This window comes from Camponotus floridanus, unplaced genomic scaffold, assembly GCF_003227725.1.
Source record: "Camponotus floridanus strain SB8 unplaced genomic scaffold, Cflo_v7.5 scaffold2, whole genome shotgun sequence".
Lineage (NCBI taxonomy): Eukaryota > Metazoa > Arthropoda > Insecta > Hymenoptera > Formicidae > Camponotus > Camponotus floridanus.
In genome coordinates this window covers 2,886,573-4,027,966 of record NW_020229325.1, presented here as the reverse complement: position 1 = coordinate 4,027,966, position 1,141,394 = coordinate 2,886,573, and the positions used below count along the sequence as shown (strand labels likewise).

Genomic DNA, 1,141,394 nt, shown 5'->3' with positions numbered 1-1,141,394 from the left:
AAACTAGGAAACGGAGATGCATAGTTTTATAAATTAGCTTTCAATTGAAATGTATAATTATTGAAACAAGATGAATATAATTACAGCTAAGGTAAACTAATTTCTGCAATGCTCTAATTCGCACGAGTTCTGTCCATTTAAATTATTTTTTTTTAAATTATCCGAAAGACAGCTCAGGAAGATATATGTACATAATTTTTTGATAATATGCGTTATACATGTAAATAAATATAAAAATAATACATTAATTAACAATAAAAATTATTCAGGTTCTCTATATATTGACATGGACTTTTGTCGCGAGTTATTATTTTGCGTGGGGTAGCAACCAGCCGAGCGTACCTGTTACATTTGTTGATGAATCCGGTTGGTATCCAGATGGAACTTTTGCGAATGAAATAATGCAAGGAATAGCAACGGAATGAGGAAGGATAAGAGTATCAAGCAATGCTTACTTGACATATATGCGTTAATAATTGTACTAAAAATTCTAGAGCAAAATTAAATTTATACAAGATATTTATTTTATCTATTTTCCATCAGAAGTCAAAATGTTATTAATTAACTAATAATAATTATAAGAAGTCAATTTTAACAGGAATATTCATTTGCGTAAAATCTAATATATATATATAAATAATGTATTATACTTGCTCTACTTGCTATAATTCCTCAATCTTGAGGAATCTCCTCAATCTTGAGATCTCTCTAAGATCTTCTATATGAGCATTTATATATCTAAATTTTTTATATAAAGTTGCCATTTATGCATTATCTCTCTCTCTTTTTCATTCAGAAATTAAATATATACAAAACGGTTTTAACAACAAATATATGTATATACATATACACATGCATGTGCACATAATATATGTATATATGTGTGTATGCACATATATCCATATATCTATGTATTTGTGTATATATACATATATAAATATATAAAATAAAACTCTATATAAATTTTTATTTTTATTTAGTAGTAATTAGGACGTTGCGTGTTTTTCATGTATGGGAGAACTTTCCTCATTCTTCCCATTCTCTTGATTATTTTCCAGCTGCGCTTGCCACATTGCGTGATAAATACCGTCATATGAAATTAATTCTTCATGTTTACCTCTCTCGACGATTTCGCCGTCTTTAAGGACGAGGATCTCGTCTGCATGAATTATCGTGGATAATCTATGTGCTATAATAATAGTAGTTCGTCCAGCGCACACTCTATTTAATGCCGCTTGTATATTACGCTCCGCCTGTGTGTCTAGAGCACTTGTAGCTTCATCCAGCAGTACTATTTTCGGTGCTTTCAATATTGTGCGCGCAATTGCGACGCGTTGTTTTTCACCACCACTAAGCCTAAGTCCCCTCTCGCCAACCTAAGAAAGAAATTAAATAGTTTAAGTTTATATGTTTAAGGTAACTTTGCAATACTGCAAGGAATTGATTACAAGTGCAATTTTATTTTTGAATATAAACCTATATATTTTAAATATATAAATATAAACCTATTTTTTTTATACAACAATACATCTTTAAATTTATCTATACTTGAAATATTCAAATCTGTGTTTAGCCTTTAGGCTAATGAAGATAAAACAGAAAGAACCAGGGATATATATAGCAAGTATAGAAAAAAATATTAAAAATCTAATTCTATCGTATCATATCTAATATACCTGTGTCTCATAGCCGTTTGGAAATGTGAGAATTCTTTCATGGATATCTGCGTGTTTTGCAGCAGCAATTATATCTGCTTCTGGTGCATCAATACAACCATACTGGATGTTGTATTTTATAGTGTTGTTGAATAAAACTGTATCTTGCGGTACGACACCTATGAGATAAAGATTTTTGTAAATTAATAAATAATCGTTAAGCAAACAAATAAAATTAAATTGATCAATAAAGTAAATCGAAAAATACAAAAATACCTATGGCACTTCTGAGAGACTTCTGCTTAACGGTTTTCACATTTTGTCCATCGATTAATATCGCGCCTTGTTCCACATCATAAAAGCGAAATAATAATCGTATCACGGTACTTTTTCCGGCACCAGATGGACCAACAAGTGCGATCGTTTTTCCCGCGGGTACAGTAAAGCTAACATTTCTGAGTACAAGTTTCTCGGGAGTATAACCGAACGATACATTTGAGAATTCCACTTGTCCACGCTTAACATCCAATAATCCGGCTCCTGGTGCATCTATTACTTCTTGATCTTCTCTGAGCAGATCGAACATATTTTCCATATCGACGAAATTTTTTTGAATAGCCCTTTAAATGAAAAAGATTAACAGATTACAAGTAAACGATTTGTTCGAAATGACAACTTACAATTAGAGTATAATTATAATCGACAGTAATTAAGTAAATAAATAATGTATGTTATATAAATCTGAGTTATCGATACTCATTTTGTGTATTACCTGTAATATGTTCCAAACCAATTTAATGGTACATAAAGTTGTGTTATATAACTAGCGAACAAAACATAATCGCCGACTGTTAAACCTTGATGAGCAACAACCTATGAGAAAATTAATTTATCAATATTAATCTAATTCATTATAATTAAAAGATACTTTTTTAATAACTACAACGCGATCACTAACCATATGTAAACATAGCAATGATCCAGCCAGTAAACCACCAGAGACAATGATATTTTGCAAAGTATTCAAAATATTCAATGTAATATTCGATTTCCATTCCTGTACTTGGAAATCTAAGATTGCATTTTTATAGCTTTCTACTTCGTACATCTCGGCGGTATAATATTTCACTGTTTCAAAATTAAGTAAACTATCAACGCTACGTGCTTTTTGAGCATTATCGGCCAAATTCATACGCCTCTGGAACTTTGTGCGCCATTCCGTGATTAGAATCGTGGCGGCTAAATTGACAGACAAAAATTTAGTGTAAGATCTCGTAACAAATTAAGAAATTTGTGTTAAAATATTACACAATTAATATTATGTAAGATTCAAATTAATATTTTGCGATCCGCTGATTTTTATTATAATAGTCAATCTAAGATTGCTTACTCTTACGCGATCATAATTCATGTTATAATTTTGATCACTGAATACAGGGATTGCAAAATATATTATATATTATTATAAGATACAATATATATAATCTCACGCACTTACTGATATAGAGAATCATAGTCGTGAAAACGATGAGACCAAACCATTTATTAAATGCACTGATGAAAAATATGACAGCTACCATAATATCAATAATTGTTGGTACAATCGAAAAAAGAATATAATTTAGCAGATTATCGATTGAATCTGTGCCACGGTCCATAACTCTTAATACTTCACCAGTTTTTCTTCCAAGATGCCACCGTAAACTTAATCCATGTAAATGCCTAAAATTTTACATCAAATAAATAAAAATTTATGTAAAATAAATAAATATACAAAATAAAATAAATTCTATTTTATCTGAATATAGTGGTAAGAGCAAGCTTAGAAATAAACTTTTAATATTTATAAAATATTATAGAAAATAATATATTAACTCACCTAAATAGTTCTATTTCTACTTCACGAGTAGTATATTGCTGAATACGAATCCAAAGAAAGGATCTTAAATTATTCAATAGACCCATACCTCCTGTACCACCGCCTTGCAAAAATTTGAACAATACATATATCAACACTATATCCCATCTATAATAAGAAATGATAATAATTGATTATTAATGGTTAAGAATAATATATTGATATAATGGATGAGAAAAATATATTGTGGATCAATAAATAGATATAAATATATATAAATATATATGTAAAATAAAGTGGAAAATATACGCACCTAAATTCTACAGGTTCAATTACAACACTATCTACGATCTTTTTATTATAGATTGGTACATAAAGATTTATCAAACGTCCAGCTAGCAGTAGCATAAAGCAAAATATCACTCTCAATTGAAGTAAGAAGTCCGACTTTGGCCATAAAAATGGTGCCAAGACTTTTGTCTTGTACCACAGATTTACCCATGTGGAAACGTTATCATCTAGTCTCTACAAATATCTCTGTAGGAATTAATACTTTTCCAATAATATATGCTATACAGAATAAATAACTTAACTACTTACTCTTTGATAATATCGTGATTGTGTGACTGAGCCATCAATAAGTGTATGATAATCAGAATCGAAGTTACCAGCAATACCAGGAGCTCGTAGACCAAGAGCAAATATTAATAGATTACAAACATAACGCAAAATAAACAAACCCATTTCAATCTGATCTGTCAAACTGTAAAAAAAATTAAATTGAATAAGATCAATTGACTCTTAGGAATAATACTTTGAAAAAAAGAAAAAAAAAAAGAAAAAAAATTGATTTTTTATATGCTTTATTAAAATTTCATTCATACACCAAATAAATCTACCAATCTATTTTTTTCCTTTTGTAAACTCACGAATTTAAATGAAACCACCATTCTAGCTTGCCAATATTGATGAAAACAAGATTTTCACCAACAAATGCCAAAGTCCAAAAACCTAATAGCACCAATCCATGTCCATGTGGTGGCACACTTGGTAACAATTTATGTCGTTCAACTTTTAATATATAGATGGAATATAGATAAACAATTACTGTCAATACTGTTGTAAATATCTACAAAAATATTAACTTTTATTAATAATTATTATCTACTAAGATAATTTGAATTTATCGTATATACGAGAATAAATGACTTCTCTTTTTAAAAACTTTATTCAATTACTCTCATATATATGTTCTAGAAAAAAATTTATATATATATATATATATTTATAAATTCAAGATAATAATCAAGAAATATATATACAAAGATTTAATTCTATATAAAATTCAGTATACTTGTACATATATAATAAATCTCACCATATATCCATACACTTTCCCATCGTCCAACACTGTGGCTTGTAAAATTATTCTCAGTACACTCAAGAAGGGAACAAAGTACAAGATAAACTTTTGCAAGTTATACAATTTGCTTCTTGGCAACGTACGCTCATCAACATCCGTTCCATACTTGTAGTATATCCATAATTGGATGGATCCAAATATAATTAAATATAAAAAAATTATAGCCGTACTGATAGTATCCATAAAACACTTGGACACTCCATGATCTACCCAAATCTCATTAAAAGTTATATTTGGCGGACAATAGCTCATTGTTATTTCATCCATATTCACTATCACAAATTGACTTGAAATAATTTTATATTAGAAAATTATTACACAATTCATCATTTCTTTCCTGTGCACATTTTTGCATTATCATCCTTCATAAAACTCAAAGCCCCATATATGAGATATGTGAGAATTCAAATTAATACATCTAAAACATAATTATTAATATTCTTGTCTTAATGCGTTTTTTATTTCTGTATTTGATATTAAAAACATTTATACATACTTAACATATAATAGGTATTTCTCATCACGATCGTATTACACAAAAATATGAAATTTATGCGTTGATAACTTTTTATCCCGTGCTTCTTAAAGGTGATATTACACTTATGCGTTAAAAAGAGTTGTCAAATGTATGATTGGTTGTTGGATAGAAAATTCCTAAAGTCCCTATCTGATTGCACGAATTCTCTATTCCATAGCCAATCGCTACACCCAGCATTTCTCCTATATGAATGTAAACCAGCCCAATTACACGTATATGCTTTGCATGTAAAAAGCCGGGTGCGACCAAACGCGAATACAAACGATTACGAACACGATTCTTCTAAAAAAACATTTACGATAAATTTCAATTGTTAATAATGTCAATGTTTAATCTAAAATCACTTTAATTTGAAAAAAGAATCAATTCATAAAAAATGTAATTTTGTTGAAGGTGGATATAAAAACAAATTTTTCAAATACATTTATTTTTATTACACATACTGCATTAAAATAACTGATCAAAGTAGAAAATATTTGCAATTACTTGTTTCTTTTTTTTCTAGAGAATGTCATGTTTCATAGACATGTCAAGTGAGTTACATCTTTAGATTTGATTGCTAAATTACAAATACACAGGGGAATATTTATTGCAATACTTTAGCAATCCAAAATAATAACTATATACTGTTAGTTGATTTGTTAATAGATGTATAAATCGTACATAGAGTGCTAATGTTGAATGAGAATAAAATGTATAATGTGAAAAATACAATATACATCAATATACGATATATACCAATTTTAAGATTGTGCAACAGCTAACATTTCTTCTTGATGAATTAAATGTGTGGTATGATTTACAAGACCCATCAATTTCGATAATGATGCAGCCCATGCATCTAAAAGAGCAGCTGGTTCTTGTGTACCAGTAAAACGAACTACACCAGCTGGACGATCCGTACGTGCACTGATTACTCCAGTTTCTACTAAATTGCAAAGACATGCTTCTGTTTCTTCTGTTGGAAGATCAAGTAATTCGGCCATGCGAGTTAATGTAATCTTGGTATAATATTTGGCCATGATTCTAATATTCTAAAACAAGAAAATTGTTAAAAATAAAATATTATGTAAGTTTCTTTTTTTTTAAATAAGTATTGAAATAAATTGATCTTTCAATAGTATATATCAGAGAGCTTTAAATATGTTTCTAGTGTCATATAGAGACTCTCTTACATGTTCTACAACACGATTCCGTAAGTCTGCCCATCGTTTGCGTCCTTCCTCAGTTGAAGAAGAAAAGACTTCAGTTGATCTGAGATCCTTTTCATAAATTTCGCATAACCCCGACCATTTTATCAATTCAGGATTTACAAATAAACGCAATAATTCCCTATAAATGATTCATTGCTTTCAGAATCACAAATAAATGTTTTAAATATTTTAATAAAAGTAATTATAATCATTACTTGTATGTAGGTATTTCGTCGAGTAATTTATCGGCGAGTAATCTATGAGTCAAATCAGCCTGCTCAGGCTCATGCGGAGCAAGTACAAGATAGAGAACCGCTCGAGAAAGTGCAGTGTGTCTTTTCTCCGGATCGTCTCGAATCGTTGGTGTTTCTAATACTGCTCGATTATGTCGACACAATTCCAAATGCCAACCTTCGTGACGAGCCAGCTCCATCATCAAACTAAACATAAAATACGACTTCTCACAAAATAGTTATATAATAAATTTAAATACAAAACACACAGTGCGCATACTCATAATATTTTAATTTCAAGGCCTGGGTCTCCTCATCATTCTCGTCAGTGAAGAATTTAACATTAATTTTCTTTGCTATGATTTGTGTTCTCATAAAATCTTGTTTTGCCAGACAAAGTCTCATCTGTTCCAAAATAAGGGAAGCTTTTTCTCTACGTGACATACTGCCATATGTTTCCACCTATATGCAATATGCTATTTAATATTTTTTCTAATTTGTATAATTTATTACTAATTTTTATCAAAGTAATATTTAAAAAAGATTTGTTACTACAATATATTTCTTATTTTTGTTATTATACAAACAGCAAAAAAATTTATTAAAAAGTATTATTCCCTATAAAAATTATTTTGTTAAATGTACAAATAATTATCTATCAGATAAGATTAATAAAATATATTTATATGTTAACAATAATCTTTTCACAAACTATTTTGCTTTATCTTATTTGGCAATATTACTTAATAATATAGACTTTTTTCTACAATAATAAATAATTATTTATATGAAGCAAAATAGATTGCTGTATACAGGATGTCCCATTTTAAATAACGACTTCAAATATCTCCCGAATAATATGTTTTACAGAACAATGTTTCAGACAAAAGTTGTATGGTTTCGAGAGGGCCATATGATGGTACCATTGGACCTTGAAGAATCATTTGAAGGTCACTTCAATTTTTTTAAATGGAACACTATATATTTTTGCACATACTTGTAGCTCATCTCGAGAGCTTTCCAGAACACTATAATTAAGTTAATTTTCAATAAGTACTTTCCGAGTTATGAGGCTTGAAATCATTCCTTAATTTTACATAAACCTTAATATATCTAGTAAAATATTCATTTTTCGTTTATCTTGCCTTAATACTTTTATGTACAAAATAATGAGAAGAATGAATTGGTATAAAAAAACATAGTTATTTTTAAGAAAAAATATGTAATTTACAATTAACAATTACGTATTTTTTCTTCGAAACAACTATGTGTTTTTTATTACACTAATTGATTCCTCTCATTATTTTGTACATAAAAGTATTAAGGCAAGATAATCGAAAAATGAATATTTTACTAGATATATTACGTAATATTATTCATGTAAAATTAAGGAATGATTTCATGCCTCATAACTCGGAAAGTACTTAATGAAAATTAACTTAATTATAGTGTTTTGGAAAGCTCTCGAGATGAGCTACAAGTATGTGCAAAAATAGTGTTCCATTTAAAAAATTGAAGTGACCTTCACGTGACCTTCAAATGATTCTTCAAGGTCCAATGGTACCATCGTATGACCTCCTCAAAACCATACAACTTTTGTCTGAAACATTTTTCTGTAAAACGTATTATTCGGCAGATATTTGAGGTTGTTATTTAAAATGGGATACTCTGTATGTATGTATGTATGTATGTATGTATGTATATATATATGTTATATGTATGTATATATTCTTCCTGTATTATAAATTATATACCTGTAATTCAAGCATTACTGCTGCAGCACTTGCAATATCTCCTTCTGCCTCTTTTATTTTAGCTAAACGGTGAGTGAGCCTTGCTCTTTCCACTTCTACATATATCTATTTCCCATTTAATATAAATATTATATAATTAATATACAGTATAAAAATTAATAAAATCAAATACTTTAAGTTGATTAATAAATTTTGTTCTTGTTAAATAAGTTTAAAATACACTAACTGTTTTGACAATGTAAATAAGATGTAAGCAGATTTCAAATTTATATTTCAGAATTTAACCATGAAAATAATTCCAATATATCTCAATGTTAATGCTATGAAAAATTATGAGATTTCTATTTATTTAGCTTGAAAAGTTAAAAATATATTTACCTTTCCTTCTGTGACTGAACGAAGAGTTTCAATCAGTTTGACCATAGTTTCTTTATTAGGCATTTTGTCTACATAAGTACAACACTCTTGTACCATCTTTGTAACAGCTTGTTTAAGTTGAGAGCGTCTTTTTGATAATAAAATTATATGTTCATTGAGCGCTGACCAATTCTTTGCCTCTAAACAAATTTCAACTATAGCCACAAGAAGTCTCGACGTTGATGCCATATCAGCACCCTATATAAAACAGTTTAGAAAAAGTTTCTATATCAATATATACAAGTACATTTATTTATTTTATAATATCAATATACTTAACAGTTCTGGTAAGTTTTTCTAAAGCTAATAATTGATCTAAAGCATCATGTAGCTTTCCCTCAGAAGCAAGCTTCTTGCATTCTGGTATTTTTGTATCGCAAGTACTGCTGTAATCCACTTCCATCTTCACAAGTCTGCCAGAGTTGTCCATCGCAGTGTCTGCCATACTGTTTCTTGATCGTATTTAAATAAGAAATAATAAACAAAATAAAGAATTATGAAGGATAATATATATTAAATATTCGTTTTAAGAAGGTTAGAATGCCAATTTTACTCATTTTATATTGATTACAGATGACGAGAAAAACGGATAAAAATTTAAAGATACATGAATTCAATTGTAAAATAATAATAGAATTAGCAAGAGAAATTGATACATACCTATGTTGTAAACGATATGATGAGTTATATATAAGAAATTAAACACCAGTTAGTTTTTGCCAGTGTTTAAATAGCTTACAATAAATTATAATATTTCCAACATAAGAATTACAATTAAATAAAATATATTTTTTTTACTTTTTGCACAAAATATTATTAAGTATAAATTCAATTGATGTCGAATAATAATGAGAAACACAATCTCGTTACTGATCTAAATCGATTGTCACAGTTTATGTCACGATGAAAAGCACGACATGATGTGGCACTACAAGATCATTAAAATCCTTGTCATCCTTGTCTCGTGAGAGAATGACTTAATTCATAGAGATGGATACATACATTCTGGAAGGATTGCTATTTCTGTCAGAAATCAGCTGATTGGTTAATATTACACGATATTCTATACTGAAATGAGCTATCAAAAATGCGTTCGAAAAATCTCCCTGTAGATTAAAGTGACATTAAACCAAACAATTAACAATTACGTATTTTTTCTTCGAAATAACGATGTGTTTTTTATTACACTAATTGATTCCTCTCATTATTTTGTACATAAAAGTATTAAGGCAAGATAATCGAAAAATGAATATTTTATTAGATATATTACGACCAATCAAGACAAAGAAATCTCTACTCCTTTTCTTCTGATTGGCCAATTAAACACTATTCCATCCCATAGATAGGATTTTCGGGAGTCCCGTTTGACCACGTTGCGATTGACCACAGCCAATTATATCGACCTGTGCCTAGGGTAACCAGCAACGATTAACCAAACAGAGAGTCCTATTTTGAATTGGCCAATTGGCGACGTGGTCAATCGGGTGCCACCCGGATTTTCGACAAAACCCGACCATTCGAAAACACCATTAAATATGGCGATTAATTTTGTCATATGTGGTCTGAGATTCGACCAATCAGATGAGAGTTTTTTATCCTATTCGTTCTTAAATGCAACATTGCAATTTGTCTACGTCGATTAGAGCCGACGCGTGATTGAGCCAATCAGCGACGTCGTTAAGCGATATCGCCAATCCAGTAAAAGCGTCTCTTCAAACAAAATTTTAGAATTAAATGACCGTTTGCGTGAACGAGTTGTATGATACGGACGAGCGTGCGGAAATAATAAATATTGCGATTTTATGTTTTTTGTATCAAATTCCTTTACCGTTGATCGTTTAATTTATATTCTCGACTACGTAAAACACGTATTTTTTCGTTTTAAAGGTGTCTTTCAACCGATTTCATGAGGTATGCTTGTCAATGAATGCAGTTTGTAAACGATCATTCAAAACTAAATTAAACGAAATGAAATTAAATGTAGATACGCAAGTTCTGTAAGAATATATATTGTATATTTTGCTTATATACGTTAGAACAAAGATATGATTAATTTATATTTTTGATAAAATTATAAATGTGCAATATATGCCTTCATCACTGATTTAATGTTTGCATATTCTTATTTTGAATATTTTGAAGCATAGAAATTATGTGTGTGAAAAAAGCGTTTAATAAACAAAATCAATGATGATTTTATAGAATCAATGATATATGTAAAAATTTGAAATTTGGTTTATTCTGCTTGTTTCATAAAATCATATATTTTAGTGCATTACAATTTGTATAGATTTTTATACATTTGTACAGATCTGTTTAGAACCATCAAATTAAAAAAATTTATAAAATTGAAAGAATTTATAAAAATGATTTTTTATTAAGATTGTTTTATACATTTAAAATATAATATTTTGAATAATTAAATTGAATAGTTAAATTACAAAACAATATTGAATAATTGAATAATTCTGTATAATTGTGTATCTTTCTTTAATACAGATGGAGAATACATTGGATTCAATTCGTCCATCGGGAAATCCAGAAGATATGTCATATCTCTTTGGGAGAGATCCAAGTATTTTAGCATACAGTCAGAGGCCAGTTCCATCAAAGGATACAAAAAAAAATTTACTTTCATTGTATGAAATAGAAGAAAGCCATTTGACTAATGAAAATTCATCTGAACGTTCTGATTCGCAAACCTTACAAACTATCAAAGTATACCTTCGACTTAAACCAGTTCCAAAGAAATTAAAATTAACTGAAGAACAGCAAGAAGCATATAAAATCATAAACTCTACTACATTAGTCACAAAATTACCATTGGTGGATTATAATACAAGTTGTATTAAGCAATCCAAAAGTAATGAGATTATATCCAGAAAATTTATCTTTTCACAAACATTTGGACCAGAAATCACTCAGTTTGAATTATTTGAGCAAACAGTACAACAGCAGATGATTGATTTTTTAGCTGGACATAATTGCACTATAATGACATATGGTAAGAAATATTGCACGTGTGTTATCTTGCCATATATATGAATATTTAATTAATAATTTAATTGTGTAGGTACTACAAATTCAGGAAAATCATATACATTGCAAGGAACCACTACTTCACCCGGATTAATACCACGTGCACTGGAATTTGTATTTAATAATATTACAACAAGACCTAGTCCACCTTATAAACCTTTGCATTATTGCGATGTAGTGAATCTTGATGCACTTGAACGTGCACAAGAACTTGAAGGAAAAACTAAATTGCTAAATTCGTTTAATTCTGTGGACAAACATCAGTACATGAATTCCTACAAACAAATGCAAAAATTATTGCAAGAAGAATCAGTTCGTCCCAGTGAATGCCATAATGCTCATTATTCAGTTTGGGTTTCATTCGCAGAAATTTATAATGAGATTGTGTATGATTTATTGTCAAGTGAATGCCAAAAAAAGAGGATGCCTTTAAAATTGGGGACAGATTCTAGTGGCAGAGCATTTATCAAAGGACTAAAAACTATTTATGTTAATTCAGCAGCAGAAGCTTATCAAATTTTAATGGCAGGGCAATATAATTTGAAAATAGCTGCAACTGCATTAAATGCAAAAAGTTCAAGATCTCATTGCATATTCACAATTATATTGTTAAAATATTATGCAGAAAATTTACCTGACACAGTTGAAGTGAGCACGTATGTATATTCTATTTATACATATTCTTTATATCTCATTTTCTCTGTTTTACATACAAAATATTTTAAAAATATATTATCAATCTTTATATTTTTGTGTGACAAATTTTAAAGAAAAAGATGTAAAGACAAATATTTCTAAAATATTGTTATTTTGTTATTTATTTTTATGAAGATGATAATTTTTTTTAATTAGCAAGTACAAAAAATTCATTGTTTGTAATTGATTATAAATAAAAAATTATATATATATATATATATATATATATAAAATATATATAATATGATATATATAATATATATAATATATATAATATAATATATATAATAATAAATATATATAATATATTTTTTTACATTGTTAAAATATTAATTAACTATTCAAATTGACTTAAATATTCATATTAAATATTCATATAGATTTTCCTTTTGTGATTTGGCCGGCTCAGAACGTTTGAAGAAGACATTGAACATTGGAGACAGATTGAAAGAAGCACAAAATATTAATACTAGTTTGTTAGTATTAGGCAGATGTTTAAAATCTATTCATGAAGGACAATTAACAAGAACAAAAACGGATGCTATCGGACCTTTCAGAGAATCTAAGTTAACTAGATTATTCCAACGAGCATTATCAGGGAAGGAGCATTTAGCTTTGATAGTTAATGTTAATCCTCTACCAAACCTCTATGTAGAAACTCAAAATGTTTTAAATTTCGCTGCTATTGCGAAAAAAATTATTATAGAGAAAAAGAAGCAAATGCAGAAGAAATTAAAATCGAGATTTTCACAAATAATTGCACAGAATGTACAAAAAGTAATTGATTGGGATTCTGCAGAATTGGAAAGTGTAGACTGGCAGTATCCAGATAATGCGGAAGAGATAGTTTCAGAATGTGCTACTTCAGACGAATATCTGGAGCTTATAAATGAAAATGAAAAATTAAAACAAGAAATTGTTACTTTAAAAAGGTCAGCTTTAATCCAAGATTTTCAAAGTCGACAAGAAATGGCTGACAAATATATTGCAATGATAAACGCACTTGAAATCGATTGGAAACAACGTATAAATGATGTAGAAACCCAACACGAAGATGCTCTTGAATGGGCTGTAAAACAAGTAGAAGAATTTTACAAGAGAAAATTAAATCAATTGCATAGAAATAAAAGAAGTCGCAGTGATTATAATGAAGAAGATAATGATGAAGATAACGATCTTGATTTAACTCTTGATGAATTAGGTAAAGAGAATTCACAACTGAGAAAAAAAAATGAAAGTTTGAAGAAGATGTTAACTGAATTAAAAGTAACAAATGAAACTTTAACCGTGGAAAAGAATAAAGCTTGTTTTGAATTGGGATTATCAAAGGAAGATTTAAAAGTAGCGAAAAATCTTTTAGAAGCTGCTCAGAAAGATATCTGTTTTAATTTGGAAGGTAAAACTTATATAGAGAAAATGGCAGCACAATTGCTCGCTAAAGATGATCAGATAAAGAAACTCAAAGAATTTCTCAATGAAGCAAAAGAAGAATATATTACTATTACGCATGACATAAAGAAAAAAGAACTTTGTATTGATGAGCAAGCAAAGATTATAGTTGAAAATGAAGACAAAATTGAAGATTTAGAGTCACAGCTTGATCAAGTCAATATTTGTTTAACAGAAAGAATCAGAATAATTGAACTTCTAGAAGAAAGATCAGAAAATCAAAATGAGAAATTATCCAATGCTGAGGATAAAATATTACAACTGCAAAAAGAAATTGATCAGTTGAAGAAGGAAAAATCGCTTAAATTTCATTTAGAACAATCAAAATCATCAGAAATATCTATTCAAGATGAATATCAAGAAATTATTGTAAAAGAAGAATTGATTATTGACAATGCAACAGATTTAAATAATACCATAGAAAATATCCAGGACGAGATAAATACAAAAGCATCTGTTAATAAAACTGAAAGAAATGATTCAATTGACTCAAATTCTATAGAAGAAATATCTTTAAAAACAAATTTTAAAGTGCTACAGATTTTGCCGTCCAGTATTGAATGTAGTAAATCTATACAAACATTTGTGGAAACAAGTTGTCAAACGGATATAACAAATGATAAGAACAGTGAAGATAAGATATTTAGAGTGGAAAAAGATACTCAAACTACTGTAACAATAATGGTAGATATTCAAACTGATTGTGACAGACCTTTATTGAAAGAAGAAGCTATTCAAACTGTCGAAGTTGTGGATGATAATGCAAAGTTATTGAAAGAGTTGAGTATACAATATAATGATATTCAAACACAATATGAAGAAGAATGTTTGAAAGTCAAAAAGTTGACTGATAATTTGTATGATATAAAGAAGATAGTGCAATCTTTAAAAGAAGAAGATTGTTCAAATAAAACTATTATAAGTGAATATACACATTCCAAGGAAATGCTTCAAAAACAATTATCACTTATTACAGAAGAAAAACAAAAAGTGGAAGAAACTTTACTGAGCTCTAATAAGACTTCAGAACAAAAAATTGCAGATTACAAGCATGAAATTGATAAATTGAAAAAGAATCTTTCAGCTGCGCAGAATAATGCTCAAGAATATTTGGAAAAACTAGAAACAATTCGAAAAGAATTTGATAACTATATATTAAAATATAAACAGGAAAAAGAGATAAACATTTGTAAACAAGAATTTGTTTCAATAAAGGAAGACAATGATATAAATAAAATAAACCTAAAACAATTTGATAAACATGCAGAGGATGTGTTGCAATCGGAAAAAGATCTAGAAACTATCGTCAAGTTAAAAGAAGATATTGTTCAGTTAAACAAGAACTTGGAAATATGTCAAATGGAGAAAGACTGTACACAAAAGGCATTGGACGAAAATAATAAGAGACTACTGGAATTGGAAAATCGATTGGATAACACAACTCTCAAGGAACAAGAAAAAGATACCGAGATTACGACTTTACAAAAGGAACTGAAGCACATGATACAAAGAAATGAAAATACCGAGATAATGGAAGCGGAATTGAAAAGCACTATAAACGAATTAACTCAAACGAAAGAAACACTTTTGCAAAAAGAGCAATATGTCAAGGAATTAAATATCCGTTTAGAGAATTTTGACAGAAATGCAAAGATACTTAATTTACTCGAGGAGAATGCTAAGGATCGGCAACTGGAAAATGAACGCTTACGAAATATAAACGACGAATTAAGAAATAATTTAGCACAAAGGGAACGCGAGATGGATGCTTTCATGAAGAACAGAAACGAAACAATGACAAAGTATGAAATCTTGGTGAAGAACCAGCAGGAGGAATTGGAGAGGCAGAAGAGGGAAGTGACGAGGTACCAGGAATTATTCCGCAATCAATTAACACCTACACCGAATAAAGATGATTATAAGAAGTTGCAGAATCGTATAGAACTTCTCCAGGATAAACTAAAAAAATATGAAACTCTTTCTATTAATACAAAAGCGAAGGATAATACCACATCGGAGGATGAGGTCTCCGTCACTCCAGGAGTGAAGATGCAACGTCAACCGAAACGACGAGGGAGAAAAGTCGTTAAACAGGACGATATTCCGGTTATCGAGTTATCGGGTTCTGAATCGAAACGTAGCACGAGGCGCACCGCTTTGCCACCTCCAGAATCAGTCGAAAAGACACGCTCTCGTAAAAAGAAATTATTCCAAGAAAATGAATCGTTCACAGACATCGAACCTTCCCCGTTTCCAGTTACTCGAAATTTGAGAAATCGAAAAAAATGAATAAAAAGTAAATTGCATTGTAAATATATCATATGTATATGCTTAGAAAGGTCCACTAAAGAATAATAAGAATGAGAAAACAGAAAAGAAATACACAAAACATATAATTGTAGTATAGAGCGCTATTCTTTTTTTTTCTGTGATATTCAATAACTGGTAAAATAAGTATCGTACATATATTGTGTAAAAGAGAGAATGTGTCATACATATAGAGATTATTTTTTTTAACATAAGGATTATTACTACTTTTATAATTTTTTTAATCTCATTGTATATTTATTATATATATATAAATACGTATGTAGTATTAAAATATTTTATAGATGTACCAATAATTTCATAAGATAATTTCATATGTTCTACATTCTTGTTTTATAAAACAGACCAAAATATGTATATGTTTTATGATTACAATGATTTATCATTACAAGAAAATCTCTTTTATTATTCTATTTTGATTTTTCCATATAAATTTAAAAATTAATTAAAAATTAAAATCTTTATTACACCATGTGTGTACATACATACAAATTTCGTATTTATAAATGTCGCTCTTTTGTGTTTTTATCTTAGAATGTAAATTAAATAATAAATTTTGAAACATTCCTTATTGTAAGTATAATAAATTTTTAAATGCGCATAAACTAATCGATTTTAAGCAAGAAAAAAAGGTGTGCCTAAAATAAAATTGTTGCTAATGTAAGAGAACGATCGTTATTTTATTTTTAAGACTAATGTGAACATGTATGTTTTTTAATAAGTATTCGAATAAATTTTATAAAAAATAGAAATGTTTTACCATCAATCTTATTTGTTTTACTTTTAGATAATTTTTTGCTACATCGCGCAACATGAGGAACAGTTCAAATCTTGTCTTTTTTTTTTCTTTGAAATTCCCGCAAAAATAGCATGTAGAGACGCACTCTCGTGACTACAAGTGCGAAACTAGCGATTCTATTTTCCGTGCATCGACCAACATCGACAGATATATCGGTGGATATCGTTGGTGCTGTCAACGATCTCAGCTGACGAGAAGGAAAGGATAACATCGAAGATGGTAATTCGCTTTTAAACACATCCAACAACAACGCGCTCGTTATATATCGTAATATATATGTATACATCTTTTTTAGTCGTTCGGCGAAAAAATAGCATCGATTATGCAGAGGCCTGGACAAGACCCTGTTGCCAAGGATGATGCCCCTTGGTGGATGAAGTATGCTGGTCGTGGACTCGGTACTGTAGGCAGTATAAGTGAGTTCACTATCAATATCACACATGCAATAATTTTATTTTACACGTTATTTATCTCTCCTTTTCTTTATATCTCGTTTAATAATTTCATATTGTGTGTATATGTGTGTGTGTGTGTGTGCATGTAAGATGTATTATTTGTTTAAATATTCTATATGGAAAATATCTTTCTCTCATTCTTAGTCTGGTTATTTCTATCTCTGAAGTATTTTATTTTTTTCCTTTTTTGGTGTCATTTATATATATGTACGATTATATTGGCTTATATTATAGATATAGAAATTTATAGATATAGAATAGATATAGAAATTGACTTTTTAGGCTGCCAATTGTTGAAGCGCAATTTGTAGAAGAGTGATTTTTTATTTATTTACAGTTGCAATCTTTCTTGGAGCTTGGAATTGCGCATCAATATTCTTCGCTCAGGTGGACTGCTTAATTGGTGGTATGTGGCAAATGATAGCCGGTTTTCTAGTTATAATGATTGAAGCACCTTGCTGCTGCTTGTTCATCGATTTTGTACAGAATTTAAGTGACTGGGTAGAGAAGAAACCATATTGGAATAGAGCAGCTGTTTATTGTATGTAAGTACTCTCTTCTTTCTTTATTTTTCTTCCTACAATTTACAAAATACTATGAAATTTTAAATAATGTTACACATATGAACTATTCTTGTCTCTTTATTATTCTAGAATAGCGTTGCCTGCAGTCCTCCTATGTCCAGGACTGGGCAGTCTAATTGGCAGTGGTTTGATATTTACAACGGGTATAATATATGGATTGATGTCTCTAGGCAGAAAGTAAGTGATATATAATTTTTCTATGAACCTGATGAGTGGTATGATTTGTAGAATAACTGAACAAAAACTTTATTTTGATAAGACATTTTATATTGATAAAAAAAAGAAGGACATAAGTCAATCATTATTAATTGTGCCATCTGGAGTGACCAAATTTTCAGGTACAAACTGTATGAATTATATCTATATGAACAATCTTTTATCAAATTAGTTTAATTTAATGAAGCAGACTTATAAAATGCACATTGGAAACTGTATCGTCAATATTATCACCTTATAAGGCTTCATATATGTTTTGTAAAGTTATATTATCAAACTAATGCCAAACTAATTTTATTGAGGCAAAAAATTAATATGGCTATAAATTGCAAGAAACATTTACATTGATTTATTTTCTCTTAACTCAAAATAGCAAATGGCAATGCAGTTCCTAAAAAATCATATTTTTAGAGTTTAGAGAAATAGATGTAAATCACATTTATTTATTTCATCTATTTCTCTTATCTCTTAACGGGATATTTATCACACAATTTGATGACGTTACATTACATTTGTGTAAAACTGAATAATGTGTGATGTGCTTTTTCATGGTTTTTAATGCACATGTGTTTTTCTTATTTTGCTTGTGGAAAGGTGGAAGAACCAACTTTTGTATTGTGTTTGTCTTCATTTTAATGCTTTGCTTTGGTTTGTGTGGGAAAATATTTTTTACGAGATATTTTATAAAGACTCCCTTTTTTATGAAATATAAAAATATTGAAGAAAAGCTTTGTATCGAAGTTTTGACCAGACAAGATAGGTTCGGTTCTAATTTTAATCGTCGTGAGCAAAGTTATTTTTCATGAGCATTAATAATGAAATACTAATTTGTAACCTGATAACACAGAGGGTCCAGGCCCGACCCAGCAGGAATGACGTCGGGCGTGGGTTCCCCACAGGGTACAGTGCCTCCTACTACAGATCACCATACTACTCTCATGGAGGATCCTGATGTCTGGAGGCCTACATAAATCATCAAATATTCATTGCACCACTTCACTAACCAGGCAATAATATGTAATATTTAATGTTATTATTGCATCTAAAAGCTTTATAATTTCATTACGAATTCACACATTTGTGATTTACACATTTGTATCGTATTTTATTATATGATGTAGCACTGCTTTAATTTTATATAATTGAAAACATTTTTAAATTACGAGATTTGAAGATAATCTGATAACTTATACTTTATAAAATAGAGTGTCTTTTAGGCAATTAAATTGAGAGATAAAATTAATTAATATTAAGAAAATCTGATAACTTATAACTTTATAAAATAGAATGTCTTTTAGACAATTAAATTGAGAGATAAAATTAATTAATATTAAGAAACGAGAAGAAATAATATGATGAAATTTTAAAATATTTGTAAAATTTGAAAAATTTTATAAAGATTTTAAAATTTACATTTTTCTTAGTTAAAGAAATAAGATTTAGGCTTGCAATATCTCCAAATCTCACTTGGACATATTGCATCTTTTAATATTGAGTTAAATTAGTGATGTTTAGCTATTTTTAAGTAGCATGTTGCATTTCAATTTTTTATAAATATTGCATTATATGAAGTATTTTAAATATTGCAATATTTCTGCTTCAATTATGTCTATAGTTAATTTTTAATTACACACACACACATTATATTGCATTTATATATTATCTCACATATCTATTATTATATGTTAAGACTTAATTTCAGGTAAAAAGTTTTATTGCCAATTTGTTGTAAAACTATTATATTGAATTCTACTTTTATCTATGTTGCTTTAATAATTAGTAAATCTAATTAACAAATACATCGATATTTTTATAATGTATGTAAATATGCAGAAAGTAATCAATCTCTAAATATACTGACTAGTTTAGAAAAATAATAGAGATAATAGAGTATATGTAAAAATATTCAACTAGTAATAAAAAATTTTTCTAATATGTATAATAATTAGCTTTCAATTTTATTACACACACATACACACATATATATATTTAAAAAATTAGCGATTGATTCCTTTCTAAATTAATCTGTAATTATATTCAATTAATTATAATGCTGCTATGTTGTACTCTTGGCAGTAAATGCGCACTAATATAATCACTTCTATCATTATTTATTATTTAACTACGTTTATTAACATCCCATTACAATATTGGTGCAATTTAAGTAATATCTTCAATATTGACATGCTTTATTTAGATGTTGGAATCTCTTGAATGTTTGTAATTTGGAAAAGAATGCATTTGTCGACTCATATATTTAAGAATTTTTTTCACTAGTACAATTAATAGAACAGGCTGGTAAAAAGACATTAGATACTATATATTATAGTTAGAGGTATATGTGTCTTACTTTCTATTTCATTTTTTTAAAAACAGGAAAATTTAGAACATATTTATTTAAAATATAAAAATTTCTCTAGTTTCACCTTTCTATGATAGTTATTTTAAAAATAAATTTTTAAGGTACATACAAATAAAATCTCGTCAAGATAACTATAGAATATTAAAAAAATTATATTCTATGGTTAATTAAGAAAAGATTTTTTTTTAAACATGTAGTTTGATAAAATTTTAATTTAAATATTTGTTGTATACTTTAAATTGAATAATTGTATATATAATACACATGTGTATATAAACTCTTTGAAAAATTCCTAAAAAAATTGCTGTTAAAAAATATAAAATATATTGTAAAAATAAAATCCTGTTTTTAATATTTTAATAATATTATAATAATATAATAATATTATAATATATTAATAATATTATAATATATATTATATTATAATAATATTATAATAATATTATAATAATGGAATAAAATGCCAACTATTATGCCAATATCATTCTAATATTTTATATTAGAAAGATAAATGATAATTCTATATGATAATTTGTTTTAGCTGCAGAATGGCATTGGTTGTTCTTTGCAAAATAATACTTTTATATATTATTTCTATATTTATTGTTCTATATTTATTGTTTTACAGGGCCTGTAAAACAATAAATATACAATTAATTTGTGTATCATAATGAGAGATAGAAAAAGATAAGAATTCTTGAAAACAAGAAGATATTCATATTTTAGGGCGTCTTTTGGTGAAATGAGAATAGCAGCAATGGATACTCAAGCCCCATCATCAAGCATGCGGTCCACACTAGTTGAAAATTCTCAGTCGATCGGTTTGAGCAATACCCCAAGTAGTATCGTTTGATCATTAGGAATTAATTGGGTGAGCAATCTAATATTTTATGTGAATAATTGTGAGTGATAATTAATCATCTAAGTATCAGTAGCTAAGCCCACAAACATGCTTTCATTTCATTTTAGCTATGACGTTGATACATATTGTAATTCCAGTATTCCATAGATTTCATATAACATTCATCTTTAAGATAATATTGAATATAAATTGTATCATGGATGTACAGATTCAAACATATTACATATTACAATCTGAAAAGATTCTGAGAGAAATTTGTTGAGTCTTAATATCTAAGAGGGCTTTTTCTCATTTAATTTTGCTTTAAGAGTTAGTCGATTGACGAAAACACGTATGTATGCGTTTATTATGTCTTATGTTTGTAAACGTGAGTAAAATGGAATGGGATACATTACGAGAAGATAGTATGGAAGAATTTGTTGCTTCATTTAGAATAATGCCAAAGTCAAAGACTGTCATAGAGAATGATGTTGTTCATGGGCCTAGTTATCCATAGGCCCATTTGTCCACTGTAATGTCATAAGACGTTAACAAGCAAAACAATAGAAAAATGTAAATGATCATGTAATTTGTTTTTAATGTATAAAGTGCTTCGCTTTGGAGAGAGATGATTATTTTGTTACAGATTAGTTAAGTAAGCATATACTTACAGCAAAAACAGAAAATTGAATAATATTTTCGCTATTATTTCGCATTCAAATTGTAAAACAGATTATTTCTAGAATGTTATAAGAAGAGGAGAGCAGTCATAATATTATATCAGTTTTATGATCCCCTTTTATGTATCATATTATGTCTATATAGATAAGCTTCTCTCTGCCAAATAAACTATATATGCATAAAATTTAAATGTTTTAAGATAGCATTGTTACACATTTAAACGGTTTTATAATTTTTATTGGATAATTAGACATCTCAGTTTGATCTTTACATATATATTATGTAGCATATAAGTATATTTACATCTCACAGATTACTTTAATTTTTACATGGCATTAAGAGCAAAGAATATAATTAAGATATAATACTTTGTGCATATAATTATTCAAAATTACAACATTTTAAAAGAAATATCTTTAGAACTAGAAGCAATTTCTATGATTTTTATATAAAGTACAGATGACTTTATTCTACATAATATATAATATGTGAGATGTAAATTTTGCGATGAATAATTATCTTTTATTGTGTGTATAGTGCTGCTAATTAATTATATATGACCAGTTAATAAAACTATGAATGTGCAGGATAAATTAATGCTTCGATGCTTGTTTTTGATAGTTGTAATCTAAGGATTTGATGAATAAAAAATACAAATCCGTTTCGTCTTTCCTTGCCATGTGTATTCGAATTATTTTATTTCATGCTGTTAAAACAGAATGATGTAACATTTCTGCGCGTATTTATATTAAAAGAAATACGCGCTGATATTTTATGCGATATGGCAGAGAGATTTAATCTTTGCTATTTGGCACATTCTTATATTGATATTTGATAAATTCTGTATAATTACAAATATTGCATATATATAAATTGTATTACACAAAAATTTAAATTTTAATGATAAGTTTTTCCATCTTTCTTCTTGATATATAAATAAGTATGATATCAAAATAAGTAAAGCATTTCCTTTAATAAATTCCTTGCTCAATTTTTAAATGATATACTTATAATTGTGTGACACTCTGTATATATGCATTAAGTTTTACAAATGTCTAACATACGGTTTCTAATATTTCATTTAAACAATAGAGAATGTGTATGGATTTTGTAAGTAATAATTCTGAAGTCAATTGAAATTTCAGATATTACAAGTAAAGGCATTTATGGCACTTAGTACTTTTTGTGTCAATATTTTGATATTTTGTTTTGTTCTGAATTACTGATGTTAAATATGCCAAAAATGCTTTTCAGAATTAAATCTGAATCCATCTGAATCAAATTCCGATTAATTTATTGATAATTGCAATATTTTAATATATATGGAAATATTAACTTTTTGTCATGTTTGACATATGAACGATTTGATTAGGAATGAATACAATTCGGAATTTTATAGACAATTCTATTAGTTAAATTGATTATCCCGAATAAGTTGATCGGAATTTTCAAAATGATATCCTTAATCATCATCATTATATTTCATTATCATAGTTCTACTTATTTGTAATATTTCTACTGATACTGCTTAAGAGTTTCTTTTGTCTTATATTTAAGCTAGATTTTATTTTGCCACACATTCCTGTTTATTTAAGAAGAAAGACAATATGTTTATATTATTATTTGGCTTTTACTTGATTTTCACGTCATGATTAAATATATCCATTGTTGATATGATTCATATAGAGGTAATTATCTAGCTTGTTTTATACAATCTTTTAATTATAATTTATTTCGTATATATTGAAAAGTGTGATTGTTCATAATAAAATAAATTCTTATGATTAATACTGTCCATGTACATAAATGCACATACACACACAAACGTACAGTATAAACACACAATATACTATCTATAGAAAAATACCGAATTGCATTGAAAGTATGATGTGTCTATTATACAAGTATATACAGAATATTCCACTTTTATACAATAAATTATTGGTAAATTTTTCTTAATAATTAAGAGAAATGTTTTTAATTAAATTTTAAAAAATCCTACTATCCATATATATTAATAGCTTTTAAGTTATAAGTAGTTAAAAGTAAAAAACTTTTTTGTGAATTAAACTTTTTTATCAAATTAAAAAAATATTAAAATTTTATACTTCATTTCTTAAATTGATTGTTGAGTGGGAGAAATTTTATCATTAGAATTTAATTTGCTTTACAAAGTTTTTCATATCAAAATTTGAAAAATATATTATTATATATTATTACATATTTTCATTACAGACAAATTAATTAGAAATTTGTTATATGTTATAAAATTAACATATAAATGATGTTAAGTTACTTGGAATATTTTGCATATACTATGTATTTAAGTTCTGAAGATTAGATTAGACTAGAGTGTATTAGAATATTGAACATTATCATTATTTCACAATTAATGAATAATCGAGAGAACAAAAAATTTAAGAATATAATAGAAATTTGTTATTTTAGAATTATTATCAAACTGCCCTGTTATTTTAGAATCTCCTTTCAATTCTATTTTCATTCTATTTTAATTACTATCTAAAAATCTTGTTCTTACGTTTTCACTTTGAAAATTCCCTATGTATGAAAACTTTAAGATTTATTTAGTATGTGTGATAATTTAGCACATTTTGTACATCTGGACGAATTGTTATTTACAATCAACGAACAAGAAACGTGTCTCCATCTGATTCCATCCTCGTAAGCAACTTTAGTCATATCAAAATCTTGAAAGTTTTTACGATCGTGTATACCTATTTGGGGAAAAAGAAAAATTATTTAGTCAAGAGTAAAAAAAAGACATTTGTAATTTTACCTTGACAAATGACTCGTTGATCAAACTCATCGATAAATATTTCTATATCCAATAAGTTTCTCATTTTCCTTTCTTTCACGAGATTATGCATAAGCGGATCGATTTCTCTATTAGCTACAGCGCAATGTAAAACCATGTCGCTTCTTATAAAACCTTGTTTCTCCACAAAAGGCAATCCATCCTTTGTTATTCCCATGTAAAGATACACTACTGTGGTGCCATGTCCTTTTGATGTTACTAAGCAGGACCAGCCATGTGGTATAGATACTTCTGTGCATACTTCAAGAAAATCTTCAAACAATATCTCATTTTCACTGACTGCATCAAATACTTTATTCTGCATATCTAAACAATTATAATTCAAGGTAGCTAATTCTTTATTATTTATGTATAAATCATTACGTATTAATTTTTTCATAGGTTTCTTTTTCGAATAAGAACGCACGGAATCGACATTGTGTTGCAAAGTTTTCATTGATGTCTCATCTTCAGAAGAATCATATCTTTCGATACTACATTCTGTTGCTTTATTAAACTTTTTCGCGCGAATTAATTTGCTAGATATCTGAGTTTTTTTTTTATCTTCATTCGTCATTATTTCTATGAAATCTGGATTGTAATTGTTATCGCATTTTAGTGTTTTAACTGATTCTTTTATCTCAGATTTTAATTTTTTCAATTTTGAATCGTTAATAGAGATATCTATGTCTTCCTTATCCATTTCCCTCGATAATTGTATATACAAATCATCATTTTCTTCCGAATTATAATCTTGTGATTTAGAATAAGTGTGATAATGTACATTAGTATTTTCATTTTCAGCATCTTCATTGTCACTTAAACTTTTCTTTCTTCTAGGTATTAAAAAAATCTCACTTTCTTCTGAAGTTTCCTCTCTAGGTGTCAAATTCCTGATATCTATTTCATGTTGACTTAAGCTATCTTTATTTGTTGATAAGTTATTAACCAAATGGAAATTTCTAATTGGTACAGCTCCTGGACGCAATCGACATTTCTTGTACTTGATCTGTAGCAAACAATAAGTAATCTTCAGTAATATTAACGAAAGTATATATTTACTATTATTTTTAATTAAGCATACTTGCTAATTTTGCACATATTTTGCATTCATCAAGCACCTTTATTACTTGCGGTGGTACTCCACTGATCCAATGTGTAATAATATCATTCTTGTGAAAATGTCTGCTACATACATATGTGTCATCTGTGACAATGTAGTTTTTAATTGCAAGAGCATTTTGCCATTTTCTGCGTGTTTCTGCATCTTTAGGTGCTGAGAAAAAACTATAATTGTTCTTTTTATAATTGCTTTCTTTACACAATGCACACTTACGGGTCATATTCTAAAAATATTAAAAAAAGCAAATTTAAAATAATTTACCCTAATTACAAAGAGAGATATAAGTAAAGAATAACTATTATATCCTATCACTAATTGGTTTTTTTCTATATTAGTTTTATATATTACTTTTATATTTTAAAATATATAGAAGTTTATGAGCCAAATACTGGATGTTTAATAAAATGAATATAATATTAATTAAATTAATTATATATAACATACCTTTTGCAAATATTTGTTTCAATATTTATAAATGTTAATTTTTCCAGGGTTATATGATAATCCTGCAAGTAGGACAAATAATTTTATAACTGTTTTGAATTTAAATCTTCTTTTGTATACAGTTGTCTATTTACAATATAATTCAAAAGTTACATAAGAAATTCTTAGAAAATATGAAATTACAATATATTGTTGTGATCAAAAGAATATCAACAAAATAGTATTTTCTGACAAATAAACTTTATTATCATCTAAGATATAATAAACATTTTCAATTGATCTTATTATTCCTTGATGGAAATAATTTTACAATTCTTGTATGTATGTGTATTTCTGAGAAATTAAAATTTTCAACAAATCAACTTTCTATAAATTTTTGAAAATTGGAGAAATTCAAATAAATTGTAGTGAGTTGTTAAAAAAATTTTTAAATTTCTACAATTTATGAACATTTTCCTAAACAAAGAAATAAATTGTAAAAATATAGATTATAATTAAATGTAACATGGTGTTAGTGGAAAATCTTCCCACATAAATTTATGAAAAATTAAAAAAGACATGGCCTAAATCATATTTTGACGTAAAAATTTACGTAAAAATAATTCAAAAAGTTATAGTTACATCATAAAAAGTTGTAATTTTCGCGTGAAAAATTGTTAAATTACTTTCATCAGGATTGTACGTACTTACTTATACATAAACGATTCATCTTTGTATAAATATATACATATTATTGAACAATGTTAAAAATGACAGGTATAGATTAATCTAATTTAAATTTCAATATCAATTTAAAACAGTTAACAAAAACATTGGCTCTTTTTATAGGTTAAACGATGTTTAGACTGACATTACATTCGTAGACAAAGCTTTTCGGCTATACCAATTGGTTATTAAATAGGGAATTTCTAGAATTCTGAGATAGGATTCCGGAAATTCTTTATCCAACAACCAATCAGTACGTCCAATACTAAATTATATACATCCGCCTCCTGACACTTCGTGTAGACTGACATTCTGTCAATTTTCTCATATCATCTGCTCGCTGTCAGATTCTTTTATTAGCTCTAACACGTCAACACGTCAACACGTTTCCATTGTTTCGTTTCCATTGGTTCGATATGTTGTATATATAGTGTTTGGGAAATCAAACAAAGTTAATTTTTTCGAACTGAGGTTGCGTTAATCTAATATTACTCACTGTCAGCAAATGTAGATATGTGTAATATGAAAACCGTCATACAAACGAATTTGTATCTTATATCCTCTTGAAAAGACTTCGGAGAAGAACATTACTATTCATTGCTCATTTTCACTGTCTTTCATCATTTAATGACAGTGAAATTTGGATTGACTGTTGGATCTTACTTTACCCAATCGATGCAAATTTAAAAATCATACTTACGAGGTATAATTTATCATCTGTGAATCTGATTTTTATTCAGTTACTTTGCATGAAGAGGAGTATTGAGTAAAAGATATAATATTCAGGCAGATAAAATACGCAGAATATTTTCTTATTAATTTCTCATTAATGAAATTTGTACAAGGTACAAAAATAATTAAAATCGTTGCACTGCAAAGTGATGTAAACGTATCTATAATATATCATGACTGTATCATTAATTAAATAATTATAGTAATTATACGTCCAAGTAAGTTTCTAGCTTTTCATTTAACAAAACGACGATTTTAATTTTCCTATTTTGCTCAATAAATTATATAATGCTATCAAATTTTATTCTTATTAAAAAAAACTTATGATTAATATATAGTAGATTATTAGTAGCAGAACTATTTAATTATTAAGTATATTTAATAAATTTAATGAGATTTTAAAAAACAGTAAATTTATTATAAGATTATTAAATATAATATATCCTGATAGGAACTGATCAGAACAGATATATTCAATCCAACAAATTTATTTTTATATCAGTCGTCAACAATGGCGTGGACAAGTTATCAACGTACATTAGCATTACTTCAAATAATTACAGGCTCATTTAACACTTTATCAGTTAAGTAAGTACAAATAAATAACATTAAGACATGGAAAAAATATATATTAGTGAATCATATAAATAACATTCACTTTACATGCTGAGGAAAAAATTTGACTTTAAATTTATTTAGATATGCAGATCGACAAGTGGTACTTGGAGAAGATCAACAACTTAGATATTTTAATCATCCTTTTATGCAATCATTATTTATGTTTATTGGAGAGGCTCTTTGCTTTTTAGCATTTAAAGTCTTCTATTATTATTATAATCGACGAGCTGTAAGTATCTATGGTTTTTGTTTCTTGAAAATGAATTGAGCTGTATTATTACTGTATTTATCATATTTATTTGTTTGCAGGATGGCTCTGTAGATAATAATGTACTCACTAAGGGTTCGAGGAGTTTTAATCCTTTCATTTTATTTGTACCTGCATTGTGTGATATGTTTGCAACATCCATAATGTACATTGGTCTGAATATGACTTATGCAAGTAGTTTTCAGATGTTGCGTGGATCAGTAATCATTTTTACAGGAATACTTTCTATTGGATTTCTCGATAGAAAATTGGGAGCAAGAGAATGGATAGGCATTGGTTTTGTCATAACTGGCTTAGCATTTGTTGGTGTTAGTGATATATTAACAATGGAGGACAGTGATATCAGTGCAAACTCTATAATCACTGGAGACTTGCTTATTATATTTGCTCAGGTAAATTTTCTTATTATTACTATCAATTGTTAGATTGATTAATTGAAAATTTATTTTTTTATAATTCAATTTTTTATATGTCAATTGATTTTTTGTTTTATAAAGAAACTTGTGACAATCTAGTCAATACAATATACATATTATTTTCAATTAATGTCATATAATTTTCTTATTATCAACTGTGAAATCCGTTTAATTTATAAGATATTTTTTAAAAATCTTTGATGTAGACTTTTGTAAATTATTTTTTAATCCTGTAAATACAACAGTATTCTTTGCATAGACAGTGTAAATTTTATCTTAGATAAATCATTATGATTTTGTGTTTCTGAAATATAATGCAAAAATATATTTCATCACCTTTTATTTTCAAATCTGCATTATGTGTAGATATCAATTAACAATTTTGTGCTATGTATTAAAGATACAATAAAATGCTAAATTAAACAAAATTTTATAAGATAAAATTTAAGCTGAAATCAACAGTTATTGTTAATTATAAAAGCTAGTTACAAACAAAATTAATAAATTTTCTAATCAATCAAGTTTATAAATGTATTTAAAGAAAGATAGCGATTATAGTTATGATTTAATTACATTGCATATTAAAACATGCACTAATAATATATGTATTTACTCTCACAAAATAATTTTTAAATTTCAAATATATAGGTAATAACAGCTGTTCAAATGGTTGTGGAAGAAAAATATATGACGCAACAAGATATTCCTGCATTACAAGCAATTGGATGGGAGGGTTAGTTTTCTTACATAATCTGTGTATATATTTTTCTCATGTAATTTGTCATTGTTGTGATTCAAAAACTTGATATTGATTTAAAATATTATCATTCTTATTTATTATAATATTTATACTCTCCTGCAGGTATTTTTGGATTTATCGGTATTTCTATTATTTTGATTCCTCTCAATTACATTACTGCACCACCACCTTTCGCTGACAATTCACGCGGTACGCTTGAAGCCACCGCGGAAGCTCTTATCGAAATTGGAAGCAGTAGTAAATTGTTGATAGCTGTTATCGGTTAGTTTATTATTTCTTTTTACCTACTTCTTTTTGATATTATTATATGATTTTGTTATTTGGCATTACAGGTATATCATTTAGTATTGCTTTCTTTAACTTTGCTGGTATTAGTGTTACCAAAGAGATGAGTGCTACGACGAGGATGATTTTAGATAGTGTACGAACGATCTTAATATGGGCTTTTTCTTTAGCGTTTCAATGGCAGGCCTTTCATTACATGCAGGTATGATTAAAGATTATACTATATATAATTGATGTAATAAATAAATATATATATATATATATATATTTTTATTATTACTATATACATTATTATATATATATCGAAAAATACTCCACATAAAAATTATTTTTATTACAGCTCATTGGTTTTGTGATTCTTTTAATCGGTATGGCATGTTACAACAACATCATAATTCCACAAATAATCAACAAATATCGATGCCGTTTAGGACGCCATGTAGTTGATGAAAATCGTATTATTAATACCGCTGCAGATGATTTGCAAGAAACAGCGTGAAAGACTATGCAATTTGGATATCCTATGCCGCATGATTTTCACTAGTATTATTTTCATTCTTCTTTTATTTTTATTAAGCGATGATTATTTCAACAAGATTGGTGATATTACGCGATTCGAAGATTATAAATAATTTCTTATTTATATCTTCTATTTTTATTATAATAAATACCTTTTTTTACTATACATAAAATAATCATACATAACTTTTAGTTTTTGTTTGTTTATAAATCATGGAATATAAATTTAAATTAGATAAATAGAGCTAGATTTATCCATATATATGCTGTTAATTAAAAATATTATCTATAAGGAATTCAATTGGAACAAATATATGTAACTTTTTTTTAAGTTTTATATATATATATATATCTTTACATATCTTTATATATCTTTGTGTGATAAGTTACAACACATACCGTGACTTATCACATATAAATAGGATCTTAAGTTTATGAATATTAATTCTGCGAATCGTAAATCGTTAAAGTTATCACAAAATTAATTTACTCTTTTAGTAAATTTTTTTGTTTCACGAATTAAGAAATTTTGCACGTAATACCACCTGTGCTCTTGATTTTAAATTAGCCTTCCTTATTATTATTGATGTATTATTAAGAAATTTTGAATTTCATATGTATACAATTTACATCAAATTTACTTTCAGGTATTCTGCTATACCTTTTCTACTGAATATGAATGAACCAAATCTATGAATGTAATAAATCTTTATATTGTGTATATTTTATTATATATTTTTATTACAATGATATAAAAGATGAAATAAACATATTTATTACTAAAAATGTTTATGTTTATCTTTTCTTTATTACAATTACATGCAATCATACTCTTTCTGTCTGTATAAATCAGATATTTTTTTAATTATCAACTCCTGTAGATTTCTTGTTTTTAATATCTTATTTTATAACAAGATATTGTATTTAAGAGAATTTTACAATAATGGGAGAATTATGAGAGAAATATTTAATGATATATGAAGAAATATACATAAGATATAATTTATTATTAGTGAGTTTTAATCCAAATAAAAAAAATTTTATGATTGATTCTTTTTATTTATATATATTGTCTAATTCAATAGCTAGATTTAAAAAAAATTTTTTTTAAATATATATATATATATATATATATATATATATATATATATATAAATTAATTTTTACACTTTTCTATCTAATAAAAATTTGTATGTATATGATTTAAAAATAATATATTGCAACTAAAATTTCATTTATTTATAACAAAAAGTCATTAATTTCCTCTCTCATACTTTTTAAGGCTAATCTTTGTTGAACGGCAAATAATAATGGAATTGGCAAGATACTTAAAATCTCCGAATTTCGAAATATTAATCTGCAACTATAACAGAGGTACCTCCAAACATCTTCTGCAGTTATTTTTGTCTTATTGTTTTTACAACACTCGGTGTTATTATTACAGTATATTTTATCTTCCAAGCATAAACTTGTATAATTCGATTTTTCATTTTCTTTATCATTAGAAGTCTTTATCTCAATATTAGAGGACATTAGCTTCGAAACTTCAATTGCTCTCATGGCGGATACTTCCTCAGTAGAAGATGTAGCATCCAATCTTGCGTCACACAACACGCAATTATCTTCCGCATTTTGTTGCGAGTTGATTCTCGGACTTATTTTTTCGGCTGTACGAAATATAGTAGATATTGTACCAGAGAATTGAGATTCTAGATCTGCTGTAAAGTTGTGTGCTAACGCTTGTATAGAAGTTGCTAGTGTTGTCACATTGGATTCTCTCAATTTAATAGATTTTATCTTATAGTGCTCCGAATAATATACTAGTTCTTGTTGTGTGAAATTTCTCAACGGTTTAAGTATCTTTACTTCGTCACGAGTGTCACAGAAGTTTGCGAGCGTAGAAAGTTGCGCACCTCGTCCTAAACATATATCTCCCAGTACTTTTGTAGCAATTTCCATAGCAGAATCTGCTACAAATATTTTATTACAACCAAGTTTTCGTGCTGCCAATATTAGCAATCTTCGACGTAATTGATTTAATAGGTCTGTTCTTGAAGTGTTATCTGGCAAATTGTCCAGTATTGTACACAGATGATCCTCGTGTTCATAACATATTTCTTGATCAATAGGTTTGATATCCAAGGTATTTTCTTCGCACAAAATTTGATTCAATGATACGGCATATCCATTAAATCCAGAATCTTTTATTTCTTTAGCAATTTTATATTTCAAAATGTTCCTTTCGTCAATCGTTCTTCCCATTATATCACCATCTAATATATATTAAAATTTTTTATAATCTCAAAATTGAATACAGATAATATAAAATTTACTTAAATACTTATCATTTACTTAAAGACTTACCATCTATATATAAAATTAATGTCTTAAAGATGAGTTTTTTGTGAGCAGACTGACTCATACCAGATTTAATAAGATGTAAGAGCACAGTGGAATTTAATTCACCTGAGTGATCGACCAATATTGAATCACCCTGACGAATAATTTTTGATTTGCCAAGCGCAGCTCTAAATTTATGATCTGTCATAGTAATAAAGCATGTTTTACAATAACCACTTTGGCCGATTAATAAGACATCAACATCTTCATGCCTGCACTTCCTGCATAGCGTTGTATTCCTGCCAAAGAAATATAATAATAAAATATATCGATAATATAAATATAATACTTTTTTAATTTAATTTTATTAATATCTGTTATTATTTGTGTGAAACTATACTAACGTTAATGAATGTTTTGTGTTTTTATTCATTTCATCATTGTTACCATCATATATGCAATCATTTAGCGAACACATGATTTCTTTTGTAACCTATCAAATAAATGTTTACAATTTACAGTTACAATTTGGAATTATAAATTTATACATTTATTTACAGATTGACGAAACTGATTTTAGGTTAAAATACAGCATATGATCGATCACGTGATCCACGCATGCTTATAGCTTACAGCGTGTGTGTGACAGGAATACAAAATTATAAATTATCATATCTCTTTACGGACGATAATTATTTCTTTAATAATACATAGAATCAAATATATTTCGTCCGAAATGTTTTATCATTTTACTTTTGGACAATTAATTATTTTATTTACATTGAAAAAGAGTAATAAAACAATTAAGTCGCAAAATTAATAATTAACATATCAAACAAATTAAGATTCTCTGAGAGATATATATCTTAATCAATTAATAAATAATTAATCTATAATCTAAACTACTTTGATATTTTAATTTCTATAATCTAAACTCATATTTCCCGTATATACAACGTACGTAAAATATTTCGGTAGCAAATTGACAATAATACGGTGTTTGGCCTTGACAGCGTACGGCACGTTATTGTTTACATATCACGGCCTTGTAATATATCATTCGTATGGCAACGCTCAAGCAGTAAAGTAGTGATGTGTGTGTACAAAACACTTCATAAAATTGTCGAATTCCTTTTCTAAATGCGATTAATATCGAAACGTATTCGCTTTACTTAATTATAATTAACGGTCATTAACTTTTGATAAATGACACGAAATTGCAATATCGTGATAAATCTTTATTAAAGCACAATTGTTCATTACTTCAAATAAAAATCAAAGCAATACAAATTCAAACTAAATACAAATTATAATTTATTTTTAATTATTTATAATTCTTTGATTATTGATTTTTATGATTTTTTTATTATTAATTTTATAGTAAGTGTTTCTCTAACAATTGCTTAGAGTCAAATATATTTTGTCCGATGTTTTAAATTTGTTTAAAATATCAACAAATTAATTATTAATTAAATGGTTGTTGTATTACGATTTTTTATTATTTTAATTTTCTGAGCTTATGATTCCTATCATAATGCATATATCAACAATAAAAAGAAGTGTTAATGGTAAAAATGATTTTAACTTCGTGTAAATATCGAATAAGTATTTTTTTTTTATATATTGTTCTCTTACAATATAAAATACGTATTTTCTTGTATAATTCCGCAATCGAGAGTACCGTGCAAAATGTCCTTCGAATAATTAATTAACTGTATTTCGCGAGTGAATTAAATGCCAGAAAATAGTAAAAGATAAACAGCAGAGGAAAAGAAAAATTCAAAAGAACATCAAGAGACAGACGGAACAGTGATTTGTGGTAAGTAATTTATTTATTCGTATAAAAACAAACTTCTCGAATCATGTTTTGATCTCTTTTCAGTGCAATATTAATAATATGCGTTACAGAGTGTTATACGATGGCATTTTAAATTATAAAACAATTATCTGTCTCTCGATGCGTGATTAACGCTAATTGTAAGTTGTATCTCGCATATAATATTTCGTTGCATTTTTATTCGATTTTGTTAGATTTCTTGGGACTTAACATAATGGCATTATTATACAATAATTGAAAAATTTATTTGGAGCAATATGCTTACCAGATTTCTGCAAGATACAACTTACAATTAACGTTATTTACGCGATGGATAGATAATTTTATAATATAATATGTCACTGTATAACACTCTGTAACACGTATTATTAATATATTGCACTGAAGAAGGATCAAAGATGGTTCGACATGTTTATTTTTATTAATGTAAAAATATTCAATTTAAAGTACACGACTAATTAAAAAAAAGGAAGTGTTTTTTTCTTACGCTCCAATTATCACGCTGTGGGTTTAATTTACCAATTTTGACTTAATTTCTAATTATTATTTTTTATTATTCGGGTCAATTTCAATTTTATTTAATTTATAAAATATTTTTTTATTAATTATTATATAGACATTTTAATATTTTATTATATATATATATATATATATATATATATAATATATATATAAAATATGTATGTGTATGTGTATTTTATAATATATCATATATTATTTAGATTTATACATAAAAATAGAATTTTTTGTTATTTATTATATTTTTTTAAAGTTTAAATCCAGGAAAATTTTTTTTTATAATTTTATGCAATTTGCAATATTAAATACTTGTTTAAAAGACAAATTGATTAGTAATAATTAGTGTTACAAAATCAATTCTTTTGGAGACTGCTTTATACAGAATAGTTTTATTATAAATATAAATATATTAATAAATATATTAATATATTAATTGAGTGCATTTGTACTTAATTTAATTTCTACAATTTAATATTTTACGTATATAAGAGTATATGTTATAGTATACGTAAAATATTGCAGCAATAAATTATCAATAATATCATGTTCAACTTTAGTGGCGTAAACAGTAACATGTTAATGTTTACGTGTTATGGTTTTGCTATTATTCGCACGGTGACACTCACGCAAACAGTAAAGTGATGCGAAACGGTTTGTATTGTTGAATTTCTTTTTTAAATGCAATTGACTATTTTCGTGAATGAATGCAAGTGCAATGAAGAATTCAAATAAGTGCAAGTACCATAAGGAACAGCAAAGAAAGGAAAAGAAAACAGGAGAATAGGTGGGTCAATAAGAGCTAAAAAAAGTAATTTATATAAATTATTTATCATTTATATTATATTTAAAATATACATATTTAAAATATACATTACTATATATACATATATTAAAGAAGAAGAAGCATACGATTATATTTTGGCATCGAAATATTATGATGCAAATTTAATTGCGAATCGACATCATAAGAAGTCAGTAATAAAGTCAGTATTAAAAACACAGAATCATGATTATTGCAATTAATGCGCTGTGATCTTTAATATTATAATATTATAATATATTATGTATAGTGTGATATATTATAATCTTAACAATCACTCTCTTATTATTTATTTATTAATTACGATTTTAATCAAATTAAAGTTTCTTCCCGTAAAATTTTAATTTGTTATAAATTTAGTAGGTTCTTTTATCTATTGCAAATTACGCTAGATCACTGCAACTTTGATTAAAAATAAGATCACAAAAAAATAAGATCATATTATTTCATTGAAATTTAGAATTATTTCATTGAAATTTATGCTACGTTGTATAAGTAAGTCTTGTGCTTTTCGATGGTTCTCGCCAACCACCGAATGCCCTTTCGATTTCTTGCGCCATAGCAATTGTCAAATAATCGCAACCTGGATTTGCGACGATCTAAACACAAAAAAGATACAAAAATAAAATTAAAACTAGGTAAATTAAAGACAAATTAATAAAACTTTATTTCTGAAACAAAAGAAATAAATTATTCAAGTAATAAATGCATGTCATTTGAAGTCAAAATAACATTATTTAACATTGACATTATTTAACATTGACATTATTTAAGATTGACATACAGATGGATAGATAATTAAAAAAAACTAAATAAGTTAAAAGCCAATAAAAAGTTAAAACGAAATAAAGATGCAAATGAGAAAAGGAATTTTTTTTGCATTTATACTCACCGTTCAATTCGCATTTAATTTCTTTAATTCCGATTGTTTAATCTTTTTGAGAAAGAGAGAGAGAGAGAGAGAGAGAGAGAGAGAGAGAGAGAGAGAGAGAAGAGAGAGGGAGGGAGAGTTTGTTCCTTTTTTATTTAAAAATGTAATTGTTTACTAATTTCTTAGAATTAAACAGAAAAAGAATTTCCACCTGAAGTCCAAGAGGCAGTTGATTTTTGTTAAAGCCAAGTGGACATTGTGTGACCGGCAATCCCAACATATTGAACATCATCATGTAAGTGTAATTACACACATTGTATAGACTTTCATGAGGATAATGCGCCGGTGAGGTGAAAGATGGAAAGATTAATACACCATTATCGCCCAACAGTTCCTAATCAAATGTATTTATATTACGAATATATAATATTTGTAGTAAAAAAAATGTTTATATATATATATATATATACAGGGTGTCCCATTTTAATGCCCCACCCCAAATAACTTTCTTATTTTTAATTTTAGAAAAAGATGTTTCAGACAAAAGTTGTATGGTTTCGAGGGGGACATAAGATGGTACCATTAATTTGATCTTGAAGAGTCACATGAAGGTTACGTGAAGATCATTTTCAATTTCTTAAATGGAACACCCTATATATTTTTGCATATTCTTGTAGCTTATCTCGAGAGCTTTCCAAAACACTATAAATAAACATTTTTTCATCAAGTACGTTTCGAGTAATGAGGCTTGAAATCATTTCTTAATTTTACATAAACCATAAAATATCTTGTAAAATATTCATTTTTTGATTATCTTACCTTAATACTTTTATGTACAAAATAATGAGAGAAATCCATTGGTGCAAAGAAAACATACAGTTGTTTTTAAGAAAAAATATGGAATTGTTAATTGCAAATTACATATTTTTTTCTTAAAAACAACTGTATGTTTTCTTTGCACCAATGGATTTCTCTCATTATTTTGTACATAAAAGTATTAAGGTAAGATAATCAAAAAATGAATATTTTACAAGATATTTTATGGTTTATGTAAAATTAAGAAATGATTTCAAGCCTCATTACTCGAAACGTACTTGATGAAAAAATGTTTATTTATAGTGTTTTGGAAAGCTCTCGAGATAAGCTACAAGAATATGCAAAAATATATAGGGTGTTCCATTTAAGAAATTGAAAATGATCTTCACGTAACCTTCATGTGACTCTTCAAGATCAAATTAATGGTACCATCTTATGTCCCCCTCGAAACCATACAACTTTTGTCTGAAACATCTTTTTCTAAAATTAAAAATAAGAAAGTTATTTGGGGTGGGGCATTAAAATGGGACACCCTGTATATATATATATTGTCTTTAATTTTTTTATTTATTTAATTTTAATTTATTTAATTTATTTATTTTTAATTTATTTAATATATATATATATATATTATATATATTGTCTTTATAATTTTATTTGTGATTTAAAGATAATATGAATAGAATCTACCTTAAATTGTTGTTTTAACCGCATTCTCATCTCTAATAATTTATTATATTTTGAGAGTGATAATTGCTCGCTAATATTTTTCATTATCCCAAAACATATGGCGGGAAAGGTATGCGGTGACATAAAAAAAATATACTTCAATGTTTCCACAAGCACACTTTTCGATTTCTGAAAAAAAATTTTATGAGAATATTTTATAATTTCTTTTACGAAAGAAATATTTACGGTTTATATTATACCTTGAAATCATCCGTGCGATTATATATTGAATATATATCTTGGATTCTCAAAAGAATAAATGCGCTTAATTCAAAAGATGATTTCATATCTTTTAAATTTGCCTGTAAATAATTGAAAATATGAATGTGATATCTGCTGATATATTTATAAATTTGTACATAATAACGTTATAATCTCTAATATATTTTAAATCGTTAATATTTAATTATTATAAAATTTAAATTATTAATGAATACACAATAAATTATATATAACACCTCATCAATCATTTTGATTTTCACATATATTATAATGAATAGAGTTCTGAATCATAAACATTTTCGTAAATTTTACTTATAAGTAAAGTATAATAATTTTTTATACAAATTAAAATTAATTTATATAATAAAAATTATAATTATAATATAACAAAAATTTTTATCACATACTTTTTGTACTTTGATATTATATGTCATTTCCAAGTATCTGATTAGTTTGTAAATTACATTTTTCATATCACTGTTCACAGAGTTTGTTACGCTCGAGCCGCAGTGATCCATGTAAAAGAATTTCATGTCTTTTAAACGTACCTGTACGATTATGTTACAATACTTTGATTAATTGTAATAGTTTGCAAAATATAAAATAAATATTCACATTTATAAATACATTATTACATATTATAAATATTTTATTACCAATATTTGTGATCACAATTTTAACAAAGCAAAAATTTAAAAAACTAAATTTCTTAGAAAAATTCTAACCTTTTTATTAAAGCCAATTCTCGCTTCATCAGTTTGCGATATTACTGTTAACAAAAGAGGCAAATCCGAAGCATATCTAACCATTGGACCGATTGTAAAAAAATAAGGCCAATTTTTGTCATTTGCGTCAGGCTTGTGACCCTCTACCGAAACCCAATCTACATTCAAATTAATAATTTTAATCGTTATTTATTTTTATTTATCATAACATTATTTTATGAACATAAATATAATCCAAATTTTTTTAATATAAAGTTACATGTTCAAACAATATAAATAAAAAAAAGAAATTAAAAAAGAAATAAAATGATTAATATTTGAATATCTTTTTCTCTCCTTATTAATTGTTTAATGTAGTAAATAACTTACTAGGTGTAGGTTTATGACCGAAAACTCCGCAAAACATTGCCGGAAGTCTGGCCGATCCAGCGATGTCTGAAGCTAAACTTAAAAGGGAAGCACCAGCGCCAAGAAGAGCAGCCTGATTAAATATATAGGCAATTTATATTTATATTTACTATAAGCTTCTATATTATTTAAATAAAAATTGTGAACTCTTATAGAGATTTTCTGAAAGGGAATTGTGTGTATATGTGTGTACTCTTTTAGAAAAGAAAATAACATACCTCACCACCGGAAGAGCCGCCAGCAATCTTTCGATTATCGTAAGGATTTTTGGTGGTACCAGTTACTTTATTAAATGTATCCCACCACAAACACAATTCTGGTGTATTACTGACAAGAATAGGAATACCACCAGCTTCACGAATCTTCGTCACGACATTGGCGTCACTCATCGCCCTCGAAGGAGCATCTTTTACTCCCACCGAATGACTCATTCCTAGACAGATAAATGTTTACGTTATCGTGTATTATGCTAAGTGCAAAAAAATACGATTTATAAAATTTCTTCACCGATATTGTTCTTATCTGAATTTAATATATTTTTTAGACCTTCACAAAATGTAAATGATATATGCATACGAATGATAAGGAAAATAAGTAATAATAGTATTATTTATGAAATGTTAATTAAATCAACATTTACTGACTAATCTAACTAAATATTTGATGAATAGGAATTATGTAAAATGTGTTCGTTATGTAATAGTGATTATAGTTAACAAATATATTTAACAAATACGTAAAACAATAAATACTATACTTATGATATTTCTGAGGATTTTTAAATATCCTAATTTTTGAGATATTTTTTACGTTCAATTTAACAAAAACTATTGATCACTCTGTGGATAATGTGTTTATGTATATAATAATTATATATTACATGGTAAATCTTCACGCGCCATAGCACGTATTATTTTTAAATGTGAATTCCAAGGAAATTTTATAAATTTATTCACTGAATAATGACTTCGCCAAATCATGCAAACTACCGTGAACATGATAATATGAGCAAACAAACGGCTTTAGCGAGATAGAAAAAATAAAAGAGAGATATAGAGAAAAACACTTATAGAGAATTAACATTCACAAAGCTAGCGACTTTAATTTCTTGCTTGACAAGAAATCCTGAAATCGCGTTATTAATAACATACAAAATTAATAATAAACAAAGTTGATGCGATTTTCAGATATTTATATATTTCGCGTAAAAATATTGCTCATATCTCATTAAATATTTATCATTTTTTTAAGTATGCCTATCATGTTTTATTACATAATATAATTCAATTAAATAATTCAATATTCGCTTAAATGCAAAGGCGTATCTTTATATCTGAGAAACGCAGTAAATATTAAATATTCATTTTTAAGAAAGGATGTGAATGATTCTTTTGAACATATACGTCAAGTATACATAGCATATTCAAAGAATTCGCATGCGCAACTAACGTAAATTGATAGTTTCAACAATATATATCAACAAAAGAAAAGAAAATCCCACATAGATTCACGATAATTCATGTTATATTAAACAACTTCATCTGTCATAATAATAATATCTCACAAATAAAAAAAAGTTAAATCAATAAATCATTAAAAGAATTCCATTCGTCGAAATGTATATGCATATTATATTAGAGAGGATTGAAGTATGTAACCCACCTTGAACAGCAATACTTTCCTTAATGGTAACAGGTAGACCCAGTAGCGGTTTCTCGATTGCAATTCTTGCCTCGTCCATCGTCGTCGATTTTAAAAAGTCATCGATTTTACGAGCTTCTTGAATCGCCGCCTCGAATCGATCTTCCACAATTGCATTGATCAAGGGATTTACCTCTTTGCATCGCTTTATATACGCGGTAATTATTTCTTCGCTACCGATCTTTTAAAAATAGTAATGTATATATCAAGTGTATCAAAACTATCTGTTTTTTTAAATAGTCGATTTTTTGGTCAAAAGTTAAAAATGATTTTTCTTTAGCGAAAATATTAGAGACATAAATTTTGAGTTATAAATGTGAAAAAGAGCTTTTCATAAACTAAATTTTTTGAAATCAAAAGATTGACTAAACTATGTGCAATTTTTAGATAGAATTTATTTTAAGAGAATTTTTTCACTCTATATACTACATTAAAATTCAGTGAATATTTTTTTTTATTAAATACCAATTTTGAATAATTATAGAGCGCATATGAAGAAAACTTGCATTGTATGGCAATGATCTGGCAATGTAATGTGAAGTATGTAATGTGAAGAACATTACCTTCTTAAAATATTTTGAGATAATGTGATTTGAGATATAGATTTACCTCTCTTCTACGAATTCTCTGCGTGATTTCTGTTGCCGATTGCAATAAAATTTTATTATCAATCGGTGGACATTGTCGTTTCTTCTTCAAACCTCGTAATTTAAAAAATGGGCCGAGCAAACAATAAAGACAGAATAAACTGCCTTTTATTAGTGCCTTTAATATCGTTATTCCAATCTTTTTATAAAAAGAAACAAGTGCTAGTTTTAACTATTTTCGATTAAATGTATATTAACAAATAAATCTAGAACAGACTTTGTAAAGTCTCGATCATCTTACCATATTCATTATTCTTATTGCTTAAAGCTGTATCACATTTTTTTCTTTAGAAAAAATCTTAGAAACCTTGTATTTCTTCAAGATGATTTTTACGTTGAAATTTACGTTCGAAATTTACGTTCATATTTGTGTGCAATCCATGGAATTTAAAGCATTCATATATATCATATATATTTCCTAGATATAATATAAAAATTTTAGTTTTTGGATCATAAATCGTTGCCACATATACATCTTACATTATTATTAAGTAACTTACAAATTAAATAATTTGAATTACATCAATTGAGTAATCAAAACAAAGATTACTATATAAAACATTAAAATTCCATAATGCATTTCATAATGCATCACATTATTGCAATTAGTTCTTATTTAAAATTAACCCATTAATTAAACTGAGTTGAATTGAATTATTGACTCTAATTATTAAAAAGCATGATTATATTAGTTATTTATTTATAGTATTTTGTGATAATAATCGAAATTGCGGAAACATATCTAATCTCTTTCCTTAAATTCTTCGAAATCAATCACAGAAAAAAAATTATCTTATTTAAATTTTCTTCGATAATTATATAATCAAAACAAAAAAATAGATAAATATTATTTTGAAATATTATAAAAATTAATTTAATTAACATCAATTAATCAATGTGATGTCAATCGATTTAATGGATCGATTTAGTGATTTAGTGCAAATATTTTTCAAAAAAACCTTCCCAGATGAATTAGCGAAGGGAAATAAAAAAATTAATATACAAATTAAATAATTGATACTTCAAAACATTTTAATAAATATAATATTATGATATAAAATTAATATGGAAAATAAATTATTTTAAATTTCGCTAATTTTTCCAATATCACAAGAAAAAATAATTATCATACTTAAAGAATAATCATTGTTATATTTAGTCTCGTTATTTTTTTAAATTTTTCTAAAAATGTGAATAGTGAAAAATCAAAGTAAATTCTATATGAAGTATACTCATGAATTTAACACTAACATAAAAACACATGTAAAAAAATTAGAAAAGTTGCATAGAATCAATTTTACGATTTTATTTTTCTAATGAGTCGCACACATTTGTTTACAGTAATCTGGCTACGGATGTCTAACGCAATACTTTGTAGACATTTCTTCTATGTTCTAGGTCATGTATCCTGTGCACAGTTCATTGAAACGATAATGAGGCACGAGATGAGAATTCTAACTAAGAAACCGGCCTACTTTCTTTTCTCATGTACGCCCACGTTATAATAATATATCGAATAATAATAAAAGTAGTATAATGATCGGATATTTATATATACATATATATATATATATATATATATATATATATATATATAAATCAACATAAATCGACAATAAAAAAATTGTGTTGCTTGAAAAAAATTTCTTGCAATTTTCTCTTTCTCATAATTATATAAGTAGCTCCATAATGAATTCTGTCACGTTATTGCGATTAGTTTTGATTGCTTACAATTATATATGTCTACTTATTCTCTATCTCCTGGGGTTCATTTTTATGTAATGAATTTGTTTTACAAATAAAAACCAATTTGAAACTTAACAATTTGCGATAAAAAAAATTATCATTTCATACAATTTAATAATTTTATTATTAAAAATATCCGATTATATATATTTTTTATCTCTCATAAATCATTTTAAAATTATATTGTATATTATATATATTTTTTCTTTCTCAAAAGAAATTTTTTTTACATATTTGAATTTCGTAAAAAAGAGAGATTTTCTTAAATATATAAAACTAATTATATATATATTAATTATGAAAAAGAGAAAATAGTAAGAAATCTTTTTCAATAGCGCGATATTTTATTATTGAGTTACGTTCATTTATAAGTTATTATTTATCATTCACGTGCTAATTCATTCTAATTTTGAAAGAATTCTTTAATGATAATATTGTTATTTAAAGCGTTAAATACGATAAGCAAAAGTTATGTAATTGGCATCTACTTTTGAATATGTTTTGTATATATATATATATATATATATATATATATATATTAATAATTATACGTAAAATAAAATGTTTTTGTTAATCAATAAAATGATACGATAAACAAAAAGTTATGTTTGTTTATGTTCTGTATATATATATATATATTAAATATATATATTTATTATATATATATATATATATATATATATATTAAATATTTATAAATAAGCGGAGTTTTTTTGCATGAATTTAAATGAATGGAATCAAATTTTTTTATCGAAATTGAATTAACCCATTTAGATCCTATTGTTATCATTTTATGTGTTATCATTTTTGTTATCATTTTATTGATTATTCTTAACAAAAACATTTTATTTTGCGTATAATTATTAATAAATAAATTAAATTTTTAGCAATAAGACTGATATCATATCATCAAAGATATCAGATAATATATCAGATATCAGTCTTATCGCTAAAAATTTAATTTATTCATTAATAATTATACGCAAAATGAAATGTTTTTGTTAAGAGTAATCAATAACGATAAAATGATTAATTCAGTTTCGATAAAAAAATTTGATTCATTCAAATTCATGCAAAAAAACCCTGCTTATTTATAAATTGAATCAATTTTCACAAAAATTTTCATCTCACATAATTTAACAGTTTTATTAATAAAAACATTCAATTATATATATATATATATATATATTTGTCTTTTTTACAAAATATACTGTATTACATATATTTTTTCCGTTCTCATGAAAGAAATTTTTTTCTAAATATTTGAAGATTTTTTTCTAGAATTTCATAAAAGAAAAAAATATTTTTAGGCATTTAAAATTAATTATATATATTTTAATTATATCATGTAATTATATTTCAATTATATTTCAATTATATCATATAATTATTTGTATGAGTATAAATTGTATGAGAAAAAATATTTCATTATAATTAAAAAATATCATTATACAGAATTTTGTTTTGTTAATTAATTTTTTAATTTTTGTTAATTAATTTTTTAATTTTTGTTTTCTTGGAACATGACAGAATACTATTTCTAGATAGTATTGAATAAATAAATTATATATATATATATTGCATTAAGTGAAGTATTGCATGAAATAAGATCAAAGTTGACTCTTGAAAAAAGAATATTGCAATTAATCGATATCAGATGCAAATCATGTGCATTTATTAATAAAAGTAACAAAGCATTTAAACATCTCTATTGACAATTTCATTTTATTTAGTATTAATCATATCGAGATAAATTAGAATTAATCTCACTTCTCTAAATTTTCTTCCTACATTTGTACATGTGTGTATATATATATCAGCGATTTACTATCTTTCTTTTCCAGATTATAATCTTAATATTAAAATACTGTGTGTATTTATCATTATATGTATATTATAATTATACAAGGTGAGTTTTTATCTTGAGACATCGAAATATCTCGTAAAGTCTAAAAGATACGAAAAAATGTTTCAGACAAAAGTTGTATGGTTTCAAGATGGACATAAGATGATGTCATTAGTTTGACCTTGAAGAGTCACCTGAAGGTTAACTCCAACTTTTTAAATGGAACACCCTATATGATTTCTCTTATTATTTTGTACATAAAAGTATTAAGAGAAGATAATCGAAAAATGAATATTTTACAAGATATTTTACGGTTTATGTAAAATTAAGAAATGATTTCAAGTCTCATAACTCGGAAAGTACTTAATGAAAACTAACTTAATTATAGTGTTTTGGAAAGCCCTCGAGATGAGTTACAAGAATATGCAAAAGCATATAGGATGTCCCATTTAAAAAGTTGGAGTTGACCTTCACGTGATCTTCAGGTGACTTTTTAAGGTCAAACTAATGACACCATCTTATATCTCTCTTGAAACCATACAACTTTTGTTTGAAACATTTTTTTGAATCTTTTAGACTTTACGAGATATTTCGATGTCTCAAGATAAAAAAACTCACTCTGTATATAGTTATTACATATAGTCCTACAACATGTCATAAGAAATGTAATCTTATTAATGTGTATAACAAGCTACAGAGATATGTAATACAATAATAAATTCGCAATAAAACATGTTTTAATATGTAAAATTATAAATTAAAAATTTATAAATTTAAATTATAAATTTAAAGAAAAGAGAGAAATAGAGCTAGTCAATTTAGGATTAGCAAATTGCTGAAATTAATTCAATTAGTAATTGCAATTGGAGAACTTAAAGTGTAAATGCACACATACATACACACAAGAATGGTTTATCCAAAATTGTCTTAAAAACTTAAAGTAAATTTAAAGTAATATTAAAAAAAAGATTTGTAGAATATAAAAATATAAAATTAAATTTATTCAATAATATTCAAATAAATTTAATTACCTTAATTGTACAATTATAATTGTTTCGCCCCTTAGAAAAGTAAAAACAATTTTATCTTCTTAAGATGATTTTCAACACTTATATACGATTTAAATCTAAGTAAACGAGCGTCACGTCTAGTCCGCGATCGTCACAGTTCATGACTGATTCACATCGATTAAAAAAAAAACCATCGACAGGAACGAGTCTGAAGAAGCAATGAGTGGGGCAAAGCACGTTGTCGAAGAACGCTTCATAGCACTTTGTCTATCATTTCCGTTTTAACGCACTTACTGTAGATCTGGATCCAGTTCTGAAAACATTGTTATTATTCCAATTCTGAAAACATTGCTATTATTCTAATATTATTATATTATATATGTAGTTCAATTAATTTTTTCCAAAATCTTTATAATTTAATTATTAAATTTTCTATCTTTTATTTGAACAATTTTAATAATTAAATTAATTATTAAATTATTAATTTAATAATTATTTAATAATTTTTAAACTGATAATTTTAATAATTAAATTAATTATTAAATAATTAATTAATTATTAAATAATTAAATTTTAACAATTAAATTAATTAATTTAAAAACCTTATATTATTTATATTATTTATAACTCTTTGCATTTCATAATCACCGCAACATATATATTTTGTATCACAACTACAAAAATATAAAAAGAAAAATATTACAAAGATTTTAAATTCTTCATCAGTGAAGACGACTTTAATTTTGATATATGTATATAAAAATAATTTAACGGATACAGCAGTCGATTATAATGAAATTGCTTATATTCACCACAAAAAGCATTACAAAAATGCCTTGGAATGCAAAGAACGAGGGTCACTAGTGATTATAGTGTACAAAAATTACCCTTGATACGGATTATCTTTAAATTATCTCGGATTACCTCAGATTACTTAAGATTACTGCAAATATATGTTATTGTAAAAAGATACAAGTTCGTCAATGACGTTCATTAATTTCAAAAAGATTACCTTAGATTACCTTAGATTACCTCAGATTATTTGAAACTACCTTAAGAATACCTAGAATTTACCTACAGATTATTTGATATTATCCTTAGATTACTTAGATTTCCTATTAAATTACCCAAGATTATTTGAGAATGCTAAAGATTATTTAGAATTGCCAAAAATTATCTTAGATTATCCAAAATTTGCTTTGGATTGCCGCTGAATTACCTAGTCCTTGTACAGAAATTACCTCAGGGACCAATCCCTCGGCAAAGAATTAAAATTTACTCATTACTTATATGTGATTTTGATAAAAATTATTTAAATGATTGTTTAAATGAATTTTTATGGCGCTATTTTTTTCTCTTTCTTTCGCGAAGACTGTTTAATAAAATATTAATTTTAAATGCAGACAAATACTTTATTCCTGAACATTAATCTATTTAAATTTCAATTTGTAATTTATATAAATATTAATACTCAAAAGTTAAAAGGTTAAAAAAATAATTTGAATATAAAGTAACACACACACACACACACATATATATATATATATATATATATATATATATATATATATATATGTTACTTTATATTCAAATTATTTTTTTAATATATATATTATATTTACGTTGATCAACTCGATCTTGGACTTGGTTGAAACAAAACAAGTATTTTCAATAAATAATAGAGTTGGATAATATAGTTAAAATATTAATATTTGGAAAAGAAAAATTTATTCAAAATTTATACGAACAATACAAATGTTTAAAAATTGTCAGCGACTAAAGAAAGAAAGTTACATTCGATATAGCATTTCAATGTTTGGAGAGTCTTCCCTGAAGACTTTCCTTCAATATTTTCGAAAGCAGAAATATGTATATTTTATTAAAAGGATAATTAGAGGAAAACAGGAAACGCAATGCTTGAGATAATAATAGGATTTTCTCACAAGTTTCTAATTATATATATGGCGTTTTTTTATAAGTGCTATGCAAACTTTCTAACATGATGACATGATAAACGAAAATAATTTGTCAATAACAAAAGTAAAAAGAAAAAATAATTTTTTTTAAACTGAAACTATAACTTTGAAGTTTATAATAACTTTGAAGTATATTTGTGTGTGATTTGTGCTATATATAAAGTGTTATAAAGGTCAAAATCAAATTTATGCAATGTATTAATGAAGTGTATTGATGACTAGGTAAAAAAAAGTTTATGTAAAATTACGTCCAAAGTACAAAAATGCTTTACTAAAGAATTATAAGTGTTCAATATACGAACGAATTATAAGAACAATTTTGCTCGCTTATCTTTAAAAGTTTATAATTCTTTAATAAAGCATTTTCGGGCATAAGTTTATATAAACTTTTTTGACCCATTCGATTCTTTTAATGTATTATATATAAATTCCTAATTTTAAACATACCATATGATAAGAAAAAAATAGAAGAGATGAGTACAATCGAAACGATATTTATTACAGAAAGATTACAAGATTATATCCAAGACTATAAACATTTTATACGCGGCCGTAATGTGCCGTGATCTGGACCTTGGGATTTCTCCCATTTAATTGTGAAAAATATTATTTACATTGCACATATATCACACTAGCGTTACTATCAGACGAGCGGACAGTTGGTTGGTTGCTAAGAACTCTCCGCAAAAGGCCGTTCGAAAAAAAAAATACAACCCTTATTTCAACACATGAATTCATTTTTCTGCGCATAAAAAATGATTTCTAGATTTATAGGAAATCTCTTCGCTTGACGTGATTAAATTATTAATGTATCCGCATCTACACTGATCATGTTCAATCAAAATCGACATCGAATCAACCTTCGAAAATTTTGCGCCGATTTTCCTCTTCTTGCACCTGTTCAATCTTAGAAGATAATTATGCACGAATTTTAACATTAAAAAAACCAAAGATGAGGAATTATCATTAAGATTAATGTCATATCTTTTTTTAAATAAAAATTAGAAATTTTCTCAAAAATTTAGTTTACTTTATCGAATAAAAATGTGTTATAGAGCTATTATAAAGAATTTGTGAATTATTATCCGTTATTATAATAATATTCGAGAATATCATGAATCAAAAATTCATCTATAACAATTATGTCATCGAAATGAAAAGTAGTGTATTCTTTTAGGCGACTATTTTCATCCGTCCGGACGCTATTATAAACCTAATCGGCGCACTTCTAAAGAATGCGAGTTAATTTTTCGCTCTTTTCTTTTTATTAATATTTCTTAAGTACCGAATATATTATTATTATTATTACTCTTATTAATATTTATGCCTACACTCAGCGTATATATGCGTCATCTTTGTTTCCCAGCGACGATACTAACATATTAATCGCTGACGTCAATCATCACATTCCGTTATTATAATAAAATACATCGATATATGTGCGTATATACATATATATATATATATATATATATATATATATATATATATATAGTGCGCACATATGTATATGTTGCAGACTTTTTGTATGTAAAATCAATCTTTTTATAAAAAACTTAACTTTTCATAAACGTTTAAAAAACGTCTTATAAAAATACTAAATTTTTCATAGAAAGACCGTATTTATATATAAAAAGCTTGTAACACGCACACGCATGCACACATACGCACACGATTGCTCAATCGAATCCTTAATGTCTCCTACAATGAAAAAAATATGTTTTTTTTTTCTTTTAAAACATTTCTTCTTAGCACTTTTTTAATTTTCTTAAAGATTTATTGTTATAGTTCGTCAAAAGAAAGAACGAGTGATTTGATACATTTATAAGAAGTAAAGCATCTTATGTACATAAGACAATGTTGATTATTAATGATATTTAATACTTATGCAGCAATTCACAATAATTAGATTATTGTATAGTGTTGTGATTATTTCATTAAGCACCGATTATATCAAAATAATCGGATATTATGATTTAAATTTTGTGACAATTTTGTGGTTATATATTAAAGTGCTGTTCAATAGAAATTCTTCATTGTAGCAGAAAATCAATTAGGCAAAAATGTAAAAAAGTCAGATACATGCATATAAGTTATAAAATATCGCATTACATCAATAAGCATTTACAAAAAAAGAGTTTAAAATAAGTATTTAAAAAAAGTTTTGTAATATTTTTTTCATTAAGATTTCTGTTTCTTCATTTTTCGTTTCTGTAATCATACTGGATTATAAGTCAAAAGCGAGAAAGAAATGTAAATTCTTTTTTCAAAATAAATAAATTTTTTTTATAAATACCACTACTCATGTTAAGATTGGATGATAAGATTGGTAAAATGTACCGAAATAACCATTTTTGTTAATTTTCTGGAAAAAAAAAGATTATTGTAGTAAACTAATGAAAATATACGGGAAATTGCAGCAAGACGACGCAAACGGTTTGACCACCGATATTTAAAAAGCGTCTAAAGCAGGAAATATCTGTATATCACTCTCTATGAGGACAAAATGCATACAAAAATTCTAGTCGTATAAATAAGTCTACAAGCGCTTAACATGATGCTATCTCTTAAAGTAGTTATTACATATAATACGATAGCATTTTTTTTAACGATTTTCTATATACGATCCAGAGGATATATGCTAATTCGAAAAATGATAGGACCGTATTTAAAACTATCCTTAAACGTAAAAATATCCATACAAAATTTATGATATGCTATTGCCTTCATATATGCAACTGTATAAAACAATCAATAATCTCTATATTCATATAATAGCGACAGTATTTTTACATCCGATAATAGTGATAATATATAATAATAACAAAAATGTAAATCAGAGAGACAAACAAAACCTATGAACGATGGTCTTGTTTGTTTGCGAAAAAGAACGCGTTTATTTAATATTTTTTAAATGTTTTTTTTCCGAGATAAATTTATGATTTGTATCGATACGCGCTTTCGAATTATCTTTTTCTCTCTGTCTCTCTCACGTATTAGCGAGATTTCACATATTAGATTGATAAGGCGCAACAAATTACAATCGACAATGAAACATGCTCGAAAAAAGCAATATGTCACGAAATCAGACGTCTCAAAATTAGTTATTCTTATTTACTTGATAGTGACTATGTGCGCATGTATATGTATTTAGAAAGTATATAGAATATATCACCGTCAAAAGATTTTGGAATTATTCATTCGTGTAATCAGTCATTTTTTCTAACGAAAACAACAGAAAACAACAACAGTACACTTTTGTTTTTTACGTGGAGATAGAGATCGTGAGATTAATCATTAATGGATAAATAATATGGTTACATATGCGAGCAAAGACAATGTTGAGAGATTCTTTGGAGAGGTTTTGAAGTGACGAATGAATCGTAGATTATAGGCAGACTCATCGCGCGTCTTTCGCCGTCAATTTTTCTATTAGTTCTTGCAGCGGTGCTAACTCTCTTCTTTCAATCAAATTGAATTCCTATAAATTAATTGGATAAATTAAATCAACATGAGGAATAAAATCAAATATTATACGATAATTTTAATTTATATTAAATTTAAGCGATATATCTCTTTCTTTATATACAATAGTTATCTTTATCTATATTAATGGTTACCTTTATCTATAATAATTAATCTATCTGTAATAATTATCTTTATCTATACTCTTATCTATATTATTTCATATATTATTATATAAAATTATTTGTTTTATTTTTTTTCTAATTATTTTATAGTTATATACTATTGTCATTATTTTATAGTTATATACTATTGTCATATCATGTTATATATATATAATTGTATACCTGAACAAAAAATATGAAATGCTTGAACGATGTATTTAAATGTGCTTCCTCGCCAAGCTGCACAACTTCGCTGAAGTGCTGATGATAAATATGGGCATATACTCTGAATAACCGTTTCAAGATAGTTTTTGCGATTGATAAGAAATTTTTCGGGAAAGGTACTCCTGTAAAGAGAGCGATTGGAAATTAAGTCTCACAAATTTAAGATAACTAATGCATAAAAAATGAAATATATATGAAATATATAATTACCGATTTTAGATGGAAATAGAGTCTCATCATCTAATTGATCCTGTACCCAGGTCATCAAGTAATCTATGTACTTGGGTGCTGAGCACTTGATAGGTTTTTTCACTGTATGACCATCTGCCCAATGATACTCATACTTTGGTCCAGCAGACATGATGGGACAACTCTCCTCTGTGCAAAATTCTGTGATGGTGCCATATAACATATTGATTTGATTGAAGAAATCAACAGCTACAAAAAAAAACAGGCAGAGATAGAATTTATTAAACTAATACAAAATAGTGAAAATATAAAAAGAAAAAAACAAATGTTTTCACTCACTATTAACAGCCACCCACTCGTTCAAATCTTCTCCTTCAGGAAGCATAACAGCTAATCGCAAATTTCCAGATCCCAATGTGGCAGCTGCATGTTTCATCAAGTCATATTGATGTGTGCCCTCAGGGATGTTTTTCTTTGGTTTAAAGGTCTTTGAAGACCTGCTCCCACTTGAAAGAAAAAAATTTAAAAACAAATATTAACAAAGATCGTTATATCTATGATTTTTATTCTTGTTATTATATATCGTTAAAATTAATTACTTCTATTAATATTTTAAATTAATATTTGCCAGACAAAGCATCATTTACTCGCATTGTTTCTATTTTAAAAAATGAAACTAATGAAACAAAAGAAAAATATGAGAATTATTCTATATAGGATAAATATAAAATTATGTAACAAGATACTCATCAAATTATCTCATCTCAGATAAGAAATTAATAACAATTAATTACAAGCTATTTGTATATTATTTCATCGAAAAGTTTTAAGATTAGTAAACTGTAAATACATGAAATAAAAAATGTAAATAATAATATGTAATATCTAATTTTAGCAATTTATTTTAATATTTTATATTATTTTAACGGTAAAGAAAAAAATTGAATACTTGAACTATATATTTCTCCCTCTTCTCCTTCTACTATGCTTGCTTCATACAGCATAAAGGGAAATATATTTATAAAAAAGTGATTTTACTAAATTTTTTTACAAAACATTTGCAGTTACATTTTTCTATGTTTTGCTTTGTGAATTTTTTCCCTTCTTTTTCTATTCAAAAATTCACATTTATTATATCACAGGAAATATAACTATATACACCTGAGGAAGGAGGAACGCGTACATCTCTTTTTAAAATTGTACTTTCTTTCTCAGAATCTTTTCTCCTTTCTTTTTCCCTTTCACGCGAAAAATGCATATATATATATATATATATATATATATATATATATATATCCATCTCATTATACATGCAAAAAGCATGAGAAGACACAGCTGTAAAAAGAAAACAAACCCTTTACAGACGCGCTCGGTCCCGAAGGCGTGACGCTCAGCTGATCGCGATTACAGAGTGGCGGCGTTTGCGACATCGCGAATGTCAAAGCGAAACGATCGACACGACACGACACGCGTCGCAATCGCGATCGTGATCTCGAAACTCTTGACGACAAGAAACAAGGCGCGGTCGCCGAGACACGGAGATGATTCATAGATTACGCGCTGAACCGAGCGATAATCCTGACATTCGAAAAATATGGCGAGTTCCATGGGAAGATGTGCTTAAAGAATAGAAAAAAAGAAAACACACAGGAGGTAGCGCGCTATTTTTATCCTCGATCGATTCACCGGCGTATCGCATCTCCATTCCCTTCTCGATAAAGTTATCATCGGGCACAGAATGATAAACTTTATCATCGTTAGATTAGACATGTAAGAAAAAGTACAACAAATGCATACACAAAGTTTTAAAGTGGAACGAGAAACAAACGAAGCTTTCGCGGGAAAAAAATCGACTTGTCGTCAGCTGTCAGAACGAGACGAACGAGAGGATCCTCGGAGATCCTCGTGATTTCGTCCTGTTTACTCATCCTCGTGTTTCTTCCGAGAACACATATATATCGATCGAACGAGGGCGATTCGACTCGATGGCGATTATCGGTGGAGAATTCGCGAGGCAAAGAGGACTTACAATAGGAAGCTCATTGTGGTGGGCTCGTAGCTGGATCACTCCTCTCGTTTCGTCTTCTCACCCCGGTCCACTTCGTGTTGCGATCGGACGAGGAAGTAGACGACGGACGCGATGACGACGATGTTTGTCCAACAACAGCAGACGACGACGATGACAACGACAACGACGTCGTTGCCAATCAATCGGCCGCCGCACTCGCGATCCTCGCGATACTCTCCCTCCCTGTACCTCGCAAACGTTGCTTTGGAGCTATCGTACCGGGATGACGATGTCAGTCGCCCGCTGTATGTTGTTCGTCTACTATTCGTCCGGCTTCACTCACGCTATGATCCTTTCCTCGCAAAAATAAGACGGCATTTGTGTTAATTCAACTGGAGTCACGGATCTTCATCGAAGTCTCTCTCTCTCTCTTTCTCTCTTTCTAATCGTTCCAAAATTTACCCCTTCGAGTAGCGTTCGATTGACCAATCAGAATAGGGAAAATTTTGTTTCCCTTATTCTGATTCGTCAGTCGAACGAGCGTTCGATTGACCAATCAGAATAGGGAAAATTTTGTTTCCCTTATTCTGATTCGTCAGTCGAACGAGCGTTCGATTGACCAATCAGAATAGGGAAAATTTTGTTTCTTTTATCCTGATTCGTCAATCGAACGCTACTTTAATCTCTAAGGAATAAATTTTGGAACACATTCCTGAATATGCATCACATACAAACGTCGTCATGTTAATGTAATACCAAATATTTTCTATTTGTACTTGTGTGAATTTTTAATTGTCAACGGTAATTCTGCTACGATCAATGTGTATTGTTCTATATGAAATCAATTTAAGAATTTTTCACGTTACATTTTACTTTAAAATCTGGATCTTTTACTGTTTAAAATCTTTTTGGCCAAAAATGGCGGAATCAATTAAAAATATTTGATGTCATAACTAGTTCGTAAATTCCAGTAAATTATTAGAACGCTGTCCCTCCTGCTCATATTGATTATTAATATTTTTTTTCTTTTTGATGACATGTAAAAAATTGTGGTTTTTCTCTATTTTTAGTACAGCCGATAATACTTTTGAAAACTTTTGTATTAATATATTATATACTTTGTATTAATACACTGCGATCAGATTGGCAATATTGACAGCGAAATTTAAAACGCGCGCGCGTGCAACTTATATTTGAACGTATGGAAGATGAAATTTTGAAACTTGATGAGGTCCTTAGGATGTAAAGCTCAAAGGTCACGAGATAAATATATGTGTTCTGTTTACGAGAAATTTAATGAAAACAGTGTCTGTTATATTCAAGCAGATAATTTCAGATTTATTATACTTTCTGAATTAATTATTGTGTTAAAAAAAATGAATAAGCAGATTATCATTTTAATTATCATCGGCTCAGGACTTGCCGTTTTTTGCCGAGTGCAAGATATTTCGTCATATTTAACAGATAAACGTTTCATCGATAAAGAACTTCATTGCTTACTCGAGACAGGGGATTGCGATGGACTTGGGAAACAAATAAAACGTGAGGATCATATTCAACTTTTTTTTATTTCTATATTATTCTATATTATTTTTATATTATTCTATTTTTTATTTTTATATTAATTATTTCTGTCTTCATATAAATTTACATTTGAATTATATGCATTTGAAATTAATTATTAGATAAGTTAAAATAAGCGTCACTGATATGTCATTTTTTTTATTGAATATTGTACTTTTTCTATATGCAGGTGTATTACCCGTAGTCCTCAAGGATAAATGTCGTCGTTGCACTCCGCTGCAGAAAGCAAATCTATATAAATTGATACAATTTTTACAATCGCGATATCCCACGCAATGGCGCACGATCGAAGAAATGTATTCTTCACCAACTCATTTTAATGAAAACAAATAATCTCGTTTGTTTTTTCATTTTGTTTTCGAAGATGATTATATGACGATGTGAATAACGAAAAAAATTATTAAAGATCATTAAAACTTTTTTACAATGATTATATTAAATATATCTTTCATGTAACACTGTTTTTATTCTTAATCTTTTTTTAAACTAATAAACTAAGCAAAATATTTCTTATTTCTTATGTACTCTTATATTTTTTTCTGATCATTCATCGACGCATTTTCAATATAAAATAAAGATTTTTGGCAAAATTTTAAAAAAATACTTACATTGGAAAACTTTTTAAAACGATATGCATATGTCAAGAAATCAAAACATTTTGTCATAAAAATAAGATCTGAAAACAAGTTTATAATACTATATTATTTTTTGTATAATAGTATTTTTATGTTCGTAAAAAATAAATTATAAATATAAATTACAGCATGAAAAGAAAGTTTATACTTCATGAAATTTGATAAGAAAATTTTGTTATGATTGAATATGATATGATCTCAAACTTGAACATTTAGCCTCGAAAAAAATAAGATGGAAAATAGGATTTAAAAATTTTTTTATGTGATATAAGAAGCTGCAGCCATCGAACGGTTTATCGAAACCACTTTCTCTTCATACGTCACACGTTTCAATAGTTTGTGTCATTCATACACTATTACTGTGTAAAATTTTTTAATTGATACATTTCTCTCATCGTATTAATTTTATTGTATTTTTTTTATATAACAGACAGGCAAATTGAAAGAAAGTAAAAATTAATTAATTGTGTTTGATAAATGTCGTGTATTATATTTTTATTGGAAAACAGTTTATTTTGATAAATTGCAATAGAATATCACAATTATTATATATTAAAGATATTTTACAAATATATTGTCCAAAGCATGAATCTTACAATCCGTTTCTCTTGATGTAACGCATCAACAGAGTAGGTCAAAGACTCGACATGCTATGCATATCAATAACTTACAATCAAATAAAGATTCTAATGAACTGCGCGCACATACACACGCACACACAAAGATTGAAAAAAAATTAATTAAAATTTATTTTAATAAAACATGAGAATTCTGAAGTTCGAAAGTTGTATTTGTTATTTATTACCCTGTTTTCAAAATTGTAGAATTTATGCAAAATTGATTAATCTATAAATATTATATTAATTATATTCATAGATAAAGTTAAACAATCTCATAAGAGAACGAGTTTTTTGCTATCAATATTATTATATTTTATCATGGAAAATTCAAACCAAAATATAAATATATATAAGCGAATGTATAACCGATTGTGTGTCGAAATGGTATACGATAAGAATATTCAAATTTATTCTCCAAGCAATTTAATATAAGACTTCTTAGAAGATACTTCCAGGGAGGCAATTGTAAGACATTCCAGCCACGACAGGTATATACCCCTCCGTTCGAATGGTTCTCCGTTCGACTATATAAAAGCTAGACTGCCCGCGATTGACGCTTTTTAACTTTCTGTCTGCAGTCTTGTCTGCAGCCTCGATCGACGAAGAAATCCATCGTGTGTTTTCGTACTTATTGATAATCTTTCGCATAATGAAGAAATATTTGTTGATCTCGTTGGCTTCGCTGATGATTCTGGTTGTTGCCACTGAAAAATATACCGGAAAATACGATGACGTAGATGTGGATAAGATTCTTCAAAATAATCGTGTTCTCAATAATTACATCCGGTGTTTGTTGGACGAAGGACCCTGCACTGCCGAAGGTCGCGAATTAAGAAGTAAGCAGAAAAGGAAAAATTAAGATAATAAGGACATTAAGGCATTGTCAAGATATTTTCATTCGTATTTTTTATTTCGATTATAGAATTATTCAGCTTGTTTAAAACTTACTAATTTCTTAATTAAAAAATACATTAATTTAATAAAGATATGCAGCACTATAGTTATGGCTGCGATATTACGATATTCAATATATAATATACTCTCTCTGCCTTCCTCTTCCTCTCTCTATTATATAATGTTTACTATCAACTTTCTCGTGCAATTACATATATCCGGAGTTGTTTAAGTAACATTACTTCTTTGTATTAACTTCTTAAAGTCGAAATAATTCTAATTGTAGATGAAAGGATATATAATATTTAATCGTATTTCAAATACGAGTAAATAATATGCATGTATATAAAATATATTAAATATTTTTATGTTCAAATATTGATAATAATATAGTAATAATAGTATTTAATCGCGAAATTGCATTAAAAATAGCGATATTAAAGCTATATAGTGTATAATATTTTTTCACATTTATTCTTGATATAGGTACAATATTCATAAGATATGTTCATAAAATATGTGCTATCTCGAAATTACATTAATCGCAGTAATATTACCAATTATAATGGAACAATAATATAATGAATTATTTTATTTTTTAGAGACTTTACCGGATGCTTTATCGAGCAGTTGCAGCAAGTGCAATGATAAACAAAAGGCTACGGCAGAAAAAGTGATAAATCATCTCAAAACAAAACGATCCAAGGATTGGGATCGTCTTATTGCCAAATACGATCCTCGTGGCGAATATAAAAAACGTTATGAGCAATTGTAGTTCTTTTTATACAAATATTTTATAATTATAATATTATAATATTACATTTTTATATAGAGAGGTCACGTAGTTATTGTAAAAAATATTAGTTATTCAAAAAAATCTAAAATACTCATCAATATTAAAAATATGTAATATCGATATAATACATGATAATGTATTCAAATGGAATTTGATCAAATATAGAACAAATATAAAATTTAATATAATTTTTTTTTATTTTATTCAAGGAAACGGCACCTTTCATGTAAATATGTATCAATAATACAATTTATTAATTTGTTTCTCATGAAATATTTTTTCAAGTAAAACAGATTAACGTCATTATCATTAAAAATTTTTTATACATAAGGTACATTTATTAATAGGTTTACATATATAATGTAGTAATCACGTTATTGTTATATTTATGGATACATTCTAAATATATTGGCAATATATATTCTGTATCTCAAAGAGAATGTTAAGAGGTCAAAATTTGAAAATTTTTTCATTCAACACGTCTTTTCTTAACTAATGATCCAAGCTGAAACAAACAAATATATAAATGAATATAAACACAGATTAAAATTTATTTATGAAAGTTGTTCCAAAATTTGCAAATAAAAAATATTAGTTTTCTCGATATACATACCCTCGTTTAAAGCTCATATATATATTTTTTATGCATATTATTATTGAGTTTTTATTATTGAGAAATATTTTTATTATTGAGTTTTTTTCATGAATCTTGAGTTTATGAACAGACACTAGCTTATTAGTATTGATTTATTTTTTTTAAATACTATAGAAAAAATTCTTGAAAAATCAAGTTAAAAAAATTATTTACATTCTTTTATTTTAAGCAATAAGTTTTGAAATATATCATGTATAAGATTTTAAAGTCAAAGAGGTTTCTCTAGTCAATCACAAACTTTTACTTGTTTGTGAAATATATGCGTCATTAATTGCAAATTTCAGGACACAATATAATATGTTTATATGTATGTGCATATGCCCGTACACACAAGATATTTTTAAATTAAACCTAAATATTATGTCTGTATAATTGTCAAAATGTATACATTGATTAACATACAAGATCTGAAATTGCTGGTAGATTATTGGTTTGATCGGTAACAGTAGACTCTTGTTCACGATTCTCCTTCTGAGTAGCCGTTTTTTTCATATTTCTATGTTGTGGAAAAGTAGGCATAAGTTTTGGATCACAAGCTGTAATAATATCAGATTAGTTAGATAGCTTGATTATATTTTAAGATGATAACTTTAAAGAATTAAAAATATATTGATATATATATATATATATATATACTAACGTAAAGGAGCTTCTTTGAAGTAACTACTTTGCAAACATTCTTCAGCAGTTGCTCTTTTCTTAGGATCGTACATAAATAAGAAATTCAACAATCTCAGACCAGCAGCGCTTAACCAAGGAAATCTTTGTTTCAAATTGTTATATGGTTGTTGTTTAAGTGTAAAATTCTGCAGTGCTGGTAGCGAGTTAAATTCTGGCCAAATAGCTTCACTGGGTGTACCCAATAAATCGACGATTAATTCTAATTGTGCAATTTCCGTTCTACCAGGTAATAAGGGTCTATGTCCCAATAACTCTCCTAGTAAAATGAATTATATACAATATATATATAATTTACAAACAGTATAATGATATTAAAATGTTCTGTTTAATTAATTTCAATTTCTTACCCAATATGCATCCAGCTGCCCACATATCAACAGAAGTTGTTTGTGTCTTAGCTTGCAACAACAGTTCTGGTGCTCTATACCATAATGTTACTACTCTAGGAGTCATTGGTTTTAATGGTAAACCAAACCACCTGGCCAATCCAAAATCAGCAATTTTTACACAACCTTTATCGGTCATAAGAAGATTAGAAACTTTCAAGTCTCTATGAACAATAAAGTTATGATGCAAGTAACGAAGACCCTTTAGTACTTGCAACACTATACATTTGACTTGACTCTCCGAAAATGGTGCCTGCATATTGTCTAGTAAACTTGCTAAATCTTGTTCGCAATATTCCATTGCAAGAAATATGCTTTCCAAACTTCTGCCTACTACTACTTCTCTTAAGTGCACAATATTTTCATGTCGGCATGATAATAAGACTGATATTTCTCTGAGACCACTTACTGGTAATCCATCCTTCTCATGCTCCATTCTTACTTTTTTCAATGCAACAACCTTATCATTTTTTGTATCTCTGGCTCGATATACAATGCCATAAGTACCTTCTCCAATACGATTCAACTTTTCAAATTCAGAAACAAACCTACATTTACCAAGCTGTAAGAAAGATATAAATGAAGTTTAATGTTTTATAAATGTATTCAATCAAATCCATAGAGATGAGTTATAAGTTAATTACAATGTCCTGTTCTGGTATTTCCATAGGTTTGCAGGTCAGGAAGGATGTTAATACTCCTTTCCTTGTGATTGGAGCTGATGGATCAGGCCCCGAATCAGATGCTGCTTTCTTATCGCTATCATTACGCTCCACTGATTTCTTTTCCAAGCTTTCTTCTATAAAATAATAAATCAGTAAGTTAATAAAATTAAATATCCTACTGTCTGATGCACTCTATTTTATATTATCGAAAATAAAATATAAATAGCTTAAACACCTTATTAGTTGTATCATTATTTCGACATTTCAATTTCATACTTATATTTATAATTAGTTTTAAAATTAAGATTATAAATATATTCATCATACCTTTCGTCATTTTGATCACTAAATTGCACAAAAAAACAGCTGATCAATTGAAGAATAATATTGCGTAAAGTGGATAAATCTCACTGAATAGTCGTTCGGAAATCGGGTTTTTGTGCATACGCGGTGAAGTAAACCATAAACTTCTGTTAATTATATATAACCTAGATATATAAGCTTATGTTTCAGAACAGTGTTCCGATTAGGGATTCCGTGCGCGCGCATATGCGGTTCTGCGCATGCGCGACTTTTGAAATTACATTGTACCAATACATTGTACTTTCACGGTCGCGCATGCGCAGAGCCGCACATGCGCGCGCACGGAATCCCTAATCGGAACACTGTTTCAAAATTGTATTACAAAATTTACCCTTGGACTAGAGTAGCGTTTAATTAACCAATCAAAAACAGAGAAATTTTAGTTTCATTTGCCCTGATTGGTCAGTCGAGTGTTACTTTATTCCAAGGAATAAATTTTGAAACGCAATCAAATAGGAGTTTTTTAGTAAGAAAACACATATGTTACACGATTGGCTATTAAATAAAAAAAATGTTTCGGACTTTTCACAAATTCTCTAGAGGCTTCTCTCTCTATACATGCTATACATACATCGCCATAAACATAGCCGTTATGTCAAGTTTAAAATCTCCGAAATAATTTGGAAGTGCGTTGTTGATTGCGTCTTTATTTATGAGATTTATTTGCTACAATTTACATTGTTGATGCATAGTACACGTGTATAAAAACGTGAAAATGTAAACAGAAAGAATATGAAAAGCAGCCAAGCTGTTTAACAAAAGTTTAAGTTATTGGATGATAATTATTACTTTTTTATATGATACACAATTCCTTCAGTAAAAGGAATCTTTTGTGTTTATACTCTTCAAAGAATAGAGATTACGTTACAAATCATCTGTTCTATTAGTAAGTATTGTTTTATTTGAGACAAAAAAAAAATATATATATACAATTGTGTTTAGCAAAGTAAAATGTATAAAAGTAATTTATAAAATTTATTTTTATAGTTCTCTCTTTTATATATTTATATGACTGCAAAGAATAAGTTTTATATGTAGATGAATGATTTTTAATATTATTATACAAAAACAAAATTCTCTTCAAAATGCTTTAAAAATTTAAAGCACTTTGAAGAGAATTTTGTTTTTGTATATTTGCAATTCTTAAAATAAAATAAAATTCATATAAGTTTATATTTTTAGCATAATTTGTGTGGAAATGTTTCGAATAAAAGTGACAACACAATCTGATCATTCAGCATTGCATCCTGAGAGTACAGGTTTGTTGATAGATTGTTCATTGGTACAATAATTATGACTGTTTAGTTTGATTAATTTGAAAATGTAAATATATGTATGCATATATATGTATGCATATATATATATATATATATATATATATATATAGTTTATATATATATACAAATATATATATGTAATACTATTAATTAATACATATATTACAGATAATAATTATAACTAGATATAATTAATTATTTATATTATAACTGTTTAAAAATAATTAAATGACATTTCTTATTTTAGTGCGAAAGATACCCAAACCTATAAAAATTACAAAATTACTTGGATCATGTAAGCAGTCACGAAATGATCAATTAAGTAAGTCAATTTTAGATATATATATCAAAAAAATTTATATATATATATATATATATATATGGAATATATATATAAATATAGAAATCTAGAAATAAAGTGGTATATAATTATTTATTAATAATATCAATATATTGCTTTCAGATTCAACTATTAAAATTCAATTACCTGAAAGACTCACTCCTTATTTGAAAAGTGCATCAAATCGAAAAAGAAATGGTCAGTGTATATAAGTTTCTTTTTATTTTCTTTAATTATATTTTATTTATATATTATATCTATACATTATATCTAACTATACATAATTATATATGAATAAATTATAACTATATATTTTCTTTAACTATATATTAACTATATATATACTATGTATTAACTATATATTTTATAATTTGCAACTATATCATTCTCTTTTATATATCTTTTATTATATTTTTTTTCTGTGCAGAGACAAACACATGTATGAAACTATCTCAGTATAGTAAGAAAAATGTGCGGCGAAATTTAAACTTTACGAAAATACCGACTGTGAAAAAAACACCGGTTAAAACTGAAACAATCATAACAACAAGCAGAAATAATTTAATTGATAATTCAAGAGAGGAAAATTCACATTTGTCTACAAGAAAAAGTTTTTTAATACCACCAAATACTGTAAAAGATTTATACATTAAGAATAGATTTAGACAAAACAAGTCTATATTACCTCAATTACATGTCTCAACATATTCTGTATGTGACAATAAGTATCAAAAGATATCTAAGAGATTGGAAAGTTGTTCATCTCCTGTAAAAGTAACAAATATGCAAATTGATTCTGTCATACATGAAGAAGTTAACAAAACAGTGATACAACATATATCATCACAAATGTGTACTGTAAATGATCAATCTGGAATAGATATTTTATATACAAATTATACAGACATAAAGGATGATGCAATGGGAAAAGAAAGCCCTGAAAGTTCAATTAATATTGAAGAAAAGAAATGCTTATCTATGTCTACAGATAATTGTAGAAAAGACTTACGTCAATCTATACAAGATGTTCAAATGATAAATCAGTCTTGCTTGAATTTAAATCATAGCACTAACAAGAATAATGAATATATAATTCTTAATACAAATTACACAGATATAAAAGACAATGCATTGGGAAAAGAAATTCCCGAAAGTTTAATTGATATTGAAGAGAAGAAATGTTTGTCTATGAATACAGACAATTGTAGAAAAGACTTACATCAATCTACACAAGATGTTCAAATGATAAACCAGTCTTGCTTGAATTTAAATCAAAGCTCTAACAAGAATGAATATATAATTCTTAATAAAACAAATCTTATAGATTTGGCATCTAAGTTAAAACATAACATTTGCAAATTAGAAGAAGACACACTGCCAAATTTGAGATTTATACTTAGTACTATTATGGATGTATTATCTGCAATAAATATAACAAATAAAGAAAACGATAACAATAATATCAAGATTATGCAGCAAATGACTGAAAATTTGGAAGATCATATAAAAATAACGAATAATATACACACAAAATCACTATGTGTTAGTAGCAACATTAGAACTGAAGATAATATGGAAGAAAATATTAATATTGAAAAAAGTATTATTGAAGATAGTAATATTCCAAAGGAAATTTATAAGACACCTGACAATTTAATGAAACTTGTGAAAACAGATGTATATGAAAAGAATAATTCCGGAATTCGGTCATCGCATCAGATCAATTTTCAGAATCTAACTTTTGAGAACAACAAGGAAAATGATAGTTTTTTGGATTTAGAAAATAAGCTGGATATCACGAATATAAAATCGAGTACGACAATTGTATCGCATAAAAAAAGCGTTCTTGTGAATAAATACAACAACAAAAAAGAGGAGAAACCTTTGAAGGAATATATGGCTTTAAAGTCACGTATGAGTTGTTTGCTAACACCTAACATTAAACATTTGAATTGTTCACAATCAAAAAATAATTTACATTCTGAAAGTGATGATGCAAAAGCTTGTATATCGGGTAAAATACTTGCAGAACTTTATCATTTATATGAAGACTAGATATACAACAATTTCATGTATATCAGGCGATTTTTTCTATTTTCCAAGATTATTTTCCAAAAATTCTTAATACTAAAGAAAATATTAATACTAAAGACGGTAATTTAAGAGTTTAAAATGTCTGATAAATTGTTGTACTTTTATATGATGAATATGAAAAAACAGTGTAACAAGAAAATTTTACAATTAGGGGAGAAATAATTGACTTGGGATAGATGAATTTTAGAAAATAGAAGAAATCGACTGTATTGCATATATATTCAATATTTTATATCAAATAGTTTAATCATAAGTTATATAATAAATAATCAGTCAATATTTATTTTAAAGTAGAAAATTATTGTGTGCGTGTGTGTGTATATATTATGTGCGCGTGTGAATGTATATGTATATGTGTGTGTATGCATAAGAAACTTTATAACTTATGTAGAAGATTATATGTAGCATTTTTAAAAATATAAACATATCAAAATTTATTCAAATGATATGAAAATATTACTGTTTAAGACAGATTGTATCAAAGAATTGTTTTATGTAGATAATATAAAAATCAATAAATGTAAAATTACTATATATGAGAGGTGTTATATATAGTATTTTTTTAATAACTAAACATTAAAATTTATTTAAAATAACGAGTTATGAGAGTTATCGAGAAATAGAGTTATAGAATTTGTATAAATAAACGATATGAGCTAAGAAATATAAAATGAATCTGAATGAGTATTTTTGTACTTTAAACATATGCACCTATCACATTGCATCTCAGATTTAGCAATAAATATGTTATATATTTTGCGGGGTAATAACACTGCGAGAATGCAAATATTATATTAAAATTATTACTAATAAAAAAAGTAAATAAAAATATGTTATTAAATCATTATTATGATATTTAATAATATTTTATATAATATTTAACGTAAAAAATGTTATATATATATTAATATTATATGAATATTATTTTATAATATAATTATTGTTTTTTGCACTGTGACATTTAAATTTAATAGTTTATATAAGAAGATTTATATAAATATGTAGGGATAATATATAAACCACAATCATAATTTTAAAAATAAAATTCTAAAAATACTTTTAAATATAATTATTTAATATAGCATTCTCTACATATTTTTTTATATAAAATTATCTTATTACATTATTTGCTTATAATCTTGTAAATGACATTAACAATAATATCATCGATGATAAATAATATAAATTATTATTTTCGAGGAGCAAATTTACCAACAGTAAATAAACTATCGATAAACTCTCTTCCTCGATTATTTTTCATTCATTTACGAAATATGACCGCTATCTGGCGCTACGATCGCGTGCTCGTTTTTTTTCCCCGATTCCTCGGATGTGCTTCGCAATAAGAGCATGATGACACAATTCAATTTATGTTTTTACTCCCGATACAAGTCATCGTCGTCCGCGTCAATTGTCGTCGATTGTTGACTATGTCATGCTGATATAATGTGTGCAAATAAGTGTCATTAATCAAGGAAAGACATAAGTATGGCGCGTCCGAAGCACAAAGCGAGCGCGGATGTATGTGCAGACTGTGGGGCACTCGGTGAGCAACATCGTTTTTCTTGACGATCACTCGTTTAGTTCCGCACCTTCAGCGGTTCGGGATATCACAATTTTTTAGAATATGAGACATATGACAATTATCATCATGTCAAACCTGTTTTCATCTTTATATCTTTATATCTTTATATAACGTAATCGAAAATATAAATATACATTTCTTAATAGAGTATTTTAATTAGAATAATTATTTAAAAGAAAACTGTAGGGGGGAAACTATATTGAAAATGATCATGTTTTAGAGCCAGGATGGGCATCGATAAATAGAGCTATTTTATTATGTGACGATTGTTGTGGGATTCATCGTAGTCTAGGACGTCATGTATCTCATATCAAGTCGTTGCACAAGAGTGCTTGGAATACACATTTATTGAATGTTAGTATACAATTGTTGAAAAACATAGAGAAGAACTCTTTTAGAATTTTTATGGTATATGCATATTATATAATGTTAGAAATAACTGGATATAAATATTTCAGATGGTACATACTTTAAATGATAATGGAGCTAATAGCATTTGGGAACATTCTCTGCTGGATCCTAGCAGCTTAAAAATTAGTAGAAGAAAGCCTCAGGCTAAGGATTCTTTACAGTTAGTAATTTAAACAATAAATTTTATTGTGTTTTGCAGAAGAAGCAGCATCGTCATTCATAGATATTTTGATTTTTAATATAGAGATACATATATTTTGATTTTTAATATAGAGATAACATAGATATTTTTAACATAGATGTTTATAAAGATGTTTATAATACAGAATGATAACATAGATGTTTTTAAAATCAAATTTAAATAAAGATTATAATTATTATGATTTTTCTAGATAGAACTGATTCTAAGTAGTACTAGAAATACTTTTAAATATCAAGCATTTTCTATGTTTTTTTATGTAAGATATTTGTTTTTCTTTTGATTAGATTTTTTTCTTATATTTGTTACATTATTTATAGTCCTGTAAAGGCAGATTTCATTAAAGCAAAACATCAACTCCTGGCATTTATATTACGACCAAGCAAGGAAGAATGTTGTACCGAAGAGGAACTCAGTAGGCAGTTACATAGTAGTGTCCGTACAAGCAATTTAGAAACTTCATTGAGGCTATTGGCACAAGGTGCTAATCCTAATTATTTTTATAAGGTATATTTTAATATTTATTAAAGTAATTTATACAAGTATATATTTTATAGTATATATTAAATATTAAATGTAGTATATATTAAATATTATTAAATGTAGTTGAATTATTATAAAAATACTTTTATTGAATTTCATATATAATATATATATGTCTATATGTATGTTTATGTGTATATATATACAGGAGAAAGGAACCACACCTTTACACGTTGCAGCTCGTGCCGGACAAAATCTCCAAGTAGAACTTTTAATAGCTAATGGTGCAGATCCAAGTGTAGTTGATCTAAATGGACAAATAGCTGCTGATATTGCTAAGTAAATAAAGTTTAATACAGAATGTATACATATAAATATTTAAAAATGAATATTTTATCTATTATTTCAGGATGGCAGGACACATAGATTTGTCAGAACGCATAATTGAATGTATGTATGAAGTAACAGATAGATTGACATATCACATATGCTCTCGTAAGCCAAATCATCAAGGTGATGAACATCTTATCATTTCTGATTTAATCACCAGCTTAGACAAAAGTGAACCAGCTGTGGAAGGAAAAAATAGATTACAAATGGTATGTAGAGATTTATATTAAGATTATTTATTTTTATTTTGTATTTTGCTTAATTAGCTTTATTTTTGTTTAGTTGTCAAATCACTTATTGAAGGAATTAACTATGGATGTTTATGATGAGGTAGATCGTCGAGAAACAGAAGCAAGTGAGTATTACTTTTGTATTCTTTATATGTGTTATACATAAAAATATATTATTCATAATTTAGATTATTTGAATGATATATACATATATTTTTGTCATGCTATTCCTATGGAAGGGTGAGTAGAAAATTTTTGAGCTTAGCAATATAATTCTAATTCATTGTGAATATAATAAAAACATTTATTATATGTTTGAATATTATATGTATTGTATTTATTAAAATATATACAATAATAAATATAAGAAAATAAAATAATATTTAATATTTAAAATAAAATAATATTTAATTTTTATGTATAGTCTGGTTTTCAACTGCATCTCTCCCAGAGAAGTGTGCTGTTCCATTTCTCCCAGTTAATCCACAATTGTCATCTACCAGAAATCAAGGAAGACAAAAATTAGCAAGATTTACACCAAAAGAATTCACTACACTTATAGCAGATTTACTGATTGAGGCAAATCGAAGACATATACTTGCCAATAATGCATTTCAAAGTAATATTAAATTAAGAAATATTTATTTTATACAATTTTAAACATTTTGTGTTATATCATGACATATATATGTGTGTGTGTAAATGTATATATAAATATATATTGTTTTTTAGATCCTGCGGTATCTATGCATAAAGAGCAACTCGGTAAACATGGATCACAAATGTCTGATGATGAACCTTTATACGATAGTGTTGCATCCGATGATGATTATGCTGCTTTAACATCTACAGATAACAACTCGTCTGATGTCGCAAAACAAATTAAAATTAATAATAAGGTAAGTTTAAACAAATGAGAGATTTAATAGTATGGTTTAATAAATTATTACAAAACTTGTTGTTAAAAAGAAAATAAACAAATTAATTTAGCTATTTAAGTTTAGAATATTGTGTTAGATATTTTTATTCAACAAATACATGAGACTATGTATATACAATTATTGTTGAGAGTGTAAATTTAACCATAGTGAAATATTTTTACTTGTAATAGACATTCATTCATAATATCCTTAATATCACAATAAATGTTCACAACAATATCATATACAGTGTCTATTGCTATAATATTCAAAGTGTCTACTCCTTGGAAAAATATGAAAAATTTGGAATTGTTAGGAATTTCTTTTATGAAAATTAGAGAATTTTCGTGGAATTTTATTGAAATTCAAGAAATTTTTTATAAAATGTTTTCTTTGATAATTTTTTTCTTATTGTTAACATTGCAAACAGTCGGTAAATCAAGTAAATTGTGTGTGTGAAATATATTATAAATATATATTTATCTTTGTTATTTATCTTTATTATTTATCTTTGTTATGCAATATCTTAACAAAATATCGAATATGTAGTATATATCCTTTATTATAATTTTTAATGTTAAAAAATGAATATTTGCAAATGGAAAGTGCTTATTTTATGAAATTATTTAATTTTTTTCACTATATTTAAAAATTTAGCTGAAATTTAAGAGATTCTGTGTCTTTTTTCATATGAATGAAAAACATTAGAAAATGCAATAAAAGAATTTATTTTAAGAGAAGTTGTACTAAAAAATCAGTTGTACAAAGAAGTTGCATAAAATATTTTTTTTCCTGGAATTTTAAACAAAACGACTGAAAGATCAGGAAATTTTTAGAAAATTTTTTTACAAGATTTGTGACTAGATACTCTAATATATTAAACTAATATTATTTTTGTATCATTGTAATATGTGATATGTCTGTGTTAAGTTAAAATAAAAATTATTATTGTATCATGTTTTAGGAGGCATTTGCACCAATGGCCAAAGGTCTTCCATCTATGGTAGAAGTTTTAAAAAAACAATTAACTTTATCTGAATCAACTGTACGAGATCTCCGCGAGCAGATACATACGTTACAAATTACTATTGAGCAACTTACTCAAGAAAATAGCGAGCTCAAACGTATGCTACAAGTAATTATGCAAAATTTTATCCTGTATGCAACATAAATAGTATAAACCATTAAATAATATATTAATGTTTAATTGTACTTAATACTTAAAAATTGCGAAAAAATTGATTTAGAAAAAAAAATTAATTTAAGCCAAATTAATTTAGGTAAAAGGTTCTAATGATGACAACATAAACGGGCATGTCGGAGGAGAACAGGAACCTGAATTAGAGCCAGTACACGATATCAAAACGTCCACTATACGTGGAAATCAACGACCGGCATCTATGTACGAGACGAGAGAAGGCTTACGGAAACCAGCATCGTGGTCAACGACTATTTGTCAAGTAATTATAATTTGCAATTTCTGAAACTTACATTAAAGAAATAGATCAAATATTTGTTTGTTATTTCAATTTAGACGAAACGCGACACAGAGGTCTTATCGCGGAATAACACACAGAGTCTGTGGGAATATGGTGCGCCTAATTTGCCACCCAACGAAGAAGTGAACAGGCGAACAGAACAAGTCACCAGACGAATTCAAGAACTGTGGATGGCTATGCAAGATCCGAGCCAACGAGAAGCTTTTGTCCCTTGTGCCGAGAGGATACGCGTTGCTGTTGCCGAGTTAACTGCCATATTTCCTCAAGTAAAATCATTTTTTTTTTCGAGTATTCGTTCATTTTCTCACAGTTGCTAAATTAGAAAAAAGTAATTTCTATTGTATCAATAGAATCCACTGGAGGAAAATATCAAATCTGCCTTACGTCAGTTAAATGGCAATACTGGGAGGCTTCAAGCGGAATGCTCCGGTCTTCAAAGATGCACCAGTGATGCTGAACACATGGATCGTTGTCTGCAGCAAGTACGTTCATGCGCTTATGATATTGCCAAAGCAACTAAGCTACTTGTTACGCAGTTTCAAACATAGGTTTTTTTCGCAGAAGTATCGGAACTTAAAATATATATATTTCTATATGTCTGTAGCAAATGTAAATACTTTTGCATAGCACATCAAGCTTATTAGAAATTTTTCCTTTCAGGCTTTAATTATATAATCATTGTAATATGCTTTATATATATTCACTTTTACAACAGTAGTACATCCATTTTTTTATCGTTTTCTGTTAAGTTAATATAAATATGGGAGTAAAGACTTACTCTCTTTTTCTACTCATTATTAAATTATTTAATTGTCGAAAACTAAGTTATTAAATTTATATTCTAAAATATCTAAATATGCGATTGAACAATCTAATAAGTAAGGCATGACATTATTTGAGGATTTATATTTTTTAATGTATATTATTTAATACCTGACAAAGACTGAATAACGGCAAACCAATGAGTTCTACACAAATCTAAGTTTATAAGTTTTGTTTAACATGTGTATAAATTTTATTTAAGCAAATTATAGAAGAAGCCTTATCATTTAAATATTAAAATAGGACACACATAAGTAAAAAATACATACTCCCTCAGTTTTTTGCCAATTTGCGGTTGGTAGCAGTCGGGAGTAAACATAAAATATTTTTTATATTTGATGTATATTCTATGTAACAGACAAAGATAAAAAAAATTGTTCATAGATGATATATAGCAATTCAAACATTGTTATTATTTTATTATAGAAATAGAAGACATATAGAGATGTGTCCTTAAGGATGCAAGTATTTTTATTGAAAAATATTTAATAATTATACAGCGATTTTTATCTAAAATAAAATTTGTACAAAAATTCGTGCAAAATTCGCGTAAAATTTATATAAAATTGTATAAATAACGCGCAAAAAATTTGTTTAAATACTTGATGCATTTCTGATCAGTGTGTTTAATTATGTAATTAAAATCAAATAAAATTTTTTTTAGAATATCTATATATTATCATTAATTTGCTTAGCAGAAAAATGAATAATATTGAAAAGTCTTGTAATATAATCAAATTTATTATTATTTATATTACTTAATTATGTATTATTTTTTCTCATTACATCACTATTTAATTCAAATAATTTAATTTATCCTTATATATCTTATATTTTTTTTCTACAATTCTTTGGTTTTTATTGGCAGATTATTTTATGATAATTAGTGCAATATATTGCTAATGAATTATTATTACAGGTAAATATAAAAATAATCAAGCACATTAAATAAAACATTTTCATATACTTTTTAAATTTGTACAATTAAATGTATATAATTATGAATAACGCAATATGTATGTAAGAGAGAGAGAGAGAGAGAGAGAACAGACGCAATGTATAATGTATATCCATGTATTTTCATTACTAACACATTATAGTCTTATAAAAATATATCCTGATGTATAACATACATACAAATGAAAAGAATGTTTTTATTTTGAGGAAAAACATTTATAATATATAAATCCTCCCATTTAAAACATCGACGACTCGAAATCCATAATAGAAAAAGTGAAAATCTGTGAAATGTATCGAGTTGATTTTATATTTATATATATTTATAATATATATCAAAATGATATATATTATAAATATATAAATCTCACATATTTGATATATATTTATAATATATATCAAATATGTGAGATTTATATCGTTTCATCTTTTTCACGAGTTTAAAAATTTGCACGCAGGATGTGTCAAGACGTTACGTAGCGATAGCCAATCAACCTTTCGTTCCTACTATCACATATACACCCAGTGTATTACATTGGACTGACCATCGCGATAGCAGGCGAGTACCTGCTGTAGAGAGAGAGGTACTACATGGGAAGCCTATTCTGTTTTTTTTCCTAGTATCTCATTGGTAATTTTGTTTCCCGCCTCGATGGATGGGAACCAAAGTTACCAATGAGATACTAGCAAAAGAGACAGACATAGGCCTCCCGTATAGTACCTCTCTCTCTACAGTGGGCGCTCGCCTATCTATCGTGATCATAGAGCGTATACTAAGTATAAGCTCTATGATCATGATGCTCAGTCCAGGGTATATGTCGATGGTTCTTACATAGAGAACCTTTAGGAGAGAGAATGGACAACTGATCAAGCTTTTTCATGATTGGCTGGCAGAAAATGTATCAATTTTAGCTATTGCGACGCCAATGCAAAATATGATGCACACAAATAGGTTAATATATGTGTGTCATGTGTGTCCTATTTGTGTGTCATCATATTTTGCATTGGCGTCGCAATAGCTAAAATTGATACATTTTCTGCCAGCCAATCATGAAAAAGCTTGATCACATGTCACATGATCAGTTGTCCATTCTCTCTCCTAGAGGTTCTCTATTCTTACAGACTAGCTGTAAATCGATTGGTTATTGTATCGTTGCAGGGAATAAAGTCTGATGGTGTTTTCAAGTGGTTGGGTTTAATCGCTTCGAGATAATTTACTAGATGTTATTGACCAATCACATTATTTTTCTGAAGAATATACGGTTATTCTTCTGTAAAATGGCTATGATTGGTCAATGACGTCTAGTAAACTACCCCAGAGCGATTAAACCCGACCACTTGAAAACGCCATGGGGAGGGGTCTATCGCGGCTTCAAGTTTAGCGTCTATTATCACGTCGCATGGACGTTAACGGAGACCTACTCGATGTATTTTGTACATATATCCATGCTATTTCCGAATCAGTGTCTCTAACATGTCCGCTAAAGCCATGTGGCCGGTTTCAGGTTCTTCTGTAGTTTTTCAATCTGATGATGAAGATGATAAACTTGAATCAAATTATGAATCTACAGATACTGAAGATTCAGAAGATAACAAAGCAATAAATGATTCATATAAAGGAACACAAAAGAATTCACGAGTTATATTAAAAGATAAGAAGAATAAAATAAAAATGAAATATAAAAATAAAGAATCTCTGAAAAAATTAAATACATTGAAAAATGAAAAGAATTCTAAAGAATCAAAAATGCAGGAACATAAGGATGACATCTGTAATAAAACACAAGCTAAAAATATGCCTAATGATGAAGATGAATATGACGAGTATGATAGTTCCGATGAGGAAGATACTTATAACACAGTTGGAAATGTACCGATGAAATGGTATGATGATTATAATCATCTTGGTTATGATTGGGATGGTAAAAAAATTCCAAAACCAGAAAAAGGTGATGAATTAGATAATTTTTTAAAAAGAATGGAAGATCCTGACTTTTGGAGAACTATAAAAGATCCTCAAACTGGCCAAAATATTATATTAAGTGAAGCGGATATAGATTTAATTGTAAGAATTCAAAAACAAAAAATACCTGATGTTCAATTTGATGAATATGCGGTAAGTTATATTTATAATAATTTAATTTGAAGATATATTGTATATAATATATTAAAAACTAAATTATTTTATATGTTGTAAATATTGCACAGCCATGGGTGGACTGGTTTACTTCTGAAGTAATGAAAACGCCGCTTCGAAAATTTCCAGAACATAAACGTTCTTTCTTACCATCTAAAATTGAAGCTAAAAAGGTATCAAAATTGGTACATGCTCTCAAAATGGGTTGGATGAAATCTACTGCCGAAATGCAAAAAGATAGGGAAAAGAATCAGGAGCCACAATTTTATATGTTATGGCAATCTGATGATCAGGCAGAAGAAATGCGTAGAATTCATAAGCATATTCCAGCTCCTAAAAGACATTTACCTGGTCATGCAGAGAGTTATAATCCTCCATCAGAATATTTATTTGATAACAAAGAACTTAAAGAATGGAATAAATTGAAAACAACTCCATGGAAGAGAAAATTACACTTTATACCACAAAAATACAATTCTCTTCGAGAAGTACCAGCATACTCTAGATATATCAAGGAAAGATTTCAGAGGTGTTTAGATCTATACCTATGTCCTAGAGCATTAAAAATGAGATTGACAATAGAGCCTGAAGCTTTGGTTCCACAATTGCCCAGTCCAAGAGATTTGCAACCATTTCCAACTACAATGTTTATGGTATTTAAAGGACATACAGATATGGTCAGAAGTATTACTGCAGAACCAGGTGGTCAGTTTATTGCTTCTGGTGGAGATGATATGTTATTGAAGAGTGAGTTACTTATACATAACTTATTACATATATGTATATTAATTTATATTACATATTATATATATGTAAAATTTATATAAATAATTATTTTATTGTCAATTTATATTTTAATATTAATATATATATTTATTTATAAATTATATGCTTTGCATATCGAATATAACATATATGTTATTTTAACAGTATGGGAAGTGAGTACAGGCAGATGCTTAAAAACAGTGCCTTGTGGTGGTGTTATTAGAAATATTGCTTGGTGTCCAAACCAAACTATATCATTGATAGCTGTTGCAGCTGATAAAAAGGTTCTCTTAATAAATCCTGGTGTTGGAGATGACCTTATTAGCAGTAAAACTGATGAACTTTTGGAAATAATACCACAAAGTGAAAAAATAGGTATAAATAATTTAATAATAAAAGCAATATTGCTTATATACAGTTTATTTTAAAAATAATCTTGAAAAAAAAATATATATATAGTTATCTTTTTTGGGACAAGATTATACATGTACATGAGATTAATGAGTATGTTATATGTATGTTATAATAGTTATTGATAGAGTACGAAGTGCAGTACAGTGGGACCAAGTAGAAAGAGAACACTGGTCTATTGGAATTAGGGTAATTCTAAATAATTTTAAAATTGTAAAACAAATAACATGGCATGGAAAAGGAGATTATTTTGCTACTGTAATGCCAGATGGCCAAAATAGATCAGTATTGATAAATCAATTGTCAAAAAGAAGATCTCAATTACCATTTAGTAAATCAAAAGGATTAATACAATGTGTGTTATTTCATCCAATTAGACCATATTTATTCGTTGCAGTAAGTAATAGTAAATTATTAAAAAATACTAATAGTATTAGGCTTGGTTGCACCAACATTATTTCAGCTTTAAGCAAAACTTAAATATATGTCTGTCTTTATTTATTTAGAAAAAAAGATAAACATATATTTAAGTCTTGCTTAAAGCTAAAATAACGTTGGTGTAACCGGGCCTTAGTATATTTTAATTTTTTTTAAAGATTATTTTTTTCTTCTTCAGACACAAAGGAATGTGAGGGTATATGATCTTGTAAAACAGGAAATGGTTAAAAAATTATTATCCAATTCACAATGGATATCAACAATGGCTATTCATCCTGGTAAATTTTATTTATATTTTGTATTAATTATGTATATGCTCTTATGTGATTAATATAAATTTTTTTCAGGAGGTGATAATGTTTTGGTAGCAACGTACGATCGTAAAATGCTTTGGTTCGACTTGGATTTAAGCACTAAACCTTATCAAACATTGCGATTACATGGAGCTGGTGTACGTGCTGTAGCATTTCACAAACAATATCCTCTATTTGCCTCTGGAGGTGATGATAGGGGACTTATTGTATCTCATGGGATGGTGTACAAGTAAGATATGTAGCTAATAAAAAATTTTTTTTTATATCTATATGTTTTATATCTTTAATTTTTTTGTATATCTATATATTTAATCGTTGTATGCCTTTTTTTCAGTGATCTTTTACAAAATCCATTAATTGTGCCGTTGAAAAGATTGTGTCACCATGAATCTTATAATGATTTTGGTATTTTGGACATCATGTTCCACCCCATTGAACCATGGGTATTTTCTGCAGGTGCAGATTCTACCATACGAATGTATACATAAATAAATTGTTCACAAAATATTGCTATAGAATTACATCATACTTATAAAAAAAATTCCAATTTTATATAAAACGCATAAAGTACATGTTATCTGTTTTAATGTATTTTTCCCTTTTTTGTTATCTGATATAAATTCTTTACAACATAAATTTAATATAAACGATAATTAATTTATAATAATAAAATATAGGAACTTGTACAGTTGCATTAAAATTAAATTTAAATCATAGAACATCTCGCACTAAATTACTTTCATCAGTATAATAAATATTCTAATAGCTAAAATAATGATTAATAAAAATTATTTTGAGAAAGATTTCTAAAATATAGAAATTTGCATAAATTAACTATACTAAATCATGATGTAGAAATAGTATTTTGCTTTTCTCTTTCTCTTGAATATTCAATATTCATATATTAAGATAAAGGAGAATGCCCTAAGCATTGCCATTCAGGTTCACCGCAATCACAAGTACGACCTGCATGTCGCACTTGGAATACAGTAACAATACCTCTACTATCGTCAAATCTACATGTAATATGCAAATCATATATTAAAAAAGTGTAAAATTGGCTACCCCATCTTTGCCTTAAGTACACTGATCTAGGATCTTCTCTTAATACATTTTCTATAGCTTGCTTTTGTTCTTCAACTTTATCGTCTGAAATCTCATTTAATTGCATCAAAGCACGTTCATTGAAAATTACTGATAATGTTGTTGTACGAGGCTGCGAAATCCAATTCGGTATTCTTATCTCAGAAAAATTACCCTCCATTGCTGTATTTATTGGCACAGATGATATGGTTGTTGCTGCGTGAATATCTGGTAAAGTTCGCGATGGTGTCAAACTCTGAGACTCAAGTCCTTCCTCTCCATCGGGTGCTTCACGTATTCCCATTCTTACAGGAGAATTATCGACTCTTGCGTGCAACACATGATGATTGACTAAATCTGTATCTGTACCACAAACTGTACTGGGACCATCTGCTCCATCTAACAATCTAGAGTTGCGTAAAGATTGATTTTCGGTATAATTTATTTCATTATCATTATCTCTTTCTACATATGTTGGCTCTGTATTGCTAGGATTATTTATATCTATATCATGTAATCTGCTATTCAAATCTCTAATAGAATCTGTCTGTGATTCGGCTATTAATATTGCAGCATTCTGTTGAATAGAATAATCCAAATCTGATCTCACGTCAGACCTATCTTGTATTGTTTGATATGTTTCTGTATTCATATCTGTAGTATCAATTTGTAATGAAGTAGTATTGTTAGCATAAGCTTCCATTAATTGAGAAGATTGTCTTGTAATATCATAGCCACTAAGATTTGAATCTGCTTGAAATTCTTCTACCTGGAGCCTTAAGGCTATTTCTTCATCTTTAGAAATATCAAATTCAACTTGTTCAGCATTGTTGGTATTTGTATCGTCAATAAGAAGATCAGTTGATTGATCCTCACTTAAATTAACAATATCTCCCATATTATGAAACATGTCCGAGACATTCATATTATTCTCTCTTGACCTATTACTTAATTTTTCAATATGTAATGGGCTATCATATTGTGGTATATATGGTTTTATATCTAGAACAGGGGTCTGGTTAACCATGTCAACACCTTCAAAATAAATTGTATAATTCTCAATTTTTAAAATCTTAACTAAACTTAGGCCAATAGGACATGGTCGATGTGGAGAACGTGTAGAAAATACGCCTGTTTTTATTCCATTCAATCGTGGTGGAGCTACTTTTGCACGAGTGTGCGTTGAATCATTTCTATGAAAATGAAATAAAATCCTATTGAAAAGAGAAGCAAAGGTTATTATTTGTTGTTCTATCAATAATGATAAAATTATGTTTTTGAACAAATTATACTATTCTTACCACATATGTGAAAAATCCTGCAAACCCTGTAATGCATGATCTGGATTTGTAAATACAGAATTATAAAGTGTTAATTTTCCTGGAACCTTTCCACATATTCCAGGTTGTCTTGGAGTTGCTCTCTTGTTGGGAAACCAAGTAGAGATGATACCAATAGGTTTTAATTTGAGAATGTCTTGATCTTTACTTGTACCAGGCTTTGCTTCTTCTTTAGATGAAGCTATTAGCTTGGAGTGCGAAAAAGTCTCCCCACATTTTTGTAATTCCAAGAAACGTTTAATATTATCGACATCTTTATCAAGTATATATCGTAGACCTTTCACTTGTTGTCTGTAACATATTAAATCAAACTTCTATTAAAAAGATTTAGAAAATATTTAGATGTGCATATGTGGAAACTTAAATAAAATCAATCTATATTAAATTGCAATTTTTATTATCTTTTTTTTTTATTAACAATGTATATATATATATATATATATATATATATATATATATATATATATATACATGTAATATACAATAAAATAACAAAATAACCTATGATAACTGCTGATCATATTTTCTGCTAAATGTGAGATATCATTACATGAGATTAATGTATAAATATTAAAAAGGAATGAGTATATATATATATAATAATAAAACGGGATAGAAAAACAAAATAATTAAAATAAAATAATTACATATTGATATATGCAATGCAATATGTATATATACATGATTAAAACAAATAAATTTTTTAAAATACCTTAAATTATTAATCTCTTGTCTCGCCGTATTCAATTGACCGAGCAAATATTCAATAGTTAAGCTAGAATTCTGACAAGTCAAATCCATATTTGTTCTAAGGGCTTGAGAACGAAGATATTGTAATCGTTACCGACAGAGTCGTAAACAGAAGTCGAAGACGTAAGCAGTGGGTCTGTTCTTTTTAGCTGCACTACTACATTAGTGCAATAAGTTGGAAAGAGACAAACATATTTTCTTTCACTCTAACTAATTGCACTAGTGTAGCAGTGCAGATAAAAAGAACAGACCCAGTGTTGCAATTGGAGGAATAAATCTCGCGCATGCGTAATAGCACGAATGCTAGCAGACGTTTTATGCTTCAGTCATGTATGTATTTCGCTATAATAAAGGATGTTCAATGAGACTGCTCGTAGGAGAAAGAATAAAAATATACATTAGGAAGGAAATGGTAATATATAATCAATATATAATATATAATATATAATATAATCTTGTATATTATCAAATAATATCAATGAAATATTATTGAACATTTTATGATAGATTATAATATTTATTATTATTTAATATAATAATAATTATTATTATTTGATATAATAATTATTATTATTTTATGATAAAGAAAAAACAAAGCAAAAACTTTATTTATAATATAATTACAAACATAATTAATAATTACAAATATAAAAATAATTACAAATTATAATTAATTATAAAAAATAATTACAATTATAATTAAAATTGATTAATTATAATTTCTACGTAAGTAAAAAATTCTTTTATGACAAGCATGTCATAATTAATGCTATGTAAATACAAAACATTTAATATAAATAGGATATGTAGCATGTATTAACATTAAAATCGAGAAAATTGCTAATTTAGCCCCCTTTTCTTCCCAACAAAGTTCTTGCATCGCACGAACCTGTAAATCGGTCACGTGATCTCTCACGCATGCGCACGAATATCTCACCTGCTGAAGTGTCCCTCCAATTCGCTGTCACTGACCCACACGAGGATTGTTAAGGATCAAGAGCAACTGATGGCGTAAATTAGTATCGAACGCGTGTTCGATTTTAGTATTCCACGTTTGTAAATCGTTTTATTCCTTAATAACATGAAGATCTTGGAAGATCCCATTTTTAAAACTAAGTACATGAAAAGCAAACTCCGCGTAAAACAATGGGAAAGCGATTTTATGGAAAAGTACGGACGCAAGCCTAACAAAGTATGTTGCTTCTCACTTTTGTTTATATTTTCATCATATTTCATGTTATATAGCGATTATTTGATTTTTATTTTGCATCCATACATACATCAGTTGCGTATTAAATAAATAGAAAAAATTTAGAATTATATTCAGTTTTAAAAATAATAAACTAGACAGAAATGCAAATTCAGTACTTTTAAAAGTTTTGAGAAGTTTTATAATTGTTATTAATAAGATTCTTTATTATCTCTGTATTATCTATATTTCTATATTATCAAGGATCATCTTGTATAATATTTATATTGTTTCATTTATTTTATTTTATTTTTTGTCATCTTTTTCAGAATGACATAAAAGAAGCAGATATTTCTATCAAAGAAGCATACAAGATATATTGGAAACTAAAAACGCGCGCCCTTGAGGAAACTCTTACAGATATTACTTTCTACGATGATGTGCAAGACAATGTCACTAATAACTTGCTACAAAAATCAGTAGATGATCAGGATAGGATTCCAAGTCCAGAAAAAAATACAAAAGATACAGAGAACATAGATCCACATGATAGTAAATGTTTTACAGAAATTGAGGATTCTTTCAGTGAATTGAATACACCAACAAATGTTGAAGGAGTTTGGGGAGATAATTTGAACAAGATCAAGGAAAAGCCGAAGCGGAAGCAATTATTGATTGGTAGAACTTCATCTTTTCAACTTTCTAAAAACAAGTTTGAAAGTTCAACCTTTACTAAACGAAATCCCAGAAAATCATTATCATTGACTAAAATCAGGAACAAATCTGAGAGTAATTCTAGTTCAAGTATTGATCAGAGTGGTAAAGATGATGGCTTTGATACGACAGTTAATGAAGTGAAGTCTCTGTTTGGTGAATCAATGAAATTAACATTTAAAGAAAGCAAACCTACCAGTCAATATTCCATCAATGCTGTCCAACAATTAGCAGATGGCCACATGACTTGTGTAAGCCGTAATTTAAATGAGGGTTGGCTTGATCGATGTACAAAGGAGAGTAATTTGAACATAGAAACTATTAATCTACAAAGATTCTCGGGTACTAGCGATTCTGGAGTGGAATCAATGGAATCCAGTATTCATTCTCCAAAGTCATCTGTTGCGCATTCTGCCACAATGCTCCAAGTTTCCGACGAAGATTTTATATGCAACAGTGATTCCGAAGAAGAGTGCAGGAAAAAACGTATCAGAAATTTCAAAAAACAGTTAAGTAATCAAGATAATGATCATCCTACAAAACGACAATGCGTTAAAATTGATTTTGATTCCACGATTATTGAATCTAATGCTATAATCAATAATGATACATTCAAGCAGACTTGTTATGTTAATGCAAGTTCTGATTTAATATTGAAAAATAATTATAGTAAAAACGCAGCTGATGACAATATTAATACATTTAAATTAACTAACGATATTAAAACGAATTTTAATACATTGAACGAATCAGTTAAAATTGAAAACAATATAATTCCCTTGGATTCAAACATCGAGTCGAACATTGCTAATAATGATAAAAAGACATCTGAGAACATTTGTCAAACAAATAGTAGGTCTAGAGTAACAAATACCATTCCTGAATCAGCTGATTTTATAAATCAGGAAAACACTTTGATGTCTAATGAGAAACCAGTGAGGCAATGTACACGTGGAAGAGAGAAACAAGTATTATTTGATTCCAATCCTAATTGTACAGAAGAGAAAACTAAAAAGACAAAAGTAAAGACGAATGGCACTACGAAGATACGTTCCGTTAAAAAATCTACAGATCAGCAAAATAAAGAAAAGACGATGAACAATGAAGAAAAATGCGATATGAGAGAAAAGAGAAGATCTCTTAGAAGAAAATCAAGTTTAGAGGATGAGAAAAAGCAAAGTTCGGACCTGGAAACATACGAAATTCCGACATACGACATGAAAATGTTGCAAACGGTTCCTCGCTTTACAATAAAACCAACAGAGACTAGCGATCTTATCGCGCAACTTTCCGAATCGCTTCGCACTGATGAACTAGAAAATGATACTCTGATACCTTCAAAAGCAAATCCCAAACTGACTGCGATAGAGAAGCTGGAGAAGAAAATGGATACCGGAACGATGAATAATAATTTCGTTAGGATAAATTTGAAAAAGAAGGTGTACGTGCGAGGCAAAAAGAACTTCAGTTTGTTTAAGTATAAGAGAAATCAGTGGAAAAATAGGAAGAAGCTGGCATCCAGCGAAAGCAGTTTGGATGCAGCTGATCTGATTGACAAAAATGGCATAACATGTTTTAAATGCGGTGAGTCTGGGCATTTCGCTAAATGTTGCACAACTTCCAAGAATGCTACTCTTTTGCCTTTGAACGAGATCGACGAATCTACAAACTTTCCGACTCTGGAGGAAGCTGAAAAGATGGCCAGTAAGAACGCACAAATTGCGCAAGGTCATAGAACCGATTGGCTTTCGCAAGAATCGTCTTATTCCACTACGAATATTTCGTGTTCGCAACACGAAGAAAACAAAGACATAGCGAAGTTATTCGATGACGACTTTCCGGACGTCAATGAAAAAGATTTAATTTTCCAGCATAAGATACCACAGGAATTATTGTCCAGATTATTGCCGCCTGAACGAGGAATAGTCGATCCGCTATATTCTGCAAACGAAGATGGTAGTCTTATCAAAACTCCGACGGAAGTCTTCGAAGCGTTGCGCACGTTTGGTCATGAAAGTTTTAGGACCGGCCAAGAGAAAGCAATCATGAGGATTTTGTCTGGCCAGTCTACTCTGGTGATGCTATCGACGGGTTCTGGGAAATCCTTATGCTACCAATTGCCGGCGTACCTGTACTCCCAGCATTTCCGCTGCATTACTCTAGTAATTTCACCCTTGGTATCCTTGATGGACGATCAAGTAATGGGTATGCCTAAGGTTCTGTCCGCTGCATGTTTGCATACCAATCAGACACCGAAGATAAGAGAGCAAGTGATGCAATCGGTGAAGGATGGTAAAGTGAACATTCTTCTGGTGTCACCGGAAGCAGTGGTAGCTAGTGAAAAATCTACTGGGTTTGGTGCCCTCCTCAAGCAGCTACCGCCAATTGCGTTTGCTTGCATCGACGAAGTCCACTGCATCTCTCAATGGTCGCACAATTTCCGACCTTCCTATCTGATGGTTTGCCGAGTGCTCAAGGAGAAGCTGCGCGTGAAGACGATATTGGGACTTACGGCGACTGTCACGAAGACCACTGCAGAAAGTATAGTGAAGCATCTGGATCTACACGACGGTATGTCCGGCATCATATCCGACGTACCCTTGCCTAAGAATCTCATTTTAACGGTGTCCAAAGATGAAAACAAGGATTACGCGTTGATCGCGTTGTTGAAGAGCGACAGATTCCGCGAACTTGACTGTATAATAGTCTACTGTATTCGTAGGGAAGAGTGCGAGAGAATCGCAGCCTTGTTAAGAATATCGCTGAAGGTAAATATTAAGATTTTCTTCCTTATAATTATTGAATTACAATGTCAACAGTTGTAAAATATATTAGTTTTTTTTCATATCTTTTATTTGAGTAAAAAATTTAGGCAGTAATCTTTTTTATTCTTATGAATTAAATCTGTACACGTATTGGCAGGATCCGCGAAACCCTGAGAAGCCAAAGGCGAAGATATCCACGATAGCCGAGGTTTACCACGCCGGTATGACGGCTTACAAGCGCAAAATTGTACAAAAGGAGTTTATGAGTGGCAAAATTAAAATTGTAGTTGCCACTGTTGCATTTGGAATGGGCATCAATAAATCAGACATTCGAGCTATCATTCATTATAATATGCCCGGTACCTTCGAAGGATACGTGCAAGAGATTGGTCGTAGCGGAAGGGACAGTATCACTGCACACTGTCATTTATTCTTGAATCCTACGGTACTTATTTGAAATTTCAAAATTACTCTCTTTTGAAGAAATCTCTCTTATTCATCTTCGATTATTAATCTATTTATTATTATTTCTAAAACATATAGCAAAATAGTGATAAATGGGAATTACGTAGACATATACATGCGAACGGTGTCGATAGATATACGATTAGACATCTGCTTCAAAGAATTTTCATCCCTTGCTCTTGCAAAAAAATCAATGAGAAAAATTCCAATTGGAGGTGTCCTGGTCACGAAGTCGCTCTTCCAATCGATGAGATCGTAAAAGACCTTGATATTACGCAGGAAACAATTTCGACATTACTCTGCTATCTCGAATTACACCCAAAGAGGTTTATTACCGTGTTGTCGTCTGTATACGTGCGAGCGCGGGTTTCCAGCTACAATGGACCACAAGCTCTTAAACAAGCGGCACAATCTGTAAGACTTTACTCCAAATATCAGTAATATATTTTAGCAATATATCAGTAATATTTTAGTTAATAATAAAGATAACATTTTATTTTATTATGAGAAAGAAATGTACACACTTTGTTAATAGAGCAATAACATAATGAAAGATACAGCAAAAACAAATGATTAAAAAAACAATATTGGAAGAGAATATATAAATAATGAAAAAAGAATGCATTTGTGTAAATTCGGAAGCTCGTACAAAATCGAAAAAATTGATACAAATTCAGACAACCGCTCATGTTTATCCTAAGTAACTAATTTGACTTTGATTTTAGTCTCCACCACTTGCAATGGCGATAGCATTGGACATGCAGAAGGGGATTTCGCATGAGGACAGTAACATCATAGAATTTTCGGTAATCAACGTCGCATCGGCCATAGGCTGGGATAGTGGGATAGTAAAGAGTCATCTCAAAACGTTGGAATGGACGACAGGAGGTAAGGATTCCAACAAGTTTCTTGGGAAATGTTTGACTTTTTTTTTTAAATGTGTTTCATGGTTATAACGGAGAACATGTGTTTTACAGCTGATGGAAAAACGAAACGCTCGGCTATATCGGTACAATACGATAAACTCGGCTTACGAGTGAAAGCGCCGGGTGATCTGACAGACACGGAATTGGATGAGGCGCTTGACACACTGATCGCCCGTACCCAGTCTCAAGAATCTTCGTGTTTGCAGCAACTCGAACTCATATCCTTCGCGTTCGATAAAATTAGCGTACCAACGATCAAGGATTGTTTGATTTTGGACGACGATGTCATGAAGAGATCGGACGAACTTAAAAATATTATCAGAGACTACTTTCAATCGGATTCTCCTTTAAATAATGCTGATATTGGTTTCCAGGTACTTTCCCATCGTGAAATTTATTTATGATTTTTACAAATCTTTAATCATTAAGCTACAAGAGATTTTTATCTTTACTTGTTTTGTATAGGATAAGGTGACGAATGAGGAGCAGATTGCTGCCGATGTGCGCAATTTGATAATACGTTATAGAGATACGAAATTTACTGGTCGTGCTGTAGCTCGCATCTTTCATGGAATACAAAGCCCGAATTATCCTGCATTGATTTGGAGCAAGTGTCGTTTTTGGAGGGTACATATCGCTGCAAATTTCAATGTTATTTGTAAAATTGCGACTAGAGAAATTCTAGCGTTACGATAACGAGATTGGTTAATCGAATGATAATGTACTTGACATATATTTAATTCTTTCTATTATTATTAACTTCATTTCAAGTTTTATTGAAATAAATTTTAATAGTGCATTGAGAAATTGATATGAAAAAAATTATTTCTCTTTAAAAACTTACATGGTCTCAATATTCGATTTCACGTTAATTTATCAAAATTTCATTAAAAACAAGTAGTCGTGTAAACTTATTTTATGTTTGGAGATATTGTATATAAAAAAATGTTAATGAAAAAAAAAAAATAAAATGAATATTTTGTGCGATATAAGATACATATAAAATTAAAATACATTAAAATTAATATAGCAATTACTTTTATACTTGTTAAATCTTGACTAAAAAAATTTTAATGTAAACTTTTCTACAAGGTTGTAATACTAAGCAAGAATTAATATAAAATATTTCTTTCTCGTGTGTTTAGTGTGTTATAATACTTTTAATTTTTAATAGAGAAACATTCGTTAATATTTTTAAAAGTACAAGATATGAAACTTTATATTACTCTTAAAAATACAAAATATGAAATTTAACAAGAAAATAGATTAATCGCTTATGTTGACAATCTTCTCCCTTTACCTATAGAAAAATATAAATATATTTTTAATGTATATAACAATTTTACATGAATATAATAGTTATTTTACATAAAACTTTAGAAACTAAGAGGTTGAAAATATTATTGCAATTATTATTATTATTATTTTAACGAATTCTACGACGCTTAAAGTATTGCTAGGTACGCTCACCTCGTTCAAATTCACGTTACTACTCTCTTCATGTAGTTACACTGTCGCAAAAATTTGTGCATCCGAATTTGATGCAGTTTACCGACACGATTCATGCAAGTTTCGTTCTGACAGAGAGCGCAAAACTCGGCAGAGATATCGTGAAATGGTGAACGAAAGTATACGCTGGCGTCCTTTAGGGCCTTATTCTTGTGATGTGCCCACACATGCAGAATGACCTTAATGTAGAAATAGCATGAAAACTTATGGTTATGTTTACGGAAGTAAACATTTTTCAAAAAATATCGACATTTATAATACCTCGAAAAGCATCAATAAGGCAAGGAACCAGCGAAAATAGATGATGGCCGGTAAAAACAGACAGATGGGATTTATCTGACCAAAGGAAGCACCCGCTGGAACAGGCTCTACCTCTGTTAAATGGCGTTTTTTTGTGGATTTTTCCTTTACCTCCTTCGGTATCTATAAGAGATAAAACATTTATTGCAATAAAACTAAATATTGATCTCATTAATTTTAATGATTTTAAAGTATAATTATATATTCAATGTTATATTATGATTTTAATTATATATATATATATATATATATATATATATATATATATATATATAATTAAAATCATAATATAACATTGAACAAAAATTCAAAAGATTTTAGCTAGTTATTTATTACAAAGTTATAAACGAATAAAGTTAGTCATAGCTTGATATTTTGAATGAAACAAGGTCTAAAAGTAAATGGTACTGCATAGATTATCAATTTTCCTTGCAAAGCGAGGTCTATCATTTTGCATTCAATGCAGCAGAGGATGTAAGATGGAGCGTTATATAACAAACATTTTGTGATTTCGCTTTTTATGTTCTTCATTACATCATCAAGATGAACACTTTTACGTTACTGGACTTTTTCTTATTAGATCTTAATGTGTATTTGCTTCCATTTGTTTCCATTGAGGAGAGAGACTTAAAGAATGAGAAAGACTCGAATAGATCAGAGAATAAATTATTTAAACTTATATAAAAATAATGAGCATCTTGATGCTGTAGTAATGAACATAAAAAACTGTTTTTTAAAAATGTTTCTTATGTAACAGTGCAAAAACAGTGGAAAAATGTTTCTTATATAACAGTGCAAAAAATCTCTTTGAATAATGCAAAAAAAAAATTAAAGAAAATTCCATTAAAGAAAAAATGCAATTGCATCTTTGCACTTACGAAAAAATAAGTTAATAAAGAAATCGACATTGTAACTTTTGTTTGTTATTTTCTTTTTCAATAGGAATATTCTAGAACTTATCTTAATTGCGTAACGCACCTTTATGTTACGAATTCACAATATATTATGTATAAACATTATATATATCTTATTTTGTGCATTTATATAAATTAATTTCAAGATTATATTAAAAATTAATTAAAAATTTATATTTAAAAATTAATTAAAAATTTATATTTAAAAATTTATATTTAAAAATTAATTAAAAATTTATATTTAAATTACGATTGATTATAAATATAATAAAACGATAATATAATATAATAAAACGAGAAATAATACGAATAATATAATAAAAGAAGAAAAATTGATTCGAATTTCAAGTCAGAAAATTTAAAAGAGAGGATACACGGATGCAACTATTTTCTCAAGTACCTGAAATGGCACTCTCCTATGACCTCTAACCGTGTTGTCCATGTGATTGACTTCCGGTTCTCCAGTTTCCGCATCATTTATCGCCATTGAGTCGATCGAATGATGAATGTTGCAATCAACGAATGGATGGATCATATCCTCGCCAGTCTCCTCATCTATATAAATCCGATTATCCATATTGATTCCTTGTTCGTGCATTCGATGAAAAAAAATCAGTATAAAAAGCTGCTCAGCTGTCGATTGCTGGGTCTTTGGGGTCACGCTTCCCGGATGTCTACCTTGCTCGTATTATACTAATCGCGACACACACTCTGATAGAGAACAGATTCCTAAACCAAATTGAAGAACAATCTGCAATAAGAATGTTTTGATTTCACAGTATCAATTCTAGAAGATAAAATTAATATTATGATTAATAATAAATTAATATTATGAATTAAAATTAATATTAATAATGTCATGTATTGGGATAGAGTGTCATAAATATAGATATATGGTTGCGATATTAGATTTTTAAAATCACAGGTATTTCGCATATTTTACAGGTTCCTATAATATTTAATTGATTGCGTTATAGGCTATCCTCTGCATATCAAAAAAATTAAAACGAAAATAGAATACAAATACTCATTGAAAAACATATAAAGTACGCGATAGTCAATAATGAATAGTCAATAATGAATCATTCAGAAGCCAAGAAATCATTAATATACATAATGTTGCATTACAATGATATTTTGCAACATACATTTTCAAATAATAATTTCAAATAGTTTTTATTTTTATTTTCAAATATATAATTTTTAATATTATATAAAATATATAATATCTAATATATTGTAATAATATATTAAAAACTATAATATTATATATTATAGTAAATAAACTTTGAGTCATATTCGAAGATTTTGATAATATTGAAATAAAAATAATATATTGTTGTAAATAATGGTGCGCTAACATTATCCTAACATTCTACGGTAACGTTTTAATAATATTTAATCTTTTTATAATGTTATAGATAAATTCAATGTGTGATTAAATAAAAAATATAATTAATAATAAAAAAATAAGAAGATAATTAAATTTAATTTATATGAAAATATTATTATATGGAAATAATTTGATTTTTTACCTCAAGAGTAAGCAATAAATGGACAATTTCTCATTCGTCCACTCAATTTCAAACAATTAGTTTAATATTTTGAGAATAAGAGACTTAATCTTAGAAATAATTACATTATATTGTATAAACGTTGAAACAATATTCAAAAATATTTGGAAAAATATACCTTATAAACATTTTATATAAATAATCACATTTTATATTATTAGATAACACTTTTAAAATGTTTGTAAGAGATGCACATATCAATCAATATATTCAAAATGTTTCTTCCTTATCGAGAAAGTAATATTCAAAAAATATTTATAATATTCCCTACATTTTTTAAATATTCAGAAATATAGATAATATATTTTAAAAATATAAAACGTCTGTTCATCGAAGAATGTTCACAAAATGCATGTGAAATTAATATCAAAATTAATTTTACGTTTTTTGCTTACGTTTCTAAGCATCTGTTGCTTGTATTAAAAAAATCGAGATGCTATTTTTCAAAAATAATATTTTTAAAAAATTATTTACTTTCTTTTATTGATTCAATGATATTATTCGACAAGATTTAAAGGCAGATAGATTGCAGGTTTCTTTACTTATTACATCGAATCGTATAATATTAATCATGTTCATAAAGATAACAATAAATCTCACAGCTATTAATATCATCAGCAATACATGTAACATGTGTATTTACATTTTTCTTGCATGCAGTCATGACTTTTGCAAATCTACAACACATAACTTCGCGGTTTTAATAAACTGACAATCTTTTTTTCTCCTCTTTACATTCTTTTTAATTTAGAAGAGAATCGCTGATGTCCGAAAATGTCAAAATCAACTATAATTGCAAAACACATTAAATCCAAAATATAAAACTTTAAAATTTTACAATATGTATACATAGGCAAGCAAGGTTTAAAAAATAACAATAAAAAATTTATAATTAAAAAAAAAAAATATATATATATATATATGTATATATATATATATAATAAATAACATATCGTTGCACTTGATTCTTGATAGACTGGATTCTAAGATAAACGTGTTTCTCGCTCTAAATAAAAACTTGATGTGATTTTTACACAAGACAAATTAGTGTCGGAAAAAAATAATCATCAATAAACTTATATAAACGACAGAGCGCAATTTACACTTGTTTTTTTATATACGAGATGTAATTATCAATGTAAATATGATAATGCAGTGCAATTTTTTAATATCATAACAGTTGCGAGCAAAAAGAGCGTTAAAACCAGGTTAAAGTTCAAAGAGAAAATTGACATTTCATATACAAATTGTACACAATTCCCTCCTTTATATATTATATTATCTTAACTTATCGTTAGATATTTTAAATAATAATAATTGGTATAATCAAGAGATATGGTAAATATTTCGTGCCAAATCACGCGCAGTAATAAAATGAAAAATAAAGCAATTTTAGACGATTTTATAAAAATATCTTGCCATATATATTTCGAGTCGCTAATGTGTGTATGTATAACTGTGTAAATGCGCTTTCCTCTTATTCATATATAAAATATAAAACATATTTATTTATCAAATACACATACATATATTCTCATAAAAATACGTTTTTTAGTATGTTAGCTATAATAATATTTCTTATCTAGAATGTAAGAAATTAAATAGATAAGACTTTTCTTCATATATTAAAATGAAGGTGTATGAGATGCATTCTTATCAGAATACAATACGACAAATATAAGATATACATACGTAAAAAATAGCCACATACATATAAAGCTCCGAAAATTAAACAATGGAAGGTGGAAATTTAAATAATTATATAGAAAAAAGAAAAAAAAAATATATATATATATATTCGCGAATTTTTTTTCAAAGAGGCAAAAATGTAACAAATATTTATTATCAATATTTTTAAATTAAGAAAAAAAGAAATGTATATTTGTATATACGAAATTGTATATACGAGAAATAAAATAAAAAAATCACGCGGAAAATAACGCGTAATTACGAATTGGAACTCACGCTATTGGCGATGTTATCGCGATATTTAATATGACCTTCGTAGCTGAAGCAACTTAAAATACGGTATCAATCCATTTCGCAAATTCACTCACCAAGTTAATTCCATCAGTGCGGATGATGTCATGGTCCAAATGCAGTTAAATTACAACGCGAAAATGCGGTTAAAATACAGCGCGATGTCACGATCACCATAGAAGTGCACAACACATTTAATTAACGATTTTATACAATGTGCATGACTCGCATCGCGTTGCACGTCTTCAAGTGTCTACGGTAATTTATAGCACTAATATCACACACAATCAACATCGAACCGGATTGGATCGAGCTTTGAGTCATCGACTGAATAAAATATTCAAGACCATCGACTCTAAGTAAATTTTTTTTTCATAATTATCAGCGGGCTTGGAAATAATGCAGGATAGAAAATACATAGACGGAACGTCAGCTGTGTTGAATTTCTAAAATATAAATTTTAATATATTTTTATTTTGTTCTCCCTTCAAAAATTTCATCCTCGTAAGCTCCATATTAGAAGAAAATAAAATGTGTTGCTCTTAGTATTTAAATTATCTTTCGTTTATTTCATAATTAAATAACTTAGTTTATTATATAATTAATATTATAATTAAACTTATAAAAATAAAAAATAGGAGCAATTATTGACGAAAGATACTAATGGGGAGGACAGTCCTCCCATTTAGTAAAATTTGTTCTGTCCCCCGGAAGACGCTATTTGTCCTCCAATTTCGACAAATGTTTCCCTCTTTTTTTTTCGTCGAGCGGTTGTGATATACAGAAAAGAGAAATATATTAATATGTACATATGCGTAAATATAAATATGTTGTTATAGTTTGAAATATATTAATAATTACGGCTGCAATACTTATTTATTTTAATTCATCTGCCTATTCGATTTCCTTTTTTTTAGGAGGGAGGAGAGGGTTTTCAAAATTGTGTCCTCCATTCAAGATTTTCAAATCTGGCAACCCTAGCTACATGGATTCAAAATATGGATCTAAGTGAAAACCTACCCTAACGTGGAACGATCTTTATACGTCGGGTTGGCAGCCTAGTAACATTTCGACGTCTATGATTTTTCCAGCACGCTCGAGGCGCGAGATCCCGTCAGGTGGCGCCGCCAGCGGCACGACGGTCTTAAGTCAGTGTCAGGCAAGATGGCTGAACGGTGGTGACGAGTCGTGGTATGCACCGCTGGTGGATTCGCTATCACGGCGCAGCGTGGATGGCCTAACGATGGCCGAATACATCGACATCGGCAAGCTCCCGGAGGACGTACGGGAGAAGCTCGCCGAATTGGATCTGGAGCTGTCCGAAGGTGAGTGAAGTTTTTTTTCCCCTTCGATCTCGTCGCAGGGCGAACGATGCGACGATCGTCCACCGCCCTTTGCGACAAATCCCGTCTTTATTCGTTGCGCTTTTTCCTCTCTCCTCTCTCCCTCTTTCTTTTTCCCCCTTTCTCTCTCCATCTCTTTCTCTTTCTCTCACTCGCTCTTTTTGATTCACCCCATGCTACATCGAGACAGAATCCCCTAGAAGCCCCCCCCCCTCCCGTTTATTGATAAAATCGATAACACCTTACGGCCGTTGCCGTCTCCTCTCCATTCCAAACTCGTACTGTTATTTGGGATACTCGGTAAATTGTCGCATTGCTTTTTTTTTGTAAATCTAGCAGCGAGAAAGTATTGTTTAAATTCGTCGCTTATGTGCTAAGAAGAAAAATGTTGGGGGAGGAGCGAGAGGGCGAGAGATAAATTTCAAAATACACTTTGATAAAGTATATCAAAGCGTAATGTCAATACTATTCGTTCATGGTATTTCTCGTTCTTTATTTCTAAAAAAATCAATGGTCGTCCATTCTTTTCAAAATAGAGCACTCCTTTATCCTTCAATCAAATTCACATTGTTACGTAGTTACTTTTGCAACGATCATCTTTTGTATTCTTACGCTTACATTTTATTATGCTTGCGTCGTTTGTTTTCGGATGAATGAAATCATAAACGTCATTAGACAGATTTCAAAATTTTATCGTTCTATTTTGAAGCATTCAGTTTCTCGAATTTATAAATACTTTGCGCGACATACTTAACGTCCATCATTGTGACATTTCAATATTTCTAAGCTTCAATATTTTTATTCGATGAAATTATGCTTTTATATTCGCATAGCTTTTATTTTTATCGCGAAGACTTAAGGAAAAATTCGACGGATCGATTACATTAAAAATTAATGAATTTAATACATTTTTAGATTTATAAGTTTGACATCATCCAACGCACTTTTGCCTTTTAAAATAATTAATTTACGTGTATGAGTTAAAGATTTTTAGAATTAAAATTTGATTTTTATGAATTTTTGTGTCGTATACAGTCAAAATTGTGGTATAGTTATTATAAAAAAAAAAAATTAATAGAAGTTTCCTAATTTTTTTATAAAAAAAAGTTTGTTCGAGATAAAAAAATATATATATTTATTTATTTATTTTATATAGAGTTTGAGATTAAATTATATTCTACGAAGCAAATTTTTTACTTTAATTCATACAAGTTAATTAAAGTAAAATTAATTTAAGTACAGTTATTAATTTTATATTTTAAAATGCTTTGTCAATGTCAAATTTAAATTTAATAAATTTCGAAATATTAGATTTATTACCTTTTGCATAGCTGATTCATCCAGTTTCTCCTTAAATCTCATCGATATGAATCTTTCGACATTGCGGTCGCGTCGTGAAATTACACCTGCGCACGTCACGTTACAAAATTATAACTCGAGCGTGCACCGGCTCGACATCGCAGACACAGGTTCATAGTTTTTTTTTATGAGTAAATTGCAACCGAAGAATATGTTTATTTGCATTTGTGATTAAGGCTATTAAGATGAGAAAGCGACCGGTTTTTCGAGTCACTTTTGCCTAAATAATTTTTAAATAAGAGGTCCTTTTAAATTAAATATTCTTTAAATTAACAAATTAATCGTTTGTTATCGATTAATTAAGAAATATCATATTTTTCATTAAATTTCGTTTCATAATTGTGTGTACAAATTAATTGGATTAAAATCTTGTAGAAACATTAGACACACACGTAAATCTTCTCTTTTTTTCTTATAACTGCTATTACAAAAATATTAAATATTCAAGTCATGAAGTTTGATTTTATATCTTATGCAGTCGATGTTCCAAAAAAATCTTTTATTTAATTTCTTAAAGTTTTCATTACGTAATTATTGATATACATGATATATAATCGTGATAGTCGAATCTTCAAATTTAAAAATTCCCGATAGTTGAGAACGAGCATCAATTAATCATTAAAGTCATGGTTCACGGATATCACTCGTACACTAGTTGAACAAGGAAAATACAATTTCTTTTGGTCAATTATTTACTCGGTTAGCATACAGCACGATTGTAATGTAAGCAGCTTATATAGTCCGGCTGTAAATAAGACTTAAAAGTATCTATGTTACACACAGTGGCGTCATGCATCCGCATTAATAAAGAAGAGACAGCTCCATTGTGACGCTCAATTTTGAATTACGCGAATAATTCTTGTTACACAGCATTTTTACGTGCTTCTGACTGATACTTTATAGTCTTACAGCTTTGATTACTCTGTAAGAAAAATATAAATTTACTTTTCAATTAATTAAAGTTATTTTTAATTAAATTTTGCCAAGCAATTTTTGATAAACAGTAATTTAGCTGACTGATATTTTAGATCACATGGTAAATAAAACTGGCAATACGTAAAAAATAATCCTTATACTTGAGAAAATGGCTAATTCATTTCGAAAACGTAATCAATTATATAAAAAGTTATATATTAATCATATATGTGTATATGAATAATATATCTCATAGAAACTCTGAGAAGTTATATTATCGAAATTCGAGACGTAAACAAAATATAAAGCAGAAAGATTTCAGTTGCTTTGTATATCATTATTACATGCATTTATGCACATGCATGCAACTGCAAAACACAGTTGTACCTTTAGTAAAACTCTGTTTTTTTTTAACATTTGATGCAATTTTTTATTTTGTATAAAGAAATTTAAAATTAGTTTAGGGAATTTTTTTAACGTTAAGTTACGAAATAATAGGAGATATTAATTTTAATTTAAGGAGTATTATTAAACTTATTTGTCTTGTTAAATAATATTTAATTGACTCAAAAAATGTCTTTCAGTTTAGATACAAAAATTTATTTGATTCTTAAATGTTGATATGTCTGAAAGATTCTTTAATTCAAAATGTTTGAAATAAATATATAGTATATTCACTTTTTAAATAATCTAACAAAAAATACTCTAATGGTATAAAAAAATTATTGAAGAAATGATATAACGAAATTATTGAATTTAATAAATTAATGATATAATAATTAATTTAAAAATAAAAATAAGATATTTAGAGTGTGATGATAAGGATGCTTTACTTTTTTGGTATTTATTTTTTTAGAATAAATTTTTTAAATTATTTGATGTATTACTTTATAGATGTTAATAATATAAAACCTCTATATTTTTAAATCTTTCAATTTAATTTAAAATAAACAGTTATATATGACATCTATTTTACTCCAGTTTGATGAATGTTTTATTCATTTATTGCAAACACATGAATATCGTTATGTAAAGATTTCCTTTCAAATACAGATTTTATACGTATTTATCGGTGATTCAGACCATTGACAAGTTATGAAGCCATTTCTTTGTCGCGTAATCTTTTTCGTCGCATAATCCTTTCCCCAGATATGCACGATGTTAAGTCATAAAGTCTCGATATACGAGCCGTTGATACTAGAAAAAGAATAGAAAGCGATCTCAACCTACAATTTCATAATTGCTGTGTTATTATGCGAGGCCAATTAGAGGTAACGCGTGCGTTTATCTCTACGATTTCCGTAGATTCGCGGACGATTGCATCGCGATTGTCTAATCTTATAAATTATCGTTAATTCTGTACAAACATCTCTATATATTGGAATTAACATAGAAAGCATCTTATAGATGAACAATATTCTTTTTCCTAAATAAATGTTAAGTCATAAATATACTAAATGCTCAAACAATTCATCGCATTTTCTCTATGAATGAAATCATTTAAACTATGTGAAAAGTGTCAGCTTCAGAATTCTGTTTCAGAAGTGAGTTCGTGTGACATTTCTGAAATACGTACTCTTTTGACACTTTTCGTTTCACGAGAGACAGCGAGGAACGGGATCAGAGACAGTTGATTAGCTCCAATTCCATCACACGCAGGTGCAATTGCGAGAGAGCGGAGTATCATGCAGCAGCACCTCCTCTTTCACGAATCCGTGTATAAGATCAAGGTCGACAGATTCATGGGTAAATGTCCTGGAGTGTCCTTGAGCCGGTGCGCAACGCGCATCATAGATGATTCCTCGCGCTCTTATCGACCATTATAATGTCCCTCCTCCGCACAACGTCCTAACAATGTACCTATGCACGGTGCAATGGTACGCGTTTGCCGTGTCCAGGACCAACGGTATCGAATATCTATGGTATGTAAGATCTTAAGGATTCGTGATTCGCGCTTAGAACGATGGTTTCCTCGAGAGTCGTTTGAAAGTATTACGTGGAAATGTTAAAGCTTGTGTAAAATTGTGTAATTATCATCATATGGGATGTCCAATGAGACTTGTGGTCTGAATTTCAATGATAGATTTTCTTGTAAGTTTGGGATCAATTTCTCCTCAGTAAAAATAAGTAATTTTATAGAATCTTACGAAATTATATAATGATTGAAAAAGACGTCGTAAAATTAATTAAAAAAAAAATCAGATAATCAAAATCATATTTTTTAATTTAAAGCGAATATTTTTTTTAAATAGAATTTGTTTTGAGTAATAAAGATATATAATATCAAAAAGTAGAAAACTGTAATTGATTTCTCTTGATATTTCGTAGCTAAAAAAAAATTGGATTCAGGATAATTACTTTGAATTATTATAATGAAACTAGTGAGTCTTGAGACACTTTGCATATCTCGAAAGTTGTCTCTATCAACAATTAATTATATTATTATTTGATTAATTTCTTCATCATTAATCTTTTTTTATTTGTACAAGAAACTTTATTGTGAAATATATAATTCTAAAAAGATATGTATATGTATATGTGACACAAAAAGAGTTCAAAATAGGATATTTATTCTTTAGAAATAATGCGTGTGTTTATCTCTATAATTTCCGTGGATTCACGAAAGATTGCAGATTATCATTAATTCTATATAAATATCTTTATATAACAAACATCTCTATACTATAAATATCTCTGTTTGGAAAATTTGTCATTTTTAGAGAACTTTTTTAATCTTGAAAAATCAGAAACTTCTTATTTCATTGGAATAAAGGAAATTAAAAAAAAAACTTTTTTTATTAAGTTGTTAAATCTTTATATATTTCAATCAATCTAATCAGCAACAATAACACACAAATGCATATAACTTGGATATAAGTTTATAATAGTAGTGAATTGCATAATCTTCTAGATCATTATACTCTATGTATTATGTATAATATACTATTATATACTTTATATATTAATATTCGAACTTAAGTGGAGTTTCAATTTTTTTTCATGATGATATTAATAAAAAAACATTAAATATAAATTCATTTCAAAATTGCATTTAAAAATTCTCTAATTTTTCCTGAAATTTTGAGCAAAAATATGTGAAAAATTATGAAATTTTAAGACATTTTTTAAAGATGTAAATAAACATCTTGGCACAAGCATCGTTATAAGCCATTCCGTATTATCCACTCATTCATAATTGCAGGCGAACTCGAAGCGTTTGACTTCAGGAGACGATTGAGTGTAGGCGTCTCGAATCTCATTCGCGGAGAGAACATTGATCGCATGTTTTCTCTAGTCTGCAAATATCGTCATTTGTTGGACTGAAGAGATGCAAATGCTTTATGATAAATTGCTACGAATGTGTCTGGACTTGTGCCATCTTTCAGTACGTCCACTCCCCAATTATTTGGATTATACCAAGTATATTGATACTTCTAGAAGTATATTGATAGATCGAAAAGCAATCGATCCATAAATTGAAATTTTTTCACGAAGTAGCATCGTTCAGCGTTTATCTGATTTTCATCTTGTTAATTTTATCTTAAATGCGTTCTTACGTTTTCATTCTCAGAGAGAGACATTATTGGATGGTTGACAGTCAGCACTAAATGTGCGATGGGAGCCCCTGAGTCCCTCTCGGGACTAGGCTTCGCCAAACAAGGCAAAGAATTAAGGATCTGCGAATAAAAGAGAGAGAGAGAGAGAGAGAGAGAGAGAGAGAGAGAGAAATTCTAATTTAACAATTATCTATCGATACGTGTACGTTATATTTTGCGTGAATTTCAACATCGCGGAACAATATCGCGGTGGACCGAAATTCCAGTTGATCCGCATAATCTTACCTTCAGAATCTCTCTCTTAGAAGGAGTTAGCACCAGAGTCGCGAGATCTCGTGGGGGCACGGGCGGCGCGGCGAAGGGTGTCAAGCGAGAGATGAAGCGAAGGAGAGTGGGATGCTGCGAGCGACGAAGGCAGGCGAAAGTCGACGGACGGCATGCCATCACCACTCTTATATTTTCCTTCTCTCTCCTTCGCCGAGCAAGTTCCTGAGCGTTCAAGTCCTCTCGCTCGCTCCTAGTCTGCCAACTTTTACACGCGCAAGCCAGCTTCCCACCCGTACGTTTCCCTCTCCCTCTCCCTCTCTCTCTCCCTCCTTGTACGCGTATGTGTGTGTGTGTGTGAGAGAGAGAGAGAGAGAGAGAACCGCCGAGAGAGAGAGAGAGAGAGAGAGAGAATCGCCGAGAGAGAGAGAGAGAACCGCCGAGAGCCGCGGAGAAGGCGCAAATGCCAGTGATTCGACACGACTTGGAGTATGCGTCTCGACGCGAGACGAAGCGAGCGTCGCGCGAATTCGAACGCGCGGACGCGCGGCATCGGGTACATCGCGCGATCTTGAAGTCTGCCTAGCTCGCGAGCGAGGTCCTTCTCGAGGCGCGTATTCGCGAATCTCCGACTCGGCTAACTTAACACGTAATTTTATTTTTCAAACAATCTCATCGAGCGTTGTTTTCCAACGTGCAAGTAAATGATCTGGTGAGGCAGGAGCGATGGAAAGGCTTTATTCGCCTTCGATGAAACACGAGAAAATATTCCGGATGGAGATATCGTAGAAAAGGGTGTGTGCATGTGCCCCGAGCAGTGATGCGGTAGTGATTTCAAATCGAGCGAACACGAAGTTCTTCCGTTGCGTTTTTGCCGAAAGTAGTTATGATCTCTTTCGATGATACTCGCGAGAATTTCACAAGTGTTTGATTAGGTTGAAGTATACATGGAATTATATATTTTAGGCAGAAGAATGATTGTACTTTCATAGGACTTGGTGCCAAATACAGGGTTTACTTGTCTAATTTTACTCGATATTAAGTGACAAAGTCCTATTTTTAATAGGCCTTTTATTTATCGATCAAGTATTGAGTTTGGAAATTGGATTTAATTGGAAATCCTCTTATGTGCGGAAGGCATTCCGCGCAGGAGTGCGTTCGAATCGTCGAGAGAGGTCGCATGGAGAATGGCGGAGGAGAAGAAGATAGAAATGAAACAAACAACATAATTGTTCGAGGGCAGAGAAAGTATCTGAGTTTCAAGGTACATCGTGTTACATTTCGTGTTTGCTTAAACCATCGAGCAAAAATCCAACGTAAAGCAGGATCGATAAGCTAATCGATTAGATATGGGAACAGAGTAAAACCATGAATTAGGAAAAAAAGCTTATATAATTCATCGGTCAATGACTATTATGTTATAATATTAAATGGAGACACAAATATAGATAGATATGTCCTAATGTTGAAGGTGTATCGTGTGAAAGTGGAGCAATCTTGATTCGAGGAATTTTTAATCTAATGATAAAATCGTGATAAATAATCAACATTGAACTTGAAAAACTTGAAAATAAAACCTGATTATCGATTTTAGAATGCATTGATTTTGAAGATGCTCGTACAGTCCGTGCCAAATCTCCTCATGTAAAATGATCACCTCGGTTGAGCCGAGGATACGCAGGAAGAAAAGGGAAGAAGAGGACAATGAGGGAAGAAAAACGGCAGCGGCGTCGAAAAAGGAAAGCCACGCTGATCATTCACGATTTGAGGACTTCGGTTCTGTTGCACTTTAGCGAGTCTTAACACAACACAGAGAAAGGAAAGAGAAAAAAAAAGGAAAGAGAGAAAGAGGGAGAAGCAAGGGAAAGGCGAATAGAAGGATACGAATAGCAAGAAAAGGGCGAGGAAGAAAGAAAAGTAAAGAGAAAAAGAATCAAGAAGGAAATAAAGTAATCGAAATAGAGAAAAAATTAATAAATTCACTATTTTCACAAATTTTTACTTTTATAAATCCCAGGATTATCTTTATATAAATCTTTGTCGATCAGGCAAATGACTTTTTCTTCCGTATATCTAGGAACTCATTTATCAATTCTTACCACAGAAATATATTCAACTTATATCGGCTACCATTTCTTGAGCATAAATCTATAGTGGTCCTCCTTTTACTTTTGCGAGCTGAGATTGATCGTGTTGCTCTTCATGAGGCCCCTCTCTTTCGAGAATCTGAGAAGGCTCGTGGGCCGTAAGAAGGATCGCAATGAGCCTTCCTTCAAGCGTAGCGAGTCCTTCAAACGAATTTCAATTAGGAAGAGTTACCTGGACCGGGGTAAACGACGGAATCGTATCCAGAAGAACCTGGATACCGCTGTTAATTTTCCTTCACAACCAGCAGCAAATGAGAAGATTATCTCTCAACAAATTAAGGAGCAGGAAGAATCGAAGAAGAATCAAGAATCTTCCCTTAGTCGCGATTTTATCACCTACGACGAATGGCTTCAAGGTGTTCGCTCTGCCTCCCGTGAGAAGCTTCACGAAATTAATGTCGAGTCTCTTCAACATGTCAAAGTTAAGGTTGCGAAATCTGCCAATCAAACCGACTCGGCGGATTCGATCACTGAGGATCTGAAAATTCTCCAACTTGATTCCTCGCCCATTTTAACGTCCAAGCCCAAGCTTTTTAGGATCACCGATGATGAAACGATCGAAAAGCATGACACTCCTTCCTGGACCCAAGAGTCTTCCATGGAAGGCTCACCTAGCGTTAGCATTAGTCTTGGCAGGATATGGAGGGATGCGGTGCCGATTCCGGTACCGGTTTCTGTCTCGATTCCGGTATCAAGCTCTTCTTTCGTCTCGAATTCTTCTCATCATTTTCTGGACAGTGCCTTAAAGGAGAAAAAACCGCAACCGACTATCACAAGAACGGTCTCGGCGCCTGAGAAACCTGTCAGTAAGGACAACACTACTTCATCATCCTTCGGTTTCTCTCTCAGGATCAGCAAGCTCGCGGATTTCAGACCAGGGTGATTAAGATTGAAGCTTGTCGATTAATCAGTGATAGAACGTGTTTCCTTGATCAATGGTATTGGAATTTTCGAATACATTCAGATTTTGTATCCAAATAAAAATTATTATATATTGATTTAAATAGCAGATTATTATAATTTTACATTAATTATTATAAATCTTTCCTTGAGATTGCACAAGTTTGTTTAATTTAACAAAAATTAATTAAATTAATTAAATAAATACCAATAAGATCATTCGTATTTTCACGTTCACTGATTGATCGACTAGAATTTTTCGCTGACTTGAAGAATATTTCGATCGCAATATTGACTCTTTGACTTTAGGATGACGCGAAACTGTCTCTTTCGCCGGAAGGCACCGAAATTGTCGCCTAGCATAAGCACGGAGGGTTATTTCAAACGAACGAGCACATTCAGATGCTCTCGTCGCCGAGGTGGCAAAAGAAATTCTCAACGCGTCAGCAAGAAGAATCAACAACCTGTTATTCAATCTCGCACCAGCAGTCCAGTATGGTTTATTCCACCGGAAAGACGTCGCTCGAGACGCCAACGAAGAGTCTGGAGGGAGATCAGATACTTTCCTGACGAAGGTCCACTTCTGGAGAGGATCAACGACTGGTCGTCAAACGTGTCAGATGATCAATTCGATGATCAGAAATTGCTGCTATCGGGCGATTTCAACATCCGCCGAGAGGATGATGCTTTCAATTCGATTGTTTCGTCATCACTGGGTTCTTTCTCGGCAACGTCGTCCTCATCATCGGCTTGTCCAGTTCCAAAAATTAGTGATTTTAATGAAGATAAGTTGTTCTCTGAAGAATTAAGGACTAACGGTCTTCTGGCACGTGGGACCACCTGGAAGCTTTCAGCGACGACGATGACGACGACTGCGACAACGACGGTAACGACGACGATAATGTCAACGGCGACAAGTACGGCTGTTTCTGGAAATTATTTTGCTAGCAGCCGTTTTCTTAACTTTTTGGCCGAAGGTATTGTCAAGGAGAGGTCGAAGGGTGAGAATTCCAATACGGGTTATACATGTCTTTCGTCGACCGACAGTGAAGACAACAATGCCAATCGCTTTAATGAGCGTAGGAGAAACAGCAAGTTGCCGCAGCAACAACAGCAGCATCTCAAGAAATCTGGACCCAGGAGACGACCCTTGCGTCGAAAGTCAGAATTAAAAAGAGCATCCGGTCAGCCGGTGTTCCTCGTGCGCAAATGCTCATCTTTGAGGAAACGCCCTAGTAAGATCTAAGCTACAGTTTTCTATAATTTGTTTCGGTTATAATATATCATCTATAATATTTTACATTTTAAATGATTATTATATGATGATAATTTACAGGAATACTAATAATATAGTGATAATAATAATAATATATTATTATTATATAAATAGTAATAATATATTATTATTATTATATAATATATTATTATATTATTATTACATAAATGATGTATCATCTACAAATGATAATTTACGGGAATAATAATAATATAGTAATAGTAATAATAATAATAATAGTAATAATAATAATAATAATAATAATAATAATAATAATTATTATTATTATATTTATTATTATTATTAAGAATGCATAATAATAATAATAATAATAATAAAAAATTTAATTATAACTTTCCATCAGCCTCTGTCGACATTAATTGTGCAATACATTTTTCACAATTGGTTTCGAGAAGCTTATTGCTCACAATCACAATTTTGCACGCGTATTGCGATCACGGTTTAACGTGTGTCTCGTCATGACTTTTGCTTTTTCCTTCAAAAGTTCGACGACTTATAATGCAGAGAAATTCTTTCGTAGAATCGTTTTGATCATAATTTCAGATTAGCTTCTTTAATATATTTATAGCCGAATAAAAATCACCTTCTCGTATATGTATTTGAGAAAAAAATAATGCAGAAAAAGTAATTTTTTAATCAGGTTTTTTCAATTATATATGACTAAATTATAATTTTAACATACATTTTATCATGTATTGATTAATTTTATAGGGTTAATTTATTTTTTTATGTTAAATTACATGTGAATAAATTTTTTTGCAAAAAAAATAAAACATTTTCATACAATAAATATATAAAATAGAGTGTAAAATAATATATAAAATAGAATGTTTTAATTTTAGATGAAATACGGAAATATATATATATATATATATATATATATATATATATATATATATATATCTAATTTCTGTTTTGATTTCTCTGAGCACAAAACATATTTTATCCGTAGATAGATTCTTATACTACGTTTCTTTCGATAAATTGTTGCGTATCAAGGTGAATTACGATTTGATTTAACATATCGATGATAGCGGAAATCGTTGAAATACACCGATTATCATAATCGCGATAGTCCAGTTTTGTTTTGCGAATATAGGAAAATCGTGTCTCGGTCGTTAGGATCAATTCCTCAGCGTTTTCTCGAGTTACCAGGTGTAACGAAAGGCGAGTATGTACTAACCAGTTTTATATCGGGACATGGACGAGCTGCGTCATTAGTATCGACCGCCAACCGTGCGTACATCGATCTAAAATTCAATCCCCTGCATTTTAATCTTGCAACTTGTTTCCAGCAATTCAAAGATCTAGAATTTATGCTATTGGCATTACTCTCTCCTTATATTTTATCTATTATATTTTATCCATTTTTATTTATTCTTTCCATCCTCTTGACGTGAATGGATATTATATCTTTTCAACATTTTTTTATCTAGACTTCGTACATATATTATGATTATCGTTGTTCGCGTATATAGTGCAATAAAATACATATCTTTGTCTGATATTTCCATTACAAAAAAGACAAATTTATAATAGATAATATATTTCTCTTAATAATAATTCAGAATGTTTATACTTTCTAAAAAAACATTCTTTTGTGGAAATGAAAAACCTGGACTCCTTAGAAAATTCTTGTATCTGAAAAAATCCAGAAAATTTTATTAGAACTCAAAAAATTAAAAAAAAATTCTCTTTTTAAGAATTTAGCTCTTATATTGCAACAGTCAGCAAGCCAAATGATTTATGTTTTAAAATATAAGTACATATATATATATATATATATATATCAGATATATATATATAAGATATAACAGATATATATATATCTGTTTATATATTTAATATCTTAACAAAATATTGAATGTACATATTCTTTATTATAATTTTTAATAATAAAAAATTAAACTATAAGAAATATTTGTCTTATGAAAACTATTCAGGTTTTTTTTTAATACATTTGTAAATTTAACACTTGAAACTTAAATGGATCTGTTTTTTTTCTTCGTGAAAAGTATTAAATAATGCATACAATAAAAAAATATTTTTTAAAAAGATATATTAAAAAATCTTTAAAATATTCACTTTATCTAGAATTGCTTTTGAATAAAAATACTTGAAAATCAGGGAATTTTTCTTCTCAGATTTGAAACACTAAAATTTGTAATTCAATAAAAAATTCAAATTATTAGGCTATTACAAAAATATAAGAATGGATGTGTGAGACTTGCTCGTGATATTATACAAATTAATTATTAGATTGGACAATTAATTAAACTGTTTTTTGTTTTTATAGGAGACATTACGCAGAAGGGTTACGAGAAAAAACGGACACGTCTACTTCAGCAGTATGCTTCGAAGCAGATAGGTGAGTCTCTTTCGCTTTTCTAGAATTCATTAAGATTCCCGCAAATGCAAGATACCATCGCTCATTATCCACAATATGCGGCAACAGAGCGGATGAGAAAATCAACGATGTGAAAATAATATTATCGCTTCAATATCATTTTTAATGATTATTTTAATATTCGATCGATCGATTATACACATAGAAATTGCATAATTCCATATTATGATTTCGAGACAACTTTTAAACGAAATTAAGGGACACTTCATTTTTTTGTACGCTTTATATTAATTTTATTTAATAATATTTGTAGTTCATAAATATATTATCGAACTATAAGTCTATTTTTTATGATGTTTAAGTTTTCTACAGTCATAAATATTATCAAATTATAGGTCAGTTATATTATTTATTTTGTTTATAGCGTTTGGTCAGTTATATCAGTTATATTATTAATTTTGTTTATAGTGTTAGTGTGAAAGCGCGCGTAAAAAACTTTATAATACAATCAGTGAAATATTTTGCATTGCGCATATAATTAAACAATATCTTGTCGGACGGAAAAGCAACTGTCAGTTTCTAACTTTCCAAGTCTTATCCCTCGTCGCATCTTGACGTGTGTAATGTTGCGCCATCGAGAGGCAATGCCACTCGCAATATCAATCGTGTTCCGATTCTCAAGGGACATGTGCTTCATTGTGTGCACAGTGGCAATTAGATGATAATCTGTGTAAAGAAGAAGGGATGGAAACGCAATTTTCACGCGGCACGTGTCATTTTTACGCTCGGCACTTTGCAACTGTAATGTGCAATTGTTGCATCATGCGAGTCGCTCAACGCACAGATTGAAAGAAAAAATTGCAGTTTTAAAAGGAGTGTACGCAATTCCAAGTGATTTTATTTCCATTTATTTCCTCGAGCGACGTTCTTTGCTTTTAAGGATGGAATCGATGAGATCTCAAGCTTTACGAAAGTTTTACAGGAGAGATCTTAACGTTGAACGTCTCTTACAGCAGGTGCAAAAATTTCATGCGGGTTGTGTTTTCGAGCCGCTAATCATTATGGTGACTTTGCAACTCTCTCCGTCTTATCGCTGCAAATTAATGGAATTACACAATTGCCGTCACAATTTCACGCATTTCTCGTCGATGCGCGATTACCTATTAATTTAATGCTCTTATAATTGGAGGTTCATTTTCACTAATTTGGAATAAGCTTCAACATATGCGATCATTTAAAAATATAAATTATTTGAAAATTTAGTTTATAAATTGTCTAACATATAGAAATTCTCTAAATATGCTTTGCGAAAAGTGTATTAAAGATTGTACACATTCTCTAATTTATTAGAGAAGGGACATCGCATTTAGAAATCTTTATGACATGATCACTAACTTTTTAGTAAAAATTTTGCAATTTGGTCATTTTGAGCACTTTGCACAATCTAACAATTTATATGTTTAGCGCAATTATTCAATTTTTATGTAGAAAAGTTTATTTCCTCATATGTATTTTTTATGTTACTTTTCTAACTTTTTTACTCTTGTATAATTTCAGCTATCATTTTGTATGAAATTGTTTCCTAACTTCTTTGATTCTAATATTTTTTAAATATTTTATGTATATGAATTATATTTAGGGGATGTATATTTGGGAATATTTTGAAATATTTTTAGGTACAATAAATTTTGTCTATAAGTTAGAAGAAAATATCGGTTTTGTGTTTTATATATTCATAAGTATTGAAATTTTTCTTTTTTCTCTTATTACTAGGAGTGAAGAATTTTTTTCGTGATTTTAAATTTTCAATCTTTTTTTTGAAACCTTGTTTTTTTTGTAAATTATTCTACAATTACACTGTGTATATTTTTTGTAACATATAGCAAATTTGATTTTGATTTAGTATTTGAAGTTTTTTTTATTGAAATCTCAATTATTTTATTTATCTCTAGATTATCATTTCCAGATACAATTATTTATGTCTTTCCAAATACAATTATCTAGGGACAGTTCCCAAAAAGTTCAGAAAAAAATTATTTAAAATTAAGAAACTTTATTTCAAGAAACTATAAAATATTAAACACTCATTATGTCTTCATAGGCAATATTTAAAATAGTTAAAATTCTTTACATGTCAAACTAAAAAAAATGTCATCATAGCCTTCGCTATTAGAGTTTTTTTGATATCAATTTTCTTGGTAATCATTGCTTGTCACGCTTCCTACGCAATAAAATTAATTTAGAAAGTTAATAAATTTAGAAAGTTAGAATCGACCAAAGAGCAATGTGTACATCATCGTTTAAGAGAATCTCGTACGTTTGCAATAAACTATCCTGTATAGTTGTGCGGACGCGCCTTTGCACCTGCAACTGTGATCGGTAGAACCGCTGCAATCGGCTTGCAGTTTAACTGTACCTACACACGGAAGAAACGCTTCCGCGTTATCCGCTCATTAATGCTATCTGCCATTGTCGTGAACGAGCGAGTTGAACCAACGACAGTTTTCTATGAATTCTAAAGAATCGACCTAGTCAAATAACGGCAAACTCTTTTGCATTAATTCTTCGAGCGCTCTATTTTTCCAGCACTTGTAGCTTCTTTGATCAATTTTTGAAATAAAGAAAATCGTTTTCATGGCGTTGATTCGTCAATAATGCATTGCCTAAGATAAAATCCTAATAAAAAAATATTATTTTATCACTTTTAGTGACGATTTTTTTACGATAAGTATTTTCAATTTCTTTTCCAAATATTTCAGCAGCAAAAAATTGCAAATAAACAGATATCTATTTCCTGGAAAAACACCATGGAAAACTTAAAATTTTTAGAGATTTTTCTTTGCGTTCAGAAAAAATTTTTTATATAATTTTATTAAAACTCAAGAAATTAAAAAAAAATTTCTCTTTATTAATTTTATTCTTATGTTATAAGTAATTAGCAATCCATTGATAAGCCAAGTCTTGAATTATGTGTTTAACATATATTAAAAATGTACATTTTTGTTTTAATATTTACCATGTTTTACAAAATATTGAATATGCAATACATATTCTTTATTGTAATTTTTAATGATAAAAAATGCAATTAAAAAAAGATTTATTTTACGAAAGATATTTAATTTTTTCAGTATATTTGGAAATTTAACACTTAAGCAAAAATTTATAAAAATTTCTAATACATTTCGGAATTCATAAATTTTATATTACACAAAGCTTTTTAACATTTTAAAATATAAAATAAATAATTAATTTATATGCATAAAAGTAAAGATTTGTCGTTTGGAATATAATTTAATCTCAAAATCATAACTATATTATTTTATATTGAGCTAACATTTTTATAGTGACTGCACTATGAGAATTTTAATGACTATATAAATATTCGTAAAAATAAAAATTTTAATTTTACAAGTCAAATTTTTACTTCAATTCACGCAAATTAATTAATTAATAATTTTATATTTTAAAAGGTTAAAAAGTGCAAATTCATGAAATGTATTAGATTTATTAACTTTTGACGTAGCTGATCCAATTCCTCTTTAATTGGCTCCATGCTTTTTCTTCGTGTAAGTGAAAAGCATTAGAAAACACATATGTTAAAAAAATTTATTTTAGAAAGTTACATCGGAAGTAAAATATTCTCTTTATCTAGAATTTTATACAAACTTGATAAGATACCCTGAAAGCTCGGGAAATTTTTTCACATAACTCAAGCGGACATCCTGGGAAATTGTCGATATAAGACAGTCTTCGATAAGACAGTGGCAGGACGCAAATATGAATATTTAAGAATAGGAATAAAATGCTCCAGTTGTGTGCATACGCACTTATGGATCGTAGGGTCTGGAAATGGTGGTATGGTTGGTGGAGGTGGTGATGGTGGCGGCGGTGACAGAGGCATTGATAAAGGACCGGAGAGAACGAGTTACGGAAGCGGCGGAGGTGGGGAAGGAGGAGGAAGCGGCAGCTATGGCGGCGGCCGACCGCAGCCACGTGCACGGCGCACGCAACGACGCGTCACGCACAACGAGAAGCGTTATCACTCAGGTAGCGCCATACATTACGTAGCCAGCGAAAGAACGAACGTTCTTCCGAGTTGCGGCAAACGGGACGTTGATTAGCGCGCGTAACGTTGTTGATTGTGTCTCAATTTTGCTTCGATCTCAGCTTTCAGCTTGTACCTCTCTGTAATGAACTTTATAGGAAATGATTGTTATAGAGTGGCTGTGATTAGAGATTAGAATAGAATGACGTAAATTACACTCGATTTTATTCTCTCGTTGTCGTGCACACGTAACACACACACACATGCATACGTAAGTGAATGAATGGCATGATTTTTTAACTAACAGGATGTTCACTTCCTAGAAATATGCGGGAAACCTGAAATCTTCAGGGATCCCTTTTGTACTTGGAAAAATCAGGGAATTCTTATGGAATTTTATCGGGACTCGGCGAGCGAATTTTTTAAAAAATTCTGTTTGATAGTTTTGCTCTCATATTGCAAACGATAGGCACAAGCCAAGTGAATTATATAAAAATATGTTATATTTATCTCTGTTATTTGTTTTAAAATATGTTATATTTATCTCTGTTTATATCATAGATATTATATATATTATTACGGTGACCATCCGTCCTTTATTCTAAAGGACAGTCTTTTATTTTAAGTAGCTGTCCTTTAGATTTATTCATTTTTTCAAAATTCAATTTGTCCTTTATTTTTTATTTAGCGTGTCAATGTCTAATGTTGTTAATTATATTTAAAAATTTTTTTCATTAAAGTGATTCATATTAAATCCGTTTTTATTTTTTATTATCCGAAACTTATTTAAGAAACTAAGAGTTTGTTTCAACATATAAAAGATATAAGAATACGTAGACTTCTGATAGTCACAGAGTAGTATTTTTTTTTGGTCGGCGATCTCCAGGCTTGCCCTTTATTTTCTCTCTGAAAATGTGGTCACCGTATATATTATAGATATTTATTTATTTTTTGTTTATATATTCAATGTCTTAACAAAATATTGAATATACAGTACAGATTCTTTATTATAATTTTAATGATAAAAAGATGAAAATATTATGCAAGTAAGAAATCTTTATATTATTTAGTTTTCTTCTTTTTCCCCCAATATATTTTCAAATCTCTAGCACTTGGAACTTAAAAGCCTTTGTATTTTCTCTTTGTTGGGTGAAAAACATTAAAAGATATGCGACAAAAAAATTTTAGAAAGTTGCACAAAAAATCTAAAATATTCTCTTTACTTGGAATTTTGGGCAAAAATAGAAGATCAGGGAGAGAATTTCTTTACAAAATTTAAATAGACATCCTGTATAAGAATGTCACGATAAAATTCCATTCCTCTAATTAATATAAATTTTACGAGATAACAGCACAATATTCCTCGCTTCAAAATATTCTTCGTTCTTTCAATCCGTATCATTGTATATATCACACGATCAAATTTATATAAAAAATGGAAATCCTAGAATGAATATATATCCGTTTTCTGCACATTATTGAAACGAAGTTTCATCATCATCATCATCATTATCATCATCATCATCATCATTCATCATCGTCTTATTGCTTGTACTTTTCTTCATGTAGTCTTGCCTGCTTACTCCCTATCTCGCGGCTGTTGCCTCGAGACGCTTTTGCACCTTTAGATACTTTTGTAATTTGACCAGGCGATAATCGAGACTGATTGTTCCATCTCCGAGTGACTAGATTGTAAGCCAGCTGGCCTCGATATTCTCGCTATTAAAGCCAATCGTGTCCTTACTATACTACTTATTTACGATAGGAATTTTCAATACTTGACAGGATATCTTTATACATGAGAGATACTCGATATCGATTATAGGCATCATAGGCGTTACTCTTGACAAGAAAATTGTCTCGTATTTTTTTCCTTTTTTTTTTTGTGGGGCGCGTTTCAATAAAATTCAATCTCGATAGATAATACACGATAAACTCGCGTAACGCGAATCTCCTGAAATCGCTCGGTGATTATTCCGACTGAATCACGGCACCGACCGGCCCTCCTCCTCCTTCTCCGACCTTCCTGCCACGGACGATCGATATGACGAGTCGCACTCACGAGACGCAGCATCATGGTAAAATGACCAATCGTTAATGACGCAATTAAATGGTTAGCTCGCATCCGGATAAACGACGCTCTTCCACGGTATATAAATCATGGAGGACTTGACGTGAAAATAATAATAACCGCTTCGAATTCACTCCAGAATTGGGGTCTCAAACTCGACACTTTAGCCATATGATTAAGAAGTAGGGAAAGACTATTTTCATTTTTTGTGATCTTATTGTTAGATGACTTAAGTTTTAAATGTATACCTTCTTGTAGCGATATAATAGATGAAACTTAAAAGGCTTAACTAGATATTATTTATTAATATTTAATTAGATTATTTTGGTAGGTTTCAGGAAATATTTCATCTATCCTTTGCATAAGTTTGATCTGCAAAGGAAGATGGCGTATTTCGGTTAGGACAGACCCCTGCCTTAGGATCTACGGATTCTCGATTTCTATCTTGATTTTAAGGATCCTTGGGGCTTTAACATCTCGCATCGTTAACACGAAACAGTTGGAGTTTATTCTTTCCAACGCTTCTTGGGAGCTCTGGAAATTCATTGCGTTTGATTTGCAATTAATAATAACAAAATAAATAAAGGGAGAGTACTAATTCCAAGCATCTCCGAGCTTGTTTATCCGGATGCGGCGAGACCGCAGAAAAGCGAACGATGACAAGTCTTGCGATGACGGGTCTTTGCAGCCGATCCTTGTAGCGTCCCAGTTTTGTCTATGTGCCGTTTGTCGTTGTTATTTTGCATGCAGGTGGTCGCTTAGCGCCTGGCGGGATCGCCAGTCCCCCAGGATCTGGCGGTTTCACAGGGAACACCGGGAACTCGAATACAACTGCTGCAGCGGCGGCGGTAGCGGCAGCGGCTGCGAGACGTGGTAATCGCAGACTCACACGCAATGAGAGCCGCTATCATTCCGGTGAGTACACTTGCACAAGTGATGCTAGGAATACCGGAACTACCATCCAGGTAGTACGACAGTAGGTATATATCGTTGAATTATTTCTTCTCTCATGTTCCACATTTTCAATATTATTCACATCGAATTTGCAGATTTCTATCGATTATTTCGGTCTACAGACACAAATTTCTGCTTTCGTCGAAATAAGATGACAATGACTCTGACAATGAATAGCGATATTGGGTGAAAAGTTATTTAAATTGATCTTCTTTCTACCTTTTTTTCTTCTTCAACATCTTAGAAACTCGTTATTACAAGATATACGATTTTTGATTTTCTCAAATATTTATATAATGCATCTTCGAAATATCTAACAATAAATAAGTCGCCATAAATAAAAGAAAAGTTTTTTTCGAATTGTCTTAATTCGTCAAAAGAAATCTAGAATGTATACGATAGATAATTTATATTTCTGTGCATGAAAGAAAATTATACTATTATTATTTATTTATTACAATTTTGATGAAATATGTATGGTATTGAATGTGATTAACATTATTTACCTATCCGAATAATTTTTTTATCACGTCTCCAGCTCTGCATTAGTTCGAATAAATTTCGAGGCTTCTAGAAGCTTGGTTTGCGCGCCTTCCGCATATTTTGTGCTTCTTGCTATTGTATGAAACGTCGTTTCGTACAATTGAGAAATAAAAAATTCGCTTCGTGTTTGAAAGCGTTGATAGAAGGATATATATTTATCTCAATGCAAGTACGGATAATCTTCCATCTGGTACACCGTTATCGGCTGACGAGTCAACAAACTGTATCTTATTGAAAGATCGAAAGTCAGTCCAGGCACATTCACATCAACTCGTTTGATGTATAGGACGTCTTACAGTAATAATGTAGAATTTCATCATATTATACATATTATACAGATTATTAAATAATAACAATATTATGAATTTTTATTCCGTTAATAATATAAAATTTCATTTCTTAAACGTTGAATTTTGTAATATATTTTTACATTAATATTAATCAAATGTGAAATTTTTTAGAAGAAGTATAAACTATAAAACGAAAATTATAGAAAGAACTGTACATAAAGAGAACAGATGTTTAAGCTGTACCTTAAAACCAATTATCTTTTTAACAATAGTGAAAGCTTTAAAATAGGTAATTTTTAATCATTTCACTATCTGTCATTTGAATATTTATTATATTGAATGTTTTATGTAATTGCTCAATTTTTATAGAAAAAGAATTTGTTTTTGTATTTTATCTATTGGCATTTTTTATGTTGATGTATATATGTTATGTTCATGTATCTTATGTATGTAGTGTATTTTTATTGTTCTTCCTTTTAAACAAATCTTCAAAAAAATTAAATATATTATACTATGCATTGTTCTGTATGTATGTGTATGTATGTTTATTAAAAAAGCAATATATCGTTAAAAAATTGTTTTTTATAGAAAGTAAAAAAGCCAAGTATCAATTGCACGTGCTCGTTCAATAAAGATACAACTATTCTTTATGTTTCGTTGATAATTTTCGAATAGAAAAACAAAATTTAAGAAAGGTTAAAATACATGCTAATTTAAGAAAACATGAAGATTATGTGAATATTCACATTTATGCGCAACATTTGAAATAAAAAAAAAATAAATAGTGAAAAGTCTAAAATTTGAAGTAAAAAAATATTTCTAGGTATATAACATGGTATTTTCTATTGTATAAAGATATTCTATAAAGATTCTATTGTATAAAAAAATTTCTATTGTATAGAATATATATTGAGATATTCTATAGAAGTACAATTTATAACGAACAATTCAATATTGCATGAGATTACAACACTGCAGATATTATCTGGAAATATACGTGTAATTTTATATATACTTAATTGTAAAAATAACGCGCATTTTTTACAAAAAAAAAAGAAAAAGAAATGAATTGCAATTATATGTACAAAAGTTTTTAAGAAGACTATTCGGACTGATTTTATCACATTTTTAATGGACACCAATATTAAAAATAGAACATTTATTAAGAATCTTAACTCAATTTTCTTCAACCTTTCCATGTCTCTCTTAGCATTTTATTTTCACAAATCTTCCATATATATGCGTGCGCATACGCTACAAGAATGTTGAGATCATCAGTAATATAAAAGCGAGAGTAAAATCGAGTGCTTTGTCACTCGTCTTCGTCATTCGTCCAACTAATCGATTCCTATATATTTAGAGGTGCGCCAGGAAGCAGTGCAGCAGGCTTTGGCAGCGATGCAGGGACGGCCAAAACCGTCCTTGCCGATGCCATCAAAGAGAACTTCTGTGATGGCCAGGAGTCCTGACCGGGAGAGACGCGACAGCGGTGAATCCAGTAGCGACGAGGACAGCGTTGTCACCGAGGAGAGCCCTGGCGCAGGTGGTCCGACTGGTAAATATTTATTTCACTCCCTTGTTTATCCGGCTACATATCGAGTGAATATAAATTCGAGAATTATATCTATGAAAAATTTTGTAAAAATTACTTTTTCAATGAAATCAGTGAATTAAGCAGAACACTAATCGAATGTGACATAATCGTAAACGTGATTTTATTCATTTATTCTTTCTTGTACAAAAAGAAGGGAAGGTACTATCAAGCATTGCATGTGTGCTGTACACAAAAAAAGGACATTCTTGTTTTGAAAATATATTTAGTTTTAACATGGAAATCTTGAAATGAGATTATATTACGTTAATTAAAGAAAAATATAATTGCTTGAATAATTGCTTACTTGAATGAAGTCATTTTACACAATTCAATCAAGAAAAATATATTGTTATGATTTAAGATTTAATTTTCCTGAATGGAAAAGAAACAATGTTAGATAGAAAATAACATTTTTAAATCAAAGATTATAATTTTCTTAAGTCTAAAGTAGAATTAAATAATTATATATTCTTGAATGACAATTACAATATTAAAATAAGACCATAATATTGTTGAAATTTAAAATTATTAAATTCTAACTCTAAGAAGATTATAAATTGTTGCATATATATACTAAAACAATGAACGCGTTAGTTTAAGTACAATATATAAGTTTTGATTTGACACTTTTTTTGTGTATGTATTAACTATTAATAAATGATCATCGATACCGTAGGTACCGGTCTTTCGGATACCAGCAGTACTGGCTCTGCCCGCGATACTCCACCACCGCCGAGACCACCGGCGAGAAGGCCACCTGGTGCAGATATCACTGATATTCCCGAGTATACACCGCATGCCTATAGTAACATCCAACCGCCAGACGTGACTCACGTGACAAGTAACACCCCGGTCGGCCAGCAACAATCGGCAACGCGTCGACCTGGCGCCGACCGGGTCAATCGCTATGCGCACGTGGTCGAGGATCAGAATAATACCGGCACCACTGGTCGCTGGAAGGTTTCCGCCAAGATCCAGCAGTTACTGAACACGTTAAAACGACCGAAGCGCCGGCCGCTACCTGAGTTCTACGAAGACGATGACATCGAGCTAGAGATCGCTGCAAATCCGAAGGATCCGAATGCTCCTAAACCCGAGGGTGGTTCCATGACGTCGGCGATTGGCGAAATATTATCGGTGCCATCTGGCCTGCCGCGATCTCTCGAAGCCGCGATTCAGAGGTGAGCGAAGAATAGTGTCATAACAATTTGGGATTGATTTAAGACTAAATGGATTTACAGAGATTCAGCGTTCCATATAAGAATTAACTTATTATATATCTGCAGGTACGGCTCGGCGTCATATAAAGCACCTGTAGCCACTGTCTTAGACCCTAATGGCAAACTTTGCGTAACGCTCACGTATGGGAAATTGCTCAGTCGTTCCCACAAAATCGCCTATACTCTACTGAATAAGGCTCTAAGTCGCGGTGGCGATTGTTGCCTAAAACCCGGCGACAGAATCGCCCTAGTTTATCCAAATAACGATCCGATCAGCTTCATGTGCGCTTTTTACGGCTGTTTGCAAGCCGGTATTGTACCGGTGCCCATCGAAGTTCCTCTGACCCGACGTGATGCGGGTTCTCAACAGATTGGTTTCCTCCTGGGAAGCTGCGGAATTCAGGTATGCCCTATGTTACCTTATTTGCCGATCAACATTCTATTCTATGTTTGCATAGTCCAATTAGTTAATTGGCAGACATAGAATACAGTTGTACAGCTTTTGCAAGTTACATTAGTCTATTAATGTTATGTAATTACATACGTAATCGTAATAGTCCTCCAGATTTTAGAGAATAATAGTATTTATGTATTTTGATATTTTTCAGGTGGCGCTAACCAGTGAAGCGTGTTTAAAGGGTCTGCCAAAAACGGCAGCCGGCGAGGTGGTGGCTTTTAAAGGTTGGCCAAAATTACATTGGTTTGTTACCGAGCATCTGGGCAAGACTCCTAAAGATTGGTTATCTCCACCGCGACTCACTGACGACACACCCGCGTATATCGAATACACTACTGACAAAGACGGCTCTGTGATGGGTGTGACCATTACTAGAGCGGCGATGATGGCTCACTGCCGCGCTCTTACGCAGGCTTGCGGCTACACCGAAGGCGAGAATGCCGTTTGCGTGCTGGATTTCAAACGGGAAGTTGGCCTTTGGCACAGCACTCTGACCAGTGTGCTGAATGGCATGCACGTTATCTTTATCCCATATGCCTTGATGAAAGTTAATCCCGCCAGTTGGATGCAGATGATCACAAAGCATCGCGCAAGCGTTGCCGTTGTGAAGTCGCGAGATCTCCACTGGGGTTTGCTTGCCACTAAAGATCATAAGGATGTCTCCTTGGCATCTTTAAGGCTGTTACTCGTAGCAGACGGCGCGAATCCCTGGTCACTATCATCCTGCGATCAGTTTCTCTCGGTATTTCAATCCAAGGGACTTAGGCCAGACGCTGTTTGTCCTTGTGCCTCTTCCAGTGAAGCCCTTACAGTCTCAGTAAGAAGGCCAGGACGCGCAGGAGTGAATGCGACTGGTCGTGGAGTTCTTTCCATGTCCGGGTTGAGTTACGGAGTTGTCAGAGTAGATCAGGAGAATTCTCTTACATCATTGACGCTGCAGGATTGCGGACAAGTAATGCCTGGAAGTGAGTCAATCGTTTATGCGAGTCCGCATTTATATAATTCATTTTTAATGATTTTTTGTCCTTGTATTTTTTAGGTATAGTAGTCGTTATTAAAATGGAAGGACAACCGTCCATTTGTAAGACGGATGAAGTCGGTGAGATTTGCGTACATAGCGCGGCGACCGGTAGCCAATATTGGGGCTTACAAGGACTTACTAACAACACTTTCAAAGTATCGCCTTTACAAGCTGATGGTACTGCCTTGGGCGACGTAGAATACACGCGGTCAGGCTTGTTGGGTTTTCTCGGTCCTGGTGGACTCGTTTTCGTTTGCGGATCACGTGACGGTCTCATGACAGTGACCGGCAGGAAACATAATGCTGACGACATTATTGCCACTGTGTTGGCAGTCGAGCCGATGAAATTTATCTATCGCGGTAGAATTGCCGTTTTTAGTGTGAGGGTCCTCAGAGACGAGAGGATATGCGTCGTTGCTGAACAACGGCCTGATTGTAGCGAGGAAGAGGTATGTTTTGAAAATTTAATGCTATTTTATTTATAAAGCGGAGGATGAAGAAAGAAATTCTATTATTTCCTAATAAATATCGCGCTTACTGACTGAAAATTGACTTGGACATATTTTAAAAGTTTGTTATCTCATCCAGAGCTTCCAATGGATGTCTCGAGTACTGCAAGCAGTCGACTCGATCCACGCTGTGGGAATATATTGCCTTGCCTTGGTGCCACCCAATTATTTGCCCAAAACGCCATTAGGCGGTATTCATCTATCGGAGACGAAACGCCGCTTTCTCGAAGGTGCTCTGCATCCAGCGAACGTGCTACTTTGCCCTCATACCTGTGTCACTAACTTGCCGAAACCGCGCGAAGTTCATTCAGGTAAGTAAAGCTAAATTTATTAATGAGTATTGTATTTTTTGAAATTCTTTTGAGCAAGTGAACTTAAATAAATTTCAAAAATTACCCTTAAAAAATGCTATGTGCTTGTTTAAAAAGTTGCAAGGAAATGTATTCCTTCAAAGTATATTTTATTTTCGAAGTTATTGTACATAAAGCTGCTTTATCTAAAAAGTTGTAAAAAATATATTATTTTAATATTTAGGATATCCACCGAAAAACAAGATAATTATCTCTTTAATTCAGATGATAAAAGAATATTTCAAATATAATTTAAATGATTTTGAAAAGCGAATGTGATACAAAGAAAATTTTCTTTTGAAGTCATTCTTTTAATGGAAATATATAGTTTTTTCTTTTGCATATTGCCAATTGTGATTATGTAGATTTGTGGTTAATTAGATCAGAAAAATATTAGGAAATTGATATTCCTTAAATAAACATTTTTACATTAGAACTTTGCAAATTATAATTATGTTCTGCTTATATTGCATGTAGAGCCATAATAAATATTTTTTTGTTATATAATTGAAATTCAATACAAATATTCGGTAATTTCATTCACCAGTCTAAAATTCTCAATTAAACTATAAGTCTAAGAGTAAGACATGAAATCATTATTGGTCACATTTAATATTAAATATTTTATGAATCAAGATAATGTACATATTTTTTTTAATTGCACTATGTATGAATGACCGTACAGTGAAAGAAAATGAGAGTGCTTGAGTGAGTATAGAGAAAGAAAGAAAGACAGAGAGAGAAAGAGAGAATGAGAGAGAGAGAGAAAAAATAATAAAAAATAAGAGAAATATTCATTAGAATTTTAATTAGCATATCGAGATGGATTTCTCATACATCTATACAAAATCTATATAAAATTGATAAACTTAGAAATTTGATCCTTATACGTACATTCTTGATATAATATCCTTGTACGTACATGAATAATTATTTATATTAATGAACACATTTCTGATGTTGAGCTTGATAAAATATTGCGATTAACATTTGCTTATATTTTAATCGGAACCTTGTACAAATTTTTATCTATTTATGTAAATATGAAAAATGCAATGTGGTGAATGGATAAGTATAAGATCTCATGTAACTTTATACGCGAAATAAAATTTATGCCACATTATCTTTGAAACAACATCTATAATTAGACGGTTCTACATAAACTTACAATCTTTCACGCGAATCGTAATCCATGTCTGTTGTTTTTGATGTGAAAAGATAATAATAAGACCTTGTGTGTGTGTGTGTATGTGTGCTTTGCGTGAAAAGTTGTAAACATACTGTGTAAGTATAATTAAGTTAGACTTCGTTTCACATCGTAAATACAAAATATGAAGTAGATATCGCTTCGCGTAAAAAGTTACAAACTCATTTTATTATATAACTATTAATATCCATTTTGTACCGAAAGTATCGATTAGTATGAAGTAAAGGAAAACTATAAATCTATGAAAAATTGTCTAATTATAGACTTCGTACCGAAAATATCAGCCAACATGGATTAGACTTCACGTAAAAATCTGTGTAGCCTTTCACTCATTCACATTGCATTTTTAACATTTATATAAATACATAAAAATGATACGAGACTATTGATTAAAACAAAAGCAAATGTTAATCAATACTCTATTATACATATTAAGATCAAAATCATGAGAAATCATTCGTTAATGTAAATAATTATCCATGGAACTAATTATCACAAAGTAGATATATCAAGATCATAGAGTTTGTTTTTCAATTCATTTGTGTGTGTTGTATAACGTTTATCTAATAATAGATATATAAAATAAATTACTACATATTATAAGAATTTTTGAACGCTAAAATACAACGTTTATATATATTATAGTATGTCTTTTTCGAAATATTATTTAGATATTGTGTGATTTAACAATATTATAAATCTTTCCAAAAAATTTTTGAGAGCCACAACTATTTCGCAAAATATTTGTGATTAAGTTCGAACGAAAAGTCTTATATTTTTAGTTAATAAATTTTTGACACAGTTAATTATACTTAGCATGCTATTCGATTTAATAATCCCTCTTTCTTTTGTCTGAATTCCGAACATTGTCGTATCCTAATTAAGCCCAAGTATAATTGAATCTCAGTAACTGACAAAAAGATAAGTTCTGTTCTTTTATTTTAGTCATTTTTATTATTGAAGAGCTTTTTGTTATTCTTTTTTTTGCTAGAATTTAATCCCGCTTTTTTTGCACTTTGTTGTTTACTTCTACATCAATAATTTTAATGTATGATGCAATCAATCTGGCATCAATAATCAACCTGGACTTATATAATTCAATAAAGAAAAGATTCGGGGATTTTCAAGCATCCATGGATTCAAAGTAAATCCGCGTAAAACACGAATAGACCTGGAATGGAAGGCCCATGCGAACGCGTATTACTGGCTCCGATGGCAAAATCCAAATTGTTCTAGTTTTGATTTTCCGGCCTCAGTCAGGGAAGAGTGTGTGAGCTACTTCATTATCGGGTTGAGTGTTTGTGTTGGTTTACTAACGGAATGGTGCGGGGGCGTGTAGCGGGGGATTCTGTTGCAGATGTCGGTCCGGCTAGTGTTATGGTGGGAAATATTGTCCAGGGCAACCGATTAGCCTCGGCTCAAGGACGAGACATGGGTGTCTTAGACGAGGATAGCGATAATGCCAAAAAGGTTCGTATAAATCTGATAAAAATAACATTCAATTTTAGAAAAACTTTAACTCCTTCTTTTCATGTATAGAATTTCCATTATGCATTATATATTTTATAATATTTCATCGTTTGTGCAGTACCAATTCATCTCTGAAATTTTACGGTGGCGAGCTGTTAGCACTTCGGACCATGTGATATTTTCATCGTTAAATGCAAAAGGTGCTGTGGCCACTTCATTGTCCTGCTCGCAGTTGCACAAGAAGGCCGAGAGGATCGGGAATTTGCTTCTAGATCGAGGCAGAATCAATACCGGAGATCATGTGGCGCTCATCTTTCCACCCGGTACCGATCTGATATGTGCATTTTATGGCTGCTTGTACGTAGGCGCAGTGCCGGTAACTATTAGGCCACCCCATCCGCAAAACCTTCAGACAACTTTGCCGACCGTTCGCATGATCGTGGACGTCAGTAAATCCGTTCTCGTGTTAACCAACCAAAACATCCTCAAGTTGCTCAAGACAAAGGTAACTGAAAATGCTCATTTTAGGTAAGCGAAAGTATTATCGATTGGCATTGTCTTGTAGGAGGCGAATAACGTGGTCGAGGTAAAGAGTTGGCCAATAATCTTGGATATGGATGACATGCCAAAGAAGAAACTGCCGGTCATGTATCGGGCGCCTACCGCGGAAATGCTGGCCTATCTGGACTTCAGCGTTTCGACGACAGGAATGCTCGCCGGTATCAAGATGTCTCATGCGGCGGTGACTTCGTTGTGCCGTGCTATGAAGTTAGCGTGCGAACTCTATCCTTCCAGACACATTGCTCTTTGTCTAGATCCATATTCAGGCCTTGGTTTTGCATTGTGGTGTCTTAGTAGTATATATAGTGGACATCACTCCATACTAATACCACCATCTGAGGTAATTTCTTGTGACAAAAACGTTTTTATCTTCGGTTCCGATGATTGCTTTAAATTGATGATTTTGTATTAATTGATGGTCAGGTGGAAGCCAATCCCGCGCTCTGGTTATCAGCAGTCAGCCAATCTCGAGTAAGAGATACGTTCTGCTCATATGGTGTCATGGAGTTGTGCACCAAGGGACTTGGCTCTTCAGTTCATGCACTCAAAGCGCGAGGAGTCAGCCTTGCATGCGTGAGGACGTGTGTTGTTGTCGCTGAGGAAAGACCACGGATAGCATTAACGACGAGTTTTAGCAAACTATTTTCCGCCCTAGGCTTGAGTCCGCGTGCGGTTTCCACTTCGTTTGGCTGTCGAGTAAACACTGCCATTTGCTTACAGGTAAGATTGATTAGTGGAGTTGATCCCTTTAGTTTGTAAATCACTAAATCGCTTTATCAATTTTGTTGAATACTTTATCAATTTTGTTGAATAGGGGGCATCCAGCCCGGAGCCTTCGACAGTTTACGTGGATCTACGCGCGTTGCGTAACGATCGAGTGTCCTTGGTAGAACGCGGTAGTCCGCATTCTTTGTGTTTGATGGAATCGGGCAAGTTGTTACCTGGCGTAAAAGTGATCATTGCGAATCCCGAGACGAAAGGTCAATGCGGTGACTCGCATTTAGGTGAGATCTGGGTGCAATCGGCGCATAACGCGAGCGGTTACTTCACAATCTACGGTGATGAGAGCGATTACGCCGATCATTTCAACGCGCGGCTGGTTACTGGTAACACGAACGAGGTCTATGCGAGGACTGGCTATCTCGGCTTCTTAAGGAGAACCGAAAGCGTTCAGCAATCGGTGATTAGCGATGTGCCTGGTGACACCACTAACCCGACCGAAGCCGATCTCGTATCAAATGATCCGGAATTGCATGATGCTGTGTTCGTTGTCGGTGCTCTCGATGAGGCCATACTACTGCGGGGTATGCGCTACCATCCAATAGACATCGAAAACAGTGTCATGCGATGTCACAAGAAAATCGCGGAATGGTAAGTTCTTTTTAAATTTCTTCCTCCTATCCTAAATCTAATTTGTATTTTTACTTTATCTCTTTCTATGGTAATGTTGTTTGAATAATCTTGCATGCTGAATACTTCTCTTAATTGTATTGATGATTCTTAATGATTGAAAATTTTTTATCGTGTTTCTTTTTTCCAGTGCCGTATTCACATGGACCAATCTCCTAGTGGTAGTGGTAGAATTGGACGGTAGTGAAAGCGAAGCTCTCGATCTCGTGGCTTTAGTAACGAGCGCTGTGCTCGAGGAACATCATTTGGTGGTCGGCGTAGTGGTTGTAGTGGACCCCGGTGTGGTGCCCATCAATTCGCGTGGTGAGAAGCAACGGATGCATCTGCGCGATGGTTTCCTCGCGGACCAACTCGATCCCATCTATGTGGCGTACAATATGTGAACGAATGTGCAAGAGAAGGTTCTCACTCCCTTCGTATTCCGCCCTCCTTCTCCCCATCGACGTTTTTTATCCAACGTGCCGAGAGTGCAATGGAATTCCATTCGCTCCACGTACGACGATAGAATGAGTGATCTTTGCGAAACTTTAGCTAATAAAAATATCTTGTTCTCGTTTATTTTCCTTTTTTATTCTATTCTTGATTTTTTAAAGAGGATTTTGAATTATTTGGATCGTGTATATATCAATTCTACTTTAGAGTTTCTAAGAATTCGAAATTTGCTTTTATAGATTTTTTCTCAATCCAACAAATTTTTATACGAATATGTACTTACTGGCAGCTTACTTTTAATCAGTTACCTGCACACAAAAATCTATTATTAAAGCGAATAATTTGACATAAAGGATAAATAAATGAAATACGAATAAATATTTCGATAAATGGAGTTGTATTGTGTATCAAAAAACGTTAATACACACACTCCAATAATGTGAACATCATCGACAAAACGTACATGTGTAAACTTGAAATATTTTTAAAAAGTTTAACTTGCCGCAAATTATCCCTTGGAAACTGATTAAATTGAAAAATCAGTATCGTATTATATGCACATATATGACATACGATATATAGAATAATTGATGACAAATCATAAGATCATCGATGATATAAGTGAAATCATAAATTTACAATTATGACATCATTCAGTTTTTATAAATAAATATTAATTTATCGCTGAAATATTTACTATATCTTTTGACCATTGATAATTTTATGATTCTTTCGAAACTTTAATAACATAACATAGATCTAAATTTCATTATTTGGTTCTTGCAGTTTTGCGAAGTAAAAAGCGCACGAAAATTTTGGTTTATTAAACCGAAACACGCACAATATCTCGCAATTTTGTATTTAAAGCCAAAGTACTATATGTATAACATGCAACACACGTCTTTTTACATTAGCTGTAAATTCCACTGCGAAGAACAAGAGAACTTTTCTCATTGATATTGAGGAATAACAAAGAGTTTCGTCGCAATGGTGATTTGATGATTTATGATTAATCATTCACAATCACTTTTACGTTTTTTAATTGAACCTTTTTTTCTAATTTATTAGAAAAGGACTCGAACTTCAAATTATAAATTTATTTGGAATTTAATTGGTCAATACAATTCTGCCCCAATCTCTGCACAAACAAGTATATAGCTAGCTCGCATGTAAGGATGTAGATACGTTGCGACATTAAAGCTGCCATGCATAGTTTTGTTTTCTTTTTTTATTTATACAGGTTTAAAAAAAAACGAAAACATTAAATGGCGCATATTTTACTAACCGATATATGTAGATGTAAAGATGAGGTTTTTTAGAAACGATTTTAGTAAAAAGAAAGATGTATTAAGATATAATTGAAAGTTTAACACACGCAGAGATTTAGTATTAACATTTTGTACAAAATACATCTCAACAGTTTTATACATGAACGACGAAACTCTTATAATAATAATTCTTATAATAATATAAATAGTTAGTGAAGATTCCTGAACTTTGTCTAGAAACGTCTAGAAACGTTGAAAGTTGTGTGATCCAAAAATAGTGTGATTGCGATTGTTTTCCCTCGGAAAGACTTTTTTACTTACGAATATATATACAAAAAGTTGCGTGTTGATAATTCTCTAATTTTATATTCTAATTTTTTAATGTAATGCGGCATAAAACACATATTGTTGCGATAACTTGCGAAGCTCGATTATAATAATCACATGTGCATTTTTCGTGCGTAAAAGATTGCTGTTAAATATCGTGGACATTAACTGATTAAAAAAAAAGAAACTAGATTTTCTTATCGATATAGACTTTTCAGTCCAAAAATTTTAGTCATCGTATACATATCCTTTTTTAATTATTAACTCGATTGAATTTAATTCCATTCAAAATAAGATTCCGAGAAAAATTTAATTTTGAATTAATTTAGCCATTATTTACCTATTAGTCCGTGACACTTGTACGAAAACACAATGGAGCGTTTACAAGCGATTAGTAAACGAAGTATTATCGATAAGCGACAACTTGGTCAGTGCAATATACGCATAGTGATTTATAATCTCTTGCGGATTAATCGTACCGCAAATTTTCAGTGGTTATTTACAGGCAGCTTTTTCATAAATACGTAATATGAGAAAAAAGCGTTTCTCTTTCTCTGTTCCTTCTCTTTCTTTTCCCCATCTTCATTTCCTTTCCTTTTCCTCTTTCTTTTTTTCCCATTCTCTCTGCTTCCCTTTTTCTTTCTTTATTCTTCCTTGCCTCTTTCATCTTTTTTTTTATTTTGAAAGATCCGTTAATTCATTCTGACTTTTTTATATTTGCTTATTCTTATTTTTTTCTTTTCCTCACATTGTTATATTATCGTGCCATGTTATCTTGTTTTAATTTCTGCACTTTTACGCATGGAAGAATGCACACGCCTGTAAATAGCTATGTTTATATATGCTCGGTTGCACTGACAACCTCGTTTAATTAGCTGTCATTAAAATGTTACATCATTTCGTTTTTTGTCTTAAGTCCTAATTTATTGCAATTATGATATTACAATACAATTATAAACAAAGAAATGTTATAAATTAACGGTATAGTTATTCATCACCTTAATTAACCACAGTTAATCATAATTGATCTCACCTTGCTCTCTCATCAATCTTTTTCTCTTCTTTCCTTTTTCCCTTCCTCTTTCTCATTCTTTTTCTTCATTCTTTTTTCCTCTCATTTTTTTTTCTCTCCTTCCTCTTTTTCTCTCTTCTCTCTCTTTCTCTTTTTCTTTTGTTAATGACATTCTTTTAAAAATTTGTAGGTGATATTTTCTTAAAAAAATCTATTTGAAAAATTTAATTGGTTAATTGACATGTTAGTGCAACTGATGCTTAAATAACAATAGAATTTATTAAACTGAATCAGCTTTTATGCGGAAAAAATTAAACTTTACTTTATTTATCAGTATACAAGAAAACAATTTTAAATTAAAAAAATTTTTTTTTTGGTTTCTTGGATAATTTGATTTAAGCATAAATTTTTTCAAATTTTGCGGTGCAGATGCATTACAACACTGTTTTGAAACTCAAAGATTGACTCTTCAATTTTTTGTGAGAAATATAGTTTTCTTAAAAAGAAATATATGAAAATATAATTACAAAACATTATTCCTGCGAGATATCAGATTGAAATAGAAATATTCTATTCTAAAACTAAATAATTCTTCATGAGCGATTCTGAATTTTAAGATTTTTTTCTATGTCAAGTTTATATACGATAATGTCGATCAATTTTTTTTCTTTGTACGTGAATGAAGAATGTAATAGATGCCTCCCGAGGAAAGTAAGAATGTGCAATGAATAACTTTTACATTGAACGACGAAGGATTGTTATAACTACATATATAATGTCGAATAATAATAGATCAATTACATCCAATAACATTTGGATTTAGAAATACCCGAATCCTTTGATTTTTTTATTTCACGGATGTATGTGTACCAAAAAGAATGCTGTCAGACACACATGAAAAATACAAATAATATGCTGCGTTAAGCGAATAATAGTATTTTACTATTTATATATCGAGGAAACGACGGGAGATTATTTCTGTCAAATGCATTTAATTTTAAGATCTATCCTCAGTCAGAAAAAGGAGATGTTAAACCTGGACGAGATTAAGCATATATTTACCATGCGATATAAATAATCAATTATATTAAAATTGCAGTACAGATAATTGACCGCGATTGATTGATTGCATATTATATAGTTATTATGCAATCAGCAATGAAATTTCATATTAAAATTTTATGTGTCACTATGCAAAATATAAATATTACAATTTTTTTAAATTATATATATATATATATATATATATATATATATAATTATTGTTATTATTATTTTTTTGTCTATCTCATCGGACAAGTATAACGATCAGAGGGAAAGAATTTGACTTGTTCTCAATTTAAGGATCTTTGCACAGTCTTATTAGCGGGTTCAGAGGATATGCGTGAATGCCTGCGTGCATATGTAAGAGACTTGCTTGTATTATGTGTATAAATGTTGATAATTAGTTAATAGAAATGTGTGACATGTTGGGATGTGTCGTGCGGATCCGCAGATCTACGTAGGACGCAGGATCCCTCAATCCCCAAGCTACAATTCTAGAAATCGAATCTAGAGCCGATCCTTCGGCATATATCTAGACCAGCACAAGGCTGTGTATATACAATGCCCTGCGTTAGAATTTATTAAGGTATAGTTTGTACGTTAAACTATATATATATAATATCATCATCATCATCATTATCATCTTTATTATTATTATTGCGAATAATATAATGATTATTGTCTTAATCAAGCCGATAGTATCATCATGCCTCATGTATATCATATTAAAAACGAACATATTAATACTCGCGTGTTCGTACCTGAAATGTTTAGTCCTTTCTATGATCCATGCACTTTCCGATTTTAAATTGTTCTCAAGGACGAGAATCGATGTGAAGAAATTTGCGTATTCCTCTGCAAAAGCATTTCTAAAAAAAATAATTCGATAAAACTAAATATTTCATCAAATTTTCGTTGTAGATATATTCAATCTTGTTATTGTAAATTATACTTGTTTTATAGTGATTTTCCATTTTTAATCACAGAATTGATTTTATTATCTGACAGACTTCATTAAAACTCCTACTTATTATTGATGTTATGTTGTTCTAGAAGCGAGAAATATGAGTTTTATTCTTAAGTAAAATATTTCGAAATAAATAAGTTTTCTTTTATAAATCAGATTTCTCGTATTCAATAATATGGATAAAATATGCCGAAAACTTTTTTGATTCATGAATTAATGAGTTGATCAATTATAAGGTTCATGTTCAGATTTTGTTGAAAATATAGAACATGTGTAAAATTATATAATCATTTATTAATGCAGGATAAAAAAAGAGTTTTCGACATATTTTTCTAATTCATATTATCATACACAAGTGATTTCATTTAAAAAACTTATTAATTTTGCGATGTATTTCTTTCTCGCAAGAAACTCGTGTGATTTTTCGCTCTTAATTCATTAACAATTAAATATAATTGTAGTGAGAATACAGGACTTTTAATCAGGACAGTTAATGTAAACGCGATTTACATATCGAAGTATAAAATCATAATTCAAATCGTTACAAAAATCAATCGTAAAAACTCGTTTGTTGTCTATCACATTTTGGTTGATTATTAATATAATTGCATATTTTCCAACATTGATCGAATAACTTTCTCATTATTGATCATCAAGATCAAGAGACACGATTTTGCATCAAGTATATATAACAATGTGGCATTTAATTTTTAATCCTTTGAGGACGACAAACATATACATTTTGAATTTTTTTCAAAAGAGACGATAAACATTTGTATAAATCTTTAACTTTAATCGATAAATGTAGCATTTTTTCATATTTTTCATTTCTCTTAAAATTTGAAATTTTTTGAAAATGGAATTAATTTGATGATTTTCAAGAATTCAATTAATCAGAAAAATTTTCAATTAACATCAATTGGGACCGGAAGGAGAACAAATGCAAGAAAATACTTATTGATAGATATTTTCCTTTCTTTTATTCATTCGAAAATAACGAAGATGCATCGTTTTTAGTAGTATCTTTCAATTCAATTTAAAAAAAGAAAAGGATTAAGGTATGAATGTGATGTTGATCTCTGTATAACCGATTGCTTCGAGTATCATATTAAAGCAATCGTACTGATTGCTTTAACTTTTTTATCAAAACTACATTTACTTTCATTAAACAAAAATACTTTTTATAAATTTTATAAAAATTTGATTAAAAAAAAGTATTCTTCCTCAAAGGGTTAAGAATGTGTCAGATCAATTCGAATTTGCGGTGAATTTTACAAATCGAATACTTTTCCTCTTTCTACCCTTTTCCTCCCCCCTTTCCCTTTTCACAGCACGATATAAAGGCAGGCCGATAAAACGCGCCCCGTTACGTTGATCCCACAGAATTTGCATAAATGCATATGCAGCTTACAAAGTAGGACCATTCTGAATATACTTGTTGCGAACCGGTGCATGCATATGCGATCAGCATAATACAGCATGCACTGGTAATCTGCATATACTCATTGATAGTGCAAGATGACGAGTGAAAAAGGACAAAAAAAAAGGGAACAAACGGATCTCGGAGCGTGCTGCGGCGATGTATATTCATTAAAAGTTGTCGGCGGGGAGAGAGAATTCGACTTCTCTCTCGGTCTCGGTTCCACGACCGACCCAATTTTGCGCGCTCGCCGTCATAAAGAAATTGACATAGTACGCCGGAGAATCATCAAAATTGTGCCCGACAATGCGATCGTGGCACGAACGTCCACGGCAATGAACGCACGCTTTCTCTTTCCTCGTTTGATAAAAAAAAAATTCTGCAGAGCTAGCGTTGCGTTCTTTACTTTTACCGTCCCATAACACACGGTGACTAATCGAGGCGATCAATATTTAGAGCGGTTCGATTTTTACGTATTTTTCTTTCGTCCGCGAGCAATTTGCAGATAAAAGCTTCGAATATATTCTCAAGTGTTTCTTCTCTCTCTTCTGCATGTTTATATTATAACATGTGTCTGTAATCTGTATATAAATATTCTCGTTTTCTTTTCCTCTTTTTTTATATGCAGTTTGACTTAATTAATATTTCTACAGCTATTTTGTTTTATTATGAGAAAAAAGAGAGATTGAAGACAACTTTAAATGAAAACATTTTCATATTTTCATCTTATTCTAAAAGATTTTGTTAAAATGTACAGAAACTTTTAGTTTGTAAGAAACATATAAATTAAAATTTAAAAATTAACAGAAGAAAAGGAAAAGATACGGACAAACAAGTACTATAAACATCGAAAAAATAATTGATTTATTTGGATTAAATAAAATATCATTCAATATTATGTATCAAATTTTGATTTTACTTTCATAATAAAAATAGTCACTTAACCGATAATCTCTGCAGTCTAGTTAGAATTAATTAATGCAGTCTAGTTAGATATAATTAATTTAATATAATTTGATATAATTAATTTTCTATAATTGCTTTGTTCTATTACGAGAAAAAAAAGATTGAAAGCAACTTTTATTTTAAACGAAAACATACATATTTTCATCTTATTCCAACAAAATTTTGAAATAAGATAATAAGATGAAAATATTTAAGTGTATTGGTTTGTAAAAAATATATATAAATAAAGAAAAAAAAACAGGAACAATCAAATATTACAGAATCGAGATATAGGACGATTGGATTAGAAAGAAAAAGAAAAAAAAACAGTTTTAGTAAAATTCGAACGGAAAGTTGAATTTGGTTTCTCAAGGCCCTGGTGAGTCATGATTTTAAGTAATTGTATTTTTTCTATCAAAATTCAATATGTCAATAAACTCTTGAATGCAGGGACTCGTGCGGATTGCATATTGGACGATTCGATTAAAAAAAAGGAAACAGTTTTAGTAAAATTCGAAAGTTGAATTTGGTTTCTCGAGGCTCTGATGAATCACGATTTTAAATAATTGTATTTTTTCTATCAAAATGCAATCTGTCAATAAACTCTCGAATGCAGGATCTCGTGCGGATTGTATATTATATAGGACGATTAAAAAAAAAGAAAACAGTTTTAGTAAAATTCGAAAATTGAATTTGGTTTCTCGAGGCTCTGATGAATCACGATTTTAAATAATTGTATTTTTTCTATCAAAATGCAATCTGTCAATAAACTCTCGAATGCAGGATCTCGTGCGGATTGTATATTATATAGGACGATTAAAAAAAAAGAAAACAATTTCAGTAAAATTCGAAAGTTGAATTTGGTTTCTCGAGGCTCTGGCGAGTCACGATTTTAAATAACTGTATTTTTTCTATCAAAATGCGATCTGTCAATAAACTCTCGAATGCGTTCGAATGCAGGGACTCGTGCGAATTGAATATACGATTCGATTAAAAAAGAAAAGACAAAAAACAGTTTTAACAAAATTCGAACGAAAAAGTCGAATTTGGTTTCTCGAGGTGAATCGCGATTTGAAAAAAACCACATCGGCGCGCAAACGAGCCCGCTTGGGGGCAACTCGGCTCGGTTCGCGCGTTGGCCGGCTCTGGCTGGTCAAACAGAAATTCAGTTCCCGCTCTACTCTTGTCTCCCGGTCACCTACGGTTAATATCGTCGTACGGTGAACGGAGCAAGCGAGCGAGCGAGCGAGCGAGCGAGACGGACGGAGCCGGGTTTCCCATGGGAAGAGCCCGAAGAGCCGACCGCTCCGAACTGGTCACCAGTTTGTCAGCGGCGCCGCTCTCGCGCGCATGATCGCCGCGCGCGCAAACGTATCTTCCGTGTGTGCCCGTGCACATAACATTCTTAGATACACTGTAAACATATACACGCGTATGTCACATCCGTCTCCGTAAAAGCCGGCGGACGGTGAGACGCTGAGAAAGCGGAGCGCGAAGGCGGAAAGGTCGGGGCCGGAATCGTGCCAGGAGAGCGGACTCTCGTGGTCCGGTCGTGGCAGCTCGAGCAGCCACGACGCCGTTGCCCGCGCGAGTGGTGCGCGTCCAACGATCGATTCGGAGCCTAGGTACGTACATATATGACTCGTGTCACACAATAGATCGCGTGTGCCTGGATCATTTTCGCCGGAAATAACAATGGCGAACCGGAGTAGCGGACCCTCCTGCTCCGCGTCGCCCATTTCTCCGATCTCCCGCGACAGTTTATGCCAGCTTATTTCGCCGGCTGGAGAAAGAGGCGCGAGAATCGTACTTATCTTGAAAATAGAAAGCATACGAAAATCTAGAAAGTACACTTTCTTGTCAACTCGAACGCGACGCATACTTTCCTCCTATTGAGCGTAAGGGAAGAATAAAATAATGCAAAAATATCTTCTCCAAATATAAAGACCGAGCTATATATTTTGACAGCGTTCGAGCGGTTTATTGCGGTATGAAAAATTGCACGCGTTGTAATAAAATTCGATCGCTACGTCTTCTGTTTATTGCTCGTTTATACGTTTGTCGCGTCGATTGAATAACGATTTTTCATATTAATGAATCGACGCGGGCAAGCGCAATTTTTTTTTGTTACGCGCGAGAAGAATCACCGCTTATTGTTTCACAGAGCAGGATACGCATATTTGGGTCCTGCGTCAGCATAATTTCTTTGGAATGCGATAATATAACTGACACTATAGAAATACATCGGTCAGCGCGATAAACGCGAATAGATAATAAAGTTTTCTTGAGAATTAAAGGAGCGATAACGAAACGAAAATACATGCATACACACATATGCACGCGAATACACGTAATACATAATTCCGACACGTAAGGAGAGATCCGCGCCAACGTTCAAAATTAGATCGGCTAATAAGCGAAATAAGACACAGAAGGGAAAATTCGCGCCGAATGGAAATAGCTTAAAATTGTTAGAACGAGAAATAAGGACCAGGGAATAGACGCAATTTATTTATTTTCGGATTGCGAAAGTGGTTCGTCACGTTTTCTTTCTATATACATGGCCTGGCATTCTCGAATACATTATACTACTTTTTCCCTTGTCATATGCATGTTTGTCCGCCGATATTACATTAGGGACAATCGTGATTGATGAAGCAACCCGTTAGCTCATGTTAAAATAGCGTAATAATAGTTATAATTAGATGTGCTGTTTCTATCGTTGACGGAAGATGGGATTTTCGGATTATTTAAAGTGCGAAATGTGACCTAGAGGGAACACTTTTATCATAGTAAGTTTTTAATCAATTATATCAAAGTAATTTTATAATAAATTAGTCTTTTAATTAATGTAGATAAAAAGAATTCTTTTACTTGGCACAAGCTTTTACGAAATAAAAACATTAAGCATTTATTAAAAGTCATCGGAAGTTAAATGCTTGTTTCGTTCTCGATAATAAATGATTCATAAATTCTAGAATATCAATTTACGATCGTACCGAAGCATGTTCAGGAACGATCGATTTGATATAAAATGAATGAGCTTCATTATTTATTGCCCGATAGTTTAGTCAAATTTTTTACATGCAATCTATAGTTCAATTTCAATTGTTTCATCGATATGTGTCGTAATTTTTTTATTGTCTAACAAAGTTATTACTTTTATCGTTTCTTTTAAATATCAGCAAATCTGAAGTAATTTAAAGATAATATTTAATTAATTTTTTAAAGATAATATTTGAAGAATAAAAATATTCCTTTCAAAGATGATATATTTGAATAATTCTTTGATAATTATCCGCAAAGATCTATATAATCCAAGATACACTTTACAAAATATTTTAATCATTTACATATTAATTTACATAATTAAAAGTATCTCATCTTATGTAAATTTTTCAAAATTAATGTAATATAATAATTTATACAAAATTGTACATATTATTATTTTATCTTTTCACAATATAAAAAAAATTCCTAATTAGTTATAATTCCGAAATCAGTTTTATATTACATGTAAAAAAATTTCTATCTTGTTAAAAAAAAGATTATTAATTATTATTTTAAAAAAAAAGAGAGGCGGAGAAATAATTTTTTTATAACCAAGCCTGTTAGTGTAGTGTTTGTAGCAGTTAAGTAAGTAAGTTTGTAGCAGTTAAGTAAGTAAGTTGTAAGTATCATAAGTGTTTGATATCGTCTTTTAAACTCGTTATAATGATTGACTTCTTTTATATCCATCGCTTGTTGATAATTATTAACATGCTTTCATTATGTGATATACTTTTATTGTTAATGTGAAACATTTGTGTCGATACGCGAATGTGTTTTATTTACGATACAAATGATTTATTGATGAATTGATGATAATAAACAACCACTATGACACTTAATCCGGGACATTCAAATTTATTTGTATATTTTTACAAAGCATTTCTTGATTTATTTACAATAAATTTTTGGTTCAGATAACAATATTATTTACAAGATTATAACATCGTCATCGTCATATACATGTCTGCTTTTCTCTGACTTATAAGGATATATAAAAATTATAAGGATGTAAAAATCGCGATTTTTAGTTAAAAATTTTTTACAAACTATGCAAACAAATTTATATATTATAGTACACAAAGAATATAGAAAAAAATAATATTCAATTTTAATTCGTACATTGTTTAATTTGCCCATTGAGATGAACAATCTCTTTAAGACGTGTTGTAATCTCGATGACTCTCAAAGTTATGACTCGTAAAATCCGTCAAGAAGCTTCTGCTGAAGCTTTCTTTCTTTTCGGAAATGGTCACCGTCATCGCTTGCATTTCGTTTGGTCATCGCTCACTTAAAATATCGCGATTATCAAAGTTCGCAGCTTTGATTATCAGGTTATCGAAGTCACGAGACGGTCTCGCATTCAATGAGCTTAATCGCACACGCGACGTCTCGTGACGATGAATCATCGTCCTAGCGTACATTGAGCACCACGGAGAGACACCACGTCCTCGTTCCCCATACGAGATTTCGGCCGCCGATCAATTTGCATAATTCCGAAAGCGAAATATAAGCGACTAGATTTTTAAGGAGCAGAAATATATCCTTTCGCGAAAGAAACTTTCAAATTAACTTTTTTAATATGAAGGAAAAATTCGTTTTTCCATTTTTTTATATACAATTATAGAGAATCACATGATCAATAAAAAACGGCAATTTCGTGCATATATATATATATTATATTCAGCATCATGAATGTCTCCCACTTGGAGACATTTACATTCATTTTGAACGCATTATTTTTAAATATTTGCATCACGACTATTGATTCGATAATTTCCTAACAATTAGTTTGACAACTGTTTGATATATTAAATGCAAGGTTAACAGAATATAATTTTTGTCGTGTTTCTTGTTTGGTCATAATAATGCTAATTCTTCCGAGAGCCAACAGAGTAATGATGCATGAATATCTAGATGCATTCGACCTGAAAATAACTATGTCTGTTCAAACGTGAAGGCATTTCGTGGCATATCGGGTATACATGGTGTTAGATATGCCTTAACGTATGATTTTGCACGTATTGAAATGCGCGTGTCTCGTCCCTGTACATTTGTATGTAACTGTTAATCATTCGAGAGATGGTAACGCTATCTCAAAAAACAAAATAAAATTATTATAAAGAAATTATCATTTTATTAATTTTTGAATAATTGCTATCATTAATCATTATTATTTCTTATTTTTCAAATAATCAATAATCATTATGTCATTATAAAAATGAATTACGTGTATCGATAATGCTCTGATACGCATGAAAATTACGTGTCAAGATATTATTATCACATCCTCTGCAGATATACATTATACAGAGTGTTTCTAAAGTGACTATAAAATATATATTTTATGAAGCTAATTTAATTATTTTCGATGTGGCCATTTATGTATATATAATATTTCTATAGATCTCAAAGAAATCAAATGTTTCCGCGAAATGCACATTCAAACATTGCAAGTATTATCTTTTGAATACGATTTTAATACAATTTCGAATCAGCTTTTTAATTCTTCTTTGATACATGATGCCAGGAATGTCTTTATATATGAGATTAAGCGCATTTTTGAAGCAATATATTCGCGAACCAAGCGCATTTTGTTTTTTACACAAGAATTTTCCTTAGAATAATTTCATTTAAAAAATTGACGCACACGTTCCATTACACACATGTCAGTTATATTGTTCGTTATTTATCATAACGGGTGTTTCGACAAGTGATTTATTACGCGCAACTTCCGTAAAAATCCGTAGAGACTTACCAATTTACTTTAAATATCGTCATTATTGTTAACGTCAATGAAAGTAATTTTTAATTCTATCCGCGTAATTTAATGTCTGCCAAACGTCTATTTCTTTGATAAAAATCTTAAGAGAGCGCACGTATATATAATGTGACGTCATTGGATAAGTCAATATTTAAAAAAAATGTTTATGTAATATTTAAAGGGATTAATATAATCAAATGATTTATATATATGAAGAAAAAATAAATTGTCCATACGTTCATTATATTTTACTATAATCACATTTTACATTTAGTCTTACAATATAATAACGAATGTGAAGATATATATAAACAATAGGATAGCTTTTGTTCTTCGATTTTATACTTTGATTATATTCAAGTGAATTTCTTTTTAATAAAACTCACATGTCACTCACGTAACTTTATTTGAAATCCCGTATCTTGCACATTCTTATATCTATTATATATCTGAAATACAAAAAATTAATATTGACAAGTAATAAAATGCGAAATAAATAGTTGCAATAAATATAGGCAATATAGAATAAATTTCTTGTAATTATGTATTGTCTTTAATGATCTGTACAGAACAATCAAGAAAAATTGGATGGTTAAAAGAAAAAAAAACACGAGATACGACGTTATGCGCATAGTAATTTTGATGATTGTCTAATGAGCAGCATGTTAATTGCATTAAGTAAATGCTATCACGTAGCAGATGATTGTCAATGTGACATTATTAAAAGTTCATAAATTACTACAACATTCCAAAAGAATTTCAGTATCTTTATTAAGTTAATATAATTATAATTAAATAATATGTTTTTTAATAAAAATGTTAATATAATTATATGTGACATTTAACATAATATCTCTATTTAACTTTTCATAATAATTTGTTCTTATATATATGATGTTTTATATATATTTGTTATAAATATACATTAACTGGATGAAATATAATATAAATGATGATAAAGAATGACAGATCAAGAACGGAACATTTCTATTACGTATGTACAATGGAACCGATTCAGAATCGATTTCAATGAAAAATATCGAATGGTTACAGAAATTACAAAAGAGACCAAGCGAAAGATTGAGAGGCTTTTTCTTTGTTCTTATTTGCTTCAGGCATGGAATTTTCCACAGAAGAACGTTTTATGAGGTCTGTTGAGCGGTTATAAAAGGAATGCGGTCCATTTCTTTTACTCCCCATCTTATCCCATATAACATCTTTAAGGTCCATCTTATAATTAATTTACACACAACAATTATAACTAATAAATACAATTTATTATAATATTAAAATATTATCTTCAGATAAGAAAAGAATATTAAAATATTATCTTCAGATAAGAAAAGAAAACTTAAATAGCAATTTAAAAATATTATTTTTTACAAATTCAGTTAGCAAAATAGAGGAGATTAAATCACAACATCTTGATTGTAAAATTTATTTTAAATAACTTTAGATAGATTAGTGATATAATGATATAATTTTTAGTTGAAAAGCATATGTCAAAGAAGAGGATTTTACGTTTATTTTATAAATAACGCGTTTTTCATTGATTGACACGCGCATTAAATTGATCTAGTAATTGTGTTTTCCATTTTCTTTAAAATCTGTTCCATCTCTTATATATATATATATATATATATATATATATATATATATATCATTAGTCACATCGCACCGCGGACCATGTGCGTGCACTTTGAAAAGACTTAAAAAGTGGAGCATGAATCAATATAGATGTTTTCATACAACAGTGAGGTCTAAATAGAATAGATCTTCATGTGAATATTCTGCGATATGATTTCCCGTTATAATAGATACTTATAGATTATGCAAAATTTGAAAACATATTTATCATAAAATAAATACAAAATTAATGAAATTTATCTATCGCGTTAAATAGAAGTAATTTATTGCTGTTATACAAGATCGCAATTTTCTCATTATCCTTTCAGGAATTTGCATTATAGAAGTATCACGTTATACAAGATGTTTACTACACATTTAAATATATTTTATTAATGATTTATTAATGATTGTTATAATTAATTTGAAAATTTTTCATTTTTTTGTGAATTTCTTTTTTGTGAATTTAATTTTAAAGGAAAAAAGAGTTTTTGATCTCTTCCCCTTTTTTAGATTAGCTTCGAATTATTGTTATTCTACGAGAGCAGATAAAATATATGTGGCGAATAATAATTTATTTTCCTCAGATTTTAGATGTATTACAATTAAACAACGCATTTTTATGAGTCACACTACCATTAATGAGCTCATTCGTATATACAGAGTGTCTCAGACCACTCGTACACTCCTTTTAAAATGAAAATAAATGGCTTTTATCAAAAATCGCGAATAATTTTTAAGTAAGTCGGGTACGCTCTATTAAATGGTGATATTTTCAACTTTTGATTCCGACCGGAAATACGCCATCAGGATCGGAAGTTGAATTTTTTTAAGGGAACATGGTACTTTTTATTACAGATTCGAATTGTACGTGAGAAAATAAGAAACTTTTATAATAAACGTTTTTTCTGAAAGTGCCTCTGTCAATCTTAACATTTAAAGTTTATTATTTCATCACAGTTACTTTTAAGGTCAATTTTAAGATTGACAGAAGCACTTTCAGAAAAAACGTTTGATACAAAAGTTTCTTATTTTTTCACGTACAATTCAAATCTGTAATAAAAAGTACCATGTTCTCCTAAAAAAATTCAACTTTCGATCCGGATGGCGTATTTCCAGTCGGAATCAAAAGTTGAAAATATCACTATTTGATAGAGTGTATCCAATTTACTTAAAAATTGTTCGCGATTTTTGATAAAAGCCATTTATTTTCATTTTAAAAGGGTGGGACACCCTGCATATACGCATACGAAACATAAAATGGATATATATCAGGATTCTATGATGTAAAACCAGGTCGAAAAACCTTCGCGATGGTCCCTCTCATTTATATAACCTTGTCCCACAAAGACGACGCCAAAACGAGGGAAACATAAGCGTTCCTTTCTCTTACAAGAAATCATCTCGTTCATTTGCACGCGTAGGATCTCGAAAAATCCTGCCGACATCCGTCACGTCACTTACCGGCCTCAATCATCGGAGATATTCCTCGAATATTGAAGAGGAAAAATACGGAATAAATTCTTTAAAGAATGCACGACAGAAAATCAATGTTTGTTTTGTTTTTTCATGTATCTGCGCATATTTATATGACAAAGCACGTGTATATATGAGTAATAACTCTTTCCTATCTTATTAATTTTAAGCATAACACATAAATAACTAACATAAAAATAGTATATATGTCCGCAGTTGTCGAATAAAAATTAATTGACTGGGCTCGTAATAAAACTGCTCCATTATTTTGCATTCGGACCCCGGAATAAGTAAACCGATTCTCATATTTGTTTAATAAAAAAATTCGATCGATCGCTAACGACCTCCGGACATATTATTCTTGCATACGTTCGATAACTGCAATAATTTTAATGTCAACGTCGCTAAAAATTTGATGAAGCACGTCTGTGGAGGATGCCACGCATTTGTAGTTTGAGGGTTTACTTCATATCCGGCAAGCTTACGTCACACGGACAGTGCAAAGTAAGAAAATCATTCGACTGATTTTGTATCGAATATATGTATTGTGTTAGTGAAGAATATTAAAAATAAAAAAGTCTTATCGAATATAATCGATTTTACTTGCACGATTCGCTGCTTGTATTGTGTCCTATGAATGGTAAAACTTAACGGGACAAGAACGCAAGAGGTTGTAAAAACAGGCGCTTGAAAATAAGACAACTTGACGTCACGTCATAGCAGATGTTACGTTTACAAAGGATCCATCTTTTTGTCGAACAAACAAAAACGACGACAAATGGAGAATCGGTCGATTTTCTCGCTACTAGACCTCCTTATTATAACATTGCAATACAGGTTTAAGGTGCTTTCATACCGAGTGTATTGGATGCAATTTCATTTTTTTAAAGAATATACGCAGAAGTATAAAAGTTTCCATAGATGGAGAAAAAAATGTGTGTGTGTGTGTTTATGAAATTAAGTAAAAAATATGCTTATGAAATTTAAAGAGAGTTTCATACATATATAATATAATTACTTTTCTATTAATAAAAAATGACGAATGTTATCGCATTGTTATGAAAACATCTTTAGATCTATATATCTTCATTTATATTCGCACGTATTTCATACCTATGCAGTCTGTTGTGTGAATGAAACCAGTCGTCAAGCTTTTAAGATCATTATCATTACGGTAAAAATGTTGGAAACGTAGGAGATCTCAAAATTCTGTGCGAGAATGCGAAAGTAAAGCAAAGGTAGTGCATTTTGCGTAAAATGTCTCATGACGTGAGTAAAGACAAGTGTCAAAGCAAACAATATAAGTATATATAATGTAAATACAATATATTATGAATGTATTGCAACGCACAAAAGAGACAAATTTTTCATTCCGAATGTTGATGTAATCATCGTTATGTAATTGTAGTGGGACAAAAGGTGGAAAATTACGTGTCAAACCACGCGACAGACTAAATTATGTTGATTGTCGATCATACGAATACATGTCCCAAGAAATGAAAAGTGTGTGTGTGTATATGTGTCGTTACATCTCACATCTCGTTACAGCGCGTACTTAAGACAAATAAGAAGAGACTGACTGCATTGACTTTGTTCGCGATTGTCACCGCGTTGTGAAAAATTAACAATTAATAACAGATTACGAGGTAAATTAACGAGACGTGTACAACAATCATTTATCATGTTGGCACAATGTTTGGATTTAATTTTTGAAAAAAATGTAAAGTTATTCATATGTACACTGAAAAAAAAGTAATGTTGAATTAACAACATTAGTGTAATTGAAATTTATTTTATTAATTCAATAACATTACTAACCAAATCAATACATGGTATATTGATTTGATTAAAAATGTTATTAAATTAATCAAATAAATTCCAATTACACTAGTATTATTGGTTCAACATTTTTTTTTCTTAGTGTAACTATAATTTCGATTTCAAACAAGTACAATGAAATCGAAATTGAAACATTTAAATTGCATTAAATTAAAATATCGATGTGTTGATATTGGTTTCGTGTTTAAGCTACTTTAATAAGTATAATGGCGAGTTTAAAAATGGTAAAGAGAGAGAGAGAATCCTTCATCAGTCACTTCCGATGAGGCATATTTCATTCCGAATGTCATACTGTTGAGAGATCTTTACGATTAGTCTGCAAACAAGTGTTCGCGAGATCGGTATTAATAGTATAATTTTTTCAAAAACATTCATATCCTCTTTATCGCAGAAAATCTTGTTTAATTTCGCGTTTCGTTCATAATCAAACAGTAACTTTGATCTCTAATATTCTATAGATTTATTTATATCGCGAAAATATTAAGGAATATCAGAATATTGAAAATTATTTAGAATCTAGCAACACATATAAAGTTGGTTCAATTCGAGTCTGTAAATTAATTGTTTCATTGGAGTTTTTTTCCTGATAAACACAACTCATAAACGATTTTGTTTTGCTAAATAAACGCATACAGATACCTCGATTAACTAGGGATTAAATCTTGAAATGTACATCCTATATGTTAATCTTATAAATAAATATAATTGCTTTTATTCTTGTTAGAGTCATTCTATTGTATTGTATTAATCGCAATTGTGATCATTCGTGTTTCAGCAGCCAACAGAACGGAGCTGTCATCACAGCGACTACTCCACATGTGGATATCGCCATCCCAACTTAGGATCGGTCGGGCACCCAGGAAAAAGACACAGCCTTAAGCTGATAGCTGCGCCATCAGCTGCTACGACCGGTGAAAGATGGAGAACACTGATGGATCTAGAAGAAAGCTCTCTTTCCTCGGCTTCGGCAAACGGGTATCAATGATTTAATGCTTAATCATGACTTAACTATAGCGCGCAATACTTAATATTTATAATTAATATTTATAATTAATATCTAAAGACATAATTGAACGAGAAACATTCATGCTTGTACGTTTGAGAATATCATCGATTGGTGTCGGATGATCTAATAGAGGTATGTCGATAAATGATATTCCATATCGGGATCGATATGCATTCAAATGCGTACTGCAATAAATATAATATCACATTACTTGACTGGCAATGACAATATCTCGTATATACGTACATGCAAATATTGCAACTATCTTTGCATTCTTTTTGTTTTTGACAATAAAATATGTCTTTCTTCGATTTTCATGTTTAGTTTGAATATGTAAAGAGAGAGTAGCTTAAAATAAGAGATACATTTGTTTTATAAAATTCTTTTCACACATACATACATTTTAAAGATTGAAAATTTTGTCGAAGATAAGTCGTATAATTAATTTTTAGCGGACTTTACCGAAATTATGAGAGATACATAAAAATGTTTAAGATGAAAATTTTATGGCTTTAAATATATTCTTTATAATAATAGATTTTAATTTTTTCAAAGAGTGAATATTTTTAAAAATCTACTTTCTAATCTATTTCACATTAATAATCTAACAAATTTAAAATTTTTTTAATCTCTTGGCAGCGCTGTATATGTTACGCATATATGTTCTGCATCGTGCTTATATATATACTGCACGGTATTTGATAACAACCTATTTATTTCACATTCCATACAGTTGCGTGCACATGCATAGCATACAATATATTAAATAATGAATAATTTAAATATAAGAAGATAATTTTTTAATGCTTTTGATGATATTATTTTTAGCTAAACAATTTTAACATTTACATTAAAGAAAAAAATAATATCATCAAAGGTATTAAAAAAATTATCCTATATATATAATACATAATAAAAAGTTTAATAAAATGTTATATGAATTAAAAGATGAGATTTATAAAAGATGAGAATTATATAAAAAATGTAATAAAAATTATATGCAGACAAATATTATGCATTATGTATTATAATATTCCATATTATGGAATATATTACATTACTTTGTACATATAAAATTTATATAAAAATCAAAAATTTTATAATATATTTCTAGAACAACCATTTGATTTTATATTTTTATAATTTGTATAGAAATGCATACATTTTTCATAAAAAATATTTTAAGAAAATTACAATTATATATAGGCAATTCTTTTCTCACATCTTTTAAATTAAAAAAAAGCAATATGAAAATTATTCTTCTCTATTTTTAAATTAAATTTTTAAATTCTCTTTATTTTTTCTATAATAGGGCAGAGTTGTACAGGAAAGAAAAACATATATGGATATATTTTTATATATAATCATATATATTTTTTTTATAATTATATAGAAATTTATAAATAGATATTTTATATAGAATTTTTTTATAATTATATAGAAAATTATAAATATAAATATTAAAAGCAATAAAACTTTTATCTGCGACATTTTTCTAATATATATATATATATATATATATATATATATATATATATTATATTTCTCTCATGATGATAATATTTAAGATATTAACTTGAAAGTAATAATATATCACTCAGTTATCTACAGCAGAAAGAAAGATCTTTATAAAAAGATGCATATTTTTTAATTGAAAGCTACTCTTCATATATACACGTCCAAAGTCCATTACAATCGAGAATAAATTCTTCTATATGTTTCCTTGTGTGAAAATCCTTCATATCAGTTAACACTTTTAACACTTTTTCAGTTTTTCTCACCAAGTATTCGTTTAAATATATAGCATATTTATCTAACAATAAGTATTTATGCAAATATTTATGATAATTATTATATCATATCGCTTATATTTTGGAGATAATAATAGATCTTTTTCTTGATTGTGAAGAAAGCGGTATGTCTTATAACTTTTATTTTCTCAATTGATTTGATGAGAGAAGTATTAAGAAGCAACTGTAACGCGAAGCTTCAAAACGATAGTTAGTGACTCATTGACTTTTACACTTCCGGCACAATCAAGTTACAAGTTTTATTACAATCATGATAGATTGTGAAATATAATAGATCTCTTTGATCTGTTAAAGAATATATAAACATTTCTATGAAGAAAGAAATTATACGAAACGCTCTGCAAGAGTGTAAAGCTTTTGTAAAATATAAATATACTATACTATATATAATCTCGATCTTTTCGTGTCATTAGCATTAGTCGACAAAGTTTAATACTTTGAATATTTTGGTGTATAATTGGAGATAGAATATTTTTATAATATTTATAATATTTTAGAAGAGTTAACTCTTTTCTTCCTCTTTTAATTAGTTTCTAGTCAACGAATTTCATTCTAATAATATTAAAAATCGATCATTAAATCACACAAAATCATCAGAAGATTGCAAAAGATTTTATCCGATTATACAGGTCTGATATTTTCTATCAATTTTGCTAAGAAGGCGACATTAATTTTCTAGTGTATTATTCTGTTTCATTTGAAAAAAAAGGAAAAATCAAAATTCACCTAAAAAAAGAATATGCAATAAATACATAGTCTTCATTCATTTTTGTCGATTAAATAAACAAATTTAATCGTATACTTTCGCACGTGCTATCGTTCGAAATGAATGTAAGCATATGAGGTAATGAGGTTTCGTAAATGTGAATCATAATGAGATCTTCATGTCAAACGTGTATACAGAACGAGTTGTATATAGGAGAGGAGATCCGTGTTAGGAAGTAGCGTGTGGATTATCACTTCATCGCGATTGTCTCCTAACTCTGACATAGATTCGTAAAAGCGGGACGACCTCGAGCGGGACTGATTAGCCTGATTGTTGACGGTCGCAGGTCAATAACCATTTGATATCATATATGCGCGTGATATAGGCAAAGACGCGTGACTCGCGCGGCCGGCACGTGATTTCGATCGCAAGGAAAGTTGCCAGGAACGCGCCGCGATCACATGCTTCCACATTGCTCACATTATTTATTATACTACAGTTTCTTACAATGTGAAGAACGTAAATTTTCAGAATTGCATTTCAAAATTTATTTTTTTTTTTTTTGGACTAGAGTAGCATTCGATTGTCAGTCAGAATAAAAGAAATCAAAATTTCATTATTCTGTAGATTTTGAAACATTATTAAAGCGAATCGAGGACTCGACCAATCGAATATCGTCAACATGCAGTAGTCATATGCAGAATTATAGTAATCAAAACGGTTGCATAATCAAAGAATCGAATCCAGACGCTTATCCTTACAAATTATCGAACACATTAATATTGAATAATTGATTACGAAATCTCGATTTAATCGATCACGGATGTTCATTCTTGCTCTTTTCTATTACTCATAATTTTTTTTCTGTAAGATTCACAACGTTTAATACGATATCATTTTTTCGATTTGCGATTAGTTTCGTTTCGTTTCATCTGGACCAAACAACTGAATGTCGGTCGTTTTCGCTCTTTCGTTTTTATATGGAATTGAAAATTGTCTAATGAAAACGCAAATTAGCATTCGCGAAAAACGATATTAAAAAAGAGCAATTTTTTTATAGTAGCAATAACAAAACTTTCTGAAATTCAAAGAATATTCGTTAAAAAATAATAATATAAAAAATTAGGAAATTATTAAAAATTGTCCATAAAGAGTTGGGCAATAATTAGGCAATCTTTAAATTATTGACAGATTCGAGACGGCTATATTTGTATCGAATCACGCGGTACCAATTTGGAACATATGAAACAAATTATGAAGAACACACACGATAATTTTGAGAAAGAAATATTTTCAAAGTTTTTTAGGAAAATTATTTTATCGAAAAATTGATTTACCAAATTAATTTTTCATTATTCCCTTTCTCCTTTCTCTTTTCACACATACCGTAGCCCGAGAGCAAACAAAGAGGTCAAATTCCTGAAATAGATTCGCTTTGACTAATGCTCTTCTGTTGCATTCTCATCGTGCATCGCATAAGTTTAAGGTATTAACAAGTCTAGCGACGTTCAGGGTAGCGCTTATGCAAGGTCGGAAGCCGCAAATTCGATTATCAAGAATGGCGTCAATCGTATCCGCGCTATCATGTAGAGCTGATTGTCACCGGCGTTGCCAGTGTACAGGTGGGCCGCTTATGTCGGAGCTTGTTGCGCGGTTTATCCGCGCGAGAAAAATCACTTCCATGTCCGCGATAAAGGTAGGAATATCAGTTTTGTAATGATGTTAGATTCGTCATAGGATACGCTCCTTCTGCTCATTTCTTTGCCGCTCACCGAGACGACCAAGATTATCCATTTGTTATGCAATGATTGTACAAAGCATTTATTTATCGATTCACTTTAAAAGCTGGATATCCTCGAAGCTATCCAAGTCGTTGGAACATACTTTTGCATCGATAATTCTTTTGTCTAATAATAATTTCTGGGGGACTTTATCGTTTACAATATTTTGAATATCAAAGATCGTTTAATTGCAAATATAAATGCAACTAATTTTTTTATATTGTGATTGTTAGTTTAACAATGATGAACAAAATAATAGTAGATGAAAAATTTTTCAGGGAAAAGAAAAGCTCATGTGAACAATTCGAACAATTTGAGGTCTGCGCTTTTTCTTCATTTTTTTTTATTCACGTTTAATTATTTTTCTTTTTCTTTTTCTTTCTGTCGTCTTCTGATCACGTTTAAGATTCATGTCAACTCCCAAGTGAACTTGTGTGTGTTGTTATGAGGTTAAAAGAAACCGATCGTTTAAAGCAACATCATTTTTTTGCATATCTTTTGCAATCTTATTTTATTTTTCTAGAATATTAATTAAAAAGATCAATAAAAATATTGGGGTACGAGAATTATTATTCCTTGCGTGAGACTTAATTGCAAGATTCTTAGAAATCACGTGTACGTACATTGACCATCTCGCTAATTGCGGAAATAATCCACGAGAAATAATTATCGATCAAAAAAAACGAAGATTATCGTTTGTCATTGACCGACAAATACTAAACGCTTCATCGATTTTTCTATCGGAAAAGGTCATCACGAACGTATTAGGGAATAAATTAGAAAGATTGCGAGTCAAAGTCGATTAGCGCAGAGAAGCACACGTCGAATAGGAAAGCTTGAACGATGATGGAAGAGCTTATTGTTGTTATCTTCTCGATAATAATAGTGTTGATGCTAATAAAAGTGAAAAGATTGGCCATCCATATCGCGATGATGAAGTTGTTGATGAAGATCAGTAACAAATAATAGATATCGATTATCTCTTGAAAATAATCAACGAAAATGCGAAAAAGCGAAAAAGATTCCTATAAAAATTTCTCTAAATAAACGTGAAACTTTTTATCCAAAAATTTCTAAATTCTTTTTTGTCATTTGGACAAAAGTATGAGATATATATTTGACAAAAGATATACACAGGATAAAAGTAAACAATTTTCATAGGCAAAACAAGTAAAAATAATTCCATAAGTTAAAAATCTTATACACACATCTCTATTGAGATATTGGTCTTTACAGTTAAAATTTGAAAAACATTCTTCTTAATATAAATAACTTTTATATTACTTTATAGATTTTAATAATTTATAATAATTATTTTTATGTCAAGTATAGGTATTTAAAATATTATAACATGATAGATTTCGTAATATAATGGCCAAATGCAGATTACTTATAAGCCTTTTAATTTAAAACAGCACGATAGGTTTCTTTTATTTTTAAATATGTTTTTAGATTTTTTCCACATTTTTTTCCAAAAAAAGTTCCATTTTTCCCTCTTTCGAAAAAACTCGCTGTTTCCGAGAAAAACACATTTGATTGATAAAAAAATAAAGTTTTATTCAGATAATAAAGCAATTGTACGAATGCATTGTAGAAAAAAATTTTATAGGAATTTATAGGATTATTTTTACCTGCTCTTTTACGTGCTCTCTTTTAAGAAAGAATCCTGTATATATATACAGGGTGTCCCATTTTAATGCCCCACCCCAAATAACTTTCTTATTTTTAATTTTAGAAAAAGATGTTTCAGACAAAAGTTGTATGGTTTCAAGGGGGACATAAGGTGGTGTCATTAGTTTGACCTTGAAGAGTCACATGAAGATTACGTGAAGGTCATTTTGAATTTCTTAAATGGAACACCCTATATATTTTTGCATATTCTTGTAGCTTATCTCGAGAGCTTTCCAAAACACTATAAATAAACATTTTTTCATCAAGTACTTTTCGAGTTATGAGGCTTGAAATCATTTCTTAATTTTACATAAACCATAAAATATCTTGTAAAATATTCATTTTTCGATTATCTTACCTTCATACTTTTATGTACAAAATAATGAGAGGAATCAATTGGTGTAAAGAAAACATACAGTTGTTTTTAAGAAAAAATATGAAATTGTTAATTGCAAATTACATATTTTTTCTTAAAAATAACTGTATGTTTTCTTTACACCAATTGATTCCTCTCATTATTTTGTACATAAAAGTATGAAGGTAAGATAATCGAAAAATGAATATTTTACAAGATATTTTATGGTTTATGTAAAATTAAGAAATGATTTCAAGCCTCATAACTCGAAAAGTACTTGATGAAAAAATGTTTATTTATAGTGTTTTGGAAAGCTCTCGAGATAAGCTACAAGAATATGCAAAAATATATAGGGTGTTCCATTTAAGAAATTCAAAATGACCTTCACGTAATCTTCATGTGACTCTTCAAGGTCAAACTAATGACACCACCTTATGTCCCCCTTGAAACCATACAACTTTTGTCTGAAACATCTTTTTCTAAAATTAAAAATAAGAAAGTTATTTGGGGTGGGGCATTAAAATGGGACACCCTGTATATATATATATATATATATATATATATATATATATATATATATATATATACAAAATGGAGCCTGTATATTATATTTGGAGAAAAAATTGTTTCTCTTATATGTTACTTCTTTTATTCCTTGTTTCTTTTCCTTCAATGATCGATAACATCTCTATGACCTAGGCCGGGGTTGACCCGGTCAATGCAATTCTTGTTCCCCCATCGTGCGTACCGCTTGCTATTCAGCACCGTCAGCTGGGCTTTCCCACCTGCGGTTGTGGAGATTCCCCTTCTACCGTAAGCTTTCTCCTCCTTCGAGCTGTTTTACTCGAGTCTTTTATTCCGGATTTCACGGCCAATTGACACTTGTTGCGTCTCCCAGTCTCCGTCAATCATTTGCCTGCGCACAGCTCTCTGATGACAGCTCTCTTATTCCAAATATGCCAAGGGACTGACAGTTATACCTTTCTTTTTTAAGAAAAACCATAGTTTTTTGCTACATGTATATAGAAATGTTGACCATTCATCAATTGTGCGTTAATTGAGTTAGACTGATATAGAATTAATAGCAAAATACTGGACAGATTACCCAATAAGTTGCGTTTCTTCTTTCTCTTTCTACCTTCCTTTGTCTCTTTTGAATTGTTATGTAAAAGAACTTGCACAAGATCTGACAGAGAAAAACAAATTCAATAGTTTTAACATGCGAAGAATATCTTTTATATGATTTATTTGCATTTTCAAATACCTTTGAAACTTCGAAAACTTGTTCATTTTTTATCCATCTTCCTATTCTCTATTCATTTTACCTTATTTAAATATATTCTCTTCTTGTTAATCTTGGAACAATTTCCATATTTTATCTCGTGTTACAAAGGAAATTGATTTCTTTTATTTATTATTTTCTTTATATAAACCTCTTCTTTATATAAACCTTCTTTATATAAACCTATTCTTTTAAAAATGTAGCAAAATTGCATAATCTTTTTCTCTTTTATCTCAAATTGTTCTCTTTTAATTAAATTGATATCTATTCATCTTTTTCCAATATAACAGTATACAGTGTCTTCGAAAAAAATCTCATTATCGTTCGAAGTAAAAATACATAATCCTAAATAATATTGTTTAATTCAAGCGGTCGAATAAAAAGCGGTACACTCGGTGTTGTACGGTCGTTGGCCAGGAAATTGGCTTACAGGAAATTGAAAATCTCGAGTGGAAATCCCGATAAATCGCGAGTAGATGGGTGGGAAAGGAGGAAATGAGACGGGAGCGGAGAAAGAAAGGAACGAAGGGGTTACTCTCTGATTGAGCATATGGGGTTAATATCGATCCGTGTGCGCGCGCCTTCCCTTCCTCGGACTGTTCATGCGTTTCCCCACCATCCTTTTTCCCCTCTTTCTCTCTTCCCGGTCTTCTCGGCAGCACCACCCTCCGCCCTTTAGTTCGAGTCCCTCCAGTTCCGAGCGCCAACCGGCCGGGTTGTCACTCTGCCCGGGATGCCATGCCCGAGGTCGCTGCCGGTTCCTCCAGGAAATCGTTTCTGGAGCGGGCGCGGAGCAAACTTCTCCGCTGGTTACGACGTTCTCTGCGGACCACGCACCAGGTGATCAAAACGGGCCATCTTGTCCCACTCACGAAATATTGGCCCGTCATCCTAATCACCACTCGCACTTTGACTAGACAATTTCCCGGGGAGGCAAGGTCTCTGTGCTACTCTTGTAGCTCCTTGCTCTTGACAAATCTATTTATAATTCTATTTAATGAAGTATAAGGAAGATCTGTTATGTCATGCAAATAGTCTGCGAAAGTTGTCGCAATCCATAGGTTCGGGATATGAACTTTGAAGCCTGTGAAATCCAAATATTCCCAAATATAAATTTTTATAAGCCAGATATAGTGAAAAATTATCCTTTTATCTAAAATGTATTGTCATGTAATGCACAATAATGCACAAGAAATATATAATCTCCAACATTATTCTATTTTTCTCTCATTTTTACTTATAATAAAATTATTATCATGAACGTTATGAACTAGATCTTGCATGAATTACATTTTTTTAGTTATTACATAAGTAACGATATTTGACATGTTATAATTTCTTTTAATATTATATTCTTATCTTTTTTGTTGTAAAAAGATGGACATTTTATGTTATTATATCCACGCTGAAATGTAGAAATCATATTGAAAGAAAGTCTGTTCTGAAATTTCCAACGTAATTTTGTTGCAAAAATAAAGCACTAGTTGATGAAACCGTGTGATGAAACACGGCTACATTCTTAATTTAGTTTTACCTTAGCTAGTTTAGTTTTACCAAGTTCTTGGACGCTGACAATTCGTAAGAGAGAACTTGGCCAAATAACTCTGTGACATTCATTTTGATAGTCGTGCCGGATGACGTGTCAAATTAGTTCGATGCTGTTTCGAAATTTGTAACAAAGAAGATTGTTATATATTTTTTTTTCATATCTTTCTCTTAATATTAAAATGATTGATGTATAAATGTTTTTCTATTCAAAGTTGAAATTTATATCGAGAGAGTATCGGCTTAATTTTTTTGCAAAACTAAAATAATTTTACAACTTGAGTTTTGCCAAATAAAAAAGCAAATATATGCTTCTGGACAAAATTAACGCATAATTTTTTTTCACTTTTTTAAAAAAATTTTTCGTTAAAATTTAAATATCTTTTAAAGAAAAAGTGAAAAAAATTATGCGTTAATTTTGTCCAGGAGTATATATCCCAGTGCGAGATCCATTGCAGATCTACCACTATACAAAAACCAGTTTTCTGACAACATGTAACGAAGTGCGAGATCGATTCTCTCACAATAGCTCTTTGACTATTGTGAACAAACGTTATGCGCTTGACCCGGGCAGATATACCGGGCAATGTATTTTTAAACTTGTATGAGAAAGTGAAACATAAAACAAGGGAATGAATTTCAAAGTGAATTTCTGTTTTGCAACAAATTGATAATTGATGAAAATCGCACATGAATTAGCGCATAGTAAATTGACGGCACGAGGTGAATGTAATCTATTTTTAGATTACAAAAATAATTTGGATTTCAAAATGTGATGAACGAAATTATGAGCTAATGAGTTAATTGCAATTTTAAGATGTCTATTCCCGAAACATCTATTTTTCGCAAATACCTTTAATGACATTTATATGCATGTAAGATGTGAGGAGTCAGAATGCATAACTAATAAATAGTTAAAAAATACCACTGTTAATATTCGACAGTGTTAAATTTTAATATTTGTCAAATGTACAAATCTACAAATCTTCCAGAATAAGTTGATAATATATTTGTCTAAAATAACAGCGGAATTATTCGTAAATACCTATATCAATTTTTTCTAAATTGTATAGATAAAATAGCAATAAAAGGAATTAAATACGCTTAGTTGCCTCTTGTATAAAATATCGCATAAGTAGAGACCTTAAAGAAACATTTTAAAATTCGGCAAAAGGAAAGAAATTGGTGGAAACAATCTCTTTTTATAAACGTGTAAACTTTTAATGAAAATATGCAGTGGTTCTTCGATAAACGATCTAAAATATAATAAGTAATTCCTTACGTCAAGAGACGTTATACATCAGACGGTTTTATGTAATAGTCTGGTAATAACTAACAGGTCACGTATGAAACAAGACATAAAGCTCTTTGCTCTTTGTACAATATTAATCCCGAGGAAATATCAGGAACTTTACGTGCAATGAGTGAACATTCTATATATATATCTTTTTTATAGAATTATGATGGTGCGATTTTATCGCAGCATAAAATGTGCGACAAGAATAAGAAAGCGATATCTTTACGAGACTCGAAAACTTATTTTACGAAAAGTTTGATTTAACATCTTATCCAAAACACCTGACGTTGAGGACATTGTTCTTGCTGTAATTAAAATAATTTAAAATAATTTAAGGCGCTGAACAAATTGCGACAAACGTCAATTTATGTTTCTGTTTGACATCGTTAGATCGATGGACATGGCGCGGAGATGGGACCGGAGCTCGACGAGGAGATGGAAAAGGTCTTCGCGATGGACACCGCAGAGAAATTCGACGTAGCCCGGCTCGGTTCGCCCTCGGAATCGACTGGATCGGATCGAGATCGCGATCGCGGACCGCCGCGATATGGCGATCGCGATGTCAATCGTAAGTTACCTCTTTTCTACTATTTTTATATTTCTGTATATTTATATTTCTCTAGTTTTCATTTCTGTAATCGTCTCTCATTGAAATTGAAAACAATAAAAAACCGATAAATTTTTTTTTATAGAACACCGAAAAAGAAGTTACCCTCATCCGCACATGCCCCTAAAAAGTTTGCATTCCAGATCTATGCGTCGACATTTTTCACCGTAAGTTACATTTCAGATAAAAATATACATTTGATAGGATCTATTTCTTTTGGACTTTCTAGAATATCTTTTGACGTTCTCACTCAAAAATATGAGTAATGATAAAAATTCTTGCTTCTCTAAGTTTTAAGATGTGATGTTATTAAAATTCGTTTGAATGTGTGTTAAATTTTTTTAAAATATACATTTGATAGGACCTATTTCTTTTGGACTTTCTAAAATATCTTTTGATGGTCTCAAAAATATGAGTAATGACAAAAATTCTTGCTTCTCTAAGTTTTAAGATGTGATGTTATTAAAATTCGTTTGAATTTTTTCGCCGAATATTGACATCAAAGAAGGTAGATCTTATGTTTCTCCAATTGTTCTTAGTGAAGGCTCGACGGAACCATCCGAGAAGGACTACAGCAATGGTCAAGCGAAGAGTAATGAAGTCCAGGAGGTCGATGGAACGAATCAAAACGGATTGCAACTTCCCATCGCACCTGATCAAACCGAAATCGAAGGCGATGAAGAGACAGCGGAGGAAACTGAAAACATAATTAGTAGCGAGAGCGAGGCACCAATCTCAGAGAGAGCAGCTTCCGGTTTCAGCGACAGCCCGACCGTCGGTAGTCCGAGGGTGCAGTTCGAGAAAATCAAGGAAGAAGATGGACCCAGCACACAAATGGAAGTACAGACAGATGATGCTTTGAGTGGCCTCCACGAAGAGGATCGAAAGTGCCGACGACATCAAAAACATGAACATAAGTAAGTTGATTTGATCTGATGGCTTGAGAGGAAAAAGAGGGATAAAAATAAAGGAGAAAAGTCGTAACTTTGAATTAGTGTACTTAGCGTCAAATAAGAAGATAATGTCTTTGCGATCTATATACAGGATGTTTCTTAATAAGTGCGAAAAATTTTAGGAGATGATTCTTTGTCGAAAATTAAGGGGGGTTTTTCATATAAACATTAAAAAGTTCTAATAAAAAAATTGAAGAGGGTTCTAGTTTCATCCCTTTATAACAATATGGGAGGCTGAAAAAAATATTAATAAATAACCTTTTTAGTAATAGAAAATATTCACCTTTTATTTTATTTCTTTAACTTGTTTCAAATTTAAGAAAAAAATAAAAATTTTTGCCCCCATTTTTGGAGGAGTGTAACTCCAAAGGGAGGAATGTAGGAGTATATGTTTATATGAAAAATCTCCCTTAATTTTCGACAAAGAATCTCCTAAAATTTTTCGCACTTATTAAGAAACGCCTTGTATATTTATATATAATAATAGTAGAATATAAAATCTCTTGAAAAGTGACGATAAAATACACTGAAGTGAAAATATAATTTCAGTTTATAATATACCGTGTCTGCAGATGTTATATACGAAAAAAATCGGATTGTCCTCGATATTTAAGTGAAAATTAAAATCTGACATTTTAAATCATAATTGGATTCATATTTGCTGTATAAACTGTGCAATTATGAACACGAAACGGTCGATCTTTTTTCGTGCCATCCCGAGCAACGAGCTAGATTCGTGGCGCGACAATTTCGGTACGAAATGGTACCAAACGGATATATTAAAAATTTACAGGGTGTGTGCTAGAAAATGTATATCAGCGTTAATTTAGATAGGACCAGAGATTCTTTTTAATTATTTTCGCAGATAAGAAATTCTTCCGCGCAAATGAGAACTCTATAATTTACCTGTGGCACGAAATAAATTGAAGTTATACACAAGAAGATAAAGACCAAACAAAATACCTCATTATAAATGCATTATCACTATTATTATTGCAATAAGTTTAATAAATCTTAATTAATTTGTGATGTCTTTCTATTGTGATAAAAATATCAGAGAGTTTTCTTTCTTTCATAAAAAATTCAAATTTAAAATTCTTCTAAAATACAAAAATATTTGATTGATCGATTAACTTCTTCCAGACGTCATCACCACAAATCTCGCAAGTATTCCCTACAGGAGGACCCACAATGGCGGAAACGATCAGGAGCCGGTCTATTAGATATCTCGAGTTTACTGACTCGACGCGTCAGTGTTCAGCCAGAGGAGGCGAGCACCTTGCAAGAGCTTGACATCGATGACTTGGAATCACATCGTAGTGATGATCCGCGCGGTATGCGCCGACATAAAGCCGCCCACTCTATAGTGCAGATTGGCCGACGTAAAGAGGGTGGTATCCCTCTCGATACTTTTAAAAAGATGTACGATCACTCGCCGCATCAGGTATTCGTTCAATTGGATGAGTTACATGGCTTAGGCGAGGAACGTGAATGGCGTGAGACTGCCAGATGGATCAAGTACGAGGAAGACGTCGAAGAGGGTGCCGACAGATGGGGCAGACCTCACGTGGCCTCTCTCAGTTTTCATTCGCTGCTAAATCTTCGTCGTTGTTTAGAGACCGGTGTAGTCCTTCTCGATCTGGAGGAAAAGGACTTGCCTGGACTGGCCTATAGAATAGTCGAGCAGATGGTCGTCGAGGAGCTGATCCTGGCCGATGACAGACCAGTCGTGATGAGAGCGCTGTTGCTTAGGCACAGACATGTGCATGAACACGAACGCGGTTTCCGATTTGGCGGCAAGAGGAGTTATTCCAGTTACACCAGTCTTCAGGTAATTTACCTTTAGCGCCAATGCTCGCCGTGTACATTTATCGTGCGCGCGAAAGCGATTCCGATTAATCTCGATTAATCGCAAGACTCGCTTCGAGATTGCTTGTGTTAGAAAATAAATAAATATCGATATATAGAAAGTGAGGGAACCGTAATAATCAATTATTCAACCAGATAATAACCGTATTTACAGGCTTTAGGGTTGCAAATATAAATTAGATTCGACGAGAATTCCAGCTTAATTTTTGCTATGCCAGACTGATGCAATCCTGGATTTGCATGTATTTAATTTCAAAAACTCGGCAAATAATCGCGACGACCGTAATGGATGCTGATACACTTTGCCATAATTACGCGTTGAAATTTAGAAAGAAAAATGAATTTTGTATGTTTATTTCGCGATCTATGGAAATGTCGAAGACCACCTGCGAGGACGATGTGTTACGCGGTCAGTAGTGAGTAGTCACAGTGGGTGACAAAAGATAGGCTTGACTGATAGTGTGCTAATGTTATTTCCACAGTCCATCTGGCTGGAGGAAGAAGATGCTGCGCGGGAAGCCGCTGAGAACCATGTAACTCAACATGTAAATCTCTCGTTTCCCGAGAATCACACAAATGCAGTCTTTTTTTATATATATATATATCTTCTTGTTACTCTATAATCGTTCATTCTATTCGTCCGCTACTTTCATACAAATATTTTTCTATTTCTTAAACTAAACCCGGCATGAGTTTGCGGGACAAATAAAATGTGTACATTTATAAATAATTATGATTTTTTTCTTAAAATCCTTTTTTAAAAGTATAATTGTACACAATACAAAACAATTATTTCTTGGATAAATATTTTTTATTAATATTTTCGATTTTAATTTGATTTAATACGTTTTCTGTGTATTTTGTATATCAAGTATCGACAATGTTGCAGCACAAAATTTATATATCATCAGTTTATCATTATCTCTAATAGCTAAATCGATATATAACAAAAAACACTGATTAGAACAGTCATTAGCAATATGTTACTATATAAGTATTGTAATATTTATATTAGATTACACAGCGTATCGAAAAAGAAATCAAACTTTAAAATTTTCATTATCAATTTATCATTATCTCTAATAGACAAATCAACATAAAAAAACATTAATTAGAATTACATTAGCAATGTGTTACTATATAAGTATTGTAATACTTAATTTACACAGTGTGTCGAAAAGAAAACCAAACTTTAATTTTTTCCCTTGAAATTAACAGCATTATGTAACATCTAAATATCAGGAATGATAGTTAAGCATGCATATCCCTTTATGAAAATCTCTTATCAAAAATGGCTTCTATCAAAATTTAATCGAAATTAGACAAATAATTGTGCATCACTTAGCATCTACTATATAACTATTTCCTATTAAAATGAAAATGACAGTACTAGATAACGTTAAAACTATAGAAGCAATCAAAGATTATTGAGGCTATCTCAAAGATGAATTTACACAAATTGAATTTACACATTTATATTTTAGTTCAACGTATCTGTTGTATTGATGCAAGAATGATTCATGTATTTTAAATAAAAACATATTGTTTTGTGACAAAATAAATAATAATTTTTTTATTCAAAAAATTTCTTTTTCGACACATTGTGTATACATAAATAAAATTCATTTTAGTCACATAATCTTTGGAATAATTTTTCATAAAAAATTTACTTATATCGATTCAAATTTGCGATTTTTTAAAATTATTTTGATAATATAAATACCCACGGTTTTGTTTTGTGATTTAAGCAAACAAATAAGATCGCAGCTCATTCTTACAACTTGCAGTTTTTCCATTGTTGCGTCTCCGCGGGTGTCTTCTTACAATTAGTGGCTTACTTAGTACCGATCCTGAAACCTATATTCTAGAAGTTTTCGTGTAGTGCCGTCCACGTCGATCAATAACGACAACTTAAAATGCTTATAATCATATATCCCGCTTCTCTTCATTAGGCTTCAAACTTTACGTATAATTTATTTATACTCTTTTTTTCCTAATTTTCTATATTAAAATCACGAAGATATGACACATTTCTCCGGCATCGAATAGTTCGTATAAACTATTTTATATATCGTAATCTCGGAGATCAGTTTTTCAAAATGATGAACCGTATCTTCGTGTATGTATTACTTTATTTTTGTGTATTAATTTATACTCACGAATATATTCTTTATAGCGATAAGAGTTTTTTTCAGTTTTTAGTTTGAAATCAGTACTTCTAACAGAGTGCTTTCTTATTGTGAGATATTTTGTCTACTTCTATGCGTCATGAAATGCTAGAATGCAATCATGTTCTTTTTGTTAGTATATTTTTTTATTCTGTTAAAAAGCTCAATCTCAGCTTGTTATTCCTTTTGGGGAACTTATCATATTATATTATTTTTGAATATTTTATTTTTCATAAGTTATTAGACAATATCATGAAATTAGACGAACAGATATCATTTTAGTCTTATATTTCGTAATTTGATGAAGGACCGAGTTGTATTAACATAAATGAAAAAATTATTATTTCGATTTATTAATAGAGAAAATCTTTAATAAATATTTATAAAAGATAACATCTAAAAAAAATTATCTTCATTTTATGACATATATTTTACGGGGTAGAATCTTGTGTGATTATACTTTAAATCGCATGAGCGACTCTTTCTGATTAATACACATATATCACTTCTTTACTGATCAGTTTATATTCATTTTAATTGATCAATGACTTTGATATTGACAAGGCATGATCCTCAATAACTTGCAATAGATTTTAATTGTCATTCATTGTTCCAAAAGCTATAAACAATTTAAATAAATAAAGAATATGCTTTCTGCAAAAGTTATTCATAACAGCACATAAAAATTGCAGACATATTATATTAAATGAAGATGATTGATGAGATATTATTTTTTATATATATATTTATCGATTTTTGTATTAATGAATAGAGAATATATTTTATACTTGCTGCTAATTCTTCTATTTCTTGATGCCCAAAAATTAATGATATATATGTTATTCTAGTTTCAAGATATTGAAGTAATCGATATAGAATTCTCTCACGAAAAGTTTATATAGTCTTTCTTCGACGAAATCAAAAAATTCTCAGACAGCTCTCTAAAAAGTTTCGAAATATCCGACAGAATCTGCACGACGCGAAGCCGAAGATCATATCATCGAATCTGGCACTCGACAGTAATCACACCACAGTCGATATAAAGGAGGAGCTAACATATATGAGTAGTAGCGAAGACCTAAAGAAGAGTCACAATGACTACATTCTGAAGAGGATCCCAGCTGGTGCCGAGGCGATAGTTGTTCTCGTCGGCGCTGTCGATTTTCTGGATCAGCCGACAATAGCTTTCGTGCGTTTGGCCGAGGGTGTACTGATGCCGTCCATTACGGAGGTTACAATACCAGTCAGATTTATGTTCACTTTGCTGGGGCCAAGAAATGCAGACCTGGATTACCATGAGATTGGTCGATCCATTTCCACGCTAATGGCGAACACATCGTTTCACAAGGTTGCTTATAAAGCGACCGAAAGACGAGAGCTATTATCAGCCATCAACGAGTTTTTGGATGATTCGATAGTATTGCCACCCGGTGACTGGGAGAGACAGGCCTTATTGCCATTCAATGAGCTTAAGGCGAAAAGCGAGGCTATTAGAAAAAGAAAAGCCAAAGCGCTCGAGGAGAAGAGCAAACCAGTGCAAAGCGAAGCAGCTATAAAGAAAGGTAATTTCTTCAAAGTCTTTTAAAATTCGTAGCATGTTGATGGATGAATTGAGTATTTTTTTTCCAATCCTTTAAATTTATTTCATCTTCTTTTCTACGTTCTTACATAACTAATCGTCTTCAATAAATAGCTCTTTTAGCCGGCGAAGAGGAAAAGAGACCACTGGATCCATTGCGACGTACCAAACGACCATTTGGTGGCCTCATCAACGACATCAAACGTCGCTATCCTTTTTACTTGTCCGACTTTACGGATGGGATGAACTCTTCTTGTCTCGCGGCGGCCATCTTCATGTATTTCGCCGCGTTATGCACTGCTATTACTTTTGGCGGTTTAATGAGCGATAAGACGCAAAATATGATTGGCATTTCTGAAACCTTGATTTCTTGCTCATGGACGGGCGTGGTGATGGCTTTGTTTGCAACTCAACCGCTGGTGATTATCGGCACGACTGGCCCGCTATTGCTCTTCGACGAGAGCTTGTACAATTTTTGCCTGGCGAACGATCTTGAATTCCTTACTGTACGGGTATATGTTGGCGTTTGGATGGCTATTATTGCCGCGATAGTTGCCTGCGTCGAAGGTTCGGTCCTTGTGCGGCTCTTCACACGTTTTACCGAAGAGATTTTCACCGGATTGATCTCCATTCTCTATATCGTTGAGACATTCGTCAAGCTTTACAATTACTTCGTGCGTAATCCACTCCTCTACGAGTACAGCTTCGGACCAGATACCAACAACACCATCTATCCGCTCTATGTCGTCGAAATGCGGGTAACTAATTTGCTGAATGAGACCGGAGAAAGCTTGCACTTGGAAAATGCCCGCGAATTGATACCGAGTCGCGACATCGCTGGATTGATCAATCAGCCCAACACGGCTCTGATGTGCACTATTCTTTGCCTCGGTACCTTTCTAGGCGCCTACTACTTAAGAATCTTCCGTAACAGTCATTATTTGGGTCGTAGTGCCCGACGAGCCTTTGGAGATTTCGGCGTGCCCATCAGCATCATTATCTTCGTTTTAATCGACTACTTGACTATGGTAAAGACAGAGAAGTTGCTTGTTCCCGAAGGTCTCACCCCAACCATGCCTAACAGAAATTGGTTCATTTCTCCAACCGGCTTTGTAAAACCTATTCCAGTCTGGATGATTTTTGCTTGCGTCGTGCCAGCTTTGCTGGTTTATATTCTAGTGTTTATGGAGACTCAAATATCAGAGTAAGTAAATTTAATTTATTTCAACCTAATTATCAGCTGCGCTTTTGACTAATCAATCATATTTGATGTGCAGATTAATCATCGACAAAAAGGAACGCAAACTACGTAAGGGCAACGGTTATCACATGGATATTGTAGTAGTTTGCTTGATGAATATGGGATGCGGTCTGATAGGTGCACCTTGGTGCTGCGCCGCGTCGGTGCGTTCCCTCACTCATGTATCTGCCGTAACCGTGATGTCGCGCACCCACGCGCCCGGTGAGAAACCGCACATTGTCGAGGTGAAAGAACAGCGGGTGAGCGCTCTTCTGGTCGCGATACTGGTAGGCGTAAGCGTACTGATGGCGCCGCTTTTACGTCGGGTGCCGATGTCCGTCCTACTGGGTGTATTCCTCTACATGGGCATCTCGTCAATGAACGGCGTACAGCTGTTCGATCGCGTCAAGCTGTTTTTCATGCCAGTCAAGCATCACGGCACAGCAAACTATGTGCGGCGCGTGCAAACCTATAAGATGCACGTCTTCACCCTCATACAGATCCTGTGCCTGGCCGTGCTGTGGATTGTCAAGAGTACAAGGGCTGCCCTGGCTCTACCCTTCTTCCTCATTTTAATGATGCCGTTGCGCGCTCAGATGAGCCATTTCTTTACCGCGGCGGAATTGCGTGCTCTTGATAGCAAAGGATCCGACCACGAGGTCGAAGACGAGCTCGACTTTTACGAGGAGGCTCCGTTACCTGGTTAGACTGTGCCTTATCGACATGTCTCTCTCTCTCATACTCGTTCTCTAAATTCGTCTATCTTTTCAAAACTATTTACTGATATACCTGCCTCATACATCAGGGTCTCCTAAAACGTCTAGTGCCAGTCGGAGAGTACAGAGTTCTATTTTCATCAGATGTTGAGATGTATAATGTTCTAATATTGGGTTTATCGATAGAAAGATGAAAAGTGATATCCAATGTATTTTAGATAAATGAGATTAGCTTCGAGAAAATCGACAATTGCCAGAGATTGTCGGACTTTATTTGTGGATTCTCGGTTGCACAAATCTTTCCGCAGATTTTGTAAACTGTTTCTAGTTTCTTTGTTCTTTGAGATACTTACTTCCGCAGATTTTTAGCCTTTCATATATCCTTAATTATACATAAAACTATGAGATTTTTAGCCTTTCATATATCCTTAATTATACATAAAACTATGAGCTTCTAATGAATTTTTGTTCGCGCATATAACATTGCAAATCTTTAAACTTTCAAATTTTAGTTTTATAGATTTTAGTTTTAGAGTTTCAAGGAATATAGCATTTTTATTCCACGATTCTTCAAATTTCTAGATACACGAATATTCAATAACATTTTTCAATAGCTACTTTGATTACATCTATATTTATGCAATTATTTTCTATCATAAAGCTGTGTATAAATAGCATAGTTTCATTACATTACCGTATACATTAAAGCGATTAAATTATATTCGTGTATACATCTAATGAATGCTAAGATATGTTTACGTTCTTGAAACGGAAAGCCTCTGAGTGCCTCAAGTTTGATCGTTCGACGATACAATGCTCAGGAAAAGTTAATGTAATGGCACATAGAAATAGTGCCAAATGCGTTACGAAAATGCGAAATGCGTTACGGGAATAACAGTTTGGCTAGATGATGTGATCGCCGAAAGATAATCATAATTCTTACAAATATCTTTCCTTCCTCTTTCTCTCTTCCATGTAGACAATTCTTTAATTATTGAATTCTACATCAAACAATTTACAATTCTTAATATCTTAGATTCTTAGATTTCGTGCGATGCACAACATTTTTGTCTTATATTTCTTCTTCATAATTGCTTCGCAATTTCTTAGTTTTACAAATAGCAGATTCTCTCAATTCCACGAATAATGAATTTCATATTAATATCTTATATATAATCCGATTAATTCCATTATTTCTGCAAACTTTTCCACATTCGCACATCCTTAAATACATTTCAATTTTTGATTCCTATTTACATATATACATATATATACACTATCTTTAAATACACAAGTACTTATATACATATGTACCTGCATATTATTATGCACGCGCGTACAAGTATACACACATATACACACGCAAATTCATTGACTTGCACAGGTACTTTTGCGAGAAGATACTCAAAGATAGGCGAGAAATTTCCTTACACACATATATATATATATATATATATATATATATATATATATATATACATATTTTTATATTTAGACACGCATTTACATATTCAGATTTTCAATTCCATAAATCTTTGCACGGCATAGATCTTCCGTTAGATTTATGGATTTTTCAATGAATATACGAGTCCTGCAGATCATCGAAATTACAGTGTTTCTATTTCATCTAATTTCTAATGCGTTGCGCACGAATCTCATTAAATATATGAATAAATTCATAAAAATATTAAGTTCATAAATTCATAAAAATATTAAGTTATTAAATATATTAAGTTGACATTTCACGAGTTTCTAATGAATTTTTGTTCACGTACATAATGTCGTGAATATTTAAACTTTTGTCAAAAATCATGATTTTAGAGTTTTAATTTTAAAGAATACAGTATTTTTATTCCATATTCGCGTTATTCATTATGTATTATGATTTTAAACCATTGTTACGTTTAAAATTCAAAAGAAGTGTGCGCGTGCTTCCAACAAATTAAACAATCGATAATGCTAAATAATTGAGCGATCCGAAGCCTATAATAAGGAATAAGGCTGGTGAGAGAAGTAGAAGGCTATAGTTAATTGAATAAACTATTTTCAACTAAAAGATATATATGTATATAGAGATGTATTGTATTTTCATTCTCTTTAGAATATATGTTATTAAATCTCTATAAAGTCGCTTATATCAGATATATTGATTGTTAATTAATAGTAGGATAGAGAGGTCCAGAAATAGGAGAAAACGGAAACCCTGATACTCTCTTAATCATTGTGATAGCAAGCAGAAATGCTCGAAAACCAAGACGATATCTTAGCACTTTAATGTTGATAACAAGTTTGTAATGCAGATTTTAATTAGTGATGACATTTAATCGATCATCGTAAATATTGATGCACACATGTACATGCAAACATATACACATCTGCATGAGTTACTATTACATGGTATTATAATGTAACGAAGATGAATTGTTGGAACGATAGAGCAATTGTAAATAATCTAATTAATGTACAGTCTTAAAAAAAGAGAAGAAAAAAGTAATAATTAGCAATAGGCTCTTAGTAACTAATTTACCTCTTGAATTTTAGCGACTAAAGGAATAAAATATATTTTAATTGCATTCTCTGCTGTTTAATATTTATATCGTCCCAATTTTCCATTATTATTTTTTAATCGAAGTCTTCTAATGTATAGAAAGAAATTATAAATCATATTTTATCTATTTGAAATTATCTCTTCCTTGCGCGTTATAATATGTTTATATCATAATAAAGATGTTTCATCTATCGTCCTTGGACGTATTTATGTACAGAGAAATACACAAGAATGTATATGTGTGTATTAATGGAAAAAATCCTATTTTTCCACAGTAATGCAATGGAAATTTAACAGTTTTCTATGTAAGTGTTTGTGAAAAATTCGATATAATTTCTCATATGTCTATATTTTGATGTATAGAATTAATTAATATTAAAACATTTCTCTATTTTTATGTATAATAATTTTCTATATATCTATACAGAATATAAAAGAATGCTAGAATATAGAATATTTCTATGTATAGAAATTATTATGAAATTATTATGAATGCAATAATCGAATATAAATGGCTTCGCCGCGAAAATTAATACCCGCGTTGAAACATCTGTCACCTCGGCCATTCGAAAATGCATCGAACATTAGGTAAGGATAAGTAATATCTTTACTATTACATGTCAAGTTAAATAATCGTAAATAATTTAACAGAGCATCTTCAAGTCCGAAATCGCCCTACAATCTAAAAATTGTGAAAAATGAAAATTTGCTGTCGCCGTTTAATATCGATACTCCGAATAGAGTCAGATTGTTGAGGGACGGTCTACCGAAAAAACATCCTCCTGTGCTGGGCACAGGTGCTTTTGGTACCGTCTACAGGGCGCTTTATAAAGGTATTTTAATATTTATCAGTAAATTTTATTGTGATTTGAAAAACGCATAAAGAGATGAGAAAATCGTAAAGAAGCACAATAGAAATTTAAACTTTATATATATTACATATGTTACACCTCCTCGTGTCTCTTTCTTTCTCAGGGGATCAAGTAGCAGCTAAGATAATTGAACGCAAACGGAACGATAACGAAATAATAAACTCGGAGAAACATGCGGCCGTTCTACGACATGCTAACATCGTGAAAATATTGAATGTGGAACAGGGTAGCAGTTTATCGCTGATAACGATGGAGTTGTGCGGTACATCGTTGCAAGACAGACTACAAGAATCGGTTCTATCGAAGGAGAAGCGGGTTTCCATTTGGCGAGACATTGCTCGTGCCCTCCAATTCTGTCACAATTCCGCAGTGATACACGCGGACGTCAAAGCAACCAATATTCTGATAGCTGCTGATGGTCGAGCCAAACTCACCGACTTCGGTAGTTCTATACTAATTGGCGAATCACAAGTTTCGATTCAGCCACGAATACATGTATGTAATTCTTTATATATTTATTATTAAAAGAAACTAGTTTATCTTTCAATTTACAGTTCAAAAGAGAAAATAATTGCAATAATTTTCTATATTTTCATATACTATATCTTTATTTAAAAAAGAAAAAAAAATTTGTCTTTTCATCAGGGTACACCAGGTTACACAGCACCAGAAGTGCTCAGAGGAGATGTACCTACATTTGCCGCTGATATTTATTCACTAGGAATTGTTGCTTGGCAAATGCTATCTCGAGAAGTACCTTTCCACGGATTGCATATCCACACTATCATATATATCTCTGTAAAAGGAACGCGTCCTAAAAGTGAAGATCTCAACGATGAATTTGATGGAAGATACAAGGAACTGTTCAAAGCAGCATGGTCACAGAATATTGTGGATAGACCAACACTAAGCGAAATAATCAATAAACTTAATCTCTTATAGTCTTATATTATTAATATTTATTTACCTGTGGAAACAAGCTCTTAAGCATTCAAAGGATCTTATTTATGATATATAGCTAAATTACCATTTGTGTCTTAGTGGAATAAATCCTGAGAGTTATACGTTTGGTATGACATGTTGAAAATCAGTTTTATGTATCTGGCATCTCACCACCAGGTACCAGCTGGAAAAAAAATAATTATAAACAAAAATTCTCACCTGATTTTTTTTTGTATGCCTCATATGTGAAAAGTGTAATTTACTTAGAAAATCTAAAATTTCTTAAAATTGAATGGAATATTAGCACCAAAGTAAAAAATTACCATAGTAATGTTGCTGCCATTGAGAAGAATTTGATCCAACTTGGTGACTCTACGACCTTCGGGAGTTGCTTCGCTTTCTGTTACATCCTCCAATAACATATTAACGAAATCGTCGAAACCTTGCAAAGTTCCTACAATCTCCTTGTCATTTTTCATAATAATATGTATTCGAGAACCAATACATTTATCGACTAATTCTGTAAATAAATTTTAAGAAAAGAAAAGATTTGAAGGAAGAATATATTTACACATACAAATTAATTATTTTACCTAAAGGCAACAACGTAGATGGATTCGTGCTCACCGAGGTAGCCATGGTGATTCAAACATATATATTAAAGAAAAGTAAAGCCACCGACAAGGTGTTGTTAAAGGCTTTATGGAGTAGCTTGAAAAGAAAATTTACCGCGCACTATTGTAAATTTGAGCAAGATTCGACAGTCCACACCGTCAATTGGCCAGTTGAAGACTAGACTCTTCTGATTGCTCAATCTAGTTACCTTAAATATGTATGGATATAACTAGAACTCTGCATTTAACTGACCAATCAGGACAAAGAAATTTTTTTGTTTCTTCCGTCTTGATTGGTCAATCGAATGCTACTCTACTTCAAGGAGTAGAGTATTATTTAAGAGTGGGATTCGATTGACCACGTCGCCAATTGGCCAATTCAAAATAGGACTCTCTGATTGGTTAATCGTTCCTGGTTACCTAGGCCCAGATCGATATCATTGGCTGTGGTCAAAAGGGACGCTCCCACTATTTAATTGACCAACCAGGACAAGAAAATTTTTTTTTCAATCCTAATTGGTCAATCGAAGCTTGGAGAAGTAAGTTTTGGAACTCAGCCCAGGCATGTACACAAGCTCTAGTGAATTTCGCAAGACCAATGACTCGTGCGGGTTTACGCGCTACCCGATATGAGAGATCGACTAGTAGCACACAAGTAGCTAGTAGTACAAAAACACGTGTACGTTGATGAATTCCAAGTATCGCCGTATTTATTATAGGTTAATCGTTGCGGAGAGAGCGTCGAGGAAATTGTCGAGTGGAGCAAACCGTCCAGTAACAGCGGTGGCGGCGGTGGTGGTGGAAGGTGTCGCGTTAACGGACATTCGCACGGGGAGGCGTACGCGCGCTGGCGTTTGCACGCGCGCGTGCGAAAGGAAACGCGAGCGCGAGAGCGAGAGCCGCGAGCGCGAGCGGCCATTTTAGTGTGAGTATGACGTAGAGAGGCTGGGTGTAACTTTGCCGTTCTTATCGTTGTGCGCGAGAGAAAAGGATAATCGACTCTCGCTCGGCCAAGCGAGCGACCGATGTCGAGGCCGGTGGCGAGCAGTTAGATCCACGCGGCCAGGCGTTTTGTTTCAGCGCGGGTGATGAAAGTCAGCTGTCCAGCTTGTCATTGTCATCTCACCGCGCACGTAATCTCGTAACGACGCGCGCTTGTTGGCAGCGCTCGCGGGGCAGTCTCGGCGTGGCTGAGAGGGGAAAGTGTGCAAACGAGCCGAGGTAAGGCAAACGAACGAACGAACGAATCTCTCGACGGGAGATCCCATCCCTAGGAGTAGCAAAAGCGCGTTCGCGGCGGCAGCAGCGACCGGGGAAATGAGCGAGGAAAGTAATCCGCGTACTCTGTACGTGGGCAACCTGGACGCTTCGGTGTCCGAGGATCTTCTTTGCGCCCTCTTCTCACAGATTGGCGCGGTAAAGGGATGCAAGATCATCCGGGAGCCCGGGAACGATCCGTATGCCTTCGTCGAATTCACGAATCACCAGAGCGCGGCCACGGCGTTGGCCGCCATGAACAAACGCTCGTTCCTCGACAAGGAGATGAAGGTTAACTGGGCGACAAGTCCGGGTAATCAACCGAAGCTTGATACCAGTAACCATCATCACATATTCGTGGGCGATCTGTCGCCGGAAATCGAGACGCAAACCTTGAAGGAGGCCTTTGCGCCCTTCGGCGAGATTAGCAATTGCAGGATCGTACGCGATCCGCAAACGCTGAAGAGCAAAGGCTACGCCTTCGTGTCGTTTGTCAAGAAGTCGGAGGCCGAAGCGGCGATTAATGCGATGAATGGTCAATGGTTGGGTTCGCGCAGCATCAGGACGAATTGGTCCACCAGGAAACCACCGCCGCCGAGATCCGAGCGGCCACGACACTCGAACAATAGTAAACCCAACTACGAAGAGGTATATAGAGCCAACCGGATTGCTCCTGGGTGGTTGTGGTTAGAGTAGCTTCAACTAATTCTTTACATAGTGAAATTTGCAACTAGGATCTATGTAATTTATGCACGCAGTCATTTATTTACAATTTTTTTTTTGCCTATAGGGTGTTCAATGTTGAACGATTAAACTTCCCCAGGATGTTCCATGAGAAAAAAATGTTATATAAACACAGGTCTGGAAACTTTATTAAAATGTTACAACAAAGATATCAAATGTGAATAGTAATTGCCATTAATACGTTACAATATGATAGATTGATGAGATTTATTTAAGAAGGACCATTTAGTTGGTCTCTGAGAGCATCGAATCTTATATTGCTAGACTTTTATCTGTAGGAAAATATAAAAATGATAATCTACAAAAAGAGTTGTACAAGAATCGCAATGGGAACTAATAGGCAAAATCAATGATGTATTCGCTGAATTAAAGCAAAATAGATGATATTTGTATCATATTAAATTCAATTTCTTAATAATGTCGATTTTGCATTAGAAATGTTGGATAGCATTTTGAAACAGAAAATTAAATAAACTTTTTTTTCATATGTAATATGATAATAAGATGTTTCTAGACCTATGTTTACATAGAATTTTTTCTTATTTCTACTTATAAAACATACTGAAAAAATTTGATCATTTAACTTGCAAACACTCTGTAGATATATCTCATATATGTAAAGATATTTAAAAATTTATCATGTTTTAGTTTAATATTAATTTTTATGCAAATGAGAAAAAAATTGCAATTATTATAAACTTGAAATAAATAGCTCTTTCTCATTTATTTATTTTCTTAGTGATAAATTCAAAGACAATAGATTTAGTTAGACAAGAAAGAAAAAAAATTAAATTTATTGTTCAATCTTAATTTGAATGCCAAATTTTATACAGTAGTCTAAAAATCAATTATTGTTCTCTCAACAGGTATATAATCAAAGTAGTCCTACCAATTGCACTGTATATTGTGGAGGTTTCACAAATGGCATCACAGACGAGTTGATAAAGAAAACATTTTCCCCCTTTGGTACCATCCAAGACATAAGAGTGTTCAAAGACAAGGGATATGCTTTTATTAAGTTTACAACTAAGGAAGCTGCAACGCACGCTATTGAATCGACGCATAATACTGAAATCAACGGTAGCATTGTCAAATGTTTTTGGGGAAAGGAAAACGGTGATCCAAACAGCGTCGGTCCTAACGCCAATCATCAAGCTCAACAGGTTATTGTTTACATACCTATGATTACAAATCGTTCATGGTCCGGTCATTATACACCATGTACATTTATATGTATTTATTTCAGATTTATTAGCAAGCATAATGAGAGCATTCGCACCCCTCTTAGGCCTATGTAAATTACTTTATTTATCTTTTGTATCCCATATTAGCTAAAAAATTTATATATATATCTATATATACATATATATGTTTTACATCTTTTACGCAACTGAATCGTATAAAAAAATAGACGTAATTTTTTTTTTTTACAACAGGTGACGGCAGGAGTAGGACAGTACGCGTACGGTTATGGCCAACAGATGGGTTATTGGTATCCACAGGGCTATCCGCAGATGCAGGGACAGTTCTTGCAACCTCAATACTATGGTCAATATTATGGGCAACAGGCACAATATATGAATAGCATGAGGATGCCTGCACCAAGCGCGGGTGCCTGGCAGCCGACGCAAGCTACCGCCACACCTCCGACAGCGAGTGCCCCCTTGCCACCGGGCCAGCAGCCCACTATGGTAACATATGCCACTATGCCACATCAGTACCCTACACAATGAAATTGATCATTGACCAGCTAATTGTTACGTATGATATAGTTGCCTCGGGGCTACTACGAAAATCGTTCTGTCATATACCTAGAGCAACATTTATATTTAAGTTTTCGGCGATGTGTGTGTGTATGGCTGTGTGTGTACGTGTATGTGTGTGTGTTGTAGCACACATACGGCAATGCCGGTTCTGTGAACTAAATATAATTTCGCTCGAAATTAAACGTTCGCAATGGAAAGCAAAGCAAAAAAAAACCAGAAAAAAAATAAAAATATGATATGCCGGAATCTTTTTTGACTCTAAATGGAAGATTTGTTCTGAAGGACATTATTTTTTTTCTACGTTCCCTTTCCGCTTCGCCCCCTCCTTCCCGTCATAGAAGAACTTAATGTAACGTTAATTATATCGAGGTGTAAATTTCTCGCGCATTGATGATATTTCGTGTACCGTTTCATGTACCGTGTGCCATCATTGCGCGATATAACGTAAGGATTTAAGTTTTACGATTTTGTATGCCGATGTTGACCAGGTATATCTCCGAACTCTTCGTTGCGGCCCCTAAAAACTCAACCGAGCCCCGCACCCGTTGGGCTGCGCAAGCGCTGACGTGCGGCAATTTTGCGTTGTTAATACTGTTTTCATATTTTTGCCATCGCGAGAGACAATCCCCTTTTTGAAGAGGGGAGTTTTCCTTATTTCAATTTTGGATCATCGATGAACGACACACGCGCGTTCATTTGAAAATGAAAATAAAGCGCATGATATTAATACCGAACATAGTTAATAAGATAGAAAAGCGTGATTAGCTAGACACGGTGCCTGTGATGTATAGCTAGACTTGCGGATGCGTGTACGCCAAGGCGTGTGCGGGGCTCTAACAAATAAAACTCTGTACGCAAGAGTCGACTAACGAGTTACAATTTTTCTCGTTATGTGATATTTATCGTCGGTGGTTGATGTATAAAACACTTTGCTATAAGAGAGAGATAAAAAGATGATTTTGCTATAAACATTAGTGAATCGAGATTTCCTTGTGTGAATGCGAATTTGAGCACACTAATCGTTACGACGATGTGCATTAACGGCGTGTCGACCAACGCTCTCTCTATGCTACGTTGCTTGCCTGTTTTCAAGCATTATGTTCTGTTCGTGGAATGTTCATGATTAATACGTTATGCTTATTATATCTTTATGAGAATCCTTGCCATGATTTTAAAAAGAAAAAATAAACATGAATACATAGATCGCTCATGAGTGTATAACAGCAAGTACGAAGAGATTGGTCAGATATCGCCATCAACATATTCTATCGTAGACTGTAAGTAATTTAGTGATTCTCCACCGTTTATATAAACGACCTAGCCGATCGAAAAAAATAATAAAAATAAATGTAATTTAAGTCTAACGGTAATAGTAACAATAAACACACGCATATACTTCCATCGGAACATATTTCTCAATCAGGGACAAGTCACACATTGATATCTTGGAATATCTCCGAATTAAGATACAAGAGCATTGAAAATTAAAAACGTGTGTGTATGTATGTGTTTGTATATATACACTATCATAAACACACACACACGTGTGTGTATATCTCGTAATACTTCAAGTATACAGATGTCGATAATTGATTTTTACACGGTGAAACGATATTTATTCTTTCGATTGACAATCAACCGTGATATATCCACACGTTTCTTTAAATTATCATAGTCTGTATGACACGATTCGTGATTCCTTCGTGTCTTCCAAATTTACATATAACGGAATTTGCAGCACAATTGTAACAAGTTGATTTTATTTTCCTTAGTATCTCCTTAAAATTAAAGTTCCTGTGTTCTCATTGCAGCTATATTGAATTGTGACGCCAGAAATAAGAAATTGCAAAGTATCTATTGCAAAATATTTTTTTTAAATGCTATCACTCTTGTATTTAATAATATTATTTAGTAAAATTCATTATCGAAAATTGCCTTTTTGTTATATAATAAATGCACACATATATAATAAAATGCATACATATATAACTTGTCTTACATTTCGAAAATGGAATTTCTCGATATTTTACCATTTTATACTTATTAAGTATAATGATAATAGCATATAAAAAAAGTTTATTTATTTCACATGAGAAAGTTTGCATCGTAGTTTCCTGCTTCTGATACTATAATTCAATGTAGCATTAGTAAAGGATCAGGAGCTTTTAATCGCTTAGGGCTCGAATGATTTTCCGATCGTGGACTGATTTAAGAAAAATTTCATATATGATGTGCATTGAGAGATCTACTTTGTAAATGATCACCTCACATACTGATACACCTTGCGAATGGACATCGCATACGTTTATTACTGCTCGTTTTATTTTTGCTCGAGACTTGTTCTTCAAAGCGTAAAAACTCAAATACTTTGTGGATAATTATAAGATTATAATTGATTATATGAATGATTACTTATTGTTACTACAATAATCTTTTGAGTATTAACATCTTTTTTTATTATGACATGCGAGTCCTATTGATTGCGCATAATTGTTTTTCATGAAACAATTTTTACGCACAGACCTCGATTTGTGTGTTGCATCCGTTGCATTATTCTGAATACAATTCAGTACATCTATTAGAAATTCCAATTCTTTGAAAGAATGAAATAAATATTCTATTTAAAGAATGACGAAGCGCCATTTCATTTTGTATTGCGAAATTTTCTGACAAAGATGCAAGTGAATTTAATTCCAACGATGTTTGACACGAGATAAATATTAGTATCTCAGTTCACCACCGACGGTAAAAATGCCATGAAACTTTCAAAATCAATTTGTATAAAGTCAGTATATAAGCGAGCCGAGTTTAAAAAAAGGGGGTAAAACGGAGATAAAAGCTGGGCATAGTAACAATTCGATTGCGATAAGTGATATCGAGAGACCGAGAAAACTAATTCGAGAACAAAAAAACGGATTTGTCTGCGGCGTAAAACCAGCAGAAAGAACGAAAAAAACAAAAGATGTTATATAAAAAGTAATTTAGGTATGGCAGGGCATGGAGCTCTCAAAGATGCTTAGGATAACGTTATAATAAAAACAAATTATCCTTTGAATGAAAAAAAGGAATAAATATTTAAAATACACAATATCTTTCATTATTTTCGTGATCCTTTGTTTCCAATTTTCTTCCTATTTATGTATTTGATCTATTCTTCTCCTATAGCGGCTAGGAAATGAGGTTTATATTTTATAATTTAATTAATCTCTCTTAATTAAATCAAACTAAACTTGTCTCCTTATGTTGATTATGTTTACACATCATCAATATTATTTGTGACGCGCGTAAGATTGATATCAAATGAAATATATATTCATGTGTATACTATATATATTATATATAGAGTTCATGAATTCATATATATTATACTAGGCATATATATATGATTTTTCTTATTTTTTACACTCACAGTAATCTTTCACATATCACATATAACTTACGAACGATATGTGTGCACAATGATCTATCCGAAAAGTATCACATATTTTATTATTCATATCTTAATCAAGATATACATATCTTTAAGCCAAGATTCTATGATCCTTATTATATAATATTAAGTATAATAATAACAAGAGTTGTATATAATTAATAAAAGAAAACAAAAATTGAAAGATATAGAGATATTAGAAAATATAATATTATTTTTAGAATTAAATATATATGTTTTCATATCAGAAATATTTCTTCTAATGTCATGCAAACTAACAAAATAAAAAATTATTCAATTGCGTTTTAAAAAAACTTTTGCTTTGTTCTTACCAGAAGAAAATTTAAGAGGAAAAATTAATATTTATACTATATATACATATTTATTATACTCTATAAATGCATTCCTGATTAAAGCGTACACATTGATAAAATATTGATGTTTTATAATTCTGTACATGCGCTACACTATGAATATTACATTAGAGCATTCAAATTATTCTGGAAAGTGTATAAACATCCACTAGATGTATATAATTATTTTGCTAAACATGTATAATACTACTGTGTGGCATATTTATAAGAATATGTCATTATTCGTGCTTTCATGAAAGTTTATAAACTTAAAGACAATATATATATAATAATTATTGACGTAAATAAACTTTAATATTCTATACTAATTTATCATGAGCAAAAAAAGATACACCAACAATGTTCACGCAAAAATTCGGAGGGCATCGTATATATTATCAAGAAATATTTACTGAAGATTTGTATTGACAATTTAACATGTAATTCACAAAACATTAGCTTACTGAAAATATTCTAAATTATTACTATATGTACAGACACGCGCACGCACGCACATACTGGCATATCTGTATACAGATCACATACTTCTGTTTTATAATTTAAAGTTCACAAATAAATATACATATCTATTAATCATAACATAATTATTTTTATTATAAACAAAAATAATTTGTTGTAAAATTATCATAAAAGAAGATATATAATAATATTAATTAACATTATGGATTTTTTTAAATCCATGATGTTAATTAACATTATTTTTTTAAACCGTCAATACAATCGTTGATAAAATAGTTGAAGATAATCAACAATTATAAGTAATGTTTAAAAACAAATCTCTTATGTTCAAAAAACATGCGCAAATTTTTGTAACTTATAATTCAAGTATTTAAGATTAAATAGCATCATTAATATAATTCATCATTGACATAAAAAAACATGACCTCTAATTATTATTTTAATTAATTTGTCATTAACATATAAAAGTAGTAAATAACTTAATAAAAGTTATAAAAGTAGTAAAATAACTTAATCAAGGCTCAGGATATTCCATAATGGAAGATCAGAATTTTTAAATGATTCATCTTATGTGAAGTAATATTTGCTGTGCAAAATTATCATAAATTCTAATCTAACACAACAAATGCAATATTCATATTCATATTTTGAAATATATGCATTATAAAATAGCCTATATAACTTAACAGTAACTGTAGGCAGTGCAAAGATTATTATTAAGGAAACTAATATCACAAATAACTCGAAAATAAAATTCGAGAACCAATCTTGATAATGATGCCGAAAGTTCAGTTTATTACAATTGCGTAAAGGAATAAATCGAATTCTTATCAGTTATCACTTTATGGGCATTATATGCCCATCATTTTGAAAAATTGCCAAGTCACAAGTACATTTTGGAAAGACTCTCTTCCAGAATATTTGTATATATTGCATTCTTGTGTACTCGAATGCATTTTAAAATGTCGTAAATAATAAAAGCTGTACATACAAGATATCAAGTATGTACATTATCGTAATAACATTACAATTTTCGAATGCATCACATGATTTTCTATTTGCACAAACATAGATTTAAAATCTCGAAATATCGCGAATAGAAAGCATGTTAAAATTGGAATACTAAAATTGCATATCTCTTATATTCTAATCATGAAATATATCCTATCATTTACTTAATGAATATATAATTTTCTATTCGTGCACGAAGCGTGATGTGTGTCATTTAATAACTACACATTAGTTTTATTTGCAACATTTTTTCATTCTTCTATTGCACAAAGGAAGTATTATACGCGAATGAAGCTTCATCGGAAATGAAATCACTATCTTTAATATCTTGCGCAGCAAATCTTATTCTACACAACTATATGGCGGTATATTCTGTATAATACTTCGAACAATTGGGAATAAATTTGCGTTATATCGCAATTGTAGCATATATATTTCATGCGAACAATCCCATGTTAAATATATTAATTCCATAAGTATATTATAATTATCCTACTTTTGAGCACCGGAAGTAGACAAATGTCATTAAAAAAAAATGTATTTGCATACGTGTATATATATATATATATATATATATATATATATATATATATATATATACATACATACACACACACACACACACACACACACACACACACACACACACACACACACACACACACACACACACACACACACACACACACGCATGCACGCACGAACACACACACACACACATCTTTGCACATGATAATAATATATCCGCGTTGTTTATACATAAACTTCACAACAAATACTTAAGAGTTTCATATACAGATTTAGATTCATTCAGTTCGTTGTCTTATAGAATTTTGTATTAAAACAGAATTTCTTCTGCTTCTCTTTTTTTTATTTCATGCAAGTATACATCGCCGCGCGATATCTTCTTCATATCGAAATACAAGAAATATCAAATAAATATTAAATGAAATATTGTATCAAACATAATTAGATTATATAATGCAACATTTGGAGATACAATTAGTGTGATTTGTGCGAAAATGACGCGTATATAGATGATATTTACTTATAAACGATGTTTACTCCTCTCGCACTCACGTTTTCGCATACTGTAGACATACATGTGTTATATATACAGGATGTGATTTGAAAGGTTTCCATCTTGTTTATTTTGTGATCGATTAATTTTTGTAAAAAAAATGTCAAAAGAGATTAATTTTGTTTACAAAAGGATAGATATCCCGAAGAGGCTGAAACCAATTATCACATTCATACGTTTTTTTTTTGAAAACAAAATTAATCTTTCTTGGCATTTTGTAGAAAATTAGTCAATTACAAAATAAACAGGATGGAAACTTTTCAAATGAATATCCCATATGTATTTATATGCTATATGTTTATATATGTTATATGTAATATACTTATATCATGTCGTGTACAAATCACACGACTATAATGTTTTTTGTACCCTTCATGATACCTTTTTATTATCTGATTGGACGAGCACTGTTTCATTTGAAAATGCAGTCTTTCTACTGTCATGATAATGGATCGGGTCATGTCATGGTGTTAAATTGGTTCGCTCGCGTCAACTTTATAAATAATATATGTATACAATCGAGTATTTATAATTTTGTAAATTTTCATTACATTATACAATTGCAAACTATGTGCTTAATCACATTTGTTTTCTTTTTTTAAATATCTAAAGTTAACTATGGTAATACATAACGTTCTCTCTCTAATATTTGTTTTTTAAATACAATTTATCACATAAACAAATATCATACATTTCAAATACTAGTAATCAAATACTATTGAAGAAACTTAAGAAGCTGAGAGAATCATGGAGCTAATAAATATATAAATACGCATAAATAATAATGTACTTTTAATATCGGAATGGTAACGTTAAAGCTATGAGGAGAAATCAGAAAGTAAGAGATTTCCCAAATTATGTACTTTTTTAATACTTAATTTTTGGTGAAGTACTTACATTTCTCAAATTATATCTACATTACTTTTCAATATAATCACCTTTCCTGTTGTATTTGTTTAAGTGAAAGATCCATGTATTAAAATATCTGTCGAATTTTGTAATGTAGCATTTTGTAATGTAGCATTTTGTAATGTAGAATTTTGTAATGTAGCATTTTTGTATTTCATGCTTGACATCATCATTTGATTAGAATCGCTCGCAGAGGTGAAAATTGTGAATACAAATGAAAATCTGTTCTAATCAGATAATGTCAAGTAAAGTTTAAAAATGGCTACATTAACAGAATCCAATCTTTTATCGACAAGATTTTGAAACGGATCTTTTATCGACAAGATTTTGAAACGGATCTATCAGACAAGCTTTAACAGAAAAAACGACTATATTGGAAAATAATGTAAGAATATATTTATTTGAAAAATGTAAGTACTTTATCAAAAACAAGGTATTAAAAAAATATATAAATTGTGTGAATCAATTGTGTGCACTTTCTCATTTTTTTTTTTGTACATGCTAGATTATAAATGCAAATATCTGAGCATTAAGTAGAAATGGAGTATTATGTATCTCATCAATGTGAAACATTCTTTGACATACATTTTACTTTAAATCACTTAAAAAATGTAAGTTTTATTAGTCACAAAAGATCGCTCTAATGTAAAAATAAGGCAAGAATTGAACAACTACATTTATAATGCTAGGTGCAATAACAATACGAATCAATCTAGTAACTTGTTTGTTGTTAAGATGAAAGTATCTTAGGAATTGAAGAATATATCTTCTTTATCTTCCCGCTCGTCCTCTTTATAAACATCGATATATCGTTCATTGAAATTGAATAAAAATGCAAAAATTGTTTTTGTATCGAGACATTCGATATTACATGTTTCTTTCGTTATTTGTAATGCCATTGTAATTCCGTTTTGTAGAATATATCTAATTCAAAATACGATTATTCTCAAAGTCCAAATGATTCTTAAATCAAAGACTCACATCTCCGTATTCGAAGTTCCATTTTTCATAAGTAGTTAAACTTGCCGGCGAAACGGATCTACGAATTCTCCTGAGAGAATCACGGAAATCTTGCATTGTGATATTACGAACAGAATTGAGATCCAATTCTTTCACCTGATCTGGATTCAGTTCTGAGAATAACACAAAAATAATAATTTTAGTGTTATTTATAGTTAGTGTCTAATTAAATTAAGATAAGATTTCATAGATCTTTTCTAAAAATGAATTTTAATATAGAAATCTAATAAAACTTTTTACATCTTTACCAGATTTAAAAATGCACAAAATTAAATAATATATAGATAAAATAAAATTTAAATTTCTAAAATCTTCTAAAAAGGGATTATGTTTTAAAATTAGCAGCCAAATTTCCATTCACAATTAAAAACACAAAAAAAGCCCAATAAAGTTGATTTAATATTACCTCTGATAGGTCCAAGTGCTGCATCCTTAGCTAAACCAGTCAAATCACTTCCTGAGTATCCCTCTGTTAGGACTGCCATCTCGTTCAATTCTTCGGGTGTTAAAGGATCATTATGCTTGGCCAAGAGCCTCTGAAGTAATACAATTCTTGTCTGCAGATCCGGCAATGTAACATATACACGTTTTGTGAATCTCCTTAAGGCAGCTTCATCCAATTCTTGTGGTCTATTTGTAGCAGCCATAACGAGCACTCTCTCTTCAGGATTACAAGGCAAACCGTCAAATTCTACTAAGAATTCTGTTTTTAATCTCCTAAAATGTCAAATTGATACCTTGATTTCTTCGTCCACGGCTTACAAACGAAGTGTACAAAATAGAACAAAGCATATACCTGGAAGCTTCATGTTCGTTATCTTTTCTCTCGCTTAACAACGAATCCACTTCATCGATGAAAATAACGGACGGCTGTAATTCTCGTGCAATCGCGAACAAAGCTCTTACTAATTTCTCACCTTCTCCGACGTATTTGGATGTCAGACTAGCGGCGGAGATTGAAAAAAATGTTGCGTGGCACTGAGTTGCAACAGCACGCGCCAACAACGTTTTTCCGTTTCCTGGCGGACCAAACAATAACAATCCTCTAGCTGGTGTTCGCAAACCAGTGAATAGTTCAGGTCGTAGCGACGGTAGAATTACCATCTCTTGTAAAGCTTGTTTTGCAGTCTGAAAATCAAAATTGTAAAGTAATTAATGAATCAATATTGTAAAATAATTAATGAAAATAAAAATAACGTTTTATCAATTTAGTCCAAGTAAGGAAAACAATTTGATTAGAACAGAGAGAAAGGAAGGAGAAACAAGAAAAGAGAGAGCTAAAAAGAAAAAAAGGAGGAAAAAAATATACCTCTTGGCCAGCAATGTCTTCCCATTGTACTGGCGCTCCTCCTTCTAAAATCTCATCAAGAATCACTTGCGTAAGTTTTGGATCTACGCCTTTTAAGATAGGTACTTTTCTAGTTGGCGTGCTTCTGTTACTATTTGAGGTAGTGGGTGTTCCTGGACGTCGAATAGGTGAACCATTGCCCGGTACGGATAGCTGTCTTTTCACGGAAGGCGGTGTAGACGATGGTTTGATAGGCATAGTCCTATGGCAAGGTTGAATAGGAGTCGACCTACCCATGCTTCTTGGCAATGTCTGACTCTTGCTCAGAGGTGTTCCCGTTATCCGTTTACCAGGAACTGATAATTTTCTGCCAGATGCTGAAATGACATCTGCATTTGCAAATAAAGCTCAAAAATAATAATGTATCATTTTGATAATATAAAGGAATATATATATATATATATATATATATATATATATATATATATATATACATACATACACACACATATATATTATATATATGCGCACAACTACTCTATAATTATTAAAAAATAAGCTTTTCCTTTTAGCAAAATTTCTGAAAATGTATGATTTTACAAATATCTCGTTTTTCTAACATGCTAATATAATAATATGCCTTTGCTGTTTTTTGAGTCTTGCAAATTTTGATAATTCTGATGTAATTAAATTTAATATTTACATTTTTATAATGAAATATTTAAAGAAATATTATTTGAGTTGATGTAAAATAAACTATTTTTTAGCAGCAAATGGCACTTTCTAGCTCCAAATAAGAAGTAGATATTATTCATATAGTGTTCGAAATGTGTCAGGATAATTTAATATTTTGAAAAATATGCATTTTATAAAAAATGTTTGATAAAACTTGCAGAATATAAAAGATCTTGGTTTAACAATTTGACTTTATGTTGTACAATTAAATTAAAATCATATTCTTGGAAACTTCTTGGGATAAAACCGTACTACAAGATGTTCTCTCAAAGTCAAACAACTTTTATCTAACACATTTTTTAATTTTGCATATTTTTTGAATCTCAACTTAAATATAAAACACCCTATACATAAATTTTAATTCAGTTTAAACATTAAATTATTTTATGAATAATAGAGCTTATAGAATTTTTAACTACAAACTTCGAGAAATAAGCTAAACAAAGAATACATCTCATTGTAATTCTAAGTAGATTAAATAATATATAATGAAAAAATATATATTATGACTTTTTCAAATACAATTGTGTTCATATGTATATATTAAAATGCTTAATAAACTTTGTCTGTATTTGATAAATAACATGTTAGATCTATTTGCAAAGCATTATAATGAAAAATTTGAGAATTATATATAGAAATCTAATTCTACAGCAACAGAAAGAAGCATTTCTAAAAAGATATAACACGGCGTTGATGCATGCATAACTACAAGCTTACATTCGTTGTCTAGCTAAAATCCATGTGAAATGTATGATATGCATTAGGGCTAAGAAAGAACAAGCATTTGTTTCAAATGAATAATATGAATCAAAGGAAAGGAAGACACTATATATATTATTTACATGCATTCGACTCTTTTATTAAAGTTTAAGTGCAAAATCTCAGACGAATAATACCTTCAGTAGTATGACAGTTTTTTGGCGAACGTGGTTTTAGCTTGGGAATTTGGGTACATATAGTCTGGCCGCTATTAACTGTCGCGTTTATACTGTTCGTGTTCTTAGTATGATTAGCGTTAAATGAAGTTTGAGCAGTTTGAAAAGTGTGTATATTGCGGCGAGCCCTCAGATGCTTTCCCAAATGCTTGCCGTCCATTTTATTTCCAGCAGCGCGATACTGATTGTTGATACCCAGCTTTCTCAGCTCACACACACTCACTACAAAAAAGGAAAAAAACATTCTCTGCCATGCTGCAATAGGCTAAAGAGAAAATCAGGCTGATCTCTTCCACAAGTGTACCGAAAGAGTACCGATGTATTAAATATCACTATTGTTAGTATCAAATGTGTGATTACTCCAATTGCTATACAAATACTGCTATATGAAATTGAACTATTAAGTATATTAGTATATTTGGAATAAATAAATTTGAACGTTATTTTGCCTCTGCAGAGAAATGCAAAATAAAGATTAATTTGTGCACAAGAAATATAAATCATACAAAATTATTAAACGCGACATGCAATATATAAACGTACACGTTCGTACATGTGGAAGAAAGTAAAATAAATTGCACACGAGCATGCCAAGTACATCGATATCCTTTCTCTTGCCATTGTCAAAATTTACCTTTAGACACTTTGTTTTGCAAATAGAACTGGTATGAGAGAGAGAACAATATTGCATCGATACCGACAAATTTATCATATTCACAAGTAATAGAAGTTTATACCATAGGTAAATAAGCGTGGAGTAGCTTAGTCGATGCGCAAAGCAAATATAATGACGAGGATACTAACCGAGGAAATCAAGCCTATCTTTTGCCATTGCCAAGTTTGTACACATCTTGTCATGAAGTCTTTGTGCGTGCTCCCATACTTCACCATGTCCACCGTTGCACTCTACAGCTATTCCTTTTTCAAGTTCTCCAATCCCCTTCTTGTACAACTCGATCGCCATTTCTTTCTGTCCTGTTGCAAGAAGTTAACACTGATCAGATATTAAATTGCATGTGCAAAACAAAAAATCTTAGACTATACTATATTAATTTTATAAAATATAAACATTCTCTTAAATCTCTATATTATAGTTGTTGCACATCTTTAAAAAATTGCACTAATAAATAATATACCTTCATTATCTTCATCAATCTTGAGTGCCTTGCTGATAAACTCAAATGCTCTGCGATGATGGTGCTTTTGCTTGGCAAGTAATGGATCTCCAGGACCTGGCCCGATCGGACGTCTAGGCAATTGCGACATGATCTCTCCCTCTACCTGACCACTATTGGTCAAACGACCATCCGTCGGTTTTTGCCCAACAACAATCTCCAACTGGCAGACCTGTTTGGACGCTTGTCTACGCTGGATCAACTGAGACGTAGAGGTATACAGATACTTGAACACCATAAACAATTGGTATAGCAGAGTCCGTAGCACATTAAACAGCAGTATCAGCGGGAAGGAGACAACGTAGAGATTACGCTTGTGCACCGATGGCTGCGGACCGTCCAGGAAGCGATGATGACTGTGGTGATAATGATTATGATGATGACCGCCGCAGTTCACCGTTGTTGTGGTTTTCTCGCCGTTCTCGCTCTTTGTCACGCACAGCTTCTTCGGCGACTTCGTGCCGAATTTTCGTATCGGGCGTGCGCCATCGCTGTAAGACATCTCCTAAGGATACGGAAGGATACTCTCCCCGCTACTACTACTGAACCGCGCCGCTCGTGATCGCCGTCGACGATGGTGGCAGTCGCGGATGGTCGCGCCAACATCCCCAATGTAGCGATCGGGGAAGATTTGTCGGAGGAGAATACTTACATCGTTCCCGGTTGACCGTGCGAGAGTAGGACTAAAGGAAGGAGGAGATGCTACGGGAAGTCACGTTGAGAGATTCGCGGAAATATTTCTTGGAAATAACAACGGGACGGTGATGACGATGGCGAATCAACTTCTCGTTCGCTTCCTCCTTGCGTTCCTCTCTCGCGAAACAGCAATCAACGAAGAAATGCGATCCTTCACTTTTGAGCATCGCTTGTTTTCGTCCGCTCACTCCGATATACCTGGCATTTCCCGGTGGTTTACTTCATCCATGGATAATGTAAAATGTATAGATTAGAGAAAAGATTGATAACAGAGAGAAGACTGAGAGGTGTCATGGCCTGCTTTTAGGTGATCCCTGAAATATGAATGCGATACGCCCTCTATGGACATTGAAAACGTGGACATGAACTACAAAGCCAATGTCCATGAATGTTCTCAGAGGGTAAATATATAATGTGCACAATTTCTGGTTTTATTCCGTGCTATGTGCACGAAATGCCGGTAGCACCAGTGCTGTAACAATTAGATACTTATGTATATAAATTGATAGTAAATTAATTATTAAATCGCGAAAGATACTGTAATATTCAAAGATGAAATAAATATTTTTCTATTACTCATTGTCATATTTATATTTTTTTATTTACAAAACACAAAATGCCTGCTGTGGGATAAAAATATTTTTAACCGTATTTCTATAAATCTTCTTTATTAGCAGTAAACTGACTCTTTGATATTTATCAACCATTTTTTTATTTTTAAAAATTTAATTATTAATACATGTATAGAATTTATCAAATTAATCACTGATTCTTCTGAAGTTTTTATACAATAATTAAAACTCGAAAAAGATAGACATTGCAAAATATTTTAAGTATATCTTTTCCTTTATATAAAATATAAAGAATTCATATGTTCACTTTAATATAGCTAACATTATTTTTACATATTTTTATTATAATTTTCATATCAACATAATATTTTTATGCATAATATTTTTATGCTAAATACATATTACAAAATATATGACAAAATATAATACAAATTTAATATAAAATATAATTCGAAATTTAATACAAAATAATTTATTACATGGAATAATTTATTACACGAAAATATCCAAAATATACGTATAATATAACATTTATTAAAAATGTTTACATAGTCCAGACGAGACTGATCAGCGAAGATTAATTACGCGACATTTATTATTATAATTATTTCTATAATTATTTCGGAATATTTTAGTTATATTTATTTGAACGTATCGGACAATACATATTTAGTTGGGCAAAACAAATTTTGCCTTTTTCAATGTATCTGTTAAGAATACCTACTAAGAAAGAATTGATACATACACAATAAAAAAATTATATATACAATTCCTTTTCTATTATATAAAATCCTTTTTTAATTATATAAAAAAAAGTTGAATCTTGATCTCTCTTAACGAAAATTATGATAATTAATGGAGTAAGTGGGAATTCGTTGAAATTATAGTTCAATGCTCCTTTTGTGTCTAGAAGATATTGTAATCCGAAGAATATATGAAACTTCATTCCTTCTGCCGACCAAACTGTACTTGTACGTAATGATGTATTAATCGCTCTAGTTTTATAAAAGAAATACTTATCGCTCTAACACATAAGACCAATTGTTCGCTTCTTTCTTAACTGATTACACAGTACGAAATAACTTGCTTATCCGCAGACGCCCGGCATTTTACGATGCACATCATATTATTGCATTAAGCCGAAAAAGATTGACAAGCATTATTTCGTAACATCTGCGTCCGTAAAGTTTAGCCCACGAGAAAACTGAGGTGCTTTTGTTTTATAATGTTACATTAATAATGCAATAGCAAAAAATTAAACTTAGCAATAATAATAAACTGTTATTAGCAATTGATAACAATTATTTTGGTAAAAATGAAAATCGATATTTACCTTCAAAAACAAAGACCACAAGTTTTGCTTTTCCTTACAATTGTTTCATTCGATTTTTATCACTTGTCCTGTTCTTCTAGGGTCTCGTAGGTGGCATGACTCTGCCATTGCTGTATTACAGCTTTCAAACATTACCTCTGGAAGATGCCATGGCGATCATATCCAGCTCACCGGTGATCGTCATCGCGCTTTCCTTCCTCTTCCTGAACGAGCCCTGCAGCATCCTGCGGATCCTGATGACCTGCACATTCTTCACAGGTGTCATCCTCAGCAGACCGTTCTTCGAAGACGTAAAAAAGCATATAGAAAACAGTATAAAAGACGTAGAAAATGTTACATGTTGGTATAAAAGGGTAAGTCTCATAGTTGCATTAAAAGATTGTTGAAGGATAAAAGCCTAGGTTTTTTTAAATAAGTAATTAATCTTCTCAAATAAGATATTAGTTTTTCTCAAATAAGAGAATCTCATAACTAAAGAATTTTAAGTTTATGTCAATCTTCACAATCGTCAATCAGGTTAATCTCTCAATCAACATCTCTGCTTTCAGATATCTCCCCTTTTTGAAGTTTGGCTTATTATCCACAAGAGCTACAATTTTATGGGATATCTATGCGCCATCCTAGCTACCGTTTTCATGGCGTTCAATATCGTTGTCATGAGAAAATGCTCGGAGATACATTATTCTATCCTGCTGCTGAATCTATCATTCTGGTCGTACGCCTCATCTATCTTCTTCTACTTTACGGTACACAATCACAACATTTATGAAGTTGTGTTTATAAACTCTTGGTTCATTTGGAGCAAAATTATCCTGGTAGCGTTGATTGACCTGTACAGCCAGATTCTGATGATGAAAGCATTAAAGATCGAAGGCGCGAGTAAAGTATCGATCACCAGGTCGCAGGTCATCATACTGGTATACATGATCGATATGTATACACATGGGTATACCAATTTCTTTTACAATTCAAAGGTACCAACATTGACTATTCTGATAGGGACGATTCTCATCATCTTCTCCGTCATTGGTATGAGCTTCGAAAAAAGATCTACGCCGTCTGCGATTTCAGTTGCCTGCGAACAAAACGATCGAGATCGAATAAATCGCGAGGAAGAATCTTTGAGGGCGAACAATCTGATCTCAAAATCTGTACTTGTGAGAAGAGAATAGGTGCATCTCTCGACAAGATTTAATTTTCCCATTCTCCTTAAAATCACTGACGATATCGAATCGTAACAAGTGATATTAATAAACATTAATGTTAATATATTAATAATATCAATTTATATATTTTTTTTAATCAATTGTTGCTGTACAATAAGTTTCCGAAGAGGTCGATTGATTCGCAAATAGCATTCACGCTTTAGGTTCTCTCCGTATCCTTTTGCACTTCTCCCTACATTTTAATTCTTAAAATGACAATGCGCGACGGAGCGTTTTGAATCTCTTAATAACAATAATAATAATAATAATAATGAATAATAATTATAAAATGACAATAATAATAATAATAAAGTTACATAATCGGTTTCAAATCTATATGTATACAAATATACGTAGTTTCCCAGGTAGAACATGAAACTCATAATGACATCATTATGACGTTATCATGATTTTCTACCTGGGTTTGCAATGATGTAAGCGGGTAGAAATGTTCGTTCGACACTACATATAATATATACATATATATATTTATATCGATGATTTATTCAATGGGAAATCAAAAAAGGTATACAACTACGATTAACAGTAAACCGCTATACCATATCCAAGGTAATATATAATTATGTACATGTGTGATTTTTTCCTCTACTATCTCTCACGTCCCTGACGAAACACGCGAGAATGCGCGATCCTGTTAGTTTTCCTCCTGGAGAACGGACGCTACGTCTTTATTTTCATTTTTCGAGTGTGCTTAAAAATCTATACACATTTCAGAGTTCGATTTACAATTCGAGAGACACACGTAACGTAGGACATACACGTGTCCGCGCACGCATTCTTTTTTCTCTCTCTCCTCCCCTTTCACACATATCACACATTTTTCTCTTTCATTCTGTCTCTCCCGATCAAATAGTGAAATTTTCATCATGCAACACGTTGTTATATTCTATGACTAATCTTACTCTATTCTTATTCTGCCTTATTTTAATTAGAGAAAGAAGTCGTATATATAATTACTTACACTATATACGAGTGACTTCTCACACTTGAAAAAGGTATGTGTGCATATATATGTACTTTTATTTTATCTCGCTCTCATTTCACCCTTTCTCGTTTCACATTGCATATTTTCCCGTCACATCTTTTGCACCCCAATACAAATCGGATACGCATCGTCTTGATGCAATCGCGAAAAATGTAATCGTCAAATTTATTCGGGGAGACACATACGATCGAGGGATACATCGTTAGCGATGTAACAGAGGAATGTATGTCGCGACAAGAATCCTTTCGCGAAGAAGGGCGTAGTTTTCGAGCGATTTACTCACAGTAATTTTCGCAATCTACAAATCTTCCATGTATGTGTAAATATATATATATATATTTACATGTATATATTCCTCTCTTTCTCCTCCGATATCTGTTTTTTTTTTCTCTTATTTTACATTGGTCATATATTTCTCTCGTCCTTAGCGTATAATTCTCGCGACTGTACAAGTAAGGGACACGTATGTCTGTGTGTCTATATTCTGGTACAATAATCATCTCCCTCTTTTTCTCGATTCTCGTATGAAGCAGCTGCGTTTTTCGCGCAACTATATATATATATATATATATATATATATATAGATATATATATTTATAAATCTATGTGGTATTGCTAAAAGAGGAAGTTGTGTTAGCTTTGTCATGTAGCTTGGGACACATGCGATAGAAAATACTACGATACAATTAAATGTCTCGAATAAAGAGATCGTGAAGATTGGACCAGATCGCGAGAGGATGAACGAAATTCCCGACTCACACGACGAATCTCTTCGATGATAATCAATTATCGTCGTTGTGAATGACGTCTATTTTGAAAGATCTTCGATTTGGAAGAAAATGAGACATAAACAGAGACATAAATTGAGTAATTACGATAATTCTCTGTAATAAATACAATAATTCTCCCCATTATTTTTCCAAACATTGTATGAATTTAAAACTTCTTTTCATCCCCTGATGAAGGGTGAAAGCTTTTTTTCATCCCCAAGTTTCCGATGTGCGCGATCTCCCATCTTCACGATATCTAAAAAAAAAAAGATGCTCTTCCGGATTTACTCGCCTACACTTAGGATTATCTTTGCCGGCTTTCAGATGTTAAGCTAAAGACCGTAGCACACACTTTTGCATAAGCGCATAATCATAAGCATAAAAAAATTGATTGGTTCATTTTCTTATGCATATACTTGGGGCTACGATCTTTAATATCCCTATCTTCTCAGACAGACCCGCTTTTTTCGACATTTCCCGGAGAAATAGAAACGAAGTTTTTGAGTAGGCACTGCACGCCGCCGATCCTTGTCATCACAGTATCAAACAATTAAATGTACATCTTACTACACTTCGAGAAATACGGAAATTTTTTCATCGTATCCAAAAATACGTTTTGGCTACAAAAATAGGGCACACGCGCTCGTTTCTTTGTTTCTCCACCATCTTTTCTTTTTCTTTTCATTTTTTTTTTTTTGATTGATTGCTTTAATCAACATCGTGCAAATATGAGTACAAATGTCCGTCTAGAATACAATGTCAGCAGTGGTCTAGAATACAATGTCAGCAGCCGTCTAGAATACAATGTTCAGAGGAGCATACATTCGAGTATTGTTATCCTCTCTCTTTATTTTAAACATTCAATAAAGTCTACGACTGCAACATAAATATACAATATATGTCCTTTTCCCTCTCTCTTTCACTTTCTCTACTCTCTAAAGTTGACAAGATTTTTACTTCCGGTAATTAAATATAATTACCGTAGTCATAAAAAACACATAAAAATTTTATTATCGAGATAGTGTTATCCGAATAATCTGAAAAATTCAAAATCAAGACAAGAAAGTGCATAAAGTGTTGAATCCGATATATTTTTCGTCGTCATTATTTTATAAAAAAATTGAATATATTTGAAAAATAATGATGATTCACATATATCATATTTGATCCAGAGATTGATTATAATTTTGGAATCACAATTTAAAAAAAAAACGGAGCGTCTCGGTAAGTGACAAAAGCAACATCAACTCATGTAATGTGTGCGTAAGAAAGATAAAGCTTTTGTGATTCATCGAAATGGACGTGAAAAGCTGTTTATGCATTAAAAAGTTTATACTATTTGTACTTAAGTCAAAATAAAGCTTGAAGGAAAATCAAGGAATCTATTCAATAAATCATTGATTTTGTTGCTCAAATTGTTCAACATTCGCAAATAGGAATATATATATTATGCATATATACATATTGAATTAAGGACGAATATTTTTACACGGTATAATACGAAAATTTATTAATTAATTAAATAAAAAATTTATTTATTAATAATAAATAAATTTATTAATAAGTGTATTTATTTATTTAATAAATGTATTCATTAAATAAATAAATTATTATTAAATACATGAAAATCATGCATCTGATGAGCAGCAAGACTCTCTGAAAATTAAAGTCAAGAAACTATACAAATTTCTTATAACACGGACTAGCATTATTTATACCGATCTGTATATTTCTTTTTCCCATTTATAGGAACTTAAATGAGAGCTTTCTTATTTATGTGATGATTGGCAACAAAAAAAGGTATCTGAATCAAGCCATGTCAACTTGCAGCCACACACAATAATATGAAGAATAGAATAACAAATTTATAGTGATTTATTATATTTTTTTAAATAACAGCTATATCAGTGCGGCATTTTTATACAATTTTGAATATATGTATATATATATAATATGTATATATCAGTTTTTTCTTATAATATATCAAAAGAACTTGATATATAACTATCTTAAGAAACTAAATTTTATGTACAAGAGACCACAAAGTCGTTAATTTTGTAAAACCCGACAATGTCCAAAGATCTAAAGAAAAATCAGTTTTGTTAAATTTGTGAATATATCGTGATGATTGTGCTGTTGAAGACAATGCTTAGAATTGATTCTCTCTTTATCTTTCTATTCTGTACTCTAACATATGTTTAATATGTTTAATAATATAGTAATGATAGCATACGATCGCATCACATTCAATGAACAGATCACTGATTACGATACAAACAATTGTATATAAACTAAAATTATGTGCTAAAAATAGAAACTAACATTCATACAAATACCCTACATGTAGTGCTATACAATTATTTTATTAATTTCTTGAGAGCAATTCACGCTTTTATGATGATTTTTACAGAGTTACTGTTAATCTTCTGGCATTTTCTGCATTCATGCAATCATCTCTCAAGTTTCATGACATCTCTCGCGTCATTATTATAATTACTTATTGGTAATATAAATATTTTTCAATTAATTTTCTTTTTTCTCCTCCAAAAAAATAAAAGCAAACGTCATAATTAATAGGATAACAAACTTGTAGTTACAAAATAAAGATCTCACGAAAAATTCTAAATTGCGATGCATTCAAATTCACAAGTACTAAAATAAAGGTGGCTCGTGGTAATTCAACACTTTATTCCTTGCCTCTGTTCGCTTATTACGAAAATAAGTTAATCATTCATTCTAGTCGATGTACTCGCACATACACATGGATATTCAGAATTCTTTTCATATTAATATCATTCATCACTGTAATTTACAAAGAATTGCATGGTTTTTGTCTGCATATTATATAATATTTTACTTCTCGATTCAACTTGTATCATAATACTTTCTGTATAGAAAATTGTATAACTATAATCTCATCATCATATCAAGTTTCGTTATTAAAAATTCTAGACCAGATAAAAATTCCGAACAATACAAAAACCGACGGTCCATTAGCGTCGGATATAATGTGGAATAATGTTTTCCTTTAAGGGAGATACAATACTTTTCATATGTCAAATTATAATATATGATATAATGATAATTATATCATATATTATGATATATATCATGATATATAATATAATATAGCATTTCATGGTATCATATACACACCTTATGTCCATTTCATCTATAGTTTGATATAATCAAGTATCCACTCAAACTTCAAAATTGAAACTCTTGAATATTCACGAAAAATATATAATACAAGAGAAACACATCATAAATAATGATAAGCGAATCAAACAATGACCAATAAATCTTCCAATGCGCGAAACATGAAAATTCGAGTACATTCGATAGAACGATAAGTATATATATATATGTTTGAATCATGACGCTTGGCAGAATAAAGAGTGAGGAGAATAGAATGATTGGGAAAAGGAAATGATAATGCGCGATCGAGGATAATGGTGATATAGGAGAGGATCAACAACCGTCGTCTCCTACGAAACAACAAACCTCATCGACTGTGAAGAAATATTCGATTTGATTAAACTAGTATGCTTAAAGAAGTAGAACAAACTTCCGCGCCGCTTTCCGGCTCGGATAAATTATTAAATCAAATGTGTATCGGTACGTGCACCAATAACTCAGCACGGCTGGAAAACACCGCGGCGCACATTTCGCACGTATACTCTACTGCGTCTGGTATTATTGTTTCCGGGACATCGTCCACCGGCGTAATCACACTATGTACAGCGAGCATCCTCGTCTGCGGTGCCGATTCCACCTTCACACTAAGTTTAACGTTGTTATCTATGTTGTCCATGTCCTCAGACACGTCATGCGGCAATATGCTCTCCCCCTCTTCCTGAGCGGTGACAACACTCGCCTCAAAGGCGACTTCCAGATTGCTACCGTCCACCGTGTGCTCCATCAGTCGCACTGGATCACCGCTGTTCTCCAAGTTATTATTATTATTATTATTGTTCTGTAGTTGCAAGTGTTGCTGCTGCTCTTCCACTTCCGGTTCAAGTATTATATCCAATTCCTGCTTTACTATCGTCTTTTGCCTCTTGGATCTTTTCAGGGTAGTTGATCTCTTTTTGGTCGATTCCTGACCCTTACCAAGTGTGAGAATATTGCCGTTATTATTCCTGCGATTGTCGCCGGTAGGCGAGGACTTTGGTACGCCTGGCTCTTGTTTAATATTCACCATTAATTGTTGTTGTTGTTGCTGCGTTGGCACATCCTCCTTTGCCGGTTTCGAGAACATAGCCGGTGTAACCTGCAGTTTACCTTCAATGTGGTAACTGACATTTTTGGTACGTGGTCGATTCCTCTCACCACCGGGGAAAATACCAGACTTGTGCTCGTTTGGCATCACCTTCGGCGTCCGTGTTACCATCGTCTTCGTTTTCTGACCCTTCTTCGCGCCATCGCTACCCACTTCTACCGGTACTCGCGTTTTTTGCGTGTGTATCATCTTCGGTCGGCCCGATTGGTTCGAGGATTGCGTCTCTTTCTTCTCCTCTTTGCGAAGTTTCTTCTTCGAAAGTTTCGACTTAGACGCGTTTAATTTGGAATTGCTCACGATTGAGTTTATGTTCTGCAGCGAACTCTCAAAACTCTTCAGTACATTCTGGTAACCTTCCTGGACATTTGACCGTTGTTTATTTTTCTTGCCAAGTTTTCGCTTCGTGTTGTCCTCCGAGTCGGAACCGCCGCCACCACCGCCACCGCCGCCGCCGCCGCCAACACTGCCACTACCGCCAGTGCCACTTTCCATCATGTCGTACGAAAACTCATTCTTACGTACCACTGTATTCGTCTCGTGTGGCTTCAACTTGCGTCTCCTCTTGTACTTGCGCGGTCCGGTTTGCGGCTGACGACTCAACGCAGTATTATCGTCGCAGTGCTGTACTATGTGTGCCACTATTTCTTCAGATGTGCCGAATGACAAACCGCATACTTTGCATAAAAACGGCGTCACACTGCCCACGCATTTTGGATCCGGCCCGGAATGATGAGCGCGCACGTGTTCTCGAAGAACCACCTGCGATGAACAAAATATAAAATTCAATTATTTATTCTATAAAACATCTTTTAAAAACGGAAAAACTTTTTTTTAATGTGCATGAAATGTAAAATATTTAAAAAATATAATTTAACATTATTTCAATGTTCTATTACAAAAATTCTAATATTCAAAATGATATGACGTTATCGTTAGATTACAATTTATGAAGCTTTTCCGTTTATATTTTCACGTAATTTTCTAACAACTTACTCTTTGATTGAAAGCCCGAGAACAGATTGCACATTCATATGGTTTCTCGCCGGTGTGAATGCGCTCGTGTTTTCTCAACGTACCGCCATCAGCAAAGGCTTTCCAACAAAACCGACAGCCATAGGGTCTCTCACCCGTATGGATACGTATGTGGATCTGTTGCGAACTGCGACTTCCAAAAGTTTTACCGCATTCGCGACATGGGAACGAGCGACCACCCAACTCCTTATTATGTGAATGACGGTGACTAACAAGAGCCCTTCCATCGGGGAATTCTTCGCCACATTCATCACAAGCTACCATTTTATTACGATGAGATACCATATGTCTGCACATAACACAATTATTTATCTAATTATTTACATAAAAAAATGTACGAAAAAAATCTTGTTTAAAATAAAGAAGAATTTAAAGAATTACAAATAAGAAGAAAATTAAAGAATTACAATAGTATTACTATAATACTTTGACCATATTATTATGAAATATAACGTAATATAAAGTAATAATATAACGTAAATGCATACGTCCAGAGAAGGTAGCAAAAATTTTGTCATATTTATTACCTTCGCAATCTGGCTTTACTGTGAAAGCGTTTCGCACACTTTGTACAACTAAAGGTCTTATCGACATTATGCACCCACGAATGTTTCAATAAGCTTCGTTTATCCTTGCATGTTTTGCCGCAAAGCGTACACGTATTCGGTGGCGCGTCCTCGGCGTGATTCTGTTGTACGTGTTCCGCAACTTCAGCTTCATCGCGGCATCTCGCCCCGCACAATAGACAACGGCGACTAGGAGATCTTGTTTTAAATAAAAATTATCAGATAAATATATATATACAATATATATATATATATATATATATATATATATATATATATGTATGTATATGTGTATATGTATATATTATATATATACACATATTTATCTATATATATATTTATGTATGTGTATATTTACTGTGTATATTATATATATATTTATCTGATAATTTTTACGTCTACCGCGAAATTCATTCTATTCGAACAAGAGAAATCCAAATTGCTCCGTATACAATCAACATATACTATTGCAATATATTTTAAAATTGAATACTATTTTCGCGATTATGTCAATTGCTGAATAATGAAAGAAGAGAATGCAACTATACCTCGAAGCATGAAATTCTGCATGTGCTAATAATGCTAATGCCTCCTCGAACAATTCTCCGCAAACATTGCATGCATGATGCTGACTGGAACCCTCCATTGTGTCCACTTCTTGCTTGATATGAGCTCTATATACACAATATCAATCTTTACATATAAACAAATTGTTGATATTAATATTTGCAATACAAATTTTTAAATTATTAAAAATAAAAATGTATAAATTTACATATGAATGGCTTAGAAATGTCAAGTGGTCACATTCAAAATAGATTTCGAGTTATTAGCAGATTTGAGATAGAAATAATGTGATGTGTCATCAATTAATATAACTACATTGAATATTTGTTTTTCAATCAGATTGTACAGTTAAATATTTTTAGATGTACTTATAATAAAAGCGAAAGTCTTTATTTCTAAAACTTCTTTTTTTTTTATACTACTTGGCATCTGAGTCATTCATAAAAGATTAGTATTTATTTTAAAAATTATTATAAATATAATTAGAAATATTATATAATAATTATTATAAATATATATATATATATATATATATATATATATATATAAAATAAAAATATTCTAATTATACTGTAATTTTAATTGTGAGATTTTTTTTAGTTATTGATGCATACTTGTGTTAATTTTTCTACACATACACACACAAACTAAAATTTACATATAATAAAAAGATTAATTCCAAAAAAAATGCTAATACTTTTAATAAATTCCCTTTTATAAGTTTCTTTTATATAATTCTTCAACATTCTCAACGAAGCATTATGATGCTTTAAATATAATTCCATTAAAAAAATATTACTTTTCTTAAATCTATAAATTTGCAATTGTTGATAACTTAAAAATTTATTTTTATGAAAAAATTGTTTTTATCTCATACCTAAGCCATTGTATTTAAAAAGCGATAATTATTAGATCTCTTACTTTTGATGGCGTTTGAGCAGATCCAGACGATGAAACAGTACCCCACAGGTGTTGCAATAAAACTCGCCAAACTCTCTCGTATCGCCAGTGTAAGTGGTATCGTTATCATATTCCTCCGTGTCAGATACCTGCTGGGGAATAGTACCGCCATGTTTGTCGCGCATATGATCCCGCAGACTGCGGACATCCCAGCACATCTCGCCGCAGGTGCATTCGAGTGGGCTGTCACCACCATGAATCCGCGCATGTGAAGCTAAAGCCTTTTCTCTAGCAAAGCCGATACCACAGAACTGACAGACGTAGGGTTTGGTCGGATCAGTAACAGGCCACTGCGGTGATTGTTGCTCGACAGACATCTCGTCCATTTGCCACCTCGAACTGGACGCGTAATTGCCGCTGCGGGCAAAATCAATCGGGTCGATCAGGTCGTCTTCAAGTAGCGAAAGCGTGTCCTCGTAGTTATCGTACGGTTTATACACATACTTGCCCATCTCCATCTTGATGTTATTTTCGATGTTGTTGCGCTTCGGCAGACCAACCGCAGTATTGCTCTTCCGCTTGCGTGGCGCGCTCGATTGCACCTTCTTGCGTCTACCCTTGGTGCCACCTGTTGTCGAGTCCTCCTCTTCGGCTTGTAGAGAGTCTTCGTCGTTCAACTCGTCCTCCAGACCGTCCCGTGACGGCGGATACGCGTGGGTCTTCAAGTGATTATTTAAGTCGCACTTGCGTACATAACGTGCTCCGCATAAGTTACAACCATGTGGCCGATCTGTCTGATGCGCCACCATATGATTCATCAGATTCGCCTTTTTGCGGAACCTACGGCTGCAGAAGTCACATGGATATGGTCGGGCGTTCTGGTACGAGTCTTGATCGATCGGCAACGGTATCTCCATGTCGTCATACTCCAGCAAATTGTCATGCGTCACCTTTGTTTCTGGAATCTCGACCCTTCAAAAGGAATAATTTATTACAATGCGGCAAGTTTTGAAAAAATAAAAAAAAAAGTCAACTCTGTAGAATCTCGATCGAAGAGTTTTAAGAGCATAGAGATATCCTAGATCAAAATACTAAATCGTTAAGATAATACATATAAAGCTTTGTTAAAAAGATGTATCGATTATAATAATCTTTCAATATACATATTTATATTGAACTTACCCATCATCTGGACCAGGTCTATCCCAATTATCGGCTATTACTTCTTCTGTCACCTGTATATTCAGATAATCGTGACCCTGATCTTGTGGTACAATATAGATAGATTCCATATCGGTGGTCTGAGGTACCATCAATATCTCAGACTCTGTTGCAGACGCTACATCAGGAACAGATTCAACGGTTTCCTCCACTGCAACTTCCTCGCAAGCGCCTATTACCTCCTCCTCTGAAGCGACCAATTGTGCTTCAAGGCCGCATATCACTTCTTCGTGAAGCTCCACATCTCCCACCCATTGCAAATTTAGATCCCCGGCGACGTCCATTTTGTTTGATCCTCTATTTGATCACTGAAATCACTATAACATATTATGGATTAATAAGTACCTGTGTCTCGCTAATTTATATCATATCTTATAATTATCATAATCGTATAAATCAAACTGGAATTGATTTCGCAAACTCATTACACGAACAAAAAGCCTTTCTTTCACAAACCTGTTACACAGGTCGCATCCCACGAGTTTTACACAACGGACAATGATTTATTACTCGACGTTTGCGTACAATTGTATACGTTCTTATCGCAAAATCGTCGATTTGGTCTCGAGACGCAACGCGCAGCAGGATGATTCTCCGCGGATTTAAGATTACATCATAAGAAGAGGCTCGCCTCCGTCGAGAAATCGCGATCCTCGAACACTTGACACGATGTTCCCGGAAGGACGATCCGACTCCCGAGCAACACACGAATAATTCTCGGCCAAAAGCCCTTCCCCCTCCCTTTTCGTGTAAACCACGCGACAAACGATAATCGGAATGAACTTGGCTCGAACTCGGCTGACGAATCGTCTTGGTTGCGTCGCCGATCGTGTGTCTGTTGACGTCCCAGCTCTAAGGTTATAATTATATAGGTTATAGCGTTTGTGTAACGAGAGAGGTTATAACGAGAGGGAGATACGTCAGGGACGTGGCGTCGTCGGGCCCGGTCGCGCCAACACGCTGGTGTATCCGCGACGTCGGAAGCGAGGGGACCCCGAGGACGAGCGGCGCCAAGCGCCCCGAGGAGCGAGAACGGACAAAGCGCGACGAGGCGCGCGCGAGCGGAACCGCCGTCTCTCGGCCGCTCTTCGCGCGGCCCCTTTCTCTTCCGTCTTCCGGAGGAAAACGCGCGCGCGACAGGATACGCGGCGTCGCCGCGCGTCCGGCCCGGGAGGTCGGTGCGGGAGTCGCGGCGCGTCCGTGGATCGCGAGACTTACTTACTGTTAAAGAACCAGACGGCTACGACGCAGCCAGTAACCTAACCAAAGAGCACTACGCGGTCGAAGGAGTGCAGCGTCGACCTTCGGTTGTTTTCAATCTGGTGGGGGATGCGTTTAGAAATAAAACGTGACAAAATGGCGGCGACCCGTAATGAAGCGCGCGCGCGCGCGCGAGCGTCCATCTGTCACGGGTGCGGGATGACGTGTAGACGGGAAAGTCGTCGCTTTGTTCGTGATTTCGGCCAACGATACCTCGATGCAGCCAATAGGAGGATTCGCTTTCCAGGGACTTCAGCGGCAACGCTTTTTATATGCTTCGAGAACGCGTTCTATTGAGGATTCATCGAGATCCTTGTTTTTGTGCATTTTTCAAAGCGTTGTTCTAAAATCGTGTTCTCAAGTGGAATTATGAAAGGTTTTGATTCGACCGTTGTCATTGTCAGTCAAAATACACTTGTCTCTCTCTCTCTCTCTTTTTATATGCATATTTATTATACATAATAAATCGAGAGACACGATGATTCGTTTTATCTATATGTACAGAAATAATAGATCATAATTTATTACAATAGATCATAATTATTACTCATTTAAAAATTGAAAAAGGGGATGGAATATAAATAGAATGAAATTAGATAAGTTGACTCAATAAATTATATTATATTAGATTATTATATATTCATATATAAAAATATTAAATATGTAATTAAATAAATATATATTATTATAATTATATATATATATATATATATATATATATATATATTTAATGTAATTTTATAATATAGTTTTATATAATTTTATAACAGCAATTAATTTAGGTTCTATATATTAACATAAAAAAATTTTAAAATCTAATATTAATAACGAATATATATAAAATACATAATAAAATATTTTCTGCAATATATTTTTAATTTTTCTTTATCAAACGCTAGACGCAAACTTCTAAGAAAAAATATATTAATTATGTATTAAAAGATGGTAAATATGCCATCTTGAACAAACAATAGAAACGATAAATAATACCTCTATTGCATAAGGAAGATAAGCTGTATGTCAATCTGTATTATCATTGTTATCACCGGTGCGGTTATTAACATATTCGCGGATGACATCTCGTTTTTCTCGCGATGCGCGCAAAAATGATTCGTCATTTTTTATCTATCGACACTTATAACCGTGCGTGCGGCTACGTGTTAACGCATTATTCGGCGAGATGAAGCGAGTCGTGATATTCGGTGCTACCGGAAACACCGGCCTTTGCTCTCTGACATCGGCCGTGGAAAATGGTGAGTTTTCCGATCCCAATACCACTTGCATGTGTGTGTGATTACGAATTTCATTCGGTCTCTCCGATTCTTGATAGTGACATGGTGCACAGCTGATAATGTCATTCTGTTTATTGTGGTAATTGCGTGTAGTTAGTGTTGTACCGAAGCTCCTCTCCGAATAATTCGAGAGTGACGATGATCCATGCAAGAGAGATCGTTTTCTTTTCCTGATGTATTTAAAATATCTCTGATGTACTTAAACTGATGTACTTAAAATATCTCTGATGTACTTAAACTGATGTACTTAAAATATCTCTGCACAAAATGATGCAATGATATAATTAATATGAAATCGTATAGACACTAAGCAAATCATTTTGAATTAATGTATTGCCTTTATCCATTCAATATAAATTATATATAAATAATTGTACTTATGTAAGTAATTGTACATGATGTGATTTATATTGCGCTGTAATTATATATCTAAGTATATGCATATTAGCCTTTAAATTTTATTTATGATATTTTTTATAATATTATCAGGCCTGGATGTAAGAGCCTTTGTAAGGGATGAAGCCAAAATTCCTGAGAATCTTAAAAGTAAAATTGAATCGGTCGTCGGAGATGTCACTAATGCAAAACAAGTTGCAAAAGCGGTAGCTGATCGAGATGCTGTTGTTGTAGTCCTTGGAACTAGAGCAGACTTGAGTATATGCAGAGATATTATCTTATATTACTATTATAACATAAAGTAACATATGTTAATATATGTTTACCTATTTTATTATTTTATATTATATGTAACATAAAGTAACATATGTTAATATATGTTTACCTATTTTATATTATCTTTAGGTCCTACTACTGTGTTATCTGAAGGCTTAAAGAATATAATAGATGCCATGAAAGAGCACAATGTTGAACTAATCTCCGTATGTCTATCTGGTAATAATTAGGAAAAAAATTCTAAAAATGACAAAATAAAAAATCTATTATATTCAAAGACAAATTATACATATAATTTATTTATTTATTTTTGTTTTATGTAGTGTTACATTTTGCACTGAATTGTTTAAAACAAAAATTATCTCAGTACTTCTAACATATTCAGATTTTCTATATTTAATTATTTAATACTTTATAATTGTTTTTCTACAAATGTCTATATTAATTGCTTTCAGCATTTTTATTTTTTAAACCTGAAGCAGTGCCTGCTATATTTAGGGATGTGACTGAAGATCATCAACGCATGTTTGATATGATCAAGACAAGTGAGCTAAAATGGGTGGCAATATTACCACCGCACATAACAGGTATATGTAGGGAGAATGAGAAAGTTGGCCCTTATATTTTCCAAAAAATTTCACAAATTTTAATTTTATATTTCAGAAGCACCAAAATCAAAATATATTGTTACATTTGACTCTTCGCCTGGACGCTTAATTTCCAAACATGATTTGGGCGCGTTTCTCGTAGAGTGTCTTACAAAACCTGAGTATTACCAAAAAATCTGTGGTATTGCCACCACTTCATGATGTAAGAAGAAATGGAAGGATACGTAAATAATGAAATGCATGCATTTTTCTAGTGAAAAAATATATTAAATATATATATATGTATATGTAAATATATATGAATTATATACATTTTTGTGTAAATGGTGTTATCGCATTTGACAAGTTTAACATCTATATAACTGATATGAATTGCATGGATTAAGACAAGCGTACTTTTGCATTATTTTGTCGAACAAGACAATAAGGAAAGCATAATACTTAAAATAAATATAGAAGCGCAGTCTGACTTGCAAAATAACTTGTACTAAAAAATTGAGAAATCTATCTATTTACTAATTATAAATTAAAGTTATAAAAGTAACTGAAGAAATGAATTATAAGAACGGTATTTGGTTTATATCGTTCGGTTAAATTGAAAAGTCTAATGCACTTTACCTTTCATGATTATCCGAAATGATTTGCCTAATCAATGTGCACTAATTAATACGATTTAAGTAAAATATTGCTCAAATTTTCTATTACAATACGATATGTTAAATTATCTATTCTGTCCTATAATTTACCCTGTTCTTTATCCTTTTTTGTCATCGATTTCATTTTAATCATCGAAACCGTTCCACTTCACTTTTAATCGAATGCGAAGATTCAGTAAGAACAAGGGAACCCTCAGAGGTATTTTGATATAACGCTATTAATCATAATTTTTTTACCATATGCGTTTTTTGGGATAACATTCGCGTGTCGAAAAATTTCGATAATTGGAACGTCGGCATCGGGGGTGGTGGCGGCGGTGGTGGTTCTCCGGCGGACTGGGCGTTTCGTTCTTTAAATTTTGTCCTGCCGAAAGGAGGACTAGCAGTTATGATGTCGTTAATGCCATACGCTTTAAACGGATCGCACACCTTGTATCCGTTTTTATAATAAAATACTTCTTGACCGTCCGTTTTTAGATATATATTCTTCAGGCCTCTTTTCGCAACGTATTCTTCCATGCCACGCAATAATCTAGATCCCAATCCTTGAGATCTACACCTATAGTCGATTACAACTGAAATATTATAGATTCTTTATTATAAAATGTTAAATGTTTATTTATTATATGGTGTATATATGACCTGAATTAATAAATTTCAAAACTGAATACATGCAATAGGATAACTGGTTTTGCTTACCAGATTCTATGAAGCAGCTAATTTTTGATCTAGCAATCAGAGATATTTTGCAATGTCCAAGAACCTTGTCCTTATCATTAATCAGAATCAAGCATGTAGGAAAATCGTCGCAAGATACATTCAGAGATTTCATACTGCAATTTAACAATACAAGAGCTGTGAATTTGTCGATACATTCTTTCTATCTTTTTGTAGACCGTCTTTAAGAACTAAGGGGAACATAACACACCGTGCAGTTTCGCTTCGAGGCCATTCAGAATTAAGTAACTTACAACAATCTCTGATCAAATCAGGCCGATGGTGGAGAGGTATCACTACGTACTTAGCAGTGCTTTCCGTCATATTTTGCCTGCAATTAAAATTTAATGATTTTGAAATTTCTTTATTATTAAATTCAATATTATACATAAATCTCATATTTTAAATATATTTTAATTATTTCATTTAAGTATCGCATAATTTCTCAATTTTTTAATCATTTCTCTAATAGTAAAGTGTCTATTACATATTCATGCAACATAAAAAAAATTTATTTTAGATCTATCATTTATTAAATTATTTTGAAAATAAAATCTTCAAATTTTATAAACTATTCAGATATACCTTCCTTAATTAAATTTACTGCTATGTGTAAAATGCATAAATTTTATTGTATATAGATCAATCAATAATATAATCAATATATATAAATATTTTCCAATATATATTTTATATATATCCCCTTTCATTAAATTTTATTTAACATACAAATCTTTATCTCTATCACGCTATAAATACATTCTATATATAAAAAACAGCTTTATGAGTTTGTGATAGCTATCAATATCTATATATAAATATAAGCTAAACCATAATCTGTAAATCTTAATCAATATGTATACATATTTTTGACATGTGTTTCACCCTTTTCAATCAAATATTTTTTAAAGGTGTCCAAATCTCAGTTGACATATACATCCTTCCTGTTATATATCTATAATTATATTCCACATATGAATATAACTATGAACACAAGTACAGCTAAGAAAGCATTTTCTGCAAGTGATTGTCGCAATGAAAATTTTATTAATCTATTGCACCGCATTCTCGCGATACTTGACACTCAGGTGGACGTCACTGACATGACAAGTGATCGCGAAGCAGAGGGAGGGCGGCAAAGAGGGTATTCTTACCCGCCTAATTTCTCAGCGAGGTGGAGAGCTCGTTTGCGCGGACTCGAATGGGAATGGCATCCCGGTGGCGACGGTGTCATCGTTTTCCGCTCCGGAATGATATTTCGGTCTGATTTTATCCCCACCGCGTTATGCCGAATAACCATTCCCATGTGCGTCCCTCTCGTGCGCACCCGTCCCACCTCTCTCTGATCCCCGGTTTCCTTTCATCTTCTCGGGTTTCTCGAGATTTTGCATTGTTCCTTATACATCTTCCTTATTGACTAGCCAAGATTCGCTTTCTGTTAAAAATGTTAACATACTTCGATATATGATTATATATCAATACACTTCTACCCTACATTTTGCTCGATTCCTGTCGTCAATTTGCTAAGAATTGAAGAATTTAAAAATTTTGCGAGCATTGAATCTATATTTTTCTGATACAATGTGTCAAATCAGCTGTATTATATCACGTTTTCTATTTATAACATATGTAAGATACGATTTGTCAATTATGTAAAAGAAGAAAGGAATTTGAAGTGCACTTGGAAATTTTCAGAAAACGGATAAGAAATTTAAGATTCTTATGAAATTATTTCATAAATTAAAATATATTAATCTAATTAATTTAATAGCATAAGGAGTGCGACGTTAGAGAAAAGTTTTATCAATATATCGAATATGCAAATTAACGACAGAAAATACAAACATCAAAAGAACCTCTAAGAAATTCCACCCACGTCTATCTAGGAAAGACTCAATGAGAGACAGTATCCGCGTCTGTCCGTGACCGATTCTATTAACGTTCGTCTCGACCCCGAAAGCCCCAAAGCGACCTTTTTTTCTCGGTATCTTACTTCTCCCCGTAACCTCTATTCTATATGCGGAATCATGGTGGTAGTGAGTGACCTGCATTCTCGCGCACGTGACATCGGTGACGTCACGTCGCCGTACAACAAACGCGACGAATCAGCAAGCGCGTAGTTGACGTAGAGTGCTTCTTGGGCGCATCCAATAGGAGAATCTCTTTTCTAGGGACAAAATGTCATCACCTGGGAATATTCGAAAATGAGGTCTCTCATTGGACGTCGCGCGACGCGTATACGCGATTCGAAATTCAATATAGAACGTGTGTACTATATTGCATGCGTGATTCATGCTTCATTCATATGTCAAAATTAGTTGGTTTCTATCCGTATACGAGGGTGGTGTGTGTTCTCATTTTTTATTATTTGCTTCTTGAAAGAAAAGCCGGAAGATTGTGTAATTTTTGTACGTTTTAATTTAAACAAATTCATATATATCTGGCTGTTTATGAAATAAATACATAATAATAGATTAAAGTATGAAGAACGGCCAAGAGACTGTTTGTAAATTAAAAAATGCGGCGAATGCGGAAGTAAACGAAAAGATGCACAGTGCAACGTATGTGAAACTATAGTTTTTAATTGAGATTATTGTAGTTAGAGTCCTATTCTTGATGAATATCCTAAATAAATTATATCCTCTTTTTAAAAATTTCCTCTAAAAAAATATCATTTTTGAATATAATAATTAACATTATTAGAGAATATACATATCCAAGATCAATTATTCCTTCATAAATTTGATATGAAACATGAATAGAATAATTTATTATAATATAATTACAATTCGCTTTTATACTTGCAGAGATTGGTGGCTCGTGTTTGGAGGCATAACTGCACTTACTTTAATTACTAGATTTTACAAAGTAACAGAACCTGAACATGTATGGTAAGATGGAATTAAACATTTTACTAATTTTACTTATATTTCATTGGTTTAAGACAAAATTGTAAAAAATTTTTGGCTTTTAGTTGGGATGAAACACATTTTGGTAAAATGGGCAGTTGGTATATAAATAGGACATTTTTCTTTGATGTACATCCCCCTTTGGGAAAGGTATATAATTTTTCAAAAAAAAAATCTTATCTGTTATTAAGATAAATCAAATATTACATTAAAATATCTAAGATGCATAAAAAGATTTACTAAAAAAATATACTTAATTACTTTCAGATGCTCATTGCTCTGTCTGGATATATGACAGGCTACGATGGTAGATTTGCCTTTGAAAAACCAGGAGATAAATTTGAGAACGTCAATTATGTCGGTATGAGAATAGTAAGTTAAACTCATTTATAAAATAAAAAGCAAAATGTATTAAAAGATACAAGACTGATTTGAGATTGAATTTATAATAATTTTGATTTCCAAAATTTTTTTAGTTTTGTACAATTTTGGGTGCATCCATTGTCCCTTTGTCTTATCTCATCGTATGGGATCTTACCAAATCAATTTGTGCTTCTGCCCTTTCTGCTATTTTCATTCTATTTGGTAAGAATTGTTACACATTATAAAATTTAAACTTACAATTTGAGGATCAAAAATTCAAAGAGATCATTAATCGTTTGCATTTCAGATGTAGGACTACTGACGTTAAATCAATACATACTCTTAGATCCGATACTACTGTGTTTTATGATGTGTGCGACGTGGGGAATGGTGCGCGTGGCGTCGCTCCAGGATCGGCCATTTACACGATCCTGGTGGTCCTGGTTATCGTTTACCGGAGCCTCGCTCGCATGCACGATCAGCGTGAAATTTGTCGGGCTGTTTGTCGTTTTACTCGTGGGTTTTTACACCGTATATGAACTCTGGCGAGAATTGGGAGATTTGTCTAAGCCTATTGTAAGTAATTCTCGAGAATTATTTCAATTTCAAAGCCTTTTATGTGACAAATAACGAGCTTTACATTAGCTTGCTTTATTGAATTGAGCTTAATATCAAAAATCAATAAAAGTTGATGTTTGATATTAATAAAAATCGATGTTACACATAACGCTATTATTTTAATAATTAGTAAGATTTCAAGTAATTAGTGAAGTTTCCAAAAGACAATTTCGATTTGCTTTTTGCAGTCTTATGTGGGCAAACATTTATTAGCACGGTGCTTTTGTCTCATCCTATTACCGGTTTTACTTTACATGCTATTTTTTTATATCCATCTTTCCGTTTTGAATAAAAGGTAAGAAAAATCATTGTGCGTCTTTTACATACGAGATATTTCCTTATCCTTATGTGAGTACCTTGTGTGTAATGTATGCAAATTAGTATCATACGTGCGTGACAACAGCTAATATTCAATTTACACAAATTGACATTTATATTTATCTAGCGGAAGTGGTGACGGATTCTACAGTTCCGAATTTCAGTCACTCTTACGAGGGAATTCCTTATATAATGCGACGATGCCACGACAATTAGCATATGGTGCCACTATCACATTAAAGAATCATCGCACAGGCGGCGGTTACCTGCATTCCCACTGGCATTTGTATCCTGAGGGAATCGGCGCTAGACAACAACAGGTTTTTGGACATATGAATATTATACATAATGTATATAAAGGGGTAAGGTGGAGAATTTGATCTCAGATAAAGTGATAGATTTATGTCACTTGTTAAAAGATATAATACATATAATGCATATCTTATTTCAATCGATGAGAAACATAAGGATACTTGATACGAGTAGGCGACTTTAAATGAGACAAAGTTCCGCAATAACACTAATTCACGTGTCTGATTGCATTAGATCACAACCTATTCCCACAAGGACGACAATAATCTATGGTTGGTGAAGAAATTCGACACGGACGTGATACCATCTAAGCCGGAGTTGGTCAAACACGGTGATCTCATTCGTCTGGAGCACGTTATCACGAAACGGAATTTACATTCGCACAAGGAGATCGCGCCGATATCGAAAAAGCACTACCAGGTCACCGGATATGGAGAAGTAAGGTGACCAATATATTTCCGATATGATTACTCACATGACTTGTCCGTCAATCGCCTTTTTTTCTCGTTTCTCAGAACGGTACGGGTGATGCTAACGATCTCTGGAAAATATTGATAACAAATGGAAAAAACAATGATGTAGTGGAAACCGTGACGAGTAAACTGAAATTCGTACATTATCTTCATCATTGCGTCCTAACGTGCAGCGGCAAAACGTTGCCGAAATGGTTGGTAGAGACAAAAATTACACTGACCGTTTTCATAACTCATAAGGTAATTTTTTACTATATCAAATTTTTAATTAATGCAGGGGATACAGTCAACAAGAAGTCTCTTGCAATCCCAATATGAGAGATAAAAATGCGTTATGGAACATCGAGGATAATCAATACGCCAAATGTAAGGGAGCGATAAAAGTTACGATTGAATCTACGATTGAATATATGATCAAAATGACATATAATGTTGTTAATTTTTTTGTTAGTACCAAATGTCAGTTTTCGAGTATACGCGCCGGGATTCCTCGACAGATTTCTGGAGTCGCACGCCGTGATGCTGCAAGGAAATTCGGATTTGAAAGTGAAAGAGGGAGAGGTGTCCTCGCGACCTTGGCAGTGGCCTATAAATTACAGAGTAAGTTATTTTGACTTATGAATTCATTGCATGCATCCTGGCACTTTGCAGCGAATTCTGAAGAGATTCTTATCTTTAGGGGCAATTCTTCTCCGGAAACAATCAAAGAATATACCTGCTCGGTAATCCCGTCATTTGGTGGGGAAACATAATCTTTCTTGTGATATTCGTCATTCTTTACGTTCACGCATCCGTGCGCGAACAACGGGGCTGCGTCGACGACGTCGTCATCCTTGAACAGCGCGGCAAGATAACGCACGCCGGCAAGTGGCTCTTCTTCGGATGGATCCTGCATTATGTACCATTCTGGACGATGACCAGAGTACTGTACTTCCATCATTACTTCCCGGCGCTGCTGTACAGTTCCATGCTGACTGGGATTATATTGAATCACATTATCGAGTGCCTCCTACTGTTTTTTCCCGGTAAAGTGGGAAATACGATTTATCATGTTGTACTGGGAATCGTAATCTCCGGTACTGTATACAGGTAAAAGCTCACTTTTTACTCTAATTTTATTGTAAAATTTTAACAATATCCCGAAAAATTCAAATTCTTTGAGCGAATGTTATTTTTTTAAAGATATGATATTACTTTTGAAATAATTATTATTTCGATTAAATTGAATTACAGTTTCTATCTATTCTCGCCATTGGCTTATGGGATGGACGGACCCTCCGCCATGGACCCCGAGAGCTCGATGCATTCTTTGCGATGGATGGAATCTTGGGAATTTTAAAGTCTGATTTTATCGACGAAGTCGATTTATATGCAAAGTATTTTATACGTATTTAAATATTTTATACATATATATATGCCTTCGAGAACAACTAAGATGCTGGAAAAATGCTCATCTTATTTATATTAAGTTTTATATTAAATTTTATATTAATTTTTATGAGCTATACACTATAGCGATTTATATCATGGTTTATATTTTTTACAAATTTATTTATACAATATTGAAATGATTTAATAATGAAATAAGTTTTTTCTCAGAACCGTGCAATTACTTTATGGAAAATTAACTTTCCTCCGCGCAATTTCTTTCAAGAACTTTACAGAAAAAAAATTATCATGTATATATATATATTCTCTACATTTCTTAATATCACAATCTAATACTCGAGATAACATCGTCTTACGAGCGTAAATGGTAGCATCATCTTCCCACATCATTCATTCAATCGTGACGACAGCACGATTACATACATAGAACGCATACATGCATCGGCTCACATATCTTGGGATAAGTTCCACTACGCTCAATCCGGGTTATTTAGTTGGCCTTAAAGCTACTGATACGGCAGATTGTTGTCTCTCTAACGCATTACACGCATTAGTTTCTGGAAAACTTGTTTTAATGATTATCGTAATTCGCCGCAAATCCATCCGGATGTCAGTCATTAAATGATCGATTGCGAATCGATAAAACAGGCAACTCATGTTTTCCAAGTTTTCGTTGAATTACATGGCCATTTACGGATCGGAAAAAAGTACGCGTGCGTGGGCTCTTGAGTGACGGAAGCGCGGAGGCGACGCGTGATTTCGTAAGCTCTTAAGAAAACTCGATTAAAAAATCAATTAAAAGGTAAAGAGAAAATTCGATTAAAAAGCCAAGGAACAAACGCTCGGATAACAAGAGGGATTTCGAATCTGAAAAGATGTCTCGACTTTTAAAAGGTTCCTTTCGTAAAGTTTGACGAGGCGCTTGAGGAAGCGCGTGTGCCAGAGACACAGCCCCGGGTTCCAAAGCGCTTGACGCCCGAAGGTCGACGCGCGCGCGCGCGCGCGCTCGTTCCCAGTGACAGATATACACATGTACACACGCGCGGGGGATACGCACGCGTATCGCCCCTCGCGGTATCGCCGCCGATGACGACAGAAACGACACCGAGGAACGGGGCGAGACGAGTCGCGCTCTCGGATATTCGGCCGCGCTTCCTCGCCGCCGGCGGCTCGTCGTCAGAGACAGTCGTCCGGACGACGGACCCTGTGCAACGTCGCGGTGGTCCAGCGGATGCCGCAGTGCGTCATCGTCGGCGGCCGCTCGTGTCCGACATATTGCGGACTCGCGTAAAATAGGTAGGGATCGTCGCGTAAAATAGCTGGGGAGTCGACTGGGGGCGATTTTTTTTTCACTTCCTATTTTATATAGGTGTACGTATATAGATAGATAGAGAGGATGCGGGGTCGATTGTTGTTGGCGCACGCACTTGTTGCTGCTGCGATCGCATCAATGGTGGTTCCCGTCTCGCGGACGGATCTCAGCGTCGAACGCGACGACGCTGTTTTCTCGTCGTAGACCTCGTGTGCGTCGCGACGACGACTGCGCGCGTCGACGCGTCGCGCACACGAGGCGAGAGCGCGATTTTCTCCCGGTCGTCGCGTACTTGTTTCATCGCGCGCGTAACATGCGGATAGTTCGACATAATGAGGAGAGAAAAATTGGGAAGCGAGCAGCAATCCACCTGTGCAATGAATGGAGTAGTTGGAGTATTTTTCGAAGCATAGCTTTTTCGAGAGCAGTATTATCGGCGATGTTAGTGATAAAATCGAACTTATTGGCGATGCTCTCCGTATCTCGATCTTGATTTGCACATGCGAGTTTTGTTTTTCAAATAATTTGAATCGCTTCGTGGAAAAAGGTAAGCTTGTAAGATTTTAATGCAAAGCGTGTTATTCCAATTTTCGAATTTAATCTTATTTGATAAAATAATTTTTGATAAAATTTGGTAAATATGCGTGAATAATCAATCGATATTGAATTGATTACATAAAATATTGACACATCTGTATGTGCGTATAAAAAAGTATAACTGGTATCTGAAAAACGCGTCTAGATATCAATTTTGCAGGTGATACATTGCTTTGATCGATAACTATAATTAAATCGTTTTTGTTACAAAAATTGTGCGCATGCAGATAGAAAAGGGTTAAAAAGAAGCACGTTTTGAAAATTAAATTTCAGAATTAAAGTTCGTCAAGTTCTATTCAGCTCATCAATCTATTATTATCAATTTATTATTACGCCCACGGTTTTTCCTGCAAACAATTAATTAAATAACAATTTATCTTACGCGTTTACGTCATCAAAGACGTCACCTTCTCGAAGCTACTCGGATATACTATTCGATTTTCCGTAATGTAACGACAGTATCGTGGTCTACTTTACGTGACTACATAATTATAGATCACTTAATGCTGACCGCATGAACGATTCGCCTCAAAACAGCGCGATAAGCTTTATTTTATCGATATCCGATCGCGTTATGACAATATCGGAAATCAATTGTTGATGTTTTCTTTTTAATAACTTCGAGACAGCTCGGATTAATTAATCCATAATACAGATTGCCAGCTATCGTTCATAGATCCCCCTAACTGATCTCATTGCATTCAACTTTGTCGACTTACGTTCGTCGATTTGTCCCCTTATCAAGCGCGGTATCTTGGACGGAAAAGTTTTGTCCTTTTATTCGTATGTTTTGCGCGCGTCTTCGTTATATTAAAATTCAAATTGAGTTTCCTGTTTTTCTTTTTTCTTTTTTTAATTAATGCAGCGATTCGATAATATTTTTGTCAAAGGACCCGTTAATTTTCCTCTTTGAAGCGGCAATTTTTCGTCTCGCGAACGAGACGAGTGATCTTTTATTTCTCGCACAGCATGAATAATCGATTTTTATACTCATAATGAACAACTCGCCAATTACGTAAAGGTAGAGAACCACAAAAAGCCTCTTTGTTCTCCTTCGCTTTTTCATCCGTGAAAATTCCACCGGGATTTTTTGCCACGGAATTCAAATTCAATTTACAGTTCTTTACAATTTCCGCGACTTTAATTTTCCGCTAAATATCTCGCGGTAATTAAGTCGCGAATTATCGGGTTTCTTTCCCTCCCCAAGTTCAAAGGGAAACATCCATCGTGCGAGATTTCGTCGCGAGACAATCTCGGACACATTTCGCGGCACTTAACATCATTCGCACTTCTTGGACGAATAAGCGCACTTATACCCTTCTTGCACCGCCCGCAGGAAGTGTGAATTAACGATGGAATCTGACCTACTTGACCATGCGTATCTCGAATCTGCTTCTCTTTTTCTCTCTCTATCCTTCAATCTCTTAAATGAGTTCTATAAGAGTTATACGCGAGAGAAGGCAGTCCACTTTAGCAATTATCCAGGCACGGAAGAAATAACGGGGTCGGATAATGTTAAGTCTCGTAAATATTATACATCCCTCCATCAGTCATCTCGTTCAGAAATACCGAATATTCCTTGAGCTTGTAGAACGTGCGCGCGTCCGACAGTTACTCTTGTCTCTATAAGCAAAAGCGTAAGAAAATATTTTCCAGCTGTAGTTATTGATTGAATGCTCGATATATAAAAAGTGACGGAAATAGAAATGTCACACCGACATCGGCTACTCAAGTTCTAGAATATTGAAATAGATAAGCAGGCATTTATTGCTTGTCGTCTCGAGTAGCGATAAATTTACGAGGCAAAATGTCTATTAAAAGAATGAAAATAATAAAATAATGTGATTGAACGATACTATTAATTCATACAATCAATTAATTTGCCAAGCTCTCTTATCCGACCTGTTTTCGTTATTTATCGACTCCTGAAATCTTTATAAAGTATTATACGAACTCACGATGCAGATGAAAACTGATAACTGATCTTATTTTCAATATAGGTTGAACTATTTTACGTTATCACCTGAAATATTTTTCTTTATGCAAATTTGCAGTTTAATTAATTATAATAAAAGCAACACGTATAAAATGACGTAAAAGAGATTAAATAAAAATCTTCGAAAAGCACGATGAAGAAACATCCTTTTTCGGATAAGAAACGATGTTTCAGATGACGCTAACATTCAAGTAAACCGAGAGAATTAATTTATCGATTTTTGCGCAGTGCATTTTACATTTAGTTCCATTACAAGGCTGAGCTTCTGCTTCCTCGCAAAATTCTTTCGAACCGGACCGACATGTTTATGTAGCAAGACGTCGGAATATGCTTGAAAGCGCTTTAACCGTGCTGTTGGTATGGATACTTACGGCTCAGCAAGGATTATGTGGCAAATTGGAGAAAGTGGCCCAGCAACCGAACAACGTCCTGGTGGATTATTACGCCTACCGTCACATCTCGATTGTCCACTTCAATGTGCCCGAACTCTCCGTCGCGATCGCCTTCAAGTATGTATCGGATCCGAGGAAATTTGAACGAGTTACTCGGGATTTTGCATTTTTAAAATGCACTCGAAGAGAATCAATAGCGAGATTATATTTTAATTTGAATGTTTCCTGCGCGATTATTACCTATTTTCACTATTTCTCTCCGATCTCTGGAGGAAGCGACCTTAAAAATTTAGACTTCGATCCTAATTTTTCTCTATTAACGTTCCTATTTTTTTTATTAAATATTTTAATTAATATTATATTCGATGAAAAAAATTTAGAGCGATAAATTTCTCATTCCTTCGAGGCTGAAACTTTCTGGTATTTTATTCTACTTACATGTTCTTTTCCTCAAATTCATCCGAGTCTTCACAGAGATGCCTTGTCGCGTTACAGATTCACGGCGAAAGAAGAGAAGACTGGCGGGATAGGTAGATGCCTGCCTCGCAATGTCTCGTTGTACCTAAAGTCCGGCAGCTTGCCATTCGTCCGTCCTGATGGATCGAAAGTAGCCGCGAAGTTAATGGAGATGAACAAACGACGGCGACATTATGGCCTGGAGATGCAGAGCAACGGCGATCAATATGTGATTAAGATAGAGGCCCCGCCGGCGGGCGATTGGTACGCAATCGCCTTCCGATCCTGGGCCAATCCCGACACGGGGAAGATCAGGCAGCAAGGTAAAAGACTCAGTTTATTACGGCTCCTTCAACAAGTAGAGATTATATCACATTATTTTCGTTTTTTTAATTCATTAAAAGAGTAATACTAAAAGACTACAGAAGCTTTTTTCTATAACTAAATATATATCTATACAAATAAAAGTGATTCTATTTTTATAGAAATAGAGCCAAATTACCGATCTATCAGAGGATTAATAGAAAACTCCTTTGCAGGTCTCAGCGCATCCTGCGAGACTGTATTAGATACCGAGATGTTTATGGAGGCACCAGCGACAACATCACTGGTGAATCCTGAGGTTGAACACGAAGTGCAATTGGACGAGGCATCCGACACGACGATAGTGCAGTATCTTATGCCGGATGTCGGTCTAGCGGAAGTGAACCTGACTTTGAGATCGTCCTGTGGCGAGGATTGCGAGATTGCTGTTCATATCACGGCGGAGGACAATCTCGCTGGTGGTCTGCTCAACTCCACGACGATTGTCTTACCTTTCAAGCCTTATGCCGGCGGCTTCCACTATGTAACCCTTCGTCTACTGACTGGAAACTCATCGAACGTGACAATGCGATTGGACCGTCAAACTAACAGGGATGATCAGGTGACGTCGGTAGTGCTGTTGAGGAAGTCCTTCCCGGAGTTTTTCCTCTTCGATTACGAACACCTACGCGGTAACGACTCGAAACCCCAGGCGTTCAACGTGACCGCCAACGCTCTCTCCGTCCTTAGCTTCGAGATTGGTCGAGTGTACGATGTTGGCGGTACGGTGACTCTGGGCTTTAAACTAGTCGACGTGGAGGAAAAGTACAAGAAAAACATCGTCCTCGTGGCTTGTGTTTCTTTAGGTTCATTTATATGTCCTTAAAATTCTTCATTATTTTTTTAAAAATCAAACGAGTCTTAGATGAATTCATTTTCTCCAGGTTATTACTCCAACATCACCTCGGGTGGCGCCTGCGTTCGCGCGCATACTGTCACGACAGCGGACATATACGTGAACGCGACCGAACCAGCATATGTACACATTCCGTTTCCCGAGGCGGGAACCTGGTACGTCAGTTTGCGCGTTTATTGCCCCGAGAAGGAGGCGACGGCAATGATGACGACGACGACGACGATGATGACAACAACGACGATGAGCAACAGCAATAATAGCAGCACCTGCTCTTGCGCCCGCAGTTGTCTTCAGGGTAACACCGTGTGCGACAAATGCGACTGTTTGTCGCGCTGCACCGTCGCCCGGGTGGAGAGCATCGTGTCGTCGTCGCCGTGCATCGAGGGTCGTTGCGGCGTACGCGGCAAGTGCATGCATTACATGAGTGGTGGCTTCGTCTTCTCGGCGTGTTATTGCACCGGCGGTTATCGCGGCTTCGACTGCGCGGACGCGACTTACGTTCTCAGCACCGGTGGCATACTCCTGCAGTTGCTCGCCCTGACCTTCAGCAACTTTGCCTTCCTCGGCTCGATTTACATAGCGATACGTCGCGAGTACTTCACTGAGGCAGTCGCCTACACCGCGGTCATGTTCTTCTCGATGTTCTACCACGCTTGTGAGGCTGGCGAAAACGTCTACAGCGTGTGCATCATGCAACTGAGTGTATTGCAATTCTGCGATTTTTTCAACGCGCTGCTCGCCATCTGGGTGACTCTGGTGGCGATGGCGTCGTTTGGACCGCGGTTGACGGCTTTCTGTCAGGTAGCAGGTGCTATTGTACTCGCCATGGGCGCTGAGATGGATCGCACGGCGCTCTGGGTATTTCTACTACCGGCTGTTACTGGTTCCGCCTTGATTGGTCTGTCCTGGGGACTCAGATGCAGGAGGAAGCGAACTGTCAGATATCCCTCGCGTCCGTACAGGTAAGAAAGTGAAAGGGAGAAAATAAGATCGATTTACCTTAAAATAAAATTTACAAATTAATACAACATCGATTGATACGCAAACAGAGTGATAAAGCAAAAACTAAATTATCAAACCAGATAAACTCGGTTCAATCAGATGTCTTTCGAATGCAATATTTGGCTGTCGGTTACTGCTTTTGATATCCTTATTGCTTCATAAATATAGATATAAATATAGATATGTTGATAATGTGACTTTTCCTCTGTTTAGAACTATCTGCTTTCCAGCTGGATTTCTTCTTGTCTCTCTGGGCCTCGTGTGTTATGCCTTTCTACAAACGCGCAAGAATTATTATATTATTCATAGTTTGTGGCACGTATGCGTGGCAATAGGAGTTATTTTACTTTTACCGAAGCGCCAGTATATGAAATGATAGTCCAAAAACTGCAAATGCGTTGAGGATAAGTCCAAGGAAAACGAAAATATTATCAGAAAACTACGTGATAGTAAATAACCAAAGAGATATCAGGGAAATTATTAATATATAAACAAATAGATGTCATCGACGATCCTACAATTTTTATATGAAATAAATCAAGTGTCGTTTTTCATTTTGAAAGACAAATACAATACATTTCGGAAATTTATGTTAGTTTAATATCCAACATTCATTAATATTTCATTAATATTTTTATATTAAACTCTTTATTTTGACATTTAATTTTTAGATTAAGACTTTTAAATTAAGACTTAAATTATTATATTACTGACAATGAGTTACAAATTATTTTTTTAGCACAAGAAACTTTTTTATTAATTAAAAGATTAAAAGATTAAAAGATTAAAATTAAAAGATTAAAAAGATTATGACTTATTTCTTTAGAGAGGGAAGTTTCGCAATTTATAATCTCAACTTTCCATTATAAAGATGTTTGATTAATTTTATAGAAAACTTGTTTGATTGATCGAATACATACACGGTGCACATATATGTATATCACAGAGATATTATTCTTCTAAAATCGACAGTGTATAGATGTGTATAGATATGTAAAGGAGTTTTCAAAGTGGAATAGGTTTTCAAAGGAGAGAAATAACTAAATCTATCGATAATATACGATATTTAGCAATAAGACGCATAAAGCAACGACAGTATTAAATCAAGGTGACTTGTCCGTAAAAAAAAAAATATTTTCGAGCCTGCATAATTCAGCATGACTGAAAAGCAAGTTCTTACTCCTTTCGACAAACAAGGAAACCGAAGAAAGTTGACATCAATAATACTTGATTGTTCTTTTAAATTTCGATAGAGTTAAGATCTCTGTTGACTATAAATTTCTTCTAAATTTCGAAATAATATATGGAAATAAATTGAAAAGAAATCATTAATTATTGCTAAAGTGTTGAATTGCTCTTGTGATGTTGGATTTTATAAAAGCGTAGTTGTCTCTTGTTTAATAAAATTTTTGCGAAACGCGTTTTGACATTTGTAAAAAATCTTGTCGAAAATTTAAAATATTTCACCATATTTTATTAATTTACTCGCACGTAACGACCTGTTTGCTGGACCAACATATATTTCTAGGATATGTATAATATTTTAAATGCGTGAAGAAGGGTTCTCGTGCGAGAATAGGGGTTTTTATTTATACGAATATTTCCTGCTATCTTTAGCCTCCTATCAACTATTACTATAGTTATAACAGTTATAGCAATATTATAATGCCCTGTGATTTATAATTATTACATATTAACTTTATTGTTCTTTAAAGTCAATTTAATGAACTTTATGAAAACATATCCGACAATATACATTCCTCATTGTTCTCGTCTCTTATGTATACATATCTCTTATCTTAAATTTTAATTTCTTTTTATTAGACTTGAATAATTTAATGAATAATTTATTTGTTATGCTAATGAAGATAGTAGCGTACAAATATAAGTTTAAGAGAATAAATTTTTTTTCTCTTAAAACTTTATATCTCGCACATAAACCTGCTAGAGAATACGCGAGAATACGCGAGGATAAATAAGAAAAGGATATATATATATATATATATATATATATATATATATCCTTTCTATTTTAAATTTGACAATTAATGTAGGAAAGAAATATATATTAATATATTTATAGTATATATAGAATTATATTTTTCTCTATATAAAGTATGAATTTTTTTTCCTACAATACAGAATTAAGAATAGAATGAGAATCTATTATTTTTAACAGTCAATTTTTTCGTTGATTCTAATTTTTGCAAGAACTGCTTTTCTTAAAATACGCATTATACAATTTCTAATTAAGTGATAATTTCTCTTCTCTTTTGATCGTTTTCTTTTCAATTAGAGACGTCAATTGAATTGCGACGAGTCGAAGAAATGGAAAAGATACTTCGTGTCTTTATTTTTCGATTCACCCTCGCGTCTGTATGCGTGTGTTGTCCGAGGGGAGCGTCGCGTATACATAGGATAAAACGACATCGTCATGGGTAGTGCCTGTACTGATTGTTGACACGTGTTAAGAGCGACACGCCGCAACCGTGTCGCGATTCTAGTCGATTCTATTTTCTTCAATGTGAAAACTATATAGACTATATAATATTTTCTACTTTCTATAGGCGAAAGACAAAAGTTTGTCACGTTGAGCGCACGAGCGAGGGAGGAAGGTTCGAGAGAGAGTTTCACTTTTATTATTAGTTTATACACATACACACATACACACATGTACACATGTAATTCTCTACGAAATAAAGATGAGACTATCGTTGTATGAATCGAACTAGAATATATCGCGAGAAAACAGCAACCGAAGTATCCGCTCCTCGTAAACGATGCTGCATCAGTATTATGTATATATTTTAAAATTATCAATGCATTGTCGTCGCCTCTCTTTCCTCTTCATCTCATTCTGAAAAATGTACTGAACATATGACTTAGTGAATCAGACATCGGACATCATTTTCATTGCTTTTTTTCTTGATTTAATTAAATACCTTAAAATTACATAAATGAATTAATTGTTATAGTGTGTCGTCTTTCGAAGGAGCAGAATGAAAATTACATAAATGAATTAATTGTTATAGCGACGAAGCCGCGGTGGGCGTCGTGACCCGCGCGTTTGCCGTCGCGATGACGTTGGCCAGCAGTGACAGCATCGTCTCCATCGAGAAGCTGCAATTCGGATACGATATCGAACAGCTGTCCTTGCCATTTCTGTTAGCCCTGCCGATCTTCACCGCCTCTTCAATCGCCGTGCCTTGCATGGCGGTGCGAAACACCTGATTGCTGGTGATGGCGTTCACCATCCTGTCGAAGGCCGTCACTTTCTCGTCCTTGTCATCCTCGTTCCTGCTCCCATTCTCGTCGCCAACCGCGGCGGCCGCCTGCTGAGAATAGGTGCACACCGCGCGTTGCATGCACGAGGTCGTGTCGATGCCGTGACGAGTGAGAACGTCATCGATTTTCGTCAAGGTCTGAGCGAAATTGGAGTCCTCACCTGCATCGGATCGTTCTAAATATAATTGATGTTGTCCGGCAATATAAGGATCTATACGATGCTGAAAAGTCTTCTATAAAATTTGTATAAAATTTGGAGTCAAGTTTTCCTTAACGAAAAAATCGAAGAAGATCATTGCATCTCTTTTTTCCTAAATTTTATCCTTAGCTAGATAAGAGATCTCAACCGGAAAATTTGAAAAATTTGTCAGAAATTTATTAGATCCTTTATATTTAGTTTCGTTTGACGAAAATTTAAGCAATGTATAAAGCTGTATTATTTATTAAGAAATTTCTTATAAATAAGGTTTTATAAATTTTGAATAATTATGAATTTCAAACGCGAGTCTTCTTTTGCAAGTTTTGAAAATCATCGTAAACAAAATTAACAATAATACGTTTTCAACAACAACAATTTTTCTAGTCAAGAATAAGAAGTTAATTTCTAAAAATTTATCGAAAACCTGTAAAATTTATGAAATCAAGAATTTATAAAAGAAATAAAATAGACGATACAAAGGATTCAACCGATATGGATGAACGATATACTTACTTCTCGCGTAAGCACCATAAGTGCCCGATAAGATGTAAAGCAACTTTGGGATGATAAGAATTGATCCCACACCAATGATGGCTCCCAAGAGAAGTCCGCCAAGATCTATCTTGGCTGGTGCATAAGGGGACATCCCGTAGCCCTAATCGAATCAATAAAGTTAAATATACGGAAACGATGAATTTTCGAATTTAATTAATTAATTTGGACTGTCACCAAAAATATTAATGTAAAATATCCGTTGTTTTTACAAAATTTTTTCACAAAAATGTATACAGAAGGAAAGAAGGTGCCAAAGAAAAAGAAAGGAAGAGAAGAAAGTGTGTTCTAAAAGCTATTTATAAAAAAATGGAAAAAGAGAGAAACACAATTCGATACTTACGCTTCCTGTACCTCCGATATTGGTGAAACCAAATCGCGCTTCCTGACCGCGATCCGTAACGTCGTTCATCTCAGATTCGCGTTTCAGTGGATTTTCTTCTCGTTGTTTAATCTGAGACGACGGCATAGCTATCTGATCCTGTACTTTCGCATGCTTTTCCATATAACTGATGGAACTTGGCACAAACCTGTTAACGAAGACATTATATTGTATGAGAAATGAGAGATATATAAGTCCTTTAAAGATAAACATCTAAAAAGAATATATTAATCTTTCAGACATTTAAATAAAATATCTGAATTTTTCAAATATTTTGTTAGATTCCTTTCAATTTTTTGTAAAAAATTTTTAAAGAGAAAGTATGTATTTTAGATAAATATTGAATTACTCATATATTATTTAAGACATTGTTAAAGTGATTTACCCTCCATCATCAAACTTTGGATTGCAACCGACCAGAACAGCGATACAGCTTATTACCACAGTTAAAGTTCGCGAAATTCGGGACGTCATCTAAAAAAGAAAAATAGATTATTTAATAAATGATAATAATAAATATCTTATTAAATAATAATTAATACTAATAATAAATAATTAATAATAATAATTAATAATAATAAATACAATGAATATAATAATAATAATAATAAATATCCTAAATGCAAATAAATGCAAATAATACTAGCATATTTCAATGAATTTTTATTAAAAGTTTCCCACTAAACGAAAAAATTACAATTTGTTGATATTTTTATCCTATTAAAGTTTAAATCATAACAATATTTTTCACTTCTTTGAATATAATAAATTGTTTTCAAAATTTCACATACATATATATGCCAGGGATTTTAAAACATTTCACATTCAAGATAATTATTTTATCGAAGACATCCCACTAGATATCGCGCGAGTGTAAGGATAATATTGAACAAGAATACCTTCGGAAGTGACAAAGGCGAGGCTCTCCGAAGCAAAGTATGATGATCTGAGGTCAATCTTAGAAAACGAGATATGGCGATTCATTCAGTGTCATGGACTGGCTGCGCGAAGACTGCTTTCGGGCATATATAGTTGCTTTGGTCGTCTGAACACGACAAGTCGTAGACATAATTGGAGCCGCGGTTTCGCTTTCATTGTTAGGTCTTCATGGGACGTTGACACGCGATGCGTGACGCTCATCGTCGTCATTCGAAGACGAAGAAGGCCGTCTCCTCATCTGCGTAGCGGCTGCAGCCGCTTCGTCACGTCGCCGGTCAACTTCGCTCGAAATCCCGAAGCTGAAATAATGGCCGTACCGTCAACAATTGTCCTTTTAAGACATTCACTGACTTCTGACTGATTTCGAGACATCTCCGGCACCTCGACACTATCTTTCTCCATGCGTTATTTCCCGTTGCGTTACGAAACACGCGCAATCTTAGGGGTAGTTACGAGCAATATCTGCTTAATTATTTATTATTTTGTGACTTTGAGATTTTCGAGAATGGCATATATAATAATTTGGCGCAAGAAAATAAAGTATCTAAAAACATATACATAAAGTATCGAAAAAAATATAAATATATAAAAAATATCAATATATCAAATATCAATATATAAATATACAGCAGAGGTCATTTTAGACATTTTATAATTTGTGACAAAATTTTATATTTTAATATAAAAATTTAATATTATACTTATATATTATAAAATTCTATTACAAATTAGATATTATTTAAAACAGACTTAAAATAAAAAATATTTATAGAATTTATAGAAATATTTTCATAAAAAATATTTTATATACTCATGTGTATAAAATATACGTTTTCATGTAAAGAAAGAAAATATTATAGAAAAGATTATAGAAAAGATTATAGAAAAGTTTATAGAAAAAACAAAACTTATTAAAAAAACCGACCTTATTAAAAAAAAAAAAAAAAAAATATGTTTGCAAAAAAAGAATTATAGCGGCAGAAGAATCAGAAAAGACTCCCATAAAAAATATATTTTATGACTCTTTATATATTTGAAGATTTATAAATATAAGAGGCTGCGGAAGCGGATACGATCAGCAGGATTTACGCTACAAGATCACGTATCAGAGACCTTCCGGTGAAAGAAATTTGCGCGGAAAAGAAATTCCTTGTCGTGAACATTCGATGTATTTGCGAACGAGTTCAGTGGAGGTGGAAAAGGACGGAGTGCGAATCGAGAGGAGAACTCCCCTGTTTCCTCGCGAAACTCGCGTGTCGCGCTCTCCCCGGTACAAGCACGACGGAATTCGTTCTGGACGGTGCCCCGGAAAATTCGTCGAAAGCCACGGTCGGCCGGGTCTATCTCGAATCCTGTTTTCGTCGCACGTGGGCGCGCTCTTTCTCCGGCGGTGAAAATTCGCGCTCATAATCCGCGACAAGCGGCGGTCGTAATTATCGGAGTCCGATGCATTATGGGCTCGTGCAAAAAAAAAAAGACAAAACAAACAAACCGCCGCCTGATGTGTAAAGGCGACTAATATCTTTTGCACTTACCACGATTTCGCCGCCTAGGTTCGTTAATTCTGTCGCGAGAAATCGGTATTTCCTGTTTCGATAGGGGTGGGCGAGCACGTGTTGCGAATAGGATGCGTCAGTGAGGTGGGGGCCCGCTGCACTCGTCGTTGAAAAACCCTCGGGTGGCACAAATGCATCCCATTACTTCGTGGAAAGTTGAAGGTAACGAAAGCACCGCGAATCGAAGAGAAAGTATTAATATTCTGCTCGATTTAACGACCCGAGCAAAATATGAGGGCTCTTCCGAGTGATTCGACCATCCTGCTTCTTCTACCCCTCGCGTTATTCTTCGTGCGTGTCATCGGCGACAGCGATGCGAGAACATCCACGAAGTTTAATAATCTAATTTTCAATGGCCAGAAACCACAACTTGTCTCGTTTAACAGTAAAGAAGGAGATATCGAAGTAAGTAGCGTTGCAATTAATATAGAAGTATTTTTTTACGGGCATATGTTATATCGCGCAATTTTCTCTACAAAGTATCCAGTAATTCATCAATGAATGATTACTTAAGTTTTACTTTTCTCAATAAATAAATCTTTTCAATAAATTTTTCAGATCAATTGGGACGTATCGGTACCTTTCTTCAGGATACCGTTGAGTCATATGAACAAACATAACGAGATATCACCGCTGATTGATGTTAATACGAAAGGATTGTCGGTCGCTGGCATATTGACAGCCATTCTCACCTTAGCTGTGCCCGTCTTGTCGAAGCCAGGTCCTGGAACGCATTATCGAAGTATGAACCTTTGTCTTATTTATATGAGAGATCGTTGATCTGTGCGTGAACACATTCAATAATAAATAAAAAAATGTTTATTATGTAATTATAATTATATTACTCTCTTAAATATACTCATCCGGAACAAATGAGTTTATTCGCAGGTTCTGATTCGCAATGGTCTCGAATGGGAAATACGATAAACGAGATCATGCTCGGCAATAATTACATCACACCCTGTGTACAGCGTATCATCTGTTCCATCGTTTCCGAAGCGAGTCATTCCAACAATCCTACGAGTACTGACAAGATCATCGATGGCTTATCAAGGTATGAATAATTTGTATATAATTTTCTTGTAATAGTATAATTAATAAAAAATAATTAAACGTTATTTCGGATCCTAAATATCAATTTCAATCTCAGAGAAATTAAAAATATCTGTAAAATATAATATTGTATTGAATTGAGAAAATTTATTTATTTATAATAAATAATAGCTTACTAATTTAATGAAGCTAATGAATTTTATGAAATTTAAATAAAAGGGAGTTTATTGGAGCAAACGTATTGGAATAAACGCTATGCAACGTGCAAAAGTAAGAGACAGACTGAAGTAATTTATTTATTCTTAAGCGCTATAATAACGCTAACGATTAAATAATAATTAAAGTAAGAGTAAAGATTTCGCTTTCTATCGAAAATTGTCGACAATCATTGTTGATTGTACACACGTTTCATCGAATAATATTGACATTAATAATGCGAATTTAATTGCTCGCATTAAGTGCTTGATTCCAGAAAAAATTAAATATTAAGATTATTAACACGCAAGATACAAATTATAGATACAAATTATAGAGTCACATGAAAAATTTCTTAATTAATTACATGAAAAATTAAATATTATTTTTAAATATTCTTCAACAGTCACGAGTGGTTTAAGGAATTTACAAACGGCACAGTCCTTCAGGAAGCTATAAGGATAGGACGAGAAAAACATCACGACTGCGGACGTATTTATAAAGAATGCTTTGTGACACCGCGAATCCTTAAAAGCATAATGATGCAATTCGGCGCATTCTGATGTTTAACATTCCATGTTAATTAAAAACGTTAATTAAAGGTATTATTAATTCGAATTTTTTACGCGTGTTTCTCTTTTTCTCATCGCCCATGTTCTTATTATTTATTGCAGCAAGAACAATCTATTACACGTGAATTTTTGCAAAAACTTAGACATCACTATTGTCGTCAAAGGCCAGCGAATATCTCACGTTCAATTTTGAAATCACTCGCGGTGTAACAAGCGAGTTACATCAGGGAAGTCGATCTACATTATTCCGATGCACGAAGTGTGAAATTTCGTCGCGTTTAAGAAATCGCTTTAAGTGCAATTTAGATGACACCTCGGCGCGCTTTCACTTTTTCTTTTCTTCACACAATCGCAGAAAAAATCACAGCCATTTTAGTTAGCCATTTTAAAGCAATAATTTTGTTTATCGTATAATCTGTTTTATTATTCTTGCGGAAAATTTTATAATTTCAATTTTTTTACATTACTACAAATGAAATTAAAGAAAATATATGCATAATTTTTTCTTACATATTTGAAAGAATTTGAGAAAATTTTTTTGCAAAAAGTAAAGGAAGATAAATAATCAACTAGAAAAGATATTATTTATATATTATTTATGTACTCAAAACGATATTATTTATGTATATTAGAATTTAAAAAAACTTGATTGTTTTAAAAATATATTTTAAAAATGCATTATTCAAAATCAGGACAATATACAAAAAGATTTTAATTTGATTTTGATACAAGCAATAAAAGCAATTCAAATAAAATCAATTTAAATAATCACAGTAATTATCAATTTAAACTATCACAGAATTATTATCATATAACTGTTATAACTATCTTAAAAATTATTACACAATTATTACGATTCCCTGTTGTTTCTACATTCATCTGAAAAAAATCTAAAAAAAATATATGTATGTATTCAATATGAAAGAGGTTTCAAAATGTGTGCAATAATATACGTAATATACACACAAAATTCAGCTGCATATAAAAGTGTTAAATTCTCCAATAGACTATAAACTATACAATTATTTGTTATTGAAATTATGTTTGAAAATATTGAAATGCGCATATGTTATATTTCGATAAATTGTGTCTATTTCTATCCATAATTTTATAATATATTTTTTAATCTTTAAAACTCGATTGCGCCGATTTTAAAACAAGTTCGTGTTGAATATATTTTCTTTCTCTGCTTAATGTAATTTTTATAATTAAATTATAAATAATTAAATTTTGAAAAAGAGAGGGAGCAAGTCGCTATTAGCACTTGTTTTAGGCGAAATTTTTCTAAAATCACATTCTTCCTCTCCTTCCCCCCCTCCATCATGTATATTAAGCAAAAAGATTAAAGGCCTATCTCTTTGCTTCCTGTTTCTTACTTTTTGTCTATTGCGTTTTTCTTCTCTGCACATTGGCAATCATATGAAAATCGTTTTTGCCACATATTTCTTGTCTCTTCCGGGGTTCATCAATTTTAATCTCCAGCGATAGAAAATAAAAAAACGTAAAGCAAGACACAAAGAAGCAAAGAAATAAACAAAAAGCAAGAAACAAGACGCAAAGAGCACATTATAAATGAGCTGTAAGACTTTACATCTATGTGTGCGATTTTGCTGTGGATTCGACCACGATATTCCGTCTGGAAGACGCCAATAAGCGTGTAGCATTCTCGGCTCGCACGGTTTCCGCGAGTTCCGCCGCGGTTTGTCCCAGTATGTCGAGGCAGTGCGGATCCGCGCCGTTCTCCAGCAGGAACTCAATCGTTTCCGGATGATTGTGAAGAGCGGCAAAATGCAGCGGGGTGCGTCCCGAGACGTCCTTCTGCGACAGATCGGCGCCGGCCAGGAGATACGATTGTAAACGCTTTGTGTTTCCGACACTTGCGGCCGCACACATTCGCTCCCCTATCAGCAAAGCGTTCCCGTGAAAATGCGCCCCGCACTGCAGCAGCAGTTTGATGATCTGAAAGAATCACGTGGAAACGTCCGCGCTTTTAACACTGTCGATGAAGCAAGTGATTCTAGTCTTTTAATCGATTAATTAATGATATCTTCTGGTATAGAATTGGGATGAAAGTCATCAAGATTTTTTACAAGACATAAATAATGTGAACTTTTTACAATAGAAAGATAATCGCTTATAAAATATTTATAGTAAAATCAATAATTTGGAATATGTTAAAAATTTATTTCTACGATTTTGAAGTATTTGAGATTCTTTTAAAATTTGTATGATAGTAGGGTTTTGTGAAAACAAACAATTCAAGATGCAAGTTTTCTTCACCTCGTGACGATCGTATTCGATCGCATCGGTGAGAGGTGTGCGATCAAAGCGATCTTTGATATGAATATTTGCACCCATCTTTAGAAGACATCGCACGACTTTTATATCTCCTTCGCAGCAAGCTATGTGCAAAGCTGTTCGACCGTCTGCGTTCGCTTGTGAAATATCTGCACCCTGAATAGAGAAAAGTTATTAGAATAATGTATAAGAAATTTACATCATTTTTATGTTAGAATAATATTTAATTAATATAGTCAGCTTATTATAAAAATATTTAGATTTATTATTGAACTATTATTCTTTCTAATGCTATTCTAATTTGGATTTAAGCTTTCTCTATATAATAATATAGAGAAGAAATCTGAATAATACAAAAGAAAACGGAAAGTGTCTGAAAGATGTACTAATTTTTCGAAAAATTATCTAATCGACGCGAAATTGAATGAAAGTGAAAATTACTAACATATCTTTGTAACGATTCGAGTTTTATGATATCACGCCTGATTACAGCGGCGCTCAGCATAGCTGGGAACAGGATCGATCCTAGCTCCTGCAGCTCCGCTGTTGAGGATAATCTCAAGGATTTAGCGACAGCCTCCACCAAATCCCAATCCTGCAATGTAGGCGGTTGACCGACTGTCAGTTCGCCACGCAAATTGGTTTGCATCATTTGCCGTTTGGTTTCCGTGTCCCATTCGTGTTTCGATAAGACATACGCGAGTTTCGTCAACGCGGCCTCCGGAGTCATATCAAATCCCAATATCACTCCTGCATTTTAATAACAAGTTAATTTCTGCGAATACATATTTATTATATATTAATATATTATACATATTTATTAAATAATTTTATATATTTATTAATATATTTATACATATTTATTAATATTTATTTTATTTATATTTTATTTTATATATATTTATTAATATATTAATTGATTTTAACGAGTAACATTATAATCTCAAATGTGCGAAGAGATATTTATGTTTATATAATTCTCTTCTTCGTTATGCATCCTGTTTTACATAAATCTCATTATATTTCTCTTAATATATTTCTCTATAGATATATATTTCTATTATAGCATATTTCTCTATAATATTTTTCTCATTATATTTCTCTTATAGTATATTTATCGATATGATATCTCTTCACATATAACTTTTTCCGAAAAATAGCTTAGGAAAGAGATAAAGAAAATTAAGATTTAATATAAAATTAATGGAATATTCAGAAAAATTTTTCTCTTCCAGTATTATTCATACAAACGATTGTGCGTATATTTAATGCTTTCCTCCATAATAAATATCCATAAATAATATTTCATACCATTTTTTCGGAGCAGTTTTCCAGCTTCGTACGCATCCGAGACGCATCCGGTCGCGCATTGCGTGATATTCACGATGATGACACCGCGCTTCGTTGCTGCGCGAAGTTCCTTGATAATGTCATCGCGATTCGTTGGAAGGTTTCCCATGCCATAGGATTGCAGCACGACTCCCTCGATAGGCGATTGAAGAAACACCTTCACCAGATCGGACGTGATGCTGGGAAACAGCCGGAGCAGGCCTACGTTTCGATTGAGTGACGCGTGCACGGAAAACTTCTCCAAATTGCACGAGCGAAAAATCGAGCGATAGTTCACTGCGAAGGAACATTATCTTCGAACACACTACATATAGAATATTTAAGAAGTTTCTTCGATAAATTTTGAGATGTTCCTTTTGGAAGAAGAGTATCAGTAGCTTTTAATTTAATTAATAATAAAAAAATAAATTCCGCATGCAATAATGCGGCATAATAATTTTAGCATATAATATAATAATTTAATAATAGCAATAATAACAATTTTAGCATATAATATAATAATATAATAATTTTAGCATACAATGCTATTATTAAAAAAATATTATATATAAAATTATAATAATTAAACTTTATAGAGCCTTCAAAATATAATGCGTTTGAAAAATACCCTGCTGTATATAAACCTTGTTTTTTAATAAATTAATAAATTGATACAGAATTAGGCTCTTTATGTATTTAACAACACGATACACTAGAAAAGAACGATTAAGAGCCACCGCGGATGGTAATGCGTAATTTTTCTGTTTTTTTCTCTCTTTTTTTTTAGAATAATTATTCGCGAAAATTAAAACGCGACAATATGCATATATTTTACTTGGTGCATTTATCAGCATTTATCTGCAGATATAGATTCTCATTTTCAAGAATACTATAAAATCCCTCTTTACCCCCCTGAAGAGATGTAGGCGAGAAGATGTAAACGATTTCCCCCGATATTTTTCTCGCCTACATCTCTTCAGGGGGGTAAAGAGGATTTTATAGTATTCTTGAAAATGAGAATCTATATCTTGATAAATGCACCAAGTAAAATATGCATATTGTCACGTTTTAATTTTCGCGAATAATAATTCTAAAAAAAAAAAGAGAAAAAAAAGAAAAAATTACGCATTACCATCCGCGGTGGCTCTTAATCGTTCTTTTCTAGTGTATCGTCTTGTTTTTTAAGTATTGAGAAAAAATTTTAGAGGAATTGCGCTCTCTTGCTTTGAATCTAACCTTCGATTTTGATGTTCGCCGTGGCCAGGGGTGGAAAATTCGGCGAGTGGAAGGCCTCGAAGGAGCTCGCGGATGCCTTGCTCGTCCGATTGCCGCGCAATAAGTTTGTACCGAAGAACACGCATACCTCGGGTATGCTATAATTCGCTGCGATCACAAGAGACGCCAGAAAATTGTCCAGGCCATCGCTCCTCGTGTCGAAAATCGGCATCTGCGAACCGGTCACGATAACGATCTTGCCCAAGGATTCGAGCATGAAGGATAACGCGGATGCTGTGTAACTCAGAGTATCGGTGCCATGAAGAATCACAAATCCGTCGAAATACTCGTAAGATTCCTACAGAGGGAAAACTTGTAAAGATCGTTTTTTGTTAACTTAATCAGATACGGCAGAGAGTATCAGTTTATTTTATTTATTAAACTGATAAATAAAAGTTGGAGCATTATTTTAATACCGTATTTTTATATATATAGCGCTTTGATTGCAAGATTGCAAGTTTTGTCATCTTATGATATGTTTCCTTCTGTTTGACTTGAGCATTTATCTTGAATGTTTATCTTGAACGTTTATCTTGAATGGTATGAATGTTTATATAAAAAAATTAAATGCACACGTAAATTGCTTGTTACAAGTAACTGCTTATAAGTAACTGCTTGTTGTATTAAGTGTCGCTATTAAAATATATTTTTATAATTGCTTTTTTATCATCATAATTTTTTATCATCATAATTTATCTTGAATTCTTATCTTTAAATGAGAGATAAGGCAATGTATATATTTTCATAGAATAGTTCTTGCTATCGCTATCGATGAGTCCAAATACCTTGATATCGTTAGCAATGCGAATCCACTCGTCCATAGTCATGTTACTAGAGTCGCAAAGATTCGAATATTCTAACACATTATAAATGACTCGGCGATTATCTGTTGCGGTCATGCTGCAAAATTAAGAGAAAAATATTTTTAATATTTCGCAAGGGAAAACAAAAAGTAAGTAAGAGCGATTTACATTCTTCCATAAATTCACTGGAAATAAGTGAATTGAAAATAGTAGGAAGAAATTTAAATTTTTCATTTTTAAATATATAGATCAATCTTCTATTATTTCTTCTTTTTCGATGTATTGACGCTATTATTTCTTCTTTTTCGATGTATTGATGCTGATTTGTAAAATCAGAGTCATCGAGTGTTCGATCTTTTATCATAAAATAGTAGTATTCAATATCAAGAATATGATAAGATATGGAAATGTGACATAAAAAGTTTTATCAAGGAGTGATGTATCTAAGAAAGATACAAGATTATTTAATATTTTCATTTGAATAAATTGAAATATGTTTTTTCTTATTGAAGAAGATGGAATTAATATTCTGAATCCAAAAATGTATATAAGGAAAGAATAAGATTTTGGCAATAATTATATTTCAATTCCTCATTTTTGCATATTTTTGCAGTCAACCTGAATTATATTTGTACTTACGGTAGTACTAATGGCCCCATCGCTCCGAATGTTTTCTCGGCATATTCACGATCATGGAGCTGCGGATATCTTCGTAGATTTTTAATGAATGCATTAGCTATTGGTACCAGTACTAGAAAACAAATATTCTATTATTATTTATAAAACTGAAATTTTACATAGACAAAGATAAAATTATAAATTTCTTTCAAACTAAATTATAATAAAGTAAATAACTTATTTTGTTAGAAATTTATGATATTATATAATTTTATATGATATTATATAATTTATGATTATATATATATATATAATCTCTCTACAATATGTTCTGTAAAATCGATTTATTAAAGATTTATCATATTATAAACAAAGAATATGTGAAACAAAATAATTAATAGTAGAAACATGTATAGAGAAAAAGCAAGAGGTCTACGAAAGCGAGAATTTACAGATTATATACTCTCAAAAAAATAAAGAATTTAAACAGTCATGAATTCTCATGAAAATAGATAAGAATTTTGTGAAATCAAAAAATTAGAATACTAAAGATTTAAAATACACAAGAAAAATTGAAATTTGTATAATAATGTGTATGTGTGACTTTTGATTTGCGATTCAATAAAATATATTTTGTCTTTTTTGAAAATTATTATAATTTTTCTAAATTTCACAATTATGTATTGATATTTACCTCCTTCCTCATTTCTCACCATTCCTATTGTGCCACCTGTGTAAAGCACCAAGACGCGTCCTTCTGGCTTGTTAGTCAAACCGGTGGGACTTTTCTTGACACTTTCCATATTTTCATCATTATTAATATCGGCATGTGATTCGCAAAGTAATCGTGACATAATCGTTCACGCGTGTTCAGCTTTCATGCGCGTGCTCTCGTTTCAATGACTCCTACGAGACTGAGTTCTTACGCAAGATGAATTGCTGATGCCGCATGAAATCTTGCCACTAATAATATATATTCTCCATAGAAAATATACAGATCTGATATATGAATAATAGTGAATAGAATGTTTTTTATCTTTTTCTTCAAAGATGGAATATCGCATGCTTTGTAAAAAAATGCATATCGATACATATTATAGAATATTATATATATATGATATATTTATATATATTATTCAAAAAGTTTCGATGATATGTAAAATAGAGTTCAGTTTATAATAGTTTATGATAATGATATTTTTCTAATTTTTCGACGTAGCAAATAAAAAATTCTTTACAAATATTCATATAAATTATGTAAAAAAGTATTAATGTAATGTAAAAAAGTATTATTTAAAAAAAAACTTGTTAAAAATCTTTAAATTTTGATATAAGATTTTTGTTTTAATAATGGAAGATGTTCGAATATATAAGGAGATTAAATCTAAATTAAGATAAGATTATTTTAGATTGCAACTTTTTAATGAATATGCAAACTACGTCATTATAGCTTTTATATAATATGCTGCAAATATGATATACATATAAACAAAAGAATATTGTTCTATTTTTTAATTATATATATATATATATATATATATATATATATATTTTATAAATAAAGCCATATTTGGAAAACAGTATACATTTAGCTCTACATTTTTTATTCATTTATTGACTGAAATTCAAATAAGATAGATAATATTCATTGATAATATATCATATCATTTCTTAACTAAAATTCAAATAAGATAGATAATATTCATTGATAATATTTGTATCACCGTTTTGAGTTAACCGCTTAAAATGATATTCGTTTCATGAAATCATTCATTATATACTTGTATAAAAACGAAATAAGCGACGAATAATAGCCTTTTTGTTATTTCAATTTTATGTAACAATTCTATACTTGAGATTCGTACATGTGAATCATTATAATATTAAACTATTGAATTTAAATTGATCAACATATCATTTCATACATGTATCATTTATTCATTATCGAAAATAGATTCGATAAACATCAAGTTTTAATTCATTTTTAACTTATTTATTCTATTTGTTAAGTATAGTCATTAAAATGTTACAAAACTAATATTTTAAAATTTGATATAAAATATTCATCAATTGCTATATAAGTTTGATAAATATAAAAGCCGAGTCTGCAGTTTTTTAGTTGTTAACATTTTATTATATATATACTATATATATGTAATATATATAGAAAGAAGAGAGAGAGAGAGCATAGTTTCTAAATGTAATTTCTAATAGTAATTGAAAATATTTTTTAATAAAGAATGATAAGTTTTTAATTAAAGCCATTATTAATATTTTGATATTTTATTATAGTGATTATATAGATTATATAGATAAAATATAATAAAATAATAAATAGATAATAAATAAATAAATAGATAAATAAGTAGATAATAAATAGATAAAATATAAGAAATATAATAACTATATGTAATATTTACGTTGGGAAACTTTAACTACTACAGATGATAAATGAACACAAATAGAGCAATAACATAATTTACGAAATGATAACGTCTACAACCTTTCATATTGCTTCATATTTTCTATCATTACTTTACTGCTCGGATGTCACCGAACAAATGATAGCAAAACCGTACAAACAAGCACGCTATTATTTACGTTATCAAAGTCGAACATAATGTTATTTATAATTTATTGCCGAAATATTTTATATATTATAAAATATACACAAGCGGAATATTAAATTATGGAAGTATTTTAATTTATTGATTAAAATTGATTATTTACTAAACAATTTATCACGGAGCTAATCATTTGAATTTATTCGATTATTTTACCTCGGTTTTCCGAAGTCAAATTCTATAATATTTAGTTTTGCATTTTAAAAAATTGATTTATAGCAAGCTAAATAAATAAATAAATAAATGATGTTAAGAAGAAAAAGAAGACACATAAATAAATAAATAAATAATAGCGTGAAAAGAGAGAACGTACTAATATTTTTATATAATAAATTATTATTAATTAAATTATTTATTATTTTATTTATATTATTTATATTATCAGAGAGACATATATGTTACCCTCTGAGAACATTCGTGGATATTGGCTTTGTAGTTCATGTTCACGTTTTTAATGGCCATAGAGGAAGTATCGCTTCCAAGGATCACCTAAAAGCGGGCCAGACCTCTCTCAGTCTTCTCTCTGATCAGCGGCGTTCATGACAGCTGAACAGCTGAATCGAACAGCTGATGCGTTGAGTAGTGTAAACGTCATCATGATGTCTTCGTTATGATCGCGCTTTATCACAATGTCGATAAATGAGAGATTAGAAGCTTACCGGCGCAAGAAACGTAGAGAAAAGATGACAGAGACGATCAAGAGCACCGTGGTAAACGCACTTCCGTGGAATCGAAATGATGGGAATGAAGAATCTGCCAGAGAATTAACGAAAGACGAAGAGGTGAGGTTATGCCGGATTATAACCTCGATTTGTAAAGTTTTCTCTTTCTTTTCTAAAAATTATATAAAAAATTTTATAAAAATTATAATTTTCTTTGTTTCAAGGTTAAACTATGTGAACAGCAGCTAGATATCCAGGATACGGAAGACATTCCGTTGAAGGAAAATGCACAGGAATCGAAAAGTACAGTACTTATAACCAAAGTGATTTATTTATTATATTTTTTGTTATGGATTACGTTATATGCTATTGCACTGAAATATGAGTTCGGTGCTGTTTATTTCGTATTGTCAGCTTTGCTCTTTATCTGTTTAAATACTAGATCTGGACCAAAGCAGCGGGGTGAGCCTAGTGCTTACTCTGTCTTTAATCCAAATTGCGAAGCTATAGAAGGGACACTTGATGCATCGCAATTTGAGAGAGAAATAAGATATGGTATAGGTGCAACGCGATAATATAATAAATATAAAAAAAATATATGTATATACATATATATATATATATATATATATATATATATATATATGTATATACATATATATATATATATATATATATATATATATATATATGTTTGATGTTATAAGTTAATCAATGCATTTGAAATTTTTCAATATGATTGGACCAAAATAATAAGATGAATATATTAATGTGTTTGTTGTATAATGTAAAATCTATAACAATAGCTTCGCAATTTTGAGAAAGATTAGGTGATATTATTTGAATGTGAAAATCATATTTAATTCATTCAAATTTATATCTAAAAATTATTATTTATATCTTAATGTAAAGAAAATTTAGTGTCTCTTCTACAATGAAATCACGAATATAGATTTAATGAAGCTTTATAGCTTTAAAGAAAGAGATATGAAATGTGATATAAAAGGCACATGTTAAACATATATAAAAATAGGAATAAGAGAATCATATATCATTATTTTTATATACATATATACTTATATATATGTATGCATTTATATTTATATATACTTGAGATATTAGAAATAGAAATATGTATTTTATATATTTTGCCTCCAAAATAAAATCATCTTATCTATATAAGCAATAAATATAAGATAATAATATAAAGTAGTGTTAAAATTATCTTCATATTTCTATAGAGAATTGATTTTTCTTTTATAATACAAAGAATATCTTAAATTTAATAATTCAATCTATTTTGCCACTTATATTATTTTGTATATAAAAATAGAATAACGAAAAATATACATTGTTATAACAATATATTATATTGCATAACAATGAATGTTGTCGATATTTATGTTTTTTCTCTCTTGCAAAACTTGTATAACATCTTCGTAACATTTCGCCATCTCGTCGAGGTGATTCAAAGTATCGCTGTTAGATTCGAGTAATTGTTTGCGAAATGTCGTCAAATCAGTTTTAGAACGATGCAAATTTTCATCGAAGCATAAAAGCGCCTTATCCAGGTCCAAAAGCAAATCGTTCCATATCCTTACATGTAGTGACCTAGAATATATCACATTAATATATTTTTTTATGCTACATATTTTTTTATGCTCTTGAGATTATTTTGTTAATAAATTGAATTACAATCGTGATACAACAAGCGTCATTTATATAAAAATGAAATTTTACGAATTTTATGAATTTAATTTGTATCATTAATTAACATATTGTTATATTCACTGAGTATTCTCTATCTGGTCGATTTTTATATGAAGATCTTTCACTGCTGCAAGCAGAATTTTCAATATTCTCTTCAACTTCTCTGAAAATATAATATTCTATATATAATTTCGGGTTTTTAAATATTTTTGCTATAGAAATAATAGAGAACGAAAGATATACCCTTTGCGTCTTGAAATTTGTTGTTGTCGATTGATTCCAGTACCTCGTTAATAGTTTTGTTAAAATACTTTGGATCCCATTCAATAACTATACTTTCGGACAGTCGCCACATAGTTTGACTAATCATCTGTGCCAGAATTATACCGCGTGACCGTAAACTTTGATTATGACTATTTGCAGAATTACTATCGTTCTGTATAAAAGAAAACAATTAATAAAAAGATATTTTTCTAGTTAATAATATCAATTAAATACAAATTAAAAAATACATATGATTAAGATCTAATATATAGCGTAACAATACATTTTATCCAATTGAAAATACTTACGAATAAAAATATCGCTTGCGGAATATTCAGAGAAAGGCGGGGACCAACCACTTCATGTTCGAGATATGTCCAATTGCGATCAGGGATTGTCTTGATGGCTTCGACGGCTATTGATCGTATCACGTCGGATCCGGATAAAGCCACGTGTTCATTAGCTAAAATCAGAAAATTTCCCTGTTAAATTTCCTTGAAAATTTTCCTTATTTCTGTGTTTATAGAATTCCTCGAGATTTAAACGAACCTCGCGTAAGACGGCCATGCACGGCTACGTAAGCCATGACTTTTCGTCGTATAAAAGTAGGCAAAGTCTGTGGACAAACATCTAAGGATATCAGAGACACACAGAAAATCAGGCTTCGTCGTGGCCGCCAATCATGCGTGGAATAAATTCTGTCCAGGACATGCGCTAATTCTAGAGCTATCGCGATACCGTCTTCGTTAGCCGATAAGATGATGTATCTATCTGAAACAATTTGATAGGATAAACAGACGAAATTCTGTGAAACAGAAAATATTATTTTTCTGTCTCAAATAAAATACACGCGACATTGAAGTATTTGAAATAATCGCGATCTCTAAAAATTATTACATGTAATTTTAATTATGAAATAAAACAAACAATAATGCCAATAATAAAAAAAATATATGTAATAATATTATATAAAATATTTTCAAAATTGTGATTATTATTAAAAATTATTTCATATAATTGTATATGAATTACGCTATGAATTATGAAAAAAAAATATTTTTTTAGAAATCAATTTTTAAAAAATTTTATATACAAACTTCTTTATATAAAATTTTAAATAAATTTGATCATTATTTAATTGAGAAATTCACCTGATTCGCGTGAGCCGCGAACAGTTGCGCGAACGCAAAACCTATAATTGGTTACTTCATGAACAAAGGATAAATTGGAAAAGAATCCGTTGATACGTCGTATGTTAGCTTCTATTAAGTCGGGTGCCTGCCAATTTCTAATGAGAAGAAATTAAAATTATTTATTAATAAAGAATTCAATCCATTATTTTTCTAACGATATGCCAAAATTTTCTGTGTGTGCTGATATTTTTAACTAGTTTTATAATAATTTTTTGATCATTTTTTTAAAAAATAAATAAACAGTTTTGAGATGCTACGTACATGGCACGTTCGTAGTCGAACGACGCTTTCGTCAATTCTAGAAGCGCTATTTGCTGAAGATGCTCCGTTGTCCGGAGGCCATTTCCGGCCAATTCGTTCCGTGTCTTTTGCACTCGAGTTTCTATCGATCTCTCGGCGGCAAAGCGGCCTAATAAAAAGCCACAGAGAAGACAGAGGAAACCGATCGAGAAGAGAAACGAGCAACATAATCGTTTCGTTACAAATTCACTCGACTCGTCGATATTGCGGGTCATTTGGAAGCTGAGGACTCGCTGCATTCTTGCAGGATGTTCGTAGGAATTTTTTTGAGTGTAGCTTCTTCCTGTCTTACTTTATTATGTCATACTTTGTCGAATGAAATCACTCTTTTTGGAATAATCACATAGTGAAAATGACGAACGAAATGTCTGTAGAGGTCTTTGAAATTATAAATTACGATTTATATATTATTATTACAGTAAAATAAATTCGCTTTTGACTGTTTCTAAACAAAGTCCACGTGCACAAAATTCATCTTAAACTAATGATATCCCATGAATATAATTAAAGCTAGAAAATATACGATGAAAGTTTATTAAATATGACGTATAAGATACTCTTGTGATTTATTCGCGCGCAAGTTCTAATTGCTCGATAAATCATGAAAACGATTTACTGATTTTGATAATTAACTCGATGAAAAATCACAGATACGGTGTCCACGTTGTTTTGATAACAATTATTTAAATGATAACAAACTGATAATTTGCTATCACGCACTTCATATGTCACACTTTTGTCTTCTCGCAGGAAAATTATTCGTTGGATTTGATCCACTATAAAGACGGCCAACTTGACGGTTTTCCGTTGTCTTTGTCGTCGCCAAATATTGCGTGGGTCCTCGAAAATATATTTTACAGTCCGCCTCTTCGACGTCTCTCGTTTATTTTATTCTCACGTCGGAAGAGCGCGCGCGTCGTTCTCATCTTTGCTTCTTCGGAAGAAGATAGGGAAACGAAAGGAAAAAAAGACATGTAAATAATATACAGGATGCGCGTAGGAAAATACAACGAGATCTATTCTCGGATCGAATCCGCATTTAACTCTGAGGCCCGATGAAAATATTTCGATACTTCAAATCTTTCATCTTATTATACATAAATGTATCGTTAGTTTTTAAATTATTTTAAAAATTATCAAGTTTTAGAAATTAAACTATTAGTTAATTAAGAGATACAGTAACATGAATAATTATGAAAATGGAAGATTTAATTATCGAGAGAAATAAAACAGACTTGTAATTACAAAAATTTTGAGGTATTTTAAATTTGACGTATATAAGTATTTGAGAGATAAGATAATACAGAATTATTAAATTCATGAAAAATCATAATACAATGCACACATATACATATACATATACTATTACATGTTTCTTTGGATACGCGTAGATAGACGTCAAGACTGTGGACGTCCCAACTTATTTCGAGCAATAATACGATGGCGGTTTCATTTATAAATAGTTTTCGATGTATTACGTGCGCGTGCAAGGTTGTTCCAACTATAGCACGTTCTGCACCAATTTTCGAAATATCCACAGATTTTTCACACCTATTAATGACAATATTCATTTCACCATATTTCAAACATATTCGATAGTTATTCGTTTTAAATGTACAGAAACGTTTTAGAGAGAAGTAGAGATTAATTCATGTGATCTAAATCAAAGTAAATTAGTTTCACATTTGATTACGATCGATAATATCGCGCAGGATATTTAACACTATTTATTATTTAATATTTTTTATTACAATTAATCTTAGATTTTCAAGGAAATTTTATTTGTGAAAATTAAATTTATCGTTATGTAAACTTTTTTATATATGAAGGAAGAAATAACTATAATTAACAAAATAATCTTATACTTCTATCTTAAAACTTTTCTATGCTATACTTTATATTATCTGTATGTGTATGCAAATTATTGTCGCATTATCGATAAATCTCTTTCGGCTTTAAATTATTTGACATTTTTTTTCTAGACAGAAAATAGATTCATTAACTTTGGCGATGTGTCCTATCAGGATATCCTTCGTTTCTCTTACGCTTGTATGCGTCAAAAAATAAAGTTAAAATCTTTGTCCTTTATGGTCCTTTGGTTTTATGTATATATATATATATATATATATATATATATATATATATATGTGAAATCGTATAATCGTATAATCATATGCTCTATATACATACATATGAATTTGTGAATTTTTCATGGATTTCAGCAATTATGATTCTAGATAAATAAAGCTCGTTAATTCTTGAATTGTAAATGAGATATTATTCAAATATTGTCTAAATAAAATGTAAATATTTAAATAAGGATAATGATTCAAATATTGTCTAAATAAAATGTAAATATTTAAATAAGGATAATGATAGTATTATGGAAAATATATAGGATTGGTCTTCAGTAAAAATTAACCTGATTTTCACCTTTTTATCTTTGAAAGATGAATTACTTATAACGTTTTTCACCTTTTTATCTTTGAAAGATGAATTACTTATAACGCAAAATCTAAATCGACATTAAGGAAAAGAATATACTGCAATGAACAAAATAATGTCAGCTTGTATAATTTGGTTTGAGAATGTTTTTGAGTCATTTAATACATATATATATATACAAACTATGTTATTTATACACTTTTGCATTGGAATGTTTAACATATACAATAATTAATAACTAATATTATCTCTATTACTGTCTTATTATTTAATAGATAATGAAGATTCACCATATGTCTTCAACTATCACATGTCATGTATTTGCGTGATTTATTCTATAATATAAAGAAACTGTAAATGGGAAAATTTAGAAATATAAATGTAAATAAATATAAGCATATATTTCTGATATTTTCTAAAAAATTTCCTAATATATATGATTTTAATGTTTCTGTAATGCGATACATGTCCAACAACTTCAAATTTCATGACAAAAATATATTGAAAAATTATATCGAATATATAAATTAAAAATTTGTCATATACAAGTTTTCATTTTCGAAAAACTTAACTGTAAAATTCAGAAAGCTATTAATTAAATACTATGTATTATGTATTATGTAGTCATTAATTATATCGGTGATATAAACTAAAAATTTCGCATATATACGAGGTTTTATTTTCGAAAAGTTTGACTTTAGATATCATGATATTTTGAATTAAATTATGTAATCATTAATCATTTTAAAAATAATAATTATAAATGCTATAATTACATTTATACGTACATATATACATTATTAATAATTATAAGTTTTATAATTAAATACTGTAATACTATTATTTTTTTATTTTATTATTATATAATATAATTAAAGTGCAATTACAATTATTAATTAATAATTATAATTAATATAATATTATAATTAAAATAATAAATATTATTAATATAATATAATTAATAATTAGTATAATTAATAAATAATATAATTAATAATTATAATTAGTAATGTAATAATTAAATTATAATGGTACCATTGAAACTTGTATAAAATTCAAGCATAGGAAAAATATGACTAATTTTTCAAGTTCGAGATTTTTTAACAAGTTTTATATGAAAAACAATTGCACTTTGTATATATCAGTACATATGTGTCTCTCCTTATATATATATATATATATCTCAAGACATAGGATCTGTGACAGCATGCAATTACTCGAATTTAAACATGATGAGATTAATCGGACTAGCCTAGTAGCTCTCTCATCTAAAGGAAACTTTTTATTACAGTATTTGCAAATCATTATTACATCTGTGGATCATTACTGCATCTCTTTTGGCTTTGGATTATTTGACATTTTTTTCTAGACAGATAATAGATTCGTTAACTTCGGCAATGCGTTTTATCAGAATATCCTTCGTTTCTTTCACGCTTGTGTGCGTCAGCCTAATCTAGTTGAACCTTTGTCTTTTGTATATTTTTCCCCTTTATATATATATATATTTCTGTTTGTTGATTTATCCGATGAGCGTATTATGGGGAATGTATTTATGCGACGGTAAGCATTCGTTAATAATATTATTTATAAAGAAAATATTTTTTCGATTTTCTTCGATCATGTTGACTGTTTCAATTTGAGTCGAATAAATTTTAATATTGCATTTTTCGGCAAACATCTTGTATCTTTGTCGACAATAGTTATAGACAACTATGCATAATCTGATTTTTTAATCTGAAAAATAAAACATAAGCATATCTATTTATTATTAGACAATTATTTATACTATATATTTTCAGCTTATATTAATAAATGTTCCACAATTTGTATAAAATAAAAAATATTAAAAATCTAAATATAAAATAAAACTGTATAAAATAAACTGTATAAAATAAAGCTATATTTTCTAAGATAAAATTTCATATTTTCGAGAGATTTTTTTCATCGTTTGCTCTCTTTATCATATATTTATAAATTTTATCATGTATCTACGATAAAATTGTATGTGTTTATAATATTTATATAATATTTTAAAATTTTGTGTTTATAATATTTATATAATATTTTAAAATTTTGTGTTTATAATATTTATATATTATGAAATAATAGAGACAATTAATTATTTATGTATAATTTCATTTTTACTAGAGAAATGTACGTATAAGTAAACAGGCAAACATATAGAAAATTCATTATTTTTCCGTTTTTGACTACCAAATATCTTGTAATTACTACGATTTTCTTTATCAATAAAAATTCAGTGTTATACTTGTCTTGTGTAATGTATATGTACACACACACAACACACACACACACACACACGCTCACTCGCTTACTCATTCACTCACTCGCGCGCGCGCATGTGTGTGTGTAGACATATATATATATATATATATATATATATATATATATATATATATAATGTGTGTGTGTGTGTGTCTACACACACACACACACACACACACACACACACATATGTGCATCGAATATACATTTGCCTGATATATATATATATATATATATATATATATATCTCAGACAAATGTATATATATATATATATCAGGCAAATGTATATTCGATGTGCGCGCGCGCGCGCGCACACACACACACACACATATATATAAAATATATATATATATAAAATATATATATATAATATATATATAATAATTTGCTTTCTAACAATTTTAAAATATATTTCCTGAAATTTACTTACTAATTTTTTTTGTTCATCTCTCTACTTCTAATATTACTTAACAAATTTTGAGGCAGAAATTGATAAATTTTTAAAATTATAGAGTATTGTATCATTGTCAATTATTTTATTGCATCTTCTTTCTTTCGTCTTAATCAAAGCTGAATATTGTTTGATTTTTTTGTTTCATAATTATCAAAAAGTCTGAAAGATATATTTGTAAAAATAATGACAAAATTATAATCAGTACCAATATAATTTATATATAGTTTGCGTTTATACGTAAGATTCTCTTCACAATCTGTAATATAAAAAATTAATCTGTAATATAGAAAATTAATAAACTTAATATATCTATAAACATTTCTAAATAATATTGACATGAAGAGAATTAACACTAACATTTCAACATCAGAGATCAAGGTATATTTGCTTTTTATATCTTTCTACAATTTTATAATTAAGTTTTTAAAATGTTTTCGACACTCGGCGACCAGCAGCAGGGTTTTATATGATGTTTGTTAATAAGATGCAATCGCATTGAGCTTTTTGTATTGAATGTCATCACGCAGAGCAAACAATTAAATGGCTTTTTGTGTATATATAGATGATTACATAGTTTCGTTGATGTACGGAAAGCATTATGGCAGTATATACATTGATACTGGGTTTTATTATGCTCTTTCTTTCGATACATTAATCCGCCAAAAGCCTCAGGACAAAATATACAACCTGAGTGTTTTATATTGTGCCGCTTTCGAGTGTGTTTCTTAAGTTTTCTGTCATTGAAAAAGGCTAAATTACAGCGATGGCAAGAATTTGAAATATTATGATCCATTAAATAGTGATAGTCCAAATCTGCTTCTTGTGTGTATTCTTTGTAACATATGTAGCAAACAAACGTTTCTTCGGAAGGGCTCATTGCTTGATTTACTGACATCTTTGCGGTTCTATATTAACAATTCTTTATATAATGTTTTTTTTTACAAAAGTTTATCAAATTTTTTTTAGAAGATAATACTTGTATAATACCTAACCAATGTATTTTCCTTTAAGATTCTCGTTCCTGATCTTCTTCCACTTTCTTTATTTGTCAAGATTTTATTCAATAGAATATTTATAATTCTTTCTAATCAGGAACACGAATAAATTTATATTGTTAAAAAATACAACCGTATTAAGTTATTTTGTAATTCCGAATAATTTCACTTTGATTAGAATATGACATTTCAGCGTGTACGAGCTACACAAATTTACAACGATTGCTTAAGAATTATTTTGTACAGTGTTCTATACCTCATCCGGACATATCCATAAACAAACAAATTCTGTTTATGTTTATGTATGTATGGCTTTGTTAAAGTTTTCGCAGTGTTTCTTTAGATAGCATTTTTGATTGAATCTGGCACTGCAAATCGTAAATATATGACCGTTGATCGGTATTAATACATTTATGGCAAACGGCGCAACTTTTGCAAGAATTAGACAAACATGTGTCCTGGCATTCCGATCAAAAGCCCTATATCTGCACTATTTGAAACGCTCGTTACAAATAGTACAGATATAGGGCTTTTGATCGGAATGCCAGGACACATGTTTGTCTAATTCTTGTTTTCTTCGGAAACCGCGGTTGCACAGGTCACAATGATGCGGTAAAACTTGAAAATGATAAAGCCGACGCACATGCAAGGATGTCTTTCCAGCACCTTATTATCTTCTAAAAAAAATTTGATAAACTTTTATAAAAAAAAACATTATATAAAGAATTGTTAATATAGAACCGCAAAGATGTCAGTAAATCCAGCACCAGCTTTTAATGTGCTTAAAATGTGAAATTGTATAATCGTATAATCATATGCTCTATATACATACATATTATAGAAATCCATAATAATTGCACAAAATCTTATAATTATTAAATATAATTATAATTATTAAATTGGAGAAAAAGAGATTAAGACTAGAATAATATTGTACTGTTGTCTTATATATATAAATAATATTTTATTGATATTCTATTAGACTTGATGATATCGTAAACTTAACTGTTAGCGCTAATACAATGTCCTATACGAATTATATTGCTATCCAAATGATAAACAAACCTGCTTTCACATTTATATTTTATAAAAGCCTCTAGAGCTTATGAAAACTTCTGTACTATTTCTTCAAATAAGATAATGCGATTGATCGGTAGGAATGTAAAATCGGTAATGAAAAATACTTGTCATAACACATGAAACGTAGAATACGTCGGTTTTTGTACCTGCTATTATTTAAAATGTGTATGCGGAATCGTGATAGACGATAGATTGTAGGGCAATATTTCGATCATAAACAATTTATTTATTTATTATGTGTATATACAAGATGATTCTTTAACTGTAATTTTCGAAATACATACGGATTTTTCATGGATTTCGGCAATTACGATTCTAGATAAATAAAGCTCGTTAATTCTTGAATTATAAATGAGATATTATTCAAATATTGTCTAAATAAAATGTAAATATTTAAATAAGGATAATGATAGTGTTATGGAAAATATGTAGGATTTGTTTTCAATAAAAATTAACCTGATTTTCGTTTTTCACCTTTTATCTTTGAAAGATGAATTGCTTATAACGCAAAATCTAAATCGACGTTAAGGAAAAGAATATACTGCAGTGAACAAAATAATAATGTCAGCTTGTATAATTTGGTTTGAGAATGTTCTTGACTCATTTAATACATATATATATACAAACTATGTTATTTATACACTTTTGCATTGGAATGTTTAACATAGACAATAATTAATAACTAATATTATCTCTATTACTGTCTTATTATTTAATAGATAATGAAGATTCACCATATGTCTTCAACTATCACATATCATGTATTTGCGTGATTTGTTCTATAATACAAAGAAACTGTAAACAGGAAAATTTAGAAATATAAATGTAAATAAATATAAGCATATATTTCGGGTATTTTCTAACAAATTTCCTAATATATATATATAAAATTTCCTAATATATATAATTTCCTAATATATATATAATGTTTCTATAATGCGATACATGTCCGGCAACTTCAAATTTCATGATAAAAATATATTGAAAAATTATATTGAATATATATATTAAAAATTTGTCATATATAAGTTTTCATTTTCAAAAAACTTAACTGTAAAATTCAGAAAGCTATTAATTAAATACTATGTATTATATATTATGTAGTCATTAATGATATCGGTGATATAAACTAAAAATTTCGCATACATACGAGTTTTTATTTTCGAAAAATTTGACTTTAGATATCATGATATTTTTAATTAAATTATATAATCATTGATCATTCTAAAAATAATAATTATAAATGCTATAATTACATGTATACGTACATATATATACATTATTAATAATTATAAGTTTTACACGGTAAAAAACATTTTGTATTTCTGTTAAAATTTTCTCGTGTAAAAATTTTTGTGTCAAATTTTTAACATACTCTTTTATTAATGTAACATATTATCGTTGCGTTATTTTGACATTTCTGCGTTGAGTTAATATTCGTTTCTAAGAGGTAAAACAACACAATTAATATGTAAATGCACGAATTTTTGATGAAATATGTTATATGTTAAAATGAACAGATAAGTTGTATTATTTTTCTATCTATAACAGTTTCCATATGTTAAATCGATATATCTCTTCTATTATTTATCATAAAAATGTAAGAATAACATTTTCTTTTAATTATATTTAACATTATAAATATGTTAATTTAACATAAACTTTATTTCCAGATAAAGTTAAAGATTTAAGTGTTACACTTTTGTGTTAATTTTTAAACATATATTACTTGTGTTATTTATTTACATACTTGCCTTCTGTTAAATTAACATTATAATTAGAGTGGATAAATTGGGACATGTAAAATATGTTAAATTTAACACAAAATTTTTTACTGTGTATAATTATTAAATACTGTAATACTATTATTTTATTTTATTATTATATAATATAATTAAAGTGCAATTATAATTATTAATTAATCATTATAATTAATATAATATTATAATTAAAGTAATAAATATTAATATAATATAATTAATAATTAGTAATATATTATAATTAGTAATATAATTATTAAATTATAACGGTACTGAAAATTGTGTAAAATTCAAGTATAGGAAAAATATGACTAATTTTTTAAGTTTGATATTTTCTAAGATGTTTTATATGAAAAACAATTGCACTTTGTATATATCAGTACATATGTGTCTCCCCTTATATATATATATATATATATATATATATATATATATATATGTGACAGTATGCAATTACTCGAATTTAAACATGATGAGATTAATCGGACTAGCCTAGTAGCTCTCTCATATAAGGACAACTTTTTATTACAGTATTTGCAAATCATTACCACATCTATGGATCATTACCGCATCTCTTTCGGCTTTGGATTATTTGACATTTTTTTCTAGATAGATAATAGATTCGTTAACTTCGGTAATGCGTTTTATCAGAATATCCTTCGCTTCTTTCACGCTTGTGTGCGTCAGCCTAATCTAGTTGAACCTTTGTCTTTTGTATGTTTTTCCTTTATATATATATATATATATATATATATATATATATATATCTTTTTCTGATTTTTCAATCTGATTTTTTAATCTGAAAAATAAAATATAAGCATATGTATTTATTATTAGACAATTATTTATACTATATATCTTCATCTTATATTAATAAATGTTCCACAACTTGTCTAAAATAAACTATATAAAATAGCTATATTTTCTAAGATAAAATTTCATATTTTCGAGAGATTTTTTCATCGTTTGCACTCTTTATCATATGTTTGTAAATTTTATCATGTATCTACGATAAAATTGTATGTGTTTATAATATTTATATAATATTTTAAAATTTTGTGTTTATAATATTTATATATTATGAAATAACAGAGACAATTAATTATTTATGTATAATTTCATTTGTACTAGAGAAATGTACGTATAAGTAAACAGGAAAACATATAGAAAATTCATTATTTTTCCGTTTTTAACTACCAAATATCTTGTAATTACTGCGATTTTCTTTATCAATAAAAATTCAGTGTTATACTTGTCTTGTGTGATGTATATGTACACACACAACACACACACACACACTCACTCTCTCACTCACTTACAATTAAGTTTCTAAAATGACACTCGGCAACCAGCGGCAGGGTTTTTTGTGATGTCTGTTAATAAGATGCAATCGCATTGAGCTTTTTGTATTGAATGTCATCACGCAGAGCAAACAATTAAATGGCTTTCTGTGTATATATAGATGATTACATAGTTTCGTTGATGTACGGAAAGTATTATGGCAATATATACATTGATACTGGGTATTATCATGCTCTTTCTTTCGATACAATCCGCCAAAAGCCTCAGGACAAAATATACAACCTGAGTGTTTTATATTGTGCCGTTTTCGATTGTGTTTCTTAAGTTTTCTGTGATTGAGAAAGGCTACATTACAGCGATAGCAAGAATTTGAAACGTTATGATCCATTAAATGATGATAGTCCAAATCTACTTCTTGTGCATATCCTTCGTCACATATGTAGCAAACAAACGTTTCTTCGAAAGGACTCATTGCTTGATTTATTGACATCTTTGCAGTTCTATATTAACAATTCTTTATATAATGTTTTTTTTTACAAAAGTTTATCAAATTTTTTTTAAAAGATAATATTTGTATAATATCTAACCAATGTTTTCCTTTAAGATTCTCGTTCCTGATCTTCTTTTCCACTTTCTTTATTTGTCAAGATTTTATTCAATTGAATATTTATAATTCTTCCTAACCAGGAACTCGAATAGATTTATATTATTAAAAAATACAACCGTATTAATTTATTTTGTAATTCCGAATAATTTCACTTTGATTAGAATGACATTACAGTGTGTATGAGCTACACAGAGTCTATAACAATAGCTTAAGAATTATTTTATACAGTGTTCTATACCTCATCCGGATATATCCATAAACAAACAATAAATCCTGTTTATGTTTATGTATGTATGGTTTTGTGAAAGTTTTCACAGCGTTTTTTTAGATAGCGTTTTTGATTGAACTGGCAATGCAAATCGTATAAATATATGACCGTTGATCGGTATTAATACATTATGACAAACGACGCAACTCTTACTCCGGAAACGCTCGTTACAAATAGTGCAGATATAGGGCTTTTGTTCGGAATGCCAGGACACATGTTTGTCTAATTCTTGCTTTCTTCGAAAACCGCGGTTGCACAAGTCACAATGATGCGGTAAAACTTGAAAATGATAAAGCCGATGCACGTGCAAAGATGCCTTTCCAGCACCTGCTTTTACTTAAAATGTGAAATCGTATAATTGTATAATCATATGCTCTATATACATACATATTATAGAAATTCATAATAATTACAGAAAATCTTATAATTATTAAATATAATTATAATTATTAAATTGGAGAAAAACGAGATTGTTTAAAATAGCATCGCAGCAACTAGAATAATATTGTACTGTTGTTTTACATATATGAATGGTATTCTATTGGATATTCTGTTAAACTTGATGATATTATAAACTTAACTGTTAGCGCTAATACAATGCTCTATATGAGTTATATTACTATCCAAATGATAAATAAACCTGCTTTCACATTTATATTTTATAAAAGCCTTTAGAGCTTATGAAAACTTCTGTAATAATTCTTCAAATAAATTAATGCGATTGATCGTTAGGAATGCGAAACCAGTAATGAAAAATACTTGTCATAACACATGAAACGTAGAATATGTCGGCTTTTGCATCTGCTATTACTTAAAATGTATACGGAATCATGATAGATGATAGTTCGATAGTAGGGCAATATTTCGATCATAAACAATTTTTTATTTATTATGTGTATATATAAGATGATTCTTTAATGTATTTTTCGAAATATATATGGATTTTTCATGGATTTTGGCAATTATGATTCTATTATATAAATAAAGCTCGTTAATTCTTGGATTGCAAATGAGATATTATTTAAATATTGTCTAAATAAACTGTAAATGTTTAAATAAGGATAATGATAGTATTATAAAAAATATGTAAGATTTATTTGTCTTTAATATAAAATTATCCTGATTATATCACATTTTTCATTTTATCTTTAAAAGATGAATTGCTTACAACCAAATCGAAATCAACATTAAGGAAAGGAATATACTGTAATGAACAAAATAATAAAGTTTATATAATTTTAGTTGATAATGTTCTCTAATCATTTAATACATATACAGATACAAACTATGTTATACATTTGCATTAGAATGTTTTATATATAAAAAATAATTAATATTATATCTCTTATTGTCTTATTATTTACTAGTGATAGATAATAAAGAATCATTATGTGTCCTAAAATATCGCATGTCATGGATTTGCGTGATTTATTTTATACAAAGTAACTGTAAACGAAAAAACTTAGAAATATAAATGTAAAACTTATATATAAATATAAATATAAACATATTTCTTTCTCTCTCTCTCCCTCTCTCCCTCTCCCTTTCTCCCTCTCCCTCTCTCCCTCTCCCTCTCTTTCTCTCTCTGTAATACTTTCTAAAAAAAATTTCAAAAATGTCAATTTTTTAATGATGCTATACTGGCAACAATTCTTTGTTTTATGATATAAAAATATCGAAAGTATATCAAAAATATGGAATAAAAATTTCACATATATGCTAATTTTTATTTTCGAAAAATTTGGCTTCAGAATTCAGAATGTTAATTAAATTATATAATCATTAATTATTGTAGATGTAATAATTTTAATCATTATTACATATAATTACATATTATTACATATAATTACATGTATACATTATTAATAATTATAAATTTTATAATTATTATATAATATAATTAATACTTAATCATTACAATCAATAATTGCAATTAATAATTATTATAATAAAAATATCAATTATAATACAATTAATAATTATAATTATTAATATAACAATTAAATTATAATGATATTATTAAGAATTGTGTAAAATTAAAGCGAAGGAAAAAGATGACTAATTTTTCAAGTTTGACTTCTTAACAAGTTTTATATGAGAAAAAATTGTATTCTATATATATTGACATATGTGTTCCCTATCATATATATATATCTTCATATATATATATCTTCATATATATATATCTTCAGATATAAAATATGTGACTGTTTAAAATTACTCGAATTCAATATGATTTAACCATAATTTAAAATTAAACATGATGAGATTACTCGAACCAGCTTAATAGCTTTTTCATGAGGCAAATTATTTTTTATTACAAAGTTTATGAATCATTGGCGCATTATCGATGGATGGAAATCTTTGGATTGTTTAATTTTTCCTAGATAGATAATAAATTCGTTCATTTTGGGAATGTGTTTCATCAGGATATCATTCTTTCATGTTTGTATGCGTCAGTCTAGGATTAGAACCATTGTCTTTTATATATTTTTCCTTCATATTCATTTATATCTACTTGTCACTTGTTAATTTATCCGATAAGTGCATTTTGGGAAATGTATTTATTTGCAATGCTAAACATTCAATTGATCGTTAACAATATTATTTGTAAAAGAAGAGATATTCTTTGAATCTTCGTCATATTGATTACTTCAGTTTGGATTGAATAGATTTTATTATTATATATTTTTCGATAAATATCTTCGTCAAGAGCAGCTATGGACAATTGTCCGAGATCGTGTATAATCTGATTCTTTAACCTAAAAAATAAAAAAAATAAACACATGCTTGTTATTATATGTATAATTTATATTACATATTTTCACTACATTAATGCAATAATGTTTTAATTTTTTTAAATAAAAGAATTTATTAAAAAGTAAATATAAATAAAAGTATATTTTCTAAGATAAAATTTCATAAAATAATTTCATTTGCAAAATATTTTTACTCTGTCGTTTACTCTCTATCATTTATTAATGTTTGTATATACAATCATATATCTATAATAAAATTTTATATGTATAATATTTATATATTTATGTATAAAATAATTTATATTTTATGTATAAAATAATTTTTAATGAAAACATAAGTCTTGATTATGCAATAGATTTTTGAATAATTAAAAGAAAAAGATCTTATGATATGGAGAAAATTTGCTATTTACTTATAATTTTATATTTACTGGAGGGAAGTAAGTATAATCAAACTAGGCATATGGAAAATTCATTATTTTTCTGTTTTGAACAACTAAATGTGTCGTAATCACTGAATTCTAATATCAATAAAAATTCACTCTTTACATATATAACAATGCTACATATACTTTAAGGATAATTACGATTTGTAGGTATAAACAGAAGTGTTTATACTTGTTAGCTACATACATGCATACACACACACACACACACACACACACACACACACACACACACACACACACACACACACACACACACACACACACACACACACACACACACACACACACACACACACACACACGCACACGCACGCACGCACACGCACACGCACACGCACACGCACACGCACACACACACACACACATATATATAAATAATATTTTCTTCTCTGATAATTTTAACATATATTTCCTGAAATCTACTTACAATCTTTTTTGTTTAATCCTCTTCTTCTATGCTTAGTAAATTTTGAAGCAAAATTTGATATTAAATTTCCAAAATTATAGAATATCATCGTTTCTTTCACGCTTGTGTGCGTCAGTCTAGTAGGATTAGAACCATTGTCTTTTATATATTTTTCCTTTATATTCGTTTATATCTACTTGTCACTTGTTGATTTATCCGATAAGCGCATAACATTATTTTATGTTGCGTCATTTCTCTTCCGTCTTAATCAAGTAATCTAATTATCGTTTGATTTTTTGTTTCATCAATTGTCAAAAAAATTGTTTAAAAGATTATAGTTGTAAAGATAATGACGAAATTATAATACAGTATAGACAGACGAAATTATGATTCATAATTATTCAATGGCAATAATTTACATATAATTTGTAAGATTCTCCTCATTCCATAATATAAAAAAAATTAATTAATAAATTTAATATGTCTATAAACATTTCTGAATGATAGTGACATGGATGAAAAATAAGTTTGACGCTAAAGATCGAAGTTTTCTTCTTATTTCTTGTTATTTTTATAACTAAATTTTTAAAATATTAGAGATTTGTGAAACTCGGTAACCAGTGGCATGGGCTTTCGCGATGTTTGTTAACAAGATGCAATCGCAGTGAGCCTTTCGTATTAAATTTCTTCTCGCAGATCGTACATTTAAATGGCTTTGAGTGTAGACGTAGATGATTATATAGTTTATTTGATGTATGAAAAACTTTCTGACAGTGTATACATTGATACCGCGTTTCATCATTATTCTTACGATACATCAATCCATTATAAGCTTCAGGACAAAACGAACAGACGTGTTTTCTACTGTGAAATTTTCGAATATGTCTCTTAAATATACCGTGACGGAAAAAGACTAAATTACAGCGAAAACAACTGTCTAATCCATTATGATCGATTGAAAAGTGAGAGTCGAAATCTGCATCTGGTATACATCCGTTATAACATTTGTAGCAGAAATACGATTCTGCATTGAAGATTTTTGTTTGATTTATTGGTACCCTTGCATAGATTTCTGCCATTGATTCTTTATATAATAGTTATCTTCAAAAAAATTTATTAAATTTCTTTTTAAAAGGCACGCTTGAGTAATACCTAGGTATTGATTTTCCTTCGAAATTCTCGTTTCTGAACTTGTCACCAGTTTCTTTCTTCACTTTTAAAAATCCTGTCCAACTGAACGTTTTTGGATTCTCCGTAATTAGGAATTTACATAGATATATGTTGTTAAAAAACACGAGATCGTGTTAATTTATTCTGTAATTGCGATTAAAACACTTTAGTCTGATTAGAAGGACGTTATAGTATGTACAACCTACACAGATTCTTCTAATAATGAACTTAAAAGTCAATACTTTGTAATGTTTTGTATCTTGTCCGGATTCATAAACAAACAACGATTCTTGTTTATATTTACGTATGTAGCTTTTTGAACTTCTTGCAATGACTCTTCAGTTAATGCTCCTGAGAATCCAGCGTGTAAATTATACAAATATGCAACTCTTGATATCAATTGATGATGCAATTCTTACTGCGAAAATTTATTCACTGCAGATATTGCAGATATAAGACGTTTGATCGGAATACCAGAGCTAATTCTTACTCCTACTTATTCGATTCGATGATATCACTTAAATTTAACTGTTAATGCTAATATAATGCTACATGTACTATCTAAATGATAACAGATCTGTTTTCACATTTATATTTTATAAGAGTCTTTAGATCTTACGAAAATTTCCGTACTATTTCTTCAGATAAGACAATGTGCGATTGATCGATAGGAATGGATCGGTGATGAAAAATACTTGTCATAATACACGGAATATAGAATATGTCGATTTTTGCACATGCTATTACTCAAAATGTATACAAGGAAATATGACGCTAGTTGGATGATAGGGGTTCAATATTTCAATAAACAATTTTTTATTATGTGTATGTACAAGATAATTCAATTGTAATTTTTGAAATACATACGGATTTTTCTTGAACTTCGACAAGATTCTACTAGATAAATAAAGTTCGTTAATTCTTGAATTGTAAATGAGATATTATTTAAATATCGTTTAAATAAATGATAAATATTTAAATAAAGATAATGATAGTATTGTGAAAAATATAGGTAATATGATTCATTTATTCTATATATACTTTCTCACGTGTATCTTATATATATGATATGCAATTGAGTTTAATTCCAATTCATATGATGAGATTATTCAAATTAGTCTAGTAGCTTTCTCATAAGGGGAACTTTTTATTACAGTGTTTGCAAATCATTGCCGCATCGATGGATGCATCTCTTTCGGCTTTGAATTATTTGACATTTTTTTCTAGACAGAAACTAGATTTGTTAATTTCGGCGATGTGTCCTATCAGGATATCCTTCATTTCTTTCACTCTTGTATGCGCCAGTTTAATGGAGTTGAACCTTTGTCCTTTATATGTTTTTCCTTTATCTTTGCTTTTTTGTTTGTCATTTGTTGATTTTTCTTGATCCGAGCGCATTCTGGGGATTGTATTGTTTATCTATGAGAATAAATATTCAATTGGTTGATCATTAACAAAATTATTTGCAAAAGTGAAGATATTTTTTCGATTTTCTTCGATCGCATCGACTATTTCAATTTGGATCGAATAGATTTTAATATTGCATTTTTCGACAAATCTTGTATCTTTATTAAGAACTATGGACAGCTATGTGATCATGCATATATTCATTCTACATATGTATTAACATGCTACATATACTTTAAGATAAATTACAAAATGTAAGCAGGTGTCTATATTTTTTCATATACATACATATATATTTTGCTTTCTAACAATTTTAAAATATATTTCCTGGTCATTACCTTTATATTTCCTTCTCATTTTACAACTAAGTTTTTAAAATGTTAGAGATTTTTGAAACTCGGCAACAAGTCACATGGTTCTTCATGATGTTTGTTAACAAGATGCAATCTCAGTGCGACTTTCGTATTAAATTTCTCCGCACAGACCGAACATGCAAATGGCTTTGAGTGTACATATAGATGATTATATAGTTTCTTTGGTCCACAGAAAACTTTCTGGCAGTATATACATTGATAGTGTGTTTTATCATGCTTTTTCTTTCGATACATCAATCCGTTATAAGCTTCAGGACAAAACATACAGACGTGTATTACATTGTGCCTCTTTAGCATGTGTCTCTCAAAAGATTCCCGATTCAAAAAGATATTGAAATCACAGCGAAAACAACAATTTAATTGTTTATGTTTGATTAAAGCATGATAGTATAAATCTGCTCGTTCTACATATTCGTTGTGACATATGTTGCAAGAAAATAAAACCTTTTCTTTGAAAAGGCTCTTTGCTTGATTTGCTGATACCTTCATGCTTGTTGATATTAATTCTTTATATAATGATTCTCTTTAAAAGTTTATTAAATTTTTATTTGAAAGGCTTTTATTTAAAAGGCTGTGTAACACCTAGATATTGATTTTCTTTTGAAATTCTTGTTCCTGATCTTCTTTTCTACTTTCTTCCTTCATCAAGATTCTATTCAATTGAACGTTTTTTTATTCTCCCTAAACAGGAATTAGCATAAATTTATGTTGTTAAAAGACACAATCTGATAATTTATTTTGTAATTCCAATTAAAACATTTTACTTTGATTAGAATAACGTTACACATATATGACTTACACAGATTCTGTGATAATAAGCTTTAGAGTCAATACTTTGTACTATGTTCTATCTCATCCAAACGTATCTATAACAAACAACGAATTCTATTTATATTTATGTATGTACGGTTTTATGAAGTTTTCGCAATGCTTCCTCAATTAATATTCCTGAGTGAATTTGGCATAAATCGTACAAATGAGATCTTTGATCGAATTGATTACTCTTACCGCGAAAATTCGCAAATATTACAGATGTAGGACTTTTGATCGGAATGCCAAGACACGTGCTTGTACAATTCTTCCTTTAGAAACTGCGGTCGCACAGATCACAATGATGCGGTAAAACTTGAGAATGATAGAGTCGATGCACGTGCAAGTGCTAGGACATCTTCTGTTCGAATTGCCTCCACAGATCCTCCACGTGTGTATCTCGCCGGTAAATTGAATAAAGAACAGAAAGCGGAAAGCAGGAAAGAGCATGAAACTGATGAAACAAAGGGTCTGTTCTTTTCAGCTGTACTGCTGCACTAGTGCAATAAGTTAGAAAGAGACAAACATACTTTCTTTCACTCTAACTAATTGCACTAGTGCAGCAGTGCAGCTGAAAAGAACAGGCCCAAAAATTCAGTGGTGAGGGTGCAACGAATACGTCCAGGTTTACTAATGACACCTGGTGCGTTGCAAATCAAGTTCGTAATACAACCTCAATTTCTTTGATATGATCGAGTGTATCGATAAAAAAAAACTAAATCAATTTTATGATTTGTAATAAGTGAATTGATAGAAAGATGACAAATTGTTATTTATATGGACATTTGAAAATTCAAGGACGCACCGAAATGTAAATATATTTATGTTAATAAGAGATTTACAAGTTAAATATAAACGTTTGAAATTTACCGCTGTTCTTTCGCTTCCTGTAACGTCATAAATACGTCATGAATACATCATAAAATTAATTTCCGGCTTCGCCCGTTTGACACATGCTCCTTCCTGTTATTCTTTATTCAAAATGATATGGATGCTTGTCTCCCTTGATACCCTAAAACGAAAAAATGGCCGCACACATCGCAAACGCTGTCGTGGACGTCATGCACCTGTCTCTTCACGTTGAACGCCGATCGGAAGCTCTTGTCATCGAAAGCAGATGGAATAAAAATAGATGTTAAAATCGGAAGCAAATAATTACAGGGGCACACCTATATGAATGTTGCAGTGAATTAAGAGATTACACGAGATGGAGAGTATTTTCCCGCATTCTTTAGACATGCAGGAAGTACAATTATTCTCCGTAATGTTCAAGCGAATTAATTCGATATGTTTATGTTCCGATATTTGTTTGCACTGTCTCGAGTATCCATCATGATCCATCAGCGGTTCTTTCGAAATTTCTGCTTTTTTTCAAAGAGTTATCCCAATAGAAATCTATAACCGAATAACCGATCGATTCCAATCTTGAGATCGTGAAATCATCGAAAGTTAATGATAGATATTTTTTGCTAAATCGTTGGATGAAATTTTCCCGATATTAATCTTTTCATATTGAATACATAGTTTCTTTGCAAATTATATCCAATATGTCTCATTTTTCCATTCGATCCATGTGAAAAGAGAATTAACTAAATGACTCAACTTCAAATCTTTTAGAGAAAAATTTATTGTAAATTCTTCGAGAAAAAAATTCATTGCAGTTATAACTTTCTAATATTTTTGTCAACGATTCCATATAAAATTAGAATTTTAAATACAACATTTTAAAATTATCTTTTCATTATGTGCGTTCGCTTCTCCAAAAATTAAAAAACTTTCCACTTTGAATGTTACTCTCTAAACTTACTATTTTTAGTAAATACTCACTGATTACAAACAGTTATAAGTACAGCACTGATTACAGTGATAATACACTGATTCACTTTTAAAGAGTATATTGAAAATATACTGAATAGCTTTTGTAAGATAAATCTTTTCCATTATATATAGCATTTTGCTGAATTATTGAATATATAAATACGAGTAAAGAATATGTATTTCAAATATATACAACAAAAATATAACTTAACAGATTGTAAACTGCTTGCAATAAAAACAATCATTAAAGACAGAAAGAATTTTTTTTTTAATTTTTTAAGTTTCTATAAAATTTCATAAAAATTCTCTAATTTTTCTCTAATTTTTTTTCTCGGAAAAAAGAAAATCGCTTAAAATTGCAGTTTCTTCAAGTTTTTCAGAAAATATAAACCTGTAATTAATCACAATTGGTTTGTAAAATTAAAGTGTTTCGTGGTGATTAAAATAACAATGCATACATGTAATCAATTTATTTTGTTAATTTATAATATTGAACTGCAACTATTAACATTTGCAACTGTTAACATTTATTGTACAAATATTTACAAAAATAAACAATAAATATTTATATGCTTCTATCTGAAGTCTTGTAAAAGTTTTCTCATTGTTCCCTCAGAAAGCGATATTACATGACAATATATAGTTTGTGATCAATATGAATAAATCGGTCATTCTTTTATTCCTTAAAAAATTAAGGAAACATTTCGTAATATATAATGGATTTTTAACATGCATTAACACATTTTACACGTAATCATTCGAAAGTTATTCAATCATTTCTTTAAGTATAGAAATGCTTTTGTAAAAAGAGAAAAATAATTTATTTAGAAAAAAATAAAACTAAATAAATTTTTAATATCTAACTACAATTGAGAACAACATTATTGTGCAAGAAATTCTGAAATACAATCTTGTCTTTAATTTCACATCTTCCTTTAATTAGATTTACAGGACCAGATTAACGAGCAATTGCAGAAGCCATTACTATTATTTCCTAGCAATTGTTGCTGATTTTTATTAATGGAATGATACGAATATATATCTCACATTATAACCCATCAAATTGATGGATCTCGTAAATCGAGTGTTAAACAATATTTTCTTTATGAGAATTACTATTATATATCTCTATATATATACTATATTATTATATCTCAGTTTAAATTTACGTACGTTAAAGAAGAAATAATTAAAATTAATAAATTGAGAAAAATTGTCTTGTAAAATTAAAATTAACAAAATGAGAAAATTATTTTATAAATTCGTCAGTGCTTTACATATATCATTTATTACATATTATAGAGGGGGTGACTTATTTTTAATTAATTCACTCAAATATCTCGAAAAATATGAAAGATGAAAAAATTATTTAATTCGAAAGAAAAAAAGATAGAGATTATTAATTTGATATTGGTTATAAATCAATATTGACTATACAAGATTAATATAACTTTCTAAATGAAATCACATTTCTTTACATATTTCAATTCCTTGCAATATTTGGCATAAAAAGTTATTAAAAAAATAATGATCAAAAATTGATAGCTTAAGAAATATTTTATATAAGAAGTTGACAAAATTTATTATAATTTTATATAAACTTCTTATAAATTGTTTATTTTTGAATTATTTTTTCTTAACTTTACTTTATGCATGAAATAATAAGAAGAATCAAAGTAAAGAAGATATGTAAAGAAGATAAGAATCATGTAAAGAAGATATACTAATTGAACGAGCAGCTGTAGGTATTTTTAAGAAAAAATGTATAACTGCTCCTCGTAACTTCAAACAGCCTTTCTATTAAGTCTTCCAAATTCTCTGAAACTAAAACTAAACTCTTAATTGTTAATTAAAAAATTAATCTTTATACTAAACTCTTGACTAAACTTTTAAATATTAATTAAAAAATTAATCTTTACATGACGTTGATAAATCAGACCAAACTAGTATTCTTATGTGTTTTTCCGACCAACCTTTCCAACAACTTTTGTTTGAAGCAACTTTTGTTTTTTTTTTCGTATCTTCCATATTTCTTGAAAAAGAGTGAATTGATTGAAATGAGCTTTCTTAATATTTTTTTACTATTGTATTCTACTATTGTGTTAATTTTAAATTATGTGTCAAATTTAAGTGTTAAATTGGAATGTTTCGTTTTATACATAAAATTACATTGTTTAAGAAAATAGTCAAAATAAAAACATATAATGTATATAATTTTTATAAAAATTATAATTTTCTTAAAGTTATCAATAAATATATGAAATATATGAAGTAACATGTATGAAATTGATTTATATAATTGCTAATAATTGCGAAGTCCTATAACCGTGTAAATAATAATATCCTTAAATTATATCTATTTCCTAAAGTGTCATTTATTAACTAAAAAATGATTATTTACGGACGTTATTATTTTCAAATTATGTAACATGAATTGATTAATTTTAGTATATATCTGTACGTACTTCTATTTCAATATATGTCTGTACATATCTCTCTGTAAACGAAGTTGATAGAAAGAAATTCGCAGAGTGCGAATATTTCTTTGATATTATTTACTCGTATTATTGTGCCTTTTTGGAACGCTATGAAGAACGATGTAAAACCGATATTTCGTGGGGATGGGCTATGTGTAAATGTGCGCATAAAATACTATAATCGGGTAACATCTCTTCACAAATGTGACACTTGTTTAACTCTGTATGAAAATGCAGATATTTATTTAATCCATTTGAAAAACAAATATCATATTTCGCGAGATATTATATAAATATTTACTTACCATGTGTTTTTCCATGTTTGTAATAATTAGCATACTGGAAAAAGCTTTTTCCACAATAAATACACCTAAAATTATCAATTTCATGGTGAACTGAATAAAAATGTTCGTTACATGCTACCAAATTTCGAAAGATTCTATAACACACAGAGCATCTGATTCTTATAACATGAATTTTCTCGTGGTTGATCACATCTTCTATTCTGGAAAACGAAATTCTGCATACGCGGCATTTATACTTTCTGCTTTGCAAACTAGATAAGAAATCAGTTACACTAGTTAGACTAGTTAGACTAGTTAGTTCTTGATTAGTATAATTATTCGAAGATGCGGACTCTGCTTCTGGTTCCATCACTCTCTTCGTGTAATTTGTATGACGTTTCAGTATGTATTTTTTCGAGAATATTTTTCAAGAATAACCTCGCAATCGTAATGCGTGATTGCCGATTTTTTGTTTTCTGAGTTCGCTCCAAGTTTTTTCCTTTTTATAAGTTTGTGTTGTACAAAACGCTCTTCGACTTTCTTGATCATATGCTCTATACATATATATATATATTGTTAGAAGATCGTAATAATTGCAAAAAATCTTATAATTATTAAATATAATTATAATTATTGAATTGGAGAAAATCGGAATTATTTAAAAGAGCATCGCAACAATTGGAATATCGCACTGTCTTACATATATAAATGATATTCTCTATGTCCGACTCGATGATATATTAAACTCAACTGTTAAAGCTAATACTCTATCTAAATTATAAACAAACCTGCTTTCACTTTTATATTTTATGAAAGTTTCTAGATCTTCTGAAAATGTCCGTACTATTTCTCCAAATAAGATAATGCGATTGTTCGATAGGAATGCAAAATCAGTAATGAAAAATACTTGTAATAACACATGAAACGTTGAATACGTCTGTTTTTGTAACTGCTATTATTCAAAATGTGTATGCGGAATCGTGATAGACGATAGTTCGATTGTAGGGCAACATTTTGCCCTACATCATAAACAATTTTTTTATTTATTATGTGTATATACAAGATGATTCTTTAACTGTAATTTTCGAAATACGGATTTTTCATGAATTTTAGCAATTATGATTTTACTAGATAAATAAAGATCGTTAATTCTTGGATGATAAATGAGATAATATTTAAATATTGTCAAAATAAACTGTAAATATTTAATAAGGATAATAATAGTATTGTGAAAAATATAGATAATATATTCATTTGTCTTGAATAAAAGTTAACCTAATCATCACGTTTTTCACCATTTTATCTTTGAAAGTTGAATTGTTTACGATGTGAAATCTAAATCGACATTAAGAAAAGGAATATAATATTGCAGTGAACAAAATAATAATGTCAGCTTGCATAATTTGGTTTGAGAATGTTCTTGAGTTATTTAATACATATATCAATTGATATCAATTGATGATGCAATTCTTACTGTGGAAATTTATTCACTACAGATATTGCAGATATAAAATGTTTGATCGGAATACCAGAGCCAATTCTTGCTTCTACTTGTTCGATTTGATGATATTACTTAAATTTAATTTCAAATCTTTTAGAGAAAAATTCATTCAATTCATTGCAATTTCTCCTAGAGAAAAATTCATGGTAAATAATTTTATAGTTTTTTTTACCCATGATTCCATATAAAATTAGAATTTTAAATGCAATATTTTAAAATTATTTTTCGTTATGTACGTTTTCTATGCTTCTCGAAAAATAAAAAACTTTTCAATTTGAATGTTATATTGAAAATGTACTGAAAAGAACTGAATAACTTTTATAAGATAAAAAACTTTTTCATTTTTATAGCATTTTGCTAATTCATTGAATATATAAATAAAGAATATGTATTTTAAATATATACAACAAATATAACGGATTGAAAACTGCTTGTAATAAAAATAATCATCAAACATAGAAAGAATTTTTTTAAAGAAAATTCTTTAAGTTTCTATAAAATTTCATAAAAATTCTCTAATTATTCTCTAATTATTTCTCAAATTTTTTTCTAGGAAAAGAGAAAAACGCAGTTTCCACGAAGTTTTCAGGAAAATACTAACCTGTAATTAATTGGTTTGTAAAATGTTTCGTGATGATTAAAATGACAATGCATATATGTATTCAATTTATTTTGTTAATTTGTGATACTGAATTGCAACTGTTAAGATTGATGTTGGCTGTAAATGTTAAAGTGAAGATTAACATAACTTTCTAAATGAAATCACACTTTTTTACATATTTCAATTCCTTGCAATATTTGGCATAAAAAGTTATTAAGGATATGATAATCAAAAATTAATAGCTTAAGAAATATTTTTATATAAAAAGTTGATATAATTTATTATATTGTAATTTTATATAAACTTCTTATAAATTGTTTATTTTTGAATTATTTTATCTTAATACTTTTATGCACGAAATGATAAGAAGGATCAAATGTAAAGAAGATGTACTAATTGAACGAGCAGCTGTAGGTGCTTTTAAGAAAAAATATATAACTGCATCTCGTAACTACAAATAACCTTTCCCTTAAATCTTCCAAATTCTCTAAAACTAAACTCTTAATTGTTAAAAATTTACATTAATCTTTACATAACGTTGATAGATCAGATTAAACTAATATTCTTATGTTTTTTTCCCATCAACTTTCAAACAACTTTTGTTTGAAGCAACTTTTGTTTTTTTTTTCATATCTTCCATATTTCTTGAAAAAAAGTGAATTGATTGAAATGAGCCTACTTTATATTTTCTTTACTATTATATAGTATTATTGTTATATATTATTATATTTCTACTATTGTGTTCATTTTATATTATGTTACAAATTTAAAAATGTTAAATTGGAATGTTTCGTTTTATACATAAAATTACATTGCTTAAGAAAATAGTCAAATATGAAAACATATAATGTATATAATTTTCATAAAAATTATAATTATAAATTGTCTTAAAGTTATTAATAAATAAATATATGAAATAACATATATGTAATTGATTTATATAGATAATAATAATTGATGAATAAAAGTCATTTAGCATATAACCGTGTAATAATATCCTTAAATTATCTATTTCTTAAGTGTCATTTTTAAAATTGATTATTTACGGACGTTATTATTTTTAAATTATACAACATGAATTGATTAATTTTAGTATATATCTGTACGTACTTCTATTTCAGTATATGTCTGTACATATCTCCCTGTAAACGAAGTTGATAGAAAGAAATTCGCAGAGTATGAATGTTTCTTTGATATTATTTACTCGTATTATTGTGCCTTTTAAAGCACTTCCTATTGATGGATTAACAAATGCTCATATAAAATATCAAAATCGGGTAACTCTTCATCACAATGGAAACATTTGAGTGAATCTGTATGAAAATGCAGATAATCATATAATCTATTTGAAAAACAAACAGATTTCACAAAAGAGAGAGAGAAAGAGAGAGAGAGAGAGATTATATAAATATTTACTTACCATGTTTTTTTAAATGTTTGTAATAATTAGCGTACCGAATAAAGTTTCTTAAACAAATAGTACAAGTATGCTTATCCACTTTCGCGTGATTTGAATAATAATGTTCTTTCCACGCTAACATAGTTCGAAAGGTTATTCTACAAATAATGCATCTGTAAAGTCTTATAGCATGGATTTTCTCGTGTTCGATTACATCTGCTTTTCTGGCGAACCGAATTTTGCATATGCGGCATGAATACACTCTCTTAGGCAAATCATGTAAGATGTTAGAAATATTATTCAATAGATCTCGAAAAGTATAATTATTCAAAGACGTGGACTCTGCTTCTGATTCCATCAAGCTCTTCGTGTGATTTGTATGACGTTTCAGCATGTATTTTTTGAGAATATTTTCCAATATCTTCGCAATTGTGATTTTTTGTTTATATTTTTTTACAATTCGTTCTAAGTGCCATCTTTTTTATAAGTTTGTCTTGTATAAAACGCTTTTCGGCTCTCTTGATAAACATATATATTGTTAGAAAATCATAATAATTGCAGAAAATCTTATAATTATTAAATATAATTATAATTATTAAATTGGAGAAAAAAAGATTGTTTAAAATGGCATCGCAGCAACTAGAATAATATTGTACTGTTATCTTACATATATAAATAATATTTTATTCTATTCTATTAGACTTGATAATATCGTAAACTTAACTGTTAGTGCTAATACAATGCTCTATATGAGCTCTATATTGCTATCCAAATGATAAACAAACCTGCTTTCACATTTATATTTTATAAAAGCCTCTAGAGCTTATGAAAACTTCTGTAATATTTATTCAAATAAGATAATGCGATTGATCGGTAAGAATGCAAAATCAGTGATGAAAAATACTTGTCATAACACTTGATAAATAGAATACGTCGGCTTTTGCACCTGCTATTACTTAAAATGTGTATGCGGAATCGTGATAGACGATAGATTGTAGGACAATATTTCGATCATAAACAATTTATTTATTATGTTTATGTACAAGATGATTCTTTAACGTATTTTCGAAATACATACGGATTTTTCATGGATTTCGGCAATTATGATTCTACTAAATAAATAAAGCTCGTTAATTCTTGGATTGTAAATGAGATATTATTTAAATATTTTCTAAATAAACTGTAAATGTTTAAATAAGGATAATGATAGTATTATGAAAAATATGTAAGATTTATTTGTCTTTAATAAAAATTAATCTGATTATCACGTTTTTCATCTTTTTATCTTTGAATGATGAATTGCTTACAATGCCAAATCGACATTAAGGAAAAAAATATACTGCAATGAACAAAATAATAAAGTCAGTTTATATAATTTGGGTTGATAATGTTCTTTTAGTATAATCATTTAATATATATGCATATACAAACTATGTTATTTATACATTTTTGCCTTGGAATGTTTAGTATATACAATAATTAATAACTAATATTATCTCTATTACTGTCTTATTATTTAATAGATAATGAAGACTCACCATATGTCTCCAAATATCACGTATCATGTATTCGTGTGATTTGTTATATAATACAAAGTAATTGTAAACGGAAAAACTTAGAAACATAAATGTAAATAAATATAAGCATATATTTCTGGCATTTTCTAAAAAATTTCCTAATATGTATAATTTTAATGATTCTATACTGCGATACATGTTCAGCAACTTCAAATTTTATGATAAAAATATATTAAAAAATTATATCGAAAATATAAATTAAAAATTTGTCATATATAATTTTTCATCTTCGAAAAACTTGACTGTAAAATTCAGGAAGCAAATAATTAAATTATGTAGTCATTAATTATATCGGTAATATCAATTAAAAATTTCGTATGTATACCAGTTGTTATTTTCGAAAAATTTGAATTTAGATATCATGATATTTTGAATTAAATTATATAATCATTAATCATTCCAAAAATAATAATTATAAACGCTATAATTACATGTATACATTATTAATAATTATAAATTTTATAATTATTAAATGCTGTAATACTATTATTATTTTATTTTATTATTATATAATATAATTAAAGTGCAATTACAATTATTAATTAATAATTATAATTAATATAATATTATAATTAAAATAATAAATATTATTAATAATAAATATAAATAATAATAAATATAAATAATAATAAATTATTAATAATAATATAAAATAATAAATATTATAATATAATTAATAATTATAATTAGTAATGTAATAAATAAATTACGGTACCATTGAAAATTGTGTAAAATTCAAGCATAGGAAAAATATAACTAATTTTTCAAGTTTGAGATTTTTTAACAAGCTTTATATGAAAAACAATTGAACTTTATATATATTAGTATATATGTGTCTCCCCTTATATATGTATATCTCAAAACATAAGATATGTATCAGTATGCAATTACTCGAATTTAAACATGATGAAATTAATCGGACTAGCCTAGTAGCTCTCTCATATAAACTTTTTTTTACAGTATTTGCAAATCATTACCACATCTATGAATCATTACCGCATCTCTTTCGGCTTTGGATTATTTGACATTTTTTTCTAGACAGATAATAGATTCGTTAACTTCGGCAATGCGTTTCGTTAGAATATCCTTTGCTTCTTTCACGATTCTATGCGTCAGCCTAATCGAGTTGAAACTTTATCCTTTATATGTTTTTCCTTTATATATATATATATATATATATATATATATATATATATATATATGTTGTGTATTTTCCTCTCTCTTTCATAATTTTAAAATATCATCTGAAATCTACTTACAATTTTTCTTGTTTAGTCCCCTTCTTCTGGTGTTTTATATGAATTTTGCAGCAGTATTTAATGTTAAATTTCCAAAATTACAGAATAATATATCGTTCTTAATTATTTTATATTGCTTCTTCTTTCTTATTTCTCTCTCTCTCTCTCTCTTTCTTGCATCTTAATCAAAGCTTATTATCATTTCATTTTTTTTTGTTCCAATAATTGTTAAACAGGCCAAAACATAATATTTTTTTGAAAATAATGACGAAATTATATTTAGTACCAATAATTTCCATATAGTATGCAAGATTCTTTTCAATCCTCAATACAAAAAGTAATCATTCGTCAATCAAAACATTCATTAATAAATCTAATACATCTAAATAATTCTGAAAGAAATCGATATAAAGAAAAATAAATTCGAGAACTGGAAATCTTCTTATTACCTCTTATTTTTTACAGTTTATTTTTAAAATGTGCATAATTTTCGAGACTCGGCAACCAGCAGCATGGTCTTTCGAGATGTTCGTTAATAAGATGCAATCGCATTGAGCTTTTTGTATTGAATGTCGCCACACAGATCGAACACTCAAATGGTTTTCTGTGTATATGTAGATGATTATATAATTTCTTTGATGTATGGAAAGCTTTGTGACAGTATTTACATTGATACAGTGTTTTATCATGCTCTTTCCTTCGATACATTAATCCCTTATAAGCCTTACAACAAAATATACATAAGTGTTTTAAATTGTGCTGCCTTCGATGGTGTCTCTTAAGTTTTCTCGGATCAGGAAAGATTAAATTACAGCGATTGCAACAATTGTTATGATCGGTTAAAATGTGATTGTTCAAATCTGCTTGTTGTGTGTATCCTTTGTAACATACGTAGCAACCAAACGTTTCTTCGGAAGGGCTCATTGCTTGATTTACTGACATCTTTGCGGTTCTATATTAACAATTCTTTATATAATATTTCTTTTTACAAAAGTTTATCAAATTTTTTTTAAAAGATAATACTTGTATAATACCTAACCAATGTATTTTCCTTTAAGATTCTCGTTCCTGATCTTCTTCCACTTTCTTTATTTGTCAAGATTTTATTCAATAGAATATTTATAATTCTTCCTAATCAGGAACACGAATAAATTTATATTGTTAAAAAATACAACCGTATTAAGTTATTTTGTAATTCCGAATAATTTCACTTTGATTAGAATATGACATTTCAGCGTGTACGAGCTACACAAATTTACAACGATTGCTTAAGAATTATTTTGTACAGTGTTCTATACCTCATCCGGACATATCCATAAACAAACAAATTCTGTTTATGTTTATGTATGTATGGCTTTATTAAAGTTTTCGCAGTGTTTCTTTAGATAGCATTTTTGATTGAATCTGGCACTGCAAATCGTATAAATATATGACCGTTGATCGGTATTAATACGTTGATGACAAACGACGCAACTCTTGCTGCGGAAACGCTCGTTAAGCAAATAGTACAGATATAGGGCTTTTGATCGGAATGCCAGGACACATGTTTGTCTAATTCTTGCTTTCTTCGGAAACCGCGGTTGCACAGGTCACAATGATGCGGTAAAATTTGAAAATGATAAAGCCGATGCACGTGCAAGGACACCTTTCCAGCACCTTTTACTTAAAATGTGAAATCGTGATAGTTCGATGATGTAGGGTGATTTTTTAAATCATGAACAATTTTTTTATTTATTATGTATATAAGATGATTTCTTCAAATGTAATTTTCGAAATGTACACGGATTTTTTCGTCAATTACTACATACATGAAGTTCGTTATTAATTTCTTCTTGGATTGTAAATGAAATACTATTTAAATATTGCCTAAACTGTAAATATTTAATTAGGAATAATGATAATATTGTGAAAAATATGTAACTTATTTGTCTTCAATAAAAATTAATCTGATTTTATCACGTTTTTCAATTTTTTATTTTTAAAAACTTATTACTTATGATATGAAATCTAAAGCGGCATTGAGGAAAAGAGATGGACAAAATAATAATCTTAATTTGGTTTTGAGAATGATCTCTAGTCATTTAATACATATGCCTATGAATTATATTATTTATACACTTTTGCATTTTTTTGGAATGTTTTATATATACAATAACTATTATTATCTACTACTTTCTTATTATTTATTAATGATATCGGCTCATTATCCGTTCTGAAATATCACATATCATGAATTTACGTGATTTGTTGTATAATACAAAGTATAATACAAAGTATAATACAAAGTAACTTCAGATGAAAAAACTTAGAAATATAAATATAAATAAATAAACATATATATCTAGTATTTTCTAGAAAAAAACCCAGGTAGTAAAGTTACGTCAAATAACATCTTAATAATGTTATAATGACGTCATTGTACGTCATTAAGACGTCTGGAGACGTCATCTTGCTACCTAGGGAACTTCCTAAAGTGTCAATTTTCAATGATGCTGCCGATACATGCCTCACAATTTCATGTTTTATGATAAAAATAAAATCCTGTTTTTATATTCACAAAACGTGTCTGTATTGTTCAAATTTTTTTAATTGTTGTTTTTCATTGAACTGAATAGAATTTTCATATTATCGTAAGCATTATATTATTATATCGTCATATTATTATATTAGCATATATAATGTATTATAAAAACTATTTATTTAATATAATTCGATAAGAAAGAATATATCGAAATATAAATCAAAAGTTTCTCTATATATGTTTTTATTTCCGAAAAATTTGGCTTTAGAATTCCGGATGTTAATAACTAAATTACATAATCATTATAATTATTGTAAATCTAATAATTATAATATCTAATAATAATATTGTAAAGCTAATAATTATAATCATTATAATTACATGTATATATATGCATATACCTAATTACATATGTATACATTATCAATAAATAATAGCAATAAATTAATCATTATAATATTTATATTACTAGTAATATAACTAATATAATGTAACTAATAATTATAATTATGGATATAATAATTAAATTATCACGATATCGTAAAGAATTGTATAAAATTAAAGCCTACAAAAAATATGACTAATTTTTCAATTTTGATTTTCTAACAAGTTTTCTATAAAAAAAAATTGTACTTTATATATATTGACACATATGTCCCCTCGTACATATGTCATAAGATACAGGATATGTGATTGTTTTATTTGAATTTAGTTCAAATATGATGAGATTAATCGAACTCGATTCAACTTTATTCTTGTGAATATCCGCACATCCCTAATTTTAAACGTTCGTGACTTTTGAGATAACGTTTCTGACCAAAACTGATTCCGCATTGCTGACACGTATACGGCTTTTCCTCGGAATGGACACGTTTATGCCTAGTCAAGTCATTCTTCACGCCAAAACCCTTGCCGCATATGTCGCATGTGTGACTTTTTTCACCCGTGTGCACCGTCAAGTGACCAAGCATTCGCTGTCTCCAGCGAAATCTCTTGGCGCAATAAATGCACTTATGCGGGAATTCGTCTGTATGAGTCTTGCTGTGTATATAGAGGGACGCTTTTGTCTTGAATGTCTTGCCACAGGTATGACATACATACGGGCGCTCACCGGTATGAATACGCCGATGATCCTCCATGGCAGTTTTCATAGCGAAGCTGCGGCCGCATATGTCACAAGCGTGATTCTTCACACCATCGTGCACGTGCTTCAGATGATAATACAGACTACCGCTCTGAATAAATTGTTTGCCGCAGATATGGCACGTGTATGATTTCTCTCCTGTGTGCGTGCGTACATGAGTCCAGTAGCTTTTCCGCGAGGGAAACTTTTTATTACAGAGTTTACAAATCATTGCCGCTTCATCGATAGATGCAACCCTTTTGATTTTGGACTGTTTGATATTTTTTTTTAAACAGGTAATAGATTCGTCCATCTCGGCTGTGTATTCCATCGAGATATCCTTTTCTTTCGCACAATTTGTGTGCGTCAATCTAATAGGATTGAAACCTTTGTCCTTTGTATTTTTGTTTGTTTGCTTGCATTGCTCATTGGTTGATTTATTCGACGAGCGCATTACGGGAAATGTATTTACCTGCGATGGTAAACATTCAATTGGTTGATCGTGAACAATATTATTTGTAAAAGAGGAGATATTTTTTGAATCTTCGTCGATCGTATTGATTACTTCAGTTTGGAACGAACAAATTTTATTCTTGTATTTTTCGGCAAATATCTTGTATCTTTGTCGAGAATAGCTATGGACAGTTGTTCGATCGTGTCTAATCGGATTCTTTAATCTGAAAAATAAAAAATAAGGACATGCTTAATAATAGACAATCATTTATTCATTACATTAATGCAATAATGTTCTAATTTTCAATAACAAAAAATCTATTAATAAGTAAATATAAATGTAAGTATATTTTCTAAGATAAAATTTTATATTTGTATATATACAGGGTGGACCAATAACTCCATCTGGAATATCTCCGTTATTTTTAAAGATACAAAAATTTTGTACTTGTAAAAGTTGTATGGTATCAAGAAGGCTGTAATATGCTACTAATAATTTTTTTATTAGGTGGAAGCGCTTCAGAGATTTCAAGGTCATCTTCATTTTTCTAATGGAATATCTCATTTTTTTATTACCTATTCTTATAGCTTATCTCGAGAGCTTTCCAAAAACTCTATAATAAAGTATTTCTTCATTGAGTACTTTTCGAGTTATGAAGATCGAAATCATTTCTTAATTTTACATAAACCATAAAATATCTAGTAAAATATTCATTTTTCGATTATCTTACCTTAATGCTTTTATGTACAAAATAATCAATTGGTATAATGAAAACATACAGTTGTTTTTAAGAAAAAATATGAAATTGTTAATTGCAAATTACATATTTTTTCTTAAAAACAACTGTATGTTTTCTTTACACCAATTGATTTCTCTCATTATATTGCATATAAAAGTATTAAGGTAAGATAATAAAAAAATGAATATTTTACTAGATATTTTATGGTTTACGTAAAATTAATAAATTATTTCAAGCCTCATAACTCGAAAAGTACTCAATGAAGAAATACTTCATTATAGTGTTTTGGAAAGCTCTCGACATAAGCAATAAGAATAGATAATAAAAAAGGGCAGGTTCCATTCAAAAAAATGGAGATGACCTTGAAATGAAATCTCTGAAGCGCTTCCACCTACAAAAAAATTGTTAGTAGCATATTACGGCCCTCTTGGTACCGTACAACTTTTATTAGTACAAAATTTTTGTATCTCTAAAAATAATGGAGATATTCCAGGTGGGCAGAGTTATTGGTCCACCCTGTGTGTGTGTGTGTGTGTGTGTGTGTGTGTATTTTTCTCTCTTTCATAATTTTAAAATATCTTCTGAAATCTACTTACAATTTTTCTTGTTTATTCTGCTTCTTCTGGTGTTATTTAATGAATTTTGCAGCAGTATTTAATGTTAAATTTCCAAAATTACAGAATATTGTATCGTTCTTAGTTATTTTATATTACTTCTTTTTTCTTACTTCTCTCTCTTGCATCTTAATCAAAACTTATTATCATTTCATTTTTTTTGTTCCAATAATTGTTAAACAGGTCAAAAGATAATATTTTATTGAAAATAATGACGAAATTATATTTAGTACCAATAATTTCCGTATGCAAGATTCTTTTAAATCCTTAATAAAAAGTAATCATTCGTCAATCAAAACATTAATCGATAAATCTAATACATCTAAATAATTCTGAAAGATATCAACATAAAGAAAAATAAATTCGAGCACTGGAAATCGTTTCTTCTTATTTCCTTCTTATTTTACAGTTAAATTTTTAAAATGTGCATAATTTTCGAGACTCGGCAACCAGCAGCATGGTTTTTCGAGATGTTCGTTAATAAGATGCAATCGCATTGAGCTTTTTGTATTGAATGTCGCTGCACAGATCCTACACTCAAATGGCTTTCTGTGTATATGTAGATGATTATATAATTTCTTTGAAGTATGGAAAGCTTTGTGACAGTAATTACATTGATACAGTGTTTTATCATGCTCTTTCCTTCGATATATTAATCCCTCAAAAGCCTTACAACAAAATATACATGAGTGTTTTAACTTGTGCTGCTTTTGATTGTGTCCCTTAAGTGCTCTCCGATCAAAAAAGATTAAATTACAGCGATCGCAAATATTTAAATTGTTATGATCGTTTAAAAAGTGACTGTCCAAATCTGCTCGTTGTGTGTATCCTTTGAAACATTTGTAGCAAACGAACAATTTTTCGGAAGAACTCATTGCTTGATTTACTGATATCTTTGCGGTTCTTTTTTGATATTTCTGTATAAAGTTTATAAAATTTCTTTTTAAAAGACACTTGTATAATACCTAAGTATTGATTTTCCTTTAAGAGTTTCGTTTCTGTCTCCTTTTCCACTTTCTTTCTTCATTTAAGATTTTATTCAATTGAATGTTTATAACTCTTTCTAGTCAGGAATTCGCGGATAGATTTATGTTGTTAAAAGATACAACCGTATTAATTTATTTTGTGAATCCGATTAATTTTACTTTGATTAGAATTACAGCATGTACGAGCTACACAGAGTCTATAACAATAAGAGTTTAAGAATTATTTTGTACAGTCTTCTATATCCGGTCATCCGGACATATCCATAAACAAACAATAAATCCTGTTTATGTTTATGTATGTACGATTTTGTGAAAACGTTCGCAGTGCTTCTTTAGATAGCGTTGTTGAGTGAATCTAGCACTGCAAATCGTACAATTATGTGACCATTGATCGGTATGAATACGTTGATGACGAACGACACAACTCTTGCTGCGGAATCGCTCGTTACAAATAGTGCAGATGTAGGGTTTTTGATCGGAATGCCAGGACACATGTTTGTCTAATTCTTGCTTTCTTCGGAAACCGCGGTCGCACAGGTCACAATGATGCGGTAAAACTTGAGAATGATAAAGCCGATGCACGTGCAGGGACGCCTTCTGTTTGAAGGATTTGCCACAGATCTCGCACGTGTGAGGTCTCTCGCCGGTATGGATGCGTCTATGCTCGTCCCTCGATGCCCTCGAGGCAAAACAACGGCCGCATACATCACAAACAAATTTCTTGACACCGTCATGGACCTCACGCATGTGTCTCCTCATGTTGGACGCCGATCGAAAGCTCTTGTCGCAGATAGAACAGTTGTAGGGTCGCGCACCTGTGTGAATGTTGCAGTGGATCAGCAAATTATACGAGGTGGAGAGTATTTTTCCGCATTCTTTACACTTGTAGGAAGTACAATTATTCTTTGTGATCTTCGAGCGAGTTAATTTCGCATATTTGTGTTCCGATATTTGTTCGCATTGTCCCATATTATCTCGAGAATCCAGTGTGCGATTCTCTTGAAGTTTCTGTCTTGTTTCAGAGTTATCCAGATAGGAATCAGCCAAATGATCGTTTTGTGATTCTAATATTTTAATCTTGAGATCGTCAAGATGAGTCAATGACAGATATTTTTTGCTGGATATTGTTGGTTGAACCTTATCTATATTAATCGATAATATTTCCGTATTGAATTCGTAGTTCCTTTGCGAATTGTCTCCAACATATCTCGCCTCCTCATTCGATACTTGACACGTCCATCTGAAAAGAGAGTCAACTTGTTACTTCACGGCGTCCAAACAGCGTGGCAGTTCGTGATTGAGTCTCTTATGATTAACTAAGTAACGTTTTTGTCGGAATGAGAGATTGCAATCGGTACAATGCCAAGGTTTCTCGTCAGAATGGATTAGACGATGTCGCTTCAATTCATACTTGATTCGAAAACAACGGCCACACACATCACAGGCGTGCGGCTTTTCGCCGGTATGCTTGGTAATATGCACCATCAGCGGCGATCGTGTGCGAAAGGTTTGCCCGCAATAGCTGCACTTGAACGGGAACACGTCCGAGTGCGTACGATTGTGCACGAATAGGGAGGCTTTCTGCTTGAACGTTTTGCCGCACACGTTGCAAACATATGGCCGTTCACCGGTATGAATGCGTCTGTGATCTTCGACATTGCGTCGTGTTGAAAACATGCGGCCGCACAGGTCGCACGATACTTTCTTGATGCCGGCGTGGGTCTCCTTTAAGTGTCGGGCCAGGCCCTGATTTACGCGAAATCGCTTGCCACACAAGTGGCAGGTGAACAATCGCTCGCCCGTGTGAATGCGTAAATGCCAGTAGAAGGTGTACGGCGAATTCAAATTCTTTCCACATTCGTCACAATGATAATACATCTTACCATCGTGTTCCATTCGGGCGCGCAGTACCGTATCTGTAGCTACGAATGACTTTCGGCTTCTTTTGGTGAATTCGGGATGCATCTCTCTTATATGGGCGTTCAATAGCTTTCTCTTTTTTGTAGTGTGTTTGCAATACTCACAAGAATAAGTTTCGGATCGTTTTTCCGAAGATTTTGTTGATGGAACATGATATTGATCTTCATCATTGTTCTTGATGTCTTCCATCAGATGATTGAAATTCCGATTCAAATTATGATTTGTTTCCCTCTTATCTTTTATCACTTTAATTTCTAAATCTTCTACGTTGGTCTTGTTACAAATCATCACATGACGTATGAGATGATATTTTCGTTTGAAGACGCGTTGACAGCTATCACAAATATAATCCTTTTTTACAGATTTACTCGTTGATTGCAGAAGTATTGATTGATACTTTAAGGAGTTTGAATCCGCTTTTTCATATCTTACAACATTGTAGTTATCCAGCAAATCGCGTGTTTCCCTTTCAGAGATTTCTTTAGTATTCTCTGCCATCAATGTTGAACTTCTCGCTGGATTGTTTTTGTACTTTATTATAACATTATTTGTCCGCAGAGCAGCGCTACGAGAGAAGCTGCATGTCACGAAAGATTTTTCCGTTGCTGGCTCACACCTGGAAAAACAACAAAGGCGGCAGGTTTGAATCAGGTTTCCTTCTAGGCATGAAGAACCATATAGAAGGAGAGGGAGATAAAGAGAAAGAAGGAACATTGCGTCCAGCGCACGCAGTTATCTCTAAGTGATCACATCTTTTATCGTTAAGATGCTCGCAAAGATTCGTTGTGCCGGCTCTTAATATGATTGTTCAGATAGCGCTTTTGTCGAAAGGCGAGACCGCACTTGATGCAGACAAACGGCTTGCTCTCGGAATGGATGAGCTTGTGTCGCGCAAGTTCGGATTTGACACGGAATTTCTTCGCGCATACGTCACACGCGTGGTTCTTTTCGCCGGTATGCGTAGTTATATGAGCCAGCACTTCCTGCCGTCGACGGAATCGTTTGCTACAATACGAGCACGCGTGCGGGAACTCGTTGGTATGAAGCTTGCTGTGAATATAGAGGGACGCCTTGGATTTAAAGGTCTTGCCGCACGAGTCGCAGACATACGGCCGTTCGCCGGTATGAGTGCGCCGATGATCCTCTCGCGTAGCCTTGGATGCGAACGATTTGCCACACAAGTCGCACATAAAGTTCTTCAGCTTCGCGTGCACGTCCTTCAAGTGCCTGGTGAGTCCGCCGGAATCACGAAACTGCTTGCCGCATACGTGACAAGTGAATGGTCGCTCGTCCTTATGGATCCTCATGTGACGCAGATACGAATCCTTCAATCTGAAGCACTTGCCACACTCGGCACACAGAAAAGATTCTTCTTTATGTACTGCTTTGCTGGTTTTGTATGGATCCTTATCCATTTCGTTATCGAAGGAACGCACCAGTTCATCGTCTGGAATTTGATCTATCTGGATCTTCTCCTTCTCACGCGTCATCGTTCGATGAGGCTCGTTCTTCCTATTAAAATCTCTTATAGAGTTCTGTGTGGGGATATGCTTTTTCTTCACCTCGTCACCTCTCGTCGATCTCAAGGGATCGTTCTCCAGTTGTTCAGACATGGCGGAAGGTTGATTGTGCGTCGTGTCCATTACGGCGACCCAAATCGGATCGCTGTCCTCGGTCGTCGCATTCTCAGTCTTTTTCAGGTTGCACATTTTCGGTTGGCATCGTTTTCTGTATGGCTTCCAAAATGCATTCTGCGTGTCCGGGGACACTTTAAACGGTGTCCGGACGCCGCATGACCTGCAAAATAGCCGAAACTTGACTCCAGATTTCGTACTTGCGGCGGACGATTGCCGTTTTGAGCTGGTTATATTTCGGCGCTTGTTTTTCTGGGTATAATTTTTAAAGCCAACCTCTGGGCGTTTCGGTACATTATCTTTTTCTCTCTATTCTGAATCTTTCATTAAGATGTCGTAAAAATTTTCTTGGTGTGCCCAACGCCGGCAAATCGTTCTTTTATCTCTTTTTTTTTTCTTTTAAAAGATTGAGTCATCGGTTACAATGCGTTACGATTGTATGTATTCAGTCAGATCGATCATATTTCCATCTTTTCGTAAGACGTACAGAAAACATTTAATAAGCAATGATATTTATATATTTTTATTCATTTATTCTATTAGCCACACTATAAGTATGGTAGTGGCGATTATAAGCAAAATTAGATTCACATAAACGAGCAAACAGTAAGAAAGAAACTTTGTTTTCCTTTTCATATGCAGCTAATAAATTATGGGAATATGTGAAATCATTACCTGTTAGATTTATTAATTTCTTCTACGCCATGTTCTCGATTTTTCACACCAATTTGCTGATCAGGCTGCAATAAAAAGATCTTATTATATATTTTACTACAAAGAAATTATTTTTTATAGTATTATACTGTTTTATTATATTTACTTGCGAGTTTGTCGTGTTTGATACAGTACTCGGAGTTATTGTTGTAACTAATGTGGAAACCTCCAAATTATCCAAAGATGCAGGATAATACTGGAAAGTTAAAAAATATATAATTAATATATTATTAATGTGCAAAAGAAATAAAAAAGAGAGAGAAAGAGAGAAGCATGCATTTTATATTCGAGCATATTCGAGAGTTTTAAGAAAATATAATCAGAAAACATAGTTGCTATAATAATTTTTGTTTTGTTTATATCTTCTTTTATCTTGTTTTACGTTACATCTTAGATTGCAGTAAAAATATACTATTATAATTTTCTAAAATTAAACAAACTTTTTAAAATAATGTATCACTTTACCTGTTGTTTATTTTCTAGCGTTTCTTGCATTTTCAGTAGTTTCTTCTCCGCACTTAGACATCCCTCGCTTAATTCATGCCAGGCCAACAATGTCCCAGCACAGTGATGACACAGTTTCAATGGCAATGTATCACTTTTGGATATCTGTGAAGTAAATAATGACTGAATAATGTACCATCACCAAGATACTCGATGCTTAAAAATTGCACTTTGGCAATCAAGTACTGTACACACGTGTATCGGCAAGTACTTGAGTATTTTACTAGGCAAGTCGTGTTCCACTCCTTCATCCTCGAAGATGGGTATTAGATTATCGCACGCATTGGCGCATGTCCTGCAGAAGTGAACCCACGCGAGGATTTCCTTCGTCTCGTGCTTGTGGGATGTCATTTCGTCGACGTTCTCCCCCGAGTATCGCTCGTCCTGGTCCTGCGACACCAGGAAGAAGTCGTCTTCGGTTTCCGACTCGTTGCGTTCCCGCTGCGTCACTATACTCTTCACAGTCTCGATTAGCATGGCATCCTCGCCAGAGGATTCCAACATCGTCGGGTTCTTGGGTTCCATGCCGATGAAGATGACGACCACGTGTTCGGCACGCGATCAATGTAACGACACGTCGAGCGGTCCGGAAATTCGTTCCTTGCGCGACTTTGGTCGAAATGCGTTGACTAGTGTCAGTTTCAGGAAACAGATGTTGCGAATACTTGACGCACCAACAATGTTTGAAACTTCTTTCTGTTTGTTTCATCAGCATTCACAATCACTTTTGACAGTTTTCCAAGGGATGCTCTTCCTGAGAGTCGACCTTTGGCTTTAACAACATGAGATGCCATGGGACGCTAGCCATCAGCAGATATGAAGTGTGACCAAATATTACATTACATATTTCCCTTCGTGAATGGGATGTGATCATTTATAAGGTTGCCTAAACTGGGAACAAGCGCGTAAATTTAAAAAGATTTCTCTCTTCCTCTTTTCAAAAGGCTTTTGGAAAATGTATTTTTTTGCAAAGCAATTGCACAATTTTTGATAAGGATTTAAGATAATCGAGATTACAAACTAATAAATTTTTGAAATAATTTAGAACAGATAAAAAGATTCTATATATTTTTTTTTCTTCTATTATTTGTCATTATTTATAAGCTTATAGGGAACAAAATTTTCAAACATTGCATCTCCATTTTTCTATTATATCTTTTTCTTGCTTTACGTGAAAATAAATTTCAATTTTAAGAGAAAATTTTACATTAATTGTCTTTTATTTTTTTTGTATGTACATACAATAGATATTTGAAAATATTTTGTTGCATATATTACGAGAGTAAGCTCTATTATTATTATTATTACTATTATAAATTATTATTATTATTATTACTATTATAAATTATTATTATTATTATTATTATTATTATTATTACTATTATAAATTATTATTATTATTATTATTACTATTATAAATTATAAATTATTATCATTATTACGATTATCATTATTATTATTATTATTGTTATTATTATTATTATTATTATTATTATTATTATTATTATTATTTATACACACACATACATAGACGATGAGCTTGAAATGCGATCAATAGCAATATAATACCGTAATTCGAAGCAACGTTAATTTGAAATCCGCTAAACCTTTTGTGCACCCTTCCAATATTTTTTGATCCTCTTGATTTACTGGATTTGCATTCATTGTCGCCTGAAAAGCCGATACAGCTGGAAATATCATTATTTCCATTTCACACCGTTTGAAAATTTGATAATCTCTCTCTCTCTCTCTTTCTCCCTCCCCCCCTCTCTCTCTCTCTCTCTCTCTCTCGTAATTGACTTGGCTCGCAATAAATGACCACGACCGATGGTGATTACTGTTCTCGCGAATGTAATGAGAGGATTAAAACAACATTGCGCTCTCATTGTCGTATTTAATTATTAACGATATACAGAGGAGGAGGGCCACGCGATCCAGTATACGTGCATTTTATTGACCGATCAAACAATAGGATTTCATATTTGCACGCGTTCGCGAATGACACGCACACACGATGTAATGACGACGATTTAAGAGCGCTCTCGCAATTACATGATTAAATCGGGCACATTCGGTATACGAGTTTACAGCGGTACACACAATTGGGTGATAACACGTAAATTTGCTATCGGATATTCGCGTACAAATGACCGTACATTCGCGCATGGCGAGAATAATAATTTTGTAATAGTAATCTGCGCGCAAGCAAGAATATTATCGGTTTCGTGCCGATAGTTTTTTTATTAAATTCGATATGTTTATTGGGATAGTCATCGCCGCATGAATAATCACTACTGCGATTAATTGGCTGCAATTAATTAATTCACGTGATTCGACTCGTAAGCGTATGAAATCTATCCATTATTTTATCAGTGATTTATTCACTTGTAAAATAGAAATCAAAGCAGAAAAGGATTAAATTATTCTATTGTGATATTTATAACCGATATTTCTTTTTTTTTCTTTATAATACTTGGTTCAAGTTTATCTCGCATCGACACATTCGTAATTCATTAATAATACGTCACGCTGGATTTACGCGTTTGAAATGTATGCGATATGAATTCGATCGCGATTATCGATGTGAAATTGGCAGCTCTATTCAAGGTGAAACATCATGGCGATGGAAACAGAACGAATACGGTATTAAGATAAAATAACGCGACGCGTTTCATTAATAAATAATATCCACAACATCCATTACAGTGACTTGTGACATTCATCGTTCGCGTATCTTAAAAATGCATCAGTGACTTGTGAAGATGCATATTTCGCGAGATTTATTCCATCTAAATATATACATATATCCAATTCATAAATCTCTCACGCGAACAGTCGGAAACAAATGGTTATATACTATTTTTCTCAATATATATTTCATATTTACAAATATTCTACAGAATATTTATTTTTTATATTAATTCATTTATATCATTTATAAAGCGAAGTAATTAAAACGCGAATATATATTATTTTCTATTTGAAGCATATGAAAAAATGCACGAAAGTGCAGGGCAGGAGCAACAGGTGTAGCAACATTGACGTATCGGCGTGAAATTGGCCGCGCGCTTTTCGAATTCCGTTCATGACGTCATGCGAGATCTGTCATTGCAACGCGCATACGGTCCGAACGGATCGTAGCTTCGTAAAACGCGTAACTTTCGCGTTATTCCTTCGCCGTATTGTGATAAAACACGCGTCTCATGCAATTAATATGCAGAGAAGTGCCGCGTAAAGTGCCGCGTAAAGTGCAGTTAGTGATTAATGTACGCGCAATTGTGTTTTCGCGAGTTAATCGTGTACGAGGAGTGTCATGGCGGTCCAGCGAAAAAATTGAAAGAGGAATAAATTAAGGAGATGCTGCAACAACGACAAGTGGAGTGAGTAATATATAATCTACGTAATTTGTCATTTTTTTTACTCATGAAGCATTAATCGATCTCGTATCTTCAGTATGTCATTTTTACATTAATGTGTGTATAATATATATAATGCTTAAATAAAAAAATATTGTATATTTAAAATACTTATACATATATGAATATATCAGAAAAGGAAAGTGACTTTTAATGATTTTTATGAGATAATTTTATAATATATTATCAAAACTGAGATAGAAATATTAAAGAGACCTTTAGTTAAGACTCTTTAAAAAATATCAAGAAATCAATTGTCATTGTAACATATTTCTTGATGCATTTTTAAATGTTTTGTTTAATTTATTCTTGATTTGTCTTCTGTTCTTGCCTTTCGTCTATTTAGTTTCTTCATATTTTTCAGTTGATATCTTTTATATCTTCTTTCCGTTTTTGCTCACAATGCTCACAAACACGTTTTAATTTCATTAATTTTTATACTTAATATAGTAATTTGCTTTTAAATATATAAACACATTTATATCGTAATTCAAATACTTTATGATATGTAAAAAATTAATATTATTAGATTTTCAAAATTTTCAACATCTCTAATATATATTTTTGCGAATAAAAAGTTTAAAAATATCATAATATAATTATGTATAAAATATATTACTCGCTTGTATTTTTCTATATTTAATTAATATTTATTTTTTGTAATATAAACAAGTAATATACTTTGCAATTTGATGAATCTTTTGCGATTTTATAAAATGAATAATCTATTCAATATGATTTCTTCAATACTTGAAAAAATAATATAAAAATTTATAATTCTCATAAAAGATTAATAGTATATATATATAATGATTGATGATGATTGAATAGCATTTTTTAAATATCCACATATACATATGAAAGATATATTTAACGGCGATATGCAATTCTTATTTATTAAATAAAAAGAATAATTATAATTTAATAAATAAGGAATCAATTCTGAATTTCTTGATGGGATATGAACTCTTCACAGTATGATCGGGTGAAAATAATGATAGACGTCGCAGTGAAATCGAATAGTAAATCGTTTATTAGTACGAAGGTGTGTGATAGTGTCTCGAGATTGCCGTCTCGGGGCCGCCGACATTTCGTGATTAACAATACCGGGCCGCGATGTCGTGATACCGTGACGTGAACGAGTGTGACAGAGCTTTTTCTTGTTCCTTAGCTGAGACGTAAGAGATAGATGTTAGAACTAGTTACCCTGTTCTGCGAGCTGGTGCCGCGCTCTTCCGTCTACGTCGACGATTCTGGCCGATCTTCCGCGAGGATTCTCCTCTTCGAGAATCCTCCTCGCAGTCGATCGACCTTTGATCAATCTTCGATGCAACAGCGAATTTAATGGTATCGATACTTGGGCATTGATGTAGATTAAGTTATCGTAGTTCGAGCAAACTTCACCGATAGGATCTCGCGTTGAGCAAGTTGCTCGCGCTAACCCCTGACTAGTGATTCGAGTTGAATCGTTGATGAAGTTAGATCAGACTAAGCAGATTTAATTCGCAAAACATCGGAGCAAAATCAGATAAAACGCTCGCAAATCGCACATTTAGCGCTTTCAATGAGACAAGAATAATCCTTAATCTAGACATCAATCGTTATATAATTGATAAACAGAGTTGAATTTTTATTGATTTAAAAAATGAAGATGACATTTAATACATTAATAAGAGATAAGAGAGTTACACAATCACATTTAGAGCTATTATGCGCTATTTAGTTTGGATAAGATAAGAAGGCGAGAGACGAAAGACTTTTTATAGCCATATTTAGCGCTGAATGTAATTGTATAATTCTGTGTGTTTTATTTTTCCAAATTGAAGGCCGCTTCGATAGACAAAAAACTTAATGCGAGATAGAGTTTGGCAGCCGGCTTTAGCGTTAAATGTGCGTTAAAACATGATTTAAAGCATCAATTTTGAGCATTTTCAGCGTGACGGAAGAGCGAAACGCCCGTGCGAGCTAACTTTCAAGAGATGCTACTTGTTACCTCCTTTCTAGGAGATACTCTAGTGCCTATGTTATTGTGTCCTCTGTTCTGCCTATAGCGCTAAAACCGCCGCTAAGAATTAGCGGTACCGAAGTATGCAGAGGAGGGGTGGTGGCGAAAAGTGTGCCTTCCATCCCCTCGAAACGCAATAATAAATAATAATAATAATAACTTCGCGATTCGTATACGCGTTTGAAAGGTATAAAGAAACGTTCTTTCTACCTCTATAACTTTCGTTCGTACATTATCTTTTTTATTTCTCTTTTTTTCTTTTCTCTTTCTCTCCTTCTTTCTTTCTTTCCAATTGCTCACTTATGTTTCTGCTCTGCAAGAGCTAAGTATCCTTGCACACATAATACGGGAGAACAATAAAAGGTGTCGAGACAGTGAACGAAAGACAACGATTTTACAAAAATGAAACATTTCGGCGCACAAATTTCTCATGCAATGATCCAGTAGTTCGCGTGCAAATTTTTATATAAATTAATTTAAAATATAAATTAATTTGTTTATTAAATATTAATTTAATAAACAAATTTATAAAATACATTTAATTTCGTGGCGTAAAAATTTTTCAAATAAATTGTACATTGTCTACAATTTTATATAATGTTTTTGAAATTTGAATGGATAGCATAAATAGATAAGATTTTTTCTTTCAGCCATTTTTGGGTAAATATCATTTCAAGAAATTCAAGGTCCGAGATATTTTACGTTGTTTCGCATTCAAGTGTGTGCAAATCAAATGGATAAATCGACGAATAATCTATGTACAATTACAGAATATATATACATATATAAAATGAATAATACATGTACATTTTCTTTTTTCGGTTTATTTTTTTCAATATACGATGCTTTTGGATCATTCATGGTCTCGCGTACATTTCCCTCACTCACTCACTACACTCGATATGCAACAATTAATTGCGGTTTTTGTAACGAAGATCCGCATTCGATCGAAACTTTTCCGTTCGCTTAAATAAAAACAATAATAACTTAAACTTTCTGCAGACATATCATACAAGCTATGCACAAGAATAAAATAAAACAACATTGCGAAACATTTAATCAACATGGACGTAATAAGATACGAAAGCGTGTAATTCTGCCTCTTGCGTTTCCTCAATTTTTATTTTTTTCTCTTTCTCTTTCTCGTTCTAGGATTTCCCTTCGAATCTTTCTCGATCTTCGCCTTATATTTTCGCGTTATGCGCATTCTTTGATTGTATGCAGTGTTTCTTTTTGATGACTCTCGTCGCGATAAGTACACACTGTACATATCTATTCTTTTCTTTTCACTTTTCACTCTCGCGCTCTAGTCAGTCATGCTCGCGCAATTATAACTTTTTTATTCGGCTAGAATATACTTCCTGAGGAATGATGAGAGCTGCCTTAGCTTAATTTCAGGAATTGAGCTAATTAGCCAATTAGAAATTTCGCTCCTGGTGTGCGTGAGAATAATCTAACATGTTCGAAGAATTCCAAATGCAATTTACGAAGTCGTTTCAGTACGATTCGTCATCGTCTTAACTCATTAATTAAATAGTAAATTAAATAATATTTTACTGATAAGCTGCTCGCAGTTTGTCGCAAGAAAGTTGACGAAAGAAACAACGTTTCTTTACTAATTAAATTAGTACAGAATTATTCAACTATTTTATGCTTTCTTGATTAATTTAACTCATTTACGAAATCTATAATTTACTAAGAGCATGAAATATTGCAAGAAAATAATCAGTGATAAATTGATAATCCTTAGACTGATGAAAATGAAGCGCAGCCTCATTTTACTTGCGCAATTTAAATGTAAGATGTAATGATAAAAATAAATTTGAAGGAGCGAGAATTCTACGTTATTGCTATATTTAGAATAATTTAAGCGAATAATCGACAGCATGACTCTCGAGAGCGTCACATTAGCATAACTTTACTGGTAATGTTGCGCGATTAACAAATTTCTTTGCCGTGCAATCTGAACTTGCGCAAATCGATTTTCTCATATAAAAACATAAGCGATTGTTGTCTCGCTTGATTTCGATTCACACGAGTGAATTATTATTAGCATTAACGGGATATTATTTTTGGGGACTGCACCACAGGGCCGGCACTCTGATTAAGATATTTCCAATGATGCTCTTATTTTATGTGTAATTTTTAGGTAATTTGCATTTCATCAAATATATATACATGTTAGTGATGAAATTATTGATGAATAATTAATGAAAATACTAGAGATTTTAATTTCTATCATGAAAATTTTAATTAATTGCACGGTTTCGTATAATACAATTTTCTTAAAATTTTCTCAACATTTAATTTATGTTTATTTAATTTGATAACGAGATTAAATAAGAATTGCATCGAGCGAATTGTAAATCTATTCTTTTCATGATAGTACTATTTTGAGCCTCGCAATTTTTTAATATTTTGCACCGGCCCCGCTGTGTCGATCGCGCAAACTACCCTAATCTCTCCCGTCGTTCGTACATATAAAATTATATTTACAACAGAGTGATTATTTCTTTATGTTGAGGTATTCGCGTCTAGGCGCGTCTAAAAAGAGAGCGTGCACTAATTCGAGGAGCGAGAGGAAGGCTCGCGAGAGGACTTCCGCGAGAGACTTTTCTTCTCACCTTCGTCCTGCTCGACTCATCCTTCGATTCTCTCGCTTTTGAAAAGGGGGGAAAGATATAATGAATTCTCCTCCCTTCGCTATCTTTGTCGCGTTTGTCGTGATTGCGACGCGCGCGCCTGCCGTTACAAATAATTTAAAAATTATATTTTTATCATATTTTTTTATAATCTCTTTTTGTGTCTCTTTCTTTCTCTCTGTCCTCCTCTTTATATATAGTTTTTTTATGTATATATTAAATTTTATTTTTGTTTTCTCTCGTTCTTGCACGCACGGGAAAAAGATCTCGGTAACGATATAGTTATAGTACAACTATACTACACACGGGTGGAACTCTTCCTCCCGGCTTTCTATTTACATGGCTCGCCGTTTACTTTCTTACACGTGCGGTATGTATAAAGTGATAGCGGTATTTATACGATGTACTAACATGCGCCTGTATATCCCTCGATCACTTTCCTTCTCACTCTCTTGTCGCCTTGTTCTATATATCGAAAATTCGAATAATTTTGCACCCCTGGCTTCTGTCACTTTGTTTCGTTGTATAAAAACTATTAATATCTCTACATTTTATATAATTTTTTTAAGTTTTTTTTAAATCTAACGTCGACTAGTTTAGTGCACCATAATTTATTAGATATTTTCTTCTTTGCATAAAACTACATATTTCTGAGGTATAACAAACGAGAGAATCTAAAATTATATTACATAAAGTTACATATAAAGATTGACGTAATCTAATGGTCCAATGTTGTCAAAATTAATTATATATTCAACCAATTATGACATTTCTTTTCTACAGCGGGACAAAGTAACAGTACTGAGGAACAAGTTGCCGACTTGCAACAATTAAAGCGTCCCGCGAATCCGTGCGACTACCGATCGAAAATCATTGATATCGACATATATATACATAATAACGTAACCGATCGCAATAATAGTATGCTTAATAATGCACACGAATAATTTGCGCCATTCGCACGCGGGTCTTTGTCCGCAATAAAGCCGTTTGCCAAAATGGCAGTTCGAAACAGAATTGCATGCCGTGATTTCGATTCATGAATTTTCCATAACACGGTTTCCGTTACGTTATTAACGATAACAATGTCGATTTCGTCTGCGAAGTTGACCGCGGCAATTGCTTCCACGAGAAAGCAATTTGCATTGCGAGAAAGAGCTGAATTGAACTACGAAAAGAGAATTTTTATGATCATCAATGGCTTTCGATGTCAAAACAGATGACACGAGTTGCATACGCGAAGCAAGCTTCATCGAAAAGCTTTTTCGAGATGAGAAAGAGCGTTTTTACTTTCTCAAAGATAAAGTTTCCCTACAGCGCTTTTTATTCTCTCTTTCTCTGTTTCTCTTTATCCAGCAGCCCTTATATGGTTCTACGCAATGCTTTTAGAAATTACAAAAATAAAAGACTCGCGCGGCGCTTGAAATCTCTGGCTGTAAAAGCGCGAATACGTGCTTACATGTGTAATAGTGTACTAGTCATGTGCTAGTCATGCATGGCAACTATGGTCTTTGACATCTTTCATGCACGTTGGAGTCTAAATAAGATCCATTTGGGAATGGTTTCTTACAAATATTCTCGCATCGATTTATTACACTATACGTTATATATGTTTTTATGGAAAAAAATTTTCCGTTTAAAAAGATTGAGGTTGAATTAATTTATTATCACCAGTTTACTTGGCCAGGTCAAGATCATTAATAGTACATACTTCAGTCCAAAATTTGAAAGATTAAGAAAAGAATATATTTATTATAATAATTATTAAATCATCTCTATTCTGCTAAGCTTGATGAAATAATAAACTTTCTATTTAGGTACAAGATATTTGTTTGGTATTGGATTTCGATTTTGGAATATCGCTTACATTTCCCTATTATACAGTATCCAATACAGTATACAATGTATTGATTGTATATAATTGAAACTAAATTTTATTTTATTTCTTTTTAATTTGATATCTCCTATTTTCTCGCGCAAAAATAACAGAAAGTGTAATGCTTGTTGTGCTGATTGATCAGATTCCAACGTGCATATATCGTTCTTTCTTCCCTCTAGAATTACAGTATGTTTCAAGGATTCAATGTTACTCTATCACGTGCGTGCATTTATTATTATATCTCGAGAATTTTATTGCGTGTGTATAGATGCTTAGACGAGGTTTTCTAAGCTGGTACGAAGAGTGATTATTATTGGACTAGAAACGCGGCATAATCGCATAGTACCGTCTTAATGTCGCCTGCCGTGCATGCGATCGGATCCGCTCCTTCGAACGGGGGGAGGGGGCTCGGAAATCTAATTATAGGTTTCGTAGTATCAAAGTTTGTACGAAACTTGTCGGCCGGGTAAACAGGCCCGGTCGTTTAGGATAGGACTGGCAGTGGATCGGTTAATTTGACCACGAAGCATCTCGGCACTAACTTGATCCGCAATCTGTGCAATTTAATTTAAACAATCTTGTGTTTAGCCTAAAAATATAATATGTGAATTTTCTATAAAAATGTCACATCAGACTTAAAAACCTGTATTATTTTCTCTCACAGATTTTTAAAATATAGTATTAAAATCATTAGTTAGTAAATCATAATTTCATTCTTGATACATTTTATATTTCAGATTCGCAGTGCTATTTTACCTCACCATCTATTAATACTATTTCAACTTATACATATTATTTTAAATATTTATTTTGAATTTATTTTGAAAATTAATGTTACATTTTAATACTTGGCGAATAATCAAGTATTTCGCGCGATTGTTTATTTGCAAAATTGTTTGCGGATCGCTCGAAAGGGGTAATAGGATTGATCGTCTAAAGTGACTTCAGTACTTTTTCTTTGTGATTGGTAGTCGCACAATTTGCGGGCGACGACGAGGACGAGAACGACTCGTTCAGATTAACGCATTATTTCTCTCTACGTATAAATTACAAACGATTAGACTAAAAAGATAAAAGTAATTGTTAGCGTCCTTTGGTAGCAGCCTGAGTCTCATTAGATTACAAATAAATTTGTTAGATAGTCTTGCAATAGTATCGGCTACATGTATAAATCACTAAGAGATCACTGCGTTCCTGTCGTCCTAATCTCGTCACTTGCTCGCGAATTTCTTCGCTCCGACTATCGAATCAAGTCTATCATGTGAATATATCACGGTCGTCACGATTCGACCAGCCGTAGTAATCAGAATATCCTTATTGACTCTTAACCGTGGACGTCGAAGTATCAAAATACAGCAGTTTAGCACAGCCGAGTCGGCATCAGCCGCTTTCTCTATTAAACGTGCTCGTCAATCCATTGTGACTGGTGGCAGAAAGACTTTTACAATCTCTCATCGTCTCTCTCTCTCTTTCTTTTCTCAACAAGAGTACATTTCGAGGAGAATACGCTCGGTCCTCCATTAGGACATAATGTAGTCCGCGGAATGATGCGAGTGATGCGAGTTTCGGTGCTTGTCCCTGCGATGATTCGTCCGGGAGTTACTGCCGCGGGTGCCGCTGGTACCGGTGGTGCCGGAGGTGTGATGACTGTAGCCACTATCGCTGCCAAAGCTGCTGTCAGGTTGACCCTGGTACAATCTGCCAGCAGTAGTCACTTGATCACACGCTGCGTCCCGGGTCGAGTTAGTGTAATACACTGGCTGGCTGTACTTGTCGTCGCCGAAGAGTCGGTCGGTCGGCTGCGAGTACGTATCCGAATACTCGCCGCCCACCTGGGTGTAGAGTGGCGTCGTGACATCGGACTGACTCTGCAGGCCGTAATAATCGCCGCCATACTGCTGCTGCTGTTGCTGCGACGACGATAGGTACTTGTACTTGTCGCTGCCGGACGATTTGATGCTGCGGGACGAGCGCTCCTTGCTACTTCTGTTCTGGCTAGAATAGCGATGCAACGGACCTAGAACCGGCACGCTTTCGTACGGGTTCTCCTCGAGCCGCGGGGCTTGTGCTGCCGGCAAAGGCGGCACGAAATACGGTAACCTGTGCGCCACCGATGGGACGGACTGTTGACGTTGGGCGATGTTGTTGCCTGTTCGAGTACCGGCCACACCTGAAAGCGGAGATTCAAATCAGTCAAGATTTGCATTTAATTTATTACGAAATTATTCTAGAATTAGATCGAAAATTAGAAATAGAAAATAATTAATATTCGGAAATTCAGATAAGAAGATAAGAATAAGGCTGAAGAGTTAATGAGAGAGTTTCAGATTATGAATTTATCAATAATTTGACATGAAGAAATAGATAAAATATTTATACATATGTAAATTAATGAATTAACTCAATAAATTCCGAGTCAAAGTATCCATGTACAAATAATAACACACGGTGAGTAGATGTAAACAATAAAACAGCGAACAGTGGGATAAGTAGAAATACTCGAAGAATGTAAAAAGTATGAGAAAAAGAAATAACATCGATGGGAATCTAGAGAATATAGAGAACTATATGTCGTCGATCAATAACAGTAAATATCTACAGCGTGAGGAAGAGCAAATATCGTTGTTAGTTTAACGCCCCTCGCAATTACGAAGTTTTTCGAGCGACATTTACTTTCTTCGAGTAATATTTCAACCGAAATGTCTATCTCTATCGTCTTCTCTCGCGTATTTCTTTCCATCCCTTTGCTAAAGTGTCATTATGATTTAATCGTCTGTTTACCCGCGACGCTAGGATAGAGTTGAAGCAGCGCGTCCAGCAGCATGCCCTCGTGGAACTCGCCCACATCGTGATTTTTGTCCCGTCTGCGTCTGTCGAGACTTCTGGGGCTGCGACCACGTCGCTCGCGTGGTTGCCTGCCACCAGCGGGACACGTGCCCCAGACAGGACCACCGCTCGAGGTGAGCATCCTCGCCTCGGACGGTTCTCCCATCGACAGCTCGTCCTCGGCGAACTCGTCCTCGCTCGCTGGCTTGGATGCGTTGGACGTGCGGTGATGATGACGATGATGATGGTGATGGTGATGTAGACGATTGCGGGCGTTCAGCTCGCTCTCCTCGTCCGTCTCCGGATGGTCCCCTGCGGAGTAGAGGGATTCGTTAGAATTTACTTAGCGCCGCGACGATGGAAAGGGGAAGGAAGGCAATTAATCGCGAATAAAATCTGCCCGACAATCGAGCAAGATTAATTAGACGTTGAGAAACTAGAGTATTCTTCGTGGCAAACGCGCGATGAGAATTAATCAGGCGGGTAATTAGAATCTTCCTGAGGAGATAAATTATTTAGAAAAGTGAGAAGACTACGGGAGAGATGTGGGGATTATTTCATGTACGGTGACTTACGAAATTGACCAAGTGTCTTGAAAAAATATCGTATTTAAATATGTATTAATATGTATTATTAAAAATTATTTGTATACAGGGTGTATCTGAAATGATGCAAAACTTTAGGAGCGTATTCTAGAAGTCAAAATAAGACTTTTTTTTCTTATGAACATGGGTCCATAAATGAACTCCCCTCCGAGCTAAAATTCGAAAATGTGTGAAATTGACCAAACACCCGCAACGCAAATTTATTTATCTCTCAAGAGAGGGTGACAGGTAACGTCAAAACCTTTTTTTTCTTAAATATAGCCAATTTTTTTCCCTAAACTTTTTTTCCCTAAACTTTAGAGGATTCCAGCTCGGAGGGGGATTTGCGGATCCATCTTCATAAGAAAAAAAAGTTTTATTTTGACTTCTAGAATAGGTTCCTAAAGTTTAGTGCATCATTTCACATATCCTGTATATATGTATATTTCTCTCTGGTAATATACACTCTTGATAAAACAAAGTTTCATAAAATTCTTTTTTTAACATGTTAAGGGAAAAAAAGAGCGTATAAAAAATTTTTAAATTTTTAAAAATAAATTTTTTTTTTTAATTTTTTATACGCCCTTTTCCTTTTCTCTTATCATGTTAAAGAGAGAATTTTATGAAATTTCGAAAACGTTTAATCAATTTCGTAATCGTGAAAAAAATCGAATTTTTTTAAGAGGACATCTCACATATAATCTCATGCTAGCTGCTATTGCAACATCATTCTCTGCTAGACGTTGATTGAAAAACAACTGTGTCCGGAATAGAAATTATTTCCTCCAATCACGAGAAGCGAAGGATTTGGCTTCGCTTGCAGGAACAAGATGGATCGTAAGCTCGAATCTCATTTAAAACAAAAAAAGCGCGTCTTGAACGATCGGAGATTTTGCCGTTAAATCGTCGGAATAACCCACACGGTCCATTTCGGCCGATATTTCGGCGTAACCGAGGGAATTCGATTTCGCGCAGGAATTTTGCTCGTCGATTCGGCTACGCGAACGCGAGGAACGGTCGTCTCCTCCGTTAATTGCCTCGCGTTATTCCGTCGAACACGAGCGTTCGGCCGCGATCGATACTAACGACACAGCGGGGCGTGTACGCGGGCTAAAAAAAAATTGGCGAATGTCGTACGAATAATCGCGGCGCGACGTAAAAAAGAAAGGAAAAAAAAAGCGATATACGTTCGGAATGTCGAGCTCGCGCGGATTCGCGGCCGCGATCGATCTCGCGAGAAATCGCACGGGCTCGTTGGATTAATTTTTATGCCGCGGCGGAAAAGACGAAAGCGAAGAAAAAAAGAGTGTATCGTTACATCGAACTGTTCTCGAGCAAATCTGGAGATGTTATTAGGCCCTTCTATTCTCAGACTCTGTTGAATCGCTCGAGGTAACCTCTGTCATCTTGAGCGAGTGTCCTCTCAAAATATCCTCCGGTGTGTTTCCATGGAGAGATAGGAGGGTGACTCGTTAACGAGTCGATTCCGACCGAGATATCCTGATTCTCAATTTCCATCATCGAATTTCCGAGCAAACAGCGCGATACGTTATTAGCCACAACAGCTTCGAGACAGATCAAATAAATTTATATATAAATAAATCGTATACGAAATAATTGTTTATTATACCTCAATTTTAAAATATAGGTCAACTCCGTGTATGAAATATATTTTTTGTTTTCGTAAAATAATTTTCAGACGCTTCGAAGAGTAAGTTACAAAATTATTAAAAAAAGATACAAGAATATACATATATATTTATGTATGATGGTAGAGAAATGTAGCTTTATGAAAATTATTGAGATTATAAAAATTATTTTCCCGGGAATTATTTTATCCGAAGTGGAGAATTTCATTTGACACACAGATTCAATTTGATCAATTCCATGAGTGCGCGGGTTATCATCCTCGTCGACGTGATCGTCGAGCGAATCTGAACGATCCGTTCAATTCCCTAGCGTTTTTACGAGCCCGCGAGGGACAGGACCACCCCCTTTGAGATCGATGTTCTCTCTCGTCTCGAAACTGGAGAACGACGACGCATACATAGCGTATACACACGCGGGTCGGGCTCGTGGTTACGACTAATGCACGCGGTGCAGCATGTATATTCGATTACCGGGTCCTCGTCAAACGTCGAAAGCCTCATCACCATACTAATTAGCCGTCCAACTAATGGGAAGTATAAGTCAGAGGTCGTGTCACGCTTATCTCCCTTCGGTAAAATACACGATGGCACAGAAGAGCTACGGGAGGGAACGCTACGGAAAGAAAGAGAAGACGACAGAAAGAGAGAGAAAAAAATGATGAGTTTATGGGAGAGAAACAGACGAAAAGATGTAATGTAAAACTGCACTCATCAAAATCTCTTGAAATGAGTTCGGATTGATACATGTGTATACATATGTGTATATATATATATATATATATATATATATATATATATATATAATATATTTACTATAATACATAAATCTTGGAGAGAATTGAATTAGTTTTGTTGTTCATCATGTGATTTTTTTTTATATCGCAGAGTGTATATTTTATAGATTTTTATAGATATTTTATAGATTTAGAAATCTCTCATGGATTCTTGAATTTATAGATTTTCGAGCATTAGATATACTTAAATTACTCTTATAAATTTTTAATGAATGCTTGTATATTGTTCTTAATGAAGAAACTTCGGATTCGTAGATTTGTGATTCCATAGATAAAAATCATAGAAATTTATATTTACAAATTTTCTCTTTTACTATGACTTTTCTAATTTAAAAACTTATCTCGGAGCAAGTCCATGTTTTCATCCGTAAACATTTTACCGTTCTCATTTTTTGTTCAAAAGTCTATTCTTTTGCAATCTCGTGAGATTCATATTATATAATACCGCAAATTCATCGAATTCCGCAGATCTTACATTCGTAAAGTGTATTTTTGCGATACGCAAATTTTCACGTGTCCTTGAAAAGTTTCATCGATTCTTTTTGTCCCATAAATGGATCTTTCTACGATTCGCGACATGCGTGAATTTACCGGATTATTCTGATAAATGCAGTATCTCACAGAATCAGAAGGGAGAAGGACGGGCGAAAGGAGGGAAGGGGACCAACGTGGAGGTCTCACAAGCGCGCGTTAGTCGGGATTCAACGCAGCCGTATGTTAATCGTGTGTTAAGCCAACCGACAGACGGACACACCGTTGAAAACTCTCGTATACTCATGCCATACCTATGCGTTTGCCGCGGGCATGTTCGATCCCGAGGATACTCCGTTACTTGCATCTTCAAAGGCGAGTCTCATCTAGAAGGAGAGTGCGTAATTTACGTCTGCATGTGAACGTTTTCAACGCGTCACCGAAAAGACGACGGGACATCTTGACGATTTTGCTGGGATTCTTTTTTTATCCATCGTAATTTTTCGATTCATCGAATAGATAATATAATTAAGCGATTTTCTACATATTTCTTTTTTATTTTAAATTCAGTTTGCTTGAGCTTTATTTATATCTTTACTTGTTTCTTCTTTTTATCGCCCTGCCTTAGTTCGCACTATCTCGCTAAATGATCATCAATCGAAAGAATCTTAAATAAAATATCATAATATTTCTTCTAAGTTTTTGACGAATTCTCTGCCCAAATAATGTACGCGCAAAAAAAGGAACAGATTGCGAATTTTCAAATTCATCTAATTTAAGTCTAATTTTTGTTTTTTAAAATTAAATCTTTTAATGAAAATATTTTTAATTCTTCCTTTTCTCCATCGCCGCATTGTTGTTCTCGAGATCCTCCAGTGCGATGTTCCCCGTAAAAAGACCGCGCACGTAAAAGGAGACGCTTGAGCAAAGCCGTCCAAAGTAAACATCGATTATCGGCACTTACCGTTGCTGAGCTCCTCGTAGACAGGATTATAGAGGTCCTGCGATGTGTAAGGATCAGGACCGGGGCTACTGCAGACGAACACCCCTCTTCCACTTTCCTTGACGTCCAACATCTGCCGTGATAAGAAAACTGTCAGTTAGAAAAAGAGGAATAACACACGACGCAAAAAAAGAAAGAAGTGTATATAATTATTTATATTTTTTTTTCATAAAATATACCGCATGTTGTTAAATGATATGACGTATATGGCGTACTTGCAACTTTTATTTATACTTACACAAATAGGATGGAAGACACAAATAAGTGTCGCAGAAAAAACAAAAAAAGTCGATCAGCACCGATAGTTTTTTAAAACATGAATTATTGAAAATTGAGGAGATGCGCCTTGTGATTAATTTTACGTTCGATAAAATCTCAATTTTATAAATTATGCACCGTTTGAGGATTAAGACCGCCGCCATTTCCCTCGCTTTGCGAAGTTGAAGGGTAATTAGTCGCGAGTTGTGACTAAAAATGGGTCAGCTCGTTACAAACGAGCCCAGGTTTTGCGTTGTTTTACGAGGCTCTTTACGAACGGCGACTTGTTTACGACGGCGTTGGAAAACAATTAGCGAATAAAGGAAAGGGACGCGGGGTAGCGAGATCGAAGAGGGGGAGAGGGGACCGGGGGAGAGACGTTGAGAAGAAACTCAGAAGCGAGGTGGTAACTGGCACGAGCGAAAACCTTAACACTCTTTCGGCTTTGTGTTTTCCGACGATTAACTCGTTCCTATTGCTTCACCCTCCCTCCCATTTTCCTTCTCGATGAAAGCTCTCGAACTCTCACCCTTCTTATCTCGGGGATTTCAACCCCGGAAACGCTGACTCGGTCAACGGAAGCGAGGGTGTCGAAAGTTAATCCCCAAATTGGCAGAGAGTTTATACATCACGGCAGAATAATAAGAAACAATCTCGCCACAAGATTCAACCCGACGATTAGTCTTGTTTTCGTTGACACTCTCGTCAGGTTGGGTGATTAATTTTCGCGCGTCAATCACTCGGCTCGATGGAATTTTAAATGTCTCGCGGAAGATGTCAATACTCGTTGAGACCATCCAAATCGAATTGTCAGTCAATCGCATTTTTCTTTTGTGTGAGATTAATTAAATATTTTATCATCGGATCACACATACGTCAGAAGAATTCAAGAGATCGGACAGTTCCTCTCTTCGTCGCAGAACACGAGGGTCAATCGAAACGCTCGATTGGCGGCAGAGGGAAGCGCATATAACCGATACACGACATAATTGCGGACGCGAATGGTTTAATCCCTTCACCTCGAGTTAGAACTCGTCGTCGCAACAGCTCGTCGTCGCAACTGGTTTCCTCTCTTCGTTACGACCGATGGTTTGCGAGGCGAATTTGCCACGGGCTTTGCTCTTCGATTCGACCAGAGTATCGCGTTAACGGACGCAAATGGCGCGCTGCGATCCCCAATCTATCTCGCTCTATCACTTCGCTCGTCGGGGATCCATAACGTTCTATGATCCCGCCGGGATACCATTCACACACACGGCGATTGAAATTCCGCTCTAATTTCTGGGAGCTTAATTTCTCGTACGATGGATATCGAATATATTTCTCGAGTGCCAAAAAATGTGGATTTTGTTTCATCCCTGGAGATTTAGTCGCGAAGGTACATAATGCTAAAGATTGGAAAAATTGCACCGTTTACAGAGGAAAAATTCCACGTCAAATTGATTGTGCAAAATCTTGAGAGATCAAATACTCGTGTGTTCAAATGTCCTTCTATCACGTCTAAAAGTTACACAGTCTTTCCGATATAATCCCGATATCTTTATCCACCGGAAACTTTTCCACCCCACATGCGATCGAAAGAGCTCACGATTGCAAATGTTAATTTAGAACGTTTTCTCCTTCGCGAGGAATTTTTTTTTACCTCGCGCGAATCCTAATGTCATCTCGCGTAAAATAAGACGATTGTGTGACGTAAATTCAACATATCGCGACCCCGTGCGGGGGTTGAAATATCACTGATGGAGTGTGTGGGAGTATCGGGGGGAAGGGGAGTTCACGTCGAGCGCGATGCGGCGTACGTTTCTATCTAAAATTATATCTCCCGAATTGAGTCGCTTCCTGCTCTCCTCGGGCGGATGAATAAATGGATTCGATCGCCGGATGTATCGGTGGTATATATATCGTGTGTCTATTTTTCGTATTCTCGAGATTTGTCGCGGTAAACGTACGATAAATATGGCAAATCTCTCTCTTTTTCTGCTAAATGCGCGACAAAAGCGTGGGTCGAAAGGTCGAATGTCGATTTTATAACACATTGAAAACAAATACTGACAAGAACATCCTGTCGAATTACGTTCAGTTTACGAGGCCAATCGATTCCATTTCATTTTGCGTAGAAATAATCACATGGGGCGAAACAGATTTCATATTGATATCGCCTGATCATGAATGAGGTATTATTTCCCGCGCGCTATCGGTTAGCAACAATATTATGTTGCACAAATCGTACGATGCTATCGAATGGCGAAACCTCATTAAAATTTCTGGCTTGTTCATCTATTTTGTGCAGCTTCATATTTTTATGCATCCTTTCAAATGGCGAAAGCAATTATGAAATAAAATTATTAAAAAAAAATCGTCAGAAATAATATGTAATAATTAAATATTTCAAAGAGACTCTTTCTCTCCACATATTCATTTACACGTTTATCTAAAGATTGAAATGTATGCTTTAAAGCTTGCGTGTGCAGAAGAATTTTATAAACTATCTTTATTTAATCTTTGAAAATTTTCTATTTTCGATTTTACAGCACATGCAATTTTCAATCGGCCTGTATAATTCTCAACTATATACGGAATATTTGCAATATAGTCTACTATTTGCGGATGCAATCGAGTGCTCTAAGACTAGCGAGTGCACAAATTGCCAGACTCGAGTTAACCGCTTGGTTTGCGCGGGGAAAGGAGAAAGGATTGAGGGGCAGAAGCGGCTACTGCAAAGGAAACCGACCGGACTTCTCGCATCCCCCATTGAATTCCCCGAGGCGGTACTATCATACTATCACCGAGAAAAAAACGATCCCTCATTTCCCCCGGATTCGATACTAGCGAGTGCCGGCGGTCTTGAAAGCGCACAGGGGTTTATTATCGTGTTTAGTCTGCGGAAGTCGTCATCGTGGTATTTGCGATTTTTCGACTGTTTAGCTCATTTGGCCCTTATACCTACTAATCTTATATATTTAACGATTCCGGAGAAGCGCTTTGTTGATCATTAAATTTTCCGATATTTGTTTATAAAAATATTTTGATATTGAACAACAGATCCTCAAAAAATCGGAATTATAAATGTGACATTTAATTGTTTAAAATAATCATTGCAAGAATTTATATTTATATTCTTATATTTTTTATATGTATACTTTATATATTTAATTAATGTATAATATAATATGTGTATTTAATATAAAAAAAGGGAAAACTTGAATACATTGAATTTAAATATTTTATGTTGTCGAATTGTATTTAGTTAATTTTGATTTAATGTTAAATAGTTAAAAGCATTTTGTGATATCGAGCCTTCTCTATGTTTAATATCCAACATACATTTGACTGACTTTGATTAATTTTTGAAACATTTTCTTTATAAAACCGAGGCACGATTCTCTCTTTAACTTGTACCAGTGACAAGATAATTTTTACTTAAACGTTCCTCCTATACAGCCCTACCTCGTGCACGAGAAATAGAGTTGGGAGACTCTTGAAAGTCGAATTACGAGTTCGCCAAGTCGCGTGTCCAACCTTCGACCTTTCGGAATTGAGTTAGGCACCATTAGCGCGAGCACGAGATAGAACGAAGGCGGAACTGAGTTCTCTGAATCGAACTTCCGTTCATAGCTCATCTAAACGGTGCAGAATGGCAGGAGGACTTCTCCTGCAGGCGAATAACGAAATTTATTGCACGTTGATTGACAGACTAAATAAACGAAGTCAGAATTGTTGTAAGATATATGATATTTAATTACACTAAACTGAGACCTTTCTTTAACTTTTAACAAATTTTCTCGTTATGTATTTTTATTTCGCGGTTACATCTATACATTTTAAATCTCTTTTTAAATATCTCATCTTGTAAATGTCTCTCTCTTTCAATGTTAATATTAGATTTCTAATAGATTTTCTCTGATTTTATTTGAAAATGTTTGAATTAATTAAATTAAAATAATTTTGCATTTATCGAGAACAGAGGACAGGCGTCGGTTCTGCCCTCGTAAACGCACTAGCGCATTTTTAGGTGAGTTATGCGAGTTGGCAAAGTTCCACACGTTCGGAGAATTTTCAATCTTCCGGCTGAGAAGTTTGATATTCGGCCGGTTTCACTCGGACTTGATTATCCTAATGATTTTACGGTACCCGACGCGAGTCTCACTTGGTCGAAGAAGCGAAACGTATAAAAACGCGACCGACTTTTCCTTCTTCCTGCTCTGCTTTTTCCTCCGTCGATATTAAAATTCTATGTCTGTTATATACGTCTTTTATATAATGACCTGGTGCTCGCGGGGGCCTTTGAAAAGTTGATCGTTTTAATGACCCCGTGGCCCCCGCAGGCGGCGGCGAGCATCTCGCTAAACTTAGATCTTCTCTTGGACGTCGGCGACAGTGCATACTTTAAAACGTCTTAGCTGACATGAGAGGAAGAAAAGAGAAGAAGAAGGGAATGATGGCAGAGGTCGTCTCGTCCTTCCAACTAACTGCAAAAGTTCGCAGTATAAATAAAAAATTGAGGACTTTTCTAAATTAATTTCGACCGATTTAAAGATTTTTTTGAATTAATTTTAATTGAAAAATTCGTGGATTTAATTTTTCGTGGCTAACGAATTTAAGAATATTTGGAAATAGCGATATATTAAAAGCAGCGAAAAATCCATTTATGATTCGTGCCAAATTATGACAACTCCAATAAAAAAAAGACGGTAATTTCCTTCTCTACAACATTTAAATGAATAAACTCATCTCTTTCTAATATCTCATGTTTCTTGGCGTATTACTTCGCGTATCTAAAGAGAAGAAGAAGAGAATGATGGCGAAGATCGCCTCGTCTCCTTCCAATTAACTGCAAAAGTTCGCGGTATAAATAAAAAATTGAGGACTTTTCCAAATTAATTTCGACCGATTTAAAGATTTTTCTGAATTAATTTTAATTGAAAAATTCGTGGATTTGATCTTTCGTGGCTAACGAATTTAAAAATATTTGGAAATAGCGATATATTAAAAGCAGCGAAAGATCGATTTATGATTCGTGCCAAATTATGACATCTCCAATAAAAAAAAACGGTAATTTTCTTCTCTACAACATTTAAATGAATAAACTCATCTCTTTCTAATATCTCATGTTTCTTGGCGTATTACTTCGCGTATCTAAAGAGAAGAAGAAGAGAATGATGGCGGAGATCGCCTCGTCTCCTTCCAATTAACTGCAAAAGTTCGCGGTATAAATAAACAATTGAGGACTTTTCTAAATTAATTTCGACCGATTTAAGGATTTTTCTGAATTAATTTTAATTGAAAAATTCATGAATTTGAATCTCTAACGAATTTAAAAATATTTGAAAATAACGATATGTTAAAAGCAGCGAGAGATCGATTTATGATTCATGACAATTTATGACAGCTCCAATCAAAAAAATTAATTTTACATTTGTGATTCTCATAAAACAACGAGGAAGAGAGAGAAAGAGAGAGAAAGGGAGAAAGAGTGCACGCAGTTTTATCCTTCTCTACCAACATCTGAATGAATAAACTCATCTCTTTCTAGTATCTAATGTTTCTTGGCATATTACTTCGCGTATCTCTAAATTTAAAGTGACAACCACCGATGCGCTGCAGCGTCCAACATACTCCGGATAATATCGAGTTCATGTATATATAGCAACGTACGTGGGTGTATATCGTGCAAACATACACCGATATGTGTGTCGTGACTGTATCGCATTACTGTAACCGGCTAATTGTTAGTTAGTGCGCCAATTGCATTAGGTTCTAAGCCCAGGGTGACCGACTCCACTACCTCCTCCCTCCACCCATCTTCCCCATCGTTATGTCGCTACTGCTTTGCAGGTACACCGTCTCGAGCTAACGATACGGCCCCGGCGCGCGTAATCGAGCCTACAACAGGTGGATGTTAGATCGATAGACTTCCGCCAGCGAATTGACCGTCCACCGGTTTATCCGGTGCTGAGCAGCAAGATTTATGATGCGATCGATAACGGTAAAAAGAGCCCGCGGACGAAATAATTATGGTTTAGTCGTGACGTCGAATAAAGTTCCACCCCTCGTCGTCACGATTCTAACTCCGTAATACATTTTCGTAATCAAATTGATCTCTATCGGCTGTAATTTCCTTATCACGCGTGTAACTTTGGTAATTCGGTTGTTTCGCGTTGCATTTAAATTTTGCGCGAGAAACCTGAAATATTTGTTATCGTTTTATCGAACTTTTTAATCAATTTTCTGATTGACGGATATTGCACGTGTCGTATTGGATAGTTAAATCGAGAATCGATCGAGAGACAGAAAATGAAATTTTAACAAGCTTCTTTATAAGCAAATTAATTGCAGCTAAAATGGAACATATTTAAGAGATGTTTCCTTTGTCCTTTCTTTCCTTGCTTATTGTTAGAAGAAAATTTAGAATTATGAGAAAAATTATATAAAAAGAGAGTGATGTGTAACTAATCTAAAAATTATAAATAAGGAATTTTTTAGCAAATTTTATAAGATTGTAAAATTAATATTGTATCTTGAAATATTTAAATCACGTTATATTCTACGCTTCTACGCAGAAATAATTATAGGACATATGCTTGAAATTGAATTATTTAAAAAGCGAATGAATCTTTCAAAAATCGACGGCGTTTCATATGTGTAATATCGATGAATGGTTTAATAATATTCAAAAATTTGAGTTTTACTTGACCTCGTTTTACGGGCTCACCGTAAAGATGTCAGCATTATTAGAGAAAGGGACTTCTTTTGAGAAAACGTGAGGCGAAGGATGATCGATACATCGACAAGACACATTATTATCGGGATTTTCTAGTCTACCAAATTCTTTTGATTCGCTGACATTCAAATATTTAAGCTTGATTTGACTCCGTGTTCGCGAATCGACAAGCTGTCACGCGTGACAGAAAAAGATCGTGAGAGAAGAGCTCTTCTGATGAATAAAAATAAGAGTGTGCCAAATAAAAATGCAATCTGCACAAAATGCAATTAATACGTGACTGCCGAGATCGATCGATTACATTAGCCGAGAAACTTCAAGAATAAAAGTTTTAATTTCATTAATTTCTTCGGATTATCTCCTCGCGCATTGAATAGAATCAGATATCAATCTTTAAAACGGTAAAATCTTATTCGATTTTCAAGATTTCTAAAGAAAATTCATCTTACCATTATTCAGCGAGAGAAAGCATTTTTTTACTTTTCTTATTTCCGATGAAATGCAGAATTTTCTTAAGAAATATACGTAGTATGTCATTTTCCGCAGATTCTTTTATATCCAAATGTACAGTTTTTTTTTTAATTTTTTCAATTCTCAATTTATTCCTATAATAATTTCTGTTCCACTAGTTAAAAATCAAAAGTAAAAATTATCTTGCATCAGAAACCCCAAAGAGAGAAAGAGAGAGAGAAAGAGAGAGACGAAATTATTCGGAATTGACTATTCTCTCGATTCTATCCGATAGTTTCGTTTTATCCCGGTGATGATGTGCAAGGTGAAACATTCCGAAGCACTTTGACACCAAAGAAATCGCGAACGCCGCAGAAACGGATTGGAGCCCCTTTCTCGAATCTTTTCACGTCGGGAATCAAAATCGGAGCACGAGCTATATTCTTTTGTTCATCATCTTTTCGAAGATCGCAAGTCGCTTTTCTCTCGTGCCGCTCAAATATTTATGTCTCTTGTTCGTTCGTTGGCGAATCAACGAGTCGAAATCGGCGACGCGTGCTTATCGAAATTTTCGGGCGTCGACCTCGACCTCGCTGCAAGTAGTAACAGTCACTGCTGGCTCCGTCCAGGACGAAAAGAGGACGTGAGATGCGCGTATCCCCTTCCCTGCCTTCGCCAACCCTTCGGCAATTAAATTACACGGGCCTGGGCTACGGAGAGAAAACAGAAGAAGAAGAAGAAGAAGAAGAAGAAGAAGAAGAGGTGGAGAAGATCCTCGCGCCGCTGGATATTTGCTCGACTCCATTTGCGAAATTAGAGATCTATTCGTCCGCGCGGGAGAGATGGCAATCGCTTCTGGGGAGCAAAGGTGACGCGGCACAATGGTGACGCGTCAATCTCTCATCCCCTGCTTCTCCCTGCTTTCCTTCGGAGAAGCCGTCCTTTATTTCCTCTTTTTAACCTCCCGTTTCTTCCCTCGCGAACCTCCACGGCCTACTTTCTTTCCCATCTCTTGCCATTTGTGTGTTTGCGAGGATTCATCACCGAAAAGGAACTCGCTGGTCGGAACGATTCTGATTAGCAGAACTTTGTTTCGACTATTATTAAATTTGTTTTCCTCTCTGTAAAAATGAAAAATTCCAAAAAATAAAGATGATTTCTCGTTTATGTGAATTATTCGATCAATGCAGAAAATTAATCGGTGCAACCAGCGAGCGAGCGCATTTCTCAGTCAGAAAAAGTTTGAACACAGAAGTGGTTATTCCGTGTCCACGTGTATTGTCATTGAATCGGGGGACGATTTTTGGGTTACGCGAGAAGAGAACTCGGCGTTTCCCTCTCCCCCTTTGGTCGCGCCCCCTTTGGTTCCGGTACTCTTTCCGTGACACTCGCTTCGAGTAAATCCGCGTAAATCTTGCGTCTTGAACGGGATGCGAGGGACGGGACAGGATTGTGGACCGGGTCAATAACCACTCCTCGTCAAATTTTTCAGCAAAGTAATTTTATTTCTCTCAAACCTCTCCTCTCTCCCATCTCTCCTTCTTCTCCCTTTCTTCCATTAACTCAAGATATACACAGGACTGTCGTTTCGTCCTTCGCCTCGTCGAATTCGCGACGTTATTCACAGGACACCCGTGCCAACCGTTCGGCGAGGCGTAACTAACGGTAATAAATAACGGTAATAATACTAATAATGATAATAATAATAATAATCATAGAGTAAGGATAATCGTAATAATAGTGATAAAGACGACGATGATAATAGCGGTGTCCACAATCGTACAATTATAATGACGACAGTTTAGATCATTTACAAATCGGAAAAATCAAGCTCTCCTTCGCGACTTCCGCGCGTCCCTTATCTTTCTTTCCTCTTCTACCTCTTTCTTCATATATATCTATATATATTAGATCCTGTCGATCGCGTTTCTTTGTAGGTGTGCTATTTACAAAATTCACGGGTCTAATCTCTAATCTATTTACAACCATAGAGTGCGTCCGGCTGCCGTGCCCGCGCAATCGACGAATAAGGCCCCGCGCGTTCCCTCTGTTAACCCCGTAACTTCCTTCCGCGTCACGCTTCCGCTCTCCATCTCCTCTCTTCGCACGTCGTGCACTCTTTCGATTTATTAGGTTGTGGAGATTGCACGGGCACGGCTCCGAAGTAACAAAATAAATACTGACTAGCCCGCCCTGGCGCCTTCTGCGTCGGCGGCGGCGGCGAGCGAGCGGACGAAAGCTTGCGTGACTCGGACGTTTAATTGATAAATTAACGATAAGCTGACTCTTTTTTCCCTTTCGTGTGTCATGTCATCGAGTATGCGAACAAAAGAATCGAGAAATTGTTTGCTCTGCGAGAGATTTAGGTGCCGCTCGATGGGCGGCCGCTTACTTCTATTGTTATGTGTAATATTTTTTTCCCGCGGCTCTATTCGGATTACAGGATGCTTTCTCCTCTAGCAATTATTATCTTTATATATAGTTTAGATAAATAGTAAATTGTTTCCTCTTTAGTTTAAGCATATAGTGCACGTACAAAGTTGCCTTTTCTCTAACTACTTTCTTCTCTAGAAACGTGAAAAAACTAGCTACAGTCCCTTTCAAAGTGCGAAAGCATCGTGTGATCTGAATTGTTTAGAATCTTCGCAACATATGTAACTTTTAATCAAGAGTACGGACGGTCAATCTTTAATAAATCACAAAAATTAGTCAGCGTTCAAGAAACACAAATTGTTTACACTGTTCTTTGCAATGTTTCCTTCGAGAATCCAATAAAAGAAAACTTAAACCTATCCTTTAATTAAACACCGACTAATCTTGCTCGCGATTTATTAAAGCCGCTCGATGTAATTACAAGACACTGGAAATATCGAGAATCGAAGCTCTTATGTGAATTACAGCTCGAATGTTAAATAAGAAATCGGCCAGGGCTCTCTTGCAGAGAAAACAGAAATCGAATCACGAAGCACACACAGCCTTAGTGTCAATGTCAATATATGGAATACCTTGTGTTCCGCCTCCGTCCGCTCGCCGGAAGCCGAAGGGCGCCAGATAACCTTACGACGATAGCCTTAGACGGGACACAGCTGCGACGTCCCTTCTCTAACGTCACGTCACGTCACGTCGCGTCGCATCGCGTCGCGTCGCGTCACATCACGGCAACAGGAAGATAGCTCGGTAATCGGATGTCGCTCGGTCGACCTTGACGCGAGATATGTCTCGGGGAGGGGACGCGAATGTCCCACGGGGGATCCGAGGGTACGTCTCTACGACGCCGCGACGAGACTGTCGGCCGACGGCCAGGACGGCGCGTGTCACGTGTCCTGAACGCGCAGGTAGACGTCCTGCTCCGGCTGGCTGAGGAGATGGTGTATCTGCTGCATGGTGCAGAGCGGACAGACCTCCTCCTCGGTGCCGTCGGCGACGAGCCTCCTGGCGGCGCCGGGCGCCTTCCTGCCGTTGTAATCGATGATGTACGAGTAGCCGTCCGAGTCGACCGAGCTCGATCTCGCGGTCGTCGATCGCATCAGCCGCTTGCCGGGGGGGTTCGCGGTCTCGGCGCGAGCGTACCTCGCGGCCTCCAAATCCGAATCTTTGAAATCTATGTACGAGTAGCCCTCGGAATCCACCGAGGGCCGTCTGCGACTCGTCTCTCGGCCCGCGAGCTTCGTCGGCGCCGTTGATCCGGTAGGGCTCGATGGTGTCCGAGCGGGGGAGGCGCGCGGTCGGTGAGTGGGAGTGATGGGGATGCCGGAATCGCGGGGCCTCGCGGGAACCCGCGCGTCGGCCGGATAGCCTTCGGCGACCAGGCCGACGTCGAGATCCCGACACGGGGGAAACTCGTCGCGACGGATCGCCGTGGGCGCGGGTGGAGCGGGAGGCGAGGGAGGCCGTTGGCTCGTGATCAGGGCGTTCTGCGTTGCCAGCAGCAGGTGGCTGTCTCGCAAGAGATTGCTCTCGTTTCGCAGCAAGAGCGGACTGTTGGCGCCGCCCGGGGCTAATCGAGGGCTGGCGGACGATTGAGCGGTGGCGGCGATCGACAGGGGGACCCCCTGCGACTTGGCCAGGAGGGCGCGCGGCGTCCGGTAGCCGCCCAGGACTGCCCGCGACGGCTTGTCCTGGACGCGCAGTATCGACCTGGGATCGCGGTAGTCGAGATAGTCGAGGTGATGCGGCTGCGGCGGTCTCGTTTCCCTGCGTGCAGGTAGCAGCGGTGGTTCGCGGGATGGCGGGGGGGCCCGCGGTTGGCCCTCGTGATTTCGTACCTCGATCGTCGGCGCCTGGCCGTGGCCCGCCGGCAGGTGGTTGTGCAGCTGCGAGTGCGACACCGCGTGATCCGGCAGATCCTCGTAGAGGACGGCGGCGCCGCCGCCACCGCCGCCGCCGCCGCCGCCGCCGCCGCCGCCACCGCCGCCACCGATGCCGGGGCCCGGATGCGGCTGGCCGTCCGGCAGCACGCGGCCTCGCCCGGCGACTGCCGCCGCGCCCGCTGCGCTCTTGCACGGCAGCAGGTTTTGCACTTTCCGCTTGTGCCTGCAACAGACAAGAAGAGGACATTTTTTCAGACATTTTCAGAGCGATAGAAAAATATTTCGTCAAATTGTGCGTTGATTACGCGAATCACGAGACTAGCGTGTCCAAACTGCAGGAGAATTGTGTAACAAGACGATAAATCGATAGCTATATCTATCTTGGTGGTGGTTTAATCAAAATTGTGCACTAGGTATGCTTTAGGAATAAAAAAGATGGTTTTTCTCTTCTCCCTTATTTTCGACCCTCGTATAGAGATTCGGACATCGCAAGTTAAATTCGGTCAGCCGGGAGTCTATACATCGTGCCTGGTTTCATTCGAAACATCATCTCGGAAAGCTCATAGCGAATTCCTCAAGTTGGACGAGCGTAGGATGTTGATATTCTACTTTGCTCTCATCTCCTCTCCCCTTTCCTACTCTCCCTCATTTCCCCGCAGCCGACCGGTCCCCGTCGACACACCAGATTAGTTGGGAGCTCGTTGCAATTGTTTGTACAGGCGGGTGCTTTGCTGTGGGCGCACTCGAGAGCTTTCCTCGGTGTAAACTTTAATGAATTGGGCACTGCGTTTCCCTATCGACGTCGTTTTACGTATATATAGGGTATTTCGGAAGCGTTGCGCTTTATTTCAATTCATATATTCTTTCATCGTTATCAAAATAATCGAAAAAATATCGAGCTATCGGCAATTATCGAGTCACGTGCGAAAGATTTATCGGGTGAAAAATTTTTCTCGACTTTACAAGGATTTAGAAATAATAAGTTATTTAATAGATAATAACGTTTCGTTGATTTTATTTTAAATGAATTTCATTTTTAATAGAAATTTAATCGTCGATAAATTTGACACGAGAGATCGTAAGAAGGATTCGATTATTCTGAGACACCAAGGTACAACGGCGGCTCTTCGCCGCATTCATCATCTCCGACGCGAATTAACATATGCTCGTCGAGCGCATAATAACGCGGTCGTGATTACTACCTGGCCTATATCCGCGCGATTGTACAAATATACGTGTGTAATATGTACATAAATTGGCCTATGCTCTCACTTTGAATTAGCGTTGCATCTTGCATGAAATGCAGACGATTTAATTCGGATCTAATATGGGGATAGACATTACATGTTTACATCGTTAAGTCACATCGTTAAATCACTGCACTCTTGTAGCACAGAACAGAATAATTGTTCATTTTGCAAAAGGAAAATAGTCGGAGAAAAAAATCTATTTTAAGGTTCCATTAAGCGTATTTTTTTAGCTTTCAGCGAAATTACCTTTCCGAATTTTATTTTAAAGTTTTTAAAAGTGAGCATAAAGATTTGATTTAACGCACAATTCTTCGAATTTATAGTGAACATTTTTACTTATCACTAATAATAATGAGGGAAAATATAAATTAAGCAATATTGAGTAAATAATATTTATATTAAATATATAGTTGTGATGTTTCTTTTTTAGTTAGTTTTCTATAGAAATTTGAGATACCCAATTATTCAACCTATAAAAACCTTGGAAAACACAAATATATTTAATTGATTTATCTGCTCGAATTTCATAATTTAAAGTAAAATCCCAACAGATACAAATTGTCAAGATAAATTTATTTTGTTCATGTAATTTAATATTTTTGCATTGCAAACTTTTTTAACGATACAATAATTTAAAAAAATATTCAAACGCACGTATTGAAATAAAATAAACAAAATAACATATTTTTTTCTTTTCATATATACATACACGCGTTTCTTATATAGTATGTACATCATATTTCAAGTAAAATATGTCTAACGATGGAGCGTGAGCTGCGAAAATTCGCACGATGAAGAATACGCACGAGTGATACACGCGCCTCTCTGACCTGTCCATCACGGTTCACAGTCGTCTCCTCGACTATGTTCGCTAATCGTGGCTCGCGCAGGTTAAAGCGTTTAAACTCGGATCGTCCGGCTGAGGGGATTCACTTATCCGAGAGGATTCGCGGTATAAACGCCGACTCTGACGAGGGTCTGCGAGCTCTGCCAACCGGAGATAATGACGCCGGAAACATACGGCCGCTGATCTCCACTGTACTGCAGAGCTTCTACCTTTTTAAAGGATTTCTTTGTCAACAGCGACGTGTCGTTGATGCTGCGTAGTCGTAAATCACGAGAGAGATCGTGTAGAATTTACTTAATTTGTTAATTCGTAGCACAATAGAGTAATTAATAAAAATAATGTGCGCATTCTCTCTGAAATTTTCAGAACATGTCGGTAAATTTTTCAAAAAATGCTCTTTTTTTAAAGATTCAATAATAAAAATTCAAATTTTCAAATTTTTCTCTATACAATTAACGTAGAGAATATCAGCTGTTTGATATAAATGGAAATGTCATTTTTGCAAAATTCATATTTTTAATTTCGTATCTCGACGATTAATTAATAATGATAATACTGTCAATCAAATCAAATTTGTTTTTAGACTCGAAGAATTATAAAATCATACTTTTGTACTATCCTTACTTAAGAAATTTCCGCAGAAAGATAAAAATGACGACTTTACGAATTCAAAATGATTTCAAAACTTATCTCTTCGTAATTATTTCATTCTTTTTCTAAGAATTCGAAATTGCAGATTAAACGTTGAAAAATTTTTGACACAAGACCCTGATATCTTTCAATCGTGCAGCCTTACACAGACACCTGTGATATTTGCATGTACACGTTCATGTATATTCAAAGACCGGCGTGCCGCTCGACTCGCAAAGTAGTTTACCCTTCAAGTTTTAATTATCTAATTAACTCCGTCAGTTCGATAATATTTGCCCGTGTAATTAAACCGCAAGCTAAGGTTAACAACTCGCGGTGCACTTCCAGCAGTAGGTCGGAGTTGAGAAAACGAAGAGATCCAACTCTTCTAGTTGATAAGAAGTAAAGAAGAAGGATGATGATGGTACGTTGATGAAAAAAGAATAAAAATGTAGACTGATCGATCATCAACTGAATACAATTTCTGCTTCGTGATTGACTTTGTGTATAAAACGTTATGTAAACATTCGTAAACAATTAAGAGCAAATTTGTTCATACGAATAATTGCACTTACACATAAATATACAAATTATTTAGCAATAAAGGCGATAAGAATACTACTCACAATTCATGAAAATTTGATTTTTTTTATATACATCTATATTTGCGGCTTTATTATTATAAATTATTTTTTAAAATTATTTTTTTTAATTTATAAGAGTGACATACACATGTATCTTTATGATATTTCAATTTAATATAATAAATGATAGCTTCGATTATCTTTGATGAAATTTCATCATGACTTTATACATATATTCTCAGTGGAATATCGATCGCATTTTCATCCACCACGTCAATTCTTCCCCCCGCGCTCCGTCACAGTCATCGTAATGATTTTTCATTACGCTCGCTCGCGACTATTCTGCCGCGCCCCGTCTTCCATTTCCTAATGGATTTCATTTAATCATGATGATACGGGGAACGAGACGGTGATGTGTTCAAAATGCGACAGAGCAGAGGAAAAGTTCGGCTGGCAGGCGACGTAGGAAGCGTTTCTAGACGGTTTCATACGTCCATTGGTTGTCGAAAAAAAAGCGCAGGAATTACATTAAGCTTTTGCTCCGAAAATAAAAAAAATCTTGGGCAAGAGTTACATCTTTAGATCTATTTATTTGAAAAGAGAGCACGAGAGAAAATATTCGATATATTTTTAGGAAAAAAATTCTTTATATCCTTTGAAAAGATATACGAGTATTTTAACTTTAATCTCTTCTTTTTAATGTTCGACGAGACGTTTCCGAGTGCGAGGGCGAGAGGCTGAATCTGTGGGACACGAAGACGCAGGACAACGCAGGACACGACGCTGCTCGGGATCTTCCTCGGGAAAGTGGAGTCGAGGGAGTACCAAAGTGAATTCGCTCGACGCTAAGCGCTGAATAGATCATTTAAGCCGAGCTTTTAACTCGAGCTAATTAAATACCGTCCCTTCGTAGCTCGCTCCTGTACTTTCTCTCTCCTCGTTTCCTCCGATTTTCCCGACTCTCGCATATCCTGGTAACGCAACCGGTGCACGTGGCAATTGCATAGGTCTGCTGGTCGTTCGAATGCACCTTTGATATCAGCGTGGAAATAATACGGAAACTAAAACGTCGATAACTGAGGGAATCTTAAATATGAGCAATCACGCTGAAAGTGCTGGCAACTTTACTGGAGTTGACGTTTTGAAATTATTCAATTTATTTACTGTTTTATTATTAATGCATATTTTTATTGCTTTTATTATATATATTTGATGTATTTTTACTTTCCTGTATTTTATTTTGTTCGTTTCTTTTTTGTTATGCGCATATTTCTTTATTATTTTTATCAATATATATTATAAATATATAGTATTATTTTTATCTACATTTTATATATATTTTAATCGTATTTTTAATTTTTATATTCTATTAAAGTTATAATCTCTAACTTTTTTTAATAATTATATATATATACTTATTTATTTATTATATGATGATTTTAACAAGAATAATTTTACATATTATTAAATTTGAAGTTGCGACTAAGTCTGTTGTAAATTATATTTTCAAAATTATTTACATGTACTCTGAAAACGACTGCCTTATTTCCTCACTTCTTATTATTCTCCACCGCAGGCATACATATATGTATAATGACTTTATAATCTTGAAGCGGCGAGTTGCGGCGCGGATCCGAGAGCAATGCGGGGATATTTAGGAGCGGATTAGCGAGCCCTCGTACACCGTAGGGCCAGATCCGGTATACTCGCACGTACGTGCACCGAAGACATCGAGATCGGTTATAAAGCTGGAGCTCCGAGACACTTGGATCTCAAAGTTTACTCGCTGTTGTGCGCGCGCGCTCGAGTTTCTCGCGAGCTTCTCGAAACTACAAATTTTGCATATCAATGCGCTCTGGATACACCCCGTCGACTCGATAAACGATTTTCCGCCCTCGAGCTCGCTCTCGACAGCGCGTTTCACGTCTCCGAGTCCCGTCTTCCTCGTGCCTCGTACCAGGAGCTCAGTTAGGCTTAAATTAAATGACATATCGATTTATTTTTTTATATACGTTCCATGCTTTATAAATAATAATTGGGGTAATTAAGAAGAGACGTTGTTTTTTATACAATAATAATTTAATAAACTTTTTAAGCGTTTTAAAAAAAGAATATCTCGAGTCACGAGTATTAAAACTTGCAAAACTTTTCATCTAAATATTTGATGGAAATATTATAATCGTAATTTTTACACTTCGATTTAATTTTTTTATGATAAATTTGCACAATATTTTAATTATTATCTGCCGTCTTTAAATCGGCATAACTTTATTTTTAATAAAATGTAAATTAAATAAAATACCGAAATAGAAACTATAGTATCGAAGCTAAATATTAAAACATTTCGCGTTAATACCGGGTATATAAAATATATACATATATCGATGCTATCGTAGCTATTTCTGAATGCGGTACATTCGTTCGATGTATAGCTCGATGTAAAACCGAATCCATCTCGTATCTACGCAGCGCGAAGAGGAGGACGAGATAGAGGGGAAAGGGAGAGGGGGAGGTGGATATTGTTTTGCCGCTATCGCGCCGTAGGGATCGGTGCGGCCTTATCAGCAAGGTTTAGCATACAGCTAGCATTATTCCGGTTCAGTCATGCGGCAGCAGGGTGGCCGGTTATCAGCGACGGCCCCGTCGAGATCCTCATCGATCCTTTCCCCGATCTCCGTATCCCGGGGGCGATAGCCCTTTCGCGGCCCGAGCCCTGCCCGAAACCCTTTATGACCACGGACCCCTCCTATCTCTACGTTACGGGGGTTTACGGTCGCGAATAAAAAATGATTTATTCCAGCGATATGCGAGCGGGATGCGCGCGAGTTCTTGCCGTTTTCGATATCTGGCAGCCTGGACTACAAAGCCTGGGCCACAACCGCAGGGCCACAAACCGATATATCCTACATCGACTTTGAGCGGCTGCCGTTTTCTTATTTAACGCTTAAGGGTATACGTAGTAACGGAACGGTTGATGCGTTTTTGATACCTGGATGCTCGCGCCCCAAGTGCATTTCACCTTACTATTAGAATGCACATTTCATACATCCCCTCGTCGGGTTTTTGGATTCTCCAATGGAAAATAGATACCGCGGGAAATTCTTTCTCCATTTCTCCCCTCTCCTTTATTCTCCCTTCATCCGCCCTCCCTGCCCCTCTTTTGGGAGAACACATCGTTGTTATGCAAATCGTGATTACGGAATCGTAACGAAAATTCGCTCGCGAGAGATAAAGATGGCTTTTCCGAGCGATTTTTAAGAACCGTCGAACTGCGTGTGCCTGACGCGCGTTTAAAATATGCGGATATTCAGGAAGGGTAGGGGGTGGAAATGGGGGAGAGAGCGAGGAATTGCACCCGCGGGGTCGATCGATGGCCTTGCACCGGCGACCGCGTGCAGAGGTGAAGCTTTACGAGGCGCAATTTTTTTTCAGGATAACGAACATAAGGGTGCGGTTGACGGCGGGTTAGGCTCTTGCCAGCCGAAGCGGTTTAACCTTCGCGGGAACAAGCTGACTCAACGGGAAGAGGGTGCCGATGTTTTAAGCACCACCACAACGGAATCGCGGTGTGTTCTCTCGTCTGTTTACGTCCCGATAGAACAGGACCATCGTTTCGACTCTTACCCCGACTCTACCTCCCGAAAGGTAAGCTTTTTAAGTTCAACGCGATTATTTATACGGAGGATAGTCTTGATCGTCGAATTTATTTCCGTTGTTGTTAAGAGATAAAAACAATCGAAAGCTACGCAAATTACCAAAAAACAGACAAAATAAAATTTAAGTTTGATTAGTAATCTTTGTTCAAAATATCTCTGTATACGTAAATATAATAAATATAATAAAATTGCACGTTACGTCATTCAATAAAATGTAAATCAAACATTGCAGAGAATTTATAAAAAATTGCATTGATTTTAACGTGATTTAGAGAGCAAAAATAATACGTTAGAGCAAATATATATATATAAAAATGACAAGAAATACATAAATTCATTTCGTGATGTATAATGCAAATTTCGTGCGCTATTCTCAGGCATCGCGGTAGCAACAAATTCTGACTGCGGCGAAACAAGTCTACGCCAGATATGTTCACGGATAACTCTGCTGGCACGTTCGTAACCGATAACATGCGGTTTCGTCTGCAAATTTGCACTGTCCGGGACGCGAAACCGCCGGAAAAACCGCCGCGGTCGAGCCGAGCTTCGCATCTCGTTCGCTAACAATATAATTAATACGCTATCCATTGCCTAATCCGTCGCGACTCGATCGCGCAACGTTAACGGAACATTAACCAGCAATCCCCCCCCCCTTCCCCGCCAATTTTGCCGAATTGGAACGGCAACAATTTAGCAGGCCGAATTATCGGGATAATCGAAATCTCTGATGAAGCGAACATTTGACGAAAAATATGGATAGCACGAGAGAATTAATAACCATCCATTAATTTTAATAGCAGACTAAACTATATTGTTCTCCTTGCGAGATATTAAGCGTCTTGTGTGTTATAATTAAATTCTGAATTATACACGGAAATTATATCGAATATAAAAAAAATCCATATTCATAGAAAATATCGATAAAATCGTTTCAACGAGAGAGGTAATCGTCATTTTATTCAAATCGTTTATCGAAATGAGAATAGAGCGCGAATTGACTGAATTTTATTTACATAAGCAAGTTTAAACAATTTTGGGAACGCATTGAATCGAGAATTGCCTGCAGTTTGCCGCGATGTAGTTTCGATTCACCTAGAGTTTCCATTTGCGAGGGTGGTTCTTGGGGAGATGTTAACAGCTACCCTGTAATACGTAAGTTACGTTCTGTAAAGCCGGCAATCTCGAGCCGGAAATCCGGCAAATATGTAACACGGCATTAGCGGTAATTTACAAAACTCCTTCATCTCTGCTTTCTGCATTTGATCCCCAGCGGCGATGGCAGATTCAAAGGTAAAAGCGAGGCAGAGAAGAGTTATAAAGACGATGTTTAATTCCGCTTCGAGTGTTCCAATTAATTACCGTCATTGATTACGGTGCGCGCGGACGAAGGAGAGACTGACTTTATAAAAATTACAAAATTACAAAAATTTATTTAAACTTTTAAAATATCAACTTGCGTTAATGTTCCGTATCCACGAATTTTTATGGCATTATCGAAGAATATGAGCCGTGGAAGATTTAATTTTGGAGATTCCCCTAGAGAGCCGCCCCTATTCGAGATAACTCCATCTCTCATGGAAACTCGAAGAAGGTAGCGCGATAGGGAGGGACGGAGGTTAATGAGCAAATATAATTACGGGATACGTGAAATACTGGGCCAGCGGGACAGGGATCGCAGGTTCAAACGAGTTCCGAAGCTGTTCCAAAGTTCTTAAGCAGCGCTTGTTTCCCTTCCCCTCTCGGTCCCTCGTCTGTTAAACTGGTTGCGGAATGAAAACGAGGCTGCTTAATATTTGACACGCCAACACGCGAAAATCCCCCAAAGTTGATATCACGGAGAAGGGAGAGCGGAAGGGACAGCAGTAGGAGGGTTGGCAAAGAGAGCCGATGAAAGTCTGAAGGAAGGAAAGCTAATCCGGGAGTTGTTTATACGTACGTGGGGAGCGGACGGCGACGCCCCTTGATTGAAACACCGCGGACATTTAAATTGCGAAAGTTTACGAATAAATTTGTATGCTAAGGTTGAGGAAAGCCACGGCCGCCTTTTTCGGGATGAGCCGAAGGCTGGGATTTGCCTAATGAGCGCGAACACTCGCGAGGGAAAGCGAGCGAGCTTTCGCGGAGGGCTTCCAGGAAGTAGTCTTTTGTTCCTTGTTTGTTTGCGTTTTTTCGCACATTGACGCTTGCTGTTAAACGGCGAATTAGAGAGAGAACGGAAGCAGTTCTTGTCGGAAAGTCTACGTAAAGATAAATTAAAATTGGCTTTTGAGCACATCAATATCTACCAATAATCAGTGATATAATATTCTATTACAAAAAAATGCAAAGAAAAATAAAATATTTTTATCTGTAAAATATATATATATTTTGTTAAGCTGCTTGATTTTTAAATGTGACAAAAATACCATCTTGCGAGGGATGGAGTCCATTCTATCCATCACAATCAATATTGTGTGACTAACACTGCTTGGAATATTGAAAGGCGGCAGATCAAGGACCACCGGCAGCGGAGAGCAAGAGAAACAAAGCGACTAGTGGCTGCAAGTACCAGTGGGGGATGCGGGTGGGGAATTAGTAAGTGAAACGGGACTTGATTAACCGTCTGGCCGTCCGTAGGAAAAGAGAAGGGAGAAAGGGAAAGAGAAAGAGACAGAGAAATCAAGAGAGAGAGAAGGAAAGAGAGAGAGATCCAACACGAGCAAGGGTGGGCGCTGTAATGACCTCAAAGGTGATTATAGACGGAGGCGTCTCTAAAGTTTCGCCGTGTGTCCTACGAGAGGGTTCGCGAATACTCAGCCAGTCGCATTGTACTTCGGCAGGAACGTAAATGAAGAGATGCCTGAATTCTCTCTCTTTCTCGCTCGCTCGCTCTCTCTCTCTCTCTCTCACTCGCTCGCTCTATCTCTCTTCTTTGATGTTGGGCATTAATATCGTTTCGAGGGGTATGTCGGTCCTCCTTGAGATCGTTACCTCGAGATATGTACCTCGAGATATGTACCTCGACATAACCGATCAATCAATCTCCAATTGTTCCTCCATTTCTCGGTTCACTATACGAGCCTATAACGATATTAAGCAAATTTTATGTCTTCCTTAAGAAACGCAAACGAATAATTATACTTGTCGAAACATGAGATTTTATTGATATCTTAAAGCATTAGATTAATTAATTTGCTTGAATTTGAATAGAATGACATATATTGTTTGATCTTTTTTGATCCTTTTGCTCAATATTAAAATCACGTCGTAAAACTTCGTCAGCGCACCATTACCTGCGTCTTTGGTTCCTAGCCTTCTTTTGTTTCTTATTAGATTTATATCATTTGAATCATTTTTACATATTAAAAATTTTTTTTACTTATTTAATTAATAATTTATTATAATGTATCGCGAAAATATTTACTTCATGTAATATTTTTCTAGCTAGTATAATTCTACAAGTATATCCAGAAGTCGGTTTGCACATCGCATCTAAAAGATGTGAATCACGGAACCTGAAAGCGAATTCGCAATTTATAAGCAATCGCATACATTGATATTCTGACAGATTTTTAATCCGCAGAAATCTCCAAACGTGAATGTCACTCGCCAAATTCAAATATCGAATTTGATTTTATTGGCTCTCTCTATGCATCTCTTTTTCCCTCTTTCTTGTTTCTTCTTCGTGTCTCCTCATAAATGTTGAATATTCAGGAGCCGTTCATCCGATAGATGGTTTAACTCAATGATAAGGGAATAAAAGCGTGGGAGGAAAGAGAAAGTGCAGTGGAGGGAAACGAATATTATGCCTGGAAACGTGAGGAAATTAGCTCGCGCCAGTTTTAATATCCGTTTTATTTTATTTCACGTGGCCGGCTGGATCAGCAGCGAATTTCTCTCTTCGTCGGGGTCTCTTTTCGCATACCGCTCACAAAAGATCGCGGTGTAAGAGACGGGATGGAAGGGATCAGGGAAGCCGGGGAGGAACGAAATCAAGCAGCCAATTTCCTAAGCAAGGATTATTTTCCACGCGCGGGAAATTAAATTTTCGTGCTCCTCGTGCGCACGCAACGCGAATTCATTTATTGGACGGATCGAATGCGTGGGTTGAGTCGAACGCGTGACTTTAAGCGAGCTTTCTGATATCGTAAAAATCACTGCTGTACGTATTTCAATGGCAAGCTCTTTACCAAGAGTTGAGAAATTGATTTGGAAAACTTTCCCTTAATTAAAATGTACATATCGAAGTATATAAATTACATTTATACAAGATTCAATAAATAGCAGAAATTTATCATCGAATCATGCGAGATTAAAAAAGTATTTAAAAAGTATAAATAAAAATATTAATAATACGACGAAAGTTAGTCTCTGCGAGTCTTAATAAGCTTGACGTTTCACGATGGATGATGATTCATCGTCGCTATATAGATCGTAAGGGCGATTTACAGGCTCAATAAGGGAGAGCAATCGGTCCTCGAGTCTGATGCTCGTTCCTCGTCATTAGTTCGCCGCGTTCCGGATGACGATGTTTTGAGGAAATGAGGTCAGTGGAGTCCGCGTTATTGCTACATGAGGGAGTAATTAAACAGCGGCGGTGATTAAAACCCTCGTGAACCGTCGACCGTCACTTCGCGACTTAATTTATTCCAATTCTGGCATTAATGCCCGCGTGACTTTCGTAGGAAAATATCGCTTCGCGTTTAAACGACGTCATTGAGTAGCGTTTTACGAGTCGAGCGTTCGCTGAATAGAGAACGAAGAAGAGGTAGAAAGTTAATTGTTTGCTTTTCTTCCCGTGTGGATATGCGCTCGAATATAATATTCGCTTTCTTCAAATATTAGAGCCAAATATTGTCTCGGTGGAAAATTAACAAAAATTATCGAGTATAAAGTTAATAAAATGAAAAACATGAAACGTGAAACTATTGTCGAACAAGCTGGAGACTGCTGTCTTCGTGACTTGGTGCTATTCAGCAAGATAAATTACAGGAATTCTCAAATTCCAATTTACAACACGATTATCATATTAATGATATGTCTCATTCGCGAGGGAAAATTTTCAATTTTCGTAATAACAGTCTCTCTTAATCTATACTTCAATTCATCTGTAGATTAAGCGCCTCTCCCGCAGGACACACTTAATGTACTTTCATAATTAATTCTAAGTCAGGTGCGAAGTTCATCAACGCTCGAGAGGAAGCTGCGATTGCATTAGGTTTTGAACAGGCGACCCATTTCCACTCTGCAGCCTATGCAGAGAGAAAGAGGAAGAGAAAGAGAAAGACAGAGAGGTAGAATAAGAAGTTAACGAAATTTCGCTGGTCTGATTGTAGAAATTCGACTCGAGTCTCCTTCAACGTAGTTAGCATAATATCGTTTATGTAATTCCGGCGCGCCTGTCACTCTCGTGTGCGTTTTTCTCTTCTTAATTCCGCGGCCGTTCATTATTCTAAACGAGCGCACGTCGCACAAGCGGGAATATGGTTTCACATTTGCGGCGCAGCGGATTTATATAGAGCGAATCTGCTGTTGCAATTACACATGCAAGATTGTCTTTCCTCTAATTAATTGCAATCCCCGTATATAGTTTCAGGAAAGAGAGTCTAGTTTTCTTTCTCTCTTTCCTGCCTTTTCCCACTTAACATAACGACATTGCAAATTGTGATCATTGTTAATTTTAAAGCACAAACACGAAACTCTCCGTGGAACAATTTCATTTAATACATTAAAGTTCTCTCTATCTTGTTCTCACAGACTCTTACGTCAATGAAAAATCCGTGCATAAATAAAAAAGTTATTTTACGAATTAATTGCGATTTGAAAATTAATGATGAAGAGGACGGTGAACTGTATCCGTTCTCTTCAAAGAACCGATGTCGATGACTCTCGAAACCTTTATCATAGTCTATCGAAACAATCCTCGAAAAAGAGTCGGCGATGCATGACAATTGAGGAACTGTGGAACAATATGAGGATCATCTATCTAGAAAGAGAAAGAGAGAGAGGGAGACAACAAGGAGAGAGGAACCGGCGATAATTCTGTCCGATGGAATCTATCGGGAATTTCGGAAGATGCCTCACTCGGTTCCACATCGATGAAGCACATTGTGCCCGGTTCGAAGAAGAGAACGCACTAAAGGGAAGAGAGGAGGGCCAATTATTCGCGAAATGCAGTCTAATACGTAGGTAGCGAATTCGCAGCCAAGAGACGCGTTCTCTCTCCTCTCTCTCTGCCTTATCGGGCAAGACTTCTCTATCCTGATATCCGTCTCACCCCTGCGGCTTAGTTGCGTATCCGCAACGTGCGGTCGACATACCCGACGTAGCATAGGTAACATAACTGGCGCAATGTCGCATTAAGCCGCGTGTATGCCGACTAATCGACCCGCGTGCCGTTAGTGCGTATACATTCGCGTCTGCGTGCGTATACGTATCAACGTGCGCGATCGCGATATGGAAACCATTATAGAGCCGGTTCATGGTGATATATTGCGACAGTAAAATTTAGGCAGGGTTTCACGCGAGTGCGCTTTTAGAGAAAATTTAATCGCCGCAGTTGTCGATGTTTTTCAAGTTTGATCGTCACTCGAGTCTCAAAGTATATCGGTATATCTATCAAATTCGCATCAACATCGATTAAGAGATTCTTTAGGAGCGAAAAACATTTCGCACTTTCACATCAAAAATTAATTTCGACTATTCCTACTCCACAGAATTATTTTGGGGAAAACATTTCGGGCAAGCTAGGACTATTAATGTACATTCGCGTATGCGAGTTATGCGTATGGAAACGCGCAGGATCTCTTAGCGCGCGCGCGCGCGCGCGGGTGCGCAAACATATGTGCACACAAACACTAGGACGCACGTGTGCGGTATTCAGGTAGCACTATGCATATCTAGTACATAAACGGTGGCGTATCTCGCGCCACGTGTTCACGTGAGACGCGTGTTGGTTGGCGACTCGACGACGGCATCTCGCCATATAAGCGCTTATGCGAACGTCACGAGGACGAACTACGACGCGTAGGCAGGAAGGAAGGAAGCCGTGGGGACCGCAGGGCGCCAAGGGCTCGTGGCATTTATGGGGATACATGTGCGGGGACAATGATGACGATGACGTAATTATGAACGGTTAGGGTAATAACATTGTCTGCGAGTACAATGGAATGCGATTGCGATAACGCTCGCATTTCGCGCGACACATATCTCTTAAACAGGGTCTCTCAATGCGCCGGTAGATGCGGTTTTCCAATTTAATGGATTGTTCTCAGATCACTTATGTAATTATGTCGGATCGGAATATACACAGTAAAAAAATTGTGCGTCCATATGTTAAAATTTTCTTGCGTTACCATGTTTTGATTAGTACTTTAATGTAAAATTAACATACAACTTATATGTTATTAGTATTATAACGTTTTCATGTGTTACATTTATGTCAACTTCATAACTTAACACTTTGTATATGTCTCTCAGAAATGGAATATCATTTTGAGTATTTTTAACACAATCATTTTAAACAATCAACATGTCTCAAAGTCAGTTTAACATTCTAAGAAAAATTAAAGTAAATCTTCAAATAATCTTGAACTTTGACATACAAAATAATCAAATTTATTAAAATCAAATGTTTCTTCTTACAAGTAATTTCAGTTAAAATAATTACTATTATATGTTAATATCCTACAACAATTCTTACGAATTATTATAACTATTTTTTCATGTAATTTTTTAATTAATTTGTATGTTATTTTTACATTACACTTAAAGTCACAATAACAAAAATAAATGTAGAGTATTGTGTCAATTATTTAACATTTTTAGTTTGTCAATATGTAACATATGACGAATGAGTTATTTTAACTTAAAATTTAGAGTGGACTTTCTGGGACATGTGAAAAATGTTATAATTAATATTTTATTTTTTACTGTGTACGCATCGCGCTTAGATTCATCGATAATTAATCCTTGGAAGCTACGACATAACTTGAACTTTTTGATTTATATAAAGCTCTTATAAAATCAAAGGAAGGGGAATCAAAAGTCTAAAAAGGTCTATAAAATTTCTTGATCTCAAGAATCTTAGAGTTTGAGCACTAAATATAAATATATCCAAATGCGATTTAAAAGCTTTTGGATTTTAAAGAAACGATTCTACAGAGAATCCAACAGATTAGAAATTCCTTTGAAGATTCCAAAGTATAAAGATTTAAAGAACTTCGAATTTATACATATGTATAAGTATTCTGCGAGAATCTTAGAGAATCTTTTTAAGAATTCAAGTCTATAAAAACGTACAACAATAAAACATACAACGAAAATATTCAATGATCATTATTTACTCATCATCTTCAATTTTTATAATAATTAAATAATTTAAAAAATCTCGATATGTTCATTTAAAAATAATAATTCTAGATTATATAATTTGAGATTAATATTTTCATGTTTTATAAATTAAAATGGAGAGATATTTCTGTTAATCTTTATTTTATATATAAAAGAGTTGAGATTAGAAAACATAAAAAAGCACTTAAATTTAAATTTGCTTATAATATATTCATGAAAATAAATTGCTCTCTTTTTATTGCATTAAGGGAGATTTAGATATCTGTGTGGAACATTCAGAAATTTTATGTAATATTGAAATATTTTTTTTTTAAATATAATCTTTAAATTTAAATAAAAAAATATTATCATAGGAATAAAAATAAAATTAAATAAAATTTCCAAATTTAACATCCAAAAAATTCTGTATAATTGCCTTTTTTTTTATAATTTCCAATTTTTTTATAATTGTCACTTTTTTTATAATTGTCTTCTTTTTTTGTAATTTATAATTTTTTTATCATTTACAGGACTGTTTTCTTCGCAATATTTTAACAGTCCTTTTGAGATGTCAGCTTTCGCAATGATGCTAGATAACAAAACTGTCTCATACTTGACAATCAGCTCTAGCTACGCAAATGAGAAACACTGTTAATGCTCTCTCTCGCAACATCCTCTCCTGTCTATCGGATCCCTTTTATTATTCCCCTCTTAGGTCGCATTGGCGAGTATATCACTGACGGAACGACGGCGGTATATATCTAGCGCATTCAACGTTGGCCAAAATCGGAGGCAAAACGGACGGTGCTCCGCGTCGCGTGTCGCGACGTAACGGATGAGAATTGGCGCGTCGCCGTGAAAGCTACGTCCAGCAGCCATTGCGTTGCAGTGCGACACAACCACAATGCGAATTAGCCTCGTACTTTCGTAATCGGATCGAACCATGGTGGAATCCACCGATCCATGGTGTGCCGGGCCCGCGCTCGATCCCCTTCACTGCAAAACGAGGCCATCATCCGTGCGCTTGTATACGTACGAAAATACATAGGAGAGAAAGGATACTCGTTCTCGCTATATCCTCCTGCATTTCCCGAGATACACGAACGTTGCTTCTCCGTTGCATTTCCAGCTCCTCATGATGGCGCTCGAGAGAGATTGAAAAATGATGATTACGAACAACGAATTTATTTATAAGTCTGATACCTTTATGAAAAGCCTTCGGTTACATAATTCGCATAGAATTCGATAAATATTTCGTTTATCGGGTTAAAAAGTGCCCGCAAACATTTATCTCGCTGGCGAAGTATTTTCTCTGATATTTTAATCAAAGAGTACGTGCGTAATACGGCTTGCTAAAAGCTAGATTTAATCGGGCATAGGCGGAAATGAGCGAGGGAGAAACTTTTCGCGCGGACGATAAAGCTCGAAGATCATTCATTTAGCGGAATAAAGTCCGCGCGCGCAACGCGGCCCCGCAGGATCGATTAGTATTCATGTTATGCGCGAGATCTCCGTAAAGGAGCTTAAGTCTCGCGCAAATTGAAGAACGTATCTACCAGCCACTTATTCCGTATCTCATTAAACTCGTAAGCCGCGATCATCCGTGCCGGCCCAGCGAGTTTCGCATAAGCTCGCCAACTCGAGCTGAAAGCTCGAGAATTAAAATAAGATCATTTAAGGACACATAAGAGAAAGAAAGTGAGAGAGAGAGAGAGAGAGAGAGAGAGAGAGAGAGAGAGAGAGAGAGAAAGAGAGAAACTATTGCGCGGTTATTTTTATTACGACAATATGAATAAATAAAATTCGACAATGTCGTGTCAAAAACAGCTCCAAAATTCTCGTATAGATAAAATTAATTATCTTATTAAAATTTTCAGATTCGATAGCTGTAAGATTCAGAAATTGGAGAGCTTAATAATTCAGTTTGTTGATTCTATTTTAAACTTAAGATGTAAGTTCAATATCCTCCAAGTTTGAAAGTTCGAAAAAGACGCGAGAAATCGAAGATTCCGAATTTCGTAGATTGGAGAAACGACCTATTACTAAAACTCACGATTCGCTTGCATGTCATGATGTCGCGTTGACAAGTTGCACGACAGGACGTGCGGAGGCATCATGGGAAATCCTGTCGGCGCCTGCGAAGGACCCAGGACATGTCTCCTCGAGCACGATGTGTTCTCTCTCTCTCTCTCTCTCTTTCTCTCTCCCTCCCTCCTTCTCTCTGTCTCTCTCTCTCCCTCTCTCGTCGAGATGAATGCATGCCGTCGCCTCTGATGGCCTGTCATCACCAATTATAACCCATTCAGGACTGCGCTGTGGGTTAAATTATCCATAGACTGGGCCAGACCCGTTTCGAACACGTGTGTAGAAACAACAAGCGTGAATCCTCCTCTCGCGCCCTCTTCGCACCCCCCCTGTCCTTGTAACGTCGCCCCCGATAATTCGTCGAAATTGCAGCCGCGCACATAACGCAGGCGGTATCGCATGCAACGCGTTGCAAAGTGTTGCATCGACTATCCACCCCCGAATGCCATACACAATGGTATCTTGATTACTCGCCGAGTTTTAGGTACAAGAGTGTTGCCGAAATTAACTAGTGGACAACCCCGCGTAAAAAATGACAAAACTCAACGAATAATAGGATAAATTGTAAAATAATCATTAAGATATTTTTTGAAAATGAAGAGGAGAAATCCTTTCGTTATCGTGCAAATTATCGCGAAAATGTGAAAATTTGGTGAAGCGAAAATCCTCGCGCGACGTTCGATTTATGTATCTCGCAGGTTTAGCTTCGGCATCATTTCTCTTCGCTATCAAAACTGCATCGCCGTGTCGTAAGGCCTTTCTTGGTCTCACATTTGTGCCAACGTACCGATGCAAAATTAAAGTGACAGCAAGCAGGACACGGGATTATGCGAAGCCGGAAACAATTTATTCACGCTAGAAACGTTTCGCAAGGGTTTTACTCAACGAGTTCTGTCGTCTTTGAAGTGACCGGAAATCCTCATATATCCAATCCGGTGCAAAATTGAAAAATAGAAATTGAATCATATCTAACCATCTAACTATAATATATCAAACTATATATGTTATAAATTTACAATTATAGAAAAATGTCAATTTCTCTTTTTTCATAAGATTTTTATGAGCTTTATAAAAATATTCTCGTAATTTTAAAGAATGCTGATTAGAGAGTGAAGTTTTTAAAATAACGTATATTTATGATTGTGAATATATAAATCTCGCTATTTTTACAAAACTCATAATTTATAATTCATGAGTTAGAATTTTGTTACATATTATAGATATTCTTTAAAAATTATAGATATTCTTTAAAAAAAGCGAATTTTACATGTATATTTTACATGTATTAATAACAAACGTAAATTTGTTATTTTAAAAACTTTGCTTCAAAATTAAAATCACCTTTAAAACTGAGAAAATTTATATAACATTTATAAAAAAAACTTATGAAAAAGAAGGAAATTTATATTTTTCTAAAATTCTATACCTACATATATATATATATATATATATATATATATATATATATAATATATATATATAATATTTAACTTTAAATAAAATCATATTTAATATTATATATATATATATATATATATATATATATATATAATATTAAATATGATTTTATTTCTATTTTTCAATTTTACGTCGAGTTGAGATCAAAAAGAGAGTAGCATAAAATTATAAATAGAATTCTATCTTACATTTTGTCGCAAATTATAAATCGTTTAAGACCGATTTAGTTCTATCAATTATAAATATGTAGAGTATAAATTCTGTTCCTTAAACTTCAAATTATTAATTAATAAATTACTAATAAACGAATTATTAATAAATAATATTGATGTGTAGCACGATTTTACATTACCTTCTACATGGTCGTTGTGATCACAATCACTTTCGCCGGATAAATACACACGTGGTCGATAAATTCTATTTTCCATTTAGAGCCGTACTTAAACTTCGAATTATTAATCAACAAATTATAAATAAATTATTAATAAACGAATTATTAATAAACAACATTGATGCGTAGCATCACGATTTTACATTACCTTCTACATGATCGTTGTGATCGCAATCACTTTCGCCGGATAAATACACACGTGGTCGATAAATTCTATTTTCCATTTAGAGCCGTACGCGCGATATCTGACCTTTACTACACTTCTGATCAATAATATATGTACAATCTATTTACATAGGTATGCCTTAAATTTTGTCGAAAATTATAAATGGTTTAAGGCGAATTTAGTTCTATCAATTATAAATATGCAGAGCATAAATTCTGTTCCTTAAACTTCGAATTATTAATCAATAAATTATTAATAAACGAATTATTAATAAACAACATTGATATATATCACGATTTTACCTTACCTTTTACATGGTCGTTGTGATCACCAATCACCTTCGCTGGATAAATACACACGTGATCGATAAATTCTATTTTCCATTTAGAGCCGTATGCGCGATACCTGACCTTTACTACACTTCTGATCAACAATATATACAGACTATTCACATATGTATGCTTCATACTAATTTCGAATTGTTCTCAGTTTTACTAATGAAAATAATCACTATCGAATATTCGTGGTTGACATCTTTCAATTGTGTTTCCAAGACTAATGTGATGTCGCAAAGCGACTTACGCTTTACCCCGCTGCCTCCCCCCACTCAAGTCTCGCGAGAATGACAACAAAGCGACCGCATGTAAGCAATAACACGCAGAAGGCAAACGTGTTAAATGCCGCAGGATATATAGTTAATATATATTTATTATCGCTAACATTTAACGTAACATGAATTTAATGTAACATGAATAAATATGCGGATTCTATCGATTATAATTTCAACCAAAATTCGATTGTTGAAGAATAAATTTTCTACATAAAATTAAAATTTTTTTTGCAGATCCTCTTTAAATTTTACCCCCTCGCGTCGCTCTTTCGAGCGACTACACGAAGGTTTAATTCTAATGATTTCAAGCAACCGTGTCTGGCAATTTTCCCGCCAGTGTTCCCGGTAATATCCGTAAGTGCATCCCACGATTTTCTTGCGCACCCTCGTTTTTGCCGATGTCTCGTCGCGTAGCGAGAGGGAGGAAAAGATAGAACGGAGAGAGAAAGAGAATCGGTCACATATATATTTTTCAGATACCCGGGGCGCACGTGGCGTTAACAAGCGATGACTGCGAGGATGAAGATGACGGCCAAAAGAGATGTCTGGTGCATCAAGGTAACAATGTCTAAGCGAAACTGCGTACCCACTCTACTTAATTGTCGGTTTTCATGTGGTATATGCGTGTATGAATATATTTTATACATTCTCTCAGATTATATCTTGTGCGTGGAAAGAATATATCATTTATCGTTTGCAATTCACACATCCACCTGAGAAAGAATGAAAAAAGAGAAAGAAAAGGAGAGAGAGAAAAAAGAAGTATGTTTAGTTTCAAGGATGATAATGAATCTAAATAGATGACAGAAAAAAATGCGATATGAAACCACGCATATACGTTAAGTGTTAACATGGAGGGAAGGAGAGGAAAGAGGAAATTTGCTATCGCAAAAAATTTCTAATCGCGTAAGCGGAAAGAATAAAGTTTGAAAAATAAGCAAAGAAGGGAATTTAAGCCGGTTAATCCTTTTTCTAGTTGAAGATGCGCATTTCCGGTAAAATACATTTTACTTTCCCTGATACTAAAATTTTATCTCTTTAATTTCCGGTTGTTTCGCTATAGTTCCTCCACTTGTTCCAACAAGGGAATCTCATTTAATTTTTTATAAGGAATAAAAAGAGAAATATTGGGGGATTTGTGAGAATTTCAACAGCCAAGCCATAATTTTGCAAATTAAGAATTCAATTTTACACCGATCTGAATTTCCGACATTTTTTATAATTCGTATATGTTTATTATATTATTTATTACATTATTGTTATATGTTTATTCGCCGTCATTGCGATGTCGAGATTTCACTGGAACTTGATGTTATTCGAGAAACAGTTATCGGATTTCTCGACAACGAACTCAAGATATAAACAAGGTAAAACCGGTCGCGCTTCCGATTCCTTTTGTTTGCTATATAACGGGGTTTGTTTATCAATCATATACGATCTCAAATTGTGTCACGAAAAAGAAATCAAAATATAAGAGAGAGAGAGAGAATTTTTCAGTAATTTTATGCTCTTTGTTACTTACATTCTTTACTTATTTTCTTTTATGCTGCTTTTAATAAATATTATAAACTTTATATTAAAATTTAGAATTTATAAGTTATATTTCTCATAAAAATATAAATTAACACACTTTGTCATCTATTATTAATTAAATACCCTTATTTTCTTGGAAAATTATTCGCATTTATCATTTAAACAAAATAACATGAATACAAACAAAAATAACATGACGGAAATAAAAGATTTTTCTTCTGTTTGTTCTATATAAATTTCTATATTTAAAATTTAAATTAAGAATTAATTTTTCTAAATCGTCCTTAAATTTCTTAAAATATTAGCTAAATTAACTTTCTATATTTAAAAAAAGAAAACATTAATATTTGGAAGGATCTCCGTTGAAAATTTTTATATTAAATTTTGCGTTTTTCACATTTTCCTTCCAGAGAGATATTTTTGAAACATCTCATATTGCTTTTTTTAAAAATTCTCCGAGTTAGTTTTAGACACTGGCATTCTCTATAGAGGTAAACGAAACGACAAATGAAGAGGGCGAAACGCTCATGCAATGCAGATCGTTAAAGCAACCTCGTCGTACCGGTGACCCAAATGTGGCTTATGGAGACAAAGCGCAGCAAGGCGACGGGAAATTGAGGAAAAGGGGAAAGAGTCGATGGGGAGGAACGTTGCGATGGAAAAGGCAAGCGTCCGTGTTCGTTTCCGCTCTCTTCGCAATTCTTCTCTTCCGGTTTACTCGAATCCGAGTGACGTTATCTTCTACAGGAAAATGTTGATAAACTGAGTTTCCCTATTTTACCGAGTTAAGTTCCGTTTGACGTACGCGACACGTTATTTTCTGACGATAGGAATTATAAATAAAATAAAAATTTGTATAATTTTAAAGAGAGAAAGATGATGTGTCATGAATATTATAATAGAAAGATTACATTAAATTTGGGAATTTTTTTAGCACATTAAATTATTTATTTATCATTAAATAATAACCTCCTGTTCACATAATTACGATAATTATTAATTCTATCATAATAAATGATAATCCGATCATATGAAGTAAGCACATTTTAACGCTAAACTTACGAGACGTGAATGCGAGGTTGCGGCTGGTGTTCGCACGATATACTTTGTGGTAAATGTGGCCATTCGCTTTTCGTTTCTCCATTACATTGAATGCGATCTCGGTACATTAAATAAAACTCGGAATCGGACGGCCGCATTCGGATCGCGAACGTGAACAATGGTGCGAATGCGCGCAGCTAAGACGCGATAGAAAATAGAATTGATGATAGTTAAAGCCCGCAATGGCGGGATGAGAATAGTGGAATACGAGGATACGCGAATGGGAAGGAACATGATTCTGATTAGCATACAAACTACGCGCGACCGTGTTCTCTCCGCGTTCCGATTGTATGCGCAGTGTCATATAACTAAAGAGCCGTTGATTCTTATGGCGAGAATCTAGATTCGCAGCCTCCAAATCGCTCACGTGGAAATAAAACAAATTATACATTAATAATGTTAATAAAATGTTATATAAGTTTTTCTCTTCCACACAAGTTCCTTTTATATTTTTATTCTCTTTATTTATAGAATTATTTATTTTTGGATTTTTATATCAAAAATAAAATGACACCTAATAAAATGACATCTAAAATTATTTATTTTTATGCCAACAATAAAATGACATCTAATATGAGAAAAGTCAAGAATTAAATAACTTTTATTCGAAAGTTTATACATAAACTTTAAACTTGAATAAAGATTCCTTCATAAAAGAGATTGCGATTCCAAGTTTGTAATTTTGCTTTCAGTCTTCATATCGTTTTAGTTGCGGCATAAAAACAAGAAGAGATATATATATATATAATAATATGGAGAATCGACGAACACGAGGAGGAACCGTGAAAGCGTGCGAAATGGCGAGGAGAAATGTCGAGAAAAGGAGGCCGATGCCACTCACAAAGTAATGAGCCACGAGACGTCGCAACACTCGAGACGTCACGCTCGATAATGGACCACAGTCATTACGAACGCGAAAACAGAGTCACGATTGTGTCCCGAACTGGCCAAGAACTTTTAACGAAAGATAACAGAAATTTGCGTAGGGACAATAGCAGTTATTTATAAATTTGAAGTCTGTACTGCTAGTTAATATTCGAGATTATTTTCTTAAAGAAAACTTTTATTATTGTTTTATTTCCGTCTATTTTATATCCTAAAAACCTATTTCTCAGAAAGAAAAATAATGATTCTTAATATATATACTTTGGGAATATTTTTTTTCTAAAATATCAGAGTTAACATTTTTATATAAAAATACATTTTTATATAAAAATATTAGAATAAAAATTTTTACATAAATTTTGATATCCGTAAATAAATGTGATTCGTAATCTCTGATACAATTCTATTTTCTGACGTCAATAATATTTCCAATTATAAAGAAATATTTTAATTCTTCCAGACACACATTTAATTTTATTATAATCGGTCTTTATTCGTCGGGTTTACAAGAGCCCATTACACGGTTATAGTAAAAGATTACGATACCACCCACAAAGATGCGAATACGTGGACACTGGTAACACTTGAGATATGTACTAGCGGTATGGTCGTCAATAATGACCGGGCATGAACGATAAAAGCGCGAAAACAGGACCGTCGTTGTCGCGGCGAATAAGCCTTCGAGGATCGTCGCCATAAAATCGCATCGGACGATTGAATGCTAGGCATTGTGCGGTATAGAATCGTCCTCTCGACCGGCGATTTCTGAATCGATGTCCATTGATCGGTCATTAGATAGGACAGAAGCACTGCTCATTAGCGACGGGTTAATCGCGATTTGATAGTCTATCGAGTGATCTGGAGATCATATGACACGAACGGTCTGAATCAATTGCCAGACGAGAGACGATATTCGAAGATTAGAGCGAGGCAAATATTAATCGATATAATTGGATGAAAATTTGTGTTTTTTGTACATTAGTAAATTTCATATTAAATATTTCATTAATATCTATTTGGTTTAGATTATTTTTATTCTTTCCCTAAAAGCCCAGTTTATTCCAGTATGAAAAGATGATTTTTGGAAATTTTTTCTTCAAGAGTATTATTTTAAAATTGCTTTTTTTGACGTTTTACAGTTATGTTTTTATGTTTATATAGTACGTCAATATTTTTTGGATATTTAGCTGTTTGCGTTCAACACGAATCTCTACGAGTAGCACGTTCAAAAGCGAATATGATATGCTGTTCCCTATGTAATAGTATGAAATGAAAAAACTGGGTTTAATTTTATTTCGTAGAATATTTTTGAGATACTGGATTAAAGAATTAAAAAAATTAATATTTGATATTTTTTTTACCTTCAAGCAATAAAAAAATTTAAGTAAAATTGAAGTAAAAATTTTAGTAAAATTGAATTATATAATTTTAAAATGACATTACTTTATTATTTTTCAATCTTTTATAATGAAATTAGATTCAGTGTTCCAAAAATATCCTATGGAAAACTACACCGAGTTTTTACATTTTAGACAATTACACGAGGAACAGCATGTCACACTGTCAAATCATGCATTTTTAAACATGCTGCGAGCAGAAGTTCGTATTGAACAAAACAACTAAATATCTAAGATTTAAAAATACTACATTGTTTAAATCTCAATAAAAATATGAAAATATGAAAGTAAAAAATATAAAAATATGAAAAACACCAAAAAGAGATTGATTTCTAATATTTATTAAAAATTCCTAACAATCATCAATTTTTCATACTAAAATAGACTAGGCTCTTAAGGGAAAAAATTCATGTACTGCGAGTGCTTTATATTTTTCCTTCTCAAAATTAAATTTTGTAAATTTCACTAGGAGCATAAGAAGTTAACTCGGCGAGAAATTTGCAGATCTCTCTTCGGAAAGACGTTGAAAATATCGTACGCGAAAGTGCACGACATCGAATTGTGTGTCGAACTTCTTCTCACGCGTGTCTCCTATTCGTCTTATCGAGCTGTTCCATTTTTTACCGCGCGATCCAATCAATGCGCGACAACCGGGGCGAAAACCGGGGGAGAGGCCGCGACTGCGTCCGTAAATCTCCCAAGTAAGCTACCCCGGTGAATGTACTTTCCCGTGTACCGCGGATCCACGAACCGTGTGCTGGCCTAGCATGAGCTACCGTGTCACAAATTACCGGCGCGCTGTTCCGCTGTCGGCGGAACGTAACAGCGCCTGGGCGCACGCCCATTTCGAGAATGGCCTATTTCTGCGTAATTTACGGAATGTCAATTAGGCGTATCGTCCCTCCCTCCCCCCCCCCCCGTCGAGTCCCGTGTTGCGAAGGTCGAAAGAGGTCTCGAGACAGTTTTTGTTTGAATTTTACAAATTTACGAGGCGTTTGTAAAGACAGATGGAAAAAATATATGTGCGAGTTTTCCTGAAATTTTCTTGAAAGAAGGATTGGAAGAATGGGACAAACCGTGGCCGAAATGGAACGGACTGGAATTGTGTCAGTCTTGGGAATTTCGAAAGAATGCATGAAAAATTACGGGTAGGCCCTTGCAATTTTTCTGGATGAGTTATTACAGTTGCTTGTAAATCAATACGCGAGCAGCAAGTCCAACATCCTTGGTTGGCGTAGAACAGGAGGCATTTCGTTTTTTTTTTTTTTCGCCTAATTTATGGCCCATTAATGCAACGACGTTGTCCCATTTCCTTTTCCGTCGCTTGCAAATCAAGATGATGCGGATAAAAGTTTTAAATGGAGAAAAATAACGGATTTTGCGAGCGTAAATTTATACGATCTCGATTTTATTTTTCGTAAAGTTATCCTCGCTAATTATTACGCGCGGTGTTTTTTTTTTCACGGCATTGCCAAGATGGCATCCTCGACAAGATCCTTCTCGTTAATTACAAAGTCATCATCTAATCTCGAGCACCACGACCTAGATCTCGGTACGCGATATGGGAACCAGAACCACAAGCTGTCGGGAACACGGTTAGGTATTAATTAAAGTGGCAGGCCTTCTCATCGCATCTTCGAGTGCTCTATATTCGAGTAATTTAGAATATGCTCGAGACACCACTCTCTTACATGTTCTCGATCGCTTCGCTTGCTACCGTCTTAAATTGATGATAAAAGCCATATCGTAAAAATTCGTGCAAAATTACAAGCATAAATCTGCTAAATATATAAATATTAAAAATGTAAGAAATGTTCTCTTTTAGCTCATTCCGTTCAAAAGTCCGTTCGAAAGTTATTTATTTCCGGATATTTTTTTATCACACGCACACACATGTATTTTATATTTTAGTTTTCATTTCTTTAGTTTTTATTTATTTTTATTTATTTCATTTTTTCCAATTTCTATGGGAGATACATATTTTTCGAGAGTGATTTATTCTTGGAAATTTAAATACCGTTTGCCATTTACCGTTTGCCGTTTACCGTTTGCCGTTACCGTTGCACGAGCAATTTAAAAGAACAAACAAAAGAAACAAAGAAATTTTAGAAAGTTTTAGAAAATATATGTACGCAGCTGTTATTGCGCAAACCTTATTCAACGACTACTTTGCAAAGCAACGTATTCCAAAATGTAGACCAAAAGCTCCCCTCGGTGCGGCCCACCGCATCGTAGATCATCACGTAGGACGAAGAATAACCGAGACGCTGTCGGAAGCACGCCACTTAGCTCCGAAGCGCCTCGCTTCCTCGTCCTTGCTCTATTTTTGGCTAATTTAGGAGCGATAGGTAGGTTCTTTCTGGCGTAACCTGCTTGAGCTCACCCTCCCCTCTGCTCCTTCCACTCGTCGTCGCTTCCCTCCCCATGTGGTCGTTCCATTGTCTCCCCTCGGGTTGTAAGGATCTCGGGACGGTCTCTCTCGAACCCGTGAAATACGGTTACAATCTGAACGACTTTCCGACCTCGAGAAGACGTCCCGGCGCGAATGAAACCGACGCTTTATCGAGGAAGGCGACCACCGACGGCCTCGATGACCTCGTAGGGATTTTTTTGCGTGCCTCGTCATACTTCGTGCGATATTGCGTGTGCGTTCGGTAAAGAAAAATGATAGGGAAAAGAAGGTACTCACTTCCAGAAGACGACGGACACGATCGCGGCCATCAGTAGTAGAACCACCGCGCAGGTGATGATCAGGGCAGTGCTTTGCAGCGATGGATTCGTATGATAAGAGGCGTCGATCATCTGAAAAAAGATAATCAAAATGTTAGAATATATTAGAGTTACTTATGCGAATGTCATTTTGTTAAAAAAGATTATTTTAAGACAAACAATTCAAGGATTATTTTAAGACAAACGATTTGTAAAAGTGATTCTTCCCGACTATATCAGGTGTCTTCGAATGTCTCATACATGTAGTACGGATATTCATAACTACTATGAATTTAAAAATATACATTTTTATCTTATGGTAAAAAAGTACATATATGTAATAGTAGAAAATAGCATAAATAATAGATTTCAACACAGCATCTCTTAAATTTGTCTTTTTATATTTTTTTGTAATTGGCGTGTTTTTTGTAAAATTTGTTTTTATATGTATTTTGTATATTACTTGTCAATTATGCAATTTAATTATGCATTCAATCTATCAAATATAGTTATGTTAAAACTTTTATTACTACGGCCAATTTATATTAACAAAATACGATTTAAATTTCACAAACACGTCATATCTCGTAATTCTAGAATTAAACGAAAACATGTGTGCGAATCTAGTTCTTACATTCTATTAGACATCATAAATAAATTTCGGTAATTCGTTGAATTTATTCGCAGACTGATCGCCTACAGAGCGGATTTCGACATCTCGCCGCTTTAAAGGGACCGGAAACCGGTTCGCGGTGATCGATATTAAGAGAAAGAGAGAGAGAGAAAGAGTAAGAGAGAGAGAGAGAGCGAGTATAAATTTCCTCATTTTCTCGCGGAAGAGAGTTGTATAACGCGCTATAGCGTTTTGTGGTAATATTACGCGATACCGCGGCGTGTTATTACGCCGCTGCGGGCGCGATAATACCGGAAGAGGCGAATTAATCGCCGTGGAAACGGGCTTCGTTCGTTCATTCCGAAAGATTGAATCGAGACAGCGCAGCTTTGTGCTTCCATCGCCGCCAAGACGCGGCTTTTGCACGAAGAGAAACACTGCGTTAACCACCGTCTACGTGTCGAAGAATTCGCGTATTTTCACTTTTACTTTTTAGTACATATTTATCGTTGTCTGTATTTATTTCTATTCTATAATAAAATATCAAGATTTTAAATATAGATCTAATATTTAAAAAATGTATAATATTTATAAATGAGCTAAAACTGCGTGGCTTTCATCGAAATATACTTGCCAGCTATTTTTACAGCTGATGTTTCAGTGATACAGCTAAAAAGAGGCTCTTTAATAAATCAGTTAACAAGTTATTTTATGCAGCGGAGAAACTTGACGGAAACTGAAGTATAATAAATTTTCCATCAACAATTGAAAGATTGATTTACCGAAGTTTTATGAGAAATTAACATTTAAATAATTCATTGTTCGATATCTCCCATAAGAAGATTTCCCAAGACTAAGACTCCCCCTTCGATAATCTCGCTCGAGGCGATTACGGCAACGAATTGGGTTGCGAGAAATCCGGAAATCGATGTGGATCTCTCATATCGATAACGATGAGAAATACCTCCGATCCTTATTTACGTCTCTGCGGGGGAAAAGGCGGGAGGGGAATTTCGCGGCCGAAATTCCTCGTTTCTCGAATTGGCGATATCGCCGATGTCGGAACGCCGGAAATTCGTATCGGAATCTCCACCTTTTCCCCCCTCCCCTATACAATTGTGGCAGGATTCTTCATAAGAGGCACGTAGGTGCGCCGGGAAGTGCCCGGACACACGTGCTGAGTATGACGAAGTCGAGGGAACGGGAATGGCACGGTTTCTTTCGCTTCTCGGGCGAGTTACGTGGGTCGCCTGCGAAAAAGGGAAAGTGATTTTCTCGAAGGAGTGACAGGATTCCCGGAGCGCACGAAGGGTATACACTTCCGTTCAGCCTCAGATCGGATCTCGCTGCCATTTCCATTGTTGACTTCTCGTCGTATCGATCGAGCAGCATTGTGAGAGTGAGATTCATTTACCTGATTTTGAAAGAGGTTCAGAAAGACTGACTGAGAAGGGTTAGTCAAAGGGTTGCTTAAATGCGCATTGATAGACCATGTCGTCTCCTGCTAAAAGAGGGACGTGATACAATGCGCAGTATGGAGTCAGAAATTAAACTGTAGGTTGTTTTGACACGCTACACAAGAAGGCGATATTTATCGAAGACCATGTGAACGGAAATTTTCGTCGTCGCGAATGAAATATCCTCGTCCTTGCCAACGTTTTCCTTAAACTTCAATTCCGTTTTCCTTAAACTTCAACTCCAATTTTCTACAAAATTCATACATATATAAAAATACTAGAGCAAGACAATATGAACATATTCAATTTTAGCTTGAACGACAAATAAATGAGTAGTGACAAAAATCAAGCTAAGTTTGATGCTTTGAATTCAATTGACGCAAATAATTTGAACGCTGCTACAAAGATTTAAATCGTTGAATAATCAAAAAACGACAAGAATTTCTGTGTTTACTTAAATCAATACTTAATAATACAAATATACAAACAGGCTTCTTTCTTTAAGAAATATTTGCGGCAATTCTTGCACTATTAAATAATCGAAAACCGTCATTCGACTGAGAGGAGCGTGCTTTTAATCATCATTGATCGATATATTTAGCGGATATAGAGATTTTAAACACCTTGATGAGTGCATCTTCTCTCGTGAAAAGCGCAATGAGGAATACACGAGCGATGAGATACATTGTGCGACGTGCTACCTGGCAGCGGGCCAAGGAAAGCAGTATTTATCAAAGCTTTCGCGGATATGCATGTAATACATGTGCTGCCTATATACATGCGAAAGTCGTGTCTGTGCTGCTTTTTGCCTATACCGTGTTCTTTTCATTCATTCATTCTCTCTTTTTGCAAATTTAAATGTTAATCAAATTTTAGATTAACACTAAAATGTTCTCATACAACGTGTACTTGTCATGTTTTCATATAAAAAATGTCATCTTAATACGTTGCTCGCTGAGTGTCCTTCTTCAAATAATTTTAAAGCATTCTGAGAGATAATTTTGCTAAAAGAAAGACGTTAATTATAATTCTGAACGATACAATTTATTCGCGATAAGAGAATTATTAATTATTAATTTAATTTAATTATTTTTCTATTACAATTACATTTTTTCCTTCCAAGAGATTCTGCCCTTTTGTTCAAGGAGTCTCTTATAATGCAGCGTGCATCTATCCATTTATCTATCTATCGATCTACCTATCTGTCTACTCAGCTCTCCCCTTTTTCATTTGCTCTTTCCTTTCCTTTCTCTTTTACTCTCGCATCATCGGAAGGCAGCTTGTCCTCTTCTGATCCGCTTCGTCCTTCGCGCGGCTCATCGCTCATCATTATCAGGATATTAATGGCGCCGGCTAATGGATTCAGCTGAGAGACCAGCGTCAGTAAGAGAATCTCCCCTTCTTCTCTAAAAGTGATCGTCTCTCTTCATCTTCTTCTTGTCCGTTTTCATGGCGTGTTAGAATTCGAAAAATAGATACCGATAACATGCGATGTTGTATTTTATTTCTCACCAGAAAGACGATAGATTTCAGAAAAAAATGAGGAAGCAACAAAAGAACAAAATAATCTCAAATTCTTGAAAATCAAGAACGAAGAGATTACTACGTGCGATGTAATGTGATGAAAAAGAAACCGAACATTATCCTGTTGTAATGATAGAAAAAGAGAGAGCGAAAGAATGAGTGCAACGTGGCACAATATGATTGCAACTATACATGACATTTCGTCAAAATGTACGAGAACGAACATTGATCGGGACTTTTGATGAATCGCGTAACGAAACGAAATAAAACAACAATTATCAATTTGTACTTAATTTGTATAGATAGCAATTATATTATAGTAACTTTTTTGAAATAGAATATCGTTTTTTTGTGATTTTTTTAAAGAAAATTATTTTTCTTTTTTTATTTTATTATTTTTTTATTTTATGATTTTTTATTTATTATTAATTTCTTATTCATGTATTTTTATTTAATGTGAATTTCTCTTATTCATGTGTTTTTATTTAATGTGAAAAATAAATTTTAAAAAAATAATGAAACACGTTTGATTTCGAAGAATTTCGAGTCTAAAACTTCGTCGTCGGTAGACGCAAAAGAGCGATACCACCAGGTATAAGCGGCGCGTACGAGCTTCCGGATTCACGCGGTGGAACATCGGGCGAATTGAAGCCGGGTAACCCGACACCAGATCCAATTAATGGGTTTCTCGTGGAAAGCCGCGTGCGCGTTGCGCAATGAACGTAACAACGATCGTAATCGAACGGAACTGCGTCGTAAAGGAGGGTGAAAGTTCCCTGATTGCGGAGGGATATGGGATAGGGATCGCGATGGTGAGAGCACGCATCTTGCAACCTTACAAATTGCATAGAGTATCTGATTACATTTTTTTTCTAGCGGATGATAAATTTTATACGGCACTGCTTAAAGCATTTTGAAAATTTACCAAAAGAACGTGCATTAAAAATTTTTCTATAAAGTCAACGTTTTCATAAGATTTATAAAAGATAGAATATCAGAAGTAATACATCCTACAAAAAACGTCTTCCCTCTTCCCTTCTTTCTGTTCAAGAAAAGTTTGATATTACACGATAGTGATAATACTCCATGATCTCGATAATTAAGATTTTTTCTTCTCTTTTCCTCATTCGCAAAGATAACGTAAGAGGTTCCTAGTTTCACTATTTGCACACTGTATGTATATATCACGCATATATTTCTAATAGCGCGCTATCAGATCAAGTTGAGAGAAAGTGTTCTCCGATCGAACAACGATATATCAATTAAACGGTGTCTGTTCGACGCAGGATCGATCGATCGATCGTCGATCGAAAATTCACTCCGCCATCGCGCATGGGAGCGAGGAAGCGATAATATCGCGGAATTGTTTATGGATCGGTGAACAGCTACTGTTCTTCGATGCCGCCGATCCTCTATCGCGCTTCGGCCAGCTAGGCGATGTGTGTATTATTGGGTAGACGTCATCTGCTGCCGCTGAAATTGTCTGCCGTGAAAGAAAAAAAGAAAAGAAAGAAGAAATATTTCCGACAATTCGTTCATCGATCCGATATGTAATTTCACATTCGCAGCAAGCTCACGCAAATGCAAAAATGTGAGACGTGACGTACCGTTGATTAATCTCGAGCTTCTCGTTAAAGGAGGCTACTAGTCCGTCGCGCGAATGATCTGAGAAGAATTTAATTGAAAAAAATATGTAAAATAAAAAATAATTAAAATAAAAATAATTAAATAAAAATAAAAATAAAAATAACTGAATAAAAATTAAAATAAAAATAATTAAATAAAAATTAAAATAAAAATAATTAAATAAAAATTAAAATAAAAATAATTAAATAAATAATTAAAATAAAACTTTGATTGAAGGGACCGCCGGTTTGAAAATGATATATTAAACTTATACACGTGTTGTAAAAATTCATATCTAAAAGATTGTAGGGGCATCGAGCTTATTAAGTAAAACTCAAGGAAGGGAGATTAGATCTCTCAGACAACCTTTCGAGCAACGTTCTTCGAAAGCTTCGACGTGCAATTGTTATCGTAATCGACTGCCCGGGGTGAATGTAACGTCGCAACGATATCTGGGGACCGATCTTATTGGCGAACTCTAAAGGTGCCCCCTCGATTGCAAGTTTCGGATCCCCCGATTTGCCTAGCGTTTCGATTTGGCGACGCTCCGATTAATTAACGTCGCGGTCGTTAACGAAGCTCGACGGTGCATGGAAAAAAGGGATGAGATGCGCAGCGAAGAGGAGGGAAGGGAGGCTGGAAGGAGGGCGTTACAAGGGACCGAACGGGAGAAGTAAAGAAAGAAAGATTCCCTTCGGTTCGACTGGATGCAATCGATATCGCGTAATGCGATCTCGCGGCCTGAGTGCAGGGAAACATACATACATATTATGTTTCCAGGGGGTATATTTCAAACGCGTACATGTGTACGCGCACGAATAATACACGTCACAAATTGGATACATTGAAGGGGCAGAGACGCGGAGAGAGATCTGATGCGTTCTATAGATTATGCTTTTGTTTCACTACCCGTAATGTTGCTTGTTACCAAAACAGTATCTGAAAGAACACCGATTATCTCGCCGGAAATATAGAAAGAGGAGGAGCGCGAAAAATGCTGGGTTTCTCTCCTTCTCGCTCTCTGCTCCATATATAAAAAAAATATTGAAGGAAACACGATACACACGCGCGAGACTGGAAATGCAAGATAATAAGATATTAAAATAGATGAATTAAAGCAGATAAAGATGCGGAATAGAAAGAGGCAGGGCAGAGTTAATATAACTTTAAAAATTACATTCAACGTTGAGAACGTTTCTCCTCAATACCAATCTAATAACGATGATTGCACTTGCTGTTAAACAACGATTCTAATATAACAATAACATCTAACGATAGTCTGCTGCAATTATAATTGCCGTAATATATGTATTATTGATTCGCAGATATTTACCCCGCGTTCAATTGCAAGCGACCCCCGCGGAGCTTATACGTACGTGGGCGTATCCGCATGTGACGCACGAAACGCAAACGAGCGTACACGCGAGACGTTAAATTCAGTGGCGTGGCATTAGCATAAACCGCGGCGGGGGAGAGGAAGAGAGGAACAACAATAGCTGGAGATGAGACTACGAGACAGATAGACATGCATAGGGAAAGGCTGGCGGAATGTCTGTTGGCTAAATCGAAAATCATCTCGTTCAATTTAACTTTCTGTCTCTCTCTCTCTCTCTCTTTTAATTTATATTCTCTATTTTTCATCTTCTTCCTTTCGCTTTTCTTTCCTCCAGCTCGTTTTGGGATGCACCCCTCATATATCGCTTACGAATCTTTATTTAGAGTCTTCTTCCTGAATGCGATTGATCGTTTGAAATGTCAATGTAATTTTTATAAAAGAAAAAATCGTTTGAAATGTCAATATAATTTTTATAATTTTTATAAAAGAAAAAAATTATTTTGCACCTAAAATACACGAACATAAATTTTCTTTTCTCTCTATTATGCTATTTTTTTCTTCTGTCCCTCTTTCCCTGCCGATTTTTGCATTTCAATTGGTTCAGGACAGTTCAGACACGCTAATTACGCATTTGTCCAGGAATTTGCATGCGTTACCCCCTCTAAATGTGCGAGGGTAGGAGAGAATTCGTGTGTCTACGCTGTGTATAACGATTCGTTACGAGCCCTCGCGCAATCAACGATTCAATCACGCCAGATCACGATCGACATACGCGTATCTTAACGACACAAAATGCCTCGTTGGTTACATTTCATAAATCTCACGATTGTGCATATATTACTCTTATTGAACTGAATAAATCCTTGAGATATTAACAATTCAGATCTCAATTTAAATCTTTTATTTATATCATCGAGAATATAATCAATAATCTTGAAATTGGTGAAGAAATTTTTATCAACTCATTAAATAATAAAGTAGCACTATATTTATGAAAAATACTAAAAATATTAATTACATACATTTTATACATAAATCTGACGATTCTGCATTTATTTCTTCACTTGCATTGAACTAAATAAATCTTTGAGATTTAATAGCTTATATCTTTCAATTTAAATATTTTATTTAATATTATAACCATCGAGAATATAATTGGTAATCTCGAAATTAGCCAAGAAATTTTTATCAACTCATTAAATAGTAAAGTAGCACTATATTTATGAAAGTTAATTACATACATTTTATACATAAATCTGACGATTGTGCATTTATTTCTTCACTTGTATTGAACTAAATAAATCTTTGACATTTAATAGGTTGTATCTTTCAATTTAAATATTATATTTAATATTATATTTAATATTATAACCATCGAGAATATAATTGGTAATTAGCCAAGAAATTTTTATCAACTCATAAATAATAAAATAGCGTTATTTATGAAAATTAATAAATTAAATATGATATCAGAGTTTTTCGCCAATTTATATGTAGCCTTTTTATTAGTTTAAGTAATTTTCTTCTCTTTAAATATATCATGTGCACACATATATGATGTTTTCTGATGATTAATTTTTCAAAAAAGCACATATTATTAGACGTCTTATATACTCAAGTCACAAAGAGAGATACATAAAAAGCAATCACCGAGCAAGCGACTTCAAAACGGGCGAAAATCGCAACGTGTACTAAACGCGCTTTTAGCATTTCCACGGAAGCGATACGCTTTCGCGGTATCGGGGCCTTTGAAAGACCGATCGTAAGCACCGCTAAGCTCTGTTAAGCACACTCCGGCTCGCCGTAGTCGCGACAATTTCTATGCCGGATATATCAAACGACGTATCAAGCACGACGACGAGCTGAATTTTGGCAAATTAACGTACCGGAACGCACGATCGTGATCAATGAAAGGGATAACCCCGATCGGCCGTGACGTTCCTTCGCAACGCGATTGAAAATCAACTCGTGCTCCCTGATGTACGACGCGATGCGTTCCGTCTGTGATATGAAATAACATCAAATAATTCGCGGTTGATTTTGAATGTGATATATGACAAATCTTTGATGTATGCCAGAATAATTTGATGAAAATTAGTGACCTGATTCCACGATAATTTATGGAGCACTTCTTTATTTAACCTTCTTGTCAGTGTGAAAATAGTGGACTGTAATATCATAATTTTAATATACAATTTAATATTACAATTTACGATATAGAAAATTGATCGTTCTATACAATAAAGCGAAAATAAGAGCCATTAAATAAATTATACGAATTTATTGGCATTATTTTTTGACACTAACATATATATTTCTCAATTTATTATTTACGTAATTATTAATATAATATTTATTATATTTTGAATGTTTCCCTTAGTCGAAAGGGATCGTATTAATCCTTTGGGAAGTGGATTCTAATTACTATGCTGCCAAGCAGGAATGTAAACAAGTAGAGATATTCTTAATATCCGAATGAAATGAATCTCTTTCTGCGAAACGATCAGAGGAATGTAAAGAGAAGATAAAGAGAATGGCTACTCTTCCCTCCATCAACACGTTGAAGAGTTTTCCGGAAAGTCAAGCTCCTCTTCTGGAGCGCTCTTCCAGAAAGAAGCGACTTAAAGCGCTTCGTGCAACTTGATAAGCGAAGGATAAAATTAATTCGCCCGCGGAGCGAATCGAATCGCGCGTTGCAATCTCGGAGCAAAGCCGGATGTCGGAGCGCGGCTCCGTTAAACGAATGACACAGATTTTTCTGCGTAAGAGCGAACTCGCGTTTCCCGTCTTCGGGTCTCGACAAACGAGATCGCGGATCCCCCGAGTCGACCCCCTCCCTCCCTCCCTCCCACCCTGTAACCTTCTCGTAACTCGATCAATCGAGTCGCTTGCTTGCTTACAATCGGCCGGTCTCGCCCGATCGCGCGAATCGATCGCGAGAATCGCCTCGAGGAGTTTGGAAAAGGAGCAAGGAAACGATGCGGTTGAACTCGACAAACTCCTTCTTTACGAAGAAGAGAAGCATGGCACTTTCACCTTTTCCCGCAGAATATTTTGACACTTTCATACATGAATTATTTTTCTCAAAGAGAAAACATTATTAAACTATTGAATGCACGGTTTTTATATACAAATTATTCCGACTTTTCGAAAATCTCATTTTTTTTTAAATGAGAATTGTTTGTCAGAAATGGACATAGAAAATAGCATTTATATACCAAAAAAATATATCTATAAGATTGTTTTTTTTTTAAATATAAATGGTTAATGTGAAAAATTAATTTATTTATAATTAAAATTTAAAATTTAAAATTATGAAATTATAAAATTCGATTTAAATCCTATTGGATTTGTAAAATTAACAATAAATAAAGTGTTTGATTTATCGAATTAAAAATAAATAAATATTCCAAATACGTATTTTTTTCACACAGTAGAGGTTTCAAATAATTAATAAAATTAATTATTTCTCTCATTGCATATAAACAATAAGAAATTGGATCGTGTTTTACGAAATTTTTATTCATTTTTTTTTATGATTGATGTTTCTTACATCTATTTTCATTCATGTTTAATTAAATTATAATTGTTCTTATAAATTAATCTTACCGGTTACATCATTAGATGATTTCATTACAATATATTTAAAGCAATACTTGAAATAAAAGAAATAATATTTGAAACTATTAATACAAATTCGAAAATTTCAAATATTATTTTAAATATAAATCTTTGATAATATTTTTTATTCTAATTAATAATTTTTAAATTAATATATAAATATGTACAAAAATACTTTCCCCATATATTTAAATGAATATTTTTCATAATTCGCGTTTGAAATGTCCATCTCTCATCATCATTATTACTCATTAATATTATTATATAACGTATATATCAATCATATATCAATCATTATATTCTGGCACCATATTTCATAAAATCCGCATTCAAATAAACTCTATTAAGCTTTAATACTTGGGCTGAATTATCTAGAGACCGCATCTTGCCGCGGGGGAGAGGTCTGCGACCTTCGCATACCCTACGGGAACAGATAAAAGGAAGAAAAGGGCTGTGAAGAAACGTGACGAGGACCATGACGAAATTGGCAGGGAAACGTATCCAGTCGGGCACGTACAACGAATCAGTCATTTCTATGAAACGATGCGGAGAATGAGAAGAGCGCGGGGGAAGGACCAGGGAGGGGGTGGGACGGCAAAGGGAAGACAAAAGTGATAGCAGACAACCGGATGGCGCGAGATAGCGATTAGTCCCAAAAGTTCCCGGCAACGAGATTTCTCCGACCGACGATGATGAGGAGACGAAGAAACTTTCCCTTCGGCGCGAGAGAAGGTGTGCGGTTTCTCGGGCGGTTTTCCCCTTAACGCGTCCCGCTGGGCCCGCCTAATTCATGCGTAAGTGGATAACTCGAGTTAGCTCGGTGCTTAACGTGAATCATCGGCAACTTTCCCCGATGTTACGTTTGCCGGCACTGGCTAAGTTCCATAGAAGATCGATCGTCCCTTATCGCGTCGTCCCGTGGCTCAAACGAGGACAAAATCGTCGCCGTCGTGAGAAAAGAACCACTGAACGTGTTACGATACCTCAAGATGACTTGAAGCCACTTTTTGAATAATTGATGCGCTCTATGAAAATTATCAACTTAATTTTTATCATTTTACGTAGCCTAAAATCTATATAATGATTTAAAAATATGCATTGTCGTACTTTATCGCCTCTTTATATATGTTTTCATTCGTTTTTAATTGCCGTTTTTAAGAAAGAATTGAAGCTAAAGTTTATTTAATTTCTGTTTGCAATTAATGTTATTAGTCTAAAGAATGGAATTTCAGGAAAGAATGTGTCCTTGCATAGGGATACATCGAATGTGTAATGAGCTGCCATACTGAAACGAGTCGAAAGGGAACTCCCAGCGTAGTTGTTTCCATCACAATTCCCTTCGGACGGTAAATCCTACATCGTGTCGAAGGCCAACGAGATGGAGAATCCTTCCAATTTCTGGCCGAACGTGCTGATTTCGACGCGCGTTTTATCGTCGGGATTCGCCATAGAATGAAAATCCGGAGATGAGAGGGCAAGAGAAAGAAAGAGAGAGAGAAAGGAAGTGATATCGGGCCGGTCTCGTCTTCTTCCGGATGAAGACCATGAAAGGCCATCCCTCCGAGTTCATAGATTACCTTTTTGGTATCTTGAAATTTCACGGAATCCGGGCGCGTTAGTTAAAAAATAACTTCTCCTGTTCGTGATAGAATTTGTAAATAAATGCGATTGACAGACAATTAAAGCTGGAACGTTGAAATAAAGTCTGTTAAAATTAATTGTTACGAAAAATTAAATCGCCAAAGGCTTTTCAATATTCATTATTAAATACTAACGAATTTCACGATCTTCACGAATTTCAAATTCCGTTTTTTAAAATTTTAGTTAAGGAGAGAAAGAGAAAGGGAGCTCAGCTTCAAAATGAATTCTTAATAATCTCTTGCTGAAAGATATTAAGATATCTGCCATTCTCCTCTCGGATGATTCCTCAATATATTTCGAAAGGAGCAACGTTAATTCTGAGACACCCTACATACATATATTTCACGTTACTTAGGAGTATCCTTAGACCTCGAACTTTATGTCCCAGAAGTGGCATCTTAGTGCCGTAGGGTTAAAGGAGAAGTGCACCCGAGAGCGGTGGATCACATCCCTCTTGGTCGTCCCTAAGGATCCCTTTGGCGGCTTCTCGGATGTCGCGGGGACGCCAAAGAGGATCCAGTGCGGAAGGAATCCGGGCGAGGACTCGCCTCTCGAAAGGAGAGGGAAAAAAAAGTATCCCTCTACACCGGTCGATCGGTGTCGGTTTTTTCTTTCTCATGTTACGACGTTTATTATCGAGGGACGCCCACTGACACCCACGTGTCCTTCCTCCGCAACGTTCGATGAAAAGTTCCTTATCCGCGATCCGAGGTGTCGGGCGCGAATAAGGCGTGTAATTAATGCGACGCGATACGCACGTGGGCGAACGGGGATGCATATTAGCCAGTCGATACATTCACTTGTTCGCAGCATAACAGCGCGCGAAATGAAGCTGAATAATATTTCGAAAGATATAAATATCGACGGTTATCGTTCTATCGGTTTCCACTCCAAGTTTTATTTTTGAGATACTATTTTAATGATAAAATTTTTCAATGAATTCTTTATCGAAAGTTATTCTCGTATTATACAATATTTTCGTATTTCAACAATTTTGCAATCAAACTTTACGAAAATATTCTATTTTTTCTGCTATTTATTTGCTACGAAAATAATCAAAATGATCAAAATAAATGTAAAAAAATGTTCAATTTTTGCTTTATTGATTATTGAGATGTAATTAATTTTATATATATTTTTCTTGATATATTTAACGTTTTCTTTCTCTTCAATAACCATTGAAAGGCTTCTTCAATGTCAAATGATACAATTCTGTTTCCGGACTTATAGAATTTTTCTTTGAGATCTCGATGTATACTAGAGAAGAAATGAATCCTCAATGGGATTCCGCTAGAAAATTCGGTTTTCCCTTGATCGTACATAATGTCTACCAGCACACGGATTAAGGGGAGAACATTGCCGCGAACCCCTTTCGTTCTAATGATGCCTTTGACGACCGCTCAGGTATCACTGAAGGAAAAAGGGGTGGCATCTGTGAATTGTTCCCCTTCGATTCCACGAGAGATCTCTTTCATGTTGCTCCAAAAAAACGTCGAATATATGTATTTTAAGATCTGCAACTTAAAGAGTTCTGAAACGGCATAATTTTTTACACAAATAGTTAAAAATATTTTAATATTAATATTGTTTTTAACATATAACAGATTCCAAAATGATTTCGTCATATCGTTCCATCATGCCGATAGATATATCGTGTGACAAGTAAGAAAGGGATAATGTTCGACCACCTACACGAGCAATTCGATTCTGGACGAAGTGATGCGATCGATTTACATTAACTTCAACGTCAATGTAAATCATCCCACTCTGCATTCGCAATCACTGGACCGAAACGTCATTCGCCGCGATTTTAATGATATCCGGTTCCGTGAAAGCTGGGATAATCCTATGGTAGACTTCTACGATGATTCACGCCTTTACTCGAGATAAATGGCACGAAATATTCTCCTTTGTTTTCCTCCTCATCTTTCTAAATTAATCGGTTATTTCCTTTGATTTTACTTCTTATATTTATATTTTGATAAATACACTTCTATAAAAGGGGATCTTTAGTGTTATATTTTTATAATCAAGAGGATATTCCTTTATCCTGAATTTTCTGTCTAATTCTCCTCGCTTTTTAGATAAAAAGCGAGGAGAATTAGACAGAAGAGATCTTCGCCGTCAATAATAAATTTTGAAGTCGATTCATCGCGAAACGAATCGACTGATATCCGATATTCCCGAGAAAACCCACAGCGGTGTCCTTTTCTCTGCGGAAAAGGGGATCTCGCGGTGGTTTTAACTCTAATCCCCCGTGAACAATGTTACCGGCTTTAATGTTCGTTACGCGCAACATGTAATTTTCCAACGGGCGGAGAAGGACGGAATCCGCCATCCCGAAGAGGGTGGCACATTTGTCTTCGCTCGCCAAAACCTCACACCTGAGAGCGCCGGGTCTTAACGCGAGTTTACGGGACGATCGGTTATACGGACCACTAACCCACTGCCATGGAATGCCACAGCGTTGCTTTTAGAATCTCGAGATTTCCAAGGCTGACGGAAGAGTAATGGTTCTCTGAGCGAATAAGATGATGTTTGAAAAAAAAAAAAGAAATTCTTATTTTTTTTCGTTAATAAATACAATATTTAGATAATTTCTTTAGGAATTTTTCATCAAGTTTGACCGAACGAAACTTTAGATTCTAGCTGCCATTTTAAAAATTAAATTATTAGATTAATTAAAAAAAGAGCAGCTAAACATGTAGCATACCTTTTGTATACGTAAGCATGATGGATCGGAGACCGCAGTAGTCTGCAGAGACCATGTGAGAGAGAATTTTATGGCCCACGTTCGTATACTTGTATCGCACGTTTTATGCTAAACACCGCGAGAGAAAAATATATACTTTTGCAGCGCGAAGTATTATCGGGGACACCGGCAGGCGATGTATAATTCCGCTTCTTCTCCCTTCGGTCTTACCGTGCGGTGGCGGAAAGGGGTCGAGTGCAGCACAGGATGCGGTGGAGGATTAGAGAGATGCATTTGTCTTCGCTCTCCGAAACGCATCTGGGAGTAGTGCTTACCACTCGTTATCAGACCACGATTGGTTGCAATCCAGAAACCTAGTGAGACATACCAGTCGCTAGTTGCAATTGCAACAAAATGTATGATATTTATGGTACGCTGCTGTTAACATTAATAGCATTATTTACACCGTTGTATCGAATTACGCTCAATTTTCTCTCAGTTTTATTATTTTTATTTCACAATACGTTATAAAAAATGTAATCAATACACAATAATTAATACATATCCCGTAAAGTGAATTAATATCCGGTTTTCGATATTTTGTCGTTTTGTTTAAGCACTTCACTTTTCATTCTATATTATTATAATTCAATTATAAATTACATGTTGTACATTATAAAAATAAAGTGTACGGAACAAAGTATTATTTTTCATTTTATGGAACAATTAAATATCACGGAAATAGAAAAACAGTTACAGGGACATTGTGTGCCGTTTATGTCAATTATATCCATAGCGAGAATGATGACTCAATAATGTAAAAATCGCGCAATCTCATTAAATGGACCAAATTGTGTAATTACCGGACTTGAGTCTCTTTGGAATTGAATGGCGGCGAGATATAATTAATGATAAGGCTGACGTCAATGTCGACATGATGATGTCATTTAATGCGGTAATATAGCCCATTCGCGAAAAATGCCAGCCGTGCGCCGGGATACAAATTGATTTACGGGCCGCGATTCATTTATACGCCCGTAAATATTGCGCGAAGGCAAATTGGGAAATATTAAAGTCACCTAATTTCGGTGCGCGTGCAACGAATTTTTTGCTCAAAAATGAGAAATCTCGTTCCCTCATTTTATTTATTTCTCTTACTTTACCGACCCGTGATAGCAAGATTCAATCTGCCGTGTCCGTATTTTGCCGGTACGACACACTTTTCCCCGCGTAATTCTTTTCCTTTTAATTTCCTGCCTCGTCAGCTTTGTTTCGCGACGAAATCACACGCTCCCGTCCTCCCGTAATCATTCAATTTATCTACGCGACGAAAATTTAGGTCAAGAACGACCGTACATGTATGTATATGTAAATGGAACAAAAATATTATTCGTCGGGTAAAAGAGGAGAACGAAAAGTCAAATATGAATGTTCCCCAAATTTAAAAATCATTTCACGATCTTGATTTAATATATTCACGTTAGATTAAAAATAAATGAAAGAATTTTAAATATTGATATAAGAAATATTCCATATAATAATTTATAATATTAAAACTAATATAATATATAATATACATGATATTTTTACATGATAAAACTCGATTTCTCTCTCTCTCTCTCTCTCTCTCTCTCTTCTTTATCAGATATCTAATAATTTATTGAAAGACTCACTAGAACCGACATCACTCTCTCATGCTTGATGCATCTGTATTTACTTATATGCATCGCGTAACTTCGTGGACGAGCCGATGAAGGAGATGAGAAAAGGGGTGAATCACTCGCGTTCGGCGAAATGTGACGTGTCGGGATTCGTTCCGTTTCGAATATCAAAAACAATTCGCCGCCGTTGCCACGCGTCCGTGCGACCGGGAAGAGAAGAGGAGGAGGAGGGAAGCTTTTCCATGCAACTTCCGCTGCTGGGAGGGATTTTAGGCGAACGAGGGACAGTAGCACGAGGGGGCCATCGTTCTCTCGGATGGACCGGCGACGGATATTAAAGCGTGTACGGAACGCTGCTCTTTATGTCATTAAATACACCCACGCACGCAATATAGCACCCCTCGCTACCACCGACGCATCCATGATTGTCGTCCTGCGAAGGGAGAGAGAGGGAGAGATCACCCTCATAGCGCGATTCAGCATTTGGGGGGAAAAGTATTGCGATTGATTTTGGGAAATGATAAGGGAAGAGTCTGGTTAATTCATTAACTACGTCTATTTATACATAGTTTCAACGAGGTAAAATTTCTTAATTTAATACATTTATTTTTACTTGTGAGTTTAAGAAGAATATATACATATAGTATATATGATTTTTCACAATGAATATATACAGGATGTCAGGGCAATCTCTTCCACCAAAAAAAGCTCTTGTAGCTTACCTTTTCAAAACACTATAATAAAGTATTTTTTCATCAAGTACTTGTCGAATTATGAGGCTTGAAATAATCTCTTAATTTTATATAATTTTATATAAACTATACAATATGTTTAGTAAAATATTCTTAATACTTTTATGTACAAAATAATGAGAGGAATCAATTATGTGTTTTCTTTACATCAATTGATTCCTCTCATTATTTTGTACATAAAAGATATTAAGGTAAGATAATCGAAAAATATTTTACTAGAATATTTTACTAGATATTTTATGCTTTACGTAAAAATTAAGAAATTATTTCAAGCCTCATAACTCGTATTAAGTATTATAAAAGGATAAAAAAAATACTTTATTATAGTGTTTTGAAGAGCTCTCCAAGTAAGCTACAAGAGCTTTTTTGGGGAGAAGAGATTGCCCTGAAACCCTGTATACACATTTATTTTCCTATAAGTATTACAGTATTAATTTAATATTGCTTTTGTCTTTGTATTTAATAATCGCGTCCTCGTATTAATGGATTCACAATAACTGCCATTTGAAGTTAACACTGTAACAATTCAAGTACACATAATGGATGTAAATTAATTTTTGATTGATTCGACAATCCATCGGAGGATCATATTCTCTTTCTCTCTCTCTCTTTCTTTATATATATATATATATATATATATATATATATATATATACTGATAAGTGCAGAATATATATTCCGCTCTTATTTATTTATTGATAGCGCGCTATTTGAATGCATCGAAATATCTCTAAGGGATTAAGCGCAGGATATTTTCATTCGGTCAGGCAGTACGGCGTTCAATATTTTATTTGTCGTTTGATGTTAAACATTTAATCGCGGCGGCACAATATTGAAGCGCGCGGTTGTAATACCAATAATGGTCCACTTTCGGCGATCAAATTTGGAATGTACACACCGCGAGTTCTACCGCCGCATTTGTTCTCCGCGAGAATGCCGATATATTCGAATGCTATCGGAATGTCGATCTGCTGCGCATCATTAGACTCTAATTCAAGAGGTTCTTTTTCTCCCGAAACTGAACAATGAAATTAACAGATGACATCGATTAATACTAGCAATATGTACGGAAAATTGAAAATCGCTATGTGAGATAATGTACTAAATTTTCGCTCCATTAATTTCCTATCCTTGTGGAAAATTTAATACTCTTTTTTCAGTCAATCAAAGTAATCTAAGGATCAAGAGTGCAACGTAATAATCGAATGTGGCTAAACTTGAAAGGCGCGACTCTTCCTGGTAAATCCTGCCTCTCCCCTTCTTCCTGCGAGCGACTGTCCCTCGCGGTGGTTTTATTGCATCGGAGATGGGGCGAGGAAAATGATTGAGTTGGACGTTTCGATGGCGATCGGTGGTTTTCGATTGTTTCCGGGCGAAATTAAGAGGCTTACAGTGACGAACCCTCCGAATTGCCCTCTCCCCTTCCCGCGAAATCGCAGCGATTTTCGGGACAGTTCGAATCTACGCGATAAATTCCTGCAATAAATCGCAAGACGGAAAAGCCCGAACGATAAATTGTACATCGTAATAAAAGATTTATCGAGCGCATGCGTTATTTTATTCATCATTCTGCTATTTTCTTTTTTGTCTCTTTCTCTTCCTCTCTCAATTTATCTCTCACTATTCCAGCCTGTATTTGCATAGCGATAATTTTTCGTTGCTGCTCGTAAAAATATTGGAATGTGTACTCGAGCAATAATCACACCGTTTAACGCGATACGAAAATAACAATATATTTAATAGAATTTTGTTTTAGAGGATAAAAAAATATCAATTTAAAATATTGCGAAATCTTTAATAAACGGATCGGACACGTTTTTCTATTTTATGTTACTGAATGTTAAAATTTATCTAATTATTATCATTAATTTTTTTGATGAAAAAAGTGAGGCGAAATCGAAGTTGATTCACATGGCTGAGAAATTTTTCCGTCTTTTTGGTTTACTTCATCTGGTCTTATTGTTTCCCTCGCACTATAATGTGAATACGCGAAATCCCGCCGTAAAATTTGCTTAGACGTAACGATGCTTTACGATATCTGCGCCAATGCGAAAAACGAAAGAAACATATGTTTTTCACAATCGAAATACGAAGAGATAATAAAGATCGTACAATACACGCGAAGATTTCGTAGCATTCGTATTTCTTTTATTATTCGACATTGTTGAAGATGTAAATTTTTGAGAAAAAAATTTATATACACATTAATTTTAAAAATGTACTTAAAGTAAAGAAAAAAAACCAATAGTATTTTTCTCGAAATTATATAATAAACGTAAAGGGAAGAAACCCGTATATTTAGATATACGGATATAGTTATTTGTAAAGATATATCTAGATATATGGAAAGATACAACTATCTAGCTACTGTATCTCTAAAGGGAAAGAGAAAAGACACAAGAGAACAGGAGTGTCGTATAAACAAGGGAGCTATCGAGCGAGCTTTCGTTGTTTCTCGTCGTCTGAAGGGTGAAAAAGGGTTCTTTCCTGATCATCGGACTGCTTCTCTTCGATTCCTCGCCTCCTTTTTCTCCCGTTAATCCTCTTGAAAAAGGGGGCGTTCGAAATCTCGCGCTAAGAGAAAACGAAGGAAGGATTTCTCTCGCCCTGCCGAATTCAATTCTAGGATTATCTACAATAAATAAGCCACTACGTCGACGTGGCCCGAGTATGATCAGTGATCCTGGAGATCGAGAGCGTTACTCGAAGAGGAATCAATCTTGCTGATTTCACCGCGTATCCTATTGAGAACTTGGCAAACGAGAGAATCTTCGATTAATTGCGATTTATTTTCGCGATTTCTCTTTTAATCTCAGAGATAATACATCATGAGGCCCTAAAAAGTTCCTGGAGCTTTCAGTTGGTATCCGTATAATACATAGTTACTCTCACAAAATTGATTAATATTTTTAAAATAAAAAAAAAATATTTTCAATTTTTTTTATATATGATAAAAAAATGAACAAAGAGAGAAAAGAAAAAAAGATTTGTTTTTGTCAGTTTGCGTATAAATTAAAAAAAAATGCAAACAACATATTTCCAACGAAATACATTTCTATAATAATTTATAGAAATTATTAAAATATTTAATCAATCTCCTGATCACTATATTTTTTTTAATTGCACATTATGCTTACAGTTGTAATTACGAAGCTTTAAAACTTAGATAGCGCTCTATAGTTCTATCGTATTATCCTACAGAGAATAAAGCTATTCTGCGAATCGCGATTTTAATTTTTACAAATTTTCCAACGAGAGTCGCTTTTCTCTTCGATTGATAGAGCTCGACAACTGATATTCTCCTCAATAACTACAATTAGAGAAACATATCTACCCGTCGTGCGACGCATATTATCATTATCATCATCATCATCCGCTCGTTCGAGCGACGAGGATTCGTCAAAAGCCCTTAAGAGACGGCCCATGTCGGCCGTGAAAGCTCCAGGTAATCTCGTGAACGCGGGATGTCGTCGACAAGCGCGGGAATCGCGTCGTTCCTGAATAATTTAGCGCTCTCGGGCCGCCGTTCTCATAGTAATATCGGCGGTTTGCGTGAAAGAGGGATGAAGGGGAAAGGGGGTGATGTGGAAGTTCAAGCAGCGGGATCGGGCACGCTCGTAGTCGGGGACTATGAGTGCTATATCGCATAGATATATGTTAGGCAGAGTACTCTGCGGATTTCCATCTCTCTTCTCTTCTGTCACAGCTCTTTCCTCTCTCTCTCTCTCTCTCTCTCTCTCTCTCTTCCTCTCTCTCTCTCTCTCTCTCTCTCTCACTCTCATCGACTCCTCGCTCTCGCGCGACTGCAGTCGTTATCCGAGAGTTTGCGTCGAGAGTTACGTCGCGTTTATCTCCTTTCGAGAGATATACCCGCTCCGAAAAACTGTCGTAACGTTCTACCGTCCAATTGTCGGATCGTATGTGTCGTAAAAAAAGTATAAGTACGCGGCTCGTGCTTCCAGCTTTCAGGAAACTCTCGCTTTCGGGTGAGTAAATATTGAGATAAATTTTATTCGATATGTATAGTTTACGAGATTGAATTATCTGGATACTTAATGATATAATTTGTACTATTTGTACCCAAAAGAAGAATAAGATGTCAATCAAGTGCGCGTTGTTAAAGAAAAAAAATTTCTCACGTTGATTTGACAACATCCTCTTCTCGAATATTTCCATCTTCCCCATTTAGGCCCCTTTGCCCTAGTATATAAGTAAACTTCCCGAGAGTCACTTGCCGAAATTCGCGCATCCGGAACAACCGCCTCGGAGTCGACGATTCTCGTTTCCGGCGCCCTCGCCTCGTTTACCGCAACCCTCCCGAGAATTGGATATTACACCAAGCGGGGGAGGAATGGCGAGGATGGAAAAAAGAGGAAGACGGGGATTCGTGCGTGCCTACTAACTGGAAAATTAAGACGAATGTTCCCGTCCGCTCTCCTTTTGTCCTCGTCGTCATGATATTGTTTCACGCCTTCGTGAAGACACCCCTCGGCAGCGGCCAATCAGGAGATATATCTCTCGCATCGTGCCGGGATACGAGAATTTGTCACCGAATATCGAATCTCGTCAATGTCCCTCGGCATGACGCGCGGAGATATGAACGCTTCTAACCCTCCTTACAAAAGCACGCCACGTGTCTTCCTGCGGGAGATGGGGATGGGACGTAAGGGAAATTTAACCCTTTAAATTTCCTTTGAAGTCCCGTCTCCGGATGACGTGAGACCCTACGAGACATTACTCGTTACATTGTAATAAACTTAATTTTACATCGTACCTCCGAGAGCACTCGGAGAACTGCAAATGTAATCCGAGTTCAGCAAGCTGTACCTTGCAAAACAAATTTCGTCTCAACTTTCGTCAGATATGATACGTAAACTACATAATTTATACACATATGATATTCCATTTGTCATAATCGTCTTGTAATCCTTTAACGCCAGTTTGGAAGCGTGACGAGCAGGCTGGATACCGATAATTTACATCGGTGTCGGGCCCTCGGAGGGTTAACAATGATAGAGCGCAGCGTCGTCAAAGTTTGCGAAAGTGTTCATTAGGAGTTAATGATGTCATTAAACGTCGCGGAACGTCGCATTAACGACGTTTTACGAGTAAAGTCGGATGCGAAAGCGTAAAACATGGAGTGCGGGAGCGTAATCAAAGATTCGTGTGATTAAGTTACTCGACGTAATCGGAAATATTCATATTTATACGTGGAATGATCCATAATTAATCCGTATTATGTCGTAAAAGTATGAGCTGTGTATCTCAAATCTCTGCTAATTGACATTAACATTAACTTATTAACATTACGCATTTTGCGATTCGAAAAACGCGCGACCCTATTTTTTTTCGTAAATCTATTTTGTGCTCGCAGTTTATCTTAAATGTTAATTAATGGAGATTTTTGCGCGAGCGCGTTTCTAAAATATGCTAAAACAAAGGTATCGACGACGAGGGATTAGCGAGGCGCGATGCATCATTAATTACGGCGGGGTAAATTAAGTAGTTCGCGGGGGCGGAAGAAGATTCGAAAGTATCTGCAGCGACGAAGAGGGGGATGGGGGGCTCTTCTTCAACGACCTTCGCCCTCGACCGTATTCCTTTGGCAAAACGACCTTGCACGCAACGAACCTTGAATGCTAATTAATGGCTTTCCGATAATGCACCCTTACAATCACCTTGAAAGAAGGGGGAGGAGAGGAATTTATATAATTCACGGAGAATCGACGACACGATCATTCGATCTTCGTCGCAAAGTTCGAAGTGATTTGTTCTCATTGGACAAAACTGCTCCGACATCGTTAGACATTGGACTTTCTTACGGGACGATGGTTTCAAATTGTACCCGTCAGCCAAACTGGATGTTTATCTTCCACTCGGTAAACAGAATAATTGCTAAAAGTATCTTGCAAAAAAGTCGTAATTTTTTTACTCATTAAAATTTAAAAACAAGAACTTATAAAGAGAGTTTATTATCCTTTTATCAATTACATCCTTGATTTATTTAATCAAGTAAATATTTATCTATATCTGTATATTTATTAATTAAGTAAGTATTTTTTTATATTTTTCAATTCTACCTTTACAATTGATAAATTTTTTTATTGAATTACGAAATATATATAATTTGGAAAATATGTGATAAAAATTCAAAAAAAGCAAAATTAATAAATAATTTAATTCCACGAGTACGATAGAATATTTAAGATAAATTTTGGAAAATTGCAAAAGGTAACTTCATAGGCCATGAAGCATTGATTCCGGAAATAATCCGAATAAACAGAAGGTTTACGAATATTACGGAAATACAAGAATTAACATCGATTATTCACAGATCTACTTTATTTCGCGATCATAATGGACTGTTATATTTCCGGATTCAAAGTCGCATACTTTTCCAGACGATCCCGTTTTCCCGAGGCGATTAACGAATCTCGAAATGGGGAACAGAGGGAGAGATAACCCCGAAGAACTAGGGGAACCTGGTGGGATGACGTTTGCGGTTTTGCAACACCCTCGTTACCAACGCCTCGCCTTGATTATTCCGGAAGCGCGTAAACATCGAGCCCGACCGGTCGTGCCGTCCCCTCCCCCTGCCGTATCAACCCTCTCGCGTGGGAGAGAAACCCTCTCCGTAAATATCCGTTTTACGGAGAATAACGTTTCCTCGTGTTGCACCGAGGTGAAACGTCGCATTAACCGCTATCAATATTAACGTCGCGACATTTATCGACCCCTTTAGATAAATATATGAAGGGACAATCGCGTTGGTACTGTAAAAAAATATCCGTTTAAAGGAGAGAAGCTATAAAATATTTTAACGAGAAGAGAAATTACGCGAGAGAAAATAATAAACGTATCGTGTAATCTTATATAATTATATTTGCGAGATGGAATAATTACGCAAGATTAATTCTAGTACCGGTTACTTTAATAACTGAATACGTTCTTAATGCTCGCGTAATGGCAGTGCAACGGAGAGTAAACGCGGTTCATTCATACATATGAATAATCGAGCGTAATTAACTTGCGTTATAGCTATATAATAAAATATAACCGGGATGTTTAACTGACCGAGGGTAATTTAATTCGCTATAGAATTAATTTCGATTCTCTCTCTCTTTCTTTTTTCATCGAGCAACGATCACCGAACGATGACGTAATAGTATTTCGCGGGACGGCTTTAACTTCCGTCATCGCGAAAACGAGGTCGCTGTAAAACTCGGGAGTCAACTTTAATCGCCATTGGAGACGTGCCTCGCGAAAATCGTGTTAGCGCTCGGCGTTACTTTGTTAGTTTGCAATTAGCTCGAGTTTGACTTCCCCGCGGAAATGACGCGAATCGTAAACCTGGGAAACGCATATATCTAAATAAATTTATCCGCCACTTCTATTTACTCGAATTTTCGAAATTCAAGAGAGCGCTCCACGACTAGGAGAGACATAAAACATTTTATATTTTAAATAAAATATATTTTAACATACAAAGTTATTACTAAATTTATACTCAAATATATCTTTTTTTCATACGTATTTCAAATGTATTATTTATACGTATTTGTAATAATATCCGTCAAATAATTAGGAAAATTGCATTTTATGAAATATAATAAGAGAGGGTTCCTTCTCCATGAGAAGGTTTCGGGAAGATACAGAAGCACGGAGAAGATATTCAAGTCTATTTTCCAAGTCCATTAGATCGACAATGTTGCTTATGCTTATGTTGTCGGAGGAATACCACAAAAGGGAGAAGGTGAAGGAGGAGAAGGAGAGAAGATTCGGCTCCATCCGAGCTCGTTTGTCGCCATTGTGGCGGGTCGCGAGAGAGAAGTCGGGTCACGGCTTTACGCGGGTGAGCTTTCCGCCGACGACGACGACGACGACGACGACGACGATGATGCCGACACGGGCAAGAGCTCGCCGCAAGGTCGTGAAAGTTTTCACGCGCTTGTTTCCACGAAAGCCTGCTGTGTAAACAGCCCCGACTCTGCGACGATGTCGGGATCCGCTTTCCAACGTCTGCTCTCTGTTGTACTCCAATTCCCTTTTCCCTGCCCTCGTCACCGCTTTTCATCGTCGCTCCAGAGTCTAATTATATTATCAGATGACAGATCCGGCAACGTTTATATCCGGGGCGATGACGTGAAAAATGCGGAAGTGTCAAAATTTTCGATTTAGATTTTCTGCTTTTATTTTTGGGCTTTTCATGCTTTTGGATAATTTAAATGCCTCTAAGATATCTGAGTAATTTTTGATATTTGAAAAGTAATATGTACATGAATATTTTCTAGATTGACAGATATTTATTACAGGTCATGTTTTTTATAATTATTTTATAATTATTATATAATAATTATATTTTATAATTAATATTATATGTATTATATAATTATTATATGAGAATTAGAATTAATTGACAAGTAGACCTTGTGCAATTTTTGGACAGACTTTCGATTCTACATATATATATATATATATATATATATATATATATATATATATAATTTTAAATATTAATTACTTTGAAATGATAAAATGTCAAATAAAATATATAAAGGTATATTTGATGTAAATATATTTATCCGATTTTTCTCTCGAACAGTCGTTAAACATCTAAATTCTTTACTAACGTATCTTTTATATGAGAAAATATCCTTTTTTGCTCTCATCTGTATAAAATTCTTGCTCGCGTCTACCGATAGGAAGCGATCGGATCGAGCACTTTGAGCACCATTTTAGAATTGTACGTCGTTACTTACATTCCGTTAAAGTTCCAGAAAAGCGCGATCTTTTTCTTCCTCTCCGACTCTCCTTCTCTCTTCCTCTCGCTGAAATTCCCGGTGAATGAAAGTGAGGAAATGCGTTCAGTGCGGCGGGGCAACTCGGCGCATTCGTCGCTATCAAAGACGCAAATCAGCTAAAGGATGGGAGGATACGCCAAAGAACCTTTCGTGTGTCGACGGTGAATACGATACGGTGTACTCGGAAAGCGGAAAAGTAGTACGGCGAGTAGGTAGGGAAAATAAATTGTGGTCCGGTATAGAGTATGCTAAGCAAGAGAACAAAGCGCGTCACGTCAGTCCGATTCTCTTTTGCCGCGTATGGGAAAAACGCTATGGCGAAACGAAGCGCAAAAGAACGCGCAAAATCCTTCCCGTGTCCGCCGGAATAGATCAAAGAATACATTTGTTTCGCGTTATTACGTTATCATGCGTTCGTATCGGCAGATGTAACGAAATTATTCACGTAATACGACGCAATCGTTATTATTATTGAAATTGGAATTTTGCGTTCATCGAACGCGATAATCAAACGTTTTATCCCCCTCCACGTTGGAATACCATACATCATAATTGAAAACATGGATGAAGAAAAGAAACAATTTTTTCTTATATATTGGATTGTAGATTGTATTGGATGTCTCAAAATCAATGGTGTTTTTTAAGGATGGATTTTTTGGATTTTGGATATTTTGTAGAGGATTTTTTTCAGCGAAAAAAGGTTGAGATATTAATAATTTAATTAAAATTAATTAAAATATCAATAAGTTAATTAAAGTTACGAACAATTGAAAGAGAAAAGCAAACTAAATTTTTTTGAGCTCTAAAAGATTAACCAAACATTCTTCATTCAATTTCAGATGGAGTTTATTTTAACAGAATTTAAATTTGAAATTTAATTGCAAGGATATATGATGGAAAAAATTTCATTTCTTTTTTTCAAAAAAATGATCATCTTCTTTGATATTTCTTCTAATGAAAAATCTCTAAAAATGCGGCAGAATATTTGCTAATGCAAAGAAACATTTGGTGATGGTTTTAGGACACTTTGTACATATTATGTACTTTTTTTCAACAATAAATGATATTTGGTATAAGAGACGATTGATATTGAATTAATTTGACTGAAATTATTTCATTCGTCCAGATTTATTCGGAATATAATTTACTCGGCTTGGATTTTTCATCCTCCAGCGATCGAGACGTAACGTCACGCTTTTTTAAACTCTTAGTGGATAAAACTATTCCCTAAAGTAGCAAGGCAGGAACGGCCTTCTTACCCTACTAAAACACACCGACGCGATAGTGCGAGTTGCTTTTCCGTCCGCTTCTTTTCCCGGCAATGCTCATTTTTCAGTCCTCCAGTTCCCATCAAGACGCGCGAAGTTCCGTCGAGACTGCGAGAACGCGAATGGCATTCCTTCTGCATTTCTTTTCGCTATCCCCTTCCCCTTCTCCTTCTTTTTTCTCTATGGCGTTCACGAGTCTCTTTTTCGCGACTCTCGAGGCGTCGCGTCGGCGAAAACAAAGCGGATTCCCTCGCGTAATAAAGAGACATCGCTCGGCGCAAAAAGACTTGACCGTCCGCTTTTTTGCCCGTCATCTTCTTTGCGATTCAGTCTCACTCCGCTCTTTTCTCTTCCTTTGACGAGAGGAAAACCTTCTATCGGAATCGCGGAGAGCTTCGGCGGTTTTCATTGTCCGAGATACATACTTGTAATTGCAAATAATAAAAAGAAATATTACATAATGTTGAACAGTTTGCAGCTCTTGTCGTAGAATTTGAAAGGGCACTAGAGCCCTTTCCATTACATCATCTATTTTAAAATTGACAGAAAAGCAATAGCGATAAAAAAAGCTCCCTCCCCCCCTTTCTCTTTCTCGAGATTTCCCTATGCAATCGTGCATTTAATAATCGCGCAACCACTTTCGACATCGTCGTGCTTAAACATCCACCCTTCGCCGCCAGCCAGGAAGCGGCCAGGTGGCCAACACCGGGAGGGGGGAAAGGGGTGGCTCTCGCAATCTCGCGCGCGGCACGACTATAATTCAAATCCAAACTTGTCCAATTGCCCGCACTCGTCGCATTATACCGGGCGACTTAATCCGAACTTTTGCCGTTGCCGGGGCTAAAGCGAAATTCAAAACGGCACCGGCGACGAAAAAGCGAAGAAACGAGACGGCGAGTCGCCTTTTCGCGCGCGATACTCGTGTATTTTCGCGAGCGAAATATGTGCGTGCGCGAGCGGATATTTCCCCGGGTCGCCTTCTTCGAGGCGCGCGCAAAACGAGACAGCGAGAAAATTGCTTCGCGAAATTACCAATCCTATAAGCACGCCAGATGAATATCGCGAATGCGCACGCTCGTCGTCGTCTACGACGAGAGCAACTTGCGGCAGCCAGGAGGAGAGGATCGAGATGAGAGGAGCGAAACGAGTCGCGGCATGCCGTGCATGCAGATTAATTCGCGCCTCGCCAAAGTGCGAGCGAATTGTCCGTGATAAATTGACGCCCGACCTCGCGTTGCTCCCGAGATGGGTAAACGCTCGTGAGAGGTGTAAAAATCGTTATAAAAATAAATCCTCCTCCTCTCCCCATTCCAGTTAATGATTTAAATATATTCCGAGAGACGACATGATTCTTTCTCTCATGCGAATCTGTTCGCCAGGGGATGGAAAAATGAGAAATGTTTGTGCACGTATGTATCCCGAGTTTAATTCAGAATTCTCGAATCCAACATAAAACGGAATGCTACTTGTCAAATTATCTTCGTAGTCGATTAATCGGACAGTCCGTCCGATAAATAAGTAATTATTGTATAATATATTAAAATACATTTGTAACTGAATAATTAAGATAATTGCAACTGAATAATTACAACTATGCGGATAATTATATTTGATAAAATATTTGCAATTGAAGTAGTCGAGTTAAGCCTAATTAAATAAAATGTAAAATTATTCATTGATTAGAAATCTACTCATCTATGAACAAAGATACTTTGTTTCAAAACTATTCAAATAACAATAGAAGATAAATAATAATAGTGAGGTAAAAATTTATTTCAATTTATCATTCACAAACTTGATATAAATATTCCACCGTTAAATCGATGATAAATCAATGTTTAAATTGACAAGAGTAAAAATAAATGATATACGAGAGATGTTAAAATATCGCAAAAATAATTGGCAAGAGTAGAATATTTGATTATTGACCGACTGATTTTGGATCGCGACCAGACAGGAAATAGAGAACGAACTCGATTGACCCTCTCCCGGATCAAATTAGCAATAGTCGAACTAACTATAACTCACCTCGCGAGATAGATTCGATCTTCCTCGGGCAAGAATCTAAATTCGCTCTTGCGCATATCGCGAGTATCCCTGGAAGAGGGAAACGAAGCCGAAGCGAGTCGGAAGTGAAGAGCGAGAGGGCGGAGTGAGGGGGATTGGGGGACGGAGAGATATAAGCTTCTCAGAGAGTCGGGAGATGTACAGGGACCTCGAAGCGGTACAATTATATCTCGATTAAGATTCAGGCATGGATTTCGCGCAGCTTCTCGTTTCATCTTCCTTCCTTTTTTTTTTTCGAGGGAGGGCAAGATAACGAGGAGATTAAAAATCACTCGAGCGGGAGCCGGAACGCAACTTACGTGAAAATTTCATGTCCGAGATTAAATGCGACTGCTATGCTACTGTTCTATGATCCCGAGAACAGAGTCGCACGATAAGAGAGTCGAGCGTCCGGCGAATGAGAGTCGAGATAATCCGACGAGAATTAAAGTAACCCGACTTTCAACGTATAACGTGAAACGAGCATGTTCTCCGTGATATGGAATTCCTACGTACATGGGACGGATAAAAAAAAAAAAGAAGAAAAAATTCACAAAGAGGGTCGTGGTCCCTCTCGGTTTCGTAAAGCGGGCTAATATCGCCCCTCTTTCTCCTCTTTCTCAAGAGAAAGACAATTTCTTCAGCTGTTATTCCGCTTTTTTATCGCTATTTCCTTCCGTTTCTCAATTCGCACTTTCGAACCGCTAGCGTTTCTCTTCGATCGTAAATGGCCTCCCACACCTTCCCTCGCGTGCGCGCAGTAAAATCGCCCGCGAAACGCGAACTTTTACGCGCGTTACGTAACATCTTTCGGTAGGAGGATACGAGAGTAACGAGGGAGGCGAAGACGTTGCGATCGTCCGAGGAAAATACGTCGCTGTTTCGGGAAAACTTGTTCTCCAGGTAGAATAAAACGCGTTCGGCGATCCTATCAACGAATCTATCCGATACATTATTAGCCGCAAGATCGCACTTTCGCGAGATAACAAGCTCCGCCGCAAAAAGGACGCTCCTCGTGTGCGATCATGTAGAAAAATATAAAATTTATGAAATCCTCTTTACGCGGGATCCCGCCTTTTCTTCCTTCATTGTCATTCCAATTTCAAGAACCGCAGATGGACAAAATGTTTACCGTGTTTCCAGCACTTATTGCAACGGAAGCGCATGAGCCGCGGGGGGCGAGAATTCAATTAAGGACTTACCCGATGCGTTTAACGTCCCGTAAAGCCAGACGCGAGAGAAAGCGCAAAAACCATCACGAGGGGAAGGGGGGGAGGCAGGTTTCCCCGGAAACCGACGGGGATTTGCGTCGCGTTAAATGTGCATTTGCCACCTGCACGCGCCACACTTTGCCGGTTAATCCATCGACGACGTTAAGTCCTTGAAAACCGCAATGTCGAGTATAACATAGAATTCTCGATACGCGAAGGCGAGAGCTTTTGAAATTTTATTCCCGAAAAAAAAAAACAAATGAAATCGTGATAAACACTGGTGACAAAATGCGAACGCGAAACTCTATTGCAATTCATCTACGATTCAATCTCTACAAGAGCCTGACGCAAGATGGTCGTGCGTCAGAAAATTAATTTTTCCGTCAAACTGGTATAGCGTGTACAGAGCGCGAATTTTGCTTGGTCCTATATCAAATCTATATATAAATTTGAGACTTCATTTTAAACTCCTCTAGCCCGTCTGAAGAAGCGTGGGCGGGAAAAACAGAGAGGAGCGCGGGAGGGATTTATTAAAATTAAGTCTCGAATTTAGATTTATATATAGATACTTGATGTAGAATCAAGTAAAATTCGTGCCGTGTGCATACTAATCAGTTCCACAAAAGAAATTGTAAATTTTCTTATAAACTCGCGAGATTTGAATTCGTGCTTTCGTACTTTGGAGCCTTATTAATCTCTTAATTTGTCAATTACAATTTACAAGGGTTTTGTCTTTGCAATGGGCAATTCCTTCCGTGATGCAAACCGCAATGCCGTCGCAAATAGAGAAACGCTGCGTCGAGCAGTTGGTTCGAGATTAAACGCACGCAGACTGCGATTGTGCGTCGCGCATTACGCCGTTATTCAACAACGATAATGGAAAATGATTAACAATCGAGGTCGCATCGCGCGGCGTTTCCTATTTGCCGTTTCGCAGGAAACGGGGGGTGGAGAGTCTTATTATCCGGTGGACAATTAATTTCGATTCTGGTTCCGAGTGCGCGCTCGATGTCGAAATAATTCGCTGACACAAGTTACGGGCCGTGTGTCTTTATTGGATCGCGATTTAATAGCGCGCGAGGGTACAAGTATGGACAGCAACTCGAGCGAGGCGAACCTTCGACTGCAACTCCTGAATTAATTTTACCTCGGCGTATTTCTCGAGGATGCTCTCCTTCTACTGCAGCGACAGCGATATTAATCATCCGATACGCTAATTGCGCGTCCGGCAGTTACGAATAGTCAATGATCTGTAGTATCTAGCAATACTGCATTTCGGAAACGATATTAACTGCGCTAAGTAATGGAGACATGTATCTCGATAACAGTGAGCGAAACAATGGCGTCCCAATTCAATCGACTTAATTAATGTATTTGACATGTCGAAATATGCATTTTTCATTTTTATGAAGTAAATTAAAATCAAATTTATTATAAATATGTGAATCTATAAAAAGACCCTCCAATATTTAAACACAATCACTTAAAACTATAAAAAGACTCCAATATGATTAAATGCAATCACTTAAAACTGGATACAAGAATTTTCCATCGTTAATTTTTTAGCGACGTATTTTAAAAATATTTGATTTTACGAAGTCAATATTTGACGATACATTTCTTTGAAAGTTTTACAAAGATACGAATTAGTCTTAAAATTCCTCGAATCATTACAAACTTCATGGATGATTAAAATTCTGCGAAGTCTTTTTGATGTCCTCCGTAAAGTGTAATATGTCGTATTTAATAGTCCTGCAGAAAGATGTAATGAAATCTATCTAGCTGGTTATTTCGAGGCTACGGTGTTAACTTCCCGAAATATATCTTCTCGCGAGAGATACGTCTCGGGGGGGAAGGATGGCAGGAGACGTGTCTCCAATTACCCGTAATGATGTAAAATCGCGCGGCGATAACGGGCCGAGCGCGGCGAGCGACAAGGTCGGAGCACATGTTCCCTATTAATAGTCGTGCAGCGTTTTTTATCGCGTCGTGGGTGCACCAGAAGGAGATGGCAAGAACGATGAAGAGAGGAGAGGAGATGAGGTGGCAAATACGTTTCTCTGTTTTTTAAATGGTCACATCCATTTCAGAGACAATAGCGAAACGACAGTTCTCTCTCTCTCTCTTTCTCTCTCTTCGACTATTCGCATGGTCGATTTTCCTCTCTATTTACATCGGTCCCGAGACGATTATTTTTACCGCCGTTTACTTGTAACGCCCAGCTGCGCGTCGAGCACTGATGCTTTTTATCGCGCACGATTTAACCGATGATAAGATGTAACGAGCCTTACGTTTCGCCTTACGAGTTTTCATCGAGGATTTTGATTCTTCTTCAGCGAACGTCGGATTTCCGCGACCATTGTTTTCTTGCTTCATCGAGTAAAGTTACCTTCGATCCGCTCGTAATTGTGGAATCGTTGGTATCTTGATAATGAAACTGCTCCGATTCATTTCCTGCATCAGTTTAGCTTCCTATCTTGCTATTATTAAAGAGAAATATATACACATGTGTGCATATATCTTTAATACTTTACTCCCATCTCGCTCATTTCATTCGCAGAAACAAATATTAAAGAATGCTACGATAATAATAATGTCTCACTCCTTAAATCTTTTATAATGATCGATAATAAATTGATAAATTTATATTATATTTATATTATATTTATATGTATATATTATAGTCATCATCTCCGATTTGGTTTAAAATTTGCATGGAAAGCCTTCTTTTTATCTACAATTACGATTAAGGATGTTTTGTACCTATTTTCAAAATATTGAGAATTTAATGAAAATTGTATAAAATATCCTTACATATGTTTAGAATCTTCAATACAATTTTTAAATCGGTTCACTAAAGCGTTCACAAGTTACAAGGATTTAATTTGCACCGAATTAACATGTGTTCTTATGGGAAACGGATAATCACGTCGATTCAAATGACAAAAACACATGGAAATAAATTTCAGAATTTGTTTAAAATTTGCAAAAGTTTAGATACAGAGGAAATATTTGGTCAAATAATATTATACAAGTATTAACTGGTTAACAAGATATTAAATATAATTTAATAAAGTTAGCCATGTATCTGTCACAAGGCGAAATTCTCTACCAAAAGTTAATCATTTCGATTAACAAAATTCGGAATATTTCAGTAAAAACGCAATATTAAAAAGTACATCTCTGCACTGTAGCTAAGATCAAATTATAATATTCCACACAATTTCTCATACTCAAAATACACCGAAAGTGGATATTGATTTTCAGCTCTTTTTGCTGACAACACTTTTACATACAAAACATCCTTAAATATTACGACGGAAATAATTGCAAAAATGAATCCAGAATGTGTCACGAAGAAGCATTTCATTTTTTTATGTGACATGCTATAATGATAAAAATCTTAAATAAACGAGAGAAAATGCTCCTTCGCTCATGCGTTTATTTTTTAGGTATACATATGTAATACTAAATAATTGCTAGCTCATCGATATATTCACCTTCTAACATAATGACTAAATATAGAATAATAAAGAATCGAAATTTTTCCAGCGTTAAAATATCATGACTTTAAATTTTAAAATGAAATTGAAAGGAATTAGGCTCTATATATATTTAAACAACACGATAAGAAACTAGCGAATAAGAGCCACCGCGGATGATAATGCGTAAATTTTTCTTAAAGATTAAATGTTCGCGAAAATTTAAACGTGCACGAGGCATATGCATATGTTTTACTTGGTGCATTTACCAAGATATAGATTCTCATTTTTGAGGATTCTATAAACCCTCTTTACCCGCCTGAAGAAACCCCCCTTTTAATTATAAGTCGAAAGAAAGCTCCATGCAAATTTTATATCAAATTGAAGAAAATTGAAGATGATCCTAATTTTCCAATAATATTCAAAATGCAATCATCGTACGCGATTACGGTTTAACGACCAAGAATCGAGGGACTCGTTACGTCACTGCCAAGTTACCGTACGTGAGAAGTCGCATCGAGGAGAGAGATCCGGTCAACGGAGAGAATCGCGTGACGCACTTTAATTGGAATTCTTTTCCCATCCGTGCGATTCCCGCTCCATTCACGTCCGGTCGTGCGATATAGATCACGCGAACGGGTCAAAGACGCTGCATGTACCGTACGGTGTAGCACGGTAAATATTAGAGCAGAGAAATGTTAGAACACTGTGGAATCTCTCTCTGATTTATATACATCTACGTGTGCACAAATACACACGCACGTGCGTTTATTATACGAGATTCGCTCCGCATGATGCGCTTTAATATTGAATATTTTTTTATTTCGCGCTCGCTTTAATCCAGTCCATTCCATTTCGTTCTCGCGTTACCTAAAGGCATCACATTTGCGACGATAATACTGGGCATTTATATATTCGCTCTTGTGGCGCGTAATTTGTTCCGGTGGAACAGAACAAAATAAGAATTAATTACGCTCGACGCGTGTATCGGAGTGTGTGTTCTGCTCTATTTATTTAAAATTCGATAAAAAAAAGCGAAAACAGCTTCGTATATCAATATCCGTTATATCGTTGAAATTATTATCGTTACATTTATATCGTAATTAATTACTATTCGCGTGCACGCGAATACACTCGACAAATTATTAGAGCTTGTGAAGAACAAACCAGATTTACATCCGCGCTATTGGAAACGTAACAATGCTCCGGAATAACATCCAATGGAAGTTCGATAAAAGCTTTCTAGCGTGACGAGCAATGAATTGTCGAAGAAATACACGTTTTTTTTACATATTACACGAGCCACGCTTCGAAGGGAAAGGTCTGGAGGGGGGAGGGGAACGAAAGGGGGAAATTGACGAGGGAGGGAAAGGGGAGAGAAAAGAAACGCTTTGAGACAAGACGGAAAAATCCCGGCGAATGCTGATTGCTTTAATTGCTCGAGTGCTCCGTTTATGTATTTTACATTAACTCCAGCCACCCTCCCCAGCCCTCGATGCCCCAGAGTGCGCCTTTTTGTCCCCTCTCCTCCCTCTTCCATCACCCGTTCACCATGATACTCTATTATTCAGGGCAGTTCTTGCGCGTACTCGACGGATCAAAAGAGATAACAGCAGGATATCCAATTTATCTCCTCCGCGGGGGAAAGAAGCGCTTTGACGAGCTTCTGCGATTGTAATTACAATTAAACGCCCGGTACTTGGCGGCCAATTTCTTAGGGATACGTGCAGGATTTTCGCTCGAGTGCTCCGGCGCGTTGACTTTTTTTTCACGACGAAGAATCCGCGCGCGTATCAAGGAAAGATTCAACGGCTTGCGATCGCGATAACGCTTCTCGGACATGATGAGAATTCAGCACGTTTTGCTAAAAGCTGCCCGCGTCAAATATCATGTAAATTCGGCCGCGCTATTTCACTCGGATAAATATAATAATCCCATTAACATGGCAATTTATGTCAATTTTAATCTGACCACATTCAATTAGAATAAATATATATAATTGTAACGATTATTTTTTTTTTACTCTGAACGCACACATAATTAAATGATAATAATGCGTAAACTATACGTGCGTATAGTTGGAAAGAAAAGAAATGAAAGATCGAGCGGGTCTTGAGGAATCTTGGAGAAACCACATTTCCAATAATTTTTCTCACGGCTAAGTACTCGCGGTACGATCCTCTCAAACTTCTCGCCCTTTTTCTCTTCGCCGGTGCTTTAATAATCGCGAAACTCGAGCGCGTATATTTCAAAGCCGCGGGTATTCGCAGAACTTCCGACCATCGATCTTCGAATCCCGGTATTCGCTCATGAATACGGCGCGCAAATATTCTCCCGTGCGAGCGACGAGCGCGGGCAAACGACAAAAGCGATAACTCCCTGCTTCTCGAATGCGCGTATCGATCGTAAGGGAGGAGATCGATATAAGCCGTGGAAAGAAGGCTGAATTACGGAGTTAGTTACGGATCTAAAGTAGCGAGGCGCATCGTGGAATTAGCGAGCGCGTCGTTCGACGAGTGCCCAGGAAAGGCGATTTGCAGATTAGTTCGGGCCACCGATGACGCGCGCTTTCAACTATCCGCCCCTTCAGACGAAATAGAGTATCGTTCGTGCACCGAGAGCGCCCCGTTAAAACAATCGAAATAAAGCAAGCGGTCTGTTCTGGGAATATTACGTACGGAGATGGGACGCGCATTTCAACTGCAAACGACTGATAAAGGCAATTTAAATCATTTCGTTTAAATAGAGAGTTGCGAAATATTTCTATGAAGGAAATTATATAATTGCTACAAATATACATGTAGGAAATATTAATTTGAAATTTGTAATAATTGAAATTGCAAACATAAAATAAATTAGTTTTAATAAATTACCATATATTATTATTACAATATATAGTAATTGAAACATTGCAATATTTTTGAAGCTCGTTAAAACTCCATATCAAACATTTACTTTATTATTTCAAGTGATGGTTAGTAAGAAAAATAATTAGAAAAGGAAAAAAACAAATGTGCATTTATCTTGAAAATATCCATTAAATATACTGCTCAACATCAACAAAAACAACTGCAATGATATGTATATTATAATAATAATTTTAAAACATGGATCTAAGAGATCTAAGTTGTAAAGAAAGAAAATAGAATACATACAAATTGATATAAATATAAATATAAAAATTAATATTTTATCATCTAATCATAAGAGAAGTAACTATACGTTAATTGATTATTTGAAATCGCTTTATAACGAGAAAAAATGCATATTAAAATATTTATTTCTGATTCTAATTAAAATCAAGAATACATATTAAATTGATAGAATATATTTTAAATTTATTTTAATTAATGTATAAATAAACTATTACTTCTCATTCTCTAACCATTTATAACATAGAAAAAATAGAGCTATATGTTAATATTTTACTTTTCCGACTTGAAAAACTATTTTGAAATGATTAGAAAGAGAAAAGGTATTTTATTAATTAAAATCCCATTTAAAGTATATATTTACTTGATTTTAATTAGAATTAGAAATATTTTAAATATGCCTATCTCTGATTGTGTATAAATTTATATTTATATCACGTAAAGTAAAGAAAATGTTGTTTGAACTGATTAACATTTTTAGTTCCCCTTAATTTCCGAGAGATCTTAATAAAATATTCTAATAAAAATATGTCTTGCAAACTTGTCGACTCTCTCGATTGAGATCGGATCGGGAAGTTAAATGAGAGATTTCCAGAGATGAGGGCAATATAATCAGCCCTTATCAGTGCAGCACTCCGCAAATCAGGTTGCATAATTGAAGAAAAAGAAATAGAGAAGGCAGACTTACCGGGATAGCAACGCAGTCTTCGAGCTCGGCGAGAGGCGATTCCGAGCAGAAGGTGCCCTCGGTGAGGAAGGGCGGCCGGGGAGGCGGCGGCAACCGGAACTCAGGGGGTGGCCCGGGGCACTCCGGGCACTCCGTGCTCTCCAGCGTCTCCAGCTCCTCCATCCTCCACCTCAGCGTGCTGAAAAATCGAGAGTATCACCGATTAATCTTATTGACGAAGACACATTAATCGGGAGCACGAAAAGGGAGGGAAGGTGAGGGTGAAAATGTATTGTTTTTCGAAAAAAGTATTGTCCGATCCGTGGGTTTCGCGATCAAGCAATATTCGATACACTTAGGAGCATATCTACAAAGACATTAACGTGGATTTTAAAATTTAAGACTGCAATAATAATTAACCTTTACTCGCTCGCTCGCGTGAAATTAATGAAAATCGCGCCCCGGAAAATTCCATTAGTATGAAACCGTAAAGTGGCGCGTTTTTATCAGAGGTATCTAACTGTCCAATAAAGAATCCCATGTCGGAAAGCACGGCCACATCCGGCACGTGATAAGATAAAGCCATCCTCGACGGACACCTGCGCTCATTCCAATCCTTTCGTCCCGTCCAATCGTGAGGATATACTTTTTCCTCATTTTTAATATGCAAATGTGTAATTTTAAAATTGGCTCTGAAAACTCAATTTTTGTTTCTCCGATTGCATCTGAAACTCATTTGAAATATTTTCATCTCCATTTGCCGAAGATTCTAGTTAATATAATGACATTTCTTTCAGCGATATTATCAGTTTCCTTTCTTCATCCAGAATATATTTTAAATCTAAGTTTATGCCAAGAAAATTTTCCTCGAAAACTTTTCTTCGATTCAAGTCGCTTTTTGTTCGGTAGAGGGTGAAATCGATCGAATTTGCGGAGATTCGGTGACAAATTCCAGAGAATCAAATATACACCGTACCGTACAAAAGAATATAGAAACGGAAGCTAAAGACGAAGGAACTGAGACGCGGAGGGAGAAAAATCGCGGCGTGGTCGGTATGCTAATGTCTGGGGACTTAATTAAGGTCTCATAATGAATCAGTCACAGGGCTGGGCTAGAGTCGCGCGAGTAGGTGCGCGCGATTGTGCCGGTTGATTAATTGTCTCGCGCCCTCGCACTCCGTGCACTACCGTACGCATAACAGAGCAAGGAAGAAGGGAGAGGGGATGATGCGATATGCTCAGCGCATATTCGTCATCTACGATCGCCGGCCGATCGATACTTCCAGCGGTCTTCACCGACGATGATTTCCGTGAAACAAACCTAATTTTCAAACACAGCAGAACCTCCCACGTTTCGTATAATCATATTAATGCGTGACGTCATTTTAAATATAGAAAGGAATATACGAGAAAAGCCAGAAAATAAATTTGTACAGAAAAGCAAGGAATATACAGTGAGACGGAAAATAAAAAAGATGGAGGATTAAAAGAGAGATAGAAAGAGATAAAGATTAGGAAGAAAAATGATATGAGAAATGATATGAAAAAAAAATAAGAATTACGAAGAAAAGAAGATGAAGGAGGGAAAGAAAATTTAAAGAAAAAAAATTAATATAAGGAATTCAAGAAAGAAAAAATGATAGAGAAAGAGAGAGAAGAAAACTAAGGAGAAAAGAAAAGAAAGAAGAAAAGGAAAAAACAAGTACCAACGAACAAGGAGAGTAGAATAAGGAAAGAGATGAGAAGAGGGGGACAAGAGGAAGCAGGAGAAAAAAAAATAAAGCGAGCGGAAAGAAGAGCGACTCGGTGATGAAGAGCGTATCGAGGCACTATTTTACACATACCGACCCCATTCCACCGAGGTAACGGTGGCCAGAAATTATGAACGGGTAGAAGACCCGGAAGGAAGAGGAAGAGAAACAGAAAGAGAGAGAGAGAGAGAGAGAGAGAGAGAGAGACCGGAGGAAAAATCGAGGGGGTTTCGCAGAGCGAGAGCGTCCGGGGTAAAAGACGGACCGCGAGAAGGGGGTGCACACGTCTGCGCGTTCAGTTTAATAAATGCAGTCTTCCTTCCGTCCCGTTTCTTGGCTCGACTTAGGTTCAACGACGCTCTACGTCGTAGCGAGCGATGAGGAACTACAACCCTACTCGCTCATCGCCGCATCCCTTCTTTTCCTTCCCTTCGTCCCCGTTTCTCTCATTCGCATGCAGAACAGAGGGCGAAAAAGCAGACGAGCGAGCAGTGCGAGTACCGCGCTCATCTCGTTTCCGATTGCGCGAGATCCAAATCTACAGTTCGCGTGATTTTTATTTAATTCCCATCTCCGATCAGACAGACTGTCGGATTTCTAGCGGTCGAGCGGTATTCGTTTTTTTTCCAGACAGAATCCTGGGAATGGAAGATGTATCTATCTCTTTCGCGCACGACCAAATTGCGATCGTTATATGCAAATGAAAGGCGCAGCCATCGTCTCCACGGTTAAATTTCACTTTCCTTACGAATCGTTATTATGACAATAATTGTTTCGAGTACAGGGCACATAACCCAAAAAATTCTTACATAGAAAAAAATTTTAAAACAAGTAAAAGAAAATAATTTGATATTTACTGTAGAAATAAAATATCTTCTATTATAATGTTTTGTATTATGAAGGGAAAATTCCAAAATTATATAAAAATATATGTGAGAATAATACTTGAGAAGCACTAAAATTTAATAATACTTGAGAAGCACTACAATTTGCTTATGATTTAAAATGTGGTAGAAAAAGTGATGGATATTTTATTGATTTCCTCTTTTTTTAATTTGCCTTAAAATTAATTCTTTACTTCGATAATATTTTTAATTAAGATGAATCTAACGGGTAAGGCGCACACGCTCGTAAAGTTAGGCGAGTATGGTTGTCGTACTTCGAAGTGAAGATGAAGTGGAAGATAATACCCGGAGCGGCATGATGAATCACAAGTAGAGAAACAGAGTTTCGAATTAAATTGTTCAGTTTTGTATTAATTGCTGCCAGTCTAAATGTAGTTTTAATTTAAATAAAACACAGCGGAAAAGAGAGAGCAAACTATAGAGACAAAGTTATACCATTAATTACGCATGCATTGTAAAAACATATTAACTTCTTTCATGTTTCATGTTATTAATCATAACGCTGCGCACGTAACATTTTGAATATATCGCGGTTAAATAAAATCGACGGTATAGTTATAATATATTTCTCAGCTTTATATTAAATATTGTTTCATCGTTTCACATTTTTATGAGCGGATTAAAAATTAATAAAAGCCGATCGGAGCATTTTTCATATTTGCTCGAGGTAAATACAATAAACGCACGCGCGTTTATAATATTGCACATTTGAATCCCGTCAAAAAAATACATTCAAAAATAGAGAAAGCGAGAGAAAAAGAGGGATAGAAGGAAAAAAAAATAAAATGTCAAATCCAAGAGAATCGATTCGGTCGTCGCGCGAGCCGAGAAGATCGGCCACCCTCGAGCTTACGAGCGGCAAGAAGAAAGGGAGGACGGTGAGAGGTGGGGGATGGGAGAGCAAAGAAACGAGTAAACTAAGGGGGACACCGCAAAGTGGTCGGATGCTTTTTCCGAGTGGCCGAGCGAGAGCGACTGTCGGGGACTAGATTGACCGCGGCTCTTTTCGGCGTTGCCGGAATTGCCGAGGGATTTATCGAGCGGCGCTCTTACCGATTGGACCCCCCCCCCGTCCCACCGCCCTTACCCCCTCGTCGTTCCAAGTCGTCGGAGTCCTCGAGAAGCTATCGAGTTAGAAGAAACGGTCCGGCGCGATTGTGATTATTGGTGCATGATTGATTTTATTAGAGAATCAAGAGGGTTTACTTTACTCACGGAATCACGGGGCTCTCTCCCTTTGATTTCGCAAACTGCGCGATTAATATATCTCGCAAAGTAGATTACATCGCGCAAATTCCGGCTCGCTGATTTCAAAACAATTAATATTATTCCACGAGACTTGAAATTCAAAAATTTCAAGCTGAAAAAAAGTTGTAAACAATTTTATTTTTTCGCGAAACAAGCAATTGTTGCAAAAAGAGACGAAAGACAGAGATGTGTGTGTGTGTGTGTGTGTGGGCAGAGTGTAATATTTCGAGAGATTCCAAGTTTCGACGAACAAATTCAATCTGGTAATTTCTCTATCTCTCCCTCTCTCTTTCTCTCCTTCTCTCTTCCTCTTGAAAAAAAAATAGGTTAATCCCGGTTGCGCGCTGATAAGGGTTAAATTCCGTCGTACGCCGGGGATTAATCCCTTTTCTCTATGCTACCGGATGCGCGCGCCTGTGTTGACCACGCTCTACGTTTTAATTAGGCAAATTTTCGTCCCGCGGCCATTTGTCACGATAAAGCCTCCTCCTCGTTCAGTCGCGCGCGACACCCGTCCCGAAAAATCCCCGAATGACCCGGTCACGTACGCGCGGTACCGGAATTTATCATTTCCTCCGGTGCGAGCTTCCCGGCTTGGCAGGCGACGTATTTTTCCCGCGCCTTGTACAAACTCTGCGAGAGGCAACGAAGAGTTATGATTATCGCGCGACACCGCGGGTCATGTCAGCCGTTTTCACTATTTTCGGGCTTGTTTCGGGCTTCGCTTGTTCCCGCGTTTCGTGTTTCGAATACGCGATGACGATTAGATAAGAACGGAAGGTCTTCAATTTGTTTCATCCTTGCATTTCTCGGCGAGATCGTCGAAAAATGTGAGCAATGCAAAAGTGAGCGAAAGTTTTCATGCAAGTTGAATTGAGAAGATGAGCGGAATATTCGATTTATAATTGTTGAAGAATATGAATGAGAAAATAATTCGCTGTCGGCTGTTTTTAAAGCATGTGATGAAAAAAGGACACGAATTCGAGACGTTTTAAATGAGCGAATTTTTTTCGTTTTCAGAGAAAGGAAGCAAAGAAAGCAAAAGGCCTTCTTCTCCGGAAAGACTAAGCGAGTCTCGTAATCACTTGGAGATGCGGAGGCAAAGGAGTTGAGAAGGCGAGAGAAGAGGCGAGTCCTCCTTATACAACCTTATAAAGGCGGCCGAATTAGCCTGCGTTAAATGCGGGCGGCGCGGCTGGCTTTACGAAGGATAAAATCGGCGGATTGTCGTTTTGCGCGGCGTCCGTGTCGGCGTTACGAAGTTTAAATTAAGTCATTTTAATCCCGCGGGAAAAAGGGGAGGGGACGGGGAGGGGAGGAGTTGGCGCGAAGGGAAGAGGCATCGAGGAAACTTCGCCGGTCCTCTTGTTAAGTTCCGACGTTAAGTAATCAGATTAGCCCCGGAACTAACCTCGAACGCCGCTGAAAACGCCGTTGCGGGAAGGAGAGTCCCTTGCGTTAATCCAGTTGCGCTCCGGCGAAATTTCGGTTCGGTAATCGCCTCAAAAAAGCGAACACACGAGGGAAGAAGAGGAGCTAACACCATTCGTCGCGGAGAGCCTCGGATAAATGTGATTCTTCCTCGAATGAAATAAACGGACATAGATTTTCGGGACAAAAAGTTGCCTTGAATCTCTCTTTCTCTCTCTCTCTTTATTTGCTCTTTATATTATATAAGGTTTAATGTCATCAATTTTCATTCGTGACAAGTAATTTCCTCTTTATCAGATCTTTTAGAGATTTCAACATCGTGACATCCAACGTCAGCGACGTTTCTTCAGAATTGCCACATTTGACATTTTCATCAAAAATCCGTCCGTCAAGATTTTTCTTTTTATTTTAATAAAGTTTGATAAAAAAAAGTGAACTTATTTAGGAAGATTCTCGGGAGAAAAATTGAACGGGCAAGTTTGACCTCGCGGAATTGAAGGGAAACCGTTTCGCTCTCCAAGGCGGAAACTTGAGCGTCGCGCCGTCACGTTAATAATTATAATTGCATTATTGCGCCGTGACGTCCGATCCGGCGACGTCGTCGGCTGCAAATTTTCAAGCGGAGCGCGAGTATCGGGGGAAATAATCCCGACTTTTCCTCCCGCAGCAATAATTCAGTCGGGCCCGACTCGGCTTCCGCGAATTGTATTTGGAGTTAATCGTGTTTCTATTGCGAAAGTAAGGGGCTTCTTCAACTTTTAATCTCACAGAGATTCCCGGGATAGCGAAAATACGACGCTCGTATTATAATTCACTCCTTTCTAACAGAATTCAATTATAAATAAATTGAATGAATTTTCGAACTAATTTCGCGCAATTTGTCATGCATCGGTACTATGATAGTTCATGATCTAAAATGTAGCGTGTATTTTGAAATACTGATTTATAATTTTAAAGCTATTTGTGACTAATATAATTTTCCAATATATTTTATTATATTGAAAAAATATGAGTTTCAAAATTATATATTACTAAATAGGAATTTCCAATATATTTTATTGTTTATCTCTAATGTTTATTACAGTATTCGCTTCATTAATTCGCGAAGGCGTTCATTCGTACACGAAGATGCGATGATGCGGGAGGAGAATTCTGACTACCAGCAGTTTCTCTAGATACGAGTTGCGAGTGTCAACAGAGTGCCAACGGGCACCTTGACAGAAGAGAACCGCCACCGTCGTCGTCGCCGTTGTCGCTTGCCCGCCCGCTGCGCTAACGAGAAACTCCTTTAATTGGACGTTAACTCGCTCGACGATGCCGAAGACACACGAAACAAACTTTTATCGAGAGCACGCGGGAATCGAGTGCGTTATCCTGGTCGATTCAACGGGTATCATCCAGAGAGAGAAAGAGAGAGAGAGAGATAGATAGAGAGAGATAGAGAGAGATAGAAAGAGAGGAAAAGGAAGAGAAAAAGGGAGGAGAGGAAAGGGGAACAGAAACGCCGAAAGAGAGAATCTCGCAGGAACCGGAGCGTTAATCTCGTTCGCCGCCTTCCTGTCGAAATAACGAGTCCGACTGAGCTCGCCGCCGTTAATTGGGCAAATACAGTCATTAGCGGACGCATAAAGATAGGAGGAGGCGGAGAAGAAGACGAGGATTCTCTTCAGACCGAAACGACGTACATATGAATAATTCCATTCCGAAAGAGGCTACTCCGTTTTTTTTTTTCGCTGCTCGTTTCTCTATAAATATGAATCGCTTTCGGAGCAAAATGAAGAAAGGAGATTTATCGATCGTTTTTTTAATAAGTAAAAATATTTGACGGTAAGAGAGCGTGTAAAAAAAATTAACCAAGCTTTTATCGAGCTTTAAGGCTGAAAAACCTTTTCCGCGAGAGCATATATCAATAGTGGTTTTTAATCTTTCTAAAAAGAAACAATCGATAAAACGATGTAAATAATAATTAAAGCAGATGTTTAATAATGATTGCAGAGATTACGCGAGATTACGTAGAGATTGGAATTTTTATAATTCAAGCAAAAAGAATAAAGCTTTATTCTTCAGAACAAAGTTTTATTCTTCTCTGGATACCTCTAATTAAAAAGCGCGTATGGGGTGCGACTTTATTTTCCTGCATGATTCGCGTCACCATTTCCGGCATACGGTAGCGCAAAACGAGCCAAACGGCTAGTTGTCGCATTATTTCAGCATTAGCTTCGCTCACTCGGCTCGTATCTCCTGGTTAAGTGATACGAGCGCTACTAATACACAGAGAGGGAGGAGGGCCGAAAAGTGGATGGGAGAGAGCGGAGGCTGCGCGTGTATGGCTAATGCACAACTGTTATTACTGCAGTTTGCAAACAGCCGGCAGAACGGTAATGCAATCAGCGGTGATACAATCACGCGTGTACCATTCCGGTAACTTGGGGAGGGAGCGAGCCCGGACGGGGCGGGGGGATGAAGCGGAGGGGTGGGAATTGTAGCGACCTTTCACAAAGGCCCCGATGAGTAGTAAGCCATGATGTTGGAAACCCTCCTCTCCATCCTTCCGTAAAATCTACGGTAGATAAGAGACCACTCCGAATAAATGTGAAACTTGACGTGTGTTTCAACGACAATCCCAGTCTCCAGATGTGAAATTTTATTATCCAGACTACGGTTCTTTGTGTTCGGCGTCTCGAGATTTATTCAAATAACACGCACAAGATGTGTATATATATATATATATATATATATATATATATATATATATACTGGAATTTCTTTTTAGCAATTTGTGTTGAGTTTTTATTGGATTGGTAATAATAATTCTGCCAATAATAATTGTATGTGTATCAACTGAGAATTATATATAAATTAAACCGCCATCGAATTTAACGTGAAATTTTGTCGTGTCATACCCGAGATATCATTATTTACTATATATTGACATTACATAAAATCATAAATTTGATAAACAAAGTTAATTTACAGTTTAAATGCGAAATGGGGTTAGAGTTACAAATTACTAGAATTATCATTATCATATCATCGTATCTCTCTTAAAATGTTTTGCAAAATTTTCCATTGACTCTGATATGATTTCTGATAATTAATAATTACCAATTTTAAGTAATTAATAAACTATATAGTCCTCATATATATATATATATATATATATATATATATATATATTTAATGCATTTAAAGCATATTATTAATGCATTTTTTAAATATCATCATTGAAACAATACGTTGTGTTGTGTCGCGTACTAAATGCAATATTTCAACGCGGAGATATATTTAAAAAAATATTAATGATAACAGAATCGCAATTCCCCTCGCATTAATTAAATTAATTGTGTTAGTTTTAATACTAACATTATAATAATTTATAATATGCAGATAATCCAATGTTAACGTGTTACATTTTATAAATGATTATTTTATTTAATTACTTTTGTGAATATTACGCAATTTAAATCAGGGAGTTTATTATTATTAAATACACGTAGTTTGCAAAACTTTCCCGATCATCTTCCGCTTAGGAAAATTGTTTCAACACTTTAGTCGACTTTGCTTAAACATAATCACGCAACGAATTCGCGATGAGAGGAATATGACGGGCTCACTAACGGTTTATGCAATGTAATGCAACTGCTTTACATATGCGCTTCATTTCTATACACATAGTACAGCCCGATATAGTAAAGGTAAGTACTCTATCCTTGGTAAATATATTGCGTTCTCTACACATTACACAAGGTGTTCCGTAATCACCGACTCTACATTTTAATGAAAGTTCATTTCTTAAAACATTCAAAGTTTTCTTCTACAAAAAATTAAAATTGAAACTAAACATACAGATTGAGCAACACGCCAACTAAACATCAAATTAAGACCTTAATTCAAGTACTAAACTTCGTCTGGCATTTATAGAAAATTTTGTATCAGAAATATTTCACTTTTTCACTTGTATACCTTCAAACTCCCGCGTCTGCTTATCGTTAAAATAAAAATCAGTGCAATAGATAGACGTACGCGGGAGTGTACACCGGGTATACGGGACGAAGGAACGTCGGGGATCATGAGAACATAACTCCGGCGCGGAAAAGACTCAAGACGACCTCATCTCTATGTTAATCTTCCCTCCGCCTCAAGCTCCCCGCATCCTTACCGCGCCTAAGGACCGCGCCGGTCCTCCGTCTCCGAACGACGTCTCTCTCTTCCTCGTCCTTCCTCGCGACTCGTTTTGCGACCTCGGGGCCTAGCCGGTTAGCCTGGCTTCAACCTGGCGGACCACACCGACGCGAACGACTCCGCGATATTTGTTCGCGCGACTGGAAATAGGATACGCGCGCCGAGAGGATGACGGTGAACACCATTCGCGATTAGTATCGCTCGCAAAGAGGCAGGGACGAGAATAAGGATTAACGGATGAATCACCAATCTCCGTGTCGTTTATCTTTTCGTCCGTCGTGAATGCAGGTTATTTACATTGTAATATATTATGATCTGCATAGATTATTTTACTCGAATAGAATAAGATGTCAGTGAAATAATTATCTTGATAATTATTACTTCAATGAAATAATTATCTTGATAATTATTTCACGTAGAGCATTTCATGTAGAGCAACTTCAACAAGAGTTGACAGATGGATCCGTTCTCCGTGTCGTCTATCTTTCTATCCATTGTGAATGCAAGTTATTAATAAATAATTATCAAAATGATTATCTTTACCAAAATGGATCAATAAAGAGACATGGAACAATTTCAATTAACGATAGGTGATCAAGATCGAAGAAAAAAAAAATATCAAAGGCAAAGGCAAGGATACACACACACACACACACTTTCTCTTTCGCTTTTTGATCAAAATTTCCACGAGTTATTCATAGAAGCGTACTTATTCCTGGCAAATCGACGATGGGAGTAAGATCGTGAGAACGTTATAAGGCGATGAAGGAATGTTAGGTTGAAGGGGAAAAAACTTCTTGCCAAAAACGGGCGATAAATATCAATAAACGTTCCACGGGGACGAGCGATCTCTCGCGCGTTCGGAATTAAAACGGCGCCGATGTCGCGACGCGCGTATTATTTACGACGAGGATCTCCCTCGCGCGGTGCGTTACGCGCGGAAATTATAGCGTAGGTGTCCGCCGTTTCCCCGATACCCTCGCAAATTTACGGACCGTTAAACGCGACGAATTTACGCGCGCGTCTTTTCACGACGCTGTTCGCGACCGCGGCTGACTTTATTATCGTCCGTGTCGCGCCTACGCCGATGAGTCGCGGTTTAACGGACTGGAGTCGGCTCGCGAAAAAACGCATGCGAGCATCGAGACATACAAGATGAGGCACGAGTCGAATTTCTCAACGATATTCCAGCTTGCGATCAAGCCTTCCTTCTCGCAAAAGTTTCGATAGACATCATTGCTTCATCATTGTTTCAATAAACATCAAAATAAAATGTATAAATGCTAATAATAAAATAATAAAATAAATAATAAAAAAATAAAATAATAAAAATAATAAATTCAATAAAATATATTTATCTGATGATTAACGAAGTCTCGCGCAAAAATAAAAAGTAATGCCGATACATAAAAATATACGGGTAACGATATAAATTTCACTCTATATGAATCTTAACTTTGAATCTCGGGAATTGCCGTCAATAGCAAAAGGTCAATGGTAGCTTGGGCGTTGGGAGGACGAGAAGGGATCGAAAAAACTCAGCCGCGATATGAGAGATGAAATTATTTACAAGCCCGACCAATAAGCTATCAGAAAGCTATTAAAAGTTTTCGCGATCTAGAAATAACGTCTACACCCGGCTGGCTCCTTTCCCCGGGGAATGATCCATCCCTCTTCCCTGCAACTCTCCTCTTTCTCCCCTCCCGCATTTCCAGATCTCCGCGGGAGAGATGCGTGCGTTTTTTCCCTCTATTTCCAGCCCTTTTCTTCTGACCGCCCGTCACCGTTGTTAGGGAAGAAGAAGACCACTTCCGGCATCCAATGTTAAAACGCGGTCGACGGAAACTTTTCCCGCTACGGCTGGGAAGATCCTCCGTCCTCTTCCTCGGACTTTCCTTGGTCTGGATTCCCTTTTCCGAAAGTGTTTGAATATTGCATGATTGAGGCATGATCGAGAGAAAAATGGAGCAATTTTTTGAATTTATATTGATCGATTAGTATTCGAAAAATTATCGAATAAAATAATCAAGAGACGCTTGAATTCCAAATTATTAATGAATATTATTAAACAATCAAGAGCCGACTAAATTCTTTATGAAATGTTTGATGCTATTGAATGATTGAGACGTAATTGAGAGAAAAATGGAGCAATTTTTTTGAATTTATGTTGATCGATTAATAAAAATTGCCGCAAAATACCAAGTTAAATGATCAGAAACGCTTGAATTTTAAATTATTAAGGAATATTATTAAACAATCAAGAAACAATTAAATTCTGAATTACTAATGAATATTATCTATTTCTTATCTGATTAGAAAGTATCAGTTTTTTAAATATTTTATTTCATGTAAATCTTACAAAATAGCTTCTACGTAAATTTTGCTACTCTTTCCGAAACGATTAAGATATTATATAGATTACGAACTATCGTTTCACGTTCGAAATCTAGTTTCGGGACACATTGGAACATCGAATGTTACATAAATCGAAATTTTGAAATCGGAATCACGAAACGTCGAAATTGTCTATTATTTTTTTAGATGGAAATTGTTACTCGTTTTACAATCGTTATCAGACCAGCCCATTTTGTTTTCCACAACAGCATCGTTTGCGATTTTTCTGTCGAAAGCGATTATTAACTCACTCTCTTGTTTTCCTTCCTCGAATATTTACTTTTTTTCGCCACAATCATTTTTTTTTCAAAGAATTAAAATTTAACACAAGAGCTATATATACGTATATATCTGTCGTAAAAAAAAATTCGCCTGAAAAACGACGTGGATAAAGGTTTAATGTTCGCAATTATTTACGTCGCTGATAAAACGTGTTGGTTTTGTACTTCGCAAGAGAAACGGGGAGCATCACGAAGCGTAGTCGACCATTCAGATTCAAATTTCGATAGGTCCCAACCATTGGTGGCACTATCGATTCATATTCGATCCGATCCAGACAGGCATCTGGACGACACGGCGCGGAATCAAGAGAGATTGTTATTCGTACGATAAACAATCGAAAGCTCAAACAAATAAAAAGAATATAAATTTTCAGAAAAGAGATTTTTGCAAAAATTCTGTATCGTTTAAATAAATATATCCTGACCTATAAAGAAACCAATTAATTAACAAACTCGATATCATTTCTCCAATAAAATTGGAAAAAGTAATATGTATATGGTGTAATAAAAATTTTCTCATAATCTGATAAATTTCGTGCGTGGAAAATCAAGGTCAAGATATTTCGGCAATCTTGTCTGATCCCTCAGGAGAACGTCGATACTCCCATCACGAACCCCGCAATTACCCGATAGAGAGTTCGAAGGGCGAATAAGGGTGGCACGGTCGAAGGTCTCACGAAAGTGCAGAAACAAAGTTGGCACCCTCGTCGTTATCGAAATACAACGAGGGATATCTCAATCTCCGTTATATATATTCACCGCAGACTATTTTATTCACGCGATATATTAATTTCCGCTCATGCTTTTAACACTCTTATAAGAAAAGAAAGCACTCACGGAGAGCACTGCAATCTATATTAATGAGTATGGTTATTACATTTAACAAATCTATAATTACATCAAAATTTTAATTAATATATATCAAGTCACATTTCTCTTCCCTCTTGTATCCGCCAAGAATCTGTCTCATTTAAAACAATAATTAAATACATATGACGGTACCACCCTTGTCGCTGAAAATAACGACCATCAGAGGATAGTCCGAGTCACCCTCTTGACGCGAGATCTCGATCGAATTGCCTACAACCGCCATCTCCGTTGGCTACAAGTTACAAACTCCTCCCGGAGATCGTTTAATTCGAGCTGCCAGCGATGGTGGTGCAAGAACGCGCGTCGAAAGGGAAGGTAACGGGATACCTAAAACTCGGGCGTCACCCTCAAGACGCCGTTAAACTACCCTCGTAAGTTTCTTCCCTGCACATCACCTCCTCTTCTTAGTTTTACCTTCCCCACGAGTCCGCGAGGAAAGCTTTCGCACGCACGTGTCTCGGGTTCCTCACCGGTACTTTATTAAGCCCGGCCGCCCCATCCTTTAATGGAGATGATTTCGGCAAGCTTGCATGTTACGTTAAGAGGGTGGCGAGCTAAGGGATGCCATGGGATATCGGCGGAGGTAATCTCGGTGTCGTCGCTGATCTTAGAATGTTTCAGCAACCTGTGATTTTTTAGATACATAAATAATGAGGCTATCTGAGACTTTCATCTCAAGTTTTGAAAAAAGTTGTATATCTGGAAAGGTACATTTAAATAGAAGAGCTTCTAGAGATGAACAATATTTTCCAGAAGGAAAGTTTAAATTGCTTTTTGTCGGAGATATAAGGATCTTTCTTCTTTTATCTTTTTTTCTATTTCCAAGCTTAAATATTTTACAAGAATTATGAATTTAAATATTTGCTACATTCAAAAATATTACGAGTTAGACATTTATGAGAGAATTATCTTTATAAGAACTTTTTTAGATTAAGAAAGCAGAAATTAAACTAAAAAAATATAATGCAGTACCAAAAGTAAATTAAAAATGTATAAAGAGAAAAAAAGGCGGATTAATTTTTGCGAATTTATACCGATCTCAGTTTTCACAATATATATATATATATATATATATATATATATATATATATATATATATTGACATTTCGCGTCTACAATTAATTCTCACTTATTTTCCTACCTTCAAGGATATTTTAAAGCGCATAAAAATATTTCAGAGATAATAATGAAGCCCCGATTAATTTTATCGTTTAGTTGGCAGCATCTTTGACACTTTCAAAAAAAAAGTCAGTATGTCGAGGTGTCAATGATGCGTCCGCATAAACGACCGTGAAACGTGAGACGAGCGACGAAAGTTTTATCACGCTCGACATCGCATTAACGGACGCTCGTATCGGAACTTCCGGCCACCTGAAAAGCGTCGTAGAAACCGTTCCTTATCCGTGGACTATGGCGTTCGTAAAAGTATTTCTCTTGTGAGGGACACAATACGAGGAGAAAGAGAAAGACGCTGAGACGCGGCCGGCCATCCAGTCGGATCAGGGACACTAATCGCGATGGACTTAACGAGCGATAAAGCCCAGACTGGTGTGTCCATCGGGTAAACGTCGCTCGGTTTGCCGTCTGTCGTAAACTCGGTTTAAGTGGAATCGCCGCGACGCGAGCAAGTTTGCAGCGCTTCCCGGGGATGAACCGATGTGGAATTATTCGTGTGACACATGACTATTTCTCTATTAAAAGTTATTCAATCCGATTCTCTTCCCGTGCAAAATTAGCTGGAGTTTTCTCAATGCAACATACAGATTGAAAATATTCCCCATAAAAGCTTGTTAGTGACATGGAGGGAAAACTATTGAAATTTATTATTTCAATATCATTGATATTATTATCTTAATGTGCTCATCAATTTCATTGTGTTTAATTCGTTTTTATTATTTTCTTATCAATTCACGCATAACTGGATAAATCGAACTTTAGGCAGTAATCTCGTTCCGTTGGCGATTTAAAGCTACATTGTAGATTCAAAATATCGCATAAAAGATAAAAAATAATAAATAATAAACAAGAAATAATTTTAATATGTTTTTACTAGTGTTACACATGTGTTACACATAGAGGATTTTGCAGCTAAATTGTTCTTGATACAACTCTATTGAACTACAGTATATAAACGCAGAAATGGTTGGCATGAAATTTGCAATGAATTACACGATATAGCGAATTATACGAGAAAGGGAAATTTCAGCAATTTCGTCTACGTGAACGTTAACCCGAATAAATGAAATAAATTAGGAGAACCTTAGCGTGTTATACCATTCATATGCAAATGTACCTTGAAAAACATTGAATTCGCAGTACGCATATATTAATTGATCGAAAATTAAGTTCTCTGTATTTTGATTAAAAAAAACTATGTAACATTTATGTTTGCGTTCGATGTACAACGCATTTTATTCTTGAAAATATCAATATCGGCCAACTAAAACGATTGCTTTTAAGCGAAACTCTTCTCCTTTGAGAGTGCATCGCTCTGCGATTTGTGTGCGCGACGTCTATGCAGCTTCGTGCATCGATTCGTGCCTCCACCTCGCGCCGAGTCGCTGCACTTTCGTTTTGTCCGTTTGTGCCAGGACGAATAGTCTGCCGAACGCTCGTTTCAATGTTTTTATCGGTTGCTGTGTTTGTTTCCATCAACATAATATTTTGCATAAAAATACATGTTTTTCAAAACGACCGCGAAACATTAGTCCGTTGCATGTAAATGGTTTCTGCTCCAAAAATTACAAAATAAAAAGTCGAAAAAAAAGAGACAAATGAGAATTTTTATGCAGTTTCGATTTTTTTTTAACCCAATATTTCCAAAGTTACGACCGCAATAGCCCATTGTGTACAATTTCACTCTACACAAAATTATAAATATCAGAAAATTTTTGGGAATTGTCCAATTTTAATGTTTTTGTACACAATTATTTTTAGGAAAAATAAAAGTCGATACATAGACATTTTTATTATTCATCTGTACTCTTTCATTTCTTATTTATATTAATCCGAAGTCTTAAGATGTTGAAATAAACAAGAACTCGTCCCCAGAATCAGAGTTTTATAATTTGGAACTACGAAAAAGCTTCGATATTACATATTGACATTTATAATAATTGCAAAATTTTTAACATTACCAAATAGAGGATATTAAAATCTCACAGAAGAAAGTGTAGTAGATGTCCAAATATTCCATTCTACAAATTTGATTTAGTGTCTTTAATTTCTCTTAAAGGCGATGTCACTTTCATCGTTTCAACAAGATCGAAGATTTACAGTTATTTTTGCAAAGAATAAAAGTCGATATATATAGAAATTTTTATATAGACTTTAATCATTCATCTAAAATCTTTTTCTATATTTCTTGCCTGTCATTGTTGATCTTAAAATATTGAAATAGACATGGACATTCGTTAATCAAAATCCTACAATTTAAAACTAGGCAAAAGTTTTGACATTACGTACGGTTCGACATTTATATTAATTGCAAAATAAAAAAAATCCTCATATCATTCTCCATATATTATCAAATAGATTAATGAAATTTCGCATGTACAAAAATATTCCATTCGGAATATTTATAAATTCGTTTAATGCCTTTAATTCCTTCCAAGGGCGCCGTTTCGACGTACTATTGGCCGTCTCTACGACATGGAAGATTTTCTTGGGTAACGACCGAGCGATACGCGGGAACGACATTGTTTTCAATCCGCTCGTTGGCCATCAGGATGATTCCGGCATCGTTGACTAAATCGCTTTTGGCACGAGCGCGCCCGGCATAGAGAAGATAGTAATTTTCTACGGACGAGAACGCGCTCTAGTCCTAGGACACCGGCTCAAGACATCACGTCCGCGTCTCCAGAAGGATACCGAGAAATAAAGTAAGCGTCGGACGTCGCCGCGAGCAAGAGCGAGCGAGCGAGGCCGCGGGTCACATTTTCGCTCACGGCCATCCCACCCTTCCCCCTCGCCCCCATAACTGTCCCTAATAACTGTCAGTCGCAGTCACACTTATAAACCCCTCCCCGGATCCGGGATTCCTCCAGACGAGATTAATCCCGCGCTCAACCCCCGTCCGGGCGAGTACGTTTGTCGTAACTCTCTTTAAAACCGAGAATAGCGTTTATACGATGAAGATACGATGAAAAGACGCGGTTTTCCTCCCGTCCCCTCGGAAAGAAGAAATCCGATGAAATGTAAGGTCGTAACTTTCCGCCGTTTTAATCGTACCGCCTAAAAACGCGACTTGACTTTTCAAAGGAGAGATGACTATAATCAAAATTATCGCTTATGGATGTAATTTTGATATTTTATATTTTCATCACTATTTTATTATTCTTTTTTTTCTCCATTTATTTATCTTTTTTAGTTGCTCGACGGATTATGCTTTCTCTACAATTTTTTTTTCCTTTTTTTTCTTCATATCTGATTGAATTCGGCTGTCGCATTACGTTTTGCTTACGAGAAAATATCGGCATCGTGGATTCGATCAATCTGTTGACTGTTGTAGCGCATGAAAAGATTATGGAATCCTGTGAGAATCGTGTGTCGTTCGCAGGAGTAAAAATAGAAGTCATTCGCGGAGGGTAAAGGAACAAAGATCTCGAGCTTTACGAACCGTTATAAGTTACATTCGTAGAAGACGATATGAAAGAACTCGTTGTCACTGTCGCAATTATGCAATCTTCTTTGATTTTTCTACAAATTATTTCTTGGAAAAAGACTGCCAAATTTCTGTGTCAGTTGTATATAATGCAAGTTTTTAATATTCGAATTATTAATTAATATTACATATTCCTAAACGAAAAGTGCGTGCACGACAACTGTTACTTTTAATTTGACGCATCCGAAAGGAATTCTGTCTCGACGATGTAATATTTGCTCATTCTGCAAACTCAATCGTGACATGTTGTGGCTGACGAAAAGGAAACCTGTCACCAGGGTATACTCGAGAAAATAACAAGGACTTCCGCATTTGATTCGGTCCAACTTGCAACATCCGTAGAGATTTTCGCGGATTTCGAGCGCACACAGCGTATAATACTTGTTCTGGGAAACTTGTGTCGGGAGGTTCGAGAAATTCTTATCGTCGACGAGATGAGCTCGAGCAAATAACAAGGAGGCGCGATTTGACACGATCGAAAATGTAATGCACGTGGCAATTTTTTTGCGGTCTCCGAGCGCAAAATATATCGCGACGCTCAATTTTTCAGCGAATAAAATTGTCGAAATTAAATTGTATTTCTAATAAAAATTCATCAATTATAATTCTTTAAATTCGCAAATAAAAAGAACAAGTAACAAAGAATACGATGCAATCAAACAAAATACGAAGGCAATTTAAAAAAAAGAAGAAAAGAGAAAATTATCAAAATCCTTGCAATTGATAATAGACATAATATATATAAATGTGTATGTTTTGTGAAAAACAACACTGAGATAGAGTAGAAACAAGTTACACGAAGAAAGACGCTTGTTACACCCGACGTCTCGGAAAAACAAGAACCGGTTGCAATCGAGGCGAAGCGAAAGGGAGCATAACGTACGCTTGAAATTTCTGCCGTTTTCGGAAACACCACGGTGAGACATTTGAGCTCGTCGACGAGGAAAAATCCTCATCGCCGGGATGCACTCAAGAAAATAACAAGTGTAGTCGCGCTATCGGAATCGATCGAAGAGCGAGAAAGCTCGACGGGAAAAATTTCTATCGTCGAGGGCGCGCATTCGCGAGATTAAAAGAAGGGAACTCGAGTTGCTCGTGTGACGTAACGCACATATGGAGTTCGCAGAAATGACTATTTCTCAAACGAGTCGCGCATCCCGGGAGCCCGAAATGTGCCTGGGACGACACGAGACGTACGTCTCGCGACTGTATTGGTATTTTACGGGGACGGAGACGAGCTCGATTCTCCGAATTCCGAGCTCGGAGCGTCAAGATGTTCCGGGAGTCGATGAAAAGTGCAAGAATGTCGCGGCCAGGATGCGTTAAAACCTCGGTTTGAGCGGCAGTAAAATTTTATCGCCGCCACCGACTTTTTCCCTCGAGAAAACACGCCTTCGCGAGCGCACGCGAAAGAAGGATCGCTCGCGATTTATATCGACTCCGCGAACCGTCACACGGGCCGGAAAACGCGAGCGTCTACAAAATTATTTATCCTTTGCTCAGGATTTATGTCATTTTTTTAAAAATTCGATAAAAAAATTGAGAACTCTCAATGTTTACGTTTATCGTAATTAACCGCGCGTTATGTAATTCTCGCTTATTGTATACATTTAATTATTAAATTGATAATCTTTCATTTTTATTTGTACAACGCGTCTCATTCTAGCACATTATTCATTGTTTGCTCTTAAACATTTATTCGTAATTGTACATCATCAAGCTCTCAATTAAATTATTTTGGAAATGGCAATGCTTCTACGAGATGAAACAGGATTTATTTATTTCATTTTTAACATCCATAAAAAATTAACAACTCTACTAAAATTTATGATTATTATAATTAATCCCCGTTCGATTATTAAATAAATAATCCCTTATTTTCATTTGTACAATACGCGTCATTTTCACCTCTCGTCTTCTATAATTCCAAACGCGTCTTTGCCCTAAATTATTAAGGTTATCGATCGAAAGCAAAGTCCATTATTCCGCGCGAACCGGAAGGATCCCCCTCTCGCAAATCCGCGATCGATAGCGCGATAATCCGCGCAGAAACGGGTCACTCATCCGCGCGCGAAAAGGTCTCTCTCTCGCGATGGAAATCGTCGTTCGTCGAGATGCTTTTAGGAGCGAATCCGAGGTAATCCTCTTTGCACCGGGTTGCGTTAAAAAGGAGGACAGCGCGGTGGGCAGGATCCCGAAAAAGCGGAGCGCGTCGAACTTTACTGTGCCCCGAAACTTGCCACGTGACACGGGAGTAATTCACACGATATTTTCATCTTTCCTTTTTTTTTCCTTCCTCTTCCCTCTTTTCGGGCAAGGAAGACAAAATTTTCCCCAAAATCGCGGGATCCCAAACGAGAATGAACTCGCATTCGTTTCCGAGTACTTTTATTTCTAAAAAACTGACAGCTTTTCCTCTCTTTCTTCCGAAACTTTCTATTTAAATAGAAACTTTTACTTCGTTTAAACAGATTTTATTTTATTCAAATATAGATTTTAGATTTAAATGGGTTTTTATTTTATTCAATGTATTGATAAAAAATTATTTCAAGCACGATTATTACGATTTAATCATCGTGACATATGCCCGTCAAGAGTTTAAGCACGTAATCATCTTTTTTACGCATCGAATTTAAAATTATCTCGACGCTTCTCATATCACGAGTCAAAATGCAATCTCAAGTTTCCTCTCCCACGATGATCATTCACAACTGTCAAACAGACATGTCATTCTCTATATTTCTCGATTCTCGAATCGCGCGCAATCAATAAACTTTACATTAATTCCGTTTTCCTTTCACACGATTTACCATTTATCGAGCTAACCATCGATGATTATTTCACTTCTGAGCGAATTCCCCTGACGTATACACAGTCGTCCTCGTCGTTTTCTCAAAGTTTGCGAAAAGACGACGTCGACGACGACGTAAGGAAGCGATAAACGTGCACACGCTTACCTTGGAAATCCGGCTGCGACTGCGGTGAAGACGACGTCGTCGATTTGCTACGAGCGCATTTCCCCGCCGCGGGTGATTTCCCGTCCGCGCGCTGCGTTTTTCCACTCGCGACGAGACAGAGCGCGTGACACTCGCCGCCCCGTCGACGATTCACCTGCACTGACGATGACTTTGGCGAGGAAGTATCGCGCGACACTCGTGGAACGACGCCTGTGGCCGCCGACGGTCGTCGGCGATCTCGGGGCCGATGATGCGGCAAACTGCGGCCGCGATGGCGATGAAAGCCGCGTAGAGAAAGGGCTAATCTCACCCCTCGCGCGGCGTTATCGCCGCGAGACGTTCGTCAAGTCGGATCACAAAGGGCCGTCTGGCCGTCTCTCCCTTGCCGTGTCGTCGCGAGGGGCAGCCTCGCCAACCCCCGTCGCTCGAGGTCAGTAAACTGCGCCGGCAGACGTTGACGCGCGACAAACACACTGCGCGAAGCGCCCTTTCATTTACTCTCTCCAAGAAAAAAAGAGACGCGCGCTTCGGACCAACTCTGCGTTTCCCTCTATCTCGGAAAAACAGTCGCGCGTGTTTTCATTCGGACGAGCTTCTTGTAATTCACCTCTTTGGAGCCTGATTCACGGTGTAAAGATGTGTATCCGGGAGCAGATGAGTTTCCTGACCTCGGTCGATCCTTTGCGTCGGAAAATTGACAAGGTGTCCAGAAAATCGAAGAGAGGCGACGAAGGGTTGAATTTTCACCCCCGAGAGATATAATATACATCGGCGATGCCCGATAATTCAGCTAGCGAGTATCGTACGTCGGGGAAAATCCGTCGAGCTCGCGCTCTTTCTCAACCGGCGACGCTGCACCTCACCTTCGTCTAACACCGCCGCGCTATTTTTCCTGAGGAAACATCCATCGGGGGAAGCGGCACACGTATATATAATATATACACACACGCGCACACATATATATGCACATACACTAGACTCAATTTTCACCTTCACTTCGACACCCTTTGATAGCGCGATAGTCGAAAATATCGCCACTTTACGTTCGCCGAACGATATTTCCCTTGATTCGCGAGAGATAAAGTAATAACTCTCTCGTCGAGTTTATTCAGACACAACGGAGAAATTATTCAGCTGTTTATCCTTCACTGTTACTCCGCACTCGGCTCCGTTATACTTAATCTACCGAGGACGCGATTCCGAAAAACTGCACCTCGAACTTCCAAGTCACTCGTAGTTTCTTTTCCCCCTGTCTCACCTGTCATCCGAGAGCAACGCTTACTCGCCGACCGCGCGCGGCACACTGTTGCTCTCCGCGCGATCGGCAGCCTCGAGCCTCGAGCTCGCCCGTCCCCACTACCGCGCTTACCCCCACCACCGCGTGGCGCCCCCACCACGCGCGCCATTGCGTTGGCAATTTCTCCCCCGCGCCCCGCGCCAAAGTCGGCGAGGCCCCTCTTCCTTCCTCGGGATGCGTGTGGCAGACTCCTTTCATGAGGGTGCCGGGCACAAGGCCGGGGTAGAGGGGAAGGGTGAGAAGGACACAGGCGTTTCATCCTCTACTACGGTCGTATGCTAGCGTCGTTCGGGATAGCTCGAATTTGTAACGCCATACCGATCTTTTCTTTTTCTAGGGCCTGAGACGACCCGTTGATACACCAACGACTTTTTCACTCGAGTTTTGTTTACATAGGTATCGCTTGTTTGTTTGTTTTTGTCGTGATCGTTCGGAATCGAACTTCAATCGAATTTGTACCTTGATACGATTATTCTTGATTATTGAAACTCTTTGGAAGATTATTCTGAAAAATTGATAATTTATCGTGTATTTAAATTTTGCGCTACATTTTCATAAACTTGTTCTTTGATATAATTAATTCATTAAAAATTGAGACTCTACGAAAATTTAAAATTAACGTCATGGGAGAATGATTATTTCTTTATGTGCAACTTGAAAGAGACTAGTTTCTTGTTGGGTTGGGATTAACTTTCCGCGAGTGTCACGTTTCATGGTCGGATCCAGTTTGGCGGATCCTTCAAGCCGGAGCTATTATTCGAAGGACCAGCGTACCTGCTTGCAAAGTGGTGCCCTCTCGACTGTGACAAGACTCTATTGTACACAAAAGGATGTTTCGCGTAGACACATGAATAATAACGTCTTTAGAGCACGTTTTCCACGCGCATGCATTTGTCGAAAGTCATACATGCCACTCGTGTTGGCTTGTTAAACCTAGCGTTAGAAAAGCGAGGTTGAAATTCTCGTTCTATTATTTTTATAATTCTAAAAAAATTTGACCAATGATAATTCTCATCATCGGCGTTTTTTGTGAGTTACAATAATTCTGAAAAAATAATTCTGAAAAAAATTAGAAAAATGCGAGCCTTTATTCTATGAGAGAAATGAAGAGCATCGGTCTAGAGTCTAGAATATCGGTTCGTCATTTGAAATTTGTGGAGATCTCGGAGTCAATTTGAGTTTGAACATTTTTCGTTATTCATTCTCTTTTTGTCTCGTGCTCTCCTCGAGAGGGCGAGTTTACATCTCGCTTGCTTGCCAGCGGTAGCTTCGCGTCGACGAACTCGTACAATGAAAGCAGAGCCGGTAAGAACGACAGAGCGTTCCGTCGTCGGGATTTCGGGTAAATAAGAGACGGCGAGAGCGGGTATTTCACGACGACGACGACGACGTTCGTGTCGTCGAAACGACGTCTTACATTAGACGGGAGAATCAGATGCGAGTGCGATTCAAACAAGGAAACTCACGTCGGCGCGGAAAACGCATCGATCCCGCGAGTCGTGTCGCGTCCCGCGAGAATTTCTCCTTGGCAAGAATCGATTGTCAAAAGACGACGATTCCCACGGCCTAATCGACCGACGCGTTTGACGTGTGCTCCTTTCTCTCCCCTTCGCTTTTTTCCTTGCTTGCTCTCAATCTCCTCCTAGAAAAGTTTTTCCACGTATGGATTTTTCAACGAAACTGGGAAAGAATCACCACCTGCTAAGCGATATCGATTATACGACGTTGCGCTTTCGCGAGCGACCTTGGATGCATAATGGATCACGTGACCGATAATGATCTCGGCTTGCTGCGATACTCGTTGCAATTGCTTCGTAGAACAGATTGAAATGTAAGCAGGGTGTCTACTCGAATCTCGTAAAGAAACTCTCTTAAAAAAATTTTCTGATCCACCAGATATTTTTAAAATTCTAGGTAAGGGAATATTTATAAGATTTTTTTGGTCAATCATTTAAAATAAGTTTTTTTTATTATACGCGTTTCTTAACGTTTTCTACTATGAAAAGGAAAAAAAATACAGAGTCACTTAAGTTTCAAGTTAGATTTGCAAATGTTTTGAAAGAAATAACTTTCATAAGATAAACATTTTTCACTTGCATAACATCTTCATTTTTTCATCATTAAAAGTTGAAATAAAGAATATTGCATATTCAATATATTTTGCTAAGACACTGAATATATAAACAGAGATGTATATTTATAACATATTTTTATTACACATATATAAATTCACAACTTGGCTTGCAATATCGACGGATTGTCTAAGAGCAAAATTATCAGAGAGAATTTAAAAAAAAATTTCCAATAAAATTCCATGAGATTTCGCTGATTTTTCAGGTACAAAAGAAATCCTTCAGAATTTCAAATTTTTCGTGTTTTTCCAGAGAATAGAGACCCTAAGTAGATATCTACATAGGAAAGCATCTTACGAAGCAAGTAAACTTGTAATCTTGAAAATCTCAGCTTGCCAATAAACTCTGTTTCTCGTTTTTATCATCCTTTGTTATTGAAGATTAAAATATATATATAATATTAAAATATATAAATTTTTCTTATACTTTGCGTACAGGAGATAATAAATGGAATAATTTACCAGCAATTTTATTAATAAAATCACATCATTATGATTTATGAAAATTGTTAAATACTGTCAGATTTATTTTTCCGCGTACTTTTTATAGAAAAAAAATTAAAAAATTTATCGCACGCGCGTAAATAAGCGCACTCTCGTGTATCCGCTTTAATCATTGATCCATCGAGATTTATATCTCTTCGAATCTCACGATTCTCGCGCGGAGTCAAGCGACTCTACCATCTCGAGTACGATATGTTCTTATCGGATCTGCACTTGGCGTATAGGAAGTCGGATTAGACGGACGGGACGTCTTCTTATCGATTTCTTGCGGCGGAAATCCGCGGATCCCGGTGCCGGAACTCGCGCGGGAACTCGTAATTTGACGTATGTGGGTCATCCGGCTCTCTCGCGAGACTGAGAAGAACGGAAAGAAGAAGGAAGGGGGAGGGGGAGAGGGTATCTCTTCGGACGGGGGATATCTGTTCGGACAGGGGGTTATGCAGCACGCGAAAGGATATCCTCGCGCGCGCTCGGGAGACCGGAAACGTGCCCGAGCAGTTCGACGCGTCTTGTAATATTACGGAATCCCCCCTGCAGGACGTGTCAGAGCAGTACGTGTCAGAATGACCATTACTCTTGTGAAGAATAAGGAGAATTGTGGAGGAAGAATTTTATATCTTCCGCGCCCCTTCCCCTTCCCCCACCGTCTCTCCCACATGACACGATTTTTCACGCTTTTTATTTTTTCCATTTCTCACACGGAAAGAGCAATTCTCGCTCTCCTGAATCGTGTAAGATGTTTGCGGACGGGTCAAGGTAGTTTATTTTACCGCTTTAGCTCTTGTGATTACAATTCGAAGGAATAATACACGCAGAAGGTGCGAGGAATCGAAGCTTGGATTTTTCAAGATTGTCATTTTTCGCAAAATCCAACAACGAACGCAACAATAGTGTAATTTATTCGCAATTGCACGAGATATTATGCAACGGAATTCATTGTTATAGACGTGTATGATATGCATATTATAATTGAAGCAGACGCAAAGAAGACCGCACAAAATCAAGTTCCATGCGCGACACGTGATATTATAATGTTTGAAAATAATCCGCCTCGACGCGCAATCCACTTCTCTTCGCGACATATTTAACATGGGAAAATAAATATATCCACGTATGCAAAATTCCTAGGGTGCTTCGTCTTATGCGCGACGAGTATCCCATCTGTGACGCATGCTATTTCCATAATTATTAGCTCTTGTCACGTGACCTACTTCCTCCGCATAATTTTGCAATCTCGGCGCTGTAAATGTTTTTGTAGGAAATTTTTCAGAAATGCATTCGCGATGATATGTACCAGAAAGTGGATAGCTATAATACATGTCCTACTTACGCAGGTTATAATTATTTTATTTTGCAATTTTCATATTGATATAATATTTAACAATTTTTTTTTTCTATTTAAAGTTTGTATATTGAAACTATTATTAAAATTAGTATTCAAAATTAATTTATTTAAAACTAATACGAGAGAGGGAAAGAAAAAAATAATAATAAAGTTATCCATATACATATAAGAAAATGATTGTCACAGATGTAGAAAACCATGTAAATTTTTTAAGATTAATAACACTCGATTATTTGAAGAAATACGCGTTTTTCGTAAATCGCATCCGCGAATTTTCGTAAATCATTATCTGCTTCATCATCGGTCGCAAGAACTCGAGAACGCTAAAGATATCTCCTAGACTTCTCTCCGACCTACTAGCTTCGCGTTATTCCATGCGCGTATTTTCACCCCCGGAAACCCCGGAACAAGCGACCGTGCCGCGTCGCGATGCGGAGGGGAGGGGAGGGGAGAGGTAGGGAATCGGCAAAAACGAAGCACCGGGGGTTGCCGGCTGTGTTATACAATCGTAGCGACGCGATGGATGGAATTAATTAAACGCTACCGTTTCTCTCGTCCCCTCGTTCTACCCGCGCCATTTCCCATCGCCGCCGCCACCGCTGCCGTCGTTGCTGTATTTACTCGGTGGGCTTTGAGGATCGAATTGCAGACGCCCCGTGAGAGAGGGTCTCGCTGTTTGCTCCTCTCCTCCCTCCCGCGTCTCCGTTATGACCGACCGACCCCCTACTCTTCCCGTACCAACCCCTTTCCATTTCGCGGCTGCTATTGCGAAACTATCGGCGGATATCCGCAAATACCGCGAACGAGAGTATTTGGACGATCCCCATACGTTCCACGGAACGAAGGATTGGGGAGAGGAGGAGGAGGGCAGAACAGGACGGGGTTCTCGGACTACTTGTCCCCCTGTTGGCCGGCGGCATTGAAAACTTCGTCAAACGAGGCCGAAGACGGGTACCGGGATGTAGGATTCTTGGAAGGAGGCGAGCGGGGGGGAAGAGCGGTGGAGAGAAGGGAGGACGTAGAGACCAAGGAGATGTATTTACCGAGCAGTTTGGGACTAAATCGTCCCTCTAGAAAAGAGTAAGCTGCGCACACAAAAGAATGGACAATGTGGACGCAGTGTCAAACGAGCCCGACAAAATGGAGACAAGAATATACGAAGAGTGACAATTCGCAGAGTTTCGTTACGTGGTAATAGGTTAAAGAATTATTATATTATTATGTTCGTTTAAATATTATAGATACGGTTGTGAAAAATTTAAACAACCAGACGGTGGACGATCATATTTGACAGAATAAATAAGAAAATATAAAGAGAGAGATAGACAGAGAGGGAGAAGAGAGGTATTTCATAGATTAAATATTAAATTATACTCAATGCACATTGGATGATTAAATGTTGAACAGATTCAACGGAATCGAAGAGGGTAGATATGATAGGCAGACAAATACATAGAGATAGATAAATACATAGAGATAGATAAATATGTAAAAAGAGCGAAAGAGAAAGAGAGAGGGAGGGTAATATCGATCGCAAATATCGGAATATTGGCGCGGTGTCAGATCGATATTCCCGAGCCATTGTTCTCGAAGACATGTCCGATGAACGTGTAGGAACGAGGAGCTTTGCTGGCACACGTGAAATATCCTTAGCAAGCGTGCTAAGAATGCCGCAAAGATCGCAAGTTACGCTCCTCTGTTTAATGGATCTGTTTCTCTGGCTGGCAACGCGATGAGAAATTTCCTTCAACTTTCGAATTCTCGATTCTCAGCAAAATTGTGCTGAAAACTTTTATTTCTCCGACACACTCGAAATGTATAAGAAGAAATCTATACCGCGCTGCTGATCCAAAATCTCCCTTTATCATTTATTTACGTTTCCTTTTTTGTATCGATGTAAAATAAAAAATAAAATAATAAAATATAAAAATATAAAATAATAATAGAATATAAATATAAAATATAAAATAAAAAATCAAATGATAATAAAATATATTACAAATGTGGGGCTCTTTTCGAAAAAGTCTTTGCATATTTTTTCCAGACAACCTGAAGATCTATCTCCGCGGCTCGGGAGACTTCCTTTATTTCTTCCCGATGCTCGAATCTGTTTCGCGATTTTGTGGACGCAATCATGCAAATTCCAATGGGATAATTACGCGAGATGTGAAATATCGTTCACCGCGTCCGTGTCGTTTACGTTTCAACCGACATGTTTTCCTCGCTAACGAAGAAATGTCGATGGCGATAAAAATTCCGTCACCGATAGGCGCGACCGCAGGTGCGGTTGATGAAACGACGGCGAGGCCCGGGCGTTGTGTTGTCAACCGGCGCTGATGTCAACGACGGACGGAACCGGGCCAGCCAACTGCAAATATTACCACGTCGCGTCAGATCGCCGCCTGTGTGTGTCGACGTTTCCCGAGGGATATCCTCGGACATGTATGCCCGAAAAAGCTCCCACGATGTTCATGAAACCGCGGTTGTCGCACCGCGGGCGACGTTCGACGGATTCGACGTTGGCGAATTCGATCTATCTATCTGTCTATCTCGCACACTAGATACGATAATACGTAGGGATTAGTTCGAAAAATAGTAGCCTTGTTCGAGAATTAGAAGGTCCTCACGTCACCAAACTCTATCGTTGTCCGTTAGTTTAATCGAGAACGTGTACTTCATCGATAATCAATGGAGAGTCTCGTAGAAAGAGAGAGAGAGAGAGAGAGAGAGAGAGACTCAATTTGGTGATAGAGGAAATTTATAGAGGATCCGTGGAATCGAGAATTTTGCCAAGAATATAATTTAAGGACCTACAAAAAGATGGGAAGAAGTCATGGAAAAGAAAAATTCAAAATATCAAACGAGGGATTATATTGGAAAATTAGAAAAATATAAATAAAAAATTATAATATATTGAGAAATATATTATAAAAATATATACGAGTATATCTGTATGCGTGAAAATGTAGAAGTAAAAAAATTATAATTAAACTATATAATTTAAATTTGTAAATAACTTTTTCTACCGTGTGTTTTTTTCGTATGAAAACTTTTCTACGAAAGAGAAACCGCTAAAACCACATAAAATATTTTATCGGAACGAAAAGCGATAGTGTGATGATTAAGCGCGATAATTCGAAGGTCGGTCGTAAATGGAACGATGGAAAATAATGTGGGGATAATGGTGATGCTGTTTAGCAACAAGATAACCCCTCCTTTTCTCTGAAAAGTAGGGTATAAGGAAGAGTGCATCCATGGCGCCTAACGCTTTCGAGCGCCAAAAGCTTTTTTTGGAAGCACTCGAGGCGTGCCCTGTTTGTCGACGACCGCTCCCGGTAAGGTGATGCAGCGAATTTCCCGAGTGTTTGTTAAACATCCTCGTCGTCTTGTGTACTATCTTGACGGGAGTATACTTTCCCTAGCACTCTGCAAATCGCGCTGTCGGGACTACATCGTTAATGTATTCTATAAGCGAATGGACCCTCCCGGAAAAAAATGGAACGCATAAAGATCTTCGACTCCGTCGAAGATCCGCAATTCAGAATTCAAGTTTACGATATCGTCCTTAAATGACATCCTTCTGGATCTGTGAATCTTTTAATATGTAAATTTCTGACCGACTATTGTATCATAATTCGAATTTGTATAAAATTTATATCTTGAATTATTATAATTTTCTAATATCAATTAAATTAATTGATGGCAAATTAAAATTACGTGACTTGTAATTATTATTGCAGCACATTAAGTATTTACATATAAAGTATTTTCAAAAAATGTAAATATGAAACTTTCAAATTATATGTTCCCTTTCTGTTTCTATTACGTTCTATAATTCTCACAAAAAGCAGTTGTACAGATTATCTACTAGCGATGATACATCGATAGGCAAACACGATAATCGTCGGTTTCTTCGTAAGTTTGTTTACCTACTTTGAAGTCAGCTAAATAAGATAAGCATATAATTTTTTTTCAGCAAAATATACAGAACATATCAAAACGATATCCCGAACAAACATTATATAATATCATATAAAATTCGATATTTGCTTTATTTTTCACAACTTTCTCGAAAATAATTATGACGATAAATTATACGTTATTTTTTAATATAATAATTTACCTTACTATCTTGGAAACTAAATATTATATTTTAATGACAAAAAAGATATGATATAAATTTTATTTTATTTATATATATTTATATGTATTATAACTTTATATTTGAATTTGCATAAATCATTAATTATATCATTAATTATAACTAAATTATTAATCACTTATATTTTAATAGAAGAAATAATTTACGCTTATTTTTATTTGTTATTTCAAGCATCATTTTGCTCTCTGAATAACGTAATATATTGCGATTATAAATATTATAATCAATTTTGGAGCAAACATTAATGTAATTTTTCAAAGATTAGTCACCAGTTTACTCGAAACGCAGTCTCTATTGAATGAAAACTGAACGAAGACGTGCGTTTCAACACGACATGCCAAACGAACCGTATGTAAATCTCTTTCGATTTATTCGCGCGAGAGCTTTCTCTTTCCCTCTTTCTTTCTCTATGCCTGGGGCTCCCTCGATTTTCTTTATCTTCCGGCTTTTTCGGTGGCGGCCGTCGTCGTCGACCGTGTTAGACGTGTCGACCCTTGTACTATCCCGAGAGAATGGAGTTTGCTATAAGACGAGTTATCGGAGAGTTATCGGTCGACGAACTGCATGACTAACAATAAGTGATTGTCGCATGACCGATTTTCTCTAATTGAATGATATCTAAAATTGAAATTTTTCATAAAATTTAATATATATTTGTTCGTTTATATAATCACGATTAAAAGACATTTTTCTTTTCGTATAAACATATTTATTTATAAATTGAATAAAATTGGAGTTTTTCTTAAATTTTCATGATATTTTTAACTAGATATTTATGTTTATTATATTATTTACATTAAGTATTTACATTATTTACATTAAGTTGAATTGAAATTAATTGGAGTATTATTATGAAATTAAATCTGGCATTCTTGATGTATATTTAATATTCATTCTTCACACACACATATATATACACATATGTATAATGTGGGATCAAGTAGAAATTAATATCCTACGCTGCTAAATATAAATTGATTATCTTATTCTGTCTAAATTAAACCTCCAGGGTCGCTCTGAATTTTCGCCATTGATTAGTTGCGCGATAAAATTAATTTTCGAACGTCGAGCTCATTGACGACACACGGGAGTCGTTATCGATATACTCGTCCACATTGTCGGACACAAATTAAACGATACTCTTTGACCCAGCTGTGTCTCCTCCCCTGGTTCGCCACCGCCCCCTCTCGCCCTCTCACTGCGTGTCGCAGGTGTCTGTGTATGAGAGAGTCTCGGTTCACTGATTTATAGTGCAAAAAGAAATCGCCGGCGTAGGTGGACGATGATTTATCGTCCGGGAATAAATTGCGGATACCTACACAACTGCCAGAGGTCGTCACTCCATACACGAGGACGGCACGCAGAGAAAGAGAGGAGAGAGAGGGAGGCTGGAAAAATCAGGTGGAATTCATAGTTACGATCGACAGTGGCGGCTACGTTGCATACGTGCTCACGCTCGCTGTACGCGAGGGAGAGGGGAGGAGACGAGGGGTCCTGGTTTATAAATTTCTGAGACTCCCGATGAAACCCCCGAAGCCTTGAAACGCGCGGATTTATTGCCAGATCCGTCGTGCACAGCCGCTTTCGCTGAATCGCCTCTTCTCTCTCTCTCTACTTTCTCCATTTTGTGTTTTTTTTTCCTCTCTGCCTCTCCTTTTTTCTCGATACTCTGTCCCTTTTTTTCTCCCGCGCGCTACGTATCGCCGGAAACTTAATAAATCGCGAGTTTTTTGTTGCAGCTGCCGCGCCGTGTCGGCCGCGCGACGGTTTAGCAGTTTTATTCGCGCCCTTCGGGAGTAAATACTCTGGGGGTTTGTTTTAACGTCGCGGCTATCTGCGATTCGGCCGAATGTTTGCGCCGCGTATCTTCGTTAAGGACGCCTGTTCTTGTTTTATGATCAAGAATGGGGAAAAATTGCGTTACGCTCGTTACGAGGGACGCATAATCTACTGGAGTTTGTGAATAATCGATAATCTTGATTAAAACAACGCGATGAAAAATTCGAAAAAAATATATTAGACAGCTATAGTATACGCATAATAATGGCGAAATAAAAAATTAATTTGTCATTGTAAGAATTTGTATTGAAAAAATTTTTTAAACTATCTGAAACATGCAGAGATTGCGCAATAAACAATAACATGATGGAAATAAAACAAAGGATAAATAATCGTTTTTTTTGCCTGACGTTAATTTTATTTAACATTAAAATTAAATTTTAATAGAGTATCAATCATGATGCGTTTTAGAAATTCGAACTTTTCTACTTCGTCATTAAATATAAATGCGTAAGGTGATCCAAATTATCGGATCGCGAATATACAGGAGCGCGGTAACATTCTCGTCCGCAAACGGAAATGTTTGGATATTTTGAGGTTATTTGCAGCTGCATATATTTCGACGATACTATATCCGCTCGCGGTCGCGCAATATTTAAAAGCCAGATTCGGCGGTCTCGGCAGCGAGACGTGTTTTGCGAACGGACGAAAAACGGCGTATTCGCCCGCAGAATCCGCCAACTGTAACTCATTCCGGCGCGCAATATGAAGTGGCGGCCCTTATGACGGGGGTCGGGTGTACGAGCGAAAAGGAAAAATGGGGGTGTCCTTTCTCCCGTCCTATCTCCTGCGGATTTTACCACCGGCACGTGAGTCGCGTTTCCGTGAAAAAGATACTTGACGTTTCTTCCGCGCGGTTTGGCGACGAGCTCGAAATTCTGCGGGCGGTTTCGCTTTGATAAGCACGCGACAAATGTAACTGAAGCACGAAAAACATCGGTTATTAACGAAGTCGCTAACGAAACCAGAGAGATATCCATTAGATTACGTGTAATTTGCTGATGACATATCGATGACTAACCGGCCATAAAATGATTCATACCAGAATTTTATCGATCGATATAAAACAATAAAACAATAAAATATAAAACGTAATTATATTACACAATTGCTTGGAAAAATTGTAAAAATGATTTCCTATATAAAAAAAATGAAACAAACTATTGGAAATATTTTTCTGGTGGCAATCTTTTTATATTGTCCTCTTTAATCGAAATAAAAGGAAAACTTGGACAAAAGTATACTTTCCCAATTATTTGGTAAAATTATTTCTGTAAAAAGAAACATTATATCGTATCATAAAATACTGAACTCTAATTGACTCATCTTTTGTAAGGCAGCTCAACGATGTCTAGAATATTATACCAATCATTATAATGATCTATCCCTCCAACCAAAACAACGCACATGCATATGGATGACCACCGAATCCTCGCTTCTTTCTTTTACCTCGTTCCCTCTATTTTACATTCGTCCCTATCTCTCTCTTTTTGACCTGTCGCTCGATCGACGTCATGGTGCCGCCAATTAGCCACCCGCGGACTCGGGTGTAACCATAAAACGCATAAATCCGTCAAAGAGGACTTGTGGAATCCGTCGACGAGGCCTCGCGAAAAGATCCAGAATAGCGATGAGAGTCGCCGCGGGGCGTCGATGCGGGAACAATGTCGCAGAGTTCATCCGCATCTCCTTTTTTTTTCCAGCAGTCCCGGCTCGAGCACAAACACGACCTTCCAGGAAAAGCGTTCACGTTCACGGAGAACCATAGTGCTCCAATATCGCGGTGTCTCGAAGGGACGATCGATCGCCCATCGTCAATGAATGCGATTTTGTCACAGTTCTCTTCTACTTTTGTCAGGAAATATTTTTTTTACACGTCTCTCCAATTTTATGAATCGTAGCGAAAAATGCGAGGAATGAGAAGGCAAATAGAGAATATTTCACATTTTTTATATTGCCTTAAAAATTCTCCCCAAATTGACATTTTTAATTTAAATATACACGTGACATTGTATCGCGTCGAGCACTGTAGATTACTTAATCGTACTTTATTCGAAATTTTCTTTTCTCATTCTCCTCTAGCGCGATTGAGGTACGTGTCTGTATAATTCTCGGCCGCTTCATTTACCCCTCTCGCTTCCTGTATTTTATCGTGTCCGAACGCTAAGGAGGACGCGCCTTAATTTTCCCCTGGCTGGTTCTAGAATCTGGCGTGCCGTTGGCCTATCCATTTCCTAATCCCACCGAGGAAGGGGTAAAGTCGTCGTGTTGTGTTCTCTGTCCCGGGATAAAATGGCCGACGCTCTTAACGTAAAATGCCTCGGTAATTCGAGATTTCCGGCAGCGTTTCGCGCAACGAGGGAAGCAACGGAAGTTTTCTTCGAATCGCGGAAGAGAAGATCGCGGTGAGGGAGTTTCCTCGCCGCGAGAAAGCGAGAGGGAAAGACGAATTTCGGGGATGGCGCGGCAAGAGGAAAGGCGGGGGAGGGGAGAGAGAGGAGATTATACTCCGGTGAGAGTAACCGGCGGTACATCCTTAATTGAACCATCGTTCTCGTTGCACGCCTAACGCATTCGTGAGCCATCGCTCTCCACGAACCGCGTGCGCGCTCGCGTGCTGGCTTATTTGGAAACTTAACAAAGCAGTAAATCCTGCCGCCGGGACTCTTTCGTCCGACGTGATCCACGCACTTTGCCGTCTCGATGTGAGCTCACGTCTCGTTCGCTCGCGAAGAAAAAAAGAAAAGGAAAGGAGAATACGAGGTGTTTCTCCTCGCATTCTCTGCTGAGATAGACATATCAAAGTAATTTGGTATTTTATCTTGGGGTAGTTTTTATTTAGGTTTCTAGTAAAATAATGTTACAATAAATAATTTTGATATAGTTTACGCGAATGTAGAATGATGGACGTATTTTAAATATATATTAAGTAAAAATAATCATTTAAGAAAATAGCTTTGTTTCGCTGAAATATTATTTGCAAATTTATTTTCCGATGGAGATGTAGGCAAATATATATAAAATATTTATTTAAAATGTAATAATTAAAATAAAAATTTAAAAAAATATATCAGAAATATTCAAAAATAATGTTTGAAATTCTTTTAAATCAGAATACGATGATTATTATATTTCAAATGTTTTTTTATTTCTTGTTTTATTTTAAATATTATTTTATATGTTATAGAGTAAGGAAAATAATTAGAAAAATGAAAAACAAATAATATCCATTTCTAAGTTATCAACATTGTGTAATAAATCTTACATTTTTAAAATTAAGTTTATGGATTGAATATTCATGTTGTTAATTAATCGATTATAAAATATTGTGTAACAAGTTAATTTATACACATGTTAATTTATATACAGAGACGCATAGAGATTCGAGAAAAAAATTCAAGAAAGAGTGAGAGTATCCTTTCCTCGATGAGATCGAAGAGAAACTGCCTCCAAGAAGAATTAAGAGGGACAATGAGATTCATTACATCGCGGCACATCTAAGGTGTGAAGTCTCACATTTGTATGCGTCATTACGTGCACAATAGAATTGCATTACGTGAAAATTCTCTCATTGCATGTTCGCTTTCATAATGCCATGTAATTGTGTAACTTTGGTGGTAACTGAATCTAATATTGCGATGTATGTAAAATATTAATATTAATTATATATATATATATATATATATATATATATATATAATTTTATTATAATTTTATTATAATAAAATATATTATAATTTTATTAATATTAATATAATTTAATATTAATAAAGTTATTGTATATAATTAATATTAAATATATATATATAAAATTAATATATATATTTATATTATATTATATTTATATTATATATATTTATATTTATAATTAGGGAAAACTAATTAAAAGAATTGAAATATTTTTATATCAATACTCCAAAAATTAAAATTTATGTAAAAATTTAAATACAAAATAATAAGTGTGAGAAACTTTAGTATCGGTTTTAACAATTTGTAAACTTTACGAAAATACTAATCACTGACTATCAGTAGACAATATTCGAAAAAAATATTTGATAAAATTGAAATTATTTGAAAAACCGATGTGCAATATTTAATTATGTTTTTTAAACACATTATATGTTTTCGTCGTTTGAAATAAAATAAACGAGATTTTGTCTTCGGTCATCACCAATCGCCATACCGTGGAAGAAATCCCTGAAGATCGATCCTGTGCGAGGTACTTCACGCCTCGTCGTGAGTGTAATCGCCGCTCTTAGCGCTTTAATCCCTCGGCACGGCTCCGATCTTCGAGGCTTGGGACTCTCAGCAGGAAGACCTCATGAGCACACTCTACTCGGGCCCTCATCCTTTCCCTCACTCTTCTCCTTGTCGCTCTTTGTACCTGAATTTAGCTGGAATGTTGTCTTTGATGGTGACCGATGATCGTCATTTGCACTTTCAATGAGATGAGAGAGAAGGAAGTGCACGAGATACTTCAAAAAAGGTATTACACATCAGCTCGCAAATATCTGTTCATCTCGAGAAAAAAAATTTTATATATCGAAAAATCAACAATTTGATAAAAATTTGGCATTTAGTTGATTTTTTAGAAATAATTTTCTAATTCAAAATTGTTCTTTTTTGCTTTATATTTCTCTATTCTTTACTTTTCTCTCTTAGTTTCGACCTATTAATCGATTCTCCATAAATCTCATACACGCATTCTTATGATTATCGCTCTTCACCAACACACTATTATATCAAAGTTTTTTTTCTCTTGATTCTCGACCATCTTTTGGAACCCTCTCCTCATTTTCCGCGCTTCGCCCTGCTGTTAGGTCAGTAATCGCCGCTTTATAATCTGGCCCGCTTTGGGAGACGTCAGTTGGCACGCGAGTCCCCGAGGCAGCCCGTGTGTTGTGCGTCGACACGGGCCGATCCTCCTCGTTCACTCGGATTGCTTGAGAATCGGAGGGATGATATCTGAATTATCTTTCCCGGTGTTTTGGGCCAAGGTGGTCCGTTAAAACGCTGAACGTTGGAAAGACGTTGGGGGGGTGGACTGAGGAGAGGGGAGAGGGGAGAGGGATGAAGGAGCAGTTGGGTGAGATGCAGGAATAATTGGCGGTCAGGTATGCCGTTCGGTCGAACCGCTTCCATGTATATTCCCTTCGACATAACTTTTTCTTAAAGCGAAGATGTCGATCGTAATGACTATATAATGCGAAATTTTTGTTGTTGCGCAAATAAACTATTTTTTCAAAGTGTACATCACGCAATTGCGCGTACACGATGTGACGCATTGAAAGAAATTTCGCCAAAATGAGAGCCGCATTTCCATTTAAATCGTACTCGGAAAAGCCATTTGTATTCCAATTTCTTCACGCTGAAACAAACGCATTTTCCTCATTCAAACAAATGGCTCTCTACGCATAGAGTTCGAGTATTAAAAGATTTACGATACACCTTGTAGAAAATGTTGTTATAGACGGGTATTAAGTTGTAGTTTGCGCCGCAAAACCGCGGGACCAAGTACTTCCCTCGTCGAGTGTCTTTCGGGCTTTTGTGTATTTGCATAAACAGAAATTCATCGCGAGGGTTCACGATGGAGCCCGCGAGTGCAAACATCGCGGAGTGCATTTAGGGTGACAGGGTCAGTCTACAAACACGTCCCCGAAAGCACGAGGGTCCACATGAACACGCGGATAAAGCCGCCCTACAGAAAATCCTCGACAAACTGTCACTGCGACGTGGCTCGTCCTTCGTTTGAGGGGACGGGAAAAAAAATCGAAGGCACCTGGCGGCTTAAAAACTGGCAAAAAACGATCGATAACATCCTGTCGATGCATCGAACGAATGCGACGTGGCAAACGGTTAAAAAAAAATGCAAAGCGACTACTATGAGGGATACAAGTTACAAGCTACTACAATGATTTGTCGTCGGATTGACCGACATGATTTGTGCAAACGCGTACGTATAATACGACCATTAATTCCGGCGTGAAGCGCTTAAATTTGTCACAGCCATCTAATTCCAACATTATTGGACCCTTTTGGATTCTTCGATGCTCAAGCGAGAACTCGCGGTTCTAAAATCACGGGCTCTCTTCGCTTCACTCGTAGACTCTAATCCCCTTGATTCTGGTATTTCTAGATGCATCTAAATACTAAATCCGTCCGCCACGTCGGATTTCCATTTCTTCGGATTCCGTTGGGAACGCGCGGATCAAAGAATTATTAAAGCGTCACAGTGATTAATTATGTCGAGATTAAACGGATTAGCGGCGAGGATCGGAATTAAGGGAGCGCGAGGATACCCCTGGGGAGAGACCGCGTGAGCGTGCACGAGAGGAGATTGAGCGGTCTTCATTACCTGCCGTCCGCTCATTATGCTCTCAGTTTGAATTCTCTTGCCTTTCCCAAGCTGCCTTTCCGTCACCTTCTGCCGTTGGTCTCTAGTTTCCCGCAACCGCGAATAATTTTGTGCTTCTTTCACAGCTACACCTCTCTCGAGGGATACCTGCTAGACGTTAACTATACGAAGATTTTCATAAAGTAGAAAAACAACACGAGAGAGGAAGAAAAAAGAAGAGAGTGGGAAAACGCTCGACGATGGTCCAGAATGCGGCATAGTTGCTTGATAATATCAGCGTAAAAAGGAGAAAGAAGTCGGCTTAGTTATTAATGGCATAAAATATTAGTTGGATAAACTTGCAAGCCTCTCTCAAAGTTCCATTAATCATAGCGCGAGATGATTAATACAATTCAGCTACTATTTGAAGAAAATATGTTGAAAAGCAATTAAAAACTAAATAATATAAATTAACTAAGAATATATACACATACGTATTTTTATCGCCAAATACGCGCGAGGAAAACCGTGAGCCATTTATTCCCGGCGATTGCTCGTCTGTATATTAATCACGATAGCCCTAATGAAACGTAATTCGTACGAGCGATATTTTATCATTTAATCCGCGCCTCGGATTACACAGACCGATTAATAACGCGATTACGATCGCGCACTCCAAGCCCGGACGATATTTCATCGTTTGATCCTGCAACTGCCCCGCGCGGGATATAATCGGGGCTCCATTACTACTCCTAACCGGTCGTGTGGATGGACAGGCAAGGTGTTGTGTACCGCCGCATGTAATCATCACGGCGGCAGCGAGCTAACAGGTACAAACCGTCCACTGGTGTCCGTCATGTCCCGAGATAGCTCCCAGCTCTCGAGAGAGCGTCCGCGAAATTCTCTGCGGCGGCCTGGTTTGCCACGAAGGATTCTCTCGTGAGAGAAAGACAGAGAGAGAGGCATCGTTGGTCGGTCGAGACTGGAGCACACCTGACCAAAGAGAAACGACAGACCTGCGGAGTGTACCTGCTGGAACAAAGGTTTAGCTAACTGCCGGTCGCCGTCGTTGGAAGCCGAAACGCACACACGCGTAAAGGCGCGTGCACGACACGCACACAGGTAGCCGACACCCACATGCCAAGAGGACGTGATCACTGTCCCTTTCCTTGGCGTCTCTATTAGCATCGCCGGATGACGGCTCGGGCTCGCCCGGTTTCTCTTGGAAACGATATCGTTTGCGAGAAGCGGGATGTCTCTCATTTTAAATACTTCGTCGTAGAAAAAGGGTTTTACGTCTGAGACGGGGAAAACGGGGAGGAAGAAGAGGGTGAGATATCGATTCCGGTGACGTCGCAAGGACACCCGAGCTGGAAAAGATCCTCGCGTACAACCAGTCTCGGAATTGAAGCCAGAAACTCTTGTCGGACGATCCTGAATCTGAGACGTAACCCGAGTCGTTCTTCGAAACGTTTGTGGACCATTTGCTTCCGCGAATTCCCGAAAGTCGGTGAACGTATAGACATCTTAATGTTGAATCGGAATCGTACGGAATGTCTTCTATATGATAAAGCGATGATAAAGATATACAAATCATGTAGGAATTTACGAAAAATTGAAGGATATAAAAAATGAAAAAAATCGAAAGCTTAATATTTATCAAGGATTCTGAAATTTTGAAGATATATATGTAAGGTTATATAAAAAAATCGAATGAGCATCTCAATCCCATACAGTCTTTTAAATTAAAGTTATGAAAATTTTCATTTAATGGAGCATTTAAGAAACAAGAGAAAATGCAAGAATTTATTTAGATAGATTTACACTTGATTTTTTTTTGCAATTTAATAATATATACATCTATTATATCACAATGTCTAAATTTAGCTCTACGAAAGCGCAGAATTTTATATATATATTAATGTTTATATACTTTTTAGAACAGAAATATTTTATTTTTTGTTTTATATTTTCATGCTATTTTCGTTACATTTTTCGCGAGAATATCTAGGTTGGATTTTACTCCGCAGAGCTTTTGCTATTCGTGTTTAGAGTCGCAAGTGTGGCTCACCAGCCGGACGGCGGTAGGCCGCGTTCGCTCGCGATAGCGTAATCGAGTTATCGCGACGGCGCCGTCAACAGAAATTCTCTCGCGTACGAGGATAACGTCCAGGATACATATGAGAGAGAGAGAGAGAGAGAGAGAGAGAGAGAGAGAGAAATAGAGAGAGCGAGAGAGAAGGAGGCCAGGGCCAGAGCCGGAGCAAGACTCGATTTTCTACCACTAGAAGGGTCAACGAGCTTTTAACCGACACGTACGGTCCCTTTCTTCCCGGGGACACGACTCGTCCACTACGTGCATATTGCGTACGCCGTCCTTTCGTAAGCGCTATATTATCTTTATGTGCCCCGATGACCTTAGCTTTTGCTTATTCAGGGTTTTATTAATGCGCTTGAATTCACTGCGCGACCGGAATAAACCCGGCGCATTGATGTCGGATATCCCTTTTTGTCGCGATAAGGCGATATTGTAGAGAGGTTGCGCAATTGCATTGTACCACGTTAACTGAAACGGGTTGGTAATTTAATAGTAATCCTAAATTGTTTAGCTGTTTAGGATATAAAGTATAAAATAATGACAATTATTTAGTAATGCTAAATTGTTTAGCTGTGGTTGGGATATAAAGTATACAATAATGACAGAATAATGATAATAATATTGATAATATTATTTTAAATGCAATATATATGATGTACAACAAATATAAATATAGCAAACAAGGTGCAGTGAATAAAATTGCAAACAAAAAAATAAAGAAACAAAATAAAAGAAAGAAAATAAATTAACAATATTTTTTACGTTGGTCAACATAAAATTATTGAAAAAGTAGAGTTTCGATATAATATTAAAAATTTAAATAGATTAAGATATTCGTATGTATTATTATATTTTAAATATATTAGAAGACATTGTATTTTTTACGGAGAAGTTTTTCTTCTTGATACCAGATGCGCCAAAAGAATCTGCCATTAAAATTAAACTCGCGAATATATTATGACATCTTGTCTCATACTTGGAATTTTCCAATCAATTCAAAGATTTCTCCTCATTAGAATCAATAATTTCTATCTTCCTCGAACGCGACAAGAACCTATCATGATCCCCGAGCATCGTTCGGAGCTTCGAGCACCGAGGATCGAGCTCGATGCATCGCCATTATCCCCCTCCCCGCTCCCCTCCCTCTGCGATCCTCGGATCATCTCGTGGACGATAACCCGTAATTTCTCCCCCTTCTGCCATCACCTGCCGAAATCATGGGCGACGGCAACCCCGTTATTGTTGCCTCACCAAGCCGTGCGATTAAGTCGACACCGGAATTAGGTTCGCGGGGGGTTTTCACAGTCCACGTGGCCGCCGACCGCCTTCTCTCGGCGCGTTCCCCGACCGGGTCCAAGTCGCTCGTCTCCAAGTGTGCGCCTCCATTTAACGCCCTCGTAATACGAAATACGGCGCCGAAACTTCCGCCCCGTCGGCCGTTTCTACCTGACGCGCCGAACAATGGAGACCCATCATCGCCAGGCCGAAGATGCCGCGGCCCCCGCTCGTTAGTCCGAGAAACACGAAGATTTAGGCCTCGTCGACCAGAGGTCGACCGATCGTATCGTCTTGCGGATGAGTTTTCAGAGACGTGTAATTTGTGCGGCCGGCGGACAAATAACGAGAGCGCTCACAAAGTGAAATCATATTTATCTGACCAAATTACGCCGCACTTAAACAATTCCGTGTTTGATTTCTCGCGAGAAAAAAAGATTCAAATTACTCGTTCAATCTCCACGTAATACTTTAACGATATTTCTCTGATTATTCTTTCTCGGTTTGCTCCTTTTTTAAAGCGCCACTTAAATTTCATCGTAATCAAATTTTTTTTCTTTCGCGAGAATTAAAAGAGAAGAAACTCACGTGACGTGTGATTATGAAAATATTCCATCAATCAATCTTTGTCATCACGCTCTTGCCACGATACCTCGGCTTCGCGACATCATTTTAATTTCATTTTGTCACGCGATACATTCTTGTTTCCCGCGCAATATCTCTGAAAATTTCGTAGCTCGGCTGTATCGAAATATATGTGCATATTTAATGTCAAAAATCCGGCTGCATTTCTGCACGAGCCGTCTCTTTAATTTCTTGATGGATCTCACGGTCGACGTCGGCGGTAATCATCAATTTCGCCCGCGAATACCGCGTCGTATTTAATTAAATCATACCTCCAATGCCGTGTAATCGGCGCGACGTATCGACACCGAGGGAGACGTCGAGGAAGAAGGGAAGGAGGGAATACACAGGCATAGATGGAAAATGAAACGGCACACCATCTTGTCGTCGTTCACGTCCGATGAGCACCGATACACGCGAGTACACACGCGTGCGACGATAATGCCGCGGCCAGCGAGAGGAGCACGTTTCCGGTGACGCATCCGCAAATCTCTCGCTCTGTCCGGATATTTCTAATTTTCTTCGTTTCCATTGTCCATCTTTACGTAGCGGATATCGGACTCTGATAGTCGGATTTGCGCGCAATTGCCGCCAGATTGATTTTCCGAGTATGCGTAATCCCTGTATTTATACGTTTTTCTCTCTAATTTCACTTTCATTTTCTACTTGACTCTCCGCGTGTAATCCTATAGGAGCGTAAATGGAGAATCGCGAATGAATCGCGATATACTTTTCTAAAGCTTGCCATCAATGTAGTTGTTAAGTGAAAATCAAAATTGAAAGCACAAATATATGATTATTTCATTAAGCGCGTTTGTTGATAGAAAACACTTCAAATATTTATACATGCGTTGCATTTATACGTACATTGTGTTGATAATTATTTCAATCGCTACAAACTGAAAAAAAAATAAACATGCAGTTGTTTTACGTAAAAATATTATTATTTTATTAAAGGGAAAATGGATTTCAATTTTGCGTTTACGATTGCATTGACTCGACCACAGCCTCTCGTTTGCGAGCAAACTGTTTGTACCGGGCGCAACTGTTCCACTTTTGCTGAAAAAATGCTTCTAATCTCTGGCCCGCTTTCAACCGCGACATCCGCTGCCACGCATTACATTCGCATTACAGGACAAGGAAGAGAGAAAGAATCGAGGCTCCGTGATAAGCCTAAATCAAATGACGCGATTTTTCGATATCTCCCGTATCATTTATTGATGTGCAATCTTTTTTAAAGTATTTCGTTAGATAAATCAAATTTATTTTTATAAATAACTGGCACTTACGACCATTTTCCATCAAGAAAAATCATTTGATTGTACCAACAAGACGTATATGATTGAAGGCATTTTGGTTAAATCAAACAAGAATTTCTAGTTATCATGATAAGATTTTTTATAACTAGAACGTTTAATAGATTTTACTACAAGGATTTGGTTAGTACTTTCTGATTGGATCTATAAAATTTCTTGTTATATTAATTTCTTTGCTTGCCATTAGGCGGCGAGCCATTCATAACTTAACTCGTACTCAATATCTGCCATGAAATGTATATAAAGAACTAGTATTAACATTAAATCCAAAGAACATTCTTTTTCTCTTACGAGCAGTAGTGTCAGAAAGAGGACGCTAGCTCTCTGATTGTGTGTGTATTTGAGCTGCATCCTCTTCTTGCATCACTGTTTATCAGTTTAATTTCTAACAAACTGAATTTAAAATAATTTATTCAATAATCTGGATTGAATTTATTCAATAATCTTGTTGGAATTCAGAATATTAAACAGACTTTTGAGATTAGATGGAAAAAATTTTAGACGACTTGGTGCTGGTGAGTAGTATTATTAACCAGAAAATTTGGTAAATTTAACAGGAAGAAATTAATCAGATTCATCTGGTAATTCCTACAAGAATTCTGGTTCGTCCATTTTCCAACAGACATAGTGGTTGAATCTACCAGAATTCTAATTAATGCAACCAGATTTTTTTCTCAGTGCAGAAAAATATCTATCTAACGTCGTTGAACACCATTGTTCCGTTTGATTTAGGCTTCATGCTCGTTAACGAGCGAAAAGTCGCGCTTCAGGATCTCGTGGCCGGAAAAGGAGAAACGCGTAACGCGCGTTTCCCACACGTGCGTGGCCTATGCGTGGTAAAAGATACGTATCTCTTTCTTAGAGGGATTGTTCTAGGGCGAAAATACGCGCGCTGTCCCTCTACGAGATAAGTTAAAAAGGATGTCGTAACCTCGCTTGTGGCGTAAGCCCGTGCCTGCGACACAAAGCCGGACGATTTCCATAATAATCCGCCGGTCGTCTTTGTATCGTATTCGAACCGGCGGTCTTTGAAAGCCGCCATATCGGACCCTCCACGGGAAACTGGAGCACGAGTGAGTCCCGTCTGCAAAGCCGGCTTTACGTGTGTTGATGCTCTTATTCGAGTAAAAATTTCTATTTTGTCCTTTCTGCGATGTATACGAAATATATTTGTCCATATTACACGATATTACACGTGCATATAGCTGTTATGTTATTTATCATCCAAGAATTTGGTTATCTTTTTAACGGGAATAATTCTTTTAAGAAATCGAGATATTCAAGTATGTCCTTCTCTAAAGCTGACACTCGTCTCCTCTCGATCAACCCCGGACTGGAACTGGTTGGAATGTTATTCCACGCACGTCTCCAGATTAAGAGTCGCGCTGTCATGTTTTATGGGGTCGAATGACAACGCGAAAGGTCCGAGATCCTAAATTCTCCGAAAAAGATCTCGCGCGCGACCTTTCTTTTACGACTATCCTGCTTTTTTCTGGGATAAAACGGGCAATCAGGATTTCGAAATCCCGGAAGACGTGACTTTCCTATCTTGCTCGGGTTGGTTGAATTCGCGAGATTCGTTTTTGAATAATTTATGGCGCTGTCGAAAAATTCTACATAGCCATCCTCGTAAGAAGGTAATGTCGCGATTCCACCGTCCGTCCCGGAAATATTCATCGCAACCTGGACTGGTTTATTTCCAAACGATTCCGGATTTCCGGTCGCGGTCGCTCTCGCTTCTAAAGGATAGACGGTTATTTTACGAGCATTTCTAGCGCGCGTGAAAAATGCGTCGTAAAAAAAAATTGCGCTGCGAAACGAACTTTTTCGAAATTTGCTAAAAAATATCCCGCGCGAAAACTTGCGCGGGCAAAGTTAAATCAACGTCAACCGCAGTTTCCCCCGTCAAGTTTTGATTTTTACAACAAGAGCTTTCTTCGTCGTTTAAAAATGTAACATTTAATTACAAGATTTTTCCTCGCGAAAAATATCCCGTTCGTTGAATCGCGCGACGCGGAAGTTACTTCCGCTCTTTGCGCTCTATCATTGAATCCCCCTTCGAGTCTTTCCGCTTCGCAGGCGCTCTCGATTTTCCGGAAACCTCGCGCCGAGACGGTATCGTCGAGAGACACGGAGCTTTTCTTCATAATACGGGAAAAACGCGTACTCTCGCTGCCGAGAAACGTCGGGCTTATGGTCTCTTCCTCTCCCGAGAGTGCAGGAGGTAGGAAGAGTGGGGCTCGAGAGGGGAACGAGGGGACGAGGGTCGCGACGCTTCCTCGGCTCGTCGGTGCACGAGGTAAAGGCGAGTAAGGAAGTCCCGTGGAACCGGTCCGGATTTTATTTCGTCCGCGTTTGTCTTCCGCTTGGATTACGCTCGCGGCTATAAGCGGAAGATAAGATACGTCGAGGATACCTCGGTACGTAAGGTCGCCGTGACATATGGCTGGCGTACGAGCTTCCTTTTGGTTGTTCTCTTCCTCTATCTTTCTCCCTTTTTGTTCTTCACCCTGGGCTTGATCTTTTCTTTCCGTCGTATTGTTTCTCTCTTCTCGCGCTTCTGACTCTCTCGCTTCGTCTTCCACTGTCGTTTATGATCAACCTGCTGCCCACCTAATGTTTCACCGGTCGTAAAAAAACTCGTGCTAGCAGATGAATCATTTATAGGAAGGACGTTTCTTCTCGAACGATCACTGAATATAATTATCGTCGATTATCCACGAAGTGATATTTAGAAAAATTTTTTCTCGGATATTTTATCCCTCGATTGATTTTGTTTAATTGATTGAACTATAGCCTGACTGCGTTGATTTTTGCTGTGATTTAATTCGATAGGTTCTGATATTCTAAATCCTTGCTCTCTCGGAGATTTTTCATCGCTTTCATGTTCGTAATATCAGCCGCTGACGTTTATGGTCGCGCAGTAATTTCGTTCGCAGGCGTGGTCGCGCGATACAGCACGCAATGCATATCAGTTAAGGGTATCCACAAATGGGGTATGTAACAATTTTTTTCCAGTTAAGGGTGTCTATAAGCCCCTCCTATGTTTTCCTCGAAACATTCTAAGTTTTAAGGATCTTAAATCTCTAGAAATTTCATTTTCGATTCACTTAATAGAAAAATATTTATCTGATTTAATATCAAATTAATTGAAAACTTAAATAAATATTCAGAAAGAAACGACCATCGTGATATATTTTTCTTTTTATAATAATTATTTCCCATTTTAGAAAAAAATAATTTTATAGTTTCCAGAAGGAGGAAGAAAAATACTACGCATGCAATACGTTTTTTGATATTTGTTTTTTGTAGATCATATCGGGATATTTTTTTAAATAAAAATTTTTCTAATAATTGCATGTGAAAATATTAAGATAATTATCAAAAAATTAATGATTTGCGATATATTTCATAATTGATTTTAATAAATTGATTTTACATATATTATAAAAAAACGTGACTAAAAGCTGAATTTAATAAAAAAAAATTTCATACATGGTTTATATAAATATAGTATACCTTGAGATCCCACTTAAGTTGTTTTTCTTTCGATTCGTCGAGACGTATCGTATTATTTCGAGACACCGAGTACAGGGAACGAATGCCATCAGCACCGGCGACTCCTTTTTATTACCTTTTCGGAAGATCGCGTGCACGCGACGGTCGGCATCGGACGTAATTAAGTGATTATCTCGTCCCGGGGTGGACAAGAGAGTCGGTCGGGTCGGTATATCGCGTTCCAGTCGACCAATAAAGCCAAGACCCGCCGTTTTTGCCGCGAGCATCGTCATCCTCCACCCGCTCTCGTACTTTTTTGCGTCCTTTCCTGTTCTACCTGTTTCCCGTGGATCCTCTCTTTCTTTCTCTTTCTTTGTTTTTTTTTCTCCCTTTATATCTTGACCAAATTGCCCCGATCCGCGCCTAGAAACAGCAGGGAGCTCAACACCTGCCGAATCCGGAAACGATGATTCTCCAGTTCGATCGAAACGGATTGATCCTTGGAAGAAAGACTAAGCATCTTTGAATTTGCCGTTCAAAGCATATATATATATAATTATTAAAATCTTAATTTTACCTACGCTTTAATAGCCTTTTTTTGCCGACGAGATGCAGGATTTCGATAAATAAAAGTCAAAATGGAAACATTATCATAATTTAAAAAATGCATCTTTATTAAGAAAAAAATGTAGTTTTTCCTAATAGGGGCAGAATGTCACAACAGGCGGCAGATTCAATTCCAAGGGGTGCATCCCTTGCCGGGCGCTGCAAATCAAGTTTCGGGACGCTTTAAAGCCTCGTTATTATACGACGAATGAGATTATCGCGTGTGAAAGGACACATTTTTCTCTCGACGTTGTAATAATCCCGCCCGAAAATTTTCGACACTCGGCACTATGAGAGTCATTGCGCACCGTTGCGCACAGAATGCAATTTCGCTACCATTCATGCATCCCGTCGAAGATTTTACTCTTTTATTCGCGTATAGAACGGGGAGAGGGGACGCATAGCGAATCCTATTTGCGCACTTTTAATTATTTACAACGGTATTATAACTAATAGAGCTGTTACAGCAGCTTGTTGCGATAAAAACGGGAAACGCGAAATGAAAGATTAATGCACCGAGCTATAAAAAATCGCGATGAGATTTCGCCGGGGAATAAATGGATCGGGCGTTTTTCACGCTAGGTGGCTCGCGTTCGAAATTCTCGTTGCCGGGCCTCCCCCGCGCTAACGATTCCCCACCATTTCCCTCCCCCCCCTTTTCCCTCATACTCGCCGATCGCACGGCGTTTAATTAAAAGCTAAAAAGCTAAAAAGTTCCGTCCGATCGATCACGCAGCCAATGAACTACCGATTTCGCGATTTGCCAAAAAAAAATTTTGCGGAACGACGTGCTTTGCGCGGTTGGCGATCCACCGTAGCCTCATTTCGCGATGAAACTGCGCGTCCGAAAACTCCGTCAAAAATTGATCTGAAAAATTCCGGCGCGAACCGCCACTTTGCGCCGCTAAACCGACAATTTCATTTCCACCGTAATCGTCCAACGTCGAATTTGCCTCGTGTCGACGCGTTCGCACAATTGGAAATGTCGATCCGCGAAATTTTTTTTCTCCGCCGAGATACTTTACGGATGGACGCTTGCGCGAGCGTCTGCCGCGTCGAGATCGCCGACAGCTCAATTTGACGCTGAAATCTTTGATTGCGAAAATTAATACGTCGCCGCGAAACATTTTCAATACTAAGAATTTCTAACGAGCGAGGCTTTTCTAGAATCGCCTCTGGATCCGATCATTTTTAGCGCCGCCGTTTCAAGAATCTAGACGAGGATCAAGGCCAACCGGTTTGCCAAGCGCTAAAAAAAAGGGCGATCCGCGACATCCTCGCTCGAGCCTAATCGGAAAGGTGGATCTCTGGTCGAGCGTAATTAAAAATCCACTAAAACCTAACAGTTCCTGGAATTTTAAATAGTCGGCACGAACGACACAGGCGTGTCGTCGCGTGTCGTGCGTGTTGGGTCCGAGTGCGTTAGCGCGGTCGCGCTGAATTCTTTCCCGCGACCGGTCGTCTAGCTCGGTAATTGTCGGTTTCGCGTTGTTAATGTCTTCATGCGGCGGTGGACAGCGGCGGTGGACAGCGGCGACTAACCGGTTTGCCAGATGGCACGATTTCCAATGACAGTCAGACAGTCAGCTTCTCGCGCGTCGCAGCAGGCGACGTATGCTTATCGCACGCACGTATTTCCGTCGATTATTATGCATGTACGCGGCGCGATCGGCATAATTATTCGATCCCGACGAATATTACGCTAATCGCGTCAGAGCCGATTAAAGTAAACAATGTACAAATAAAAAATATAATGTGTACATATAACTTTTAAATTTCTTACCACTGTAATTAATAATTTAGCATTATATTTAAATGATGAGATTGATTTTTTGTCCACATAAAATTCACTGTGCAAATACCTTCTCGAATCTTTCGCGATAATTTACGTTCCTCGCTGTAATTATTTAGTAGTATTTCTTTTCTTTTTTACTATTTTATATATCTTTTATAATTATTTCCATATCCTTTTAATTTCTAAAAGTGTTGATCTCTCATTAATAAACGAATAATGATATTTCGAGAATCTCATTAAAATTATGACATTCAACTTTTAAGATAAAGCTCGTCTAAATTTACGTGTATAACTTCTGAAATTTTAAAAATGAAAAAAAAAATGTTTGTGTATCGTGTTACAATAATCGTGTTACAATAATAAAAATTGTATAGAAAGAAATGTATATATTTTTGAAAAATATTTTATTGTAAAAATGTTTGTCAGTCTTCAGTTCAATAAGTTGTCTTCGTGATCTTTTATGATACCTATATAAATTTCATGATAATGTTTCAGACTTGCATTTAAGATAAAATGGGCATTAATATTGAAACGAGACCTTTATTTCTGCACGATTTTCGAAGAGACCATTATCATTCTCATGGCGAGTGGCGCGAATCTTATGAATTTCTGATAGTGCTCTCGTGCTTAGCGTCAATCCGCGACGAATTTAAATCTTGTATTAACTCTCGTCTTGAAGGCGGTCGGTATTTCAGCCACGATGCGCACAAGTGGCCTTTGGCAAGTTCGGAAAAAATTTACACCACAAAGGATGCACAAATTTTAATAATGCTTGAATATTATCGCTCTCTCCCTCTCTATCTTTCTGCAACGCTTGGCGCATCCCCGTCTTTTCTTCCCTCCGGGTTTTCCACAGTTTTTTTTTCCAGCATCTCGCTGGATCCCGATAGCGCGGCACATCGAATGTTCCTTCGGAAGTAACACGGCCGGAAAAATTCAGTCGGGCGTGAGCGCGGGGGACGGAGGGGCGCGATTAATCGAGTTAGTCGTTCGCGATTTTCCAGCGGGATGCGGGCGGCTCGGACGACGTATTATTCGATGCAATCCGGCGGGACGGGGGTGGGAGGAGGAGTGGTTTGAAAACTGTGAAGGAAAAGGGAGAGAAAAAACGCGAGGCGATGAGCATCGACGAATGAAGCCAGTTCCGCGGAAAGCTCCTTATCGGGGGCGGCGCGGGACGAATTTATTCGCGCCTCGACGACTTCGAAACTCTAATCTGCCGGCGCCGCTCTTTCAGCCATCTTTCGCCGATCGCTCTGAGTGTTTTTAAATGCGCCTCGCTGTTCGCCGTCGGCGCGAAAACGCCGAGACTCCGTCGGCGGAAAGTTTCGTTTTTACTTTCCCAGAATGAGGCAAAGTCCGCGTGCTTTATTCCACATCTCTTTCAACAGAATATCTTTTAATTACTCCCCAGCAGTTTCCGCGACACCTCGCAATCAGTTATGAATTGTCTTGACGTTGTTAACAATTTCTTAATACGTGAGCAGTAATACTGATCGATATGTAATATAATATGTACATATAATCATAAATATATATATAGATATATTCTATGAAAATTGATTTATGGAAGTTTCCCTAAATTTTTATGTTAATACAATAAATCAATTCTAAATTGAAGGAAAAAATTTTAACTAAGAAAGGATGATAATTATATTGCAAATATATTATTTATTAAAATTAATATCAAGGACAACTTGTCTACGTGATGCGCAAACTATATTTAATTATTTAAAAAATTTGAAAATTTAAATAAAATGTTGATAAATTGATTTGTTTATTTAAATAAAATGTTCCTAATTTTTTTAAAGCTAGTAGGAAAATTTATATTCCTCATAAAATGAATTTAAAAAATGAAAATAAATAGAAAATAGTTATTTTAAAACACGCAATAATGACTAGAATGATTTTATGTAAGAAGTTATAATTCAAATAATAATTTTATTGTAAAAATTATTTAAAACTTTGTTTAAAATAAAGTTTTTAAACTTTCTCTCTTGTATTTATTATTTCAGATATTTTTAGTTTTATTAAATAATCAGGAAAGACATAAATATACATTTATTTCAAACATAATCATCGCTTATTTTAATATCAATTTAAATAGCTCCAATAATTTAATAAATATATACTGTAATTTTTAACAATAATTTAATAAAATATGGATAAAACCTAAAAATAGTAAAAAGCCTAAGAAAAGAATAAATTGAATATATAATTCTATCTATGTAAAAAGTCTTCAAATATCTTTTTGTTTATAAATAACAAGAGAAATAATTATTTCAATTAGCTATTTAAAGTTTTTAACAAAAACTACATAATTGAAATATTTACCTCTAATTCTTAGAATAAAAAAAGAAAAGATTAAATATTCCAAATAGGATTTTAATCATGCGAAATACAATAAATAAATTTTATTTTATATTTATTATTTATAATTTAATAGAAAAAATAATGTAATTCTAATTTTCTATAATACTATATATACTTTTGTCCACTTTTGCAATCTTTATACAACGAGGAGGATAATGCGTACATAAAAGGATTGAATTAAATTCCTTTCACAATTATGATATAAAACATGACAATGCGTATCTATATACATCGCGCTTGCAATCATGAAACACATATTTCGTGGATAATCGCGGATCTTATGCACGATGAGAATCGAGGCTCCTGCCAGAACAGGATGTAGAACATATGCGGGTGGTACGAGTTTAGATTCACGAGGTGGAAGGTTGCAAAATGTATGCGCCGATACAAAAGCTCTCCGGGGAGATTCGCGCGCGGGAAAGAGATCGCATGGAAATACGGAGAGTTCACGCACACGTGCATATATACATATACATGTATATGCAAAGTGCAGACTTCACGTGATAATGCGCGAATCACTTGGACCGGAAATTCCGTAAGATAGGCAGACGTGCGGAGGAGCGAAGCAAACATTAATTCCATTGTCTTTGGCGAAACGGACTGACTGGTGCCGAGAGAATGGCGCAGCTTTCGGTTCCATTAAACGCCAACATATCCGCGCCGAATTATATTATAATAACAATGTGAGATCCTAATATTCAATGGACTGTGACACGGTACTTGAAATGCTAATATTGCAACACACTACGCCAAGGGATCTTTTGTTTTTACATGTAAATTTTCTATTTTCATAATAATATGTTTTAATAAAATATTTAATTTCTCTCCATATTTCACTAATATATTTCATTAATTCTTAATTATTCTTTTCTTTATTCATTCTAAAAATATTTGCAAATTTATTATTTCGATCAATAATTATGACGCTTTAACAAAAATAAGCGATACTTCAGTTAATTATTTATCATCGCATGATCTCATTTTAATATTAAATTAAAACGTAATGTCAAAGTAACATTGTAAATTTGTATTTATAATTCATCATTCAGATGGAATCGATTTCTGCCTCTAAAGGAATATTCAATATACTTGTTCGTAGTTGTTTATTTTAAATTAATTTTTATAAATTTTCAAGTATATATTTTGTTATAAATTTTTTCCCATTTTTTAAAAATTATTTGCGAAAAAAGAACAGATTTTATAAAATTCATAAAGACGCAAACATATAACATTATCATTCTAGATAACGTGTGTGCTACATGCAATCTCACATAATCCGCAGTTGCTCTTGAGCTTGTTCGCGAAGAATCCCGCGAACTAGCTATCGCGTCATCATGCACAACTCCAGCTGCGAAGTTAGTAGGGCGGACAACGCGCTTGTACACGATGAACATTAATTCCAGATTCCAGCCGCGGCTTCTGAAGATTCGACGAACCCGCGAATTAGACGAGACGAATATCTGCGGATGAGGTCGCGCGTTAATCCGGTTATTATCAAAGTCAGCCGTCGAGTATAAGCCCTTGATTCTATTAAATCAATGCGCATAAGCGATATACGGAGCAACTTAATGGCGAACGTGCGTTAATTCTCTATATCCTACTAGTCTGATGCGATGCACTGTAGTTTGTGTCTCTGACATCTGTGTTTTAGGTGCGCGATCAATGGTACGAGTGGTAATGCTTTATTGTGTTCTTCTTATGTCGAATATGTGTCTATTAATTAAGATGATCAATTAAATCGATTAATTCAAAATTTAACATAGGTATTCTGATGTAAAAATGTAATGTACAGTATAGCAATTTTGTATCACACCAATTGTATATTTAATCTTAATATAACTAACATTTTTCGTTTCAAAAATAATTGAGTTTATCTTTTAAAAAACTCTGAATTTTTCATAGAAATATTTTTTTAAAAATTTTGAGTCGATAAATATTTCGTTAATATAAATATTTTTCTTCATCTCGAATTTTTAAAAATTTTAAAAATCAAAGAAGAGAGACATTTCTTTCGATAAAAATACAATAATACCTTGAATTCCTAGAATTAAAAGAGACGGCATTGATCGTCTTTCTTTTTATTTTCTTGAAGTAAATGCTTTTCAATTTGCTGTTATTTATAAAAATATTGTACTCCATCTTAATTACTATAAATGCGTCTTTTCGCAAAAAATTCTGTTTTTGTATCGTCTATGGCAATATCCTATCTCGTATCTAGGTCTCTCAAAAGGTCTGGTAGTATGCTGTGATGAAACACATTGTGACCTAAGCACGAGGCATAGATGCACTTCTGGAATATCATGTACGCGAGGGATACGAATGCGGTCACGAAATGATAATAATGCAAGGGCGTTGGAAAGCGCCGCAGGGCTCGAAGGGTGCGAGAAATTCCCGATGGAACACGTTGGATATGTGTGTTATCTCACCACGTAGCATTTTTTACCGCACATAAGATAAGAAATTGTGTCGAGTAGTAACAGAAAATAGAAACGAAAGGACAGTGGACAAATTGTTAAATATTATCTTATTCGACATATTTCGCATGACGATAATACACGCGTGTATGCGTATGTGTGTAAGTGCTCTCTCTGTGCATGGCCGAGTCATGTTTAAAATATTTTCTAGAGAGGTGGAACGAGGCGATCGGCAGCGCGTAGCGGTGCTCAAAGCACATCATAATGACATGCCATTATAGCGACCATTTATGGCTAATTTCACCGATATGTATCGCGTAACTTTGATCATAATTTAAAAAGCTAATTGTGTTTATTATTTTTTACACCTAGAACTAAAGGGAAAGGTATACAAAAAGTTTGTAAAATAATAATTCGTGAAATATTCGACGAAAATTTTTGATAAAAAGTGCATATAACAATGATTCATGTGTGTGATAAAAAATTCGTAATCGTCGTAAACGCCCACGTGGATTGTCGTCCGAAAGTCGGGAAGGCTAAGAAAAACTGGAAAGGGGTTAACGACGCCCGAAAGTGAATTTCGTGGCGGCCTTCGTGGCTGACAAACGACGGCCGTCGTCGTCGTCGTCGTTTTTTTAGGGGTGCGACGCCGGGCGTCGGGCCATCCCTTGTGAAAGGAAGGACGAAGGGAGAAGGGAGAGGCTGTCTGGCACTCTCCCCGCGGAAAATACCGCAGCGCAAACTGAAACTTCGTCCAGCAGCCGTCGCTTATTTATGTATGAAACCGTAGCCTACGTACACTCTATGGTCTCCCCTCCTGTTCCCGTTGTATCCGGCTTCTTCGCTTCGTGCCTTTCGTGTCCACGAGCGAATTTGTGCGTTATTCATACGTCGCGACTGTGAATGATGAGCGACGTCCATCCCTTTGCCTCCTCACCCTCGCATACCGTGGAAATTTCGCCGAGAAGTCGGAAAGTCACGGACGCGCCTTCCATCATAACGCGACTAAGCCTTAAGAACGTCAAACGCGTCTCTCGAATGAGAGAAGTTGCCGCAGTCTTGAAATTTTGACAGAGTCGTCTGGAAGTTGTGGGAAATGTTTGATCATCACTATTATTATAAATACTATTAATAAAAATAGTTAAATTATATAATATTTAAATAGCTTAGCTTTAAATTGACTGTATTATTTTTTTCATCAATACAGATTGAAAAATTACATGTATATAAAATCATTTTGAAAAATATAATTATTCTTGAAACATCTAAATATTCACGAGACTATCGTGTTAAAATCTTTTAATTTATTTACAAACATTTTAATTTATTTAAAATCATTTTCATAAAATTTTAATTCATTAATAGACATTTTAGATTTTACAACGCCATGATATTGTTTCGAATTATCGATTATATCCAATATTTTTTCGAATTCTTATTTTAATATACTTTAAATAGATCTGATAGAGCAAGAGATAATAAAATAATAAAAAAAATTTAAGAATAAAAATATTCCGAAGAAAGGATATGTTCGGGGAACCGCTCGATTTAATCACGCGTTTATCCGCGTCTTATTTATGCTTGATATCGCCCGACTCCCGGTTCTCTTGTGATCGCCGCAAGCACGAATTCATGAATTGGATTTTCGCTCGACGCGTTGCTCATCGCGCTCGTGGGTGTAATAACGCGCGTCGCGTCAATGTTGAAAGCAAACGAAAATAACTCCGAGGCCCTGGCGGGGCGATACTACTTCGCTGACCCGAAAATATTGTTTAAACTTTCGCACTCGGCCATATATATCGGTCGCTTATACATGTATCATCCGGTTGCATCAAAAATTTGAATTTACTAACTCGTTTCGTACAAAGAGAGTACATCCGCTGTATCAGCGAATCAGGAAATCACTAAAAAATTAAAGTTTTTGTAACAACTTTATAAGAAATTTATAAGAAATTTATTATTATTTATTATTATTATTATTATTCATTAATTCTTGCCTTTCGGTTTAGAAGATAGACTTCCTGACTTCAATACATCGATTTTTACAATATACAATACTGGACAAAATAAATCATACACCTTTCAACAAATTGAATTTGTTATAGTATAACTATTCTTTTAACAAGCAAATAGCTTATTAGATGCAGGAAAGTCGAAGCATTTCAAAGTATTTAAATAAAGAAAATAGAAAATAATAAAAATTATGCTCAATTATTTTGTAAAAAATTTATTATTCAATATTGTTACATTTTGCCCTGGACAAAATAAATCATACACTTTTAGAAGTAATAATTAGCAAATAAATAAAGTTAATTTTAATTGTGATTAGTACTTGGTATGGCCACCTTTGGCTTTCAATACCGCTTCCAGTCGGCGAGGCATACTTTCGACTAATTTCTTTAAGTATTCAGAATCAATTTCCTTCCGAGCCTTCTGGAGTGTTGCATAGAACGATGTCTTGTCACTTACGTTCGTTTTATTCACGTTCACGTCCAAATAAGCCCACATAATTTCAATTGGATTAAATCTAGTGATTGTGGCCGCCATTCGATCGGTTTTACCTTATTAAATTTGAAAAATGCAGTGGTTTTCTTCGCCTTATTCTTCGCTTTAGAGTCATTATCTTGCTGGAAGATAAGTTTTCTAAACCTAATTTCAAAAGAGATTCTTTCAAATTCTCGCACAATACATCAATATATCCTTCTGCCGTCATGATGCTTTCAATTCGAGCCAAATTAGCGGTACCAGACCATGTCAAGCATTTCCATACCGTAATATTACCGCCTCCATGTTTTGCAGTCTTCTGAATATTTACTTCTTTAAAAGCCTCATCAGGTTTTCGCCACACCCTAGACCGCCGTTTTTGTCCAAATAATTCAAACTTGCTCTCATCAGACCACAATACTTTTTTCCAAAAATCTAGAGACATATTCGCGTACTTCTCGGTAAACTCGAATCGGTTTTATTCAGAAGACTACTGTAAAATACAATATGAAGGCGATAATATTATGGTATGAGGATGCTTTACATGGTCTAAGATCGGTAATTTGGCTCGAATTGAAAGCATCATGACGGCAGAAGGATATATTGATGTATTGGATATTTGTGCGAGAATTTGAAAGAATCTCTTTTGAAATTAGGTTTAGAAAACAACTTTATCTTCCAGCAAGATAATGACCCTAAAGCGAAGAATAAGACGAAGAAAACCACTGCATTTTTTAAATTTAATAAGGTAAAACTGATCGAATGGCCACAATCATCAGATTTAATCCAATTGAAATTATGTGGGCTTATTTGGACGTGAACGCGAATAAAACGAACGTAAGTAACAAGACATCGTCCTATGCAAGACCTATCCACTCCAGAAGGCTCGGAAGGAAATTGATCCTGAATACTTAAAGAAATTAGTCAAAGTATGCCTTGCCGACTGGAAGCGGTATTGAAAGCCAAAGGTGATCATACCAAGTACTAATCACCATTAGAATTAACTTTATTTATTTGTTAACTATTACTTCTAAAAGTATATGATTTATTTTGTCCAGGGCAAAATGTAACAATATTGAATAATAAATTTTTTACAAAATAATTGAACATAATTTTTATTATTTCCTATTTTTTTTATTTAAATACTTTAAAATGCTTCGACTTTCCTGTATCTAATAATCTATTTGCTTGTTAAAAGAATAGTTATACCAACAAATTCAATTTGTTGAAAGGTGTATGATTTATTTTGTCTAGTACTGTATATACTTATTTTTATTATAAGAAATTTATTACAAGAACTCAATCATCTATCGTTTCTTTTGCATATTCTTTAATTCGATAATAATAAATATTAAATAATTTATATTAGATTTGACTTGTGAAATATTCGATAAATCGAGAGATAAAAAACCTTCCAAACATATTACTATTTTTTTGTATATTTTCAATTTTAATTTGTTAAGAAATTTATAGCGTAAGAAAAATGGAAAAGATAAAGAGAAAAATGTTAAATGAATATGACTTTTTTACGGCGCTCTCAACAAGCATCCGAAATCACTCGAGCCTCTGACAAGTTCTACAGCATCAAGCGAGCGAGTTTACTCGCGACGCCAAGTATATCGATCCCCGAGGAAAAACGTGAGGAAACGAACAAACCGTGCGGGCAAAAAAGTCGAAACCGACTTGCGGGTGAGGAAAGTGCCGTTCGGGATCGCGACGGGACCGCGGGTACCGCCAACTGGACGCAAAGTGCATTAACGCTGGAGGTCCGCAAAACCGACACTGTCGCAAAGTACCGCGACCGTGGCTTCTCGCAAAAAGTCGCGGGAACTACGCCGATGGTAAGAAGTATCGACGAGGGGTTGATCATACCCCTCCCCCTTCCTCCCCCTCCCCCTTTCACCCGATAAGTACATCGCAGACTTCATTACTCTATGCACGTGCGACCAAGTTCGCGCTGGTAATCCCCGGAAGTGACAACTGCTGCTCCCGGATTGTTGCGTAGGAAGGGAAATGAAGAGCTCAATCATTTCTGTGTGTCATGCGTCCTTAGCACCAAGTTGCATTTGTGGCGCTGGAGATTTAATATGTAACATTGACTGGTGGAGACCTTCGCAGGATAAATATTGTGATATTAACACTTGCTAGACTGTGGCTTGGTAAATTCTCAATTCTTCAGGCCTTTAAGTAGATAATCCAGAGAGCTGTTTCTATCGCTAAAACGTTTCGAAAATTTGAGAAAAACATTTTGCACACACATGTTCATATGAATAAAAGTCGTACACGTCGAGAAAAATATCAAAAATTTCAAAATAAATTTTTTTCTCGTCTTTTCTACATCATTCGTTATTTATGTTACGACAGTTTGAAAAAATTGAATAGAGATCAAAGAACCCTCTCGAGTCACGATATCGAGCGACGAAATTGCTTATAGATGGTTTCCATCGCGAATATCGAGAGATAGTCGATAAACATTGGCAATGAATTGGGATATTTTTCTCGAAAATGTAACGAAACACGAAGCAGAGCGGCGTCGGCGGAGAACGACAATGAGGCTGAACAGAAGAAGGAGGAGGAGAAGGAGGAGGAGGAAGAGGAAGAAACGGTCGCGGATAAGCGGACGGGCAACGTTGCCGCCGGACAGAGTGAATTATGGGACAATTAGTTCCGGCAGATATATAAGCCCCAGACTCAGAACCGCTCCTCGCCTCTCTATCCTCGCTCTCGCATCCTCTCTTCCTGCCGATTCGCCGCTTGTCCGAAGGGGAGAAAAGAGGACTCGCTCGCCGTGTCTCGCGGGAAGCGTCCGCGGGAGAGCCCGAGCTTTCGCGCGCATCCGAAAGCTAAGGAAAGGCACCGGACGACTCGTTAACCACCGACGCAACGGTTCTTTGTGTCTAGTCTGGGTCTGACTCTTTGTGCTTTTGTCTTCTTTTTTTCCACCGTCGCTTCTACTCCACCACGTTACGCGAGAATGTTTTGTACGTCCGGTGGATTTCTCTGAACATGAGGAAAATTCGCGCTTTCGATGCTTTTAAAATTTTCAAGATTTAAAAAAATTTTCTAGTGGCTCTTAAAATTCATTAAAAAATCTGAAAATTCTTCTATGGAAAACCAAGAGTATTTATGATTCGAAAAAATTAGAATTTACAAGTCTAAAATTAAAATAATTAAGGGAAAACATTTTCCAAATATAGGAATCCAAGGTCCCAAAGATTTTACGATCACTGATAACACATCAAATAACTAAACGACATCGTTGAATATAATTTTCAAGGGTCATAAAAATGTGATAGTCGAAAGATAATGATCACTTGACGGATGAAACTGGCCCTTGATACTTTTAGGGGAATGTTTCGATCGAGAAAGGTGGGTGCGAAAATCCGGAGCAAGATCTCGTCCAGGATTAGCGGTGAACCTATCTCGGAGCAATGCGGTTGTGCGCGATCGGGCAGATGTGGGGCGTCTCCGGTGAATGTCTTGTTCAATTATGCAGCGACCCGAAATACCTGTCCGCTGACGAGCCCGTCGTCCTCGGGATCGGAACGCGCTTGTAACTCGCCGAGGGACGATCCGTCTCTTGGTGACGCGCGCGATCTTTGGAATTTCGACGACGGTGCTCAAAAGCGCAAATAGACCGACGCATGCGGTCTCCGCGATAGAGTAATTCCGTCGAGTGACATTCCAACGCTTTATCTTAATTGAGAGAAGCGCGACTTTATTAGATTAATAATGCTGCTAGTTTTAGTTCGCGATCGATTCTGATTCGAGATTATCCCGATTAGTGGTATTAATAGTTTATCGCGAGTATATATAATTCGTTCGCAAATGTCAAAGTGTCTAAATAAACTCCACAGATTGATATATTAAGTTTAGATTCATGAAATTAATTGGTGCAAGATATTCTCTCCTTTGACAAGGACATCTATCGTTCCGTGATAATAGAACATTTGCAAATTTTACAACTTTGATGATAACATGATTAAGTCTGTGAATATTTAACAAAATCGTGATTCCCAGCATCTCTTTTGTTTTCACGAGTAAAATGTATATTCATTTTTATTAAAAAGAAATCAATTTCAATTTCATCGAAATATCTATAGTTAAAGAAAGCGGTTGGTCCAATGTATCGATGTATTTAATAAAAATCTGTACATGTACTGTTCGAATAAAATCGAAGCATGTTGATTGAGACTATCGGCAATTCCGTTGAATTTCCGCGTATGACCACCGAAAAGGCAATCAGCGTACCCGACCATCGACATCGAGCTTTATCTGCATCACGGGATCATCGTCGCGCGTAAACTGCCGTAATAACCCGCCGGATGACGGGAAGGATCGTCCGCGTCCATCTTCCGGGATTCGAGTAACCATCGCACGGTTATTAACGGCGGTTTGGTAATTTCGACGGTATGTTGCGACCACATATTGGAAGTATTTTCATCGTGTCTCGATAATATCAAAAATATATGAGAGACAGTAGAATCTCAAGAATAATAATTTAAACTTAAGATTATAATACTTTAACTTTACGTTTCATAAATTATTTACTAAAGTAGATGTTTTAATCTTTATATTTTATATAAATAAGAAAATATAATAGACATTTTAAAATATAAAATAAATCTGTTTTATCAAAATAAACCGTTTTTCCTCTTCTTCTTCTCTATTATATTAAAAGAACATATTTTTAGATATATAATTTTTAAAATAAAATGAAAATATAGGATACGAATAAAAATATTTTCATGATACATAACGGAAACACAATTTTCGCAGATAAAATTTATTTAGTCATGTACGTAAATTATTCAACAATTTTTGTAAAAATACTACCTTTAATTCTCCATAATATTGTTCCGAATTATTGTCATAATAAAAACCGTAATAATTATTATAATTTTCCAAGCTTTCTCTCTCATTTTTAGCTTTCGCAATGTTTATTTAAGCTATTCGAAGTTTTTCACATGTTGAAGGTCTCTGAATTATTTTAATAACATTTATATTTAACACAAATTATATTCAAATAAAAAAAATATTTAAAGAGTTTTTTGCATATATTGTTTTTTCGCTAAAAAATATCTCTCGAGATTAATTATGTACAAAGTGTACACTATTAACGACGATCACTTATACGCTAATAGAGTCGCACCTCGATACTTTTCCGGGGCTGTCAATATCCAATTAATATGCAAGCTAAAGTGGCATTATCATCAGTCAACCCCGCTTCTCAGTATCAAAGTATATCGAAATATCGATATTTCAATGTAACCGCAGGGCCACGAGCGCTCCCTTGTAACTCGCCTTGATTGAAAATTTCGCGAATAGTCTGCGGCATGTCGCTGAGCGCGACCGCGAAAAATTGCACCGCGATCGGCAGTCGATCGAGAGGTCCGCAGAGAGGTCCGTTTTGGGACTCGGTGAATTTGAATTTGTTGCGGTCGACCCCGAGAAAATGGGATCGCGCGAATATACCGCGCTGTCGTTTGCCAGGTGGACGCGAGGACCGCTTGACGTTTCTGCTTGTTTTCACGGGGCGAACAGATAAATCACGGAGGGCCACCGAAACCGCGCTTCCTCGCCGATCCTCGTCGAGAATAAATGTAACGCTGCGTCGATTCGTTTGACGAATAATGAACAATTATTTTTATTTTATTACTTTGACATAATCGATTATGAGAGCACGACCTCTTTTTTAACTAAATTCTTGTTTTATATATGCTTCGATGACAGAAAAATACGGAGATACAAAAGAAAATAAACGAATAAAGAATGCGATGGAAGAAAGAATAAAAAAAAGTACGTTCGTAGCCTTAGGATGTAAATCTTGTGTGTTTTATAATATAAATGCACGTATCATCACGATTATTCGAATTCGTTTAAAGCTCTAGATATTTTTGTAACCGTGATTCTTCCGATTGAGAGATTCTTGAGCTCTTAGTTTATGGATCATATAATCTTGGAATGATTTTAGGGGAGCTTGAAGGAATGTTAATCTTTTGGATCTTTGAAACCCTGAATTTATGATTCGATGATCGAAAATCCTCGGGGAGATTCCGAGATCTATAAATCTATCTACGACGCAGTCTGTCTCCGTTGCTGTATTTTCAGGCTTAAATCTCTCTCGTGGTCTCAACCAATTTTATTGCGCATACATCGATTACATAAAACGGACACTAAACGACGTAATACACGTTGCCTCTCGTTTCTTTACAAATAATAAGTTCGCGCTTATAAGACCTATTGTTCGCCACGACTTATTGTTTGCAGATTCTTATTATGATCGCGCGATTGACAGCATAATTACGGTGAACGACGCACCCTAATCCGTACTAGATTCTTCGTCTTCGTTCCATCGACGATCGAATGCAGCTCGCGCGCGATCCCATCAGGGTGTGGGTCGGACCTCTTGATTAATGATCCCGCTAATCAAATAAACAATTCTACATCTGTCGACCGAGTGTGTTACCGAGTCGTGGCCAGACGTCCGTCCCCTCTGCCTTTTTCCGGCGTGGCCTCTTCTCCTGCCCCTCCCCGAATCCTGAAGAAGACATAGTTTATCTTCGGTCCCCGACAGTCGTCGTCGATTCGTTTGCTCCTCACCGCTCGAGCGTTCTCTCGGTACCGAGGAGCAGCGATGCAAGAAGCGGCGGATGCTGAAGAAAAGCACGAGCTCGAGTTCCAGAGTGGATTCGAGGGGGCCCGGAAGGGGAGGGCGGGGTCCCGAAGAAAAACGCGCCTTGCCTCGCGGCGTGACTCTAGAGTGGCAATTAGAAGGATTAATGATTCCGTCTCGGGAGTCTTTCCCTCGGAGAAGGCTTCCTCGATCCAGAGGAAGCTTCGTCGTCGTTGTCGTTTCGGGACCTGGAGCGCGGGGCCGAAAATCGTCGCGATTAGATCGCGCGAGTGGAGTCGCGAGCGCCTTCATAAATCAACGTTCTGTCCGTTTAACGTCGACGAGAAGACACGACGTGTTTCTCGACGTGTTTCTACCAGAATGTCGACTCGTTCGGCAAGCGTGTAATGTGGTCAACGCTTTCGGAGGATCTATAATTAGGGTGGCAGGGTGATTATTAATCGTTTGGGTCGCGGCTGTTACACCAGTGGAATCCAGGAACTAGTGGGGCGAGCAAAAACGACATATTTCCATAAAGTGACATAATCAGTAGCTTGTTTCTTTTTTTTAAAGAAACGAAATTTAGATCTCTCGATAATTTAAATATCATTTTATTTATACGCAAAATAATAAAATATTATATTGTATATATAAATATATATATTAAAGAAAATAAAATATACAATTAAGTGTGTTTATATATTTTAATTTTTCATGTATTTTACACATGTGCTGAGATGAGTGATTCAACAATAAAAGGTCTTGCACGAGGCTTGAATGCGCCTGTAAGACGAGTAAAAGAAATGTTCTCGAAATTATTGCGATTAACCCGAGGCTACTCCAGCCTGAAGTTTCGCAAATTGAAACGCACAACTCATCCGAACGTTGGCTGGGAGCGAGTCTTCCTCTCTCTCGTCGTTCCTTTTGTCGTTCCGCGGGCACGCACGGCGATTTTCACGGTTTCGCCAGGACGGGGCGAATCGAGACGTCTCTGTTAAGCGAGCAACGAGGTACGCCGTCGGCGGGGAGACCTCGGGACCGTGACGACGTCTCTCTTCGGGTCGGCGACGACGGCCAAGACGACGACAACGACCGTCGTTCCTGGAACGAAATTACGGCGTTGCGCGCGCTCAAAGTAGATTTACGAACCGCGAGCATGAGCGCCGGGCGATACGCAGATAATTTTGCAACTCGATGAGAACTCGTTTAACCATCTACTCTCACGACCCGTTATGCGTACGCTCGGCTACAAACAGGGCTCTCTTTTTCCCGCGGCCGTACTTCTCGAACGTCAAACGCCGCGATTATGTCGCTATTTTTATAAGTGTCTTACTGAAAGAATATTAACGTAATACGAAAAGAAGTGAAGGAGAATAAACGTATTTCTTATGTAAAAGATGAACAGTTTATCATGCAAATCATCTCTCTACCCCCTTCAGTCTTTCTCTGGTTCGCGCTTTTTCTAACAAGGCGCAAGTTAAGAGCAGCATCTCTATGAATTCCATATTTCGAAGTTCGTTTCAAATTCGTTTTAAATTCGTAGTAAAATTTTTAAAAATTAAATTTCTCGATATATTCCAGAAAAGATGCTTCTATTTTTTATTAAATATTTCTTTTAATTTATTTTAAAGAAAATTATACGTATATGTAAATAAATGTATGTAACATATATGTAATAAATTTCTATTCTCTTTTAATTAATTATATTATAAGTATTTTCAAAACATATGAAATATAAAACAGAATTAGAAAAAATAGAATTAGAATAAAAATTTGTAAAATAGAAAATAAATATATGTTTAAAAGAAAATTAAACACACGTATATTTTAATTATATTTTTATAAAGCATATTTTACATGTTCTGGGAATACTTATAATTAATCAAAAAAGAATAGAAATTCATTAAACGTCGAGATGTATGGCACGTTAAAATCATACGCCTAAACTTTATATCAAAAATTTGATTCTTCGATTACGATACAATCTACTTAAATTTATTAAGTCTAAGGCACATTTGTTCGCGACATCTCGAACGTTCCTGATTTATAGTATCCTCGGTCGACGACGATCGGTGTCGTCGCGTAATCGCGAAGCCACGTCGTTGGGTCGCCCACTCTCGGCGCGATGCAGCGGACGGCGAGCAAGATTAAGTCGCTGTTAAGCCGAAGGCGGCCACGTGCTCTCGCACTCTTTCTCGTCCCGTCTCTCTTCCTGCTTCCCCACATTTTACCTCGGCAGTACGTAAATCACTACGACGGAAGCACGGACAGTTACGAGTTCACCGATACAAACGATTGTGTTTAGCTCGCTCGCGGAACACGCGGCACGACGCGGAGAAGCGGAGCGATCTCTACGGGGTGCTCTAAAAATACGTGTAGCCATGGCAATGTATTTTTTAACAAATTTGAGCTTGATTGATTTTTATCGATGTTGATGTAAAAAGAAGATTGATTTATAAGTTATAGAGAATTTTATAGAGTCCTAGATAGGATTAAGAGACGAGAAATTGAAACTAAATTAAGCACGATATAATTAATTAAAAGATATATACTTAAAAATGTTAAAATTGTAAATCTATATTTTTGGAACTTAAAGTTTTCGAAATTCGAAACATCATATATATTATTATTGATCTCTATATTAATTATTATTATTATCAAACATTTCTCTCGAGAGTTTTCAGGCCCGTAAATTTTCAACTCCTTAAATTATTGAATCTTTGAAAGTTTAATTTTCATTAAGTAAAGTTGTTAATTGTTTGAATTAATTTATTGAAGTTTACATCGACGAAAACTCTGGATAAGGTCGAGAATGAATTATCTCGTTTCGCGATATTCTTGGGACACCTTGTACAGTCGAAGAACGAGGATGTGGATACAGAAACCAGAAGACGGGAGCCATCCAGCTGTCGCGACCACATCAGAGCGTGTCGCGTATATAACGTGATACCCGTCTCTTTCCGTGCAATTTAAATGTTTCTCTCTGTCCGCGTATAAACTATAATCCAGCATCTCTCTCACCACTGTCATCTCTTACAATGTTTTCTCTCGTAAGACATAGCTTTGCGCTGCATAAAAATCGTCTTGTCAGATTCGCAGTTAAGCCTCTCATGCAAGTTCGATTTTTAGAACATTGTTTTAGATTACGTTATCTAATAATCAAAATTTATTGACTAATTGCTTCCGCACGATTTAAATATTTTTCTGTTAGAGAATTATAAATTTCCTTATAAAGGACTCGAACCTTAAATTTTTGAAATTTAAAATCATACATGTTATTATTGATACTTGAAAATTAATATTTTGTAAAATTATATATTAATACTTATTAATTATTATTATTGATTATTTTTCTATCTCGATATATCTCGTATAAATATCCCTCCGATAATCACGCATCTCAGAGTTTGAAAATTTAATCGCTTTTATAAAAAAAGTCATGCTATTAATACTCGCGTTCTTACGTATTAGATTATCTATTCTCCTTCGCTTCTCTTACGTAAGTGTTACGAAGAGGCTCCGTTAAATGTGCAATACATCAAATCCATATCGTCGATAACACTATCTCTAGTGTGTCTCTAGTCTTCGTTATTACGCGCGATCGCGTCTATTCGCCTTTCTTCTCTCCAGGCGATTCTTCGCTCCAGTTTCCATCGCGACTTCACCGGCGAGCTTTCTTCGCGCCATCATCCCTCGGTGGGGCTATTTTTGTCGCCGGCTACATGCAAATTCTCCTCTGTCGTACGACGACACGTACCATCGTTGAAAATTGTCTCCCGGCATCGTCGTTCCGCGTTTAATATTTTAATCCCTCGCATCGTGTCGGGATTCATTACGCGAGAGCCTTTCCGATGTCGAGCGTTTCGTCGCTAAATGTGATCGCGCCAACTTTCAACAGCATTTCTACATTGGTAAAAAAAAAAAAAATAAAGCAACGTAAAGCGCAAGAGTCGTGGGTGTATTTCGATGAAATTAATTTCGTCGTTTGATTTTAAAATAAACGATAGAGGCGGGATAGAGCTTGGATATAAATCATATTCGTCGAATGTGATGGAGCGTGAAGCTACGTGTCATATTTTACCAAAACTTTTTCAACGATGTGTCATCGATATAACTATCTGCCGCCCATCGGACGAGTGGATTTTGACGGGATGGATTAATCAGGGAATCATAAAATTAGCTGTCGTCACTTTTCATCTCCATCATGCGAAATTTGGCGTGCGCCCGCGCATCGGGTCGATCGCCATCGTGTTTTATTTACAGCGCATGAATAAATAGCGACACGAAATGCCATCGAGAAATCCGCGCAGAATGCGCACGACAGTTGTTTGAACGTGCAACGCGTTCATAAAGTACGATTAATCCTCTCGTGTGCAAATCTCTCCGCGGCAATTTCGCTAGATTCCCCGTTAAAAGATTCAAACCAATAGCAATAAAATATTACGCGATAATTGACGCTGTTAGATGAAAAAGAAAAAAAAAAAGGATTTGCGAATCATTAATTTTCGAAATGCGAACTCGGATGTAGACGTCGAGAATAAATTTACGCGAAACGGCGAGAGTTTTCCAAGAGAGCTGTTGGTATCATTCAGAGGTGCCCCCTTCTCCCCCGCCTCCTTTTTCGCCCGCGTAAGGGGAGATAAATCGCGTCTAAAATATCGCAACTTAGTTATCACATTAATTTATGTTCGTTTTCAAGAGCTTCGTTTCTGGAGTTTGCGCCCCTTTGTCTTCTTCAATGCGTTCTGAAACTTCTTTCCAGCTTGTTCGTGAACTGGTATCAATGAAGGATGCCGCTTCTCGGAGCGGCTCTGCATCCGTTAATTAGCGCGATTTCGGAGGAAAGGCGAGATCCGGATCGTGAGTTCGGATCTCGTCGAGCTACCGAACTCGATAGTCTCGTTTTCTCTCCTGGTTACATCTTGTTTCTTTTTTGTTCGCGAAATAACACCGCAGATAACTTTTTCGCGCTATAGTAATGTCGGGAAGGGAAGGGGAGGACCGCCAGGAAATCTTTCCAGTGGTTTTACGTATCCGCTCTTCCCTCTCGTTACTACTGTATGTGCGTGAATCTAAAATAAAACTCGTGCGGCCGGCACATTCAGAAACCGAGAATCGCGTGAAAATATCTGCTAAACGTTTTCTTTTTTCTGCAAATTAAATTTTAACATTCACATTTTCTGCGTTCGGCACAATATATTAATTTACATCTGCAAATTTGAACAAAATAAAAAAAAAACGTTATTTTATATAAAAATAATTTCAAAAAGTTCCCGAATATCTCCGACGAGGATCTAACGCTTGAGAAAAAGTTTCATTCATCCCTTTAAATATCTTTGTATACATACCAGATGGTAAAACCGACGACCGTGCGTGTTTCCATGGGGCTCTCTAGGCTTCACGGACGCCGTAAAGGCCGTGTCAATTGCAGATTGCGCGGCGCGTAATTCCGGTATAACGACAAGCGCGTACAGGGTGTCCGCCTATAATTAAGCTGACAAGGTATGACGACGTACGAGGGCATGGAACAATGGCGGGTGGACCGGCACTCGGTGCACGCTGTCGGTGCACGAAAGAGTAAGAGTCGGGACCCGCAACGTCACGTCACGCAACATGACGCGGCCGTGTCACGCCGAAATGTACTCCGGCCTCGACAGGGGGGGAGGACGGGGGAGGTGTAGATGAGTGCGACGACACATCGTGATTATTTATCGGTGCATCGGAAGGCCGCTGCTATCGACCCGTTCGGATCTACTCCGAGCCACCACCCCTTCGTCTGATGAGATGGAATGGTTAATGGAATTACGCGGGATATCGCGCGCCATCGGGACATCTTGGATAATTCCGTTCATGAGATGACTGCGCTTTAATGACGGGGTATCGATGGAATTGTCTTGCGCGTCTGCGATTTTCGCGCGCAGGAAAAATTGCAAAGGTGAAATATATGTATTTATAAAATATATATTTTCGATTATAAATGTTTATTTATATATTAATAATAAATATTTATTTATTATTAATACATAAATAAATAAATAAATAAATATAAATATTGGGTATGTAAAAAATAAGATGCTGAAAAAGCACCTAAGGTAAAATATCGGTCCTGCATTAGATAAAGAGGAAGAATAACAAATAATCTTTCCATCAATTTGAAAGCTTAATTTTCCGTCAAAATTTCGATCCGATGATTATCCAGGCATTTAACGCTGGCAAATGAAAAAATTACGAGACGTGTATATTCGCAAAGGAAAATTAACTTTAAACGATATGAAGAAATCGTCGTATTAAAGCATGCGTCAGTGGTTTTCTAGCTGCATAAACCGTCTGTAATTATTTTCATCCGCTGGATTTATGGACATTCCGCGAGGTCGCGATGAATACGTACAAAGCGAGGAGAAAAAAAAAGGAACACGTATGCGTGCTTTATACCGCTGCGAACAAAAACTTGAGCGAAAATGACGAGACGATGGGAGATGCGGCGTTTGAAACGCGAGATAGGATATGTAATTTATATCGCTGTTTTATTGCGAGAACGCCGGGCGTTGGAATCTTTTTACATGCATTTTTTTGCATGTAAATACGCTCGCTTTCGACGCGAATTGCGCCAGAGAACAGTATTTGTAACTTTGTCACATATTCTCAAACACATATACCCACACGTATACAAAATGTGATAAGCATGTAGAAAAACATACAGGAATGCTGCGATTACGTTGTGATAATTATTTTAGTAATGTACGAATATTTATTTTTATTGGCCATTATATGATAGCTGGATTATAACACTCTAAAAAAGTTCCGTTCATGATATCGTGCGGAAAAATATGATAAACACGAAATGGACAGAAAAATGAGGAAAGAGGATACACTATTGATAATTTCATTATTTTATATATAATATATCAAGCACGTGGAGATTGCTTTTATTTTCACGTTAAATGCATACTATTAAAAATTTATAGAATAGGTAAATATGTAGTTTATACTCTCGAAAATATGTAAAACTTTTTTCTAAAGCATGATAAAATTTTTATGAAGATAAAACATGTATTTATTTCTTTTCGTTTTTCGAATACTAATAAATTAAAATTTCACAATTATTTGTTCAAAAATAATAATTAAATCGATAATATATACAATACCAGTTAAAAATATTGCATCTCCAAAAGATATAAAAAACGCAAGTAAATGATTAATTTTTCTTTATTTTTTTCCTTCAACTGTTTTGCTCATGTTTATAAAATATGAAAAGTATATATGTTATTTGTTATTCGCGGTTCCTATAAATTTAATTAATATACAATTATTATAATATTTGTTTTGATATTATTTAAACTTACCAATACTTTTTAATATAGTTGCCAACGACGATTTTTATATATCAACAATATGCATTACGTAAGTATATTATCTATTTTTCTCCTTTACAATCACCTTCAATATTTTTAGAGAGATTTTTGTAAATATGGAATCAAATATCAATAACAATTTTAAATAAAACTGTTGTCAAGAATACCAAGAATGTATTGAAAGCAAAGTAAAGCTATTTTTAAAAATCAAAAATTTAATAGCGACAAACGACAACAAAAGTTTAATATTTCTGTAATTATTTTTAATGTTTACAATATTAAAATAGAAAATAATAATATAATACAATTTAGTGATGTTTATATATTTTTATTCATTAAAGTAACAATCTCTTTGTTTCTATGAAAGATGCAATATTTCTAAATCAGTAATGTAAATTATATATATATATATATATATATATATATATATATATAAAATATACATATATTAACTTTTATATATTATAACTTTATATATATATACTTTTATATATATATACATATATTAACTTTTTCATATAATTTTATCATTGCGTCTCAACAAAGCATGAATGCAAAGTTAGATGCATCTGCACCAGAAATACCGTGGAAATTGTTGTAATTTGTAGTGTAAATTTCCATATAGATGTCAGCGTACTACGTGTACTGTTGTGTCGAAACACAAAAAAAAAAGAAAAACAAAAAAATTTATATGTAAAATTCGCCATATATTGTTGAAGATATTCAAAAAAGTTCAATACAACCCGATAGGTATCGCACACGGGTATAAATTTATTTTTTTTCCGAGCTGCATGTTATCGTTTTCGTTTAATCGATTCAGCCCCGTATCACTTTGTAAAATACAATATGCAGAATAAAATTCTGTAAAATAGAAATTGTATCGTAAAATAAGAAACAATGAGGAATAACGCTATGCATATACGAAAAAGATTTCTCTTTCTCGCGCGAGTATAAAAACATCTCTATTAAAGCATGATTCGACAACAATATTTCATTATCAATTAGCTAAATATCTTCTCATCAACGTAGCGACGATTAAATCGTTGCAATTATTATAAAAGTCAGACAAACACCGCGCCGTGAAAATAAAAAAAAATTAACCGGTGAAATGCCAAGGGGAAAATTACTTCGACATTACTTTGTGTCCCGAGCAATGAAAGTAGATGGAAGCGTGAATGAAAGAAGGATATAAAGTGTTCAATGTGCATCTCGACGACACGAAGAGAGGAACACGTCGACGTCGACGAGGGGAAAGGGAGGCAGAAAGACGAGGTGCGGGTTTGTCGAGAGAGCAGATTTCGAGAGTCTCGTTCTGAACGAGGTCGAATGAGAGAGAAGCGACCTCGCGCGCGCAGTTTCCATTGTCGAAATGTCGTGGTCGGTTCTCTACGGGGAGAGATAGAGAGAGAGAGGAAGAGGAAAAAGGAGCAATGAAGACGACGCGATGAACAAAGCGAAGGTTCCTGGAGTAGGTGAAGGAGATTGGTCGGGGGTTTGCAATGTCCGTGGAACGGGGTTGATGGCGGTAAACGTGCACGCTGGCTTTAGACAGTTAAGACGAGCCAAGTTTTCCGTTGCTCCCGATTGTTTTGTCGCTAAAGGCAGACCTACGCGGTTCAATGGAACAAACGAAACGGAGAATTATGATATCGTGTATTTTAACATGTAAACGTGTAAATAAAAATTGCAATTTACCTTAGAGGTAAAAAGTTGAAGAAACTGATTGTTTAAAAATACTCGAACTCGTGGATTCAATTTGTTCGAAAGTCGGGACAAAGATACAAAATGGCAAACTTACGTTAGATCCGCTCGAAAAGTTCCTTTTATCGCAAATATAGTCCTATGGTTTGGCAACGAAAGAAGAGAGAGAAAGGTTGCGTATGTGGGTGAACGAGAAAGAGAACCAAAGAGATATAGTCACGTGCTTTCACCAGATGACACGAGTATTGGGTCAATTTTGCCGCTGACTTCTATATACGGAATGAAGTGTCCAAGAGATGTTTTCTGCTTTTCGTTCTTTTCGTTCCGTCTGTCGCCGTCCAGGGCGTCTTATTCACGCGACTTTCTGTTCACCGCAACGAATCCAGAACATTATCCAGTTTCACGAGATGACATCTTTTGGAAGATTAGTTGTCTTTTCTTACAATTTTATATTTTCTCGCGTTAAAGTTTCATTAACACAAATTTACACGGATCGCAAATAAAAGTAGCAAAAACACTAATTCATTCAAAAGCTCAAGATTATAAAACTCAATGTAAAATAGACTGTGGTAATCAATTATTTAAAAAAAAATCAATATAGATATCTCTTACATGTCAAACTATTTCTTACTCGCAAACATCTTCTAAAATGAAAACGTTTTCTCTGAAGAATCGAGCCGTAATTAGACTCGACGACTACGAGATCGCGCTTTTCGTTTTATTCCTAGAGCACTCGATCCTCTCGAGATATCCGCTGCACTTATGTCCCGTGACGAAGACGAGGCCGAGATGAGACACGGTCTCGCCGGCAAGGGGGATGAGATGCGCGTACATCGGCCGCGAAGATAATGGTGTGCCTGAGCGAGGTATTTTTAACGCGGTGGAAACAATAACGGTGCTGTCTGGGATCGCCGATCGTGCACCGGTGTTCCCAGAAGTCCGCGCCGGCTCGCGGGAGACGTAGACAAGAGAGACCTTGTGGCGCGTACCTGAAGGAGTCACTTGGTGCGTGCGATGGCTGACCACTTTAAGGCGCCAATTGACTTCGCTGTGGGATTCCACTGTCCTCGCGGCCGACGTATACTTCACGTGTCGAGACGGGCCGCCCACGTGGAGCCCGGTCCGCGATCACGTCATTGTGAGAAAAAGTCATAAGAGCAGTTGCCAAGCGAAGAGAGCTTCAATTTTCAATTAATTTAATTTGAGAAAAGAAAAAGTAAGGATATTTGATCGTACAACGATGTAATTTGATGGCAAGCCTTTATAATTTTTAATCTCTTGTAAATGAATGATTGACAAGTGGGTTAATTCTTGTTTCTGTTATTCTAATAAAATTCTCGGATTAAACCTTTTTGTATTTTTTTATATCTCAGATTGTGCGTGTAAATTTTTCAAGAGAAAAGAAGGGCTTTATTCATATCCATATGGAAAAATTGTAATTTTAAACTGTTAAAAAGAAATATAAAATTACAAGAGAAAGAGAGGATGTGTTAAAAAAATTAGAATTTTAATGGAATGCATTGCACGTAAATAATTTATAAAAATTCTAATTTTTCTAACGCATCCTTTCTTTCCTTCGTAATTTTATACCTCTTTAACAGTTTAAAAATATAATTTTTCTCTTTAATAATTTAAAAAATTAAAATACATGAACAAATTAGATTCTGCTTTTATTTCACCAGATATATATTTCTATTGTCTTTCCTCATTGCGTGAAACAGTGTAATCCAAAATCGCGATAAGCAGAAACCGGTAACGTAGTTGCGCAAATATATTGCCGTTTAAACAACGTCGCGATGGCATCGTCGATACGCGATAATTCGACAACGTTTACGGCGTGTGTCGAATTGCCCTTAAGTTCAACCGCCGCTATCCATCATCCATTTTTTCGTCATAATTCCCGGAATCTGAATTTATCCGATCGGCCAGGCCGCGATTATTATTCTCTCGGTAATTAGTTCCGGATTATACGTTCGTATGTACGTATCGGGCGTCGACTCGCCGCCCGTTGGTCGGAAAAAAGAAAAAAAAAGAAGAAAAAAAGAAAAAAAAGGTAGCACGATAAACGTCGATTCCGCTGCGATAGGCGGTTCGCGGAAAAGAAATCGCGTGCGGATAACGAGCGCCGGTTTGCCTTATCCGACGGCCATTGGACGACGAAACGCGGGCTTCCTCCCTCCAAACGTCACGATCGCGGAATACGGGGTTGATTCCTCCCGTCGTTTTGCTCCCCTGTACTCACCCCCCATCCCCCCATCTCCTATTCTACTGCTCTGCCTGCACCCTTAGCGCTTATGAAACCCGCGCTGACTATATTCCACTGGAAATCATGCGATCGTTTGCAAGTCGCAATGTTCGCAGTTTTGTCCAGAGCTTAGATTCATTGCATTTCCTCTCGTCTTCTTTGAGCAATTTGGAGATGAGGCTCGTTCAGCGAAAAATGTCACCGTATCTCGCAGCTTTTCGATATTTGATATCGGATATCTTGGTAAACGAGATTCACAAATTCAACTCCTAATATCGAAATAAAATCTATTTAAAGTCGAATGTATAAAAAAATCAATCTCATCTATAATTAATTTATTCCTATCTTTGAAATTGAATATATGGGCAAACGTGTTTATCAAAGTTTTCTAGAAAAGAATATAATAAAATTATTTCAAGTAAAATATAAATGCGTTTATCAATTTCTTATCAAAGTTTGTATTATGGGAAATCAATTAAACATGAAACCTTCTTGAAAAAAAATGCAATCTCTCAGAAAAGAATAATAATAAAATTATTTCAAATAAAATATAAATCTGTTTTCAAACATTTTCACGCACACATGACAGAAGTGGAAAAAATGCAATATAAGCGGAAATAACTTTTTACAGCTGTTTGACGGCAAATATGTGGCAAACATTTTCTCAATTAACTATTTGCATAGTTTGTAGCTCGAAGGCCGGAACGATGATTATCGAACTGTCCTCTTAATGTAAAACGGTTACGATTCCGAGTACCAATATCTGCATTCACGTTCGTCCGGCCTTCCGCAAAATTTATTTCCACCCTTCGACACACATTCGGCGAATGAAACGTTCCGCGAACGAGCACCGTTACGGAAGGACGAGCAGATTACGTCGTCGTCACCGTCGTCGTCGTCGATATCCTGTCACTGCTTCGTCTCGCGTTCAAACTTTTCCACAGTAGACAAATCGCCGACGAATGAGCGAGCGACGCGCGACTAAAAGCGGGTATTCGCGAGCGAATAATTTCAGAATTAACATATATACGTGCGTCGGATTCGCACAGTTATTAATTATCCCGCCCTCCCACTGAAACTCTTTCGAATACGCATAATAAATAACTCAATTCTGTCTCGAAAATAGAGAATTATCGCGTAATGTATGTTGCAGCATAATACGCATTCGACGGTGATATTTCCCGGTGAAAACGCGAGAGAATTCCTCGCGAAGCGATATTTTCCACTTTCCGTTTGATAGCCGCACAACAGCCGCGGCGTATAACTCCGAATACCATACGCGGATCGATCGCTATATTATTACGACCTATGACGAATGCCGTGCTCTATGACGTCTCAATGACGATAGCATATTCTATGACGATGTAAATATGACGTCATTGTACGTCGGTCATAGGGAACCTTCAAAGAAAACTATTTGCGGCCAGCGACCTTTCCAATCGTATCAACTCGCTAGGTATATTACGTATTCATGCTCACCCTGCTTTTTCCTACGCGCTGTAATATGCGCGAACATTTGCGGGCATATTTCCGTGAAACTTTTGCGAATTATCTCAACTATCGACAGAGTTGAGGAGACATTATGCTTCAATTTTAAAAATTAGAATCTAGTGTTTCCGATCGTTTCTGCACCGAAAAAATTGTATTCTTGAGATGTTTACCTTATAAGTCCTCTTAATAAATATATTCTTAATGAATAAGAATATATTGTTAATTTGCGACTTCTGCGCCGCAACTCAAATATTAAATAATAAAAAACATCCCATTAAGTATATATTCTCACTTGTTCAGAATATTTAGTAAGAATATTTAATACAAGAATCTCTAGAAGATTTTTCTCTTAATTGAGGAAAGGAGGAAAAGAGGATCCTCTTGGCGCCTATTTAGTAGAACATATTATAAGTGCAATAAGAACATATTATAAGTGCAATAAGAACATATTATAAGTATTCTTAAGAGAATACAATTTTTCAGTGTGATGATTTTTACGTTTGACATTTTCACGCGGTGATTTGAACGGCGTTTTATCGATCGACAAGCGCAAATTATTTCGACTGTATGAACAAGTTCGGCGGTGCATACTAGATTTTGAGAAAACGGTCGGAAATGGCACGGAAATGGCGTGCATCTAGTTATAGGAAACGGTCTTTCCATCCGTTTGATATACGTAATGTAAAGCATTGCAAGATTACCCGTCTCAAAATTCCCGGAACGAGCTTAACTGCTTCTGAAAATCTGTTAACCGGCTAAGGCGAAAGGCATCACGTGACTCGGTCGGTCTCGCGACTGCAACTCCTGGCTGGATTAAAAAAAAAAGGGGAAAAAAAAAGAAAGAGGATAACCGGTGCGCTAATGGCCGTTGTGCAACCGCGATATCCGCTAACCACTGTGAGGCCGACGAGTTTATTCCATCGGCGTCCTTCCTCGCGACGATCTACTTGGAAAATTACAATGCGCGGGACGGTCGCGCCCCGTAATTGCATCGCATACTTCCTCCAAATCGCATTCTTATGCATTATCTGCATTTATCACGCAAACCCAAACTTTATGTATTTCCGCGAACCGTCACGTCATTGCGCGCCAATGCGATGGCAATCGAAGAAACGCGACTTCCGGAACTTTTCCCCTTCCTCCACTCGGCGATGATGCATCTAACGTTGTATTTTCATTCTCCAAGGATCGTCAAATTCTCTTCTCGATTTATATTTGCAAAAAAAGAATCACAAGAGAGGAAGATTAAATTATGAAATGTAAATATACAGAAATTATTTTGATAAATATTACGCTATTTTACTGTCTGAATTCATTTTGAGAAGATAAAAATAATATAATTATAATTTTAGGCTCGATTTAGGCTCGATTATATAATAATAAAATATAACAAATAAAATAATATATAATAAATAAAATATAATATAAATATAAAAAATAATATAAAAAAATAATACTATAAAATATAATATAATATTTTAAGGTTGTGCTCAACTATATTATTTTAATTTCTAAGGATGCTTGAAGATTAAACAGACTAAATAGGTTGTTATAGCTTGGAAAGCTTGAAAGAATTAACGCTATAATTCTCCAATAATGCTCGAGCGAACGAGCTATTTTTCTAACGAGAACCGAGAGAGCGAGGAGAGTGGAAGCGAGATATCGATTCGACTCCATTCGTGCGAGCAATATTTCTTTCGCGAGCCGATATCGCGGTGGCCGCTCCTTTCTTTCTTTTTAATTTCGACCGATATCTCTCGATCCCCTCGCGTGCTTCGACCTACTTAAGACAATCGGCTTCCGTTCACCTATCGCCAGTAGGGACGTTAAGGAAGGAACGCGGAACATTTTGGAAGAATTAATGCTTGCCTGTCTTCGTGGCTTGAAGGGATCCTCGATCGCGTTTTATTCAACAAAGGATGGATCGTGATTTCCTCGTCGAATGATGCCGAATGCGCGTGTTATAATGTTTCCGATGACAGAGCAAGGGATTGATTCGATTGTTCGCGATGATGTCAAGTTTTACGACGACGAGATCCAAAGCGGCTCCCGGTGGACTTCTCGCACTGCCAGCTGGTTACATATCATTCGACCAACTTTCGAGGAGTTCTTCGAAGATATTGCCGTGAAAGAGAGAGAGGAGGGAAAAGAGAAACGAGAAAACACATAATTCTCGAGTTCGATTCGGCACGTGCTCGTGATTAGGTTATATCGTATCTGACACATTCGAGTCGGGTGTTATGTCGTCATAAATGGCGAATATTCCAAAGCTTTACAAGCTTACAGCATACTCGCGTACATGCTTTAAAGTTATATCGGAGATCATGCGCTCTTTCTCAACTAATGACATGGACTTCGAACAAGAGATTGACTGGAAACCTGTTGTTGCGTCGAATAAAGCTAATATTTTATTAGTCTTAGTTCTCAGATTTTTAATCTAAGAACTAATTATCGAGATATCTATATAATATTGCAAATTTAAAGATAAAGTTGGATTAATCTTTTGCTAAGTAAAAATTGTGCATTGAAACGCGCTCTCTTGAACTTCTCCATGATTTTTAATTATCCAAGTTTTCTAGATTTAAAATCTAATATCTTCAAAAATTTCATGAACATAATAAATATAATAAATAAATATAATAAATATTATAAAAAAGACTACATATAATAATAATTTCCCTCCCTGAAATATTCACGAAACGTCAAAATCAGATGAAGAATTTACACGGCTTAAACTCTCTCTCGAAAGCTAATTCTAATATTCATGTATATCACGAAAGTTTCAAATATCAAATAATAACTTATTGAATGCAACCAAAAGTCTGCAATTTCTAAAATTAGAAATAATTACACAGCACAAATAAAACTGTACATCCCCTGAAGGGATGAAACGTCCAATAAAATGTCGAATAAAAGGCTAAAAATATCAGTTCACTCTCTCGTTTCTAGCGCTACGTTCAAGAGTTATTATCGTTCATGGAAATGAGATAAACAGTATCGTTTCCATTGGAGGTTGGTGAACGTATTCGCATAGAGATGACCGAAATCGGCGAACGCTCGCTCAACGGAACATAAGTGAGTTATCTGCGTTTTCGCTCGAACGAGCGCCGTTCGTTCTGTGTCCGAGCTTGCTGACCAACCCCCCCAGCGTGCAATTAATTATGCCAATTGATCGAGTGGGTATCGGCCTGGCATGGCCATGCATGTTAATGTGCGAAAGGACATCTGTTTCCCCTCTGCCTGTATCCGCTACGAGCGTACACAGAGACATATATGCGCAATCTGCACTTGGTGCCTGTCCGACGCTTCGTCGAGAAACGAACACGCTTGTGAGCGTGTACACGTGTGTGACAAGTGCGCGCTCCAGTTATATGCGAATGCATCTGAAAGAACTTCTGTCAGACATATGACTCTCTTTTGAACCCGCTGTCATTATTGCTTTACCTTGACTTTTTGTAGGGCGAGCTTGGAAAAGAAAAAGTAACGAAACTATCTCTCGGAGACAATCGTATATCCAGCTCTTGCTGGATTACACCTTTTGCACACGAAGTAAGAAGATTACGAAAATTTGATTGAGAAAGAAATTTTGAAAAAAGAATTCTGAATACACGATTTCGTATAATTCCTCTCTTTCAATTTCATTTAAAGTGTATATGTCAAACTGATCTAATCTAGAATTTCTCTTCCTTTAGTTATTTTGTGTGGTAAATTTTTCTTAAAATTTCGACTTTTGAAAAATCTTACTCTATTAGAAAAATTTCGTTTCCATGAAATTTTCTGTCAACATTTCTATTCCTGATTCAATAGATAAACACACGCCATTATACTTTTTAATCGTTTTACTTTATTCGAGTAATTCTCAGTTTAGTGGAGTTGCACTAATCATACATTTACTACCACGCATTCGCGCAATGCGTGCACGCATTGTACACAGAAGGAGATCAGGTGGACGCTCACAATGATTTTACGGGATGGATCGCCATGTCCTTGAGCCCGGGGACATATGCTGCGGATTTTTATGGCCGTCCCACCCCTATATACGCCCCACGTATGAGTTTACCCTCGCGCGATACACGAGCGAGTCGCCGACGTCATTGTATGGCTCCCGCGTCGAGACGCGGGATCATCAGCGCTCATTGTCATCGACTAATCGAATTTGGCACCGACCGACCAAATCTACCCTACGTGAATCGCCCGAATGTGCACGTGTAGTTTCGTCGTAAACACGAGGGACAGGAGGTTTTCGTTCTTTTCGGTGCTCGCGATGTCAATGAGTTTGTCGACGCACATTTCGAATGTTTACACATTTGACATTTCTGTTCTGATTGAATGAAAAAAATCGTTAATTATTCTTGACGGATTTGAATTATTCTCGAGAAATTTTTGTGAAATTTTAATCAAACAATTTAATTAAACAATCTTATAATACAATTTCTTTGCTTTCATATCGAAGTAAAAGCTTGGATGAAAATTAGAAATTTTTCATATCGTGCGTTTGTCGATAAAAGTTGAATGCATTTTAAATTGTTCGATTTTATGAGGATAGAAAGGGTAATGATTAAATTTTGCTAAAATAAAGTTGAATTTTCATTAAATATTTTCATGGTAGAATTGTACTTTTTTCTTGTTAGAATGAAAAATTATCCTATTTGAATAGAGATTAGAAATTTTTCTAATAGAAAAATTTGATATGTGTCGCGTATCACATGTTGCTAAAATTAAATTGTTTATTAAATCTTCCGGCTTCATGAGAACGTATGTATAATAATAATGGAGATTGCGAAATTTTCGATAAATATATAACGTTGCATTTTTGCTAAATAATTTCGTGATGCAATTTTATCTTTTCCCATCAAAGATAAAAACTTGTTTGAATAAAGATTAGAAATTTTTCCCACGGAAAAATTCTCTGCGTTCTATTCCACTGCGAAAAATTGAACTGCACTTTAAATCTCCCGACTTTTGAAGTTAGCAAATGGAAATTGCGCGACGTTATGTGAAGGTATCACGAGCGACATTGTATAAAAATGTACTAAAAGTACAAGAGAGGCAGATTGCTACAGCGTTATAAGCTGTAATGTTCATGTCGAGCGAACTCGAATGTCTCGTATTTAAGAATCACCAACACCACGAGCGTAATTTCTTTGGAGCAAGCGGCCTATTTCTATCTTTACGTCGATTTCACTAAGATCGGGTTAACATTGCGGTAAACATTGCGGTGGCGGTTTCAGAATGATCGGGCTTAACGGTATCGCGATTACTGTGGTAATAACTTGGAAATATTTATTGATTAGTGAAAAAGCATCCCGTGAAAGCCAGACTTTCTATATCCATTCTACGCGTCAATCTAATCAACATGTTTACTCTAATAACATCTCTCTTTTTAAAAATTACAAAGACGCAAAAAAAGCTTCGTTACAGACCACACACCGTGTGTCTATTTCCGATAGCAGCCGCTCACGCGTGTACCATGCATGTGTCGATGTTTAAATATATTCGTCTAATTATATCGACGTTATTGATTGGACATGAATTTTGCGTTAACATTAATATAATCGATAATTGAGGTAGCTAATGAATGTAAATGAAGGTGTAGTTAATAGACAAATCGTTCATTGCGGATTATTCCGGGATCAAACCGGCTCTGAATCTTTTACGACCACCTATCACGCGTATACGAGCATCACGCTGCGTGAGCACGGACAACACCTTTATAGGATACTATAGAAACCTATGAAGGGGTTATGGGATATTCCATGTGGCACTTAACGAGCATTCTGCGTTGTCCGCAAAACACCGGCATCTTCGTAATTTCCGGAACATCGAAATTACCTTTACTATGCTAACACAAGCAAAAATCAATTTCTTTGAGAAATAAAAGATGACATGCGAAAATTTATTAAATAAAGAGATTATGATAAAATGTATTTCTATATTAAATTTATGAGTTGTCTATTAAAAAAAAATTATGTAATGAATGAAATAAATTATATACATAAGAAAATGATAGTTATAATTAAAATTTGTTAGATAAAAAAATCATAAAAAAATGTACACTTTTATTTTCCTAAATATTAATAAGATAATGTAATATAATTAATGAAATTAAATAAAGCAAGATTTTCGCAATCTCAAGACCTGGGAGAGTCAAGTATCCGATGAGGAAAAGGGAGACGGGCTCTCAGCTTTCGCTGCAGCACATGTGCACCTCGTGTATGGCCATTTTTGAGGCTAAAGACCGGTGTGTATTCCGGCCCCCGTCGTAATACGCAACAACAGCGTATAATACGCTTCCGCGTGCAGTAGCTATTAAATGACTGGTTACATGGCCCGACAGACGCGGCGTAGTCGCTTCCTGGAGCGTGGAACGTAAGAGAAAGAAGGATGGAGTAAGGAAGAAAGAGAAGAGGAGAGAGAGAGAAAGAGAAAGGATTCTTACAGAAATTCCCTCGGGGACCATCTTGTCTATGGATCCTAAACAGAGCTAACATGAGATGAAGATGAATACGCCGGACTGCGCGACGCTCCTTCCTTTCGTGAGAGCGTTCCTGGGATTTACCGGTGTCTGCTTAACGATGTCTTTAGGGAAAAGAGTGACTAATACGCACGATTTAATATTTTATGCAGAAAAATATACATACGTATATCGCATATTTTTTTCTTTGTTTTTTCTTCATTCTTTTCTCACATAAAATGCAAACAACAGCTTTCCTTTATGGCACTTCTTCAAATCTGTTCTTATTTCTCTTATCTAAAAATTGCACATGTCTAATATTATTTTCAATGGTTTTAATGAATCGAAATAAATCGAATTTGAAAATTTGAATTTTTTTAGATTACTGACTCTTTAGTATGATACTCTTAAAAGCCGAATTTATATTTGAATAAAATAAATTATCGAGATATAGAGATTACACACTTATTCTTGGCAAAATTTTGCATTTTTAAATTATCGGCAAATAAAATTTAATAATGTTACATTCTCTCATCTCGTGAGAGGTTGATCTATTAACTTGTAAAAAATTGGCGTCTCGTGAAACGTTACATTATTAAACGTACTACGATGTAACCGGACCTGGATTTTAATCAGAAAAATTAACACGAACGTGAGCGCAATTATGCAGTTCAAACAAAAGCATTAATGAGCAGAAAAGATTTTAATTGAATTCTCCTTTGACAATTTTCGGCCGTTTAATTTGTTCGTCGGATGATTGAATCTTTATCGGGTTTTTCACAATTGTTTCGACTATCGCGCGAGAATTGACAAAGTAGTTATACAACCGAATAGACCCACACTTCCCTCTCACACGTACGCACACAAACACAAACGTACATTTCACTAGCAAGCGAGAAAACTTGGAAGATGCTCTCGAGAGGTATCGTGCGGTCGGACTTTGAATGGAAAAAGATGGATATCCGTAGAAACGTCAAGAATTGTTTTCTTCTTTCGGTATCTTTGCCCTTTTTCCTTCACTTCCGTCTGAGGTGAAAGACGTTGCACTACATTTTCCAACGGGATGAAAATTCATCATGCTCGGGATACGAGCATACGGCCATTATAATCACGCTGCTTCGAGATATCGATTAGGAGTATAATTACGCTGCCATTGTTAACGAGATTTTTTTCTTGAATAACAACTGTTTCCAAGATCATTTCAATTGTAATGGAATCTCTTTGTGTTCTTAAAGAACGGATGCTTCTTGATTCCTACATTATTAGTTGAAGAATCAAATTACGCGTGTTATTAAAAAATGTAATAATGTTTATTAAACAATAATTATTCCCTGAAAACAATTTTTATCATTATTCTTAAAAAATTGTTAAACTTTTAATGCAACATGGAATTCATGTTTTTTAATTAATAATATTTAATACCAATAATTAATAAATTCTTATTTACTAAAATTTAAAACAGAATAATCTATTTATTTTAGGAATGTTATGTTATCTAAGTCAAGATGTAATTACCACGTATCATTATAAAATGCTGAATAATAAAATCTGTAAAATAAATGACAATAATTTCCATCAATGAAATTAATTTTCAATTTTAAAAAAATAGCAAAGCATGTTGTATTTCTTTTCTTTTCAGGTTCGTTCGTCTCGTCTTTAGGAGTTGAAATTTTTGATCGATTTTCAGGAAGATTTTACTTTTGCAAACGACGCATAATCTAAATAATACCCTCGCAATCAATATCATAAACAAACAGTTCATTTATTCCGCTCATAGGTAACTCCAACAGCATTCGATTTTCGAGGAGAGCAAGTACGGAGAGTCTTTCCCGAAAGAAAGAGATAATACGAAATTTCTTGGGTGCCATATCTCGAACGAGGAAAGGGAAACGGATATCGTTTACTACTCCCGCCGACGTTCCTCTGATACTCGGCCGTGTATCTTGGGAGCAGCATCTCGTGTCCGGATGGGAAACGTTTCCGAGTCTCGCGAGAGAGACTCCTCTCCCCCGGAACGTGCCGATTTTATCGGAAAGGAAACCCTTTTGCATCCCTCGCTCGTCAGACGATTCAGCTCACGTATTACTTCTCCTCGACCGTCTCTCAACAAAGTCCCCACGATCGCTCTCGTTGTTTATCGGCCTGGCCTAAGGTCGCCCGGATTGTCTGCGATTATATTTCCAGGCAGTTTTGTCCAGGATGTTCATGTCAATCGATATAGCAAATACACATTTCAAATGCAAATTATTGAAAATGTATAATCATTTAAATGATTTCTTTCAAATATAATATTATTCGAAAATTTATTTTTAATAAATTTATTTACTATAAGAATATAATTGATTGAGTCAAGCATATAAAAGAAATATTTAAATTGCTAATTAAAATTGTTAATTAAAATGATATATATTTATACTATATATATTATATAAACATATAAATTATATTTATATAGTAAGAAAAATGATTATTTCAATTCATATTGCGTGAAGTCTGAAACAAAAATATAAAATACACACTTGAAATATTTATTTTTAATTTTTAACTCAATTATAAATAAAACTTTAATTAATTTATTTTTACGTTAAGTATTCCTAATTAAGAAAAAAATATTTTCCTTTTAATATAAATATCTATATTTTATTGTAAATATTTTTCCCATTTCTGTCGCCATTTGAATAATTTGTACGTCGTTAATTTTCAAGTTAAAACAAGCAGGTACATTAGTAAATATTTATTAATTAAGGAATATCGTTAGATATGTAATGGAATCTTTTTGATTGAAGATATTTTCAGATATCGCGCGCAGTATTATAAATGTTCAAGCATTTCGTATGAAATGTTTTCGAGTTAGTAAGCAAGAGAGAATGGCACGATAAAATTGGCGAAACTACATCCCAACTAACGACTACTAAGTTTAGCAAGTAACCTTAATTTCTGATACAAGTTACGCTTTAGTCAGGCGCTGCTCATAACTTGGCTCGACGAAAATAAAAGCACGAAGATACTTGCAAACTCGAGGAGAGAGAAGAGAGGAGAGAAAGAGAGAGAGAGAGAAAGAGAGAGAGAGAGAAAGAGAAAGAGAGTTGCGGTGCGAGCATCTCGATTGCCTCCGGTATCGCCGCGTCGCGTAATTTACCATTGACGCTGAGACGCTGCGGCTTCGCGAGCGTCATCGAATTATGGAAATGCGTCCGTTCTAATTCTCTTTTATTATTTCCCGACGAGAATTTCCCCGCCATCTCTATGATAATGCGTAACGGCGCATTTTTCCATTCGGCGTCCGAGGATCACGAGGCGTCCTGTCCGGAATCGCGCCCCGTGTCCCGTATCTCTTTCGCAAATACATCTCGATGTTGTCTTCCGCGAACGCATCCGTGCCATGACGCGAATGACGATGGCTATCATCCGTCCTGCCCGTTATCGGACGACACGGGTCGCTCCGACAGAGGAACGCGTCACATCCGATGCATATCCGTGTAATATCTTTCGATAGCGTCAAAGGAAATCGATTTATAGATAATTTGCGATCCGTTCTTCTCGCGCGCAAAATGTCTCGCGTTCGTCGGAATTATATTCGTTTGCAATAATTTTGAACATTGAAACATGTGAATTATATATGATACAATTGTTCTTTAAGCTTTAATAATTTGGCGAGTGCAAATCGTATATTTAATTTTAAAATGGTGAAAGAATCCAGAAATATACATCTAATGTCAAAAATAAAAGTAGATTGCTAAATAAAGTAGTAAAGTATTTAAAATTGCCTCAAAAATACGAATTATTAATAATTCACAGTTTATTGTTTCATCAAATGACAATTTATCGCATGACAGATCGAAGGAGAACATAATGGATTTAAGCTTCCATCGGAAAAGCATCACGTTGAAATTCAATGCATAATGCAAAATCACAGGAGATGCGTTGAAAAATTCGCAGTTTGACAGTCGAATGATAAGTCTACCTATCGTCTTTCGAAGGAGAAGAGTACAAAATTCGCAAATTAGATTATAACAGAGTAGTATTTCGCGCTCGATAAGTAACGAAGGAAAGGACTAAGACAATTCGAGTTATAAAATTTGTAGAGAGATCTCGCCGCGAAAGCTCCGTATTTAAAATCACCGAACCGAAGTCGCGCGGCTCGCACAAAGCGCTCTCAGATATATGGAATATCTTAAATAATTCCCCCGGGGAACTGACGTTTTATCGACAACAAATCACTCGCACATCCTCGTTCGTTCGTTCGCTCGCTCGGGAGCGATCTTCGATATTTTCTCCCGTGCCTTCGCGTGCATTCTGCATTCTCTCCGGTAAGCTCCCTCGCGTTCTGTCGGCAGCCAGCCATTCAGAGCGGCGCACATGCGCGCGTATACATGCACTATTGGCATTACGTACACATACGTGCAGGTACGCCAATACCAGCCGATAAAAGTGCGTCTACGCACGTACAGACGGGAGAGACGAGCACAAATCACGAGAAGCGCGTCCGGGAGCGATGCATCACGGAGCGCACTATTGATGGCTGTCCCCTGCAATTGACGTGTGCGAGCGTCGAGGAAGTAGGGGAGGAGGAGGGGTGCACGCTACGCGCATCTCGATCGCGGGTGCACGCGACCCGACGCCCTCTTCCTCCTCGTCTTCCTCCACCGCACGCGAAGGAGAGGAACGATATTTACCCGGTGATGGATGCTCCATCCGTCAGGCGTTGCGCGAGATATCGCGCCCGACGCGGCCACGTAGACGTAACGCCGTCGACCCGACGACCCCGCTCGCAACTCAATGCGGCTCCCGGCGTTCGCATGCGGATCGACGTCGTCCGTCGCGGTGCATTCATGCCTGGGAGGAGCGACGAGGACGACGAGGGGCTGGCTGCGTCGTCGATCGAAGCTTCCGCCCGCGGAGCGAAAAGCGAGCGCTGGGAAGCGCGGGACGTCATCGGCTTGATGGGGCTTGTCGTTGACGCGATCACGAGATTACGCGAGTTGCATATGTGAACTCGCAGCGAGCTTTACAATAGGTTGATTATGATTCTGGAGGCCGATGGGGGAAATTCTTTCTCATCCGTTACGCCATAAATCATTCTTAAAGTAATTATGATTACATGTATATCATATTTATTTTATTTTATTTTATTTATTAAATACACTGAGAAAAATCGTTGGATCGTGTCAACAAGACGTGTATGATTGAAGGCGTTTTGGTTAAGTCAAACAAGAATTTCTAGTTATCATGAGACTCGATTTTTTATAACTAGAACGTTTATTAGATTTTACTATAAGGATTCAATATTCAATATTTGCCATATAAAGAAGATAGTATTAACATGAAATCCAAAGTATATTTTTTTTCTCTTACGAGCAGTAGTGCCAGAAAGAGGACGCTAGCTCTCTGATTGTGTGTGTTTGAGCTGCATCCTCTTCTTGCATCACTGTTTATCAGTTTAATTTCTAACAAACTGAACTTAAAATAATTTATTCAATAATATGGATTGAATTTATGCAATAATCGTGTTGGAATTCAGAATATTAAACAGACTTTTGAGATTAGATGGAAAAAATTTTGGACGACTTGGTGCTGATGAGTTTAACATTATTAACCGGAAAATTTGGTAAATTTAACAGGAAGAAATTAATCAGATTCATCTGGTAAATCCTACAAGAATTCTGGTTCGTCCATTTTTCAATAGACATACTGGTTGAATCTACCAGAATTCTAATTAATGTAACCAGATTTTTTTTCAGTGTATCATACGATATTGTATATTTAAAGTTGTGTATGAAATAATATTTAAATCATCAATTTTTTTATAAAATATATATACACACATACATGTATATTTTATATTTAATTTTATGTTAAGTGTATTTTCAAGAATTAATCACTGCTCGATCTTATAGTTGCAATTTCCATGTAGAACGTTTCAAACAGTGAGTTCGAAAGTTGGTATTTTTTGGCAAATTTAAAGATAGCTATTTTTTACAATTGTGGTAAGAAAGAATTGAAAATCTGGGAAATTTGTATAGAATATTGATGAAAGTTTACACCCACAAAAGCAAGTATTTAAGCCGATGATACATTCTACATATAAATTACCGCGGCGATAAGACTAATAACGGGAAAGCACGCATTTATTATCATACATACATTCGCGCATTCGCTTTTCCGACAATATCGGTTATTACGATAATAGTCAATGCTAATCCATCGATTATCGTTCGTGCCGGCAATAACATTACCGGTTAGATAATAATTCGATATATCACCAAAGGCGTATCCCACGGGGAACCGGCAGGGAGCTGCTGCGGAGGTCTACGCTCCACGTTCCCGTTAACCACCGACAGACGGCGGACTCGATTGCCCGATATCGATCGTTGCCACAACGGTGTTATAACGCAAACACGCCAAATGCGTTATGTCGAATTCGTCCGTCGACTAATAACGCGGTTAGTCGTGAACTTAGCACGTAGCTGTTAGCGTCCGAGTAATTCGCGGTATGGAATAATTTATCTCTTCGCACGACATCAAAGATCTACCTCTCACACACGGTTGTTTATATCTTTAGAGTGAAAATTTTGTAAATTCTCGCTGAATTTAAGATACATGTATTTGTAACCATGTATATATGTATATTAGGGAGCATTAAGGATTTTTAGTCTTTATTGTTTTAAAATTTATTTTCGAGAACGAAAAATAATACTTTTGATGATACATTGTTTACTACATATTTTACGCACACATGTTTGCAAATTTTTAAATCTTTGTTTCATTTTACAATAATTTTTTTAAGGTTCAACATTTTTTCACATTATTAAAAAATTTTGAAACGTAAAAAAATTATTGTAAAATGAAACAAAGATTTAAAAATTTGCAAACATGTGTGCGTAAAATATGTAGTAAACAATGTATCATCAAAAGAATATTCTGCTGTTTCTGCACTACATTTAAATTACATAATTTGTAAATTACAAGAAAAATATTTTTGAGCTACGAGTCTCTGATAAATTAATTAAACAAACTAAGTTCATATTAATTTTGAAACGCAGCGAGTAATTACTAAAAAGACAAGCGACCGATATGTCAATTTAAGAGACATCGCTTTGCTTTTCCCCTACTTTCGAATCTGCGACAAGAGTCCTGGGAAAAGGAGTCACAAGTATATTAATCACTCCAATCGAGATTAATAATCTTCGATTGGAAACGTAGGTGCGTCGTCACGTGTCGCTTATAACTTTGCGAATTCAATCGGGAAGCTGAATATCCCTTCTGAATCGTGTCCGACACGAGAGGATTTGACGAGGAACCCTCGACAAATTCGCCGTCAATTCCGCAGACAGTTGGACATGAGTTAAGCAAGCGAGAGAGAGAGAGAGAGAGAGAGAGAGAGAAAGAGAGGGGGGGAGAGGGAGAGGGAGAGAGAGAGAGAGGGAGAGAGAGAGAGGAAGAGAGAGAGAGGAAGAGAGAGAGAGTTACTGGAGGATCGATCTGAAGTCGCACAGCACTTTGGGCACCGTTGATCGACACCTCCATCGATACGCGTCCGAATGCACGGACGCCGCGGCCTACCCTGACGTTAATCCGGCCGGATGCGGGAAACCGGAGAGAAACCGCGGCCGCGGCGAAGTCAGACAGCCGTAATTGGGGGATCAGAATCCCGTTAACGGACCGACCGACGAGCTGACGTCCGTCCGGCCGATCGAGCGGAAGAGAGCTTCTCGCCCTCGCGCTCATCCCTAAAAGGGGAGGGATTTCCTTTTCGCATGCCTCGAACACGCGATGTGTACGTATCACCGAGAGTCTACATCACAAGTTTCCTGCCTGAGTTAACCAAGTTTTGCGCGGAACGCCCGACGTATAAATAAGAGGGAAGGATATTCCGCGGAAAGTTGCGGTCGAGCTCCAACGCGAAGATCATTTCGCTTCAGGATGTTGGCGAGAGTTACCGTTATCAGTAAATTACATGAAAATATACTTTGTAAAGGCTTGTTTTATTATCTCTTGGAATATTCGAGTCGCATTATTCCGTAGACTTTATTTTTCAGTCGCACATTATTATCGATAATCAAAATTCTTTATTACCTAGATTTAAATTTCTGCCACTTGAATCATTTAAATTTATAAATATTGATTTTCTTTGCAGATTCTCTCCTCTCGACGCTGTCCTAGCGCATATTTAATAAGGTGTCGTCCGTCCACCTATCTAGCCATGCGATCTTTATTTCGTCCCAAGTCTCGGAGCTTCTCTCGAGAAATCGAATTCCCAAGTCCGATAGTTTTTGTATGATCAAAGTGAGACGCTTTTCGAGAAATGGGAAAGATCTACCGCATCTCTCTCCTCGGATATACTCCGTATAACTCCGTCGATTCGCATGCGACCCATTTTATAGCGCGGAATCATAGCTGCAAAGTTATTGAAAACAACGAATGCGAATCTTATCGTCAGATTCGCATCGATGCTTTACGAGCTCATAACCGATTCATAGCGACAAATGTACGACGCGGGATATACGGGCTCCGAAGTAGAGTAGCGATGGTCCTCGAACGTACTCGCGGAATAAAGTGAATATATATGTATACGCTCCTTTGAAAAGCGCCATCGATAATGCATTTTCAGACGATATTAATGCACGATCGCGAGATCCGCGAGAATTCGAACAGGTAACTCGAGTCTCGATCGATCGATTTGACTCGCGAGAGTTACATCGAGTGCCGCCCCGAATGAAAACAATCGCGCGTGGCGTTTCACATGTTTGCGTCGACATTTACTGTATGATTGACGACGAAATAAAAGCAGCATTACTATATGCGCTCATATTTGACATCACTTTGATTACACTCTGATACTTTATCGATTTTTCATACCATTGTGACGGATTGATATTTTATTCGAGCTATGAAAAATGAATATCAAGATTATTCTGTCAATGCACTGTCATGCGCTAGTCATGGCGTACATTGTATACTAGCTGTCCTTTTTCTTTCATCTATCAGTTTGTCGATCAGTTTATTTTTATATCAGTTTGACTCAGTACTTTTTTATCGGCAAAAAAAAATGAATGTAAAAATACCCGTATAAAAAAAAACCGCACTTTATTTAAGCATCAGTTTGTGAAGTGTCGAGAGGAGTCTATCTGACGCAAAAAATCTCACTCGAGGGGCCATTGCTAGACGCATGCCTATTTTGACGAGATCGCGGAGAATTATTGAAGATCCGTTTCGCGAATATACAGTTGAATAGTGCTTCGTAATAAACTTTATGTCATCGCTTCCGATCGTGGAAGGCAGCTACCTGACGATGCGATATGCGAGGCTATTATGATGTAAAAGTCGTTGATATGAAGAGCCGTCTCCTCCTTCTCGTACTCGCGACTCTCGAAAAACGCGATTATTGCACGAAGAAACATCAGCGAGTCAGAATTTATTGTAATGGTTGACCGGTTGTATGTACATGTGTGTGTGTCGTAATTTCGGCGAAAATTATAGCCGTCATTTTCGGCAAATTATCTTCGTACACAAGTCATTGCGACGTTTGATCACTTGTCCGAGAGTAATTCCCGTTCTTGGCGCGAGCGGGAATTGCTTTGTAAATTTTTACCGTCGAAAGTACAAGCCAGAAATATGGCCTCAACGATATAGTCTTTGGGCGAAACACGAGTGAAAGATCTCAAAAATGTAAATCTTTGAAAATATAAAAAATGTACAAATGGTTTATGCTGTCTACAAATCATTTCTTTATCGAATTTTTAATTAAAAATTTCACAGTTCTTTTCTACCAATTAAAGAGAAACGTAGACACATGGAATGGGTAACTCCGGAAATCCTTGAGATTGATGGATGGAGATAGGATAATTTATAGAGGATTATCGCGGTCCGTGAGATCTTGTTCCGGCATCCAGCGAGATTACGCGAAACGTCGATGTGGTGGCCGATAATGCCGAGACGGAACAATTAGAACGTGCGGAAAAAGTCAGATACGGGAGTGAGATAGGCGATACGGCAACACGCCAGAGAACATTGTATGCAATGGAGCTATCGTCGTCCACACGCGATGCGCTCCTCCTTATCGAGCGTCTCGTTTTTGGAAGAAAAAAAATTCGTTGAATATAATAAGACAATTTTTTAAATTTTAACATATGCCATAGTGATTTAGAAATATTGCGAAAACTATAGGCTCTGGCCGCAGGACATTTTTATGATAAGATGATGAGATGAATAAATAAATTATTACATTGCCATGTGCAATATTAAAACTGATTTCAGGAGAATTGTGTGATAATCTTTGTGTGTGCAAAAAATTTTATGTGCAAAAATTGTATTTAACTTTATTTATTTATGCAACAGAATATTTTTATTTTATTTCATATTTTTAAAAAAATGTCTCATGTATATCTTATTTTAACATTACACAAAATAGCCCTTAAATATCTAACTTTTCCTGCAATCAGAAGAGAGCAGTTTATCTTCCTAAATATCAAACAAATTTATTTTTGAATGTTTATGCTATATAATTTGTAACCTCTTTCGTATTTATAAAAATTAAAGTTCTTCTTTGAATTTGTGAAATAGTAAAATATTAACTAAATCATATATCAAGTTAATTAGAATTTATTATTTTTATATTTTAATACCATATCAAAAAAATATCTCTATATTATTACGTATTATATTTGCAAATATATATCATAATCACTCGGATGTTTTTTTTAATCTTTATTAAGCGAGTATCACTTAATCCTTGGATTTTAATTTTATATCCAGCGCGATGCATTCTCCAAAAGATACATTTCAATTCTCTATTTGATTAAATTCGTGCTTATAATCAGAATAAAAGCTTTTTATTTTAAATCATATTTATACTTTTGCTAATTGATTATCAAATTAACTAATCTTTATTTTCTATGGAGAAACACAAGAAGAATAACATTAAAATTCTGACACAGTAAACACATGACACGTCTCTCTGTTCTTATTATTTTTACCTACAAACTGCTCGTTTTGATAGTAATATAGGTCAAACTCGGGCAAACAATAACAAAACATGGAGTTTATGTAAACACGAGTCGCGATGCCATCGATCAATATGATAATATGCTTTAACAACATTTTATATGGAGGCTTTACATACATTACTTTCAAAATAAATGTGATTTTATTTATTATTATCTTTCCCATCTTTCCGATTCGTCATTCGCATACCTCTATATTTTAACTACACCACCGTGGGCGAGACTCGACGTTGTTTATTTAGACTAGGTGGAACATCCACCGTGCGGTCGGTGCATTCCCTTCGAATTCTGTCGGGACAAGCGATACTCACAACGCGGACTAAAAGAAAATATCGGGCTGAGATTTATCGGTGGCGATTAGAAAAACAGAGTGGGTAACGATCGAAACGACGAGCGAGCGTCTCGGCGCTTAATTGCGCGGAGTGAAGACGAATTTTCCGGAACTAACGAGCGTCTCGTCGTCTCGCCATGATAGCGACGCGGACGATCGAATCGCTCTCGTTCTTCGCTCTCTCTCCCTCCATCTATCCATCTATCTGTCTCTCGCACTCTATATTCTCCTGCCTGCCTTCGCTCTATTTTCGAGTGCCACGCAAGTTCGCGGGCTAATGGGCGCCTCGAGTATTTCTGCGTTCGGCCCGTTAAACGGGCCAATTTACGCGGCTTTCTGATCTCGACGCAGGCTACGAACCGCGACGCGGTTCAACGACGAGGGAGCGTCTTTGAAATTTACGGAAATTGCGCGGCCCAAGTTGAAATCGCGAAGCACTCGAACAATAACTCGGAAGATTTCATACGTTTATGTTTTAAACTAGTGTTTGAGATTAACAAGACTGTTATCAAGAGAAGAGCGATTAAATTTATAAAGGATACTAAACGTCATTGTATTAAATCTTGAGTCTCCCAATATAATGATCTTGTGTAATGAGACATAAACATATGCACTTGTGTATACATTAAAAGTGCACTTTTATATCTATCAAGCTAAATTTGAAACAATCTTGATGGTAGGAAAATTAGGGAAATATTTGAAAAAAAATCAGGAATAAAATTATCATATGCGATAAATAAAAGATTCTTTCAATTAAATTTATAAAGGATGCTAAACGTTATTGTATTAGATCTTGAGTCTCCCAATATAATGATCTTGTGTAATGAGACATATAAACATATGCACATGTGTATACATTAAAAGTGCACTTTTATATCCATCGAACTAAATTTGAAACAATCTTGATGGTAGGAAAATTAGGGAAATATTTGAAAAAAAATCAGGAATAAAATTATCATATATAATGCGATAAATAAAAGATTCATTCAATTAAATTAACTAGTAATGTAAAGAGTTCAATTTCCTACTCCCAGATTGACATTATCAGAGTAATTAATTTAGGCCAACTCATATTTAGAGCAATTCATTAAAGAGATACAAACGAATAATTGAAATTTTATAGGATATTTTGTAGGAAAAAAACGCACGAGATTTCGTAATTAATTAATTACGGTTACATACGTATAAAGCGACGAAAGAGTGACAAAAATTACTTTATACGGTACTCATCGCGCGTGTTGGTTTTCGAAAAGCTGCGTACTTCGCGAATGCCATTTGTATTAACGACGACGATTAAACGCGGAACGCTAATCCACCTTCTTGCTTTTCCTGTGTCATTGAGCCACCAATGAGGCCCGCTTATGACGCGGGTTGCAAGTTGCAATCCGGCGAGACGGTGTGTTCGGGGCTCCAAGCCCCGAAATTGCGTTAGAGCCGGCCGACTAACGAAGGTAGACTTTTGGAGGCGGTATTACGCTAAAGGCAGGGCTTAAAGCCCGTGGTTTAATCCCGCTTACAACATACGCGCGCATAAAAGAGCCGGTACTTCCGATGTTTTCTACGTTAACGAGCGCGTTACGCCCGGCTACATCCATCGTAATATAATTGCGACCGCGTTATGTGAAACATTCGAGGCTTTTGACGTTCCAGTTAATGTCAAACAATTTGTATATTTATAGAATGCATTTGGATACTTGGTTATTTTTAAAAAAGTAATTAAATCAAAGCAGAAAGGAAAGAAAATTTGTAAATTATATTCAATTCTTTTTAAATCCCTCTTTCTCTCTCTCCAATTTAAAAAAAAATGTTTTTCTTTTCTTTCTCTCTATCTCTTTGGATTTACAAAAAAACCCTCTTCCTCTCTCTCTCCAATTTTTTAAAAAATTTTTCTTTTCTTTCTCTCTCTCTTTGGATTTACAAAAAAAAAAAAAGAATTCTATGTTATACTATCAAGTTTAAAATTTTCCTTAATTTTATCATCGCCGTATAATCGAACTCGTGTATTATTTATACATAAATCGCAATGACACATCGAATTTTCGTTAATCGCGAGAGCATCATTCGCGGTGCGCATGTAAATAAGTCATGAATTACGCACGGGATAATGAAGTCAATGGTAAATTATGATTATCCCAAACGGACTGCGCGCGCGCGGATTGAAGTAAATAATGGACCATAACATAAATATTGTAATACGTCGGCGAATAAACTATAGCGCGAATGAGTTTTAAAACATACAATTAATGTAAACGCTTCGTGAGACGAGCTTTAAGCGACGATAATTTACAATCGTGTCTCGTGTCATATCTCGATTCGCATAGATTGGAGCGCAATTTCTCCTCGTTTTTCTTTCTTTTTTTTTTTTGGAGAACCATCTCGTCTCGCGACGAGAAACGCGGACCCGATCGATGAGATTTTAATTGCTCGTTTCGAGTCGTTTTTTGCCAAAGAAAAATAGAAAGAACGACGAAACGCTCGCGCCCGCTCTCTGTCGTCCTCTCGCATCATATTTCGCGCGTAGCGAAATTAATTGGCCGATGGCGACCGTCTCGCACGAGCTCGTTTCAACATTGCTTTCAATTATTGAAGGCGCGCGGCGTGCTTTTGATCGATGTCCAATTGAATTGCATTCACCTGTCGGTTTTTCTACAGTCAATATTTTTAATATTATTAATCAGAGCGATATGATTTAAAACTTGAATAATTCCCTTAAATACGTAAAAATACGAGAGCGACAGAGCTTTATTTATAAAGCAAACTTTGTGTCAAAACGGTGATCGATTGTATGGTGATAATATGGTAATGCAGGTCTTAAATCTGCATAGCAAAATATATGTATAAACTAAACTGTCGCGAAGTGAAATAAAACTCAAATTTAGCGCTCTATTTATTTTACACTTTAATTGTCATTAAATTTTGTTTGATTTATTATATATCATAAACATCTTTTAAATCTCAATCCATAAATTGTATAGGATTTTATTTTTTAGAATAAGCTCGAAAGAAGCGTGTATATCAAATATTTTACGTTAATTTATATATCTCTTGTAGGATCTTTATAATTTATATTCTCAATTATATTATCAGCTTATATTGCGCTATGTTCAAATTTGTTTTCTACTCTCTGCGATTATCCTGTTTCTTTTTTAAATATTTTTAAATATTTTTATATATTTACATATATATATATATATATATATATATATATATATATATATATTATATTTACGTATTTATCATATTTTTCAATGTTATTTTTTGTTACATTTCCAATTTATTATTGTATTCTTTTTTTTTACAGAGACATTTTTTTTCTTAGAAAATAAACTATTAATTAATCATAAATTATATACCTATTAATTTATCTTTATTGCGATCATAAAGTCGATATTTGTGAACATAGGTCTGTCAGATCGACTTTGGGCATTTAATTTTAAATTCATCGATCGTCTAACCGTGTTCCGCCACATCATCACAAAGACCTGCAAGATATTTGCGCGGCATGCGCGATGATATCTCGATACTCGACGATCCGCGACGTGGTGGATACGGCCGAGTGCATCGTCGGCGAGCAAGTGCGGATGCTGCCTCAGCAACATTGCCTGCATCCCTCTCTTTGCCTCTCTCATCGTCTCCGCGACTTCCGCGATCCCCCGGGGGGGGGGAAGAGGACGATGCAAGGGAAAAGACGCAAGGAAAAGGAGAGGACCGGCTGAGAAAAAGAGAGAGAGAGAAAACCGAGAGAGCGACTCGTCGCCGCAAGGCCGTAGTGAAACAATGCGGGCATCGATCGATCCTCTCTCCTCCTTGAGTTGCCGTGTCGAGTTAACTTGCCCCGGTCTCCCTTCTACTCTCTCCATCGTCGCCGTCGTTCTCGTCGACGCTCGGAATTTACCTCGCGCGAGGAATTTCGCTGCACGGCCGTGCTCGCGTGTCACGGCGATCGCTCAATTAAAGACAGGACGGGGAGAAGATGCGATTCCGCAGAGTGTAAGTACCTTGCTATCTTGGCCGCAATGGATCACTATGGTTTCCGATAGGAATTTTGCGACTTGCGCGCAATGATTTCATTTTTTTTTATCGATGCGATAGTAGATGGATTTTATTCAACGTGCTCTAGGATGGAGACTTTGAATAATCTTCAGTAGCTATTAAATATGCATATTAAAAAAATATATTACGTAAGAAAACGACAAAAATAAAAGAGTAAGAAAAAAAAATTTTAGTTTCATCATTATAATTTTCATTTCCATCATTAAAATAATGAGGGAATATTTAAAACAAGAGACAACAGATAAAGTTTAAAAAATGTTACATTCTCTCTTTATAATTTCATACTCTTAAATATGTTCATTTTTTATTAATTTGATTAAAGTAAGGAAAACAGATAATATATTTTTAATTTAAACGATTTGATTGACAAATATTTAGTCTTAATCCCAGAAAGTTTCAAAACAGTTACCAAAAAAATTTACGAAATAATATGATATATATCTCACATATATCTTTTATAAATTTCTGAGGGACTAATAAAAATATTTCATAAAATAACATTTGTTCAGATAAAACGGTAAAGAAGCATGAAAGAAAGTAAATTTCTTTTCTGTAAATAATTTTCAATCAATTTGTGTGATGATTAAATTTCGCAAATTGCTAATAGACACTGACGTAGCCTTTTTTGCGATGCATTTTGCAGATAAAAACAAAAAAATATACGTAATGTGTAGTTTCAAGATAAAATTATTGCGACTAAAATCTAAACGTATCAGTCGAGATTTTCTATTTGGTTCAAGCGATTGCTCAATCGTAAGAACGACAGTGTGTCCTCCTCGTAATCTATTGCCGACTCTTTTTTATTTTGCTCATATCTCTCTCTCTCTCTCTCTCTCTCTCTCTCTCTCTCTCTCTCTCTCTATCTATCTATCTATCTATCTATCTATCTATCTATCTATCTATCTATCTATCTGTCTTCCTACACGATCCAGTCTCTAGTTATTTCCAGAAATGTCCGTGCCAAGGAATCTTAAACTAGTTCCCCTCGAGCGAGTCCGGGCGAGCGAGGTGTTGTCGCTTTCTTGGACGATGTCGCAGACTCTTCTCCCTTCTGCCCCTCTTCACCCAACTCTTCCGCCAGCTCTTTCGAGCTCGGTATCCTGGACTGGACGTCTCGCGGGACCGTCCGAGCAGTGCAAAAAGATTCTCGTCCGGATAATCCTCCATTGCGCTCTATTCCTAGGCGTCTCGCACTTATCGGACTTGTATCTCAGCTCCTTCCGCAAACGCCGGATCTCCTTCCGGCTATTCCGCGGCGGATTTTAGAGCGATACCGACACGTTCGTCGCCTCGTTTGAAAATCGCGTCGAGGGAGTCGGCGACAACTTTTGCGCCAGGAGAGAACGATTATGGTGATTGATAAACGCAAAAGTGTTTCTTCAGAAAATGCGAAAACGGCGTTCCTGAAAATGCAACGGAGATATCGAAAAATTTCTATTATTGCACAGAATATCTAAATTATTCAAATATGTTCCTCCCTTTCCCCTTTGACTGATAAAATAATCTTTATATAATTAAAACATGATGCTTTAATAAATGAAAAATTGTTTTTCTTATCATTTATGTAGAAATAATCACTTATCATTTTCTGTGGTTATAAGATAAAATGTAATAAATCGTTTTTAGGAAAAGGATTGCTCTTTTATTTTTAAATTAATTTTATCTCAAAAATCGTTACAATGAACAGCTGATTCAATTTTAAACTTTCAATTTATTTATCAGGACGTTATTTTTGATATGCAGTTTGTTGCAGACATTTTTACGTCCGACAATTTTAAATTTTTATATTGCAAGCTAGACCCATAACAACTTAACAAAACACTTCAGCCTACTTGAGAACGTAATGGATATTTATTTGCTAGTTTGCTGGAGGGCGCGGTGACGATAATTAACATCATATCCTGTTGCAGGCGCGTCGTAAAACATGCGATAGACTCTTCCATTCTATAGAAAGGGGATCGCGTAATGAACGTTTTCAATAAAACAGCAGCTGGTCCATTCCATCCCACATTCTGCCGCGAACACGTAAACCCGCCTCTACTCGTGATTAGTCTCGTTTACTATCGCGACCGTCTTTATAGCTTGCCAACATTTTCATGCATCGCGATAAAGATGCACCTTGTCTTATTATCTTTTATCCATCGACAATAAATGTCCAAAGATGCAGCAGAATTTAATGGCAAAAATGAGTAAAACTTAACAAAGCAAATTATTTTACAATAAAAGACAGATATATTTTTTGGATATTAATAAATTTTGTTAATATCCAAAAAATATATTAATAATTTCTAAAATAATGAAAGCAAAATGTAGTCATCGAAAAGTTTATATTTTTCGAGTCATTTCTTATGTTGTACTGTGATATGTTAAAATAAATTATCTCTAAAATACTATTAAAAATTTTTTTGATAATCATATCTAATAATTTACGTGAAAATTGTTTAAAATAATCAGTTTGTACCATAGAAAAGCTTTATATAATTATACATAAAAATACCACATTGTATTTTATAATAAAATTCATATTATAAAAAAAAATTTGTGTTTCAAAAAGTGATGATGATATTTTCCGTCAAAATAAAACTCACTCATAAATATACTTTTCTCTAAAATGTAAAACAACATTTAATAATTAAAAAATTTAGTAATTTAATAATTTAATAATTTAGAATAATACAAAGTATTTTATTCTATACAGATATGATATAAATTATTATATATTATGTAATATTATACTATTATTATTATTATTATATATTATTATAATATATTATTATTATATATTTATTATATATTATTTATTATCAATACTATTAATGTCAATAAATTAATAGTACGCATTATTATTATCAGTAAAATTTCGTTTTATCAATTTATTATTAACATTTCTCGGGAATCATGCTCGGAAAAATTGCGTTGCGAGATTGTCTCCCGTAACGCAATTTTTCCGAGCATGATTCCCGACTTTCGTTCGGCGAGCGATTGCTGGGGGAATAAGAAGCTCGTTATAAATTCTCGCGTCTGTCCTGGTAATAAAATTGCGCGCGCGGCGACGATGGCAGAGAATCACGTTATTACGGCGTTATTTCGCAGGTTTCTTGCGGCGGCGATTAGCGGCGTATGGACTTTATAGCGTGCTCGGAAATGCGCTTTTCCGAGCGCGGCACGACGACGAAAAGAAGGGTGTTATCGCGATAAGGGTATCCAGTTTTTACTATCCCTATTCGTCGTCGTCTCCCCAGCGAGGAGGCCGCACGCGGTGAAGATAAAAACACAATCGAGTCTCGGTTGGCCATGCTCGGCGAGGAAGAAAGACCCGGTGCCTGCGTCGCTGCCCCCGGAAAGAAGCGAGAGAAAATTGGGAAAAAGAGGACAAACGAGAAACGTGCGCGGAGTGGTCGACGGAGGTTGCCCGTAAACCCCGAAGCATCTCGTGGGATTCGTATTATTCTTTCGCGAACGTCGTTAGAGAGTGATAGAAGACGAAAGAAACGCAGGCGACTAGTGTTACCTGATGTTTCTTCTCGATGTTGTAGATGACAATGTTGCGTGTATCTGTGTGCGCAAACAACAGAGGATACAGGGCAAATAGCGGCAATTGGTGGTAGTTAATGACTGGAGCTCATTGTCCTGTGAATAGGACAATTGTTTGCCGCCATCCTGCTGCGTTAATTGACCACGAGATGGATTTCGATGCAATGTACTAGAGCATCCCGAGTACGGAAAAGAATAAATCACGAGCGAAGCAAGAAGCGTGAAACGCGATGAAATAAACTATGTAACAACATGCCAAGTTACGTGAGATTTTTAACTAATTTTTTTTTGAGATTCACGTGATATAAAATAAATACCGCATTATGTTAAATTCGATACAAATGTAAAATATTACCATTTAACGCTTTAAAAGATTTATTTTTTGTTCGTTTTAAGTAAATATATTATTTTAGAGGAGCTGACCAAAATAAATCGGATCGCATTATTCAATGTGTATAATAATGTGCGAGAATCGCTTGGAGTAAATCGCCAGCAAAGCTAGCCACTTTTGTGGAAATAAATTTTCCCATCGTCGACCTTGATCCAATAGATAGTCAATTGATATATCGAGTCGGGTAACCCGAAAGATTGATCGCGAGCTTAAAATGTCAGCAAAAACATTCTCATCATTGTGATATTTTGCTGAGTTGTCGTTTCTGTCATTAAAAATCCTTCTGTCAATTGTTAAGGTTCACGGACAAATATTTTTTGTAAAACTATTTATTATTATATTTATTATTATTTTTATTATTATATTTATTATTATATTTATTATATATAAGATTTTATAATATTTCTCTTCATTATCTTATTTAAATAAAATACATTTGGGCGTTTAGCGCGTGTATCTTTCCGTATTTAAACTTTGGCGCGGGAAAATAAACTCTTGTCTTTGCATCTTTAATTAATAAGTTGAATCCACCTTTATTCTCAAATCGGCGCGATTTGCCTGTAACATTCGTCAAAACTCTGCAAATGGCAGCGACATCAAGCACCCTTTTCTAGGCACTGCTAATGAGCAAAACTTCTCGCGCTTCCAAGGGGTTGACACCCTGCCGCCAGAATGTTTTCAGCATTTATTGCCGCGATGAATGCGAGATGTACGCACGAGGATAACGGAAGAACGAGGAGGAAATCGCCACGAGGGAGGTTTTCAAAAGAGAGAGCACAGTGCGTATCCCCCTTTCCTCTCCCTGGATCCCGGAAACTTTGAATCGACTAAATCCCTTCCCCTTCTTTTCGTGTCAATCGACAATCCCGAAAAAAAGGATCCTCGGAAGAAGATGCCGCGAGAATTTTCTTAGTGGATCATTCGTTACGCGCTCCTTACTATATATTCACGAGGGATTCGTAAGGGTGAGTGAGGCGAGAAGGGAAGCAGAGGAAGAAAAAGAGGAAGCATCAACTCGGCGTTCTGACAACCGACACCGATCGATCTTCGCGCGCGAAAGCGTTAGTGTTAGGGAAGGAAACCTTTTCTCAAATCGTATCCGTTACGGACTCGCTCGCGGGGGTAGTTTTCAATACCCTGCGAAAGAATGAGATGACTGTAATGATGTTAGAACGAGCTGATTTTAAAGTTACGAGATTGATTGATGTAAAGTGCGTAGATAGGCATTAGGAAGTAAGCTTAATATATTACTGAAGCAGAAGGGTGATTCAGAGTTACTGTCAAAATTAGGGAGACTCTCATTTTAAGAAGCGTCGTTGTCTTATGATATAGTATTGAAATATCGACATTTTGCTAAAGTATAGGCATTAATATTCTTTATTTTAAAACAATTAAAATATTTAAATAATAGTTATTTCTTTCGAAGTAGCTATAAGACAGAATTAATTATTCGTGTATTAACTACTAAAAAGTCTATTTGAGATATTGAGTTATCATTATTAAACCAGAAATATTTTAAATACATTTCTCAGAGATATGTGTTTCTTTTAAGTTATATTATTAAGTTATATTTTTTTAAGTTATATTATATTAATTATTTTTGTAAAAATTAGCATTAAAAATACATAAATAATAATTTCTAGTTTAGAATTAAATGCGTATTTATTTTCTTATTTATCTAATTAAGTAAAGTATGAAAAATATTTAGAATAATACAAAATATAATATTAAAAAATATATTTCAAATAGAGAAGTAATTTTCAGTTATAAAATTTGCAAATATTATTTCAAACAGAGACTTTTGATTTTCTCTTAAAACTATTATTTTAATCAACAATTACAATTATATTAATTACAATTATATTATGTTTATAAATAAATATCTTCTTATATTTATTATTCTCTCAAACGGAAATATATTTATTGATAAAATTTTACAGAAACAACAAAAATATTATTTAAATTTTTAAATATTATTAAGTATTCAATTTAGATTATTTTTTATAGCTTTACATTTAAAACATGTTTATCAATTTTGTGATTATTGATTTGTTTGCAAATATCTCTCATATTCATATTCATATATTCACATATGTATTTTTACAAATATCAGGTCAGATAATCATAATCATTGTCTTTACCATGTATATACATGCGTACATACATGCTCCGATGCAGTTCAATCCGATCACAATGAAATATGCCGGCGATGCAATTACCCGCGATTCGTTACCGGGAATTTCCGCGCGGAAGCTCCCGCACGAGGAAGGATAAATCGCCAGTGGAATCGATGGTGGAAAAATTTGGGTCACGTCGCCATTGATCTCCATTCGTTTCGCGAGAAGAACGACTGCGGCTACCACTATCGCCGCGTTTGATTCATCGATCGCCGAGAGAGAGAGAGAGAGAAAGAGAGAGAGAGAGAGAGAGAGAGAGAGAAAGAGAGAGAGAGAGAAAGAGACAGATAGATAGAGAGGAAGAGAGAGAGAGAGCAGTAAATGGCGACGTGATTTAGGTAAGGGCAGTCACCTATCTACCCCGGCGAAGCAGGCTGGGCAACTCCAAGTTACTGGTGGTCGGAATTCAATTAAGTCTTAAGCGTATCTCAGAACTATCGCGCCCGGTAGGTCGCGGTGACCAGGAGGAGCTCCTCCAAGAGCTGGAAACATAGGCGGTAGATAGTATACATATGTACTCCATTAAGGTGCGTACCTGTCTACCAAGTAACTGGGGTATCTAATAAAGGGGCTATGTATAGAGCGGACCATCTCCACTGTATCAAATTTCAATAATCAAATTTCCTCCACAAAGCTAGCAATAATCCTTCTTTTTAATAAATTTTTAAAATTCTAATTTAAATATCAGTTTTTAATATTAAAAATTATAAAAATAATGGCAGCAATTTGAAATATCCGGTTACATATATTTCTGGTTATTAATATATAATAAAAAAAGTCGACGTTCCAGATTGAATTTGAGAATTTTGTTTGTTGTAAAATAAAATTTCCCATTTGTAAATATTATTAAAATGTTTACTTAAAATAATTTGTTAAATAATTTGACGAAGAAAATTGTCGGTAAAAGAAGAAGCATAAATAAATATACATAAATTTGAACTTTGTTTATATAGCTGTATCTTACATTTACATTTCGGGGGATTCATGGCAAGGCCGTTGTGGATGGATGTTGCGTAGGCGATAAGTACGTGAGAATATGCAGACGGACAGGGTAAATCAGGGGTGCCCAACCGATTTTGTGAAGCATACATACATATGTTTTATTGTCACACCCCACAGTTTTTATCTGTTTCGAGAAACGACAAGCAAAAAATATTATTTGATAATAAAACAAATCTAAATAATAAATTAATTGACATTTTAAATAATTTTCATGGCAAATTTTAATGTGGAAATGTATATCCTAATTTACTGTTAGCAAAGAAGGCACATTTGAAAATCTTGTTAATTATATTTTTCCAAAAATCGAAAAAGTAATAATTTTCTTCCGTGCAATAAAATAATATAAGAAAACATTAGCACGTAATATAATTTTGTTCGACGTGTAATACATCTCTTTCTTAGTGATGCTTATAGAATAGTCGAAATTTTAACATATTATAAAATTATGAAACTAAAAGTGCTTCCACTCGCCCTAATTTTATGAAATATTTTTATATTATATTAAAACTACGTTTCGAATTACGTCAATGTAATTTCATATATTAGATATAATTATCGCTTAAAATTTTTCGTTTTAGATGAAATTGATCCAGCAAATATCAGAAGAGAATGACCACCCTTGAGAGAACTGGTAGCTGATGTACCTGCGTTTGCCTGGCTCGCATTACAAGCGAGACGAATTATTAGAGCCGCTAGCGAGTTGACCCTGCCACGCTAACTGCATTACGAGGAGGCTGGCGAGATCGCATTACTCGTTCCACAGCCTTGCCGCATCCTCCGACCACGTGCTACGGAATCCGCATCCACTTGCGGGAACACATCTCGAGGACGATGTCAAGATGGATACGTGATTCCATTACCGTTGTTAGCGATATATTCGCGAATTCGCCGGTCGTGTCGGGATTCTCGCGTTTTCGCCATCAAAACACACTCTGCGAATCCCAACGGAATCTCGAATTCTCGATGTTGGCGGAGAAACGTAAGATAAGATCGCGCGTAAATAAGACCGATCGTACAATTTGCACCCCAAACATTTTCTTCTCCACTTTATTTTCTCCACTTTAATTGTATATATCAAAGCATCTTTGTCCGAATATTAATGAATATTAGTTAAGATTCCGATCGAGCAATTTTTTTACCGAAGGACACCGTGTGCTTGTAAGGGCTCATCGATATTCCTCTCGAGGAAGTGCCCGCGATTAGCAGTTCATCGACCTCTCGCCGCTTAGGAATTACTTATTCAACGAACTTCTATTCGTCGGATCCGCTCGTGACGATTCACGAGCGAGACGGAACAGCCGAGCCGTACGATATAGCTCGAGAGGAATCGAAGCGAACGAGGCGGCATTGCGACGAGTTAATGGTTTGACACCTGATATAAACTCGAGGAGAACTCGCCGGTAATTGCTGCCCCATCCCGCGATCCTTTTCTCGCCATTTCCACCTCTTCCGGTCGACTATCTCTCGTTTTCGCCGGAGCGAGATAAGGAAAGGGTCGAAACGAGCGTACGCGTCGAACGTCGTTACGATTCCTTTACCTATCCTACCTCGTCTGGAGCGTCGCGAGGAGCGTTTAAGGACTCGTTGCTTATTGGTATTTATATTGGGTTTACTTTATTGGATATCCGGAGAAACGAGGCGAGTAAATTTGAATACGCGGGAGGAATTGATACTCGAAACTACGAAACTTTCAAGACACAGTTGATGATTTTCATCAAAAATCTCCGACTATTGAAATAACTCATAATTAAAAGCCGCACTCGAGAAACGTTATTCTTCTCAAACAATTTCCTACGAAATTTTTCTCTCTCGCATTAAGAAGGAGGAACGACCGCTTTCGCTAAAATTGTCAACTGCAATTTTAATTCAACGCGCACGCGAAATTGTTCCTTTTTGTACCTTTAATCTCGCCAATCTCGACTCACCGTCACGGATATCGTCCCGGCGAGGTTTTCCTTCGCGGTTGGCGCGACTCGTGTCCGGGTTCCTTTGAGTCTGCGCACGCGGGTAACGAGAAGAGAGCCGCCTCCTGTCTCGTTTCCCCGGTCGAGAGACACGTCCGTGTGATACTCACCTGCAAAAATAAAAAGGAGATGTGAATAGAACGCGTCCGGGGCGTCGCGCGTAAAAAAAAAAGGACGCAAAAGTGAAGAGAGGGAGCGTGTATGCGTGTGTGCACAAAGTGCATCCCGTGTACGGGAGAGCGGCCGCGCGCGTCGCGCACAGCTTCCCTCAGGAACATCCGACAAATTCCATGAAAGTAGCGACGCTCGCCGGCACTCGACGAGAGAGCCGCGTTCTCTTTGTATTTAAATGCATGCGGTAATAAAAGGCACGTCCGCATCGGCACGGTACGTGGCTCGCGCGCGTCAAGTTACCCTTTTCACTTCTCTCTCTCTCTCTCTTCCCCCGCATCCACCTCTCCGTCTCTCCCCCTCCCCCGTTTCCCGCGTAGACGCGTCCTTCCTGCGCGACTCTCTGTCGTTTTTTTTTTCCACCCGCGGGACGAATTTACATGGAGCGTCGTGCAATGTCTCTCTGTCGAATCACGAGCGCGTTTTGATAATCTCTTTTGAAGCTTTTCTTTCTTTCCCCCGCGTAATCGCTTCGCGGATGAGATTATATTCGGAGGCATAATTGCGGCTGGATTTACTCGAGGAGCGCAATGATAATTATAAATTCTCACGATTATTTTATGCACAGAAAAAGAGAGAATGTTATGTATATGGATGTGTCTTCGAGTTGTAGAATATCTGCGACTTTTCGAAACTTTACGATTGAGAGAAAAGCGAGATTCTTACGAATCTGATAATCGTATCGGGTCGATTTGCCGCCTCAATCGCGAGCGGGCTTGCTGCTCCCCTTTCTTCCTCGCGGAATTTAATTAATCAAAATAAACAAACGCCGACGAGGTTTTCATGCCAGACATGACGGACGTCGTCGGACTAATGGAATTTTTAAGTAAACGGGTACAAATTACTCCGAACACACATTTGTTCCGCGCGGCGCGGCGTCGCGTCGAGCATGAATTTTCAAGCAAACATGGCTGTAAATTACTCCGAGTATTTGTTCTGTTCATCTACTCGAAAGGGAGAGGGAGGGGATTGACGATAGTCGGCTAGTAGAATGTGAAGGTAGACATGTCGCGGTCTTATCCCCGAATCTCGCCGATTATCATCGAACAGAATTGAATTTCCTCCATCCACTTTACATCAAATAGTGGCATCCGCACTCACATCAATTTACATCGCACGCTTAATAAGTTCAATTATAAAATTGTTTTTAACCAGAGACAAATATAATTATCAAGATTGCATATTTGTATAAAAAAATCGCGGGTTAAAAAAGTACTTCTCAAAGCTTTTATTATAATTGTATTTTACTGCCAGGAAAGAGAGAGAGAGCTGAATGAAAAAGTAATTTGATAAAAATAACAAGCTGTACGAAAATAAAATATTTAAAAATACTGACAATAAAAAATCCGACAATCTGCGCGGCGAGACTGTCGTTCTTCGCCAACGAGGCGTGAAATTATCATCCACGATAATCGCGGACATTCGCGTTTTCCCTCGAGGCTTATCGAGCGTCGCGTCGTCGCTGAATAACGAATTCATCGGATTGTGTTCCCTCTACATCTCCCTCCCTTCCTAACCCCTCATCTGCGGGAGGCAACTGCGAGTCGTCAGACTTTATCTCGCGCTTGGCATGCCGTCGTGATATTCGCGACAGAACGAAAGTTTCGCGAGTCCGCGGTGAAGAATGCGACGTTCCAGCCTGTAAATTCTTTCTTCCCGTCCTCCCCTCTTTCCGCTGACGTACGAGCGCGAAACTTGCGCTTTTCCATGTGCATACCTTATCAAGCGGCCGGAGGCGCAGTAACCGCGCCCCGGATCTTAACTGACATCTACATGCGACGAGAAAACAGCTGTTCCCGTAATAAAGATTAACTATCTCATCCGGTTTCGTCCCCCCTTATCGCGCGGGGATCCCCCGTGAACGATTTTTGATTCCTGTACGTCGTGTGTATGATAAATTTCGTGACGAATTTGATCAATATTTTCTTCATAGTTTTTCTGTGTTTTTAAAAGTATTTTTGGAATCGTTCCTGAAATTTATATGTTTTCGCTGGTCAGAGGAATAAAATCTTTCTTCATATTATTGTTTCGATGTAAAAGTTTTTCGCGAGGATTAATAGAGGAGTTTCCCCCTTTTCTTATATATGCCCGAAGAATTAGAGGTAGCATTGTTTCGAGGAAGACTCGAGAAAACTTTTGGCACAACGGCGATACCGGATTTCCCGATGGATTTCGCGCTGGAAAATGGGTCGAGCGAAAGGTCAGCGAGAGATTGCTTCCTCGCGATGCGCTTCCAAACTTCTGGCGAGGACGATGATGTTCGGTATTGGTTGGAAGAGAGAAAGTGCGCGCTCGGCTCCAAGAGATCGGGATCCTACTTCGCGTGATACGCGAAAAGGATCGGAAGTTGATAGCAAGTTTTCGGTACAAAATACCCCGAAAGCTCGCAACGGGGATACTCGCTTATAGCTTTGGTCTGTCGAAACAAACGGTAACGGTAATGTTAGAAAGAAACAGACAGAAGCGAAAAACGTGAAAAAGAAGGTCAGCAATAGAGGATACGTGTAAGAATCATGGAATCGGAAAGAATTGCTAGGTGGAGCGGCGAAGACTTGAATGGTGGAAGTCTTGAGTTGTGAGTTTTTTGTAAAATTCTTTTTTTTTCCCAGAATATTTTTACAATGGTAGGAATTTGATTAACTAAGAAATTTAATAATGAGAGAAATAACTATTTTAGGTAATATATATTATATTTCAAATTTTACATAAAAAAATTAATATTTAAAATATTTCTTAATTCATAAAATTAATTAAATATTGTAACTAGAATTTTAATAAATTGTATAAATTTTTTTTAGGAGAATTAGATAAAAATATTTTTATCTTTTATTTTAAATAAAATCTCATTTTATCCATCCCCTTTACTTATAAAATATAAAATTATTACAAAAAAATTGCAACTTTAGATATTAATTTAAATAGAAATCTATCATGAGATAAGAAAATAATAAAAATTAAAAAAAGAAATTAATATCTTTTTTAAATATTAATTTTAAGAAATTTGAAAAAAAAAACATAGTATCATTAATAAAATAAAATTACTGATAAAATTGTTTCAAACAATATAAAAAATAATAATTAAACGTAAAATATTTATAAATTCAAAACGTAGAGAAAGGAAAATTAGAGAATCTAGAGCTTGGATACGAGCGATCGAAAGCAGAAGATTCGGATAGAGTGAAAGCATAAGTTCGCTCCAGGAGTCTTCTACTCTTGTCATCGTTTCTTCTCCAATTTCGCCGACTACACACTCGGCTCTTCCGGTCTTCCACTGAAGAAACCCCGTGCGAGATGGCCCGGAAATAACGCGACCAATCACAAACGTAGAAGGAGATCCGTCTCGCCACGACTTGCGAGCTCTCGGGATACCTTCGATTTTTGTCTTTTCTCTTCGAAAGACAGAGAGAAAGAGCATCTTCACGAATTCTTTCGATAAATCGACGGTTGCACAGGGGGATCTATACGCTTATCGAGGCAGAAATAAGTCCTCATCGTTCTTAGGTTGCTATCGATACAGATGATAAAGGAAAGAATATTAGGGAGCCTATCGCAAATATCTATGACTCCAAACTGTATCCCATTTTCTTTTTCTCAATCGCTATATGAAACATAATCTCGAAATAAACGTGCTTAACAGGCTTTTTCTAACGTAATGTTACATTTAATTAAATATACTAATTTAAATTATATAGAACTGAAATTAATATTACACATTAATTATTGCAAAAGATATCACATAAATGCTGTCGCTCTTTTTACATCCATAGATTCTTTGATCAATTTACTTGTACAAGTCGAAGATAAAGAAAAATAAACGCGTTTAACATTAATATAATGTTAAATTTCATTGCATGTAATTGAATGAGTAGAAATGAAATTAAAAATACAATATAACATATTTATATGTGAGATGTCACAAAGAAATTGACTTCTTTGTTCTCGAATTCTTTGACCAATTTAGACCGGAGGATATATCGAAATATATGAAATTTGTATGATTTCAAAATGAATAACGTTTAATGTCACAATATTAAATTTAATTCATCGAAAATTTAATTAATAAAAAAATAGAAAGAGTTGAAATTAATGATAAATGTAAACGCGTACGCAGAATGTCACATAAAGAAACGGGATCCCTCGCAGATAGGGAAATTGTGTGATTCGTTTAATACTACTTTGACATTTCAGATAATTAATATCGGGATAAAACTTTATACAAGTTTTGCAAACAAATACGCTTCCAGCGTTCTCGTATTTTGATTACGTTTAAACGCTGTTATCGCTTTAATTACAAGTTATCATTTTAATTGCAAGTACAGGGACGCTCGCAACAAGGCGGCCGTCCGGGACGCGCGTTAATTCAATTTCGCGTTAACCCGCCCCCAGCTGTCCTCTCTGCGTGGGAAAGTCCGGGTTTCTTCCTCTCTCGCGACAGTTTGCAGTTGGCCAACTTTTCCCGCTTCCTGTTTTCCTCGCTCCCGGAACTTTCGAAAGTGGAACAGCGAGAATTGGCCTCTTCATCGCGCTCTCGTCGAACGAGGAAGATCTCCTCCTCGGCCCGAGTTAGGTCCACGCGTGCGCGCGCGCGCGGTTTCTCGCTGACAAATGACCGACGATTATTGCTGGTTTAAGCCAACAACCGTGCGCGAGGGACCGCGGGCGGGAAGGAGAGGAGGAGGGGGGCACTTCTGAATTATTGCCGGTGCCGTGACAAATTATTCGAGGATGACGCGCCTGGTTGCGCGGCGGCGCGTCCCGATAGTCGCTGACGTGACGAACGATGACGCCGGGATATCTCGCCGTTCATTAATATCGTCCGCCACGCATAAATCTCGCGCGATCCCTCCTTCCCCTCCCTCAATTTTAATATCCCCTTTCCTCATTACGGGTAAAAATTAATTTGCGGCTTTGCAGAATTGAAGCGTCGTCTACTAGGGATACCCTAGTTCCTCTTCCCACCGGCTTTTAACGTTCTTAAAACAATATGCTGGAAAGAGCGGTTCGTTACGAGGGGCAATTTTTTTTCGCGTCGCGAAAAACTCGGGGACCCACTTGTCGATTCAATTATAGTGCGGCGAGAGTAACGAAGAGCGGAGATGGGGGGGAGGGGGATATAGTTTGTCGACGAGGAGGCTCTCGCGTTTATACACGTGTCTTCAATCATGGACGTCGCGTCGTCGCCGTCGGTATGTCGCGCAAGTTTCGTTCGTTAACCGCTCCAGCGGTTTCGCCAGGCCGCTCCGTTTGTTGGTTTTAGAGCTGATTCGCCGGGGATGAAGCGTTGCAAGTTTCCAGAATGAAGAGAGAGAGAGAGAGAGAAAGAGAGAAGGGAAGAGGAGGAAGGGGGACGCCGGAGCGCTTTATTATCTCGCGGGCTAGACTCGGCTTCACATAAGTTTTCTAACTCATTTTCCGCTACGTAAGAAAAATGCCCTTAAGAAGGCGTTTCCTGCTTTACGCTTCCTCGAGCTCGATAACATGCAGAAAGTAGTTCCGGAAAGTTTCGAATTTGTCCCCGAGCATGGTTACGCCCGCTTGATACCATGGAAAGACGGAACCGGAACCGTATTATACCTTCGTTACGTCAACGAAAATTGTTCCAGCCAGACTGTATCGACATATATATATATATATATATATATATATATATATATATATATATATATTTTTTTTTTTTTTCTTTCTTGTTATTGTTAAAGAATGTTTGACTCTTATCTGTTAATAAAGCTTGACGGATTTATAAGGCAAATTGAACTAAATTTCACATTTTAGAGGCAGAAACAATTTTCCGAGATTTCATAAGTTGAAAAGGCTATTGCGAGTATAAAGTTTCTCTTTCTCCTCCTTAAAAATGTATATAAAGTTTAATAATTTAAATTATTACTAATAATTATATAATATTACAATTATTAAATTATTATTAAATTTATACCTTTTATAATACTACGTTAAGTAAAAAAAATGACCAAGAATTTATAAAAAAAAAAATTGCTTGGCTCTACAAAATTTGGTGAATTATTTAAAATTAATCAATCGACTTTTTTCGATATAAGTTTACTAGAAGAGATGTTACTGCTTGCGATCGTCGTGTTGAGCGAAAGTACATGAGATATAAATTTCTCAACGAAAACGAAGGTCTCTCTCTCTCCGAAAAGAAAGACGGAGTCTTTCGGTTTGTTTACGGAGCCGCAACTGGCGTGATCCAATCTAAACGGGTTGTCGGCCAATTTCCGGACGGCGGGCGCCGCATTCAGAGGGCGACTAATCGTCGGATTCATCGCGATGTGTAAGCAGCGCGTACGAGAAGAACAAGAAGAAAGAGAGAGAGAGAGAGGGAGAGAGAGAACGCATCGGGTAATTCACGCGGTAGGATAGAAAAGAGCGGCGCACACGTGCGACTCGTGACAACGCATTAACCCTGGCGTCAGCTGAGACATGCGTCAGCCTTGCGCGGCTTTCGACCGTCGCTACACCAGCCGTGTCACTGTCTTGTCAAGTCGGGGCAAACTTACGACTTACATTATATTTAGATGCCCCCCCTCTTCCATCCTGCGGTAAAACGCCTCGCCGAAAAGCTGTCGATGCACGCGCGAGCAAAGACGAAAAACAGCGCTCGCTGTTGCACGACGTGGAGACGACGCATTTACGCTTCTTGTTCTTACATGCCGAGTGATAAAAGACGTATCCATCATCGTTTGGTCGTTTATAAACGTCTCCCCTTGGAAACAATTAATCTTAATATGTCTGGAACGTGTTTCGCAGACTTTTTTCATTCAATATTTACATCAGTATTGATCATGTAAAGAGATACTTCGAAAGACCCATGAATTAAATTTGAAAAAATTAAATTCGAAATTGACACAATAAAAACGAAAGTAATACAAATATTTAAATCAATTTTTCCGATTAGATTTTTATAATTATAATTAATACAGAGTTCCTTAAAAATATTTAACTTTTCAAGAAAATTCTTATACATATCTACAAGTACATAAAGATTACTTTGATTAATTCTTTCCTGCTAATAAAATTGAAGATTATTATCATGGATGATTCGGAGTATCTTTAATATAATTTGCCATCGCGAGAGGAAATGCGCTGGAAACAGAATTATGATTCGTAGAGAAATGCGCCGGAGTCAGGGCCGGATTTAGGGAGGGGAGGGAGCAACAAGGGTCTTCACAACACAAATTTTTAGGTAAAATTTCCTATCGAATGGTATATAACACTTACAAGATCTATATTGCTTGACCTTGTTATTTCGCAACAAATTATTTAAACAACGTAAAAATTTCTATTTGATTTTGTTTCAAAAATAGTTAGGGGTCTCCACCTCTTCGTTGCTCCAAGGCCTCGACATCTTTAAATCCGGCTCTGGCCGGAGTTATCAATAATATCGGCGGGACCGAAAAAGGGGAGGAACAGGATGGAAGGAGGATGAGGGTAAAGAAGACCGTGAATAAAAATTTCATGCGGATTTTTACGCAGAACGAAAAATATAATTCTTCAGACGTACGTATCGGTATGAAGTAAGAGAGATCAATGTAATCCTCGAACGAGGCAGTGAGAATAATCTCAGGTATACCTAGATAGAGAGCGCGTATGTGCCGTAAGATATCTCGTAAAATATCTAAGCACCCCGGAAGGAGTTCCATCGCGGTAAAAATCCTCCACGAGTCGAATCCACGGCATTCGCGATTTCCGCTCTTTTTCAACCGACACGTGTCCTGTCGAGAGCTCTCGCGAACGACTGCTGCTTTCCCATTTCTCGAAACCGACTGAAAAAGAGAGAAAGAGAGAGAGGGAGAGAAAACGTTATGCAAAGCACGTTGTAATGTCGGCGTTTTCGAGGATCGCGAACCTTTTCATTTATTTTCAGATCGCATATAAAACCAGCCCGGGAATTATTTCCTGCACGTTGCAATTTCATTCCTTTTGTCTCCGAATTACAAAACTCGGATTATTTCGCGTTATCGATTTATTTATCCTTGACGTTCTTTGGATATTGAATTTTTATGATCGCAAACTCGCAATCGCGAGAGATATTACGCGGCGAATTCTCCGGAATAATCGAGAAATATTTTCGCGGATATAAGTTTATCGCGGAGCAGTCAATATATAATTCTCGGCGAATTTCCGCGAATTTCCAGTGAAACCGAATAAACTATCCGGATCCTGTCACAGCGAGAGTTTTCGTTCGTCGCATGACTTTCCGCCACGCTTCTGTTTTCGTGCCACTAAAAGTGGATATCGTATCCGCTGAAGCCGCGGTTTACTGTTTCATATGGCTTGGATAGCGACCGCTATAATAGTAACACTTAGAAGCGGCTTTTATTTCGGAGAACGTGGAATACCCGATTTTTATTTCGGCGCTGTGTGAGGCGCCTCGCGTTTTATTCGCGGATCATGAAATTTTTATTTCACTCCGATACTTCACGCGTGTAACACACTTTCTACAAGGTTTTTATCCATTTGGTAAATAGAGAAAACAAAATGTTTTCTTTTTTAATAAAATATATCGTTTGTTGTAAAAAACAAACTGTTTTTTCAAGATTTTGTTTATTTAATTTAATATTTAACTAATATTTATATTTTGATTATTGTAAGTTGATATTTTATTTTTTTTTACTTGTTAGATAATAGATTTGAACTAACCACCACTATTTTTATAGATACATAAAAAGTTTGTAATTTTTAAAGGTACATTTTAATCATTATTTTAATATAATAAAAAATTAAAGTTCTTATATTTTTAATTTATTTTTTTTCCGAAAGTAATTTTAATAGATTAATCAGATTTTTATTAAAATATAAAACACGATGTAATTCGAGTAATTTTTAATTAAATCAACCAAATATATAAAAATATTTGTTATGCATTTAACTGAAAATTATTTTCGAAAAAAGATAAATTAAAAATATTAAAAATATAATTTAAGAATTTTAGAGTTCTTTTATTATATAATCAAAAATATAAAGAAAAACAATTTAAAAAATAAAAAAACAAATTTTATTTTTTTATATGAAATAATATTTTTTTATACGAAATAATATTTTTTTTTTCAATGTTTGTTTTCTGTTAGAAAAAAATGATTTTTTTTACATCTTTATTCATAAATATCATGCGCAAATGTATCGCGAATACATTTTTCAACAGTAACGACGTCTGTCGTTTTATCGAAGGGATTGCTTTATATTACTTTATAAATAGTGTGTGTGTCGATTTTTTTGTATATATAATAAATTTTATATTTTATAAGAAACCTGATAAAAAATATCTTGTTACATTTCTTATAAGATTTATGTTATATAAAGAATATACATCTTCTTTATTTCAAACAAAAATTTGTCCTAAAGCTTTCAATTTTTCTGAAATCAACCTTTGATTTATGATAAAAATTTAATTCTTTATAATATTATGCTGTTATGTACGAATATATATATTTTGAAAAATGTGTACGATATTTTGTATATGTGTATTTTTCTTTTTCAAGTGTTTTTCACACACATATTACTTAATACATTAAGTATAAATGTGATTTTATTCCAAATTTTGTCGCAAATTAGATCATTTAGGATTTAGGCTTATATGTTTCGTCATTTTTAACTTCTGTTACTATTTTTTTACTCAATGATTTGAATAATACGCAATAAGAACTTATTATGTTCTTTCTATCAGTGTTAATATTTCATGCCATTTATTTTGTGTATTTCATCGAAAGTGCGAGAAATTGATTTTTCACCCGCTTTTTCTTCTGCCTTGTCTGTCATTCACTCGGAGGAACAAATCTTCGCAGCGAGCCGAAAATAAGAAATTTAAAGCGAGTCATGGTCCGCTTTTGATGATGATCTCAAATGAATTGCCGATGGCGAAAAAGTAAATCTTGTAAACAGTATTGCCATCAAAAAGAACCGTCTGCGTCAAATGATGAAAGCAGTAGAACCATGTTTTAAACACGTTTGCTTTGAATAATGATACAAAGTGAAACTCATAAATTTTTGTCTTTGAAGCGATAGAAGTTAATAGCTGTAAGACTAGCGATAGTTACATCGCACAAACTATATTTTTCGTTTATAAGTTACTCCGGATTAATTTTGAACTTGTTTTCTTAATCCGTTTCCGTCAAAATATCTAAAAAAATGTATGCTCATCGGATGCCTTTAATCTTCAAACAGCAAACGACGTAAAAGTAAACTATGGGTCAATTTTGACTATAGTTAAATTTCTTTTATACATGTAAATCTCTCGGAATAAAATTTTTATATATATTAAATATTTTAATTTTATTATATTTTTAAATATTATTTCTCTTCAAAAAAATATTACTATGTGATAATCAAAGAAAAAATAAAAATATCGTAAATGAAAAAGAATTCACACTCGAGAATATATATGAAATATTTGTTTCGATTATCATAAATTTTATGAAAGATCGATTAATTCATTCGGCATGATGATTAAAAGCGAGACGTGTAAATACGCCTTTAGGGCGTAGGTGATAGTTGTGCCTATAGGACCAGCGAAGGATATTAAGCTTCTTCTTTTACGACGCGCTATGCCTCGCGGCTTTTACGACGCTGCTTGTCTTTACCGTAAATCCCTCAATCCCTCGGGAGTCAATTGACTTTCCCGCGGGTTACGAGGTGCCGAGATGCTCTTCCCTTCTCGTCGGCGAGAAATCTTCAACTCCCTTCCTTCCCACATTCTTTGTTCGTTAATACGGTCCGCTTCACCCTTATTCCTGTCGGATTAACGTTGTATCGCGCCTTAATCGATTACTTTTTCTTTCTCCATGTATATTTTTGTATTTAATAAAATATTTTATAAAAATTCATATACATGAATATTAAAATAACTATTTAACTATAATTTAATAATATTCTCGTTTTCTGTTAAATATTAACTTTGATGAAGTACCATAGCTTCGGTTTCCCTGTAATGTAGAAGAAAGAAATGAAAATCGACATAAATCTCCTAAACCTATATACACTTTTATTTTCCGGTAATTAAATACTACACTTTATCAAAGCTGATATAAACTTGATCCGCTTAGTTAGTTTACTCATCAGAAGCGCATAGTTTGTATAATACATTCATTGCTCGTTTATGTGTCAAATCGGCTTGTATCGAAAGTTCTTAGAGTTCGAAAATTTCATCATGTGATTTTCTTTGACAAATTATATATTCTAAATAGCAAAATACTTTTTTTTAGTAATATCACATTATTTTATTACATTATTCATTAGATTTCTAAAACTGTTTTGTTTTTTAATAATGTTTATTATGCTTTTAATTTTCAGTCAATTGCACATCGATTTTAGGAATTAAATTAAATAAATCTCTATTTTTTCAACCTTTAAAGAAATTAGTTCATCGGCTTGAAACTGTGATACAAAACTGATAAGAAAAGCAATCTTTAATAAATATAAAGGTACAAATTTTTATTTAAACTTCCATCCAAAAGACAAAATGCTATGCTGATTATGATATTTATTATTTATTTATGGAATGGCCTCTCTTTATCTTTATCGTTATCTTCTCATCACCGTCAAATGTTCAATTTTCGTTTCAATTTTCCGAAAGATAAATTTTTAGCAAGAGAGGAAGGTCTGCTCTTTCTCCCTCGAGGATTATCAATTCAATGATGCAATCTGAATTTAAGTGGCGCAATTGTTGCAATAATCTAGGTGTGTATTTGGTAATGCAACGGCCAAATGGATGCTTGCATTCATTCATACGATGCGGCAAGATGAACTAGTCCGCGCGCATTTCGCTACTATTTCGCATTTCAAATCAGTTATCCTCCCTCAGTCGACGGCAAGATGCGGCCATTTGTACGGCTTGCGCTTGGTACCTACCGACGTTCCGTCGACGCCTTGCTTTCTCCCGTAAAACCGGCATTTTCGTGTCCTCGCGTCTCATATGCAAACGCAAAAGTGCTATGAATGTACGTGTGTGCATGTGCATATGTAAAACGCGTCCTTCAAATGAGATGCCGAGGAAAATGCCGCGAGTTGAAAGCCTCGAGGCAAAAGAAAGGTATACATACAAACGCGCGAAAAAATAGAAACGGTTGTGTTGCATATTTTTTTGAAATGATAAAACGTGGATCACAATTAGATGCAAAGCGGACACGCCGGTGTAATTTAAATGCCTTATTTATTTAATCGTATAATTCTATCTTAAAAAGAGCCGTTTCATTAGCGGAAATTTCCGCTAGCTCTTCATTTTACGTTCTTAAAATTAATTAAAGAGTTGTTTGTTCGGCTCTCTCTTTTATGCGTACATTTCCTGAATTGAGATTTAAATGCTCAATTTGTAATTGTCATGGTATGAATAGATATCGAGCGACGCGGTGGCGTCGCGGCATCAAATACGTAAAAAAAGCAGAAAAATCCGATAAACCTTTACTATAAATTTACGAGAATAATTCGACTGCAGGATACGAAACACATTGGTATACGAATATATCATACAAAAGCCATTCACGAAAATTTAATTAATAGGATTTCCTACCGAAATATTATATTTTCTGTTTACAAGATATTTATTAAATGCAGAAGTATTTATTTATACGTAGAAGTATAGGAAGAATAGCGAAAAGATCATAATTCCTAGAAGTAATTTCATTGCGGTAAAACTCTACACAAAGTAGACTCGATAAAAGGATATTAGAGACTCGCGCGGTTTCCCACGAAAATTTCATTAGCGGAAATTTCGAACGAAACACACATACACAAACATTATTTAGTCATACTTGCGCTTAATTATGTATCCGCAAGAGGAAGAAAGATTACGACGCGACGAAAATATACTTTCTCGGTACTAATAACATCATATGTACAATAAGCAACAAATATATAACATTTTAAAGAGGAGACTTTAATATACGCGACGCATGTGTCTCGATAAAGGAACGTATATTAGAAACTCGAGGCTTCCCACGAAACTGCGAGAAGACGGGGATACGAAGGGGATGCGGAGACTCGGGGGCGCAGAGGGGTGGAGGGTGGCCGGCGGCGCATTTCCTACGTTATATAGGCGGCTGTAAATTTCATATGCGCATTCTCCGCTCTGTGCTAGCTTCGAGCTCGCATATACATATCTATGCACGGTCCGACGCGGTAACGGCCGCTGGCTGCCTCGTTCCAATGAAAGTTTCCTTCTCGCGAATACCCGAATTCAAGTATTTCCCTCTCAGGAGGGAGGGAGAGAGAAGAGGGAATCGAGTGAAAGAGGTCTCCCTCTGCGAGTTGAGAGATAACATCGCATGCGTTTAATAATAGATGCATAAGATTTCTAAATAAAAATAAGGTAATAATGTAAGAGTGGAGTTAAAAAGGAACACTAGTATCGTAAATAATATTACGAATGATGTTAAGAAATATAATCTCTCTGTCAAATTTCAATGACGTTAAGAACGAAATGACATAATATTATTTTTTATATTAAAATATCAAAATAAAAATGTTATAATATTTAATTTAATAAAATTATTATCGAAAGACATATATTGACAATACTATTACAAAATAATTACTGCAGAGATTGAATTTCTCTAATTTCCATGCTATTCTCTTTCCGACGTGAAAATATCGCATTTACCTCTGCGCTTGTATTTTAACTCGACGGGAGCGAATTAACAGGCAGCGAATTATAACGAGTTTCTCGGGGAGATCAAAGATACCTCGCGTTCAATCGCGGAAATCTGCTCGTTTTTGAAAGACGGGCGTCCAGTTTCAAGGAGCGAAATTAGCTTCTATGCCAGGCGATTTATTCTAGTTCCTCGCGGCGATATAATACGCGGTATCTCGCGTAATTCACGGGTAGGTTTTTATCGACGCACTTTCAGAGCGCACGTGATAGGGGAGGAGTACACAATGAGACTAATTTCTCGATGGTGACAGCCATTTAAATATAAAAACTACCGATAAGTGAATAAAGTCAGATGCTGCGCATACGTAAAATTTATTTCAAATATTTTTTTTTTTCAAATGTAATCGAGTTTTTTGTCGAACGATTTGAAAGAACCGTGGAAATACCGGACGTATGTAAAATGTAAAATATTTCATGAAACTTTACAGTGTGAAAGGGTAACTATCTATATCAAGCGTGATATTACTAGCGTTGAAGGGCGCGACGTAAAAAGAAATGAGACCCGGTTTTACGTTTATTTTTTATAGATGAGAAAGAGAGAGAAAGAGAGAGAGAGAGAAAAGAATCGCTTTAAAAATTTTAGTTATCCCTCCGTTTGCCCGCCGAGCTTCTCAATTTTCAACTCGTACACTTTTTCCAACCACCACCCTATGTTTAATCTCGCGGATTCCTGCGAAGCGTGACGTATGCTGGATCGTTAATTTTTAATTCGCCCGCCTTTTCATTTCCGTTCGTTGCCGATTCGGCACGCACGACGTTATTTTAATCCCCCGGGGAAGACGAGAAGGGGGAGGGAAGCAGCGACGAACTATCGCCCGAGAGAACGTGCCAACGGGGGGGGACCGGCGGAGTAACGCGACAAAAGGGAACGGGGTTAGCTCATAAATTAGGGGGGCACGGAAATTTCGACGAGGGACCCGCTACTTTTTTTCCGTACAAAATGTCCCGTCGAATTGGCTCCTGCGAACGTCGACAAATATCGATGTCCTTCGCGGGGTTGAATTGTAATTTTCACGCTTGCTGCGTTCCACGGTTCATTTTTTATCCGCCTACGACCGAAACATGTTCGTTTAATTCTCTCACATTTCACTTAAGAGAAGAACTTTTCGCTAAGAATCAAGATTTGAGTAGAATGGAGTAATAATTCAAGCAATTTTATGAAAGAATTGCCAAGAGTTTGCGCTAAATTTACAAATTAATGTATGCAAATCGAAAAATGTAACACACTGTGCATTAATGTTGACATTTTGCATATAAGAGAGAGAGAGAGAGAGAGAGAGAGAGAGGGAAAAGAAGAGAAACATCTAATCTGAAATAGTCTTTAAAATTAAAATACAGAATAATTCGTCGAAAATTAAATGTGAATAACAATGTAAATTACGAGATTAAATAGAAGGCAAAAGTATCTGAAATATTGCTTAAGAAATGACATTTATAGCTTTTCTCCATTGTACGCAGTTATGTATTAAGCATTACGCTCGGAATAATATTTCCGATAAAACGTCTTCGAGTCGTGCGCTAGAAAGTAAGTTAAGTCGCGGGACAAATAGCGCGTTTTACATAGCTATGTGAAACGCAAATGAGCATATTTCCCGGTGCCTGTACTCGGCGGAATTGGAAAAATGCGAGCGGAAAATACGGGCAAGAGTGCAAAGAAACGCCGCGGAAACTCTAGTTTCCACGTGCAATTCGTAGAAATGCTCATGAAATTCGTATCATAACTTCACGCGATCGATCGACATCTTGCGTTTCCGAGGACTCGCGAATGCGGTATTCGATACATACAGGTAACTTTGACTGGAATTTAATACCCCGACAATCTTTCCTCTTCTTTTTTGCGCACCGTGTAGTTTTCATGCTTGCCGCAACAAACTCTTCGCGAGAGCTCTCTTCGTGTTTGCGGCTGGTGATTAAAAAAAAAGAGCGGTAAAAAGCGAATTATGCCGTTTGAAAGACGCGTTATCAGTTTATCGATTTGTTTTGAAAGTAGAACAAATGTAGTTTGCAATGTAAAGAAAAAGGATTTTCAATGATTATTAGTTAAATTAAAAATTGTATTAAAAAATCTTGCTGAAAATATCTTAAAGTCAAAAAACAATAAATCCTTATTCAATTAGTTCTAACTTTATATTAACGAATAATATTAGAACTATAATTTAGAATTTAATTGTAAAAAAAATATATATATATATATAAAATAAAATAAATAAAAATATAATTAAATAAATATAAAAAAATATTAAAAATAAAATATGATATTAAATACAATTATAAATATAATAAAAATAAAACTAAGAAAAAATGAATTTTCTTAAAAAATGGTCAGTATTTGTATTTAAAAGGACATCCTATTCTTTCACCGATACTTTCCAATATTTTAAAATTAACATGATATTATCCTTTTTTACGATTATATTAATATCCTCGCGATTAATGTACCATCGGGGCGAGGTACATTCGATATTGCGATTTACGGCGCATAAACCGGATACCCGGTATCCGTGCAATTTACAACAGTCGATCCGGAACGGATAGCATAGAACAATTTCAACGCTTCTGATGAGGAAAGGTAGTTGGAGGAGAAAACGGAAGGATGGGGGAGAGAGAAAAGTGGCGATAGAGAGCGGTGGCGGTGGCGGCGGCTGCTGCTGCTACTCCTGCTATTCGAAAACGATCGTATCCGCTCATCGACTCGATCTATTACGACGGCTCGTAATGACGGAAATTCCGCTTATTGCCCTCCGTGCGGAACCGTCGTGTCGTGTCGCGCGCGCCGGAATTATACCCGGCGACCGTCACGCGACAGCGATAATTCCCTATTCCGTCTGAGAAGTTTAATCGAAAGGCCACCCTCTCTCTTACCTTCCCCGTCTCCTCCGCTCTCCGCTCCCACACCTCCCCATCCGGTCTTCCAACGTCCCCCGCGACTATTCCGTCTTATATGCGCGGCATAATATACGGGGTGCGTTAAGAGGAGGGTTCGACCAGAAGCTTGGAAACGTCGTCTACGAACGTGTCGCCTTAACTCTCGGATACACTCTCGAGGTTGCCAAGTATCCAAGTTGCACAAATTATATGTATCGAGACGAGAAATATGAGACACGAGTTTGTTACGTTTTCTTTTAATTAAATATCAAATTCTTCATATCCATATTTGTATTATATTTTGAAATTTGGATATATGTTCTCCGATTCAAAAAAAAGATCGATATTGGGTACATATTGGAGAGAAATATAGTATTTCAAATAAATGATAAAAATACGAAATTTACGAAAGCTACGTGTTTTTGGATTATAAATGATATTAATACGAAACAGCAAATTCAATTGTGTTGATTAAAATTTTAGTGGAAATATTCAATTAATTTTACAACTCACATATATATATATATATATATATATATATATATATATATATATATATAAAGATTTCAGACACGCGAGTTTTGTTACTTTTATTTAAATAAAATTTAAATTATTTTATTGAAATATAATTGAAACAAAAGTATTTAAATAATTATTTTTCAATAACTCTCATTGAAAATATCGCGTTGCGCTTTTTGAGTCGCCCATCACACACTTTCTGGATACTCCTTCAAACGCTTATAATGCCATAAGTGATAATTTTACGAGTCGTGACTCTTATTCATTGAAGATGCGATATGATAGCAGAAATTTCTCTTTGTTAAAGAAGCTAAGGCTCGTTACCGATCTGCGACTCGCCTCGCTGAGTTTCCCCAGACGTCTCACGACGCGACAATGGAAGCGACTTGGATTTGTTTTTCTTCAAGAGGGTTGTTAGCTAACGCCCCGTTACTTTCGCTCCCTCGACGCGACATTAACTTTGTTAATGCGGACAGACCCTTCCGGGTTTAACCCTTCATGGGTGAGAGCCTCACGCACCGATTATGCAAAGTACGTCCTATCTTGAAGAGCCACAACACGCTAGACCGCGTGTTCCTTCAAGCATACAAAGAGTGCGATCCGCGTGCGACGCGAAACAATTTCAATCTTGCTCTTGTTTAATTTAAATAGATGAATTTTCCTCGATATATAAGGCACGTTTCATACTTATCGCTTCTAACTCAAAAGGTTAGTTCTAAGGAGAATTTAATCGAGAAATCATTCGATATTAAAAATTCGAGAATAAGTTTCAAACGAGTAACGAGTAAACGAGTAACGAGTCTCCTTCATCGTTCAATTAAAATTTTATATTCTGATTTTAACAGATATTACTAAAATAAATATCTAGATATTTAATATAAGAAAATGATAAAAGATACTTTAATTCTTTAATGAAAAAAGATTCTTTAATTTTCACGACGAATTATTATCGCGAATTTATGTCTTTATTAATAATAAAAATAAATGCAGTTTTAAGAGTAATAATTGTCAATTTTGAAGGATACTTTCCGCAACTTTTATTTTCATTTTGTGATCAATTGTGATCCGAAGCAATCCGAAGTGTCCTCAGTGAATCTCAATGCACAGAAATTGTTTACTAATTGATCAATTCTTGATATTGATACTATCGATGTGACATGGAGTGGTCGCTAAAAGCAATATATGTTTGGAACTAATATTTGCGACGAGCCAACTACCAATGAGCACACCGCGGACGCGGATTCGCCGAATCAAATTCTCGCATACATACACGCGGTGGCCATATGTCGCTAGATAAATATCTCGCATCCATAGGTAGAACAAACTTTTTGTCCAAAACGCAACGAATACCGTGTTATATTTATTCCGAAGTATCGAAAATATTTAAACTTCCTGTGCGATCGGATATTTTTTATCGATTTATCGCTTCGTAGTTACGTTCGCAAGTGCATCTATCGCTATGCAACGTTGCGAGATATTTTCTGTGTATTTCCGTGATTGTGCGCTCCGAGAACTAGATTTTTTTTCATATACAGTTACTCACAAAATTAATCGAACATTTTTACAAACTTTACGCAGAGCTAGAAAAGCGAACACGTGAATTGCATGATTTAAAAAATGCATTATATTATTTATTTACTGTTTCGTTACATGGAAGTAGAATAACTGCGATGTCATTTTATATATTTGAAAGGCAAAGTAATGTAAATTTTCGATAGTCACGTTGAATTTTATTTTAAAAATTTTTCATAAAAATTTAATTTTCAGTTTTAATTAAAAAAAAAAGAAGTTTAAATATCACTTTATTTAAAAAATTTCATAAAGTAGTTAATATATGATAAAAAGAAAAGAGAAAAAAAGTAAATATAGAAATAAAATTTTATAATTATACATTACTTCACAAATATATATAGAAATAATATATTTCTAAAATAATAAACTTTTTTAAATAGACTTTTTGAAAATTTTAAAACCCTTGATCTTACGAGTCAAAGTATCTTTATCATCCTCCCTTCCTTATAAACATACAAATATTTTTATCGTATGCTCTGCTGTTAAAAAAATTGCTCGATATTCTCTTTCTCACATTATTTTAATTTCCGTAATAATTCACCGACTCTCTCTCTTTCTCTCTTCCGACTTTCATTATATTTTTAACGATTACGTACCGCACGTATAGTCTAGTACATAATATACAGTGTTCTCCAAGAGAACTCTGTTTTAGCGCAAGCAATAAATTCTATTCCATCCTTTACCTCTCTCTCTCTCTCTCTCTCTCTCTCTCTCTCTCTCTCTCTCTCTCGCGTTCATCCTCTCGTTGCCTATCTCTCTCGGTTTGCTTGACGGCCATCTATTCCTTAATGCATGTAAATGAGATACGCTTTGCGGATACCACGTATTTCTCCGGTTGTGTGAGTGAATGAGTGGACGAAAGGCAGAATAAGAGGGACAGATAGCGATGAAAGCAAGAGCGCGAGAGAAAAAGAGAAAGGGAGAAAGACGAAATTTCGAGAGGGACGGAAGAGGTGGTTAGCAGTTAGCTTCTGTCCGGCTGCATCGGCGACGCGAGACGAGATGGTAGATAGTACGTGGGGAATGTATCACGAGAGATGTAGAGCACGGTAAATTCGCGAGCAACGCTGTGCGAGGTAGCTGTTAGAACCGACGTAAACGCGACGATGGTGATGCTGATGTTGTTCCTCCTGAATATTGTCCTTGTACGCGCACAAAATAGGACGAATACCGTCGACGACGGACTACGCAAACGTCTTTAATACATTACCGCGTAAACAAATTTCTAAAGTATTTTTTAAAATAATTTTTAAAAGTAATTTTTGAAAGTATAATATGAATAAATTTAACATATAAAAAATATATAAAAAATATATAAAAAATGTATGTAATATAACGATGTAAGAAAATATTTCATCTATTCCAAAATTTATCAGATAATTTGAAATGCGCTTCAAGATATCACACACATATGCAAAAGAGTAGCACTTTATTTTTATTCTTAACGAGAAAAAAAATTGCAGCGACATTAGCGTGCTTCAGAGAGACATACTATCCGCAATTCCTGCAATAGCTATTAGTGGTACTCGTCACGAAGGGAACAATACTTTCAAATCCCCGGAAGTAATGGCCGCCGTGTAATCACGGAGAGTGGTACCGTTGCCGTAAATCCCACGTTTTCGTCACCCATACTGCACGTTACAGTCGGCACGAGGTGCGTCCTATCTTGCGAATACGTTTCGACACGGGAAGTATTTCAGGCTTGCCCGCCGTTCGCGATTCGTAAACCGCGATATTCGCCAATCTCACGGCTCGTGACATCGTAACGGGAATGAAACGATGAACAATGGCACGCGGAACGAGCTTTCGACCCAAATAATTCAAATCGATGACATAAATATCCGAACGTCTCTTCTCTCGGAAAGTAGTTTGCCAACAGTCGAGAGGGAAAAGGAAAAGAAAAACAAAGAAGCTACGAGAAATTGCGAGGAGAAATTAAATTGTTATAATAAATTAATATTTTTCATGAGCATTATTAATTACTCCGACTCTGTGTGTCAATTCATATTATTTTATCAAAATTTATCCGCGTAATTTTCAGCGAATTATTCGAATCAACGAACTATGGGCTATGATAAAGTTTTACCGCATTCGTATTTGCTCGTCGTCGTTAAACGTTCCCAGTGCAGGCGCACCTGGTGTCCGATTCAATATTAAATCGATGACGACCATCACGTCGGTGATGCCGATGCGACAGTAATTCCGGACGGAATCGCGAATGCAGCCGCGTCGCGAAAGTATCGGGAACATCGAGCGCAGCTTCGCGAGCAACAACGGCCGAAACGTAAAGGACGCGGAGACGCGTCACCGGGGACCTTTATGGCGCTGCGAAATCACCCGCGACGCGTTACGGGACGACGACGACGTCCCGGCGTAAGTCGGCGCGCGGATTTTTATGCGTCCCCCGATCCGTAGTAACGCGTTGCGGATTGACGCCGACGCGATATATAATGGCGCGTTACGACCTTACGTTCTCCGATACACCATCTCCCGTACGATGCATTAGCGGGCCTCTGTGTCCCGCAAGTGCACATCCGTACATTCGTACGGATCCATCTGGGGATTATGCGAATTGACTTTGGAAATCTTCGGACAGCCCGAATAAACCTATTTCTCCCGGATCGCTGCGTCTTTCTTCCATTAATACAGAATTGCAGGAGAATTAAATCGAATATATCTATATTACATTCCTTACTTCGTATTTTGTTTCACGTGAGTGTACATGTAAAAATAGATTTAAATATTTATCTTAAATTAAAGTAAAGGTAAAGACATATTTTGAGACGATATTTTCTAGTATAATTTGGAGGAAAAGTCATAATTAATCAATAAAAATTTTCGCAATAATTTATAAAGCAAGAGACATTTTTAATAATTAATTAATTAATTGAGAAAGAAAAAGCTTTAATAATTAATTATTAAATAATAAATAAATTAATAATCAATTAATGAAGATTTATTTAAAAAATAATTAATTTATAAATATTATAAAATAATGTACACATTACTTTTTAGAATAATTCTTTTCTTCTACGAACGAGAAAAATTGCTTGTCTGTCAATCTGTCTTAATAATTCAGCAATAAAGTCCTTCGAAATATTATTATCAATATTTCAAAAGATTTTATTCTTGGATAACTTTAAAATTTACTGATGTAAAATATATTATACCAACGAAAGACAGAGAAAGAGAAAAGAAGAGAGATATATATCAAAACTTTATTAAAGTCCTTAAAATTAAAGTTGGAATTTTACAGACCTCTCGTATGAAATATCATTTCTGTGAGCGACATATTTTTTAACGAATTCGCGAACGTTCTCAATTTGAAGAAAATTGCACGTCGCAAACGCGTAATACGCTCGTCGTTCGATGACGTTTTACGCACGTGGCGTAAAAAGGTAGCCTGTAAAACCGGCTATTAAAAGTGCTACGACATCGTTACCAATCGCGGTATTGCCGCGTTCCGCGTAGCGTGATACATTTTGCGCTCCTGAAAAGCCAACGAACGAACGGACGGTTCACGTCAACATCTGCACCTTTATTCCGGCAACGGCCACGCGGTGTGTCGTTGCGTTGCGACCGCAACGCGTGACGATAGTTCCATGTGCGACAGTATATAGAATATAGCCGCAGCTGGTGGAAGGGTTGATGACCCCAGTGTCAAAATATTCCCCTTCTCGTTAATTTTGCATCAATTAGTTCTCAAAAAAAGTAAATATTAATTTATATAAAGCAATTTACTTATATATATGCCAGGCTTTGTTATTTATATAATACGGACTTTTTATAAGATGCCAGAATAGAATACAAAAACTCGACAATTAATAAAAAGTCGAGCATTTTTCATAAAAAGGCTGATATAAAAATATAATATAAAAAAATTCGCGAAATATACAACAGATTGTGATAGATATTTTGTAGAGTATACAGATACGTGTGATTATTATAATTCCAAAGACTCCCAAAAATTTAAACAAAATCGAAATAAGATCGATTTTATTGTATGTTTTTCATTTTTTAAACACCTTTTGCAATACCTTTTGAATATCGCGTGAGCTACTGGCGAATGAAAGGATATTTTGTGCTTTACTCGAAGCTTGTTTATCGGCAACCACTGCATATGGATGTGTTTCACTTCGACCGGGCTTTCTTCTTTCCTTTATCGCGGAGATAAAAAAAGGGAAGAGAGAGAAAGAGAGAGGGTGTCTGGGATAAGCCATGGGGCCGACTAAGGGAGTGAAAAAGCGCGGCGCGTCGTGATGGATTGGCCCGGGCCAATCACCTCGTTTGTATCCATTTGCAAGGAATATTGTTCCCGGCGATCTCGCCTCGCGCCTTTTTTTCCTCCTGCCTCGTAACCGGGGCTGGCGCATGATTCATCTTGACGGAAGGAGAAAACGGGGGAGGAGGAGAAAAGAAGGGGAGAAAAAGAGGGAGAGAGAGAGAGGGAGAGAGAAGTCATTCCGGCAAAAGGTGGATTCCGCCATCTCACAATGACGTTCTTCAAGAGCGATTAATTTTCATTAAGCTGCCCCGGCACCGGTCGCCTGCCATTGTCCGTCGTTCGAAATCCGACGAGATGTACCGCCCACCTCTGATCTCGACTATTTGCAACAAAGCGGAAGAAAGTAGCTTTATTTGACAGAGTTTTTATAGAAGAATGCATGACAAACGAGGTGAAAGTTTGTTTTCCTTCGAAATGGCGATTTATTACAGCTCTTTTGATATCATTGTAGAAAATAATGAAGTGAAACGTCTACCAGTCATACGCAGCGTTTTGTATAACTTATTCATGTAATTTCGATATATTTCTTGATCATTCTTCCTCAACGTATACATGTATTTCGATTATTATCCAACATTAACAAAAGTAAAGGTAATTTTAAATTCGCTAATCAAATATCTCTAGCTTTGCTAGCAATTATTACAGAGAAAGGGTTAAATATCAGAGCTTTTCGAAGGGAGCAGCTACGTTATCCTATATTTCTCTGGAGAATTATCGCGACTGCTTTTCGCGCGACGATGGGGAGAGGAGAGGCGCGAAGAGGCGTCTTCTATTGGACGGAATTTCTCGGTTGTTTGTTTCGCATAGTTTTCGCGGCATTAGCATACGGCCACGACGAGCTCGATGAGAGAAGGAGGGTTGTTCCCGGCGGGATAAGAGGATAACGCCGAGTAGGTCGACAACGAGTAGATCTGTCTAACGTCGTTCATCGGGTATCCAAAGGGGAGGGTGCGAATGGAAATAACGCGGGCGGAAAGGAGTCTCCTAGTTGCCGCTTAACGAGTCGGCTGATAGTCTATAAAACTTGCTAACAAACTCCCGTTCTCTTTCCGTCTCTTCGTCTCGAAGGTTTCAAACCCCATCTCGATATTGTTTAACTGCCGTTTCCGGCGCGACCCTTATCACAGGCTTTGTTTCGCGACAGAGAGAGGGGAGAAAAGGGTTCTTCCTTGAGAAAGACCGATTATTTCTCTCGCAAATTGGAAAATATAAAACCGCGAGAATACGAGGTGCTTGCGTCTATATATTTGCAAGTGTACAACTATATGGAAATAAAGAAGTCCTAATTGACATATTATACGCAATTCTTTGATAGTTTAATTTATATAAAATTCTAATGTTCTAACGTTAAGAAATAAGAAAAGAATACCGATTATGGAGAAATTGGGGAGTTACTTGAAAATCTCGTCGCGTGTCAACGCGACGAATCTGACAGCGAGACAATCTGCGGCAAAGGTCGACGCCTGATCTCTACCCTGACTCGAAGAAAACAGACAGTTGAATCCGCGAAGTCGCGCTCTTCGTCGCGTTGCAGTCGGTGTACCCCCGAGGGAACATAAAGCTCCGGGAGAGAACGCGCGAAAATTCACTTATTCAAGGGGAGGGTCGAACGGGGAAGAGAGGAGTCGCTCTGAAAGACAGAACGGAGAGAGGACGGGGGAGGAGGACAGAGAGACCCACCTGCCATCGCGCTCTGGCTCGCTCCTTTCTTCGTCTCGCTCCTCTTGCCGTCTCACCACGGCGTGATTTCATGCAAAGCGCTGCTTTCACGGTGCGGTAATTTCATTTTCGCAACGAACTTACGACCCCCTCTGCCTCGTCCCCTGGCATCCTCTCGTCGGCTCGTCCTCTGTCCTGTCACTCTCCGCTTTCTCACGCGCGCGCGAGAGTCCTTTTCTCTTCTCTTCCCATCTCCTCGCCCTTTCGGAAGTTTGTGCTAAACGCGCAGTTTCATTTACATCGTTCTGTCCACTTCCAAAGTACGAGCCTGTCCTTTCATCAAGGATGTATCGCTTTTATTCCGAGTTAACCAACTAATTCTATTTGGATGTTCTTTTTTATATTTTATATTTTTTATATTTCAATCATATTACTAAGAATTAAAAAAAATTGATATAATTTAATTTTCGTAACTTTGAGTTACTTGAAAATTGGGGAATATAATGAGATTACAAGTAAAATATACCCTCGTGAAATTGTATCTCAGGAATTTTTAAAAATTGTTTAGAAGTTCATTGTTTCGAAAATATATTGTATCATCTTTTAATAATATATTAATCTTTTAATAATATATTAATATCTATAATTACATTATTTATAAATTTTATTTAGAATATTTATAAATTATTATATACAAAAGTTTATAAATTATATTATTAATATATAAATTTAAACAAATGTATATAAATGTATACTATCTTTTTTCATTATGTATACATCAAAAGTTTCAATATAAAATTTTCGAAACATATCAAACTTGATGATGATCAAATTTGGCGAGTAGCCCTATCTCCCCTTCAATCGCACGAAAGACGGATTACAGGTCGCTCAAGATGAGGAACACTCGGTTAACCGCGATGCGGACTGACCGAGTTGGAGCTTTAAAACGCAACCGTATAAGACGCGACGGATGCCGATGGTCGGCCGCACGAGACGAGACGAGACGAGCAGAAGCTGCGGTCGGACGCGATCGGTGCACCGCATCGGTGCAATTCACCCGGGGGGGATGCTCCGAATCGGTTTTACGAAGTTCCATTACGGCACTACCTGCTGTCGACTCACTCGTTCGCCGCCGCCGCCGCCGCCGCCGCCGCCGCCGTCGGCTTTGAATTCTCCCGATAAAGCTGTTATTGGCTGTTTGCGTATTTATTGAGGGAGATCCCCACCGATGGAAATGAGAAATATAATTGCGTTCCGATGTTCCATTATGGGGTGCGGGATCGCCGCGAGGCCGAGCGCGGTCTTCACTTTCGGCACTTTGCGCAGAAGAATGCGAATCGTTTACATCGTTTACGGCATTCGTGCTGTACCGAACCGTATATTTTTCCTCTCTTTCTCTCTCTTTTTATTGCTGATCAGAAAGACCCTTTTTTTTCGAAGCGATAGAAGCACTGGCTTGGTAGATTTTCAACAGAAATCATTGGGTCGTCTAATGCAGGATACGATGGAGAGTGCGCTTATTTGTCAGCGACAAAATCCAAGCACCTAAATTTGCGTTTGTGCTCGGCGGCGATGAATGCAAAGCGACCATTCGGGTTACATTACGTCATCGAAATTCTACGTAATTACGTGCCACAATGTGCCTCAATTGTTGTAATCGCACTTAATACAACCATATTCGCTGGAATAACGAGAAACGATCGAAATCGTGCGAAATTGATGCGTGTCACGGATGTAAAGTTCTCCACGTGAGCGGAGCTTTCATTCGTTTTATCGTTGACACGATATTTTTGATGTGCCGATCGGAGATGTCCGATCGGTGGGTAGGGGTAGATAGCTAACGAAATAGCGTTCAACGATTGACATTTCGCGAAGGTGTGATTTCTGATGCGCGCTTACAAGCGTTTACGGCGCTTTGATCATGCTTCCCTTTCAGCGCACCCGGTATCGATCGGTTGCGGTCGGCTTTCGCGGCGTTTCAAAGTCAAAGCACCGCCTACACAAATGGAATATTGAATAAAACACTACACATACACACATACGAATGTCGATCTTAATGAAAGCTACAATTCCGCTGCCCCTTCTTCCGGCGCGATTGGTTGGTAAAAATTGCAAATTGAGCCTCATTTTATCGTAATCGGTTAAAATCAACTCTGAAAAAAGATTTGACCAATCGCGTGCCATGTACCTAACCGCTGCCGTGGCTGGTCTCGAATTATGTAAATCGAATGGATCTCACAGACGCATGCAAGATGTAATAGTCATTGTAAGATTCTTGATAGTAAGTTGGAAAGAAATCAACTTTGATTGCAATTTCGTAATAATAATATACAAAAATAATGATAAAAACAGTTAAATAAGCGAGTACAAACATTCTCGTGCCGTAAAGGATCTAAAATATTTGCATCACAATTGCATTATGAATTTTATAAATTATGAACTTTTCAATTAAGTGATTTAATTATTATTGCAAAATCGAAACGTTTTTTTATAAAAATATTTATTTTTATAAAATATAAAATTTTTACAAATAACTAAATATTAAATTATTTGAAAATAAAAAAAATTTCGTGCTTCATAAAAATAAATATTTTAAAAAACATCGATTTTGCAATAATAATTGAATCACTTGATTAAAATTGATAAAATATATAAAATTTATAATTTGTAAAAATTACTGAATTCTAAAGAATTGATTGCATTGATGAATATTCATAATTAATGCCTCACATAATATCCATCAGTCTTGATTATACAAAATCACATGTTTGTCTGCTGTAATCATGTTTGAACTTTCGCGAAAGCGAAAACGGGTGAGACACAATTGGTTTCAAGTCAATTGCAGTTAGCTAAATCGATTGGTTGCACGCTCGAGTAACTCGCGAGTGATCGCTTACATCGCTTTCACGGTCCGCATTGTAATTTTCGAATTTGAAACTCGAACTACGCACACACACACACACCTGCCGCGACGTTCCCCGGAGTCATGTGCGCATCGTTAAATTGACGTCTCGTGCAACAGGCGAAACGTAACGCATTGTTAACACGACACGTTATGTAATGTATTGACGGAAGTGCATTCCCCACGCCCACAATTTAATCAAAATTACAGGTTCAAGTGTTGGAACCCTCTTAAACGGGTAACTTAATATTCGATAATTCCCTTTTACAATACCAAATTTCTCATTTAGCACAAATATATGCATGATACTTCTGTATTCTTTTTAGTTATAAATCAAAAAAATTTACAAAATCCCATAAGAAATTTTAGAATCTTACATTTGTTAACTTTAGATAAATTTTCTTAATAACTGAAAGAAGTTTCTACGTTAAATTTTTGGTCAAATATTGTCTATCAAAAAGTCATTAAATATACATCGTCGAGTACTTTATTAAAAGATAAGTTTTAATATCAGTGTACTGGTAGATACGCGCGTTAATTATATATAAAATCTAAAATTAATATAAAATGACACAATATATATTATATATATTGCGCATACACAACTTCCGCGATAACACATACATCGTCGGATCTCGCAGCGAGACGCTAACGCTTATACGTATATCGCTCTTGCGAAAAGAGCCGGCGGTGAAACGAGCGGTACGCGGTGGTTCGCCATATTGCGGATATCAAACCGGTACGTGCCCCACATGCGGACCCGGAGAATTCACCCTGCGCTGCCTACACTTGTCATCTTCCTACCGAGTGTCCGACTATCCGGCGACGAAGGCACGAATGTCATTTGCCCGATCGTTCTCATACAGCGCGAGGATGCAGTGCCCTCGGCGTACGTGAATCTAACCGGTACGTGAAACGTGGCTAAAGGCAATCATGCGGCACGACAGGTGCCTTATCGAGATGGAGAGAGAGAGAGAAAGAGAGGGAGAGAGAAAAAGAGAGCCAATTATCGGTAAGGATGTAAAACGAGCCGCGATGAGAGGGAGGCTCGCGTCGAGGAAATTGGCCGGTGTCGTACCCTCGCAAAAGCGGTCGCGGAAAGCGGGAGAAAAATTGCTGGCTGGTCTAAACAGCTCTTCAAAGGGGGCTGTTTTGCATGGTAATTATTCGCGCGGCGCATCCGAAATAACTTCCGGCGTGATGCGCCTCCAACCTCTTCCCTCCGGGAAACACGATGGAATTAAAAGAGGCCTTGCGTCACGCAACTTTTCGTGCGGCCGACTTCTTACGGGCTGACTCAATGCCTCGGAAGCGATTCTAAAAGCGACTCAAGGATCCGATAGCGAAATTATACGCGCGAAATTGAAAAAGAGAGAACCAGATCGTTGGTTGTTCGCCGGGGTAAGTTTACAGTGCGAACTCATTTGCGGTCGTAACTAGTTTCGCCGATAATGAATTAATGTGGCCAATAATAATGGACGGTAAAATTACATGGGGATTTTCGAGAGGGAGTTAATTGGTCGTCCATTGATTATTAATTAGTTAGAGTTTGCAAGTTTGTTTAACTTTGCTGTTATTTCTTCTTCTTTCGTGGATTTCTTTTTAATAACAACAAGGGAAAATGAGTAAATATTAATTATCATGCTCTTCGTTCTCTTTATGTGTATGTAAGTGTATTCGAGATAAATTATATATATATATATATATATATATATATATAGAGAGAGAGAGAGAGAGAGAGAGAGAAATATCTAATAATTTATATAATATTATAAGCATCATGTATATTTTATCCCCATTAAAATAATTAACTCCCACCAGGTATCTTATAATGATTAACATGCGAATTGAATTCGATCCTGAAGTCACGATGTTATATCATCTATATGCAAAATAATTATTGTCAAATACAATGCGTAATAAACATTCATTGCGTAATAAACATTATAATCCTTCTATTTATGCAATACACATAGATATTTTTGCAAACTTCTTCTCTATTTTCTCTCTCATTCTTTATGATCTTCTAGAGATCCACTTCCGATTCAGAACAATCATCATGAATTTTTCTGCGAGTATATGAAATTTCAGGAGATACCAGCAAACGAGAGGGCATAACTTTATATTTGCAGCGTGTATCGTGACGTGAGATCCCGTGCGATCTGAAATTCGTCTGGAAGAAGGATTTATAAATAATTCCTCGTGCCTACGTTTCGGCCCTGCCTGCATTTCCCCGGGTCCATCCACCCCCTCCTGACTCCCTCCCTTCCTATCCATATAGCCCGTGTTCCTCACCCTCGTGTGGACCGAGCTATCGTAAAACTTTCAGGCACGCTTGAGTTATGTACGTTGTCATTCGAGATGGGGAGAGGCAGAAAGTTGAAGGGAACTCAAGGTGAACGCGCCTTTTGCCTAAGACCTACCCCCTCGATAATATCGAGCTTCTTGCGGGGGCGACGAAAAGAACGCATCGATTACGAGCGTGAGAGCGAAACAAGAGAGGTACGAACGATTCTCGATTGAACTGGAGCACAACCTTCGTAAATAATTCCGCATCTTTCCGTACCTTTCTTTTTTCGCTCGACTTGAGTCGAGGGTGCCAAAAAGAACTTCTTTCACGAACACAATTTATAAATCTAGCGATCCTCGAGCGAAGCTACGCAGAATAAAAATTTGATGAATCTCGAGAATATAGAGAGAATAATTCACAGAATAAACTATTAATTTGATATCAAATTATCAATTAAAAATATGTATATTTCTTTTTTATTTAAAGCAATGTTTTGAGTTATGTGGTATTTAATTTGTTAAGATAAATGTTAATTATTTACTCAATACACATATTATCAACTCAATTCTACAATTCTAAATATTAACTAATTTACTGTAATTGTACAAATTGTACTGTTTCATTGTAATAATTCTGGATAGAAAAACACTTGCCAATCAAGTGTCATCAGAATCTCATCATTAAAGAATTATTAATTTTAAAAACTAAAAATTTTTCAAATCTGAATTTATATTAATTTTATAAATTAATTTTATATTTGTTGAAAATTCTCTAACTAAAGATGTCATTGTTATATCTTGTAAAAACTATTATTATGATTTTTTTCACATCATTCACGGTATTCATTTTTCCTGGGTAGATGCATAAATTATGAATACAGTTGATGACCTGATTTTTACTCTGAAATTATAATTTGAATATAAAATTTTCGCGACAAATGAATATTAGATACAATTAAATATGGAACACGATGACGTCATATTTTATTTTATGCAGCATCGAAACAATGGATATATTCAATATCCAATAATAATTTCGATTTTCTTTTATATTACACCGTACATGTAAAACTATCGTCAAACGAGAGAACGTCTGATTGCGCGTTTTGCTCTTCCCTAAAGATTTTTCTACTTAAAATCACGAAGCATCGCTCCCGCTCGAAGATGCTAGTCAGGTGAACGACGTCTCTGCCTGCGGGCGACATTGATTATTCGATAAGAGAAAAAAAAGCAGCACGGTTTAGGAGATAATCCTATTGAGCTGTAGAAACCTGAGAGAGAAAAGAGGCCGATAGGACGAAGAAGAAGGGTGAGGGAGACTTCTCTAAGGGACAATATCATAAGCGATTCGAGGCACGGTGTCCTCTCTCGTCGTTCGTGACTCACCCCGCGAATATTATCAGAAAGAACGCGCTCATTTTCCTTCTGACCTATGATTTTAAGTTTCCCTCGTTAGATTTCATGGAAATCATACGAATGATTTTATGAATTCAAGTACATGAACGAATTATTCGCGCTTCTGGATGTATTTTGAAATATTTAAATTCTTTAATTTTTTAAAAACAATGAAAGTCATTTTTATCGTATTATATATATTTTCGTTTACATTTCAAAAAAAATGATACTTGTTTTTTTTAATTACTTTAATTTCAGTTAGTAACAAAATTAATTAAACATCTTTAATACGATAATAAAAAAGAACGAATATAAAAATTAATTTTTATAACTTGTACAATATGTTATCAAGAGGATATAAATATAATACATACATAATACACATTTTCCTGAAATGACAAATTTCTAAATAATCTTGTATTTGAAAATTTTCCTAACACATATCAATTTTATAAGTTGCATTGTATATCTTTTCAATTTAATAAACTGTGGCTAATAAATGTCGAATGAATATACTTATCGCATCTACTTTAATTTTGTTCCAAAGAATAGTACAATTTCGACATGAAATAGTATGCGATATCAGATCATTAAGTCTGAATGGTCATTCGGGCAACTTTCTAAGATCAAACCCCACAAAGAGCTTTCCCTCCTGTCGAAACTTAACGACCGAATCCTTCTAAAAGAAAGATTGCGAAGGGTTTCCCAGTTTTATCCCGATCCCGAATTCTCTTCTTCACTCCCCGCACCATCGTAATTCCATTTGTCGACAGTGGCGGGATTGGAAACTGCTCGCGCGATGAATGTAAAATTGTGAACGATAAATTCTCACGTGGAGTGAAACAATTCACCGTTCCGTACTTCCGTCATTAGTCTAAACTTCAACTTTGTACAATCATAGAATAAATGCACAATTTCAAATTTCTTCTTTATATCTAGCAGGTGAATGAAAAATCAATTAGCTAGAAGAGTTCACTTTAATTAATGTTTATGATAACGATCTTTATTATTACGAATTATATAATAATTGAATATGATAATTATATGAGATATATAATTATCATATATATTTTTTTGTCTAGGATATATACATCATATATATCATAGGTAAAATATATACGAAAACAAAGATTTGAATAGATTGCATAGATGCTATCTTCCAAAGAGAAGGATAAAAGAATGCTATCTTTCAAAGATAAAGATTCAATCTGTGAACGGCGGAAGTTTCCGAAAATCTGCTGGATACACGTGGCGCTGCCAATATGCTGACGAGCGATAAAAAAGAATACAAAACACAGTTCGTGCGTGTGTTATCCTCGATAGCGCGATTGTGTAAGTCTGCGTTATCGGACGAGAGCCGAAAACCAATATGATATAACTCTTCGTCCGGCCTCGTCACGTTTCGTCACATCAGAGATATCAGAGAAGACAGGACATGACGAAACTGCGTTTTCGTACGAGAGGAGGGGGTCAGCTTTTATTTTTTTCGACCCTCCTTTGTATGCATCAGGCATTACGTTATATACGAAAGATAAACCGAGGATGCTGCGGATCAATTTTTTTTGTGGCACAACAGAGAGGATTGTAACAACCTAGTCCATCCTAGTTGCTGTAATTTAACGCGCTTTGACGTTGCAGCTTTCCTCTTTCTGCAACAAGTTCATCCTAAACTCATTGCAAACTCATCATGAAACTAATGTACCATTTTCGTCGAGCTTTGATACATACATTTTATAACAACATTCTAAACGAGATCAAGATAAATTCTTCAAAACGCGTAGATTCTGCGTTTTCTGATAGTGACAATCAATGCACAGTCCATAAAGTAAAGTCGTTACTGACGTGTAATATTTAGGTTGATATCTGTAGCGTCACAGCCGCGCAACTTCGATAAACCAGATGAGATTTTGTAAATTGCTTCGGTCGGAGCTGGCGAGCGTATATGTAACGCTTTTGCGAGAGCGACGCGTATGCCGAGGTGTATGAAGAGTCGAAAGTGATTGAATACTTTATGTGTACACGTACTGAAAAGACTCTCGCAAAGGTCGCGAGCTTCGGAAAATATCGTTCAGCAACAGTATATCTCCGGTGTAAAGCGTTGCAAAAATATTTTCAACCAGGTTGCGAGATCACGCGCATATATAGAGTGTTTGGAAAAGCTACATCTCTGTTGCGCCGAAAGCTATGCAACGTACAAAAAAGAGATATATACAAATTATGTATGTTTAAAATAAATTAAGTAATATATATGTGTGTAATTTTTCACATAATTTTATATTTTATTATTTTTAATCTAATTTAATTTTTAACTCAATCTTTAAATTACTCTTTTTAATAATTAGTATATATTATTTTTTTATTATTTTATTTATTCTCATTCTGCAAATAATTTTCTTTGCAAAATATTTAAATATTTTCTTTCTGCACACTTTACATGAAAAAGAACATTCCTCGAATTGAATCGGAATCAAAGCCAGGCTGTATATACATATTATATCATGAGAATATTTGACTTTGCGGTATCCTTCGTATCATAATATGTGCATTAACGCGTTTTAACTGATATTGTTTCTGCAGAGGGGCAGATGTTGTTACTGCGAGCATTCGTTATCGCATTATTATTCATGGTTTCCTCGGCCGGACGAGAATGTTTTGCATAACATGAATATGTGGGGTCGAAATATTATTGCGAATTTATTCATTAAAGTTTTTCTTAATACAGACGAATAAATGATAATGCGCGGCGCAAACGAGCGAATCTCTTGCGGACTTATTGCGACACCCAGTGGGAATGAAAAAAGTCTCGGAATAGTAAACATAACTGGAAACATTTTTTTTCTAATGAAATTTAAAAATAACATTAGACAATAAATCTTCTTATGTATTATATAATTTCTATTATGTATAATATTTATGTATACATTATTTTTTATTTAATCTGTTACTTACATTATATTTGTTATATATATTGTAAACTAAAATATGCAATTGTAAATTATTTAAGAAAAAAATCCGTAAAAATATAAATACAAAAATTGTACGAAAATATAAAACAAAAATATAAAAAAGTAACATAAAAAATAATATAAAAAATTAATTTTCTCCACACGTTGCTTTCTGAAATACACGAGCTAGTTGAAAACATGAGCCAAATCAAAGATAAATCTTTTCACAAATGAAACATTAGTGTCAAATATATTTCGAAATACGATTCTACTACTAAATTTCGTGCGATGATTAATGAACAACGTTCGGAATGTGATATGCGGTATCTAATTACCGGGATTGTAATCGAATTTACATGGATATTGGATCGCTAAATTTCAGGGGGGACTTTCTCTCACCTGCTTTTGTTCGCTCGCGCCGGTTACTTTGATTACAAAAACGCAATAGGCGCGTATATATTGACGAAAATGCGATTTAAATGCGCCCGTCGGAGAGATATACCACATGTTACGTGGAATTTTGAGCCAGCAAAATCAAGAGAGAGAGAGAGAGAGAGAGAGAGAGTGAGAAAAAGAGAGATAGAGAGAGAGACAGAAAAAAGAGAAAAAGAGTATGGAGGCCGGCCCTTCAATTAAAATTCCCTAATAGACTCGGGCAAAATGCTCCGCGCGGATATTGCGATTTTTTTATCGCTTCTCGCAAATTTATATTCGACGCATGAGCGCTCTTGTGATCGTGTTACAATATCGGCATATCGTATCTAAAAGCACGAGATACGTTATTGTTGAGCACGGATGTTGGAAGAAAAAATCGCGCGAAAAATGGCGCATTTCAGAATATTGGCGATAATAGACTAGAATAAAATATGAAACAAGAATAAAGTTTTATTTACATATCTTTTCTGTTCCTAAAATAAAGTTGCACAATCCACAATTTCGTTTTTTTTCACATTTTTCAATCACATTATTCAAAATTATCTTAACAATTATTCTTAACATTATCTATAGACAATTAATATGATATGATAAGATATAATTTGTCGGTTAAAAATTTTTTAAACATAGGTCGATTATTTGTTATCAAAAAAATGTTCTATCGGCAACGTTCACATTACGTTTCGAAGTATCAGTTCTTCGATTAACGAATCATGCAACGTATTTGGATAATTGACCGCTCAGAAACACTGTATGCTGTTGCCATATCTTCTTTTAATTTTTCTACTAAATTAATCGTGAATACCGCAATATTTTGTATTTTTTGTATTTTTTTTTCAACACAAACAAAATTATATAATTGCAGGAAACGAGGATTCTCGATTCGATTTATGAAACGATGATAATAATCGGAATGTCGCAGGACATAGATGATGCCAAAGGACAGCATGTCCGAAGCTGATTTGCATGATTAATATATTATTCACAAATCATTGAAAAATTCCAAAAGTGCAGAGAAGATTTTGCAAGAAAGATCGAAGGGAGGTGGAATTCTTACGAATGCGATAGTCAATCGATATTCCAGCCGTCGATCTCTCTCAGGAGATGAAGTAGGTATGTACACACATAAGTATGCGACCCCGTGCCTCTCCCCTTTCCGTCATTTTCAATTCCTCATCTCTCAATGAAGTTTCCTATCGCTATGTGACTATCTTCCTAAGATATGAACATGCTCGATTTTCGAAAAATATCGCAAAGAAAAAAACTGTAAAAACTTTTAATTAATTAAAAGATTTTGAGATCGATGCTCTATTTAATAATATCTTTTTGAAAAAAAAAATATCATTCACATCATCTCTAAAGATTCTAGAAACGCAATAATACGATAATTTACTATTGTATTATTATTATCTTTTTCAATAATTAATTGGACAATCTAAAATTTATTGATAAACATATAATCAAATGAGTCATTGATTTGCGTTTTACACATGACATTTTAGACTTGTATTGTATAATAGGAAAATTAGCTAGAAGATAATCGCGCAGCTTACACGAAGTGGATCGGGTACAAAATCGTAGGATACTAAAGGATGTAACTTTTGATGTAACCTAGTGATGTAAACAAATATGTCGGCATAAAGCAAAGACGGATTGCGCAAACCAACAACGAATATAACGCCGACTGATTCTGAATAAACTTGGCGCAAGACACGGATTACGAAACTATTAACCGTCATGCAGTCTGCACGATAGTTCGCTAATTCAGTTTTCGCGTAAATTAGACGCTTGTTCGCGACGCGACACGCCCCGAGACGAGACGCGAGTACGCGCTCGCGAGACGTATCTTGCCACCGCCACCATCGTCCGTGATATTACGTGATAAGAATGCCGGCGAGATGTAAGGGCTAATTGCCCACGCGTTCAGATGTCGTGATTAATAGTCACCTTAATTATCTCGAGTTAACTTGCTGCGACGACTTAGTTCTCGGCGACGCGCGCGATGTCGCCCAACTTGGAGGGCTCCAGCTGTTCGGACAAGATCTCGGGAATGCAAGTTTGCGTCTTCCGACATAGGCGAAGGAGACAGAAACGAGGAAATATCGCAGACTTACGATAAGCAACATCGAAATAGAAATTTTTTACTTCTATTAGAGAGAAGATGAAAAAAAAGTAGAAGAAAGAATAGATGCTTCACGAGAAATTTAAATGCGAGAGTTTCAATTTCTTCTCTTGCCGAAATTGATGTTTAATTTCTGTTTGAAATTCAAATTACAAAGTTTTCTAAATTAAGTTTTAGAGAAGCAAATAAATAATGAAACATTTTATTTTACATTTAATTTTACCAATATTAATTTTTGCTTAAGAAGCTCAATTTATATTTATTTTATTGAAAAATATTAGCAAATTTCAATTTTCTGGGTAAAAATTAAATCGTATCGAACTATACAAAGAAATGTGTGTTTCATAATACAGTGTTACTCTTAAAATTTAATAGAATAAAATTTCGACAGATTTACTATTATGGAAACGGCTGCTCTATAGAGATATTAAAATATATGAGAACCTTTTCATCGTACATATATATAAAAGTGATAAAATTATTCCATAAAAAAACTTTTTTAGTCATAGTTCTAGATAAAGTATGAGAGCAGGAAGAGAAAAAAAAGGATGCAGCGTTTCAATCTGTTCTTCGGAAAATCGAGTTATCGATTATTAAAAAAAAAAGTATCTTCAGATTCCTTCTCTCTCTCTCTCTCTCCCCCCTCTCACCCTCTCTCTCTCTCTCTCTCTATCTTTGAAGATTTACAGAGAGTTTTAATAAAATTGACGTGGCGCTTTATCGATTTCCATCTTACTCAAGTCTCATCGATGATCGAGATAATAATTAATGAGCGCGTTTTCATCATAATTCGAAACGCTGCTTCATTCGATGTTTTTCGTTGCGTAGCATTTTATTTTTATTGCACTTTCTGAACAACATTCGTAAAAGAGGCGAGCAGTAGGGAACGTTGTAACGTAATGTGCTAATTAATACCGTTACTAAATTAATTTCCGCATGATGTGGAATTTTGATAAACTCAAGTAGCCCGTTGCATGGGTGAGTAAATAATTTTTAATGTATCGCGATATATAAATATATGTAATTACATTGTATGAATAGATCATACTAAATATGAATATAATTCTGCAAAAATTGGAAAAAAAAAGATTCTATAAATTTTTGCTCTTATATAAGAATATCTCCCTTGAATCGTAAGGACTGAACATTTCGCGATTCCCTCTTGCATGTAAATTTTTTATCGCTGATTTTTTTGTCACGCATGAAATCGCGAAAGTTAATATAACCGCGAAGGAGAAAAACGCGAGCTTTACATACAATTTTAGAAGCATAAAGAGAACATATCCATACCGCGCCCATCGCGAGTTTGTCTGGGAAAAGATGTTCGCGAGCGATCTCAAACATCCGAGCGTATCGTCGGCATAACCCGGCAAGAAAGACAAAAGCATCGACCGATGGATTCCCGAGGGAGGCGCGCAGGACGACGTCCAGAAGAAGAGCGAAGAGAAGAAGAGGAAGAACTCATCCGAGACGGGGTGAAGGGCAGACTCGCGCTTCTGGCGATTCTAGAGGGAACGACGGGGAAAGCGAGACGGGGGGGGGGCCTCTCCCGCGGGTCAACGGGATGGGGGGAAGGGCAGCAGTCGGGGGAAGGCACTCATAAAACCGGGAAGCATGTGATTTCCCCCAGGAGGGGGGAAAAGGCGCGGCCGAGAAAGATCTCACGCCGTCTTGTTCTTCTCCCTTCGTTGCCATAACCCTCCCCTAACCCTTCCCCTCCTTTATTTGCTAACATCCTTTTCTTACCCTGCCGTTTCCTTCGCCCCCTTCCCTGCTTCGCACAAAGCGAGCGAGGTGGTGTTTTTTATTTGTTCGAATAAGCGCGGCTGCGAAATATCCTGTTGTTACTCGTCCGGATTTTCTTTCCTTTTTTTTTATTAAACATGAGGATTCATTCTTGGCAAAAATCAAGTGTTGTTTTTCGTCGCGCAAAACTAAAATTCTCGGCTAAAAACTAAAACTAAAATAAAATTCGAACATTTAAATAATAATAACTCGAATAGAAAAAGAAGAAGATATTATTCGTAGCGAAATTCGCGATTTTTTCGCCCCGTTGAAAAATATTGAAAGCGTTTTGGATATTTAATACTCGGTGAAAAATGTTGTCTATGTCATTCACCTTTTCAACTGTAATACACAATTCCGGTTTAATATAATTTCTAGCTTTTCAATATTTATGTAACTAGATTTTGCTGAAATTAAACGCAAGAGGAATGCAATTTTTGCAAATTTTCGTGAATCTTCGTGTAATGCTAGAATAGCATAATTTTTTTTTTCAAAATGAGCATGCCTGCTTTCTTCCTTTTTTTATCGTGGAAAACCAACAGGAACGCGGCGATTTTCCGCATATTTTCAGGCACGGATCATTTTTATGAGAGGAAAGTTTGGTCTCGCGAAGCGTCTCTCGGGATTTGCCGTCTGCGGCGGATCGTTACTGAATGGAAATCGTTACAGAGATTGTAAATCCCGCAAGCGCACGCGGAACAAGAACGAAAGATAGAGAGAGAAGGGGAGAGGAAGCTGAACGAGAGAAAAAAACAGGAAAGAAAAAAGACCGGGAGAGAACACAAACGCGGCATTTAGTAGACAAGTGCGCGGAATCAGCGCGCTGTGCAAGCGGAATTTGACATTTTTATGTAAAGATCGGCGTGGCTCGGCGATTTTTCGCGCTTAAAACGAACGTGTCTCGATAAACCTCGTCATTTCGTCTGCATTGAAGCAAACAGCGACGCGTAAAGACTATCAAAGCTGCGTTTCCCTGATAGACGGAATACGTCCCAGATAACTTGATTACTATAGGATGTTCGTAGAATCGTGAAACTTTGCAGAAATGTTTTTTCACGTCCGCTTACCGCCTGCACATAGCACATAGCACGACCTGCATTCATACGTTTTGGTAATTAAAACGTTGACGGTCAATTCCGTTGTACATCTCCGAATTCTAATCCTGGGAAAAAAACTAAGCCAGTAAAATTAAATTAAAAATACTGTGACGTGAAATATACGAGGAAAATAAAAAAGAAGTTTAATCTTCTTAACGCAATTCTTTTTTATAGGATTGCATTATGTACATAATTAAGCGTAAGATGAAAATTGATCTTATTTATTTGCGTCACGACCGACTTCACTTAGGATGGAAAGAATAATTCCAGTCATAAAAATAGGATGGTAATTGGTTTTTAAAATAACCTGTTTAAGCAAGCAACTATTCATCTGACAATCAATTTTTCAAAATTGTATAATATATTTCATCTCTCGTGATGTGATTTTATTTATAAAATTCATAGATAATTCTTTGCATTATTCAAGATATTTTCATATCTCAAAAATTCTATTTTATATTTACGATCTTTGCATCCTTCATGGAACAGAATTCGATCGGAATAGAATAAAATAAATAGCTCAATAAGAGTTGTCAATCGATATCTTTAAAAAAAAATACGTGTAAAATGCGTGTATAAGCTACACAAAATCATAGCTGGCTGCTGCATCATTTTTATCCCTGGATACATCGGAGGATTAAGGGCTCGAATAGGAGCGCTTTACGACGCTTTATTTCGGGCGAGGCGTTTTGCTCGGCGAATCGGCTGCGCGAACGTTCGAGCACGAACTCTGCTTTTAATGCTAATAAAACCCCGGCGCGCGAGCATAATGATCTCGCCGCTCGCTTTCTAAGCGAGTTCCTGACGCGCGAATTCGCGCAATTGCAGCTGCGAGTTCGCGATCCGAATCGACGTTTCTTCGGTAATAAGGTAAAGAGAGAAAGAGAGAGAGAGGGAGGTTTGCAACAGTTACGCAAGTCGCAATCTTTGCTTTACGGCCAGAAGCTCGTAAGTAAAGTTACATTCTAACAGAAAATTACGTAATATACACCTATATTCTATACGTATGTATTGAGGGCTTGTCCCATTTAGCTGAATCGATTCAGCAAGTCGCAAATTTCCAAAGGAGTGTGAGAATTCCATTTGGGAACATCATGAATTTACGAGGCGACTGAGGTCACACACAATGTAAGTTTCGGATGTATAGTAACGGCGAGTGAATGGAAATGGAGGGCGAATCGGATTTTAAATTAGAAACTATCTCGCTAACTCACTTCAACTTCCTCTAACTTCTCTATTCGCTAAGAAGTAGTTTCTTCTGTGTTCACTCCTTTGTATACTTTCTCCGGAGGGTGCGAGAGAGAAATCGTCTGGCTTCCATCCCCATCCATCGTTTAAATGCGTAAGGTGAAAATCGATAGCAGGGAAATGGCGATGGTTTCGGAAATACTTTAGTTTCAGCGTTATTATTTTTATGCAATTTTCTACTTTTTCATATGTAATATGATTTTAGTAATATTAAAGCTTAAATTAAAAATAGATATATATATATGTTTTTGTTAAAAAAGTATTTGTAAAAAAACAAGAGAGTAAGATTCTCGTTCGTCGAATTTAGAAAGAACAGAGAAACATTGTTTCGAACACATCGAAGAATGCATACATATTACTGATTTCCGATATCCGATAAACTGACGCGTTTTACAGAAAGATTTTCAAGAATTGATTTACATCGCTTTCAAAATCAACGACACGGTTCCATATCGCGCTCTTTATTGTGTAAAACGCCGTACATTTTTGCAGTTTATTTAATATACGAATAGATTACCATCGAACGTGCACGCGAAAGCACCGCGAAAAACAAAGCCGTGATACGGTATTTCGCGTAAAAATACGATCCAGCTGAATCGTAATGGTTGTGTCGAGTGAAAACAGTGGACAAAAAAAATCTGACGTGAGTGTGAAGAGCCGCGATGTTTAAAACGGATTAATTCATTTGCTATTTTGTGTAATGAATACAACGTAAATCTCGTGGTTCAGTAATTTTGTTCCTTCTTGCCCGGTTAATGAAACAGATTCGGATCTTCGGCGTTTTGAAACCGTCTGCAATTTCGAAATTCCGATCCCAAATCTTGTCAAAGTGTGCCTGCGGAATTTCCTGTCTAGCGTTAGATCACAAATCAGATTTCCGACTAGTCGGCGCAAATTACTTTTCGCGAGCCGATACTCTGATAGTCTGGTTAGAACCAGCGTGCATCTGTGTTTATTTATGCAAATTGGTGCTTTGTGTCGCGCTTAGTTAATTATTGCAACAAAGGGCAATAGGTGCGCGTTGCGAGAAGTATTGCAGTAAATGTCGAGCGGCTAAATTGTTGTGCAGCGATCATTAAAATTTTTTTTGATGGGAATTACGCGGAAAAATTAAGTTTACACCAAAATGCAAGAATTTAATTTTTAAATAAAATAAAATTATGTCTTGCAATCAACGAGGATGACAAAGGAAAAATCTACAAAGTATCCGACAGAATTCAAACTACATTTATATTTTTTAAAAATTTGCATTCAACACTTTTGAAAATGAATATATAAATTCTTATATATATATATACACATAGATAAAAATTTTGATTCAATGGTTTTCCTCTTTTTTTCTTCTCTATCTGGCCTATTTTTGCACGAGAAATGAGCAAAGAGCTTTACGTTCGAGAGGAAACACGTCGGAAGCGGTCAATCGAGAACTGCAACGACGGTATCGACATGGAAAATATTTCTGCGTTCCTCGCGAGAATCTGCAGAGAGATCGTACGAGAATATTTCAAGAGGATTCTGAATCATCTCTCGCAGCGATAAGTCGTCCTCGTGTCAATAGAAGGCGAAATTCTAAAAACCGCATTTTCGTCACGCAATGTAACGCCTAAGATTGGCGTACGCATTGCGGATATCTTGGCCGCTGTCACTGCGGCATTATTTCCGCATTTACATTTCGCGAGAGGCGTCGCGTGACGCGCAGGAATATCCATTTTACTCGAGTCGGGTCTCGAAGTGGTATGTCAAATCAGATATGAAGTTTTCAAACTGATTTACACACAATCGTCCGCGTACACGATCTTAACTTAACCGTCGATCGTTAAGACGTTCATTAGGTATTCAAGGAAAAGAGACCTTATTAAGTCTAATCTCAGCGTTTTAAGCCGATAGAAAGCACACCATTATACCTCGAACATTCGCGTTAAATTTCTTGTTTCTATCTTTTTCTTTCTGAAATTCTCCAGAGTATTTTTTCCTAACAGTGAAATGCAAGAAATCTCACGTATTCTGACTGTAGCTCTTTTATGTTATTCTATCTATAATTATTTAATAAGTTTATTATTATTATTATTAATTCTTAATAATATTAATTATTGTTAATATTATTAATATTGTTATTAATAATAATTAATATTATTAATTATTTAATAAGTTTATTATTATCATATTATATTAGATAATTATATGCTTATATAATTTAGTTCCTAGGTCTTTTGCAATCTTTTCCACTTTTATCAATTTCATATTCTCTTACATATTTCGTGCTTGAAAGAATTTCTCTCCCCTAAGGGAGAAAACAAATTCATTCAGTTACTTCCGCAAAAAGAAAATTAAAATTAATTTCCCGGCGTACGTTTTCCCAGGCTTTTGCGTAAATCTTTATGGAGACCGAGTTAGCTAAACGCCAAATTGTTCAAGGGGTACTATCTCGCGCGCAATAAGACACAAAGATATCGCTCATAAATCCGCGGTAATTACTTGGCCGCGTGTAATCTTGAATAATCGTACGACGTCGCTGATAATCCCCGTGGCGCGTAGCTAACGAGATTTTCATGGGACATTAGGTCGTCGGTGCGGAAGTGTCAATATCGTGGCAGCCACAATTTCGCAGACGTCTGCGCGGTCTCGTAACAGTTCCACGACTCGATCCACAATTTATCGCCTTCCTCGGCTTCCCCGCTTCCCCCTTCCGCCACCTTCCACCCTTCTCCGTTTCCACGTCCTCGTAATACACTTGCGCGTGCACTTACTAAGTTCGAAGACAGGATTTGCATGCATCGGCAGGGAACCGCGACAAGTCGAGCACAGTGCTCGCTCAAACACAAACATGTGTGCATGTGTAACGCACACGTGCACGGACCCTGTGCATCGCTGCTGCAACGGAGGAAGGCAGGACGGAGAGCGGGAAGCGGAAAGGGAAGAAAAGGAAACGCGAGATATCGAGTAAACGACGAGTGTGGCCGAAAGATGTTATGCATCGCGCGAGCTGCTGCATGTGTATGTGTGTGTATGTGCACGTATATGCGCACCCACACACGGACGCACGTATATAGATACACGACATCTCCTCTCGTGATATCTCCGCGGGACTTTCGAGCCGCACGAAGGAGCACGACGAGCGGAAAATTGAAATAGTTACGGAATACGGCCGTGACATAAGTACACTGAATGTGAATGCTACCGAAATTCATCGGAGATCTATCTAGATGTAAAAATCTCTCTTCCTCCTCACGGTTATCTTCTAAACACTTTGAAGGGTGTATTACGCGATTTTTATCCGACACTGACAGCAGATTTATCAACTGAGAGTCTCAAAAAATTTTGAGTAACAACATGGCATGTTTTAATTCAACCTTTTTCCATTTTTAATTTTTATATGAAAATACAAACGCGTAACATTTTTAATCTTATTTAAAAAAATTGTATAACAATAATGTAATATTATATAATTTATTTAAATTGTAAAATAATAATTTAATTCTCAATTTAATTCTCATTTATATAAGGTAATTTCATAGGTTTAATGTTGATTTTAAAGTTTAATGTGAAAAATAAATTTTTGATATGCAATTTTTGCAATGTTACTTACACAAGTAACACGTGCACGTGGTAGTAAACAACGTCATCAAATGCACAAACACACATACATGCACATGCGTATATTATACTCCGACGTTTGAAATAAATTTCTAGCGGAGTAAAAAGCTTGTCGTTAACTTGAATCAACTGCTCTCGAAACGATGGCAATGGATGGCATTTCCTCATTCGTTTCAGGGATCAACATCTTCCTTATTTAATAATGTTTCGCGATCGATCCTCTTATTCGTTCGTGCTCCTCTTCGAGCTGCTTTAACAGGGAAAGCACGTTCGAGTATACAACCATTAAGACGCTCGCGAGGAAGAGAATTCAAGACGAATGGTTTATCATGCATCCGGTTGTGCTCGGCCAGCTATCGGCAAAGTCCTTGAAAGGAGGTTTCCGATCGATACGCTGAGATACTTATGCCATTTACAGTATTTACAGTTCGAGATATACTGGGTGTCTACTGGGTATTTCTTGTACAAGTAAAGAAAGAGAAAGAGAGAGAGAGAGAGAGAGATTTTACATGAAGAATTTATCGAAATTGAAGCACAAAAATACCAAGATTTTAACCGTTAAACTGTTTTTATACTCGTAGTTTTCTAAACGCGATTATGATTTCGCACAATACGTATATTAAATTTAATCATATTTCTCAGATATTAAAAGTATTTTAAATATTCAAGTATAAAAATTATAGGAGCATAATTTTTCAATATATCGTACTCCAATTATTTTATTCCGAAAGCAAAGCATCATTTAAAAAATATTAATTTTCTAAATGAGTTGATGAATTATAATTATACATACATCATATATATTTGAAATCTAATCGTTATGCATTTTTCAGCACAACAATTTTAGATCATTTTAAGTGTTTGAATTATTGAAGCAGAATTATCGAATATACAAAAACTATATGAGCATTTTATTTCAAATTATTATTAAAAGAATAAATAATAAGAATTGATTGAATTGATATGAGAAAAATAAATATATAATAATTGCTATTATTTTTTTCTACATTATTTTTAATCAACATATAAGAAAAGGTTTACTTTGCGATAGACAATCACTTCGGGTTATGGTTCAAAGTATTTAATCGCGAAGAAAAGCTCGATTGATCCGAGACGCCCTGTATTTCCGCGAGGCGGAAGAAATGACCGGGTTCTTTCCTCGATTTTTACATCATGCCGCTTCGTTACCTCTCACCGAGCTCGTCGGGTTGCTCCCTTTGCAGTGTTATCCGAGTAAATGCATCCCTTAAGAACGGCGTTATTATAGCTCCTTCCTCAGGGAAACGTGCCGCTCGAATAAGGAGGACCCTCTTTGCTCGAGAGCCACCGCCTTTCTTTGTACCGGCCACTCGAAGAACTTGATTCTTCCACTGTAGCCTTTTCCTCCTCTCCTCTACCTTCTTACCGGGCACTCTACGGTAGAGAGGACATCCAGATCTTAAAACTCGGCCATTAATTGTGCCTGCGTAATTTTATCTTTCTTGGAACATCTCGCCAGTGTTTACTCGAGCTGCGAATTGTACTATTAAAAAGCGTTGAACGACATCCTTCGAAGCTCGCAGTCTTTAATCCTAAAATATGTATTATCGACGCCACCTCGAAGTAATTTAAAATGAAAATACTGACAATGTGAGATTCTTTCATTAAAATCATTATAATTAAAAGATATATAGAGATAGTTTAATTTTCAATGTGACGTTTGATGTGACAAAATTACCACTTACATCGAATGCCTTTGTCATATTATTAAATAATATTTTTTTCTCTCTTAATATTTTTATTTATCTATTCATTTATAATAACTTTGCAATAACTAGATCGTGTAACCTATAGTCGGTTACAGATAGTCTCTCCTATCCCTACAATATTTTTATATCTCTACGGTATAAAAATTTCGAAACTATTTTCAATGCAAAATGATCAAAAAATCCGACATTCAAACCTTATTTTTTTTTTTATTATAAAAACCGTCCATTTTAACCGAGATATTTTTTGGTAGCGAGATCCAGGTGTATCGCAAATATCGCGATGTGGCGAGAAGATGCGAAACTGATGGTTGTGTATGAGGCTGATGCGGGGTATACGAGCTATCCATCGTTCAGTAAGTGTGTAAGTGTACGTAAGCCGTGCTCTTGCCGAGGATATGTAGCGTGGGATATACATGCCTGAACCTCACGGACCATTTCCTACAAAGCCATGCCTGGGTTACATAGGCACTATCACCAACATCCCCATCTTACCGTCGTAACCCTCGATCTCTTTCCTCAACTTCGCAACACGTTCTTCAAAAACAACATACCTGTGTTCAGCATCATGAGATATCGCACCGAAAATAGTGCGCCTCCATAGGATATCTCCGTCTGATCGAACTCCAAATTTTGCCGAAAGTTATACGCGACCTTTCCCTCTACTTCGTTTTATACAGAATATCCAACTATAATCAATGAAATAAAAAGAGTGTCTTGAAAATTAAATAAAATATTTTTCTTTTCATGATCTTATAATTTTAACATAAGAGAAGAGAAAAGAAATCACATTGATTTAATTAAAGTAATTTTTGTTTAAATCAAAGTTATTTTCAGTTTTTTAAATATATATAAAACATTAAGGTTTAATTATTAAAAAATCAATAGTTTTTGAGATATTGCATAATTAATTTTTGTATAAAATATGAAATCTCGTAAAGTATTTATGCATTCGTTCACTTAAATTTTTCATAAAATAATGGATTCAATCGGTAATCTCCTATTTTTGTAAAATTGCATAAACAATTTTATAAATGGAATTATGTTTCTTTTTTATAAGAATTAATTCCTCTCATTCTGTTATATAAAAATATAAAAGAAATTATAATATATCTTGCAAATGATTGCTTTTTTGACGATTTAATACTATTATATTATATTAAATTTATACTATTTAATATTTTAATATTTTTAATACTATTGTATTAAAATAAAATCAAAGAATCAATAGTTGCATAGAAAAAAATAACTACGATGGCCATATTGTGGTCTTGTCATTTTCAATATCAAAATTATTTTGATATTGAAAATATTTTCGAAATCATAAGATACTACTGAAAAGCACACAATATCAAATCAAAATTTTTTCCAACTCTATTGATTATAATTAAATATCTTGTACATACATTACGTTTTACATATTATATTTATATCTTTTTTCAAAATTTTTTAATTATAATTTAAATTCTTATAATTCTGAACATTCTGTCCCACTTAATTATTAATTATTATTTATTAATCTGTAAAAAAAGTTTAACTATAGAAATATTCTTATTTTTCTATTAAAGAATAATAAATATATTTGCAATCAATATGTATCATATTTCATTATTCGTGCAATCTTTAGAAGACTAAAAAAAATTTTTTTTAATTACTTCTACTCTATCAAAATTTGATTTTTGTCCGCAGATCTCTCTTTCCAGTTCTGCTAAAAGAGACTTAAGAACTGAAAGAAATTGAAGAGGGTTTTATAAGTTCACGTTCTTCGTCCGTGCTTTTGCGAATCATTGCGGTATATATTCATGTTCAAATCGCGAGCTTTTGGCGATTTTGAAATCGTGCTTTAAGACTCTTTAAGTATCGAATGCCTCTCTGCTTGAGAGTGCCGTTGCATCGCATAATCCTCGAGTAACTCATCGCTAGAGAAAAATCGAACACTTTATTGCAGTATTATAAACTGTATATATAAGTAATATATAAGAATACGTAATATATAATATATATGTAATACATAAAAATATTATATTCAGTAATATATAAGAATTTAAGAATATTAGAATAAACCGAAAGAGGTTTCTTTTCAAATAAGAAAATGATTTTAACGAAACTTTATTGTTGCCATAATACGCCCTATGTAATTCATAGTTAGGATTTAATCGTTATTCACCTCTCCTTTTAATCTCAAAAATATGGAACATTAAAGATAAGAAATATTTTTAAAATAAACACCAATTTATCAGATATGAGATCATTTATTTAAAAAAATCATTTTGTTATTTTTTACTTTAAACATCGTTCTATCGCAAGTTGTACTATCGATTACACATCCCTATAACGTGGCTTCTACCATATCGCGAGGAATCATACACGAAATCCCACGAATGCCCTAAAATGGTTATTAACTAAAAATCGAATTAATTCTAATGGCATCAACCTCGCACGCGTTCCGATCGTTCGATCAGATCGTTTCGATAGAGCAGCACCAATTATTGCGGCGGTTTCATTAGAGCCTGTTATTAACGAGACGATGCGGCATCGTCGCCGTCATTGTTGTCATCGTCATTCCAGAATGCGAGGGTCGTCGGCGATATGGTCATATCGATGTCCCCCATCGAAAATGACCGATATATTCGCCAATGTCCAATGACGAAATTCCGCACGCGCAATGGCAGTGATCAAATTATAATTTGCTCCGAATAATAATATCCTTTCATTCGCCGAATTAATTTCAGATCGTTATAAAAAAATATTTTGCGATTCAGAATAATTCTCTACGATATATTTAATGAAATATTATTAATATTGTATATTTCTGCCTAATGCAGTTATTCAGTTATATGTTCGAAGATAGTTTCATCGAGAATAGTTTCGGCTGTTGCGAAAAATTCCAGCTTGAAATCATACATGAAATTGTTGAAAAATTCTTTCTATTAAAAACTTAATTTAAAAATAATGTTTCAATCTTGTATTATTAAAACTTAATTTAAAAATAATGTTTCAATCTTATATTACTAAAACTTAATTTAAAAATAACGTTTCAATCTTATATCATTATAAAATTTGATTCATAAATAATTTTTTCATATTAATACAATGTTTATGTGATTAACATACTTCAGCTGACGTATATTCCCTTTTTAAGCTTTTAATTCATAGATTGTAAAAGGATTTACGAAACTGTAACACTTTTACAGTAAGTATGTTGAGTGTTTGTTTTATAATAAAAATCTTTTTAAGCATCCAATAAGTGTTTTTATCGAGAAAAGCGTTTTCTGTTAAATGTGCGCAAAATTTTTCAGCACTAAAAACATTATTTGCTCTTTTCGTTGACAGGCAAATGCGACTTGCGATAATACGGTCCTATCATACAGATATAAGCTTACAAGTACAACGACCGATAACTTTGCACGAATAACCTGTCGCATTATACAGTGCTCGCTTTCACGTAAAGGGAGAAATCGATACCGCCAGGTCGACAGGGTATAGAGAGATATACCCGAAATTACGAGTTACATTAATAACATCGAAGACCGTTCAAAGTTTGTTCGCCGTAAATGCATAAAATATACAAGCGTTTACGAGCGCATGTATTTGTGTATACTCGACTATGTATTGTGTTATCATACATACAAAATGCACAATTTTCCTTTTTTGTACGTATATAAACGTTTGAATGCACGATAAAATACTGATACGAATAGCGACCGCCAATTAAATCGATTATTTGTGGCTGCTCTTACTCTGCTTATTCGACATCATATTTTACAACCGCATAATTGTTGTCCGCTCTCGCTTTTTTGAAAAATTTTAACATTATATATTCATGCCTAATTGTAAATGATCTTGTTATGAACTTATTTGTGTATTTTTTCGCTAATTATAGTTTGTACGTTAAATAATTAAAATTTATAAGTCGATTTAATTGTTAAAAAATACGAATTGATGTTAAATCACAAAAGCACAAGCTATGTGCGCTATTTGTGTGTAATATTTGATTGAAATTTCATTGATTCGTAAATATTATTTTTATAAGAAAGATATAATATTTAAAAGCGTAACTCGTTTACGAATGATCAATTTTTGTTTTTTCAAGAGAATATTATTTTAAAAGTTATATTAATTTTTTTTAATTAAATAAATATATATATATATATATATATATATATTCATACAAAATTAAATTCTAATTAAATAAATATTCATAGAAATGAAAATCGCTTAAAAAATTAACTCATATTTCAATATTTTAATTAATTTAAGAAACATTTTTATTTTATATTTCCAAATCTAAATCATCTTAAATTTCAATAAACTTAATTATGCCTCACTTTCCAAGAAAAAATATACCCCAAACTGGTCAAGAAATCTGTTATTAACTGCAGTAAAGTGCACTGCAAAGCGATTATATATTACGTAACATAACTTTCCACCCGCATTTCGTTCATCCGTTTCAGACTCCTTTTTTATCCCCGAAATCGTTAGCGAACTGCAAGGACTTAAATTGGAGCCCGTTTTGTCAGGAGAAGTAATTCTGTTTGAAATCTGACCGCTTTTAAAGAGCTGCGCGTTCGTGCCCCGGCGCCGGCTTCCGAAAGACGTATAAACCGCTTTATTGCGTTCTTGAGTATTTTCCGCGCGGATCCAGTAAGATATCGCGTCTTAATCGTGCCCCTTAAATCTCAATGACAAATCGTAAAGCCGTTACGTTCCTATTAACTCCTATGAATTTCATGGAATTATCATCGGCTTTCGGTAGGCAGACGATGAACATTTAGTCGATAATTTATCCCGCGCATTAAATTTCCGCCTCATATGCTGCACGATACATTTGTGTTATAATCGATAGGTCAATTAGATTGCTTGCGCTCAGCAACGAAGGCGTGCGATGATTCTATTAACTGTGAAAAATTGTGCACGTAAAATAAAGCGCTATCGATTGAAAAAGCACTATTAATATTAACATTTAATATTAACTAAAAAATCACTATTAATATTAACACTATTAATATTAATATTGATATTAATATTCATATTAAACATTATTAATACTAACGCTATTAATATGATAATATAAATTATCATTGAATTATAATTGTAGTAAAAGTATGCTAGAAAGAAACTAGAAATTATTTTTATCTTCAGTAAAAAATCGTAAACAATTTGAAGCGACTTCTAAAATCCCAAAAGGGAACTCTATGAACGTGAGAGTTAAACTGTTCCAGATGAAACAAAGAGGAAACAGAAACAGAACGAGAGCGGAAGAGAGGCATATAAAGACGTTCGTCCAGCACCACTTGACATTAGACAGCGCGGAACACCGGAACTTGGATGCCCGTTCGCGGAGGAGCAAAGATAGGCGGACGTTCTCTCTATTCCGAGGCGAACCTATTCTCAGCCTGTCGGAGCGTAAGGAACGACCTACGGGGGGTACCAGCGGGGAACGGAAGGAGGGGGGTCTCTGGTTATGCCAGATGCCAAATTTTACGAGCGATGCCCCCTCCCCAACCCTTCTATCCCTTCTCTTCCATCCCTCGCGACGACGACGGCCGGCGCCGTTTTCCACGTCGTTTTTTTGCCTTGCAAGCTGTTTTTTTTTATCTTTGCTCTTTTCCCTTTCATTCTCTCTCTCTCTCTTTCATGCCACTTTTCGCGGTCGAGCGAAGTTTCAATCGTAAATCCTACGGTAGTCTCGCCCTCGCGAATGCGAGCGCGAGTGCGAGCACGAACTAATCCTGCGAGGAAGGGTAAAGGGTGAAATCTTGGCGCGGAGTCAAACGTTCCTCGCGAGCAGAAAGAGAGTGCCGGGACAGATTGATGTCCTTGTCGTCCCGGGTATAGTTCTCAGTTTAGAGAATTTATCGCGAGCGCGCGTAGTCGATGTTTTAGAATATCGCTCAATGTTCAGAACGCAAGAATTTTTCGAAAAATAGCTAATAATATAAATAATCATAGCAAGAAAAAATTAAGAATAAATTAAATAATCTTTTAATTTCATCTACTATCTTATTTTATCACGTTTCTGCATTATTTATTAAAATAATATTCTTCCCCGTTATCTTTTTATATAATTGCGTATCTTTTTTATAATTGACGATACATTAAAATTCTATTATTAATTATTAATCGATAATAATTAGCTAAATACTCCTTGTCCTCTTATACATTTTAAAATTGCGAAATTTCAGACAAATTATAGCTCTTCATTTTCTTTATTGCAACTCTGATTATAAAATTTAAAATTTTATCTCGAATTTTTTTAATAATTTAACGAGCCTGCAAATATACAGCAAAATATATATTCTCGAATCTCTCGAGACTGATAAGAAAGAATCTGCATTTATCAGTGCGCTTGAGCGCAAAAACTTTCCGTCCCGTCAATCCGCTGATGCGAGGATATAGATGCGCGTATAGATGCGCCTCTTTCTCGATTTCGCGTTGCCGTCGACGTCACGTCCATCTCATTGTTGGCCGGACAATAGAATAAAATTATAGCCGCCATGCTAATATCTACAGGATGGGAGATGGATTCGCGTGTCGGCTTGATTGAAATGTCACCGGCGCAGATAACCGACGCGAATTCGAAAGGAGGGTGCGTCAAGTGGACAATGGACTTGACAGGTGCTTCGACGGACTTTCGCCTTCCAGTCACACATTCCCGCATCGCGCCCTCCCTCCGTTCCTATCAGAGATATGTCCCGATAGAAGGGCCGCGCCTACAACTCTTTAATTAAATTATCACGGGTGTAGTAATTAAAAGAATGTAGTTGGTCGGGAAATCTACAGAATTCTGTACAAAAAATTTAGCTGCTCGTTTTGCATTAATCCTCTTATTGAACAAAAATACAAATATTTCAAATAATAAGACATATAAAGATCTTAAAGTCTTATCAAAAATATACATATTTTTGTTAGAAGAAAAATTTTACTTAAATTTTATTTAAATTTTTTAACGATATGAGAAATATTGAAAATTAACATAAGAAAACAACAAAAATTTTTGTTTTTTATTTATGGAAAATGTAATCTGGGCAAAATAGGACAAGAATTAGAGCGAAAGTCGATAAAGAATATTAAAATGTCAAATCCTGTGAAAGTTATTGTTGAAAGTTATTGTTGTTACTTATAAAAGTTGAAAGTTATTGTTGTTACTTATAAAAAATTCCTTTGCCTTTTGATGTTAATTATTTTTCACGTTTGTAAGAAATATTTGGTTAAAATTTACTATTTTGTCAAAATATGAATAAAGTTTTTTAAATTATAGGAATCTATAAAACTATTAAACTTATAGAATATCACTTGATTTTATTATTACAGCTGTTGTTATATTAGTACTATTTATTATTATTATACTGTTATTATTGTAATTTTGCGCAGTAAAATTTTAATGACGGAGAAACGGAGCTTGCTTTGGAGTGAACGAGATATATTTTTTTAATCATATTATCGTCAACAGTTATCGAAGCACACACACACACAAAATACTACATAATCGTATTGTAGTTTCAATATTATTGCATCAAGCAACATTCAGATAAATAATCATGAACGTCGTTGTACGAAAGCACTTTGAAGGGAAACAAACAACGGTGTGGTTGCTAAACAAATATTGGTTTTGACAGGTGCTTATATACACTTTCGCTGCTCATTAGAATCACACCTCGTGCACATCGATCCACCTCACTTTCAAACTCGCATCCCTTTTAAGGTCAATGTACCCGAAACTCCGAAATACAAACGGCGTTTCCAAATGACAATATAACATTTACTTTGTATACAAGAATCATAAATTTCTGTTTTTAAATATTTTATAATTATTTTATATATATTTCTATGTGTGTGTGTGTGTGTGTGTGTGTGTGTGTGTGTGTGCACAAATATATGTATAAATATACAAATATATAAAATAATTATAAGGAATTTAATATAATTATTATAAAATTATTCCAAGATGATATTTTATTGTTTTTTAATAATTTGTGTTTTGGCTCAACCAAAAAAGCGAATTCACGTGTAATATATCAATATTTATTTTTACTCGATTTGTTCTGCTACGACTTTGCACAGCAAAATTATAATATATTTAATGTACTGTTGGAAACAGCTTGCTAGATCACCTGCTCGAGAAATAAACTTTTATAATGTAATACGTCATAATTCGTAATATATTGTTAACATCACGCCGAGAAAGGATCAAAAGATGATCCGAAACATCCCTTTTTATTACTGTAATTTTAATTTGAAATAAACCAATAATAAAAAAGAAGGAAATGTAGTTTCTTCTCTGCGCTCCAACTACCGCGCTGTGGCTCTTACGTGCCAATTTCGATTTAATTTTATTCTTTGATATCGATTTTACTTAAGTCTATTTTAAACAATTTTTATCTAACGTTAAAATATTAATGTTCTGGTTTCAATTTTTCAATGTATCTTCCATTAAACTCAATTTTAGACGGCTTATAATTCGCGATAGAATTTAGAATAAAATTCCATTTATTATTTATATTGTAAAATTACACTGATAATAACAATATCATATAAAAACCGTTCTATCGTATATTTTGATATAAATACTTTTTATGCAAACAAATTTAAAATTTTCAATATTTAAACATATGTATAATCTGATTCTTTTCAAATATATTTCATTTTACAAGATATGGTATAAAGTTACAAATAAAAACTCTCTTCATCTTTATAGATTATAAAATAAATTTAGAGTTAGTGCGAGATATATATAAAATTACGAAAGGTATTTTAAATTATACGGTTTAAAACTAACACCCTTCCCTCAAACAATTATCTAATGATTGAACCTGTTCGATAAAATTTTTCGCAAAATCAACGTATCGCAATTTCCCGATCGAGGCCGCGAATAGGCAGAGCGACATCCGTGCGATCGTTCTGTCGATTCCACGCGTAACCGCGCTCAGGACGTTACGGCGTCCTGTCACCGCTAAGCCGTCGGACACGCGACCTGATGTACGTGGGAAAGCGCCAGCACGTGCACCGTGTCGGACGCAGATCCGACAGCCTCCGTCAGGAACGATCGTCGTCGTACGAGCGCGCGTGTCTGTGCGTGTGACGCGTTGCAATGCGCGCCGGATTCTGCGGCAGCGCGCCGCATGCGGCACCGCAACCGCGACCGTCGATCGAAAGTCGAGAGGTCGACACGGGATCGAAAACAGCGTTTTCGGCTGTGCCGTGTCTTTGACATTCGCGATGACCGCTGTTCGACACTGACCACTGCTCGTTTTGTCAACGTGTATTGCCGAGCTGTCAAAAATAAAAGACACTCGTGTATTTCGTTATGTCATTATTTCAGGATGTCTTTCAAATCTTATAAAAAATGCCTCGCAGATATTTTTCAAAATTCTAGATAAAGAATATTTTTAAGATTTTTTTAGTGTGACTTTTTGAAATAAGTTTTTTGTTGTGTGCGTTTCCCAATGTTTTTCACTCGTACTTTATAAGGAAAAAAAATATGTAGAGCCTCTTAAATTTCAAATGCTGGATTTCTAAATATGAAATATCTGAAAAACTAAATAATTTTCATAAGATAAGTATTTCTTGCTCGCATCAAATTTTAATTTTTATCACATTTTTTATGACTAAAAATTATAATAAAAACATGTATTTCATATTCAATATTTTGTAAAAACATATAAGCACAAATATAAATATATATTTATAATATATTTTACACATAACTTTCGTTTGACTTGCCGAGTACAATATAAGAGCAAAATTATCAAAGATGGGATTTCTAAAAAAATTTCTAGACTTCCAATCTCTGGGAGAATTTTTCGATTTTTCCAAATACAAAAGAACTGAGAATTTCAAGTTTTCCATGTTTTTCCAGGAAGTAAACATCCTGAGTCTTTATACGAAATCTACATACGTCATTTCAGATTCAAGATTTAAAACTGTCACATAAATCGAATCTTACGTCCAATGGACATCGTTTGATGCTGCAATAAAATATTTCGGAGATACACATTTGATAATATCCAAAGAGAATTTATTTTTTACGTAAATAAAATTAAAATTAATAAAATTAATAAGGAAAGCACTTGTTTCTTAACGCCTACAATCATGCAGTATTTACTTGGATGCAAATGTCGGTTAAATCAATGTTTGATTTTCAACAAGCGTAAGACAATAGCCTCTTCCAGCGCGCTTTCAGGGCAGAAATGGACGCATCGTCGTACGTTTCTTCTCACATATAATTTGCGGGAACTTTTAATGATCATTTGCGGAATCGAAACAGAATCGCGCTAGTCATTGATGAGCCATTTAATCACGATATCACCGGCATTTATCAAATGCTGAAGGGCGGAATTATCGGTGGGTTGTTTGGCGCGGATAGCAGCGGCAAGTTAAGCGCGGCGGTTTGCAGCAGCGAATGCCGCAACAGCGCAAAATTTCGCTTTGGTTGCCCGCATTACCATCGAACGCGCGACTCTGCCAATATGTATATTTTAATCAAGGCTCGAAAGAGCGTGAGAATCGCGCGGGCAACCGAGAGAGGCACGCTCGTGCGTGCACGCGGTTACACGCGATGTCACGACATAATGCAGTCGGAAATCCATTTTCTTCCTTCGCTCTCGGTTTGGTTACGCATACCGGTCCATACCGGCGCGAGGTAATATGTATTATTAACAGTACCAAACGCCAATGATATATATGTATATTATTATTCGAAACGATAACGCCGTGGTTGAAGCCTGACGTGATTGAAATTAACTGCAGCGTTGTATTGATAGAATAATAATGACGTTATATAGCGATTCATTGAAAGTTAAAAGATTGTGCGAGAGTGTTAAACATTTGCGTGTCAAAACGTGTGCCTTTTTTTTAAGTTTCCGCCCTCGTTCAGAATTAATTTCTCGATTTCCAAGAAGTAATTAGAAACGACCACACTGGCAAATTTTATTAAAGTGAATCACGACGTTTCGACCATGGTTTTAGTCCTTTTCGAGTGAACTACAAAAAATTATTTCCAGTATTACACAAAAAAATAAATTACATTGATTTTGAAATAAAAAATGAGCGGCAAGTTAAATACATACAATAATTTAGTTAACTATTCTATCGTGAGAAATAAGGAAATCACTTTGTCAAGATTGTCATGTCAACCGTCTCCATCAACACACAGAGAAAGGCTAGACAACCTTTATTAGTTTATCATAAATACTGTTTAAATTTTCAGTGTCCTTTTGTAAGTTGATCGTGTTGTCAAACTTTTTTATAAAAAACATTTCGGCGATTTCTCTCTTTCTCACGTGTTTCTCGTTGACAATCTTGACGAAGTGATTTCCTTATTTCTCACGATAGAATAGTTAACTAAATTATTGTATGTATTTAACTTGCCGCTCATTTTTTATTTCAAAATCAATGTAATTTATTTTTTTGTGTAATACTGGAAATAATTTTTTGTAGTTCACTCGAAAAGGACCAAAACCATGGTCGAAATGTCGATTCACTTTAATAAAATTTGCCAGTGTGGTCGTTTTTAATTACTTCTTGTATTTTATTTACTGGCGACCTTGAAGAGTTTAATGTTATTTCTCAATTTCATTTTTTGGAAATGAAAAACTGGAGTATTTAAGCGATTATTTTTAAATTATTATTTATTTATCATAAATTATTATTAAATAATTATATTTAAAAGGCCTACTGATATCAAGAATTTGTAGAATTATTTTTGTTTTAATTATTCGAAAAAAACGAGTCGTTTAATATCTAATTTCAACGCTCGCGAGATCATCTAGAGTGAAAATTTATCACAACGGAAATCTTTTACGGTATCGCTTCAACCGGAATTTCGCTCGACTGGCTCGACGCCAGTAGTCCCCGAAGACCGGCGTACCGGTAAGTAAGTAACTATCGATTACTAGAATGAAAGCCGAAATCTTGACTCGCGCACCTACCTGGAAACCCACCTAGCTATCTCATCTCGCCTTGAACCACCCACGTGGTGAGCGAGCGCATGCACGGAAAGTTCCGGGCGAACTTACCGCTATAAGCAGGAATACCGGTCAGCGGCTTCCGCTACTGAATTATCGATACAATATAAGTTTCCTCGGATACGTGCGCTAGCTTTGGCCCCGAGTATCCGATCGACCGGATATCGAACGGCTGCCGATCGTCGAGGGCTGACAGGTAATACCTATGGCAAAACTTATCGAGTCGGAAAATTCTCGTACCACGACTCTATTAGGTCACCGCCGAATAGTGGACTGTCAATCGTGTTGATATTATATCGTAGAACACCAGTGAGATTGAAATATTTAATATTAAGAATCTCAAATATCTTCTCTAGATATCCTGATTAATAAGAGACAATTTATTTTCATCAAATGAATTTGTGTATTTATATTTTTTATTTTATTACATATAGAAAATAAAGATTTATTTTATACAAAATATTGGAGCACTCTAATTATTCAATCCAGAATTGTTAGAGCAATTGTCGCCAAATTATTTTAATTTCAAGCAATAAATATCCTTTAAACAATTCATAAACTTTTTGTTCCGGCAAATTTTATTTCATAAATTGACCCATCTTTTAAAATAAGACAGATTCCTGGCGATACAAAAATTAAAGATATGATTGCCGTTCGCAATTAATTCAGGTGAAGTCTACGAAATCGACGACGAGACAGAATGCTTTGCTGTAGCGAAATAGTGCATGCATCGGAATATTTCTTCAATAATTGTTGCCCGAGTGGACGTTCGTGAAGCGCGCAGGTGCGCAAGGAAGCCGGACAATAACGTTATTGAGAAAGGAAAGAGAGGCACCCTCCCCTCTAGATTATGAAAATTATACCGGTCCATTCGAATGGAGATGAGGAGGCGCACTTTTACGTACGTTCGCCGCATATATATCGACCATCAGAGCGTATCTGTTTGTGGAACGTGCCTAGGGGCGGGATCGGAGAGGGAGGGGGGAGGGAAGCGACCAGCTCCGTAGCTGCACGTGATGAATTAAATATCCAGCCGCTTATAAAGCTGTCATTAGAGAGTCTCTTTAGCGCAACAAGCACTATTGCGCGTGCTCGACAGCGACCCAAATGCATTTAAGTTTACCGAAAAAAGTCGGCCTAGCGAACAAGTTTTCGACGCGATATGAAGTTTATGGAATGTTCAGTGAAGTGTAACAATTGGAATAAGATTATATCCTCTCACAATGCGCGTATTAATATTCTTTGGAAAGTTTACTTATATAAAAATTGTAAATATATAGCTACATCTTCTAGATACTTAGAATTTTCGTCACATTAGTTTCTAAAGCTAAAATAATTATAGACATAATGATAATAATGGGAATAATTTATAATAATAATGGAAATTAAATGATAATAAAAATAATTAAAAAACCTACATATTAAAAATGATAATATCTTTTATTGTATATTTCTTTAGAATCTCGATTGCAATTTTGCTATATAAAATGCAATCTTGTTATCACATAAACTTCGTTAAACACCATGTATATGTATAACGAGGAAGATAACAACATTGAAACGACTCAGAGATGAATTCGGGAGAAATTGCATAACAAATTAAACATCTTGGAAATCGTGTTATAAAAGAAATAGTTACAAGTCTACGTAAACTCATTAACGAGAAATTTACTGGAACGTAATAATTATCATAAATACCAAGAAACGCGCGATATTGCAATATTATTCCTGATCTCGATATCTCGAAACTGGGTGAAGCTGACGAGAGTTCTTACATAATAAGAAAGAAGATTTTCTTAATGACCCGATTAAAGTCTCGTTACGAAACAAGTACAGTTTCTCTATATAAATGTATTGCGCTATAGTTAAACACGTAATTTAAGTTTTGCTTTGAGATGAAGCAGATCTCATCTTTGTTTCTCAGACAGGGGAATCTAATCGATTGAAATAAATCAAGTATAGCACCAATGTGTGTGTGTGTGTGTGTGTGTTGAGTGAGAGTGCAGAAGAGTAATTAAAATTAAAAATTACATTTTTACTAAAAAATACAAAACAAAATCAAAATAACCTGATTCGATATATCATAAAAGTTTATTATTTAGGCGTAGCATTTTAAGTCATCTAATATAATATATAAATTTGTTCATTCATCGATTTTTAGTAATTTTGATCCCCTAAAATGTCTATATATTTCTAAAATTTCTATATAAATTTATATATATATTCTTCGATTATTCTCGATTGCCAATTTTAATCCGTTTGCCGATACACGAGAAACATAACCATTTCCTGTATTGCTTACAAATTTCAGGTGGAATTATCAAGGGACCGTAAATTCAATTTTCGCGAACCACCTTGTTTCGCCAAATTATTTCGATATAGAACGATTCTTCAACCATCAGAACGGAAGGAAACGATAATCAAATCGATTGCTAGCATCATTCGTCCGAGCACAGTTAATAATAATTTCAGGTTAATTTCGACTACCAACAATTACATGTTATGCTTTATATAGTGTAATATATGTACGCCCTTTGAATTGCCGATCGCAAAACTGCTCCGGGAAATTCTGCCTCGCGTGTTTGTTTCTGATATGATTCGTTTTTGACTTTTTATTTAGCTTGATGTAAATTTTAAATCAATATTTCCTTCTTGGATCATTTTTGATAAAACATTTCAATTTGATAAACAAATTCAATAAAAAAATTAATAAAAATTCATGAATAAAAATGCATGAAAAATATATTTTTTATAATTAATCTTTAATTATATAATGCAAATTAATTAAATTTTCATTAAAATAAATGGAGTTGTAGGAAAATTTAGTTGTAGGTAAATTTATTTTTTTCTGAAAATTTTGCGGAATCTGAATATTCTGGAGAATAGTGATGTATGAAATTGAAAAGTTTGAAAGTTTCCGTGTTCTAAACGACAGCTTAACGCGCATAAATTTAGAGACGGTCATACATTGTTAATCCGTTCGCGTTGGCTAACCGGATTATGGTCAGCGAATGAATTAACCCCGCGGTGTACATAGGATGCAAAAGCATATCCCGCGAAATTGCTGATTCTACATAGTTAAATATATGCACATATTTAGTAAATTATACATACAATTGGAATATAAATAATAGTAAATATAATTTCGGTATTATATGAATGTTAATAAATGTTGCTAAATTTTTTAACTGCAATACTAATCGCAATTATTTCTTATATACTATTTAATGTATACATTATCTCAAATTTATAATTAGGAGCATTTTATGATTATGTTATAAGTGTGTATAAACAAATAAAAATTTAATGCTACATTTAATAAATTATTGATTTTACATTACAAATTATTTATATTTCATGCTAATTATTCGCGAAATATAGATAAATTAAAAGAAAAATATAAAAATTATATTTTTTTAATTTTGTTTTAAAAAACAAATGTTTCAACTTTTTGCAAATTAAATTTTTAGGAATTTCCAGGAATTTTTAGAATTGAACATTTTATATGTAATTTTTTAATAACCTATCCATTTGTTAAATAATAATTAAAAAGTTATTTAAAAATAAAATTTAAAAATAAAATAAAATATGTATCTTGTGTATGCTTTTTTACAAAAGATATATTCTATTCAATAATATTATTTTTGTCATATTAAATATATGTCTGCGGAAATAATAATTAATTATTAATAAATTATATCAATTAATTGTACATTGCTTCTAACTATGATGTGTATATGTATGTATCATATATTTTATATAAAATTGCACTTATACGTAAAATTACTCTTTATTCTTAGCATTTTTTCGATACACATCGGCTAGGCTTTGACTTGTTTCTCTTGCTTGATTTGTCGGTTCCTTTTTGTGGCATTGTCTTCCATCATCCTCCCTCGCTTTATCTTTTGTTGCCAGTTCCTCCGCTTTCAACGTTACCGCGGGCTGTATCGGGTTTCCGTCCGCCCGACGATTTGTCTTCGGAATTCTCTGTTTCTTAAAGCATAAGCTACTTTTTTTATTTTATTTTTTTTTTCTTTTGCTGCGAAGCAAAGTTCTACGCGAAGTTGAAAACCTTAAAACGTCGTCCATTTCGTCGACATTGTTTCGCCGTATCGAGTGTATAGATTTCAAAGGCATGTTTTTCTCTTAAAGCTCCTTAATGCGATGTTGTTTCTCTAGTTTGCTCGTAATATAATATTAATAAATATATTATATATATATATATATATATATATAATATATTATATATATATATATATATATATATATATATATATATGTAGAAAATGTGGAAAAGTGCGCAACACATGATACGAAGAAAGATCACTACGTCCGAAATCGGATAAAGGATTAGATATATATATATTGTGTGCGTGTGCGTGTGTGTGTGTGTGTATACACATACACGTACACATAATAGATATATAGAAGATAAAATACCGATCGCGGGAATTCTTTCATAAAGAAAAAAAATAAAGTTATTATAAAGTATAATGAATTTATTTTTCTTTTCCTCAAATATAATACTCATTTCCAATAAATTATCCACATGTTATCTAAATAAATAAATTATAAATAAAATTATAAAAAGATAAAATTTATCAAATTAAAATTAAATTTATATTTCTTTACATTTTCAACACAAAAAATATATAAGATATTTATCTATAAAATTTATATTTTTTGAATTTTTTATTTTCTTATATAATTCCTCTAATAAGAAAAAATAAATTTTAAAAAGTTTTAGTTATATATATATATATATATATATATATATATATTTCTTTAAACATATTTTTTGTTTATTTTATCTTTTACTATTTTTTACTATTAGTCTTGCACAAATATATACTGAAATGATTGAAGATAAATAACAATTTAAATTTAAAATACATATATGTATGACAAAGATAGCTTCCAGCACAGCCATTAATACATTTTACAAAATATATTTTATTAAACCTATGATGGCCTTTATTTTTTTATAAACTTTAAAAAGACGAGACAATACAACATTATTTAATCTTGAAAAATTTTCTTTCTCTTTTTCTCTTTTTCTTTTTATTCAAGTGTTTATACGCTGTACATATTATATAATATTATTTTCGTGGATATAATATGATTTCTCTAAATAATAGTTCATTTATTAAGAAACGTACAAACAATAAACATTCTTTATGCTTGTCTTATATTTGACATAAATGTTTTCATAAAAGATTTTTATTTTACGATACCCCATTGTTCTCAATATACAGTCGCTCTCTCTCTCCCTTTCTCTCTCGACAAAAAGCAATTTTCTGAAAATATAAAACCTACAGGTTTTTTCAAGTCTTTATTTATAGTATTATGTACAGCATAATACGTTTTCCATTATTTACATGATTTACACAGCCCAATTGCCTTTTTCGATTTTATAAATATAAGGGAAATACAATATATGATTGTACGATCAATGGTGTATCTCTATATATACATCTCTAACCAAAAAATAAAATTTACCGAGAGTACATTCAATGTGTTTGTGCAGCTATAAGCACGTATTCACGCGCACGCGATTGCGCTCGTGTTGCAGACACGCGCTTCCTGCATCCGGCGATATCGCACTGAATCCACCGATAAATTATGCGAATTCGCTTAAAGGTGAACTCACGCGATCCATTTCTGATATCGTGATTTGGAGATGAATAAATATATATTTTGAATTTTCAATTGTCTCATAATTAATCGTAACATCTTAAATTTGAACTGCATAAACATGCAGAAAAATCCTTGAAAAAAAATTCTAGACATCTACAAACATTCAAAAATATTTGACAACATACTTGGATTTTTTTATATAAAGATAATTAAAAACACCGAAATAAATTATTTGACACATAACACAACATATGATTGCAATTTAAATAAATGTCACATAATAGATGCATGTATACAGTCCTGCGTATGAAAAACAGCTCTATACGAAATCGCTGTATTACCGATGCAATCAATAATGAACGCAATAGCGATCGTTGAGGTCATTGACACGCACGCCATGCCGATTCTCTCCTGGTGCTCGATATTCCAGTATTGAACGCGATATCGCGACATTATTGAATCGCGAGCGGACGGCCTGCGCAAACGCGCTTGATTAGAGATAATTAATTGGGCGCGAGCAAGGCAGATAGATGGCTGAGTAGATAAACAGTCTGTCTCTCTGCCGTTTGTATACAGTTGTGTTCATAAGTTCTCCGAAACGTTCGTAATGCTAAATCAAATGTTTTTGAATACCTATTTATTTAATTATTATTATTAACTATATCAAGAATAGATCAAGAATTATAAAAGTAAAACAAATAAACAAATATCGAATTTTTGTAATTCGAGTAACATTTTAATTTTTAGTTACAAAACAAGATAAAGTAATTTGTTTAAATTTTTGAAATATACAAATATCATAAAAATTTAATAAAAATAGAATGGACATGCACTATTATATACTGATAAGTGTGTAAAGTGAGTTCGATTTGATTATGATTGTTTATGAATTCGCTTTAATTGAATAGATATTGACGAGTGCAGAATAAATATAGATTGATGAATAGATGGAAATACTAAAATTCTTATGTAATATTGTTAAAAATTGTCGAAAAAATAAAACTAGTCGATAAATTTTGTATTGTAACGATAACACGAATGTTGAAATAAACGAAAGCGAGATTGCATATACATGGAATTTCGACAGACTGTAACTGATGAATCGTACGGTATAGGAAACGGCGCAGATTTATCGTTCGTGCAAAGCGTATCGATGGATAGATGAATAAATAAGTAGTTAATTTATAGCGTTAATCCCGTTATCTCATTACTCACCCGCGTATCGCTTATCCGCGAGCACTCGGGAGCATCTCTCGAATTATAATTGTAGATGGGGTCAAACGATTAAGCTTGGACCTCCAAAGTGTACATAAAATCAATGTTAAACAAGATATCGTGCAAATTAGCGCGAAAAAATTGAATCACCTTCGAATGAACATTTTTTTATTTACATTCATGCTCTTCCACTTTCAATCTTTGATTATGAGTTTCTTTTTATTTTTCGATAATAACGATGAGATGAAAAATTCCGTAAATGCATCGTCAAATGCGACCAAGTGCAATTGATAAAGGAACTGCATGATGCATTCTATTGTAATCAAAAGTTCAGTGTTTCTAAGGAACATTACGATATATTCAACAATGTTCTGACAGGAAATAACTCATGTAAGACAACATCGCGCATATACAAGTGCGATTTCTTTCTTTTGTCTTCTTCCTCGAGGCTTCACCCCATTACAACTCTTTTCATAACAATAAACTTCATTTAAATTGTATGTATTTTTCAGTTTTTTTTCGAAAAATGTTTCAATATAATTTTTTAACAAATTTAAGAGAAAAAATTAATACAATATAGATACACGACATCCTTATGTTTAGACCGAAAAATGGCTCATCATTAAAATTAATAAAGCTTATAAGCAACGTTTATATCTCGAACATATTTAATATTGAAACACGAGCATATGCGCAATATGTTTCAGAAGTCGCGTATACCTTCTGCGAATTGTAGAGCTCTATCGATTCGTGCATCGCGTTTTATGCAAGCACGATTTCTCGCGTCCTCCCCTACCGCTTCCTCCACCGTGTCCTCCGCGGAGTTCCAGCTTCCGCGACTCGTCTTCGTCGACGAGAGGAATGCATAATTTAAATGCCCCACGTCCCAGTTTCCGTCTTTTCAAGAGAATCACTGATTGCTATGCCGGGAGGTGCTTGCCCCGTGACTCAGGGACGAGGACCCTCAGCATTCATACTTCGACTTTCATGGCTCATTCCTCGCGGCCTCTGCTTCGGAGGAGATTTTCCGCGCTGATGTGTTTTAGCGGGCGCGATACGACGGCTTCGGTTGTTGACGGTCCAGCTAGTAGTATCCGATAGCAACTGTCCCGGCTGTGAGCGATAAATCGAATTCCCTGGGAAACAGGAGCAGTTTTCCCGCGTAATATACGGATGACTCGAATTTCGCGGCGCTTTGATTTACGCGAATTTCGATGCGATGCGAGTGTTACTCGTAACGCCCGAAATAACGTCCATTCCGCGGTGAAACACCGCGACTGTCTGCCTGTTGCGAGATTTCAACGACAAGAATTTTCAGAGCGCGAGCCTCTGTGAAATGTAAGCGATAAATTGAAAAACCACGCAATTTCGAATCATAGAATTATAAAAAACGCCGAAAATATACCGTTTTTTCTCTCTCTCTCTGTCTTTTATATAAATAAAATTTTGCTCCGAAAATTCGAAATAATTTTAAGCCATCTATAATTCTCTTAATTCACCTAATGAATAATCCGCATTAATTAATTTATTTAATAAATTTAAAGATATTGTTATCACTGCGACAATAAAAATATAAAAAATATCTTTAATTAAAAGTTAAAAATAATTATATATTAAAAATAATTTAATTTCTTTATTATCTGTATAGTTTCTATTATATTAAGTGTCTCTTTTTTTATTCTCTCAAAGAGAAAAGTATGCTAAAAAAATTTGTCTAAGTAACCGTCATTAAAAGCTAAATACGATAATTATACGGGAATCCATATAATTGATTAAGCGTATTACACTTTTAACGTCAATATTCTTTTATCGATTAATAACGCAGTTTGTAATGACAGGATTCGTCGAAATTGGATGATGTCGAAATGGGATTAAAAGTTAACTACAACAAAGCGCGCGTTGAATTAGCGCAGCCTTAAAGCGTCGCGTGCTTTAATGAATAATGATCATAATCGGGTCGCAGATCATTATGTTTAAGGTTTAATCGGCTCTCATTGAACCTCTACCTGACAAGAAGATTATTATGTAACAACATCGACGAGCGCGTTTAATTGGCAGTCGATCGACTTGCGTTTCCGTTCGTTCAACGTCGAGGCAACACAACTTTCGATAACGTGAAAACTTTCCTCAATAACTTTCCTTGAAAGATTGGCCTTTGGAAACCTCAGATTATCCTCGTTTATCTTGCGCAAATTTGCCGAGTAACTTTTACGTGTAAAATGAAAGTTCTTTCCTCTCCTCCAGAACTGTTCCAAAGTGTTAGAAATTGAATATTGTTTAATTATATTCTCTCTCAGCGACTGTAGTGAGATTAATTTTACCCATTATAGTTGTTAAATACTTTTGTACAGAATACTATAAAATATTTAATCAAGATATTATCAGCACTGTTAACTCTCAGTTTTTACTACGTTTCGTGCAAAGCGAGATTTCGTTTCGTCGAGACATCGGGGGAAAAAGACAAAAGTTTCTTTCGACGCTCGCGAATTTATCGCTTCGGCCTTTAAAGTCATTTACGTAAATGGTAGCGGCCATTTGCGTAAACCGATGTTTGCTCAACAAAAACAAGCAATCGATTTGCACTCTCGATCACCTCGACGCAACGCGCGTCAACGGACATCTACGTCAAATTTTCACGTTAGCACCAGCTTATCGGGTGATCCCATTTAAATGAATATTACGGCACCCGGAATCAGCGTGATCGCGCGAATACGGTGAATGAGCACGCCGCGTTAATCGATCGTTTTAATTGCAGAAATGTTAGCGAAAAGTGAGCGACGGACGGACGGACGGACAGACGGACGGACGGGCGAGGGGGCGGGCGGGCGGGGGTGACGCTTGTCGAGCTTTTCCGATGGCAATATAAAGCTGAATGTTTTATCTCGGACACGAGCGCGAACGTTTGCGTTCACCCCGCAACACGTATTTCCCCGTCAAAGACGAGTTTGATGAAAATCATTACTCGACACGTTAAATAAATCGCGATTGTATTCGCGAGGGGAAACATGGGAAACCGTATAATCGCCGAAAATGTTTACGCATCGAAATCGAAGGACCCTCATATATTCTGCGAAGTAAATTTATATTTTATAACCCGAGAGAGAGAGAGAAAGAGGAAAACTCGCGATGGTGGAAATTTTTTTTCGTATACTTTATTGATAAATAAAAACAAGGGAGCTCGAGAATATATCGAACGATACGATTATCGATCCGTGACACCTGCGCACATGGCCCGCGCGTCCCCGGGAGAGGCCACCGCCCCGGATTCATCCTGAAAATACGGTCGACCATAAAGTCAGTTAGGTAAGCCGCGGCCTTAACAATAGGAAGCCACGCGCCATATGCGGCCCCACATGCCGTCGTTGGGATGCGCTTCGGGGTCGGACGCACCCCTCAATGGATGCGACCGACTTTTTTTTCTCTTTCCCGATCTATTATCGACTGCGAAGGGGGGCGCATAATATGAAGACCGCGCACTCTGACACGTGATTCATATGACTTATCGTCGGCGATTATCGATTGCGTCCGAAACCGAGCGATTTCTTTTTTTCGGGGTTTCCGCCTGAGTCCGAATACACAAACGTTCGATGGGGTTACCCCGTCTTTCACGCTCGCTATTAACTCTTTTTTCGCGATTAATCGACTCGAACCGGATATTATGGTTATGATATAATTAAAGTTTCGTCAGCTGCACAGCGGTTTTACACGATAATTACTTTGTTCGAACGTTATCCAATACCTTCTGGAAACTATATACATGGAAATTATATTATTTATGCCTATATTGCATAATCACGTTTTAACTTTTAATCCAAGTTTACTAGATAAAATATGAAACAATGAAACTTTTCAGACACTAAAATTCCTGCATTTTTATAACTATAATAACTAGTTCGATAAGAAAAATATTTTCTCGCGCGATTATTATCTTTGCGAATAATATTAATTATTAAACTACGACAAAAAAGACCACGTCTCGAACGCCATTAATATCTCAGATCCGTACAATATGCATAAATTGTTTAATTTATCGCGATCGAAATGACGCGATGTGTATCGCTCCTCTTTCGAGCGTTTATCCGATCGACATTTCATCCCGATAACGATCGAAATCTCGTAACGGGCAGATTTTAAAGCGATGCACGCGGTTGGATTCCCGATCGAAATCGCATCGCGATGCTGAACCGGTCGATGTATTCATGACGCACGACAACGGGGCCGGATAGAGAGGTTGCGCGATGCACAGGGGGGAGAGGGGAAGGAGGGAGAGCGGCAGGAGGGGGACGATGCGTCCCGCTGCTGTTGTGTCGCACCCGGTATATATACGGGCCGGTATCTGCCGCGCATGATAAATCTCCCGTCGCGGTTCGAGCCTCCATCGTATCTCGCCGCGGCTATTTTAATATTTTAAAGTTCCACCCTAAACGCGCAGTATATCAAAACTTGCGTCATAAATTACTAGGCGGTTGCTACCCCACCGCCACCGTCACCACCCTCCCGCTTTTCCCCTGCTGACATTTTGCATCTCCACTCCCGGTGCAGAGATAGCCCCTCGAACGACGAGCGCATTTCGCACTTGCCCTTTCGTTCGTTTGACGTCGAGAAAATTAACGATTGATGGGTCCTGATCATCACCGACCTGTCTCGCGAAATGTCGCGACATATTTGAACTACTGACCTGTTATGTCATCGTGACACAATTCCAGAATAAATCGTACATTTTCCGACAAAATATAATTAATAATCAAATTTTTTTAATCAATTAAATTCTTGTATAATTGATTGTTTGAATAAAAGAGCATATCATCGATTGAAAAGAAAAAAATTCTTTAAATATGTCAAATGCAGAATAATATATTCTCTGTTATTAGATTCACGAGCTTTTTATAACCCCGATTTATATTCCCGAGATAATCTTCAATTATTATTATTATGTAATTCAATTTAATTATATAATGTTCGATCTTGTCTAACCATTTCGTTCAAATGCACACCACGATGCGCGAGAACCGATTTATGAGCCGTCACGAGTGGCAAAAGTGTAGAGCTAATTTCAGTTTTACAACGCGGAGCGAGTAGTTATAATGAACGCGCCGAGACCCGATAAATCCGGTTTTACTACCGTCCTAATGCTTAACCACCTGCTGAATTGATGTTACTTAAAAGGTAGTAAAGTTAGATTGTCTTCTGCAACCAAATTTGGCTATCTTCCTACATTTATTCCAACGGAGTAATTCCTGCCGTTAAGATAGTGCGAGACCTAACATACGTGCGTAGCAGACGTCTGCCCAGACATTTACTGCATTTCCTCTCTCTTTCTCTCCTTCTACTCTCCTTCTATCGATTATCCTTATTATCCGTATCAGTAACGTTATTAACAATCGCCATTTCTTCCTCGCACTTGAACGGAAATTACGACTCAATCAACATTCCAACATGGCGTCGTCGTCTTCCCTTTGGAAGCTCCAAAATTATTTAAGGTCGCTGTTATCTTAATTATAAAAAAAGCATTGAAGCATTTAAAAAAATATAAATATAAAAAACATTTAATATATAAAAATATTTCTACACATAAATATAATATTTATTTAAAGATCTATTTTCTTATGAGAGATGCAATTTGATGTAAAAATAAATACATTGATTTCAGGCGGTAAAAGAATTTAAAAAAATTTCATGATTTGATTTTGGAGCAATAAATTATTTTACGAGATAGAGAAAAAGAACCCGAGGTACTTATTAAGAGACTATTACATTGTTCGAATCACTAGGCACCAGAGTGATACGGTAAAAATTCATTTAAGAGGTCGGTGACCACTTGAGTCAGATGTTAATTAATCTTTAATGTCCACGACGAGACGCAGCAAAGTGAACCAACGACAAACAGGCACAACTGGAATGTACCAATACGGTAAATTCGCGCTCAGGACTGTCATAATTAATTGTCTTAATTGCCCCGGCGGGTTAACGAACGTGTGTGGCAAAAAAGTGCATCTGCGATCAGCGGTATCTTTGTCGACTTCCTCGGCATTCGTCTCTTTTTCTTAACCCGGTATATCTCTCGTGCCAGACAAAGTCATGATGGGAATGTTTGAGCGAACAAAAAGTAATCTTGTCGTATCATAAAATGATACAAGAGAGGAACCAAGAGAGATTAATCTTAATTTTATTTCTTTGAAACATTCAGTATACCATATATTACATGTAATATGGCGTACAATATACAGTATATCTTTTATCAAATGAAATGATAAAATGATACTTTAATAACGATATTTTAATTATTCTAAAAAATGCATATAAATATAATTTTTTCAATTATTAGTTGAATTATTAATTAATTTTTAAAAAAGAATTTTGAGAAATATATTTTTTGAAAAAACATTTTTTTGCTTCCAAAATCATTAATGAAACATGTAGAATAATTATTGCAATTATAAAAGATTATCTCTATGCTATCAATAAAGTTAAACATTTTACGGCGCTCGCGAAAGAGTATAATAAAAACGGGTACGAGAGTTTTCCAAGATGGAGGAACATGAAAGATAAAACAATACCGAAGTTTCGGTAGCCTGTCCGTCATCTCCGAAACTTGGATGTAACCGGAGCTAGCCGGCGCTACAGGATGCAGCATGATGCACTCGGATCGCTTTCTGCTTTTATCGTGAAATTTAATGCTCTCTTTGCGAACTTAAGCACGAGTTTAAAATCGGTCGATCGATCCGTCAGGTCACTCGGATAAGCAAACACTCGCAACTCGTTCGGTGTGATCCTTCGCGAGCAGGCGAAAGTCGCGGATAACGAAGTTCGGTCGTAATGAAGGTTTTACGAGGCACCCGATAAATTTTGTCGAGAGCCTCGACGCGACCTTATAGATATTACTTCGCAAAGTTTGCGGAAATCGCGACGATAAAGCGATCGTCTTCGGTCTTCCCTCATTATGACGCTGCGAAGAGCGCGTAGGATTTTTCGCTTAATACGTCGTGGAATCTAAAGTCATGAATTTTACGAATCAAGGGCGATCAGTGGATAATAAAACATAGAACGGTTATAGAAAGCTTTCATTACTATTGAGAAATTTCGCAGGGGATTTTCTTGTCGCTCGAATTCATTCTCGAGAAAAACGTATCAAAATAATATGTAAAAATTTTTTATCGATAGCATAGAGATAATCTTTTATAATTGCAGTAATTATTCTACATGTTTCATTAATGATTTTTGAAGCAGAAGAATGTTTTTTCGAAAAATATATTCCTTATTTTTCAAAATTCTTTTTTAAAAATTAATAATTAAATTTAAAAAATATGAATAAGTTAATATAAATAAAAGTTAAGTTCCTACATTATAAAAAAAATAATTTTCATATAAAGAAGAGAGTCCTTGATCCTATCGCAATTTATGATATGCGATTCTCATGAGCTAACATTGCCATTTAAAATTCCTGACGAGCGATTCATAGGCCATTCATAAGATTTATAATCCCTCATCATTCTGCCGCGAGCGATGGATTTTGGGCGCTTTTTCGAAGAGAATCGCGGGAATTCACCATAGAGCGAACAACCCATGAAGAATCACCGACCCTCTTGTGATTCCGTGTAAAACGTCGAAGGAAACGCCGCAAAGAATGGCAGTTTCACGAATATTAACGGCCGTTCCCATCTGGGAAGGATGTGCTAGTAAAAAAGCATTAAGGGGAGTTATTATCAGACTTCTCTGTATTCTCCCACATCCACTTTACGTTTTCCGAGGGATCGAAAAGAACGAAACGAGATACGAGATAGCAAGTGCAAAGGGAGACCCTTGGCATTTCTTCCAAGGGTATCCTCATCCCCTTCTCGCGTATTCGCGCCCTGAGGATATGAGATCGATTAAAAGGAAGAGAGGAAAATCAAGGACGCACCTTTTCGTCTCTATCACTTTTCTTTCTTCGTTTATTTTTCACCCAGATATGTTGTCGTTATCAATACCGTCGAGACTATCTTCCTATGTCTTTCCCAATCAGTTCTTATCTCGTTCTTGTGTTGCTTTCTGTCTTCTCTCTCACTTTCTTTCCCGTGCGACGCGGCTTCGCAGTCTATTTAATTTAAATAACTTTTAAAAGTTCCCGGCCTTTCTCTCGCCGTGAATCGCAGATATCAGATCTCCGCTTTCAGGCTCTTTCTATCTTCTTTTTTTCCTCTGCTTTCCTCCGCCATATTTTTTCTTTCTTTCTACTCTTTCTTTCCTGGTTATCCTGTTCCCAAGGATACTTTAAAATTGATAGCAAGCCTCTTCGTCCTATCGTTCGCTTCCTCTTCTTTTTTCCCCGAGTTTCCTTTCCCATGGATTAATTGCCCTTTTTCTTCGTTTCTTTTCTTATAACTTTCTCCTCAGCCGATGAAATCTTTATTCACTGATTAAATTCTGAAATAATTTTGAGATTAACGATTTCATTTCTGATATTCATGTTATCTCGGCAATATGATTTATAATGGATGTGGCAATGTTGCTGCGATCGTGGGAGAACGATATCAATATATTCCTTGGTCTCCAAGAGGACTTTGACGAAGAGATTCATCGGTCAAACGATGCGAAATGTTCAAAGTGCATCCGGGAAAAATTTCATTCCTCTGAGTTCCTTTTCTGACCCACTCGGCAATCCACTGCATGCTCAGCTGCATTCACTTTCCCCGTGAATGATCGGAATATGCTTCACAAAATGGCTTAAGAATTTGATGTTTTTATTCAAGATGCGATTCCCCCCTTCTTCTTGGAGTCAAAAATGGAGAAAAGTTACTCCCGCTTATGCGAAAGGTATTTAACATTTGTAATAATTAAATTTGGAAAATATATAAGAAAATCTTACGATAAAATTTCTAAATAAATGGGGCATAGTACAGTAAATTATATAATGGCTAGTTATAATTTTTTAATAATCTTATAAAAACTGAAATATGAATTACTATTATTACGTAATAATTTAGGAATCAGTATTTATTTCATTAATAAATACATTTATGATTTATTTATTTATAACTTGGTACCATTATCTGCAAATTTTATATAATTAAAAATAATTTGTGTCTGAAACTTGTCCCATATTTTAACGAGATATCGCGCAATTTCAATTTAAATATTTATATTTTTACAAAATGGTCATCCCGAATATCAGAGTTTCGAGAAAATCATGTATAGCAGGGAATCCTTCACTGAATCGCCTAAAAACCGAAGGTCACCACCGGAGCAAAGGATAACCATTTAGATGACGACGACTACGCTTACGATCGCCTTCTAATCCTATTAAAACGTTATCTGAAATCTCGATGTAGTTAGCGCGCGCGTGTTGCGTACGTGTGCGCAGATAACCGCCTTTTTATTCGCCGATAAGCCCGAGACCCAAGGAGCTTTTGTCCGACGCGGTGTAAATCCGCGTTACCGAAAAAAAGAGATCGGGATAACGCGCGCACGGATAATTGAACCTTCGGTAAATCTACTCTTTCACTTTCCCTCGCTTATCCTCCCTCTGATAAAGTCGTCTAGTTTCGACACTCTCACGTTAATCCCACGCAATGTACAAGTTTCCCGTTATTCAAATTTGTGATAGAATTTTAATAGAATTTTATCAAATAGACAAAAAATTGGAACAATTGATTAAACATTGACTCTCCGTGCAAAAAAAAAATAAATAAATGTTTGAAATTCTATATGTAATAATTGTATATATAACACATGTAGATCTTCCTTTATTTTATAAATTAATTATCTTTGAGGCTGAATTATATTACTCATATAAGCTGATGCAGATTATTCATAATCTATTAATAAGAATATATTTCCAAAAAGTATCTGTCTATTTTATATAATAAAATAAGAGGTATTTTAAATAAATTTCTTAACGATATAAGAAATTTTGATAGGTAAACCAATTTTTTTTGCGAACTTTTTAAAAGAATAATTTTGATTAATATCCTATTAAAAGATTATGTATCTAAAACGTTTTAAAAAAAATTTTCAATAATTTTAAATTATTAATACTCCTCTCATGTGTTGTTAAAAAATTTTAACATTTCTGAAATCCATTTCTATTTTATCAATACACAGAGCTTTTCAGTACAACCTGTATTATAATTACTTTTATTATTTTTCAACTTAACAATATCAAAATATTTATCATCAAACTGATGCTTGCTATTCCTGAATATATTCCTATGTTCGGTTTCTGGAATTTCCCAAGCCTCGACGTAGTGACCGCGAAACAGACAGAATTTAGTACCGAGATCTTGACAGACAGACACGGTGTTATCCGATCAACAGCAGCATACCGTACTCTAACTGGTCAGAATTTCTCGTTGATCATCGAGATCGGATTGCAGCATGCCATCAACGTAATATTAACTACTCTCCAGCGATTTCGCAGTCTCTCTTGCAACTGATCGTGTTTGAGTATCGATCCTCGATCGGATCCTTGAGGAAATTCTCTTAGAGCTTTCACTTAGATAAAGGTAAGTTATAATGGCATTTCTTATCGACGAATTATACATGACGAAATGATTGTTTTTAAGGAAAACGATGATATACATATATTCCAGATAAAATCCGAGTAATAAAGCGAAATAAATTTGACGAAAATAACATGTAATTTTCTTAATAACAATTTTATCATATATTGCATGAAACTATGTCTTTCTTTATTCTTAAAATATAAAATTCTACTCTCTCATATCACGTCGTATTACAGATATATTGATCGATAGCAAATAATGATATAAATTCTACTAAAATTGATGTGAGAAAGATAACGATTATAATTTTATACAATAATAATTTTTCATGTATTATAAGTTTCATTATAGAGATAAAATTGTTAATGATGTGCATATTTTTTCCTAACATAAAAGCACATTAATAAAGGAGACTTCATTTGAAAACAGTGTTAATTTTAGTTTTTTTATCTTTAACAAATGATAATTCATTCATTAATTTAATTTAATTAATAACGAGCTCTCTCAAACAGGATTACAGGATTAACAAGAGAGATAATTTAATATTAAAACTATTATTATGGTTTGCATTATTTTATCAATAGAGATCATCTAATTATATTTGAATTTAAATCAAATCACACTTTGTTTAATTTAAAGTTAATAATTCTACTATTTATTGCAAAGAATACATTTTGTATTTTAAAGAGAGAATTAAAAAAAAATATATGTTACAAAGTATTCAAAAATATAATTTCAAAAATAATATTAAAACTACTAATATTAAAATCTAAAAATAAATTGTACAGATGTTAATAATTTTTAACTTTTTTAGTTGATTATTTTGTTTAATTAACATTTTTTGTTCTGTTCTTTTACGCAAAGATATATTCAACGTTAGATGTGTGTATCAAAATAAAATTATAGATTTTGCATATGTTACAATGTATTGTTTTAATTAATATGTATATATGTTATATATCATGGTAGTTTTTTATGTATACTATATGTGTTTCTACAAATAATAATGATGTATAAAAAACAATATATATTCAAAATATATTAATTATAGTTTTCTTATTTTTGACTGATATATTATTAGCTATTTTCTCTCATTTTCAAAATTTAAATATATTTATTAATTTTAATAACTTTATACATATTCAATAAAACATATAAATCAATACAAAAGTTTATAACCTGAATAATATAAAGAATGAATTAAAAAATAAAATTTTAAACACTCACCCATATGATGCGTCGTAGCAAAGTGAGAAAATATAAACGTTGACCTGTAAATTATAAATATATTCAAATTATAGTAGAAATAATTAATATTCTTAAAAATTAAATAATTTTAGAAAAAAATTCCGTTTTCTTCAGACACAAATTTTCATAAAGAAATTTCTTTAAATGTAAGTAATTATAAATCTTAAACGCATATTGCAAATATTTTATCTATCTATACACACACATAGCATATATAAATTTATATGAGTATGAGTGTGTAAAATATTAAATATTTTAAATTTATATCTCAAATATAAAATATTTTATCTGTATTATTGTTAAAAATAACACACTAATACGAAGCAAAGTAATTACAAACAATTGTAATTCTACAAGTAATAATGATCAGTAAATAATAATAATAAGTAATAATAAATAATAATAAATAATAAGTAATCACCTCATGATTGCTCTGCCGATGCCCGACGCCTCCCTGGCCACCTCCTCCTCTCTCACTTGTTTATGGTATTCACATTTCACAATCACTCGCGAAAACACGGGTTTGATAGATTACGATCGCGCGACACTTTATACGATACTCGCGATATTAATCCCGACATTGTTATAAAACGCGCACTTTGCTATATCACAGCGAAAGATATCGCGAACTACGACCAATTCGCACTCACGAATTAACGTCTCGTCTCGTAAATTAACGCGACGACCGACGACTGATATCGAAGGACCAAATGGCGTCGAAAAATGGCGTAGCACGTGAAGTGCGCGTCGCGTCGTGTCGCGTTACGTCACGTGACGTCACGTGACGTCACGTCACGTCGCGGCGATGCTACACCTGTTGCTCCTAATCTAACCGTACTTTCGTGTACTTTTCGCACTTTGAATAAGAAATGATGCATTCTCTCGTTTTACGATTATCCTCTCATGATATAAATGAATAAATGATGGACGAGAGTTTAGATTAAAGATACATTCCCGCGGAGTAAAGAATACTGGAAAAACATGATCACCGCTCTCTCGCGATCGATTGCACGCGTAATAAATTCATCTTGAAATGAATCCTGCGAAATGCACACCTTAATATATTCCCGATGTAAATGTGCGGAATTTATGATGCGCGATTAAGTGTTGAATCGAGTTACATTTATCGATTAAATACATAGAAGATGTCTAATTCGCGTTTCGAGTCGATCCGTTCTCTCTCACCGACACTTGGTTAATGATCGAAAAGTTCGAAACTAGCAACTTCACTTCGTATGATTCATGAAACAGAGTCAATAGTTAATTAAAATAGACTATCCGAAAATCACGTACAATCGCGAAAACACAGTTTGATAGGTTATAATCGCGCGATACTTTATACGGCACTCACGACATTGCTGATTACACGCACTTTGCTATATCACGGCGACCACGGCAAAAGAATATCGCGAACTATGGCCAAGCTGCGATTCGCACTCGCGACGTCTCGTAAATTAACGCGACGACTGACATCGAAGCACGAAATGGCGTCCAAAAATTGCGTAGCACGTGAATTGCGCGTCGCGTCGCGTCGTATTACGTCACGTTATGTCACGTCGCGCGCGTTTCGACATATAAATCACGAGTATCAAAAGCCGATATTACGCTTTTTCGTTATTCGAATCAAATAGCCAACGATATATTTTTTACGTATCGTTTATCGCGGGAGTTAATCAATTGATTATTGTAAATTGTTTTAATAACGATCGCCTCTCGAAAACATTACGAGATTACACGAAACTCTTCTTCCCGAGCCTCGTCGCGCGAATGACAGGGTGATAAACACGAGCGCGTTGTACGAGCGCCACAAAATGTCAAGGCCAAATATAATACATATATCTGACGTATTGTTGTCATGTGAATTATTTAATTCTTACTAATTGTTGTGTGTCGATTATTACTCGATCGCGACTTTCGCGTTATTGAAATGCGCACAAAACTTTTGATATTTATTTATTATTTTTATGTGCGCTAAGATAAATTTCTTTGAAAAAAAACTTTTGAATTTTCTTAATGATTTAAACTATATAATTAATGATATGCGACAAAGAGTATAAATATAGCACAAAATAAATTCAAGATTATCATTTTTAATGCTTTTACGATATTTTGACAAATTTATATGTATTATATAAAAATTTTGGAATGTTGATATTATCATACAAGTTAGAAGCGAAAAGAAGAAAATACTGAAATAATTAATTGCGAAAAATTCATGTGAGCAATTTTAATATAGAGATAAAAATTTCTTTTATTTCATTCACGTTTATTTACCCGATAAAATTTATTATATAATTGGTTTTTCGACGACAATGATAATTTCTTAGCGGAAGGAATTTAATTTTATTGATGCGTAAAATTTAAACGATTATAAACGATCGATTAAAGTAGATAATAAATAACCGATAAATGATTGAAGGATTCATTTATGACGAATCGTTCATCAAACATACACACGCACACATAAAATCTCCCAACGTCATCGATAAAAGTTAAAACAGCCAGCAGATGCGAGATGGTTAGGAAATAGAGAAAACACTCGCCATTGGATACACGAAGCCAGGCATGATATGACATAGTGCGAGTCGAGGTCCGAGCTGCGAGAGCGACAAATGGCGAGCCATTTGCGAAATAACGCATCGGTAAATCCATGATGCAAAACGAACGTCAAAACCGCTTCCTCCGTTCCTTCCATCCCGCAACCAAGCGCACGGATTTTCTCGATGGAATCGCCACCGAAAAATCCCTGTTAAAAAACGCACGTCCTTCCGTGTCAAATAATTGAACACATTTTTCTAACGTGTATACGGTGCCTATAAAATTATACTTTTTTCTATTTTCGGGCAAACAAAGGAGATTCCGTGATATTTTCCATCAGAGATTCATGCTATGTTTTTACAACTTTTTTATTGCATTTTATTTATTTTATAAAAATCAATATTTAAATCGATTACATTTTTATTTATAAATTTCGGCCCCAATTTAGTTCTTTTTTAAATAAGTTACAATTGATATAATAAAAAAATCAGACGCTCAAACCTATTCAACATTCTGACGTCCATCGCGAATATCCAATGCGAACCAAAGGTTCGAAGATAAAAATGTTTTTCTTATTTTACTGGAGAGAAATGTTCTTTCCTTTTGCGCTCTCAATCTTGCATTGGCTCTTATTAATTCACTTTAAACACCAATACCAATATTGTCATATCCAGAATTTTTAGTATTTATATTCTTTATTTCTTCTATTTTATTTTTAATTTGTAAATATTTTTACCATGCACATTATAAGGATATATATTTATGTTCAAGAATGAGATATTGACTTTTCTCGACTTCCGCGTAAATTCTTTATTTGATTTCAATGTTTCGTGAACATTTCATCAGGGAGGAGCAACCTGATACTGAGTTGCTCCTTGACAAGTATCCCTTTATATAGTGACCCCGGAGAGAGGAGTAGAAGAGGAAGGAAGGAGAAATAAGAGGATATTGTATGAAGAAAGTGTATATATCGATTCAGCAGCTCTCACTTGGTAAAACGTCTTTACCATATCGAGAACGCCATAAAGCCAACACAAAGGGACGCAGCAAGACATTCGCATACCGATGTTGAGACAAGGCGGAGGGTCACGAATCGACCACGATGTCTGCCAAATCGAAGGGGATAGACCTTACCAGCAGACTGCGACGAGGGTGGCGGGACGGGATGGCGGGAACGGGATGGGAACAACGGCAGTTAGCCTACTATCTAGCATGTTTATGGTAATTCGGGCCATCCCGCACTGACCCGGGAGTAGCATGCATATACATCAGGCTGCCTCACTTTGACGCGGATCCATCCAGCGCCCTCACCGCCCTCCATATTCTCAACGGAGATCAAACATCGCCCGGCACTCTGTTCTCGTCGTCTCCACCCCTTTCCCGTCCCTCTGCCTCCTCCGGTTTCGCTCTTTCGAACTTCCGGCTCGCTCTTCGCGACATTCTCGCGAGAGTTACGCAATTTGGTCGCCGGCCAACGTTTTCATCGGCTGCCGGAACAAAAGGTCGAACAAAGAGACGAGACGACGTTAGAAATTTCGTCCCGTCGGGATCCTTCCGGAATTCGCTCGCGCTCTCACTTCCGACAGCGGCTGTGAATTTTCCGTTATGACGCTCGTAGCGAAAATTTTAAAGGGAATGTCGCAAACGACCGCACATTTTTTCCCAGCCCCTCCATCCGTCCAGACTGCATTTTTCTCGTAGATTCTTTTGACGCCGATTTTATCGAAGTGTCAGAGGCAGGAAGGCCAAGGCAAAACTTTGAAATTTGCGACTTTATGTCTCCATGTTATGTGAAGTATTCTTTATAATCGCGAAAATAATTTATATAGTTCATATAATTCGATTGTAAGGAAAAACTTTTTCACTCATAATTAGATAAATATTTTCTGCTTCTACCTAAATTTCAATTCCCATAGGTTATAATTGTAATCAAGAATTTGTTGAATAATGATGCAGTTTAATTGTTGCAGAAATTGTTTGAAAATTTCTAACTGTCGCGTCCTATCTTTGTAACAATCGTGTAAATTGGAGCAGTGAGAAGTGAGTAAACGCCTTTGTGCGAGGAAACTGTTGCCCCCCTTATGCAAATCTCGTTTACAGGCAAATTTTCGGAACAGCGTATTAAGCGGACAAACAGCAAGAGCGCAACTTGTTATTTGTGTTTGCAACTTTCTGTCAATGCTTAACGAGCTTTGCTGAGGCGCGATCGTAGACAGACATTCGCGCGAACCTCCTTGCCTTACTCGCTCCGTTTTTCTATCCTGTCATTCTTGTCTCTTTAATCTAAGCGTGCTTCCAAGACACCCGATCTCTTCCCGAACCTCTTTATCCACTTATCAGTCGTTGCCGTCGAGCGAGATCAGAGAGAACATCTCGATGTCGCCTTCGGCAAAGGGGTAGCTTCATCCCTTTATCGGGCTATCGAGCCGGCTGTAATTCGCCCGGCCAACCCGTTTGATCGACTCTTCGAAATCTCGCGTGCGTTCCCTGGTCCCCTTTGAAATCCGCAGTGATCTATGATCAAGATCAAGGTAAAAGTGTGCCTCTTTCGAGATCAACGATCCCTTGAGAAATTTAACCCCTTCCGGATATATCGATTCCGCGATCTCTTGACCGACTAATCGACGACGTATCGTAATCAGTTTGACGTTCAACTTTGATGTAGGAGCCTAACGAATGAAACGATTGCAGACGAAGAACGACTTGGTCAAAGTCATCGATTTAGATTTGGATGACTTGCAAAATTGATACAACTCTGCGAAGCTACCACATGAATATAAATGACACTTAAACTTTATATGTGTTTCTAATTAATCGATTAAAATGAATTTATTAAAGGAATCAATTCTTATCATATATATCTCGAATATAATGTTGACATATAATGTGGACATTCCAAATTCTTTTTTAAATCATTATATCAGATTTAAAAAAATTATATGATTAAAAAAATATTGATAAGATTCATCATTGTAATTACTCTTTACGATCGTAGAAATACAATTATAAATGTGACTTATTTAGTCTAATTGCGCCTCGTCAATTAATATCATCAATGTAATTGAGAGAAATTTATGGGGCACACGACAAGACAAATTTCAAACTTCTGATTCGAAAGGTAAATAAAATGCGATCGACTGTGTGAGACTGTGTAACCGCGCTCGTTGTCCGCGAAGTGAATTTGCGGTAAAGCCGGCGACCAACCGCAAAGTTAGTCGCTCCATCTAAAGTTCTCGTCACAGGTTCACATTGTTGCTCGCACGTAGCAACACTTCCGATCGTTCGCTTTCCCAACGGGATCGTTCAGCACGAAAGGGAGGACCGCAAATTCGTAAGGAGGGAGCAAAGTTATCACGATAGATCGATTGATAGCTTTATCTCATTTAGGATAAAAGTCGTGAGAGGGTGAAAACAAGAAATGTTATACAAATTTCTCGAAACATTATATAATATTTGTCTTATTGTAAAGAGTTACATCATACGAATAAGATAGTATTTTTTTCACACATACCCACACATGTGCATTATATAGTTTGAACAAAATATAACTTACATGATATTAATATTATAAAATATAAACAAAAAGATTTAAGCAATATTAAAACGCTTTTCCTCTAAAAACGCCTAATAATGTATACGAATTTAAAGCCATTTTTCCTCTAAAAATATAAATATTCCCTCGCTTGACCCTATAAATTTTTAGGAGCAAATTAATTTCTTCGAATTGTATCTCTCTCGCATTTCGCGGAAATAAAAATCATCAAAGAGCCCCTCGGGCAACGTCAGCTAAACTTTCCACCCGCGTAAGCGTCGTGTAAGCAGTTCTAAAACGACCAGCAGCAACACGAACTGGATTCATCGTGGAAGATCGTGTCGGACACGGTCGTCGTCGCTAACGAGAAAATTAGCCATTTGTGACCATACACACACACACACACACACACACACACACACATATACACCGCGGAACCACGTTCGTTGCTTTCGAGCTCTCGCGAGCGCCACGTAATTGCGCGAAACTCGCGTGGACGATGGCGAAATCGCGTGTATTGCCGTATCATTTCATCGAGATAGCGAACTGATTCGGATTCCATGATGGTCTCACCGGGAGAAACGCCGCGGGGTTTTCAGAACGATGGAATTTTGCGCTATCGCAAAAACAAACTCACGAGAGCACGAGGCGTAACCCACGGTCCGTTAAGATTTCAAGTAGGATCGGAATCGTTTACGATGCACGCACGAGCGGCAGGTGAAATTAATAATATAAAAACCGGCAGCGTGCGCCAGGAATTGCGGCGCTTTTAAATGGCGTAAATTACACCTAGTCGTGTTGGACTTATTGCAGGCACGACACGGTAACTTTTGTGTTACAGCGATGCTGTTTGCTGCAAGTATTTTTATTGCGCTAGTTGAGGCGTCATAAAAATAATGCCTTTTATAATTTGCTTTTTCGTATATGACAGTTATTTCCCACTCAAATAAATTGTTAATTTGGAGATTTCTCTTGAGGATGTTAATTTCAAAACGCCACTGGGAAAATACTAAATTTAATTAAATCCAATAATTGATGTATTCACGTATTAATTCGTTATTACATAGTGTCGTGTATATTTTCTTTTATGTGGGTACACGATATTATTATCTGTGTATATAAATTTGTATATAAATTTGTATATCTGATTCATGGCGCGGGTTTATCCGGATCAGCTGATTGAAGCATAGAAGCGAGGAGTGTCTACATGATTAAACTCCCGTTATCGAGATTAACTCTCCGAGCATCTTACATTCGTGTGCCCTCCAAATTAAGCGCATTTAGTTTCTCTGCACCCGTTTATGAGAAAGAAAATCTACTACATATAAATTTTCTTACAGCAATTCAAGAGGACGCTCTTTGATTTCTCCAGCGGAATCTTTCAACATATCATTACAAAAATATTTAATTCCAGATTTTATTACGAGAATATTTAACATCCGGTTTCGCCGACAATGAGACATAATCAGCTTCGAATTCACCGAAGAACCTGTTGTAGGAATTAAGACAGGATTCTCCAGAATGTAACAACCCGCAGCACAGGCTTTCAGGGGAGGAGAGGGCTAGGGGATGAAGGGGACAGTGTTAGTTACATCGTATATACGAGCCATCTCACGATCGCGCGCCGGCTTTTACGCGAACTCAGAAAGCGAAGCTGCAAATCCGCGTGGGAGATGCTCGCGGTGCGACGGCCGCAATCGCCTCACCTCCGTAGCGGACGGCAGCACGGTGTGGCGAGTTTGCATATTTATGACTGTTTATAATGTATAATTGACGGGAATCCGCGTGCCACATCGGGCCAGATGAAGCCACCGGGCTAGAAGCTACACCGCCTTCCGTGAGCCTCCGAATCAGATTAGCGGCTTTGCATTTCGGTCCGACCTCGACAGCCGCGACCGCACCCTCTCTCTCATCCCCTTCCTCTATGTCTCTTTCTCTCTCTCTTCCATTAGCTCTCTGTGCCCGTTATATATGCTTTACGTGTGGCCAACGTTACGTCCGGAAATAATTCCGCAAATTGCATAACGGATTTGCCTCTAATTGCAATCAGCCGTCGCGTATTCATATTTAATGCATTAAGCATCATATAAAAGTCGAAACAGTGACGGACCGAAGTGTTTGAATTAGAATTTATAGATTCCCTATCTAACGCGATGATAATTTAAGATGTAAACAAATGTTTCAAGCAACTTTGCACAAAGGGAAAGATCATTTTCAAACTCTCTTAATAAAAATCTCTCCGAGAAATAGAGATATGTCAGTTTAGGATATCCATGCCAATCTTTACTTGTTACTTCGTACGCGCATCTGGAAAATAATATTTATATTTGAGAAGAAAAGTGCGATTACTTAATTATTTTATCGTTCAAACAATTTGATATTTTAATCTATATTATACGTACTTATAAAATGATCGCATTCTGTAAACGCGAATTTTATGCTTGTATTTATCGGGCGTGCACCGACAGCGACTGCATAATGAAAGTGAGCAATGGTGCGACCGTGTTTCACTATACACATACATCGGTCGTAATACCGTTTTAATCGGCGGTAAAGCCGCGAAGTTTCATTGACGTTTTATCGCAGCTGATTATTCTCGACACGCGAACCTCTCTCGTGTCGGACAAACGAGCCGGGTAAATTCTTTACTGCTGTGGCGAAAGCTCGTCTCTCGCGCAACTTAAACGTAATCCTGCAGCGCTTGTAAATTTCACGGTGACGCTTTTATTCCGCTTTTATTTCCACGCATGTTTGCTTCTTCTTCCCCGCAACATTCATTTTTCTTTCTCGCAATCTTCATTTATTTATTTATTCTTGATTAAACTAATGAGAAATAAGATATATACAGTAATAAAAAAGACTTATCTTTATGCATATATTTACATTTATTTCAAAACAGTTGTTTAGAAATAAATACATTTATACATTTTTGTATTAATTTTACTTACGGTAGGATTTAAAAAAAAATTCAATTAAAAGGAATTTATATTCATGACGTAACTCTTGATAAAAATTCTTGCTAAAATTAAGTAACAAAAAATTACGTTCGAATTAAAACAATACCTGCTTTCAGATTTCTCAATTTTTCTTTTTCTGCTCTTTGCAAAATGGACGAATTATGCAACGCGCTCGGCGATATTAATTACAATTTTGACGCGAGACTTCCTTTTCATTTCACTCGCACCGACACGACGAACGTCCGATACATTCTCTTCCTGGTGTTTATTTATTTCTTTTCTCTTTCCCCCCGTCGTCGACGCGCCGCATACTAACGTCGATAGTCGATCGCTAATTACAGGGCTCCGCGGGAGGGCGAGCGAAATCATAGGGTTAAGGAAGGACTCCTTTAATGGGCACTCCCGGGCCGCGCGCGGGAACCAGACGGGCCCCCTTCCGGAGAAGGGGGAGGCCAGCTGCTTCTAATTGAGACATCAATGTCGATATAAACCGGCCGCCCAGGCGCGACGTGAACCGACGCGTGAAACGCAAAGGCGTGCCTCTCTATCTCCCTTTTCTATGGATGTACACACGCGAGTAGATGGAAGTCGACACGCGTTTGCCATGTATACAATATTCACGGCGGGCCTTGTGATCGGGTAGAGAGGCGGCCGGAAATGTGGGTCTCGCCGCTTCGCACCGCTGCCGATCCATTTCCTGTACGCATGCGGTGTGGTCGGCTATTTTGCCAGTCGATAGTTATCCAGCTAACGACTCTTAATTTCGAAACGCATGCGCCAATCATGCCGCAAGTGGAAGCAGTTCTCAACTGATCGTCAGTCATTGTTTGCGATAATGTTTGCTGTGTTGTGTTTGAAAGCAAGGGTACATGTACAATTAACTTTGGCGTTTTATCGTGTGTTTTAACAGCGACACGCGGGTAAGAGTATTTACAATACGTATAAAATTGATACGATTTGTTTCACATGTCCAATATAAATCAATTCTAAAAGTGTACTTTATTAAATGAATATAATAAATGAATATAATGAATATAATAAATATAATAATGAATATAATACAATTTATACTTTTCGCGTGGAATGGATCTATATTTCTAGCTTCAATTGAGAAAAGATACGCATCCTTCGATGATAAATTCTGTCAAACAAGAATTTAATATTCTTTATATTTTTATTTCTTATATTTTTTTATTTGTCATGCTACAATACAAAGTGTTTGGTAATTGTTTGAGAATCCCGGACGGCATTATAAGCAGGAACATGGGTTGATCGAATGGAAAGCGTAGTGGGGCCGGCTTATCATGAGATTGGTAAATACGGAGAAATTATACGTAATTAACGTGTACCATATAATTAGCGGGTACGATATGGCATGTATGTTCAACGCAACCATGATCTGATTATTTTAGCATTACGCGATATGGAATATATTGGTAGAGCTTTCGGGTTTGTAGCTTTTGCGCGTCACAGATCGGAATATAGTCTTCCGTTTCTCGCTAAATTTCGGTGTTTGTTGCACATGTTACGTATTCAGTTTTTATTTAATTATTCTAGATGTCTATTTTGCGTTTTCACGATCATTGTACGAATCCGAAAATATAACGCGTATGTGAAAAAGCAATTGATACAAAGGGTGGAAAAGCCGATTAATTCTAAGAATAACTTCGCACCCTCGCGAGCGAGCAACAGCTGCCGGAGTAGCCGAAAGTTCGGCTCGTATCGCGCCTCTATCATCGTCGTCAGGATCGTGACATTGGTTGCTCATATCCGGCATCAAACTGCGCGGAACACCCCGAGGGCACCGGTTGGTGCAGGATATTGAGGTCCACTAATAATCTCTCCTTCAGAAAAATATTTGACGATCAGATACTGGTGGCGTGGTTTCGGTGCTGAAATGCGGTTCTTTCGATAACGCGATGCACTTGTCCAAAACAAAACATCCAAAATAATAATTTTTAATTAACAAAATTTTCAATGAGGATCCGACTCTAACGAACGCGTCGACTTCGCCATGTATTGAATCATCGCGAAATTGCATTATTGCGTATACAAAACTCGGCAGGTCACTGTGCTGGAGGAAACAGAGGAAGAGACGGGGGATAATTTAATTAAAAATTCAGCAAATTCAACGTGTCGAGCTAATTATCGAGACGTTCATTTTCTAGCTTGTATCAATTATTAACAGTAAATGAAACTGTGAAGAAAATGAGAATAATTTTAACAAAAATTCCCTGTTTTATTTAGTGCAAGTATATCGATTTATATCTTCCAGAATCGTCCAAGGGTAATATTTCGGTCCCAGAGCGATGTCTTGCTTTCTGATGTAATTAAAGAATCCCTAATAGTGCGTGGGATCAATTACGAGTGGCGATACGTTAATACACATCCCATTCGTCACCGACATAATATGTGCCCTCATATCTGGAAAGTGCTTCGAAATTAGTCCCCTCCTTTAATCTGTACTTCTTTCATCTCTTCTATATTAGTCGATGAATTATCGGCCGAAACCGGCGTGTGACGGGCGTGCAAATCACAATTTTCCACGATTTCCACTGTGCGGTCGGTGGCGGTTCGCCGCGTGATTGCGTGTCAGACGTTGGAGCGAGACGTAACACGTTGCGTGCTGGATGAGATCTAAGCGGATTAGCCCTCCGCCTATTCCTCTTCGTCTTCTTCGCGCCACGTGGGATATTCGTGGGAAAGCAGAGACTGGCGGTCACGGCTCGACTTGATGCTTGCACGCGTGCATGTGCGTGGTGCATATGCACGCACGCACGCACGCACGCACGCACGCATGCACGCGCCTCTCGTCTCCCTCGCACACGAACGATCGACGTGTGTTAATAGCTGTCCTCTATCGAGATAGGATTGGGCGGGGGCCAATCTAATAACTCAATCCGCTGTCCTGTCGCATCAAATTATTCCCAGCACAAGTTTTGTAAAGGTTTCACGAGATGATCTTGATGTAATTTGACGGGCGAGGCTTATCCGTTCGCGTTCTCGAGGACAAAAAACTAGGGTCGCGATATAATAAAACGTAACAAAGACTATCGCAGTTGCAATCCACATGATTTTAATCACGTAGCTCTCAAGTATGGATACGTAGATTTTAACAAAGGCCTCAACGAGACAGAAAAGGAACAGAAATAAAGATATTAAAATAAAGATTTGTATAAAAAGAACGGTTTCTAATCAAATATATTAAGAGAATGTATATTTTTATAGAAGGAATTAATAAACCTTTTTGATAAAAATTTAGGAGCAAGTTAAAAGTTTGAAGAATAAATGAACATAATAAAAATCAATCTAAATCAATATACTTATTTTTTAATAATTAAGTACTATATTTAATCAAAGGTGAAATTTTATTTAAAAACATTCGACTTATAACTGTTTAAGAAATTTGACAAGAGGGACGTTGATACTTTGTAATATTAGAAATTTCAAAATCATAAAATACATGATTTTCGATTTAATGAAGAAAAAAAATTTATAATTCAATAGAAGGTATATTCATAGTTGTGAGTTGTGACAAACAGCCCATACAAGTATAAAATGTGCCGCGTCCAAAATGATGGAGAAGTTATCTTAGGAGCCGTGAAACACCGGAAGTCGATAGATGCTTAGATGTTTCGCGAAGCAACCGGAATAAGCGTCGAATTTACGCCACGTTCGTTATATGTATACGTATTGTATATGAGCATCGAAACTGTATGCACATGCAAGGGATTCGGCTGCCACGTGCACCTGTGCATATGTACACGCACATGCACACACACGTATACGTGTGCGCGCGTTGTACATTTGGGCTTTACAACCGAGCCATAAGACATTTCCTTAATTAAACCCATCGATTCACTGTCGACTGATTAGACTGCGGCGCTATGCTAAGTATAGGGTGTGCGACGCTCCCCTTTTTGCGCCTTTCATGTTCGGAGGACCTTGGAAGATCCTCGTCCTTCGACGAATCTCAATGCATCGCACGTGAAAATCACGGTACTCATTTACGAAATGAATGGTGTCCTCTGAAAGATTGATTGTCCTGATGGAGATTTTAAATTTTGAAGAGAGATTAATAATAAGGTATTTTTATCACAGTTTTTGAAGTATAATTATTATCATCTTTATTGTACTCTTTCAATATTGTCGCCGATTATGATGTATCATCAATTATTTTCTTATATATTTAATTTTTATTTTAATTTTGAAAATAATTTATACAATTTGCATTTTTCATTGAAAATTTAATTTATTGCATGTAACTTTTCAAGCAGAAAAATCACTCACTTTAATTTTTTCAAATGTAATATTTAAATTTATATTCATGTCAGAAAGTTTAAAGATTTTAAAACATTAAATTTGAAAAACAGTAATTCAAAATAATTTCAATAAACTAAAATTATAAATTACAACGAAATGAGATGAAAAGCCGAAGAATCCCGTTTTCCTTGCTGTAGTATTAAATATACTTGGAGCAAATCGGAACGAAGGCTAATGGCCATGTTGACAAAACGAGTAATTCTCGCCGAGCCTATCTTCTGTCACGGATACTAATTAATGCCGGAAACTGCAATAACCGCAGCCCATCTTGGCTCGGCCGAAATCTCTTAATGAGACTCTCGAGACGGCCGCAGTGAGTTCCTTAGTGCGTCCAAGGAGAATTCCTGAGCGCTTGTTTGAGTTCAGTAGAATATTAATTTAGAGATCCTTCTCACTCCTCGCCCCACAGAGTCTCAGGGGAACATTTTTAATCGAGATCCTAATTATTCCGTATATTATACGTCTCGCCAGATATAGTGTTTGAGGACTTTCCTTAATCTCTCTCTCCTTCTATGTCTCTTAGTTTCTCGCATCCCTCCAATGCAAATAATTACCTACAATAAACACTAGCGTATGCTAATTTTATCGTTATTAATAGAAAGATATTTCTTTATGATAAATCAATTTTATATATATATATATATATATATATATATATATATAATATATAAACAATCTCTTGAATAAAATAGGATAACAGTTTGTGTGTATGTGTTTAATCCTATTTCTGTATCACGAGGGTGTAAAGATTTCAAAAAGAAATAATTGTTAGATTATACATTCTTAGATCTATATTCAAGAACAAAAATCTCTGAAATTTACTAAAATTAAATTACATAACAATCTGATCAAGCGTTAAATAAAACTGTGCAAAAACTTAATTTAACGGGTACAAAAATGTTGACCACCAAGTATATATTAAACGAACGTTGCTGGATTTACAACACCGTGCAACAATATTGACCGATGTAGATACTGCTTAACATTGGCGTTCTCGCTTGTGTTCTATGAGCGCACTTGCTTTATCAGAATTGCAAATGCACCAGTTCTGCGAGAGGAGGACAAGAAAGGAGACGAAGAGAGGGGAAGGACAACAGAGGATAAAATGGGAGAGAGAGAGAGAGAGAAACAGATAAAGAGAGAGAGAGAGAGAGAGAGAGAGAGAGAGAATGGAGGGCGGAATGTGCTTTATAGTTGTGAGAGAATCGACTACTCGAAGCTAGGTATGCCATTAAGCCGACTTGCCGAGCTAATAACCGCGACGTTGCTCTCTTTACGGTGTTACTATCGATTAATCTCATCGACGAGCAGCAGCCGATAGCATCGATTCGCCAAGTTTGTCCGTTGCTCGTTCTCTCCCCTCGCTCGCCCGACCAAACTCGTTCCGGCAGTCTTGTAAGTAACTACACGCTTCGTATCCCGCCTTCGAGATCAAAAGTTATTTAGTCGAACGCGTCTCGCGCCGGCAACTTCCGCGTGATTCTCACGCCCGAGCGATAAGGATCCACGAGTCCCTCAAGAAGGACGTGAAAATGCGACGCGCGCATTAATCGAAGTCTGTAAATCGCGCGTTACACGGGAGAGGGAAAAGATTAGACAAGAGAAGGGAAAAAGGGGGGAGTCGAGGTTAATTAAAAGTTTCTTAATTTCGCGCGCGTGTACACGTTGCGCACGTGCGTAAATCCGCTTCCGGAAGCCTGGGGGCTGTGATTATGATAAATTGCTGTGACAGATATATATCGTGGATCTTGGATAATACGGAATTTCATAAAGAGTAAATAATTCTTGCTAAAAGAGCAATCTTTTCGATTTGATTTCTATTACTTTAAACTCGTTGCAATACATTTTTATCAAATTAAAAGAAAAAATTTTTTAAAGGATACATATACGCACTTCTTCGCAGCATTTAATATTTTTTAAATTTTACATTTAATTATACGTTTAATGTTTTTTTTTAAATGTAATGACACACGTCTTTCACATTTTTAGTAACCAATCTGACGCAAAGTAAGTGCGTTTTTTTCACATCTGCATTATTTTCACAGGTCCGTTACCTCGAGCGCGTTCTTTGTAGCTGCATCTCTCGCACTTGAAATGAGACAAACGTCTACCCTCGCTCGCAGCGAAAAAGGAGACACAAAGGGAGCGCGCGAAGTGCGATTGAAAGGACCAGATCTCTCCCAACTCGACGATGCGAGAGGACGCATCGTTATCGTCGCGAGGCCGACGTCAGCCACGGAACTACACCTTCTCTCCCCTGCATCTGAGGAAGAGTCAAGGTTGTATCAATAACGATAGGGATAGGGAAGATCCGACCGAGCTTTCGCCGCAAGCTGCCGGCGGCGGCTCTTTCACCGGCGCGAGGGATATCCGGCGCAATGGATCGGGACGTGTCCCGGGATTTGCGGATTAGGTCGAGCCCGGGACCGGCCAAGGAGCCGCCGTTACGTCTGCGTCTGGCTTAACCGCGGGGATAGATAACGCTGCCGAAGGATATACTGAGCTCGGATAGTTATGGCCGCACATTTTACACCGCCGCCGCCCACCCGGCGACATGGTAGCGCGATCGTTGCCTTTAGTAACGCAACTCGTTCTCTTCCTCGTCGCAACCGAGCCAGAAGATAATGGACCATCCATCGGTCAACCATCGAAGAGCCGTCCCGAGGACCATCGAGGCTGGCTGATTTATTCAATATCGGCGTTTCGAGAATGTAAAATTTCGGATAGATATTTACTATTTTACAATAAAATAGAAATGTAATATATATTTTATACTGAAATATTGAGTTATTTATTGTAAAAAGTATATTATATAGCTCACATTTGTGGGACTAAAAACTGTGCAAAAGAAGAGAAAAAATGGTATCTTTGTCTAAAACTATTATTAGGATAATTATATTTATTATATAATAGAAATATGGAAGTAGTGACATTATATATATTAATATTTGAAAAAAAAATTAGATGAAATAACTTCAGAATTTGATATGCATGGTTTAAATAAAATTGTATTAAATATTAGAGGAGGATAAAATTTTAAAACAAAAATCTCTTTGCTATATTTGAATCAATCTGATCCAATAATAAATGACGTATTTTATATAAAAAATCAAAATTTTACATCGATATTTAAAACCTTTCCTTTCTAACGCATCATCATAATGAATAGAATTATATTTCTGATACTTCCTAAAGCACTTCACCGAAATGAAACCTCCTCTCTATCATATCACATACAGCTCAGAATTAAATAGAAAATTAAATATAACGTCGCGGAAAAATAGCGCGCGCCTCGTGAACCGAATAAAAACCGATCTCGAGAAGTAGAGAGTTTCGCTGGAAACCCATATCCGTTCCCAGGAATATCCTAGCGATAACAAGTCCAGAACGAAATGAATTTGACGTTTCAATTTGCCGGTAAGTTCATTCTCTCACCGGTTTCCGGAAGCACCGCGGATATATCCGGCTACGAAATTCCGGCCCCGCGGCAAAAGAAGTAGCCGTATATCTATCTATATCCACGTACACGCGCGCGCGTCGACTTCCTTATAATATCATAGAATCTCGGGGACAGGTAACGAACCAAGCACTGGTCCTGTAAGTAAATCAGTGTAACAAGCCGTCCTATTCGCCGTTCGAGCGGAAGTTCGCGGGAGATGGGAGAAGGACTTCGGAGCCGATGGCAGAACCCGGAACTTCTTCGTTCACGCTCGAGCTGGCTCCTTCGATTTGGCTTAAGGGTCCGATCCCTTTACCGCGCGCGGAGAAACCCGGCACGCTCGGCAAATTTTTCCCGAGCGAACTTTAGAAGAATATCAGCGAATTTCGTGATCTGAACGAAGGAAGTTGATCGAGGACAAAAAAAATATATTTGACTCTATACATAATATAATTTATTTCATAAATTTAATTTATTTATAAATTATTTTCGTCGGATAAATAAATTGCTTTTTTTTCTACAAATATTAGAATTAAACATCGATCGCGCCTCGAAAGCCTGAAATCCTTTATTTCGAGAATTGCGTGGTAGCCGTCTGATCCCGATGCGAATACTTATGTATAGCGGATATTACTCAAACATAAATCTAGCGGCAGCCATCGGCGAATGGACCTGGCGACTGGCCAGGACGCTTCTTGTAAGTCGGGATACGCAGAGACGAGGCTTTTACGCGGCGTGTGCGCGCTCAGTCAACGGTTAACGATGTGTCAAAACTATTTTCGTTTCCACTTTTCACGATACATTTATGACGAGCTTTACGACGAGTGCGAGCGTGCGCGATTGCCACAAAAAAAAATAATTCAAGCGCGAACACAAGAACGATCTACGGGATGTCGCAAAACAAGGAGATAAACTATTTACGATAAATACGAAAATAAACTGGAATAGAACTATATCGTGTCGTCCGATGCGAATAATCCTGCGATCAAATTTGTTGTCAACTGAAGAGAAAAAGACACGAAAATGTAAAGAGTAATTTATAAGTAGAAGAATCTTTCTATGATATTTGATTTTTTTATTACTTAATAAATAAAAGATAAAAATGTTTAGTTAAAATTATCACAATTTTTTTTTATTGTAATGTTAAACATGTAATGTTTGTGCTTTTTCGCATTATAATAGGATATAAAAGTGTATATAACAGATGATATAAATTATTTATCTTATTATTAATAGAAAACTACATATTTGATGAACTGCACATGGATAATTCACATGGATAATTCTCATTTCTTCAACAGAGTTAATATCGAAAATTAAAAACTACGAGAGAAGATCAAGTCTTGAAGATAATATACCTTATATAAATACGTATTACTCGAAGGGAAGAATTTTACTCAAGATTTCTAGTACATTTTGTATAGTGGAGACGAAAGGGAGTAATCGGGTTATGATACCGGGGGTTAACTACGTTTCACTGCGGTTACATCGAGATTCCGTTTGCCCTATGGACTGCGAAACGAGCGTCATAATTATTTCACGTCGACGACGGAAACGAGAGAGAAAGAAAGAGAAACATGGAAAAAGAGAGTGATGAAAAGACGCAAGTACAAGGTAGTCGGCACACAAGCGTCTCGGAGGTATTTAATTCACGTCAAAGTACGGTTCTCTCGTACAAAAGGGAATAGGACGCCGAAAAGGAGGAAGACAGAAAGAGAAGGAGAATAGACGGAAGCGGGTCGCCGCCGAGCGCGGGTGGATGAACAGTACCCGTGTTTCTCGTAACCGCAACGACCGAGGGAAACAGCAGCCAACTCCTTCGCTCCTCCGGTTATCCTCGTGCAACGCCTTACGAGACAACCGGGTCCTATGCACGCACATAGGATAGGTACATATTTACATGTGTAAATCTACGTTTTCCGCGAGAGTCCGCGTAGTTAGTGACTCGATCGCGGGCTTTTGTCGACGACGTGCGCCTAACACGCAAAAACGTTTGTTCTGATAAATGAATAAAAGAGATCTCTTCTAGATGGTTTGTAAATTTAAAAATAGCTTTTGTTAAGCTTTCCTTCGCTATTTTCATTGGTATGTTTTTAATTTCTGAACACTGAGAGGTAGTTTACAGATACAATTCGATATGTAAATGACTTCAATTTTATTATTTAACACCACTATAAAAGTTAGATTTTTAACAGATAAATATTATATATTAAAGAAAATTAGATGCAATATTGTAAAAAATATTATAAATGACAGCAATTTGCACGCAAAAGAATCGAACTTGATATACGAGATTATATTTATATTTATTTTATTTATGACATATAACAGAATTTTTCTACTTTTATTTCGAAAATAGGAAATAAAAAAGTATATCACATATATATTATTTCTGTATTACACGCAAAATGTTAAATTTCTGTTTCTTTCAAATGTTTACGTTTTATGATTTTTATTATTTTTGTAATAAATAAAATAAAAATCAAGATATCTATTTTAAGCATTTTTGTGCTGAAATATTAGAATGCTTATCAATTATAATCCAGAATTATTATTATTACAGGATTATAATTATTAATTTTATATTATCATATCAAAATGATTTTAAATTATTTTATACTGTACTATTTATATATAATATATCAAAATCGATTAAAAATCTTTTATTATAATTATGAATATGATTTTTCGCTATTATAATTATGATAAATTGGTAAAATAATATATTATTTTTAGTAATTATATAAAATAAATAAACATGCCATGTTGTTTATGTACATAAATCTGGGAATAATTCTGATTAAGAATTAATTACAATGGTTGAGGAGTTTAGTTTGCCGAAGGACACGAGTGTCCTCATGTGCCAGATTTCACGGTCCAACCGGGTACCCTGAAGCCCTCGCTGGTCGTTGTCCATAAAGCAGAGAAACAATAATGATTCTGTGACAAGTAGTTTGTTTTACTCATCACTTTTCTTAATTTATCTAAGTAAGCGTCATTTTTTCACGCAACACTTATACATTTTGTTCATGAATGAGTAGCTTTTTAAATTCTTACCAGAAGTTATATTAAAATTATCGTTTTCTGGAAGAATATATTTCAATATATTCTCGCAGCACAATTTCAAAAAATTACAAAAAGAAACTACTTTTATTATAGCAAAAAATCATTTTAAATGAAAATTTTAGAATTAACATCACTTTTAGAATATATAAATTTTAGAATCCTTTTTTTTCCTAAATCTTTTTTTGTTGCCAAAAATTATGCCCTAGCAGAAGATGTAGCAACCGTATATCGTACAAAATACAACGTACGCTATGAAACACAACGTAAAATTTATTCGTCAGAATTTCCGTTTGGCGATATCTGGCAACGTTATCCGCGCAAGCACAACGAATCGAGTATCTTCGCAGCTTTTTCCTACATCCGCATATTCTATATCTCGACACTCGGCATGTGCGGATTTTCCCGACACGTTGTGGAAACGCATTGTCAAAGCGCGATATACCCTCGCCCCCGATATATCGACTCAGCGCCGTCAGACGGAAAAAGGAATCTCCTCGAGGACCCTCCTCTCTCTCTCTCTCTCTCTCATGTGTGAAGCGATAGTGGATGGATTCTCGCCGGTTCGATGTAGCGCGAGAAAGTTCTCCGAGAATGGACGCGAGGTCCTTTCGCCGATTGCCAACCAGTCGATGAAAACCGAGTCGCTCTAGTAACCTTCGCATAAGGCATAACTTTCTGGTCGCTGAAAGGCGGAACCGTCTCAAGCAGCCGCGCTAACCGGCTAGCTTGCTACTCCCTATATCGCTTCTCGATATCGCGCGCGATAGGTGATTCCGATTTAGAGCTGTTTACCGTACGCGAAATGGGAAACGTGCATGGCCGATAAACGGAAATGTACGTTTGACGAGAACGTTCGCGAGAAGGGGAATTTTGTCGACTCCTACTCTGATTGGCTGGTTTCAAGCTTTTCAGTTGAAATTTTCTCCTCGCCGAATAAAGATTGCTCTGGCATATATGGATCACAAGTAGATTTTTGCATATATTATTTGCTATATATATTTAATTATTTGTGCTGCCGATGAACAATTAAGATAATCTAGGAAAATTGAAAGCAAAAGTTTTAATTTACATTTTCTCTTTTAGATTTTCTGAAGGTATAGAAAAGTTCCGCATACATATGTGTTATGATATTAAATTTCTATTTACGAAAAATTGCGATGAAAAACTTATAAACTTGTATTAATTTAAATCGGAGGACATGCAGATTCGAATAAATAATATTTTCATTCGCCAAATTAAGCGAAGTTTATTTGACGTTAGCTGGTCTGAGGCAAATGATATTTAGAGACCCGAAGTAAGCTGAGACTCACCGATACTCGAGATCCGGTTCAAATCTCGCTTTACTCAGCTACATGAGCGGATGCACATGTACAGAGGATGCACGTGCAATCATTTCGGTTAGGCAATGCATTTGCCATTCAATCTCGCCGCAACCCTTTGCTTGCTTACGAAGTATTACGAACTCCTGTAGGGCAATAATAAGCTACCATGTGGCTATACACGCGACTGCGAATGGTTCTCGCTCGAAACATCGATTTAATTAAGATCACGTTATTATTTCGCTTACATTAATATTTTTTCAGCGCTCTTGGACGAAAAATATCTCAATCTTGTTGTAATATATAATTTTATATTTCAATACGATATTTAAACGGATTAATAATTCATTTTGACACTGGATTATAAATGTTTTTGAGAACGTTCCTTTTCAAAAAACAATTTGTCCAGAAATAATTTAAAAAAAAATGATATATTAATGTCTTAATTTAATTCTCTCGTTATCGCTTTACTTTTAATTTAAAATATTGTGAGAAACAATATTGTTAGAAAATGTTCAATTTCATTTTCAGCTTAGTATTACCTATGCATTATTATTTTCCACTAATAAACCCATCGCGACGGAGTCGTAGGGTCTTCGAAATATGCGCCAAAATACTGCAAACAAAACCGAATGGATTTGCAACTGCAGTTACATGAGTCGACCGAGCGGAATCTACCTCTCGGCCAAGTAAGTACGGGTTCCCTTTACGGTTAAGCTGGTAACTTTGCGCGAGAGAGCACGTAATCTTAGTAGGATAATAAAAGACAACTTTCGGACATTGGAGCACGGTGCGGAGACGGCCTCCCAATTTAAGGGCATTATTATCGCGTGCGGGACCTCGTAAGGATCTCGTAAGTTCGATCGTTTGCTCGAGATTACCGTACCCGTGCGTTTTCGGTTACCGTCAGGAAATGGGAAAGTAAAGTTTTCCAGCTCGCTCCCTTTGCTTTTCTACCATCCCTCCGCCCTACTTTGTTCTTACATTTCGCGGCAATTTTTACCGCCGCCTCATGTGTACGACTGGTTTTAACGCGGCATGGAACTTACGTCTCTCGGGAATAAAGGGTAAAGTAGAAACAAGCAAATTATGGCGAATTCAGAGGAGTGAGAGCAGAAGTTAGGAGAAAGGCTTTCAAAGTTCGACCCTAATATTTATTTTTTAAAGACTAGAGAACCCTCAATAATTATCTTGGCGCGTGTTTTGAAAAAAGCCTCGGTTGCCAAATGTAGTACTCAGATTACTCAAATAAATCTATGTAAATTTGTCAGATTTTTAGAGAGAGTTATTATTTTTTCACAGTGAAATCAATCATGAGAGATAGAGACAAAAAAGAAACATCTTTGACAATTCGCCTCTGTTATTGTAGAGCTTTCTAAATTTAATTTTAATTTAGAAAAATAAATATTAAATCCAAGCTCTTAAAAATTTTCAGACAAGAATACATTTTACTTTGAAATTCGCGAAAGCGTTTATAAATTTTATAAATTGCGAACTTGTATTCATGCTCTTTCTACTCTTTTCATTCAAGTGAAAAGGAGCATATGTTCGCACCAAAAGCATTTTACAATTAGTCGAACATCAAGTAGATTGATCCTTCAAATTGTTTGAGGCCAATTAGGGTCAAAGTCCTATCCCATCATTCTGGTCTTTCCCTGCTCTTTTTTTTCTATTTTTCCTGCCGTGAGTCTAATGAAAGTAACTGAAATACTACTACTGAATGTCTCACTCCGGATCTCATTCTCTTAAGGAAATACCGACTGTCCTAATTCTCTCTAAGAAATTAGTCATGGCGTCAGTAATTACTAAGAGAGGTTTTAATCTTCCCGAAGTTGTCCTGCTGTCTGTTATTTTACGTGATCGTATTACTATGTATTTAGAAAAACAATCATCGATATTACGCTTTTTACAAAATTTGTGTAATATTTATTTATAGCGTCTTATGTTAAAAATTCTTAATCCTATTGTAATGTCATGCATTTGAATTTTTTAAGATCCGTATTATAGACATACACAATTCTATAATTATGACAATAAATTAAATCATATAACATACATGTGTAATGACCCGATGATCAATATTGTTTAATGAGTTGTAATCTGTATCGGATGTAATTCTTACCTGAAACAAAAAACACAATATTTCACATTATTAACATACAATATATATTATTTAAGAGTACATTTTTATAACAATTATATTATTATGTTATATCATTTACTAAGAAAACTTTTGACACAAAGATGCAAAGAATTATTTGCATATATGTACATCACAATAAATATTTTTATTAAATTTATTCTTATTAAAAAAAATTTTATATATTTAAATACTCAATAAAAAATATATTTACAAGAAATTGATTAAAAAATTTATTCAAATTAATGCGTACTGATGTAATTTCTTCCAACAGCTGTATTAATTTTTATTTCAATTCTAGGTTTGTTATTAAAATTTGAGAGAGAAAAAAAGAATAAATTGCGATAAACCTGTCGTGGCGAAAATTCGATTAGATTGATAATCTATCGGAACGGCCATTTCTCCGGAAACCTCGAAGGGACTCTAAAGACCATCGTATATACCCTCGTTGAGGAAGTCGCCAGCAATAAACCTCACCGTTTCATTATCGACACCTCGTGCCCCCTCTTTCTCCCTCTCTCTTTCGCTGTTGTCGGATTCACTTTTTCCGCGATTGAGCGATAAATCGACACGAAATTTCCGACGCGGAGTGCAATTATCGGCAGCGGTCGCGTGTGTTCACTCGATCTGTAAATCCCCCTTCCCCCTGTTCATTATTTTCGAATGGGCCGTCGGTATAGGACCCCTCGGGCCCCGCTCCGTCAATGACGGACGGACGGTCTATAATTCAATCTTGTCAAATCCATTAACGGACGCGGTCAGCTCCCATTGGCACGAGGCAAGCTCGATCTGACTCACAAGGGAACATTCGGTTCTCATATAAACTTCATAGGGGAACGTATACCCTCACGTGCTGTTAAATATTGATTTTTGCACTAACGTGAAATTAATTTTCCCTTAGCAAATAAAGACGAAACGCGAAAAAACTTTTCTCCACAACAGTTTAATTTTCCGGGATTTCAGTTATTTTAAAATGAAATACACTTGCAATTAGCTAAGCAGTAAGCTTTCTTTAGTATATTTTCATACTCTAGTGCATTTTACTTAAGCCTTACATCCTCGCTAAAGAGCGAAGATGCGCCTTTTTAGCTTTAGCATGATGCATTCCCCATGTGTTTCGTAAACAAGAAGAAAAGGAAATGCGGGAAAAAATGGCATCGAAGTGAATCTTTCATCTCCCTGCGAGTTCTCGTTGTTTTGCCCAAGCGCGAAGACGCCAGCTGAAGAAACAGTCCTCTGGATCCTCGTAATTGCAGTCGGAGAGATCGCTTAACGAGAATATACGTTTCACTAAGCGTAACCGTCCTGATGATTTGTATCTTTAATATACATTCCGTTGAACACTTCGCGAAACAAATATCACTTTCGACTTGGCCATTTTAAGGTCTATTCCCTTTTCAATTTAAACGCGCGCAAACCCGAACTCTCATCTCCATCCATAACAAATTCGCTACAACAGCAAAATTGACTGTAAAAAAATTTAAACATCAGTAAATATACATGCACCAATGTTGTCGCTGCTCCTTGCCGCGAAATATTTATCGAGCGAATTAATTCTGCGGATTTCACGTTATGTGGAAAATAAGGAAGAGGGGATAATATTTTAATGCAGTTGCGCGCGAACAAAGCGAGCGAGTCGCATTACATCAATAAGTCCGTTTTACATCAATAAGTCACGTGCGGCGAATAAATGGAGAACACGGCCGCGGACGTAGGTCGAGAAATAATTAGCGCTCCCGTTTTTATCTGGCGTAGCGCGGATAATAATTCCGAGTGCGCGCGAACGCGAATGAACTCACGCGCTCGTAAATCTGATTTATTGTTCGACCGCATTTCGCGCGCTCAACCAACAACGTCGGGCGCTTATATAAGGGCGTCTCCTCCTGTCGCGATTAATAAATTTGCTGCCGCGTCCGCGTGTAGCGCGTAGCGAGATTAATAACGAGCCAGTTCTCATAGAAAAAGTAAGCCGCGCATCGTCGGCTATAATTAAATTCACCGCATTCGCAGCCGCGAATTTCGCGCACACATCCATTTCCCTAGATTTCGCTATCGCATATAAACAATAATCTCATGACGGGGATGAGGGAAAAAAATGTACGTTCTTGTAATAAATATTCTGTTATTTTTGACAGTCCGCTCCTATTATTGTAGAGCTCTCTAAATTTAATTTTAATTTCGAAAAATAAATATTAAATCCAAGCTCTTAAAAATTTTCCGACGAGAATAAAAATTCTTTTTTTTTTTTTTTTTTAATTACAAAGCTGCGTGCTTCGTATCTCGTTTCGCATCGCTCGTCGGCCGGGATAAATTGCTCGAATAACAACGCCGCGCTGTAAAATTCGCGCGTGATAGCCCTTTTTCTTTTTCGGCGAGAGAGCCGATGCGCTAGGTTTAATTCGTTTCCAAGCAGCCCGTTCTCGTCGGGGCGAGAACCAGCAAAACGACCAGAAACGCATAATTATGAACCTCACCGACGGCACTTCATCCGTACAATCACCGGAGGCGCGCGGCCTTCTCTCGCCGGTAGTAATTTCGTGTTAAGATTAATTATTCGCGCCAAGTGCCGGCCACGCCGTGCGGCGCGAACGGGCGAGCCGGTGCGCGTTTTAATTGAATTAATCAAGTGGTGCACTCGCGCACGTGGTCTGGCCTAGTTTGTTCGCGCAACAACGCGCATCTCGTGTCCATATATATATATATATATATATATATATATATATAAAACAAAACAAAAATATATATATATATATATTCCTTTCCGAATTAACGAATTTATAGCTGTCAGATTTGACGAAATTCCGCGTCCTTGCAATTAGTGTACGCGCGACACACACTCTCCGAATTTCGTGATAGCCAAAATGCGTCATTAATCTATCCTTTAGACGTTTGGAACACGCACACGTTATTGCTTGCACACATTATAAACGTTTCGAGTTTAATTTTCTCTCTTTAGTTCAGGTACTTAAATCATTATTATCCAGTTCAATACTTGGGTGCCTCCAATTCGCAACTGCTGAAAATTGGTTTCGCAGAAATCGCAGTTAAATAGAAGAAGATAGATTATTTTAAAGTGGTTCGATAATAAAATAGAAAATCTTTCACGAAATTAAATTGATCCGATTATTTTACTCCTTATTGCATTATTATCTTAATATATTGTTAAACAATTTAATACAATTTTAATTTAATAAAATATTTTACGTTTAAGAAACAGTATAATTATTCTCTGCAATCTATTTGTCTGATATTATCTCTCTGATATAATTCTGATATAATTTTTAAAATATTATATCAATCTTAAAAAATTTGAATTTAATTGATAGAGAATTTTTGAAGTTAAAATCATACTCAAATTATGAGTATCAAAAAGTTAGAGGGAAAAGTTAATAATTCTCTTCTTAAATGAAAGTTCTCAAGTTCCTTTTCTCAAGTTTTTTCTTGTTATGAACTATATCATTAATATATATTATTAATATATACATATATATACATATATATAGTCATAATAGTTTATTATATTGACATATTGCAATTGATTGTTAATAGCAAATACGTAAATAGAGCAAGACAATGTTGCGCTCTGCACGTGTACTAACAATGGAGTAAACAAAGAAAATTACTGCTTGCCAACGGTAGAGCGTTAGGTCCAACCTCCTGCCTCCTGCGTCTGATAGAGATTGTTTGGACCGACTGGAGGGACACAAACCCCTCTCGTTCCCCCGCAGGCCTGGCGTAACGAGCCACCCCCGCGCCCACAACGCTCTTAATGAAACTCGATGCGATCCGAAGCCGAAAACCCTTCAGGCTTGGTTGCCTGGAAGCCACCCCTTTGACAGGCCGTTTCAGGGACGAGATAGGAAAAAGGCAAATTAAATTCGCAAGTAAAATCGCAGGGTGAGAGAGAAAGAGAAAGAGAGAGGCATCTAAGATGAAAGAAAGAAGCCAGGAGTGTTAGCCGCGACAATGGCCTTGTTAAGGCACCCACTAATTGCGCCCAGCGTCTTAATGGATCCTCGCGAAAATTGCATCGACCTAAGTCCGCCAGAGCGAACGACGCAACGCATCTCCCGTCTGCCACTTTCCGTTTCTCTCGTCCCTTCTTTTTCGTCTTCGTGGCTGTTGTCTGCCTGTACAGGCTTTGTCCTGGTCCGCCTCCTTCAAGTATTTCTTCTACAGTTTTGTACATCCTGACGAGGCGTGTTGGATTCGACGAGCCAGTAGAAAGATTCGGGTAACAGCTGGAAGCGACCTTTTTGCGAGGAAAAAATTAGATTTTGATTGAGTGGTCTGAATGGCATCTTTAAATTGGTTTTTGAGACTGTAAAAGTGGCGCGAGAGAGATAAACGAAGGTTAAATTCACGTAGTTGTTGAAAAAGACGAAAAAGGCAGACGTGAAAAAAAGGATAAAAAAAAGAAAGTATACATAGCTCGTATAATGTTGAATTATATATATATATATATATATATATATATATATATATATATTTTGAGATTATTAAAAAAAGTTATAGAATGGAAACATCAACATTTCTCTCTTTCTTTTCTCTCAGGATGTTAAAAGAATTCATTTTAAAAAATGTTATAATATCAAGATAAATAGGATTTATAGTTTAAACAAAATTATAATTGCAATTTAATTATAACATATAGTTATATAATAATTATAGGATATTAATGAATCAAGTTTAGGATATAGTAGATAATAAAATTGTAACAAAAACAAAATCAAGTCGCACAATTGTTCGTTAGTTTTATTAATGTTATTTGTGTTTTTACACTTTACTTATGGTTTCCGAAAAAAGAAAAGATATGTAAGACAAAAATAAATGAAATATCATTCGAAAATAAATAATGCAGTCTAAATAATTACGGAAATATCGAGACTCATCTTCAATAATCGGCTCGAGTTGCTCGTCAATCCTTATTCTGCAATTTTCTCTTCATTCAATCCTCCCTTTCTTTAAATGCTATTTATCTTATTACCATTCATTATTTTTCGTACTTTATTCCTATGATTTTTTCTCATAACAATATTATTTTTATATTTTATATATATTTTACATCACAGCACTTCTGCCCTTCTTTCCTCGCATGAAGTGGCAATTATATTTCTTTATATTACAGTAGTATAATTTTCTTCTTTACAATATTTTCATTTTTATGCAATTTTGTAAATCCTGTACGAGTCTTTGTACGAATCTAGCAAACGGATAAGTCGATGCGCGCGAATAAGCCCTCTTCATTTTATTCTAATCCTCTATCTCTTCCACGCTCTCTCCTTTTTTTATTCTACTTTTCCTTTTTCCGGCTCGGATTTAATCGACCGGATCCTCCTCGACCTCGCACGAGCCACATTAAATCTCCGGCCGACGACAGTGCGCGAACGCATGGCGGCTATTTTAGCAGATCAAAGACAACGACCGGAGAGATTGATTGAACGGCGGCACGCCCTGCTGGATCCTCACGAGAGTCTTTCGATAAATAAGTCGCACACCGCAGTCGCCGGGGATTGTTTCGTCGTGAACTTCGCGCCGCTTGTTAACGTGACCCGCATTCTCAACATTCTCCCTTTGCTTATTCAGAAAGATTAACACTTCTACCCTTCTTTCCTCGCATGGAGTGGCAATTATTCTCGACGTTGAGTAGTAAAATTTCTATATAGCGTTTACAAGCTGTTCCTGAATTAGCCAGTCGAAATTCGCTGGCGCGTTCTTGCCTATAATTTAATGAACGTTTATTTTACATTTTCCATAAATATTGTTTTATATCTGTATTTGTATTGTATAATCTTAAAAATTCTTATTATTCATAGTAAAAAAAACATGTCTCGAATTACAATTTATATTATAAATAAAAGATATTGATAGTGTTAGAAAGTGTAAACTAATATGAATAGAAGATAAATTAAGCTCTTTAAAAAAATTAATTCTGAAGTTTGATTAATAGTTAACAAATTATAATCTATATATATTTTTAAAATGTTTATAATTTATGTAAAAAAATTCATAAAATATTAAAATATCTTTTTTTTAATAAATAAAAATTTGCAATTGACTTACTAACTTTTTATTAAATTCAATTTCATATTTCATAAAATTGGACATTATATCTTACCATTAATATCTTGTAGCTTTGTTCTCAGACGTGTAAAAAATGATTCTTTTAACTTAATTCTTTTATTCTGTCGACAAAACGCGAAAGCAGATTCGACTTCCGTTCTCTAAATAGATCGCAAATTATGGTCGAGTAACTGAGAGATTGATACTCTGGTCACGGACGGCGAGATCCTCTTATGCCTCTTGCGATACAACCTCCGATAAATAAAGTCCTACCCTTGGTGTACTCTCGAGACGCTACTTGCTTTATCGTATACCTTACTGTTTATAATTCCGCTTGTTATCGTAACGTGACGAATTCATTTCAGCATTTCTTTTCTCGGTACAACAGTGCGCTTTTATTCACTCATGAAAAATAATGATACCTCTTATATCTTTCATTATATCGGAGAGAGGAAAATATATTATACATAGGATAGTGCAATTATCGAGAAAGAAATTGAGTATATAATCGATGATAAAATTCTCTTGAGAAATCAGAAAATTATATAAAATTTCGCTAATATAAAAATCAAAATTTACATAAATATATAGTCTAGATTTTAATAGAAATCGAGAGATATTAATAGAAATAAAAACTATTATGTGAAAAGAAGATTGCAAGAGAAATTTATAATATCCAACATATATTCGTATTCTTTATATTTATGAAACAAAAAAGTATTTAAAATAAGACTCATAAACATATGTCCCATGCCAAAAAATCATAAATTATATCGTTACTTATATTTTTAAAAGACACCGCGTCGCATTTCAATCGGTACCTTATGTACGAATTTCTTTCATTTAAGCATTTATGCATTTGTATATTGTTGTGTCTTCTAAGTACCATTTCCCTTTCCTTGCTTATCGGCGAGGGATAGTCTCTTCGTAGTCATATATCAGAGGTGATTAGCTCGGTTTGCATGTCATGCCATGACGACTCGCGACGTTTTGGCTACCAACGTGTTCCGATAACGCGTATTTACATTCCGAGGTGCTGACGCACATCCGAAACGCGTACGTTGCATTCGCGCAAAAGAAACGTTCCACTAAATATTCGCATGCGGACCCCTCATTTCGCGAACGCATGCGATCGCACTTAACGAGCGGGTCTCCGTAAATAAACGATAAGCCGCCATTTTCGAAATTCCCTAAGCGGCTTCACGTGTTTCTCGCAATATTAATTTTTTTTTTCTAACGAAAGGGAAATTTTAATTGAAGAAAAATTTTATTATGTTTCAAGCTATTTTGATAAACCTTACCAGCTTCGCAAATTTTTATTTACTCGAAAGATTTTAATTCTTTACGTGCAAATTATTTTTATAAATATTGTCAGAAGTAATTTTTAGATCATGATTTCTTAACTGTGATTAAATTTATAATCTCTCTCTTATAAGAATTTATTTTAGAACGTCTAATTTATCTTTTATTCATAGCTTGCTCTTTAAAGATTAATATTTTTTATTTGTAATTTAAATTGTAATTCAAAACATGTTCTTTACTGCGGATAATAAAAAGGAGATTATTTACATAATACAAATATAAGACAAGCTTTCATGCATGAGAAAGTTTAGAGAGAAAAGATTGAGTTATATGGAAAAAAAACGCGTTTTGTGATGCAAATGTAAATCGCTGGCATCGGACGCGGCTCGTTAAGGGATCGGAAGGAGGGTTGCGACGAATTTCTTGCGTCTCGATGGCATCCCAACGACGTGCCGAGTGATTCTGACGTGGACGCGTGGCGTCGTGGTTCGCTTGTCGCGTAGTCGACGCGTCCCGTCGACTCGAAAATATATGTCCCGTCGAGATCACGGGCCGCCATTCGTCGTCCAGCGCTAAAATTAAATGGCATCGCCGAACTTTCTTCTCGTTCGCTAAAATACATCAAATTCGCGAAAGAAAAAAGCTTCCATTTCGGGAATGAAAATTTTATCTGTCAAAAGTGCACCTTTTATAGATACATGGAAGTCATTTTAATGAACAAAAACATGTATATATATTGCCAATATTTTATTGTTATTTCATATTTTGATATCGTAAAAGAAACGACAAATAATAACAAAGAAACAGAAATATTGAATTTTTGATTTTCCAAAATATCCTCGCTTTGCTTTCAATACTGTCGCATATATTCTTGGCTTTCTCGGCAATGGTTATTGATATTTGATTTCTTTTACAATAATTGAAGAAGATTATAAAGTGGAGAAATACATTTTTCATAATATGTATATCGTTTACATATAGAAACTGTTTATAACTAAAAGCTTCGATAATATAATCAGTATTAAAACAAGTATTATATTAATTAATTTTAGAAATCGAATAATAGATACATTTAATATGCACTTGTACATTTCATGTTCACAAAATATTATAATTAGGAAAAAATAAAAAATATTTGTATTTTAAATACTTGTATTTCCTTGTAGTTTTACGAGATAATGCAATATTTTTAAAAAAGTATACTGTAAGAAGTATACTGTAAGAAGAAATTATTTAATTCTATTCTTTGTGAATAAAATTAAATTTCCGTTTGTATAAATATAAAATGAAATATTATTCCTAAAGTGGAGCAAAATGAGGTACGTTTACTTGATAAAATCGGAGTAAAATAAGAAATAAGAAGCAATTCGACGAGTGCCAAAGGGTAAGGAAGGATTACTACACGGAAATAGCGTAACTTTTTTTATCGCGCGGCATTCGCCCTCGATAAACAATCAGGAAAGAATCGGTGTTCGACGATTTCGAGGAAATAAACGAGGTTGTCGGCAAAGGGGAGGAGGGTACTCTTGAGAGCCACGCGATTGAAGCAGAGGAAAATAACTGGAGTTTATCGGACTCTTTGAAGACCGAGATTGGAAACGTCTCTTTCACGACTTTACGGTAGCTGTTGAGAGAACGGAGAGGGCGGGAGGACGTCGTGAGAGCGAATGAGAATAAAAAAAGGGATAAAATGGTAGACTCTTTCATTTGATCGTTAATGAAACAGTGACGATTAACGACGAGCCGTAAAGATTCCCCTGCTCCTTTCTAAAGTGCATGTTTCCTCACAGATCTGACAATAATTCTTCAATGAGGCCTTGATCAAGGTTTTGTCAAAATACAAGATCGATTCATCGAATTTCTTTAACGAATTCGGTATTAAATAACATTAATTACGTCGCAGTCGAATTTTTCGCAAAATAAATATCGGCAAAAGAACTACGGCAGGCTTATAAAAAGGCTGAATCCCGATATAAATCGACATGGATTCAACGAGCGATGGCAATAATAGCGCCCGAAAAGACGACGCTCTTTCGACGAAACGACACTCTCTCGCGAAGCCAAGAGAAGAGAGCTGAATGTTGGAAGGACAGACTCATGGCTTTCCGACCATTCTCTCTCCGTCGAAAGTCTATAATTCTGCGACGCTTCGATGGGAACCCCGAAAGAAAGAGCGCGGTGGAGGAATTGAGCCTGATCTATGACTCTCGTTACCTCACCCGTTTCGTGGCCTGCTTCCAAGGCTGAGGAAACCATCTCTTACCCTACCTACGTTACCTACCTACCTACCTACGCGTTCCGGAGTCGGTTGCATAACGATAGGATCTAGTGCACGTTGCACACGTGCCAGGAAAAGCCTTTTGTTCCATCTCCATCTCGCGCCACGTAAGCCCTTTGACGCCATCACGTGCCGGCGTTTAAATCTCGAGCCGATATAAAACTCCTTTATGAGAGAAAAAGAAAAAAAAAGAGAGAGAAATTGAAGCTTATTACGATCTCGCGAGATTAGAGATCCCACGTGATTCACAACGACGGAATCGTTAAGCTCGTAATAATTAGAGAAGCGTTTGTTATATCAGTGATAAATTTCGAAATTCAAATAACTCTCTTTACGCTACATTTGTAATTTTAGAATAATTAATTTTTTGAATAATTAATTGATAATATTAAATGTGTGTCTACACCCACATATATTTTATTTAAATAATCTCTTCAATTATTGAATATAAATTACGAATAAAGCTCGCAATCGGCTCCTATAAATCTGGTAATTTTAGGGCCGATAAATGTCCGGCGCAGTTTCTCTCTTCTTTCGGTCGTTTCATTATTCTATTAACGTATAAAATCCGCTGGCCGTTTACGATATCGGGAAAAATTGACGATTGTCGAGCGAAATTTTATTTCCCCAGTTGTATTATCAATAATAGAGCGATTTATCAGGCGTTTTAGACGTCATCACGCTGCTCATCATCGTTCCTATTGATCGAAAGTGCGAACGTCAGTGCGTACGGGACGCGGACGCATTTTCTGAATAGCCATTCAGCGAATTTTGTAAGCAACAAATGCAACATATTTGGTATTTACGGGCCGTTCACGGGCCACAGGCGAATGTAAATGGTTTTAAACTGCAATCGGCGATTCATTCGGCCCCTCGGCGACTCGGCGAAAAAGTGCTCGGCGAAAATTGAATAATCGAGTCACTCGTCAATGGGCACGGTTGTGTCAATGAATTTTGCATGCGGTCCCTTTTGAAAGTATAATGTTATTGTGTAATCCAATATTGTGGTAGACATTCTCGCGAGTATACGCACAACCTCGCTAACAAGCGACAATTACATTCGGACAGTTCTTTGTACAGAAAAAAAAGCAAATACAATTTTTAAATATCTTCTTTCGACTATGTGTCAACACAACAAACTGTATAAATAAATAAATATGTATATATTTTTATAAGTTAATATTATTAACGAATTGATATTATTAATGACAAAATTAATTGATATTAAAATGAATTAATGACAAAATTGTAAATTTAATATTTATAAATTTAATATATTAAATTAGACAAAAATGTTTAGTTTGTAAAAAATATCTATATCTTTTATTGTAAATTAAAATAGATTTTTTTTTCATACAAGAATCATTAAGTTAATTTAATTGGAAAGATTGTAAAAACACCATTACCAATAACATCTCTCATTCCAATCACGCCAAATCAATGTTACACGGCGCTAAATTAGATCGGTATTAACGTGACAAACTTTTCATTTTTTTTAACAATCTCGGTCGCGGCTCGCTCTCGTTCGTCATTGTCGAGCGACGAGAAAGAACGAAAATCCTGGTGATCCAGGTCGAAGTCGAGTGTGGTAGAGGCAAAGAGAAAGGCTCGCTTGCACTCGCACCATTACTCTCAAGTACTTTGTGACAGCCGATAATTGAACGTGTCCTTTGATCCCCCCGGCGCTACCTTCATCCGGCAGGATTTTCAGATTTTGCGACAGATCGGTGATAGATCGACGGTACGCACCATGTTTTGTCGAACACATATATATACATACATATATTTTTTTTCCCTTTTCGGTTTACGCGTGTTATTCCAATTCCTCTTTTGGTGAATTCAATTTTTATTCGGTAGAGCAAAAATTTTCGTTTTTAACTTTGCACACGCAATAAATTTACACAATTTGCTTTTTTAATTAAATGGAAGTTATGCAAAAAAAATTGTAAGTGATTTGAAGATCCAATATATCTAGGCATTTTGATGTACCATATTTAATGTTGCAACAATTCGTTGCAACAATTAAAGCTTCATTTTCGCTCAACGAAAACTAAAGTTCATTAACAGATTTCTTTTTATAGGCATCATAGAAAATTCCATTTACAGTCAACACTTAACAATACTTAGCTTCCTTCAACTCACTTAGCTCACTCTCCACCATCTTATAAAGTTGATAATTCCAGATTAATGAGAATTTTATCTTCGCTTGATATCGTGACGCAATCAATAAAACACCATCAAGCAACGGGGTTTTTTTTAGCGCGGATCGTTTTGCGCGGATTAAAAGTTAATTCTCACTCTAATTGGAAATATGATCGCAGTGGGAAGTAAAAAAAAAATAGTCATTATCGCCGATAACGAAGTGATCCGCGAATATTGACCCGCAACTAAGAAGGAGAAGACCAAGTCTCGTCGCCGTGGCTTTTAATCTCACCGACGACGTCTATGACGACGGAAATTCGCGTTTCTTTTTTCGCCGGGGTGGAGATTAAAGATCTCGATTCTAGGCAGAGATTAAGTCCTTCGGTCTCGATCTTCGACGGACGAAGAGTGTACAGGCGGATGTTGGGAAAAATTTTTCCGATAATCTTGCCTGGCGGAGATCGGTTCTCGGATCATCCCAGGTGGTCGTCAAAGATCGCGCTAGCAATTCACAAAATTCTTGGATTTAAAGTCCTGAAGAAAAGAAATCTTCTTCTTCCAGACGAGATCGAGCTTGAAGAGCTGCCATTGTCACGTAGATTTTAAATTAAAGAGAGACAACTCTTCCTTGCCTCTTATCCTTTCGATGGTTCCTTCGTCCTTGGACATTGGTTAGCATCCGCGTCATTGATTGCACGAGCCAAACTAGAAGAGGAAAAATTGCCGCGGTCCCGCAAAACGAGTCAGGGTTTATAATTGAATCCGCTTGTTGCAGCTGATGGGCAACCGATTGCTTTCGTTTAGCAAACACTAACTTTTAATTATTTCCTCCCACGTACAGAGCGACGAGCGGGACGAGAGCTTGCGTGCGGATGAGAGATTGATTCGGCTAAACAGTTCGCAACAACGGATTCAACGCAGCCGAGCGAGTAGACGACAAAAAAAAGAATATGAAAGTTCAAATGTACAGGATGTCAAAAACAGGATATGTAGAGGATAAAGCATCTCAGGAAAAAAATATCGTTCGTTTCAATTCCGAATCATTATAATCTCGTTTATAAAATTATAAATTATAAAAATAAAAAACTGCGCGAATAAAACTTCAGAATATTTCACATGAAATCTTATTTTCTCAATTGAATTAGATTGAAACAGGATTTTAATTTTCAGCATTTTTTATTACAATAATATAAAATTCAATAATAATTTAAGTTAACAGATTTGAAGATACACTAATTCACAGAGATAAATTCATTAAATTCGTCTAGAAATCCAAAATTACTTTTGCCACATTCTATACGCATACCGTATATAAGCTAGAGAAAGAGAGAGGTATAAAATGGGGAGAAAAAAATACGACAGGGAGAATCGCGCCGCAACAATGCGCAACAATTGTAGAATCTAACTACGCAAACATCGCCGCCTGCTGATTGCTTCGATTCGCGCTGGTTTTGCATTCGGAATCGACGGCGGGCCCCGGCGTAACGGTAAAAGAATTGTGTACGGAGGGCGAATTAATGTGCGAGTCAAGCCCGGGATTGGAAAAAACAGAGCGGTTTTCGCGGTCGATGGTTGCACGTGCTAGCACGCGAATGTACGAAACGACCGTTTTTCCCCGCGTTTTCACCGCAGTTCCATATCGTCCTTGGACGGGAGCCCTTCGACGTATTTTGTGAAAACAGTTATTACGTGCCGAAAAACGGCCAAACTATGTGAAAAATTAGAGATTCGAATACCACGAATGCCCGTATAGAACGCACGTGTGCATGTAATAGTACATAGTTTTAAAAAAGTGCTTTAAAAATAAATTTTTTTTTTGCGAAGAAAATAGTGTATTAATAAGAAAGAATAAAATTTGTTAAATACAAAAAGACAACACACTTGTACTTATTTCTTATGTCTTTTTATTGTTATATCTTCATTCTATTAGGATATTATTAATTTCTGAATAATTGTTTATCAAAATTTTAAAAGAATTAAAATTTCATATTCCGCGTATGAATTTTAAAGAGAATGTTTAATAATTCTTCGTGAGAAATTATACAACATATATTGTACCTTATATGGAAAATTAATATTCATAAATCAATTATGCATATTTGCGAGCGAATTTTTTGACTTTTTTTATTTAGCGAAGTTAAACGTAATATAATTTAATGTCTTGAATAATTGAGTTTTTCTCTTTTATTCTTTTTGTTTCATCTTATCATTTATTCTTTTCAATAAATAATTTAATTTTTCTATTTTTATATTATTTGCTAGAATACACAAATAGACATAATTTTGTAATAAAGTAACTTCTTTTTATGATTTTATTGATTTTGTGTATTTTTTACAATATAAAATTTAATACTAATTATTTCTAATCATGTTAATTATTATAAATAACGTAAAAATTGAATAAATTAAAAAATATGAAAATAGAAAATAATACATCTTCTATTTTTAATGCATGTATATAATATTTTTGTTATATTATTATAAATACTTTTCAAATAATGTATCTATAGATGTAAACTTGCGATACATAAACTAGAAATATGAAATTTAAATATTACAAGTATAATTACAGATTCGCCAGTGGTTGTTGCACTAATTCTTCATGAAAATGAATACTGCACGCAAGTGTTGGACATAAAGTCCAAATAAATGCGCGTCGAAAGCGTAATATTAAATCGCACGTCAATTTGCAATCAAGTGCGTTTTCGCCATTTCTGTTCGCGTTTATGAATCTTCTTCATCGAACTTTTGAAGTAATTAGAAACTGGCATCGCGATGGAATCACAAATTTGCATTTACATTACATCGATAAGTAAATTATTTCATATTTCGTTCTGATCAAGATTCTTATTTTGTATCAAATTAAATCGGGAAAATATCTTGAACAAATAATAAATTTAAATATATGTATACATAAAATTTTAAAGCAAAATTCAAACGTATCGCCAAACGCGCATTATAATGGCGTAAACGAGCGTATGGACGCAATTTTACTTCCCCCGTCGATGATTAATTAAACAATCGAATTAGCGGCGATTACTATAATTTTCACAACACTCGCGATAACGCACCGTATGTCATCGCATCCGATTATGATTCACTATTTGCGTTCTTCCGGCTTATTATACGAGGTATTCCGTAATTTTCGTTCACGCTTCGTTAAAGGCCTTCGTTTAAATACTATCCGGATGATGCCATAAAAAATGCCAATAAATTTTACGCCACGTTTCTCTTGGCGACAATCAATTAAATACTCGAATTGCCTTCATTTCGTCCAATTTTTCGCGCGATGGAGTCTCACATGTCGAATATCGCAAAGCTACTCGTCTCTTTCATTTTCGATTAATTTGACATCGATTTCTCCGCAATGAAAATTTCACATGAACATTTCTCTAATTCTTGAAACCTCAAATTGAAATATCTGTTTCGCAATTAAGTAAATAAGCGTTAAAATAATTTAACGTTTATTTTATTGTCGAGATATTTAATGTCAGCCAATTATAACAATTAATTTATCGTTATATTTAAAGTCAAAAATCGAGAAATTTATGGATAATAAAACAATTTAATTAAAAAAATTAATAGTGATACATTTTCAACAGAATATTGAAAATAATTATTTAAATATTATGTAAAAGTAAAATATTGTTTAAAAATTTATTTTTTATTATGAAAGATTTGTAAGAAATATGAGATGCATAGTAATTTTTTCAAGAGAAAAATATTTACATTAAAATAAAGTTATAAAAGAAAAATCAGAATATCTCATTTTTTACACATATAATATAACATAAGAAAAATAATTATAAACATGACAAAACAAATATACTTGATAACTTAATGACAAAAAAAATATAAATAAAAGTGTTTAATTTTATGCATGTAAAGTGTAAAAAAAATCCATAAAATGTTACATTTATAAAATTAATTTTGCGATGTATTTTTATATATTTTGTTATTAATATAATAAGAGAAATAAATATATATTAATCGATTATTTCAAAAAGAATCTTCAACGAATATTAAATGTTTGAAATATTTCTGAATCGCAAAATTCTTCAATTAAATATTTTATATGGAAGAGTTTAATTAATTAATTAATTTATGCAAACATAATTTTTTCTATACATTTTACATTATATGATCATTTACATCATTTAATTAATTATTTATAATTAAATAGAACAGAAATAATTAAATAGAACAGAAATATCTTTAGCTGAAATACTTTTTTTTTATTATAAATACTATTTGCTCACTTTTGGAAGAAATATATTCTGTGTATCGAGATCGCATGATGTTTTTTCCCAGAAAAATAGCCGCAGATGGACGCGCATCGAAGCAATTAACGAGCCGAGCGTTTAGCATAGATAATCACTCGGGGGAGTCGGGGCCGACGAATGCTATCCGAGTTCTCCGCGCATTCGCGATCCCCGATGCAATTATCAATCGGGATAGCCCGCTGTGCATTAACATAATCAGATCAGTCCGCCGCTGCTGCTGCTGCTGTTGCTGCTGCACCAAACCGTTCCACAACCCTTCCGAGCAACCGACTCGCTCGTCTTTCCGCCTCTATTTCGCCATCATCGGCCGAGTCGAGCGGAACCGATCCTCCCATCTTGCTTTCTCTGTGCTGCCGCAACAACACAATTAATCCCGCATGCTGCATGATGACGCGGCCGAAAACGTGGCTGAAAAACTGCTGCGAAGGCGTCGAGCGATTATCGATTCAATCGCTACCAATCCAATCGCGCTCTTATCGATTCGATTCGATATCAACGATAGCATCTTATCCCGTCATTAGGATGAATGGAACTCGATAGCAATAAAATCTCAACGATCGGATGTTGTGAAGTGTCTAGCGAACGTGATAAGTCGGAGAGTTCATCAGGTTGAATGATTGTGTTACTCGATATGAGAAAAGAATATATATATATATATATTTGTTATAACGGCACAGATAACTAGCGATATGTCAACCATGGAATCTAATAATTATGTAAATCTAAGGAAAACAACGCTATACGTCATTAGAAATGCGCGTGCGACATGATTAAATACTAATAGACTGCAATCGCTAGATAGCACGGTAAATTGAATTGCATCGATCGGCTCGCAAATCGCGAAATGGTAAACTAATATTTATGTTCGATGTATAGAAAAAAAAGTAGCAAAGGCAATAAATATTTTTTTTCTCGATAATAACACGCAATTGCACGCTGCGCTCTTTGACAGACATTTCATCAAGAAATAACCTATGTAACGTTCTATTATGACAGGAAAACAATGTTATTATGTTTAAAAGGAAATTTTTCTTATACGTATCAATCATTGTTTTCGATAAAAAAATTGTTTGAAAAATAAATCCATATAGGTTGCTCTCTTGATTTTTTTCAGTTTTTTTGCAGTTGTTTGTGTGCGCAAATTATAATCGACGTGATATAAGTGAGATGCTAAATGATTAAGATAATGATCCTCGTTTTCTTGGATAAATAACGAAAAACATGGTTTACTCCAGCGTAGCGGAAATGCCAGTCTAATAAATCGCGGGAGGTATTCGATTAAGGTTAATGTAAAGAATAATGTACTTTTATCGGTGATAACCTAAGTGCTGGCTCGTGTAATTTACAGCGCGGACCATTAGCTCGAACGAGGGTCGATAGGATAGTAATAACCGCTATACGGGCGTACTTGCACGAGAGAAGAGGACGCGCCCGTAATAATGGCGGGCGGATTAATAAGTATCACGAGTCCGTATTGGAGTCCACGGCTAAGCGAGATTTATTAATGAATTGCGAGGTCGTAGGACCGGGGACTGATAAATAATTCACAAATATCGAGCGACATTAAAACCAATGTAAATATTAACGATGATCAATAAGATTCTACATGTTTATGTCATCAGTTATTTCCCCGTGACGAAAGCGCAATTAAAAAAACATAAAAATGCTCAAAAGAAGCCTATTACTTCCTGAAATAAATTTATCAGGCGAGAATATTAAGAATCTAACGTATTCGAAAAGCACGCGCCTCGGCTAATGATCCGACTAATTAAACTTCATTAGCCAAAGAAATTTCTCGACGAAAAAAGGCATTAACGCCTTCCTGTAAGTAATTAGTATTAGATAAACTAGCATGCGGTTCATAGTTTGATAATACTAAAACTCTTGGACATTTCTGGAGAGTCATTGTCGTTAAAACTTTTGAGAAAAATAAAGAATAAATAATTTTAGAATATTCGATTATGAAAGAGTGTTAATAAATTGTAATGTTAAATAATCTTTCCTTGAAATATGTTTATATTTTATGATAAATTATTATGACAAATTATTTTAAAATAGTATTATTGAAATAATATTATTTAAAATAAAATGTTAAATAAATTGTTTTATATTTTTTTACACTATTATTTTATTTAATAATTTTAATTATTATACTTCAAACAAAAATAGTATATTTTTCTACCTATATTTTACGAAAAATCAATTTTTAAATAACATTTAATATTTAATATTTAAAGGCAAAATTGTTTACAAAATTATTTTTAATAATATCTGTATATGAAATATATATGTTATCACCGCTTATATATTATCCAGAACAGTTTAAAAAAATTTGAAAGAATCAAATGAGTTAAGAACAGAGATGCTAAAAGACAGAGGGAACAGAGAGAGCACGGGTATATAAATTCTTTCCCCTTCAAAATTTCACAGAAATAGTATATCAGAAACGTGTATGAATCACTCAGGGAGCATTTACGAATGGCACTATTCGAGATAGAATCTGTTGGATTACAAGTCACGTGGAAAAAATCGGCAGAAGAGGGCTGTTTCCCGAGGACGAATTCGATTCCTGAATTTTCGCGTCCGTTTCTTGAACCCCGAATGGAGAGGAAAATGTTGGCGCGTATCTGAAGGGAGGAAGAAAGGAGAAGAACTCTTCGCGGAAGACGCGATACATATTCTTATTTGTTGCCACGCAATATTTCCGCCGCTTCCGTGAAGACGTATACGCACGACGGATTCCTGAGGGAATTGCGTTCCTCTGCCCTTCTAAGCGAATTCCGTCGCGTCGCCGGAGAGACATCGAGTCAGTTTTCAGTGTTGCTTCGACGCTGGTGAACACCTAACCCCCGCCTCCTTTGAGCATGAATCCTGGGAAAGAATGGAAAATAGAGAGATTGGGAGATGGAGAAAGAGGGATATATATCGACTCCCTCTCCCGATGGAATCTTGGCTTGCTTTTCCATCTTTCGGAAAATTGGTAGGGCTCTACGGGCCTCTCTCTGGAGGCCGCATAGGCCACTTTTCTCCTTTCAAAAAACCTCGAGCGTAACGCGATTTTTTATGCAAAAACGAAAACCTCGTGGGACATTCATATCAGGGTGTTTTGCTGACTTTAGAATGTCTCGCAAAAAGAAGATGCACAAGTATATACTCAGCCTGAATTTTTTATAGATAACTACATATAACTGAATAAAAAATATATTTTATTTTATCGATTAGTATCAATAAAATAACTTAAATTTAACCAATTATTTATAAAATTAATCAAAGATTAAAATTGTGCACTTCCAAGTTTGATTGATCAAGAACTTTATTTATAAATATTTTTGAAACTATTTTTGCACGCGTTAAAAATCTATTTTAATAAAGAATTCAATGAAAGAAATGGCTTTATATTATTCGGTGTAATTGCATGGAAGTGGAAGACACATATTTATCGTTAAAAACTCAGTAATTAATTAAAGAAATTATTTTTTATTAGATGTGCAGCAAAATATTTAAATATTTTTACAAATTTATCTTCATCCTACTTATTTCTTTTGACATTTTAGATTTATTTTTATTCACGTGTCATTAAATTGTATGACAGTTGTTTCTATAAATTGTCATTAAAAATAAAATGCATAGTCATTGTTTAAATATAATAAATATGTTTTACTTTCTCTATTATTTTTTATTTTATTTTTGAAATATAATATTTGGTGCACAATACTGGAAATATATTAAATATAATATTTAATATGATTAATGAAAGTTGAAAATCTTCAAATATTACTTCAGATGACAATTTCTATTTCTTTCTGCATTTTCGTATGATAAATCTTTTAAAAATGTCATGTTATTTTAATTAATAATCTCAATTATTGTATTTTAAATAAATTTTCCTATATTAATATTAACGTGCTTATCACAAAAAATAGTAATATTACATTATTATTATTATATTTTATTTTATTTAAATATACCAAGCACTATATATATTTAAATGTAATTGTTTTTAATCATCTTTATTTTTAATTTGAAATATGTTCTACAGTGTAATTACACTACTGGTTAGCAGACTGTGGTCACGGTCCACGTAGATGACGAGAATGCACATTCCGCGGACGTAACCGGCCATGAGAGCGTTAATGTCTCATCCGGTTGGGTGTTGCACGTTTGAGAGTACGACGACATTCTGCAGAAGCTTGAACGAATATCCTTGTTCGGTCGCGCTAACGCGGTCTCGCGAACCAGACGACACGTCTCGCCTCATTTTACAATTGCACTGAAAGACGTTAACAAGGCGAGAGTCTGTGATTCTCCTCTTCTCGACTGTTACCGAGTATCACGTGTAATTAACACATGTCGACCGGCGAGTGAAATTCGCAAAATGTCCTATTCAGTTTGAAAGACTACTTAAAAGACACGTTAGCAATATTGTACTTCGTATCACGACTGGAGATATAAAGGGAATAAAAGTGTCCTGGAAATATTGTTTGAGAGAAAAATTTTCATAAAAATTTAGAAATTTGGAATTATGAATATAAGTACGATTAAAATGTTGAAAATTGCATAGATATATGTATAGATTAATATATTAATGTGAAGCATATTTTACAGTAATGTTGAATATTTAATTCTAGAGAGGATTTCATTTAAAAATCAGTTTCTCTTCTTAGAGAGAAAAAAATTGTTAGCTCTACAACATCACGTTTCTATTTATTTAAGTTAGATGGAAAAATAACGGAAGTATTTTGAAAGGTAGAAAAGGGAGAAAACAATAAAACAAAATAAAATTTAGTGCTTCAAATGGAAAAATTGTGAAATTATCACTAACACATTCCCGTACTAAAATATACAGGCTATAAAGGGCTATAAAAAAGATATAATCTTGCCTTTCCCGTTGTTTTTCGCGCTCGATATGCGAGTTAAATCACCTCAGTATGCAATATCGCACGCATGCGCGTAGCTAATGAATCATTTATTCTCGCGCTATGGAAAGCCCATTTAATGTTAATTTCTTTAATATTCTATTAAAATGCTTAACTTTGTCGGCATGAGCGAATTTTTAACGGGTCTCGTTGCATCCCGGGAATAATAGCACATCTGCACGTGCGCGAGCGCCTATTTTTCTACCACGTTCGTCGTGTTGCGAAACGATATTACCCGCTTTATAACGTGTATAAATGCACTCGATACGCGCGGTCGAATGAAAAACCCCGATCGATAGAGCGATAGCCTCGCGAAAAAGCGTAGCTTTATGCCGGAAAGCCCGAGGCTCGCGAACCGCGCGAGGGATTCCACTCGATGCGAGTCTCACGAAAATCCGCGAGTCGCATAATAAACCTCGGAGAATTCAATTTATCGAAAAGTTTCGTGCAACTATGTGGAAGTAATTATGGATACACGTAGAATCCTGCGCGATGCAATGTTACTCTCGAATTGCTCTCTCTATCTTCGAAACTTTCCCCGGCGTCTATTTATAAACTGTATATTTGTCGTGTTGTGATCGCGGTAATAATTTATCGATACTTGCTCTTATTCGCGGTAAATGCGGTTACGAGTATCAAGCTTCAAATTAATTTAGATTTTTCTTTCATCACTCATGTGTAACTGTTTGTAAACTAATAATAGAAGATTATCAATAGAAGATTATCAATAGGACATCAATGTCGAATTAAGTCTACCTGCAGCAGGTGTGCGACTGTAAAAATTCTTGAAAGGTTCACTGCAACCTAGGGATTAGCTGTATGAACGATGCTGAAAGCCGGAAGGCATATGGACGGATCGTAAAGTCGATAGCCAGCAGCTTAACGAGCCCGTTAAAGCAATCACGAGAGTCGCGTGTCCGAAGTGACGAGGAACATCCGTGCAAGGGTCGACTGACACCAAGAGAGACATGAAGAAGGGGAGGGGAGAGGAGGAGAGAGAGAGAGAGAACAAATGCATCTGTTTACTATGAGACTTGGTGATCTCCTAATATAATAAAACAGTTTAGAGATTAATCTACACTAAAAGGAAGAAAGGTAAAATTCGCAATACGTAAGAGAAGGATAAAGAAACGAAGTATTACTGAAGATTTTAGGAAAAATTAAAAAAACGAGAATGTTAGACAAAATATATGACGAAGAATTTTGTAGAATAAAGTTTTATAAAAAAAGGGAAAAATGCGAGAATTATTAAATTATAATAACACAGTTTAATATAATAACACAATTTAAATAATAACACAATTTAATTATCAATAAATTTTTGAAATAAATAGAGATAGAAAATGAAACATGTCAAATAAAACAAAGTCGTAAATGGAGAAAAATATAAATAGAATTAAAATCTCATGAATTTATTATATGACAATAATTAATTTAATAAAATAAAATAAAATTTAATAAATACCTCTCAAAATTGATATTTTACTCGCATTTAATTCGCAAAATTAATAAAGATAATATTAATAAAATATATAAAAGCATGTATTATACATAAAATGTATTTATAAAATAATTGTTTAGGTATAAAATTTTAGCGCCGAAAAAAATATAAAGAATAAATCCTTTATTCTAATTATTCTTCTCCCATAGTGATTGATTAATGAAGTAAATTAGAAAAAGAAAAAGTGATAGGAGAAAGAAGACAAAGTCGCTGTTGACGCGAGAGGAGAGGCGAAAAGATTTATCGTCGCATAATGCACGCGCTCTTGAATGCCGGTTATTATAATATCTCGACATGGTGAACTACGCACTCGGCGTATTATTATGATAAGTGCTCGTCGTGTGGGAGTCGTGAATGACACGTGCCGGGTGCTCTACATCGCATTTTAAAGAGCAATTTAGAGACGGGATGATTTTTTCAAACGTCATCGCAATACAGCACATACACGGTACGCCACATGAGTTTTAATTTTAATTTTGTGCCGCATATTATGCATGCTATATATGATATGTCTGCGACATTCATATGCTGCGCTCACTAGCCTGTTTCATACAGACATTTTTCACCTCAAGTATGACACTGGTACGTAAAATTTTTAATTACTTTATGATTTCAAAATGCAACTGCTTATATATTGACTTGTTCCATTAATTAAAAATTCCGTTTCCTTTAATTAAATTTTTCTTTATATTTTATGAAATTTTTTTTTATTCTTTTCTTCTTTTTATAGAATATTCTAAAATTATCAAATTTTTAATGAGAAGATTGAAATTGTTTCCTTCTTAAATAATGGGAAAGATCTCTCGAGATTTAAGAGATCAAGAATTTTTAAGTAATAAATGATTAAAAAAGAAAGATAAAATTTTGCAGATTGAAATATGAAATATGAATAATAAAATTCTTTAGTTAATTTCAAATAAAATTTATCTCAATAGATTCTAAAAATTAGAAAATTGCAATAAATGGTGATTTTTGGAAATTTTTATTAAAAAGAAATCGATTCTACAAATTAACTAAAGCATCCATTATTGAAAAAAAAACATTTGACGGAGTAGAATAACCTATATATTTTTTAATCAACTATAATTTTCAACTAATGAATTAATATTTCTAATCACTTTTTTTCATACCATTATCTATAAAAGAGAGACAATCTTTTTTCCAGAATAAAAAAAATAATAGTATTTCTTCTTTATAGATGTATTATAAATTTTTGCATTGACATCATTTAGCAATGGCAATATTTAACATTAAGCGTAAATAGGGATTGTACTTTACGAGTGCCACACAAGTCGACCTTATACCATATCACTCAGAAATTGTATGAATATGCAACATCGCATACATATACATGCGTATGCGTACGTGCGTATGTGAATATGTATCTTGTGAAGAGAGCACACGCGCGGCGCACGACAAGGCGGACGAAGGAATGGAAAGGGTGGGGTCAAAGAGATAAAAGGGGTGAAGGGAACGAGCGAGATTATCTGCGCGGCGTGACAGGAGATTATGTCTGCCTGTCTACTAAACCGCCTTCTGCCTTCGTGCTCCTCTTCTGTTTCTACGTTCTCGCCGTCTGAGCGTGGTAGCATAAATATAAAGTACCAGTGCACGCTATAACGATGCAGAAGTAGCTTGGAAAAAATTCCCCGTCAGATTGCAGCTTGCCACGATGATGAGTTTTCTCTCTTAAGTTGTTGAGAAATTCTGAAAGATTTCAAGCAGTTGATAATCCTAAGCAAGGAATCTCAATTAGAATAAAGTTCATTCGCGTGTCACGAAAGACGTGAAAAATATTTTTGACACTTGCGCGTCACCTTCTATTTCGATACCTTACGTTTGTGTTACATGAGTTTTTTGTTCTTTTTTTTGTTCTTTTATTTATATGGAGACCGTTCAATCTGAGAATGCGACGTGTTTATCCGTAGAATATGAAATTATTAAGAATAACCGCTTTACGGGCATTCGCTCGTAAAATATGTAGCGGGATGATAAAAATTATATGTAAAAAGTACGCGCATTGCGGCGAAAACGGGACGAATGCAGGAATCGACATCGTTGACTTTTTGAGAGGCGTTTCCCTTCATGAATGTTGTAACGTGAGCGGCCGTTGCAACCCCCTACGGCTGTAAAACCGGGATGCTTCTTACCGCCGAGATTTTAATATTTGATCTCGCGGCGCAGCGAGAGAGAAAAAGTGAGAGAGAGAGAGAGAGAGAGAGAGAGAAAATTTGGGATACCAGTGCCAAGATAACGACCACAAAAAACCGCGAACGTGTAAAAAGTAAAAAAATAGCCGTATTAGAAATCACGAGACTTGCCGTTTAAATATTCATTCGCGGTTGTTTAAGGCGGCATCGCTGTAAAGCGAGTTTATTTAACCGAGAACTCAGGATCTCTCCTTGCGGTAAAACGTTACGGACTTTTTAATCCTCGTTGCCAGCTTGTTGCGGGATCAATAGACACCGTTGCGAATTAATGAAATATGATTTGCGGGCTATCGCGAGAGATGTCTTTCATCAATCCTGTTTTCTCTTGTAATAATAACTGTATGAATAATTAAGACCTACTTTCGCTCGCTGACACAAATTATAGAAATATATAAAACATGTAAAATAAATTTATCAAGTAAATATAGAAAAGATATATTTTACATGAAATGTATAAAAGTTTCGATGCAATCTTTTAAGAATTGTAAAAAATGTCCATACAGCACAAACATTTTAAACTTGGAAGTGTAGTTAGGTTTAAAAAAATAGCGCCGAATTTTACGTGATGAAACTCGTATGAAGGGCACATACGGTGCTCGCATAAGGCAGTACTGGCGATATTAGGACGCAAATCGGCGATCGATGCTCTCCTCATATTGCCAGCCTTCGTCGGCCGCCTAATACGAGCACGAATTCGATTTTCGCCCTAGATGGGCCGATAATGCGGATACGCGGCTGTTAAACCAGAAGTGTGTTCGCATTCCATATATGCGAACCTAGCGGCTGCGACCTAGCCTTCCCAAGGTAACCCAATTAAAGGGTGCATTACCGAGCATTCACTGAATTATGTAGAGCCGAACACTTCATACTAAGCCACTTTTGCAATTTGGTAACTGACTCTCTTCTCCGAGAAAAGAGATCCGGATCAGAATCTCGTAAAAATTTAAGCCATCAATTTCCTTTAACTTCGCGGAAACTTTAAAAATTAATACATCTCTTGTATGTAAGCGATAATGAAACAAAAAAAAAATCATCAAATATCATATTCACATTTACTATTTCCTTCATTTGTTTCATCGCTTTTCTTATATGTTACATAAATAATGTATTTCAGAAAATAAAAGAACTCTATAATACTTTATCCTTTTTATAATATATAATTTGAGTCAAGATTAAAGAGACTTAAAATTATTTTAATTAATATAATTAATCTAGGAATAAAACGAAGTTTTATTTCTATTAACAAAAAATATTTAGGAAATAGTTAATAATCCATTAGTGTCTCTTTTAGTCTTGTTATTTTATCGCAGGCATTTCACCATTCCATTTTCACTGTCCCGTGACGTAATCGCACCCGCATTCGAGAGGGCGATCGACAACAACGATGGGTGGTAGTAACCTTTCTAATTAGCGGAAGGTTCGATACGGACTCGCGAGCAAACGGAACCCTAATTAGACTGCGGGAGTATCGCGCTGTAACAATCGATGCCGTCATTTCATGTGAAAGATATCGGGCTCCGCAACATTATCAGCGGGCCTCTTTGAACGCGAAGCATCGACGCAACGACAGGCTCAAAATATCGGAACGATGTTGTTTCACGATGCATGATGCTCTCAAAGCGAAAGACGCGCTTAATTCCTCGTGAAAGGAGCGTTAATTAAGAGCTCCTGGCTTAACCGCGTCGAACAAGATCGGCGAAGACGAGGAGAATTGGGTCGAATTCTGTGCAAACTTCTCTCTCCTTTCTTCTCCTCCTCCTCCTCTTCCTCTCTCTTTCTCTCTCTTTCTCTCTCTGCTTGTCTATGCATTAATCAAAATGCAGATTGCATACATAATGTTAACAAACATTTTATGTTTACGTTGCGATCTTGATTTATAATTTATTATCGAAGTTTTTTATAACGAAACGAATTTCCTAAAGAAATATCGAAAAATGTATTACATGAAACTGCATTTCGTTGATAAATATATTTATATGACAAGGCGGATACTGTACAAAATTTATAAAAATGAAATCTATTCGTATCATAAATTATATCACAACTATATATGCACTAGATTTTTTCATTTCAGTGGTCAGAAAATTGAGAAAAGATAATAACAAAAAATATTTTGAATAAAAAAATAATAGTTTATAGAAAAAAGAAAAATAATAAATTTAAAATTTACGGATAGATTAGAAAGAATATTATTATATTATGTCATAATAAGTTAACGAAAGATAAATATATCATATCGATCGACAAGAATAAACGATTGTCTCAATAGAAAAAGCGTTCTATTTTATGGAATACGTTGAATGTTAGCGACTTCACTCGATAGATAAATCCAGACTTTTTCATTCGTTTCAGAATCTAGTTTACAAAGCTTTGTCAGGTTTGACGGAATTTCGTGGACGCCGGTTAAGCGGATTTTAATCGAAACTTCCTCATCAATGTGTGAATCGATGGAATCAATGCGATGCGACCTTTCGCAACTTGAAATCGTCGTGGAATTCCCTTTTACAAGAATTTAAAAGTTGCGATCAATTCAGCGAGAAAATATCACATGATTTATTATTTCAACTTACAAAAAAGCATAGCATTTGCAAATGTTTTTCAACCGTTTTTTGTTCGGTAGTTTCTAAAAATATATTTTTAGCGATTTATAAAATGAATCTCATATTTACATATTTTATATTTCAGATGCAGTCTTTTAAAATGCATTATTCTTAAAATTTATAGCCTCACTAATATTGATTAGATTGAACTATAGTCTGAAAAATTAAAGAGATATATAAGTACAATGTGCATAACATTAAAAGTATCTGGTTTCTTTTTTATACACAATTGTATTATATAAAATATTTTATTTTTCGATTTTGATTCTTTTAAAAATTCCATCTTTTGTTTTATTAAATTGATAAAAAATTTGTTTTGAAAAGTTTGAAATAAAAATTTCCTTTTTTTTCTAATTTTGGAAAATATTTTTTAAATACGTTCGACTGTTTTGAAGGAGTTAAAATAGAAGAATAATAAAGAATGAAGAATAATAAAGGATCTGAATAATAAAGGACTTCGATACGTTTATAAGTACTTAAGGATTGGCTTTCTTCTTTAAAAGAGCGTAACTTTCTATTAATCTTGCAAATTGTGCCTTTTCCTGTTCTCTTTGGGCCATTTTATAATCGATCCTTCCGAGCGCCAGCTTCGATTTTCGCCAACTTTCTCGAGTCTATTATTTTCGGAGAGCATTATACTCGCCAAATTACAAAACAAACGTAGCAAGATCGGAATTCCTAAAGCGACTTGTACTCTTCGAGAAAAATGACTGCACTTTTGTCACTCGCTTCATTCCATCTCCGCTTCCGCTCTCCTCTTCATTCTCTTTTTTGCTTCCATACTAACTTTTTGCCAAGTTTTTAAGTCAAGTTTGTCCTCGTTCTTTTACCTTCGTCATTTCTCGCTTTCCGCTCCAATAGATCTTATATATATATATCTAAAATTTAGCACACAACTCATAAGTCTTAATAGATCGCTCTTTAATATCCGCCAAGTTCCTCTTTCTTTATAAATTCAGTCTATTATTTAATGTTTTGTAATGTTTGATTCATCTATTATTCAATGTTTTGTATATTTGATTTCTCTTTAAGAATTATTTAGGAAATTATTTTAAAATATTTTGTCATCAATTAAAGCAATTACTGATAGAAAATATTGAATAATATAATGCAACAAAAAATAATTGTCTTATATTAAAGAAAGAAAATCATCATTTCCGGTATTTTCAGTTTTTACAGAATACACAATTCCGGCTTCTAAAATATTCCTTACATCATAATTTTGAAAAATTTAATATTAAAATTATACAGAGAAATATTTTAACTTTAATATTTTATTACATTGCTACAGCATATATGACATGTGATGTTGAAGATATTTTATGTTTAAAATTAAATATGTTTTTAAAATTTTCAATTCTCAAAAGGAATTTATTGCGAAGATTAACAGATTTTTATGAACACATTAAGTCTACCATCAAAGTTATGTTAATTTCAGTCTTTATAACAAATTTTTTCTAAAAAATAAATATTTCAACAATATATTCCATTTTGGAATAAATTTAAATGGAATAAATTTAAACGAGTTAAACGGAAGCGCAGCTGTAGTACAATAATATATGTTATTACAACCTTCTTTTACAAATTTAATTTCATATTTTTCGGAATTATAACATAACAGCATTTTACAAAATTTTATTCAACAGAAAAATGATTAATTTGAAAGAATGATTATTTTGAAGAATTTTTCTAACTGTAAATTTTAGAATTCAGCAATCTTCCATAAATTATGATACATTACAGGTTGTATTTCTTAAGATACAAAATTACTAAGCTTTACTGTGTATGGCTATGGCGAAAAAGATACGACAGAATTAAAATATGAGCATGAACGTGTTCCCTATTGAAGGCTCTAAAAGGATCGCAATCTCGGAGCTCGCACAACACACATCCAGGGGAATTTCCTTTCCTTCCTTCCTTCTTTTCTATGGCGTCGTCCTCTAGAAATTCCATCCTCGAGGACACGCAGAAGGATGACGAGAGGAACGAGATGTTTTCATTTAAAAGATCGTATTAACTCACCTCCACAGCCCGCATTTCCGCACGCTAGTTTCCACGAGGATTTGTTCGCCATCTCGTAATAGTTGCGCGCATCCTCGCGCGTTCATCAGCGCAAAGGAGGTGTCAGGCACGTCGTCGCGAAATAGTTTGCATTCGTGAAAACGCATTTATATAGCATGGATATAAATTCGTCTCCCTCTCCAACCCTGGTAATGCGCTTTAACTCGCAAACGGTCACCTCAATGGCGAGTTTCTCTTCAGATGCTCTTACGTATTTAGAATATCTCAATCATCTCAAAGCCTGTCCTATCGGCTTGGAATTTGACATTTGTGATAAATGAAGAGAGAAATTGTTGTACTCAGAAAGTGATTTTTTTATAATCTTTTCATGTGAACAATTTTAAAATGTTGAGAAGCTATTTTAGCAGTTCTAATCACTTTGGGAAATGGAAACTTTATCATACTAACTAACTTTGGGGAGTAAAAATTATTTCCTTAGTTTGACAGAATTTGAAATGATCATATCGTTCCTTGTAAAAGTTACGATAGTTAAACACCACAAGTTGTGATCGTAAATCAACTAAATTTTCCATTTAATTAACAATGCAAAGTCAGGACAAGGAATTAATTTAAAATAATTGTCAAAGTTAAGGAATAATTCAATTCTTGAATTAATTCAAAAATGTACTCTGACGTATAAATTAGAGCGTATAATACAAATTACTAAAATAAATATAAATTACTACATGCTTTTGCGGAATAATTGGAAAACGAGTAAAAAATCGCGAGAGTTATTTAAAATATGTCCCGATCAGTTCACAGTCCGACTGCTACAATACTATACTTTTATTCACGATCGGATGAACACGCGACTATGAATACGCGGGTTCTCTTTTTCATCGAGGATTTTATGGAAGCTCACTTCGGTGCCATTTTCACGGCACCTAACGGCACTTTAAGTACGTTCTTCCTTCCACTCCCTTCCTTGGAAGAGAAAAAGTTTCGCAGTGGATTTTTCAAGTAACGTCACCCATGCAAGAAGTAAACTCGCAGCCCACCATGTCGGCATCAAAGGATCAATGAAAAGTCGGCTGGATTTCCTTCAAGATGGATCGCACGGCTCCGCGAGTGACGACTTCTTCTGCTTCTTCTTCTGCCTCTTGCCTTTTCAATCTTTCGCCGCATTCGGTGAAATTGAGAATGAAAAGCATCGACATAGATTCAAGTTTCCAAAAGAATTGACGGGTTAATTAATTTTGGAACCCCCTATATTTTTAATCTAATCCTCAATCATCTTGATAGAAATAGATCGATTTTTACACCCAAAAGCAAAAATATAACATGATTTTACGTCGTAAAAATCCTGAAAGGAATCGAGGTAACGCAATGAGGAAGAACTTTTCGATTGAGAGCCAAAGAGAATCCCTCCTTTCAATTTCGTATTTGTTCGCTTTCCGGCGAAATAATCGCGAAATTACGTTTCCAGGGACCACAGCCATTCAGCCCTTTGAATCTCCCAGAATCCGTTGATTCTACTGTCGTGTAAACGCGATGGTTTCACCGATTCTAGTCGATTGTTTCGTGCGCGCGAATCAAGACAATTCGGCTAAAGAATTTGTGAAAAGTTTCACGAGAGGAAGAGTTTACACTCATTCTCCGCTTTCGGTTCCTTTACCGACAAAGAATTGGAAAAAAGGAGAGGGTGAATCAGAGAAAGAAGATTTTCTTTGCCACCTGGAAGATAATTACTGGCTTGAAGAGAAGCTCTCTTTCTCCTTCTCTCTCTTTCTATCATCGTCTCTACTGGAAGCTTTCAATTAGTGAGTTGCAGGATTCTTCCGTAGGATCCCGCCGCAGGAGACAACTTCGACGGAAGACGTCATCTTATTAGAGACCTCTAATAAGAGTCACGAAGTAACATTTTCGATTCCGATTCCAATTGCTTCAACTAACCGACAAAGTGATAATAAATCTGAGAATGTCAAGAAGTTTTGGGAAAAGATTGCAAAAAAAAGCAATTTAATCACCGAACTTTCAGTAGAAATTTAAGAGTAACATATTCGTTTGAGATTATTATTTGGCACTTATCTTTTTGGAATAAAATTATATAAATCATATATTTTATATATATCTATATTTACATAAAAATATTAAATATTATATAAATATTTTATTACAAGTATTTAAAATAATTTAAAATAGAGTTTAAAATATTTTATACTTGCATATATTATATTGTACAGTATATTATATTGTATATTGATGTAAAATAGAAGACAAATAAGCAATCTATCTTACAATAAATAATAAATAAGTTATAAATTGCTCACCTCATAATTGTTCTACCATCACTCGATTCTATTGCAAGGCTTCTCCTCATCTCTTGTTTCTTTTCCTATTCTTCAATGGCACTTATATGACACTCAAACTACATTTATTATGTATAATTGGTTAATTATAATTGCGTACGTTAATCGGCAGAATGCAATGATCGCGACATTTTGCACGATATTTTTAACGTTGATCGTAAAAGGCAAGTAGTAATATTGAAATAAAACCGATATTATTTCGCATGGTTCAATAACAAAACACATGTAAAGTACGAATCGACTTTGATTCAAATGACTAGCGTTTAATTAAGAGAAATACAAGTATTATTTATTTCAATAAATTTATCATTCACGTAATATATGAATTCGCCATTTACACCGTTGTAATTTGCCAAAACCTTTCATTTGCATTTTACATAGCGTTAAAATAATACAGAATTATAACTCGTTCAGTTGAAAATAACGGGATATAAAATAACGCACCATTCATAATAATATCTTTAACATTACTAACGAATAATATACATAATATATTTATATCTTACATTTGTTTTCTAACGCGTTCAATATTTTGCACGGCTACAACAAACATACTATGTATTTGATCTTCGTGTTTTATGACGTATTTGACATACGTGTATTATTTCGTATGTTTCAATAACAAAACACGCGTAAAGAACGAACCGACTTTGACTCAAATGACTAGCGCTTAATTAAGAGAAATACAAGTATTATTTATTTTAATAAATTTATCATTCACGTAATATATGAATTCGCCATTTACACCGTTGTAATTTGTCAAGACCTTTCATTTGCATTTTACATAGTGTTAAAATAATACAGAATTATAATAACTCGTTTAGTACTCGAAAATAATGGGATATAAAATTCACGCACAATAATACTATCTTTAACGTTACTAACGAATAATATACATAATATATTTATATCTTACATTTGTTTTCTAACGCGTTCAATATTTTGCACGGCTACAACAAACATACTATGTATTTGATCTTCGTGTTTTATGACGTATTTGACATACGTGTATTATTTCGTATGTTTCAATAACAAAACACGCGTAAAGAACGAACCGACTTTGACTCAAATGACTAGCGCTTAATTAAGAGAAATACAAGTATTATTTATTTTAATAAATTTATCATTCACGTAATATATGAATTCGCCATTTACACCGTTGTAATTTGTCAAGACCTTTCATTTGCATTTTACATAGTGTTAAAATAATACAGAATTATAATAACTCGTTTAGTACTCGAAAATAATGGGATATAAAATTCACGCACAATAATACTATCTTTAACGTTACTAACGAATAATATACATAATATATTTATATCTTACATTTGTTTTCTAGCGCGTTTAATATTTTGCACGGCTACACGAACATACTACGTATGTGACCTTCGTGTTTTATGACGTACTAGACGAACGTGTCTTGTTTACGCGTGCTCAGTATCTTGTTATCACCTCGAGTGAGAGGGTATCGACGCGAGACGCTCTGTTAAGTATCCTTCGAAACGCGATTATCGTGTTAATTACTTATAATTATTACAATTAGCGCGATTATTAGTTGACGTGATTGATCTACTTCTGCGATAAACGACACTTGAGAGTATTATAGTGACGTACAGGTTATTTGATTCGACAACAAAATTATCAGCTGTTTATTAATAATACGTGCATTTAGCGACACTTACACGCACTGGAAACGTATTATGCTTGCAATATTAAATTTATACAATATTATACTTTACTTTCCGACGGTTTATAATCTCTTAATCAGTTATTAAAATATTCGATTAACATAGTAGAGTTGGAATGAAGCCGATAATATTTTGGGTGCGTTCCGATATTCACTGCCAGTATACGTGACGTAACTAAACTCTAAAGTAACTAAACTATAAAGTACTAGCAGTGAATATTAGAACACAACCTTCTGGCAGTGAATATTAGAACGCAACCTTCAATAGCAACATACTTCAATACGCACGTAAACATACGGATCGACTTTGAATCAAGTGACTAGTATTTAATTAAATAGTGCAAGTATTATTAATGTAATATTTTAATATTTATCATTCACGTGACATACGAATTCGGGATTTATACATTGTTGTAATTTGTCGAACTTTTAATTTCGTGAAATTTATTCGATTGCGGAAATAGACGGTAGACCTAACCTAACCACATGTATATAATTGCAATTATATCGGTGAACGTTTATCTTTAATTTTAATTTGCATATTTATTTTTATATATTAGATATTATATTAAATTGCTGCAGCATATAATGCGTGAATTTTATTATGTAATTTTTCATTGTCAAAATTTTTGATTGCTTTTGCATTGTGTTTCTTCATCACAATATAATAAAATACACATCACATATATATCGAGAGTGCTGCGTGATTATTGCTAATTATTGCACGCGCGAATTAATAGTGTTTTCGCGAGTGTCGTACCGTAATTAATAGTGTTTTCGCGAGTGTCATACGAGTGCCATGGAAGGATGAACAAGATGAGCAAGGATAACAAAAGGTGAATAAGGAAGAGGAGAAGGCGAAGCAACGACGAGGTGAGCAATTCATAATTTATTTAATTCATTACTTATTAATTACGAAATTGAACAAATTGTTCGTTTATTTCAGCGATAATGATTCATTTTTACATCAGGTAAAATAGTGTATATTATGAAATATTTTAACATTGCTTATATCTACGTAGGATTAATAATTATAAAAAAGATTCGTTTAAAAAGTTATATGATTTATAATATTTTATAAAAGTTCACGTCGAGAAAAATGTGTTTTATTTATCTGAAAAATTATTTTTCTGATTCTTTTATTAAATATTTAAGTAACAGACATAAATATATATTTATTTAACAGATATAAAAAATTTCAGTGAACGTAATAATCTTTTTTTTGAACATTAATTATTTCGTATGCTGTTTTAATTTGAATATGTATTTTGATGTTACAGATCACAACAGAGCTTGTGTACTATAATTCTACTGTTGCGCACCGTATCGGTGAGTGTTTCTCTTTTATATTATTTTTTTATTTTAAACCTCGAGAAAGAAAGAGAAAGAGAAGAAAATTTAGAAAAATTATATAAGATGAGGAAATTAGCTAAAAGATTAAAATCTCTTTCGCGATTGTGTCAGTATATAAAATTATTTCGTGACTTGGAGATTCATTGCTATCACTATTTCAAGCCCATATTTTGTGGATTCTGCATTATTTTCATGTATACAAAATGACGCATAGAATGCGACTCGTCGTATAATTCAACTCATTACTATTTATCTATTTCTCCCTCTCTTTCTATCTCCATATTCGCTTATGTACATACATTCATATGTACGTACCCGCGATTTGCGGAAGAGAACGCGCACATATATGCACTGCATCGCGTTGATGCGAGATGAAATACCGGTGTCGCTTGATTTCCAACGCTGAGAACTCCGGAACGGCTTTCAGAAAGTTTCCGGCGAAGGGAGAAACGTTTACGACGGTTGAAGTTGCCGGTGACTATTCGGAGAATATATCGGTGCGGGACCAAAACTGTGTGGACAGAAACGAATTCAACGCGAACGTTTGGGAAACCGTCGCGAGCGTGTCTCTTGGAAAAATTTTAGATCTCGCTCTTTCCATCGCGAATCTATTCAGATCGAAGCGTAATCGAGGAATCATTTAACGTCGAGTGTTATCGTAAATGCATACAATGCATTCACGAAGTACGAATAAACTTATGCCATTTAGCAGTTTTAAGTTGAAAGTTTTGAAGCGATCGGTTTCTTTTTATTAATACGTTTGTAATTGCCGAGGTACAATCTGCAGCTGTGTGTGAAGTTTCCGCGTGCTTTCAAAGTTAAACGAGAAATGACGTTCTGCTACAGTTGTATTTTACATCAATTTGCTATGAATAATGATGTTAGCAATTTCCGCATGGTGTAAAGCGGCTGTTTACCCGAGGAAACGTTTGCATCATGCAAACTCCCTGTTTGCGTACAGCCAAACATTTCACGCGTGAATGTAGGACTATAAATTATGCAAGTTCCCAAAGGGAAATAATACATTTTACTTGATAAATTAAATATCCTTATCCATATTCTCGTCCTTGGCTTAGAGAGCTGAAAGAGAAAGAGATATTCTAACATAAACGTATTCCAGTGATTTGTCACATTATCTTTTTTTTGTCAGTACAATTTTATTTTTAAATTAATTAATGTATTTATTAATTTATACATTTATTAATCTGATATTTATTTTGCTAGATTTTATTTCATTTTTTAAAAATATCCATTCATGTAGAGAGCATTTGAATTTTATTTTAATTAGATTTATATGACGGTGTTTCATTAGTATTTTTTTACATTGTATCTCACTCTTGCCTGATCTTATAATACAATATTTTTTAATTCTAGCGTTAATAAATGGATTTTATCACTTTCGATTTAGATTTCTTTACCGTTTTATATCTCTCGAAGTATCGAACTCGCGAAAATTTAGAACCTTCTTTTACAGTAGTAGTCTGGGATGAAAATGTGATAGGAAATGAAGGGATTTGCGAGGTAGAGAGGAAAGTTCGGGCGAGACATACTATTCTTCGCGGGCGGTGGATGCAACGATTTCGCACGTTGCTCCACGAGCATCCCGGCATTTCGCCTCTGGCGTTCGAGCGGAAGTACTAGAATTGAAAATCCATTATCTCTGTTTTTGCGCGGAGACCGGTGAATATTTATGCCCGTGCTCTGCTTCCCGACGCGGCGAAAACAGGCGCGACTTTCACTTACAGTTTCTTGACGTCAGCGAAATTGAACATTGTAAGTCGTAAGAATGATACAATTGCAGATTAATCGCTTGGAGTCGATCATTGTTGTTGGAGATTACAGATTAATTGCATCAGATTATGTTAGCTTGGCATGAATATGAAAAAATGTATACTCTAAAATTTATTTAATTATAGAACTAAACAAATAAAATATTATAGAATTATAGAACTAGACAAATTAATCCCTTATGTTTTAGATATATATGTGCGTTATTTTTCTGCAAATCAGTAGTTATTTCTAATTATCCAAATAATTAATAATAAAAATAATTATACAGTATTATAATTATAATTATAATTAATAATTATAATAATTAATAACTGAAATTTAACTGAAATTTTAAGTACTTTTTCGAATTCAATCGTACGTAATATATCTTGCCACGAGATAAGAGAAGAGTAATTTAAAAATCTCGGCAATAATACTAATGGTAGCAAGACGAAAATATCGCAAAATTCTTTGCGACATTGCTAGATTATTTATAGAAATGACGCGAGATTAACGATACCGAGTAAAAGAGCAAAAGCAGAAACATTACAGGTTATTGGAACAAGTTATAAACACGCATGTTGCAATATTGAAAAGCATCGATTGACATGCATCTAAGGACGAATCCAATAATCCATGTGCTTGGGCTGACGCCAATCTCAAGTCTGCAACACGTCGCCGTGTCGTGCGCATCAAACAGATGCAATTGCAGTCTGTCGTAGAGTCGATGCACTCAGAAATGGATTAACTTGCATTTCTAATAGCTGTTTGGCCAAGCAGTTATTCTGTAGTTTCTACCAGTCTCTTTGCTAATGTCTGGTAAGAAAGCAAATTACGCAGCTCCAGATTTAAAATTATAAAATATGCTTTACATTTATGTTCTTCATCAGAATTTGTAATTTCCAGAGCAATTAGGGGACATTACTATCATTATTTTAATAAGTTTCAACGAACTAATCAAGAAAAGTACCTGTTAGATTTGAAACAGTGATAAAAAATGATAAAAAATGATTCAGGAATTTTTTTATGATTAGGATAAAATTTTTCCGACTTTCGGATTTCATCTGAAAAAAAATAGAGAAAAAATTATTTTTATTACTATTTCAACCCCCATTTGATTTTTTTATAAATTTCTTTTTAATCAAGTAGCAGTCCAATGATGGTGATTTTGATTTTATATAAACATATCGAATACAAATTTTTTGTAAATTTTTTATATAAACTTTAAATGACATAATACTTTATCACATGAGAAATAGTTTCAATCATTCAGTTGAACGTGTTTCGCGTGCGAGGTGCCGAATTAATATCGAGATACTCTCGAGTGCGCTCGCAGCATCCGTGCGGAAACACGGTCGCCAGGGAAGACGTTATCTCGCGACTGCGACTTCCCCGGGGGAGGTGCAAGTCGAGTGTAATGTTAAAAGGAAAAAGGGAACGTGTGCACACGTACCCCTTCGGATTTAAGGCTGTGATCCTGCGACTTCTCCGCTGTGTTCACTCCCTTGTGCAAATATGTTTTCTTAGGGGTCGTCCGCTATTGGAAACGCAGAAATCTCAGATAAGCATTCTCGACGCGCGAACGGTCATGCATTATCAGCGTTATATGTTATGTTTGCACTTCAATGCCCTTTCTTGCTTTATGTTGCGGCGAATAAAGGCCTAAACGACGGACCACCCTTCAGATCAGTTGTGAGATCTCTCAATGGAGTTGAATTATAGAGGGAGGAATCATCGTTTTATGAATTCATGAAATTGTAGAATATATTTTATAGGAATCCCCCCCAAAACACCATAGTATACAAGCTTAATAAAAAATGTATTAATTTTTAATAAACTCGAAAATTTTTATAATGATTCAACAAAAAGTATAACTTTGATTTTTAATCTAAAAGAGGGGATAATTATTCCATGTTTCTTATGCTACATAATTCTGGTCTCGCAAAATGATCTAATATGTCACAATTTTAGGAAATTTAAAGAATTGTAAAAAGAATTATTTTAACATATTTCATTATGTTATAACTGTAACATGTGATGTATTGAAAAAGTATTATTTCATTTAAAATTATGTATATTTTAAACATTTTTTAGCCTTAAAAGAATTTTATATTACGAAAATTAAAATTAATTTTAAAATTTTCATAATTAGATAGGTCTGTTGTACAGGAAAATTATAAATTGAGTTAAGTAAATATATTCATTTAAGTAAATTGAAAATCACGAATTTTCTATGAAATATTTATGTATTGATATATATAATGATATATATATTGATTTATATATTAATATTTTTTTAAATTGATTATTTAAATTTAAAAAAGCTATTTAGATTGCTTACATAGATATAACTTTAATGTCAAAATAAATTTGAAATGACAAAATCAATACAATCCTTGTCAAAAATAAATATTTTTGAATTTTGACAAAATTTATATAGTTTTTAGATTAGTTAATAATCTAATATTCTAAAATTAATGAATATAATATGGCAAATGTAATAGAAATAATTTATTATAACGTATAAGATAACAAGCTCACAACAATATTTAATTACAAAAGTTGTTTAATTTTAATTTTTGTGTAACAAATTTCTTTTGAAATTGTTTTAACAATGTTTAATTTCAAATAAAATTTTTTTAATAAATAAATTATATAACCTTCTTTGCAATTTTAAATTCAAATTTCATAAGATTGCGATGTAATGGAGCATTTTAGAAAACGGAATTACATTCAACATTTAAAAACTATAAGAAATAACTAATCCCTTGTTCTATTGTTTTCTTTTGAAATACGTAGTATATAAAATTCATAATACAAAATTTAAAATTATATAATGAGAAAGTTTACAAATGTTGTTATATTTCTGTGATTATTTATAATTTTGAAATCTTTATACTGAGGTTTATTTTTTCATAAACTTGTGGGATTATTTGTGGATGTATTTGTCTCAGTTCTCTCGTTTATATTCTTTCTGTCATTCCGCGACAATATTATATGAGTTCGGCAACATCGCCATTCGAGGATGCTCAGACGCATAAACGATATAAATGACGCGTCGTTCTCCCCGGGGTCGACGATATTGTTTCGAAGTCGATAAGTCGACCTCGTGGGGTGCATGCAAGGAAGAGAGGAGGGATGGCGAACAAGAACGGAAATATCATAGTGTGGTTCGAAGTATAAAGCGCACATAGAAGCTCGCCGGGAGACCACAGTGTCACCTAAGAGATGATGGTTGAAGAAAATGGCGTCGCAAAGACAGACTAAATCAGTGACAGCAACACCTAATACGCGTAGTTACACGCGTTTTATCGCGACACGCTTTACGACAAGATCCATAAAGCAACGTAGTTATGTAGTATAGTTTATATCTAATGCAGTGAAGAGTCCACGAATCTCTCGGAAGAAATATATCGAATGTAGATTTATCGTTATCGCTCTGTTTACTCCGTTTAATATTTTACCCACCTCTCAACGATATAACGTAGTATAATATAGGATATTTTTATTGGATACTTTCATCATATTATTCATCGTTTTGCGAAACATTTACAGATATCGAAAGAGAGCACTGGAAGCTTTATAAAATTAAAAAATCGGATTATTCTTGTTTCAATATAACACGTTATCGCTTTTTTTTATTTTTATCCTTTTGGCATTTGTGATGTAGGATTGATTGAATCAGTCGGAATGGTTAAATAATTGGACGAAAGATAATCTCCTATAGAAAGCAAATGTACATTGTCACTGTTCTTTTATTTTAACGTAACTCAAACGTAGAGTCGAATAGGATCTCCGAGACAAAGGAGACAAAATGGCAGCGCCCGCATAGAAGGCACCTACGTGTTTCTTGGCGCAAACAACGGCGGTCAGGCCAAAGCCGCCAAGGGTGGTTCCGGGGTTGAAGGGGGTTTCCCCCTCAGTTGCACCAGCGCGGATCGGTCGAGAGGAGGCGGTAAGGAAGATCGAGGAGCCAGCTATAGGCTCGTCTGCGGGACTCGGGGGAGAAAAGGAAGGAAGGAAGGAAGGAAGTGTGGGCCTAGCGAGACAATTTATGGCTACTGGAAACAATGCTGCCGTCGGCCGACAAAGGGTGCTCTCCCCTTCCATCCTTCCACCCTATGTCGGCCGAACCCCCGCAGCCGCGACGGAGTTAGCCAGACTCTACGGCCCCCGGCTAACTTCGCACTCACCCTTCCTCCTCTCGGGTAGGGTCGTGTCACCTGTCGGGTATCCGCAAGGTAATTTTCCAACGGGTGCAACAACGTCTGACCGCTTGTCTGCCCTTGCACGTTTCGGGGGAAAGGAAAGGAAAGTATAATGCAACATGTTTTCTTCACATCCCGTCGAAAATCGAAATTTATCGCACCTACGGTAGCAAGTTCGTAAACGGGAAACTTAGATGAATGTAAGAAATTTCGTCACGTGTCTTTTAACCATCGAAAAATCGAAAGTAATTTTTTAATAATATTATTTTCATTTTTAAACTCTAGAAAAATTTCACGTTGATAAAACAGTAGACAAAGTTTGAAACAAGGATCTATATATAGAAAGATAATTAGCACCTTAATTATTTTTGAAATTATAATAATTAGAAAAAAGTTTATTCAAAAATTGTACATACTATGCAGGAAGAGACGATTAATTTTTTTAATAAATGCAATTACTCTTAAAAAATATACATGTGAAGATTACTTTCTGAAATTTTTATCAGTATGATTTTTTATATCGATTTTTTTTATCGATTTTTTATATAGAAATATTAAAGTAAAATCATAAAAAATTAATAGTTTATGAGACATTTTATATTTATTATAATATTATATAAGATGTGAAATATTGGAAAATGTTATAGATATATTTCAGAAATAATTAAATGTCAATTATAATCGGTTCAAAAATGAATATTAGAAAAAAAATATATAAATACGTATTTTTTAAATTTATTGTCATATTTTTATTATTTAGAAAATTAAATTTTAAATAAGTTTTAATTTTAATTAAATTGTGGAAAATTAAATTTGAGTTTGAAATTAATTCCTTGAATGAATAAAAGAAATCAAACTTTAGTGTCAAACAATATAAGATCACTCTTTTTGTTTTACATAGACATTCATAATCATGCAGTATGGTAATCTGAATTTGCTATTTACAAAACTTTTCTCCCATTTTCATTCGAGAGGGATTTACAAATCCGAATCTTAAATGACACAAATGACGTTACGGTTCGCGCTTACGGAGCTGTATTCGACTTTTCGTGCTTAAAACCAATATTTTCGATCAATGGAACACGCTATCAGTCGTCGCTTTATTCGAGCCGATAGAACGAAATGGACTCCGAAGTAACGCGAACGATATCATCAGCGAGACGGAATCTTCCTTCGCTCAGCGCGTTTGGAGTCCGTCCAAAGGAAACGCTGAAACTGAAACGGTTTGCGGAAACGGGGTGCGTCGAACTCGTGCACGAAAGGACTGACCTAAATCCTGCGTATCTTCTGAAGATTGAATAACATTTTCGCTCTGATCGCACGCGAAATTTTCCTCTTTCCGATAATAATGACGCACTCGCGTGATTAAACGTTAGGTTGATTTACCCCGATTTTCATGTCGTCTTTTTTTCATCCTATCTGAATAAGATGTCTGGTTGGAGCGATTATGCAGAAGAAAAATAATTAATAAACAATAATTTCGTACAAAGTACAACAATATTGGCGTAATTTAAGAATGAAACACAATATTTCTTAACTTTTTCACGTTAACTATTTGACATCAAAGTATGATAATTATGAAATATTCTCTACAAGGAACCATAGGGAGGCTGTGTGATAAGTATCTTCGCTCATGTTAGTTTTATATAGTAAATCTCCCATGTGTGTTTAAGCCGCTCGCGAAATTGGCTCAGATATGTATCTCGAATTTCAACGCTGCAAGTTTTAAGAGTATCAAAGGACAGGATATTAAAGTCTCTTACGGAAGGATGGGGCGTGGGGGCAAGTCGCTTCACGTAAAGTATCGTTACGGCATAGCTTCCGGTGCATCCGACCATTCCCTTCCGCCTCCCCCATCGTATTTTATACGAAGCGCGGCATTATATCCGATGTTTCGCGAGCGCGAAATGTAATCCCGTATGAATTATCTAGTTCCGGCGAATCTCCAAAGAAGGTCTAAAAAGCGCAAGAAGACAAGCGAGAACATTACCCGAATGGAATTCGTAATTATTAAAATTCTAATCATCTTCATGTCCTCGTTATCTTTACCTCGCGATTCCATTTACCCGTTCCCGGACTATCTTGAGATGATCTCCTCTTGAAGGGTAATTGAAGATTACGAAATGATACCGGGATTGAAGATAAAACTCGGACATGTGCCAACGATAATAATAAGTGTGGGAATAGAGAGCGAAAGTAATTATTACCCTCTTAACTTTTCGAGTAGAAAGGAAGGCTACATGTTGCTATGCTATACACTATCCATATAAAAATAATACTCTTTTTCCTCAATTATAATATAATATATATAAGTGCAATATAATAAGCAATACTTTGATATATCTATAAAATTGTGTATAATTGTAATTATTAAAAATCTTTGATATTATATTATATTATATTAGTGAAAATATTATATTATATATAATATATTATATTATATTATAATATATTATAATATATTATAATATATTATATTAGTAAAAATATAATTATTATTAGTTGCATTTCTGAGGAATTTCAAAATACGTTTTTTTATTATAAAATGTGTTGAATATTTTCCCCGGAGATATCCGCAGATATCTGCGAGGTGTGTTTTTATCCGGACACAAGACGCTCGGAAACGGTTAAGGTATCTAACAGTGTTGCAGAAATCACGGCGTAATCTCGCCCATTCTCGAGTTAGGGTCGTGCGCATCTTCACAGTATCGCTTAACTGCTTGCGAGTGTCGTTTTGAGCCGGAAATGGAAGATTTGCGCGGCACGAGGGTCCCATCGTCGACGATCGTAGGCGAGTCAAGCGAAGAACGAGTGAAGCCGATTCCGGACGAAGTGTTTATCCCTCATACGCTCGATCAATGCAAATGTGCCGCATTTATGTGACGGAATTCATTGCAATGACCTATCGCTATGAGCACGACGACACGCGAGTTGCATCATTAATTTAAGTAGTAGTTGAATATACTTTAGTTGAAATACGATATAATAGTACAAAATTACAGGAATGTGAAATTCCTCAATATTGATTTAACACCTATGAAGTAATTACATTTTTAATTAGAAAAAAATTGACATACAACTAAAGCAGAGAAAATAATTAAATTAATTTTTCTCGCAATTCTTTCGTACTGAATGAATCCTTCTTTGACAATCAAACAAAGTAAATAAAATAACGTTATTAAAAGTAAAAATAACATTATTAGCAATTTATTTATTTATTCAATATAATCATGGAATTATTAATAATTAATTTATAAGCATACATGTGTGTATGATGACATGGGAAAAATAAATTTATGTAAATTGCAGCATAATCTCAAGCAATGCATAAAGTTTCAAGTATGTGAGTGTTAATAAAAGGAGAACGTCACTTTCTCGAAAACGAAGAATATCTTGAATTAAAAATAAGAGAATATTCCTGCATTTTTATCTGATAGAATATAGCAGTCTCGGTTGTAAAGTTGATTAGAATTCTCCAATTTCCGATAATCCGATGCAAAACGATATGAATGTTCGGATTTAGTTTTGTTTGGTCTGTTAATATTTAAATGAAAAGTTATAGTTTTAATTCATTGCAGTGCACAAAATGCGAACGTTATTCCACGACGAGGTGAGAATATAATTTTGATCATATCGAGCAAAGAAAATTCCACCTGTCATATGTATGGCAGACAACGAGAAAGATGCAAAATAAATTACAAGAAAGACATTTTATCTTATAAATTACAAGAAAGACATTTTATCTCTCATTTATCATGACATTTATTTCTCATTATTTTTGACTTGTCTGTGATTTAAATACATTAAATATACAATGCACTTTTCTCATGAGCGGATCCATAGCATATTTCATGAAGTACATAATGAAAAGTACATAATGAATTTTATTAAATTGTGACAAATGTAATTATATTTAATTAAGCGATATCTTCTAAAGATTCACCAGCTTGCATTTTAATGAAAAGAAGTTTTATTTTATGAATTTATTTACATTTCAATTTTATTACTATGTTACGTACTGTTATCATTTTTATAACTTGCGAAAAAGTAAAACGTGGCTTCTCCGACAATTTTAATCTATTTATAACTAGCATACACATAAATAAACCGCCTGCTGAATTCTTTAATGACGCGTGATTTATATGGATAGCGGTTGTAACGCAAACGATTTCGGGAAAATAATTTCAAGACAACAATGAGGGGAAATTCCGTGGTTCACGTCGATGGTGGTAACATTCAAGACGAGGAGCATACGCGTGGCATCCGCGTGTGTGGCCGTCGAAAACACGAGTACGCAATTATGCGACCGCGTTAAGTCTCGAGACGCTTCAACGGAGACAAGACTGGCTGGCATGGCGGTTGTACAGTCGGCGAATGCGAAGTCGTTGTCGTTTATGCCGTGACAGTTTCGAGTCATTAGAAAACCTCGCAGCAAGGCGCGCACAATGCGACTGCACAATAAGATATAGGGAGCTTCACAAATCCTGTCCCTTGATCCGACTTTTTGAATTTTTTCTTGTCCATAATTTGAGTCACTTATTTTGTTTAATTTTTCCGTATTCAAACATCACGATAATTAAAAATCTCGCGGTAAAAAAATCCAATCAAAATTCAAAGAAGAAAATTTTGAGATATTTATCATATCTTTATTATTTTAAATTGTTATGCTATTGTATAAACAATTATTTACGACACTGCGATATCTACGGTTCAGATAAGCTAAAATTCCGCTTTATCTTGTAATTTTCATTCTCGTCTTGTGGGGGAAAAAATTATTACATATTACAATTTTATCGAATCATTTTAAAATTATATACGCTTGTAATAAATAATTTAAAAGTCTAAACATCTATATGGCTAGAGAAAAACGTGATTATGAAAATGAGAGGATCAATTTTTTCTGTTTACGCCGCGTGATTTATTGCATAGCTGTCGGATAAGATTTGTTATCGACACGTCGAACTATCAATTAACATTTAATACGATACGTTGGCGATAATCGAGGCGCGATACCATGTTCGCGGCGCAGCACTTTATTCATCTCATCGCATTAGCGACGAAGGGAGAGGACGCAGCTCCTGCTTTGAAAGCAAGAAACTTGATCGTAATTCGACGGGAACGCCGTAAAGGGATCCTCGTTATTGTCGAGCATCTTCTGGCTGATCGAATGAGAGCGAAGTAACGTCAACGGCGTGGCGGGAAGATCGCCCAAGAATGGCAGCCCCATTTCGACGACACGAATCGTTCATAAGAATCTCCGGGGTGAACCCCCGATACGCAGGAGTTTCTCGTGCCACTTAAGGGTCGAACACGGCCGGGATTTGCAGGGGGTACGCCGAGTCCTGAAAGCTACGCAAAAGCTCCGCGGAGAGCGAAGATTGCATTTAAGATACTCGACTCGGTATTTATAGACTTCTAAGGAGTCAACAAGGAGCTCCCCTGGCCTGAAGCAGGATCGATCATCGTCATTACGCGAACACATCGTAGAACCTTCGCCCCATTACCCGTTCGCTCTCCTGAAAATCGTGATTCACTGTGTCGGAGCAAATAGATCGCGAAAAAAATGTTGAGAAAAGATATGCGCGCGTTTTATTGAGCTGGAAACCTTTTATTAAGCAATATGACTTGCGAAAGGAATATTATATAATTTTAATATTATATAATTTTAATATTCCTTAACAGAGAAATAAAATTGAAGTTGCTCCATCTTTTTATATTTACAATTAAAAATTTATGAGTCACATACAAAAAAAAGATATTCAAATATAATCAATACAATCAATCATTTCAATGGTTTTAAAAGAGAAACGATTAATCAAAATAATTTTGTTAATGAAAATTAGGAGATGATATTGGTATTACTTTTCTGAAATAAAACTATATAATTTGTTTATATAAATTGGTTATAGTCATTCTGCATATAAAAATAATTATAATTTGAAAAACAATTAATGAGCTAATTTCATAATTTATTTTAACATAAAATATGAAATATCTCATAAAATATTCACTTTTCAATAACTTATGTTAATTAGTATATAGAGAATAATGAGGAGAATTAATCAATGTATAAATTGTATAATTGATTGAAAAAAATATGTAATCAAGTCGTGCAAATATAATGCTGCACTTGTATAAAGATAAAATTGTTAATTGAACATATTTATTGTTCTTTGAAAAATTTAGCGAATATTTATTTGAATAATTAGAGTTTTAAAAATAATTCAGATGCTAATTGTATTTTATTGATTTCGAGAGTTTCAACATGTGTATCTCGAAATCCATGTCTTAATATTTATGTTGCCCTGGAAATCGAGAGCTTCATTACTCTGATTACATTATCCTGCGTTATTATATGTTCGATCACGCGAGTGTCGGATACTCTATCGACAAATTTGTGTTCGAATAATAGTATGTTTTGGCTGTGCTTGTTGAGTACAGCGTGCTTCATGCAAATAATACCATGCATCTCATTTGTGTCATTCGACATAATGCACGAAGCAAAAGGATAATATTTCCAAGTATAATCAAAATGATATATGTTAAAGATGTCTGAATGCCGAGATGATAAAAAGCTTTTCTCTAAACTGTCAATACTTCATAAAGCAGAAACAATCAGTAAACTTGTATTTATATCATGTTTGAAATGTTATATTGTGCCTTGAAATGCATTATTAAAAATGTTTGTTTAAAATGTAATTATTTCAAATACTCTTTTTTTAATCTAATTATAAAATATATATCAATACATATGCGCCTGCGATTTTATATCCAACTAGAAATAGCGTATAATTTGAGAAAGCGGAAAAAAGTATTACTAAAAAATTTAAAAAAATTTTTAGCTGATATATTTTGGCCTATATTGAATTAACTTTTTTTCACGAAATTTAAGATATATATGTTGGTTGATTAGTAAATTTATTTTATATCGGTACAAGTGAAATTGAAAAAGGGATAAAAATAAGAATTGTACGAATATAGAGTTTTGTATGTAACTTTTCTTTTCAAGCAAAAGAGAGCGTAACTAACGATAAGTTTTATGCCAATTACTTTTCTTGATATTGTCTGCATATTCTTTATATTATATTCTCAATTTTTTGCGACGGTGAAATCACATATACATATATGAATCAAATATGACGATAAATTGACTCAAACCTGACAGAAGCCTCGGGAAAAATCCTTAAGTCCCCAAGAACCTGTTGTCACATTTCCAGCGATAATATCGTCTCTTTTTCCCTTTTCTCTCATATTGGGGCGGATTGCCCGAGGGTAGAAAGAACGCGAGGCGCGATAGTCGGCAACTCCTTCAGGAAGCACCAACACCTAAATTAACCGTGGAATCTCGGGATATGCTGTGGCGGCAACTCGTGGTGTGACGCCTGGAGCTAGTATGTATGTTCCCCAACTCTCTCGCAAATTGGGGAATCAGAACTCTCCTAGTCCGACTCTCTCGCGTCTTCCTGAATGTCATAAGGGACGGGGGTGAGGAGAGTAGGTGAAATTTCCGCGAGTAGGAGGAAGCTTGACGAGTTTAGGGCGCGTTTACGCCACGGGAGACTGGCTCGACGAGACCATCTAGTGGACAGTACACAAACAAGGACAATTAATGTCTGATGATGTATACTGTTCTCCGCGCTCTGGCCTTGCTAGTTGGTTGAAATGTAAATTACATTGTTTGCAATTTTGATGTCTTGTAATTGTTTGATGAAAAACAATAATCTATCGCACTTTATGCACTGCATATCGTATGATTGTTTTGAAAGTAAAGAATAAATTATGAATTTTTCATAGTTTTCTCTAAAGATATTCATGATTCAATTTGTCATTTTACACATACTTTTATATATCATTTCAATTATATTTAAAACATTTATTTATTTACAAATTAAAAATTTATTTGTAAATGTTAAGTTTTTAAAACCCTTTTTAAATTAAGTATATATTTTTATATTAAAATTAAATATACGCGAGAAAAAGAGTTGTTAACCTGATTAAACCGTTCAATTAAATTATTATTTTTCTAATTGAAATATTTAAATTTTAATTGAATAAGTTAAATAGATAGGATGTTACATTTAATATTTATTATTTAATTTAAGTATTTAAATATTTCAATTACAAAAATAATGATTTAGTTGAACCTAAAATAATGGTTTAGCCAAGTTAACAACTTTCTTCTTCTGAATATATATATTTATATTTATATTATATTTATAGGATATAATATTTATATATTATGTTACATATGTTTTAATGTTTTTAAAAAGTTTTTTCAATTAGTTTAGTTTTTCTTTAATTTAGTTTTATTTTTTCAATTAGTTTAGTTTTTCTTTAGTTTAGTTTTTCTTTATATAATTATATAAAACAGAGCCAACAAAGACTAGAACGACGTACATGCATTAGCTATAATAGAGCTCTCGACTCTATCATTCCCGTCGTAACATTCAGCGGAACTTTAGGTAAGGAATAATAGATCGGATGAAGTACAAAGAACGCGGGGTTGATTGAATCGTAAGAAGTAGCCGTAATGCTTAATAACGTATCAGGATGAATGGGGGTTATATCGGGAATCAAAATGGAACGATGTCGAAGGGAAAGTATAAAGGGGAGAAAAAAAGAACGCGCGAGTGTTGGTGGAGGCACTCTGTATCTTTCGATTCGGAGAGCTCTCTCCTCGATTTGAAGAAATGGGAATCCAATTTGGAAGCTCGGATAGGAGACGAATCTCGTCAGGGGACACTAAACACCCCATTGTCGGGGAAGCGACTGGGTGGTACTTAAACCCGCCAACCGTCCCTACCTTTTTCTCCCTCATCATCCCTCTTCAAACTATTCGCGTCGCTACCTCAACGTGCGTGTATTTATCTGTGCGCTACGGGAAACAAACCAAGAGAAAGGAATGAAAAAACGGGGAATGAGAAGACCAGAAAGCTCCTCTTGTACCTTCGCACGGAAAAGAGCTTTACTGTGGAATCGTCGTCTCGCGCCGTTAAACGCGCGAGGGTGGAAGAAGAATGTTCTCTAAAATTTGTAAAGGGTGTCTAAAAATTATTCGGCGAGATAAATCTTTCGAATGAAACCATAAAAAGTTTTACCAAAATTTTGTTTTATTAATGTTTGCTTAATATATAATTTATCCTTTTCATTTTCCCGCTTTGTTTTAATAATAGAAATAGAAATCTCTCTCTCTCTCTCTCTCTCTTTCTCTTTCTTTCTCTCGCTTCACAAACTTATATAGAAAATTATAAAAATATTTAATTTGTCAATTTTTCGTGAATAAAGATTCATAACAGAAAATGGTTGATAAAATCTTATGCTATGATCAATTTTAAATTTAATTTAATTTAACAAAGTTGTACATTTTTCTTGTAAAATTTTGTAAAGAAAGTGAACATAAACATGGATGAAGCACGAGCGAAAAAATGAAAATGAACGCGACCGCCCGTCATTCGCATTCAAGCGTCAAGTTTTCCTAAACGAACTCCATGCACAAACAGAGCTTGCAAGACTCTTTGTTCTAAAACCGTGGATTTATGCGCACTTCACGTTCCGTATGGGATTTACTCTCTCCATCTTATACGCACAGCTGGACACTGTAAAAATATACGTGCAGGCTTGTGAAGGCAGTAGAAAAAAGATTGTTTGAAAGATGTGGTAAAAGAAGTTTACGTTACAAGTTTGTGAAATGCATTTACGGAACTATAAAGAACTAACAAAAAAAATAAAAGTGTTAAAAATGAAAAGAGTGTCTACAAAAATTTCGGTATTTACATGATTGCAAAAGTCGATAAGATGTGTAAAGACGATGGCACAATTGGAAAAAGGGCGAGTTAATCTCTTGATTTTCACAAAATTATCTCTAGGTAATTTCGATGGTAAAACGCGAGTGTATCGAGCGTGCAGGAATTTCTACGACGAAGGTTTTACGTCGCGAAGGATTTTACAGAGATTCCTTCAACTCGTAAAGACAAATTAGGCAATACGATTTTCCGTCGTGCTTCATTGCACGCAATAGCGACATTTTCTCAGAGAAAGATACTGCAAGGTACTGATTTCGAGGATATGGATGCGATATATCGTTGGCTTAACAGTGGCGAAACTTTTCAGACAGTAACATCAATAGTAGCATATTACAATTAATTAATAAAAATTATTGTCCTTCCAGAGTTATTGTATATTCAAGAACATACAATTTTCAAGAAAACATGATTCTTTAATATTTACTCCTACATAATATTTCCTTATCTAAACGATAAAATTAAAAGAAACGTAATCTGTCAAACAAATAAATCGAATTTTCGCGATATTCACGAAGAACGTCAAATTAATCTCCGTCATTTGCAGATCGTCCGAGGTAAACAAATAGAGGGCGAGGCATTTAGCCGCATGCGGTTGATCGGAGCGGATTCGTAAAGTATCACTCGATGTCGGAAAACTATCGACGAGGGAAAATAATAACGATATAGTCGGAATGATGATGAGGGGGAGGGGATTACGCGCCAAACCGCGCGCAATAAATCGCGCGGCGACGACAATTCGCGCCGAGTTGCACGCGCGCATCATCGAGCACGATAGGAAGCAATAAACGACGCGCGGATGTGCACCCCCGTCTCGTAATTAGTTTTTCCGACGAATTAACCGCATGGCGTCGCGCGCGCGCGCGCATTCATCAGAGCGAACGGCGGTCTGGTTCCGTCCGCGGAATTGACGTTTCGCTCGAATCGAAATCGCGGATCGACTCTTCCGCGCTGGACGAATTAATGAATTTAATCTCGTTATTTCGCCGCGACACCCGCGAGTTCAGAAATTGCGATCTTTTTATCCATTCAAACGCCGATTGGTTTCTTTAGCGTTTTTTTAATCTTGCCTCAGATGCTTTTTAATTTCCGGTTACATATCTGATAATAATGCCAATAAAATCGAAACAATTACACGCGCTTGTCTATAAATTTTCGCTTTTTTTTTTCTTTTAAAGAGGAAGAGTTTAATCTACTCGTTGTACATCGAAAGAAGTAGGGGTCGCTTTAATAAAACCCGTCTCGCAAAATCCTAGCTGAAAAACGTCAAACGCGGTCGCGCGGATAAATCTCCCGCGCGCGTTATGCGACATGCGAGGCCGAAAATTTTCGGGGTCGGAATTTCGACACTCGTCACACCAATTACAAACAGTTTAAGCCACGCGCGCGTATATACGATATCGCGTTACATCCGACCCGTACTCGGGGCGATATTTCTGTTTATCGTAAACAAACAGTCGTGTCCCTCGCCATTTGTTTCGTGCGATCGCGAAACGCTCGAATCTCGTAATCCCGTCCGCGTTAAATTTGCCGAATGACAAGGAAATAAAAAAAATAAATAAAAAAAAAAGAGCGAAAGAGCATCCTCCGACGCGCTCGGATATTGTGTGAACGCACCCTCTGTTTGTATATATATAGATAACTACACGGTTCTCTTTGTCTACGAAATCCGCGCGTTGACGTGCGGGCGGCGTTTGCGCGTTTATTTGCAGGCGGAATCGCTCGCTGCAGTTTCCTCGCGTGATCGTGTGCGTAACAATGCACGTTCGTGCATACGCACGATGTGCGCGGTGTTCGCCGGTGGACAAACTCGCGTGTGCACACACCAGGATATCCCGTCTGCATCCTTTCAAATCAAGCACGTCCTCTCAATCGCGGTATCTTTGACAAATTTCAAATCGATTTCCGTCAGCGGATACTCGATATGAAGCTTAGTAGTAAGCTTTTTTTAAATATAAACTTTCGACATTAAATATCGACGGAGCTGTGGTCCCGCGGAATTAAATTTCAAAAATCGCGAAAGCTCCTTTCCTTTCATTCGTATTTTTCCTGCGCGATATTTGTAGAATAAAATAAAACGTAACCGTGAAGGGGAGAGTGGGAAGGAGCGGTACCGAGTAAAGAGAAATATATCTTGAATAAATCTGAAGAATTTCAATACGTTTTAAGGAAGGAGATATCGCAAAATATTTTCGAGGAACACAAATGCGTTTTTACAGGGCGCGTTTCTTTTTTGCATACGTTTTTTGCGCGATAGAGATTTAAGCATAAATTATCTTCAAGCAAAAGTACATTCATCCGGCATTCTCGTTTCATCGGCTTAAGTGCATAAGGACGGTCTACGTGTATATTGTACGCGCCCGTCTATGTATGTACGAGCATATTTCCCGTTGAATCTCTCTCTATAGCGAAACTGCAACGCCGGCGGGCTAATCGACGTGCATTGCCGAACGCCAACACGGTTTTCACATGCGACTGCAGCTGGGTGCATCTCACATCTCACAACGCGCGACGATTCGAGAGAGACTTCAATCGAATTTCCGTCTCGTTTCTCATCTTGCCGTTTCGATGATCCGTACAGTTGCGGATCGTTGGCAGGCTTTCGCGTGTAATAGCGACAGAGTACTGATGCACCTCCTCTCTTTCTCTCGTTTTTCTTATCGAATAAAAAATTGTTTTCAAATCAACGATCTTGAACAATTTTCGTGTAATTGCATCGAATGTTATTTTTACTCCGAGTTATTTCGCGTATTCTCTCTATCGCGTTTGATTGCTATAGCTTGTTATAGCTTCTCTAATTAAGCATTTATAAATTACTTCGTAATATGTCTCTGAAATTCTCTGGACTGATTTAAAGATGTTTCGTACCTATTTTCAAAATATTGAGAATTTAATGAAAATTGTGCAGAATGTCCTTACATATATTTAGAATCTTCGATACAATTTTTAAATCGATTCATTAAAGAGTTCACAAGTTATAAGGATTTTAATTTGCATTGAATTAACATGTGTTCTTATGGGAAACGTATAATCACGTCGATTCAAATGATAAAAACACATGGAAATAATATTCAGAATTTGTTTAAAATTTGCAAAAGTTTAGACACAGAGGAAATATTTGGTCAAATAATATTATACAAGTATTAACTGGTTAAAAAGATATTAAATATAATTTAATGAAGTTAGCTATGTATTTGTCACAAAGTGAAATTCTTTGCCAAAAGTTAATCATTTCGCTTAACAAAATTCGGAATATTTCAGTAAAAACGTAATAAATATTAAAAAATACATCTCTGCACTGTAGCTAAGATTGTATAATAATATTCCACGCAATTTCTCATACGCAAAATACACCAAAAGTGGATATATTTGTCAATATTAATTTTCAGCTACTTTTTGCTGAGATTGTACATACAAAGCATCCTTAATACGATTATGATATATAAATTATAAATACAGTTTTTCTCTTAGATCAACTGCAATAATGCAATAATTTTTCAATAATAGAAAAAACTAATAATTATGAAATTTTTCAAATACGTGAGAAATATACGTTCGTTTAATAATCATCGTCAAATCATAAAAAAAAGACTAGCTATTAACTTTTTCATTGTGAACTCATGCTGTGCCATCCATTCAAAAGCTTTCAATTATTCCACTTGACACATTACATTGATCGTGCTTTTTACTGTGAGAGGGCTTTTTATTCACTTCGAGAGAAAGAGAGATTTTTTTGGATAGATATAACCAACATGTGAAAATATATCAGTTTGCTAAATTTTTCCACTGCAATAAAATCACTATTAATAGAGCCGGAAGGACATCGATGGTTGCCTCCCGCCTTCCTCTATCGCGGCAGAATTCAATGTCCCGAGGGTTTTCCCGTTCGTAGTCGTTGCATTTGACAAAAATCGAGCTCGCCGCGGCTTGATGTTCGAACTTCGCCCGAGGCGAACTCGAGCTCGAAACTCGGTCGATTTTCCGCATCTTCGTTTTCGAGAGTTACAAGAAAAAAAAATCGAGATTAATTCCAATGCGGCGCGCTAAAAAATAAAAAAAAAATGAAGAAAATTGTTCCCGATAGAAAGGTTTAAATACGTATAAATTTTTGGCAAATAGAGTTTTTAGATTCCAAATTCTAATTCACAAGCTTTGGTCGAAAACACGGGGCTATCTATGACATATCGCGGCAAAAATAATATTAGCGTTTCTCGCGAATGAAAAAAAAAAAAAAAAAAAAAAAAGAACCTGGTGAATTTTCGTTTGTTCAATTACAAGAAATTTTACAATATAATTACTAATGAAATATCTGTATCGAAAATTTATAGCGTCATTAAATTTGTAAACGATTGTTTTTCACGTTGGAACGATAATGAATTCGAAACGTTATATCTGATTGCGTTTTTCGCCCGCAATGCGATATGAATGATGAAAATCGTTTCCCGCGGCAATCGAGACAATTAAAACGCGGCGCATTTTCGGTCGGACGGTAATCAATTACATTGCACGCGAAACAAAATACGGTAGACGCTGTAATCATCGAGCGAAATCGACCTCCCTCCCCCGCTTTCCCCGTTGATATCTTGATTGGACAGGTATGCGCGCGGAATTGCTTTCATAAAGTGGATCCCGATGCGGTGTGCGGTACAATACAAACGCGACACGTACGACGAGCTCGCGGCTCATTGTCATCGGCATAACGATGACGATATTCGCGTTCATGCATTAGATTGATTACGCGTCGATGATGGGATGCACCGTCATATCAATTCCCGCCACCTTTGCGTATAATTTGCGCCCGTGATTCTACCGGCTGTCCCCTGTTCAACGTGAAACTCCACCACCAAATTGAATCGACGTGCGATCGATCGATGGAAACCCTCGAAGGGAAATTTCACGAAATTTGCAGGCGAATAATTCTATCATTTCTTCTGCTAAGAAAATTGCTCCGAACTGGAACGATCGATTGTGCTTCGCATCGATATGAAAATCGGCAGATCGCGTCGTTGCTGCTCGATACGTATTATGCTGATTGAGACTCGGATGATATATTTATCGGGGCTGAGGGCAAGCGAGGGGAAGGGGGTGGAAACCGGTAAAACAAATGGAAGAGCGTGTCCGCAGATGCGCGCGACTCTGTAAATCAGTTCTTGCAGCGGAGGAACGCGACGCAGCTGCGCTCGCGTTAACGGCCAACGGTTTTCCATCAGCGGCGTTTTTATATTAATTACTTCGCCATTCGATTCCGCGGAGACGGGAGGGAGGGAGGTGGGCGACTTCGATGTGGACGGCTCGGAAAACCGTTCTCGCCCGGAAGCGCGTTCGCGCAACGGAAACGGAGCAGTTCGAATGGACATTTTTATGCCTCGTCGGTTCATTCTCTCGTTTCGCGTGTTTTCGTCCAGAAACGTTTGCCTGAAACCGTTCACGCGCGGCGACGTTCAAACGGATAAATTTGGCTTTCGCGAAATACAGGATTTTTCGCTTCGCCTCGCGACCTTGCACTTCCGCGCTTATATGTATTTGTGGGCGTACAAAATTATTCGCGTCATATTGAGGCTGTTCCGATATTCCGCCAATACTGAAAATCTATAGTTCACGTCGCACATAGATTTTCATTGGCAGTTTATATCGGAACGCAACTTAAATCAATACGATTGATCTGAATTAATTTGGAACGGGATTCGTAATTTATTTAATTTTTATTTTTGCTCGTTAACCAATAGGTCAAGAGGTATTAAAATTTCTTCCAATGAATTTTCTGCGCTTTTCCCAAATAATGATGTTTATATATTTATCGAAATCGAAATATTTATATATTTTTTTATTTTATATTCTATTAAATTGTACTTTTATCTTTACCTTTTTAGATAAAAGCACATATAATCTTTAAGGCTTAATAATTTTGAAACAAATAATTTTTTAAGAGATATAAAGATAAATTATTATCTTTTTTCTTAATTTTATTTCATTATTTAGTTAATATAAATAATTTTAAACATAAATTTTATAACACGAAGCAATATGATATTTTGATATAAATTAACTTATCTTTCGAAATAATAAATTTTAGATATCAAAATAATTGAAATGTATAACAGATATTAATATAATGAAATATAAAACACTAAGTTTTTTGACGAATTTGTAATCAAGTTTTTTTACAAAGTATGAGAATTGTATCTATATAAAATTGATAAAATGTATATATATATATAAACTAGTGGATTTCACATGAGATACGATTATAACGTTTGCTATAATTATTCCTCGCGAGTTTCGAGATTAAAATGTACGAAAGATACGATGGTGGAAAGTTCAAGCTCTCGACTCGGCCCATCGCGCTCCGGCAAAGTCGAAATTTAAAGTCTCCGAAGGTTTTCCTCTCCTCGCTCCTTTTCCCCCGATGCTGCAAAGCTGGGATTAAATTCGAACAAAGAGGATTCCCCGCCGGATTTACCTTCCGTGCCAACTTTACTCGACTGTGCGAAAAACTTCGCGGAAAATGATCCGATGGGCGCCTCTTTTTTTCGATCAATCAAGCAGTTAGGAAAACATAATTTTTGTGTAACGTGAATCACGTAAAAATCATTGCTAGAATGATATTATTTTAAAAGACACACAAAGGAGATAAGAATACAAAATATTTTTAAATTTAAAAAAATATTTTATATTTTTTTTTATTATAATTTTAGACACACTTGATGTATGTCAAAAATATAAAACATATACAACAAATTTTAATTAAATTACATATTCCATTAATTAATGCTTGGTAGTAGCTTCTTTTAACTCTTGTGCGGAATTTCTATTTACATTTCATTTTTTTAAAAATTATTTTGCTAAATTTATGCATTTTGTCTTATTTGGAAGTCAATAATCTATTCAATATGAATTACAATTTTTATAAATTAGCATTAAAATTTCCGTACATATTGATAAATAAAAAAATAAATCATCTGGAATGTGCATTATACTTATTTAATGTCAAAGATTAATGTATAATACTTGAAGGATATAAAAAAAGATAAACGTAAGTTTTGATTTGACACTCGCTGGATTGGAAAAGTCTATCTTAGAAACTCAGAAAATTTTCAAGAGGTATTAAAATTTCAGGCTTCCAATGAGTTTTCCGCGTTTTTCCTAGAGTCCTAAGGTAGAACTCGGCGCGGCAAGACTCTTTTCCTGCAAAGAAAAGTCTCCCATCTCTATCCATGGGTTCTTATGCAGCGAACTTTTGCGGAGCAACGAAGATGTCAGTTGCAGGTGATATTCTGGTTTCCGTTAGAGGAATGTTCGCGTGATCGAAAAACGATATCGATTCATGGCTTCAATATACTAACGGAACGTCCATATCAGATTTGTTTTCATCGCGTCATTCTTTGACAAATATGGAAAAATATTTATACATAATATTAGAAAATAGGCATTCTCTTATGTGTTGCAAAATTTATATTTAATTATTATTTATTTAATATTAAATTATTATATTAATATTATTATATTTATATTAATATTAAATTTATATTTTCTATATTTCATTACACTTATTTGAAACTGCAAAAAATAAAAAAAATGCACTTTTAAATTTCTTAAATTAATATTTTTTCGAAAATATTTTTCGAAAACATCTAAAGAAATCTAAATTATTGTAGATTATACTATTAAGCAACAATAGTGTAGATATATAAATTTGAACGAAAAAAAGGAAAGCAGAGAGAACACAAGAGATAACGGTAAAAGAATTTAAGCGGCACAAGTGATTCTTGAGACTCCACGAAGCTCGCTACGACCATCAAGCAGACGCATGGCTTCCACTCACATGCGATCGTTATTCGAGAGCTAAGAGGATCTCGAACAATCTCGAAAGGGTAGGTGCGAAGAGCTGCTTGTGCGTGAGCTTCAGGGGTTAAAGTAGACCCGTAAAGGGTGCGAAACTATGCATACGAACGCGAAGAAACCCTTTAAATTCGCCCTCGATGTCAACACAAAAAAAAGAATGTATTTAAAAATATATCTAAAAATAAAGACTTAATAAAAATGTATCATTTTTCAATTTTTGTTTCATTAAAATTTTACTTACTCAATTTTAATTTATTTTTCATGGGATTTATATTTAGCGCTTTAAAATTAAAAAATGTTGAAATTTCTTGTAAAATATGATAATTTTTAAATTCTTTTATTTTGTGTATTTTAATGAAAAAGGGCAGATTATTTTTCAAATCAACCGGGAAGTATTTGTTATTAAAATCAAAATCTTAAATTATATGAGATAACATACATATAAATGTTTAAATCCAAGCGATCTAGGATTAAATAAATTTCAATTTAGATTCAGGACATCTCATTTTAATTCAATTCGACAAACGACGACTGTGATTTATGAGCGACATGCAAATTTCCATTGTGGATATCGTCGTCCTCGCGTTATCCTTCGAAAGAAAATGCCAGATCAAATGTGGTCCGCGTTGTCCGGTTAGAAAAAAAGAATTATGAGCGTTCGACTAATGCTCATCTGAAATTCGTGTACATCGAATAGCATCGTAGCGCTTGCGTAGAGTAAGACTGGACACGGCATGTATATCCGGTATACATAATGGTTACTGGCACATAAATTATTAATGAGTACACACGCCTATACGATAAAAGCTACGGCTACAGGCAGCGGCTGCATCTAGTTGCGACTCTTATATGCACGTAGCGTGACGCCGTTCTTGGCGAGACACTCGTATGCAAAATAATTTAGGCCGCAAGTTCTCTTCGGGAGAGTATTTCAATTAACATGACGTGCAGCATTTTAAAAATCAAGAGAGAATTATAGGAATTACTTTCATGTAAATTTGATTTATAATTAATCAGCACTCAAAAGCACACGTTTTCCCAAGTCGTAAACAATTCAAATACTCGTATATACCTTCATTAATACAGGTGTCGATATTATGTTTACTTTTATGTTAACATCGTAAATATTTTGTTGTAAATATTATATTTCGTAAATATTATACTTTTTATTTTCGCTTAAATGCAATTTTTCTCGGATTCACTCTATTTTTTCTATAGCTCCAGTTTCCTTAAAACTACTTTTAAAAATTATTGGAATTTTATTCGAATATAAGAAAATATTAAATTTAATTTACTAAAAGTAATATTCTCGAATTTAAAAAGAATATATAATTTTTTTGGTATAATATATTAACATAAAATCTTGTTAAAATCTGTTTTACAAATGATTCTCATGACACAAACACATCCTCATCGCATTCCTTTCCCGAGGGAAATCTTCAGAGTCCTATTTCTCACTCTTACCACGGAGACACTCGGTTTTCTTCGCGTAAAAATCATCCAATTATGCCCGCGATTATGCTCGCTTCTCGTTCCTACCGCCAAACGACGACATATTTCATCGCCATAGGCGCACTTGATTGACATTTATCGACTGCACCTTCTCAGTGGCGTTCAATTAGCGAGACGATAATCCGTGATTCTCTCGCTCCCGTGTAATTATGTAAATAACGCGCGGAATCAGACGTCTCGGTAAGATTTCCTTCGGCGACGCGGCATGCGGTATAATTATCATAATTATTTAGCCGCCGCGCGATGTCAAGCAAACACTCGAGAGTGTATACCGAGTGGCGAAAAACGAGGAGTCGGATAAGTGCCGACGACGGACAAGAGACGGAGGTACCGTAAGGGAAAAAAAAGAATCGAAAACTCGCTCTAAAAATATCGCGTCGCGGGAAAATTATTGTCCACCGTCATTCCGCGATTCCGCGGCACCGGCTACGTCGACGACTAAATATATCAGGCCTCGTGGGTATAAATATTTGTAAAATAGCGTCGGCAGATGTGTGGCCAACTTTAGTTACATACGACGATACGGATTCCCCGGCTCGTTCGTAGCCGACTCAAGAAGGAAAGAGGGGAGAGGGACAGCCTTTTACGTATATTTTATTAAGCGGCATCTAAGTTGGTCGCATCGCGTGTTGCTTAATATGCAAATACGTAGAACAATTATTATCACGCGTGAAAGCGAGGAATCAGTGTTGCAAGAATACTTTGTATCTTCTTCTAATCTAAAAATATTCTTAGATATTTTTCTCATGCTTTTATATTTACTCTTGTGTGTTTTTAAGTTTTCTTATTAACTCGTGATTGATTCAATGATGTATAGCGTGTTTAATTAACAACATATAACAAAACGAAACCGTTATTAGTATAAATCTTGCATCAAGCCTTAGAGGTGTTAAAGAGCGAAAACGTGATCGAGTTATCGCCGGCTTCTTTCTTCATCCACTTTAACTAGCGATCGGATCTATCGCGACAGCCTCGAACGACTAAAGTCTCTCGGAAAAGCCGTTAAAAACTTTTCGATCGATTAAATTTCCGCGCCATCGATTCATCGTTTCGCGTCGACACGACGAACGAGATACTTAAATTGGCTTTGACACGACATACGGCGATTAGGATCGCCACGTTGTATTAATGGACCTCCCGTTACTTTGCACGTTGACATCCGCTTCCGGACCATCTGACAGTTTTTTCCGAAGGAAAAAATATAACCCGAGAGTGAACTCGCGTCGCTACTATATCAATATGAAGAAATGTGAATCATATTTTTGTATTCCGTGCAGCGTTTTCGAACAGACTATATATATATGGACGCGATGAAAATATATTGTCAAACGTAAATTTGTGATGGTAGATAAATTAACGTAACCTGTCTGCAAAAATATGGAGCGGTCAATAAATTGTAGTGAACTTGTCAACGTCTGTCAAGTTAAAAGGCGCGGCAGATTTATACATACATTAAATTATAAGAAATGAAATGTGTAGTTGCTGATAGACTGTGTCTAAAATACAGTCTTATGCATTTATAAGCAGAAACAGAGGAGCATCTTTTTTTATAATTTTTACAAAAGATCGCAATTGGATGAAATTATCTCCATTGATTGAATCATATCACAAGTCTTTTCCGCGAAGAAAGATATATTTGTAATAATAAAAGACAAGTGAATGAGGAAGGAAAAGGGAGAGGTGGGAGGAAAGGAGGAGTCATTAATAACTGTCGATAACACAAAATTTCCGGTTCGCTCGCGCGCCAATTACGAGGACAAAAGTAATTCCCGCTTGCGACGGGTTCTTAATAAAAACGACACGATGAAAAAGAACCTACCGTTAGTATCAGTCCATAACATTATACTGTCGGCGATCGCGATAATCTCGAGTTCGAGATTTTTTCTCGTTACCGCCTCATTAGCGTCGATAACTTCCTGTCACAAATTTAATCGCAGATTAAGAGGTTTGCACTGTAAATGACGATAAAAGGAGAAAAATATTCGGAAAATAAAGATTACTTCGCGAATATCCTTTAACGAAGCCTCTAAATGCATTTAGCTGTCCTTTATTTTCACATTTGGATTATTTAATTTATTTTACGTCAATTTTTTTATACAAAAATCTTCTCCAGTATTTATTCCGAATATTCTGAATCCGACTAAAATTCTTTTAACAGATAATGCGTTTGTAAGTAATTAAAAAATAATATAAGAATTAATTAATATACTAAACGAGAATTTTAATATTAAAAGATCAGAAGCATAATTTTCTCGAAAATGTAGAATTTCTTGAATATGAAAGATCAGCTCTTGAGAATTCGCTCTTGAGAAAGTACTAATAAATTACTGTACATGATTTCAGAATTGCATTGAATGTTAAGACGAAGTGAAATTCAAGCAACCGTATTTATTACACGATAAATACATGCAAGCTTTGATGTTGGGAGGCACAAGTTCTCGCACGCATGCATGCGTGTTCGAACACCCGCAGTTACGCTGACAGCTTGAGCGATGTTTAACAAACAGCATAGCTGATGTCTTGGGGTTCCTAAAACAATCTTACCGGTGTCGGAGTTCATTCCCGTCTTTCGTGTACGATGCGGTTAAATTGCACTGCTCGTATTGCATCGTACGCAGCATAAATTATACACTCGAATTATTGCGGTGAAAGTTTCGAGCGTTTATGACGTAATAGCGATGTAATAATCCGTTACAGTAATGTATTGATTTCTCTACTAATATTTATTACTACTCGATTCGTGTGTAATGAAATAAATGAATGAACGAATTTCTTGCATTATTGCATTTATCGCATCGATTAATTTTTGTTGTTGCAACAAAACAAATAATTGCGTGCACATATTTTTTTTTAATTTTAATTAATTTCTATCACGAATTTTGTAAGATCCTGTATCAAGTTAAAGTTTCGAATTCTTATTTAGAACGTCGAGATCAGATCGACTGAAATTACGGACGATGTGAATGAACTTGATTAATTGCTGAGTCACGAATTAGTCTGTGAATGTCGGGACAGCGGGATGTAGAATCGAAGAGCAAGAGCAGCTGAGTCAAAGTGAGAATTGTAACAAAGGCGAATCGAGGACCCAACAGAAACTTTCGATCCACTTCAATCGACTTGTTGAGTGGCAGTAAAAAATTGCTTTGCCTAAAGAGGACCCCTATTTTTGTGGCAGATTCAATCGAGTTTTTCAATTGCAATTTTCGACTCACAATCAGTGGGATATAAAATTCGACAATTTTTGTTCGCACTTTTGCATATGTATTAGCCATGACAAAAACGAATTTTTTATTTTAACATCAAATACAGGAAGAAAAAATGGAGCCAGAAGAGTTTAAGACCATTTCATATAAATACTACATTAAAATTTTATTTTAGCATTATTTTTAAAAATAAATAAATATAATAAAAATAAATAAAAATAAATAAATAAATAAAAATAATAAATATAAATAAATAGATATAAATAAATAAATATAATTTGATGTGAAGTATGTCACAAGAATCACAAATGTTAATAGGGTATTGATAGAATATATCGATGCGAATCTTTATAACTTTGATTAATTTACCAATTCACTTTAACTATTTATTTCGATGATATAAACTTGTGCCATTTTCATACTTTCAGAGAAAGACAGAGAGAGAGAAAGAAAGAGAAAAGAGACTTTACGTACATTGAAACAGCAAAGAGAAGACGCTGATGATGCATTTAAATGTCCCAGTTGCACGTTCATCTAGTTACTGGCGCATTGATAAGTGTACTAAATACATTAATTACATTAGTATATCTTAAGCGGAGAGAGAGAGAGAGAAAGAGCAGTTTCAAAGACGCGACCCAATTTGCATCGCTTGCAACAGTCGGAAGGATCGAAGGCGCGCTTCCTGGCTAATAATTTAGCTGGAAGCGCGTTTCGATCGAATCGATCGTGCGATCGGTCCGATGCGTGCTCGCTCTTGCACGACTCGTGCGCCAAATTAATTATGCACGGCTAGTATGAGTTTACCCGAGCGGTTTACATGGCAGTAACGATGACTCGCGTGAGCGCGAGTATGCTACGCGCGAACGTTAAAGGGCATAGTGTGTACCCAAGCGATTTGCAGCGGTCATTAGTTCGATAGTGGATGAGTTCGTTACAAAGATACGAATTTGTTTTCTCCCCGGAGGGAACGAACGGTGCGTCCAGACGATCGGGTTAATCGCCACGCTTTGTACGATTCTATATCGGATATTTAGCGCAAACGAGAATAAATCATGAATAATGAGAGAGAGGGAGAGGGGAAGAGTCTCTCTCTCTTCCTTTAATCTAAATTATTATCTCTAATCTGAATTAGAGCAATAAACATCGAAATAAATTCATTATCTGAATCTATCGTGAAACTGATGCGAGATCTCTGTTTTTCGCAGTATTTAAATATCAAATTTTCATAATATATTAATGTAATGATATTCAGTTCTTTTTAGGAATATGAAAAATTCAACTCTTAGTAAGAAGCGTATGAATGGCGTAAGATTGTAGACGTTCCATCGTAACTTTTTAAGTTTGCTGGCGTCCGACTAGCCCGGCAAACTCATATTGATATTTGCATTCCATTTTTATTCTCCGTTCAATTTCCTCTCCTTAAAGTCTCCCCGTTGAGTATTACTTCGCAGTCTTATCACACCGCGTCCCATTTCGAAAAAGGAAGATGGGGGAGAATCATATCTCGTCAGAAATCGCTTTGAATCTCGATGAGTAGTTCATTATTATATATATCGTAAAATGTGTATATAAAATCGCAACACAGATATTCTTCGACTTCGTTCGAGAAGACACGCTAAAAGCTTACTCCGGTAACGTTTTTAAATTCAAGATTAAAACGCGGCGAGCTCCCCTCCCTCGGGGGTTCGAAGAACAGGAGGGAAACGGATTCTATCTTCTCGCCGGGTGATATTATCGCCCGGAACTATTTTTTATCCCCTTCTCTCGTCTTACCCCGAGAGATGGGGAAACGGAGAAATCGCTCCCGCCTCGCGTTGATTAGTTCTGTTGCGATATCTCTCAGCCGCCCCGCACCTTCCGGTCCCCTGAGAAAACGAAGGCGAGAACGAGGAGGGTCTCTATCGCGCGTGGCACTTCTCTTTCTCTTTTCTGTTTTTTTTTCTCGTTTCTCTTTCTTTCTCTCCTTCTCTCTCTCTTCGATTACCGCTCTTTGCTCTGACCAAAGAGGATTAGATGGAGCAAAAGTTATACGTGGAACAACAATGTAAAACATTGTAATAGGTTTATTTTGTTAGGGATAAAACGTGGTAGGATAACGTTATGTCGGCCAATGTAGTGTTTTAAGGAAATACTCACAAGAAACGACGTTGAACCTTTAAATTAAGGCTTACACTTTCGTGGATGGCAAGCGATTCTAGAAGATCTTCGCTCCCTTCTATTCTCTTTCCTCGTGATTCTGACTTATTTTCCGTAAATAAGTCAGCGGGTTACATTGACCGAATGTTCGGTTACAGGCCGTTTCCAAAAGCATCACGTGCCGGCGATAAAGAGCGAGATACTCGCGTTAGCGGCGATCTACTAACGGCTTTACGGAGTGCCGGATGAGAAATTTTCGTGCGCGTCGACGTGATTTACTCTTCGAATACCGCGAACGCCGAGGTCCTTGACGCGAAAAACCGCCCTTGTAACGCATATAGCGGCTGCGGTGTTTTAACGGCACGCGCGTAATAATGCTTTCGTTTGTTTGGCTTAACGTTAAGCTTAAGCCCTTCCTTCAACGGCCTCTTTTATGTCTCGCGCGAATGCATCTTGGAGAACCGGATTAAACTTATACTTTGTCGTTAATCCCATTTAGGTATAAATTGTCTAAATTTATTAAAAAGAGATTAATTAAGCAGAGGCATATTTCAAATGTAGATTATTAAAAATATATCTAAATACAATAATTTTTTAATGCAAATACATGGGAAAAAATATCTATTTATATTAGCATGATATGAGCAAAAAATTATTAATGTAATAATTTAAAATTATTAATATAACAATTTAAAAAAAGTTTTTAGAAATTCTTATATATACGAAATGACATATGAAATTATCGAACTTGCACTCTGATTATTACTTTTTATATTTTATATATCTTGTATTATTTGAAATTTATTTTAGTTATATAGGAAATATTAATTAAACGAAGAAATTCGTGCATTTTTGATGAAAGAAATGTAACGAATGGATCTAAGAGACAAATTATAAGAAAAAAATAAATAGAAAAAAGAAAAAATCTAAATATTTCACTGCCAGTATAATGAAATAATTATTTGAAAACTTAAAAAATCACGAAAAAAAAACATAATTAAAACATTTATTTCTGATTTGTAAAATCAAATGTAAAACTAAAAATCTTTGAAATAATATTTAAGATAAAAATAAATTATTTTTTTATATGAATTATTTAGAATTTAATAAGAACATTAACTTTATATATTTCTATATTATTTTATTCATCTTTGATTATATTTAAATAAAATAAAAACAACACAGCTTGAAAAAAAATATGCACGCGTTTCTTTTGATAATAATTCTAAGAATGCTAGAATTTTTAAAGATTATTCAAGAAAAAGAATATACAAGTGTAATTAACAAGTGTAATAACGAAGAAAAAGTCCAAAATGTAGCAATGTGTTATATAATATTACAGTAACTTTTTTATTATTTCGCAGCTTCGTTTCTGATTTGAACGAACCTGTAACGTATCTTGTGAGAAAGTGGCGCGTTCGGGTGATAGATAACAGGATGGTCTCGCCTTTGCTCGCACTCTCACCAACCTCTGTCCACCGCCGATAAATTATTCGCGTTGTTTTCCGCCAAAGATTGCTCGCTCTTTTCGCCGGTGGTCATCGTCGCAACAGAAATAGAAATAAGAGAAAAAGAAAGAGAGAAAAATAAGATGAGATGGCAAACACGCATAAAAACTTAGAGAATAGCTACAAAAATGGGTAATTTAATATAATTTTTATGGGAGTTTTAGCAAGATAATGGAAACAACATTGATTAAAATTTTAAATAATGAAAGAAAGTAGTTCTTTAATTCACAATTGTAAGATTTTTATTGAATGAATATAAATGAGAACGAAAAAATATCTCTTCTTATAATATAAATATATTATTTATATTAAAAAAATATTCTCTTGCAATATAATATAATATTCTTATATTATAAATTATAATTTATAATATTATATTATATATTATAGTTTTATAAAATAGTAGATGTTGATTTCTCAGTTATGCTTTATTTGTCCAAAGTTTGCATTTAGATAAATTAAAAATAAAAATTCAATTACACAATCAATTTCCATATTAAATATTAAATTGTATATGATAATTAAGTTTGTATTACTACGTTCTTAAGGTGAAGGGAATTTAAAATTAGTTGCAGGATAAGATTTTGTTGTATTTTGCATTCTCAAAAGTTTAGTCTTGAGAAAGAAAGAGTCTTTAATTTACAGTTCTATGCAACTTTGTAATTATAATTCGGTTAAAATTCTCGCAGAGAGAGAAAGTTAACTTCAAGTTTATCAAAGAACGCATTCTTTAAGTTTTCTACAAACGTTACAAAACACTCGTATTATCTCGAATCTTTTGAAAATTGCTTACTTCGGCAGTTCGACTTTCAAATCGAGTTATATTTTAGACGCTTCAAAAAAACGCTAACAATAAATTAATCCTTTTTTTTTTTTCAGAAATTTACTAGTATCTGTAAGAAATTGAATCTGTAAGAAAAAATACCGAAAGGGACGGTTGTAACATCATTGTACCCTATAATGGAAATCGGTTTAAGTAAAGGGAGAAGGGGGAGGGACGAAAGAGAAGCGCAACTGCACAGAATCGCGAGTAGCTGACTAAATTTATGTACGAAGAAGGGTGCGCTTTCGAGATTCGCGAAGGGTGGAATTTCGATCTCTTCTGACTGATGCCAGTCGATGAAAAAACCGACCCACCCCTTATTTAGTAGCCAGATGCGCATACATCGATCCAATCACGGGCGTTTATTCAAACTGTTTACCCGACGACGCGATCAAGCGATGGAAAAAAAGTTAACGGCGGCAAAAAAATAAAGAAATATCTTATTTATAATCTTAAGAAGTGTGCATAAGCTTTTCTTTATTATCAAATATTATTCACTTTTTACACTCGTAACTTTTTATAATATATTATATAGTTAATGTCATAAGAAATAATCACAAAATATTATGCTCTTTATTTTTATGTAAGTGTTATTATTATCAATCTTTTTTATATATGTGACTTATAAAATAAAATAATTTATAAAATAAATTTTATAAGATAAAATAATTTTATAAAATGAAGAATAATTATTAGGACTCAAAATATTTGACATAATACATTACGTGTAATGTATATTCAGCTATAATTGTTGCAGTTTATTTTTGAATATATATTAATTTTTATTCGATGAAGGTACGAAAATAAAAGTACTAAAGGCCAAGTGGAGTAAAATGTAGTTATCGCAAAACACAGTGAAATCCCGAATATTTTTCGGACTGGATTTGCTATTTCTATAGGGTTAATCTCGTTTCATGTCAAGTGTGTGTCGTGGGGCGTCTCTGAAGGACCCGTTGTCTCGACCCTCGCGGCGAGACAGCGTCATCGCGGCTCGCAGTCGGATTCGATTGTGCGAAAGTAATTTCGGTGAGTGGCAAGTCGGCGCTTGTAAGCGAGAACGTAGCGGTTGGCAGAATACGCGGCACCCTCCCGGGGGTAGCCGCCGACTTTATTTTATTCCGGAAATCGAAGAAGAAGTTGTTCAGGAATCTCCTATTTATTACGATCGACACACCCGCGGGAGCCAATTACCCTGTTTCTGATGCAGAGGCCTGATTCCGTTTATGTGAAAACTAGATTACCTAACTGAAGCTAGCGAATTTCGAGCTGGCTCATCTACGTGTTTCTGGAAGTGAACTGAGATATCGTTTTTTTCACTCACAATATCTTGAATCCGAATAAATATAAATACCCTTCGATATTTTCCTTCAGATAAGAACTGCACTTTCGTCGGGGAGACTATCTCTATTTTCTCATAATATCATATTATATTTAACGTAACGCATATTTCGATAAATGTCCAGGTGGCGATATCGGAGGAAATGAAGCATCCAGCTGAATACAATGGACACTCTTGCGTATGCGAGGTCACGTCAGTCTACGAAACAAATGACGAGGATGACGATTAGCGCGACAACGCAACACCTCGATCTTGCGTATCGTGCCACGCGTGTTTGCATTATGATAACGACGATGCGTTCATGCGAGACGGTCGATAATTCATTCGACTACCGAGAAACAAGCGGCAGTTGTTGCGATCGAGACACCTATGACAGTCGACACCTTGTGCGTGCGTATGCATGGCACGATAACACACAATCGGTCATAGAAAATCAACGTTTGCTCGGAGCATCCGTGACAGTTCGCGATCGGCGAAACGTAAACGCGTGTTCTCTCTCGAGAAGCAATGATAAAAGATGACATCATTGGCAGTCGCGGACAGATGATTAAAAGCGAGCGCGTTCAATGAAGTCTTTATCGAGATGCATCGAAAGTAAATTTTTTAATATCAATTCAAAGAGATTCTACGAAAATTCTATAGGTCGATACACTTCACGATTGGGATATTCTTCATTTTTTCCAATTCTATGAAATGTCTCCGAATTTTTCAAAATTTTCGTATATAACTTCAGAAGTATTTTCAGATAGAAAATAAACATTTCTTTTGATTTTCATAGCTTGCATCAAATACTTACGTGTATATTTTATGTTTTTGTGAATTTGCAAAGTTTTCATATTTATTATCTCTAAATTAACTTTAATATTCTACATAAATTCTATCTAGATATCGATAAACTTCACGATTGGATTATTCTTCATTTTTTTTAATTTTATGAAATGTCTTGAAATTTTTCAAAATTTTCATTTATTAGGATATAATTTCAGAAGTATTTCCAGATAGAAAGTAGACATTTCTCTTAATTTTCATAGCTTGCATCAAATACTTATGTGTATATTTTATGTTGCTGTGTCTTTGCAAAGTTTTCATATTTTTCATCTCTAAATTAACTTAATATTCTATGAAAATTCTATAGATATCGATACATTTCATGATTGGGATATTCTTCATTTTTTCTAATTTTATGAAATGTCTCTGAATTTTTCAAAATTTTCGTCTATTTGTACATAATTTCAGAAATCTTTTCAGATAGACACATCCTGATTTTTATATCTTGCGTCAGACACATACATGTTATGTACATTTTGTGTTGCTATGTCTTTGCAAAATTTTCATATCTGCCATCTCTAAATTAATTTTAATATCTGTTCTAAAATTCATATCTCGTTCCGGAATCTCTGCATATTCTCTCTACCTTTCATCGTATTCGCTTTCGCTAAACGCTCTCGTAACGCGCACGCGAGGTATTCGGCATAAATTGTGATACACGAACCGGGGAGCGTTAACGACTGATTAATAACAACGACAATCGCGGCTCGAATAATAACCGCTTGGTAATTCCGCGAATGCCTCTGCATCGACGCGGCGTGCCACGCCGATCGTATTGAATTGCAATGCGACTGCTGTATAAACCGCTCCGTATCTTTTATTCGCAATGTCGATTATGCAAAACATCCGCAGGAAGCGATGACGTACCTTCTGCGAAGGGAAAAAGATCAACGTGTCACGCGCGAATAATTCGATCGGATTCAAGATACGGCGCGCGTCTACGCCGAAAATTGCGAAATGTTTTGTCGTAGGAAAAAAAATTAATTTTAAGCTTCCTTGGCCAAAGAGAAAAACGGGATCTTCGAGATGACCCTGCGTGCACTTTGAACGATTTATCTCGCATGAAATCGTTCGAAGCGAGGAAAAACGAACGCGGGAAAGCTTCATTTTTCATTTGCAATCGTCGATGTGACATAAACCGTGTAAACTCATCTCAACCGTGTGATAGTTCGCTTGTTTACCGGCGAATAAAGCCGCGAGCGAGTAAAGTCGCGACGCGTTACAAGCCGATGTATGTAACGGCGCGCGCGTTTTTCACGCGCGGATACGCAACGTTTCCGCCTCTCATACATAGAGATACGAGTGATTTACATATATATCAGTTTCATTTCGTTCGAGAGCGCGCGAGCGTTCGTAGCCCTTTTACAGCACGCGCGGCTTCCACGTGGGCGTGGAGAAACGGGGGTGAGAAATGGGGTATGCGTATACACCATCATGGAACGTAACACCGTGGAATCCCCCATAGAACGCGACAGATGCCGGCTCTCTCGCGCGCACAATGTCTGTAACGAGGACAGAATGCGTTATTATTATTCCTTTAATTCGATTTTATCTGCGCGAGGAGATATACGGTTGCTTACGTACGGCTCTAGAGAGCCAAAAATAATACCACGGACCGACTTTTTCAACCCGAGAAAGGGTAAATTTGCAGAAACGAAAAATGTATCGCAATTTCGAAAAAAAGGTTCATGAATGTGAGAAGGAAAATATTTGTTATTTTTATATAAAATGCTTCAAGTTATGATTTTTGAAGAAAAGAATCATTACGTGTATCTATTAATTATTATATCATGGCATTATTTTTATTTGACTGCGTTGCGTGAAATACTCGCAGCTTATTCAAATTTATTGATGTAACATTGATATCGCTTGTAATTTCCAAGTCGGAAGAGATAAGGGATCGAGACAAGATATCCCGGACGCCTCCGCGTTTAACTCTCGAGGAATCGCTCGTTGGACGGAAAAAGCGTAAAATAAATAATGTTCTACGGAGAATCCAGCAGAGTTACGAAAGTTTTGTTCATTGTGTGCCGTTGTAGCAAGTATCCACACGTAGCCTGTTTGAGAGTGTCGCACAGAAATCCGGTTTCCGCCTTTATTCCTGCTTAATGGTTACATACCGAGTCGCAACAGCGGACGCCTATGAATAAAGAAAAATTCAATGGTTCCGAAAGTGGAGGACAAACTTGCTTTTTAAAGGAAACTGAGAACGATTCTTTATGAGAAACGATACAAAAGAAACTGTGGCTATGGCCTACAAATGATAAAATCAGACGCGTGCCGAGAAATTATTTCCATATAGGACAGCTATATATATACAAATTTTTAAATAAATTGTTAGATAATATTTTTGTGTTTAATTTGCCGCTGCCGAAAATCAAAATTCAATTTTCTATATACGATATAAAAATAACATAAGCTCACAATTAATATGTATATTGAGCAAATCGGTTTTGTTTTAAATTTGTAATATTTTTTTGCACATATATTTTTATGGAAATATCATAAAAATTTAAAATAAAAAAACTGATGTACGCTTGTTTGTATTATATTTGTATTATATTTGTATATGATATAAAAAAATTGAATTATTTGATATTTCCCCAGCAGTAGCATTAATAATTATTCTAGAATTTAAAAATTGCTACGTAAAACTTTTGGTATTGAAAAAAATTTGTTTATTGTAAAATAATCATGCAACGAATATAAATTGAAATAAAATATTTAAGAGAGATGTTAATATATATGACAATAAATCCAGAGAACTGAGCGAATGAGATTAACAATGATTGATGCATCAATCATTTGTCAAAATTTGCTAATAAATCGATTGTCAAACTTATTTGAATGTAGACATAAAAACGCACACATAGAAATAGAGCTCGGTCGAATTTTCTATGAATACTTCTCATATTTTCAAAATTCCGAAAATCTGCAAATCTTTGTGATTGGCTCGTGATTCATTCCATTGAAATAACGTTGATGAAATAAATCTGAAAAACCTTAAAATCCTATTAACGAATACAATGAAAACGGTGACGGTAACTCGCAACGAGTTTTGCCGGTCAACGAGCAGATCCTACGACAGAGCGTGATTGATTCCTTAACAATCTCGTCGCAGGATTTCGGCCCCGCCCCATCGCACGAGAGGTGGCTCGATAATGCAAATTTCACAAACGCGAGTGGTAGTCGTGGTAATTATGTATAGGGTTGTTGGAAGCGAGAGACAGAAAGAGAGGCAAAAAGAAGAGAGCGATAAAGGCTCGGCAGAGAAAGAGATGGAGAGAGAAAGCGGAAAGCGACACAGGGTACAAGCATCAGGGGTGTCACTCGCAGCTGTTTCAACCCCACATAACGCGAACGAACCGCCACACCCCGCGAAACGAATCAAGGAGCAACAACAGTCACTCGGTCATTAAGGGGCGTAGATCGTTGTTTGATTACGGAGGCTGAGCCTAACTCTCTTCCTCTCCTTTTTTTCCCCCTATAGGGACGGACGATTATTTTTCTCGAGGCTAATATTTTTTGTCATATCAATCGTATAACACTCTTGTATACTCTAGTGATGTTTACTCTCGTAAAAGTGTTTCACGATATATCGTATGTGACAATTTGAATAAAAATTATCCATCCACTTTGCGTCGCGACACGTTTCTCTCATAATTTCGAAAATTCAAGAGGGTATCCCAACTATTTTCTTAGAAAATATTGCGAGTGAAATGAAAAAAAAGAATAATCCACATAATTCTGATAAATATTCTTTCCTCGAAATTCGATGAAATTATATTTTTTATATAGATCCGTCCCTGACTTTTCATGTAGACGCGTCCCTTGATCTCTGTCTTACTGAGATTGTTCGTCCCGAAGAGAGGTCGAGGTTGGTTTCGCAGCCTTGGATATCCTCGGCGGTCCCCTCGAGTAACCGCGTTACGCAAACAAAACGGGAGTCGAGTGAGACGAGCAGACACGCACTCGAGCCGCAACATGAGGAAATCTCCGTCGAAGCTGTCCAAAGCGACTCGGGCGGGAGTTTGGCTCGAATGTGAGCTGGTTAAAAGGGTGAAATCGAGAGGAGTTCGTGTAATAATCCCAGAATCTGGCCAACATGTTTATACACACAACTCTGAGATTATATCCACGAGTAAATCATGTGTGGCTTTATGGCGGCTTTACATAAAAGGGATTTTAATCCAAACTTTGGGACGAAGATATTTTGCGCGAGTATAAAAGAAGAATACAATAGTAAAATTCTTCTAAAAGGATTTAATTAAGAATTTTATTTTTCCGATATGAAACTACATTTAATTGAAAACATAGTGATTTGATTATATTTCAATTCAATACATTTTAATATGAAATATACAAATTAATTACTAGATATATGAATAAATTAAAATTAGTCATATTTACAGTTAAATTATATACAGTTTAATTATAAAAATATATATCTCAGTCTTGCACATATATACAAAATCCCATATGCGAAAATTACGATCAATCCAGAAAGAGATGTTTGTTACTAGCGATATGTCAGTGAAGCGGAAGGGCGAGTTAACGAGCGCGAGCAATTATTTGTATTATCTCGTAATACGCATTATTATAAACATAATAGTCGTCTCATTTGTATATCGGGCTAATTAAACGCGCGCGCGCGCTTGTCTGTTCACCTTTATATGTGCGGCTCGCTATAACGAGCGATAAATATGTAATAATCGTTAGTCGCGTCGGGCGCGCGTTGCATTGCGTTTTCCCAAAAATCTCAGTTATTTTGGCGGCGACCCAGGCCGCGACGCGTTGGTCGATAACCCCGTTCGCATAATTACCGCGAAATGAGAGCCGATTTGTTTGCCGTTTGCCTTTGTTCGAGAAAAGCGGAGAGGGTACAGGCGGTATAAGTGCGGAATTATGTCCAAGTCGCGCGAGCGCCGCCGGTGTTGCACAATAAATCGTTGAGCGAGCAATATTAATAGCCGGAATCAAGCCGATACATAAATTCGGTGGTTGAGGCGATATATACTGAAATAAGGTATCTCTCTGCGCGGATGATTCATTATCTCCCTATTCTGTGTGATCTAAATTCTTCGGATCATATTCGTACACGCGTGCGAAAAGTGTATCATGTAAAATTGAGTTCAAACGAGATGATTAAGTAAAGAGCGCTTTAGATATAATTTATTATGCGGAATAAAATTCTACAATTTTTTTTGAAACAATATGATTTTAAACGCTGACAATAATAATATCCGATTTTTTAAACAATATTTTCTATAATTCGTGTAATAATAAAATTTTGTAAAATTCTCCGAGTTAAATTCTTTCGTTATTTTTTATATAAATTGTAAATTATGTAAAATAAGTTTGATGAAAAATCGTTTTTGCAACTTATAATTACATAATATAATATAATAATTAATAATATAATTAATAATAATAAAATAGCTAATAACATAACTGAGAATAACTCAAATTTTAGAATTTGAACTTTTTACATGAATACTTATATGACTGTGAGAATAAGCGCTCGATGTTCGTTCACGATAAATATTCAAATATGTCGGATATGTTGGGCATGAGAAACTTCGTATCTAAATATTCGAATAATATAACCATTCGAGGGAACGAGAACCGCGAACGCATTCGCCAGTGCATTCGTTCTACCATTCTCTCGATCGCAGTTGGAACGTCTCCAGAGAGCACGGTTCTCCAGGACGAATCTCGGCTCGCGAATGTACCTCGCTCCGTGTATTTCTGCGAGCGTGGGACGACCGGGGATAATAAATTAAATCGACTTGTCACCGGTCGCCGACACTAAATAATACTTAGTGTACTCGCGCTGGATTAACGCGCGGTCTTTAACCGCGAGGCCGACCCTCGTCACTCGCGGTTTCCGCGTCGCATCGCGCGACCGACCTCCTATTTCACGGACGCGCGGAACTCGTTGGGGAACGATTTACGGGAGCGGGCGTGAACCAACCGCCACGAGGAGACGCGGAGGCTGTGTCGAAGGAACACGCGGCGACAGGAAAAATAAGCTATGATGATTAATGCGATTTAAGACCGGATTAAGGACGCGTCCGTATGTGTGTGTCATCGAATTTATATAAATTAATCCAGGCGGTGAGAAAATAAATCTGTCGCCTCTTTGTCGTAGATCGTCGACTCTCGCGATAGAAGTTTGCGCTCGGGCTTTCTCCTAATTACCATTCGTTTGTGAATTAAAGCCGATTCGTTCGCCGGCGATTGAATTGCATTATCGAGTACTCCAGTTTAATTCGTTTGAAATTATTACGTAGAATTGCATTCGTCTACTTGACGCGTCAGACAAATACATCAAATATGTATATAATTCTAATATACATAAGATAGGAAACATTGAGGAAAAATACTAGAAGAAAATTAATAATTTAAATTTAAATTTAAGTAAGCGTATAAATCTCTAAGTGATTAGAGAAGGAACTTCTTGTTTCTGGCACTAAGCTTTTCAATTTCTAGATGAGACGCTAAATGCCAGGCGGAGAGTCCCACGCGAAGTTAGTCCGACATTCGTCGGTGCCACAGAAAATTCGATTGTCGCGTAAAAAAGCTTGTAAACAGGACCGTTTGGGGAGACTTATTATTTCCTGCCTGTCGTTCCCGGACACTCCGATTACGACAGCGCTCGTTCCGAGACACGGGAACGGGACGACGACGGGCATTTATTTTCGACGCCGGCGACGACGACGGGCGCCCCGAGTATCGATTATGGGAGGCGTTAATGAGGCATCGTCACGTCAATATTCACGCTTATCCGTCCACCGATAAACGAAAACACGGAGTGCGTCGTTCGCAGTTACAACTCGGACATGTTCCCGTCTTTAACGGCGATGTTCGTTTTGTCGGTCTCGTAATTCGTTCGTTAGTGTACATACACGAGACCAAAAGCCGCACGAAAAACATTTGCTCGATAAATTGAAAATCCCACGCTTCTGTTTGCCTGGACGAGTTTTACGTAAACCCGAAGTTATCGTCCAACTTGGGAAATCTTATTATTTAAGTTTGTTTTGCAAGAATTTATAACGAGACCGTTCCAAGTGTTTCTTCGGAAGGACTGTTGCTACTGAAGGACCTTTACTACTAAACAATGTAATTGGCTATTTATCTTTATCATTATTGCGCATCATTATTAAATTGAAAAGTGTATAAACAGATGTGTGCGTGTTTTGGGTCCGCTATCGTTGATTGGCTTGGAAGACACTCGATGAGTAAAGTAAATCGAACGTAATAAGATTGTCTTGTTACGTAATAAGAACTTTTCGCTAATGAACCTAAAGAAAGAGGGCTAGAAAAATACGATATCAAAGTCAATTAATTTTAACAATCGATGATGATTAATTAATTTAAAAAAAATGAGATAAAGATTCTCCTAACGATTAATTTGCAGTACGGTGGAATTTTATTATAACGACATAATGAAATTTTTACCGCGCATCCAGCAAATTCCTGGTAATTTTATGTAACGATATTAAAATATCAGGAAATTTGATAAAGTTTGTTCCAGTCGGAGATTTTTATATATTTAAAAATACACACTTTTTATGCATATATATAATCTTTTGCACATTAAATTTTTACCAACAAGCATTTGCGCATTAAAATTATTAACATTTAATTACAAATGATTGTAAATTATGACAAAATTGATGACGCGAGAAAAATTCACACAATTAATGCAACTTTTACGTAACCTTACTTCACCAGAACTCTCGTTTCGATTGTCTTCGTATTTTAAACTCGAATCGAAAATAAAGCGATTTATCGTCGTAATCGTTCTTTTGTTGCCTCGAACGAGAGGCCGTTGATCTCCGGGCATTCGTGGGTGCAAAAGAGTCTTTAATCACAGAGGATTCCTACCGTTTTGTATCAGTCAACGTTACGGGACTCTCTAACGACGCGGTCGTCATTATGCAATACGATCAGAGGCCGGAGCGAAGTGCGAGCGACGTAGATCGACCGACTCCAGAAGTTGGAACATAACTCAGAACTTTATCGCTGATCCCGCTCGTTAAGGGGAAGCGCTTTTTAGGACACCGCGCGCCGCTCGATAACTTTTCTTTCGTCTCTCATTCAGGGAACGCGCTGTCGCAGAAAAAAAAATATATATACTACCGTAAAATCTGAATATCATGAGGTAGCCGAGACACGCTAGTGTTGTAATTGTAAATTTAATACATAAATTATAATTAATTAATTCTCAGATTAGAGCCTTGAATTAATTCGATATTAGTAAATACATGAATTCAATCTATACATGATTTATGTTTCCAGTGAAAGATGGATCTCGTGAAAGTCAGGATTTTATTTATGAATCCATGCAACGAGAAAAGACGAGTCTTCGACACATTTTCCCAATTTGAATCAAAGTGTCGGGCCAAAGCTAATTCATTCCTAAAGCAAATGTATCCTATATGAAAAAAGGCATGTGACGCTTGAATTGTTGCCGTTTTTCCGCGATGCCGATTGATTCTTTTATTGCGCTCAATTCATGTTGTTAGCAGCTGTCATTTGCGATTATTACAAATTTTGACAGCTTGTGTGACAATGAGAAATGTATATATAATAAAAGGGAATAAATGGCGCGCGCTTTGCGTTGTCTAATTTCGTAAAAAAAAGAAAAATTCGATCCTGCGATCTTTCGATGTCATGATTCAATATGATTCCAGCGCCCGTGAAAACAGGAACGCCTTTCGAGAGGAATGCATAAACACGCGAATATATACACGCATTCGACGCAAATTACATATATGTATGCTCGCGCGCGCACAACGAGACTTTGGGGCTCCCGTAGTAATTCCCGTTCCCTTAATGGAGATAAGCCGGAACATACGACGCGGTTTTCTCAGGTGTCGTAATGAGCGAGGACACGGGGACCTTAATATCGCGGTCGACCTGCTTCCTGCCCCCTCCCCTCGTTCTCCCAAAACTCCACCTCCTCCTCCTCCTTCACCCCCTTCGTTTCAAGCGGACGCAGGTGCGGCGAAATTGCCTTGTCGTAGAATCCGAATCTCCCTGCTGCAAACGGTTCCCCCTAATCCCTCCGCCCTGTAAGCACGGCTTTACGAACCGCGCGAAAGCCGAGTACCTTGCAGGTACTACACGCGCTTCCGTGTCCCTCGGGGACAGTCGAACGCCTTGCTACGAGCTGCCGGGTTATCGTCGTTGAAATAATTAATCGCCGCTGCGTGCGAGATCGATAAAGAGCGCCTCTTTCGTCCTCAAAACCCGGAATCGGAAAGCCATCGTGAGCGTCACCGCGCTTGTTAAGGTCGTTAATCAAAGTAGGATTCGCGTGCGCGTGACGTTTACTATTAGGAGGGAGAGAAGGGAGATATTTATCTTAGGTATTTAAACCACGCGGATCTTGAGCGAGAATTAAATGAGCTCGACTATCGCGATTTCGCTGCAGCTTATAAGATTATCATTTCAATGTATATGATAACGAAGAAAGGGGATTTACTTCTCGTAGGGAGCGAGCTTTAAGCGACATTTTCCTGTACAACTGCTGGCGCCGACGCGTATGTACTCGACTCCTCTGTATACCCACGAAATTAATTTAGATCGTTATTTGAGTCAATAGAGTGCACAGCTCGAGCCGCGCCTCGTTATGTGCGTTGCAACATTAATTACTCTCCGTCTTGCCTTACCGTGCATCTCCCAAGAGTCTCAATCACCTATCTCGTGTATTGCGCGCGAAACATATATATATATATATATATATATATATATATATATATATATATACGCGAGCGCGAATTTGAATCACCAAGGGAAGCTTTTGCGCTGCTGAAAGTACCTCGAAGCGGAAGTCGTCGACGGAAGGAGACGAAAAGGTACGCGCGGAAATTTCTACGTCGAACTCGCGAATGCGATGAGCTACTTTGGCAGAAATTCGCGAAGGCAAGCGTCGCTCTTGTATCGAAATGGATCGAGAACTTACCGTGCAAACCTGGAGGGAAGCTCCGTTCGTCACGTGCACCCTGCCGGCATTCTCCGTCCCTCCTGCCGCTCGCGACGTTGTCCTTTCCTCGCTGGTGGGGTCTCGACGACTTCCGAAGGCTTAAACCGCGAAGGAGAGTCGCATCCTTTAGCTCCGAATCGCTTTCGGAGCCGGCAGTGATGAAGATTGGCAAAAAGATCGTCCGCCGATAATCACTGTCGCGTCGAACGAAACGATCTTGAGGAAAATACTCGTCCGGGGAGCCTGTCTAGTTTATGAAGTGCTCTCGAACAACCCGATTCAACACGATGATCGGCGCGGGTCGGGAAATTAATCTCACGGTAGTCTTTTGTGAACATTCTTTAACGAGTTTCGCTTTCTTGCAGCTTTCTTTTCGTGCAGTTCGTGTATATATTGAAGTATAAAAGGCGATCCTCAAGGGAGGGCGGTTGACCTCTTTATTGAAAGTGGTCGCGTCGAAAAGAGAGCGATTTCGCCGAAGAGAGAAAGACAACGATATGTTATCGACCCCGAAAGATCATTAATCGTCCCTCGTTAGCACGTTATCTCGATTCTCCAGCTTTTCGCTGAGCGAAAACGCTCTCGTTCTCTCAAATTACTATTCTTCTCTTCGATTCGGGTTACGAGCTTTCGGCCTCGCAACGCTCGCGATCATCTACGATCGATTTTATTGTCTCGATCGTGACGCGCTTCGCAGAGACGGTCGATGATCGATAAGGCGCTAACGCGCTAATTGGCAGACAGAGGCCACCGCATTCTAACTATCGAGTTAATTATATTTAATTGGCGGGCCATTAATTGTATCCTTAATTACGGCTCCGAGATATCTCGTGCCCGGCTTTCGTAACAATCGAGACGACAATGCACGATAGAACGGACCACCTCGTCGACGTAAACGAGGAATGTGTTTCGCGTACACGAAAGGGGACCGCCACATCAGCGAAGAATAGCGAAGTACAAGCCCGGGGCTTAATAAACGATCTCCGAGCAACGCTCAACGTCTCTTGCTGATTTAATCCTGCAGGTGTTTTCTTCGAGATCGAAGAGAGCAGGATCTAGCCCGTGATTTTCTCGGATGAAAAGAACTCGTTTGTCTCGAGGACGAGAGATCCCTTACGAGGCTCCTTACGCGTCTCGATGCTCTTTCCCGAGAGGATCGTTCGCTTCTCGCGCGCGGGGAAGAGGATCGTCGTCCTCTTTTTTTTTTCACCGGAGCGTCCCTTTTTTCCCTGCTTTGTCTCTACGCAAAGCTTCGTTACGACGATCGATCGGTCGCTCCCTTTCCTTCAGACTCGTGTCTTGAAGGGCCCGCGAAAATTATGTGCTACTCGAGAGCTGCTTCGTGCGAAATTACCAAGCCAAAACTGATTACGGTGAGTATGAAAAGTGTCAGTCGCGTTATTGAACCTGCACACTGCCGTGTGCGAATTACAATAGATGAGGCACTCTTTGTGACGAGATAGGTAGGTTCCGCATCGAAGGATGTGAAACAGAACGTTATAGGTACCTCTCGAAGCAGATCGCGCGAGGAATCTTAAAGCTTTAAATTACTCTTCGTGCTACTCGCCATTCCGTTGCTGCGGAAAAATGCCGAGCTTCTTGCGGGAAAACGTCGTACGGTCTTGGCAATGTCTATTTTGTTGATTTAGGGAATTCTTCGTGATGTCTCTGTCTCTGTAGAAAGCATGGAGCGCTTAGATGGTAAACCCTCTTCGCGATATGTAACGTGAAGGGGAGAGCATCAAAGTATTATTAGATTACACTCACTGTGTGTTTCTACGCGGACTCGTCTGATCCTTAAGCGCGAACTAAGCCAAATCGTGAAACTTTACATGCGCGTAACACCCCTGGCATCACGGTTGAGTCCCGTTGCACGGAAGATACAAACGCGCTCCATTCGTCGCCATCGACAGGCAACTTTAATCAACTTTAATGAACTCCAGCCCCAGGGAAGTCTCGGCGGATCGATTTTGAGCTCTCGTTACGTCTCTCGGCATGGCTCGTAGAATTTCCGCGAATCACGGGTGTAGTTTCGAGGAGTGGCGAGATCTCCCAAAAAGAAGGAAGATTATCTCCGGCGATCGCGAAACTCGCTAGACTCGGAATTGTTCCTCTCGGCGAACAGATCGTCGTCGTTAATGCTTATTCAACCCTTACACGGACATCGGACTCGCGGCCCGAATGGCCGTCCGCTCGCGCGAGCACTCGACAGAGGACTCCGAGAGGAGAACCCGGCGCGGAGGAGGCACCCTCGCCGAGGTAGAGGAGAGGTCACCCCGCAACGAAGCGGGCTCTCGGCGCGACTGAGAGGCTCGGGATCGCGGCAACGAGAGCCACCCCCGCCGCTACGAGGAGGTGGCGGAGGTCCGCGGCGAGGGGGAGGAATGGTGGTGGCGTGTAGGTGCGCGAAAGAGGAAGAGGACGAGAGGGCGAGAGCGAGGACGAAGAGGGAGCGCCGTGCGCGCAGCCGCGAAAGCTGGACCGACAGTATTAATTGTGTCCTCTCTCTCTCTCTCTCTCCCTCTCTCTCTCTCCCTCTCTCTCTCTCTCATTTCATTTTCTTTTCTTATTTTTCTTATTTTTCTCCTCACGCGTGAGAGATCGCGACGATCGTAACAAGGAGTTTTCTATCGAGTTCTCTTCGGTTTGCAAAGAGGGTTGCTCGCACCCCCTGCACAACGCGCTTTCCGTCAAACCAAACGCCCCACTCGTCTCTAGAGCCGGATCCCTTCTATTCCAACTACTCTCTCTCGCCCCTTTCCCCTTCCTTGACCGCTGTGCCTACCCTGAAATAATGGACGGATAATCTGTTCTGGCGCGGTCCCGCCGGGACTAAAAGGTTCCTACGAATTCGTCGAGAACGTTTTCCGCGTTCCCTATCTGCCCCTCGACCTTTCGATCTCGGTTGCTTTCTCAACTTTTTCACCCCTTCCCCTCTTTCTCTCTCGTAAATCGCTCGCTCAACATTCCCTTTCTCGATTGTTGCCCTTCGCTTTTCCCAAATTCGTGAGATCGAACGCGGATCTCAAAGTTGCTCTACGTAAACGGACAGCAAGGATCAAGAAGTGAGTTATTCGGAAAGATCAACATTGTTCTACAAAATGTGTCGTGGCTTTCATCTGCGCGTGGTAATCTTGCAATCTGGCGGTTCAAATCTATTTAATCCTGTAGTAAGCTTCTTTGTTGCTCTATAAATGTGCAAAATTTATTCCTACGTTTATTCCTGACGACGAAAAATGGATAATCGCTACATATAAAAATACTGCAAGTTATTAGATTCAATCTAAAAAAATAAAAGAAATCATAATTCTTTTATGTAAAATTTTTAATTTTTTAATTACGACGGTTTGAAAGTTATTTTTTTTCTGACAAATCACTCGTTTCTCTACAATTTTGCTTTTCACAAAACAACATAATAAATTTATAGACAATACCTCTTTGACAAGAAATCAGCAGAAAAAGCGATCTCTCTCAAAATTTAAAAATATATTACATTAAAAGTCACATTTAAAAAAGGCATTATTATTACGACAAAAGCAAGCAAAAAATAGATCTTTTCATAATTGCCTCAATATAAATCAGATAATTGATTGAATGAGAAACAATTGAAAGGCAAAAAGATGAAATGTTTTTTTTTCGCTATTTTCCAGTTCTATTATAATCTTAAAAAATATTAATAAATACAATAATATTTAAAAAGAATAAATTTGTATAGAATTTCCTGTTCAGAAAATAATAAAAACGAAATAAACACGACATTAAATTTTATAATTTGTATTTTTATCATTTGCGTACTTTTATTATATTATTCTAATGTACCAGAAAAAAATTTCTACAAATATCTGGATAAAAAAACCAAATCTATTTAAAATCTATCTAGATGTCTCTTATTTTTAATCCGTTTCGTGTCGATAAAGCCGCAAAATTACGATATATTTATAAGTCTCTCGGAAGCGAACTTAAAATAATATCTCTCTTGGATACTTTTCCGATCGACTCAATATTCGACCCAATTTTCGTCGTCAATTTTCCGGGGATATACATACCTCGAGTGTACACGAGTTAAAATCCTCCTCGGCTGAATAAATACGGGGCGGTTAGGGCGCGCCCTTGACGCCGCGTTTGCATAGAAAGCACGTTTTACGGGAACGGCTGGTGTTCTGAGGCTCTATTGGCGGTTTTGGTGGCTCGCAATTAGAAGTGTAACAGCCACACGCGTCGTAAACATAAAACTCTTGTGACACGCTACACCTACGTCTCTGACTTTTATGCCCGACAGTCGTAACGGACGACACGTGTGAAACTTGAACGAGGACGAGCGAGATGAGCGAGCGGTCCCACGCCATGAATAAGGAAAATGTACTCGCTTACGAAATCCTTCTGTAATTTACATCGATGTGTATCACGCGAGTGGAGAAGAGAAAGGAGAGAGAGCATCGAATAAATTAGTAATATTACTCGAGAAAGAATTTAATGCAATTATAGCGAAAGTTCTGTATAGTATGCGCGGAGATTTTTTTCTTACATCTTATGCATTATGTATAAACGAAAGTATGAAAGGAATAAATTTTAAAAATAAATAGTTATTAATCTTAATCGATAAACTTTGCTCTCACCTTCTCGCGAAACTTGACAGTTAAGGACGCGAACCGAAGACAAATAACGTTTGCAGTAGACTAAAGAAAAGCACTATACCTTCTGGGAGATGCGGGAGGACAGCAAAATTCGCGGTAACTTCCATAAATGAGAGGATCGCCGAACGAGGAAACAGGCGAAAGTCGCTGGAGGGTATACACCCTATTTCGTCAGCGGAAGTCCTCGGGATCCTGTCTCAGGGGAGGAGGGAGAGTGAGAGAGGAAGTGAGTAGATGGATGGGGGAAGGGATCGTCGTAAGAGGAAGAACTTACGCCCTCGATAGGACTTCTCAATCCGAGAAGACCCTCTCGAGACCCCCGCGGTAAAGACTCGTCAACTCGATCGGGACTTTAAAACAATTTTGATATCTCATCTCTGGCGCGCGTCTCCTCGCGCGACTTTCTGAAAGCGGCTCCCAAGATACTTTTCAATCTCCTACGGCAAACTGCATCATGGTCTGATTGCCGATTCACGTGAACAACTAAATGCGGAGTTGCGACGAATTTAATTCGACGATTTTTATATAAGACAAACGGCGTTTTATAGCATCTTAATTATTTAGACTTTTATATAAAAAAAATCAGCAGGCTGCTTTTCTACTTTACTATTTTTTTTAATTATATGTTTTTTAAATTATATATAAAATTATACAAGAAATAAGATTTTAATCACTTTATTATGAAAGAAAAATTTTCCTCGTGTCATATATGATTTATTTACATTTTTAATAAAATTAAAATTTTTGTCTCTCACTCTCTTTAATCTTAATTATCTTGACTTTAATATATCGCTTTACTAGTCTTGATATAAAAACATATTTCTTTTACACTAATCTAATTTATTTTACGAAATATTGTAATATTTAATTTATTTTATCGAAAGTTTTCGCTCATTTTTTCTCAGCTGTTTACGCATCCGAGAATTGCATTCCGCACGTTAATACGTTCGCTTTATGTTTGATATTAATTACTTTTCGTTTGCAGGCAATAATACTGCGCAATGATTCGATGCCAATGTAATCCACGTTTATATTAATTGCGTTGCTTATTAATATCAAGCCGTTGGGAGGGAATCGGATTATATTCTCCGTTCTGAAAAACTAGGAAATTACGAAGATTTGACGCTTGTGAATTCAGCAATACTCTCACAAATCGCACGATCCGAGGGGATTTATAGTTGATCGCACGCCCGATTACAGTAATTCTCTATCGCATGATATAAACTCGACTGCTAAGCAACTTCTAACAATGGATGCGACTGCACCATGGTCTTTTGTCTTCCCGGAACTTTCACAATGTTACATTTTCCTATTGAAGTCTCAGTTAAGGCTAGTAAGTGACATAATTTTGCGCAATCGGCAAGAGGATTATATCCGCGAAAGTCCAAAGTCAGTTTATACCGAAAATCGTAGGAAGTTCCTCGTCTCTTCTTCGACAAACTAATTGATCGCCAGAAAGAACTGCTAATGCTAATTTCGGCGACATGTCGGCGATAAAGCGAATCCGCAATTGTATCGAATGAAATATGATAACGAATAAGAAGACAATGTTTTTATACGTCAAACGGAAATTCTTTTACAAATAACGATTCCTGTGGGCAATCGCGGAATTACTCGCGGATTACTCGCAAGAATTATATCTAGTTTAAGAAAGGTGGATTGTGTTATTTAACTTTGCTTTTCGCGGCCCGCGCCTCGCCTTATTGAAACCTTAGCTAAGACCGCGGAACATAATTTCGCGAAATTGGCGGAAGGATTATCCGCGGAAGCCGCTGTAACTAAGCGTCTGCACGGAAACTTTTCTCTACGCCGATTGAGGCGGAACGCGGAGAGAGAAGGAGAAAAGAAGAGACGGAGAAGTGGAAGAGAGTACGAGGGAGGATAGAACAAGAACGGGGATAAAATCTGGAAGAGCGCTGTATCGATTTCTCGCGCGGCAACCCTTTGCGTTCTGCTTCTTCGTCTCAATCTCGCCCTTTCCCGCCTCTTCTTTCGCCTTCTCCCGTTCTCTGTCCTTCACCCTCTCCTCTTTCTCTCGGTTGCTCTCGCGACCAAATAAATTAGTTGTCACGAGAGAGCAGAAGCCGGCCAGCTGGCTGGCAGACGGACGATAAAATTACCCGAACGAGCTTAGAGCACGGGACAAAGTTGAGCCACGCCAAGAGCATTTGCGGAAAGGGTTTGAAGGCGACTGGGATCGCTATTCGTACCTAATTCGCTTCGCGGAAAATAGAAGGTGGACGTTAACCCGGAGGGCGAACGAAAGTGCGGGCGATACGATTGTCACGATCGCCCATTCTCCTAACTCGATCCATGAGCATCCGAGAGAGGAGAGAAAAAGAGAGAGGGAGAGAGAAAGAGGGAGATCGGGCGGGTATACCACCGCAATTCCACATATCTAACATGCTCCTGCAGGAATTCTCGACCGAATGCAAAACTGTAACATTATTCGCTGACGAGACCCTTCTCCAGCATTTTAATAAAAGATTCATCTTAAAACGGTACATGCGCGCATTTATGGGATGTGTGCACTCGCGTTTCCACTATGTCGATGAATTTTAAGATCGTTTACGAGATCGTTGAACACAGGAGGTTTTTCCAAATCTTCTAAAAAAATCTTTGAAATTTCAAATCTCAATATTTGGATTCTCACTTTTGAATTTCCCTCTTTTAATCTTTTAGTTGTTTAAAGTGTTCTCGAACTATTTTTCATTAATATATATAAGCCTTGAATTTTGCATGTTTCCTCGAATGTACCATTTCATATATTTCCCGAGTATTTCATATTCTCTAGCATAATATATTCATATCTATTTTAAAGGTAGAAAATTTAACACGTAAAGAGATTGATTACGACGTTTATTAAATATATGGGTATAACTTTATGGAACTTGACAGCTATTGAAATGTATATTTCCGTCTGTTATCCAAGTTGATATCGAAACCGATCTGTACTTATGGAGCACCACACAATGCTCTCACCTTACCACAATAATACTTGCGACGTCTTCGGTTCGATGCATTTGCTATGCATTATATATATATATATATATACGCGACGTCGCAACGTAAACGACGTCGCATCGAATCAGATAAACGTCCGAAGGAGCTCGATAGTCTCTCGTTGCCGAGAAAAGACGTTGCCGTTGGCTTCCCCGCGCACCCCTTCCTCATCATCATCCGAGGAAACAGCAGCCGAAATGATTCTCGCGATACAATATACAACTTGTAACGCGTTCTCGCGTACGAGCGAGCGAGCTATCGAAAAAGGAGCAGCGAAACTGGAGACACGCCCATCGGGGAAGAACGAAAATAACTGATATAGCCTGCGGGAACAAACCACCCCTCGAGTGTCGTGAAGGTAGCTGCGCTCCGCGTTTTCACGATAGGAACGAAAGAGCAACCCTTGGCGTTGCTCTGGTGTTGTCGCGCTCTTATTTCCCCGTGCATTTTCGGACGTGTCGCGATTCTCTGCCTGCGCGCGACAGTATCTCGTTGTTCATCGGCAGATCCCACGTTCGATACCTCGCCATTTCGAGCGAGCTACCGACAAAACATACGAGAGAGAAGGAGAGAGGGTGAGAAAGAGACAGACATTTTAGCATTTCATGTATCATCTCAATTTCTCGATCATATCAAATTATATTTGGTACATGTACTTTCATACGCCATGTGTTCTGACACATTTTGAAAGTAGAACAATCAACGTCAGTCTACCGGAAGTGAGCAAAAAATAATATTCGAAATAACAGAGAGAGAAGTAAAAATATTTACGTAAAATATTCTTCCTATCTCAGATATTATATATGATTAATATAGAATAATAATTTATTTGTACGTTAATTTATAATAAATTGTACTTGAAATATTTTATTCATATTTATTAATATTTAATTGATTTTACAAAGCAACAAAATAAATATTTCAAACACACACACACACACACAAATATATATATATAATACATATATATTTACATATATAATTTACATATACGTATAATTTATTACATAACATTTAAAATGGTTATCATGTAATTTCAAATTCGAAAAATTCAAATATTATTTAGAATAAAAATTTTTCTCATAACTTTTTCAAAGTTATTAATTTAATTATTTAATTTATATCATTTCGTTTTATATAAAAAAAATTAAAAATTAAATAAGAAATAAAAAATATTTGTCTGTAAAGAAATAGATAAAAAATAATTATTCATTTTTTCTTTATTAAATCTCTCACAAATTTACGTTAATTTCAAAGTAAGACCTATGCTAGTAACTGTTTCTACTAAACTTGACTTGGGAGATGCGCCAAATATATATATTATACATATCTAAGTAAACTGATTAATATATATCTTTCTTCGAATTTCTCGTATATGTGTAATGCGGTACGGATGAAATCAGCATAGAAGCGACATTAATATCCATTATATTCCCAACGATCCGCGCTCAACTTCGAGTCCTGCCAGTCGCTCCGCTTGCTTCTCTCCTTCCCGGGCTCCTCTTCGTCTTCTTCCGTCCGTTTCCGAAGCAACGGCGTATCCGCGGACCATTTCGTGATTTATGGAGAAAGTTTAGCCTCGCGATTATCCGACGAGGCCCGGTACCGCGACAGTTGGCGACTCGTCCTTCGGTCTTCCACATCCTGCCGCCGCTTTCCACTCCGTAGCCAGGACCGACCTTCCCGATTTCCGCTATCTCTCTTTCCGTCATTCGCTCGGATTAGTCCGAATCGCCATTCTCACCGCTAGATAGAACAGCGGCACGCGATTACCATTCCGAAATCATGATTTCGCGAAAGGGCAAATCTTCCATGCCGTTTCGTTCGGCGTGAACAGAAGGACCGGCGTGCTCGTAATTAAATTAGATCAGATCCCGCGCGTTTGTATTAACCCCCACGCACGGATTAAAGCAGAAACATTTCAGTGAAAATATTTTTGCGACAACTACCGGAAATATAAATTCGTGTCTTAAAATTGAATTTGCGAAAACTCCCTCTCGCCCTCGGTTAATGCAGTTAAACTCCTTGTTCTTGGAATATTCTTTTATTAAAAATGTCAGATCCAGTGTTCGTTATGCGCGAAGAAATTCAGGCCCACTAACTTTATTGTAACAAGAAATTTATATTTTATAAAATTGCATCAGTAAATCTAAACTAGTATGCGTTTATAAATTTACGAACAATCTGTATATATGAATATGTATGAATATGTCGTTACTGTTCACTTATTCATCATATGTCTCCAATAAAAATTTAAAATTTAAAATTTAATAACATCGCTGGCTTTTTGTGCAATTAAAATGAACTTATTGTTTGATAGAAAAAAGTTTGCGCGAGAGGATTTTTCTGCCGTTTTGATTTCTATAAAAATTTGTTTTCCATTTCAATCAAAGAACAGAAAATTGATTTTCTACGTAGAAATTATTGACAGTCCGCAGATACTCAAGCACTATCGCGAGCAATATACGTAGATGTGTGCACTAGGTTTAATAAATACAACAATCAATAGTTCTGTCAAAATGAAACTCGCTTACAATCAATCAAAAATGCCATTTATCCGTTTTTAGATCTAAATATCACGCTGTCAGTACAAGATCACCGTAACTTGAGAAATGTTGTTTTTGAATTGCAGCCATCATCATTTTCCATGATTCATGCTTCATCGAAAGCATTTTTTTTTTTCAAAAAACAATTACGATAATCTTGACAATATGATATCAATTTTGTTAAATGAATGATCGTCGATGTGATTGAATTGAAAAACTTCGTTCTCGATTTAACATCAGACGCGTTGAAATAAATAATCATCGTTGTTTCTGTTTTCGCAATCGCATCAAGTTTATGTAAATACTCTGCAGAGTCATAGTACACTTCGACAGCGTAAGCTACTTGAACCAGTTTAGAGCGAGCGCACAAGGAGAGTGTAATGTCTTTCAGACTAGATAATGCGACGTCTCTCTTCGTGTTCTTGCTCTCGAGAGTACGCGTCTCGTGCCGGGGCCCGAAAAACCGCTCCCCCTCTTGCCGCATTTCCCTTTGCATTTCCGTCTACCCCTATTCCCCTCTCGTCTTCGTCCTCTCTCAACCCTGTCGCTCGCTCGCTCATTCCAAACAGATGTCGCGTTATGATTCTCGGTGCGAGAGCTGGAGCAACTACTACCGCCTACGATTCCTCCCCCGCGTGGCGTCTACGTTCGCCAGATGTCATGTAAAAAGTTCGCTCGAGACGCTAAAGACGACCCTGCACATGCTGTGTTTCCGCGTGTATCCGAACGAACGAGACATGAGAATGCGTCGACTATTAAATCGTCTTACGAGAGAGGCTTGAGAACGAAACGAAAGTGAAGACGTTCTTGCCACAGAGCTGCATACATTTACAAATAAGAAATAAAAGATAATATATAATATATATGTTCTACGTATAATATGACATTTAATAATATTTGATAAATTTTTGAATAATTTTAATTGAATAATTTGAAATTGAACAATATTTTTGATAAATTTTTGAACAATTTTAATTTGATATTTTTGAATTAAAAATATAATTATATATCAAAGAGTAATTAAATCTTTTTATTTAATTACTATTTGGCACATAATTATATTTCAATTAGAAAGAGATGATAATGCAAAATTGTATCTCTGTACAGAATAGCGGGATAAACTTTCTTTAAAGATAGCGAGCTAAAGTAAACTTGGTTTTTTTTTCATATTTTTTAAAATTTTGTGTAGTGCATTTCCGAAATGTTCATTAATCTTTACGAATTCTCACGTGATGCAATCAACTATATAAATGATTTATATAAATAATTAATGACTCTTTTTCGAGTGCGATGCAAGCAACGCGACGTTTATACATCAACGTGCGAATTATAACAACTCTCGGTAGTGATACAAAATAATTGAAATAACAAAGGGTGATTGAAACGTTTTAATTATGGTTTTAGGAAAGAGTATATCGGACAGTGTCGGAACTGTAGTGGGCTATACACATATTTTGTTCATTCGAGCCACCATCGATCTCTATTGCCTTCAAGTGCGACACGGTTTCAATCTCGAGAGTGAATCAGAGCCGAGCAAACTTATGCAAATTGTCAGATGGATACGGAAATAGATTTTCCATAACACAGTTACATTCAGTAACGTTTCCTTAATGAGAATGCAACTTTAATGACTTCCGTCGCGTCTGGGAAGAACTTTGTTATTAGATAAAATTAATTCCTGCCGATGCTTTTTACCGAGCTGCATTTAAATTATTATTTGTTATTCATGTACCAGATTAATCGCTCGCGGATCTCGTCAACTTCTTTCTCATGTTTACGTCGAAATAGAAGAATACAGGTTTCTTGTATTAAAAATATTACGTGTTTAAAATATGGAGAATAAAAAGGATACAAGAGCAACGTCAATCTCTTCGGGGAGACTATTTAAACAAATAGACGTTGTGATCTTACCGAGATTATTAAGCCGTGTGCGAGAGAGACGTTTCATTCCAGGGGCTGATAATCGCCCCGGCCGACCCCTAACCGAGAGAAATTAGCCGCGAGTTAGCCGGAACTGCTCGTCCGAGCCCCAATTTCTAGCGCCCTCGAATAGGAGGCCCCGTTTATACGCGCGTGATTAATGTCTTTAATGTCGCCCCCGATCTCCTAATCCCGTCCGCGATTTTAATAACCCTCGGCCACCTCCCGCAACGACGACGACAACGAAAGCGTGATATTGTGCGACGCGCGTCCGCTTTTATGGGACCCATTTAATGCCATTCGCGCAACGAGGCTGGAGCTTATCGCATAGGCGGCTTCGCGTTCGTCTTAGAATTGAAAGAGGGAATGATGGATACAATTTTCTGATGAAATAATTCTCAACTAATAATTAATTCTAATAATTCGATCCAATAATTGATTTCCTTTGGATTATTTATTAAAAGTATCTAGAGTCTAATTTAAAAAATACATATTACACAATCATTTCCTCGATACTGAATCGTATTAATTTCCCTCGATGTGGACGCCATTGCGAGGAAGGGGAGAGGGGAACGAACTCATGCGGGGACAGACGGTGGGCCGTGTAACGGCGCGAGTAACAACAGCAATATGCCAGCGATATCCCGTGGCGATGCATTAATGCGAGATGCAGCGGGAGAGATGGGATAGGGGGGAGGGGGGCAGAGGGTGAAGAAGCAGGGGGGGCGAGAGGGAACAGCCCGCACCGCGGGCGTGCCGTGTCTTCTCGCGCCAAGGATGAAAGTTTGATGAGATCCCAGCCACGTGACTACCCAGCGAGATCGCGGCAGGTTATGCGTGTGTGTTATAGGTGGGCCCCCTCGAGTGCCCCCGGGTCGCCACGTGCCGCAGGAATGTCATTATATGGAAGGGGGAGGCAGGGAGGAGGCAGGATGAGGAAGGATATTATGAATTCGCAGCTGGCGCGGACTTGCGTCTTATTGCGCTCGCGGCTTTCCGCCTTTTGCGATATTAACTTCACTATGTACATTTCGGAACTCAGACCTACCCTGGACGCGTAGGATATCATCTCCTTGTTATTACGTCGGGAATTCTAAAGAACATGAATTTTACTTAAAATCCTTTGGATTCGTAGCTTTCGAGTAAAAGTTTCCAGAATGGAAATTCATTTTGATAATTTGAAATAAATTACCATCGAGAGAAAAATAGCCTTAAGTCTCCAATAGTCTTATTTCTTTTAAAGTTAGTTAAAAGAGATGAAAAATACCGTAGTATCTCCCAAGGAGAGATCTCTATTTTACGTGCGTTTATTATTACTTAATTTAGCAATTTATATTTTATACGCAACGAATTATCAACATCCAAAAATATACCCGTTTTCCATATACATTTTTTATTTACTTGTCGCGAGAGAACCAAACAAAAGAAATTTGTAATAAATAATAAACTCTGTTGTTAATTTATACTGGCGGAAATTCGCGAGAACAAATAATAGAAGTAGAGGGTAAATATCATTCTCGTAGAGAGCGCGTATGATTAATGGCGCGAATTGAAATTTCAGGCAAATTTCGCGACAAATTTCAGCAGATCGCGAGAGAGCATTCGTTGGGTAGATTTCGTGAAAACTTTTCGCAATGGAATCGTAGCTCGCCACCATCGACAGCAAAACAGAAGAACGACCCGCACGAAACCTTAAGGGAGGAAAGAAGGAGTTGCTTCTTTCCCCCGTCACGAAACTTACGTGCATGCGCCTTTTCGCGTAATCGGACTTTGGAAAACACAGTTAATGCGCTCCGGGCGATAAACTTCTCGGCGAGAGATGCGACACGGCAATTTTGTTCCGCTGATTTAAGCCACGCTCTAAAAGCGGCCCCGCAATTAATTCCCAGCTTTTTTCGATGGTTCCTACGGGGAATCTCTAAGGAAAAGTTTGTTAAAGTTGGCGATGGCGTAATATTTTCATTCGAACGAATTAAAAGGAGATCGTCTGTTGGCGACTTGATTACATCGCTTGAAAAGTACATGTAATACGTCATTAATATTAATATTGTATCAACATAATACTTGAACATTCATTCACAAGTACATTTATATACAATCTCTATTTCTATTAACAAAAAAATGTATAAAATAAATAAATAATATTAAATAAATAAATAAATATATATAAATATATAAAAATATAAAAATATACTATTCTTGAAATCAAGAAATAAAATTTTTAAATTTGTGAAGTTTCCCTTCGATACAACAAATTAAATAAAATAATTCGATACATCGAATATACAAGTATACCATTAGAATTTTTCTCTCGTAAATTTCTCTCGATAAGAAGGGAATCGATACACTATCGCTGTGACAGTTCGCTTCGTTTTTTCGAGGACGATGCGCCGAACAGCCTAAACTTTTCTGATGCCTCGCAAGCGTTCCGGTATATAATTTCTCAACAGCGCGCACTATGATTTCCTTCGCTCGGAGATGCTGCCCGACGTGAGTATGTCGGAAAACTTTTCACCGGCGGGAAAAAAACCGCGGTGGGAAAGTATGCTTGCAGCGCGAGGTGAGTGCGAGCGAGCCAGCCGAGGCTCCGTCTCATGTAACGTCAAAATGCGCTGGTAAAGTTACCATGTAATTTCGCGAAGTACGTGAAGAAGAGACGGGTCGACGTTGCCATCCTCGTCGTCGTCGTCGTCGTCGTCGTCGTCGACGTCGACATCAACGCGCTACATCGATGCTTACGAGACACAAGGAAAAGCTCGCAATCCCTATCTGATTTTCACGAGCATCGCATATATCGCGAATACGTAGACGACTCAAAATCGAAATCGTATCTCTCTTTTTTAGACGCTCGTCTCGCAGGTTCAGAAATTCAAGGCAACTCATTTAACATATCGAATTTTGAAATAATTGAATAAGTTTCGTTTCTTATATATTCAAGTTTAAAGATTTTATCCATTGACATCTTCGATAAATTATAATTGTAGATAAAATAATGATGTTTCGATAATGGAATAATTATATACTTCGTCCGATCTCTTCTTTGACGGAAATGCACGACTTCTGATATTGTATATCATTAAGGAAGTTCGACGTACGACAGCCAATGTCGAAGGATATTTCCTACGTGCCACGTCAAAGTGCTAAACTCACCGTACAACTTGGACAAGCGGGAAAAGGAGGTCGACTATCCGCGTACAATGCGAACTCCTTTGGCGGAACAAGGAGACCGCTTGACAAACTCGATGACTCGATTTGCTCGGAGTTACAGTACGATCGCGTTAGATGTACACTAGAGATATAAACGTGTCATAAATAACTCTAATTTGTTGTGACTTTGTTAGAAATATCGCGAGTTATAGTTTCGATACATCCCAGGTAGCAAGATGACGTCTAAAGACGTCTTAATAATGTACTATGATGTCATTAAGACATTATTAAGTAATTTGACAGACATTCTTCATGTAAGAATAAATTTAAAAATGTCAAACAAAATTATTTTGTACGAGGAGTTTCCTTTTTGACAAATTTAATTTTTAATTTTAGAAAATGAAGAACGTATTTATATTTGATGAATGTTGAAATACACTACTTAATTGGAAAATAGAGACATATCAATTTAGGAGATGTCGATTTGGTAATATTAATTTGCAAATATTAATTATCTAAATTAATTATCGTCAATTAAAAAGATATGTTAATTTTTTATTTGTTATCTTACAACAGAAAATATATTCTTTCGTTAACGGTCAAATCACGTTGTAAAGTACCGGTTCTCGTCCGATCACCGTAGTCAAGCAACGTTGAGCACGGTTAGTACTTAGATGGGAGACTGCTTGGGAACACCGTGTGCTGTTGACCCTTTTTTTGTATTTTCCTAATAGATCAATTAATTAATCGAATGTTATATTTTTGCAATATTACAAAAAATTATTTTTATTATTTATGTATTTTTCTGAATAATTTCTATTTGATTCTTTTTTTAAATAAAAATCAGATCTCATAAAGCGCATTATCTAATTGTTGATAAGACATGTTACATCCTTTTAAATATTTTAAATCCGGTTTTAGTATAGGTTTTTATAATTAACATTTATTATCCTAATAAACAAAATACTTTGCACTTAAATTTTAAAAAAGAAATTATTACAATTGTAATTAAAACGTAATACAATCTGACTGTAATAACGAATTACAAATTACACGGCATTTATTTAATAATTATTAATAACATTTATGGACAATTATTACCTTTTATGGAAATTTGAAACGATATATAACTTTTATTCATTATAGAAAATATCGTCAACGGTCAAATCACGTTGTAAAATACCGGTTCTCGTTCGATCACCGTAGTCAAGCAACGTTGAGCACGATTAGTACTTAGATGGGAGACTGCTTGGGAACACCGTGTGCTGTTGACTTTTTTTGTATTTTCCTAATAGATCAATTAATCAATCGAATATTATATTTTTGCAATATTACAAAAATTATTTTTATTATTTATATAGTTTTTTGAATAATTTCTATTTGATTATTTTTTAATAAAAATCATATCTCATGAAGCGTAATACTTAATTATTGATAGGATATATTATGTCGTTTTCAAGATTTTAAATCCGATTTTGGTATAGGTTTTTATAATTAACATTGTCCTAATAAACAAAATACTTTGCACTTAAATTTTAGAAAAGAAATTATTACAATTATAATTAAAACGTAATACAATTGATGATCTGATTGTAATACAAATTATACGGCATTTATTTAATAATTACTAATAGTACTTATGGACAATTATTACTTTTTATAGAAATTTGAAAACATATATAACTTTTATTCATTATAGAAAATATCGTCAACGGTCAAATCACGTTGTAAAATACCGGTTCTCGTCCGATCACCGTAGTCAAGCAACGTTGAGCACAGTTAGTACTTAGATGGGAGACCACTTGGGAACACCATGTGCTGTTGACACATTTTTTGTTTAATAAATCAATAGATCACACTTTTGTAATATTATAAAATATTATTTTTGTTATTTATATTTTTTCTGAATAATTTTTATTTTTAATTTTTCTTTAATGAAAAATCGATTATCTTCTAATTGTAAAGGGCAACATGTAATAACTGATAGAATATATCACGTTGTTTTAAAGATTTTAAATCCTCTTTTGGTATAGCTGTTTATAATTAATATTTATTGCTAATAAGCGATATTTATTGTCCTAATAATTGAAATTTTTTAAATAAGAAATTATTACAATTGCAATTAAAACAACATAATGTTATCTAATTGTAACGAATTATATATTAGCGAATTATCCATTATGCAGCATTTTCTTAATATAGTAATTAGTATAATAATGTAATATGATAATTAGTATAGGATTTTAAAAAATTATATTATTTTTATTTGTTATCATGCAGTAGAAAATATGTACATTTGTCAACGGTCAAATCATGTTGTAAAATACCGGTTCTCGTTCGATCACCGTAGTCAAGCAACGTTGAGCACGGTTAGTACTTAGATGGGAGACTGCTTGGGAACACCGTGTGCTGTTGACTTTTTTTGTATTTTCCTAATAGATCAATTAATCAATCGAATATTATACTTTTGCAATATATAAAATATTATTTTTATTATTTACGTATTTTTCTGAACGATTTATATTTAATTCTTCTTTAATAAAAATCAGATGTCATGGAATTTCTGATAAGTAATATTTCTGTCAGTTTAATGATTTTTAATCCGATTTTATTGTCATTATAATTAACTCATTATAATTAACATTAATTATATAATAAACAAAGTACAACTGAATTGAAAGTTTAGGTGAGAAATTATTACAATTTCAATTAAAACGACATAATGCAATTTGATTGTAACAGCGAATTGGAAGCCTCGAGCGAAAAGATTGAAGCGTTACGAATCGTATCTGGGAGACAAATAGACGGGGAAGCTGTCGGCCCGTGGCAGGAACCGGAAACAGTGTTAACCCCCTTGAGCGAGCGCGGTAAACCCAGTTAGCGAAACACGTAGCACCCAACGCCAAGTTGCGGAGACGGCCGAAACTCGCGACAGACGCGAGGCGAACGTAGAGGGATGAATACAGGCTGCGGAGGATAGGGTGGCAGTGGGTGGTCGGTGGGCGGCTGGGAAGTTTCGGGACAAACAATAACTACAACAACAACAAGCGGCGCAGGCAACTACGTCGTGCACGCACCGACGATAATTACAACAATAACCGTAACGACGTGAAACGGAGGTGAGAGGCGGGGAGGGGGGAGGGGGCGCGGAAGAGGAGGGGGAGCGGCAGTTTAATTAGAATCGTGTCTGTCGCCGACTTAAGCTCCCTCTCGCTACGAGCAGGATTTCGCCCCTTCTCGACACATAAGTGAAAAATCCGCTTAACCCTCTCGCGCCTAACGGCTTGTACGTGTCGCGCGAGAGGGATAAACCGAATAAGCGTTTCGCGAACGCGTGCGTGAACGTATTTACGAGAGATGTAATATACCTAAAAGCGATTATCAAGTAGTCATAAAAGGGACATTTATTGCGGAACGGTTAAAGTGGAGCGGACACAACGTGGTAGACACAAAGTGGTACAATAAAGAGGGGAGAAATAATGTTTAGGATTTTTCATAGACTTGAAAATATATATAAAAGGAATAAATTAGAATAAAATTTCAATGTGTGAAACTTGAAATATTCAAACAGAAATTATCTAATGTATCGAACTTCTCATCGTAATTAATTAAATTATAAAATCGGTCTCTATTCAGATATGTAGATTAATTTCTTGATTGATTTTGAATGCAGTGGCGAATAGATATATGCAACATTTCGAGCAATTTCATCTTGGCGAAGCGAATTTCCAACTTCTCGAATCGATATCCATCCTAACCGCGAACGGAGATGAAGGGTCGGTTTAAAGGGAAGGAGGATGAGAAGAGGAAGGACATGTACGCGGATGGGAGGTTTGTCTGCCTTGTTTGCCGCGTCCATATCAGAATGTTATTTGTCCTGGATATCCCGTGGGACGCTCGATCCCTATGTCCACCTCGAATTCAGCTCGTGCGTACAGGGACGCTTTACGCACGAATAATCGATACGTATTCTCGAGTGCTCTGATTTAGTGGCATTTCGAAGGTTAAAATACTTGATGAGTCCTCTCTCGTTCTTGAAATATATAAAACTATGTACTTTATATAAGTATTACATTATTTTTCGACTCTTCTTTCTTAAAATATTATATCAATTTCTTAAAAAATTACATTGTAATAAAGATATTATTACTGACTTTTTCTATTTTTATTTTTCTCGTCTTCTTACATAAAGTAATAAAATCTTTGATTATTAATAGACAAGTAAAAAAATGAATAGATATTCTGATAATGATGGGATTCCTATTTTTTATTTTTATTACACAAGAAGAGGAAAATATATCATATATATTTAATTATTAGAATAAATTCATGTTTTTGATGATAAAATTTGACGATAAATAATATTTTTTACACTTATCACAGATTTAAGGGAATATTTATTTAAGGAAAATATATATATAATACATATCTCATCATATATTATATATTTTATATATCACAATACAAAATTTATATGTATTAATTGCAATTGATGTCAGACTCGAAATCGTTAATAACTTGTATTATCAAAAAAATCAAATTGAAATGAAACGGCGACTTGAGCATCCACTTCACAACGTCATTTCTTTTCTCTATAGAAGAATTTCGGGAGGATGGATAGCTATTCGAAAGACCTGGCTTTACCAGGCCGGGAAGACCAAAATTTTGCGATCGAGCTGAACGCAACGGGAGCTCGGGCTTCTCGAGCGAGAATGCAGCTTCTCGCTCTCCTCGGGGTAATATTTAATTTCTTGCCCGACTGATTCCCTTCGCCAAACCCTCGGAACGCTCCCCCGAGGACTTCAATGTCGCACGGCGTCCCGACGCCGTGATAAAACGCCCAGCACGAGCGGCGAGAGGAAAGAGAGAAAGAGAGAAAAAAGAGAAAGGGTACCTCCCATTGAGATACTCTCATTTTTTTCCCCCGAGAAAAAGAGAGAGAGAGCCAATTTTCGGACCATCGGGTTATTCCACGACGGACGTGACGTATGCGACGGCGAGGCGCGGCTTGATTTGGTGTCCAGCGGCGCGTCGCGACGTCGACATGTCGTTTTTTTCACCGCGACGACATTCAGCCGCTCGAGTCAAAGTTAAATAACACATATAGTGTGGTCAAAAATATTCCTACTTAGCTTCTTTTCAATTTTCATAAGCGTAATTAATTAATTTACGTCAATAATTTACGGTAATTTCTGATACAATTAAGAAGACTCTTGAAACAGCTGAAAATATTTTCTAAAACTATTTTCAAAAACATTCGCGTATATACGATGAAAGTTATGTTAGAAAAAGTTTAAAACTCCTGTACGAGATATTTTGAAAGCGTTTTTTTTTTGTGATATGTATTGCGAATTTTATCAAAATACGGAGTGAGTCGACTGTTTAAACAGGATTTTCGATATCCGGCTCGCGGCGTGTCTAAAGGAAACCTTCCCGCGTCGCGCGGAAGTGATATTTTTCCAAGGGCAAAAATTGAAGCGTGAGTCTTATTAGATGACAGAGACGATCGATTATATGCATCGGCGCTTCCGCATCTCTCGAGCGATTTCTCGACTCTCGGCAGTCACTTTCTTCCGCATCGTCCTCCGGCTTTCCATCTCCTTCCATCTCTTCCTTCTATTTTTTTCTCGTCTTCGTCCCGCTCATAATTGATTCCCGGGCTCGACGTGTCGCTCCTTCGACGAGTTTTTCAAGATGCAACGGAGCGGAAGCGACGAAGGGCTCGACGGACGTGATATCAGTTCCATCCACACCTCGCCTCTCCGCGTCTCCTCGTCACATTATTTTTTATCTGTCCTCGCGGACAAACCTCCCTTGCGCGCTACATTTGCTAATAACGAACGATAAATTCGCTTTACGACTGCACTGGCGAGATAGGACGGAAGCGAATTCACGCCGCAGGAAGTGCGCCCGGGGACGATGCATCCTTCCTCTCCCTCCCCCTCTTCTGCCGTCTCGCTCCCCCCCTCATCCAAAACTTGAAAAATATATCAGGGAATGTTTCATTTCACTCGCGAAAATTTAATTTGTCAATTCTGATAAAGTTTATCAAATTAAAAAATATATATTTAGGAGCAAATTGTTGTTTCCACGTTATTCGGAAATAATTCAAATACGATTAAATCGACAATATTGATTCAGGAAATGCCAATGTATATCGTGTCTAAAGAGAATTTAATTAAATAATTAAAGCTGAAATGAATATCCTCTTCAGTTAAGAATATTCAATGCATTTCGCACTTAATGCCCAAACACACACGATTCGATATACATCGGCCAACAAATGTACGCGAAATGTTGGTAGCATCTCTGATTATCAATGATCGTCTTGCCAAAAACAGTACTTCGGGAGAAGAAGGATCTGTTTACAAGCTGTTTACGTTCGAATGGCGCACGAGCGCGCTTTGTCTGGAGCAAATTCTACAAGGAGAAGAAGCCGTATAATCGACACACTGCCGCGGCTTTGCCTCGCGAAACTACTTGGAGCCAAGTTCTTCGTTGTGGTTCTTTCTTCTTCGAAACTTCCTCGCGGGCGAAATATCGCGGCGTCAAGAGCGCCGAAGAAACCACGCGAAACACAAGTCCGGCGACGACATAGCGATCGCGACGTCCGCCTGGAAGCTCGAAAAAAGCTCCCGAGCATCGTATTAAGCTTAAGGAACAGCACGTACGGTTTCGTGCCTCTAGAATTGAATTGTGCAAAAGTATGGAAAATAAGGAAAATAACAAAGAGAGACAAACTCGCTCAGAAATAAGAAATATTCGCGTGGAATTATTCCTTAATTTTTTCAATCCATTTAAGATATAGTATTATTTGAGAAACCCAATTTTTCCTAAAATCTTCCCAACTTCTTAATCGCTGGTAAACTTACATTTTTTTACAGAATATATGTATTAATGCCAGCAATCGAACCTTTCCTTTACCTCAATCGATTTAAAGTTCTCAAGAGTAAGCGAGAATAATAGCGGCGATCTGTGTAGCTAGAGGACAAACTGTGATTCCGAAACACCCCGTAGAGTTTGCAATAACACGCCCGGTGCTCGGCGCGCATTTCTATTTCGTTAACATCCCCCGAGTACTCCGCTCTACATCTTCCCGTTGCTATTTTCTTCAGGAGCTCCTTCTTTCCCGCTTTTCTCGTCTCAGGGAATTCTTCTCTCCTTTTTGTTTCACGACTGTTTTAACTCACATGCTCCTCTTCGCTCGACCGCTTCCATGCACTCTATGAGAGAGAAACGGGCTGGAGAAGGAAAGCGGAAGAGAGAGGGGAGCAAAAAGACGAAGAAGAGAGTACCGGGTTAAGTAAGAACGTTTAAATTCAAACAGCCGCGACGCCGGAGGTGTTCAAGATTAAGGCTCGCTAGACCATCCTTTTTTTTCCTCCGGGAAGAGAAGCGGGAAATTCCTGGTCGGCTTTATAAATCTTTCGCGCGGAGCCAAGGAACGCGAGGAAGAGAAAGCGAATGAAATCGAGCAGGGACGTTGGGATGGAGGAAAGGGGTGGGCGAGCAGTCGCTGGGCCAAATTGAAATAAACTTACGAGGCTTCTGGACGGAGCGACGAATAATTCAGACTCTGGCTGCGAGGAGTTTCAAGTTGGCCAATAAATGTTGGCCTCATAATTCCGCGACTACAATAGATACAGAAACGTTTGACATTTGTATTGCCTGAGTCGGTGCAATCTCTCCTGCTTCCCTATCCGTCAACGATATTACCGCCTGAAGAAAAGAGATCAGGAATATATAGGATCTGTGTCTTTGGAGCAAATGTCTTGAAATATCGGCAAACCGATAAATCTGGATAAACAAAATTGATGGATTCAATGATAAATAGAAATCTGATAAAATGTACTCGAAAGATGGGATATATATCTTTAGAAAAATTCTTCTGGTCTTAACAAAAATATTAGATTTCTTTTTTAAAACAGAAAGAAGTTTAATAGTCACGCGTTTATTTTTTTTTTATCGAAATATAAAATCTGATATAAATATAACCCCAGCTATAAAATCTATTCTCATCTATTCGTTCTCATCTATTCATTCTCTTATTCATTGAGTACAGCTATCCTTGCATTCTTCGTGACGAATGCACTCGGGGATGAACATGTAACGGAGATATAGACGGAAAATAGGAGGGAAAGAGAGAGACAGAGGGTAGGGTACGAGTGCCTCGAGGAGCTATCGGCCTCGGGGATTATTGGCTTTTATCGGAGTTTGCAGCGCGAGCCAAGACACGTTTCTGTCTCTCATTGTATTTGCGTCCCATTTGGCAGCGCGTTTTCAATTCGGCGTGGCCGTGCATTTCGCGGATACTCGATCGGGGCTTATTGTCTCTCCTTCGGATGGTACCGCGATTTTCCGTCGTTTTCGGGTCACGAAACGGTCGCGCCAGAAATACGCCGCGCTTGCCATTCAAGCGAATTTGGTCGACGCGCTTAATAGAATTTATTGCAAAAATTAAATTACGAAAGAATGAAAAGTTCGTAAAGAAAAATATTGCAAATATAAGATAGCAATAAAATTGAGAATAAATAATGTAATAAAAGAGAAAAAATGTAAAAGAATTGAGAATAAATAATGTAATAAATGAGAAAAAAAGATAAAAATAGAAGGAAAAAAAATAAAAAATTAAAAGAATTGAATAAAAAGTTTAATAAATTTCATAAAATAAAATGTAAGTGAAATCTTAGTAGAAATAAATGCGGATTCAGACATTTCTGTCGCAAATATCGATGCACTATTGTTGATTGGATTGGATTCTTATTATTGATTGAATTGGATTTATTCCATTCTCATATCTCATTCCTTGCGTTTTGCTCGTGTAAAACGCAAGAAATAAATCGGAAAAATGCGACGAGAGGCAAAACGCGTCATCGTAACACGTCGTTTAATGTCTGTCGTTTATACTGATTCGAATCGTTGACGATGTTTTCTTTGATCCTGGAATTAATCTTTTTTTTTTACGAGAAACGAACGAGGATGATCGTATCTCCTTTTTTCGTTTACCTAATTAATGCCGATCGTCATTGACATGGATTTGTTTTAGAGTGCTATTAATGCAAGCTATTAATACAAGCTTGCACCTGCCATATTTTTCATTATTCCCGGTATTCAAAGCAAAACAACCGGTCGAGTGAACGATAGATATTCGATTAATTACGACGGTCTGCCCACCCCCTTTCGCTTTCACCTCCTCGCCGTCTCTTCCTCTATGACGCACGTGAACATCGCTGATAAAATAGCTATTTGCGATCGCCTTTTTTCGTTTGGAAGCGAAAAACGACGAGAGGGAAGGAAATTAACCCACGCACTCGACGCTGAGCGAACAACAATGTTGTAGAGATGCGCGGACGACGAAATTAACATGGATGCTCGATCGCAGGCAATCGAACATGATCGATAGAGGATTGGCGAGCTTTTGAATGGATCTTTTGGCAGTCTTTCTCTTGGCACCGCTCTATGTTCTCGCGCTCGTTAGCAAGATGATTAGATTTTTTTGTCGATAATGAGTGATACGATCTGTTTGCAAATATTTACAATTGATAAACGATAACTTTTGGTCAATACGTCTATCTCGAATTACGTTAGTGTTTGTATGTGAGAGAAAAAGAAAGAGAGGAAGAGATGAATAATCGAGGACCGAAACTAAAATTGATTATATATACAAAATCCATATTCATTATTTTTCTTTGGAATTTCGATTATTTATTAGCGCGCGTGAAAACAATTTGTAGCATGGGAGACGAAAAAAACGTGTGAGAAAAACGAAACATTGATGCGGCCGTCGCGTTGTGATTCGAGAACAAGAATATCGCTCTCTCGCGCGCGACCGAACAATTTTGCATTACCGAACGAATTATCGGACGAGTTAAATATGCGAAATATATCGAACACAAGAACGAGCTCTCGCGCACTGTTGAACATAATTAATAGGGATATTATTTGCCACATCGACAATGCTTTGTTAATGTTAATTATATCCCAACGTGTCCCTCCTGTTTCTTTCGCCGTTCTTTTCCCTTCTCGCTCCCTTCTTTCTCCTTCTCTCGTTATTTCTATCTTCGTAGTTCACCGATCTCTCATATCGTCATGATTGAGCGAACAACTAGGACAGTCAACAGGGAATCGAAGAAAAAAAGGGAGGGAAAGCTCCGATATTTATAATGCAAACATTTACCTCCCGGATTATTAATAATCCGTGTTGATACGGTATTGATACGGTACGCTTTTTCAAACAAGTAAATTTTTTAGTAATTTTAGTCTAGTCATTCGAGAGTTAGCAATTAGTTCGATCCCTGCATAACTCGTTTAATAAAATAATGTGAATATTATCGTCAATTTCCAGAGACATTGTACGAGTATAATTTCTGATCGCGATTAAATTTGCTCCAGTTTTTTTATCGTCATAATTTACGTAATTATTCGTCATTATATCGCGATTAGGAATCCATAAATAAATATTTCATGATGAATACGATTAGAAAGTCGGGGCCCAGCATGATCGCGATTGTACCCGGTGTGTCGAAAACATACAATTCGAACCGTCCGATCGGTCCATCGATTAGCCGCAACGCCTCCCCGCGTTTATTATTCACCGGCTTCACCGGCAACCGGGGGATTTGATTGACATCGAATGGAGGGCGCGGTGTGCGAGTAAAAATATTTAAGATTTCATCCGCGTGAAAGTTTAAGCTCACGCGGTCCGTTGTAACAGTCCATTTTTCGCGGCTCGCATCCCTGTGAAGAATACGAATCGGGACGCGGAGCAACCCGTTCGTTGCCCATCGTGCCTCTATCTTCTCTCCTACATTCTACAAACCGTATAACAAGTATATAGCGGACGAGTAGTGGTTCCCGCGCGCGAGATTTCGAGACACGAGTTTTCGAAAATGGCACGGTAAATATTTCAACGTGGACGGACGAGCAACCCCGGAGCTGCATCTCGCAGGATTCTCTCCCCGGATAACTGTTCGCCTTTAGAAGCCGCTTCGAATACGCACATATGTGCATAAATGTGCAGCCACTTCAAACGACGAGCTTGTTGCATTATTAATTATCGCGCTCGCTCGAAATCTTTCCCCATATCTGAGAAGATTCGCGCGTGACATATATATATATATATATATATATATATATATATATATATATATAATATTTTCTCATAAAATCTCCCCGAACTTTAATTTCATTCTTCGAATTTTGATAACATCTTCCTAGTAATTAAATTAAAATTAATTAATGTAGAATTGATCCTGAGATAAGTAAAATAACATTTGAAGTAGAAAATAAACATATGCATATGTACTTTTTGCCATTAAATAATAAACGTAAAGATAATAATTTTTAATTATATGCTCATTAAAATTGTAATATTTAATTCAGCTTTTGAAATAGAAATAACTTACACATATTTTTTGTCAAAGACTTCAAGTAATTAATTAAAATATTTAATTAGAATTATTTTTAGTAATATCTATATATTTTAATATATACTTCCAATTTAAATGTTGTAAAAAAGAGAGAATCAGTTCCTATCCATCTCAGCTACTTATTTTAAATAAATCGAAAATTAATAAATAAAATTAATAATTGATAATAAAAATTAATAATAATTGATAATAATAATAATTGATAATAAAAATTAATAATTGATAATAAAAATTAATAATTGATAATAAAAATTAATAATAAAAAAATAAATAAATCGAAGTTGTTCCATTTAAATTTGGACAAGAATTTTAAATATATAATTTACACAATATATATATAAGGTGCCTCAAAACTTTCGTCTCTTTCTCTTCCATGGGAAAAAATGTCGAGGCGCGAATACTTGACGAGCGATTAGATACGAAGCATGAGTCCTCGCCCCTCAATCAAGCTTCAAGCTTGCGAATAATGTCGCGACGCCGCCGGCTAATTATTCGGCAACGACGCGAGCCATCCGACACGCGTCGACGTCGCATCGTCGCATCATAAACCCCGACAGCCCCTCTTCTCGCTCATCCCCTCGGCATGGTAGCTGCGTTAACGCGATAAGTCGAATTCCTCGAGCTAATGAGAGACCGTGCGCGCCTCTCGATACCGATCGACCTGCGGCGATCGTCAATATTTCAAGAGGAGTCTCATCGCCCGCGGCGCGACGCCTTATCGCAGCGTTGGATAATTTACAGGGGCGCGTAATGGAGATTCCCGGGAACCCGGGGATCATCGACTGCGCCAATAAATCGCCATAAGGCTGTAAGAACGAAGGACGAAGGCCGAAGAATGAAGGACAAAAGGGAGGAGAGAAAAGGAAGGGGGACACACTTTATTATTCTGGAACAAATCCCGTCCAGGTAAATATATCGTGTGATGTATATAGATATAAATAGCTCTAATCTAATGTAAATGGCTTCGAAAAAACAGGAGCATAAAGGATAAAAATGAAGTATTGATAAAATTATGCGTAGGGTTTATAAAACAAATCACGGGAAGTTTAATAATTGCTAAAACAAACTCTGTTGAGAGCGAACTGATAGATAATTTCAAGAAATTATGTGTTGATATAGAATCATGTTTAATCCATAAAATCGTTTCGTAACAAACAAGTGGAGAAAGAAAAGCTATTTATTCAATATCCTAGAATAAACTCTGTTAGTATATATAAGAATAAGATATACGACGCGTATCGCGATTATGCAAACAGAAATGCAGTTAAAAGATGGAAAAGTTAACAATCATTTCGATTCACAATGTATAAAGTCGAAAAAGAAAAATATCGATAAAAATACTCTAGGACAGAAATACACAGAGTGAGAGAAATAGAGATAAATGAAATGCGACGAAGAACAAAACGTTCCAATAATTCCACATTCTATAGTTCGGCTTTCGTAACCCCTGAAAATATGTTCGATATGGGAACTAAGTGACAGGAGAGAAGGAGGGGGTAGAAAACGGGGGTACTGTTCTTGCATGTGACAAAAACACAATCGAGTGCAGTTTACTCCGGCACGAGATTAAAGATCGATGGAAAACGCACAATAGAGAGAGAAAGGGCCTTGTATTGGGGATTCTATATAGGCGTGTGCCTTCCCTCTCTTTTCCCCCCCTCCCCTCTTTTCCTCTAATACAGTGACACAATGTTTCACCTAGTTGCACCCCTCCGTTGTCTCCTATCTGTGCATGTTGTACGTTTTCCATAAACTTGGATTGTCGATATTCAAATATGCACTATAAATATTTTTCTTTATGGTAATTCAATTTATCTTTATGGTTCTTAAATACTAATTAATAAAGTTCTGCGCGTTATATATATAAATATACCATTCATCTACGTCTCTTTTATTATGCTACTAATTTATTTAAACATGATTAAAATATCATTTTTTAACTATTAATAATTTAACATGATTTTTAACACTAAGCGATAAATATATCTCCCTCCTCTATTTATTGTTGAATGGAATTTTAAAAGCTTTGAATTTTTGTCAATATCCAATCTTTATTTCAAAATCATAGAACTTGCGGTCAGAAAAAAGTGAACGATATTTAGGACAAGTTTCGTAAGATAAGAAAGTCTTATTTTCGAATTAACTCCTACGAAACTTCCTTCAATAGTATTTTAGTTTTCGACTGCAAGTTTCAAAACCAACAAATTAAAAATTAAAAGAGGCCATCAGAAATTTCGATCGAGCTATTGTTAGAGAAAGAAAACGATACATATTTAAAGACGGTAAATTCTGCACACACACATATATATTTATCACGTGTATGAGTTTATCTATATCATCTGCGTCATGGGTGCAAATTCTCTTGTCACAAGAAATTATCGCGATCGCTTCTCGCGAATGGATCAATGCACATTCGACGTGACTCAACTGCCATTTTACCTTGCTGCATAAAAGGGGGCCCGTTGTTCGACGAGCATATAATCTCTGTATGTCGCGTATATCTTTGCCCGTTCTGCCCACTTGGTCCCTGCCGGGCCCACCCCTGTTCGCGCAGTAGGACTCACACAGCCTCCATTATGCGACACAATCGCTAAATTGTCACAATTACCGGCTGCGTGGGGCGGGCTAGAGTGCCAGCTGCCGCGTCAGCTGACGAATTCGTCGTCTTTTCGTCGACGACGGAAAATTCGCGCCGTTGTAATTAATCCTGCCTGTGCGCAGCAGGAAGTGGCAGTCGTGAAGGCACGCCTGTCGTGAAAGATGCCTGTACGAAGGTAGCAAGCAAGCAAAATATATACTACACAATAGCGATAGATTGCATTGTTATATCCCAGAGATATGTAACTTAAGAAAAAGCAGACAATTAACTGAATTCTTGGTATTTTTCATTAAAACAGCACATTTTGCTAAAGCCCAGAGAAATCTAACAAAATTGACATTATTTAAATCAATAAAATTCCTCAATTAAATGGAGAAGAAGAAGTGCTCGTTTTATCAAAATTAATACAAATTTAGTTTCTTCAGTTACTTTATTCATCAGAAATATATAATCTGCATTTATTGTTTAAATGCTAAATTATCTTTATTAAGTATTCTTGAAATTTAAAACATTTTCTCTTGCAATTTTAGTGAAAATTGTAGTGTAATAGTGATAATAACAAACATTTTTTCGATATTATCATTACTATTTTGTATATTTAAGCTTCTAAATTTGTTTTGTTTTCTTGTTATTTTTCTTATGATTGTTATCATACTGTAGTTTTATTAGATATGTTGGTTTATTAAGAAATCATTATTTTAAATTTTAATTTTCGAACACTTTCAAAAAAGACCATTTGAACAATATTATCAAAACTGTAATATAATCTGTTAAACAACAATCTGTTGAATTCTAATAAATATTTCTAAGTATAAATTATAAGGTTAGAGTCCAGAGACTTTTCCTCTTTTAAAATCATACCAAATAAATAATAAGCTTATAAATTTACATATATATATACATAATATATTATATAATTTTGAGATAATTATAAAATTATAGATTTAATATGGGAAAAAAAATAGGAAATAATAATAATACTTTCTTCCTAATAATAATACAAGATTTATAAAAACTTGATTTTTCATTAATTTCAGTGTCAATTTATAGTTAAATTTGTCAAATTTTTTTATAGATTTTTCTCGATCCAAGAAATATTTAAAAACTGTGGATATAAGGAGAGAAGAAAAGAGAGAAAATAGTTACAATTTATAGTAAATTTTTAGCGTCTATTGTTTGCCAATGTGAAACGACATGACGTCTATTGTTTCGGAGGAAAGTGACGTTAAAGAAACGTAAAGAGCCGACAAACAAGCGGTCTGAGGTCTCTCAAAACAATGCTTGTCCGGTTATTGTCGAGCGTTCTCATGCCTGTCATCAATGATTTCCGGTGTTCATACCGTGGCAAGTTGAACCTTTTCGATTATTGTATTATTTGTTTGACAAATGTTTGGCCGGTACGTTTGTTATTTTGATCCTCTGTTCAATCTATTGTTAATCGATCAATACATTTTTTATTTTACAGTAGAAAGTAAGTATTATTTTTTGAAAATTTTTCAATATTATTTATTAAGAAATTTTTATATTGTGACTTTAGAGAAGAAAGAAGAAAATTGTAATTTTGATTTTTTTACATAGTTCCAAATTTCATTAATATTTGCATCTATCAGTTTTCAAATTTGACAAAAATTCTTAAACTTTCACTTTTTCACGTTGAATAATTAATAATATTAATGATAAATTACAAGGTAATTTTTTTCTTATATTTTAGATTGATTTTAATCAAATTTTAATAGCAATACATTCGCTTAGAAACTTAACATTGAAGAAATATAACAAATCTGATCTGCCTCGATATTTTTCTCGAGGAAAATCGACTTTGAATTCATTCAAATCCGCTTCAAAAATATATTTTTATATGTATATATTCCTTATTACGATGCAACAGACAAAACGACAGCGGTCGTATAACCAGCACAAATCATGATGTATTTGTGAGAAAAGACGTAAGGCGGCCATCACAAGGGAGGTGGCAATAGCGGCGGGAGTTACCGGAGGGGTCGTGAAACAGCACATCCGGATGGTCGAAGCCGGCTTTTACGAGGGTCAAGCATTTTCTAATTAAGCCAGACCCGGCGCGTAAAATGTTATGGCGCCGCTCGAGTGACATTTCCAGGGTCACCTCCATCTCTTTCTCGTGGCAGAATTAATTCACTCAGGCTCTCCTGGTCCCGATAAACACGCGTCACAATGGTGACCCGCAGAATACCTATGATTTTGTACAAGGTTGAGTTAGCCTCGTCGATGGCCCTTGAGTCCTTGCGAAATTAAATCGTGCGAAATTCGTCCGCTTAATAACTCTAAACAATGAGATATATCCCGTTTACATCAAGGTATACAATATTTCATGTTCAAGTTATATTTTTGAAAATTTGTTGAATTTTGTTTAAAATATTAAATGAAAAATATTAAAATAACAAACATGACAATAATTGCAAATTATAGAAAGAAAAATCTTTTAAATAGGAAAACTGTAAATCTCTATAATTTGTGTAATGTACGTTTATGTTACTAAAGACAATTTCTCGAAGTCAGATTGCAACTTTGCAGACGTACTGTGTAATATAATTTTATGAAGCTCTCATAATGGCAATTTAGAGGGACCCTTGTTACATTTAGGATTAATTATACATTCGACGCGAGCGTTGGCTTGAATTGCGCAAACTCTGGCGTTATCTGTCGGTGCAACCCATTAAGCGGCCTGTAAAAGTTTTTCCGACTGAAAGACCGATGACGTAATCTATTATGTACGCCAAATCATCTATCGCACATATCTATCGCATTGAATTCGTCGATAACTTGGATGAGATCCAACCCACGCACGTATAATCGAGTTAGCGTGACAGGTGCGGGTGTATCGCCAATACAAATGACTGCATAGAAACGATAATGAGGGATGAAGATATAACAATACTCAGGGCATTTTAGGAACGGTAGTAGTTAGCAAGAGGATGAAAAATATATACGAATAACTCGCTTTTGTTGATGAAATTATACAAAATTGTACGCAATTCGACGTACGAGAAGAATGGAAAGTTCAAGAAATAATTGAGCAATGTTTCGTTCTTATTGACATAATAGCTTAATAAACAAATTTTAATTACGAATAAAAATTATAAATAAAAAAATAAATGTTGTCATTGAAATCAAACTTGAGGCTACACATTGCTCGAAATCTTCTGCTATAGTATGTGATTTAGACTGGTTTCCTTTCTTGTATATTAATATGATCGTTTTTTTTTATTTCAATGTTTACATAATACCTTCGCAAAATTTGTGCACTTTGTAAATTTGGATCCCTTGCTCACTCGTTCATATGAAAGCGTACGCTTTCTGGAGAATTTAATTTTCAAGGCTGGCGTATACCCTCTGTTTCGCCGGCTCCGGCAAGAGAGGAAAAAATATGGCGCGGAACGAATACAAATATATAAAACAGCCGGTATCTCTCGCAATTTTCCGCGAGATACCAAAGGCGCGCACCCTCGCATCAGAATCCGCGCGCTTCAGCTGTACCGCTCTACGGACGACCGTCCGTAGATCTTTAATATGACGCAGCATAAGTCTCTGATTGCCAGCCATAAACTTTTTATGTACTCTTCTACATATTAAGTGCGTATTTACCAGCCCGCTTGCGAATACCGTCCCCCCTCACAACGCATGGGGGTCTTATGACAGATTTCTCGGCGTTTTGTTCTCTTATTTTCCCTTCGTAGACCGAATATCTCTCTCAGGATATATTATGCGAAAAATCTTGAATTTTCTGAAAATAGATTTTACAATACACTTTTATACTGATAGGAATAGATGCATAAGATATTTAAATTTAAAAAAAACTGTTTATTTTATTTTCTGGTAATGATAGTTAAACTTACGATTAAAATAATGTTAAATTTATCTTCTAACAATCAATGACAGATATTAAAATATTTAAAAATAATTAATTTAATTTTCTTATTTATTCTTACAATAAAAAAATTTCACTAGCCAATATGTGTGAGCGTTCACATGTGTTCATACATTTACTAAGATTTGTTCGAGGGATCAAAAGTGTTGGAATTGTTTTCTGCCATATAAGATCAGAGAAATAAAGAGAGAGATAAACAGAGGGGATAAATCAAGAAAAAAGAACGTAGTGACCGCGTACATTAATGTATCCGAAGGGCAAAAGGCTCCTAATCATCTGAACCCTCGGCCTGTTTCTTTTTGGAAGTGCGCCCCCTTAATTGGTCAGATCGCCGTTGACTGAAACCTGCGTATGGGGTGGCACATATAGTCTGGTCACCAAAGAAAAACAAACCTAACGTTATTTCTCCCCTCGCGAGCCAATCCTTGATCTTTTGTCCGCCGCGTTTATTCCTACCGCACTTCCGTCGATCTTGCTTCTCCATTTTGCGGAGGGATCGTTCAATCGAATTAAATCCTTTGAATTTTATTGGCCACGGAGGGATGACATTCCGTTAATTATACCTCCAATTCGCTCCCGCTTTAGCCACTCCATCCTTTCGCGATTCGGTAACTTTCGTCGACAGTCATTTGTCTCTTCCGCGTCCCTCGTTTCAAACTTTCTAATTCCCCTATCGAGGAACATTCTTAATCACGTTCAAGTATTTGCGTATTTATTTATACGGGATATCCCAGGGACATCACTTTCATCTTCTCTGATTAGTCGATTTTTATTTTCTCAGTGGAAATAGTTTACCGAGATAATCACAGAAGGGTCTGAATAGCGCGGATAAACAGAACAGTCGGAAATTTGTCCCCTGGAAACCGATGACCTCGTTAGCATTACGAGTACTGTGATATTTATTATACAATCAGAGGACGGAAAGATTATTTACTATACGTTATTAGCGTCATGGTGTTTATTTGATTATTGTTTATTAATGCGTTAATTATTCAGCTTCATTCAAACATCAAATTATTTGCTATTTTCGAACAAAAGGGGATTTATTATGAATAGCGCTTTTGTGATAATTATAATACTCGTATGAAGCTCGAAATACGGGTATCGTTAACAATCAGTCCATCCATTTTCAGATGCCTTCCGTTTTTCGGAGCTCTAGCTACGGATTTCCAACGTATATAAGAACATTTTCGCAAATGGATCGAATTTAGTAGAATGCATTTTTAATGCATTCATCATTATTTTTTCATCAACTACATATATATTTACGGTACTCAAGTAAGCATCCCTTCATTTACGCATCTTGGTAAAACTCGAAGATAGCGCTCGTCGAGAATGCGCCATGTATATGTATATCGGGTGGTCAAAATCGTTTTGACAAATTAGATGATTGTATGATAACGATTTTTAATTAAGAGAGATTTAAATGAATTTACAAATTTTCGAAAGATGAAATATTTTTAGATCTTCTTAAAGTTTTTATAGCTTTATCAATTTTTTAATTAAGTCTTTCGCGCAGAATCGCTCATAGCTGAGACGAGTCACCCTGTATATAGAGGCGCGAGTTCTTGGAGATTTTGAATGCAAGTGCGGCCGCATTCGCGCGCACTTTATTTCAGTCACGTAGCGATACAATCAAATGTTGGGCGTGAAAAGAGAAAGAGAGAGAAACAGAGCGAAAGAGAGAGAGAGAGGGCGCCGTACAAAAACATCGGGTCTCATTCATCCCCATCCCCGTTTCTTCTACCGCACGAATAGAGAAACCATCGCTGCTGGAAACTTTTTACTCGGCAAATCGAGGGATGAGTTTGAGGGGCTTGAAGAACCGAGACGAGGAAGCAGGAGAAGGCGGAAAGAGAAGGCGGCCTTTAAAGGCGCGAAAAATTTCGAAGCACGATAACGTTTCCAACTCTTCTCGCGCTTCTTGATCTCGGGGAAAAAAGGGCGCGCGCGCACGCGAGCCGAGGAAAACTTTCGTAATATTCCAGCGCGTTTCCCGTTCGACTAACGGCGGCGAATTGGCTTGCGCCCTGCTGGCCGCGATCGAAATTTTCATTTGCCGACTCTCTTTTTGGCCCCTAATTTCCTCTCGCAGCGAATCGAGGCGATCGAGAGGCCGAAACTTTCAGAAGCAAGAAAAAGGAACGTTCCACTTGCGTCGAATATCGCAACGCTTATCGAAATTACCTCCACTTCCCACCCGCCCTCGATTTTTTTACGGAATATAATTTTATCGCGAAGGTGCAGCATGATAAGTTTGCCATCAACTGCTTATTGTGATTTAAATTAAAAATTGAATTTAAAGTTGCAGTTACTGAAAAAAAAAAAAAAAAAAAAAAAAAAATATATATATATATATATATATATATATATATATATATTTCATCGTCAAAATTAATCGAGAGACGAACCGCGATTAATCGTGAATTCGCGATACCTTCGTAACATTAATTTAACCTGTCTTCATCTCGTATAACGTAATAGGGAACGACGATGTCGTTGTAATTTTACGCCACGGCATCTTCTCGCGGCGCTGCATTTTAAAGAGACGAGAGTTTTCTTTTCTTTTTCTCTTCGCGTCGCCTTTCTTATTTCACGCGCGACAGCATCATCTAACGCGGATTAAATTAAACACAGGTGTTAAGGAGGAAAAAAAGGAGGGAGGGGAGCTAAAATGCATTCTCGGTGTTTTCCAATGTTTTTAATTGTTAAAATATACAGCCAACGACGAGTTATTACGCACTTGAGCAGAGCCAAGCCGGTTCTCCGCCAATCCGGAAAGACGCATCTAATGTTAAGCCTCTTACGGACAATAATTAAGGGTGGATCGTCCGAGGGTGCCGTCGGTGGTCGGACCACTCGATGGAAAATCGGCCCGTCCGATATAAAGCTGGCCTGTTTGACACTCAATGTCGTCCCGTCTAAGAGGATTTTGCATTAATTATTGAATGAACGATCGCTAATGCGTGCACGAATAATTTACCGAGATTTTAAAAATGTAATGATATAATCGAATTCGAATGGCCGTATCACACGTTGTTGCACAAGAGAAATTCGGTAAAAGATTAAAAATGTAATTTATTAAATATTAAATATTGCGTATAAGCCGTATAATTGACATATAATATAATTCTAATAATATTATATATATATATATATATATATATATATATATATAATTATATATCTTTTCAATATTATAAACACATACTTTAATTTTAAAATATTTCAATCAATTTTATTAATTGTATGTGTGTAAAATAATAAATAAACGATGTGTATAAAAATATCTGTTAATTTAACTTTGTCTATAGAATTGAAAATTTTTATTCTACACATATATACATATATTAAACATTCTTATGTAATATATATTTCTAATTAAATTTGCATGTATAAATAATTATGTAAATTATATATATATAATTATAGATATCTAATTATAGAGATTACATATAGTTTGATTATCAGAAATTGATAATGTATATTCGATCTAATACGTTTTTTTCACTCATCATTTCCACGGAGTTTCTGAAAAACGAAGAATCTTAAACGAAGGGGAAACTGGAGTCAACATTAATTTGCGATCCGCGTGCATAAATCTTTTGGGGCGCGCATTCATAAACTTCGCGAGAAGGAGAAAAAGTCAGAAGATCTAGAAAGAGATATTAAAAAACATCGTCGTGTTTACCTCATCAGATTCTTCATCGAGTATGCGAGAAGAAAGGGGAAAAATGATGAAAATGAGAAATGAAATGATGAAATAAAAAAAGAGAGAGGGAGGGAGAAAAGTGTTGGTTATTTATCCTCAAGAAAAAAATTCGCAAAAACGCAAGAGGAATATAATTGTGTAGATAAAGATAAAAAATGTATACAAAAAAGTTAATGAAAACAGTAAAGTGTCGATCAAGCTCGTGCCAGATAAATTACATCGAAAAAGTCACGTTGTACGAGACGCTTCGAAATTATCGTCCACCGTGAAATGAAAGAGGAGCTCATGAAAGGACGACAGGATGGAGAAAGATCGATCAAGGGTGAGAGTTTTCGCGAACGGCGGTCTACACGTCGTCTATAAATCGCGAAATTCATCTCTCGATCGAGTTGCGCGTCTATAGTGGTGGCTGAACTCGAAAACTTTTTTCTACGGTCGATGATCTGCGCGACTTTACGCGCGAGAGGAGCTCCAAAGAAGGTAGGAAGACAGCCGTAAAATTTTATGATCGAAAGGAAAGAAATGGCGGATGCGTGAAAGTCAATCTTGTTCTCTGATCGGGCCAATATCGAAACAGTTGCCGATTCGTTTTCGAAAATTTGACATATCACGGATATTTCGATGTCGATAGAATCAAGTAATAGAAAAAAAAACATCCGAATATAATTAAAGGTAAATTATAGAGAAATAAAAACAGACTTATTGTCATCAAGATGATTGTTAAGTAATTGGTCTAATGGCGCTCATGCTTGTAGAAAAATTTTAATTCAATAATCGATGAAACGAGAACGCCAGAGATGAGCTGGCTTAAATCGGTTCGATCTAAATTGGCTCTAAAGCATACTCCATTGAACTTAATCGCTAGACAAGGTATCACCTCGATAAGAGGATGCATGTCGCGCTGCAAGCAAAAAAAGACACGGGAGACTCGTGACGAGAGTAGTTCGGGGCGGGGAAAAAAGCAAAGAGCGGGACGAAGAGGAGCTTCTGCAAGATAAATGGACCAGCTGGCGTCCCGAACGCGTCACGGATGAAGGTTACGCGACCTCTGAATACATTTCCTGCTCGCGCACCGCCGTATATAGTATGCATGAATCGATATATGGTGCTCGAGGACTCGATTCCGCGAACCGTTGCTGAATCGCGTCGACGTTTAACTTCCGTTCCAGCGTTACACAAGACGGAACTTACTCTCAAGCGTTGACACGACACGATTCGCATCGTGTCATTCGTACATCCTCCGCGTTTCTCCTCCGATCTCTTCGTCTCCTTCTTAGTCACGTGTCATGTGTTTAGATTTATTATTATTTTTTTTTTGGAAATACTTCGAAACGCGAATGACCGGATGTCATTTTACGATGTAGATGTGAGAAATCGCGTCTGTATTTACGCTATTGAAGCTGCCAAGCAAGCTTCAATATCCGGTTGATATATAATCTGTTCTGTAATTCTGTCAGGTAAAAGTTTTTAAAGAGAAAAATTTTTCATAAAACATTTAATCTGTAAGAAGATGTTCATTTTATTAGGAAATGAAGTATTCTCTGATAAAAAATCAATGCGGCAACGCACGCGTGTATAAACTATAACCGCTTGGGAAGGATTAAAATCACGATGTAGTAGTCGATTTGCCGTGGTTCGTGAAGGGTTAAATTCACTTTAGCCGGTCGATCGACATTTGATACAGCGTGCAATATACATTTAGCGTGCTTCGATGCACTTCCCTCTTGAAATAGCGATGCAGAATAAAAGCAGAGTAACCGGAAAACAAGGAAAAAGTGAGATTTTTCGATATACGGGCTTCCTCGGATTGAAAGTGGAACTTTTACTTGCGATAAAAAAATATACAATTCCCGACGTTTTTATCCTAGAAAATAAATGGGGGTTTAAAAATGCTTCGACTTACGTTTATTTCAACGTCGTTGCATGATGCAATAAAGATTTTCCAGCTCGTGCAATACCCGCTTCCATTTCCAACGTACATTTAGCACTAAATGATCCGCGATGACACAATTTAACGTTAAATCCGTTAGGGGTCCGATGTCTAAATCTCATCGCCTCGTCAAACTCAGGTTCTTTTAGCGGCTCTTTAATTCTCATCCCGCATCGACATAATAGAGAGATATAAAATTTAGAATTAGGGTAAAATTTAGGATATCACACAAGCGGCACCTATCTCTCTCTAATTTCCATTTTGCGTTTACGCCGAACTTCCGTATTTCACGCGAAGCCGAGGGTTGAATTTACCGTTGAATTCGCGCCGACGTTATCCAGGCGACCGCATCGAAACAGTTGGATCGAAAACTTGCTCCGTTGTTCGCCGCGATGAACAGGCAGACAGACAGACAGGCAGGCATACAGACATACAGACAGACAGACAGACAGACAGACAGACAGACAGACACGGTGGTTTCGCTTTCGCGTCGACGATGCAACAGTGAGGCTGCCGTATTCGTCGAACGTCAATGGCACACACCGGCAATCTTTCGCGGCCGATTTGCTCCCACCAGCCAGTCAGCCAGCCCTTTTAGCTGGACCGGCACTTTTTGCACCACGTTCCACGATGACAGGACGTTTAACGTATGAGCACAAACGTTCGACGGTCGTGCACGCACGAGCAACGTGCCAGGACCTCTCTTTGTTGGGGACTTCTTTTATTTTGTCGACGATGGCCACGATTCATCGTGATCGAATTAGAACTTCTGTTAACCCACCGTTTCGTCATCCCTTTCTCTTTCATCTCCACGCATAAAGCTGTACTTTTTACTTCGTAGACTATAGACCGAGAATACAGTGCAAAAAATGTAAAGAAAGGGAGAGATTTGGATGGTTATATTTTTATTGTACTGATAATGAATTTTCTCGCAACAAAAATTGCATTCATACTTTTACTTTTAACGGTTAAAACAAAATATTGCTGAAAACCGAAAAGTCGATCGAGACATCGTAAGAAATTAGATTTTTTTTATCTATCTATTAATAAAGCTTAATTTTTAATATCATATATTATATATAATAATAAGTATTTAATTTTTCAGTAATTGTTTTCGTAATGAAAATGCTTTATTCGATAATCAGCTTTATTACTGAGCTCGGTTTAATAATTCCATAATTAATCTCGGATTATAACGAGCGCGCAAAGTTTCTCTTTTAATTTTTAAAATAAAATATTTCGAAAAATATAAGGGATCTATTCCTCATTCTCATTAAGTGCAGCAGAATTACTAAAACAAATAACAAATAAATTTTTTATGCGTGTGCGTGTGTGTCGCGCCGTATCCGGCAAATAATTGCATCCGGTTAGGGACAGAAGCCGGACCGTTTCTACGCCGCCTGAGGCCCAAGAGATCGGAGTGTCCTTTTTAATAGTAGCGCCGTCGGTTGACGCGAGCGAGTTTTGACAGACAGCTCCTGTCGGCACAATAGCAGCCGCGGCCTATTGTGCGAGCGAAATTATACATGCATGCAAGCTACGTTACACCCGGTATAAAACGTACAATACGCACGATTTAACCTGCTGGTCCTCTTTCCTGTCCCTCGTACCAAGGGCCTAATGAAGACGGACGGGTCGTCCTCGAGGCGATCTCTTTCCCTCCTTCCCTGCTGCTTCTATTCTCGCTCTCGTCCTCTTCTTTCCTCCGTATTCTGGTGACACTCCATCCGAAAAGGACCTTCTCAGCTCTTTCGTGCGCATTTAAGATTCGTTTTGTAAGACACACAGCAGGAAAAAGCGTACAGGGCGGAGGGTAGAGTAAAGGGGTGATACTGTTGCACCGATGGGTGCGCTGATAGCTTCACTCGAGGTGTCGAGTAGTCGCAGCGCCTGCAAAGCTTGTCACGAGCAGTCATCGGCAGGAAGAAAGGAGTTGACAGTAGTAATTTGAGACCGTGGATAACTAATTTTCTATCATTCAAAGGGTGAATGACGGTTCCTGACCGTGAAAGTAGAAGGATTGTCAACCCTTAGCTCCTCCGGTGTACAATATCAGTCTCTAACTCTTTCACTAACAATTATACGACTATAAAAATCTCTTCTCAATTATTTTCGCGAGTTAACTGTTAATTTCGCAGAAATTGTATCTGTAACTCTCAATTAATAAATTATTTTATATCGAAAATAATAATCATCTACTAAATTCTCCGAGAAAAAATATTGTCTACCAACCTCTTCAAGAATTTGTTATTGCGATTTTTTTTCGATAACCAGGCGACGCGAAAAAAAAGAAAACATGGAATTTTATTAATATTCAACGAAGAATCACCTTGATCAATATACGTATCACTTCGAACGGCATCCAGTATCCGGGGTGAAGGTTGATGAGGGTAATGGACGCGAGATTCCTCCGCGAGTGTTCCTTCCCTCGGTGTCGCGCTCTTATTATTATCATCGTCATTATTGTTACTGGCTGCGCTTTTGTCGATACGACAGCGGAAAGACGAGACCGGGTCGAAGGGATGGTTTAACGAGTGCGGCCGCGTTGTAATACGAGACTCGAGAGCATCGGGGGATGTTCCGGACGTTTTCTTTCTTTTTTCTCTCCCTCTCTCTCTCCCCCTTGGCGTGCCTTTTTTTCAGACTCGACGTGAAAGGAAAGAAGGGCGACGTGATCACTGTGACTTTTGTTACCCAACGTCACAAGAAGAGCGAGCGCAACTTTATGGTCGCCGCGATTAAACCACTTCGCGCTATAGCGGAAAATAACACCCCTGTGTTTGATGGCTATTCTCATTGATACTGGGTTGAACGTTCGAGACGCGTTTCATTAAAAACCTCCTCGTTAATTTTCATTAAGAACAGCTGTAGCTTCAATTCTTTTGGGTTTAAGCTCTTTTTCGACGTATGATATCTTTCAGAAGACGGAATGGAAACTCGCGAATGGCGCAAAGTTTGGTTAATATTTTCTTATACATATTTTGTAAAAAAATTCCTTCTCTCTCTTTAAGCTCAACTATACCTTTAATCCTTTAATTTCTTTTCGTTTAAATTCTTTGCACGAAATTGCCTGAGAGATATTTTTCAACAAGTATAATAGAATCTCTCGAAAGACGCGACTTTGTAGTTAATTTTTCATTCTTTTACTCGTCAGTTTTCCAGCGCATTCATTTAAGAAAGACACTTTTGCGCTGTACGATATTTAAATATTAAATAGCCTTTATCTTTCTCATATCGACCGCATAATTAAATCTTCAAATTTCTCCAAAGTAGCGGTAACCGCGGTACGAAAGGGTTTAATTAGGATATCGTTTACCATAAATTCCGCAACCAAAAAAAAAAAAGAAGAGAGGGAGTTCAACGTTATCGGCTGGAACGTCGTGTTTGTGCGCGGTGCAACGCGGATGCATTCAAGCTACTGCATTGTGGCGGATCGCTTCGCAGCTTCCGTTATAACGATCGACTCTCTCGCTCTCGCAGGCATTTTATTATTCGCGAAATATTCCGCGCCTGCCGGGCCCGTCCGGCGCTTCTGTTAATTAATTTTTATCGCGCTCTGGCGCGGCATCGCGATCGGAATTCCGCATTATATACCGCGCGGCGAGGGGGGGGGGAGGAGGGGTGAGAGCCGCATGTGTGCATGCGCTTGAGCGCGGCGCATAATAATAAAATCGCATGCCTCATCGATTGGCAAAACAAGAGTAATCACGAGTAATTGCGAGAGAGCACTTTTTGTTGTCGTTGCGGATGAACGGGCCATTTAGAGCGGGCGTATTAATTAATACGGCGCGCGATTCCGTTCGGGCCGCCGCGATATGAAAGGATTTCGGATGCGCATTAAAATTCCCGAACGAGGAGCCGAATCAGATTTAACCCCCCCCCCCTCCCTCCGCTTCCCCTCGCGTCCACTATCGCTCGTTAAACGCGCGCGTTATTACACGATTTATTTACTTTTCGCTACAATTGAAGTGGAAGAAGAATGACGAGCGGGAGGAGACGGAGAGATGTAAACGTACAGTGTGCAAAATAATACTGGAAAATTAGCCGTAGATTCGTGTATAATATCCTTAATATGTTTGCATAAGTATTAAGTTAATTATTTTTTCGAATCCCCTGATAAATATTTTTCTATATTTATTTATATAAATAAGTATGAAATTTGTATGTGTAGGTTAACCATCTTTGTGTAAAAATTTTTCTTGAGAAAAATACTAACACATCTAAAACTCTTTCGTCGAAACTATAAATCCTTTTTCCGTGAATTCGTTATTAGCGAGAAAAGGGGAAAAGCGTAAAAAAAGGAGAGAGAAGGCAGGTTTTAAAGCATTTCATCTTATTCGGGAAAATTAAGAGCTCCCACATAAACAAGTGTGGAAACCTGTTTGGATAGCAAACATCACGAAGTGGCTCTGCCTTTAAAATTTTTCCCGAAACAGGGGCGTGCATCCGCCTCTCTCACGTCACGTTCGCCGAGGCACGCGTATAATTAGCATTGTAAGAGGAAAAAAGGAATGAAACGAAAAACACAGGTGCGGTTAACGTCAGCTTGGCGAGGCATTATGCAGAAGAGACTGCGCTGCAGGGCGTGCGAGGGGACGCCGCGGCGCCCTTTGTTCGACGCGTGTTCGAGGATCAGCAAGAAAGCGTTTAACTTTTTCGTCTCCGCCCCCGCCGCGTCCGCTCGCGCGTACCCGACCCCGGATATATCGCGGGGCGCTCGCTTTTTTTTTATTAGCCCCGTTGTAAAATAAATTAGGGGTGAAATTATTAAAGGTACCCCTCTCCTTCTCCCTCTCTCGCGCTTTCGAGCCTTCGCTAACGTAGTCGGACGTAAGAAGAGGGTCGGTTCGAAGCGAGAAAGAAAAAAAAAAATACGGAAGGTTCTCCATTGATCATGGGATTCTTGTGGTAAAGGCGGGTTCACGTTCCCTTAATTATTATATCTAGGAAATCCAGATTTCCAGCGTGAAAAAAAGGTTCGAACCAGACTCCATACTTTCAGCTACGCTTTTCGTATTGGACGTGGAACAAGTGTATAATCCGAACTTTATGAAAAGAATGAGAAAAAAAGAGAAGGAAAATTTGAAAAAAAATATAAAAAATTAAGAGAGCTAATTTCTCTTAGCGCTGATATTTAGATGTACCTAAAAATTTTCTGTGCAATTTTTTATATTTGAGTAGCATCTCGATAAGCATAGCGATAAAATGATAGAAGTTCATTATAAATTTACATGAAGCTTAAGTAATTTAAATAAAACGCCTTTGGCCTACAAAACTTGTAAATTAAGTTTTCGCGATACGTTTCGATCAAACAGAAATTGTCAAAATACGCGTGTCGAAGATTCGACGAGGCGCAATATTAACGTTACTGCTTCGTCGTCCGTCGAAGAAGGATGCACGAGGAATCTTGTATCATTCGCAAAGACAAGTTCGACGTGGCGCCGTAAAAAATCGTCCTGCCACCACGAAGAAGGAAAGATAGGAGCCATCACGAGTCTCGATAGGATGCCGCATGTCTCCCCGCTCGAGTTTCTTCTTTCCATCGCGCGAGACACCCGTTATACATCAATGCCGGAGCGAGGGTGGGTGGCCAAGGGGGAGGGGGGAGAAAGAGGGCGAGCCGCCCTTCGAAAAATCTCATTTCGCCTTCTCTACACCGGGTTAACACCGAAAACACGTGCTGCCGACTTATGAACTTCCATTCTTAATGGTTCATGAAATTGCCTTATATTTCACGTCCGGCAACACGTACATGGGGCGGAACGGATTTCGGAGGGTCCGTACTCACCAAGCGGGGACAATATAACGTGGATTCGCCTTGTGGAAATTCAAAAATTTCACCGTAAAGACGGCGCGGCCGCGTCTCTCGGTGGCGTTTGATCGATACGTGGTGAAAATAGAAAGATGAACCGTGGAACACATGGAAGAACACCGTCATTTCTCAGAGGGAAACGATGCGGTTTAATATAGCGGCACTCTATCTTACGGCCGTATATAATTTCATGCTCATTACTATTATTTCTCGTCATTTTTTTTCATTTATCGTTGAATTATCGTTGAATTATCGTTATCATTATTATTATGTGGCTGTCGTTAAATCATTTGATTTAGCAGAATCACAGAGGTATACGATATCATTGTATGAAATATATGATCGTGGCGGTTGTTTTAATTCGATGCATCCAATAGCCACAAATAAGTTGAATTTTTCGAGGGAGTTGTTCGGGACAATTGTCGAAAAATGGATTTCAATGGCGCAATAATTTCGACACGGTCGATCGCGCGCGTCGAAAGATAATTCAAGGCAAACTAATTTCGCGAGTACGCCTGTGCGACGGTAAATCCGAAAAGTCAATAAATAATAGCGCGATTGTATCACGACGGGCGGTTTATGAAGTGTCGTTTGTTTACCCGCTAAGCGCGCAACATCGAGGATGAAATGCAACCGTATCTGTTACCGCGTACCTCGTACGCTGTAGCCGCAATTATTTACCGTTCGATTTTTCTACGCATCTTGCATGCGACCGCACGTCCCTTTATCGATGCCGACGATCATTATTATCGCGCGGTCCGACATACGACCACGAGAATATGACAAATACGACGCCATAAAGCTTTGCAAAAAGAGCTCTGCAAAAAAAAGATCGATCTGGGGAACTCTACCATTTTACATCTCTATATAAACCTCGATATAAATGGAATATGTAGCTTGCGTATACTGTTAGTTGCTTTGGGATAGAAATATCTTAAACATTTTTTCGTTGTTTAATAATAAATTTGAAAGAGAATTTTTGGATATTGCATAATAGAATTACACGAGATATCAAGATTAATTTTGACATGACCTAGTCTTAAAATTTGAGGCAAGATTTAATTATCAAAACATCTTTATCAAGACATATTACACATCAATCATACATATTTGTCACATACATATTTATCAAGACTATATCAGAATTGTCAAGATTATTCTGGTTTGTCAAGATGATTATTGATTTTTTAAAAAAGTAAAACAAGTATCTGTAAATTAGATGACGAAAAAATCTTTATTATATACGAACTGAAAAAATTTTATTTAATAAATAAAAACACTTATATTAATAAATATAACATAAACATTTACGTTAATAACATTTATATTAATAATATTACGTTAATGATATTAATTTAAAAGCAATTAATATAATAAGCAAAATAAACGATATAAAATTTTACATAACTATTTAGTTACACGAAACTTTATATATAGCACGTGTATATATTCTGATTATGTGTGTGTGAGCTGCCTTTTGCATTCTGATATCACTGTAAACTGTAACTGCTTTTTCGTAAAGACAACGAATATATATATAGTTTTGAAAATTAAACAAATAACATGAAAATAATAATAATCATATATTTTAAATTATGTTATAAAAATTAAATATATTTACATTATTATTCAATAAAAATTGTTAATAAAATCGAGACGAGATACAAGACGAGATTTTTGCTACAAAAATTTATTCAATATCAAGACAAGATCTTCAAAAATTTTCAATACCAACATTACATTTTTACGAATATTGTCTTGAGTCTTGTCCAATCCTAACGGATAATATGCGCATACTTATCATATCCGAGAAAAATATTGAGATTATTTTCACGTAATATTTGCTTTCACAGATCCATCTCTTGAGTGCACTCTCATTCCGCAAGCATCCATCTGCAAAATCACTTGATGCATTAACGTCATTTGCCTTTCGCGCGCGGATTCATTAGTTAAGGAGTCTCTCCCGTTTAGTTACCGGCAGCAATCAAGCTCGCGTCGATTAATCGCGACATTTTACACGAAGAAAAAGGAGAAGAGATAAAAGAGTCGGGAAGGAAGGGGGAAGGGGAGGAGAAGGAAGGAAGGAATCGCCACGAGCGCCAATTAAGCGCGCGGTTGGCGAATCTCCCGCGTGCGATTCGTATTCTCCGCCGAGCGAAAATTCGCCGCAAGCGAAACTTGGTAACACTCGTTAGCTTCGATTTATTCGCTTTTTCGTCGGCCGCGCACGTCCCCGCCAGTTTCTCGAAGCCGAAGACAAAGTTGGCAACTCCGGCCGCATTAAAGCGCGGCTACCGCGCGGCTTATTAGTAAAAAGCATGACAAACGACTCGCGGTTTAACCCCACCGGCTCGACTCGACTTAGCTAAGGCCAGCCGCGGACTGACCGGCCCCAGTTGGGCCGTATAAACGGGCGTGCAACACGGCGTGCATAGTGATATACGGCGATTTTTAGTCACGCTTTTATACAGAAATAAATCCACCGGTTAACGCGCCCTCCGCTCCCCAGATTCCCGTTAAGGGCGCGCAAGTAAGAGTGGTCGAGTAGAGACTGAAACGAGGATCTCGTATAATTACGCGAATAAAACACACGCAAAAATGTTACGTTTCTTTTATTTATTCTTGTAATTATTTGAACGAGACATTATGTATACTATAATTGTGTATTAGTACTATTAATTATTACTAGTAATTATTTGAAAGAGACACATTATGTATTCTGTAACAGTATTAGTATTGATTTGATACATAAATGCCGCGTGACAATTTTTAAATGTTAGACGAAAGGTATTAAAACCGACATACCATTTTTCAAATTTCGGAACAACGAAAAATTTAGAACATTTATATAAACATTTATATTCATATTTATCAAAAATCTCTATCTATCATCATAATTTTGATCTTCAAAATTAATCTGTGATTGAATTGAAAAAGTTACAGAAACGTGATAAAAATATGTACAAGTACCTTAATAAATTTTATTGAGATAATTTTTTTATTATATCAAAAAATTTATTGATTTTAAAATAAAATTGCACTTTTTTATTTTTTAATTACAAAAATAAATATTTGCAAGAACACACACATTCCTCTTTTTAATTCTTAAAATTAAAATTTCTCTACAATGCATTTACAAAAAATACATACAAAAAATTATCTAGCGAATTATGTTTACATCACTCTAATAAGCCTATATATTTTTTAGTAAATTGAGAATTTTAAGTAAAACATGAATAGTATACTAACAATTAAATTCCAGTAATAATTTACGGTATCCTTAAGTACTTTTACGTAATGAATTAGTTAAAGAGAAAAAAGTGGAATTTTATCGCGCGGCGACAAAAAGTTCCAAGAGTGCGTCCTAATTGTCTCTCGAAATTCCGGTTTCGTATAAACTCGAAGGGGGAAAATTTCGGGGGTTCGCGCCAAGGTTTATGCGTGCGACGAGATGCAGATGGCCGAGAGGCGACATTGCTAGCACGGGGCTGTTAAGTGATCCTAATGCCGGCGGCCTAATCGCCGCTAATAGCAGTGATCACCCTCTCTCCCTCCCTCCCCCTCCTCCTCTTCTCTCTCTCTATCTATCTATCTATCTATCTATCTTTCGTCGTCTCTGATGTTCCCGCGCACAATTGTCATGCACTTTGACTAACGTTTCTGACGCTCATCTCCACCCTCGTGTTCCGTAATGTGGATTACGCCGATGGTCACGCGTATTAATCACCGTCATTTCACACGGATACCGCAATTCTGGTTAGGATCGCGCATAATAATGATGGAGAGGACGAGTCGGGCGGAAGAGAGAACCGTATGGATTAACGCGACCGATCTCGATTATCGAAGCGCGAGGGATATTTTGCGATATATTCCCGGCCTTGTCGCTCGCTTGTAAATTGGGTCGAGATATTGTCTAGACGGCTGTTAATCTTGCCACGATAATAAGATAGGATTTTGCTGACAACCGAGTTTCCAGGTAAACATGGAATATAAAGAAAAGAAATTTAGAGTGTCTTATATAAATTATAGCGTATCCGAGTGAGAAGATTATTAATTATCAATCAAAGCTATCCAATTAATATTGAAAAATGATAAAAATAGTCAAAAGAATGATAAAAATAGTCAAAAGAAAAATGATAAAAATAGTTTAAAAAAATGATATTTCAATAGTCAAAAGAAATTTGAACTGACTAAACTTGAAGTTTATTTTAGATACCGAAGAACAAAACAGAGCATAAAGCTTACGAACTACAGCGATAATTTGTTTCACTAATAGATAAAAATTTATGGCAGATAGATAACATCACCGATTTAACGAAGCTAAATATTCCAGAACAAATCGTTTATCCTTTAGTCCATTACGGCTCATGTTAGTTGCATTAGGCATTAAATTAAAGATTAGCGAGAGTAGCAAGGTACATCGTCGAAGGTATTAATTAAAATTCAAACACCGAACCGAATATCTCCGGGGCTGTTTATCTGCCTGTTTCGTTTATCCAGGAATGTTATTATTTGACAAGAGCGAGTTTTTACGGATCGGAGATGGACCGGGAAGAGATACCGGCGATCGTTTGGTATCGATTAGGCGCGGACATTAGGGTCACTTAGTACCAGTCAAGATCGTACTTCGGTGGCGAGCGATACCAATCTAAATTTAAATACACCTTACACCTTAACACCTACTACTATTTATTATGCCATTCGGCATTCTACGAGTCTCGGCAGACTATGGTACGCCGGCCAATCATGCGCCTGTTAATGGATCGTCGAGAGAGCGGACGCCATAAATCACGAACTGAAGATGAGCTCGCAGGTAAGAACGAGAGAGAGAGAGAGAGAGGGAGAGAGAGAGAGAAGGGGGTAAAGGATGTTGCCCCGAGGTTACTGTTAGGTTCACCTACATCTTGCGAAATATTTGTCTCATAAAATTACGCTTTTGCTCTCTTCGAGAAAATGATTCTTCGATATCTTCAAGGATACTCAAGAATTAATAGTTCTTTGTATAATTTGCTAAAATATATAAGATTCTCGTGAATTATTTTTTTATTTCGTGTATTCTTTTTATTTTATATAATTCTAAAAGTTTATTTTAAAAATAGAATGTATTTTGCCAAAATAGAATTTTAATACCTCCAAAGCTTTCGAAAAGCTTATCTCCAAAAGAAGCGCCGAATAGGTTTTCAAAATCATTGTCTTTAATCGACGAAATTTTAATATAATCCGGATTATATCAATATCAACTGATTAAATGTAGCTTAATCAAAATATTGCCAACTAATTTGATATCCGCAGTAAGAAGAGACATCATGTTTGGCAGATCTTTTGTGAATCGCACTCTGCTTTTGCGAGTTCGATGCTAATGCACAGTCGAGTGTATTAATTCGAGCATGAGTTAGATGGGCGCAGACAGAGTGACACGTTCTCCGTGCATCCGGGACATGCAAATTAATGCATCGGAGTGTACGTGTCAGAGCAGAACGATCGGATAGCTCGTTTCTGACCCCCTCTTTTTGCACGTCCTCATTTACTCCAGCATTTACAACCGTCCGAGAGAACATTCCGGCAATTCGCATTAACGCCTCGTCGGTTCGCATCGGCCCCGTCACATCCCTCCCCCTCGTCCGAATGAATTTACGCGTGCACTGCTTTCAGGTGATGCTTAAAAGTCGCTTTTCTAGCATTTCCGGTTAATGATACAGAAGCGCAAGTTTGGACGACTTGGTTTTTCAGTACGTAAAATGAGGAAGATGTATAATATGTATAACATAATCTCGTAATATCTTGTACAGTAATGATAATATTTATTCAATTTTTAAAAAATTTTTCCAAAAAATCACATCAGTGTCATTATTCGATTTTGAACTTTCTTATGCTCATCTATTTTCTATCTTCTAAAGAATTAAGTCTTAAATTAAATCTCAAGATTAATATGGAAGACAATACTTATAAATTTTTAAATATGTCCATATTTTTAGCGATTAATCAAAATGCATTGTGTTCATACACATAATAATGTACACAAAATATATTTCGATTCTGTAGTCGAGTATTCTCATAGTAAAATCATTGGTAATATCAGGATACTTAATATTTCACGACAAATACAGTGTTTGCTTATTAAACCGCGATTTGCTGAGATCAGTCGATGCAATTTCCGCTAGCGATAACATGGTGTTTTAATTGTTATTAATCAACGCGTATATTCGTCTCATTTTAGCAGTGACATAAATTAAACATGAATAGTAGAGCGATATACGTAATTCACGATATGTTTAATGACCGAATTAATTACTGCCGTTCTCTATTCCTGGAGTATATTTCCGCATAATTTATTTATTTATTTTTCTCGAATACGTCAGTCCCCCCACTCAATATGCTTGCCTGTCAGATTTGAATTCGCGCGAATTGCGCGAATCGCAATGCGTAACTGATAATGATGAGCGCTTTAATTATTCATAACCATCATTTAGAGCATGCATCATATATATTACGTGATATTAATTTATATGATATAATTAGTATTAATATTAATCGCTGCGGCATTTATTTCATGCTCTACATATTCTTGCTAATAGTGCAATTTTACGCTATTATCTTGCATTTTAATTTTTTAGTTCTCTCATAATTATTCGTGTCATTTTTGTTAAATTACTATTTTATATATCAAATTAATAAACGTATTATAAATGATACCATACTATAATTAAAACCACACTATATAAGTCTCGTAATACATATAATATAACAGTTCGTGATAAAATATATATGTATAAATGTAAATAAGAAATATACTCTAAAATAAGAATTAAACAATATTGAAAAAAATTAATTAAAAATGAAAATAAAGTAAAAAATAAAAAATATAATAGAGTAATAATAGAAAAATCGAAGAGAGACGCGAGTTTTATTTTTCCTCCGCGTTCACGACGTCAATCGAAATAACGGAATGGGATGAGTTCAGATAAATGCACGACTTTTACAGATTGCGCGGGAGACATATCGATTTTTGCGAAGCCCAGACGAAACCCATCGATCGTCCCTCAAAGGCGCGCTTCGGCGACCGGGATGTCGGCGAATTGTATCGGCAGCATCTAGAGACCTTTATTATCCCCGCGAGAGCTTTAGATATACTTTAGGGGGAGGGGAGGAGGCGAATGATGGCCGTGACTCGCAAGTTACTTTCCCCCATCATCCCTCGCGCCATTCGCGTCCTTCACACTCGCGAATGGCCTTTTCGGTGGGGATACTCGACATTTTTCACTCCACCTCCTCACCGACTTGTGCTGAGCCACGCGTATTTCATTATTTATCAAGGAAGCATTGTGTTCTCGCGACCCGGATAGTCGCATATACGCTATTTCCGAGATGAAAACGGGGTCTGGAGTCGCGTCGAATATACTTTCCCGAGATGTGTTTGCTACCTCGGAACTGCAAGATTCAACGTCACTTCGTGATTCGGATAACATTCCACCTATTTGAATAATAGACAATATGTTTGCGATGGGATTTTTAATTATAATTTAGAATAAATTTTCTTTAACAGAGAAATTCGATTTTACATTGACATTTTCTCTAAATTCGAGACTATATATTTTTGTAACTGAATTTAAAATATTTCAAATTTATTGAGAAATATATTTCTTTTTTTCATCTTTTTTTATGTTTGTTGAAAAGTATCTATGTATAATAGTACCTATTTTGACGTATATTTCTTTTAAAAAAGCATGATTATATTATTCCCAAATTTTACAGAGATGGCATGACAGTTTCTCCCTTTCTTACTTTCGCTATAGAAAAGCATCAATTCAATATAAATCAACTATTAGTGCAATATGACATCATGGTAATAAAATCTAGGTTCCAATTCGTGCCATCGAACCTACTTCTTTTTCTTTGGAAACATTTATGTCTGTCAATATCGTTACGGAAAATTAAAAAAACTTGTGGCCGTAAATTTCCAAACGTTTCCAATAAATTCTTCCTCCATTCGAGGATCCCCTAAAGAGAAACACGTCTTCCTTACAAAGCGACAAACGATTCCTTTTGCAATAGGAGGAACGATTACGGCGTAACAAGTTTTGTGAGTCGTCCCCGAAGAAGCACTTCGATCCGTAGGGGTCGTGTCCAGTCGGAGGAGCTGTCGACCCCTTTTGTTCGAGACAATCGTCCCGCTCGTAATCACCGTCTTCAGCATCGATGATGCGAATGGATGCAAGGAGGCGACCATGACTGATTTAGGACACTCCTGTAACGCGATACGTGCCGCATTACAACGAATAAACAGCGGCACCGTTATTAGAGATCTGAAACGACCATAAACGATCCGTAATGGCGAAAAGAAGACCGCATACGGTGAAACTCTGTAAAACCTTACGGACGTATCGTAAATCTAATCCGGATACGCGTCATCCCGGAGAGGTTCTTCGTCGTCGTGGCGAATCAAAAATATCTCGGCGAGAGTATTGCAATAGCAGGTGCATCTCTCCGATCGGTGTTTTATAGCGATATGTACATTTCATCTCGCGGTAATTGTTATCTAATTATTATAGAGAAAGAGAACAAGATTTTTCTTGCTGTAATGCATGAATTTGAATTTTTTTTTGTATATATATATATAGCTTTCCCATCTGGTTGTCTCTGTCTAAAAATCATGAGATTGAAATATTCATGATTGTATATCGAGAGAAATTTTATTTTATTTTTTTTTCCGAAAATGATCTAAAAAAGATCACATTTTCATTAAAAAATATACGAATTGCAGACGCTATGTAACATTTTCTGTGAAAATATCCATTAAAATATTTCTTAATAACGCAAAGTAAAGCTTCATTTTCTCGTGTAATATTCATAACAGACGCATCACTTGAGAGATTGAAGTTTCTTGTTCCCATGTTTCTCTATTATGAAATATATCCACGATAAAAATAAAATTCACCGATATATTACACTGCAATTTCCCAAAAAAGTTTTGAAGAAATATGTATTTTAACTAGCGAAATCTTTTTAACAAAAATTAATTGATATAATCGTATCTTGGCCACGAAAAAATTTATTGTGATAATATAATCTACAATCATAAATTTTTCTCGTTTGAAATCAATGTAAACAAATATAAAGAATTTTTTATCAATAGCATATAAAAAATAGATTTATCATAAATTTTATAAAAAAAATACTAATTTTTACGTAAGACTGTTATCACCAAAAAAAAAGCTTTGGTTTCATGGGAACGCTTATTCGGTATCAAAAAGGATTTTGATATTGAGATATAAGAAGACAAATTACCCACAGGAGAGAGCGTTATTATATCTAACTAATACTTTTTCCAGATATTCTTATCGTTCTTAACGTGCGTAAAGTGCGTCTGATAAAATTCATATTACATACGATATCGCGTGTACGGGAAACCCGTATACGAAAGGAAAATACCTACGAGAGGAAGAGATTTTGATTCCGCGGAGGTTCGCATTTTCCACACGCGCAGGCCGTTTCGTTTTCATTCGTTAATCCGGACTCCCGGGCTAATTGCACGCGGATCTCTCGGATATTGCGTACCGCAAGCCGCCGTCCCCTTCGATGAAAATGGCGGCGAAAGTCGACGCTGCTTTGTTAAATTAACGTTTATTAGCTGCCCCTTAGTAAATCCCACGGTTATCGCGTCCTCCCGTCGCGTTAATTTTCGCTCGCGAAAGACGAACGCGAGCGTATTTCGAAAATTTCAAGAGCAGCGGGTATCGCATTTGTGTCTCGTTGCGGTTTCTTTTCGAATAACCGCTCGTATCCGAGGCAATTGTACTGTATATTCTGGGAATATACAGCTCTCGCCCTCAAGTCGGCCGACATTTCCGCTTCTCTTTTCCGAGTCGCCGGATAAAAGGAAAACGCCGAGAGCGCGTTTATTGCGACGCGGTGTAATTATTTCTCGCTCTGCCGCGGAAACGCGAGATTAACTCTTCCTCCTCGGCGGTTTAAAAAGCACCGGGAGAGACGTTTCGAATAATCCTTCTCCATTGCTAATTGCTGCTATACAACTTGAATTTTGTCGTTATTAAGTAGTAATCGAGTGCATCCCCGGATGATTACAGCTGTCATGTTTCATAACTTCCTCATCATCAGACCATTAGATCTTCATTAGGATGTCCCGGTTGTGTGTATAATATTAAATTCATTTAATGTTTTCTAAAGCGTAAAGTGCGTGTGTGTGTGTCTGACTTAAGCTTCATTTTTCTCATTTCATATAATAAATATCATAAACATTTGACACAAAGTTTCTAAACATTTTATTATAGTCCGGTGAGGATTGTATCTCTCCTCTTTTCGTGACTTTTTCTTAAAAAAATAAAAATATCAAGATTATTTCTATGCTTCGTAATTCGACCACATGGTCAGAAATGGTTGACAGCACGTGGCAACCGAAATCTTGCGGTACTCCCTTGCCGATGATCCCTACCATGTGTTTCCAAGCACATTGGAGAATAACTTATGGACAATTAACACTTCCTGGAGCGATGTGTCGGCTTTCGACAACGTTACGAATTACAATGATGACGATCGGTTGACAAATGGCGGCATCCCATGTAACAAGGAGAAGGTTTCCCATTTTTTTTTAACGACCACGATCACCTAGGGACCTCGTGGAGGCCTTGGTCGAGAACAAATATTTGAAATGCGCAAATTGGCAGGCTTTTGTATCGGGATAGGACGAATTAAACTCGTGACAATTTTTCAAAATATGTGCGCTGCGCGTAAAGAATTTAATTACTTAATGGCTAAAGACTGTGAGAGTCAGTTTCGCACAATATTCACAATATTCTATGTGTGCTTTTGTATAAATTTCAATTAGCAGATTAAAGTTCGCGCCAGCGGTGCCAGCGATACTGCATATTTTTAATATTCGGAATCGATTATTTCGTCGGTGTTTGATGCATCATGATGCTCTCAAAGCCTCATGTATACACAAACAAGTTTTAATGTATCTTTAATCTATTAAAAGATATTACATATATATTAATTTTTTACGAGAGAAAAATGTAATATAATTCTTTTATTACATTATTGAGAAGGACTGTATTCACTCTCTGCATTATTGTTATATTAAGGTCAAATGCATCGGATTTTTCTCGGTTTAACGCGGTTTCTCCGAAATGATCCGCGATCTAGGTCAACGTTTCGACCTTTCGGGAAGCCATTATACTTTATCGAACTGCCGCAGCGCGATTTGATGGGACTCCGATGTGCGCAATTGCAGCGAAGAGCGGGGCGAACGGTTCATTGAGAGAAGCCGCATTTTATTAATATACCGCGAGGGAAAAAATAACGCGAGCGTTTATAGCGAGGCGCAGTAGCGCGATTCTGACGAGCTTCCAACGGGCATTCATCGGGACAATTATGCGTGGTATGACGACGCTAATTTCCGCCGATGGAAATGCGCGACCCGCGTAGCAATAAACGCGCGGGCGAGGTAATTCTCAGCCACGCGTTGATAACGAGCGAATTGATTGGAATGGAGATAACACGCGGGACACTTCATTTGCAGTTTTCACCCGGTGCCGCTTTGTGCGACCGGAAAGGGGCGCTCGCAATTTGTTTCAAGAATTCATTCGAAAAGATACGGGCGTAATTGTATCGATACCTGTGTATCTCACACTGCATTCAATTTGCATGCTTGATTGATATTGAAAATTTAAATTGTCGGGTGTATTTTAATCTTGCTTTTTCAATACCCAGTTGTCATCTCAGCGTGTCTCGCGAAGAATGTGACGAGTAATTTTAACTTGTAACAAACAACGATAAATAATTTTGAATTCTAATAAACAATAAATACGACAAGCAATTTTAAATTCTGATAAGCTTGTAACAAGCAACGATAAATAATTTTGAATTCTAATAAACAATAAATATGACAAGCAATTTTAAATTCTGATAAGCTTTTTCTGGTAGAACAGATTCTTTTTATTTAATGCATTGAAAAGTATATTAAAGTCCTTCCGCGAGATATTAAGAAGATATCGTCTGAAAACTATTTGAATCATATTAAATTATATTTAAACATAAAAATGATATAGATAATCTAAAAATCTTATCTATACGAGTCTCCTCAAGATTATCATCATCCCCGTAGCTCAAGCCGCACGCTTTCGCGTTCAATAATTAATACGAGACGCGCAAACGCTCGCAGCTTGGAATTCGTAATCCGCATTATAATCTACATGGCAGAGAGAATGCACGATTGCGGTCGCTTGCACGCATGTAAGATGCACCTAACCGCTAATGCGCGTTAGCGGAGTCATCGGGTCGCGTTTAATTCCGCAAATGCGCGCCCGCTCTCGAATTTGTACCCGGGATACCTTCCCTGGGAACAACTTCCTGCGAGAAGATCGCCGCTCTTACGACAACCACATGTTACCCGAGGAAGTCGTTCCCCGCGTAAGGTGGGGAAGGAGGGAAGGCACGCTTCCTGGAGCGTGGATCTCGTCTGAGACTTCAGCGGCAGCCACCTGTCCCGGGGTCCCCGGGGAACGGTAGCTGGGGATATGCGCGCGTAGATTCTGAAACTCGAGAAAATCTCCTCCTCCGCAAGTCTTCGTTCACCCCTCCTTCCCTTCCTCTCTCCTATCGTCCTCCCTCACCCTGTTCACGTAGAGAGCGGCAGGAATCCCGTTACATGACGCGCCACGTGGCGCGGGCATGTTGCCCAGACCGATTTTCCCCGTCGTCATTCGCGGGAAACGAAAACGTATGACGCGGAAGAGAGAAACCTGGATCTAGGAACCGTGTCAACCACAGGAAGCAGTCGAAAAGCGGAGGAAAGATACCGAAGTCGACATACCATTTTGTTTTGTAAGCTCTAGTTCCTCAGTTGAAAGTTTCAAATGATAACTGATATTTTCTATGATATTCATCGCTTATTATTAGATTATCAATGTTAATGTTGATAACGTTGTTTTGAAATTTTGAATAAATGTTCCATTTTAAAAGTGCACGTAGGTGGAAAAATTAATTTTTCGATATAGCTATTAAAAACTATAAAATATAGTAAAAAAACATGATAAAAATGAATATGAAACATATTGGAATTTACAAATATGTAGAATAACGTAGCATTTTAAAAAATATTTTATGTTACAATACACATACACTCTATTTTTAATTAGATTACATAGTTTGCCTAAAAAATTCACAGGAAAAAATTGGCATTCTCGATAAAAAATATATGTTAATTTTAGTATCTTTATATTAATCTCAATTTTTAACTTCTTTTTAACGATAAGCAAAATGAGTTGTAATATTTAGTGAAAATTTAATTTCATTGCTTTCTCTTATCAATTATATCATATAAAATTTTTAATAATTGTTAATTTATTTTATTTGCAAACAAATATTATGAATAATCTGACAAAGATTAAAAAAGAAAAATTCCGACAATTTTACTTATTATTATGTAATAAAAAATCTATTTTTTCATACAATATAAAATATGTTCTTTCGTCAACGGTCAAATCACGTTGTAAAGTACCGGTTCTCGTCCGATCACCGTAGTCAAACAACGTTGAGCACAATTAGTACTTAGATGGGAGACCACTTGGGAACACTGTGTACTGTTGGCACGTTTTTTTTATTTATCTAATAAATCAATAGATCACACTTTTGCAATGTTATAAAATATTATTTTTATTATTTATGTATTTTTCTAAATAATTTCTATTTTTAATTCTTCTTTAATGAAAAACCGATTCTCGTCTAATTATAAAGAGCAATATCTAATTGCTGATAGGAGGATATATTATGTTGTTTTAAAGAAGTTAAATTTTCTTTTCGTATAGTTGTTTATAATTAATTTATTGTCTTAATAAGCGAAATTTATTGTCCTAATGGCTAAAAATTTTTAGATTTCTAAGAAATTATTACAATTACAATTAAAACAACATAATGCATAATTGTAATGAATTATATTATATTATACATTATACAGCATTTTCTTAATAATAGTTAGTATAGAATTAAAAGCAAATTATATTATTTTTATTTGTTATCATGCAATAAAAAATATGTACACTCGTCAACGATCAAATCACGTTGTAAAGTACCGGTTCTCGTCCGATCACCGTAGTCAAGCAACGTTGAGCATGGTTAGTACTTAGATGGGAGACTGCTTGGGAACACCGTGTGTTGTTGACACTTTTTTTGTATTTTTTTAATAAATCAATCAATCAATCGAGTATTATACTTTTGCCATATTACAAAAAATTATTTTTATTATTTATGTATTTTTCTGAATAATTTTTATTTGATTATTTTTTCATAAAAATCAGATCTCATGAAGTACAATACCTAATTATTGATAAGATATATTATGTCGTTTTAAGGATTTTAAATTTGGTTTTAGTATAGGTTTTTATAATTAACATTTATTATTCTAATAAACAAAATACTTTGTACTTAAATTTTAGAAAAGAAATTATTACAATTGTAATTAAAACGTAATACAATCTGATTATAATAACGAATTACATATTACACGGCATTTATTTAATAATTACTTGTAGTACTTCTGGTCGATTATTACCTTTCATAGAAATTTAAAAAGATATATAACTTTTATTCATTATAGGAAATACCGTCAACGGTCAAATCACGTTGTAAAGTACCGGTTCTCGTCCGATCACCGTAGTCAAGCAACATTGAGCACGGTTAGTACTTAGATAGGAGACTGCTTGGGAACACCGTGTGCTGTTGACCCTTTTTTTGTATTTTTCTAACAGATCAATTAATCAATTGAATGTTATACTTTTCCAATATTACAAAAAATTATTTTTATTATTTATGTATTTTTCTGAATAATTTCTATTTAATTCTTTTTTTAATAAACATCAGATCTCATAAAGCGCATTATCTAATTGTTGATAAGACATGTTACATCCTTTTAAATATTTTAAATCCGGTTTTAGTATAGATGTTTATAATTAACATTTATTGTCCTAATAAACAAAATACTTTGCAATTAAATTTTAGAAAAGAAATTATTACAATTGTAATTAAAACGTAATACAATCTGACTGTAATAATGAATTACAAATTACACGACATTTATTTAATAATTATTAATAGCATTTATGGACAATTATTACCTTTTATGGAAATTTGAAACGATATATAACTTTTATTCATTATAGAAAATATCATCAACGGTCAAATCACGTTGTAAAGTACCGGTTCTCGTCCGATCACCGTAGTCAAGCAACGTTGAGCACGGTTAGTACTTAGATGGGAGACTGCTTGGGAACACCGTGTGCTGTTGACTTCTTTTTTTTTATTTTCTGACGGATCAATTGAATAAATGCTACAATTTTGCGGATCCTAATATTACAAAGAATTCGGACGCATTTCTCATCAATGATTTTTTTATTCTTCTTTAAATTATTAGCTATGACAATATTGAGAAGTTGGAGCTATTGGTTTAGTAAACATATATCGGTTTTGATTTCATAATTCTAACGCAATTTTCCGATAGCATTATTGTTTCGTATTGCGACGAATCTTTTGCAAAAAGGGGGATCTACAATGGATTTCTAACACTATTAATTCATAAGAGTTGCGATCGATCTTATCTATCCTTCGCCGTCGAATAGACTTTGAACGGTTCGACATAATTCATGAAATCCCCTGGATCGTTCTTTATCCCGACGAATATCATCGATGTGCCTCAACGGCAATTGTTGTTGGCGGTATTATACACAAATAGCATCCAAGATAAATCATCCAAGTGGGCCGAATCGAAGCGCACTCGCGCTCGTCCATTGTAGCGATATTCCGCAGGCTTTGTCCGAAATTCTTCGGCATCTGCAGGATACGCGGCTCCTTCCGATACATGACACGCGTGAAGGGTGTGTCGCTCTGCCCACTCCCTTGCGTCTCGTCCTTTCATCCCTCCATTTCTCCCAACCTTTTACCCCCGCTCGGATCTATCTTTCTCTCTCTCTCTCTCTCTATTGCGGGTGCGAATTATTGCTAAGTAACGACGGCGCACCAGTGACAGAGAATCCCGCAACTTTTTATTAGACCTTCGGATTATAATGTCTCTGTCATCCCTCGGGATAATTTATCGAGACAGGAGGCGCGAGGCCGAGTGAATTTATCGACGGGTGTTCTTGCGTTCTGTGCGGTGCGCCGCGAAGTGTCAGCGGGACACGTGTTAAATCGATTATTAGTGACCGTGAAAGCAAAGATACGATCGATGTTTTTGTGCATATTGCGTCAATTTTTCGAAAATATAAATTATTATCATTTATACTTTTACAATTTCTTATATCTATATACTTTAAAAAATTATCTATATATTTTAAAAATTATTATCTATATAAAAATTTTTCATCTGAAAATATATATCTTATAGATTGTGCAATAAATTGATTATGTTGAAATATATACACACAGATCACCAAATAATATTAACATCGTATTATAATTTATTATATATATTAATTGTAATATTAAGAATTTTTTTCTTAAATTATTTTTTGTTTTACAATTTTTATTAATATCTTATGAAGATTGATATATGAATTATCTAAGTGTGATTAGATTATATATAATGTTTTTAAATTTTGGAGTAAATTAAAATATGAGAAATTTTATATTTTCTAATGGTTTAGATTCGTATTCTAAATATCTTTTTGGAAAAAATTATTATAGTATGTCCTTATAATTTCTGTAATTCACAATTTCTTATCGAAATATTGTAATTTTATAAAATCTTGAGCTTTCTGTAAATCATAACTATTTATACATATGTTTAGTTTACAAAACTTATATTCTGCAAATTATATTATATAGGAAGTTTCAAATGATGAGATTAAATCAGAAAGCACTCTTGGAAAAATAAAATCGTCAATGACTATCATTCAATTATGAATAACGATTACACCCCGCGTCGGCGGGTAGACCATCTCGCGAATAAGTAATAATCCGGTTAGTTTCCAGTTTCTAGCCGTAAGGATCCGACAGATAAGATAACAAAGGAGGTAATTGACTCGGGGTTGTGCGTCATTAATGAGCCTAAAGTCGATTGCTCCTTTTACTAGGCGTGATCGTTGCGTCGCCTTGGGCAAGCGCGGCGCGTATCGCGTCGGGTTAACGACATGGTAAAGGCGATTAACGTAGAATCCATTAGACGCGCGATTTGCTTTGTGAAGGATTTAAGGGGAATTGCTTTCGATCGCTAAACTTGTTGTCTCGACAAACTTCGAACTTCTAATCGAGTTTTTATCCAACGAAGCGCTCTCTCGAGATGTCAGCGGCGCGTTTATAAAAATTAATTGTTTCTCGCAAACGCTGTATTAAAAATCGATCGGTTCAATTTGCCGCGTGTTCCGGTCTTTGAGATCTTTGACATTTACAATTATGTCGAATTTTTATTTGAAAATTCTATAAAAAATTCGTGCAAATCGTCATATCCCAACTGACAACTCGTTTCTTTCAGAAACTATCTAATTTAGGATTACAGATACCAAGCTAGTCTTGATATTGTCTCATCTCAAAATTCGAGATAGAATCAAGACATTTTTAATTAGTTATCAAGACCATTTTATCAATACTATGATTAAGATTGTCAAGATTATTGATTTTTAAATAAAGTTAAAATATTTGTAAATTAGAAAAAAATTATTATATTATATATGAACTTAAGAACTTTTATTTAATAAATAAAAATATTTAATATAAATTTGAGAAAATACATTAAACAAAACAAACAATCTAAAATTTTGCAATTATTTAGCTACATAAAATTCCGTAAAAGCGTATTTTCACTAAAAAAATTCATTCAAGACCGAAATAAGATTTTAGTTTTGGAAACTTTTATACAATATATGTACAAATATATTGTTTTGTCTTGAGATCTATTCTAATTTAATTAATATCCTCGTTTAGATGAAATTGAAAGAATTAAAATAACTGCGAGTAAAAGATTTAATGTTTAAAGTTCCGAATATGATGAATAGCCAGTATTTTAGAAAAATCACTCGAAGAATAGAGGAGTGGATGAACGTCTGAATAGTGGCAAGCTTGCCGCAGTTTGCTCTCTTCTCTCCGAGAGAAGATGTTTATTTATCCACGCCCGAATTGACCATCGACAGCTCGATGCAACGCTACAAATCGATCCCTCCACATGCTTTTACTCCTCCCCCAAAATCTCGCGAAAACAAAACGGGCCGCATCTTTCTTCGTCCCTGCATCGCCGATTGAATAAAATTTACGAGAGTGCGATCACTTCGCCGTACATCGCAAATAGCCATCTTCGGGATCGCGAGAAAGCTTCCGCAGCAATACATTAGAAAGATTGCTCTATATTTATTATTGATCCGCTATATCAAGGAAGCGAAGCGAATAACGGCGATAAAATCGAGTAACATTCCTTATTCAGAACGATGCGCACAGTATCTGTGAGATATCGGAATAATAATTTATATTTATGAGATTTGAACAGAGTTATAATGATTTGAAAAGAATAAAATATTTAAATTATTAGAAACATCAAAATGGCATCAAAGTAAATGTTTTTTTCAAATGGGATTTTTTAGGATAGTTTTTTCTTTTATATAGATTAAAAATTATTTATTCGAATGAATATTGAAGTAAAATTATTAAAAAATCAGTAATTAAACAAAATATCTAAATTTTATTTTATATATTCTAACAAAAAATATATGAAATATTTTGTATTTAAAGTATTATTATAAAGTATTTACTTTATTATAATATTTTCATATATAGAAGAAAATGAATTTATTGATTGATGATGAAATTATATAATTGCATTAAAATAAAAAAGGAATCGCATGTTGCAAATGCAACATTGAATTTGCATGAAGATAGGATTATTAATTTCATTTTATTCAAAATTTAGCGAATATTTTAATGAAAGAGTAAACACATTACATTTATATTTTATCATAATATTTTAAAATAAATTATAAAATATCGCATAACTGATTTTTTTTATGAGATGTTCTACTTTTGTATAAATTAAATATAAATATAATTATTAAATATAAATGATAAAAAGTTTATACACACACATTTGTAAAGAAATTTATATGACTCTATTTAAAGAATTTAATGTAATCTTGCAATCATCTAGTGCACCTTTTTATCTATACTATCTATATATTAAAATTATATTTTTTATATTTTATCTGCTAAATGTAGTTTTCTTTATATATAGATATATTAAATAATTTTGAAATATGTAAAATACTATGAAAAAAAAACTATCGAAAATTTAGTTTCCAAAATTTAACGATATTGACTACATAATTCGATATGACATTAAAATAAAAGTTATGCATTTAAAACTTAATATAAAAAGAAAAAGAGAGAGTAAATTATTCTTGCTTGCATTCTTTAAAAATGCAATAACACAATTTTTGAGATTTATTAATCGTGAAACAAAGATTCTACGAAAGGACCTGATGGCCGGCACGCGACATTCGTCCCATTATGTGTATTTTCTCAGGTTCGGTGGGGCCGGCATTATCTGCGATAATCTCGGGACTCGTTGATGGTACGAACAGCTGCGCTAAATCCCAAGGGCGCATCTCTCGATATTTCCGGCGACACGACGAGAAGACTGCCTGACGGTTGTCTCTCGCGCGCGCGTTCCTAAGAGTCCCCTAATGAGGCTACGGCATGTCAGCCTGCTTAGAGACACAGGTATCTGCAAGAAAGGAGGAAGATCGACGGCCCAAGTGCGGCTGGCACGCGAACTATGTCAACGAAGTCCTTCACTTGGCTACGATATAACCTGCATTGTCTGCGTAGATGAAATCCTCCTCGCAAGTACGCTGAAATTTAGCCACGACGTGTCGAAGTACGTCGATGATAAGGAGGGGAATAATGGGAGTAAAGTATGAAGAGAATAAATGAGAGCACCAGATATAATATAACTATAATGAATAAGAAAGATTTGGAGAGAGTTCCGATAAGAAGTTATAATTGCAATTAAAACAATATTATGCAATCTATTTGTAATAGCAAATTATACATTATACAAGATTTTCTTATTATTATAGACATTTAAAAAGATATGGTATTTTATTCGTTATCATGTAATAGAAAACACGTTTATTTGTCAACGATCAAATCACGTTGTAAAGTACCGGTTCTCGTCCGATCACCGTAGTCAAGCAACGTTGAGCATGGTTAGTACTTAGATGGGAGACTGCTTGGGAACACCGTGTGTTGTTGACACTTTTTTTGTATTTTTTTAATAGATCAATCAATCAATCGAGTATTATACTTTTGCCATATTACAAAAAATTATTTTTATTATTTATGTATTTTTCTGAATAATTTTTATTTGATTATTTTTTCATAAAAATCAGATCTCATGAAGTACAATACCTAATTATTGATAAGATATATTATGTCGTTTTAAGGATTTTAAATTTGGTTTTAGTATAGGTTTTTATAATTAACATTTATTATTCTAATAAACAAAATACTTTGTACTTAAATTTTAGAAAAGAAATTATTACAATTGTAATTTAAACGTAATACAATCTGATTATAATAACGAATTACATATTACACGGCATTTATTTAATAATTACTTGTAGTACTTCTGGTCGATTATTACCTTTCATAGAAATTTAAAAAGATATATAACTTTTATTCATTATAGAAAATACCGTCAACGGTCAAATCACGTTGTAAAGTACCGGTTCTCGTCCGATCACCGTAGTCAAGCAACGTTGAGCACGGTTAGTACTTAGATAGGAGACTGCTTGGGAACACCGTGTGCTGTTGACCCTTTTTTTGTATTTTTCTAACAGATCAATTAACCAATTGAATGTTATACTTTTCCAATATTACAAAAAATTATTTTTATTATTTATGTATTTTTCTGAATAATTTCTATTTAATTCTTTTTTTAATAAACATCAGATCTCATAAAGCGCATTATCTAATTGTTGATAAGACATGTTACATCCTTTTAAATATTTTAAATCCGGTTTTAGTATAGATTTTTATAATTAACATTTATTGTCCTAATAAACAAAATACTTTGCAATTAAATTTTAGAAAAGAAATTATTACAATTGTAATTAAAACGTAATACAATCTGACTGTAATAATGAATTACAAATTACACGGCATTTATTTAATAATTATTAATAGCATTTATGGACAATTATTACGTTTTATGGAAATTTGAAACGATATATAACTTTTATTCATTATAGAAAATATCGTCAACGGTCAAATCACGTTGTAAAGTACCGGTTCTCGTCCGATCACCGTAGTCAAGCAACGTTGAGCACGGTTAGTACTTAGATGGGAGACCACTTGGGAACACCATGTGCTGTTGACTTCATTTTTTTATTTCCTGACAGATCAATTTGATAAATGATTTTGCAAATTTTAATATTATAAAGAATTCGGGGAAATAAAGAATTGATTTTTACGCATTGTCATAAAATTGTCACCGAGCAGATTATAGTTTTATCACTTGTGTGCAGAAAACTAGGAGTACAAAATTTACAGTTTTATGTGACAATGGTTTGTTCGCCACTTCAAATCAAATTTGTTCACTCCCGGTAATTATAATTTCTTTATATATGTGAGCTTTATTTCTTCGGAGATTATTATTGTTAAATTTGCGTACGAGAAATATTCGCAACAGTTCACGACTCGTGTATAATAATCTGTTGCAGTCTAGCTATTTTACTGCGGTACTACGCAGAGAAATTAAACGCACGACGGTATGTTTCACGCACACCTGCGTTCCAGAGTATTAACCCTTCGCAGTAGTACCGCCCACCTTGTATAAACTAACGTTTTGCGCATCCTCCGCAATGATTTTCAACTGCAAAATATAAGCAAGATAAATGTCATAACGACGTGTATTAAATAATACTTAAGCGAGATAATTATGGCTTTACGCTAAAATATAAATTTCAATTTTAAGAACACAAATTAAAATGTCCCACTTCTTAGAAGAGATAAATAATTTAAGCAAATGAGGCTATGCATAATTAAAGGGTAATCAAACTTGACGATAGTAATATTTAATATATCAATATAGTACTAGTACCGCGTTGAATATTATCTTATTTAAAAACGACGCTAATAATTATCTGTCTCTTTTTATTAAGTGCTTAAACTTTAAATGAAACGTTCAAAAGTTGAAAATTCAGGATTAAAGAGATCGTTATTATTATTAAATTGCAACTCTCTCGATGTAATAAGCCATCCGTGCCATTCTTTTCTCGAATGCATCCCGATGCATTCGAGACTTACACAAAGAGTTAGCAATTAATTCTAAATTGATTTGGCAAAACTTTCGAACGTTTCCGGCGAACTTTTCCAGGACGTTCCACTATATTCGGGAAAATGATAGAGGACAGCTTATAATTCTTCGCTAGAAACCGCTGCGGTAAATTGGGCCAACAAGGAGACAAGTCGGGAGTTGCCAGCGACTTAACCGACGAACCTGACTCGCCGACACGACGAAGGCTAACGATGCGCCATGCATTTTCTTGGCGTATTTACCGCAAAATGCGACGGAAATGAGGGCGGGACGGAGGATTCGCTCGACGGTAACCAGGGGACAGGGTACTAACGAGAGAGGAAGGGTGGAAAGGAGGAGGGGAGAGGCCGCGAGAAAGTTTTCGTCTCACGACGTCGGTTGCAACGAGGTCAGATATTAAAACGACTTCCCCCGCCGTCCCCCGCGCGCGCATCATCCCCTCCGAAAAATGGACGTGTATACGAAATCGACGGTGCATCGGAGAACCGCGGATTATGCGGGAACTAACCGGGTCCTGGCAACTGAATCGCGACTCTTGTTTCTTAGAATAAAGGACCTCTCCATTCTCTTTCCCTCTCTGTTTCTCTCGTTTCCCCTCGAGTGTCTTTCTCTTTCGTCGCCTTTAGTCGCGCTTTCCTCGACTCCGGCACATCCAATTTCTCGAAGAAGTTTACGGCGTAGCAAGCGTGGGAAAATTGCCTGTTATATATTAAAGACATCCTCGGAATGGTAAACAGAGCGACTTTCCGTGAAGATGAAGGGGGTTAGGGGGGAAGCGGGGGGAGGGCAAAACGCACGGACGAGAGATTATGCGACAGTCTCCTCTCGCCGGGAGAGGATTATCAGATGTGTTTCTCCTACCCGCGATACCTTATTGCTCCGTATCCTTCCTTTGAGAATGCGTCGCGACCCTTGCAAAGACTGCCTAATTTTCCGACCCCTTCTCTGACGTGCCCTGCCGCCAGTATTTTCCCCTTGCTAGTTGGCGAACTTTCCAACGAGGAGAACGACATTGAGCTAATATGAAAGGATCCGGTTGCTGTGTTGATGTTTCGAGGACATATTTTCGAAGGCATAAACGATGAAAGCGCTGCAATTAACAGGATGTAGAATGTATATAAACGTTTCAACATATACGTTCGATGGCCTAGTTCGCAATAATATTTTCTTCGTGAAAATTTGATCGAAGCGTTACTCGTTTATGGTCCACAAGCGATCGATCGAAGAGACAATAGCGACGTTAGAATGTATTTCTCAAGATAAATTGGTAAACAACTTTCTCGACGAATAACTTTCGTAATTACGATTCATAGTTATTCATATAACAAATGTTATCGCGTAACTCCTCTTGTTCTCCTCTTATTCTCGAACGCGATGTTCTTGCAAATCAAAGTGCTCTCTTCTCCCTCCCCGTCTTCTCCTTCATCGCTTCGTTCGGAATACATTTCTCAGCGTTTCTTTCGCGTGGATAGTCACGTTGCAGCAAATTGTGTCGAAGACGAAGAAAACTTGTCGAAGGGAAGCGACGCGTTTTGCACGTTTTGCAGGCGACCGGGAAGGTGTTTGCTGCTCTTTTAGCGCTCGAGCACGGTAAATACTGCGCGCGGACGTTAATGAGTGTTTTCGCGTTTTCGCCCTCGACCGGCTCGTTTTTCGGCGATTTCTTCGTCGGGACGAGGCGCTATTAACTTCGTCACGGGGCACGCGGGTCCATTTTCTATCCGGCACGACGTTGATCGATCGCCGACGAATTTCTCGCGCGAACGCGAGAAAGCGCGAAGCCGAGCTTACACATCGATATCCCAGGCGAGGAGGCCTGGGCCTCGATGAACGACTCGACTTTCAGAAGTTTCCGCTTTTGTACGTTTACACGATCACTGGCGATAAGACGTAGGCGACGTAAACGATTACGAATACACGACCGTGGGTCGGGGCTATTAATCAACGGATGCGCGTGTTTACGAATAAGGTCAGGCAATTTCAAGAAGAAAAATACCCCAGAGCCTTCAACAGCCACCTCCACACCTTCTCTGAGATTTTCCGACAGAGATTGATCTTTATCATTCTCGCTCGATTTGGTGATACATCTGTAGGTATATAAAGTACTTTGGTAACTATTAACAATTATTATTAATTATTTCCGAAACTTGGAGGAAAATTTTTAACAAAAGTTTCAAACAAAAGTTATACTATATACGAGTAGCTATGGCAATGAAGGAGAAAACGCTCAAGACATATGAGCCGTTTATTTTGAAAGTGACCTAAGTCCATTTATATTTAAATTGAGACATTTAAGGGTTTGCGTTTCAAAATTAAAAATAATAAAAAAATAATAAAAAATAATTGACAAATGGACTTAGGCCACTTTCAAAATAAACGGCTCATATTAAGATTAATTGTGTGGTTTTTGTAGAACCTTATAATACTCTCTTAATATAACAGTACATTTAATTTTAAATGTAATTTTGTGCTCAGTTCCGAATTTGTCCGATTTAAGATTATTTCATTTATTGCGAAATGTCGAGCAAAAATTGAGGCGAAAATTAAATTTATCATTGGACGTACGGCGTGGACGTAGATCTAATAAGACGCTAATGCATCTCGCGTCTTTCCGTTTCGCTCGGGATTAACTTAAGAGTCTTTTAATTCTGTTTCCGTAATGGTAATCGCGAGATACGTCTTTGACATGTATCTCAGATCAAAATATTAACTGTCATTCAATACAACAGGGATATAAAAGGCTCCGCGAGCATTTATGTTCAATCGGAGTCGCGTAGGTGCACACATACACACACACACACACACACACACACACACACACACACACACACACACACACACATATATATATATATATATATATATATATATATATAAGCGAAATGCTAGACGAACCGGAGCATTGATGTCAGAATGATGATGAGGGTCGGGAAAGCTCGTCGCGTTTTGAGAATGCCGAAGGAAACCACGACGATGACGACGACGATGGTGCAAAAGTGTCGGGCAAAATGGAGACGAGCAAACGGAGAAAACTGAGAAATCCCGACGCTGACATGCACGATATCGAGAAATCATACCCCGTCACGGATTCGTCGCCTCCACGGAATCCGTGACGATCCGACGAAGATCCTTTTTCCTTCCTCGGTCGCGTCTATAAGGTATCGTTTGCATGATAAGATAAACCCGGTTATGTGGTCGCCGACAGAGGTGAATTCACGTCGACGCGCGTAGAAGGAAGGAAGGAATGAGTCGATCGATCTTTTATCGTAGTTGCATTGACTCCAACTGCGAATTGGGGAAATAAATTTGCACGATAAAACTCAATGTAATTTCATTGTTCTTCTAGATGTTCTAGAGGCTAAAATATTTGTACACATTTACACTTTAATAAATTAAATTGTAGTTATTAAAAATTCTTTATTTATCTCAATTTTTTTATTTATCAATTTTCTATTAATAAACAGTGATAGAAAATATATATCAAGGAATTTAAAGAATGAATTAATCGCCAATACTGACGATAAATCTAACGCACTCTTTCGGTGAACGGGATTAACGACGATCGATGTGTCCCTAATTATCCTCCACAGACGAAACACGAGCTGCTATGCAAAAAGTACGTCATTTTGTACGCCGGTCCCGTCGCGTGGATGCACATAATGGCGATGGCCGAGTCGTAGTCACGTAGTCGCGATCAGTTCCATCGAGTGCGAGCCGCGGGCGATAAATCCTCTCGCAAAAACGAAACACGCGACGCCACCCAGCCCGTCCTTGCCGGGATGGAATCGCGACAGGGGTGGCGCGAGAGCATCGGTACGGGATACATAATATGAATATAATAATTTATGGTGTATCGGGAGACATCAGCGCAAGATGTTACCAGCCAGCGAGCGACCCTTTCGCCGTTTTCCACGGCCACCCTTCTCCCGCTTGATCGTATTACGGGCGGAAAAGCCCTATCTTCTCTTCATCCCCAACCTCCTGTCACCCGCGCTCGCCGCACGAAGCTCTCGTCTACATTATCTACGCACTCCATACGTAATGCCGTTGAAACAGCCCGCGCTGACGCTTTCGAGACTAATGCGTCTTGTCTCTTCGCTGGTCTTCGGAGCGGTTGGCGTTGAGGTTGCTCGGATAGATATTCGGAAAGCGAATAGAAAGAGACAAAGGGCCAAAGGAGAATTTGGAAGGGAAATATTTTGAAGTGTTCTGACAGCCTTCCTCCACGTGCGAAAGACTTTCTCCCGTTGCTTCATGAATAAACAAGGTTCTTGATTTAATGTACTTGTTGTATTTATTATGGAAAGGTAATAAAATCAAAGTTGCTATCGCATTCTGCAAGCGGCGATTTCGAATTTCGAAAGTATCTCGGGATAGCCCTCCGTGTTTCGAATTGATCGATAATATTCATCAGAGTGTGTATACCCTGTGTATCTTCCTCGCACGTGGTTGAATGGCTCGCCGGTAAGGACTGATCAATCGCCAGGAACACGGCGAGGCGAGATAGAAACATGAAATATTATTTTAGCTGGAGCGAATGTATGGGGGGGATGATATCGGAAAGGAAAAAAAAGGAGGGAAATTTTGAGAAGAAGGAGTCGAGATAACGCTTAGTTACTCGAAAAAAAATATTTTTAATGCATATTATAAAATTTTGTAACTTTTAAAAGCTACAAATAAAAAAAGAACAATCTTAGTCTATACTAAACATGATACAAATATCAAGACTATAAATATATGTCAAAACCTCGAAATGAAAAGAATAGAAATATTTGAACAATCTTGATTCATGATTGTTTTTCCAAAATATTTTTAATATAAAAGTTTATTATAAAAGTTTATAATAAAATTATTTATAGTAAAAATATTTATAATAAAAAAATGTTTTTAATATTGTAAAAGAAATATGTATTATATGATTAAACATTCTGTGCTAATTAAACAAGAATTTAAAAGATTCAAACAATTTTGATTCGATGTAAATGTGGTAAAATTATGCGATGCTTTGCGTCACATTTTTTTGAGCCTGCGACAAAATTTCTTTCTCGGAAATATGGCGGCACACGAAGGAACCAAGAGATTTTATCCCCAGCGTTGTGGTCAGGACGCAAAAATTTCATCAGCCTTTTTTCGGGCGGCAGGAAAAACCGACGCGACGCCGACGTCGCATACGCGTGTGTAACGCGTACCACGGAATTAATTACGCGGCGTCGCGCGAGCTAATTTGCGTATCATGAAATTAAAAAGTTTCGCGGCTTTAATTCGGACCAGCGAAATGAATCTCAATCTCCTTGCGACCTCGACGCTCGTTTTACAGATTGATCGATGTAGATTTCCATTTCCCCTCTTTTTTACACTTAAGAAATCGAGCCCCGGATACGTTGTTAACTTCAATCAAGCAAAATTTTAAGCAGTATTTTTCTATGAAAACGAAATATATTTTTACATTAAATAAACCATAAAAATTACGATCGCGGGCCAATTATCCGAAAATCTGAAATTATTTTACATTTCCGCTTCTTTTGTTTCGCTGACCAAAAATATCCGTACTTCAAAACATTATCCCTTCCCCTAGAATGTATATTAATTTTAAATATAACATGAAATAAATATATGTAATAAATATAACGTGCAGTTTTCCGTCGAATAAATCGCGCAATAATGCGAGGAAAAATATATGCCTGAAGCCAATCCAGCTGTTCCAAATTGATTCTCGATCGGAGATTCCAACAGCATCTTTTCCAATTTTAACGAGATTATCAAACTGCAAAGCTCTAATAAAGTCTACGTAGTTGTATTCATTCCTTCTCTCGCTTTCTCGCTGCTTGTCATTTCTGTCGCGTTATTCTATCCATCTCGCGACGTGTTGTCCTTTTTCCAGATGCATTCGTTTGAATTTCTCTTTCGTATTAATACCCCACGCACCCCTTCCGAACAGAGATTTAATGCCATTCCGCTCGTATAATGCGCCAATTTAATCTCCGCGTAACATGATCGAATTTTTCATCACTCGCTCCCTCGATTCGCGATACACGTTGAGAATATACCCGGATAATCATAAAGCGCTTTTCCCGCGCGTTTACCGACCATAAATATGCGCTAGCTGGCAGTCAGCTTTCGAGTGTCAAACAGAAAGAAATATGCACTTTAGCAATTCAATTGATTTTTGTACGCGTTCTTGTGGCGCATCGCTATTACCAGACAATTTCAATATCTCGCGCAAATAAAATAATAATATCATTTTGCAGCTCTCGAGATTGAAAGAGAATGTGCGTTTAGAATATAAACAAAAAAGAAATACATTTCCATTTTTCACACACACACAAGAAACAATTTAGTTATTGTTTACGGTTGAAAATAAATATCTCCGTTTCCGTTATTTTCGGTTCTTTTGAGTCTCTCTGCGCACACGAAAAAATTCTCTCCACCATAATCTTTTCTCTCCTTCGATAGTCGGTATATGCTATTTCTTTTGCAGTCATACTTCAAGTCTACCGACTCTCCCGACTCACTTTTATTTTCCATATTTCCAGACACGACGCATTTTCCGCCGTAGAAAAGCGACGGTCGGCCGCTTTATATTTCGCTTCTCGTACGTCTCTTTCCGCGCGGCATTATTGCGGCTGGTAATGCACGTAAAGGGACGGGAAAAGGGGTGGAAAAGGGTTGCGCGACGACCGGAAACACGAATTTCCCCTTCGATGGCGTCCGCACCGAGCGAAAAGTAGCAAAGTAACGATTTACATTCAATCCCGGTGAGTTAAGCGACCGATTTCCGCGACCGGTTTCCATTTGCATGCCGTCGCAATCGCGAATATGTTACCTTAGGCGCATAATTTTGACCGATGTAAAGGAAGGATACCAAAACCATTGGATTGGCACGCCACTTTTGGATCTAACTTTTAGCTAAAAATTTAAAGCAAAAATTGATTTATTTATCAAACTCGCTCTCGATTTTGATGATATTAATTCGCAATTTGCTTTTTTTTTAATGCGAACGAAAATTAACATCTGAAAAATTAATTCCCGAAATCAATACCTATGATAATTACAGAAACATGAAGATACGTAAAAATCTCGACTCTCTTAAAATAAAATATACTTAAAAATGTACATAAAGTTATTTTCATCACAATATATTGTTGTCTATTAGTTTTTTGCAGTTAATTATTTACAAACTTGTTTATTTGATAAAATTGGAACTGATTTTACTTTTTTGTCTTTCGCTCTTACCGAGCATTTATGTGAATAATTCATTTAATTTAAATCAACTTGTTTAAATGGTATTTTGTACCGAAAAGAATCCCAAGAGAGATTAAATAAGATTCTACTCCATACTACTCTGTACTATTCATGAAAACATCCCTCTGCAATGCTGTCCGAATTACGGCATTTATAAGCAGACGGAAACGCAAAAAAACCGAGAGAAAGAGAGAGAGAAAGAAAGAGAAAAAGAAACGATTAACGCGCGAATAAGGGTGTTTGAGGGGTTTGAGATGTGAAAGAGACGGGAGAATGCCAAACGTCCGGGAATAAGACGAGAGAATGGGAAAGCAGCCGTCATATTTCTCAGTGGACGAACAATAGTGCCCTTAAACGGTCGCCGTTTTGCGCGTGAACATATATATTCAAAAAATCGCTACGGCAGGACTTAAGGCGATCCTGGACGAAAGAGATGGACCCAAAGAAGATGAAGAGGGGGAAGAGGGGTTAATCCGTCAATCTGCTATCTAATGGTCGAATTCTACGGACAGAAAAGAGGCCGTTTAAACGACTGTCATTGTCGCCCCGGACAAATTTAGCGTGAAAATGGCGGGGGCTTCGCGAACTTTCATTGTGCGTTTTGTGATGCGAAATGCGATTTGTGCCCGGCATTATTCGTCCACAAAAAGGGGTGCGTCGGATACTTCACGGCTTACGCGGATTTATTAATGGCCCTTTTATGACGGGAGAAAGCGCTTAAGACTTCGACCCATCCGAAATTTCTTGATGAGACTTTAGCCCTTCCGACAGAAAAGCTTTTTGGTAATCAGAAACTTGACAAAAGTAAGAAAGTTAAAGAACTTAAAATGCATTATGGTATTACGACAATCCTTTACTATGCTAGTTAACATAATTAATATTTATATTATTCAAGACAAGAAATTATGTTAAAGATAACACGAAGTAGGAGGAGAACGAATGAAAGAGATAATTTTCTGTAATTATGAAATTATTATGTTATGAAATTATGAAATTATTATGTAATTATATTAAAATTATTTCTAATGAAATAATCATTTTAATTAAAATAACAATTAAAATTTTAAGCAGATTTTTGCTAAATAAAACAGATAGTATAAATAATTAAAGAATATATCAAATTAATGTCAAATAACTATAGAAGTAGTTTACGATTTGAAAAACGCATTTGCTTCTATTCTTTATGTATACTTTTTTAAAAAAAATCTCTCCATCTAATTTAAAATTAATACACAATATAAGGTTTTTATTGCCATTAGAATTATTTTTTAAAATAATTTTTTATATTTTTGTCCTCGACATTTTTCTTTACGAGTTTGATTCACATTTTATGCGTCTGAAATATTTGTGTAACAGTAAGATATCGCATGAAATCAATTTCAAAGTGAAATGTAAATTTTTCAGCCAGACTGAACTCTGACCTCTTTGCATGTGTTTGCGATTGTAATCTGGGGAAAAAATCTCGGTTTTTAAAAGCCGCATCACGTCGGTCGCGCGACCGTTAAAAAGCAACGTCGATAAATACAATGTAGAGATTATTTAAACGAACGAGCTCCGTCTGTATCGGATTTTCGGAGCGAGTGAACGTTTTCGATTGCGCGTTCTCAACATTCTCCCGACTATTTTCCCTCGTCGTTCCACGACAACGAATATACGGAAAAATCGGTCAATATTTCACCAGGCACAGCCGAGTACACTGTCGGTACTCGCTGTCATCGATATTTAAACGAAGTCCGCCCACTGTTTTGAATGGCAAATATTTACGCCGACTCCCCGCGAAAGTTTCTGGATTATGCCGACCTTAAAAGCGGAAGTTCGATTCCACATCAAAGCCGAGAATACGCAGCGTATGAGCTGCGTCTCTTTAATATCGAATATAAATATCGATGGTTTTTAACGAGTCAAAGTCTGCGCAAATTAATCATTACAGACAAATAATAAAATTTCGCATTTTCTAAATAGAAAAATTTTAGTAAATTTTGTCTATATATTTGAATAGAAGATTTATATATTTTATATTTTTTTGTTTATATAATTTGAATAGAAGATTTACACATTTTATATTTTTTTGTTTATATATTTGAATAGAAGATTTATATATTTTATATTTCTTTGTTTACATATTTGAATAGAATATTTATTTGTCAATATTTTCCAGCGTGTGATATAGATAATTAACATTGACAACCGAAAGAGGCATAAAAACGCCGTTTAATCAAATTTTTGTCAAAAATAAAAACCGAATTGAGGTCAGCCGTCCTCTGTGTTTTTATTTATTAATTATCTTTTCATTTACGGTTTTGTTTTATAACGAAGAGAATTATGTGCATTTCTCATAAAATGGCAATTTTCGAATCGCAAATTCAGAGCAATGATGGGCGCGACACGCGCGTGCCATTGACATACATACGTAATTTCATTAGAAGCCGCGTCGAATCGACAACGCAAGCGCTCCATTTCCTGTTTGTTTCCGGGCAATTCGGGGAATGATTAAACATTTTGTTCGGGTCGGCCGGCACGGTAATTCTCATTGTGTGTACGAGAGCTCGCTCGCGTGCGCCATCCGTTTTATATTACGTGATAATTGACAATAGCTGGTCGCGGTAAAAATGCGCCGGCAATAAACTCTAATCAAAGTCGGTTTGCGCGAATTTCACGCCACGAGGAACATTCAATCTCGTGCGCGAGTCAGCCGCACTAATTACAGTCGGCGGAATTGCACAGGATATACAACGTATACAAAGCGCATCCGTTCGCCTGGATTCGAATGATAACGTTATAGTAATCGTTATCGTGGAATAACGCGGGAGAAACAGTTCCCTATTCAGATTTCGCCTCGATCGAATTACCTTCGTAATGATGCACGTTATCGTGCCGAAATGACGCATTGCTGATGCGAGATGTGATGGACCGTTTTCAATAAATGCGCGAGATGCATGTAAGAGTGTACAATCTGCTCGAATCTGTCGGATAAATCTAGAAAAAAAAATGTCACTTGACGGAGATAAAGATTTCCTTCCTGTGAACTTTCTTTAATTAGTCATATGTAGATTTCTTTCTAATCTGTTTCATTTTAAATCCTTGGCGATACGTGTAACATGTTTTCAAGCGATATGTTAATTTTTCTCTCTCGGGAATCAATTTCAAAATCTCATTTTTTTCATTCGCTATTAAATAAAATATTGAATATTTAATGAGAAAGAAATTTGAAAACAATATTATCAATATTTCGATGCAATCTAATAGAGTGCAATATCTAGTAAATCTCTGCGAGTATAAATTTTGTATTGATTTTTCAATTAGAAGTTGGAAAGTTCGAAAACAAAAGAATACAGTCGGTTTTAGTGCCTTTCTCTCGGCTAATAGGTTCTCTGATGTGATAATTTTACGAACCTTTGACCTTCCTGCAAAATGTCTCGCGAATTTCACGAACCTTTCTCGCAAAATCGTAATTATTATTAACGTCGTTAGCACTAAAAGTAAAGAGACCTTCGAAGGGATGACAAGGAAAGACGAGAGGACGAGAAAGGCGGCGGACGAAAATTTTAGGGACACCCACTCGGGCGCGCGTTAAATGATACGTTCTCACCCTTTAGCCCTTTGTGCTCGGTGACAAAATTTAACGCCCTCCTCATAGGCGCGCCATTAAACCTGTTGGAAGGGACGGCAGGAGGTTAAAACCGAATTCCCCTTCCTCTCTCCATCGTTCCTTTTTACCTCCCCGTCGACCTTGTCGCGACGAAAGCCGCCAATTTACACGCACGGCGGGGGCGAATTCTCGAGAACGCGGGAAATTTTGCGGGACATAATGGAAAATGTGTGTGTGAGAGAGAAAGAGAGAGAGAATGTGTGCTTGGCGAGACGAGAGGGGGAGGGGGATAGAAGCGCACCCTCTCACACGTGGCGTTAGGGGCGGTTTGATCTCTTGGAAAATATTCCCGTTGGAAATTATCGCCGTCACCGGCCTCTTAACGGAACGATGGTGCGTATGTGCTGAGAAAACACACCCTGGCGAGGCCGCATCACGGGGAGTGTGATAATGAAGATAATTTCTGGAAAGGAGTAGAGAGACCGTCGTAGCACTAGTGTGTTTTAGCGAGCTTACAATCGCGCGCGACAAGTGCTTTCGTTCACGGTTAACGTTTGTTAATCCGTAAAACGTTAAAAATTTTGTATTTCAATTTCGCTTTAAAAATGTCAAATATAAATTTGGTAAATCTCCCGTACAAATTTTTCGATATGTAGCTGAAACTCGTAAAAAACGTTGACAACAGTATGTAATTGAATGAAGAGACAAATATATATGAAATGTTTATAATTATACGATACATATTTACGATATTACAAGATTAACAATACGATAACGCATTGACAAATTGCAGCTGGCTCAACTGACACAGTTTATAAATTAATAATACATATAAATATAAATTATATATATATATATATATATATATATATATATATATATTTTAATAACAAATTTTTAAAGTGGAGATGACATATCGCGTCATACATATTTCAATTTTGAAAAAAATTCTTTATAAACAACAAATTATTCCCCGGTATCGTCAACCACAAAAATGAAATAATAGAAATAAAAATCAATCAACCGGATATCATTCCGTATTGTGCGACTGTCGCGCTTTTTCCCCGCGATAAATCGGAAGATAACGTTTACAATTCCGGTAGTTTTCGCGAAACGAAATAAAAAAAAAATCAGTCTTCGAGCGGGACGCGTCGACCGTCTGGCGCGTGTAATTCGCGCTTTTTTTCCGGATCGGCCGGCGCAATATCGCGGACGAGAGGAGATTTATCGGATCCGCCGCCGCATTAGGAGGGGTCGAAAGGGGGCGAGAGGGGGGGGAGGGAGAGGAAGAGGGAATCGAGCGTCCAGGATATCGATGACAAATAAACGCGCAAAATCTCTCGTTTCAAAGCTTTGGTCGCGGTACTATCGGGTTTAACTAGTGCGGGTATATATTTGGCCGCGATGAATCCGAGACGCGCTGAGGTGGATTTATATCCCTCGCAAGGAGGGACGTCGAATTCGTCCTCTCCGATTTTTACGTACGCTTTGAACGTACGACAGAGTATCTGATGTGCATGAGAAACGCGCGTAGTATTTTTCATGCACGTCATAATGGAGCTTTAAACATCGGGATATTTCATTCCCGATGGAATATTTCGAGAAGTTAACCGATGAAATAAAGAAAATATATATTTTTCAAGTCGGATATGTCTTTCCTAGCACGTTAATGATTGTAAAAGTTAAATTCTGATTAAAAAAAAAAGACTCGAGAAAGAATTTTTTTATATGAAAGAAGAAAGAATAATGTAAAAGTAAAATTTATTGAAAGTTGTGGATCTATTTCTATATATTTTATGCTACAGAGAGTGTTTGCAAATTCTACACGAGTCGATTATACAAATCTTCGAAGTTCTCATCTTTATGCGTAATTTCGCACGTTTTCGGCACGGTAAATTAACGAGGTTTATTATAATTACGATTACACGGGACGCGCCCTTTATGAAACTTTCATCTCGCACGCGCGGTGACTTTTCGCGAATGTTCTGAGAATTTAATGAGACGCGCGACACAAGTAAAATCCTTGTTGCGACAACGACATTGTGATAATATTGGAGCGCAGCGTCCTTTGAAACGAGGTCTGTCGCAAATTTATTCTTAATTAGTACAATAATCCAAGAGATATACGAAGATTCATTATCGCACATTCATGAAGTACATTTGCGGTTAATTTATGCACATTGCATTTTGTAATAATATTATAAAATAATTTAAAATTTATTTAAGTCTAATTTGAGTATTAATTAAACAAAATACCAAATATAATAATGTAATAACACACGGAGATTATGCAGTACGAGGTAAAATGAACGATGTAGTAAAAATATGTATGACAAATTATAAATGCAACTTAATTAGACATAATTAATTTACAGTTAAATTAATTTTGCGTTTATAATACATTGCAGGCTGCTGCAAAATCATTATTATACGAGGGCATTTTGCGCAAGCTATATTCGCTCGATCTCTTCGCGCAAACTATTTCTACGTCGCCGCAAACCACGCGGAGAAACCGCAATGGAAGAATTTTTCCGAAAATGTCACGACAGTTTCCGATGTAGGCGTTTTCCGAATTCAACTGAATTTCCATCGTTCGTCTAAATCCGTCAGAAGGTATACACGACATGGGAATTCGGTTTCCGATTTCCTCCTCTGTAATCTCAGGCTGGACGAATCAAAGCTCTCGCTCTCCTTCTCTTTCTCTTTCTCTTTCTCTCGTCCATCGTTCTCTCGCCGTCACCCAAGCCACCCTCCGAAAATGCATTATCGAATTAGCCAGTGGCTGTGCGTTCCTTTGACGCCTGGATGCTGGAACGCGAAGAGATAGTGGTGTCGAGGGGGAACGGGGAGCACGAGAGAGGAAAAGGGCACCCTCGGGAAAGTTCGCAGAGCGCGATCATTACTTCAACGGTGTTATCTTACACAGCTTCGCTATTTTATTCGCGCGGCTTTTTCTCACTCTTGCTCTCTTACTTCCTTCCGAATCACTTATACTCTCGACGAATTATTTACAATCCTAATTTAGATCGCACAGAACAATCGAAAGAGAAATTAAATTTGTTTAAAATTAGAAGGTCTACTGGTATTATTTTAACTACTTATTTTATTTAAAATCTTCTCTTTCGTTGGAAATTCTTGTTTGATTGACGAATTATTTACAAAATTATCACATTTAAATGATGGAATAAAAAATAAAGTTTAGTTGAAATTGCTGCACACATGTTACTTATACGCGCTTTATTTTGTTCTTTACATTGCTTATATCTTGGATGAATGATTATTTATTATACTTAGCTAATTAAATATTGAAAGAAAATTGAATTTGAAAATTACAATAAAAGCAGCCATGGGGTACGTATCTTTTTAAATTCTTAAATAGATTTTATCAACAAGATTTAAAGTCTTTATTCCTATCATCATTCCGATCATTATTTTCAATTTCTTTTCCTTTGTAAATTCTTTAAAAAGATATGCAGATAAGTAACAATCATATCTTGCATTCTAAAATACAAGATCGCTTGTAAAAACTTTGTTCTCCAGAATCTCTGCGAGGGTTCGTTCTTTCAGTGGCATTATTTTATACACCTAATCCTTCCTCTCTTTCATATCTACTATCTTCCTTATTCCTTTAATCACCTAAAGACAAAGCAGATCTTTCAGTAAAAAAAACTACCAAAGAACCGAGCTCCTAACACTTCACCAAAATCGTACACATCCCGAAATAATCGATTCGAGACAGTTTCTCGCAGAAAAAAAGGACAAGAAAAAAAGAGACTTCCGTTAAAAAAAATACACGATCAGAAGAGAAGAGAGGAAAATGAAAGTGTTCAATGGAACAACAAAGGGTGAGATGCTATGCAAGAAATGGCAAGAGAGAAAATGCGAAAAACTTTCATTCTTGGTAATCCAGCACAACATACTTTACGACATTATCCGGCGTCTGATCTTGCGGTTTCTTTGCCTCCTGGCTAGTCTCCTTCGTACTTCCGTATAGTTTAACAGTATATATATGACAGTACTCTGTAACAACGTGCGATCAATATACTTGCTGTGCGAAGTTGCGTACATTTTAAACGGAAACAACAAAAAATATCATGTATAATTTGTATCTATGTATAAAATAATAATAATTAATCAATAATAATATTATTACTTTTTTCGCGGATTTTTTATGAGCAGTCCAAATCATGAGAATTAATATCAGGAAATTTTGCTCCGTATAATTAACAATGAGAACGATGGTCCCTTTTTGCGAGGCGGTCGTACTCTAACGAGCAAGAACTCACTCGATCAGCCGACTGAGCGATTCACGACTCAATTGCGGAAGTGACTTACGATCGCGCGTGATCTAGATATCATCGAGATTTTAGATGAAAAAACGTGCAAAAAATGAAGTAAATATCCTAAAAACAAATCATTATCAAAATTTTGCTATACGTTAGTATTACATCGTCGTGTGAAAAATAATTGTTTAATAATTATATAAAAATTAGGTCATATTAATTAACTCACACTTAATATAACTAAGTCAATGGGATTTGTTTGTTTCCTAGATTAATATTAAACCGATCCTGTTGCTTTTGTTATTCTTTTTACACCGCATATTTGTGAAGAGAATCTAATTCTTTTGGAAGCAAAGCACACAAACGAGAGAAACACGTCATGTTTTATTCCGCGAACGTTGCTTGCTCTTCTCTTATATTCCGTGAAAAGAATTTAATTTTTGGAAATAACATAGATGTATATAGATGCGCCACTTTTTATTCAACAAATTCTATTTCCTCGTTGTCGTCGAGCTTTGCATTCCGCGGAAGGAATTTAATTTTTGGAAATAAAGTAAACGAGACACGCGCGCCATTCTTTGCTCGAACAGCTCTATTTCCCCTTCATCAGTTTTCGCATGTCACAAAGAGAATTTCACTTTTGAAAATAAACCAAGTGAAATGAATGAAAATATGAAATGACATACACACATACACGGTTTGCTTTCATTTTACGAATCTCGTAATGATCACTTTGATGCACATTTAATTGACAAAATATTTATATTAAGAATTATAAATTAAGAATCATAATAAAATAGTGTAGGAATTAATTATTTCATCAAGAAAAAGGGATTTGCCTCTAAATTCCATTTCCCGTTCGCCAAAAGATCTGATGGAGAAATAATGCCCGACACAGCTCATGTACACGAATAATTTTCTCTCGAGCAAAATCTGCAGTATTTCAATACCTCGTCGTCTTTCTCACATTTGTGAAGAATCTTTCGTGTTCACCAATTATTAGAATGGGCGCAGCCTCAGCGTTTTACGTTAGTCGTTTCACGAATTTATTGAAACGCATCTCGCGCGCGGTGACTTCCTCCTTTGTTAACCGCGAAATTCTCCCTTGCTAGAAGGAAGGGAAGGGAAAAATAGCGGCTAGCAAGCTCGAAGAGCGATCCTCGTGACGCTCGATTTAATGGCGAACGGAGTCCACCGGATATCGAGCACCGACGTTCATATAAATCGAGCTGATCTCTCTCGTTCGTGCGATTGCCTTTATGGTCGGCCGGTGAGATTTGTTGGCCCACTCGAATTCGCTGGCCGCGATTATCCGGCCGTGCACTTAAGTGGACCGGGAAGTGAAATTTGTAGCTGCCATAATTTTCCACGCACCGTTACCGAATACACGCAAACACGTTCGTTTTCACGACCGTTAGTGCGAGCGTGTGAAATGCAAAAATATCCAAACTATTTTCATTTAGTTTCCAAACTATTTGTCGCTTCATCTAATATAAATCTTAAAACTGTATTATTGTGTTAATGTATTGTATCTAAAAAATTTTTAAATATGATAGAATATGATAGAATATTAGATAGAAGCGTAATATGAAATCAATTTTGACAATGGATAATAAATTATCGAAAAATCTCTGATCTCATAAGATTTCCACTTTGATCTGTTCGTTCAAATAATTGACGAGAAGTGTGACATTTTTTCGGAAATAATGATAGACGATTGAAAATATTAGTGAATGCAAGGTGCAAACGCGTTTTGCAGATTAGATGTTTGAGTATCGGAGAAGCGATAACGCGCGATATGATGACAATGAATGCGGAAGATTGCGCTGAAATCGTTTCGAAAGTTTGCGCTTGCATGGCGCATCACACGTAAATCAGATTCAAACTCCCACGACTGACACGCGTCCTACACCGCGTGCACAGTTCGGAACTTTCAACAGGTTGCTTTTAAAGCTCGCATCGACAAAGGCAGAGATCTGGCTCCGGTGCAAAAGATCCGTAAGTAGATGCCGTCGATCGGCGACTTGTGCTTTTCTTTATTGGTCGCCATCGAAACTGATCCGCCCAAAACTCCGCTCTCACTAAACTCAAAGAAATATATGCTTATGCTTTGCAAGAAAGGGAAAAGGTACCTGCAACGGGGAAAATACATATGAGCGAAAATATCAGATTCAACTCTTCATCAAAATCCCAAGACTCGTATCTGGGATTTTAAAATCATGAATTTAAAATAAAAAAATGAATCAATCAATTATAATAGAATTTAATGAAAAAATAACTTCTTTTCAAAATCTAAGAAAGAGAAAGCAATATTATTTTCAGTAATTATTTTTATGCTGTCTCCACAATGCTTTATCATGTCAATTTCGATAAATTTGTGGTTAAATGTGTGAAAAAAAATTATTTTAATATATTTTACAACTATCATGTAGCTTAGAAGTTATTTCAAACAGAATAAAACTTTTTTTTATATTATAATTATAACACAATTATGTAAAGATTAAAATCTCTCTTTTTCTTTTTTTCAAAATATAAATCTTAAAATCTATTCATACAATCTCCTATTTTTGATGTGTGTTGGAAATTATATAAAATTCAAAAAATTAATTCTACCAATATTCAATACTTTTGATATTTTGTATCTCCTTCTGCAATTTATATAACCGATGCAAATGTCATCTCGAAGTAAATCCTAATAACATTAGTGATTCGATCGCGTTATCGATGACGCAATTCCTATTATTTATCATGTCACGGGAAAATACAGTGAAATGTATAATATTATCGAACTCAGAATCATTTCTGCCTTTCTTCATTTCGTGAACGGATTAAGGATCCGTTGAATTCTGAGATGTTTTCAGTTTAACAACAAGGTATAGAAGGTACGTTCGCGCGATCCTCAGAGATTTCTCGCGGCGAAAGGAATCTGAAATTTTGTCGTAACTTTGCCACAGAAGACTACGCTTTCCCGAGAGGCGCTCCGACTTCGACGAAGGCACGTGCTGAAAGGAACACGAGCGCAAAGATCGTTTCCACAATACGTCTTCCGCTGTTGCAGCCGCTCGATTCATCACACATTTATTACTCATCTGTTCCTTCCCACGCATCAGCCTGTTCGATGTTTTCCTTCGGCTTTGCACCTCATGACATTGAAGCTCGCGAAGCAATTATCTCTAACGCAGTAACAAACACAGTAAAAGATTCATGTGTTACAATGAATGAAAATATCACAGATCGAACAATTAACAATCTTACTTTGTTCTAAATTTAAAAAATTAAAAGTTTATTAATATTATTTCAAATAATTATTTCCCATATATTTGTAACTTTAGTAATGGAATAAACAAATTTTTCAATAATATTTCATTTAATTTAAATAGTCTATCTAAATGGTTAGGTCCTTCCTGTAGTTCGTTTTGCATAATGCAAAATATTTGCATTATTAATTATATTATAAATTAATAAATTTATATGAGTAGTTTCAAGTTTGGTATCATTCGAGTATTTTAAATGATATATTTCTACATCCATCGACACTCAAGCGACAACTCAAGTATCGCGAGATTTTTATCACACTTCCGTTGTACGAATGAGCACCGCTATCTCGCCCACCCCCGCTTCTGTTCCTTTACCACCCTGCGTTTCGTAGCTGGCGGCGGGTTCCATGGTAAATTAAGCAATTTTATCATACGGGCTCGTAAGCCCCATAGATCCGAGGAGCGGTACTGGGTAGCCACGCGTAACTAATGTCTCCCTATTCATGAATTCGGATACCCCGACGCCGTTCTCCTCCGGTTCCCCGCTCTTTCTTCGGCGCGCCTTCTCCGCATATCCGGAACCGCAGCCCGAATACTCGCGGCTTTACCTGAATGCCTTATTGAAATATACCTCTTGGCGCTAAGAGTTATACGAATATGCAGGGTGTCCCGAAAGTCTCGCGCTCCATGTCGGTCCACAAATTTGGTACAACCTGGAGGAGAATTTTCTCTCGACTCTCTTTCTCCGAGAAATCTCATTCAATCGGTATATTCGAGAATGCACGGGAAATAAATTTGGCCCAAGGAGCCCTTATAAAAAGCTCTTATAAATCAACGGTCCAGAATCTAAAAAAAAGTATCTACGAGAATCTTTGAAATCCCCGCATTCAAGATAATGAAAATAATTGTTGAATATCTTTATACGAAAGTTCTCGCCAATTCATTTCCGGATATCGACACGAGAGCACGAGAGGCGACCCTCTTCTCCCGCGCAATTTGCCTTCCTTCGCGTGCGCCCGACAAACTTTTGCGTTCTGTTTGCCCCCGCACGCAACGCGGTCGTGGAATTTTCAACGCGTTATTACGCGACCGCGTTGTGTATACGTCGGAAAACGCCGGGAGAGTTTTAAAACTCTCCGAGAGAAGAGAAAAAGAGAAAGAGAGCTAGTCGCGCGAGGCGGCTCTTGTGCGTGTAAACTGCTTACCGCTCCGTTTGGGGATTATCCGGCTTACGGTTAACTACATACTCCCTTTGCGGAAACGCGTCAGACTCTTTTCCGCGCTAGGTACTTCTCCTTGTCTTTTTTCCCAAGCCACATTGAAAAGGCGCCGCTCGTTTCTCTCTCGCGGCGAAATAATACCCGTACCCTACTTTCCAAGTTTAATTATGACGTTGTGACACTACGAATTGCCTCGTGACAAATAATGAATAAACATAGGCAAATTATCTTAATGAATATTTATTAATTGTATCATATTACGAAAGTAAGAGCTTCCATGAAAATATTGAATAATCCAATTTCACGAAAAAATGTGATTTATAGAGAAAATAATAATATAATATCATCAACATTTACGTCAAAGTATGTCACAGATAGGCTGTAAAAGATAGGATGTAAGATATCTGAAAGAAGATAATCGAATTTGTTCGAATAATTTAATAGTTAACCTATTCTTTCAAATTATATAATATATTCTTCTAAAATTAAATGACATTCTAAAATGGCATCTCTCTCTGACAGTTATATTTCCACTGTATGTGTCAATTGTCAGAATATATTGCATTATCGAACATCGAAAATATCTTATTTCTTTGTATTATATTTAAGTATCTTTCCTGTTTCACAAATTTATGACGCATTCGACGATCGCTCTCAACATTCGCAGCATTAATAACGAAATATTTCGCGAAAGCGTTAAAAATTCATGACCCTTAAAAATATGGGCGTAGAGCTATGTCAAACTTTTCCATCGACGTATACCTTCGTATTCACGGTGCCGGCTCACGTTCGCCGGCTTAAAAAGGCAAGAGAGAAAATGTTAACGTTCGCTTTTATGGATCTGCATACAGCGCGTTTTCATTACAAACTGCATCGCGCGCCGCGTAATAATGCAGGAGAGAGGATCCCGCTCGCGCATATATAGCTCGTCTATCTTAATCCTCGAGATCGTTTCCGCGCTGAAAAATATTTTTCAGCAGCGAAAGATCACCCGCGGAATTTCTGTTGACACTTTTCGGAAAATAACATTCTCCATCCCCCTCCTCAGCTTTCTCCTACGGGGGAAAAAAAGTCAGCGGCGCGATTCGTTTGGAGGGCAAATATTTTCGCTTATGAAATTTATGATGCCACGAAAGTTCATTAAAACGCTCCCCCTATCTCTCCCTCCTCCTCCTGCGACCCTCTCCTCCCGGGTCCGTATCGCGATTACGACATCAAATATTTTTCCGCGTGTATTTTGCCGCGAAGCACTGTTACAGATTTGCCGCATCCATTTTATTTATTACATCCCTTATACACTACGTTACAATGGACAGTGAAGGATCGGAGTGATATTTCATTAAGCAGCGAGAACGCGAAATCGATCATCGTCGCGTCGGAGAAACTTAATAAATATCAACAGCGCAAATATTTAACGACTGACGTTTAGTGATACAAAATGTATCGCGATCTTATTTCGTGTAATAATCATCTCTCCTCCACATAACAAGATGAAAGACACAAGGGATGAGAAAAATTATTTGTCTGTTTTGCATAAAAATCATTTCATTTTTTTTTCTCGATATATATTCTTCTTTTATACACGAAAATTTCCGCACAAATCTGCCTCAGGAATCTTCAGCATTATATTATCCGTTAAGAGGAGTAGGATTTTCCAGCGGTTGATCATGGATGCGAGAGATCGAAAAATCTTCTCGTGCTCAACAACGAGCATATATATGATCCGCTTAGATATCATCTTTAATCGCATTTAAAAGTTATCCACTCGCATCGAAAAGACGGGCCCCAGGCCGGGCCCCGATCGACCTCTCCTCTCATTCTCATTCAGAGAACTTAAGCGCTCCGATTGAATGAGCTCTCGAAAAATCTTACAAAAGAAATTAATTCTATGCTTCTGCGTTTTCTGGACACGCCAGGAACGAAACGAGTAAACGTTTGGTGAATGCGATAATGTTTGGACGATTAAATCAAGCGAGAGGAAGAAAAAAAAATGGATGATTTAACGAAAATGAAAAGATTGATGTACTAATATACGTCGCTTTTTCGCAAATCACTTTCATTTACTCAGTTATTCTACACTTGCAATTTTAAGCGAGTGCAAGGAAATTGATTGATTGATGCAGTTAATTAATTACAGGTTTGTATGCATCTCGTTCAATCTCGTACAGAAATATATGGACAGTTCTCTTTTTTTTCTTACTTTTATGTAATTTAAGATTCAAGTCGAGATTATATTATATTGATATTGAAAATTTTCGAAGACTTTAATCTTGTCTTAATCTTGTGAATCTTTATAAAAGTTCTCTTGTGTATTACTTTTATTAATAATTTTTCGATTTCATTAATCATTTTTATCTAATACATAATAATTGTTTAAAGTAATATATTTAACACAATTTTTATAATATAATTTAAAATTATTATTATCATTTATGTGTTATTTATTTACCCAAAACACAATATGTATGTGTCATATTTAAAAAAATCAGTTGCATGTATGCAGTGATACCAGAATAAACCAGAATAAAGTTTTATTGTTTATTTTGCTAATTAATAAATATTATAAATTATTAATTGTTTCTAAATTTGTAAACATAAATTTGTTGATTTATTAAATAAAATTTTTTATGTATGTATATAATAAGTGTCATTCTTTCTCACAACTCATTTATATATTAAATATATTCTAGCTTTATTAAAAATCAATAATTTTGACAAGACCAATAATCTTGACAATCTTGATATTGTCTTGATTCTTAGTAAAAAATTTTATTTTCATCTCGAATTTCGAGACAAGACCAGACAATATCAAGACTTATCTTGCAACCCTATTTATTTTTGTAACTCTTTTTCTCTCGTATCGCCATTGGCATTTTTCAATTTCAGAATCGAGGAACACGGACATTTATGATTTCAGTGGTTTCTGTTTTTGCGTAATTCTACGTGACTCTTCCTGTGCACCGTTCGTCTTGTTCCACGTTGTATCGCCTTGCGGTCTCGCTTCGTTGCCTATCACTGATATAATCGAGAGGAACTCGTGCGATCGACGAGTTAACGACCGCGAAATCGGTGGCGATCAGCGTGACCGGTGATCGTTTACCGAGAAAAGGATTCGCCAGAGCTCGTTTTCTATTATCGAATGCGATCGGTGTTAAAGTATACTTCGGATCGCGCGCATCAATTTTCTTGAATTTTATTTGAACTGATATTTTTCGATATGTAAGATATATAAGCGATAAATAAGAGAATCTTTCATGTAATAATTTTATTTAATCCGATTCAAATAACTATTATATTTAAATATACAAATATTTAAACGTTTGCTTAAAATTATTTCTCATTTGATTTTAACATCATATTTAAAGAAATTTAAAAATCTTTCTCTTTTTTCTCTCTCTCTCTCCATTTTTATTAGGTTAATTAGTTAATCAAAGAAATATATTTATATTTATTTGAGATTTTCGAAATTCCTCATATTTCTCCAGGAAGGGAGAGAGCAACTACCACACCTTTTCCTGTAATGCTCCAGATTGCACGCTTTCTGAATGTGAACTGCGAAATGGATCTACGGCGTGATCTATAATTTACGGTTGTAACAGCTGTTTGTGATAATGACTACTTCTCACTGGGCAGCGTGAACGAAGACACGAGATATCTAGTTTCTTTTCTTTCGAAATTCTTATGATAGATGATTAGACCCGCTGTCCGGCTTTTCCTGACAAAAAATTATCGGTTTATCGATCAGCAATTATGGCTTACAAGAATAAAATTTTCATTTCTGGGAAGCATAAGCAAGCAAAATAGAACACGACAGAGAATGAGAGACAGACTTATAAAGAAAAAGATACGCCGAACATCTAATTTATTATACAAATTGATATGAAAATGGGAATCTAATAAAGAAATATATAAAAAAGAAATATATAAAAAAATATATAATAAATGTGATATTTTTTATGTGTTTGAAGAAACTGGAAATTAATAATTAAATTACAAGAATATTAAGATTCAGATTTGTAATAAAAATATAAAAAAACATATAGATAGTGTGATACTACGTGTTTAAAACAATTAAAATTAACATAAAATAAACAAATAAAATAAACAATTAAAATTAATAATTAAATACAAGAATATTCAGATTGAAATTTGAAAAATCTAGTCTCCTAAGTCATGGAGGAAAAATTGGCTGTGTGAAATTCATCGGAAGGAAAGCATTACCATAACTCGGGCAGCAACCGGATAACGCTTCGTCGAGATATATACATTGTCCATGAAATATCCCATAACGTAATATCGAAGTTACTCCGTAAACAGGAGCTCCAGAGTGACTCGACGATAACGGGATCCCATAACGACGATGTACATCGGCGATTCTAAAGGAAAAATGCGTTATCGCCGTCGTACGTATGAATTCGGAGTAATAATGCACGCGAGTGTCTTTCTGGGGAGGAAAAAGTTTTTTTTTTTAAGGATATTCTCTCGTAGCAATATCCTGCTCTCGTCCTCGTCAAGAGCGACCCGGCCTCTCTTCCCCATCTCTCGGCCTCGCCGATCGAACGACGATTTTATTTCCACGACGTCCACGACGTCTCCTCCTCGCGAGCAGATGGAGCCGGGACAGCGTGAGATACGCGTTATTTTCACCTGGCTACCCCCATAGACTAGATCACTCGCGCACGGGATGCTCGCCGGTATATTTGCCAGACAAACCTTCTCGACGTCTCCTCTCGTGCGTGCTTTTTCTCCTTTTCGATACACAGAGTGCTCTAGATTCCTCTAAATAACCTCGACGGATTAAAATTCTGTTCGAGTAAAGCACACCTCAAATTGGATTAAAAGTATTCAATCGTTTCTTCTTTCTCTCTCTCTGTCTCTTTCTTTCCTTCCTTCTCGTCCTTTTTCCTTTCTCATTTCACACTTTTTTAAATTCTGATTATTGCAACCCTTTGCTTTTTTTCTTTTTCGCTCTTTGTATACTATTTGTATTGTTATTTCGGAGAACTTTTTTTCTGTTTCTTTTTTTCTCTCGTCATTCTTGTTTTTTTTTATTTCATCCCTTTTTTCATCCTTGCTGAATTGCATATTTTTGCATGCTTCTCTCTCTTTTGTCACTTTCTTCCTCATTTCTCTTCCATTTATCCTTTTCTACTGCTTTCCTGCCCTGTTCCCCGGTTCCCCTTTCCTATCGATTGTCTTTCTCCAGTGTTCGCCTCTTCAAGCTTTATAAGGCCTACCTTTGCTCAATACGGTTCTTCATCCATCTCCTCCGACACAGTCTTCGTCATCAAGGATCGCGACCGCTTCCTCTGCGTACCACGATATTACGTAATTGGATTTCCTCCCTTTAAAGGGCCAAGCGGTTCCATTGACACGGCCGAATCGGGAATAACTCGAAAGGAGTTTCCGAGCGCCGGCAGATGCTGCTGCGCGTCTCGAAGGATCTATCGCGAGCACAAAGGACAAGAGGATGGTCCTTGTTAAAGAGTCGTCGAAAGGGCGAGGCCGCCGCCGTAACCAGCCGCAGATTAAATGCGTCTTACGGCTTAATCCGCAGATTAACAGTCGAGTACGCACTCGCTTGGTTCGTTGATTCCGGTTAGCCGGAAACTAAGATCGGATACGCCAAGCGTGCCTAATCACGTCTTGCTTAATCCGTATCTCTAAGATGTTCGTTTGTCGCTTGTTAACATCATTTAAGACTATTATGAAATTTCTCTTCTGAAACGCGGTATTCTTTGAAAACATATTTTCTCAAATAAAATAGAGAGAGAGAGAGAGAGAGAGATTTTTAATGAAAATAATTTGCACAAGATATAAAGTAAGGCAAAAATTATTAACAAAAATAATCAAATATATGTCGTATCTCATTATTTATATTTAAGTGCTTCAAGTGTTTATACTTTATATAATCTCATTCATTCGTACAACACACGTGTGTGTGCGTGTGTGTGTACGAATGAATGAGATTATATAAAGGGGGTTAGATTATATAAATGAGATTATATAAATTTAAAATACATAATATTTTTAACCTTTTTTATTTTACACACACACACACACACACACACACGTGTGTGTGTGTGTAAAATAAAAAAGGTTAAAAATATTATGTATTTTAAATTTTATAAATTTTAATTAAATCTATATTAAATTATCTCTCAAGAATTATTTTTTATATTAATATACATGGAGATATATTTCTAAATTATCATTTATTTCACCCTGTTTCCTTATTCTTCCCTCTTCGCATCGCGCGCGTCCGCAGTCTCGATGTATAACCGTCAACTCAAGAAGTCTCTTTGAAAGGAAAAGTCATTATAATACAACGACACCGACGATCTTTACACTAAATGTCGCGAACGGTTGAGGGGACGAGAGAATCGTCGAGATTCTTCGTAGACATTCTCGGGTCGGATTCACGCGCTCGCCGACGACGATTATGTCGTCGAGGAACTCCGCCCAGGGATTGCGGGATCCTGCGTAGGGTCCTGCGGCGAAACGACAAGAAGAAGAGGAGGAGGGTACAAGGCATGACGAGGATACGCGCGACCGAGCGGAAGCTTATAATTGTCGCCGGACTGAACGGGATTCAAAAAGCCGCGGCGAGGCACAAAGACACCACGGGGTGCCATTATAGCAACGTCCAGGTGTCTTGTCGACACCTCAAAGGAGACTGCGCCGCTTCTCTCGCGAGACCGCAATATTTGGTCGGTTTATAATTCCTACGATAAACGATATACGTATTCTCGCGAGGGGGAAGGGAAAATGACTTTCCCTTCTCTTTCGCGCGGCTTCCGATCCGAGAGAGAATCGCGGCGAGAATAATAAGAGCGCGATTTTCTCAAGAGATATTGCTGAAGTTCTTGTGAGAGACCTAGTTGCGTCCCTCATCAATTTTCATTATGTGTGTAATATAATTAAATTCTGAAACTTTTCTTTGGACACGGGAAGAAATATAATGATTTCTTTTTCGATCTAAATTTTGGAAAACATTGATGACCGCGCGCGGTTTCGTACACGCGTGGTATACACGTGCACGCATGAACAAGCGGCACGCTGAAAGGAAATTCAACGGAAGGTGATGTTACAATTTGCGAGAGTCTAGTCGAAACCGTGCAAGAGTAAGCTTCCAGGGAACATTAGATTCACGCTTCGCTGGATACCGATGTCGAACATCAAAGGAAGGAGCTCTCGTCCTGTCAGACGCAATGCCACGATGCTCTCTCTCCCTCTCTCTCTCTCTCTCTCTCTTTCTCTCTCTCTTTCCATCATTTCATCTCTCTCGTCCTCTCACTGTTTCTGCTCCGACTTCGGCATGAAAACGTGGTCCGGCCGTGGTTGCGGCTTCGTCGGCCATCGGCCGGATTGAAAAGAGAAATGCCGCAAATACGTGGACGCCGACACAAAGGCGACGAAACATCGCTGACCGAATTCGGAAAAGCGAATCCTGGTTAGGTAGTTTCCGCTCTCGTGACCGCGACTCCGCGTGCGAGCAGCCGACTATAGTCGCCGATTCTGTTTCCGAAGAGATATGTCCGATTAACGAGTTCGTCTTTCGTCGTGGCTACAATAAATACTATGAATCAAGCGGAATCTAAGATTCAAATTAAAAAAAAAAAGAATTCGAGAATTTTTTAAAAATGTGTGTAAAATTAATAACAAAAAGAAATATTTTTCATAATTAATATTATAATAATATGAATAATTCTAATAAATAATATGAATAATTAAATTGTCAACATTTTTATAAAGTAATTTTGTGTGATCTGAATATATTGTTAAAATAATGATAAAATATATTATTAAAATAATTATAAAATGTATATCAAAATTATATACATAAAGAAAAATCTAAATTATTTTAAGGAAGAATAAAAAGATATGTTGACAATATTAAATTATTTATTTCAAAGAATGTTCTGTTTACGAGAGAGAGTGTAAAAGTAATTATTCTATCATCTTTTGGAAATAATCTCTCACTTTGAAAATAATGTTTATACTTCTATGTTCAGTGGATTTATTTATGTACTTCTAATTGTATGTTAAAAATGACATCTCTAGATTTCTACTTAAGACAACAATAATAGTTGGGAAGGTGACTAAGTAGAAAGCACAAGTTCCCGAAAATAACAGCCGAGATTTAGTCGGGGATTAATGGACACCGCAAACTTATCGTTTGAACTAGCTCGAACCTTAAATTAAGTAGTCAACGGACGTACGGATTACAAGCTCGTTATAAATCCGGGATAAACATCCTTGTGTTGTTGTCGTTATTGGGGATTACCTGCGTGTTTTCGCTCCAGGTGACTCATTCATCTCCTTGTTCCCCTTCGACAACAAGCAAATTCGTGAAATTTGGCCAATTTACCGATGCTTTCAACGGGTCGGAAAGTTCTCGAGTCACGAGGACCGACGCCACCTGCGACTTTTCGTCCATGTTTCCTGCAAAGGAAAGACAAGGGGATGAGAAGAAAAGGAAGAAGAGCGTCAGCGTGAGATTGGCGATTCCGCAAATCGCTAATGGCACGAAGCGTTAGGTCGTTAGACGAGTTAGCGTAGCGTGATCAAATCGCTGAATGCAAAACAGACAATGCGCCGAGGATGGGGGAGACGCTTCTCCACCGGGAAAGCGAAAGAAACGAGTGGAGAACGTCCCCGTTCGTCGGATCATCCTGACAATAGCGAACAAAACGCGACACCTGGTTACGAGTCTAATTACGATGGCGATTCTCGAACGCAACCCTCGCTTTTAGCGACCCCCACGATCGTCTGTGCAATACAAACTTTCTCTTCGTGCTTCCATTACACGACGCAATCATTATTTCCGATATAATCGAGAGCAGACGTTTCAATTTATGAAGCCATTTTTTTTCAAGCGACTTTGCGCAATTGCTAGATTGAAGTGAATTGAAATAATTTATTAATATACGACAAACGAAAAGAGAAAAAGAGAGGGGGGGGGATTGTTATAAAATACATGATTAAAAACTCTCGGCGGGATATAAACTTTACATAATTGTACTTCACATAATTGTAATTTGAGAAACTTCTTAGTCGATGGATTGAAAAATACACGGTTTAACATGGCACGAATTTATGCCAAGGACAATTAAAAATGTACAATATTAAAGTATTAGAATATTAGATATAATCGTAATTAAACGGTTCTGTCGTGTTTATTCGTCGTGAATAAACGGCGAGGTTTCTTATCGATAAGACCGTAAGTTGGAGAAGAGAAAGATTTTTCCAGTCGGCAGCTAGTATAATTCAACGTCAGATTATGCTTTAGAAGATCGCCGAGAGAAGCGTGCTTAAATTAATTCTATTCAGCGACGTCAGACATGACGACCAACGATAACAGCGGCAAATATTTTTGCCCACCTTCTACCGTCACACGCGTTCTTTTCGCAGGCGCATCCTTGCACCTGCGGCTTGCGGCATTTCTACGAGTACGGTTGTCCTATATTTCTCGACGGCACGTAGCGAAATCAAGAAAATCTGCACAACGCGCAACGAAAAGTCGCTCGCTCTCGTAGCGAAATTTCCGGATTAAATCGCTGCGGTGCTACATCCGGAGATATTACACGGCGCGCGAACTCGAGAAGAGGTCGATTATCGCTTGAATAAAAATACGTTATTCTTTTTTAGAGTTAATTATTTTTAAAACTGCTAGGAAAAATTCATTGAGATATAAATGACATGTTATTTATGATCCAATATAGTAAAATATAGAGAAAATATTCAATGCAACAGTAATCGACGAAAAATTCTTATATTAAAAATTAATTTATCTCAAATTTCACGTGATTGTAAAATTTAGATTGCAAGGAGCTAAATGTGTGTCTCTATTCTAATTATTTTTATATCAATCAATATGTATTATGAAATTGAATAAAGAAAAATAGAAAATTGAATTTCAAGCCATTAATATATAAAATAATACTTAATTATTAGCAAGACAATTTTTCATCAATAATCTTTCATCAATATGTTATCTAAATTATCATTATAATAAATAATTATTATCATGATAATATTGTGATTTGAAACAATTGTCTTGAATAATAATTGATTCTATTCTCTCTTATTTGCGCTTTTATTCTTGAATAAATTGGTGGCATTAAAGTAATACCAGTTACGGAAATATAAATCATGTTGAAGAATATCGGCATACATGACCTAACAATCTTGATTTGCACATTCTGTATCGATAATAGATAACCATATATGAAACAATCTCAGGTTGACGTGTTGAACTAGATCTGTTATGTTCTATTCAGGTAGATTTAGTTCAAAGGGTAACGGACCAAGATCCTGAACTACCGACAGACCGGCTAATCCTGTTAATTACTTCATCGTACACTCAACACATTGACCTGGAATTATCTAGCTAAATCCACTAATTACGTTAGCATTATCTTTCTGCAGACATCAATCAAGATGATTGAGTCTAAAATATAATAAACTTGTTGGTTTCATATGTTATATTATAATAAATAAATACATCACAAGATAAAATCAATCATATTATCGTAAATTTTATAACACTTACACTCATATCCAAGATGTCCTAAATATATTAATAAAAAAATTTACTTTCACGATAAATAAATAGATTTGTGCTTTTATTTCTTATCAAATTTCTTTGATGTCTTGTATATATAATCATGTCATATAATTATAATAATAGTATGCTGTCTTATGTACTTTGAAGAAACAATTGCAAAGAGCAGAGAGAGAACTTATTTTATTAAGTTTTCTTTCAAACATTTCTTTGCGCATTCAAGTCGCGTCTACCTCGTCGCCAGAATGCATCTGTGATTCATTTTTCTAATATTTTTACCTCGAAATATTGCTCAGCTATGTCTGAATCTTTTTCTACGATTATTTCTAAAAAAAGAATTATGGTTCTTTTATTTCAAATATTTAAGTTTTAGTGTCCTTTTAATTAGAAATTTTAAAAAAAGTTTTTAATTTACAAAAGTTTTATAAATTAAAAACTGTTATCTCTCTTCAATACATTAAAATGCCCGAGTTTTTATCATTTAACTAACTGTATTTTTGATACATATAGAAAAAATAATTGATATCTATTTTCTGAGAAAAACAGAAAAGAACACAGAACACAAAAGCGAAGAAAGAAAGAAGAGAAAATTAGTTCGATCTAGGACAATATGGATAGAATGAGCGTGTCTGGATCCACAGAATGCACTATCGTATTCTGAAGAGCCAATCAATTTTTTTAAGCCTTCGGCGAGTTGCGATGACATAGAACGAAAGTATAGAGAAACTATTCATCTATCGGAATGACCCCAGAGGCGCCAATCAAACGCATCGTCTCATCCTGAATATTCAGTAAAGATATATGTACATGTATAGGACGTATCACAATCATCCGGCGTCCTTTTAATGATTTCTTGATTAGTTTCAAATCCATTTTTTTAAATCGATTTAACAACAAAATTAAGAAAGATCATTATTTATTGCACTTTTTCAATTTCTATATTGCATCTATTAAATTAAATTTTAAATTAAAATAAATGTATAAAATAAAGGTGTATTAAAGTAAACTTAAAATTAACTAAATTCGCAAAAAATCAACTAAAAAAATTAACTAAAATATATATAATTATTTATATATTAGGCTTCTCACACAAAATTTAGTGAACGAAAATCTCTTTTTTTCAGTTATAACTCGAAAATTATTGATATGATAGAAGAAAACTGTAAATTAATCAAAAAATCTGTCATTAAAAGGACATACAGTGATTTTGGAACATCCTGTACATATATGCAGAGATATCGCCGGTTCGGTGCGTCTGTATTAATAGAAAAGCGGTTATCTCTCGATTCTTGATCGATTCTATTCTTACTCTATGTCCATCATTTTCTCATGCGGTTCGCTTCTGAGCCGATTCCATTAACCTTTCGAACCGATAATCATCGGTATTTTAAAGATTTCTACCATTTGCGAATCTAATATTGTAAAACGCGAAAACAATTGATCAGACGTTACTTTGGTAAAATCAATATGTCAAAAACAGAGCTGAATAATCAAAGGAGAGTCATATCATATTTGTAAAGATTGATAACGTTTATTATATCATAATTATGCAGATTGCTCCCATATTATGCAGAGGTTCTAATAAAAAGTATGTTATTTTAAAAGATTCGAAATACTAAATACTAAATATAATATTGATAATCGTAATTGGCTAAAAAGTTTGTGTGTGATATAATTAAAAAGATATTATTATTATTAAGATATTATAATTTAGGTAATTATTGACGATAAAATATTTAAAATTCTAGCTGTTAGTAATCGCTTTACAAATATTTTGAATGTTTATCTTTGTTTGCTTGCATGTGTATGCATTTAAACGTTTTTTAATATAAATTTTAAATAAAATAATTTTGAATATAAATGGAATTTATATATTGGCAGTCTTTTTTACTTTATTATTATATACAATTATTATATTTATTATTTAAAAGTATTTTCATCAAGTATTAATTTTTACTAGATAAATAAATAATTGTGTATACATATATATTTTTGGATGCAGTACTGAACAGAAGATAAAATTTTGAAATTAATTATCGCTTTATGTATATTTTGTACGTTTATCTTTGTTTGCTTGCATATATATGCAGTTAACTAATATTCCTTTTAATTTTAATTTTGAATATAAAAAGAGACAAAATGAAATAAAATTTGTACATTAATGTAAAATCTTTTTTTTGGCGGATTATTTTATTTCAGTTATGTGTATATTTTCCATTTTTTCTCCATATATATGTGCATATGTATACATTTTTTAATTTTAAAATTCTTTATTTCCTTCTATTTCGATTATATTATCTTTATTTATTTATTTCTATGGTACGCATTTTATATATATTATGAATTTTTGGAAATGGATTGTGTAAAGTTCTCTTTAACACGTATAATTTATATAATTTTTTAAAACTCTTCTCTGTATCGTGAAAATTGTCTAATCGAACAACGGATCGGCCAATCCGTCGCACTAAACGCAAATTAATCGCGCAAGTTCCCGCGGCAAACTGAAGCTCGTATCGAACACTACAAAGCTGTCGATACCCATATTAATTTAATCCCACGTGTTCACCAGGCGTGTCGTATGCGAGGTTGACAAGCACGTGTGTGATGTGGAACAAGCCGTAGAAAGCTCGTGCTATCCCCGCATTATTGTGCGCCCCCATAATCAGCAGTCTGACATTATCATTTACCACCCTCTGAGAATCTCATCATTTGGGTAAAATACACTTCTGATAATTAAAAGCAATCGTAAAAAATTGAAGCTTATCTGAATCTACCAAAATTAATCAATAATCATATCATTATTTTTATATTTTATGAAAAAGATATAATTATGTATACACACATATATAAATATATACATATATACATATAACATACATATACAATAATATAAATGAACCGAAAATTAATTAATATAAAAAATATAATTTTTTTCCATAATTTCTTTTTTATTAAAAATTTTATTTCTGTTATATGAACAATTAACTTTCAAATATCGGATTTAAAATAGAGAAACTTTTAGTTCTACGTGCAAAACATATTCTCTAAAATGAAAGTAATATCGATTTGCAGTAATATGTTTCTTTTTTTTATAGCATACATATATAAATATTGATTTCTACGCAGTCGTTCTGCCGATAAGGCACACTTCCCGCGGGTATTATTTGTCTACGCGCGAAATTGTCGTCATCGACGATACATTGGATTTTCTTTGAAATGCGCGTCACCGCGACACCCGATAAATGTCGAGCGATTAACGACTCGTGTCGAGATATCGTGGTAATTGCTGCCGTCGACGTCGATCATTGCACCGAGTTATTAGTTGCGTTTGATCGCATTCGATGCTTCGCTACTGCTGCGAGAGCTGGTAGATTCGTAAATCCTTGTATCTATTGCAGTTTCAGCACACATTCGATTAACGATGACGCTCGCTTTTATTTGATTGAAAATTAATCCTCGCGTTATTGGGCGAAGGAATATAATATCTTATTAATTTTGATATTTTCTTTTCAGCTTTTTGTTTGCATATATTACACGGATATGATATAGAGAAATATAAATTATAAAGGAAATTTCTCTCTCATATAATAATATAATATATTAAAATAAAATTGAATAAGTTTCGAAAATTAATTAGATAATTAATTAGATAATTATATAATCGTCGAATTAATTAACTGTGTAATTGATAAATTGATAGTACCGATTAATTAGTATAAAAATAAATTGGAAACTGAAAACGTGATTCGAAATCCGATTAGATATTCGTGAATATTCATATCCAATGTGTCAATCAATGTCACGAACCGATTTCAATGTCAGCCTTCAATGGCTTTAGAGTGGTCTCAGCTTATCGATTGACTTTCAATCAGTATGATTATCGACGGTTTTAGTAAATCAAAAATTTAACATCATATATATATTCGTAATCGCGATTTATCACATTAATTTTACGTGATTTTACGCATCATATTTACCAGAATATTGCGAGAAAAAGGAAAATTAGTATAACAGATTAATCCTTTGTTTACAACAAAATGTAAAATAATATGCAATAACTAAAAGCTTTTGATTCTAGAAGAGTAACATGTAAAACAATTTTTTTGTTATTTTTCTTTGGACTATTATTGCTATTGATGTGGTAATTGAACCATAATGGAATTTCTTTGCTTTTCTCTCGAGTTGTTTTTGCAAAGTTATCAGTTTCAGTTAATACAGCGAAAAAATTCCACTTCTCGTTGCAATTTTTCGTTGCATGCGTTGCATTTACCTTGTTTTTATGTTTATGGAAATAAATATTCATTATTATGTGAATATCAAGGCATATTGTTTGTGCAAAGAATCGTAAAAAGGGAATTGGAGAAAATTACATGAATATTCATAATTTCTTTTAAATAGATCTGTGTTTGTGTATATCAAAAAATTCTTTTCTAATTTCATAACATTTATCAAGAAAGACTCTTTTCTCTATAATTTTCACATTTTAATGTTAATATTATGATAGATGATATTGTTTTAACATTAACACAGATACGAGTAACAAAAAAGACTATTAATCACAAAATATTTCGATTCACATACCTCTAAAATATAGGTAGATAAGGAATTTTATATTTTTGCTTGACGCATTATTTTAGTGTTGTTCCCATGATTAGATATTCGCTGTCACGTCCGAGCGGAAGGGAAAAACATCCCCGGGGTAAAACAACATCTCTCACGAGCGTCTTTGTAGCTGATTCGATGTGACAACACTTTCCGTCCATTGGCCAAGTAAGCGTTGGTCAAGCTGTGATCAGAATAACGTTTGGCATTACGTCCCCCTAAAATGTTAGATCGCTGATAAAACGTATTCGGCACTTGAACATAACATTTCAAATAATGAGGAAAAATTCAAAAGACAAACTTCAAACGATTTTTAAAAAATTATGTAAAAAGTTTTGATAAGTACGACGCCTTTTTTTAGGGTATCATCTGATATAACGAGAAGAACACTTTTGCACTTTGACATTGAAATCGATCAATCTTGGTTGTTTTATTAATAATTTAATGATTATAAGACTGAAGAAATCAGAGCTTCAGAAATATCCTTCCTCGCCTGTATTGCTAAGGGCATCGAAGCGTAAAACGTGCTGTGCAAAGAAACGCGATAAAGAACATTTCTGGAGCAACTACGGCCGAGATTTTTCGACTAGCGCACAGTCAATATTCGGACGAATCGTGAAAGTCGAGCGGCGTATCCCGGGTCATGAGAAAACAGTCTTGGCCGCGTCCCGGTGCCAAATCTCAATGAACATTCTCTTTTACGACCTCCAAGACCCGCTACGTTCGCCTTCAGTCTTCCTCCGAGATCTACCCTCTATCCAGAAACGACGATGCACAAAGCTCTTTTTCGAAGCGACGTTTATAACGATTGAAACAAGAATATACAAACGTTGCCGCTCTTAATGATCCGGACGTTTTCTGACGAAAAGTGCGCCAGACCCGATTTAACGTTATGCTTCGTAGAAAGTTTCTCAGACATTTAGTACTATTCTGAATTATTTTAGACTCAGATAAATATTCTTCTTTAAAACACAATATTTTTCTAACTTTTATATTTCCAATATTCTTTTTCTAGTTTGTTTGGTGACTAAAATATCTCTCTTTGTGAATAAATTTTCTCTTGAAAATATATGTAGATATTTTCTTTTCCAACAAACTTTGAAAATAACAACGGTACAAGAGGCGCACCTCAAAAAGAACTCGAACAGTAGGACACTTGACATTTTCAACGGGCTCTAAATATAGACGAGTCGCATTACCGTTTGTCCACCAAATATATGCATTTTCAAACGCTTGACGCTATTCGATCGGCCAAATTTTCGCAGCAGGGACACTGGACCTGCGATACCCTCTCATTTTCGGTGCAAGTACATTCATCCGCATGCACTTGTGACGCGGTTTGGCTTTTCGAGCCATACTGTGGTTTGTCGGACCGTAGTTTAGGCAATAAAGCAACTCCCGCGATGAGAGAAGACCGTCGATTCTCGCTCTCCTCGCTGCACCTGTCCGATTGTTCCCGATCTTGTGATGTACGCCGCTACCATGGGATTCTTTTCACGCGGTGCCTCTTCTGATGTCCAAGTCGCACGCATTCCGCCGAATGCGTCCACTCTTTCCCGCAATAAGCCGTGCGATACACTTTTCGATTCGTTGAATTAATCTAATAAATTAGCCATTGTTACCGTAACTTGTCGACCCGACAAACTTCAAAGTCCCGATTGATGATTCGGAATATTCAGCATAATATTATATTTCAAAGGGGATAATTTATTGCAATACTTTATCTGTATTTTTTATCATGATCTTGTACTTTTCAGAGAGTATGTTAACTTTGAAGTTTAATCTTTCAGATCTTTTTTTTTTAAGTTATTTAAGAATTTGAAACAATACTTTCTAACAAAAATATAAATATGTAAATATTTTTGAAAATATTTATAAAAATTTTTAACTCGAATTTTTTCAGTGTAGAACCTATAAAACAAAAAAAATATATAAAAATATTTGGATACTTTTCGAACAAATAAAACTGAAAATCTCAAATATTTCGATACTTTTCACAAACAAATAAAACTTTAAAACAAATAAATCGTAAATTTTTGAATATCGAAATTTTTGATCTATTGGAGTTTCTTTGAATATAAACGATACAATTATGGCGAGATATTTTCTGGAATATGAATTCAAAAATTTTTTAATTGGAACATCTAGAATCTAGAGGAGTGGATTTGGCATAATTTCTATAAAGTGAATGTAACGAGACTATTGACATCGCCGATAATGACTTTGAAGTGATCTCTGTTCTTAGTTTCCGTAACCGAGACTCGCCATAACGAGCGGCAACGATGAATTTAATGCGTCGAGCACTAAGTCCTTTCGCGGTCCGACTCCAGGTTTATCCCGGAGTCTTGCGTCAATTATCTTCGAGAAACGTTCGCCCGGGCTCGGACCGCGGCTTCTCTATGAAATCGCGGAACCGGATGGACGCGGTTCACGAAGTTTGCGAAGTTTCTCAGTCGTTAGTTGTATGGCTATCTCTACACAGGAGGAAGGTAGATAAGGACTCCGAGGCTGGACTCTCTGCGGGCGAACGAGCGAACTTGTCCGGGTCCGGAAACGACCCAGTATCCAACGTCTCTATCCTACACGACTTAGACTTGGAGGATCGAGGCCCGTCATATACATATCGTGGCTTTATTCGAGTGGTCGCACAAGTACAGTCGCTTCCTAATGACGCCAAGTCATTAGCATGTTGCCGAAAGACGTACTTTTGCAGATGTTCTCTTCGCCTCAAGACCGTGCAGGGACATAAGAAGAGATATAACGTGATTTTACCCGTTAATTTCCATTCGAGACGACACTTTGATTATAACGAAAGTTTAATATATGCAAAGTAACTCAAAAAAAACGCCCGTGAAACTCGGATTTCGCATCAAAATGTGAATGGAGTTTTGTGGAAATATGAGACTGAATCTGAAAAAAGAGGCTGCAAACTGAAATATTCTCTAAAGTTTTGAAAGCGTAAAAGTAGAAAAGCCGAAGCAAAGCGACCGTCACGCGAACGAGTCGACGCTTTCGCTCGTGATTCTGAAAAAAAAGAAGAGAGAAACAACGGTCGTACGTAATAAAATCCCTGATCGAAAAAAATGGGTTGTGTACGCGACCGATGCGCGAGGTGTAATGGCCCTTTCGCGCAAATTCTCGCTCGCGAGGGCGGTTCGGAGAGACGAAAATATGGGAAATGAAAGCGCGTGTGCGCGTCTATAATGGCGTCCGTATGACAAGCCGGACAAAGGGCTCGTCAGAGCTCGTCGGGCTCGTCGCTCAATGAAACCCGTTCCGAAAGAGCTGGTTAAGAGAGAGAGAGAGAGAGAAAAAAAGAGAGAGAGAGAACACAGGGTAGATCATTCCGACATCGCGACAACGCTTACTTCGATGCCGGAATAAAACGCGCACTGCCATTTTTTTCGCTCCGTCTCGCCGCGTTCGAGGTTCGTATTCAACGCGCGTTTACCATCCCCGCTGCTCTCAAACCGGGGTTGTCCGACGGAAAAAAAAAGATCGAGGTGGAAAAGCTGGCGCGCTTTTCCAACAAAGAGAGCGTCTCTCTTTTAATTCGACCCGCGTTTCCGGTCGCGATGAAAGTACGCAGATTTTCGGTTTCGCAGCTTCCGCCAGTCGTTACATTCATGGATCAGTGTCGATTGGATCTGCCAATTCGCAGATATCGATTATTGTTTCGCTAGTAGGTCGACGGGGCTTCCTGTGCAAAAGTACACTGATCTGTAGCTTCGTGTGAAAATCTTCCGCGCAAAAATATTCTCGCTCTTACAGATTCGGGAAATCGCGTATTCCTTCTCAATTTCGTAACCCACATTCTTGCTGCAACTGTTTATACATCCGAATTTCTCGCATGATTCACGTCCTCGCTATGGGAAAACGCGCGCTGCATATATAAAGACACCTGCTGCATTGTTCAGATTGCATCGCGTTGAACGTGATAGTTATTCGCAGGAGCGTAAAAATATAGGTTGAAGGCAAACATATTTTTGGCTCACTCGCGAGATGGGTTTCTCTCTTTCTCTCCCTTTCTTTCTCACTTTTTGCTTCGGGGTTGCGTGCTGTTTTACGAGCCACAATTTGGGGTAAAATCGACTACATGTCTCTCCCACGAGACGGAAAGAAAAGATATAATATCGGGCGAAGTGTAGGTTAAATAAGAAGAAGACCCCCCCCCCCCTTGTGTGGAAGACGGATTCCCGGAATTTGCACGAGAAACCGATTTTTCAACGGGGAGAACAATACACTCACCGGAAACCGATCTCCACGAAATTCGCCGACGTTGCCACATAAATTTTCCCACGCACGTACATTTTATAGTCCACATAACACGTGTTTATCTTACCGATTCGAGCGTTATTTTTATGAACGTCTATCCGCAACTCAAAAAAAAAAAATATATATATATCTATTGGCGTTAAAAATACAGAATAGAGAATACGATCATTTTTTTCTTCCTGATTTAATTTTCCTTAAATATATTTTTTATATTTGGAAAGATATAATATATATATATATATTCATACCATCTCTCGGAAACGCATAAGTACGCAAAAGCGAAAACTATCTCTCCGATCTCTTTCCTGTTTCTCCGGCAGATATTACCGGGTAAATCTACTTTTAACTTCCGACTAGAGAAAACGAGGGGAGAATTTTCAAGGCAACTTCGCGGCGCGAAACTACCGAGAGCAACGTGATCTCGCCGTAGCAGCTCTCTGGAACAACGAGCCGCGGCTCGTCGTTATCATTTCTCTTCCCTTTGACATTCTCTCGCGCGAAAATCGCCCTTTTCCTACCACCGGATTGCGTTATCTCGCAACCGCTACGTAACACTGGTAATGCTCGTCGTAAATCGATTAGCCGCTGATTTCGGTTTAACGAGTGCCCGGCGATTTCAGCAAACTCGGGGCCAAAAATTCGCGATGGTCCGCGAGCAAAGTGACGACACGTAAAGATACGAGATTTAGATTTATTCCACTGCGTATCTCTGAGAGATTTTCCAGCGAAATCACATCTATTATTTTGTTCCTTTTTTTTAAATCTTTTTTTTTTTTTCTTCACGTGATGGATAGCGTCGCGGAGTCGTTCCAAGTTGCGCTTCCGGAGTTTCGCGAGCCGCTTCGTCTTCATATTGTCTCGATCGCATTATTTCAGCTGCCAGATGATACTGAGAGAAACGGCATCTATATCCATTAAGAGCCACGAACGTCGTTTCAATTATGGCGAACGAGCGACGGATTCTCTCTCTAGTGGATGCCATAAATATCTTAAACAATGTATCTAATGTCGCAAATTGAAATCTTTTAAATTTTTCGAAAAGTAGTTTGTTTAAAAAGATTTGATATTTATTATAATATCAATATCATGAGATATTTTTTATACATGTGTCTTCTTTATTTTAAATCTATTCTTTATTTTTAATAGATTAAAGTGGATTATAATTTATTCATAATTAATTATCGAGACATGTATACAAATTTAGCCGAATTAAAATTGTCGGATCAACTTCCTTTAACGCATTATATCATGCTAAAACTTGCTGTAAATGAAGTTTCAATGAAGTTAAGTGATTTAAATTTTAACGCGGCTACGCTAATGTATCGAGTCTCTTCATACTCTTATCGATGCTCTCGTTCATTCTATTAACCTATTCACGTTCGCGAACTTATAGATGTACGTTATTAAAACTTCAGATATTCCATAAGCGGACGAAACTTTGTTATTCTGTAATCGCCGATATCCGCGACATTTAAAATGTATCGAGCGGCTCGTAACTGCTGCTAAAGTTTCTTCGCATGATTTAAAACCGATGAAGATCGTGCTTTTGTTAGTTTAGGATCTTAAGAACTTTTATCTGGAAATTCGCGGAGCATTGAGAAGATTCTCAATCTTGTGTCTAAGGTCAGTTTATTTTGCACTGAATAAAAATTTGCTTACGCGTCAGTTTTTGCCAGAAAAAATGTGGGCTTTAAATTCGAGATTATATTAAGAATTTTGACAAAAATATGTTTATTAGAAACTTCACTGTAAATATATAAATATAAGGCTTAGCTAATAATAATAACTCAAATGCGAATTATTTAAGTGACAATTGAATCGTGTTAGTTAATATAAAATAAAAAGGTAATTAATATAGAAAAGTGATCTTTCAAACAAAGAATTATTTTATTTTAATTCTTTAAAATAGAATGAAATAATATATTTCGAATAATAATACATCGTATTTAATTATTATTGTTATATTATACAGACAATATTTCTGATTGATTTTCGCAGAAAAAGAGAAAAAGTGAATCTTCAATAAATAAATCAGTAGCATATCCAAAATTATCACACTTCCTATTCGTGAGTTAATAAAATAAAGATTATTTACACCGATTTTAACGAGAAGGAACCGATAGGCATTATATGTCAAAATATCAGAAGCTTTATTGTGATGATTATTATTATTATTATTATTATTATTATTATTATTATTATTATGATTATTATGATTATTATTATTATTTTCATCACCATTTCATTATTATTACTATTACGTAATGCACGTGCTTTTATCGCAATTACTAACGAGTTCTCGTCAACCATTGAATTTACCGTTCACTCGAAATTGTAGTGTCACCGGACATGTCACTTCGTACAACGAAAAATTCGCCTCGCGATATTACCGATAAAATACATTGTTACTCGACGAAATAAGGACAGCGAGAGGTGACGGCTCGGGAGAAGAAGAGCGGTAGATAGCGGACGCAAATATTATCCATTCGCGGAGCTGAAGTTCCATTATTGATTTATTTCGACGGCGTTTGACCGCTTTAACGAGATTATCGACGATCCTTCGTCCCATCTGCAAAAAAGCATGTTATGCGCGAAGCGCAGAAAAGAGAGAGAGAGAAAGAGAGAGAGAGAGAGAGGGAGGGAGGGGAAGTAGCAGGGGTCAAGTAGCTTACATCACTTGCTTGCATTTTTCAGCACCTCTTGCTCGAGAAGGTAAACACGTAACTTGTTTCAAAATGAACTTAATAGCAAGAGTCTTGTGATTAAATTGCGCCGTTACTCGCCACTTGACTTTCCGTAAAGCCCGCCATTATTTTAACAATGAAGCGAAGTTAAACATCACGTCGATATTATTTCAACTCCACGTCGGCGATGTTCGTTCGTGACTACTCGCCGCGTGAAGGGGATGGCAGGTGGACGGAGATTGTTTTCGTAATCGGGATATAAGTAAGGGGAGGATCTCTCCCGCTGAAGAGATCCTCCCCTCGTCGGGGGATCATCGCCGGGAATCTTTCTCGGGCTGCATAGATCTCTGCCCGGTCTAATGTTCTCTTTCGCGGGATAAAGATGAGCATTAAAGACGAGCCGAAAGATTGGAGAGGTGTAATTGTTCGGCTCGGAAATTCTCAATTTTGCTTCCTGGGATTGGGAATCCGAATTACTCTCATTTCCAGCGCACGAAGAGAGAAACTCGGTAGACTTTGGCTAATTTCTAATTTATTGAAGCTGTTAAATTCTCTTTTTTCAAGTCATGTAATATCATAATCATTGATTTCCGTTTAATCAAATGGAATTTGTACATTCTATTTATAAATCTTTGCACAAATATAATTATTTCTTCCAAACGAATAAATCTGAATTAACTTGATTGTAAATTACTAAATAAATATATAATCGATATATTCTGTACTATTTATTTTAATAATAGTACTAAATTTCTCAAATTCGTTTATTAGACGTTATTATTCGTTTAATATATACTAATATCCATTAATTCGATTGATCTAAAAAAAAAGTCGGCTCTGATCGCATCTCATTTATTATTTTCCCAGAATTAGGAATGCCACGTTTTACTTTACGTCGCAAAATATATTATCGAGTAAATAGCGAGCCGGCCGTGCTTCGCGCCCCACCGCTCGCAATTTCGAGGGCTTCAATTGCAATAAATCGCGAATCGGGGATTCCCCGACTGCGTGCGGGATCATACAAACTCACGCATTCCCGCCCCTTGGAGGCCAACTCAGGTCGGACCGATTCAGCATCCGCGGGATGCCGGGGGATCCCGGGATCGCGCTCGCGCGCGCGCGATTCGTCTGGTAACTTTCGGCAGGAGAAAACGACGGAATCCAACCCGGCACGGAAAGCGGCGCGTTTCCGGATCCGCCGCTCCCGAAGGGAAGGCGGCCACCCCCTGTCCGCGGATAGTTATGCGAGGAATCGCGGCGGTGGTTTGCGGTGCTCCTGTATCGCCTCTCCCCGCCGCGAACCTAAACGCGTTAACCACCCCCCTCCCCCCGTACCTTCCCCCTTTGGGCGAAGCCCGCCGACCGCGTTATACCAGCAGGATGCATCGCGGGTGCAACGCGGTGCATCATGGCGCGGCCGCCGCGGCCGAAAGACGCGGCGCGCGGCCATTAATTGGATTCCCGACTGGCAATTCCCGGTATGCCGCACACCGCGATTCCCACAGCAGCCCCCTTTCTCCGGTCGAACACGCGCCCCCAGGCCGACCGACCGGTCACTCAATTAAACCAGCTCGCGGCGATCCCGTCGCGATACAGACGCAGCATCTGATCCAAATAACGGAGAATTGTACCGGAAAATAGCATTGTTACTCCTAATAAATTTGCGGGCGCTTTACACTTGACTGTTTTCGCGGATAAAATTATTTTTCTTCTCTAAAAAGGTTGATAGCGGATAAAAAAAAAACAATGACGTTTTTAAAAATATAGAAACATTGTAGAGAGATGGGCGAAATGTTTGAGAAATTTGTTTATTCGAGTGAAAAATAAATATTAATCCATGTTCATTTTCGTATAAAGTTGTCGAAAGAATACGAAAAGATGTAAGATTATTTTTGTTTGTTGCTTATTATGTAAAATCAGGGGATCTGAGATACTTTATGTATCGTTCTTTTTGCACGGACGCCTCGAGTTTTGTATTTCGTCGGATTTTGCTGTTACGACGCAAGTAATAAAAGGCGATCAGGCCGAACCAATTGCATTCCGTTCGTCGTCGGCCGCGGAATTTTTCTCCACAAAAGCGAACCGCGGGAACCATTCGGCGACCAGCGGCAGTCGGCGGTAAATCAGTTCCGATGCGAAATGGACGGCAGTAAGTCGCTAGACATTCTCTCCTTTTCTCTCGTTCATTGTTCCTCAATCTGTCTAACTTTCCCTCTTGTTTCTTCTTCTCTCCCCTCCCTCTCTCCCTCTCTCTCTCTTCTGTGTCTTTTTCTTTCTTTCCCTCTCTTTCCGATGTTTACACGACATCCATTCGACCGCAAAAGAGCTGAAATTCCATCGACAGAGCCTGTTTTACGGGCACTTCCCGGATGGATCAGTTTTGTCCTGGAAGTCTTATGTACTCGCGCTTAAACGTTTTCCCCAGCAACAAAAGGTATTCCTGGAGGAAGAAAGAGACTGAGAACGGGAAGAGAGGAAATGGCGGAAAGATACCGAGGTATCCGCGGATAACGGAAGTTATGATGCAGAACGATAAATCGGATGGGACCAGAGAGGCTTTCCAGACACAGAATGACCAGGGATAAAAATTGAATTGGCCCCAAAGCTCTTTTACGTTGGACTTGATCCTACATTTGTGGATCTCGCCGAAAAGATCAACAGTTTTTCCGCGGATATCGCTTCTAAATAATAGAGAAACAATCTGCTTTGACGTCTTGGGAAAGCACACTTTAGTAATTTATTCTCTTTATCATTAATAGCAATTTTTAAGGCAAGTACTTGCAAAAAATGTACGGTAAATATTTCTTAAATATTTCGTATATGAATGTTTTTTTTTTACGTCTTAAAATATATATTTACATATACATGTATAGAGAAAGTCAATTACAAAGAATCATGCGATATGTTCGCAGATTTCTAATCTCGATGTAATTTCGTATACGAGTGGCAACGAACAGCATTTCGAAACTTGGCGCTTTTCAGGCGACCAAAAGACGCGAGTTTTGCCGCTCTACTTGTGGATATATTTGCGAATTTCCCCGTGAAAAGTTTGCCTAAAAAAAAAATAAATCGCGCGAATATCATTAACGGACACATGTCTGTGTCCCAAACAGATTTTTTTTTCAATAAAAAGAATTTCTTTCCGGCAAATAAATACGTCACAAATGTCATATACTTATTTTTCTCTCTCTTTCTCTCTTTTTCACTGAGAGTTTCCATAAATGTCTTTTCTTAAGTGTCTTATTAAGTCTCCCCATTTTCCAGCTGGCTTTTTGCATCAGTTAATTTTCTGATACATACTTGATATTTCATTAATAACTATCATTGTGCGTATTTGTGTATGTGTGATTTTCCTTAGAAATTCTCTCATTAAAGAAATATTAAAAACACATTGTTGTTATATACATATACACATTTTTTAAATACAAGACAATAATATTTTGAATATATAATTTATCGCATACGATATGGTGAAATATTATATGCATAAATACGATCACTATTCTCTAACTGCAAATCTTTTCTTCCGCTTATATTTTTTATTAATGATTTTGAAAGATGCCTTAATATGTAGTAATTTCTGTAAGTTTGTAAAATATTTTTATAAAATTTTCATAACTTAATACTTTTTATTAAACTTTATTTTCTCTTTTTTTCTTCTTTTTGCCTCTTTTGAACTCTTTTGAACTCTTTTATTTACGTTTGTTCACTTTTTTATCATTTCTTTTGTATCTTCAAAATTTCCTATGTTAATATTTTCAATGCAAGTAGCAATTTATGATATGAGATAAATTTTATGCCTGACTGACAATCGATGCAATCTGACATAAATAAATATATTAAATATAATAAATTATAAACAATAATAAATAGATAATGGCATGTTTACGTCATTCGGACGGATGAGAGTATTCATAATCACACACACACATACAAAGGAAACATTGAGACTTTTAATTAAGAAAAATCAAAGGATAACAAGTCATTAAGACTAGAATAGGAACTTAATTGCAGTTATAATAAAAGCAATTAAGAGAAAAGTCACACAAATGAATGAAAGTTCAATGAGCGAAAAAAGGCAGCAATATTTAAATTCACAGGTTTGCATCACTGATAAATAAGCTGAAAAAGATCGATTCGAATGGATATAATTCAGATATGGACATAAACAAGAAATGCACTGAAAAAGGAGGCTAAGAATTTTCAGGATGAGGAGAGGAGAGGAACAAGCGAGCGAACTCTTGCGCGTGTTTCGTAATGCCTCTATTAAAATGCAATTCCACATCTCACTCCCTCCCCCTTTCTCCTTCGAAACGACAATCTCTCTCTTTCTCTCTCTCTCTCTTCTCCCGGTCGCGTTGTCGACTTTCGTTCGCCTCCTCCTCTCTCCGAGCCTCTTGTTTCTCCCTTTATTCATTAAATAACCGCACTGCCGCTTCCGGGCGATGCCGTGGAGTAACTTCTAAACGACTCTTCCGGAAAATGCAAATGCGCGTGCCGCTTTTCCGCCCCCGCATGATGCTTCATCCTCCCGTAGTAATTAAAAGGGTACGCGAAGACAACTTACGTACCGAAGAAATTGATGTGTATGTGTAAGTGTGTGTGTATGTGTACATTCCATCCTATCTTCTCCTTCCCTTCCCCGTCCATTCTTCATCCTGTGCTTTCGTTTCGTCGCTAATGAGAACTCGCACTGTTCTTCGTTTAAGTACGCTAATTCGTTATTTCGATCACGGGAGCTTTCGGGGAAAGAAGAGGAGACGAACATTCGCATTGTTCCTCGCAAATTTTCCGTCAAAAATTTCACTGATAATCGAGCAAAATCCATCGCATTGCTCGAAAATATTTGAGACGATCTTCGTGTAAATTTCAAATATTTAAGAAACAAATATTATCAAGAAATTTAAGAATAAGTGAAAATTTAGAATGCCTAATTAATTGAATGAATAAATATCTGCGAATTATATTTCTAGGTCAATTGATTTGTATGTCTCGTAATGAGATTATTTTATGAAGATAAAACGTGATTATTTTATGAAAATAAAAGAAATGTGTAAGATGCAAATCACAATAAGCATTCTATGTTTTTTTCTATTGAACGAAAAAACAAGCAAAGCCACAAGCATTGTATAATTTCACATTATAATTTCATATGGAGATGTATAATAATATATTTATAATATTCTCTCATTAAATGTCCATCTCTCTTTACGTATACATACATAAACATAGTTTTATAAATTATTCATATAGACTAATAATCATGTCATCATGTTATAACGATTAAATATGTAGTGAGATCGTGCATGCAATTCGACAAATAAATAGATATTCTGCATAATGATTAATTTCTATAGAATCTCTCGCAAATAACAGTATCGATATAAATCCGAGTCAACAATTGCGTGTGCATTTTCATTTTTTTAATAGAAAAAAGATCGTACTTAATCCAGCGCGGACTGCCTTTATTCATATATCATGATTATACCGATTACAAACTAAAAGACCGTGCAAACTCGAGATAAGATAGAAAGATTACACATAATAACATGCTCTGCGCATACAACGGAATCCTTATACATATTTGTCATCATGTATCTTGATGCATATCTACATATAAATTATATATGCATATCTAACAATATATCTCTTTTACTCTATCCATCGCCTTTTCATCCCTACGAGATCCAATAGCTATCACGAGATTATATTCGCTGCACTGTTCATCTATAACGGAATATATTGGCAATTGCCAATCTCCATACGTCATCAATGTTTCAGATGCTTGATAGGTTTATTATATGTATGTATACATATGTACATATATATTAATCATGATAAATGACTGCTTACATACCAACATATATATCTTTAATAATGTATATCTCATATTATCAGTTCTTTTTCGTGTTTCTGATTTTCTGAGCAAACATTAATTCTAAATGTCAAGTTTCGAGATGGAAATTTATCGTTTCAAGAAAATGCCATTAAAATTTAAAAGTATGCACAGCAAATGTCAATTTTCACGATACAGAGCGCGAAACATCTAACGTAACATGTGACAGATACAATAATAACATTCCTCGGATGCTCGTTCATTAATTCGTCCCGGTATCACTAGATTATCATGCAAAGGGTAAATTTCAGAGCATCGAATAGTATCGATATGTCCCCCTATGCGTCCTGTTTGTTCCTAGTATCGCTAATGAGTTAGACACGACCGATGAACCGCGTACGAGGCAGGGGACAAGGGAAGCAGAGGGAGTTGACGCAGTGGACGTAGGAGGTCCTTGAATCCTAGTCCCTCAAAGCTAATATAATTATGGAGCGTAGCAGGACCTGGCAAGCAAACGGCTCACGGATACAATCAGGACAATCAGCATGATTGGCGGTCTCAAGTGTACACACGAGAAACTCTGTGGGCGCCAAAAGCTTAAGGCCAACGACTATGTCACATTGTCAGCGATGTTACTCTCCTTCGAGAATCCTAGTCATACGGGGTCCACGCTACTAATAACGATGTCCTTGCTCGTTCTTTCATCGGAATAATATCACGCATTTTTCCCATCAATCAAAGATAATCCCAAGATGAGTGGGCGATATCAAATCATCGAGGATTTCGTCATCTTTCTCAAAGAATGCGTCATAAAAGTCAACAATTCATAGTTATAAACAGCAATACAGCATAATTTCATATCACATAATTGTGTTATTACGAGATAAAAGATCATCGTTTTGTTTTTGTTATATATAATAATTCCATCCTTAGAGTCGAGAGATCTTAAAAAAATGATTTCTGTTTCAAATTATTTGAAGATGATTCAAGTACCAAACAAAATAAATAATTTTATAACGAAAATTTTTTTCTTTAATAATATAATTTTAAGAAAGATAAGTTATCTATAAAATATTTAACTAAAACTACGACTAGAGATGTGCAATTATCTTGCATGCCAAAGATCATACATTGATCAAGAAGCTAATAAATTTAAAATCTTATCGAGAGTCACGATTCTTGCGGTCGATCACTTTTGCGACTTGATACTAATGAATGTTCGCAGGGGGGGGGGGGGACAATGAATCGAGTTTCGATTTCGATGATCGCTGACGAGCTTTTGGATGACGTTGCAGGGATCGCAGCCAGAAGGATCGCCGAAGTAGGAAATTTGATGCGACCGATCGGTCGAGGTATCAGACGTCGCCAGTTCTCAAAGGGATCGGAGGTTGAAGGGGCAGGCAAGCTCGAGCATTGTTTACGCAGCATATTTGCGCCACCGATCGATCCATCCGCTTAATCGAAGGACGCGCCTAATGGAATTCGCCGTGCAAGGGAATAATTTCCTCGCCCGGTGAATCCCATCCGCGTCACGTGCGATCGATGCCATTTGCTGCCGTTCGCGTTTCATTAACACCGCTGGAAGCTAAATCAGATAGAACTGTACATTTCGCCCTGTTCGCCTCTGTTACATCTTCGGAGAAATGGCTTTGTAATATAGTATTGTAATATAGTATGATTGTTTTTTTAATATGATTTGCAATACGTGATTCTAACCAGAACGCTATTTATAATTTTACATGTCATTTGCATCCAGTTTTATATTTGCTAATTTTATATATTTTTATTATTTATATTTATATCTTATATTTTATTTATATTTTCATGAAAAATATATAATGTTGGCTCGTGAATATTAAACATTTCATGAATCATCGAAAATTTCGCTCGATCGAAGCCACGAAATAAACCGCAGACAAGTAAGCTGCATAACTCCCGCGTGCATAAATATTGCACCCTTATGGATCCTCGCATCCGTCTTACTCTCTTGCATGCCAAGACGGCGCGACTATTCAATGACCGGCGAAAATGCGAGCATCTCGAGAGCAGTTGCATACGTAAGGCACATAGACGCGCCGAGAAAAAGAGACGAACACGAACAGGATCGGATATTATTAAACCGAACCGACAAATAGCCTCTACGAACGCCATGATGCATGTGCAATGTAGGTCATAGAATTGTCACGCTATCGTGGAATATAATTTTACGTCGTGATGGCTTTCGGAAACGATCCAGTTCCTTCTTCGCATTGCATTGAATTACACAATACTCGTCTAAAACGTGTAACCCTTATATATCACACTTTGATCAATCAAAAGTGTCCCGATGATGAAATAAATTATTTTCGTTTATCTTTGCTATTCTTGATCGATATTAATGATATTAATGTTTCTTAAGGATGTTTTGTATCTATTTTCAAAATATTGAGAATGAAAATTGTACAGAATGTCCTTACATATGTTTAGAATCTTTAGTACAATTTTTAAATCGATTCACTAAAGCGTTTACAAGTTATAAGGATTTTAATTTGCACCGATTAACATGTGTTCTTATGGGAAACGTATAATCACGTCGATTCAAATGACAAAAACACATGGAAATAATATTCAGAATTTGTTTAAAATTTGCAAAAGTTTAAATACAGAGGAAATATTTGGTCAAATAATATTATACAAAATATAATATTATACAAGTATTAACTGGTTAAAAAGGTATTAAATATAATTTAATGAAGTTAGCCATGTATTTGTCACAAAGCGAAATTCTTTGCCAAAAATTAATCATTTCGATTAACAAAATTCGGAATATTTCAGTAAAAATACAATAAATATTAAAAAATACATCTCTGCACTAAGATCAAATTGTAATATTCCACACAATTTATCATCACTCAAAATACACTAAAAGTAGATATTTGTCAATATTGATTTTCAGCTACTTTTACTGGGATTGTACATACAAAACATCCTTAATCATTGTGTGTTTATTATTATTCTATATAATTTTAATACAATTGTCAAATGACAATTGAATTTTTTTAAACATATATCATTGTTGATCAAGAGATAGGAATAAAAGATTGAATAATTAGCAGATAATTGATACCTTTTAAAGAAGGGAAAGAGAGGAAAGAGAGAGAGTATTTCTTCGATTTGCCACGAGGTTGCAGCATCAGATAGAGGAGAAGAATGATATTTGATTATTAGGTTTTCTCATCTAAACTCTCTTTTTCTTATTCTATATATTTATTCTATATATTTATTCTATATATTTATATAATAATCAGCCTCTCTCGCGTGAAAATATTTATTTATATCGCCACCCACGACTAAATAAAGATGTCGAATAAATTCTAATCGTTTACGATCTTTTGTCAATTTCTTATAAATATATAGAGATAAAATATATATAGGTCATAATTCAGAGATTAAATTCAAATTTGTTCGGCAAAGATAAAATGAGCCGACTCTTCCGCGGGGAACACAAGAGGCGCTCAAGGATTTTTCTTCATCTCGACATCTTTTGTCCGAGAGTATCTATTTCCGCGAATTATATTCACGGTACGTGTGTCGTCGGCGAATTTCGAGCCTTATTACGAGATCCGAGTGAGCACATAGGAACAGTGGTTATCAGCCACTGGTCTGGAAGCGCAGATAACCCCGTATCGTTCGGCGTGTTCGAATTCGCAAGACGACGACATCGTCCATGTCGTGCAATTTCATTTCGAAGCGAGTTTCCATTCGAGAAGGATCGAAGGACTCTATTTTACGCCGATGATTTTTGTGGAAGATTCTTCTGGAAATCGGTATCTTCCTCGCGAGAGGAGATCGTCACGTACGCACTTCCGTCGAAAATACGGAGATGCCCCGATTGGCCATCGCGCTGACACAAAAAAGGAAATGAAGCGAACGAAAAAGAAATTCAACGAGGTTGTGAATTTAAGCGGTTTACACTTCGTGCCAAAGTGGAAAGTGGATTTCAATAATTAAAAAGCACGAAAATTAGATTATATATTTGCTACGAGAAGCCTCTTGTATAGCAAACCTTGTTCTGCTGTGAAATAATTTTACGTCTCTCTCTTGGAATAATGAATTATACAGGAGAGAAAGAGTTATCTTTTAATTGCTCATTTGCATAATTGAATTTCTCAACCGTGATGCAACCGATAAAAAAAGATGGTGAACTGATAAGTGTTACTACTTCTCTGTAGAATAAAAGATAGAGATTGACACATAATTGCTTTTTCGAGATAAGCTAAAAAATACACTTTCGTTAAACATTCCTTTTTATATTTTAATAACAAATTAAGATTCATCATTATTTGCTAAGATTTCTTTTTCTCTCACCGTGGAAAGAATTTACATTTGGAAAAAGCCAAGAATTCCTCATATTAAATATCATTTTACATAAAATAACATCGCGATATCTTGCTTTTATTCGTCCGAAATAAATGACGGAGAAGAGCACGCATCGACCGACATTGATACGGATTAATCTCCACTGAACAATACCAACAATCTTTCTCGCGCCGTGTGAACACCTTCCAACTACCGGATGAGAGCCAGCAGGTAGTCGATCCGGTTGCAAGATCCCAGCGAGAGATCTCGGGGGGGGCCAGCGTCCAAGAAATGCAACGCGTCGTGTCGCATCGGCAGGGTCGGTCTTCGGCGGCCGCAAAGAGCGTGCATAATACGGGCTCGCTATTGTCGGTGTCGAAGCAAGGGATGACCGAAGAAGGGAGCTGACGGTGTTAATCGCATTGAAAACTGGCGCTCCGTGTCGGACCTCGGTCGCGCTACGATTCGGGTAAAATCGGGTCCGATGCGAGAAGAGTCGCGCGGTCTTCACGCTAAAATCGCGGAAAAGGCGCGGGAATTTGCCGCAACACGGATTTCCTTCGGGAAACAGAGAGGGAGCGAGGGGACTCATCCGAAGGGTGCCACCCGAGACGTATTCGTTGCGCCCCGTGCGACATCATGGATATTGTTTAGCGAAACCTCCAGCTGCGCGACGTTTGCTTTTTCTCGCGCCATTAAGTTTAAGGCACGCTTGCAAAAGTATTATAACGCATTCTTGGACCGAGTGTGGTCAAACGAAGAAACGTGGTGTGCCACGCGATCTTAATACCAAGAGTGTCCTGACGTTGCTTTGGCGTTTTTGTTTCATGAACCGTAAATCATAACAATGCAATCGTAAATAATACGCTTGTGTTTTGTGGATTTTTTAAAATTAGAGAAATGTTTGAGAAAAAATTACACTCTATAAATAAAGATAGATATCGTGTATCACAATTATTAAATTATTTGATATAATTATATATAAAATATCATTTTATCGAAATAGTTATAAATTCCGGTTAGAAAGTCTGGTCTTTACTTGAATTTACCAAAATATTAACGTAAATGACATAGATTAATGTAAATGTTTCACATTGATTTATGAAATTTGCTATAGCTTTATTTATACACTTATGTGTATATATATATATATATATATATATATATATATATATAATTAACATAATTAATAACATATATAATTAATATAATTATATAATTAAATTCATCACAAGTGAAGATCAGACTTTCTAGCCAGAATTTATAACTTGCATTAAAGATAAAAAAACGTGCTAAAAAATAATGGAGTCATTTTCGATTATAAATTATACATGTATAATTATACATGTTAATTAAGTTTTATTAAAAATAATGAAAATTTATTTATACACTTCATTATGCAAGATTGAATATACGCATTGATTTTTCCAAAATCCACAAGCCGAATAATCGAATTAATTGTTTCGATGTAACAATCATTTTAATCGATTCATAATTTCAAGATCGATTATTTCGATATAATGATATTTTATATATCAATTTCGAAATTAACTTCTTCGCGCGACCTTTACGTTTACTTTCCACGTTTCTGAATTCAGCTAATTGACACATTTGAATATATATATTTCAGATGTACACGCGCGGATGTTAAAATCAGAGACAGCAACGCTCCCGCTTTATCACAAACGATCAAAGCGGCAATTAATATTAAAACCGACGGCGCGGCGCGGAAAATGAAAATAGCTCGGATTTCAATTAAAATGTCCGCATACAATGGACCCGCATAGCGGAAAAATAACATAGTTCCATCCATAATCCTTTGTTGCCGACATCGAAAGAGAAAGAACACGCGCGATCGCAGTACGAGAGAGCTAACGAGAGAGAGTTGATTCTCTCCTCGGAAAACGAAGAAATACCTCGGAAACCGGAAAGACCTTGGGGCGCTCCAATTTTAATTAATACCACCCGGCAAACAGAGCGTTCTCGCCTAAACCATTGTTATTCTTGCAATGTGCATTGATCGCGACAAAACAATATAATCCCTGTCGGTATTATAATATACACAGCGAACGTTCTTCTCATCATAACAAAAGTTGGCAAAAATATCAAAGTATTCGGCATTTGAGGTACCAGCATTTGCACAAATTTTTACACTGAAAATACTCAATGAAATTATAATGAAAATAATTCACGATAATTAAATTTGATGATTAGATATCTTTTTATCAAATTTTCAAGTTTAATGTAGTCGATTAAAATTTCCATGAGAGTCTTGCGATTATTTGTCGAAATTATTCATCACATCAGCTGATTTATTATTTCGTAATTATTTTCAAGTGTTGAAATCACTATGAAAAATATTTAGAAAGCCAATAAGAAGAGCTACGAGGATACCGTTAATACCCTGGAGATTCTTATTTTTCTCGACCCGACCAATACATTGTGAATCGTACAAACATCCCGAAACACAACCCTCATTCGCATGCCGCGCGCAAAATTACAATCGCATTAACACACAAAGAATATTATGCGCAGCCGCGCCGCCGTCATCCATTATTCATAAAAGCGAGCGAAATAAAAAGAAAAAGAGAAAAAAAATACCCGCCGCGCACACACTTCATCGCGCGCGACGATGAGCCGCGTTTTTTTCAGATATAAACCGCGGAGGAGAGCGCCATTTTGGCGAACGCGCCGAGATAAATCACGGAGCGCGTTCGTCCGGCGCGCGCGATGTTGTAATATGCATGTACCGGGCAAGCTGAACACCCGGCCTGGACCTGGACACCGCCGACCTGACGTGTACAACCGCGATGCAGTCGTCAGCGTGTAGTGGAATATATGCAGCAAGCACGTCCGTGTACCAGCCAGTCACCTACCGCGCGAATTCCTGCAGGTGTTAGAACGACGAAAGGACAGAGCAGCGGGGGACGAGGGGAGAAAGAGAGAGGGGGAAGACGAAGGAGACTTCCGAAGGGGTTTATGCATCGCATACGTCTCTCGTGACTCGAGAAACGGCGGGAAACCGCGATGCTCGATCGCACGTTTGACTACGAACCACCCGGTGTTACGTGAATCGTGCATTGTGGCCGGAAAAGGAGGAAGACAGAAAGAGGGAGAGAGACGATAGGACCGGTAAGTTTTCGTCCCACAATGGCATTCCCCGATCTCCTCTCGGGAATACGCGGTCGTGTAAAGGGACATGTAAAGGGATATATTACCGCGTGTATACCGCCCACGGCGAAGCTGAACGCCCTTAACCCGAGCACACGGATCAGAGAACGCGTGTATGTGGAGGATATCGCGCGGAAACCACACTAATTTTCAAGATGTGTTACCCGAGTGCTGGTCATTTCGGACTCTCGAAAGAGCCCGCGGGGGATCCACCGCCTGACACCCGATTAAACATCTGTGAATGCGGGCGCGTGTGATTCGTCTCGTGCGTAAGCGTTTGCGATGTATGGGAAGGGTAAGAGAGGGCGAACAACACTTTCGCTCGTTTAATTAAAAAGGAGACTCCCGGGAGATACACGACCTCTTTAATTCACTCTCTTTAATCTCATATCCATCGAGTTTTATTTAAATAAATTTCATTGTGAAAGAAAGAGAAGGGTTCCAAGAGAGGTCCCGATGTACACGTTGGAAGCTTTATTATTCGGATCGAAACGTTCCTTCAAATTTATTCGTTCCGTTAATAGCACACAACTGCTCGTAACCATCACGCAGCTCGAAAACGAGCCTAGTCAGCCGATACCGGAAGACATATATGAAAGCCGCACTAATTTCTCAATAATAGCCGCACTGACCCACGTAACTCCGCAGGAGGTCCGCGATGTTATCGACCCCATCGTCTCTGACCAGGTATCGAGGCGAGTTACGTCGCGTCATCCCGAATCCGTATTCCGTAGAATCACAGCTTCGATTTGAATCTGAAAGACTAACCCTCTCGAAAGCCCAGTCGAGTCCAAACCGCTCGTTTAACCGATCATTCTTGCACTTCGGTCGGCCGAGGTACACAATGAACCGTTAACCCTTCGAGCCGTACCTCAGATCGGATGCCAAGTTACATAATACCGTAAATGACTAAGACTTTACTAGGCCAAGATGCATTATAACTCATGATTTATAGTATCATGATAGCACGTCGCGACCGTTTACGAAAAAGAGAAATCCGGACATAGACGTTGAAGGCAAAACGAAACTACAATATAAAACCGCTTCCATTTGCTCCGATGATTAAGCTTTTGCACACGCGATCGCAAGATACGCGAACGTTTTTTGAATCAAACATAATCCATGATAAAATTTAAAAAAAAATAATAGAAAAAGGATATCAAATGCGGACACAATTTTTTTAAATATGTATTTCTCGAAGATCAAAAATGCTGTCATTATAAATATATTTGAGCTAATATAAATTTCGTATCAAAACTACGGTTTATGTATTATTTACTCGTTCGTATACTAAATCAGTTTGTCGAGAGTTGTTGGAAAGTTCGTATTAAAAATTTTAATTTTAGAAGATAAGGGAAGAGCGCACTCTTAAAAATACTTCGTTTTAGAAATATAAATAAGAAAAAGTAAAATTTTTTAAATGAAATATAAATAAGAAAAAGTAAATTTTTTAAATAAAATATAGAAAACAGTCTTCAGTGAATATTTCTAAGTATAATTATTTATCTTTAACTTTCAACTAGAAAGCTAGAGCCTAAAGGCAACATGACATATCGATTTTTAATACCTCTCCTTTACATTCAATATTCGAAACAAACGTAGGAGAGAAGAGGATAGACCGGAAGATGCACGTTGGTGAAGCACAAGCCGAGCTCAGGGTTATCCTATACTCTACGAGAAAGCCGAAATCTCTCATTCTATTCTTCGCAGTCTCAGCGCGAGGAAGGTCTCGGCTAAAATATTCAAGAGAGATCGAGCAAGTCGATAGCGATTGTCACGCGAGGTCTATTCTTCCGTGAGCGTCGTGACTCTAAAATCGTTCAGGTGGAAGAGACGAAAGATGGAAGGAGATTGAAGCCTGCGTATCCACGCATGTCCCAATATGCATAGATTTTGAAAGTATTTTTTCGAAAGGGAAAGTGAAGCCCAGAGTAGATATTTAAATAGTTATATGATAGTTTCGAAAATTATGTGCGACTTCTGAATTTAATAAAGAAATTAGAATATATACGATGAACTTAACATTCACGTTTAAAACGCGTTTAAAACGTTAATCGATTTTTGTCATATTAGATTTTAGATCAAAATTTAATGATTTTAGATCATTTAATGAAGATAGAGATAAAATTGAATCCGAAACATACTATCTTCATTAAATGATTTAAAATCATCCGAAACATACTATCTTCATTAAATTTGATCTCTATCTTCATTAAATGATTAAAATTCATTAAATGATTTAAAATCATTTAATAAAGATAGAGATCAAATTTAATGAATCAAAAAATTTAATGAAGATAGTATGTTTCAGATGCTTAGAATTTGAAGCAGAAGGAATGACTCTTTATTAAGAATCAATAATCTTTAAATCTCGAAAATTGCAAAACTAATCAAATTCATGGAAACAATGGATGATCCAGAGTTTCTGATTCTTAAAATTCTGCTATTTCTTATTCTTTTTTTTTCACAAATTCAATAATATCGCGCAATATGATGGACTTTGACAGTTATAAACCGTTCAAAGCGAACCGGACGAGAAGACGCGCTTGTGTTCCCGCTTATTTCGCAAATCCCGCCCATTGTAGTCGCTTAAATGGTCGGCCAAGTGTGTCTTTCCTCCCCCTGCCTCGGATCGCGGTCACACAATGCTCGGTATCATCGAGGCCTGTTTACATAACCCGGCATCTGTCACAACTATTTGTGTTTGGAGACATAGATTCCTTCCTCAGGCTCCGAGCCTCGCAGCTTAAGCTGTCGTATCTTTTGTCGCGCTACCGGATTCTGCGTCCCTCTCTCTTCACGGTCATGCTCGAGTGCTCCGGATCAGCAAACACACATAAGCGCGTCCTGTTCCGCGAGACATTTCATCGTGTATGTCCCACGTCTGATGCGTTTTGTATGTTTTTGTTTTGAAAGAAGACGCTTTCTTCGCGTGGCTAAGTCGATGGGACGCTGTAAGTATTCCGTGGGATTTGTCAAATATACGAAGATGGTTTGGATTTATTTTACAATGGATTTTCTCCTCGGACCGTAAGATTCCACGACTGTGGCTCGATTAAAGATTTTTCACTACCTTAACATAAAGGATTTGTATGTATATGTATAAGAGAATTTAATAGATTTGTAGATTTTCATATTCTTGATTTTTCTCGGAAAAAATTTGGATTATTATTTTAAAATTTCAAACTTAATTCTCTCCTATTCATGCAGAGATATATCGGTTGTTCCCAAATTTTCAACATTCCTTAATAATAATTAATCCGTCAAATAATTCTTTGTAAATTATCTTATACTTTGCTCCAATCGTGCATCTTGAACGAGAAATCTTCGGATATAAGTCGAGTAGGATAATCCATTTTTCTTCATAGCCAACCCGAAATCGTCATTGTTATTCTATACGATCGGCGAGTTCAAAAATGAAAGAGCCGTTACATCTCGCAGCCTATCACTATCCATATACCTGCCTTGATTCACGACTGGTTTTACAAAAGCAAATGGTAGACGACGGACGGATTGCAGGTCAAATTACAGGCTCGGCAATTCCGTAGCACACGTAGGATATGTATATATATGAATGGCAGATTATACATACAGAGTGACTCAAATTCAGTGCGCAGTCTTTCAACCATAGAGGGCGGAATCCAAGCCAAGAAAACTTTGCGAAATCCGAATTGCGTAAACGTTATTTGATGATAAAAAAGTTTAAGAAATTAATCGAATTGAATTTTGTCTCGACAAAAATAAACTCGAAAGATCTTAGTAAATATTAAAAATAAAAAAATCATGAAAGATAAAAAATAATAACGATATAAAAAAATAGATGTAAAAGATATTTAATTAAAGATATAATAAATTTTTATATTTTAAGTATAAAAAATTAAAGATACAAAAAAATATTATATCCAAAATATATTAAAGATCAAAATTTTCGATAGATTAAAAAAAGATAAAATTCCATAAATATCGAGACACGGTATGTATAATAAGGGTTACAGAACGCTGCACCCATATGCCCTTCATTACATTGTCGTGTCGCAGCATTATGTCATCGACTCGACTGTCTCGCCATAGGACAATGATGCATAACTCGAATGAGATAAATCCACCGATGTTGCGCCGATGACTTATGCGAAGTCGAAGCGACTCCCGACGACAAATAATGTTTGCATACACGATAACGATAACGATAAATATCGATATCGCGTCGCGCGTATTTGCCGCGAGTTATCAGCCTCGTTGCGATAAATAAGCGTAAGCTTGGAACAATACCTGAGATATCTAAACTGCTAGTGAATTTTTATTACGCGCGTACGTCGCAGGCTTAACCGATTTTATATACGGCATATATGTCTTACAATAGGTACTTCACGTACGGAAAATAATATATTATAAAATGTGCTAAATTTTGTCGCGTACTTTTACTTTTTCTTTCGAAACTTTACTCGAGGATTTACTTTATAATTACGATCATCTTTCAAACGTACATTTTAATTTTGTAACACATATCTCCTTTTTGGGAATAAAAATGCTTTTGGAATAAAAATGTGGAAATTGAAAATAATTGTAACGCAAAATAAAAGATATGATACGAAATACATAAGTTCGTACTTTATATGCCTAGATAGATAGATATGCGCGAAAGGAGACTATTATAAGAAGTTATTGCGAGTATCGGGGCAACGTTGCCTCGCAAAATACCGAGGTACATCATTCGAGAAGTTCGCGAAACTCGGCGCATAAATGTACATCATCGGCTTCGAGCCGACGTTCTGTCGATCGATAAAACATTTCGATTTTACCCGTCAAAATACGATACGCGTATTTTCAACGATCGACGCCGCGCATGCAAGCATCGAACCGCACGTTTATACATAACTTTGGTAGAAAACGCATAACTTCCGGTAAGTTTGCTCGCCGTCGATACGCTGGACGTGCGATTCGTGGCCATGATAAACATGAGTTAGTTTACCATTCAAGTAGCTGCATTAGCGTTTCCGTATCACCGCCGTAAAAATATTTCTCTCGCTATTTACATTTCCCAATCCTTTTTTCTTTTTTTTTTTTCTACCAAAAAATGTAGAGAAAATTCGCACCGTCGAAAAAATTGGACTTAAATCAATAATATTGATATAAAAATATCCATGAATATGCTTTATACAAGAAAGAATTCTTGTATATTAAAAAATAATATCCTTATTTAAATCAGATTTTGTCAGCAAGTCATGTAATAATCTTTTTGAATCATGTAAAATTTACCTAAAATCCTCTCCGTGAATGAAAAATTTTGAGAAAACAAATTCGTCATATTTCAAATTTTTTCTATTTTTTTTTTCATCGAAAAGCGCAGAGAAAATTCACGATATCGAAAAGATTGGATTTGAAAGTATGATCGATATAAAAATATTCATAAATTTAAACAATTCAAAGAATTCCTATAAAAGATAATATCCTCATTCAAGACAGATTTTGTCATATAATATTCTCTACCTAATATTCTTCCGGTGAACGAAAAATTCTGAGAACATAAACTTGCTACATTTCAAATTTTTCTTTTCTATCAAAAAGCGCAGAGAGAATGCTGTCGAAAAAACTGAATTTGAAATCAAATATGATCGATATAAAAATATCTATAAATTTATATATATACGCTTGAAGAAATAAAGAATTCTTATATGTATTCCTTATATATCATCCAAATCAGATTTTGTTATACAATAATATTCTCGATACAGTAAATTAATTCTCTTGGTGAGAGAATAAAAAAATTCAGAGAATGAAAATCGCTATATTTAAAATTTTTCTTATCAAAAAGCAGAGGAAATTCGCATCATCGAAACGACTGGATTTAAAGTCTAACCGATATATCAGTATCCATGAATTATACGATTTAAGGAATGAAGAACTTTTGCATTAAAAAATAATATATGCAACAAACATACGTGCAATAAATTAATTCTCGACCTAAAATCTTTCTTTCGGTGAACGAAAAATTCTGAGAATACAAACTCGCTACGACTTGACGAAATCGAATTAATTCGCAGGAAGATGACGTCGCGCTTCCTTCATTTTTCCCAAACCGAGGGGAAACACGCGGGACTCGTCGTCGTTCGCAAATGGAGGCAAGCAGTACGAAACTCGAGACTCCGTTAATGGAAAGGCAAAGTACGACGGCCGTACTTTGCAGCGACTCAGTCGAAACTGAGCTAACTCAACCGCGCTCGAAATTATCGCAGGTCTCCTCCGTCCGTGCTTTTCCGCGCTTATTGCGGCCGCCCCCGCGGTATTTTACGCGTTGTAACGCGCGCTACTCCATATTTCCGCGACGAACACTATGCGAGTGGTAACTCGAGTAATATCCGTTTGCGTCCGCCAACTTTGTTTCTACTTCATCCTGTCGATGTTGCAACTTGGGGTAACTCGCCTCTTTCTCTCCTCTATCAGCGATTAATCGCGCGACAATTAATCCGCGATATCGATTTTTTTCATCGATATACAGCGAGTAATTAAAATGGATTCGCGTATCCATAAATCTGTAAATTTTGCAGCGTGTGATTAAAACAGCCATCTTTTTTAATTATTCTCTCGACGGGTTTCCATTTCTCTATTTTTATAGATACGTAGTGTATTTTTTTTCCATTATTCCTTAATTGCGGAATTTCTTGCTCGCGGAAACACTCGTTTCCCTTAGTTTTTCCGGTAATATTTCCCGCGCCTATTACTCCCGCAGGCCGGGAATACCGGTAATTCGTACCGCACGGCGCAAAAACGCTACTCTTGTATCCTCGCGGGTCACGTAAATATTAATAATATCAAAGAGATAACGCGCGCCCGCCCGTGCATAACTTATCGCGCCGAATGATAAGTCGATCTAATAAAAAGGATGCTATTATATTTCCATGCGAGATATTTATATCCGAAAAAAATTACAATAAAAATTAGATCTCTTAATTGGTATTTGCAAACTTTTTACATTGCTGTACGCGATTGGATAGATACTCCCTCTCGTCTACGCTTGGAAATTAATTGATTAACTTTATACTTTTCGATATATAAATAAATAATAATAATCTTATTTATTTGATATTTTCCTCGATTTTTAACTAGAGGAACGGTAAATAAAAATTCAATTTTCTTAAAGCTTCGCGGCGTCTCCACTCTTCGAATCTTCTGAATCTGCGGAAATCATGAATATTTCTGTCGACGGAAGGTCGGAAGAATCGGCGCGACTCCGTAACGGAGACGATCCGAATAGCATTTCACGAAGCGAAGAAAATATGAATCGCGCCATCGCTCGCGTCTTGGAAGTAAACGGGGCGATGTATCGCCGAGGTCCCGGAAAGTTTCGCGACATCTTGAATATTACCACTAAATCTCGGAGCTTGTAATGCAGACATTTTGAAATGGTTTCCAGACTGTCCGTTATACACACATGCGAATACATATGCGCGCGCACATACACACATATCATTCCCCGCAGACGGCAAAAAGCGGCTCGATCGCGCCATAAAATACTTCTACCATGTTACGGATCGTGACAGGGTGATATTTATGAAACGAGTGTGTTTCATGTAATGAGAACCGTGTTTGCTAATCCAATATCGTCGTTCCCGTATCTATCCGCATATTCGTATGGAAATTTTATATCCCGGAAACACGTCCGTTTTACCGCCGTTGACATTTTAATTTGCATTCCAAATACGCCGATTAAGATAATATGAGAATTTGATGGTTTTGTGCGTATAAAATTTCGATTTTCATACGCGCGCTACGTCCAACAGTCGAAATAATAATAAAGATGGAGTTTGGCCCTGTTTCTCGCGCGATCAAAAATTCCCTATCTCTTATCAGTCCGAAAAAATTTAATCCCGTTCGTATCATTTCCGTGGCTTCTTCTCCTCTTCTGTTCCCCGACAGAATTACGAGCTCGCGGCGACATGACTGCATTGTCGACGGTACCGGAAAGGTGTTTGTACAGCAACGTATCCGCCTCGCGTGGCGCGTTAGAAACTATTGAATTAACCGAGACGTTGAAAACCGTCGTCGGAACGTTTTATTTATTTATTTTCTTTTTTTTTTAACCAGAGGCCAGCGTCCCATGGGGCGCTTCCTGTTTCCCGGATAATTCGTTGCTTACATGGCACGACGGTCGTCGCGACGACGAGGACGACGACAACGACGACGACGACGACGACGAGGAAATAATCCCATGTGTCGCGGAGAATACGAGGGTCAAAGAGTGGCCATGATGCATCCCGCGTCTAGTATCTCTCGAGATAAATCTCGCTAATTCACTTGTACATCGCGGCAAAAAAATTATTCGTTGTTAATCATCATTTTATTAATGCTAAAAATATTTGTGCGACTCGAGGAAAAATCATGCAGATATACGATAAATATTTTTCGCATTTAGATTGTTAATAAAAATGTGAAGAAATATATAAAATACTTTGATGAAGTCGTATCATTCTTTCTATATCAATATTAAAATAATAAGAAATTACGAAAAGAGAAAATCAAAGGACATGAAGCTTTACATTAAATTAAGAGAGTGTTTTGACGGTAGATTAAATTAAAATACAGCCTCGCGGAATTTTGAAATATATTGAGAAAAGTTTCAAACTCTTCCCGAAAAAAATCTCACTTTGAAATCCTCAGACGGAGGGTTCTGTAATTTCAGGACTCATAAATATTATTCCCGCGAGTTCAAGACACCAATAAAGATGTTAAAAACATAGCGTGATCGCGAGTCGAGGCAGTTCACGACGAGAGATCTCGTGAAACATGCGCTCGCTCACTTTTTTCTTCGCTCATTGTATATATTATGAGTATACATATATGGCGTGGGGGCCCCTCTTTCCGCGCCCTTCCCCGTCTCGCTCGGCCGGAAAGAAGCTGAGCCCTTTAACGCCCGCGGCGAACCTTCCGTCGTCGTGTACCTACATAATTTATGAGGCTCAAAAAACGCGAAAAAGTTAATCAGCCGACCACGCAGCCATCGCCTCGCCGTCTCCTCCCCCCGGCTCTCTTCCAGCTTCCAGTCTCGTCTACACCTGCTCACCACGTTCCTCTCCTTCCATCGCGATCTCACCCCGTCGTCGTCATCGTCGTCATCGTCGTCGTCGTCGTCGTCCTTTGCGAGAGTTTGCCCCTCGGCCGTTTCGCCCGGATCCACTTCGTTCCTTCGGAGCTTTGTGTCCCGGCTGTTCCCTCAAGTTCGCATTAATTTCTACCTCGTTTGTGGCATCCGCAACCTCTTCCGCGATATCCTCTCTCTTCTCGTTTTCTTTTCTCTCATCTACCGTCCATGGGCGTCGTTCCGTTGCGACTTTATAACATCCTGGCAGGAGGTTCGCATAAATCTAGACGTCGTCTCAATTCCTCCTACGATTCAGACATATAAATATGTACTATTTATTTTTACGTCGCAATGATCTTTGCCGTTCATCTACTGGCAAAAGTACTCGCGTTTTTGGACTCTATATAATTTCATTTTTAGTTCAAGGAAGGAGGGAAATTTGTTTACATGATGTAATATTCAATATATAAATACAATAGTTAAAAAGATATTATCATGTGAAATATTAACAATATATAAATATAATAATTAAAAAGATATTATCATGTAAAATAGTAACAGTGTAAAATAAAATTAAAAAATATACGTTTGATGATATTTCGCCTTATTAATAACTCTCACTCTTATTAACAACTCTCACATATATTTGATTTTATCTCCTTCTTGCATGTATTTCTCATCGAAATTTACCCTCCGCGCTACGTTGAATACCTGATTAGCGCCCTGAATTTTTCCTCCGTTCTTATTTATCACTCGGGCATTAGAGCGCCTAATTAAAAAGGTAGAGGAAGGTGGGGGACGATGAAACGGCCAGGAGCAACCAGCTCTGCATTCCATTTCCCCCGTCGAGAGATTAGAATTTACAGCATTCTAATCGGGGCTACCTAACTCAGAGTGATTTGTAGAAGTCTAAGGAGGACCGATCTTTATTATCGCTTTTAAGATGCTTCTGCATTTTATCCACCATCATAAATATTTCGTTTATTAAGTGGTATAAAAAATTGCTTAAAAATTGTTACGACCCAGCTCTTGTGGAATCAAAATTTTATCTGAAAATTGTCAATGATATGCCTATTTCGTTTCATTTTTTAACAATTTCTGCCTCGTAAAATTTACTTGACAAAGATTTTATAAATGAACGAAGTATTAAGTATTGTTGCTTGTGTGTTTTTCATTTTCGGCGAAATAAAAACTTTCAGTCGACTGAAACTTTTGGCAAAGTCTATAACGACGATTGCTTTCTAGAGGGCAGTAGTTCCCGGCGCGAACCGAGACGTCGTCTAGAAATCCCGAGGAGAGACTCATTTCAAAAAGGATTAAAAGAACTGTCACACATGTTTCGTCGCAAAATTATCGCTTTAATCGCGATGTAAATTCGCGTGGGGCCGAGATTGCTTGAACAGGTCGACTCGAGACTTTACCTGAGATGTTCGCCATTCACATTAGGGAACTTCCTTAAGACGTGGCCGCCGGCAATGACGAGACTACCGCGGTACGAAGCGACGAACAATTTGCATAGATGCTAATTATACGATTGTCTACCCGCGGCAGCTCGCAAATTGCTTCGCTACGAAGCGCCATATCCGCGATATCGACGATAATCCTCGATAATGAGTTTTCGTAAATCTGAGCGCGATGTTGTATTCAAGTAGGACGCCAACTTCGAAAGAACCATAATTTTAAAATTGTCATATTGAACAAAGTTGCGAAACAGATTGTTGCAGTTTGGCAGAAATAATTAATGTCGCATTGCAAATCTATAAATTTGAATTAAAAAATTTACACGATTAATGAAGCTTCTCGTTCGGCTATTAAAACGCATTAAATCAAAAGATATCTTTTTCAGCTAATATTTGATTCAAGTAGGATGCCAACTTGGAAGAACTATAATTCTAAGATTGTCATATCAAACAACGTCAAAGTTGCAAAAAATTGCAGATTAGAGGTAACATTAATGTCGCATTAAAAATCTATCAATTCTATCTGAATTAAAAAATTTACATAATTAATTAAATTTCTTGTTCAGCTATTAAATCAAAGAATAAATTCATCTTCTTCGAAAATATTCCGATTTGACTTCCTATTCAAAAAGAACGCCAACTATAATTTTAAGATTGTCATATTGAGCAACGCCAAAATTGCGAGAGATTGCAGATTAGAGGTAACATTAAAAATCTATCAATCCGAATTAAAAAATTTACACGATTAATGAAGCTTCTTGTTCGGCTATTAAAACGCGCTAAATCAAAGGATACGGAACCTTCTTCGCAAATATTCCGATTTGATTCCGTTGGATGTGGCCAGCAAAAGGATCAACCGTCGTCACATTACGCTTCCATTACGCTTCGAAAAAAAAGATAGAAACGATTCCCCTAGTTTTACGTCCCTTTGGGCGGCAATCGAGAGGCAGATAGAGATAGGTAGGTAGGTAGGTAGGTAGAGAAATCGTGTCTCTCTCCGAGGATACGCCGCGATAGGACAGACGAAGTGAGGAGAAACGGCAGAGCCAATTACTTCCGCTCAGTTACACTCGGCGTAATCTCTGTTAAACTGTTTGTCGAATCATATTGAATTACCTGGCTCGGGGCGCCGATGCTTTGTAGCACGGAGGCCCCTTGAGGGGATCCTCCGTGAGATTAGATTAATTCGTCTGATTTTATTAGGACGTTTCTACAGCGCGACGCGACGGTACACCGGGTCCTCCTCAACCCCTCTTTGCGCACCCTCGCTCCCTCCTCTCCCTTTCGTGAGACTTGCCGGTCGGGCCCCGGAGAACGGGCCAGATGCGGTCGTTCTTTATCTTAAGACCTCACAAAAACGCGCGGAGGCGACATTCTCCTCGGGAAATCTCATTTTCGACGCGGTAGTCCTCTTTCTCTATCTCTCTCTCTCTCTCTCTTTCTCCCAGCCGCTTTTCACCCCTCCTCGAAGAAATTAGTACCGCTTTACGGTTCCTTGCGCACACGCGGCCCACCCTCTTGTATCCCGCATTGAATGCGCGCGGTGTATCCACGCAGGTAAACCGAAAAGGTAGACCTAACCCCGGGAAACAGGGAGGAGAACGACGGTCTCTTTATTCCGCGTTTATCCGACGGCGGTGCACAATGCAATTCTGTTCCCCTCCCCGCTTCCTTGCGAGTCGCGCGCTGGCCGAAGTTGGAGAGAAGTTGATTTCGACGAAACTCGATCTGTGACGAATAATTTTTACGCTAATTTCGAGTCGCCAGATGTCACCCGAGATGAAAAAGAGGGTGGATGCAAGGAGGAGAAAGGAGGCTGCCTGCGACCGTTTGTGCCCACGGAACGATTCGTTTAAAACTCGCTCGAGCTCGTTACATCGGAAAATGTGACTCACACGTATAACGTATGAGATAAATTGCGCGTTGCACCTGCGAGCACTGCGAGCGATACATTACCAATTATGCGAAGACAATCATGCGCGACAATATTTTTCTCTTTTCAATTTTGTTTGCTTTATCCTTGTTATTCGAAATGAGCTTCAAATTTTCCGGATCGGTTAATCGCGTAATCGGCTAAACGCAATTTACTTGAATTATAATGCAATGCTCGGGGCGTTTAGTGCCTCATTTCGGATGTGGGTCACCCGAAATAGCGGAAACACCGTAGGCATGTAGTTCGGCCAATGAGTAATTCAATAAATTGCGATATCTGAAATATCTCGGCGCGAATTATAACGTTCCCACGATTAGAAGAATGCCCGAAACCAATCTCGCGTGTCCATGGGATATTTTAACCGCATCCAAATATATCTCGACTATTTACGCGGGCATTTCGCAAATCAAATGAATCGCTAAAACTAAACAAACTCGCGTTTACAACTCGCCGAAAGCCCTTTTCAACACGAGCAATTATAGTACAATCGAACTATATTCTCGTTCTCTCGAATATATTTGTGACTTCAATTTCGACGAGATAAAAGAGAGAGATTGTCAATAGGCTAAACGCGGAATAAAATTTGTTGACCGTTGTGCATTGTATTTTCACATCCATTTATTTATTTTCATATACATATATTCCGTTGACCCGCAACATAGTTTGTTTTATCGACTCTACTCCGTCAAACGAATTCCGTTTTGCGGGAACCGAAATTAAATTCTACTTTCTGTATAAAATTCATGACGATGTCAATGCGTCGGATTGCGCTGTTATAAATTAATTACAATTCCGATAATATCTCAATTAAATCATAACTATTTGATCATTGCTTAATTATTCTCAAAGAGAAAAAATTACGAACAAATATATAGAATCATATTAATTTCGAATTAATTCTACTCCTTTATAATCACGATTTATCATTGAAACAAGCAAGAAAATAATAAATTCCATTTTAAATAGATATAAATTAATAACGTTAAATCAATTGAACCATTTACATCGCTTTCTCTTTAAAGCAAATTAAAAATAGTCCTTTTATTTTATATTTGTTATATGTATATGAGTTGTTAATCCTATAAAATTATTCTCCTTAATCCATAAAATCTTCCAATAATAGCAGTTATTGGCAGTAAAAATCATTAAAAAGAGATATCAAATTACTATATTAATCTATTACATTAAGCAACTACCTAAGGCAGAAATTACCTAAGATTACATAAGCAATTACCTCTTATTTAAGTATTGCTATTATTATACACGCAATAATAATTATGAAATATAATACAATAATATGTGAAAAATATCGGAAAAAATATTAAATCATGTAGGTGTAAATTTTAACAGAGATAAAAATGTTTCTTGATTACATATTTATTATAGTATAAGCTCTATATGAATGCTTCTATTATTATCATTACTATTATATATTATCGTGAATTATCACGTACGTGTAAATACACGCTTTATTAAATATTCCAAAATAAATTCTTTTATTAATATTATACAAATTTAATATTATAATTTTATGAAAATTTCGTGCGATACATTATTTAACTTCGCGATTCTTCCGCAAATATGCAGCTACAAACAATCAAATTTAATTAATTTAATTTAATTTAATTTGATTTATTCCTGATTGCTATTTCGAAAAAAGCGCATCTCGCGTAACAATTGTATTTATATTATTCAACATTTACAAATATTTACAATTCTTATAATCACGTAAAAAAGCTTAATACTTGATTCCAACTAAAAAATATATTTTTTTATATGATAATAATTTAAAACGCCAGTTATATATGTCTTCTAAAAGAAACAATTTCAATTATAAAATCAAAAATTGAAATTGTCAAAATGATAAATTATTCATCGACAAATTATAAGTAAAATTTATTAGATTCCAAACGAAAGTATTTATATCTTTAGAGCGCGCATCACATTTTTTAAACAATCATATAATTGAAACTAGACATTTTACATACATTTCTGGTTATTTAAAGTCTGATCGTGTCGATTGAAAAACAACGATTACAGCCGTAAAAGAATGGAAAGAGGTGAAAGTAAGTATTTCGAGGGTAACTGAAAGGTTACTGAAAAGGGTTCGTGTTGCAGGGTTAAGCGCATAATCAATCTTCGTTACCGAGAGCACAGTTAGCTCTAAACGGTCGTCTATTAATCGCTTAGGACATACTCCGCGTTAGTGTTGACGGAAGTGTTTCGGAACGAAAACAGTACGTTGCCGCGCGCGGTATTGTTGTTTTATTCCGGAGCATATCCAGAGAAAGAGAGAAAGAATGAGAGAGCCACGACAGAGAGAGAGAGAGAGAGAGAGAGAGAGAGAGAGAGAGAGAGAGAGAGAGAGAGAGAGAGCCAATCAGTCCGGGATATACATATACCGAACCGAGACATGCACACAGATATAATACGTGGCAATGCGCGCATACGGTATACCTATATACACACAATATATCTAACGATAAATAGCAAATACGTGCGCAAAGTGCATAGCGACGAGTTATCGCGGCGAACACAATTTCGCCGGCGTTTTCTGTTCGTACGAGCTACAAAGCTGACGTGGCTGAGGAAACGCCGCGAATTCCGTCCATATACCAAATATTTTCATATTCCATTCGCGACTAGCTGCCGCCCCGTTCTCCCACCTCCCTCCTTTCGCTTCTCTTTCTCTCACTTTTAGCCTCCCCTTCCCATCGCCCCGACTCCGTCTCTCTCGCACCACGGCCGATACCAAAGGGTATTGGGATTTATAAGGAGGAACGAAAACTTCGCCCTCTCCTCCTCCTCTCCCTCTCCTTCTCCTCATCTTCCCACAGCGGGAGGAGGAAAAGCAATTTAAATTCCGATCGTTCATAAAGCGGAACATCTCTCTCTCTTTCTTTCTCTCACTCCTCTCTTCGCTATTTTCATCCCCGTGGGCCCCCTCGCTCCCTCTCCTCCCAACTTTACTCTTAAGCTTTCTTTCGCCTCGCGGCTCTTGCGCTTCCCTACTACTCCCCATACCACTTCTTCCTTTACCGTTCGTTATTTTGGAACGCGGCTTTTTGGTACTTGCGAAGAATGAAAGCCCGCGAACAAGAGATGTAAGAATGTCTCTGGAGCGACAGTTCTGCCTCGATCGACGTCGAATAGGTGAATTATTATTGCTATATTAATCACGGTTAATGCGAAAACCGATATTTCGGCCGAGAACAAGCAAATGTATAAACGTGTTTTGATTACGAGAAAAATTTGTTTAAATTTATTTTATTCTAAAAATATGAACAAGCCTTTAAGCTTGTTAAAGGGGCGATACAATAACACTATTACAAAGTAAAATATAATATTCGTTTATTTTTATATTGGATATTTTTTGGATCGGCAATTAGTTCCATTGAACCCAATTCCGTGCTTTCGAACATTTGCTGGAATTCAATACTATCGATTAAATATTTTTGGACATTTGTGAAAGGACTAGTTTAGAATTTATAACGCGCATTTTTTTTTATAACGTCTCATGCATAAACAAGATGAAGGTGCCTTCGTAAATTCGAGTAGAAGGATGACATGCGCACAAATATATATACACACGTGGTGTTTCTCCCTTTGTGTTTCGCGAAGAGAATGCAGAGGGAGAAAAGCGATTACGGTTATTTCTCGTGGGAGAGCACGCGTTCCCTTATTCCTCCTCCGCCTGACTGCCATTGTTGCTAATGGATCACATCTCTGAATTTCCCTGACATTACGTCCCTCATGTAAGATTTAAAGCGGAGTCCGTCTCTCTGCCCATCGAGACTGTACGGACTAATCTCTACGACCTGAGCGATAATTCTCCCTCCAGCTTTGCCTTCTTCCCTCTCTCCCTTTTCCTTCTTTCTCTTCGAGCATATCTAATACGCACGTAATGCGTAAGCAAAGATGATGTTGCAGAAATTCGTCGAGTCCCTTCATTCTTGTCTAAGTGAAAGGGGGATTTTTTTTTAAAAAAGATTTTGCTTATTCTGTAAACATTATTCATGTTTGTAAATATTTATAATTACTTGTCTGAAAAATTGTCGGAGATTTATCGAATTTAATAATTATGCTGATTAAAATATAATAAAAATATGTTAATATATTTTAATCATACATTTAACACGAGAGTTTTTTCATATAATTTTGATTAATTTATAACTAGAAGACCATATTTATACTGAACCTCACATTCACAAAATTTGCTCATTAATAATCCGTAATACTTCTATCCTTTTCTCCCACCTAGCTCCTCGACGTTTGCTCGCAGCTCCGTTACTGTTTTTTTCCTCGCTTAAACATATCGCATATATGTTCTCCTGAAGGCGGATATATGCTCTTTTTGCTTTATATATATATATATATATATATATATATATATATATATCGCTGGAAAAAATTAATTAAGCGCTCACGCGGAAAAGCGCAAATTATGCCGCATCGGTTTCACAGCAACGAGCCAGAAAAATTGCAAACCCTTAGTACTGCTTAATTAAAATCGTTTAGACCAGCTTTTAATTAAGACCGTTAAAAACCAAAATTAGGATGGCTCGCACCTTCAAATCTACCCGATATTACTCTCTCTGTCTCTTTTTTTCTGCCCCCTTCCTCTCTCTCTTTCTTTCTCTCTGTCTCTCTTTTCGAGCTCACCCTCGGAGATTTATAGTCGGCGATTGTCTCTGTCCATCAACGCTAATCTCTACGACCCCGACAATAACTCTCACTTTCGTTTAACTCTCTCGTTCATCCCGCTTCTTTCTCTCTCTCTCCCCTCCCCTCTCTCTCTCTCTCTCTCACACTTTTCCTTCACAAGAGAAATCCATCCTCTCTTCAGCGAACGCCCGTAATACATCACACGTAATGCATGCCCGCTTTATGTTTGTAGGACACATCGAGCTTCGACTAGTCCTACTGCGGAAAGCGGGTCATCGAAGTTTGCAAAAATTAATTAAAATCCTCTCCGCAAACTTTGTGCCGTCCATCGTACTGCGGCGTCACTAAAATCCATTGCGCACTTGGAAGCTTCTTATGCGGCATTTAATTAAAAACGTCCTCTCTCTTTTTTTTTCACGATAAGAAAATTTGTTTCTTCTTTCAATAATATAACATTACTGTTTTGATTCACATTAAAAATACGTAGTAAAATTGATTGCTTCAAAAAAAGGAATTATAAAATAACGATAAAAATTTAATAAATTTCATGAGATTATTAAAAAAAGTGAAGCTAAAATTGGTTTCAGGATATTGCGATTATTTTAATTAAGAAACTTATTGGAATATCAAGCAAAATATGTAAAACAAAAAAAGTCTGATGTCACAAAAATCAATAATCCATCTAAAACGCGAAATGCAAGGCAATAAAAATCCTTTGCTGAAACATAGATTCCAGAACTCTCGCGACGGAATATTTCGCGCAAGTTCATCTTCCCGCATTCGATCTCGATAATCGAATTTACGACCGATAGATTGCTTCGAATTCGCTCTTAGTCATCTCTCATCTCGTGTACGATTACATTTTAATATCGCGAGCGCGGATCGGAAACCAAATACTAACAGGGTGCGTGGGTGATCGGCGGAGACGAGACAAAGGGGGAGGTAGACTTGGCGTAGGCAAGTTCTCAGATTTGTTTCCCGACGGACGTTGCACGTTGAGCCGACGGTAGGGCTTGTCGGATTTTCGGTTCTCCCGGACGACGTCCCGCGGGAGGAAGCCACCGCCGGGATGGCGGGCGGGTCTGGAACGAGTTTCTGGCACTTTGCAGCTCAGCGTCTGTTGAATATTTGATTGCGAACACCCTCGCCACAACTCCCGCACCGGTCGCCCGACTGACTGACTTGACTGATTGATTGACCGACTCGAATTATGCGAAAAAGCGCGAGCGTTTTATATAAACTTAAATTGATTTAGGACCATACATTTCGTCTTATTTCAATTAAAAATGTATCTCCATTGTTAATCTAGTATTTTTATATATTGTTATTTCAGCGGGAAGAAGCTGCTCTTTCTAGTATTAAAGAGCACTGAAAAATTAAAATCTACAAGATAAAAACAGTTTATCATTCCTCCAGGGTGAAACGTATAAAAAGATTTAATTATTTCAAAAATTTACTTTTTTAATAAAAGAGGAAAAAGAAAGGATCAAATTCTAAGAGATTTCAAAAACTTGAAAACGATTCTCTGAAATAGTGCATGCATATAATACATGAATTAACAACTGTATCTCGAAAGCAATCAAAGATGGAATTAAAATTTATCTTTCTCAACATTCCAAATTTACAGCACCCTTCAAACGGCCAACATAAATAAGCAAAGCGCAGTCTTCCGCTTTCGTCGTGCGACTCTCTATAAGAACCTCCGTCACTGCTCGAAGCTGATTAACCGTAGCCTATACAGAGTGTCCGCGCCACCCTCGCAACGAAACTGATCCTCGTGTTCCGTCATCCTCACCCCTGTCTCTCGCACCCTTCTCAGCCGTCTGTTCTGCTCCCTGCATCAAGTTCAATGAAACTATACAAACTACGGTGGCGTTGCTCTCAGAGAGATACTAAGCCCCTTTCCCTCCCTTCCTCTCTCACGTCTCCTGTCTGCAGGGTAGATACGAAAGAGCGGATAAGAGAGGCCAGACAGAGGGAGAGGAAGGAGGTGGGACTTCACCTACGAGCAGAAAAGGAAACGGAAGCGAGAGGCATCGGGCTATGAAAAGGTGCCTCCGAAAGACGCGAGAGGCGATAGATAGAAAGACTAGGGAGGAGGAAGAAGGAGAGAAAGGGTAAGGGAGAAAGAGTGAGAGAGGAAGAGTGGGAGACGAGAAGGAGATTGATTAAAACGCCGCGGGAGTTCGGCGTTTTCCTTTCACCATTGATTCCGTTTACCAGCGGCCACGCCGGCGCCTCTTTCACTTATCTGTCAACACTTACGTCCGCCAAAGCTCTCGAATAATGGGTTCCTCGTTTCGAGAACGATCGCGAATGGAGAAGCGCGAGGATGGGGGAAAAGAGGTTCGCGAACGATCGGTGTGGTACCAGCGAGATGAAAAAAGTTTTCGATCGAACCAAAAAGCGCCCTTTATTATCGAAGCGCCTTCTCCCCCTTCTTTCTTCATCGCGTTCCTATCCTATTCTAGCGTAGAGTAACGTCAGTATTTCCATGAGAACTTTTTGACTGGCGAACGCCTGGCGAAGAGAACATTTTGCTAGCTTTGTTTGCTCGGTAGAATGCTTCAAGAGTTGTTCTCGCACTGGTCATTATTGCGAATTGCTTCGGTAAGAGGTAAGTCTTTAATTGTGTGTGCAGAAAATACTACTGACAATTGTAGTGAAAAGAAAATAAGATTTTTTATGTGACATGTGATGCGTCCAACTATCATAATTCACGGAACATACATAGAAATAAATTGGAAAAAAATAATCCTTTTTTTCATATGTATTATTTTTCATTTTTTCTTTAAATACGATTTTTTATGAAAAAACCCAATAAAATTCATTTTTTAAATTTTGTTTTTTTTCAGATATTTAATATCTTATATTTTGATTTCTCCAATATTTTTCTCCAATATTTTTTAATTGATAGATTGAAATCACCACTATTTTATAGATCGTATTTCAATTGCCTATACAATTGTTTAAGTTACGTTTTATTGCTATTTTTAATTAAATAAATTTTTGACAAACAAATCAAAATTGAACTTGATTTGTATTGTACAGAAACATTTTAATTAAAAACTACTCGAATCATGTCGCCATTTCATATAATTTATTGTGAAATTTATTAAAAACTACTTTTGGAAAAAGATAAATTAAAAAGAATTTTAATTGTTTATTATATTAACAAAAAATTATAGAGAAAAATAATATGTTAAAAAACAATGCAAAAAGAACCAAATTTGTTTTATTTCAATGTTTGTCTTCTATATAAAAAAAAAAACAATTTTTTATATTTTTATACAGAACACATTTCTACACAATACACAGAATTAACAAAATTGTAATAATTGATATCTTTTATCGAAAATAGAAAAAATTATATGATTAAAAATTGAATAATTGAACAAATTCTTAATTCTTTTCAAAAATACTTAATACTTAATACTTTTCCTTTCACTTCATTAATACACTTGAAAGTTGCATTTTATTTCAATCTGATTATTCTAAAAAAAGATTTTCGTTTGAAAGATTATCGCGAAAGATTAATAAAGATTATTCGCAACGCCCCAAATTATCATCGCGGCGCTAATTGACGATTTCATCTGCCGCTCGAATGACTGTCGGAGGAATTATTGCGAGCATGTTCGTGCGGGCGTAAATCTCGCATGAAGGGTGCTGCGGCGCGGCTGTTGAATGTCTAGAACGAGCCGGGTCATATACGTACCTCGACTACTTGGCGCTCACAGCTCGGCGACAAGTCTGGCTCTGGAGGTACTCGCGAGTGTGAATGCATATCCACACATACGTGCATACGCTCTCTCCCCTCATTAACGTCTCGCTCGCGACTGCTTTCTCCCCTCTTTCCCGAGTTTTCCCGGTTCCATTCATTCGATGAACTTTCCTCTTCCCCCTTTTTTCATTGTAGTTCCTATGAACGAAAAGAAGAAATTATCGAAAGCGATTAGTAAGTTGACCCATTCGATCGTCAATCACTTTTTCATATACTAAAATGAATATTTAACGCGTCGAATTGGTAATAGGGTGCAGCTGTTGTGCGATTGAAAAAAATTACGAAAAAAATTTCCAGAGTTTTGTTTTTAAGATAATAGGATTTTATCTATTCAAGCTTAACATAATCTATAAAGATTATTCGTAGTCGTAATTGTCAAGATTTTTTCAATAATATACGGATATATTATAAATATTATATAAATATTATATAAATATTTATAACTAAACATAGATATATATTAGCATAATAAGTGCATTAAAAGGATAATTAACAATTATCTAACATCTACATAATTTATTATTAAATAAGTTTTGATAGATTTTAAGCCAAATTTATCTTATGAAATTTAAAGTATTAAAAATTTTAAATATTAATAAAATTATATATATAAGCATAACAAAAATATAAATGTTTTGTTTTTAAAAATTAAGAATGTTTAATTAAAATGTTATTTACGTTATATACAATAAATATCGAATAAGATAAATACGAAATAAAATCAGATATATCCAGTTCATCTTAAGCAATTTACTTAATCCATCTTATCGCGATATCTGACGGAAAAATAATTGGAAAAATAAATGGCTCATTCTTCCGGGAAAACCGCCAACTCAGGCAATCGGGAGAATGCGACCGAAATTGAAATGGCAACCAAAAGTCTCTCAGGATCTTTCAACCCGCAACCCTGACCCAACCGCAAGAGAAAAATGGATATCAGATATATATCTAGAAAACAAAAGAGTAATCAATGTCCACCAGAATCTCAATTGCTTCGGAATTTGCTTGAAATTGTTATGTTTTCGCGCTAAGAGATTTTTTATTTTTCAAAAAGTAGCTTACATTCCCTCAGTAAACGTCGCTGTCCAATAATTTTTCGGAATACAATTCGCGTCAAGATAACTGTCGCGATTCAAGAACGGCGACCCTTTGAAACTTTTTTCTTCTTTCCGACCACCGTCACTTCGCAGAAAATACTTGAGCGTAACCCTTTGTGCGACTTCACATAGAGAAGTTTACCGTGTAACCGGCACGAATGGAAATGTTGACCATTCTCTTCAACCTCTTTCATAGCACGATGCAAAAAATTAGACGCGCACAAGGGATGATACGGAAGACCTGACGGGATATAATACCACGTTATTTCTTACGCGATTGTATCTGGCGACTAGACAGGAAAAATAAGCGCGCGCATGAGGGTGGCGGTAAAATGGCCAGATCGGATGGCTTTCATGCCGGATAATGGGATGTTTTATACCAGACGATACTGCGGTCACAGTGTGACAGGTGGACAGGAAGGAGAGGAAGGTGGGGGATCGCTGATAAATATTCACCCTCGCTCCTTCCGGATGTCGACACGGAAGAGTCGGTGCGTTTTCGTAATCTTGATCGATCCCGCTGCGAAAAAAAGGTGAAAGGCGCGAAAAGGCCCTTCGGCGATATGAAAGAAAACGGTCATTATCTACGACGACCTCCCCGACAGATGAGTCCTATAACTTTGCGTATCGACTGACTTGATGAAATCCATCTTCTTCCGAAATTTTTTGACTTCCTTATCGATAATTTCGCTCTCGAGTGAGCTAATGAAGGATTCTCCTTGATCGTACCACGATTTAGCGTAGCTCGATTGTTCGAGGGAAATACATCACAGAAAGTCGATTATACGAATTGATGAGGGATGATAGAAAGTGTCCGGGTAATCGATATTTTGGTTAATGGGACAATCTTTAGCGTGAAATTGCAGATATTCGATAAAAGCACCACGATAATGGTTTGATTTTTTTATTGTGAATTATTCTTATGAAAAAAATAGATTAAACGAAAAAATTATTCAAAACGATTTAAATAAATTAATAAAATAGATAATATATTGTAAGGAAAAATTATTTTTTTAAATCATGCAAGGAACGAAAGTAAAAATTCATTTGCCATAATATTCACGTAAATAATCTTTCTATTATAAATCTAAAATATTAAATAAAATTATATCTACATATTGCATAAATTTTGTATATATAGTCTCTGATAATAAATATGGTGTTTGATCAAATGAATTAAAATGAGACTTATATATATAGAATTTTGTATATATGTATATATAAGGTCCTGAATATTTGCTGTTACATAGCATTCCACTACGCATCGGAAACTTTTTCTCGCGCCATTAAACGTCCGTTTCCATTTTTCCAACAAGCGCGACAGCAGATTTCTCGATAATAATAGCATCATGCTCGTAGAACCGTTCATGCGGATTATCGGTATTTTGACATATCGCGTGGTATCGATACGTCCCGTCAGATAGAGGTCTACAAATGGACACTCAAGAACGGAGAGACAGTATCTCCGGACGAGATCAAACGTGACTGTCTGTCCTGGGTGCCAGTTGACACGTGAAATCTGACGGACACGTGGCCACGGGGCTGTACCCACTTTTCGTTTTCCACACATTTCGTTTTCCAAATATAATTTGGTCGCGACCAGAGAGGAGATTAAATCAGATGCGATTTCTTTGCTACGCTAAATCTCGTTTTCTCGTGAAATCTTTTTTCGCGCAACGAAAAATTTAACCAACTAATATAGAGTGATGTTGATGCGACGTCAAATATTTTTCTCCCTGATTCATAATTACGCTCGTGAAAGAAAAGGAAAATATTAGCTATATGTAATTACACACACGAGTCGTTTCTTTTTCAAAATCGTTATTTTTATGACGCTATATATATTTTTTTCATATTTATAAATACCTCTCTCATTTTGTTCGAAGCGAGTTATTTTATGTACTTCTGGTCGCGCGGCAGTAATTCCAGTTTTTACTAGCTGACTTTTATTAAGATTGCGAGCTGTCTCGCGTCGCAAATAACGGTGCTGTCGCGAAGACTCCCGAGAACAATGGCCGGTACCTTATATTCCTTTACGCAGAATCCTACGCAGTTGTGCTGGTCGCCGAGGGAAAGTAGTGCCCGATTTATGTTACCGGGCGACACCACGCACCATTGTTCTTTTTATCGATTCGATCGGCTGCGTTACTTTATCAAAAGACGTAACGCATGGAATGTTGTAATAAGGATACGCTCTCGTGTATCGCGACCATCGTACCGCAAGTAATAACGTCGGTGGTGCGATACTTCACTAGGTGGTCCCTTTTATCTCGATTGCCGGCTACTACGGGATATCTCTACAATACACGAGTCGTAATAGCGACACGAAACCAGGAGAAGTATTGTACATGCAATCTTGAGAGGAACACAAACATACTCCCTTCGTGTAAAAGAGATAGAAAATTCCAAAGAAATACCTCCTTGTCATTCATCAATTACATCTCACGAAATTTAAGACTACAATCATCGATAATCTTTTTATCGAATCTATTTTTTTCATCATATCATTAATGTACGTAAATTAAATAATTTACATAAATTAAATAAATGATTTAAATTAATTTACTTAACAAAAAAGTTGCCATGTATTTTCGATTTTTTTCGTCAGCACGCCAAGGGATTAAGACAGCCTGCATGTATAAGAGCTGCGAAATAAGACGAGCGAAACTTTATGTCGTGAGACATAATAGATGAATCTGATCAAAGATATAGACTTCTTTAGAATTTTCTATCTCTTTTACACAAAGGGATATTTGTATGTGCTCTTCTTCAGATTGCTTGTACAATACTTCCCCTCGGTTTCATGTCATCTATGCGCTCGTGACCCAATCATCTGCTGACTGCGGAAAAGTATCGTGTTGTATCTATGAATCTCGATCAGTCCCTCTATCTCTCATAAAAAGTTTATTAATTCGGTGGCACGTAATTCAATTCTCGACCCGATCCTTCAAGCGATTCATCAGCTGAGTGAAACGCTCCCGCATAAACGTGCTTTCACTATGATTTCGATGTGCCAATTAAACGCAAGGGAAACTCGTATAACATAGGGGAGCCAATCTAAATAATAAACATGCTCGTTTAGAGACGGCATATCCTTGATACCTGTACCGAAGAGATAAACCTTATACACAAAATGTTACTCGCAAGATTATATTATAGACACATACACACATCTCTAAATTTTCTTTTTATTCACCAAGAAAAATATATTATTGATACAAGAATATAAAGAAAATTCAGTCGAGTATGTCAATGTTCTGCAAACTGACATACCAATAACATTTTTGTATTTATTTTTCAAACAATGGTTTTTGAAATTGAATTTTATGACAGACGCATTAAACTTTACGAGTAAATTCGAAGGAATTATTATTTTGTAAACTTTGCATCTTACGCGTAGTAATTTTCGAATAGCAACAGTTTTCAAAAGAGCCGAATAACGACGGTCTTTTATATTTTAAAATAAAAATGGAAGTCATCCGAACTATAATTAAAATTATAATTGTGTATGTGAGATGAAAACAATAATTTAAATTATAATTGTGTATGTGAGCTTTGTTGTTTGTGTGTGTATTATTGCTTGAATTTCTTGAGATAATTAAGACTGGCTATAATTTTACCTGTATTATTGCAGAAACAGTACAATGTTAATTGAAAAAATAATAGAGATAAATAAATTATATACCTAATCAAATCATATGTTGAACTTTTGAAATAAAACACAATTAAAATTACACAATGGAAAGAATTTATATTTTAAAATTTAAAATTAATTTTTAATTGAATTATTTTTATAACGCAATAATATTTTTATGATGAAAAAAAAACTACATTTTCATTGCAGTGCATTCTCGAGAAATTACGTATTACATACAATATTGTAGTGTAATTAAATATTTAAAATATTTATATTGTAGTGTAATTAAATATTTAAAATATTTATATTTTAAATATTTAATTAAACTACAATATTGTATGTAATACGTCGTTTCTCGAGAACTGCAATGAAAATGTAGTTTTTTTTCATCATAAAAATATTATTGCGTTATAAAAATAATTCAATTAAAAAACTAATTAAAAATAATTTCTTAATTTTTAAATTTATTTTTTTAAATTATAATATTAATATTATATTCTCAACTACAATTATATCAGAAATCATACAAATATCAATTATTTTATAGAATTAGGATTATTTATCTACATTGATTTTGATAATGATAAATAATAATACTAACAAGTAATATTATCTTGATAAAATAATTTGATATATTAAAAAAAGTAATTAAATTCAATTGTGTTTTTTTAAAAAAGGTAATTTAACTTCAGACTTGTATTTCGATATATATAAGATAATAATATCTAACTAATCAATTAAATCATACAAAGCCATTTCGCGAAGATTTACGTTCAAAATCCGCGGAAATCACTGTACTGTTGCATTATACTTGCATTAGATATATTTAGCTTACATGCAGGATTAAATTCATTCTATATTCACGAGCTCCACCGCTGAAGCTTTGCCGCGTAAACGACGCGAAAATTCGTCAACGATGTCGCGGCATACGACTAAACCTTTAACGTGTGTACGCGGCCGTCTAACGGCGTGTAACTAATTCCGAATCCATTAAATCCCCTGCATTTACGTTCAACCGTATAAATTGCACCGTAAACGTAGGCAGTAAATCGCAGAATCCTGCATGATTTGCGTACGTAATGTAATTATTTTGCACAATCTGCCACGGTGTCGCGAATAAATTCAGCATTTCGTCGTCTGAAATTTTCGCGACTTACTAATTAATTATCACGATTTTTGTCGATTGTATTCATGCGACGCCCAAATCATAAACTCATAAAGAATAAAAATATCGTCATCATCGCCATCTTTGATGAGAAATCGTATTAATTAATGTTTCTCTCCTTTTCTTTGTTACAATGATGAAGCAGTTACATTGAGAAAATACCGCTGACCCTATTTCCAACGTGAGGGAAGCAGGAAAGTTTCAACATTCGAATAATGTCAATCAACGCCCATTACTGCTACGAAGAAGCTCGTCTGTGTTTTAGCGCGCGTTCCGAATCCGTCGAACACCGGTGTGATAAATCCTCGTTAATGACCTGGCGGCATGACTTAACGTTACTGACGTTTCTCGCATTACGACGCGCGTAGGTGAAAGTCTCTTCCTTCGTTGTATTGGTTGAGCGCGGGATGCAGATTCGCGGAACGCGGCTTTGTTAAAGGCACGAGGACGTCTTTATTAATGACACGCGGGAGATCGCAACATTCGGCGAGGCCATTATTCATCGCGAGTTCGACGTAGATAGGGAGAGCGGCATATGAAGAGAGAGAGAGAGAGAGAGTGAGAGGGAGGGAGGGAGGGAAAGAGGAGATAGGGATACGCGAGATATGCATAATCTGCAGTTGCATTAACGTGCGCACGCGCGCATTCATTAGCTCGCACAATCGTATTATTACCGCGTTCCCCATAAACAAGACACCGATCCCGCGGCCGATCCCTCGTTTCCGCGAGTGATAAATGATGAAGGCGGGACGTTTCGACTTTCCGACGACCGATGCACCCACGTGCACGTATCTCGCGGTTTATCATCGACGCCCACGCCCTGGACCGCGTCGTTGTCGCACGTAAATCAAAATCGCAGGCGCCAACACACATCTTGTCGGGGTCCGCTTTCTCCTTCCCTGATGTACGACGGATACGTGATACCGGGATAAATGTCGAAGCTGTGACTATTACATCTCATATTGCTCGGATTATCGATCACTCGGTATTTACGCTCACCTTTTGTTCATTCTAGCTGTATTGATTCTAGTTGTATCTAGTTTGATCTTTATTATCGTAGAGGAATCATTTTTATTGCCACTTAATTATCATTGCCGGCAAGTGCGTAAGTATATAAATAATTTATGTATTTTTTACGATCAGGCGACTTTTAATTAATATAAAGTCACGTTATCATTCCAAATTGATTGATTTAAATTTTTATAATAATATATTATATAATATAATTGGCATTTAGTGAAATGTAATTTTTGTAAAATGAAACTAATTAAACGTTTATATTTAATTAATTTCATTAATTAAACACTAATGTTATTTGAAAGTACATTACAATGTAATTCAATAAGTACATTACAATGTAATTCAATTGATTAATAATTTGACTTTGTTAATTAAAACAAAGTTCGAGAATAATTTCCACTACGTAAATTTCAAAATATAAATGGCTGGATGTGCTAGAAAAAATTAGCATGAAATTAACGTAATAATTTAAATATTACTACTATTATGTACAATTAATACAATCACTACGTTTTTATCAATTAAATTAAATAAAATTTGTCAACTGAAAAAAATATTTTCTCTTTTTTTTTTAAAAAAATTATCCTTTAATTAATTCCTATAATACTAAAATATATATTATATATTGAAAGAACATATATCAAAAGTTATCTTATTTAATCTGTTAAATTTATTAAAAATTATTTAATTTTTTCTAGAGTCCATCCATTTTAAAGCAATATAAAAATATAAGATCCAAATTATAGAGCACAAATTAATTAATATTTAAAAAAATGATTATTATACGCGCCGAATTTTCTATTCGATATACATAATATTAAGTAGATACATATGGAATATTTTAATAATTCCTGAAAAAGTTATTTTTTTCTTTAAATAAAATTTTTATCGAACTTATATAAAGGTATTTCTCTTTCTAATGTGTGCTCTCTGCTTAAATCTAATTTCTCAATTAAATAAACGAACTAAATTAATGCAATTTGTATAACACATAAATAACATAAATTTGTATAACACATAAATAATTACTGACCTCGATTTTACTCGAAGTTGCTTTGCCAGCTCTCTCCTAGGCCTTCTCCTTTTCTCGGATTATCAGGTCGTCAGGGTCATCAGGATTCGTTGATTCACACGAAACTTGTACTAACTAAAAGTGTATCACACGCGACATTTCGAATTAACGGCACTTATGAATTCACGAAAATAAACGAGCTGTACTTTGCACTCCCGAATTTTACGATCGCGAAGCAATATCTTATTTCGCGCAAATCTTATCCAGCAATATTCAATGAGTTTCAATACTATTCTATCGGAAGTACGATGACAATAATAAATGTGAAATTCAGATTTCGCATTTATTATTGTCATCGTACTTCCGATAGAATAGTATTGAAACTCATTGAATATTGCTGGATAATGTTTGATGAAAGCATGATTTGCTCCGACAATCGATATCGCGCGAAGACGCGATAAACCTAAGTCATTACTAAAAATCGAGATATTACACATCACATATATTTTCCACGTAAGCAATTTATGACCCATAACAATGCTTTTTTACAATATTTTTAGCTTTGTTGCTTTGACTAGTATTTGATATAATAAATGATCGCGCTAAATAAAACTTCGCATTATTATCGTACAGTTATATGTTGTCGAAAGTTGATTAAGTGTTAGTTGAAATAATTACAACAAATTATTTTCCGATACTTGTTACTATCGCGTTTCAAATATGAATTCGACAAAATACGAGTGTCTAGTATCACTACTTTACTGCTCGATGGTCGCCGCACGAATGATAACAAAGCCACGGCACGTAAACAATGGCGCGCCATTATTCTATCAAGGCCGAACACTGTTCATATAATTCGTTACCGAAATATTTTACAATATATACGTACGTATGTATATACACAACATATTATGCTTTTTGAATTACAAATTAATTATTAACTTCGTAATTGATAGGTCATATGACTCTTTCATTATTATATTAATCACTGGATTCTATAATTTGTGTATTTATTATTATTAATGTTAATGTAGTTTTTAATCCAAAAATAAATTACATTTAAATCGGTAATAATTTAAAATATCGAAATATATTCGATTTGAAATATTGTTAAAAAGATAATTATTTATATGAATCTAAGCGAAACAATAATTTATAATTTTTATCTTTATCATTTTGATTCTTAGCTGAAGTTATGAATAAATCGCGAAAAATACTTTACACTTCGATAAAAGTCTGTCATCGTAATACACGGTTACAGTCGTTTGTCAATTAATCCAATTGTAATGATTATATTGAATTATTTCTTGATATCTATCACGATCATATTTCGAAAGAAATTGGACAATAGAGCGAACCTCTACTTTACTGCTTAAGTATTAACGCGCGAATGATACATGCAAAGCGCATGTGACAATAATATTGTATAGCTATACACATTGAAGTCAAATACTATGTATGTGTTACAGTTAATTTGCTGCCATCCCGATATATTTAATATTTTATGTATTTATTTATAATGCATATAAATTAATGTTAATTATTCTGTATCTTGTATTTCGAATTAATATTGTTGCACATATTGCAAATATAATCTAAAACGAAAAATCTCAACGAAAAATGAAATTTATTTTATTTTGAACAAGAAAAACGATTTAATAAATTAGTTTAATATTATTTAATAATATTTATTATTATATGTCATACTTATATCTTACCAAATTTTAAATGTCCGAATAAAATGATTTTATTTAACACAACAAGGAATCAAGAATGTTTCTCTTAATTTTAATTTCTCTTAATTTTGTTTCTCTTAATTTTAATTCATCAATATAAAGAAATTTAATTGTGAATAATAAGTCAATTTCTTTTTTTTTTGTTTTCTTCTATTAAAATTACGCAAATTTTTTTCGAGCTGTAATAATTTGAAATAGAAAGATAATAATAAATTATCTAATTTTTATTTAAGAAAATAAAAACTAAGAAAAACTTTCTTTTTTATTATAAATTCAGATTTAATCTTAGAATGACTAATTCTTTTTACGTAATTAATTGATTATTCAAATCTTTATTTAAATTATTTATTAAATAATATTATGTTGAATGTGACATTTAAAAATATGCTATTAAAAATTTCTCTATTAAATAAAGTTGTTCTTACAATTAGTAACAAATTTATTGATATCAACTGTTTCTGACATTTCATAATGCAGATTTCATAATGTATTATATACATTTTAGCTATCAATTTTATCTTAAATTATTTAAAAACAAATTTTAACTTTAAAGAAAGAAAAAAGGAGAGACGATGTAACTTGGTTTTTGATATAATATATTTCTGTTAATTAAATAATCTTTTTAAAAAATTATTTTTAATAAATAGCATAATTCTTTAAAAAAAATAAAATTTATGAAGAAAATTTTATATCATTGGAGGACAGCATGATGTAAAGGCGAAATTATTACCTTCGATTTCATAACAAACGCTCAAAAAGAAGACTACTGAATTCGATCGACAGTTATTGATCCTTCAAAGATTGATACTCTACTTTTACCTTGTTCTTTCTCTTTCTCTCCCCCTGCTCTCTCTTTCTTTCTCTTTCTCTCTCCCTGCTCTCTCTTTCTTTCTCTTTCTCTCTCCCTTTCTTCATCTATCTCTTTCTTCCTTGGAATACTCTTTCTTTACTCCATCTCACTGGATGGACCAACGAATGTTACCTGCTTTATCGGCCCCATCTCCCAACGCCAAGATCGTCAATTAACCGGCTGTGGTCTCCCTATCAAACGACGGACGCCGGCCTAACAAGGTTCTTCGCTGGCCGACGCGGGACTGATTTAAATAAACCATTACCGGGTGGTATCTCTCATCGGCAGATCCACACCTCCGACGAATTCTGACATTCATTTCTTGCCGACATTCGTAGTGAGAATAAGGGAGCAAAGGAACAAGGGCCGTACCACGGGCGAAACAGTAGGATCAGCTGCAGTAGGACTTGTGACAGTTACTGCTGACTAGTAAAAATTAAAGCTTGTCAACAGCTATTTGCAAAAAAAAATATCCAGGTAGAAATCTTCTCTTCAAGGTATAAATCATTAATAATAGAAACTTTGTCTCGAGTACAAAAGTCGTAAAAGAACCGAGACTTTATTTAGAAAAATGCGCATTTCGACACAATTTTTTCAACATTCCTTTAGATTTCATGGGTTTCTCTTTTCAGTCCTGTGTCGATCTTTTATTCTTCCCTTCAAAAATAGCGAAGTTATCTATCATCTGCTTCTCCCAACAATTGCATTATCGAATCTCCGATCATTTCAAGATTTCGCTCGCTTCTCTCTCTCTCTCTCTCTCTCTCTCTCTCTCTCTTTCTTTCTCTCTCTCTCTCTCTCTCTCTCTTTCTCTTCTCTTCTCTCTTTAAGATGTTCTGACCCATCTTCATCACTAGCAGTAGCAGCCATGACGCAGGCAGACTATCGCGACATAAAGGTTAACGACTGATCGGTATGGATGATAGAGCCTGTTAGCCAAACGCCATGCACCTTATAAGAGACGAATATGTTCGCGGTTCAGGACCTGTTAACGCTGCCGGGAGCTGATATCTGTGTTCTCCACGACCCAGAACGGCACCGTCCTGCCATCGTCGTATCCGGTACACGTCGTGTACCAACGGATATTCATCTTGGTGGTCTTTGTCCCGGCAGCATTGTCTATGCTGCTGAAGCTCACGGGCTGAATTTCGCTGGAACTATCGACGCGCGACCAAGGCAGAGATAGGGTGTCAATTTAGAGGACGTTTTATGGGTCACGCGCGACATGCACGTCCGTCAACAAGCGTGATTCGTGGGAACAGTGTGATCAGATTTGAGAATCGAGAGGTGTCTTCGCTAAGAAATTTGAAGTCCTGAGAACACAAGGCTCCAGTAGATTCAAATTAGTGTGCAAGAAAAAAATATCAAAAATAAATTATTCTGAAATTTTTATCAGATTTATGTACATTTTATTTCATGTTTTGAAAAGCAAGGAATAAAACTCTATCATTATTGTTGTCGATTGTCCGCATATTAATTTTTGTAACAAAAATTGTAATTAAAGATAATATCGTCAAATTTATCTTATTTCTAGAATTACATATGTTATCTAATTTTCAAGTCTCTGCTTTACTCTAAAGATCGTATAAATTCCAGAGCTCAGTAGCTATAAATTGCGAAAATTTTAAAATTTTAAAATTCTATATCACTAATATCAATATAGATTTAAAAATTAAGAAATACAAAAATTTAAGTTGCTAAAAAATCAAAAGTTTCCAAGAAAAACTATTTAAAATCTACAAATTGAAAATTTCAAAATATCTTACAGTTCAAACTCGAGACATCTTACTATAAAAATTCAAAAACCTATTTTATTTCGAAAATACACGAATTTAAGGAACATAATTACAATTATAATATCTGTCTGTTTAATTTAATATACACTCCAGATGCCTGGATATAAATATAATAAGGTAACGAAATCTCAATCTTGTTATTTCTCGATTTTCCTCAAAAAATTGCAAGTGCAAGAGAATGCAATTTTTGCCTCGAAGTACAATATACGAGGGAGAAGTCTCGCGTCAATTTAGAGCATGTTTTATGGATCGTGCTTGACACACGTATCTCCCGGACTTCTGCTCCCATCAAGCGCAAGTTGTTTTCCACACGTTCACTTCCGAGAATAGTGACCCTTCGAGATCCTCTCTCGCCTCTCTCTCGTTTAAAAGGATGATATATCGTATTTGCTTTACAAGACGCTCTCGATAACCCGATCGAGACTCTTCGGTTGGATCGGAATTATTAATTACGATCGAACTCCGTTTGACACGCCTTCGCATCGTCCGAAGAGTTCACGGGAACGACGTTCGTTCAGAGATTTCAAGATACTCCGACGAGGTCCACGCCTACAAAAAATCATTAAATTAAATGCCGCCTCTCGTATAATTGCACGCGTGTGTGATTCCTACTTTCTTCGGCTTTTAACTTAAGTCTGTCCGACTACATAAGCAATCGAATATAAAAAATTCTGAGATAGAGCATACATAATTTACGTTTTTTTAAAAATTACGAGTAATTTGTCTTTCCAATTAGACATACGAAGCTCCAAAAAATTTTACTTTATCTTGTCAATAACTGTCGATGTAATTTTACGCATAAATTCATGAAATTTTTTTTTACTCAAAAGACACACCTATGTTTTCTTTCAGTAATTCTTATTGTAAATTATTTTTTACATTCATTTATTATTTATCGCTTTTAGCAAGGAAAATATTACAATTTCTAAATTCTATAAAAACTTTTATTATATAATTAAATTATTAAACAGTTTTTTGCACACAATAACTTCAAATTCCATCTTAATCAATCATGTATTTCAATAATTGCCGAAAAAATTGCTTAAAAAAAATACCAAAACACATGAAAAAATTCAGCTTCATATTATATGTGTTCAAGTTATATATGAATACGTATTTCCTGCGCCAAAAATATTTTAATTGTATACTTGGTTCATTTTACGTTATGTTTCAATACCCATAGCGCTCATTCATCACTAAGCGCACTGACTACCACTTCCATTGTAAATCTCAAATTTCGCAAACAAAGTGCGTGCAAACAAGTTGATCTTTCGCGCGGTAGAAACGCGTCGCTGAACAAACTTTGGGCGTAACCGATGCGTGCATAAATCGCTCGTGAGCGAGAGTAAAAAATCAGAGTGTACAATGTATGATCGTGCATGGGCGTCGCTAAAAATTTTCGTCAAAAAATTTATGCCAAAAAATACTTATCACTATATTTTCATCTTTTAAAAAATATTCTAAAATATTTACATGCAAGCTATATAAAATATTTAAATTTAAAGCGCTGACGACACAAATAATAATATATAATTTGAATCAATAATAATTTTAATCAACAAATAATGATTGTATTTATTATTGCACACTATCTTTCATAATTAAAGATCTGTAAAATAGAGAATAAGTGTTTTCATATTGTCCTCTATTTTCATTACTTATTAGTTTTTTTAATTCTAATTTTTAATTTGTTAATTATTTATTCAATTTGCTAAAAATCGGAATCATTAATTTTGGTGATATAATCTCGGTCGATTTCTCGATTCTTTCTTTCTTCTCTCGATTTCATGCCATGGGATACACCATCCTGCATCCCTTTGGTTGCACCTATGCGACCGGTATATACGTCACACGTACACGTGGTTACGCGCGAGGCGTGTCGCCGTACGATGTGATTTAGTAAAGAGCCCGAGGGCCGATGGATCATCCATTGAATGGTAATCTTCGTGCCCCCGAGGATCATCTCCGAGGCCTGTCCACGGAGATTGTCGATGATGTTGTTGTCAAGATAGCGGTTACACTGGCATTCTCGCGCGACATTCTGATACTTGCGCTTGGACAAGCTTCTAATAAATATTCGATTTCATCAATATTTCGGTGGAGAGATGAATAATAAAATAATTCTCTATACGTATAAAATAACTATCTATAAATATTTCGACGGAGAAAAAGTAATATAAAATAGTATTTTAAAGATATTGGTAGACGCAACGATTTAAAGGAAAGAAGGGAGAGAGAGAAAAAGATAAAAATTAAAAAAAGAGGAAGGAGAAGAAGGGAAAGAAGGAAGAGAGATGCAGAGATAGCTCGGTGGAATTTCACTATACACACGGTGTAATTAATATATGGCAGTTCGTCGAACGGCCCTGAACTGTTCGCGCATGACGCACGCCCACCTCATCGGAAATACAATACGTATAAATCGTCATGAATTTTGAGAGGCCTGCAATTTCGTATTCAATTGCATTTTCGTACTGGATTCGGGCCCGTCCCCCGTCGCCGCCTCCTACCACCGGCAAAGTCTTTCCCATGTTCGTCCTTTGATTGTAGGTTCGGGTGACTCAGCCCCTGTGGCACATCACATGATTCGCGGGCTTAGGCTTTGAGACTAAGGATCGTATAATTTTAGAAAAATATAGAAATTGCAATAAATATTCCTATAACGGAGCAGAAGAATGTAAAACAGAAACTTCCTCAGAAAGAACCTCTGTAATAAAATTTAGCACAATTTAACTAAAAAATTCCAAAAATAATTATTCTTTAGATTTTTATAGATTTGCCGAATACAATTCTGGCAATAAAATGATTTCTATTATAAGTAACAAAGGATTTAGAGGGAATAATTATTTCATTTCTTTAATTAAAAAAAGTTCTTTTTCATTCAACTATATTATATATCTTTTAATATTTATATACTGTTTAAGCTTAATCGCCTGAGAGAGAGAAACTCACTACGCGTATTCAAATTGAAAGACAAAAGGAAATTAGGAGCTGCGGAGAAAATCCATTTTCACCCTTTACAGATCTCCCTTCCTCCTTCTCTCTCTTTCTCTTTCTCTCTCTAATTTTCGAAAATCACGCAAACTTTAAATGTGCGAGGTAGGTAACTCCCGCTGCGCGATTCGCAAGTTCGTGAAACACGTCCGCGGAGCAGTTTCGCGGATGAAAGAGAGGACAAAACATATTCGGGCGGGCAAAGTGAATTCGCGGCGGGCCGCTCGACGGAGACGGACGGGCGATATTTCAAGTTTTGGACGAACGCGACCTGATTCCGTCATATAACGACGGGGGGATAACCGGAGATGCAGCCCACTCGCTACTTCCCGGCTGCAACGTGAACTCCGCGTAGCACGCGATTTGACTTAAAGCCGCGCAATATTTCTCCTGTCGTCCCGACGTTGGCAGACGTTGGCGCAAAGTTCCGTCCGAAACATGGTCGGCCGAGAAAGTGATTTCGTCCGTATCGACTTTCGAAGTCCTACTCTCTACTGTGAGCCAACGAGGGTAGGATCACGTTGACAGACAGAATACTTATACACATGTATCTGAAAACTCCTATAATCAATATCTATATACGCGCGTTTCATATAAAATATACATATTTTTTCAGGATAATTCTGTTTATATATCTCTCATACTCATATAAGAACATACGCTCTCTCTTCAGGATTTTAATTTATAATATTAGTTTAAATTCGATTAATAATCTATATAAACATTATTTATTGAAAGGCATAACAATCAATGCATGAATAAATGCTTTTAACATAAGCTAGCCGCTCTAATAATCTATCCCATTATTCTATACATCCCATAATTTCAATTGTGGTTGATTGCACATTGATATAATTTGTCATTCTGATTATTATTCAATCAACTATAACAACAAACACCGTATATTTCTATTAACTGAGTCCGTGGACGTATTTTATTGAAGGAAACGTACGTAAAAATGCATTGTAATTTAAAAATATATTTAAAAATAATAAAAGCTAAATTGTGAGAGAGCTGACTGATAAGGCAGAACCGGCATGTGCCGAGTGCAAGAGATATAAATCTCATGATAAATCGAGTGCCGGCGGGGGTGAAGCAGAATAAGCAAATGGCAATGGGAAAGCCACCCTACAGGTGGCAACACCCACGTCCACACATACACACGCAGGATGCGCAGCTAGACGTATAATGCAGTCGAATTACCCGTACGAGGGAGACTCCATCTATCATCCCGCGATCTCATCCGCCGGCTTAGGCGACCCCGATACGTCATTTTCCAAATCTCGCGACGGCGGAGAGCGTCGGCGAGATTCGATGCGTCGGCGAAAGCCGAGGAAAAAAATCTGAAGGAGAGGAATGAAGGGAGAAAGAAGGAAGCGCGACAGAAAGGACGAAATAAGCCCGCAGACGTGGAGCGCGGCGTCGCGACGCCCTTCGCCTCCTGTCAAAACTGACATCTGCCTCGCGAGTTCACCCCCTGTGACCGATAAATTGTGTCGCACAACCGCGTGAAAGTAAATGATTCCGTCTCTCGTACCATTTTCCTTAGCGTTGACGTTTATTAGATTGATGGCCTTGCATCCGCTGTATTCAAGCATTTTGCAAAAGTTTGAATTATTAGGATTATATTTTTGCACGTTGTATATGTGTAATGTGATGGATGTTACAAAAATTAATGAGATTACTGTGAAAAAATTTGTCGGCATTTATAATTTTTACACCTAGTAAAATATATACTTGACTTTATTTCCATCATGATATTATTAGAAGATCCTTTGAAAATCGATAGATTTTATAAATAAAATTCTACAAGACTTTCCTTTTTTTCTAGACATTAGAAACTACATAGATCCTTGATTCTACGAAGAGAGCTCTCCTATCATAATCTTTCGATCTATAAATCCTTCTTCCTCAACGTGGCCACGCCTTCACTTAGCTTATCCTTAATGCCACAAATTCTTCCCTTCATAAATCCAACGACTTATCCTCGACCTTAGATTGCACTGATTCTCGGTTGCACAATCTTCTCCTATGATGATTATTTAAATTTACAAAATTCTTATAAATATCTCGACATATGTGTACTCTGAATACTTTTAACAATTTTGCAGCTATACGTCATCACCCATATGTATAAAGCATATCAATCCATCCTAATTAATACACTCAAATTTTCTCGTTACAGTCGAGGACTCATAATCGTCACTTCTCTGATGCATGTTTGTTTTTCACACGATCACTGCCGTCGGGATGCATTTTAAGCTATTCTCCTCTCCGATCTACCCAGATACCCTCCATCGAGAAGGTCGGTAATTACATGGCGGACAGGTTAGAGGGAAGAGTTATGATGCTCGAATAACCGTGGTGTCTTACGCGAGTGGGTAGTAACTTGACCAAGGCATTAAGGCGATCTCCCGCGGCGACCATGCATACATTACGCGGGGACCAGCGCCGTTTACTCTTTCTCTGCCCTCGCACGACGACACGCAGGTTTAAAGACGTACCGCGCGGAGTCGATTAGTAGCCTCCTCCACGAGGATGATCTACAGCATCCTCTCGTTCTTCTGGTTCGAAAAAATTGAGCGTGAAATTAGGACGGGTTAGATCTCGACATGTTGACTTATGTTAAATTTCCGTTCCAATGCAAAGAGTTAAGCCTCAAAGATCGAAACTATCCTCCAAATTGCTCTTGTTTTTCGTCGTATTTATCAAAATAAATTTAGGTGTCAATAAGAGAAGATATTGTAATATCTTGAGGTACAGTAGCTTAAATAAAACAAAATAAATCGAGATCTGTGAGAAAGTTTATTCGGGAAAAAAATTTTGGGTAAACCTGTGAGATGCATTTTTTGAAATATTTCGTTTTTATCAAGTATAATAATAATAACAAAATATTTAGTAATGGTTATAAACATTTAAAAAAAATACTTTTAAATGTTTTACATTTAATTGAGTCCACTAAATGTTAAGATTAACTAAATTATTTCGTCTTAATCACCTATACATTTAATTAAAACTATTTCATCGCAGTAGCGAGTAACATTTATTAAGTTTGGATTATTATAACCAATCCTTTTTTTTCTGTGTATAATGTTACATTTTATTTGTAATTTTATTAACGCGATTTCAATTAAACACGCACGTCATGTGGCGTATATATTAATCTATTAAAATTTATGATAATATAATTTCCAAAAAAATATCAGTTCATTAAAAAAATCACAGTCTGTAAAAAATATAAGAAATCTCAAAGTAGGTACAAAACTGAGATTTGGGTCAAACACAGGTTAGTTTTTCGCCCATCTGTCCTTAGGGAAAAAAAGACATATGTTTTACCGTTCTCTAGGTAATTTCACGGTCGATTATAGGGCGGCCGGAGAGAACCGGCTCGTTAAGAAACGTTAAGATTAGGTGGAAGCCGAATTTTAACATTTAGATCTCTCGGGCTCAAAATTGTTGCCTTGTATCTTGTTCTGTAGCAATGATACACGTCGATAGAACTATCGCTATCTCGCTCTCTTCGACGTGGAGATAATCATGATTACATCGCCCGGAGGCGTTACACGTTGTAACAAACACACAGTGGTTGTCATCCTCGATTCTTTTATGGCTTCGGAGATAAAACTGAAGTTCAAAGCGCATATAATTATCATACGATTTCGCCTTGACATTTATTCAAGCAAAGAGACCTTCGCGTCTTACACAAGAATTATATTCGTTTTTTATCTTCAAAATAATATCATTTTTATACAAACAGCTGCAACAACTTATTAAACCTTTCTGTGCATGCGTTTAGATTTTCGCTCGATATTGATTTTCGAGAAGACGAGGCTTCGACGGCCACTTTCCTGCATTCGTTTTATTTCTTTGCTCGCGAAACGTTTCCCTCGAACAAGGCGACGTCTACTCTCTCGCTGATGAGCCACCGTCGCGAGCAGTCGCGATTCATTAATAATTTTAATAAGGGATCTTAATAGAAAGCGCCAGGACCCCGCCTTCACCTTCTCCCTCTTCATCGGGGATTCTTTTGCTCGACGAGATCGGAACGGAGCCCAGCCGTCCATTCGCGATTATCATTCGCCGTTAATTTGCCCGGCGCTCCTTTCCGAGACGATTCATCCGGCAAGGAGCGAAGTTCCTTTCGTGGACTGTCTCGCCATTAAGTATTATCGAAAGAGTGAGAGAAAGAAGGAGAAAAAGGACGAGCGCGCGACTGCCTCTTTAACAAGCTACTCGTCCGGCCGATTATGAATTACGGTGCGAACCGGCCCTTTTCCCTCCTACCCCTTCCGTTTCCCATTGCGCTTGATGAGACTCTTCATCGAGAGATTCTCGATATTTCATATAGTAGCTCGCGCGTAATAAGAAACTTCCGCGACAGACGAGAATTTCCCGATCGCGTCGATTTCCTGCGATATTATTGTCTTCCGCTCGTGAAATCGGGGCATCGCCATTTAATAATATACTTTTCAAGCTTTACAAAGTTATTTCCCTTGTACAGGATGTACCTCGAAACATAGATACCGTGTTTACGATATTATTATTATTCGCCGGAAGGAAAAATGAAGAATAAGTCGTGGTTATAAGAATCTCACGTGCAGCGCAGCAAATTATGACGTTAGCGATCTCTATTGATGGTAGAGATTGTTAAATTGTAAAGTACTGCAAAAAGCGTGTAATAATCAGAAATTATACCGTGTAAATTTTTTTTTCATCAGATAGGTTTCGCTTTAAACGAATAGCCCCCCATTTTGCTTGTATAACCCAGATATTATGTATATTTACACGGCGGTAATTATCTACTTTTTAATCCTTATTGTACGAGAAAAACTGCAGCTTAGCAGCGGGATATATTTCAACGTCGCTCCGTCGAGCGAGCAAAAATCTCTCGCCGAAACAGCGAATTAATTATTTTACATGGACGCCGTTTTACCAGCGCGTCAATCACCGATAGACACCTGATGCGTCAATGATTAATGATCCTCTTCGATTACACGGTGGAGATCGTGATTTCGAGAGAGCGAGAGCACCGATGATAGAGATTCCACGGCGGTCGAAACAAAAAGGGTTCGAAGGAGGGCGTCCTGTTTCGGGATTCCGGCAAAGAAAAAAACACAGAGGCCAGGAAAAGAGGTACTTCGGCGTCGTCATCGTCGTCGTCCGCTTCTTTCTTTCTTTCTCTCTCCGATGACTCGACGATTTGCGCGATTGTAGATCAGCCGGTCGCGCTCGTAAATCGTGATTAAATCTCGTAAATATCGCTGTTGAACGTCAGCAAAGAGAGAGGACACTTTGTCGATGGAGATTGACACGAGAAGAAAGTAACAATATACGCGAAAAAAAGAAAAGATGTTCCCTAGCTTCTTTTTTCATCACTTTTTTATATACTCATCATCTTTTTTTTCTTGATGATGCTCTCTTTGAGCTAAATAAATATTCTCGAAATTGCGAGAAAAAATCTTAATGCTGCGCATCTTCTATTTTTTAAATTGTCTGTTCGGAAATTTCTCTCATGCGTTGGTTTACTTTAGAATTAACCGTAAGAAAATTTCTTCTTTGAAAATTTTTGATGTTTGAAAATTTTTCCTCTTTATCTCTTCTGCGTCTCGTCGTCTAATTTTAAAAATTTAGCCTCCCCTTTGAAAAATCTGTTATTTTTTGCATGTGTTTATTATGTTATTTTTAGAGAAGGAGGAGATTTTTAGGGAAAGCATTTTTATATAAAATCATTAGTCTTTTTTCCATCATAGAGCTTTAATCTTAATTATAAAGATCGACATTCTTTGTATAATTATCGGGGATATCTTTTTTATCATCAATGTTTCAGATTTCGAGTTGTACGAAGGAATAAAATTATAAATTCCATAGAACGTAACATATAATACGCACACATATATTGAAAGTAAGACTAATATATATACAACTCAAATGTATTCTTACTTGAATTTCAATCAATTTTATTTGACAATAAAACAATTTTGTTTAGAACTTTAGTTTTTTTTTTTAAATTTTATGTAATATGAATTTAATATAAATTTCATTTTATTTTTATAATTTCGCATTATTTTTATTATGCACAAAAGCAACTTTGCACAAACAGATTTCAACACTTATATTGTCTGCAACACTTATATTGTCTCGTTATACGATTAAATGTAGTCTTACTTGAATTTCAATCAATGTTATTTGATAATGAGACAATTTCGTTTAGAACTTTACTTTTTTTCAAAATTTTATGTAATATAAATTTCATTTTATAAAATTTCGCATTTATTTTTATGACGCATATAAAAGCAGTTTGCACAAATGGAGTTCAACAATCATATCTGCATTGTCGTTATACAACCAATTTCGTTGACGAATCTCATGGCGTGTCGTCGTTTTCGTCGTCACGTAGACGCTCGTCACGAGACTTAGTTTATTTACGGGAAATTTCGTTTATCCTCAACGCCAGCGCGAACGAGCAATTTCCGAAAAAAATGCCAGCCGGAGGAAACGCAGGGCGCGCGTTCTCTCTCGCGTTTACCATACATAATCTCCTCTACATCGCCCGCCGTTCTCGCCGTAATAGAGCCTTTTGATCTTGCCTCTCGCTATCTTAAACCGCAACGCGAGTACCTACCTACCTATCTACGAAAGCGCCTCTATCTGGGTCGTCATATGCGGTTCGTTCCTCGCATCCCAGGCGCGTTCATCATCTTCCTTCAACATCTTTGTCCCCGAGGGTCGTTTTCTCGGCTTGCCTTTGAACTCGCCAAGACGATAATTGCGTCATTTTTTTTTTCGCACGTCTCGCAAGACTGCGTTTCCACAGCAAAATTCGTTGGCTTATATTCGCGTAGTATATTAATGTTAAATATAGCTGCATGATTCTCAATCCGTAATGTCAAATATGATCTTCACGTTAAACATTTTATACATAATGTTAATTAAATATTTTATATTTAATATTAATTAAAAAAATTTTTAATAATTTTTCTGCCTCAATTTTTTCTGGCAAGATAATTGCACGCGATAAAATATTAAAAATTTATTTTATAATATTTATAATATTAATTTTTTAATATTTTTATTAATTTTTATTAATATTTTTATTTTATAAAGTTTCTGCAATGATTAAACCACGTTCAAAGTCGTAAGACTTCGCATCTTTGAATTACATTTAGAATTGTTTTCGAAGAGGACTGCTAAGGGAGAATTGCACATGTCTGGAAACTTAGTCAAGACGCAAATGACTCAGGATTGCGACATATGCAAATTAAAAAGATGCTATTTTAAAGTTGCTATTTTAAAAATAAATTTTTGTAAATAATTATCACCAACTTTTTAACTAGACGATCCATCATGGCCTATCTCTTTTTACGCACGACTTAGCTTTACCCACAACTTGAAGAATCGAAAATCACACGCAGTGACATCACGCGCAGATTCGCTCATTGACAAAGTGGTGCATTAAGCGAGCGCGGCGCTGGCAAGGGATTTTATCCCTGAATATCGACGGTCCCCGAGGGATCGGTTCCGAGGGAGAGCGCGCTGTTCATAGTCTAAGAGCCCCCGACTGACAGCTCGCGCCATATATTGATGACGTGTCTGAGCTCGGGCTTCCATTTCACGGCGCTCTGCCTCCGTCTGTCGTATCCGGTTTCGCGGCATTTTCCACCCAGTCGTCGCCCCCCTTTACGCACACATACGTGGATATCACCCTCGTCTCGCGAGACACGTCGAGGTTTGGTCGGGTCCTACAGCCGGGTGGTCGGTGCTCACTTACAGATGCCTTATTTGCATCATTTCCGACGATATTCTTGATATCTAACGTGCGGATGATTGTGTCGTATATGAGATGTTTTCCGCATCTATCGTTATGAAGGCATTTTTAGGACCTACTCCAAGAATGTGAAAAGAAAGACGTTCTAAAAAGTTTCGCATATAGCTTTTCATCGTTGGTTAAATCTACGTGAGAAGAAAGTTTATTTCTTTACGAAGAAAATTTTTCTTCGCGAGAAAACATCTTTTGATATAAATATTCTGGAGATATATAATACTTAATCCATTATCAAATTATTTTTCCCAAACGTTTCTTGCATATTTACCGATGTAAGGAAGATACAAATGTGCAGCGAGAAAATCGATTTAATAAAAATTATTATCTCATCCACCTGGATAATAGAATACCTCCAAAATTTATATCAAGAAAGTGTTTCTTTTATAAAAAATTATATCAAAAAAAAGTTTCTTTTATAAAAAATTATAAAATAAACTTTTTCCTCGCATATATTGAAACGACAATGATGTCAATAGATCAAGCCTGCAAGCTTTACAATTGTATGCAATAGGATTACACATATGCAATACAATAGTAAAATTTAATGCATTGTATAATTGAGATAGAAGGATAGTCGAGATTGTTGGAAAATCGATTTATTATTACATACAACAGTCAAATATGCAAGCGGTATTTGGCGCCGATATCGCTAGAAGGCTACTTGCACAATTGCAGAGTGAATTCAATTATATCGACGTCGGTCCATGCGCGACGCGACAGAGAGGTTTCATTAAATGAGAGACCATCATAGCGCGTAATACTTCTATCTAGTTCACGGTAGATTAATACAGAATTTATGGGCAAAGTTCTGCTCGTATTGAGTCTCGACGCGCGGGAAAGTTCCTGCCAACTGCAGCTGTACCGCGATCGCGAATTTCAAGCAGCTGCGGGGAAAAATCCTGAAAGACTAGGAAAGCCCATCCGAAGCGTTTTTCTATTTACACATAGTTTACACGCTTCTTCCGCGAAATTGTTTGCGAAAATAAATGATTTTGTAAAATCTCGCTTTATAATTTGCGCAATTCTTGTTTCACATAACTTTATTATCTTATTAATTTTTTAATTAATACCAATTTCAACAAGCACCGCTCTCGCTTTCTATCGGGGCAGGTGTGTTTGCCTCGCTGGCAGAAGGCATCGATGGATTTATCTTTATTTTGAATCGAAGGGAACGAAAGAGAAAAGCCAGATTCAATTTCCAATCAAAATTGGAGACACCGAATACCCGAAATATACGTGCCTCGACTCCAAGAGTTATTCACTGTGCATATTAGCCGCTTAAGATTAAAGTAACTTCAGCTCGACCGAGGAATTTATCCCCCATCGGGATAACCTACTCAAATTTTTTTCTCATTCCATTCGGGAAAATAGCTCGCCGAGCTAGATATCTGTATCGTTCTCTCGTTCGCATTCGGCGAGAGAAGAAGAAGGAGGGAGCCTTTTCTCTCCGTTTCTCTCGTTTTTAACGTAGTACGTCGCGATGTCTCGGTCGCGGTTTAACCGCCAATGCGCTGCCGTGGGACGAGGGAAAATTGGAAATGCGGCTAAAACGAGGAAAAAGTTAAATTAAATACTCGGCGCGCCCGCCGTCCTTTTTACCCGGATTTTTCAATTTCCTCCGCCAACACCAGAGCTTCCTTTCCTCGGCAACGCGTTCTCCGTCCGCGCGGACGCACCGCTGTCACTACGTCTCGTAAAATCGTAGTCCGAGTGCCTTCCGACTTCTTTAAGATAATCACTCGAGAGAGATTCCAACGACGCGTTTCCTTACAATTGAATTTCTTGCCGTTCGCGCCGCATCCGCTAATGAGACAGTCTTCGGCAAATTCTCTCGCCGATTTTTGAGGTATTATATGGCAAACTTTTATCTTTGAGTATTCCTTTCTTTCAACGCTGAATTAATATATTCGAATAATTTTTATTTGTCTTTTTCCCTATTAATCGATGTTTTTTCCCAAATAAGTTTTGTCCGATTTTTTTATTATGATTTAAATAAAATCAACGTTTTTGTTGAGTTTGAGTGTCTCTAATTTTTGATAAAATTACAATTAATAACCGAACTATCAATTTTAAAGCAAAATCATAGTTTATTAATTTCTAAACAGATTAAAAAATAATAATGGGCTAATAATTTTCAGGAAAAAGATAGATAAATTTTCGATAGCAAAAAGTATATGTGATTTTCTTTCAAGATATAAATTTATTTTATTAATCAATCAAAAAAAATTATCTAATAATAATAATTCCTTTACTTCAGAATCATTAACAAAATTCCTCTCTCAATTTTCCTCTTTATTCAATTTATGAATCAAACAATTGTAAATCAACTATCATAAGATCTGATTTTAGCTAGAAATGAACAAAGAGTGAATTATAACGCAATAAAATTGAATTATTAAATGCATTTGTCAATGCATTTAATACTAAAGAAAGTTTTTGATATATTTTATCTATATTAATCTATACTTCAAATACGAATGATAAGAGAGAAAAAATTGATTTATTACCACGTATTAATATAAAAAAAAATTACATGATTTTTCGTTTCATAATTTAGAATTTATAAGTTGTAAAAGAAATCACATAATACGATTACACCGAAGAAACCAGAATCACCTTAACTCATCCACTGATCTATTTGATTGCTCGAATTTAATTCGAGACTTCCGAAAAACGACGACAAAAGGAGACTCTCTTCTTCCTTTTTCACTTTTAATTTATGGTTTTCTGTCTCGAATAAAGACACAGTACTACTTGCAAGGGGCGACTTCTGCGCGTAACTATCGAATTAAGGTGCGCTTCCGGCGGCGGAATAACTCCCCAACTTAACGAGTCCCCCAAATCTAAGAGACGCGCATCTTAACGAACCGAGGACGGACAGGTGCGCCGGAATATCCAGTCGTCGGAGCCTTCACCTCCGGGAATCCTCGATAGAGTCATTATCGAGCAGGTGAATCCGCGCATACGAGAGCTCGGCGGGCACATAATTTTCGGGCCACACCGGGAGTAGCTTTACCTGCGCGTAATGCACCTGCGTGAGCGGCCAGATAATCAGCCGGCGCGGCTCCGACTAATAATTGAAACCGAATCCGCTCGCACACAGACAATGTCGGCGTCGCAAACACACGCGGGAAACGAAATGCGCGAAACGCACGCGAGTTGTTAACCGTAATTGCACTCTCGCTACATCGCTGACTTTATTATGATACATTAACGTGTTGCGATTGGCGGACGGTAACAATGGCGAGCGCGAAGCGCAAACGAGAGCACGAGAATTGCTTGCGGCCATCGCGATTCGTCCTAACCATCACCAGTCTGTTGTTGGATATTTAATATTATCAAAAAATGAAACGAAAAAATTGTTGCAAATATTTTTAGAGAGCGTCGTTCTTTAAAAAGGGGTTGGTTAAGAAAAACGAACTTAAGAAAAAAGGCGAAGAAAATATTTGTCAGATAATTAAAACGTTTTTACTCTCTCTCTTTTTTTTTTTCCTCCGGAAAGATATTATCCACGCGGAATAATTACAAGACTTCCCGAGACAACTGAAAATGGCTTTCCTGAAAGGCGGCAAAAACTTGCTCGCGAAACGACATTAATCTCGGGAAGAAATGCTTCTAGTCGACTGCGCTCGATAGCAGCAATAATAATTTCTTTATCGGCCCGGATGCAGCGGGTGCAAGCTGTGTGTCGGGTAATTTTTTTTATTTTCGACGTTTTTCCAACGACGGCCATCTGTCGCGAACTCGCAATTGCGTTCGCGACAAGCCTACTGTAACTGACGAGAGGGTGTCGCGTTCGCTTTTAAAGGGGAGGGAAAAAAACGCGCGCGTTACTCTCACGGCTGATACGGTAATTACCGGCGAGATGGGTCGCAACCCATCGCTCTAACGACCGGCTTCATTAACCGGAAACAACCGACGCTGTTCGACAAGTAGAGTTTCGCGTCAATATTAACGGCGGTTTTTCACTCGTTAGCGGAGACGAGCATCAAATGGCAGATAAAAATGCGCTCGAGAGAGCTTTCTTCTCTATTTTCTCCCCCTCCTCCCATCGCCCCTTTTTTCGGCATTCGACCTCTCCAACGAAACTCTCTTCCAAACGGAAACGGAAACGGGAAACCGATCCTGTCGAAAACGGCGACGCGAGCGCGAGTTAATAGGAAAACACCGGATAATCTCTTGTTAACATTTTTTCGCATATAGTTTACGGGAAAGAGAACCGACGAAAAGTTGGAAACAAAAGCTGTATTGAAGCTTCATTTGCAGTTCGCGGAGGGCAAAATTAGCCGTAGCGTTACTTCCATTTCTCTCTATTCCGCGCATATATTTCGCGTGTTTATACTTTTTTAATTATGCTTTATTATTATTAACTTTATTAACGGGGAATAGGGGAGGATTGCATACGCGATTTTGAAATCTCGCCCAAACTTCACCCACGCTTCCGTCGCGCGTCAACCGTCATGTTTATTGTTATCAAAAATTCATACATACACATATACAAGGGAAAGAGGACAGAATTATTTATTAATCGTACGGATATGCAAGCGTGAAATAGACCGAATAATAACAACGTAAATATTTGTCGAGGGTGGATGAATTTTATTTTGACCGAGAATACATTCGCTCCTTTTTTTAACTTGGCAGAACGAAAAAAAGATCTAAAGCTCTCACGCGTACGCGTCCGAAATTAATTAGGGTCATTGTGATATGGCTTTTGCGACTACTGAACAATGTAAATCTGTCGTGAATTAGTTACAGTAAATTGGGATTTATGGATTTCGAAGGAAACAAAAAGCTCTTGGACTGCGCTCGGGACGGGTCAAGTTTTCACCTGCCATCGTCCAATTTCACGGGGATAGGTCGATCGAGGAGGGGATCGACGGGATCGATAGGAAAATCGCCGTGATAATCGGTAGCTTACGCAGGCTGAAAAATCGGAAACGGGTCCTGCCCGGCGCCACGGTTATTATCCCTCCATCACGAGTTAATAATGGTACGCATCTGCCGCTGTTTATACAAAAAATTGTATCCATCGTATATTGATCTACTTCGAGATCAAAAATATTCGAAAAATTTTCCCTCAAGATAGATACATATCTTGTGATGTGTTGGATGATTACCGGGAATTGTACCTTTAAAAAATAATCCTAAGCGTTTGTACTTGTCAGAGAATAAGAGAAAAGCTCTTTAATAACGATATACTTAACAAAATGATGACAAATGGTATCAATTAAAAATCCAAGAGATTACATACGAAATAAAATTTCTCCTAAAATATAAATTATATGTATTATTATTAAAACATATAATTATATGTATTATAATTTTAACAGGAAGTTAAATATATTCCAGCGCACATATTTACGTTGTCCGCAAAATTAAAATTCTGACCTTTTTATGTCAAATTGTTCCCGGCTCATTAAAGCCACCACAGATCATGCAATCAATTAAGCTGTTAATCTAGCGTCTTCATTCGTCCACGAAGCCAGGCGTCGACTCAAAGATAACGTAGACAAGATCTCCCTTTTCATCTTCCTTGCTTCTCGCGCGGCCTACGGGCGGTTTGCGGGAGAAAACCGTATTTTTTCCCTCCCGTCGCCATTGGATCTTGCGATGGTCGGCCAGCCGCCGTTAATAAAGACATTAACCGGCTGTGCCGCGCGATCCTGCGGCGCGATGAAGACCTACCCGTTCCAGGAGGCCACTTAGAGTTCAGACGGAACGAAGCAGAGACGCCTGCTTTCGGCGAAGTGATTTACGTCCCGCGAACTGTAATTATTAAAAGGGCCTTCCGCGCGAGATCGCCTCCGTTCGCTAGATCCACGCGTTAACCTTTTACGACCCTAGCCCGACTTCAAACTAACATGTTATATATTTCTTTCGCTTCTGATTATTTGAAAGATGCCGATCGCACGAATATTACTATAAATTATTTTTGAAATAAATTATGTCTCTTAATAATAATTATTATAGATATTATTGTTACTCTTAATTTTTAATGCTTTAACAATAATATACTACGCATTATATATAATACACTAATAGTTAAAAATATTGCATTACTTATAAAAACAAGGAAGTCGTTATTTTAATGAATAAATGCATATATAAATATTACCAAACTATATTTCATTGTTATTATTCTTTATGCTTTAACAATTTTATGAATAAGAGCAAAATGGTTAACAGAAAAAAAATAAAAAATTTATTTTTTATTTTTTTTTTGTTAACCATTTTGCGTTTTCGATATTTTTTGGAATAATATTTTTATATTGTGAGGATGGTACTATATATATATATATATATATATATATATATATATAGTATATATATATATATACTATATATACTATATATATAGTATATATATAGTGTATATATATATATATAGTATATATATATTTTATATATATATATATATATATATATATATATATAAAATATATATCTTTAATTCAAATGGAAAACCAAACATTAATTTCAAATATCACGAGTACATATAAAAGTGCGCGAAATTGTAATGGATCCCGGGTGTCTGCGTCGTTAGGCAAAACAGCTCTGTAAAATCCATCTTCTACTTTCCAGAGAAAATCTCGTAATCTAAAAGACCGAACTTTATACTCGTGCGCGAGAATCTCAGTGTCGGTTTTATGCCGGCATTCCTCGACACGAGAGGAAAAAAATGATGGCTGAGGAGGACGATAAAGGCACGAAATGAGTCGTCATCCCGAGTCGCGGTTCGAATTTCCGGCACATTATGTGCTGTCATAACCGGGATTTAAAAGACACAAGTAACGAACAAACGACACTCCAGAGGGGAGTGTGTGTACACACACACACGCGCGCGCGCATATATATATATATATATATATATATATATATATATATATATACAGGGTCTACCAAAAGTGTGGAAACCCCTAAATATCTCGGAAAATATACGTTTTACAGAAAAGTGTTTCCAACAAAAGTTGTAGGGTTTAAGAAGATCTATATACTGATTCTATCAGTTTGACCTTGGATGGCGTCGTCAAGGTCAGGTCAAGGTCACATTGACTTTTTTAAATGACACCCCCTACATTTGATTGCATATTCTTATAGCTTAATTCAAGAGCTTTCCAAAATACTATAATAATGTTCATTTTTATTAAGTACTTTGCGAGTTATGAGGGTTGAAATAATTTCTTAATTTTACATAAACCATAAAATATCTAGTAAACCATTCATTTTTCGATTATCTTACCTTCATACTTTTATGTACAAAATAATGAAAGGAATCAATTGGTGTAAAGAAAACATACAGTTGTTTTTAAGAAAAAATATGGAATTGTTAATTGCAAATTACATATTTTTTCTTAGAAACAACTATGTGTTTTCTTTACACCAATTGATTCCTCTCATTAATTTGTACATAAAAGTATGAAGGTAAGATAATCGAAAAATGAATGGTTTACTAGATATTTTATGGTTTATGTAAAATTAAGAAATTATTTCAACCCTCATAACTCGCAAAGTACTTAATAAAAATGAACATTATTATAGTATTTTGGAAAGCTCTTGAATTAAGCTATAAGAATATGCAATCAAATGTAGGGGGTGTCATTTAAAAAAGTCAATGTGACCTTGACCTGACCTTGACGACGCCATCCAAGGTCAAACTGATAGAATCAGTATATAGATCTTCTTAAACCCTACAACTTTTGTTGGAAACACTTTTCTGTAAAACGTATATTTTCCGAGATATTTAGGGGTTTCCACACTTTTGGTAGACCCTGTATATATATATATATAAAGCACCGAGTTTATTTTCATTCACGTTATTGCCTCGTCGACTTCGATGCGTCGATGCAGCCTCTCATTCTCCAGAGGATCATCGATATCCGGACATATGCCGGATATCGGTGAATGGATTTACGATAGAGAGAGGATCGTCTTGCGAGAAGAGAAACGATCGTTCCTAAGAGCGAACTTTAATTAACTCACCACAAAGTACTGTTCAATTTTCAGCTTATCTAAAGAATGCACGAAATACACGTAATTCGGAGTAAAACGAATAAATTTTTTTCTAGAACGTAATTTTCTATAAATATGAACAATTAATAATCTTATATAAATAGAACAATTAATAATCTTATATACATAATTAAATTGATTAATATAAAAATAGAACATATATTGCATTTTTAAAAAAGCAGTTATATGTTGCAGAAATATAATATTATACTTCTGTAAGGATAAAATTATCAATCGTTCTCGATTATTTTATCAAAAATTTAATGAATAATTTAGTAAAAGAAAGTGCCTTTATATGAGATGTTTCATATTTTATCACAATACGCCAAGATAAATTATATGAAATATTTCACAAAATATTAATTTTTTTATGACCACTTTAACATTTGATATGCATCATGATCGAAAGAATCGTTAATATAGTATATAAAATAAATTATAATAACTTTATTTTAAAAAATAAAGATCATTTTGAAATTTTTTGATGTTGTACTTTAACAAAATAATTTCGATTAAATTATTTTACTTTCTCCTCGAAAATACTGTGAAAAGAAATATCGAATCTGATTGAATTTTCGATCCATTAATTATAATTGAATATTCTATATATCAACCATTTTTTTACTTTCGATATAGTACTATTTTTTATATTCACGATTGCACGCGAACAGATAAAATAGAATTTCTATCGCATTGCTCGTGATTAAATATATGTAATCGGATTATCATAATACATTTATATAATTCTTTTTACAAAGCAAAATCTCATTTCAACTTTTGTAGCTAAAAAAAAACTGGCTAATTCGAATTACGCGTTAATAGTAACAATCTTTCTCTCGCGACGCGCAAAGCTTTGCCGAGCCAAATTTATATTGCACATCAAAGAACACATCGATACAAGATTCCTTTTTATGTACCATATTATACCATATAGTATTATGGCTTTTTTTACGAGATGCGATGTTGATGTTTACGGGGAAGTCGCGTAACTAGTCGAGAACATTAAACCCGAAGAGAAGTTCCTTTTTTCTCATACAAGGATGGTCGGAGGAGTGGAAGGGTAGGTCACGGCAAGATGAGATGAGATGAGATGAGATGAGACGAGACGTGTAAGGAGCTCGATGGCCGAGTGGTTGCTCGCATTCTTCTCGCGACTCCGTTATATTAACGTCTTATATCCGACCCGACGGTTTTATCGATAATTAAACCAACTTTTCTGCGGCGCTTCCCCCAGACGCCTGCGGCACTTCGCCCGGACACGAGCGGACGACTGCAGGCATCTGACAGCGGCAAATAGGCTTTAACTTGTCTTTAAGGCTTCGTCACTTAAGCGAACACAACCGCCCGAGCGCGGGAATAAAAGTCCGCCAACTTTTTCATCTCGCCGCCTCGGCAGATTACGGACTTTGATAGAAGAGACGAAGCGCGCGTCGATAATGGCAGAGACGATGTTCGCTTTTCGTAGACACCAAGTAGACACGTCAGACACATTAAGCGTTAAGCGTCCTAAATCGAAAGACAATACCGAAAGAGTTGTGATAAAACGGTGATAATTTCAGGTGTTCTTGTAAATTTCTTAGATCTAGAAAATTCAAAATTTAGAATAAAAAAAGATCATGAAATTCAAATATTCCAAAGTATTGAAATATTCTTAAATTCAAAAATATCTCAGATAATTACTATATAATAATATACTCTGTAAAATTTAATTGTATGAATTACAGTTAATAGTTTATTTATTTAAGCTCGACTATAATATCGACAAATGCCATTAGCCAAGGAATGTGTATACCACTTGCATACTTATATTTAGAAAATTTAAACGATAATTTATCTCATAATTTATCTCATAATTAATACTCTCTCCCGAAATTATTCTAATCAATTCCAGGACGATATCCATCAACGAAAGATATCTAGATACGTTAGACGAGATGATAATTTTAGATATTTTCACAAATTTCCTAAATCTAGAAAATTCAAAATTTAGAATTTAAAAAGACCATAAAATCTGAAGATTCCAAAGTCTAGAATTAAAATGTTCTCAAATTCAAAAATATTTTAAATAATTATTATATTATAATAATAGTATGTAAAATTTAGTTGTACAAATTAGAGTTAACCGTTGTAATATAAATGTATACAAAATAATATCAATAAACGTATTAATTAATAATATCAATAAACGTCGTTAACAACAAAAAAGTGGCTTCGTTTACGAGAGATCAGGTTAGCCCTGAGCGGTGGTAACCTCGTAAGTTTCTCACCATCGCATACAAACGCGGCTACTCCGAAACTATTCTGCGCGCTGCATAATAAGGACGCTTATGTCGGCGTGACTGCAAAATACACGTGTGCCTCAAGGTGTGCGGCAGGATTGCGCGAGATGCAGCCCCACCAGTGCAACTTGGACGCATAGCAGACGAAGAAGAGGTTTAATCCTCCGAGTGCAGGACGAAACGTGGAGTTTCGGTTAACCCGCCTGGGTGAGATTTCGACGATTCAGCAGTTTTGTTCCCGATCATCCGGTCGGAATGGTTGGCGTTTGTAAACAATTATTGCGCTCCGCGGAAATCTGGCTTAAGAGTTTCGGATTAATCTCGTTGATATTGCATTGCATATTTATTAAATAATTTCTCACGGTGATTTATATTATTGCGGTGTGCTATATAAAGCGTTAAATGTGTTAGACAATGCTTAAATTATATCCGTGATGACTACGCTTATGCTTATTGTTAGTACTAACTTTATGGTTTCTAAGAAATAGTTAAATACTTTTTTTATTCTCTGATAAATATGCATGTATATGCTTTACGTTCTCTTCACAAATGAAAAAATGTAGAAATGTAAAATTAATTAATTACTAAGAGATGCGCGTATAATATGCATTTAAGCGTCAATCAGGAATCATCTATTATTATAAGCCTTTTTCATCTAAATGAATTCTTAAATATTTTATAAGAGCGCGAAAAAATTATACCGATCATAATCTGCGAACATTTCAATGCAAATAAATTTTACATATCTCAGAGAATGGCAGATTTTTTTATATATTCCCAGCTACATTAAAAAGATTATTCATATTTAAAAAATGCAAGTGCATAATTAATCTCCATCTCAATGGCTTTATTCAATACTTTTTGTCGTCATCTAATATTAAGTTTACACGCAAATTGATCATTAATATAATCTTATTATCCGATTAAATTAGAATTTGATTGGAATGCGATTATTAAATACGTAACAGGAGATCGCTATCACATTTTTCCATAATAACAGATTCATTCCCTAAATTCTTTTAAAAAGAGGATAATGTTATCGACCGATTATTTTAATCATGAATAATCTCACTATGCATAATATTGTAAAAATTCTTTCAATATATCAATATACATAGTTATATCCTTTTTCCGTTGCGTGAACAAAGTCATCAGATTTTCATCGGCAAACACATTCGCCGCGCATAAATAAGAGTGTTGAAATAAAAGCTTTATTCGCGGAGAGCGCCTATCCAGACGCATCTTCCTCACGGCCACGAGGAATAGCAGTAATCCCCGACAAAATGGCGGGTCGTAGAGACTCGTGCGATTAGCGTGCCAGTCCAGGCCGGAATGCCGGGCCGGGGGCAAGATGGCCTGATGGATAAACGAGAGGCTCGTTTGGACTTTTGACGACTTCGGCCAAGTCCTCCACGAGAGAGTTGCGTTGCAACTGCAGATCTTATCGCGGCCGTAGCTGCTGTGATCCTCGCATTAGTGGGCACCGATTTTATATGCGCCGTTCCGTTCCGTTCCGTTCCGTTCCGCCATCGATCCGTCCGTGAACCAGCTCGATAATTATGCTAATTGCGCAACAACCAGCCGTCTTGGCGCAATGCCGGTCGAGGAACTCCCAGGCCGCGCGAGAACGCAACTCTCGGCTCACGTGAACTGTACACGTGAATGATTTAGGTTCTCTGACCTGACCGATTGCACTGTTTCTTCTTCATTGCATAAAAATTAATTCGTTCTAATATAGTACATTTAGAAAAAAAAAATTAAATCTTCTTGAATGTGACATAAATGTTTTTGATTTTATATTAAATGTACTCAGAAAATTTGAAGAAATTATATGTATGAAATTTAAAAGTAAGAAAATTCAAGAGAAAGAAGAGAATTGAACTTTTAAGGGCATTAAAGTCTAATGATTCTAAGATTGAGAAATTTTAAAAGATCACGAAAGGTCATAGACGAGATTTAGTCGAGATTTTCTAAAAATTCCAACTGTCACTTTAAGAAAAATAAGCTGCTCTTTGACCTTTCGCTGATAGAGCCTTTAAATATATTTGGCGCGCGGCAACGCGACTGTTTTGAATCGACTGCTTAAAGTAAATTGCAAACTTTAGCCAGATGTTGCCCCTAAATTAATACAAGCATTAACCTCGTTCATTGCTAATTCCCCGTTGCTCCACTTCCGCTAAAATTACATCCTCTCATTCGATTAAGCAAACTCCAAAGTTATATCGAGTTAAAAATGTTGATTTACACTGGGGAACCGATTCAACGTTGGAATGCTCCTCTAACTTTACCGAGCTAAGCGGCTTTGTTCTGCATAAATTTCGGAAAATTGTTCAAACCTTCTCCCCCCAACGTATCATATAAAATTCGGTGATTCTGTTTCAACGAAGCTATAAAACCATTAACCGATTCGATAATTTAATAATTGTTTTTTAATATTTAAAAAATACTCTTTATTGCCGAAAAAATTCCCTCATTCCTAGTATCAGAACGATTATGAACGATATGTATAATAATACGAAGGAATTAACGGCATGAAATTAACCCGTAAGCGCTTTCTCGGGTTGGATGAAACTAGTAACAACATTATCATAGTGTTATAACAAGCAGGATGCGATTAAAGTAATTATCCAACGTCTCGCATACTCCTAGATGAATTATTTCCAACATATACCATGAAGAGAACGTTGTAAAAGAAGATGAGAGAGGTGGTTGAGTTCAACATATTTATGAACCATCAACAGACTTCATTAGCCAAATTATACTTGTATTTGTCTTTCTAACTTTAGCTTAGAATTAATTGCACGCTATAATTATCGTTAATTATGGTTACTGCAGTTATATGAGAGCAAACGATGTATTATCTTTTCATATAAAAAAATTATTAAAAATCTAATACATATAGACAACACAGATTTAAAATATATGGGAAGTTTAAAATATCGTATAATTTTTATACTTGATATGAATAAAAATGAACGTGAATGTAATATCGTTATAAAAATCAAGATATTTAATAACACAAAAATTTTACGAAGCTCGTTTAATCGCCAGTGAGCTTGAAATTTAATTTAACATTTATTTCTCAATTAAATAACGAATTATCTTATCAATTTATAATTCGATAAATATTGGCAACTGATAATAAATCATATTACGCAAACATTCATCCAATCATTTGAATTTATAATATTCGCCGATGTGTATAATTCATGATAATATTCATTTATTTCTCCGCACAATATAATCGCAACATTCGACAAATGCGGGTCCCTTTCCGGTACGATGAGCGGAAATGTGCAGGAAACTACGAGGCTATCCGGAAGAAATTTATGTGCGCATCTGCGGTTCGCGTACGGTCCTGTCGCGCATCAATTAATGCACGTGCAATTAAGATCAAGCGAGAAACATTCCTCTTTCCCCTCGCCATTCTACACCGCTGCAGATCCTCTGTAAAACACACGAGCCTAACCGGCCGTTAATCGAACGCTCCTCGCTGAGCAAAAGGAAAAGCTGCAATTATTCGCGTACGAGAACTCGAATCGGCCAGCCGCGAACGAGAAAGGAGAGAAAACCGAGAGAATTGAGAGAGGAGAAAGAGGGTCAAAGGGAAGATTAAGAGTGGGTTTTCGCGCGATCAAGGAAATTCTTTTCGAGCAATCGAGAGAAGCGATTTAATATGGTGTTTAAAAGCAAAAGCGTTTAGAGATGTGATTATTTAAATTTAACCGCCTCGAGTAACACATTAAATAAATTGGTAAATTATTTGTCGAATAAAATTATATACTTTTTTTTTTATTTTTGTGAATGAATGAAAATTAAAAATCTAAAGAATAAAAATTAAAGAGTAAAAATTAAGAATCTAGACATCTAAAGTCAATATTTGAGAAATATTTTCTTTGTAAATTCGTATGTACAAAACATAATTTTATTAACAACAATACGTTAATTATTATATGTGTCTCAATCTATCTTATAAAACATGAACAAGAATCTAAAAGAAATTTTGATAAAGCAATTATTTTTGTAATTTTTAGCTTTTTGTAATTTAGCTCTGATTTTTCCAGTAAAATCTTACTTCCATAATCAATAAAATGCATAAGATAGGAAAAGCAAAGTGTTTCAGTTAGTTTTCACATTGATTCTGTTTAAGAGAATAATAATCCTTCCGTTCTATATATAATATATAATAAACTAATTATAAAATAATTTAATTCGCCACAGAATTTTTCCGAACACTTGATTCAATATTAAATTATCAATAAAATATTAATCCGTTACAAAATTTTATTTTATTTTCAATTTTTCTGTATTATATTTTATGAAACACATATATTTTTGAAGAAAATAGACGACTTTTGCGCGAAAAAGAATGAGAATCGATTCTCACATATTCTAAATCCCGAAGGAATTGGATGGTCTATCTTCCGATTTCCAACATTTTCATTTCTCGAAGAGCTGTGAGAGAAAAATAAAAAAACGAGACTGTATATATAAAGATGAAAATAAAAACAACATAAATGAAAAACACATAAAGGAAAATAGCAGAAAATTCAAAGATACTTCACGATTTCTTCAACCACTCCAAGGATGAAGAATTGCTCTCTCTCTCTCTCTCTCTCTCTCTCTCTCTCTCTCTCTCTCTCTCTCTCTCTCTCTCTCTTTCTCTGGACCAGCAGACTTACAAGATGACGAGCGATACCCCGAGGATACGCGAGCGATGCGCCGGACACTTGGAAAGGACGACCTGGCAGGGAAGAAAGAAAGTCTTCTAAACCGTCTTTGTGCTAAAGTACTCCGCTCGCAACTTGTGCAACGAGCCGCTCTCCGGGAAAAACGGCAGACGTTTAACCCAGTTTTCCACGGGTGAAATTAACGTCTTACTTTAATGCCGAACTTTAAGTATTTCACCGCCGCGCGGTCGAGAGATATATGGGGCTGTCTGCTCCGCGAAATAGCTAACGATTCTTTTCATGAAGAATCTCGGACGCGCGAAGATTCGCCTCCAAGTGATAGATACTTTACGCTAAACTTCTCTCTTTCCCTCTCGAAAACAGAATATATATCGACATTTAATAATATGTACACGTTGTGTTTCTTATTTCAAAAATTGATTTATCATTTTCTCTTTTTTTTCTATTTTCATTTTTTAAACTTATTTTTCCTAGATACGATTCGACTTCTTCAGAGTTATCATGAAGGGACTTGAACGCATAGGTAGATGTTACCCGGCATAGGGCAACAGAGAGCCTCGTAGTATTAAGTCATTACGTTCGAGCCCGGTCCTAATAATACCCTTCGAGCGCTGGATGAGTGAACGAAGCGAGCAAGGCCCCGTCCATCCATCCAGCCATCCGCCACGATCCTTCGCCTCTTCTGCAGAGGTTCTCACAGTGATCAGCAACCTTCATTGCGATCGGCCTCTTCGAGTATGACCGTCGCCGACACTGTCACTCACAGATTTAATACTTTGCTGTAAAGAGCGAGGTTACTTCGACCCTTGGGTGTACTTCGGATTAATGCTCTATTAACGATACGAAGGGAAGTAAAAATATCCATCATGAGATGCGATTATATTACCCGCAACAGATCGTATAATCTAATAATTCTAATCGACAAAGCAATAGCAATATTTAACTTTATAAGTTTACTATATATAACTTACGTAATTTTTTTTATATTACAAAATCGAGAGATTGAATGTTTTACACAGTAAAAAATTGTGCGACCGTATGTTAAAATTTTCTTGTGTTACCATGTTTTAATATTATTTTGAGTATTTTTAACATAATCACTTTAAACAATCGACATGTCTCAAAAGTTTATCATTCTAAAAAAAGTTAAAGTGAATCTTCAAGTAATCTTGAACTTTGACATACAAAAATAATCAAATTTACTAAAATCAAATGTTTCTATTATGAATAATTTAAGTTAAAATAATTATTATTATATGTTAATGTCCTCAACATTTCTTACGAATTATTGTAACTATTTTTTCATATAATTTTTAATTAATTTGTATATTTTTTTATATTACATTTAAAGTCACAATAACAAAAATAAGTGTAAAGTATTGTGTCTATTATTTAACAGTTTTAGTTTGTCAATAAATAACATACGACGAATGAGTTATTTAAATTTAAAATTTAGAGTGGATTTTCTGAGACATGTGAAAAATGTTATAATTAACATTTTATTTTTTACTATGTAGTTTAAAAATATACTTTTATTTTCAGTTTAATTCATTATAAAAGAATCTAACAAACTTTGATCTGAAAATTACGTTAATCCGAAGATTCATTCCAATATAACTAATCTTGCAAAGTTGTTGAAAAATCCATTCTTTCTAGTTTTACGAGTTTCATACACACATGTATGCAATTTATATTATCGTGTATTTATACGTGTCTTTCTAAATCTCAGCTTGACATCGCTGTCAAGTCTCGAGATATCGATGTAATAATATCATCACACAAACAGTCGGATTTTCCTGACAGTACATCGTAGTTAGACGGACAGTCGGTTACCAGATGCTAATATCGCTGAACCAATCCGATATGAATCTGCATATGTCGCACGAGACTTTCTACGGATTCCCGTAGCCGCCTGGCACGGATTGTCTGTATGCGAAACCCCGCATCAATAATCCTGTAATAAGATATTAATGCTGGCAATCGCGGTTAGTCTAGTACGTGACTTTACGGGTCGCTCTCGTGCATATCTCTTTTTCCTTCCCTTTCTTTCTTTTCTCTTTGCGCGAAGAAGGCTCATTCGGGGAGGAGGAAGCGACACGTTTTGCGTCAGGCCTCCTCCTCCGACGCAGAGGCGTATGTTTGTGCGTGCCAGGATCAAGACGTGGATAATAACTTCATATAGAGTGCCGGTGGTCCCTCATACATGGGGATACAACGCAGGCTCACGCCGACTTGTACAAGAAAGTAGTAAAAGCAATCTCGACAAATGCAGTTCGACATAAAAAAATGTTTCCAAATTTAAAAAAGAGAATAATTGCTTCGCATAGTTTTTTTATGTTAAATAATATAATTTTGAATTATAAAATTCTTTATCAAATTATAATTTTGAGAATATTGATTTTAAAAAACTAAATTCTTAATAATTTATAAGTAATAAACCTCTTTCTTGATGGAAAAAACTTGATTTTCATAGTAAATCTCTTTTAAAGATTCAAAAGTTCTGACAATAATTTTTTTTAATCTTTTCAACACATTACATGTTACAGTTATAGCAATAATAAATTACTAATTTTTTCTTACAATGTTAATCTATTTTTTAAGCATGAGTTTGTTAACTCTTTTTACTTTTTCATTGAAAATTTAATCTTTTCAGTTCTGTTTTGTCGGAAAAAATTATAATTTTATTTTAAGAAATATAGTGCAAAGGCAAAGAAAGTTATTATGCTTTAATCATAAAGATCTTAATCTTTTTATCGATTAAAGATAATTCTTTGTATGAGATTGCGATATTTCTGCATCTGAAGTTTCTTTTGATACACCCTGTAACTGCATACAGGGCCGAGCACGCAGCGATCGTGTAATAAGATATTACAAGAGCAAACCCGCAAAGGCCCGTCGGGCATAACCGGGAACAAGGCTGGTGGTCCGCACCGATTCCGCCGAGCGCGGCCAGAGAACAACCTTGTCGTGTGTCATCATCGATGTACCCCGTTCAGGTGTGTCTCCCTTCACGCCCTCATATAGAAGAAAATCTCTTCCTGCCTTCGTCTCCAGTCCTTGTTCCCGCGAATTTAATTACGTTACTCATTGCGCGAAAGTATTCGTCGTGGAATTTATGCAAATTCATGTTAATCAAAGTTAATTATTATCAAGTTCTTTAGCGGTTATAAAATTATAATTTACAATGCATGGGATGAAGCACGAGGAGCGCGATATTCGTTTTTAATCGATTTTCTTTATCAAATATAACCAGAGATATTTATTACTTTTATTCGTAGCATTTTAGCTTTTAATTTTATTCTCGATATTTAAGCGTACTAAATTTCTGCTAAATTAAAATCGTAATTAATTGTACGATATGTATCCCTAAAATATAAAAATAAGATAAATCGCGAATAATCGCTAAAAATCTAATAAATGCCATAAGAGTAAGACGTATAATACAATGTGAACAAATATTCATGCGAGACATCTTTGGCGAAACGATAATTACACAGATTCGCCGGACGCGAAGAAAATAAGATGATAGAGATGGGAAAATAAAACGAGATACAAAATATAGGTTGCTTAGCGTGATGAAAAGTGACGTAAAATTTCGACGCCGACCGGATGCGCTGCTCATAAATCTCGCGTAGCTTCCGCGCAATCGATACCGGCCCGGTTTCTCGGTCAAAGCTCGTTAGCGATTCTCCGCGGTGGAGTTGCTCTAATTGGAGATCCCTCGTCGGAGATCGTCCCACCCTGTAAAGAAGCGCGTGTACATACAACGCGTTCGAGTTAAAGTGGTTATTATTCGAGTCGATGGGACCCTCGATCGACGCCGGTGCTCGCCGCCGGTCGTGGAATCCATCGCAAACTCGACGCATTCGTTTTTGCCCCGACGGTTCATTAGCTTGGAACCGACCAGTCTACTTCGACTACTGACAACTTTGTGGAGCGCAACTTACCCTCCTTATACACGTATCGCTTTTACGAATCGAAGCTTTCAAAATAAGTTAAAATAAGTTTCGATATAAACTCAATTCTCCCGTTCCTGATAACAAATATTATACATATATGTGTTTCAATAAAATGTTGCTTCTAAAGTATTTTCGGATAATTGTTTAATGAATTGTTACGCATATGTTCAAAACATCTATTCGCCAGTATTTTTTAATTTACGTTTAATTATTATGCAACTTGTTAACATCATTCATAATCTCTAACTCTCAATGTATATTTATTCACAATAAATATTTAGTTTACTTTAGATAATTACAAGTAATCACATAATTAACAAGAATCAACCAATCACGTTAGAAGAGGTAAGTCGAATCTCCTAGTAAATAAAGAATCGAGATCAGTGTCAAGATGATCGGGAATGAGATTCATCCCGGTGCCGCTTTGATGGTCACGGAATGGACATCATGCTAGTCTAGTTAGTCTAGAGGGCTGCTTAATAGCCGTGTTAACCACTCGAGGATCCTCACTTACGTCGGATCCCATTTGTCAGTCTTAACGCGCGTTCTCGCGAGCCGCGACCAGACCTTCCCAGTGGAACTCGTCCATCGCGCCGGACACGACGATGGGTCTATGACGCGGAAAGATCACCCATTTCTCTGGAGCATTCCAGTCGGCGGGGACTGCGCATCGCTCGGCGCTCTATGGTCAGAACTTCTAATTAAAGACTCGATGCCGAGGAGATATCGATTGAATCTCTCTCGAAACGAGCGGTCGCTGAAACAATCGCGCCGAAACGCGGCGCCGATCTCGTCTAGGTGGTTAATGACTATCATCGAGACACCTATTTCTCCTACAGGCGACGTAATTTCCAAACGCTTTTTTCCTGAACCGCAAAAATGAGAACGAAAAAAATAATCGCTGGATTAGAAATCAAAATAAAGATCGTCTCAAAGATTTTTCTCTGAGAAAGTATCGTTCTTGGTCAGCGAATGCTAATTAATGTGGGTATAAAAAATCTATTATCTCACAGGAAAATAATTATTATCTGAGGCTGACTTATATATTATTTAAATTGCGATGTATCAAACCTTCTTAAAAAACTATACACATAGCTGAATTCGCTCCCAATTTACAGATGTATAAATAAATGATAAATGCAATAATTAATTAGCTTTATAAAATCGATTATCTCACAGGAAAATAATTATTATCTGAGAGAAGTTGCCTTATAATTATATAAATTACGATCATGATATATCCTTAATAATAATTTTCTTAGAAAAATTATATGCTCGATTAAATGAGCTCTGAATTTACAGAATATCGATAAATACGATAATTCGTAACTTTATATCTATTATATCAATAAAAAAAATTATTATTATGTGAAACTCTCTCTCTGATATTATTTAATTTACAATCACGATATCAAATTTATATTATGTGAAATTTTTTTATATTATTTAAATTACAATCACAATATATCGAACCTCTTTAGAAAAACCTATATAATTAAATTTGAATTTGCTCCGAATTTGCTCCGAATTTACGGATATAGGATAATTCGCAGCTTTATAGATCAGATCGCGATATTCCGGGGAATCCCGCGGTAAAAGCTTTTACCTAACGAGAAGACAAAAGTTGGCACGATCACGTGCGGATTACGACAAGGAGAGATGAAACGGAGCCCGAACTCGGCGAGATCTCGTATCCTCGCTCTCTACCAATCTTCTCCCGGTCGCTTAAAGCTCCGCGATGCTTACCGCGAAATTGGTAGGCCATAATAAACCCGGATCTGATTATCCCCGGGATTGCTTGATTTGCATCCAGCCGCGGTGTTCAGCCCAGGACGACGACGACGATGACGTCCTGGCGCGCGTCGAGCCGAGCCGAGTCGTTTCTCTTCCCGAGGCGCGTTGCGACGAGATTGAGGAGCACGCGAGGGTTTCATGCATGTCATCAAGTGCCTCGCATATTCCAGACAGACGGATGCGAGGAGCTCGCTTTGAACGTTGATGGAACAGCGACGACAATGGGAGCCCTGGTTCGTTCGCCGATTCCTAGTAGAATCGCGAGCTACTTCCATTTTGTAATCCGACTAACTAATCAACGTACGGCTATATGTCGAGCCGGCATTCGCTCCGATTTTCGAGAGAGATATCCCGAATTATAGACTGCCTCAATTTTATTATTAATAACGTGCGAATATCCTCGAGGATCTAAAATAGTGTATACAATTATTTTTATCTAATCTTGAATCAATTTATTTTTATCTAATCTTGAATCAATTTATTTTTATCTAATCTTGAATCAACTTTTGATTCCCAAAACTATGACAAGTGAAATCTTCAATCGCAGGTGTATTTTATAGTGAAAATTAATGTGTTCTAACGAGAAACAAATGTCAGAAGAACGAACGTAAGAATTAGTGAATTTATGCACGACTCGGAGAGACGACTTACTAAAATAAATGAATTAAATGTAAATCTATTTCGTGCCCGATGAAGATAACAAAATATTAACACGGCAAACATTTGATATTAGCTGAACGTGTGCTTTACACATTTAATATTCCTCTCACCATTCAAACTTGTAATCATAACAGTAATTTTATGTAGAGATGCCTATGTAAACTTTTTCACGGGAGCTCTAAATACAGCGGGAAGAGTATTTAATGTTGGAGGAAAAGCGGATCATGGTCACAGCCAAGAGTTTCGAGTTAATTAATTAAATTTAATTACCGAGCGAGTGATATCCTGGAATATAACTCCGGTATCTCCTCCTTCCACCGCGCATGTAACGTTCACATGCACGAGACGTGTATAATGTGAAACACGAAAAGAGAGAGAGAGAGAGAGATTTAGGACCGCTCTTCATAAATTTAACGGCGCACTCCCTTCCATAACTAAAGCAAATAAATATTGCATAACCCGCGACGATCCGTTAAAAGAAAAAGGGCTAATCGCGATCTTCATTACACGGTCAGCGTAATCTCCGTTAAATAATCCTCTCACGCTTCGAGGGAGCTTTTAAGCGCGGGTGGCAAAAAAATTCCGTCGGACGAGTCGGTAATCCCAGGGTAAGTCCGCAAGATCCTCCGCCACGGATCCCAGTACCTTCGCGGATTTTAGCGCGGCGATTAACGGATCCTTCGGAAGAATCCTCGAAACGAATACCGTTACTTGGGCGATGAGATTCCGATTCGACGATGATTCGTCGTCGGAGAGGCTGCTAAATTAAACGTCGTCAACCGTGATCTTGTAAACAGACAGTTTCTCTGCCGAGGGAGATTCACGACCTTTAATGGCTTGACGATTCGTGCGACTTGACTTGGTGAATTAACATCGACTACCGGCGTTTCGACGATGTCGCAAGTGGATATATCCCGACCCTTCGACACGCGACTCCATCGCAAAGACGTCCGGAAGGTCGATTGTTTGTCTAGCTTTCCTTTCTGTCTCCAGCGGGTTCAATCTCCGCCGGCAGACAGTTTATACCGAGTGGCTCTATCTGACACGAGCGCCGTCGTGTTTCGAGAAAGACGTCGTCGTGAAGGGGCTTTTAACTCGCGTAATCGAAACGCATTCCGCGGCTTCAATCCTTTAAAGTGGAAGCTACATTTCGCGACTACCGATTAACGCGTAGATATTCCTTGAAAATTTTACAGCCTTAAAAACTTCAAAAATGCGAATCTTACAATTAGTAGAATACAAACTAAATTTCTCAAATCCTCTCGCATTCAAATTCACAACAACTTGAATAAGTAAAGTAATTAAGTAATTAAATTTTAAAATTCTTTTAAAGCTCAAACTGTGTCTCAGATTTAACGAATAAAATATAAAAAAATAATTGCGTCCGCTTCTTCGTATTTTTTATTTTCTGATTTCAGTATAGAAATTTTTGTATTTATAGGTCCTTGAAATTTTGGATCCTTGAAACAATTTAAAATTTATATGGTAATTTCCGCTAGGATATTTGTTGGTGCAACTCAGCAAAGCGAAACTTGATGTAATGATGTAATGGGGAATCCCCCGTGATATAGATTCTCCTCGATATTCGGGCGCATGATGAGCGATCATGGCAACAGGCGTCTGCCAATGGCTGCCCAACGCGGCAAGTTTCTACTTCATCTATCGCATTATGTCAGTTCTATACGCGTACCATGATTAATCACGAATACGGGAATACTAGCAGTTCATTAGCGTAATTATTTCTTCCTCGTTACATCGTTATACGTAAATCGAATCTACGTAAAGTGATCGCTCGTTCTGCGCAATCGTAATTATGATTATTATATGTACGTGTAAAAACAGTGAAAAGATTAACATTCTAATAAAAATAAATAAATGAGATTATCTTTAATCATAAAAAAAAAAGATTTTTTAATCATTTTATCACTTTTGATCATTTCATTCACTTTTTTGATTATTAATCTGGAGTGCAATAGATATCACAATGTGTGATAGCTGTAAAACGATGTGTAGATAAGTCACTGTAATAAAAAATTTCATAAAAATTTTATTTGTTTAGCTGTTTTATTTTATTATTAAATTATTCATTAAAATTCAAATCTTTAATATAAATTTAGTTGAACTACGTTATATTGAAATTATTACTACCTCGTTTGAAGAAAAATTATTACCATTTTCCCCAATCCAAAAACAAACTATAGAGCGTTACAATTCGCAATATTGCTAAGATAGTTCTCGTAATTGTATTTCGATAAATAACTCAAGCGAATAAATATAAATCGGAGTGCGCTTAAAAGAGAAAGACAGAGGGAGAGAGCTTTCTGTAAAGCCGCGGAAGGAAAGCCAAGGAGAGACAAGGGATGAGACGAAGCGACAGAGGATAGCGAGAGAAATGTAAATGGTATGTGAATATCTGTCAGTAGTAGAGTCGCGGAATGCAAATCGAGGAGAGAGAGAGAAAGAAAGAGAGAGAGAGATAGACAGAGGCAGAGAGGGAGAGAGAGAGAAGGAGAGGCTTGAAAGCTAAACGATATTGCCGACTGCATTGCAGTGGCCGGTTGAACTGATGATCGATATAGTACGGAAGACGTCAACCCGATTTCCGCAACGAATATATACGGAATCTTCGGGGCACATAAAGCAATTTTCACGTAATTGACCTAGTTTCGCGTGCTGTTCGGAACATCCACTTGAACACGTCTTCATCGAAGAATTAACGATAACGGGAACGACCCGTTTCTTTCTCGCGACATCGCGCGACCTCGTCGCATTCGCCTTTATCGCCATGATAATTCATGAAATAATCATGTAGTGATGTGAGCGCATTTGCAGATTATTGCAAAAATACTCACTTAGAAATAGTTTCATTTAAATAAAACAGTATCTGATGCAAATTTATCTGTGTCTTGATCTTAGTAAGAAATGCAAGCACAAGGAAATATTTATTTAATAAAATTAAAATAATAATAATAATTGGAACAGAGTGAAATGCAATGGACGAAATTATTAATTTAATTAATATATTTAAAAATTATATGGAAGAATTTAGTATGCAATTTTCCGAAACTAAAAGAAGAAAATCACCATTCTCATCGATAAATATCTTACGCTCGAAAAGGATGCTTAGATGAACCGATTTTTACGACATCATTAAAGCGACGAAAAAAGCGGCGAGCACAGATCGTCGGCGTGAATAAAGCATCACGCTGCGGAGAGTGCACTGCGCCACTCGGGCCAATAATCTTCTCTATTATGCATAGCTAGTCTATAAAATCGAAGTATCCGCATCGTGGAAGCTTTTAGCCGCGTTTGGCGTAAGGTAAAGACGAGATAAAGACGAGCTTAAAAACACCCATACTTAGTCGTGCAATTCTCTCTTCTCTCCCTCTCTTCCCTCGCCCTTGTTGTAAGGGCGATCCTTTTATCGGGCATTAAAAAGACGGTTTCTAATTAAGGGTGCTAAAAGTTTAGCGCACTTCCGAGATAAACGCGCTTATTTAAAGAAACGATGCGGAATCCGTTGCGTCCGCGTTTGCCTTATTTATTTCAAAACTCTCCGAATGTACAATGATTCCGGCGAAAAGAAAGTTTCACGTTTTCTCATGCGCAAAATGAAATTTTAACAAAGAACTGCGTCACGTTAAATATTATTTATACTACTTACTCGCGCGCGATGAGTTCAACACTCGCTCAAATTTTCTATTTATTTAAATGTTAGCAAAAATGTAAATTGCCTATGACAATTCCTTCGATCATCTCTCGAGCTTAATAATTAAAATTAAATATCTAAAATAATATAAAATAAATTAAAATGACACTCAGCTCCATTCTTTCTACGATGCTTCCATTTATTGCTAAAATTATTCGGGAGATTCCATCATGAGGGATGTTTCTGTGATCTTGAAACTACCACACGCGCAAATTAAGTATATACATATCGACCCCTCTTTCTTTTGTCAAGCATTAACCCTTCGCGCGCGAAATTTGCGGTATTGTGGGGGCGTCCCGTGCGAACGGCATGTCGGGAATTCGCTCGACGCGATCCGCAGGGGTTACGGATATTTTCATGCAAATGCGGATAACTCTTTTTTTGCGCCACCAACGTGGAACAATAGCGACCGAATTCGTTCTCGCCGGAATCGCGCGTCGAAATTGTCGGGATTAATGCGAGAGCGCCCCATCGCCCGCGAGTATAAACACTTCCTGACAAGGGGGCGTTGATTCCTTCACTATAGAGGATTTCGGTGTAATTTCACCAGTTAACAAGATCGTGCACTTTGCCCATTGATCTGCAAACGTTTAATGGCAACAATACCTATTAATTGATCCGCAAAGTATAATTTGTATAGCTTAACTATCTATGCTTTAAAGTATAATATATAAAACTATCTCTATGCTTTACAGTATAATATGTACAAAAATTTAATTAATCCCATAAACACTAATAAAATGAAAGAAAAAAAATATTTAAAAATTTCTGTTTTTAATAGAGTGTATTTTGAAAGATAATAACAGAGTAATTTAGTGTATCAATCAAATGATTAATTAAATTTTTTAGCTAATAGAAATTTATGAGCTTTGTAATAATGTCCATAACATATAAAGTTTGCACGGAATTTATATGATAAATCATTTTTTTATCCTATGTATAAGCACATAAAAAATAAAAACTCCTTTTAACCATATTCCAACCATATTCGATATTCCAAAGTGTCTTCAAATCTTGAGATACCATCGCGGCGATAATCGCTACATTTTCCCGTTATCGCACGGCAACGATATAAAAATCGACATGCTTCAAGGAAGTATTGAATACCAACGTCACAAGATGCGCCGAGGAGGTTGGCCGCAGGACTTCGAAGACTCCGCCCGATCTTCCCTCATCATCGTAAAGTTTATGCTAACACGCCGTGTTGTATATACTCTCCCGAGCCCGGTATTACGCTTTAAGCGTACTAGAAGCGGGGGTGGTTTGGCTATAGAGAAGACGGGGCGCGGTCCCCGCTTTCTCTCTCGCAATATGCGATGGGGTCGGGCATGTACAACCACCGTCGTGTCACGGCACGTAATTTCAGCTGGCTCTTTATGGACCATCGGCTAAACTTCGAAGGTGGCCAAGCAGCGCGTTCTAGGATCGATTATGGCTTCTTGTCGCATACACAAAGTCTAATATAAACAAGACTTAAGCTGACATCGATTGGAACAGATATTTGTGTAGCAAAAGATTTTTTTAGAACTAAGTTTCTTAAAGGAAACTATGCCGGGGTGATAAAGATTATTTTCTTTATTTCGTAATATCGTGTTCTCAAAACTTATTAAACTCTTATTACCTTCAAATGCTTGCAAGTTTCATGATCGATCGACTCATATATAGTTTCCTGAGGGAATAAAGAAAGAAACTCTTTAATTGCTTATCATATATAACTATTGTTGATTTAATCTATTCAGCTATTAAATCTATTTACCATCTATTAACTAATTATTTTTCTTTTCAACTTTTATATTTTACATATTTTACGTTATTAATAAAATATTATAAAAATATTCATTTTATTTTATTATAAAATTATATATGTCGTAATTAGAATTATTATAATTAGAACTTATTAATTTTAAATAAATTGGTATATAATTCGGCTCTATGTATTTAAACAACAACAACATAATAATTAAGTAACGAGCACTAAGAGCCCAATAAACGCGGATGGCAATGCGTAAATTTTTACGAACATTAATTGTTCGCGAAAATTTTTTAAGACATATGCACATATGCCAAGTTATAGATTCTCTTGGTTTGAGACTTCTATAACAACCCCTTTACCCCCCTGGAGAGATGTAGACAGGAAACGCCCTGATATTTTTCCTGTCTACATCTCTCCAGGGGGGTAAAGGGGTTGTTATAGAAGTCTCAAACCAAGAGAATCTATAACTTGGCATATGTGCATATGTCTTAAAAAATTTTCGCGAACAATTAATGTTCGTAAAAATTTGCGCATTGCCATCCGCGTTTGTTGTGCTCTTAGTGCTCGTTACTTAATTATTATGTTGTTGTTGTTTATTAATTTTATTTTATTTATTATTTATAATTTATTACAAAATACTAATTGATAAATTATTTTATTTTATTAAAAAAACGAGAATATTTTAAGCAATTTAAATTTTTATTTTCCTATTTAACATATTTTCCACTTTATTTTCCGCTCCTTTAAATTTCTTACACTCATGTAAATTCTGTTTTATCTTATAATTGTAATTAATAAATTAACATGACTATACGATTGACTTTCAAATTTTTTAACTATACAAGTTTGATATCGCGAGAGTTTCCAGAATGCACGTAAAATTCCTTGTTGGAAACTGTGATGTGGAAAATGTGTATACGCCCGTTTCGACGACACCATACAGAAAGCGTCCTTTTCTCGGAGAAAGCCGCGCTTCTTCTCACTAAAGTGTGCTCGTAAAAGCTGAACACTTAGCCATGGCTAAGTTATCGTTCGTTTCACCAATTGATTACATGAATTAAGATGTGCTCCGCGCCATCCTTGTATCACGCGCCCCACGAACCGTACGTGGCTATCCTCTCGCGGCTGTTAACGTCCGGGAAGAATTAGAGTCTGGCCGGCTTTAACCACTGTTCGTATCGGCTCGTAACTCACGTTGGAAAAAAATACGGGATTCGTGACGAACAGGGTCGGTCGCGCGGCGGAAACGCGCTGAAAAAGGGAGAAAAGAGAAATTTAAAAAGAGAGAGAGAGAGAAGAAAAAGAAAACGCGCAGAATAAAAATGCCCCGTCGATCCGTGGCTGTAGTTATTACGATTCCCGAGATCTGCATAATGGCCACGTATGCGAGACACGTCGTGATATTTCATCGCACGCACACTTGGAAACGTTGGGCGGATGGAATATCTCGCCCGGAAATGCCGTTCTCATCGCGACCGCGATCGCTACGCTCGTTACATCGCGATTAATTAATGCGGATGTTGTCGAGCGATCAGCCGCTGGCTAACGATCGACCGACAGATTTTACTTTTTGACGGAGGACGCGTCATCCCGATACGAAATGCGACCACTATCGCCATTTCCTTCATTTTCCCTCACTAATATAAAATTGTATTAATTTTAATAACAGTAATTATTAAAAATTATTCAATTATTAAAAATTATTTAATCACAACTATTGTTTAATCACGTTCGAACATAATCGTATATGACAGTATAATAAATCTTTCGAAGGTTGCGAAACTAAAGCGTGACAAGTGTACAATAAATTCGAGACATTTCGTATTTTTTCGAGAAATCGCGCTCGATTTCAATTTCTCGTAAAATTTCACGCAAAATCCGCAATAGCCAATCGCGTTATCGATGTCGACGATTTATTTCTTTTTTCTTTTTTTTTTTTAAACGCGGTGCACGTTCGAGGGTCGCTCGTAAAAGCGAGAAACGGAGGTTACCACCGACCTCGCTAATGACCGGGCGTAAAACGATCCGTAAAATTTTACCCGTTATGAAAGAGTCCGGAGGGGTGAAGAGACGGGAGGGGGAGGAGGGTTGCGCGCCGTGTCTCTCCAGAGGTTGAAGACCAGAAATAGGTAAACTCGATGATTATTCGGCACACGTTACTCAATACATCGTTAAACGCGTTCCTGGACGAAACTTGAAAACTTTTGTAACAGGGATGAATTTGACAACGGTCTCCGATTCGACACTTGTCCATTTATATTTGTCCCAAATAGATATTTTCCGTGCATGATCATAAAACATGAAGTACTTCAGATCGTTGCAAGATTGCTGCATCGCTTCGATTCAAATGACATGTTGCAATGTATTAAATTTCCTGGTCTCTAAATCTTTTCGTCTCTGTCGTCACTAAAAATATAGATTATCGGCGCGGAGAATGATTGTCAATCAAAATTAAGTAAAGTTTACAATGTTTATTTTAGCAAGCTTCTTTGAAGCATCAATTTTAAGGAAAAAAAATATACGCTTTTATAAAATAATGCTCTTAGTAAGTTTTTCATAAATCACATTTTTCGAAATTCCACTAATATAAAAGTATAAGGTCCTATTAAAATACTATTGTATATTTTGTTATATAAATGTTCATATTTGTAAGTTTCTTTTATACATATTGAAGGAATTTACGGTCATTCTGATAGGTATAATCATCAAACGGCTAATATCTCCCTTTCATCCCCGTTTAAGAAGGAACGTTCTGCTAATGCTCTAGTAAAGGGTTGGAAACCACCGACACGCCGGATCCCTTCCAGGTTCTCTCTAGCTGTACATAATCCCGCTACATTGTCGCGTAAAGTGCTTTACGCTGTATCTACGTGCGCTTCGCTGCGGAATTAAACGATCCGAAGGGCAGAAGGGAGGTGAGAGTGAGAGTGAGAGCAGATTGAGAGATTTACCGGACGGCGAGGGCGGCCAGGTGGGCCGTTATTTATGAAAAAATCGATGCTCGCTTCTCGAAGGTATATTTTCGAGGGATGACGGCGTTCGGGGGAGGAGGGTGCGAGTTGGAGAAGGAGCGAGCGGGAGCAGCCATGTCGGGTTGGATCCATAAAACGGTTTCGTACGACGGTTTGCACGGGGGTTTGCAGTCCCGCGAACCGAGCGGACTCGGCGTTAACTTAGTCCTATGATTGACGGTTTCCGGTTCCGGCTCGCCCCGGACCCACGGGACTGATATATCGCACAGACTCGCCGGAAGTCTGCGCGAAGGCTGCGCCGTAAAATTATTGGCCGGTCGCAGCCAGACGACCTTATCGAATTTCCACGCTCGAAACCGGGCCTAATGTTTCCCCGGGGCCGTTTGAGTGCGCGAACCCTCAACCCTCTTCCGACACGACGCGACGAAATGCGGGGGATCGAGGAACGTCTTCTTCGTCGGATATGCGTGGAGTTCTCGCTTTCGCGCGCTCTCTCGTCCTGTTGGACGTAATAAAATCGTTTACTCTGATTTTGTCATTGAGAAAACTACGGGAAGTTTCTCCATGATTTTTAAAATATTCCGAGATTCCTTAACACGTGTATTGCGTGTCGGAACACATTCCTCCATCGTTATTCTCAAATTTAGCGCGCAGTAAATATGACGAATATGTGAAATCTGAAATATCGATTTTATTTTTGCTCAACTCGAATTTTAATATCATCATTTCGAGAATTGATAAGAAAAAATAATATTATTCTTTTATTAATTACTTTCCGTTCTTTTTTAATCGACACGTTATTTCGTGCAATTAAATAAAAAGCACATACGTTCGGCGCGACTCGTTAAATGCCGCGAGATTTATGTTTACGGTGCAACATAAAATTTCGAATTCGCCTTTTCCGACCAGACATCACCGGGAGTGAATCGCGCTTTACGGTCGCCGACAGGATAGGAGATAGTCGTGCGAATGGCAATGTTGATCGTCGCGTTTCCCACTTGGCAAAGTACTCAATTACTAACGAGTACCGCCTATAAAACAGTCAACTGTCTTGACGGCAAGTCACTAAGTTGCGCCGCGCAAAGGAATTTGTCACATGCATTTTTAATGAGACTGCGCTCTTAGCGATCCACTCTCGCGCTTACCCTATAAGAGTATTAGACAGGAAAGGTGCGATCGATGCAGATTCAAAGAACTTTATCAGTTTCAAATATTCAATTTTTGAGTGGTTAATTTTTTAACAAATTCTTTATCCTTTTAAACTTTCATTTGTCGCCTACAAAATTGAATACTCGTTCTGAATTTTATTTTTTTTAGCTAGGATCTTTTTCCTTATAGTTTCCCCATGCTTAAATTCAGAACCTTTAATCTTGCACGCAAAATAACTTTGTAATTAGATCGCCACTTAATTTTTTGTCGGGACAAAAGGTATCCACTGCGAATGCGTCAAAGAATACATTTTCGCTGCCGCTCCGTCCTTCGTCGTAAAAAGAACGAAAGTAGAGGGAAAATACACGAAAGTAACTTACGACCCTCAGCAGAGGACCAGTTGTCCGACAGTCCAGAACGCGGAATTAATAAGGAACGACACCGGTGCGGCGAGTCGCGAGACGCGAAAGTAATACCCGCTTTATTACCAGTGTTTTTAATTAAACGCGGACGGTCGCGCTCGCAACAAATTAATTAGCGACGTCACATTAAACTCCGATATCGGTCGAAAAGCGGACAATTCCAGACCATGTATTTGTCGCGAGCGTGTTGCCGCCGCTCGAGCCCGTTGAAATGACGAGCACGGACGCGTTTGCATTTTTCAGACCGACGTCGTCTCATATTTTATAATTTGCGCTCTGTTGGCGCAAATCACGCGTTAGTAACGTTAAATTATCGCGGTGCGAAACGCACAGCGACGCGCCGACAGCGCGTATATAAATAAATAGTTACGCAGTAATTATCGCGTGTTTGTCTTCGACGCAGCGTAAACCGGAGTAATGTCGGATCGGAGCTGAAAAGTAATTAAAATCTCGCGGAAACGCGCGTAATTAGTCCATTGTTGAAATTGTAAATCCGCAACTTTGGCACGCTACGCCCCAGCAACTTTCGAAGCTATCGCCCTTCGCATAAATAACTCGCGTCCCCGTATTTTCCGCGGCCATTAACTTATCATTATCTACCTCATTAGCATAGGGAAGTAACGCCATTATTTAAACACTCGTTGAAACGAGTTTGTGCTGAAACGATTCCTACGTTGGTGTCGCGAAATGGAATTTTAAAAAGGCCTAAATAACTTTCCTTACGAGAAACACGTGACGTGCATTGTTATCCCTTTTGATCCCACACAAACATACGTATTATGTTGATGTATGAAAAAAAAGTAAAAAAATTTTCTCATCAAACAAGCGTATTTTTACTGAACAAGCTATTCTCAAACTTATTAGGAAACATTAAAAAACTGATATTAATTTTATAATATATTTGTGTATGTGAAACATTAAGGAATAACTATTAAACTCAGTATACAAGAGGCAACGATAAACTATTAGGTAGTTAATAAATTTGTAGCCGTGAAAAAATGTCATGTCGACCGTAGATTATCGCAAATTGAAGCTATAAGCGCACGTGAATATCCAAGTGTTATACGAGGGACGGATTATTTGCTCGACAGCTTCCATTACCGACTAGCGTCGTAATAATGGTGTTAAAAACGATCCTCGGTTAAGATCGAACAACACGAATTCACCACGCGCGACACACTTCCACTTTATTTCTCTTCTCGTGTCCGGAGATGACGGATTTATTCGAGCGCGAAGGCCTTTTTCATATTACACATATAATTTAAAATATAATTTCCGGCATGTATGCTTACCTTTTACAAGTGTTCAATAAATTATTTTGTGTAATTATTACAATGTTTGAAATTATTGAGATAAAAATTTTTTTAAATCCTCTTTTTCATTTATTATAATATGAAACTAATTAAGTAAAAAAAATGATATAATTATAATTATATAAAATTATATGAAATATAATTATATAAATATAAATTATATTTTAAGAGCTTAATATTTCTTTCTTATATTTTTAATGATTATTTATATAATTATTTTATACAATTTATATTTATATATTTTATATTTATTTATATTTATATAAATTATATAATTTATATAAATATATAACTATATAAATATAAATTATATAAAATAACTACTATATAAATAATTATATAAATAATTATATAAACAATATAATTCTATAAATAATCATAATTATAAAAAATATAAGGAATAAATATTAAGCTCTTTGTTTTATTTATACCCCCAATCAAATTATTGAATAAATCTTTTTAGATACACAGTAGAAAAATATATATTTATAAACTATGACGTTCTCTTGAGATAATTATATACTTTTTCTTTGTCTTTGAGCTTTTTCCCATTTTTCTGTGATATTCTTTTTCGTATACGTAACGCGCGTCGAGATTTTTCTTCTCCGCAAATGGAAAACGAAATTGCGCGGTAATACACTTCATGGAACGCGCGTTTTCCCAAAGAACGGCAAAGCTCGAATGCGCGCGTACGTGTAACGGGGTGCCGGGTTACCATTAATCTTCAGTTAGCCAGGCATTCGTATTTATTGTACGGATCACACTGGCCGGATGTCGCCGCGATTATCAGCCGGCGGAATTACCTTCCATCAACAGTAAATTGCACGTGCACATTGCGAAACGGCGCAACAGCGTGTTGCAAGTTGCACTTGCAAATGAGCGCATCGAACTCTTGTTTTGTTCCGTAAAGGAACTTGCAAATATATAATCATTTGCAAAAAAAAATTAATAAAAGCAATTACCCTAAAATTTAGAATAATCGTATTAAATAATAATAATCATATATTAGATTATAAAATAATTATAATATTTTAGCAATATCTAAATTTTGCAGCAATGCTGCTTTAACTTAATAAACATCTTGAGAACCAACGAGCTGTTATAAAATCCATTTAAAGTTTTAATTAAAAAATAAAATTTTGCACTGTTTTTATTTACCGTTGAAACTTAACCCCCAGGATACTTGCGTGTTCAATTATTATTGATTCAAAAAATTATTTATTTTAGCTACCTTATTTAATATAATTAATAGAGTAAAGAAGTAATATTCTATAAATAATTGCGATATATCTTTTGCATATAATATTCTTCTTATTTCTGAGCTTGAGAAGCAGATTTGAAGAACGCATATATTACGAGAAATATAGCGGCTATATTCGAACGTCCTTGGAAACTGAGATGAAACAACGATAAAGGATAGAGCGCACGCGAATATGAATTGCACCCACGCGCGGATGAATGGCGACGAATATATCGCTTTACGCAAACCGGGCAACGTGAAAGTGACTTACGATTTCCACCCCATTGTCCTCTCCTGGGATGTATAAAATTAACATGGGACGAGTCTGTGTGCTACGAGACGTAAAAATAATGCGGAGGCTATATCAGGCCGCTTTTTAATTAAGCAAAGGTTTTCGCTCGCTGTTACGGAGACAATTACATTAATTCAGGCCGTTGACATAACAATTAATCATATTAACCGCGGTAAGTGCATGGGATAAATTAAACGGTCGTTTATAAAGCCATCTAATTCAAACTCTTCTAATCTTGTTAATACATATATTATCATCTATATACAGGGTGTCAGGGCAATCTCTTCCCAAAAAGCTCTTGTAGCTTACCTCGAGAGCTTTTCAAAACATTATAATAAAGTATTTTTTCATCGAATACTTTTCGAGTTATGAGGCTTGAAATAATTTCTTAATTTTTGCATAAAATATTTAGTTAACATCTTTACACCAATTTATTCCTTTCATTATTTTATACATAAAAGTATTAAAGTAAGATAATCGAAAAATTAATATTTTACTAGATATTTTATGGTTTATGTAAAAATTAAGAAATTATTTCAAGCCTCATAATTCGAAAAGTATTCGATGAAAAAATACTTTATTATAGTATTTTGAAAAGCTCTCGGGGTAAGTTACAAGAGCTTTTTTTGGAAAGAGATTATCCTGACATCCTGTATATATTACAATAGAAGCAAAAAAAATTTAATATACTAAAATATTAAATTCCTAAAAGTGCTCATTATATGTGTGTGTAACTGATTCATTTATCAATTCTGTCTATTTATAAATATTCTTGGATTCCTAGGTCTATGAAGATACATAGATCCATGAAGTCTGACATGTTTGTATTAAATTTCAAAAGTGATATAACCATGAATCTATAAATGTATAGGTATCTATAAATGTATAAGTCATTAAGTTCGTTAAATGTCAGATTTATAAGTCTCATATTTTGAAGCAATCTGTAGACAACCCACGCAACGCAACATTGTTATTACAATAAACAATGAGCCGATTTACATATGTCACAACGTTGCACGGAGCATTGTACTATCACACTTATCAACACTGACTATCTCTCAGCCAGCGGTATCCATCGAATCATCTTACAGATAAATCCTTCGCACGTGAATTATTATGGCGTGTCGCATTTATCTTCGTTGCGTGAAAACGCGAAAATTTCGAAATCCTATCAAACGCTCAAAAACAAAAAAAAACAATTGAATTTTTACTGAATTTTTGATTCCATGCTATATTAATTAACAGATGTTTTAATATTAATGATTATGCATTCATTGGATAGAGATCGAGAGAATATAAAAAATACATTTTATTGATAACCGAAATCATTATTTAAAAAATCAAAAATTCAAATTTCGTTTGAACGACGAAAAATCATAATGATGGACGTTAAGCCATTGCTAATTACAAAGTTGTTATTGAAAAAACAGTACTTTTATTTAAATGAATAAACAGTAATATTTAAATTTATAAACATCGACAACGTGCTTGTGCATAAATTATAGTGAACTCATTTTGAAATATTTATTAATTATCATAACTATCACTACAGTTACGAACAATCAAATTACAATAAAATTTCGTCACTTTCGAATAAAAAACATATTTATTTTTAAATAAAATTGCTTCAGAAAATTTCCAATGAGAAACGAAAAGCAATGTACGATTCTCGTTGGAATTTATGTAAAATGACATTTCCCCGATATTTATTCTGTCACCTGGATATAACAAACGGACATTTCTTAGATTCTCTTGATCCGATGCATGTCTCCTTGCGATCCGCGCTCTCATTCTCTGAGATTGAATCGTAATAAACTAGCTCGTGACAAATTTTCTTGAGTAAATCGCAATGCGAAACACGTACCGCGAAACACGGGACGCATAAACGAAGTAAACGATAGCGAACGTATTATCAGAAATACTGTAAAAATTTGCTCATTGCAGCGCAGAAATTTTTATCGCGTTGTCCAAAGTTGTTACAGTTAAATAAACTTTTCTATTGTTCTCATTTCACACTTGCAATATTTCATCTTCCCCTCCCTTATGCGTAAAATTCCTCAATTTAACTTTTTATCTGTAAGCATGCTCGTTCACTCGCAAGACTTAATTTGCATTTCTATTCATTTTTATCCGTTGTGCTTGTTCAACAGTCGAGAAAATCTGATCTTCTCTCCTTAGTAGTGGTCTCATCTTACAGCTTGTTGCCAGGCCAGTTTTATTATGTCTCGAATTTAATTACAAACGTTTTTCTCCTCTTTTTCGAGAAAAAATATTCTTCTTAGCTCCCTTTCACGACGTGGCGTACTTTTATCACACAATTATATTCTTATAGAGCGATTGTGACTATCTCTCATTTTATCACTTTTCTTTTGCAAAGGCCTTAAAACTTTCTTATCGGAATCAACATCACTCAAATTCTCCTCATTATTTCTATGTTTAATTTCTGTTTCTCTGCAAAATGGTCCTTCTTTCGGGACAAACTTTGTAGATATAACATATATCTGATTTAAAGAAATTAAAATTTTATAAAATTGTAAAAAATTATAAAACATATTTCTGAAAAATTTAACATTTAAATACATAATATGCCGAGCTTGGGTGATAATTTCGACAAAGACAAAAATATTTATAATCCTTGAAAAAAACCCGTTGTCGCATTTTTTTTCTACATCAAACACGAATGAATAATTACACGAGGGTAGCAGTATAAAATATATATTGTATTTTCCTCGCCAACGTGTGCGACGTGATTGAGTGATGCTCGTAGTTCTCCTGCGAAGCGTTTAGCTCGCTTATTTAGAACGCGGACGACCGCGATGATAAAACGATAAAGGAAGAAAGGAGAAAAAGGAAGAAGGCAGTCGGTCGCGGGGGGAAAATAAGGAATGACGCATTAGTTGAGAAACACTGGTGGCGGTCTATCATCCGGCGTATATAACGTGGCACAGTTAAATAAACCCCGGGAAATGCATTTCTCTTTACGCGCGTCCCGGATAGCACCGGATGCGGCTGTCATCCCCGTGTGCTCGTGCATCATCCTCCAGAAGACGCGGGATCACATCTTCCCCTTCGTTTCTTCGCCGCTTCTCTCTCCCTCATCCCTCTAAAAATGATGCTTCTTCTCTCCGTAAACTTCTGCCGACGATTCTTTGCGTCCGCGAACGTTATTAATCCTGCGATATTTTCACCACGTTTATGATATAATTCGGCTCGCAAACGTGATTAATTTCCTAAATCTGCGTTTTATAATATATAACGAGAAAAGGTTCGCTAATTTTCGGAAACTCGTTTGGCTTATATATCTTTTTCTGCCCTTAAAACTTTTTCATGCACATATATCATCACAATACCAGGACATTAATAGAATCGTGGGAAGAAGAGACTTTTCTATGATTAAAATTTATTGCGCGATTAGAAATCGCGTTCCAGTAAAAATAAGGAATCTCTTATCAGCACGTAGAACAAGTAAAAATAACCCCATAAATTCTTATATATCCATCCATAAATTTTCTTCTACAACGCATCTTTTGTTATCATTATTTACTTTCTATCAAATCTCTAAAACAATTTTAACAAAATAAGGCAAGAGTATACTCTTTTTTAGAAAAAAATAAAAAACCTACCGGTTTCAAAGTTTTATAAGTTAGATAATAAGTTGTATAGGTGATCTATACCTTTAGCTTTCTGATGTAAAATCAAGAAATTTATTACGATATTTTAAGAATTTTTATTTAACATAAAAATAATTATTACAAATTATTAAAATCTGCAAAAATGATATAAAAGTTATTTAATAAAAATGTTCCTCAAATTTTAATTTTAAAGACAAATATTTCGATGAAATTGTAGCACAAAATTTTATATAAACTTATAGAGTTATCTTTGTCTATTGTACATTGCCCACGACAGACTGCCCACTTTTATTTTTATATGAGAAACTTGTTTTGTTATAAAAACTTGTTTGCTAAAAAAAATGTATCGAAGTAGAAGGATAAGTATCCTCTCAATTTCAACGTCTGAATGCATCATCTGCGATATTCTATGAATTACGCTGTTTAAACTGACAACTGGGAACAATCTGAAGATCTTTAAAAAAATCTCGCGCGTTTAATCTCCTCCCTTGGAACATGCAACGAAATAGACAAAATGACGGCGGTTGTCCGAACGGGAAACGAATTTATTCTCAACATCGCGCCCCATCTTCTGGATAAAGACGATGACGACGACAACGACTGGTGGCCCGAACGATATTTTCAAGGCAGGAAATTTATGCCGCTCGCGCTATTCGTTACGACGACGGCTCTATCTGCTCGTGACGTTTATTAATAACCTTTCTATCTTTAAAGGGAAGAACGACGCGCCCCGGCGTGTCATCTCGCTAACGAGACTAAAAGCTCGTAATTGATTCTCTTCCGGCGCTAACCCCACCAGACGCGACCGTGTTCACGCGGATGAAAAAGAAGGCCGGCTATTAACACCCGTTCATCGGCGACTATTAAATCGGAGCGACATAGCATCTGGTATGCGTCGTCCAACAAGGTTTAGCCTTTGCTACATCTGTTTTATGGAGTCCTTTTTATATCTCGTTATGAGGTACTTTGACAATCGAATACAAAGAGATTGTATCTTATAATGTACACCAGACATTTGTCATATCTTTAATCATTGGAAGCGAGTTGTTTATTCAATAACAGCAAATTGATTCGTTATTATTCCGTTCATCTTCCGTTTTAAAATTGACAATTGCTATATGTAATTCACTGTTTCTCTTTTGCATAAATATATAAAAAAAACTGATGTTTCTGAAAAAGTAAAATTTGTAAATAATATATTTAAAATATGAAAAAGAAAATCAGCTTGTGCATCTGAATTTTGAATTACATTACAACTAAGATTAACGTCATTACTCTGGTTTCATAATTTAATTATATTATTTACGTTACAATAGATCTAATTATAAAAAAATTTCTAAAAGATTAATCAATCGAACAAAGATATTTTTGGAACAGCATTAATTATAAGACTTATGATTGATTTTCTTTAATAAAATCCTTAAAATATCTATAATGCTGGATAATTTCTTTAAAAAAATATTTTATTCAATGTTAATTGTTCAACACAGTTAACGAATAAAGAGGAAAAGAGAGAAACGTTTCTTTTTATTTTTATCTTTGTTTTATCTTTGTTTTTAAAATAACAATCTTAATTAACAATCATTAAGAATGATAATGTTGAATTGTTCCACCATATTACTCGAAAAATAATTTTCTTGATATTATATCGCGCAACACATAATGTCAAGAGAATTATGTGCATTACTACTGGTATATTTGCCAGAGATTTTTAGTGATACACCCGGCTTGTGAATGCAATTTCTCATTAAAGATAATGCTCGTCGTTCTTCAAGCGAACAACTACGACCGCGAGTAGGAACAGAATGTAATGCCGGCATTTCTCTTAATTAGGATCGTACCTTGTCTTACTGTGAATAGTGAAACGACGCTCTATACAATCTGTTTTGTTAAACAATAGCAGAGATGCGAGATATTTCAGTCTAGATAAGTAAAGTTATATAAAAAAAGCAAATTTTTAAAATAAAGAAGCAACAGTTATTTTTTTGAATTTTGGAGAGTATTAGTTATCGAATTAATAAATTACTATCACAACGCAAATATTCTGAAATAAATTGTCTAATAATTATTGCAAGTTTTATAATTGTATTTAATTATATTATTTAATTATTTGAAAAATATAAAATTAGACGCTTTAAATAAGAAATTATCTCCAAAATTGAATAACTTGTATATTTTTCTATTTCTCTCTTTCTTTCTCTCTGTTTCTTGAAATTTTTTATCTAATAATATCTAAAATTTTTAAGCTAATATTAATTTTATTAATTGTATTATTTTTTTAAATCTCTCTCAATTTTAAATTAATTTTAAAATTAATTTTAATTTAATTTTATATCTCAATTTTAAATTAATTTTAATTTAATTTTATATCTCAATTTTAAATTAATTTTAATTTAATTTTATACACACATTCTTTCAATATCTAAATATTTCATATTTTTTAAATTCAATTGAAATAAGATATTCGAGAATTATGATTAGAGCAATATTCCCGTGCATTTTTATTATCGTCATTAAAATTTATAAATTGATCGAGGCAATCGGGAACGAGCACTCGTGAGAGAGATTCAAGTACCAATGTATTCTCAATCGAACGAGCACTCGTAGAAAGTAGCTAGAGTTCATTCGAAGCAATCGACAACCGGTCAGAGAGCCGTCGGAAAGCTATACGAACAACGTCCTTCCGACCTCGTATTCATCCACTTTGCAGGTCTTACAAGAGTGTCGGTTGAGATTGGATGACCATCGTCGCCATTTGCAAGGTCGATTGCATCGGTCATTTGGGCTGCCGCGACGGTTTCTTCGTTCATGTTTGTCGATATTGGACAATCAAACTACTGTAACAATCGCCATAGCAAGTTGTCGACGAAATAGGAAGCAACAATTGCTCAAGTAACATTTCACAATCGTCAAATCTTTGAATCTACGATATCGTGAATACTACCAAATTTTTATCATCCATTTTATAATTCTTGGATGAACATAATAAAAAAAATTAGAGAAGCCTGAGTTCTCTAAAAATTTATATAAATAATTTATATAAATAATAATTTATATAAATTTCACGATTTCTTTTTTAAAAATAATTTAGTTGCACACTCATCGAAAAAGGAAAGGGAGTTTGTATATTATTTCCATTTTTACGTAAAACTCTACAACAAAGAGCATACGATTTTCTAGACAATGAGTCGATCATACATCAATGAATAGCATAATAACGGAATTTCTATAATTACGTCTATTATAATTTACGCGTACATAATATCACAATAGCACGCTTCGACGCTTCGTGTTGCAAACTAAATTACAACCAATTATTTATGTATACCTCCGCTAATTACGAATATCCCATCGGGATCGATCATAATCAAACTCTGGAAGCTACATGAAATTTACAGGAATCCTTTGATGTAAAAGTGCCTTTGAAATGAATTTAATGGTACGGTCAAAGGGCGTAAATATCTCGAGATTTCTCTCGCGAATCTCATTTCGCGCGATATCGTCTGAAATCTAGCGGCATAATATCAAATTTTAACATTCGTAATCCAATATTCTCGTTTCCTCTTTTAATTGATACCATAATACGTTGCACTGATATACGCGTAAATAGGATAAAAAATTTTCAAAACTTTTTTTCACGAAAATGCTTTTTTTTTGCTTCAAATATTATATTATATATTTGCATGATTTATCAGATATTACGACACTAATTATTTGGAAAACGTATATATTTAATGTGTCATATAAAAATTATCTTATGGATTAACGACGTTCAAACTTTCGACATTCGACATTATTAGAAAAATTTCAAATAAAGTAACATGTTTCTACGTGACTTGTTCGACTACGTGTTTCTTTCGGTGACTCGTAAGACCGAAACTGCAATCGTCTTAGTTTTGTTTGCTGTGCGATTCACGCAGTCAACTCAATGTTTTGTCTTTTCTTTTTGCATTTGTCTTTCGTATATATTCTTGTATATTCGATCTTACTTTTTATGTTAAGATGAACGATACTCACATAGAAACTTACTAATGGATTTTATCGATGTAAGAATCAAAAGAATTTCTAGAGATCAGAAGATTCAAAAGACTAAAATTTCAAAATATGTGAATGCATATATAAATATTATACAATACATCTGTAATAAAATGTAAAAAAACTTGAAGAAAATATTGTGAAAGTATTTTATAAAATTCCTCTATCGCAATACAACAATACATAAATCTTCCAACCTGCTGTGTTTTATATATTACTAAAAAATATAAAAAAATATAAAAATAAAAAATTATATATTAAAAAATCCACAAGTTATTGTTTTTATATGTATTCATTTTTATCTCAATATGGCTTATTTAAAACACACACGCATAATGTGTTTCTTGATTTTAATTAATAATCTTATAGAATAAATGTTATTTGCACAAAAATAACACAATTTCTTCTGTCTTCATAAAAAAAACTTGAAATTATTAAAATTTTAATATAAAAATATTTAAAATTAAATTAAGCATTTCTGTGAGAGAGAAAGCGTTTTAAATATTCATGATGCAAATCTTTCATGAAAATATTTATATGCTCAAAATAAAACACTATCATGAAAAAATGAAAGAATATTTCCATTAGTAAGAAAGTATTATATTTAATCAGAATTGACGAATAATTTTTATTTTTAAAATATTGTCCAAAATTAAATTTTATTACGCTACACGAAAATGATGTAGTGCACGTGATAAAAAAAATATATTTGTCTTTATATATGTACACATCTGTATTTTTAATTATCGGAATCGAAAACATTTTTGATGTCGGTCGTAAACTATGATCAAATTATATACATTTTTCCGCAAATTTTTCTGGAGTTTTTCTCAATGATAGGAAGAATAAAATGTAACCAATTGCAAGCAATCGGTTCCGATCGACCGGAATCGGATGAAAGATACATCGCGCAGAAAATCAGAACTTCCCGTTTGTCGAATATTGGAGATTCTTTCGACTCTTCCAACGAGCAATCGAGCAAGAAGTCAAAATCGTAAAACGCGACATCGTCTTCGAAAAAAATTCGCGGCGTTCCGTCGAAACGAGAACGTCGGTCGTTTGTGCGAGAAATGCAACCGACGATGTATTTCTTCGCCGGCGAAGTTTTTATGATGAATCGCGACGCGGATTCCCGTCGACTTGTCGTCCACAGAAGTCCGGCTGTAAAACGCGTATTTCTCGCGACTGACCCGATTCGTCCCAATCAAAACTTTGTCCCGTTTGTATCTCGGTGACTTCCATCCGCTTCGCATCCGTCATCCGCATCGCGTTTATTCCGCTTCTGTAAATTCCGTGCGGCGTGACTTCACAAAAAAATTGAATCTTCCGGTTCGTATGACACGAGAAATTCAAGAGTCAGTAAGCTTGACAGTTACTGACTCGGTCAGAGTCAGTTGTACGGTAACCGAAATGTATTGATAAATGATCACATAATTAGTAATACATTAGTAATCATTAATCGATTATATTATATATTAATATAGTCCATAATACAAAAAATAAGCTCTATTTTTCGAGCTTTATACACCTTTTTGTGTATAATTTGATGGCTCACTATACAATATAATTTATATACCTTTTTATATTTTTAAATATTTTTAACTTGAATCTTTTTCTTTCTCGCAAATTTCTTTTAATATAATACTATAAAATATGAATAATAAATTTAGATAAATAATCTATAAGATGATCTATAAAAATAAATAATATAAAATTTACTTTTATATTTTTTAATTATTTTAAATTTAAATTATATTAATAGTAGCAACAGAAAAGAAGAGCCTTTATATTTGACTCTTCTCTGTGATATCCTTTATTAAATAAATAAATAAATAAATATATATATATATATATATATATATATATTTCCAAATTATAAAATATGAAAACAATTTAACTCACCCATAGGATGCAACAGCGGGGTTATCATACGTAACACACACGTTGTTATCTGTAAAATATATAATACATCCAGATTAAACAATGTCAAAAATAATTAAAAATTATACTTTAAAAAATGACTGTTGCAAAATAAATTTTGTATTCGATTTTTTTAAATTAATATTTATAAAAAATATTATTAAAAAACTATAATGTGAAAGCGAAGTTTTCTAAAACATAAATTTTTCCTAAATAATAAATAAAATAAATGCAATATTTTATATAAATAATCTAAGCGATTATAAATCTTGAGCAAAATATTTTAAGTATATTTACTTAAAATATTACAGTTGATATAAATATATTAAATAAATTTATTAAGTACTTTAAATATATTTTTTACAATATATCATCTAACAACATATATATTTTACATATATGTTAAATATCCAATAGAAATGTTAAATAGATCACTGCGGAGATAAAGAAGCAATTTTACAATTAACAAATATAGTAAATTAAATTAAATATAAATCGCTAAGCTAACCTTATAGTTGCCTGATGTCATCCCGGATCTGCTCCTCTCTCGTTTATCCTTTGCTGCTTTATTATGGCACTCGTACGACACTCACTCGCGAAAATGTGGTTAATTATGATCGCGCGCACACTATTCAGTAAAATACAACAATTGCGCGGCAATTTGCACTACATTTCCGACGTTGAGCATTTACGAGAAGAACGCGAAAACTACGAGAGCATTGTAATTTTTTACGATTATTATAATTAGCAATTATCAGACCATGAAAGCGCACTCGAAAATTACGTGGTCAAAATTCACGCTAGTACTAACTCTGAATAGTATACACTTGTATTTTAATTTCGAATTATAACATAAGCGAGAATAAATACACACTCAAAATGAAAAACTTCACGAACTGCGTCTCGTTTGCAAATAACGCGAAATGCGTAACGGAATGAAGTTGGCTTCACAGATACTAGCGAGTCGAGTGAATCACGCGGGAAATACGTAAAGAAAATTCTCTCAATATTTCAAATATTATTTCCGACGCATAAATCTCGCGACACATATATCATTAATAAACAGTCAATATAATCAAATAATCAAATATTTTTAATTACGCAATCTGATAATTGCCATTCATAATAGGAAACGATTGTATCTCGTAAAGTAATACATCGAGGGAGAAGCAAGAAAGAGAATAAAGATTGCAAAGACGTACGCAAAGACGAAAAGATCATTATAACAAACTAGTTTTACGAGAAGAGACTGGACAGAATCATTATCGAAGGTTGTATAAAAGAATTTTATATGAATAACATAAAACGTACACGCTCACGTTATAATACACGCGACCGTCGATGGATTAATAATCATCTTTCTGCGCGGCGATCCTTGTCCTTCTTTCCCCCTCCCTACGCCTCTTGGTAGTCGAACGTCTTCTTCCCCCACTACATCGCATTCCAACATACCGACATACCGCCAAATATGTAAACAAGGTCGCGTCTATTCGGAACTTTCGTACGCTATTATATTGTAGCGCGTTATGATTTATATAGCTCGTACGTGCCTTATCAGTCGTGTTACAATATTCGAATGAACGGCAACGTCACGGAAGCTGCTCCATATATTGTCGTAGCTTTCAAAACGCGATGATTATTATAATTAGCAATTATCATACAGTTCACGTAATTGATTGACTCTAATTGAAAACGATGCGTAAGAATTTTGCTGCGACTGCTATTTGATTCAATAACGAAAAGATGTGATATATTGATTGTTTATTACTAATACGCAGATTCGCGAGATTCATAAATTAGATATGTATTACGCTTGCAATATTAAATCTTGTAAGTAAATTTTATAAGATGCGGATGTTTGTTAGAAACAGAGGTGATATTATCGCGATAAAATTCTTAAATGATGTATAAATTCCGTATGGTTTTCGAGGAAGGGGGAGCGGATACCGATTTTATTTTTGTCACGTTGTTTTTATATCATAATAAAATACAAAAAATGCGTGTGATAAATTTTGGAAAACCGTGCAAAATGCATTCATTGTATTTTGCTGATTTGAACGCGCGCGATTACAGTGAATTGTGTTTTCGCGAGTGTTGTGTGCCAAGAAGAAGCAACAAAAGATGAACAAGATGAAAGAAGAAAAAAGCCGGAGATAACGTCAGATAACAACGGAGCAGTTAAAAGGTAAATTTGTAACTTATTTAATTTATTATTTAATTGTGAAATATTAATTATTTACTTATCTTCGTTGTAATGATCTATTTTTTATATTACTATATTTGTATTACTATATTTGTTTTATATATTGCGCGCATGTATAATATATAAAACATTTGGATTTTATTCTTTTTTAAATATTTAAAGTATTTAATAATATATATAAAATATTCAGTATATATAAAAGTCATTTTACGGATTTTTAAAAATTTATATTTTAAAATTTTTATATTTCACAATTCAAAATTTTAATTTTAAGACATATATATATATATATATATATATATATATAAAGTATAAAACATAAATATTTGCATAAATATATATCTGCTCGAAAAAATGATAGTTCCTCACCTCATTTTCTGCAATCGTGTTTGAACACGATTGTAACATTGTTATAAAAAGAAATTTGCATCTCATAAATAATAAAGTAGTGACTCTGTTCCCACAAAAACAATTATTTATTCTTATACTGAAAATTTACTTTTGTAATGTTTGAGGCTATGGAGGCTTTGAGGCTATGGAATGAATGTGAAATTTATTTGAGACACACATTCTTATTTTTAATTCCAGATGTACTATATTGGCGAATAATATCACAATATGCAATATTTTATATCCTTTTTTTGGCATTTCCGATACACTCCTATACGCTTATTTTCGAATGATATTTATTTTTAATGAATTTATTAATATTTACTTTAGTAACGTTTGCAACTACGGTCGCGCGAAGTTTATTTGATGAAACTATCGCATTTTCACAGTATATCAACGCTATATATTATATTTACGCATAATATTATAATCAGTATTTTTCTCGACATTTCCAATACTACATTTTTTTACTTAGAGATGATATTTTATTTAACAATTCTCACATAAAATTATAATTCAAATGTTAACAATGATCGTAATATTATATTATATTATAATATATTAATGATTATACGAAATACAGCATCGATTATAATAATAATCTGATTTCTCTTTTTCAATATTCACGATACTTGTTTGCAATTAAATTTACATCATAAATATTTTGACGCCACAAAACTGCGCGCGATTACTACAGATGAGTAAAAAGATTAAATATTTTAATTTCCCTTCCGCTTCATTCGATTCCGAAATTCCGAATTTATACTGCACGCGTTAAATATAACTGGCCTGACATGTTAAATATAATTGTCCCATCATTATTTGAGTGTTAATTAACAAACGTAACGTTAATACGTACATGCAAATTAATATAAAATAATTTTGATCACTAATTATTCAGATATATTCCATATATATATGTAATCTTTGTACCTCGTTATTTTAATCTCAGTACGTATATGTTGTGTGTTAAAATCAAGATCTAAAATTCCGAAAAAATTTTGTGTGGGAACTCATCTAAAAATAAACCAAAATTTTTTCTCTGTCATTAAAAAAAACTAATTAATGTTTTTTGAAACGGATATCCTCGCTTTTGAGCCGTGAAATTCGCCGCCGTACGATCTTCATTCACGGGGTGTCAAAAGTGAACGGGTCGCGACGTTCGTCGGTGGATGTGTAACAACTGGCGAGCGCATTAGAATAACGCGACGCGGCCAGGCTGCACCGTGCTAATTACGTCCTGCCGTCTAGTTTGTATTAATGCGGGCGTTAGCATTCCACAACGGCCGTCCAGCTTTCCGCGTTACGTCGTCGCGGCCGAGACGTGCGTTACGTGCGTCAGAACGCACCGGTGACTGTTGTTCCGGCCCCAGAGGGCCATGTTGCAACGTTTCCCTTCCTGCCCTCCAATTCCCGCCAGCCAAGGGATGCGCTGCACCAGGTGGATTTAACTGCAGGTATAAGCCGCGTAGGTGGATGCCCAGCATCATCCCAGAGTCCGAAATCACTTCGCGAGCTAAGCTCGTTACCGACCTCGTACTTTATTTACGCGAATGTTGTCGTTGCCACCCGTCTCGCGATTAACGCAGCGGATACCTTGTTATGTGGAATACGAAGTTGGAAGTTAAAAGATGTTCATTGTCCGTGTCACATACATGTGTCAATGCAATTGACGTGGTGAAAAGTAACATTCTGCTCGAGTTTTATTGAGATTGGAATATTTATAGTATGAATTAAGGAAAAGAATTTAAGAAGGAATAAATTAATAAATAAATTAATAAATAAAATATGTATGATCATAAGTAGATCAAACGGAGAGTTACATTAAATCTCTTGTAATATATATATTATAATTGATTATATATTCAATTGCTTTATTTTACTTTTTTCTCAAAGAAAATTAATGCGGAGTATAAACAACATTTAATAATATTTATAAATACAAATTAATAATCGTTGATATTCTCGATATATTTGAGAATGTAAATGTATTTAAAATATTCACTTATATTACACATGGTTTATTATTTCTATCACATAATCATACATTATATATTTATATTTGGTTCAGAGGATATAAACAATATTAAATGTATGCAAATGGAGCAACAATATTTAATATAAATTAAAGAATATATGAATATGATTTTGTATGATTTGCATTTTTGTATATTATGTAGTTTATTACATTTTTGAATAATTAATCATTTTACTTAATAGAATAATAAATAAGATATTTTATATATTGATAAGAAATTTTTTATATATTATACATTTTATTACAATAAAAAATATTTTTCGCAAAATTAAATACTATCGATCAAAAAATATTTCCTCAATTCCTAATTTGTAGTAAAAAATACAAATGATAATATATAATCTCTATAGTATATTTTCATTTAAAATGATATATTTCTAAATATTTTTAAATAAAACTATTAAACTATTAAACTACATATGCAAACTTGTGAATGTGTACGTACGAATGATATCATACATTTGTCATAAAGAGAACAAACTGTAAATAGTACTATACAAATGCAAATTAGCAGTAAATTAGAAATTATATTCGCAGTGTAACAACTGTATCTTTGTAGCATAGCACAACTTATAGTCTTTGTCGTCATATACCGATTGTAATGTATACAGCTTTCCATGTTATTATTATATTACTACAATTTTATTATAGTTATCATTGTACAAACTATTAAGAAAAAAATCAGATCAATTTTTTTATAATTGTAGAATAAAACGGTCAATATTTAAGTCCAACTTTTTTAGTAAAAATATTTTTATAGCTCTACAAATTTTTAATTTTATATCATGACATAAAAATTAATAAAGTATTTAAGTAATTTTTTAAACGTTAAAATATATGGATATGTATTTAGAATATATATTAAATATTGCGTTTATATTAGATTAAAATTGCATTTATATTAGATTACAATATTTAGCGATTCTTACATAGATTACGATAAAAAAAAATACTCATTTACCTATCTTCAGACGTTCGCTGTACTTCTTAATTTTCATCTCGAACGAGAAAAGAAAGTTTTTTTCACGCGGATGTATTAATCTCGACAGGGCTACATAGAAATTTCGCTAATTACAGTTCTGGGTAAATCATACTTTGGACAAATAAGTAAAAATGTAAGAGTGGCGCTGGCAGAAAGAAATAGAAATAAACGACAGAAAGGAAAGACTCCTTTTCAAGGAAGCGTTGTGAATTAGTTTCCATTTGCTAATTACATACGGAATAGAGGAAAAGAGAGAAAGATAGAGGCGCGACGGAAATAATTATGTTTAATCTTGCAAAAATTAAAAATTCTGAGATGACTAAGAAAAACTTTTTCTTTTCTCCTGTCTAAAACTGCGCGATCAAAATCAGTATAACTTATCATTAATTTATTGTTTTCTCTTCTTTAATTTTATGCATCTTATATATATTTTAAAAATTATTTTCCATGAAAATTTTAGTAGTATTATGTTAATAATTTTATCTAAATATATGACGAAAAATAAAATAATTAAAGTAAAAGTACATATATAAGATACTTGTACATATATAAGATAATTTGTATATTTTAAAATCTACAAAGAACAATTAACTATTAAATATATATAATATATTTACAGAATATTTGCTAAACAGAGTAGATAATATTACCATGTTGTGAATTTATTATTAAAATATTAATTTATTTATATATTACTACAAATCATAAATATATTATTATATATTATATAAATATATTACATAAATACTAAGGATATATGTCGACAATAAGTCAAAAGTAACAAACTTTCTATGCAGAATCTGAACAATGATTTGAATAATTTGGCAAATATTATTTTTTTTCCTGAAATAGTATTTATATTTTTACTTTAACATATAAGGAAAAAAATATATATTTTCACAAATAAGATAATATTTTTTAATGAAAATAAAAAATATAGCATATACTAAAAGTATACATTTTCTTCATATTATAACATTTAGTTTAATAAGATTGCGAGAGTACCATTTTTTGTAGATTGTATCTTATTGTTTCCTTAAAGAAAAGAATCTTATAAATTTTTTTTTAAGATTTTAGAATAATTACATGAAAAAATTCCGAGACAAGTAATTTAATTATAAATTATGGACTGTTAGGTGCGAAATACTTACGTCTTTAGATGAGTCACTGTCCAGTAAGGGATTAAAAGACTGCAGGAATGCGAGAGATACTCGCATTAAAAGGGTGCAAAAGAAAGGAGCGTGAATCGTGGAAACCTTCGCCCGGTGCTTTTCTCGTTGCTTATCTCTACGGCAGATACGCTTGCAGCGTTGTTTCGTAGCTGGTGTCGAGAGAGAAAAAAAGAAAGAGAGAAATGGAACACCGGAAAGAGTACGCTATCCGGCATGTCCGTGTACAAGTAAATCGTACAAAATACATGTATATTCTTTTCGTGTACGTGTGTCCGTACGCGTATTCCGCGCGCGCTTTTAACGAGCAAACTTTCGACAAATAAATTTCGTGAATCAGCGCGCGCGTTTCGCCCCAAGGAGGTATTCGTTCGTTCGTTCGTTCATTCGTTATGCGGCCAAGAGATCCACGAACGTTGGCTCTATCTGCGTAACTGCGAACGAGTTGCAACTGATGCATCTCCGGGGCACTCTGAAAGGATAGATTTGCATAGGTTGACTATTTACGCGTTTTACTCTGAACGTTTCATCTTAAATGACTATTCAAAATAAATAAAGACGAAAAAGAATGCTGTATTTTAATATCTAACAGATGAATTATTTTTCTGGAAACAAATTTTGATTTCTCTTTGAGATTCTTACACAATTTTGTAAAGAAATTTAATATTCTAATATTTTATATATATATGACAATTTTAGACTATTTTTGACATATATTCTTAAAATTTTTAGAATACTCGAAATTAATGATGTGTATCGAAAATTTAATAAAATTGCTACAAATTTATTAATTAAATTTAAAAATTTTATCAATTTTTTATATAAATCGATTCAACGATGTACAAGAAAATATGCTTTTATTGAATAAACTAAATGGGTAATTTTAATGAACGAATAAAAATTTATATTCACTCTAAGAAAGCACAAAATAAAATTGATTATTAAAAAATAGAAATATATGAATTTAAAAAAGCTATATTGGTTTTAATCATTGATATCCGATGTCAACGATGGTTTTAATACTATCTTCCATATATAAGATGATAATAAAATTTCTGCTTTTAGAAATGTAAAAAAATACTATCAAATATAATATAAAATAAGAACAATCATTATTGATGATTGACAATGCTTTATTTTAAAATGGCGCTAACTGAACGCAGTAGAGATAATTTAAACAAAGTAACCAAATAGATATCAGAGACAAATTAATAATAATATTTATTGTAACTGGGAATTAAGAATGAAAAAAATATCATCGATTTCACGATCATTAGACAGATTAGATATTGTAGTTAATAACGTTGCAAGATTGAAGCTCGGTGGTATAGAGTATAGAGACTACAAGCTTGGAACAGCTTGGATAGGTTTGATATAATGATTTAAGTCTCTAATAGATGGGTACATTGATGCAAAAGAACTTAATAAATATACGTGTATAATTTCTTATATAATTTCTTGAATGTAATTTCTTGTATAATTTCTTGAATATAATCTTCAAGTTATGATACATATATCTTCAGAATTTTTATAAACCTTCGTTCTGTATATCAATTAACAACACTAGCAGTATCTAATTAAAACTAAGGGCAATATTATCAATGTTTCTAGCGTCGCTGGATTATCCGATCTTTTTCTAATTGTCTAGCATATCCTATACCTAAAACAGCTTTGAATTAATTCACACGTTGCGTTGCTAGATTTGACACAGAAGCAGGTATATGTGTGAAGAAAGAAAACATTCTTTTTTTAGTAATCTATTATTAGAGATCTATTTTTAGAGCAGAGAATTGATGAAATTAGCCGAAATAGCTATGTTTGGATTATATAACTATAAATTATTCAAAAATCTGGCGTGCTGGAGAAATTCTGTGACCAGATTCAAAAAATCTATCAGATCCACCTGCTTTTTATAACCAATTCTAAAATTTCGCAGGCTGTGTAATTATCAAAATTTGTAATTAGAATTAAATATTCAATTTTTTAATTAAGTTATAATTGCGAGAAATATCCAAATTGTTGTATACCTCGTCAGTTTTGTTGTTGCTTTATTTCGTAATTTTCTTAAACACAAAATTACATAATACTATCATCTTCCTCTATAATTATTGATCTGATCGATTGTCGAACTTTATAGTCTACTACAATAAGATTTAAAAAGTTTATTTTACATTGGCAGAAACAAAACTTTGAAGAAAACAACGACTTTGTGTTGCGAACGGTAGAATATCGTGCAGTTTCTCGCGACTTTAATACTTCAACTTCCACCTTCATTTCGTCCACCGGATGAAGTTCACTTGTCTTTAACTGCACGTCTACGCAAAGCATAAGCAGCTTAAAAACTAATAAGTAACTGTCGCCCAGCTATGTCTACTTCCCTTTTCTCTTTACTCCTTTGTGCGTTTCTCTTTTCGCTGCTTTCCTTCATTCCTCATGTCACTATTCTATTCTTTCCGTTAACAAAATGAATTTTATCATCTCGCTATCATGCAAAATGAGTTTTATCATCTCATATATCTCATATTTATATATCAAGTATAAAAAAATATATATAATATATTTTTTTATACTTGAATATTTATAGAGAAAATCAAGATAATCAATAACAAGAGAAAATCAAGATAATCAATAGCATCTCTTAAAGATAAAGAAAATGTTTGGAATATTATACAATCATAAATATAGATGAATATAGATTTTTCTCTTTTTTTATTTAATTAAGATTTTTTTATTCTTTACTAACTTTTTGTTATTTTAATGTATATTATCTTATATTATAGGAACAAGTGAGCACGGAAGCTCAGGCAATAAATAAGGGATTAAATTTAAATTAAATCTTGGGTAAGAGAGGGTCGATTTCAGTTTCATTTATTTTAGTTTCGCGCCCCCTATATATTTCTTTTTTCGGTATACTCCATATCTATATATACATTCGCGGTCGTAAGGACGGGCTAATTGCTGGAAATGTGTCTTCCCCTGGTAACAAAATTCGCTCATAGCCCACAGAATGGCTCGACAAAGCTAATTCCTCGCCGAGTTTCTCGCTCTTAAAGCCAAAGTCTCATAAATTCAACGGAATCTCTCGATGTCCTCTAAGATTTAGCTGGAAAAGAAAGAACAAGTCGCGCGCTCGCGGGTGAATTATTTTGCGATCCGACAGTCTGGATTATTGCAATATTAACCCCTTATTTCATCGAGATTGTGAAGCTTTCTCGCTCAGTGACTCATCTTGTTGTCGACATTTTTTTCTCATTCTTTATTATAAATAACAGATATCCACATAAATTGACGAATAAATTCGCATTTATAACTAATGATCTGCAACTTTATAAAAACCAATTGATAATTGTAACTAAAATATCGATTCCGTTCGAAAGATTAATTTTCAGTTAATTAGCGATAAATTATTCGTATAATGGGACAATTTACTTTTCTAAAAATTTACCTTGGTTTCAGATCTACCGCGTTTTCTGTGATGTTAAAAAAATTAGGCACGTTCGATACTTGCGATCGTGCACATCGATCCGAAACGACTATTAACGAGTGTTTAAAAGAGCGATCCGTTGGGGAAGACTGTGATAGATACGCGCGATCGCATCGGTAGGCGGTGGTCGAAGTTACACCACCCGCCTACAAACCGTGGCAATAAAATGAATTTATCGATGCCGCAAAACGGCGGCCTCCTTACTCGTTCTCCTCCCGCGGTCGTACTTCATTTTGCCGATATTAAATGCTGTAAATTCAGACCGCCACCTCCATCCCTCTTTCCCTCTTTGCCTATTTCGCTCTCGAGCTACTACCATCGCCACAGGGTGCTACGGAATCGATGAACTTGTGTGTGTTGTGTATATAGTATGTATAGTATATGTGTGCTCATACGCAATGAATGTCATATGTCATCGAATGTGTCGTGACAGCGACTATTAACACACTAAATAAAGGAGATATCTTATTTGATAAAACAATTTAAAAGAAAAATTATTTACTTTATAATATAAAAAATTATACATAAAATATAGAAATAATTTTTTTTAATGAAATGTTATTTCTTATAGATATTTTGATAGTTGGCATGATTCCGATGATATGTGATATAAGATTATTAATAATTATTTAAGCTTAAAAAAGTATAAATGTAATGAAATGAATATGAAAATTTGTTCCATTTTTGTTTTTGCCTTTTTTGTATAATTTTTATATAAATTTATATATGTTTCTCTGTAGTTTTCAATAAGTATATCGATTTTTAAAAAAATATTTTCTCAGATATCGGAATTTTTATTTAGTTTAAAAAAAAATATCATTCACCAAAGAAAGTATTAATTGAGAGCATAATCTGAATAATATTTAATTATTAAATCTTTGTACCTATAAATTTTTATTAAATTTTTAGCTGCAACTTAGAGCACAAAAGCAAAATGGTATACATATGTCAATCTTGATGTCACTCTTTTATAAGCTATCTATATTATAAAAGCATTATAGAGCAAAAATGAACATAATTCTACTTTTCCACTACATTATATTACAGCTACATTATGCTACAGTAATTATATTACTTTGTTATCTATGTTACGTATAAATTAATTACAGCTATATATGTGATATCCAAATATCGCATTATATCCCCATTAGACCAACAATTGCATTATGTCCCAATTATATTACGTTATTTGATCATCGTGACTATCGGTTGAAAAAGAGCTACTACCAATTTCATGATCGCGTAAAGTAATTTATTAGATAAAATTACGCATCTCTCGTGACACGAATAAATCGATTTGTTGCATCGATCACAGTTAAACTTCCGTTCAGGCTGCACTTCATTTCTGCATCCGAACGTAATATCGACGGTATTTCGTAATCAGATTCGTAAACGCGAATTTTACGAACTTGAACAAATTTACGTAAAAAAACCTAATCATATCCGCGTGTAACGATCACGAGAAGAAAATAACGAGGCAGTGAGACTCCAAGCATTTGAGGCATCGTGATATCAAATTTGTTGCATTGAAAAGCCAGGGATTTTCGTTCAAAAAACCAACTGATTCACGGATTTATGTTGTAACTTTATGATGACAATGAAGCTCAGACATTAATCGCGCGTTTTTTTATTGCGTATTTTAATAGAGAAATGCGATGTGAGAGCACATGATTCGTGTTGCTTATACGGATTATAAGACATAATGATTATAAAATCATTTCCGTTCGAGAGATTAATAATAAATTTGATTTTTATATAGAAATATGTATTTCAGACTTAAAACTCTGCATTACAGTTAAATAAAAAAGAGATTCATTTTGAAATCTATATGTATAAAATGTTTATAAAAGAAATTTGTAAAAGACAAAAAAAGTGTTAATTTTATGTTTCATTAATTAAATGTATAATTATATATAATTAATATATATGTATGTATATACATTAAAGCTTTATCATATTCAACTTATTCGTGCATACGACAAGGTACGTTGACAAGTTTGGAACAAAATCCTTTTCGCGTAATTCTCTTCTTTTTTCCTTATATTCATATAAAAAAAATATGTCGTGATAGATGAATTTTCAATATAAAAGATAAATTATATCGTAGAGTGTATGTATGTAACGTCAAAAAAGAAAGAGATATACGCGCAGGTTATTATATGCACTAACAAACTAATATTTTAACATTAACATTTTAACGATAAAACTTTTATTACAATATTTCACGCACAAGAGAATATATTACACAGTAATGAGAAAAAAATATATGAGAGAAAGAGACAGAGAGAGGGAAAGAGAACAAGCAGTATTGCGTTAGCTGATTGATTTATAAATAGTATTGAAAATTTACTTCGTAGACTATCTCAATATATATGTTCTAAATATCGATATATTATATTTCATTCGCTTTTCCTCAAGAAAAACATAAAAAAACGATTTGTTGCGTGTAATCTTATAGCTTATAGCTATAATACTGTCTTCATTTTTCCCCTTTCGATAAGTTTTTAAAAACCGTAAAAATTATTCTAGTTTGCATTAGCTTCTTCATTATAGCTTATAGGTACAAATGATCCGAATAATCCTGTCCTCACGAAATGCAAATAGGAATAACTGCAAGTCTTTCTCGAGGCACACATAAATTCATGCGATCGCGGCATGACTTTTTGCATAGCTTTCTGCTGCGCTATCTCCATACTACATATGTGTGCGAGCATAAACGAGCATCGTTACGCTTGCATCAGCATCAAAGGCAAATACGACGCGTGGAAAACGGGGCACGTGGCGGCAATTTTCAGAACGTGTCAAGATGGTGTGTGTGTTATGGATCGGTCTTTATCGTCACTGGAAGGAGGTAGCGATCTGCTTCGCGCGCGCGGACAATGCAATTATCAGCTCTCTCCTCTCCCACACCTCTCTGCGAGTAAGTCTAGCATCCGTATCTTTTTGATGAAACTGCAAAAAATTCGTTCAATGATTTTTGCGCTTTTTATCGGGTGATTATGCATTCATGTACAATATTGAGAAATTTTACAAGATAGTTCTATAAAATGGAAATTTATCAATAATATAAATTTATAAATTTGTGCGAATATTAGTCGCGCAAATCGATCAATTAATACTGTCTTCATTTTTCTCCTTTCGATAAGTTTTTAAAAACCGTAAAAATTATTCTAGTTTGCATTGGAAAACAATTTGTATGTAGCATGAAACGCTAACTATCGACTCTCAATTTAATAACACTTGTTGATAAAATCATTATATCTAAGTAATGAGCAGAGCATTTTCCGTGCTGGAGCATATTAGATCGTTTTATTCTAAAAATTATTTAAAAAATTGTCTATCACTCAAATAAATCTATTTATAAATATAAATTAGAAGTCCTGTAAAAATATAAATTAGAAACCAGCAAAAATGGGCATGCAATTGGATGAGAGTTTTCGCGTACTAGAGATTTATCACGCAATAAAATAAAATAGTCGTAAACTGCTCTACGCTATTCCTCTCCCGTCGAGAGAGCGATATTATTAGAATCACGATTGCCGGCGCGAATCGCACCATATGAAGCATCATGCGAAATGCAGCAACAGCAGCAACACATGCGTCAGTTCTTTATTGAAGCAATGGAGTCCGTGTCGGTCATTTACCTTCGTTTTATATGATGCTAAATATGAGCTTCTTTCCTCATGGAATCATGTACCTTTGTACATTGCCGAATGAAACTAATCGGAAATTTGCATCATTTATAAGAGCTCTTTGCAAGAGTATCAATTATAATGACGGATTTATAAACAGATTTAATAGATATTTTGAGTAGGACAAGATTAGCAATGTTAAAAGAAGAAAGATTAAATAAATTGATAATATATTTAATATAGATTTTGACTAAATTATTTCTCTTTATTTTAATAAAATAATAATATATATTAATAAACATGAAATATGATATAAATGTGAAATATAATATAAATAAAAAATCACAGAATATTTTTTTGCCATTTTTTTATTGTAACGAGTGTTAATCTATTATTAATTTTTTATTATTTCGGAAAATAGTATTTATTAAACAATTTTTGTGAACGATACAATAGTTATATGCTTGTCATCTTATATAGCAGAATAATATTAATTTAGTATTAATTATGTAGCAGAATAATATGTATTAATTTTATTTATTTTATAATTATAGATTCTTACAACTGTACAAGAGATGAAAAATAATCCTCGAATATTAACGCAAACTGTGATCTTTTATGTATTGCTTATGCAAACATTGCTTATATGTATATAATATAAAGAGATTTATAGAATTGCAAAGATTTTTATAGAATATACATTTTTATAAAGATTATAGCTTTATAGAGATTTATAAAGATTTATAGAATTCTTATTTATAATAACTTTTACAAACTAAATAATTCTTAACACATTATTCAAATACATTTAATGGTATTTTTGAACCATAGAACCATAGAAGTTGTATAAAAATTCGTAGAGGACATTTACATTATTAGAAAAGATAATCATTTATCATTATGTACAAGATTGTTATTTCAATTAAATATATAATCATTATTTATGAGAAATGTTAATGGCCTTTGCTTTAAAATTCTTACAATTTAGAATATTCAACAATGATAATTATTTAAATATTGATTATTAAACATTTGATAATGTTAAAAAACATCCTAGATTTAAACTTAAATATGTTGAATATGAAAACGCATTTGAAAAACATAAAATTAAACATTGACATGTATTTGTACAAGCTATAAAAGCCATTAACACTTTTTACGCATAATTATGGTCATTAACACAATTGTTAAAGGTAGATCGTTAAATATGATTAAAAGATTAATAAAGTGACGGGAGCACGAAGCAAATATTATTATAATGTCGGTATTTACATTTTTTTCTCTTTCTTTTCTTTCTCTCTCAATACATTTTTATACTTAAATATACAATTATTATAATTATTTTTCCTTTGATAATAATCAAAATACAAAATACATGTGAAAAATAGATTTACAATTTATCATGATTGTTAAATTTTCTCAAAATGCATTTGTACCTCTGCTGTTTTCTACAATTCGTCTCCTCTCCTTTAAAAGCTCCAAAAATTTTGCCCTTGGACTACCAGGATACTTTAATTCCATGTTCAAAGAGCCTACAAATCTGGGATTTGCTGACTCGAGCCTTAAAGTATTCTTTGATCTCTGTGTAATTTTTCGGGCGATTTCTTCTTCTGTATTGAACATGTGTCCAAGTTCAATCGGCTTCGCAGGATCTATCAGACAATCAGGATATTCTACTTTTGTCTCGAAAATGATTGGCATCTCAATTTTGAATGGATTATCATTTTCTTCCGGCAATTCGTTGCGGTCGCAAAATTCTTCAAGATCGATCTCAGAACTGATCGATGTTTTCGAGCCAATATTCTCTGTTTGATCGGAAAGTTTCGTTTTCCTAAAATTCCGGGAGCTACTCTCGATTCCGCGAATGTCGTCGAGATAATCTTCGGCGGCGGAAACTTCATCGAAATTAAAGATTCCACGAGTGTCCCTTCGGAAAGTCTCCCGTAACTTGGAGTAAGTTGTCGGACTACGGGACCTAAGATCGCGCATTTTCCACAGGCGTTTCTGTCGCAATTGTCTCGGGCTTTGGTACTTGCTGAAATCGGCCGCGTGCATCAATTGATCGAAAATCTTGCGCTCCAGATCGTCATCCGGTATATTATTATTCTTATTATCAAAATCATCGATTTTAATCTGATCTCGTCGTTCTGCCTCCTTTAACGTAGGCTGTTTCGTGACGTCGGTTTGAATGGAAGACAAAAAGGGCAAGGAAATCCTAGAAAGATTTGACTTGTCGCAACTTTCAGCATCATTTTCAAGACTCATATTGCATTGGTGGATCACGCTGTCCTTGACATTAGACATCTCGGAATCTATGCTGGGACACGCTAAACTCGATTTAGCGCCAGCAGACTCGACCTCGATGCCATATCTATCTCGAAGGATCAGGTTGTGTTTGCTGACTTTGTCAATGCACGCCTCCAGTCTCTCGATACCTTTCAGACATTTCTCGTAGGACTCGACGACAACAACTTCGTCCTGTTGCAAGTGCTCGTCGGTGTCATCTTTTAGGTTCACTTTACACTCACGGAACTCTGTGTGACCTTTATCCGTACTCGGTTTGCTCCCTCGACGGCTTCCTCGTCTCCTGTGACGCTTTCCGCAGCTCTCCAGTTTGTTTACGGCACTCATGTACTCGTTGATAGAGTTCATGTTGCGCATGAAGATCATCGCCTCATTCAAGTATTCTTCAAAAATGTTTTTCTTCTTCGACATTGCTTGAGTATCCTCGTCGCTGACGCTACTGTCTGATTCGTTATGATCGGAGAATTTCTTCTCGTCGTTTAACGATTCTCGAGAGTCCTCAGAATCTTGATCTTCTTTCGATGCAGACAGAACTTCCTCGCTTTTCGCCGATTCTACCTTTTTCTGCCGCAAGGATTGGTCAACTTCGACATTCGATTGGACGATGTCCAAGTTTTCGGCCACAGCCGGCTTCTTCATCTTCTTGATAATGGATTTTACAGCTACTAAGTTTTGCTTCGGTGCCAGGATTTTGCGGTTAGCCACAATGTCAGTTATTTCTTCGGGACTGCTGGGATTCGAAAAGGATACCTTCTTCTTACCTTTCTCAATGTTATCAGACTGACTGGACGCCGTTATATTTGCTTCTTCTTCAGAATCATTATCCACGAGACAGGACGACGTTCCTAAGATCAACGTCTTGTAATCCTGCATTGGATTCTTATCCAATACCTCGGCAGGTTTTTTCTTCGGGAGTTCCATCTCGGTATCGTCGAAATCGTCATCTATCGATGATTCAACGTTAATCGAATCTTTGTGAACTGCCGACTTTGAAGCTTCTTTCTTTGTATGCGCGACAACATCTGGAGGACAAACACTCTCGTAATTCTTAAGATTCTGCGTATCCATCGTATTCACGACAATTGATCTCTTCGTGATATTATCTTCGTCAAGACTGTCGTCCGAAAAATTATTATCACAATCCAGCAGATCCTTTATAAAAGCAGATTCCTTCAAATCTTCGAAACTACTCACGAAATCTTGTTTGCATGATTCGTGAATCGGCTCTTCTAAAATTTTATTGGCTGAAGTACATTCGCTGATTACTGCAGAAGAAGGCAAGCTGTCAATTAGTGATGTATCAGTGTCTTGCTGCCCAGTAGGCGACATGATTATCATCTCTCTATTAAAATCAATAAATTCTGAGCATGGAAAAGTCCAATTTCTCAATAAATCTTGACAAGCAAGTCTGTTTGTCGGTCTTCTAGGATTCAAACTGTAACTACGTTTTTTGGCAACAAAAGCCCTCATTAAATCACTTTTCAAGATCGGCTGTTTTTTCTGATAAAGGTCCTGGATATCCCATTCCATCTTCGCATCATTTTCCTTTGTTTCAATAATGGAAGAAGTGCCAAGGGAGTTTCTAAAAACCATCGACTTCTTTATGGTTTCCTTCCTTAAATCAGAAGCCGCATCATGATAATTATTGCTTTTTGGATCTTGAAAGATATTTTCAATCCTGAAGACTCTACCGTCCGCCTGAATGGCCGTCGATCTTACTGTAAGATCCTTTAAGAAAGATCCTTCAGCCTCGTTCTTGATCTGTTCCGTCTGAGATTCCTTGTCACTGGAAATGGGTTGCGGCTTCTCTTCCATGGCATCACTGCCATCCGTCACAGCAATTCTTGACTCTAAACCATTCGTACTTTCGATGGTTATACTGATCATATCCGGTAGAGATATGGAGATGACATTTCTCTCGGGACTGTTGACTGGCACGCGCTGGCCGATTTCGTGAACCAGACCGCAACAGTGACTGCGACCTCTGTTCTCCAAGCTCTCTTTCTGCCGACTCGGCACTTCTCGATTTCCGGTTTCTGTTTGCACTGCCGAGTTCCTGCCGGATGATGCAAGGAACGTATTAGTCGAACTGTCCGTGCATGGTATCCTCCTGTCAGCTTCTGGATAAAGCTCGGACATTTCGGCGCTAGATAGATTGCTTTCGGCGTAATTCTGCGTATCATCAGAAAGTATGCCGGAGTCATTCCGTGGCGAGTGCAGTTCATAGTCGTCGAAATCGAGATCGTTGGCCAAGCTCTCGGCGTCCTTGCAACGGAAGATGCTGGTGTGCGGTCGCCGATCTGTCAACGTGGCCATATCCTTCACTCTGAGAACGGGCAACCGGTGATTGGTTACAGTCGTCACGTCATAATCCATATGCTCTTCCGTGAGAACCGCCGCATCCTGGAGAACCACCTTGGGCTCGTCCGTCAAGGACGCCGTGTCCCTGAAACGGAGCGTCGATGCCGTCTCCGTCTGCGTGTCTACGTTGATTCTTCGTCGCTTCATCAACATTTTTCGCGAGATTTCCTGGAGCCTCGATCGTGCCATGAGATTGCTAGACACCTTGACGTCGGTGCCTTCCGGGGGAGAACGAGTGCCCGATACACTATTAGTCGCCATATTATTGCTCTCTTCCGTGAGCTTTCTACTGGAGTAAAGCCTCTCCGTAACTGCCGCGACGATGTCTGCGCGTTTTACTCGCTGAATCGCCGTGTGATGTCGTACACCGTTTGCCGCTTCCTGATCTAAAGAGTTCTTCCTGCGTAGTAGCTTGTCGCGCGTCAAGCTCGAAATCAGAATCTGCTCGTCCTTGGAGCTACTTGAGCTGCTATCCTTGCTAGTCTTTCTCTTCAGATTCTCCAAACTCGGTTTTCTGCCGATGCTGTAACCGCCTATCTTGCCGATATTGGAATCCTTCAAGCTCTTGTCAGACTCGTTACTGCTCTTCCTCTGCAGATGATCCTTGCTGCCGTCGCTACCGATCGCTTTCCAAATGCTTCCTGATTTAGCATTCACCTTGCGATCATCGATCTCGCGGATGTTGTTGAGTTTTTTCCCACGATCGGACAGTGTCGGACGCTTGTCTAAATTCGTGTGCGATCGCTGAAGATGATCGAGGATCGATGAGTCCTTCTTTTTGTTAATACCATCGATGGAACCAAATTTCTTGGAGACGTTTAAATTCGACGACGGCAAATCGATCGAGTTTTGTTTGCTGAACGTACCTCTTGGTCCGCTTCTTCCAACAGATGCCGGACTCGACGGAGTCTTATGAAATTCGCCGACCTCTGAGTCGCCCAAGGTGTTGCAAGAATTCGCCGAGATACTGTGATCGTCAGGATCGACATCGATTTTCTCTGTTTCTTCAAACTCCTCGTTGCCACCTTCTATGAAATCGGCATCGATCGAATCTTCCTGTACCTCATCGGAGCAGATTTCCTCGATCTGCGTCGATGACTCTTGCAAGCTGTCGTCCGGTTTAATCAGCACGGCCACTAATGTCGGTATGTCCACGAAAACCGGCTCGTTAATTTCATCTATCACTTCGTCCTCTTCGTCGTTTAGTTCGGTGACTTTGGCCTGATTGTAATTGTTTATAAAGCGATCGGAAACTTGTAGATGCTCATAAGAATTAAACTTTCTAACGGATCTTGTAGAACCGGTCTCACAAATCGTTAAACTATCGCTAGAGTTAAACCTTCTGATCGGAAACACATCGAGTGATCTGTCGTTCTTTGATTGTGAAAATTCGTCCTTGCAATCGGACTGTTTAGATCGCAAAGTGTTGAGCGATTCCTGTTCCTCGCGATACTGAGAATCCGTCGTCGAATCCTTTGAACTTTGAACTTTGCCGCAACAACACGGTACGCCAGTAGTCTGCTGGTCGATATCCTGCAACAAGGGGTTCATATAACCAATATTATTTTAATTTTAACTGAAAGCAAATATAACGTATTCGCGCAATAAAATTTCTGTCCAAACTATTATATGTATATTGGTGTCTTAAATTTTTATCGATGCTTTCTCTATAAATTATTTAATCAGAAAAAAGAGGAAAGGAGAGAGAAGAGATTTTCCTCTTCTATATAATTTTTATTACATTAAAATATTTTTCTATAATTTTTATTGTATTAAAATATTTTTATTATTTATTAATTATGTTTTATTAATTATTAATTAAGTTAAAATTGCTATAATAATATAACTTTTCTGTCTATTAGAAAACAATAAATTGATACTTAAGTCAGAATGCCTTGAATTAGTGACAATTTTTAGTTTTCTATTTTCTGCTCTTGTAACATGTATACATATATCATTATGATACACTATTAAAAATATTATTACGTGTATACAACAATATAACATATCGAATTTGAAATGAAATATGAAGGCTTTAGAAAAGAGAGCGTCGACGGAATTGCAATTGCGAATGAAGTATGAGAAATTTAATTAATCGACAATTATGCGACGCGCGGAAATGAAGAATAGCGTCTGCCTGATAGAAATGGAAACGCGGATACCTCGTTAAAGCGTAACACATGGGCGTGCTGTATTTTATCAGCAATCGTTCGGCCGATCGCTCGCAACGGGCGCTCAATAAGTGTCAAATAAACGATCAATGAATCTCATTTGCGTAATGACATCGGACAATATCGCGCGGCGCCGCTCGTATTGGTAAACCCCGATAATAAACTCCCCCATCCTCCCCTTCCTCTACCCCCCTTCGCACGCGAGCTAAAACGCGACTGAAAAATCGGCCGCTATTTATCGCGGATCCGCGCGCTCCACGTCGAGCGAAATTGCGAAATTTGTTTTATAATGCCGCGCTATTACCGATCGCACGCCGCTTGAAACTCATTAATATTTTGCGCCGGCAGCATGCGAATCTACAGCCGTTGTTATAAAGTCGCTCGATCAACATCAGGCCGGGGATTAAATCCTTTCGTGTTTTCAGTCTCGCTTCTGCTGAGCGCGAATTTTTCATTCCGGTCGCGTTAAAAACAAAACGAGAAAACGATATTAATTTTCCTTCGATTGAAATAATATTTCTGCATGTAAAAAGGTGCGAAAAATCGAGAAATCAATGTGTAATGTAATGCGCAAATAATACATCTTTTTCTCTCTTTGTTTCTCTGAAATTCATATTAGAATTATCATATCGCTAAAATTTTATATTCAGTTAGAAATTATTTTCTTCTCTCCTTCATTTAAGCATAATTAAGGTAATTTTTCTTTAGATTCCTTATTGGACAACGTTTGCGTATTTCTCAATTTACAGGCTTTCGTATTTGAATTGCTAAACTCAATTATATTTTCTCGCGTAATTTCCGCAAATCGAGTAAAATGAATCTGAAATTTCTTACCTTTTGCAGTAACAAAGATTTTAATCTGGCTACCTCGGCCCTTAATTCACGGATGAGCCTCTCCACGGGATCCTCGTTGACCACCGGTCGATTGACCACGCTCTGCGCCCTTTGCGCAAATCGTAAGGTATGAGCAGTTTCGTTGTAACTTCCGCTGGCCGGAGATATTGCTGGAGAAGACATAAACTTGTCAATAATCAACGTTAGAAATACATGACAAAAATGTTGTACGTTCCAACTATGACTATTCAATCAGTGCGATTTTCTGGTTGATATTAGTGGCTGCGATAAGTTTGCATTCTATAAGTATAATTGATTATAGCAGCGCTTAAGAGAATCGATACTAAAGGATTGCTTAATGATAGTATCTACTCAAGAGGATCTACTGTCGCAAAATGTCTCAAAATACTGCTTGCTTATTCGAAGACTACGAAATCGTGCGAACGATTTTCCATTCACTAAACGTCTCACGTGCATTTTCTCGATATATATAAAATTTTCAATTTTCAATTTTCAATTTTACTTGGTCTCTGAATAAAGAACTCTTTTCTTTCATAAGTCTATTGTCAGATACTCTCAATGAAACGAGCGAGCTTGAATTCTCGCACGTTGTGTTTATCGAATTAACTTTATTTATTTATTTATTTATTTTGGAAACAAATCTTTTTAGTAAAGAAAATGATATAAAAGAATGCATGAATATAAAAAAATTATACAAACTAGAATTATAGATTCATAACGAGATCTAAATAACAGATTGATTAAGGTATATTTAAAGATAACAAGACACGTGCAAAAGAAATCAATTCGATCAGAAAGTTTACCGAGTAAGTATAATCGATTCAGTGGTTTAAATTTACCATGTGAATAATAATGAAGATCTTGAAACAGTCTTTTATTTTTAAATGATCTAATTGGAATATGAAATTTTGTCTTTTTTAATAATGCAGGAAATAAAATTATTTAACAACAAGAAATAATATATCATTGAGTCTTTCTTTTAGCTAAAATTAAAAGCTTAAGATTATTTAATAAATAAGTGATCATAAATAAATAAACATAATTATGATCCGAGAGAGAGAGAGAGAGAGAGAGAGAGAGAGAGAACTCATAAATTTATCAAAGTAGAAAGTAATTTTACTAAGAAAACGATGTTGTTTGCTCAATTAATATGATTTAATTTATATGACATTTAAAATTATTTTGGGACTAAACAATTGAAGCATATTCTAGTTATTGATAAGTCTGATAGAATATGACAAGTAAACAATGTAATAATATATTTTAAAAAAGGTATTAACATATATTTAAAATATTTACATGAGCAAAAATCCAGTTTTTATAGGCATAATTTGAAATTAATTATATATACTTGTCAAAAGATAAATCCAAACTAAATAAAATGCCCAAATCACGAATAGAACCAACATGTGAAAGGGCGACATCAAGTGTATATTCATGCAAAAAGTATGTCTCTTTTCGATAAGATAAATGACGCACAAAATTTATTATTAGATAAATTAAAATAAAAACATTAAATTGAAAGAATAGATATATTTTAGACTATGATTCAAAGCTAATGAGATCTTGAATAATCGGGAAAGAGAATGTATGGAACGATGCTCTCCACACATGGACCAGACAAACGAAAATAACTCTCATGCCTCTTCGCCGAGAAATGAATTTTGAGCGAACGGTCTCTCTTTTTCAGACATCGTATAGTGAAATCGACGTGTATACGGTGTCTGTGAGATAACACAATATTATACACATATACAAACGTGGGCCCGCTGAATATTAAACGTCTCCCCAATAATAAGCCGAAATGCTATTAGCAATTCAATTAATTGCCGATAATCAGCGGTTCGCGGAATATTCCGCTACGATTAATTATACATGTCGCTGGATCCGGCTAGAAGTATTCGCACAAAACAGCGCTGTGTGTTTCCCGGCCAATTATACGGATCGCGGCGGATCGACTCTTCCATTTCGGCAATTAATTGTGATGAGTCAAAAGAGGGAAGACGCGCCTTCTCTCGATTAACGTCTCTCTACGTCGCGAGCTCAATTACGTCAATTTCGTTTACGGTTTATCCCGAAGCGATAGAAGGGAAAAATATCACGGTGATATAAACGAGTCAAAATAAACGATGACACGGATAATATAAATTTCACGCTTTTTATTCCAGATTAATTCGAAAGGTTTTTCGAATGTAATACATCGTTTAAAAATCATATTTTCATTACACGTTATTGTATCACAGTTTCAATCCAAACGGATTATATAGAAATATTTAAAAGTTTAATAATTTATATTCATATTCGACATAGATAGCCACTGAATTATATCATGTGTTAACATTATTTTATTACACTATTTTAAATCCTAATTCCTTTTAGTTTTAATTGAAAAAAAATAACATTTTTTACTCGTAGAGATAAAAATATTACTATGTGTGACGCAATTTTCCCTATGTGCTTTATCTAACTATTAATAGAATTTTCTACGGAAAAATAGTATCTCCCTGGTAAAATAGCGACGATGATGATTCTTTTAAAACTTTGTCCAATTCGCGAATGGACCGACATTTATTTCTCCAACTAGTAGAAACTGTCATAAAGACAATCGGATTCAAATACCTCTTGGAAAGAAATCTTACCAAGGTAATGCTATTGTGAAAGATTAATCTGTCACAAAGTTTATTCTCTAGATCAGAGAGACGGAGTTCCTAAATATTTTTCTAGCATGCTCTCTACAGATCTCAAGTCTTAACTATTATTAAAAATGCATTAACCTAAATAACATTCGTCTAAAAATGAACTTTTATTTTGGTGCATTATTTAAATTATTATTCTCCAATGTGTTTAAATATTTAATAAACCATAATAATGACTTGAAAAACATTGTATACGAAAATAATTGCTAACAAGAATCTTTTGTGTTCATATCAGTTCGATTTATCGATATTAGAATTCTTAGTAATTCTTTATTAAATTAACTGATATTATTGTCATTATCAGTAGTGAGAAATATTCATTTTCAAGTTACATTATAATGAAAAGTGTTATATAAATTATGTTCAACGCGCAATCGATATACGCTACGAGAAAAATATTGGCGCTAGATAGTGGCATCGATTATGTGTTGCTACTGTCGCAAGCCCACTACAAACTTCTTATTTACCGCTTCTTATTTCTCGCGTCACTACGCTCGTTTCTATCGAAATTTAATCTCCGCGTCTTAGCTCGCCTGGAAAAGCATTTAAACCAATTATATTCAACCTTGGTTTTGTCGTGGATGGGAATAATTTCACGAATCTGGCGCAGATTTCTTTCTTAATAATTGACGGAATTTAAGAAAAGACGAAGCTTGGAGAAGAGAGCGATAGAAATAGCTGTGTGGCTTTTCGTTGTGATTCAACGGCTAAAAATTGCTTTCGAGCCGATCCGAATAATTTTTTCTTAACGAGGCAAACTCGTGGAATCAAAGATGGAAGAACACGAAATAAATTAATAAATTGGCAATAGCCTATCGTAATTGACTCTTTTAGTACACGTTGGCTGACAAGAGACTCGCATTAAAAGGATCAATTAAGCAATCGTCGAATCAGTCGTTGGATTTCAATCTATGCGCGAGAGAACAGGGTGCGGCAACAGAAAGGATATTAAAATGGAGGGTTCGAGATCAAAAGGAGGGAAAAGCGAGCTTATAATTTCCTCGCAAAAATACACACGGCGAAACGCGATTTACGCGGGCAGAATATTCCCGGAAGGAAATCTTTTAACGTCAATGGAACGTTTTAAGATCGCGAGAGTTGTAAAGAAAAACGGGAAGAGAATTCGAATTTAAAGAGAACGATATATATACAATACATATGTAAGGGGGAAAGATCAAAAGAAAGAAAGACTGACATACACTTACTGGCAAGCATGACGGTGGTGGCATTTCCTCCGAGTGCATCTTTCAACAACCAAGTGAGAGAGGAATCCCTATAAGGGATGTATCGTTTGCTTGTCCCACTTCCTGTCGAGCCTCTCTCAACAAGTGCGGATATGACGTTTCCCAAGGCCACGAGGCTCTTGTTGATATTCGCGCCTTCCTATAAATGATAGCAAGAAGACGATAACGTCAAAATGTCAGGATTGAAATTAACAATAAAAGAATTTATCTCATTTCAAACTTTAAGAATATACATTTGTCTCAAATTTACAAAAATAAACTAAATCGAAAGGAATTTACAAAAATAATTTCAATAAATATTTGATTTTATAATTAAATTATTATTGAAAATTATTGTTAAATCAGATTATATATCGTTCTGGATCGATAACATCAGAGTGAAACAAAAAAAGGCAATTGTTTATTCATATAAATTTCTGTTTAATGCATGACTTTTCACTTAACAGAAACATACTTTCACACGTGAAATACCACAAGCGATGATTCTCGATTTTTCGCGACGTCTTGATGATTCTTTTTGTACCTTAGAAGGCATAGTCACACATTAACATAAACACTCAACCAAAGAATCAAACTGCACATTGCACATTGATTAGAGAGCACAAATATATCTAATTTATCCTGATAAAATCTCTCATATATTATCCTTTAACGTATTAAATCTCGATATTAAAAATATATTTTTATACTATTTTTATGACTTATATTTTATTTACGGCTGAAAATGAGAATTATTAACATTAAAACACTGATATGTCGATAGATCGAAGCATATATGTATCTTGCCTCGTCGAGACGTAGAAATAGGAACATTTCAATAACGCGATAAATTAACGCGGCACTTCTTCACGCATGTTTTACGTTAATATTTCCGCGAGTAAAACTCTCCGCCGACTCGATTAACCGCGATGGCGGCCAGAAGGAGATTGATAACTCGACGAAGCTCCATCCGTCCATTCGACCCGCGCGAATATCGATTTTCATCGCGCGAAATTCAGCCGGCGAATATATCATTCCGACGAAGGATATTATTTTTAGGGAATGACTCACCTTCAGTCGATGAACGCCGCCGCAGGTGGCCGCGCTCTCGCTGCCCGCCAGATCGACCAGGTGCAACCTGCTGCCGGCGCGCTGAGTAACGTCTTGTCTCCCGGAGGACGTGATGCTGTCACCGTCAGAGAGACGTTCGGCATCGGCCGAGCCTTGTTCCCGCGTGAGATCGACGGTCAATAGAGCGTGGCTACGGCTGCTGCTGGGATTCTGAAGTGTCGAGGCTGTCTTTCTGGCTTTCGTGCCCTTCTCCACGTATGACATCAACGATTCCAGATCGCGGACCACGTGGAGCGTTAATCCTGGAAGAGACAGGATGTTTGACGAAGGAAAGAGATGATGATACGAATGGTGAAGGAAGGGGAGGTCTAGATAAAAGGACTATCGCGACGTATCAATTAAGTTTTATTGTTGGAGCGGTGATCATGATGGTGAGTGAGAGAACAATACTGTAGATCGGAAAGTTTTCCAGAAGTTTTTTAAGAGACACCGAAAGATCTCAGAATTTGAGGTTCCATTATTAAAAAATCCAAAGATCCAGGAATTATTTCACCGTTTTAGAGTTTGAAGATTCAATTATTCAAGAATTCAACAAAATTGTAATAGTTTAATCGATTGAAAACTTAAATATACATTAACAAGAGAATGAGCTTGATAAATTTATTTCTACATATATGAAAAAATAAGATTATATATAGTATAAATCGCTAGAGATAATAAAATCCTACCAATTTTAAACATCAAATTTTACAAATAAATATAATATTTTCTTACAATATTTTATGATTTATTGTGTGAAAGAAGGGGAATTAATAAAGCTGCAAACGTTACTCTCGCGAAATTAATGATACATTTAACACGACATTCGAGATACAATGTTTAATATACTACTATATGTATCTATTTTATTGGACTGTAATATAAGCGAGGCGAGGAGATATTACAGGGTGAAGAAAGGCGGCCATGCGAAGAGAAATAAGCGGTGAAGATTTAAACAGCGCAGACTTGGGTACACACTGAATAAGAAGACCCTCGAGAAATTTTAGCCGACGTGCTCGGTAACTCGACATTTCACGGTAAACGCAAGCGAAGTACCTTGAACGTAGGGCCCTAGTCGAGGATGTTCTCGAACTCGGAGTCGACTCGCGCTCGTCGACGGTTGTAAGAGATCCCTCACCCTCTCGTTATATATCTCCAAATAGCTGAAACAGATATAATTTCAAAAGGACTCTCGCATATACAATTAATGTTATTGCAAGCGATTATGTGTGTTATTACATTCTCTCAATTTCCTTTTTTATATCTATCATTATATCTAAAATATTGAAAGTATATCTCAATAACTGTGTGAGAATAAATTTGTTGATTATCGATTCATTATAATTAATCATTCATCAATATTCATGTAATCAAACATGTATAATATTTATAATAAGTAGGCCAAAATGTACACAAAAGCTCGACTGTTTTATCAAACGTCATAATCACTTGAAAAAATTACACATTTGGGATATAAAAAGTATTATCGATTGAAATAAAAACTCATGCAAAATGTAAATTGTAAGCAACGCTTTTGCCATTAGAGCAAAAAGAATAAGCAATAATCAAAACTGTCATCTCACACATATCGTTAACACTATTTTCTTAACAAGACAGAATTTAAATCGTTATATTAATATGTATATTCAGAAAAACATTCATCAATCAATTAAAGATGAATCTATTGATTATCGGGATTCATTATAACTATTCATCAATATTTATATAATCAAGCACATGAAAGAAAAAGAAATGTTTATAATAAGTAAAATTTACGCAAATGTCAACTGTTTTGCAAAACATCATAATTACTTTGAAGAATTAAATATTTGAGAACAATAAATATTATCGAGTGAAATAAAGATTTGTACAATGAATTGCAAACAACTGTTCTTGAAGTAAAAAAAAATAATTAAAACCGTCGCACAAATCGTTAACACTATTAAACCAACACTATTTTCTTCTCTCAGCAAGATCGAATTTGCATCTTGTCAGTTATAAATACACGTAAAAAAAATTCGTCGACGAAGTACGTAGACTCATCGATTCCCAAAAGAGAGAGAAAAGGTCTCGAAACGCAACGTGTCGCTGATGAACAAGAATGCGAAGTGTTTCGAAGACGAAGACGAGCGCGAGGAGATCTCACATACGACGACACGTGAGTGCCACGTGCGAGGAGGCTTCTGCGGATCCTCTTAACGTCATTATTTGTGCCATTGCGCCCGCGAAACGTTCGCACGTGCGCCCGTAAATCGGCTTAACGACGTGATCGGGCAGCCTCGGTCACGTTCACCAGGTAAAACAACCTTTCTCTTTCTTCCCCTTCATCCCTCTTTTCTTTCTTCTTGTTTTTCTTCCTCGATTACATTTCTCGACGTGACAGAATCGACACCGAACAGACCCGTGGCGTTGGTTCTAACGTCATCGACGATATCGCATTGCAATTGCGTGAATGATGTGTTTGAAAAAAATGAAAGAAATAAATTTAAGATTTGTTACATCGAGCAGAAAATTATTTAAAAAATTAATCTAATCAACTAGAAAGCATCTTGCTTAATAAACTTTGTTAATATAACCCATTTATTATTAGGAATTATCCAGTTATTATTAATATAATCCATTTAAAAATACAGAGAAATTTTCTACGAAGAAGATATATTATAACCATTTGTTTAAAATTTTAATAAAAAAAATATTCACTTATTATATATTTATTTACAAAAATATTTATATAATTAAACAGAATATTAAATATATTTTGATAAAAAAAGATAAAATAAAATATGCATAGTTAAATGCATTCCTAATAGTGGATCGTGATTTGTAACTTATTTTCGCGTGGTATGTATCTCGCGAGTCTCTTTAAACTTACTGTTATCTCCTGGAGGATATCGGATCTCTTAAGGGAAAATCCATATGACACAGACTCCTTCGAGAATATAATACCCGAGCGACATGATGACAAAGTTCGATAGTCCGATACTTAATGAAAATTAATATCCTACATTGAATTATTGCTAATCGATGGTGTCTAATCCCGCCGTTCTCCAGAGAAACCATCTCATTGTTTAATTTACTCTAACAGAACCATTCACTCCTTTCACGCTCATTATTTGTTGTCGACATTGATCGAAAGCATGCTGTCTTGTGTAAACTTTCGCGTAATAATTTTCCAACGATTATGATTTACTTAGCATTAGATTTCACTTTTCAAACAAAACCTAAAACATTATTAGCGTTATGAAAAATGTACGTTTCGTTTAAGAAACCGTTCGGATTTAGCTCGTCGAAACAGTTTCGCGTGTGAATTTCATCTCCCACCGTTGACGGGACGTGCGAAAACTTCGCCGAGGGAGAGATCGGCGCGCACGTTAATTACTGTTAATTAATGATATTCTCGGGCGCGATGGGGAAAACGCGAAGATCATTTATTATGAGACCTAAACTTTTCGAGTGTCCTCACACATCTGCCGAAACGGGGCTGACGAAGGAGCTAGTTCTCGCGAAAACGGCCACTGCTGGCGTTCTCTTTTTCGTGTCTGGCGAATATTACGCCACCTTAATAGGAATCGATTTCGCAGCCCCCGAATCTGAAGGACGGGAAAACCTTCGGTCGTGAGGGAAGGAAACGTCAAGCATCGAGCGACTTGCCTGTCGCGCGATATAATCCTCGCTCCTCGAGCCTGGCGTTATCAAAAAAGAATATTCGGCGTGACGATCTATCGCCTGTGCATTGAGATTTCTTTATTCTATTCTAAAGATAACATCGTCAAAGAATAAAGCAATGTTTGTTATCAATTTTCTTGCTCTTTTTTTTTATCGTCAATCACAAAATCTTAAAATAAATTCGTTAATATTTCATTTTTTTTCAAAGTTAAAATCTCTTGGAAAATTATATTTAAAATTCAATTTGAGAAAATCTATCGGATAAATTAATATCGTATCTACTAACAATACGTGAATAAAATATATGCAAGAAATTAAGTTTATAAAAAGATTGCATAATTTTAATCCGATGAACAAGAGGAGATATTTTTGGGAGGAGCAGTTTTTAAAAATACGATTTATGCGTAGCCTCATCGATGAGCAGATACAAGGGGAAAGGGAGGGAGAGACAAAGAGACAAAGGGCTTCCGGCTCCGAGCGGCGAGAAATGATAAAGGTAAAAGTTGTAAGCTTCAATGAGCAGAATGCTCGCGATAAAGACGCTTCCGATCACCCTCGATAGTTTTATGTGTAAAAGGCCATAAAGAGCTCTCAGAGTTAACTGACCTGGGTCAACGTTTCCCGTACGCTCCACTTGCGTTCGCGTTTGTGTGAGATGGACATGGCCAGAAATTTTTGGATAAAGCTTAATTTAAAAAAGAAACCTTTTTGAGATAATTTTCCAAGAATTTTTTTATATATGTAATTATATTTTTTTATATATGTAATTTTATCCGAATTATCCGAATTAAAATTACAAGCTAGGAACATCAGCACATATTGACTTTTTAATTATTTACCTAATTTAAAGTCGATGAAATTTAATGAAATTTCTTTGACAACATCCGGATATATTTTTATCGTTTCTTTTACGATTTATTTTATTGTTTGAAAATCGGATAAAAGTAAACAAATAACAATATCCGATACATAAACGAACGAATAATCGATACAAACAGTTTGTTATTGAGGTGCAATGGTTATTCGAGATAAATCAAAATAAAGCACAGCTCACGGACCACGTAATGTCAGTATAATATGAATTTGTTTAATTATTAGTTTTTTTTATAGCTCGCGAACATGGAAAATGACTTTGTTCTCTTATTTGCAATGCAAATGCGTGGAATTTCGTATGATATCGTAGCTCGATAACGTAGCAGTAATCGAAGAATAAATACAAATGTCCCAGTTACGGTCAGTCTGTCATAAAATACTTTTAACATACAATATTCGTGCAAAATATAATTATATTCTACTATATTTAACTGTGTTGTTTTTGAACAGAAGAAACTCGTGTACTTTTTATAAAAACCGATATCAATCTCTTTCATCGTTTTATGTGTTACATATCAGTCTTTTTCAGATTACACGTAAATCTAGTAACGACAAAATATCTCATTAACATTAATATGAAAAATAAATTCTTTATGTTGCAATACAGATAAAGGACAATATGTCTGCTTAATGAACGTTAGTGATGATCATACATTCAACGAAATAATGTATATATCACGAGTATCATCTCCAAAACAATCCGTTGAGTGCACCCATCGATCAACAATTATCGTCATTAGGCATTGACATTTAATGCGCGTCTAAGTTGCGTCCCACGTGATATAGCATGCCGGTCGGCTCTTTCCGTCCGCAATGAAACGGTAAGCCATCAAAAGCTCCGCATTACTTATGGCTGATTGATCGATAGAGCTCTCCCTTTCCCGCCCATCCACCCTTTGCGTGGGTCTCTGTCTTTCCTCTTCAGCTTTCTCACTCTCAACGGAGAGCTTTAATTCGACTCGGAGCGCGTTTTCGATTACCACCCTGATCATTACGCGATCGCGACCGAATCGCAAATTCAATTCGATTCGTCTCTATTTGCCGGATTGGTCGTCATTTAGAGCATGCATCGTTCTATTCGAGAAACGAACGCACATTGGAAAAAAATTGCGATTTCTACGTTTAAATAGAAGGGTTGTTAAATTTTTTTTCGATAGACGCGTCATTTGAAAAAGGCTTTTCCTTTTGTTGCATTAATATTTTGTAATCGCATGTTATAAATGCAGAATTTGTTTTGATATCAAGTTTTCTTATACAAATTTCTTGTTTTTTAACAAGCATAATAAATCAAATCTTGTGTAAAATTTCAATCTATATAAAAATTTGTTTATTAAAAGCAAATGACTTTTTAAATTTTAGAATTTTTCATTTATTATATGAGAATTATATTCGAATATCCAAATTATATCCAAATTATATCCGAAAAAGTCTGTCATTCGGTTAAAGAATCCGTTGTAGCGTCTATCACGTTTCGCGAGATATGTCGGCATGCTACATGTATATCTAATGTGAGCCTATTAAACTGATACAGGACAAAATATTATAAATAACGTATGTTATAAATAACGTACATTAATTAAGAGCTTTCAGCTGAAAATTTTAAAACAGTCTCTTCTCACATATATTCATAAGTATAAATTAAATATTCGAAAATTTAGCGATGTAGAATATTATCTGTGATCCACAAAAGAGCATAACATTTTCTATTTAGTTGTATTTTACGTCAGTCATATGAAACGAATACATTATCATCCTTTTAAATAATGAATATTACCAACGCGAGTTCGTCGTCGCATTATGGAAACAAAGCAGAATATAACGTTCACATCCATCAGCAGAAAGAGAGAGAGACAGGGAAAGAGAGGAAGAAAGAGCGATCGAGAAATATATCTTCTATTAATTAATTTTCTTCGGATATTTTATACGCGAATGGAGATTTATATTTTTTATTTTAAAAACGGAGACTTCATTATTAAAATAAAGAGTTAGAAATCCCATATTGCTCCTTGCCATTTGTATTATAAATGGAATAGAAGAGAAGGAATAAAGAAATTCTTGCATTTTTTACTGTTATTAATTTTTACTTACTTTACTTGTTAGTTAGACATTTAGTTAGACATTGATTGTGTGTCGGATCGATCCAAAATTATATGCTCCGTTCCGAACAATTCTGCTAAAAATAAACAGGCCGATTCAATGCTTGTCTTGCTGAATAATCAATTTGTTCTCAAACAACATTCTTCGCCTCTCATTAAATCGAATTATACATTTTGCAACGTTTTTTCTGCATGTAGGAGGGAAAAATATGCGATGTCAAATCTAAAAATAGAGGACGAGAAGATAAAATACGACGAGAGGACCATAATAAAATAGATTTTTAGCGAGAACGAGAATTTATTGAACAAAACTGAAACAGAAAATGCAAGTCTCTCGAATCTATCGCGAGACAAAATGTCAGAAAGAGAACGCGCGCGATCTCCCGAAATCGATGACAAGCCGCGTGACAATTTCCGAACGACACAAGTGTGTTATAACGTATCGACATTTAGACATGTGTCGGCCGTAGAATATTGTTGTTGCCTCGTAAATTTAATTATACCTGCACACTTCCAGTCGGCGTTTATTGACAGTCACGATATTCACTAATAGGTATAATTAATTACACAACGAAATGTGTGTGTCAAATTGCCTTTTCCTCTCTTGCCTTTCCTCATGGGACCATCTCGTTTGTTCTGTATACATTTATCTATATATATATATATGTATATATCATGATTGTTGTTATGTTTATCTGCGTATGTATTCGGCACATGATAATGAAGATACGAACGTATGGAACGCGCTCTCGTAGATGAAATGGCTTGATCATCGCTTGGAAAAACCATAAAAGTAGTTAATTAGTTCCTCGAGGGAGCGCAAACAAGTTGATAAATGTATATAAATTCATTTCATACTCAGCAAGATCAAGCTTGTATGCGATCTTACAGTTTAATTCAGTTCCTCTTTTAGATCATTATGGAATATGTGATTTGATTAATAAATTTTACTTCATAATTTTTAACCAAAACCAAAAGAGATGAATGAATACTTTAAAATATACATAATATTTTCTTCTCTCTTTCTATAAATCGTAAAATGATTCAGCTGTTTCTTTCTTGTCAAGGGACTTGTAAGTTATTAATATTTTTATTACAGTAAATTTCAATTTCTTCGTGGAAGCCACAAAAGCTCGGTATAAAAAATGCAAAAACTTATATCGGCAATCAATAAGTAACTTCAATATTTATAGATTTTTCGATTTTATTGTGCCAACCATTGGTTATCAATGTGAACTCACAATGAATAAAATTCGCTCGAGCCTTCTTTGCTCTTTTCTTTCACCCTCTCTTTCGTTACAGTCCCTTCGTAGCCCCTTTGATTTTTGCCTCAATGAAGAAATCTCTCAGTCGCTAATTCCATTAGCTGCCATTTTTGTTATTTTCCACTTTGAACATCGGTCTTTGCAACGCTCTACGTCTTAATTCCACGATTCTATTCTTCTTATTCATCCCCCTCTCAAAATAAAAGCCTGTCAATTAGTAATGTGTCGATAAAATTATACAAGTTGTGTAAAATATGCGCATCGATGATCTCTTTCATGTCATTATCTATGCATTATATTACCTTTCTTTTATTTATGAAATTTTTTTCATATGAATAACTTTCATAAAAATCGTAATAAAAGAATAACGAAGATTAAAACCATTAAAAAAGAATAATGAAGATACTGCATGGGCATGCAAAAATATTACATTAATATTCTAAGTAATATAGCAACAATTTTCTTTTTTTCTTTTTTCTTATTATTATCAATTTCTTTTCCCAATCTTCTTTCTTCTTCATTCATTATCTTTCTCATCCTCTTAGTTGGCTTCGTTTCTCTCTTCTTTTTAATTCTTCAAGCTAGTTATTCAGCTCAATTTTTCTTTTTTCATAGGGAAAAGCGTGACAAGAATAAAGTTCGTGATCGATTCAGCGCTTTCGAATTGCACGACTGAATTTTATTTATCGAGTCTTCGCCATCAGGCGCGTCGCCTCCGATTTTGGCATAGACGACAGCGCAAATCCATGATCCGACGATCGCCCACGTGTCGACAGGAGCCGTGAAATTCGATGGTCTCGTCTATCAATGGAAGATCCCACGACCTTTGGTGTAGGCCAATATTCAGCGTCGTGTGATTTCACAGCAGCTTCGAGCTCGTCATTTTCACGAGACGTATCGCTCGGTCTCCTCATACGCGAAATCGCGAGGATTTGATATTAAAATAATTTTTTTCCAATTCAAAAATGGAACTCGTTGATTAATATTATAAGAAAATTTAATATATGAAGTAGAGTCTCTCTTGATAAAAATTCGCAGATATAAATTATGAAGATTTACGACCAATAATGTGAGCCAAATGTTACGAATATAGATATCATTCAATAATATTTCGATATTTCTGCGGAAGTTGCATATGTGATTCAGGTTATACAATTTTCGAGCACAGAATCCTGATAGCAAAGCAAACATTCAAAGATCCGAGGAACCGTAGATCTAGTATTTCAAACGAGAAGACAGCTGCGCAGTCAAATACGATATTGTAATTAAACACGAAGAAATCAAACACGCAAAAGTTTTCTACATACAGATCTACGATCACAGGTACGAAAATCTTGAAGAATCTAAAAATTTTATAATATGATTTGGATTAAGGCGTTTTAAAGAAAACATCAGAAAGTTTTTTCAAGAATCTAATATTCAAATATCTAATCTTCGATTTCTAAAATATGTTCGGATTTTAATCTTCTAATATTGAATGCAAAACAAGAGATTGCTTTCATCACTTTCAGATAATTGAATTTATTTCATATATAGCATTTTGCATATACAGGATCGTCGCATACATCGAGATCATTGCATTGGAACATTCTTTTCGCAGAAGATGCACATCTATAAGCTCGTCTGTTCATCCTCAGGATGGCAGCTTATTTATACGTGTTGCGTGCAACACCTTCTGCGCATCGTCAAGTCGCGAAATAGTGTCTGTTTTATGTGTACGTAGATATTTGTATCCGATTGTGCATATGTGTGTGTATGTGTGTATGCAAAATGCTATCGCGTTTTACCGTTTGGATTCACGAGATCATACCGCCGTGATATCGCGCCATCGCCGCTAATATCCAACGATACAGGCAAAACCAAATCGTATCCTTTCGCCGATATGGCGAAATAACGTAGCAGAATTCTTTCTCGCAAATACATTTTTGTTCGTTCGAAAGAGGCCCGATAGACAAATCTTTTCTCGGCGGATTTAAAAGTGAAAAATTCAATTCATATTTATTTGTTCTTGAAGAAAGATATAATTCACATCGCAAGAAAGTTTGGCATCGATATGGAAAATAATAAAGGGATATGAAATTAATTATATTAGAAAATTTGGTGCGGCTTTTTATCGTCGAAAAATAAATTTTCTTAATTGCCTAACAATTAAAGCTACACTTAAAGAGAAGAGCAAATATGTAGTATATGATATTTCAGACGTATCTTTATTGTTTGGCTCATTTTTAAATATTGTTACTAGAAATTAAATCGAGAAAACTAATCATTATTATTATCATATAAAGATATCAAAACAATTTTTTTTTAGTTAAGAGCAAATCGTATAAGTAAAAGTTGTAATATTCTTTCTAATAGAATATTCTTTTTTATACTAATTATGCTAATAACTTATCGAATATAGTATAGAAGAATTTAATTTAATTCTATAATATAGTATATATATATATATATATATATATATATATATATATATAATTATTGTCATTCGCAGATATCATCTTCAAATGCAGTATAAAAGCGTTAACATCCGTGCATGCAGAGAGATAGAGAGAACAAAAAAGAGAGAGCTAATATTTATCGCTATAAAATATAGTATAATTATTTCCATTCACAGATTTCATCAGATGCATTGTAAAACCCGTTAACACCCGTATGTGCAGACAGATAAAGAGAAAGAGAACGAGAAAGAAAGAAAAAGAGAGAGAAAGAGAGATCGTTACAACATTATTTCTCATCCGTCAACTACACTCGCGATACGTTTCACTTGGGCTGTATTGTTTGATGATTACGGATGAAGCTTTATACCAATCAATCACGCTTGACGGGTACATTGGGCAGCTGACTCGAGTGGGTTAATGCGTCCATCGATTATAGATGCGCGTTTCAATGATGAATCCACGTCAGAATCGATTGCCGAGCAGTACTGCGTGGCTGTAGGAACGTTAACACACATTTAATCCGCGACAGCGGATGTGATATTTCACAATGACTTCCGGCTCTTTTTCAAGTCGGAAGCCCGCCGCGTCCCCGATTTTTCACAAGCACCGCGACCTGCCGATATATCGATCGCAATTACGGCAGACGCCGCGTACTTTACACACGACGCGTCGAACAGTCCATTATCGCGACGATTAATTCCGATGAAATATCGGACCCGGTAATTTTGATCCATCGCCATGTGAAAATATCGCGAAAAATAATGCGAGCGCATCCACTAAACTATTTGTAGACAAATATTTATATATATATTATAAATAAATATTGCACTTTATATACAAGGCGTCACGGCAATTTCTTCCCAAAAAAGGCCCTTGTAGCTTACCTCGAGAACTTTTCAAAACATTAATAAAATATTTTTTCATCAAATACTTTTCGAATTATAAGGCTTGAAATACATTTTTAATTTTTACATAAACCATAAAATATCTAGTAAAATATTCATTTTTCGATTATCTTACCTTAATACTTTTATGTACAAAATAATGAGAAGAATCAATTGTAAAGAAAACACATAATTGTTTCGAAAAAAAAAATGTAATTGTTAATTGCAAATTACATATTTTTTCTTATTTCTTATTCTTTTTTACCAATTGATTTTTCTTATTATTTTGTACATAAAAATATAAAGGTAAGATAATCGAAAACTGAATATTTTACTAGATATTTTATGGTTTATGTAAAATTAGAGATTATTTCAAGCCTCATAACTCGAAAAGTACTCAATGAAAAAATACTTTATTATAGTTTTGAAAAGCTTTCGAGCTAAGCTACAAGAGCCTTTTTTAGGAAGAGATTTCCCTGACACCCCATATAATTTATATATACGATATAATATGTATGATATTTATTTATTTAAGTTTTAATAAATCTTGCACTTAGGACTCACATTTTTATAATGCGATGATGCACATTTGAGAATTTGACATTTCTTTTATTTTAAGAAATAACATTCCTCTTTTGTTATTTTTCATCCAATGGAAAACGCGAACGTTAAAGTTTCTGTATCTATTTTGTAGCATTCCCGTTGAATTTAATTTACCCCTAAACACAGTCGGCGGCAGCAAGTAGAAATGGTTCGAATGAACTTTCTTGCTCGACCCACTTAACGATTTTACGTCCGGTCGCTGACGGGCCGATGGAATCGGCCTCAAAACGAGACGCAGGACTAGTTTCGTTTTCTCGCGTTAAACCAAAATATCAATTTCTGATGTATAATCGACATCTCACGATCATTGATATATATTTTTCTTTTAGCGAAATAAAATTTCTCTCTGATTTTCTCTCTATATCATCGATTTATATACTTAAAACAGTACTGTATTTTAGTACTGTATTTTATTATATTTTATATATCTTCTATATATTTTTTTCTATATATTGTATATATATATATATATATATATATAATATCTATTTATTTATTTATCATATATATATACACAAGATTAATTTTATTATAGGATTTATTATACACTATTTTAGAGAGTATAAATCTAACAAGAGTATAAATCCAGAAATGTGAACGAGATTGAATATCGAATATTTTTTCCGATTATATTAATTATCGAACGCGTTTATCTTTTATACTTTATTCCTCAAACTGATCGTTTGCGCGCAACATAAAATACTTTGCTTAATTGTTGAAACAAAGAGAGAGAAATATTAAATGATGTAACAGCAAACGCGACACGAATTTATTTGCGAAATTATATGCGTGCAATAACGATGATAAAATAAAATAATTTAATTTTTATGTGATTTCTCGAAAGGTATCATAATACAGCGATAATATGTAATTTATTTCCACGCATGTACTTGATAACTGACACATAAACTTCATGAAATAATAACAAGAAGATTATCATTATAAAATATTTATGCTTCTTTTTATAAGGTTATTTATTTTTCTTTTATGCAATATGGTAAAAATTTTCTGTTTCACATGAAACACAAGTGACAATAGAAATAATTTTATACATATTTTTAATAAAGATTTAATATAGAAAAATATTAACATGCAAACGAATCTCATGGGCTATCTTCATCTCAATCCGCAAGTATCCATCGTACGAAAAAAAAAGAAAGAAGCTCAATAATCGAAGTGTAATCGATTTAAGAAAAATGTATCAAGCCTAGAGGGCAAAGGTAAATATCTATCAAAGTAATATCTATCAATTCAAGAAGGATATAAATATATATTTGAGAATTTTCAAATATATATTGTTTCAAAGAATCAGAAGATGAAATTTAAGAAGCTAAGTGTTTTCAAATCTACGGAGCCAAAAAATCCTGAAATTCTCGAAACGTCTAAGATTCAAAACCTAAATGACATTCTAAAAATTATAAAATATAAATTTAAATATTTAAAAATATTAATTAAATTACATATTAGATTAAGAATAATTCAAGAATATTCAGACATATTTATCTGAACTTTTAGTTTCAAAAGATTCTAGAATTCTATAGATCCAACTCGAAATTTGGGAATTTCAAACTCAAGCTCCAGAGTAATGTAAGAACCACAGAATCCAAGGATCTAGCGTGACTAAAAACTAATGTGTCGGCAAGTTGGGAAAGTTCAGGAAACTAAACTTGCTGCATCTTTCGGCGAAAATGCGCGAGACATACAGGAAACGGAAATTCGACGGTGCACATTTGAGTACATTCTTAGTCTTACCCAACTGCAACGAGATTGCGTCCGTCTGGGATTGCGAGTCACGGGGCACTGAGCTTGCAAGACACATCCAGGCCAACAGACCGTGCTTGCAAGCCTCGCGACTCGCAAACTCGACTCTACGTCTATCGTCTCTCCCTTCCACCATCACCCGTCGCAACCCTTCACCTTATTCATAGTATTTTCTTTCCTAAACGCTCTTGAATCCTCAAGAAAGTTGAACGTTGAATTGTCAGATTTTTTGTCTTATCATAGATATATAAACTTTTATCATCTTGACATCTTAAAATCACGTCAAAAATGTAGGGATTTAAAGCACTACTTTTTCAGATATTATGCTGTTTATGACATTTAAGGTTGTCGAATCCCCTCAAATTTTGAGCTTTTCTCTAAAGCTTGAATAAAAAATAATAAAGTTTTCGGACTTCAACAATTTTATAACATTCAGATCGTCGATTTTCGCGAACATGCACATTTAGAGGATTCGAAAGTATTGACAGTCACTTATCACAATCAAATCGCAATAAGTCTGTCTCTTCGCTCGCAACGCGCAATCAATTATTGAAAAATTGAATTTATGCCAGTGCAGTTTTTACAGCTTTTTTCAAACTAATCCTCGTTTTCATCTAGCTTCGCGTTTAACGACTGCCAAAAATACACGAAGTCGAACTATCCATTTATTCGCGTCACGAACGGTACGCAGTGTGTCTCGGCGGATTTTTGTCGATTGGCAATTATCGCCGAGCGATTTGTTCCTGCGAGTGCGCGAGCTATTTCGGTATACGATGTGTGTGAAAGCGATTAAAGCGGAATAAATAGTAAATCCGGACGCCGAAGGCGAACACGCGAAACGACTTTCGCAATCCCGCAGCGATTTTCGATGCAGTATCAATTTGTCATTATTATACTTGCGGGGAGAGGAAGAGAAAGACTCTCACCGGCAATTCGTATTGTAATGCGAATTGACCTTACAAATTCGCGATGGCGATTAGACACGACGCAATGATCGTCGACACGAAAGGAACTTAAAGTTATCGATGATGAAGGTTCAAAGGCGCGCCTTGATTGGCGGGCCTTGACCGAAAGTGTCGATTTTTACCGACATATAGAGTGATCGGAGAAGGCGATTTGATCTTGATTCACAACAACTTTAATATTTTCACGCGTTATTATGGCACGTGTAATATCAAATATTCCATTATCATAGTTGTCACAATTCAACACACGTAACAATATATTTTAATTATTTCACCAACTTTTTATGGGAGAGATGGTGTATTACATCTTTATGATTTTTTTTTTATAAAATATACCTCATACAAAGTAGAATTATTAATAATTTCGCTATTCGACTGTGTCTATATATCTTTTTTTAATTTTAACATGGCGCAATGTTAGTAAAAAATGATATAACTAAATCATATTTAGTTTGACATCCGACAAAAGATTTTTGATATTAATAACAATTTTGTATTGTTTGCACACATAGTTCTATAAATATCATTGCAGACCATGCCACGTATATGTTTGAGTTTCGTGACTTTTCGATCATCCTGTATCCACATTTCACGTACGTGTGTATTCACGCGGTGTTTGCGAGCAAAGGGTACCATGAGAGAGGGTGTTGATTTTCCCACAGTTATCAAGACGCGGACAGGTTATCGGCGAAGGCTATCTGTTCGACTCGCAGTATGATTAAATTTTCCAAGACGCGGTATATGAGAGAGAACAATGACAATATATCGTGCCTGGCATAAATATTAATCTAAGATCGACAACAGATATACATTACAACTTTTATTTATAACTTTTAAAACTTTTTGTGTAATTAACAATTATATTATATATCTTATCATACATTTATATATTTAAAATTTATATCATTCTTCATTAACTATCAATGTGTGAAAAGTTATACAAAATTATATTTTTACTAAAAAAAATCCAAACAAATTTATTTCTCATATATCATATTTATTTAATATTAAACAAAATATTAATATCAGATTAAATACGTAATGCGTGAAAAATTGATCCTTTTAAATATTTTTCATCGAAGATATAGTCTTATTACAGTATTTTATATATTTACTGAATTTTTTGCATAAGAAAAGTGCAGATATTATACACAATTTCTATTATGTTGGAAAAAATATGAAAAAAGTTTATAAAAAAAAGTTAATCGTGTTCAGACAGAATTAATATATTCGAAAATCCGAAGCCATCGCAGTGGCCAACAATACGGAAAATAAAAGAATGCAGATTTCATCGAGGTTGCAGCGAAGTACGAACTTTTGGTGGTAAAGGGAAAGGCACGTATTATGCGGTTCACAAGTATCTTCCTGAGTATGTATTTAGTATAAAGTATCGAGATACTTTGAGCATTTTAAGTGATCGGAAAGTTCCCTGTTGATGGTATCGAAGAGAAACTTGCAATTTTCGTCGACATTTTTATTATGTTAGCCTTAGATATTAGATTATCCAGAATTATTACAATTTCTGATAATAACCAAAAATATAATAATATTTCAACGTTGTATATATCTAATTTTTAATAATTATATTGAAATAATAGAGGGATATATTATTTTAGTTTTTTATGATGTTGTTAGAATAATATAGAGTAAAATTTGTCAAATTAAATCACGACGCGATGTCGCTTTTTGACGCAAAATGTAAACGAGGACATTTAGCTTTGAAGTCGCAAATTTATGTTACAAACTTTGCATGTGTGTTTATATATTTCACGGATAATTGAAAAAGTTTTTGTCGGATAATACACTTACCTCACAGTCACGCGATAAATCCTGTCATAGCCATTTTCCTGCCCGATTTTTGAAAAAATTCCTTCGCACAATCGTGGAATGAGTCCTGGATCCTCCTGAAAAAAAAAAAAAAAAATTTAATCTAATTAAAGAATTACTATGAAAAAACATTTGGTCGCAGATTTGAAATACTCTTTAGTTCATTGTAATTTTAATCCTTATAAGGATATTATATAAGAGAAAGAGAAAGAGAGAGAATAATAAAAAAAAACTATAAATAAAACGTAAAAGAGAGAAAACTTTTCATTGCTTTTACAAGATTTATTTATTGTTAGAATTATCAATTCTAGATTAAGTAAATTATCTGAGTGACATTTCTACAAAATATAAAGCAATTGAATAAAATATGAGAAAAAATCGATACAAAAAAAGAAAGTTTTTGTTCTCTGAACAGAACAAGGATTTAATTGATAAAACCTATTTGAATTGGAAACAATAAGCAATGCCTTAACAGAAGTCATATCCATTTCCAATGTAATGCATTATTAATCAACATTTGCGAAGGAGAGAGACAGAGAGAGAGAGAGAAAGAGAGAGAAGGAGAATAAAAGAGAGAGGCTTTTTTTATAATTGAAACTCTATAAATGAACGTGTTGTACGACCACAATACAGGCTGCGCTTTTAAAACGTTGCATCTCTTCTCATCCATTCAGATACGGCCGCTGATTTCACGGGAATACGCCAATACGGATGCCGACAGGCAATTTAATTAAGCGCTATTCCGCAAAAACAGATTCAATTTACTATTTAAAATTTTCGGGACGAAAAATGGAACATTGATTTGCTTCTACAACGAGAATTCCTCCTTTCTTCTCTTTTTCTCCCTCTCCCTCTCTTTCTCTCTCATTCGTTAATTAGACTCAGTGATACAATATGATAATTTCGGGAGTGAGGTATGAGAGAGAAGGAGGAGGAGGACAACCAATAATCAGGTTGATGCTGTTTAAACTTTAAATATGCATCGACCAGTTTATGCAAAATGCAAAATATATAGTTTCGTGGGGATGTGTTACCAGAGTGCTAGAGCTGATGAAAGCTAAATATTTCCCGGAAAATTCACCTCGTCGATTTTCGTTTGCCGATACAATAATAAGGCGAGAGAGGTTTTAAGTGAATTAATGCAGCAATTGTGTATTGTATGAGCTAATGGAGTGAGCTTGATTGCATCCAAGATATGAAAAAGTGATTGATATCCAAGTTATTTTACGTTAAGTTATAACGCGTACAAAACGCGCTAAAAAATATAATTTTTTAAAAGAATTAATATTTTTATTTCTTAAAATTGAAATGAAGAAGAATCTAAGATATTTAAAATGAAAATTTTAAAATAAATTTTATTTTTTTCTTATTAAATAATTAAAAAATGCTATATAAAACATAGTAATTATCAAGAAAATATCAGAAAAAATGATATCAAAATAAATTTACTATAATTCATTAAATAAAATAATAAACCTAATAAAATTTTAAATATTGTATATAAACAATAATAATAATATAATTTTTATTAACACGTTGATCCAATCCTCACAATAAAATGTATACAACCGCACAAACTTGATTATAATAAATTGAAAAAAATTGGAAAAAATTGTATTTCCTGTTAAAAAAAAATCGCGTTTTACTGAAATATTTTCCTGTGTTAAATCTACGATAAACTACATAAAAATTTGAATGTATATGTAGAGAGTCATCAATTTAATCAAAATAATTAAAATTTATGAAACGTTTTAAATATTCATCGATGTAGCTTGTGGCGAATCTGTTGTTGGATGTAACAAAATTTACCGGAGATATTTACAATAAAGTTTATCATATATTTCATCTTTCTATATTTTATCTATTTTATTACTGATTCTTTTAGCATGCCAAATGCAATCTCATTGAAAGTGTCTTAATGCTGTTTCGCAGATTTATGGGTTGTAATGTACACATGTATATGAAAAAAACTGTCAATTAAGGAAAAGAACACGATTTTTTTCTAGATACTAGACGATTAATTAATTATCCAAGCAAATGCGTGCGTGAAAAAAATTGATAAAGTTTGATAACACACACATTTTTCGATGAAATTAATTAACGCATCGGCCCGTCAGATTCGAGTGAAAACTTTTTTAGATCGTAGCGTGTATACATTTTGCATGGATATTTTCGCGGATATTGCGAGTACGTCGGCCCTGATGACAACAGAACGCCATCCGGCCGAAATAAAAGCAAATAGATTGCTCCGCATTGTGCGTGAAAAATAAAAAAATATAAAAAAAGTAGAATAACGTTCCGCAATGTATTAATAAAACGTGGGGTAAATCAAAATAATTCGGCTCGCGCGTGTGCGCTTCGCTTTTGAAAATAATACTGTGTATCAAACGAAACGGGACACCGACGATGCGTGGAAGGAGTCTATTATGTCCCATAAAAATGAAAATAAAATGCCAATCAGATTTATTACGAGATAAATCGAAACAATTTGCACATTGTACGTTGACCCGTAAACACATCATCACCGGTTTATTCAGATGGTAAAAGAATTTCCGCAAAGCTGCCGCGCACGAAAATAACGTTGATAAAATAGATATAAAATGGGAAACGCGTTTTAATGGACGACGAGAGCGTGCTCGAAATCGCAAATGCAATTTTTCACGCATAGACCGTTTTCTCTACTCTATCGGATGAAACTTTAATAAAACATTCTCAGAGGGATCTCTTTGTGAAACCGGTCATTCGCATTTTTTATAACAGACAAACCTCAGTACGATAAGAAAGGGGATCGAGTAGTCTCTCCTCTTCTAATAATAAAACTACAAGCATATATATTTTTCGGATTGGATGAAATGAATAAAATCAATTTTTTAAATCTGTTATTTATTTATAGAGATGGCGTCGAAACAAAGATTAATATTATTAGTATATCGATAAAATATGCAAATAATATTTCATAATAATTCGTAATACACTTATAACTCATTATTTGATGCACATATGCGTGATGTGCCGTATTATAAAGTCAAAATAAGCTAAACACTCAATTATTCATACGTCCGATTATCGAGAATCCACATGAGGTAAATTTATAATTAAGCATGTTTAAAATTTGAAATTAATAAAAGTGTTTAAAATTAAATTAACACATTGCATAAAAGCTCCAATTGCATTTTACATTGTGCCTATAAATGAAAACTAAAATGTGAAAATTAAATATCGCGAGGTGGATCATTTATGAATTTCAAATGATTAATCTACGTTCGAATAAGTCAGCTGAAAATTATAATAAAAGAAATATGTGGTACCTTTGTGCCCATCATGGTGTAGGTTTTACCCGACGCACTCTGCCCATAAGCTACCAAGCAATAATTGTACCCGGAGAACATGACGTCCAGGATGGACTGACCGAGTGTCTCGTAGATCGTCGCTTGGGTGGCGTAATTCTTCGCTTCGGGATTCGATGAATCGAAACAGTAATCGAAAGCATATCTCCGGGTCCTCTCGCGGCTATCGCCGGCCTTACTCGATGACACCTTCAAATTCGTCAAGGAAATCTCATTCGGCTCCGCGCGGATCACCACTTCGGATCCCGTCAAATTTAATTCTCTGCGTAAATAAAAAAATATATTAATGTATATTAATGTGTTAATATGTTGGAATTTTCAAATTTAATTCTAAAAATATAAAAATTTTAAAATTTATCACAATAAAATCCAAATAAATTCGAAGTCAAAGAATATCAAAATAGAAGAATTTAATGTAATGTATATCTCGAAGTTTAAGAAAAGTTCCAACAATCTAGTAAAGTCTAAAAGAGCGTTAGCATTTTTCAATTTTAATCTAAAGAATGCAAATGAGAAATATTCAAATAGTTCACATTGAAATCACATTGAAATCACAAAAATTTATTGGGTCATAAGAATTTTGTAAATTAGTCTCGGTCGGAACCGATCAAACATGAGAAATAATTGCTAGTATCGTCGCAAATATTTGCGAAGGGGTCAACGAACACGTTGGAACATTGCAAATAGCTTTGCTAACATTTTCGAAGCTACCATTTTTCCACCTTTCTCGCCTCGTATATACGTGTTACGCTCCCGTCGTTCTTTTTTATTCATGCTTTTTTTTGCCAAGCACATTTTTTCATGCTTCATGGATCGGAATCGATTCATCGAAAAACGGCGGCGGTGCATGCACCGTACATCGCGTTCACACGGGGGTATGCGCCCCCCATGTTATTTTATAGAGGGCTTTGCCCGATTTCCTCAAAGCGTTTTGCACGACCGATCTCTTTATAAAAATATATTCCCTTTAATAAATTTTGATTTATTAAAGAGAATATCTTTTTATATTAATGTTTTCTATATTGAAAAGAATTACATCATCGTATTAAAATATCTTTTGGAATCTCTGTAATAAGCTCTGTATATATAAAAGATATAAAAAAATTAATCGATTCAAGGAAGCATGAATCCAACAATCTAAAAAAGTTACAGCAAAAATAAAAATCCAAAAAATGTAAAGATTCTCAGAGATTGAAAGATAGATTAGAGATTCAAAGGTTCAGCACTCTACGTGCTTTTGGTTTACAAAGACATGCAACAAGTTTTCTTCGAGGGAAAATCTCGAGGTTTACATCGCAAATTGCTGGTCGAGTCGTGTTTTTGGGTCAGTCGGTGTCATGCGACACTACAGTTTGCGTGTCGCGACAGATAGAATGTCGCGATTATCCTCATGTGATGTATATATGGAGGACAGAGAAGAGCTTTAACCCGGCCTCTTGCGTGATTCTTTTGACCCTATAGATTCGCCGTCGTCCTAATCGAAACGTCGCTATATGATTTCGTGTTGCGTTTCAAGTTTGCGAGAAAAATTCGAATTCTACTTAATATGTTACATTACCAAAAAAACATTCCAACAAAAACGCTAATTTATTTGAAAAAAAAAAAAAAAAAAAATTTTTTTTAAATTTGTGCAATTGTGTATATATTTTATATCCTCATAATTATGTGATAATATAATACAAAATAAGTTATAAAATATTTATGTATAATTAGTAACGAAATAACATTAATTATAAATCTGTTCTTTTAAGAAGTATACAGTAAATTTATTTTATGGAAGCTATGATTACTATGATGCGGTGCGCGATGATTCATCTCCGCTCTGTTTATTTGTCCTCGTGCTTTAATCGTTTGAGCTTGCTAAAAACAGATTGCTTCTCCAACGGAGTCGTTAACTCCGTTTGACAATAAGCTTATGTAAAAAATTTTATATTTTTACTAAACCTCAATAAAAATACTCTTTCTTTTTTTTCTCTGCTCGTACTAATAAATAATCTGTGGATTTTTAAATTGCAAATTTTTCAAATTCTTGTGTTCTTAGACTTGTAAGTATCTATTTCGAATTTGCAATCTTGTACTTTAAAAGATTCTTTACGGTTAAGAGTTTTTAGAATTTTTAAATTTAAAAAATTCAATTATCGAAAAATTATAAATTAATCTGTTAGGTGTTTTCTCGAAAAAAAGTGCAAATATAAAAAATTATAAAACTCACGTTTTTTTATATTAAAAAATTAATATTAATAAATTAATAAATATTAATATTAATAAATTAATAGATACATTAATAGATACAAAAAATTAACATTAATATTAAAGTTAGATTTAATATTAACACTCTTTTTTTCTCTTCAAGGAGACAAATCACTATCTCGTTATACTCGGTGGAATTATAAACTATAGAGTACCTTTACAACTTGACCATCCCCTAAATGCGTACCATATCGGTCGACGCATATAAAAGACGTGCGTATCTCTCGACGCCACAGCACGAAAATAACAATGCCGACGCGTTAAGACGATATACGCGTACCTGTCAGACGGAGGCGACTATAAACAGAACAGATGCACCAGCTGTCAACGTAAAAAGGTCGCCCTACGGCCCGTCGCAAAGCCATGGTCCCTATGCGGCCCAACCCCACGCTAAGTCAATGGGAGTATTTTCGTCCTGAACCCCACTCTTGGAATCATTAAGCGACAGTCGACAGCAATGATGCGTCACCTCGTTCGCAAAGAAAATTGAGGTTGAAGGATTTAGTATAAAGAAAAGGTAAACGTAATTTGCGAGATATATAATAATATTTTCACATTTGAAGAGAATTATCCCAAATATATTGATCTCATTTTTTTGCTGTAAATTTTTAATTTTACTTGGGAGATTTTTTTAAAATATAAATTACATAAAAATTATATACAAATAGATTTAATATATCTAAAAAAAATTATAAATTCAAGAATTTAAAAATTTTACAATCAAGAAATTTAAGAATTTAAAAATTTAAAAGAAAGAGAAAACTACGAAAGATTTAGAAGTTTCTAAAAATTTTTTTCTAAGAAATTGGAGATCTGTTAAATCTAACTAAGCAACGCATGGTATGAACAAGATGCTACATATTTCAACAAATAAAACTCGAGCAAAATTTGAACATTCCTTGCATAGGGAGATACGTATAATAAACTTCGGCGCGCAAAGTCATTAATTCCCTGCTGTAAACGAATTTCGCGAGACCCCATTCTGTATCTTTAAATATCCATGGCTCGTGAACTTAAATACTCGGTTACACTCGATTCACATAATTATATAATATAAAGAAAGGGAAAAACAAGTCTGCAAAATCTAAAAGTATAATTTTTCTTAAATATACTAAATTTTAATATACGTGTATTTTTCTCATTTTGATGTTGTCTCAACAAATAATTTAATTAGCTTGCTAGAAATATATACGACACGACGAAATACGTTACTAAAGTATTCGAAAATTAACCGAGCAGTCGAGGGCAGATCGCAAGAGCTTCCACAATTAAGCACTCCTAAATTATTCGCTTAATGCAGCGCGACTGGACGCACCGGCGCAATGAATCATACTTTAATTACGATTTGTAACGCGAATAAACGCGCAATAACACGCGACAGAAAGCTTCCAAGAAGGTCCTCAAGTTCTCGACGCCCGATCGCTTTCGTCTGCGCTTCCGGTGATTCCGCTCCGGTCGCCTTTACCGCCTGCAAACGGACGCGCCCGGTCGTCTTTTTGCTTCTACCCCAGTAGTCTAAGTATAGAAACGAGTTCGTAAGTGCCTTGCATCGAGCGGCCACGCACAAGTGCGTAAACTGAAAATTCGAAGGTGTAAAAATTTCGGGACGACAAGAATGCAAGGAATTTAGAAGTTTCGACACGCAAATCCAGAAAACTTGGAATAAACAAAATTCAAATACAATAATTCAAGATTCGACAAAATTTTTCATTTTTAAGATTTATAATAAAAATAGAAAATTATATAAAAGCTTATATAAGACTCTTTCAATTACTTTCTGTACAATTTAAAAAAAAAGATTTCTTTTATTTTTTTCTCCTTGGAATTCTTCAGACACAATAAATTTGAATCGTAAAAGAAACAAACGTGAAATTTTGTAAATAACATAAATCTTTATTATTGCTGGAACTTGCTAGAAAAAAGTTTTATCGCTCTTATGTTTTAATAATTTTTATGCTATAATATAATTTACTGTAATAATTAGCAACAATATTTAAACATATTTGAAAATAATAGCAAAATCGTCTTTTAAAAGTTAAATAATAGCAAAATCTTCTTTTAAAAGTTATCTTTTAAAATATTTTATCTATGCTAGACACAAGACAGCGAAATATTGCCAAGAAAATTGCAAATCTTGACCCACATTGCTATATTCGTGCAAAAAGTGCAGTCTGATGAGTTTAATGATACTGCCAAATTGAATAAAACTAAGGTTTATTTTTAAAACACAATAATTTATTTTTAAATATAAGAATACAAAAGAATGATAATTATTATTATTGTCAAAATATTAATCATTAAGATTTTATCTAGAGAGAAAGTTAGAATTAATTTATAAGATATTTTTTTTCTAAAACATGACGATATGGATTGATTTAAAAATAACATAATTTTCGAAGAGACCCCACTTTAATAATTTTTCTAAATTTATAATCTCAGCAGTAAAATATATCTCGATTGAAAAACACATTGATAATTATCATATTCTGTTACTTTTTCTTGATATTTTTATCTACATTTTCAAGCAAGCAAATTACGTAAAATTAATATTCTATTAAGGCTCGATTGCACCAACGTTATTTCAACTTTAAGCGAGACTCAAATATATGTCTATCTTTAATCTTTCTTTCTAAATAAATAAAAACAGACATTTATTTAAGTTTCGCTTAAAGCTGAAATAATGTTGGTGCAATCGGGCCTAAGAGTCACGTAATTATTTCAAATTATTAACAATCTTATCGATTTGTTTTTTGCACAACGTAATATAAAAATGTAAAACTACAATTTATATAAAAACAATAGATAATTGTACTATTCATAATTCATAATTGTACTATCCTTTTTAGACAGTATATACATATATATATTATCTTCAGAGATACTTATTATTTCTAGATAATAAATCCTGAATATTGTTTCCTGAACGGTTGCAATCTTTGAATGTATCATTCAACAAAGAATTTAGATATTTAAAAAATAATAAAATGTTTGAAGATGGTACTTACCTAGCAGATATCGGTCTCACGCGTACGGCCACCTTGATGTTCGCCATATTGCCATCACGTAAACAACAACGAGTAGCGTCATCCAGCTGCCTGCATCTTGCTAATGATCTTCACCGACAAGGTGCTCGCAGCAAGCTCCAAGATCCTCGCCGACAATCGATCGGAAATTGACAATAGGATACACAAACAGGAAACAATCACCAGAAGCGACTCACATCTTCTTAGCTGGACCCACAGTCGTTGCTGCCACAGATTTGGCCACAGCGCGAGACGTGTGGAATCAAAGCGAATTGGTGCACTGACTGCACATGTTGCACTGCCACGATGAAAATACCCTCGAGTCGCTCCCGAGACCATCTCGCTTCGTGGTTTACCCCACCAAAAGTGAGTGAGCGAGCAAGTTAGTGAGTGAGTGTTGCGACCGAACTCATCGTGCCATTTCGTCCGGACGTTACCCGACTTATTGCCCCCTGACAACACCAACCCAGGGAAAAGAGAGCACCGCGAATTGCCGGTGAATAATGTGTACAAGACGTTTCATAAGAGATCGGCCGGTGGTGATAACACGATTGAGATTTTGAATGAAATGTTTACTACATTGAGTTTGTTGTTTGTCGAAGAGACGAAAAATTTGTGAGAATTGAGAGACTTAAACGCTTGCTCAAGTATGTCAGGATTGAGAATCTATGTACTTGAGAGCTTAAAATTTCGTGAGTCTAAAAATAAAAGATCTTAAAGAACTCTAAGACCTTCCACTAAAATTCTGGTTTACGAGTATGTCTATAAAAATATGAGAAATTACGAGTTGGAAAATTTAAAAGACATGATCAAATCTTACGCTCCAACCACGTGAGGACCTAAAAACAATAAGCATTCAATTAAAAAAAATTAAAAAAATTAAAAATTAAGAAAATGTATAATATTTCAAAAACCTAGCAAGACATATTTATTTATTAGACCGGTAAACGTTCAGAAAATAAAGCACGCTTCGAAGAAGAAGCTATCTCGAGAGCACGCTCTCAATTTCACTACTTTACAAGATACAAACCGCGATTTACGGATCACCCTGTAATTTAATAGAACAAACTCTCGGTAGATAGACAAGGACAAATCGTCGCTGGTTGCGGTATCGTTGATTACGCTACCCCGTATCGTACGACGAGGGCATGTCTCAGTGTTTAACGGAGTTACTGGGTTACCGTGTTACACGAGGGTGGGTGACCGCGCGCGCACGTGACTTAACGCGGATCTTATAGGTCTGAGAATTAATCGGAAGGCGATATGTCTGAAGAGTGCATTTGTGCTCTGAAGAAAGAAACGTATCTCGTATTTAATAGAGAACCCGTGTACAACTGGTGAAAAAGGTTCTTTCAAGACTCGGAGGGATTTCGCAACTCTCATTCCCCTCTTATCCGCGTATTCCATCTCACCGCGTATCTCGTAACTCGTGGCCTTCATCCCGGGGTCCCCTTGAGGCGCTTCATCCGTCTTTTATGCGATCTTAAAAGTGCTCCACGACTTTGAGGCGAGACCCCCTTGATCCCCCTGTGCATGATATTTTCGGACTAACGGATTGACTAGCATATTCTCTGTGAAGTGGAGTCCGCGCTGCGTCCGCTCCAGTGCCACTGCTAATCCTTACTCTTCGTACCATCAAAACCATCATGTAGAGAAAGGATTTGCCAAACACCTGTCAACAATGAAATATTTCAATTGTATTTTTAATTTTCAAAGTGATAATTCTCTTTGTCTCTAACAGTTTTCATCATTGTATATATTATATATATTCTTCTTCTCTTCTATTTTGGAAAAACGATGCTATAAAATAAATGAAGAAATATTATTTGTTTCAAGTGCAACAAGAATCTAGTTTTTTATATCGTATCGTTTATCTATCAAATAAAATAAAGATTAATTATGCGTTAATTGTAGAGAGACATTAATAATATTATTACATTTTTAAAAAACATTTAATATATATAATATATATATTTTTTATATAAAAAAAAATATATATATATATAATATTTTATTAAATATATATCATATTTTTTATATAAAATCCTTCAGAAAATATTAGTCTTATTGCTCGTATGAAATAATGATATAATTAAATCTAAAATAATTACAAAATTATATGTAATTTAAGGATTGTTTGCGTGGACGTAATAATAGCCAATAATTTGAGAGAAATTTTGGAGGGATATGGTGTAAAATTTCGCGGTCATTCTGGATGGGGCACCTTCGATCGCATCATCACAATCTGCAAGTTTCTGTCAATCCAGTAAGCCGATTCGCCCACAGCATCGCTCCGGTTCGTTACAAGCGTTGGCCGTAAATTAATTACAGGCGATTGTGAGATCGGCGGACTGTGCACTAATGAAGATACATGCGTCGGTGATCGGTCGATGCAATTACCGTGCATCGAGCCTTTCAACGCTTGTTAAAACTCCTGCATTCGATACATTTGTCAGTATTATTCAATTTGAAAAGAGGATTATAGTAAATTTACGTCGAATGGGAACTTATGCAAGTATGTGGAAATATCTGGATTAATAATAGGATAAATGAATTTTGCAAAACGAAATTACAAATTCTATAAATTTGAGTATAATTACTTTTATTTTTGTTATTTTTGTACGTCGTCAATTTTGAAAAGCGGTACTATTTCTTTTCAATCTCAGCTGTTAAATGCAAATATATATATATAATGCAAAAATATATAATATGTTAAATGAGATCGTGCCACCCTGTAATGTTTATTTTCTTATAATCTACACCATTCAATCGGATTTTTCGATCTAGAAAAATAATTCTATAGACAGATTCATATTAGAATTAAAAATAAAAATAAAAAATTATAAACGATACATACAAACAATAAACAAAAATTTGGACTCACAGAAAAACACAGCACAGCAAGAAATAATTTTAGTTTGAGTTTAGCGTCACTTTAATAATAGAATGCGTGAAATTTGCGAAATAAAGTGAGAATTATGCCATTATAAAAATTTGAGTACAATGACTTTTATATGTCATCAATTTCAAAAAGCAGCACAACTTACCTGTCATTTTTTTTCTTTTTTCAGTTGGATACAAATAAAAATATTTTATCTCTGTTTGAGATAACCCTATAGATTAAAAATCGTCTTTCAGATGTTTATTTTCTTGAAATGATTAATTCCCACATTCAACCGAATTTCTCGATACAAAAAAGCAGTTTCATAGACAAGACTCACATTGTTAAAAACTATAAATAAACGATACACACAAACGATAAACAAAAACTTGCTCACAAGGACACACAGCACAGAGCCACTTTTAGCAAAAGAGTGAATTCAATTGTGAATCTATTCATAATTTTGTATTCGAGATTTTTGTATCGATAGGAGAAATATGGAGTATCGATATAATATCGAAGTAACCATCTTCAGCGCATGTACAGTACGCTGATGTCGCTGGTCGATGTTAGTACATTCATAACCTATCGAGGTTGTTTTCACATCAAGGAGTTGTTTTGATTGCTCGCGATATATCTTTTTTGACGGTCGACGGTCCGGACATGGACATCCGGAGCTGTCATTACAAAGACGCGCGGTAATCGCTAAAAATGGCTGTGCCTCATCTAGGCGTGAGTGATATCGTTCACCTGAACGTTGGTGGCACCAGGTAGATTATTACCCGGGGAATTATCATTCTTTTCTTTCTGTCGTCAATTTCCAAATGCGCTAAGTTTATTTAACCTTATTTTTATTTGTGTAGAATCTTTTCAATCTATTTTTATTAGACTGGCAAGTTTCAGGATAATGATTTTTTTAAATTATATCTTTTATATTTTTATTTAAATGCTTTTTATTTATATTGTTAGGTTTTATATTTTGTTCCAAATTTTTTATTAAATTTTCACAAATATTTTTTTCGACTTGAATATATTAGCGATAAATAATTTTCTTTTTAGATTTTCCACATCTCGCCAAACACTAACATGGATCCAGGATTCGTTTTTTACAACTCTGTTAAGTAATAGAATTGACAGTCACAAGGATGAGACTGGAGCACTTTTTATAGATAGAGATCCAAAGTTATTTTCCATTATATTAAATTATCTTCGTACCAAGGATATTGATCTGAAAAATGTGGATATTCGGACTTTAAGACACGAGGCCGAGTATTATGGCATTACTCCTCTAGTTAAACGCTTGGTACTCTGCGAAGACTTGACTCAGTCATCCTGTGGCGATGTATTGTTTTATGGCTATTTACCGCCTCCATGTAAATTAATATTAAGCACTATTAATATTATTATAAAACTATATTACAGCAATTATAATGTTTCTTTTGCTTATAGGCATACCACTTCAAGAACCTGTTGCAGTAACGTCCAATGTCAGTGATGTAACTGTTCATATTAGAGTTGGTCCTAATGCAAGCTCTAGAATTGATGGACCGTCTACTTCGCAGTCTACACCAACCACCAATTCTATTAATCCAAATACAACTGGTAATTAAAGTTTTTATTAATCATATAATTTTGAAATTATTTAATATGTTTTCATACAATTTATCTAACTTATATAAAAACGTGACAGGAAGAAATAAAACAGTATATAATTGAGGAAAAAAAATAACTGAAAAGGCTTTTGTTTGCAGGCCCACAGAATCACAAAGGAACATTAGGAACGCATATCAGAAATTCTTCTTTAGATTATCGATTGCCACAACGTGGTCTGCCACATTCTCGTACACCATCTCTAGATCTGAGACACGTTAGAAATAATTCAGCTGATCTGAATAAATTATATAAAAACGATATTGGCCTTGTATTTGGATTGCAACAAGGTAAGCTTTGATAAATCATTTCTTCTAAGATAAATAATATATTAATGATTTTTCAAAAAAGATTGAAATGCTTTATTTTTGCTTTTACATAATATTATACTTAATGCGCAGTTTCATCCTGGGTGGATCCTTTAAGAGTACAGATCATAAAAGCGCATCACAACTGGATAGTTATCGCTTACGCGCATTTTATCACGTGCTATCGGCTGAAAGACTCGTCCGGATGGCAACACGTGTTTACCAGTCCGCATATCGAGTGCATAATAGAGCGCGTGGCGATAAACGCAAAGATGGGAAGTGGAGCGGACGGCAAAATGGTCGCTATCTCCTATGGCAGTCAAGTAAGACTCTGGGGTGTATCCGAGGAAGGAATCAAGATCAACGTAGGCACATTCAACCTGAATGTCCGCGTAGAATATCTATTTTTCATTGGTAGCCAATTGGTCGCGTTGTCACCGACTGGAAAAATCGGTGTATGGCATGCGATGACTCATCACTGGCAAATACAAGATGTAGTACCCATCCTGTCGTTTGACACAGCTGGATCCTTTCTTCTCTTAGGTTGTAATAATGGATCTATTTATTATATTGGTAAGCAAAAGTTAAAATTATACATTTTTAATCAAATAAGATATGAATGTTAGGTATACAAAAATATAAAAACTGTTAATGCATCAAATATTTGAAAGACTTTAGAGATCTGTAGCTAAAAAATATTTAATACATCTAAAATATTTTGCAGGATAGAAATAAATTTTTGGATTTCAATTTCAAGTTTTTATTCTTGATTGAAAAAACTTGTTACATAATAACTATACTATTACTATAATAATTTTAATTGCAGATATGCAAAAGTTTCCTTTGCGAATGAAGGATAATGACTTGCTTGTAACTGAGTTATATCGAGATCCGACTTATGATCCCATAACAGCGATATCTGTGTATTTGACGCCGAAAACAAGTGAGTCTCTTTCATCAGTCTATTTTAGTCTTGATAAAAATGCCGGCAAATAACAAGATATAATAGAGGTAAAATCTTTTAAATTAAAGCCAGCTAATATTATTTGTTGAAAAGCGATTTTCCGATGAGTGATATATTTGATTAAAAAACATTTATTAAGGCTGCTTAGTGCAGAATGTAATAACAAACATCATTATAATACACCAACTTAACGAAAATTATTTTAATCGTGCTAATATAAAACAAAAACTCTTAAATATATATTAATAAATATATAGATGTATAAATATAATTGTTATTATACTAACTAATGTATATTTTATTTAATAATTTATTAATGAATAAAATATACAAAGAAAATATATTCATTAATTTATAAAATTATGGTAATATTATAGTTATGAGATTTGATATTGATTGTTAGAAATATTAATGAGAGTTTATTATTACATTCTTTGCTTCATTTTGTACAACTGGATAAATAGCACAAGGCAAGTATGGGTCGACATAAGCAGATGTTCTGCTTTCTCGTTCGAATTGAAATGTCATTCGCTTTCATTTTATGTTGACTGCATCAAACGTAAATCGTGTGATTAAATAGAAGCAAATGTACCCTCTTCCTCTCAGATAGCATTAATTTTATATCGGTACACTGGCGCATAGTCGTACATTTTACAACATATTGATAGCATAAAAATAAATATATATTTGCAAACGTGTTTCTATCACAAAGCACATTTATTTTAATTTATTTTAATAGAATATGAATGTAAAATTCTCTATGTAAGTTTCTCTTCCCGTGAGCGAAAAAATGAATTTACACGAGACACGAGATAATGTTAGAGATTGCACAATTTGCACATACAACCCTGCTATCCTTATGCGTCCAGTTGTACTAATGCAATGTACTTTTTGATTTCTTTCTTCATATATTACTTTATGCAGTGGATTTTGTTGATTCAATTTAATTGTTGGAGCTGCTTGCTTGCTCTTTCTATTCATAGTAATATGTTCCATGCCAGCATCTGAGAGGGGAAAGGGAGGTAATAGAAAATATGTATCTTTGCTTGTATATTTTTTTTGTTTGTTAATAGTGGCAAATTTTATAGGTAATTTTTAATAATATTTTATTTTAATCAAGTCGGTAAACACAAATTAATTTCGAAATATATATATGTAGTTGCTTAATTATAAAATACAATCATGTATAATTATTGTTATTTTTTTTCTTTTATAAATTGCTTCTGCTTATTGTTGCAATGCACAGCATGCAATATTGTGAGCTTTATTTATAAAAAAAACATTTATATACTAATTATTTTATAACAATAATACATTGAAGCATTTGTTTTTTAAATATTATTTTATTATATTTTGAACATTTTCTATTACTGCAATCTTACAAACAAATATATGTACACACGCGCACAATACACACACACACACATACATATATATAATCCTCTGATGCACTTTAAAATTACCGATTAGTATAATATAAAATTTCATGAATATAGATTTAATTTCTGATCAAAAAACTTCAACATTGCTCAATTTGTGCATATTCTTTGAAATTATATTCTTTAAAGTGCATCAGATGATTGATGCAAATATGAAAAACATATTTCGTTTAAAAGTATGTCTCTCCCATGCAGGTCTTTGTGGAAATTGGATAGAAATCGCTTATGGCACGAAATCCGGAAGTGTCCGAGTAATCGTTCAACATCCCGAAACAGTTGGCCATGGTCCACAGTTATTTCAAACTTTCACGGTACACCAGAGCAGTGTAACTAAGGTATGTCCAACGTAGTTTACCCCAACACAAATTTTTTGTTATAATAAAATTATAAATTAAATTATGATATATACACATTTTAATTCCAATCATGCGCGAATTATATTGCAGGTAACTCTTTCGGAAAAATATTTGGTGTCGGTTTGTTCCGAGTATAATCATGTTAGAAGTTGGGCGGTTACCAGATTTCGCGGGATGATTTCGACGCAACCAGGATCAACGCCTGAGGCAAGCTTCAAAATTGTTTCCCTGGAAGCAATTGACCCATGCGTTAGTTACAACGCCGGCAATGATTTTGGTACGTTGCGACATTATTCTTTCTTCGAAATGAATTTTGTAAATGATATATTTATATGTAAATGATTTTCTCTTCAATTCCTTTATATTTCTAACAAATAAATTAAAAATATTTTGTGTTAGAATACTGATTAATATTTTCTCAAAAGTATTATATTAATCTATTATATTAATCTCCGAATAACGTTACAGGGCCGTTTGGCGAACAAGACGACGAGCAAGTATTCGTGCAAAAGGTTGTGCCCGAAACCGATCAATTATTTGTTCGATTAGCATCGAATGGAAAGAGAGTTTGCGTGATACAATCGGTGGATGGTAGTATTATAAGCTCATTTTACGTGCACGAGTGTGAAGGCTCTAGTCGCATGGGCTCAAGGCCTAGACGTTTCATATTCACTGGCCACTCTAACGGCACTATACAAATGTGGGATCTCACAACGGCATTGGATCCGTCTTTCAATGCCACTCAAAGTATGTTACTCTCTCTTTCTTTTCCGTTGTAATGACGTAACGAAATCGGTGAGCATGACTCACATATCTGACATTCTGCGGGAAACAGAAAATTAGCATGAATCACATGTATCTAAAATTCTAGAAAGTAATAATATCTATTGTATAATTCATATAAATATTACCTTGTTTTATTAATGATAAACAATGCCCGATATAATTTAATGATAAATATTAGTAATATATTAATATTTATTTTTAAAAGTTTTTAAATTATATATACTTATATGTCTTTGATCTCATTAATTTAATTAAAATTAATCGCTATTTTATCCTAATTTTTATAATTTCCATATTTTTCAGATACTTCTGGAGGACCTACACCAGAAGAGCTTTGGAAATTATTAGATCAATGCGATCTGAGTAATAGTCATTGCTCGACACCTTGTATCAGTCCGTCACCTTCATTAATCGCAGCTGGGCCTAGAATTAAGTCGAGTAATGTGTTGTTTCTCAATCAATCGCAAAATCCGGACGCAACGCCTGGATCAAGCCAAACATAAGTATTTGACCAAACTATATTGCAAAAACATGCCAGACATGCTATCCCAGAATTTGCATTTATTTATTTATTTATTTTAATAAAAAAATAAATTTAAAAACTAAAAGTTTACAGTTCCTAAGTTAATATCTTTGCGCATTTATGTGTAATGATCCAACATTACTCTATCAAAGTTTTCTATTTATCTATTTAAATGGTGCAATTTAAAAGTATTATAAAGAAGGACTGCATAAACTCTACGACTATGTTTTAAAATAATTTCAACAATTACAAATTAGCAGTTAGTGTTGAAATTATTTTAACATTTATTATTTTATATATTTAGATGAATGTCTTAATTGTTTTTAAGAGTTTGATGTCTTGAATTAATGAATGCTTGTTTATTGTTATCAACATCATCATAATTGAATTTTTCAACAAATTTTATTATTTAAGAGAAATTGATAAATATTTATCTCCTTCTCTCTGAAAAGATTTTATTTTGCTTATATTATTTATTATTATTCTAAAACGATTATCAATTTCCTTTTAAGAGAAAATTAATTCAATTGATATTTACATTTTTCAATATAAGATTTTTATGTTCTTATATAAATTGTTTTTTAATATAATAAGAGCTTGTCCAGGAAGAGGCATAAACATTCGATAAATTTATAGACTGATAAATGATACAAGTTGAATGTTTTGTTTAGAATTATATATTCTGTATCAATGTTATAAAGTGAATGTAATGATGGTAGTACACAAAATTACATTATTTCCTCCTCTCGTGATGTTAAAACAAGATTAACAAATACTGTCAAATTTTAATAGACACTTATACATAGTTATTGTAAGTCGAAATGACATCATTGTTATATATTTCTAGCAATTTTATATTCTCTCTTTGATTGTAAAACACTTAATATTACTTCAACATTGTATCGCTATCAACATGATCTCTGAACGTTATTTAAAAAATTGATTTTCCATGATATCTCTCGATTAACAAATGGTATACATTACGTATGCAATTAAAATTCAAGAATCAAATAGCTCTCATTATATATGTATATATAAGTACATGTGTACTTTTGTTATAATTTTACTGCATATATAATGTATACATGTTTACCATATATGTATATGTACATATATATAGGATATATTGTAATATTGTTACGGAACTGTTATTTCTGTGATTTAAATAAAACATTATGTATATGTATATGATGGCATCGCTTATCGTCTCAATATTGGAATATCACTTCCATTGTACATTTATAGATATCATACATACACTGTACATACAGATTGTTATAAAAGTAGACGATTAGAAAGATTTATTTTACAAACTTCCTTAATATGTAATATTGATTAGTATAATAATATATGTTTCTTGTTTACACAAAAATCTTTCTGAAAAATAAATTAATAAGTTATGATTTATAGGTACATGATCATAAAATAATTTATTAACGTATTTAGTAACGCATACAAATACACAAATTCGCAACTAATAATATAAGAGATTCTATTTTCCCATTGTAGTTTTGCGAACAAATTCACTTATTTTAATAATCATTATAACACTTCATGTTTTATTACTGCTATAAAAATCTAATTAAATCTCAGGCACTACGGTGATACATTTTGTAACAATCCCGAATTGCACAGTAAAATTATAGGTATATCTTTATACCAATAGTAATAGTTAAATATAGTTGGAATTAGTGGAATTTTATTATTATGCTATTATTATGCAATTATTTTAATATTCGCGAGATTTTTCAATAGATGAGTATTCTGTACTCTGTTAGACACAAATACAAAATATCACACAGCAATGTAAATCTTGCTTAAAAACATTTGATCCTAGTATTTGTTAGAGAGATCAGACACGTCTCATATAAAGTGTTTTGTCCAGAATAAATTATTATTAAACAATGATGGATGTGTCATTGGCGTCAACAAGAAACACCAAGCGACTAAACCGATCACAAACAGACACAGCAGCCCGGCTCTCTTCAGTGGATCCTTATATGCTGCTACTTCAGAAAGATCAGGAAATCCCATATGATTACAGAAAGAATGCGCGGCGAACGGCGCAACAAAATGTCCTAAGAAAAATAAAAAAATAAAAAAATAGACAAATATAAAATCTGAATAACTGTTTTCGTGAAAAAATAATCCCACCTGTCTTGGCAAAGAGGAAAGCCGCGTATGCTCCAAATAAAGTTGTATATGCAGACTGAAAACCTAAATTTAATAATCATTTATTTATATTCATTGCAGAAACATCATAGACTTGTAGAAAATTTGTGGCAAACTCACAGGATACAAACAACGCATGTTTGATTCCCACTCCCATCTTCATCCTCTCCACCACATGATGAAAATGAGCCACTCCAAAGAATAGAGGACATACGAATATGGCAGTAGACGGTGTAAAACATTGTAAGAGCAATGGCAACATGCATGCTCTGAAAGTCCATTCTTCAGACAGTGGAGCAATTACTTGATTTCTCCACCATATTAACGTTCGTATGCTTCCCAACCAGTACATGGGTTCTAAAAGTGAAATTTATTTATTTGTTATTTTTCACTTTTTTTTAATTATCGAAACCTTAATTGAATTTGCAGAATACTAGCCTGTGTACAATCGCCACAGCCCATTAAATCCCTGTAGACTCAAGGGACCTAGGAACAGGATCATTGTTAGGAGTAATGGTATCACAGTCGCCTGTATTAAACCCGACCATCGTAGTCCCAGCAATTCCCAAATAGTTACCTATCAAGTATAAACAATTGTAATAACAAAAATAATTGTCATAGAGTAGATCAGAATTATTTAAATTTATTTTAAGTACCTTTCGAAACACTTGTTCATTTAATCCAAAGTACAAGGGTGCTGGCGAAATGAGGGTCATAATAAATACGCTAAAAAATCGTTTCTTTATCGTCGATGGATGCTCTCTAAAACAAGAAACATAAAACATAAAATAGAAAATTAATTATTAGAACATTATATCGCTATATCGATGTAATTATTTTTCATTTATTATATAGTATAATTAAAAAGAATATAATTAAGAAGAAATATGATGAAAAAGAATTAATTATACTAATTACAGATGTTAATTTTGCCAATCAAATGTAATTAGAAATCTTTAATTATTACAAGATAATTATATCTCTTTTACGCAAATTTTTTAATGTAATAGATGCAATAGAAATTATATCGTATCTATTACATTAAAAAATTTGCATGCAAAAATATTTTATAATTTTTATTGTGTAATAAAAATGATGTTTAAATTAAAAAATTCAAACATGTGCTAGATTTTACAATCATATTCAAATATCGCGCCAGATATATATCGCTCAAATAAAGATTGCATTCCGTTTCATGCAAAATTTATAATTTTTGTTACGTATATTATAGATTTTTTTGAGCTTAATACATGAAACGGAATGCAATCAAATAATAATCATAGTAAAAATAAAGAATAAAAGTAAAAATAATACAATCGGCGCCATATTTGAAATTAAGCTATAAACATAAAATTACATGAAGCCTAAATTGCCTCAGATAATAATGTAAAAATAATGAAAAATAAGACAGAGAATGTCTGTTTTTAATATCAGCTAAATAAATAATCTAAATAAATCCGCTTTAAAACTCAACGATCACGTTCCGCCGAGTATGTCACTAGAATCATGTTATCTCCCTAGGAAGCTTGACGCGCCGCCGCCACTTGTCCAAAAAAATCCCCGAAAGCGCGAACGGCGCCGGTGACAGGAGCAGCGCCACCACGTGCGAAGCTGCGCGCGTCAGTCACGGATATCCATTCGGTCGGTGCGAGGCGGTTCGCGTCCGCGAACGGTTTACCCGGCAGAGAGTCGACGGGACGGAAGCCTCCGAGACCGAGCCCTCCGTCTCTATGAACGAGAAGGAGAGAAACGGGGGACCTGGACGGGCGCTCGAGGGAAAACGGGAGGGAAAGGGAGACTGACCCGTCCCGTTGACGTCGCGTCGCGAGTGATCGACGCTGCTGCCGTTGTTATCCGTCACACGTCACGCGAGCCCGCGACACACACACACACACACACACCCGCGCGCGCGCACACACACGTACCTGTTGTGCGGCGAACTCCAGACGTAGAGGCTCGCCACATACACGACCGAGAGCGCGAGGCACGAGAAGATCGCGGAGACGCAGTTGTGCGGGTTATCGGTACTCCGTTCCGCGGCCTCCATAACTCCATAACTCCGATGTCGGTCGCCTGTGTCGCGCTCCACTGCGGAAGGGGAGCTCGGTAAAAGCGCCCCGTGGCGTCGGCGGCTCCGGAGGAAGAGGGGAAGGACGGGAGGGAGGAAGGAAGGCGAAGGAAGGAGCGAGAGAGCGTGAGCGAGGCTGAAGAGGTTGAGGCGGCGACGAAACGGTGCGGATCGAATGGGGGGTGAGGGACGCGCGACACGCACTCTCGCGGGGCAGAAACACATCCGATTGGCGGCTGCCCTCTGGGCCAGTCGGCGAGCAGAGATCAAGAAGATGGCCGCCGTGCACGGTGGTAGTGTCGCTATTGTGTAGTGTGTCCGGAACGTTTGACACCTTCTGCCGGAGCGTGTCCGCGACCGCGGCGTACCTGCTGGGCAGGGTACCCGGCCGGGGCTACTCGCGCATCCCTCGTAACCGGGAAGTGCGACGAGTCGCGCTCGAGAGCGGTGGAGAGAAGGAGCGGCAGCAGCAGCACCAGCACCAGCAGCAGCAGCAGCAGTAGCAGGAGGAGGAGGGGGAGGGGCAGGAGGTGGTGGAGGAGGACAACGACGGCAACGGGGACGGACACGAGGACGACCGCCGAGGGCCGCCGACGACACGCGCAAGATGCCAAGCGCGTCGTTCTCGTCGTCGCGCAGCTACGTGCGGAGGTCGCGTCGGAAAAACGCAAACAGGATCCCTTTGCCGTCGAGAACCACGGGTAAGAGAGAGAGAAAGAACGAGTGCGAACGAGCGAGCGAGCGAAGAGGGACGGCGTGAGCGAGCGAGACGGAGAGAGAGAGAGAGAGAGAAAGAGACGGGGACACAAAGAGAGTCTCTCTCTTTCTCTCCCCGTCTCTCTCTCTCTTCGTATCGGAGAACTTCTTCCAAGATCTCGCTGCTCACCTGTCTGTCCTCTGTTCGCCATCGCCCATCTCGTTCGGGAGCCTCAACGGATCGAGAGTATCACACATCATTCTAACCACGAGCTCGACGCACTCTCCGCCATCTCCGTCGAGTCTTTGTCTCGAGCAGGCCTGTCAACGCTCTTTCGCCTCCCTCGTCTATCTGTATTTTGTCTAGCATTTTTCGCTACCTCTATCAGCTTTATTTCTCTCCCTTCCATTGTATTTTCTTTTTATGTGGAATGTATAGAAAGAATTGGAAAAGAGCTGGAAGAGTGAATTGAAATTGCATATCTGGTGGAGAAAGAAACATTGGTATTCCTTGTAATTATTTGTATATAGAAGAAAACAAATTATTCCGTATTCTATTCTGACAGCTACACGTAAACTTGTCCAAGTTGTGTCTGTCGTCACTTCCAAGCAACTCCAGAATGTTTCAGCTGAGGTTATGTAGTCTGATGAATCTGTACTCATTGGCTTTCAAAGGTAAAATTGTCAGAGACTCGGTCTAACCATAGTTGTGTCACAGCGATAAGGAAAGTTTGAGCAATCATGACTAGCGCAAATAATTAAAAATGCTTAACTAAGACAATATTGTAATAAATTCTGGAATTGTTTTAATAATTGTATTCAATTGTGCATCTCCAAATTATATTTTCATCCATGAGTAATTTTGCAAACTTGCGAATAATTTCTCATTGACAGCTGTTAACAGTCATATTGCTTTTTAATATTTGTAGATAATATCCGATTGACTGGTGTGGAAATGGTATAATTGTGGATTCGAGGATTTGCAACATGTTTTTTTCAACAAGTTTTACAATAGAAAAAGTCGGAATTTCTTCGCATCGTGCTATTCTATCCAATAAACAAGACTAAACAAAGAAAATATTCTAACCAACAGTTTACAAAGTCTCTTATCATCTAGCTTGAAGGAATATATAACATAAATCCATAATGTTCTGAGGTTTATGGCTTCAAAAATTACATAGTACTTATGAGTACAGAGCAAGAATCATATATTTCAATGAAGCAAGAAGGATGGAAGATAAGATCTTCTATTAGAATAATATATTGCAGAAGCTGCATGTTTGTTATAATAAGAGTTGAATGATCTTTAAAATTATTAAGAAAACGTGATTGTATAATATAATATTATTGTATTAAGATAAAAACTCTCGTCAGAGAAGTGATTGCTTTTGTACCTCCCGTGTACACGATCGCGATCTCCGCTTTGCGATCAATCCATCGGAATGCTGGCTTCGGAGTCGTCCCCTTCCCTGTCCTCACGGCCCCCCCTTCCCCCTTATACTTCTTTTTCCTTTTTCTCTTTCTCTCTCTTTCTCTTTCCCCTTTCTTCCCGATTCCGAATCACCGGCGATCCAGTTGGAACGCGATGCAAGAGTACAAGTCGATCGGTGCCGAAATTTCCATCGGTCCGAGAGAGACGGAGAACGAACGAGAAAGAGAGTGAAAAAGAGAGAGTGGGTATATAAAACTGATACTACATTCATATGGCAAAATGTTTGTCGGATGTATCGATTGGCTATCAGAATTCTTAAAATTTTGTAGAGACTTTAGAACTTCTTTTTTCGATAACCAATCGTTAATACTTGATAAACATATGACAAATAATACACATAATATACCCTAAGAACAGAGAGAAGGAGAAAGAGAGATTGAGAGGACTAGTGGACAAGCGAATAAGAAATATTTTTGAGATTATATAATATGTAACTTTTTCATTTTTTTAGAAAGAATTCAATTGTTTATTAACTTTTCAGCTGTGTAATATTTAAAATTCTTCGACAAGTGAAAGAGACAAAAGAGAGAAAAAATAATTAAAAGTTAGTTTAATTTATGAACATATGTATTTTAGAAGAAAACGAAGAATATCTTATTTTTTTACGAATGCGAAATTTAATTCCAGACTCTAAAGTTCTAGATTAGTAGTATCGATACTTGAATATCTGAGTGTTTCGGATCAAATCGAATAAGCTGTTATGAAAGTAACATTAGATAAGAATAAAAAACGATGATTATTTCGCATGCAAGCTTATCTATTTAACTGTAATAGAGATACGCACTCGAGAAGTTTAATCTAAGAATCTCGTTGAGATTAAATCGCACGCATGATATTTAAAAAAAAAAAAGATGTTTAAAAACTCCTTTATTTTAATACATTATATATTCTTATATACAGAAGGAAAAGGAAATGAGGCAAGAACTGACGCGATATTACCAATGGATGATTTTTTATGACTGATGAGTTAGTGGTGCTCCACTTTCGCGAGAGAGGATCCTGAGAAGAGGATCCACAAAACGCAACGATGATCGAGAGTGATCCCCGAAAAATCACACATCTTGTAGATCCGAGCAGAGCGCCCTCCCGTACGCGTGTCCGTGTGTTATCGGCTAGAAAGTGAAATGTGTCTGAAAGATGCTGTTCACCGAAGCGGAGTGGAAGGCGCGTGACGGATTCTGCTCCTTTTGTAGCGATACTCGTTGACGCACCGATGATAATGATTTGATAGTGATTGAACAGGGAGAGAGAAAGATAGAGGAACGTCTGCGAAATATCTTTTTGTCAATTTGTACTTTAGTATACGATGTGCGAATTTCATATTTTGCGATAGCGACAATCGGTCGAGATAGGAAGATACATCATGTCTCGTTTTCTATCGTTATATAAGAGGGGCAAAAGGAATATATGCAATATATTAAAAATTTTATCATACGATATGTACTCTCGCAATAAGTTTGACACTATAAAATGAAGCAGTGAGATTTACACATGTATTTCTTTTGCTACTCATGCTTGTAAGGTTTACATATTGAATTTGCATAATGGTAAAAATTACAATTTCGGATATTGTATTGTATGTAATCGCAAGATTGCTCTTTATTAGCAGATTCTTTTTATATCGATTTACGACATCGCATGTTCGACAATTTATGCATCAGCACTTGTAAAACAGGGTCACCTTGTGTCAATATGCAAATTTCTCTAGCGGTATCTTATTACTAATTATAGAGATTATAACAGATGACAAAATGTAATGTACTTTTTGTTTACAATCTGTCACATTAAGTATACAAGTTTATTTCTGTTTGTGTAAACAGGATATATTACTTGTGACAATGTATGTTTCTCTCTCTTTCTTCTTCGTCTTTTATGTAACAGATATATATCTCGGATTGAGGCTCACTTTATTCTTCTTTTCATTCTTTTTTCTTACTACATCTACTTTAATAGAGTAATAGAATTTTACTAAGGGTCTTCTATCACAGGAAGAATTATGATTTAATTATGTGATCATATTCCCTTTCAAAATAATATATACTTTTTCTTCTTTTATATAGATTTCCGTTCTAATAGGACGCTATACGATTTTAGATTTAGGATGTTGAAAGTAGTTTTTTGGTAAATTAAGTGTGATTATATTTCATTATCTTCTTTTCTTCCTCTTTTATACGTAGCTATTCTTCATGAAAGGTTCCTTTCAAAAGTCCTCTTGTCATCAGGTAGTGACACAAAACCACAAAATAATGTATATACGACTTTGTCTTCTTTTCAGCTGAAAAAAAAAAACTACCTGCTTTTCCCTCGCTCTCTTCTTACTTTCCTTGTTTTTGGAGACTAGATATTTTTACCTTTTTATTTTTTTTTATTAGCCGAGCCATGCGACCTACCGTGTCCGACGTCCAATCAGATCCTTCCGGGAGGTGGAGTTGGCGGTGGAGGCGGAGGAAGTGGTGGACGAGGCTCGTCCCCTAGTGTATCCGGGGTAGCTGCACCCTCGCCGTCTCCGCAGTCGCACTCATCGCCGTACGACTTGAGACGCAAGAGTCCACCACATCCGGACCCAGCGCCAGGCACAAGTTCCGCTCTACCGCCATCGGGTGGAAGTAGCATTGCCGCTACCTTCGGATCGTCGTCTTTACCAGCGAGAAAGCGACCGAGACGGACATGTTCGCTTTCTACAGATGGTACGTCTCAAACTTGTCACAATTGAAAGAGATGAGTCGAATTAAAAATTGTTCCACGTGTCGAGAGATAAAGAAATAATCTTTATATCATGATGATTATATGTTATTAATATATATAAAGCATATACAGAGTAAGTTTGATGAAAAGTTTGTTACATTTTCTTCGAAAACAGTTAAAAATAAGGGATATTCATTGTAAAAATTATAGAAAGACATATTATGCGAACTTGAGTAATCTTGAATGTTCCATACTATTAATTAAAATTTCCTTTTTTTTAAATATGAAAGAATATTTTTGAACTATTTCAACAATAGTATTCAATGAATTAGTTACTTTTATATCAGTATCTCTTTTCAGAAAGTTAACATCTTTTGAATATCTCCTCGTTTTCAGAGATCATAAATTTTTTATTAGACTCTGTATATATATTTTTATATGCAATATAATAAAAATTTCTTTACAATGATGAAAACAAATTTGAGAATAATTTATTCAGTAAGTTTCAACATTGCTCTTTCGTTCATTTCTTAACACATAGATTTTTTTAGAATTTAACTCTGCTAATCAGTCAGATCTAATTTGGATTTTTCACGATAGGTATAAATACAAATACAGCGGCGCATTATCTTCAATACGAGCTACCGGACGAAGTGCTACTCACAATATTCAATTATCTTATGGAGCAAGATCTTTGCCGAGTCTCACAAGTCTGCAAGCGTTTCCAAGCAATCGCGAACGACACGGAGCTATGGAAATCGCTTTATCAGCAGGTTTACGAGTACGATCTACCGTTATTTAACCCAGCCCCGTGTAAATTCGAGTTTGTGTCACCGGACGAGTCTGAGTACCAAAATCCGTGGAAGGAGAGCTTCAGGCAACTATATAGAGGTGTGCATGTCCGACCTGGCTTCCAGGACTTGAAGTTTAAGGGCCGTAATCTGCCGTACTTTAATACGGTCCAGGGCGCACTGGACTACGTAGACGAGTACAGGAGTAATAGCGGTTCCACGACAAACGGTGGAAGTGCGGCTGCGAGCGGGCAAGGCTGTTGTAACAGCAATTCCCAAACGAACGGGGAGGACACGTCGACACAGCATCTGGTATTTCTACATGCAGGCACGTACAGGGGCGAGTTTCTTGTGATCGATAGTGATGTGGCACTGATCGGCGCCGCGCCAGGTAATGTCGCGGAATCTGTCATCCTGGAGCGGGAGAGCGAATCGACGGTTATGTTTGTGGAAGGTGCAAAGCGTGCTTACGCCGGACATCTTACGTTAAAGTTCACGCCTGATGTCACGAGCACAGTGCCCCATCATAAACACTATTGTCTGGAGGTTGGCGAAAATTGCAGTCCTACCGTTGATCATTGTATTATCAGAAGCTCCAGTGTAGGTAAGCAAACGCTTAAATCCTCCATATGGATATGTATATTGTAACATTAAGATACTTTAATAAAAAATTTTGAACTTAATAAGATTATTATCTCTGTAAAATTTTAAATCTTTACAAAACATTAATTGAAATTTATAACAAAAAATTTATAATTACTCAATATATTTATCTTTGAAATAAAGTTGATATTTAAACAAATTGATATTATTTCTACTTTTAGTTGGTGCCGCAGTTTGCGTATCAGGCGTGGGTGCCAATCCATTAGTGAAAAACTGCGATATCTCAGATTGCGAAAACGTTGGCCTATACGTGACCGACTACGCACAGGGCACGTACGAGGACAACGAGATCTCGCGAAACGCTCTGGCTGGCATCTGGGTGAAGAACTATGCGAATCCTATCATGCGGCGGAATCACATCCATCATGGTCGTGATGTAGGAATATTCACGTTCGACAATGGACTTGGTTACTTCGAGGCTAACGATATTCACAACAATCGGATAGCGGGTTTCGAGGTAAAGGCCGGTGCGAATCCGACTGTTGTTCATTGCGAGATTCATCACGGCCAGACTGGTGGGATCTATGTCCACGAAAACGGCCTCGGACAATTCATCGACAACAAGATTCACTCCAACAACTTCGCCGGCGTATGGATCACATCAAACTCGAATCCGACTATACGTCGGAACGAAATATATAATGGTCATCAAGGCGGAGTGTATATATTCGGCGAAGGCAGGGGTCTGATCGAACATAACAACATCTACGGTAATGCATTGGCCGGCATACAAATCAGGACAAATTCGGATCCGATTGTTCGACATAACAAGATACATCATGGTCAACACGGTGGCATTTATGTCCACGAAAAGGGCCAGGGCCTAATAGAGGAGAACGAGGTCTACGCTAATACCCTAGCAGGCGTGTGGATCACAACGGGTTCGACGCCGGTTTTAAGGAGAAATCGAATTCATAGCGGCAAACAGGTCGGCGTGTATTTTTACGACAACGGCCACGGAAGATTGGAGGACAATGATATTTTCAATCATTTGTATTCGGGAGTACAAATAAGGTAATTCACATGTGCAAAAGGATTAAAAGATGCTCGCAAGTCTCAAATGCGTAAACGAAATATAGCGGTCAGAAAGTTGCCTGAAATTGTGTTTCCTCTTTTAATTTAGGACTGGCAGTAATCCAGTAATACGTGGCAACAAAATATGGGGTGGTCAAAACGGCGGTGTTCTTGTATATAATAGCGGTTTAGGCTTACTTGAACAAAATGAGATTTTCGATAACGCGATGGCTGGCGTCTGGATTAAGACAGACAGCAATCCGACTCTTAAGAGGAACAAAATATACGACGGACGAGACGGCGGAATTTGTATATTTAATGGGGGCAAAGGTAAAGTACATAGTTTGTAAAATCTTACTAATTTTTGTACCATACAATTTTTGCATACACACAAATTATAAATATATAAATAGTAAAATTTTTTTATTGATAATGTGTGTATGCTTTGCTTCTTCAAATTTAATTAAATATATTTTATCTATTTTTGTTAAAATATATCACAAATAATCAAACATATAATTATTTCAATTTAAAATTTATCAATTCTATTCAATTGATAAGCTTCTCGCTTTTAATTATAAAAAGTATTTAAAAAATAGAAAATTATATAAAATAAAAATAAATAAAATAAATTAAGTTATAAATGTATATGGAGGAAAAATGGTCGTGATTGTGATTTTCATGCATCTCAATTCGTAGGTGTTTTGGAAGAGAATGATATATTTCGCAATGCGCAAGCGGGCGTGCTCATTTCGACGCAATCGCAGCCGGTATTGAAAAGGAACCGGATTTTCGATGGCTTGGCAGCTGGCGTTGAAATAACCAACAACGCCACCGCCACGCTGGAATACAATCAAATATTCAATAATCGATTCGGTGGTCTGTGCCTAGCGAGTGGGGTGCAGCCGACAACTAGAGGTAAATACTTGCTTACTGGATAGCATTTTTAGCGTGGAAGAAGATAAATCTACTGTATCATCGCGCATTTTTTCAGGCAATAAAATATTTAGTAATCAAGATGCGGTGGAGAAAGCGGTTGGAAATGGCCAATGCTTGTACAAAATCTCATCGTACACTTCCTTTCCTATGCACGACTTTTACCGCTGTCAAACTTGCAACACGACGGATCGCAATGCGATATGCGTTAATTGTATAAAAACTTGTCATGCCGGTCACGATGTGGAATTCATCAGACACGACCGGTGAGAGCGAATTCGCTTGATGTATTTTATTTAGGTGCACATTCTCCATTAAAAATGAAATAACTATAATGAAATCGTGCATTAATATTTCTAGATTCTTTTGTGATTGCGGCGCCGGAACGTTGAGCAATCAGTGCCAGTTGCAAGGTGAGCCTACGCAAGATACGGATACGTTATACGATAGCGCGGCGCCCATGGAATCGCATACACTAATGGTCAACTAGGAACTAACCTAAATAATTTAAACAATCAAACAATTGTTAGAGTCGTAAGTCCAGTAATATTGCGAGCAGATGTCGTAATCTGCTGCCGAGTTCTTTATTAAGATATTTTTCTTCCTCTTCGTACATATATATATACATATATGCCACCATATGTAGTTGTTTAAAAAATTTCTATTTATTGCAAGAATATTTTGTTATTGTTAATATGTGATATTATAAAATACTCTCTGGTCAATTATAATTTGACCAATATTATAATATTGTTTCCTTGTTTTGTTTTTCTTTTTTTTCTTATCAAGGTTATCAGTTCTATTCTTTATATCACTGTTTTTGTTATAATTTTCTTCCTCTTTTATTTTTTATGAAAATATATTTTAAAATTCTTCTCATATGGAAGCTTATTATATATCACATTACATAAAAAAATATATTTCTCTCTATAAATATATTATTTATTTGCTCTCTCATTTGATATTAAATTGTTGATCGTTTGGTAATCTTTTCCCTATGATTATTTAAAATTATGAGGCGATTATCTTATATATTGAGCTTTATTTCACATGTTATTTCTTTTTGATCAATTCTTTGTTAAAAATTAGAAATTTTCAAAAATAATAAAGAACTCGGCAATCGAGAGTCGCCAAGGAGAGAACGGTAGTAATAAAATAACAAAAATCCTCATATGTAAGACACAGTATAATATTAGATATATCAAATTATAATTTGAATGTAAACGAGGGGAACGCTAAGCTAATCGTAAATCGAACATTTCACGTGATCCTTTTTATTGAGGTTCTGCAATTAAAGTTATCATTAAAATTATCATATAATAAGAGTGCAGTGCCGAAGCATTAAAAAAAATGAAAGGGAGAAGGAAAAGAAGCACATGTGTGTATACGCCATAATAAGAACACTTGACGCCTCGTAATATACGCTCTAATGAACTTGCTTAAAACTCTAATAATAAAAGCCGCGTTAACACGTAAATAAAACGAATGTAAATTCACACGGTGTGAAACAGTGTATCCGGAATGTAAATTGTGTATATCAAAGCAGTGGTGGTAACGAGTTGAGAGTAGGTGATACAATCATATTACCATATTCTTGCGAGCAGAGAAACATCAACGCCACAATAAAAACATAAAGTATATAAATAAGATTTGCACTCAACAGTTCATAAGACAAAAGACTTATAATTATACCAGTGTATAAAGAAACGCAAGAGCAATGCGTGTTGAATATCACGCTTGTCGGAATCATAAAAACTAAAAATTTAAACTTAAATCATCGCAACAAAGGAAAAAAAAGAAACGACCGTAAATCAATCACGCGTCACGCGATCGTAAACATGCTAACACAAGTGCAACATGGACGGATTTGTCGAATCTGTGCTGTACAAATCTCGAAGAGGTAAACGAAAGTAGAGGAAAGAGAGGCGAACGTGAAGCGGGGAAAAAACCAACAAGACGAAGATCTGTAAGACACACGGAAACGCAATGTCTAAAATATGTGATATATAAAACTCACAACAGGTGGAAATATAATCAAAAAGAAGATGAACATTCTGCTAATTTTTCGACGTAAACATACCTCGTAATTAACGCGTAACGGTTCCATTATATTCGCAGTGATAAATTATGCGATGGTCCTAAGTTGCTCCCCCAACCCCCAACGGGCGAAGTGCATAATAAAAAGACGGGATAAATATTCAAAATTAAATTAAATTCATGGATAAAAAAAAAAGAGTGTGCGTACAAGAGGATGTACAACGGTGTGTATACCAGTGAAAAAGAAAGGAAACGGAAGAAGAAATTGAGCGTTCTCGAAAGGAAAAAAAATGTACTGTCCGAGGAACAGTTTTTAAAAAATAATCTCGAATTTTTCAGAGTAATCCGATTTTTTTAATTATTATGTTAGTGCGTAAAAGAAGTCTAATCGCATTACTGTAACTGTAATTTCTCCGGGAGTGGGCACGCGTACTCCCGCGCGAAAGAAGAAGAGGAAGCGCCTATTAGCGATATAATTTTAGATCGAAATCACCTTTATTTACGCATATACGTGGTATACATATATAGATAAATAGAGAAGAGAAGAGTGAACTCTATTCCTGATAGAGGCATCATTATCGTAAATTCTGTTCGCACGTTAAAAAAACGTATAATTCGTTATTATATGCGTATATATATATGGTATCTTTTGTATTGTCGTCTACAGCGAGAAGCGGCGCGTGAAAATTGCCTTTGAGCTTGTCGATCCAGAAAAGGGTAGTATTATTTACGATGTCATATTATATGTATTATCGTGACGGAAAAAAGCTTGTATATATCCAACAAATAGGCGTGCTTAACGAAAGAAGGATATAGGCACTTTTCACGCGCGCTACATTAGACCTAAAGAACAAAAAAAGAAAAAAGAAAAAGAAAAAAATGCGTATCGCGGATCTTTCGATTCTTGAGTGATATAACGTATGATCTGTTGTTTTGTTTAACGAAATATTGTGCATTTGACGAACTTCGTGAATCCTTTTTTGTTCGATGGTTGAAGCGAAGGAACTGCAGAAGAATGTGGCGATGCGACGGGAAATAATGCAGTTAAAGCCTCATATGATTTATAATTAACATCATCGACATGATTATATTATATATTTTATATATATTGCATTTATTGTGCACTGAATACGCTCTCGAGTGATTTCTGTTTTCTTTCTTTTCTTTTTTTTTTCTTTTTTTCTTCGCGTTGAAATTATCGATTAGAATTACGGCGCTCTCTAAATTTGGACGTGACTGATAATGAAAATTTATTTGTCGAATTTATTTATCGAATTTATTAGATTGTATAAATTATGGATTGAATTTGAACGCTGGATGTTCTGTGTTATCCATGGACCGATCGAATTTTATTAGATGTACGTAATATGTTACAGAGAGATATATGTATATGTAGATATATTTTTTCTTTTTTCTTTTTTCTTTTTTTTATATCCGAGCAATTGAGATGGGAGGAGAATCGTGCACGTGCGCGCATCCTTCATCTCTCTTTTCTCTGAAGGAGAATAAAACGAAACTCTCGAAAGTATAAATTTATCATTGTCCGTGCGGAGCCGTTTTTCCCTCCACATATGCGAGGGAAGCATTTTTCTGCGATTTCTACCTCCTCACACGCACGCGGAGTAAAGGAACTTCCTGTCACGGCAAAATTGTCACTGTTGCTGCTTATCCAATGATTCGAGAGCGCACACGCAACGAAAGATTTAAGAAAATTTTATCAATTTTTTTGAATCATTCAACATGCGAAAACCACTTTCGAAAAAAATAGAAAACCCGGTCTTTTTTATTATTGAAGCAATTGATGATTCGCGATAAAATATCTCTTCCTCCGAGATATTCCAGAAATGTTCCAACGCGAAAAACGTTGTTGAGCTTCGATAATACACTAGTCAGTCTGTTGATACAACGAGATAATTCGTGCAAATTGCAGAAAACTTCTTTAGGATGTGTAAAATTAGCGTTCCCTCAAGTCTCTTCTGTTCATATAACGAGTAACGATACTCGCTACGACAGTGACAAATTTGACCGTGTCAGCAAATTCTTTTTCTCCATGCACTTTCAAGTATGTATGTTGAGTAATGTTTCGAGTATACATTGTTTTTGCGCAGCAAACCGTGTATATATGTATGTACAACGTAGGACGAGGCAGCAACCAAGCGGCGAGCGATTCGTGGACTCGTATAATAACTTCCCAGCTGCTTCCATTCCGCCTGCTCGAGCGTACGCGTTTTACGGCTTACACCCTCGTGACCTAAAACTCCGAAAAAAAAGAGGACAAGGGGATGAAAAAAAGACGAACACGTACATACACGCGTACTAGACGCGTGAGATAGGTAAAAATAGGCTTGCACGAAAAACTTACAGGCATATAGACACAAACACACGTACATGCACACAGATATACACACGTACACACACGTGGGTCGAGATTCTCGTATTCGGCTGCGGCACGATCCCAGTGTTTCTCTGTTTCTAGTTGTTGAATGTATTAGAAGATAAGGGACTCGGATCACAGCAGCAAAAACGAACCCTTCCTTTGCCCACCCCTATTCCTCTCCCTTTCTCCCCCTTCCGTTCCGTCCCTTTCCGTTGTGTTTGTCATTCTCACTGTTCCGCTATAAGATCGGCTGACGCTAAATAGAGCTTTATCTTAACGTTCACCAAAGTGACAATCGTCGTTTCGCGCCACGCGTGAAGTCTCGGGAGTGATAAGAATTTTTTCGCATAACAAAAAAAAAGCAGAAAAGAGAAATGTTCAAGATAATATAATCGCGCGATGGGACAAAAGGGAGTAACACTGATGTGCCGTATCGTTCACGAGTTAATCGGATGTGAACAATCAACGTGTTTCACCCAAGTTGAAGCCCCGAAATATCATACGACAAGATATTAATTATCCGGACATTAATTATTATTTAAATATCGAAATTTTCTTGACGATCGGCAACGAGAATGAAAAAAAATGCTTTCTTTCTATATATGTATAATTAATTTTGTGTGTGTGTGTGTGTATATATATATATAAAATTATATATTTTTTTAAATATATATACAAAATTATATATTTTTTTAGATATTTTATATATATAAAATTATTTATATTTTTATTTATATTTTATTTATATATCTTTTTTTATTTAATATTTCGTTATATCTTTTTTTTTATTTATCTCGCTTATATCTATCAAAATTTCATGCAGACATAGATGTATATCTTATACATTATTCGTCTATCTTGAATCCGGATAATTAAAATCTTGCTGTATACAGAGCTTCATATATATGTATTGAATTATTTAAAATATCCTTATTACACTATCAAATATATAAAAAAAAGTGTTTTGGGAATAATCGTTTGATTCAGAGGGGGACAAACATGATTGGGAAATTTATTATTGATGTAGCGCGAAAAATGAGTAAATCAGCCGACTCCTCACCTTGATCTATCGGTCTCTCTCTTTATCACGAATTGATCAATCGCTCCATTCCATAAACTATATTGTCCACCGTCAAACATTGACTTTCTCGATTTTCCGTCAGCGAGTACTTGCCATTATTACGTTAGTTGCCATAGCTCCGGTGCGGTAGAGAAGCTAGATAGATTAAGAGCACACAAAGCGTTTGTTGTGCAAACACACGGATCCGCAAAAATCAGTAGAAGTACATATAATGTAAATATTAATTTGACCATTATATATATAATTATATATATATACCATATATGTATATAAATATATAATTATATGTATATACTTATACATATATATTATATATATATATATACAATTTATTGATTGCACTATTATATAAAAAAATATATATTATTGTCGATTATAATTTTTATTATTTTTTATCCTTTATTGTTATTTTATGTGTATTTTTGTTCTATCGTGGGACGAGACGTGCCGAGTATGTTCAGTCCAATTTTGCGGTTTGTCTTTATAATTACGGAGAAAACAAGAAGAAAATGATCAATAATTTTTGTACGATTAAATATACAATCAAATAATTATCCCAAATGCAGATTTCGGCCAATTAAATAGATTTACAGAGCGTGACACTTTACGCTGTTCGCGAATCTTTTTCCGCGTACTGATTCAACTGGCAACAGCAAATTGAAGTCTCTTTGTAGAGGAAAAAAAAAAGAAAAATCGCATGTCGCTCGCTCTCTTCTATCGTGATTATTCGTTTAAGATTCATATTTAGCCGCATTTATATAAGTAACATATATTAATCATATTAATTAACATATTAATCACATTAATTATCATATTAATCACATTACAAGACTGTATTAGTCCTTTTGAAGTTGAGGCGAAATTAAGTTAATAATGTTACATTTTTATTACACACGAAATACCTAAATTATTGTATTATGTAATGTCGTAAAGTTGATAATAAGAAGTGACGATTTTATTTCTCATTATTCATTTACTTAGATCTCTATGCGATTATTTAGATAAAATTAATGCGCGTTAACATGTCGGATAAATTGTTGCGTAAATAAAGTAAAGATTTGATAGCAATTTTTTTTTAAATTATATATAACTACATTATATAATTTTTAATAAGTCACAATTTTCGAAAAGATTGGGAAGAAAAAATAAAAAATTAGCTATGAAAAAGTTCATCAATTATAATATATTTTCAATGAACAATTTTTAAAACACTTCCATGAATCGTGCGAGGGAGACAAAAATATAATATTAGATATAATAATTATAATTTTTTTCTCCTTTATCATTGACTTTCTTACAGGGATTTTTGTTATTGCGAGAAAAAATTCTCCTTCATCATGTGATCAGAGATCGTGGAACTCTATTGCAATTTTTGCGACATCAAATATATCGCTATTAAATACGTGAAAGTGATACTCATATTTTTGATGGAACAGCGTAAGATTTTTTTTCCATATCCGCAACATCGAGAATTGAACTCTTCAAAGTTTCGCCGGTTTCAATCTCGGATGACTATAATGGAATGGGATCGCGATCGCATTGAATTTTATTCGGATGAGAGAAAGAGAGGAAAAGAAAAAACGCAGAGTTAGTTTTCGATTACGTCATATGATTTTTATATAATTTCCTGTTATAATTTTCTGTATAATATGGCCTTAAAATAATTGAAATCTAATATACATTGACAGAGAGAAACATTATAAGTTAATCCATTAAAGAGATATATTATCGTATTATGTGATAATTAAAGCAGTAAAAATTTGCGAATTATGCAAATTTCATACGCATTCACATCTTTGCTCAATAATCAAAAGACTGATCGAGATCTCTTGCGAAATTTTAGCAAGTTTTCGAATTTTTTTTGTCAAATAATTCTAATTAAGTAATTATATTTAAATTATTCTTATAAAGATTAATTAACTTGACGGAGTGTCTTAATTCGCGAACATGATCCTGAATTACGTTTCCGCAAGAGAATATATATAATTACACTCGTATAAATTTCTCTTTAAGCGATAAGAACGTTTTTATTTTTCACGAACTGCTAACAAAAATATCGCGAATTATATATAAAACTAGTTTTGCATTTCGGTAAAATCCGAATTTTAAAGGAAAAACGCGCGAAAGTCATTTTTTCCACGTTTTTTGCAAGAATGAAATTATGATAATTCATATAAAATTTTTTCTTTCCTGACGTTCAGAAAATTAAATTTTCATCAAAATTATGCTATTTTCACTTTCTAAAGAATACATAATAATAGACAAAACTGCAAATATTATCTGATCATTGCAAAGATAATTTTTATTAAGAGAATTTTTAAATCGAATAAGTAGCATGTCCCTTTTTCTGTCATGATTAAAGAAGAGCATTTAAGAAAATGAAAAAGAAAATAATGATATTCTCTGCGTTTTTTATGCTGAATAAAATATATGTTTCGACTTTTAAAATGTTTAATAATTTTTAGAATTTTGAAATTAAAATTATAAAAGACTATTTTAATGAGTTAAATGGATCCTCGATTAGAGGTATACTTTACATGTAAAAAATTACAATATATACGAAAATGTTATAATTTATGTTATAATTTATAGCAGAAACAATTCTTCTGAATAATGAATTAAAAGGCAGCAAATCAAGTTTTTCGATATATCTTGTATAAAACTGTGTTATATACAAGTGAGTTTATATTTCTGGATAAGATTTACATACAAATTCACTTGTATATGAAAAAATGAAGGAAAAGTGAGACGGGATAGAAATTATCATTGCCATTTTTATATTTATTATATCGTAAGAGAAAAAGAGAACTATTATCATGACTTTTTTTCACATTTATCACATTATAAGAGAGCTAGCGAGTATTCCGCGATGAAACGTCTGTAAATCGATGATAATTTAATTGAGCTCAATCTCACGGTGCCAACCCATTTAATTCTCCGATGCACTTTTAGCAAGTTGGAAGTAATCCCGTATACGTGATTTTTTTTCGCCGACTATGTATTATAGATACGTATCGCGTTCATCGGAATTGTAAAAAAATGTAAAAATTTCGTTTCATGTTTCGGAAGCGAGAGCATCAGAAAAATATAGGAGAATGTTGGCTAGAAAAATTTGTCGCAAAACACCCGGGAACTGAATATCATTCTTTTTTATCTACGAGAGTCCCATGGAATGTACGAAATCCCATGAAATCTCGTCCCACGATATCAAGTTAATCGACGCTTTTCGCGATAACGCATTTTATAAACGCGATTAGCACTAACGTCACGGACAATGCAGGACTTGGCGTTCATCGCGTCCGAATTACGGCGTCGCGAAAGCTTCCTATTGATGCGAATTATATTAAGCTAGAACTTTCGGACTTTACGGCGCGTCGGAGAGTTAAGACGGTGAACGTAATCTACCGTAATACGAATTTCCCATAAATCCGCGTTCGATGTAATCCATGTACGCGGCTAATTTTCCTTTGTTTCCGCTAAGACTTTCCGCTTTGACTTAGCGAATTGACGGGGTACACGGTAATTACGAACCGGTTGCATGATCCGTGGTTTAATCGGCTATAGGCATTTTTTTCACTCCCCCCGGTATAATGTAACTGTAGAATGAGGTAGCTGAAATCGCTAATCGGAGTTAGCCTAGATTGACGCATCCATGTCAATTAGTAGCTTACCGTGATTAATTGTATGCATTGTATCGCTCTGCTTAATGCACAGTATCCTAAATCTCTACGGAACCAAACTTTTTTCTCTACGAATATTTCTCTTTTTTACTCCGAAATTGATTTTCACTTTGCGAAAATGTCTTCATTCGTCGCTGATCTATAAATGAAAGGCGATTTCTTAGACTCTTTGATAGTTCGAGCTGGGTTCCAAGAAATTCGCAACTAGAGTCGGTGAAGCGAACGATGATCGGTGCGTTTAAGGGCTCCGTTGGATAGTTAAGGCGGTTCTCACTTTCCATCTTCATTGCAGCTGGAACGTCACATCGTGTATGACAGGAGTAATTCTTAGTCTAGAGGCACGCGAATCGCGAATTGTTAACGAGAGTTGTTAGTTGGTCAGTCGGTCAAACGCGATTTAACAAAGTTTTTCTTTATTCATTCGCGTATTACGAATGTATCTACAATGTAGCTATAAACCGGGACAGCTCGAGAGTCGGAATAACTTCATCAGAGCTGCATGTGGCTCTCATGGTCACTTGCTACGTTGGTCAATTATTAAACTACGGTCTACTAACGTGGACGCTGTTTATCTCGTTCAAAATGATTCATAATTATATGCGAGCTCTCTCGATGGAAACATGATTATCTTCATAAATAAGTTCTTGCGTATAAAGCTTAGAGAGACATAACAAAATGAAGATTAATAGATGTGAATAATCTAAAAATCCGATATCAAAAGAGTTTCTAAGAATAGAACTATGTGCTTTGATTAAGCTAAATTAAATCAGTTATTAATATTATCTTAATAGAAAGTGTTTAATACACGTGACGAAAGAAAAGGAAAGAAACTCTTCATTCATCTTCCAAAAGAATTCCATTGCATATATAATAAACTCGTTTTTTAAGTGCAATTTACAATATAACTAGTACTTGCGCGGAACATCATCGCTCGCTTCTGGAATGTCATGTTTTTATCGATCACCCTGTAGATGTTTAATCTAAACAGTTAATTAACCAAGACTGTCGGTGCGATCGATCCTAAGCGGCTTTTCTAGCAAGAGAGAAACCCGAAGTGCTAAAGCGCGATTTCGATTTGGGACGCGAATCCTTCGAAATAACACATGAATTGATTGAGTCTCTCGCCTTCCATAAATAAATCGATCCGAAGAGAAGCTTTAACTTCGCTTTGATTTTTGAAAAATGGATTTTAATATGCGAGGAAATTAGAATTGACGATATTCGTAGAAATATTGTACTGAAAATCATCGAAAATTTAAATCTTGTTTTGTAAAATCTCGTCTTGTATTGGCTCATCTCGATTTTACTAACAATTTTTATACTTTTTATACTTTTTATTTCTAATACTGAACAATTGTTTAAAATAGCACAATCTTTATAATATATAATAGTTGAAGATAAGATAATTATTATGCCATTCGCTTCTCAAATTTTATTTCAAAAGTCAATAATCTTGATGAGACAAATAATTTTTTGACAATCGTATCTCGATAGCTAATAAAAAATCTTATTTTGATCTTGTCTCAAATTTCGAAACAAGACAAGGTATGGTGTACGCTTGAAAAAATTAAAAATAATCCGTGATCGCAAATTAAAAGGAAGATACCTTGAGAGATCGATGAGAAACTGATCAATCAATGTGAAAAATATTGAATTACGATTCGATTTTACAACAAGAGCGTGTAAAAATATCGTTCCGATCGCGAGATACATACTTTTACCGATGAAAAAAAAATCAAAAACTGCCGATTTCGAACCGATTCTCTTTCGGAGCGAGACATTCTCGCGCGATTCGATTCGAATAAACGGCGATGCCGAACAAAGGGCCTACTCGACGAGCTGCTCGGGGGAGACAAGCTGCTTTTCAAGTGCACCGAACTCGACGTTACGCGAAGATATCGGGTCCTTCCGCGAGTGCATATCCGCTCGCGACGATTCACGACGAGAGAATCGTTGACTGCACCATTAAAGTGTACAATACAAATATATATATATATATATATATATATATATATATATATATATATGCATGTGCGTGTGAGCGTAAAAAAGGCCGGAATAAAAGAAGTAACACGATTAATGTTTCACTTCGTCAGCTGCTCTCGTCCACCTACATAAAATGCGCGACGCAGACGTTTTTTGTGGCATCTCTTTCGAGGACCGAGAGCACCTCTAAAAGGGACAACGCGCGACAGAGATCCGAAGCTTCAAGCGAGCTTCGCGACGACATGGTGTCAATATTTTCTTGTACAATATATATCGAATTCTGCGCGACATTGTACATTAAATATTTAGCGAGAAAGATAAATATTTAAATCAGGCGATATATACACATATATATATAAGATAGGGTATAGGTGATCGATTTTATGCGCGATATTACTAATACATATAGTATTTAAATTTGAATCTAAAAAAAATGTTATTTTTCCACGTTTTAATAATAATTTTTATTTGCTTTATCTTGTATTTATTCAATATTTTTTCTTTAATTTGAAAGTAAAAAATTTCGATGTAAGAGACACGCGATCGAAATGATTATCACGACGGCTGTATTATATTGTATTATAATGATAATTACGTGTATCGTATATATTATAATGATAATTACGTGTATCGTTGCGTTTATCATATTTACGTAAAATCGCGGCTAAATTGTTTCCGATCGATCCTTATCTGCTCCACAAAATTGTCCATCCAAAAATAGCCGAAATAACGATCCTCGGAGCGTGTCCAACGTGTACCATTAAACCGCAGGTTAATTAACCATGGCTCGCGACACATAAAAGCCCGACCGCATCAACATCGCTTTACGCTCGGCGTAATACAATTACCTATCCACACTCGCGCGTTATGGTAAGACAAGGGAGGAGGGTCAGAAAAGTCGTAAAGTCGGTCACAAAGGGTGTTTGAGAGGCGCGGAAAAACCTTGACCCTTTCATCGTAAATCATTTTCGAGCGTTTTACGGCCGGAGTCTTGGTCCCTGATCTGCGACGACAGTAAATTGACTCATTTAGGAGCGCCTAATGACGCGTACGCTCGCGAAAAAAAGGGAGGAAAGTTGTTGGAACTAAACGGCCGACCAGCCCCTATCGACGCGGTAGCGGAAGTCCTTTAGAAACGCCGCGGGCTTTAACGATCGGACCGGATCAGCTGTGTCGCGCGATCACGCACCGCGCGCTTGTGTATCATATAAAAATGAATGAGAAAATGCACGACAACTTACGTCATGTGTCGCGTCTCTCTTCGTTGCACCCTAATGGCAGCGAATCGATAACGCTCCAAACGTTATTAAGTACCTAAACGACACGCCGTTTAAGCCGTATCCAACTCGTAAATCTCAACTCTAGCTGCACCAAGTGCCATAGTCCATAGGTACACGATTACGTAGAACTCTGTATAGCGTCAGCAGCTGATCGCGAGAGAAAGAGAGAGAGAGAAAGTGTGTGAGAGAGAGTCAGTTATTAATTATGCAAACAATTAATTAATTCTGCGATTATTACGATTGCACACAGAGTGAGAGAGAAAGAGAGAGAGAGAGAGAAAATTTAAGAGTGAGAGAGTGCGAAAGCGTGAGTGAATAAGAAGAAAGAGGCAGGACGACGGTATATAAAGCAGAAGTTACGTTGCCATCGTGACACGTGACTTGATCCGGAGCGCGAGCAACCGGATAGCGTTTCTCGAATGTCTATACAGACACCAATGCGACAATATACACGTTGAGATTGATTGATTTCCAGTTCACCTGTCGCCTCGGTTACGTATAATACACACCCGGTACACATCTGTTATTACTGTACATTATTCGCCGGTTTATTTTTCGACGCCGTTAGTATGCGATTAGATTTACCGCTTCCACCCCTGACTCGCGAGCTACCTTAAAAATAGCGATGGCGGAGTTTATGAGAAAAGGAAACAGAGAGTGAGAGAGAGAGAGAAAGAGAGAAGCGTGGAATATAGAACTTGCGAATGGAACGAAAGACAATGGCGCGTGACGTTTTTTGCGAGACATTATCGAACACTTGGAACTGTAGTAACACAAGTCGCAATTGTATGTTGTAAACATTACTATTTCAAATATAATGCTATTATTAACAGAATATTGCAGATATAGCTTGAAGATTTTATATCGTTTTTTATCTCACTGTCGATGATTATCGAAAATCTATGTTACGTAAAACAAATAGAACTTGTTGATGCTCCTAATAGCATGTTACCATTAAATTCTTTTTTAGCTCGATGACGTTCGATTTTCTTTTTTTAGCTGTTGCCCTTTTTAAAAATTAAAATAATCGACAGCAGAAGTTAGAATTAAATAATCGTTTATTTTTTTTATTTTATCCTTTCGAGTTTTCATGATTTGAATTAATTTTAATATTCTTAGATTTTTTTCTTTTCTTGAGAAAAATAAAAAAGATAAAGTTTTGTCATTTGATTTCTTCAGAATTATAAATTTATTATTCAATTTAAAATGTTTTCTCTATCAATATTCTATTTTTCTCCTGTTTTAAAACAGTTTGAATATTTTTAGATCTTTTAAACTTGAAAAATAGATAAGATGAGATTATATTTCCTATTTATAAATTTATTCAATTAAATTTATTCAATTAAATGATCTTTCTTCAATGAATAAATCGACACATTCATTCTTTTAAAATTATTCATGATTAAATTTCTCGGAATAAAATCTCTTTGATTTAATGTTATATATAATCTTTTCTTTAATATAATTTTAATTTCAGATGTATCTACAGAGATATTTAAAGTTGAATGTTAAAAATTTGCAATAAATTCTAGTCTTTCGCAATTTTTGCTAAGAAAAATGCAATTTAACATTTTTTATTAAAATTAAGATATTTTTCCTAATATCTTCTCCAGAGATAATGCTTTACATATCATTCTTAATTCTATCAATCTCTTTGTAAATTTTTAACTTTATTAAAAAGATAATCGCATCATAAATTACGAGCGCGAAATAAATGTCACGGAAATAAATTCATCGATTGAAGAGAGAAAAATATATAGAGCGGCGATAATTTGCAGAATCATATAAAGGTATCTTGATGTAGATTTTATTCTTCGCCTAGAAATGCGTGGTTCGTGTGTCGTGCGTATAAATGTGCATACGCTAATTTTATTCATTATAATAAAGATTTATGCTATTTTTACGCCTGACACAATGCGTTGCGTTGCGTAATATATTTTTATTTGACGAGCATATATATTTCTCTTTTGCAGACGCGCATAAATATATGAGTTGAAGAGAAAAAAAAATTATGTGTATATATTTAAAATTCTTCAAAAGATTAAAAGTAACTTACGCTCAGAAAAATTATCGCAAGAGATGTCCCTATATTTAAGTGGATATTTTTCAAATATAAACGATCGGTTTAAATAATAAAATTTTGAATGGAAGAAATAATGCTAACCGCTTTTCGAAAAAATATTGACCATCGAGTGTTATGAAAATACTGATCCGATAAATACAAGCGTTCCTCAAATAATAAACCTCCACTGATATACCGCTCATCTGTCCCTTTGTTTTGACGAGAGAAAATAAATTTCGAAATACTTTTCCACATCGGGAGAAACGATGAAAGAAATATCAGCGACATTATGTTCCGATCGCGAGGGGAAAATAACTAAGAATAACAGTGTAGGAGTGTAAAGGCCGCGCACTCGAAGCACGCAAAGGTCGATTACGAGCGGAACCGAGCGAGTATCCAGGCATCAAATCCTCCTGCATAATTCCGTGCGCCGTCATCCGCCAGGTGTATAACCGAAACTTAGACCGTCGCGACTAAAAAGGCTACGACGACCCGTTTCTTTGCGACCGATGAAAATGAAACTCGTTTTTCGCGTTGAAGCGAAATGAAATAAAGAGGACAAGAGAGCTCGCTTGCGTTTGCCGCACATGAAAAATGCGATATAATGGTTGAGATAAAAAAAAATCGAAAAGATCTGTTTGTATCCGCGCTCTTTGATCTTGCAACGACCAATATTTAGATAGCGAGATTAATATTTCTATCTCAATATTTAGTTAAACATTTATTAATATCTCGATATTGGATATTGATTTCGTTGTGCGAGTGTATTCTATTTATTTAGCTATATCTCGTATCCATGCGCACCTGGAAAAGACGATGGCGCATATATGGATTTAATTAAACCCACTTCTCTCTCTCTCTCTTGAAAATATATACCGAATACAAAGATAAATATCGGGTCATTTCGTCAACATTGATAATTAATACAATAATAAGGGAATCAATACCCTAAATTAGTCATAGAGCCGATTCGATTACGCTGTCATGAAATAGTCATCGCGAAGCGATTGCGCAATGTCAAAGTAGCGTCGCTTAAATATATCTTGTCTTCTCTCCACCTTTTCAGGCGGACGACCTGAAATTACGGTATAAATTGCCGCATAGAAAGAAAGAGAAAGAGAGAGAGAAAGAGAAAGAAAGAAAGTGAGAGATGGAGAGAAAGAGAGAGAGAGAGAAAGCGGCGCTTATATGCTCGAATTCAATTACACATGAATATCCAGCAGGCATGAATATTTTCGCAACGACGTTGCAGACAGCCCTCGTCTTGGCCAAGCGCATATATAGCGACGATGAATCCGATCGATCGCCGGTCCCGCTGACCGACCTGCCGTCCCATCCCCCTCCCCTCCCCTTATCCATCCTCCCCAGTGCGCTCACGATCTCCGGATCTATCGAGTGCGGATATCCGCAGCGGCGCAAAATTGCGGCCCGCTCGTAATTACGTCGCCCTTTTGCCGCGGGGAAGGGACGAATCGCCGTCCTCCTCCCTCCCCCTTTTCCTCTCTCCCCCGTCGGGGGGTCACTCTTCGTCAAACATTCACAAGGGCGTCCATCGGAGCGCCCATGGTGTACGAGAGAGGTGTACAACGCGTTGTGTGCCGCATGAAAAAGAGATCAGTACAATGCGCATCATTATATACGCGAGGGGATGCGGGGGGCGAGGGAGGTAGGGGGGAGGAGGAGGGGGGTTGGAAGCAGCCCGACATCGATCCGCAACGTAATTTTGCGAAAAGAAGCGTGCCAAGGGCCGCGCGTTCTCGTTCGCCGACAAGAAGTCAGGTCGACATCCGTTCCATCGGCATTGTTCAATTTGTCGCGGTCTTCAACGCGATTGACGCGATTCCTCTCCCTCCGATTTTGACATATTTCCTTCATCCCGTCCTTTCATCTCTCCTTTTTCTTTATTACTTTTCTATTATATTTCACGCGTCTGTGCGTCGCATTCCAACGCGTAATTTAATTTAATCTTATTTGATTTTGTACGATTCACTTCATATGTAAGAATATATATATATATATATATATATATATATATATATATTTAATTTTATTTAATTTAATTTAATTTTATTGTGTACAATTGACGTTATATATATGTAATACAGTTTTATTCTCCATTTTTTATATCATCTAATTTTATTTTATTTCGGTTTTTTCATTTTCTCTTGTTTTAACAGTTTTTATTTTAGTCTATTTTGTCCTACTTTTTATTCGATCCTATTTGATATTTCGATGTTTTTTATTATATTCTATTTTTCTATCGAGAGACGAAAAGAGGAAGAGGGGAATTATCATCTTCTCGACATTATTATATTCGAATGCAACAAAACATCGATTATCGCGACAATTAAATTAGTTACATTTTTATGGTCGCACGTCGATTGCAACGGCGTTTTTGCATTTCTCGCTGTACGAGGGAAGCTCTCTCTCCTCTCTGTCATTTAACAACGTTAATTTGCGCAAACGCAATCGTCGTTTAATTCATCTACATCACGTAATTATTCTCGCGCTAACGAATTTGCTCTGTCTCTGTTCCCGCCCCTTTCTCTCTCTCTCTCTCGCTCTTTTTTTTTCCCCCGCCGGTTTACATCGGACAACGAAATGACGGATGAATCTCTCGAAAAGATCGGGTCTTGAATTCGACACTTCTGGATACGGGTGACGGCGGCGTTAACGATCGTCCTGCGGAAACGCCCAAAGGCGACGGGGGCCACATTTCGAATCTGACGCGCACGCACGCACGCACGCACCCACGCACCCTCGCATGCACGCGACACTCGCCGTCGCTTTTCTCTCGGACACGCGCATCGCTACGCGTATCCCATGCCGAGTATCGGTATAGGTGAAATGGATCGAAATGGACCGGGTAACAAGTCGAAATGCACCGGGTAGACAGGTCAATTCACGAGTGATTTCGTCTAACCCACATGCTCCCGCAGTTGAACCGTCTGTCAGAGAAGGGAATATAACGGTTACGGTTACTATCGTACGTTCTCATTTTACGAAACTAAGCGTTGCCGAGCGTCCACTGAGATCGAAAGGAATGAATTTTTTGTGGGAGGAGATTTGCATTCTAATTGCGTAGCTGATTATGGAGTTCAATGCCAAATGTTCAGTGGGGAAAGGATTAAGAAGTTATCAATGAGAGTTGCATTCGCGAAAAAATTTTGACGGACGCGTAATTGTAAAGTCAATATTACCGGCAACACGTCGGTTGTTTAATGCGGTATAAATATTGATACAGTCAATTAATATTAATTATTTTCGTGTTACATGAAAACACACTTTCCCTTATTAAATATTTAATACGTTGTTCGAATACAACTGCGTGAAAGGAGAAGGGAGTTTTCATATTCTCGATATTATTCATTCTTTGCATTAAAAGATTTATATCTTTAATCATTGTTTGCGAAATATCCAAACTATTTTCTCGGAATTTTCATTATTTACGCATATTTGATTTTTATGAATAATTCACAAAATAATCATATTTTTTATCATATGTAATTATGTATTATTATGTCACAACATTTTCATAAATTTTAAACAAAAGCAAGTATCTCGTCTCTCCTCGTCAAGTATCCTCTGAAGTTATAAATACTGTAATACGACAAAAAAACGTGTTTTCTCCCTTATCTCTCGGATAACTTTCTCCCCCTATTCAAATCTGCTTCCAAGCAGAACATAATATAGAATAAGGGCATTATTGATATCGAGGATAAATGCCATCCGGCAGTTTGAAGAGCCACCCTAACAGTCAAATATTGAGCCATCCCTGATTCCTCCTCCGACATCGTCTGCTCCCGACATAGCTCCACAAAGAAAGTTGCAACCCTTCGCGTTACGCTTTCTTATACGCCTCGAAAACGTTGTAAATGATTTCTACATTTCGAATGATTCCTTCTATTTTCTAATATCAGTAAAATTTTAACGACATTTATAAGATAATCAGAATTATCTGTTTATTTTCTTGTATCTCTTAAATTTCTATCTCATGTTATTCAGTTAGCAAGAGGAAAGAGAAGAGTTGAATATTGATTTAATAATAGATTTTTAGTGTAACACTAATTTAATGATATCATCTGACTCATAATAAATATTGATTATATTTAATGACATTGGATTAATCCATTTTTATATCCATGGCTCATTTAATATACTATGTTCATTTTTTAAATATTTTTTTAATATTTAAATATTATATTTTAATATTTAAATATTATTTTAAACATTAAATATTAAATAATTTATTAATATTTAAGAATTATATTGTTACAAATGTTTAATCGCGTATGATTTCCATTTTATTAGGCTTCCTTCTTCTTTTGTCTAATTAAGTTTGAGTTTGAGTAAATTTTATATCGCAAAAAGAAGCTCACTTATCAATATATTATTGTATCGGATGTAATAATTAGAGTTCTACTGATATAAAAATTGCATTTTTAGAAATATAAGTATGCCGTTCCATTTTTATTTAGATTTAAAGATTTATACAAATATTTTCAAGCATTGAAGCAGGGAAAACGTACTAAAATCAATCGCGAGCACATCGAATGGGGACAACTCTCGAAAAATATGACTTATATTAAAAATAAATTAGTGTTTATTAATTCCTCAAGCAAAGTAACACGGAGATGGATTAATTAAGTATTTTTTCACAATCTCTGCGCTAATATGACAATCTAGAATAAGATCCTCGAGGACTTATTTAACATTGTACGACAATATGAATAATTTCGCGCGCAACTTGTCACTTGATATATTATTATCAGTTTTATGCTAATTGGATCTTTCAATTTAGCACTCCACAATTCTATTTCGCAAACGATATTTCATTATTTTACGAGTTGCAGTTTGGCAGGAGATCGAAAAATTCTCCCACTTGTATGAAGATCGTAATAGCGCAGGCGGATGTCACGTTGCGTGTGATTCGATACGCGTTACCTCACGAACGAGAACAGAAATTTTCTCGTTCGTTCATTCGTTCATTCGTTCATTCGTTCATTCGTTCATTCGTTCGTTCGTCCGTTCGTTCGTGAGGTAATAACGCGCTAGCAGAGGTGTCGCGTTATATACGCCCCTGCGTCTATCGCCCACCCCTAACGCATCGTGACTTCCCTCAGTAAAGGCGAGACTATTACTACTATAAAAGGCTGGATTAAATAGCGGAAGGGAAAAACCTTGGCTTCCAGAACATTGGATCAGCACGGTGGTTATTTTTTTCCACCTGAAGGCACTTCCACTATGTTATCTTCGGCTCCCCTCAACACCTTCGTCCTCGTATAGTGTCTCGTAAAATCAGGATGACCCGGTCATTACACGCGAATCGCTAAATACAGGGTGGGTATTGTCAAACTGACGAATTACATAATATATGGGAATTGTATAATATATGTGATATAAATAAATATGTTTCCTCTTGATAGAATGTTTAATACGGTTTGTTAAAGAGAGCTCGATTTTGCTCAATTTTACAAAATTTGTATAGGTCGACCTTGTAATAAATTTTTCCCAACTTTAATTTCAAATTTAAACTTTAATTTATTTATTAATACTAAAAATATTTCTCTTAATTAATCTTTTATTTCAATAAAAATTTGATCAACGTTTTTCCATAGCTTTCAAACTTTTGTACAATCTCACAAAAATTCTTAATTATATAAATTCATCTTAAAATAATATCTTTAAAATTAAAATAATAATACAATTTATATTTGAATTTAAAAGACTAAATAAGCTTCGCAACTTTATCTTTACTTAAATTTTTCCGAAAGAAAAGACCGATCTCAAATTTGCCAAGCGTACGCTTCTCAAGTTTGACGTAAACTTTGCGAAACACCCCATATACCGGATAGGTCCCGGTACCTCCAATTTGTTTTCTCATGAATACTTTCCTCCGATCCTGACGACGGCGTGAATGCACCATTCGCGCAGTCGCACTCGCTACAGATACAGACAGTCGCCAGGAAAGTCTACGAATTAAAATTCCGAAGTAAGCTTTCGCCACCCTTCTATTTTATATGTATCTTTTATTAATTTTCGCTTACATATTTGCGCAAAGAAATAAAAATTAAAAGTGAGTAACACCAATTAACATAAAAAACGAAGCTTTATGAAATTTATAAACGTCAAATTAACATATTTTTCATAATTTGTTAAAAATATAGAACGTAGAATTTTTGGTATAATAATATTTTGTAATCAATTACACAAATTATGTAGCAATAATATTGCGAGGAACATGCGAAGAAATTGAAAGATCCATAAACTTTAACTGAAAAAAATTTCTAATAATTTAAAAAAAGGAATCCTTAAGAGCTTGTGCCACAGACGGCTAATTACGAGAATCGGAATACAAGATAGAAAATATCATGATAGTATTATTCATCAGTCATAAATTCATCGGTCAATTCAATCGGTTTTATTTAATGAAACGATTAGATTATAATTTTAACAGTTTTGACTTTATAATCCGCTATTCGATTCAGAGAAATAAATAATGAGCAAAAATTCGAGTTTGTCGTGTAATCCAATTTAGCTCTTTAGAATTCAATCTGATGGATATCGAATATTGAAATTTGCGAGAAATAATAGCCCGAAATAATAATCGTTTTCCTCGCATCTCTGCGAAGGGATAAAAAATTCGCCTGAAATCTCGCGAGGGAGAGACGCATTTCCGTGATTCTCGTCGCATTCCGGGACATCCTGCGGGAACCATCAACCCCGTCGTGCACCCCCTGCACGGACAGCCCTGCGCGGCAGCACGTTCTCCACCACCTCCGCCGCCTTTACCGCCTCCGTACGGGGCTGTACATCGCGCGGGCATCGAAACGCGTCGAAACGCGAGGCGGCCGGATCGGACTGACTCGCGCGAATCGATCGGCGGCCCCGCGTCGTCGTCGACGTCGTCGTCCTCTCTCAAACCCGCGGCGGCGATTACAGCGGCGTGTCCGCGCGACGAGGAAGCGTGCACGCGACAGCACGCGTCGCGAGAGCATCGGGAATTCCGTCGTCGTCGTCGTCGTCGGTGTGGAAAGTCGCCAAGAGGCACGAGGGTTGAGAAAACGCAGGGCTCTCGTCTCGTCGGAAAGACGAGACTTCGTCTGGGAGATTCAGCCCTCGATTTGCCGGCTGCCAGATTTCTCTAGCTGTGGAGGAAAGTGCGAAGTTTTCCTCTGGAATAGGAGATCGTGAGAGACGATGAAATCGACGAGGAATGTCGAAATTCGGCGTCCAATAAATCGGCTGGCAACGAGTGTGCGTATAATAAAAATCGGTGCTTTAACTGACTAATATACAAATTGGAGAGCGACTCAGACAAGGGGAGAGGAGATTGGGAACATGCGAATGATTGGCTGTGCATGACTATTTTCTGCGAAAAAAAAATCACCGAGCTATCAATTACGCTTGTTAAGCAAAACGATTAACGCTGTTAAAAAGACTGAAAAACTGAACCAATCGATTTTAAATACCTTTTAAAAGTATTTTTTTTAAAAGAGAGCAACAGAAAGAGAGAGAGAGAGAAAATTTGAACCGGAGGGTGAAAATGAAACGTGGGAGCGAGAGAAGAGAACGACGGCCGTATGTATGCAACTGCTCGTATTTACCGCGCGGAAATTTTTGCTCTCTGTCAAAAAGTAAAACAATTCGCGCCATTGAAAAGTGAGACGCATTTTCCGCTGTTGAAAAATAAAGTCAGATTTATATATAAGAGTAAATTTTTCACGAATTCTGTCACTTTCGAATATTTTGCCGTTTCTACATGTTTTATATCGTATAGAATTTTCTCATATTTACGCGCACCTTATACATTTTATATCCCCCGACAGTGTCTTTTCCCTCGCGAAGGTCCTCGAAACGATACGGGGGATGATTGATCACGGCGGAAATTGAGGACCAGCACGATAATAACGCAAGTATCGTGCGAATATCGAGGTGCACGTCTCTCGAGCGATCTGTCATCGCCATTGTCGAATCGCCTAACGGCGGCCCTAAACCTACCTACCCCAAAGAGGTAGTAGCCCCGGAGGGACGATAATCCCCGCAGAGAAAGGCGGGTGGCCTCTCTCTCTCTCTCTCTCTCTCTTTGCTTCTCTCTCTGCTTCTCTCTCTCTCTTTCTCTCTCTCTCTTTCTCTCTCTCTCTCTCTCTTTCTCGTCAAAACGCGTTGCGCCATTTCAGCTGCGAGCTTCGACGAGTGCTTTAGTGTGCTTCGAGGTGCGCTTCCTCGCGAATTACACGAAGGGCGAAGAAAGAAATTCAACGAACATCAAAAGACCCGGTGATTAATGAGCGCGGGTAATTAAGAAACATTAGGGAAGGCTGCCGAACGACTCCTCGAGATTCTCGTACTATTCGACGTGTCGCTCCCCGCCGCCCCCTTCCTCCCCGTCCCCTCAAGAGGATCCTAGCCGGAGGACATCGCCGCGGGGTTGGCGGTGGGAGGAGGCCGTCTACCTTCGAGGTAAGAGGGAGCGAGAAAAAGAGAGAGGGAGGGTGAAAGAGAAAGGAGAGGGGATGGGAGGCCTTTAGGGGTGGAAAATCGTTGGAGAATGCCGTCGCGGTGAAATCACTCCTCTCGAACGCTCGCGAGACGATCAGACCACGAAGCATCCTCTGCCGGATCGTCCTTTTGCCTGCCTTCGCCACCTCGCCATTCGGGTGGAAGTGGAGGAAGTGACTGTCTGATCTCGGATGGAATGACAATAAGACTCCCCTTTGATTAATCGACGGAATAGAGAGAGAGAAAGAGAGAAAGAGAGAATTAGTCTTGTCGTCGCGCTCGAAGCGGCGGATTGTTTTGCAAGTGTTAAGAAGTTTCGGCTGCTTATAGAACCGGCTAAATATAACTGTAACTTGGTCGTAAATATAGCTATTCAAACGAGCGAGTGACGATTGAGATAATTGCATTGTAATATCCACTTTTCCACGATTGTGTATGAATGAACGCAAGATCATTAAAGTAAACTAATAAAAATAGCGAATATAATAAAAAAAGGATATATCGGATCAACCTGTGGAGAAGGTTCAACGTGCAAAAAGGAACCCTCGAGTGCAACGATTAATCAGGCGATTGTGATTAACGACCGGCTCGATTATCCCTTGATTTAAAGTGATTCGGATTAATCCCTTTCGTTGCATCTCGGGGCGAACTTTCTAGACGCGAACGTGAAAACGTAGGCGTATGCGACAATAACGCGAATGATTTCGGGGGGAGACGGGATAAGTAGAGTGGATCGAAATTAGAATCGTGTGCAGCCAGTGGAAGAGGGTCGGCGCTTGATCAGGCGAGCCGGCCGGCCCCAGCCAGGCTGCACTACTAAAAGGAACTCGTTTGCTTAAGGAGATCTGTGTTTGCTCTACACACATGCACGTATATACAGCGCCTACACCGGTCTCTCGCATAAAATTGTGCATTACAATCACGCCAAAAAATATTCTCGACGAGCGTGTGTCTCTATTCAAGATGAAATTAACGATGATGGCAACGGCGATAACAATACGTCAATGCGCGTGTTAATGATATTGCGGGAAATTTGTAATAATCGATCACGTATCATCGCAGGGGAAATATCGGAATTTCGATGCAGCTCGGATGTTTTTGTAATATCTGTCTTTGTTCGTGCCGCGACGTACGTCAATTTGAAACGCAGTGAGTAATCTCGACCTCCATGCATCTTTCTGGACGAATACCGGGATGTAATCGACGACGATAACCGAACGATAACAAATCACGACCAAGTCAGCGAGAAAAATTGCGGAAAAGGCGACGAATTGGGACGCGACAGAAAAACTATAGTTCACGAAGGACGAATCGGTGAAAAATAACGATGAAAGAATAACGTAAAATGATAAGCAAACATGTAACGAGAGGGAGAAGAAGAGAGAGCGATTGTGTGTAACAACGTGACCGAGGACAATAACGCTAAGAGAGGATAATCGAAGGCAATCACGTGGAAACATGAGCCGCTGTTGAACTTGATACCGTGACATAATCGAAAACGACGATATATTTTAGCAACGAATCGATCGGGACAGGACAAATATATAGCGACAGCAAAATAGACGAGAGACAACGTTAAAAAAAACGTTTACAAGTTGGTGCAGAAGGTTTGTGTCCACATAAATTCTTATTTGTAGAGACATGTGTTATTATTTCTTTTATTAATTCTTTTCCTAATTTTTCTATAATTTCTGTTATTAATTCTAATTAGAAAAAAATATATTTTTTTATTTCTTAAATTATTTTAATCGCATTTTTATCATTTTTCAAATAATTCACAAACTCAAATTTTACCTTTTATCAATTTTAGTTAGAAGAAAAATATTTTTTTTATTTCTTAAATTAGTTTAATTATTTTTAAAATAATTCACAAATTCAAATTTTAATATTTAATGAAAGCAAATCTATTTTATTGTCTAACAATATTCTTTAATCCTTTATTGATACATAATTTTATATATTATAGCACATATAATTAACATAACGAAACAAAGTAAAGTGAAGAAAGTGAATTGTGACAGCATCGACTTGACAGTGATACTCGACAGTGATTAAGAACGCGGTGAAAAAAGTGTAGATTTTTGTCGTCCAGGTATTTTCGATGTACTCCGACGACGGGCGCTCGAACTTGAAGAATTCGCGCTCGAGTAGGTGAGCGTATATTCCGCGTGTTCGTTCCGCACGCAAAATCGGGACGGGCAGCCGAAGACGAGACGGGACGGGCTCCTCTCGGTCGTGGAATGACAATAAAGGGACGGCGTGCCCGCGGGGTGCTATCATGCGAAGGACGACGAATTTGAGCGGTGCACCAGCGAGGTGTCCGGCGAAGGTGTCCCATCCCTTACGTGGGATGGCACTCGGGACGCTGGCCGAGATTGCGGTGAGACTCGTGATTAGCGGCTACATATTCGCCGTGGTCGTCTACGTAAATGCCAGCGGCAACTGGGATAAGGATGATGACCTAGGTACGTGAATCCTCTGACACGAACAATCGAGACAAACCAATCCCTGTCCAACTTGCCAGAATCTCACGTTGTTTATCTTTCCCGTAGACTACGTGTCCAAATTTTTCCGACCTTGTGTCTCAAAGGAGTTCCAGTGAGTTATCATTTTCTTGACGAAGCAATTGCCAGCTTTATGTATTTCTGTAACTCGGCAGGCTCGAGTTACAGAAATTCCGTTAAAGTAAAGTCCGCTTATGAAGTCAAATGATGAATATACTTATTTATTTAGTAACGAAACAATGTTTATCAGTTAATTTTCAACGGACTTTAATGGAATTTCATTTCTGAAATTGAAGATATCTTAAGTTTAGTTCGCCAGAAGTTCTCCAATTGCTAATTACTCGAAAACTATCGTGTTTCGATATTGTTGTTGAGGAAAAGCACCGCCGAGTTAATCGGGAAATACATTGGCTAAAAATTCATTCGGTGATTTTTTGAAGTACATACTAGACTATCGAATATTATATTTTTACGAAAGAATGCAAAAATATAATGAAAAGTATGTTATAGCTATACTTTTATAAGAATGCATTCAATTTTTAATTACTAAGAAAAGAACGTTGAGAATAATAAAAAAAAAAGTATCACTCTTACATTTTCCTGCAAAAGTGCCAGACAAGGAAGTAGTTGCAGCCAAGCTTGGCGGTTCTCGCTTCCTTTGAGATTATAGAGTTATACGATATTAACGAAGAAAGAGAATTTACTTAATAAAGTTATATTAATTTTAATTTAGCTTCGATTGCTGCGCACATTTAGCATATTCAACATGGAAGTTCAATATTTTACGCATTGTACTCAATATGTCTTTCATAAATGCATATTGAAAAGTGGAAAATTTGACAAAAAGTCGCGAGATTGAAAATGTTAGGATCTATATTTACAAAGAGTTATGATATTTTTTAAATAAAATTAGGTCGAAATATGTAACCGCCAAGGTTGAATGCACTCTTAACTTAAAACGTAGAATAATAAATAAGTCCTGTTAATAGCACATTCACAAGAGCTTTCAACTTTTGAATTTATAAACTGCCTCTTATTGAGCAATTTATATAAAAATGTTCCATTTCTTCAAAATATATTTGTCCTCTACAATTATTCGAATGTCTCTCTTTCTAAAGTCCTATTTGAAGGACCTTTATTTCTATTTACATTCGCGAGTTGTCAGTTTCTATTATATCTTTGAAATATCTTTTCTATAAAAAAAATGACATGCTTTTAAATAGATGGAACAGATAATAATCGCGCTGATACGAGAGAAAGATGTTAAAAAAAAAAAGATAAATGGCTCGTAGCATGTACATTTTTCATCGGAGCGTCACAAACAAACGTGAAAACGATATCCTGCCGGAAGAGTTCGTATTCGTGTTACAGACGTCGTTCGATTGATGAAAATTGCGGTGTATCGGAAAACGGGAAATCAGACGCAGCTTGTTGCGCGATCGGACCGGAAATCACTTAGAGCGTGAAACCTGCTCAAAGAAATGTTACACAGCGTAATTATATTTCGCGCTGCGCCGGGCGGAAATTCTCCATTATGCGCGAAAACGAACTTCATTAGTGATATTTTTCAAGCTGCTTTCCGGTCGCTTTATTCGAAGCAGAGAAAGCAAAGCGGCTTTCTTTTTATATCGCGAGACGCGGACTCTTTCTCGCGTTCAAATGCGACGTTAAATTGAAAAGAGAAACGTCCCTTAAAATATCTACACATTCTTAATGCGGCTCCATTTCGCGAAATGAATGTGAAACGATTTTATTCATTTAGAAAAGCCTCTGATATTACTTCAGCGTAATTAGAATCGCGACAAATAGTCTATAGTTTAAAGAATAAATTTAATCTAATTTTTTTTCACCTAAATCTCTCTCTCTTCCGTATATTTGAATAATTTGTGTGTATTTGTCTGAATAACTGTACTTGTAATACTCTTTTCTTATTAATTTAATAACCCTCTAAGTTCTTTCACAACATGAAAGCTAACGTTACAGCTCATTTAACTTATTAACCATATAATTGATAATTCACAAAATGTCAAGTTATTAAATGTAAATGACCTTTAAAATTACATTAAAGTTTAAAATTGCATTATATTATATAGTAGCTCTACACATTTGTTAAAATTATTAACTTAATTATTAAGCGACTTGTAATATTAGCTTTTTCGTTCTAAGAAAAACAGAGGAAGTACATTGTAAGTAAAATTATTCAAAGCATGTTGACGTTAATGAGATTTAGCTACGAAAATAAAAGTTGTATTGTTGTTTGCAGTAAATTCCAAAGAAATTATTAAAAATCAAAGAGACTGAAACTTTACAACTTTACTCAACTCTTTAGGTCGACATTTAAATTAAATTAATACTATTTAATTCAGTATACAGTTGTTTAAAAAAAATTATTTATGCCAAAGAAAAAATTCAAAGGCACTAATTATCGTTTATTGCGAAAAAACATGATTGATTTTATCGCATTGAATGCCGCATAGAGTCGACTTTGCAAAAACCTGAATGAAAAGAGCGTCTGATAAATAGACAAACGTGTAACTTGGAAAAATTCAATCTTTTGATAGATAGATTCTTGATGTAATTTAGACATAAATCAATCAGACAGGAAAGTCATTCGCCGACAACCACTGCAATATTAATCATCTTTCTTTCATGTTCTCAGTGTCCACGTCTAAGGTCAGCGCCGTACTTGGTCGTACTGCCACTTTGCCTTGCGACATTGAACCGTCCACGCGAGAAGATCGCGTATACATGGTACTTTGGTTCCGCGATTATGCGGTGAAACCCATTTACAGGCAAGCAATATCTTACAGTGTAATGTAATCTATTCAAAAAAATTGAAAAATTCAACGGAAAAAACCCATCTGTGTCTAAGACTCAATGTAATCGATAATATATAGAGTTATTTATAAAATTGATAAAAGATATATTACATATCTTTAATCCATCATATCTTTAATTTTATCTTTCTTTTATAGGATCCTCGATTAAATAAAATAAAAAACCCATTTGTATCTAAGAATCAATGTAATCGATAATATATAGAGTTATTTATAAAATTGATAAAAGATATATATTTTTAATCTATCATATCTTTAATTTTATCATTTTTTTTATAGAATCCTCGATTAAATAATTATTAGTGAAAAGTCTTTCTTAAAATATTCAAGTGAAAAGTCTTTCTTAAAATATTCAATTATCTTTAATCCATCATATCTTTAATTTTATTTTTTTTTTATAGAATCCTCAATTAAATAAAAAACCCATCTGTGTCTAAGAATCAATGTAATCGATAATATATGGAGTTATTTATAAAATTGATGAAAGATATATTACATATCTTTAATCCATCATATCTTTAATGTTATCATTTTTTTTATAGAATCCTCGATTAAATAATTATTAGTGAAGTCTTTTTTTAAACTATTCAAGCTCAAAATATTCATTACAGATAGAAAAATTATGAAAAAGGTATAAGATAAAAAAGTGACAGAATTATACGTATCTTTTCAGTTTTGACGTGCGGGGCCGAGCTTTTAACAAGGCCCTGAACTGGTCAGACAGCACTGCCGTAGGGCCTAGAGCCTACTTCGTCACCGTGACGAAACCCGCCGCCCTTTCCCTGGAGGCGGTTCAGCTGGACGACGAGGGGGTCTATAGATGCCGCGTAGACTTCAAGAACTCGCCGACCAAGAACTTCCAAGTGAATCTCACGGTGATCGGTGAGAGAAAACTCATTACCGTAACGACCGCTCCTCGTAACATCGCCCTGGTATGATTAACTGCGCTCCTTAACGCGTAAAACGCTTCGAGATCGTCCAAAGATCTCTCTCGCGGTAAGAAAACGGAGGGAGACCAGGGTGGAATATTAGCTGCAGTTAACGTTGGCCGATACGCGGTGGTCCTTTTTCATCTCGGGATGCAAAGTTAAACTTGCCGGAACAATCTCACCGCCGTCTCTCGCGGTTTCGCTAATTGAAGGACCCGGCGCGGTTTAACCCATTTTTCTGAGAAACTTTGAGGGGGGACGAATTAATCGAAATTTCATTTTTGTAATTTCAATAAATTAACTTTCGCGAGTTCCTAAAAAGACGGAGACTCTCGAAACCGTTTATTCGAGGCCATTATCCGTTAATTATGGAAAGCGAACGCTTCATGTTCGCGATATTGTTCGCAGTGCCGCCGCATCAGCTGTTCATCTATGACAGCTCCGGGGTGCAGGTGGAAAGAGTAGCCGGACCGTTTCAGGTCGGCATGGAATTCGGCTTGTCCTGCGAAGTGAGAGGAGGTAAGTTGTCATATGTTCTAATTCGTATCTTTGGATTTGTTTAGAAATTTGCAGAGGCGTATCCTACACATCTTGCGTTTCCATTCGCGAGTTACTTACATTTATAATTACGTTTTCAGTTGTATGTACGTCTAAATGTATTCCAGTTATACATTTCTTTATCAAAAGACGGTAAATTAGCATTAACGTACAGTTAATTAATTTCGCATGCAAATCGTGAAACAATTGTTTCCTCATAATCTCCCTCTTCTCAAAATTATCCTTGTTCGAGACCGATTAAAGTTAACGACAGAGACGAGAGGTAAAATACGGTGTTTCAGAGGGTAAAACAAATCTCTCCATATTTTAAAAACAGCAATGAATTTATCGTGCGCGATTCTCGTTACACCTTTCCGTTTGTAGGATTTTATCCGTTGTATAATCCCTCCTTGAGAGAAATCAGGTTTCTCATTAATATGTTAAGTCGGAGATACGAATCTCGGCGAGAGAGTGTGACAAATTACCCGACTCGGCCAACATTACACGCGTAACCTCCGGTGTAAATCCCTTCCTCTCCCTCTCTCACGAGATCGCGTGAACAAATAAAAAGAGACGGAAAAAAGAGAGAGAAAGAGAAAGAAAAAAAGAAAGAGAGAGAGAGAGGAAGAAAGATACCTTGGTGGCCTATTGTTAGCAATTAAATACAAGCCCTGGCCTGCACTAAGTGGCCAGACTGGGTATTACGCGGGCGTGTCTGATCGGAGACACCCGGTATTAAGGGTAATTATGGCCCCAGGTGATTTGTCTGCTGTCACGCAAGCCTGATCGACAACGGTACGGAAAGAGAGGGGGAGGAGGAGTTAATTAGTCGCGTATAATTTCCGTTGCTTTCCGTGCTTTCGCGGGCGCGAAGGGAAACCCACGCCGGTAGTGAGCTGGCTGGTGGACGGCAAGGAGGTGAACGGCAGACTCGAGGAGTTCGAGAGCCAGAACATCGTCGTCAGCAAATTGACGGTGCCGCAGCTGCGACGAGAGCACCGCAACACGACGTACAAATGCCGGGCGACCAACACGCACCTTATACCGCCGCTGGAGAAGACGGTGATCCTCGACGTTTATCGTGAGTATCGCTTTCGGACTTTATTCCTCGCATGAGAGAAAAATATTTTCACGGACGCGAAAGTGAAACTTGTTAATTTCGCTTATTCCTTCAATGGCGAATCTGATATAGAAGGCTGCAACAATTTAAAAATATATGTACAGGAATATTCGTGCATTTTTTCACTTTTTTATTCGTGCGTTAAAATTATATTTATTTTCATTCTCCTCTGCACTTGTGGTAGCTAAATATGAGAGCGATCGGTTTTTTAACTTTGAAGCGATGAAAAATATTGAAATGTTAAGAGCCATTGAAGGATGCCGATTCATTTTAATTGCAATCATTTGCGTATTTTGAAAGTTATATGTATGAATAAGAAGAGTTTAGTTAAATTGGGATAATGTGTATATCTGACAAAAATGGCATTTATTTGCCGCAATATTGGTCATGCTACCTCTAATTATGCTTTTGCAAAGTTAATCAAAATCCCCGTAGTATTCAGCCTGTTAATAATTCACATTAGTTAAATTTCGACCGCGAAAAGTAATCCTTTCGCATTTACGTTATCGACTCGATAAATTATTGACAGGTTTGTTGAAAATAGAAGCGAGGTAAACCTGTTATACGGATAATTATAGCTTATATACAACAGTGAAAATAAATTTAATCTCTTCTTTTATTTATTCAGGCGTAAATAAATTTCTAGAGATAATAGCTTCCTACAATCATTTTAAATGAATATTTTTGTGTTGAAAGTGATATTTATAATCTTTAGAGAAATGATATTATCGTAAATATTTATATATAAATATTCTCATGAAAAATTACATCAAAGCATTTAATAAGTAGAAATATGGAAGGAAAATTAAAAAGTCGAAAGACCTATCGGAAAAAGAATTCTCATTCTTAAACATTAATTGACCTCGAAAGCATTGCAAACTCCTAAGTTTTGACGTCGAGACATCGATCTCAAAATTGTTTAGGAGGAATGAGAAAACGTCCGTATCACTAGAATATCATATAGAATAAAAATAATTCGCCATTGATTCTAGTAAAACCGCTAACCGTGAAGATATTATCGAAATTAACGGTCATGGAAACGGAGAAGGACTACTCCATCACCTGCGAGACGACAGGCTCGCACCCCCGCGCTCGCATCACCTGGATCGAGGGGAACGAGACATTTCGGAACGGCAAGGTCGATATAATGATATACTTTAAAGTGCAATACCTTGTGCGATTTTTTTCACCTTCTTTTCTCGAAACCGACTCCAAATTATCCCGTCTACCAATCATCGAATTTGCCAGCAGATGATGGAGAGCGGCAACGCGTCGGTGGTTTTGAGCACGTTGATATTCTCACCCGTTCCCGACGACCATGGAAAGATCCTCAAGTGCCGCGGTGAAAATCCGGCACTGACGGATGCGTACTTGGAGGACTTCTTCAAGCTAAATGTCGTCTGTAAGGAACTCTCTCAAAACTCGGCGAATACAGGTTACGGTTATATCGCGAAATTAATCAGTCGCAATTAATATATCATGTTTCTCAACATTTCTAAAAAATTAATTAGTATACACTTTTAATTTTGCGAAAAAAATCTACTTATGCAAGCAATACGTTATTGATGATAATGTTTAAATATATGAAAAATCTTGTCGATGTAATCGATCAATTGTAATTTCGCTTGATTAAAATATATATCTCAAAATTTTTTCGAGAAATAATCAAATATTTGAAATCCATCGAAAGATATAAAAAATGCAAATATGAATAACATTCGGTAAAGCTTGTTTTTTCAGCCTCAATCAGAAGTCGTAAATCTATTACACGAATAGTCATATGTCTTATTGATACCCTCTTGCTTTCTTCGCGTGTTCCGGCGGCTTTAATATTTTACGGCCACTTTTTTCGGGATCTACTGAAATATTTCATTACAAACGTACGATTGCATTACATAAAATATTAAGCTTCTCGAAAACTTCTCTCCAGTTCCGCCCAAGGTAGAGCTGCATCTGGGCAGCACCCTGAACGCGGAGAACATAAAGGAGGGCGACGACGTGTATTTCGAATGTAAAGTCCGTGCTAATCCAGAGCATCACAAAATCACCTGGCGCCATAATGTAAGTCCACAATAATAAGTCTAATTTATTTAGTTTAATTAATCTAATTTATTTAATCTAATTAATTTAATTTAATTTAAAATACTCTATGAAGTCTCAGTGTTTTTTTTTTTAGAATTTCGATATAATTAATTTTTATTTTCCTCGTCAAAAAAAGTATCGAGTATTTGATGTTTGAAAAAAAATTCCAATGAATAAAGAATAGAGGTCTGAAAACATGATATATCAATTTCTTGTTATAAGAGAGAGTCAATAGCGATTTTTTATTTCAATAAAGATTAATCTGAAACTTGATACTTTATAACAGATCTTTTAAGATGTTATTTGTAACTTTCAAAAAGCCAGATTTTCGATAAAGAAATTCATAAGAAATAAAATCTTCATCTTCGTTTACCTTTCGATTTCCATAAAAATGCGAGAGAGATTTGAAAAAAATATATATATACTAAATCCCAAGTATATGTAATGTATATCAAATATTTATGGGAAAAAGAATTCTATTGAAGAACTTTTCTCTACCTTCTGGATGAGAGCAGTTTGAAAGGTGCGAAAAATGTTACACGATATCGATTTGCCACCTTCCCTTTTCTTATATTACCAAAGAAATAGTATAAAACGCTATAGTATAGAACGCTATAGTATAGAATGCTATCGTACCTTCAACCTCCGTGTTAAAAGCGCTAATCCATCAATGACAGGGCGCGGTGCTGACGCAAAACTATTCGGCTGGTATCATCATGAGCACCCAGAGCCTGGTTCTGCAGGGTATAGGTCGTGACAACGCGGGAAATTACACGTGTCTCGCCAGCAACGATCGCGGAGAAACGACGAGCCCCATTGTGAATCTGAGAGTACAGTGTAAGTAAATACGCAAGTTCGATTTTGTAAGTGATCCTCTCGAGGAAACATAACTTGGCAATTGAATGTCGGTGAGTTTAGATAATTGATTTTAAAAATTAAAGCTTTGCTATTTAAATACAGAGAGATATTTATAAAAAATTCATCATACATATTTTACATAAATAGATTTAAATATCTAAATACGTGTTATTTATCGTATAAATATTTATGTACATTATGCATATTTAATACATATTTGCATTAACAGGGAAATCTATATAAAAATAAATTATTAAAATACGTCCGATTAAAAAGATACATTATTGCGGTAAAATTGACCTTTGACCTTTTCACACATCGCTAAAAGTTACATTCAACGTGAGGTACAACGTTAAATTCCTCCTGTTTCTGTTCCGGTAAACTCCAAATACGCGTTACACAATATGCCAACTGCGCGTAATTGTGTTCAGTAGCGGAATATCACGGACGTCAGATATGAAGGATTACATTTTAGAAGCCAATTTATTTTCAACCCTCCTATCCAAGCCCTACGGCGAACAACATAATTCTACCGATTAAGGGCGAATAAAACGGCGCTTAAACTCGGCATAATCCCACTCGAAGTTTTGTCGATCGATAGCGGAGATGAAATTGTTTCGTCTTTCGACAATTTCATTTCGACAACTCTTTTTTTTTTTCCCCTGATAACGTGTGCGAACCTCTTCTTTTTTCCTTCCTCTCGACCAGTCGCGCCGGTTTGCAAGTTGAAGGAGGTAACGATCATCGGGGCCTCCCTGGAGGAATCCGTGAAGGTGCGCTGCGAAGTCGACGCCGATCCCAGCGAGGTGGACTTTGTCTGGGAGTTCAACAACAGTGGCGAGAACTTCGAGGTCGCGCCGGCCAGGTTCGATGGCAACAACGGCACCCTGAGCGAGCTCATTTACACCCCCGTATCCGAGAGGGATTACGGCGCTTTGACCTGCTGGGGTAGAAACGCGATAGGGAAACAGGAGACGCCTTGCATCTATCAAGTCATTCCGGCAGGTGATACATTTATCGCATCACGAAAAGAGAAAGACGGAGTTTTCATCATTTTTTTTTTTAAGTCAGTATCTTTCTTCCTTTTATATCTCGGAATCGAAATATGAAAACTTTTTGTCTCGTTTTCGCTTTTAGAGAGAAATATATTTTATGACTCGAAAATGTATTTAAATGTTATACATATTTTCATGTGTGACATAAACATATGATATTTAGATGCTCGTATTTGAAATTCTCGGCGCGGATATTTCTGCTCTTTTTTTATCCGATTCGCTTATAGTAGATTTCTCATACACGATGTTTTGTAAATTCGAAAATATTTATTATAATATTAGTTTTCTGCAATGGAATATTATTTTCTACTTATCCCATTACATTTTACTTAAATTGTTTCTACTTTATACCTTCGCGTTGAATGCCAAGGGAGATTCCTTTTTATTTCACATATATCTTGATTTTTCTTCTTGCCTTTCAACAGAGAAAATATATCGAGAATTCTTCAGAAGATGAAAATATCTATCTTATTTTAATAAAAGTAAATTCTTGAATAAAAAGTTTCAAATAGGAAGGCAAGGTATGTAAAGGCGCGCAAAGTCTTCGCGCAAGTTTTCGTGACAAAAACGCGTTTGTGCAGTGAAACCAAATCCCCTGAACAATTGCACCATCAAGGCATCGCTCAATCAAAGCTCGGAGATCCTGGAGGTCGAGTGCGTGCCAGGATACGATGGCGGGCTCCACCAGGAGTTTCGGCTCGAAGCTTACGAGGTATTGACTGGCACTCTTCGGGTGAACGCGTCCAGCGTGTCGGCCGATCTGCCGATCTTCCGAATCGCCGTGGCTGATCTCCTGCCGGCCACGCACTTTTACCTGGTGACGTACGCCGTAAATGCCAAGGGCCGTAGCGAAGTGTCGCTCCTGGAGGACATAATGCTGCGAGATTCGGAGAAGCATACAGGTAATTGAATTTTAAGAAAATTGTTGTTGTGCAAAAAAATGTATTTTTTACACAACTTCAAAATTTATTAAATTCTTAATTAGTAGCTTATTACATCTATAGTTTCTCTTTTCATTTCCATTTAATATATAGTAAATAAATTTTGTATATTTTTAAAAACTTGGTCTCTATCGTATTTATAACAGTAGCAATAAATAAAAATGACACGTTGATAAAACATTTTTATATAGGTACTATCAAATCGTTTTCGAGAGAGAAAACTTGTGGAAAAATAATCACTTTTCTATTTTCTTTTGAAAAGAATTATTAGAGTTCTATTTTCTTTTAAAAAGAATTAAAGAATAATCGATTTGATTTGAAATATAAACATATTCTATATCTTTTTTAAGAAGATTTTTAAATCAAACAAAATTGATAACATTCTATAAAAAAATTCTCTTAAAAAATGGATAAAAATCTATTCTGTATAATTTAATTTACAATTCGAAATTGATGAGTAATTGTATTTAAATTTTCGACAGAACTATCAAAAACAAATAATAAAACTTTTTTAATCTAAATAAAACTTAATCTAATAAAACTGAATAATTATTTTGAATTAATACTTTATATCTCAAATTCTGTTCTATTTTATCAAAAAAGAACAATTGATTTTTTTCGATTAAGAATATATATGTCAGATATACATTTATTTTTCTCTCTCTCTTAATTCAGTGGATAATGTTTATATCATATAACTTAAGAACTATCGTATATCGTATAATTTAGGATTTTACAACAGATTTAACACGTCTTCATTATCATTTACACATAATTAATAATATAATTGTTTTTAATGATAATTTTTTTAAAATTAAGCTTGTAAATAATTAGAAATATACATATCAATTATTTTAAATTAAAACTTTACATCTTAAGCTCTGTTTTAATTTATAAAAAAAGTATTTGTGGACAATTGATTTTTTTCGATTAAGAATATATATATATAATATATTCTTAATCGAAAAAATCAATTGTCCACAAATACTTTTTTTACAAATTAGAATAGAGCTTAAGATGTAAAGTAATATATATTTTTTTCTCTCCTAATTCAGCGGAAAAAAGATAATGTTCATATCATAACTTAGGATTTTGCAACAGATTTAACACGTTTTCGCTATCGTTCACACATAATTATTAATATAATTGATTTTAATGACAATTTTTTCAAATTAAGCTCGTATATAATTCTATGAAAATATACATATCATATATCGCGTAGGAAAAAAATATTCTTTAACATGACAAGAAACTTGCCAAATCCATTATGCGACAGAATGCATTCGCTTACAGATACCGGAGTCAGCATGATGCCGTTGATTCTCCTGCTGATCGGTTGCCTGCTCGCTTTCGGCGCGACGGTGATCTCGGTGATGCTGATGATGTATCGACGCCGCGGCACCACATCCCCCGTGCACATCGAACCCTACATGAAACAGCCGATAATCACGCCGCCGGACTCGAGGAACAATTCGATGCTGGACGTGACCCATGGCGACCACACGTACTTCGTCGAGTATACGCTGAAACAGGTCACCGATTACGCGCTCAATAATCAGCCGGATATCATACAGTCGCCGCAAGGTAATATGCTGTCAGAGAACTACCACTTTTATTTTCCCGATCTCATTTGATCCCATCGAGTTCAATATCCATCGCGGCGAATCGTCTAAAAAAGGAAACCATGTCACAAAAAGAAAGAGAGAGGAAGAGAGTATGAGAAAGAAAGAACTATTTTAGAAATTTATAGAATATCAGAAATTAGTACTATAATATTTCTGTTTCTTTCTTTCATTGTTTAAAAAAATTTTAAATTCGTCATGTCACGTGCTATTTTGAAGCACAACGAAATTTTGCAATGGATATTTTTGTCGAATAGCGATTTCTAATTCCATTTGCATGACGGTAGTAAGAATTACATTCGCTTAAGCTTCAAATAAAAAATCAAATTTGGGAACTGCTTATATCGACATTAAATCAGTTTTACTTTTTAATTCTGCCTACCTAGTTTCTGTTCGCAATATTTTATTTAAATCATTTAGAAATTGTATATTAATAAGATAAAAATACAATGCGTGGAATTTCAGACCAAGACAAGATCAAACGCGAACCACAACTGTTTTTGCCAGTGAGACCAGACACGTTGTTTGCGCCCTACGATATTCATAAGCAAGGGCTGCAGACGAATAGATGCAGCGTAAGTCATTCCAAAAATTATACATTTTTATGATTATGTATTTTTTAAATAAAAGAACAATTGAGGTATATATGTGTAGAACGAATGACACATTATTACAATCAATAAATTGATCCTCCGCGTTAAATGTCATATTATTATTAATATCGACATCAATGCATTCTGTTGCATCGTAATTGAAAAAGAAAAGTTTTACTTTAATTCTTGTATTAAAATAATCTCGAAGATAATAATTTATCTTTATAATAATAATTTAGTTTGAAAATAATAATTTGCAACAAGTGTATGACACATATTTTTGTCTCAATTCTTTCTCATTAACGATTTATTATTTCCCTATATAATATTTTCTACAATTATATCTCAGTAGAAGAATTAAAGTGAAGTGTGTCTTTGATTCTTTCTTCGACACTTTAAGAAATAAAGTTTCAATATATATAATTCGAGACTCCGATTTAGAAGATTAGAAACTTAATCTATCGTAGATTGAATTTCTATCGATCGCTTATAAATTAAACCAGATTAAACCGGCTACCTCTAAATTCAACTAACCAATCTCAATTCAACTGTAACGCAGTCTGTTATGAATAATATCGATCCATTGAGGCAGTTGGAAAAAAATAAAAATATAATCAACATTATTTTTGTGATCAACAAAATGTTTATTCAAATCTCGTAAAAAAATTCTCTCAAAATTCCTTGATCTTTCAGGTATTTTCGAATAAAATTTCAAATAAAAAGAATATTTTAAAGATTTTTTTGGTGCAAATTTGTAAAATAAATTTTCTTATTATGTGTTTTCTAATATTTTTCTTTCATACAAATATAGAGAAATATAGAGCTTAAGTTTTAAATGCTAAATTTTCAAATATATTGAATAGCTTTCGCAAACATACATATAAATAAATTTTTCACTTGTATAACATTTTCATTTTTTAATAGTTAAAAATTACAATAAAGAATATATATTAATTGCATATTCAATGTTTTATTAAAATATTGAATATATAAGCAAATAAAAAAAATGTATATTTATATTTTTAAATTTATAATTCATTCGGTTTGTCAAAACTACTTATAATATAAAAACAAACTTATTAAAGAGAATTTTTTTTTTAATATTTACTAAGTTTCAATAAAATTCCATGAGAATTCTTTTACTTTTTCAAGTACAAAAGATCTCTCTGAAAATTTCAAGTTTTCCATGTTTTTTCAAGCAGTGTAGACATACTTCAAACTCTAAATTCTTTTATTTCTCTGCGTGATGTCAGCCACATTAAATACGCTCGATATTTTTTTCTTTTCCTGACAGCTGAATCCATTCTCCGCAAAGTCCTGGGAGCCTATCAGCTTCAAGGCCGATCGTAACCTGATGAAGGAGATCATCATCGCCAATTCCATACCTGGCCCAGAGAGCTGCGTGTAAACTCGATCGCAGGAGTGAATCGAGACGCCAAACATATACACATACATATATGCATGTACACACATACATATATGCATGTACACGCATACATATATACATGTACACATTACATAGCACAGGACGATCGATTCCGAAAGCCTGAAAATTGTATCGCGCGCGTCGGTTGGACACACGCGGTTATCAACGCAAAGTCAACGAATCTCGTGTCTCGCTTGTTAACGCGCGCCGGTGACATATCACACGATGACGATATCGTAGCAGATAACATACATATCAGCATATCGTAGCATATATCGTGGCGCGCCACGATCTCTCCCGAGATTCCCGGGAGTTTAGATCCCCGTCGATCCAGCGCGAGACCGGGACGAGGAGTCGCGAGTCGTCGCGACACGACCTAGTCGCATAATTTAACCGAACGCTACACGTGGTGTACTATTCCAAGTTTAATATATTTTGTGTCAAGTCTTGAAACGTCTCGTCATTTCATAGCGCCGTTCATCATCATATCCTATTCTCTCTCGCTTTATATATTGCTTTAATTCATCCTTGCATTGCTAAATAGATTTTGTATATTTAAAACAAAAATATTTATACCTTCACATAACGCAAAATCATTTATATTTATATTTTTGTCCTCTAGATTTTTATTTTCAATTCATTAACATCTCTTAATTTGCATATCTGCTCTATCTTGATAAGTGATATATTATTGGTGTGTATATATGTGTGAGACATGTTCCAAATAAATTTTCTATCACTTCAGAAATAATTTCTTATTATAGTTTGTTATAATTATGCACACAATCTAGAATTAACTTACTCTTTAATTTAATAAAATAGTCTAGCCATATTTTCTTAGATTCGTATTATAACAGTTATATATGGACTTCAAAAAATAAAATAAATATTTATTTTTTTAAAAATAAATATCTTTGTGTATCACATATGAAAATATATTTGAATATAATATTTATTTATATTTTATATATATAATTTAGCTCTCTCCTTGTGGAGAGGAATAAATATTAAAGAATCTTTTATCGGAAAAAAATATATATTTATTCAATATTTATAAAGGAATATTTATAGAGGACATACGCATGTACGTGTATATGTATCATATCAAATATACTTGAAACTTTGAGTTTTGTCTCTAACGATAAGACAAAAGCGACATTTAACAAATCTTGTATCGTATATAATTTGGTAAATATGATATGAATATAAAATAAAAAAATATAATATTGGTATTCCTACCACCAGAGGAACAGCATGCGATTTAAAATAAAGAGCGTTTGGCATGCTTGTATCTAAGAGTCGACGCGAAGCAGGTACGACTGCTTCCGCAAGCAGTCGCACCCAGGAAGACCCCGTATACCAGAGCGGACCAGACTATTACGCCAACCGCAGCGGCCACCAGTATCAGATATGCTCGATGACGAAAACGATCTAAAATTCTCAGCACCCACTTGCGGTCTATCAACGCTCCTCTGAGAGACGTCGCACGATGCAAGGATGTGAACTACAAAGATGCGCGGTTATCAGAGAATATCCGGTTATGTATAATCATTTTAATTACTTAAAGAAGAAGGTAATTTTTGTACAATACTAGTCTCTTTTCTATGATATATAATTATAATATAAGTGGAATATAATTATAATATAATTATATATAATTATAATATATTACATAATCTTTTAGAATTATAATTATAGTATCTTTTAGAATTATATTATATTATAGTAATTTTTTATAATTATAAAATGTTATAATAATTATACAATATTATTGTTATAATATATTATAATAATTTTGTAATGTATAAAAAAGAAAGCAATATGATTGATTAAATCGATTAATAGATTTTAATAATGTTTATAATAATGTTTTATAATTATAATAATACGAGTATAAAACATTATTATTGTTATATTATTGTCATAATTTTTCATTGTATAAAAAAGAAAACGATTGATTAAACCGATTAATAATAAAAGAGAAATCTACCTCTACATTCGCGTTTATCTTTTCGACAGTCCGGTTTGCAACTGTAACTGCCTTATGCGTTTCGTATACTCCATCGTACTCTTCATCATACGGTTGCCGTGTTTTGCCTTCTTCGTATATTTCATCGTCGTGTGGCATCTCGTGCATTTCATCATATATTTCGCGGACTTCATCGTAAGATACTTCGCTCATGTTAACAGGCATTTCGCTACGAGTCTCTTCGCATACCTCATCACGTGCTTTGCTAATGACCAGGTAGCGTTCGTGCTGCATATGATTTTTTTACGTATATAAAATTATTGTTCATGTGATAAAAAACGAAAAAAATTGGAGAAATTTTGGATAGGAAATTATAATTTTTTTTACACTTTTACTGTCGTCAAATCGTCGTGGATTTCGTTTGTGAATCTTAAATATTTTTCTAATTAAAATGAGATTATATATATAAACATACAAGTGGTTTTTATTGCAAATTTTTTTATAGTATATTAAAATAAATGTAAAAAAGAGGCGAAGAAATGCAAGAAAGTTGTCGAAAAGCGAATAATTTCTCTATTACATTCTATCATTATAAAAAAAAATAATATTATATTAAAGTTTGTTATAGTTAGGTTTGTTTAAATACTGTAATATAATGCATTACAAAAGCTTATTCATTTCTTATAGTAAACATAAGAAATGAATAAGCTTTTATAGTGCATTATATTACAGTATTTAAACAATTATAAATATATAACGATAAAAAGTTTTCAGCATTCTTTCCCCGTCTTTAAAAAAAATTATATTTTTCTTGTAAAGTTCGGAGGATATCTTCCTTTTAATTTTCTTTTTCATAATACAATATATATAATTTGTTTTCAGATACAATTCCTCTTTCCTAAATATTACACTATCAATTACGAGACGCTTCGAATCATCGAATGCAAAGGCAAAATCAACATGCCTTCGCAAACGCCCGTTCGGCAGGATGTATCTTAAAACAAAGGGGGAGAGAGAGAGAGCACGAATGACGTTCTCCAAACAGTGTAAAGGATAATTTTAACACTGCCAGGGGCTTTCGGAGGGAATCAATAACATCCAATTACGGAAATACCCGGAGATTCGTACCTGCATGTTCTGTAGTTTACTCATTTGCTGACGGACCAGGCGAACCACCTTACATTTCGCATGTTGACAATTGGCCAGGAAAACCGCGAGACTCGTCGTCTGCTCGTCCTGCTCCAGATACTGACAACCGACGCATGTATGCGTATCGCATATCATTTTTTATGCTGTATAAAATAACTTCTCGCGATGTTCGCGAAGGAAGATTTAAAGAGATCATTTTTTGTAGGATAAAATTTGCCGAAGGCGGCTGAAGGTACGGCTGAATCATCATATTATAAAATGAACAGCGCGATCGTCTTTTACGTCGAAAGTTTATTATCTTTATCCCTTCAATTTGTTCTTCCTATTTGTATTTTTACGCTATCTTCTGCTATGATCTTCTGCAAATGATATAAAAATGATATAAGAAATTATAATCGATAATATATGATTTAATTATATTATTATATATATGTAATATTATATAATTATAATTATTTAATTATATTATAAATTAAATATATAATTATACATATAAATTATACACATAAATAATTGAAGTTATAATTAGTTATATGTATAATATTACATTAACTAATTATAATAATATTAATTATAAATTATAAAATGTATAATAATAAAAAATTTTTTGTATCTAAAACGAAATGAGCGCGTGTTTGCATGATACAAAATGTATCACGCAAAGATAGAGAAGATAGAGAAAATATAAAAGATTTTTTTACTGTTATACATAATCTAATATTATATAATTAATTATAAGTTCAATTATTTATGATATAATTTATATGTATAATTATATATTAATTTATAATCTAATTAAATAATTATATATATATACATATATATATATATATATATATATATATATATATGTATATATATATAAATTCAACAATTTAGTCGATACTATAATTTGCATTCTGCTGTGATTTAATTTTAAAAATATAGCTATTTCTGGCATCACATATAGTCTATCAGATCATAAATTTAACAGTAATCAAGTATAAAATACGCCTGTGTCAAATCCAATTGCCAATGTGCATAATAATTTCAAGTTACATCATCAATTGCTTATTTTTTTTTAATAAAACATTTGCGAGATGAAGTTGAATATTTTTTCTAAGAAACTGAGATACTATAAAATGTCATTATTAGATTTTGCTAAATTTTCGACAACAAATTATATCTGATACATAAGATTAGATCAGTTAAAAAAATATTAATATATCATTCCAACTCCTTGCAATGAAAAGGACAAATTTAGAGATAAATACAAATTCAAGAAAGTGTATTCTGAATCGATGAAAATCGGGAAGAAAAGTTTTGATTAATTTGAATATTCATATCACTATCACAAGAAATAAAAATAATGTAGATTTGCAATTTTGAAGTACGAATGTAAAGTGCGTGTGAATACTAAATTTTTTTCTTTTAAATATAATTATTAAATATTTCTAATTAAAATATGGCAATAAATCGTATGATCTAATGATAAATATATTATTATCTTAAAGAATATATATCTAATAAGATATTTGTACGTGTATGTATAAATGACACACTTTTTTTCTCACATTAGTATCTTACAAATTAGCAAAATTTTATACAAATTTCTTAACAATCTCTCTATCTTTATTAAGAAACTCTAGGTTTCTTTTCTGGTGGTGGTTTCATGTCTTTCTTCTCAGTCTTCACTTCTTGCTTAATCTCTGTTGCTGAAACAATTAAAATCGATAATATTAAATAAAGTATTAATATATAAAATAGAAAAAAGATAAATGAGATACATACAAACTTCTGTTGCCTGATGCACTGGTTTTGGCACTGGTAAAGGGAATTTACGAGTAAGCTCCGTAAGTAACATATCCACTCTCTGCCGTTGAAATAATGAGCTAGGTTCCTCACGTACTGGCGTTTCTTTCTTTGTGGCCAAAGCTTTGCCATTCTTGAAATCCCAAAAATAACCCTTACTGGGATGATATCGCGAACAGTTACTGGCTTCTTCGAAGGCAGATTGCAGATGATGAACCGTGGATAACTGCACAATTGATACATATATATTTCTTACATATAATAATTGACAAATACTATAATACTATATTACAAAAACACATTAAATTAAAAATATATATGTAAAATGCATGTCAAAATTAATGTCATACAAAATTTCAAAAAATATAATTTTGATATTTTTATTAATATATTTTGTTACTCACCAATCTAGAACTCACAACAGATCCTAAATCTGGAGCCTGATACACAACACCAGCTATAATGTAATAATCAGCAACTGGTGAAGCAACAGTTGGTGAATGTCTGTGTTGTTTTCTAATCACATATAAGATAGGCTCCTGCACATGCAGAAGAATATATTCCAAGCCAGTCATATTACTACAAAAATAAAACAATAGATTCAATAAATATTTTTACAACATGATTTAACGATATATATTCATATTTAACAGGAAAATCAATTGACACTCACTTCAGTTGATCAGGGCTCAAACGCTGCATCTTGACTATCTCATTATTGCAAGTTCTGTCGTAAAATGGATTACTCCTTTCGGAAAAGTAATCCATGATGTTACTTGGATTAAGGACAGGAATCCAAGCACTGTCATGCCAGGATAGGCCTAAAGGATTTTCTGAAAACCGAAATAAAAATTATGAAGTATTAATCATATTAAGGATGAATATACATGATAATCACATTTCCTCACCGATAAAACGATTATTTCGTATATTTATATCAAGTATTCCGTATTAGTTATAGTTGAGAGAGATTGATCCTTACCTTGTACTGGAGTTTTTCCAGGCATCATCATATCACAATCAACAAATCGAAGGTACACCTCGTTTATTTACAACACGTATCAGGTATATCTCTTGCTTTTTCTTTTATGGATTCCTATTCACTATCAAATACAATATTACAATATCTCTTTTTTTATTCTTTTCTTCTTCCAAATTTCTTTAACAAGAGAACGTAATCGAACATGTATTTTGACTGTAGCGTATCTTCTCCCCCTTTTTTCATCAGCCTTAAACTATAAATATATAGATATGCCTTTCGTGAGAAAAACTTGACTAATATTTTATCGTGATAAGTTTGAACGGACGTATCTAATTGGTTACGAAATGCAGAAATCTGTGGGAATCTTAAAAATTCCCTAGTCGATAGCCAATCATACGACAAAAGTATACAACATCACCATTTATAGAAATCGCCAGCATTGGACAGAATTATTATGGTCCAAGGCGGAATATAAGTTAACTATCTACTTTCTCCGTATGTCATCTGTGCATGCAGTTACGCGCAAGTGGGCTGTCAAGTGATTCTGTTTGCTACCCGGCTCCGTGACTTTCCGTAATCTGTCAGTAGTCAGTAGTGCCGCGCGAGATCGCAATGGTGCTTCGTCTTCGCGTGACGGCAAGTGTCATCGCGATCTGAGACGATTAATTACGATGCGAGTCCCCGTTTCTGGCGATACGCGCGAAAATTATCGCTCGAGTGACGCTTCGGCATTGACGCTGATTCCACCGAGATGCTCCCGCTAATGTAAACTCTGGCAAAGGTAAACGAGACCCCGGAGCACAAACCGCGAATATTGAATTAATGGGGTGTTTCTGAGAAATGATGCAAGAGAGAGAAAGAGCCACAATAGAAAATTCAGCTTAATTAATTAATTGATAATTTTGATATTGAGAAGAGAGATTTTATTTTCGAAGAGAAATTTTCTGCGATGTCACATTGAGCGAGACAAGGCACGTAACGTGTAGTTTACTCAAAAACAATCGTAGATTTTTAATAAACGAATTTTTAACAATTCAGTGATTATATTTTCGTGCTCCGACAATTTCCGTGAAAAAAATAGAAAAATATATAAAGAGAGATAGCGAGGAAAAAAAATGAGAAATTTATACACTCGACGCGTAAGATTTCTCATTCACTTAATTGCGATACCTCTTTCGCTTTCATTTTTTCCCCCGAGACGCACGAACAATTAAACATGGAGGTTAAGAACTCTGTCGTGACAGCTCTCTGTCACGAAACGTGCGTGCAAGCGTATATTTACGCGTGCGCGTGAAATAGATAGCGAACTTGATACCTAGCGTCATTTGAAAATGATCACAATTCGAAATTACGTAAACGATTTTGCTTTCCTTGTCTCTATGGAAATAAAACTTTCGAAATGAAAGTTACAATTGTAAACAATTGAAAAAAAGAAATTCCGGAATTGAAATGCAACTATTATTTTAAAAAGAATAATAAATTTAATAATAATTTACGTTAAGAAATACGAAGAGATACGAATTAATAAAATGTAAATAAATGTACTTTCATTATTTCCTTTTTAGAAGAGAAATGTGACCTTTTATTATTTTGATTATTTACAAAAAAGTTATGAAAAATAAGTATTTTTATTTATTTATTTTTTTATTAGAGATATTTTTTATATTTTTATATATATTTTTATCAGAAATTTTTATTTTTACTTTTATTAAATGTATTAATTTGATCGTTCAACCGATAAGCGTTCTTATGTATGTTATATATTGATTTTCCTTTTTAATCAAATATAAAGGGATTATATATAAAAATTATATATGAAAAACTACTTATATATGTATATAAGTATATGTGTGAAACTATTTATATATGTATATATTTTTTATAAACAGCAAATTATTTAATTCCTTTTATGTAGATTAAATATATATTTTATATCATATACACACATGTCAATGAGAAAATACAAGAACAATTCAAGCGAGTCAAATGAGTCGAAATCTTGTTTAAATTACAGCTATAACTCTTATGGAACCTCATTGAATTCGAATTAAAAATCTCATATGAAAGGGGAAGCTTGATTACATTAATTCGCACCATGTTGTCGAGGTAAATGTATAGGATTAAAAAATATTTGTGTAAATACATTGATAATGAGACGGTACATATATATATATTACACTGCAATTGATGCATTGTAGAAGTCATTCCAGAGGAAGCAATAAAGCTAGAAGAAATGATATTGACACTGGAAATTATGTAACGAGGTGGTAAACAAACTTGTAAGTATTTTATATATGTACATGTGTGCGTCTGTGTGTGTGTATATATGCATATACATATGCATAAATTTACACACACATAAGTTGCACGACATAAAATATGTAATATCTCGTAAAGCATTAATCTTTCGTCATGCTTTTTTGTACCTTTATATTTCTATACTGAAAATAACTGGCATTTTATGTAAAGTTAAATAATAAAATAAAATTGATCGATATAAAAGAAAAACATGATTACATTTTTAAAAATGTGCAATTGCATATGTGCACAAGTAAAATCATGATTGCATTTATATAAAAGTCAAATCGACTCTATTCATTATTCTATGAAGGAAAAATTCTTCCTCTTAGCAAATATATTATTTAAAAAATATTTATATATATATTTATAATATATTAATATTAATAATATCTATATTAATATATTATTATGAATATATTACTAATAATATAGTATACAGGGTGTTTCAAACACTATAATAAATTATTTTTCCATGAAGTTTTCGAGTTAAGGCTTTTATTTTTCCATGAAGTACTTTTCGAATTGAGGCTTGAAATTATTTCTTAATTTTACATAAACCGTAAAATATCTCGTAAAATATTCATTTTTCGATTATCTTACTTTAATATTTTTATGTACAAAATAATGAGAGGAATCAATTGGTGTAAAGAAAACATACAGTTGTTTTTAAGAAAAAATATGGAATTGTTAATTGCAAATTACATATTTTTTCTTAGAAACAACTATGTGTTTTCTTTACACCAATTGATTCCTCTCATTATTTTGTACATAAAAGTATTAAGGTAAGATAATCAAAAAATGAATATTTTACAAGATATTTTATAGTTTATGTAAAATTAAGAAATGATTTCAAGCCTCATAACTCGAAAAGTACTTCATGGAAAAATAATTTATTATAGTGTTTTGGAAAGCTCTCGAGGTAAGCTACAGAATATGCAGCTAAGAATATGCAATGAAAAATAGGGGGTTCCATTTAAAAAATGCACTTCCGGTCTGAATTGCCTATATCCGGCCGGAACCAGAAGTTGAAAATATCACCATTCGATAGAGCGCACCCGATTTGTAAAGAAAATGTTTTTACTTTTTTGAAATAACCACTTCTTCTAGTTTTTAAATGGGTGGTCTAAAACACTCTGTATATTAATGATATATACTATATTAATATTAATATATTACATATTGTATAAAAAATAAGCGTCTTTAAATATTTCATATTTTACCAGTCTTTCTGTCTGATTAACATGTATATGTCGCAGACATCTCGTGGACATGGAGGATTACACGCCGATCGACGAGGACTTTCCGGGCCGACTGCTACACCAGGCCGCGCTCTGGGACAATGCGGAGCTGCTGGAGGATCTGCTGCGTGGCGAGCACGCGCAGTACATTAACAGCAAGGACTCGTGGGGTAGGACGCCTATGCACGCGGCCGCGATCACGGAGAACTCCCGTTGTCTGGACGTCCTGCTGACCGCCGGAGCCGATCCGAACGTCGTCTGTGGTCCTCGCGGCCACCATCGGACGCCGCTGCACGTGTGTGCGGAACACGGTCATGCCGGCAACGTGGAAAGACTGCTGAGCTTCAAAGCGGATCTCATGATCCGCGACGACGACGGCCTGCAGCCGCTCGACGTCGCCGAGAAAGGCAAGCATGACTCTTGCATTCATCTTCTAAAAGCGGCGGCCGAACAGTATGAACTGGCGAAACAGGCGACCCACGCTTCCTTACGCGCAGCTTGTATCCAGGGCGACACTGTGGCTGCCCGCAGCATCATCCAGGGTTTGTCGACCGATCTAGAGTGCGTGATAAACATGGCGCCTAACGGTGCCAACACTCTGCTCTTCGTCGCCTGCGAGAGCGGTCATAAGGACATCGTTCGATTGTTGTTGGATCACGGCGTCGACTGCAGGATTCATCCGGTCACCAAATACTGTCCACTCTACATAGCGTGTTATCACGGCAAGGTGGAGATTGTCGACTTGCTGCTCCGACATTTTCCCAAGCAGGTGCAGCAGCTGACAGTGGAGCGTTGGCTGCCGATACACGCGGCCACGATAAACGGTCATCATTCGGTAATCGACGCCTTGCTTAAGTTCGAATATCCGCAACATGTCTATCAGCGCTATAGGGACCCGTCCGGCGAGTTCGAGTACGATCTGCCGTTCGATATCAATGCGCAAGACGTTACTGGCCAGCATGCGCTCTATATAGCCAGCATGCTGGGTAATGTCAAGTGCGTCGAATTGCTGTTGGGTTATCGGGTGAAAGCGAGAACCACAAAGGAGGAGGATGGTGTGGGAGGCGCGCAGCAACTCCCAGTATCGAAGCGCAAAATCTCCAGCGGTATCCAGAGACTGATGTCATCTTTGAATTTTCGAAGCAAAACGCCCATGGACAAGAAGGATGATAAAATGATATATCCGGTGAATCTGGATCTTTATTGCAACAATGGCAGCGAAACGGCATTGCATGCGGCTGTTAGAGGTCGACATGCCGAGGTGGTAAACGCTCTCCTTCAAGCTGGCGCTAATTTGGAATTGCCTGTCAAAGTTCTGTATGATCAGAACGATCCCGAAGGTAGTTATTCGAGCGTGTTGACGATAGCGTGTCAAAATCGTGACGTAAAGATCGCGGATTTGCTGCTGAAGCATGGCGCCGTAGACAATGAGTGCAAGGCGCTAAAGATTGCTGCACAGAATCGCGACGAGACATTGACTGCAAAATTGCTATCGATTAAGGCGCATCCGGACTCCGAGTACAAAATCAACAAAAAAGCGATGACCGAGTGCACACAAAGCTCGCATTTCTCCGCCTTGTCGTCTTTCGGCCATGTCACTTATTCCACGCTGTTTCCGAAAACGCCTACGATGATCAACTGGCATAATCAACAATGTCGTCTCTCTCAAATCCGATTACAATGGCTAATCGACGCGGTGCTGCACGTCAACAAGAAACTGAGTCCAAAGAATAACGATCTGGTACTATATGCCATTACACGAGTCGATATCTCCCACAACTCCATAACTTCCGTGCCGTCTGCTATGTTCTACTTGCAAAGTCTGCGTTATCTCAACATGGCACAGAACAAGATCGACACTCTCACGGCCGACTCGAAGAACCCAAAGGACAAGTTGTGCCCGGTTCTGGAGGAGATGTATCTCCAGGATAATCGATTGGAGCAACTACCCGAATTCATTATGAATCTTCCAGCCCTCGAGATTATGGATGTGTCCAACAACAAGTTGCAGTGCCTGCCGCAGAATCTGTGGCGCGCGCCCAAACTCAAGGAACTGAACGCGTCGTTTAATCTATTGCGCGACCTACCCAGTCAAGCTTCGCAGAATGTCCTGAGGAAGTCGCAGCGTAGTTGCGAGGAGACGCAACAAATTAACTTTCGTGGACTGGCCGTTGTACCACGGATAGAGTCCATGGAATTCGATTCTTTCACAAAGATCGCGAACGCGCAGGTGATCGAGATGGAACGGCCGCATGTATGGACCAGTTCAGTTCAAGTATCAGAAAGAATGAGCGATGACACGGAGAATGGCAACAAATCAGTTTTGACATCGTTGAATCTGGCACACAATCTCTTCAACAGCATTCCCGTGGCGTTACCATGTCTGGCAGTAAGCTTAGTGCGATTGAACATGGCGTACAACTCTCTGCGATCGATGAGCCACATCACCTCGTATCCAGCGAGCCTGAAACAACTAGATTTGTCGAATAATCAGATTACGCGATGGCCGAGTTTGCCGCAGGTCGACAGTTCCGACAGCATGGAACAGGCGAATACGGCCTGCTACTGTCCAGCTGTCAATGCGCAATCGCCCAGCATCGTGCCCGGCAATCGGCAAACACCTACGTCGATGCGCGACATTGTGCTGCAGTCGGTGTGCGTGCATAGACGGCATCTACGGTTAGAAAATATGCGTACGCTGATTCTAGCGAACAATCTATTGAATCGCATTCAGTTAACATCGTGCGATGACGGCGAGATGCCTAGTTTAGAAGAAGAACGAAGCGACTCGGACAAGGATTCAAAAGGAATCGGACATTCCAGCTCCAAATCGTACCTACTCTTTCCCAATGTCAGTATGCTGGACGTTAGTAATAATCAATTACGCGATATACCCCACAACATTTACGAGCTTAGCAATTTGTCGGTATTGAACATCAGTGGCAACAATGAGATCGTCGAGTTGCCGCCGCAGATGGGTTTATTGGGACGTCTATGGAACCTGAACACACAGGGTTGCCGGTTACAGGAGCCGCTGAAGTCGATGATCGAGTCAAAAAAATACAAGACGATGGATGTGATCGGTTACCTGAAGTCAATCTTGGAAGACGCCAAGGCATACGCGCGTATGAAATTGATGATTGTCGGTATCCAAGGGATCGGCAAGACAAGTTTGCTGGAACAGTTGCGGCAGGAAGGTGAGGTGCCGAATAAGAAGAAGGCATCCGAACATTGGGCCAAACGAATGGGTAACAAGAACATTAATGCAAAGACTGCTAAGGGCACGACGATTTCGACAGTAGGTGTGGATATCGGCGATTGGCTCTATGAGAAGAAAGTACGTGGACAATCGTCTCATGGTCCAGTCTATTTCAGGACCTGGGATTTTGGTGGCCAGCGCGAGTACTATGCAACGCATCAATATTTCCTGTCAAAGCGCAGTCTCTATCTGGTCGTATGGCGGATCACAGACGGTTTCAAGGGCGTATCCGAGATCTTTCAATGGTTAGTGAACATTCAGAGTAGAGCGCCCAACTCACCGGTCATTATTATTGGCACTCACTATGACATTTTCTACGAACATAGTGAGGGTCTACAGCAATATATTCGCGACAAGTTTATTAATGTGGTCGATGCTGAGAAATGTGGCCTGCCCAAGGTCATGGAAACGATTGAAGTGAGCTGTAAAACACGCCACAATATCAAGATGCTTTGCAATCTTATTTACGACGTTGTCTTCAGCCTGAGATCGCCCGGCAGCAAGGAATTGTTACTAGAACAGAAGGTTCCAGCTAGTTATCTCGCTCTAGAGGACGTGGTAATCCAACTGGCGCATGACAGGAAGTTATCCGGCCTAGATCCAGTGTTAAAAGCTGACCAATATTACGCGGCAGTCAACAATGAACTTCAAAAATTACACAGATCATTTAGAGATCCTGCCGAGCTGCATCAGGCGACGCTGTTTCTCCACGAAAATGGTATAATCTTGCATTACGATGATGCTACGCTGAAAGATCTCTATTTTTTGGATCCACAATGGCTCTGCGACATGCTCGCTCATGTAGTAACTATACGAGAGATTAATCCATTCGCCAGATCTGGTATAATGAAATTAGATGATATCCAGCACGTCTTCAAATCCTCTACGATATCGTCGATCGATACACAGGGCTATATTGTCAGTCTGCTCAATAAATTCGAAGTTGCACTGACATGGGATTGCCGTACGTTGCTAATACCATCTCTTCTACCGACTGAGGAAGATATTCTGCGCAATAATCAAATCATTAAAGTACCAGTAAAGACGCGCGGTTGGCACGTACGCGCTAAGAAGATCACGTCGCCCACATTTACATGCCTAGGCGCGCCATCCAGCGATAAGAACAACGCTGAGTGTGTACTTACATCGAGGTCGCAGCCCGATTGTTCCGTTACCAGGCTGTTACTCATGTCATACTTTCCTAGCGGCTTCTGGTCCCGACTGATTACTCGAATTCTCGCTGACGATGCTATTGTCGAGATCGTCATGTCATTTCTGGCGCCGTTCAAGGATTTTGTCGACGACAACATCTTCGCCAGTTTACTAGACTTACAGGCCGAGTGGGTGCTATGGCAAACAGGAATCGAGCTACGATATTCGGGCATTACATTGTTGCGTCTGAAGGAGGTTTATTATAATCTGAAGAATTCACCATACGACTACAGGCAGTTCAAATTCAAGCTTAAACAAGATGGGATTTGGTGCACGGTGGATCTGCGAAATTCCGCCATCCTCGAAATTTGGTTCCCAGTGGATACTCTAGTGATTAAGCAACCTATCATGTCCGATTCTGTAGATGAAGAACCAATGGGTTACCAGGCAATCGTAGTAGAACCGCGGCTGGAAAGTATGCCCCAACTAATGGCATTGATTGTCGATCATATCGACATCCTTCTCGAAGATTGGTATCCTACGCTGGGCACACGCTTTGTTCACACATCAGAAGGTAAATTACTAGTCACTAGACTTATACCGTGTCCGCGCTGTTTGCTCGACAATACTGACAGCAGCGACATCGAATCCAACGATAGCGATGGTCGGCTTATCGAAGACATCCAAAAGTATTGCGCTGTAAATCGCAGCGAAAGGCAAAGCCAAGACAGCTACAAATCCGACGGCGACAGTGGTGTCGGCTATGATAGTTTAACATCCAGCAGAATGCCATCGCTCGAAGGCCATCCAGACGTATCGAGACAACAGACTCCTTCCTCACATCCCGAAGGTATCCTCGCATACTCTTGGATGGTGGAAGAATGCATATTGGCAGCGTACAGTAACAAATCTATCAGCTGCCCGAGGCACTCGGAGATTCCCTTGTCGCATGTCGCTCCAGATATCATTTTCATGGACCTGGGCGCTAAGCACCTGATTAAATCTGAGGACCTAAAGCGAGGCAAGCTGCTAGGTCGCGGCGCTTTTGGTTTCGTCTTTCGCGGCAGCTGCCGGTTACCGAGCACGCACATTCGCGCCGACGTGGCCATTAAGATGCTGCAACCAGTTTCGCCGGGTCCGAACTCGACACAGTCGGCGATCCTCGCCTATAAAGCATCGCAGAGCAAATGGGATCGCGATCCGTTGCAATACGCCTGCAAGGCTTATTGCATGGCGCGTCAGGAGCTCAACATCTTGCTGACTCTCAGACACGCTAATATCGTGCCATTAATTGGCATAGTCGTCAGTCCGTTGGCTCTGGTGCTGGATCTTGCTCCTCAGGGCGCGCTAGATGGCGTCTTGAAGAATTATCGTCGTTCTGGTGCTAAACTGGATCCCTATACGCTGCAGGCAATAATCTTACAGGTTGCCAAAGCGGTGGAGTATCTGCATCAGCAACACGTCATTTATCGCGATCTGAAATCGGAGAACGTGCTAGTGTGGCAAATACCGTTGCCATTTCAGGAGAGTTTGGAACCGGTGCACGTCAAAGTCGCCGATTATGGGATTTCAAGATTGACACTTCCCACGGGAGCAAAGGGTTTCGGAGGCACGGAAGGTTTCATGGCGCCTGAGATCATCAAATACAATGGCGAGGAGGAATACACAGAGAAGGTGGACTCGTTCTCATTCGGCATGTTCATCTACGAACTGATTACACTGCGCCAACCGTTCGAGGGTCACGAGGCAGTGAAGGAATGCATTCTGGAAGGCGGTAGACCACCGATCATGTACCGTGAAACTCTCCATCCGTGTTACGCGCTTGATCTGATGGTAATATGCTGGGCGCAAAATCCAAAAGATCGGCCGACAGCTAGTCAGATCGTTTCGATCGCTTCCGCGCCCGAGTTTACGCATCTGATAGATGTTACCTTGCTAACAGAGCGCACGCAAGTAACAGCCGTTACCATGACAAATCGAGCCGGCAATGGCTCGAATAGCGAGGCAGACAGCTTGAACGGCGATGAGATCTGGTTCGGCCACAACAACGGCGAGGTGGACATGCTGCTGGGCACTCAAAAGGGTTGGCTGCGTCACGTGCGTATTGAGACGCCAGTAATACCGTACGCCATGTACGGCGTGGATGGCTACATCTGGATCGGCGATAACGCCGGCCAGGTGCACGTCTACCTGTGCGGCAATTTTGGCTGCGTGGCCAGCTACAACCTCGAGGCGGATCACAGCAGAGAATCCAAAGTAGTCGGACTGATCCATTTAGAGCAATTGAAGCAGTTCGCTGTGGCGTTGCATAGTGGTCGCATCTTCCTGCTGTCTAACTCATTCACGCAGATGAAGAAGACCGAGGTCACCGGCAGTGGCGGCGTGACAGAAGTGACACGTCATGGGAATGATGTCAAAACTTACTCGCTGACGGCGGTCTGTCGGAAGAGACGCGTGTTGGAACTCTGGGCTGGCCAGAGCTTCGGCCAGATATCTGTCTATACGCTGAAGGACGCCAACTTGGTCGACACGGTACAGTTGTCTCACTCCACCGGGACTGCCAGCGACGTCGCCATGAAGAATCTCTTCGCTACGTATCTGACCGGCGCGATCGCCGAAAACTTTGTCTTTTCGTACACCTATCCTGGTTGCGTGGTGTACCAGTGGGACGTGGACAGCCGACAAATCGTCAATAAGCTCGACATGTCTAAACTAGTGCCGTGCTCCGAGAGTCTCAAGTCTATCTCTATCGAGGAGAACCTGTCGACAGACAAGTGTCAGGTGACCGCGCTCGAGGCCAACTCCGGTCAGTTGTACATCGGCACCACCTGGGGCTGCATCGTCGTCGCCGAGTGCGGCACTCTGCGACCCATCACCGTGTTCCGGCCGTTCGAGGGCAAGGTTTGCCAGATCGTGTCCCTCAAATCCACCGACAAGAAGAAGGCATTACTGGCAACCGTTGGCCAAGGCTATCGCAGTCTGATCGCGCGATATACCGACTTCCCGCTGAAGAGTCTGGAGAATGAGGAACTCAGGCACGGCATGTATACCTTGCTGTGGCGATCGGAGAACTGGTCGTCGGCTTGATTCTTCCGAAGATCTTAACGTTTGCGTTCTCGCTCGCGTTCAACGCTTCGACTCCAAGTTTCGTTTATCTCGTATAGCAACACCTGATTACATTGAATGCTGAATGCGCGGTGAGAAAGATATAGAACAGTCCAACTTTCTTCCAATGAATACCGGCAGAAAAAGGTTGCAAGGTTTGGTCGGTGCCAATGTAGACATTTGGAGAAGAGCGATGAGGTTTTATTCAGACTCTCTTCTCTCTTCGACATTTAAGTAATGAAGCATTTACGTGATGCGAAGTTTATAAACGAGTCCCTCTGCGCTCGGGTGAATCTTATACGTCCAACAATATATAGTACCTAGTATATAACAGGCATTCGTGGTGCGAATAAGCGCGCTTGAGGAAAAAACCGTCTCAGAATTTGAACAAGATAATAATATTGCAAGTTTCAATACTCGATTTTTCTCAAAGCACGCTTATTAACAAAATATCTTATGTATCGCGTTACAAGCTAATTCTATAGTCCAGGTTGCAGAAATGATCGCGTCAAGAGTATAAGAGAGAGAAAGAGAATTAATCCAGATAACCAAGTGTGATTAATCATATTGATTAATCATATTGATGTCATGTTAATTAATGTGATTAATCATATCGTATCGTCAACAATTATATTATTATCAATATTTATTAGTAACATGACAGAAATGTCATAGATAGTTGGCTATCTGGGAATCTTATTTTGTATAAAACCAAATCTTAAAGATCCATAGAATTGATACTCTAATAAAGTATGTTTTCGTTTGCATAAGTATAGTCAGATGTTACCACTCTTGATATTTGAATATTTATATAATGCTTTTTAAATAATAAAGGAAAGAGTCCAATATTAATGTAACTTATATCGCAGTAAGATAGAAATGAAAGAAAAACATCCTTCATTATTCTTGATATTATTATCTGAGCTCTTGGATCTGAGTTTTTAGATATTTTTTGATGCTATCAATTAATTTAATATTCACATCGAGATTTGTGTTTTACTGATGTAAAATTCACAATCCTGAATCGATAAAAATACAATATCATATGTATACTCATATATTTCTTTGATTTAGTTGGATCACGTGTAAAATATCTTTCGAATCTAATCGATATACGTAAAGATTTACAAGTCTAATTAAGATTATTGTGGGACACATTTTATATAAATATATCAGCAATGCGTTATTAGACACGAGATTATACATATACACACACATGTTAGAAGCATTTTGCTCAATTAAATCATTAAATTTTCACTTATGATTTAATTACAGAGAAATGGTTAGTGTTATCCCAAGCGCGTAATCAATGTGATACAAGGTACTCAGCGAAAAAAAAAAAAAACGTAAAATATCGAAAACTATTGCAGTTATTTTTAATAACGATACTCTCTAATTGTGTTAAATGGCAAGTAGCTCTTAAAGAGATTTGATAGAAATTTTATCTCGAGAGATGTTTGCCTCTTAAGACTAAGCGTTCTTCAGAATCTTTTATTAGTATCGTAATAATAATAAGAAAAGAAAGTGAACAGAGTGTAATATATTTACATACGTCGGATGTAAAACAGTTTAAAAAAATAACATTTAAAGCGCTGGATGAATATATTATTTCTAGAAAATGTGACAAGACCGACCAAGTCTTTCTAATGATATATATAAATGTGTGTATGGCTTGTTCTCCATCATTTCCAAACCAGCGCGTTCGATATATATTATATACATTAACATGTTGAATGCCGTAAAGGCTTACCAGTGATATCCAAATTAGTGAACATGCTTGTAATAAGTAAAACAAAATATTCTCAAACATTTGAACAATATTGATATTACAATAATTATGTAAAATAGAATAAACATGCAAACGACAAAACATGCAAAATTTAGTAAAAATTCAACGTGTTATATATATCTTTAATTTATACAGTGCGTGCGCACGTTTTATACTTATTTTTTTAATTACTTGTACCTGCAGCTCGTGAAGCGAACCACAGTGTGATATATAAACGCAGCTTGTATCCCTTTTTTCTAAGACGATAATTATTATGAAGAAACGAGAAAAAAATTATACATCTATCCTATATAATACTTTCCAGATTATTATTAAGTATGCCTCGGAATATGGCAAGTGATTGATGGTGTAAGATTTATAATTATTCGATTATAAGAGAAAATTCTATGATTGATCTCGACACATTAGGAACACATAGTTGTAAATTCATGTTTACTCTCATCATGAAGATTATTATGATTATCATCTCATACTCATAAGTTGTAACTTTATAGAAATCTATTGTTATTTAATGTATTGACTGTCACAAAATACAAACTTGTTGAATAAAACTCTATTATCATTTCTACTTCAGCACAACACATATGGTGATATTCATATTTCAATTAATATAAATATTACTACCCATTAAATAACAAAATTTTTATTTACAGAAAAAAAATATTTTACTATCACTTAAATATATCAAATGGTTTATTATCTGTATTAGTCTCTACTTTCTTCAACATTCTTGTTTTTACCTCAGAAGTGTACTGTTGCATTGCCTTTTTATAGGTCTCATTGCCCGATAATTTTTCCTGCTACAAATTCAATATACTTTTAATACAATATATTAAACAATTGAATCAATAAATCGAATAATTTACTGTACATACCTCTTTTATTGTTTTGTATATAGATAGAAAATTTTGTGTTGCAGATGGGACACTTTCATTGGCTAAATTAATAGCTGGTATGAAGTCTTGATCTTTGAGGAACCTTCTGCAAGAACAAATATAACTTATATATAGAGAGATATAAATACCTTATTCAATGTAATGTAGTAAAAAGTCTTACGCTCGAATAAGATCCTCTTTGTAAAAAATATTTTTGATATTTTTCTTTGGCAATTGTCTATCAAATCTAGGTTCATATTTTGGAGGAAAAGCCTCATATACTGCCAACCATAATGGTTTGTCTTCCTCTTTCATAGCTTTGCCTTTTAGTAGTGAAATAACTCTGAAATTTGTTTTCCCATTATATGTAATTATTGTTCAAAATAAAAATAAAAATTAGCTTTAAATGTTATTAATTATTTTTTTCCAAAATATATTTAATTATTTAATTTTCAAAATATACAAAAATATACACAATGAATTATTAAATAACATTCAAAAATTCAATTAATTCAATTAATTACAAGTAAAATTTATATATTAAATAATTAATTAAATAATTAATTAAATATCACTTAAAAATTAATAAAATATCCTTTTAAATAATAAAATATACTTTTGGAAAAAAAATTGCTCTGTATCTTTAAAAACAATCGCTAAATTCAAAAATAATTCTGTCGATAAGGATTACGAAGGGTGCGTTTCACTCACCTGGTATAAATCGTGCCAACTTTTTCCAATCTGCTCTGCGCCATAGTGTGTCCTTTCAAGGATTATAAGAAAAATTCGATTTCGGAGACCCGGTGGTTCGTCTTCACGGATATTAATCTAACCTAATTTCTTGAGCATCATCGCAAGATCCCATCGCCATTTTTAAAACGTTACAATGCAGTATAAAAAAATAAATCCCTAAAAATTGGCACGTGATCTCTGCTAGTGACTTTTCGAGACGCTAACATGGCTAATCTGTCGTTTTCCCGCGCAAACAGAACCGAGCCATGCTCGCGTAGCTTTCAAAGAGTTTTGCGAGTTTCCTCAAATTTTTTCCCGTATAAGATCTCGCGTAATAAATATTGCCTTTTGTAATTAATTGTTGCTAAGATGGATACGGAGATCGATCAGAATCTGGAGCAGATAACGCGTGAATATGTTGATTTTTTGGACGACATGGTAGATATTTTAATAATCGACACTTGTCAATACAATGCTTTTTTTTCATACCGGCTATTTTTTAAATTTTAATTTTATTAATTTTATTTAATTTATACACAATGTATCTTTCATGATTCTTTGTAATTCTTACAATACCTTGTAAGATTGTATAAAAAAATTAAATTTATATATAAATAATTTAATTATATTTTATTGGAAGACAAATTATAAGTATTATATCATATTATATGTTGATTTTGTCTACAGGAAGATCAAGGCATATATGCCACGATGGTTAAAAATATGGTTCAGGAAAATAAATATAGACTAGTTGTAAATATCAATGATTTGAGAAGGAAAAATCCTGTACGTTCAGCAAGGTACGATAGATTCATTTTTTTATTAACTTGTATCATAGTTTTGAAGAGTTTTAAAAAGAATTATGAATATATGTTACAGCTTGTTAAATAATTCTTTTGAGGAACAATTGGCATTTCAAAATGCTCTAAAACAATATATTTCGAGCATAGATATTGAGTATGCCAAGAGCAACAAAGATTTCTTCGTAGCTTTTGAAGGTAGCTTTGGAAACAAACATGTTACACCAAGAACACTTACCTCACATTATCTGGGTAACTTGGTATGCCTGGAGGGTATTGTCACAAAATGTGAGTACTTACAGAAAAAAAATTTATATGTAACTTTTATTCCACAAGATTTATTAAATTTATGTAAATCTGTTTAATTTTGAATGATTTCATTTATTTGAATATATACTTATATCGAAGTGATATTTTTATTCATAAATTTATCTTTTCATAAAAACAAAATTATTGTTTGTAGGTTCATTGGTCCGACCAAAAGTTGTAAGAAGCGTTCATTACTGTGATGTGACCAAAACAGTTCTAGAAAGAGCCTACTCGGATCTAACTTCCTTGGATGCTTTTCCACATTCCGCTATTTATCCAACTACTGTAATTTTCTACATTATTTAAATAAGAAAAAAACATTTATTTATCAATCTCGGAGAAACTTATCATTTTGATTGTAGGATGAAGATGGCAATCCACTGGAAACAGAATTTGGTTTGTCCACTTACAAAGATCATCAAACACTCACTATACAGGAGATGCCAGAGAAAGCTCCAGCCGGACAACTACCACGAAGCGTGGACGTAATCTGTGATAACGATTTGGTGGACTTGTGCAAACCCGGAGATCGAGTACAGATTGTTGGAAATTATCGATGTCTCCCTGGAAAACAAGGCGGATACACGACTGGCACTTTTAAGTATGTCCTAGATGAAGATCGAGAATTATTTCTACAATTTGTAACTTGTGGATCCGTTTTATTTTCATCTAAATGTGTTCTGTCACTATAATTATCTATATATAATCAGGACTGTTCTAATCGCCAACAATGTGATGCAACTGAGCAAGGAAGCCAATCTCGCGATTTCCCACGACGACGTGGCCATGTGCAAAAAAATGGCAAAAAACAATCCCTGTAAAAATATTTTCGAACTTCTCGCAAAGTCTCTTGCACCATCTATACATGGACATGAATACATTAAAAAGGCGATCTTATGTCTTCTGTTAGGCGGAGTTGAAAAGATTTTGCCAAACGGTACGAGGCTAAGAGGGTAAGATTTTACAAAGTTCTTCATGCTTTGAATATTGAAAATGTGATTAATAAATGTGGTAAAAAAATAGATAACTTGTTTTTTAATAAGTTTTGATAGATTTTAAGAAATTTGATTTGAGAGATCTGATATTACAGAAATGTTTATAATTTTGAGTTTAGTAAAAGAAAAAAGAAAAATTTGTAGTTGATAACAATTTTGATGAAAATTTTTCTCTTTAATACTGATTAATGATCATGAAATAATAATCAGGACATTTTCATTAGAGATATAAACGTGTTGCTAATTGGAGACCCATCAGTGGCTAAGTCACAGCTACTGCGTTATGTGTTGTGTACTGCTCCACGGGCAATTCCGACCACCGGACGTGGATCCTCTGGTGTTGGTCTGACGGCGGCTGTTACGGTTGACCAGGAAACTGGCGAGCGTAGGCTAGAAGCAGGAGCGATGGTGCTGGCGGATCGCGGTGTCATTTGTATCGACGAATTTGACAAGATGTCAGATATCGACAGGACAGCAATACACGAGGTGATGGAGCAGGGCAGAATCACGATTGCCAAAGCAGGCATTCACGCCAGTCTGAATGCTCGTTGTTCAGTATTGGCAGCTGCGAATCCTGTATACGGAAGAGTAAGTTGTACTCTTGTAGCATCCTTTTGAAGAAGAGTTCAAGAAAAAAACATAAAAATAATTATAAGAAAATTCAAACTTTTAAAGGATTCTCTATCATTTATAGAAAGTTTCAGATAAGTTTGAATCAAATTTATTTCTTTAGAGAAAAATCTCTGTAAACTAAAATTTGTTTCCATGTAGAAAATAACATAATAATTAGATTAATATATAACAAATAAATGGAGTAATATTGATATAAATAAAATGAAATATCTAATAACTATAACTAATGAAAGTTTTTTTTTCTGTTTTCAGTACGATCAGTACAAGACACCTATGGAGAACATCGGCCTACAGGATTCTCTGCTATCGCGTTTCGATTTGCTCTTCGTTATGCTAGATGTGATCGATTCAGATCAGGATCATGTAATCAGTGATCACGTTGTCAGGATGCATCGATACAGAAATCCTCTAGAACAAGATGGGGAAGCTTTGAGTTTAGGTTCTAAATTGGATATGTTAACCACGAAGAATCCGGATGATGTGGCTATCGAGGAGGCACAGACCCAAGTTTATCAGAAATACGATCCGCTTCTACATGGACAAACGCGTTCCAAAAAGTAAATATAATCTGCAATCTATATATTATTATGCAATCTATATATTATTTTAAATAGTTGTTTTAACAGTTGTTTTAACAGTTATTCGATTAATTCTAAATGCTGATTGTGTAAAGATATTATATAGAGATTTTTTATATGAATTTCTCCTAGGGATCAGATTCTCACCATACAGTTCATGAGAAAGTACATTCACATCGCACGATGCATGAAACCCAAGCTCACAGAAGAAGCCAGCGCCGTTATTGCAGAGGAATATTCGAAACTTCGATCGGAAGATATGGTGGAATACGATGTTGCGAGAGTGAGTCTTGATACTTTTGTTTCTATAAGCTAAAAGAAAGATTGCAATTGATGCCACATATCAAAATCTTAAAAAAGAAATTATACAGATATCTCTTTTTGCATAATTTTCAGACTCAACCGGTAACCGCGAGAACTTTGGAGACTTTGATCCGGTTGGCGACGGCGCATGCAAAAGCACGGCTCTCGAAGAACGTTGAAGATGAAGATGCGCGCGCCGCAATAGAGCTGGTGCAATTTGCCTATTTCAAGCGCGTACTGGAAAAAGAAAAAAAGAAGCGACGACGTCGTGACAGCGATGCATCCGAGAATGCAGACGATATTGAAGAGAGTAGACAGCCGAAACGAAGTAAAAAGACAAAAGATTCAGATGATCCGTACGAATATGATAGCGACGATGCTCTCGATGTGACAACCAGAAGAACAACCAGGACACAGTCGCAAAGGATTAGCACGCCGCCAGAAACTATGGAAACTATGGAAACTATGGAAAGCGTGGAGACATCCACTCCACAAACGGCGACGCCAACAATCACGCAGGAAAGGTAATTTTATTCGAAAAGAAATTGATTTTTTTTGTTTTAAAATTATATTAATAAAATAATTTAAGAGAAATTATAAAATCATTATTTGAATAATGTATCAAAACTTTCTCCATTTTTTATTTTTTGTATCTTTATATTTTGAATATATTGCCATTTTTATATTTTTATTTTATTATTAATGTGTGATAAAACAGAAAAGCAAAGATTGATTGAAGAAACAGCATTCTAAATTAATTTTCCTTTAATTTTTAGATTTGCAATTTTCAAGTCATCGCTTCACAAATTGTTCCAAGATCGAAGAATTCAGACAATTCCACTAAGAGAAGTCACCAGTTATCTAAACACAACACAATCTTTGAATTTTACAAACGACGAGATTAACGCCGCCATCAACACCATGACTGAAGCAAATCAAATTATGGCAGCGGAAGGCAACATCTTCCTAATATAACATCTTACTGGTAATGTTTTATGTTTTTTTTTTGTTTTTTTTTTGTTTTTTTTTTTTTAGGTAATTGAAACACGTGCGCGGATATCATTTGAAATAAAAACTTTCATTCGATGCAAGATGCAATTGTTAGAATATTACAAGTAAAGACTCATCCAACATGATTATGAATAATCAAAACTTTTATATGAGATATGTAGTGATGACATATCATGCGATTTATATATGTAATTAGTTTTACTTTCCACAATTTTATCCAAATTTTCGAAAAATGACTTTTTACTGTTTGCATTTTATACTAATCATCGAATAATAATATAATGTCGAAATTCATACGAATAATGATATCTAAACAACATTTATTTGTCCCATACTCGATAAGACAACACATTGGCACATAAACTAGCAACAATCATCAACATTCATTTACATTGACGTAAATATAACGCGATTTCCAACATTAAATCCGCTTCTATAAATGCATAACATAGCAATTCATTTGTATGTGCGTATTATTGCATCAATATCGATCGCATAAAATTTGACGGATTTATTTGACATACTCACACACACATGCATTCTTCGTCTTATTATAAAAATTCACGACAATATTATATATAAATGTTCCAATTATCTTTCCTACGTTCAACATGCACAACGTAGTCGTCGGATTTCATTTGAAAATAAATTACATCTTTGGTCAAGTAATTTTTCTCCGAGTCTTGCACGACTGTTTTATCTTAAAGCACCATTCATAACAGCATTACTGCTAATTGTAACAAAGACAGTGTAACATCAACATTAAGTGTGCTAACATTTTACAACCGCCAATATCAAATCAATCAATTCGCGTAGATTTATTACGATATAGGCCCTCTCTCGAGACATATTTTTATAATAAGGAAAAAAGAATCGAGACAATCTAGGATATCATTTTCACAGGGATCATCGGGACCATCTTCGTGACAAAAGTATCTACGACGAATCGCATTTTGCGCTAATTGTACTCACAGCTGCCATTAACAACGCTATCCAAATATTACTTGCACAATGATTAACTTTGTATATCATATAAAATTCACTATACAGTTTACTATACACTATACCTTCAAAATGTTGTGTCCAACAACATGATCGATTATGAATGACGCTACATGAATAATGCACAGGAAATTTTCTACATATCGACATTTTTTTTTTAAATATGTCGATATTCAAGAATTTAAGGAAATTTTCGTATGGACAATCTTCGATACTTACACATAATGCCCCGACATTTGATACGAAATGAGTATGTATATCTCGATTACAATTTTTTTCTTTAAGAAATCGATTTCTTTAACATGATGAGCTTCAAACCACGCTAATAATAATAGAACGGAAGATTCGAAAAGCGTACGAAACCGTTCTTTGATGTAGCAAAATTCTAACGTAGCAGCTCAACATGTTAAAGTTTGTGATTGGTTTCCATTAAAATTAAAAGTATTAGGCACATACTACATTTTCTTCCTCGGATTTCTTTCTCCTTATTCGATGCAAAATTTTTAGGCTTGTATGAATAGAGAAAAAAATTCGATTTTTTTTACTGCTGAAAATAGGAATCCTCGCTTTTACCATCTGCTTCTGGTCATTTAGTTCCTACTCGATGATACGACTTACAAGATTTAAACCTCGTCTTCGCTAGATTCACTGCTGTAAGCTAATTGCTCCTTCCACCATTCTCGAACTTCCAACATAACACTGGAAACTTTAGGCACAGTTGTCTTGTTGTTCAACGTTTCCCTTTGTTGCCTGCTTTGCTCCGTATTTTCCGTTAGATGGGGTAAATTATTTTTCACCATCGCTGAAAAAAAGAAGGAAAGCGTAACTCAAAATACTTAATGTGGAAGCTATAACTTAGACTTACACGGCGGTCTACTGTTTCTTTTCTTCGATACCGCAATCTTATCTTTCTCCGATCGAACGGATGCGGGATCCGATAATGTCGGAGCCAGATATTTTCTTCCCGAGGCGCTTCCTATGCTGTCTGATCTTGGAAGCACTACCGGTTTTTTAACTCTATGTTTCGGAGCTTCGACATCCTAATTTAGAAAATTAGCATAAAATAACTCGAATTTCACATAGGATGATTATTGTGTAATTTTTATTATAATTTTATTATGATTCACTCGTTTATTTTATATATTTCTTTTAAAAACTTTAAGAAAAAAATTACGATTGATTTATTAATTTTGATATAAAAATATAGGAAAATTTCTCAGTTTAATTTTTCTTCCAGAAATGCTTGAATTATAATGAAGCAAATAACACGTACCTTTGTCTCGATCTCTTCTTCACGATCGACGCTAATTTCCTTGCCTTTTTCCTCTTTGCTTTTCTCCTCTTGAGCCTCCTTCAACGCAGCCGCATTATTCGTAGCACGAAGTCCGGCGATAAGACTGTTCTGCTGCTTCTACAAAAATATAAAAAAAAAGGAAAAGATTATTTTCTTGACACGATTTTGAAGTCAACCGATTCTCACCGCTCGTATTTTTTTCAAACAACCCTGTAACCAAGTTCTAATAGTTTGTTTGGCTACTTCCTCTTCGATTATATATTCGAACTCTTCTCTGGCGAGCAATTCCTCCAATTGGAGCGCTTTTCTTATGTCCACTGAACGGTATGATAACATACTGAAATATTCTTCAATTTAGGAAACATTTTTTTGACAATTACACTTGAATGATATAAAACTTTTTTTCACACACATCATCTATATACAGTTGAGAAATTCGCAAATGAAACGATAAAAAATAAAGAGGAAAGGATCTAAGAGCATTTTATGAAATCAAATATCCGATAAATTCACAAAACATTTGTCGAAATTTAATTGAAAACTTAATAAAGGAAATAAACGTGTTTATAATATTCATCACAGTAAAATCACGAAACTTACTTAATAACGTCATGAAAAGTGACGTCCTCACCATTGTGCAATCGTTCCAGCTCGTAGCACATGTACTTGAAGAGTAGGCGATCCTTCTGTGGATCAGTCTCTAATCTACCCTTCAATAACCGTAAGATAAACTTCACCTGAAATACATTAATATTATTATTTGCGCTTCTTAAGGATTATTATATTCTCTCACTGGATATGGAATTATTGATTCGAAGTTCATAAGCAAGATCATACCCGCTTCACCGGTATAACACCTTTTTGATGATTATCAACTACATTCCACGTGTTCTGGAAGTTCCTTATGTCGGCGTATGATAATAACGCATCTTCTTCATTCGAATAAAATAAAGAAAAGTTCTCCATGATAATAGCTATTTGAAAAGAAAAAGAAAATTTTCACATTTCTTGTCTTCGATGTTCGTTAATTAAATTAATGCAAAAATCTAATTTAAAAAATATTGCTTATATATGTATATAAAAATTAGATTAAATATCGTTTCTCTTTTTTCTTAGGTAAAGCAAGAACAAAATAATTGCGGAATTTCTTTTTAAATATAAATAATATTCATGTGATTATTTTATATAAATGTTTCTTTGTATATCGTATACATACCCACTAAAAGATTTAAGACGATATAAGTAATAATGACGTAGAAGGTGCAAAAATAAATCAGGGAAGCGTGAAAGTTGCCACAATCCGTTTCCCAGTAATTACCCGCTGGTGTACAATAAGGTGGCTGTATCATGCAGTCGTGCATAATTTTGTTCCAATCCTCTCCCGTCACTATGCGAAAGAGCATTGCCACGCCGGTGACTGGTGACTCAAAATTAGCACGTCTGAATTGTAAAAAAGATTATTTTTTATATATTAAATTAGAGAAAATAACACATAAGACGAAGAAAGATCATGAATTTAAAAAAACGATTTAATACCATTAAAAAATCCAAATAAAAAAATATGTATTCTTCTTATACATTCTGAAAACCTTAATTGACGGTAAATTAAAAGTTTTATATACTTGCGTACAAATATATATGATTTCTTACCTTCCTATGCCTTCTCCGTACTTCACAGTACCAAAAATTATGGTGCCGGCTAGTGCATAAAAGAAGACAAGGAGAAACATGCCAAATATGATGAAGAAACTCTTGCAGACAGACACACCGACTGTCAACATCAGCATCTTGAGAGTCGTGTGTTTACCGGTGATAGTGAAGAATCTGAGGATCACAACCATAAATCCGATCACGTAGGATAGATCATTCTGAAAGCAACGTAATAAATTATAATTTTAGGAAAGCAAATGGCGAAGAGAAAATCTAATTAGATATCGAACGTACCTTCATCGTGCAATGTATGACAATCCAGATAACGCCCACGACTGTCACGAGCAAATCATATCTGTTTCTTCTGGACTGCCAATAGCCACGTGGTGTAAAAGCAATGTTTTTCATGATTACTTCCACGAGGAAGACCAGTGTCAGAATCGTGGAGACCGTAGCCAGCGCTTCCGTGTGTTCCTCCTCGATTCTCCACTTGGGATGAGCAAGATAAAGAAGAAAAAGAGGAGAAGACCGCAGATTAAATATGAGCAAACGATTAATCACACTAACTTTTAGCCACGGTCTAATGGTAGCCGGCAAGGAACAAATGATTCAAAGTAACAGTCTCCAAATCTGTGGGGCTTCTCTATACGTGTGTAATATTTTTTTCTATTATCTTCTATTTCAAAATTGGACGTCACTTTGTCTTTTCAACACGAATGCTCATCATAATCCTATTAATCTTATCGTTGGATGCTTGTTCTATAGATATGACTAATAAATTTGTAAAAAACTAAATAGAGGAAGAAAGATTACTCTAACAAAAGCTTCTCTCAAGCTCGCGTTTTTTCAAGCTAGCATTTTTAAGCAAGATTGTTTTGTCGTAAAAAATTTTAAGCTAGCATGTTCAATTTACATGATCATGCATATTACTCTAATTATTATATAAATACTTCCGTAATTAAATTATCTAAAGCCTATCTAAGGCGAATGAAAGCAATTTAAATACGCCAATATATAAATAAAAATGGAATAATTTTGGAAGTAATCACGCGGAATCCTAAAAAGTATCTACGGGTTCTATATCTAAATCTAAATTGCAAGATTAGCCTTGTTCAACTCACAGAAACGCACAGCAAAGCGCTATTTATAAGCACCATGACAGCGATGAATCGTTTGAAATAAATGTTCTGCGTAATGTCATAGATGAAAGCTCGGAATTTTTTGCCGTCCGGTCTCGGCGGCAAGTGCAACGGCTGGGCGATTTTTAAACGTTTCTTCAAGTCACACCTGCATCGAAATTTATATTTCTAGTAGATCATATCAAGATCGAGATTCTTCGAAATATCTTGAAATATCTCGAAGTCTCTCACCATCGTCTCTGATCAACCGTGAGCAAAGCGGTGCCTTTGTTCTCGGAATAATTCGCAATTACGACACCCACGAACAGCGTTAAACCAATCATACAACCGAGGAAGATATAAATGTGTATATAGATTGCATGAACCTGAAAAAAAAAACAGTACACAATATCACAAAAATTATTCATTTTTGTACCGCAAAATATGACAATTTTTGTAGTGCGTGTGTGTGTATTAAAGTGTCGAAAAAGTATTGACTCACAGGACCGAGAGCTTTAATAAGAACATCCCGCACATCGAGCCAGCCTTTGAAAGAAAGTACTTCGAACAGAGCCATCATCGCATCACCGATATTATCAAAATTAAATCGTTTGGGATTAGCCCTGAAATACAATATTAGTATGAAAAAAGATATATATATATATATATATATATATATATATATATATATATAAACATTGTATTAAGAGAAAGAGAATATGAATTACTGATGAAAAATATACATATAATTGAGTGCATAGTATGTACATATATTAATAAAATTTAACTATATGATACATTTAATTGAAAAAGAACTAGAACTATCCATTAATCATTTTGCTCACCAAACTCGCGGTACTAAAATGGACGGATAACTCTCGTTTTTCCCTGGTCGCAGCTTCATTTTCGTCACGAACACTCTTCTCATGAACACGCCAACGCAATCCTCGCGTTTCAAGATAGTGGGATCATTACATCTCGCTAATCGACCGCCATACAATTGTACACCATAGCTTGCGAATACAAACATTAACAGAATCAATAATGTCGATACCTAAATAAAGCAATTTTTCATTGATCACTCTGTATAGCGATTTATAAATCCATATCCAATTATTTCTAGACCGAAACTTTAGGTGCTGTGTTTTAAAATTCTCAATATGGAAATGACATTTACCAGCAAAATTTCTTTGAATCCTCTACAAAGTTCATAAACGACTTTTCTCATGTGCGGTACAAGAGTAAAGATCCTCAATGGTCTGACACATCGTAATATCATCAGCAATTGTGCTCCGGAATTCGGTGGCACACTTTTCGGCATCCAGCATAAAAACACAAGACTCACCTGCAATAATAAAATAATAGCAAATATAAATTATCATTATATTATGATTTATACAATTATAATATATAATATTATATAATCATTATATGATTTTTATTATAATTATAAAAATATTTTATAACATAGAATAGAATTCGATATACATATAATGTGTTATACATACGATGTAAATGAAGACGTCCAATACAGAGGCGACGTCCTTGATGTAAGCCTTGGGTGTGAAGAACAAACCATCAGCCAAAATCTTGAGCGCCAATTCGATACTCATGCAGATAACGAAGCAATATTCGGTAATTTGCAACGCCGGTTCTTCCATCACGCGATATTTCGGCGTTTCGAACATCATCGAGATGCATGACAACGTCGTGATGAATATCATCACCCAATCGAGATAAGTCACTAGACCGAGGAAGTTGCTGCAGAGAAAGAGATACAAAATTCATCAGCTTAAGTATCTCTCTTAAGTTCCATCTCGATGTTTTAATATTGCGAATCTTACTGCAAGCTCTTGTATTGCACTTTCCTTTCCTTGCCCGTTAAAGGATCTTTCAATTTCGCATCGTATCTTGCATAGACGAACAGCTGACAATATTTTCGAAATTTACTCTCGCGTGGCACCGCGAATAATGGCGTATCGAAGAACGGATGATTCTCTCGCAAATCATCTTCTCGTTGATTTCTGGAAATACAAAAAAGGAAAAATGTTAAATGTTAAATTAACAAAAGTCTTAAAAATGTACGACGTACCTTCGCATTTCCGCCTGTTGTCTCTTAGCTTGAAGTAACTTAATGTCTAAATCATGCGGCCTGCTGCGCGCCGAACTAACTCTGTTTATTCCGCCTATGTCTCCGTTTTCCATGAGATGCTCATATGTCTGCTTGAGTTTGATCGATCCACTTCGGACGCTTCTTCTGATTGATCTATTTTTGTCCGTGAATAGATAAAAAACAAATAGAATGAAAGCGAAGATGTAAAATATATGATTAGTATCATTATGAATAATATATTTAAAAATATATTATAATTTTTTTTATTTAATAACAAGTTGAAAAAAATATTAGATCATTGAATATAATGTATATATGGCTCTAGTTTTTAAATTTATAAATCTATAAATTCTCTTATTTAGATTCTTTTATTAATAAATCTTTTATTCTTACTTTTTCTGATCAATGCGAAGTTGTTTAGCGCTGCTCACAGTACCTTGCGGTTTTAAAAGTCCCTTTCCTGGTACTGGAATCATGGCAGAATCTCCCAATAGCAATCTCTGATTGTTGGAGTCACTAAAAATTAAAAATTAGATCAAAGTCTAAGCTTGAGAACAATAAGACCGCGACGCGATGTTTAACTTACTTTATGATATAAATGACAGCTGCTTTCTTCAAATTAGTGACGACACTTCTCACCTTCGGCGGATTGTTTAAGATCTTTACCGGGCGTTGTTTTCTGTACACTATTTTTGAATCGAAGGTCTCGTTAATTCTTTTAGCAATTTCATTCTCCTCGTCTTCTACTTCAATCACAAACTGTCGCATAAAGCTCTCACGTACCTAAGAAAAGATGGATCAAATATTGATTTCAATGCATTAAATAATTATTATGTTTTTTTAAATTGATATTGATTAAAAATTTACTAAAATTATTAATAACGAATCGTAAAAGGGTAACATTTTCACAAACCTTCGGCAAATTGAAGTCTGACGGTACTTTATGAAGACATGTCATTTGCGGACTATCTGGAAATTTTTCAAAGATCCTCAGTCTGAATGGCAAGCTCTCCTTTATCTCGGCGCTTTGTTCACGAAATTTCAATTGTTTCAATTTCTTTATATCTTCGTCCAGCTCAAGATTGTCCAGGATCACTGCGACGAAAAGACTCAATACAATCTGAAAAGAGATAGTGATAATTAATTATATTAATTAATATCTGTTTATATAATTTTAACATTTAATGTATCCAGGAAATATCAAGAACGTACCAGAGTGACGAAGAGATGATATAAAATGAAATATACTGCGACTAGAGGTGCCATCGTCTCATGAGTTCGCAACATAGTCTCGTCCATGACATCGACCCAGGCTTCTTGCGTGAGAATTTGGAACATAGACATAAATGCCTAAAAAAATGCATTCTTTAAAGCTTAAAATATAATTGTATAATAAAATAATTGTATAATAATAATTTATTAAAATATAAAAGTAACTTACCTCGGGAAAAGTTTCAAACTTGGTAAAATCACAAAGGAAGCAGAAAAGCTGCATGGAAATGCTGGAAGATATCACCAACAGGCACATGGTAAAAATAATGAGACTGCCAAGCTTCTTGCCAGGACCAAAAATTTTGTATACAAAGTCCTCTAACATCGGTGACGCTTTAATAAGCCGGACAACTCTGAGAACCTTTTCATACAAAAAGATATAAAAATTTATTATTGTTTTTCCAAACGTTGTTTAAATTTATTCAAAAATCAGTGATTGACAATTCAAAGCAGGCAAAACGAATTTAAAGAGCATAGATTCGAACATAGAATGATAAAGTAAAGTGATAACACAAAAGATGAAGAGTCGGAAATAACTGGTACAGACCTGAAAATAAGTGAATCCAGAGAGATAAAAGAACGGAATAATATGTATAGTTGTGCCGATGGCAAGCAGCAATTCGAACTTGTGAATCGAATGCTTGTAATAACTCCGGAATCCCAGGCACCATATCTTGAAGAGCGTCTCTAAGTCTAGAAGTATTGTGAAGATGATCTCGGCCCAATAATAATTATCGTAATACGTGTTTCTCGGTTTTTCATCATGCTTGAAGCTCATTGTTGCGGTGGTGATACCGTTTGCTAGAATTGCGCACATTACTACCATACGAAAATACGGCGACCTGAGAATAGTGTGACACGCTGGAGACGCCAGACCTCCGTGTTTATTCTCATCTAATGTTACCAACTTCCAACCATTGTCATCTCCAGTCAATATCTGTAATAATGAGATCATAAGTAAAGTAAATGTGTACGTTTCAAATTTCAATATTTAATCAAATCATCATTATTTGCTTACAATTAATTTCAAATAATGATGTTTATACGCAATATCTTATTGATTTTTTAAAGTAAATTAAAAAATAAATAAAAAGATTCTCTCTCTTTTCTTTCAATCTCCAGAAAGATTAATACAACTGACCTGCGATGCTGAACTATTGCTAATGTGACCTCTAACGCCCCACATTTGTTGAAACTGCACTCGGATTTCATTGAAGGTCTCGGTGATGACAGCAATGAAGACGTTCTTCACCAACCAAGCCAGAAAGAATATCATCGTGCTGAAGTAAAGAACCGCGCGCCAAGCTGGTAAACTGTCGATTGCACGGTACATGATAAAGACCCATCCTTCTTGAGAAGCTGCTTGGTACACGGTGAAGATGCTGGTGGCTAACAGTATCAAATCGAAGTTTCACATATCTCGCAACGCAATTGCGAAAATTTTAATTTTTTAATTTTTGTTGAAAATATTGGGTATTCAAAAACAATATTATAAAAAGATAAAGATTTATATTATATTTATAATAAATATAAAATAATATATTTAAAATTAAACAATATTATATTTTGAAGCTAGAAATTAATTATTTTTGCAATATTTTTACAAGGACGTAATATGAAGATGACATGAATTGTCATGGAAAATCAATTTACACAGGATTCTAACGAGGGCATAGTATTAACATTAACTATTACCAAACTCGTCAAATCCATTGAAGCCTATAATATACTTGGACAATTCCAGCTTCATACAAATCATTCCTTCGGGGCATTGATATCCAGACTCCGGATCGGTGGAGCAAAACGTGTCGGGAATAGCTAAACTATTTATCGTGATGTAATGCGGCTCGGTTGTATTCAATACGCAATGATTTTTTAGCTCGCCGAAGAATTGCACACCCAAGAGACCATATAAGGACATGAAGAACAGAAAGAAAAGCGTCACGTTGTAGATTTGCTGGCTCGAGCGTCTGTATAAATATAAAAATTGAATAGTTAACAATGAAAGAAATTGAATTAAATCAAATAAATTTGCGAAATTTCTCGCTTCTAAGTCGCACGAGTTTTTCAACTATCAATTTAAACGTTTAATTTTCTTACTTAAAAATTTGATTGATTCTGGCTTTGGGCATCGAAAATTTGAGGAAGACTCGGAGGAAACGTATCATGATCAGTGGCCTTGGTGCCCGCATAACCGAAGCGTAACTAAACTTTATGAGGAAACCCAGCATCTCGAACATTTGCAGGATCACAGACAGCCAGAGAAAGATCACCATACTAGCGTCGAATTGGCACCAATGGTCTTTCAAATAGGACTTATCCCTCTATGCAATACCATTAGCAATTTTATTCTTTTCCACATAAAAAATATAATGATATAATTATACGTAGGAGAATTCCACACACGCTCTCCGTTTTTTAATATTTAAAATATTCGTGAGAGAGATTTTGTCGAGTTAAAATTTGAAAATAATATATTTTTAATATATTTATTAAATTAATATACTTAAATACCTCAATTCTTCCTCGATGAAGAGAGCAACTTTACCTTTAGTATTCCTCGTATGTGCATCTTGGCGATCATTTCAGCGGTGAATAGAAACGTGACTATCAGATCGCAAATAAAGGTGACGTATTGGAGGGACGGTACTTTTTCAAAGGTTTTTGGCGTGTTCAAGCAAACGGAAGCCAATGAAACTAGGGCACAAAATCGCATCAATCTCCTCACCCATAACTGAAATCACGTAAAGGTTTTCAGAAAAGTTTTGAAAAAAAGGAAGTTCTTTTGTAATTTTCAATTTTCTCTCCGTTGATCTGTACTTCCTCTCACCTTGTTGACCCATTCTATGTCAGCGCTCTCATTGAGGGACTCCTCCGGACCATAATCAGCCAGGACGGGTTCCCCCTTGAGGCTCTGCTTCCGCCCCAGCATCATAATAGGAATTATATTCGCAATGGTGAGGCCTGGAAGAAAAGTGAATAATCTTATGGAAAAATATATTCACGTTTGTGACGTGAATATATTTTTCCATATCAAAGTTAGAGACACACTATTATTACAAACAATTCCTAAAAATTAAATTTTATCAATTAATTAAATTATTGTATTCTATTTGTATTCTCGTCATTTATATATTTGACGATGTTACTTCAATCATCCTAAAAATGCATATTATTCGATTACAATTTAACAATTACATAATTATTTTTGTAATTAACACAGTATATTTTAGAATTTTTATATAATAATTTACTAACTTATTTTAATTAAAAACATTATAAGAGCATGAGATATATATTATTATATATAAAAGATATTTCATAGATTTTTAGATTATCATAGATTATCTATAACATTATAAAAAATAATATAAAATAATTTTTAATAATACTATTAAAAGAATAAAAAAAATCGAATAAAAATTCAAAAATGGAAAATTTTTTTGTCAGGAATGATCTTCTTCACAAGCAATCTTTTTTTATCTGTGAGAAAATCAACATGTTTTTATATATAAATATATACATATTATCAAGGGGTTCACACCTTTCTTTTAGCTGTTTGCGGAAAACGATGGACACTGCCTTTACGGCAATTTCTATAGACTACATCTTCGGTATAAAGCAACGGTAAAGCTCAACGTGTAATAAACATCTCAGAGGTAATAACAAGCTGTCGCGATGTCGCGACGAACATGCTTCGACCGCATCACCAGCGGTCCAACACGACCGAAAGTCGGAGCGAACGAGCATGAGCAGTATGCGCTCCCTGCCTCTCGAGAAAATCAATATTTCACTAAATAGACTTTAGAAATCAAGAGATTGCCAAGTATGTATTCAAAAATAGTTCTATTAAAAATAATCTTTTTTAATTAAACTGTTTCTCACAAACTTTCCTTGTCGAAAAATCGATGGATCTATCATCAATCTATCTTGACAACGAAAATGTTAATCTTCTGATGCATACAATTTGATGTATAAACTTTCAATGCACCTGAAAATTATATACAACTAATGTAATGTTCAATGATAATTAAATCGTTATAATAAATCTATCGTTAATCGTAAAATTAAATAAATGTGGAAGGATAGACATGGGAGAATATTCTATCTCTTTTTATTGGTACAGGATACGAGCTTGTAATAAAGAATATGTAGAGTTTCAAATCTCTTTACTTAAAAATTTATTAATAAAAAGTTAGATAATCACTTATTCATTAATATTGTTCTTTTATGTATCATTTGCGTATCATACTGTTATATACTTTTATATATCAGATGTATTATGTTTCTTTCTTCTTTTTCCATTTATTACCAGTTAATATCATTAGTTCTACCATTTCATCAGAGTGTACGAATCTCTGGCGAAGATTATTTTACATTTCTGTCTGTGGCAGCCATCAGTTTCGAAAACTCAGAATCTGGTCGGGAGAGAAGCACGGCCGGTGCATCGAATTCAACGACTTTACCATCACTCATAACGAGAATGCGATTGCATGTGATCACCGTTTGCAAGCGATGAGCGATTGTAAGCACAGTGCAATCCGCGAACTCATTTTGCAAAGTATTTTGTACAGCCGCTTCGGTTTCCGGATCGACGGAAGCCGTTGCCTCGTCTAGGATCAGCACCTAAAAAGCGATGTCATTCGCTATTTATTTTTATTTTAGCATTTTGAAGAGATTTTAGAAATGAATTTCAAAGAGTTCCAGAAGTTACAATTAGATGCTCGATAAAAATTTTTACCTTTGCACTATGTAATAAAGCTCTTGATAAACAAAGAAGCTGTCTCTCGCCAACACTCAAATTATTCCCACCAAATCCAACGGAAGCATCGAGGTTTTTCGGCATAAGAGATACTCGAGCTTTCATCTGAGTCTTTTCAAGAGCGTTCCAAATGTCGTAGTCTGTATGTCGTTGGAAAGGATCTAAATTGGATCTTAAAAATAAGATCGATTAAAAAGAAAAGTATTCCAGACAATCAGTAAAGGAATTGGCGGTTATTACCTTATAGTTCCACTAAATAAAATTGGATCCTGAGGGATAATCGATAATCTACTTCGTAACACATCCAAGTCCAATTTCGAAACATCAATACCATCAATCTTAATAATACCTTCGCAAATCTCAACCAACCGGAATAAAGCTACAACCAGAGAACTCTTGCCGGATCCCGTGCGACCCACGATACCTAAGATAATTAGTAGTCAATTAATCTCTTACATGAAGAAATATAATAAATATGCATTATCGAAATATTATATTTGCCATTACCTATTTTTTCTCCAGCTTTTATGCTAAAAGACACGTCGATTAGCACGAGTGGTAATTCCTCTCTATATCTTAACTGCACAGCCTTAAATTCTATTTTGCCACGAGAAGGCCAATCGTCAGCTGGTTTAAGAGCAACCGTTTTGCTTGCACCTTCTCTCTGCAAAGTCTAAATAAAATAATAAAATTAAGATCAAAAAGTTATTAATATATTACAGAGAAAAAAAATTAATTACATATTTACGGACATAATTATTATAGAAATAAATTATTTATAGGTACTTTGAGATAATAACTGATCCTTTCTACACTTATAAAGCGCATCTCGGTCTCGGACATTAATCTGACTGTATATTGAAAGATACCAGTCATTTGTGTAGCATACGCCATCGCCAGACCAGCGAAGGCTGGCGATAGTTCATTTTTAAACGAAATCACGAGTAATGCAGTTATGCAGGATGAGGCGATCACCAAACTGTCTAGTCTTACCGCAGACCATCTCATTGCGGCTTGACACATTTGTAGACACAGATTATTCGTATTGAATAACTCCTCGAATCTGTTGATTAAAAACAATTCTTAATCCCATATCTTTTTTTTTATTATTTTATTATTATATTGAATAATCACCTGTACAAGAAGTTCTTTTCCTTTTGAAACGCGTGAATTGTATTCAAGCCTTGGATCGTCGTTGTGACAAAACTTAAAACAGGAGACCGTGAAATATTATCCATTCTCTTCAAATCCCTCATGCCTACTCTGCAGAGATGTACAGGAAATTTCAATTATTGATTTCTATTATTGATTCATATGTAAATTATGCGATAATATTGTATATATTTACCTGAACAGTTTGCTAACAAAGAAGAATAATATACCGAATAAAAATAATGGTATCGAAAACCAAGGCAATACGCCGCAAATAAAGAAAATGGCGAAAACACAGGTAAAAATATTTTGCACCATATTTTCTATCGATATGGGTAAATAATTATCAACTGTAAAACAGGAACGCAATTAATGAAATAAAAAATAAGAGATCGCGATATTATATAATTAGGATATCTACTAACTTTCGTCTATGTCTCGACTGAATATATTTTGTATCCTGCCGCTTGGAGTGCTCTCGAAGAATATTAACGGAGAACCAATGATTTTACGTAGAAACATGTTGTGCAATGTGGTCGAAGCTTTTATCGTCGTAAACATAATGGCCAAGCCGCGAATAAAACTTGTTAATAAAATGGCGGCGATACACGCACTATAAATATTACGATAAAATGAGAAGTCAGGATTGGCATTTATATCTTCTACGTATATGGTATCATTACTTCCTGGCACAGTTACGTTCTGAAAATTAAACAAAATCGATATATTTTCGTAACAACATATGTAATATTGATGCGAAAAATAAGCATATATAATGCATATATAATGAATACTTATTACTTAAAATATTTCTTGGTTAAAGAGATGCAGATAGTTTCAAATATATAAATCTGAAATGTTGGATATAATAAAATATATTACTTACACCCCCGCCAGCTTTAATCCATACAGCAAGCCACCAAGTACTAAATGCTGAGCTACCTACGTTCAAAAAGAACGAAAAGAATACAAGAACCGCGATTAAGTAACCACCTGTGGCTTGTATGTACGTATGATAAGTGTGCGATTTAACGGCCCCAGTTTCGGCTTTCTCTGTCATTGTTAAAGTCATTCCTAAATTTAAATAGAAAACAGAATTAGGAAAATCATTTCAATCAGATTTTATAGAACTATTGTGATTATTGATATTATAGAACTGCGCGTGCACCTTTGTATGATTTATCCTGATCATCTTCTTTATGTTCAGACTCTGTCTTTTTCGATTCTGAGCCGCCGGTGTCGATGTTTTTCTGCGTCCCTGTTGCAAATTTTTCACTGTATAACGAAATAAAAACATATTAAATAACTTTATTTTACATCTATTGTTATCTAATAATTTATAGGAAATAATAAACGTACGATGATAAGTTATCTTCTGCAGCAACTGTGCCGCTCTTCACCATCGATGCATACTCTCTATCGTGTCGCATGAGATCTTCATGGGTTCCATGTTCCACAATCTTGCCTGCGCTCATCATGTAAATCTCGTCGCAACGCTTCAAAAACTACAACGAATAAAAAATTTGGAACATTTCAGAATTTTGAGAGATGTCAGTTTTCTCAAAATTTATTCATTTTGTAGAAAATGATACAAAAAAATATCAAAAAATCTTCCTCATATTTCATCAATAAATGGTAGTAGTGAATTCGGTTGAATGCACTAGTGCGCACTGATACACATTAAAGATTGTTGTATCTTCAATAGCATAAAGTAATTAAAACAGTGAGATAAAATTAATACTACAATTTATTGTTATATATTATGAAATAACAATAATACGAATAACAATAATAACTCGCAGAGTTAATTTTTTTTTCAGTTATTATGCTACTGTAAATTTGTATACGATAGCTTTTTTAATCAATGCACATCAATGCGCACTATTATAGTCAATCGAATTCGTTATTGAGTTAAATTAAATATGCACCTGAATGTTATGCGTTACGAAGAGAACGGATTTGTTCCTAAGAGCCTCGATAATTAATTTCTCGAATATATACGAGCCGACGTACGCGTCAACCGCACTGAGAGGATCATCGAGGAAATAAATGTCCCTGAAATGACAGATGTTTCGTCGCAAGGCGTTCGTCAAACTTATCAATACAATATCGACGTGTAATTTTGGAAATAAACCGATTTTGCGCACCGGTTGGCATAATACGCTCGCGCGAGCGCAACCCTCTGCTTCTGTCCCCCGGACAGATTGACACCCCTCTCACCGATTTCAGTGTCGTCACCACCAGGCAACATGTTCAGATCCTCCTTCAAATTACAGATCGTAATCGTGTGATAATAACGCTTGGCATCGAACTCCTCGCCAAACAAAACGTTCTCCTTGAAAGTGCCGTTTATGATCCATGCCTGTTGGCTGACATAAGCGCAAGTGCCCTCCCGCAGAATATGTCCTTTCGTCATTCTCAATTGTCCTAGAGCCGCCAGCAGCAGACTGGACTTACCACTACCTACATGGCCGCAGATACCGACTAGTTTCCCCTTGAGTGCTCCAAAATGTATGTCGCCAAGAACCTCGATGTATTTGGCTTCTTGCGGTTGATTTAGATTTTCTAGCTCTGTCGATCTGTCCGTGATTGATGACGAGTCCTTCCTATAATTAATCAAAATGTAAAAGATTATTCCAAACCTTAGTAGAGATTATTATGATTCTCATAACAGATATTAACTTTTTCTTGTTATCGGTCGATGCGTCCGTTTGAAGCTTCATACTGTCGCAAACGAAAGTACCATTAGCGATGGCAACCGCTTGCGATCTTACTATCGGTTTTGACATCTGGCAACTGCCTTCGTCCAACAGCAGTATATTCTGTGCGAAAGTATCATTTTTCGTTAGCCAAATTATCCCATTTGATAAATTATTGAAAAAAAATGTAAAACACTTATAAAAGCAATATTAAAAAGCGAAAGAGATACAGTGTATATACATTCACAGAGTACGAAATGTTTAAATTAATTTCTAGAGTCAGATACAAATTTTATACATGTAATTTGTATCAAACATACAAATATATTATTATATAAATATGATAATATAATAATATATATACAAATTATATATATTACATTTATGTAGCAATGTACATGCTTTTTAAACTCTTTCATACTGTACATTATCTATTAACATAATTGTCACAAATAAGCAAAGCAAAATGGCTTTATAACGTGAATGTTACTCTACAATAAGCGTGCACTAGCAAAACAAAAACCAGTTCGATTACAATAAATGATGAAAGTATTAAAAGGTATTAATTAAAAATCTCAAATACATCGATTGTACATTCCTGCTAGATATAAGAGATAAACACCTTTAGTCTGCGAAAAGTTATCTTTACCGCAGCAATATTAACTAAGGCCACTTGCAAAAACATGAAAGAAGTACGAATTTGAGCACTGAGCACCGATACGAAGGGAAACACCTGAAAAGTAATGTAGTGTAGAATTAAAAACACGACCATGTTAATATGATTGTCCTACGCATTAGCGTGGAAACGTTTTAATATCTCATGCACCTCCAACTCGATATTATTGATAGCTGAAAATTTGAGTATTCTGCGTGGAATTCAAAAGAATCGCTAATAGTACCTATTCGAGTGTAACAGGATGCTTTACAAGGCATGCAGTGTTTGCCCATCGTGTTTAACGACATTTTATGAACTTTTGAAAACATGTATTTTTTTACACATTAAAACAACACATTTATCTCGTATATCTATTATTACAGAAGTAGTACTCATAATGTATCTCTTTACTAAATAATCTTTTCATAAAGATTTAATTTGCGAAAATTTTGTTATCGATCAGATATATCTAATCGATTTGGCAGGCTAAATTTTATACTTGAAGTGAATCATAGATATATATAATCTTGGTGATAAATAAATGTGATAACAATTTATGGAAAATTATATCTGTCAAACATTGCAAGTACCAACTTCCTAATAATAGATACCAATCCATAAATTAAGCTAATAAATAAGCTAATAAATTAAGCTAATAAAACCAATCGAAAAACACTGGAGACCTTGAATCTTCTAAGAGCTATGAGGGCGCTGATAAAATATCGCGTGGTATCCTTAAGTGATGTAAGTGCCAGTCTAAGCAAATGTCTGAATAATGTGATCATTGGAAAAACCTGCAATGTATAATCCGTTAAGTGCAACATTGATTGTACAATCCAGGAAAGGACACTAATCTAAAAAATTGCAAACATCTATAAAAATTGGTAAAAAATACCAGTCCTTGGAGAAATTTATCGTCTCATTAGATTTTCTTACCTATTGGATGTATTAGATTTTTCCTGACACACATAAAATTATGATATTGATGAAAAAAAATATATAATATTAAAAAATGTTAAAATTGTATCGATGGATTATACCTGTGCAGCCGTTAATCCACTGCCCGAAGCAACTTGTGCTAAAAATGTAATGATCGCGGATATCACAGGTACAGCGGGTGTTAGAGAGATACTAAGACTTTGCAAATATGCAGTTTTATGAAGCCAACGTTCTTCCTTCTTGCGTACAGCTGCAAAATACATATTATTTTTACATACATACATATTTTAATTTAAAAAATCTGTTTAATTAAAAAAAATATTTATATGAAAAAATTAGAATGTAAAAGTGTAAATTATTCTCACCAAGAAGTTTCTGACTAAAATATTTTTCCCAAGAATACATCTTAATTAACTTTATGCATTCTAGGATCTCGCTCATGAGTCGCACTCGAGTATCCGTAATATTTACTGATTTTGAGCGAAAATAACCAGTCGCACGAGAAATAAAGTACTGTAAATTAATATTTTTGTTGAAGTACACACAAAGTATATAAGTGTGTATATATATATATATATATATATATATATATATATATACACATACTATATAACAAGATTTGTTTACCTGACATGGATAAAATGAAAGGAAAGCTACTATTCCTATTAGAGCGATGGGATTGAATATCCACAATATGTAAATTATACCGCAACTTATGGCTATTGGTCCACTGATAATCATTGGTCCATAAATAATCACATCAAAAAGCCTTTGACTATCGTTGCAAAATAAATTGATTATCTAAAAATAAGTCGCGAATGTATTGCATACAGATGCTTCTTTAACATCGTAAATTTTGCAAAACAGAGTCTAGTATCTCACTTCTCCTGTACTTTTATTGCCAAGGCTGTTTAGCCTGATAATTTTTTTGTACAACAAAGCCACACAAGCTGACTTTAGTCGTAATCCAGTCTTGTAATTCATATTCCATGTCCAGGTAAAAAAGAAAGCGCGCAGAGAATCGCACAACATAAGTAACAGAACCCATTTAAGACCATCCCAGAAATCTTCTTCCGAAGATTGTACATGCTCCAATATCTTTCTCATTAATATTGTCTAAATAAAAAAACATTCTGCATTATAACACAAGTGATACAATTTAATAGCAATTTGTCATTGATAAAGATAATATTACAGGACTGATAAATCCAAAGATAAGAGAACAGCTCAATAAAATGCATGATATGCAAATTCTTGTTCGAACAAATCTCCATGCAACCATGAAAAATGAAGCTGCATTGGGACCATTCTTGCTTAACTCTTGTTGCCAGAGTATATCAAGTCTAAAGAAATTATTCTTGTTTATATAGTGTAATAATATCTAGAAGATATAATATTGTATTTGATTTACCTGAGTGCATTATACTCGCAAGTATCATATAAAGAAATATCTGGCAAGTCCTTAATCGTAAGTCCTTTTTTGTAAGCTTTCCATAAATATGGTGTCATCCATGTTATATATACGTAAGAAAATAATCCAGCATTATCTGCTGGCCAATTCTCTTTTTTCCTATAAAATGTATGTTCTAATAACTGAGATATAATTATAAACAACATTAAATGTATTGTTATAACTGAGATATTTTTATTAATATGTAATAATATGTATATATTGTTTACAGTTACTAACATATATTTTAAATTGTTAATATGTAATAATGTGTATATATTTTTTACAGTTACTAACATATATCTTAAATTGTTAATATAAAAAAATTATTATTTTAATATGTTTAAGATTGAAGAATTTGTCACAATACATACTGATTTTGATACCGCACTGGTATTAAATTGCTCAAAGCATGATTATACTTTTTTATTCCAGATCTTGGGATATATTCCCTAACTTGTTTGGCTGTACTACTACTCGCCTTTGGTAATAGAGATTGCTGTTGTTGCCTATCAAGCTCCAAAGATCTAGAATAGAAAATTAAAAATAAGTATTAATGAAAGTTCTTATCCTGATATTCTTTGAGCATTATTCAGTGATTAAATGCAAATATTTTTAATTAATTTTTTTCCTCAGAAAAACACAAAACATTTTTGATATAACTCATGTTATACAGATGATTCCATACCTTTCATTATGATTGTGACGTGTGTTATTTTCAGTTTGCTTGTTATTGTCATTGTACCCTTCCATCGTTTGACTCATCCTTGCAGAATTGTACTTTTATTCCAAAAAAGGATATAAAAAGTGACATTTATAGAATCTGAAAATTGCATTTCACGCAATAATAAATCTTTGAGAAGTGAAAAGATAAGAATTCATCATCACGAGGAAGCGTATTGTGATAAAAGTATCACACATAAAGATAGTACTACACACACGCTCTGTGCTATCACCTTCTCAGCTTAGGAATATTAAAGCGCGTATTTATAATACATAACTGAAAATAATATACTCAACATGCACTTGACATTTCACATAATGTGAAAAAATAATAGGCGCTGGTTCGTCTATCATACCACTTTTACTCACCTCGCCGATAGTCAGCAAATATACTTTACTCTCGCGACGAGAAGCAATCGCCGAGCAAATCGGCGTGATATCGATAAGAGCAGTACTTAATCTCCCGGCATCATTAATAAGGTACGTGTATACTTTTTAAATTCTCGTCCCCACGCGGAAACGCGCGGAAACTGGGGCGAAAGTACACACACACACGTACACTCATCGTGCATACATCACACATACGTACACACATACACTTCTCGAGTCGATGAATCGTGACAGGACGCAACACACTCACACTCACACATGTAACACCTGTAACAGCAGCGATGTTCAATCTGACGGTGTTCTACAGCTGAAATTCCGAATATTAAAATATTCCGAATAATGATGCTTGGAAAATGAATTTTATACCTTTTTTTTTAAACGCGTTTCAGTTTACTTACGATATCGAGGTCGAAATTCAGCAATGAAAAATGGCTTCTTCGATTTAATTTGTAGTCATCATAAATGTCGATTGAGATTGAGATTGCGCTCGAGAATTCTAAACACAGAATGAATTTTTTTTTATTGAGACTGTCGTTCAGGATATGCGTGGGTGGACATTGTTGTCACGAATATCAACTTGTTTCTCTGACACACAGTTTTTCCCGGGATTTCTGGGAACTTTCGTTGAAGAGTATGAACTTTGCGTGCATTGTTTATTCAATGAGTTTATTTATTCAATGATTAGAATATATAAATAGAGGCATTATGAAGCATTTATACACATGCGACACATTGCATCAATCGCGACTATATAGGGGATGTCCATTAAAAAGTCATTAAATCATGATAGCGTTGTTGACTTGTTTACATAATTATTATACTAACGATTATATAAAATTGATTAGCTAAAGTAAACCTCGAATAAAAAAAATATAAATTCGAATAACGTATAATTAAATGTAGATTAATCTTACTTAATAAGGGTCATTTTATATTATTATATTCACAAATAAATATTTTTGATAAATAATTCCTAAAAAAAATCTAGAAAATTTCGTTTTTAAAATAAAAATATAAGAGAGAAAAAAAGAATACAACACACATAAGAAATAAGTCTCCAGTTTAAAGCAAATAATTGAGATGTAATTATTACATCGATATCAACGATTTCCAAATCGTACTAAACAATCCAAATCGTGAGAATTAATTTTTTCAAATTCAACATGTATTGACTTTTTCTCAAAATACTCTGAGCATTTAATTTAAAAATATAAAATATATCTAACTTATTTATATTTGCGTCTTATTTATATTTTTGTCTTATTCTAAGGAATTTCAATTAATTTTACATAATTTTTTCGTTGTTTTTTTTTCATTCTTTTTATATTCAAATATCTCAAGAGAATACAAACCGAAGCTAGACTTATACTTTAAGAGATGCACACACTGACAGCTGATATTTTTTTTTGTGCACATCATAACATCTATGTCAATGAAAACTAATTCTTACTCGAAACTTACAATACCTCACATTATATATAATTATCGCATCATAATTATCGCATAATAATTATCGCATCATGATGAAAGATGAATATGTACGCGTGACTTTACTCTGCGCAGTACATAAGATAATAAGTTTGTGATCGCAAACTATTAGTCAGTTCTGTACATTACAATCGTACATTTTGCAATTCGTCGTTACATCTCGATGCATACAAATGTAGTCTAAGCTTACATCAAAATCATCATAATGCATACAGATAAGGAAAATTATCTAATTATTTAACATTAAATTGAAATAGATATTGCATGGAAAACGAGAAATACCCTTTTCGTGCGTTTAATCTATCTAATATTGCTAAACTAAAAATACATCTTACAATATATTCTTTGATGAATATTTTTTTGTATTTTAATGACGTACGAGTGTAATATTATGTATTTGATTCAAATTAATAATAATAATAATAATATATATTATTTGATTCAAATTTATTATATATATATATATATATATATATATATATATATATATATAAAATTGGAAATGAGAACGATTGAGATAAAAAAATATTTCCGCTTTACCAACTTCTACATTCACTTAGTAATCACATACTTCATGTTAAATTTATGATCACATACTTCATGTTAAATTTATACAATATATATATGAATAATAAGCAAGAGAACTTACATACTATCGATTTGGCTTACAATCATTATTTAATGTATAACTGCGAAGAATTGGAGAAAAAAAAAAAAGGAAAAATTAATCAGTTCGCGTATTGCATCAGTGTGATTTAGAGATGTGTCATTTCACCAATCACTTTGATTTTTTTAAATGTTTTGTCAGTAGTTTATTTAGCGTTAAAAACGCATTGGCCAGTCTCAAAAACTATTGTAATTGTTACCGCCTAATTGTGAATTGAAGCCTCTGTTGTTCGGCGAATATCCTGGCCTGAAGTTATTACCTAAACCTATGTACAAATGATACAATATATTATATATGTACACATATATACATCAAGATACTAAAGTTTCTTGTTTCCTGATAATCAGTAATCAGAAATCAATAATCAGAAATCTCAAAAATAATTAAAAGATTGTGATTAGTCTAGTCTTCTAGATCAAATCACATATTGATAAAGGAATTATAATATATTTATTGACAATAGCAATAGATTATATTGCTTATGAAACAGATTAGAACTAAATTGTATTTTAATCAGTTTTGATAATAATTAGAAATCTTACCTCCACAGAAATTGCCAATGCCACTTAGTGACATGCCACTTGATCCTCCAGTTGAGTTCAGAAACAGTTCAATATATCTATGCGACATGTGACTTTTATCCTATGATAAAATAAGGAAATTAAAATAAGATTTACTTTATATATGCAAACTGTATTCCAATGATTTTTCTACAACATTCCTTGAAAATCGTTTTATCTAAACGGGTTTCAAATAAAATTTTAAGAAAAAACAAAAAAAAACCGATATAAACCTTGCACATTGCTTTTACGGCTTCCTCGTGAGTCGCAAATTCAACGTCAGCTTCTCCCGATGGCCGACCACCATTTTCAAGAATAATGCGAACGTTCACCGGTTCGATTGGTCTGAAGAACTAAAAAATAATATACAGAATATGTTATTACATCGAGAGAAAGCCTCTTTAAGATACAAAATTTTATATCGTTTTTATTAAGTACAGGAGAAGAAAACTTACATCAGCAATGTCTTGTTCTGTCGCCTTGAATGGCAATCCTCGCATATGAATACTGTGAACACCAGAATTACCACCCCAAGAATCATTATTACCTCTATAATTATTGCCTTTCATATCCATACCGCCACGCATCCCCATATTACCACCGCGAGATCCATAATTGTTTCCACTTCCCCATGGACCGCTATCAAAGTCTAAAATAAAATTGTAAAATCCATAGCGAAAAAATGGCTAAGGTAAACTGCAGGATCTAAGAAGTAGAGAATATATATAGAAATATAAATACATACGTAATGAATTCGTACGTGTATTGTATAATAATTCTCTATTACGGTTTTCTCCTGCGCGATAGTCTCCATACTTGGATAGATGATGTAAGGAATCACCTCTATTTCTGGATCCTCTGCCATTGTTGCTGAAGCGATTCATCCCGCCGAAGCGATCACCGCGAGTGTACGGCGCGGGCCTCTGATTGAAGCCGCCCATAGGACCGCCACGCATTTTGGGCCCGATACTCGCGCGTACCTCGGACAAGCTGCTTCGGAAGATCTCGATATATCTGTTAATGATCGAAGATGGAAGTGATGTAGGAGATGTTCATAGAGCGACACGAGCAGATCAATTGTATCATCACCGTCATTACTGCTACATACTCTCACCATACATTATTATCAAATCGTAAACTCGACGAGAGGTATTAACGATTTATATAGATCCGAGAGATCCCGCGAAATATGGTGAGAGAGACGAGAAAAACAAAACTAACATGAAGATTCGAAAGAAATCACTTCTCTGCACAATAGTAGTAAGAAATTAATGATTTACGATTTGATGTTTATAAGAAGAAAAAAACTTGTGTGTTGGCGTTAAAGTTGACTTTACAAATGTGTGAGAGAACAATTGTATTCATACTAAACCTCCGCACATTTTTCTCTTTTTTTTTTTATTAAATCTGCGAATTATATCTTGCGTCTCTCCCGCGACGAAATCGCTTCTCGATGTATTTACGTCACATGTACCCCATACAAACCCATGTGACGTCGACGATCTTCAGGAGTCACGCTTTTATAATTGCACCTTCTGCAGATGAACATTTCTATCGACGTGGAATTTTGTGTAAATTCAAGTATTATTTAGTATATAATTTATATATATTTAGTTTATAATTTATATATATATATATATATATATATATATATATAATTTTTTTATTTATATATATATTTAATATATAAATTCTAATTAATTTACAAATCTCTTATATAATAAACGTCATATTGCAAAAATTTCCTTAAAATATTCTTTCTCGACAAACTTACGTTTTTCATTTTAAGATAATAAATGTTTATCCCCAGAAAGTACAGTTATATGCGTGTCATATCCATCCATGATTACTATTTGTTTTTCTTTCTTTCTTTCTCTCTTTCTCTCTCTGTCTGTAGCGCCCATCGAGCTTTGGCTTGCCCTACCCATCTCCTATGGGATTTGGTGATGATGATAAGGGGCTACCTCCCGCCCCCCGGCACCCACCCACGGGTATAAGTTGGGTCCACAGTACTTTTTGCTTACGTATTACGATTATTTGGTTGTGTTTTAAGAGAGGCAGTTTCTTTATGTCAGATTAAAAAAATAAGTTCTCTAGAAAGCTCTTCTCCTTTCAAGAAAAATTTGTTTATTTAAAAATTAATTAAAAATCCGCGATTCTTGTAGAAGAGTTTTCTCTAACGAATCGTAAGATTAAATCGAAAATAAATTTTTTTACATTACACGTTTGAAATACATGAATGTAGACGTCTTGATAGTTTAATGTAATATAATTTATATTCTATTTTTGCTCTTGAACGAAAAGTTTCGTCTAGCAAAAGTCGGATAAAGAAACTGCATCCATATCATAGAATTTGTTCCCGCTATTTATTAAATGAAATGTATATAGCTAAGTATACTACGATCATTAATATAAATGATATGGAAAAGTCATAATATACCCAAACCCAGCTATGTATAGCGTCTCAGTGCCCCACCTGTGTCCTATCTTTTCCTTGTGTTTCTGCAGAGCGCGCTCCGCAACATCTTTGTTAACAAATTGAACGTAAGCCTCCCCAGTACTGCGGCCCGTGTAGTCTGTCGGTAGTGAAATCCCGTTCGGCAATATCTCCAACCCTGACCCACACATAATCAAACATCGACATTGTAGCTTATAGGCACACCCATTAAGGAAAAAGAGAAGTCAGGTTTATTAAAACCCTTATTAAAAAAAAAAAGAAAAAAAAGCAAGATCATTAAGACTCTAAAATCGCGCTAAATACGCGCACATTTTTCTTTTACTTCATACTTTCTTTTTTTTTTCTCTTCATGTTTCTCCTTGTATAGACAAAACGATAATTTCTCGCATCCGAAAAACCAGAGTTAAGAATTAAGCTCGATCACCGAGTCGCGTGCAAAATATATTTTTTTTTCCGTTTGTACAAATCATAAAATAATCCTTAGCACAACTCAGTTCTTAGTAGAATCTTAAATCTTAACTGAGGCATCGATATCGGAACACAGGGACTTTGCTCTAGATGGAATTTACTATCAGTTATTTAATATGTAATATGTGTTATCTTGCAAAATCCATTTTTTAAATAAACAGTTTTATAATAAAGATATAATATATTATATGGAGCAATTTTTATAGCTTGTAAAAAAACATGGATCCAAAATAATAATTTTTTCAGAACCATCGAAAGTATTGTCGCTGCGTTCCCGAGATAATCCTCAAATTTCATATCTATATATTTTCATATATATGAGAGGAACTACAAAAAACAGAAAGAAAACTACATACTTGTAAAAGATAAACAGGTGTCTGTCTCAAGAATTAATCAAAATATCGATGACATTCATTAATCAATTAATAAACGACACTGGATATGTTATTATTTGCTAAATACCTGAGAAGAATTGTGCAATTTCTTCCTTTGAACAACCAAACGGCAGACCACGTAATCTCACACAACCATCATCCATTGCATTTTCCAAGTTGAGGCCGCTCCTCTTCACGACCCATTCCATCTCCCCGCGTTTTGCTTTAAAAACTGAAACAGTAGAATTATTATAGAATTTGCAAAAAAAAGAAATAATTAAATATTCGTGTTAAGACTAAATTATATAAAAATAATAATTATATTTAAAAAATAACTTAATAAGATAAAAATAAAAACTCTTTTAAATATAATTTATCATTTTTATATAATTTAGTCTTAACACGAATATTTAATTATTTCATACCATCATATATATTTATAATAATTATTAATATATTTATAATATTATTAATTTATAATTATTATTTATATTATATTTATAATTATATTTATAATTTTATTTCATTATATATAAATTCTTTAAAAAAATATATACATTTTTTTTTAAGAATTTATATATGAAAAATTAATAAAAAATTAACCTTCAATATAACGATGGCCCATATGATCCCTGTCTCTTTTGCAAGCCTTCTCAATATCTTCTGGAGTATCCATTTCTACATAAGCCTCTCCACTGGGGCGTCCCTCGCGGGACATAGTCATGTGAACACCATTCTTGCCATTAGAAATGGAACAGTCGCCAAAAAACTTCATGATTTCATCTACAGTCGTGGACCATGGCAACCCACGCATTTTAACAACATATCCTTCGTCCTCGTGATCTCCGCTGCCACTCGACATGATTCTAATGTAATTTTATACTCTAAACAGTATCTGCAAAAATGCAAAATATTAGCTATTTTGTACTATTTATTGTTAGTTATTAAAATATTAACTATTTTTTTATTATTTTATCTAACGTAACAATAGAATAGTAACGATAACAGAGAAAACCACTGCAGCATCAAGATAAGATAACTTGTGCATACAAGATACTAATTCCGTAATCAAGTTTCCATAACGTTTAACGTCCCACGCTTATATTCGTCGACATTTTGGAAATGATGCTCTCGTGTTACGAGAAACATACGCCGATTACAGACATAATAAAAGAACGAAACATGGAAATAACGTCGGAAAAATTTCCGAACCTTAAGCCAGCTTCTTTCGGCTCGATCTATAAATATTTGTAAATATTGCTGAAGAAGCGAAATAAAAAACGAAACTAAATCAACAATAGCAGATAGATCGTCCGATAAACCACGTGCCTCCCACACATTCAATTACTTCAAAGCGAGGTCGTCAAATCGTTGCGACTCGCAAAAATTACCACGTTTGTGTTGCAGTGGATCGAAAAATCCGTGAAAAAAATAATTCTCGCAAAAAAATGTTCGCAATCACGAGACGCGAACATTCGGGATACGATCACCAAGTCGATCAATTTATCGTGGAGGATCGTGATACTGCTATTTCTGCTCTCAAATTCGAGTTTGTACATTATTAAACGAGCGAAACGTACCTGGGATATTTGTAATCAGAGTCAAAATTAGCTCTCAAACACCTCGAAATCGTGCGATCAAAAAAGTTCAAGCAGGACACGACTAAAATCGTAACAAAATGGTAGAAGGCGTTCTAATGGACGCAGCACAATTGAATGCAATTGCTTATATCGACCAATACCTAGGGAGAATGACGACCAATCAGGGAGCCCTTTGTTCAATCGACCAATTGAATGTCACTTCCTTTGTGATGCTGCCTATATTGTATATATTAGGGTAGGTTTTCACCAAAGAAAAAGAACTAAAGATACCAATTCGTCATTTTTTGATCACGTGATGTTTTTTGACGCTAAAAATGAGCGAGCATCAAGTGAAAACCTACCCTAAATATATGTGGACAATTTCTTCACTTCTGTAAATTTCACTTTTTCTAAAAAAAATAATCTCCTAATTATTTTTACTTTATAAACGTATTTTGATGCATGCGGAAATTGTTAGAATGCTATTTTCAGTTTCTTTCGGATAAGTTCGATTTGGTTATACTTGTTGGCGACAATGTTCGGGGCCAAAATTTCCTTCCCCCCTCCCCCTCATCACTTCTTATCGCAACCCCCTCCCTCTTTATTAGAATCGGCTCCGTTTATGTATTTTACATGTCAGTGCACAAAGAAAAGAATATGAAAACAAACATTAAGAAATCTAAACGAATATTTACTGAATAACTTTCTCGTGCGTTGAAAACACTTTAAATTAAAAAAGAAAGAAAAAAAGTTATATGAAAACATACACGTGTGATACATTATAGAAAATTGAAGAATATAAAGAAGAATCTCCACTTCAAGAATCAAGAGAGTGCTATGAATATTAGACTCAAACTGAGTATTATTTGTATTTTATGTTCTTTTTTTTTCTAATATTGATCATTAGTTGAATTTAAAATGCTACATTCAAAAAATCGAATTTAAATGAATGTAGCATTAATAAGAATGTCTTCTTTGTAAGTTGTAATAAAAATATTAAAATGGAAGATTCTACAAAATCTGAGGATACTGAATTTGGCAATGCAGCTCCTGCATGTCCTCAAGTAAATCAAACTTATTCAGATACAAAATTCTTAGTAGATAATAAAAATACACAGATTCGCATTGTCCGAGGTAATAAAAAGCTTAAGATTGATAATAGTGATATTAACAATATTGAGAAAAAAGGTATGTATAGATAATACAAATGTCAATTATCAGTATATAACATTAAAGTTACTGAATGATAAAATCTCTTCCTTTCTTTCAACATAGATGTAAAAGATGACGAAGCAACAGAGGCTAAAGTAAGGTCCCTTAAACGTTCATGCGAACTATGGTCTATGGAGGATAAAAACACTTTTTTTAAAGCACTCAATGAATATGGCAAAGATTTTGATGCTCTACAAAGCTACTTTTTAAATCAAGGCAAAAAGCGTGGTCTCTCAGATACCATGATAAAGAATAAGGAGCAAATTCGACATTTTTATTACAGAACATGGTTAAAAATATCAAAGCATCTTAAGTTCTCAGAAGGTTATTAAAATATTCATAATATATGTTAAATAATTCGTGATATAATTTTATATATAATTTTTATATATATATATTATTTCTCATACATAGATGTTAAGAAGACTTCTCAAGAATTATATGGATTGATAAATTATGGTGAATTAAGGAGGAAATTACCTCGTATTCATGAGAAGATTCACTTAAGACTGAATGAATTGATATATTGGGGTTCCACTCAAGTCAGACTTAGAGGGAAAACTATGAGAATTAAAACACCTATATGCAGAGCACTTAGAAAATTAAACCAGTTAGAAGGTATATTAAACATTTTTAATATATTTGAAAAATAATTCATATATCATATTATAACTAATAATATAAGATTGTTAAAAATATATTTACATTTCTATATTTATTTTTATATTTATTTTTTTATATTATTTGTAAGAAGCATTAACAAATCTTTCTGATTAAAATAATAATTTAATAATTAATATTGAGCTCTTTATAATAACCCTATTTTTTATGCTAGATTGGCAGGAAGAGATTAAATTACCATCTAGAATAACGATCGAATTGCGACCGCGTAATAACATGGCATGGTGGCAAGTACAAGCAGCATCGATGAATCCAAGAGTACGCACACTACTTCCGATACAAAGACGCCTTTCAAGTTTATTGATATTTTTGCAGCAACGATGGCGACTTGCCAAATATACTACAGTATCCTTATTCAATTATGATATATTTTATATTTATATTTATATATAATTATTATTTATTTTGTAATATACATCTTGTGTATTTTTTACTAATGCATTCATATACATGTATAGGAATCCTTAAACATATTATTTAATAGTGTTCCACTATAGAAAATCTCGTTGCTAATGATGTTAAAGATATTCGTTTATTACGAATTGCTCCATTAGAAGGATGTAAAATTGCTTTACCAATGGTCAATCTTGGAGAGTATCTCACTAGTAATAGTGTCAGTTTTAATTCATATGAAAAACGTCTCGGTCTCAAGAGCTCGAGAGTAGATTTGTTAGGGTCTGTTCAATATTTAAAAGGAGTAGGAAAAAAGGGAATTAAACGATATAAATCGGATAAAAAACTCTTAAATCGCACTGATGAAAATTGTACACTGCCAGATAACAGTAGCGATATGGACCTATTAGAAACAGGAAGCAGTATAGCTGAAAAACCAACAATTATAAACAATACAGAAAAACCATCGGCAGAATCTCATTCAGAATCTAACAAATTTCCTGGTAGGGAAACTATCGAAAGAATTAGAAAAGGTTGGAATATTGAAGAAGCAAATACAATCACTGTGGGTGATCTCTTCTTAATGGTACGTAACATTTTATATTTATTATTATATATTGAAAATTTAATTTTATCAACTATCAATAATAATAAAATTTGCATGTACAGTTATATTATTTTTAGAAATATGTTCTCTAATTTTTTAACAGTTTGGTCGTGAATCAAAAGTCACTCTGGAATATTGGTGGGATTGGCTACCTAATGAGCAATATACAACTGATTCATCGAGTATCATACGTGATGATAGTTTATGTTCAGTTTTGCAAAAATTATTATCACTGGCGAAACATAATTATGGTACAAACAAAGTAAGATATAATAATTATTTTATTAATTTTACAGTCTATAAAATATATAAAGAGTTACTTTCAGGGAATATTAATACAGCAATTTTTAATTATTATTTTTAATTATTAAATACCTTTTAGGTGTATGATAATACAACAGGAAGTAATGAAACAGTGATCTCGTCTCGAGTACCGTCTATTAAGGAATCTACATTTAGACGACCTCTTATCCCGCAAACGTATAATAAGATTGGCACAGCTGATGCATTTAAAACGCAACTTGATGTAAGTTATATTAAATTCAGTAGTATAATTGCAAAAGTTATGTATGCGCACGCGTGAATTATCCTACATTAAATGTTTAGAATCTTACATAGAGTTGAAAAGAATAATTAATTTTTAAACAAATATTTACAGAAATTTAAGACACGCTTTAGTAAACGTGGTAGAACAGTAAGACAAAAGAGTCTTGTTATACAAAGGGTACTACCCATTGTATCTGCGCCAAATATGCCATCAGAAAGTTTAACAACTGATGCAAGTAAAATCGGTGGATCTTCTTTGTGTCAAACTCAAACCGATAAAATAGTAGCGGTAAATGCAACCGAAGCTCAAGATAAAAGCTTTTTAGATACTCTAGAAGCCACTACAGATGCGAAGAATTCCAATTCAATTATTACTAGCGCAACTCAAATTCTTAAAGAGGGTGAACATCAATGGTTAAATAGTGAGGTAATCTATAAAAATCGCAATATATAAACAATATATTTTTTGTGCGAATAATTAGCGTCATGGAAATGATTGAATGAATTGCAGGTTGCAGATTTTTCATTGAGCAGCTTTTTAGGACAACTTGAATCGCCTATGAAAGGATCACAAAGAAGTCAAGCAGGTGAACAGATCATGGAAGACATTCGTCCTTCCTCTGATGTAAATATAAATATGTATAAAATTATGTTAAATTAGTTTAATATTTTATCTTGTTTTATATATTTTATTATAATTTGTTGTTTTATAATAATATTTCAGGTTGTATCACATATGCAATGTCTTATGGGAGAAAATAGTGTAGACTACATGGCAAAGTTTGCAAACTTGGCTTCACAGATAGCTTCTGATGAAAATAAGAAATAGATAATTTAAGAGAATTTTCTACATTAGAGTAAATATTCCGTTCTTGTTTTTTGTATGATTCCAATACTATAAAGTAAGAGTGTATTTATTTGGTTTTTGCACAGATATAATACTGGGATATGATACTACTGGTGATTACAATCTTAAAACCAAACTACCAAACTATTATATAGCATATTAGTATGTTGTAAATAGCTATTTGTAAGTTTTCTACAGTATTGTAAATATATAAGACAATAGGTAAATGATAATATAGCGACCGCTATTTCGCTGTTATTATATCATGTTAGTTCCTTTTTCTTAGAAGAAACCGCCGATTCTGGTGATAAGAATTATCAATAGAAATTGTGACACAATAGTGAGCTATTCTAGATATCTATTATATAGCAATTCGTTTGTATTAATTATGTATTCGTATGTATTAATTAATATTCCTTGATTTCAATTATAATTGTGTGAAAACAATTATGATAACGTGATGAATATAAAACGAAATAATGACTGATAATGAATCATCAAAGTGTAACATGTACTAAATATTATGCAATTCGGTAATAACGATTATGCGTATCTTATTTTATTATTGTTTATATAAAAATATTTTTGTACACTTTTCTTATTTCTATATTTGCATTATTCAACGAGCACTGATAATGAGCTAAATATCTCGTCACAAGGATGTCCACGTTCTTAGAAGCGAAGCCCCAGGCCTTTCCCCTGGCGAGTTATGAAATATACTTTAAAATGATTCATAATGCTTACGTCTGCGCGTGACCACCAACATCTATTTAGAATTCGTACCAGCTACAGACGTAATTATCCATCATAGACATGATTCCCTCTCTCCTCTTCTGTTTCTTCCTCTCAAATGATTTTTTTGTAAACTGATTAATTATTTAAATTGTTGGATTTTTCCGATTTAATCATAATTTATAATTGATAAAATTTTTATTTCAATTAAATATATTAAAGATTTCTTATTATGGATAATTACATTATATATATTACATATATAATCTTGCTAAATTGATTTATAATAAGTACAATAAGGGATTTGTAAGAATAGATGTAGACTTTTTAACATTGCAAGAAACGTATAAAATTATTGTGAAATATTCGTTACATCGTAATGTTATAAATGATTGCAGAAAATAGGTGTAAAAATGGCTATATGATTTTATTGCATACTTTTACATTACATATTTCTGTAAAAATAATTTTTTGTAAATTATGAAACGCGCACACGTTTTACTGTAAAAATCATAAATCAATAATGCGACGAAAAAAAAAATATGACGAAGGAAGATTGCGGCTATACCGACGTATACATATCTACGGTGTGCATCATGAGATACTATAAATAAATCCAGACATAGGCGTCTTACCGCAAAACACAAGTATGTGATTATAATATCAATTTTTACTTTCGAAACTGTTTTTTCAACGCAATATGATAAAAATATTGAAAAATTTTTTAAATTTAAAAAGCAAAAAAACCAATTAATAAGCTCCCTAATTGACAGTGTACGTTTATTAATTAAATTATAATATTATACGAACTCTCCTTTCGAAATCCCTGGATTTGGAATCCTATCCTAGTGTGGAAAAAAACGTAATATAAAACATCGAAAACTACTGTTAATTAAAATTATAAAATTACGGAGATCTCAAATCCGGGAATCGAAACCTCTGGGATTAATATGATATTATAATTTAATTAATAAACGCATACGTATGTCAAGTGCGGTAGTTCATTAATTGGAATCTTTACTTTTCAAGTTTTTTAAATTTTTTGCTCTTATAAGCAAAAAGTATTTACTTTATTTCGAAAAGATTGAAATATTTTAATTAATCGATTAATAATCGCCGAATAAGTTGTCACAAAAAATTACTCAAAATTATTATTTGTCAATTTATGGACAAATTTAATTTGAAGTAACTTCGAAAAAAAAAATATTAATGAAGAATATTAATGATATGAAATTATTATATATTAATTTATAATTATTTTATCATTATTAATATTAATAAATAAAATTATATCAATTATTGAAAAGTTATATCTCATTAATTGACTTTTTTGCTTTCAAGTTTCTCAGATCTTTTGTAAACAAAATTAATTTAAAGATATTGAAATTTTTCAATTAAATCAAAAATTAATTCATTAACAAAAATCTGTTCAAAATTATTATTTGTTAATCTATCGCTTAGTTTAAAGTAACTTTTATTTCGAAATGAAAATAAACATAATACTAATAAAGATGAGATAGTGAAGTTGCTAGTTATCGAAAAATCAATGTTCAAAATTTTTTCCGATAATATATTAAAGTAATGTGGTTTATTTAAAATATAGATCGACGCCAATGAATTGTAACAATTGTTGCATCAGCTATCGCGGTTCGACGCGCGAACGGTGGTGATTGGCCGCGGCTGCTGAGCGGGAAATCCCTGTTGAAACCTGCTCTGCACCGCGATTGTCTCACGCTGCATTCTTATCTTTTCCAATGCATAGACCTCGTATACTTAGTCGCTCGAGAGATGTTCGACGATGTACATTTGATGTTGCTCGCGCGAAACGTCACGTCATCTCGTCGATCTTAATCTTGTAATTTCCTTCTCCAAAAGGAACAGAATGAATTATCGCATTTGATATCAAATTTATAATTTTCGTATTTGATATATTTTTTGTAAATACGGATTTTATCATTGCCACATATATAAATGTAACGAGTGCGATTAATGTGTGTTACATTTTTTCCCGGTCTTTTAGGACGCATTGTTATATGTTAAAATCCAGGTGAAAGTGCCGATATCATTAAATAAAAATGGATTCATTTAATAATTACGGCAGGAATGATCTGAATGAGGTAAATGAAACTTTGACGCAACTGACAGATGTTAATATATGTATGTGTTGATATATGTTTGTGAGATTGTTCGGTCTCTTTTATCGTGATTTTTTTTCGACATTTCTCGAAATTTTCGAATTTTTGTTCAAATTAAATTTTAAACTCAATTTAATATTATTTAATATAAATTTAATATAAATTATTTACAATTTAATATAAATTTATTAGACACTCTTATCGTTCATTTGCAAAATTAACTATAATAAATTGTACAAGATAGATATTTGTATAACATTAAAAATCAAATTAAAGCGATTACAATTTTAGCAAATGTTTTGCTTCTTTATTGAGTTTTATCGTTAATTAAACTTCGAGTTTCGCATCTTTTTTTCACACTCTGTATTTTATTTGCGAATATTTTCGTTAACTAAAATTAAGAGTAAATTAAGAAATTCTCAATAATTATCGATGTATTTTTTATTACGAAATATGAGTCGAAAGTTGGCAAAAAAATAGATCTGTTCTCTCTCTCTCTCTCTCCCTCTTTCTCTCCTTTATCTCTCTTTCATTTTAAGTTACATAGAATTTATAAATTTCGAGTAAACTTCTTTTTTTGATTTTTAATTTTTGATAAATTTTAAATAACAGACAAAGAATAAGAGGAGTTTTTTCATTATCGCTTTCTAATTCTTATCATATAGCACAGAATATTGCAGCAATATTATTAATATTGTTGTTATTATTAATATTGCAGCAACATTGCAATATTGCCGCAATATTATTGCAATGTTCTGTGCTGTGTGGGAAATAAATGAAGAAAGCGATATCTTATTTACTCCAATGTTTCTATATGGAATACTAATCATTTTCAAGTTATTCCATACAAAAAAAAACACATAATGAATATTACACATATTTTTATAAAGCATTTCTTGAGATTTGTAAAGTTTACACAAATTTTTATTCACATGGTAACATTATTTACATTGTTACAATAACCATTATATATCTGTTTTGTTCTTTGATTTATAAGAATATATATAAAAATTATAATTTTTAGTTATGAATTTTTCATAAGTTGCAAAGAAATTGTGCGAAAATTTAATTAACTTATATCACAAAGAATATAGTATTCATTTTTTATGTGATTCATGACATAAAAAATTCCCGAAATTTATATTATTTATATTTTATTAATAAATATATTATATTTATTATTAATAACTATAATAATATTATGTATAGTATATTATTTATAAATATATTATTTATGTTATTTATAACCAAGATGTCTAGCAGTCAAGGAAAAATCAGGGATTTTAATAATTTATCTGAATTTTTTCACATTTTTTTCTCATTAGTTTGACATTTTTTTTGTAAAACAAGTGTAGACTAATTTTCTGTTTTTGCTGAAAATCGGTTTATTTATGAGCGTGTTCGATAATTTATATTTTCAGTTTATCAATAAATAAAAATCGTATTTTTTTTTATATTTGGTAATACCTTATTTAAGTTTTATTTGTTTCTCGATAAAAATAATTCAAAGACTTTTGATTCAACTCATTTAATTGACTCTTAATATAGCGATATATGCAAATTATGCATTTTGAAAAAAGTAATACTGAAAAATCAATTAGGGAAAAATTATTCTTGGTTCTGGAAAATCTTTAAAAGTCAGGGAATTTTTTTCTGATTCTGCTAGACGCCCTAATAACTTAATTTAGATTATTTATATTTAATAAATATATTTAATATTTAATAATTTGTATTGCAAAATTATCTAAGAATTTGTCATCAGTTATATATATTATATATAAATATTATGTATAAATATTATGTATAAAAATTGCTTTTGAGTTATAATTTTCTTCCATTTCTCTCTTATCCGATATATAATATTCCTGAAATTTGATTGCAGATGTATTGCGGATATATGAATTTAAACGAAGATGAGAACAATCATCTACTCCTGGACATGGATTCTTTGGTTCCTAGGCGAAGTAATTTCTTAGCGAACCGCGGTTGTGAACCAATTAAGAAGAAATGTTTCCTCGGTAATGCACATAATTTTTTATTTTAATTTTTTATTTTAATTAATAAATTATCTTATCGCTAGTCAATTAATCAAAAGATTATTGGAAATAATGTAATCGACCAAAACTAGTCAGAATTTTTGTTTATTAATTACGACGTTTCGACCATATGATTGTAGTTTTTCAAGTATATAAGATCAAAAGATAGATATAAATCATCATAGTATTGTAAACTGCACACACATATGATCAAAACGTCATAATTAATAAACAAAAATTCTGGCTAGTTTTGGTCGATTATATTATTTCCAATGATCCTTTTTTATTTTAATTAAATAATTAGAAAAGGTGTTAATCTTGAGATTTGTTCGAATATTCGTTACGCGTTTTCCTAACTTCGCTACAAAACCCGAAAAAATTTCGTAACAAACAACGTAAAATCGTATTATTGTAAAAAGTAATAATACTAACATATTTTTTATTTTTCCTTATTCGCACGAGCGTCTACGACGGCTTTTTCGCGACGATTTCTTATTACGGGTCTGCAATTACCAATGCAATGATAGTTGTTGGAGGGGATTTCCAGGGACTGTTTAACATTGACGTATTGCATCAATTTATGGAAAATCCGCATTTAACTTTAGCATTTAATCGTTCGATCTCTAAAACAACGCACGCGACAACGATGTTCAGATATACAGATTTCAGATATACAGATGTAATTTTAAAAATACCTAATCGAATAGGTGACGAGGAATGCAAGGAGATCGATGGTACTGGATGGTCAGATAAACCCATCAAAAACTGGTGTCAAGAAGAAACAATAAATTGGCTTATGTCAGCTGCATCATATATAGGTCAACCATACAGTTCTATCCAACATAGTCTTGCTGTGTCAGGGAAGGAACTCGTGACTTTTGGTCGACAAGATTTCATCAATTACGATCCGATATACGGGGACCGATTGTACGATCTTCTTCATTCACAACGCGTATCGAATCTGCGTACGTACGTGAATATGCTTCTAAGAATATGCTTATATATAAATTTCAAAGAACTATGAATTTCATTAAACGATAGTTTCTTTGATGAATTTATATTTTAATAATTATGCTTCATGATTGAAAACTTCGGAGTAAAGTCTATTTAAATAATATTTATACATCTAGTAGATACAATAACGCGAAAAACAAATATCGAATAATATATAAATTGAATAATATGATAAACTTAAAATATGAATTTGTTTAATAGTGCCATCATACGATACTATTCAACCGCAGGATGAGTACGCATCAGTTATTCCAAACAACATATCTGGTAAATTATTTAAAAAAATTCCGATTGTACCAATTTATATTTATGCGATTTTCACACTGTTCCTTTGAAACACTTTTTGCCTTTTTTCAGATGCAGAATCGGATAATAGCGTCGAAGTCACAACGAAAAGACTGCCTGGCAGACCGAGGGTATTAAAGACCAAAAAGAATCGTAAGTGTTGGAAAATATTTTTCGATATAATTCGAAAATGCATGTGTATTATATGGATTTAATTACATTTTTACATAGCTGCCAGTCAAGGAAAATTATGGGAATTTATTAGAGATTTACTACGTAATAGAGAAACGTGTCCTAGTTTAATCTGTTGGGAGGATTACTCACAAGCGAAATTTCGCTTTGTAAAAAGCGACGAGGTAGCAAAACGATGGGGTTCACGAAAAGGAAATACAAAAATGACTTATGAAAAACTTAGTAGAGCTATGAGGTAATGGGATAATTTCGTGTGCATGGATATGTGCTAAAATTTAATTTAACAAGTTTTAATTATTCGAGCGGTTATTCTTATAGATACTATTACAAAAGCAAGATATTCCTACCGGTGCTCGGTCGAAGATTGGTATATCAATTTGGCCCAAATGCAAAAGGTTGGCAAACGGATAATCCGAATTTCCGAAATTGAAACGATATTGTTAAGAAAAAATGAATAATAGGATGAAATGTGCGAAAATAATAAAATAAGCCGTGATATTTTTTTGAAAATGTTAAATATAATCGCATTAAACACTTTACTAATCAAAAGACCTATTAATAGACTTCGTACTAGAATGTGCCAGTCAGTAATATGTTAATGTTTTATATATTTTTTAAAGTGTCACATTTTTTATAGTGCCACAAGTATAGTTATATTTTTTCACACTAGAGAAACATAATATAAATAAAATAAATTTCGTAATAATCAAAAAAGAGGAATGAAGTCTGAAGGAAAAGATATTTCGTTTTCCTTCCTTGCTTCAATATTTCTTGTCATATTCTTATGTTTTTAATTATCAAAACTATCACATGCTAATTGTGATTGCAACAAGCTTAAGAATGTATATAAAGAATACTATTTAAGAAAAAACGGATAATTTCAAAATAAACACGAAGAAACAAACCTTTTATAAAAATAAAATATTCTTTGTTATATCATAAATATTCACATTTGTATATATTTACTATTTATGTACATATATACATATATATATATATATATATATATATATATATATATATATATATAAAGAAGACATGATTATTCTTATTTTATTTTATTCTTATTTTATTATAAGAAGACATGATTATTCTTATTTTGTTATTGTCATGTAATAAATTTTCAGATATATGTAGTTTAACAAAAATAAGTTCATAATTCATTTATAATAATTTAAAATTTACATTAAGCGCTATACTTCTATAAAAATAAAATATTTTTCTTCAAAAAGAACATTTTTATTTTCGTCTCTTTTTTGTTGTCAATGAAAAATTTGACGTTATTTTTCTCTTCCGAAGCTACAAAAAAAAATATTTATCAAAATATACATTTCTTTCTATGTGGAAGCAATCATCAGATAATCAAGTATATATGATAGCATCTAAAAAAGATTTAATATAATTAAGTTACCTTAGCTTGTGAGTCCTGATCTTCTTCTCTAGTTTTATTGTCCTTTTCAGTTGTATTATTTAAGTTAACATACTGGAAGACAAAATTTCTTGCATTTATTGCATGAGAAACAGAGTCACTTTGTTTTGCTAATGATGCTATCTTTGCTAACGACTCTTCTCCTCGAGTTAAGAGCGAACGTTTTTTTATAACATTCTGTAAAATATATAATAACCATATGTAAAAACAACATATAAAAAAATTTGTTATCAAGACATAAAATATAGCATATATAATATTAATTAAAAATCTTATCTTAATTTATAATTAATAATCTTACATATATTGTCTGGGATTTCTTTCCAGTATTTGGTCCATTCAGTAGATCTGTTATATTTCGCGGCATAATTGGTTCCATGTTTTCAGATGAATCTACTTGGTTATGAGAAACATTTAGTTCTTGAGATTCATCATTCTTAATCTTCTTAAGTGCTTCCAATCCAAATTTAAAAATTTGACTATTGCATAACTCATCTTCAATTTCATTATTTGAACATTTCTGTAAATATATAAGACATATTTATATAAATATATATATTTTCCATTTGATCGTTTTATATATATATATATATATATATATATATATATATATATATATAAAACGATATATGTAATATGTATGTATATTTACCATTCTTTCTTCAAGAAACTTGTCTCTTTCTTGCCTGAGTTTACTCCATTTTGCCTCGTCTTCATCTTCTTGTACATCTATCCAGCCATCGATATCGTCAGTTGCTCGTGACATTTCAGTATTACTTCCTAATTTATCTGATATAATAATGATTATATTAATATTATTATAAATAATAAAATATTAAATATCAACTTTTGGAAATTTGAATTTTATAGAATATTTTTATAGAACAAAGTTTTTTCTAACAATCATCGTGTTATATAAAAACAAAATTGCAATAATTATTTTTTATTCTATCTAAATAGAAAATTTTAATAATTATCTATTAAATAGAAAATCAATTATATATTCTTATACCTATATTTCTCCACTTGAATTTGCGCTCGCGACCCATTCCACTGGTGTGCAAATCTCCATCCTCAAACAATAATTCTTGAAGCAATTTAACTTCTCTTTTATCTTCATCTAGCATCTGTTTCATATATGTTTTCTCCAATTGGTTTCTCATTTTACGTTCGTCTATATGTTCGTTATCAGCTTCTTCGTATTCATACTTATCCAAGTCCTTTTCGTCCTCATCAGCGGAATCCCAATCACTTTCACTCAATTCGGCCTCTTCTTCCAAAAAGTCAGCTGCAACTTGTTTTATATTGCTTTCTTTTTTCGATACAACTTCGTTTTCTTCGGAATCGTAATCTATATATTGCTCTTCTGTCTCTTCGTCCACATCATTCTCTTCATCGGACGGTTGAACACTTTCTTCCTCCGAATCAGATAAATGCAATCTTTTCACCGAATGTTTTCTGGGTTTCAAAAACGTGTCCATTTCCAATTCATCATCATCGTCTGAAGAAACAATCTTCATTTTTAATCCCGAAGTCACTTCACCAACCTGTTTCATGTTTTTCACGTGATTTACAGAATTATTAGAATCCTCATCTAATATCAGTTCTACATCTTGAGAGTTTTCATCTTCTACTTCGAGACTTTCTAACTGGTTAGTATTGATCAGTTTCGTGTTGGAATTTTCGGAACATAATCGCGATTTATTATTAGTGGCTTGTGAGAATAAATCTAAATCAGCTTGTTGCGTGGACTCAAATTTACCCGAACACAATCGCATAAGATATTCATCATCAATAGTTTCTTTAATATCGTCAAATAATTTTTTCTTTAAAATATTTTTATTTCTACTGTTATATGCACATTCAGAAGACTCGTCGCTTTGCGTATTTTCCATAAAAACGGATTTCTGATCTCTATCAATGAGATATTGTTTATTTTCTATATCTTTCTTATCTAAAGAAGTATTTAATACACTTAATTGTGTTATAGGAGAAACAAAGTCGAGTATACTTGTCTTCATCGAAGGTGTCTTATTTATTTGGTTTCTAGTAGTAACTTCTTGTTGATTAACAGGCATATTGTTTTTGTTTTTCACACCGTTATCTTCGTACTGTGTCTCAGACGTATTGACATCTATCGAAACGTATTTTAAATGATTATTATCATTTTTCGGATAGGTCGAATTTGCAATGTTTAAATCATCTTGAAACTCTTCTATAAATTGCTTCGTTTTTCCATCTTTTTTATTCTGGACAATACTAAAGTTATCACAAACATTAACATTATCATCATCTTTAGAATCAGATTCACTTTTATTCTCTATATTTGTGTCTGAATCTATCACATTTTCTTCCTCTTCTTCTTCCTGATTAGTCTCTATCTCGCTTTCACTATCATCCATATATTCTTCTCTACATTTAAAATTTGAAGATTGTTTGTTACACTTTGCTTGGGCCATATCATTCTTGCTATATGTCTCCTCCATATCTGTACTTGAATCTTCATTATCTGTAACTTCAGCTTCGTCGTCTGCAAACAAACATTTACTCCTTTTTTTGTCCTTTATACAAATATCATTCTCCTCGGGTTCGCTTTCTTCACTATCACTTGATTCAAGATTATGAATTTTCTCCTGTTCATATGAATTATAATCACTCTCTTCCTCCTCATCCCATTCTTCTTTTTCTTTTTCTTCCTTTTCTCGTAATTCTATTTCTTTGTGCTTCCATTCTTCATTACGTTTTATAGTCATTTGTAATTTTAAATCTTCTTTTAAACGCATAAACTTGGCTCCAGGTTTATTCAATTCAGAATTATCAGTATTAGTGGATAATTTATACGGAAGTAATTCCTTAATTGAAAGAGAATCGTTTGGAGTATTTTGCAAGTGTATTACAGTTTCCTGAGATTTATCATTAACTTGCTTTTTTACATTAATAACATGTTTACAGAAAAATCTATCTAATAAAGTATTTACACCTTTTTCATATGATTTTGCATTATTTGTCAAATCAATAATCATACCTGGTGATCCTTTTAATGTAACTGTAGAATTTGGTACCAATTTTGGTAATTTTTTTTTATTATTTAAAGTCTCATCTACAAACTTTGAAAATGGCAAACCAAGTGCATGACTATCAGAGTCTTTAAATTCTTCTGCTAAAGAATTATTTTTAGTTTTTGACAGAATGTCATTAATTAAAATAGTAGATGATGATACGTCTATTTTATCAGACTTATCCTTTTCTTCATCGTTTTCATCTTGTATTGTAATAAAATTATCAGAATTTATAGATGTAACAATATTATCTGTCACACAACTATTCCTTTGAATAGTTTCAACTATATCTTTATTATTTATATTACTATTTTCTGATACTTTTATTTTTTCTACAGTCAAATTTTTATCTCCATCTATATTAATTGCTTCAGACTCACATTGATGTACTTGTGGTATTTCTGATATGTGATTTTCTTTCATATTAATTTCTGATTTCGTCTTATCACATTTTTCCTTTTCTAAGGAAGCAATAATATTTTCAACTATTTTTTCAACTTCTGTCTCTTGTTTACTGAGACTTATATTAGAATTATTTGTTCTACTTTCAAAACATGTATCAAATAATTTTCTTGATACACCTAATTTTTTAAGGTCTTGCTTATCTATTTGTTGTGATGATATATTAGATCCATCATCATGATTATTGTTATTCTCATTTAAGAGAGATGACTCTCTATTTTGATAATCTACTTTGTTAAAGTCTTTTTCAGATACTATAGTATCAAGATGTGTGGAATCTTGTATAACCTTTTCTTTATTATGTATAACTTGGTTGCTCGTATCAGTTTCTTTAAAATTTTGTATACATGTGTCATTGACATCTATCAATGGTATTTTTTTATATGTAGTGGAAGATTCTACTCTGTCTTTGGCAGCAAAAGATATAGATTGTTGTGTATCATCTTCTGAATCTGAAGATTTGTAAAAGAGTTCTGCTTCTTTTTCTTTTTCTGCAACGACTCGGCTGTTTAAAATTATATTCAAATATTATTTTGTATTTGAAATCCTATTTTGTAAAATTTATATAAATATAATGTGTGTATGTATATTATATATATAGGATGACAATTAGATAATGTAATAATTGGGCTATTTTTTGGAAAAAATAAATAGAATTGAAAAAATTAAGCTATTTTGAAACAAAAAAATCTCAATTTTATTCGATTTATTTATTAGCATACATGCATAATGCAAAAATTATTTAAAGCAATTTGATAATTAAATTGTTTTATATAAGTATAAATTTTATACTTAAAAAAAGAACAGTATAAGTTGTAAGAACTGTTTTCAATTTTTTCATCATATATCATTATAATCAAATTTTAAATATCTATTAATTTATACTCCGAATTAATTAAAAAATATCGTTTTGCTAAATTCTTCTAATTCCACAATATATAATTTGTAAAAAATCTTTTTTTACAAATTTTTTATCGCAATTTAATAATTATTGATGCTTCAACATCTTTATTAAAAAAGAAAAAAAGTTGCGAAAAATTTCTGAAGATATGTCGTCTTTTAGAACATCCTGTATATATGAAAGCTTACCTTACTATTACAGATGACATTTTTAATTTTGCAGCTGTTGAAGGTGCTTTTGGAAGAGATGTTAATATTTTTTTTCTATTCAAGAATTCCTGTAATGTTCGCTGTTTTGGTCTATGATATGGCAGAGAAATTCCTGTTTCTCTCAATAAACGTTGGGTTTCACTGTGTATCTGACGCATTGCCTCATTTTTAGAAGCTCTGATAGAACCCTATTTTATACAAAATCAAAAATTTTAATCATTAATTTAAAAGATCTTGTTTCATATTGAATATTATAATATAGCTTATTAGAATTTTCGATTTAACTTAGATTAAAGAATAAAAATATGTAAACCTTTCTTTTTTTAACATATTCTTTTTTCGTATTTTTACTCTCAGATATATCAAATTTTTCATTTGGAATAACATAATTTTGTGTTTCTTCTTTCTCTTCATCAGATTCAGAATCTATCAAAGATTGATAGCTATTAGTCTATAAAACAATAAAAACAATATAATTTCAAATAATTTATGACATTGCTTTTTAAATGAAATTATAATAAGATAATAATAAAAGATTTATATATATATTCGTGCTTACAGTACTATTTATTGTCTTATCCATAGTGTGAGACCACCGCCATGTTTTGGCGCTAGCGTACTCCGTCGCCATGTTATGGCGCGAGTGCGCTACGTTATGTGACGTAGCGCAATGTGATTCGTTGCGGCGCTGCGCGCGAGGTTGACGATCACGACCGGCAATTGAGAATCACGGCCGGCAGTTGTTTTTGAGAGTGGCATCCGATTGACCACGTCGCCAATTGGCCAATTCAAAATAGGACTTTCTGATTGGTTAATCGTTGCTGGTTACCCTAGGCACAGGTCGATATAATTGGCTGTGGTCAATCGCAACGTGGTCAAACTAGAGCACTAAATATACAGGTATTCTATACTCCGCCATTTTTAATCCATTCCCCCTCCTTGTTTCTCGTGTCACTCGCCTCGTCGCTAAGCTGAGATTATAGTAGATAGGTTAGTGAGATTATGAATGGGTGGGGGGATGGATTAAAAATGGCGGAGTATAGAATACTCATATATTTAGTGCCTTAGTCAAACGGGACGCTCCCGTTTTTGACGTCCGGCAGTTGTTCACGTCGCGAAGACGGGGGGTTGATTCCGACCCTGTACGCAGTAACACGCACGTTCCCTTCGTGCGGTGTTCAAAATTCAAAATTTCTTTTTAATAAAAAAATATTATATAGTATTAATTATAGTATTATTATAGTATTATAGTAATATATATTATAGTATTATAATATTATAGTAATAGTATTATAGTATTATAGTAATAGTATTATAGTATTAATTATAGTATTAAATATTAGTAGTAAAAAAATATCAAGTTAAAAAAGATTATAAATGTAAAAAAAAATAGTATTCATACACATTTCCTTAGGCATGCAAGTATGTTGAATTTATGAAACTTATGAATTTATGAAATTTTTGAATTTATGTACTTTTATCTCTTTTATCGTTTATATTATATTTGGTATCATACGTGATTTATTATCTGATTCTTCTTCTTCTTCAGTTGAATCACAATATATTTAGTAGACTTCTATCAGTAACCCTGATTGTTTGTCTTCGTACCTATGGTGCTTTCCATTTACGACACAAGTCGACACAAGCGTCATTCTATCTTTTTTCAATGAATAACAATAAACAAAGATAGAATGACACTTGTGTCGACTTGTGTCGCTAAATGGAAAGCACCCTATGATAACTCATATGTACTCATATGTAGTGAATCTAATGAACGAATCACGTGTAATTGCCGCCAATTTACAGATAGTAGACTATAAAATACATAGACGAGAAGCATTAAAGCATATTATTTTCAGAGACGCTTTTTTGCACATGCGCAATGAACATCGTATCATTGAAGTATTAAATTCGTAAGAAAAATGGACACTTTAGGTCTTTTATTTTTAGAAACAATTTGAAAATGCTGTAAAAATAAAAAAAATATGCTTCAAAATATATATTAAATAATTGCAAATTTTTTTTGCAATAAAAATATTCAGGAATTTTGGTGCATATTTGTTGCACCTTTATGCGCATGCGCTAGATAAAGTTTCTTTGAGAACACACTGTTAACAGTTGACAGCGGCTGTCAAAGCTTAGATTGTGACCATTTGTTTCTGACAGTTGTGCATCACATTTTTAAATTGCTGCCGAGATCCACAGTGTTTAGCAAGTTCCTAACCAATCGAAAATGGTCCAATAATTAAAAAATAAAAGCAATTAAATATACATATATATATACTGATAATACAAAACTAATACAGTAAAATAATCGTCAAAAACTGCACATAATTTTTTTAAACTCAAAATAAGTTTATGAAATTCACAAACCTATCTCAAATTCGAGGAACACACTGAAAAACCGTTATTAAAGATCGGTTGATGGCACGTTAAACACCCCTAAAAAAAAAAAAAAAAAAAAAAAGGGAAGAAGACATTGAGTTTTTTATTCCTTGAAAATTTATATTTTAAAATTGATTTCTGACATGTAGTTCTTTATAACAGTAGAAGAAGTAGATTAGAAAATTAGATACACAAGTTTGTTTTTATTTCAACATTTGGATTAGCAACTATAATGAGTGTAAACTGATAAACTGATGATTCATGATTTACGTTATTACGCTATATTGCGATTAAAAAAAAAGTTGCAAATATTTAACTGAAACGTCAAACTTAATGCAGAAAAAGGATTTATGACAATGAGAACCAGAAGGACCATCGCCATTCTCGGAGTGGGCTTGATCCTTGCTTGTTGCGTGATGATCTATTTAATGATGGATTTAACTCTCTTTCCACCTGGGCAAGATTCCAAGCTTTCCATAAATGATGTAAGTTATAACAGTACTGCTTACAACACATTAATATTCAAGTGTATATAAGATTTATTGTAAATTATAAAATTATATAAAATTATATAATATGATTCTTTTAGAATCAATGGCTTCATTTTGAAAACAGACTCGCAAAATTAGAAAAGGATTTTGATAAGCATCATAAAGTTATGAACGCTTTGCAAGAACAAGCGGCGAAAATTAAACATAATTTTATACCAAACATACAAACAGTTGCTCACTCAAATTATTCCAATGCTACAATACTACATGCAGGAAAAAGTCTCATGTGTAATTTTAATATTCAGAAAGTTCCAGAAGTTGATATACAAATGTTGGAATTGTACAAGCAATTAGAGTTTGACAATCCAGATGGTGGGGTCTGGAAGCAAGGCTGGAATATCATATATGATGAAAAACAATGGCATCCTAACAGAAAATTAAAGGTATTTGTTGTGCCGCATTCGCATAACGATCCTGGATGGTTAAACACTTTTGAAAAGTACTATATATTTCAAACAAGAAGCATATTAAATAATATGGTGACTAAGTTAAGTGAGGATAAGAGGCGCAAGTTTATTTGGGCGGAAATATCATTTTTTAAACTCTGGTGGGACGACCAATCCAAGGTAATAAGGGATGAAGTGCGTCGCTTGGTACATGATGGACAATTGGAAATTGTATCAGGAGGATGGGTAATGCCCGATGAATCCGTATCACATTGGATTGCTCAACTCACACAACTAACCGAGGGTCATCAGTGGCTAAAATATAATCTAGATTATACGCCAAACTCGGGATGGGCCATTGATCCCTTTGGCCTCTCTCCCACTATGCCATATCTCTTAAAGAATTCAGGCTTAGAAAATCTCTTGATACAAAGAGTACATTACTCAGTCAAGAAGAAACTGGCTAGGGATAAGAATTTAGAATTTCGCTGGAGACAATTATGGGATAACGATGGCTCCACAGAATTGTTTAGTCACGTTATGCCGTTTTACAGTTATGATATTCCTCATACATGCGGACCAGACCCGAAAATATGCTGTCAATTTGATTTTTACAGAATGCAAAACTTTGGTCTTAGCTGTCCATGGAAGATCCCTCCAAAGACTATTACTAAAGCAAATGTAGCAGAGAGAGCGACGCTTTTGCTAGATCAGTACCGTAAAAAGGCGCAGCTTTTCAAGACTCAAGTGGTTCTTGCACCTTTAGGCGATGATTTCAGATATACACATACCGCCGAGTGGGAAGCTCAGTATGACAATTATCAAAAACTTTTCGATTACATGAATGAACATCAACATTTGAACGTCCAAATACAATTTGGAACTTTGAGCGATTATTTTGAGGCAGTCAGAGAGAAACGCACTTTAAACGAATTTCCGACTCTGTCCGGCGATTTCTTTACGTATTCTGATAGAGATGATCATTATTGGAGCGGCTACTATACTTCTAGGTAGAAAAATTTTTAATCTTAAATCTTTCGATGATGATAAGTTTAAACATTAATCTATTATAATCTTTATGTATAGGCCTTTCCACAAACGACTGGATCGTGTATTGCTAGGTGCTCTAAGAGGATCAGAAGCATTAGCTGCTATAGTTTGGGCCAAAGGTAATGATCAGTTAGTAGAAGGGACTCTCGCATCTCGTTTGAGCAAGGCTAGAATGTGGCATTCTTTGTTTCAACATCATGATGGAATCACTGGAACTTCCAGAGACAATGTTGTAATAGATTATGCTCAAAAAATGATAACGGCGTTGAATAACTCGGCTCATGTACTTCAACAATCTATAGCACATTTATTGAAAACTCCGCAAGTATCGCCTATAGATGTGGAAGCTGTGTACTTTTCGTTAGACGAAACTAGGTACGAGAATAATCTACAAGTGATAACATTTCACATATGCGGCGAAAAATATAATGTATAATTATCTTTCGAAGGTCACATCACACAAGTGCAGGTGAGAAGCACGTTCTTAATCTTGGTGACGATAATCCTTCGAGAAAGATTATCCTGTACAATTCTCTCCCAAGACAGAGAACGAGAGTGCAAACTTTGATAGTATCAACACCATTTGTCAGAGTTACAGATCGAAGAGGTCAAATTGTCAAGTGTCAAATATCTCCCATTTGGATTGGTTCGGCTGCATTATCTGCAGCCAGATACGAGTTATCATTTTTAGTTACTGTACCAGGATTTGGTATCACTACGTACATAGTTCACGTGCTACACAAGGCATCGTATGCAAAGTAAATGTGATAAAATGTTTATGTATAAAAAGGTGATTCAAAAAAATGTATACAATAATGTAGACCATTATTGCGTCATACTAATTTTCTGTATACTTTTCTTTCTTATTTTGGATCACCTTATAAAATAATGCATATATTAGAAATTTAATACATTCTATGCTTTTCTTTAAAATAGAGAAGTGTATCCAGCTAATGTCACTATCTTTAATACTGACATTAATCTTCCATCGGTGCCTGGTTTAGATCATCTGACAATTTTGCCGCATATGCAAGAATTCTCCATCACTCAACGGCCAGAATTGTCCGCCTCTTTCGGGAAATCTGGTCTGTTGAAAGCTTTGCGAGTCGGCAACGTTACATTTCCTGTGCATTTGGATTTTGTAAAATACGGTACTAGAGGCTCTGGCAAAGATAAAAGTGGTGCTTATTTATTCCTGCCCGACAAACAGGAACCAGATCCAGTATTTATAGATAGCAGGACGATCGTTCATTTAGTAACTGGACCAATTTTATCAAGAGTCTTCATAGAATTGCCGCATGTGCGACATACTTGTACATTGTTCAATTCTCCTGGCAGTGACGGACTCGGATTGCACATACTCAACGAAGTTGATATAACGGAAACGCAAAATTACGAACTTGCAATGCGTTTCAATACGGATATCGCATCCGGCGATCAATTTTTCACGGATTTAAATGGACTCAATGTAAGATAATTCAAGATATAGTAATTTTAAAAAATTAGATTTAATTTTTGACGAAATTTGCGAAAGTCACTTTTCCTATTAAATAATATATATATATATTTTTTCTTTTTTTTAAATTTAGATGATCCGACGACAAAGATTTCCTAAGCTTCCCACACAAGGCAATTACTATCCAATGGCAGCAAGTGCATATATAGAAGATAAAAGAGTTAGATTAACAGTCACCACAGCACAGCCATTAGGTGTAGCCTCTATGGCATCTGGTCAACTTGAGGTAAATTAAATAGATTTTATCTTATCAAAAACTTGACGCATATATTTACAAAAAATATAATAATAAGCTTAAAAATAAAACTATAACAAAGTAATGTATGCAATTACATGTATAAAAAAATGTGTATTTAGAAAATGTCTTAATATTATATATATAATATGCCATATTTGTGTGATTTTCATAGATTATGCAAGATAGAAGGTTACTTCAGGATGACAATCGAGGATTAGGGCAAGGCATAATGGACAATTTATTGACAAATCACATATTCACTTTAATTCTAGAAAAGAGGGAAACAAATTGTCCTTCTACTGTACCATCAGCAAATCATCCTGCAGGGCTGTTGTCTTTAAGCAGCCATTTAACTTTGGAAGAATTACTACATCCAGTTATAGCGCTGCATCCTCGCAACTCTCTGCCGTTCGATCTACACGCGCATTTCTCACCGCTTCGATATGATCTTCCAGTAGATCTAAACATTGTTAGTCTCCGAGTGTTCCCTATTCCTGAAGGTGCTGGCAAAGGTATTGGTATGGTGTTGCACCAATCAGCCTTAGATACGTGTTTTAACAATTCTCTTCTGCGACATTTCAATGTTTCGGAATCAGGAGAGATAGATTTAACGAAATTCCTCAATGACATGGAGGACTGGACTATAAGTAAAGCACCCCTTACGTTCCACAATGTTGGACCGTCTCTGAAATCGCCCATTATAAATTTGTGTCCACATCAAATATTGCCGATTTTGTTTCATAAAACGCAGTCTTAATCAGGAAGAAAATATAAAAGAAAAACCCAGCATATTTTTTCTTTTTATCCACGTAAATTTTGTTTACTCAAGATTATATAATCCAAGTGTGCTGATGTTGGACTCGAATTGTCTAACTTAAATCTGAAACAGTATTAGTTCATGAAATTGTTATTGTTTTGATTAAGTATCTTAATATAGATTATATATATGTCACAAATACACTATTTAAATACATTAATGGCTAGTCAAAACTATAAGTATAAGAAATCTATCCTCTTTGAAATTGCATAGGTATAATGTGTATTTAAAAGAGATGAAAAGATTTCAATATGTATTTTATCTCATGCACAAATAGCCACACATGTGTGCATGTAGATGCAATGAATTAATAATTACATATGCATGCACACACATAAAACTGAAAAAAAGGTACATTACATTTCTCATAATTACAATTATTCTCATAAATAAAATTATCATTGGTTATTGGATTTAATATTTATCACTGTTTTGGTAATTTTGTTGTTTTTAATTTATATTATAAACTAAATTATATTATAAATATTCTTGATATTGAAATACTCTTGTGATTTAATAACATTTCTAAGTATATAAAAAAAGAAAAGAATTTCAGAATAATGCTGATAATGAAGCATTTGAGAATTAAAAGAATATTAAATCAAGTATTATTTGGAGGGACAATTTTTAGTAGAAAACATCATTTTTCTATTATAAAATCAGCTACTATTTCTTGATTTGTTATCCTTTAAATCTCAAATGTTATCAGTGTTTTAATATAAGATAAGGAATATAATTTTATTTTATAATTTTTCATATTTCCATATTTGCATAAACATTTGGTTTAAAAAAAAAATGATACACTAAAAGATATTATAAAATTTATGATTGAATATTGTGAATGTAAATGAATGTAACATATTCTCACTGCACATTTAGTGTTAAATATGATTTTTTTAAGTTCTCGACTTATTTGTTCTCTGATATAGGAAGGCTATATTAAATATAAGATATATAAGATATATAGATTTAAATAGTTAGTTTTAATATTAGAGAATTGAGTGAGAATATGTAAACCAGTATAACAAAACTATTTCTTTATCAAAGTACTTACTAGTCAATTATAGATTCTATAAGATAGACTTGATTTGCATAGCAATTTTATACCTGTACTACATTGTATACACATTAGTATGAAAAATGTTAAACAAGGAAAATTCTAGAAAAAATGAATAGAAATTTTATGTATAATGTAGTACAAAAATAATTTTAACAATATGTCAATGAGAAATGTTATTAAAAGTATCATCATTACGTTAATCTATTTGTAATAATATTGATAAGTTTATTACCCAAGCGTATAGAAGAATTGTATCGCCGACAGATTGCGTTTAAAAACTGTTAAAACAATTTTCAACATTTGATTCTGATATGCCATAGATTCCAGAGCTGACATCATAAAACGGCCAAGACCTTTACGTCTAATCTCTGATTCCAATTGTAATTCATAGCTATATACATACATATAAATATTTAATTTTTATCACACATTTAGAGTTTTATTTTATATGTATATATATATAACTTGTAAATATAATATACCTACCAATATAATACTACATCGCCATTGTCGATATCAAATCGGAAATGTGAAAAGCCTAAAAATTTATCATTACACGATGCTATTAAGTACCAAGCCATTTCTTCTGTTAGTTCTGCTTGTTTCTCAGCTGCGTCCCAACCCCAAGTAGACTGTTCATACATATCTTTCATGTTTCTCTCCATAATGTCAAATATCCAAGAAAGGCATTCCGGCTGTGCATCTTTTGCTCTAATACAAGACAATTTTATCGTATAATCTGTTGTAATATATTCATGGAATTTGTCTAAAGTTTCCAAAGGATTTGTCAAAGCATTTGCCTTGTTAATTAACTGTTGTTGTACTGCTGCCTTGGATGCCAACAGCTGACGCCTTGTCTTTCTGGCTTTTTTCTAGAAAATAAAAAAAATTAGAATATTCAAATGCCGATTAAATTTTCTTAATAAACAACTCTATGCACAACAAAGTGCTCAGGTTGGCAAACTAACCTGCATAGTTGACGATATAAATTCTAAATTTTACACTTTTCTCAATCAAACATTATACACATATACGTAGTCTATAAAATTATTTTCTCTAGTATTTTATACTCTGTAACAATGAAGAAATTATCAATTATAAAGTTAAATAATTTGAATACCAAGCTACAATCAACGCGAATCGCGTAAAGTGCACGATACAAAACGTGCATCCAGGAACACGATGATTCAATTGAGCGACTAAATAACAGTCGAATGTGATTGGTGAATTCAGAAATAAAAATCAATCAACCAATTGACATTGCTGTATTGGACGGATTCTCTTTTTCGCGCATGCGAATTGAATATATCAATAAAGTAATTAAATCTTATGGAATAAGATCCCGTATGGCCTTCGTTTAATCATTTTTAGAAATTATCTAAATATTTCTGAAAAATTAATTGAAAGCAAAATAAAAAATATGCATAAATTATATTAATTATTTTTTTATTTACGCGTTTATTTAACTTGTCGCTTGTCTCTGCGAGATCCCGCCAAAACTGAAGTACCTGTCACGTGGCTGTCATCGCCATCGTTACGTCACGCATGCGCATAAAAGGGGGTCTGTCAGCCACGCTACTGTCATTGTCATATGGGCAAATCCATATGGAGCTCAATCAGTCATAACGAAGAGAGATAGAAGCCCGATATATATATGTATGCGTGTACTTTGATCCATTAGTGGACGGAAATTGAAGGAAAGAAAAAGAAGGAAGATAGAGATCAGTCGCGGACTCGCAACATGTAATGATGTGCGATGGCCCGTCAACGTTTTACACACACTCGAGTCACCTCTACTCCGTTTCACTTGGCTGTGTAATGATACGAACGTATGCGACTTTGACAAAAATGATCGATGACTGATTGTCAGAACGAGAAAATTCATATCATCCAACATTGTGCACGTGTGGAATATATTATTATACGTATCGTAGCTCGTGTATTTGAAGGTTGGAATTGACGTAAGTTCATCATTTTATTTATAGATCAGTAGTATTTGTAGTTAATTCTCCACATTCGACACAACTTTTTATAGCGTTTGCTTCTCGTTTTATAATCGTGACTCAATTGTGCACCGCGTAAATATCTTGGATCTTAATTGACATGAATTCTGACGTATTGCGTATAGGTTAAGAGTACTTCAGTTTAAAAACAAATACTTATTTGTTACATTAATTTATATAAAATTTAATTTATATAAAAATTTATATCAAATTTGCTTATATACTTTGATATTAAATATATGAGGTGTCTAAATGCAATGACAAACACTTTAATGATGAGATATACTTAATGTATATTTTGCTAGAAAAAAGATGACAATATATCATTATTAGATTTTAATTCCTCAAAATGTTTATATATTAACTGTTTATATTTAGAAAACATTTTGTGTATAACAATTTTTAATATGCAATAGTGTGGTCCAATGGGGCTGACCAAATTTGCTATAAATTTACAGAGTAGTATTTATTACGTCATTTATGATCATCTTATTTATGTGTACAATAATATATGTTAATGATCTATTATGGAAAATTAATACATGTTAATATTCAAAAAGATATACATATATATATATATATATAATATATATATATATATATATATATATATATAATATATAAATAAAATATTTCTCGCACTTTTAACTAAACAAGAGTTTATTTAGACAAAAAATTAACATATGTGTATACATATATATATATATGTATATACATACACACATATGATTATATATAAATCAAATATGCAATCAAATTTTTATTTATCATCATATGTTAATTTTTTGCGAGAAATATTTTTAACAAAAATGAATTTATTAATTTATTTATATCGTGCCTATATTTATGAATTATATTTCTCAATATAACATACTTTCTAAAAATATATGTATTGCTAAAAATATTCTATTACACATCCAATTCACATGCGCGCGCGCATATGCATATGTATATCATTGAAATGTCTATATATATATAATTCGGAACTGTGTAATCTTTTATTTTATAATAGAACAATATAATATTTATTATTTCAAATAAAGCAATGTTGATAATATTGAATATTTTTATACTTCAGCTTATTGTGTCTCATAGTCTAAAGGAATGGCTGAAGAGGAAAAAGCTGTTCCCTCATCCATGACACAATGCTATGAAAATTACATTATAGTTGATGTGGGTGCCAATTTAACGAATAAGAAGTATAGTCGAGATTTAGATAGTGTAATACAAAGGGCAAAGGATGCTGGTGTACAAAAGATTATGGTGATAGGTGCCAGCATTCGTTCCAGCAAAGAAGCCTTGAGGCTAACTAGAATATATCCTGGGACACTTTACTCGACAGCTGGTATACACCCGCATGATGCCAAATCTTGGGAAGATCCAGACACTTTGCATGAACTGGAAACCATAGCCAATAATCTTGAATGTGTTGCAATTGGAGAATGTGGCTTGGATTACAGTCGCGACTTCTCAGCCCCAGAGACTCAACGCGCTGTATTTCATAAACAAATAGAATTAGCTTGTACATTAAATAAGCCATTAGTAATACATGAAAGAAGTGCACAAAAAGATGTGTTGGAGGTTCTTAGTCAATATAAGAATCGTTTACCGCCCGTTCTGATTCACTCCTTCATTGGCACTGCGGAGGAGGCACAGATTTACTTGAATCAAGGCTTTTATCTAGGTATCACGGGTTACTTATGTAAGGATAAGTCTGATAGCGGAATAAGACAATTGTTAGAAGGTGGACAGGTGCCATTAGATAAAATCTTAGTAGAAACTGACGCACCATTTATGTACCCCAATACTAGAGCCAGCAAATTACCCGCACACGTGAAAGACGCTTTAACCGAACGTTCTATGATGTTCCTCCATCGTTATTGCACCTTTCAACGTAATGAACCATGTGCCTTGCCTGCGATTGTAGAAATGGTAGCAGCATTTATGCGAACTACGCCGGAGCAAGTTGCGTTAGCTACCGCTTTTAATGCTCTAAAATTATTCGGTTTAAATCAATGATAATATTCGGATCTCACAAAATTATATAAAATGGTGCTAATTGTAAGAGAGCAGGTGCTATATGAAAGTTTTATTACTATGACAGTTTTATTACGATTTTTAATGTATAAAGCTTTACTTTTTTTTGGAGTCCAATTCATTTCTTTACAGTTTTTTTTCTTTTTTATCAGAAAAATGGCAGTTATATAATACTTAAGAAAACTGATTTAATAAATGCCTGCTTGCAGATTAAGATAAAGTTGATAATAAAATTTACTTATAATTATATAAGTTTATGTAGAAGGGTATATGTTTTACAGATATATAGTTTGTGTATATTATATCCTATGTATCACATTGTTAATTTTATATGTCAGAATATTTTTATTATATTGAGATACGTGAATTTTCCTCTTTATCTTTTCTAATTTTTATGTAAAATGTTGAATTATGTAACAGGTTGAAGCATACTTATGGTATATATGTAGATACAGATCTATATATATAATCCAGTATGTTTCATTGTTAATGCATTATATATTTTTGTACAAATATAAATTGTTATATAAACATTTTTTTTAAGTATTGTCAAAGACAATATTTCTTTTTCTCTTGACGAATATATGAAATTCATAACTTCAAAATTAAAAGCGTGCGAATTTAAAATTAATAAATGCACAAAAGAATTGATAGATTTATATCAATCATTTAATTATTTGAATAAAAAGTTGCATGTTTTCCTTGTTATATTTTTAAAATATTTACTGCATTTTATATATTTCTGTATCATGATATATATATATATATATATATATATATATATATATATATATATACACACACACACACACATATACACACACATACGCGCGCGCATAGATACACATACACATACAGTGTATCAGAGTCCACCCCTAACAGGTTCTTGAGATTATTTAAAGACTTTTTCTCAGCGAAAATGTTGAGACATCAATAATTTTTAATAAATTAACAATTAAGAAACAAAACATTTCGCAAACTAAACTTGAGAGGCGTCCATATTTTATCAATTGTATGTTTGTTCAGTCTGTTAACTTATATGTTATTATTCATCATAAAATATTTAAATATATAATTTTTAATTATAATTCGTATATATGTACGAATACATGTACGGATGTACATATAAATATATGAACTTTACAGACTATTGACAAAAGTTTTTATAATTTCTCCTCTTGATCTTTATGTTATTGAAGTCTAAAAGTAGAATTATTGAAATATAATTTCTTTAATGGAAAAATAATTTGTATTTTTATACTTATAACAATGCATGTACATAATAATACAAATAACAAAAGTCCAAAAAAGTATATAAATGTAATGTACAATGTTGCGTATCACATATTATTCCTACATATTTTTATACATAATCTTCAGGATCTTAGCAAAGTCCTAGAAAATTGAACGATTGAACTATTCAGAGCGAATGATGTAAGGATGATGCACGACTGAAGTACAGAAAATATTTAATAATGTTAGAAACAAAAACAACTAAGAATGTTAAGTTTGGTTCTGATGAATTTTATAAATAAGTTATTATTCACAATATATAAAAATCTTGTTTATTTTAATTAAAAAAAAACTATATCTAGTTGCTATCACTTTCTGATAATTCTGCCTCCTTCTTGACCTTTCGTATTACACGCTTTCCTTTTTTTGTTTTACCTAAACCTTGTTTTGATTTTCTAAGTACCTCTATAGCATGCAATTTTCTTTCTAACGCACATTCTTTGTCCTTTTCTCGTTGTGGTATATATTCCTTGGTATATTTTTTTTTATCAATGGATTTAACGGGCTTACTGCTGGTAGCATCTTTTGGAAGCGATTCCTCATGAGTCTCATCTGTTGCTATCTCGACTACATCTTCTTTGTTCAATTTTTGGACAGTATTGCTTTTTTTACTTCTTTTAGATTGAGATTCGTCATTCACATTTTCTTCATCCATATCGACATTATTTAATCTGCATAGAGCTTTTTGCACTCTTTTACTCAAGGTTGGCTCGATAGATCGCGGCAATATTTTTTTTTTAAAGTACATGTCCAACAATTTTTGATTTTTGTTTTCTTCCAGTCTTTTTAATACTGGTACCATTGTGTCATCAAATTTGCCTTTCGTCCATCCAAATTTCTGTCTGGTATAATCGCAAAGAAGCACAACATTTGGTTTACCCCAAGTAAAAGTCTCTTTTGATTCATCGATCGTAGGAAAAAGGTACGCTTGAGCGACTGCTTGATTTGGAAAATCTGAAATTACCATTTGTTATTATTTACTCTATTCTTTATCTATCATGTCTTGTAGATGATTACCGCTTACCTCTATCCAACTTCACGTTTCGCAACTTATTGCGTAAACCCATTTTTCCGGAAGGTTTTCCCTCCTTAATCCACGAGCAAAACTTGTATAATCCGTGTAATATGTTATCCCCTTCGGCGGGAAAGGCGGCTAATATTTCTAGCGCAGTGACTGGTCCAATACCAGCCACTCCTGTAGTATAATCACTACCAACCAAAAGAGCCAATTGTATTAATTGGTTCCGACTAAGTTCTGCAATATATGGTACAAATATGATGTTATAAACATACACACACATATATATTAATAAAATTTTTGTAAAGAATAATATTTGATTTTATAATTAATTTTAAAGTAATTCTTCACAAAAATTTTAGATGATACATATTTTTATTTTAAGAAGGTATTAATGGCTGTCTCGTGCTTACTAAAATGATGTTGAATATCATAAGCATGGAACTGTAGTACTCTTCTATTATTGTTGAAAAAGTTTTTGTACACATATTGACCTCCAAATAACCAAATATCGGAGTCGTCTGTAATCGTACCATTAGTGAGTTCAATTTGTTCTAAGTATGCGCACTGCGCTTCTGCTTCCATAGGTGCTACTATATATGGTATCCCGAATAAACGTAACAATTCCTATAAATAAACATAATATAAAATACATGCAATATAATTATATAACAAAAATTATTTCCAATATATCCTGAAATGTACCTGTGCCTCGGTTTGTATCTGATCGGAAATATTGGTAGCTTGTCTCTCAAATTTGCCAATGCCTTTGGTAAGTTCTTCTTGCTCACATTCTAATTGTCCCTGCAATTAACAAATTCACACATTCAAATAAATAAATAAGACTTAAAAAATTGAAATAACATTAATTTGTTTACAGAAATAATATTGAAAATATATACCTTCAATTCTATTAAATCTTCTTCATTTGTAGGCAATACTGTTCTCTTCTCTTGTATGTATTCATTACAAGTATCATCTTCAGTAAGTAAATCCGTATTATTTTTTTGAACTAAGTCGTTGGAGTCTTGAAAATCATGTATTTTGTCTTCATCATTCGATATATTCTCAATTAACTGAGTATTTTCTAATAACTTGATTTTTGTTTTTTCTATGATCAGCTCCTCAGGTATAGTATCCAATAAATTAGTTTTCAAATTCTTGTTTTCAGAAATTAATGGTATTCGGTGCTTATCATTTTCATTGATAGACTGTTGCATACAACATATTTGTTCCAAACTAGTTGGTAAATCTTTATTTTTATCCGTCTTCTCAAATATATCGGCGAAAATATCGTCTTCTAATTTTTCATCAGGCTTGAAAGTTATCTCAACATTTTCTTTCTTTGTAATATTTTTTTGTGATATTTCCACATAAGGTATTGGAACGTCTTGAATTTCTATAAAATCATCAGAATCGGAATCTGATGTGTCTGTTTGTACTGTTGAAATTAATTCAACATTCATATTGTCATTAGATTTTGTAGGAGAAGAACGTTCTTCAGACCTCCTTGAATTATCAATTGGAAATGTGACATTAGATGTTACATCTGATGTTTCAACATTATTTTTTAATGATTTTTCTTTAAAATTATCCGATTTCACATTAGATGAAATTAATTCGGTAGTCATATTGTCATTAGATTTTGTAGGAGAAAAAGAATGTTCCTCAAATTCCACTAATTTATCTGAAGATATGACATCAGATGTTACATCTAATACTTCAGTCTTATTTTTTAATAGTTCCTTTTTGGTGAAATTATCCGATTCCATGTTAGATAAAATTAATTCGACAGTCATATTTTCATTGGTCGTGCATGCATTTTGCATATTTTGTGATTCTATAGATTTCGAAACTCCCACATAATTTTCAGGAAGTGAAAATTCCGATTTAGCAATTGTTGGATTTCTACCTTCAGTTAATTCTGAATTAGTATTTTTCTCGTGCAGTTTTACATCTTTGTCTGCGGTTTTTATTTTACGACTTTGGTCTTTATTGTACTTCATGAGATGCATGATTTGATTCTGAGACAAACCACTATATTCTAGTAAATATGCTAATGCTGGATTCGTCGCATTTTTGCTTGATTTTTTATCTAACGGCGCCAGTGATTCGTTCATATCAATTTCAGATTCTCTATCACTGTCAAGTGCATTTTTATTTTCGTCACTCGTGATAAATGAAAAATCGTGAATCATATCAATGTCATCATCGGAATCATTTAATTCATATTCGTTTATGTCTTCTACAATAGGTGTATGATTACTTGGGCCTGCAATAGATTTAACTTCTTCATTTATATTTTGTAAGATATCATCTTCATCCGTTTCTGATTTATTAGAATCTTTTACTAATGCGTTCTTGTCTGTGAAATGATATATAACTTTATTATATTATAATATATAATATATAATAATATGTAGTTATTACAAAGAATTGTGATACACATACCACTGATGTAAATCAATCTTGTTGTACTGTCTGCGGCTATTCGAAAAGCTGCGTCGTTGCCTTTCGTATTAACGCCTTGTTCAGTCAGTAATTTATCTAATTCTTCCAATGTTAAAGTTTTTCCACCCATTTCCTTTTCAGCAGATTCCAAAGATTCTTGTACATATCGACGTTTAAGCAAACGTGTCAGCTGGTAGCCAGAAAATTCTTGTGATTCCTATAATCATATAAGATATATAATTGATCTTGCTCCCACAGATACAATATATATGTATGTATGTAGATATACAAGTTTTTAACATTTGTACATACATACTTGGGGTATTTCATGCAAGCGACCCCAGGAATTTTGTTTCCTTGTTTCCTTAAGATCAGTAAGTATATCATAACGGACATCCGCAGGTAATGCTTTAAATTCATTGCTGGTTACATCAACATTGTGTATATTTCCCATCCATTTTGATTGTTTTCTTGGACTTAGCTCAACAGAAGTGTCAGAATCATCCTCATTATCACTAATATAAGTTTGCATATTGCTAGTGCTAGGCATATCAGGTAGAATAAACATATCTTCCTTGGAACAGTTAGTTGGCATATTTAGCATTGCTTGTATCGCTCCATTAGTTTGATCCACCTTGGAATCTTTGTTGAGAGCAGTTTTTACAACGCTGTGCTTTATCAAGTTGTTTATCAAATCTGCCTTCATCTTCTGCGCCTTACTTGTGGCAATAGATTTCTGCTTCCTGCGCAAGGCCTGTGAACAAAAGAATGAGAAGGCTCTTTTCTCACTACCTGGTTCCCACGCTGAGAGAGCTAATTACGTACGAACAATATTATAATCAAGATAAAAGAACAGTTTTGTTTTTGCATAAATACATACTGTGCTTAAAGTTTGTAATATACTATATCTTTTTTGCATTAAATGCACAACATAAAAAAAAAGATCTTTGTTAATTAGGAAGAATATAATCCATTGTATTTACAATTGTATTTTTCTTGAGCATGGGTACACCTCCGTCAAAGACAAAAACAGGCTTGATTTTATAATATAAAAGTTTACATATTCTAGTAAATAATCCAAGCAAATGGGCATTAGGCTTAGGAGTACCATGACGATCTTGATATCCTTGCAATACTTGATATATCCATATCGATATGTCTGAAAATTTATATTATATGAATTATCTATTTCTTTTTATATAAAAATATTTAAGTAAGCAACAAAAACTTCTCATCTATTTAGATCTTCAAAACTTCAGCCATCCAAGAAAGATATTTGTAAGATGTTATATTAAAAATTATATTTTCTATCACACTTCTAACAAAATTCATCATAAATATCAGCTCACCTATTGCCAAGACCTTGCCCTCGAGGCTTTCTAAAGGTACCGGTTTTCCGGATGCTTCAAGCAGTTTCCACAGACCGTGTACCCCCATTATTTAAGTCACGTTGATCTTAAAAATAATGTACATATCGCGTGCGAAGATACGCAGCACAAATGTTTTATACGAATAGATTTATTTGGACACGTGTTTTGCGACTTAATCCATTAAATTACAATATATGAATAAAGATCAGGAGTCTTATCAAGACGTAACTTACAAATATAATATCAACAAACCGATTTCATTCGATATGTAATTAATATCGTAAACACGAGAGTATCTAAAGATCTGTTAAAAAGCGCGCGTTAGATCACGAAACAAAAATATCTTCTCCAGCCTGGCTTCGCGATCATTTAGTTTGTGATCAGCTGACGAGCTTATATCACACATATACACTCATGCTATAGATGACACACTCACAGAGTCATGATTTTATACAATGAGTTCTATAAAACCTACACGGAGCTAAATTCGAGGCAAGGTGTATTTTTGGGTGGATCTTTTTACATTTATTATCCGAGTTAAAAACATTTTTCATCAGATATGTAGTAATAAAGTGGTACAGTAGAACGCAACTTCCGGGAAGTTTTGGTTTTACTTATCAATTTAAACAAAATGAAAATGATTATATATTATTTACTTTTCTTTCAATTCATAATGCATATATAAAATGTTTTTGACATAATATTAAATAGTATCAACCAATCGGCGAATTCCTGACAAAGATAGCGATCTATATAGAATATGTGCATCTATCCTTTTCTATGAATTGAATCGTTCCTTCACCCTTAAAAAAAAAGTCCATTCCAGTATGTTATAGCTACAGACTGCTATAAATTATATTAAGCTATTAATAGCGATAAGTGATGCAAGAACAACCGCATTTAATCAGGCAGAAGAGATATTTCTTTGTCTTAATTTTATTTTAAAATGTGTTTTTATTATACTTATGTTTTATGTCGAATTCTATCCAATTAAATATATCTGTCTTTCTTTTTTTATATTTGCACGGATTAGTCGACTTATTTTTAAATTAATTTCTTGTTAATTATTGCGAAAATTAGAAAATTTGTAAAGGACTTTCGTATTTGGTTTAATTTGTACACGAGAGATGATATTACTGGATGATTATTACTGGACACATGTATAGAAAAGTCTGTGGTTATATATAAAACTTCGTGTTTATACATATGATCTCAGAAACGAGGCATTTCCGCGGATACATATTTATGAGAAATTTTTTTCTTGTTTTAACCAGGAAAATCTGCTCTTACATTTTTTACACATCTTTTTGAAACACTCTATATATCTGTGCGGCTTTTCGATTTTAATCTGCAGTCTCGAAAAAAAAATCTCGAGACTACTGGAGTATTTATAATAAATTTTTTTGAATGACTTTCCTCTGAAGTCTCCGAACGAAAAAAACAATCTCGAGGCTACTGGAATATTTATAATAAATTTTTTTGAATGATTTTCCTCCTCTCTTGCCAAGAATATTCGAGGGATTAGATAGTGAATGTAGCAAAAACGAAGTGATATAGTGCAAATATATAAATAGTACAACTAAATGCAATTTGCATTACTAATTTGTGAACATCTTTTTTTATATTGATTTAGGGCGAATAAAGATATTGAGGCGGCTACCTTTATATGAAAAATGCATATATTCTTCGAAAATGCATAAATTCATATATTGCATTTCTGTTTCCGTGTATATATATATATATATATATATATATATATATATATAGTGTATGTACATTACTCGTGAATATTCGCATTGGTTATAGATGTTTACAATAAATATAAGCTGTGAATTGATTCGACATTAATGCATTTTTCTTTTTTTTTCAGATTCTCATTTCATTAAAACAAAGTATAACAATATATTTTCTCAATTTCAATATTTATAAATTTATAGATTATTTTCTTTTCTAATATTATTCGAATATATTGTTATGTAATTTTTTATTTAATTTCTTCTAAAATTTTCTTTTTATTATACATTACTTTATAATTTACTTTATTATACATTTGGATTAAATATATATATGTAGCCCTTCCTTTTGTAAATAATTATAATGTCTTTTCTACGTTTGATCATGTAAATAGTGAAAAACAATTATTCTTTCGCAAAGTCTTGTATAAAATTTTTGCAAACTGAAATGATTTAATATATTCATATATTCAAAGTATTAATGATTGTTTTATAATTTTTTAAACTACTCTTTTTAAAAGCCGATCGTAAATTATAAAATTGTATAAGTTTGTTTAATGATAAATTGCATTGTATTTCCTACGGTAAATTCAAGTCCTTCAGTCGAGTATGTTTAATGGCAAATGAATTTTCTGGTCGCGTAGGTTTCTTTCTCATGTCTTTTAGCTCTTTTAAACATTCATTATCTCGCTGTCCTTAGATTTTTCTTATCCTGATACAATAATTTGTAATGATTTGTATTAAAGAGATTTTTTACAATAAATAAACAAATTTATACAATAAACAAATAATCGAAAATGTGTTTAAGTTTATTTTATTATATACTTTTATTATATACTCCCTTTTTTCGCAAATATATTTATATCGCATTAGAATTTTTGAAAAAACGCATAAAGTTACAATTGATTACAAAGAATTATGAAGAGAGAACAAATATATTGATAGGTGATTAAATCACCTCACAAATATTATTAAATCGAGTTAAAAGTTGCTCTTGAGAATTCTTGAATAAAGGAAACGTTTTTCGAAATGTTTCAAGCAAAATATTTCGACTAGTATCGCTCGCTTATTCACTGATGATCTCTCTCTCTCTCTCTCTCTCTCTCTCTCTCTCTCTCTCTCTTTCTCTCAGTGTGTTCTCATACACGCACATACATACTTTGGTATTATTACGCAGTATCGGCTGGGCTACACGTTTCGCATACACGGATCACGCGAGGAAATCATACAGATGCTATACATGTGTATATAGCAATATAATTGTGTATGTATATTACATATACATATATATAAATATGTGTATATATGTGTGATACATGTATATATATATGCAGTTCGCACACACATCACCTGCGCGCGCGCGCACCCACACGCACGACATTTATAGATACGGCATATATATCGTATCGTCATCATCACAGAAGTGGAGTGAGGTAGAGGCCACCCACTCTTTCCCACAGCAGGTTTTTCCCACGCCCCCCAGGGTAACCCCAACATCCTTTTGCGGCAGCAATTCCACGGCCCATGGGGACGCTGTCGGGGAGGGGGAATGACAACCGTTGGGGAGGGGAGGGGGGAGTACGAGAGAAGAGGAAGGGGCGAGCGGCACACATCAGGTAGGGGAGGCAAGGAACTGGAGGCGCTTGGGTCGGGCCATTGTACAACAGTAAAACAATAGAATCTGCAACACCAGTGACGTATGCGAGCGTGCGCAAGCGCCGTGTCATCGCGAAAAGTCGCGGACAATAAAAAAAAAAGTGTCATTGCAAATAAAGACAGAGAAAGAAAGAACGAGAGAAAGAGAAAGAGAGAGAGGACAAGAGAGTGCTCGATCTACTTTTCGAATACGTAATACAGTCTTGAAAGTGCTCGAGTTAGCAATTCAAAATGGTGCGATTTATAAATAAATTGTCTTTTTTATCTACATCGCAGAGTGGATTATAATCCAGAAAAAAAAGCGTTGCAGAAATCAGGATCCAGGATAATCGATATCCTGGAGAAGACAGGTAGGCCTCGTACAAGTTACAAACTTACTTTCTCGCCTCTTCGGGGATGTATCCGATATGTGACACTTTTAAGATCACGATTAACTTTTAACATATCGACAAGGTCGATTCTCAAATTGAAAAAAGTAACGCGCTATCGGTGAACGCGATTCGACAATTCGATAATCGAACGCGTCGACGCGGCTTCGCGAGCCGAATTCGCGAAACGTCAAATTCACGCCACTGACGTTCGCGCGCGATTTTCATACATCGATGTGAACATCGGCACACATCGGGACAGGCGCGTACTTACGAGCTCACGTGCGAGACTCCCCCCTCTCCACTCTCTCCGGCCACGTTCATGGTGCAGTTTACCTACAATATGGCAGTAATAACTCTATATCCGACGTTGCCGCGAACTCAGTCATCTGTCGGTCGTTGGCCGTGTGGGTAGGCCCTTATACCGTGCCGGTCCAATCGCGAAGAAGATTCGTCGATCACGCGTTAGGAACTCAACTGTCACTTCTCGACGTCCTGTCACTCGACGTTCAACGATTCGCGCTGTCTCGACCCCGCTGCTTTTCATCCTCGCGTCGAATTTATATTTTACTCCGTATATTTCAGATTCAATAAAGCGATCTGCCCAGAATTGGAGGAAGATTCTCCCGCGAATCTTCGCAGATCGAATTTAGATGATTTAAACTTGCCGCTACCGCTGCGACGTCGTTCGTCGCAGGGTTGGCAGGACTGTTCGGAAAATTCGGAAAGTGAACAGGTGTTTTTTGAATGGATTAGAGAGAGCATAGGCGACGGGAGGACGGTGTTTCGCGGACGGTGAATGATCGTCGAGGATTTGCCGGCCGTTCCGGATGATCGATAGCCCGGAGGATGCACGCGGGTACGCGGCTGTCATTGGCGTCCAGGCGAAAATGAGGAGGTGAGTGCTTTCGCCATGAGCTCTCTTTCCTTTTCCCCTCCGTCTGCCGGATAAATGCGCGCTGGTAACCTCTCATCTCGGTCCGAAAATGTAAATAAACAAATGCCCGACTTTCTCACACGCCGCTCCGATTGCCCTCCCTCGCGAATTTCGATTTTCTCATAATCCTACAAATCCTCGAACGACTGCACGTTATCATATTTCTCTTTTATTCTTGCGAGCAGAGCGTATTCCGCTTTTCCATCTCTTCCTTAGTGATATCAGTCAAGTTTATAATAGACACTTTTCATGTTTGAAGCTCTTATTTTTGCTTTTAATTTTTCATTTTTTACATAAATTTATATGGAATAATATCATATTAATTTAACTATTGTTTATTTTTTTATGCATGCTTTTCTGTAATTTATATGTATAATATATATTCTTGATGAGCAAAGTTCAAAATATATATTTTATATTTGATATGCAAAAATAGAGTGATATATTTAGAAGGAATTTAAATTACAAGGTCAGAATGCGTGTATGCATTAGCACATGTTTTATATTCTACTATTCATTATCATTACGTCAGACTTAGTTTGTCAGATATTTTCTTGTTATTGAATAACAAATTCACAGTCTTTCCTGTTTCTAGAATATTTAATTCAACACTCAATTATGTATTATTAGATAAATAATGTGGGAATGATAATGTTTAGGATTACGCAGATTAAAACGTATTGAGAAAATATGATGATAAGTACTATATTTCTCTTTCTCTCTCTTGCACCCTGAAATTATTGCTAACGACAATTTTGTTATAATAATTTACTAATTTGTGCTTTTCTGTTTAGTTTTAGTAGTTGCTGAAAATGTTTTTAAGAAAAGACCGACACATCTATAATTTAGGTAATTAAATAATGTCTGCAAGAAAGTTGATTACATCTTATTTATTGTATTTGGCTCTTATTAGCCTATTTCTTATCAATTCTTGTAATTTGCATTATTATATTATTTTCTCATATTATTTGATATATATCCTATAAAATTAGAATTATTATGAAATATAACAAAAACAAATTAAAAGCAAAAGCAAAATTGATATGTGAACTTTACGTATCGCTTATAAAATCCAAAGTTATAAGAATATTTGATTTAAATTTGATTTCTGCAAAGAAAATACTTTTCTACTATTTTTCTATTACTCCTAAAATGAAATTTTATTAAATTGAATGCTTCTGTAAGAGATTTTATTTTCTATATGAAGAGAAATATAAGAAAAAGAATCTTTGGGATATTTCACAAAGAATTAATAAAATTCTAAAATTTTCTTACACATATTTGATTTAGCATTAATTTTGTATAATTGATAAATTGTATTTAATACGCTTTAATTATAAAAGATCTAATTTACGTTTTTTATAATATGTATATAAACATAAAATCTCTCTCTACCTATATAATGGACAAAAGTGCTTTAATTCATGTAGGAAAAATGAGCTCAACTCGGTTCTCACGGTATGCGCGTATATACATGTATATTGTTTCCTCTTTCCTGTACTAAGACTAGCAATTCTTGGTGGTTTATTCAAAGAAAGATATCTCGAATTAATTATACTTCCCCTCCCTTTCCCCTTGTCAAAAGCAAAAATTTTTCTCACGCCGAAGTTTTAAATGAGCGGACATTTGTATGCAGTTTGGTACGCTTAATCGCGTTAATAGTGACGTTATTGCATATTATGCGAATACATTATCATGGTATAAAGTCGCGATAACACATTCATTTCCATTATGTACAATCTCTTACAATTATTTTATAATTATACACACATGTATTACACACAGATTATTTTATGTATCTACTCAATACATAATGGATACAAGTTATTAGAAATTTATTAAGAGGAAGAAACACATCATTGAATGCGTTGTTTATTTGTTTAACTACTGTTTTATATATATATATATATATATATATATATATATATATATATATATAATCGTGTTTCATTATTCTTTATTAATGCAATTAGTCTTTTATCATTAAACCATGTGCTTTTTATTTTGTTTAATTGCGTACTAGAGACTGTTATATAAAACCGTGTTTTATTGCTCTTTATTAATATCGCAAATTAGTATTTTGCTCTTAGCGTTTACACTTGTTAGATGATTCTGATTAATATTTTCATTTTGTATGTCTAATTTCTCTTCAACTCTTTATCTAACACTAGTTTCACGATATAATGATAATTATACGATTATTTAATAATTATATTTAGTAATTATGTTATAATAATTACATTTAATAATTAATATTATAATATTATTAATAATTATATTTAATATTATAATATTATAATAATTAATATTAATAATTAATATTATAATATTATAATAATTATATTTAATATTATAATATTATAATAATTATATTTAATAATTATAATAATTATATTTAATAATAATATTTTGTTGAATTATTAAACTTACATTGAGATATTTGAATTCTGGTTGTATAGGTAGGAGATCAGAAAGTCATTCTTGGCGCTTGGAAGATGAAGATATAACAGCGCCATTATAACGGCGGCAGCTTTGTTATCCCGTTCGCACCCAGGACCCGGACTTTTAAATATGCCACATCAGTTTGGACTGCCAACAATGGCACACAGTATGCAGTCTCCGCCTTCACCGACCTCAGTCATGTCCGTTTATCCTCGATTCGGCTCCGGCATCTACAGGCCCGATCAGCAGGACCAGCGATTGACCCGCGAGGCGATGGAGCGTTACTTGCGCGACCGAAGCGACATGATGATCGTGATCCTGCATGCTAAGGTCGCGCAAAAATCGTACGGCAACGAGAAGCGGTTCTTCTGCCCTCCGCCGTGCATCTATCTCTTCGGCGATGGCTGGAGGATGCGCCAGGAGCAAATGCTGCGCGAAGGCGAGAGCGAACAAAATGCCCAATTATGCGCTTTCATCGGCATCGGTAACTCGGACCAGGATATGCAGCAACTGGACCTGAACAACGGCAAGCAGTACTGCGCGGCCAAGACTCTCTACATCTCCGATTCAGACAAGCGCAAGCACTTTATGCTCTCCGTCAAGATGTTCTACGGTAGCGGGCACGACATTGGCGTGTTCTTTAGCAAGCGTATCAAGGTGATCTCGAAGCCGTCCAAGAAGAAGCAGTCCCTGAAGAACGCGGACCTGTGCATCGCCAGTGGCACGAAAGTGGCGCTTTTCAATCGATTGCGCTCGCAGACGGTCAGCACGCGTTATCTTCACGTGGAGAATGGTAACTTCCATGCGAGCTCGACGCAGTGGGGTGCGTTCACCATTCACCTCCTGGACGACAATGAGAGCGAGTCGGAGGAATTTCAAGTACGCGATGGTTACGTGCACTATGGCAGCACTGTGAAGTTGGTGTGCTCCGTGACGGGAATGGCACTGCCGCGACTGGTGATTCGCAAGGTGGACAAGCAGATGGCCAGTTTGGAGGCCGACGATCCTGTCTCGCAGTTGCATAAATGCGCCTTCTACATGAAAGACACGGATCACATGTACTTGTGTCTCTCGCAAGAGCGTATAATACAATTCCAGGCTACACCTTGCCCGAAAGAGGCCAACAAGGAGATGATCAACGATGGCGCCTGCTGGACGATTATCAGCACGGACAAGGCGGAATATCAGTTCTTCGAGGGCATGGGGCCGGTACGATCGCCCGTGACACCAGTACCACTGGTCCATAGTCTGCATCTCAACGGTGGCGGTGACGTAGCGATGCTTGAGCTCACGGGCGACAATTTTACGCCGAATCTGCAAGTCTGGTTCGGCGACGTCGAGGCCGAGACCATGTACAGATGCCAGGAGAGCATGCTTTGCGTCGTGCCCGACATCTCCTTGTTTCGCGGCGAGTGGCTGTGGGTGCGCCAGCCGACGCAGGTGCCGGTCTCCCTCGTGCGCAATGACGGCATCATCTACGCTACCGGTTTGACCTTCACGTATACGCCCGAACCCGGGCCGCGTCCGCACTGTCCTCCTGCCGATGAGATCATGCGAGCGCCGCGTGCCATGCACAATCAGGCTAATATACCGCCCGCCGCAATGCCTACCGACGTGCCCTGGAACACTCATGGACAGCCGCCGCAGTCGGGTCTCTGATATCTTCTAGATAATCGTCATAATGCGAACCAAAGTCTACGATGTAGTAGTGATACGGGCGGTGCGACGCCAATCGTGATGTCCCCCGATGACGACGACGAGGATGACAACGATGATGAAAACGAGAGTAGCAGTGACGAGTGCTCGTATCTGGCGAAAGATTTGTTGCTCGAAATCGATAATAGCGTGGCGCAACACGACGCAAACTTGGACAATACGAAGACGTAGCGTTTCGCTCAATGCACTCCACGTGTGGCACCTCCAACTCCGCGCGCTAAAACTGTCTTAGAACTCTCGTAATTTGTTAACAAAGATTTACAGAGATAATAATTTATATAGCAGTTTTTGATTTAACAGTTTACGCGAGGATGTATAGACCGAATATACGGAGTCCGATGATAAAATTTTCAAGAGTGAAGTGAATGGAATTATATAAGATTTCATTCGACACGGCGAAATAAGTTTCGTCGATATATCCGAAACACTTCCCTTGGAACTTTATCACGTCTCGTCTAGCATTTTATGAAGAATTAAAGAAAAACTATCAAACGGGCGTAGTTAGTAACGAATGTAATACACAATCTTAGTCTATACATTTGCATATTGGTCACCGAACGGTTGTGCTTTTAACACTATATCTATTACGAGAAGAGCTATTACACTCGGAAATCGGTATAGTAAGTTTCATAATTATAAAAGCATTTTTCGCTCTCTCTAGGGTGTCCGTAAAGATCGGGATGAAATTTAGTTTATATAAATTTATGTTCGAATAAGCTTTATAAGCTATAAGTTTTCGAAATGTCCAAAATTGTTCTTATAACTTTCTTAGAATTTTCAACTATATTAAATGGAATGGTATGAAATAGTTATAACTATGATACCTTATAATTCTTTAATAAAGCACATTTTCGGACATAAGTTTATATACATTTTTTTCACATGCTCGACCCCATTAACACATTGTATAATTTGGTCCTTTATAGACACCTTGTATACATCATCGCTAGATTGTAAAGCAAATATTAATTTATTGGGATCGCCAGAGAGTATTTGTTATTCCACCGCGTGGAAATGACTTCGTAAAGGGGGAAAAATGTATGGGAAAAATCGAAAAAAATTATACGGAAGTCTGAGCGTTGCCTCGCGTGAATGGTCTATCATGTACAAAGTAGGATAGAGGAAGGGATACGCAGTGTATTTTTGAACTGCCAATGTGCTCGATATTTGGTACATTTGTAAATTCGTGCGCGCACACGCAGTGTCAATAGATTTCTCTCATTATTTATTAAAAAATGCATATACTCTTTTTAGCGAATGAATGTGTGTATCACGTGAATTGGTGCTGATTGTAAAAAACGGCCAGAGATTGATTGATCAAGTCAGTGGAATTCGTATGCATTTTTTTTCTTTTTTTATATCTCGAAAAAATAATCGACCAGTTTTCAAAGTGGCATAGATTTTTCCCTGATACGCGTACGTGTTATTTTATGTACATAGTATTTCAAACGTGTGTATATCTGCAGCACACTTATTGTGATTATAATTACGTGGATCCCGGTGTAATAATAATTACATTAAATATATACCTCGAGATATTCGCGTGAAATTAATTTTTGATTAATCATTCTCTTGTAATCCTCGTATAAAGTATAAAAATCGAATCTATTATATTATATTTTTATTTTTTTTATCTTTATTCAAGAAAGAGATGGACAGATATATGGACACACGATGACGTGATGTCTGAATCAGCAGAAAGCTATTTTTAAATTATATATTTAATTATATCATCAGAGATATTTAATTATGTCATCAGATTTAATTATATTATCCGGGTGTCTACTTTCTAAAAAACCTGGAATTTTCAGAGATTTCTTTTATACTTGGAGAAATCAGAGAATTCTCATAGAATTTTATTGGGACGCAGGGGAAATTCCTAAAAGATTCTCTTTAATAGTGCTTTTATTATATTATAAGCAAATATCTACAATTATTTACAATTCGTCGATATAAATCAAATTACAAATATATATTAATATATCTTTTGTCATTGTTATTAATATATATCTATCTTTATTTATATATTCGACAAAATATTGAATGTGCAGTACATATTTTTTTATTGTAATGTTTAACAATAAAAAAATGAAGATGTTATGCAAGTGAAAAATGTTTATCTTACGAAGACAATTTAGTTTTTTTTAGTAAATTTTCAAATTTAGCATTTGAAGTTTAAGTGGCTCTACATTTCTCCTTTATATGAGAAATAGAAAACGGAAGGCAAATTATGTTCTGTATAGGTAATTTTTGTAAGATAAGCGTTTTTCATTTGCATAATATTTTCATTTTTTTATCATTAAAGATTACAATTAAAGAATATGTACACATTTAATATTTTGTTGAATAAAAACATATTTTAAAAAATTGCATGAAAAATCTTGAAGACAAGATTTGAATAGACACCCTGATCATACTTAGGAGGACTTAAGTACTATAATACTGAGTTTTCTTTCAGATAAAGGATTTTCTGTACTGTAACGTATGTTCGTTTTTCTCTGAGTATTTTTTCCAATTTGAAAAAATTTATTAAAAATTACATCTGTATACTTTATTGTAATTATATCAAGTACAATGAAGATATAAATATGAATTTTTATCTTTTCCTATATAATTTAGAATAAATCGAAAGTTTGTACTACAATTTTTAATTGATCTTTAATCGATATCAGTTCCTGATTGATCCCCAATTTCAGATCTGACATGAAAATTCTATAATATATAAAATATATCAATCTCTTTCGTAATTTCTTCTTCAATCATAGATTATTTGATAAATTGGAAATTGATTTTAGCGAATGTTTTATGTAAGAGAATCAAAATATGTCATACTTTTTGTTTTAATAATTCTTAACAATTTTAGCGAATAGCTGTATTAAAAAAACTAGCAATTTTTTTAAGCGAATAATTTAAGATTTCTTTGATGCGATGCTTTCAATCATTAATGTCTGGATCTTTTTCCTTCTTTTTTTTTCTTTACAAGTAATCAAAATACCGTCATCTCCGAGAGGAAATGAGATAGCATCGCTTGGGAATCTGTTCGCAAAGAGATTTGTGTTGGAAAGGGGGAACGATGGTATACATTCCATGGGAATTTACCCACGATTAACGTTTGTACTTTGCGTGTAGAGAACATGGTCGTTTTTATTCACAATTATAAAAGCGAATTAATTACATTCTTATATGAGGCGTTCATTTCGAAAAAAATACTCTGTATATAGACAAAGCGATATTTGAGATATTTTTTTTATTATAGGTCGCATCTCAGCTTATATTCATATTTTATTCATTTCATATAAATTCATGATCTTCTGACACTTGATCCACGTCATTTATAAAATAAGCGACTCCTATATATTCATGGACAGATATAACATTTCTGGTAATTCGTTATGTAGGTGCGCGAAGTTATTACAAATTGCGTTATTCTCAATTAAAATTGATACATATAACCGCTATTATGCCCGTGTTATATTAGCGCGCACAAGAGTGCTTTAAAATCTTAGTTTGAACGTCCACTAATAATAATTAAAATAGGGATGGTAATATTTTATACAAGGCTGCGGTGAAATTCTTAACTGTAAATAAATCATGTACAAATCGTTTGGCTAACACAACTTGTGTACATATATAGTTTGTTATTTTTTTCTTACAAATCATAAATATTTAAGTTTCTCTTATTATGAATCGTAAATTAACAGGTAAATGATCAAATGTACCCGCGCGATTTCTATACTTTATATAAATTATAGCATTAAATTCTAACGATTGCATAAATTTTTATGTCGTGTATAATAATGTAACATGAACAGTGATGAATATCTCACGTGAAGAAATAAAAGTTTAAATAATTTCTCGCGTTTTCAATCAGAAGTAGAATTAATGGGATAATATTGCGGATAGTTGTGTGTGTGTGTGTGTGTGTGTGTGTGTGTGTGTATGTGTGAGATGTGTTTGTCTGTAATATAAAATTATTTTCAAATTTATACGTGAACATGTTAAAAAATCATCCATAAAAAATAAATCCAAAAAATTACCGAATAATGCAAAATACTACGAAATTATTTTTATTTGATTCGTATCGTGCGTTGCTTGTTCATGTTCGTGAGCATCAACGAAATGTAAGAAGTCAAAAGATCGTCCATCTTATAACCCAGCGAGGTTTCACATAAAAGTTTCGAACCTCGTACAAGATTTCCTATCGTCATGTGAAAATAAGTATTGCCGGACGACCAATTAGAGATTCTCGTAAAAGGATGTGTAATCAATATGTCCTAGAAATACATGCATAATAAAATTATCACAACCAATTACTACAATAAAAATAGATCATGCATTAACTGTTAACATACGATGTGTCATTTTAGAGTTAAACGTATACTTTATAGGCAAGAGAAGAGAAAAAAGAACAGCAAGAAAAGCGAAAGAACAGGAAGAAGGGAAGAAAGAAAAAAAGAGAATGAAGAATAGAAAGAGGAAGGGAGCAAAAAGAGAAAAGGGAAGGAGAGAGGAGAAAAAGCGAAGGGGGAGAAAGTTATCTTTATTACCTTTGATTGAGGATGTATTAGACTCACACCATGTTTATTGATGGCGATTAATAGTAATTCAGGATAGTTTGGTTCCGTGCTTTGTTTCACTTCGAAAAACGCGGAACCGAATGTCGGCCATCGATATACGATTTTTAGGAATGTGATTTTTGCATCCTCTGGACTCATGCCTATGATGAAGTAAGTCTTGATGAAAAAATCTACTCTTTTTTTACAATACACACGCTCTATCGAGTTATTTGTGCTTTTTACTTACCAGCGTCTTGATTATAAGCGGCGATTATCGATCTTTTCCAATCATTAACAGTCTGTACTTTGATCAAATCTCCTGGTATGAGTTCTCTCAACATTTGCCTGAAATTAGTCGATATTTTTCTCTCATGTTTTTATCAGAAATTATATAATGTATCTAGAAATACTTACGGAATTGCTTGTAATTCTTGTTTGTTTTCGCCGAATCGTACTCTATATACCAGAGCTGCTAATCTCGAGGCTTCTTCCTTCATACACTTATGATAGCCTATATACATTGAGCAACAAAAATGCGTGAAACATGATTTATAATTATATAGTACATTGCAATTATATAGCATTATATAATTAAATATCGATGATTATTTACCTCTTAGCAATTTGGGGAGTTCTTGATGGAAGTGGAAAATTAAATCGGCATTTCTGTCTTTACCAGGAACTGTATTTGTCCAAAGCTTTTTCATAAAGAAGACTTGATATGTGAATTGCGGCAGAACCCCTATGGATAATCAATTGATTAATATGTAAGAAAAATAATTCCTATTAAAAGTTGCAAAGAAATACATACCGTCACGTGACGGTCTAGCTTTCCGGATCCAATCGGTTAAATGTCGTACGAAATCAAAAAAGAAATCTCCTTCTGGGACAGAAATGACTTTATCGGCGATTTTAACAAACAAGCTAAAACCTTCAGCCGATCGCAGATTGAGTCTTTGCGCAATGTTTTGGCAAAAATCTTTCGCTCTAGTAGATGAGTCAACTTCGAACGCCTATAAATGGAAATGTAATGCTTAAATAATTGTCAAGAACAAAATTGCTAAAATTGTGTAGTTTAAATAGATAAGATAATTAAACAATAAGATACGTGCCTCGTCTGTATCGTCTGGAAAATAGACCTTGTGAAATATTTGCGTGGTTTTATGCTGGATAGCTTCTACTTCCACTTGATGCGGCGGATATTTCCGTTGGCCATTACGCAAAGTTTTCTGTAATCTTTGTAAAGAGTCTTGTGATATAGGATGACGTCTTGTACGCAGGAATAGAGTTAATTCCTGAAATGAAAGATAAAATTAAGAGTACATTATTGAATTTTCATCAAATGTTATCGATATGAATATCTTATGGGGAAATTTAATTTATATTCGAAGAAATTTAATGATTAATGTGATAACTCGTACTTTTAAAAGACTTTGACTGCAAATAAATAATCCAGTGGCCAGCCACATTAATTCCCACCCCCGCTCTTCACTCAATCTGTTGCGATTATCGGTGAGCTGCTTCATAATCTGACAGTAAATTTCATCCCGTAAAATCTCGTTCTTCAATGGTCCGTCAAAAATTAAATCCGTGTATTCGTTGCCGATGCGCGGTCGTTTTGTTGGTAGATCGCCCATATACTTCAAAATAGCGTTAAAGGCAAAGCATGCTTCTTCGGCCAATTCCTCTTTGGACACGAGTTTCTTTAGAAGTGGTTGCTTTAACGGGTCCCTGGAGTGATGCCATAACTCGTCAGTATGACCACGTCGTGCAGATGTTAAAGTCAGCGTCTTCGACATCGTTCTTTTTGGCGGTGTTCTAAGATAAAAATAATCAGAAAATTATCAGTTTTATTCGAGAATATAAGATGCAATTATATTAAATATTTCTATTTACCGGAAATGATCGATTGCGTATTCTAGAAGAGTGTGAGGCTTGTCGCGCGAATCCACACCGTTTATCTGTTGTGGATAGAGCTTACGAGTACTCTCAGTACTTTCGATGCTGAACAAGGCCTAAAAATTAAAATTTTTGTGTTATGCGACAGAATAAAATTATAGTAAAAAATATATAAAGATACAGAGCAAGAAAAAGAATATACTAATATAAAATATAACAATTAATTTTTCTTGGAATTTATGCTCTGCTTATTGTATCTGGCTTTTACTAGTCCGAGGAATTTAAATTGTGTTTCTCACATGAGAACGGTAGTAATTTCTTTAGATGTGTGTTAAAAAAATGAATAAAAAAGAAAATTTGAATAACAAAAAGAGAAGAAAAATTTTGCACACAGAAAAAGTTAAAAAATTCGTAAAAGAAAAAAATACAGTATAATATTGATAAGTAAGTTATTTGAATTATTTTCTCGAAAAAAATTATTCAAAATCTACAACTTTTATAATATGAAAATTATCCATATATTATCGTACCAATATATCGTTAGGTGGTTTCGTTAAGGAAGGCAAAACATAGACCGTTTCAGCTGGAAAATCACCCTTTTCGCCGGTCCTCTCGCAGGCTCCGATACACCATCCTGAGTTAAGCACTGTCTCGCCGGTGCTCTCATCCTCGAGGATAATGAGGTCCCCTTTTTGAAAGTTCAAGAACGATGAGGCCTCACCCGGCGGCTTGTAATCCTGCAGAGCTATGACGAATTTGCTACGTTTCTTCAGCCCCTCTAAGAAATATACCACTAAATCGCGAATATCCTCCGCATTTGGGCTTTGGAACGTAAACTCTTCCCCTCGTACCGTTGACAAACTGAATGTTTGTGTAAACATCTTGTTTGTTCTGCAAAAGTCGTCAAGTTTAGAATATTTTATGATTTTCAACTTAATTTTAACGGTTCAACTTAATTTTAACGGTCGTGTTATGTGTTACATACTTTTGACTAGATACGGTGGTAATTTCAGGGAAAGATAATTCCAGGAGCACTTGTTCCTGATCGTCAACGACATATACTCCCGTCCAATTGACAGCTATAATAACGTCGTTCTTAGGCAGATTTGGTCCAGAATTTCTATAAGCTTCGTAGAAACGAGAAAACAATAAAGGCCACTTGAACTTTGCATAGCTGACTATATCCTCTTTAACGCGTAATGCTGGTACTTTCTCTTTTAAGTAGTAACTCTAAAAATAAAACGTTAAAAATATCGATTGGTAGATTGTCCTTCATTAGAATCTGAACATTGTTCGTGATTTAACATTTTAAAATTTAGAAAAAAATATTTTATTACATAAAATTGTTCTCTTTCAAATAAAGAATTTCTTATTTGCTTATTTTATATGTACACATTTTTATAGAATAATATAATATTAGATTTTTTTATAGAATAACAATATTAGGGTAACGATATTTAAGTAAAATTGAATATAAAATTGTACATATAAATGTTGTATTTATATGTTCAATTTATCTATTTCAATTTCTTAATAAAATTAATTAATACTCTTGTACACATGTCTTTTATCCTCTTGGAATAATAGGTCATATATGACTATGACTATGAATAAGTCATATATGACTTGTTTATTGAAATTTTTAAAATTTACCTTCTTGTATGCCTGCAAGACGAGATGTCCCCATCGATCGATCGCTTTGTCAATTCCCGTTAGACAATAATCCGGTATGTAATTGGGCAGAAGGGTGTACAATCGATCGATGTTCATGTCAGTGTGGTATTCTATATAATATTGCTGTGCTGCAATCATCGCTAAATCTTCCTCTTTGTCACAACGATATTCGCCAAATTTGACACCGCGCACCACCTGCTGATAAATTAGATTCGTGGCCACTTGATCCTCAGTTGGCTCATGCCAAGGTGCAAAGATTTCCTTTCTGAAGAATAATCTCCATGGAGCATTTCGCTCCTGAGCACCTTGCTCTTTGGCGTATTGCTCGCACTGAGAAATAGCATCCATCACATGATCGCCACCACTGCCCAGAGATGACACCTTGTCAAATAGAGCAATGTACAAAGAGAAACCGAATTGGTCCCTCAACGAAATCTTATCGGAAAGCTGATTACACAATTCTCTAGCGGTGGTAGCCGAATCGGCTAACAGCGTCTTTGTGTTACCATCCATGAAAGTGATCGGCAACATGATCGGCTTTTTCGACTTCGTAGCCTGAAGTTCCAACCAGCTTGGCGGCTGATTGCGCGTACCATTGTTAAAAGTTCTCCTCAATCTGTCCTCGCAATAGGGTGCATAACCAGGTGGTCCTTCTCTGATAAAGGCTCGCAGATAGTGGACGAATTTCTCCGAGGGCGCGAAACAGCCGACGCAGAGGGATAGCAAGATCCAGCCTCGTGCGTGCGACGATTTAGATGGATTGTTGGTCAGTTGTTTGCAAATCTGACAGTATATTTCATCCCGCAATTCGGCGCGCAATATACCATGGCCAATGATGAAATGCAGCTTCTCGAGATTCGATGTTGGTCTAGCTTCTAACCAGGATTGATAGCTATCGGCAGTATATTCATCTTCCTGCAATTTTCTTCGCACGTCCTCGCCTAGCTTGTTCTTTCGCTTTAAAGTTAGCGACACAAGCTTGTGCCTGATGGAACGTGGTTTTTGTTTGAGAAAGGTTTCCTATAAATAATACAAGTATAAAGTAAAAATAGAGTATGAGAGTTTTTGTCTCATATTAATGTAATCAATCTAATAAATCTAATATCAATTATAAAGGAAGAAAAACTTCCGTATATACGTACAGGGTCCATGCCCATCATCTGAGCTTCCTGAAACTCTTTGCTTCTTATAAAGTTCCGTCCAAGCGTTGCTGTTACTTTCGACATCACCGAAGTCGTGTCTCTATCCATAGTATGAAATCGCGGCTCGGGTAAATCGCCCGTAAATCGAAGTATAGTTATCCATAGAGCCTGAGCGGCCAATTGGTCACCTTGCGTATGTAATGGTAATAATGGATGTTTGAGCGGCTTTCTCGAATACTGGTGCGTGATATTGCCCTGAAAATATGTGGCCGCGAATTTCTGGAATTTGAATTCAGATAAATCCTCCTCATCCTCCGAAGCCATTTGAATCGGGCTAAGTATCTCTTGCTGATCGGCTTTTGGTGCAGGAAGATCCTGTAATAAATAAGAAACTGTATTCTCTATCAAGGAAATTTTTTTTATTTTACTACTATTAATAAATATAATTTTCGTTATTAAATTTTTACTATTAGATTATGAATCAAAATTATTGATTATTTGTAATCAACTTTTAACAAAGAAATATGAAAACATGAGAAAATAATGAAAACTTACGTTAAATACGGACGTTTCCCTCGCCGGAGTCGGAGCCTCGCTGCTAGAATCTGGCAAGAAGTCAAACATAGCTTCGACTAGTTTACTATCATCGACTGGTTCGTCTTGCTTCTTGGCTGCATCGTTAATTAAATTTTTCTTAATTTCCATTCGTCGTCTATCTTCGAGCTCCATTTCGATTTCTTTTCGCTCTAGCTCTTGCATGCGCTCCTGAAATTGATACACGCAATGTCATAGAATTCATAATAATTACATGAATTATGATCATGACTCGCACTATAAGAAACTGGTCAAAGTTCTCGACAGATAATTCATGTTTTTGTTGTAAATATGAGATCTCGCTAATTCTTATCCTATCATTATATATATATATATATATATATATATATATATATATATATGTATAACGAAAATAACTTGTTAGTTTTTATTCTATATTTTTACATATAATGAGAAGAACTGATTGAATTTCTGATATAATATAAATAATAAAAAAGTTTACCTTTTTTATTATGATTTAATACTAGAGAGAATCTTTTTTTTACTTTCTATAGCTATAGAAAGTAAAAATTCAATTTCTTCGTTAATTATAGTAATGAATATAAGATAAGATACGTTTATTTTACCCTGTAATTTTGTTCCGCTATCTCCTTAGCTCGTTTGTTACCCTGGTCCTTCAGTTCGCGTTCTTCCTTCTTTCTTAATCGCAGTGCTTCTATATGCAATCTATACTCATATTTGATTTTCTTGTATCGTCTCTGCGCGATCAATCTTCTCACGTGCGCCTGTATCTTTACTATAGCCCACAACTTCTTCTGGTACATCTTACGCACTAGGTGACCCCGTGCTCGCGCCTGAAGTGCTACGATATGGCCGCGCAAGTGCCTGAATCTATGTGACAATACACGCGACCTGATGAGCGCCTGTAGTCGCATGTAACCGACTCGCATACGTTTGTATCGTTGACGTTGAGCGTAGCCTCGCCAATACTTCTGTACGATCTTTGCCGCCGTTCTCATCTTCAAAAACCTCCTCCTATAGACCCAGCCGCGAATGTTGCGCTGTAATATCAGGATCTTTCGCGTCAGTACGCGGTCGCGTTCCTGCTCGAGGAAGAGATCATGAGCATCTTTGAGAAAAACTTTGGTGTGCCCAAGCTGATAATCTGATCGACCTAACACCACATGACAAATTTTTGAAGTCGCCGTACGACAGTCCACCTAAAATTAATGATGCAAATTCTTTAATGTAAAAGAATTGAGAGAAAAGAGGAAGAAGAGTATATGTGTACATAAGCGTGTTATTAATCCATTCAGACCTGAATTTTTTCTGTAATGTAAAAAATTATTTAATTAATTTTTATTGATGCTAAGGGTTTAAAACGACGATATACATATATATATATATATTTTTTTTCGAAATATATATATTTTTTTTCACCGAGAGATCGCAGGGAAACTAATTCTAAAAAATAACTATTTCAAATGATTTTAAAGTTTTTGTGCATAATTGTGCACATAGGGTCTGAATGAGTTAACAAAAAAAAATTTATCTGATAAATTATCTACCTTGTGCGCGGGTGGAATACCCGAGATGAGAAATCGGTATCTTTCCACAAACTCGGGGAAGGAATGACGAATAGGATAACCAGCACGACGAATCCTGATAGTTTCCATCATGCCGGAATATCTTAATTGTCGACAGCAAAGACCTCGATCGAACATCTAAGATTAAATCTTGTGTTTGTAAGATTGTTATAATATTAGAACAGAATCACAAGTAAAACAAAAATATTACAAGAGAATGTTTACCATTGGTTTTTTATATTCATTCGGTTTGATGCATCTTATGAAGAAAGGTTGGCAACTGGAGAGAGTCTTCATGAGAGAATCCAGCGATTTTTTAAATTGTGTCGATAATGTGGGCGCTCTCTTCCTAGTTTCCGATCCCATTCCGATATCTTCGACGAAACAAGCTTGGAGAAATTTATTCGATGATATGTGAATAAGCTGCAATAGATCCGCGCTGAATGTATCTCTGTTTTTCTCTAGAAAACTCCTCGTATCGTAAAAGACAACCCCCGCAAAATGATTTAGGCCGAAGGATGTGTTGATGTCTGATTTAGGTTTCAAGTAATTTCTATGACTACCGTGAGTTTTGTGAATTTTCGCCAACATGGTTTGATCTGTACCCTGAAAAATAAACGATACACATTTAAAGTTACGAATGGATTACATTAAATTATTTGAAGTTTGTAAAACAATGCATTCGTACTTTCGGAAATTTCGATTCCTCATCAATAAGAGCCATAATGTTGAGCTGCTTAATCGCTATCAGATCTAAAGCGTCCTGGTTATCGACGAATTCTATATGCTGCCAATTTATCGCTTCGTGATTATACTCCTCTTGTTCCAGTTTGAATATATGTTGAACGAAGAATTGCTGGAGATTTTCGTTGGCATAATTGATACAAAACTGCTCGAAGCTATTGTGATTGAAATTCTCGAAACCGAAGATATCTAATACGCCTATAGCGCTACGGGAATTGTTCTTTGGCCTATATATGGCCTCGTTAATTTTCTTTACAATGTGTATAAATAATCGGCCATATATACCTTTCACGAACGCGTCTCTGATGTCGACCGATTGATCTCTCGACAATGTGGAAACCTATAAATGATACAATTTCGACAGGATACGTTGTGACAATTCACTGTGATTTTTACTCACAATCTTACATAGAAAAAAAATACTTACTACTGTCTCACCGTGTGCAAATATAGTTCTGCGAGTGAGCGCATCTATCAAAGATTGTGCTGGTACTCCTAGTAAATATGCCACTCTATGTACATTCGTTTGTTCCGTTATCTCTGTAGCATCCAAATTATCTAGAAATCAAATGAATGAAAGAATTAAATCTGTCCTAATTTCAACGACATATTTGAAGGAGAGAGCGATTCGATGCATCTGTTTATATTCACTGTCAAGGATCGTCGAAGCGTCTTCAGGTCTCTTCAGTTTCTCGCGTATGTCTGCGTGTGTTGCTGCGAGAGAGCGAAAGAAGCGCAACGAGCATTCGTTAGATAAATCGTGCGACGAAACGAACGCATGTCAAAAAGCACGTGACAATATCGAGAGTGAGCATTTACTTTAGTTATTGTTTTTTGTATTAATGTATTCTGTATTATGTAATGTGGAAGACTAACAAACTTCTTGATTAATTTAGCTTGATATCTACTCCAATATTTCGAGAATTATCCTACATATTTAATAATTTGCATAATTAACTTTCATACCTACGACAGTGGCTCTATACTTTATATTGCCCATGTGTAACAAAGCCGCAAGCAATTTAAGCACTTCCCAAATTTCCATATCGGAGAATAGCAGAACCTTCATAGCCGATCTTATGTCGGCGAATTCAGCTGCATCATCACGCCCTTCGCAAGTAATACTGCTACCCTGAAAATAAAAATAACAATTACGTATATTGATAAAGCACATGTGCAATATATGAAAGTGAAATATATGAAAAAAAACATTTTTATTTTCTTTTATATAAAGTAAAACGTACATTAATATAATACGATATTACAATATTGTAATCACAGATACAGCATAATATATTTAAATAATGCATATAATGTATTTACAAATATACAACGACAAACTTGTTATTTAATCAATTCAATTTTTTTAATACGTGAAATATTTGAATACATATGTCTTGCTTTTCATATATTTTTACAGAAGAAATGCGGTATTAATGTTCGTGAAAATATGGAGATATATGCTAAATATATATAGAAGGAAAGATAATTTAAGAAAACTACTATTTTATATATATATATATATATATATATATATATATATATAACACATTTATTTGTATTAGTTTTATGTCTTTTTAGTATTATTATTAATTGTACTTACTCCTATGAGATATTTGTACGTAGATGCATCCTCTAGTTCGAGTTTTTGTTTCTCTTCCCTTGAAAGACCAGCTAACATGCAATAAAAAATATGATAATTTCTTTCATCCAAGCTTTGAGATACGATTCGTGACTTTTCCAAAAGATATTGCTCAATCTTAGCTCCTTCTATTACGCCCTGTTCGTTGAAATGAATATCGATATATTTGCCAAAACGGGAAGAGTTATCGTTTCTCACGGTTTTTGCATTGCCAAAGGCTATAATAAAGTATCATTTGATCATTCATTAATTAATTCGTGTTTTAATTTAAAAGCAAGTTGATTTTAGCGTTACAATTTACCTTCGAGTATGGGATTTGCTTCCAAGATTTGCTGTTCGATCCATGAATGTTTCCCGCTGATCGCTGCTAAATATTGTAGAATTAATTTCGTACTTTCTGTTTTTCCGGCTCCGCTTTCGCCGCTAAAGCAAACGATTTCTTTCATTAATAATATGAAGGAAAAAACTCGTATGAATTATAATATATTTTGCACTTATAACATATGTTCTTTTATAACATTTATTATTTTATATATTTTTAGTAATATCTATTTATATATTAATAATTATTTTAAAAATAATAAATATGCTTGAAATATTAATTATCGATCTTCTTCGTGAGCTTTGTTTATCTAACAAAAGATCATTTAAAGTAATTAATCATCAAGCGATTTATGAAGTCGTGCATCATGATAAATTGTCTTTGACTTCCGTTTTAGTGCCACGTAGAAAGCCGAACTCTTTCGTACCTAATTACTATGCACTGATCCTGGCCATATCGGTTCATATGCGCATAACTATTATCGCCGATGGCAAATATGTGAGGTGGCAGCTCTCCGATTTTACGATCCTTGTAGAGTTTGATTTGTTCCGCGGTATAAATAGGCAGTATCTGATATGGATTGACGGCGACCAGAATGGAGCCTGTGTATGTCTGCAAAATTATTATGTTACATTGTATTTGCGGCGTATTTATGCACCCGCCCTTTTGTTCAATCGATCGTCCTTGATACAATAAGATACTTACGTAAATGAGATTCTCGTTGTAACGTATTAATAAATTTCGCAAAATTCCAGCTTCATGGAGGTCTCCTAAACTGATCATATCTTCTACACCTTGCACCGAAGTGGCATGCATGGCCTTTATCCGTCTCTCTGGTGTTAACCATTGTTCCTGTAGAGGAGTTATTTTTTGGTTAATAAATTTAAATGGAACGATTAAGTAGGAAAATATAAGCAATCAAATTCTTTGCATTCTTTATAGTCAAATTTTATTTTATTTTAATGAAACTTCTATCGATGGATATTGTCATTAAAAAAAAATGTTTAGAATTTTTCTAAATAAACAGTATCCGATTAATTTAAAATATCGATAATAATTTTAAATTTTAAATTTGCTAAAAAAAACAAAATAAAATAAAAATTAATTTTATTTAATTTAAGAGATTTACAATTTTCTAATTTAAAATAATTTTAAATTTAAAGTTTAAAATTTATTTTAACTTTATTTATATATTGAAATAATGATTTTTATTAGAGACTTTGATATATATGTATCACGATTATTGATTTTTGTTTTCTGTTTTGATAGAAAAATTAAGAATGTAATGGATTTAGATTTGGAGATTAAAGTTTGAATGTTCAAATGTTTATTTTATAATTTTAATTTTATGTTTGTATATTTTTATGTTTTAAAATTCTTATAAACCGATCTGTGAGTTTTTGTTTTTAAGTATGAATTATGTATTTAAGCTTTAATGTAAAAAAATAAGATATATGAAAGAAATATTGTCAAATAAAAAAAAATACGCAAAATGTAAGCCGGAAGCTATCCTTAGTCTCAAAGCAAGAATTATATACATATATATAAATAAGAATAATAAAATTTCAAATTTTCAAATTTTCTTGTAAAATATATTTGCAATTAATCAAAAAACTGTTAAAAAGTTTGAAATTTTATTTCTTAATTCATAAAATCGTTTGCGTTATGTGTACTTTATAATACCTTGTTATCGTCGTCCTTTACTTGGATACGTCTGCCTTCTGCTGAGATTACTCGCGCTCCGATCGCGACGTCAAATTCTCTTCCTGAGATTGGTTCTATCCATATATAATCTCCCTGCAAAGATCTCAATATATTTCCACGTCTTTCTTTGCCAGGACAGATTATCGCGATATGATGTAGTATGTAGAAGTTCATAATGGAAATTGTATATTTGTAACTTTCGTAAATGCATTTTCTTCCATGAAATTGCATTTAGTTCAGGTATGCACATGTTATTAGAAGCACATGATCTCTAGTGTGGAACACGATTATGTGATAACTAACTGATTAAATATTACTACGCGTCATCACACTAGGATAAACATGATAACTCAATGTGGTGTAATGCAATACGAGTCTGCATATTTTTCAATTTACATTTATTTAAACATTTCTCTATTTAATTAACAGAGGAGATCTATTTGATTTTTATAAAAAAATTTCCTGGAAATTCCTTGATATTCCAAATATTTTTGTTCAAAAAATCAGATAAAGACATTATCTCTTAAAGACTTTTTGATGCAATTTTTTAAAATAAGTTTTTTGTTTTTAATACGTTTTGAAATATTTTGTAATACTTTGTACTTTGATATACGTTTGTAATACTTTTTATTCATGCAAAAGAAAGATAAAGATACTTGAATTTCAAGTGCTAGATTTGCAAATGTACTGAAGAAACTGAATAGTTTCCCTAAGAAACATTTTTCATTTGCATAACACTTTTATTTTTTATTACTAAAAATTACAATTAAACATGTATTACATATTTTGTTAAAACAAATATATAAACAGAGATAGATATACATATTTATAATATATTTTAATTGAATTTATTTTAATTTGCTTGCTGAGTGTTAGTTTACAATATTAGAGTAAAATTATCAAAAGAAGACTTTTTGTAAAAATTCTCTGAGTCTCAATAATATTCTACAAAAATTCCTTGATTTTTCCAGATACAAAAAATCTTAAAATTCCAGGTTTTCTTTGTTTTTCCAAAGAGTAGACCATATTTAATTGTTATTCAGAAGTTTTTATTGTCCTCTATTTAATTAAGAAGCATTCGAATTGAGGCAGTAATCACATGAAAGAAAAATATATTACACATGCTTGTATTTTTATTAATTTTCTTAATAGTTATTCAGTAAGCAATTTCCATGTATGCCTACGCTACTGTTAAATACGACATACATGTAACCTAAATAATTGTCGAAAGTAGTGAACGTTAGCGTTATACTTGGACGCGGTAAATCAGACTTGCGTTAATCAATGTAATTCACGTTAGTAGTACACGTTGTTGAGTAATTTACAAGTTGGCTAATATGGATTTTTATGGCAATGAAAAATTCTCGCGTTCGTGAATATACGAAAAACGAGAAGTAAGTCGATCGATCAACGCGAGATATGGAATTCGCATTAACGCGAAAGAGTATCAGGAGTCTAAATGGAGTTATGATGTACCGTTGTAATAACTGTATGCTTTACCATTCGGCGCGATGCGCGGCGCGAACGAGTAAAAAGAATTATTTCGCCATTATTTGCTTTTCTTTCATATCGATCGCTCTTCCAATCTTATCGAACTGCGTCCCCCGTTAGATTGATTCGCTTTCTCTTTGCTTTCATTACTATTGGCATTTGTAATTAGATCAGAGGAGCATCGAGGATTCCATCGCGCTTGAATTTCACACACGTAATACGTAACATTAATGAAGTGCATTTATTTGAATGAGATATTTCAAGATTATTGAATTTGCATTAATCCTTTGAGAATGGCAGATGTTTTGAGATTTTTCTTCAAAAGTTGATGAACATATATATAGTTAAGTTATTAATTTTAATCATAAGTTTTTAATTTTAATCGATATCGCATTTTTATGTTTGTCACTCATTCCTAAAATTTAAAATTTTCTAAAAATAAAATTAATTTAGTGGCGTTATAAATAATCAGTTATAATTATCAGCCAACATGCGACATCAATTGGAACTGTAAAAAAGACAAGAAAACATCGGAAGAAACTTATTGATTTCTCCTCTCTTATTTAATATGAGGTTTAATAAAAAAGAAAATAAAGAAAATATGTGTCGTTTATGTCAATCAATAAGAAGAGAAAAGAGAAGATCAGAGTCAAGATGTATAGAATATGATGTTGATCTCTATGTGTAACTGATTGCTTCAAAAAATATCATATATTTTAATTCATTTTTAGTCAAAACTGTTTTCATTAAATAAATACCTTTTATCAATTTTATAAAAGTTTGGTTTTTCAAAAAATAGTCCTCAAGAGTTAAAGAAACGTTGACAAATAATAGTTTTCTATTACCCAATTATGATTATTCATATACCATGGTTTAATATACCATGGTTTAATATACCATGGTTAAATTAATTTTCAAGCGAGCGAGCAAGAAAGAGAGAGAAGGAAAAATTATATTGAAAATTAATTATGTTGGAAATTATTAAAAAAAAAATTAAAACTATATATGTAGATATAATATAATTTTAACATAACATTACACATATAACATTTTGATATATTTGTTAATCAAACGCGATTGAAAGTTTGGCAAGCGCACGAAAGTAAAACTGCTGGTAGAAGCAAAAGATAGAAGGGGCTTTTATTTCAAGACGAGGAACGGATGAGCTCTTTCGATGTTCCGGTGAAATGAATAATCGGAACGTATACGTGTATCAAGTGTACGATCTCCGACTTCATAGCACACGAAGACTCGTGCCACACATGGATAATGCACGCTACATCGATACAAACAGTTGCAACATACGGAACTGCATCACGGAGCGTTTCGTGCAGTGGGAGTTCGATGAGCTTTAATGAAACCGTCTTGCTTAATTTAATTGCAGGTTACTCACATTTGACAGATAAGAAAATGAGAGAAATCAATAGCAAAAATCAATTTTCTTTCGAGACGATGATTTTTATCATCATTTATACTTAAAACAAGAATTGTTTTGAAATCTTTTGCGCTGTAATTCATTATAAATCAAGCCAAAAGTGGAAACTAATCTTTCAAAATTTACAAAGGACGCGACGCATTTCGATAAATAATTCAAATAAATTTTGTATAATTAATTCATTCATGCTGCTTATGTTAGTGATATTGCGAAAAAACGAAATAAAAGCTATTTAAGAAGTCATTGTTCATCACGACTGTTTCATTATTGTTCTTCAATTTGTTTCATTTAACGTTCAAATTAGTTGTATCGAATGGACCTAATTCTTTTCCACGATAAGATGAGAGATAACGATACGGCATATGAGTAATTAGTATGTCCGTTAAGCGACAACTACTAGTTTTGCTTGCACGAAATATGAAAATAATGCTTGTTCACGAAGTAATAAAGAGCCATCAATTATGACATCAATTAACTGATCGTTCATCTCAAGAGTCGTATACCATCAATCGTTTTGATGAGATACACTTTTTGATACTAGAAAAATATCAATCTTTTTACAATTGATATTCAAAATATAAAGATGAAATATTAATAAAGCATCGTTGTCGAAATTACAAGTATTCCATGTTTCGATATTTTTTATAAAATTTGATTGATTCGAATTGATATTTGAAGGATGCATACACGGTTATATAGGATGATAGAAAAATATTTGTTAGAAATCCAGAAAAAAATATTCCACAAGATTAAAATATAAGCTATAAGAGAGGCTGAGAAAGGACATATTGACTACACATATAAGTCACATATGCTTTCACATATAAGTTTGATAAAGAAAGTTTTGAATTTCTCACATGCATTGCATTTTTTTCTGGATCCCTAGCAAATGATTATTTTCCACCCGTGCATTTTATGTAAATTTGACGGATCAACACGCTATCGGTCGCCGCCTTTCACTTACATAAAACGATCTTTCGTTTATGTATAATACATTGCATGCATTTACTGATATAAGAAAGGCAATGAACTAAATCCTCTTGATTTCTACAATCGTTTTGAACGCATGACAAGATACCGTAATTGATCGTCTGCATCTACGTTATTTAGTTCTTTTTTCTTTTTTTTATATAACGTGTGCTGTTATTGCATATCAGTTACGACAGCACAAGAGTATACACATTACAAAATATATAAATAGATCGGAAATTATTACCGATTATTAAATACCGCTAACTAAGCGCATGGCCTTGCATAATATTATGTGCAAATATTTTATTTTTTTCATTATCATTTATTTTTCTTATTGTATTTTTAATTATTAAAATTATATAAAATGAACTATATAAAATTATTAATTATATATATTTTGTCTTTCTCTCAAAATTTGCTGCCAATCGAGTGTCATTTCTCATATAATCAATTCATTGATTAAACGATTTGACACACACATACACCTTTATCATTAAATAATTAAAATATTTGATAAAATTAAAATTAAAAATTAAAATTAAAATATTTGATACTATTACTTGAATATTGTTCAACGACTTGTCGACGCTATCAAATATCGAAGAGGTTTGCATATACTTTTAATTTTTTACACATGACATTTTAAGAAATGTTGATTTTCTCTTTTTACGACTCGTGTAACATCGACATGGCAATAATTTGAGAGGATAAGAAGAAGTTGTGTATGCAAAAAAAGATAAGAAATATTTATTCGCTGCGCTGTCCGTCGAAATGACTACGTGAGCATTATTTAGCGATACATCATTGTTTACAACGAGAGAACACGATGACTCCCGTTTGGTTATTTTCACTCGTCACAGATTCCTACTGACCGTGTTCGAGAACGACGAGGAAAGCGGTAAATGTAATGGATTAAACTGCGCGATATTGCAGCTTCATCGAATTTTGCTTAGTTTCGCCATTCGATTGATCGATGAATTCACACATAAATTTCTATAGCTTTTCACCTGCGAGAAATTGTTCGCAATATCCTCGCAGGTATGATTAAAGTATGGATTATGGCTACAACAAAACGTGTATATGGAATGTTCTGATATAATATGCTGTTATAATATGTTATCGAAATCCGTCGAGTAGAAATCTGTTAGATGAAAAAGATAATTCATTTATTGTTGTATAATGTATAAGATGTTGCACACAAAGTGTTATAAGGTTTTTTCTTCAAAACTTAGCATTTTACAAAAAATATTTCATGCATTGATAGGGTTTTGAAGAGGAGAAAAGTTGACAATCTTGCATTTTAAATAGGAAAAAATAAATTTTAGATAAGAATAAAATAGAAATTTATAATGAGCAACTCTATATTTTTTCTTCAAAACAATTATATATTTTCTTTATAATTGATTCCTCTTATTATTTTATGCATAAAAATATTCAGACAACAGACATAATTAAAAAAGTGAATATTTTATGGCATATTTCATAGTTTACGTAATTTATTATGTCAAATTAAAAGATAAAATATCTCGTAAACTATTCAATTTCTGGCCCTCGTATTCTTGTGACTTGTACTTTTATATCGAATATTGCGAGAAATTTATTTAAGGAAGAATATGGTTCCATTTAAAAAAAAATAGATTGCTCTTTACATGATTTAAAAAAAATAATCTCAGTTAAAATTTAAAATTATCAACTTTTTTCTCTCTTAAAATTTTATTAATTTTATTTGAAACATTTTGTATTAATATCAAGTTTTGAAGAAAATATTTTATATTTTCTTCAAAACTTGATATTAATACAAAATATTTTATATAAGACACTCCAATATAATATGAATATTATGTCAATATTATGTTATGTCCAATATTATGTCCAATATATTATAGAATATTAGTACATATAATATGAATATTATGTCAATTATATTATGTCAATTAAACATCAAGAGAGAAAAACCTACCCGTGTGACGATGACCATCTCTTAAGTCGTGGTTATCGGCACTCCGCCTGGAAACAAAAATAATATATTATTATATAAGATTAAATCATATTGCATCAGATATGCGTTTATAATTTTAGCTTTAATAAGAAATTCTCTGCTAATAAGAAAAGATTCTCTGCTATAAAATTTGTAAAGATTTAGAAATGTCCATCACGAGTATTATATATACATGTAACGTCTTGAGGGAAATTTGCAAGTTCGCAGGAATTCATTGAAACTGTTAGAGGAACTATGTAAAAGCACTCGAATTCTCGAGTCCGAGGAATTTGACGGTTACTGTGCATCGCACGCACGTGTCGTTGCATCTATTTCAAGAATAAAAAACATCCCTACGAACATCGGTCATGTCTGGCGGATCACCGTTACTATAGTAGCAGCGCAAACCTGTTCGCAAAAGTGGGTTAGATAGTTTACGTTGTCGAGCCATACGGCCTCGATGAGATCCGAGAGTCTTCTCGGGATCAATCTCTCATCCGGCACGCACAGCCATCTAATACTGTTCGAATACTGTCGCACGTTTAGATCATCGAACCACGAATAAAATCAAGAAAAAAAGAAAAAAAGAAAAAAAAGAAAAAAAAGAACGTTTTATAGCGATAATTTTAATGACATATTCCTGGGCTCAAATAAGACAAATTCGAGAATGAAGATGTCGAAAATATAATACTTTTTAAAGAAAGTTGACAAATCAGATAACTTAAAACTCATTCAGAGGCACAGTACATCGTATAGTATAATAAAAGTATCGTTTATTATCGAAATAATTACACGCATGATATCAAAATGCTTCGTTGACATATTTAGTCATATTTAAATGCAAATAATTAGTGTATTATATATGCAGATAATAAAATAATTATATATAAAAATATTATAAAAAATTAAATGTGTAATGTGTATGTATAACGCGAGCTGTTTAAACTATCATAAAATATCATATGTCGATCAACTTCCCTCATAAAAATGTTTTTCTCAATATCATTCGATATGCTATTTTTTAATATGCTGTTAATTGTAAGATGTTATATAATTCGGCAATGCATAATAAAATACATAATAAATAATATAATAATAGAAATATATATAATAAAATGCATAATAAAATATATTGATACAAATACAAAATTTGTTGGTCTACTTATTTCCACGAATTTTATCTGTAGTTTTCTACAAGTTAGTTACTGATGTAAAATAAAAATTTTAAATATTTAAAGCATTTTTAGTTATCTACGGAATTAGATATTTAGAATCATACGTATGTACATAAGTCACTAAAACATTTTACTACACAGATAATGGTTGCAAATTAGTCTCGCCAAAGTATATAATGTTTGACTAGTCCTTGTGCAGTCTTATTTTTTATTAAATTATAAGATCTTTTCAGTCTATATCTTTAGATAAAATAATTAAATCACATTTAATTTAATCATAAAAATTAAAATCATATAAACATTTAAAATGAATCACAGAAATTTACAGAATTTACCAGAATATTTATGAATTTTACAGAACAATCTTTGATCACTGCCTCTCAAAATAATTTCGATCAATAAGATATCCAACATTTAGCGTGCTTCAACCACAAAGAGTGAAAGATCATTGCGCGATGTAAACAATATTACATTATTTTTCTCACGTCTATATAAACTAGTATAATACATATATATATATATATATATATATATATATATATATATAAGTTGTGAGTTTAAAAAAAATTTATAAAATATTATATTATGAATTAATTGTAAAAAAAATTTATGATTTTATATAAGCTATATAATAATTATATTTATTACTTCTTTCTACGATAAACATACGTGTATGCGATTTATAATATATAATCTATACCCACAGAATACAATTCTATTCTTTAAAAAAAAATTGGGACGGATCATATTGATAGAATTCTATTGAAAAATTCTATTCTCTTCTTTCCGGATGAAATGCATCGATTTGCGCTTGGCTGCGCAATACAATTTAGAAGAACGAACGGGGTAAAAGACAGCTAGAAATATTACTGCTTGTAGATTGAACTCGTAGATTGAACGAATAAGTACATATGTTTCGCATTATTAGGATAGTTCCAGCAGTTTGCCTTTAGCGAAAAAATTGAATTTATTAAACTTAAAATAAAATAAGAGATAATAATAATAATAATAAAAATGTATTAAAATAAAATCTCTATAATAAATTTAAATTTAGATTCTTAGGGACATAAGAATCCTTTAAGACTTCGAAGCAAAATTAGAGATTTTACAGCAATATTATAACTCGATTAAAAATTTGTTTAATTTTCTTATTGCTGCATAAATATAGAAATATAATTTAATATAAAATATTGAATTATTAATTAAGTATATATATTTCAAATTAAGTATATATTTTTAAGAATAATACATTAATATATATTTTTTAATATACATATATTAATAATATATTTTTAATTATTAATTTTATGTATATATGATTAAAAAGATTTTTTTATTTGAACATTTGAAGAAAAAGAAACGGCTTCACGTTTGTGTTAGAATACGATCACAACAAGACTTACTATGATATTTTTTGATATTAATTATAAATATATATTTACGTTACATCACGCATGCAAATCTTTTAGCAATTCACGAGTAGACAGTTTCGTTTATGCGATCGAGCATTCTATCTTCTCTTTCAATATAAAATTGCATTTCAATTTCATCCTTCGTATCTTCTTTTACGTTAACGTGCAATGAGACTCGGCAATTTTTTAACACACTTATTTATTATACCATTAATTAAAGAAGCAGGAATTTGGAGTAGAACTATTGACGCACGTCGAGAGATTCTGGAGTAAATGTTTGAGCTGTACAGGTATACGAATTACTATTGCTCTCTGAATTAAAATCGTTGCTTTCGTTTTACATACGCAGACATTCGTGTCTCGCCATGAACTTGAGGCACGGGCGTGAGCAGTCGCAGTCATTGACTTTGAAAATATCCGCAGAGAACGGTCAGTGGCGTAGAGCGCCAGGCGCGCGAGCAGGAGACTTTAATGGGTGATCGAACGAGGCGCGTTTAGCGCCAGGGAAGCCTGTATAACTTATGCTTCTAATCCTACACATGTATCCGCTACAAGAAAACTTATATATAGATATACATATATACTGTTCAGGAAGCCGTATTTCAAGTAATATTAGTATCAATCATAATAAACTTTATAAATAAATTTAAAGAAACATGAAGGAGAAACTTTGACTTTGACAAGCGTATATATCTGCCTATTTATCTCTCTTTCTCCTTCTGTATGAAAATCAATTACAAAAGTAATAATGATAATAAATTTATAATCACATAATATATATAATAATAAAGAAATTTATAATTTTTACAATTTAGTAACACATTAATATGCAGATCACAATATATTTCCACACATTACTGGTGCTTTAGTTATCAATATTTATCTATGTTTCTTTCTCTTTCTCTCTCTCTCTCTCTCTCTCTCTGTCTGTCTCTCTCTCTTATATGTGTTCTGAGTATGTGAATAATCAATTACAAACAAAATAAATTTATGATTTTGACGACTTATTAATGCAATAGTATACAAATCACAAGTGATATATTTTTCCATGAATTATTGATGGCAAAATATTGAATTAATATTTGCAAATCCAATATACATTAAAAAATTATTGAAAATAATTATTAGAAAAGAGTAATATTTATCTTTCGAGAAATACAAATGTAATAACGTATGTATTGCAAAATGTGATAATGTATGTAAAGCTGTAATATGTTTGAAAAATCAGTTTATCAATAACTTTATCTCACATAGTTACATACTTATCTCTTACTATTATCACAGCACTACCGTGCGATATTCACGCATGACAATCCGTGCGACTCATTACGTTTTTTTTCCCTTTTTTTTATTTATCTTTTTCTAGTCATAAAAAGATTTATTCAACTCGTCGACGCGATATTTGTAATAAGAAGGTATAAAGTTTAGCGTTAATTGTGATTACTCATTTTTCACTTCGCAATCTCATAATCTTGTTATTATAAAAAACCGGTGACCAAGAATTCCGGTGTCTATCGATAAACGCGACGCTAGATAAGACCACTTTTTTTCCATGACAATCCTTTTAAAGCTCAAGTTGTATCGAAAAACTCAATTAAAAAAATTCGACTCTTTCCAAACTCTTAATAACGCCAATAATCCTCGAGTCCGAATCAGCAATGGCGCGTTCATGGACCGTGAAAAAAACGAAAAAGCGAAATTTTCGTCGCAGTTCGTACGCGTGTACTTTCGCTTTGTTCGTCCGGAACCCGCGCCTTCGATCCGTTTGACCCCGATGGTACCCCGGGATAAGAATCTGACGGATTGGTCCTCGATCGCCGAAACAATTCAGCCCAGGAGAGAGCCCGGGAAAGGTGAGGAAGGAAGGAAGAGGGACTCGTGAATTTCCCCCTGCGTGAAACGGAACTTTGGACGACGTACCTGTTGCGAGTAACGAGAAACACGACGAGAGCGGCTTATACGTCGACGGCACGCTCCATTAAAAGGCACTTATACACTGGCACTGTACACTTCCGACGCGGTGGCGGACAACTCGCTTCTCATGTCCGGTCCCTCCGGGGATCGGCTCCGCGATGATGATGACGAACGGGCGAGAGCAAGATGTACGCGCGAGATGACGGATCGAGGTCTCTCTCTCTTTCTCTCTCTCTTTCTCTCTGAGCGAATAGATGCGGGCAAAGATGAGGTAAGGTCACCAAGGTGGTGAGATCGCGCGCGGGACAGCCGGTGGCGATTTACGGAGTCGTCGTTCCAGAGGATAGATTACGGTGAACCGGCACATTAATACGTTCACTCGGCGAGCTTCGGCGAGGATCGGGTGTGCCAGGTACCAGAGGTAGGCTAAGAGACCCAAATCGGAGTAGCGGAGTAATAAGCGCGCTTCGGATTTCCCCACCGAACACTCGGCACGTCTGCGACTCGGTGAAGGGTACCTCGCGTATCATAGACGACAATACGGAGCCCGAACTCCGCGATTGACCGAGCGACTCTATCACCGAGTTGCTTCCACGCCGCTTCCAGGTCACACCGTCAGATAACAAGCTACTTGTGCGCTACGTCGTTCACCTGGCAGCCCCGTATCACCTGTTGCGATCGAATCGGCGCGCCTTATCGGCCGCGGTCTGTCTTATCGACGACGCAAGACTAATCGGCTACAATATATATATTTTTATAAATATAAAAATTTTTCACATTAATATTCAAAGAATAAATATATATAATATATAAAAATAAATGTGAGGAAAATGTATAGGAACTTATGCGGTTATTTTCTTTTGCTTTACGTGCCTACAAAAGATCGTTCATTTTTATCATCTTGTATAAGAAGATGTATGTGTGTGTTGAACACACATATGCAGAAGTGAAAATAACAGCATACATTACTTTAATTTTTTATTAATTAAATATATATATATATATATATATGTACATATATATAATATTGTTATATTTTACATGGTATCCCACACATAAGTGCAGAAATGCATTTTTAAAACAGCTGGAAATAGAAAAAAATATCATAAAGTGAAACTAAATTATTTAAGATGTTATGTTGTTTGTATGCATGTTTACATATATAAATACAATTATTTTTTTATTTTTTAATAGAATCCCACTTGTGCTAATTGATGCTTTTCATTTTCTACGAAAGACCATTAGAAAAAGTTGTGCTTAAAAATTTTGTTAAGTTAAAAATTATATGTAAATATAATATTTTATATATATATATATATATATATATATATATATATATAAAACAGAGAGAAGACTGAGAGATGTCATGGCCTGCTTTTAGGTGTCCCTGAAAGCAATACTTCCTCTATGGACATTGAAAACGTCGACATGAACTATAAAGCCAATGTCCAATGAATGTTCTTAGAGGATAATATATAATGTGTACATATTTCTGATTTTTTCCGCTATGTTCACGAAATGCCGGTGGCACCAGTGCTGTATAACAAGATACTTATGTATATAAATTGATAGTAAATAAATTATTCAATCGCGAAAGATACTGTAATATTCAAAGATGAAATAAATATTTTTCTATATTCATTGTCATATTTATATCTTTTTATTTACAAAACACAAAATGCCTGCTATGGGATAAAAGTATTTTTAACTGTATTTATATAAATCTTCTTAATTAGCAGTAAACTGTCTTTGATATTTATCAATCATTTTTTTAATTATTTAAAAATTTAATTATTAATACATATATAGAATTTTATCGATAATTTATCGATAATAAAATCAGAATGTTATCGATAATTCGTTGCCGAAACATTTTATATATTATAAAATATACATTAACGTGGAATATTAAATTATGAAAGTATTTCAATTTATTGATTAAAATTGATTATTTATCAAGCAATTCGCGGAGCCTTTTTGTTATGCTAATTATTTGCATCTATAATTCGATTGTTTTACTTTGTGTTCTCTCACAGTTCCCCCCCCCCCAAATTATATTTCGATTGTTAAATAAAACAATAAAGTAACACGGATAAAATATATTTGTGATTCTAAGTATTAAAATAATAATTATCGTCCTGAAAGATCGGAACAATCAAAGTGATGGTTTAATATTTTGGATCATCATTCATTCGATTCTCGATTAAATTGTATATTGTTTAATTAATAAGAATTGAGAAAATTTAAAGCATTGGTTGGAATATAGTTAATTCTAGTATTGTTAAAGAAATATTATAGGCATCAATGATGGATATCATAACATTAAATTAATTCTTTTATCTTCTTTTACGTATCCCGTGTTTCAATTTTTATGAAACAAACAATAAAAAGAACAAACAATATTTATTATGTGTGAAAATAATATATAAATATGATAAATAATAAAATTACTTATCGCATGTGTGTGTGTGTGTGTTTGTGTGTGTTCTGTACGTTGTCCGATGATTTTCCAGATTTTTTTTTCTCCCTTGTATATTCTTCACTGTTTCCTGGTGACATTTATCCGCGTAAATACGATTAATTACAATTAATAGAATACGATTAATTACCAAAGTTTAATACGTGAGACATTTTGCATGCTTTTTCAATCGCGGAATAATCATATGAAATTCACAGTTTATTACATCATAAGAGCAACATTTATACGAGATTAAAATTAATAATATAGCAGTAATAAGCAGAGCGAAGAGTACTAGTACTGTTGATGTATGTATATATAATAAAAATGCATAAAATACAAATCTCGTAAGATCAAAAATTAAAGTAATGAAAAATCGTGATATAACCATTGTTTAATTAATAATTAATTTATACTTGCTTTTTAGAAAAATTTAATCAAAAGATACTTGTTAATTATAATAATTCTAACGAATTATGTTGCAATATTAGTCACGATCGGATTGGAAAAAGAATTTGATAATATACGAAGCGTTTCGCACACTACTACTTTATTATTCGAGTGTACCGTGCGAATGATGACAAAGCCGTGACATGTATAGTTCGCTTGCTATACGTTGTCAAAGTCAAACATGATATTATTGATAATTTTCTGTCAAAATATTTTACGTACTACATATACACGCGGAATTTTAAATTATAGAAGTATATTTTATTTTAAATTAACTAATTATAAACGATTGATGTATCACGAAACCTTTTGTTATGCTAATGATTTGAATTTATTCGATTGTTTTATCGCGCTTTTCTGAAATCAAATTTTATAATATTTAATTTTGCATTTTAAAAGACTGACTTAGAGCGAACTAAATAAAAAAATAAATAAATAAATGATATTGAGAAAAAAAAAAGAAGAAATAAATAAATATATAATATAAGTATATAATATAAATATATAATATAAATAATAGCGTGAAAAGAGAGACATACTAATATTTTTATATAATAAATTATTATTAATTAAATTATTTATATTTTTATTTATATTATCAGAGGGCCATATATGTTACCCTCTGAGAACATTCGTGGACATTTGTTTTGTAGTTCATGTTCACGTTTTTAATGTCCAGAAAGGGAGTATCGCTTCCAGGGATTACTTAAAAGCGGATCATGACATCTCTCAGTCTTCTGATATAAGTAATAATTAATATAATTTTGCACGTGAAATACTATGCATATCAAGGATTTAGGGGGCAGGGACAACAGGGGCTGAAACCCAAGGGCCTCCACAAGACAAATTTTTGGGTAAAATTTCCTATCGAATGGTATACACTTACAAGATCTATGTATATTGCTTTACCTTGTTATTTCACAATAAATTATTTAAACAACGTAAAAATTTCTATTTGATTTTGGTTTAAAAATGGTTAGGAATCTTCGTTGCTCCAGGGCCTCCATACCTTTAAATCCGGCTCTGATGTATATGTATCTATATGCTTACATCATGCGCGTACATATATACCCAATTTTTTTAAAATATACAAATGAGAAAGAGACTTGTATGCTAATAAGTGATGAATTTTTAATTAATGTTAATAAATCATAAAAATAATTCGTAGATTTAAGTGTGATGTAAAAATAAATTTATCCTGAAAAAAATGATCATTTCAGAATTTGTGAAAGTTAATGAAAATATTTATACCGTCTTATCTTTAATATAAAACTGTACTTCTTAAAAAAAGGAAAAATAAAAAAAATATGAAAGAAAATAATAAGAGTTACAGTTAAACAATAATAGTTAAATGTTTTATAGATTTATTTAGAAAGTATACATATTGCAAAATTTAAAGAAAATAAAAAAATTCAATTAGAGAAGAGTAAAACCCAAGAAGGATAGAGATAAAAGATATTATTGTAATAGAATTATCATCAAACTTGCTTTTATCAATAATTAGATAATGCATGATTCATAACTGATTATAATATAGATATTCCTCATCATTATTCATTCTTTTAATATTAAACAAAAGAAACCGATAAAATTGTGTGACTATCTTACATTGAAAATATATTTTTTATTTGTATATTCAATTCGACGTGGATAGGATACATATACATAGCTTAGTTGTTTCTTTTTACATTCTCCTGTTAGTTACATATGTACTGTATTTCGGTAGCGATTGACAATCATGCAGCACATTGCGAATATTCGTTCATTTCTTTATGCATACAATCATGAATTATCGTCGTTTGATGATGTAAATGTTTGGTCGTGTAACAGCGTACGTTTATAATAAAAAGCATATACATTTTTTTCACGTGTTCAAATATTATACATATACATTTTAGCAAAACATATAAAAATGCGACGGTATTTACTATAGTGTTTTCTAAATCGGGTTTATAAACGTACAATATATATATATATATATATATATTATATATATATATATATATATATATATATTTGTATTTAATGGATTGTTTGGACAGTACAAATTGCATTTGCACGTTTGTGCATCTACTTAAAATCCAAGATTTATTCTATGAATAAATCCGAATGCATTTTAAATAACAAGGATGGTCTCTTTTATAATCTCAATGATAGCGATTAATATGAAATAATTATACATTATATTCAGGTACAAGATATGCATTTTATGTACATAGGGTGAGGATGAAGAAACTAATTAAAACTGCGATTTCGCGTGCTGTTTATATGAAATAGGTTTTTTGGTGTTATAATTTATTCAGCTATATAAATATATATTCTAAATTTTATGGAAGCTTATTATCACCATGTTAAAGTTTTTATTATTTCACAATTGCTAAAAAATTGTTTATCAATCAACAAAATTTCTATAATGGAGATCTATAGTGTACTAATATAGATAATATATCTATGAGTAATAATTATGTTATCTTTTTATTCGACGAAATAAATATATTTCTATAATAGAAAATATGATAAATCACTACCTTTGTGAATTGATTTTGCATAGCTTGTACCTCTATTTACTGCATTCATGAAGAAAGAAATTTTAATAATCAAGAAAGTAATCGATATAATTAATAGACAATATTTCTTTTAGTCTGTTTTCATAAAAGATATAATAATATTTATAAGTTATATAACAAATAGGACTAGTACTTAATACAAGATACATCACTACATCACTACTTATCTTATTTAAAAATGGTATGGTTAAAAATGTATATGTTAAATTATATATATACTAAATTAGTAGTAGGAAGTAATGTAGAAATGTGAACGAATAGGGAATTCTTAAAATATTTGCCTATTTCTATTCTTATATTAAATAAATCATATTACAATGTGGTTGATACTTTTATATCATTAATCAATGTCGACTCTATCACTTCTCAACTATTTTTTTCATCAAAACTAAAATCTGAGGATAACAACACGAAGATATTTAAAAAATTACAACAAAATATGCAAAAGAAATTGCATTGTAATATACATGAGTTAATGTTGATTTATATATGGGTCTGCCAATTTAATTTTTTTAAATGGAAAATTTTTTGCGTTAACTTTAGTGTAAATTTATCATTAAAAAGAATCCAATTTTATTTCAAAAGATATTGCACATTTTTTGTATTATGTATGTTTCAATTGTATACACGTTGTATATATCGTATTTTGAATTAGGAAATTCAATTATGAACTTTACACTTACATTCAAAGACTTAATCAAATATTATTAAACAAACATTTTTTTGAGGAATAGGAAGGGGAGATAATTCCATCGATATAATATTTTTAAAGATGATTCCATTGAATTAACATGCTTGCACTGTACTTATTATGTTTTTTAAATTGTTCTGATATCTAGTGCAGAAAATATATATATGAATAAGCATGTGCTGTAGCACTATTTTAAACTCATCGTCTTGATATCCTATTAGAATGACTTATAACAGACCACCAATTGTATCTGATTATAATCAGATATAACATAATCACAAAAATAGGTTCTGGAATATCCTCCCTTCTGAAATATTCCAGAGTATGATGATATCTATATAATTTGATTTCAAATTCGACATTATCGATATCCATATGTGTATAATATTCATTGAAACAGTGCAGTTACATCCCAAATCTTAATAACGCGATCCTGTCCGATAGTCAACAATCTTCTCTTAGGAGCATCCAAATCCATCCCAATGATACTGTGTTTGGCATCATGGAAAGATGCTAGGGATAACTGGCTATATAAATCAAAAATAAATCGTTTATTACATTCATCTTATACTTCAATATCTCTAAGCAAGACGTGACTTACTTCTCTGATTTAAGTTGTATATGACATTGATCGCAGACTCTCACTTCGAACTCGAAACCCATCGTTGGTATCGGTATCCGTTGCGACGTGCAGCGGGCACATAATGCGCGGCCGCAATAGCGACAATGGTGCTGCCTCAATCCTAATTGTCGTTGATCCATCATCGCTTTTATATTCCAGAAAAATGGTCTCCCACAAGCCTAAATTCATCAGTTTTAAATCGACATCGAAAAGTAGCAAGACATTTAAGATTAAAGATCTTGCATAAACATACCTGACAGATGTCAGATTCAACCCATGCTGCAGTTTCTTTCCTATTTGCTGCCATATTCCAACAGACAATTACGCCATCTTCGCCTCCGGATAAAAGCAAACGCTCATTACTCGCATAACATAGTGCTGTTACTTTGTTACTACAAGAAAATTAGAGCATTTTAAAAAATAATTAAAATATTTCCGATACATAAAAAGTCAGAATTAGAATAATTTTTGTGTGTATACTCACTGGTGTCCTTGTAATTCATAAGCAGTGCCTTGACGACCTCCAATGTCCCAAACAATAATGCTTTGATCAAAACTTCCAGAAAACAACAATTGTTTTTCAAAATCCCATGCTAATGTATGGATACTTCCTGTATGTGCCTTTAATGTAGTAATGAAGGTAACACCATTATTATCCAGCTTTAACATTGCTATCTGACCAGAATAATCTCCTACGAAAGCATGTTTGGATTGGGCATCAAATCTGTATATGCGAGTTAAGCTTCTCATAGATTTTATGATTAGATATTATGATTAGATGTTATAATAATATATATTGCGTCATATATATATGACGCACAATATATTATATCTAATCATAATATTTAATTGTGTCATATATGTATATATATATATATATATATATATATATATATATATTACAAAAATGTTTTATTTATAGAAATATAAGACTTTGTAAAAGGATACTGTAGAGCAGTATACCATGCATCTGTTTGGTATGATCCTAATTTCTGTCCCGTTTCAGAACTGTGCAGTTGAAATAATTTATCGCGACCTATACTTAAAACCCATTCAGATTCTGGTGCAAAAATAATTCCTGTGACTCTTGCTTGATGCGCTAGATAATCACGCATAGCTGTCATTCGATTATAATCTTGTTCCAAGATAAATTCCTGTAATTATACAGTCAAATAATAAATACAAATTATATATAATTCTAACAAATAAAATAAAAATAACAATTTAACATACATTTATACTTCCATTATCCAAGCCTACAAATAATTGTCTGGTTTCTATGCAATAATACATAGAGGTAGCACCTGCTGGCATATATTGACAAATACTTGGCCAATAATGGCCAGAATCCCGCTTCAACCATACTCTAACTGTCCTATAAAAAAGAAAAAAGGTTGACAAAGAAACACATGATAAGAAAATAAAACTAAAACGACAGAGTTATTTTTCTATCATGCATCAATGATTTTATACTTGCTATACACAGTGGAAATTAATTATATTTTTACAAGGATATTTATTAATGATATTTTTTTAAAGTATATTATAAATATAAAGTATTTATTCATATAAAATCTAATATTTTATTACTTAACAATGTAATGTCAAAGCCTTCTTAGACTTAAATTTACAATTCACGATTCAAAACAGTTTTATAATTTTATGCATATGTTTCATATATGATGTATATTTTAATACAATTTTGATATACATTTATTTTGACAAAATGATAATTTCGAGATATTATAACAAATAATGATACAAGCATGTATATATATACATGTAAGACAGGAAGAGAAAGAGGAATATAGTGTTAAAGGTGTGTCCATTTATGAAAAGAATTGTGGATTTTAACATTTAGAGCGACGAATTTTGTTATAATCAAAACAGGATCAATATCGCAAAGACAATCTGTGTGAAGGAAAAAGTACAAAATATCGACGTACACGGGAAACGTCTAATTTCCAAAAATATATGCCCCTGCACAACTAGTACCTGTCATCGCAAATACTGATTACACCCTCTTCCCGCGGAATAATAATAGCGGCATTAACATCGTCGCTGCAGCCCTCCAATTTCGACAGAAGCACAGGTTTGCGATTGCTGCTGAACTTATCGTGATTTACCCCTGGGGCGGGCTTTATCTCCGCTGCCATCCTCGATTGTTTTCAACCACGCGCGAACGTAATTTCTTAATACTATTGTCATTTGACAGTTGTCAGACTTCTTATACTGGCCACAGTTCATGCAGTACGAAGATGTCTCCTTCCTCTTCGTAATTGGACTTGCACCATGGTGTAAATATATACACAGTAATGACACTTCATTGTTTTCTACAGACCAAGTTTCTACACGCATGCGTTCAGCTAAAGATATGGCTGTGCCTATCATTTTCAAGATCGATATTCACAGGCCATATTGTTAATATGGCTATCTATGATTGGTTTATAATATTTAAAAATTGTATTTAAGATGGCTTAAATATAAAAATGGAAAAAATTACAAATAGCCAAAAATTGATCAGATCGCGTTTTCTTTCATAAATGACATTAATAACAAGATACTATTGGATATGCTATTTAGCAACATAATTGATACAAGCTATTCTATCTTTTTTTAATAAAGAAAAAAATTATTAAGAATTAATGATTTTACAGGATTTAGTCATTTGTGATGACTTTGTCACTTTTTTGTGACATTTCATCATAAACATGGTGATGATATGAATGATAACTCAAATGTCATTCGATTTTTAATGAGCATATTACATTTTTTCGGAGACGATTTGCACTGTAATTAATATTTCAATTGTCAATTTTATTATATGCAAAATTGCCATACTGTATATTGTATTATAAAATTTAATCCCCGATTTCTTTCTCTCTTTCTTTCTTTCTCAAGCATAATGCGGCGGTGGCACCGTCAAATCTTGTAGGACAGCCAATTGTTCTTCTGTAAAGTGTTGCGCGTGACCATTCATTCCTGTCCAGCCATCATAATGTGTTCGTTTGAAATCACTCAAAGTTTTTCTTATTGTCATCTGTAATCCAAATATTTATTATAAGAAAACTGATTATATCTCATAGTATAATTATATATCTGAATTTGGACAATTACAAACGTATAAATATATTTCCCATAATATTTAAACATAAAAGTCGTAAAAGAATCGGAAGCAACAAAATTACCGGTATGGGTTGCGGATCATTCATATGAGAGCCAAGGTGTTCAAAGACTGAAGGCATATATTTCGACACATCATATGGATGAGCGTGAATGAAAGCGCATAGTCCGAGTACACCCGTATGACGTATACGTATCGCATCGATCTTTTCTGTATTTCTCGATGCATTATCAGTTTGGCTATTTTTCTTATGCAATCGCGTTCTCGCCTTTCTCTTGAATTCCTCCTAAAATCATATTAGATATTTGATCCTCAAACTTAGAATATTATTAAATTGCAATTATTTTATGGGACAAAAACTTTAAATAATATTTAACAACTTACCAATAGTTCTTCCACATCCGTGATGAATGTGCAATGCAACAATCCACCGAGTACTAGACTAGCTTTCTCCCTGACCTCTAAACGTTCATCCTCTAGTAATTGCAGAACGATATTCTTAATGCAATTCATCCATGATACGTTACTTAGAATTATACCCATGTTATGAAAGACTAATACTTGAAGAAATTCCAAGCTAGTGAATCTAGCAGACCACGACGAGTGTTCGGACAACGTCTTCACTGCGGTCAATGCTATTGGCATAACATCTGGCAATGTGAATGCTTGCGCGAGTGTTGCCAAAGTACATAAACATAATTTATTGAGCTCCTCATCCGCTTCTGATTGATCGCTTTCTAATTGACATATGATTGGAAAAATTTCATAAAATCCTGGTGTTGCACCATATAACGAACAAGATAGACTATTTATAATCCATTTGCAGACAGTTTTTAACAATCTCTTAGGGACTTCCTCTTTTTCCGTCTTGGATATTTCTTTTAATTCGTCGAATGAAACATTAGCAACTTTTTCTAATAAATTCTTTTCTTTATCTAGACTATTCAATTTAGTTGTATCATCGTCCTCTATAAGTTGTTTCAATTTTGGTACAATTTTATCAATCAAAGTCTGCAATTGCGGAGTTGCAGTGTTAGACGAACTATGCGGAAAGTTTAAATTGGCATTGAATACCGTAACCAGCACGGATGCCAGGCATTCACGAACGTTCTGAAATGGATTAGTCAGTAATCGATTTTCCAAGCGTATTAATAGACGTTGCAGTAATTCTGTGACTCGCCATGATTGCAAGGCGCTTTGTAACATATAAAGACGGCCGCATTCTACGAACGAAGATTCTGAGTCTTTCAGAAGTGACTCTTCCATCAGGCATTCTAGTAGCCAGTGATGTCTATTTGGATCCCTACGTAGTTGCGCAGTCGCAAAGCATATACCCCAATCTACGAAAGTTTCCTCCGTTAGATTCGCGATTGCAGTTCTTATAATGGGCAATAATGATTGCCACATATTGCACACCATCTCGAAGGGCCAGTGCTTGGCACCTCTGATAATCCCGGCTGTGATTTCCGCGGCGCATCGTTGGCTGCTTTCGTGCTTGTCTATCACTAGTCGCTGTAAATGCGGCAGAAAATGTTTCAAGTGAACGATTCCATGATTGCGAAATAAGCCTTTAAATAGAAAACATCTAGATGCATTGAATTTGTCTTTGCCTTTCTTCTCTTCCAGACTGAGGTAACTTATGAGTTTTTCGATGTTCTGTGGATTATCAAAGAAAAGATGGACTTCTCGCTCGCAATCCGTTAGTTCGCGCATTTCCATATCGAGACACGGTTGTTGGGATGAAGGTGCATAAACTTCTAGAATTTTCGGCCAGACATAATAGCCTACGTATGGTTGGTGAACGTATCTAGATTCATCCCATTGCTCGGTGGTCAGTGGACGAGTGTCATAATTGTACTGAAGCCAAGAATTGTCATTTCTTATTCCGGGACTGATATTTCGACTTTGTGGTGATGAATCCTTTTCATCTTTTGTAAATCCTTGTTCCTGTTCCTTTAACATGCTCTTGCTAGACAGACTGCATATATCAATTGCCACCTTTAAGTAAATATTTTAATTAAAATATATATCCATAATTTATATAAAAATAATTGATATTTATTGTATAAAATCTAATAAAAGTTTCTTACTTTTGGATGTTTTCTCTTTTGTTGTTTCAACATAAATACTACCATTTTAATAGCAATTTTTCTTTCTTCCAAAGAATCATGTATAAGCGCTTGCAAGAAATAACGCACTATTTTTGCGGAATAAGTTTGATTTGGATGAGCCAACCCTTGTATAAAATTCATCGCCATTAATTTATGTCGCCAATGTAGAGATTCTTCAAGTATACAACGTAATAGTTCATCAAGCAAGCCAGTATATGCCGTTAGCCTAGATTTATTGAGTTCTTTTAAGTTATGCGCGCCCTTTTGTATCTCAATCTCATTAGGCTGCGGCAGTGTCGGTTGCGGAAAGCTTTCCCACAATTCGCGTGCAGTTATCAAGCACCTATCTGGTATTTCAAGTTCGATCGATTTTATATAAAAAGATTTGCTTATAGTATGTACAATTCTTTCCTTCATACGAATCACAGAAAGCTTCTCGGATGGTTTGGAAAGTACGATGGCTGGCCACAATGATCTCAACACATTCCAGCCTCCCTCTGTAATAATGGGAACAATGGGTTGCGGTCCGTGCAGTATATATAGAGCACCCTATTTTCGAATAATTTAAAAATTTAATGTTGATTTAATGTTGTTTTTTTTTCAGCAAATAATTCTTATGACAATTAGTGTTTTTAACAAAATTATTATTTACCTTATATGCATCGTGATATTCCTCGGTATCTTTTGCCAAAATATCGATAAGATGAGGAATTATAAATGTATAAGAATATCGGAAAGTTTTGAAAGCAGAAGAGAGGCTGGATTGAGCTTTCGCACGCACGTCTGCGTATCTGCTTATCGCCAGCGTGAATAGCTCTAATATTATTCGTTTATGAGTTTCCGTTACTGCGACCGATTGCGTGAGCATTCGGAGTTCATGTTGAATATCACAACGTTCCAATATCAATGGACCCATTCGGTCCTTGTTCCCTATCAATTTATCTTCGAATATTCTTTTGGCGACTTGAAAAGTTTTGCGTCGTTCATCATGTGATTCACGCAGCCGTATTTTTCCCAATAATAAATTAGTCCAAATCTGCAATTTAAATAAAACATTTTCGAGATTAATTTGAAAAATCCATGATATAGCATTTTTCCATAATTATACGAAAAATATTCTTCAAAAAATGCTGTATTTAAAACTTTTAATAAGTATCTAAGATATTGTGGATTTACACGAAACTCGATTTTTTTTTCTTCCTAGTAGAACTCAATAAATCTTATTACACTTACATACTGCACAAAAAATATGTACAACACACATACATACATCCACATTTCTGTAATGTATGTGTGTGTTGTATACGTAATGAGATTGATATTCTACTAGTGAAGATAAAACACTTTGTAAGTGATTTGTATGCGTGCACATATATACATATACATACGCACCCGTATTAATACAAAGAAGCTCTTTGTATTATCTTCTGCATTTTCAAGCATCGTTCGTTGAACTTGACTCATAATCTCAGCGAGATAATGTCTAACATTGCTACCATCAGGCATTGTAACATACTCATTCATTCCATATACAGGCACTACAGATACATTCCACTCTACGGAAGATTTAATTACTTCAAGTGGGGTCTCTGTCCAAACTGGTAGAACAGATTCAGAACCTCTAATAATGCTGCATATGATATTTAAACTGGCAAGCAATTCTTCCCTACAATTATTTATATATGATTATTTATCTACATATGTATTATCATTCTCAAAATAGTTTTAATATAAAACTAGCTTTATAAACATTTTATATTAAAAAAAATCAATATATATTTTACATAATTTTGTTTTCTATTTCTATAAAATAATCAAAATCGTGTATTCTTATTATAAATTCAATTATATAGATATATAAATTGAAATAAAAATTGTATGAACTGACCTATTTAATGTTCTAGAATCTTTGCAGTATTCATTAAGCTTATTAATTTGAACCGTCAAATATCTTGAGAATATTCGTTGTATAGCAGCAATCTCTTCTTTGCCAGGAATATACCATTTGATGCAGAAGTTATTAATATCCGCGCTTTTTCCCCAGTCTCTAATGTAAGGATAATCAGGATCGTTGTAGTCTCTGTTACTAGACTTATACTGACATGGAGTAATATTCGACAAAGACCAGAGAATACATTTTAATAGATGACAAGCTAGTTTATTTCCGTCTGTCGATCTTAAGAGTAGAACGCGATCGAGGACCTTGAGCAGCGTGTCTATATGTGGTATCAAATTATTTCCTGGAGTATCGACAATCGCGGACAATATGAGCATAGCATGTAGAAGGCGATGATCCAAGTTCTCTTCCTTCAACACGTCCTCTTCCTCACTGACAAGCGGTAAGATGGTTTGCGTAAGTACAGGCACTAGCGCATGCAATGTATCACGTCCGTTAAAGCGAGAAAAACTCTTGCATACGACTGCTGCCAATTGACCTGCGACTTTTGTCTCGAGAATTCGTTCTGTCATGAATGTACGTAACTTATGCAAAGCGCTCTTGAAAATCACGTCGCTAGTCTCCATCAGAAGTGTCGAGCATACACCAGCGAGCGCCGTTTCTGCAATCGACTCTAGTTTGCTTTTCGAATTACTACCGCGATTCTCAAGCCGCACACTTTCCAATGAACTGGAATCTATGAACATGAAAACTCTGTCCAGAAATTGTAATATAAAATCTTCGAAACGCGATGTCGCTTCGCAAATTATCCTTTCATCCTCTGTCATATCCGCAGTTGATCTAGAGGAATCCACAATGGGAATTAATGTGGCATAAACGGAAATTAAACGGAACGTGGCGAAACATTTTCCAATGTCATTTGGATCGATTCCAGGTAATGATGAAAACAGCAATGGTAATACGTGCATTGGTCCTTCCGCAAATGTATAACCTGTACAAGACAAAATTATATGTATGTGAGAAAAACGAATATAAAGAGAGAAAGAAGGAGACATGGATATATAGTACTCGAACAAATATTTTTAACATGTGCCAGAACATGCTTGCATGTCATTGAACACATAGGTAACCCAGGTATTAAATCTCAATAAATAAAATTTTATTTATTGATCTTTGCAATATATATTTATAACATATAATACTGTTCATTTCACCTGTGTTTATATTCTTAGAACCTTGCACCATTGGTCTGGCAACAGCTACCATACAGATCATTGAGGCTGTAAGTTTATGTGGTTCGGTTAAGGAGTCGAATGTAGAATACATTCTTTCCAACATATCTGGTATTACTAAATTCGGTCTCATAGTAGCAAGATACTGTAAAGCGTGGCAGGCATCGTTTACACCAAATTTATTGAACATAGCTGTCATAGCTACAGGTAACATACTTTTAACAAAGGCATCAACATCACTATCAGTTAATTTATAATTGTCAGGAATTGGAGTCTCCCATGTTTTCTTAGCATATCTTTCTCTGAAATCACACAAACAAAATGCATTATTTAATTGGATATACTAATAAAAATGTATTATATTGGCTGGATTCTAGAGTAGAATAAAATAATGTAGAGTGTGTATATATACTGTGTATGTGTGTATGTATATATATATCTATCACACATACACACACACACATATATATATATATATATATATATATATATATATATATAAGTATTACAATCAAGTGTAAATATTAAATACCTACATACTTGTGTAAACGTAAGATAAAATAATTTGGAAGTTTGACAAGAAGTTCCTTTAATTTTTGCATCCACCATCCAAAATTAGCTGGATGACAATATGTTTCTATGGTTTTCAAAAACTTTTCCAAATACATCTGTGCACTTGAACCATTTCCCTGTATAAAATATAAATGTATATGTATATATATATATATATATATATATATATATATATGAATAAAATTAATGTATATATGCAATATATATATATATATATATATATATATATATATATATATATATAGGTTAATTCAAAACAAATGTAATAAACCTTAAGAGTATTTGGAGAATAATAATTGAAGAACATATAAATCAGATGAACATAAATCCTCAATATTGACACAGTTATTTTGCAATAATTTAAAAATGTTATTCCCATCATAATAGAATTCTTTGATAATCTTTAAATAATTAGAACAAAACAGAAGAGGTAAAATATTTTTTTATAATAAATTTTCAAAATGTTTTATGAGCAAAACTTATGTAAAATTATGTATATATTAAAAATAAAATTTTTTACTCAGAATAATCCTCCAAATGATCTATTAAAGTTTTTTTACACTTATTTGAATCAATTTACATCTGCGCGTATACATCCACATATAAACACACACACATACTCTTTAAAAAATATATCTTATTATTCACATACTAATCATGTAACCATCTTACCAAAACTGCCACTATCCATGTAGCTATTGATGCTGTATCTAGTTTATGAACTTTGTTGCTTTGTGTCTGTTTATATGTTACTGGCAAGTGTAAGCATCGTATAAATCTAGTGAACATCAAGGGAAAATGCGGTTCCCAATCAATGTATCCAATATTATTATGTGCCAATCTTGCCATTAACCACATCATATTGTTTTCCCATAGTGGCCCATTATGACACACCTTCCATAGAGTCATAAATTCTTCAAACCATAACTGATGTCCAATGGAATGATGCTCAGGAGGTAGTTGTAATGGTAAAAAACATTCTAAAGTCTGAAGACTTACACACATTGTTTTATTATCAAGAGGACAGAATGTTGGTCTTAGCTCATCTAATATTTCTTGCGTGGCATTCAACTGTTGCAACAATATTGTTAAATATAGAATTAATTACACGTTGAATCTGAAAAAAGCCTCTTTTTTTAAAAAAATTATTCTTACAGGAAAGTAATTCTTTATAGAGCGAATCATGCAATATAATATATCTTTCAACCATGAAGGGCGACGATATATTTCTGACGATTTCTCTTTTAGTAAAGGATGTATTATCTCATATAGAGGTCTCCATGGAAGTTCTAGCTCATTAGGACTAATTAATTCTTTCTTCCTAAACAAAAAAAAAGAAAAGTTCAAAAGGATTATATCCATATTTAGGATCTTCTTCTGCTTAAATAAAATTCATTTTCTCATGGAATCATCATACTTTCTAATCATAACTTAATGCGATGTTAACAATTTTAATATAATAATTTGAGTTAATAATTTTTTTGTTATCAATTCTATATGTACATATATATATATATATTTTTTGAAATTATAAAGATATACCTATAAAAACGTACCAACTAAATTTATAAAGTTTTTAAACTGAATTTCTATTTCCCTTACTTTAACAGTTGAAGCATGGTGGTGGTAAATTTATTAATGAGATTTGGTTCCAAATTTGGTATGGTAATAAGCTCATACATCAATTTCACAAACGCTATATGATCTTCCTTGCTAAATTTCATCCCATATAACTTTATATATCTAGAATTCAAAATTAAATGTTATAAATTAGCATAATATAGTATAAAAGATGTGTGTAATCTCAAAAACAAGGCTACTCACATATTTAATTGGCTTGACCAAAAGACACAACCTGGCTTGAGCTCACGTAACATGACTGCACGTCCCAGATTTCCTTTGATCTCGGCAAGCCATACTCGCGATTCGACATCGAGCTGGTCTGCGTATGGTAACAGTTTATTATATACCAACTCTTTTTGTGGTCGAAAGCCTAGATCTCTTCTAAATGACGGCTGCTTCTGCAAATTAGCCTCCTCACTGCGACTGCATTCGTCGTCAATTATCATCTTGCTTTCCATTGCTATTTAACATTAACAGCGAACGATCAGAGCTGGTTAGACCCGACTAAACTGAATTCGATTCTGAGCGATCAAGTGTCACGCGCGTGGTTGAATCAGCAATAACCTACTTATTTCTGCAAATTTCTATCAAGTCATGTTTTCTATCTTCGAAGCCATGTTTGTTACGCGCAAGCTGAACTCAGCTGAATTTTACGAAGAAAGCGCTGTCATAATGAGTCTGTTCTTTTCAGCTGCACTGCTGCACTAATGCAATTAGTTAGAGTGAAAGAAAGTATGTTTGTCTCTTTCTAACTTATTGCACTAGTGCAGTGGTGCAGTTCAAAAGAACAGACTCCATATGTCAAACGTGTAGTATCCTTAGGTCCAGTTCCACAATCCAGTTAATCTGAGTTTAAGTAGTGAATGGACCAATCAGGAGCCAGTTTAACGTATTAAACTCGGATTAACTCGAGTTGTGGAACCGGGCCTTAGAAGAGACTAGAGATCATATATATGTAAGGTGGGTTTCCATCAAGAAAACATAGGTAAATATGAAAATGTCGCGTCATTGGATATCGAATAGAGAATTTTTCAAGTTCCTAAAATTTTCTACTTTACAGCCAATCGTGTGACAGTGTATTTATGTGTGTTCTTGTTGGAAAGTTTTCATAAGGATAGGCCCAGCAGATGAGTCTATATACATCTGCTGCAAAAAGAGAGAAAATTGCGGAGTTATTTTTTTTCTTTTTACGCAGATCAAATGTTTTTGTCAGCCATTATCGCCTTTATATATGCTTAGTTTACATCAAATGATTTGATACGCATATTAAATGGTAAATAACTGTTTTCCTTTTTTATGTTTCTTAAATAATTGTTTCTTTTTTGCGCTTTCACATTTATTTAATTTGCGCATTGTTTTTAATATTTTCGTCCTTGTTTCTTAATTATTTATATTTATTATGACATTTTAATAATTATTTGTCATTATTTACTATTATTTCACATTTATCGTTCAAGAACACATTTGTTTTCGTGAATTGCATTTTCAGTATCAATTGCATGATTCATTTATCATATGTGTCACGTGTTATTCGTGTTCACTTCATACGCGATAGATTTATTTGTTATTCGCAGTTTTAATAATTTCTGTCATTTAATTTATGAATTAATGAATTTTTTCATTATACCTGTCATTTTGTTATTGCCTGGAACATTTTATATTTATTTCATTCTTTATATTGTTCATTCGATACTAATCAAACTAATTTTTCTTCTGTTTCAATAATTTTACTTTCTTGCTCCTATACTAACGATAAATTTTTTTTTCTTTATCAGATAATGAATTATATCTTATTGATTGATAAAAATATCTTTTTGCCTTTTCATCTTTTATTCTTTTATAAGTATATTTTGTTCGTTAAATTATTCTTGCTAACGTAAATAAATTTATCATCGTCGAAACTTTGACAATTGGATTTTTCTCCTCATTTACTATCTGTGATAAATTTAATTTTTTGAAACGAAGAGAAGAGAGAGAGAGGGAAATTAAAAAAATATATAAGATTAACGCCGCTTTTATGTACCTTATATAATATACGCGTATTCTCTAAAGACAATATTTTTTCAATAAAAATCAATAATTTATTTTCATCAATTTTATTTTTATTTAGAAATCTTATTTATTGTGAAAGCTTATTTATTTTATAACAAATACTTATTTCATCTTTTATTTTAGAATGAATTTCAAAATATTCTTATCTTAGTTCAATAAAAATATCTAGATTTCAGCCTTCTATGATACAAGATTATCTATTATCCAACACAAGTCGACCTGCATTACTTGAGTCGCGACCGTTAGATACCTTCGGAAGTTCAATTTTATTTCGTAGAGCGAAATAAAAAATAATTTAAACCTAGTATATAAATCATCCCTTCCCTCTGAATTCTTTTTTCAGCGCGAAAGAAATTGCCCATATAGCACAAAATATTGCAGCAATCTTGCAAAGTTGCGGCAAAATTGCAGCTGCAATATTGCTGTAGCTTGTGCTACATAAGTACAGATGACCAATGGACGCTAAACGACGCAAACGCGAAAAAGATTCATCTCTTCGACATCACACCAACAGTCATTTGCCCGACCGGCGTTACATCTAGATGAGTGCGCGCGCGACGGCTCGGTCGATGAGATGTACATCACCGATCAAAAGTATTGCGTCATTTATAGAAACAATAGGGAAGTCATTACACTTTAATGAACAAAAGCATATAAATATTATTATCAAATTATATTTTATTACTGTTATTTCTTATATCTTTTTAATATCATAAAGATTAAAAAAATTATAATTAATAACAGGAAATATTAAATTATTGATTCTTCTTTAAATTAGCTTCTCTTCAATATTGCCATACTTTTGGTGTTCTTACAGGTTTTTTTTTAATTGTTACTGTAATATTTAATTTCAACATATTTGGAAATATTTCCACAGATTGAAGGAGAGATTGTAGAGGGAAGAAATAGATAATACATTTACATAACGTATATAGTTGACATATGAAAGCCGTTTTATAATTAACGTGATATTAAAAAACATTGGAAATATAACGCATTTTAAACACTATCAAAATAAATATCATTATAATCGTATTTAATTGTAATTATTTTTAAGAACCCCAAATAAGATATAATATACACTTTTCATATTTTATGCACAGCGAAATGACTTAGCAAAGAAAACTTAGTCATTTACTTGCGCGTTTTCTGTGTGTTTTTGGAAGTGATGCAATACTTTTGATCAAAACTGTATGTACAAACGGAGCAAGGTGAATGTACAAACGGAGCAAGATTGCTCGCCGCGCATGGTCCGTAGGTAGGCAGGCAGGCAGGCAGGTAGAATTCGTGTCATCTCGGTCGCGAGGATCAGAGCTCAGTTCGAATCGCAAACCATGGGGCTCAAACCGTGAAAATGGCCGTCTGACGACGACGTCAAGGACCAAGGATCGCGCGATCGATCCCGGAGGATATTGTATTCTTGAAGAAGAAGTGCTAGCCGTGAGTGGACATTGACACATGCGATTGACATTTCAGGCTAGTAACTGTCAAAGTGGTTTAGAGACAATTTAATGTTGTTCCCGAGGGAAATAACGTTTATTGCTTACAATATTCGTTAAATAGTGACAAAGTTGTTTTCGTACTGTGTGTGTTATTAAAATTGCATTAATTTTTAATGCGAGGTAATTTTTTAATTTATAATAAGGATATACGTATATTATCCTTTTTTACATACTACTTCAAGACAAGATTACTTTGTGTGAAAAAACTCTATCATTTAATATCGATAATGATCCCTGCTTTTGCTTAACGTAAACAAAATACCGGACAACAGCGAGCAATTTAAGGGATACGTAGGAATTGGAAAGTGCTGTGAAAATTTTAATTCATCGAAAATATTGCAAATCCGCAAATCCTAAAATTTACATTGTCAGAGTGTATTAAAGTCCACTCGCTTTAAGAAGTGGAAGATACTTTAACGCGCCAACGAACGTAACGGAGAATATCCTGGCGCAGTGGAGGTCCGTTACTTCCAAGGAGGAGGTAGGAGAGCGAAGCAGATAGGAAAAGCAGCGATTTTGTTGATTTACACAATTTTACCTCTGGCGCAATTACGACTGACAACCAATATGTGCTCGTATGCGTTTTGCGAAGAAACAGAAAATTGCGAAACTCGTTACTATCTGCCTCGCTAAATTGCACAAACGATTGTGATATCTAATATATACATATAAATCCTGAGTGGTACATATATATATGTATATATATCTTAATGTATATTTATATTTTTTTTAATTGAATGGATGCAAAACGAAATATAGTTCACTTTTATATAGCAATTTGTGCTAATAGTCTCCTCGGTTGTAATTTTGTGTGTATCCTAAAAGAACTTTCCGGAGTGAATATAATAAAAGTTAATTTAGCGTGAAGAAATATATCTGTCGAGGAAACTTCATATATGGAAAAGAGAGAACAGAAAAGTAGAATATCAAGATTGGTGTAAGAAAGTGAAGAGAAATGGTGCGCGAGAGATTTCGATGGTATTGCTCGAGATCCGTGTAAGAATTTCCATCGATTTCTTTAGTGCTGCAAGGATATTGTCATCGTGAAATTACAAAATTCAGCTTAGAGGTATTTGTCAAAGAACCGACATGGAAATAAGCTACGAAAGTAAAATGACAAGGATGTTCGACACCAAATTTAATTCTGCAACAAATCAATGTAATATCAAAGTGCACAATCTAACGGATTAAAATTCTGCAAATATCTTGACGACATTATAAACCAGCAAGAACCAGCTATCGCTAACCAGAAACCGGAAACTAAAACCAATTGGTCAATCGATGGGATCGTCCGGATGGGAGTATCCGGGTCGTCGAGTGTAGCGATAACTTCCTTAGGGCCACACCTTTTGACAGAAAAGAACGTATGATGGACCGTCGCAGAATTGACAGATATGGCACCAGGGAGATGCGTCACTCGAGAAGCGAGGATCTGTTGGGCGCGATCTCCAGGTCTCCCAGTCCGAACATCGATTTACCCACTGCCACATCCGAGGACGATCTGATCGCGGCTAGCGCTCTTCGGGACTCGAATATCTATGATGGGGCTGGTGTCAACGTTGCGGGACCCTCGCGATGTATCCTCCCGTCGCCATCTAGAGTAGTAGGATTGCCCGTTGACCCGGAAGACTCCATTCGCGACATTGTTACCGAGAATGACTTGTATAGGTCAGTGCAAGTTAATATAATTATTTTATTTATTTCCTTTAGCTGCAAATGTCATCAAAGAAAAGATCAACTTATGCTCTATCGTTAAAAAGTAACATAAAAGAAATAAGACATCTCCTGTATAGAGATATATATTTGTATGGATTCACATTTCAAACACTATAAAATTTCTAGAGTGAATCATATGAATCTTTTAGATATATGTTAATGTCAGATTTTCAGTAGCGATAAAATTTTAATGAACAATTTGTTCTTTATTATTAATTTACCGATATCGTTATTTCATATGTATTTATTTAATATGTGAAAACAAGATCTCAGATTTTTTAACGAATATTGCACCAAATGATAATTATTAATTATTATTGATTTTTTATTTGCAAAAATGATTGAAGTCAATTTTGTCGATTGAATATCAGCGATTGATACATAAATATATGTCATAATTATAATTGCTTATCACTGACCCTTTCTTATATTTTTGAAACATTGCATGAAACACTTGTGTTAAATTAAATGCAAAGTTAAAATATTATTGCCGATTATTCAAGGCTTGATGCAAAACTGGCCTTGTGATACTATAAGGAGATCATTACCATCTACTCACACCTACGCAATCAAGAGACTGAAACAAGTATAATTTATTTTCTAAGCGATCGAGAGCGGCTTCCGCGAGTCGCGGTTGCTCAGTAAAGTAAACCTACTATTATTTCGATCAATATCTATTATTTCTTGAAAGAAAATTTGTACTAAAAATATTTAATATATACATTACACAGAATGTAATTCCAAAATTATCGGATATACTTTTATATGAACTTTTTTTTCTGGGAATAAAATCATTTATATTGAACTATATATCTCTTAAAGAATAATGTAAATTTTCTATTTTGAAAGATTTTCTCTATTACAGAAAACTTAGCTCTTATCCTACATTCTATCTTGTTGATTATGAATTTATTAATCTACTGCAATATAAATAATATTACTAATAACGGCGCATTGAATAAAAGAATCTTTGAAAATTTCGAGATTTTTGGGGCGTTTAGTATTTTTTTATCTCATACACGGTGAAGAGCACGGAATTAAAAAAAGAAAAAAACATAAGAACATAACTTTCGATTATATCATGTCTATGATTATGTAATCGATTACACAGTCCAAGAAAAAGTAACCTTTTTTGAACACAAGAAAAAGATTAATTGTTTTCTGTAGTCTATTAGATAATTGAATACGCGTAAATCTAATATTAATATTGATAAATTTAAAATAATGGAAATAATAGATATTAAAATTTAATAATGTTTGGATTTCTGCAAAGAAAGACATTTATATATACATGTATATAAATTATGACCAAATAAGTTTGAATAAATATATAATTGAAAAGTATTTGGTAGATCCAGAATCTAATTCGTAATTTTTTCAATATACACTTTATATATTTAGTTATAAATATCTCTTAACCATAATATAATATAAATATCTCAACCATAATCGATATAAAAAATTCTTTTTCAGAGAAACTCTTAATATATTTAATTTTGCAATAAAACTTCTCCAACATATTGCATATCATAACTATAATATTTTAAAATAATATATTAATATAGTCCTCTTTTGACATTTTTGATCGCAAATTTCTCAAAATATGACATGATGGAGTTTGGTAATTTAAATCATATTCAACATCAAGAATTACAGGAAATGATTAGTTTTCTTCTTGTGTTTTTTAAAATTATGTTTTTGTCGACCTGTATTGATTGCAATCACGTGCATCTCGTATGATACGAGCTTCGTATTTCCGGATCAGATGGCTTTCTCATGTTAAAGATATCATCGTGCAGAGGCTCGGCTGACCACTCGCTCGCCATTGCCAGCCTGTGAAAAGTACGAATCAGCATTAAGAACGAATCAGCCGGTCTCATGAAAGCGAAAGTTGTGTTCGCGGGGACCAGTTAGCAAACGAATGAGAGGAGGAAGTCTGATTCACCGTGATTGATGCGGTGAAATCGGTCTCGAACGCGAAACCCCAAAACTCCAAGACTCAAAGTGAGCTAAACGAGTGTGCATGTTCCGGTTCCGTTTCTCTTTTTGGAACAATGGCTGGGAACAGACTGCAAATATATCGTAGACTTTCTGATGCTACAATGAACGACGATGAAACACGTGTATTCGCGTATGTTATTCGATTCGATAGGAAATAAAAATTCCATACGATTTTCATAAGTGATTTTATGCCCTAAATCTACAATTTCCTCTATTTTTATATAATATAGTTTATTTTTTTTCTTCTATGATTTTCTTTCAATCTTCCATCTTATTCTATCACCAAATATACGTGAATAAAAATATACGCTCTTCGTCTCTCATTTATTTCTTATTCTAATATGATCATGAGTCAAATGTGAGAGATGGTGCAAGAGAATTCTACTTTAGAAGACTAATCTATAATAGATAAAAAAATCTATAATAAATAAAAAATAAATAATTAATATGTAATAGAATTATATTCTATAAAAAAACTAGATAAATGATTGTTAAAATATAGAAAATCTATTGTACCACTTTGATTTCGTTTTTTCTGTAGATATGTCCTGTTCAAGCGGCATTATGACAAGTATGTGGATCTTGCCGAGAAGTATAAAGAAGCAAAGAATATCACTTACTATCTGGAGGAACGCTATCATGAGATCAAGGTATGGATGTCGTTTTTGTTTAATGATTAAATATTTATTATAATATATTAATTGAGCCCCCATCTTGAGCCCTAATGTTTTCTTTTTAATTACATCAATATCAAGTCCCCTTTTTAAAGCATTCATTTTATCTCGTACTTTTATATATTATATTATTTTATACATACAATGGGAGAAAATTATACCATACTTTCCCATACTATGGCGATAGCTTACCTATTGTTAGAGCACCTATTGTATCTATTCCCACGGTACATTTTGTCACTATTGTCGAAATAATTTCGTTCAGAAGTTTTCACATTATTCTTTGTTGTCACTTTTGTAAGACTAATACAACATTTCAAACTTTATTCTTAATATCTCACAGATAGAATAAAATATATAAAATTTTTTCTATTTGTAATTTTTATTCTCATTTTTATTCGAATACTATGAAACTTTTCTTCGTATTTCGAAAATTGATAATATTGCTGTTTCTCGCTAATAAACAGTACATCCCATTATAATAGTGGTATTTTTTATTTATTATTACAAGATTTGATTGGAAACAATTAGAAATATTCTCAATTTATCATTAAATTTTTTTCGTTTTTTACAAATTTCTTTATTATTATTAATTATCTTCTTATTAGAAGAAGGAATGCGTAAAATTCCAACTGGTGGAATTATTTAATCAATGTCAGAAACGGAGGAGATATTTGTGATTAATCTGATAGAAGTGAAATAAAATGCCATACAAAATATTTGATTTTTGCCAAATTTTTACATCTTTAATCTCTCGATAAAAATAAAAAATCCTGAGACAGGATATAATCTAGGAATTATGCTTTCCATCCTCTTGTTCATAAAAAAAGATACAAAATTATAGAAATAACTGACGAAATAACCGAACAAGAAGCCATGTTGTTTCTTGTTAATTAATCTGCAGAACGCAATAAATTCTATTCTATACAAGAATGAACCTAACGTGTGATTTGTGTCGCGACGATAGTTATCAAAGTGCGTCTAGTTGTTCCACGATCTCATTATTCTCGATGATGTTATCTCGCTAGCTGATTGTTAGTGAGTGAAATCGAATCTCTTTTCTTATAACGTTACCCTCGAACCGTTTCGCAAAACCGGAAGAACAACTGCGAAGACAAGAGAAGCGATCGTTAAAAGAAATCCATTTTTTCCGCGAGAAATTTGTTTCGCTATACTGATCTTTATTTTATTAACTATACGATTTATATCTTGACGTATAATTTGAATTGGATAATTATTTCTGTGTGTATGTGTGTAAAGAATGTACTCTGAAATTTCTGACCGATCGTTAGGAATTTTAATTGGGAAAAGTGGAAGGTTTATTGGCGAAATTTTTCTATGGAATAGTATTTTTCTTTAATAATATTAGTCACGCAGATAATTACGCATTATAGAGGCCGAGTAAAATTCACTATCTTATTCACTATCTTTAATCGATGATATTTATCTTTCATCCCGTGATATATATATATATAATTCTCTATCTATTATCTCTGAAATTTCTAATAAATACGCATTTCTTTTCTGAAGTCTTAAATTTTAACATACATAATATATATTCACACAATATTCTTGATCTTGCGAATTTTTGGCTTTGGAAATTCGCTAAATTTTAATTAAAAATCTTACTAATAATTAGTCCATAATTTTGCGATTTTTAATTATCGTTATTGCGATTATAATTATATTATTCTTCTACTATGTATATAATTTTTATAAGTTTTTTTATTTTAAAGATACTTTTTTCTAGATTTTTCTAGATTTCAACATATATTAGTTATATATAGAAAATATATTAGCTATACATAATTGAAACCAATATTTGACGTGCATCAAATATAATGATATATAGACATACAATATTTGACTAATTTTATATAATCAGGCGGAACATCTTATTGATCATATATAGTTCAATAGCATTCTTATCAATATCACCATATCTGATATTAGATATAATATCAGTTCTAAATAATATATGATCATATAAAATTACATATTATCAGATCTTTATATAACTAATTATATATATTTACATTTGATATTATACCATTTTTCTCAAGTAGTTTGTTTATAAATTTACTTGTTTTCTAGTAACTTCTTTTTTTCAATTCTTGCAAGTTATTGCGTTTTGAAATGTGGGAACACAAATTACATCGACTACCATATCATGCTTTAGATCATCGACATGCAAGGTGCATTCCGAGAAGTTCGTAAACCGTAACCAGAAAAAAAGAGAGAAAGAGAGAGAGAGAGAGAGAGAGAGAGAGTGTGTGTATGTGTGTGTGAGAGAGGTTTGCGACAAGATATTCTCATCATCCTACTTTTCATATACATATTCCCCTTGATTCGGCCTCCGATTTTCTCGTATATTTTCCGCTTCATCACCTACTTGTCGTTTGGATTTCTCGTGTTTGAGATTGGGAATATGACGGATATGAATTTGAGGACGCTCTTTCTCATCCTTTCTCGAACAAACCATCATTGGATTTTACAGATTCGTCTTAATTTTCAGCTGATAATATCTTGACAAATTTAATATCTAATAATTAAATATACTTATGCATGCACATGTGCAATAATTTATTATATTATCTATTAATATTATCGTATCATATATTTTCCACACTATGGATATTCTCTTTTCTGTCTTAAATAATATTTCTCGCCGGGAGCAACTAAGATGTAATATAAAAAAAATTGAAATATAAGCTATGATATTGATACTCCGATTATTTTTCTCCGCGTCAGCCTGTTTTCCTTCTTCTTCATTTTACAACAATAGAAGTTGTACAGGATTAAACTAACTGTTACTTACAATGCATCAAATAATACATGCACGAACTAATAAAAGATTTGCATATGTATTCATGTACCTACATACATAAATATATAAACGGAAAAAAATAATATTACTGTTGCAGCAAAAACATAGCCCCTATTAAAATATATGAAAATATATACAAATATATTTAAAATTTTTTCTAACAACAAGTTTTGCTATTGTAACTAATTGTTCAATTTATAACAAAATTCGACACAATAGAATCCTTTCTTTTATTTAAATGAAATTAGTATTCTTAATTCTGTATTAATAGTCCGTTATTTAAAATCATCTTAAGTAAGTTCTGAAAATGTTATACAGCCATTTCATTCATGGTTGAATGAAATCTTAAAACATGCGATCTAAGGTCATACTACTAATTGTAAGATGATACGAAATATAAGAACGGAACTTTGAATATTGGCTTCCAACCAAACAAATCTTTTTGCTGTTTATATAGCAATTGATTTTGCTACAGTAGCATAAAATATGCTATGATAGCAAGTTTTTTCCACACACATACAAAATATAAATATTATATAATATAATATAAATTATATAATAAACAAATAAAATAAACATAAAATAAACATAAATATAAATATAAATATATATCCTATGTGAAAATTAAAATTAAATTAATGAAATTAATGACAAAATTAGAATTAGTAGAGTTCTCGTACACATTCAGTTATTTCTCTAATTAATTCACATGCACATGTTATTCAATTATTTCTCTAATATAATCTTCTTTAATATAAAGTTATGTATTTTCTTCGGAATTTGCGGCTTCTCCTTCTTCATTATTGTAAAAAAGCTTATTAAAAGAGCCTATTACTTCTCAGTATTCCATAGTTAGCGTTCATCAACCTCGCTTGCTCACCTAGTTGACCTACAATGTGAGACCGCCATTAGACAAAACCAGAACCGGTGGGGAAAGGGAGTATCGAGTATGCGTCATCTTGTGTCATCGAACGACCGCGCAAAATCGAGCTAGATTCAACAGTGATTGTCAAAACGAATTTAATACTGACAATATGAAATCATTGAATAGAATCGATAAAAAAAGTGCAGAACAGATTTTTACAAAGCAAAAATATACTCAACACTTCTTTAAAATGATATGTGTTTCCACATTTTATATATTCGCAATATCTATTTTATCGCAGTAAGCAATCAGTTCATTGACAAATTTATGCATGTCAGTCATTAATAAGTGTAAGTTAAAATAAAATATTGTGTATATATTGCTATTAATACCAAACATGCAAAATCAATGAGCGGATGTTATTAAAACAACAAATAGAATAAAATCAAATTGCTCAAAGTTATTTTATTCATAAACATAAATTATTTATATAATTTTATATGATTATATATGTGGGCAATCTTTTCTCAATTATTTAAATTTCATTTTTTCTAAAAAATGATACAAAATTATTTTTCAATTATTCTTTTTAATATTTTTTTTATATTCATAGAGATTATATAAGAAAAAGAAAAATTACATGTATTCGATTTATAATTATATATATTTATGCTTAGTTATATATGGTTTTTTTTCTCGGACACTAAAATTTTTTTCGGGGTCCAAAATCATGTTACTGAAATTCGACGATTTTGATTCCAAAGACTGAACGAGATAGATTGGAAGAGACTCGTAGGAATCTGGAAAGACGGCTGGAGGGTTGCGAGACGGAACTTCGTGGCAAAGAAGATGAACTTTTTCTACAATTGGAGAGAAGTCTCCGATTGGAAGAGGAGATCGAACGCGCGAAAACCGAGAAGGATAACTATGTGGCAGCGCAAAATCGACTAGAGCAGCAGCGAGAGTCAGCCTTTCGTCGTTTGCAGATGCAGCTCGAGCAGAACGAGATCACAAGGCGAGATCTCGACAGAGCGCGCCAAGATGTTATCCGACAGGCCACTATTATTCGCGCCGAAAGGGATACTTTGGAAAGAGAGGTACAAATTTTTTTGTATGTGTTTGATTCGAATATACATATTGCACGTCGTTTTATCCAGAAGGATTGATTTATCTTCAAGATTCGAAATTCTTAATTTTCTTTATCTCTATATTCTATTATTATTAGATTCTATTTTTGGAATTTCTTTACCTTTGAAAAATTTTATTTCATATATTCGCGTATTTTTGAAACATATAATACTAGGATAGATCTTATTTTTTTATAGAAAAAATAAGATTCTCTGTTTCGTTACTTTTATTTATTACTTAAACATACGCACATATTGGACACTGTGTGTTAAAATATAAGTTATGAGTACTTTTCAATATCGAGAAGATTAATTACTTGTTTCATCTTGATATGAGTTAAATTTCTCTTTCGACAAAAATCCGACTCTTAAGATTTTTGAATAGCATTCCATATCACTGTAGCATCTAAAAATTGTCTTCCTCAAAAATGTTTCTTCAGCGAACCAAATGAAAATAAAAGAATGAAAATAAAAAAAGCTAGAATCCAGATAAAGAGAGGATGTTTTTATAATTCTAATCAAATAATTACAGAAGTTTGAAAGTTCAATATCAACAGTGAGGTCTGACACTATCGTTAAAAAAATCATAAGAAAAAGACCTGGACTTCTCTAGAGAAGTTCTAGTCTCTTTGAATTGTTTCCTTGATGATGTATATATAGAATGTTCTTTTGAGAATAATTTAAAATTAAGAGCCAGATTTTTATAAAAAAAAAAATCTTCAGCTTATGCTAAGATGAAACAAGTACGTCAATCTTCTCGAAAAGTATTAAAAAATAATCATTAGCTTATATTTGAATACAAAAAAATCCAATTTGTGCATAAATTGCAATAAAATAGGGAATCTCGTTCTATTCAAATATATATCATATCGATTCTCTGTTTATTTTTTCTAGAATGAAATGTTGCGGCAGAGACTCAGGGTGGAACAGCATGAATTAGGAGCCGAACGACGTCGTCGAGAAGAAGGCGTTGCGGCGCTGACAAGGGAGACAATCGCATTGAAGCACGCTACGCGCCATTTAAGCGCTGCAACATTTCACGCAACATCTTGCCGAAATCGTCGCCGATGCTCCATTTGCATATATGCCAGACGCACCTTCGCCGACGTCAATAATTATCGCGACAAGTAAATAAATTCATTAAAAAAGCAGAGCTATGTCGGCATTTGATTCAAAAATTATGTGAAATGTATAATATTTTAATTTAGTTTAATTTAATAAATAATTTTACTATTTCAGTGGAAATCTCTTGCAGTGCCTTCAAGCACCCTTACAAGATCTTCGTAGTTGGTTGCGACCCAACGCAATCCAGTCGTCATCGTCCCGAGTTCCACGAATCGAATCATCTATGGCCGATCGCGAAATCTGTTACATCGACGATTCCAGCGTCGACAGTAGCAGCAATGGTAGCACCAACAGCCGCAGCTGCAGTAGTAGCACCAGCAGCAGCAATAGCGCTTATGACGACGAGGCTTATTCGAATACTCCGATAGCCGAACCGTCCCTCTCTTCGGCCACTTCTAGTGTCCCGCATACAGTTAGAGCCTTTTCCTCGGATTCAGGGTTTGTTTAACTTTATGAAAGATGTTATTATAAGAGTATTTGTTCGCGCATTCTCATTTTCTAGTTTACATTACTAATTCAGGTTCTCTTCGGAAATGGGAGATCGCAGATCGCGATGCTTTGACAATGTTGGCAGTAGCATTAGCAGCGGCAAGAGCAGAAACATCAGCGAGTCGCTAGACAGCAATGAGGTCGATGATCAGGGCGCGGTTGGAAGAGACGGGTTCACTCGTTCGAGATGGACATCCTCTTTTCGCAGATTGCTCGGACGAAAATCGAAAAATAAGTTCGATCGTTCCTTGGATATAAGTAAGACTGATGAATCACGATGAACTTGTATTTATATTATGCCGAGACAAGGACTCATTGCAAATACATTCTCCCATTTTTCTTCCTCTCTCTGTCTCTTATGACGAATTCTGCGAAAAAACAAGATTTATTCGAAATGAAATAGATCTTTATAGATTTCGAATTTTGTAGAAAAATGTTAAGATTATCTAGATTTGGATATTTATTATTTGGAAAAATTAGAAATGAGAATTTAGAGACTTGTAGAAGCTCTCATAATTTTATAGAAGATGAATCATAATCGACACATGTTACAAGAAAATCTGCCGTTTAGGAAAATGTATTCAATTGACATGGAATAGTCACAGAACATATTATAATTCCTGCATTCCTGCATTGAAATATTTCAAAAATATTAGAAATATTTCTGACAATATCGGATAATATATTCCGATGGCAATTGGATAATTACAATCTTATCTCTTCCAATATTACATTATTAGTTGAATTTTGTATAAAGATAGCTCGACAGACAATGCAGATATTTTGTAAAAGATTAGAATAGACAATGTGATTTTTTTTAGAGCTTACTAATTTCTTCTTTTCTTCATAATAATGCGTAATTAAATTTTTGGAACAAATAATATCATACACATATCCTATCTCTCAGAATTTGAAAACCCTAAATACAAATTCCGAGATTCTTTTTCTCTCAACGTAGGAATTGAATTTCGAATAAGTTAGGGAATTACAATTACATATATACATATAAGGAGAAAGAGTTGGATTATATTAGAAATAATCGCGATCGCGATTAAACTTTATATGTACTTATTCACAAATTGTATACATGGGTTTTAAAGGTTTCGAATATAGTAAAAATGACGTATAATACTAAAATATTCGATATTTGAATCGGATTCTAATAATAGAACAATGTTATTGTTTGCATTCTGAAAAAAGCTTTTTTATATTGTTACGTTTTACTATTGTTGTGCGGTGATTGTTGTTGTATTTCAAAAAGTACAGTGGTTTATGAGCACAAAGATTAATCGCTATTGTATTAGAGATTTTAAATTCGTGACAAATTCTTATCATTCGTTAATATTTTTGTTAAGAAAGTTAATTTCCTGTGCGACTTTAAGTACATGCGTGTTGAAAGCGACTGGACCAAATTGCTGACACGGAAATCTTGTTACGATAATATTATAAAATTTCAAAAACGAATATTATAGATGCAAATAAAAATATGTATACGACGAAAAACGAATTCTTTTCGATTTATATCCTAAATATCCTAAATATATTCTACTTATTTAAAAAGTTTTTAAAAAATACAGTATTAAATATTTACGGAGCTTAACAAATACTATTAATAAAAGTGATGGAATTATTGTAATCTCATCGAGGAAATGTTATAATCAAAATTACATTAAATGAGATAAATAAAAACGATTTCTCGAATTGTGATATTGAGAAACAATTCAATTTTATCTTATTATTGCTATTATATATTATCTTTTATTTTCTATTATCATATGTTATATTATGAAATTTTAACAATTCTCGGTTTACGTTACTTCATTTCTGATAACAGTATCACACAATTCTATTCTATTTTCAAAATATTGAGAATTTAATGAAAATTGTACAGAATTTTACAGAGAATTTCGCCTTGTAACAGATACATAT

The 1,141,394-nt window shown here is 34.5% G+C and overlaps 63 protein-coding genes, 4 long non-coding RNA genes, 1 other non-coding gene and 10 pseudogenes across 134 annotated transcripts; 42 read left to right on the top strand and 36 right to left on the bottom strand.

Moving 5' to 3' along the window:
• Positions 1-946: 946 nt before the first annotated feature.
• Positions 947-5,501, bottom strand: LOC105252622 (ATP-binding cassette sub-family B member 6, mitochondrial). 2 transcript variants are annotated; one of them, XM_011260089.3, is made up of 12 exons: positions 5,433-5,501; positions 4,892-5,354; positions 4,461-4,642; positions 4,114-4,276; positions 3,827-4,038; positions 3,535-3,681; positions 3,154-3,377; positions 2,614-2,894; positions 2,428-2,528; positions 1,932-2,275; positions 1,677-1,834; positions 947-1,376 (listed from the first exon to the last, which is right to left on the bottom strand). In XM_011260089.3, the coding sequence occupies exons 2-12, from the start codon at positions 5,201-5,203 to the stop codon at positions 987-989; spliced, it is 2,514 nt and encodes an 837-aa protein (XP_011258391.1). In that variant the 5' UTR covers positions 5,204-5,354; positions 5,433-5,501; the 3' UTR covers positions 947-986. The 2 variants fall into 2 exon arrangements, with proteins under 2 accessions (XP_011258391.1, XP_011258390.1); XM_011260088.3 differs by having other exon boundaries at positions 948-1,376; positions 4,443-4,642.
• A 383-nt stretch (positions 5,502-5,884) lies between these two features.
• LOC105252623 (26S proteasome non-ATPase regulatory subunit 12) lies at positions 5,885-9,949 on the bottom strand. 2 transcript variants are annotated; one of them, XM_011260090.3, is made up of 8 exons: positions 9,732-9,949; positions 9,352-9,523; positions 9,033-9,269; positions 8,655-8,759; positions 7,181-7,362; positions 6,883-7,107; positions 6,650-6,806; positions 5,885-6,508 (listed from the first exon to the last, which is right to left on the bottom strand). In XM_011260090.3, exons 2-8 carry the CDS (start codon positions 9,514-9,516, stop codon positions 6,218-6,220), a joined length of 1,362 nt encoding a protein of 453 aa, XP_011258392.1. In that variant the 5' UTR covers positions 9,517-9,523; positions 9,732-9,949; the 3' UTR covers positions 5,885-6,217. The 2 variants fall into 2 exon arrangements, with proteins under 2 accessions (XP_011258392.1, XP_011258393.1); XM_011260091.3 differs by having other exon boundaries at positions 9,352-9,517; positions 9,732-9,891.
• A 911-nt stretch (positions 9,950-10,860) lies between these two features.
• On the top strand, positions 10,861-16,663 carry LOC105252663 (kinesin-like protein KIF20B). Its single transcript, XM_020027973.2, has 4 exons — positions 10,861-10,982; positions 11,571-12,075; positions 12,145-12,766; positions 13,187-16,663. The coding sequence occupies exons 2-4, from the start codon at positions 11,571-11,573 to the stop codon at positions 16,542-16,544; spliced, it is 4,485 nt and encodes a 1,494-aa protein (XP_019883532.1). The 5' UTR covers positions 10,861-10,982; the 3' UTR covers positions 16,545-16,663.
• Positions 16,664-17,448: 785 nt separating this feature from the next.
• LOC105252624 (calcium channel flower) lies at positions 17,449-22,711 on the top strand. Of its 4 annotated transcripts, none has more exons than XM_020027972.2 (6): positions 17,449-17,601; positions 17,678-17,798; positions 18,175-18,382; positions 18,491-18,598; positions 21,726-21,870; positions 21,969-22,711. In XM_020027972.2, the coding sequence occupies exons 1-5, from the start codon at positions 17,599-17,601 to the stop codon at positions 21,850-21,852; spliced, it is 567 nt and encodes a 188-aa protein (XP_019883531.1). In that variant the 5' UTR covers positions 17,449-17,598; the 3' UTR covers positions 21,853-21,870; positions 21,969-22,711. The 4 variants fall into 4 exon arrangements, with proteins under 4 accessions (XP_019883531.1, XP_011258395.1, XP_011258396.1 ...); XM_011260093.3 differs by adding an exon at positions 19,485-19,644 and having other exon boundaries at positions 21,726-22,711; XM_011260094.3 differs by adding an exon at positions 19,485-19,654 and having other exon boundaries at positions 21,726-22,711.
• Positions 22,712-24,940: 2,229 nt separating this feature from the next.
• Positions 24,941-27,884, bottom strand: LOC105252625. 3 transcript variants are annotated; one of them, XM_025408103.1, is made up of 5 exons: positions 27,594-27,884; positions 26,904-26,965; positions 26,425-26,682; positions 25,319-26,345; positions 24,941-25,256 (listed from the first exon to the last, which is right to left on the bottom strand). In XM_025408103.1, the coding sequence occupies exons 3-5, from the start codon at positions 26,677-26,679 to the stop codon at positions 25,096-25,098; spliced, it is 1,443 nt and encodes a 480-aa protein (XP_025263888.1). In that variant the 5' UTR covers positions 26,680-26,682; positions 26,904-26,965; positions 27,594-27,884; the 3' UTR covers positions 24,941-25,095. The 3 variants fall into 3 exon arrangements, with proteins under 3 accessions (XP_025263888.1, XP_025263889.1, XP_011258398.1); XM_025408104.1 differs by having other exon boundaries at positions 27,590-27,654; XM_011260096.3 differs by having other exon boundaries at positions 24,942-25,256; positions 26,458-26,682.
• A 29-nt stretch (positions 27,885-27,913) lies between these two features.
• Positions 27,914-31,927, top strand: LOC105252628 (solute carrier family 35 member F6). 2 transcript variants are annotated; one of them, XM_011260098.2, is made up of 9 exons: positions 27,914-28,311; positions 28,843-28,928; positions 29,040-29,187; positions 29,268-29,618; positions 30,291-30,375; positions 30,505-30,663; positions 30,735-30,889; positions 31,028-31,230; positions 31,854-31,927. In XM_011260098.2, exons 2-8 carry the CDS (start codon positions 28,852-28,854, stop codon positions 31,184-31,186), a joined length of 1,134 nt encoding a protein of 377 aa, XP_011258400.1. In that variant the 5' UTR covers positions 27,914-28,311; positions 28,843-28,851; the 3' UTR covers positions 31,187-31,230; positions 31,854-31,927. The 2 variants fall into 2 exon arrangements, with proteins under 2 accessions (XP_011258400.1, XP_011258399.1); XM_011260097.3 differs by having other exon boundaries at positions 28,792-28,928.
• A 490-nt stretch (positions 31,928-32,417) lies between these two features.
• LOC105252629 (cytoplasmic tRNA 2-thiolation protein 2) lies at positions 32,418-34,132 on the bottom strand. Its single transcript, XM_011260099.3, has 3 exons — positions 33,951-34,132; positions 33,571-33,845; positions 32,418-33,479 (listed from the first exon to the last, which is right to left on the bottom strand). Exons 1-3 carry the CDS (start codon positions 34,022-34,024, stop codon positions 32,446-32,448), a joined length of 1,383 nt encoding a protein of 460 aa, XP_011258401.1. The 5' UTR covers positions 34,025-34,132; the 3' UTR covers positions 32,418-32,445.
• Positions 34,133-37,054: 2,922 nt separating this feature from the next.
• On the bottom strand, positions 37,055-47,635 carry LOC105252630 (fatty-acid amide hydrolase 2-B-like). Its single transcript, XM_011260101.3, has 12 exons — positions 47,465-47,635; positions 43,083-43,259; positions 42,804-42,980; positions 42,156-42,375; positions 40,712-40,926; positions 40,455-40,566; positions 40,086-40,243; positions 39,768-39,908; positions 39,339-39,440; positions 39,100-39,267; positions 37,805-37,987; positions 37,055-37,321 (listed from the first exon to the last, which is right to left on the bottom strand). The coding sequence occupies exons 2-12, from the start codon at positions 43,089-43,091 to the stop codon at positions 37,205-37,207; spliced, it is 1,602 nt and encodes a 533-aa protein (XP_011258403.2). The 5' UTR covers positions 43,092-43,259; positions 47,465-47,635; the 3' UTR covers positions 37,055-37,204.
• A 4,527-nt stretch (positions 47,636-52,162) lies between these two features.
• Positions 52,163-55,867, bottom strand: LOC105252631 (MOB kinase activator-like 1). Its single transcript, XM_011260102.3, has 5 exons — positions 55,492-55,867; positions 53,802-53,968; positions 53,484-53,711; positions 53,232-53,395; positions 52,163-52,900 (listed from the first exon to the last, which is right to left on the bottom strand). Exons 1-5 carry the CDS (start codon positions 55,503-55,505, stop codon positions 52,820-52,822), a joined length of 654 nt encoding a protein of 217 aa, XP_011258404.1. The 5' UTR covers positions 55,506-55,867; the 3' UTR covers positions 52,163-52,819.
• A 918-nt stretch (positions 55,868-56,785) lies between these two features.
• On the top strand, positions 56,786-57,440 carry LOC105252632 (ejaculatory bulb-specific protein 3-like). Its single transcript, XM_011260103.2, has 2 exons — positions 56,786-57,012; positions 57,224-57,440. Exons 1-2 carry the CDS (start codon positions 56,847-56,849, stop codon positions 57,385-57,387), a joined length of 330 nt encoding a protein of 109 aa, XP_011258405.1. The 5' UTR covers positions 56,786-56,846; the 3' UTR covers positions 57,388-57,440.
• Positions 57,441-58,863: 1,423 nt separating this feature from the next.
• On the top strand, positions 58,864-60,079 carry LOC105252633 (ejaculatory bulb-specific protein 3). The gene is made up of 2 exons (XM_011260104.3): positions 58,864-59,145; positions 59,806-60,079. The coding sequence occupies exons 1-2, from the start codon at positions 58,959-58,961 to the stop codon at positions 59,976-59,978; spliced, it is 360 nt and encodes a 119-aa protein (XP_011258406.1). The 5' UTR covers positions 58,864-58,958; the 3' UTR covers positions 59,979-60,079.
• A 255-nt stretch (positions 60,080-60,334) lies between these two features.
• LOC105252634 (cyclin-dependent kinase 10) lies at positions 60,335-62,859 on the bottom strand. Its single transcript, XM_011260106.3, has 6 exons — positions 62,714-62,859; positions 62,366-62,520; positions 61,683-62,283; positions 61,295-61,591; positions 61,057-61,190; positions 60,335-60,504 (listed from the first exon to the last, which is right to left on the bottom strand). The coding sequence occupies exons 1-6, from the start codon at positions 62,721-62,723 to the stop codon at positions 60,469-60,471; spliced, it is 1,233 nt and encodes a 410-aa protein (XP_011258408.1). The 5' UTR covers positions 62,724-62,859; the 3' UTR covers positions 60,335-60,468.
• A 481-nt stretch (positions 62,860-63,340) lies between these two features.
• On the top strand, positions 63,341-66,686 carry LOC112637768 (reticulocyte-binding protein PFD0110w-like). Its single transcript, XM_025408218.1, has 5 exons — positions 63,341-63,635; positions 63,932-64,008; positions 64,274-64,348; positions 64,490-64,564; positions 64,794-66,686. The coding sequence occupies exons 1-5, from the start codon at positions 63,547-63,549 to the stop codon at positions 66,419-66,421; spliced, it is 1,944 nt and encodes a 647-aa protein (XP_025264003.1). The 5' UTR covers positions 63,341-63,546; the 3' UTR covers positions 66,422-66,686.
• Positions 66,687-67,773: 1,087 nt separating this feature from the next.
• Positions 67,774-72,865, top strand: LOC105252635 (ARF GTPase-activating protein GIT1). The gene is made up of 13 exons (XM_011260107.2): positions 67,774-68,006; positions 68,266-68,399; positions 68,504-68,616; positions 68,976-69,162; positions 69,347-69,477; positions 69,548-69,737; positions 69,811-69,883; positions 70,183-70,377; positions 70,491-70,657; positions 71,643-71,813; positions 71,959-72,138; positions 72,213-72,443; positions 72,528-72,865. The coding sequence occupies exons 1-13, from the start codon at positions 67,949-67,951 to the stop codon at positions 72,723-72,725; spliced, it is 2,028 nt and encodes a 675-aa protein (XP_011258409.1). The 5' UTR covers positions 67,774-67,948; the 3' UTR covers positions 72,726-72,865.
• A 2,517-nt stretch (positions 72,866-75,382) lies between these two features.
• LOC105252636 (ribosome biogenesis protein BOP1 homolog) lies at positions 75,383-78,629 on the top strand. The gene is made up of 7 exons (XM_011260109.3): positions 75,383-76,072; positions 76,165-76,840; positions 77,024-77,233; positions 77,388-77,665; positions 77,886-77,985; positions 78,055-78,250; positions 78,356-78,629. The coding sequence occupies exons 1-7, from the start codon at positions 75,431-75,433 to the stop codon at positions 78,507-78,509; spliced, it is 2,256 nt and encodes a 751-aa protein (XP_011258411.1). The 5' UTR covers positions 75,383-75,430; the 3' UTR covers positions 78,510-78,629.
• Positions 78,630-78,823: 194 nt separating this feature from the next.
• On the bottom strand, positions 78,824-81,304 carry LOC105252637 (tRNA (adenine(37)-N6)-methyltransferase). Its single transcript, XM_011260110.3, has 3 exons — positions 81,157-81,304; positions 80,406-80,735; positions 78,824-80,318 (listed from the first exon to the last, which is right to left on the bottom strand). Exons 1-3 carry the CDS (start codon positions 81,243-81,245, stop codon positions 78,926-78,928), a joined length of 1,812 nt encoding a protein of 603 aa, XP_011258412.1. The 5' UTR covers positions 81,246-81,304; the 3' UTR covers positions 78,824-78,925.
• Positions 81,305-82,139: 835 nt separating this feature from the next.
• On the top strand, positions 82,140-88,185 carry LOC105252639 (ATP-dependent DNA helicase Q4). The gene is made up of 7 exons (XM_025408053.1): positions 82,140-82,386; positions 82,713-85,865; positions 86,020-86,307; positions 86,406-86,741; positions 87,053-87,215; positions 87,305-87,627; positions 87,719-88,185. Exons 1-7 carry the CDS (start codon positions 82,276-82,278, stop codon positions 87,947-87,949), a joined length of 4,605 nt encoding a protein of 1,534 aa, XP_025263838.1. The 5' UTR covers positions 82,140-82,275; the 3' UTR covers positions 87,950-88,185.
• On the bottom strand, positions 87,704-93,816 carry LOC105252638. Of its 2 annotated transcripts, none has more exons than XM_011260112.3 (5): positions 93,608-93,816; positions 90,377-90,727; positions 89,024-89,185; positions 88,724-88,941; positions 87,704-87,890 (listed from the first exon to the last, which is right to left on the bottom strand). In XM_011260112.3, exons 2-4 carry the CDS (start codon positions 90,572-90,574, stop codon positions 88,735-88,737), a joined length of 567 nt encoding a protein of 188 aa, XP_011258414.1. In that variant the 5' UTR covers positions 90,575-90,727; positions 93,608-93,816; the 3' UTR covers positions 87,704-87,890; positions 88,724-88,734. The 2 variants fall into 2 exon arrangements, with proteins under 2 accessions (XP_011258414.1, XP_011258413.1); XM_011260111.2 differs by lacking the exon at positions 87,704-87,890 and adding an exon at positions 88,367-88,553 and having other exon boundaries at positions 93,608-93,815.
• Positions 93,817-94,684: 868 nt separating this feature from the next.
• LOC105252640 (disco-interacting protein 2) lies at positions 94,685-128,354 on the top strand. 9 transcript variants are annotated; one of them, XM_011260115.3, is made up of 17 exons: positions 102,972-103,994; positions 104,325-105,250; positions 107,609-107,680; positions 111,500-111,706; positions 114,526-114,690; positions 116,923-117,117; positions 117,833-118,337; positions 118,443-118,779; positions 118,985-119,798; positions 119,873-120,303; positions 120,443-120,674; positions 123,278-123,390; positions 123,509-123,895; positions 123,956-124,291; positions 124,375-124,671; positions 124,766-125,322; positions 125,492-128,354. In XM_011260115.3, the coding sequence occupies exons 1-17, from the start codon at positions 103,171-103,173 to the stop codon at positions 125,742-125,744; spliced, it is 6,651 nt and encodes a 2,216-aa protein (XP_011258417.1). In that variant the 5' UTR covers positions 102,972-103,170; the 3' UTR covers positions 125,745-128,354. The 9 variants fall into 9 exon arrangements, with proteins under 9 accessions (XP_011258421.1, XP_011258422.1, XP_011258425.1 ...); XM_011260114.3 differs by having other exon boundaries at positions 123,260-123,390; XM_011260119.3 differs by lacking the exons at positions 102,972-103,994; positions 104,325-105,250 and adding an exon at positions 94,685-94,855 and having other exon boundaries at positions 123,260-123,390.
• A 5,739-nt stretch (positions 128,355-134,093) lies between these two features.
• On the top strand, positions 134,094-166,688 carry LOC105252642 (band 3 anion exchange protein). 9 transcript variants are annotated; one of them, XM_011260127.3, is made up of 10 exons: positions 134,094-134,401; positions 144,308-144,504; positions 155,374-155,551; positions 155,676-155,757; positions 156,130-156,507; positions 157,687-158,374; positions 158,895-158,957; positions 161,548-162,142; positions 162,274-163,363; positions 163,437-166,688. In XM_011260127.3, exons 2-10 carry the CDS (start codon positions 144,448-144,450, stop codon positions 164,104-164,106), a joined length of 3,801 nt encoding a protein of 1,266 aa, XP_011258429.1. In that variant the 5' UTR covers positions 134,094-134,401; positions 144,308-144,447; the 3' UTR covers positions 164,107-166,688. The 9 variants fall into 9 exon arrangements, with proteins under 9 accessions (XP_011258429.1, XP_025263789.1, XP_011258428.1 ...); XM_025408004.1 differs by having other exon boundaries at positions 144,305-144,504; positions 158,895-158,945; XM_011260126.3 differs by having other exon boundaries at positions 144,305-144,504.
• LOC112637736 lies at positions 151,482-152,193 on the bottom strand. Its single transcript, XR_003122681.1, has 3 exons — positions 152,124-152,193; positions 151,965-152,045; positions 151,482-151,871 (listed from the first exon to the last, which is right to left on the bottom strand). It is a non-coding gene; the product is annotated as an uncharacterized LOC112637736 (long non-coding RNA).
• A 128-nt stretch (positions 166,689-166,816) lies between the features above and the next one.
• On the top strand, positions 166,817-168,477 carry LOC105252645 (serine/threonine-protein kinase mos). The gene is made up of 5 exons (XM_011260134.3): positions 166,817-166,968; positions 167,091-167,251; positions 167,315-167,496; positions 167,639-168,030; positions 168,181-168,477. The coding sequence occupies exons 2-5, from the start codon at positions 167,175-167,177 to the stop codon at positions 168,475-168,477; spliced, it is 948 nt and encodes a 315-aa protein (XP_011258436.1). The 5' UTR covers positions 166,817-166,968; positions 167,091-167,174.
• Positions 168,442-169,122, bottom strand: LOC105252644 (U6 snRNA-associated Sm-like protein LSm5). Its single transcript, XM_011260133.3, has 3 exons — positions 169,071-169,122; positions 168,801-168,997; positions 168,442-168,661 (listed from the first exon to the last, which is right to left on the bottom strand). Exons 1-3 carry the CDS (start codon positions 169,114-169,116, stop codon positions 168,629-168,631), a joined length of 276 nt encoding a protein of 91 aa, XP_011258435.1. The 5' UTR covers positions 169,117-169,122; the 3' UTR covers positions 168,442-168,628.
• A 575-nt stretch (positions 169,123-169,697) lies between these two features.
• Positions 169,698-174,259, top strand: LOC105252646 (nucleolysin TIAR). The gene is made up of 3 exons (XM_011260135.3): positions 169,698-170,996; positions 171,959-172,255; positions 172,529-174,259. The coding sequence occupies exons 1-3, from the start codon at positions 170,409-170,411 to the stop codon at positions 172,823-172,825; spliced, it is 1,182 nt and encodes a 393-aa protein (XP_011258437.1). The 5' UTR covers positions 169,698-170,408; the 3' UTR covers positions 172,826-174,259.
• A 6,321-nt stretch (positions 174,260-180,580) lies between these two features.
• LOC105252647 (spastin) lies at positions 180,581-186,214 on the bottom strand. 3 transcript variants are annotated; one of them, XM_011260138.3, is made up of 7 exons: positions 185,240-186,214; positions 184,908-185,078; positions 184,065-184,325; positions 182,452-182,807; positions 181,939-182,270; positions 181,549-181,859; positions 180,582-181,255 (listed from the first exon to the last, which is right to left on the bottom strand). In XM_011260138.3, the coding sequence occupies exons 1-7, from the start codon at positions 185,778-185,780 to the stop codon at positions 181,092-181,094; spliced, it is 2,136 nt and encodes a 711-aa protein (XP_011258440.1). In that variant the 5' UTR covers positions 185,781-186,214; the 3' UTR covers positions 180,582-181,091. The 3 variants fall into 3 exon arrangements, with proteins under 3 accessions (XP_011258441.1, XP_011258442.1, XP_011258440.1); XM_011260139.3 differs by lacking the exon at positions 184,065-184,325 and having other exon boundaries at positions 180,581-181,255; positions 182,452-182,819; XM_011260140.3 differs by lacking the exon at positions 184,065-184,325 and having other exon boundaries at positions 180,581-181,255.
• LOC105252665 (probable transport protein YPL264C) lies at positions 185,853-189,074 on the top strand. Its single transcript, XM_025407984.1, is given in 4 exon segments — positions 185,853-185,940; positions 187,835-188,169; positions 188,428-188,923; positions 188,926-189,074. Coding segments are annotated over 4 exon segments (1,068 nt in total).
• Positions 189,075-193,969: 4,895 nt separating this feature from the next.
• Positions 193,970-200,789, bottom strand: LOC105252648 (zinc finger protein Xfin). Of its 4 annotated transcripts, XM_011260144.3 has the most exons (8): positions 200,651-200,789; positions 199,390-199,745; positions 198,712-199,179; positions 198,229-198,624; positions 197,289-197,414; positions 196,702-196,938; positions 196,136-196,463; positions 193,971-195,901 (listed from the first exon to the last, which is right to left on the bottom strand). In XM_011260144.3, the coding sequence occupies exons 2-8, from the start codon at positions 199,710-199,712 to the stop codon at positions 194,465-194,467; spliced, it is 3,315 nt and encodes a 1,104-aa protein (XP_011258446.1). In that variant the 5' UTR covers positions 199,713-199,745; positions 200,651-200,789; the 3' UTR covers positions 193,971-194,464. The 4 variants fall into 4 exon arrangements, with proteins under 4 accessions (XP_011258444.1, XP_011258445.1, XP_019883529.1 ...); XM_011260142.3 differs by having other exon boundaries at positions 193,970-195,901; positions 198,229-199,179; XM_011260143.3 differs by lacking the exon at positions 200,651-200,789 and adding an exon at positions 199,885-200,522 and having other exon boundaries at positions 193,970-195,901; positions 198,229-199,179.
• An 858-nt stretch (positions 200,790-201,647) lies between these two features.
• Positions 201,648-203,537, top strand: LOC105252649 (flavin reductase (NADPH)). Its single transcript, XM_011260146.3, has 5 exons — positions 201,648-201,941; positions 202,470-202,634; positions 202,782-202,871; positions 203,108-203,239; positions 203,316-203,537. The coding sequence occupies exons 1-5, from the start codon at positions 201,869-201,871 to the stop codon at positions 203,459-203,461; spliced, it is 606 nt and encodes a 201-aa protein (XP_011258448.1). The 5' UTR covers positions 201,648-201,868; the 3' UTR covers positions 203,462-203,537.
• A 16-nt stretch (positions 203,538-203,553) lies between these two features.
• On the bottom strand, positions 203,554-206,677 carry LOC105252650 (N-acetyltransferase 6). Of its 5 annotated transcripts, none has more exons than XM_011260148.3 (5): positions 206,510-206,677; positions 205,788-206,068; positions 204,845-204,964; positions 204,616-204,749; positions 203,554-204,491 (listed from the first exon to the last, which is right to left on the bottom strand). In XM_011260148.3, the coding sequence occupies exons 2-5, from the start codon at positions 205,937-205,939 to the stop codon at positions 204,139-204,141; spliced, it is 759 nt and encodes a 252-aa protein (XP_011258450.1). In that variant the 5' UTR covers positions 205,940-206,068; positions 206,510-206,677; the 3' UTR covers positions 203,554-204,138. The 5 variants fall into 5 exon arrangements, 2 of the variants coding, with proteins under 2 accessions (XP_011258450.1, XP_011258451.1); XM_011260149.3 differs by having other exon boundaries at positions 206,490-206,675; XR_003122713.1 differs by having other exon boundaries at positions 204,473-204,491; positions 204,888-204,964.
• Positions 206,678-206,956: 279 nt separating this feature from the next.
• LOC105252651 (protein O-mannosyl-transferase 2) lies at positions 206,957-211,090 on the top strand. The gene is made up of 14 exons (XM_011260150.3): positions 206,957-207,194; positions 207,441-207,524; positions 207,608-207,692; positions 207,810-207,914; positions 208,019-208,127; positions 208,213-208,481; positions 208,712-208,818; positions 208,969-209,161; positions 209,388-209,591; positions 209,669-209,820; positions 209,904-209,992; positions 210,078-210,226; positions 210,306-210,715; positions 210,860-211,090. Exons 1-14 carry the CDS (start codon positions 207,115-207,117, stop codon positions 210,963-210,965), a joined length of 2,142 nt encoding a protein of 713 aa, XP_011258452.1. The 5' UTR covers positions 206,957-207,114; the 3' UTR covers positions 210,966-211,090.
• A 769-nt stretch (positions 211,091-211,859) lies between these two features.
• LOC105252652 (post-GPI attachment to proteins factor 6) lies at positions 211,860-218,592 on the top strand. Of its 2 annotated transcripts, none has more exons than XM_011260151.3 (6): positions 211,860-212,311; positions 215,149-215,429; positions 215,808-216,091; positions 216,308-216,937; positions 217,016-217,949; positions 218,203-218,592. In XM_011260151.3, exons 2-6 carry the CDS (start codon positions 215,248-215,250, stop codon positions 218,363-218,365), a joined length of 2,193 nt encoding a protein of 730 aa, XP_011258453.1. In that variant the 5' UTR covers positions 211,860-212,311; positions 215,149-215,247; the 3' UTR covers positions 218,366-218,592. The 2 variants fall into 2 exon arrangements, with proteins under 2 accessions (XP_011258453.1, XP_011258454.1); XM_011260152.3 differs by lacking the exon at positions 211,860-212,311 and adding an exon at positions 212,417-212,874.
• Positions 218,593-220,561: 1,969 nt separating this feature from the next.
• LOC105252653 lies at positions 220,562-223,384 on the bottom strand. Its single transcript, XM_020027968.2, has 5 exons — positions 223,307-223,384; positions 222,793-222,881; positions 222,369-222,555; positions 221,987-222,128; positions 220,562-221,434 (listed from the first exon to the last, which is right to left on the bottom strand). Exons 2-5 carry the CDS (start codon positions 222,879-222,881, stop codon positions 221,016-221,018), a joined length of 837 nt encoding a protein of 278 aa, XP_019883527.2. The 5' UTR covers positions 223,307-223,384; the 3' UTR covers positions 220,562-221,015.
• Positions 223,385-224,737: 1,353 nt separating this feature from the next.
• LOC112637728 lies at positions 224,738-226,713 on the top strand. Its single transcript, XM_025407983.1, has 4 exons — positions 224,738-225,307; positions 225,461-225,644; positions 225,791-225,956; positions 226,557-226,713. The coding sequence occupies exons 1-4, from the start codon at positions 225,134-225,136 to the stop codon at positions 226,711-226,713; spliced, it is 681 nt and encodes a 226-aa protein (XP_025263768.1). The 5' UTR covers positions 224,738-225,133.
• A 1,104-nt stretch (positions 226,714-227,817) lies between these two features.
• Positions 227,818-233,972, bottom strand: LOC105252656 (L-asparaginase). The gene is made up of 8 exons (XM_011260156.3): positions 233,740-233,972; positions 233,067-233,178; positions 232,410-232,524; positions 231,586-231,922; positions 230,332-230,646; positions 229,466-229,770; positions 229,003-229,176; positions 227,818-228,681 (listed from the first exon to the last, which is right to left on the bottom strand). Exons 1-8 carry the CDS (start codon positions 233,897-233,899, stop codon positions 228,316-228,318), a joined length of 1,884 nt encoding a protein of 627 aa, XP_011258458.1. The 5' UTR covers positions 233,900-233,972; the 3' UTR covers positions 227,818-228,315.
• Positions 233,973-236,202: 2,230 nt separating this feature from the next.
• LOC105252658 (SAYSvFN domain-containing protein 1) lies at positions 236,203-240,847 on the top strand. Of its 4 annotated transcripts, none has more exons than XM_025408242.1 (3): positions 236,208-236,451; positions 236,556-236,634; positions 240,549-240,847. In XM_025408242.1, the coding sequence occupies exons 1-3, from the start codon at positions 236,299-236,301 to the stop codon at positions 240,578-240,580; spliced, it is 264 nt and encodes an 87-aa protein (XP_025264027.1). In that variant the 5' UTR covers positions 236,208-236,298; the 3' UTR covers positions 240,581-240,847. The 4 variants fall into 4 exon arrangements, with proteins under 4 accessions (XP_019883526.1, XP_025264027.1, XP_025264028.1 ...); XM_025408243.1 differs by lacking the exon at positions 240,549-240,847 and adding an exon at positions 238,832-238,881 and having other exon boundaries at positions 236,209-236,451; XM_025408241.1 differs by lacking the exon at positions 240,549-240,847 and adding an exon at positions 236,774-236,903 and having other exon boundaries at positions 236,209-236,451.
• LOC105252657 lies at positions 237,684-240,195 on the bottom strand. Its single transcript, XM_011260157.3, has 7 exons — positions 239,760-240,195; positions 239,457-239,593; positions 238,855-239,076; positions 238,614-238,768; positions 238,285-238,477; positions 238,123-238,204; positions 237,684-237,942 (listed from the first exon to the last, which is right to left on the bottom strand). Exons 1-7 carry the CDS (start codon positions 240,035-240,037, stop codon positions 237,699-237,701), a joined length of 1,311 nt encoding a protein of 436 aa, XP_011258459.1. The 5' UTR covers positions 240,038-240,195; the 3' UTR covers positions 237,684-237,698.
• A 16,317-nt stretch (positions 240,848-257,164) lies between the features above and the next one.
• LOC105252660 lies at positions 257,165-258,937 on the bottom strand. Of its 2 annotated transcripts, XR_003122714.1 has the most exons (5): positions 258,903-258,937; positions 258,571-258,826; positions 258,362-258,428; positions 257,527-258,243; positions 257,165-257,200 (listed from the first exon to the last, which is right to left on the bottom strand). It is a non-coding gene; the product is annotated as an uncharacterized LOC105252660 (long non-coding RNA). The 2 variants fall into 2 exon arrangements; XR_889316.2 differs by lacking the exon at positions 258,903-258,937 and having other exon boundaries at positions 258,571-258,864.
• Positions 258,938-270,137: 11,200 nt separating this feature from the next.
• On the bottom strand, positions 270,138-270,489 carry LOC112637770. Its single transcript, XR_003122715.1, has 2 exons — positions 270,302-270,489; positions 270,138-270,219 (listed from the first exon to the last, which is right to left on the bottom strand). It is a non-coding gene; the product is annotated as an uncharacterized LOC112637770 (long non-coding RNA).
• A 1,937-nt stretch (positions 270,490-272,426) lies between these two features.
• On the bottom strand, positions 272,427-281,282 carry LOC105253634 (zinc finger protein 569-like). Of its 3 annotated transcripts, none has more exons than XM_025408239.1 (5): positions 280,672-281,282; positions 280,438-280,581; positions 280,079-280,168; positions 279,934-279,998; positions 272,427-273,588 (listed from the first exon to the last, which is right to left on the bottom strand). In XM_025408239.1, exons 1-5 carry the CDS (start codon positions 280,999-281,001, stop codon positions 272,538-272,540), a joined length of 1,680 nt encoding a protein of 559 aa, XP_025264024.1. In that variant the 5' UTR covers positions 281,002-281,282; the 3' UTR covers positions 272,427-272,537. The 3 variants fall into 3 exon arrangements, with proteins under 3 accessions (XP_025264024.1, XP_019883786.2, XP_019883785.1); XM_020028227.2 differs by lacking the exon at positions 272,427-273,588 and adding an exon at positions 275,603-276,944; XM_020028226.2 differs by lacking the exon at positions 272,427-273,588 and adding an exon at positions 278,346-279,421.
• LOC105253633 (zinc finger protein with KRAB and SCAN domains 7) lies at positions 276,941-278,346 on the bottom strand. Its single transcript, XM_020028228.2, has one exon. The coding sequence runs from the start codon at positions 278,336-278,338 to the stop codon at positions 276,965-276,967; it is 1,374 nt and encodes a 457-aa protein (XP_019883787.1). The 5' UTR covers positions 278,339-278,346; the 3' UTR covers positions 276,941-276,964.
• Positions 281,283-291,164: 9,882 nt separating the features above from the next.
• On the bottom strand, positions 291,165-663,836 carry LOC105253632. 3 transcript variants are annotated; one of them, XM_025408061.1, is made up of 8 exons: positions 558,991-559,044; positions 558,549-558,592; positions 374,668-374,845; positions 337,077-337,189; positions 309,440-309,707; positions 297,707-297,818; positions 293,200-293,556; positions 291,165-292,588 (listed from the first exon to the last, which is right to left on the bottom strand). In XM_025408061.1, the coding sequence occupies exons 3-8, from the start codon at positions 374,827-374,829 to the stop codon at positions 291,939-291,941; spliced, it is 1,662 nt and encodes a 553-aa protein (XP_025263846.1). In that variant the 5' UTR covers positions 374,830-374,845; positions 558,549-558,592; positions 558,991-559,044; the 3' UTR covers positions 291,165-291,938. The 3 variants fall into 3 exon arrangements, with proteins under 3 accessions (XP_025263846.1, XP_025263845.1, XP_025263844.1); XM_025408060.1 differs by lacking the exons at positions 558,549-558,592; positions 558,991-559,044 and adding an exon at positions 661,531-663,836; XM_025408059.1 differs by lacking the exons at positions 558,549-558,592; positions 558,991-559,044 and adding an exon at positions 395,329-396,620.
• Positions 616,094-932,196, top strand: LOC105253622 (BTB/POZ domain-containing protein KCTD3). 4 transcript variants are annotated; one of them, XM_025408058.1, is made up of 11 exons: positions 616,094-616,108; positions 616,516-616,564; positions 927,384-927,536; positions 927,686-927,874; positions 927,986-928,465; positions 928,719-928,835; positions 929,858-929,878; positions 930,491-930,630; positions 930,742-930,928; positions 931,120-931,398; positions 931,741-932,196. In XM_025408058.1, exons 5-11 carry the CDS (start codon positions 928,165-928,167, stop codon positions 931,938-931,940), a joined length of 1,245 nt encoding a protein of 414 aa, XP_025263843.1. In that variant the 5' UTR covers positions 616,094-616,108; positions 616,516-616,564; positions 927,384-927,536; positions 927,686-927,874; positions 927,986-928,164; the 3' UTR covers positions 931,941-932,196. The 4 variants fall into 4 exon arrangements, with proteins under 4 accessions (XP_025263843.1, XP_011260060.1, XP_011260062.1 ...); XM_011261758.3 differs by lacking the exons at positions 616,094-616,108; positions 616,516-616,564 and adding exons at positions 926,489-926,704; positions 926,994-927,307; XM_011261760.3 differs by lacking the exons at positions 616,094-616,108; positions 616,516-616,564; positions 929,858-929,878 and adding exons at positions 926,489-926,704; positions 926,994-927,307; positions 929,321-929,326.
• LOC112637772 lies at positions 677,393-677,512 on the top strand (annotated as a pseudogene).
• Positions 677,956-678,075, top strand: LOC112637774 (annotated as a pseudogene).
• On the top strand, positions 678,509-678,628 carry LOC112637779 (annotated as a pseudogene).
• LOC112637777 lies at positions 679,100-679,219 on the top strand (annotated as a pseudogene).
• On the top strand, positions 719,675-719,794 carry LOC112637773 (annotated as a pseudogene).
• Positions 720,246-720,365, top strand: LOC112637781 (annotated as a pseudogene).
• On the top strand, positions 720,807-720,926 carry LOC112637775 (annotated as a pseudogene).
• Positions 721,369-721,488, top strand: LOC112637776 (annotated as a pseudogene).
• Positions 726,315-726,434, top strand: LOC112637780 (annotated as a pseudogene).
• LOC112637778 lies at positions 726,876-726,995 on the top strand (annotated as a pseudogene).
• LOC112637771 lies at positions 727,438-727,557 on the top strand. Its single transcript, XR_003122717.1, has one exon. It is a non-coding gene; the product is annotated as a 5S ribosomal RNA (ribosomal RNA).
• Positions 886,727-923,833, bottom strand: LOC105253621 (centromere-associated protein E). 3 transcript variants are annotated; one of them, XM_020028214.2, is made up of 8 exons: positions 923,036-923,833; positions 917,742-918,042; positions 914,416-914,510; positions 899,112-899,218; positions 898,017-898,318; positions 896,928-897,105; positions 893,006-893,175; positions 886,727-891,533 (listed from the first exon to the last, which is right to left on the bottom strand). In XM_020028214.2, the coding sequence occupies exons 1-8, from the start codon at positions 923,080-923,082 to the stop codon at positions 886,755-886,757; spliced, it is 5,979 nt and encodes a 1,992-aa protein (XP_019883773.1). In that variant the 5' UTR covers positions 923,083-923,833; the 3' UTR covers positions 886,727-886,754. The 3 variants fall into 3 exon arrangements, with proteins under 3 accessions (XP_019883773.1, XP_025263840.1, XP_025263841.1); XM_025408055.1 differs by lacking the exons at positions 914,416-914,510; positions 917,742-918,042; positions 923,036-923,833 and adding an exon at positions 900,008-900,165; XM_025408056.1 differs by lacking the exons at positions 898,017-898,318; positions 899,112-899,218; positions 914,416-914,510; positions 917,742-918,042; positions 923,036-923,833 and adding an exon at positions 897,421-897,522.
• A 1,175-nt stretch (positions 932,197-933,371) lies between the features above and the next one.
• LOC105253623 (CAAX prenyl protease 2) lies at positions 933,372-936,473 on the bottom strand. 2 transcript variants are annotated; one of them, XM_011261763.3, is made up of 6 exons: positions 936,058-936,473; positions 934,789-934,894; positions 934,571-934,709; positions 934,253-934,489; positions 934,115-934,177; positions 933,372-934,038 (listed from the first exon to the last, which is right to left on the bottom strand). In XM_011261763.3, the coding sequence occupies exons 1-6, from the start codon at positions 936,423-936,425 to the stop codon at positions 933,824-933,826; spliced, it is 1,128 nt and encodes a 375-aa protein (XP_011260065.2). In that variant the 5' UTR covers positions 936,426-936,473; the 3' UTR covers positions 933,372-933,823. The 2 variants fall into 2 exon arrangements, with proteins under 2 accessions (XP_011260065.2, XP_025263849.1); XM_025408064.1 differs by lacking the exon at positions 936,058-936,473 and adding an exon at positions 935,607-936,002.
• A 206-nt stretch (positions 936,474-936,679) lies between these two features.
• LOC105253624 (F-box only protein 11) lies at positions 936,680-945,130 on the top strand. The gene is made up of 8 exons (XM_011261765.2): positions 936,680-936,901; positions 940,761-941,075; positions 941,674-942,468; positions 942,689-943,541; positions 943,651-943,871; positions 944,241-944,459; positions 944,536-944,743; positions 944,838-945,130. The coding sequence occupies exons 1-8, from the start codon at positions 936,808-936,810 to the stop codon at positions 944,965-944,967; spliced, it is 2,835 nt and encodes a 944-aa protein (XP_011260067.1). The 5' UTR covers positions 936,680-936,807; the 3' UTR covers positions 944,968-945,130.
• A 20,688-nt stretch (positions 945,131-965,818) lies between these two features.
• Positions 965,819-984,432, top strand: LOC105253619 (nephrin). Of its 4 annotated transcripts, none has more exons than XM_011261756.3 (16): positions 965,819-966,237; positions 968,545-969,089; positions 969,449-969,947; positions 972,646-972,778; positions 973,497-973,705; positions 974,161-974,271; positions 975,164-975,370; positions 976,402-976,547; positions 976,661-976,811; positions 977,340-977,470; positions 978,169-978,328; positions 979,058-979,354; positions 979,986-980,306; positions 981,639-981,929; positions 982,433-982,542; positions 983,855-984,432. In XM_011261756.3, the coding sequence occupies exons 3-16, from the start codon at positions 969,761-969,763 to the stop codon at positions 983,966-983,968; spliced, it is 2,568 nt and encodes an 855-aa protein (XP_011260058.1). In that variant the 5' UTR covers positions 965,819-966,237; positions 968,545-969,089; positions 969,449-969,760; the 3' UTR covers positions 983,969-984,432. The 4 variants fall into 4 exon arrangements, with proteins under 4 accessions (XP_011260058.1, XP_011260054.1, XP_011260053.1 ...); XM_011261752.3 differs by having other exon boundaries at positions 965,819-966,561; positions 967,161-969,089; XM_011261751.3 differs by having other exon boundaries at positions 965,819-966,561; positions 966,810-969,089.
• Positions 984,433-985,188: 756 nt separating this feature from the next.
• LOC105253618 lies at positions 985,189-987,311 on the bottom strand. Its single transcript, XM_011261750.3, has 3 exons — positions 987,084-987,311; positions 985,977-986,243; positions 985,189-985,490 (listed from the first exon to the last, which is right to left on the bottom strand). Exons 1-3 carry the CDS (start codon positions 987,237-987,239, stop codon positions 985,248-985,250), a joined length of 666 nt encoding a protein of 221 aa, XP_011260052.2. The 5' UTR covers positions 987,240-987,311; the 3' UTR covers positions 985,189-985,247.
• Positions 986,052-987,492, top strand: LOC109610153. The gene is made up of 3 exons (XR_002192657.2): positions 986,052-986,231; positions 986,838-987,219; positions 987,310-987,492. It is a non-coding gene; the product is annotated as an uncharacterized LOC109610153 (long non-coding RNA).
• Positions 987,493-988,647: 1,155 nt separating this feature from the next.
• On the bottom strand, positions 988,648-990,126 carry LOC105253617 (mediator of RNA polymerase II transcription subunit 6). Its single transcript, XM_011261749.3, has 5 exons — positions 989,878-990,126; positions 989,569-989,728; positions 989,300-989,474; positions 988,875-989,121; positions 988,648-988,798 (listed from the first exon to the last, which is right to left on the bottom strand). The coding sequence occupies exons 1-5, from the start codon at positions 989,906-989,908 to the stop codon at positions 988,719-988,721; spliced, it is 693 nt and encodes a 230-aa protein (XP_011260051.1). The 5' UTR covers positions 989,909-990,126; the 3' UTR covers positions 988,648-988,718.
• A 276-nt stretch (positions 990,127-990,402) lies between these two features.
• On the top strand, positions 990,403-1,001,858 carry LOC105253616 (leucine-rich repeat serine/threonine-protein kinase 1). The gene is made up of 4 exons (XM_011261747.3): positions 990,403-990,658; positions 991,892-991,983; positions 992,076-992,156; positions 993,435-1,001,858. The coding sequence occupies exon 4, from the start codon at positions 993,448-993,450 to the stop codon at positions 1,000,912-1,000,914; it is 7,467 nt and encodes a 2,488-aa protein (XP_011260049.2). The 5' UTR covers positions 990,403-990,658; positions 991,892-991,983; positions 992,076-992,156; positions 993,435-993,447; the 3' UTR covers positions 1,000,915-1,001,858.
• Positions 1,001,859-1,002,867: 1,009 nt separating this feature from the next.
• On the bottom strand, positions 1,002,868-1,004,473 carry LOC105253615 (probable 28S ribosomal protein S23, mitochondrial). The gene is made up of 4 exons (XM_011261746.3): positions 1,004,308-1,004,473; positions 1,003,778-1,003,939; positions 1,003,597-1,003,702; positions 1,002,868-1,003,521 (listed from the first exon to the last, which is right to left on the bottom strand). Exons 1-4 carry the CDS (start codon positions 1,004,349-1,004,351, stop codon positions 1,003,393-1,003,395), a joined length of 441 nt encoding a protein of 146 aa, XP_011260048.1. The 5' UTR covers positions 1,004,352-1,004,473; the 3' UTR covers positions 1,002,868-1,003,392.
• Positions 1,004,474-1,004,697: 224 nt separating this feature from the next.
• Positions 1,004,698-1,018,710, top strand: LOC105253613 (DNA replication licensing factor Mcm3). Of its 2 annotated transcripts, XM_011261744.3 has the most exons (12): positions 1,004,698-1,004,766; positions 1,005,016-1,005,128; positions 1,005,208-1,005,416; positions 1,005,592-1,005,722; positions 1,005,800-1,006,038; positions 1,006,148-1,006,390; positions 1,006,657-1,007,020; positions 1,007,318-1,007,622; positions 1,007,776-1,007,926; positions 1,008,040-1,008,470; positions 1,008,723-1,008,931; positions 1,018,529-1,018,710. In XM_011261744.3, the coding sequence occupies exons 1-11, from the start codon at positions 1,004,698-1,004,700 to the stop codon at positions 1,008,919-1,008,921; spliced, it is 2,454 nt and encodes an 817-aa protein (XP_011260046.1). In that variant the 3' UTR covers positions 1,008,922-1,008,931; positions 1,018,529-1,018,710. The 2 variants fall into 2 exon arrangements, with proteins under 2 accessions (XP_011260046.1, XP_011260045.1); XM_011261743.3 differs by lacking the exon at positions 1,018,529-1,018,710 and having other exon boundaries at positions 1,008,723-1,009,138.
• LOC105253614 (sodium leak channel non-selective protein) lies at positions 1,009,261-1,021,227 on the bottom strand. Its single transcript, XM_011261745.3, has 29 exons — positions 1,020,951-1,021,227; positions 1,020,237-1,020,370; positions 1,019,955-1,020,140; positions 1,019,507-1,019,730; positions 1,019,102-1,019,376; positions 1,018,548-1,018,795; positions 1,017,954-1,018,343; positions 1,017,576-1,017,767; positions 1,017,347-1,017,484; positions 1,017,048-1,017,254; positions 1,016,721-1,016,917; positions 1,016,528-1,016,650; positions 1,016,114-1,016,287; positions 1,015,866-1,016,045; positions 1,015,530-1,015,782; positions 1,015,199-1,015,366; positions 1,014,867-1,015,075; positions 1,014,524-1,014,644; positions 1,014,274-1,014,407; positions 1,014,025-1,014,190; positions 1,013,198-1,013,392; positions 1,012,904-1,013,121; positions 1,012,470-1,012,693; positions 1,012,091-1,012,227; positions 1,011,854-1,011,990; positions 1,011,440-1,011,590; positions 1,011,233-1,011,370; positions 1,010,825-1,010,999; positions 1,009,261-1,010,761 (listed from the first exon to the last, which is right to left on the bottom strand). The coding sequence occupies exons 2-29, from the start codon at positions 1,020,339-1,020,341 to the stop codon at positions 1,010,583-1,010,585; spliced, it is 5,244 nt and encodes a 1,747-aa protein (XP_011260047.1). The 5' UTR covers positions 1,020,342-1,020,370; positions 1,020,951-1,021,227; the 3' UTR covers positions 1,009,261-1,010,582.
• A 377-nt stretch (positions 1,021,228-1,021,604) lies between these two features.
• On the bottom strand, positions 1,021,605-1,030,968 carry LOC105253612 (multidrug resistance-associated protein 5-like). Of its 5 annotated transcripts, none has more exons than XM_020028222.2 (25): positions 1,030,575-1,030,968; positions 1,030,156-1,030,483; positions 1,029,752-1,029,886; positions 1,029,438-1,029,590; positions 1,029,025-1,029,183; positions 1,028,809-1,028,956; positions 1,028,496-1,028,729; positions 1,028,241-1,028,414; positions 1,027,979-1,028,126; positions 1,027,715-1,027,863; positions 1,026,642-1,026,752; positions 1,026,003-1,026,142; positions 1,025,468-1,025,926; positions 1,025,249-1,025,375; positions 1,024,680-1,024,825; positions 1,024,489-1,024,595; positions 1,024,207-1,024,394; positions 1,023,746-1,024,022; positions 1,023,517-1,023,670; positions 1,023,303-1,023,431; positions 1,022,955-1,023,231; positions 1,022,676-1,022,841; positions 1,022,409-1,022,592; positions 1,022,148-1,022,340; positions 1,021,605-1,022,032 (listed from the first exon to the last, which is right to left on the bottom strand). In XM_020028222.2, the coding sequence occupies exons 3-25, from the start codon at positions 1,029,826-1,029,828 to the stop codon at positions 1,021,775-1,021,777; spliced, it is 4,158 nt and encodes a 1,385-aa protein (XP_019883781.2). In that variant the 5' UTR covers positions 1,029,829-1,029,886; positions 1,030,156-1,030,483; positions 1,030,575-1,030,968; the 3' UTR covers positions 1,021,605-1,021,774. The 5 variants fall into 5 exon arrangements, with proteins under 5 accessions (XP_019883781.2, XP_025263861.1, XP_011260042.2 ...); XM_025408076.1 differs by lacking the exon at positions 1,026,642-1,026,752 and adding an exon at positions 1,027,358-1,027,468 and having other exon boundaries at positions 1,030,433-1,030,483; XM_011261740.3 differs by lacking the exon at positions 1,026,642-1,026,752 and adding an exon at positions 1,027,358-1,027,468 and having other exon boundaries at positions 1,030,575-1,030,967.
• Positions 1,030,969-1,032,176: 1,208 nt separating this feature from the next.
• Positions 1,032,177-1,037,899, bottom strand: LOC105253610 (heterogeneous nuclear ribonucleoprotein H2). Of its 3 annotated transcripts, none has more exons than XM_011261734.2 (9): positions 1,037,772-1,037,899; positions 1,036,795-1,037,086; positions 1,036,280-1,036,423; positions 1,035,368-1,035,506; positions 1,033,637-1,033,905; positions 1,033,347-1,033,540; positions 1,033,125-1,033,244; positions 1,032,874-1,032,973; positions 1,032,177-1,032,596 (listed from the first exon to the last, which is right to left on the bottom strand). In XM_011261734.2, the coding sequence occupies exons 2-9, from the start codon at positions 1,037,051-1,037,053 to the stop codon at positions 1,032,508-1,032,510; spliced, it is 1,314 nt and encodes a 437-aa protein (XP_011260036.1). In that variant the 5' UTR covers positions 1,037,054-1,037,086; positions 1,037,772-1,037,899; the 3' UTR covers positions 1,032,177-1,032,507. The 3 variants fall into 3 exon arrangements, with proteins under 3 accessions (XP_011260036.1, XP_011260037.1, XP_011260038.1); XM_011261735.2 differs by having other exon boundaries at positions 1,033,652-1,033,905; XM_011261736.2 differs by having other exon boundaries at positions 1,033,733-1,033,905.
• A 237-nt stretch (positions 1,037,900-1,038,136) lies between these two features.
• Positions 1,038,137-1,042,895, top strand: LOC105253609 (protein cramped). 2 transcript variants are annotated; one of them, XM_011261733.3, is made up of 11 exons: positions 1,038,137-1,038,959; positions 1,039,047-1,039,307; positions 1,039,398-1,039,601; positions 1,039,819-1,040,009; positions 1,040,149-1,040,643; positions 1,040,768-1,040,926; positions 1,041,047-1,041,190; positions 1,041,323-1,041,637; positions 1,041,722-1,041,835; positions 1,041,935-1,042,067; positions 1,042,144-1,042,895. In XM_011261733.3, exons 1-10 carry the CDS (start codon positions 1,038,773-1,038,775, stop codon positions 1,042,037-1,042,039), a joined length of 2,175 nt encoding a protein of 724 aa, XP_011260035.1. In that variant the 5' UTR covers positions 1,038,137-1,038,772; the 3' UTR covers positions 1,042,040-1,042,067; positions 1,042,144-1,042,895. The 2 variants fall into 2 exon arrangements, with proteins under 2 accessions (XP_011260035.1, XP_011260034.1); XM_011261732.3 differs by having other exon boundaries at positions 1,041,935-1,042,895.
• Positions 1,042,896-1,044,546: 1,651 nt separating this feature from the next.
• Positions 1,044,547-1,049,097, top strand: LOC105253608 (ETS-related transcription factor Elf-5). 2 transcript variants are annotated; one of them, XM_011261731.3, is made up of 8 exons: positions 1,044,548-1,044,644; positions 1,044,810-1,044,906; positions 1,046,807-1,046,942; positions 1,047,668-1,047,925; positions 1,048,176-1,048,241; positions 1,048,332-1,048,412; positions 1,048,491-1,048,686; positions 1,048,770-1,049,097. In XM_011261731.3, exons 2-8 carry the CDS (start codon positions 1,044,865-1,044,867, stop codon positions 1,048,879-1,048,881), a joined length of 891 nt encoding a protein of 296 aa, XP_011260033.1. In that variant the 5' UTR covers positions 1,044,548-1,044,644; positions 1,044,810-1,044,864; the 3' UTR covers positions 1,048,882-1,049,097. The 2 variants fall into 2 exon arrangements, with proteins under 2 accessions (XP_011260032.1, XP_011260033.1); XM_011261730.3 differs by having other exon boundaries at positions 1,044,547-1,044,906.
• Positions 1,049,098-1,049,690: 593 nt separating this feature from the next.
• On the bottom strand, positions 1,049,691-1,055,284 carry LOC105253607 (claspin). Its single transcript, XM_011261727.3, has 8 exons — positions 1,055,071-1,055,284; positions 1,054,825-1,054,962; positions 1,054,491-1,054,699; positions 1,050,893-1,053,906; positions 1,050,533-1,050,669; positions 1,050,182-1,050,400; positions 1,049,863-1,050,057; positions 1,049,691-1,049,750 (listed from the first exon to the last, which is right to left on the bottom strand). The coding sequence occupies exons 1-8, from the start codon at positions 1,055,140-1,055,142 to the stop codon at positions 1,049,691-1,049,693; spliced, it is 4,044 nt and encodes a 1,347-aa protein (XP_011260029.2). The 5' UTR covers positions 1,055,143-1,055,284.
• Positions 1,055,285-1,056,618: 1,334 nt separating this feature from the next.
• LOC105253605 (alpha-mannosidase 2) lies at positions 1,056,619-1,061,424 on the top strand. Its single transcript, XM_011261724.3, has 7 exons — positions 1,056,619-1,057,381; positions 1,057,486-1,058,843; positions 1,058,920-1,059,258; positions 1,059,333-1,059,641; positions 1,059,820-1,060,351; positions 1,060,473-1,060,625; positions 1,060,810-1,061,424. Exons 1-7 carry the CDS (start codon positions 1,057,247-1,057,249, stop codon positions 1,061,392-1,061,394), a joined length of 3,411 nt encoding a protein of 1,136 aa, XP_011260026.1. The 5' UTR covers positions 1,056,619-1,057,246; the 3' UTR covers positions 1,061,395-1,061,424.
• Positions 1,061,329-1,063,684, bottom strand: LOC105253606 (N-alpha-acetyltransferase 40). The gene is made up of 4 exons (XM_011261726.3): positions 1,063,483-1,063,684; positions 1,063,001-1,063,386; positions 1,062,747-1,062,905; positions 1,061,329-1,061,517 (listed from the first exon to the last, which is right to left on the bottom strand). Exons 1-4 carry the CDS (start codon positions 1,063,486-1,063,488, stop codon positions 1,061,439-1,061,441), a joined length of 630 nt encoding a protein of 209 aa, XP_011260028.1. The 5' UTR covers positions 1,063,489-1,063,684; the 3' UTR covers positions 1,061,329-1,061,438.
• Positions 1,063,685-1,064,097: 413 nt separating this feature from the next.
• Positions 1,064,098-1,066,821, top strand: LOC105253604 (3'-5' ssDNA/RNA exonuclease TatD). Its single transcript, XM_011261723.3, has 2 exons — positions 1,064,098-1,064,475; positions 1,065,596-1,066,821. The coding sequence occupies exon 2, from the start codon at positions 1,065,622-1,065,624 to the stop codon at positions 1,066,534-1,066,536; it is 915 nt and encodes a 304-aa protein (XP_011260025.1). The 5' UTR covers positions 1,064,098-1,064,475; positions 1,065,596-1,065,621; the 3' UTR covers positions 1,066,537-1,066,821.
• A 999-nt stretch (positions 1,066,822-1,067,820) lies between these two features.
• Positions 1,067,821-1,073,322, bottom strand: LOC105253603 (DNA repair protein complementing XP-G cells homolog). Of its 2 annotated transcripts, XM_011261721.3 has the most exons (9): positions 1,072,666-1,073,322; positions 1,072,300-1,072,475; positions 1,071,633-1,072,070; positions 1,071,317-1,071,533; positions 1,069,768-1,071,230; positions 1,069,571-1,069,669; positions 1,069,279-1,069,492; positions 1,068,872-1,069,102; positions 1,067,821-1,068,801 (listed from the first exon to the last, which is right to left on the bottom strand). In XM_011261721.3, exons 1-9 carry the CDS (start codon positions 1,072,751-1,072,753, stop codon positions 1,068,146-1,068,148), a joined length of 3,582 nt encoding a protein of 1,193 aa, XP_011260023.1. In that variant the 5' UTR covers positions 1,072,754-1,073,322; the 3' UTR covers positions 1,067,821-1,068,145. The 2 variants fall into 2 exon arrangements, with proteins under 2 accessions (XP_011260023.1, XP_011260024.1); XM_011261722.2 differs by lacking the exons at positions 1,072,300-1,072,475; positions 1,072,666-1,073,322 and having other exon boundaries at positions 1,067,824-1,068,801; positions 1,071,629-1,071,932.
• Positions 1,073,323-1,076,004: 2,682 nt separating this feature from the next.
• LOC105253602 (suppressor of hairless protein) lies at positions 1,076,005-1,083,125 on the top strand. Of its 3 annotated transcripts, none has more exons than XM_011261719.3 (3): positions 1,076,005-1,076,425; positions 1,077,029-1,077,341; positions 1,079,840-1,083,124. In XM_011261719.3, exon 3 carries the CDS (start codon positions 1,079,952-1,079,954, stop codon positions 1,081,479-1,081,481), a length of 1,530 nt encoding a protein of 509 aa, XP_011260021.1. In that variant the 5' UTR covers positions 1,076,005-1,076,425; positions 1,077,029-1,077,341; positions 1,079,840-1,079,951; the 3' UTR covers positions 1,081,482-1,083,124. The 3 variants fall into 3 exon arrangements, with proteins under 3 accessions (XP_011260021.1, XP_011260022.1, XP_025263795.1); XM_011261720.3 differs by lacking the exon at positions 1,076,005-1,076,425 and adding an exon at positions 1,078,175-1,078,229 and having other exon boundaries at positions 1,076,795-1,077,341; positions 1,079,840-1,083,125; XM_025408010.1 differs by lacking the exon at positions 1,076,005-1,076,425 and having other exon boundaries at positions 1,076,796-1,077,341.
• Positions 1,083,126-1,084,662: 1,537 nt separating this feature from the next.
• On the bottom strand, positions 1,084,663-1,108,390 carry LOC105253601 (myosin-VIIa). Of its 2 annotated transcripts, none has more exons than XM_025408027.1 (27): positions 1,103,221-1,103,238; positions 1,097,342-1,097,455; positions 1,096,364-1,096,510; positions 1,096,086-1,096,270; positions 1,095,638-1,095,759; positions 1,095,298-1,095,554; positions 1,094,661-1,094,826; positions 1,094,122-1,094,252; positions 1,093,639-1,094,034; positions 1,093,176-1,093,556; positions 1,092,933-1,093,088; positions 1,091,991-1,092,584; positions 1,091,365-1,091,574; positions 1,090,810-1,091,184; positions 1,089,647-1,090,687; positions 1,088,979-1,089,223; positions 1,088,524-1,088,884; positions 1,087,991-1,088,109; positions 1,087,516-1,087,912; positions 1,087,207-1,087,389; positions 1,086,906-1,087,107; positions 1,086,708-1,086,836; positions 1,086,509-1,086,605; positions 1,086,342-1,086,439; positions 1,086,086-1,086,255; positions 1,085,576-1,085,812; positions 1,084,663-1,085,496 (listed from the first exon to the last, which is right to left on the bottom strand). In XM_025408027.1, exons 1-26 carry the CDS (start codon positions 1,103,236-1,103,238, stop codon positions 1,085,606-1,085,608), a joined length of 6,501 nt encoding a protein of 2,166 aa, XP_025263812.1. In that variant the 3' UTR covers positions 1,084,663-1,085,496; positions 1,085,576-1,085,605. The 2 variants fall into 2 exon arrangements, with proteins under 2 accessions (XP_025263812.1, XP_025263811.1); XM_025408026.1 differs by lacking the exon at positions 1,084,663-1,085,496 and adding an exon at positions 1,107,746-1,108,390 and having other exon boundaries at positions 1,085,606-1,085,812; positions 1,103,221-1,103,267.
• A 5,197-nt stretch (positions 1,108,391-1,113,587) lies between these two features.
• LOC105253600 (WD repeat and FYVE domain-containing protein 2) lies at positions 1,113,588-1,116,854 on the bottom strand. Its single transcript, XM_011261715.3, has 7 exons — positions 1,116,523-1,116,854; positions 1,115,761-1,115,902; positions 1,115,476-1,115,681; positions 1,115,012-1,115,251; positions 1,114,781-1,114,919; positions 1,114,507-1,114,706; positions 1,113,588-1,114,432 (listed from the first exon to the last, which is right to left on the bottom strand). The coding sequence occupies exons 1-7, from the start codon at positions 1,116,681-1,116,683 to the stop codon at positions 1,114,294-1,114,296; spliced, it is 1,227 nt and encodes a 408-aa protein (XP_011260017.1). The 5' UTR covers positions 1,116,684-1,116,854; the 3' UTR covers positions 1,113,588-1,114,293.
• A 412-nt stretch (positions 1,116,855-1,117,266) lies between these two features.
• Positions 1,117,267-1,125,757, bottom strand: LOC105253630 (proteasome activator complex subunit 4B). Its single transcript, XM_025408030.1, has 14 exons — positions 1,125,656-1,125,757; positions 1,125,289-1,125,547; positions 1,125,067-1,125,207; positions 1,124,620-1,124,785; positions 1,124,137-1,124,535; positions 1,123,432-1,123,580; positions 1,122,874-1,123,193; positions 1,121,651-1,122,650; positions 1,121,155-1,121,428; positions 1,120,415-1,120,798; positions 1,119,742-1,120,311; positions 1,118,036-1,119,649; positions 1,117,716-1,117,937; positions 1,117,267-1,117,567 (listed from the first exon to the last, which is right to left on the bottom strand). Exons 2-14 carry the CDS (start codon positions 1,125,543-1,125,545, stop codon positions 1,117,424-1,117,426), a joined length of 5,640 nt encoding a protein of 1,879 aa, XP_025263815.1. The 5' UTR covers positions 1,125,546-1,125,547; positions 1,125,656-1,125,757; the 3' UTR covers positions 1,117,267-1,117,423.
• A 2,545-nt stretch (positions 1,125,758-1,128,302) lies between these two features.
• LOC105253599 (J domain-containing protein DDB_G0295729) lies at positions 1,128,303-1,140,961 on the top strand. Of its 2 annotated transcripts, XM_025408081.1 has the most exons (7): positions 1,130,253-1,130,309; positions 1,132,143-1,132,488; positions 1,132,900-1,133,008; positions 1,137,489-1,137,821; positions 1,138,746-1,138,978; positions 1,139,091-1,139,414; positions 1,139,497-1,140,961. In XM_025408081.1, exons 2-7 carry the CDS (start codon positions 1,132,412-1,132,414, stop codon positions 1,139,744-1,139,746), a joined length of 1,326 nt encoding a protein of 441 aa, XP_025263866.1. In that variant the 5' UTR covers positions 1,130,253-1,130,309; positions 1,132,143-1,132,411; the 3' UTR covers positions 1,139,747-1,140,961. The 2 variants fall into 2 exon arrangements, with proteins under 2 accessions (XP_019883788.2, XP_025263866.1); XM_020028229.2 differs by lacking the exon at positions 1,132,143-1,132,488 and having other exon boundaries at positions 1,128,303-1,130,309.
• The last annotated feature ends 433 nt before the right edge of the window (positions 1,140,962-1,141,394 follow it).

Excerpts from the sequence above, each read along its gene's own strand:
- LOC112637768 (XM_025408218.1), top strand. The coding sequence starts at position 63,547 with ATGATACACAATTCCTTCAGTAAAAGGAATCTTTTGTGTTTATACTCT. Across the intron at positions 63,636-63,931 it reads ACAAATCATCTGTTCTATTA|CATAATTTGTGTGGAAATGT; the intron begins GTAAGTATTGTT and ends TTATATTTTTAG. Across the intron at positions 64,009-64,273 it reads ATTGCATCCTGAGAGTACAG|TGCGAAAGATACCCAAACCT; the intron begins GTTTGTTGATAG and ends TTCTTATTTTAG.
- LOC105252651 (XM_011260150.3), top strand. The coding sequence starts at position 207,115 with ATGAAGAACGGCCAAGAGACTGTTTGTAAATTAAAAAATGCGGCGAAT. Across the intron at positions 208,128-208,212 it reads TGCTATTTTCATTCTATTTG|ATGTAGGACTACTGACGTTA; the intron begins GTAAGAATTGTT and ends TTTGCATTTCAG. Across the intron at positions 208,482-208,711 it reads GAGATTTGTCTAAGCCTATT|TCTTATGTGGGCAAACATTT; the intron begins GTAAGTAATTCT and ends TGCTTTTTGCAG.
- LOC105253634 (XM_025408239.1), bottom strand. The coding sequence starts at position 281,001 with ATGGAACCCAAGAACCCGACGATGTTGGAATCCTCTGGCGAGGATGCC. Across the intron at positions 279,999-280,078 it reads CAAACACGACAAACTCGCAA|CCTGATCAGCAAATTGGTGT; the intron begins GTAAATATAATA and ends TTTTTATTGCAG. Across the intron at positions 273,589-279,933 it reads GAAATTAATAAATCTAACAG|ATTAAAGAATCCGATTAGAC; the intron begins GTAATGATTTCA and ends TTTATTTTTCAG.
- LOC105252652 (XM_011260151.3), top strand. The coding sequence starts at position 215,248 with ATGCTTGAAAGCGCTTTAACCGTGCTGTTGGTATGGATACTTACGGCT. Across the intron at positions 215,430-215,807 it reads TCCGTCGCGATCGCCTTCAA|ATTCACGGCGAAAGAAGAGA; the intron begins GTATGTATCGGA and ends GTCGCGTTACAG. Across the intron at positions 216,938-217,015 it reads CGTGGCTTGTGTTTCTTTAG|GTTATTACTCCAACATCACC; the intron begins GTTCATTTATAT and ends CATTTTCTCCAG.
- LOC112637728 (XM_025407983.1), top strand. The coding sequence starts at position 225,134 with ATGAGGGCTCTTCCGAGTGATTCGACCATCCTGCTTCTTCTACCCCTC. Across the intron at positions 225,645-225,790 it reads TCCTGGAACGCATTATCGAA|GTTCTGATTCGCAATGGTCT; the intron begins GTATGAACCTTT and ends GTTTATTCGCAG. Across the intron at positions 225,957-226,556 it reads ATCATCGATGGCTTATCAAG|TCACGAGTGGTTTAAGGAAT; the intron begins GTATGAATAATT and ends ATTCTTCAACAG.
- LOC105252639 (XM_025408053.1), top strand. The coding sequence starts at position 82,276 with ATGAAGATCTTGGAAGATCCCATTTTTAAAACTAAGTACATGAAAAGC. Across the intron at positions 82,387-82,712 it reads ACGGACGCAAGCCTAACAAA|AATGACATAAAAGAAGCAGA; the intron begins GTATGTTGCTTC and ends CATCTTTTTCAG. Across the intron at positions 85,866-86,019 it reads TGTTAAGAATATCGCTGAAG|GATCCGCGAAACCCTGAGAA; the intron begins GTAAATATTAAG and ends ACGTATTGGCAG.
- LOC105252633 (XM_011260104.3), top strand. The coding sequence starts at position 58,959 with ATGAAGAAATATTTGTTGATCTCGTTGGCTTCGCTGATGATTCTGGTT. Across the intron at positions 59,146-59,805 it reads CGAAGGTCGCGAATTAAGAA|AGACTTTACCGGATGCTTTA; the intron begins GTAAGCAGAAAA and ends TTTATTTTTTAG.
- LOC105253600 (XM_011261715.3), bottom strand. The coding sequence starts at position 1,116,683 with ATGGCAGCGGAGATAAAGCCCGCCCCAGGGGTAAATCACGATAAGTTC. Across the intron at positions 1,114,707-1,114,780 it reads TTGAATCTGACATCTGTCAG|GCTTGTGGGAGACCATTTTT; the intron begins GTATGTTTATGC and ends TGATGAATTTAG. Across the intron at positions 1,114,433-1,114,506 it reads ATACAACTTAAATCAGAGAA|CCAGTTATCCCTAGCATCTT; the intron begins GTAAGTCACGTC and ends TGATTTATATAG.
- LOC105253623 (XM_011261763.3), bottom strand. The coding sequence starts at position 936,425 with ATGTGTTTCTGCCCCGCGAGAGTGCGTGTCGCGCGTCCCTCACCCCCC. Across the intron at positions 934,178-934,252 it reads ACATGCGTTGTTTGTATCCT|GTTTTCAGTCTGCATATACA; the intron begins GTGAGTTTGCCA and ends TATTAAATTTAG. Across the intron at positions 934,039-934,114 it reads TTTCCTCTTTGCCAAGACAG|GACATTTTGTTGCGCCGTTC; the intron begins GTGGGATTATTT and ends TATTTTTCTTAG.
- LOC105252632 (XM_011260103.2), top strand. The coding sequence starts at position 56,847 with ATGAATAAGCAGATTATCATTTTAATTATCATCGGCTCAGGACTTGCC. Across the intron at positions 57,013-57,223 it reads ACTTGGGAAACAAATAAAAC|GTGTATTACCCGTAGTCCTC; the intron begins GTGAGGATCATA and ends TTCTATATGCAG.
- LOC105252650 (XM_011260148.3), bottom strand. The coding sequence starts at position 205,939 with ATGGGAATGGTTATTCGGCATAACGCGGTGGGGATAAAATCAGACCGA. Across the intron at positions 204,965-205,787 it reads CTCGCTGAGAAATTAGGCGG|GCAAAATATGACGGAAAGCA; the intron begins GTAAGAATACCC and ends TTTTAATTGCAG. Across the intron at positions 204,492-204,615 it reads TAGCTGCTTCATAGAATCTG|TTGTAATCGACTATAGGTGT; the intron begins GTAAGCAAAACC and ends ATAATATTTCAG.
- LOC105252623 (XM_011260090.3), bottom strand. The coding sequence starts at position 9,516 with ATGGCAGACACTGCGATGGACAACTCTGGCAGACTTGTGAAGATGGAA. Across the intron at positions 9,270-9,351 it reads TAGAAAAACTTACCAGAACT|GGTGCTGATATGGCATCAAC; the intron begins GTTAAGTATATT and ends TGTTTTATATAG. Across the intron at positions 7,363-8,654 it reads CAGTAATGCTTGAATTACAG|GTGGAAACATATGGCAGTAT; the intron begins GTATATAATTTA and ends TATTGCATATAG.
- LOC105253633 (XM_020028228.2), bottom strand. The coding sequence starts at position 278,338 with ATGTTCCTTCTTTCTCTTTATCTCCCTCTCCTTCTATATGGTTCTTCA.
- LOC105253609 (XM_011261733.3), top strand. The coding sequence starts at position 1,038,773 with ATGGAAGATTCTACAAAATCTGAGGATACTGAATTTGGCAATGCAGCT. Across the intron at positions 1,040,644-1,040,767 it reads TGGGTGATCTCTTCTTAATG|TTTGGTCGTGAATCAAAAGT; the intron begins GTACGTAACATT and ends ATTTTTTAACAG. Across the intron at positions 1,041,191-1,041,322 it reads CATTTAAAACGCAACTTGAT|AAATTTAAGACACGCTTTAG; the intron begins GTAAGTTATATT and ends AAATATTTACAG.
- LOC105253614 (XM_011261745.3), bottom strand. The coding sequence starts at position 1,020,341 with ATGATGCTGGGGCGGAAGCAGAGCCTCAAGGGGGAACCCGTCCTGGCT. Across the intron at positions 1,016,288-1,016,527 it reads CTTCGCATTGATCAGAAAAA|ATCAATCAGAAGAAGCGTCC; the intron begins GTAAGAATAAAA and ends GGACAAAAATAG. Across the intron at positions 1,010,762-1,010,824 it reads AAGAAACAGTAGACCGCCGT|CGATGGTGAAAAATAATTTA; the intron begins GTAAGTCTAAGT and ends TCTTTTTTTCAG.
- LOC105252658 (XM_020027967.2), top strand. The coding sequence starts at position 236,299 with ATGTCGATAAATGAGAGATTAGAAGCTTACCGGCGCAAGAAACGTAGA. Across the intron at positions 236,452-236,555 it reads AATTAACGAAAGACGAAGAG|GTTAAACTATGTGAACAGCA; the intron begins GTGAGGTTATGC and ends CTTTGTTTCAAG.
- LOC105252648 (XM_011260142.3), bottom strand. The coding sequence starts at position 199,712 with ATGGACGTCGCCGGGGATCTAAATTTGCAATGGGTGGGAGATGTGGAG. Across the intron at positions 199,180-199,389 it reads AGACCTGGTCCAGATGATGG|GGTCGAGATTCCAGAAACAA; the intron begins GTAAGTTCAATA and ends TTCCTTTTGAAG. Across the intron at positions 196,939-197,288 it reads GCAGAATTTCATGCTTCGAG|ATCTCCTAGTCGCCGTTGTC; the intron begins GTATAGTTGCAT and ends ATTTAAAACAAG.
- LOC105253610 (XM_011261734.2), bottom strand. The coding sequence starts at position 1,037,053 with ATGTCGAGTGGCAGCGGAGATCACGAGGACGAAGGATATGTTGTTAAA. Across the intron at positions 1,035,507-1,036,279 it reads AATTGCACAATTCTTCTCAG|GGTTGGAGATATTGCCGAAC; the intron begins GTATTTAGCAAA and ends TGTGTGGGTCAG. Across the intron at positions 1,033,906-1,035,367 it reads AAGGAAAAGATAGGACACAG|ATATATCGAGATCTTCCGAA; the intron begins GTGGGGCACTGA and ends GATCATTAACAG.
- LOC105253601 (XM_025408026.1), bottom strand. Across the intron at positions 1,094,827-1,095,297 it reads CGTACAAATATCTCATAGGA|GGTAGCAGTATTACTTGCGA; the intron begins GTAAGTACAATT and ends TTTTATTTTCAG. Across the intron at positions 1,086,440-1,086,508 it reads CAAGAATTACAAGCAATTCC|GCAAATGTTGAGAGAACTCA; the intron begins GTAAGTATTTCT and ends GACTAATTTCAG.
- LOC105253619 (XM_011261756.3), top strand. The coding sequence starts at position 969,761 with ATGCGAAGGACGACGAATTTGAGCGGTGCACCAGCGAGGTGTCCGGCG. Across the intron at positions 977,471-978,168 it reads AAATCACCTGGCGCCATAAT|GGCGCGGTGCTGACGCAAAA; the intron begins GTAAGTCCACAA and ends CATCAATGACAG. Across the intron at positions 982,543-983,854 it reads TGCAGACGAATAGATGCAGC|CTGAATCCATTCTCCGCAAA; the intron begins GTAAGTCATTCC and ends TTTTCCTGACAG.
- LOC105253608 (XM_011261730.3), top strand. The coding sequence starts at position 1,044,865 with ATGGATTCATTTAATAATTACGGCAGGAATGATCTGAATGAG. Across the intron at positions 1,048,242-1,048,331 it reads TATTCCAAACAACATATCTG|ATGCAGAATCGGATAATAGC; the intron begins GTAAATTATTTA and ends GCCTTTTTTCAG. Across the intron at positions 1,048,413-1,048,490 it reads ATTAAAGACCAAAAAGAATC|CTGCCAGTCAAGGAAAATTA; the intron begins GTAAGTGTTGGA and ends ATTTTTACATAG.
- LOC105253617 (XM_011261749.3), bottom strand. The coding sequence starts at position 989,908 with ATGATGATGCCTGGAAAAACTCCAGTACAAG. Across the intron at positions 989,729-989,877 it reads TGGAAAAACTCCAGTACAAG|AAAATCCTTTAGGCCTATCC; the intron begins GTAAGGATCAAT and ends TTCGGTTTTCAG. Across the intron at positions 989,475-989,568 it reads TTGAGCCCTGATCAACTGAA|TAATATGACTGGCTTGGAAT; the intron begins GTGAGTGTCAAT and ends TTATTTTTGTAG.
- LOC105253616 (XM_011261747.3), top strand. The coding sequence starts at position 993,448 with ATGGAGGATTACACGCCGATCGACGAGGACTTTCCGGGCCGACTGCTA.
- LOC105252628 (XM_011260098.2), top strand. The coding sequence starts at position 28,852 with ATGGCGTGGACAAGTTATCAACGTACATTAGCATTACTTCAAATAATT. Across the intron at positions 29,188-29,267 it reads ATTATTATAATCGACGAGCT|GATGGCTCTGTAGATAATAA; the intron begins GTAAGTATCTAT and ends ATTTGTTTGCAG. Across the intron at positions 30,890-31,027 it reads AGGCCTTTCATTACATGCAG|CTCATTGGTTTTGTGATTCT; the intron begins GTATGATTAAAG and ends TTTTTATTACAG.
- LOC105253599 (XM_020028229.2), top strand. The coding sequence starts at position 1,130,008 with ATGATGGACCGTCGCAGAATTGACAGATATGGCACCAGGGAGATGCGT. Across the intron at positions 1,133,009-1,137,488 it reads AACGCTATCATGAGATCAAG|ACTGAACGAGATAGATTGGA; the intron begins GTATGGATGTCG and ends TTGATTCCAAAG. Across the intron at positions 1,137,822-1,138,745 it reads GGGATACTTTGGAAAGAGAG|AATGAAATGTTGCGGCAGAG; the intron begins GTACAAATTTTT and ends TATTTTTTCTAG.
- LOC105253602 (XM_011261720.3), top strand. The coding sequence starts at position 1,079,952 with ATGCCACATCAGTTTGGACTGCCAACAATGGCACACAGTATGCAGTCT.
- LOC105252657 (XM_011260157.3), bottom strand. The coding sequence starts at position 240,037 with ATGCAGCGAGTCCTCAGCTTCCAAATGACCCGCAATATCGACGAGTCG. Across the intron at positions 238,205-238,284 it reads CAAATTTCAAGACGCAAAGG|AGAAGTTGAAGAGAATATTG; the intron begins GTATATCTTTCG and ends TTATATTTTCAG. Across the intron at positions 237,943-238,122 it reads GACCAGATAGAGAATACTCA|GTCACTACATGTAAGGATAT; the intron begins GTGAATATAACA and ends GATATATTCTAG.
- LOC105253606 (XM_011261726.3), bottom strand. Across the intron at positions 1,062,906-1,063,000 it reads GGCGATGTAGTATTATATTG|CTATGAATTACAATTGGAAT; the intron begins GTAGGTATATTA and ends GTATGTATATAG. Across the intron at positions 1,061,518-1,062,746 it reads CAATTCTTCTATACGCTTGG|ATTTAAGTTAGACAATTCGA; the intron begins GTAATAAACTTA and ends ATACTGTTTCAG.
- LOC105253615 (XM_011261746.3), bottom strand. The coding sequence starts at position 1,004,351 with ATGGCGCAGAGCAGATTGGAAAAAGTTGGCACGATTTATACCAG. Across the intron at positions 1,003,703-1,003,777 it reads AAAGAGGATCTTATTCGAGC|AAGGTTCCTCAAAGATCAAG; the intron begins GTAAGACTTTTT and ends TTGTTCTTGCAG. Across the intron at positions 1,003,522-1,003,596 it reads TATACAAAACAATAAAAGAG|CAGGAAAAATTATCGGGCAA; the intron begins GTATGTACAGTA and ends TTGAATTTGTAG.
- LOC105253612 (XM_020028222.2), bottom strand. The coding sequence starts at position 1,029,828 with ATGAGTCAAACGATGGAAGGGTACAATGACAATAACAAGCAAACTGAA. Across the intron at positions 1,028,415-1,028,495 it reads GCAATAAAAGTACAGGAGAA|ATAATCAATTTATTTTGCAA; the intron begins GTGAGATACTAG and ends ACTTATTTTTAG. Across the intron at positions 1,023,671-1,023,745 it reads CAGTCGAGACATAGACGAAA|TTGATAATTATTTACCCATA; the intron begins GTTAGTAGATAT and ends CCTGTTTTACAG.
- LOC105252625 (XM_025408103.1), bottom strand. The coding sequence starts at position 26,679 with ATGACCCGTAAGTGTGCATTGTGTAAAGAAAGCAATTATAAAAAGAAC. Across the intron at positions 26,346-26,424 it reads GCAAAATATGTGCAAAATTA|ATCAAGTACAAGAAATGTCG; the intron begins GCAAGTATGCTT and ends TGTTTGCTACAG. Across the intron at positions 25,257-25,318 it reads TCAACGAGTCATTTGTCAAG|GTATACACGATCGTAAAAAC; the intron begins GTAAAATTACAA and ends TTCCCCAAATAG.
- LOC105252663 (XM_020027973.2), top strand. The coding sequence starts at position 11,571 with ATGGAGAATACATTGGATTCAATTCGTCCATCGGGAAATCCAGAAGAT. Across the intron at positions 12,076-12,144 it reads TTGCACTATAATGACATATG|GTACTACAAATTCAGGAAAA; the intron begins GTAAGAAATATT and ends TTAATTGTGTAG. Across the intron at positions 12,767-13,186 it reads GACACAGTTGAAGTGAGCAC|ATTTTCCTTTTGTGATTTGG; the intron begins GTATGTATATTC and ends ATATTCATATAG.
- LOC105252624 (XM_020027972.2), top strand. Across the intron at positions 18,383-18,490 it reads AGAGCAGCTGTTTATTGTAT|AATAGCGTTGCCTGCAGTCC; the intron begins GTAAGTACTCTC and ends TTATTATTCTAG. Across the intron at positions 18,599-21,725 it reads TTGATGTCTCTAGGCAGAAA|GGCGTCTTTTGGTGAAATGA; the intron begins GTAAGTGATATA and ends TTCATATTTTAG.
- LOC105252631 (XM_011260102.3), bottom strand. Across the intron at positions 53,712-53,801 it reads CGAGTGGGTGGCTGTTAATA|CTGTTGATTTCTTCAATCAA; the intron begins GTGAGTGAAAAC and ends TTTTTTTTGTAG. Across the intron at positions 52,901-53,231 it reads ATTTCATATTTTTTGTTCAG|GAATTCAATTTGATTGAAAG; the intron begins GTATACAATTAT and ends ATTAATTTATAG.
- LOC105252622 (XM_011260088.3), bottom strand. The coding sequence starts at position 5,203 with ATGGATGAAATAACAATGAGCTATTGTCCGCCAAATATAACTTTTAAT. Across the intron at positions 4,039-4,113 it reads AATCACGATATTATCAAAGA|AGACTAGATGATAACGTTTC; the intron begins GTAAGTAGTTAA and ends AGATATTTGTAG. Across the intron at positions 1,377-1,676 it reads CAAACGGCTATGAGACACAG|GTTGGCGAGAGGGGACTTAG; the intron begins GTATATTAGATA and ends TTTCTTTCTTAG.
- LOC105252644 (XM_011260133.3), bottom strand. The coding sequence starts at position 169,116 with ATGGCTACCTCGGTGAGCACGAATCCATCTACGTTGTTGCCTTTAG. Across the intron at positions 168,998-169,070 it reads ATCTACGTTGTTGCCTTTAG|AATTAGTCGATAAATGTATT; the intron begins GTAAAATAATTA and ends ATTTATTTACAG. Across the intron at positions 168,662-168,800 it reads ATGGCAGCAACATTACTATG|CTGGTACCTGGTGGTGAGAT; the intron begins GTAATTTTTTAC and ends TTTTTTTTCCAG.
- LOC105252656 (XM_011260156.3), bottom strand. The coding sequence starts at position 233,899 with ATGTCACGATTACTTTGCGAATCACATGCCGATATTAATAATGATGAA. Across the intron at positions 231,923-232,409 it reads GCATTGCTAACGATATCAAG|GAATCTTACGAGTATTTCGA; the intron begins GTATTTGGACTC and ends TTCCCTCTGTAG. Across the intron at positions 229,771-230,331 it reads AAAACTGCTCCGAAAAAATG|GAGTGATATTGGGATTTGAT; the intron begins GTATGAAATATT and ends ATTAAAATGCAG.
- LOC105253603 (XM_011261721.3), bottom strand. The coding sequence starts at position 1,072,753 with ATGGGGGTACACGGTCTGTGGAAACTGCTTGAAGCATCCGGAAAACCG. Across the intron at positions 1,072,071-1,072,299 it reads TGCTCAAGAAAAATACAATT|GCCTTGCGCAGGAAGCAGAA; the intron begins GTAAATACAATG and ends TTTTGTTCACAG. Across the intron at positions 1,069,670-1,069,767 it reads AAGATTTAATAGAATTGAAG|GGACAATTAGAATGTGAGCA; the intron begins GTATATATTTTC and ends TGTTAATTGCAG.
- LOC105252634 (XM_011260106.3), bottom strand. Across the intron at positions 61,191-61,294 it reads CTTCAAAGAAGCTCCTTTAC|CTTGTGATCCAAAACTTATG; the intron begins GTTAGTATATAT and ends ATATTATTACAG. Across the intron at positions 60,505-61,056 it reads TACCAGCAATTTCAGATCTT|CTTGGATCATTAGTTAAGAA; the intron begins GTATGTTAATCA and ends TGTTTGTTTCAG.
- LOC105253618 (XM_011261750.3), bottom strand. The coding sequence starts at position 987,239 with ATGATATGCGATACGCATACATGCGTCGGTTGTCAGTATCTGGAGCAG. Across the intron at positions 986,244-987,083 it reads GTAAACTACAGAACATGCAG|CACGAACGCTACCTGGTCAT; the intron begins GTACGAATCTCC and ends AATCATATGCAG. Across the intron at positions 985,491-985,976 it reads AGATAAACGCGAATGTAGAG|TTCACATCCTTGCATCGTGC; the intron begins GTAGATTTCTCT and ends GCATCTTTGTAG.
- LOC105252637 (XM_011260110.3), bottom strand. The coding sequence starts at position 81,245 with ATGGATTTGACTTGTCAGAATTCTAGCTTAACTATTGAATATTTGCTC. Across the intron at positions 80,736-81,156 it reads CAAGAGATTAATAATTTAAG|ACAACAAGTGAAAGGTCTAC; the intron begins GTATTTTAAAAA and ends AATATGTTACAG. Across the intron at positions 80,319-80,405 it reads CAGGATTTTTCACATATGTG|GATTTTATTTCATTTTCATA; the intron begins GTAAGAATAGTA and ends TCTTTTCAATAG.
- LOC105252642 (XM_011260124.3), top strand. The coding sequence starts at position 152,880 with ATGCCCGAGGTCGCTGCCGGTTCCTCCAGGAAATCGTTTCTGGAGCGG. Across the intron at positions 155,758-156,129 it reads ATGCGTCGACATTTTTCACC|TGAAGGCTCGACGGAACCAT; the intron begins GTAAGTTACATT and ends AATTGTTCTTAG. Across the intron at positions 163,364-163,436 it reads ATGGAGACTCAAATATCAGA|ATTAATCATCGACAAAAAGG; the intron begins GTAAGTAAATTT and ends TTTGATGTGCAG.
- LOC105252647 (XM_011260138.3), bottom strand. The coding sequence starts at position 185,780 with ATGTCTTACAGCGATGGCGCACGCCCGATACGAAAATTCGGCACGAAG. Across the intron at positions 185,079-185,239 it reads GATTGATGAAGATAATGAAG|GACAGAAAGAAATGGCGATC; the intron begins GTATATTATTTA and ends TTCTTGCAACAG. Across the intron at positions 181,256-181,548 it reads AGCACTTGGACCTATCAGAG|AACTGAATCCAGATCAGGTG; the intron begins GTAATATTAAAT and ends TGTTATTCTCAG.
- LOC105252636 (XM_011260109.3), top strand. The coding sequence starts at position 75,431 with ATGTCCGCTAAAGCCATGTGGCCGGTTTCAGGTTCTTCTGTAGTTTTT. Across the intron at positions 76,073-76,164 it reads TTCAATTTGATGAATATGCG|CCATGGGTGGACTGGTTTAC; the intron begins GTAAGTTATATT and ends AATATTGCACAG. Across the intron at positions 77,234-77,387 it reads ACCACAAAGTGAAAAAATAG|TTATTGATAGAGTACGAAGT; the intron begins GTATAAATAATT and ends ATGTTATAATAG.
- LOC105252646 (XM_011260135.3), top strand. The coding sequence starts at position 170,409 with ATGAGCGAGGAAAGTAATCCGCGTACTCTGTACGTGGGCAACCTGGAC. Across the intron at positions 170,997-171,958 it reads GTAAACCCAACTACGAAGAG|GTATATAATCAAAGTAGTCC; the intron begins GTATATAGAGCC and ends TTCTCTCAACAG. Across the intron at positions 172,256-172,528 it reads CCAATCATCAAGCTCAACAG|GTGACGGCAGGAGTAGGACA; the intron begins GTTATTGTTTAC and ends TTTTTACAACAG.
- LOC105253632 (XM_025408060.1), bottom strand. The coding sequence starts at position 374,829 with ATGGAGGAGCTGGAGACGCTGGAGAGCACGGAGTGCCCGGAGTGCCCC. Across the intron at positions 337,190-374,667 it reads AAGACTGCGTTGCTATCCCG|ATGATCGACGCCTCTTATCA; the intron begins GTAAGTCTGCCT and ends ATCTTTTTTCAG. Across the intron at positions 297,819-309,439 it reads GCCAGGCGCCGACGATCGAG|ATGTTGGACGTCAAGGAAAG; the intron begins GTACGAAATCAC and ends TTATCACGGCAG.
- LOC105253630 (XM_025408030.1), bottom strand. The coding sequence starts at position 1,125,545 with ATGGAAAGCAAGATGATAATTGACGACGAATGCAGTCGCAGTGAGGAG. Across the intron at positions 1,123,194-1,123,431 it reads TTTATCTTACGTTTACACAA|AGAAAGATATGCTAAGAAAA; the intron begins GTATGTAGGTAT and ends GTGTGATTTCAG. Across the intron at positions 1,117,568-1,117,715 it reads ATGATCCGCAACCCATACCG|ATGACAATAAGAAAAACTTT; the intron begins GTAATTTTGTTG and ends TTTGGATTACAG.
- LOC105252635 (XM_011260107.2), top strand. The coding sequence starts at position 67,949 with ATGGCGCGTCCGAAGCACAAAGCGAGCGCGGATGTATGTGCAGACTGT. Across the intron at positions 70,378-70,490 it reads TGCCAATAATGCATTTCAAA|ATCCTGCGGTATCTATGCAT; the intron begins GTAATATTAAAT and ends ATTGTTTTTTAG. Across the intron at positions 70,658-71,642 it reads AAATTAAAATTAATAATAAG|GAGGCATTTGCACCAATGGC; the intron begins GTAAGTTTAAAC and ends ATCATGTTTTAG.
- LOC105252640 (XM_011260114.3), top strand. The coding sequence starts at position 103,171 with ATGAGGCCCCTCTCTTTCGAGAATCTGAGAAGGCTCGTGGGCCGTAAG. Across the intron at positions 103,995-104,324 it reads CTCGCGGATTTCAGACCAGG|GATGACGCGAAACTGTCTCT; the intron begins GTGATTAAGATT and ends CTTTGACTTTAG. Across the intron at positions 117,118-117,832 it reads TGGCGCAGGTGGTCCGACTG|GTACCGGTCTTTCGGATACC; the intron begins GTAAATATTTAT and ends TCGATACCGTAG.
- LOC105252630 (XM_011260101.3), bottom strand. Across the intron at positions 40,244-40,454 it reads CGGTCATAAACCTACACCTA|ATTGGGTTTCGGTAGAGGGT; the intron begins GTAAGTTATTTA and ends ATTTGAATGTAG. Across the intron at positions 37,988-39,099 it reads GGTTAAAACAACAATTTAAG|GAACTGTTGGGCGATAATGG; the intron begins GTAGATTCTATT and ends ACATTTGATTAG.
- LOC105253624 (XM_011261765.2), top strand. The coding sequence starts at position 936,808 with ATGCCAAGCGCGTCGTTCTCGTCGTCGCGCAGCTACGTGCGGAGGTCG. Across the intron at positions 943,872-944,240 it reads TATATTTAATGGGGGCAAAG|GTGTTTTGGAAGAGAATGAT; the intron begins GTAAAGTACATA and ends CTCAATTCGTAG. Across the intron at positions 944,460-944,535 it reads GGTGCAGCCGACAACTAGAG|GCAATAAAATATTTAGTAAT; the intron begins GTAAATACTTGC and ends GCATTTTTTCAG.
- LOC105252629 (XM_011260099.3), bottom strand. The coding sequence starts at position 34,024 with ATGTGTTCGCTAAATGATTGCATATATGATGGTAACAATGATGAAATG. Across the intron at positions 33,846-33,950 it reads AACACAAAACATTCATTAAC|GAATACAACGCTATGCAGGA; the intron begins GTTAGTATAGTT and ends TTTCTTTGGCAG. Across the intron at positions 33,480-33,570 it reads ATTAATTTTATATATAGATG|ATGGTGATATAATGGGAAGA; the intron begins GTAAGTCTTTAA and ends AATATATATTAG.
- LOC105253605 (XM_011261724.3), top strand. The coding sequence starts at position 1,057,247 with ATGACAATGAGAACCAGAAGGACCATCGCCATTCTCGGAGTGGGCTTG. Across the intron at positions 1,059,642-1,059,819 it reads CACAAGGCATCGTATGCAAA|AGAAGTGTATCCAGCTAATG; the intron begins GTAAATGTGATA and ends TCTTTAAAATAG. Across the intron at positions 1,060,626-1,060,809 it reads TGGCATCTGGTCAACTTGAG|ATTATGCAAGATAGAAGGTT; the intron begins GTAAATTAAATA and ends TGATTTTCATAG.
- LOC105253604 (XM_011261723.3), top strand. The coding sequence starts at position 1,065,622 with ATGGCTGAAGAGGAAAAAGCTGTTCCCTCATCCATGACACAATGCTAT.
- LOC105252653 (XM_020027968.2), bottom strand. The coding sequence starts at position 222,881 with ATGACGTCCCGAATTTCGCGAACTTTAACTGTGGTAATAAGCTGTATC. Across the intron at positions 222,129-222,368 it reads ATATCGGAGGTACAGGAAGC|GGCTACGGGATGTCCCCTTA; the intron begins GTAAGTATCGAA and ends TGATTCGATTAG. Across the intron at positions 221,435-221,986 it reads TTATGGTGCTTACGCGAGAA|GTGAGGACTCCAATTTCGCT; the intron begins GTAAGTATATCG and ends GATCCGATGCAG.
- LOC105252649 (XM_011260146.3), top strand. The coding sequence starts at position 201,869 with ATGAAGCGAGTCGTGATATTCGGTGCTACCGGAAACACCGGCCTTTGC. Across the intron at positions 202,635-202,781 it reads TGGAACTAGAGCAGACTTGA|GTCCTACTACTGTGTTATCT; the intron begins GTATATGCAGAG and ends TATTATCTTTAG. Across the intron at positions 202,872-203,107 it reads AATCTCCGTATGTCTATCTG|CATTTTTATTTTTTAAACCT; the intron begins GTAATAATTAGG and ends AATTGCTTTCAG.
- LOC105253613 (XM_011261744.3), top strand. The coding sequence starts at position 1,004,698 with ATGGATACGGAGATCGATCAGAATCTGGAGCAGATAACGCGTGAATAT. Across the intron at positions 1,005,723-1,005,799 it reads CCGCTATTTATCCAACTACT|GATGAAGATGGCAATCCACT; the intron begins GTAATTTTCTAC and ends TTTTGATTGTAG. Across the intron at positions 1,007,927-1,008,039 it reads TGGAATACGATGTTGCGAGA|ACTCAACCGGTAACCGCGAG; the intron begins GTGAGTCTTGAT and ends CATAATTTTCAG.
- LOC105253607 (XM_011261727.3), bottom strand. The coding sequence starts at position 1,055,142 with ATGGCGACGGAGTACGCTAGCGCCAAAACATGGCGGTGGTCTCACACT. Across the intron at positions 1,054,700-1,054,824 it reads AATATGTTAAAAAAAGAAAG|GGTTCTATCAGAGCTTCTAA; the intron begins GTTTACATATTT and ends TGTATAAAATAG. Across the intron at positions 1,050,401-1,050,532 it reads AGTTTCTTGAAGAAAGAATG|AAATGTTCAAATAATGAAAT; the intron begins GTAAATATACAT and ends ATATATTTACAG.
- LOC105252645 (XM_011260134.3), top strand. The coding sequence starts at position 167,175 with ATGGCTTCGCCGCGAAAATTAATACCCGCGTTGAAACATCTGTCACCT. Across the intron at positions 167,252-167,314 it reads GAAAATGCATCGAACATTAG|AGCATCTTCAAGTCCGAAAT; the intron begins GTAAGGATAAGT and ends ATAATTTAACAG. Across the intron at positions 167,497-167,638 it reads CTACAGGGCGCTTTATAAAG|GGGATCAAGTAGCAGCTAAG; the intron begins GTATTTTAATAT and ends TTTCTTTCTCAG.
- LOC105253622 (XM_011261758.3), top strand. The coding sequence starts at position 926,646 with ATGGCTGTGCCTCATCTAGGCGTGAGTGATATCGTTCACCTGAACGTT. Across the intron at positions 926,705-926,993 it reads CTGAACGTTGGTGGCACCAG|ATTTTCCACATCTCGCCAAA; the intron begins GTAGATTATTAC and ends TTTTCTTTTTAG. Across the intron at positions 927,308-927,383 it reads TGGCTATTTACCGCCTCCAT|GCATACCACTTCAAGAACCT; the intron begins GTAAATTAATAT and ends TTTTGCTTATAG.
- LOC105253621 (XM_020028214.2), bottom strand. The coding sequence starts at position 923,082 with ATGGCGAACATCAAGGTGGCCGTACGCGTGAGACCGATATCTGCTAG. Across the intron at positions 899,219-914,415 it reads ATTTATCGCGTGACTGTGAG|CTATTTGGAGATATATAACG; the intron begins GTAAGTGTATTA and ends TATCTGTTTCAG. Across the intron at positions 893,176-896,927 it reads CACCACCGTCATGCTTGCCA|CAATATCTCCGGCCAGCGGA; the intron begins GTAAGTGTATGT and ends TGTCTTCTCCAG.
- LOC105252638 (XM_011260112.3), bottom strand. The coding sequence starts at position 90,574 with ATGCACGAACAAGGAATCAATATGGATAATCGGATTTATATAGATGAG. Across the intron at positions 89,186-90,376 it reads ATAGGAGAGTGCCATTTCAG|ATACCGAAGGAGGTAAAGGA; the intron begins GTACTTGAGAAA and ends TATCTCTTATAG. Across the intron at positions 88,942-89,023 it reads CCTTATTGATGCTTTTCGAG|GTCATTCTGCATGTGTGGGC; the intron begins GTATTATAAATG and ends TTCTACATTAAG.